Genomic DNA, 1,069,582 nt, shown 5'->3' on the forward strand with positions numbered 1-1,069,582 from the left:
GAGTAAGGGTAAGGGTTAGGGTTAGGGTGAAGTTAAGGATAAGGGTGAGGGTGAGGGTTAGTGTTAGGTTTAGGATTATGGTGAGGGTGATGGTTAGGGTTAGGGAAATTGTTAGCTTTTGGGTTAGTTTGAGGATTAGGGTGAGGTTTTGGGTTAGGGTGACCGTTCGGTTTAGGCTGAGTGTTAGGTTTAGGGTTAGGGTGAGGCTTAGGGTTAGTGTGATGTTTAAGGTGAGGGTGAGGCTGAGGGTGAGGGTTCGGGTTCTCGTGAGGGTTAGGGTTTTGGTGAGGGTTAGGGTTAGGGTGAGGGTGATGTTGAGGTTGAAGTTTATGGTGAGCATGAGGGGTAGGGGTAGGGTTAGGGTGAGGTTTAGGTTTAGGGTTAGTGTTAGGTGAGTGTTACAGGGAGGGATAGGGTTAGGGTGAGAGTTAGGATTACTGTGTGGGTTAGGGTTATGGTTAGGGTGAGGGTAAGGATTAGGGTTAGGTTTAGTGTGAGGGTGAGGATTAGGGTTAGGGTTAGGGTTATGGGGAGGGTGAGGGTGAGTGTTAGGGTTAGGTTTAGGGTTAAGTTTAGGGTGAGGGTTTCAGTGAGCGTTAGGTTTAGGGCAAGGGTGAGGGTAAGGTTTAAAGTGAGGGTTAGAGTGAGGGTGAGGGATGGGTTAGGATTATTGTAATAGGGTGAGGGTTAGTGTTAGGGTGAGGGTGAGTGTTAGGATGAGGGTTTTGGTTAGTGTTAGGGTTTTGGTTAGTGTTAGGGTTAGTGTGAGGGTTAGGGTGAGGGTGATGGTTAGGGTTAGGGTTAGTGGTGAGGGTGAGGGTTAGGGTTAGGTTTAGGATTAGGGATAGGGAGAGGATTAGTGTTATGATTTGGGTGAGGGTTAGGCTGAGGGATAGGGTTAGGGTTAGATTTAGAGTGATGATTCGGGTTAGGGTTAGTGTTAGGGTTAAGGTGAGGGTAAGGGTTAGGGTGAGGGTTAGGGTGAGGGTGAAGTTTAGGGTTAGCATTAGCGATAGGGTGAGTGTTAGGGTGTGGGTAAGGGTTTGGGTAAGGGTTAGGGTGAGGGTGATGGTGAGGTTTAGGGTTAGGGTTTTTGTTAGGCTGAGGTTGAGGGTGAGGGTGAGTGTTAGGGTTGGGATGAGGGTGAGGGTTAGGGTTAGTGTGATTGTTAGGTTGAGGGTGATTGTAACGGTTAGGGTGATGATTAGGGTGAAGTGAGGGTTAGCGTTAGGGATAGGGTTAGGCTGAGGGTTTGGGTTAGGGTGAGGGTTAGGTTTCACGTGAGGGTTAGTGTTAGGTTTAGGTTTAGGATGAGGGTTAGGGTTGGTGAGAGGGTTAGGGTGAGGGTGAGGTTTAGCATTAGCCTTAGGGTTAGGATGAGGGTGAGGGTTAGGGTTAGGTTAGGCTGAGGGTGAAGGTGAGGGTGAGGGTTAGAGTTGGTGTTCGTGTTAGTGCTAGTGTTAGGGTTAGGGTGAGGGTTACTCTGAGGGTTAGATTGTGGGTAAGTGTTAGAGTGAGGGTTAGAATGAGGGTGAGGTTAGGTTTAGGGTGAGGGTAAGGGTTAGTGTGAGGGTTAGGGTGAGGTTGAGGGTTAGGGTAAGAATAAGGGTTAGGGTGAGCGATAGGGATAGGGTTAGGGTTAGGGTTAGGGTGAGGGTGAGGGTTAGGGTGAGGCTGAGGGTGAGGTTGAGGGTTAGGGTTAGGGTTAGGGTGAGGGTGTGGGTGAAGGTTAGGGTTAGGATTAGTGTTAGCGTTAGGGTTAGGCTGAGGGTGAGTTTGAGGGTAAAGGTGAGGGTTAGGTTTAGGTTTAAGGTGAGGGTTAGGGTTAGTGTGAGGCTTATGGTGAGCGGGAGGGTTAGGGTTACGGTTAGGGTGAGTGTTAGTGTGAGGGTTAGTGTTAGGGTTAGAGTTAGGTTAAGGTTAGGTTTAGGTTTAGGTTTAGGGTTAGGGTTAGGTTGTGGGTAAGTCTTAGAGTGAGGGTTAGGATGAGGGTTAGGGTTATTTTGAGGGTTAGATTTAGGGTTAGGTTAGGGTGAGGGTAAGGTTTAGGGTGAGGTTTAGTGTGAGGGTGAGGGTTAGGTTTAGGATGAGGGTTAGGGTTAGTGTGAGGGTTAGAGTTAGGGTTAGGGTTAGGGTAAGTTTAAGGCTTAGGGTTAGGTTTAGGGTGACGGTGAGGGTTAGTGTGAGGGTTATTGTTAGGTTTAGGGTAAGGTTTATCGTGAGGTCTAATGTGAGGTTGAGGATTAGGGTGAGGGTGAGGTTGAGGGTGAGGGTTTCAGTTAGGTAAGGGTTAAGATTAGGGTTAGGGTGAGAATTAGGGGGAGGGTCAGGGATAAGATGAAGTTTAGGGTTAGAGTGATGGTTAGGGTTAGTGTGAGGTTTAGGGTTAGGGTTAGGGTTAGGGTGAGGTTTAGGGTTCTGGTTTGCATTAGGGTTAGGGTGAAGGTTTGGGTGTTTTTGAGGGTTGGGGTAGGGTTAGTGTTAGTGTTAGGGTGAGGGTTAGGGTTAGGGTTAGGGTTAGGATGAGGGTTAGGGTAAGGGGTAGCATTAGGATTAGGGTGAATGTTAGGATTAGGGTGATGGTTAGAGTAAGGGTAAGGGTTAGGGTTAGGGTGAGGTTAAGGATTAGGGTGAGGGTGAGGGTTAGTGTTAAGTTTAGGGTGAGGGTGAGGGTTAGGGTTAGGGTAATGTTTAGCGTTAGGGTTAGTTTGAGGATTAGGGTAAGGTTTTGGGTTAGGGTGACCGTTCGCTTTAGGCTGAGTGTTAGGTTTAGGGTTAGGGTGAGGCTAAGGGTTCGTGTGATGTTTAGGGTGAGGGTGAGGCTGAGGGTGATGGTTCGGTTTCTCGTGAGGGTTAGGGTTTTGGTGAGGGTTAGGGTTAGGGTGAGGGTGATGGTGAGGTTGAAGTTATGGGTGAGCATGAGGGTTAGGGTTAGGGTTAGGGTGAGGTTTAGGTTTAGGGTTAGTGTTAGGTGAGGGTTACAGGGAGGGATAGGGTTAGGGTTAGGGTGAGAGTTAGGATTACTGTGTGGGTTAGGGTTATGTTTAGGGTGAGGGTAAGGATTAGGGTTAGGTTTAGTGTGAGGGTGAGGATTAGGGTTTGGGTTAGGGTTATGGGGAGGATGAGGGTGAGTGTTAGGGTTAGGTTTAGGGTTAAGTTTAGGGTGAGGGTTACGGTGAGGTTTACGGTTAGGTCTAGGGTTAGGGTAAGGTTTAGAGTGAGGGTTAGAGTGAGGGTGAGGGTTAGGGTTAGGGTTAGGGTGAGGGATAGGGTGAGGTTAGGGTTAGGTTTAGGGTGAGGGTTAGGGTGAGGGTAAGTGTTCGGGGAAGGTTTAGGGTGAGGATGAGTGTTAGGGTTAGGTTTAAGGTTAGGGGTAGGGTGAGGGTTGGAGTTAGGGTGAGGGTAACTTTGAGGGTTTTTGTTAGTTTTAGGGTTAGGTCTAGGGTGTGGTTTAGGGCGAGTGTGAGGGTTAGTGTTAGGGTAAGTGTTACGGTTTGGGTGAGGGTTAGTGTGAGGTTTAGGGTTAGGGTTAGAGTAAGTATTATGGTGAGGGTTAGGATGAGAGTTAGGGTGAGGGTTAGGGTGAGGGTAAGAGTTCGGGTGAGGGTTAGGGTTAGGTTGAGGGTTAGTGTTAGGGTTAAGATGAGGTTTAGTGTGAGGGTGAGGATTAGTGTTAGGGTTAGGGTTAGGGTGAGGTTAGGGTGAGGGTTTTGGTTAGTGTTAGGGTTAGGGTTAGGGTGAGGGTGAGGCTTAGTGTTAGGGTAGGGGTTAGGGTTAAGTGAGGGTTAGGGTTAGATTGAGGGTTAGAGTGAGGGCTAAGGTGAGGGTGAGGGTGAGGTTAGGGTTAGGGTGAGAATTGGGGTTAGGGATAGGGTTAGGGTTAGGATAAAATTTACAGTGAGGGTTAGGGTTTGGGTTAGGGTGAATGTTAGGGTTAGGGGTAAAGTGAGGGATAGGTTTAGTGTGAGGCTTAGGGTTAGGTTTAGTGTTAGGGTTAACGTGAGGGTAAGGGTTAGTGTGAGTGTTAGGGTGAGGGTGAGGTTTAAGGTAAGTGTGAGGTTTAGGGTGAGGTTTAGTGTTAGAAGTAGGTTTAAGTTTAGGTTGAGGTTTAGTGTGAGGGCTAGGGTTAATGTCAGGGTTAGGGTTAGGTTGAGGGTTAGGGTTAGGATTAGGGTGAGTATTAGAGTGAGGGTGAGGGTTAGGATAAGTGTGAGGCTTAGGGTGAGTGTGACGGTTAGGGTTAGGCTTAGGGATATTGTGAGGTTTAGGGTTAGGTTTAGGTTTAGGGTTAGGGAAAAGTTTACAGTGAGGGTTAGGGTTAGGGTTAGGGTTAGGGTTAGGGTTAGGGTGAATGTTAGGGTTAGGGGTAGGCTGAGAGATAGGTTTTTTGTGAGGTTTAGGGTCAGGATTAGAGTTAGGATTAAGGTCAGGGTAATTGTTAGGGTGAGGCTTAGGGTGAGGGTGAGCGTTAGGGTTAGCATTAGTGTTAGGGTGAGGGTGATGCTGAGGTTTAGGGTTAGGTTTAGGCTTAGGGGTTGGGTTAGGGTGATGGTGAGGGTTAGGGTTAATGTTAGGGTTAGATTGAGAATTAGGGTGAAGTTTAGGGTTAATGTTAGGGATGGGTTTAGGGTGAGGGTTAGGGTTAGGGTTAGTGTGAGGGTTAGAATTAGAGTTAGGGTTAGGTTTAGGGTGAGGGTAAGTGTTAAGGTGAGGGTTAGGGTGAGGGTGATTGATAGGGTTAGCATAAGGTTTAGGGTGAGGATGAGCTTTACGATTAGCATTAGGGTTAGGGGAAGGTCTAGGGTGAGGATTAGGGTTAGTGTTAAGGTGAGGGTGAGTTTGAGGTTTATGGTGAGAGTGAGAGATAGCGTTAGGGTTAGGGATAGAGTGAGGGTTAGGGTGAGGGTGAGGGTTAGGGTGTGGGTGAGGTTGAAGGTGAGGTTTTCGCTTACGTAAATTTGAGGGTTAGGTTTAGGGTTAGGGTTAGGTTTAGGGTTAGGTTGAGGGTCAATATTAGGGTTAGGGATAGGATGATTATTAGCGTGAGGGTTTGGTTAAGGTTTAGGTGAGGGTTAGGATTAGTGTGAGGGTTAGGTTAAGGGTTAGACTTAGGGTTGGGATGAGGGTAAGTGTGAGGGTGAGGTTTAGGGTGAGGGTGAGGTTTAGGGTTAGTGTTAGGGTTAGGGTGTGAGTTAGGATGAGGGTTGGGGTTAGGGTTAGGGTGAATGTTAGGGTTAGGTTTAGGGTTAGGGTGTGGGTGAGTGTGAGTGTGAGGGTTAGTGTTAGAGTTAGGGTGAGGGTTAGGGTTAGGATTATGGTTAGGGTTAGGGTTAGGTTGAGGATGAGGGTGAGGGTGAGAATGAGGATATGTGTGAGGGTTAGGTTTAGAGTTAGGGATAGGATGAGGATTAGGGTAAGGGGTAGGGTTAGGTTTAGGGTGAGGGTTAGGGATAGTGTGAGGTTTAGGTTAAGGGTTAGGTTTAGAGTTAGGAGGAGGATAAGGGTTAGGGTGAGAGTTAGGGTCAGGGTAAGGGTTAGGTTTAGGGTTAGGGTTGGAGTGAGGGATAGGCTGAGGGTTATAGGGTTAGGGTTAGTGTGAGGGTTAGGGTGAGGGTTAGTGTTAGGGATAGGGTGAGGGTTAGGATGAGTGTAAGAGTTCAGGTGAGGGTTAGGTTGAGGGTGAGAGTTAGGGTTAGGGTTAGGGTGAGGGGTAGGGTGAGGGGTAGGATTAGGTTTAGGGTTAGGGTGAGGTTTAGGCTGAGGGTTTTGTTTAGTGGTATGGTTAGGTTTAGGGTGAGGGTTAGGTTGAGGATGAGTTAGGTTTAGGTTGAGGGTTGGGCTTAGGTTGAGGGTTATGGTGAGGGCTAGGGTGAGGGTGAGGTTTAGGGTTAGCGTTAGGGATAAGGTGATGTTCAGGGTTAGGGATAGGTTTAGGGTTAGGGTAAGGGTTAAGCTGAGGGTTACGATGAGGGTTAGTGTTAGGGTAGGGAGAATGTTAAGTTTAGTGTTAGAGTGAGATGTAGGTTTAGTGTGAGGGGTAGGGTTAGGTTTAGCGTTTGAGATAAGGTGAGGGTAAATGTTAGGGTGAGTGTTAGGGTGAGGGTGAGGATTAGGGTGAGCATTAGGGTTAGGGTCAGAGTTAGGTTTAGCTTTAGGTTTAGGGTGAGTGTTAGGGTTAGTGTGAGAGTTAGGGTGAGGTTGAGGGTAAGGGTTAAGGTGAGGGTTAGGTTGAGGTTGAGAGTTAGGGTATGAGTGAGCTTTAGGGTGAGGGTTATGGTTAGGGTTAGGGTTAGGATGAGGGTTAGGGTAAGGGGTGGGGTTAGGGTTGGGGTGAATGTTAGGATTAGGGTGACGGTTAGGGTAAGGGTAAGTGTTAGGGTTAGGGTGAGGTTAAGGATTAGGGTGAGGGTGAGCGTTAGTGTTAGGTTTAGGGTGATGGTGAGGGTGACGGTTAGTGTTAGGGTGAGGGTGAGGCTGAGGTTGAGGGTTAGGGTTAGTGTAATGGTTAGCATTAGTGTTAGTTTGAGGTTTAGGATGAGTTTTTGTGTTAGGGTGACCTTTAGGTTTAGGCTGAGTGTTAGGGTGAGGCTTAAGGTTAGTGTGATATTTAGGGTGAGGGTGAGGCTGAGAGTGAGGGTGAGGGTTCACGTGAGGGTTAGGGTTTGGTGATGGTTAGGGTTAGGGTGAGGGTGATGTTGAGGTTGAAGGTTAGGTTGAGCATGAGGGGTAGGGTTAGGGTAAGGGTGAGATTTTGTTTTAGGGTTAGTGTTAGGTGAGGGTTACAGGGAGGGATAAGGTTAGGGTTAGGGTGAGAGTTAGGATTACTGTGTGGGTTAGGATTATGGTTAGGGTGAGATCAAGGATTAGGGTTAGGTTTAGGTTGAGGGTGAGTATTAGGGTTAGGATTAGGGTTATGGGAAGGGTTAGGGTGAGGTTTAGGGTTAGGTTTAGGCTTAAGTTAAGGGTGAGCGTTATGGTGAGTGTTAGCGTTATGGCTAGGGTAAGGGTAAGGTTTAGAGTGAGGATTAGATTGAGGGTGAGGGTTAGGTTTAGGGTTAGGGTGAGTGATAGGTTAGGGTTAGGGTTAGATTTAGGGTGAGGGTTAGGGTGAGGGTAAGTGTTCTGATGAGGGTTAGGGTGAGGATGTGTTAGGGTTAGGTTTAGGGGTAGGGGTAAGGTGAAGGTTAGAGTTAGTGTGAGGGTTAATGTCAGGATTTTGGTTAGTGTTCGGGTTAGGTCTAGGGTGAGGTTTAGGGTGAGGGTGAGGGTTAGTGTTAGGGTAAGTGTTACGGTTTGGGTGAGGGTTAGGGTGAGGGTTAGGGTGAGGGTTAGGTTTAGGATAAGGATTACGGTGAGGGTTAGTATGAGAGATAGCGTGAGGGTTAGGGTGAGCGTAAGAATTCGGGTGAGGGTTAGGGTTAGGGTTAAAATGAGGTTTAGTGTGATGGTGAGAATTAGGGTTATGGTTAGGGTTAGGGTGAGGTTAGGGTGAGGGTTTTGTTTAGTGTTATGGTTAGGGTTAGGGTGTGGGTTAGGGTGAGGGTGAGGGTTAGTGTTAGAGTAGGGCTTAGGGATACGGTGATTGTTAGGTTTAGATTGAGGTTTAGAGTGAGGCCTAGGGTGAGTGTGAGTGTGAGGGTTAGGGTTAGGGTTAGGATGATAATTGGGGTTAGGGATAGGTTTAGGGATAGGGTAAAGTTTACAGTGAGGGTTAGGGTGAGGGTTAGTTTTAGTGTTATGGTGAATGCTAGGGTTAGGGGTAAGGTGAGGGATAGGTTTAGTGTGAGGTTTAGGGTTAGGTTTAGTGTTAGGGTTAACGTGAGGGTAAGGATTAGGGTGAGGGTTAGAGTGAGGGTGAGGGTTAGGGTAAGTTTGAGGTTTAGGGTGAAGGTTAGGGTTAGGGATAGGGTTAGGGTTAGGTTGAGGGTTAGGGTTAATGTTAGGGTTAGGGTTAGGGTGAGGGTTAGATTTGGATTAGGGTGAGGATTAGAGTGAGGGTGAGAGTTAGGATGAGGGTTAGGTTAGGGTGAGGGTGATGGTTAGGTTTAGGGTTAGGGATATTTTGAGGTTTAGGGTTAGGTTTAGGTTTAGGGTTAGGGAAAATTTTACGGTGAGGGTTAGGGTGAGGGTTAGGGTGAATGTTAGGGTTAGGGGTAGGCTGAGGGATAGGTTTTTGAAGTATAGGGTCAGGATTAGGGTTAGGGTTAAGGTTAGGGTAAGTGTTAGGGTGAGGGTGAGGGTTAGGGTTAGCATTGTGTTAGGGTGAGGGTTACAGTGAGTGCTACGGTTAGGACTAGGGTGAGGGTAAAGTTTAGAGTGAGGGTTAGAGTAAGAGTGAGTGTTAGGGTTAGGGTTAGGGTGAGGGATAGTGTGAAGGTTAGGGTTAGGGTGAGGGTGAGGGTTAGGTTGCGGGTTTTGGTTAGTGTTAGGATTAGTGTGAGGGTTAGGGTGAGGATGATGGTTAAGGTTAGGGTTAGTGTTAGGGTGAGGTCTAGGGTGAGGGTGATGGTTAGGGTTAGGGTTAGGGTTAGGGATAAGGAGAGGATTAGTGTTATGATTTGGGTGAGGGTTAGGGTTAGGGTGAGTGTGAGGTTTAGGGTTAGGGTTTTTGTTAGGCTGAGGGTGAGGGTGAGGGTGAGTGTTAGGGTTCGGGTTAGGGTGAGGGTTATTGTTATTGTGATTGTTAGGGTGAGGGTGACTGTAACGGTTAGGGTGATGATTAGGGTGAAGTGAGGATTAGGGTTAGGGATAGGGTTAGTTTGAGGGTTTGGGTTAGGGTGAGGGTTAGGTTTCATGTGAGGGTTAGGGTTAGGTTTAGGATGAGGGTTAGGGTTGGTGAGAGGGTGGGGGTGAGGGTGAGGGTTAGGGTGAGCGTTAGGTTTAGGATGAGGGTGAGGGATAGTGTTAGTTTAGGCTGAGGGTGAGGGTGAGAGTGAGGTTTAGGGTTGGTGTTAGTGTTAGTGTTAGGGTGAGGGTTAGCATGAGCGTTAGGTTTTGGGTAAGTGTTAGAGTGAGGGTTAGAATGAGGGTGAGGTTAGGGTTAGGGTGAGGGTAAGGGTTAGTGTGAGGGTTAGGCTGAGGTTGAGGGTTAGGGTTAGCATTAGGATTAGGGTGAGGGATAGGGTTAGGGTTAGGGTTAGGGTGAGGGTGAGGGTTAGGGTGAGGCTGAGGGTGAGGTTGAGGGTTAGGATTAGGGTTAGGGTGAGGGTGAGTGTGTGGGTGAGGTTTAGGGTTAGGATTAGTGTTAGCTTTAGGGTTAGGCTGAGGGTGAGCTTGAGGGTGAAGGTGAGGGTTAGGTTTAGGTTTAACGTGAGGGTTAGGGTTAGTGTGAGGGTTAGGGTGATGGGGAGGTTTAGGGTTAGGGTTAGACTGAGTGTTAGTGTGAGGGTTAGGGTTAGTGTTAGGGTTAGGTTTAGGGTTAGGGTTAGGGTGAGGGTTAGGGTTATGTTTAAGGTTATGGTGAGGGTGAAGGTGAGGGTTTGGGTTAGGGTGAGGGTGAGGGTGAGGGTTAGGGTTAGCCTTAGGTTGAGGGTGAGGGTTGGATTTAATGTGAGGTATAGGTGAGGGTGCGGGTAAGGGTTAATGTGAGGGTGAGGGTGAAGATTAGGTTTGGCATTAGGGGTAGATGTAGGGTTAGTGTGAGGTTTAGGGTTTGTATTAGGGTTAGGGTTAGGATTAGGCTGAGGGTGAGGGTGAGGTTGAGGGTGAAGGTGAGCTTTAGGGTTAGGGTTAGGGTTAGAGTTATGGTTAGGTTGAGCCCTAGGATGATGGTGAGGGTTAGGTTTAGCGTTAAGTTTAGGGTGAGGGTTGAGTGTTAGGTTTAGGGTTAATGTGAGGGTGAGGGTTAAGGTTAGGTTGAGGGTTAGGGTTAGGGTGATGTTTAGGGTGAGGGTGAAGGTGAGAGTGAGGGTTCGGGTTAGGGTGAGGGTTATTGTTAGGTTTAGGGATAGGGTGAGGGTAAGGGTTACGATGACAGTTATGGTGAGGGTGAGGGTTAGGGTTACGTTTAGGGTTAGGGTGAGGGTTAGGGTTAGGTTAGGGTGAGAGTTAGGGTGAGGGTTAGGGTGAAGGTTAGGGTTAGGTTTAGGGTTTGGGTTTAGGCTTAGGGTGAGGGGAAGGTGTAGGGTGCGGGTTAGAGAGAGGGTCAGGGATAGGGTTATGGTGAGGGTAAGGGTTAGGCTGAGGCTTCGGTTGAGAGTGAGCATTTGTGTTAGCAACAGTGTTGAGTTGATGGTGAGGGTTAGCGTTAGGCTGAGGGGTAGTTTTAGGGTTAGGGTGAGGGTTAGGTTTAGGGTTAGGATTAGGGTTATGGTGAGGTGAGGTTTAGGGTTAGGTTTAGGGTCATTTGGAGGGTTAGGTCGAGGGTTAGGGTTAGGGTTAGTTTTAGGTTTAAGGTTAGGGTGAGTGTTAGGTTGAGGTTTAGGGTTAGTGTTAGAGTTAGGGTTAGGATTAGGGTTAGGGTGAGGGTGAGGGTGAGGGTTAGGCTTAGGCTCAGGCTTAGGGTTAGGCTGAGTGTGAGGGTGGGGTTGAGGATTAGAATTAAGGTGATGGTTAGTTTTAGGGTTATGGTGAGGGTTAGGATGAGGGTTATGGTTAGGATTAGGGTTAGGGTGAGGGCTAGGGTGAGGGTGTGGGTTAGGGTACGTTTTAGGCTTAGGCTTAGGTTTAGGCTGAGCCTTTGGTTGAGGATAAGGGTTAGGGTGAGGTTTACTGTTAGAGTTAGGGTTAGAGTTAGGGTTAGTTTGAGGGTGAGGTTTAGGGGTAGAGTTAGGGTTAGGGTGAGGTTTAGGGTTAAGGTGAGGGTCAGGGTGGGTGTGACGGTAAGGGTAAAGTTTAGGGTTCGGCTGAGGGTGAGGGTTATGGTAAGGGTGAGAGTTAGGGTTAGGGTGAGGTTTAGGGTTAGGGTTAGAGTGAGAGTGAGGGTTAGATTGAGGATAAGTGTTAGGGTTAGTGTGAGGTTTAGGGTGAGGATGAGGGTTAGGGTTAGGCTGAGGGCTAAGGTGAGGTTGAGGTTTAGGGTTAGTGTTAGGGTGAAGTTTAGGGTTAGGGTGATGGTTAGGGTTAGTGTGAGGGTTAGTGTTAGGGTTAGGGTTAGTGTTAGGGTGAAAGTGTTATGGTGAGTGTTAGGTTTAGGGTGAGGGTTATGTTTAGGGTGAGGGTTAGGGGTAGGGTTAGATTTATTGTTAGTGTTAGTGTTAGGGTTAGGGTTACGGTGAGGGTGAGGGTGAGGTTTCGGGTTAGGGTTAGGATTAGGATTAGGTTTAGTGTTATGGTGAGTGTGTAAGGACGAGGGTTAGTGTTAGGGTGAGATTTAAGGTTAGGGTTAGGGTTCCATTTAGCGTGAGGGTTAGGGTTAGGGTGAGGGTTAGTGTTACGGTTCGGGTTAGGGTGAGGTTAAGTTTATGGCTAGTGTGAGGGTTCGTTTTGGGGTTAGGGTTAGTGTTAGGGTGAGGATATGTGTTAGGGTAAGGGTTTGGGTTACGGTGAGGTTTATGGTTAGTTTGAGGGTTATGATTAGGGTTAAGGTAATTGAAAGGGTTAGGTTTATTGTTAAGGTTAAGGTGAGGGTGAGTGTGTGGGTTACGGTTATGGTTAGGGAGAGGTTTAGGGTTTGCATTAGGGTTAGAGTTAGGTTTTGGGTGGGGGTGAGTTTTAGGGTTAGAGTTAGGGTTAGGGTGAGGGTTAGGTTGAGGGTTAGGGTTAGGGTTTGTGTTAGGGATAGGGTTAGGGTGAGACTTAGGATTAGGGTTAGGGTGAGGGTGAGTGTTAGCATTAGGGTTAGGGTTAGGGTTAGGTTTAGGGTTAGGATTAGTGTTGTTGTTAGGGTTAGGGTTAGAGTTATGGTGAGGGTGAGGGTGAGGGTGAGGGTTAGGTCCAGGGTTGGGGTGAGGGTGAGGTATAGTGTTAGGTTTAGGGTTAGTTGGAGGGTTAGGTCAGGGTTAGGGTTAGGGTTAGTTTTAGGGTTAAGGTTAGGGTGAGGGTTAGGTGGAGGTTTAGGGTTAGTGTTAGAGTTAGGGTTAGGATTAGGTTTAGGTGAGGGTGAGTGTGAGTGTTAAGGTTAGTGTTAGGCTTAGGCTTAGGGTTAGGCTGAGGGTGAGGGTGGGTGTGAGGCTTAGAGTTAGGGTGATGTTTAGGGTTAGGGTTAGGGTGAGTGTTAGGATGAGGGTTATGGTTAGGATTAGTGTTATGGTGAGGGCTATGGTGAGGGTGTGGGTTAGGGTAAGTGTTAGGCTTAGGCTTAGGGTTAGGCTGAGCGTTTGGTTGAGGATAAGTGTTAGGGTTAGAGTTAGGGTGAGGTTTAGTGTTAGGGTTAGGGTTAGAGTTAGGATTAGAGTGAGGGTGTGGTTTAGGGGTTAGGGTTAGGGTGAGGGTGAGGGTTAGGGTTAGGGTCAGGTTTAGGGTGGGGGTAACGGTAAGGGTAAATTTGAGGGTTAGACTGAGGGTGAGGGTTATGGTAAGGGTGAAGGTTAGGGTTAGGGTGAGGGTTAGGGTTAGGTTTAGAGTGAGGGTGAGGGTTAGATTGAGGGTAAGTGTTAGGGTGAGTTTGAGGTTCAGGGTGAGGATGAGGGTTAGGATTAGGGTGAGGGCTAAGTTGAGGTTGAGGTTTAGGGTTAGTGATAGGGTGAGGTTTAGGGTTAGGGTGATGGTTAGGGTTAGTGTGAGGGTTAGTGTTAGGGTTAGGGTTAGTGTTAGGGTGAGGGTATTAGGGTGAGCTTAGGGTTATGGTGTGGGTTATGGTTAGGTTGAGGGTTAGGGTTAGGGTTAGGGTTATTGTTACCGTAAGGGTTAGGGTTACGGTTATGGTGAGGGTTAGGGTTAGGGTTAGGATTAGGATTAGGGTTAGTGTTAGGGTGAGTGTAAGTGTTAGGATGAGGGTTAGGGTTAGGGTGAGGATTATGGTTAGGGTTAGGGTTAAGTTGAGCATGAAGCTTAGGCTTAGGTTGAGGGTTCGTGTTATGGTTCTGGTTAGGGTGAGGTTAGGGTTAGGGCTATTTTAAGGGTTAGTGGTAGGGTTAGGGCAAGTGTTATGTTGAGGTTTAGGGTTAGGGTGAGGATTATGGTTAGGGTGAGGATTAGGGTTATTGTTAGTGTTAGGGTTAGGGTTAGATTTAGTGTTAGGGTGAGGGTGAGGGTGAGATTTAGGGTTAGAGTTAGGGTTAGGGTTAAGTTTAGGGTTAGGGTGAGGGTTAGGCTTAGGTTTAGGCTTAGGCCGAGCATGAGGGTGAGGGTTATGGTTCAGGTTAAGGTGAGGGTTAGGGTTATGATTAGTGTCAGGTTTAGGATGAGGTTTAGGGTTGGGGTGAGATTTAGGATGAGGGTTAGTGTGAGGCTGAGGGTTAGGGTTAGGGTAAGGGTTAGGTTTAGGGTTATGGGGAGGGTTAGGATGAGGGTTAGGATTAGGATTAGGGTTAGGGTGAGGGCTAGGGTGAAGGTCAGGTTTAGGGTTAGGGTGAGGTTTAGGGTTAACATTAGGGTTAGGGTTAGGTTGAGTGTGAAGGATAGAGTTAGGGTTAGTATTAGTGTTACGCTTAGGGTTTGGCTGAGGGTGAGGGTGAGTCCCTGTGTCTCTTACTCCAATTAAGCAGCAAAAAGCCACCAGTGGATCTGTGGCTCAAGTGGTAGAGTACCAGCCATGAACACAAAGACTAAAGTACAGTACCCAAGAGTTAAAACCAAGTACTTCCACCACACACAGCCATTAAAACATCAACAACATCCACAAATAGGAGAAGGGAGTTATTATATTCTCCGCTTATGACGTGGCAGCTAAGATACAACAAGTCTATGTGATCTCTCCAAGTTACAAGTAGTAGAGTTGGAAATATGACCACCTGATTGGAAATCTGTATCTTTGCTGGTCTGCTCAGTTTGCACTGGACTTTGAGGATTAGGGTTAGGGTGAGGGTTAGGTTTAGGGTTATGGGGAGGGTTAGGATGATTGTTAGAGTTAGGATTAGGGTTAGGGTGAGAGCTAGGGTGAGGGTGAGGTTTAGGGTTAGGGTTAGGGTTAGGTTGAGGGTGAGTTTTAGGGTTAGAGTTAAGCTTAAGGTGAGCCTGAGGGTGAGGGTGAGGGTTAGGGTTAGGATTAGGAATAGGGTAAGGGTTAGTGTGACTGTTAGGGTTAGGGTTAGGATTAGGCTTAGGGTTACACTGAGGGTGAGGGTGAGGTTGAGGGTGATAGTAAGGGTTAGCGTGAGGGTTAGGGTAAGGGTTAGTGGGAGGGTTAGGATGAGGGTTAGGGTTAGGATTAGGTTTAGGGTGAGGGTTAGGGTGAGGGTGAGGTTTAGGGTTAGGGTTAGGGTGAGGGTAAGGGTTAGGGTTAGAATTAGGGTGAGAGTTAGGATTCGGGTTAAGTTTATGTTTAGGGTGAGGGTTAGGGTAAGGGTTACGGTGAGGGTGAGGTTTAGGGTTAGGTTGAGGCTTAGGGTTAGGATTAGTGTTAGGGTGAGGGTGAGGGTGAGGGTTAGGTTAGTGTTAGGGTGAGGGTTAGGATGAGGGTTAGGATTAGGATTAGAGTGTGGGCTAGACTGAGGGTGAGGTTTAGGGTTAGGGTTAGGGTCAGGTTTAGGGTTAGGGTTAGGGTGAGTGTGAGGGTGAGGTTTAGGTTTCGATTTAGGGTAAGGGTGAGGCTGAGGTTGAGGTTTAGGATTAGGGTTAGTGTTAGAGTTAGGGTTAGGGTGAGGGTTAAGGTGAGGCTGAGGGTTAGGCTTAGGTTTAGGATTAGGATTAGGGTAATGGTTAGGGTGAGTGTGAGGTTTAGCGTTAGGGTTAGGCTTAGGCTTAGGGTTAGGCTGAGGGAGAAGGTGAGGGTGAGGGTTAGCTTTAGGTTGAGGGTTAGGTTTAAGGTTAGCTTGAGAGTTAGGGCTCAGGTTAAGTTTAGGGTTAGGGTGAGGGTTAAGGTTAGGTTGAGTGTTAGGGTTAGGGTTAGGATTAGGTTTATGGTGAGGTTGAGGGTTAGGATGAGGTTTAGCTTTAGGTTTAGGGTGAGGGCTAGGGTGAGGGTTAGGGTTAGGATAGGGTTAGGTTTAGGATTTGGGTTAGGGTGAGGGTGAGTGTGAGGGTTAGGGTTGGGTTAGGCTTATGGTTTGGGTGAGGGTTAGGGTTAGGTTTTTGGTTAGGGTGAGGGTGAGACTGAGGATTAGGGTTAGGTTTATGTTTTGGTTTAGGGTTATGGTTTGTGTTAGGGTTAAGGTTAGGTTTAGGGTTTCGGTGAGGGTTAGGGTTACGTTTAGGTTTAGGATTAAGTTATGGTTAGGGTTAGGGAGATGGTGGGGGTGAGGATTAGGGTTAGGGTTAGGGTTAGGGTCATTGTTAGTGTTATGGTTAGAGTTAAGTTTTCAGTGAGCGTGAGGCTGAGGGTGAGGGTTTTGGTTAGGGTTAGGGTTAGGGTTAGGGTTACTGTTATTTTTAGGGTTTGGGTTAGATTTACAGTGAGGTTGAGAGTGAGAGTGAAGGTTAGTGTTAGGGTGAGGTTTAGGAATAGGGTTAGGGTTAGGGTTACGGTGAGGGTTAGGTTTAGGGTTAGAATTAGGGTTTGGGGGAGGGTTAGGGTGAGGTTAGGGTTAGGGTTAGGGTTAGGGTGAGCGTGAGTGTGAGGGTTAGTTTGAGGGGTAGGCTAAGACTTAGGCTTAGGCTGAGCATCTGCGTGTGTGTGAGGATTAGGTTTAGGGTGATGGTTAGGGTTAGGGTTAGTGTTATTGTTAGGGTTAGTGTTAGAGTTATGGTGAGGGGGAGGGTGAGAGTGAGGGTTAGGTTTACGGTTAGGGTGGGGTTTAGGGTTAGGGATAAGGTAAGGTTTAGGGTGGGGTTTAGGGTTAGGGTTAGGGTTAGGGTGAGGGTGAGGTTTAGGGTTAGATATAAGGTTAGGTGGAGGGATAGGGTGAGGGTTAGTTATAGGGTAATTGTTAGGGTGAGGGTGAGAGTGAGAGTTAGGTTTAGGGTTAGGGTTAGGGTTAGGTTTAGAGTTACTGTGTGGGTGAGGGAGCGGGTGAGTGTGAGGGTTAGGGTTAGGTTTAGGGTTAGGCTTAGCGTTAGGCTTAGGGTTAGGCTGAAGTTGAGGGTGAGTATGAGGGTTAGGGTTAGGTTGAGTGTTAGGGTTAGGGTTATGAGGAGGGTTAGGATGAGGGTTAGGGTTAGGATTAGGGTTAGGGTGAGGGCTAGGGTGAGTGTGATGTTTAGGGTTAGGGTTAGGGTGACGTTTAGTGTTAGGGTTAGGGTTAGAGTTACTGTGAGTGTGAGGGTGCGGGTGAGTTTGAGGGTGAGGGTGAGGGTGAGGGTTAGGTTTAGGGTGAGGTTTAGGGTTAGTGTTAGGGTGAGAGGTAGGGTTCAGGTGAAGTTTAGGGTTAGGATGTGGTTTAGGGTTAGGGATAAGTTTAGGTTTAGGATTAGGGTTAGGGTGTGGGTGAGTGTGAGGTTTAGGGTTAGGGTTAGACTTAGATTTAGGGTGCGGTTAGGGTTAGGGTTTGGATTAGGGTGAGGGTGAGGCTGAGGATTATGTTTAGGTTTAGGTTTAGGTTTAGGGCTAGATTAGGGTTAGGGTTTGTGTTAAGTTTAGGGTTATGGTTAGGCTTAGATTTAGGGTGAGGGTTAGGGTTAGAGTTATGCTTAGGGTTAGGCTGAGGGTGAGGGCGGGGTTAGGATTAGTGTTAGGGTTAGGGTTATTGTTAGTGTTATTAGGGTTAAGTTTGCGGTGAGGGTGAGGCTGAGGGTGAGGGTTAGATTTAGGGTTAGGGTTAGTGTTATTGTTAGGGTTAGGTTTAGAGTTACCGTTAGGTTGAGGTTGAGGGTGAAGTTTAGGGTTAGGGTGAGGTTTAGGTTGAGCTTTAGGGTTAGGCTTAGAGTTAGGCTGAGGTTGAGGGTGTGGGTTCAGTTTAGGGTTAGGGTGATGGTTCGGGTTAGGGTTAGTGTTAAGGTTAGAGTTCCAGTGAAGTTGAGGGTGCGGGTGAGGGTTAGGGTTAGGTTGGGGTTCAGGGTTAAGTTTAGGGTTAGGGTTAGGGTGAGGTTTAAGTTTAGATTTAGTGTTAGGGTGAAGGCTAGGGTGAGAGTGAGGGTTGGGGTTAGGGTTAGGGTGAGGTTTAGGATTAGGGTGAGGGTTACGATTAGTGTGAGGGTTAGTGTTACGGTTAGGGTTAGTGTTAGGGTGAGGGTAAGTGTTAGGGTGAGGGTATGGGTTAGGGTGAGGGCTATGGTTAGGGTGAGGTTTAGGATTAGGGTTATTGTTAGGGTTAGGTTTAGGGTTAAGTTTACGGTGAGAGTGAGGGTGAGGGTTAGGGTTAGGGTTAGGGTGAGGTTTAGGGTTTGGGTTGGGGTTAGTGTTAGGGTTAGGATGAGGGTGAGGTTTAGGGTTAGAGTTAAGGTTAGGGTGATGGTTAGGTTGAGAGTTAGGGTTAGTGTTAGGGTTGGGGTTAGGATGAGAGTTAATGGGTGGGTTAGGGTTAGGGTTAGGGTTAGGGATAGGATTAGGTTTAGGGTGAGGGTGATTGTGTGTATTAGGGTTAGATTTAGGGTTAGGCTTAGGGTTAGGCTGAGGGTGAGGTTGAGGGTGAGGGTTAGGTTTAGGGGAAGGGTTAGGATGAGGGTTATGGTTAGGTTTCGGGTTAGGGTAAGGGCTAGGGTGAGGGTGATGTTAAGGGTTAGCGTTAGGGTGAAGTTTAGGGTTAGGGTTAGGGTTAGGTTTAGGGTTAGTGTTAGGTTTAGGGTAGGGTTAGGGTGAGGGTTAGGCTGAGGCTGAGTGTATGATTAGGGTTAGGATTAGGATTAGGGTTATGGTTAGAGTGAGTGTGAGTGTGAGGGTTAGGGTTATGGTTAGGGTTAGGCTGAGGGTTGGGGTGAGGGTGAGTGTTAGGGTTAGGGTGAGGGTTAAGGTGAGGGTTAGGCTTAGGCTTAGGTAGGCTGAGCATGAGGGTGAGGGTTAGGGTTCGGATTAGGATGAGGGTTAGGTTTATGCTTAGTGTCAGGTTTAGGATGAGGTTTAGGGTTAGGGTTAGGGTTAGGGTGAGGGTTAGGGTGAGGGTTAGGGTGAGGGTTAGGGTTAGGGATAGGGTTAGGTTTAGGATTAGGGTTAGGGTGAGGGTGAGTGTGAGGCTTATGGTTAGGTTTAGGTTTAGTCTGATTAGGGTGAGGGATAGGGTTAGGGTTTGGTTTAGGGTGCAGGTGAAGTTGAGGATTAGGGTTAGGTTTAGGGTTAAATTTAGGCTTAGGTTTAGGGATAGGGGTAGTGTTAAGGTTAGGGTTAGGGTTAGGGTTAGGCTGAGGGTGACTGTGGGGGTGAGGATTAGAGTTAGGGTTAGGGTTAGGCTTAGGGTTAAGGGTTAATATTAGTGTTATGGTTATGGTTAAGTTTGCGGTGAGGGTGAGGCTGAGGGTGAGGGTTAGGGTTAGGGTTAGTGTGAGGGTGAGGTTTAGGGTTATGGGGAGGGTTAGGATGAGGGTTAGTGTTAGGATTAGGGTCAGGGTGAGGGCTAGGGTGAGGGTGAGGTTTAGAGTTATGGTTAGGGTGAGGTTTAGTGTTAGGTTTAGGTTTAGGGTGAGGGTGAGGTTTAATGTTAGAGTTAGGTTTAAGGTGCGGGTGAGGGTGAGGGTTAGGTTTAGTGTTATGATTTGTGTTAGGGTGAAGGCTAGGGTGAGGGTGAGGTTTCGGGTAAGGGTTTGGCTTAGGCTTAAGTTTAAGCTGAGCGTGAGGTTGAGCGTGAGGTTTAGGGTTAGTGTTAGTGTGAGGTTTAGTGTTAGGGTTAGATTTAGAGTTAGGATTAGGGTGAGGGTGAGGTTTAGGGGTAGAGTTAGTGTTTCGGTGAGGTTTAGGCATAGGATAAGTGTTAGGGTGGGGGTGACAGTAAGGGTAAGTTGAGGGTTAGGCTGAGGGTGAGGGTTACACTAAGGGTGAGGTTTAGGGTTAGGTTGAGGGTTAGGGTTAGGGTTAGGTTGAGGGTGAGGGTTAGATTGAGGATTAGTGTTAGGGTTAGTGTGAGGTTTACCGTGAGGATGAGTGTTAGGGTTAGGGTTAGGGCTAGGGTTAGGTTGAGGTTTAGGGTTAGTGTTAGGGTGAGGTTTAGGGTTTTGGTGATGTTTATGGTTATTGTGAGGTTTAGTGTTCGGGTTATGGTTAGTGTTAATGTGAGAGTGTTAGGGTGAGGGTTAGGTTTAGGGTGAGGGTAATGGTTAGGGTGAGGGTTAGGGTTAAGGTTACTGTGAGGGTGAGGGTTAGGTTTAGGGTTAGGTTTAGTATTAGGGTTAGTGTTAGGGTGAGGGTAAGTGTTAGGATGAGGGTGAGGGTTAGGGTGAAGATTATGGTTAGGGTTAGGTTAAGTTGAGCATGAGGATTAGGCTTAGGTTGAGGGTTCGGGTTAGGGTTCTGGTTAGGGTGATGTTAGGGTTAGGGTTATTGTGAGGGTTAGTGTTAGGGTTAGGGTTAGTGGTAGGGTGAGGGCAAGTGTTAGGGTGAGGTTTAGGGATCGGGTGAGGATTATGGTTAGGGTGAGTGTTAGGGTTATTGTTAGGGTTAGGGTTAGGGTTAGATTTAGTGTTAGGGTGAGGGTGAGGGTGAGATTTAGGGTTAGAATTAGGGTTAGGTTTAGGGTTAGGGTTAGTGTGAGGGTTAGGGTTAGGCTTAGGCTTAGGCTTAGGCCGAGCATGAGGTTGAGGGTTAGGGTTCGGGTTAGGGTTCGGGTTAGGGTTTTGATTAGTGTCCGGTTTAGGATGAGGTTTAGGGTTAGGGTTAGGGTTATGGTGAGGGTTAGGGTAAGGGTTAGGGTGATGGTTAGTGTTAGGGATAGGGTTAGGTTTAGGATTAGTGTTAGGGTGAGGGTGAGTGTGATGCTTATGATTAGGTTTAGGTTTAGGCTGAGAGTTAGGGTGAGGGTTAGGGTTAGGGTTTGGTTTAGGGTGCAGTTGAGGTTGAGGATTAGGGTTAGGTTAAGGGTTAAATTTAGGGTTAGGTTTAGGGATAAGGGTAGTGTTAAGGTTAGGGTTAGGGTTAGGGTTAGGCTGAGGGTGACTGTGGGGGTGAGGATTAGAGTTAGGGTTAGGCTTAAGGTTAGGGTTATTGTTAGTGTTATGTTTAGGGTGAAGTTTGCAATGAGGGTGAGGCTGAGGGTGAGGGTTAGGGTTAGGGTTAGAGTGACGGTGAGGTTTAGGGTTAGAGTTAGGGTTAAGGTTAGGGTGAGGTTTCGGGTTAGGGTTAGAGTTGGGGTTATGGTGAGGGTGAGGTTTAGGGTTAGAGTTAGGATTACGGTGAGGCTGAGGGTGAGGTGTAGGGTTAGGGTTAGTGTTAGGTTTAGGGTTAGGGTTAAGGTAAGGGTTAGGGTGAGGGTGAGGGTTAGGGTTAAGTTTAGGATTAGGATTAGCGTTAGGGTTAGGGTGAGTGTGAGTGTTAGGTTTAGGGTTAGTATTAGGGTTAGGCTTAGGGTTTGGCTGAGGTTGAGGGTGAGTCCCTGTGTCTCTTACTCCAATTAAGCAGCAAAAAGCCACCAGTGGATCTGTGGCTCAAGTGGTAGAGTACCAGACATGAACACAAAGACTAACGGACAGTACCCAAGCTTTAAAACCCAGTACTTCCACCACACACAACCATTAAAACAACAACAACGTCAACAAATAGGAGAAGGGAGTTATTATATTCTCTGCTTATGACATGGCAGCTAAGATACAACAAATCAATGTGATCTCTCCAAATCACAAGTAGTGGAGTCGGAAATATGACCACCTGATTGGAAATCTGTATCTTTGCTGGTCTGTTCAGTTTGCACTGGACTTTGAGGATTAGGGTTAGGGTGCGGGTTAGGGTTAGGGTTATGTGAAGGGTTAGGATGATTGTTAGAGTTAGGATTAGTGTTAGGGTGAGGGCTAGGGTGAGGGTGAGGTTTAGGGTTAGGGTGAGGGTCAGTTTTAGGGTTAGAGTTAGGCTTAAGGTGAGGCTGAGGGTGAGGGTGAGGGTTAGGGTTAGGATTAAGATTAAGATAAGGGTTAGGGTGAGTGTGAGTGTTAGGGTTAGGGTTAGGATTAGGTTTAGGGTTACACTGAGGGTGAGGGTGAGGGTGAGGGTAAGGGTTAGGATTAGGGTTAGGGTGAGAGTGAGTGTGTGTGTAAGGGTTTGATTTAGAGTTAGGCTTAGGGTGAGGTTGAGGGTGATGGTTCGGGTTAGGGTGAGGGTTAGGGTAAGGGTTAGGGGGAGGGTTAGGATGAGGGTTAGGGTTAGGATTAGGGTTATGGTGAGGGCTAGGGTGAGGGTGAGGTTTAGGGTTAGGGTGAGTGTTAGGGTTAGGGTTAGGGTTAGGGTGAGATTTAGGATTCGGGTTAAGTTTAGGTTTAGGGTGTGTGTTAAGTAAGGGTTACGGTGAGAGTGAGGATGAGGGCTATGTATAGGTTGAGGCTTAAGGTTATTATTAGGGTTAGGGTGAGGGTGAGGATTAGGGTTAGTTTTAGGGTGAGGCTTAGGATGAGGGTTAGGATTAGGGTTAGGGTGAGGGCTACGCTGAGGGTGAAGTTTAGGTTTAGGGTTAGGGTGAGGTTTAAGGTTAGGGTTAGGGTTAGAGTGAGGGTGAGGTTTAAGCTTAGAGTTAGGTAAGGGTGAGGCTGAGGTTGAGGGTTAGGGTTAGGGTTAGTGTTAATGTAAGGGTTAGGGTGAGGGTTAAGGTGAGGGTGAGGGGTAGGCTTAGGTTTAGGGTTAGGCTTAGGCTAATGATTAGGCTGAGCGAGAGGGTGAGTGTGAGGATTAGCTTTTGGTTGAGGGTTAGGGTTAGGGTTAGCTTGAGATTTAGGGTTCAGGTAAATTTTAGGGTTAGGGTGAGGTTAGCGTTAGGGTTAGGGTGAGGATTAGGGTTAGGGTGAGGGTTAGGATGAGGATTAGGGTTACAATTAGGGTTAGGTTGAGGGCTAGGGTGAGGGTGAGGATTAGGGTTAGTGTTAGGGTAAGGTTTAAGTTTATGGTTAGGTTTAGGATGAGGGTTAGGAGGAGGGTTAGTGTTATGGTGAGGTTGAGGATTAGTGTAAGGGTGAGGGTTAGGGTGAGGTTTAGGTTTAGAGTGAGGTTGAGTATTAGCGTTAGGATTAGGGTTAGGGTGAGCGTGAGTGTTAGCATTAGGGTTAGGGTTAGGGTTAGGTTTAGGGTTAGGATTAGTGTTATTGTTAGGGTTAGGGTTAGCGTTATGGTGAGCGTGAGGGTGAGGGTGAGGTGAGGGTTAGGCTTAGGGTTAGGGTGAGTTTTAGGTTTAGGGTTAGGATTAGGGTTAGGGTGAGGGTGAGGTTTATGGTTAGGTTTAGTGTTAGTTGGAGGGTTAGGTCAAGTGTTCGGGTTAGGGTTAGTTTTAGGGTTAAGGTTAGGGTGAGGTTTAGGTGGAGGTTTAGGTTTAGTGTTAGAGTTATGGTTAGGATTAGGGTTAGGGTGAGGGTGAGTGTGAGGGTTAGGGTTAGGCTTAGGCTTAGGATTAGGTTTAGGCTGAGGGTGAGGGTGGGGGTGAGGATTAGGGCTAGGGTGATGGTTAGGGTTAGGGTTAGGGTGAGGGTTAGGATGAGGGTTAGGGTTAGGATTAGGGTTAGGGTGAGGGCTAGGATGAGGGTGTGTGTTAGGGTAAGTTTTAGGCATAGGCTTAGGGTTAGGCTGAGCATTTGGGTGAGGATAAGGGTTAGGATTAGGGTTAGTGTGAGGTTTAGTGTTAGGGGTAGGGTTAGAGTTAGGGTTAGGGTGTTGGTGAGGTTTAGGGTTAGAGTTAGGGTTAGGTTGAGTGTTAGGGTGGGGGTGATGGTAAGGTTAAGGTGAGGGTTAGGCTGAAGGTGAGGGTTATGGTAAGGTTTAGTGTTAGGGTTAGGGTGAGGGTTAGGGTTAGGGTTAGAGTGAGGGTGAGGGTTAGAGTGAGGATAAGTGTTAGGGTTAGTGTGAGGTTTAGGTTGAGAATGACGGTCAGGGTTAGGGTGAGGTCTAAGGTGAGGGTTAGGTTTAGGGTTAGTTTTAGGGTGAAGTTTAGGGTTACGGTTAGTGTTAGGTTTAGGGTTAGGGTTAAGGTGAGCGTTAGGCTGAGAGTGAGGGTTAGGGTTAGGATTAGGATTAGGATTAGGGTTAGGGTTATGGTGAGTGTGAGGGTTAGGGTTAAGGTTAGGGTTAGGCTTAGGGTTAGGCTGAGGTTTAGTGTGAGAGTGAGGGTTAGGGTTTGGTGATGGTAAGTGTTAGGGTTATGGGGAGGGTTAGGATTTGTGTTAGGTTTAGGATTAGGTTTAGGGTGAGGGTCAGGTTTAGGGTTAGGGTTAGGGTGAGGTTTAGGGTTAGGGTTAGGTTTAGGGATAGGGTGAGGGTGCGGTTTAAGGTTAGAGTTAGGGTTAAGGTGAGGCTGATGGTGAGGTTTAGGGTTAAGGTTAGGATTAGGATTAGGGTAAGGTTTAGGGTGATTGTGAGTGTTAGGGTTAGGGTTCGGGTTTGAGTTAGGGTTACACTGAGGGTGAGGGTGAGGATGAGGGTTAGGGTTAGGATTTGGTTTAGGGTGAGAGTGAGTGTGTGTGTTAGGGTTAGGTTTAGGGTTAGGATTAGGATTAGGCTGATGTTGAGGTTGAGGGTGAGGGTTAGTGTTAGTCTGAGGGTTAGTTTAAGGGTTAGGGGCAGGGTTAGGATGAGGGTTAGGGTTAGGATTAGGGTTAGGGTGAGGGCTAGAGTGAGGGTGAGGTTTAGGGTTAGGGTTAGGGTGAGAGTTAGCGTTATGGTTAGGGGAGAGTAGGATTCGGGTTAAGTTTAGGGTTAGGGTGAGGGTTAGGGAAGGGTTACTGTGAGGTTGATGGTTAGGGTTAGGTTGAGGTTTAGGGTTAAAATTAGGGTTAGGGTGAGGTTGATGTTTAGGGTTAGATTGAGGGTTACGGTTAGGATTTGTATTAGGGTGAGGGCTAGGGTGAGGGTGAGAGTTATGGTTAGGGTTTAGCTTAGGCTTAGGGTTAAGCTGCGCGTGATGGTGAGTGTGAGGTTTAGGGTTAGGGTTAGTGTGAGGTTTAGTGTTAGGGTTAGGGTTAGAATTAGGGTTAGGGTGAGGGTGAGGTTTAGGAGTAGAGTTAATGTTAGGCTGAGTGTTAGGCTTAGGGTGAGGGTTGGGGTGGGGGTGACACTAAGGGTAAGGTGAGGTTTAGACTGAGGGTGAGGTTTATGGTAAGGGTGAAGGTTAGGGTTAGGTTGAGTGTTAGGGTTAGGTTTAGGGTTAGGGTTAGGTTGAGGGTTTGGTGTAGATTGAGGATTAGTGTTAGGGTTAGTGTGAGGTTTACCGTGAGGATGAGTGTTAAGGTTAGGGTTAGGGCTAAGTTTAGGTTGAGGTTTAGGGTTAGTGTTAGGGTGAGGTATAGGGTTAGGGTGATGGTTAGGGTTAGTGTGAGGCTTAGTGTTTGGGTTACGGTTAGTGTTAAGGTGAGGGTAAGTGTTAGGGTGAGGGTTAGGTTTAGCGTGAGGGTAATGGTTAGGGAGAGGGTTAGGGTTAAGGTTAGGGTTTTTGTTAGGGTTAGGGTTAGGGTTACGGATACTGTGAGGGTGAAGCTTAGGTTTAGGGTTAGGATTAGGATTAGGGTTCGTGTTAAGGTGAGGGTAAGTGTTAGGGTGAGGCTTAGGGTTATGCTGAGGGTAATAGTTAGGGTGAGGGTGAGGGTTAGGGTTAGGGTTACGTTGAGCGTGAGGTTAGGGTTAGGTTGAGCGTGAGGTTAGGGTTAGGTTGAGGGTTAGGGTTAGGGTTAGGTTTATGGTGAGTTTAGGGTTAGGGTAAGTGTGATGGTTAGTTTTATGGTTGGGGTTAGTGATAGGGTGAGGGTTAGTGTTAGGGTTAGGGTTAGGGTTAGAGTTAGTGTTAGGGTCAGGGTGAGCTTTAGGGTTAGAGTTAGGGTTAGTGTTAGGGTTAGGGTTAGGGTGAGGGTTAGGGTTAGGCTTAGGTTTAGGCTTAGGCCGAGCATGAGGGTGAGGGTTAGGGTTCGGGTTAGGGTTCGGGTTACGGTTATGGTTACTGTCAGGTTTAGGATGAGGTTTAGGGTTAGGGTTAAGGTTAGGGTAACGGCTAGGTTGAGGGTTAGGGTGAGGTTTAGGGTGAGGGGTAGGGTTAGGTTTAGGATTAGGGTTAGGGTGAGTGTGAGTGTGAGGCTTAGGGTTAGGGTTAGGGTTAGGCTTAGAGTTAGGTTGAGGGTTAGGGTTACAGTTTGTATTAGGGTGCAGTTGAGGCTGATGTTTAGGGTTAGGTTTAGGGTTAGATTTAGGGTTAGGTTTAGGGTTATAGTTAGTGTGAGGGTTATGTTGAGGGTTAGGCTTAGGGTTAGGGTTAGGCTTAGGGTAAGGCTGAGGGTGACTGGGGGTGAGGATTAGAGTTAGGTTTAAGGTTAGGCTTAGGGTTAGGGTTATTGTTAGTGTTATGGTTAGGGTTTCGTTTATGGTGAGGGTGAGGCTGAGGGTAAGTGTGAGGGTTAGGGTTAAGTTTAGTGTTATTGTTAGGGTTAGGGCTAGAGTTACCATAACTTTGAGGGTGAGGTTCAAGATTAGGGTTAGGGTGAGTTTTAGGGTTAGGGATAGGTTTAGGATGAGGGTGAGGTTTAGGGTTAGGGTTAGGGTTAGGGTTAGGGTTAGGGTGAGGTTTCGGGTTAGGGTTAGAGTTGGGGTAATGGTGAGGGTGAGCTTTAGGGTTAGAGTTAGTGTTAGGGTGAGGCTGAGGGTGAGGTTTAGGGTTAGGGTTAGTGTTAGGTTTAGTGTTAGGGTTAGGGTGAGGGTTAGGGTTAGGGTGAGGGTTAAGGATAAGTTTAGGATTAGGGTTAGGTTTAGGGTGCGTGTGAGGTTTAGGGTTAGGGTTAGGATTAGGTTTAGTTTTAGGGTTTGGCTGAGTGTGAGTGTGAGTTTTAGGGTTAGGGTTAGGGTGAGGGTTAGGGTTAGGGATATGGGGAGGTTTAGGATGAGGGTTAGGGTTAGGATTAGGGTTAGGGTGAGGGTGAGGTTTAGGGTTAGGGTTAGAGTTGGGGTTATGGTGTGGGTGAGGTTTAGGGTTAGAGTTAGGGTTAGATTGAGGCTGAGGTTGAGGGTTAGGGTTAGGGTTTGTGTTAGGTTTAGGGTTATGGTTAGGGTGAGTGTTAGGGTGAGGTGAGGGTTAAGGTTAAGGTTAAGATTAGGGTTAGGGTTAGGGTGAGTGTGAGGTTTAGGGTTAGGGTTAGGATTAGGTTTAGGCTTAGGGTTAGGCTGAGTCTTAGGTTGAGTGTGAGTGTTAGGGTTAGGGTGAGGGTTAGGGTAAGGATTAGGGGGAGGGTTACGATGAGGGTTAGAGTTAGGATTAGGGTTAGGGTGAGGGCTAGGATGAGGGTGAGGTTTAGGGTTAGGGTTAAGGTGATTGTTAGGGTTAGGGTTATGTTGAGAATTCTGATTCGGTTTAATTTTATGTATAGGGTGATTGTTAAGGTAAGGGGTACGCTGAGGTTTAGGGTTAGGTTGAGGGTTAGGGTTAGGATTAGTGTTAGGTTGAGGGTTAGGGTTAGTTTTAGGGTGAGGTTTAGTATGAGGGTTAGGATTAGGGTTACGGTGAGGGCTAGGCTGAGGGTGAGGTTTAGGGTTAGTGTTAGGGTGAGGTTTAGGGTTAGGGTTAGGGTTAGGTTTAGGGTGAGTGTGAGGTTCAGGTTTAGAGTTAGGGTAAGGATGAGGCTGAAGTTGAGGGTTAGGGTTAGGGTTAGTTTTAGAGTTAGGGTTAGAGTGAGGTTAAAGTTGAGCGTGAGGGTTAGGCTTAGGGTTAGGATTAGAGTTAGGGTAATAGATAGGGTGAGTGTGAGGTTTAGGGTTAGGGTTAGGCTTAGGCTTATGTTTAGGGTAAGGGAGAGGGTGAAGGTGAGGGTTAGCTTTAGGTTGAGCTTTAGGGTTAGGGTTAGCTTGAGTGTTAGGGTTCAGGTTAAGTTTAGGTTTAGGGTGAGGGTTAGGTTTAGGGTTATGGTGGGCGTGAGGGTTAGGGTTAGGTTGAGGGTTAGGGTTAGAGTTGAGATGAGGGTTAGGATTACGGTTAGGGTGAGGGTTAGCATGAGGATTAGGGTTACAATTATGGTTAGGTTGATGGTTTGGTTGAGGGTGAGGATTAGGGTTAGTGTTAGGGTGAGTGTAAGTGTTAGGATGAGGGTTAGGTTTAGGGTGATATTTAGGATCAGGGTTAGGGTTACGGTGAGGGTGAGGGTTAGGGTTAGGCTGAGGGTTAGGGTTAGGATTAGGGTTAGGGTGAGGGTGAGTGTTAGCATTAAGGTTAGGGTTAGGGTTAGGTTTAGGGTTAGGATTAGTGTTATTTTTAGGGTTAGGGTTAGAGTTATGGTGAGGGTGAGGGTGAGGGTTAGGTTTAGGGTTAGGGTGAGTTTTAGGTTTAGGGTTAGGATTAGAGTTAGGGTGAGGGTGAGGTTTAGGGTTAGGTTTAGGGCTAGTTGGAGGGTTAGGTTGAGGGTTCGGGTTCGGGATAGTTTTAGGGTTAAGGTTAGGGTGAGGGTTAGGTTGAGGTTTAGGGTTAATGTTAGAGTTAGGGTTAGGATTAGGGTTAGGGTGAGGGTGAGTGTGAGGGATAGGCTTAGGCTTAGGCTTAGTGTTAGGCTGAGGGTGAGGGCGGGGGTGATGGTTAGAGTTATGGTAATGGTTAGGGTTAGGGTTAGGATGAGGGTTAGGATAAGGTTTAGGTTTAGGATTAGGGTTAGTTGAGGGCTAGGGTGAGGGTTTGGGTTAGGGTAAGTGTTAGGCTTAGGCTTAGGGTTAGGGGGAGTGTTTGGTTGAAGATAAGGGTTAGGGATAGTTTTAGGGTGAGGTTTAGTGTTAGGGTTAGGGTTAGAGTTAGGGTTAGGGTGAGGGTGAGGTTTAGGTGTAGAGTTAGGGTTAGGGTTAGGATTAGGTTTAGGGTCAGGGTGGGGGTGACGGTAAGGGTAAAGTTGAGGGTTAGGCTGAGGGTGAGGTTTATGGTAAGGGTGAGGGTTTTGGTTAGGGTGAGGGTTAGGGTTAGGGTTACAGTGAGAGTGAGGGTTAGATTCAGGATAAGTGTTATGGTTAGTGTGAGGTTTAGGGTGAGGATGATGGTTAGGTTAGGATGAGGGCTAAGGTGAGGGTGAGGTTTAGGTTTAGTGTTAGGCTGAGGTTTAGTGTTAGGGTGATGGTTAAGGTTAGTGTGAGGGTTAGTGTTAGGCTTAGGCTTAGTGTTAGGGTGAAGGTGTTACGGTGAGCTTAGGGTTATGGTGAGGGTTATGGTTAGGGGGAGGGTTAGGTTTAGGGTTAGGTTTATTGTTAGCGTTAGCGTTAGGGTTAGGGTTACTGTTACGGTGAGGTTGAGGGTGAGGGTTAGGGTTAGGTTTAGGATTAGGATAGGGTTAGTGTTAGGGTGAGTGTAAGTGTTAGGATGAGGGTTAGGGTTAGGTTCAGGGTTAGGGTCAAGGTTAGGGTGAGGGTTAGGATTACAGTTAGGTTGATGGTTAGGATGAGGTTTAGGGTTATGAGTAGGGTTAGGTTGAGGGCTAGGTTGAGGGTGAGGATTAGGGTTAGTGTTAGGGTAAAGTTTAAGGTTAGGGTTAGGTTTAGGGTGAGGGTTAGGATGAGGGTAAGGTTTACGGTGAAGGTGAGGGTTAGGGTTAGGTTGAGTGTTAGGATTAGGGTTAGGGTGAGGGTGAGTGTTAGCATTAGGGTTAGGGTTAGGGTTAGGTTTAGGGTTAGGATTAGTGTTATTGTTAGGGTTCGGGTCAGAGTTATGGTTAGGATGAGGGTGAGGGTTAGGTTTAGGGTTAGGGTGAGGTTTAGTATTTGGGTTAGGATTAGCGTTAGGGTGAGGGTGAGGTTTAGGTTTAGTTGGACGGTTAGGTCGAGGGTTAGATTTAGGGTCAGATTTAGGGTTAAGGGTGGGGTGAGGGTTAGGTTGAGGTTTAGGGTTAGTGTTAGAGTTAGGGTTAGGATTAGGGTTAGGGTGAGGGTGAATGTGAGGTTTAGGGTTAGGCTTAGGCTTAGCTTAGGGTTAGGCTGAGTGTGAGGATGGGGGTGAGGATTAGAGTTACGGTGATGGTTAGTGTTAGGGTTAGTGTGAGTGTTAGGATGAGGGTTAGGGTTTGGATTAGGGTTAGGATAAGGGCCAGAGTGAGGGTGTGGTTTAGGGTAAGTGTTAGGCTTAGGCTTAGGTTTAGGCTGAGCCTTTGTTTGAGGATAAGGGTTTAGGGTTAGGGTTAGGGTGAGGTTTAGTTTTAGGGTTAGGGTTAGAGTTAGGGTTAGGGTGAGGGTGAGGTTTAGGGGTAGAGTTAGGGTTAGGGTGAGGGTTAGGGTTAGGGTGAGTGTTAGGATGGGGGTGACGGTAAGGGTAAAGTTGAGGGTTAGGCTGAGGGTGAGGTTTATGGTAAGGGTGAGGGTTAGGGTTAGGGTGAGGGTAGGGTTAAGGTTAGGGTGATGGTTAGGGTTATGGTTAGGATGAGGGTTAGGGTGAGGTTGAGGTTTAGGGTGAGGGTTAGGGTGAAGGTGAGAGTAAGGGTAAAGTTGAGGTTTAGGGTTAGGGTGAGGGTTAGTTTGAGGTTTAGGGTTAGGGTTAGGGTGAGTGTGAGGTTTAGATTGAGGATTCATGTTAGGGTTAGGGTGAGGATGATTGTTAGGTTTAGGTTGAGGGCTAAGCTCAGGGTGAGGTTTAGGTTTAGTGTTAGGGTGAGGTTTAGGATTAGGGTGATGGTGAGGCTTAGTGTTAGGGTTAGGCATAGTGTTAGGGTGAGGGTGTTCCGGTGAGCTTAGGGTTATGGTGAGGGTAATGGTTAGGGTGAGGGTTAGGGTTCGGTTTAGGGTTATTGTTAGTGTTAGGTTTAGGGTTACGGTTACGGTGAGGGTCAGGGTGAGGGTTAGGGTTAGGGTTAGGATTAGGATTAGTGTTAGTGTTAGGGTGAGTGTAAGTGTTAGTATGAGGGTTAGGGTTAGGGTGAGGTTTATGGTTAGGGTTAGGGTTAGGTTGTGCGTGAGGTTTAAGTTTAGGTTGAGGGTTAGTGTTAGTGTTAGGGTTAGGGTGAGGTTAGGGTTAGGGTTACTGTGAGGGTTAGGGTTGGGGTTAGGGTTAGTGTTAGGGTGAGGTTAAGTGTTAGGTCAGGGTTTGGGTTAGGGTGAGGTTTATGGTTAGGTTGAGGGTTAAGATTAGGGTTAGGGTTATTGATAGTGTTAGGTTTAGGGTTAAGGTTATGGTGAGGGGGAGTGTGAGGGTTACGGTTAGGGTTAGCGTGAGGTTTAGGGTTTGCATTAGAGTTAAAGTTAGGTTTTGGGTGGTGGTGAGGTTTAGGGTTAGAGTTAGGGTTAGGGTGAGAGTTAGGTTGAGGGTTAGGGTTATCGTTTGTGTTAGGGTTAGGGTTAGGGTGAGAGTTAATGGGCGGGTTAGTGTTAGGGTTAGGGTTAGTATTAGGGTTAGGGTGAGGGTGAGTGTTAGCATTAGGGTTAGGGTTAGGTTTGGTTTTAGGGTTAGGATTAGTGTTATTGTTAGGGTTAGGGTTAGAGTTATGGTGAGGGTGAGGGTGAGGGTGAGGGTGAGGGTAAGGTTTAGGGGTAGGGTGAGGGTGAGGTTTAGGGTTGCTTTAGGTTTAGTTGGAAGGTTAGGTCGAGGGTGAGGGTTAGGGTTAGTTTTAGTGTTAAGATTAGGGTGAGGGTTAGGTTGAGGTTTAGGGTTAGTGTTAGAGTTATGGTTAGGATTTGGGTTAGGGTGAGGGTGAGTGTGAGGGTTAGGGTTAGGCTTAGGCTTAGGCTTAGGGTTAGGCTGAGTTTGAGGGTGGGGGTGAGGATTAGAGTTAGGGTGATGGTTAGGGTTAGGGTTAGGGTGAGGGTTAGGATGAGGGTTAGTTTTAGGATTAGGGTTATGGTGAGGGCTAGGGTGAGGATGTGGTTTAGGGTAAGTGTTAGTCTTAGGCTTAGGGTTAGGCTGAGCGTTTGGTTGAGGATAAGGTTTAGGGTTAGGTTTAGGGTGAGGTTTAGTGTTAGGGTTAGGTTTAGAGTTAGGTTTTGAGTGAGGGTGAGGTTTAGGGGTAGAGTTAGGGTTAGGGTGAGGGTTAGGGTGGGGGTTACGCTAAGGGTAAAGTTGAGGGTTAGACTGAGTTTGAGGTTTATAGTAAGGGTGAGGGTTAGGGTGAGGGTGAGGGTTAGGGTTAGGTTTAGAGTGAGAGTGAGGGTTATATTGAGGATAAGTGTTAGGGTTAGTGTGAGGTTTAGGGTGAGGATGAGGGTTACGGTTAGGGTGAGGGCTAAGGTGAGGGTGAGGTTTAGGGTTATTCTTAGGGTGAGGTTCAGTGTTAGGGTGATGGTTAGGGTTAGTGTGAGGGTTAGTTTTAGGGATAGGCTTAGTTTTAGGGTGAGGGTGTTAGGGTGAGCTTAGGGTTATGGTGAGGGTTATGGTTAGGGTGAGGGTTAGGGTTAGGCTTAGGGTTATTGTTAGCATTAGGGTTTGGGTTATAGTTACGGTGAGCGTGAGGGTGAGGGTTAGGGTTAGGCATAGGATTAGGATTAGGGTTAGTGTTAGGGTGAGGGTAAGTGTTATTATGAGGGTTAGGGTTAGGGTGAGGATTATGGTTAGGGTTAGGGTTAAGTTGTGCGTGAGGATTAGGCTTAGGTTGAGGTTTCGCTTTATGGTTGTGGTTAGGGTGAGTTTATGGTTAGGGTTTTTGTGAGGTTTAGTGTTCCGATTAGGGTTAGTGGTAGGGTGAGGGCAAGTTTTAGGGTGAGTTTTAGGGTTAGGGTGATGATTATGGTTAGGGTGAGGATTATGGTTAGGGTGAGGGTTAGGGTTATTGTTAGGGTTATGGTAGGTTTAGATTTAGGGTTAGGGTGAGTGTGAGGGTGAGATTTAGGGTTAGATTAGGGTTAGTGTTAGGGTTAGGGTTAGGGTGAGGGTTAGGGTTAGGCTTAGGCTGAGGTTAAGGCTTAGGCCGAGCATGAGGGTTCAGGTTAGGGTGAAGGTTAGGGTGAGGTTTAGGGTTATGATTACTGTCAGGTTTAGGATGAGGTTTTTGGTTAGGGTTAAGGTTAGGGTGAGTGTTAGGGTGAGTGTTAGGTTGAGGGTTAGGGTTAGGGATAGGGTTAGGTTTAGGATTAGAGTTAGGGTGAGGTTGAGTGTGAGGCTTAGAGTTAGTTTTAGGTTTAGCCTGAGAGTTAGGGTGAGGGTTAGGGTTAGGGTTTGGTTTAGGGTGCAGTTGAGGTTGAGGATTAGGGTTAGGTTAAGGGTTAAATTTAGCGTTAGGTTTAGGGATAGGGTTAGTGTTAAGGTTAGGGATAGGGTTATGGTTAGGCTGAGGGTGACTGTGGGGGTGAGGATTAGAGTTAAGGTTAGGGTTCGGCTTAGGGTTAGGGTTAATGTTAGTGTTATGGTTAGGGTTAAGTTTGCGGTGAGGGTGAGGATGAGGTTGAGGTTTAGGTTTAAGGTTAGGGTGAGGGTGAGGCTTAGGTTTAGAGTTAGGGTTAGGGTTAGGATTATTGTGAGGGTTAGGGATTGATTTGCGGTGAGGTTGAGGGTGAGGGTGAAGGTTAGGTTTATGGTGAGTTTTAGGGTTATGATTAGGGTTAGGGTGAGGGTGAGGTTTAGGGTTAGAGTTAGGGTTAGGGTGAGGAATCGGGTTAGTTTTAGGGTTGGGGTTATGGTGAGGTTGAGGTTTAGGGTTAGAGTTAGGCTTAAGGTGAGGCTGAGGGTGAGGGTGAGAATTAGGGTTAGGATTAGGATTAGGGTAAGGGTTAAGGTGAGTGTGAGGGTTAGGGTTAGAGTTAGGATTAGGCTTAGGGTTACACTGAGGGCGAGGGTGAGTGTGAGGGTAAGGGTTAGGATTAGGATTATCGTGAGGGCTAGGGTTAGGTTGAGGTTTAATATTAGGGTTAGGGTGAGAGTAAGGTTTAGGGTTAGGGTGAGAGTAGCGTTCGGGTTAAGTTTAGGGTTAGGTTGAGGGTTAGGGTCATGGTTACAGTGAGGTTGAGGGTTAGGGTTAGGTTGAGGTTTAGTGTTAAGATTAGGGTTAGGGTGAGGGTCAGGGTTAGGGTTAGGGTAAGGGTTAGGGTGAGGGTGAGGTTTAGGGTTAGGTTGAGTGTTAGGGTTAGGATTTATGTTAGGGTGAGGACTAGGGTGAGGGTGAGGGTTAGGGTAAGGTTTTGGCTTAGGCTTAGTGTTAAACTGAGCATGAGGGTGAGGGTTAGAATTAGGGTGAGATTTAGGTTTAGGGTTATGGGGAAGGTCAGGATGAGGGTTAGGGTTAGGATTAGGTTTAGGGTGAGTGCTAGGGTGAGGGTGATGTTTAGGGTGAGATTTATGGTTAGGGTTAGGTTTAGGGTTCAGGTGAGGGTGAGGTTTAGGGTTAGAGTTAGGGTTAAGTTGAGGCTGAGGGTGAGCGTTAGGGTTAGGGTTAGGATTAGGATTAGGGTAAGGGTTAGGGTGATTGTGAGGGTTAGGGTTTGGGTGTGTTTTTGGCTTATTGTTACACTGAGGGTGAGGGTGAGGGTGAGGGTTAGGGTTAGGATTAAGGTTAGAGTGAGGGTGAGTTTGTGTGTTAGGGTTAGGTTTAGGTTTAGGCTTAGGGTTAGGCTGATCGTCAGGTTTAGAGTGAGGTTTAGGGTTAGTGTGATTGTTAGGTTAAGGGTTAGGGGGAGGGTTAGGATGAGGGTTAGGTTTAGGATTAGGATTAGGGTGAGGGCTAGGGTGAGGGTGAGTTTTAATGTTAGGGTTAAGGTCAGAGTTAGGGTTAGGGTTAGGGTGAGAGTAAGATTCTGGTTAAGTTTACGGTTAGGGTAAGGTTTAGGGTAAGGGTTATGGTGAGGTTGAGGGTTAGGATTAGGTTCAGGTTTAGGGTTAAGATTAGGGTTAGGGTGAGGGTGAGTGTTCTGGTTAGGGTAAGGTTTACAGTGAGGGTGAGGATGAGGGTTAGGGTTATTTGTTAGTGTTAGGTTTAGTGTTAGGGTTAGGGTTAGAGTTAGGATTAGGGTGAAGGTGAGGTTTATGGGTAGAGTTAGTGTTAGGGTTAGGGTTAGGCTTAGGGTGAGGGTTAGGTTTGGGGTGACAGTAAGGGTAAGGTGAGGATTAGGCTGAAGGTGAAGGTTACGGTAAGTGTAAGGGTTAGGGTTAGGGCGAGGGTTAGGGTTAGGGTGAGGATGAGGGTTAGATTGAGGATTAGTGTTCGGGTTAGTGTGAGGTTTACTGTGAGGATGAGTATTAGGGTTAGGGCTAGGGTTGGGTTGAGGTTTAGGATTAGTGTTAGTGTGAGGTATAGGGTTAGGGTGATAGTTAGGGTTAGTGTGAGGCTTAGTGTTCGGGTTACGGTTAGTGTTAATATGAGGGTAAGTGTTAGGGTGAGGGTTAGGTTTAGGGTGAGGGTAATGGTTACGGTTAGGGTTAGGGTTAGGGTTAGGGTTTTTGTTAGGGTTATGGTTAGGATTATGGTTACGGTGAGGGTGAGGGTTAGGGTTAGCATTAGGGTTAGGGTTAGTGTTAGGGTGAGGGCAAGTTTTAGGGTGAGGGTCAGGGTTAGGTTTAGGGTTAGGTTGAGCGTGAGATTTAGGGTTTTGTTGAGGGTTAGGGTTAGGGTTAGGGTTAGGGTGAGGCTAGGGTTAGGGTTATTGTGAGGGTTAGTTTTAGGGTTCAGGTTTGTGTTAGGGTGAGGGTAAGTGTTAGGGTGAGGTTTAGGGTTAGGGTGAGGATTATGTCTAGGGTGAGGGTTAGGGTTATTGTTAGGGTTAGGGTTAGGCTTAGAGTTAGGGTTAGGGTGAGGGTGAGGTTTAGGGTTAGAGTTAGGGTTAGTTTTAGGGTTATTGATAGTGTGAGGGTTAGGGTTATGGTTAGGCTTAGGCTTAGGCTTAGGCCGAGCATGAGGTTGAGGTTTAGGGTTCGGGTTAGGGTGAGGATTAGGGTTATGGTTAGTTTCAGGTATACGATGAGGTTCAGGGTTAGGTTGAGGGCTAGGGTGAGAGTTAAGTTGAGGGTTAGGATTAGGGATAGAGTTAGGTTTAGGATTAGGGTTAGGGTGAGTGTGAGTGTGAGGCTTAGTTTTAGGGTTAGCCTTAGGTTTAGAGTTAAGGTGAGGGTTAGGGTTAGGGTTTGGGTTAGGGTGCAGGTGAGGCTGAGGATTAGGGTTAGGTTTAGGGTTAGATTTAGGGTTAGGTATAGGGTTAGGGTTAGTGTTAGGGTTATTGTTAGGGTTAAGATGAGGGTTAGGGTTAGGCTTAGGGTTAGGGTTAGGCTGAGTGGGAGGTTGAGGGTGAGGGTTAGCGTTAGGGTGATGGTTAGGTTTTAGGTTAGGGTGATGGTTAGGATGAGGTTTAGGGTTAGGGTGAGGGTTAGGCTGAGGATGATGGTAAGGGTAAAGGTGAGGTTTAGTCTGAGGGTGAGGGTTAAGATAAGTTTGAGGATTAGAGTTACGTTTAGGGCTAGGTTAATGTTTAGGTTTAGGTTTAGGGTGAGGGTTAAATTGACGATTAGGGTTAGGTTAGGGTGAGGATATGGGTTAGGGTTTGGGAGAGGGTAAGGTTTAGAATTAGGGTTAGGGTGACGGCTAGGGTGAGGATGAGGGTTGGGGTTAGGGTTAGGGTGAGGTTTAGGATTAGGGTGAGGGTTATGGTTAGTGTGAGGGTTATTGTTAGGGTTAGGGTTAGTGTTAGGGTGAGGGTAAGTGTTAGCGTGAGGGTTTGGGTTAGGGTGAGCGTAATGGTTAGGGTGAGGTTTAGGGTTATTGTTAGGGTTAGTGTTAGAGTTATGGTTAGGGTGAGGGTGAGATTTAGGTTTAGATTTAGGGTTAGGGTTAGGGTTAGGGTTAGGGAGAGTTAGGGTTAGGGTTAGGCTTAGGCTTACACTTAGGCTTAGGCGGAGCATGAGGGTGAGGATTAGGTTTCGGGTTAGGCTTAGGGTTAGGGTTAGGGTTAGGGTCAGGGTTAGGGTGAGGGCTAGGGTGAGGGTTAAGGTAAGGGTTAGTGTTAGGGATAGGGTTAGGTTTAGGATTAGGTTTAGGTTGAGGGTGAGTGTGAGGGTTTGGGGTAGGGTTAGGGTTAGACTGAGAGTTAGGGTGAGGATTAGGGTTAGGGTTTGGGTTAGGGTGAGTGTGAGGCTGACGATTAGGTTTAGGTTTAGGGTTAGATTTAGGGCTAGGTTTAGGGTTAGGGTTTGTGTTAGGGTTAGAGTTAGGGTTACTGTGAGGGTTAGGGTTAGGGTTAGGCTTAGGGTTAGGCTGAGGGTTAGGCTGAGGTTGAGGGTGGGTGTTAGGATTAGGGTTAGGTATAGGGTTAGGCTTATGGTTAGGGTTATTGTAAGTGTTATGGTTATGGTTATTGTGGCCGTGAGGGTGAGGCTGGGGGTGAGGGTTAGGGTAAGTGTTAGGGTTAGTGTTATTGTTAGGGTTAGGTTTAGAGTTATGGTGAGGTTGAGGGTGAGAGTGAAGGTTAGGGTAAGGGTGAGGTTTAGGGTTAGGGTTATTGTTAGGGAGAGGTTGAGGTTTAGGGTTAGAGATAGGGTTAGGGGGAGGTTTGGGGTGAGGTTTAGGGTTAGGCTTAGTGATAGGCTGAGGGTGAGGGTGTGGGTGAGAATTAAGTTTAGGGTGATGGTTCACGTTAGGGTTAGGGTGAGGGTTAGGCTGAGGTTGAGCGTGGGGGTTAGGATTAGGGTTAGGTATAGGGTTAGGCTAAGGGTTAAGGTTATTGTAAGTGTTATGGTTATGGTTAAGTTTGCCGTGAGGGTGAGGGTTAGGGTAAGTGTTAGGGCTAGTGTTATTGTTAGGGTTAGGGTTAGAGTTACTGTGAGGTTGAGGGTGAGAGTGAAGGTTAGGGTAAGGGTGAGGTTTAGGGTTAGGGTTATTGTTAGGGAGAGGTTGAGATTTAGGGTTAGAGTTAGGGTTAGGGGGAGGGTTAGTGTGAGGTTTAAGGTTAGGCTTAGGGTTAGGCTGAGGGTGAGGGTGTGGGTGAGAATTAAGGTTAGGGTGATAGTTCACGTTAGTGTTAGGGTGAGGGTGAGATTTAGGCTTAGAGTTAGGGTTAGTGTTAGCGTTAGGGTGAGGGTTAGGGTTAGGGTTAGGCTTAGGCTTAGGCTTAGGCTGAGCATGAGGGTTAGGTTTAGGGTTCGGGTTACGGTGAGGGTTACGGTTGTGTTTAGTGTCAGGTTTTGGATGAGGTTTAGGGTTAGGGTTAGGGTGAGGTTGAGGGCTAGGATGAGGGTGAAGGTTAGGGTTAGGATTAGGATTAGGCTTAGAGTTAGGGTGAGGTTTAGGGTTAGAGTTTGGTTTAGGGTGCAGGTGAGGCTGAGGATTAGGGTTAGGTTTAGGATTAGATTTAGGGTTAGGTTTAGAGTTAGTGTTAGTGTTAGTGTTAGGGTTAGGTTAGGGTTAGGCTGAGGATGAGGTTTAGGGCTAGGGTTAGTGTGAGGGTTAGGGTTAGGGTTAGGGTGAGATTTAGGATTCGGGTTAATTTTATGTTTAGGGTGAGGGTTAGGGTAAGGGTTACAGTGAGGGTGAGGGTTAGCATTAAGGATAGGGTTAGTTTGAGGATTAGGGTTAGGGTGAGGGTGAGTATGAGGGTTAGGGTTAAGGATATTGTTAGGCTGAGAGTTATGGTGAGGGTTAGGGTTAGGGTGAAGTTGAGGCTGAGTATTAGGTTTAGATGTAGGGTTAGGTTGAGGGTTAGGGTTAGTGTTAGGGTTAGGTTTAGGGTTACAGTGAGGGTTATGGTTAGGGTTAGGCTTAGGCTTTGGGTTAGGCTGAGGGTGAGAGTGGGGTGAGGATTAGAGTTAGGGTTAGGGTTAGGCTTAGGGTTAGGTTTATTGTTAGTGTTATGGTTAGGGATAAGTTTGTGGTGAGGCTGAGGCTGAGGGTGAGGGTTAGGGTTATGGTTAGGGTTAGGGTTAGTGTTATTGTTAGGGTTAGGTTTAGAGTTATGGGCAGGTTGAGGGCGAGGATGAGTGTTAGGGTTTGGGTGAGGTTTAGGGTTAGGGTTAGGGTTAGGTTGAGGGTGAGGGTGAGGTTTAGTGTTAGAGTTATGCTTAGGGGAGGGTTAGGATGAAGTTTAGTGTTAGGGTTAGCATTAGGGTTAGGGTGTGGGTGAGGGTTAGGTTGAGGTTTATGGATAGGGTTAGGTTTAGGACTAGTGTTAGGGTGAGGGTGAGGGTGAGGGTTAGGGTCAGGCTTAGGCTTAGGGTTAGGCTGAGGGTGAGGATGGGGGTGAGGATTAGGGTTAGGGTGACAGTTAGGGTTAGGATTAGGGTGAGGGTTAGGATGAGGTTTAGGGTTAGGATTATGGTTAGGGTGAGTGCTAGGGTGAGTGGGAGGGTTAGGGGAAGGTTTAGGCTTAGGCTTAGGGTTAGGCTGAGCGTGAGGTTGAGGGTGAAAGTTAGGGATAGTGTGATGGTTAGGTTTACGGTTAAGGTGACGGTTAGGATGAGGTTTAGGTTTAGGGTGAGTGTTAGTCTGAGGATGATGGTAAGGGTAAAGGTGAGGTTTAGGCTGAGGGTGAGGCTTAAGATAAGTGTGAGGGTTAGGGTTAGGTTTAGGGCTAGGGTAAGGGTTAGGGTTAGGGTTAGGATGAGGGTTAAATTGAGGATTAGGTTTAGGGTGAGTGTGAGGTTTAGGGTGAGGATGAGGGTTAGGCTTAGGGTGAGGGTAAGGTTTAGAATTATGGTTAAGGTGAGGGCTAGGGTGAGGGTGAGGGTTGGGGTTAGTGTTAGGGTGAGGTTTAGGATTATGGTGAGGGTTAGGGTTAGTGTGAGGGTTAGTGTTAGGGTTAGGGTTAGTGTTAGGGTGAGGATAAGTGTTAGGTTGAGGGTTAGGGTTAGGGTTAGCATTATGGTTAGGGTGAGGTTTAGGGTTATTTTTAGGGTTAGGGTTAGGGTTAGACTTAGGGTTAGGTTGAGGGTGAGATTTAGGTTTAGAGTTAGGTTTAGGGTTATGGTTATGGTTAGGGTTAGGGTTAGGGTTATTGTTAGAGTTAGACTTAGAGTTACAGTTACAGGGAGGTTGAGGGTGAGGTTTAGGGTTAGTTTAAGAGTGAGGTTTAGGATTAGGGTTAGGGTTAGGGTGAGGTTTAGGATTAGGGTTACAGTGAGGGTTAGGATTAGGGTTATGGTTAGGCTGATGGTGAGGGTGAGGGTTAGGATTAAGGTTAGGTTTAGGGTTATTATTAGGGTTAGGATTAGGGTTACCTTTATGGTAACGGTGAGGCTGAGGGTGAGGTTAGGATTAATGTTATGTTGAGGTTTAGGTTTTGGTTCAGGGCTAGGGTTAGAGTGAGGGTTTGGGTTAGGGTTAGGGTTAATGTGAGGCTGAGGGTTAGCGTTAGGGTTAGGGTTATTTTTAAGGTTAGGGTTAGAGTTACGGTTACTGTGATGGTGAGGGTGAGTGTTAGGTTTAGGGTTATGGTGAGGTTTAGAGTGAGGTAAGAGTTAGGGTGAGTGTTAGGCTTAGGGTGAGGTTTAGGTTGAGGTTGAGGTTTAGGGTTAGGGATAACGTTAGGGTGAGGTTAAAGGTTAGGGTGAGGGTTAGGGTAAGGGTGAGGGTTAAGTTTAGTGTTAGTGTTAGGGTGAGGGTTTGGGTTAAGGTTAGTGTGAGGGTGAGTGTTAGGATTAGGGTTAGGCTGAGGGTGAGGGTGAGGTTGAGGGTTAGGGTAACGGTGAGGGTTAGTCTTAGGGTGATGTTTAGGGTGAGGGTGAGGGTTAAGGTAAGGTTTAGGGTTAGGGTTAGTGTTAGGGTGAGGTTTATGGTGAGGTAAGAGTTAGGGTGAGGGTTAGGTTTAGGGTTAGGGTGAGGTTTAGGGTGAGGTTGAGGGTTAGGGTTAACGTTAGGGTGAGGTTAAGGGTTAGGGTGAGGGTTAGGGTGAGGGTGAGGGTTTAGATTACTGTTAAAGTTAGGGTAAGTGTTAGCGTTAGGGTTAGGTTGAGGTTTAGGGGGAAGTTTAGGTTTAGGTTTAGGGTTGGAGTTAGGGTTAAGATTAGTGTGAGGGTGAGTGTTAGGATTAGGGTTAGGGTGAGGGGTAGGTTGAGGGTGAGGGTTAGGTTTAGGGTTAGGGTTAGGGTGAGGGGTATGGTGAGGGGTAGGGTTAGGGTTAGGGTTAGGGTAAGTTTTAGTGTGAGGGTTAGGGTTAGGGTTAGGGTTATGTTGAGGTTAAGGTTTAGGGTGAGGGTTAGGGTGAGAGTGATGTTGAGGCTTAGGGTTAGGGTTAGGTTCCAGGTGAGGGTGAGGATGAGGGTTAGGGTTAGGATTAGGGTTTGGGTTACGCTGAGGGTGAGGGTGAGTGTTAGTTTGCGACTAAGGGTTAAGGTGAGGGTTAGTGTGAGGGAGAGGGTTAGGCTGAGGTTGATGGTTGAGGTTCAGGTTTAGGATTAGGGTTACGGTTAGGGTTCGGCTGAGGCTGAGGGTGAGGGTGAGGTTGAGGTTTAGGGTTAGGGTGAGGGTTAGGATTAAGGTTAGAATGAGTGTTAGTATGTGTGGTAGGGTAAGGGGTAGGCTGAGGGTAAGGGTGAGGATAAGCATTAGGGTTGGGTTTATGGTGAGAGTGAGGGTTAGGGTTATCATGAGTGTTAGGGTGAGTGTTAGGTTGAGGGTTAGGGTTAGGGTTAGAGTTAGGGTGAGTGTGAGTGTTAGGGTTAGGGTTAGGATTAGGTTGAGGGTTAGGGTTAGGGATAGAGGTAGGGTGAGGTTTAGTGTGAAGGTGAGGGTTAGTCTGAGGGTGATGGCTGAGGGTGAGGTTTAGGATTAGGGTTAAGGTTAGGGTTAGGCTGAGGCTGAGGGTTAGGGAGAGGGTGAGGGTAAGGGTAAGTGTGAAGGTGAGGCTTACTGTTAGGGTTAAGTTTAGGGTGAGGGTGAGTGTGAGGGTAAGGGTGAAGGTGAGGGTGAGGATTAGGATTAGGGTGAGTGTTAGGGTTAGGGTTAGGGTGAGAGTTTGGGTTACGTTTTGTTTTAGGATGAGGGTTAGGCTGAGGGTTAAGGCTAAGGTTAGGGTGAGGGATAGTGTTAGTGTGAGGGTTAGGGATAAGGTTAAGGATAGTGTGAGTATAAGGTTTAGGGTGAGGGTTAGGGTGAGGGTGAGGTTTAGGTTTAGGGTTAGGGTGAGGGCTATGGTGAGGCTGAGGGTTAGATTTAGGGTTAGGGTGAGGTTTAGGGTTAGGGTTAGGGTTAGGGTTAGGTTGATGGTTAGGTTTAGTTTGAGGGTTAGGTTTAGTGTGAGTTTTCGGGTGAGGGTTAGGGTTAGGTTGACGGTGAGTGTTAGGATTAGGGGTAGGGTGAGGTCTAGGGTGAGGGTGAGGGTTAGGGTTAGGTTTAGGGTGAGGGTTAGGTTCAGGGGTATTTTAAAGGGTTAGAGTGAGGGTTAGGTTTAGTGTGAATGTTAGGGTTAGGGTTGGGTTTATGGTGAGGGTAAGCGTTAGGGTGAGGTTTAGGGTGAGAGTGAGGGTTAGGTTAGACTCAGGGTAAGTGTGAGGGTTAGGGTGAGGGTTAGGGTTAGGTTTAGGGTTAGGTTTAGTGTGAGGGTGAAGGTTAGGTTTAGGGTTAGGGTGAGGTTTAGCGTTAGGGTGAGGTTTGGGGTTAGTGTGAGTGTTAGGTTTTTGGCTAGGTTTAGGGTTAGGGTTAGGTTTAGGTTGAAGGTAAGAATTAGCGTGAGGTTTAAGGTGCGGGTTAGGGTTAGGGTTAGGGTTACGGTGTGTGAATATCTGGGTTAAGGTTAGGGTGAGGGTTAGGGACAGGGTGAGGTTTAGGAATAAGTTTAGGATTAGGGTGATGGTGAGGGTGACGTTTAGAGTTACGGTTAGGTTTAGAGACAAGGTGAGGGTGAGGGTTAGCATTAGGATTAGTTTTAGGGTAAGGGTTAGGTTTAGGGTGAGTGTTCGTGTTAGGGTTTGGGTGAGGGTTTGGGTTAGGTTTAGGGTTCGGATGAGGGTTAGGCTGTGGGGTAGGGTTAGGTTTCGTGTGAGGGTTATGGTTAGGGTGAGGGTTATGCATAGGTTTAACGTTAGGGTGAGGTTAAGGTTAAGGGTGAGGGTTAGGGTGAGGGTGAGCGTTAGGGTTATGGTTAGTGTGAGGCTAGAGTGAGGATGAGGGTTAGGTTTAGGTTTAGGGTGAGGTTTAGGTTAGGGTTAGGGTTAAGGATAGGGTAAGGGTGAGGGGCAGCGCTAGGGTTAGTGTGAAGGTTAGGTTTAGTTTGAAGGTTAGGGTTAGGGTGAGGGTTGGGGTGAGTTTACGGCTTAGGGTGAGGTTTAGGGTGAGAGTGAGGGTTAGGGTTAGGGTTAGGTTGAGGGTGAGGGTTAGGCTGAAGGTAAGGGGTGAGGATGAGGGTTAGGATTAGGGTTACTGTTAGGGTAAGGCTGAGGGTGAGGGTGAGGGTTAGCATTAGGGTTAGGGTGAGGGTTAGGGGTGGGGTTAGGGTGAAGCTGAGGACTAGGGTTAGGGTGAGGGTTAGGCTAAAAGTTAGGGTGATGGTTAAGGTGAGGGTGATGTTTAGGGTGAGCAAGAGTGTTAGGGTGAGGGTTAGGAAGCGGGTGAGGTTTAGGGTTAGGGTTAGGTTGAGTATTAGGTTTAGGGATAAGCTGAGGGTTAGGATGAGGGCTAGGGTTAGGGTTAGGGTGAGAGTTAGGCTTAGTGTGAGGGTTAGGGTTAGGTTTAGGGTTAGGGTGATGGTTAGGTTGAGGGTTAGGGTGAGGGTTAGTGATAGGGTTAGGGTGAGGGTGAGGGTTTGGGTAAGGCTAAGGCTTAGGGTGAGGGTTAGGGTAAGGCTAAGGGTTAGGGTGAGGTGTAGGGTTAGGGTTAGGGTGAGGGTTAGGTTTAGTGTGAGGGTTAGGGTGAGGTTTAGGGATAGGGTTAGGATTAGGGTTAGGTTTAGGGTTGGAGTGAAAGTAAGGTTTAGGATCAGGGTTAGGTTGAGGGTGAGGGTTATTGTTAAATTACGGTTAGGGTTAGGTTGAGGGTGATGGTGAGGCTGAGGGTGAGGGTGAGGGTTCAGTTGGGTTTGTGTTAGGGTTAGGGTGAGGGTGATGGTGAGGTTTAGGGTTAGGGTTAGTGTTAGGGTTAAGGTTACCGTGAGGATGAGGTGAGGGTGATGGTTAGGGTTAGGGTTAGGTTTACGGTTAGGGTTAGGATTAAGGTTAGGGTGAGGGTTTGGGTTTGGGTTAGGATGAGGGGTAGGGTGAGGTTTATGGGTAGGGTTAGGGTGAGCGTTATGGTTAGTGTGAGGGTTAGGGTTAGGGATAGGGTTAGGTTGAGGGTTAGGGTTACTGTGGAGGTTAGGCCTAGGGTGAGGGTTAGGGTAAGGCATAGGAATAGGTTGAGGGTGAGAGTGAGGGTTAGCATTAGGATTAGGGTTAGGGTGAGGGTGAGGGTGAGGGTAAGGTTGACGGAGAGTGTGAGGGTTAGGGTTAGGGTTAGGCTTAGGTTTAGGGTGAGGGTGAGTGTTAGGGTTAGGGTTAGGGTTAGGGTTAGGCTTATGGTTAGACTGAGGGTGAGGGTGAAGGTGAGGGTTACATTTAGGGTGAGTGTTAGTTTTAGGGTTAGGGTGAGGGTTAGGGCTAGGATTAGGGTTAGGTTTTCGGTTCGGGTTAGGGTTATGGTTAGGGTGAGGGTGAGGGTTAGGGTGAGGATTAAGGATAGGTTTAGGTTTAGTGATAGGTTTAGGATTAGGATTATGGTGAGGGTGAGAGTTAGGGTTATGGTTATATTAAGAGCCAGGGTGAGGGTGAGGGTTAGGGTTAGGATTAGGGTTAGGGTAAGGGTTAGGTTGAAGGTGAGGGTGAGGATGAGGGTTAGGGTTAGGGTTAGGCTTAGGTTTAGGGTGAGTGTTAGTGTTAGGGTTAGGGCGAGAGTTTGGGTTAGGTTTAGGATTAGGATGAGGGTTAGGCTGAGCAGTAGGGTTAGGGTTATGGTGAGGGTTAGGGTTACTGTTGGGGTTAGTGTTAGGTTTAAGATTAGGGGGAGGGTAAGGTTTAGGGTGAGGGTTAGGGTGAGGGTGAGGGATAGGGTTAGGGTTAGTGTGAGGGCTAGGGTGAGGCTGAGGATTAGGTTTAGGGTTAGGTTGAGGTTTAGGGTTAGGGTCAGGGATAGGTTGAGAGTTAGTTTTAGCCTTAGGGTGCGTGTGAGGGTAAAGGTTGGGGTTAGGGTTAGGGTTAGGTTTAGGATGAGGGTGAGTGTTAGGGTTAGGTTGAGGGTTAGTGTTAGTGTGAGGGTTAGGTTTAGGTTTAGGTTTAGGGTTAGGGTGAGGGTAAGGGTTAGGGTGAATGTTAGGGTTATCATGAGTATTAGGGTGAGGGTTTGGGTGAGGGTTAGGATTAGGGTTAGGTTGAGGGTGAGGGTTAGGCTGAGTGAGAGGGGTGAGGGTGATGTTTAGGATTAGGGTTACAGTTAGGGATAGGCTGAGGGTGAGTGTGAGGGTGAGGGTGAGTGTTAGCATTAGGTTTAGGGTGAGATTTAGGGTTAGGGTTAGGGTGTGGGTGAGTGTGAGGGTTGGGATTAGGGTTAGGGATACTGTTAGGCTGAGGGTGAGGATGAGGGTTTGGGTTAGGGTGAGGGTTAGGGTGAGGGTGAGGGTTAGGGTGAGGGTTAGCGTTTGGGTGATATTTAGGGTGAGGGTGAGGGTTAGGGTGATGGTTAGGGTGCAGGTGAGGGTTAAGATGAGAACTAGGGTTAGGGTTAGGCTGAGGGTTACGTTTAGTCTGAGGGTTAGGGTTAAGTTTAGGGTTAGGGTGATGGTTAGGGTGAGGGGTATGGTGAGGGTTAGTGATAGAGTTAGGCTGAGGGTGAGGTTTGGAGCAAGGCTAAGGCTTAGGGTGAAGGTTAGGGTAAGGCTAAGGGATAGTGTGAGGGTGAGGGTGAGTGTTAGGGTTAGGGTTAGGGTGAGGTTTGGGGTTAGGGTTAGGGTTAGGGTTAGGATGAGTGTTAGCATGAAGGGTAGGGTTAGGTTTAGGGTGATGGTTAGGTTTAGTATGAGGGTTAGTGTTAGGGGTAAATTTAGGGTTAGGGAGAAATTTAGGTTGAGGATTAGGGTTTGGGTTAGGGTTAGGTTGAGGGTGAGGTTTAGGATTAGGGTGAGGTGTAGGATGGAGTTTAGGGCTAGGGTGAGTGTTATGGTTGGGGTAGGGTTAGGTAGAGGTTGAAGGTGAGGGTTAGGTTTAGGGTTAGTGTGAGATTTCGGGTTAGGGTTAGGGTTAGTGTTAGGTTTAGGTTTAAGGTTAGGTTGAAGGATAGGGTTAGGGTGCTGGTTAAGGTTAGGGTTAGGGTGAGGGTGAGGGTTAGGATTAGGGTTAGGTTTAGGGTTATTGTTAGGGTAACGGTTAAGTTTATGGTTATGATTAGGGTGAGAGGTTTAGGGTTAGGGTTAGAGTGAAGGTTAGGATTAAGGTTAGGGTCAGGGTTACGATGAGGGGTAGGGTGAGGGGTATGGTTAGGGTTAGGGTGAGGGTTACGGTTAGTGTGAGGGTTATGGTTAGTGTTAGGGTTACGCTTAGGTTGAGGGTTAGGGTTCGGGTGCTTGTTAGGGTTAGGGTGAGGGTTAGGGTTAGGCATAGGGTTTGGTTGAGGGTGAGGGTGAGGGTTAGTTTTAGGATTAGGGTTAGGGTTAGGCTGAGGGTAAGGGTGAGGTTGAGGGTGAGTATGAGGGTTAGGGTTAGAGTTAGGGTTAGGCTTCGGTTTAGGGTTAGGGTTAGGGTGAGGGGTAGTGTTAGAGTTAGGGTAAGGGTTTGGTTTAGTTTGAGGGTTAGATTTAGGGTGAGGGTTGGGGTGAGTTTAAGGCTTTGGGTGCGGTTTAGGGTGAGAGTGAGGGTTAGGGTTAGCCTTAGGGTGAGTGTGAGGGTAAGGGTGCGGCTTTGGGTTAGGGTTAGATTTAGGATAAGTGTGAGTGTTAGGGTGAGGTTTAGGGTTAGGGTGAGCGTTAGGGTTATTGTCAGGGTTTAGGTTAGGTTTAGGGTTAGGGTTAGGGTGAGGGTAAGGTTTAGGGTGAGTGTTAGTATGAGAGTGAGTCAGGGTTATCGTGAGTGTTAGGGTGAGTGTTAACATGAGGGTTAAGGTTGGGGTTAGGTTCAGGGTGAGAATTAGGTTCAGGGTGAGGCGTGAGGGTGACGGTGAGGTTGAGGGTTAGCATTAGGGTAAGGGTGAGGTTTATGTTTAGGGTTAGGGTGAGGGTGAGTGTGAGGGTTAGGATTAAGGTTAGGGATACTGTTAGGCTGAGGGTGAGGGTGAGGGTGAGTGTTAGGGTTAGGGTTAGGGTGAGGGTGAGGGTTAGGGTTAGGGTTAGGGTTAAGGTGAGGGTAAGGGTGAGAATTACAGTTAGGATTAGGGTTACGTTTAGTGTAAAGCTGAGGGTCAGTGTTTGGGTGAGCGCTAGAGTTAGGGTGAGGGTTAGGCTTAAGGTTAGGGTGAGGGTTAGGGTTAGGGTTACGGTGAGGGATAAGCTTCGCATTAGGGTTAGGGTGAGGTTTAGGGTTAGTGTTCTGTTTGGCTTTAGGATGAGGGTGAGGATTAGGTTCAGGGTTAGGGTGAGGGTTAGGGTTAGTGTGAGGGTTAGGGTTAGGGTTAGGGTGAGGGTAAGGTTTAGGGTGAAGGTTAGAGTGAGAATGTGGGTTGGGGTTATCGTGAGTGTTAGGGTGAGGGTTAGGGTGAGTGTTAGGGTTAGGGTTAGGGTGAGTGTTAGCGGGAGGGTAAGGATTAGGGTGTGGGTTAGGGTTAGTATGATGTTTAGGGTGAGGGTTAGGTTGAGGGTGAGTGTAAGCGTTAGGTTTAGGGTGACGGTAAGAATAAGAGTGAGGGATAGGGTGATATTGAGGGTTAGGTTTAGCCTTAGTCTTAGTGTGAGGTTTATGTTGAGCCTTAGGTTTAGCGTTAGGGTTAGGCTGAGGATGAGGGTGAGGATGAGGGTGAGTGTGAGGGTTAGGGTTAGGGTTAGACAGGATCAGGCGCAGGGTGAGGGTGAGGGTTAGGGTTAGGGTTTTCGTGAGGTTTAGGGTTAGGGTTAGGTGAGGGTTTGGGTAAGGGTTAGGTTTATGGTTATTGTTAGGGTTAGGGTTAGATTTACGGTAATGGTGAGGGTGAGCGTGAGGGTTAGGGTTAGGTTTAGGGTGAGGTTGAGGGTGAGGTAAGAGTTAGGGTGAGGGTTAGGATTAGGGTGAGGTTTAGGGTGAGGTTGAGATTTAGGGTTAGAGTTAAGTTTAGGGTGAGGTTTAGTGTTAGGGTGAGGGTTAGGGTAACGGAGAGGTTTAAATTTAGGGTTAGTGTTAGGGTGAGGTTTAGGTTTAGGGTTAGGTTGAAGGTTAGGGGGAAGGTTAGGGTTAGGTTTAGGGTTAGGGGGAAGGTTAGGGTTAGGTTTAGGGTTAGGGTTAGGGCTAGGGTTAGGGTTAAGGTTAGTGTGAGGGTGAGTGTTAGGATTAGTGTTAGGGTGACGGGTAGGGTGAGATTTAGGGTTAGGCTTAGGGTTAGGGTTATTGTTAAGGTTAGGGTCAGAGTTAGGGTTAAAGTGAGGTTGAGGGTGAGGGTTAGGGTTAGTGTTAGGGTGAGGTTTAGGGTTAGGGTTAGGATTAGGGTTAGGTTGAGGGTAGGGTTAGGGGTAGGGTTAGGGTTAGGGTGAGGGTAAGTTTTAGTGTGAAGGTTAGGGTTAGGGTTAGGTTGAGGGTAAGGGTTAGGGTGAGGGTTTGTTTCAGAGTGAGGGTGAGGCTTAGGGTTAAGGTTAGGTTTAGTGTGAGGTTAAGGTTGAGGGTTAGGGTAGGATTAGGGTTCGGGTTACAATGAGAGTGAGGGTGAGGGTTAGGTTAGGCGTAAGGGTTATGGTGAGGGTTAGTGTGAGGATGAGGAGTGAGGGTGAGGGTTAGGATTAGAGTTAAGGTTAGAGTTAGGCTGAGGGTGAAGGTGAGGGTGAGGGTGAGGTTTAGGGTTAGCGTTAGGGTTAGGGTGAGGGTTAAGGTTAAGGTTAGGATGAGGGTTAGGATTATTGGTAGGGTTAGGGTTAGGGTGAGTGTAAGGGTGAGGATAAGCATTAGGGTGAGGTTTAGGGTGAGAATGAGGGTTAGGGTTATCATGAGCGTTAGGGTGAGTTTTAGTGTGAATGTTAGGTTTTGGGTTAGGGTGATTGTGAGTGTTAGGGTTAGGGTGAGGGTTAGGGTGAGGGTGAGGATGAGGGTGAGTGTGAGGGTGAGGCTTTGGGTTAGGGTTAGGTTTAGGGTGAGGTTGAGGTTGAGGGTTAGGGCTATTACTAGGGTTAGGGTTACACTGAGGATGAGGGTGAGGGTTAGGGTGAGGGTAAGGGTTAGGGTGAGGGTTAGAGTGAGGGTGAGGGTTAGGCTGATTGTGAGGGGTGAGTTTGAGGGTGAGTGTGAGGGTTAGGATTAGGTTTAGGGATACTTTTAGGCTGAGGGTGAGGGTGAGGTTTAGGGTTAGGGTTAGGGTGAGTGTAAGAGTAAGAGTGGGGGTTAGAGTGATAGTGAGAATTAGGTTTAGCCTTAATCTTAGTGTGAGATTTATGGTGAGAGTTAGGGTTAGGTTTACGGGTAGGCTGACGCTGAGAGTGAGTGTGAGGTTTAGGGTTAGGTTTAGGGATAGGGTTAGGGTGAGGGTTAGGGTGAGAGTGAGGGTGAGGGTTAGCATTAGGCTTAGGGTGAGGGTTAGGGTTAGTGTTAGGGTTAGGGTGAGGGTGAGTGTGAGGGTTAGGATTAGGTTTAGGGATACTTTTAGGCTGAGGGTCAGTGTGAGGTTTAGGGTTAGGTTGAGGGTTAGCATTAGGGTTAGGTTGAGGGTGAGGGTGAGTATTACGGTTAGGATTAAGGTTAGGTTTAGTGTCAAGCTGAGGGTGAGGGTGAGGATGAGGGCTAAGGTTAGGGTGAGGGTTAGGCTTAAGGTTAGGGTGAGGGTTAGTGTTAGGGTGATGTTTAGGGTGAGCGGGATGGTTAGGGTGGGGGTTAGGCTGCGGGTGTGGTTTAGGGTTAGGGTTAGGTTTAGGCTTCGGATGAGGGTTAGGATGAGGCGTAGGGTTAGGGTTAGGATGAGGGCTAGGGATAGGGTTAGGGTGAGGGTTAGGCTTAGTGTGAGGGTTAGGGTTAGGTTTAGTGTTAGGATGATGGTTAGGGTGAGGGTTAGTGATAGTGTTAGTGTTAGGGTGAGGGTGAGGTCAAGCCTAAGGCTTAGGGTGAGGGTTAGGGTGAGGCTAAGTGTTATGGGGAGGGTTTGGGTGAGGGGAAGTATTAGGGTCAGGGTGAGGTTTAGGTTTAGTGTGAGGATTAGGGTAAGGGTTAGGGTGAGGGTAAGATTAAGAGTGAGGGTTAGGGTGATAGTGACGGTTAGGTTTAGCCTTAGTCTTAGTGTGAGGTTTATGGTGAGCGTTAGGGTTAGGGTTAGGTTTAGGGTTAGGGTTAGGCTGAGGGTGAGTGTGAGGTTTAGGGTTAGGGTTAGGATTAGGATTAGGCGGAGAGTGAGGGTGAGGGTGAGGATTAGATTTAGGGTTAGTGTTAGATTTAGGGTTAGGGTGAGGGTTAGGGTGAGGATTAGGGTGAGTATTAGGGTTAGGGTGAAGGCTAGGGTGAGGGTGAGGGAGATGGTTAGGGTTAGGGTTAGGGTTAGAATTAGGGTTATTGTTAGGGTTAGGGTTAGGGTTACAGTGAGGGTGAGAGTGAGGTTGATTGTTAAGTTAAGGCTTAGGGAAAGGTTTAGGGTTAGGTTTAGGGTTAGGTTGAGGGTGAGGTTTAGGTTTAGAGATAGGTTTAGGGTGAGGATTATGGTGAGGGTTACTGTTAAGGCTAGTGTTAGGGTGAGGGTTAGGGTGAAGGTTAGGGTTAGGGTTAGTGTTAGGATTAGGGCTAGCTTGAGGGTGAGTTTAAAGGTTAGGGTCAGGGTTAGCTTTAGGCTTAGTGCTAGGCTGAGGTTGATGTTGAAAGTGATGGTTAAGGTTAGGGTGAGGGTGATGTTTAAGCTTAGGGTACAGTGACAGTGAGGGTTAGGGTTAGGGTTAGGGTGAGGGTGAGGGCAAGGGTTATTGTGAGGATTAGGTTAAAGGTTGGGGTGAGGGATAAGTTGAGGGTGATGTTTAGGGTAAGGGTTAGGGTGAGGGTTAGGGTGCGGGTGAGGTTTAGGGTTAGGGTTAGTTTGAGGGTTACGTTTAGGGATAGGATGAGGGCTAGGGTTAGGGTTAGGGTGAGGATTAGGCTGAGTGTGAGGGTTAGGGTTAGGTTTAGGGTTAGGGTGATGGTTAGGGTGAGGGTTAGTGATAGGGTTAGGGTTAGGGTGAGGGTTAGGGCAAGGCTAAGGCTTAGGGTGAAGGTTAGTGTAAGGCTAAGGGTTAAGGTGAGGGGTAGGGTTAGGGTTAGGGTGAGAGCTAAGTTTAGTGTGAGGGTTAGGGTCAGGGTTAGGGTTAGGGTTAGGTTGAGGGTTAGGTTTAGGGTTGGAGTGAGAGTAAGGGTTAGGGTCAGGTTTAGGTTGAGGGTGAGGGTTAGGGTTAAATTAGGGTTAGGGTGAGGTTGAGGGTGATGGTGAGGATGAAGGTGAGGGTGAGAGTTCGGGTCAGGGTTAGGGTGAGGGTGATGGTGAGGTTTAGGGTTAGGCTTAGGGTTATGGTGAAGGTGAGGTGAGGGTGAGGGTTAGGGTTAGGGTGAGGGTTAGGGTTAGAGTTAGCGTTAGATTTAGGGTGAGGTTGAGGGTTAGGGTTAGAATGAGGGGTAGCGTGAGGGGTAGGTGTAGGGGTAGGGTGAGGGTTACGGTTAGTGTGAGGGTTAGGGTTAGGGTTAGGGTGAGGGTTACGGTTAGTGTGAGGTTTAGGATTAGGGTTACAGTTAGGGTTAGGCTGAGGGTGAGGGTGAGGGTTCACATTAGGTTTAGGGTGAGGTTTAGGGTTAGGGTTAGGGTGAGGGTGATTGTTAGGGTTAGGATTAGGGTTAGTGATACTGTTAGGCTGAGGTTGAGGGTGAGGGTTAGGGTTAGGGTGAGGGTTAGTGTGCAGGTGAGGGTTATGATGAGAACTAGGGTTAGAGTTAGGGTGAGGGTTAGGCTTAGTGTGAGGGTTAGGGTTAGGTTTAGGGTTAGGTTGATGGTTAGGGTGAGGGTTAGTGATAGGGTTAGGGTGAGGGTGAGGCTTAGAGCAAGGCTAAGGCTTAGTGTGAGGGTTAGGGTAAGGCTAAGGGTTAGGGTGAGGGTGAGGGTTAGGGTGAGGGTTAGGTTTAGTGTGAGGGTTAGTGTGAGGGTTACGGTTAGGGGTAGGATGAGGTTTAGGTTTATGGTTGGAGTGAGAGTAAGGGTTAGGGTCAGGTTTAGGTTGAGGGTGAGGGTTAGGGTTAAATTAGGGTTAAGGTGAGGTTGAGAGTGATGGTGAGGATGAGGGTGAGGGTTCCAGTTCGGTTGAGGGTTCGGGTCAGGGTTAGGGTGAGGGTGGTGGTGAGGTTTAGGTTTAGGGTTAGGGTTAAAGTGAAGGTGAGGTGAGGGTGAGGGTTAGGGTTAGGGTTAGGGTGACGTTTAGGTTTGGAGTTAGGGTTAGGGTTAGGGTGAGGGTGAGAGTTAGGGGTAGAATGAGGGGTAGGGTGAGGGGTAGTTGTAGGGGTAGGGTGAGGGTTATGGTTAGTGTGAGGGTTAGGATTACTGTTACAGTTAGGGTTAGGCTGAGGGTGAGGGTGAGGGTTAGCATTAGGTTTAGGGTGAGGTTTAGGGTTAGGGTTAGGGTGAGGGTGATTGTGAGGTTTAGGGTTAGGGTTAGGGATACTGTTAGGCTGAGGGTGAGGGTGAGGGTTAGGGTTAGGGTGAGGGTTAGAGTGAGAGTGAGGGTTACCATTTGGGTTATATTTAGGGTGAGGGTGAGGGTTAGGGTGAGGGTTAGTGTGCGGGTGAGGGTTAGGATGAGAACTAGGGTTACAGTTAGGGTGAGGGTTAGGGTTAGTGTGAGGGTTAGGGTTACGTTTAGGGTTAGGGTGATGGTTAGAGTGAGGGTTATGGTGAGGGTTAGTGATAGGGTTAGAGTGAGGGTGAGGGTTAGAGCAAGGCTAAAGCTTAGGGTGAGGGTTAGGGTAAGGTTAAGGTTTAGGGTGAGGGTGAGCCTGAGTGTGAGGGTTAGGGTTAGGGTGAGGTTCGGGTTTAGGGTTAAAGTTAGGGTTAGGATGAGTGTTAGCGTGAGGGGTAGGGTTAGGTTTAGGGTGAGGGTTAGGTTTAGTATGAGGGTTAGTGTTAGGGTAAGGGTTAGGGTTAGGCGAAGTTTAGGTTCAGGGTTAGGGTTTGGGTTAGGGTTAGGTTGAGGGTGAGGTTAAGGGTGAGGTTTAGGTTTAGTGTGCGGGTTAGTATTGAGGTTACGGCTAGGGTGAGTGTTAGGGTTAGGGGTAGTGTTAGGTCGAGGTTGAGGGTGAGGGTGAGGGTTAGGGTTAGAGTCTGATTTTGGGTTAGGGTTAGGGTTAGTGTTAGTGTTAGGTTTAGGGTTAGGGTTAGGTTGAGCGATAGGGTTAGGGGGATGGTTAAGGTTAGGGTTAGGGTGAGAGTGAGGGTTAGGATTAGGGTTAGGTTTAGGGTTATTGTTAGGGTTAGGTTTAAGTTTTAGGTTACGATTAGGGTGATAGTGAGCATGAGGTTTAGGTTTAGGGTTAGAGTGAGGCTTAGCCTTAGTGTTAGGATTAAGGTTAGGGTCAGGGTTAGGATGAGGGGTAGGGTGAGGGGTAGGTGTAGTGTTAGGGTGAGGGTTATGGTTAGTGTGAGGGTTATGGTTAGTGTTAGGGTTAGGGTTAGGTTGAGGGTTAGGGTTCGGGTGGATGTTAGGGTTAGGGTGAGGGTTAGGGTTAGGCGTAGGGTTTGGTTGGGGGTGAGTGTGAGGTTTAGCTTTAGGATTAGGGTTAGGGTTAGGCTGAGGGTGAGGTTGAGTGTGAGGGTTAGGGTTAGGGTTAAAATTAGGCTTTGGTTTAGGGTGAGGGTGAGTGTGAGGGTTAGGGTTAGGGTTAGGGTTAGGGTTAGGCTTATGTTTAGGCTGAGGGTGAGGGTGAGGGTGAGGGTGAGGTTGAGGTTTAGATTTAGGCTGAGTGTTAGGTTTAGGGTTAGGGATTGGGTTAGCTTGAGGGTTAGGGTTAGGATTAGGGTTAGATTTAGGTTGCGGGTTAGGATTTTGGTTAGGGTTAGGGTTAGGGTGAGGGTGAGGGTTTGGGTTAGGGTTAGGGTGAGGGTTAGGGATAGGGTGAGGTTTAGGGATAGGTTTAGGTTTGGGTTATGGTGAGAGTGAGAGTTAGGGTTAAGGTTATGTTTAGAGACAGGTTGAGGGTGAGGTTTAGGTTTAGGATTAGGGTTAGGGTACGGGTTAGGTTGAAGTTGAGGTTGAGGATGAGGGTTAGGGTTAGGGTTAGGCTTAGATTTAGGGTGAGTGTTAGTGTTAGGGTTAGGGTGAGAGTTTGGGTTAGGTTTAGGATTAGTATGAGGGTTAGGCTGAGGAGTAGGGTTAGGGTTATGGTGAGGTTTAGGGTTAGTGTTGGGGTTAGTGATACATTTAAGGTTAGGGTGAGGGCAAGGGTTAGGGTGAGCGTGAGGGTTAGCGTTTGTGTGATATTTAGGGTGAGGGTGAGGATTAGGGTGCGGGTGAGGTTTAGGAAGATATCTATGGTTAGGGTTAGGTTTAAGTTTAGGCTTAGTGTGAGGGTTAGGGTTAGGTTTAGGGTTAGGGTGAGGGTTATTCATAGGGTTAGGGTGAAGTTGAGGGTTAGAGCAAGGCTAAGGCTTAGGGTGAGGTTTATGGTAAGGCTAAGTGTTAGGGTGAGAGTGAGGGTGAGGGTTAGGGTTAGGCTGATGTTCAGGTTTCGGGTTAAGGTTAGGGTTAGGTTGAGGGTTAGGGTTAGGGTGAGGGTTAGGCTTAGTGTGAGGGTTAGTGTTAGGTTTAGGGTTAGGGTGATGGTTAGGGTGAGGGTTAAGGTGAGTTTAGGGTGAGGGTGAGGTCAAGGCTAAGGCTTAGAGTGAGGGTTAGGGTAAGGCTAAGGGCTAGGGTGAGGTTAGGTTTAGGGTTAGGTTGAGGTTCAGGTTTAGGGTTATGGGTATGGTTAGGGTTAGGATGAGGGTTAGCCTGAGGGGTAGGGTGAGGGGTAGGGTGAGGGTTAGGTTTGGTGTGAGTGTTAGTGTTAGGGGTAGGGTGAGGGTTAGGTTGAGAGTTAGGGTTTGGATTAGGGTTAGGTTGAGGGTGAGGTTTAGGGTGAGGTTTAGGATTAGGGTTAGGGTTAGGGTGAGGGTTAGGATGGAGGTTAGGGTTAGGGTGAGGGTTAGGGGTAGGGGTAGGGTTAGGTTGAGGGTGAGAGTGAGGGTTAGGATTACGATCAGGGTTAGGGTGAGGGCTAGGGTGAAGGTGAGGATTAGGGTTAGGTTTAGGGTGAGGATTAGGGTGAGTGTTAGGGATAGGATTATCGTTATGTTGAGAGTAAGAGTGATGGTTAGGGTTAGGGTCAGAGTGAGGGTTAAGGTTAGAATTAGTTTTAGGTGACAGCTAGGTTGAGGGTGAGGGTTAGGGTTAGGTTTAGGGTGAAATTTCGGGTTAGGGTTAGGGGGAGGGTTAGTCTTAGGTTTAGGGTTACGGTTAGGTTGAGGGTTAGGGTTAGGGTGATGTTGAGGGTTAGGATTAGGGTTAGGTTTAGTGTTAAGCAGAGGGTGAGGGTGAGGGTGAGGGCTAGGGTTAGTGTGAGGGTTAGGCTTAAGGTTAGGGTGAGGGGTAGGGTTACGGTGATGTTTAGGGTGAAGGTGAGGTTTAGGGTGAGGGTTAGGTTTAGGGTTAGGATGAGGCTTACGATGAGAGCTAGGGTTAGGGTTAGGTTGAGGGTTAGGCTTAGTGTGAGGGTTAGGGTTAGGTTTAGGGTTAGGGTGATGTTGAGGGTGAGGGTGAGGGTGAGGGTTAGTGATAGGGTTAGGGTTAAGGTGAGGGTGAGGGCAAGGCTAAGGCTTAGGGTGAGGGTTACCTAAGGCTAAGGGTTAGGGTGAGGGGTAGGGTTAGGGTTAGGGTGAAGGTTAGGTTTAGTTTGAGGGTTAGGGTTAGGGTTAAGTTTAGGGTGAGGGTAAGAGTTAGGGTGAGTATTAGGGTGATAGTGCAGTTTAGGGTTAGCCTTACTCTTAGTGTGAGGGTGATGGTGAGGGATAGGGTTAGGGTTAGGTTTAGGTTTAGGATGAGGGTGAGGGTTAGGTTCAGGGTTAGGGTGAGGGTTAGGGTTAGTGTGGGTGTTAGGGTTAGGGTTAGGGTGAGGGTGAGGGTAAGTTTTAGGGTGAAGGTTAGGGTGAAATTGAGGGTTGGGGTTATCGTGAGTGTTAGGGTGAGGGTTAGGGTGAGGGTTAGGCTTAGGTTTAGGGTGAGGGTTAGCGGCAGGGTAAGGATTAGGGTGTGGGTTAGGGTTAGGGTGAGGTTTAGTGTGAGGCTGAGGGTTAGGTTTAGGGTTAGGTTGAAGTTAAGGGTTAGGGTGAGGGTTAGGGTGAATGTTAGGCTTAGAATTATGGTTAGCGTGAGGGTTAGAGTGAGTGTTAGGGTTAGGGTTAGAGTTAGGTTTAGGGTGAGGTTGAGGATAAGGGTTAGGAGTAGGGTTACATTTAAGGTTAGGTTGAGGGTGAGGGTGAGGGTGAGGGTAAGGGTTAGGATTAGGGTTAGGTTTAGGTTTAGGCTAAGGGTGACATTGAGGGTGAGGGTGAGGGTGAGGGTATGAGTGAGGGTGTGGCTGAGTGTTAGGATTTGGGTGAGGGCGAGGTTTAGGGTTCTGGTTATGGTGAGGGTGAACATTAGGGTTAGGTTTAGGGTGACGGTGAGAGTTAGGGTTTGGGTCTGGATGAGGTTCAGGGTTAGTGTTAGGGTGAGGGTAAAGGTTAGGGTGAGGGTTAGGGTGAGAGTGAGGGTTAGGGTTATGGTGAGGGTTAGGGTGATGGTTAGGTTGAGGGTTAGGGTTGGGTTTAAGGTTTGGTTGAGGGTGAGGGTTAGGTTTAGGGTTAGTGTTAGGGTGAGAGTGAGGTTTAGGGTTAGGTTTAGGGTGAAGGTTAGCTTAAGGGTTAGGGATAGGGTGAGGGTGAGTGTGAGGGTTAGGGTTAGGTTTAGGTTTAGGGTGAGGGTGAGGGTGAGGGTTAGGTTTAGGATTAGGGTTAGGGTTAGGTTTAGGCTGAGGGTGAGGTTTAGGTTTAGGGTTAATGTTAATGTTAAGATTAGCCTGAGTGTGAGGTTGAGGATAAGAGTTAGGGTTAGGGTGAGGATTAGGGTTAGGGTTATGGTGAGCGTGAGGGTTAGGGTTAGGTGATGTTTAGCGTGAGGGTGATGGTTAGGATGAGGGTGAGCGTTCCATTGTGACTGAGGGTTAGATTTTTGGTGAGGGTGAGGGTGAGGTTGAGGGTTAGGGTTAGGGTGAGGGTTAGGGTGAGGGTGAGGGTGAGGGTCAGACTGAGGGTTAGGGTATGGGTGAGGGTTATGTTTAGAGTGAGGCTAACGGTGACCGTGAGGTTTAGGGTGCGGGTGAGTGTTAGGATTATGTTTAGGGTTAGGGTTAGATTGAGGGTTAGGGTGAGGGTGAGGGTTGGGGTTAGGGTTAGGGTGAGTTTAGGGTCAGAGTGAGAGTGAGGGGTCGGATTAGTTTAAGGGTTAGGCTGAGGGTGAGTGTGAGGGTTAGGGTGAGGGTGAGGGTTAGGCTTAGGTTGAGGGTTATTGTGAGGGTGAGGGTTAGGGTGAGGGTTAAGGTTAGGGTTAGGCTTAGCGTGAGGGTTAGGGTGAGAGTAAGGTTTTGGGTGAGGGTTAGGTTGAGGGTGGGTTTTAGAGTTAGGTTTAGAATTAGGGTGAGGGTTAGGGTTAGGGTTAGGGTGAGGGTTAGTGTTCGGGTTAGGATTAGTCTTAGGGTTAGGGATAGGATTAAGTTAAGGTTTAGAGTGATGGTTAGAGTGAGAATGAGTGTTAGGGTTACCGTGAGTGTTAGGGTCACAGTTAGTGTGAGGGTTAGGGTTAGGGTAATGTTTGGGTTTAGTGTGAGGGTGAGGGTGAGGGTTAGGGTTGGGTTCAGGTGAGGGTTAAAGTTATGGTTAGGGTTAGGGTGTGGGTTAGAATTAGGGTTAGGTTTAAGTTTAGGTTTTGGGTTACGGTTAATATTAGTATTAGGGTGAGGGTGAGGGTGAGGTTTAGGATTAGGGTTAAGTTAGGTTTAGGTTCAGGGTTAGTCTTACGGTTACGGTTAGGGTTATGGTTACGGTGAGGGTGAGGGTTAGTGTTACGTTTGGGGTGAGGTTTAGGGTTAGGGTTAGGGTTAAGATTAGTGTTAGGTTTAGGGTTAGGATGAGGGGTAGGATGAGGGGTAAGGTTAGGTTTAGGGTGAAGGTTAGGTTTATTGTGAGGGTTAGGGTTAGCGTTAGGGTTAGGGATAGGGTGAGGGTTAGGTTTAGGGTGGAGGTTAGGGTTGGGGTGAGAGTAAGGGTTAGGGGCAGTTTTAGGTTGAGGGTGATGGTGAGGATGAGGGTGAGTGTGAGATTTCGGTTGAAGGTTTGGGTTAGGGTTAGGGTGAGTGTGAGGGTGAAATTTACTGTTAGGTTTAGGGTTACGGTGAGTGTGAAATGAGGGTGAGGGTTAGGGTTAGGGTTAGGGTTTAGGTGAGGTTTGGGTTTAGGGTTAGGGTAAGGGTGAGGGTGAGGGTTAGGGTTAGAGTTAAGGTTAGGGTGAGGGATTGGGTTAGGGTTAGTGTTAGTGTTAGGGTTAGGGTAAGGTTTATGATGAGGGTTAGGGTTAGGGTTAAGATTATGGTTAGGATGAGGGTGAGTGTGAGGGTGAGGGTGTGGGTTAGGGTTAGTCTTAGGGTTAATCTGAAGGTTAAGTTAAGGGTAAGGGTTAGGGTTAGGGTGAGGGCTAGTGATGGTGAGGGTTAGGGTTAGGGTTAGGGTGAAGTTTAGGGTTAGGCTTAGAGTTAGGCTTAGAGTGAGGATTAGGTTTAGGGTGGAGGTTAGGGTTGGCGTGAGTGTAAGGGTAAGGGGCAGGGTTAGGTTGAGGATGAGGGTGAGGGTTAGGGTTAAATTTGGGTAAGTGTTAGGCTGAGGGTAAGGTTGAGGGTGACGTCTAGTTTTAGGGTGAGAATTAGGCTTAAGGTTAGGGTGAGGGTTAGGGTTACGGTGATGTTTAGGGTGAGGGTGAGGGTTAGGGTGAGGGTTAGGGTGCGGGTGAGGTTGAGGGTTACTGTTAGGGTGAGGGTTAGGGTTAGGGTGAGGATGAGGGTTAGGATGAGGGCTAGGGTTAGGGTGAGGGTTAGGCTTAGTGTGAGGTTCAGGGTTAGGTTTAGGGTTAGGGTGAGAGTTAGTGATAGGGTTAGGGTTAGGGTGAGTGTTAGGGCAAGGCTAAGGCTTAGAGAGAGGGTTAGGGTAATGCTAAGGGTTAGGGTGAGGGTGAGGGTGACGGTTAGGTTTAGGGTTAGGGTGAGGTTCAGTGTTATGGTTATGGTTAGGGTTAGGGTTAGGATGACGATTAGTGTTAGGGTTAGGGTGAGGGTTAGGTTTAGTGTGAGTGTTAGAGTTAGGTTTAGGGTTAGGTTGCGGGTTAGGTTGAGGTTTAGGGTTTGGGTTAGGGTTAGGTTGAGGGTGAGGTTTAGGGTGAGGTTTAGTGTGAGGGTTAGTGTGAGGGTTAGGGATAGGATTAGGGTTATGATGAGAGTAAGGGTGAGGGTTAGGGTTAGGGTCAGAGTGAGGGTTAGGGTTAGAATTAGTGTTAGGTGAGGGCTAGGTTGAGGGTGAGGTTTAGGGTTAGGGTTAGGTTGAGATTTAGGGTTAGGTTTAGGGTGAAGGTTAGTGTTAGGTTTAGGGTTACTGTTAGGTTGAGGGTTAGGGTTAGGGTGAGGGTTAGGGTTAGGGTTAGGTTGAGGGTGAGTGTTAGGATTAGTGTTAGGTTTAGTGTAAATCGGAGGGTGCGGGTGAGGGTGAGGGCTAGTGTTAGGGTGAGGGTTAGGCTTAAGGTTAAGTTGAGGGTTAGGTTTAGGGTGATGTTTAGGGTGAAGTTGAGGGTTAGCGTGAGGTTTTGGGTGCAGGTGAGTTTTAGGGTTAGTGTTAGGGTGAGGGTTAGGATGAGGCTTAGGATGAGGGCTAGGGTTAGGGTGAGGGATTGGCTTAGTGTGAGGGTTAGGGTTAGGTTTAGGGTTAGGGTGAGGGTTAGGGTTTGGGTTAGGGTTAGGGTTAGGGTTGGGCTTAGTGTGAGGATTAGGGTTAGGTTTAAGTTTAGGGTGAGGGTTAGGGTGAGGGTTAAGATTAGGGTTAGGGTGAGGGTGAGTGTGAGGTTTAGGGTGTGGGTTAGGGTTAGTCTTAGGGTTAATCTTAATGTTAAGTTTAGGGTGAGGGTTAGGGTTAGGTTTAGGGTGAGGTCTAGGTGATGGTGAGGTTTAGGGTTAGGTTTAGGGTGAAGTTTAGGGCTAGGCTTAGGGTTAGGCTTAGGGTGAGAATTAGGTTTAGGGTAGAGGTTAGGGTTGGGGTGATTGTAAGGGTAAGGGGCAGGGTTAGGTTGAGGATGAGGGTGAGGGTTAGGGTTAAATTAGGTTAAGGGTTAGGCTGAGGGTAAGGGTGAGGGTGAGGTCTAGGGCTAGGGTGCGGGTTAGGCTTAAGGTTAGGGTGAGGGTTAGGGTTAGGGTGATGTTTAGGGTGAGGGTGAGGGTTAGGGTGCGGGTGAGGTTGAGGGTTACTGTTAGGGTGAGGGTTAGGGTTAGGGTTAGGATGAGGGTTAGGTTTAGGGTGAGGTTTAGGCTTAGTGTGAGGGTTAGGGTTAGGTTTAGGGTTAGGGTGAGGGTTAGGGTGAGGGTTAATAATAGGGTTAGGGTTAGGATGAGGGTTAGGGCAAGGCTAAGGCTTAGGGTGAGCGTTAGGGTAAGGCTAAGGGTTAGGGTGAGGGTAAGGGTTAGGTTTAGGGTTAGGGTGAGGTTCAGGGTTATGGTTATGGTTAGGGTTAGGGTTAGGGTGAGGGTTAGTGAGAGGGTTTAGGGTTAGTTTTAGGGTGAGGGTTAGGTTTAGTGTGAGTATTAGTGTTAGGGTTAGGGTTAGGTTGAGGGTTAAGTTGAGAGTTAGGGTTTGGGTTAAGGTTAGGTTGAGGGTGAGGTTTAGGGTGAGGTTTAGGATTAGGGTTAGGGTTAGGGTGAGGATTAGGATGGAGGTTAGGGTTAGGTTGAGGGTTAGGGTTAGGGGTATGGTTAGGTTGAGGGTGAGGGGTACGGTTACCTTTAGGGTTGGGTGAGGGCTAGGGAGAAGATGAGGATTAGGGTTAGGTTTAGGGTGAGGGTTAGGGTGAAGGTTAGGGATAGGATTAGGGTTATGGTGAGAGTAAGGGTGAGGGATAGGGTTAGGGTCAAAGTGAGGGTTAGGGTTAGAATTAGTGTTAGGTGAGGGCTAGGTTGAGGGTGAGGTTTAGGGTTAGGGTTAGGTTGAGATTTCGGGTTAGGGTTAGGGTGAAGGTTAGTGTTAGGTTTAGGGTTACTGTTAGGTTGAGGGTTAGGGTTAGGGTGAGGGTTAGGGTTAGGGTTAGGGTGAAGGTGAGGGTGAGGGCTAGGGTTAGGGTGACGGTTAGACTAAAGGTTAAGTTGAGGGTTAGGGGTGAAGTTGAGGGATAGCGTGAGGGTTAGGGTGCAGGTGAGGTTTAGGGTTAGTGTTAGGGTTAGGGTTAGGTTCAGGGTTAGGATGAGGCTTAGGATGAGGACTAGGGTTAGGGTTAGGGTGAGGGTGGGGCTTAGTGTGAGGGTTAGGCTGAGGGTGAGGTTGAGGGTGAGGTTTAAGTTGAGGGTATGGGTGAGGGAGAGACTGAGGGTTAGGGTTTGGGTGAGGGTGAGGTTTAGGGTGAGGGTTAGGGTGAGGGTGAGTGTTAGGGTTAGGTTTAAGGTGACGGTGAGGGTTAGTTTTTGGGTCTGAGTGAGGTTTAGGGTTAGGGTTAGGGTGAGGGTAATGGTTAGGTTGAGGGTTAAGGTGAGAGTGAGGGTTATGGTTATTGTGAGGGTTAGGGTGATGGTTAGGTTGAGGGTTAGGGTTGGCTTTAGTGTTTTGTTTAGGGTGAGGGTTAGGGTTAGGGTTAGGTTTAGGGTTATGGTGAGGCTTATGGTTAGGTTTAGGGTGAATGTTAGCTTAAGTGTTACAGATAGGGTGAAGTTGAGGGTGAGGGTTAGGGTTAGGTTTAGGTTTAGGGTGAGGGTGAGCATGAGAGTTAGGTTTAGTATTAGGGTTAGGTGTAGGTTTAGGCTGAGGGTGAGGTTTAGGGTTAGGGTTAGTGTGAGGGTAAGGTTTAGGGAGAGCGTTAGGGTGAGGGTGAGGGTTAGGCTGAGGGTGAGTGTGAGGGTGAGGGTTAGGATTAGAGTTAGGCTTAGGGTTAGGATGAGCGTGACGGGTTAGGGTGAGGGTTAGAGTTAGGTTTAGGGTGAGGGCTAGGGTGAGGGTGAGGGTTAGGGTGAGGTTGAGGGTGAGAGTTAGGTTTAGTGTGAGCCTTAGGCTGAGGGTAGGGTTAGGGTGAGGGTAAGTGTTATGGTGAGTGTTAGGGTGAGATAGAGGGTTAGGTTTAGCATGCGTGTTAGGGTGATGGTTAGAGTTAGGATTAGGGTTAGGGTTAGGGTTAGCCTGAGGGTGAAGTTGAGGGTGAGGTTGATCTTGAGATTTAGGGTTTGGGTTAGGGTTAGGGTTAGTGTAAGGGCTAGCGTGAGTGTGAGTGTTAATATGAGTGTGATGGTGAGGGTGAGGGTTAGGGTTAGGGTTAGGCTGAGTGTGAGTGTGAGGGTGAGGGTGAGTTTTAGTGTTAGGGTTAGGGTTAGTTTGTGGGCTAGGGTGAGGTTGACAAATAGGGTGAGTGTGAGGGTGAGTGTGAGGGTTAGGGTTAGGGTAATGGCTAGAGTTAGGTTTAGGATAGGGTGAGGTTAGGGTGAGGGTGAGGGTTAGGGTGAGAAATAGGGTTAGGGTGAGCGTTAGGGTTAGGGTTAGGGTGAGGGTTAGTTTTAGGGTGATGTTTAGGGTGAGGGTGAGTGTTAGGGTTAGTTTGAGGGTGAGGGTGAGGGTGAGGGTTAGGCTTAGGGTTAGGGTTAGGGTAAGGGTGAGGGTTAGGTTTAGGGTTAAGTTGAGGGAGAGGGTGAGGTTTAGTGTTAGAGTTATGATGAGGGTGAGGGTTAGGGTCAGGTGATGTTTAGTGTGAGGGTGAGGGTTAGGATGAGGGTGAGAGTGAGGGTAAGACTGAGGGTTAGATTGTGGGTGAGAGTGAGGGTGAGGTTGAGGGTTAGGGTTAGGGTGAGCATTAGGGTGAGAGTGATGGTTCGGGTGAGACTGAGGGTTAGGGTTTGGGTGAGGGTTAGATTTAGGGTGAGGGTTAGGGTGACGGTGAGGTTTATGGTGCGTGTGAGGGGTAGGATTAGTTTTAGGTTTAGACTGAATGTGTGGGTGAGGTTTAGGGTGCGGGTGAGGGTTAGGCTTAGGGTGATGGTTATTGTGATGGTGAGGGTTAGGGTGAGGGTTAGGGTTAGGGTTAGGTTTAGCATGAAGGTTAGGGTGAGAGTAAGGTTTTGGATGAGGTTTAGGGTGAGGGTGGGTTTTAGAGTTAGATTTAGATTTAGGGTGAGGTTAGGGTGAGGGTTAGGGTTAGGGTTCGGGTGACGGTTAAGGTCATGCTTAGGGTTAGGGTGAGGGTTAGAATTAGGTTTAGGGTTAGGTTTAGGTTTAGAGTTACTGTTATTGTTAGGGTTAGGGTGAGGGTGAGGTTTAGGCTAAGGGTTAAGGATAAGTTTAGGTTTAGGGTTAGTGTTAGGGTTAGGATTAAGGTTATGGTTACTGTGAGAGTGAGGTTGAGGGTTAGGGTTAGGTTTGGGATGAGGTTTAGTGTTAGGGTTAGGGTTAAGGTTAGGGTTAGGTTTAGTGTTAGGATGAGGGGTAGGGTGAGGGTTAGGGTTAGGTTTAGGGTGAGGGTTAGGGTTATTGTGAGGGTTAGGGTTAGCGTTAGTGTTAAGGTTAGGGTGACGGTTAGGTTTAGGGTGGAAGTTAGGGTTGGGGTGAGAGTAAGGTTTAGGGGCAAGGTTTGGTTGAGGGTGAGGGTTAGGGTTAAATTAGGGTTAGGGTGAGGTTGAGGGTGAGGGTGAGTTTTAGGGTTAGGGTTAGGTTTAGGGTGGGGGCTATTGTGAGGGTGAAGGTTATGGCGAGTGTGAGTGTGAGTGTGAGGTTTAGGGTTAGGGTAAGGGCTAGGGTTAGGTTTAGGGTTCGGGTGAGGGTTAGCGTTATGGTGAGGTTTAGGGTTAGGATTAGGGTCATGGTTAGCATTAGGGTTAGGATTAGTGTGAGAGTTAGGCTGAGGTTAAGGTTTAGGATGAGGGTAAGTCTTAGGGTGAGGGTTAGGGTGAGAATGAGGGTTAGGGTTAGGGTGAGTGTTAGGGTGAGTGTTAGGGTTAGGGTGAGGGTGACGGTGAGGGTTAGGGTTAAGGTTAGGTTGAGGGTGAGGTTGAGGTTTAGGGGTAGGATTAGAGTTAGGGTTAGGCTTAGGCTGAGGGTGAGGTTGAGGGTGAGGGTTAGGGTTAGGGTGAGGTTTAGGGCTAGTGTTATGGTGACGGTGAGGGTTAGGTTTAGGTGATGTTTAGGGTGAGGGTTAGGATGAGGGTGAGGGTTCAGTTGAGACTGAGGTTTAGATTTTGGGTGAGGGTGAGGGTGAGGTTGAGAGTTAGGGTTAGGGTGAGGGTTCGGGTTCGGGTGAGACTGAGATTTAGGGTGTGAGTGAGGGTTAGCTATAGGGTGAGGGTTAGGTTTAGGATGAGGGTGAGGGTTAGGTTTAGGATAAGGGCTAGGGTGGGGTTAGGGTGAGGTTGCGGGTGATTGGTAGGATTAGTTTCAGGGTTAGGCTGAGGGTGAGGCTGAGGGTTAGGGTGAGGTTGAGGGTTAGGTTTAGGGTGAGGGTTATTGTGACGGTGAGGGTTAGGGTTAGGGTTAGGGTTAGCGTGAGGGTTAGGGTTTGAGTAAGGTTTTGGGTGAAGGTTAGGGTGAGGGTGGGTTTTAGAGTTAGGTTTAGCGATAGGGTGAGGGTTACGGTGACGGTTAGGGTTAGGGTGAAGGTTAGTGTGAGGGTGAGGGTTCGGGTCAGACTGAGGGTTAGGGTGTGGGTGAGGGTTATGTTTAGGGTGAGGGTTAGGATGACGGTGAGGTATAGGGTGCGGGTGAGTATTAGGATTAGGTTTAGGGTTAGGGTGAGGGTTAGGGTGAGGGTGAGGGTTAGGGTTAGGTTGAGGTTAGGGTCAGTGTGCGGGTGAGGGGTAGGATTAGTTTTAGGGTTAGGCTGAGGGTGAGTGTGAGGGTTAGAGTGAGGGTTAGGGTTAGACTTAGGGTGAGGGTTTTTGTGACGGTGAGGGTTACAGTGAGGGTTAGGGTTAGGGTTAGGTTTAGCACGAGGGTTAGGTTTTGAGTCAGGTGTTGGGTGAGGGTTATGGTGAGGGTGCGTTTTAGAGTTAGGGTTAGCGTTAGGGTGAGAGTTACGGTGATGGTTAGGGTTAGGGATAGGGTTAGGGTGAGGGTTAATGTGCTGGTTAGGCTTAGGCTTAGGGTTAGGGTTAGGATTAAGTTAAGGTTTAGGGTGAACCTTAGGGTGAGTGTGAGGGTTAGGGTTACCGTGAGTGGTAGGGTGAGGGTTAGGGTTAGGGTTAGGTTTAGGGTTAGGGTGAGTGTGAGGGTTAGGGTTAGGGTTCAGGTGAGGGTTAAGGTTATTGTTAGGGTTACGGTTATTGTTATTGTTAAGGTGAGGGTGAGGGTGAGGTTTAGGATTAGGGTTAGGTTAGGTTTAGGTTTAGGGATAGTGTTAGGGTTAGGGTTAGGGTTACGGTTAAGGCGAGGGTGAGGGTGAGGTTGAGGGTGAGGTTTAGGGTTAGGTTTGGGGTGAGGTTTAGGGTTAGGTTTATGGTTAAGATTAGGGTTAAGTTTAGGGTTAGTATGAGAGGTAGGGTGAGGGATAGGGTTAGGTTTAGGGTGAGGGTTAGGGTTATTGTGAGGGTTAGGGTTAGCGTTAGGTTTAGGGTTAGGATGAGGGTTAAGTTTAGGGTGGATGTTAGGGTTGGGGTGAGAGAAAGGGTTATGGGCAGTGTTAGGTTGAGTGTGATTGTGAGGATGAGTGTGAGGGTTAGGATTACTGTTTGGGTTTGGGCTAGGTTGAGGGTGAGGTTTAGGATTAAGTTTAGAGTTACCGTGAATGTGAGGTGAAGGTGAGGTTTAAGGTTAGGATTAGGGTGAGGTTTAGGGTTAGGGTTAGGGTAAGGGTGAGGGTGAGGGTTAGGGTTAGAGTTAAGTTTAGGGTGAGGGATAGGGTTAGGTTTAGTGTTAGGATTAGGGTTAGGGTGAGGGTTATGATGAGGGTTAGGGTGAGGTTTAGGGTTAGGGTTAAGATTAGGGTTAGGGTGGGGGTGAGTGTGAGGGTTAGGGTGAGGGTTAGGGTTAGTCTTAGGGTTACGCTGAGGGTTAGGTTTAGGGTGAGGGTTAGGGTTAGGGTTAGGTTGAGGGTCAGGTGATGGTGAGGGTTAGGGTTAGGGTTAGGGTGAAGGTTAGGGTGAGGCTTACGGTGAGTATTAGGGTTAGTGTGGAGGTTAGGGTTGGGGGGAGGTTAAGGTTTAGGGGCAGGGTTAGATTGAGGGTGAGCGTGAGGGTTACGGTTAAATTAGGTTTAGGGTTAGGCTGAGGGTGAGGGTGAGGCTTAGTGTTAGGGTGAGGGTTAGGGTTAGGGATAGGGTGAGGAAGAGGGTTAGCATTATAGTAAGGTTTAAGTTTATTGTTATGCTTAGGGTTAGGGTTAGAGTGAGGTATAGGTGAGGGTGAAGGTTAGGGTAAAGGGTAGGGTGAGGTTTAGGATGAGGGTGAGTGTTAGGGTGAGAGTGAGTGTTAGGGTTAGGTTTAGGGCTAGGGTTAGGTTGAGGCTGAGGGTGAGGGTTAACATTAGGATTAGGGTTAGGGTTAGGGTGACGGTGAGGTTGAGGATGAGGGTGAGTGTGAGGGTTAGGGTTAGTGTTAGGGTTAGGCTTAGGTTTAGAGTAAGGGTGAGTGTGAGGGTTAGGGTTAGGGTTTTGATTAGGCTTAATGTTAGGCTGAGGGTGAGGGTTAGATTTAGTGTGAGTGTTAGGTTTAGGGTTAGGTTTAGGATTAGGGTGAGGGTTAGGGTTAGGATTAGGGTTGGGTTTAGGGTGCGGGTTAGGGTTATGGTTAGGGTTAGGGTTAAGGTGAGGGTGAGGGTTTCGCTTAGGGTTAGGGTGAGGATTAGGGCTAAGGTGAGGTTTAAGGATAGGTTTAGGGTTAGGGTTACAGTGAGGGTGAGAGTTAGGGTTAAGGTTAAGTTTAGAGACAGGGTGAGGGTGAGGGTTAGGGTTAGGATTAGGTTTAGGGTAAGGGTTACGTTGAAGGTGAGGGTGAGGGTTAGGGTTAAGGTTAGGGTTAGGCTTAGGTTTAGGGTGAGTGTTAGTGTTAGGGTTAGGGTGAGAGTTTGGGTTAGGTTTAGGATTAGGATGTGGGTTAGGCTGAGGAGTAGGGTTAGGGTTATGGTGAGGGTTAGGGTTAGTGTGAGGGTTAGGGTTAGCTTAGGGTGAGCTTTAGGTTAAGGTAAGGGTGAGGGATGGGTTTAGGGTGAGGGTGAGGCTGAGGCTTAGGTTTAGGGTTAGTGTGAGCTCTAGGGTGAGGATGAGGGTTAGGTTTAAGGTTAGGCTGAGGTTTAGGGTTAGTGTTAGGGTGAGGGGTAGGGTTAGGGTTAGTGTGAGGGTTAGGTTTAGTTTGAGGTTTAGGGTTAGGTTGAGGGTTGTGTGAGTTTAAGGCTTAGGGTGAGGTTTAGGGTGAGAGTGAGGGTTAGGGTTAGCTTTAGGGTGAATGTGAAGGTAAGGGTGCGGCTTAGTGTTAGAGTTAGGTTTAGGATTAGGGTGAGTGTTATGGTGAGGTTTAGCGTTCAGTTGAGGGTTAGGTGTAGTGTGAGGGTTAGGGTAACGTTTAGGTTTAGGGTTAGGGTGAGGGTAAGGGTTAGGGTGAGTGTTAGGGTTATCGTGAGTGTTAGGGTGAGGGTTTGGCTTTGGGTTAGGATTAGGTTTAGGTTGAGGGTGAGGGTTAGGCTGAGGGAGAGGGGTGAGTGTGAGGGTTAGGATTAGGTTTATGGTTATGGTTAGGCTGAGGGTGAGGGAGAGGATTAGCATTAGGTTTAGGGTGAGTGTTAGGGTTAGGGTTAGTGTGAGGGTGAATGTGAGGGTTAGGATTAGGGTTAGGGTTACTGTTAGGCTGAGGGTGAGTGTGAGGGTTAGGTTTAGGGCGAGGTTTAGGGTTAGGTTTAGGGTTCGGGTGAGGGCTAGATTTACGGTTAGGATTAGGTTTAGGTTTAGTTTTAACTGGAGGGTGAGGGTGAGGGTGAGTGTGTAGGGTTAGGGTGAGGGTTAGGCTTATCATTATGGTGAGGTTATGGTTAGGGTGATGTTTAGGGTGAGGGTGATGGTTAGGGAGAGGGTTAGTGTGCGGATGAGGTTTAGGGTTAGTGTTAGGGGGATGGTTAGTTTTAGGGATAGGATGAGAGCTACCGTTAGGGTGAGGGTGAGGGGTAGCCTTAGTGTGAGGATTAGGGTTAGGTTTAGGGTTAGGGTGATGGTTAGGGTGAGGGTTAGGGTGAGGGTTAGTGATAGGGTTATTATTAGCGTGAGAGTTAGAACAAGGCTAAGGCTTAGAGTGAGGGTTAGGGTAAGGCAAAGGGTTAGGGTGAGGGTGAGGGTTCGGTTTAGTGTTAGGGTGAGGTTCATGGTTAGGTTTAGGGTTAGGGTTAGGATCAGGGTTAGCGTGAGGGTTAGGGTTAGGTTTAGGGTGAGGGTTGGGTTTAGTATCAGGGCTAGAGTTATGATTACAGTTAGGGTGAGGGCTAGGGTGAACTTGAGGATTAGGTTTAGGCGTAGGGTGAGGGTTAGGGTTAGGATTACGGTTATGGTGAGAGATAGGGTTAGGGTTAGGTTTAGGGTCAGAGTGAGGTTTAGGGTTAGGATTAGTGTTAGGTGAGGGCTAGGTAGAGGGTTAGGGTTAGGCTTAGGGTTAGGTTGAGATTTCCAGTTAGGTTGAGGGTGAGGGTTAGTGTTAGGTTTAGGGTTACGGTTAGATTGAGGGTTAGGGTTAGGGTGAGGTTTAGGGTTAGGGTGAGGGTGAGGGTTAGCATTAGGGTTAGGTTTAGGGTTATTGTTAGGGTTAGGGTTAGGTTTAAGGTTATGGTTACCATTAGGTTGAGAGTGAGGGTAAGGTTTAGGTTTAGGGTTAGTGTGAGGTTATGGTTAGGGTTAGGATAAATGTTAGGGTCAGGGTTAGTATGAGGGATAGGGCGAGAGGTAGGGTAGGGTTAGGGTGAAGGTTATGGTTAGTTTGAGGGTTATGGTTAGTGTTAGGGTTAGGTTTAGGATGAGGGTTAGCGTCAGGGTGCATGTTAGGGTTAGGATGAGGGTTAGGGTTAGGCATAGATTTTGGTTTTGTGTGAGACTGAGGGTTAGTGTTAGGATTAGGGTTAGGGTTAGGCTGAGGGTGAGGGTGAAGATGAGGGTGAGTATGAGGGTTAGAGTTAGAGTTAGGGTTAGGTTTAGGGTTAGGGTTAGGGTAAGGGTTTGGTTTAGTTGGAGGGTTAGGGTTAGGGTGAGGGTTGGGGTGAGGTTAAGGCTTTAGATGAGGTTTAGGGTGAGAGTGAGGGTTAGGTTTAGCCTTAGGGCGAGTGTGAGGGTAAGGGTACGGGTTAGGGTTAGGTTTAGGTTTAGGATGAGGGTGATTGTTAGGGTGAGGGTAAGGGTTAGGGTGAGGGTTAGGTTTAGTGTGAACGTTAGGGTTAGGTTTAGGGTTAGGGTTAGGGTGAGGGTAAGGGTTAGGGTGAGTGTTAGGGTGAGAGTGAGTGTTAGGGGTATCATGAGTGTTAGGGTGAGAATTAGAGTGAGGGTTAGGTTTAGGGTTAGGTTGAGGGTGAGGGTTAGGCTGAGGGTGAGGGGTGAGGGTGACAGTGAGGGTGAGGGTTAGCATTAGGGTTAGGGTGAGGGTTATGGTTGGGGTTACGGTGAGGGTGAGTGGGAGGGTTAGGATTAGGTTTAGGGATACTGTTTGGCTGAGGGTGACGGTGAGGGTTAGGGTTAGGGTGAGTGTGAGTTAAGGTGAGGGTGAGTGTAAGGATGAGGGTTAGGGTTAGGATTAAGTTTGGTTTGAGGGCTAGGGTGAGGGTAAGTGTTAGGGTTAGGGTGAGGTTTAGGGTTAGGGTTAGGGTTAGGGTCATGGTTAGCGTCAGGGTTAGAGTGAGGTTTAAGGTTAGTGTGAGCGTTAGGCTGAGGGTAAGGGTTAGGATGAGGGTTAGTGTTAGGGTGAGGGTTAGGGTGAGTGTGAGGGTGAGGGTGAGGGTTAGAATTAGGATTAGGGTTAGGGTTTGTGTTAGGTTGAGTTTGAGTGTGTGGGTGTGGGTGAGGTTTAGGGTTTGGGTTAGTTTTAGGGTGAGGGCTAGGGTTAGGATGAGGGTTAGGGTGAGTGTGAGGGTGAATCTGAGGGTTATGGTTAGGGGAAGGGCTAGGGTTAGGGTTAGGTTTAGGGTGAGGATAGGTTGAGGTTTAAGGTTAGGGTCAGGGTTAGTGTTAGGGTTAGGGTGAGCATGAGGGTTTGGGTTAGGGTTAGGGTGAAGGTTAGGGATAGGGTGAGGTTTAGGGATAGGTTTAGGGTTAGGATTAAGGTGAGGGTGAAGGCTAGATTTAGCATTAGTTTTAGGCTTTGGGTTAGGTTGAGGTTTAGGGTTAGAATTATGGTTAGGGGGAATGTGAGGGTTTAGGGTGAGGGTTAGGATTAGGGTTAGGGTGAGGTTTAGGGTTAGGGTGTGGGATAGGGTTAGGGTTAGGGTTAGGGTTAGGGTTAGGATTAGTGTTGGTTTGAGGGCTAGGGTGCGGATGAGGTTTAGGGTTAGGATGAGGTTTAGGGGTAGGGTTAGGGTCATGGTTAACATTAAGGTTAAGCTAAGATTTAGGTTTAGTGTGAGCGTTTGGCTGAGAGTAAGGGTTAGGGTGAGGGTAAGTGTTAGGGTGAGGGTTAGGGTGAGAGTGAGGGTTAGGGTTAGTGTGAGTGTTAGGGTGAGGGTTAGGGTTAGGGTAAGGGATAGGGTTAGGTTTAGGGTTAGGGTGAGGTTAGGGTGAGGGTGAAGGTTAGGGTGAGAGTTAAGATTTGGGTGAGTGTTAGAGTTAGGGTTAGGGTGAATGTTAGTTTTAGGGTGATGTTTTGGGTGAGGGTTAGGGTGAGGGTTCGGGTTCGGGTTAGGGTGAGTGTGAGGGTGATAGTGAGGTTTAGGGTTAGCCTTAGTCTTATTGTGAGGGTTATGGTGAGGATTAGGGTTAGGGTTAGGTTTCGGTTTAAGATGAGTGTGTGGGTTAGGGTTAGTGTTACATTGAGGGTTAAGCTAACATTAGAGTTAGGGTGAGGGTTAGGGTGATGGTTAGGATGAGGGTGAGGGTGAGGTTTAGGATAAGGGTGAAGGTTAGGCTTAGGGTGATGTTTAGGCTGAGGTTGAGGGTTAGGGTGAGGGTATGGGTGAGGGTGAGAATGACGGTTAGGGTTTGGGTGATGGTAAGGTTTAGGGTGAGCATTAGGATTAGGTTTAGTGTGACATTGAGTGTTAAGGTTTTGGTCTGGGTGAGGTTTAGGGTTAGGGTTAGGGTGAGGGTAAGGGTTAAGGTGAGGGTTAGGGTGAGAGTGAGGGTTAGGGTTATCGTGAGGATTAGGGTGATAGTTAGCGTCAGGGTTAGGGTTGGGGTTAGGGTTTGGTTTAGGGTGAGGTGAGGGTTACGGTTAGAGTGAGGGTGAGGGTTAGGGTTAGGGTTAGGGTTAGGTTTAGGGTGAGGGTGAGGGTGAGGTTTAGGTTTAGGGTTAGGGTTAGGGTTAGGTTTAGGTTGAGGGTGAGGTTTAGGGTTAGTGTTAGGGTGCTGATAAGGTTTAGGGAGAGGGTTAGGGTGAGGGTGAGGGTTAGGCTGAGGGAGAGGGTGAGGATGAGGTTTAGGATTAGAGTTATGCTTAGGGTTAGGATGAGTGTGAGGGTGAGGGTGAGGGTTAGGGTTAGGGTTAGGGTGAGGGTTAGGGTGAGGGTGAGGGTGAGGGTTTCGGTTAGGTAGGGATGAGGTTTAATGTGAGGATTAGGGTGAGGGTGAGGGTCAGGGTGAGGGTTAGGTTTAGGGTGAGGGTTAGGGTTCGAGTGATGTTTAGGTTGAGGGTGAGTGTTAGGGTGATGGTGAGGGTTCCCGTGAGGTTGAGTGTTAAGGTGTGGGTGAAGTTTAGGCTTTGTTTGAGTGTTAGGGTGATGGTGATGGTTATGGTGAGGGTGAGGGTTAGGGATAGGGTTAGGATGAGTGTTAGGTTGAGTGGTAGGTTTATGGTTAGAGTGAGGGTTAGGGTTATTGTGATTGTTAGGGTTAGGGTGAGGGTTTGGATTAGGTTGTGGTTGAGGGTTAGGTTAAAGGTGAGGTTTAGGGTTAGATTGAGGGTTCGTGTTAGGGTGAGGGTGAGGGTGAGCTTTAGTGTTAGGGGTAGGGATAGGTTTAGGGTGAAGGTGATGGAGAGTGTTAGGTTAAGTATTAGGGTTAGGGTGATGTTTAGGGTGAGGGTGAGTGTTAGGCTGACGGTGATGTTTAGGCTGAGGGTGAGGGTTAGGTTTATGGTTAGTATTAGGGTGAGTGTTAGGGTTAGGTTTAGGGATAGGGTGAGGATTAGGGTGAAGTTTATTGTGAGGGTTATGGTGAGGATTAGTGTGAGGATTAGGGTTATGGTTAGGGTTAGGGTTAGGTTGAGGGTAATCATTAGGGTGAGGTTTAGGGTGAGGGTTAGGGTTAGGATCAGGGTTAGTGTTAGTGTTAGGGTGAGGATTAGTGTTTGGGTTAGGGTTAGGGTGAAGGTTAGGGATAGGGTGAGGTTAAGGGATAAGTTTAGGGTTAGGGTGACGGTGAGGGTGAGGGTTAGAGTTAGCATTAGGCTTAGGCTTAGGGTGAGGGTGAATGTTAGGCTTAGAATTATGGTTAGGGGGAAAGTGAGGGTGAGGGTGTGGGTTAGGGTGTGGGTTAGGGTTAGTGTTAGGGTGAGGGTTAGAGTGTGATTTAGGGTGAGGGTGAGGGTAAGAATGAGGGTTAGTATTAGGATTAGGGTTGGTTTGAGGGCTAGGGTGAGGGTAAGGGTTAGGGTAAGGCTGAGGTTTAGGGTTAGGGTGAGGGTTAGGGTCATGGTTAGTGTTAGGGTTAGGGGGAGGGTTAAGTTTAGTGTGAGCGTTAGGCTGAGGGTAAGGGTTAGTGTGAGGGTCAGTGTTAGGTTGAGGGTTAGCGTGAGAGTGAGGGTTAGGGTTAGCGTGAGTGTTAGGGTGAGGGTTAGGTTCAGGATTAGGGTTAGGGATAGGGTTAGCCTGAGGATGAGGTTGAGGGTGAGGGTGATGTTGAGGTTTAGGGTTTGGCATAGGGTTAGGGTTAGTGTGTGGGCTAGGGTGAGGGTGAGAGTTAGGTTGAGTGTGAGGGTGAGGGTGAGGACTAGGGTTAGGATTAGGGTTAGGGTTTGGGTTAGGCTTAGTTTGAGTGTTTGGGTGAGGGTGAGGTTTAGGTTTAGGGTGAGGGCTAGGGTTAGGATTAGGGTTAGGGTGAGTGTGAGGGTGAATGTGAGGGTTAGGGTTAGGGTAAGGGCTAGGGATAGGGTTAGGTTTAGGGTGAGGTTAGGTTTAGGGTTAGGGATAGGGTCATGGTTATTGTTAGGGTTAGGGTGAGGATGAGGGTTTGGGTTAGGGTTAGGGTGAAGGTTAGGGATAGGGTGAGGTTAGGGATAGGTTTAGGGTTAGGGTGATGGTGAGGGTGGGGGTTAGAGTTAGCATTAGTCTTAGGCTTAGGGTTAGGGTGAGGTTTAGGGTTAGAATTAGGGTTAGGGGGAAGGTGAGGGTTTAGGGTCAGGGTTAGGGTTAGGGTGAGGTTTAGGGTTAGGGTGTGTGTAAGGGTTAATGTTAGGGTGAGGGTGGGTGTATGTTTTAGGGTGAGGGTGAGGGTAAGAATGAGGGTTACGGTTGGGATTAGGGTTGGTTTGAGGGCTAGGGTGCGGGTGAGGTTTAGGGTTAGGGTGAGGTTTAGGCGTAGGGTTAGGGTCATGGTTAGCATTAAGGTTAAGCTGAGATTTAGGTTTAGTGTGAGCGTTAGGCTGAGGATAAGGGTTAGGGTGAGGGTAAGTGTTAGGGTGAGGGTTAGGGTGAGAGTGAGGGTTAGGGTTAGCGTGAGTGATAGGGTGAGGGTTAGGGTTAGGGTAAGGGCTAGCTTTAGGTTTAGGGTTAGGTTGAGTTTAGGGTGAGGGTGAGGGTTAGGGTGAGAGTTAAGGTTTGGGTGAGGGTTAGCGTTAGGGTTAGGATGAGGGTTAGTTTTAGGGTGATGTTTTGGGTGAGGTTTCGTGTTAGGGTGAGGGTGAGGGTTCGGGATAGGGTGAGGGTGAGGGTGATAGTGAGGGTTAGGGTTAGCCTTAGTCTTATTGTGAGGGTTATGGTGAGGGTTAGGTTTTGGTTTAGGATGAGGGTGTGGGTTAGGTTTAGTGTTAGGTTGAGGGTTAAGCTTAGCATTAGGGTTAGGGTGAGGTTTAGGGTGAGGGTTAGGGTTAGCGTTAGAGTTAGTTTTAGGGTGAGGGTGAGGTTGAGGTTTAGGATTAGGGATATGTTTACAGTTAGGTTGAGGGTGTGGGTGAGGTTGAGGGTTAGGGTTAGGATTAGGGTTAGGTTTAGGGTTAGGCTAAGGGTGAGGGTGAGGGTGAGGTTGAGGGTTAGGATAAGGGGGAGGTTTAGGCTTAGGGTGATGTTTAGGCTGAGGGTGAGGGTTAGGGTGTGGGTATGGGTGAGAGTGAGACTGAGGGTTAGGGTTTGGGTGATGGTGAGTTTTAGGGTGAGCATTAGGGTTAGGTTTAGGGTGACGTTGAGCGTTAAGGTTTGGGTCTGTGTGAGGTTTAGGGTTAGGGTTAGGGTGAGGGTAAGGGTTAGGGTGAGAGTTAGGGTGAGAGTGAGGGTTAGGGTTATCGTGAGGTTTAGGGTGATGGTTAGGGTGAGGGTTAAGTTTGGGGTTAGGGTTTGGTTTAGGGTGAAGGTGAGGGTTATGGTTTGGGTGAGGGTTAGGGTTAGGGTTAGGTTTAGGGTGAGGGTGAGGGTGAGATGAGGGTTAGGTTGAGGTTAAGGTTTAGGGAAAGGGTTAGGTGAGGTTAAGGGTTAGCTTGAAGGTGAGGGTGAGGGTGAGGGTTAGGGTTAGGGTGAGGGCTATGATGAGGGTGAGGGTGAGGGTTAAGGTGAGGCTGAGGGTGAGGGTTTCGGTTAGGTAGGGGTGAGGGTTAATGTGAGGATTAGGGTGAGGTTGAGGGTCAGGTTGAGGGTTAAGCTTAGGGTGAGGGTTAGGGTTAGGGTTAAGGTTAGGGTTAGGGTTCGGGTGATGTTTAGGTTGAGGGGGAGAGTTAGGGTGAGGGTGAGGGTTCGCGTGAGGTTGAGGGTTAAGGTGTGGGTGAGGGTTAGGCTTAGGGTGAGTGTTAGGGTGATGGTGATGGTTATGGTGAGGGTGAGGGTTAGGGTTAGTGTTAGGGTGAGGATTAGGTTTAGGGTTAGGCTTAGGATGAGTGTTAGGTTGAGGGGTAGGTTTATGGTTAGAGTGAGGGTTAGGGTTATTGTGATTGTTAGGGTTAGGGTGAGGGTTAGGATTAGGTTGTGGTTGAGGGTTAGGTTTAAGGTGAGGTTTAGGGTTAGGTTTAGGGTTTGTGTTAGGGTGAGGGTGAGGGTGAGGGTTAGTGTTAGGTGTAGGGATAGGTTTAGGGTGAAGGTGATGGAGAAAGTTAGGTTAAGGATTAGTGGTAGTGTTAGGGTTAGGCTTAGTGTGAGGGTGAGGGTGAGGGTGAGGTTTAGGGTGAGTGTTAGGGTTAGGGTTAGGGTGAACGTTAGGTTTAGGGTGATGTTTAGGGTGAGGGTGAGTGTTAGGCTGAACATGATATTTAGGCTGAGGGTGAGGGTTAGGTTTATGGTTAGTATTAGGGTGAGTGTTAGGGTTAGGGTTAGGGATAGGGTGAGGATTAGGGTGAAGTTTATTGTGAGGGTTAGGGTGAGGATTAGTGTGAGGATTAGGGTTAGGGTTAGTGTTAGGTTTAGGTTGAGGGTAATCATTAGGGTGAGGTTTAGGGTGAGGGTTAGAATTAGGATCAGGGTTAGTGTTAGTGTTAGGGTGAGGATGAGGGTTTGGGTTAGGGTTAGGGTGAAGGTAAGGGATAGGGTGAGGTTTAGGGATAAGTTTAGTGTTAGGGTGACGGTGTGGGTGAGGGTTAGTGTTAGCATTAGTCTTAGGCACGGTTTAGGGTGAGGGTTAGGGTTAGAATTAGGGTTAGGGGGAAAGTGAGGGTGAGAGTGAGGATTAGGGTTAGTGTTAGGGTGAGGGTTAGGGTTAGTGTTAGGTGAGAGTTAGGGTTAGGGTGTGGGTTAGGGTTAGTGTTAGGGCGAGGGTTAGAGTGTGATTTAGGGTGAGGGTGAGGGTAAGGACGAGGGTTAGTGTTAGGATTAGGGTTGGTTTGAGGGCTAGGGTGAAGGTAAGGGTTAGGTTTAGGGTGAGGTTTAGGGTTAGGTTTAGGGTTAGGGTCATGGTTAGCGTTAGGGTTAGGATGAGGGTTAAGTTTAGTGTGAGCATTAGGCTGAGGGTAAGGGTTAGTGTGAGGGTAAGGGTTAGGGTGAGGGTCAGGGTGAGAGTGAGGGTTAGGGTTAGCGTGAGTTTTAGGGTGAGGGTTAGGGTTAGGATTAGGTTTAGGTTAGGGTTAGCCTGAGGATGAGGTTGAGGGTGAGGGTGATGTTGAAGTTTAGGGTTTGGCTTAGGGTTAGGGTTAGTGTGAGGGCTAGGGTGAGTGTGAGGGTTAGGGTGAGTGTGTGGGTGAGGGTGAGGGTTAGGGTTAGGATTAGGGTTAGGTTTTGGGTTAGGCTGAGTTTGAGTGTGTGTGTGAGGGTGAGGTTTAGGTTTAGGGTTAGGGTGAGGGCTTGTGTTTGGATGAGGGTTAGGGTGAGTGTGAGGGTGAATGTGAGAGTTAGGGTTAGGGTAAGGGCTAGGATTAGGGTAAGGTTTAGGGTGACGTTAGGTTGAGGATTAGGGTTAAGGTCAGGGATAGTGTTATTGTTAGTGTGAGGATGAGGTTTGGGTTAGGGTTAGGGTGAAGGTTAGGGATAGGGTGAGGTTTAGGGATAGGTTTAGGATTAGGGTGACGGTGATGGTGAGGGTTAGATTTAGCATTAGTCTTAGGCTTAGGGTTAGGGTGAGTTTTAGGGTTAGAATTAGGGTTAGGGGGAAGGTGAGGGTTTAGGGTGAGGGTCAGGGTTAGGGTTAGGGTGAGGTTTAGGGTTAGGGTGTGAGTTAGGGTTAGTGTTAGGGTGAGGGTGAGTGTGTGATTTAGGGTGAGGGTGAGGGTAAGGATGAGGGTTAGGATTAGGATTAGGGTTGGTTTGAGGGCTATTGTGCGGGTGAGGGTTAGGTTTAGGGTGAGGTTTGGTGGTAGGTTTAGGGTCATGTTTAGCATTAAGGTTAGGGTGAGATTTAGGTTTAGTGTGAGCGTTAGGCTGAGGGTAAGGTTTAGGGTGAGGGTAAGTGTTAGGCTGACGGTTAGGGTGAGAGTGGGGGTTAGGGTTTGCGTGAGTGTTAGGGTGAGGTTTAAGGTTAGGGTAAGGGCTAGGTTTAGGTTTAGGGTTACGGTGAGGTTAGGGTGAGGATGAGGGTTTGGGTGAGAGTTAAGGTTTGGGTGAGGGTTAGTTTTAGGGTGATGTTTCGGGTGAGAGTGAGGGTTAGGGTGAGGGTGAGGGTTCGGGTTAGGGTGAGGGTGAGGGTGATAGTGAGGGTTAGGGTTAGCCTTAGTCTTATTGTGAGGGTTATGGTTATGGTTAGGGTTAGGGTTCGTTTTAGGATGAGGTTGTGGTTTAGGGTTAGTGTTAGGTTGAGGGTTAAGCTTAGCATTAGGGTTAGGGTGAGGGTTAGGGTGAGGGTTAGGGTTAGGGTTAGAGTTAGGTTTAGGGTGAGGTTGAGGTTGAGGGTTAGGATTAGGGATAGGTTTACAGTTAGGTTGAGGGTGTGGGTGAAGTTGAGGGTTAGGGTTAGGATTAGGGATAAGTTTACAGTTAGGTTGAGGGTGTGGGTAAAGTTGAGGGTTAGGGTTAGGTAAAGGGTTAGGTTTAGGGTTAGGCTGAGGGTGAGGGTGAGGGTGAGGGTTAGGATAAGGGGGAGGTTTAGGCTTAGGGTGATGTTTAGGCTGAGGGTAAGGTTTAGGGTGAGGGTATGGGTGAGGGTGAGACTGAGGGTTAGGGTTTGGGTGATGGTAAGGTTTATGGTGAGCACTAGGGTTAGGTTTAGGGTGATGTTGAGCATTAAGGTTTGGGTCTAGGTGAGGTTTAGGGTTAGGGTTAGGGGGAGGGTAAGGGTTAGGGTGAGGGTTAGGGTGAGAGTGAGGGTTGGGTTTATCGTCAGGTTTAGGGTGATGGTTAGGGTGAGGGTTAGGGTTGGGTTTAGGGTTTGGTTTAGGGTGTGGGTGAGTGTTACGGTTAGGGTGAGGGTGAGGGTTAGGGTTAGGGTTAGGTTTAGGGTGAGGGTGAGGGTGAGGTTTAGGTTTAGGGTTAGGGTTAGGGTTAGTTTTAGGTTGAGGGTGAGGATTAGGGTTAAGTGTAGGGTGAGGGTAAGGTTTACGGAGAGGGTTAGGGTGAGGGTGAGGGTTAGGCTGAGGGTGAGGGTGAGGGTGAGGGTTAGGATTAGAGTTAGGCTTAGGTTTAGGATGAAGGTGAGGGTGAGAGTTAGGGTTAGGGTTAGGGTGAGGGCTAGGTTTAAGATTAGGGTTAGAGTGTGTGTGAGGGTGAATGTGTGGTTTAGGGTTAGGGTAAGGGCTAGGGTTAGGGTTAGAGTTAGGGTGAGGTTAGGTTGAGGGTTAGGGTTAGGGTCAGGATTAGTGTTAGGATTAGGGTGAGGATGAGGGTTTGGGTTAGGGTTAGGGTGAAGTTTAGGGATAGCGTGAGGTTTAGGGATAGTTTTTAGGGTTAGTGTGACTGTGAGGGTGAGTGTTATAGTTAGCATTAGTCTTAGGCTTAGGGTTAGGGTGAGGTTTAGGGTTAGAATTAGAGTTAGGGGGAAGGTGAGGGTTTAGGGTGAGGGTTAGGGTTAGGGTTAGGGTGAGGTTTAGGGTTAGGGTGTGGGTTAGGGATAGTGTTAGTGTGAGGGTGAGTGTGAGATTTAGGGTGAGGGTGAGGGTAAGGATGAGGGTTAGGGATAGGATTAGGGTTGTTTTGAGGGCTAGGGTGCGCGTGAGTGTTTTGGTTAGGGTGAGGTTTCGGGGTAGGGTTAGGGTCATGGTTAGCGTTAAGGTTAGGGTGAGATTTAGGTTTAGCGTGAGCGTTAGGCTGGGGGTAAGGGTTAGGGTGAGGGTAAGTGTTAGGGTGAGGGTTAGGCTGAGATTGAGGTTTAGGGTTAGCGTGAGTGTTAGGGTGAGGGTTAGGGTTAGAGTAAGGGCTAGGGTTAGGTTTAGGGCTAGGGTGAGGTTAGGGTGAGGGTGAGGGTTAGGGTGAGAGTTAAGGTTTGTGTGAGGGTTAGGATTAGGGTGAGGGTTAGTTTTAGGGTGATGTTTTGGGTGAGGGTGAGGGTTAGGGTGAGGGTGAGGGTTCGGGTTAGGGTGAGGGTGAGGGAGACAGTGAGGGTTAGGGTTAGCCTTAGTCTTATTGTGAGGGTTATGGTTATGGTTATGGTTAGGGTTAGAGTTCGTTTTAGGATGAGGGTGTGGGTTAGGGTTAGCATTAGGTTGAGTGTTATGCTTAGCATTGGGGTTAGGGTGAGGGTTAGGGTCAGGGTTAAGGTTGGGGTTACGGTTTGGTTTAAGGTGAGGGTGAGGGTTACGTTTAGGGTGAGGGTGAGGGTGAGAGTGAGGGTAAGGGTTATCATATGGTTTAGGGTGATGTTTAGGGTGAGGGTTAGGGTTGGGGTGAGGTTTGGTTTTGGGTGAGGGTGAGGGTTACGGTTAGGGTGAGGGCGAGGGTGAGGGTTAGGTTTAGGGTTAGGTTTAGGGTGAGGGGAAGGTGAGGGTTAGGTGTAGGGTTAGGTTTAGGTTGAGGGTGAGGTTTAGGGTTAGGGTTAGGGTGAGGGTAAGGTTTAGGGAGAGGGTTAGGGTGAGGGTGAGGGTTAGGCTGAGGGTGAGGTTGAGGGTGAGTGTTAGGATTAGAGTTAGGCTTAGGGTTAGGATGAGGGTGAGGGTGAGGTTTAGGGTTAGGGTTAGGGTGAGGGCTAGGTTGAGGATGAGGGTTAGGGTTAGGGTGAGGGTGAGGGTTTTGGTTAGGTAGGGGTGAGGGTTAATGTGAGGATTAGGGTGAGGATGAGGGTCAGGTTGAGGGTTAGGTTTAGGGTGAGGGTTAGGGTTAGGGTTAAGGTGAGGGTTAGGGTTCGGGTGATGTTTAGGTTGAGTGTGAGTGCTAGGGTGATGGTGAGTGTTCCCGTGAGGTTGAGGGTTAAGGTGTGGGTGAGGGTTAGGGTTAGGTTGAGGTTGAGGATTACGTTTAGGGTTAGGGTTAGGATGAGTGTTAGGTTGAGGGGTAGGTTTATGGTTAGAGTGAGGGTTAGGGTTATTGTGATTGTTAGGGTTAGGGTGAGGGTTAGGATTAGGTTGTGTTTGAGGGTTAGGTATAAGTTGAGGTTTAGGGTTAGATTTAGGGTTCGTGTTAGGGTGAGGGTGAGGGTGAGCGTTAGTGTTAGAGGTAGGGATAGGTTTAGGGAGAAGGTGATGGAGAGGGTTAGGTTAAGGATTAGGGGTAGGGTTAGGGTTAGGCTTAGGGTGAGGGTGAGGGTGAGGGTGAGGTTTAGGGTGAGTGTTAGGGTTAGGGTTAGGGTGAAGTTTAGGGTTAGGGTGATGTTTCGGGTGAGGGTGAGTGTTAGGCTGATGGTGATGTTTAGGCTGAGGGTGAGGGTTAGGTTTATGGTTAGTATTAGGGTGAGTGTTAGGGTTAGGGTTAGGGATAGGGTGAGGATTAGGGTGAAGTATAGGGTTAGAGTTAGGGTGAGAATTAGTGTGAGGATTAGGGTTAGGGTTAGGGTTAGGGTTAGGTTGAGGGTAATCATTAGGGTGAGGTTTAGGTTGAGGGTTATATTTAGGATCTGGGTTAGAGTTAGGGTTAGGGTGAGGATGAAGGTTTGGGTTAGGGTTAGGGTGAATGTTAGGGATAGGGTGAGGTTTAGGGATAAGTTTAGGGTTAGGGTGATATTGAGGGTGAGGGTTAGAGTTAGCATTAGTCTTAGGCTTAGGGTTAGGGTGAGGTTTAGGGTTACAATTAGGGTAAGGGGGAAGATGAGGGTTTAGGGTGAGGGTTAAGGTTAGGGTTAGGGTGAGGTTTACACTTAGTGTGTGGGTTAGGGTTAGTGTTAGGGTGAGGGTGGTGTTTCGGGTGAGGGTGAGTGTTAGGCTGACGGTGATGTTTAGGCTGAGGGTGAGGGTTAGGTTTATGGTTAGTATTAGGGTGAGTGTTAGGGTTAGGGTTAGGGATTGGGTGAGGATTAGGGTGAAGTTTAGGGTTAGGGTTTGGGTGAGGATTAGTGTGAGGATTAAGGTTAGGGTTAGGGTTAGGGTTAGGTTGAGTGTAATCATTAGGGTGAGGTTTAGGGTGAGTGTTAGGTTTAGTATCAGGGTTAGTGTTAGTGTTAGGGTGAGGATGAGGGTTTGGGTTAGGTTTAGGGTGAAGGATAGGGATAGGGTGAGGTTTAGGGATAAGTTTAAGGTTAGGGTGACGGTGAGGGTGAGGGTTAGAGTTATCATTAGTCTTAGGCTTAGGGTTAGGGTGAGGTTTAGGGTTACAATTAGGGTAAGGGGGAAGGTGAGGCTTTAAGTTTAGGGTTATGTTTAGGGTTAGGGTGAGGTTTAGGGTTAGGGTGTGTGTTAGGGTTATTGTTAGGGTGAGGTTGGTGTTTCGGGTGAGGGTGAGTGTTAGGCTGACGGTGATGTTTAGGCTGAGGGTGAGGGTTAGGTTTTTGGTTAGTGTTAGGGTGAGTGTTAGGGTTAGGGTTAGGGATAGGGTGAGGATTAGGGTGAAGTTTAGGGTTAGGGTTTGGATGAGGATTAGTGTGAGGATTAGGGTTAGGGTTAGGGTTAGGGTTAGGTTGAGGGTAATCATTAGGGTGAGGTTTAGGGTGAGTGTTAGGTTTAGGATCAGGGTTAGTGTTAGGGTTAGGATGAGGATGAGGGTTTGGGTTAGGTTTAGGGTGAAGGATAGGGACAGGGTGAGGTTTAGGGATAAGTTTAGGGTTAGGGTGACGGTGAGGGTGAGGGTTAGAGTTAGCATTAGTCTTAGGCTCACGGTTAGGGTGAGGTTTAGGGTTACAATTAGGGTTAGGGGGAAGGTGAGGGTTTAGGGTGAGGGTTAGCTTTAGGGTTAGGGTGAGGTTTAGGGTTAGGGTGTGGGTTAGGGTTAGTGTTAGGGTCAGGGTGAGTGTGTGATTTAGGGTGAGGGTGAGGGTAAGGATGAGGTTAGGGTTAGGATTAGCGTTGGTTTGAGGGCTAGGGTGTGGGTGAGGGTTAGGGTTAGGGTGAGGTTTCGGGGTAGGGTTAGGGTCATGGTTAGCGTTAAGGTTAGGGTGAGATTTAGGTTTAGTGTGAGCGTTAGGCTGAGAGTAAGTTTTAGGGTGAGGGTTAGGGTGAGAGTGAGGGTTAGGGTTAGTGTGAGTGTTAGGGTAAGGGTTAGGGTTAGTGTAAGGGCTAGGTTTAGGTTTAGGGTTAGGGTGAGGGTAGTGTGAGGGTGAGGGTAAGGGTGAGAGTTAAGGTTTGGGTGAGGGTTAGGGTTAGGGCTAGGGTGAGGGTTAGTTTTATGGTGATGTTTTGGGTGAGGTGAGGGTTAGGTTGAGGGTGAGGGTTCGGGTTAGGGTCAGGGTCTGGGTGATAGTGAGGGTTAGGGTTCGCCTTAGTCTAATTGTGAGGGTTATGATGAGGGTTAGGGTTAGGGTTAGGGTTCGGTTTAGTTTGGGGGTGTGGGTTAGGGTTAGTTTTAGGTTGAGGGTTAAGCTTACCATTAGAGTTAGGGTGAGGTTTAGGGTCAGGTTTAGGGTTGGGTTTAGGGTTTGGTTAAGGCTGAGGGTGAGGGTTAGCTTTAGGGTTATGGTTAGCGTTAGGTTTAGGTTGAGGGTGAGGTTTAGTGTTAGGTTTAGGGTGAGGGTAAGGTTTAGGGAGAGGGTTAGGGTGAGGGTGAGGGTTGGGCTGATGGTGAGGGTGAGGGTGAGGGTTAGGATTAGAGTTAGGCTTAGGGTTAGGATGAGTGTGAGTGTGAGGGTGAGGGTAAGGTTTAGAGTTAGGGTGAGGGCTAGGGTGAGGGTGTGGCTTATTGTGAGGGTGAGGGTGAGGGTTTCGGTTAGGTATGGATGAGGGTTAATGTGAGGATTAGGGTGAGGGTGAGGGTCAGGGTGAGGATTAGGTTTAGGGTGAGGGTTAGGGTTAGGGTTAAGTTGAGGGTTAGGGTTCGGGTGATGTTTAGGTTGAGGGTGAGTTTTAGGGTGAGGGTGAGGGTTCGCGTGAGGTTGAGGGTGAAGGTGTGGTTGAGGGTTAGGCTTAGGGTGAGTGTTAGGGTGACGGTGATGGTTATGGTGAGGGTGAGGGTTAGGGTTAGGGTTAGGGTAAGGATTAGGTTTAGGGTTAGGGTTAGGATGAGTGTTAGGTTGAGGGGTAGGTTTATGTTTAGAGTGAGGTTTAGGGTTATTGTGATTGTTAGGGTTAGGGTGAGGGTTAGAATTAGGTTGTGGTTGAGGGTTAGGTTTAAAGTGAGGTTTAGGGTTAGGTTTAGGGTTCGTGTTAGGGTGAGTGTGAGGGTGAGGGTTAGTTTTAGTGGTAGAGATAGGTTTAGGGTGAAGGTGATGGAGAGGGTTAGGTTAAGGATTAGGGTTAGGGTTATGGTTAGGCTTAGAGTGAGGGTGAGGGTGAGGTTTAGGGTGAGTGTTTGGGTTAGGCTTAGGGTGAAGGTTAGGGTTAGGGTGATGTTTAGGCTGAGGGTGAGGGTTAGGTTTATGGTTAGTATTAGGGTGAGTGTTAGGGTTAGGGTTAGGGATAGGGTGAGGATTAGGGTGAAGTTTAGGGTTAGGGTTAGGGTGAGGATTAGTGTGAGGGTTAGGGTTAGGTTTAGGTTTAGGGTTAGGGTGAGGGTGAGGGTTAGGGTTAGGGTTAAGCTTAGGTTTAGGGTTACAGTTAATGTTAGTGTTAGAGTGAGGGTGAGGGTTAGGATTAGGGTTATATTTTGGGTGTGGTTTAGGGTTAGGGTTAGGGTTAACTTTAGTGTTAGGTTTAGGGTTAGTATGAGAGGTAGTGTGAGGGTTAGGGTTAGGTTTAGGGTGAGGGTTAGGGTTATTGTGAGGGTTAGGGTTAGCGTTGGGTTAGGGTTATGGTGAGGGTTAGGTTTAGGGTGGAGGTTAGGTTTGGGGTAAGATTAAGGTTTAGGGGTAGGTTTTGGTTGAGGGTGATGGTGAGGATGAGGGTGAGCGTGAGGTTTCGTTTGAGGGTTTGGGTTAGAATTAGGGTGAGGTTGAGGGTGAAATTTAGGGTATAAGGTTAGGGTTTCGGTGAGTGTGAGGTCAGGGTAAGGGTTAGTGTTAGGGTTAGGGTTTGGTTGAGGTTTAGGTTTTGGGATAGGGTAAGGGTGAGGGTGAGGGTTAGGGTTAGAGTTAAAGTTAGGGTGAGGGATAGGTTTAGGGTTAGTGTTAGGATTAGGGTTAGGGTGAGATTTATGATGAGGTTTAGGGTTAAGTTTAGGCTTAGGGTTAAGATTAGGGTTAGGGTGAGGGTGAGTTTGAGGGTTAGGGTGAGGGTTAGGGTTAGTCTTAGGGATAATCTGAGGGTCAGGTTTAGGGTGAGGATTAGGGTTAGGGTTAGGGCGAGGGTTAGGTGATGGTGAGGGTTCGGTTTAGGGTTAGGGTGAGATTTAGGGTTAGGCTTAGGGTGAGCATGAAGTTTAGTGTGGAGGTTAGGGTTGGGGTGAGGGTAAGGGTTAGGCGCAGGGTTAGGTTGAGGGTGAGGGTGAGGGTTACGGTTAAATTATGGTTAGGATTAGGCTGAGGGTAAGGTTGAGATGGAGGGCTAGGGTTAGGGTGAGGGTTAGGCTTAAGGTTAGTGTGAGGGTTAGGGTTAGGGTGATGTTTAGGGTGAGGTTTAGGGTTAGGGTGAGGGTTAGGGTGTGGGTGAGGTTTAGGGTTAGTGTTAGAGTGAGGGTTAGGTTTAGGTTTAGGATGAGGTTTAGGATGGGGGCTAAGGTTAGGGTGAGTGTTAGGCTTAGTGTGAGGGTTAGGGTTAGGTTAAGGTTTAGGGTGATGGTTAGGGTGATGGTTAGGGTGAGGGATAGGGTGAGGGTTAGTGATAGGGTTAGGGTTAGGGTGAGGGTTAGGGCAAGGCTAAAGCTTAGGGTGAGGGTTAGGGTAAGGCTAAGGTTTAGGGTGAGGGTGAGGGTGATTGTTAGGTTTAGGGTTAGGGTGAGGTTCAGGGTTAGGGTTATGGTTATGGTTAGGGTTAGGATGAGGCTTAGCGTGAGGGGTAGGGTGAGGGCTAGGGTGAGGTTTAGGTTTAGTGTGAGTGTTAGTGTTAGGGTTAGGGTTAGGGTTAGGGTGAGGGTTAAGTTGAGGGTTAGGGTTTGGGTTAGGGTTACGTTGAGGGTGAGGTTTAGGGTGAGGTTTAGGGTTAGTGTGAGGGTTAGGGTGAGGGCTAGTGTTGGGGGTAGGGTTAAGTTGAGGGTGAGGGTGAGGGTTAGGGTTAGGATTAGGGTTAGGGTGAGGGCTAGGGCGAAGGTGAGGATTAGGGTTAGGTTTACAGTGAGTGTTAGGGTGAGGGTTAGGGTTAGGATTAGGGTTATGGTGAGAGTTAGGATAAGATTTAGTGTTAGGGTCAGAGTGAGGGTTAGGGTTAGAATTAGTTTTAGGTGATGGCTAGGTTCAGGGTGAGGGTTAGGGTTAGGGTTAGGGTGAGATTTCGTGTTAGGGTAAGGGTGAGGGTTTTTGTTCTTTTTAGGGTTACGGTTAGGAAGAGGGATAGGATGAGGGCTAGGTTTAGGGTTATTGTTAGGGTTAGGATTAGGTTTAAGTTTACCTTTACAATGTGGGTGAGAATGAGGGTGAGGTTTAGGGTTAGGGTTAGGATGAGGTTTAGGGTTAGGGTTAGGGTTAAGGTTAGGGTTAGGGTTAGTTTTAGGATGAGGGTTAGGGTGAGGGGCAACGGTAGGGTTAGGGTGATGGTTAGGGTTAGTGTTAGGGTTAGGGGTAGGGTGGAGTTTAGGTTTATGTTGAGTGTTAGGGTTAGGCATAGGTTTAGGTTGAGGGTGAGGTTGAGGGTTAGCGGTAGGATTAGGTTTAGGGTTAGGCTGAGGGTGAGGGTGAGAATGAGGTTGTGTGTGAGGGTTAGGGTTAGGTTTAGGCTTAGGCTTAGGGTTAGGCGGAGGGTGAGGGTGAGAGTGAGGCTTAGGGGTAGGGTTGGGGTTGGGGTTAGGTTTAATATTAGGGTTAGGGTGAGGGTTAGGAAGAGGGTCAGGGTTAGGATTAGGGTTAGGGTGAGGGTGAGTGTGAGGGTTATGGTTAGGGTTAGTATTAGGCTTATGTTTAGGCTGAGGGTGAGGGTGAGGGTGAGGGTTAGATTTAGGGTGAATTTTAGGTTTAGTGTTAGGTTGAAGTTTAGGGTTAGGTTTAGGGTTAGGGTTAGGGTGAGGGGTAGGGTTAGGGTTAACATGGGGGTTAGGTTTAGTTTGAGGTTTAGGGTTAGGGTGAGGGTTGGGGTGAGGTTAAGGCTAAGGGTGAGGTTTAGTGTGAGAGTGATGGTTAGGGATATCCTTAGGGTGAGTTTGAGTGTAAGGGTGCGGGTTTGGGTTAGGGTTAGGTTTAGGATGAGGGTGAGTGTTAGGGTGAGGGTGAGTGTTAGGGTGAGGGTTAGGGTTAGTGTGAGGGTTAGGGTTAGGTTTAGGGTTAGGTTTCCGGTGAGGGTAAGTGTTAGGGTAAGTGTTAGGGTGAGAGTGAGTGTTTGGGTTATCGTGAGTGTTAGGGTGAGGGTTTGGTGAGGGTTATGGTTATGGTTAGGTTGAGGGTGAGGGTTAATCTAAGGGTGAAGGGTGAGGGTGAGGGTTAGCATTAGGGTTACTGTTAGGGTTAGGCTGAGGGTGAGGATGAGGGTGATTGTGACGGTTAGCATTAGGGTTAGTGTAAGGGTTAGGGTTAGGGTTAGGATGAGGTTTAGGATGAGGGCTAGGGTTAGGGTTAGGGTGAGGGTTAGGTTTAGTGTGAGGGTTAGGGTTAGGTTAAGGGTTAGGGTGATGCTTAGGGTGAGGGTTACCGTGAGGGTTAGGGTGAGGGTTAGTGATAGGGTTAGGTTTAGGGTGAGAGTGAGGGCAAGGCTAAGGCTTAGGGTGAAGGTTAGGGTAAGGCTAAGGGTTAGAGTGAGCGGTAGGGTTAGGGTTAGGGTGAGGTTTAGATTTAGTGTGAGGGTTAGGGTTAGGGTTAGTTTTAGGGTGAGGGTAATATTTAGGGTGAGGGTTAGGGTGATAGTGAAGTTGTAATGTTAGCCTTAGTCTTAATGTGAGAGTTATGGTGAGGGTTAGGGTTAGGGTTAGGTTTAGGTTTAGGATGAGGTTGAGGGTTAGTTTTAGGGTTAGGATTAGGGTTAGTGTTAGTGTGAGGATTAGGGTTAGGGATAGGGTAAGGGTGAGGGTAAGGTTTAGGGTGAAGGGTTGTGTAAGAATGCGGGTTGGGGTTATCGTGAGTGTTAGGGTGAGGGTTAGGGTGAGTGTTAGGTTTAGGGTTAGGGTGAGGGTTAGCGGGAGGGTAAGGATTATGTTGTGGATTAGGGTTAGGGTGAGGTTCAGGGTGAGGGTGAGGGTTAGGGTTAGGTTGAGGTTAAGGGTTAGGGTGAGAGTTAGGGTGAGGGTTAGTCTTAGCATTAGGGTTAGGGTGAGGGTTAGAATGAGGGTTAGGGTTAGGGTTAGACTTAGGTTTAGGGTGAGGATTAGGGTTAGGATTAGGGTTATGTTTCAGGTTAGGTTGAGGGTGAGGGTGAGGGTGAGGTTTAGGGTTATGATTAGGGTTAGGTTTAGGGTTAGGCTGAGGGTGAGGTTGAGGGTGAGGGTTAGGGTGAGGGTATGGGTGAGGGTAAGCCTGAGGTTTAGTGTTTGGGTGAGGGTGAGGTTTAGGGTGAGGGTTAGGTTGAGGGTGAGTGTTAGGGTTTGGTTTAGGGTGACGGTGAGAGTTAGGGTTTTGGTCTGGTGAGGTTTAGGGTTAGGGTGAGGGTGAGGGTAAGGGATAGGGTGAGGGTTAGGGTGAGAGTGAGGCTTAGGGTTATCGTGAGGGTTCGGGTGATGGATTGGTCGAGGGTTAGGTTTGGTTTTAGGCTTTGGTTTAGGGTGAGGGTGAGGGTTAGATTTAGGGTTAGGGTTAGGTTGAGGGTTAGGGTTAGCTTAAGGGTTACAGATAGTGTGATGGTGAGGGTGAGGGTTAGGGTTAGGTTTAGGTTTATGGTGAGGGTGAGGGTGAGGGTTAGGTTTAGGATTAGGGTTAGGCTTAGGTTTAGCCAGAGAGTGAGGTTTAGGGTTAGGGTTAGGGTGAGGGTTAGGGTGAGGGTGAGGATTAGGGTTAGGGTTATGTTTAGGGTGAGCTTAGGTGAGGGTGCGAGTGAGGGGTAGGATTAGTTTTAGGGTTAGGCTGAGGGTGAGGGTGAGGGTTAGGGTGATTTTGAGGGTTAGGCTTAGAGTGAGGGTTGTTGTGAGTGTAAGGGTTAGGGTGAGGGTTAGGGTTATGGTTAGGTTTAGCGTGATGGTTAGGGGGAGAGTAAGGTTTTGGGTGAGGTTTAGGGTGAGGGTGGGTTTTAGAGTTAGGGTTAGAGTTAGGGTGAGGGTTATAGTGAGGGTGAGCGTTAGGTTTATAGTGAGGGATAGGGTTAGGATTAGGGTGAGGGTAAGGTTTAGGGTGAGGATTATGGTAAGAGTGAGGGTTAGGATTAGGTTAAGGGTTATGGTTATTTTGAGTGTTAGGTTTAGTGTTACGGTTACAGTGAGGGTGAGGATGAGTGTGAGGTTTATTGTTAGGGTTAGGGAAAGGTTTAGGGTTAGGGATATGGTTAGGGTTATGCTTAGGGTTAGGATGAGGCTTAGGGTGAGGTATAGGGTTAAGGTTAGGGTGAGGGTTAGCATTACTGTGAGGGTTAGGGTTAGGTTTAGGGTTAGGTTGAGGGTTAGGATGAGGGTTAGTGTTTGGGTTACGGTTAGGGTGAGGGTGAGGGTAAAGGTGAGATTTAGGGTTAGGGCGAGGGTTAGAGTTACGGTTACGGTGAGGTTGAGGGTGAGGTTTAGGGTTAGGGTTAGGGTGAGGTTTAGGGTTAGGGTTAGGGTGAGGGTGAGGTTTAGGGTTAGGATTACAGTGAGGGTTAGGGTTAGGGTTAGGGTTATGTTGAGGTTAAGCATGAGGGTTAGGATTAGGGTTAGCTTTAGGGTTATTGTTAGGGTTAGGTTTAGGTTTACCTTTACGGTGAGGGTGAGGCTGAAGGTGAGGTTAGGCTTAGGGTTTGGGTGAGCTTTAGGTTTAGGGTTAGGTGTAGGGTTAGGGTGAGGGTTTGGGTTAGGGTTAATGTTACTGTGAGGGTGACGGTTAGGGTTAGGGTTAGTGTTAGTGTTAGGTTTAGGGTTATTGTTAAGGTTAGGGTTAGACTTACGGTTACGGTGAGGGTGAGGGTGAGGGTTAGGGTTAGAGTGAGGTTTAGAGTGAGGTAAGAGTTAGGGTGAGGGTTAGGGTTAGGGTGAAGTTTAGGGTGAGCTTGAGGGGTAGGGTTAGGTTAACATTAGAGTGAGGTTAAGAGTTAGGGTGAGGGTTAGGTTGAGGGTGAGGGTTAAGGTTAAGGTTAGTGTTAGGGTGAGGGTTAGGGTTAGGTTTAGGTTGAGGGTTAGGGTTAGGATTAGGGTTAGGTTTATGCTGAGGGTGAGTGTGAGGGTTAGTTTGAGGGTAAGGTTTAGGATGAGGGTTCCTGTGAGGGTGAGGGTTAGGCTGAAGGTGAGGGTTAGGATTAGGGTTAGGTTTAGGTTTAAGCTGATGGTGAGGGTGAGGGTGAGTGTCAGGTTTAGAATTAGAGTTAGGGTTAGGTTGAGGGTTAGGATTAAAATTAGGATGAGGGTTAGGGTTAGGGTTAAGATTAGTGTGAGGGTGAGCTTTAGGATTAGTGTTAGGGTGAGGGCTAGGGTAAGGGTGAGGTTTAGGTTCATGGTTAGGGTTAGGGTGAGGGTTAGGGTGAGGGGTAGGGTTAGGTTTAGGGTGAGGGTAAGTTTTAGTGTGAGGGTTAGAGTTAGGGTTAGGTTAAGGGTAAGGGTTAGGGTGAGGGTTAGGGCGAGAGTGATGGTGAGGCTTAGGGTTAGGGTTAGGTTTAGTGTGAGGTTGAGAATGTGGGTTAGGTTTAGGATTAGGGTTAGGGGTTATGCTGAGGATGAGGGTGAGGGTTAGGGTGAGGGTAAGGGTTAGGTTAAGGGTTAGTGTGAGGGTGAGGTTTAGGCTGAGAGGGAGGGTGAGGGTGAGTGTTAGGATTAGGGTTAGGGTTAGGGTTAAGCTGAGGGTGAGGGTGAGGGTGAGGTTTAGACTTAGAATTAGGGTTAGGGTGATGGTTAGGTTTAAAATTAGGATGAGGGATAGGATGAGGGTTAGGGTTAGGTTTAAGGTGAGGGTTAGGGTGAGGATAAGCATTAGGTTGAAGTTTAGGGTGAGAGTGAGGTTTAGGGTTATCATGAGTGTTAGGGTGAGTTTTAGGGTGAGGGTTAGGGTTTTAAGGTTATTGTGAGTGTGAGTGTTAGGGTTAGGGTTAGGGTGAGGGTTAGGTTTAGGGATAGGCTTAGGCTGAGGGTTAGGGTTAGGGTGAAGTTGAGGGTGAGGGTTAGGTTTAGGGATAGGGTTAGGCTGAGGTTTAGAGTGAGGGTGAAGGTGAGGTTTAGGTTTAGGGTGAGGGTGAGGGTGAGGGTGAGGGTTAGCATTAGGGATAGGGTGAAGGTTAGGGTTAGGTTAGGGTGTCGGTGAGTGTGAGGGTTAGTATTAGGGTTAGGAATATTTTTAGGCTGAAGGAGAATGTGAAGTTTATGGTTAGGGTGAGGGTTAGGGTTAGGGTTAGGTTTACTGTGAGGGTGAGGGTTAGGGTTAGGATTAGGGTTAGGTTTAGTGCTAAGCTGAGGGTGAGGGTGAGGGTGAAGTCTAAGCTTAGTGTGACGTTTAGGTTTAGGGTGATGTTTAGGGTGAGGGTGAGGGTGAGGGTTAGGGTGAGGGTGAGTGTTAGTATTAGGGTTAGCGTGAGTGTTAGGGTTAGCGTTAGGGTGAGGTTTAGTGTGAGGGTTAGGATTAGGGGTAGGGATACTCTTAGGCTGAGGGTGAGGATGAGGGTTAGGGTTAGGGTGAGGGTGAGGGTGAGGGTTACAGTTTAGATTAGGGTTAGGTTTAGTGTTAAGCTGAGGGTGAGGGTGAGGGTGAGGGCTAGGGTTAGGGTGAGGGTTAGGCTTAAGGTTAGGGTGAGGGTTAGGGTTAGGGTGATATTTAGGGTGAGGGTTAGGGTTAGGGTGAGGGATAGGGTGCAGGTGAGGCTTAGGGTTCGGGTTAGGATGAGGGTTAGGTTTAGGTTTAGGAAGACTGTTAGTATGAGGGCTAGGCTTAGGGTTAGGGTGAGGGTTAGGCTTAATGTGAGGGTTAGGGTTAGGTTTAGGTTTAGGGTGATGGTTAGGGTGAGGGTTAGGGTGAGTTTTATGGTGAGGATTAATGATAGTGTTAGGGTTAGGGTGAAGGTTGGAGCAAGGCTAAGGCTTAGGGTGAGGGTTAGGTTGAGGCTAAGGGTTAGGGTGAGGGTTAGGGTGAGGGGTAGCGTTAGGGATAGGGTTACTGTGAGGGGTAGGGTTAGGTTTAGGGTTAGGGTTAGGGTTAGGTTGAGGGTTATGTTTTGGGTTAGGGTTAGGTTGAGGGTGAGGGTTCAGGTGAGGTTTAGGTTTAGGTTTAGGGTTAGAGTTACGGTTATGTTGTGGTTGAGGATGAGGGTAAGGATTACGATAAGGGTGAGGTTTAGGTTAGGGTTAGGGTTAGGATGAGGTTTAGGGTTAGGTTTAAGTTTAGGCTGAGATTTAGGGTTAGGGTTACATTGAGGATTAGGGTTAAGGTTAGGGTTAGGTTTAGGTTTATGTTGAGGGTGAGTTTCAGGGTTAGGATTAGGGATAGCTTTAGGGTTATTTTTACGATTAGGGTTAGGGTTACCTTTACGGTGAGGGTGAGGCTGAAGGTGAGGTTAGGCTTAGGGTTTGGGTGAGGTTTAGGGTTAGGGTTAGGGGTAGGGTTAGGGTGAGAGTTTGGGTTAGGGTTAGGGTTATGGTGAGGGTGATGGTTAGAGTTAGCATTAGTGTTAGGGTTAGGGTTAGGGTTATTGTTAGGGTTAGGGTTAGACTTAAGGTTACGGTGAGGGTGAGGGTGAGGGTTAGGGTTAGGGTTAGGGTGAGGTTTAGAGTGAGGTAAGATTTAGGGTGAGGGTTAGGGTTAGGGTGAGGTTTAGGGTGACGTTGTGGTTTAGGGTTAGGGTTAACGTTAGGGTGAGATAAGAGTCAGGGTGAAGTTTAGGTAGAGGGTGAGGGTTAAGGTTAGGGTTAGTGTTAGGGTGATGGTTAGGGATAGGGTTAGGTTCAGGGTTAGGGTTAGGATTAGGGTTAGGATTATGCTGAGGGTGAGGGTGAGGGTTAGGGTGAGGGTAAGGGTTAGGTTGAGGATTATTGTGAGGGTGAGGTTTAGGATTAGAGTTATGGATAGGGTTATGCTGAAGGTTAGGGTGAAGGGTGAGGGTCAGAGTTAGGATTAGCGTTAGGGTTAGGTTTAAGCTGAGGGTGAGGGTGAGGGTGAAGTTTAGAGTTAGAGTTAGGGTTAAGGTTAGGTTTAGGGTGAGGGTTAGGGTGAGGATAAGTATTAGGTTGAGGTTTAGGGTGAGAGTGAGGGTTAGGATTATCATGAGTTTTAGGGTGAGGGTTAGGGTTTTAGGGTTTTTGTGAATGTGAGTGTTAGGGTTAGGGTTAGGGTGAGGGTTAGGTTTAGGGATAGGGTTAGGGTGAGGGTTATGGTTAGGGTGAGTGTGAGGGTGAGGGTGAGGCCTTGGGTTAGGTTAGGTTTAGGTTGAGGGTGAGGTTGAGTGTTAGGGTTAGGCTGACGTTTAGGGTGAGTGTGAAGGTGAGGTTTAGGGTTAGGGTGATGGTGATGGTTAGGGTGAGGTTGAGGGTGAGGGAGATGGTTAGCATTAGGGTTAGGGTGAAGCTTAGGGTTAGGGTAGGGTGAGGGTGAGTGTGAGGGTTAAGTTTAGGGTTGGGTATACTGTTAGGCTGAGGGAGAATTTGAAAGTTATGGTTAGGGTGAGTTTTAGGGTTAGGTTTAATGTGAGGGTGAATGTTACGGTTAGGATTATGGTTAGGTTTAGTGATAAGCTGAGGGTGAGGGTGAGGGCTAAGGTTAGGGTGTGGGTTAGGCTTAAGTTTAGGGTGAGGTTTAGGGTTAGGGTGATGTTTAGGGTGAGGGTGAGGGTTAGGGTGAAGGTGAGGGTTAGGGTGAGGGTGAGGGTTAGTATTAGGGTTAGCGTGAGTGTTAGGGTTAGGGTTACGGTGAGGTTTAATGTGAGAGTTAGGATTAGGGGTAGGGATACTGTTAGGGTGAGGGTGAGGATGAGGGTTAGGGTTACGGTGAGGATTAGGTTTAGGGTTAGGGTGAGGGTGTGGGTGAGGGTGACAGTTTAGATTAGAGTTAGGTTTAGTGTTAAGCTGAGGGTGAGGGTGAGGGTGAAGGCTACGGTTTGGGTGAGGGTTAGGCTTAAGTTTAGGGTGAGGGTTAGGGTTAGGGTGATATTTAGGGTAAGGGTTAGGTGTAGGGTTCGGGTTAAGATGAGGGTTAGGTTTAGGTTTAGGAAGACTGTTAGGAAGAGTGCTAGGGTTAGGGTTAGGGTGAGTGTTAGGCTTAATGTGAGGGTTAGGGTGAGGCTAAGTGTTAGGGTGAGGCTAAGTGTTAGGGTGAGGGTTAGGGTGAGGGGTAGGGTTAGGTCAGGGGTAGGGTTAGGGTAAGTGTGAGGGTTAGGTTTTGTGTGAGGGTTAAGGTTAAAGTTAGGGTGAGAGTAAAAGTTAGGATGAGGGTTGGGGAGATAGTGAGGGTTAGGGTTAGCCTTAGTCTTAGTGTGAGTGTTATGGTGAGGCTTAAGGTTAGGGTTCGGGTTAGGGTTAGGCTGTGGGTGAGGGTGAAGATGAGGGTAAGTGTTAGAGTTAGGGTTAGGGTTAGGCTTATGGTTAGGCGTTCGGTGAGGTTGAGGGTGAGGTTTAAATTTAGGGTGAGTGTTAGGTTTAAGGTTAAGGTGAGGGTTACGGTTAAGGTTGGGTTTAGGATTAGGGATAGGATGAAGGCTAGGGTGAGTGTGAGGTTTAGTGTTAGGTTTAGGGTGAGGTTTATGGTTACGGTAAGGTTTAGGATTAGTGTGAGGTTTTGGGTTAGGGTTAGGGTTATGGGGAGGGAGAGGGTTAGGGTTAGGGTTAGGGTTATTGTTAGGGTTAGGGTTAGGGTTAAGGTTAAGGTAATTTTTAGGCTAAGGGTTAGGGAGAGGTTTAGGGTTAGGGTTAGGGTTAGAGTTAGGGTGAGGGTTCGGTTTAGAGTGAGGGTTAGGTTTAGGGTTAGGGTTAGGATTAGCGCTACGGAGAGGATGAGTTTGTGGGTTAGGTTTAGGTTTAGGTTTAGGGTTAGGCTTAGTGTTAGGCTGAGGTTGAGGGCAAGGGGGAGGGTTAGGGTTAGGGTGAGGGTTAAGTTTAGGGTTATGGTTAGGGTGAGTGTGAGGGTTAGGATTAGGGTTAGGTTTAGGGTTATTGTTACTGTTAGGGTTAGGGTTACCTTTACGGTGAGGGTGAGACGGAGGGTTAGGTTTAGTGTTAGGGTTACAGTGAGGGTGAGGGTTATGGTTAGGATTAGTGTTACGGTGAGGGTGAGGGTTAGGGTTAGGTTTAGGTTTAGGGTTAGGGTTATTTTTAATGATTGAGTTAGAGTTACAGTTACGGTTACAGTGAGGTTGAGGGTGAGTGTTTCGTTAGGGTTAGGGTTAGGGTGAGTTTTAGGGTTAAGGTTAGGGTTAGGGTGAGGTTTAGGTTTAGGGTTAGGGTTAGGGTGAGGTTTAGGGTTAGGGTTACAGTGAGGGTTAGGGTTAGGGCTAGGGTTATGGTGAGGGTGAGGGTGAGGGTTAGGATTAGGGTTAGTTTTAGGGTTATTGTTAGGGTTAGTGTTAGGGTTACCTTTACGGTGAGGGTGAGGCAGAGGGTGAGGTTAGGGTTTGGGTGAGGTTTAGGGTTAGGGTTGTGGGTAGTGTTAGGGTGAGGGTTTGGGTTAGGGTTACGGTTATGGTGAGGGTGAGGGTTAGCGTTAATTTTAGGGCTAGGATTAGGGTTATTTTTAGTGTTAGGGTTAGAGGTACGGTTTCGGTGAGGGTGCGTGTGAGGTTTAGGGTTAGGGTTAGGGTGAGGTTTAGGATGGGGTTAGAGTTAGGCTGAGGGTTAGGGTTAGGGTGAGGTTTAGGGTGAGGTTGAGGGTTAGGGTTAGGGTTAACGTTAGGGTGAGGTTAAAAGTGTGAGGGTTAGGGTAAGGTTGAGGGTTAAATTTAGTGTTAGTGTTAGTGTGAGTGTTTGGGTTAGGGTTAGGTTGAGGGTTTGGGGGAAGGTTAAGGTTAAGTTTAGGGTTAGGGTGAGGGTTAGGTTTAAGGTTAATGTGAGGGCGAGTGTTAGGATTAGGGTTAGGGTGAGGGCTAGTGTGAGGGTGAGGGTTAGGGTTAGGGTTAGGGTTATTGTGAGGGGTAGGGTGAGGGATAGGGTTAGGGTTAGGGTGAGGGTAAGTTCTAGTGTGAGGTTTATGGTTAGGGTTAGGGTTAGGTTGAGGGTAAGTTTTAAGGTGAGGGTTAGGGTGAGAGTGAGGGTGAAGCTTAGGGTTAGAGTAGGTTTAGGGTGAGGGTGAGGTTGATGTTTAGGGTTAGGATTAGGGTTAGGGTTAAGCTCAGGGAGAGGGGGAGGGTTATGGTGAGGATAAGGGTTAGGGTGAGGGTTAGTGTGAGGGTGAGGGTTTGGCTGAGGGTGAGGCGTGAGTGTGATGGATAGAATTGGTGTGAGGGTTAATGTTAGGCTGAGAGTGAGGGGGAGGGGGAGCTTGAGGGGGAGGTTTAGTTTTAGGGATAGGGTTAGGGTGCAGGTTAGTGTTAAGGTTAGGATGAGCGTTAAGTTGAGATTTTGGGTGAAGATTAGGGTGAGGATAAGCATCAGGGTGAGGATTAGGGTGAGAGTGAAGGTTAAGGTTATCATGAGTTTTAGGGTGAGTGTTAGGGTTAGGATTAGGTTTAGGGTGAGTGTGAGTGTTAGGGTTAGGGTTAGGGTTAGGGTGAGGGTTAGGGTTAGGTATAGGGTTAGGGTGAGAGTTAGGGTTAGGGTAAGGGTGAGGGTGAGGGTGAGGCTTAGGTTTAGGGTTAGGTTCAGGTTGAGGGTGAGTTTGAGGGTTAGGGTGAGAGTTATGCTGAAGGTGAAGGTGAGGGTTAGGGTGAGGGTTAGGGTTAGGGTGAGGTTTAGTGTGACGGTGAAGGTTAGGGTTAGGTTAGGTTGAGGGTTAGAGGGAAGGCTAGGGTGAGGGTTAGGGATAGGGTTAGGGTTAATGTTCGTGTGAGTGTAAGTGTTAGGATTAGGATTAGGGTGAGGGCTAGGGTGAGTGTGAAGGTTAGTGTTAGGGTTAGTGTGAGAGGTAGGGTTAGGGTTAGTGTGAGGGTAAGTTTTAGTGTGAGGGTTAGGGTTACGCTTAGGGTTAGGTTGAGGGTAAGGGTTAGGGTGAGGATTAGGGTGAGTGTGAGGTGGAGGCTTAGGGTTAGGGTTAGGTTAAGGGTGAGGGTGAGGTTGAGGGTTAGGGTTAGGATTAGGGTTAGGGTTATGCTGAGGGTTAGGGTGAGGGATAGGGAGAGTGTAAGGGTTAGGGTGAGGTTTAGGCTGAGGTTCAGTGGTGAGTGTGAGGGTTAGGATTAGGGTTATGGTTAGGGTTAGGCTGAGGGTGAGAATGAGGGGTGAGGTTTAGGGTTAGGGTTAGGGTTATGGTGAGGGTTAGGGTCAAGGTTAGGATGAGGGTTAGGATGAGTGTTAGGGTGAGGGGTAGGGTGAGGATAAGCTTTAGTGTGTGGTTTAGGGTGAGCGTGAAGTTTAGGGTTATCATGAGTGTTAGGGTGAGTGTTAGGATTAGGGTTATGGTGAGTGTGAGAGTTAGTGTTAGAGTTAGGGTTAGGGTGAGGGTTAGGGTTAAGGATAGGGTTAGGGTGAGGGTTAGGATTAGGGTAAGGGTGAGGGGGAGGGGGAGGGGGAGGCTTAGAATTAGGATTAGGTTTAGGATGAGGGTGAGTTTGAGGGTTAGGGTTAGTTTTATGCTTAGGTTGAGGGTAAGGGTCAGGGTGAGGGTAAGGGTTAGGGTGAGGGTTAGTGTGAGGGTGAGGGTTAGGCTGAGGGTGAGGGTGAGGTTGAGGGTGAGGTTTAGGGTTACGGTGAGGGTGAGGGTTAGGGTGAGTTTGAGGGTGAGGGTTAGCATTAGGGTTAGGGTGAGGGTTATGGTTAGGTTAAGGAGAGGGTTTGGATTAGGGTTAGGGATACTTTTACGCTGAGGGTGTGGGTGAGGTTTACGGTTAGGGTGAGGATTAGGATTAGGGTTAGGATGAGTGTGAGGGTGAGGGTTGATGTTAGGATTAGGGTTTGGTTTAGTTCTATGCTGAGGCTGAGGGTGAGGGCTAGGGTTAGTGTTAGGGTGAGGGTTAGGCTTAAGTTTAGTGTGAGGGTTAGGGTTAGGGTGATGTTTAGGGTGAGGGTTAGGGTTAATGTGAGGGTTAGGGTGCGGGTGAGGTTTAGGGTTAGGTTTAGGTTGAGGGTTAGGTTTAGGGTTAGGATGAGGGTTAGGATGAGGGCTAGAGTTAGGGTTAGGGTGATGGTTAGGTTGAGGGTTAGCATGAGGGTTAGTGTGAGGGTTAGGGTGAGGGTTAGTGATAGATTTAGGGTTAGGGTGAGGGTAAGGGCAAGGCTAAGTCTTACGGTGAGGGTTAGGGTGAGACTAAGGATTAGGGTGAGGGTTATGGTGAGGGGTATGTTTAGGGTTAGGGTGAGGGTTAGGTTTAATATTAGGGTTAGGGTTAGAGTTAGGGTGAGAGTAAGAGATTGGGTGAGGGTTGGTGTGATAGTGAGGGTTAGGTTTAGCCTTAGTCTTAATATGAGGTTTATGGTGAGGGTTAAGGTTAGTGTTAGGGTTAGGGTTAGGCTGAGGTTTAGGGTGAGGATGAGGGTGAGTGTGAGGGTTAGGGTTAGGGTGAGGGTTAGGCTTAGGGTTAGGCGTAGGGTGAGGGTGAGGGTGAGGGTTAGATTTAGGGTGAGTGTTAGGTTTAGAGTTAGGGTGAGGTTTAGGGTTAGGATTAGGGTTAGGTTGAAGGCTAGGGTGAGGGTGAGGGTGAGGGTTAGGGTTAGTGTTAAGGTTAGTGTTAGGTTTAGGGTTAGGGTGATGGTTAGGTTTAGGGTTAGGGATAGGTTTAGGGGTAGGTTGAGGTTGAGTTTGAGGGTTAGGGTTAGGGTTAGTCGTTGTGTTAGGCTGAGGTTGAAGGTGAGGGTGAAGGTTAGGGTTAGGTTTAGGGTGAGGGTTACAATGAAAGTGAGGGTTAGGGTTAGGGTTGAGGTTAGGGTGAGTGTGACGGTTAGGATTAGGGTTAGGTTTAGGGTTATTTTTAGGGTTAGGGTTAGGGTTATATTTACCTTTGTGGTTAGGGTGCGACTGAGGGTCAGGTTTAGGGTTAGGGTTACAGTGAGGGTGTGGTGTATGGTTAGGGTTAGGGTTACGGTGAGGGTGAGGGTTATGGTTAGGTTTAGGTTTAGGGTTAGGGTTAGGGTTAATTTTAGAATTAGGGTTAGAGTTACAGTTATGGTGAGGTTGAGGTTGAGTGTTAGTGTTAGGGTTAGGGTTAGGGTGAGGTTTAGGGTTAGGGTTAGGGTTAGGGTTAGGGTGAGGTTTAGGTTTAGGGTTAGGGTAAGGGTGAGGTTTAGGGTAAGGGTTACAGTGAGGGTTAGGGTTACGGTTATGGTTATGGTGAGGGTGAGGGTGAGGGTTAGGATTAGGTTTAGGTTTAAGGTTATTGTTAGGGCTAGTGTTAGGGTTACCTTTACGGTGAGGGTGAGGCTGAGGGTGAGGTTAGGGTTAGGGTTTTGGTGAGGTTTAGAGTTAGGGTTACAGGTAGGGTTAGGGTGAGGGTTTGAGTTAGCGTTAGGGTGAGGTTTACAGTGAGGGTTAGGGTTAGGGTTATGGTTAAGGTGAGGGTCAGTTTGACGGTTAGGCGGAGGTTTGGGTTGAGGTTAGAGTTAGGGTTAGGATTAACGTTAGGGTGAGGTGAAAAGTTAGGGTGAGGGTTAGTGTAAGGGTGAGGTTTAAGTTTAGGGTTAGTGTTAGGGTGAGGGTTAGGGTTAGGGTTAGGTTGAGGGTTTGGGGGAAGGTTAGGTTTAGTGTTAGGTTTAGGATTAGGGTTAGGTTTAAGGTTAGTGTGAGGGTGAGTGTTAGGATTAGGGTTAGGGTGAGGGCTAGTGTGAGGTTTAGGGTTAGGGTTAGGTTTAGCGTGAGTGGTAGGGTGAGGTGTAGGTTTAGGGTAAGGGTAGGTTTTAGTGTGAGTGTTAGGGTTAGTGTTTGGGTTAGGTTGAGGGTAAGGATTAAGGTGAGGGTTAGGGTGAGAGTGAGGGTGAGGTTTTGGGTTAGGGTTAGGTTTAGGGTGAGGTTGAGTTTGAGGATTAGGGTTAGGATTAGGGTTATGGCTAAGCTAATGGGGCGGGGGAGGGCTAGTGTGAGGGTAAGGGTTAGTGTGAAGGTTAGTGTGAGGGTGAGGGTTAGGCTGAATGTGAGGGGTGAGTGTGAGGATTAGAATTAGGGTGAGGGTTAATGTTAGGCTGAGGGTGAGGGTGAGGGTGAGGGTGAGGGTTAGGTTTAGGGTTAGGGTTAGGGTTAGGGTGAGGGTTAGGGTAAAGGTTAGGATGAGGGTTAGGTTGAGGGTTATGGTTAGGGTTAGGGTGAGGATAAGCTTTAGGGTGAGGTTTAGGGTGATAGTGAGGGTTAAGTTTGTCATGAGTGTTGAGGTGAGTTTTAGGGTGAGGGTTAGGTTAGGGTTAGGGTTAGGGTGAGTGTGAGTGTTAGGGTTAGGGTTAGGGTGAGGGTTAGGGTTAGGGATAGGGTGAGGGTTAGGGTGAGGGTGAGTGTGAGCTTGAAGGTGAGGTTGAGGCTTAGGGTAAGGGTTAGGTTTAGGGTGAGGGTGAGTTTGAGAGTTATGGTTAGGGTTATGCTGAGAGTGAGGGTGAGCGTTAGGGTGAGGTTTAGGGTTAGGGTGAGGTTTAGTGTGAGGGTGAAGGTTAGGCTCAGGGTGAGGGGTGAGGGTTAAGGTTAGGGTTAGGGTTAACCTTATGGTGATGTTAAGGGTTAGGGTGAGGGTGAGGGTTAAGGTTATGGTTAGTGTTAGGGTGAGGGTTAGGGTTAGGTTAGGTTGAGGGTTAGAGGGAAGGCTAGGGTTAGGTTTAAGGTTAGGGTTAAGGTTAGTGTGAGGGTGAGTGTTAGGATTAAGATTAGGGTGAAGCCTAGGATGGGGGTGAGGTTTAAGTTTAGAGTTAGGGTTAGGGTGAGGGGTAGGTTGAGCGGTAGTTTTAGTGTTAGGGTGAGGGTAAGTTTTAGTGTGAGAGTTAGGTTTAGGGTTAGTGATAGGTTGAGGGTAAGGATTAGGGTGAGGTTTAGGGTGAGAGCGAGGGTGAGGATTATGTTTAGGTTTAGGTTCAGTGTGAGGGTGAGGTTGAGGGTTAGGGTTAGGATTAGGGTTAGTGTTACGCTGAGGGTGAGTGTGTGGATTAGAGTGAGGGTAAGGGTTAGGGCGAGGTTTAGGCTGAGAGTGAGAGGTGAGTGTGAGGGTTAGGATTAGGGTTAGGGTTACGTTTAGGCTGAGGGGGAGGGGGAGGGGGAGGCGGAGTTTTAGGGTAAGGGTTAGGGTTAGGGTGAGGGTTAGGGTTAAGGTTAGGATGACGGTTAGGATGAGGGTTAGGGTGAGGGTTAGGGTTAGGATTAGCATTAGGGTGAGGTTTAGGGTGAGAGTGAGGTTTAGGGTTATCATGAGTGTTAGGGTGAGTGTTAGGGTGAGGGTTAGGATTAGGGAGAGTGTGAGTGTTAGGGTTAGGGGTAGGGTGAGGTTTAGGGTTAGGGATAGGGTTAGGGTGAGGTTTAGGGTTAGGGGGAGGGGGAGGGGGAGAGGGAGGGTGAGGCTTAGAATTAGGGTTAGTTTTAGGGTGAGGTTTAGGTTGAGGGTTAGGGTTAGTGATATGCTGAGGGTGAAGGTGAGAGTTAGGGTTAAGGTAAGGGTTAGGGTGAGGGTTAGTGTGAGAGTGAGTGTTAGGCTGAGGATGAGGGGTGAGGGGGAGGGTGAGGGGGAGGTTTAGGGTTAGGGTGAGGGTGAGGGTGAGGGTGAGCATTAGGTTTAGGGTGAGGGTTAGGGTTAGATTAGGGTGAGGGTGAGTGTGAGGTTTATGATTAGGGTTAGGGATATTTTAGGCTGAGGGTGAGGGAGAGGTTTGGGGTTAGGGTGAGGGTTAGGGTGCGGGTGAGGTTTAGGGTTAGGGTTAGGTTGAGGGTTAGGTTTAGGGTTAGGTTGGGGGTTAGGATGAGGGCTAGGGTTATGGTTAGGGTGAGGGTTAGGCTTTGTATGAGGGTTAGGGTTAGGGTTAGGGTGATGGTTATGTTGAGGTTTAGGGTGAGGGTTAGGGTGAGGGTTAGTGATAGATTTAGGGTTACGCTGAGGGTTAGGACAAGGCTAAGGCTTAGGGTGAGGGTTAGGGTGAGGCTAATGTTAGGGTGAGGGTTAGGTTGAGGGGTATGGTTAGGGTTAGAGTGAGGGTTAGGTTTAGTGTGAGAGTTAGGGTTAGACTTAGGGTGAGATTAAGAATTAGGGTGAGGGTTGGGGGGATAGTGATAGCTAGGGTTAGACTTAGTCTTAGTGTGAGGGTTATGGTGAGGGTTAAGGTTAAGGTTAGGGTTAGGGTTAGGCTGAGGGTGAGGGTGAGGATGAGGGTGAGTGTTAGGGTTAGGGTTAGGTTTAGGGTTAGGCTTAGGGTTAGGCATAGGGTGAGGATGAGAGTGAGGGTTAGATTTAGTGTGAGTGTTAGGTTTAGGGTTAGGGTGAGGGTTAGTGTTAGGGTTAGGATTAGGGTTAGGGTGAAGGCTAGGGTGAGGGTGAGGGTTAGGGTTAGGGATAGGGTGAGGTTTACGGTTAAGTTTAGATTTAGGGTTAGGGTGAGGTTTTGGGTTAGGTTTAGGAATTTGGGTGAGCGAGAGGGTTAGCTTTAGGGTTAGGGTTAGGATTCGTGTGAGTGTTAGGGTTAGGGTTAGGGTGAGGTTGAGGCTTAGTTTTAGGGTTAGGTTTAGTGTGAAAGTGAGTTTGAGGGTTAGTGTTAGTATTAAGGGTAACCCTGAGGGTGAGGGTGAGGGTTAGGGTGAGGGTAAGTGTTAGGGTGAGGGTTAGTGTGAGGGTGAGGGTTAGGCTGAGGGTTAGGGTTGATGGTGAGGGTTAGGATTAGGGTTCTGGTTAGGGTTAGGCTGAGGGTGAGGGTTAGTGTGAGGGTGAGCGTTAGGCTGAGGGTGAGACTGAGGTTGAGGGTTATCATTAGGGTTAGGGTGAGGGTTAGGGTTTGGGTTAGTGTGAGGGTGAGTTTGAGGGTTAGGATTAGGATTAGGGATACTTTTAGGCTGAGGATGACTGTGGGTGTTAGGTTTAGGTTGAAGTTTAGGGTTAGGGTTAGGGTGACGTTGAGGCCGAGGGTTACAGTTAGGATTAGGGTTAGGTTTAGTGTTAAACTGAGGGTGAGTTTGAGGGTGAGAGCTAGGGTTAGGGTGAGGGTTAGTGTGAGGCTTATCTTGAGGGTTAGGGTGAGGGTTAGTGATAGGTTTAGGGTTAGGGTGAGGGTTAGGGCAAGTCTAAGGCTTAAGGTGAGGGTTAGGGAGAGTCTAAGTGTTAGGGTGAGGGTGAGGGGTAGGGTTAGTGAGGGTGAGGATTACGTATAGTGTGAGGGTTAGGGTTAGGGTTAGGGTGAGTTTAAGATTAAGGGTGAGGGTTAGGGTGATAGGGAGGGTTAGTGTTAGCCTTAGTCCAAGTGTGAGGGTTATGGTGAGGCTTAGGTTTAGGGTTAGGTTTAGGTTTAAGATGAGGGTGAGGGTAAGGTTTAGGTAAGAGTGAGGGTTAGTTTTAGTGTGAGGTTTAGGGTTCGGTTTGGGGTGAGGGTAAGGGTTAGGGTGAAGGTTATGGTGAGAATGAGGGTTAGAGTTATCGTATGTGTTAGGGTGAAGGTTATAGTGATCTTTAGGGTTAGGGTTAGGGTTAGCTTTAGGGTGAGGGTTAGCGGGAGGGTAAGTATTAGGGTGAGGGTTAGGGTTAGGGTTAGGGTTAGGGTTAGGGTTAGGGTTAGGTTTAGGGTTAGGATTATGGTTAGGGTTATGGTTAGGTTGAGGTTGAGGGTGAGGGTGAGGGTTAGGGTTAGGATTAGGCTTAGGTTTATGTTCAGGCTTAGGTTGAGGGTGAGGGTGAGGGTTAGTGTAAGTGTAAGGGTTAGGCTTAGGGTATGGTTTAGGGATTGGGCGAGAGTTAGAGTGAGGGTATGCGTGAGGGTGAGACTGAAGATTAGGGTGTGGGTGTGGGTTAGGTTTAGGGTGAGGGTTAGGGTGACAGTGAGCGTTAGCGTGAAGGTTAGGGTGAGAGCGAGGGTTAGGGTTTTCTTGAGGGATAGGGTGAGGGTTAGGGTTGGGGTTAGGGTTTGGTTTAGGGTGAGGGTGAGGTTTAGGTTTAGGGTTAGGGTGAAGTTTAGGATGAGGGTTAGGGTTAGGATTAGGGTTAGGTTGAGGGCTAGGGTGAGGGTGAGCGTTAGGGTTAAGGTGAGGGTTAGGTTTAGGGTAAGGGTGAGGGTTAGGTTGAGGGTTAGGGTTTGGGTTAGGGTTAGGATGAGGGTGAGGTTTAGCGTGAGGTTTAGGGTTAGGGTTAGGGTTAGGGTGAGAGTTAGGATGGAGGTTAGGGTTAGGGTGAGGTTTAGGGTTAGGAGTAGGTTTAGGTTGAGGGTTAGGGTTAGGATTAGGTTTAGGGTGAGAGCTAGGGTGAGGGTGAGGTTATGGTTAGGGTAGAGTGAGGGTTAGGTTGAGAGTTAGCTTTAGGATTAGGGTTAGGGTGAGAGTTAGGGTTACTGTTAGGGTTAAGGTTAGAGTGAGGGTTAGGATTAGGATTAGTTTTAGCGTTAGGGCTAGGTTGAGGGTATGGGTTAGTGTTAGGTTTAGGGTGAGGTTTAGGGTTAGGGTTAGGGTTAGTGTTAGGGTTAGGTTTACGGTTATGTTGAGGGTTAGGGTTAGGGTGAGATTTAGGGTTAGGGTTAGGTTTAGTGTTAGGGTTAACGTTACGGTTATGTTGAGGGTTAGGGTTAGGGTGAGGGTTAGGGTTTGGGTGAGGTTTAGGGTTAGTGTTACAATGAAGGTGAGGGTTAGGGTTAGGGTTACGGTTAGGGTGAGGGTGAGGGTTAGGGTTAGGGTTAGGGTGAGGGTTAGGTTGAGGGTTAGGGTATGGGTTAGGGTTAGGTTGAGGGTGAGGTTTGGGGTGAGGTTTAGGGATAGGGTTAGGGTTAGGGTAAGAATTAGGATGGAGGTTAGGTTTAGGGTGAGGATTAGGGTTAGGTGTAGGTTTAGGTTGAGTGTGAGGTTGAGGATTAGTGTTAGGATTAGGGTTAGGTTGAGAGCTAGGGTGAGGGTGAGGATTATGGTTAGGGTAGGGTGAGGGTTAGGGTGAATGTTATCTTTAGGATTAGGGTTAGGGAGAGAGTTAGGGTTAGTGTTAGGGTTAGGGTTAGAGTGAGGGTTAGGGTTAGGATTAGTTTTAGGATTAGGGCTAGGATGAGGGTATGGATTAGTGTTAGGGTTAGGGTGAGGTTTAGGGTTAGGGTTAGTGTGATGGTTAGGGTTAGGTTTACGGTTATGTTGAGGGTTAGGGTTAGGGTGAGGGTTAGGGATAGTGTTAGTCTTAGGGTAAGGGTGAGGGTTAGGATTAGGGTTAGTTTTAGGATTATTGTTAGGGTTAGGGTTATACTTACGGTTACGTTTATGATGAGAGTGAGAACCTAAACGTCACGTTTAGGGTTAGGTTTAGTGTTTGGGTGAGAGTTAGGGTTAGGGTTACAATGAGGTTGAGAGTTAGGATTAGGGTTAGGGTTAGGGTTAGGGTGAGGGTTAGGATTAGGGTTAGGTTTAGGGTTATTGTTAGGGTTAGGGTTAGGGTTAACTTTACGGTGAGGGTGAGGCTGAGGCTGAGTTTAGGGTTTGGGTTTGGGTGAGGTTTAGGTTTAGGGTTAGGGGTAGTGTTAGGGTTAGGGTTAGTGTTATTGTTACGCTAGGGTTAGAGTTATGGTTACGGTGAGGGTGAGGGTGAGGGTTCGGTTTAGGTAAGTTTAGGGTGAGATTTACGTTTAGGGATAGAGTTAAGGTTAGGTTTAGGCTTAGGGTGACGGTGAGGTTTAGGGTTACAGTTAGGGTTAGTGTTAGGGTTAGGGTGAGGGTTAGGGTTAGGATTAGTTTTAGGGTTAGGGTTAGATTGAGTTTGAGTGTGAGGGTTAGAGTTAGGATTAAGCTTAGGGTTAGTTTTAGGCTGAGGGTGAGGGTGAGCATTAGAGTTAGTTTAGGATGAGTGTTAGGGTTACGATTAGGGTTAGTGTGAGGGCTAGGTTGATGGTGAGGGTTAGGGTAGGGTTAGGGTGCGGTTTAGGGTTAACTATTGGGTTAGGGTTACGGTGAGCGTTAGGGTTATGGTAAGGTTTACGGTTAGGGTGAGGTGTACGGTTAGGGTTAGTGTTATGGTTATGGTTAGGGTGAGGGTGGGGGTGAGGGTTAGGATTAGGTTAAGGTTTATGGTTATTTTTAGTGTTAGGGTTAGGGTTACAGATATGGTGAGGGTGAGGATGAGTGTGAGGGTTAGTGTTAGGGTTAGGGTGAGGTTTAGGGTTAGGGTTATTGTTAGGGTTATGGTTAGGGTTAGGATGAGGCTTAGGGTGAGGGGTACGTTAGGGTTAGGGTGAGTGTTAGGGTTACTGTGAGGGTTAGGGTTAGGTTTAGGGTTAGGTTGATGGTTAGGTTGAGGGTTAGGGTTTAGGTTAGTGTTAGGGTGAGAGTGAGGGTTAAGTTGAGGTTTCCGGTTAGGGTTAGCTTAGGGTGAAGTTTAGGGTGACGTAAGAGTTAGGGTTAAGGTTAGGTTTAGGGTGAGGTTGAGGGTTAGGTTTAGGGTTAACGTTATGGTGAGATTAAGTGTTAGGTTGAGGGTTAGGGTGAGGGTGAGGGTTAAGGTTTGGGTTCGTGTTAGAGTGAGGGTTTGTGTTGGGGTTAGGTTGAGGGTTAGATGGGAAGGTTAAGGTTAAGTTTAGGATTAGGTTTATGGTTAAGGTTAGGGTTAAGGTAAGTGTGAGGGTGAGTGTTACATTTAGGGTTCGGGTGAGGGCTAGGATGAGGTTGAGGTTTAGGGTTAGGCTGAGGGTAATTTAGTGTGAGGGTTAGGGTTAGGGTTAGGTTTAGGTTGAGGGTAAGAGTTAGGGTGAGAGTTAGGTTGAGAGTGAGGGTGAAGCCTAGGGTTAGGGTTAGGTTTAGAGTGAGGTTGAGGATGAGGGTTAGGGTTAGGATTAGGGTTAGGGTTACGCTGAGGGTGAGGGTGAGGGTTAGGATGAGGGTAAGGGTTAGGGTGAGGGTTAGTGTGCGGATGAGGATTAGGCTGAGGGTGAGGGTTGAGGGTGAGGGTTAGGATCAGAGTTAGGGTGAGAGTGAGGGTGAGCGTGAGGTTTATGGTTAGGGTTAGGTTTAGGATGAGGGTTAGGGTTAAGGTTAGGATTAGGGTTAGGATGAGGGTTAGGGTTAGGGTTAGGGTGAGGGTTAGGGTGAGGATAAGCATTAGGTTGAGGTTTAGGGTGAGAGTGAGGGTTAGGGTTATCATGAGTGTTAGGGTGAGTTTTAGGGTGAGGGTTAGGGTTTTAGTGTTAGGGTGAGTGTGAGTGTTAGGGATAGGGTTAGGGTTAGGGTGAGGGTTAGGTTTAGGATAGTGTTAGGGTGAGGGTTAAGTTTAGGGTGAGTGTGAGAGTGAGTGTGAGTGTGAGGCTTAGTGCTAGGTTTAGGTTTAGGGTGAGTGTGAGGTTGAGGGTTAGGGTTAGGATTAGGGTTAAGGTTATGCTGAGGGTGAACGTGACGGTTAGGGTGAGTGTAAGGGTTAGGGTGAGGTTTAATATGAGGGTGAGTTTTAGGCTGAGGGTGAAGGGTGAAGGTGAGGGTAAGGATTAGGGTTACGGTTAGGTTAAGCTGAGGGTGAGTGTGAGGGTGAGGGTGACTTTTAGGCTTAGGTTTAGAGTTAGGGTGAGGGTGAGTGTGAAAGTGAGAGTGAGCATAAGGGATTGGGTGAGGGTTAGGGTTAGGGTTAGGTTGAGGGTGTGTTTGACGGTTAGGGTTATCGTTAGGTTTAGTGTTAAGCTGAGGGTGAGGTTGAGGGCAAGGTTTAGGGTGAGTGTTAGGCTTAAAGTTAGTGTGAGGGTGAGGGTTAGGATGATGTTTAGGGTGAGGCTGAGGGTTAGGGTGAGGGTTAGGGTGAGGGGTAGGGTTAGTGTCTGGGTGAGGGTGAGGGTTAGTGTTAGGGTTAGGGTTAGGGTGAGGGGTATGGTGAGGGGTATGGTTAGGGTAACGGTGAGGGTAAGTTTTAGTGTGAGGGATGGGTTTAGGGTTAGTGTTAGGTTGAGGGTAACTGTTAGGGTGAGGGTTAGGATTAAGGTTAGGATTAGGGTTAGGCAGAGGGTGACGGTGAGGGTGAGGGTGAGGTTTAGGGTTAGGGTTAGGATTAGGGTGAGGTTTAGGGTTGGGGAGAGGGTTAGGGTGAGGGTTAGGTTTAGGGTGAGGGTGAGGGTGAGGGTGAGGGTGAGGCTTAGGGTTAGGGTTAGGTTTAGGGTGAGGGTCAGGTTGACAGTTAGGGTTAGGATTAGGGTAAGGTTTACGCTGAGCGGGAGGGTGAGGGTTGTGGTGAGGGTAAGGGTAAGGGTGAGGGTTAGTGTGAGGGTCAATTTAGGCTGATGGTGAGAGGTGAGGATGAGGGTTAGGATTAGGCTTACAGTTAGGGTTAGGCTGAGTGTGAGTGTGAGGGTGAGGGTGAGGTTTAGGGTTAGGTTTAGGGTTAGGGTGAGGATTAGTGTGAGGGTGAGGTTGAGGGTAAGCATTAGTGTTAGGGTGAGGTTTCGTTTTAGGGTTAGGGTGAGCATGAGTGTGAGGGTTATGATTAGGGGTAGGGATATTGTTAGGCTGAGGGTGAGGGTGAGGGTTAGGGTTAGGTGAGGGTTAGGTTTAGGGTTAGGTTGAGGGTGAAGGTGAGGGTTACTGTTAGGATTAGGGTTAGGTTTAGTGTTAAGCTGAGGGTGAGGGTGAGGGTGAGGGCTAGGGTTAGAGTGAGGGTTAGACTTAAGGTTAGGGTGAGGGTTAGGGATAGGGTTATGTTTAGGGTGAGGGTGAGGGTTAGGGTGAGGGTTAGGGTTATGGTTAATGTTAGACTTAGGGTTAGGGGAAGTGTGAGGGTGAGGGTGAGGGTCAGATTTAGGGTGATTGTTAGGTTTAGGTTTAGGGTGAGGTTTAGGGTTAGGATTAGGGTTAGGATGAAGGCTAGGATGAGGGTGAGGTTTAAGGTGAGGGTGAGGGTTAGGGTTAGAGTTAGTGTTAAGGTGAGGGTTAGGGTTAAGATTAGGATGAGGGTTAGGGTTAGGGTTAGGGTGAGGATATGCATTAGGGTGAGTTTTAGGGTGAGAGTGAGGTTTAGGGTTATCATGAGTGTTATGGTGAATTTTAGGGTGAGGGTTAGGGTTTTAGGGTTAGGGTGAGTGTGAGTGTTAGGGTTAGGGTTAGGGTTAAGGTAAGGGTAAGTGTTAGGGATAGGGTTAGGGTGAGAGAGAGGGTTAGGGTTATGGTGAGGGTGAGGGTGAGGGTGAGGCCTAGGGTTAGGTTTAGGTTTAGGGTGAGGGTGAGGTTGAGGGTTAGGGTTAGGATTGGAGTTAGGGTTACGCTGAGGGTAAGGTTGAAGGTAAGGGTTAGGGTGAGGGTGAGGGTGACGTGAGGGTTAGGCTTAGGGTGAGGTGTGAGGTTTTGTTTTAGAATTAGGATTAGGGTTATGGTTAGGCTGAGGGTGAGGGTGAGTATGAGGGTGAGGCCTAGGGTTAGGATTAGGTTTAGGGTGCGGGTAAGGGTTAGATGTAGGGTGAGTGTTAGGTTTAGGGTTAGGGTGAGGGTTAGGGTGAGGGTTAGGGTTAGGATTGGGGTGAGGGTGAGGGTGAGGGTGAGGGTTAGCATTAGGGTTAGGGTGAGGGTTAGGGTTAGGATGAGGGTGAGGGTGAGGGTGAGGGTTAGGGATAGGTTTAGGTTTAGGGTTAGGATTATTGTTAGGGTTAGGGTTAGAGTTACGGTTACTGTGGGGGTGAGGGTGAGGTTTAGGGTGAGGGTAAGGTTTAGGGTGAGGTTTAGGGTTAGGGTTAGGGTTAGGGTTAACTTTAGGGATAGGGTGAGTGTGAGGTTTAGGGTTACGGTTAGGGTTCTTTTAGGGATAGGGTTAGGGTTAGGGTTAGTGTTAGTTTTAGGATTAGGAATAGAGTTAGTGTGAGTGTGATTATTAGGGTTAGGGTTATGTTTAGGCTTAGGGTTAGGCTGAGGGTGAGGGTGAGGTTCAAGATTAAGGTGAGGGTTAGATTTAGGATGAGGTTTAGGGTTAGGATTAGGGTTAGGGTGAGGGCTAGGGGGATGGTGAGGGTTAGCGTTAGGGTTAAGGTGAGGTTTAGGTTTAAGTATAAGGCTAGGGTTAGGGTGAGGGTTTGCGTTAGGGTAAGGTTTACGGTTAGGGTGAGGGTTAGGTTTAGGATGAGGGTTAGGGTTAGGTTTAGGGTTAGGGTGAGGGTGAGGGTTAGGATTAGGTTAAGGGTTATGTTTATTGTTAGGGTTAGGGTTACAGTTAAGATGAGGGTGAGGATGAGTGTGAGGATTAGTGTTAGGGTTAGGGTGAGGTTTAGGTTTAGGGTTATGGTTCGGGTTAGGATTAGGCTTAGGGTGAGGCGTAGGGTAAGGTTTAGGGTGAGGGTTAGGTTTACTGTGAGGGTTAGGGTTAGGTTTAGGGTTAGGGTGAGGGCTAGGTTTTGTGTTTTGTTAGGTTTTGTGTTAGGGTTAGGGTGAGGGTGAGGGTTAAGGTGAGGTTTAGGGATAGGGTTAGGGTTAGAATTAAGGTTAAGGTGAGGTTGAGGGTGAGGGATAGGGTGAGGTTTAGGATTAGGGTGAGGTTAAGGGTTAGGGTTAGGCTTAGGGTTAGGCTTCGGGTTATGGTGAGGGTGAGCGTGAGGGTTTGGATTAGGGTCAACTTTTGGGTTATTGTTAGGGTTAGGGTTACCTTTACGGTGAGGGTGAGGTTAGGGTTAGGGTTTAGGTGAGGTTTAGGGTTAGGGTTAGGGGTAGGGTTAGGGTGAGGGATTGGGTTAGGTTTAGGGTTTTGGTGAGGGTGACGGTTAGGTTTATGGTTAGGGTTATTGTTAGGGTTAGGGTTAGACTTACGGTTACAGTGATGGTGAGGGTGAGGGTCAGGTTTAGGTTTAGGGTGAGGTTTGGTGTGAGGTAAGAGTTATTGTGAGGGTGAGGTTTAGGGTGAGGTTGAGGGTTAGAGTTAGGGTTAACGTTACAGTGAGGTTAAGAGTTAGGGTGAGGTTTAGGGTGAGGATGAGGGTTAAGGTTAGGGTTAGTGTTAAGGTGAGGGTTAGGGTTAGGGTTATGTTGAGGATTAGGGGGAAGTTTAGAGTTAGGTTTAGGGTTAAGGTTAGTGTAAGGGTGAGTGTTAGGATTAGGATTTGGGTGTGGGGTAGGGTTAAGATTAGGATGAGGGATAGGATGAGGGTTAGGGTTAGGGTTAGGGTGAGGGTTAGGTGAGGATAAGCATTAGGGTGAGGTTTAGGGTGAGAGTGAGGGTTAGGGTTTTCATGAGTGTTACAGTGAGTTTTAAGGTGTGGGTTAGGGTTTTAAGGTTAGGGTGAGTGTGAGTGTTAGGGTTAGGGTTAGGGTTACTGTGACGGTTAGGGTTAGGGATAGGGTTAGGGTGAGGGTTAGGGTTACGGTGAGGGTGATGGTGAGGGTGAGGCCTAGGGTTAGGGTTAGGTTTAGGGTGAGGGTGATTAGGGTTAGGATTAGGGTTATGGTTAAGCTCAGGGTTTGGGTGAGGGTTACAGTGAGGTTAAGGGTTAGGGTGAGGGTGAGTATGAGGGTGAGTGTTAGGCTGAGGATAAGGGGTGAGTGTGAGAGTTAGGATTAGGGTTAAGGTTTGGGTTAGACTGAGGGATAGGGTGAGGGTGAGTGTGAGGATTAAGGTGAGGTTTGGGGTTAGGGTGAGGATGAGTGTTAGGGTGAGGGTGAGGGTGAGAGTTAGGGTTTTGGTGAGGGGTAGTATTAGGGTTAGGGTGAGGGTGAGGGTGAGAGTTAGTGTTAGGGTTAGGGTGAAGATTAGGGTTAGGTTAGGGTGAGGGTGAGTGTGAGGGTTAGGATTAGGGTTACGGATACTGGTAAGCTGAGGGAGAAGTTGAGGGTTAGTGTTAAGGTGAGGGTTAGTGTTAGGGTTAGGGTGAGTCTGAGGGTCAGGATTAGGATTAGGGTTAGGGTTAAGGTTAGGTTGCGGTTGAGGGTGAGGGTGAGGGTTTGGGTTAGGATTAGGGTTAGGTTTAGGGTTAGGCTGAGGGTGACGGTGAGGGTGAGAGTTAGGTTAAGGGTGAGGGTTAGGCTTAGGGTGATGTTTAGGGTGAGGGTGAGGGTTAGGGTGAGGGTATGGGTGAGGGTGAGACTGAGGTTTAGGGTGCGGGTGTGGGTTAGGTTTTAGGTGAGGGTTAGGGTAATGGTGAGCGTTAGGGTTAGGTTTAGGGTGAAGGTGAGCGTTATGGTTAGGGTTAGGGTGAGGGATAGGGTGAGAATGAGGGTTAGGTTTTTCGTGAGGGTTAGAGTGTGTGATAGGGTGAGGGTTAGGTTAAGGGTTACGCTTAGGGTGACTGTGAGGGTGAGGGTGAGGGTGGGGGTTAGATTTAGGATTAGAGTTAGGGTTAGGTTTAGGCTGAGGGTGAGGTTTAGGGTTAGGGTTAGGGTGATGTTAAGATTTAGGGAGAGGGTTAGGTTGAGGGTGAAGTTTAGTTTTAGTGTTAGGGTGAGGGTTAGGGTTCGGGTGATATTTAGGATGAGGGTGAGTGTTAGGGTGAGGGTTCCGTTCGGGTGAGGGTTAAGATGTGGGTGAGGGTTAGGCTTAGGGTGAGTGTTAGGGTGACGGTGAGGGTTAAGTTGAGGGTGAGGCTTAAGGTTAGGGCTAAGGTGAGGGTTAGGTTTAGGGTTAGGGTTAGGGTGAGTGTTAGGTTGAGGGGTAGGTTTATGGTTAGAATGAGGGTTAGGGTTATTGTGATTGTTAGGGTTAGGTTTAGGGTTAGATTTAGGTTGAGGACAAGGGTTAGGGTGAGGGTTAGGGTTAGGTTGCGGTTGAGGGTTAGGTTTAGGGTGAGGGTTAGGTTTAGGGTTAGAGGTAGGGTTAGGGTGAGGGTGAGGGTTAGTGTTAGGGTTAGGGATAGGTTTACGGTGAGGGGGATGATGAGGGTTAGGTTAAGGTTTAGGGGTAGGGTTAGGGTTAGGCTTAGGGTGAGTGTGAGGGTGATGGTGAGGTTTAGGGTGAGTGTTAGGGTTAGGATTAGGGTGAAGGTTAGGGTTAGGTTGATGTTTAGGGTGAGGTGAGTGTTAGGCTGATGTTGAGGGTTAGGCTGAGGGTGAGGTTTAGGTTGAGGTTTAGCATTAGGGTGAGTGTTAGGGTTAGGGTTAGGCATAGGGTTATTGTGAGGATTAGGGTTAGGGTTAGGTTTAGGGTTAGGTTGAGGGTAAGCATTAGGGTGAGGTTTAGGGTGAGGGTTAGGGTTAGGGTTAGGGTGAGGGTCAGGGTTTGGGTTAGGGTTACGGTGAGGGTTAGGGATAGGGTGAGGTTTAGCGATAGTTTTAGGGTTAGGGTGACAGTTAGGATTAGAGACAGGGTGAGGGTGAGGGTTAGGGTTAGGATTAGGGTTAGGGTAAAGGTTAGGTTGAGGGTGAGGGTTAGGGTGAGAGTGAGGTTTAGGTTAGCCTTAGAGTTTCTTTGAGGGTTAGCGTGAGGTTTAGGGTTAGGTTTAGGGTTAGAATTAGTGTGAGTGTGAGGGTTAGGTTTAGGGTTAGGGTGAGGGTGAGGGTTAGGGTGAGGGTTGGGGTTAGTGGGAGGTTTATTCTTAGGGCTAGGGTTATGGTTAGTGTGAGGGTAAAGGTTAGGGTTAGGGTTAGTTTGAGGGTTAGAGTTACAGTTAGGGTTAGGGTTATTGTTAGCGTTAATTTGAGGGTGAGGGTAAGGGTTACGGGTAGAGTTAGGTTTTGAGTGACGGTGAGGGTGAGGGTGAGGGTGCGATTTAGGTTTAGGTTTTGGATGAGGGTGAGGTTGCGGTTTATGATTAGGGTTAGGGTGAGGGTTAGGGTGAGGGTGAGGGTTTGAGTGAGGGTGAGGCTTAGAGTTAGCATTAGGATTAGGCTTAGGGTTAGTGTGAGGGTTAGGGTTAAGTTTAGGGCTAGGGTGAGGATGAGGGTGAGCGTGAGGGGTAGGGTTAGGGTTAGGGTGAGGGTTAGGGTTAGTGTTAGTGTGAGGGTGAGAGTGAGAGTTATAGTTAGGGTGAGGGTAAGGGTGAGGGTTATGGTTAGGATTAGGGTTGGTTTGAGGGCTAGGTTGATGGTGAGGATTAGGTTTAGGGTGAGGTTTAGGTTTAGGCTTAGGGTTAGGGTGATTTTTAGCGTTTGGGTTAGGGTGAGGGTTAGGTTTAGTGTGAGTGTTAGGCTTAGGGTAAGGGTTACGGTGAGGGTAAGTGTTAGGGTGAGGGTTAGGGTGAGAGTGAGGGTTAGGGTTAGCGTGAGTGTTAAGGTGAGGTTTAGGGTTAGGATTAGGGTTATGGTTAGCCTGAGGGTGAGGTTGAGGGTGAGAGTGATGTTGAGGTGTATGGTTTTGTTTGGGTTAGGGTTAGTGTGAGGGCTATTGTGAGGGTGAGGGTTAGGGTGAGTGTGAGGGTGAGCGTGAGGGTTAGGGTTGGGGTTAGTGGGATGGATAGGCTTAGGGCTAGTGTTATGGTTAGGGTGAGGGTAAAGGTTAAGATGGGGGTTAGGGTGAATGTGAGGGTTACGATCATCATGTTAGGGTGAGGGTTACGGTTAGGGTTAGGGTTAGGGTTAGGTTGAGGTTTAGAGTTACAGTTAGGTTTAGGGTTATTGTTAGGGTTAAAGTGAGGGTGAGGGTAAGGGTAAGGGTTACGGTTAGAGTTAGGTTTTGAGTGAGGGTGAGGGTGAGGGTGAGGGTTCGGTTTAGGTTTAAGTTTTGGGTTAGGGTGAGGTTGCGGGTTATGATTAGGGTTAGGGTGAGGGTGAGGGTTTGGGTGAGAGTGAGGATTAGAGTTAGCATTAGGATTAGGCTTAGGGTTAGGGTGGGGGTTAGGGTTAAGTTTAGGGCTAAGGTGAGGTTGAGGTTGAGGGTGAGGGTTAGGGTTAGGGTTAGGGTGAGCATTAGGGTTAGCTTGTGGGTTTGGGTTAGTGTTAGGGTGAGGGTGATAGTGAGATTTACGGTTAGGGTGAGGGTAAGGGTGAGGGTTAGGGTTAGGATTAGGGTTGGTTTGAGGGTTAGGGTGATGGTGATGATTAGGTTTAGGGTGAGGTTTAGGGTTAGGCTTAGGGTTTGGGTGATGATTAGCGTTAGGGTTAGGGTGAGGGTTAGGTTTAGTGTGAGCGTTAGGCTTAGGGTAAGGGTTAGGGTGAGGGTAAGTGTTAGGGTGAGGTTTAGGGCGAGAGTGAGGGTTAGGGTTAGTGTGAGTGTTAGGGTTAGGGTTAGGATTAAGGTTAGGGTTAGGGTTAGCCTGAGGGAGAGGGGGAGGGGGAGGGTGATGTTGATGTTTAGGGTTTGGGTTAGGGTTAGGGTTAGGGTGAGGGCTATGGTGAGGATGAGCTTTATGGTGAGTGTGAGTGTGAGGGTTAAGGTTAGGATTAGGTTTAGGGTTAGGTTTAGTCTGAGTGTGAGGGTGAGGGTGAGGTTTAGGGTTAGTGTTAGGTTTAGGCTGAGGGCTAGTTTGAGGGTGAGGGTTAGGTTGAGTGTGAGGGTGAGTGTGATGGTAAGGGTTAGGGAAAGGGCTAGCTTTAGGGTTATGGTTAGGGTGAGGTTGGGGTGAGGGTGAGGGTTAGGGTGAGAGATAGGGTTAGGCTGAGGGTTAGGGTTAGGGTTAGGGTGAGGGTTAGTTTAAGATGATGTGGAGAGTGAGGGTGAGGTTTAGGGGTAGGATTAGGGTTAGGGTGAGGCTGAGGGTTAGGTTGAGGGTGAGGGTTAAGGTTAGGGTGAGGTTTAGGTTTAGGGTTATGGTGAGGGTGAAGGTTAGGCTTAGGTGATGTTTAGGGTGAGGGTGAGGTTTAGGATGAGGGTGAGATTTCGGGTGAGACTGAGGATTAGGGTTTGGGTGTGGGTGAGGGTGAGGTTGAGGGTTAGGGTTAGGGTGAGTTTTAGGGTGAGGGTGAGGGTTTGGTTGAGTCTGAGGGTTAGGGTGTGGGTGAGGGTTAGGTTTAGGTTTAGGGTTAGACTGACGGTGAGGTTTAGGGTGCGGCTGAGGGTTAGGATTAGGTTTAGGGTTAGGATTAGAGTTAGAGTGAGGGTTAGGGTGAGGGTGAGGTTTAGGTTTAGGGTTAGGGTTCGGTTGAGGTTAGGCTGAGAGTGCGGGTGAGGGATAGGATTCGGTTTAGGGTTAGGCTGAGGGTGAGTGTGAAGGTTAGAGTTAGGGTGAGGGTGAGGGTTATTGTGAGGGCGAGGGTTAGAGTGAGGGTTAGGGTTAGGGTTAGCGTGAGGGTTAGGGTGAGAATGAGGGTTAGGGTTAGCCTTAGAGTTAGTGTGAGGGTTAGGGTGACGGTTAGGGTTAGTTTTAGGGTGAGGGTGAGTGTGAGGATGAGGGTAAGTGTTAGGGTTAGGGTGAGGGTTAGGTTTAGTGTGCGGGTTAGGGTTAGGGTTAGAGTTAGGGTTAGGGTAAGGTTTAGGGTGAGGGTTAGGGTGAAATTGAGGGTTAGGGTTACCGTGAGTGGTAGAGTCAGGGTTAGGGTGAGGGGTAGGCTTAGGGTTAGATTTAGGGTTAGGGTGAGGGTGAGCGTTTTGGTTATGGTTCGGATGAGGTTTAAGGTTATGGTTTTGGTTAGGCTGAGTGTTAGAATTAGGGTTAGGGTTAGGTTTAGGGTTAGGATTAGGGTCATTGTTAAGGTTAGGGTGAGTTTGAGGGTGAGTTTAAGGATTAGGATTAGGGTTAGGTTTAGGTTTAGGGTTAATGTTAGGGTTAGGGTTAGGGTTACGGTTATGGTGAGCGTGAGGTTGAGGGTGAGGGTGAGGGTTAGGATTGGGGTGAGGTTTAGGGTTAGGGTTAGGGTTAAGATTAGGGTTAGGTTTAGGGTTAGGGTGAGGCGTAGGGTGAGGGGTAGCGTGAGGGGTAGGATTATGTTTATGGTGAGGGTTAGGGTTAGTGTGAGGGTTAGGGTTAGCATAAGGGTTAGGGTTAGGGTGAGGGTTAAGTTTAGGGTGGAGGTTTGGGTTGGGGTGAGAGTAAGGGTTAGGGCTAGGGTTAGGTTGAGGGTGAAGGTTAGGGTTAAATTAGGGTTAGGGTTAGGCTGAGGGTGATGGTGAGGATGAGGGTTAGGTTGAGGGTTCGGTTGAGGGTTTGGGTTTGGGTTAGGGTGAGGTTGAAGGTGAAGTTTAGGGTTAGGGTTTCGGTTAGGGTTGCGGTGAGGGTGAGGTAAGGGTGAGGGTTAGGGTTAGGGTGAGGGTGGGGTTTAGGGTTAGAGTTAGAGTTTGGGTGAGGGTTTTGGTGAGGGTTAGGTTTAGGGTTAGTGTTAGGGTTAGGGTTAGGGTGAAGGTTAGGATGAATGTTTGGGTTAGGGTTAGGAAAAGGTTCAGGTTTAGGGTTAGGGTGAGGGTGAGTGTAAGCATTAGGGTTAGGGTTAGTCTTAGCCTTAGGGTTAGGATGAGGTTGAGGGTGAGGGTGAGGGTTAGGGTTATGATGAGGATGAGGTTTAGGGTTAGAGTTAGTGTTAGGGTGAGGTTTAGGCTGAGGGTTAGTGTTAGGGTAAGTGTTAGGTTTAGGGTTAGGGTGAGGTTTAGGGTGAGGGTTAGGGTTTGGGTTAGGGTTAGGATTAGGGTTACGGTGAGGGTTAGGGTTAGGGTTAGGCTGAGGGTGATGGTGAGGATGAGGGTTAGGTTGAGGGTTCGGTTGAGGGTTTGGGTTTGGGTTAGGGTGAGGTTGAGGGTGAAGTTTAGGGTTAGGGTTTCGGTTAGGGTTGCGGTGAGGGTGAGGTAAGGGTGAGGGTTAGGGTTAGGGTGAGGGTGGGGTTTAGGGTTAGAGTTAGAGTTTGGGTGAGGGTTTTGGTGAGGGTTAGGTTTAGGGTTAGTGTTAGGGTTAGGGTTAGGGTGAAGGTTAGGATGAATGTTTGGGTTAGGGTTAGGAAAAGGTTCAGGTTTAGGGTTAGGGTGAGGGTGAGTGTAAGCATTAGGGTTAGGGTTAGTCTTAGCCTTAGGGTTAGGATGAGGTTGAGGGTGAGGGTGAGGGTTAGGGTTATGATGAGGATGAGGTTTAGGGTTAGAGTTAGTGTTAGGGTGAGGTTTAGGCTGAGGGTTAGTGTTAGGGTAAGTGTTAGGTTTAGGGTTAGGGTGAGGTTTAGGGTGAGGGTTAGGGTTTGGGTTAGGGTTAGGATTAGGGTTACGGTGAGGGTTAGGGTTAGGGTTAGGGTGAGGCTGAAGTTTAGGGTTAGGATTGGGGTTAGGGTTAAGGTTAAGTTGAGGTTGTGGTTGAGGTTGAGGGTTAGGGTTAGGATTACGGTTAGGATTAGGGTTATGCTGAGGGTGATAGTGAGGGTGAGAGTTAGGGTAAGGGTGAGGGTTAGGCTTAGGCTGATGTTTAGGGTGAGGGTGAGGATTAGCGTGAGGGTATGGGTGAGGGTGAGACTGAGGTTTAGGGTGTGGGTGTGGGTTAGGTTTTAAGTGAGGGTTAGGGTGATGGTGAGCGTTAGGGTTAGGTTTAGGGTGAAGGTGAGCGTTATGGTTAGGGTTAGGGTGAGGGTAAGGGTTAGGGTGAGGGTTAGGCTGAGAGTGAGGGTTAGGGTTTTCATGATGGTTAGGGTGAGGGATAGGGTGAGAGTGAGGTTTAGGGTTTTCGTGAGGGTTAGGATTAGGGATAGGGTGAGGGTTAGGTTAAGGGTTACGGTTAAGGTGACGGTGAGTGTGAGGGTTATGGTTAGGTTTAAGTTTAAGGTGAGGGTGAGGGTGAGGGTTAGGTTTAGGTTTATGTTTAGGGTTAGGTTTAGGCTGAGGGTGAGGTTGAGGGTGAGGGTTATTGTTACGGTGAGGGTGAGGTATAGGGTTAGATTTAGCATTAGGGTGAGTGTTACTGTGAGTGTTAGTGTTAGTGTTACAGTTAGGGTTTGGGTGAGGGTGAGTGTGAGGGTTAGGCTTAAGCTTAGGCTTAGGCTTAGGCTTAGGCCTAGCGTGACGTTGAGGGTTAGGGTGATGGTTACGGTTAGGGTTATGGTGATGGTGAGGATGAGGTTTAGGTTTAGGATTAGGGTTAGGGTGAGCGCTAGGGTGAGGGTTAGTGTGAGGTTTAGAGTTATGGTGAGTTTTAGGGTTAGTGTGAGGGTTAGTGTTAGGGTTAGGGTTAGTGTAAGAGTGAGGGTAAGTTTTAGGGTGAGGGTTAGGGATAGGATTAGTGTTAGGGTGAGTGTTAAAGTTAGGGTGAGGGTGAGGGTTAGAGTGAGGGTTAGGTTTAGGATTAGGGTTAGGTTGAGGGCTTTGGTGAGGGTGAGGGTTAGGGTTAGGGTTATGGTGAGGTTCAGGGTTAGGGTCAGGGTGTTGGTTAGGGTTAGGTTTAGGTTTAGGGTTAGTGTTAGGGTGAGAGTGAGGTTTAGGTTTAGAGTTAGTGTTAGAGTGAGGGTTAGGGTTAGGGTTATTTTTAGTGTTATTGTTAGAGTTAGGGTGAGGGTTAGGGTGAGTGTTAGGGTTAGGGTTAGGGTTTGGATTAGGATTAGGGTATGGGTTAGAGTGAGGGTGAGTGTGAAGGTTAGGGTTAGGGTTAGGCTTAGGCTTAGGGTTAGGCTGAGGGTGAGGGTTAGGGTGAGGGTTAGGGTTAGGGTCAGCATGAGGTTTAGGGTTAGAGTTAGCATTAGGGTGAGGTTTAGTGTAAGGGTTAGTGTTAGGGTTAGTGTTAGGGTGAGGATGAGGTTTGGTGTTAGAGTTAGGCTTAGGGTTAGGGTGAGGGTTAGCTTTAAGGTGAGGGTTAGGTTTAGCGTGGAGGTTGGGTTAGGGTGAGGGTTAGGGTTAGGGGTAGGGTTAGGATGAGGGTGAGGGTGAGGGTTATGGTTAGGATAAGGTTTAGGGTTAGGCTGAAGCTGAGGGTGAGGTTGAGGGTTAGGTTAGGGTGAGGGTTAGGGTTAGGATTAGGGTGAGAGTTTGGGTGAGGTTTAGGGTTAGGATTAGGGTTAGGGTGAGGGCTAGGGTGAGGGTGAGGATTAGGGTTATGGTTAGGGTGAGGGTTAGGTTCAGGTTGAGGGTTTGCATTAAGGTGGGGGTTAGGCTTAGGGTGGAAATTAGGGTTAGGATGAGGGTTAGGGTTAGGGGTAGGGTTAGGATGAGTGTGAGAGTGAGGGTTATGCTTAGGATTAGGTTTATGTTTAGTTTGAGGGTGAATGTGAGTGTGAGGGTTAAGGTTAGTGTCAGGTTTAGGGTTAGGATTAGTGTGAGATTTTGGGTGATTGTTAGGGTTAGTATTAGCGTTAAGGTGAGAGCTAGGGTGAGGGTGGGATTAGGGTTATGTTTAGGGTGAGGGTTAAGGTGAAGGTTAGGGATAGGATTAGTGTTAGGGATAGGGTTATTGTTAGGGTTAGGCTTCGGGTTAAGGTTATGGTTACATTGAGGCTGAGGCTGAGGATTAGGGTTAGGGTTAGGGTTAGGGTGAGGGTGAGCTTTAGGGTTAGAGTTAGGGTTAGGGTGAGGTTTAGGGTGAGGGTTAGGGTTAGGGTTAGTGTTAGGGTTAGGGTTTGGGTGAGGGATAGGGTGAGAGTGAGGGTTAGGGTTAGTGTTAGGCTTAGGCTTAGTGTTAGGGTGAGGTTGAGTGTAAGGTTTAGGGTTAGGGTTAGGGTTAGGCTTAGGCTTAGTGTTAGGCTGAGGGTGAGGGTGAGGGTGAGGGTTAGGATGAGGGTGAGGTTTAGGGTTAGAGTTAGCATTAGCGTGAGGGATAGTATGAGGGTTAGTGTTAGGGTTAGTGTTACAGTTAGGGTTAGGGTGAGGGTGAGTGTGAGGGTTAGGGTTAGGCTTAGGCTTAGGCTTAGGCTTAGGCTTAGTCCAAGCTTGGGGGTGAGGGTAAGGGTTAGAGTTAGGGTGAGGGTTATTTTAGGGTTAGGGTTACGGTTACGGTTACGGTGAGGGTGAGGCTGAGGGTTAGGATTAGGGTTTGGATGAGGTTTAGGTTTAGTGTTAGGGTTAGAGTTAGGGTTAGGGTGAGAGTGAGCTTTAGAGTTAGAGTTAGGGTTAGTGTTAGGGTTAGGGTTAGGGTTAGGCTTAGGCTTAGGCTTAGACTTAGCGTGGGGTTTAGGGTTAGGGTTAGGGTTCGGGTGAGTGTTTGGGTTGGGTTAGGGTGAGGTTTATATGAGGTTTAGGGTTAGGATTAGGGTCAGGGTGAGGGCAAGGGTGAGGGTGAGGGTTAGGGTTAGGGTTAGGTTTAGTGTTATGGTGAGGGTTAGGGTTAGGGTTCCAGTGAGGGTGAGGGTTAGGGTTAGGATTAAGGTGACTGTGAGGTTCAGGGTTAGGGGTAGGTTTAGGCGTAGTGTGAGGGTGAGTGTTAGCGTGAGTTTGAGGGTTAGGGTTAGGGTGAGGGTTAGAGTTAGGAATAGGGTTAGGGTGATGGCAACGTTGAGGGTGAGAGTTAGGGTTAGGTTTAGGGTGAGGTTTAGGGTGAGAGTGAGGGTTAGGGTGCCGTTTAGGTTTAGTGTGAGGGTTAGGGTGAGGGTTAGTTTTAGGGTTAATGTTAGGGTGAGGGTTAGGTTTAGTGTCAGGGTACAGGTTGAGGTTACGGTTAGGGTGAGGGTTAGGGTGAGGTTTAGGGTTAGGGTTAGGGTGAGAGTTAGGGTGAGGGTTAGGCTGAGGGTAAGTGTTAGGGTGAGGTTTAGGGTGAGGGTGAGCGTTAGGGTTAGGTTTAGGTTTAGGGTGAAAGTTAGGCTGAGTGTTAGGTTTAGGGTGAGGATTAGGGTTAGGGTTAGGATAATGGTTAGGGTTAGGGTGAGGATTAGGTTTTGGATTAGGGTTAAGGTTAGGGTTAGGCTGAGGTTGAGGGTGAAGGTGAGGGTTAGGTTTAGGTTTAGGTTTTGTTTAGGGTTACGATGAGGGTTAGGGTGAGGGGTAGGGTTATGGTTAGGGTGAGGGTTAGGGTTAGTGTGAGGGTTAGGCTTAGCATTAGGGTGAGGGTAAGGGTTAGTGTGACGGTTAGTTTGAGGTTGAGGGATAGGGTTAGGGTTAGTGTTCGGGTGAGGGTTAGAATTTGGGTTAGGGTGAGGGTGACTGTTAGCGTGAGGTTTAGGGTTAGGGTGAGGGTAAGGGTTAGGATGGTTAGGGAGAGGGTGAGGGTAAGCGTTACAGTTAGTTTTATGGTTTGGGTGAGGGTTAGGGTGAGACTCAGTGATAGGTATAGGTTGAGGGTTAAGGTTACGGTGAGGATTAGGGTTAGGTTTGAGGTAGGGTGAGGGTGAGGGTGAGGATTAGGATTAGAGTGAGGTTTAGGGTGAGGGTTAGGCTGAGGTTAATGGTTAGGGTGAAGGTAAGGATGAGGGTGAGGGTTAGGGTTAGGGTTAGGGTTAGGGTGAGGGGTAGCGTGAGTGTCAGGGTTAGGGTTGGGGTTAGGTTTCGGTTGAGGATTTCGTTTACTCCAAGGTTTGTGTTAGGTTGAGGATTAGGGTGAGGGTGAGGCTGAGGGTGAGGGTGAGTGTTTGGGTGAGGTTGAGGGTTAGGGTGTAGCTGAGGGTTAGGGGTAGGGTGAGGTTTAGGTGACAGTTAGCATTAGGGTGAGGGTGAGGTTAAGTTTAGGTTTAGGGTGACGGTGAGGGTTAGGGTTAGTGTGAGGGTTAGGGTGAGGGATAGGGTTTGGGTGAGTGTCAGGTTTAGTATGAGGGTTAGGGTGAGGGTGAGCATTAGGGTTAAGGTTAGGGTGAGGGTTAGGGTTAGGGTTAGGGTGAGGGTTAGGGTTAGCGATAGGGTTAGGTTTTGGATGAGGGTTAGGTTTATTGTGAGGGTTAGGTTTACGGTTAGGGTTAGAGTTAGGGTGAGGGTAAGGGTTAGGGTGAGGGTTAGTTTGAGGCTTAGGTTCAGGGTTAGCGTTAAAGTTAGGGTGAGGGTTAGGGTTGGGTTCGGGTTAGGGTGAGGTTTAGGGTGAGGTTGAGGGTTAGGTTGAGGGTGAGGGTTTGGGTGAGTGTGAAGGTTAGGGTGTGGTTGCGGGTTTGGGTTAGGGTTACGGTTATGGTTAGGGTGAGGGTGAGTGTTAGGGTTAGGGTTAGGGTGAGGGTGAGTGTTAGGGTTAGGGTTAGGGTATGTGTTAGGATGAGGGATAGCGTAAGGTTAGGTTGAGGCTTAAGTTTAGTGTGAGTTTTAGGGTTACAGTTAGGGTTAGGGTGAGGTTAAGGTTTAGGGTGAGGGTTAGTTGGAGAGTGATTGTCAGAGTTAGCTTTAGGGTTAGGGTGAGGGTTAGGGTTAGGGTTAGGTTTAAGGTGAAGGTGAGAGTTAGGTTTAGTGTTATGGTGAGGGTTAGGGTGAGGGTTAGGGTTAGGGTTAGGGTTAGGTTGAGGGTGAGGGAAAGGGTTAGGTTTAAGACTAGGGGTAGGGTTAGGGTTTGGCTGAGGGTGAGGGATACGGTAAGGTTAGGGTGAGGGTTAGGTTTCGTGTGCAGTTTAGGGTTAGGTTAAGGGTTAGGGTGAGGGGTAGGGTTAGGGTTATGTTTAGGGTGAGGGTGAGGGTTACGGTGATGTTGAGGGTGAGGGTGAGTGTGAGCGTTATGTTGTGGGTGAGGGTTCGGCTTATGGTTAGCATTAGGGTGACAGTGAAGTTTAGCCATAGGTTTAGGGTTAGAGTTATGGTGAGGGTTAGGGTTAGGGTGATGTTTAGGGTGAGGGTGAGGGTTAGGGTGAGCGTGAAGGTTTGGGTTATAATGAGGGTTAGGGTGTGGGTGAGGGTTAGGTTTAGGGTTAGGGTGAGGTTGAGGGAAAGTGTTAGGTTTAGGACTAGGGTTAGGGTTAGTGTTTGTCTTAGGGTGAGGGAAGGAGTGAGGGTGAGGGTTAGGGTGAGGGTTAGGGTTAGGATGATGGTTATGTTTAGTGTGAAGGTTAGATTTAGGGTTAGGGTTAGATTTAGGGTGAGGATAAAGGTTAGGGTAAGGGTTAGTTTCAGAGTGAGTGTTAGTTTTAGGATTAGGGTGAGTGTGAGGGTTAATATTAGGGTTAGGATTAGGGTTAAGGTGCGTGTGAGGGTTAGGGATAAGCTAAATGTTAGGGTTAGGGTGAAGGTGAGGGAGAGGGTTAGGTTTTGGATTAGTTTTAGGGTTAGGGTTAGGCTTAGGATGAGGGTGAGGGTGAGGTTGATGGTTAGGTTGAGGGTTAGGTTTAGGGTTAATGTGAGGGTTAGTGTTAAGGTTATGTTTAGGGTGAGGATGAGGGTTAAGGGTTAGGGTTAGGATGAGGGTTCAGGTGAGGGTGAGGGTTAAGGTGTGGGTGAGCTTTAGGTTTTGGGTGAGGGTTAGGGTGACAGTGAGGAATAGTGTTATGGTGAGGCTTCGGTTGAGGTTGAGTGTTAGGGTGTGGGTGAGGGTTAGTGTTAGGGTGAGGGTTAGTGTTACGGTGAGGGGTAAGGTGAGGGTAAGGGTTAGGGTGAGGGTTAGGTTGAGGGTGAAGGCTAGGGTTAGCATTAAGGATAAGGTGAGGGTGAGGGTTATGTTTAGGTTTAAGGTGAGGACTTGGGTGGGGGTGAGGGTTAGTGTTAGGGTTAGGGATAGGGTGAGGATTAGATTTAGGGTAAAGGTTATGGTGAGCGTTAGGCTGAGGGTAGGATTAGGGTTAGAGTGAAGGTTTGGTTTAGTGTGAGGGATAGGCTTAGGCTTGGGGTTAGTGTTAGGGTGACGGTAAGGGTCAGGGTGAGGGATAGTTAGGTGAGGGTGAGGGTTAGAGTTAGTACTAGGGTTAGGGTTAGGGTGAGGGTTAGGGTTAGGTTTAGGGTTAGGGTGAGGTTGAGGGTGAGAGTTAGGGTTAGGTTTAGGGTGAGGGTTAGGTTTATGGTTAGGCTGAGGGTGAGGGGGAGGGTTAGGGTTAGGGTTAGGGCTAGGAAGAGAGTGATGGTCCGGATTAGGGTTAGGATCATTGTTAGGGTTAGGCTGAGGTTGAGGCTGTGTGTGAGGGTTAGGTTTAGGTTTAGGGTTAGGTTAGGGTTAGGATGAGGGATAGGGTGAGGGGTAGGGTTAGGGTTAGTGTGAGGGTTAGGGTTAGTGTGAGGGTTAGGGTTAGGGTTAGAGTGAGGGTGACGGTTAGGTTTAGGTTTAGGGTTAGGAAGAGGGGTACTGTGAGGGTTAGGGTTAGGCTTAGGGTTAGAGTGAGGATCAGGGTTAGGTTTAGGGTTCGGGTGAGGGTAAGGCTTAGAGTGAGCTTTAGGGTTAGGGTGAGCGTTAGAGTGATGGTTATGCTTACTGTGAGGTTTTGGGTTAGGGTTAGGGTTAGGGTGAGTGTGAGAGTGAGGGTTAGTGTTAGGATTAGGGTTAGGGTTAGGGTGAGGGTTAGGGTTAGGGTGAGGGTTAGGGTGAGGGTTAGGGTTAGGGTAGGTTGAGGGTTAAGGTTATGATTAGGGTTAGGGTAAGGGCTAGGTTGAGGGTGAGGGTTAGGGTTAGGTTTAGGATTAGGGTGAGGTTTAGGTTTAGGGTGAGGTGTAAGGTTAGGGTTAGGGTGAGTGTTAGCTTGAGGGTTAGGATTAGGGTTAGGGTGAGGGTTAGGTTTATTGTGAGGGTTAGGTTTAGGGTTAGGTTTAGGTTGAGGGTGAAGGTGAGGGTGAGGGTTTCAACTAAGTAAGGGTTAGGGTTAGGGTGATGATTAGGTTGAGGTTGAGGGTTAGGGTGAGGGTTACGGTTAAGGTGAGGGTTAGAGTTAGGGTTAGGGTGAGGGGTAAGGTTACGGTGAGGGTGACAGTTAGGGTGAGGGTTACGGTTAAGGTGAAGTTTAGAGTTAGGGTTAGAGTGAGTGTTAGGTTTAGTTTTAGGGTTAGTGTTAGTGTTAGGCTTAGGGTGAGTATAAGGGTTAGGGTGAGTGTGAGGGTGAGGGTGAGGGTTAGGGTTAGGGTGAGGTTTAGGTTTAGCGAGAGGGTTAGGTTTAGGGTTAGTGTGGGGGTTAGGTTGAGGGGTAGGCTTAGGGATATTGTGAGGGTTAGGTTTAGTATGAGGGTTAGGGTTAGGGTTACGGTTAGGGTGAGGGTAAGGTTTCAGGTGAGGGTCAGGGTGACGTTGAGGTTTAGGGTTAGGATTAGGTTTAGGGTTAAGGTTAGGCTCAGGGTGAGGGTGAGGGTAAGGGTGAGGGTTAGGGTTAGGGTTAGTGTGAGGCTTAGGGTTAGGGCTTTATTTAGGGTGATGATGAGGGTTAGGGTGAGGTTGAGGTTTCAGATGAGGGTGAGAGTTCGGGTGGGGTTGAGGGTTAGTGTTAGGGTGAGGGTTAGGTTTATTGTTAGGGTAAGGGTTAGCTTGAGTGATAGGGTTAGGGTTAGGGTGAGAGTTAGGGTTAGGGTGAGGTTTAGGGTTAGTGTGAGGGTTAGGGTGAGTGTGCGGGTTAGGGTTAGGGTGAGGGTTAGGTTTAGGGTGAGGGTTAGTGTTAGGGTTAGTGTGAGTGTGAGGGAGAGTGTGAGGGTTAGGTTTAGGATTTGGGTTAGAGTTAGGATGACGGTGAGGGTTATTTTTAGGATTAGGGTTAGGTTTAGGCTGAGGGTGAGGGTGAGTGTGAGGGTTAGGGTGTGGGTGAGGGTTAGGTTCAGGATTAGGGTTACGTTTAGAGTGAGGGTTAGGGTTAGGCTTACAGTTAGGATGAGGGTTAGGGTGAGGGATCGTGTTAATGTGAGGGTGAGGTTTAGTGTTCATGTGAGGGTTAGGTTTAGGGATAGGGTTAGGGTTAGGTTGAGCGTACGGGTTCGGGTTCAGGTGAGGTTAAGGGTGAGGCTGAGGGTTAGAGTTAGTGTGAGGGTTAGGTTTTGGGATAGGGTTAGGGTTATGGAGAAGGTAAGGGTTACAGTTAGGTTGAGGGTGAGATTCAGGATTAGGGTTTGGGTTAGGCAAAGGGTTAGGGTAAGGTTGAGGGTTAGGTTGAGGGTTCGGGTTAAGGTTAAGGTTAGGTTTACTGTGAGGGTAAGGGTTAGGGTGAGGTTTAGGGTGAATGTGAGGATTAGGTCTAGCATTAGGGTTAGGGTGAGGGTTACGTTTAGGGGTTTAGGGTTAGGGTTAGAGTAAGGCTTAGGGTTAGGGTTAGGGTGAGGGTTAGGTTTAGAGTGAGGGTGAGGGTTAGGGTGAGTGTTAGAGTTAGGGTACTGGTTAGGGTTATTGTGAGGGTTATTGTGAGGCTGAGGGTTATGGTTAGGGTGAGGGTAAGGTTTAGAATGAGGGTTACGGTGAGGATTAGGGTTAGGGTTAGGGTGAGGGTTATGGTTAGTGTGAGGGTTAGGGTTAAGTTGAGGGTTAGGGTTAGGATTAGGGTTAGCGTGAGGGCTAGATTGAGGATGAGGGTTAGGTTCAGGTTTAGGGTGAGGGATAGGGTTAGGGTTAAGGTTAGAGTGAGGGTGAGGCATAGGGTTCGGGTTAGGCTGAGGGTATGGGTTAGGGTGAGGGTGACGGTTAGGTTTAGGGTTAGGGTGCGGGTTTGTATTAGGTGACAGTTAGGGTGAGGGTGAGGTTAAGGGTTAGGGTGAGGGTTATGGTGAGGTTTAGTGTTAGGGTTGGGGTTAGGGTGAGGGTTAGGGTGAGGGTTAGGTTGAGGGTTTGGGTTAATGTGAGGGTGAGGGCGAGGTTGAGGGTTACGGTGAGGGTGAGGGTTAGGGTTAGGGTTAGGGTGAGGCTGACGGTGAGGCTTCGGATTAGCGTTAGGGTTAGAGTTAGTCTGTGGTTGAGGGTGAGTTTGAGGGAGATGTTTATGCTTAGGTTTAGGTTGAGGGTTAGGTTTAGTATTAGGGTTAGGGTGAGGTTAGAGTTAGGCTTAAAGTTAGGGTTAGGTTGAATTTTAGGGTGAGGGAAAGGGTGTTGGTGAGGTTTAGGGTTCGGGTGAGGATTAGAGTTAGGGTTAGGTTAGGGTCAGGGTTATGTGAGTGTGAGGGTAACATTTAAGGTGAGGGTTAGGTTTAGGCTGAGGGTTAGGGAGAGAATTAGGGTTAGGGTGAGGGATAGCTTGAGGGTGAGAGTTAGGTTTAGAGTTATGGTGCGTGTTATGTTAAGGGTTAGGATGAGGGTAATGGTGAGGTGTAGGCTTAGGGTTAGGGTAAGGGTTAGGTTTAGTGTGAGGGTTAGGGTTAAGGTGAGGGTTAGTGTGAGAATGAGCGTTAGGGTTACCGTGAGTGTTAGAGTGAGGGTGAGGTTTAGGGTTAGGGTTAGTGTGATGGTTAGGTTTAGGGTTAGTGTGAGGGTTAGGGTTAGGGATAGTGTTAGGGTTAGGGGGAGAGTAAGGGTTAGGGTTAGGGTGAGGGTGAGGTTTAGGGTGAAGGAGTGGGTTAGGGATAGTGTTAGGGTTAGGGTGAGGGTTAGGGTTAGGGTGAGGGTTAGGTTAGGGTTAGGGTGACGGATAGGTTGAGTGTGAGGTTTAGGGTTGGGGTTAGGTTTACGGTGATGGTAAGGGTTAGGGTGAGGTTTAGGGTGAGTGTGAGGGTTAGGGTTAACATTACGGTTAGGGTGAGTGTTAGGGTGAGGGTTCGGTTTAGGGTTAGCTTTAGGGTGAGTTTGAGAGTGAGGGTTACGGTTAGGGTTAGGGTTAGTGTGAGTGTGACATCGAGGCTGAGGGTTAGGGTGAGTTTGAGAGTGAGGGTTACGGTTAGGGTTAGGGTTAGAGTTAGGCTGAGGTTGAGGGTGAGGGTGAGTTTGATGTTTATGTTTAGGTTTAGGTTGAGGGTTAGGGTGAGGGTGAGGGTTGTGTTTAGGATTAGGGTTAGGGTGAGGGTTAGGGATAGGCTTAGGGTTAGGTTTAGGGTTATGGTTAGGGTGAGGGTTAGGGTTATGGTGAGGGTGAGTGTTAGGGTGAGGATTAGAGTGAGCGTTATTGTGACGGTGAGGGTTACGGTTAGGGTGAGTGTTAGGGTGAAGGTGAGGTTTAGGGTTAGATTTAGGGTTAGGGTGAGGGCTAGTTTGAGGGTGAGAGTTAGGTTTAGGGTTATGGTGAGGGTTAGGGTAAGGGTTAGGATGAGGGTAATGGTGATGGGTAGGGTTAGGGTTAGAGTAAGTGTTAGGTTTAGTGTGAGGGTTAGGGTTAAGGTGAGGGTTAGAGTGAGAATGAACGTTAGGGTTACCGTGAGTGTTAGGGTGAGGGTGAGGGTTAGGTTTAGGGTTAATTTGATGGTTAGTTTCAGGTTAGTGTGAGGGTTAGGGTTAGGGATAGTGTTAGGTTTAGGGTGAGGGTAAGGGTTAGGGTTAGGGTGAGGGTGAGGTTTATGGTGAAGGAGAAGGTTAGGGATATTGTTAGGGTTAGATTGAGGGTAACGTTTAGTGTTAGGGTTAGGGTTAGGGTGAAAGTTAAGGTGAGGGTAGGGTTATGGTTGGGGTGAGGGCTAGGTTTAGTGTGAGGTTTAGGGCTAGGGTTAGGTTTAGGGACACGATTAGGGTTAGGGTTAGAGTAAGGGTTAGGGTGAGTGTGAGGGTTAGGGTGAGGGTGAGGGATAGAGTTAGTGTGAGGGTAAGGGTTAGGGATAGGGTTAGGGTTAAGGTTTTGGTAATGATTAGATTTAGGGTGAGGGTGAGGTTTAGGGTTAGGGTGAGGGTAAGGGAAAGGGTTAGGGTTAGGTTGAGGGTTAGGTTGAGGGTTACTGTTAGGGTTAGGGTGAGGGTAAGGGATAGGGTTAGGGTTAGGTTGAGGGTTAGGTTGAGGGTTACGGTTAGGGTTATGGTGAGGGTTAGCGTTAGGGTTAGGGTGACGGATAGGGTGAGGGTGAGGTTTAGGGTTGGGGTTAGGTTTATGGTGAGGGTAAGTGTTAGGGTGAGGTTTAGGGTGAGTGTGAGGTTTAGGGTTAGCATTACAGTTAGGGTGAGGGTACGGTTTTGGGTTAGCTTTAGGGTGAGGTTGAGGGTGAGGGTTAGGGTTAGGGTTAGGGTGAGTGTGACTGCGAGGCTGAGGGTTAGGGTGAGGTTGAGGTTGAGGGTTCGGATTAGCGTTAGGCTTAGAGTTAGGCTAAGGGTGAGGGTGAGGGTGAGTGTGACGTTTATGTTTAGGTTTAGGGTGAGGGCTAGGGTGAGGGTGAGCATTGTGTTTAGTATTAGGGTTAGGGTGAGGGTTAGGGTTAGGCTTAGGATTAGGTTTAGGGTTATGGTTAGGGTGAGGGTTAGGGTTATGTTGAGGGTGAAAGTTAGGTTGAGGGTGAGAGTTAGGTTTAGGATTATGATAAGGGTTAGAGTTACGGTTAGGATGAGGGTAATTTTGAGGGGTAGGGTTAGGGTTAGATTGAGGGTTAGGTTTAGTGTGAGGGCTATGTTTAGGGTGAGGGTTAGGGTGAGAATGAGTGTTAGGGTTACCGTGAGTGTTAGGTTGAGGTTTAGGGAGTAGGTTAGGGTTAGGGTTAGGATAAGGGTGAGGTTTAGGGATAGGGTTAGTTTGAGGGTTAGGGTTAGGGATAGGGTGAGGGTTAGATTTAGGCTGAGGGTGAGTTTTAGGGTGAGGGTGACGTTTAGTGTTAGGGTTAGGGTTAGGGTTCGGGTTAGTGTGAGGGTTAGGTTGAGGGTGAGGTTAAGGGTTAGGTTAAGGGTTAGGTTGAGGGTTAGTGTTAGGTTTAGGCTTAGGGTGAGGGTTAGGGTGAGGGTTAGGTTGAGGGTTAGGGTTAGGGATAGTGTTTCTGTGAGGGTTAGGGTGAGGTTTAGGGATATGGTTAGGGTGAGGTTTAGGGTGAGGGTGAGGGTTAGGGTGAGTGTTAGTGTTAGGTGAGGGTTAACGTTAGGATTAGGTTTAGGGTGAGGGCTCTGGTGAGGGTGAGGGATAGGCTTAGGGTTAGGTTTAGATTTAGGGTTAAGGTGAGGGTTAGGGTTAGGTTTAGGGTGAGGGTTAGGGTTAGGGTTAGGGTTAGGGTGAGGGCTAGGTTAAGGGTGATGGTTAAGTTTAGGATTAGGGTGAGGGTTAGGATTAGTGTGAGGTTTAGGGTGAGGGTGAATTTAAGGGTTAGGGTGAGGGTTAGGGTGAGGTTTAGTGTTAGGGTTAGGGTTAGGGCGAGCGTTAGGATGAGGGTTAGGTTGAGAGTTAGGGTTAGTGTCAGGGATAGGGATAGGGTGAGTGTTAGGGTGAGGTTTAGGGTTAGAGTGTGGGTGAGGGTTAGGGTGAAGTTTAGATTTAGGGTTCGAGTTAGGGTTATTTTGAGGGTGATTGTGAGGTTTAGGGTGAGGGTTAGGGTTAGGGTTAGGTTGAGGATGAGAGTTAGGGTTAGGGTTATGGTGAGGGTTATGGATAGGGTTATGGTTAGGGTGAGGGTTAGAGTTAAGCCGAGGGTGTGGTTTAGGGTTAGGATGAAGTTTATATTTAGGGTTAAGGTGAGGGTTAGGATAAGTGTGAGGGTTAGGGTGAGGGTAAGGTTATGCGTTAGGGTGAGGGTTAGGGTGAGGTTTAGTGTTAGGGTTAGGGTTAGGGTGAGGGTTAGCGTGAGGGGTAGGTTGAGGGTTAGGGTTGGTGTCAGGGATAGGGATAGGGTGAGGGTTAGGGTGAAAGTTAGAGTTAGGGTTAGGGTGAGGTTTAGTTTGAGGGTGAGGGTTAGGGTTGGGGTGAGAGTTAGGGTTAGTGTGAGGGTTAGGGTTAGGATTAGGGTTAGGGTGAGAGCTAGGGTGAGGATAAGGGTTAGGCTTAGGGTTAGGGTGAGGGTTAGGGTTAGGGTTAGTGTGAGGGTTAGGTTGAGGTTGAGGGTTAGGGTTAGAGTTAAATTTACGGTGAGGGTAAGGGTTAGGGTGAGTTTTCCGGTGAGTGTGAGGATTAGGGCTAGAATTACGGTTAAGCTGAGGGTTAAGTTTAGGGTTAGGTTTAGGGTGAGGTTGAGGGTGAGGGTTAGGGTTAGGGTTAGGGTTAGAGTTAGGGTTAGGGTTAGGGTGGGTGAGTTTTAGGGTTAGGGTGAGGGCTAGGGATAGGTTTAGGGTGAGGCTGAGGGCGAGGTTGAGGGTTATGGTGAGGGTAAGGGTGAGGGTGAGGTTTAGGATTAGGGTTAGTGTGAGGCTGAGGGTGAGGGTTCGGATTAGAGTTAGGTTTAGAGTTAGGATGAGGATGAGGGTTAAAGTGAGGGTTAGGGTTAGTGTAAGGGTTAGGTTGGGGCTGAGCTTAAGTTTTAGTGTGAGTGTTAGGGTGAGTTTGAGGGGTAGGTTTAGGATTAGGGTGAGCGTGAAGTTTAGGGTGAGGGTTAGAGTTAGGCTTAGGGTTAGGTTTAGGGAGAGGGTTAGGGTGAGGTTTATGGTTAGATTGAGTGTGAGGTTTAGGGTGAGGGTTAGAGTTAGGGTTTGGGTTAGGGTTATTGTGAAGGTTATTGTGAGGGTGAGGGTTATGTTTTGGGTGAGGGTAAGGGTTAGGGTGAGGGTTAGGGTTAGGATTAGGGTTAGCATGAGGGCTTGGTTGAGGTTGAGGGTTATGTTTAGGATTAGGGTGAGGTTTAGTGTTAGGTTTAGCATTAGGGTGAGGGTGAGTGTGATGATTAAGTTGAGTGTTAGGGCTTGTGTCAGGGATAGGGATAGGGTGAGGTTTAGGGTGAGGATTAGGTTGAGGTTTAGGGTTAGGGTGAGGGTTAGGGTGAGGATTAGGTTGAGGTTTAGGGTTAGGGTTAGGGTTAGGATTAGTGTTAGGGTGAGGGTTAGGGTGAAGGTCTGGGTTAGGTTTTTGGTTACGGTGAGCATTAGGGTTAGGGTTAGGGTGAGGGTTAAGTTGAGGGATAGGGTTAGGTTTAATGTGAGGGTTAGGATTACTGTGAGGTTTACGGTTAGGGTTAGGGTTAGGGTTAGAGTGAGGGTAAGGGTTAGGGTGAGGGTGAGTGTTAGGGTGAGGATGAGGGTTAGGGTTAGTGTGAGTGTTAGGGTTAGGGATAGTGTTAGGGTTAGGGTGAGGGTAAGGGTTAGTGTTAGGGTGATGTTGAGGCTTAGGGTGAGGTAGAGGGATAGGGATAGGTTTAGGGTTATGGTGAGGCTAAGGGTTAGGGTTAGGGTGAGGGTTAGGATTAAGGTGAGGGTTAATGTGAGTGTAGGTTTATGGTTTGGGTGAGGGCTAGTTTTAGTGTGAGCTTTAGATTTAGAGTTAGGTCTAAGGATAGGATTAGGTTTAGGGTTATGGTAAGGGTTAGGGTGAAGAAGAGGATTAGGGTGAGGGTGAGGGTTAGGGTTAGTGTGAGGATTAGTGTTAGGGAAAGTTTTAGGGTTAGTGGGAGGGTAAGGATTAGGGTTAGGGTGTGGGTGAGGGTTAGGGTTAGTGTGAGCGTTAGGGTTAGGGACAGGTTTATGGTTAGGGTGTGGGTAAGATTTAGGGTCAGGTTGAGGGTGAGGTTTAGGGTGAGGTTGAGGGTTAGTGATAGGATTAGGGTTAGGTTGAGAGATAGGTTGAGGGTTAAGGTTAGGTTTAGGGTGAGGGTTAGGGTGAGTGTTAGCGTTAGGTTTAGGGTGACCGATAGGGTTAGGGTGAGGGTTAGGGTTGGGGTTAGGTTTACGGTGAGGGTAAGGGTTAAGGTGAGGTTTAGGGTGAGTGTGAAGTTTAGGGTTAGTTTTACAGTTACGGTGAGGGTTAGGGTGAGGGTTAGGTTTAGGGTTACCTTTAGGGTGAGGGTGAGGTTTAGGGTTAGGGTTAGGGTTAGGGTTAGGGAGAGGGTGAGGGTGAGGCTGAGGGTTAGGTTGAGGGTGAGGGTGAGGGTGAGGGTTCAGATTAGCTTAGGGTTAGAGTTAGGCTGAGGGTGAGGGTGAGGTTGAGGGTGACGATTATGTTTAGGTTTAGGGAGAGGGTTAGGGTGAGGCTGAGGTTAAGGGTTAGGGTGAGGGTGAGGGTGGTGTTTAGGATTAGGGTTAGGCGGAGTTTTAGCGTTTGGCTTAGGGTTAGGTTTACGGTGAGAGTTAGGGTGAGGGTTAGGGTTATGGTGAGGGTGAGTGTTAAGGTGAGGATTAGAGTTAGGGTTAGGGTTAGTGTTAGGGTGAGCGTTATTGTGATGGTTAGGTTTATGTTTAGGGTGAGGGATAGGGTGAGGGTGAGGGTTAGGGTTAGGGTTAGGGTTATGGTGAGGGCTAGGTTGAGGGTGAGAGTTAGGTTTAGGATTATGGTGAGGGTTAGGGTTTCGGTTAGGATGAGGGTAATGGTGAAGGGTAGGGTTAGGTTTAGATTGAGGGTTAGGTTTAGTGTGACGGTTAGGGTGAGAATGAGTTTTAGGTTTACCGTAAGTTTTAGGGTGAGGGTTAGGGTATGGGTTAGGGTTAGGTTTAGGGTAAGGGTGAGGGTTAGGGTTAGGGTTAGTGTGAGGATTAGGGTTAGGGATAGGGTGAGGGTTAGAGTTATGCTGAGGGTGAGGGTTAGGGTGAGGGTGACATTTAGGGTTAGGGTTAGTGTGAGGGTTAGGTTTAGTGTGAGGGTTAGGGTGAGGGTGAGGTTAAGGGTTAGGGTTAGGATCAGTGTTAGTGCTAGGCTGAGTGTGAAGGTGAGGGTGAGTGTGAGGGTTAGTTTGAGGGTTAGGTTGACATCTAGGTTAATGTGGAGGGTTAGGGTGAGTGGGAGGGTGAGGTTGAGGGTTTCGGTTAGGTAACGGTTAAGGATAGGGTGAGGATTAGGATGATCTTGAGGTTTAGGGTTAGGGTTAGTGTTAGGGTGAGGGATAGGGTTAGGTTTAGGGTGATTGTTAGGGTGAGAGTGTGGGTTAGGTTTAGGGTTAGGGTGAGGGCTAGGGTAAGGGTGAGGGTTAGGGTGAGGGTGAGGGTGAGGTTGTGGGTTTTAGTTAGGTAAGAGTTAAGGTTAGGTTTAGGGTTATTGTGAGGGTTCGGGTTTGGGTGAGGGTGAGGTATAGGGTTAGGATTAGGGTGAGGCTTAGGATGAATTTTAGGGTAAGGATGAGGGTTAAGTTGAGGGGTAGGGGTAAGGTTATGGTGAGGGTTAGGGTTAGCGTGAGGGTTAGTGTTAGGGATAGGTTTAGGTTAGCGTGAGGGTAAGGATTAAGGTGAGGGTGAGGGTTAGGGTAAGGGTGAGGGTTAGGGATAGGGTTAGGGTTAGGGTGAGGGATAGGTTGAGGTTTAGGGTTAGGGTTAGCATTAAGGTGAGGGTTAGGTTGAGGGTTAGGGTTAGGGTTATGGTTAGGGGTACGGTTACTTTTAGGGTGAGGGGGAGGGTTAGGATTAGGTTAACGGTGAGGTTAAGTGTTAGGGTGAGTTTTAGGGTGAGGGTTAGGGTTAGGGTTAGTGTGAGGGTCAGGGTTAGGGTCAGGGTTAGGATTAACATTAGGTTTAGGTTTAGGCTGAGCGTGAGGCTGAGGGTGAGGGTGATGGTAATGCTTAGGGTTAGGGTGAGGGTTAGGGTTAGAGTGACGCTTAGTTTAAGGGTTAGGGTGATGCTGAGGGTTTGGTTTAAGATTAGGGTTAGGGTGAGGGTTAGGGTGAGGGTTAGGCTTAGGCTTAAAATTATGGTTAGGGTGAGGTTTAGGGTGAGGGTAAGGGTGATGGTGAGGTTTAGGGTTGGTGTGAGGATTAGAGTTAGGGTTAGGGTTAGGGTTAGGGTGAGGGTTATTTTGAGGTTGAGTGTAACGTTTAGGGTTAAGGTAGATTAATGATTATTGGTAGGGTGAGGGCTAGGTTGAGGGTGAGAGTTATTTTTAGTGTTTTGGTGAGGGTTAAGGTTAGGGTTAGGATGAGGTTTAGGTTTAGTGTGAGGGTTAGTTATAGGGTGAGGGTTGGTGTGAGAATGAGCGTTAGGGTTACCATGAGTATTAGGGTGAGGGTGAGGGTGAGGGTTAGGGTTAGTGTGAGGGTTAGGTTTAGGGTGAGGGTTAGAGTTAGGCTGAGGGTGAGGGTTAGGGTGAGGGTGACATTTAGGGTTAGGGTTAGGATGAGGGTGAGGTTAAGTGTTAAAGTGAGGTTGAGGGTTAGTGTTAGATTGAGGGTTAAGGTTAGTGTCAGGTTTAGGTATAGGGTTAGTTTTAGGGTAAGGGTAAGGGTTAGGGTTAGGGTGAAGGATAGGGTTAGGGTTAGGGTGAGGGTTAAGGTGAGGCTAGGGTTATAGTTCGGGTGAGGGCAAGGTTTAGTGTGAGGTTTAGGGCTAGGGATAGGTTTAGGGATAGGATTAGGGTTAGGGAGAGGGTAAGGGTTAGGGTGAGGGTGAGGGTTAGGGTGAGGGTGAGGGTTAGGGTTAGTGTGAGGGTTTGGGTTAGGGATAGGGTTAAGGTGAGGTAAAGGATCAGGGTTAGGGTGAGGGTGAGGTTTAGCGTGTGGGTGAGGGTTAGGGATAGGGTTAGGGTTAGGTTGAGGGTTACCATTAGGGTTAGGGTGAGGGTTAGCGTTAGGGTTTGGCTGCTGGATAGGGTGAGTGTGAGGGTTAGGGTTGGGGTTAGGTTTATGGTTAGCTTTAGGGTGAGGGAGAGGGTTAGGGTTAGATTTAGCGTTAGGGATAGGGTGAGGGTTAGAGTTAGGCTGAGGGTGAGGGTTAGGGTGAGGGTGACGTTTAGGGTTAGGGTTAGGGTGAGGGTTAGGTTTAGTGTGAGGGTTAGGGTGAGGGTTAGGTTGAGGGTTAGGGTTACGGATAGTGTTTGGGTGAGGGTTAGGGTGAGGGTTAGGGTTATGGTTAGGGTAAGGTTTAGGGTGAGGGTGAGGGTGAGGATTAGGGTGAGTTTTAATGTTAGGGTGAGGGTTCAAGTTAGGATTAGGGTTAGGGTGAGGGCTCTGGTGAGGGTGAGGGTTAGCCTTAGGATTAGGTTTAGATTTAGGGTGAAGGTGAGGGGTAGGGTTAGGGTTAGGGTGAGGGCTAGGTTTAGTGTGAGGGTTAGGGTTAGGTTTAGGGTGAGGGTTAGGGTTAGGGTTACAGTTAAGGTTAGGGTTAGGTTTAGAGTTAGGGTTAGTGTTAGGGATAGGGTTATTGTTAGAGTTAGGGTGAGGGTGAGGGTGACGTTGAGGGTGAGGGAGAGGGTGAGGGCTAGGATTAGGGTTAGGGTTAGAGTTAGGCTGAGGATGAGGTTGAGGGTGAGTTTGATGTTTAAGGTTAGGGTGAGGACCAGGATTAGGGTTAGGTTTAGATTTAGGCTGTGGGTGAGGGTGAGGCTGACAGTGAGGTTTAGGTTTAGAATGAGGGTGAGGGTTAGGGTAAGTGTGAGGTTTAGGGTGAGGGTGAGGTTAAGAGTTAGGGTGAGGGTTAGGGTGAGGGTGAGGGTTAGGTGTAGGGTTAGAGTGAGGGTAAGGGTTAGGGTTAGTGTTAGGTTGAGGTTTAGGTTGAGGGTTAGGCTTAGGGTTAGGTATACGATTAGTGTGAGGGTTAGGGTGAGGGTTAGTGTTTGGGTGAGGTTTAGGGTGAGGGTGAGGGTTAGGGTTATTGTGAGGGTTAGGTTTATGTGATGGTTAAGGTTAGGATTAGGGTTAGGGTGAGGGCTATGGTGTGGTTGATGGTTAAGGGTAGGGTTAGGGTTAGGGTGAGGTTTAGGTTTAGGGTTAGGGTGAAGGTTAGGGATAGGGTTAGGGTTAAGGTGAGGGTGAGAGTTAGGATGAGGGTGTGGGTTAGTGTGAGGGTGACGTTTAGTTTAGGGTTAGGGTGAGGGTTAGGGTTAGTGTGAGGGTTAGGGTGAGGCTGAGGTTAAGGGTTAGGTTGAGGGTTAGGGTGAGGGTGAGGGTTTTGTTTAGGATTAGGGTTACGGTGAGGTTAGGGTTAGGCTTAGAGTTAGGTTTAGGGTGAGGGTTAAGGTGAAGGTTAGGGTTATGGTGAGGGTGAGTGTTAGGGTGAGGATTAGGTTTAGGTTTAGGGTTAGGGTTAGGGTGAGGGTTATTGTGACAGTGAGGGTTACGGTTAGGGTGAGGGTTAGGGTGAGGCTGAGGGTTAGGTTTAGTGTGAGGATAAGGGTTAGGGTGAGGATTAGGGTTAGGGTTAGAGTTAGGGTAAGGGTTAGGTTTAGGCTTAGGGTTAGGTTTAAGGTTAGGGTGAGTGTGAGGCTTAGGGATAGGGTTAGGGTGAGGGTTAGGTTTAGGTTGATTTTTAGGGTGTCAGTGAGGGTTAGGGTGAGAGTGAAGTTCAGCGTGAGGGTTAGGGTTAGGGTGAGGGTGAGTGTGAGGGTGACGGTTAGGGTTAGGTTTAGGGTGAGGGTAAGGTTTAGGGTTAGGATTAGGGTTAGTGTAAGGGTTAGACTGAGCGAGAGGGTGAGGTTGAGGTTGAGGGTGAGGGTTAGGGTGAGTGTTAGGGTTAGACTGAGGGTTAGGGTGAGGGTGAGTTTGAGGGTCAGGGTGAGGTTGAGGGTGAGAAGTAGGATTAGGGTTCCGGTTAGGGTGAGGGTGAGGGTGAGGGTGAGGTTTAGGGTTAGGGTTAGGGTTAGTGTTATTGTCAGGGTTATGGTTATGGTTAGGATTAGGGTGAGAATGAGGGTGAGGGTTAGCATGAGGATTAGAGTTAGGGTTATGGTTAGGGTGAGGGTGAGGGTGAGGGTTAGGTTTAGGGTTAGGGTTAGGGTTAGGATGAGGGTTAGGCTGAGGGTTAGAGTTAGGGTTAGTGTGAGGCTTAGGGTTAGGGTTACGGTTAGGGTGAGGGCAAGGGTTAGGGTGAGGGTTAGGGTGAGTTTGAGGGTTGATGTTAGGATGAGGTTTAGGGTGAGTTTTAGTGTTAATGTTAGGCTTAGGGTTAGGGTGAGGGTAAGGGTTATAGTGAGAGTTATTTTGAGGGTGAGGGTTAGGGTAAGGGTTTGGGTTCGGGTTAGCATTAGGGTTAGGTTGAGGGTGAGGGTTAGGGTGAGGCTTAGGGTTAGGGTGAGGGATAGGGTTAGTTTAAGGGTTAGGGTGAGTGTTTGGGTGAGGGTTTGTTGTAGGTTTAGGGTTAGGGTGAGGGTTAGGATGAGGGTAAGATTTAGGGTGAGGTTTAGGGTGAGGTTGTGTATTAGGGTTAGCATTAGTGTTAGTGTGATCGTTAGGGTTAAGTGTAGCATTAGAGTTAGTGTTAGGATTAGGTTGAGGGTTAGGATTAGGGTTAAGGTGAGGGTGATGTTGAGGGTTAGCATTAGGTTTATCGTTAGGGTTAGAGTGAGGGTGAAGGTGATGGTTAAGTTTAGGATTAGGTTTAGTGTTAAGGTCAGGCTGAGGTTGAGGATGAGGTTGATGCTGAGGGTTGGGTTAGGGTTTGGCTTAGGGTGAGGGCTAGGCTGAGGGAGAGGGTTAGGGTGAGGGTTAGGGTTAGGGTGGGGTTTTAAGTTAGGAAAGGTTTACGGTTAGGTTTAGGGTGAGGATTAGGCTGAGGGTGAGGTTGAAGGTGAGGGTTAGGGTTAAGGTGAGGGTTAGGGTTAGGGTTAGGCTGAGGGTTAGGGTTAGGATTAGGGTTAGGGTTAGGCTGAGTGTGAGAGTGATGGTGAGGGTGAGGGTTAGGTTGTAGGTGAGGTTAGGGTTAGGGTGAGGGTTAGGGTGACGGTGTGGGTTAGGTTGAGGGTTAGGATTAGTGTGAGGGTTAGGATTAGGGTTAGTGTGAAGAAAAGGGTTAGGGTGAGGATTAGGATGAGTGTAAGAATTAGCGTAAGTTTTAGCCTTAGGGTTAGGGTGAGGTATAGGGTTAGAGTTCCGGTTAGGGTTAGGATGAGGTTTATGGTTGGGGTGAGTGTTAGGGTTACAGTTAGGGTGAGTGTGAGGGTGAGGGTGAGGGTTCGGGTTCGGGTTAGGGTGTGGATTAGGGTTAATTTTATGGTGAGGGTAAGGGTTAGGGTGAGGTTTAGGGTGAGGGTTAGGATTACGGTGAGGGTTAGGGTGACATTGAGGGTTAGGGTGACAGTGAGGGTTAGAGAGGGTGAGGTTTAGGTTTAATGTTAGCGTTAGGGCGAGGGTTAGGGTCAAGTTCAGGATTTGGGTGACAGTTAAAGTGAGGATTAGTGTTAGGTTTAGGTTTAGGGTTAGTGTCAGGATTAGGGTTAGTGTTAGGTTTATACTGAGATTAAGGTTTAAGGTGAGTGTTAGGCTGATGGGTAGGTTTAAGGTAAGGGTGAGGGAGAGGGTGAGGGTAAAGATTAGGGTGAGGGTTAGGGTGAGGGTGAGGCTCAGGGTTAGCATTAGGGTTCGGGTTTGTGTTAGAGTGAGGGGTAGGGTTAGGGTTCAGGTGAGGATGAGGGTTAGGGTTAGCATTAGGTTTAGGTTTAGGGTGAGGATGAGGTATAGGGCTAGTTTTAGGGTGAGTGTGAGGGTGAGGGTTAGGGTTAGGGGTAGGGTGAGGGTTAAGGTTAAGGTGTGGGTTCCGGTTAGGGTGAGGGTGAGGCTAAGGATTAGGGTGAGGTTTAGGGTGTGAGTGAAGGTTAGGGTTTGAATTAGAGTTAGTGTTAGGGTTAGGGTGAGGGTGAGGGTGAGGGTTAGGGTTAGGGTTAGGGTTTGGATGAGGGTCAGGATGAGGGTGAGGGTGAGGGTTAGTTTTAAGGATAGGGTTAGGGTTAGGGATAGGATTAGTGTAAGGGTGAGTGCTAGGGTGAGGGTGAGGGTTAGAGTTTGGTTAGGGTGAGGGTAATTGTTAGGGTGAGGGGTAGTGTGAGGGTTAGGGTTAGGGTGAGGGTGAGGGTTAGGTTTAGTGTGAGGGAGTGGGTTAGGGTTACGGTTAGTGTTAGGGTAAGGTTAAGGGTTACTGTGAGGGTTAGAGTGAGAGTGAGGTTTAGGTTTAGCGTGAGTGTGAGGGTGAGGGTCAGAGAGAGGGTTCCTATTAGAGTCAGGATTACAGTTGGGGTGAGGGTGAGGGTTATGTTTAGCGTTAGGGTGAGGGTTAGGTTTAGGTTGATGTTTAGGGTGAGGGTCAGTGTAAGGGTGAGGGTGATGGTTCGGGTGAGGTTGAGGATTAGGGTGTGGATGAGGGTTAGGGTGAGGGTGAGGGTTAGGGTTAGGTTTAGGCTGTGGGTTAGGGTTAGGATTAGGGTGAGGGATAGGGTCAGGGTTAGGGTGAGGTTTAGGGTTAGTGTGAGGTTTAGGGTAAGTGTGAGGATAAGTGTTATGGTGAGGGATAGGGTTATTGTTAGGGTTAGGGTTAGGGTTAGGATGAGGGTTAGGGTTAGGGTAAGGGTTAGGGTTGGTGTTAGGGTAATGGTGAGTGTGAGGGTGATGGTTAGGGTTAGGTTTAGGGTGAAGTTGAGGGTTCGGTTTAGGATTAGGTTTAGGGTTAGGCTTAAGGTGTGGGTGAGGGTGAGAGTGAGGGTTAGGGAGAGGTTTAGCATTAGGTTTAGGGTTAGGGTGAGAGTGAAGATTAGGTTGAGGTGAGGGTTCAGGTTTGTGTGAGGGTTAGGGTGATGGTGAGGGTCAGGGTGAGGGTGAGGTTTAGGTTTAGTGTTAGCTTTAGAGTGAGGGTTAGGATCAGGGATAGGATTAGAGTGAGTGTTAAGGTGAGGGTTAGGGTTAGGGTTAGGGTGAGCATGAGGAGTAGGTTTAGGTTTAGGTTTAGGGTGAGGGTGAGCATGAGGGTTAGGGTTTATGGTTCGGGTTAGTGTAAGGGTTAGGATTATGGTAAGTGTGAGGGCTATGGTGAGGATGAGGGTTAGGGTTAGGTTTAGGGTGATGCTTAGGGTTACGGTGAGGGATAGGGTTAGGGTTAGTGTGAGGGTGAGGGTTAGTTTTAGTGTGAAGGTTAGGGTTTGTGTTAGGTTTAGGGTAAGATTAAGTTTTAGGATGAGGTTTAGGGTAAGAGTGAGGGTTAGGGTTAGCGTGAGTTTAAGGGTGAGGGTTAGGGTTATTGTTAGGGTTAGGGTGAAGGTGAGGGTTATGTTTAGGGTTAGCGTGAGGGTTAGGGTTAGGGTGATGTTTAGGGTGAGGGTGAGGGTTAGGGTGAGATTGAGGTTTCATGTGAGGGTGAAGGTTAGGGTGAGGGTGAGGTTTAGGGTTAGGGTTAGATTTAGGGTGTAGGTTAGGGTTAGGTTTAGGGTTAGGATGATGGTTAAGTTTGCGTTTAGGGTAAGGGTGAGGGTGACGGTGAGGATTAGGGTTAGGTTTAGGGTGAGTGTGAGGGTTAGGTTTAGGATTAGTGTTAGTATGATGGTGAGGGTGAAGTTTACAGTTAGTCTTAGCTTTCGGGCGAGGTTGAGGTTTAGGTTTAGGATTAGGGTTAGGGTTAGGTTTCGGCTTAGGGTGAGAGTAAGGGTGAGGGTGAGATTTATTGTGGTTGAGGGTTAGGTTTAGGGTGAGGTTTAGGGTGACGGTGAGCATTAGGTGAGGGTGAGATTTAGGTTTAGTGTTAGAGATAGGCTGAGGGTTAAGATCAGGGTCAGGATTAAGGTGAGGGTTAAGGTTAGGGTTAGGTTTAGGTTTAGAGTTAGTGTGAGGATTAGGTTTAGGGTGAGAGTAAGCGTTACGGTGAGGGTTAGACTGAGGGTGAGGGATAGTTTTAGTGTGAGTGTTAGGGTGAGCATGTGGGTGAGGGTTAGGTTTAGGGATAAGGTTAGGGTGAGGATTAGGGTGAGGGCAAGTGTTAGGGTTAGGTTTAGGTTTAGGGTGAGGGATAGGGTTGTGGTGAGGTGAGGGTGAGGGTGAGTGTGAGGGTTAGGGTTAGGGTTAGCTTTAGGGTGAGGGTGAGGTTTAGGTTTAGGGTGAGGGTGAGGGTTTAGTTTAGGTAAGGGTTAGGGTAAGATTACGGTCAGAATTTGGATGAGGTTGAGGGTTAAGGTGAGCGTTAGGGTTAGGGTGAGCGTTAGGGTTAGGATTAGGGTGAGGGTTATTGTTAGGGTGATGTTTAGGGTGAGGGTGAGGGTGAAGGTTCGGGTGAGGGGGAGGGTTAGGTTTAGGGTTAGTGTGAGTGTTATAGTTAGAGTTAGGGTTAGGGTGATGGTGAGGGTTAGGGTTAGGGTGAGTGTGAGGTTGAGGGTGAGGGTGAGGCTTAGGGTTAGGGTGAGGGTTAGTGTTAGGTTTAGGGTGAGGGTGAGCGTTAGGGTGAGAGTGAGGGTTCGGGTGAGGTGGAGGGGGAGTGGGAGCGTTATGGTTAGGGTTCTGGTTGGAGTTATGGTGAGAGTGTGGATGAGGGTTAGGTTTAGGATTAGGGTTAGGGTTAGACTGAGGGTGAGTGTGAGTGTGAGGGTGAGGGTGAGGGTTAGCGTTAGGGTGAGGGTTAGGTTTAATGTTAGGGTAGGGTTAGCATGAGGGTTAGGGTTAGTGTTAGGTTTAGGATGAGGGTTAGGCTGTGGGGTAGGGTTAGCGTTAGGGTGAGGTTTAGGGTTAGTGTGACTTTTAGGGTTAAGTTTAGGGTCAGTGTTAGGATTAGGGTTAGGGTGAAGGTTAGGGTTTGGGTTAGGGTGAGGGTGAGGTTTAGGGTTAGGGATAGGGTTAGGGTGAGGTTAGGGTGAGGGCTAGGGTGATTGTGAGGGTTAGGATTAGGGTAAGGGATAGGGTGAGAATTAGGTTTAGAATTAGGGTTAGGGTTTGGGGTAGGGTTAGGGTGAGGGCTAGGGTGAGTGTGAGGGTTAAGGATAGGTTTAGGGATAGGGTGAGGATTAGGGTTAGGGTTTGGGTTAGGGTGAGGTTTAGGCTGATGTGTAGGGTTATAGTTAGGGTGAGGGTTAGGTTTAGTGGGAGTGTTAGGGTTAGGTTTAGGGTTAGGGTTAGTGTGAGGGTTCGGGTGAGGGTTCGGGATAAGGTGTGGGTGACAGTTAGTGTTAGTGTGAGGACTAGGTTTAGGTTTAGGGGTACTGTTAGGGTTAGGGTTAGGGTGAGGGTAAGGGTTAGATTTAGGGTGATTGTGAGGGTAAGGGTTAGGGTTAGTGTTAAAGTTAGGGTGAGGGTTCAGGTTAGTGTGAGGGTTAGGGTTAGGGTTAGGGTGAGGGTGAGGGTTAGGATTAGAGTTAGGGTTAGGATTAGGTTTAGGGTGAGGTTGAGGTTTTGTGTTAGGGTGAGGGTTAGATTTATTGTTAGGGTTAGGGTTCGGTTGAGGATGAGGGTGAGGTTGAGGGGTAGGGTTAGGTTAGGGTTAGGCTTAGGCTGAGGGTGAGGGTGAGGATGAGGTTGATGTTTAGTGTTAGGGTTAGGGTGAGTGTGAGGGCTAGGGTGAGGGTGAGGGCTAGGGTGAGGGTGAGGGTGAGGGTGTCGTTTACTTCAGGGTTAGGGTTAAGATGAGATTATCGTTAGGGTGAGAGTTATGGTTAGGGTTAGGGTGTGGGTTAAGGTTAAGGTGATGTTTAGGGTGAGGGTTAGGGTGAGAGTTAGGGTGAGGTTTACGGTTTGTGTTAGGATTAGGGTTAATGTGAGGTTGAGGTTTAGGGTTAGAGTTAGGGTTATGGGGAGGGTGAAATTGAAGGTCAGGTTTAGGGTTAGTGTTAGTGTTAGGGTTAGCATGAGGGTTAGGTTGAGATTTAGGGTTAGGGTTAGGGTTAGGGTTAGGATGAGCGTTAGGCTGAGGGTTAGGGTTAGGGTTAGTGTGAGGGTAAGGGTTAGGTTATGGTTAGGGTTAGGGTTCGGTTAGGGTGAAGATTAGTTTTAGGTTTAGGGTTAGGATAAGGTTTAGGGTGAGGGTTAGGGTTAGGGTTAGTGTGAGGGTTAGGTTTAGGGTTTGGGTTAGGGTGTGGACTATGGTGAGGGTGAGGGTTAGGGTGAGGGTTAGGGTTAGGGTCAGGGGTAGGTTGAGTGTTAGGATTAGGGTAAGGACTAGTGTTAAGCTGAGGGTGAGAGTGAGGTTGAGGGTGAGGGTTAGGGTTAGAGTGAGAATTAGAGTGAGGGTGAGGGGGAGAGTTTGATTTAGGGTTAGATTTAGTTTTAGAGTGAGGGTTAGGATTAGGGTAGCACTAGCTTTAGGCTGAGGGTGAGGTTGAGCTTGAGGTTGAGGTTGAGGTTTAGGGTTAGAGTGAGGGTTAGGTTTAGGGGTAGGTTTAGGGTGACAGTTAGGGTTAGGGTTAGGGTTAGGATGAGCGTTAGGCTTAGGGTAAGGTTTAGGGGTAGTGTGAGGTTTAGTGTGAGGGTTAGGGTTAGGGTTAGGTTAGGGTGTGGGCTAGGGTGAGGGTGAGGTTTAGGGTGAGAGTGAGATTGAGGGTTTAGTTTAGGTAAGGCTTAAGGTAAGGTTAGGTTGAGGATTAGGGTGAGGTTGAGGGTTAAGTTGAGGTTTAGGGTTAGGGTGGATGTTAGGGTTACTGTGAGGTTTAGGGTTACGCTTAGGGTGAGGTTGAGGGTAAGTTTTTCGGTGAGGGTTATGGTGAGCTTGAGGGTTAGTATTAGAGTTAAGGTTAGGATTAAGGTGAGGGTGAGGGTGAGAGTGAGTGATAGGGTGATGGTTAGGGATGGGGTGAGGGTTAGGGTTAGGTTTAGGGTTGGGGTGAGGGTGAGGGTGAGGGTTAGGGTTATGGTTAGGGGTAGGGTGAGGTTTAGGCTGAGGTTGAGGGTGAGGGTGAGGGTGAGGTTGAGGGTTAGAGTTAGGGTTAGTGTGAGGTTTAGGGTGAGAGTTAGGGTGAGGGTGCGAGTGAGGTTAGTTTAGGATTACTGTTAGAGTTAGGGTGAGGCTGACGGTGAGAGGGAAAGTGAGGGTGAAAGTTAGGGTTAGGGCTAGGGTGAGGGTTAGGTTTAGTGTGAGGGTTAGTGTGATGGTGAGGGTCAGCGTGAGGGTGAGGGTTAGAATGAGGGTGAGGGTGTGCTTTAGGGTTAGGGTGAGGATTAGGCTTAGGATGAGTTTAAGGGTTAGGGTTAGGGTTAGAGTTATTGTTAGGGTTAGTGTTAGGGTTAGGATGAGGGTGAGAGTTATTGTTAGGGTTAGGGTTAGGTGTAGGGTGAGGGTGGGGTTAAGGGTTAGGGTTAGGATTAGGGTTAATGTTAGGGTAAGGCTGAGGGGGAAGAGGAGGTTGAGGTTGAGGTTTATGGTTAAGGTTAGGGTTAGGGTGAGGGCTTGGGTGAGGGTGAGGGTTAGGCTGAGGTTGACGGTGAGGGTTTTGATTAGGTAAAGTTTAGGGTTAGGGCGAGGATTAGGGTGAGGGTGAGGATTAAGCTGAGGTTAGGTTCAGGGTGAGGGTTATTGTTAGGGTTAGGTTGAGGGTTAAGGTTTGGGTGAGGTTTAGGGTTAGGGTGATGTTTAGCGTGAGGGTTATGTTTAGGTTGAGGGTGAGGTTTAGGATTAGGAATAGGATTAGGGTTATGGTTAAACTGAGGGTGAGGGTCAGGGTGATGGTGAAGGCATGGGTCAGGTTAAGGTTTAGGGTTAGAGTGAGGGTTATGGTTAGTGTGAGGGTTATGGTTATGGTTAGGGTGAGGTTAAGGTTTAGGGTGAGGGTAAGGTTAGGGTGAGGGTTAGGGTCAGTGTGAGGGTTTGGATTAGGTTTGTGTTAGGGTTAGGGTGAGGGTTAGGTTTTGGGTGATGTTTAGAGTGAGGGTGAGGGTTAGGGTGAGGATTAGGGTTAGGGTGAGGGTTAGTGTTAGGGGTAGGGTTAGGGATAGGTTGAGGGTTAGCGTTAGCATTAGGGTAAGGGTGAGGAGTAGGGAGAGGGGTAGGGTTAGGTTTAGGGTGAGGTTTAGGGTGAGTGTGAAGGTTAGGTTGAGGGTGAGGGTGAGGGTTAGGGTTAGGGTGTGGGTTAGATTTAGGGTGAGTTTGAGGGTGAGGGTTAGATTTAGGATTAGGGTGAAGGTTAGGGTTAAGTTGAGGATTAGGGATAGTGTTAGGGGTAGGGTAAGGGTGAGGGTGAGTGTTAGGGTTAGGTTTAGGGTTAGAGTTAGGGTGAGGGTGAGCAGTAGGATTAGGTTAGGATTAGGGTTAGGCTGAGGGTGATGGGGAGGGTGAGGGTGAGGGTTAGGGTTAGGGTGAGGTTTAGGTTAGCGTTAGGGTTAGGGTTAGGGTGAGGGTTAAGATTAGGGTAAGGGTTAGGATGAGGGTTATGCTGAGGGTTAGGGTTAGGGTTAGGGTGAGATTTAGGGCTAGGTTTAGGGTTAGGATAAGGGTTAGCCTGAGGGTTAGTGTTAGGGTTAGTGTGAGGGTTAGGAGTAGGTTTAGGGTGAGGGTAAAATTTAGGGTGACAGGGTGAGTGTGAGGGTTAGGGTTAGGGTGACTGTTAGGGTGAAGGTTAGGTTTAGGGTTAGGCTTAGGGTGAAGGTTAGGGTGTGGGTAGGTTTTAGGGTGATGGTTAGGGCGAGGGTGAGGGTTAGGGTTATCATTAAGGTTATGGTGAGGGTGAGGGTTAGGGTGAGGGTTTGGGTTAAGGTTTAAGACAGGGTGCGGACTAGGTTTAGGGTTAGGTTTAGTGTGAGTGTTAGGCGGAAGGGTAGCCTTAGGGTTAGGGTGAGGGTTAGGTTTAGTGTGAGGGTTAGGGTTAGGGTTAGGGTGACGATAAGGGTTAGGGTGAGTGTTAGGGTGAGTGTGAGGTTTAGGGTTAGCATTAGGTGTAGCCTTAGGGTTAGGATGAGTGTTAGGGTTAGGTTTAGGGTTAGGGTGAAGGTGAGGGTGAAGGTTAGTGTTAGGGTGAGGCTTAGGGTTAGGGTTAAGGTGAGGGTGAGGGTTAGGGTGAGGGTAAGTGTCAGGGTGAGGGTTAGGTTGAGTCTGAGGTTTAGGGTTAGCATTAGGGTGAGGGTGAGGGTGAGGGTTAGGGTGAGTGTGAGGTTTAGGGTTAGCATTAGGTATAGCCTTAGGGTTAGGATGAGTGTTAGGTTTAGGGTTAGGGTGAAGGTGAGGGTGAAGGTTAGTGTTAGGGTGAGGCTTAGGGTTAGGGTTAGGGTGAGGTTGAGGGTTACGGTGAGGGTAAGTGTCAGGGTGAGTGTTAGGTTGAGTCTGAGGTTTAGGGTTAGCATTAGGGTGAGGGTGAGGGTGAGGGTTAGGGTGAAGTTTTGGGTTAAGGATAGGGTGAGGATAAGTGTTAGGGTTAGGTTGAGGGTTAGGGTTAGGGTGAGTGGTAACATTAGAATTTGGGTGAGGGTTAGGTTTAGTGCGAGGGTTAGGGTTAGGGTTAGGGTGATGGTAAGAGTTAGCGTTACGGTTAGGGTGAGGGTTAGGGTTAGGGTGAGGGTTATGGATAGGTTTAGGGTTAGGGTGAGGGTTAGGGTTATGTTTAGGATTAGAGTTAGGGTGTGGGTAAGGCTTAGGGTGAGGGTTAGGATGAGGTTGAGGGTTAGGGTTAGGTTCAGTATTAGGGTTAGGATTAGTGTGAGGGTTAGTGATAGGGTTAGGATTATTGTGAGGTTTAGAGTTAGGCTTAAGGTGAGGGTTAGTCTGAGAGGTAGGGTTACGGTTAGGGTGAGGGTTAGGCTTAGTGTGAGGATTAGGGTTAGGGTGAGCGTTGGGGTTAGGTTTAGGGTTAGGGTGAGTGTGAGTGTGAGGGTGAGGGTTAGGTTGAGGGTGAGGGCTAGGGTTAGGGTTAGGGTGAGGATGAGGGTGAAGGTTAGGCTTAGGGTTAGTGTGAGGGTTAGGGTTACGGTGACGGTTATGGTTAGGGTGAGGGATAGGGTTAAGTTTAGGGTGATGTTTAGTGTGAGGGTGAGTGTTAGGGTGAGGGTGAGTGTTCGGGTGAGAGTTAGGGTTAGGGTAAGCTTTAGGAATTGGGTTAGGGTGAGGGTAAGGTTTAGGGTGAGTGTGAGGGTGAGGGTGAGATTTAGGGTTAGGGAGAGGTTTAGGGTTAGGGTTAGATTTAGGTTTAGTGTGAGGGTTCAGGTTAGGATGAGGGTTAGGGATAGGTTAAGGTTAGTATAAAGTATAGGGTGAGGGTTAGGGTTACAGTTAGTGTGATTGTTAGGTTTAGGGTTAGAGTTTGGGTTAGGTTGAGGGTAAAGTTTAGGGTGAGGGTTAGGGTGAGGCTGAGGGCTATGGTTAGGGTGAGGGTTAGGTTGAAGGTTAGGGTTAGGGTTATGGTTAGGGTAAGGCTGAGGGGGAAGGTTGAGGGTGAGGGTTAGGGTTAAAGTTAGGGATAGGGTGAGGATTTGGGTTACAGTTAGATTTAGGGTTAGGGTTAGGCTGAGGGGTACGGTTAGGGTTAGGGTTGAGTGTTAGGTTTAGTGTGAGGTTTAGGTTTAGGGTTAGTGTGAGGGTTAGGTTTACTGTGTTGGTTAGGGTTAGGGTTAGGCTGAGGGTAAGGGTTACGGAGAGGGTGAGGTTTAGGGTTAGCATTAGGTTTAAGATTAGGGTTAGGATGAGGGTTAGGGTTAGGGAGAGGGTGAGGGTGAGAGTTAGGGTTAGGATGAGGGTTAGGGTTAGTGTGAGGGTTAGGGTTAGGTTTAGGGTGAGGGTTAGGGTTAGGGTAAGGGTTAGGGTGAGGGTTAGAGTGAGGTTTAGGGTAAGGGTTAGGGTATTATTTATTGTGAGGGTGAGTGTTAGGGTGAGGGTGGGTGTTCGGGTGAGGGTGAGGGTTCTGGTGAGGGTGAGGATTAGGGTGTGGTTGAGGGATAGGGTTAGGTGAGAGTCAGGGTGTGGTATAGGGATAGAGTTAGGGTGAGGGTTAGGGTTAGTGTGAAGGTTAGGGTTAGGGTTAGGGTTAGTGTGAGGATAAGAGTTAGGTTGTGGGTTAGTGTGAGGGTTTAGCGTTAGGGTTAGGGTGAGGGTTAGGATGATGTTTAGGGTTAGGGTGAGGGTTAGGATTAGGTTTAGTGTGAGGGTTAGGGATAGGGTGATGTTTAGGGTGAGATTGAGGATTAATGTGAGGCAGAGGGTGAGGGTGAGGGTTAGGGTGCGGGTTCAGGTGAGGGTGAGGGTGAGGGTTAGGTTTAGGTTTAGGGTGAGGGTTAGGGTTAGGGTTAGGATTAGGGTTATGGCTGCTGAGGGTGATAATGAAATTGAGGGTGAGGGTTAGGTTTAGGGTTAGGGTGAGGTTTCAGGTTAGTGTGAGGGTTAGTGTGATGGTGAACGTCAGGGTGAGGGTGAGTGTTAGATCGAGGGTGAGGGTGAGGGTGAGGGTTAGGGTTAGGATTAGGTTAGGGTGAGTTTTAGGGTTAGGGTTAGGGTTATTGTTAGGTTTAGGGTTAGGGTTAGGTGAGCATGAGGGTGAGTGTTAGCATTTGGGTTAGGGTTAGGGTTAGGGTGAAGGTGTGGTTGAGGGTTAGGATGAGGATTACGGTTAGGGTTAGGTTAAGGCTGAAGGGGAAGGGGCGGTTGAGTGTGAGGTTTAGGGTTAGGGTTAGGGTGAGGGTTACTGTTAGGTTTAGTGTTAGTATAAGGGTTAGCCTGAGGGTAAGGGTTAGGGTTAGTGTGAGTGTTAGGTTTAGGGTTAGGGTTTGGGTTAGGTTGAGAGTAAAGGTTAAGGTGAAGGTTAGGGAGAGGGTGAGATTTATTGTTATGGTGAGCGTTCAGGTGAGGGTTAGGGTTAGGGTTATGGTTAGGTTTAGCGTGAGGGTTAGAGTGAAAGTTAGGTTTAGGTTTAGGGTGAGGGTGAGGTTTAGGGAGAGGGTGAGGTTTAGGGTGAGGGTGAGGCTTAGGTTTAGGATGAGGGTTAGGGTTAGGGTGAGGGTTCGGGTTAGGTTTAGGGTGAGGGTTAGGGTCAGGGTAATTGCTAGGGTGAGGGTTAAGGTTATGGTTAGGTTTAGTGTGAGGGTCAGGGTGAGGGTTAAAGGGAGGTTGAAGGTTAGTGTTAACATTAGGTTTAGGATGAGGGTGAGGGTTAGGGTGAGGGTTAGGGTTAAGGTTAGGGATAGGGTGAGGATTAGTGTTAGGTATACAGAGAGGGTTAGGCTGAGGATTAGGGTTATGTTAGGGTGAGGGTTAGGTTTAGTGTGAGGATTAGGGTTAGATTTAGGGTGAGGGTAAGTGTTTGGGTGAGGGTTAGGGAGAGGGTTAGGTTGAGTTTTAGGGTTAGGGTTTGGGTTAGGTTAATTGTTAGGGTTAGGGTTAGGGTTAGGGTGAGGGTGATGGTGAGGGTTAGCGTTAGGGTTAGGGTTAGGGTGAGGGTGGGATTGAAGGTTGGGGTTAGGATTAGGGTTAGGGTTAGCGTAATGCTGAGGGGGAAGGGGAGGTTGAGGGTGAGGGTAAGGGTCTGGTTTAGGGTTAGGGTGAGAGTTAGGTTGAGGATCAGGTTTAGGGTGAGGGTGAGGGTGAGGGTTTCGTTTAGGTAAGTGTTAGGGTTAGGGTGAGGATTAGGGGGAGGGTGAAGGTCAAGCTGAGGTTAGGTTTAGGGTGAGGGTTTGGGTTAGGGTTAGGGTGAGGGTTAGGGTTAGGGTGATGGTTTGTATCAGGGTGAAGTTTAGGGTAAAGGTGAGAGCTAGGGAGAGGGTGAGGGTGAGGGTGAGCTTTAGGGTTAGGGTTAGGTTTAGGGTGAGTGTGATGGTGAGAGTTAGGATTAGGAATAGGGTTAGGGTTAGGGTTAGGCTGAGGTGGAGCGTCAGGGTGAGGGTGAAGGTTAAGTTTAGTGTTAGGGTTAGGGTTAGGGTGAGTGTAAGTTTTAGGGTGAGTTTAAGGGTGAGAGTTAGGGTTAGTGTCAGGGTTAGGGTTAGGGTTAGGGTTTGGGTGATGTTTAGGCTGAGGGTGAGGGTTAGGGTGAGGATGAGGGTTCGCGTGAGGTGTCGGGTAAGGTTGTGGGTGAGGATTAGGGTTAGGCTGAAGGTTAGCATTGGGTTTAGGGTTAGTGTGACGGTGAGGGTGAGGGGTAGGGTAAGGGTTAGGTTGAGGGTTAGGCTTAGGGTTAGGGTGATGGTTAGGAGGAGGGGTAATGTTAGGTTTAGGTTGAAGTTTAGGGTGAGTGTGAGGGTTAGTGTTAGGGGTAGGTTTAAGTTGAGGGTTAGGGTTAGAGTTAGCATTAGGATGAAGTTGAGGGTTAGGGTGAGAGTTTTGGTTAGGGTGAGTTTGAGGGTGAGGGTTAGGTTTAGGATTAGGATTAGGGTTAGGGTTAGGGTGAGTGTTAGGATGAGGGTGAGGGTTAGTGTGTGGGTGAGGGTTAGGTTTAGGGTGAGTATTAGTTTTAGGCTTAGGGTTAAGGTTATGGTGAGGGTAAGGGTTAGGGTGATGTTTAGTGTGAGGATGAGGGTTAGGGTTATTGTTAGGGTTAGGGTGAGGTTTAGGGATAGGGTTAGTGTTAGGGTAAGGGTGAGGTTTAGGGTCAGGTTTAGGGTTAGGGTGAGGGTTAGGGAGAGTTTTAGGTTAGGGTGAGGTCGAGGCTGAGTGTTAGGTTTAGGTTTAGGTTTACAGTTAGTGTGAGGGTTAGTTTGAGGGTTAGGATTAGGGTTAGGGTTAGGGTTAGATTGAGGGTTAGGCTGAGGATTAGGGTTAGGGTAAAGGTTAGGTTTAGGTTTAGGGTTAGGGTGAGGGTTAGGGTGTGGGTAAGTGTTAGACTGAGGGTTAGGGTGAGAGAGAGGCATAGGGGGAGGGGGAGGGGGAGGGTTAGTGTTAGCATTAGGGTTAGGGTGAGGGTAAGGGTTAGGGTTAATGTTAGGGATAGGGTGAGGATTAGGGTTAGGGTTAGGCAGAGGGTGAGGGTTAGGTTGAGGAGGAGGGTTAGGTTTAGGGTGAGGGTTAGGTTTAGTGTGAGGATTAGTGTTAGGGTTAGGGTGAGGTTTAGGTTTAGTGTGAGGGTTAGGGTTAGGGTTAGGGTGAAGGTAAGGGTTAGGGTTAGGTTTAGGGTGAGGGTGAGGTTTAGGGTTAGCATTAGTTTTAGATTTAAGGTTAGGATGAGGGTTACGGTTAGGGTGAGGTTGAGGCTTAGGTTTAGGGTCAGGTTTAGGGTTAGGGTGAGGGTTAGGGTCAGGTTAAGTGTTAGGGTGATGGTTAGGGTTATGGTAAGGTTTAGTGTGAGGGTCAGTGTGAGGGTTAGTGTTAGGTTGAGGGTTAAGCTTAGGGTGAGGTTTAGGGTTAGGGTTAGAGTTAGGTTTATGGTGAGGGTGATGGTGAGGTTTAAGTTTAGTGTTAGGGTTAGGGTGAGGGTTAGGGTTAGTGTGAGTGTTAGTGTGATGGTGAGGGTCAGGGTGAAAGTGAGGGTTAGATTGAAGCTGAAGGTGAGGGTGAATGTTATGGTTAGGATTAGGGATAGGGTGAGTTTTAGGGTAAGGTTTAGGGTTAGGGTTATTGTTAGGTTCAGGGTTAGGGTTAGGGTGAGTGTGAGGGTGAGGTTTTGCATTAGGATTAGGTTTAGGGTTAGAGTGAGGGTGGGGTTGAGGGTTAGGGTTAGGATTAGGGTTAGTGTTTGGGTAAGGCTGAGGGGGAAGATGAGGTTGAGGGTGAGGTTTAGGATTAGGTTTAGGGTTAGGGTGAGGGCTAGGGTCAGTGTGAGGGTTTGGGTGAGGGTGAGGGTTTGGTTTAGGTTTAGATTTAGGGTTAGGTTTAGGGTGAGGGTGATGGTGAGGGATAGGTTTAGGGTTAGGGATAGGGTGAGGGTTAGGGTTAGTGTGAGGGTTAGTGTGATGGTGAGGGTCAGGGTGAGTGTGAGGATTTGAATGAGGCCTAAGGTGAGGGTGAGGGTTAGGGTTAGGATTAGGGTTAGGGTGAGTTATAGGTTTAGGGTTAGGGTTAGGGTTATTGTTAGGGTTAGGTTTAGGGTTAGGGTGAGATTGAGGGTTAGGTTTAGCATTAGGGTTAGGTTTAGTGTTAGGGTGATGGTGAGGTTGAGGGTTAGTGTTAGGAATAGGGTTAGGGTTAGGGTAAGGCTGAGGGGGAAGGGGAGGTTGAGGGTGAGTGTTAGGGTTAGGGTGAGGACTAGGGTGAGTGTGAGGGTTTGGGTGAGGGTGAGAGTGAGGGTTTCGGTTATGTAAGTTTTAGGGTGAGGGTGACGATTAAGCTGAGGTTAGGTTTATCATGATGTTTAGGGTTAGGGTTAGGGTGAGGGTTAGTTTTAGGTTGATGGTTAGGGTGTGGGTGAGGGTGAGACTTAGGATTAGGAATAGGGTTAGTGTTAGGGTTAGGCTGAGGTGAGGGTCAGGGTGAGGGTGAAGGATAGGGTTAGGATTATGGTTAGGGTGAGGGTTAAGGTTAGTGTGAGGATTATGGTTATGGTTATGGTTAGGGTTATGGTGAGGGTAAGGGTTATGGTGAGGGTGAGGGTTAGGGTGAAATTTAGGGTTAGGGTTAGGGTTAGGGGAGGGTTCGGGTTAGGGTGATGTTTAGGGTGAGGGTGAGGTTTAGTGTGAGGATGAGAATTTGGGTGTGGCTGTGGGTTCAGGTGAGGTTTCGGGTTAGGGTGTGGGTGAGGATTAGGGTTAGGGTGAGGGTTATCATTAGGTTTAGGTTTAGTGTGAGGGTGAGGGTGAGGGGTAGGTTTAGGGTTCAGTTGAGGGTTAGTGTTAGAGTAACGTTTAGGGTGAGGGTCAGGGAGAGGGGTAGGTTTAGGGTTAGTGTGAGGTTTAGGGTGAGTGTGAGGGTTAGGGGTAGGGTTAGGGTTAGGGTTAGGATGAGGGTTAGGCTGCGGGTTAGGGTTAGGGTTAGTGTGAGTGATAGGGTTAGGGTGAGGTTTAGGGTTAGCATTAAGTTTAGGTTGAGGGTGAGGGTTAGGGTGACGGTTTGGGTTAAGTTTAAGGATAGGGTGAGGATTAGGTTTAGGGTTAGGTTTAGGGTGAGTGTTAGGCGGAAGGGTAGGCTTAGGGTTAGGGTCAGGGTTAGGTTTAGTGTGAGGTATAGGGTTGAGTTTAGGGTGATGGCAAGGTTTAGGGTGAGGGATAGGGTGAGGGTGAGTCTTAGGGTTAGCATTTGGTTTAGCTTTAGGATTAGGATGAGAGTTAGGGTTAGGCTTATTGTTAGGGTGAGGGTGAGGGTGAAGGTTAGTGTTAGGATGAGTGTTATGTTTAGGGTTAGGGTAGGGGTGAGGTTTAGGGTTAGGGTTAGTGTGAGGGTGAGAGTTAGGATTAGGAATAGTGTTAGGGTTTGGGTTAGGCTGAGGCTGAGGGTCAGGGTGAGGGAAAAGTTTAGGGTTAGGTGAGGGTGAGGGTAAGGGTGAGGGTTAGGGTTAGAGTCAGGTTTAAGGTGAGGGTTAGGGTTTAGGAGATGTTTAAGGTGAGGGTGAGGGTGAGGATGAGGTTTCGGGTGAGGGTTCGGGATCGGGTTCAGGTTAGGGTTAGGGTGTGGCTGAGGATTAGGGTTAGGGTGAGGGTTAGCATTAGGTTTAGGGTTAGTGTGACAGTGAGGCTGAGGGGTAGGGTTATGGTTTGGTTGAGGGTTAGGGTTAGGGTTAGGGTTTGGATAATTTTTAGGGAGAGGGATAATGTTAGGGTTAGTGCGAGGTTTAGCGTGTGTGTGAGGGTTAGGGTTAGGTTGAGGGTTAGGGTTAGGGTGAGGGTGAGGGTTAGGGTTAGAGTTAGGTTTCAGGTGAGTTTGAGGGTGAGGGTTAGGTTTAGGATTAGGATTAGGGTTAGTTTCAGCGTGAGTTTTAGGGTGAGAGTGAGGTTTCGGTTGAGACTGAGGGTTAGTGTATGGGTGATGGTTAGGATCAGTATTACGTTTAGTCTTAGGATCAAGGTTATGGTGAGGCTAAGGGTTAGGGTGAGGTTTAGTGTGAGGATGAGGGTTAGGGTTAGTATTAGGGTTAGGGTGACGTTTAGGGTGAGGGTTATAGTTAGGGTTAGGGTTAGGGTGATCGTGAGGGTGAGGTATAGGGTGAGGTTTAGGGTTAGGGTGAGGGTTAGGGATAGTGTTAGTTTAGGGTGAGGGTGAGCGGGAGTGTTAGATTTAGGTTTAGAGTTAGGGTGAGGGTGAGGTTGAGGGTTAGGATTAGGGTTAGGCTGAGGGTTAGGCTGAGGGTTAGGTTTAGGGTTAGGGTTAGGGTGAGGGTGAGGGTGTGGGAAAGTGTTAGGGTGAGGGTTAGGGTGAGGTTTAGGGTGAGGGTGAGGGTTAGGGTTAGAGTGAGCATTAGGGTGAAGGTTAAGTTTAGGGTTAGGGTTAGGGTGAGTGTGAGTGTGTGGGTCAGTGTTAGGGTGAGAGTTAGGATGAGGGTGAAGTTTAGGTTTAGGGTGAGTGTTAGGGTGAGGATGAGGGTTAGGCTGCGGGTTAGGGTTAGGGTTAGTGTGAGTGTTAGGGTTAGGGTTAGTGTGAGTGTTAGGGTTAGGGTTAGGTTTATGGTTAGGGTGAGGGTTATTGTTAGATTTAGGGTTAGCATAAGGGTTAGGCTGAGGGTTAGGTTTAGTGTTAGTTTGAGGGTTAGGTGTAGGGTTAGGGTAAGGGTTAGGGTGAGGGTAAAGTTTAGGGTGAGGTTTAGGGTGAGGGTGAGGGTTAAGGTTAGCATTAAGGTTAGGGTGAGGGTGAGGGTTAGGGTGAGGGTTTTGTAAAGGTTAAGGATAGGGTGAGGAGTAGGTTTAGGGTTAGTTTTAGGGTGAGCGTTAGGCGGAGGGGTAGGCTTAAGGTCAGGGTGAGTGTTAGGTTTTGTGAGAGGGTTAGGGTTAGGGTGATGGTAAGGGTTAGGGTGAGGGTGAGGGTGAGGTTTAGGGTTAGATTTAGGTTTAGCATTAGGGTTAGGATAAGTGTTAGGGTTATGGTGAGGGTGAGGGTGAAGGTTAGTGTTAGGATGAGGTTTAGGGTTAGGGTTAGGGTGAGGGTGAGTGTGAGGGTGAGGGTGAGGGTTAGGGTTAGGGTTCGTGTGAAGTTTAGGATTACAGTGAGGGTTAGTGTTAGGGTGAGGGTTAGGGTTAGCCTTAGGGTGAGGGTTAGGGTTAGGGTTATGTTTAGTGTCCGGGTGAGGGTTAGGATGAGGGTGAGTGTTCTGCTGAGAGTTAGGCTTAGGGTTAGGGTAAGGGATATGTTTAGTGTGAGGGTAAGGGTTAGGGTGAGTGTTATGGTGAGGGTGAGGTTTAGGGTTAGGTTGAGCGTTAGGGTTATGGTTAGGGTTATGGTTAGGGTGAGGTTTAGGTTGAGGGTGAGGGTTAGGGTTAGGGTGAGGGTGGGTGTTAGGTGGAGGGTTAAGGTGAAGGTGAGGATTAGAGTTAGCATTAGAGTTATGGTGAGGGTGAGGGTTAGGGTTCGGGTTCGGGTTAGGGTGAGGTTTAGGGTTAGGTTTAGGGTTAGTATAATGGTTAGGGTGCACGTTAGGGTTAGGGTTAGTGTGAGTGTTAGGTTTAGGGTTAGGGTTTGGGTTAAGTGGAGTGTAAAGTTTAGGGTGAGGGTTAGGGTGAGGGTGAGTGTTAGGGTTAGGGTGAGGGTGAGCGTGAGGATTGGGGTTAGGGTTAGAGTGAGGGTGAGGGTGAGGTTTAGGTTTAAGTTTAGGTTTAGGGTTAAGGTGAGGGTTAGGGTGTGGGTAAGTGTTAGGGTGAGGGTTAGGGTGATGGTAAGGGTTAGAGTGAGTATTAGGGTGAGGGTGAGTCTTAGGGTGAGTGTGATGGTAAGGGTTAGGCTGAGTGTTAGGGTGAGGGTGAGGGTTAGGGTGAGGGTTAGGGTGAGTGTTAGGGTTAGGGTTAGGGTTAGTGTGTGGGTGAGGTATAGGGTGAGGGTTAGGTTTAGGGTGAGTGTTAGGGATAGGGTTAGGGTTAGGGTGAGGATGAGGGTGAGTGTCAGGGTTAGGTTTAGGGTTAGGGTGAGGGTTATTAGGGTTAGGATTAGGGTTAGGCTGAGGGTGATGGGGAAGGTGAGGGTTAGAGTTAGGTTTAGGGTTAGGATGAGGGTTAGGTTTAGGGTTAGGGTCAGCGTAAGGGTTAGGGTGAGGGTTAGTGTGAGGGAGAGGGTTAGGGTTAGGGTGACGGTAAGGGTTAAGGAGAGTGTTAGGGTGAGGGTGAGGGAGAATTTTAGTGTTAGGATTACGGTGAGGGTTAGGGTTAGGGCGAAGTTTAGGGTTAGGTTTAGGTTTAGGGTGATGTTTAGTGTCAGGGTGAGGGTTAGGATGAGGTTGAGTGTTCTGGTGAGAGTTACGGTTAGGGTTAGGGTTAGGGATAGGGTCAGTGTGAGGCTAATGGTTAGGGTGAGTGAAAGGGTGAGGGTTAGGCTCAGGGTAAGGGTTAGGTTAGGGTTAGGTTAGGGTTAGGTTTATGGTTAGGATGAGGGTTAGTGTGAGCGGTAGGTTTAGGGTTAGGGTTAGTTTGCAGGTTAGGGTGAGGTTAGGAGTTAGGGTGATGTTAGGGTGAGGGTGAGGGTTAGGGTTAGCATTAGAGTTAGGGTGAGGTTGAGGGTTAGGGTTTGGGTTAGGGATAGCGTAAGGATTAGCGTATTGTGAGGGTTAGGTTTAGGGTTAGTTGAGGATAAATTAAGGGTGAGGGTTAGGGTGAGGGTGAGGTGTTACATTAGCATTAGGGATAGGTTTAGCTTTAGAGTGAGGGTTAGATTTAGGGTGAGGGTTAGGTTTAGGTTGAGGTTGAGGGTTAGGTTTGGGGTGATGTTTAGTGTGAGGGTGAGGGTTAGGGTGAGGTTGAGTGTTCAGGTGAGAGTTAGAGTTAGGTTTAGAGTTAGGGATAGGGTTAGGGTGAGGGTATTGGTTAGGGTGAGTGTTAGGGTAAGGGTGAGTGTTAGGCATAGGTTGAGGGTTAGGGTTAGGGTTAATTTTAGGGTTAGGTTGAGGGTGAGCGTTAGGATTAGGGTTAGGATGAGGGTGAGGCTGAGGGTTAGGGTTAGGGTTAGTGTGAGGGTTAGGGTTAGGATTAGGTTTAGGGTAAGGGTTAGGGTTATATTTAGGTTTAGTATAAGGGTTAGGGTGAGGCTAAGGGTTAGAGTAAGTGTGATTGTTAGGTTTAGGGTTAGGGTTTGGGTTAGGTTGAGTTTAAAGGTTAGGGTGAGGTTTAGGGTGAGGGTGAGGGTAAGGGTTAGGGTGAGGGTTAGCGTGAGGGTTAGGGTTAGGTTTATGGTTAGTGTTAGGGTGAGGGTTAGTGTGAGGGTTATGTTTAGGTTTAGGTTTAGGGTGAGAGTTAGGGTGTGGATAATTGTTAGGGTGAGGGTTAGGGTGAGGTGAGCGTTAGGGTTAGGTTGACAGTAAGGGTTATGGTGAGGGTTATGGTGAGGGTGAGGGTTAGGGTTAGCATTAGGGTTAGGGTGAGGGTGAGGGTTAGTTTTAGGGTCAGGGTTAGGGTTAGGATGAGGGTTAGGGTTAGGGAGAGGTTGAGGGTTAGGGTTAGGTTGATGATTAGGGTTAGGGTGAGGTTTTGGGTTAGGGTTAGGGTGAGAGTTAGGGTTAGGGTGATGTTTATTGTGAAGGTGAGGGTTAGGGTGAGGGTGAGTGTTAGTGTGAGGATGAGGGTTCGGGTAAGGGTGAGGCTCAGGGTGAGGTTGAGGGTTAGGGTTACGGTGAGAGTCAGAGTGAGGTGTCGGGATAGGGTTAGGGGTAGGGTTTGTGTGAGGGTAAGGGTTAGGGTGAGGGTTAGGGTGAGGCTGAGGTTTAGTGTTAGCCTTAGGGTTAGGGTGAGTGTTAGGGTTAGGGTGATGTTTAGGGTGAGGTTGAGGGTTAGTGTGAGGGTGAGGGTGAGGCTAAGGGTTAGTGTTAGGATTAGGGTTAGGGTTAGGGTTAGGCTCAGGATGAGGGTGAAATTGATGGTGACGCTTAGGGTTAGGATTAGGATGAGGCTTCTGGTTAGTGTGAGGGTTAGTGTGATGCTGAGGTTCAGGGTGAGGGTGAGTGTTAGAATGAGGGTGATGGTGAGGGTTAGGCTTGGTATTTGGGTTAGGGTGAATTTTAGGGTTAGGATTAGGGTTATTGCTAGGGTTAGGGTGAGGGTGAGGGTTAGGGTGAGGGTTAGCATTAGGGTTAGGGTTAGGGTGAGGGTGGGGTTGAGGGTTAGGGTTAGGATTAGGGTGAGGGTTAGGGTAAGGCTGAGGGGGAAGGGGAGATTGAGGGTGAGGGTTAGGTTTAGGGTTAGGATTAGTGTGAGTGTTAGGTTTAGGGTTAGGGTTTGGGTTAGGTTGAGGGTAAAGTTTAGGGTGAGGTTTAGGCTTAGGGTGAGTTTTAGGATTAGGGTGAAGTTTATGTTTAGTTTTAGGGTTAGGGTGAGGGTTAGGTTTATTGTGAGGTTTAGGATTAAGGTTAGGGTGACGGTAAGGGTTAAGTTGAGGGTTAGGGTGAGGGTGAGGTTTAGTGTTAGCATTAGGTTTAGCTTTAGGGTTAGGATGAGAGTTAGGGTTATGTCTAGGGTTAAGGTGAGGGTGAGGGTGAAGCTTAGTGTTAGGATGAGGGTTAGAGTTAGGGTTAGGGTAAGGGTGAGTGTGAGGTTTAGGGTTAGGGTTAGTGTGAGGGTGAGAGTTAGGATTAGGAATAGTGTTAGGGTTAGGGTTAGGTGGAGGGTGAGGGTCAGGGTGAGGGAAAAGGTTAGGGTTAGGTTGAGGGTAAGGGTAAGTGTTAGGGTGAGGGTAAGTGTGAGGGTTAGGGTTAGAATCTGGGTTAAGGTGAAGTTTAGGGTTTGGGTGATGTTTAGGTTGAGGGTGAGGGTTAGGCTGAGGATGAGATTTCGGGTTAGGGTTCGGATTCGTGTTCGAGTTCGGGTTAGGGTGTGGCTGAGGATTAGGGTTAGGGTGAGGTTTAGCATTAGGTTTAGGGTTAGTGTGACGGTGAGGGTGAGGGGTAGGGTTAGGGTTTGGTTCATGGTTGGGGTTAGAGTTAGTGTTTGGATCATTGTTAGGGAGAGGGTTAATGTTATGTTTAGGGTGAGGTTTATGGTGAGTGTGAAGGTTACGGTTAGGTTGAGGGTTAGAGTTAGGTTTAGCTTGAGAGGTAGAGTTAGAGTTAGGGTTAGGGTGAGTTTGAGGGTGATGGTTAGGTTTAGGATTAGGATTAGGTTTACGGTTAGGGTGAGTGTTAGGGTGAGAGTGAGGGTTCGGGTGAGAGTGAGGGTTAGTGTGTGGGTTAAGGTTAGGGTTAGGGTCAGGATTAAGTTTAGGCTTAGGGTCAAGTTTCTGGTGAGGGTCAGGTTTAGGGTGAGGTTTAGTTTGAGGATGAGGGTTAGGGTTAGTGTTAGGGATAGGTTGACGTTTAGGGTGAGGGTTATCGTTAGGGTTAGGGTGAGGGTGAGGGTGAGGTATAGGGTGAGGTTTAGGGTTAGGGTGAGGGTTAGGGATAGTGTTCGGTTTGGATGAGGGTGGGGTTAGGGTGAGGGTTATGGATAGTGTTCGGTTTGGATGAGGGTGGGGGTGATTGTTAGGTTTAGGTTTCGAGTTAAGGTGAGGGTGAGGGTGAGGGTTAGGATTAGGGTTAGGATGAGGGTTAGGCTGAGGGTTAGGTTTAGGGTTAGTGTGAGGGTTAGGGTTAGGTTTAGAGTTAGGATGAGGGTTAAGTTTAGATTTAGGGTTAGCATAAGGTTTAGGCTGAGGGTTAGGGTTAGGGTTAGAGTGAGGGTTAGGTTTAGGGTTAGGGTAAGGTTTAGGGTGAGGGTAATGGTGAGGGTGAGGGTTAGGCTGAGGGTGAGGGTTAGGGTTAGAGTGAGTGTTAGGGTGAAGGTTAGGTTTAGGGATAGGGTTAGGGTGAGGGTGAGGGTGTGGGTAAGTGTTAGGGTGAGGGTTAGGGTGAGGGTGAGGTTTAGGTTTAGGGTGAGGGTTAGTGTTAGGGTGAGTGTTAGGGTGAGGGTGAGGGTTACGGTTAGCATTAGGGTTAGGGTTAGGGTGAGGGTTAGAGAGAGGTTTTGCGTTAAGGTTAAGGATAGTGTGAGTATTAGAGTTAGGTTTACTGTGTGGGTTAGGCTGAGGGGAAGGGTTAGGGTTAGGGTGAGGGTTGGGTTTAGTGTGAGGGTTAGGGTTAGGGTTAGGGTAAGGTAAGGGTGAGGGTGAAGTTTAGGGTGAGTGTGAGGTTTAGGGTTAGCATTAGGTTTAGTGTTAGGGTTAGGATGAGTGTTAGGGTTTGGTTTAGGGTGAGGGTTAGGATGAGGGTGAGTGTTAAGTTTAGGCTTAGGGTGAGGGTTAGTTTTAGGGTGAGGGCTAGGGTGAGGGTGAGGATTAGGTTGAGGGTGAGGGTGAGGGTGAGGTTTGCATTTAGGTAAGGGTTATGGTTAGGGTTAGGGTGAGGTGTAGTAATGAGGGTATGTGTTGGGGTTAAGTTTAGGATTAGGGTGAGGGTGAGGGTGAAGTTTAGTGTTAGGATGAGGGTTAGGGTTAGGGTTAGGGTAAGAGTGAGGGTGAAGGTGCAGGTTCAGGATAGGGTTAGGGTGTGGTTTAGGTTTACGGGGAGGGTTAGAGTTAGGGTGAGGTTTAGGGTTAGGCTTACGGTGAGGGTTAGGGTTAGGCTGATGTTTAGTGTGAGGGTGAGGGTTAGGGTGAGGGTGAGTGTTCTTTTGAGAATTAGGGTTAGGGTTAGGTTTAGGGAATGGGTTAATGTGAGGGAAAGGGTTAGGGTGAGGGTTTGGGTGAGGGTGAGGTTTAGGTTGAGGGTGAGGGTTAGGTTTAGGGTTAGGGTTATGATGAGGGTGAAGGTTAGGGTGAGCCCTAGTTATAGGGTTAGGTTTAGATTGCGGGTAAGGGTGAGGGTAAGGGTTAGGGTGAGGTTTAGGGTGAGGGTGTGTTTTAGGTTTAGGGTGAGGGTAAGGGTTAGGTTGAGGGTTAGGGTTAGGGTTAGGGATCGGCTGAGGATTAGTGTTAGGGTGAGGGTTAGGGTGAGGGTTAGGATTAGGGTTAGTGTGAGGATAAGGGTTAGGGTGAGGGTTAGGGTGAGGGTGAGGTTTATGGTTAGGGTTAGGGTGAAGGTTAGGGTGTGGGTAAGTGTTAGGGTTAGGGTTAGGGTGACGGTAGAGGTTAAGTTTAAGTATAGGGTGAGGATTAGGTTTAGGGTTAGGTTTAGGGTGAGTGTTAAGCGGAAGGGTAGGCTTAGGGTAAGGGTGAGTGTTAGGTTCATTGTGAGGGTTAGGGTGATGGTAAGGGTTAGGGTGAGGGATAGGGTGAGGGTGAGTTTTAGGGTTAGCATTAGGTTTAGCTTTAGGGTTAGGATGAGATTTAGAGTTAGGGTTAGGGTGAGGGTGAGGCTGAAGGTTAGTGTTAGGATGAGGGTTAGGGTTAGGGTTAGGGTGATGGTGAGGGTGAGGTTTAGGGTTAGGGTTAGTGTGAGGTTGAGAGTTAGGATTAGGAATAATGTTAGGGTTAGGGTTAGGCTGAGGGTGAGTGTCAGGGTGAGGGAAAATGTTAGGGTTAGGTTTAGGGTGAGGGTAAGTGTTGGGGTGAGGGTAAGGGTGAGGGTTAGGGTTAGAGTCAGGGTTAAGGTGAGGGTTAAGGTTTGGGTGATGTTTAGGGTGAGGGTGAGGGTTAGGTTTTGGATTAGGGTTAGAGTTTGGGTTAGGTTGAGGGTGAGGTTGACGGTGAGGGTTAGGATTAATGTGAGTGTTAGGGTTAGGGTTAGTGTTATAGTTAGGGTGAGGGTTAGGGTTAGGGTTAGGATGAGGTTTAGGCTGAGGGTTAGCGTTAGGGTTCGGGTGAGGGTAAGTGTTAGGGTGAGGGTTAGGCTTAGGGTTAGTATGAAGGTTAGAATGAGAGTTAGTGTTACTGTGAGGGTTAGGCTGTGGGTAAGGGTTAGAGTGAGGGTTTGGGTGATGGTGAGGTTTAGAGATAGCATTAGGGTTAAGGTTAGGTTTAGTGTGAGGGTTAGAGTTAGGTTTAGGGTTACGGTGAGGGTGAGGGTTATGGTAAGCATTAGGATCAGGGTTAGGTTTAGGGTGAGATTTAGGGTTAGGGTTAGAATTATAGTGAAGTTGAGTGTGAGGGTTAGTGTGAACGTGAGTGTTAGGTTGAGGGTGAGGGTGAGGGTTAGGGTTTAGGTGAGGGTCAGGATTAGGGTTAGGGTTAAGGTTAAGGTGAGGGTTAGAGTTAGGGTTAGGGTTATGATGAGGATTAGGGTGAGGGTTAAGTTTAAGGTTAGGGTGAGGGTAAGGGTTAGGGTGTGGGTCAGGGTTAGGTTTTGTATTAGGGTTAGGTTAGGGTGAGGGTTAGTGACAGGGTTAGGATTAGGGTGAGGGTTTTGTTAGGGTTAGGTTTTGACTTAGGGTGAGTTTTAGGGTTCGTGTTTGGATTAGGGTTAGGGTTAGTGCTAGGCTGAGGGTGAGGTTGAGGGTGAGGGTGAGGGTTAGGGTTAATATGAGTGTTAGGGTTAGCGTTAGCGTTAGGATGAGGGTTAGGCTGAGGGTTAGGGTTAGGGTTCGGGTAAGAGTAAGGGTTAGGCAGAAATGAACCTACAGACCTATCGCCATCTAATCGTCGATAAGGAAGCTAAAACAATAGAGTGGACGAAAGACAGCCTCTTCAGTAAATGGTGCTGGCAAAATTGGTTAACTACATGTAGAAAACTAAAGCTAGATCCTTATATATCACCCTGCACCAGAATTAACTCCAAATGGATCAAAGACCTTGAACTCAAAGCAGACACTCTGAAAATATTACAGGATGGAATAGGAGAAACCCTAGGTCTCCTTGGCTCAGGCCGAAATTTTCTGAATAGAGACCCGGAAGCACAACAAATCAAAGAAAGGTTGGACAAATGGGATTGCATAAGGTTGCAGAGCTTCTGCAGGGCAAATGACATAGCTAGCAAGATCAATAGAAAGCCCACCGATTGGGAGAAGACCTTTACTAGCCATACAACGGACAAGGGTCTCATATCTAAAATATACTTGGAACTCAAAAAATTAAACCACCCAACAACAAATCCTCAAAGAAACAACTGCCCAATAAATAAGTGGGCGAAAGACTTAAAGAGAAGCTTCTCTGAAGAAGAAAGAAGGATGGCCAATAGACACATGAAGAAATGTTCAACATCCCTAGCCATCAAAGAAATGCAAATCAAAACAACATTGAGATATCACCTCACTCCAGTTAGAACAGCAAAAATCAAGAACTCTAACAACAACAGATGCTGGAGGGGATGTGGACAGAAAGGAACCTTACTTCATTGTTGGTGGGAATGTAAACTTGTTCAACCACTTTGGAAAGCAGTACGGAGGTTCCTCAAAAGACTTCACATAGATCTCCCCTATGATCCAGCAATCCCACTTTTGGGCATTTACCCAAATGTTTACAAACAAGACCACACTAAAGCTACCAGCACAACTATGTTTATTGCAGCATTATTTACCATAGCTAAGATATGGAACCAACCCAGATGCCCCTCAGTAGATGAATGGATCAAGAAAATGTGGTATATATACACAATGGAATTCTATGCCTCCATCAGAAAGAATGACATTTCCCCATTTGTTAGGAAATGGAAAGGTTTGGAAAAAATTTTATTAAGTGAAGTAAGCCAGGCCCAAAGAAGCATAGGTCCCATGGTTTCCCTTATTTGCAATATCTAATATAGGTATGAGTCAAGCGGAAAAGGTCAGATAATGTGATGTTAGGAAAATGAACCCTTAAATATGTATTTTAATGTTTTCGTTTCTTTCATGCATGTGTTTCTAACGCATTTATAAGATTATTTCTTTGTTGCTTTGTATGTCCCTCCCCCACAGTGTAACCCCCGCTTTCACTATATTTGATGTCAGTATAACATGTGGAGGAGATGGGGACAAACAAGTCGTTTAAGGATTCAGGTGGACCTGTTGCAACAATGAGAAGTACAAAATGTCATGTGAAAACCAACTTTACAATGTCGGTGTGGGGGGGAGGGGGGTATAATTGGGTGGGGGAAGGGGGGAGGATGGGAAGGGAGGTGAAGGGTAAACAAAGGAGGAGGCTGCAATGCTTGGTAAGAAATGTATGCATTATCCTGCCCATGTAATTGTAGCCCCTCTGTACAGTATGTTCTCAAATAAAATAAAATAAAATTAAAAAAAAAGAAAACAAAAAAAAAGAGTAAGGGTTAGGGTGAGGTTTAGGGTGAGGGTGAGGGTTAAGTTTATGCTTAGGGTTAGGGTGAGGTTTATGGTTAGGGTGAGGGTGAGGGTTAGGGTTAGGGTTTGGGTGAGGGATAGGGTTAGGTGAGGGTTAGGGATAGGGTTGGGGTTGGGGTGAGTGTGTGGGTTAGGGTTAGGTTTAGGTTTAGGGTTAGGCTGAGGGTGAGGGTTAGGTTTAGGGTTAGGGTTAGGGTTAGGGTTGGATTGAAGTTTTCTTTTAGGGTTAGGAATAGGTTTTGGCTGAGGATTAGGGTTGTGGTTATGGTGAGGTTTAGGGTTAGTGTGAGTGTTGGGATGAAGTTTAGGTTGAGGGTTAGGTTTAGGGTTAGGTTGAGGGTAAAGGTTAGGGTGAGGGTGAGGGTTAGGTTTAGGATTAGGGTTAGGGTTTGGGTGAGGATTAAGGATAGGGTTAGGGTTAGGGTGAGGGTTAGGGTGAGGGTTAGGGTTAGGTTTAGGGTGAAGATTAGGGTGACAGTGACGTTTAAGGTGAGGGTTAGGGTTAGGGTGAGGATTAGGTTTAGGGTTAGGGTGAGGTTTAGGATTAGGATGATGTTTAGGGTGAGCGTGATGTTTTGGGTTAGGATGAGGGTGAGGGTGAGGGTGTAGGTGAGGGTTAGGTTTAGGGTGAGTGTTAGGGTGATGGTGACGGTGATTGTTAGGGTGAAGTTGAGGGTTAGGGATAGGGTTAGGGTGAGGGTTAGGGTTAGGGTGAGGGGTAGGGTGAGGGTAGGGTTAGGGTTAGGGTGAGGGTTAGGGTTAATGTGAGGATTAGGGTTAGGTTTAGGGTTAGTGTGAGGATAAGGGTAAGGGTGAGGGTTAGGGTGAGAGTGAGGGTTAGGGTTAGCGTTAGGGTTAGGGTGAGGTTTAGGGCGAAGGTTAAGTTGAGGGTTAGGATTATTATGAGGGTGAGGGTTATAGTTAGGTTTAGGGTGAGGGTTTGGGTTAGTGTGAAGTTTAGGGTAAGGTTAGGGTGTGGGTGAGGGTTCGGGTGAGGGTGACTTTTAGGGTGTGGGTGACAGTTAGGTTTAGGTTTAGGTTTAGGGTGAGGGTAATATTTAGGGTGAGGGTTAGGGTGAGGGTGAGGGTTAGGTTGAGGTTCAGGGTTAGGCTGAGCGTTAGGGTGAGGGTTAGGTTTAGGTTTTGGTTTGGGTGAGGGTTAAAGTGAGGTTTAGTGTTAGTGTTAGGGTTAGAGTTAAGGTGAGAGTTAGGGTGAGGGTTGGTTAGAGTGAGGTTTAGGGTGTGGGTGAGGGTTAGGGATAGCATTAGGGTTAAAGATAGGTTTAGGGTGAATGTAAGGGTTAGGATGAGGGTGAGGGTTAGGTTTAGGATTAGGGTTAGGGTGAGGGTGAGGGTTAGGTTGAGGTTCAGGGTTAGGCTGAGCGTTAGGGTGAGGGTTAGGTTTAGGTTTTGGTTTGGGTGAGGGTTAAAGTGAGGTTTAGTGTTAGTGTTAGGGTTAGAGTTAAGGTGAGAGTTAGGGTGAGGGTTGGTTAGAGTGAGGTTTAGGGTTTGGGTGAGGGTTAGGGATAGCATTAGGGTTAAAGATAGGTTTAGGGTGAATGTAAGGGTTAGGATGAGGGTGAGGGTTAGGTTTAGGATTAGGGTTAGTTATAGGGTTAGGATTAGGGTGAGGGTTTTGGTTAGGGTTAGGTTTAGATTTAGAGTGAGGGTTAGGGTTAGTGTTTGGATTAGGGTTAGGGTTAGGGTTAAGGTGAGGGTTAGGTTTAGGTGAGCGTTAGGGATAGAATTGGGGTTAGGGTGAAGATTAGGGTTAGGTTTACTGTTAGAGTTAGAGCGAGGGTGAGTGTGAGGTTTAGCTTTAGGTTTAGGGTTAGGGATAGGGTTAGGCTGAGGGTGAGGGTGAGGGTGAGGGTGAGGTTTAGGGTTAGGGTGAGGGTTAGGGTTAGGGTTAGAGTTAGTGTAGGGTTGAGTGTTAGGGTTAGGATTAGGAAGAGGGTTTGGCTGAGGGTTAGGGTTATGGTTAGGTTGAGGTTTAAGGTTTGTGTGAGGGTTAGGATGAGGTTTAAGCTGAAGGTTAGGGTTAGGGTTAGCGTGAGGGTAAGGGTGAGCGTTAGGGTGAAGGTTAGGTTTAGGTTTAGGGTTAGGGTGAGGGTTAGGATGAGGTTTAGTTTTAATGTAAGGGATAGGGTTAGCGTGAGGGTTAGGGTGAGGGTAAGGGTTAGAGTGAGGTTCAGGGAGAGGGTGAGTGTTAGGGATAGCATTAGGTTTAATTTTAGGTTTAGGGTGAGGCTTAAGGTTAAGGTTACTCTGAGCGTGAGGGTTAGGTTTAGCATTAGGGTTAGGGTTAGGGTTAGGGTTAGGGTTAGGGTTATGGTTTGGGTGAGGTTGAGGGTTAGGGTTAGGGTTAGGGTGAGGGTATGGGTTAGGGTGAGGGTGAGGGTTAGGGTGACGGTGAGGGTAAGGGTTATGGTGAGGGCTAGGGTTACGGTTAGGGTTACGGTAAGGTTTAGGTTTAGGGTGAGGGTGAGGGTGAGGGTTAGGTTTAGGATTAGGCTTAGGTGTAGGGTTAGGTTTAGGGTGAGTGTGAGGCTGAGTGTCAGAGTTAGGTTTAGGGTGAGGTTGAGGGTAATGGTTAGGGTTAGGATGAGGGTGAGGGTGAGGTTTTGGGTGAGGGTGTGGGTTAGGGTTTTGGTTAGGTTTAGGTTTAAGGTTAGGATGAGAGTTATTTTTAAGGTTAGTGTTAGGATGAGGGTTAGGCTGAGGGTTAGGGTTAGGGTTAGTATGAGGGTGAGAGTTAGGATTAGGAATAGTGTTAGGGTTAGGGTTAGGCGGAGGGTGAGGGTCAGGGTGAGGGTAAAGTTTAGGGTTAGGGTGAGGGTGAGGGTAGGTGTTAGTGTGAGGGTAAGGGTGAGGGTTAGGGTTTGAGTCAGGGTTAAGGTGAAGGTTAGGGTTTGGGTGATGTTTAGGGTGAGGGTGAGGGTTAGGGTGAGGATGAGTTTTCGGGTGAGGGTTAGGGTTAGTGTTTGGATTAGGGTTAGGGTTAGGGTTAAGGTGAGGGTTAGGGTTAGCTGAGGGTTAGGGATAGAATTGGGGTTAGGGTGAAGGACAGTGTTAGGTTTAGTGTTAGAGTTAGAGCGAGGGTTAGTGTGAGGTTTAGGGTTAGCGTTAGGGTGAGGGTGAGGGTTAGGGTGAAGGTTAAGTTGAGGGTTAGGGTTATTATGAGGGTGAGGTTTAGAGTTAGGTTTAGGGTGAGGGTTGGGTTTAGGGTGAGGTTTAGGTTAGAGTTAGGTTTAGGGTGAGTTTGAGCGTTAGGGTGAGGTTTAAGGTTAGGGTTATTGTTAGGGTTAGTGTGAGGGTTAGTGTTAGGGTGAGTGTTACTGTTAGGGTGAGTGTAAGTGTTAGGGTTCGGGTTAAGGTTTGGGTTATTGTTAGGGTTAGGGTTAGGGTTACGGTTATGGTGAGGGTGAGATTCAGGATTATGGTTAGGGTTAGGATGAGGTTTAGGTTAAGGGTTAGGGTTAGAGTTAGGGAAGGGGTGAGAGTGAGGTTTAGGGTTAGATTTAGGGTAAGTGTTAGGGTTAGGATTAGGGTGAGGGTTAGGATTAGTGTTAGGCTTAGGATTAGGCTTAGGCTGTGCATGAGGTTGTGGGTTAGGTTTAGGGTTAGGGTGAGGGTTATGGTTAGGGTTATGGTGAGGTTTAGGATGGGGTTTAGGGTTAGCATTAGGGTTAGGGTTAGGGTTAGGTTGAGGGTTAGAGTGAGGGTTAGGGTTAGGGATAGGATTAGGGTTAGCATTATGGTTAGGGTGAGGGTGAGTGTGAGGGTTAGTGTTAGGGTTAGGATTAGCCTTAGGGTTAGGGTGAGGGTTACGTTTAGGGTTTGGGTTAAGGTGAGGGTTAGAATGAAGGTTAGGGTTAGGTTTAGGGTTAGGGTTAGGGTTAGGTTTAGGTTTAAGGTTAGGATTAAGGTTAGGTTCAGGTTTTCGGTGAGAGTTAGGGTTAGGGTTAGGCTTAGGCTTAGGCTTAGACTGAGAGTGAGAGTGGGGGTGAGGATTAGGGTTAGGGTTAGTGTTAGGGTTAGGTTAAGCTTTATTTTCGGTGTTATGGTTAGAGTTACGGTGAGGGTGAGGCTGCGGTTGAGGGTTTGGGTTAGGGTTAGGGTGAGGTTTAGGGTTAGGGTTAGGGTGAGGGTGAGGTTTAGGGTTAGATATAGCGTTAGGGGGAGGGTTAGGGTGAGGGTTAGGGTGAGGTTTAGGGATAGGTTTAGGATGAGGGTAAGGTTTAGGGTTAGAGTTAGGGTTAGGGTGAGGCTGAGTTTGAGGGTGATGGTGAGTGTTAAGATTACAGTGAGTGTTAGGTTTAGGGTTAGAGTGAGAGTTAGGGTTTGGTTTAAGTTTAGGGTTAGGGTGAGTGTTAGGGTTAGGTTGAGGTTTAGGGTTAGGTTTAGAGTTACATTGAGTGTGAACATGAGGGTTAGGGTTAGAGTTAGGGTTAGGTTGAGGGTGAGGTTTACGGTTAGATTTAGGGTTAGGGGGACGGTTAGGTCGAGGGTTAGGTTTAGGGTTAGTGTTAGGGTTAAGGTTAGGGTGAGGGTTAGGTTAAGGTTTAGGGTTATGGTTAGGTTTAGGGTTAGTATTAGGGTTAGGGTGAGGGTTAGAGTTAGGCTTAGGCGTAGGCTTAGGGTTAGGCTGAGGGTGATGGTGGGCGTCAAGATGAGTGTTAGGGTGATGGTTAGGATTAGGGTTAGAGTGAGGGCTTGAGTGAGGGTGAGGTTTAGGGTAAGGCTTAGGCTTAGGCTTAGGCTTATGCTGAGATTGAGGTTTAGGGTGAGGGTTAGGGTTAGGGTCATGGTTAGGTTTATGGTTAGGGTGAGGGTTAGCATGAGGTTTAGGGTTAGGTTGAGGGTTAGCGTGAGCATGATGGTAAGGGTAAAGGTGAGGTTTACGCTGAGGGTGAGGGTTAAGATAAGGCTGAGGGTTAGGGTTAGGTTTAGGGTTGGGGTAAGGGTTAGGGGTAGGGTTAGGTGTGGGTTAGATTGAGGATTAGTGTCAGGGTTAGTGTGAGGTTTAGGGTGAGGATGAGGGTCAGGGTTAGGGTGAGGGTGAGGGTTAGGGTTACTTTTAGGGTTTGGTGAGGTTTAGGATTAGGGTGAGGGTTAGGGTTAGTGTGAGTGTTAGTGTTAGGTTTAGGGTTAGTGTTAGGGTGAGTGTAAGTGGTAGGGTGAGGTTTAGGTTTAGGGTTAGGGTTAGGGTTAGGGTTAGGTTTAGGTTATTGTTAGGGTTAAGGTTAGCGTTACAGTCACGGTGAGTTTGAGGGTGAGGGTTAGGTTTAGGGTTAGGGTGAGGTTTAGGGTTAGGGTTAGGGTTAGCATTAGGGTTAGGTGAGGGTTACGTTTAGGGGTACAGTTAGGGTTAGGCTGAGGGTTAGGGTTAGGGTTAGGGGTAGTGTTAAGTTGATGGTAAGTGTTAGTGTGAGGGTTTGGGTTAGGGTTAGGGTTAGGGTTAGGGTTAGTTTTAGGATTAGTTTTAGGGTGAGGGTGAGTGTGAGGGTTAGGGTTAGGGTTAGGCTAAGGTTTAGGGTGAGGGTTAGGGTTAGGGTTTGGGTTAGGGTGAGGGTGAGGCTGAGGATTAGGGTTAGGTTTAAGATTAGATTTAAGGTTAAGGTTAGGTTTAGGTTTGGGTTTAAGGTTAGGATTACAGTGAGGGTTAGGGTTAGGGTTAGGCTTAGGCTTAGGTTTAGGCTGAGGGTGAGGTTAAGGGTGGGGGTGCGGATTAGGTTTAGGGTTAGGGTTAGGGTTATGTTTATTGTTAGTGTTATGTTTAGGGTTAAGTTTGCGGTGAGGGTCAGGCTGAGGTTGAGGGTTATGTTTAGGGTTAGGGTCAGGGTTAGGGTAAGGGTTATGGTTATTGTTAGGGTTAGGGTTAGAGTTACTGTGAGGTTGAGGGTGAGTGTGAGGGTTTTGGTTAGGGTGAGGTTTAGGTTGGGGTTTAGGGTTTGGCTTAGGGTAAGGCTTAGGTTGAGGGTGAGATTTAGGGTTAGGGTGAGTGTTAGGGTTAGGGTGAGGGTGAAGGTTAGTTTGAGGTTTAGGGATAGGTTTCGGATTAGCATTAGCTTGAGGGTGATTATGAGGGTTAGTTTGAGGGTTAGGCTTAGGCTTAGGGTTAGGCTGAGGGTGAGGGTGGGGGTGAGGATTAGGGTTAGGTTGATGTTTCGGGTTTGGGTTAGGTTTATTTTTAGGGTTAGACTTAGAGTTACAGTGAGGGTGAAGGTGCGGGTTAGGGTTAGGTTTAGGGTTAGGGTGGGGTTTAGGGTTTGGGTTAGGGTAAATGTTAGGGTGAGGGTGAGGTTTAGGGTGATTTATAGGGTTAGGGGGAGGGTAAGGGGGAGGGCTTGGGTTAGAGTTACAGTGAGGTTGAGGGTGAGGGTGAGGGTTTTGTTTAGGGTAGGGTTAGGGTTAGTGTTAGGGTGAGTGTGAGGTTTAGGGTTACAGTTAGGGTGAGGAGGAGTGTTAGGGTGAGGGTTAGGTTTAGGGTTAGTGTTAGGGTTAGGGAGAGGGGGAGGGTTAGGTTGAGGTTTAGGGATAGGGTCAGGTTTAGGATTAGAGTTAGGGTGAGGGTGAGTATGAGGGTTAGGGTGAGAGTTAGGCTTACTCTTAGGGTTAGGCTGAGGGTGAGGGTGGGGGTGAGGATTAGGGTTAGGGTGATGGTTCGGGTTTGGGTTAGTGTAATTTTTAGGGTTAAGGTTAGAGTTACGGTGAGGGTGAGGGTGTGGTTGAGGGTTAGGGTGGGGTTTAGGGTTTGGCTTAGGGTAAGGCTTAGGGTGAGGGTGAGGTTTAGGGTGAGATATAGGGTTAGGGGGAGGGTTATGGAGAGGGTTCGGGTTCGGGTTAGGGTTAGGGTTAGGGTGAAGGTGAGGGTTAGTTTGAGGTTTAGTGTTAGGGTTTGGGTTAGTGTGAGGGTTAGTGTTAGTGTTAGGGTTAGTGTTAGGGTGAGGGTAAATGTTAGGGTGAGGGTTTGGGTTAGGTGAGGTTTATGGTTAGGCTGAGGGTTAGGAATAGGGTTAGAGTTATTGTTAAGTTTAGGTTTAGGGTTAGGCTTAAGGTTAGGCTGAGGGTGAGGTTGAGGGTGAGGGTTAGGATTAGGGTGAGGGTTAGGGTTAGTGTTAGGGAGAGTTTTAGGATGAGGGTTAGGGTTAGGATTAGGTTTAGGGTAAGGGCTAGGGGAAGGTGAGTTTTAGGATTAGGGTTAGGTTGAGGTTTAGGGTTAGGGTTAGGGTAAGGGTTTGGTTAGGGTGAGGGTGAGGCTGAAGATTAGGGTTAGGTTTAAGATTAGGTTTAAGGTTAAGGTTAGGTTTAGGTTTGGGTTTAAGGTTAGGATTACAGTGAGGGTTAGGGTTAGGGTTAGGCTTAGGCTTAGGTTTAGGCTGAGGGTGAGGATAAGGGTGGGGGTGCGGATTAGGTTTAGGGTTAGGGTTAGGGTTATGTTTATTGTTAGTGTTATGTTTAGGGTTAAGTTTGCGGTGAGGGTCAGGCTGAGGTTGAGGGTTATGTTTAGGGTTAGGGTCAGGGTTAGGGTAAGGGTTATGGTTATTGTTAGGGTTAGGGTTAGAGTTACTGTGAGGTTGAGGGTGAGTGTGAGGGTTTTGGTTAGGGTGAGGTTTAGGTTGGGGTTTAGGGTTTGGCTTAGGGTAAGGCTTAGGTTGAGGGTGAGATTTAGGGTTAGGGTGAGTGTTAGGGTTAGGGTGAAGGTGAAGGTTAGTTTGAGGTTTAGGGATAGGTTTCGGATTAGCATTAGCTTGAGGGTGATTATGAGGGTTAGTTTGAGGGTTAGGCTTAGGCTTAGGGTTAGGCTGAGGGTGAGGGTGGGGGTGAGGATTAGGGTTAGGTTGATGTTTCGGGTTTGGGTTAGGTTTATTTTTAGGGTTAGACTTAGAGTTACAGTGAGGGTGAAGGTGCGGGTTAGGGTTAGGTTTAGGGTTAGGGTGGGGTTTAGGGTTTGGGTTAGGGTAAATGTTAGGGTGAGGGTGAGGTTTAGGGTGATTTATAGGGTTAGGGGGAGGGTAAGGGGAGGGCTTGGGTTAGAGTTACAGTGAGGTTGAGGGTGAGGGTGAGGGTTTTGTTTAGGGTAGGGTTAGGGTTAGTGTTAGGGTGAGTGTGAGGTTTAGGGTTACAGTTAGGGTGAGGAGGAGTGTTAGGGTGAGGGTTAGGTTTTGGGTTAGTGTTAGGGTTAGGGAGAGGGGGAGGGTTAGGTTGAGGTTTAGGGATAGGGTCAGGTTTAGGATTAGAGTTAGGGTGAGGGTGAGTATGAGGGTTAGGGTGAGAGTTAGGCTTACTCTTAGGGTTAGGCTGAGGGTGAGGGTGGGGGTGAGGATTAGGGTTAGGGTGATGGTTCGGGTTTGGGTTAGTGTAATTTTTAGGGTTAAGGTTAGAGTTACGGTGAGGGTGAGGGTGTGGTTGAGGGTTAGGGTGGGGTTTAGGGTTTGGCTTAGGGTAAGGCTTAGGGTGAGGGTGAGGTTTAGGGTGAGATATAGGGTTAGGGGGAGGGTTATGGAGAGGGTTCGGGTTCGGGTTAGGGTTAGGGTTAGGGTGAAGGTGAGGGTTAGTTTGAGGTTTAGTGTTAGGGTTTGGGTTAGTGTGAGGGTTAGTGTTAGTGTTAGGGTTAGTGTTAGGGTGAGGGTAAATGTTAGGGTGAGGGTTTGGGTTAGGTGAGGTTTATGGTTAGGCTGAGGGTTAGGATTAGGGTTAGAGTTATTGTTAAGTTTAGGTTTAGGGTTAGGCTTATGGTTAGGCTGAGGGTGAGGTTGAGGGTGAGGGTTAGGATTAGGGTGAGGGTTAGGGTTAGTGTTAGGGAGAGTTTTAGGATGAGGGTTAGGGTTAGGATTAGGTTTAGGGTAAGGGCTAGGGGAAGGTGAGTTTTAGGATTAGGGTTAGGTTGAGGTTTAGGGTTAGGGTTAGGGTAAGGGCTAGGGGAGGGTTAGTTTTAGGGTTAGGGTTAGGTTGAGGTTTATGGTTAGGTTTAGGGTTAGGGTGAGGGTGAGGTTTAGGGATGGAGTTAGGGTTAGCATGAGGCTGAGGGTGAGAGTTAGGGTTAGAGTGCGTGTTAGGGTTAAATTTATTGTGAGGGTTAAGCTCAGGGTGAGGTTTAGGGTTAGGGTTAGGATTAGGATTAGGGTTAGGGTTTCGGTGATTGTGTGGGTTAGGAATAGTATTAGGTTGAGGGTTAGGATTAGGGTGAGGGTTATGTTTAGTGCTAGGATTACGGTTTCGGTGAGGGTGAGTGTGAGGGTTAGTGTTAGGGTGAAGTTTAGTGTTAGGGTTAGGGTTAGAGTTAGGCTTAGGGTGAGGGTGAGGTTTAGGGGTAGAGTTAGGGTTAGGGAGGAGGGTTAGGGTAAGGGTTATGGTTAGGCTGAGGATTAGGGTGACGGTAAGGCTAAAAATGAGGGTTATGCTGAGGGTGAGGGTTAAGGTAAGAGTTAGGGTTAGGGTTAAGGTGAGTGTTAGGTTTAGTGTTAGGGTGCAGCTGAGGGTTAGATTGAGGATTAGTGTTAGGGTTAGTGTGAGCTTTAGGGTGAGGATGAGCGTTAGGGTTAGGGTGAGGGCTAGGGTGAGGGTGAGGGTTAGGATTAGTGTTAGGTTGAGCGTTAGGATTAGGCTTAGCCATAAGCTTAGGCTTAGGCTGAGTATGAGTGTGAGGGTTAGTGTTAGGGGTAGGGTGAGTGTTAGGGTTAGGGTTAGGATGAGGTTTAGGTTTAGGTTTAGGCTTAGGGTGAGGGTTAGCGTTAGGTTTAGGGTTAGGGTGAGGTTTAGGGTTTGGGTTAGGGTTAGAGTTAGTTTTAGGCCAAGCAGGAGGTTTAGGGTTAGAGTTAGGGTTTGGGTGACGGTTAGGTTGAAGGTTAGGGTTAGTGTTAGGTTTAAGATTACGTTGAGAGATAGGGGGAGAGTTAGGGTTAGGGTTAGGCTTAGGCTCAGTCTTAGGTCGAGCATGAGGGTGAGGGTTAGGATTCGGGTTAGCCTGAGGGTTAGGGTAACCGTTAGGGTGAAGGTTAAGATGAGGTTTATTATTAGGATTAGGGGAAGGGTGAGGGCTAGGGTGAGGGTTAGGTTGAGGGCTAGTTTTAGGGATAGGGTTAGGTTTAGGATTACGGTTAGAGTGAGGGTGAGTGTGAGGGTTAGGTTTAGGCTTAGGGTTAGGCTTAGAGTTAGGGTGAGGGTTAGGGTTAGGGCTTGGGTTATGGTGAGGTTGAGGCTGGGGATTAGGGTTAGGTTTAGGGTTAGGTTTAGGGTTAGGGTTAGTGTTAGTGTTAGAGTTAGGGTTATGGTGAGGATTAGGGTTAGGATTAGGGTTAGGGTTAGGCTTAGGTTTACGCTGAGGGTGAGTTTGGGTGTGAGGATTAGAGTTAGGGTTAGGGTTAGGCTCAAGGTTAGGCTTATTGTTAGTGTTATGGTTAGGATTAAGTTTGCTATGAGGGTGAGGCTGAGGGTAAGGTTTATGGTTAATGTTATGTTTAGGGTTAGGATTAGTGTTATATTTAGGGTTAGGGTTAGAGATACTGTGAGGTTGAGGGTGAGAGTGAGGGTTAGGGTTTGGGTGAGGTTTAGGGTTAGGTTTAGGGTTAGGGTTAGGGTGATTGTGAGGGTTAAGGTTAGGGTTAGGTTTAGGCTTATAGTTAGGCTGAGCATGAGGGTGAGGATAAGGGTGAGGGTTAGGGTGAAGTTGAGGGTTCGTGTTAGGGTGAGAGTTAGGGTTAGGTTAAGTTTAGGTTTAGGGTGAGGGTTAGAGTTAGGTTTAGGGTGAGCATAATGGTTAGGGTTAGGTTGAGGCTTAGGGTAAGTGTAAGGCTGAGGTTAAGGGTTAGGGTTTGGGTGAGGGTTTGGATGAGGATTAGGATTAAGATTAGGGTTAGGGTTACGGCTCCAGTGAGGGTGAGGATTAGGCTTAGTGTTAGCTTAAGGTTTAGGTTTAGGGTTAGGGTTAGGGTGAGGGTTAGGATGAGGGTTAGGGTTTCGGTGAGGGTGAGGGTTAGGGTTAGGGTGAGGGTTAGGGTTAGGATTATTGTTAGGGTGAGCTTGAATGTTAGCATTAATGTTAGGGTCAGGTTTAGGGTTAGGATTAGTGTTATTGTTAGGGTTAGGGTTAGAGTTAGGGTGAGGTGGAGGTTTAGCGTGGGCGTAAGGGTCAGGTTTAGGGTGAGGTTTAGTGTTAGAGTTAGGATTAGGGTTAGGGTGAGGGTGAGGTATATGGTTAGATTTAGGTTTAGTTGGAGGCTTAGGTTGAGGGTTAGGGTTAGGGTTAGTGTTAGGGTTAAGGTTAGGGTGAAGGTTAGGTTGAGGTTTAGGGTTAGGGTTAGGTTTAGGGTTAGGATTAGTGTTAGGGTGAGGGTGAGTGTGAGGTTTAGGGTTAGAGTTAGGCTTTGGCTTAGGATTAGGCTGAGGGTGAGGGTGGGAGTGAGGATTAGGGTTAGGGTGATGGTTAGGATTATGGTTATATTGAGGGTTAGTGTTAGGGTTAGGTTTAGAGTTACACTTAGGGTGAGGGTGAGGTTTAGGGGTAGAGTTAGGGTTAGGATGAGGGTTAGCGTTAGAGTGAGGGTTAGTGTTAGGGTTAGTCTGAAGTTTAGGGTGAGGATGAGGGTTAGGGTTAGGGAGAGGGCTAGTGACAGGGTGAGTTTTAGGGTTAGTGTTAGGGTGTGGGTAAGTGTTAGGGTGAGGGTTAGGATTATGGGGAGGGTTAGGATGAGGGTTAGAGTTAGAATTAGGTTTAGGGTGAGGGTGAGTGTGGGTGTTAGGTTTAGGTTTAGGGTTAGGCTTAGGTTTAGGCTGAGGGTGAGTTTGAGGTTGAAGGTTAGGGTTAGGGTGAGGGTTAGGGTAAAGTTTAGGGGGAGGGTTAGGAAGAGGGTTAGGGTTAGGATTAGGGTTGGGTGAGGGATAGGTTGAGGGTGAGGTTTAGGTTAGGGTTATGGTGAGGTTTATGGTTAGGGTAAGGTTGAGAGTTAGGGTTCGGGTTAACTTTAGGGTTAGGTTGAGGGTTAGGGTAAGGGTTACAGTGAGGGTGAGGGTTACGTTTAGGTTGAGGGTTAGGGTTAAGATTATGGTTAGTGTGAGGGTAAGGTTTAGGGTTAGTGTTTGGGTGAGGTTTAGCAAGAGGATTAGGGTTAGGATTAGGGTTACGGTGAGGTCTAGGGTGAGGGTGAGTTTTAGGATTAGGGTTAGGATGAGGGATAGGGTTAGGGTTAGTGTTAGGGTTAAGGTGAGGGTGAGGTTTAGGGTTAGATTTAGGGTTAGGGTGAGTCTGAGTTTGATGGTTAGGATTAGGGTTAGTGTTAGAATTAGGGTTAGGGTGAGGGTTAGGATGAGGTTTAGGGTTAGGATTTGGGTAAGGGTGAGCACTAGGGTGAGGGCTAGGGTTATGGATAGGGTTAGGTTTAGGATTAGGGTTAGGGTGAGGGTGAGTGTGAGGGTTAGGGTTAGGCTTAGGCTTAGGCTTAGAGTTCGGGTGAGGGTGAGGGTTAGGGTTTGGGTTTTGGTGAGGCTGTGGCTGAGTATTAGGGTTAGTTTTAGGGTTAGGGTTAGTGTTAGCGTTATGGTTAGGGTTATGGTGAGTGTTAGGTTAGGCTTAGGATTAGGCTTAGGGTGAGGGTGTGGGTGACGATTAGAGTTAGGGTTAGGCTTAGGCTTAGGGTTAGGGTTATTGTTAGTGTTATTGTTAGGGTTAAGATTGCAGTGAGGGTGAGGCTGAGGGTGAGGGTTATGGTTAGGGTTACAGTTAGTGTTATTCTTAGGGTTAGAGTTTGAGATATGGTGAGGTTGAGGGTGAGGGTGAGGGTTAGGGTTTGGGTGAGGTTTAGGGTTAGGTTTAGGGTTAGGGTTTGGGTGAGGGTGAGGTTTCGGGCTAGAGTTAGGTTTAGGGGATGGTTAGGGTGGGTTTAGGGTTAGGGTTAGTGTTATGGTTAGTGTGAGGTTGAGGGTTAGGTTGAGGTTTCGGGATAGGGTTAGGTTTAGGATTAGGGTTAGGGTGAGGATGAGTGTGAGGGTTAGGTTGATGGTTAGGATTAGGCTTAGGGTTAGGCTGAGGGTGAGTGTGGGGGTGAGGATTAGGGATAGGGTGATGGTTCGTGTTTGGGTTAGTGTTATTGTTAGGGTTAGGGTTAGAATTACGGTGAGGGTGAGGGTGCGGGTGAGTGTTTGTGTTAGGGTTAGGGTGGGGTTTAGGGTTAAGGTTAGGGTTAGGGTGAGGGTGAGGTTTAGATATAGGTTTAGGGGGAGGGTTAGGGTGAGGGTTAGGGTTAGGGTTAGTGTTAGGGTTAGGTTGAGTGTGAGGGTTAGGTTGAGGTTTTGGGTTAGGCTTAGTGTGATGTTTAGTGTTAGTGTTAGGATTAGTGTTAGGGTGAGGGTAAGTGTTAGGGGGAGGGTATGGGTTAGGGTGAGGGTTATGGTTAGGTTGAGGGTTAGGGTTAGGGTTAGAGTTATTGTTAGGTTTAAGTTTAGGGTTACAGTTAAATTGAGGGTGAGGGTGAGGGTTAGGTTTAGGGTTAGGTTGAGGTTTAGGGTTTGGGTTAGGGTTCGATTTAGGGTTAGGGTGAGGTTGAGGTTTATGGTTAGAGTTAGGTTAGGGTGAGTGTTAGGGTTAGTATTAGTTTGAGAGGTAGGGGGAGGGTTAGGGTTAGGGTTAGGTTTATGGATAGGATTAGGGTTAGGGTGAGGGTGAGTGTGTGTGTTAGGGTTAGGTCTAGGGTTAGGCTTACGGTTAGGCTGAGGGTGAGGATTAGGGTGAGGGTTAAGGTTTCTGTGAGGGTTAGGGTGAGGGTGATGTTTAGGGTTAGGATTAGGATTAGGGTTAGGGTTAGTCTGAGGGTGAGTGTGAGGGAGAGTGTTAAGGTGAGGATGAGGGTGAGGGTGTGGGTGAGGGCCAGGGTGAGGGTGAGGGTTAGGGGTAGGTTTAGCGTGAGGTTTGGGGTTAGGGTGATGGTTAGGGTTAGTGTGAGTGTTAATGTTAGGGTTAGGGTTAGTGTTAGGTTTAGGGTAAGTGTTAGGGTGAGGTTTATCGTTAGGGTGAGGTTTATGGTTAGGGTAAGGTTTAGGGTTAGGGTTAGGGTTATTGATAGGGTTAGGTTTAGGTTTACGGTTATGGTGAGGGTGAGGGTGAGGGTTAGGTTTAGGGTTAGGATGAGGTTTAGGTTTAGGGTTAGGTTTAGAATAAGGGTTAGGGTGATAGTGAGGTTTAGGGTTAGAATTAGGGTTTGTGACAGGGTTAGTGTTAGGGTGGGTTTATGTTTAGGGTTAGGGTTAGGGTTAGGGTGAGGGAGAGGTTTAGGGTTAGATTTAGGGTTAGTGTTATGGTGAGGTGTAGTGTTATGGTTAGGGTTAGTTTTAGGGTGAGTGTAAGTGTTAGGGTGAGCGTTTGGGTTAGTGTGAGGGTTATCGTTAGGGTGAGGGTTCGGATTAGGTTTAGGGTTATTGTTAGGGTTCGGTTTAAGATTAAGGTTACTGTGAGGGTGATGGTGAGGGTTAGGCTTAGGTTTAGGGTGAGGTTGAGGGTGAGGTTTAGGGTTAGAGTTAGTGTTAGCATGGGTTTTACGTTGAGGGTTCGGGGTAGGGTTAGTGTTAGGGTTAGGGTCAGGGTGAGAGTTAGGGGGTGGGTTAGGGTTAAAGTTAGGTTTAGTATTAGGGTTATGTTGAGGGTATGTGTGTTAGGGTTCAGTTTAGGGTTAGTCTTATGGTTAGTCTGAGGGTGAGGTTGAGGGTGAGTGTTAGGGTTAGGGTAAGGGATAGGGTTAGGGTTAGGTGAGGACTAGGGTGAGGGTTAGGGTGAGGTTTAGGTTTAGGGAAAGGGTTAGGTTTAGGGTTAGGCTTAGGGTGAGGGTTAGGGTTAGATTTTGAGTGAGAGTTAGGGTTTGGGTTAAGTTTAGGGTTAGGCTTAGGTTTAGGGTGAAGTTTAGGTTTAGGTTTTGGGTTAGGGTGAGGGTGAGTCTTAGGATTAGTGTTAGCTTTAGGGTTAGGGTTAGGGTTAGGTTTAGTGTTAGGGTTAGGATTAGGGTTACAGTGAGGTTTAGGTTTATCGTTAGGGTAGTTTAGGCTTAGGGTTAGGCTGAGGGTGAGGGTGGGGTTGAGGATTAGGGTTAAGGGTTAGGGTTAGGGTTAAGTTTGCGGTGGGGGTGAGGCTGAGGGTGAGGGTTATGGTTAGGGTTAGTATTAGGTTTAGGGTTAGGGATAGTCTTATTGTTATGGTTAGGTTTAGAGTTATGGTGAGGTTGCGTGTAAGGGTGAGGTTTAGGGTTACGGTGAGGTTTACTGTGAGGTTTAGGTTTAGGGTTAGGATTAGGGTTAGGGTTAGTGTTAGGGTTAGGATTAGAGTAATGGTGAGGTTGAAGGTGAGGGTCAGGTTTAGGGTGGTTTTAGGGTGTGGTTTAGTGTTAAGGTTAGGGTTAGGGTGAGGGTCAGGTTTAGGGTTAGGGTTAGGGTCAGGCGGAGGTTTAGGGTGATGTTTAGGGTTAGGTTTAGTGTTAGCGTTAGGGTGAGGGTGAGGGTTAGGTTGAAGTTTAGGGATAGGGTTAGGTTTAGGAATAGGGTTAGGGTGAGAGTGAGTATGAGGTTTAGTGTGAGGATTAGGCTTAGGCTTAGGTTTAGGCTGAGGGTGAGGGTGGGGGTGAGGATTAGGGTTAGGGTGATGGTTCGGGTTAGGTTTAGTGTTCTTGTTAGGGTTAGCGTTAGAGTTACAGTGAGGGTGAGGGTGCAGGTGAGGGTTAGGCATAGGATTAGAGTGGGGTTTAGTGTTAGGGTTAGAGTAAGGGTGAGGGTGAGGGTGAGGATTATGGTTAGGTAAGGTTTAGGGGGAGGGTTATGGGGAGGGTTAGGATTAAGGTTAGTGTTAGGGTTAGGTTGAGGGTGAGGGTTAGGTTGAGGGTGAGGGTTAGGTTGAGGTTTAGGTTTAAGGTTAGTGTGAGGGTTAGTGTTAGGGTTAGTGTTAGGGTGTGGGTAAGTGTTAGGGTGAGGGTATGGGTTAAGGTGAGGTTTATGTTTAGGGTGAGGTTTAGGATTAGTTTTAGGATGAGGGCTAGGTTGAGGGTGAGGTTCAGTGTTAGGGGTAGGGTGAGGTTTGGGGCTAGGGTTAGGGTTAGGGTTAGGTTTAGTGTGAGTGTGAGGTATAGGGTTAGAGTTAGGGTTAATGTGAGGCTGAGTGTAAGTTTTAGGGTTAGGGTTAGGATTAATATTAGGGTAAGGGTTAGGTTTAGGGTGAGGGTTAGGGTGAGGGTGAGGGTTAGGGTTAGGATTAGTATTAGGGTTAGGGTTAGGTTGAGTGTGGGGGTTAGGGTTAGGGTTATCCTTAGGGTTAGGCTGAGGGTGAGGGTGAGGGTTATCGTTAGGATGAGGTTTAGGTTTAGGGTTACGGTTAGGATCAGGGTTAGGGTTAGTTTGAGGGTTTAGGTTAGGGTAAGGATGAGGGTTAAGGTTAGGGTTAGGGTGAGGGTTAGGATGAGGATTAGGGTTATGATTAGGGTTAGGGTGAGGTCTAGGGTGAGGGTGAGGACTAGGGTTAGTGTTAGGGTAAGGTTTAGGGTTCGGATTAGGGTTAGGGTTCGGGTTAAGCTGAGGGTTAGTGTTACAGTGATGTTGAGGGTAAGGGTTATTGTGAGGGTTAGGTTTAGGGTTAGGGTTAGGGTGAGGGTGAGGTTTAGGGTTAGATTTAGGGTCCAGGTGAAGCTGAGGTTGAGTGATAGGTTTACAGTTAGTGTTAGGTTTAGGGTTAGGGTAAGGTTGAGTGTTAGGGTGAAGGTTAGGGTGAGGGTTAGGTTTAGGGTGAGGGTTAGGGTTAGGGTTAGGGGGAGGGTTCGGATGAGGGTTAGGGTTAGGATCAGGGTTAGGTTGAGGGCTAGGGTGAAGGTGAGGTTTAGGGTTAGAAATAGGGTGAGGTTTAGGGTTAGGGTTACTGTTAGGGTTAGGGTGAGGGTGAGGTTTAGGGTTAGAGTTATGGTAAAGGTGAGGCTGAGGTTGAGGGTTAGGATTAGGGTTAGGATTAGGATTAGGGTAAGGGTTAGGACTAGTGTGAAAGTTAGTGTTAGGTTTAGGGTTAGGGTTAGGGTTACACTGAGGGTTAGGGTGAGGGTGAGGGTTAGGGTTAGTCTTATGGTTACAGTGAGGGTGAATGTGTGTGTTAGAGTTAAGTTTAGGGTTAGGCTTAGGTTTAGGCTGAGGGTGAGTTTGAGGGTGAGGGTTAGGGTTAGGGGGAGGGTTAGGGTAAGGGTTAGGGGGAGGGTTAGGATGAGGGTTACGGTTAGGTTTAGGGTTAGGGTGAGGACTAGGGTGAGGGTTAGGTTTAGGGTTAGGGTCAGGGTGAGGTTTAGTGTTAGGGTTAGGGTGAGGGTGAGGCTGAGGGTGATGGTTAGGGTTAGGAGTAATGTTAGGCTTTGGCTTAAGGTAAGGGTTAGGTTGAGGGTGAGGTTTAGTATTAGGGTTCGGATTAGGATTAGGGTTAGGGTGAGGGTGAGGGTGAGGGTTAGGGTTAAGCTTAGTGTAAGGGATAGGCTTAGGTTTAGGCTGAGGTTGAGGGTGAGGTTTAGGGTTAGGGTGAGTTTTACCGTTAGGGTTAGGATGAGTGTGAGGGTTAGGTTTAGGGTTAGGCTTAGGATTAGGCTGAGGGTGACTGTGTGGGTTAGCGTTAGGGTGAGGTTTAGGGTTCTGGGAAGGGTTAGGATTAGGCTTAGGGTTAGGGTGAGGTTTAGGGTGAGCGTGAGTGTGTGTGTTAGGGTTGGCTTTAGGGTTAGACTTAGGGTTAGTCTGAGGGTGAGGGTGAGGTTGAGGTTTAGGGTTAGCGTGAGGGTTAGGGTAAAGGTTAGAGGGAGATTTAGGAAGAAGGTTAGGGTTAGGTTTAGGGTTGGGTGAGGGCTAGGGTGAGGGTGAGGGTTAGGGTTAGGGTGAGGTTTAGGGTTAGGGTTAAGATGAAGATTAGGGTTAGAGTTAGGCTTAGGATTAGGCTTAGGATTAGGCTGAGGGTGAGGGTTTGGGTTAGGTTTAGGGTGGGGATTAGGGTTATGTGGAGGGTTAGGATGAGGGTTAGGGTTAGGGTGAGGTTTAGGGTGAGGGTGCGTATGTGTGTTAGGGTTAACTTTAGGGTTTGGCTTAGGGTTAGGCTGAGGTTGAGATTGAGACTGAGGGTTAGGGTTAGGGTAAGTGTTAGGATGAGGGTTATGAAGAGGGTTAGGGTTAGGATTAGGGTTGGGTGAGGGCTAGGGTGAGTGTGAGGTTTAGGTTTACCATTAGGGTGAGGGTTAGGTTGAGGATGAGGGTTAGGCTTAGGGTTAGGATTCGGTTTAGGGTAAGGGTTAGGGTGAATGTGAGAGTTAGGGTTAGGGCTAGGGTTTATGTTAGGGTGAGGGTGAGGCTGAGGATTAGGGTTAGGTTTAGGTTTAGGTTTAGGTTTAGTGTTAGTGTTAGTGTTAGGGTTCCTGTTACAGTGAGGGTTGGGGTTAGGGTTAGGGTTAGGTTAAGGCTTAGATTTAGGGTGAGGGTTAGGATGAGGATTAGGTTTAAGATTAGGGTTAGGGTGAGGGCTAGAGTGAAGGTGAGAATTAGGGTTAATATTAGGGTAAGGTTTAGGGTTAGGATTAGGGTTAGGGTGAGGGTTAGGATGAGGGTTAGGGTTAGGGTGAGGGTTAGGGTAAGGTTTAGGGTTAGGATTAGGGTTAGGGTGAGGGTTAGGATGAGGGTTAGGGTTAGGGTGAGGGTTAGGGTAGGTTTAGGGTTTGGGTTAGGATTAGGGTTAGGGTGAGGTTAAGTGTTAGCACTAGTATTAGGGTTAGGGTTAGGGTTAGGTTTAGGGTTAGGATTACTGCTATTGTTAGGATTAGGGTTAGATTTATGGTGAGGGTGAGGGTGAGTGTTAGGGTTAGGGCGAGGTTGAGGTTTAGGGTTAGGATTAGGGTTAGGGTGAAGGTGAGGTTTATGGTTAGATTTAGGTTTAGTTGGAGGGTTAGGTCAAGGGTTAGGGTTAGGTTAAGTTTTAGGGTTAAGGTTAGGTTACGGGTTAGGTTGAGGTTTATTGTTAGCGTTAGGATTAGGGTTAGGGTGAGGGTGAGTGTGAGGTTTAGGGTTAGGGTTAGGCTTAGGCTTAGGCTTTGGGTTAGGCTGAGGGTGAGGGTAGGGGTAAGGATTAGGGTTAGGGTGATGGTTAGGGTTAGGGTGAGGGTGAGAGTTAGTGTTAGGTTTAGGGTTAGAGTTAGGGTTAGGGTGAGAGTGAGATTTAGTGGTAGAGATAGGGTGAGGGTCAGTGTTAGGGTTAGAGTGAGGTTTAGGGTGGGGGTAATGGTAAGGGTTAAGGTGTGAGTTAGGCTGAGGGTGAGGGTTACAGTAAGGGTGAGGGTTAGGGTTAGGGTGAGGGTTAGGGTTAGGGTTAGGGTGAGAGTGAGGGTTTAATTGAGGATTAGTGTTAGGGTTAGTGTGAAGTTTAGGGTGAAGATGAGGGTTAGGGTTAGGGCGAGGTCTAGGGAGAGGGTGAGGTTTAGGGTTAGTGTTAGGGTGAGGTTTAGGGTTAGGGTGATGGTTACGGTTAGTGTGAGGTTTAGTGTTAGGTTTAGGGTTAGTGTTAGGGTGAGGGTAAGTGTTAGGGTGAGGGTTAGGGTTAGGGAGTGGGTTATCTTTAGGGTGAGGGATAGGGTTAGGGTTAGGGTTATTGTTAGCATTAGGGTTAGGGTTAAAGTTTTGGTCAGGTTGAGGGTGAGGGTTAGGATTAGGGCTAGAATGGGGTTTAGGGATTGGGTTAGGATTAGGGTTAGGGTCAGGTTGAGGTTTAGTGTTAGATTTAGGGTTAGGGTGAGGCTGAGGTTGAGGGTTAGGGTTAGGATTAATGTTAGGGTTAGGCTTAAGGTGAGGGTTAGGTTGAGGATGAGGGTTAGGGTTAGGATTAGGAGTAGGATTAGGATTAGTGTTAGGGTGAACGTGAGGGTTAGGGTTAGGGTTAGGGATAGGCTTAGGGTCAGGCTGAGGTTGAAGGTGAGGGTTAGTGTTAGGGTGAGATTTAGGGTTAGGGTTAGGGTGAGTGTGAGGGTTAGGGTTAGGCTTAGGGTTAGGATTCTGTAGGGAGCCGAGGCGAGACTCCGCCCACTCCCTTGCAGCTTTGAGGTAACCACCCCAGACGGTGCTTGGCGGGACGCCTGGGCTGTGCGCGTGCGCGAGTCAGGTAGAGTCCCCAGCCAATCCCATGACACCTGGTGACGGTGAAAGGCAGGCGACCAACAATAGAAAGACCCGCGTTCCGATTCTCCTATATAAGCGGCTTTGTTTCGGGCGCATGCTCTCTTGCGCCCAAGCTCTCCTACAACTAAAAGGCTCTCCAATAAAGCGTGATCTGAGAAGACTCCTGGTGTGGTGGTCGTTTTTCCTCGCTGGTCGAGTAGACGGTCGCTACAAGTGGTGCTGAAACCCGGGAACGAACCTGGGACGGGACCCGCGCGAGAGGCCGAACCGGAGCCAGAACTCAACACGCGGAGAGGGGACGTCGGTAAACATCCCCCGGTATGCTGTTCACTGTAGATTTAGATATTTATTGGTTGCTTGCATTTCTTCTTCCTTTGTGGCTTGTCTTTTTGATGGTGCGCACTTGCCTCGAGGAGGGAGGGTTTGATTTAATCCAGGAAGGATGCAAAGTACTAACACGGCATCAGGATAGTCTATCAGAGTCAGCATACAGTAAGGGGGAGGAAAATAGGCCTAAAAGAAAAAGGGAAAAAAGACAAAAGGATCCTAAAGAATTAAAGCAAGAGGGGCTGCAGCCCTCACAAAAGGAGAAGGGTTTCAGAGAGGAGGGGGTCTCAAGGAGACCCCCATGCCCTTCTTTAAAAGCAAACCGGTTCTCAGCCCTACATGTGGAAGGGCGGGACCAAGAATATAGTAATCTTGTGAGTGACTCAGAGGAAGAAATGTTAGAGGAGGAGGGAGAGCAGCTCGATCCAGCTGATAGTGAAGAGTTAGAAGAGGCTGCGGTGGAGCATGAGGCAGACAGATATGGAGGGTGGCGCCCCCTGGGGGTGGGAGTACCGCAGCAGCCAGGGAGAGGAAACGGAGCTGCCCCTCACCCGTCGGCCCCCCTGCCGTGCCCGCCGGCAGGGAAGAGTCACTTTATAAAAGAAAACACCTGGTCGCGATTAGCAGCCGCTTTCCCAGTCTTTGAGAATCCCATTACTGCTGAAAGAAATTTTGAGCCGGTTTCCTACTCCCAGTTAAAAGATTTAGTTGAGGCAGTCAGGACTTATGGAGTGACGGCCAATTATACCACTGCCTTGCTTCAAAGGCTAACTATTAATGCTATGATTCTGTGGGAGCAAAAACTGTTCAATATTTTCCTGAATTAGTGGCTAAACAGGCAATTTTGATCTGAGAAAAAAAAAGGCAATTTTGGGTATAAAGTATTGTTTGATGCACTTTGCAAAAATTCCAGATAAATTAATTATTCCATACACCCGTGAGCAAGTTGAAATTTTAGCAGCCACAATGGATATGTGGGCAATTCTTGTTTGCTCATTTCCAAATGTAATTGATAATCATTATCCTAAGCATCCTCTGCTTGCCATAGTTAACAAAAATTTAGTGTATTTTCCTGTTGTAACTTCAAAGGAGCCCTTAGCTGATGCTCTGACCATCTTTACGGATGGATCAAAATCTGGACAAGGTGCCTTTTTTGTTCAAGGACACAAACAGCCGGTAGTCTTTAATTTTCGGCCGAATGCCCCACAGGCTGTTGAATGTTTAATTGTGCTTGAAGTTTTTAAAAGATTTGATCAACCTTTTAATTTATTTTCTGATTCATTATATGTTGTAAATGCCGTTGCTTCTCTTGAAGTTGCTGCTTCAGTTAAGCAGGCCAGTACAATTTCTAATGTTTTGTTACTGATTCAATCCCTTATCTTAAACAGAAAACATCCTTTTTATATTGGACATATTCGCGCCCACTCTATGTTGCCGGGCCCGATGGCAAAGTGTAATGATTTGGTGGACCAGGCACCTCGGGCTATGGCTCTGGTTGCTGCTGATCCTGTAGAATTGGCAAAAGACTTTCATAGATTGTATCATGTACCTGCTAATACCCTTAGGAAAAGATATAATTTGTCCAGGCATGTGGCAAGAGATATTGTTAAAGCCTGTAAATCTTGTGTTACCTTTCTTCATCCTCCCCATGTGGGGGTAAACCCCAGGGGGTTGAGACCAAACGCCCTATGGCAAATGGATGTTACTCATCTGACGGAATGTGGTAAGTTGAAATATTTACATGTGTCTGTGGACACCTTTTCTGGTGTCATTCATGCCACACCTCTGGCAGGAGAAAAGGTGTCTCACGTCAGAATACACTGCTTAGAAGCTTGGGCAGCTTGGGGAAAGCCCCTTAGACTTAAGACGGATAATGGCCCTGCTTATACTTCCCATGGTTTTTGCGCCTTTTGCGCACAAATGCAGGTTGTCCACACCACCGGATTGCCCTACAATCCTCAAGGACAAGGTATAGTGGAAAGAGCTAATAGAAGCATAAAAGAAATGCTTCAAAAACAAAAAGGGGGAGTTGCTGAGTCCGCGTCCCCCAGGGAAAGACTTTCTCTTGCGCTCTTTACCCTTAATTTTGTTTTTCTTTTTTTTTCTTCTCAGATAAAAACTTTATTTTACAATTTTATAAAGCAGCTTTACATTAAGCACAATTCATTTACTTTGTGTAGAAACAAAATAACCTTTCTATCTGCAAAAAAATCAAGTTTTGCTGCAAATAAAACTAACATGTGCACATTGTGCTTCAACCGCAAAGTCTGTACAGCGTTACACAGGCCTACCCTTCAAGGAGGGTGTCATGTAAACATTTATTGCATATTTCACACATGGTGTACAGCCCACATGTATAGTGGAGGAGAAAGACAATGACAGGACGCTGGAACCGCAGCTCCTGTGAAAGTGCACACTGCCAAGAAGACACTCGCTGCACAGGAGCTTTGTGGTCACCTCTGCACCCCTGGCACACCTGGTGCTTCTTGACTGAAGCCTTACATACAGGAACTCCAAAAGGGTCAAACTTGACCTTGGTCTGGAAACTTTTGGTTGGTTGAGCAATTGAAGTGGCAACCAATTATCAGCAAATTACCTTTGCAGTTTAGGTGAACAAAACCAACACCTATAGTCTTAAAGAAAATAAAAATTAAAGAAACAAAACTTTAAAGTACCCTCCCCAGTATTCCTAAACTCAAAATAATTAAACATTTTCCATGATTTAAAACCCTAGACAGCTCTATAGTTGTCAGGGTGAAAATGCAGATGGTCCCAGGTGGCGTCCCTCCTTGGTGGTCCAGCTCACCTACAGGTAACCATCCTGCAACAAGCTGACTTAGGGACATCTGCGGGGTATCTGCACTTCAATCAGCTCCATGATTCCGAATGTCCTCAAGTACCCACAATGCCCCTTGGGGATAGAAGACAAACCAAGCTGCCACTACAGTGTGGAGGGCAGTGTTAGACCAGCAGCAGCCCTTCCTCTCCCCTCCCCTCTTAGCTTGGGATTAAAGCACTGGTATGTCCCAGAGCAGGACCACAGTGTTCTCACCAGCTCTCCTTCTCTGAAGACCAGCATGCAAACACAAACAATCCTGGACCCACTAAGTAACAGCAAACATGGAGAAGGAGGGCATTCATCTGAAACGTCAGCATGAAAAAATGGGGGAGGTCCTTGCCTTTATTACTGAGATAAAACATATTTAATGCTTAAATGTTGTTGAGACATTGAATGTCTGAGAACTACAAAGGTGGACGGGAATGTAACACCCACATCTGTCTGTTATGGGTAAAATGAAGAGCTGGGGTCATAGAAATTGGGAACCAAAGCTTATTTGTATACTGCCAGCTTAAAATTGTTTCCAGTGTGGAATGAATTTTCATGTTCCTGCCCACTCTGAGGTGCATACATTTTGTGTACCTATCACAGACATGTATGTTCCATTGCACAACACCATGTAGGCAGAGAGGGCACCGGTTCTTCTGAGGTCAGGTGAAGAGCACTCTGTCGGCTGAGCCCTTCAACATGTAGGGGCTCGTGTGTTTCCAAGCTGTCTGTTATTATGGGGCTTATGTTTCTGGGCTGTGCATTACTAGGAAATCTGTCTGGGGCTCAACAAAGACCTTTCCAGACACAGCAGCAGCACCTCTTCTAAACAGCTGGAATAACTCAAAACTAAGTTTTCAAGTAACAACAGAGACAGAGCCCCAATGGCTTAGTGAGAATAGAGAATGACGCCCAAGGGGAGGGAACCCCAGTGTGATTTATGTATGGAACATTTAAGCTAGGCCTTTCCTCAGGTGTAACAGAAGAGATGGTGGTCCTAAAATTACTAAATCCTCGCCAAATTTAGGGTTAAAGTCAATATTCTACATCATGTCCCCGGACTAGACAAAACTGTCAAAGTGAAGTCAAAAGGAAATACAAAGAAACCATCACACAGGGGTGGCAGGAGGGACAGGCTGATTATCACACTTTCACTGATTGTAGATCAAGTTTCATAAACATTTCTGTAATTTCTTGTGCGGTCAATAAGTTTCATTCTAGTTGTGCTTTACATACTGTGAAGCCTGAAGACTGGGTGTGTTTAATTTACACACATCAAGAAAACCATAATGCAAAATAGTCTCCATATGTATCAAATTGAACAAATGCAACAAACACCCATTCACCTCCCAGAAATGTCTAGAGAAAAGAAATAGCTTTTAAAAAGTTGAGCACAGTCCACTATCCAGGGTACAAACACACACTGACTGTATTACAGCACATATTGTTTAAACATCTGTTTCCAATATAAATATAAATAATCACATCTGAAAAGCGCTCCGCACTGCGTGTGGATGTGCCGGCAGCTGGCCAGGGCTATTCACCGTTACTTACTGTCTACAGCCTGCAACGAGCAAGGCACCCCAAACAATCCTGCTCTAACTGCCACCTGCCCACAGAGCACACGCAACTGTCTCAGGCCAGGAGCAGGGTTCCCCATGCCTGGTGCATGGCCTGTAGCTTATGGTTCTGAGGCTGACCATGGTTTGGTTGTTGGCACTAGTTGTGCTTTGCCCTGCCACCTTTGAGGTAGCTCTTCCATCTCCGGGCAAACTCTCTGAAGACTGGAGCATCATCAACAGTGCTGAGCAGCTGCAGCTGATTGATGTGGGTGGTGTGGTAGTCCCAGCGGGCCAGGTTGGGAGCAACACCCAGCATGAAGTGCCTCAGGTCGTAGATGGTCCCTGAGCCCGTGTCGTACAGGGGCAGCATGGCCTTCAGGGACTCCATCCCATGCTCATATAAGGATGCTGCTTCTTTCCCAAGTGTCTCCCCCGCAGTCTCCTTTAGGTCATACAGCCCGATTAAGGAGTACATAAAGCCATTTAAGACAAAGGAGCTGGGCGTGGTTGGGTATTCTTCATACCAGTCATGTTTGTTCATGAACACGGCTTTGACACCACGACAAGGTATAGTGGAAAGAGCTAATAGAAGCATAAAAGAAATGCTTCAAAAACAAAAAGGGGGAGTTGCTGAGTCCGCGTCCCCCAGGGAAAGACTTTCTCTTGCGCTCTTTACCCTTAATTTTTTAAATCTAAATGACAACGATCAGTCTGCCGCAGATCGGCATATGACAAGAGACTCCATGGATACTAAAGACATGGTTATGTGGAAGGATGTTATTAATAATAAATGGTATGGACCGGATCCGGTAATAACGAGATCCAGGGGAGCTGTTTGTGTTTTTCCACAGAGTCAAGAAGTACCTCACTGGGTGCCAACGAGACTGACCAGGCCGGTGGAGACTGCAGAAAAACCCCCTCTTGAAGATGCAGCTGATCTTCCTGCTGTTAGCAACAGTGCTAATAGCAATCCCTGTGATAGCTAAACCAATGATGCTGTGGGCTGTTACAATTTACTGACTGGATTGCCTCTGCGGTGTCCTTTTCCAAAGAGCGGGTGGGAGTCGGAATGTTTTTAGCCTGCTGCTTGGGAGGATGCGTGGTCTGCCTATGGTTGGTCTGTCGCCTTCGAGCCCAAACTAGAAGGGTCAAGGTTGTTATCTTGCAAGCATTAGCCACTTTGGAGAGTGGATCCTCACCCCAGATTTGGCTGTCGGCCCTAAGAGGCAGTTAAGCCTTACCATTCTGCATAGCCTTAGCACCCCGAGGGATCAGGGGATCCCATTGCACCGGGACAGATATGCAACTTGCAATTTGGGACAGGGTGCAAGGCAAGTGCACTGCACTTGAGGAGATGGTTCTCATCTCCTCAAGAAGAGCATGCTGGGTTGCAAGTGGGTTGATGCCCAAGATCCCACCTCTGCAAAAAAGGCATCGGACGGGCCTGGTCATCACTGGGGAAGGCGCGCCCCTCAGGCGAAGGCCAGTGCAAGGTCCTAATGTTTTAGACAGAGGCCCAACCTCTACTCTTACCTGTTGCCATAAAACAAAGAAGGGGGAACTGCAGGGTGCCGAGGCGAGACTCCGCCCACTCCCTTGCAGCTTTGAGGTAACCACCCCAGACGGTGCTTGGCGGGACGCCTGGGCTGTGCGCGTGCGCGAGCCAGGTAGAGTCCCCAGCCAATCCCATGACACCTGGTGACGGTGAAAGGCAGGCGACCAACAATAGAAAGACCCGCGTTCCGATTCTCCTATATAAGCGGCTTTGTTTCGGGTGCATGCTCTCTTGCGCCCAAGCTCTCCTACAACTAAAAGGCTCTCCAATAAAGCGTGATCTGAGAAGACTCCTGGTGTGGTGGTCGTTTTTCCTCGCTGGTCGAGTAGATGGTCGCTACAGGATTCGGCTGAGGGTGAGGGTGTGGGTTAGGGTTAGGGTTAGTGTTAGGGTGAGTTTTAGTTTTTGGGTTAGGGTTAGATTTAGAGTTAGGGTGAGGGTGAGATTTAGGGTGAGAGTTAGGTTTAGTGTGAGGTTTAGGTTGAGGTTTATGGTGAGGGTTAGTTTTAGGGTTAGGGTTAGGATGAGAGTTAGTGGGAGGGTTAGGGTTAGGGTTAGGGTTAGGCTGAGGGTGAGGGTGAGGGTGAGGGTTAGGGTTAGGTGGAGGGTTAGGGTTAGGCTTAGGGTGAGAATTATGGTTCGGTTATGTTTAGGGTTAGTGTGAGGGTTAGGTTTAAGGTGAGCATGAGGTTTAGGTTTTGGTTGAGGGTTAGGGTTAGGGTTAGGGTTAGGGTGAGAGTTAAGGTTAGGGTTAGGGTGAGGGTAAGGATGAGGATTAGGGTTAGGGTTACGGTTACGGTGAGGGCTAGGTTGAGGGTGAGGGTTAGGGTTAGTGTTAGATTAAGGTTTAGGTTTAGGGTTAGGGTTACGGTGAGGGTTAGATTGAGGGTTAGGGTTACGGTGAGGGTGAGTTGTAGCATTAGGGATAGGGTTAGGGATAGGTTTTGGGTTAGGATTAGTGTTATTGTTAGGGTTAGGGTTAGAGTTGTGGTGAGGGTGAGGGTGAGGGTGAGGGTTAGGGTTTGGGTGAGGTTTAGGGTTAGTGTTAGGTTTAGGGTTCGGGTGTGAGTGAGGTTTAGGGTTAGATTTAGGGTTAGTTTGAGGGTTAGGTCGAGTGTTAAGGTTAGGGTTAGTTTTAAGATTAAGGTTAGGGTGAGGGATAGGTTGAGGTTTAGGGTTATTGTTAGGGTTAGGGTTAGGATTAGGTTGAGGGTGAGGGTTAGGGTGAGGGTTAGGCTTATGCTTAGGCTTAGGTTTAGAGTAAGGGTGAGGGTGGGGGTGAAGATTCGGGTTAGTGTTAGCATGAGGGTTAGGTTGAGGGTTAGTGTTACGGTGAGGGTGAGGATTAGGGTTAGGTTGAGGGTTAGGGATAGGATGAGGGTGAGCCTGAGGGTGTTAGGATTACTTTTAGAGTTAGGGTTAGGTTTAGGGTTAGGGTTAGGATTAGTGTTATTGTTAGGGTTAGGGTTAGACTTGTGGTGAGGGTGACGGTGAGGGTGAGGGTTAGGGTTAGGGTTAGGGTGAGGTTTTGGGTTAGGGTTAGGATTAGCGTTAGGGTGAGGTTGAAGTTAAGGGTTAGAGTTAGGGTTAGGGTGAGGGTGAACGTGGGGGTGAAGCGTAGGTTTAGTGTGGTGGTTAAGGTTAGGGCTAGGGTGAGGGTTTGGATGAGGGTTAGGATTAGGAGTAGAGTTAGGGTGAGGTCTAGGGTGAGGGTGAGGGTTAGGGTAACGGTTAGGCTTAGGTTTAGGGTTAGGCTGAGTATGATGTTGAGGGTGAGTGTGAGGGTTAGGGTGGTGGTTAGGTTTACGGTTAGGGTGAGGGTTAGGATGAGGTTTAGGGTTAGGGTGAGGATTAGGGTGAGGATAATGGTAAGGGTAAAGGTGAGGTTTAGGCTGAGGGTGAGGGTTAAGGTAAGGGTGAGGGATAGGGTTAGGTTTAGGGTTAGGGTAAGGTTTAGGGTTAGGATGAGGGTTAGATTGAAGATTAGGGTTAGGGTTAGTGTGAGGTTTAGGGTGAGGATGAGGGTTAGAATTAGGGTTAGGGTGAGGGGTAGGGTTAGAGTGAGGATTAGGGTTAGGGTTAGGGTTAGGGTGAGGTTTAGGAATAGTGTGAGGGTTAGGGTTTGTGTGAGGGTTAGTTTTAGGGTTAGTGTTAGGGTGAGGGTAAGTGTTAAGGTGAGGGTTATGGTTAGGGTGAGGTTTAGGGTTAGGGTTAGGAGTCCATTAGGGTTAGTGTTAGGGTGAGTGTGGGGGTTAGGCTTATGGTTAGGGATAGGCTTAGGGTTAGGCTGAGGTTGAGGGTGAGGGTTAGGGTTAGGGTGAGGTTTAGGGTTAGGGTTAGGGTGAGTGTGAGGGTTAGGGTTAGGGTTAGGCTTAGTATTAGGCAGAGGGTGAGGGTGTGGGTTAGGGTTAGGGTTATTGTTAGGGTGAGGTTTATGGTTTGAGTTAGGGTTAGATTTAGGTTTAGGATGAGGGTAAGGCTTAGGGTTAGATTTAGTGTTAGGGTGAGGTTTAGGTTGAGGGTTAGGGTAATGGTTAGTGTTTGGGTTAGGGTTAGGTTGAGAGTTAGAGGGAGTGTTAGGGATAGGGTTAGGGTTAGGGACAGGATTAAGGTTAGAGTGAGGGTGAGTGTGTGTGTTAGGTTTAGGTTTAGGTTTAGGCTTAGGGTTAGGCTGAGGGTGAGGTTGAGGGTAAGGGTTAGAGTTAAGGGGACGGTTAGGATGAGGGTTAGTGTTAGGATTAGGGTTAGGGTAAGTGCTACAGTGAGTTTGCAGGTGAGGTTTAAGGTTAGGGTTAGGGTTAGGGTTAGGGTGATGTTTAGGGTTAGAGTTAATGTAGGGTGAGGCTTAGGGTGAGGGTTAGGGTTAGGGTTAGTGTTAGGTTTAGGGTTAGGTTTAGGGTGAGGGTTAGGGTGAGGGTGAGGTTTAGGATTATGGTTAGGATTAGGATTAGGGTTAGGGTTAGTGTGAGTGTGAGGGTTAGGTTTAGGGTTAGGTTTGGGCTTAGAGTTAGGCTGAGGGTGAAGGTGAGTGTGAGGGTTAGGGTTAGGGTTAGGGTTAGAGTTAGGGATATGGGAAGGGTTATGATGAGGGTTAGGGTTAGAATTAGGGTTAGTGTGGAGGATAGGGAGAGGTTGAAGTTTAGGGTTAGTGTTAGGGTGAGTTTTAGGGTTAGGGTTATGGTGAGTGTGACGTATAGGGTTAGAGTTAGGGTTAAGGTGAGGCTGAGGGTGAGGCTTAGGGTTAGGGATAGGATTAGGAATAGGTTAAGTGTGAGGGTGAGTGTGTGGGTTAGGGTTAGGGTTCGCTTAGGGTTACACTGAGGGTGAGGGTGAGGGTGAGGTTTAGGGTTAGGATTTGGGTTTGGGTGAGGGTGACTGAGTGTGTTAGGGTGAGGTTTAGGTTTAGGCTAAGGGTTAAGCTAAGGGTGAGGGATAGGGTTAGTGGGAGATTTAGTGTAAGGGTTAGGGGGAGGGTTAGGATTAGGGTTAGGGTGAGACTGAGGGTGAAGGTTAGGTTTAGTGTTAGGGTGAGAGTTAGGATGTGTGTTAGGATTAGGGTTAGGCTTAGAGTTAGGATGAGGGTTAGGGTTAGGGTTTGGGATAGGGTGAGGGTGAGGCTGAGGATTAGGGTTAGGTTTAGGGTTAGGTTTAGGGTTAGGTTTATGGTGAGTGTTAGTGTTAGTGTTAGTGTTAGTGTTACAGTGAGGGTTGGGGTTAGGGTTAGGGTGAGTTTTAGGCTTAGAGTTAGGGTGAGGGTTAGGATGAGGATTAGGTTTACGATTAGGGTTAGGGTGAGGAATAGGGTGAAGGTGAGGATTAGGGTTAGTGTTCGGGTAAGGTTTAGGGTTAGGGTTATGGTTAGGGTGAGGGTTAGGATGAGGGTTAGGGTTAGTGTTAGGCTTAGGTTTAGGGTTAGGATTACTGTTATTGTTAGGGTTAGGTTTAGAGTTATGGTGAGGGTGAGGGTGAGGGTGAATGTTAGGGTTATAGTTAGGGTAAGGGTGAGGCTGAGGTTGAGGTTTATATTTAGGTTTAGTGTTAGAGTTACGGTTAGCATGAGGTTTAGGGTGAGGGTGAGGATTAGGGTTAGGGTTAGGATTAGGATTAGAGTCATGGTTAGGGTGAGTGTGAGGGTTAGGGTTAGGGTTAGGTTCAGGATTAGGGTTAGGCTGAGGATGAGGGTGAGTGTGAGGGTTAGGGTTAGGTTTAGGGTTAGGGTGAGAGTTAGGATTCGGTTAATTTTAGGGTTAGGGTGAGGGTTAGGGTTAGGGTAAGGATGAGGTTTAGGGTTAGGGTTAGCGTGACGGTTAGGATGAGGTTTAGGGTTATGATTAGGCTTAGGGTGAGGTCTAGGGTGAGGGTGAGGATTAGGGTTTGTGTTAGGGTAAGGTTTAGGTTTAGGGTTAGAATTAGGGTGAGGATTTGGATGAGGGTTAGGGTTACGGTGAGGGTGAGGGTTAGGTTTGGGGTGAGGGTTAGGGTTAGGATTAGTGTTAGGGTGAGGTTGAGTTTTAGCATTAGGGTTAGGGTTAGGGTTAGCTTTAGGTTTAGGAGTAGTGTTATTGTTAGGTTTAGGGTTAGAGTTATGGTGAGGGTAAGGTTTAGGGTGACAGGGTTAGGGTTAGGGTGAGATTTAGGGTTAGGGTTAGGATTAGGGTTAAGGTGGGGTTGACGTTTAGGGTTAGAGTTATGGTTAGGGTGAGGCTGAGGTTGAGGGTTAGGGTTAGGCTTATTGTTAGGTTTAGGGTGAGGGATAGGGTCAGGGTGAGGGTTAGTGTTAGGGTTAGGATTAGGATTAGTGTTAGGGTTAGGGTGAGTGTGAGGCTTAGGGTTGGGTTTAGGGTTAGGCTTAGGGTTAGGCTGAGGGTGAGGGTGAGTGTGAGGGTTAGGGTTAGTGTGAGAGTTAGGGTTAGGGTTATGGGGAGGGTTAGGATGAGGGTTAGGGTTAGGATTAGGGTTAGGGTGAGGGCTAGGGTGAGATTGAGGTTTAGGGTTAGTGTTAGAGTGAGGTTTAGGGTTAGGGTTAGGGTTAGTGTTAGGGTGAGTGTGAGGTATAGGGTTAGAGTTAGGGTTAAGGTGAGGCTGAGGATGAGGCTTAGGGTTAAGGTTAGGATTAGGATTAGGGTAAAGGTTAGAGTGAGTGTGAGTGTTAGGGTTAGGGTTAGGCTTAGGTTTAGACTGAGGTTGAGCGTGAGGGTGAGTTTTAGGGTTAGGATGTAGGTTAGGGTGAGGGTGAGTGAGTGTGTTAGGGTTAGGTTTAGGTTTAGGCTAAGAGTTAGTCTAAGGGTGAGGTTGAGTTTGAGGTTTAGGTTTAGGGTGAGGTTTGGGGTAAGGATTAGGGGGAGGGTTAGAATTAGGGTTAGGGTTAGGATTAGGGTTAGGGTCAGAGTGAGGGTGAGGGTTAGGGTTAGTGTTAGGTTGAGGGTTAGGATGAGGGTTAGTGTTATAGTGAGGGTGAGGGTTAGGGTTAGGGTGAGGGTTATCATGAGGATTAGGGTTACGATTAGGATTAGGGTGAGGGCTAGGGTGAGGGTGAGGATTAGGGCTAGTGTTAGGGTAAGGTTTAGGGTTAGGGTTAGAGTTAGAGTTAGGGTTAGTGTTAGGTTTAGGGTTAGTGTTAGGGTTATGGTGAGGGTGAGGGTTAGGGTGAGGTTTAGGATGAGGGTTAGTGTTACAGTGAGGGTGAGGGTTAGGGTTAGGGTGAGGGTTAGGTTTAGGATAAGTGTTAGGGTGAGGTTGAGTGTTGGCATTAGGGTTAGGGTTAGGGTTAGGTTTAGTGTTAGGATTAGTGTTATTGATAGGTTTAGGGTTAGAGTTATGGTGAGGGTGAGGTTTAGGGTTAGGGTTAGGGTGAGGTTAAGGTTTAGGGTTAGGATTAGGGTTAGGGTGAGGGTGAGGTTTACGGTTAGGGTTAGGTTTAGTTGGAGGGTTAGGTCGAGGGTTAAGGTTAGGGTTAGTGTTAGGTTTAACGTTCAGGTCAGGGATAGGTTGAGGTTTAGGGTTAAGGTTAGGTTTAGGTTTAGGGTGAGGGTGAATGTGCGGTTTAGGGGTAGGGTTAGGCATAGGCTTAGGGTTATGCTGAGGGTGAGGGTGGGGGTGAGGATTAGGGTTAGGGTGATGGTTAGGGTTAGGGTTATGGTGAGGGTTAGTGTTAGGGTTAGGGTTAGAGTTAGGGTTAAGGTGAGGGTGAGGTTTAGGGGTAGAGTTAGGGTTAGGGTGAGGGTTCGCCTTAGAGTGAGGGTTAGGGTGGAGTTGATGGTAAGGGTAAAGGTGAGGGTTAGGCTGAGGGTGAGGGTTACATTAAGGGTGAGAGTTAGGGCTAGGGTGAGGGTTAGGGTGAGAGTTAGGGTGAGGATGAGGGTTAGGTTGAGGATTAGTGTTAGGTTTAGTGTGAAGTTTAGGGTGAGGATGAGGGTTAGGGTTAGGGTGAGGGCTAGGGAGAGGGTGAGGTTTAGGGTTAGGGTTAGGGTGAGGTTTAGGGTTAGGGTGATGGTTAGGGTAAAGTGTTATGGTTAGTGTAAGTGTTAGGGTGAGGGTAAGTGTTAGGGTGAGGGTTAGGGTTATGGTGCGGGTAAGTTTTAAGGTGAGGGTTAGGGTTAGGGTGAGGGTTATCTTTAGGGTGAGGGTGAGGGTTAGGGTTAGGGCTAGGATGAGGTTTAGGGATAGGGTTAGGTTTAGGGTTAGGGTCAGGGTGAGATTTAGTGTTAGAGTTAGGGTTAGGGTGAAGCTGAGGGTGAGGATTAGCGTTAAGATTAATGTTAGGGTTAGGCTTAAGGTGAGGGTTAGGTTGAGGGTGAGGGATAGGGTTAGGTTTAGAAGTAGGATTAGGGTTAGTGTTATGGTGAGTGTGAGGGTTAGGGTTAGGGTTAGGGTTAGGGTAAGGGCTAGGGTGAGTGTGACGGTGAGTTTTAAGGTTAGGGTTAGGGTTAGGATGAGGGTAAGGTTTAGGGTTAGAGTTAGTTTTAGGGTGAAGCTGAGTGTGAGGGTTAGGGTTAATGTTAGTGTTAGGTTTAGGGTGAGGTTTAGGGTGAGGATTAGGGTGAGGTTGAGGCTTAGGTTTAGGGTTAGGATTAGGAATAGGTTTAGGGTTTGAGTGAGTATGAGGGTTAGGGTTAGGTTTAGGGCTAGGCATAGGTTTAGGCTGAGGGAGACGGTGGGGGTGAGGATTAATGTTAGGGTGATGGTTTGGGTTAGGGTTAGTGTTATTATTAGGGTTCGGGTTTGAATTAGGGTGAGGGTGATTGTGCGGGTGAGGGTTAGGGTTAGGGTTAGGGTGGGTTTTAGGGTTAGGGTTAGGGCTAGTGTGAGGGTGAGGTTTAGGGATAGATATAGGGTTAGAGGGAGGGTTAGGGTGAGAGTTAGGCATAGGGTTGGTGTTAGGGTGTGGGTGAGGGTTAGGGTTAGGGTGAGGGTTATGGTTAGGGTGAGGGTTAGGGTTAGGATTAGGGTTATTGTTAGGGTTAGGGTTAGGATTACAGTTAAGGTGAGGGTGAGTGTTAGGGTTAGGGTGAGGGTGAGGTTTATTGTTAGGTTTAGGGTTAGAGTTAGGGTTAGGGTGAGGGTGAGGTTTAGGGGTACATTTAGGGTTAGGGTGATGGTTAGGATTAAGGTGCGGGTTAGCATGGGTGTGATGGTAAGGGTAAAGTTGCGGGTTAGGCTGAGGGTGAGGGTTAGGGTTAGAGTGAGGGTTAGGGTTAGCATTGGGTGAGGAGGAGGGTTAGATTGAGGATTAGTGTTAGGGTTAGTGTGAGGTTTATGGTGAGGATGAGGGTTAGGGTTAGGGTGAAGGCTAGGGTGAGGGTGAGGGTTATGATTAGTGTTAGGGTGAAGTTTAGGTTTAGGGTGATGTTTAGGGTTAGTGTGAGGGTTAGTGTTAGTGTTAGGGTTTGTGTTAGGTTGAGGGTATGTGTTAGGGTTAGGCTGAGGGTTATGGTTAGGGTGAGGATTAGGGTTAGGATAAGTGTAAGGGTGAGGGCTAGGCTGAGGGTTAGGGTGAGGGTTAGGGTTAGGGATATGGTTAGGTTTAGGATGAGGGTTAGGGGGAGGGTGAATGTGAGGGTTAGGATCAGGGTTAGGGTTAGGCTTAGAGTTAGGATGAGGTTTAGGTTTAGGGTTTGGGATAGGGTGAGGGTGAGGCTGAGGATTAGGGTTAGGTTTAGCTTTAGTTTTATGGTTAGTTTTAGTGTTAGGGTTAGTGTTAGGGTTACAGTGAGTGTTGGGGTTAGGGTTAAGGTTAGGGTTAGGCTTAGAGTTAGGGTGAGGGTTAGGATGAAGATTAGGTTTACGATTAGGGTTAGGGTGAGGGCTAGGGTGAAGGTGAGGATTTGGGTTAATGTTTGGGTAAGGTTTAAGGTTAGGGTTAGGGTTAGGGTGAGGGTTAGGATGAGGGTTAGGTTTATGGTGAGGGTGAGGGTTAGGTTTAGGGTGAGGGTGAGGGTTAGGTTTAGGGTGAGGGTTAGGGTTAGGATTGGGTTGAGGGTGAGTGTGTGTGTTAGGGTTAGGGTGAGGTTTAGGGTTAGGGCTAGGATTAGGGTTAGGGTTAGTGTGAGGTTTATGTTTAGATTTAGTTTTAGTTGGAGGGTTAGGTCGAGGGTTAGGGTTAGGCTAAGTATTAGGGTTAAGGTTAGGTGGAGGGTTAGGTTGAGGTTTAGGGTTATGGTTATGGTTAGATTTAGGATTAGGGTTAGGGTGAGGGTCAGGATGAGGGTTAGTGTTATGGTGAGGGTGAGGGTTAGGGTTAACATGAGTGTTAGGATTAGGATTAGGGTTAGGATAAGGTTGACTCTTAGCACTATGGTTAGGATTAGGGTTAGGTTTATGCTTAGGATTACTGTTATTGTTAGGGTTAGGGTTAGAGTTATGGTGAGGGTGAGGGTGAGGGTGAGTGTTAGGGTTAGGGTGAGGTTTAGGGTTAGGGTTAGTATTAGGGTTAGGGTGAGGGTGAAGTTTATGGTTAGATTTAGTTTTAGTTGGAGGGTTAGGTCGAGGGTTAGGGTTAGGCTAAGTGTTAGGGTTAAGGTTAGGTTGAGGGTTAGGTTGAGGTTTAGGGTTAGGGTTAGGGATATGTTTAGGATTAGGGGTAGGGTGAGTGTGAGGTTTAGGGTTAGGGTTAGGCTTAGGCTTAGGGTTAGGCTGAGGGTGAGGGTGGGGTGAGGTTTAGGGTTACAGTGATGGTTAGGGTTAGGTTTAGGGTAAGGGTTAGTGTTAGGGTTAGGGTTAGAGTTAGGGTTAGTGTGAGGGTGAGGTTTAGGGCTAGAGTTAGGGTTAGGGTGAGGGTTAGCGTTAGAGTAATGGTTAGGGTGGGGGTGACTGTAAGGGTAAATGTGAGGGTTAGGCTTAGCGTGATGGTTAAGGTAAGGGTGAGGGTTAGGGTTAGGGTGAGATTTAGGGTTAGGTTTAGTGTGAGGGTGAGGGTTAGATTGAGGATTAGTGTAAGGGTTAGTGTGAAGTTTAGAGTGAGGATGAGGGTTAGGGTTAGGGCGAGGTCTAGGGACAGGGTGAGGTTTAGCGTTAGTGTTAAGGTGAGGTTTAGGGTTACGTTGATGGTTAGGGTTAGTGTGAGGTTTAGTGCTAGTGTTAGGGTTAGTGTTAAGGTGAGGGTAAGTGTTAGGGTGAGGGTTAGGGTTAGGGTGAGGGTTATGTTTAGGGTGAGGTTTAGGGTTAGAGTTAGGGTTATTGTTAGCGTTAGGGTTAGGGTTAAGTTCATGGTGAGGGTGAGGATGAGGTTTAGGGTTAGGTCTAGGATGAGGTTTAAGGATAGGGTGTGGGTTAGGGTTACGGTCAGGGTGAGGTTTAGCGTTAGATTTAGGGTTAGGCTAAGGCTGAGGGTGAGGGTTAGTGTTAGTATTAATGTTAGGTTTAGGCTTAATTTGAGGGTTAGGTTGAGGGTGAGGGTTAGGGTTTGGGTTAGGAGTACATTAGGGTTAGTGTTAGGGTGAATGTGAGGGTTAGGGTTAAGGTTAGGGATAGGCTTATGGTTAGGCTGAGGTTGAGGGTGAGGTTTAGGTTGAGGTTGAGGTTTAGGGATAGGGTTAGGGTGAGGGTGAGCATTAGGGTTAGGATTAGGCTTAGGATTAGGCTGAGGGTGAGGTTGTGGGTTAGGGTTAGAGTTAGTGTTAGGCTGAGGTTTAGGGTTTGCGTTAGGGTTAGAGTTAGGGTTAGGGTGAGGGTGAGGTTTAGGGTTAGATTTAGGGTTAGGGTGAGGTTTAGGTTGAGGGTTATGGTAAGGGTTACGGTTTGGGTTAGGGTTAGGGTGAGAGTTAGAGGGAGGGTTAGGGTTAGGTTTAGCGTTAGGGACATGATTAGGGTTAGAGTGAGGGTGAGTGTGTGTTAGGTTTAGGTTTAGGATTAGGCTTAGGGTTAGGCTGAGGTTGAGGTGTAGGGTGAGGGTTAGGTTTAGCTGGAGGGTTAGGATGACGGTTAGGGTTTGGATTAGGGTTAGGGTAAGGGCTAGGGTGATTGTGAGGTTGAGGTTTAAGGTTATGGTTAGGGTTTGGGTGAGGGTGAGGGTGAGTGTAAGTGTTAGTTTTAGTGTTAGGTTTAGGGTTAGGTTTAGGGTAAGGGTTAGGGTGAGGGTTGGGGTTAGGGTTAGGGTTAGGATTAGGATTAGGGTTAGGGTTAGGTTAAGTGTGAGGGTTAGTGTTAGTTTTAGGGTTAGGCTTAGGGTTAGGCTGAGGGTGAGGGTGAGGGTTAGGGTGAGTGTTAGGTTTAGGGATATGGGGATGGTTAGGATGAGGATTAGGGTTAGGATTAGGGTTAGGGTGAGGGCGAGGGAGAGGTTGAGGTTTAAGGTTAGTGTTAGGGTGAGGTTTAAGGTTAGGTTTAGGTTTAGGGTTAGGGTGAGTGTGAGGTATAGGGTTAGAGTAAGGTTTAAGGTGAGGGTGAGGGTGATTGTTAGGGTCAGTATTTGGGTTAAGGTGAGGGTGAGTGACTGTGCTAGGGTTAGGTTTATGTTTAGGCTAAGGGTTAGGCTAATGGTGAGTTTGAAGTTGAGGGTTAGGGTTAGTGTGATGTTTAGGGTCAGGGTTAGAGGGAGGGTTAGGATGAGGGTTAGGGTTAGGATTAGGGTTAGGGAGAGAGTGAGGGTGAGGGTTAGGGTTAGTGTTAGGGTGAGGGATAGGATGTGTGTTAGGATTAGTGTTAGTGTGAGGGCTAGGCTGAGGCTGAGGTTGAGGGTTAGGGTTAGGGTTAGTGTTAGATTTAGTGTTAGGGTGAGGGTTAGGGTTAAGGTGAGGGTAAGTGGTAGTGTGAGGTTTAGGGTTAGGGTTATGGTTAGTTTGAGGGTTAGGTTAAGGGTTAGGATTATTGTTAGCATTAGGGTTAGAGTTACAGTTATGGTGAGGGTTAAGGTTAGGGCTAGGATGAGGTTTAGGGATAGGGTTATGGTTAGGATTAGGGTCAGGGTGAGGTTTAGTGTTAGAGTTATGGTTAGGGTGAAGCTGAGGGTGAGGTTTAGGGTTAGGATTAATGTTATTGTTAGGCTTAAGGTGAGGGATAGGTTGAGGGTGAGTGTTAGGGTTACGGTTAGCAGTAGGATTAGGGTTAGTGTTAGGGTGAGTGTGAGCGTTAGGGTTAGGGTTATGGTTAGGGATAGGCTTAGGTTTAGGCTGAGGTAGAGGGTTAGAATTCGGGTTAGGGATAGGTTTAGCTTATGGTTAGGGTGAGTGTGAAGGGCAGGGTTAGTGTTAGGCTCAGGATTAGCCTGAGGGTGAGGGTGTGGGTTAGGGTTAAGGTGAATGTTAGGGTTAGGGTGAAGGTGAGGGTTAGGGTGACACTTAGGGTTAGGGTTAGGGTGAAGTTTTGGGTTAGGGTTAGGATTAGGGTTAGGGTGAGGGTGAGGTTTATGGTTAGATTTAGGTTTAGTTGTAGGGTTATGTCGAGGGTTAGGGTTAGTGTCAGGGTGAGGTTTAGGTTTTGGGTTAGGGTTAGAGTCAGGGTTAGGGTTAGGGTGAGGTTTAGGGTTAGATTTAGGGTTAGGGTGAGGTTTTGGTTGAAGGTTATGGTAAGGGTTAGTTGTAGGGTTAGGGTTAGGGTGAGAGTTAGGGGGAGGTTTAGGGTTAGGGTTAGGGTTAGGGATAGGATCAGGGTTAGAGTGAGGGTGAGTGTGTGTGTTAGGTTTAGCTTAAGGTTTAGGCTATTGGTTAGACTGAGGGTGAGGTTGAGGGTGAGGGTTAGGGTTAGGGGAAGGGTTAGGATGAGGGTTAGGGTTAGAATTAGGGTTAGGGTAAGGGCTAGGGTGAGTGTGAGCGTTAGGGTGAGGATGATGGTAAGGGTAAAGATTAGGTTTAGGCTGAGGCTTACGGTTAAGATAAGGGTGAGGGTTAGGGTTAGGTTTAGGTTTAGGGTAAGGGTTAGGGTTAGGGTTATGGTTAATGTGAGGGTTATATTGAGGATTAGGATAAGGGTTAGTGTCAGGATTAGGGTGAGGATGAGGGTTAAGGTTAGGGTGAGGGTGAGGGTTGGAATTAGGGTTAGAGGGAGGGCTAGAGTGAGGGTAAGGATTAGGGTTAGGGTTAGGGATAGGGTGAGGTTTAGGATTAGGGTGAGGGTTAGGGTTAGTGTGAGGGTTAGTGTTAGGGTTAGGGTTAGTTTTAGGCTGAGGGTAAGAGTTAGGGTGAGAGTTAGGTTTAGGGTTAGGGTAAGGGTTAGGGTGAGGGTGATGGTTAGGGTTAGGTTTAGGGTGAGGTTTAGTGTTAGTGTTAGGGTAAGGGTTAGTGTGAGGGTTACAGTTAGGGTGAGGATTAGTGTTAGGGTAAGAGTTAGGGTGAGGTTTAGGGTTAGGGTGAGGGTCATGGTTAGGGTGAGGGTGAGGTTTAGGGTTAGAGTTAGGGTTAGGGTGAAGCTGAGGGTGAGTGTTAGGGTTACAGATAGTTTTAGGTTTAAGGTTGGGGTAAGGGTGAGGGATACGGAGAGAGTGAGGGTTAGGGTTAGGTTTAGGGTTAGTGTTAGGGTGAGGGTAAGTGTTAGGGTGAGGGTGAGGGTTAGGTTGAGGGTTATGGTTAGGTTGAGGATAAGGGTTAGTGTTGGGATTATAGTTAGGTTTAGGATTAGGTTTACAGTTACGGTGAGGGTGAGGGTTAGGGTTAGGGTTAGGGTGAGGTTTAGTGTTAGGGTTAGAGTTAGTGTTAGGTTGAGGGTGAGGGTGAGGGTGAGGTTTAGGGTTAGGGTTAGGGTTAGGGTTAGGGTTAGGGTTAGGGTGGGGGTTAGCGTAGGGGTGACGGTAAGGGTAAAGGTGAGGGTTAGGCTGAGGGTGAGGGTTACGGTAACGTTGAGGGTTAGGGTTAGGGTGAGGGTTAGTGTTAGCGTTAGGGTGAGGTGGAGGGTTAGATTGAGGATTAGTGTTAGGGTTAGTGTGAGGTTTTTGGTGAGGATGAGGGTTAGGGTTAGGGTGAAGCCTAGGGTGAGGGTGAGGGTGATGGTTAGTGTTAGGGTGAGGTTTAAGTTTAGGGTGATGTTTAGTGTTAGTGTGAGAGTTAGTGTTAGGGTTAGGTTTAGTGTTAGGGTGAGGGTAAGTGTTAGGTTGAGGGTTAGGGTTAGGGTGACGGTTATGGTTAGGGTGAGGGTTAGGGTTAGGATAAGTGTAAGGGTGAGGGCTAGGCTGAGGGTTAGGTTGAGGGTCAGGGTTAGGGATAGGGTTTGGTTTAGGATGAGGGTTAGGGTGAGGGTGAATGTGAGGGTTAGGATCAGGGTTAGGGTTAGGCTTAGAGTTAGAATGAGGGTTAGGCTTAGGGTTTGGGTTGGGGTGAGGGTGAGGCTGAGGATTAGGGTTAGGTTTAGGTTTAGGTTTACGGTTAGGTTTAGGGTTAGTGTTAGTGTTAGTGTTATTGTTAGGGTTACAGTGAAGTTTGGGGTTAGGGTTAAGGTAAGGGTTAGGCTTAGATTTAGTGTGAGGGTTAGGATGAGGAATAGGTTTACGATTAGGGTTAGGGTGGAGGGCTAGGGTGAAGGTGATGATTAAGGTTAGTGTTAGGGTAAGGTTTAGGGTTAGATTTAGCGTTAGGGTGATGGTCAGGATAGTGTTATGGTGAGGGTGAGGGATAGGGTTAGGGTGAAGGTTAGGGTTAGGATTAGGGTTAGGGTGAGGTTGAGTGTTAGCATTAGGGTTAGGGTTAGGGTTAGGTTTACGGTTAGGATTACTGTTATTGTTAGGTTTAGAGTTAGAGTTATGGTTAGGGTGAAGGTGAGTGTTAGGGTTAGGGTGAGGTTTAGGGTTAGGGTTAGGATTAGGGTTAGGGTGAGGGTGAGTGTGAGCTTTATGGTTAGATTTAGTTTTAGTCTGAGGGTTTGTTCAAGGGTAAGGGTTAGGATAAGTGTTAGGGTTAAGGTTAGGTTGAGGGTTAGGTTGAGGTTTAGGGTTAGGGTTAGGGTTAGGGTTAGGATTAGGGTTAGGGTGATTGTGAGTGTGAGGTTTAGGGTTAGGGTTAGGCTTAAGCTTAGGGTTAGGCTGAGGGTGAGTGTGGGGGTGAGGATTAGGTTTAGGGTGATGTTTAGGGTTAGGGTTAGGGTAAGGGTTAGTGTTAGAGTTAGGGTTAGAGTGAGGGTTAGGGTGAGGGTGAGGTTTAGTGGTAGAGTTAGGGTTAGGGTGAGGGTTGGGTTTAGAGTGAGGTTTAGGGTGGGGGTGATGGTAAGGGTAAATGTGAGGTTTAGGCTGATCGTGTGGGTTAAGGTAAGGGTGAGGGTTAGGGTTAGGGTGAGGGTTAGGTTTAGGTTTAGGGTGAGGTTGAGGGTTAGATTGAGGATTAGTATTAGGGTTAGTGTGAAGTTTAGAGTGAGGATTGAGGGTTAGGGTTAGGGCGAAGTCTAGGGAGAGTGTGAGGTTTAGCGTTAGTGTTAGGGTGAGGTTAAGGGTTAGGATTAGGATGAGTGTGACTGTTAGGGTTAGGCTTAGGCTTAGGATTAGGCTGAGGGTGAGGGTGTGGGTTAGGGTTATGGTTAGTGTTAGGGTGAGGTTTAGGGTTTGGTTTAGGGTTAGAGTTAGGTTTAGGATGAGGGTGAGGTTTAAGGTTAGATTTAGGGTTAGGGTGAGGTTTAGGTTGAGGGTTACTGTAAGGGTTAATGTTTGGGTTAGGGTTAGGGTGAGAGTTAGAAGGAGGTTTAGGGTTAGGGTTAGGGACAGGATCAGGGTTAGATTGAGGGTGAGTGTGTGTGCTAGTTTTAGGTTTAGGGTTAGGGTTAGGGTTAGGCTTAGGGTGAGGTTGAGGGTGAGGGTTAGGTTTAGGGGGAGGGTTAGGATGAGGGTTAGGGTTAGGATTAGGGTTAATGTAAGGGCTAGGGTGAGTTTCAGGGTGAGGTTTAAGGTTAGGGTTAGGGTTAGGTTTAGGGTGAGGTTTAGGGTTAAAGTTAGGGTTATGGTGAGGCTGAGGGTTAGGGTTAGGGTTAGGTTTAGTGTTAGGTTTAGTGTTAGGTTTAGGGTGCGTTTTAGGGTGAGTGTGAGGGTTAGGCTTAGGTTTAGTATTAGGATTACGGTTAGGGCTAGGGTGAGTGTGAGGTTTAGGGTTAGGTTTAGGGTTAGGCTTAGGTTTAGGCTGAGGGTGAGTGTGAGGGTTAGGGTGAGTGTTAGCTTTAGGGATATGGGGAGGGTTAGGATGAGGGTTAGGGTTATGATTAGGGTTAGGGTGAGGCCGAGGGAGAGGTTGAGGTTTAGGGTTAGTGTTAGGGTGATGTTTAGGGTTAGGTTTAGGGTTAGGTTTAGGGTGAGTGTGAGGTTTAGGGTCAGATTTAGGGTTAAGGTGAGGCTGAGTGTGAGGCTTTGGGTTAGGGTTAGGATTACGATTATGGAAAATGTTAGTGTGAGTGTGTGGGTTAGGGTTAGGGTTTGCTTAGGTTTACACTGAGGGTGAGGGTGAGGGTGTGGGTTAGGGTTAGGATTTGGGTTAGGGTGAGGGTGAGTGGGTGTGTTAGGGTTAGGTTTAGGTTTAGGCTAAGGTTTAGGCTAATGGTGAGGTTGAAGTTGAGGGTTAGTGTTAGTGTGGTGAGGTTTAGGGTAACGGTTAGGGGGTGTGTTAGGATGAGGGTTATGGTTAGGATTAGGGTTAGGATGAGAGTGAGGGTGAGGGTTAGGGATGGTGTTAAGGTGAGGGTTAGGATGTGGGTTAGGATTAGTGTTAGGGTGAGGGCTCGGGTGAGGGTGAGGTTTAGGGTTAGGGTTAGTGTTCGTTTTAGGGTTAGGGTTAGGTTGAGGATGAGTTTTAGGGTTAGAGTTAGGGTAAGGGTGAGGCTGAGATTGAGGGTTAGGTTTAGGGTTAGTGTTAGAGTTAGTGTTACGGTGAGGGTTAGGGTGAGCATGAGGATTAGCATTAGTGTTAGGATTAGGATTAGAGTCACGGTTAGGGTGAGTGTGAGGTTTAGGGATAGGGTTAGGTTTAGGTTTAGGGTTAGGATGAGGATGAGGGTGAGTGTGAGGGTTAGGGTTAGGGTGAGGGTTAGGGTTAGGGTTAGGGTGAGAGTTAGGGTTCGGTTAAGTTTAGGGTTAGTGTGAGGGTTAGGGTTAGGGTTAGGGTGAGCTTTAGGGGTAGGGTTAGGTTGAGGTTTAGGGTTAGGGTAAGGATGAGGGTTAGGGTTAGGGTTACTGTGAGGGTTAGGATGAGGATTAGGGTTATGATTAGGGTTAGGGTGAGGGCTAGGATGAGGGTGAGGATAAGGGTTATTGTTAGGGTAAGGTTTAGGGTTAGGGTTAGGTTTAGGGTGAGGGTTAGGATGAGGGTTAGTGTTACGGTGAGGGTGAGGGTTAGGGTTGGGGTGAGGGTTAGGGTTAGGATTAGGGTTCATGTGAGGTTGAGGTTAAGGGTTAGAGTTAGGGTTAGGTGAGGCTGAGGGTGAGGGTTAGTGTTAGTGTTAGTGTTAGGTTTAGGTTTAGGTTTAGGGTGAGGGTTAGGGTGAGGCTGAGGATTGGGGTTAGGGTTAGAATTAGGATTAGGGTTAGGGTTAGGGTGAGAGTGAGGGTTAGGGTTAGGTTTATGGTTAGGCTTAGGTTTAGGCTGAGGGTGAGTGTGAGGGTGAGTGTTAGTGTTAGGTTGCTGTTAGGGTTAGGGTTATGTGGAGGGTTAGAATGAGGGTTAGGGTTAGGATTAGGGTTAGGCTGATGGTTAGGGTGAGGTTGAGGTTTAGGTTTAGTGTTAGGGTGAGGTTTAGGGTTAGGGTTTTGTTTAGGGTGAGTGTGAGGTATAGGGTTAGATTTAGAGTTAACATGAGGCTGAGGGTGAGGCTTAGGGTTAGGGTTAGGATTAGGATTAGGGTAAGGGTTAGGGTGAGTGTGAGGGTTAGTGTTAGGGTTAGGCTTATGGTTACACTGAGGGTAAGGGTGAGGATTAGGTTTAGGATTAGGTTTAGGGTGACTGTGAGTGTGTGTGTTAGAGTTAGGTTTATTTTTAGGCTAAGAGTTAGGCTAAGGGTGAGTTTGAGGGTGAGGGTTAGGGTTAGGGTGAGGTTTAGGGTTAGGGTGATGTTTAGGGTTAGTGTGAGTGTTAGTATTAGGGTTAGGTTTAGTGTTAGTGTGAGGGTAAATTTTAGGGTTAGGGTTAGGTTTATGATGAGGGTTATGGTTAGGGTGAGGCTTAGGGTTAGGATAATGTAAGGGTGAGGGCTAGGCTGAGGGTTAGGGTGAGGGTTAGGGTTAGGCTTAGAGTTAGGATGAGGGTTAGTGTTAGGGTTTGGGTTAGGGTGAGGGTGAGGCTGAGGATTAGGGTTATGTTTAGGTTTAGGTTTAGGGTTAGGTTTATGGTGAGTGTTAGTGTTAGGGTCAGTGTTAGGTTTACAATGAGGGTTGGGGTTAGGCTTAGGGTTAGGTTTAGGCTTAGAGTTAGGGTGAGGGTTAGGATGAGAATTAGGTTTACGATTAGGGTTAGGGTGAGGGCTAGGGTGAAGGTGAGGATTAGGGTTAGTGTTAGGGTAAGGTTTAGGGTTAGGGTTAGGTTTAGGGTTAGGATGAGGGTTAGGTTTAGGGTGAGGTTTAGGGTTAGGATTAGGATTAGGCTGAGTTTGAGTTTTAGCATTAGGGTTAGGGTTAGTGTTAGGCTTAGGTTTAGGTTTAGGATTAGGATTACTTTTATTGTTAGGGTTAGGGTTAGAGTTATGGTGAGGGTGAGGGTGAGGGTGAGTGTTAGGGTTAGTGTGAAGTTTAGGTTTAGGGTTAGGATTAGGGTTAGGGTGAGAGTGAGGTTTATGATGAGATTTAGATTTAGTTGGAAGATTAGGTAGAGGGTTAGGTTTAGGGTAAGTGTTAGGGTTAAGTTTAGGTTGAGGGTTAGATTGAGGTTTAGGGTTAGGGTTAGGGTTAGGATTAGAGTTAGGGTGAGGGTGAGTGTGAGGTTTAGGGTTAGGATTAGGCTTAGGCTTACGGTTAGGCTAAGGGTGAGGGTGGTGTTGAGGATTAGGGTTAGGGTTATGGTTAGGTTTAGGGTTAGGGTGAGGGTTAGTGTTAGGGTTAGGGTTAGAGTTAGGGTTAGGGTGAGGGTGACGTTTAGGGGTAGAGTTAGGGTTAGGGTGAGTGTTAGGTTTAGAGTGCGGGTTAGTGTGGGGTTGAGGTTAAGGGTAAATTTTAGGGTTAGGCTCAGCGTGAGGGTTACGGTAAGGGTGAGGGTTAAGGTAAGGTTGAGGGTTAGGGTTAGGGTGAGGGTTAGAGTAAGGTTTAGGGTGAGGGTGAGGGTTAGATTGAGGATTAGTGTTAGGTTTAGTGTGAAGTTTAGGGTGAGGATGACGGTTAGGGTTAGGGCGACATCTAGGGAGAGGGTGAGGTTTAGGGTTAGTGTTAGGGTGCGGTGTAGGGTTAAGTAGATGGTTAGGGTTAGTGTGAGGTTTAGTGTTAAGGTTAGGGTTAGTGTTAGGGAAAGGGGAAGTGTTAGGGTGAGGATTAGGGTTAGGTTGAGGGTTATGTTTAGGGTGAGGATGAGGGTTAGGGATACGGTTATTGTTAGCGTTAGGGTTAGGGTTAAGGTTATGGTGAGGGTGAGTGTGAGGGATAGGTTTAGGGCTAGTATGAGGGTTAGGGATAGGGTTATGTTTAGGGTTAGGGTCAGGTTGAGGTTTAGTGTTAGAGTTAGGGTTAGGGTGAAGCTGAGAGTGAGGGTTAGGGTTAGGATTAATGTTAGGGGTAGGCTTAAGATGATGGTTAGGTTGAGGGAGAGGGTTAGGGTTAGGGTTAGGAATAGAATTAGGGTTAGTGTTAGGGTGAGTGTGAGGGTTAGGGTTAGGGTTAGGCTTAGGGTTTGATTTAGGTTTAGATTTAGCGTTAGGGTGATGGTGAAGGTTAGGGTTAGTTAGGTTTAGGGTGAGGTTTAGGGTAAGGGTCAGTGTTAGGGTTATGGTTAGGGTGAGAGTTAGGGGGAGGGTTAGGCTTAGGTTTAGGGTTAGGGATAGGATTAGGGTTAGCGTGAGGGTGAGTGTGTTTGTTAGGTTTAGGTTTAGTGTTAGTCTTAGGGTTAGGCTGATGGTGAGGTTGAGGTTGAGGGTTTGGGTTATGGGGAGGGCTTCGATGAGGATTAGATTTAGGATTAGTGTTAGGGTAAGGGCTACGGTGAGTGTGAGGGTGAGGTTTAAGGTTAGGGTTAGGGTTAGGGTGAGGGTAAGGTTTAGGGTTAGAGTTTAGGGTGAGGGTTAGGGTGAGGGTGAGGGTTATGGTTAGGTTTAGGATTAGGATTAGGGTTTTGGTTAGTGTGAGTGTGAGGTTTAGGTTTAGGTTTAGGGTTAGACTTAGGGTTCGGCTGAGGGTTAGGGGGAGGATTAGGGTTAGGATTAGGGTTAGGTTGAGGTTGAGTGTTAGCATTAGGGTTAGTGTTAGGGTTAGGTTTACCGTTAGGATTACTGTTATTGTTAGGGTTAGGGTTAGAGTTATGGTGAGGGTGAGGGTGAGGGTGAGTGTTAGGGTTAGGGTGAGGTTTAGGGTTAGGTTTAGGATTGGGGTTAGGGTGAGGGTGAGTTTTATGGATAGATTTAGTTTTAGTTGGAGTGTTAGGTCGAGGGTTAGAGTTAGGCTAAGTGTTAGGGTTAAGGTTAGGTTGAGGGTTAGATTGAGATTTAGGGTTAGGGTTAGGGTTAGGGTTAGGATTAGGGATAGGGTGATTGTGAGTGTGAGGTTTAGGGTTAGAGTTAGGCTTAGGCTTAGGGTTAGGCTGAGGGTATGGTTGGGGGTAAGGATTAGGTTTAGGGTGATGGTTAGGGTTAGGGTTAGTGTAAGGGATTGTGTTAGGGTTAGGGTTAGAGTGAGGGTTAAGGTGAGGGTGAGGTTTAGGGGTAGATTTTCGGTTAGGGTGACTGTTAGGATTTGAGTGAAGTTTAGGGTGGGGGTGACGGTAAGTGTAAATGTGATTGTTAGGCTGATGGTGAGGGTTAAGGTAAGGGTAAGGGTTAGGGTTAGTGTGAGGGTTAGGTTTAGGTTTAGGGTGAGGTTGAGGGTTAGATTTTGGATTAGTGTTATGGTTAGTGTGAAGTTTAGGGTGAGGATGAGGGTTAGGGTTAGGGCGAGGTCTAGGGAGAGGGTGAGGTTTAGGGTTAGTGTTAGGGTGAGGTTAAGGTTTACGTTGATGGTTAGGGTTAGTGTGAGGTTTAGTGTTAGGGTTAGTGTTAAGGTGAGGGTAAGTGCTAGGGTGAGGTTTAGGGGTAGGGTGAGGTTTATGTTTACAGTGAGGGTTAGGGTTAGGGTTATTGTTAGCGTTAGGGTTAGGGTTAAGGTTATGGTGAGGGTGAGGGTTAGCGTTAGGTCTTGGATGAGGTTTAGAGATAGGATTATGGTTAGGGTTATGGTCAGGGTGAGGTTTAGTGTTAGAGTTAGGGTTAGGGTGAGGCTGAGGGTGAGGGTTAGGGTTAGTATTAATGTTAGGGTTAGGCTTAAGGTGAGGGTTAGGTTGAGGGTGTGGGTTAGGGTTTGGGTTAGTTAGTTGGTTTAGTGTTAGGGTGAATGTGAGGGTTAGGGTTAAGTTTAGGGTTAGGCTTAGGATTGGGCTGAGGTTAAGGGTGAGGGTTGGGTTAGGATGCGGTTTAGGGTTAGGGTTAGGTTGAGTGTGAGTGTTAGGGTTAGGGTTAGGCTTAGGATTAGGCTGAGGGTGAGGGTGTGGTTTAGGGTTAGGGTTAGTGTTAGGGTGAGGTTTAGGGTTTGGGTTAGGGTTAGAGTTAGCTTTAGCGTGAGGGTGAGGTTTAGGGATAGAGTTAGGGTTAGGGTGAGATTTAGGTTGAGGGTTAATGTTTGGGTTAGTGTTAGGGTGAGAGTTAGAGGGAGGGTTAGGCTTAGGGTTAGGGCAGGGACAGCATCAGGGTTAGAGTGAGGGTGAGTGTGTGTGTTAGGTTTAGGTTTAGGTTTAGGGTTAGGCTTAGGGCTAGGCTGAGGGTGAGGTTGAGGGTGAGGGTTAGGTTTAGGGGGAGGGTTAGGATGAGAGTTAGGGTTAGGATTAGGCTTAGGGTAAGGGCTAGGGTGAGTTTGAGGGTGAGGTTTAAGGTTAGGGTTAGTTTCAGGGTTAGGGTGAGGTTTAGGGTTAGAGTTAGGGTTAGAGTGAGGCTGAGGGTGAGGGTTAGGATTAGGGTTAGTGTTAGATTTAGGGTTAAGTTTGGGGGAGGGTTAGGGTGAGGGTTAGTTTTAGGATTAGGATTAGGGTTTTGGTTAGTGTGAGTGTGAGGGTTAGGGTTAGGTTTAGGTTTAGGCTTAGGGTTAGGCTGAGGGTGAGGGTGAGTTTTAGATTGAGGATTAAGGTTAGGGTTAGTGTGAGGTTTATGGTGAGGATGAGGGTTAAGGTTAGGGTGAAGGCTAGGTTGAGGTGAGGGTTAGGGATAGTGTTAGTGTGAGGTTTAGGGTTAGGGTGAGGTTTAGGGTTAGTGTGAGGGTTATTATTAGGTTTAGGATTAGTGTTAGGGTGAGGGTAAGTTTTAGGGTGAGGTTTAGGTTTAGGGTGAGGGTTATGGTTAGGGTGAGGGTTAGGGTTAGGATAAGTGTAAGGGTGATGTCTAGGCAGAGGGTTAGGGTGAGGGTTAGGGTTAAGTATGGGGTCAGGTTTAGGATTAGGGTTAGGGTGAGGGTGAATATGAGGGTTACGATTAAGGTTAGGGTTTGGCTTAGAGTTAGGATGAGGGTTAGGGTTAGGGTTTGGGTTAGGGTGAGGGTGAGGCTGAAGATTAGGTTTAGGTTTAGGGTTAGGTTTATGGTGAGAGTTAGTGTTAGGGTCAGTGTTAGGGTTACAGTGAGGGTTGGGGTTAGGGTTAGGGTTAGGTTTAGGCTTAGAGTTAGGGTGAGGGTTAGGATGAGGATTAGGTTTATGATTAGGGTTAGGGTGAGGGCTAGGGTGAAGGTGATGGTTAGGGTTAGTGTTAGGGTAAGGTTTAGGGTTAGGGTGAGGGTTAGGGTGAGGGTAAGGATGAGGGTAAGGGTTACGGTGAGGGTGAGGGTTAGGGTTAGGGTTAGGATTAGGGTTAGGGTGAGGTTGAGTGTTAGCATTAGGGTTAGGGTTAGGGTTAAGGTTAGGTTTAGGGTTTGTATTACTCTTATTGTTGGGGTTAGGGTTAGAGTTATGTTGAGGGTGAGGGTGAGTGTTAGGGTTAGGGTGAGCTTTAGGGTTACGGTTAGGATTAGGGTGAGGGTGAGGGTGAGGTTTATGGTTAGATTTAGGTTTAGTTGGAGGGTTAGGTCAAGGGTTAGTTTAGGTTAAGTGTTAGGGTTCAGGTTAGGTTGAGGGTTAGATTGAGGTTTAGGGTTACGGTTAGGGTTAGTTTTAAGATTAGGGTTAGGGTGAGGGTGAGTGTGAGGTTTCGGGTTAGGGTTAGGTTTAGGCTTAGTGTTAGGCTAATGGTGAGCATAGGCGTGAGGATTAGGGTTAGGGTGATGGTTAGGGTTAGGGTTCGGGTGAGGGTTAGTGTTAGGGTTAGGGTTAGAGTTAGTGTGAGGGTTATGGTTAGGTTTTGGGTTAGGGTGAGGTTGAGGCTGAGGATTAGGGTTAGGTTTAGTGTAAGGTTTAGGTTTTGGTTAGTGTTAGGTACAGTGTTAGGGTTAGGGTAATGGTGAGGTTTAGGGTTAGGGTTAGGGTTAGGCTGAGGTTGAGCTTGGGGTTGAGGAATAGAGTTAGAGTTAGGGTAAGGCTTAGGGTTATGGTTATTGTTAGTGTTATGGTTAGGGTTAAGTTGGCGGTGAGGGTGAGGCTTAGGGTTATTTTTAGGGTTAGTGTTAGGGTGAGGTTTAGGGTTAGGGTTATAGTGAGGGTTAGGATGAGGTTTACGGTTAGGAATAGGGTTAGGGTGATTGCTAGGGTGAGGGTGAGGTTTAGGGTTAGGTTTAGGGTTATGGTTAGTGTTAGGGTTAGGATTAGGGTTAGGGTTATGATGAGGATTAGGGTTAGGGTTAGGCTTAGGACTAGGCTGAAGGTGAGGTTGGGGGTGAGGATTAGAGTTAGGGTTATGCTTAGGGTTAGGGTTAGGGTTATTGTTAGTGTTATGGTTAGGATTAAGTTTGCTGTGAGGGTGAGGCTGAGGATGAGGGTTATCGTTAGGGTTAGGGTTAGGGTTAGGGTTAGTGTTATTGTTAGGGTTACGGTTACAGTAATGGTGAGGTTGAATGTGAGGGTCAGGTTTAGGGTGAGGTTTAGTTTGCGGTTTAAGGTTAGGGTTAGGGTTAGTGTGAGGGTGAGGTTTAGGGTTAGGGTTAGGGTTAGGCTGAGGATTAGGCTGAGCTTTAGGAATAGGTTTAGTGTTAGGGTTAGGGTGAGGGTTAGGTTTAGGTTGAGGTTTAGGGATAGGGTTAGGTTTAGGATTAGGGTTAGTGTGAGGGTGAGTATGAGGGTTAGTGTGAGGGTTAGGCTTAGGCTTAGGGTAAGGCTGAGGGTGAGGGTGGTGGTGAGGATTAGGCTTAGGGGAATGGTTTGAGTTAGGTTTAGTGTTCTTGTTAGTGTTAGGGTTAGAGTTACGGTGAGGGTGAGGGTGCGGGTGAGGTTTATGGTTATGGTTAGGGTGGGGTTTAGAGTTAAGGTTAGGGTTAGGGTGAGGGTGAGGGTGAGGTTTAGGGTTAGATATAGGGTTAGGGGGAGGGTTAGGGTGAGGGTTAGGGTTAGGGTTAGTGTTAGGCTTAGGTTGAGGATGAGGGTGAGGCTGAGGGTGAGGCTTAGGGTTATGGTTAGGGTTAGTGTTATTGTTAGGGTTATTGTTAGAGTAATGGTGAGGTTGAATGTGAGGGTCAGGTTTAGGGTGAGTTTTAGGTTGAGGTTTAGTGTTAGAGTTAGGGTGTGGTTGAGGTTTAGGGTTAGGTTTAGGGTTAGGCAGAGGATTAGGCTGAGGTTTAGGGATAGGTTTAGTGTTAGGGTTAGTGTGAAGGTGAGGGTTAGGTTGAGGTTTAGGGATAGGGTTAGGTTTAGGATTAGGGTTAGGGTGAGGGTGAGTATGAGGGTTAGTGTGAGGGTTAGGCTTAGGCTTAGGTTTAGGCTGAGGGTGAGTGTGGGGGTGAGGATTAGGCTTAGGGTAATGGTTCGAGTTAGGTTTAGTGTTCTTGTTAGGCTTAGGGTTAGAGTTACAGTGAGGGTGAGGGTGCGGGTGAATGTTATGGTTATGCTTAGTGTGAGGTTTAGGGTTAGGGTTAGGGTTAGGGTGAGGGTGAGGGTGAGTTTTAGGGTTAGATATAGAGTTATGGGGAGGGTTATGGTTGGGGTTAGGGTCAGTGTGAGGGTCAGTGTTAGGGTTAGTGTTAGTGTTAGGGTGAGGGTTATGGTTACTGTGAGGGTGAGGGTGAGTGTTAGGGTTAGGTTTAGGGATAGGGTGAGGTTTAGGGTTTGGGTTAGGGTCAGAGTTAGGGTTAGGGTGAGGGTTAGGTTGAGGTTTAGGGTAAGGGTTACTTTTAGGGATAGGGGTAGGGTGAGAGTTAGGGGGACGGTTAGGTTTAGGATTAGGATTAGGGTTAGAATGAGGGTGAGTGTGTGTGTTAGGTTTAGGTTTAGGGTTAGGCTTAGGGTGAGGTTAGGGTGAGAGTTAGGGTTAGGGGGAGGGTTAGAATGAAGATTAGGTTTAGGTTTAGGGTGAGGTTTAAGGTTAGGGTTAGGGTTAGGATTAGGGTGAGGGTGAGGTTTAGGGTTAGAGTTAGGGTTAGGGTGAGGCTGATGGTGAGGGTCAGTGTTAAGGTTAGTGTTAGGTTTAGGGTTAGGTATAGGGTGAGGTTTAGTGTGAGGCTGAAGGTTAGGGTTAGTGGTAGGATTAGGATTAGGTTTAGCGTTACAGTGAATTTGAGGGTTAGGGTTAAGTTAGGGTTAGGCTTAGGGTTAGGCTGAGGGTGAAGGTGAGAATGAGGGTTAGGGCCAGGGTTAGGGTTAGGGTTAGGGTTATGGGGAGGGTTAGGATGAGCGTTAGGGTTAGGATTAGGGTTAGGGTGTGGGCAAGGGTGAGTGTGAGGTTTAGGGTTCGGGTCCTGGTGAGGTTTAGGGTTAGTGTTAGGGTTATGGTGATTGTGAGGTATAGGGTTAGAGTTAGGCTTAAGGTGAGGCTGAGGGTTAGACTTAGGGTTAGTGTTAAGATTAAGATTAGGGTAAGGATTAGGGTGAGTGTGAGGGTTAGGGTTAGGGTTAGGGTTACACTGAGGGTGAGGGTGAGGTTGAGGGTTAGGGTTAGGATTAGGGTTATGGTGAGGGTGACTGTGTTTGTTAAAGTTAGGTTTAGTTTTAGGTTAAGGGTTAGGCTAAAGGTCAGGTTGAGTTGAAGTTTTGGTTTAGGGTGAGGGTTAGGGTAAGGGTTAGGGTGAGGGTTAGGATGAGGGTTAGGGTTAGGATTAGGGTTAGGGTAAGAGTGAGGGTGAGGGTTAGGGGTAGTGTTAGGGTGAGGGTTAGGATGAGGGTTAGGATTAGGGTTAGGGTGAGGGCTAGGGTGAGGGTGAGGTTTAGGGTTAGGGTTAGGGTGAGCTTTAGGGTTGGGGTGATGGTTAGGGTTAGTGTGAGGGTTAGTGTTAGGGTTAGGGTTAGGTTAGGGTGAGGGTAAATGTTAGGGTGAGGGTTAGAGTTAGGGTGAGGGTTATGGTTACGTTGAGGGTTAGGGTTAGGTTTAGGGTTATTGTTAGGGTTAGGGTTACGGTTACGGTGAGGGTGAGGGTGAGGTTTAGGGATAGGGTTAGGTTGATGTTTAGGGTTAGGGTTAGAGTTTGGGTTAGGGTGAGAGTGAGGTTTACGTTTAGAGTTAGGGTTAGTGTTAGTGTTAGGGTTAGGGTGATGGTTAGGGTAAGGGTTAGGCTTAGGCTTAGGCTCAGGCTTAGGCTGAGCATGAGGGTGAGGGTTAGGTTTAGGGTTAGGATTAGGATTCGGGTAAGGGTTAGGGTGAGTGTGAGGGTTAGGGTTAGGGTTAGGGTTAGGCGTAGGGTTACACTGAGTTTGAGGGTGAAGGTGAGGGTTAGGGTTAGGATTAAGGTTAGGGTAAGGGTGAGTGTGTGTGTTAGGGATAGGTTTAAGGATAGGTTTAGGGTTATGCTGAGGTTGAGGTTGAGGGTGAGGGTTAGGGTTAGGGTGAGGGTTAGGGTAAGGGTTAGGGGGAGGTTTAGGAAGAGGGTTAGGTTTAGGATTAGTGTTAGGACAAGGGCTCGGTTGATGGTGAGGTTTAGGGTTAGGATTAGGGTGAGGGTTAGGGTTAGGTTTAGGGTGAGAGTTATGGTTTGGGTTAAGTTTAGGGTTAGGGTGTGTGTTAGGGTAAGGGTTATGGTGAGGGTGAGTGTTAGGGTTAGGTTGAGGGTTAGGTTTCGTATTGGGTTAGGGTTAGGGTGTGGGTTAGGGTTAGTGTTATATTGAGGGTTAGGATGATGGTTTTGATTAGTGTTAGGGTGAGGGCTAGGGTGAGGTGATGTTTACAGTTAGGTTTAGGGTGAGGTTTAGCTTTCGGGTTAGGGTGAGATTTACGGTTAGAGTTAGGGTTAATGTTAGCGTTAGGGTTAGGGTGAGGGTTAGGCTTAGGGTTAGGCTTAGGCTTAGGCTTAGGCTTAGGCTTAGGCCGAGCATGCTTGTGAGTGTTAGGGATAGTGTTAGGGTGAGGTTAGGCTTAGATTTAGGCTTAGGCTTATGCTTAGGCAGAACAAGCATGTGAGTGTTAGGGTTAGGGTTAGGGTGAGGGTTAGGAGGAGCTTTAGGGTTAGGATTAGTGTTAGTGTGAGGGCTAGGATGAGGGTTATGGTGAGGGGTAGGTTTAGGGATAGGGTGAGGTTTAGGATTAGGTTTAAGGTGAGGGTGAGTGTGAATTTTAGGGTTAGTGTTAGGCTTAGAGTTAGGGTGAGGGTTAGGGTTTGGGTTAAGGTGAGGGTGAGGCTGAGGTATAGGGTTAGTATTAGGGTTAGGTTTAGGGTTAGTTTTAGTGTTAGGATTAGGGTTAGGTTTAGGGTGAGGGTTAAGGTGAGTGTGAGGTTTAGGGTTAGGCTTAGGCTTAGGCTTAGGGTTAGGCTAAAGGTGAGGGTGGGGGTGAGGATTAGGGCTAGGGTGGTGTTTTGGGTTAGGGTTAGGGTGAGGGTTAGTGTTAGGGTTAGGGTTAGGGTTAGGGTTAGTAAGGGTGAGGGTGAGGTTGAGGGTTAGGGTTATGGTTAGGCGGAGGATTAGGCTGAGATTTAGGGATAGGTTTAGTGTTAGGGTTAAGGTGAGGGTGAGGGTTAGGTTGAGGTTTAGGGATAGGGTTAGGTTTAGGATTAGGGTTAGGGTGAGGGTGAGTATGAGGTTTAGTGTGAGGGTTAGGCTTAGGCTTAGGGTAAGGCTGAGGGTGAGCGTGGGTGTGAGGATTAGGCTTAGGGTAATGGTTCGAGTTAGGTTTAGTGTTCTTGTTAGGGTTAGGGTTAGAGTTATGGTGAGGGTGAGGGTGTGGGTGAGGGTTATGGTTATTGTTAGGGTGGGTTTTAGGGTTAGGGTTAGGGTTAGGGTGAGGGTGAGGGTGAGGTTTAGGGTTAGATATAGGGTTAGGGTTAGGGTTAGGGTTAGGGTTAGGGTTAGTGTTAGACTTAAGTTGAGGATAAGGGTGAGGCTGAGGGTGAGGGTTAGGGTTAGGGTTAGGGTTAGGGTTAGTGTTATTGTTAGGGTTACGGTTAGAGTAATGGTGAGGTTGAATGTGAGGGTTCGGTTTAGGGTGAGGTTTAGGTTGAGGTTTAGGGTAAGGGTTAGGGTTAGGGTGAGGGTGAGGTTTAGTGTTAGGTTTAGGGTTAGGCGGATGATTAGGCTGAGGTTTAGATATAGGTTTAGTGTTAGGGTTAGGGTGAGGGTGAGGGTTAGGTTGAGGTTTAGGGATAGGGTTAGGTTTAGGATTAGGGTTAGGGTGAGGGTGAGTATTAGAGTTAGTGTGAGGGTTAGGCTTAGGCTTAAGTTTAGGCTGAGGGTGAGGGTGGGGGTGAGGATTAGGCTTAGGGTAATTGTTCGAGTTAGGTTTAGTGTTCTAGTTAGGCTTAGGGTTAGAGTTACAGTGAGGGTGAGGGTGCGGGTGAGGGTTATGGTTATGGTTAGGGTGGGGTTTAGGGTTAGCGTTAGGGTTAGGGTGATGGTGAGGGTGAGGTTTAGGGTTCGATATAGAGTTAGGGGGAGGGGTAAGGTTTTGGTTAGGGTTAGTGTGAGGTTCAGTGTTAGGGTTAGGGTTAGTGTTAGGGTGAGGGTTATGGTTACTGTGAGGGTGAGGGTGAGGGTTAGTGTAAGGGTTAGGGATAGGGTGAGGTTTAGGGTTTGAGTTAGTGTCAGAGTTAGGGTTAGGCTGAGGTTGACTTTTAGGTTTAGAGTCAGGGTTAGGGTGAGGGTTAGGTTGAGGGTTATGGTAAGGGTTACTTTTAGGGGTAGGGATAGGGTGAGAGTTAGGGGGAGGGTTAGGTTTAGAGATAGGATTAGGGGTAGAATGAGGGTGAGTGTGTGTCTTAGGTTTAGGTTTAGGGTTAGGCTTAGGGTTAGGCTGAGTTTGAGGTTAGGGTGAGGGTTAGGATTAGGGGGAGGGTTAGCATGAGGATTAGGTTTAGGTTTAGGGTGAGGTTTAATGTTGGGGTTAGGGTTAGGATTAGGGTGAGGGTGAGGTTTAGGGATAGATTTAGGGTTAGGGTGAGGCTGAGGATGAGGATTAGGGTTAGGGTTAGTGTTAGGCTTAGGTTTAGGTTTAGGCTTAGGGTTAGGCTGAGGGTTTGTTTTAGGGGGAGGGTTAGAATGAGGGTTAGGATTAGGGTTAGGGTGAGGGTGAGTGTGTGTGTTAGGGTTAGGTTTAGGTTTAGGTTAATTGTTAGGCTAAAGGTGTGGTTGAGGTGAAAGTTTGGTTTAGGGTGAGGGTTAAGGTAAGGGTTATGGTGAGGGCTAGGATGAGGGTTAGGGTTAGGATTAGGGTTCGGGTAAGAGTGAGGGTGAGGGTTAGGGTTAGTGTTAGGGTGAGGGTTAGGATGAGGGTTAGGATTAGTGTTAGGGTGAGGGCTAGAGTGAGGGTGAGGTTTAGGGTTAGGGTGATGGTTAGGGTTAGTGTGAGGGTTAGTGGTAGGGTTAGCGTTAGGTTAGGGTGAGGGTAAATGTTAGGGTGAGGGTTAGAGTTAGGGTGAGGGTTATGGTTAGGTTGAGGGTTAGGGTTAGGTTTAGGGTTATTGTTAGGGTTAGGGTTAGGGTTAGGGTTACGGTGAGGGTGAGGGTGAGGGTTAGGATTAGGGTTAGGATGAGGTTTAGGGTTAGGGTTAGATTTAATGTTAGGGTGAGAATGAGGTTTTCGTTTAGAGTTAGGATTAGTGTTAGTGTTAGGGTTATGGTGATGGTTAGGTTTAGGCTTAGGCTTATGCTTAGGCTTAGGCTGAGCATGAGGGTGAGGGTTGGGGTTAGGGTTAGGGTGAGGGTATGGGTTAGCGTTAGGGTGAGGGTTAGAATGAGGTTTTGGGTTAGTATTAGGGTTAGGGTGAGGACTATGGTATGGGATAGGGTGAGGGTTAGGTTTAGGGAAAGCATTAGGTTTAGTATTAGGGTTAGGGAGAGGGTGAGAGTGAGGGTTAGATTTGGGGTTAGGCTTAGGGTTAGGGTGAGGGTTAGAGTTAGGGTTTGGTTTAGGGTGAGGGTGAGGCTGAGGATTAGTGTTAGCTTTACGTTTAATGTTATGGTTAGATTTAGGGTTATGTTTAGGGTTACAGTGAGGGTTAGGGTTAGGGTTAGGGTTAGGTATAGGCTTAGGGTTAGGCTGAGGGTGAGGGTGGGGATGAGGATTGGGGTTAGGGTTAGGGTCAAATTTGCGTTGAGGGTGAGGCTGAGGGTGATGGTTATTGTTAGGGTTAGGATTAGGGTTAGGGTTACAGTTAGTGTTATTGTTAGTTTTAGGGTTAGAGTTACGCTGAGGTTGAGGGTAATGGTGAGGTTTATGGTTAGGGTGAGGTTTACTGTGAGATTTAGGGTTAGATTTAGGTTTAGTGTGAGAGAGAGGTTTAGGGTTGGAGTTAAGGTTAGGGAGAGGTTGAGGGTTAGGGTTAGTTGTAAGGTTAGGGTGAGGGTGAGGGTTAGGTTGAGGTTTAGGGATAGGGTTATGTTTAGGATTAGGGTTAGGGTGAGGGTTAGTATGAAATTTAGGGTGAAGGTTAGGCTTAGGGTTAGGTTGAGGGTGACTGTGGGGGTGAGGATTAGGGTGAGGGTGATGGTTCGGTTTAGGGTTAGTGTTATTTTTAGGGTTAGGGTTAGATTTACGGTGAGGGTGAGGGTGCGGGTGAAGATTACGGTTACAGTTAGGGTGGGCTTTAGGGTTAGGGTTAGGGTTAGGTTGAGGGTGAGTTTTAGGGTTAGAAATAGGGTTAGGGTGAGGGTTAGGGATAGGGTTAGTGTTAGGGTTAGGGTGAGGGTAAGGGTTAAGTTGAGGTTTAGGTTTAGGGTTAGGTAAGGGTTAGTGTGAGGGTTTGTGTTAGGGTTAGGGTTAGGGTTAATTTGAGGATAAGTGTTAGTGTGAGGGTTTGGTTTAGGGTGAGGGTTACGGTTAGGGTAAGGGTTAGGATTAGGGTTAGGTTTATTGATAGGGTTAGGTTTACGGTTACAGTTTTGGTGAGGGTGAGGGTGAGTGTTAGTGTTAGGTTTAGGTTTTGGATTAGGTTGAGGGTTAGGTTTAGGGTTAGTGTAAGGGTTAGGGTTAGGTTGAGAGTTAGGCGGAGGGTTAGGGTTAGGGTTAGGTTTAAGGATAGGATTAGGGTTAGGTTGAGGGTGAGTGTGTGTGTTAGGGTTAGGTTTAGGGTTAGGCTTAGGGTTAGGCTGATGGTTTGGTTTAGGGGGAGGGTTGCAATGAGGGTTAGGATTAGGGTTCGGGTAAGGGCTAGGGTGAGGCTGAGGTTTAGGGTTAGGGTTAGGCTGAGGTTAAGGCTTAGGGTTAGGGTTAGGGTGAGGGTGAGGTTTAGGGTTAGAGGTAAGGTTAGAGTGAAGCTGAGGGTGAGTGTTAGTGTAACAGTTAGTGTTGGGTTTAAGGTTGGGGTAAGGGTGAGGGTTAGGGTGAGGGTGAGGGTTTCGGTTAAGTTTAGGATTAGAATTAGTGTTAGGGTTAGGGTGAGTGTGAGGGTTAGGGTTAGGGTTACGCTTAGGGTTAGGCTGAGGTTGAGGGTGAAGTTGAGGGTTAGGGTTAGGGTGAGGGTTAGGCTTAGGGTTATGGGGAGTTTTAAGCTGACGGTTAGGGTTACGATTAGTGTTAGGGTGAGGGCTAGGGTGAGAGTGATGTTTAGCCTTAGGGTTAGGGTGAGGTTTAGGGTTAGGGTTAGGATGAGGGTGAGGTTTAGAGTTAGAGTTAGGGTTAAGGTGAGTCTGAGGGTGAGGGTTAGGGTTAGGGTTAGGATTAGGATTCGGGTAAGGGTTAGGGTGAGTGAGAGGGTTAGCTTTAGGGTTAGGGTTGAGGGTTAGTGTTAAGATTAAGGTTAGGGTAAGGGTGAGTGTGTGTGTTAGGGATAGGTTTAGGGTTAGTTTTAGGGTTATGCTGAGGGTGAGGTTGAAGGTGAGGGTTAGGGTTAGGGTGAGGGTTAGGGTAAGGGTTAAGGGGTGGTTTAGGAACAGGGTTAGGTTTAGGATTAGGGTTAGGGAAAGGGCTCGTATGAGGGTGAGGTTTAGGGTTAGGATTAGGGTGAGGGCTAGGGTTAGGGTTAGGGTGAGAGTCAGGGTTTGGGTTAAGTTTAGGCTTAGGGTGAGTTTTAATGTAAGGGTTATGGTGAGGGTGAGGGTTAGGGTTAGGTTGAGGGTTAGGTTTCGTATTAGGTTTAGGGTGAGGGTGAGGAAGAGGGTTATGGTTATTGTTATGTTGAGGGTTAGGATGAGGGTTATGATTAGTGTTAGGGTGAGGGCTAGGGTGAGGTGAGGTTTACGGTTAGGTTTAGGATGAGGTTTAGCTTTAGGGTTAGGGTTAGGGTTAGGGTGAGATTTATGGTTAGAGTTAGGGTTAGTGTTAACGTTAGGGTTAGGGTGAGGGTTAGGGTTAGGCTTAGGCTTAGGCTTAGGCTGAGCATGCGTGTGAGGGTTAGGGTTAGGGTTAGGGTGAGGGTTAGGATGAGGTTTAGGGTTAGGATTAGTGTTAGGGTGAGGTCTAGGATGAGGGTTATGGTAAGGGGTAGGGTTAGGGATAGGGTAAGGTTTAGGATTAGGGTTAGGGTGAGGGTGAGTGTGAAGGTTAGGGATAGGGTTAGGCTTAGTGTTAGGGTGAGGGTTAGGGGTAGGGTTTGGATTAAGGTGAGGGTGAGGCTGAGGATTAGGGTTAGGTTTAGGGTTAGGTTTAGGGTTAGTTTTAGTGTTAGGGTTAGGGTTAGGGTTAGAGTGAGGGTGATGGTGAATGTGAGATTTAGGGTTAGGGTTAGGCTTAGGCTTAGGGTTAGGCTAAGGGCGAGGTTGCGGGTGAGGATTAGGGTTTGGGTGGTGGTTAGGGTTAGCGTTAGGGTGACGGTTAGTGTTAGGGTTAGGGTTAGAGTTAGGGTGAGTTTTAGGGTTAGGTTTTCGGTTAGTGTGAAGTTGAGGCTGAGGATTAGGGTTAGGTTTAGGTTTAGGGATAGTGTTAGGATTAGGGTTAGCGTTAGGGTTATGGTGAGGTTTAGGGTGACTAACCGTAGGGTTAGGCTGAGGGTGAGCTTGGGGGTGAGGGTTAGAGTTAGGGTTAGGGTTAGGCTTAGGGTTATGGTTATTGTTCGTGTTTTGGTTAGTGTTAAGTTTGCGGTGAGGGTGAGGCTGAGGCTTAGGGTTATGTTTAGTGTTAGGGTTAGGGTGAGGTTTAGGTTTAGGATTCTGGGGAGGGTTAGGATGAGGTTTAGGGTTAGGAATAGGGTTAGAGTGATTTGTAGGGTGAGGGTGAAGTTTAGGATTAGGTTTATGGTTATCGTTAGTGTTAGTGTTAGGGTTAGGGTTAAGGTTATGCTGAGGGTTAGGGTTAGGGTTAGGCTTAGGGTTAGGCTGAGGGTGAGGGTGTGGGTGAGGATTAGAGTTAGGGTTAGGGTTCGGCTTAGGGTTAGGGTTGTTGTTAGTGTTATGGTTAGTATTAAGTTTGCTGTGAGGTTGAGGCTGAGGGTGAGGGTTATGGTTAGGGTTAAGGATAGGGTTAGTGTTATTGTTAGGGTAAGGTTTAGAGTAATGGTGAGGTTGAAGGTGAGGTTCAGGTTTAGGTTGAGGTTTAGGGTGAGGTTAGGGTTAGGGTTAGAGTTAGGTTGAGGGTGAGGTTTAGGGATAGGGTTAGGGTTAGGTGGAGGATTAGGCTGAGGTTTAGGGACAGGTTTAGAGTTAGGGTTAGGGTGAGGGTGATTGTTAGATTGAGGTTTAGGGATAGGGTTTGGTTTAGGATTAGGTTTAGGGTGAGGGTGAGTATGAGGGTTAGTGTGAGGGTTAGGCTTAGGCTTAGGGTTAGGCTGAGGGTGAGGGTGGTGGTGAGGATTAGGCTTAGGGTAATGGTTCGAGTTAGGTTTAGTGTTCTTGTTAGGCTTAGGGTTAGAGTTACGGTGAGGGTGAGGGTGCGGGTGAGGGTTATGGTTATGGTTAGGGTGGGGTTTAGGGTTAGGGTTAGGGTTAGGGTGAGGGTGAGGGTGAGGTTTAGGGTTAGATATAGAGTTAGGGGGAGGGTTAGGGTTAGGGTTAGGGATAGGATTAGGGTTAGAATGAGGGTGAGTGTGTGTGTCAGTTTTAGGTTTAGGGTTAGGCTTAGGGTTAGGCTGAGGGTGAGGTTGGGGGTGAGGATTAGGGTTAGGGTGATGGTTAGGGTTAGGGTAAGTGTAAGGGTTAGTGTTAGGATTAGGGTTAGAGTTAGTGTTAGGGTGGGGGTGACGTTAAGGGTAAATGTGAGGGTTAGGCTGAGCATGAGGGTTAAGGTAAGGGTGAGGGTTTGGGTTAGGGTGAGGGTTAGGGTTATGTTTAGGGTGAGGGTGAGGGTTAAATTGAGGATTAGTTTTATTGTTCATGTGAAGTTTAGTGTGAGGATGAGGGTTAGGTTTAGGGTGAGGTCTAGGGATAGGTTCAGGTTTAGGGTTAGTGTTAGGGTGAGGTTTAGGATTACATTGATGCTTAGGGTTAGTGTGAGGTTTAGTGTTAGGGTTAGGGTTAGTGTTAAGGTGAGGGTAAGTGTTAGGGTGAGGGTTAGGGTTAGGGTGAAGGTTATGTTTACTGTGAGGGTTAGGGTTAGGGTTAGGGTTTTTGTTAGCATTAGGGTTAGGGTTAAGTTTATGGTGAGGGTGAGGGTGAGGTTTAGGTTTAGGTCTAGGATGAGGTTTAGGATAGGGTTGGGGTTAGGGTTAGGTTCAGGGTGAGGTTTAATGTTAGAGTTAGGGTTAGGGTGAGGCTGAGGGTGAGGGTTAGGGTTAGTATTAATGTTAGGGTTATAATTAAGTTGAGGGTTAGGTTGAGGGTGAGGGTTAGGGTTTGGGTTAGGAGTACATTAGGGTTATTGTTAGGGTAAGTGTGAGTGTTAGAGTTAAGGTTAGGGATACGCTTAGGGTTAGGCTGAGGTTGAGGGTGAGGGTTAGGTTTAGGGTTAGGCTGAGGGTGAGTGTGAGGGTGAGGTTTAGGGTTAGGCTTAGGATTAGGCTGAGGGTGAGTGTGTGGGTTAGGGTTAGGGCTAGTGTTATGGTGAGGTTTAGGGTTTGGGTTAGGGTTAGATTTAGGGTGAGGGTGAGGGTGATGTTTAAGGTTAGATTTAGGGTTATGGTGAGCTTTAGGTTGAGGGTTATGGTAATGGTTAGGGTTTGGGTTATTGTTAGGGTGAGAGTTAGAGGGAGGGTTAGGGTTAGGGTTAGGGTTAGGGACAGGAGTAGGGTTGGAGTGAGGGTGAGTGTGTGTGTTAGGTTTAGGTTTAGGGTTAGGCTTAGGGTTAGGCTGAGAGTGAACTTGAGGGTGAGGGTTAGGGTTAGGGGGAGGGTTAGGATGAGGGTTAGGGTTAGGGTTAGGGTTAGGGTTAGGGTTAGGGCTAGGCTGTGTTTGAGGGTGAGGTTTAAGGTTAGGGTTAGGGTTAGGGTTAGGGTGAGGTTTAGGGTTATAGTTAGGTTTAGGGTGAGGCTGAGCGTGAAGGTTAGGGTTAGGGTTAGTGTTAGGTTTAGGGTTAGGTTTAGAGTGAGGTTTAGGGTTAGGGTGAGGGTTAGGGTTAGGTTTAGGATTAGGATTAGGGTTAGGGTTAGGGTGAGGTGAGTGTGAGTGTTAGGTTTAGGTTTAGGGTTAGGCTTAGGTTTACGCTGAGTGTGAGTGTGAGGGTTAGGGTGAGTGTTAGGTTTAGGCATATGGGGAGGGTTAGGATGAGGGTTAGGGTTAGGATTAGGGTTAGGGTGAGGGCAAGGGAGAGGTTGAGGTTTAGGTTTAGTGTTAGGGTGAGGTTTAGGGTTAGGGTTAGGGTTAGGTTGAGTGTGAGGTATAGGGTTACAGTTAGGGTTAAGGTGAGGGTGAGGATGAGGGTTAGGGTTAGGTTTTGGGTTATGGTGAGGGTGAGTGAGTGTGTTAGGTTGAGGTTTAGGTTTAGGCAAAGGGTTAGGCTAATGGTGAGGTTGAAGTTGAGGGTTAGGGTTAGTGTGAGGTTTAGGGTAAGTGTTAAGGGGAGGGTTAGGATGAAGTTTAGGGTTAGGACTAGGTTTAGTTTGAGAGTGAGGGTGAGGGTTAGGGTTAGTGTTAGGGTGAGGGTTAGGATGTGGGTTAGAATTAGTGTTTGGGTGAGGGCTAAGGTGAGGGTGAGGTTTAGGGTTAGGATTAGGGTTAGGTTTAGGGTGAGGTTGAGTTTTAGGTTTAGAGTTAGGGTAAGGGTGAGGCTGAGGTTGAGGGTTAGGTTTAGGGTTAGTGTTAGATTTAGTGTTAGGGTGAGGGTTAGGGTGAGGTTGAGGATTAGGGTTAGGGTTAGGATTAGGATTAGAGTCAGGGTTAGGGTGAGTGTGAGGTTTAGGGTTAGGGTTAGGTTTAGCATTAGGGTTAGGCCGAGGATGAGGGTGAGTTTGGGGGTTAGAGTTAGGGTGAGGGTTAGGGTTAATGTTAGGGTGAGAGTTAGGGTTCGGTTAAGTTTAGGGTTAGGGTGAGGGTTAAGGTTAGGTTTAGGGTGAGCTTTAGGGTTAGGGTTAGGTTGAGGGTTAGCGTTAGGGTAAAGATGAGGGTTAGGGTTATTGTTAGTGTGAGGGTTAGGATGAGGATTAGGGTTATGATTAGGGTTAGGGTGAGGGCTAGGGTGAGGGTGAGGATTAGGGTTAGTGTTAGGGTAAGGTTTAGTTTTAGAGTTAGGGTTAGGGTGAGGGTTAGGATGAGGGATAGGGTTATGGTGAGGGTTCGGGTTCGGGTTGGGATTAGGGTTAGGGTGAGGTTGAGTTTTAGAATTAGGGTTAGGGTTCGGGTTAGGTTTAGGGTTAGGATTAGTGTTATTGTTAGGGTTAATGTTAGAGTTTTGGTGAAGGTGAGGTTTGGGGTGATGGTTAGGGTTAGGGTAGGGTGAGGTTTAGGGTTAAGGTTAGGTTTAGTGTTTGGGTGAGTTTGTGGTTAAGTGTTAGAGTTAAAGTTAGGGTGAGGCTGAGTTTGAGGGTGAGGGTTAGGGTTAGGGTTAGGTTTAGGGTTATTGTTAGTATTAGGGTTAGGGTTACAGTTATTGTGAGGGTGAGGGTGAGTTTTAGGGTTAGGGCTAGGATGAGGTTTAGGGATAGGGTTAGGGTTAGGGTTAGGGTCAGGGTGAGGTTTAGTGTTAGAGTTAGGGTTAGGGTGAAGCTGAGGGTGAGGGTTAGGGTTCCGATTAATGTTAGGGTTAGGCTTAAGTAGAGGGTCAGGTTGAGGTTAGGGTTAGGAATAGGATTAGGGTTAGTATTAGTTTGAGTGTGAAGGTTAGGGTTAGGGTTAGGGTTAGGGATAGGCTTAGGGTTAGGCTGACTTTGAGGGTGCTGCATAGGGTTAGGGTGAGTTTTAGGCCTAAGGTTAGGGTGAGTGTGAGGGTTAGGTTTAGGGTTAGGGTCCGGATTAGGTTGAGGGTGAGGGTGTGGGTAAGGGTTAGTGTGAGGGTTAGGGTTAGGGTGAAGGTGAGGGTTAGGGTGACAGGGTTAGGGTTATGGTTAGGTTTAGGGTTAGGGTTATGATTAATGTTAGGGTAAAAGTGATATTCATGGTTAGATTTTTTTTAGTTGGAGGGTAAATTCGGAGTTTAGGGTTAGGCTTAGTGTTAGGGTGAGTTTTAGAGTTTGGGTTAGGTCTAGAGTCAAGGTTAGGGTGACGGTGACTTTTAGGGTTAGAGTTAGGGTTAGGGTGAGGTTTAGGTTGAGAGTTATGGTAAGTGTTAGTTATATGGTTAGGGTGAGAGTCAGGGGCAGGTTTAGGTTTAGGGTCAGGGTTAGGGATAGTATTAGGTTTAGAGTGAGGGTGTGTGTGTTAGGTTTAGGTTTAGGTTTAGGCTAATGGTTAGGCTGAAATTGAGGTTGAGGGTGAGGGTTATTGTTAGGGGGAGGGTTAGGGTTAGGGTTAGGGTGAGAGTTAGGTTTCGGTTAAGTTTAGGGTTAGGGTGAGGGTTAGGGATAGTGTTAGGGTGAGGGTTAGGTTTCTTGTTAGGTTGAGGATTAAGGTTAGGGTAAGGATGAGGATTAGGGTTATGGTTAGTTTGAGGGTTAGGATGAGGTTTAGGGTTATAAATAGGGTTAGGATGAGGGCTAGGGTGAGGGTAAGGATTAGGGTTAGTGTTAGGGTAAGGCTTAGGTTTAGGGTTAGGGTTAGGGTGAGTTTTAGGTTGAGGGTTATGGTAAGGGTTAGTTTTAGGGTTAGGGTGAGAGTTAGGGGAATGTTTAGTGTTAGGGTTAGGGTTAGGGATAGTATTAGGGTTAGAGTGAGGGTGAGTGTGTGTGTTAGGTTTAGGTTTAGGTTTAGGCTAATGGTTCGGCTGAGGGTGAGGTTGAGGGTGAGGGTTAGGGTTAGGGGTAGGGTTAGGATGAGGGTTAGGGTTAGGATTAGAGTTAGTTAAGGGCTAGGGTGAGTGTGAGGGTTAGGGTGAGGATGATGGTAAGGGTAAAGGTAAGGTTTAGGCTGAGGGTTAGGGTTAAGATAAGGGTGAGGGTTAGGGTTAGGTTTAGGGTTAGGGTAAGGGTTAGGGTGAGGGTTAGATTGAGGATTAGAGTTAGGGTTAGTGTGAGGTTTAGGGTGAGGATAAGGGTTAGGGATAGGGTGAGGGTGAGGGTTAGATTAGGGTTAGAGTGAGGGCTAGGGTGAGGGTGAGGATTAGGGTTAGGGTTAGGGATAGGGTGAGGTTTAGGATTAGGGTGAGGGTTTGGGTTAGTGTGAGTGTTAGTGTTAAGGTTAGGGTTAGTGTTGGGGTGAGGGTAAGCGTTACGTTGTGGGTTAGGGTTAGTGTGAGTTTTATGGTTAGGGTGAGAGTGAGTGTTAGGGTTAGGGTGAGGTTTAGTGTTAGGGTTAGGGTTAGAGTTAGGGTTAGGGAGAGGGTGAGGTTTCGGGGTACATTTAGGGCTATCGTGAGGGTTAGGGTTAGTGTGCGGGTTAGCGTGGGGGTGATTGTAAGGGTAAAGGTGAGCTTTAGGCTGAGGGTGAGGTTTATGGTAAGGGTGAGAGTTAGGGTTATGGTGAGGGTTAGTTTTAGCGGTAGGGTGAAGTTGAGGGTTAGATTGAGGATTAGTGTTAGGGTTAGTGTAAGGTTTATGGTGAGGATGAAGGTTAGGGTTAGGGTGAAGGCTAAGGTGAGGGTGAGGGTTAGGGTTAGTGGTAGGGTGAGGTTTAGGGTTAGGGTGATGTTTAGGGTTAGTGTGAGGGTTAGTATTAGGGTTAGTGTTAGGGTGAGGGTAAGTTTTAGTGTGAGGGTTAGGTTTAGGGCGAGTGTTATGGTTAGGTTGAGGGTGAGGGTTAGGATAAGTGCAAGGGTGAGGGCTAGGCTGAGGGTTAGGATGAGGGTTAGGGTTAGGTATGGGGTTAGTTTTAGGATTAGGGTTAGGTTGAGGGTGAATATGAGGGTTAGGATTAGGGTTCGGGCTAGGCTTAGAGTTAGGATGAGGGTTAGGGTTAGGGTTTGGGTTAGGGTGAGGGTGAGGCTGAGATTTAGGGTTAGGTTTATGGTTAGTGTTAGTGTTAGGGTCAGTGTTATGGTTACAGTGAGGGTTGGGTTTAGGGTTAAGTTTAGACTTAGAGTTAGGGTGAGGGTTAGGATAAGGATTAGGTTTGTGATTAGGGTTAGGGTGAGGGCTAGGGTGAAGGTGAGGTTTAGTGTTAGTGTTAGGGTAAGGTTTAGGGTTAGGGTTAGGGTTAGTGTGATGGTTAGGATGAGGGTGAGGGTTACGGTGAGGGTGAGGGTTAGGGTTAGGGTGAGGGTTAGGATGAGGGTTAGGGTTACGGTTAGGGTGAGGTTTAGGTTTAGGGTTAGGGTGAGTGTGAGCGTTAGGGTTAGGGTTAGGCTTAGGATTCGGCTGAGGGTGAGGGTATGGGTTAGGGTTAGGGTTAGGGTTTGGGTTAGGGTTTGGGATAGGGTTAGATTTAGGGTTAGGGTGAGGGTGAGGTTTAGGGTTAGATTTAGGGTTAGGGTGTGGTTTAGGTTGAGGGTTAGTTTAAGGGTTAGTGTTAGGGTTAGGGTTAGGGTGAGAGTTAGGGGGAGGGTTAGGATTAGGGTTAGGTTTAAGGATAGGATTAGGGTTAGAGTCTGGGTGAGTTTGTGTGTTAGGTTTAGGTTTAGGGTTAGGCTTAGTGTTAGGCTGAGTGTGAGGTTGAGGTTAAGGGTTTGGGTTAGGGTTAGGGTTAGGATGAGTGTTAGGTATAGGATTAGGGTAAGAGTAAGGTCTAGGGTGAGTGTGAAGGTGAGCTTTAACCTTAGGGTTATGGTTAAGGTTATTGTGATTGTGAGGTTTATTGTTAGAGTTAGGGTTAGGGTGAGGCTGAGGGTGAGGTTTAGGGTTAGGGTTAGTGTTAGGTTTAGGGTTAGGTTTAGGGTGAGGGTTAGGGTTAGGGTGAGGGTTAGGGTTTGGATTAGGATTAGGGTAAGGGTTTGGGTGAGTGTGAGGGTTAGGGTTAGGTTTAGGTTTAGGCTTAGGGTTAGGCTGAGGTTGAGGGTGGGGATGAGGATTAGGGTTAGGGTGATGGCTTGGGTTAGTGTTAGTGTTATTGTTAGGGTTAGGGTTTGAATTACTGTGAGGGTGATGGTTCGGGTGAGGGTTAGTGTTAGGGTTAGGGTTTAGGTTAGGTTTAGGGTTCGGTTTAGGTTTAGTGTAAGGGTTAGGGTTAGGGTGAGAGTTAGGGGGAGGGTTAGTATTAGGGTTAGGTTTAGGGATAGGATTAGGTTTAGGTTGAGGGTGAGTGTGTGTGTTAGGGTTAGGTTTATTGTTAGGCTTAGGTTTAGGCTGAGGATTCAGTTTAGGGGGAGGGTTTGAATGAAGTATAGGGTTAGGATTAGGGTTAGGGTAAGGGCTAGGGTGAGGGTTAGGTTTAGGGTTAGGGTTAGGGTGAGGTTTAGGTTAGGGTTTGGGTGAGGGTGAGGGTGAGGTTTAGGGTTAGGTTTAAGGTAAGGGTGAAGCTGAGGGTGAGTGTTAGGGTTACAGTTAGTGTTAGGTTTAGGGTTGGGGTAAGGGTGAGGGTTAGGGTGAGGGTGAGGGTTAGGGTTAGGATTAGGATAAGGATTAGGGTTAGGGTTAGGGTGAGTATGAGGGTTAGGGTTAGAGTTAGGGTTAGTCTTAGGTTTAGGCTGAGGGTGAGGGTGAGGGTTAGGGTTTGGGTGAGGTTGAGGGTTAGGTTTAGGGTTATGGGGAGGTTTAGGATGAGGGTTAGGTTTACGAGTAGGGTTAGGGTGAGGGCTAGGGTGAGAGTGTTGTTTAGAGTTAGGGTTAGGGTGAGGTTTAGGGTTAGGGTTAGGGTGAGGGTGAGTTGTGAGGTTTAGGGTTAGAGTTAGGGTTAAGGTGAGGCTGAGAGTGAGGATTAGGGTTAGGGTTAAGATTAGGATTAGGGTAAGGGTTAGGGTGAGTAGGAGGGTTAAGGTTAGGGTTAGGCTTAGGCTTAGAGTTACACTGAGTGTGAGGGTGAGGGTGAGTTAGGGTTAGGATTAGGGTTAGGGTAAGGGTGAGTGTGTGTGTTAAGGTTAGGTTTAGGGTTAGAATTTGGTATAGGCTGAGGGTGAGGTTGAGGGTGAGGGTTAGGGTGTGGGTGAGTTTAGGGTAAGGGTTAGGAGGTGGTTTAGGAAGAGGGTTAGGGTTAGGATTAGGGTTAGGGCAAGGGCTAGGTTGAGGGTGAGGTTTAGGATTAGAATTAGGGTGAGGTTTAGGGTTAGGTTTAGGGTGAGAGTTAGGGTTCGGGTTAAGTTTAGGGTGAGGGTGAGTGGTAGGGTGAGGGTTATGGTTAATGTTATGGTGAGGGTTAGGAGGAGGGTTATGATTAGTGTTAGTGTGAGGGCTAGGGTGATGGTGAGGTTTAGGGTTAGATTTAGGTTTAGGGTGAGAGTTAGGCTTCGGGTTAAGTTTAGGGTTAGGGTTAGGGTTAGCGTTAGGGTTAGGGTGAGGGTGAGGGTTAGGCTTAGGCTTAGGCTTAGGCTTAGGCCGAGCATGAGTGTGAGGGTTAGGGTTAGGGTTAGGATGAGGTTTAGGGTTAGGATTAGGGTTAGGGTGAGGGCTAGGATGAGGGTTATGGTGAGTGGTAGGGTTAAGGATAGGGTTAGGTTTAGGATTAGGGTTAGGGTGATGGTGAGTGTGAAGGTTAGGGTTAGGTTTAGGCTTAGAGTTAGGGTGAGGTTTTGGGTTAAGGTTTGGGTTAATGTGTGGGTGAGGCTGAAGTTTAGGGTTAGGTTTAGGGTCAAGTTTAGCGTTAGGGTTAGGGTTAGGGTTAGGGTTAGGTTTATTACAGTGTGGGTTAGGTTTAGGGTTAGGCTTAGGGTTAAGCTGAGGGTGAGGGTGAGTGTGAGGATTAGAGTTAGGTTTAGGGTTAGGGTTAGGGTTTCAGTTATTGTTAATGTTATGGTTAGGGTTAAGTTTGAGTTGAGGATGAGGGTGAGGGTTAAGGTTAGGATTAGCGTGGGGTTTAGGGTTAGGTTTAGGGTTATAGGGAGGTTTAGGACATGGGTTTGTGTTAGGATTAGGGTTAGGATGAGGGCTAGGGTGAGATGTAGGTTTACGGTTAGGGTTAGGGTGAGGTTTAGGGTTAGGGTTAGGATTAGGGTGAGTGTGAGGTATAGGTTTAGATTTAGGTTTAATAAGAGGCTGCGGGTGAGGCTTACGGTTAGGGTTAGGATTAATATTAGGGTAAGGGTTAGTTTTAGGGTGAGGGTTAGGGTGAGGGTTAGGGTTAGGCTTAGGGTTAAGGTTAGGGTGAGGTTGAGGTTTAGGGTTAGATTTAGTGTTAGGGTGAAGCTGAGGATGAGGGTTAGGGTTACAGCTAGTATTAGCTTTATGGTTAGGGTAAGGGTGAGGTTTAGGGTGAGGGTGAGGGTGAGGGTGAGGGTTAGGGATAGGGTTAGGGGGAGGGTTAAGATGAGGGATAGGGTTAGCATTAGAGTTAGGATGAGAGCTAGGGTGAGGGTAAGGTTTCGGGTTAGGGTTAGGGTGAGGTTTAGGGTTATGGTTACTTTTAGGGTTAGGGTGAGGTTTAGGTTTAGGTTTAGAGTTAGGGTTAAGGTGAGGCTGAGGTTGAGGGGTAGGGTTAGGGTTAGGATTAGGATTAGTGTAAGGGTTAGGGTGAGTGTGAGGGTTAAGATTAGGTTAGGCTTAAGGTTACACAGAGGGTGAGGGTGAGCGTGAGGGTTAGGGTTAGTCTTGAGGGTTAGGTTGAGGTTTAGGGTTATGGTTATGGTTAGGATTAGGGTTAAGTTGAGGGTGAGTGTGAGCATTAGATTTAGGGTTAGGCTTAGGCTTAGGGTTCAGCTGAGGGTGAGGCTGGGGGTGAGGATTAGGGTTAAGGTGATGGTTAGGGTTAGGGTTAGTGTGAGTGTTAGTGTTAGGGTTAGGGTTAGAATTAGGGTTAGGGTTAGAAATAGGGTTAGGGTGAGGGTTAGGGTGGGGGTGACGGTAATGGTAAAGGTGAGAGTTAGGCTGAGGGTGAGGGTTACGTTAAGGGTGAGAGTTAGGGTTAGGGTTAGGGTGAGTGTGAGTGTTAGATTGAGGATTAGTGTTAGTGTTAGTGTGAAGTTTAGGGTGAGAATGAGGGTTAGGGTTAGGGCGAGGTCTAGGGTGAGGGTGAGGTTTAGGGTTATTGTTAGGGTGATGTTTAGGGTTAGGGTGATGTTTAGGGTTAGTGTGTGGTTTAGTGTTAGGGTTAGGGTTATTGTTAGGGTGAGGGTAAGTGTTAGGGTGAGGGTTACGGTTAGGGTGAGGGTTATGGTTAGGGTGAGGGTTAGGGTTAGGTTTAGGATTATTGTTAGCATTATGTTTAGGGTTACAGTTATGGTGAGGGTGAGGGTGAGGATTATGCTTAGGGCTAGGATGAGGTTTAGGGATAGGGTTAGGGTTAGGGTTTGGATCAGGGTGAGGTTTAGTGTTAGATTTAGGGTTAGGGTGGTGCTGAGGGTGAAGGTTAGGTTTAGGATTAAAATTAGGTTTAGGCTTAAGGTGAGTGTTAGTTTGAGGGTGAGGGTTAGAGTTAGGGTTAGGAGTAGGTTTAGGGTTTTTGTTAGGGTGAGAGTGAGGGTTAGGGTTAGGGTTAGGTATAGGCTTAGTGTTAGGCTGAGGTTGAGAGTGAGGGTTAAGGTTAGGGTGAGGTTTAGGTTTCAGGTTAGGGTTAGTGTTAGGCTTACGATTAGGCTGATGTTGAAGGTTGTGGGTTATGGTTAGTGTGAGGGTTAGGGTTATGGAGAGGGTTAGGATGAGGGCTAGGGTTAGGATTAGGGTTAGGTTGAGGGTGAGTGTGTGTGTTAGGTTTAGGTTTAGGGTTAGGCTTAGGGTTAGGCTGAGAGTGAGGTTGAGGGTGAGGGCTAGGGTGAGGGTGAGGTTTATTATTAGGGTTAGGGTGAGGTTTATGGTTAGGGTAAGGGTGAGAGTTAGGGTTCAGTTTAAGTTTAGGGTTAGGTTGAGTGTTAGTGTAAGGGTTATGGTGAGGGTGAGTGTTAGGTTTAGGTTGAGGGTTAGGGTTCGGATTAGGGTTAGGGTGAGGATGAGGGTGAAGGTTAGGTTTAGTGTTAGGGTGAGGGTTAGGTGGAGGGTTAGGGTTAGGGTTAGGGTTAGTGTGAGGTTTAGGGTTAGGATGAGGGTTATGATGAGGGTGAGGGTGAAGTTTAGGGTTAGAGTTAGGGTTAGGGTGAGGCTTAGGTTGTTGGTTAGGGTTAGGGTTAGTGTTAGATTTAGGGTTAGTTGACGGTGAGGTGTAGGCTTAGGGTTAGGATTAGTTTTAGGGTAAGGTTTAGGGTGATTGTGAGCATTAGGGTTAGTGTTAGGCTTAGGGTTAGGCTGAGAGTGAGAGTGAGGGTGAATATTAGGGTTAGGGTGAGGGCTAGGGTTAGGTTTAGGTTGAGAGTTAGTGTTAGGGTTTGGGTGAGGGTTAAGTTTAGGTTTAGGGTGATAGTAACGATGTGGATTAGGGTTATGATTAGGGTTAGGGTGAGGTCTAGGGTGAGGGTGAGGGTTAGGGTTAGTGTTACATTAAGGTTTAGGTTTTGGGTTAGGGTTAGTGTGAGGGTTAGGTTGAGGCTTAGGGTTACAGTGAGGGTGAGGATTAGGTTTAGGGTGAGGGTTAGTGTTAGGATTAGTGTTAGCATGAGGGTGAATGTTAGGATTAAGGTTAGGGTTAGGGTTATGGTTAGGTTTAGGGTTAGGATTAATGTTATTGTTAGGGTTGGGGTTAGAGTTATGATGAGGGTGAGGGTGAGGTGAGGGTTCGGGTTAGAGTTAGAGTTAGGGTGACGTTTAGGGTTAGGTTTAGGGTGAGGGTGAGGTTTAGGGTTATATTTAGGGTTAGTTGGAGGGTTAGGTCGAGGGTTAGGGTTCGGGTTACTTTTAGGGTTAAGGATACGGTGAGGTTTAGGTTGAGGTTTAGGGTTATGGTTAGGGTTAGTGTTAGGATTAGAGTGAGGGTGAGTGTGAGCGTTAGGGTTAGGGTTAGTCTTAGGCTTAGGTTTAGGCTGAGGGTGGGGGTGGGGGTGAGGATTAGGTTTAGGGTGATGGTTAGGGATTGGGTTAGGGTGAGGGTTAGGATGAGGGTTAGGATTAGGATTAGTTTTAGGGTGAGGGTTAGGGTGAGGGTGAGTGTTAGGGTTAGGGTGATGGTTAGTTTTACGGATAGTGTGAGGGTTTGGATGAGGTTTAGGGTTACGGTGAGGGTTAGGGTGGGGATTGTGGTAAGGGTAAAGTTGAGGTTTAGGCTGAGGCTGAGGGTTAAGATAAGGGTGAGTGTTAGGGTTAGGTTTAGGTTTAGGGTAAGGGTTAGGGTTAGGTTTAGAGTGAGGGTTAGATTGAGGATTAGTGTTAGGGTTAGTGTGAGGTTTAGGGTGAGGATGAGGGTTAGGGTTAGTGTTAAGGTGAGAGTAAGTGTTAGGGTGAGGGATAGGGTTCGAGTGAAGTTTTTGTTTAGGGTGAGGCTGAGGGTTAGTGTTAGGGTTATTGTTAGGGTTAAGGTTAGGTTTACCGTTACGGGGAGGGATAGGGTTGGGGTTAGGGTGAGGTTTAGGCTTAGAGTTAGGGTGAGGGTTAGGATGAGGATTAGGGTTAGGGTTAGGGTGAGGTTTAGGGTTAGGGTTAGGATTAGGGTTAGGGTGAGTTTCAGGTTTATGGTTACATTTAGGTTTAGTTGGAGGGTTAGGTTGAGGTTTAGGGTTAGTTTTAGTGTTAGGGTGAGTTTTATGTTTTGGGTTAGGGTTAGAGTTAGGGTTAGGGTGAGGGTGAGGTTTAGGGTTAGAGTTAGTGTTAGGGTGAGGTTTAGGTTGAGGTTTATGGTAAGGGTTAGGTTTAGGGTTACGATTAGGGTGAGAGTTAGGGGGAGGGTTAGGGTTAGGGTTAGGGATAGCATTAAGGTGAGAGGGAGGGTGAGTGTGTGTGTTAGGTTTATTTTTCGGGTTAGGCTTAGGGTTATGCTGAGGATGAGGTTGATGGTGAGATTTAGGGTTAGGGGGAGGGTTAGGATGAGGGTTAGGGTTAAGATTAGGGTTAGGGTAAGGGCTAGGGTGAGTGTGAGGGTGAGGTTTAAGGTTATGGTTATTGTTAGGGTTAGGTAGAGGGTGAGGTTTAGGGTTCGATTTAGGGTTAGGGTGAGGCTGAAGGTGAGGGTTAGGGTTAGGGTTAGGATTAGGATTAGGGTAAGGGTTAGGGTGAGTGTGAGGGTTATAGTTAGGCTTAGGGTTAGGCTGAGGGTGAGGGTGAGAGTGAGGGTTAGGGTTAGGTGGAGGGTTAGGGATAGGGTTAGGGTGAGAGTTAAGGTTCGGTTATGTTTAGGGTTATGGTGAGGTTTAAGGTTATGGCGAGCGTGAGGTTTAGGGTTAGGTTGAGTTGTAGGGTTAACGTTAGCGTTAGGGTGAGGGTTAAGGTTAGGGTTACGGTGAGGGCTAGGTTGAGGGTGATTGTTAGGGTTAGTGTTAGATTAAGGTTTAGGGTTAGGGTTAGGGTTAAGTTGAAGGTTAAGTTGAGGGTTAGGTTTACAGTGAGGGTGAGGATTAGGGTTAGGATGAGGGTTAGGATTAGGATTAGGGTTAGGGTGAGGGTGAGTGTTAGGATTACGGTTAGGGTTAAGGTTAGGTTTAGAGTTAGGTTTAGTGTTATTGTTAGGGTTAGGGTTAGAGTTATGGTGAGGGTGAGGTTAAGGGTGAGGGTTAGGGTTTGGGTTAGGGTGAGGTTAGGGTTAGGGTTAGGAATAGGGTTAGGGTGAGGTTGAGGTTGAGGTTTAGGGTTAGATTTAGGGTTAGTTGGAGGATTAGGTCAAGGGTTAGAGTTAGAGTTATTTTTAGGGTTAAGGTTAGGGTGAGGGTTATGTTGAGGTTTAGGGTTATGGTTAGGGTTAGGGTTAGGAGTAGGGTGAAGTTGAGGGTGAGTGTGAGGGTTCAGCTTAGGCTTAGGCTTAGGGTTAGGCTGAGGGCGAGAGTGGGGGTGAAGATAAGGTTTAGGGTGATGGTTAGGGATAGGGCTAGGGTGAGTTTTAGGATGAGGGTTAGCATTAGGATTAGGGTTAGGGTGAGGCCTAGGGTGAGGGTGAGGGTTAGATTAAGGTTTAGGCTTTGGCTTAGGTTTAGGCTGAGTGTGAGGCTGAGGGTGAGGGTTAGAGTTAGTGTGATGGTTAGGTTTACAATTACGGTAAGGGTTAGGATGAGGTTTAGGATTACGGTGAGGGTTAGGGTGAGGATGATGTTAAGGGCAAAGGTGAGGTTTAGGCTGAGGGTGAGGGTTAAGGTAAGGGTGAGTGTTAGGGTTAGGTTTAGGTTTAGGGTAAGGGTTAGTGTTAGGTTTAGGGTTAGGGTGAGGGTTAGATTTAGGATTAGGGTTAGGGTTACTGTAAGGTTTAGGGTGAGGATGAGGGTTAGGGTTAGGGTGAAGGTGAGGGTTAGAATTAGGGTTAGGGTGAGGGCTAGGGTGAGGGTTAGGATTAGGGATAGGGTTAGGGTTAGGGAGAGGTTTAGGATTAGGGTGAGGGTTAGGGTTAGTGTGAGGGTTAGTGTTAGGTTTAGGGTTAGTGTTAGGGTGAGGGTAAGTGTTAGCGTGAGGGTTAGGGTTAGGCTGAGGGTTATGGTTAGGATGAGGGTGAGGTTTAGGGTTAGGGTTAGGGTGAGGTTTAGTGTTAGGGTTAGTTTTAGGGTTAGGGTTAGGGAGAGGGTGAGGTTTAGGGTTACATTAAGGGTTAGTGTGAGGCTTTGGGTTAGGGTCCGTGTTAGCGTGGGGGTGAAGGTAATGGTAAAGTTGAGGGTTAGGCTGAGGGTGAGGTTTACGGTAAGGGTGAGGGTTAGGGTTAGGGTGAGGGTTAGTGTTAGTGTTAGGGTGAGGTGGAGTGTTAGATTGAGTATTATTGTTAGGGTTAGTGTGAGGTTTATGGTGAGGATGAGTTTTAGGGTTAGGATGAAGTCTAGGGTGAGGGTGAGGGTTAGGGTTAGTGTTAGGGTGAGGTTTGGGGTTAGGGTGATGTTTAGGGTTACTGTGAGGGTTACTGTTATGGTTAGGGTTAGTGTTAGGGTGAGGGTAAATGTTAGGGTGAGGGTTAGGGTTATGATGAGGGTTATGGTTAGTGTGAGGGTTAGAGTTAGGATAAGTGTAAGGGTGAGGGCTAGGGTGAGTGTTAGGGTGAGGGTTAGGGTTAGGGATAGGTTAGGTTTAGGATTAGGGTTAGGGTGAGGGTGAATGTGAGGGATAGGATTAGGTTAGGTTTAAGCTTGGCTTTAGGATGAGGGTTAGGGTTAGGGTTTGGGTTAGGGTGAGGCTGAGGCTGAGGGTTAGGGTTAAGTGTATGTTTAGGTTTAGTGTTAGGTTTAGGGTTAGTGTTAGGGTTAGTGTTAGGGTTACAGTGAGGGTTGGGGTTAGGTTTAGGGTTAGGTTTAGGCTTAGAGTTAGGGTGAGGGTTAGGATAAGGATTAGGTTTACGATTAGGGTTAGGGTGAGGGCTAGGGTGAATGTGAGGGTGACGGTTAGTGAGATGGTAATGTTTAGGGTTAGGGTTAGGGTTAGGGTGAGCGTTAGGATGAGGGTTAATGTTATGATGAGGGTGCGGATTAGGCTTAGGATGAGGCTTAGGTTTAGGATTAGGGTTAGGGTGAGGTTGAGAGTTAGCATTAGGGTTAGGGTTAGTGTTAGGTTTAGGTTTAGGGTTTGGATTACTGTTATTGTTACGGTTAGGATTAGAGTTATGGTTAGGGTGAGGGTGAGAGTGAGTGTTAGGGTGAGGGTGAGGTTTATGGTTAGATTTAGGTTTAGTTGGAGGGTTAGGTCGAGGGTTAGGGTTAGCTTAATTGTTAGGGTTAAGGTTAGGTTGAGGGTTAGGTTGACGTTTAGGGTTAGGGTAAGGTTTAGGGTTAGGATTATGGTTAGGGTGAGGGTGAGTGTGAAGTTTAGGGTTAGGGTTAGGCTTAGGCTTAGTTTTAGGCTGAGGGTAAGTGTGGGGGTGAGAATTAGGATTAGGGTGATGGTTAGGGTTAGGGTTAGTGTGAGGTTTAATGTTAGGGTTAGTGTTAGTGTTAGGGTGAGGGTAAGTGTTAGGGTGAGGGTTCAGGTTAGGGTGATGGTTATGTTTAGGGTGAGGTTTAGGGTTATGGTTAGGGTTATTGTTATTGTTAGGTTTAGGGTTAAGGTTATGGTGAGGGTGAGGGTGAGGTTTAGGGTTAGGGCTAGGATGAGGTTTAGGGATAGGGTTAGGGTTAGTAACCCTAGTGTTACATTTAGGGTTCAGGTGAGGCTGAGGGTGAGGGTTAGGCTTAGGATTAATGTTAGGGTTAGGCTTAAGGTGAGGGTTAAGTTGAGGATGAGGGTTATGGTTAGGGTTAAGAGTAGAATTAGGGTTAGTGTTAGGGTGAGAGTGAGGGTTAGGGTTAGGATTAGGGATAGGCTTAGGCTTAGGCTGAGGTTGAGGGTGAGGGTTAGGGTTAGGGTGAGGTTTAGGGTTAGGGTTAGGTTGAGTGTGAGTTTTGGGGTTTGGGATAGGCTTAGGATTAGTCTGAGGGTGAGGATGTGGGTTAGGGTTAGGGTTAGTGTTAAGGTGAGATTTAGGGTTTGGGTTAGTGTTAGAGTTAGGTTTAGGGTGAGGGTGAGGTTTAGTGTTAGTTTGGGTTAGGGTGAGGTTTAGGTTTAGGGTTAGGGTAAGGGTTAGTGTTAGGGTTAGGGTTAGGTTGAGAGTTAGGGGGAGTTTTAAGTTTAGGGTTAGGGTTAGGGATAGGATTAGGGTTAGAGTGAGGGTGAGTGTGTGTCTTAGGTTGAGGTTTAGGGTTTGGCTTAGGGTTAGGCTGAGGGTGAGTTTGACAGTGAGGGTTAGGGTTAGGGGGAGGGTTAGGATGAGGGTTAGGTTTAGGATATGGGTTAGGGTAAGGGCTAAGGTGAGTGTGAGGGTGAGGTTTAAGGTTAGGGTTAGAGTTAGTGTTAGGGTTAGGGTGAGGGAGAGGTTTAGGTTTAGAGTTAAGTTTAGGGTGAGGCTGAGTGTGAGGGTTAGTGTTAGCATTAGTGTTAGATTTAGGGTTAGGTTTAGGGGGAGGGTTAGTGTGAGGGTGAGGGTTAAGATTAGGATTAGGGTTAGGGTTAGGGTGAGTGTGAGGGTTAGGTTAGGTTTAGGGTTAGGCTTAGGGTTAAGCTGAGGATGAGGGCGAGGGTGAGGTTTAGGGTTAGGGTGAGGGTTAGGGTTAGGGTTATGGGGAGGGTTAGGATGAGGGTTAGGGTTAGGTTTAGAGTTAGGGTGAGGGCTGGGGTGAGGTTGAGTTTTAGGGTTAGGGTTAGGGTGAGGTTTAGGGTTAGGGATAGGGTTAGGGTCAGGGTGAGTGTGAAGTACAGGGTTAGAGTTAAGGTTAAGGTGCTGTTGAGGATGAGACTTAGGATTAGGGTTAGGTGGAGGGTGAGTGTGAGGTTTAGGTTTAGGGTTAGGCTTAGGCTTAGGATTAGGCTGAGGGTGAGGATGGGGTGAGGATTAGGGTTAGGGTGAGGTTAGGGTTAGGGTTAGAATTAGGATTAGGATTAGTGTTAGGGTGAATGTGAGGGTTAAGTTTAGGGTGAGGTTTAGGGTTAGGATTAGGGTGAGTGTGAGGGTTAGGGTTAGGGTTAGGCTTAGAATTAGGCTGAGGGTGAAGGTGTGGGTTAGGGTTAAGGTTAGTGTTAGGGTGAAGTTTAGGGTTTGGGTTAGGGTTAGAGTTTGGGTTAGGGTGAGGGTGAGGTTTAGGGTTAGTGTTAGGGTTAGGGTGAGGCTGAGAATGAGGGTTAGGGTTAGGGTTAGTGTTATGTTTAGGGTTAAGTTTAGGGCGAGGGCTAGGGTGAGGGTGAGGGTTAAGATTAGGATTAGGGTTAAGGTTAGAGTGAGTGTGAGGGTTAGGGTTAGTTTTAGGGTTAGGCTTAGGTTTAGGCTGAGGGTGAGGTTGAGGATGAGGTTTAGGGTTAGGGTGAGGTTTAGGGTTAGGGTTATGGGGAGGGTTGGGATGAGTTTTAGGGTTAGGATTTGGGTTACGGTGAGGGCTAGGGTGAGGTTGAGGTTTAGGGTTAGTGTTAGGGTGAGGTTTCGGGTAAGGTTTACGGTTAGGGTGAGTGTGAGGTACAGGGTTAGAGTGAAAGTTAAGCTGAGGCTGAGGGTGAGGCTTAGGTTTAGGGTTAGGATTAGGATTAGGTTAAGGGTTAGGGTGAGTGTGAGTGTTTGGGTTAGGTTTAGGCTTAGGGTTACACTGAGGATGAGGGTTAGGATGAGGGTTAGGGTTAGGATGAGAATTAGAGTGAGGGTTAGGATTAGTGTGAGGGTTTGTTTTAGGGTTAGGGTTAGTATTTGTATTGGTGTTAGGGTGAGGGTGAGGTTTATGGTTAGATTTAGGTTTAGCTGGAGGGTTATGTCGAGGGTTAGGGTTAGGGTTAATGTTAGGTTTAAGGTTAGGGTCAGGGTTAGGTTGAGGTTTTGGGTTTAGGTTAGGTTTAGGGTTAGGGTTAGGATTAGGCTGAGGGTGAGTGTGAGGTTTAGGGTTTGGGTTAGGCTTAGGCTCAGGATTAGGCTGAGGGTGAGGGTGGGGGTGAGGATTAGGGTTAGGGTGATGGTTATGGTTAGGGTTATGGTGAGGGTAGTGTTAGGGTTAGGGTTAGAGTTAGGGTTAGGTTGAGGGTGAGGTTTAGGGGTAGAGTTATGGTTAGGGTGAGGGTTAGCGTTAGAGTGAGGGTTAGGGTGAGGGTGACGGTAAGGGTAAAGTTGAGGGTTAGGCTGAGGGTGAGGGTTACAGTAAGGGTAAGGGTTAGGGTTAGGGTGAGGGTTAGGGTGAGGGTGAGAGTTAGATTGAGTATTAGTGTTAGGGTTAGTGTGAAGTTAGGGTGAGGATGAGGGTTAGGGTTAGGGTGAGTTCTAGGGAGAGGTTGAGGTTTAGGGTTAGAGTTAGGGTGAGGTTTAGGTATAGTTTGATGTTTAGGGTTAGTGTTAGGGTTAGGGTTAGTGTTAAGGTGAGGGTCAATGTTAGGGTGAGGGTTAGGGTTAGGGTTAGGGTAAATGTTAGGGTGAGGGTTAGGGTTAGGGTGAGGGTTATTGTTAGGGTGAGGGTTTGGGTTAGGTTTAGGATTATTGTTAGCATTAGGGTTAGGGTTCCGGTTATTGTGAGGGTGAGGGTGAGGGTTAGGTTTAGGGCTAGGATGAGGTTTAGGGATAGGGTTAGGTTGAGTGTGAGGGTTAGGGTTAGGGTTAGTCTTACGATTAAGCTGAGGATGAGGGTTAGGGTTAGGTTGAGGGTTAGGGTTTTTGGGAGGGTTAGGATGAGAGTTAGGGTTAGGATTAGGTTTAGGGTGAGGGTGAGTGTGTGTGTTAGTGTTAGGTTTAGGTTTAGGTTTAGGGTTAGGCTGAGGGTGAGGTTGAGATTGTGGGCTAGGGTGAGGGTGAAGTTTAGGGTTAGGGTTAGGGTGAGGGTTATGGTTAGGGTAAGGGTGAGAGTTAGGGTAAGGGTGAGAGTTAGGGTTTGGTTTAAGTTTAGGGTGAGGTTGAGTGTTAGGGTAAGAGTTATGGTGAGGGTGATGGTTAGGGTCAGATTGAGGGTTAGGGTTCGGATTAGGGTTAGGGTGAGGGTGAGTTTGAGTTTAAGGTTTAGTGTTTGGGTGAGGGATAGGTTGAGGGTTAGGGTAAGAGTTATGGTGAGGGTGATGGTTAGGGTGAGATTGAGGGTTAGGGTTCGGATTAGGGTTAGGGTGAGGGTGAGTTTGAGTTTAAGGTTTAGTGTTTGGGTGAGGGATAGGTTGAGGGTTAGGGTAAGGATTAGGGTGAGGCTGAGGGCTAGGGTGAGGGTGAGGTTTAGGTTTAGGTTTAGGGTTAGGCTTAGGCTTAGGGTTAGGCTGAGGGTGAGGGTGGGGGTGAGGATTATATTTAGGTTTGATCATTATGGTTAGGGTTAAGGTGTGGGTTAGGATGAGGGTTAGGTTTAGGATTAGGGTTAGGTTGAGGGGTAGGGTGAGGGTGAGGGTTAGGTTTAGGATGATGGTTAGGTTTATGCTTAGGGCGAGGGTTAGGAAGAGGTATAGGGTTAGGGTGAGGATGAAGGTAAGGGTAAAGGTGAGGTTTAGGCTGACGGTGAGGGTTAAGATAAGGGTGAGGGTTAGGGTTAGTTTTAGCGTGAGGGTTAAGGTTAGGGTACGTGTTATGTTTAGGGTGAGGGTTAGGGTTAGGGTTAGGGTTATTGTTAGGTTTAGGGTTAGGGTTACGTTTAAAGTGAGGGTAAGGGTTCGGTTTAGGGTTACAATGAGGTTTAGTGTTAGGGTTAGGGTTAGAGTTAGGGTTAGGGTGAGGGTGAGTTTTAGGGGTACATTTAGGTTTAGGGTGAGGGTTAGGGTTAGGGAGAGGTTGAGTGTTGGCTTTAGGGTTAGGGTTCGGGTTAGGTTTAGGGTTAGGATTAGTGTTATTTTTAGGGGTAGAGTTAGGGTTAGTGTGAGGGTTAGGTTTACAGTGAGGTTTATGGTGAGGATGAGGGTTAGGTTTAGGGTGAAGGATAGGGTGAGGGTGAGGGTTAGGGTTAGACTTAGGGTGAGTGTTAGTGTTAGGGTGATGTTTAGGGTTAGTGTGAGGGTTAGTGTTACGGTTAGGGTTAGTGTTAGGGTGAGGGTAAGTCTTAGGGAGAGGGTTAGGGTTAGGGTGAGGGTTATGGTTAGGGTGAGGATTAGGGTTAGGATAAGTGTAAGGGTGAGGGCTAGGCTGAGGGTTAGGGTGAGGGTTAGGGTTAGGGATAGGGTTAGGTTAAGGATTAGGGTTAGGGTGAGGGTGAGTGTGAGGGTTAGGATTAGGGTTAGGGTTAGACTTAGAGTTAGGATGACGGTTAGGTTTAGGGTTTGGGTTAGGGTGTCGGTGAGGCTGAGGATTAGGGTTAGGTTTAGGATTAGGTTTACGGTTAGGTTTAGGGTTAGTGTTAGTGGTAGGGTTAGTGTTAGGGTTAGAGTGAGTTTTGGGGTTAGGGTTAGGGTTAGAGTTAGGCTAAGAGTTAGGATGAGGGTTAGGATGAGGATTAGGTTTACGAGTAGGTTTAGGGTCAGGGCTAGGGTGAAGGTGAGGATTAGGGTTAGTTTTATGGTAATGTTTAGGGTTAGGGTTAGGGTGAGGGTAAGGATGAGGGTAAGGGTTACGGTGAGGGTGAGGGTAAGGTTTAGGGTGAGGGTTAGGGTTAGGATTGGGGTGAGGTGAGGGTGAGTGTTAGGGTTAGTGTGAGGTTTAGGTTTAGGCCTAGGATTAGTGTTATGGTGAGTGTTAGGTTTATGGTTAGACTTAGGTTTAGTTGGAGGGTTAGGTGGAGGGTTAGGTTTAGGGTAAGTGTTAGGGTTAAGGTTAGGTTGAGGGTTAGGTTGAGGTTTAGGATTAGGGTTAGGGTTAGGGTTAGGGTGAGGGTGAGTGTGAGGTGTAGGGTTAGGGTTAGGCTTAGGCTTAGGGTTAGGCTGAGGGTGAGGGTGGTGGTGAGGTTTAGGGTTAGGGTGATGGTTAGTGTTAGGGTTAGGGTGAGGGTTAGTGTTAGGGTTAGTGTTAGAGTTAGGGTTAGGCTGAGTGTGAGGTTTCGGGTTAGAGTTAGGGTTAGGGTGAGTGTTAGAGTTAGAGTGAGGGTTAGGGTGGGATTGACGATAAGTGTAAAGTTCAGGGTTAGGCTGAGGTTGAGGGAAATGGTAATGGTGAGGGTTAGGGTGAGGTTGAGGTTTAGGGTTAGTGTTAGATTTAGGGTTAGGTTGAAGGTGAGGGTTAGGCTTAGGGTTAGGCTTAGGTTTAGGGTAAGGGTTAGGGTTAGTGTGAGCGTTAGGGTTAGGGTTAGGCTTAGGGTAAGGCTGAGGGTTAGGGTGAGGATGAGGGTTAGGGTTAGGGTTAGATTTAGGGTTAGGTTGAAGGTGAGGGTTAGGCTTAGGGTTAGGCTGAGGTTTAGGGTAAGGGTTAGGGTTAGTGTGAGCGTTAGGGTTAGGGTTAGGCTTAGGGTAAGCCTGAGGGTGAGGGTGAGGTTGAGGGTTAGGGTTAGGTTGAGGGTTAGGGTTAGGGTGAGGGTGAGAGTTAGGGATAGGTTGAGGGTGATGGTTAGATTGAGGATTAGTGTTTGGGTTAGTGTGCAGTTTAGGGTGAGAATTAGGGTTAGGGCGAGGTCTAGGGAGAGGGTGAGGTTTAGGGTTAGTGTTACGGTGAGGTTTAGGGTTAGGGTGATGTTTAGGGTTAGTGTGAGGTTTAGTGTTAAGGTTAGGGTTAGTGTTAGGTTAGTTTAAGCGTTATGGTGAGGGTTATGTTTAGGGTGAGGTTTAGGGTTAGGGTTAGGGTTATTTTAGCTTTAGGGTTAGGGTTAAGGTTATGGTGAGGGTAAGGGTTAGGGTTAGGGCTAGGATGAGGTTTAGGGATAGGGTTAGGGTTAGGGTTAGGGTCAGGGTGAGGTTTAGTGTTAGAGTTAGATTTAGGGTGAGGCTGAGGGTGAGGGTTAGGGTTAGGATTAATGTTAGGGTTAGGCTTAAGGTGAGGGTTAGGTTGAGGGTGAGGCTTGTGGTTAGGGTTAGGAGTAGGATTAGTGTTAGGCTGAGGTTGAGGGTGAGGGTGAGGGTTAGGTTGAGGTTTAGGGTTAGGTTTAGGGTGACTGTGAGGGATAGGGTTAGGGTTAGGCTTGAATTAGAATGAGGGTGAGAGTGTGTGTTAGTGTTAGGGTTAGTGTTAGGGTGAGGTTTAGGGTTTGGTTTAGGGTTAGAGTTAGGGTTAGGATGAGGGTGAGGTTTAGGGTTAGAGTTAGGGTTAGGGTTAGGTTTAGGTTGAGGGTTAGGGTAAGGGTTAGTTTTAGTGTTAGTTTTAGGGTGATAGTTAGGGGTAGGGTTAGGGTTAGGGTTAGGGTTAGGGACAGGATCAGGGTTAGAGTGAGGGTGAGTGTGTGTGTTAGTTTTAGGTTTAGGGTTCGGCTTAGGGTTAGGCTGAGGTTCAGGGTGAGTTTGAGGGTTAGGGTTAGGGTGAGGGTTAGGGTTAGGTTTATGGGGAGGGTTAGGATGAGGGTTAGGGTTAGGATTAGGGTTAGGGTTAGGGCTAGGCTGAGGTTGAGATTTAGGGTTAGTGTTAGGGTGAGGTTTAGGGTTAGGGTTAGGGTTATGGTTATGGTGACTATGAGGTATAGAGTTAGAGTTAGGGTAAAGGTGAGGCTGAGGGTGAGGCTTAGGGTTAGGGTTAGGATTAGGATTAAGGTAATGGTTAGGTTGAGTGTGATGGTTAGGGTTAGGGTTAGACTTAGGTTTATACTGAGGGTGAGGGTGAGGGTAAATGTTAGGGTTAGGATTAGGGTTAGGTTGAGGGTGTGTGAGTGTGTTAGGTTTAGTTTTAGGTTTAGACTTAGGTTTAGGCTGAGGTTGAGGGTGAGTTTGAGGGTTAGGTTTAGGTTGAGGGTTAGGGTTAGGGTTATAGGGAGGGTTAGGATGAGGTTTAGGGTTAGGGTTACGGTTAGGGTTAAGGTGAGCGTGAAATATAGGGTTAGAGTTAGGGTAAAGGTGAGGCTGAGGGTGAGGCTTAGGGTTAGGTTTAGGATTAGGATTTGGGTAAGGGTTAGGTTTGTGTTATGTTTAGGGTTAGGGTTAGGCTTAGGTTTACACTGACGGTGAGGGTGAGGGGGAAGGTTAGGGTTAGGATTAGGGTTAGGGTGAGGTTGAGTGTGTGTGTTAGGTTTAGTTTTAGGTTTAGGCTAATGTTTAGGCTAAGGGTGAGGTTGAGTTTGAGGGTTAGGGTTAGGGTGACGTTTAGTGTAAGGGTTAGGGGGAGGGTTAGGATTAGGGTTAGGGTGAGAGTGAGGCTGAGGGTTAGGTTAGTGTTAGGGTTAGGGTCAGGGTGAGAGTTACGGGGAGTGTAAGGTTTAGGGTTAGGGTTAGGATTAGGGTCAGGGTGAGGGTGCGTTTGTGTGTTAGGGTTAGGTTTAGGGTTAGGCTTAGGGTTAGGGTGAGAGTGAGGCTGAGGGTTAGGGTTAGTGTTAGGGTTAGGGTTAGGGTGAGAGTTACGGGGAGTGTAAGGGTTAGGGTTAGGGTTAGGATTAGGGTCAGGTTGAGGGTGCGTTTGTGTGTTAGGGTTAGGTTTAGGGTTAGGTTTAGGGTTAGGCTGAGGGTGAGGTTGAGGTTGAGGGTTATGGTTATGGTGCGGGTTACTTTTACTGTTAGGGTGAGGGTTAGGATGAGGTTTAGGGTTAGGGTGAGGATTAAGGTGAGGATGATGGTAAGGGTAAAGGTGAGGTTTAGGCTGAGGTTGAGGGTTAAGATAAGGGTGAAGGTTAGGGTTAGTTTTAGGGTTAGGGTGAGGGTTGATTGAGGATTAGGGTTAGCGTTAGTGTGAGGTTTAGGGTGAGGGTGAGGGTTAGAGTTAGGGTTAGGTTGAGGTTTAAGGTTTGGGTTAGGGTTAGAGTTAGGTTTAAGATTAGGGTGAGGTTGAGGGTTAGGGTTAGGGTTAGTGTTAGGGTTAGGGTTTGGGAGAGAGTTACTGGTAGGGTTAGGGTTAGGGTTAGAGTTAGGATTAGTGTCAAGGTGATTGTGTGTGTATGTGTTAGGGTTAGGTTTATGGTTAGGCTTAGGTTTAGGCTGAGGGTGTGTTTGAGGGTGAGGGTTAGGGTTACGGTGAGGGTTAGAGTAAGGTTTAGGGGGAGGGTTAGGATGAGTGTTAGGGTTAGGTTTAGGGTTAGGGTGAGAGCTAGGGTGAGGGTGAGGTTTAGGTTTAGGGTTAGGGTGAGGGTTATGCTTAGGGTGAGGGTTAAGATTAGGGTTAGAGTTATTGTTAGGGTTCGGTTTAAGGTTACGGTTATGGTGCGGGTTGAGGGTGAGGGTTAGGGTTAGGGTTAGGGTGAGGTTTAGATTGAGGGTGAGGTTTAGAGTTAGAGTTAGGGTTAGGGTGAGGGTTAGGTGGAGGGTTAGGGTTAGGGTTAGTGTTAGTGTTAGGGTTAGGGTGAGAGTTAGGGGGAGGTTTAGGGTTAGGGTTAGGGTGAGGATTAGGATTAGTGTTAGGGTGAGGGTGAAGTTTAGGGTAAGGGATAAGCTTAGGCTTAGGTTTAGGTTTAGGTTTGGGATAAGTGTCTGTGTTAGGGTTAGGCTTAGGGTTAGGCTGAGGGTGAGGTTGAGGGTGAGTGTTAGGGTTACGGTGAGGGTTAGGTTTAGGGTTAGGAGGATGGTTAGGATGAGGGTTAGGTTTAGGCTTATGGTTAGGGTGAGTGCTAGGGTGAGGATGAAGTTTAGGGTTAGGGTTAGGGTGAGGGTTAGTGTTAGGTTTAGGGTGAGAATTAGGTTTCGGGTTAAGTTTAGGGTTACGGTGAGTGTCAGGAAAAGAGTTACTGTGAGGGTGAGGGTTAGGATTAGGTTGAGGCTTAGGGTTAGGATGAGGGTTAAGGTGAGGGTGATGATGAGGGTTAGGATTAGGTTTAGAGTGAGGGTTAGGATGAGGGTTAGGGTTTGGATTAGGTTTAGAGTGAGGGCTAGGATGAGGGTGACGATTATGGTAAGGTTTAGGCTTAGGCTTAGGGTTAGGCTGAGGGTGAGGTTGAGGTTGAGGGTTAGCGTTAGGGTGATGGTTAGTTTTATGGCTAGGGTGAGGGTTACGATGAGGTTTAGGGTTAGGGGGAGGTTTAGGGTGAGGATGATAGTAAGGGTAAAGGTGAGGTTTAGGCTGAGGGTGAGGATTAAGATAATGGTGAGTGTTAGGGTTAGGTTTAGGGTTAGGGTTAGGGTTAGGATTAGGGTCAGGGTGAGAGTTAAATTGAGGTTTAGGGTTAGGGTTAGTGTGAGGTTTAGGGTTAGGATGAGGATTAGGGTTAGGGTTAGGGTTAGGGTTAGAGTTAGGGTGAGCATGAGGTTTTGGGGTGGAATTAGGCTTATGGTGAGGATTAGGGTGAGGGTTATGTTTAGGGTAAAGGTTAGCATGGGGGTGATGGTAAGGGTAAACTTGAGGTTTAGCCTGAGGGTGAGGGTTACAGTGGGGTGAGGGTTAGGGTTAGAGTGATGGTTAGGCTTAGGGGAAGGGTGTGGGTGAAGGTTAGCTTGAGGATTAGTGTTAGAGTTAGTGTGAGGTTTAGGGTGAGGATGAGGATTAGGGTTATTGTGAGGGCTAGGATGAAGGTGAGGGTTAGGTTTAGGTTTAGGGTGAGGTTTAGAGTCAGGGTGATGGTTAGGGTTAGTGTGAGGGTTAGTGTTAGAGTTAGTGTTAGTGTTAGGGTGAGGGTAAGTGTTAGGGTGAGGGTTAGGGTTAGGGTTAGGGTTAGGTTGAGGGTTAGGGTTAGGATTAGGGTTATTGGTGGGGTTAGGGTTTGGGTTACGGTTGCAGTGAGGGTGAGGGTGAGGTTTAGGATTAGTGTTAGGATGAGGTTTAGGTTTAGGGTAAGGGTTAGAGTTAGGGTTAGTGTGAGAGTGAGGTTTAAGCTTAGAGTTAGGGTTAGCGTTATGTTGAATGTTTGGGTTAGATTTAGGCTTAGGCTTAGGCTTAGGCCAAGCATGAGGTTAAGGGTTAGGTTTAGGGTTAGGGTGAGGGTTAGGGTTAGGGTTAGGGTGAGTGTTAGGATGAGGTTTAGGGTTAGGATTAGTGTTAGGGTGAGGGTTAGGGTGAGGGTTAAGTTTAGGGATATGGTTAGGTTTAGGTTTAGCGTTAGGTTGAGGGTGAGTGTGAGGGTCAGGGTTATGGTTAGGCTTAGGGTTAGGGTGAGGGTTAAGGTTAGGGTTTTGGTTAGGGTTAGGGTTAGGTTGAGGGTGAGTTTGAGGGTCAGGGTTATGGTTAGGGTTAGGGTTAGGTAAGGGTTAGGGTTAGTGTGTTGGTTAGGGTGAGGGTGAGGCTGAGGATTAGGGTTAGGTTTAGGGTTAGGTTTAGGGTTACAGTTAGGGTTAGGGTTAGGTTTAGGCTTAGGGTTAGGCTTAGGATTCGGCTGAGGGTGAGGGTGGGGTTGAGGATTAGTGTTAGGTTTAGGATTAAGGTTATTGTTAGTGTTATGGTTAGGGTTAAGTTGGAGCTGAGGGTGATTCTGAAGGTGAGGGTTGTGGTTATGTTTATGGTTAGGATTAGGGTTAGTGTTAGATTTAGGGTTAGGTTTAGAGTTATGGTGAGATTGAGGGTGAGGGTGAGGGTGAGATTTAGGTTGAGGTTTAGTGTTAGGGTTACGGGGAGGGTGAGGGTTAGGTTGAGGTTTAGGGATAGGGTTAGATTTAGTATTAGGGGTAGGGTGAGGGTGAGTGTGACAGTTAGGGTGAGGTTGAGGCTTAGGCTTAGGGTTAGGCTGAGGGTGAGGGTGGAGGTGAGGATTAGGGTTAGGGTGATGGTTTGGGTTAGGGTTAGTTTTACTGTTAAGGTTAGGGTTAGAATTACGGTGAGGGTGAGGGTGCAGGTGAGGGGTAGGGTTAGGGTTAGGGTATGGTTTAGGGTTAGGGTTAGGGTTAGTGTGAGGGTGAGGTTTAGGGTTAGATATAGGGTTAGGAGTAGGGTTAGGGATAGGGTTAGTGTTAGAGTTAGGCTGAGGGTGAGGGTTAGTTTGAGGTTTAGGGTTAGGGTTATGGTTGGGGTTAGTGTGAGGGTTAGTTTTAGGGTTAGGGTTAGTGTTAGGGTGAGGGTAAGTTTTAGGGTGAGTGTTTGGGTTAGGATGAGGGTTATGGTTAGGGAGAGGGTTAGGATTAGTGTTAGGGTTATTGTTAGGGTTAGGTTTAGGGTTTTGGTTACGGTGAGGTGAGGGTGACTTTTAGGGTTAGGGTTAGGGTAAGGTTTAGTGTTTTGGTTAGGGTTAGAGTGATGGTTAGGATGATGGTGAGGTTTACAGTTAGTGTTAGAGTTAGGGTGAGGTTTAGGGTTAGGGTTTGTGTTAGGGTTAGGGTTAGGGTGAGAGTTAGGGGTAAGGTTAGGGCTAGGGTTAGGGATAAGTTTAGGGTTAGGTTTAGGGTTTCAGTTACGGTGAGGGTCAGTTTTAGGATTAGGGTTAGGGTCAGTGTGAGGTTTAGGGTTATAATTAGGGTTAGGGTGAAGCTGAGCGTGAGGGTTCGGGTTAGGTTTAGGGTTAGGATTAGGATTATGGTTCTGGTTAGGGTGAGTGTGAGGCTTATGGTTATGGTTAGGGTTAACCTTAGGTTTAGGCTGAGGGTTTGCGTGAGGTTGAGGGTTAGGGTTATTCTGAGGGGTAGGGTTACGGTTAGGGTGAGGTTTAGTGTTAGGGTTAGGGTTAGAGTTATGGTTAGGGTGAGGGTGAGGTTTAGGGGTAGAGTTAGTTTTAGGGTGAGGGTTAGGGTGAGTGTGAGGGTTATGGTGAGGGTTAGGGTAGGGGTGACGGTAAGGGCAAACATGAGCGTTAGGCTGAGAGTGAGGGTTACGGTAAGGTTGATGGTTAGGGTTAGGGTGAGTGTTAGGGTTAGGGTTAGGGTGAGAGTTAGGGTTTGAGTTAAGTTTAGGGTTAGAGTGAGGGTTAGGGTAATGGTTAAGGTGAGGGTGAGGTTTAGGGTTAGGTTGAGGGCTAGGTTGAGGGTGAGTGTTAGGGTTAGTGTTATGGTGAGCGCTAGGGTGAGGGTTAGGGTGAGGGTTAGGGTCAGGGATTGGGTTAGGTTTAGGATTAGGGTTAGTTTGAGGGTGAGTGTGAGGATTAGGGTTAGGATTAGGCTTAGAGTTAGGGTGAGTGTTAGGTTTAGGGTTTGGGTTAGGTTGAGGCTGAGGCTGAGGATTAGGTTTAGGTTTAAGGTTAGGTTTAGGCTTAGTGTTAGGCTGAGGCTGAGGGTGGGGGTTAGGATTAGATTTAGAGTTAGGTTAGGTTTAGGGTTAGGGTAATTTTTAGTGTTATAGTTAGGGTTAAGTTTGCAGTGAGGGTGAGGCTGAATGTGAGGGTTATGGTTAGAGTTAGGGTTAGGGTTAGGGTTAGTGTTATTGTTAGGGTTAGGGTTAGAGTTACGGTGAGTTTGAGGGTGAGGGTGAGGTTAGGATTAGGGTGAGGTTTAGGCTGAGGGTTTTGGTTAGGGTTAGGGTGAGGGTGATATTTAGGGTTAGAGTTAGGGTTAGGGGGAGGGTTAGGGTGAGGTTTAGTGTTAGGGTCAGTGTTAGGGTTAGGGTGAGGTTGAGGGTTAGTTTGAGGTTTAGGGACAGGGTTAGGTTTAGGATTAGGGTTAGGGTGAGGGGGAGTGTGAGGGTTTGGGTGAGGGTTTGGCTTAGGCTTATGGTTAGGCTTAGGGTGAGGGTGGGGGTGAGGATTAGGGTTAGGATGACTGTTCGGGTTATTGTTAGGGGGAGGGTTCGGGTGAGGGTTAGGGTTAGGTTTAGTGTTAGTGTTAGGGTAAGGATGAGGGTTAGGGTTTGGGATAGGGTTAGGGTTAGGGTAGGGGTGAAGTTTAGGGTTTAGGTTAGGGTTAGGGTTAGAGTTACGGTGAGGTTGAGGGTGCAGATGAGTGTGAGGTTTAGGGTTAGGTTTAGGGTTAGGCTTACATTTAGACATAAGGTTAGGCTAAGGGTGAGGTTGAGGTTTAGGGTTAGGGTGACTGTTAGAGTTAGGGTTATGTGGAGGGATAGGATGAGGGTTAATGTTTGGATTAGGGTTAGGGTGATGGCTAGTGTGAGGGTGAGGTTTAAGGTTAGGTTAGGGTGAGGTTTAGGGTTAGGTTTAGGGTTAGGATTAAGGTGAGGTTAAGGTTTAGGGTTAGAGTTAGGGTTAAGGTGAGGCTGAGGGTGACGGTTAGGGTTAGGGTTAGGATTAGGATTAGGGTAAGTGTTAGGGTGAGTGTGAGTGTTAGGGTTAGGGTTAGGTTTAGGCTTAGGGATACACTGAGGGTGAGGGTGAGGGTGAGGTTTAGGTTTAGGATGAGAGTTAGGGTTCAGGTTAAGTTTAGGGTTAGGTTGAGGGTTAGGGTTAGGTTTACGTTGAGTGTGAGGGTTAGAGTTAGGTTGAGGGTTAGGGTTAGGGTGAGGTTTAGGGATAGGGTTAGGGTGAGGGTTAGGATGAGGATTAGGATTAGAGTTAGGGTGAGGGTTAGGATGAGGGTAAGGGTTAAACTAAGGTGAGGGTTAGGGTTAGGGTCAGGGTTAGGGTATGTTTAGGGTTAGGGTGATGGTTATGGTCAAGGTTAGGGTGAGGTTTAGGATTAGGATTAGTGTTAGGATTAGGGTTAGGGTGAGGGCCAGTGTGAGGGTGAGGGTTAGGGTTAGTGTTAGGGTGAGGTTTAGGGTTAGGGTTACGTTTAGGTTGAAGGTTAGGATGAGGGTTAGGTTTACTGTAAGGGTGAGGGTTAGGGTTAGGGTGAGGGTTAGGGTTAGGTTTAGGGTTAGGGTGAGGGTGAGGGGTAGGATTAGGGTTAGGGTTAGGGTTATTTTTAGGGTTACAGTTACGTTGAGGGTGAGAGTGAGGGTTAGGGTTAGGGTTAGGTTGAGGTTTTTTGTGTTAGGGTTAGGGTTAGAGTTAGGGTTAGGGTGAGGGTAGGGTTAGTGTTACTGTGAGGGTTAGTTTTTGGGTTAGGGTATGGGTTACGGTGAGTGCTGTGGTTAGGGTGAGGGTTAGGATAAGGGTTAGGGTTATTGTTAGGGTTAGGTTTTGGGTTAAGGTAACGTTGAGAGTAAGGGTGAGCATTAGGGTTTAGGGTTAGGGTCAGGTTTAGGTTTTGGGTTAGGGTTAGAGTTAGGGTTAGGTTGAGGGTGAGGTTTAGAGTTAGAGTTAGGGTTAGGGTGAGAGTTAGGTTGAGGGTGAGGTTTAGGTTTAGGGTTTTGGGAAGGTTTAGTGTGAGGGTTAGGGTTAGGGTTTGGGTAAGGTTGAGGTTTAGATTTAGAGTTAGGTTAAGGGTGAGGCTGAGGTTGAGGGTTAGGGTTAGTGTTAGAGTTAGGTTTAGGGTGAGGGTTAGGATTAGGGTAAGGGTGAAGGTGAGGGTTAGGCTTAGGTTTAGGATTCGGATTAGGGTAAGGGTTAGGGTCAGTGTGATTGTTAGGGTTAGGGTTAGGCTTAGGCTTAGGGTTAAGCTGAGAGTGAGGGTGAAGGTGAGGGTTAGGTTTAGGGTGAAAGTTAGGGTTAGGGTTAGGGTGAGAGTTAGGGTTCGATTATGGTTAGGGTTAGGGTGAGGGTTAGGGTTAGGATTAGGGTTAGAGTGAGGCCTAGGGTGAGGGTGATGGTTAGGGTTAGTGTTAGGGTAAGGTTTAGGTTTAGGGTTAGGATTTGTGTTAGGGTTAGGATGAGGGTTAGGGTTACTGTGAGGGTGAGGGTTAGGGTTTTGTTGAGGGTTAGGGTTAAGATTATGTTTAGGGTGAGGGTGAGTGTTAGGTTTAGGGTTAGGGTTAGGGTTAGCTTTACGGTTAGGATTATTGTTATTGTTAGGGTTAGAGTTAGAGTTATGGTGAGGGTGAGGGTGAGGTTGAGGGTGAGGTTTAGGGTTAGAGTGATTTTTAGGGCTGGGGTTAGGATTAGGGTTAGGATGAGGGGGCGGTTTAGGGTTAGATTTAGGGTTGGTTGTAGGGTTAGGTCGAGTGTTAATGTTAAGGTTAGTGTTAGGGTTAAATTTAGGGTGAGGGTTCGGTTGAGGATTAGTGTGAGGGTTCGTGTGAGGTTTAGGGTTTAGGATGAGGTTTAGCGTTAGGGTTAGTGTTAGGATTAATGTTAGTTTTAGGCTTAAGTTGAGGGTTAGGGTGAGGGTGAGGTTTAGGGTTAGTGTTAGGATTAGGATTAGGGTTAGGGTTAGGGTGAGGGATAGGATGAGGGTTAGGGTTAAGGATAGGCTTAGGCTTAGGTTTAGGCTGAGGGTGATGGTGAGGTTGAGGGTTAGGGTTAGGGTGACATTAGGGTCAGGGTTAGGGTGAGAGTTAGAGCTCGGGTTATGTTTAGGTTTAGCGTGAGTGTTAGGGTAATGGTTACAGTGAGAGTGAGGGTTAGGGTTAGGTTGAGGGTTAGGGTTATGGTTAGTGTGAGGGTGAGGGTGAGAGTTAGGGTTAGGGTTAGTCTGAGGGTTAGGATGAGTATTAGGTTTAGGATTAGGTTTAGGGTGAGGGCTAGGTTGAAGGTGAGGTTTAGGGTTAAGGTTATGGGGAGGGTTAGGATGAGGGTTAGTGTTAGGATTAGGGTTAGGGTAAAGGCTAGGGTGTGGGTGAGGTTTAGGGTTAGGTTAGGGTGAGGTTTAGGGTTAGGTTTAGGGTTAGGGTTAGGGTGAGGTTGAGGTTTAGGGTTAGAGTTAGGGTTAAGGTGAGGCTGAGGGTGAGGGTTAGGGTTAGGGTTAGGATTAGCATTAGGGTAAGGGTTAGGGTGAGTGTGAGTTTTAGGGTTAGGTTTACGGTTAGGCTTAGGGTTACACTGAGGGTGAGGGTGAGGGTTAGGGTTATGGTGAGAGTTAGGGTTCAGGTTAAGTTTAGGGTTAAGTTGAGGGTTTGGGTTAGGTTTACATTGAGTGTGAGTGTTAGACTTAGCTTGAGGGTTAGGGTTAGGGTTAGGCTTAGGGTGAGGTTTAGGGTTAGGGTTAGGGTGAGGGTTAGTATGAGGATTAGGGTTAGGATTAGGGTTAGGTTGAGGGCTAGGTTGAGGGTGAGGGTGAGGGTTAGTGTTAGGGTGAGGTTTAGGTTTATGGTTAGATATAGAGTGAGGGTTAGGGTGAGGGTAAGTGTTAGGGTAAGGGTGAGGGTTAATGTTAGGGTGAGGTTTAGGGTTAGGTTTAAGTTTAGGATGTGGGTGAGTGTTAGGATTAGGGTTATTGTTAGGGTTATGGTTATGGTGAGGGTGCGGGTGAGAATGAGGGTGAGAATGAGGGTTAGGGTTACGTTGAGGTTTTTAATGTTAGCGTTAGGGTTAGAGTTAGGGTTAGGGTGAGGTTAGTGATAGGGTTAGTGTGAGGGTTAGTTTTGGGGTTAGGTTATGTGTTACGGTGAGGGTTGTGGTTAGGGTGAGGGTTAGCATGAGGGTTAGGGTTACAGTAAGTGTGAGGGTTAGGTTAGGGTGAGGGTTAAGTTTCGGTTTAGGGTTAGGGTGACAGTGAGGGTTAGTTTTAGGTTTAGGGTTAGGGTTATAGTTAGGGTTACTGTTATGGTGAGGTTGAGGGTGAGGATTAGGGTTAGGGTTAGGTTGAGGTTTTTAGTGTTAGGGTTAAGGTTAGAGTTATGGTTAGGGTGAGGTTAGGGTTAGGGTTAGTGTGAGGGTTAGTGTTTGGGTTAGGGTATGGGTTACGGTGAGGGTTGTGGTTAGGGTGAGGGTTAGGATTAGGGTTATGGTTATTGTTAGGGTTAGGTTTAGGGTTACGGTTATAGTGAAGGTAAGGGTGAGGGTTAGGGTTTAGGGTTAAAGTGAGGTTTAGGGTTTGGGTAAGGGTTAGAGTTAGGGTTAGGGTGAGGGTGAGGTTTAGGGTTATAGTTAGGGTTAGGGTGATGGTTAGGTTGAGGGTTAGGATTACGGTTAGTGTTAGGGTTAGGGTTAGGGTTAGGGTGAGGGTTAGGTTGAGGGTGAGGGTTATGTTTAGGGTTATGGGGAGTGTTAGGATGAGGGTTAGGGTTAGCATTAGGGTTAGGGTGAGGGCTAGGTTGAGGGTGAGGATTACGGTTACGGTTAGGGTGAGGTTTAGGTTTAGGGTTAGTGTTAGTGTTAGTGTTAGGGTTAGGGTTAGGCTTATGGTGAGGGTTAGGGTTAGGGTTAGGTTTAGGCTGAGGGTGCGTGTGGGGTTGAGGATTAGGGTTAGGGTTAGGTTTAGCGTTAGGGTTAGTTTTATTGTTAGGGTTAGGGTTAGTGTTACGGTGAGGTTGAGGTTGAGGGTTTGGGTTAGGGTTAGGGTGAGGTTTAGAGTAAGGGTTAGGGTTCGGTTTATGGTGAGGTTGAGCTTTAGGGTTAGAGTTAGGGAGAGCGGGAGGGTTAGGGTGAGGTTTAGGTTTAGGGTTAGTGTTAGTTTTAGGGTGAGGGTGAGGATTAGGTTGAGGTTTAGGGATAGGGATAGGTTTAGGATTAGGGTTAGGGTGAGCATGAGTGTGAGGGTTAGGGTAAAGGTTAGGCTTAGGCTTAGGGATAGGCTGAAGGTGAGGGTGGGGTGAGGATTAGGGTTAGGGTGATGGTTAGGGTTGGGGTAGTGTTATTTTTAGGGTTAGCATTAGTGTTAGGGTGAGGGTGAGGGTGCGGGTGAGCTTTAGGTTTATGGTTAGGGTGGGGTTTAGGGTTAGGGTTAGGGTTAGGATGAAGGTGAGGGTGAGGTTTAGGGTTAGATATAAGGTTAGGGTGACGGTTAGGGTGAGGGTTAGGGTTAGGTTTAGAATAAGTGTTAGGGTGAGGATGAGGTTTAGGGTTAGGGTAAGGTATAGGGTAAGGGTGTGGTTTAGGGTTAGGGTTAGGGTTTGGGTTAGAGTAACGGTGAGGGTTAGGTTGCAGAATGAGTGTGAGGGTTGTGGTTAGGTTTAGGGTTATGCTTAGGGTTAGGCTTAGGTTTGGGCCAAGGGTGAGCTTGAGCTTTAGGGTTATTGTTTGGGTTAGGGTTAGGGTTATGGAGTGGGTTAGGATGAGGGTTAATGTTAGGATTAGGGTTAGGGTAATGGCTAGGGTGCGGGTGATGTTTAGGGTTAAGTTAAGGTGAGGTTTATGGTTAGGGTTAGGGTTAGGGTTAGGGTGAGTGTGAGGGTTATGGTTAGGGTTAGCGTTAGGCTTAGGGTTACATTGAGTGTGAGCGTGAGGGTGAGGATTAGGGTGGGAGTTAGGGTTCAGGATAAGTTTCGAGTTAGGGTGAGGGTTAGGGTTAGGTTTACGTTGAGTGTGAGGGTTAGAGTTAGGTTGAGGGTTAGGGGTAGGTTTAGGGTTAGGGTGAGATTTAGGGTTAGGGTGAGGGTGAGTGTTCAGATGAGGGTTAGGGTTACGTTAAGGGTGAGGGTTAGGGTTAGGGTGAGTGTTAGGTTTAGGTTTAGGTTTAGGTTTAGGGTGAGAGTGAGGGTTAGGATTAGGGTTAGGGTTAGGGTTTTTTTTAGGGTTACGGTTATGTTGAAGGTGAGGGTGAGGGTTAGGGTTAGGGTTAGGTTGAGGTTTTTTGTGTTAGGGTTAGGGTTAGAGTTAAGAATAGGGTGAGGTTAGGGTTAGTGTTACTGTGAGGGTTAGTGTTTGGGTTAGGGTATGGGTTACGGTGAGGTTTTTGGTTAGGGTGAGGGTTAGGATTAGGGTTAGGGTTATTGTTAGGGTTAGGTTTTGGGTTAAGGTAACGTTGAGAGGAAGGGTGAGCGTTATTGTTTAGGATTAGGGTCAGGTTTAGGTTTTGGGTTAGGGTTAGAGTTAGGGTTAGGGTGAGCGTGAGGTTTAGAGTTAGGGTTAGGGTGAGGGTTATGTGGAGGGTTAGTGTTAGAGTTAGGGTTAGTGTTAGGGTTAGGGTGAAGTTTAGGGTGAGGGTTAGGATGAGGGTGAGGTTTAGGATTAGGGTTATGGGGAGGGTTAGGATGAGGGTTAGTGTTAGGATTAGGGTTAGAGTGAGTGCTAGGTTGAGAGTGAGGTTTAGTGTTAGGGTTAGGGTCAAGTTTAGGGTTAGGGTTAGAGTTAGGGTGAGGGTGAGGTTTAGGTTTAGAGTTAGGGTAAGGGTGGGGACGAGTTTGAGGGTTAGGGTTAGGGTTAGTGTTTGAGTTAAAGTTAGGGTGAGGGTTAGGATTAGGGTGAGTTTGAGCATGAAGGTTAGGCTTAGGCTTAGTGTTAGGATTCGGATTAGGGTAAGGGTTAGGTTGAGTGTGATGTTTAGGGTTAGGGTTAGGCTTAGGCTTAGGGTTAGACTGAGAGTGAGGGTGAGGGTGAGGGTTAGGGTTACGGTGAAGGTTAGGGTTAGTGTTAGGGTGAGAGTTAAGGTTTTATTATGTTTAGGGTTAGGGTGAGGGTTAGGGTTTGGATTAGTGTTAGAGTGAGGGCTAGGGTGAGGTTGAGGGTTAGGGTTAGCGTTAGGGTAAGGTTTATCGTTAGGGTTAGGGTTTGGGTTAGGGTTAGGATGAGGGTTAGGGTTATGGTGAGAGTGAGGTTTAGGGTTAGGTTGAGGGTTAGGGTTAAGATTATGGTTAGGTAGAGGGTGAGTGTTAGGATTAGGGTTAGGGTAAGGGTTAGGTTTAGGGTTAGGATTTGTGTTATTGTTAAGGTTAGGGTTAGAGTTATGGTGAGGGTGAGGGTGAGGGTGAGGTTTAGGGTTAGGGGGAGGTTTAGTGTTAAGTTTAGGATTAGGGTTAGTGTGAGGGGGAGGTTTAGGTTTACATTTAGGGTTAGTTGAAGGGTTAGGTCAAGCGTTAATGTTAGGGTTAGTGTTAGGGTTAATGTTAGGTTGAGGGTTAGGTTGAGGATTAGTGTGAGGGTTAGTGTGATTTTTAGGGTTTAGGCTGAGGTTTAGGGTTAGGGTTAGGGTTAGGATTAATGTTAGGATTAGGCTTAAGTTGAGGGTTAGGTGAGGGTGAGGTTTGGGGTTAGGGTTAGCATTAGGATTAGGGTTAGGGTTAGGGTGAGCGATACGATGAGGGTTAGGGTTAGGGATTGAGTTAGGCTTAGTGTTAGGCTGAGGGTGAGGGTGAGGGTTAGGGTGAGGAGTAGGTTCAGGGTTAGGTTGAGAGTTAGGTTTCGGGTTAAGTTTTGGGTTAGGGTAACGGTTATAGTGAGGGTGAGGGTTAGGGTTAGGTTGAGGTTTAGTGTTAGGTTTAGGGTTAGTGTGAGGGTGAGGGTGAGGGTTAGGGTTAGGGTTAGTGTTAGGGTGAGGGTTAGGATAAGGGTTAGGGTTAGGATTAGGGTTAGGGTGATGGCTAGGGTGAGGATGAGGTTTAGGGTTAGGGTTAGGGTGAGGTTTAGGGTTAGGTTTTGGGATAGGGTAAGGCTTAGGGTGAGGGTTAGATTGATGATTAGGTTTAGGGTTAGGGTTTGTGTGAGGTATAGGGTGAGGATGAGGGTTAGGGTTAGGGTGAGACTGAGGGTTAGAATTAGGTTTAGGGTGAAGGCTAGGGTCAGGGTGAGGGTTAGAGTTAGGTTTAGCATTAGGGTGAGGTTTAGGATTAGGGTGAGGGTTAGGGTTAGTGGGAGATTTAGTGTTAGGGTTAGGGTTAGTGTTAGGTTGAGGGTAAGTGTTAGGGTGAGGGTTAATGTTAGGGTGAGGGCTATGGTTAGGGTGAGGTTTAGTATTAGGGTTAGGGTTACCGTTATGGTTAGGGTTAGGGTTACCGTTACTGTGAGGGTTAGGGTGAGGTTTAGTGTTAGGGTTAGGGTTAGAGTTAGGGTTAGGGTGAGGGTGAGGTTTAGGGTTAGAGTTAGGGTAAGGGTGAGGCTGAGGTTGAGGGTTAAGTTTAGGGTTAGTGTTAGAGTTAGGGTTTGGGTGAGGGTTGGGGTGAGGGTGAGAGTGAGGGTGAGGGTTAGGCTTAGGGTTAGGATTAGGTTTAGTGTAATGGTTCGGGTGAGTGTGAGGATTAGGATTAGGGTTACCCTTAGGCTTAGGGTTAGTCTGAGAGTGAGGGTGAGTGTGAGGGTTAGGGTTAAGGTGAGGGTTAGGTTTAGGGTTAGGTTGAGATTTAGTGTTCGGTTATGTTTATGGTTAGGGTGAGGTTTAGGGTTAGGATTAGGGTTAGGGTGAGGGCTAGGGTGATGGTGAGGATTAGAGTTAGTGTTAGGGTAAGATTTAGGGTTAAGGTTAGGGTTTCGGTTAGGGTTATGTTGAGGGTTAGGGTAACAGTGAGGCTGAGGGTTAGGGTTAGGTTTAGGATTTGGGTTAGGGTGAGGGTGAGTTTTAGGGTTAGGGTGAGGGTTAGGGTTAGGGTTACAGTGTGGGTTAGGGTTAGGGTTAGGGTGAGGGTTAGGATGAGGATTAGGGTTAGTATTAGGGTTACGGTGAGGGCTAGGTCGAGGGTTAGTGTTAGGTTCAGTGTTAGGTTTAAGGTTTTGGTGAGGGTTAGGTTGAGGTTTAGGTTAGGCTTAGGCTTAGGGTTAGGCTGAGGGTGAGGTTGGGGGTTAGGATTAGGGTTAGGGTGATGGTTAGGATTAGGGTTAGGGTAAGGGTTAGGATGAGGAAAAGGTTTAGGATTAGGTTTAGGGTGAGGGCTATGGTGAGGGTGAGGGTTAGAGTAAGGGTTAGGCTTAGGCTTAGGTTTAGGTTGAGCGTGAGTGTGAGGGTTTGGGTTAGGATTAGGGTGAGGTTTAGTGTTAGGGTCACGGTTAGAGTTAGGGATAGGGTGAAAGTGAGGTTTAGGGTTAGAGTTAGGGTAAGGTTGAGGCTGAGGTTGAGGGTTAGGTTTAGGGTTAGTCTTAGAATTAGGGTTGGGGTGAGTGTTAGAGTGAGGGTGAGGGAGTGGGTGAGGTTTAGGCTTAGGTTTGGGATTAGGATTAGTGTAAGGGTTTGGGTGAGTGGGAGGGTTGCGTTAGGGTTAGGCTTAGGCTTAGGGTTAGGCTGAGAGTGAGGGTGAGGGTGAAGGTTTGGGTTAGGGTGAGAGTTAGGGTTAGGGTTAGGGTGAGAGTTAGGGTTCGGGTTAAGTTTAGGGTTACTGTGAGTGTTAGGGTAACGGTTACAGTGAGGGTGAGGGTTAGGGTTAGGTGGAGTGTTAGGGTTAGGTTTAGGGTTAGGGTGAGTGTGAGGATGAGTGTTATGGTTAGTGTTAGGGTGAGGGTTAGGATGAGGGTTAGGTTTATCATTAGGTTTAAGGTGAGGGCTAGGGTGAGGGTGAGGTTTAGGGGTTGGGTTAGGTTGAGGTTTAGGGTTAGGTTTAGGGTTGGGGATAGGATGAGGGTGAGGTTTAGGGTTAGAGGTAGGGTTAGGTTGAGGCTGAGGGTGAGGGTTAGGGTTAGGGTTAGTGTTAGAGTTAGGGTTACGGTGAGGGTTAGTGTGAGGGTGAGGGTTAAGCTTAGTGTTAGGATTAGGATTCGAGTAAGGATTAGGGTGAGTGTGAGGGTTAGGGTTAGGGCCAGGCTTAGGCTTAGGGTTAGGCTGAGCAAGAGGTTGAGGGTGAGTTTTAGGGTTAGGGTGATTGTTAGGATTACGTTTAGGGTGAGGGTTAGGATGAGGTTTAGGGTTAGGGTGAGGGTTAGGGGGAGGATGTTGGTAAGGGTAAAGTTGAGGTTTAGGCTGAGGGTGAGGGTTAAGATAAGGGTGAGGGTTAGGGTTAGGTTTAGGGTTAGGTTTAGGGTTAGGGTGAGGGTTAGATTGAGGATTAGGGTTAGGGTTAGGGTTAGTGTGAGGTTTAGGGTGAGGATGAGGGTTTGGGTTAGGGTGAGGGTGAGGGTTAGTGTTAGGTCAGTGTTACTGTAAGGTTTAAGGTGTGGGTAAGGGTTAGCCTTAGTGTTAGGATTAGGTTTAGGGTAAGGGTTAGGGTGAGTGTGAGGTTAGGTTTAGGTTTAGGCTTAGGATTTAGGTTAGGCTGAGGGTGAGGGTGAGTGTGAGTGTTAGTGTTAGGGTGAGAGTTTGGGGTAGGGTTAGGGTGAGAATTAGGGTTCAGGTTATGTTTAAGGTTATGATGAGGGTTAGGGTTAGGGTTACGGTGAGCGTGAGGTTAGGGTTAGGTTGAGGGTTAGGGTTAGGCTTAAGATTAGGGTGAAGGTTAGGGTTAGGGTTAGGGTGAGGGTTAGGATGAGGATTAGGGTCAGAATTAGGGTTAGGGTGAGGGCTAGGGTGAGGGTGAGGGTTAGGCTTAGTGTTTGGGTGAGATTTAGGTTTAGGGTTAGGTTAGGGTGAGGGTTAGGATAAGGGTTAGGTTTAGAGTGAGGGTGAGGGTTAGGGTGAGCGTTAGGGTTAGGATTAGGGTTAAGGTGATGGTGAGTTTAGGATTAGATTTAGGGTTGGGGGAGGGTTAGGTCGAGGGTTAGGGTTAGGATTAGTGTTAGGGTTAAGGTTAGGGTGAGGGTTAGGTTGATGTTTAGCGTTAGGGTTAAGGTTAGGATTAGGATTAGATTTATGGCGATGGTATGTGAGAATTAGGGTTTCGGGTTAGACTTAGGGTTAGGGTTATGCTGAGGGTGAGGTTGGGGGTGAGGATTAGGGTTAGGTGATGGTTAGGGTTAGGGTTAGGGGAGGGTTAGTATGAGGGATCGGGTTAGGATTAGGGTTAGGTTGAGGGCTAGGGTGAGGATGAGGGTTAGAATGAGCGTTAGGCTTAGGCTTACGGTTAGGCTGAGCATGAGGTTGACGGTGAGGGTTAGGGTTAAGTTGATGGTTAGGTTTAAGTTTAAGTTGAGTGTTAGGATGAGGTTTAGGGTTAGGGTGACGGTTAGGGTGAGGATGATGGTACGGGTAAAGGTGAGTTTTAGGCTGAGGTTGAGAGTTAAGATAAGGGTGAGAGTGAGGGTTAGAATTAGGGTTAGGGTGAGGGCTAGGATGAGGGTGAGGGTTAGAGTTAAGGTTAGGGTTATTGTTAGGGTTAGGTTACGGTTACTGTGATGGTGAGGGATAGGGTTAGGGTTAGGGTGAGTTTTAGTGTTAGGGTTAGTGTTAGAGTTAGGGTAAAGTTGAGGGTTACGTTTAGGGTTAGTGCTAGAGTTAGGGTTACGGTGAGGGTTAGGGTGAGGGTGAGCTTTAGAATAAGGGTTAGGATTAGGATTAGTGTAAGGGTTCGAATGAGTGTGAAGGTTAGGGTTAGGCTTAGGCTTAGGCTTAGGGTTAGGCTGAGGGTGACGATGAGGGTGAGGGTTAGGGTTAGGGTGACGGTTAGGGTTAGGGTTAGGGTGAGATTTAAGTTTCGGTTAAGTATGGTGTTAGGGTGAGGGTGAGGGTTAGGATTAGGGTGAGGGTGAGGGCTAGGGTGAGTGTGAGTTTTAGTGTTAGGGTTAGGGTGAGGTTTAGGGTTAGGGATAGGGTTAGGTTTAGGATGAGGCTGAGGTTTAGTGTTAGAGTTAGGGTTAGGGTGAGGCTGAGGATGAGGGTTAGGGTTAGGGATAATCTTAGATTTAGGGTTATGGTGAGGGTTAGGGTGAGGGTGAGGGTAAGGTTTAGTGTTAGGATTAGATATAGGGAACGGGTTAGGGTGAGTGTGAGGGTTAGAGTTAGGTTTAGGGTTAGGCTTAGGTTTAGGCTTACTGTGAGGGTGAGGGTGATCGTTAGGGTTAGGGTGAGAGGGGTAGGGTTAGGGTGAGATTTAGGGTTCGGGTAAGTTTAGGGTTAGGGTGAGGGTTAGGGTTAGGGTTACAGTGTGGGTTAGGGTTAGGGTTAGGGTGAGGGTTAGGATGAGGATTAGGGTTAGTATTAGGGTTACGGTGAGGGCTAGTGTGAGGGTGAGAGTTAGGGTTAGGGTTAGGGTGAGGTTTAGGGTTATGGTTAGGGTGAGGTTTAGGATGAGGGTTAGGGTTACGGTGAGGGTGAGAATTAGGGTTAGGGTGAGGGTTAGGTTTAGCTTTAGGGTTAAAGTGAGGGTGAGGGTTATTGTTAGGATTAGGGGTAGGGTTATGGTTATGGTGAGGGTGAGGGTTAGGGTTAAGTTTAGGGTGAGGTTTAGTGTTAGGGTTGGGGTTAGAGTTAGGCTTAGGGTGAGTGTGAGGTTTAGGTTTAGAGTTAGGGTAAGGGTGAGGCTGAGGTTGAGGGTTGGGTTTAGGTTTAGTGTTAGAATTAGGGTTAGGGTGAGGATTAGGGTGAGGGTGAGGGTGAGGGTGAGGGTTAGGCTTAGGGTTAGGATTAGGATTAGGGTAAGGGTTAGGGTGAGTCTTAGGGTTAGGGTTAGGGTTAGGCTTAGGCTTAGGGTTAGGCTGAGCATGAGGGTGAGTTTGAGGTTAAGGGTTAAGTTGAGGGTTATGGTTAGGGTTAGGGTGAGAGTTAGGGTTCGGTTAAGTTTAGGGTTACAGTGAGGGTTTGGGTTAGAATTAGAGTTAGGGTGAGGGCTATGGTGAGGGTGAGGGTTAGGGTTAGTTTTACGTAAGGTTTAGGGTTAGGGTTAGGGTTTGGGTTAGGATTAGGATGAGGGTTATGTTTAAGATTATGGTTAGGGTGAGGGTGAGTGTTAGAATTAGGGTTAGGGTTAGGGTTACGTTTAGGGTTAGGATTAGTGTTATTAGGGTTAGGGTTAGAGTTATGGTGAGGGTGAGGGTGAGTGTGAGGGTGTGGGTTAGGGTTAGGGTTAGGATTAGGTTTAGGGTTAGGGTTAGGATTAGAGTTAGGGTGAGCATGAGGTTTAGGGTTAGATTTAGGGTTAGTTGGAGGGTTAGGTCGAGCGTTAATGTTAGGTTTAGTGTTAGGGTGAAGGTTAAGGTGAGGTTTAGGTTGATGTTCAGGATTAGGCTTAGGATTAGGGTTAGGATTAGGGTGAGGGTGAGGGTGAGTGTGAGGCTTAGGTTTAGGGTTAGGCTTAGGCTTAGGGTTAGGCTGAGGGTGAGGGTGGAGGTGAGGATTAGGGTTAGGTTGATGGTTAGGGTTAGGGTTAGGGTGAGGTTTAGGATGGGGGTTAGGGTTAGGATTAGGTTTAGGGTGAGGGCTAGGGTGAGTGTATGGGTTAAAGTAAGGGTTAGGCTAGGCTTAGGGTTAGGCTGAGCATGAGGTTGAGGGTGAGGTTTAGGGTTAGGGATAGGGTGAGTTTTAGTGTTAGGGTTATGGTTAGGGTTAGGATTAGGGTGAGGGTGAGGTTTAGGAGTAGGTTTAGGGTCAGGGTGAGGGGTAGGGTTAGGGTGAGTGTTAGGGTAGGGTTGAGTGTAAGGGTAAAGGTGAGGGTTATGCTGAGGGTGAGGGTTATGGTAAGGGTGAGAGTTAGGTTTAGGGTGAGGGTTAGGGTTAGGGTGAGAGTGAGGGTTAGATTGAGGATTAGTGTTAGGGTAAGTGTGAGTTTTAGGGTGAGGATGAGGGTTAGGGTTGGGGTGATTGCTAGGCTGAGGGTGAGGTTGAGGGTTAGATTGAGGATTTGTGTTAGGGTTAGTGTGAGTTTTAGGGTGAGGATGAGGTTTAGGGTTAGGGTTTTGGTTAGGTTTAGGGTTAGGGTTAGGTTTAGGGTTAGGGTTACGGTGAGGGTTAGGGTTACTGTTAGGTTTAGGGTTTGGCTTTGGTTTAGGCTGAGGGTGAGGGTGGGGGTGAGGATTAGGGTTAGTGTTAGGGTTAGAGTTATTGTTAGTGTTATGGTTAGGGTTAAGTTTCGGGTGTGGGTGAGGCTGAGAGTGAGGTTTATGGTTAGGGTTAGGGTTAGAGTTAGTGTTATTGTTAGGTTTAGCGTTAGAGTTATTTTGAGGTTTTGGGTGAGGGTGAGGGTTAGGGTTAGGGTGAGGTTTAGGGTTAAGGTTAGGATTAGGGTGAGGGTGAGGTTTAGGGTGAGAGTTAGGGTTAGGGGGACAGTTAGGATGAGGTTCAGGGTTAGGGTTAGGGTTAGGTTTAGGGTGAGGGGGAGGTTTAGGTTGAGGTTTAGGGATAGGGTTAGCTTTAGGATTAGGGTTAGGGAGAGGTTGAGTGTGAGGGTTATGGTGAGGGTTAGGTTTAGGCTTAGGGTTAAGCTGAAGGTGAGGGAGATTTTGAGGGTTAGTGTTAGGGCTAGGGTTAGGGTTATGGGGAGGGTTTGAATGAGTGTTAGGGTTAGGATTAGGGTTAGGGTGAGGGCTAGGGTGAGGGTGAGTTTTAGGGTTAAGGTTAGGGTGAGGTTTAGCGTTAGGTTTAGGGTTAGAGTTTTAGGGTTAGGGTTAGGGTGAGGTTTAGCGTTAGGTTTAGGGTTAGGGTTAGGTTGAGGTTGAGGTTTAGGGTTAGAGTTAGGGTTAGAGTGAAGCTGAGTGTGAAGGTTAGGTTTAGGGTTAGGTTTAGGATTAGGTTTAGGGTGAGGGTTAGGGTTAGGTTTTGGGGTAGGGTGAGGGTGAGGCTGAGGATTAGGGTTAGGTTTAGTGTTAGTGTTTGGGTTAGGGTTAGAGTTACAGTGAGGGTTATGGTTAGGTTTAGGGTTAGGTTTAGGGTTAGGCTGAGGGTGAGTTTGGGTGTGTGTATTAGGGTTAGTGTTAGGGTTAGGTTTATTGTTTGTGGTATGGTTAGCGTTAAGTTAGTGGTGAGGGTGAGGCTGAGGGTCAGGGTTATGGTTATGGTTAGGGTTAGGATTAGTGTTATTGTTAGGGTTAGGGTTAGAGTTACGGTGAGGTTGAGGATGGGGGTGAGGGTTACGGTTAGGGTGAGGTTTAGGGAGAGGTTTAGCGTTAGGGTTAGGGTTAGGATGAGGGTCAGTGTGACGTTTATGGTTAGAGTTATCGTTAAGGGGAGAGTTAGGGTGAGGTTTAAGGTTATTGTTAGTGTTAGGGTTAGGGTGAGGGTGAAGTTTAGCTTGAGGTTTCTGGATAGGGCTAGGTTTAGGATTAGGGTTAGGGTGAGGGTGAATGTGGGGGTGAGCATTAGGGTTAGGGTGATGGTTGGGGTTAGGGTTAGTGTTATTGTTAGGGTTAGGGTTAGAGTTACGGTGAGGGTGAGGGTGCGGGTGAGGTTTAAATTTAGGGTTAGTATGGGGTTTAGTGTTAGGGTTAGGGTTAGGATGAGGGTGAGGTTTAGGGTTAGATATATGGTTAGGGGGAGGGTAGGGGGAGGGTGAATGTGAGGGTTAGGGTTAGGGTTACGGTTAGGCTTAGGGTTAGGCTGAGGGTTAGGGTTAGTGTGAGGGTAAGGGTTAGGGTTAGGGTGAGAGTTAGGATTCGGGTTAAGTTTATGGTTAGGGTGAGGGATAGGGTTAGGGTTAAGGGGAGGGTGAGAGTTAGGCTTAGGGTTAGGGTTAGGGTTAGGGTTAGGGTTATTGTTAGTGTTATGGTTATGGTTAAGTTTGTGGTGAGGGTGAGGATGATGGTGAGGTTTATGGTTTTAGAGTTAGAGTTACTTTGAGGTTGAGAGTGAGGGTGAGATTTAGGGTTAGAGTTAGGTTTAGGGGGACAGTTAGGGTATGGTTAAGAGTTAGGGTTAGTGTTAGGTTTACGGTGAGGGTGTGGTTTAGGTTGAGATTTAGGGATAGGGTTAGGTTTAGGATTAGGTTTACTGTTAGGGTGAATGTGAGGGTTAGGGCGAAGGTTAGTGTTAGGCTGAGGGTGAGATTGATGGTGAGGGTTAGGTTTAGGGTGAGGGCTAGGGTTAGGGTTATGTGGAGGGTTTGGATGAGCTTTAAGGTTAGGATTAGGGTTAGGGTGAGGGCTAGGGTGAGGGTGAGGTCTAGGGTTAGGTTTAGGTTGAGGGTTAGGATGAGGGTTAGGGTTAGGATTAGGGTTAGGATTAGGGCTAGTGTGAGGGTTAGGGTGAGGGTTAGGGTTAGGGTTAGGGTGAGAGTTAGTGTGAGGCTTAGGGTGAGGATTAGGCTTAGGGTTAGGGTGAGGGTTAAGATTAGGGATTGTGCTAGGGTGAGTGTGAGGATGAGGATTAGGGTTAGGTTTAGGGTTAGGGTTATGTTTAGGTTTAAGTTTAGGTTTAGGGTTAGGGTTAGGGTGAGAGTGAGTGTAAGGGTTAGGTTGAGGGTTAAGCTTAGGCTTATAGTTAGGCTGAGGGTGTGGGTGGGGGTGAGGATTAGGGGAAGGGTGATTGTTCTGGTTAGGGTTAGTGTTATTGTTATGGTTAGGTTTAGAGTTACAGTGAGGGTGCAGGTGCGGGTGAGGGTTAGTGTTAGGGTGAGGTTTAGGTTTGGGTTAGGGTTAGAGTTAGGTTTAGGGTGAGGGTGAGGTTCAGGGTTAGAATTACGGTTGGGGTGAGGGTTAGGTTGAGGTTTAGGGTTAGTGTTAGTGTTAAGGTTAGGTTTACGGTGAGAGTTAGGGGGAGGGTTAGGGTTAGGATTAGAGTTAGGGTGAGGGTGAGTGTGTGTGTTAGGGTTAGGTTTAGGGTTAGGCTTAGGGTTAGGCTGAGGGTGAGGTTGAGGGTGAGGGTTAGGATTAGGTTGAGGGTTAGGGTTTGGGTTAAGTTTAGGGTTAGGGTGAGGGTTACGGTAAGGGTTATGTTGAGGGTGAGGGTTAGGATTAGCTTGACGGTTAGGATTAGGTTTAGGGTGAGGGTAAGGATGAGTGTTAGGCTTATGGTGAGGGTTAGGATGAGGGTTAGTTTTAGGATTAGGGTTAGGGTGAGGGCTATAGTGAGGGTGAGGTTTAGGGTTAGGGTTAGGGTTAGGGTTAGGATGAGTGTGAGGTTTAGGGTTAGAGTTAGGGTTAGGGTGAGGCTGAGGATGAGGGTTAGGTTTAGGGTTAGTGTTAGATTAAGGGTTAGGGTGAGGGTGAGGGTTAGACTAAGGGTTAGGATTAGGATTAGGGTAAGTGTTAGGGTGAGTCTGAGGGTTAGGGTTAGGCTTAGGTTTAGGCTTAGGTTTAGGCCGAGGGTGAGGGTGAGGGTGAAGGTTAGGATTAGGTTGAGGTTTAGGGTTAGGGTGAGGGTGAGATTTAGGGTTCAGCTTAAGTTTAGGGTTAGGGTGAGGGTTATGGTTAGTCTTACAGTGAGCATGAGAGTTAGGGTTAGTTTGAGGGTTAGGATTAGGGTTAGGTTTATTGTGACTGTTAGGGTTAGAGTTAGGGTGAGGGTTAGGATGAGGATTAGGGTTAGGATTAGTGTTAGGGTGAGGATTAGGATTAGGGTTAGGGTTAGGGTGAGGGTTAGGATGAGGGTTAGGGTTATGGTGACATGAGGGTTAGGGTTAGGGTTTAGTTTAGGGTTAGAATTAGTGTTAGGGTGAGGGTGAGTGTTAGGATTAAGGTTAGGGTTAGGGTTAGGTTTAGGTTTAGGGTTAGGATTAGTGTTAATTTTAGTGTTAGAGTTACAGTTAGGGTGAGGCTGAGGGTGAGGTTGAGGGTTAGGTTTGGGGTGACGTTTATGGTTATGGTTAGGATTATGGTTATGTTGAGGGTGAGGTTTAGATTTAGATTTAGGGTTAGGGTGCGGGTTATGTGGAGGGTTAGGATTAGGGTTAGTGTGAGGGTTAAGGTTAGGGTGAGGGTTAGGTTGAGTTTTAGGGTTAGGGTTAGGTTTAGGGTTTGGATTTGGGTTAGGGTGAGGGTGAGTGTGAGGGTTATGGTTAGGTTTAGGCTTAGGCTGAGGGTGAGGGTGGGGTGAAGGATTAGGTTTAGGGTGATGGTTAGGATTAGGGTTAGTGTTGGATAGGGTGAGGGTGAGGATTAGGGAAAGGCTTAGGATTAGGCTTAGGGTTAGACTGAGTGTGAGGTTGAGTGTGAGGGTTAGGGTTAGGGTGATATTTAGGTTTACGGTTACGGTGAGGGTTAGGATGAGTTTTAGGGTTACAGTAAGGGTTAGGGTGAGGATGACAGTAAGGGTTAAGGTGAGATTGAGACTGAGGGTGAGGGTTAAGATAAGGGTGAGGGTTAGTGTTAGGATTCGGGTAGGGTTTAGGGTTAGGGTTAAGGATAGGGTTAGGTGGAGGGGGAAGTTTAGGGTTAGATACAGGGTTAGGCGGAGGGTTAGTGGGAGGGTTAGGGTTTGTGTTAGGGTTAGGGTGAGGGTGAGGGTTAGTGTTAGGGTTAGGGTTAGGGTGAGGTTTAGGGTTAGGTTTAGGGTTTGGTTTAGAGTTATGGTGAGGGTGAGGGTGCGGGTGAGTGTGAGGGTTAAGGTTAGGTTTCAGGTAAGGCTTGTGGTTAGGCTTAGGGTTAGGCTGAGTGTGAGGGTGGGTTTGAGGCTTAGGGTTAGGTTGAGGTTTTCGGATAGGGTTATAGGGAGGGTTAAGATGAGGGTTAGGGTTAGGATTAGGGTTAGGGTGAGGGCTAGCGTGAAGGTAAGTTTTAGGGTTATGGTTAGGTTGAGGTTTAGGTTTAGGGTTAGGGTTAGGGTTAGGGTGAGGCGGAGGTTGAGGGTTAGGGTTAGGATTAGGATTAGGGTAAGGGTAGGGTGAGTGTGAGGGTTAGGGTTAGGGTGAGGGTTAGAGTTAGGGTTAAGTTGAAAGTTAGGGTTCAGGTAAAGTTTAGGATTAGGGTGAGGGTTAGGGTTAGCTTTAAGTTCAGCGTGAGGATTAGGGTTAGGTTGATGGTTAGGTTTAGGGTTAGGGTTAGGGTGAGGTTTAGGGTTAGGGTGAGGGTTAGGATGAGAAGTACGGTTAGAATTAGGGTTAGGATGAGGGCTAGGTTGAGGGTCAGGGTTAGGTTTAGTGTTAGGATGACTTTTAGTGTTAGGGTTGGGGTTAGGGTGAGGGTTAGGATGAGGGTTAGGGTTAGAGTAAGTGTGAGGGTTAGGGTTAGGTTGAGGGTTAGGTTTAAGATTAGGGTTAGTGTGAGGTTGAGAATTAGGGTTAGGGTTAGGGTTATTGTTAGGGATAGGGTTAGGGTTACGATTATGATGAGGTTGAGGTTTAGAATTAGGGTTAGGGTGAGGTTTTTAGTGTTACGGTTAGGGTTAGAGTTAGGGTTAGCGTGAGGTTCGGGTTATTGTGAGGGTTAGTGTTAGGGTTAAGTTTTATGTTGTGGTGAGGGTTATGGTTAGGGTTAGGGTTAGGATTAGGGTTAGGGTTATTGTTATGGTTAGGTTTAGGGTTACGGTTAGGGTGAGGGTAAGTGTGAGGTTTAGGCTTAGTGTTAGGGTTAGGCCTAAGGTTAGGGTTAGGGTTAGGATTACGGTTGGGGTTAGGGTGAGGTTTAGGTTTTGGTTTACTTTATAGTTAGGTTTAGGGTGAGGGTGGGATTTAGGGTTAGAGTTAGGGTTAGGGTGAGGGTTAGAGTGGGGGTTAGGGTTAGGGTTCGGATTAGGCTGAGGGTTAAGGTGGGGGTCACGGTAAGGTTAAAGGTGAGGGTTAGTCCTAGGGTGAGGGTTACGGTAAGGGTCAGGGTTAGGGTTAGGGTGAGGGTTAGGCTGAGGTTTAGGCTGAGGCTGAGGGTTAGACTGAGGATTAGTGTTAGGGTTAGTGTGAGATTTATGGTGAGGGTGAGGGTTAGGGTTAGGGTGTGGGCTAGGTTGAGGGTGAGGATTAGGGTTAGTGTTAGGATTAGGCTGAGGGTGAGGTTGAGGGTAAGGGTTAGGGTTAGGGTGAGTGTTAGGGTTAGGGTTAGGGGGAGGGTTCGGATGAGGATTAGGGTTAGGATTAGGGTTAGGGTAAGGGCTAGGGTAAGGGTAGGTTTAGAGTTAGGGTTAGGGTCAGGTTTAGGATTAGGGTTAAGCTAAGGGTTATGGTGAGGGTGAGGTTTAGGGTTTGAGGTAGGGTTAAGGTGAGGCTGAGGGTGAGGTTTAGGGTTAGGCTTAGTGTTAGGGTTAGGGTTAGGGTTAGGGTGAGGGTTAAGGTGAGATTGAGGGTTTAGGTTAGTGTTAGGGTTAGGCTTAGGATTAGGCTGAGTGTGAGGTTGAAGCTGAGTGTTAGGGTTAGGGTGAGGGTTAGGGTTAGGGTTATGGGGAGGGTTAGGATCAGGGTTAGGGTTAGGATTAGGGCTAGGGTGAAGGTGTGGTTTAGGGTTAGGTTTAGGTTGAGGTTTAGTGTTAGGGATAGAGGGAGGGTTAGGATGAGTGTTAGGTTTAGGATTAGGGTTAGCCTGAGGGCTAGGGTGAGGTTCATGGTTAGGGTAAGCGTTAGGCTTTGGCTTAGGTTTAGGCTGAGCATGTGGTTGAGGGTGAGGATTAGCTTTAGGGTTGGGTTGAGGTTTAGTGTTAGGGTTAGGGATAGAGTTCGGGTTAGGGTGAGGGTGAGGTTTAGGGGTAGAGTTAGGGTTAGGATGAGGGTTAGGTTTAGGGTGAGGGTTAGTGTGGGGGTCACGGTAAGGGTAAATGTGAAGTTTAGGCTTAGGGTGAGGGTTACGGTAAGGGTGAGGGTTAGGTTTAGGGTGAGGGTTAGGGTTAGGTTTAGGGTGAGGTTTAGGGTTCAGGTGATGGTTAGGGTTAGTGTTAGTGTGAGGTTTAGGGTTAGGGTTAGGGTTAGTATTAATGTTAGGGTTAGGCTTAAGGTGAGGCTTAGGGTGAGGGTGAGAGTCAGGGTTAGGGTTTGATTGGGATTTGGGTTAGGATGAATGTGAGGGTTAGGGTTAGGGATAGGGATAGGCTTAGGTTTAGGCTGAGGGTGAGGGTGAGTGTGAGGATTAGAGTTAGGGTGAGGGATAGGGTTAGGGTGAGAGTTAGGGTTTGGGTTAAGTTTAGTGTTAGGGTGAGTGTTAGGGTAGGGGTTACAGTGAGGGTGAGGGTTAGGTATAGGCTTAGGTTTAGGCTGAGGGTGAGGGTGAGTGTGAGGATTAGTGTTAGGGTGAGGGATAGGGTTAGGGTGAGAGTTAGGGTTTGGGTTAAGTTTAGGGTTAGGGTGAGTGTTAGAGTAGGGGTTACAGTGAGGGTGAGGGTTAGGTTTAGGTTGAGGTTTAGGTTTAGGGTTAGGGTTAGGGTGAGGGTGAGGGTTAGGATTAGGGTTATTTTTAGGATGAGGTTTAGGATGAGTGTTAGGGTTAGGATTAGGGTTAGGGTGAGGGCTAGCTTGAGGGTGAGTTTTAGAGTTAAGGTTAGGGTGAGGTTTAGGGTTAGGATTAGGGTTAGGGTTAGGGTGAGGGTGAGGTTTAGGGTTAGAGGTAGGGTTAGGGTGAGGCTGAGAGTGAGGGTTGGGTTAGGGTTAGGGTTAGGTTGACGGTGAGTGTTAGGATTAGGGTTAGGTTTAGGGTTAGGATTACTGTTATTGTTAGGGTTAGAGTTAAGGTGAGGTTGAGGGTGAGGGTGAGGGTGAGGGGTAGGTTTATTGTTAGGGTGAGTTTTAGGGTTAGGATTAGTGTTAGGGTGAGGGTTAATTTGAGGGTTAGGGTTACGGTAAGTGTGAGGGTTAGGGTTAGAGTGAGGGTTAGGGTAAGGATTAGGGTTAATGTGAGGTTGAGGGTTAGGATTAGGGTTAGTGTTAGGGTTATTGTTAGGGTTAGGGTTACGGTTTCAATGAGGTTGAGGGTTAGAGATAGAGTTAGGGTGAGGTTTTTAGTGTTAGGGTTAGGGATAGAGACAGGTTTAGGGTGAGTGTGAGGTTTAGGGGTAGAGTTAGGGTTTGGGTGAAGGTTAAGGTGAGGGTTAGGGTTAGGATGAGGGTTAAGGTGGGCGTGACGGTAAGGGTAAAGTTGAGGGTTAGGCCTAGGTTGAGGGTTACAGTAGGGTGAGGGTTAGGTTTACGGTGAGGGTTAGGGTTAGGTTGAGGGTGAGGGTGACGGTTAGATTGAGGATTTGTGTTAGGGTTTGTGTGAGTTTGAGGGTGAGGATGAGGGTTAGGCTTAGGGTGAGCGCTAGGGTGAGGGTGAGGATTAGGTTTAGTGTTAGGGTGAGTTTAGGGTTAGGGTGAGGGTTATGGTTAGGGTTAGGGCTAGGTTTAGGTGTAGGTGTAGTGTTAGGGTTAGGGTTTGGGTTAGGGTAGGGTTAGGGTAAGGGTTTTTGTTAGGGTTATTATTAGGGTTAGGGTTAGGATGAGGTTTAAGTTTAGGTTTCGCTTAAGAGTTAGGGTTAGTGTGAGGGTGAGGTTTAGGGTTAGAGTTAGGGTGAGTGTTAGGGTTAGAGTTAGGGTGAGCGTTAGGGTTAGGGTTAGGCTTAGGCTTTGGCTTAGACTTAGGCCCAGCATGTGTGTGAGTGTTAGGGTTAGGGTTAGGGTGAGGGTTAAGGTTAGGGTTAGGTTGAGGATTAGGATGAGGTTTAGGTATAGGATTAGGGTTAGGCTGAGGGCTAGGGTGAGGGTTAGGGTGAGGGTTAGAATTAGGGTTAGGTTTAGGCTTACGGTTAGGTGAAGGTTAGGGTTAGGGTTTTGTTAGGGTGAGGGTGAGGCTGAGGATTAGGGTTAGGTTGAGGGTTAGGTTTAGGTTTAGGGTTAGTGTTAGTGTTAGGCTTAGGGTTACAGTGATGGTTAGGGTTAGGGTTAGGGTTATTGTTAAGGTTAGGGTTAGGGTTACAGTTACAATGAGGGTGAGGGTGAGGATTAGCATTAGCATTATGGTTAGATTTAGTGTTAGGGTTAGGGTTAGAGTTAGGGTTAGGGTGAGGGTGAGGTTTAGGGGTAGAGTCAGGGTTAGGGTGAGTGTTAGTTTGAGGGTTAGGGTTAGGGTGAGGGTTAGGGAGGGAGTGACGGTACGGGTAAACGTGAGGGTTAGGCTGAGGGTGTGGGTTATTTTAAGAGTGAGGGTTAGTGTTAGCGTGAGAGTTAGGGTTAGGGGTAGTGTGAGGGTGAGGGTTAGATTGAGGATTATTGTTAGGGTTAATGTGAGGTTTAGGGTGAGGATGGGTGTTAGGGTTAGGGTGAGGGCTAGGGTGAGGGTGAGGGCTAGGGTTAGGTATAGGGTGAGGTTTAGAGTTAGGGTGATTGTTAGATTTAGTGTGAGGGTTAGTGTTAGGGTTAGGGTGAGTGTTCGGTTGAGGGTAAATGTTAGGGTGAGGCTTAAGGTAAGAGTGAGGGTTAGGGTTAGGGTTATTGTTAGGGTTAGGTTTAGGGTTATGGTTAAGTTGAGGGTGAGGGTGAAGTGTAGGTTTAGGGTTGAGGATGAGGTTTAGATTTAGGGTTAGGTTTAGAGTTAGGGTTAGGGTGAGAGTGAGGATTAGTGTTAGAGTTAGTGTTAGGGTTAGTGTTAGGGTCAGGGTGAGTGTTAGGGTTAGGGCTAGGCTTAGGCTTAGGCTTAGGCTTAGGCCGAGCATGAGGGTGAGGGTTAGGGTTAGGGTTAGAGTGAGGGTTAGGGTGAGGGTTAGGATGAGGTTTAGGGTTAGGATTAGGGTTAGGCTGAGGGCTAGGGTGAGGGTTAGGGAAAGGTATAGGGTTACATTTAGGATTAGGGTTAGGTTGAGGGTGAGGGTGAATGTGAGGGTTAGGGTTAAGGTTAGTGTTATTGTTAGGGTTAGGGTTAGAGCTATGGAGAGGGTGAGGGTGCGGGTGAGGGTTAGGTTTAGGTTTAGGGTGGGGTTTAGGGTTAGGGTTAGGGTTAGGGTTAGTGTGAGGGTGAGGTTTAGGGTTAGATATAGGGTTAGGGGGAGGGTTAGGGTGAGGGTGAGGGTTAGGTTAAGGTTTAGGGTTAGGGTTAGGGTTAGTGTGAGGGTTAGTGTTAAGGTTAGGGTTAGTGTTTGAGTGAGGTTAAATTTTAGGGTGAGAGGTTGGGTTAGGGTGAGGGTTATGCTTTTGGTGAGGTTTAGTGTTAGTTTTAGGGTTAGGGTTAGGGTGAGGCTGAGGCTTAGGGTTAAAGTTAGGGTTAGAGTGAGGATGAGGGTGAGGGTGAGGGTTAGGGTTAGGGTTATTGTTAGGGTTAAGGTTAATGTGATGGTTAGGTTGACGGTTAGGTTTACTGTTAGGGTTAGGATTAGGATTAGGCTTAGGGTTAGAATGAGTGTGAGGACTTAAAGAGAAGCTTCTCTGAAGAAGAAAGAAGTATGGCCAATAGACACATGAAGAAATGTTCAACATCCCTAGCCATCAAAGAAATGCAAATCAAAACAACATTGAGATATCACCTCACTCCAGTTAGAACAGCAAAAATCAAGAACTCTAACAACAACAGATGCTGGAGGGGATGTGGACAGAAAGGAACCTTACTTCATTGTTGGTGGGAATGTAAACTTGTTCAACCACTTTGGAAAGCAGTATGGAGGTTCCTCAAAAGACTTCACATAGATCTCCCCTATGATCCAGCAATCCCACTTTTGGGCATTTACCCAAATGTTTACAAACAAGACCACACTAAAGCTACCAGCACAACTATGTTTATTGCAGCATTATTTACCATAGCTAAGATATGGAACCAACCCAGATGCCCCTCAGTAGATGAATGGATCAAGAAAATGTGGTATATATACACAATGGAATTCTATGCCTCCATCAGAAAGAATGACATTTCCCCATTTGTTAGGAAATGGAAAGGTTTGGAAAAAATTTTATTAAGTGAAGTAAGCCAGGCCCAAAGAAGCATAGGTCCCATGGTTTCCCTTATTTGCAATATCTATTATAGGTATGAGTCAAGCGGAAAAGGTCAGATAATGTGATGTTAGGAAAATGAACCCTTAAATATGTATTTTAATGTTTTCATTTCTTTCATGCATGTGTTTCTAACGCATTTATAAGATTATTTCTTTGTTGCTTTGTATGTCCCTCCCCCACAGTGTAACCCCCGCTTTCACTATATTTGATGTCAGTATAACATGTGGAGGAGATGGGGACAAACAAGTCGTTTAAGGATTCAGGTGGACCTGTTGCAACAATGAGAAGTACAAAATGTCATGTCAAAACCAACTTTACAATGTCGGTGTGGGGGGAGGAGGGGGGTATAATTGGGTGGGGGGAGGGGGGTAAAATTGGGTGGGGGGAGGGGGGAGGCGGGGAAGGGAAGTGAAAGGTAAACAAAGGAGGAGGCTTCAATGCTTGGTAAGAAATGTATGCATTATCCTGCCCATGTAATTGTAGCCCCTCTGTACAGTATGTTCTCAAATAAAATAAAATACAATTTAAAAAAAAACAAAAAAACAAAAAAAAAACATTACAAACATAGAATGAGTGTGAGGTTTAGGGTTAGGGTTAGAGTTAGCCTTAGGTTTAGGCTAAGGGTGAGGGTGAGGGTTAGGGTTAGGGTGAGGTTTAGGGTTAGGGTTATGCTTAGGTTTAGGATGAGGGTTAGGTTGAGGGTTAGGGTTATGATTAGGGTGAGGGTTAGCGTGAGGGTTAGGGTGAGGGTTAAGGTGAGGGTGAGGGTGAGGGTTAGGGTTGTTATAAGGGTTAAGGTCAGATTTAGGGTGACAGTGAGGTTTTGGGTGAGGGTTAGGTTGAGGGTTAGAGTTAGGGTTAAGGTGAGGGTTAGGGTAAGGGGTAGGGTTACGTTTAGGGTAAGGGTTAGGTTTATTGTGAGAGTTAGGTTTAGAGTTAGGGTTAGGATTAGTGTGAGGGTAAGAATTAGTTGACTGTTAGGGTGAGGGTGAGGTTTAGGGTTAGGAATAGTGATAGGATTAGTGTAAAGCTGAGGGTGATGGTGAGATTTAGGGTTAGTGTTAGGGTGAGGGCTTGGGTGAGCGTTAGGTTAAGGTTGAGGGTTAGGGTGAGAGTGATGGTAAGGGTAAAGGTGAGGGTTAGGCTCAGGGTGAGGGTTAAGATAAGGGTGAGGGTTAGGGTTAAGGTGAGCATTAGGTTAAGTGTTCGGGATACGGTTAGGGTGAGGGTTAGATTGAGGATTACGGTTAGGGTTAGTGTGAGGTTTAGGGTGAGGTTGAGGGTTAGGTTTAGGTTGAGGGTTAGGGTTAGAATTAGGGTTAGGGTGAGGGCTAGGGTGAGGGTGAGGTTTAGGTTAGGGTTAGGGTTAGGGTTAAAGTTAGGGTGAGGTTTAGGTTTACTGTGAGAGTTGGGGTTAGTGTGAGGGTTAGTGTTAGGGTGAGGGGAAGTGTTAGGGTGGGGGTTTGGGTTAGGGTTAGGGTTATGTTTAGTTTGAGGGTTAGGTTTAGGGTTTGGGTGAGGGCTAGGGTGAAGATGAGGTTTAGGGTTATGTTTAGGGTGAAGTATAGGGTTAGGGTTATGTTTAGGGTTAGGGTTAAGGTGAGGGTGAGGTTTAGGTTTAGAGTTAGGGTTAGGGTGAGGGTTAAGGTTAGGGTTAGTGTTATGTTTAGGGTTAGGGTGAGGGTTAGGGTTAGGGCTGGGATTAGGATAAGTGTTTTTGTGAGGGTGAGTGTGAGTTTGAGGGTTAGTGTTAGGGTTAGGTTTAGGGTTAGGCTTAGGTTTACGCTGAGGTTGAGGGTGAGGGTTAAGGTGAGGGTGAGGGTGAGGTTTAGGGTTAGAGTTAGGGTTAGTGTGAGGGTTAGCGTTAGGGTTGGTGTTAATGTTAGTGTTAGGGTGAGGGTTAGGGTGAGCGTTATGGTTAGGGATAGGATTAGATTTAGGATTAGGGTTAGCGTGAGTGTGAGTGTGAGGGTTAGTGTTAGGGTTAGGTTTAGGGTTAGGCTTAGGGTTAGGCTGAGGGTTAGGGTGAGGGTGTAGGTTAGGGTGAGGGTTTGGTTTAGGGTTAAGGTGAGGGTTAGAATGAGGGTTAGGTTTAGGATTGGGGTTAGGGTGAGGGCTAGAGTGAGGTTGAGGTTTAGTGTTAGGGTGTCTTTTAGGGTTAGGTTTAGGGTTAGGGTCAGGGTGAGTTTGAGGTTTAGGGTTAGAGATAGGTTTAGGAGGAGTGTTAGGTTGTGGGTTAGGTTTAGGGTTAGTGTTAGTGTTAGGGTTAGGGTTAACGTTAGGGTGAGGGTTAGGGTTAGGGATAGTGTTAGGTTTAGGATTATGGTTAGGTTGAGGGTGAGTGTGAGGGTTAGAATTAGGGTTTGGTTTAGGTTTAGGGTTAGGCTGAGGTAGAGTGTAAGTGTGAGAGTTAGGGTGCGGTTCAGGGTTAGGGTTAGTTTTAGAGTTAGCCTTAAGGTGAGGTTTATTGTTAGGGTTAGGGTTAGGGTGAGGGTTAGGTTTAGGGTTATGGTGAGGCTTAGGGTTAGGTTTAGGATTAGGCTTATGGTTAGGCTGAGGGTGGGGGTGGGGGTGAGGATTGGGGTTAAGGTTAGGGTTAAGGTTAGGGTTATTGGTATTTTTATGGTTAGGGTAAAGTTTGCAGTGAGGTTGAGGTTGAGGGTGAGTGTTAGGTTTAGGGTGAGGTTTAGGGTTAGGTTTATTGTTAGGTTGAGGTTGAGTTTGAGAGTTAGGGTTAGGCTTAGGGTTAGGGTGACGATTAATGTTAGTGTTTGGGTTAGGGTGAGGCTGAGGATTAAGGTGAGGTTTAGGGTTAGGTTTAGGTTTAGGGTTAGGGTTAGGGTTAGGCTGAGGGTGAGGGTGGGGGTGAGGATTAAGGTTAGGGTTTTGGTTAAAATTAGGGTTATTGTTAGTGTTATGGTTTCGGTTTAGTTTGCGGTGAGGATGAGCCTGAGGTTGAGTGTTATGGTTAGGGTTAGGCTGAGGGTGAGTATGGGGGTGAGGAATAGGTTTTGGGTGATGGTTAGGGTTAGGGTTAGGTTGAGGGTAAGGATGAGGCTTAGCGTTAGGATTAGGTTTAGGGTGAGGGCTAGGGTGAGGGTGAGGGTAAGGGTTAGGAATAGGCTTAGGCTTAGGCTTAAGGTTAGGCTTAGGGTGAGGGTGAGTTTGAGGGTTTGGGTTAGGATGATGGATAGGGTTATGGTTAGGGTGAGTGTTAGGATGAGGGTTAGGGTTAGGGTGAGGGTTAGCCTGAATGTGACGGTAAGAATAAAGGTGAGGGTTAGGCTGAGGGTGAGTGTTCCCCTAAGGGTGAGGGTTAGGATTAGGTTGAGGTTTAGGGTAAGGATTAGGATGAGGGTTAGGGTGAGGGTGAGGGTTAGATTGAGGATCAGGATTGGGGTTTGTGTGAGGTTTAGGTTGAGGATGAGAGTTAGGGTTAGGGTGAGGGTTAGGGAGAGAATTAGGGTTAGGGTGAGGGCTAGGGTGAGGCTGAGGGTTAGAGTTAGGGTTTAGGTGAGGTTTAGGGTTCGGGTGAGAGTTAGGGTTACTGTGAGGGTTAGTGTTAGAGTTAGGGTTAGTGTTAGGGTGAGGGTAAGTGTTAGCGTGAGGGTTAGGGTTAGGGTGAGGGTTATGGTTAGGGTGAGGCTTAGTGTTAGGTTTAGGGTGATTTTAAGTTTAGAGTTAGGGTTACGTTGAGGGTGAGGGTGAGTGTTAGGGTTAGGGTGAGGTTTAGGGTTAGGGTTAGAGTTACGGTGAGGGTGTGGGTGAGGTTTAGGGTTACAGTTAGGGTTCAAGTGAGGGTTAGGATGAGGGTTAGGGTTAAGGTTAGTTTTAGGTTTAGGGTTAGGGTGAGGTTTAGGGTTAGGGTTATGGTTAGGATTAGGGTTAGGGTGAGGGTTAGGGTTAGGTTTAGGGTTAGGATGAGGGTTAAGATGAGGGTTAGTTTTAGGATTATGGTTATGGTGAGGGCTAGGGTGAGGGTGAGGTTTAGGGGTAGGTTTAGGTTGAGGTTTAGGTTTAGGGTTAAATTTAGGGTCAGTGTGAGTTTGACGTTTAGTGTTAGAGATAGGGTTAGGGTGACGGTTAGGGTGAGGGTTAGGGTTAGGTTTAGTGTTACAGGTAGGGTGAGGGTTAGGGTGAGGGGTAGGGTGATGGTGTGTGTTAGGGTTAGGGTTAGGATTCGGATTAGGGTTAGGGAGAGGGTGAGTGTGAGGGTTAGAGTTAGGGTTAGGGTTAGGCTTTGGGTTAGGCTGAGGGTGAGTGTGAGGATGAGTGTTAGGGTTAGGGTGAGTGTTAGGGTTAGGGTGAGGTTTAGGGTTAGAGTTAGGGTGAGAATTAAGGTTTGGCTTTAGGGTTATGGTGAGGGTTAGGTTGAGGGTGTCTGTAAGGTTAAAGGTGAGTGTTAGGCTGAGGGTGAGGTTTTCCTTAAGGGGGAAGGTTAGGTTAGGGTGAGGTATAGAGTAAGGGTAAGGTTTAGGGTTAGGGTGAGGGTGAGGGTAAGGGTAAGGGTTAGGGTTAGGGTGAGGGTGAGGATTAGATTGAGGATTAGGGTTAGGGTTAGTGTGAGGTTTAGGGTTTCGGTGAGGGGTAGGCTTAGTGTAAGTGTTAATGTTAGGGTGAGGGTAAGTGTTAGGTTGAGGTTGAGGGTTAGGGTGAGGGTTATGTTTATGCTGAGGCTTAGGATTATGGTTAGTGTTATTGTTAGGGTTAGGGTTATTGTTGCGGTGAGGGTGAGGGTGAGGGTGAGGTTTAATTTTAGGGTTAGGGTGAGATTTAGGGTTAGGGTTAGGGTTAGAGTTAGGGTTAGGATGAAGGTCAGTTTTAGGGTTAGTGTTAGGGTTAGGGTGAGGTTTAGGTTGAGGGTTAGGGTTAGGGTTAGTGTTAGGGTTAGGGTTAGGGTGAGGGTTAGGTTGAGGGTAAGTGTTAGGGCTTGGGTTAGGTTTAGGTTTATGGTTAGGGTGAGGGTGAGTGTGAGGGTTAGGCTTACAGTTAGGCTTAGGGTTAGGCTGAGGGTGAAGGTTTAGGTGAGGATTAGGGTTAGGGTGCCGGTTAGGGTTAGGGTTAGGGTTAGAATTAGCCTTAAGGTGAGGTTTAGGGTTAGGGTTAGGTTTAGGGTTCTGGTGAGGGTGAGGGTTAGAGTTAGCTTGAGGGTCAGGATGAGGGGTATGGTTTGGGTTAGGGTTAATGTGAGGTTTAGGGTTAGGGTTAGGGTTAGGGTTAGGTTGAGTTTTAGGTTGAGGGTTAGGTTTTTTGTTAGGGTTAGGGGGAGGGGGAGGTTTAGGGGGAGGTTTAGGTCAGGCTTAGTTTTAGGATTAGGGTGAGGTAAAGGGTTAGGGTGAGTCTTAAGGTTAGGTTAGTTTGAGGGTTAAGATGAGGGTTAGGGTTTCAGTGAGAGTGAGGGTTAAGGTTAGGGCGAGGGTTAGGGTTAGGATTATGGTTATGGTGAGGGTGATGGTTAGGATTAGGGTTTGGGTTATTGTAAATGTTATGTTTAGGGTTGCATTTCCCATGAGGGTGAGGCTGAGAGTGAAGCTTTGGGTTAGAGTAAGGGTCAGTTTTAGGGTTAGGATTAGGGATAGGGTGTCGGTGAGGTTTAGGGTTAGACTTAGGTTGAGGGGGAGTTTTAGGGTGAGGGTTAGGGTTAGGGTTAGTGTTACGGTTAGCTTTAGGTTTAGAGTGAGGGTAAGGTTGAGGTTTAGGGTTTAGGCTAGGTTTAGGGTTAGGATTAGGGTTAGGGTGAGGCAGAGTGTGAGGGTTAGGGTTAGGATTAGGCTTAGGCTTAGGGTTTGGCTGAGGGTGAGGGTGGGTGTGAGGATTAGGCTTAGGGTGATGGATAACCTTAGGGTTAGGTGAGGGTTAGGATGAGGGTTAGGGTTAGGATTAGGGTTAGGGTGAGGGCTATGGTGAGGGGAGGGTTAAGGTTAGGGTTAGGCTTAGGCATAGGTTTAAGCTGAGGGTGATGGTGAGGGTGAAGGTTAGGGTTATGTTGATGGATAGTGTTAGGGTTAGGCTGAGGGTTAGGATGAGGGTTCGGGTTAGGGTGAGGGTTACGATGAGCGTGATGGTAAGAGTAAAGTTGAGGGTAAGGCTAAGGGTGAGAGTTACGGTAAGGGTGAGGGTTAGGGTTAGGGTGAGGGTTAGGGTTAGGATTAGGGTTAGGGTTAGATTGGGGATTAGGGTTAGGGTTAGTGTGATTTTTAGGGTGAGGATGAGGGTTAGGGTGAGGGTTAGGGTTAGAATTAGGGTTAAGGTGAGGGCTAGCGTGAGGGTGAGGGTTAAGGTTAGCGTGAAGTTTATGGTGAGGTTTAGGGTGAGGGGTAGGTTTAGGTTTAGGGTGAGGTTTAGGTTTAGTGTGAGGGTTACGGTAAGGGTGAGAGTGAGGGTGAGGGTAAGTGTTATGGTGAGGGTTAGGATGAGGGTGAGGGTTAGGGTTAGGATTAGGGATATGATTAGGGATATGCTGAGGTTGAGGGTGAGGGTGAGGGTGAGGTTTAGGGTTATGGTTATGGTTAGGGTGAGGTCTAGGGTGAGGGTGAGGGTTAGGGTGAAGGTGAGGGTGAGGGTGAGAGTCTTGGTTAGGTAATGGTTAGGGTTAGGTTGAGGATTAGTTGAGGGTTAGGGTAAGGGTGAGCTTGAGGTTTAGGGTGTGGGTGAGCGTTAGGATTATGGTGAGGGTTCGGGTGATGGTGAGGGTTAGGGTGAGGTAGAGGGTTAGGTTTAGCGTTAGGTGAGGGTTAGTGTTAGGGTTTGGATTATGGTGAGGGTTAGGATTAGGTTTAGGTTTTGGGTGAGGTTTAGGGTGAGGGTGAGGGTGAGGGTTAAGGTTAGGTTTAGGTTTGTGGTGTGGATAAGTGATAGCATGAGGGTTAGGGTGAGTGTTAGACTTAGCATTAGGGTTAGGGTGAGGGTTATGGTGAGGATTAGGGTGAGTTTTAGGGTTAGGGTGAGGGTTAGGGTTAGGCTTAGCGTGAGGGTGACGGTGAGGTTGACGGTTAGGTTTAGAGTTACGTTGATTATTCGGTTAAGTGTGAGGTTTAGGGTGAGGATGAGGTTAAGTGTTAGGATGAGGGTTAGGGTGAGGGTGAGGGTTAGGGTTAAGGTTCGGGTTAGGGTGAGGTTTAGGGTGAGGGTTAGGGTTATGATTAGGGTGAGGGTTAGGGTGAGGGTGAGGGTTAGGGTTGTTATAAGGGTTAGGGTCAGAATTAGCATGACGGTGAGGTTTTGGGTGAGGGTTAGGTTGAGGGTTAGAGTTAGGGTTAAGGTGAGGGTTAGGGTAAGGGGTAGGGTTACGGTTAGGGTGAGGGTTAGGTTTATTGTGAGAGTTAGGGTTAGGGTTAGGATTAGTTTGAGAGTAAGAATTAGCTGACTGTTAGGGTGAGGGTGAGGTTTAGGGTTAGGAATAGTGAAAGGATTAGTGTAAATCTGAGGGTGAGGGTGAGGTTTAGGGTTATGGTTAGGGTGAGTTCATGGGTGAGCATTAGGTTAAGGTTGAGGGTTAGGGTGAGAGTGATGGTAAGGGTAAAGGTGAGAGTTAGGCTGAGGGTGAGGGTTAAGATAAGGGTGAGGGTTAGGGTTAGGGTGAGTGTTAGGTTAAGGGTTTGGGTTACGGTTAGGGTGAGTGTTAGATTGAGGATTAGGGTTAGGGTTAGTGTGAGGTTTAGGGTGAGGTTGAGGGTTAGGGTTAGGGTTAGGGTTAGGGATAGAATTAGGGTTAGGGTGAGGACTAGGATGAGGGTGAGGTTTAGGTTAGGGTTAGGGTTAAGGTTAGGGTGAAGTTTATGGTTACTGTGAGGGTTAGGATTAGTGTGAGGGTTAGGGTTAGAGTTAAGGTTAGTGTTAGGGTGAGGGTAAGTGTTAGGGTGAGGGTTTGGGTTAGGGTGAGGGTTATGTTTCGGTTGAGGTTTAGGTTTAGGGTTAGGGTTATTGTTAGGGCTAGGATTAAGATTAGGGTAGGGTGAGGGTGAGTGTGTGGGTTAGGGTTAGGTTTAGGTTTAGGCTTAAGGTTAGGCTGAGGGTGAGGTTGAGGCTGAGGATTAGGGTTAGGGTGATGGTTAGGGTTTGGGTTAGGGTGAGGGTTAGGATAAGGGTTAGAGTTAGGATTAAGGTTTGGGTGAGGGATAGGGTGAAGGTGAGGTTTAGGGTTATATTTAGCGTGAGGTTTAGGGTTAGAGTTAGGGTTAGGGTTAAGGTGAGGCTGAGGTTTAGGTTTAGAGTTAGGGTTAGGGTGAGGGTTAGGTTTAGGGTTAATGTTCGGTTTAGGTTTAGGGTGAGGGTTAGGGTTAGGGTGAGGGATAGGGTTAGGGCTGGGAGTAGGATTAGTGTTAGGGTGAGGGTGAGGGTGAGTGTAAGGGTTAGGGTTAGGGTTAGGGTGAGCCTTAGGTTTAGGCTGAGGTTGAGGGTGAGGCTTAAGGTGAGGGTGAGGGTGAGGTTTAGGGTTAGAGTTAGGGTTAGTGTGAGGTTTAGTGTAAGGATTGCTGTTAGGATTAGGGTTAGGATGATGGTTAGGGTGAGGGTTATGTTTTGGGATCAGGTTAGATTTAGGATTAGGTTTAGAGTGAGTGTGAGTGTGAGGATTAGGGTTAGGGTTGGGCTGAGGGTGAGGGTGAGGGTTAGGGTTAGGGTGAGGGTTAGGGTTAGGTTTAGGATGAGGGATAGGATGAGGTTTAGGGTTAGGATTATGGTTACAGTGAGGGCTAGGATGAGGGTTGAGGTTAGGTTTAGGTTTAGGATTAGGATTAGGGTTCAGGTTAGGTTAGGGTTAGGATTAGGGTGCGGGCTAGGGTGAGGGTGAGGGTTAGGGTTAGGGTTAGTCTTAGACTTAGGGTTAGGCTGAGGGTGGGGTGAGGAATAGGGTTTGGGTGATGGTTAGGGTTAGGGTTATGGTGAGGTTTAGGATGAAGGTTCGGGTTAGGATTAGGTATAGGGTGAGGGCTAGGGTGAATGTGAGGGTTATGGTTAGGCTTAGGCTTAGGGTTAGGCTGAGGATAAGGGTGGGGGTGAGGAATAGGTTTTGGGTGATGGTTAAGGTTAGGGTTAGGGTGAGGGTTAGGATGAGGTTTGGGGTTAGGATAAGTTTTAGGGTGAGGGCTTGGGTGAGGGTGAGGTTTAGGGTTAGGGTTCGGCTTAGGCATAGGTTTAGGCTGAGGGTGAGGGTGAGTGTGATTGATAGGGTTAGGGTGATGGATATGGTTAGGGTTAGAGTGAGTGTTAGGATGAGTGTAAGTTTTAGGGTGAGGGTTAGGGTGAGCATGACGGTAACAGTAAAGGTGAGGTTTAGGCTGAGGGTGAGTGTTCCATTAAGGGTGAGGGTAAGGATTAATGTGAGGTTTAGCATAAGGGATAGGGTGAGGGTTAGGGTGAGGGTGAGGGTCAGGGTGAGGGTGAGGGTTAGATTGAGGATTAGGGTTAGGGTTAGTGTGAGGTTTACGGTGAGGATGATGTTTAGGGTTAGGGTGAGGGTTATGGTTAGAATTAGGGTGAGAGTGAGGGCTAGGGTTTGGGTGAGGGTTAGGGTTAGGGTTAGGGTTAGGGTGAGGTTTAGGATTAGGGTGAGAGTTAGGGTTACTGTGAGGGTTAGTGTTAGAGTTAGGGTTAGGGTAAGGGTTAGGGTAAGTGTTAGGGTGAGGGTTAGGGTTAGGGTGAGTGTTATGTTTAGGGTGAGGTTTAGGGTTAGGTTTAGGGTTATTGTTAAGTTTAGGGTTAGGGTTACAGTGAGGATGAGGGTGAAGGTTAGGGTTAGGGTGAGGTTTAGTGTTAGGGTTAGGGGTTTAGTTAGGGTTAGGTTTAGGGTGAGTTTTAGGGTTAGAGTTAGGGTTAGGGTGAGGGTTAGGATGAGGATTAGGGTTATGATTAGGGTTAGGGTGAGGGCTAGGGTGACGGTGAGGGTTAGGGTTAGTGTTAGGGTGAGTTTTAGGGTTAGGGTTAGGGTTAGGGTGAGCTTTTGGATGAGGTTTAGGGTTACAGTGAGGGTGAGGGTTAGGTTTAGGTTGAGGGTTAGGTTTAGGATTAGGATTAGGGTGAGGGTGAGTGTTAGCATTAGGGTTAGGGTTAGTTTTAGGGTTAGGATTAGTGTTAATATTAGGGTTAGGGTTTGACTTACGGTTTGGGTGAGGGTGAGGGTGAGGGTGAGGGTTAGGGTTACGGTGAGGTTTAGAGTTAGGGATAAGGTGAGGGAGAGGTTTAGGGTTAGAGTTAGGTTGAGGGGGAGGGTAAGGGTGAGTGTTAGGGTTAGGGTTAGTGTTAGGGTTAGCATTAGGTTTAGGGTGATGGTAAGGTTGATGTTTAGGGCTAGGGTTAGATTTTGGGGTAGGATTAGGGTTAGAGTGAGGGTGAGTGTGAGGGTTAGGGTTAGGATTAGGCTTAGGCTTAGGGTTAGGCTGAGGGTGAGGGTGTGTGTGAGGATTAGGCTTAGGGTTATGGTTAACCTTAGGGTTAGGGTGAGGGTTAGGATGAGGGTTAGGGTTAGGATTAGGGTTAGGGTGAGGGTGAGGGTTAAGATTAGGGTTAGGTTTGTGCTGTGGATAAGTGATAGCATGAGGGTTAGGGTGAGTGTTAGACTTAGCATTAGAGTTAGGGTGAGGTTTAGGGTGAGGATTAGGGTGGGTTTTAGGATTAGGGTGAGGGTTAGGGTTAGGCATAGTATGGGGGTGACGGTGAGGGTGACTGTTAGGGTTAGAGTTACGGTGAGGATTCGGTTAAGTGTGAGGTTTAGGGTGAGTATGAGGTTAAGTGTTAGGATGAGGGTAAGGGTGAGGGTGAGGGTTAGGGTTAAGGTTTGGGTTAGCGTGAGGGTTAGGGTGAGGGTTAGGGTTAGGGTTATGCTTAGGGTTAGGATGAGGGTTAGGCTGATGGTTAGGGTTACGATTAGGGTGACGGTTAGGGTGAGGGTTCGGTTCAGGGTGAGGGTTAGGGTTCGGGTGAGGGTTAGGGTTGTTCTTAGGGTTAGGGTCAGATTCAGGGTGATGTTGAGGTTTTGGGTTAGGGTTAGGGTGAGGGTTAGATTTAGGGTTAAGATGAGGTTTAGGGTAAGGTGTAGGGTTATGGTTAGGTTGAGGTTTAGGATTAGTGTGAGAGTTAGGGTTAGGGTTAGGGTTAGGATTAGTGTGAGGTTAAGAATTAGCTGACTGTTAGTGTGAAGGTGAGGTTTAGGGTTAGGAATAGTGATAGGATTAGTGTAAAGCTGAGGGTGAGGGTAGGTTTAGGGTTAGGGTTAGGGTTAGGGCTTGGGTGAGCGTTAGGTTAAGGTTGAGGGTTAGGGTGAGAGTGATGGTAAGGGTAAAGGTGAGGGTTAGGCTGAGGGTGAGTGTTAAAATAAGGGTGAGGGTTAGGGTTAGGGTGAGGGTTAGGGTTATGGTTAGGGTGAGGGTTAGATTGAGGATTAGGGTTAGGGTTAGTGTGAGGTTTAGGGTGAGGATGAGGGTTAGGGTTAGGGTTAGAATTAGGGTTAGGGTGAGGGCTATGATGAGGTTGAGGTTTAGGTTAGGGTTAGGGTTAAGGTTAGGATGAGGTTTAGGGTTACTGTGGGGATTAGGGTTAGTGTGAACGTTGGGGTGATGCTTACAGCTAGTGTTAGGGTCCGGGTAAGTGTTAGGGTGAGGGTTTGTGTTAGGCTGAGGGTTATATTTAAGGTGAGGGTTAGCTTTAGGGTTAGGGTTATTGTTAGGTTTAGGATTAGGATTAGGGTTAGGGTGAGGGTGAGTGTGTGGGTTGGGGTTAGGTTTAGGTTTAGGCTTAATGTTAGCCTGCGGGCGAGGGTAAGGTTGAGGCTGAGTGTTAGGGTTAGGGTTAGGGTTAGGGTTCGGATGAGGGTTAGAGTTAGGATTAGGGTTTGAGTGAGGGCTAGGGTGAAGGTGAGGTTTAGGGTTATGTTTAGGGTGAGGTTTAGGGTTAGGGTTAGTGTTAGGGTTAGGGTTAAGTTGAGGGTGAGGTTTAGGTTTAGATTTATGGTTAGGGTGAGCGTTAGCGTTAGGGTTAGTTTTAGGTTTAGGGTTATTGTGAGGGTTAGGGTTAGGGTGACGGTTAGGGTTAGGGCTGAGATTAGGATTAGTGTTAGGGTGAGGGTGAGTGTGAGTGTGAGGATTCAGGTTAGGGTCGGGCTTAGGTTTAGGCTGAGGTTGAGGGTCAGAATTAAGGTGAGGGTGAGGGTGAGGTTTAAGGTTAGAGTTAGGGTTAGTGTGAAGGTTAGTGTTAGGATTGGTGTTAGGGTTAGGGTTAGGGTGTGGGTTAGGTTGAGGGTTATGGTTAGGGATCGTGTTAGATTTAGGATTAGGGTTAGCTTAAGTGTGAGTGTGAGGGTTAGTGTTAAGGTTAGGTTTAGGGTTAGGCTGAGTGTGAGGGTGAGGTTTAGGGTTAGGTTGAGGTTTAGGGTTAGGGTTAGGGTGAGGGTTAGGATGAGGTATAGGGTTAGGGTTAGGGTTAGGGTTAAGGTGAGGGTTAATGTTAGGGTTAGGGTGATGGTTAGGGTTATTGTTAGTGTTATGGTTAGGGTAAAGTTTGTTGTGAGGGTGAGGCTGAGGGTGGGTATTAGGGTTAGTATTAGGATTAGGGTTAGGATTAGTGTTATTGTTAATGTTAGGGTTAGAGTTATGGTGAGGGTGAGGGGGAGGGGGAGAGTGAGGGTGAGGGTTAGGGTTAGGGTTAGGGTGAGGTTTAGGGTTAGAGTTAGGGTAGGGTGAGGGTTAGGTTTAGTGTGAGGTTTAGTGTTTGGGTTAGGGTTAGTGTTAGGGTAAGGTAAGTGTTAGGGTGAGGGTAAGGGTTAGGGTGAGGGTTAGGGTTAGAATGAGGGTTAGGGGTAGGGTTAGGGTTATTGTTAGCGTAAGGTGTTTGGGTGAGGATCAGGGTTAGGGTGAGGTTTAGGGTTAGAATGAGGGTTAGGGTTAGGGTTAGTGTTATTTTTATGGTTAGGGTTAGGATTATGGTTAGGGTGAGGACTAGGGTGAGGGTGAGGTTTAGGGTTAGGGTTAGGCTTATGCTTAGGTTTAGACTGAGGCTGAGTGTGAGGTTGAGGGTTACGGTTAGCGTGATGGTTAGGGTTATGTTTAGGGTGAGGGTTAGAATGAGGGTTAGGGTTAGGGTGAGGGTTAGGGTGAGTGTGACAGTAAGGGTAAAGGTGAGGGTTAAAGTTAGGGTGAGAGTTAGGGTGAGGATTAGGGTTAGGGTTAGGGTGAGGGTGAGGTTAAATTGAGTATCAGTGTTAGGGTCAGTGTGAGGTTTAGGGTAAGGATGAGGGTTAGGGTTAGTGTGAGGGCTATGGTGAGGGTGAGGGTTAGGTTTAGGGTTATGTTGAAGTTTAGGGTTAAGGTGATGTTAGGGTTAGTGTGACGGTTAGTGTTAGTATTAGGGTTAGTTTTAGGGTGAGGGTTAGCATTAGGGTGAGGTTTATGTTTAGGGTTAGTGTTAGCGTTAGGGTTAGGGTTATTGTTAAGGTTAGGGTTACTGTTACCGTGAGGGTGAGGGTTAGGGTTAGGGTTAGGGTGAGGTTTAGGTTTAGGTTCAGTGTTAGAGTTAGGGTTAGGGTGAGGGTGAGGTTTAGGTTTAGGGTTAGGATTAGTGGGAGGGTTAGGTTGAGGGTTAGGGTGAGTGTTAGTGTTTGGATTAGGGTTAAGGTGAGGGTGAGTGTGAGGGTTAGGATTAGGCTTAGGTTTAGGGTTAGGCTGAGGCTGAGTGTGAGGGTGAGGGTGAGTGTTAGGGTTAGCTTCAAGGTTAGGGTTAGGGTTAGGTTGAGGGTTAGGGTTATGGTTAGAATCAGGGTTAGGATGAGGTTTAGGGTTAGGATTAGGGTTAGTATGAGGGCAAGGGTGAGGGTGAGGGTTAGGGTTACCATTATGGCGAGGTTTAGGATTAGGGTTAGGTTTAGGGTTAGGGTGAGGGTTAGGTTAGGGTTACGGTGAGAATGAGGGTTAGTGTTAGGGTGAGGCTGAGGGTTAGGATTAGTGTTATGGTTAGGGTTATTGTTAACGTGTTATCATGAAGGTTAAGTTTACAGTGAGGTTGAGGCTGAGGGTTAGGTTTAGGGTTAGGTTAGGGTAAATTTTAGGGTTAGGATTAGTGTTAGTGTTAGGGTGAGGGCTTGGTTTAGGTTGAGGTTTACTGTCAAGGTGAGGGTTAGGATTAGGGTTAAGGTTCGGGTTAGTGTTATTGTTAGGGGTAAGGTTCGAGTTACTGTGAGGATGAGGGTGAGGGTGAGTGTGAAAGTTAGGGTTAGGGTTAGCTTTAGTCTTAGGTTTAGTCCTAGCGTGAGGGTGAGGTTAAGGGTTAGGATTAGGGTGATTGTTAGGGTTTTAGGGTTAGGGTGAAGGTTAGGGTGAGGTTTAGGTTTAGGATTAGGGCTAAGGTGAGGGCTAGGGTGAGGGTGAGGGTTAGGGTTAGCATTAGGGTGACGTTTAGGGTTAGGATTAAGTTTAGGGTTAGGGTGAGTGTTAGTGTGAGGGTTACGGTGAGGGTGAGGGTTAGGGTTAGGGTGAGGGTTAGGGTTAGGTTGAGGGTGAGGGTGAGGGTTAGGGTTAGGGTTAGGGTGAGATTTAGGTTAGGGTTAAGGTTAGGGTTAGGGTGAGGGTTTGGGTTAGGGTTAGGGTTACGGTGAGGGTGAGGGTGAGGGTTAGGGTTAGGTTTAGTGTCATTGTTAGGGTTATGGTTAGAGTTACAGTGAGGGTGAGGGTAAGGGTTAGGGTTAGGGTGAGGTTTAGGGTTAGGATTAGGGTTAGGGTGAAGTTGAGGGTGAGGTTTAGGGTTAGAATTAGGGTTGGGTTGAGTATTAGGGTAAGTGTTAGGGTTAGGGTTAGGGTGAGGGTTAGGATGAGTGTTAGGGTTAGGGTTAGGATTAGGATTAGGGTTAATGTTAGGGTGAGTGATTGTGTTAGGCTTAGGGATAGGGTTAGGCTTAGCCTTAACCTGAGGGTGAGGGTTAGGGTGAGGGTTAGAGTTAGGCTTACGGTGAGTGTGAGTGTTAGGGTTAGGGTGAGGATCAGTGTTAGGATTAGGGTTAGGGTTATTGTTAGTGTTATGGTTAAGGTTAAGTTTACGGTTAGGGTGAGGCTGACGTTGAGGTTTTGGGTTAGGCTTAGGGTGAGGTTTAGGGTTAGGGTTAGGGTTAGGGTGATGCTTAGGGTTAGTGTTATTGTTAGAGTTAGGGTTAGAGTTACGGTGAGGGTGAGGGTGAGGGTTAGATTTAGGTTTAGGGTGAGGGTTAGGGTGAGGGTGAAGTTTAGGGTTAGAGTTGGAGTTAGGGGGAGGGTTGGGGGAGGGATAGGTTGAGGTTTAGGGTTAGTGTTACGGTTGGGTTTAGGATTAGGGTTATGGTGAGGCTGAGTGTGAGGGTTAGGGTTAGGATTAGGCTTAGGCTTAGGGTTAGGCTGAGGGTGAGGGTGGGGTTGAGGATTAGGTTAAAGGTGATGGTTAGGGTTAGGGTTAGGTTTAGGGTTAGGATTAGGGTTAGGATGATGTCTAGGGTGAGGGTGAGCGTTAGGGTTAGGGTTAGGCTTAGGGTTACGGTCAGGGTGAGTGTTAGGATGAGAGTTAGGCTTAGGGTGAGGTTTAGGGTGAGGATGCAGGTAAGGGTAAAGGTGAGAGGCTGAGAGTGAGGATTAAGTTAAGGGTGAGGGTTAGGTTTAGGGTGAGGGTTAGGGTTCGGGTTAAGGTGAGGGTGAGGTTTATATTGAGGATTAGTTTTAGGGTTAGTGTGAGGTTTAGGATGAGGATGAGGGTTAGGGTTAGGGTGAGGGCTAGGGTGAGGGTGAGGGTGAGGGTTAGTGTGAGTGCTACTGTTAGGGTTAGGTTTAGTGTTAGGGTGAATTTAAGTGTTAGGGTGAGGGTTAGGTTTAGAGTGAGTGTTATGTTTAGAATGAGGGTTAGGGTTAGGGTTAGGGTTACTATTAGGGTTAGGATTAGGTTTACTGTTAAGTTGAGTGTGAGGTTTAGGGTTAGGTTGAGGGTTAGGTTTATGTTTAATGTTAGGGTTAATTAGGGTTAGGGTGAGGGTGAGGTTTAGGGTTAGAGTTAGCTTTTGTGTTAGGGTTAGGGTTAGGATGAGTGTTAGTGTGAGGGTTAGGTTTAGGCTTAAGCTTAGGCTTAGGGTTAGGCTTAGGCCGAGCATGAGGTTGAGGGTTAGGGTTAGGGTTAGGGTGAGGGTTAGGGTTAGGGTTAGTGTGAGGGTTAGGATAAGGTTTAGGGTTAGGATTAGGGTTAGGGTGAGGGCTAGTCTGAGGGTTACTGTGAGGGTTAGGGTTAGGTTTAGGATTAGGTGTAGGTTGAGGGTGAGTGTCAGGGTTAGGGTTAGGGTTAGGCTTAGGGTTAGGGTGAGGGTTAGGGTTAGGATTTGGTTTAGGGTGAGGGACAGAATTTGGGTTAGTGTGAGTGCTAGTGTTAGGGTTAGGTTTAGTGTTAGGGTTAATTTAAGTCTTAGGGTGAGGGTTAGGTTTAGGGTGAGTATTATGGTTAGAATGAGGGTTAGGGTTAGGGTTACTGTTAGGGTTAGGTTTAGGTTTACTGTTAAGGTGAGTGTGAGGTTTAGGGTTAGGTTGAGGGTTAGGTTTATGTTTAGGGTTAGGGTTAGATTTAGGGTTATGGTGAGGATGAGGTTTAGGGTTAGAGTTAGCTTTTGTGTTAGGGTTAGGGTTAGGTTGAGGGTCAGTGTGAAGGTTAGGTTTAGGCTTAAGCCCATGCTTAGGGTTAGGCTTAGGCCGAGCATGAGGGTGAGGGTGAGGGTTAGGGTTAGGGTGAGGGTTAAGATGAGATTTAGGGTTAGTATTAGGTTTAGGGTGAGCGCTAGTTTGAGGGTTACTGTGAGGGTTAGGGTTAGGTTTAGTATTAGGTGTAGGTTGAGGGTGAGTGTGAGGGTTAGGGTTAGGGTTAGGGTTAGTATTAGGGTGAGTGTTCGGGTTAGGGTTTGGTTTAGGTTGAGGGGGAGGGTTAGGGTTAGGGTGAGGATGAGGGAGAGGTTTAGATTTAAGGTAGTGTGAGTGTTAGGGTTATGGTGAGGGTTATGGTTAGGGTGAGTGTTAGGGTTATGGTTAGGTTTAGGGTGAGCACTAGGGTGAGGGTGAGGTTTAGGGTTAGGGTGAGGGTGAGGTTTAGGGTGAGGGTGAGGTTTAGGGTTAGTGTGAGGTTTATGGGTAGGGGTAGGGTGAGGGTTAGCGTTAGGGTGAGGGTTAGTGTTAGGGTGAGGGTTAGGTTTAGGGTTAGGTTTAGAGTGACGGTTAGGGTGAGCATTAGGGTTAGGATTAGTGTTAGGGTATGTGCCAGGGTGAGTGTTAGGGTTAGGTTTAGGTTGATGTTGAGGGTTAGTGTTAGGGTGGTTTAGGGTTGGGGTTAGGGTTAAGATTAGGGTTAAGGTGATGCTGAGTGTGAGGGTTAGAGTTAGTGTTAGCCTTAGGGTTAGGCTGAGTCTGAGGCTGAGGGTGAGGGTTAGATTAAGGGTGAGGGTTAGGTTTAGGGTTAGAGTGTGGGTTAGTATGAGTGATAGGTTTAAGATTTGGGTTAGGATATATGCTAGGGTGAGGGTTCGGTTTAGGGTTAGGGTGAGGTTTAGGGTTAGGGTTAGGGTCAGTGTTAGGGTTAGGGTGAAGTTTTGGGTTAGGGATGGAGTTACGGTGAGGGTGAGGTTTAAGGTTAGGTTTATGGTTAGTGTTATTCTTAGCTTTAGGGTTAGGGTTAAGGTTAAGGTAAGGGTGAGGGTGAGGGTGATGTTGAGGGTCAGGTTTAGGATTAGGATGAAGTTTAGAGTTAGGGTTAGGATTAGGGTGATTGTGAGGGTTAGTGTTAGGGTTAGGGTGAGGTTTAGGATTAGGGTTAGGGGTAGCGTTAGGATGAGGGTGAGGGTTAGGGTTCAGGTTTGGGTGAGGGTGAGGGTTAGGGTTAGGGTTAGGGTTAGGTTGAGGTTTAGGGTTAGGGTGAGGCTTATGGTTAGTGTGAGGGTTAGGGTTTGGGTTAGGTTTATTGTTAGGGTTAGGGTTATGGTTACGGTTACAGTGAAGGTGAGGGTGAGGTTTAGGGTTAGGGTTAGAGTTAGGTTTAGGGTGAGGGTTAGGTTGAGGGTTAGGGTTAGGGTTAGTGTTAGGGTTAGGGTTAGTGTGAGAGTTAGGGGGACGTTCAGGGTTATAGGATTAGGGTTTGAATTAGAGTTAGGGTGAGGGTGAGTGTGTGTGTTAGGGTTTGGTTTTGGGTTAGGTTTAGGGTTAGGGTGAGGTTTTGGATGAAGGTTAGGGTTACAATGAGGGTGAGGGTGAGGTTTAGTGTGAGGGTTAGGGTTAGGTTTAGGGTTAGGGTGAGGGTGAGTGTTAGGATTAGGGTTAGGGTTAGGGTTAAGGTTAGGTTTAGGGTTAGGATTAGTGTTATTGTTAGGGTTAGGGTTAGAGTTACGGAGAGCATGAGGATGAGGGTTACGTTTAGGGTTAGGGTGAGGTTTAGGGTTGGGGTCATGGTGAACGTGAGGGTTAGGGTAAGATTGAGGGCTATTGTTAAGGTTAGGGTGAGGGTCTGGTTAGGTTTAGGGTGATGGTTAGGATGAGGATTAGGGTTAGGATTAAGATTAGGGTGAAGGCTACGGTGAGGGTGAGGGTTAGGGTTAGTGTTAGGGTGAGGTTTAGGGTTAGGGTTATGGTTAGGGTGAGGGTTAGGATGAGGGTTAGGGTTACGGTAAGAGTGAGGGTTAGGGTTAGGGTAGGTTTGGGGTTAGGGTTAGGTTTAGGTTTAGGATTAGTGTTATTGTTAGGGTTAGGGTTAGATTTAAGGTGAGGGTGACGGTGAGGTTCAGGCTTAGGCTTATGCTTAGGGATAGGCTGAGTATGAGGTTGAGGGTGAGGGTTAGGGTTAGGGTGATGGTTAGGTTTACGTTTAGGGTTAGCATTAGGATGAGGTTTACGGTAAGGGTAAATGTGAGGTTTAGTCTGTGGGTGAGGATTAAGATTAGGATGAGGGTAAGGGTTAGGTTTAGGTTTAGGGTAAGGATGAGGGTTAGGGTTAGGGTGAGGGTTAGATTGAGGATTAGGGTTAGGGTTAGTGTGAGGTTTAGGGTGAGTATGAGGGCTAGGGTTAGAGTGAGGGTGAGGTTTAGATTTAGTGTTAGGGTGAGGGCTAGGGTCAGGGTGAGGGTTAGGGTTAGTGTTAGGGTGAGGTTTAGGATTAGGGTGAGGGTTAGGGTTAGTGTGAGTGTTAGAGTTAGGTTTAGGGTTAGTGTTAGGGTGAGGGTAATTGTTAGGGTGAGGGTAATTGTTATGGTGAGGGTGAGGTTTTGTGTTAGGGTTATTGTTAGGTTTAGGGTTAGGGTTACGGTTACAGTGAAGGTGAGGGTGAGGGTTAGGTTTAGGGTGAGAGTTAGGGTTAGGGTGAAGATTAGGTTGAGGTTAAGGGTTAGGATTAGTGTTAGTGTTAGGGTTAGTGTGAGAGTTATGGGGACGTTCAGGGGTAGGGTTAGGGTCAGGATTAGAGTTAGGGTGAGGGTGAGTGTGTGTATTAGGGTTTGGTTTTGGGTTTGGGTTAGGTTTAGGATTAGGGTTACGATTAGGGTTATGGTGAGGGTGAGGTTCATGGTTAGACTTAGGTTTAGGGGGAGGGTTAGGTCGAGGGTTAGGGTTAGGGTTATTGTTAGGGTTATGGTTAGTTTGAGGGTTAGGTTGAGGTTTACCGTTAGGGTTAGGGTTAGGGTGAGGGTGGGTTTTAGGGTTAGAGTTAGGGTTAGGGTGAGGCTGAGGGTGAGGGTTAGGGTTAGGGTTAGTGTTAGAGTTAGGGATAGGGTGAGGGTTAGGGTGAGGGTGATGGTTAAGCTTAGGGTTAGGATTAGGATTAGGATAAGGGTGAGTGTGAGGGTTAGGTTTAGGGATAGGGTTAGGCTTAGGGTTTTGCTGAAGGCGAGGGTGAGGGTGAGGATTTGGTTTAGGTTGAGTGATAGGATTAGGGATAGGGTGAGAGTTAGGGTTCGGGTTAAGTTTAGGGTTAGGCTGAGGGTTAGGTTTGGGGTTATGGTGAACGTATTGGTTAGGGTAAGGTTGAGGGCTATTCTTGAGGTTAGTGTGAGGGTTAGGGTTAGGTTTAGGGTGATGGTTAGGATGAGGATTAGGGTTAGGATTAAGATTAGGGTGAAGGCTACGGTGAGGGTGAGGGTTAGGGTTAGTGTTAGGGTGAGGTTTAGGGTTAGGGTTAGGGTTAGGGTGAGGGTTAGGGTTACGGTAAGGGTGAGGGTTAGGGTTAGGGTGAGGGTTAGGGTTAGGTTTAGGATTAGGTTTAGGGTGAGGGTGAGGTTTAGGATTAAGTTAGGTTTGGGGTTAGGGTTTGGTTTAGGTTTAGGATTAGTGTTATTGTTAGGATTAGGGTTAGATTTAAGGTGAGGGTGATGGTGAGGTTCAGGCATAGGCTTACGCTTAGGGATAGGCTGAGTGTGAGGTTGAGGGTGAGGGTTAGGGTTAGGGCGATGTTTAGGTTTATGTTTAGGGTTAGCATTAGGATGAGGTTTATGGTAAGGGTAAATATGAGGTTTAGGCTGTGGGTGAGGATTAAGATTAGGATGAGGGTAAGGGTTAGGTTTAGGTTTAGGGTAAGGATGAGTGTTAGGGTTAGGGTGAGGGTTAGATTGAGGATTAGGGTTAGGGTTAGTGTGAGGTTTAGGGTGAGTATGAGGGTTAGGGTTAGGGTGAGGGTGAGGGTTAGAATTAGTGTTAGGGTTAGGGCTAGGGTCAGGGTGAGGGTTAGGGTTAGGGTTAGGGTGAGGTTTATGATTAGGGTGAGGGTTAGGGTTAGTGTGAGGGTTAAAAATAGGGTTGGGGTAAGTGTTAACGTGAGGGTAATTGTTAGGGTGAGGGTTAGGGTTAGGGTGGGGGTGACAGTTAGGGTAAACGTGAAGGTTAGACTGAGGGTGAGGGTTACGGTTAGGGTGAGGGTTAGGGTTAGGGTGAGGGTTAGGTTTAGTGGTGGGGTGAAGGTGAGGTTTAGATTGAGGATTTGTGTTAGGGTTAGTATGAGGTTTAGGGTGAGGATGAGGGTAAGGTTTAGGGTGAGGGCTAGGGTGAGGGTGAGGGTTAGGGTTAGGGTTAGGATGAGGTTTAGGTTTAGGTTTAGGGTTAGAGTTAGGGTTAGGGTTAGAGTGAGGCTTAGGGTTAGTGTTAGAGTTAGTGTTAGGGTTAGTTTTAGGGTGAGGGATAGGTTTAGGCTTAGGCTTAGGCTGAGCATGAGAGTGAGGGTTAGGGTTAGGATTAGGGTGAGGGTTAGGTTTAGAATTAGGGTGAGGTTTAGGATGAGGTTTCGGGTCAGGTTTAGGGTTAAGTTGACGGCTAGGTTGAGGGTTAAGGTAAGGGTTAGGGTTAGTGATAGGGTTTGGTTTAGGATTAGGTTTAGGGTGAGGGTGAGTGTGAGGGTTAGGGTTAGTGTTAGGCCTAGGCTTAGGGTTAGGGTGAAGGTTAAGTTTAGGGTTTGGGTTAGGGTGAATGTGAGGCTGAGGATTAGGGTTAGGTTTAGGGTTAATGTTAGGTTTAGTGTTAGGGTGAGGCTTAGGGTTAGTCTGAGGGTGACAGTGGGGTTGAGGATTAGGGTTAGGGTTAGCGTTCGGGATTGGGTTATTGTTAGTGTTATGGTTAGGGTTCAGTTTGCGGTGAGGGTGAGGCTAAGGGTGAGGGTTATGATTAGGGTGAGGGTTAGGCTTAGGCTTAGGGTTAGGCTAAGTGTGACAGTGGGGGTGAGGATTTGGTTTAGAGTTAGGGTTAGGTTTATTGTTAGTGTTATGGTTAGGGTTATGTTTGTGGTGAGGGTTATGGTTAGGGTTAGGGTTAGGGTTAGGTTTAGTGTTATTGTTAGGGTTAGGGTTAGAGTTACGGTGAGATTGAGGGTGAGGGTGAGGGTAAGTGTTAGGGTGAGGTTTAGGGTGAGGTTTAGGGATAGGGTTAGGTTTAGGTTGAGGGGAGGTTTAGGTTTGACTTAGGGTTAGGGTGAGGTTTAGCGAGAGGGTTAGGGTTAGGGTTATGGTGAGGGTTAGGTTGAGGGTTAGGGTAAGGCTTAGGCTTAGTCTTAGGCTTAGGCTGAGCGTGAGGTTGAGGGTGAGGGTTAGGTTTAGGGTGATGTTTAGGTTTACAGTTAGGGTGAGGTTTAGGATGAGGTTTAGGGTTAGGGTGATGGTTAGGGTGTGGATGATGTTAAGGGTAAAGGTGAGGTTTAGGCTGAGGATGAGGGTTAAGATAAGGGTGAGTGTTAGGGTTAGCTTTAGGGGTAGTGTAAGGGTTAGGGTTAGGTTAGGGTTAGGGTTAGTGTTTAGTGAGGGTTAGATTGAGGATTAGGTTTAGGGTTAATGTGATGCTTAGGGTAAGGATGAGGGTTAGGGTTAGGGTGAGGGTAAGGGTTAGAATTAGGGTTAGGGTGAGGGCTAGAATGAGTGTAAGGGTTAGGGTTAGTGTTAGGGTTTAGGTGAGGTTTAGGATTAGGGTGAGGGTTAGGGTTAGTGTGAGGGTGAGTGTTAGGGTTAGGGTTAGTGTTAGGGTGAGTGTGTTATGGTGAGGGTTAGGGTTAGGGTGAGGTTTATGGTTAGGGTGAGGGTTAGGGTTAGTGTGAGTGTGAGGGTGACGTTTATGGTTAGATATATGGTTAGGGGGAGGGTTAGGGTGAAGGTTAGGTTTAGGGTCAATGTTATGTTTAGGGAGAGGGTGAGGTTTAAGTTTAGGTTTAGTGTTAGGATTAGGGTTAGTGTTAGTGTGAGGGTTAGTGTTAGGTTTAGGTTTAGTGTTAGGGTGAGGGTAAGTGTGAGAGTGAGGGTTTGGGTTAGGGTGAGGGTTATGTTTAGGGTGAGGGTTGGGATTAGGTTTAAGTTTATTGTTAGGGTGAGGTTTAGGTTTACGGTGAGGGTGAGGGTGAGGGTGAGGGTTAGGGATAGGGTGAAGTTTAGGTTTTGGGTTAGGGTTAGAGTTAGGTTTAGGGTGAGGGTGAACTTTAGGGTTAGATTTAGTGTTAGGGTGAGGGTGAGGTTGAGGTTTAGGGTTAGGGTTAGGGTAACGGTGAAGGTGAGATTTAGGGTTAGAGTTCAGCTTAGGGTGAGGCTGAGGGTGTGTGTTAGGGTTAGGGTTAGTGATGGGGTTAGGATGAAGGTGAGGGTTAGGGTGAGGGTGAATATTAGGGTTAGGTTTAGGATTAGAATTAGGGTTAGTGTTAGGGTGAGTGTGAGGGTTAGGATTAGGGTTAGGCTTAGGCTTAGGCTGAGGCTGAGGGTGAGGGTGGAGGTGAGGGTTAGGGTGAGGGTTAGGTTTAGTGTTAGGGTGAGAGTTGGGGTTCAGATTAAGATTACGTTTAGGGTGAGCATTAGGGTAAGGGGTACAGTGAGGATGAGGTTTAGGTTTAGGGTTAGATTTAGGGTTAGGGGAGGGTTAGTTCGTGAGTTAATGTTAGGGTTAGGGTTAGGGTTAAGGTTAGGTTGAGGGTTAGGTTGAGGTTAAGGGTTAGGGTCAGGGTTAGGGTTAGGATTAGGCTTAGGGTGAGGGTGATTGTGAGGGTAAGGGTTAGGGTTACGCTTAGGCTTAGGGTTAGGCTGAGTGTGAGAGTGGGTGTGAGGATTAGGGTTAGGGTTATGGTTAGGGTTTGGTTTAGGGTTTGGGTTAGGGTTAGAGTTAGGTTTAGGGTTAGGGTGAGGTTTAGGTTTAGAGTTAGGGTTAGGGTTAGGGTTAGGTTGAGGGTTAGGGTTAGGGTTAGGGTGCGACTTTGGGGGAGGTTTAGGGTTAGGGATAGGTTTAGGATTCGGGTTAGGTTGAGTGTGAGTGTGTGTTTTTGGGTTAGGTTTAGGGTTAGGCTGAGGGTGAGGGTTAGGGTGAGGTTTAGGGTTAAGTTTAGGGTTAGGGTGAGGGTTAGGGTGCGGATGAGGGTTAGGGTTAGCATGAGTGTTAGGGTTAGAATTAAGGTTAGGGTGTGGGTTCTGTTAAGTTTAGGGTTAGGGTGAAGTTTAGGGTTATGGTGAGGTTTGGGTTTAGTATGAGGTTTAGTGTTAAGGTGAGGGTAATTGTTAGGGTGCGGTTTAGGGTTAGGGTGAGTGTTATCATTAGGGTGAGGTTTAGAGTTATGGTTAGGTTTATTGTTAGTGTTAGGGTTAAGGTTACGGTTACGGTGAGGGTTAGGGTGATGATAAGGTTTAGGGTTAGGGTTAGTGTGAGATTTAAGGTTACGGTTAGGGTTAGATTTAGGGTTAGGTTGAAGTTGAGGTTTAGGGTTACAGTTAGGGTTAGGATGAGGGTTATGGTGAGGGTTAGGTTTAGTGTTAGAGTTAGGGTTAGGGTGAGGGTTAGGGTGAGGGTTAGGGTTAGTGATAGGGTTAGGATTAGGTTTAGGGTTTAGATGAGTGTGAGTGTGAGGGCTAGGGTTAGTGTTAGGTTTAGGATTAGGTTTAGGCTGAGGGTGAGCTTGAAGGTGAGGGATAGGTTTAGGGTGCGGGTTACGGTTAGGGTTAGGGTTAGAGTTAGGCTTAAGGTGAGGTTTAGGGTTAGGGTTAGGGTTAAGTTTCTGGGAATGGTGAGGGTTAGAGTTAGCATTAGGGTAAGAGTGAGGTGTAGGTTTAGGTTTAGGGTGAGTGTTAGCGTTAATGTGAGGTTTAGGGTTAGGGTTAGGGTTAGTTTGAGGGTTAGGTTGAGGGTTAGGGTTTGGATTAGGGTTAGGGTGAGTATGAAGTTTAGGGTGAAGTTTAGGTTAGGCTTAGTTTTAGGATTAGGGTGAGGTTAAGGGTTAGGGTGACCGTTAGTCTTAGGGTTAGGGTGAGGGTTAAGATGAGCTTTAGGGTTTCAGTGAGGGTGAAGGTTAATGTTAGGGTGAGGGTTAGGTTTAGGATTATGGTTAGGGTGATGGTGATGTTTAAGATTAGGATTAGGGTTATTGTAAGTGTTATTTTTAGGGTTACATTTGCAGTGAGGCTGAAGGTTAGGGTTAGGTTTAGGGTTAGTTTTAGGGTTAGGATTAGTGTTAATGTTAGGGTTAGGTTTAGACTTATTTTTTGGGTGAGGGTGGGGGTGAGGATGAGGGTTAGCGTTAGGGATAGGGTGAGGTTTAGGGTTAGGGTTAGGATTAGGGATAGGGTCAGGGTGAGGTTTAGGGTTAGACTTAGTTTGAGGGGGAGGGTTAGGGTGAGGGTTAGGGTTAGGGTTAGGGTTAGGGATAGGATTTGGGTTAGGGTGAGGGTGTGTGTGAGGGTTAGGGTTATGATTAGGCTTAGGCTTAGGGTTAGGCTGAGGGTGAGGGTGGGTTTGAGTATTAGGCTTAGGGTGATGGTGAGCCTTAGGGTTAGGGTGAGGGTTAGGATGAGGTTTATGGTTAGGATTAGTGTTAGGGTAAGGGCTAGGGTGAGGGTGAGGTTTAGGGTTATGGTTAGGTTTAGGCTGAGGGTGATGGTGAGGGTGAACTTTAGGGTTATGGTGATGGATAGGGTTAGTGTAAGGGTGAGGGTTAGGATGTGGGTTCGGGTTAGGGTGAGGGTTAGTAGGAGTGTGACGGTAAGAGTAAAATTGAGGGTTACAGTAAGGGTGAGGGTTAGGGTAAGGGTTAGGGTTAGGGTTAGATTGAGGATTAAGGTTAGGGGTAATGTGAAGTTTAGGGTGAGGATGAGGGTTGGGGTGAGGTTTAGGGTTAGAATTAGGGTTAGGGTGAGTTCTAGCGTTAGGGTGAGGGTTAGGGTTAAGGTTAAGTTTAGGGTGAGGTTTAAGGTGAGGGGTAGGGTTAGGTTTAGGGTGAGGGTTAGGTTTAGTTTGAGGGTTATGGTTCGGGTGAATGTGAGGGTGAGGTTAAGGTTTATGGAGAGGGTTAGGGTGAGGGTGAGGGTTAGGGTTAGTGTTAGGGTGAGGGTCAGGGTGAGGGTTAGGATTAGGTTTAGGTTTAGGGCTAGGGTGAGGTTTGTCGTGTGGGTAAGTGATAGCATGAGGGTTAGGGTTAGTGTTAGAGTTAGCATTAGGTTTAGGGTGAGGGTTAGGTTTAGGGTTAGGGTGAGGGTGCGGGTGAGAGTGAGGGTTAAGGTGAGGATTAGGATGAGTTTTAGGGTTAGGGTGAGAGTTAAGGTTACGTTAGCTTGAGGGTGAGGGTGAGGGTTAGGGTTAGGGTGAGTGTTAGGTTTACGATCAGAATTAGTTTTATGTTTAGGGTGAAATTTAGGGTTAGGGTGAGGGGTAGGGTTAGGGGTGGGATTAGGATTAGGGTTAGGTTGAGGGTGAGTGTGAGGGTTAGTTTTAGGGTTAGGGTTTGGCTTAGGTTTAGGCTTAGGGTGAGGTTGAGGGTTAGGGTTAGGGTGAGGTTAAGGTTTATGGTTTGGATTAGGGTTAGGGTGCAGGCTAGGGTGAGGGTGAGAGTTAGGGTTAGGGTTAGGCTTAGGCTTAGGGTTAGGCTGAGGGTGAGGGTGGGTGTGAGAAATAGATTTTGGGTGATGGTTAGCGTTAGGGTTAGGGTGAGGGTTAGGATGAGGGTTAGGGTTAGGATTTGGTTTAGGTTTAGGGCTAGGGTGAGGGTGAGGGTTAGGGTTAAAGATAGGGTTAGATTTAGGATTAAGGGTAGGATGAGGGTGAGTGTGAGGGTTAGGGTTAGAGTTAGGCCTAGGCTTAGCTTTAGGCTGAGGGTGAGGGTGAGGTTTAGGGTTAAGGTGAGGGTTAGGGTTAGGGTTAGGGTGAGGGTTAGGATGTGGTATAGGGTTAGGATTCGGGTTAGGGTGAGGTCTAGGGTGAGGGTTATGTTTAGGGTTATGTTTAGGGTGAGGTTTAGGTTTCAGGTTAGGTTTTGGTTTAGAGTGAGTGTTAGGGTTAGGGTTACGGTGAGGGTGAGGGTTAGGGTTAGGTTGAGGGTTAGGGTTAGCATTAGGTTGAGGTTTAGGGTTAGGTTTAGGATGAGGGTTAGGATGAGGCTTATGGTTTGGATTAGGGTTAGGGTGCGGGCTAGGGTGAGTATGAGGGTTAGGGTTAGGGTTAGGCTTAGGCTTAGGGTTAGGATGAGGGTGAGGGTGGAGGTGAGAAATAGGTTTTGGGTGGTGGTTAGGGTTAGGGTTAGGGTGAGGGTTAAGATGAGTGTTAGAGGTAGGATTAGTTTTAGGGTTAGGGCTAGGGTGAGGGTGAGGGTTAGGGTTAGGCTTAGGCTTAGGCTTAGGGTTAGGCTGATGGTTAGGGTAAGGGTGAGGGTTAATGTTTGGGTGATGGATAGGGTTAGGGTTAGGGTGAGTGTTAGGATGAGGTTTAGGGTTAGGGTGAGGGTTAGGATGAGCGTGACGGTAAGAGTAAATGTGAGGGTTAGGCTGAGGGTGAGTGTTCCCCTAAGGGTGATGGTTAGGATTAGGGTGAAGGTTAGGATAAGGGTTAGGTTGAGGGGTAGGGTGAGGGTGAAGGTTAGGATGAGGTTTAGGGTTAGGATTAGGGTGAGTTTTAGGGTTATGGTGAGGGTTAGTGTTAGGGTGAGTGTTAGGGTGAGGGTTAGCGTTAGGGTTATCCTTAGGGTTAGGGTGAGGGTTAGGCTGAGGGTTAGGCTTAGGATTAGGGTGAGGGTTAGGGTGAGGGTTAGGGTGAGGGTGAAAGTTAGGGTTCTGGTGAGGGTTGGTGTTATTATTAGGGTTAGGGTCAGGTTTAGGGTGACGGTGAGGTTTAGAGTGAGGGTTGGGTTGAGGGTTAGGGTTAGGGTTAAGGTGAGGGTTAGGATAATGGGTAGGGTTAGGGTTAGGGTGAGGGTTAGATTGAGGATTAGGTTTAGGGTTAATATGAGGTTTAGGGTGAGGATGAGGTTTAGGGTTAGGTTGAGGATTAGGGTTAGAATTAGGGTTAGGGTGAGGGCTAGGGTGAGGTTTAGGGTTAGGGTTAGGGTAGGGTTTAAGGTTAGGGTCAGGGTGAGGTTAAGGTTTAGGGTGAGGGTTAGTGTGGGGGTGAGGGTTAGGGTTAGGGTTAGGGTTAGGGTGAGGGTAAGGTTGAGGGTTAAGGTGAGTGTTAGGGTGACGGTGAGGTTGAGGGTTAGGGTTGGGGTTAGGGTTAGAGTGAAGTTTAGGTTGAAGGGTAGTGTTAGGTTTAGGGTGAGGATTAGGGATAGTGTGAGGGTTAGGGTTTGAGTGAGGGTAAGGGTCAGGTGAGGTTTAGGGTTAGGGTGAGGGTTAGCATTAGGGTTAGGGTTAGGTTGTCAGGTTTAATGTTAGGTTGGAAGTGAGTGTTAGGGTTAGTGTTAGGGTTAAGGTAAGTGATTGGGTTAGGGTTAGGGTGAGGGTTATGTTTAGGGTGATGTGTAGAATGAGGTTGAGGGTTAGGGTGAGGGTGACAATGAAGGTTAAGGCATGGATGCCGGTTAGTGTTAGGGTAAGTGTTAATGTTACGGTGAGGGTTAGGGTGACGGTGAGGGTAAGGGTTAGGTTTATGGTGAGGGTTAGGGTTAGAGTTAGGGTGAGGGGTAGGGTGAGGGGTAGGGTTAGAGTTAAGGTTACGGTTAGTGTGAGGGTTAGGGTTAGGGTGAGGATAAGGTAAGCATGAGGGTTGGAGTGAGGGTGAGGTTTACGGTTACTGTTAGGGTGAGGGTTAGGCTTAGGGTTATGTTTATTTTGACGGTGAGTGTTTGAGTTAGGATGAGTGTTCTTGAGAGTGTGAGAGTTAGGGTTTGGGTGAGGGTTAGGGTTAGGGTGAGTGTTAGGGTGATGGTGAGGGTGAGGGTTAGGGTTGGGGCTAGGGTTAGAGTGCGAAGTAGGGTGAGGTGTAGGGTTAGGCTTAGGGTGAGAGTTAGGTTTACTGTGAGGGTTAGGGTTAGGGTGAGGTTTAGGGTTACTGTGAGTGTTCAAGTTAGGATTAGGCTTAGTGTTAGGGTGAGGGTAAGGGTTAGGTTGAGGGTTAGGGTTAGGGTTAATGTGAGGGTTGGGGTTAGGGTTAGGCTTAGGCATAGGTTTAGGCTGAGGGTGATGGTGAGGGTGAGGGTTAGTGTTATGGTGATAGATATGGTTAGGTTTAGGGTGAGGGTTAGGATGAGGGTTTGTGTTAGGGTGAGGGTTAGTATGAGCCTGAGGGTTACAGTAAGGGTGAGGGTTAGGTTTAGGTTGAGGGTTATTGTAAGGGTTAGGGTTAGGGTTAGATTGAGGATTAAGTTTAGGGGTAGTGTGAGGTTTAGGGTGACGATGAGGGTTAGGGTGAGGTTTAGGGTTACAATTAGGGTTAGGGTGAGGGCTAGCATGAGGCTGAGGGTTAGGGTTAGGGTTAAGTTTAGTTTGAGGGTTAGGGTGAGGGGTAGGGTTAGGTTTAGGGTGAGGGTTAGGTTTAGGGTGAGGGTTACGATTAGGGTGAGGGTGAGGGTGAGGGTAAGGGTTATTGTGAGGGTTAGGGTGAGGGTGAGGTTTAGGGTGAGGTTGAGCGTTAGGATTAGGTTTAGGGTTAGTGTGAAGTTTAGGGTGAGGTTGAGGGTTAAGGTTAGGGTTAGGTTTATGGTGTCGGTAAGTGATAGCCTGAGGGTTAGGGTGAGTGTTACAGTTAGCATTAGGGTTAGGGTGAGGGTTAGGTTTAGGTTTAGGGTGAGGTTGCAGGTGAGAGTGAGGTTTAAGGTCAGGATTAGGGTGTGGTTTAGGGTTAGGGTGAGGGTTAGGGTTAGGGTTAGTGTGAGGGTGGCGGTGAGGGTGACGATTAGGGTTAGAGTTACGGTGAGGGTTCGGTTAAGTTTGAGGTTTAGGGTGAGGATGAGGTTAAGGGTTAGGGTGAAGTGTTATTGCTAGGGTTAGGGTTAGGGTTACGGTTACTGTGAGGGTGAGTGTGGGGGTTAGGGCTAGGCTGACGTTTAGTGTTAGGGTTATGGTTAGAGTTAGGGTTAGTGTGAGGATGAGGTTTAGGGGTAGAGTTATGTTTAGGGTGGGGGTTAGTTTGAGGGTTAGGTTTAGGGTAAGGTTTAGGGTGGGGGTGACGGTAAGGATAAAGGTGAGAGTTAGGCCAAGGGTGAGGGTTACGGTAAGGGTGAGGGTTAGGGTTATGGTGAGGGTTAGGGAAAATGTTATGGTGAGGGTGAGGGTTAGATTGAGTATTAGTGTTAGGGTTAGTGTTAGGTTTAGGGTCAGGATGAGGGTTAGGGTTAGGGTGAGGGCGAGGTTGAGGGTGAGGGTTAGGGTTAGTGTTAGTGTGTGGTTTAGGGTTAGGGTGATGGTTAGGGTTAGTGTGAGGTTTAGTGTTAGGGTTAGGGTTAGTGTTAGGTTGGAAGTTAGGGTGAGGGTTAGGGTGAGTGTTAGGGTTAAGGTAAGTGATAGGTTTAGAGTTAGGGTGAGGGTTATGTTTAGGGTGATGTGTAGAATGAGGGTGAGGCTTAGGGTGAGGGTGACAGTGAAGGTTAAGGTATTGATGAGGGTTAGTGTTAGTGTGAGGGTTAATGCTACGGTGAGTGTTAGGGTGAGGGTGAGGGTAAGGGTTAGGTTTATGATGAGGGTGAGGGTTAGAGGTATGGTGAGGGGTAGGGAAAGAGTTAAGGTTAGGGTTAGTGTGAGGGTTAGGGTTAGGGTGAGGAGAAGGTAAGCGTGAGGGTTGGAGTGAGGGTGAGGTTTAGGGTTACTGTTAGTGTGAGGGTTAGGGATACGGTTATGGTGAGGGTTAGGCTTAGGGTTATGTTTATTTTGAGGGTGAGTGTTTGAGTTAGGATGAGTGTTCTTGAGAGTGTGAGAGTTAGGGTTTGGGTGAGGGTTAGGGTTAGGTTGAGTGTTAGGGTGACGGTGAGGGTGAGGGTTAGGGTTGGGGTTAGGGTCAGAGTGAGGGGTAGGGTGAGGTGTAGGGTTAGGGTTAGGGTGAGTGTTAGGGTTAGGTTGAGGGTTAGTGTGAGTGTGAGTGTGAAGGTTCGGATGAGTGTTTGGGTTAGGTTTAGGTTGAGGTTGAGGGTGAGGGTGAGGCTTAGTGTTAGTTTTAGGGTAAGGCTGAGTGTGAGGGTTAGGGATAGGCTTAGGCTTAGGCTGAGGGTGAGGGTGAGGGTTAGGGTTAGTGTTAGGTTTAGGGTTAGTGTTAGGGTTATGTTGAGGCTTAGGGTTAGGTTAGAGGTTACGGTTAGGGTGAGGGTTAGGGTTAGGGATAGGTTTAGGTTGAGGATGAGCGTGAGGGTTAGGGTTAGGATTAGGGTTAGGGTGAGCCTGAGGGTGAGGGTGAGGGTGAGGTTTAGGGTTAGGGTGAGGGTTAGGCTAAGGGTTAAGGTGAGCGTTAGGTTTAGGGTGATGTTTAGTTTGAGGGTGAGGGTTAGGGTGACGTTGAGGGTGAAGTTTCGGTTGAGGGTTTGGGTTAGGGTTAAGGTGAGGGTGAAGGTGAGGGTGAGGGTGAGGTTTAGGGTTAGGGTTAAGCTTAGGGTGAGGGTGATTGTGAGGTTTAGGGTTACGGTTATGGTTAGGCTTAGGTTTAAGCTGAGGTTAAGGTGAGTTTGAGGGTTAGGGTTAGGGTGACTGTGAGCATTAGGGTTAAGGTTAGGGATAGGATGAGGGTTAGATGAGGGTGAGGGTTAGGGTTAGGGTGAGTGTTAGGCTTAGGGTTAGGGTGAGGGTGAGGGTGGGGTTGAGTATTAGGCTTAGGGTGATGGTTAGCATTAGGGTTAGGCTGAGGGTTAGGATGAGGGTTAGCGGTAGGATTAGGGTTTGGGTGAGGGCTAAGGTTACAGTGAGTTTTAGGGTTAGGGTTAGGCTTAGGCATAGGTTTAGGCTGAGGGTGATGGTGAGGGTGAGGGTTAGTGTTATGGTGATGGATATGGTTAGGTTTAGGGTGAGGGTTAGGATGAGGGTTCGTGTTAGGGTGAGGGTTAGTATGAGCCTGAGGGTTACAGTAAGGGTAATGGTTAGGTTTAGGTTGAGGGTTAGTGTAAGGGTTAGGGTTAGGGTTAGATTGAGGATTAGGGTTAGGGTTAGGGTGAGGGTTAGTGTTAGAATTAGGGTTAGGGTTAGGGTTAGGGTTAGGGTGATGTTTATGTTTATGGTGAGGGTTAGGTTTAGTGTGAGGGTTAGTGTTAGGGTGAGGGTAAATGTTAGGGTGAGGTTTAGCGTTAGGGTGAGGGTTATGGTTAGGGTGAGGTTTACGGTTACGGTTAGGGTTATTGTTAGGGTTAGGGTTAGGTTTATATTTATGGTGAGTTTGAGGGTGAGGGTGAGGTTTAGGGTTAGGGTTAGGGTGAGATTTAGGGTTAGGGTTAGGGTTAGATTTAGGGTTAGGGTGAAGTTGAGGTTTCGGGTTAGAGTTAGGGTTAGGGTGAGGGTTAGGGTGAGTGTTAGGGTTAGGGTTAGTGTTAGGGTTAGGCTTAGGGTGAGGGTTAGGGTGAGGGTTAGGTGCACGGATAGGGTAAGTTTAGGATTAGGGTTAAGGTGAGGGTGAGTGTGAGGGTTAGGGTTAGTGTTAAGGTTAGGCTTAGGATTAAGCTGAAGGTGAGGGTGAATGTGAGGGTTAGGGTTAGGGTGCGGGTTAGGGTTAGGTTTAGGGTTAGAGTTAGCCTTAAGATGAGGTTTATGGTTAGGTTTAGGGTTCTGGTAATGGTGAGGGTTAGAGTTAGCATCAGGGTTAGGGTGAGGGTTTGGGTTATGGTTAGGGTGAGTGTTAGGGTTAATGTGAGGTTTAGGGTTAGGGTTAGGGTTAGGGTGAGGGTTAGGTTGAGGGTTGGGGTTTGGGTTAGGATTAGGCTGAGGGTGAGGATTAGGGTGAGATTTAGGTTAGGCTTAGTGTTAGGATTAAGGTGAGGTTAAGGGTTAGGGTGAGGGTTAGGCTTAGGGTTAGGTTGAGAGTTAAGATGAGGGTTAGGGTTTCAGTGAGGTTGAGGGTTAATGTTAGCGTGATGGTTAGGGTTAGCATTAGGGTTAGGGAGTGGGTGATGGTTAGGATTACGGTTAGGGTTGTTGTAAGTGTTATGGTTACTGTTACATTTCCAGTGAGGATGAGGCTGAGGGTGAAGTTTAGGGTTAGGGTTAGTTTTAGGCTTAGGATTAGTGTTAATGTTAGGGTTAAGGTTTGACTTTCGGTTTGGGTGAGGGTGAGGGTGAGGGTGATGGTTAATTTTAGGGTTAGGGTTAGGGTTAAGATTAGGGATAGGGTAAGGGTGAGGTTTAGGGTTAGAGTTAGGTTGAGGGGGAGGGTTAGGGTGAAGGTCAGGGTTAGGGTTAGTGTTAGGGTTAGCATTAGGTATAAGGTGAGGGTTAGGTTGAGGTTTAGGGTTAGGTTTGGGATTAGGTTAGGGTGAGGGTGAGTGTGAGGTTTAGGGTTAGGATTAGGCTTAGGCTTAGGGTTAGGCTGAGGGTGAGGGTGGATATGAGTATTAGGCTTTTTGTGATGTTTATCCTTAGGGTTAGTGTGAGGGTTAGCATGAGGGTTAGGGATAGGATTAGGGTTAGGGTGAGGGCTAGGGTGAGGGTGAGGGTTAGGGTTAGGGTTAGGTTTAGGCATAGGTTTAGGCTGAGGGTGATGGTGAGGTTGGGGGTTAGGGTTATGGTGATGGATATTGTTATTGTTAGGGGGAGGTTTAGGATGAGGGTTCGGGTTAGGGTGAGGGTTAGTATGAGCGTGATGGTAAGAGTAAAGTTGAGGGTTAGGCTGAACGTGAGGGTTACAGTAAGGGTGAGGGTTAGGGTTAGGGTGAGGGTTAGGGTTAGTGTTAAGGTTAGGGTTAGATTGAGGATTAGGGTTAGGGTTAGTGTGAGGTTTAGGGTGAGGATGAGGGTTAGGGTTAGAATTAGGGTTAGGGTGAGTGTTAGCATGAGGGTGAGGGTTAGGGTATGGGCTAAGTTTAGGGTGAGGGTTAGGGTGAGTTGTAGGGTTAGGTTTAGGGTGAGGGTTAGGTTTAGTGTGAGGGTTATTGTTAGGGTGAGGGTGAGGGTGAGGGTAAGGGTTATGGTGAGGGTTAGGTTGAGGGTGGGGGTTAGGGTTATGATTAGTTTTAGGGTTAGGGTGAGGTTTAGGCTGAGGTTGAGGGTTCAGGTTAGGGTTAGGTTTGTGGTGTGGGTGATAGCATGAGGGTTAGGGTGATTGTTAGAGTTAGCATTAGGGTTAGGGTGCGGGTTAAGTTTAGGGTTTGGGTGAGGGTGAGGGTGAGTGTTTGGTTTAAGGTGAGGATTAGGGTGAGCTTTAGGGTTAGGGTGAGGGTTAGGGTTAGGGTTAGCGTGAGGGTGACGGTGAGGGTGACGGTTAGGGTTAGAGTTATGGTGAGGGTTCGATTAAGTGTGAGGTTTAGGGTGAGGATGAGGTTAAGGGTTAGTGTGAGGGTTAGTTTGCGTGTGAGGGTTAGGGTTAGGGTTTGGTTTAGGGTGAGGGTTAGTGTGAGGGTTAGGGTTAGGGTTATGCTTAGGGTTAGTTTCAGGGTTAGGCTGAGGGTTAGGATTAGGATTAGGGTGAGGGTAGGTTGAGGGTTAGGGTGAGGGTGAGGGTTAGTATTAGGGTGAGGGTTACGGTTTTTATTAGGGTTAGGGTTAGGTTTAGGGTGACCGTGAGGTTTAGGGTGAGGGTTAGAGTTAGGGTTAATGTGAGGGTTAGGATAAGGGGTAGGGTTATGGATAGGTTTAGGGTTAGGATTAATGTGAGGTTAAGAATTAGGGTGAGGGTGAGGTTTAGGGTTAGGAATAGTGATAGGGTTAATGTTACGCTGAGGGTGAGGGTGAGGGTGAGAGTTGGCTTTAGGGTTGGGTGAGGGCTCTGGTGAGGGTTAGGGTATCGGTGAGGGTTAGTGTGAGGGTGATTGTAAGGATAAAAGTGAGGGTTAGGCTGAGGGTGAGAGTTAAGGTAAGGGTGAGGGATAGGGTTAGGGTGAGGGTTAGGTTAAGGGTTAGGGATAGGGTGAGGGTTAGATTGAGGATTAGGTTAGGGTTAGTGTGAGGTTTGGGGTGAGGATGAGGGTTATGATTAGGTTGAGGGTTAGGTTTAGAATTAAGGTTACAGTGAGGGCTACGGTGAGGGTGAAGTTTAGCTTTAGGGTTAGGGTGAGGTTTAGGGTTAAGGTGAGAGTTAGGGTTATTGTGAGGGTTAGTGTTAGAGTTAGGGTTAGTGTTAGGGTGAGGGGAAGTGTTAGGGTGAGGGTTAGTGTTAGGGATAGGTTATGCTTAGGGTTAAGGTTAGGGTGAGGGTGATTGTGTGGGTTAGGGTTAGGTTTAGGTTTAGGTTTAGGGTTAGGGTTATGCTGAGGGTGAGGTTGAGCTTGAGGATTAGGGTTAGGGTGATGGTTAGGATTAGGTTTAGGGTGAGGGTTAGGATGAGGGTTAGGATAAGGTGAGGTTTAGGGTTAGGTTTAGGGTGAGGTTTAGGGTTAGGGTTAGGGTTAGTTTGAGGTTGAGGTTTAGGTTTAGAGTTAGGGTTAGGGTGATGGTTAGTGTTAGGGTTAGTGTTAGGTTTAGAGTTAGGGTGAGTGTTAGGGTTAGAGTTAGGGTTAGGGTTATGGTGAGGGTGAGGTTTAGGGTTATGGTGAGGCTTAAGGTTAGTATGAGGTTTAGTGTTAGGGTGAGGGTAAGTGTTAGGGTGAGGGTTAGGATTAGGTTTAGGGTTAGGGTGAGGTTTAGGGTGAGGGTGAGTTTTAAGGTTAGGGATAGGTTTGTGGTGTGGGTAAGTGATAGCATGAGGGTAAGGGTGAGGGTTAGAGTTAGCATTAGGGCTAGGGTGAGGGTGAGGGTGAGGATGCAAGTGAGAGTGAGGGTTAGGGTGAGGATTAGGGTGAGGTGTAGGGTTAGGGTGAGGGTTCGGGTTAGGGTGAGTGTTAGGATTAGGGTTATCCTAAGGGTTAGGCTGAGGGTTAGGCTGAGGTTTAGGCTGAGGGTTAGGCTTAGGATTAAGGTGAGGGTTAGGGTGAGGGTGAAGGTTAGAGTTCTGGTGAGGTTTAGGATTATTATTAGTATTAGAGTCAGCTTTAGTGTGACGGGGAGGTTTAGGCTGAGGGTTGGGGTGAGGTTTAGGGTTAGGGTTAAGGTGAGTGTTAGGATAAGGGGTAGGGTTAAGTTTATGGTGAGGGTTAGGTTTAGTGTGAGAGTTAGATTTAGGGTTAGGGTTAGGATTAGTGTGAGGGTAAGAATTAGGGTGATGGTTAGGGTGAGGGTGAGGTTTAGTTTTAGGAATAGTGATAGGGTTATTGTTAGGCTGAGGGTGAGGGTGAAGGTGAGGGTGAGGGTTAGGGTTAGGTTTAGTGTGAGGGCTAGGATGAGGGTTAGGGATATGGTGAGTGTTAGGGTGAGGGTGATGGTAAGGGGAAAGGTGAGGGTTAGGCTGAGGGTGAGGTTTAATATAAGCGTGAGTTTTAGTGTTAGGGTGAGGGTTAGGGTAAGGGTTCGGGTTAGGGTTAGGGTGAGGGTTAGACTGATTATTAGGGTTAGGGTTAATGTGAGGATGAGGGTTAGGGTTAGGGTGAGGGTGAGGGTTACTATTAGGGTTAGGGTGAGGGCTAGGGTTAGGGTGAGGGTTAGAGATAGGGTAAGGGTTAGGGCTAGGTTTAGGATTAGTGTGAGGTTTAGGGTTAGAATTAGGGTTAGGGTGAGGGCTAGGGTGAGGTTTAGGGTTAGGTTTAGGGTTAGGGTGAGGTTTAGGTTTAAGATGAGGGTGAGGTTAAGGTTTAGGGTGAGGGTTAGGCTTAGGGTTAGGGTTAGGGTGAGGATAAGGTTGAGGATTAGGCTGAGTGTTAGGGTGATGGTGAGGGTTGGGGTTAGGGTTAGAGTGAGTGTTAGGGTGAGGGGTAGAGTTAGGGTTAGGGTGTGGATTAGGGTTACTGTGAGGGATAGGTTTAGAGTGAGGATAAAGGTTAGGGTGAGGGTTAGGGATAGGGTGAGGGTTAGCGTTAGGGTTAGGGTGAGGGTTAATATTAGGTTGGAGGTTAGGGTTAGGTTGAGGGTTAGGGTGAGTGTCAGGTTTCATGTGAGTGATAGGGTTAGGGTTAAAGTGAGGGTTATGTTTAGGGTGATGTGTAGAATGAGGGTTAGGGTTAGAGTGAGATTTAAGGTAAGGGTAAGGTTTAGGGTGAGGGTGAGGGTAAGGGTTAGGATTAGGGTGAGGGTTAGTGTTAGGGTTATGGTTAGAGTTAGGGAGAGGGGTAGGGTGAGGAGTAGGGTTAAAGTTAAGTTTAGGGTTAGTGTGAGGGTTAGGGTTAGGGTGAGGATTAGGTAAGGGTGAGGGTTGGGGTGAGGGTGAGTGTTAGAGTGAGGATGAGGGTTCTGGAGAGTGTGAGGGTTAGGGTTTGGGTGATGGTTAGGGTTAGTGTGAGTGTTAGGGTGACGGTGAGGGTGAGTGTTAGGGTTGGGATTAGAGTTCCAATGAGGGGTAGGGTGAGGGGTAGGGTTAGGTTTAGGGTGAGGGTTAGGGTTACTGTGAGGTTTAGGGTTAGGTTTAGGGTTAGGGTTAGGGTGAGGGTTAGGTTGATCGTTAGGTTTTGGGTTACAGTTAGGTTGAGGGTGAGGGTTAGGGTGAGTTTTTGTTTAGGCTTAGTGTTAGGATTAGGGTGAGGTCAAGGGTTAGGGTGAGGGTTAGGGTTAGGGTGAGGGTGAGGCTTAAGATGATGGTGAGGGTTACAGTGAGGGTCAGGGTTAGGGTTAGGGTCTGGGTTAGGGTGAGGATTAGGGTTAGGGTGAGGGTGATGGTTAGGATTAGGGTTAGGATCATTGTAAGTGTTATGGTTAGGTTACATTTGCAATTAGGGTGAGGCTGAGGGTGAAGTTTAGCGTTAGGTTTAGGGTTAGTTTTAGGGTTAGGATTAGTGTTAATGTTAGGGTTAGGGTTAGAGTTACGGTTTGGGTGAGGGTGAGGGTGAGATTTAGGGTTAGGGTTATTGTGAGGTTTAAGGATAAGGTTAGGATTAGGGATAGGGTGAGGGTGAGGTTTAGAGTTAGAGTTAGGTTGAGGCTGATGGATATGGTGACTGTTAGGGTTAGTGCTAGTGTTAGGGTTAGCGTTAGGTTTAGGGTGAGGGTTAGGTTGAGGTTTAGGGTTAGGGTTAGGATTAGGTTTAGGGTGAGGGTGAGTGTGAGGGTTAGGATTAGTATTAGGCTTAGGCTTAAGGTAAGGTTGAGGGTGATGGTTGGGGAGAGGATTAGGCTTAGGGTGATGTTTAGCCTTAGGGTTAGGGTGAGAGTTAGGGTTAGGGTTAGGGTTAAGATTAGGATTAGGGTGAGGGCTAGGGTGAGGGTGAGGGAAAGGGGTAGGGTTAGGCTTAGGCATAGGGTTACGATGAGGGTGATGGTGAGGGTGGGGGTTAGGGTTATAGTGATGGATTAGGTTAGGTTTAGGGTGAGGGTTAGGACTAGCGTGATGGTAAGAGTAACGGTGAGGGTTAGCCTGAAGTTGAGGGTTAGGGTAAGGGTTAGGGTTAGGGTTAGACTGAGGACTTGGGTTAGGGCTAGTGTGAGGTTTAGGGTGAGGATATGGGTTAGGGTTAGAATTAGGGTTAGGGTGAGGGCTAGCATGAGGGTAATCTTTAGGGTTAAGGTTATGTTTAGGGTGAGGGGTAGGGTTAAGTTTAGGATGAAGGTTAGGTTTAGTTTGAGGGTTACATTTAGGTCGAGGGTGAGGGTGGGGGTAAAGGTTATGGTGAGGCTTAGATTGAGGGTGAGGGTTAGGGTTAGGATTAAGGATAGGGTTAGGTTTAGGCTGAGGGTGAGCCTGAGGGTGAGAGTAAGGTTTAGGGTTAGGGTTATGTTTATGGTTAGGGTGAGGTCTAGGGTGAGGGTGAGGGTTAGGGTGAAGTTGAGGGTTAGGCTGAGGGTCTTGGTTAGGTAATGGTTAGGGTTAGGGTGACGATTAGTTGAGGTTTAGGGTGAGGGTGAGCTTGAGAGTTAGGGTGTGGGTGAGTGTTAGGGTTAGGGTGAGGGTTCGGGTAATGGTGAGGGTTAGGGTGACGTTGAAGGTTAGGGTTAGGCTTATGTGAGGGTTAGGGTTAGGGTTAGGGATAGGGTGAGGGTGACGGTTAGGATTAGGTTTAGGGTTAGGGTGAGGTTTAGTGTGAGGGTGAGGTTTAAGGTTAGGCTTAGGTTTGGGGTGTGGGTGATAGCATGAGGGTTAGGGTGAGTGTTAGAGTTAGCATTAGGGTTAGGGTGAGGGTTATGGTGAGAGTTAGGGTGAGGGTGAGTGTGAGAGTGAGGGTTAGGGTGAGGATTAGGGTGAGTTTTAGGGTTAGGGAGAGGGTTAGGTTTAGGGTGAGTGTTAGGGTGAGGGTTAGGTTTATGGTTATGCTTAGGGTTAGGGTGAGGTTTAGGGTTAGGATTAGGGTGAGGCTTAGTGTGACGATTAGTTGAGGTTTAGGGTGAGGGTTAACTTGAGCGTTAGGGTGTGGGTGAGGGTTAGGGTTAGGGTGAGGGTTCGGGTAATGGTGAGGGTTAGGGTGACGTTGAAAGTTAGGGTTAGGGTTATGTGAGGGTTAGGGTTAGGGTTAGTGATAGGGTGAGGGTGAGGGTTAGAAATAGGTTTAGGTTGAGGGTGAGGGTGAGGGTTAGGGTTAGGGTTAGGATTAGGGTTAGGGTGAGCCTGAGGGTGAGGGTGAGTGTGAGGGTTATGTTTAGATTGAGGGTTAAGCTAAAGGTTAGTTTGAGGGTTAGGTTTAGGGTGATGTTTAGGTTGAGGGTGAGGGTTCGGTTGAGGGTTTGGGTTAGGGTTAGGGTGAGTGTGAGTTTGAGTGTTAGGTTTAGGGTTAGGCTTAGGCTTATGATGAGGGTGATTGTGAGGGTTATGGTTAGGGTTATTGTTAGGCTTAGGTTTAAGCTGAGGGTGAAGGTGAGTTTGAGGGTTAGGGTTAGGGTGAGTGTGAGCGTTAGGGTTAGGGTTAGGGATAGGCTGAGGATTAGATGTGGGTGAGGGTTAGGATTAGGATGAGTGTTATGCTTAGGGTTAGGGTGAGGGTTAGGTATAGGTTGATGTTTAGGGTGAGATTGAGGGTTAGGGTGAGGGTGACGGTGAGCGTGACTCTTAGGGTGCAGGTGAGGTTTAGCATTAGGTTTAGGGTCAGGGTGAGGGTTTAGAGTTAGGGTTAGGATGATGGTTAGGATGAGAGGCAGGGTGAGGGTTAGGGTGAAGTTCAGGGTTAGTTTAAGGGTTATGGTTAGTGTTTGGGTTAGGGTGAGGTTTAGGGTTAGGTTTAGAGTTAGGGTGAGGGTTAGGGTGAAGATAGGTTTTAGGGTGAGGGTTAGGGTGAATGTGAGGTTAGGGTTAAGGTGAGGGTTAGTGTTATTGTTAGGGTTAGGTTTAGGGTTATGGTTACAGTGAGGTTGCGGGTGAGGTGAGGTTTAGCGTCAGGGTTACTGTTAGGGTGAGGGTAAGTGTTTGGGTGAGGGTTAGGCTTAGGGTGAGGTTTAGGGTGAGAGTGAGGGTTAGTTTTAGGGTTAGGTTTAGGGTGAGGTTAAGGGTTAGGGTTAGGGTGAGTGTTAGGGTTAGCATTAGCTTTAGGTTGAGGGCTAGGGTGAGGGTTCAGGTTAGGTTAGTTTGAGGGTTAGGGTTAGGGTGAGGGTTAGGGTGAGGGTTAGGGTGAGAGGAAGAATAAGGGTAAGGGCGAGTGTTAGGGTGAGATTGAGGGTTACGGTAAGAGTGAAGGTTATGGTGATGGTGAGGGTTAGGGTGAGGGTTAGGGTTAGAGTGAGGGTGAGGTTGAGTTTTTGGGTGAGTGTTAGGGTTAGGTTTAGGGTGAGGGTTAGGATTAGGGTAAGGGTGAGGTTTAGGGTGAGGGTTAGGTTTAGGGTTAGTGTTAGGGTGTGGGATAGGCTAAGGGATAGTGTTAGGATTAGGATGAGGTTTAGGGTGAGGGTTAGGGTCAGAGTGAGGGTTAGGTTTAGGGTGAGGGTTAGCGTTAGGATTAGGTTTAGGGTCAGGATTAGGGTGACTGTGAGGTTTAGGGTGAGGATTAGCTTTAGGGTTAAGGTGAGGGTTAGGGTAAGGGGTAGGGTTACAGTTAGGGTGAGGGTTAGGTTTAGTGTGAGAGTTATGGTTAGGGTTAGGGTTAGGATTAGTGTGAGGGTAAGAATTAGGGTGATGTTTAGGGTGAGGGTGAGGTTTAGGTTTAGGAATATGGATAGGATTAGAGTTACGCTGAGGGTGAGGATGAGGGTGAGGGTGAGAGTTAGGTTTAGGGTTAGGGTTAGGGTGAGGGTTAGGGTTAGGTTTAGTTTGGGGCTGGTGTAAGGGTGAGGTTTAGGGTGAGGCTTGTGGTTAGGGTGAGGGCTAGGTTGAGGGTGAACTTTAGGGTTATGATGAGGGTTAGGGTTATGTTTAGGGTGAGGGTTAGGTGAGAGTTAACTTTAGTGTAAGGTTTACGGTTAAGGTTAGGGTGAGTGTTAGGGTAAGTGTTATGGTGAGGGTTAGGGTGAGGGTGAGGGTTAGGGTTATGATTAGAGATAGGGTTAGGTTTAGGCTGAGGGTGAGAGTGAGGGTGCAGGTGAGGTTTAGTGTTAGGTTTAGGGTTAGGATGAGCGCTAGTGTGAGGGTGAGGTTTAGGTTGAAGGTGAGGTTGAAGGTGAGGCTGAGGGTTAGGGTGAGGGTGATGGTTTGGGTTAGGGTTAGTGTTAGGGTGAGGGTGAGGGTTAAGATTAGGGTTAGGGTTAGAGTTATTGTTAGGGTTAGAGTGAGGGTTACAGTTCAGTTTAGGGTGAGGGTGAAGGTGAGGGATATGGTTACGGTTAGGGTGAGGTTTAGGGCTAGGGTTAGGTTAGTGTTAGGAGGAAGTTTAGGGTGAGGGGTAGGGTTAGGGATAGGGTGAGGTTTAGGGTTTTGGTTAGGGTTAAGGTGAGGGTTCAGCTTAGGGTGAGGTTTAGGGTTAAGGTTAGTGTTAGGGTGAGGGTTAGGTTTAGCAATAGGATTAGTGTGAGGGCTAAGGTGAGGGTGAGGGTTAGGGTTAGGGTTAGGTTTAGGGTGAGGTTTAGGCTTAGGCTGAGGGTTAGGGTTAGTGGGAGGGTTGGTGTTAGGGTTAGGCTTAGTGTTAGGTTGAGCATAAGGGTTAGAGTGAGGGTTAGGTTTCAGGTGAGGGTTAGGGTTAGGGTGAGGGTCAGGGTTAGGGTTATGGTTAGGCTGAGGGTTAGGTGAGAGTTAGGGTTAGGGTTAGGGTAAGGGTTAGCGTTAGGGTGAGGGTTAGGTTTAGGATTAGTGTAAGAGTTATGGTTAGGGTTGGGTGAGGCTTTCGGGTTAGGGTTAGGGTTAGGTTTAGGTTGAAGGTTAAGGTGAGGGTGATGGTTAGGGTTAGTTTTAGGTTTATCGTGTGGGTAAGTGATAGTGTGAGGGTTAGGGTGAGTGTTAGAGTTAGCATTAGGGTTAGAGTGAAGTTTAGGGTGAGGGATATGGTTAGGGTTAAGGTGAGCTTGAGGGTGAGGGTTAGGGTTAGGTTTAGGGTTGGTTTTAGGGTTAGGGTGAGGGTTAGGGTTAGTGTTAGCATGAGGGTAAGGGTAAGGGTGAGGGTGACGGTTAGGGTTAGACTTAGGCTGAGGGTTAGGTTTAGTATGAGGTTTAGGGTGAGGATGAGGTTAAGGCTTATTTTGAGGTTTAGGGTAAGGGTGAGGGTTAGGGTTAGTGTTAGAGTGAGGGTTAGGGATAGGGTTAGGGGTAGGGATAGGGATAGGGTTACGGTTAGGGTAATGGGTATGGTTATGGTTAGGGTGAGGGTTAGGTTTAGTGTAAGTATTAGGGTTATGGTTAGGGTTAGGATTAGTGTGAAGGTAAGAATTAGGGTGACGTTTAGGGTGAGGGTGAGGTTTAGGGTTAGGTTAGGGTTATGGTTAGTGTTACGCTGAGGGTGATGGTGAGGGTGAGGGTGAGGGTGAGTTTTAGGGTTAGGGTTAGGTTGAGGGTTAGGGTGAGGATTAGGGTTAGGGTGAGATTTTGGGTTAGGGTGAGGTTTAGGGTTAGGGTTAATTTGAGGGTGGTATGAGGGTGAGGTTTAGGGTGAGGGAAAGGGTTAGAGTGAGGGCCTGGGTGAGTGTGAGGGTTAGGGTTAGGGTGAGGGTTTGAATTAGGTTTAGTGTAAGAGTTATGATGAGGGGTAGGGTTAGGTTTAGGGTGAGGTTAGGTTTAGTGTGAGGGTTACTGTTAGGGTTAGGGTGAGGGTGAGGTTAGGGGTTATGGTGAGGGTTAGGGTGAGGGCGAGGGTTAGGGATAGGAATAGGGATAGTGTTAGGGTTAGGCTGAGGGTGCGGGTGAATTTTTTGGTTAGGGTTACGGTTAGGGTGAGGGCTAGGGTGAGAGTGAGGGTTAGGCTGAAGGTGAGTGGGAGGGTGAGGGTCTTGGTTAGGTAATGTTAGGGTTAGGTTGAGGATTAGGTGAGGGTTAGGGTGAGGGTGCAGGTTCAGATGATGGTGAGGGTTAGGATGAGGTTGAGGGTTATTAACCATAACCGGGTTAGGTGAGGGTTAGGGTTAGGGTTAGGGTTAGGGTTAGGAGAGTGTTAGGGTTAGGCTAAAAGTTAGGGTGAGAGTTAGGGGTAGGGTTATGGTTAGGGTGAGTATTAGGGTTAATGTGAGGGTCAGGGTTAGGGTGAGGATAAAGTAAGGTTGAGAGTTAGGGTGAGGGTGAGGTTTAGGGTTACTATTAGAGTGAGGGTGAGGGTTAGGTTTAGTGTTAAGGGGAGGGTTAGGGTGACGGTTAGGGTTAGGCTTAGGGTTAAGGAGAGGGTGAGTGTGAGCGTGAGGCTTAGGGTTAGGGTTAGGGTTAGGGTGAACTTTAGGGTTGGGGTGGAGGTTAGTATTAGAGTTAGGGTTCGGGTTAGGGTGAGGGTTTGGGTTAGGCTTAGGGTTACGGAGAGGGTGAGGATGAGTGTGAGGGTTAGTTTTAGGGTTAGGGTTAGGGTGAACGTTAGGGTTAGGGTGGAGGTTAGTATTAGGGTTAGTGTGAGATATATGGTGAGGTTTAGGGTTATTGTTAGGGTGTGGGTTAGGCTGAGGGTTAGGGTTAGGATTAGAGTGAGGTGTAAGGTGAGGTTAAGGGTGAGGGTGAGGGTTATGGTTAGGGTTAGCATTAGGGTTAGGGTCAGGTTTAGGGTGACTGTGAGGTTTAGGATGAGGTTTAGGGTGAGGTTTAGGGTTAGGGTTAAGGTGACAGTTAGGGTAACGGGTAGGGTTACAGTTAGGATGAGGGTTAGGTTTAGTGTGATAGTTAGGGTTAGGGTTAGGGTTAGGATTAGTGTGTGGGTAAGAATTATCTTGGTGGTTAGGGTGAGGGTGAGGTTTAGATTTAGGAATATGGATAGGATTAGTGTTACGCTGAGGGTGAGGATGAGGGTGAGGGTGAGAGTTATTTAGGGTTAGGGTGAAGGCTAGGCTGAGGGTTAGGGTTAGGGTGAGGGTTAGGGTTAGGGTGAGGGTTCGGGTTAGGTTTAGTTTGAGGCTGGTGTGAGGGTGAGTTTTAGGGTGAGGCTTGGGGTTAGGGTGAGGGCTAGGTTGAGGGTGAACTTTAGGGTTATTTTGAGGGTTAGGGTTATGTTTAGGGTGGGGGTTAGGGTGAGGGTTAGCTTTAATTTGAGGTTTACGGCTAAGGTTAGGGTGAGGGTGAGGGTAAGGGTTAGGGTGAGGGTTAGGGTGAGGGTGAGGGTGAGGATTATGATTAGAGATAGGATTAGGTTTAGACTGAGGTTTAGGGTGATGATGCGGGTGAGGTTTAGGGTTAGGGTTAGGGTTAGGGTGAGGGCTAGGGTGAGGGTGAGGGTTAAGGTGAACGTGAGGTTGAGGGTGAGGCTGAGACTTAGGGTGAGGGTGAGGATTTGGGTTAGGGTTAGTGTTAGGGTGAGGGTGAGGGTTAAGATTAGGGTTAGGGTTAGGGTTATTGTTAGGGTTACAGTTCAGTTTAGGGTGAGGGTGAAGGTGAGGGATATGGTTACGGTTAGGGTGAGGTTTAGGGTTAGGGTAAGGGTTAGTGTTAGGAGGAAGTTTAAGGTGAGGGGTAGGGTTAGGGTTAGGGTGAGGGATAGGGTTAGTGTGAGGGTTAGGGTGAGGGTTAGGGTTAGGGTTAGGTTGAGGGTTAGGGTATTGGTTAGGGTTAAGGTGAGGGTAAGGGTTAGGGTGAGATTTAGGGTTAGGGTTAGGGTTAGGGTGAGGGTTAGGGTTAGGGTGGAGTTTAGGATTAGTGTTAGGGTTATGGTTAGGTTGAGGCTTAGTGTTAGGTTTAGGGTTAGTGTTAGGAGGAACTTTAGGGTGAGGGTTAGTGTTAGTGTGAGGGTTAGTGTTAGCAATAGGGTTAGTGTGAGGGCTAAGGTGAGGGTGAGGTTTAGGGGTAGGGTTAGTTTTAGGGTGAGGCTTAGGCTTAGGCTGAGGGTGGGGTTATTGGGAGGGTTGTTGTTAGGGTTAGGCTTAGTGTTAGGGTGAGGGTAAGGCTTAGGGTGAGGGTTAGGGTTGGGTGAAGGTTAGGGTTAGGGTGAGGGTCAGTGTTAGATTTAGGGGTAGGCTGAGGGTTAGGTGAGGGTTAGGGTTAGGGTTAGGGTAAGGCTTTGCGTTAGGGTTAGGGTTAGGGTTAGGATTAGTGTTAGAGTTAGGGTGAGGGTTAGGGTGAGGGTTTCGGGTTAGGGTTAGGGTTAGTTTGAGGGTTACGGTGAGGGTGAGGGTTAGGATTAGGTTTAGGTTTATCGTGTTGGTAAGTGATAGTGTGAGTGTTAGGGTGAGTGTTAGATTTAGCATTAGGGTTAGAGTGAAGTTTAGGGTGAGGGTTAGGGTTAGGTTTAAGGTGATCTTGAGGGTGAGGGTTAGGGTTAGGGTTAGGGTGAGTTTTAGGGTTAGGGTGAGGGTTAGGGTTAGTGTTCGTGTGAGGGTAAGGGTAAGGGTAACTGTTAGGGTTAGAGTAAGGGTGAGGGTTTGGTTTTGTGTGGGGTTTAGGATGAGGATGAGGTTAAGGCTTAGGGTGAGCTTTAGGGTATGGTTGAGTGTTAGGGTTAGGGTTAGCGTGAGGGTGAGGGTTAGGGTGAAGGTTAGGGTTAGGGATAGGGTTAGGTTTAGGGTGAGGGTTAGGGTAAGGGGTAGGGTTATGATTAGGGTGAGGGTTAGGTTTAGTGTGAGTGTTAGGGTTAGGGTTAGGGTTAGGATTAGTGTGAAGGTAAGATTTAGGGTGACTTTTAGGGTGAGAGTGAGGTTTAGGGTTAGGATTAGGGTTATGGTTAGTGTTATGCTGAGGCTGATGGTGAGTGTGAGGGTGAGTGTGAGTTTTAGGGTTAAGGTTAGGGTGAGGGTTAGGGTGAGGATTAGGTTTAGGGTGAGGGAGAGGGTTAGGCTTAGGGGTAAGTGTAGGGTTAGGTGAGGGTTAGGGTTAGTGTGAGGGTTAGGTTTAGGGTTAGGTTGAGGGTAAGGATTAGTGTGAGGGTTAGGGTGAGGGTGAGTGTTAGGGTTAGGCGGACGGTAAGTCTTAGGGTGAGGGTTAGATTGATGGTGAGGTTTATGGTTAGCATTAGTGTTAGGGTTATGGTGAGGGTTAGGTTTGGGGTTAGGGTCAGGTCTAGGGTGAGGGTGAGGGTTACGGTTAGGGTTAGGGATAGGGTGAGTATTAGAGTTAGGATTAGGGTTGGGGTGAGCATTAGGCTGAGGGGTAGGGTTAGGGTTAGTCTTAGTCTTAGGGTTAGGCTTAGGGTGAGGATGGGGTTGAGAATTATGGTTAGGGTGATGGTTAGGGTTAGGGTTAGGGTGAGGGTTAAGATGAGGGTTAGGGAGAGGGAAAGTGTTAAGGTGAGGGTTAGGGTGAGGGTGAGGGTTATTGTTACCATTAGGGTTAGGGTTAGAGTTAGCGTGAGGGTTAGGTTTAGGTTTAGGGTTAGGGTGAGTGTGAGGGTGAGGGTTAGGTTTAGGGTTTGGGTGAGGGTTAGGTTTAGCGTTAGGGTTAGTGTGTAGGTTAGGGTTAGGGTTCGTGTGAGGGTGAATGTGAGGTTTAGGGTGTGGGTGAGGGTGAGGTTTAGGGTTAGGAATAGGGTGGGGGTGAGTGTGAGTGTGAGGGTTAGGGTGAGGAATAGGGATAGGGTGAAGGTGAGTGTTAGGGTGAGGTTTAGGGGTAGGTTAAGGTGAGGGTTAGAGTTAGGGTGATGGTTTGTATGAGGGTTAGTTTAAGGTTAAGGGTGAGGATTAGGGTGAGGGTTAGGGTTAGGATTAGGTTAGGGTGAGGGTTAGGGTGAGCGTTAGGGTTAGCGTTAGGGTTAGGGATAGGTTTAGGTTTAGGGTGAGGTTTAGGATGAGGTTTAGGATTAGGGTTAGGGTTAGGGTTAGGGTGAGGGGTAGGGTCAGGGTTAGATTTACGGTGAGCGTAAGGGTTAACATGAGGTTTAGGGTGAGTGTGAGGTTTAGAGTTAGCATTAGGGTTAGGGTGAGGTTGAGGGTGAGTGTTAGGGTTAGGTTTATGGTTAGGGTGAGATGAGGGTTAGGGTCATTGTGAGGTTTATGGTTAGGGTGACAGATAGGTTTAGGGTGAGGCTTAGCCTTTGGTTTAGGGTGTGGGTGAGCGTGAGGGTGACAGTGAGGCTTAGGGTGAGGGTGAGGGTGATTGTGAGGGTTAGGCTTAGAGTTAGCTTTAGGCTTAGGGTTAGTGTGAGGGTGAAGGTGAGGGTTAGGGTTAAGAGTAGGGTTAGGTTTAAATTTAGGCTGAGGGTGAGCGTGAGGGAGAGGGTAAAGGTTAGTCTTAGGGTTAGGGTTGTTGTGAGGATTAGGGTGAGGGTAAGGTTAAAGGTTAGGGTGAGGGTGAGGGTTAGGGTTAGTGTTAGGGTGAGGGTTAGGGTTAGGGTGAGGTTAGAGTTAGGGTGAGGTTGATTGTTAGTGTGAGGCTTAGTGTTAGTGTTAGGTTGAGGGTAAAGGTTAGGTTGAGGGTTAGGGATAGGGATAGGTTTAGGGTGAGGTTTCAGGTTATGGTGAGGTTTAGGGTCATGGTGAGAGTTAGGGTTAGCATTATGGTTAGTGTGAGGGTTAGCGTAAGGTTAGTGTGAGGGTTAGGGTTAGGGTGAGGGTTAGGTTGAGGGTGAGAGTAATGTTAAGTGTGAGGGTTAGGATTATGGTAAGCTTGTGGGTTAGGGTGAGGGTTAGGTTTAGGTTTACAGTAAGGGTGAGGGTTAGGGTGAGTGTTTGGTTTGGGGTTAGGGTTAGGGTGAGGGTGAGATTGAGGGTTGGGAATAGGGTTAGGTTGAGGGTTAGGGTTAGGCTGAGGATTAGGGTTAGTGTAATGGCTAGTTTTAGGTTTAGGGTTAGTGTTAGGGTGAGACTAAGTTTTAGGGTTAGGTTTAGGGTTACGGTGAGGTTGATGGTTAGGTTAAGGGTGAGGGTTAGGGTTAGGGTGAGGGTGAAGGTGAGGGTTAGGATAAGGGTGAAGGTGAGGGTTAGGATAAGGGTTAGGATTAGGGTTATTTTTAGGTTTAGGGTTAGGTTTATGGTTACGTTGAGGGTGAGGGTGAGGGTTAGGGTTAGTGTGAGGTTTATGGTTAGTTTTAGGGTTAGGGTTAGGATGAGGTTTAGGGTGAGGGGTAGGGTTAAGGTTAGGCTGAGGGTTAGGGTTAGTGTGAAGGTTAGGGATAGGGTTAGGATGAGGGTTAGGTTGAGGGTTAGGGTTTAGATTAGGGTTAGGGTGAGAGTGAGGGTTAGGGTGACGTTAAGGGTTAGCTTAGATTTACGGTTAGGATGAGGGTAAGGGTTAGGGTTAGGGTTAGGCTTAGGGTGAGGTTTAGGGTGAGGTTGAGGGTTAGGGTTAGTGTTAGGTTGAGGTGAAGGTTTAGGTTGAGGTTTAGGGTGAGGGTGAGTTTTAGGGTTAGCATTAGGGTTAGAGTGAGGTTTAGTGTGAGTGTTTTGGTTAGTTTAGGGTGAGGTTTTGGGTTAGTGTGAGGGTTAGGGTGAGGGCAAGGTAAGGGTAAGGGTGAGGTTTTTGGTGATGGTGAGGGTTACGGAACGGGAGAGGGTTAGTGTTAGTGCGAGGGTTCGAGTTAGGGTTAGGAAAAGGGTTAGTGTGAGGGCTAAGGTGAGGGTGAGGATTAGGGTTAGGGTTAGGTTTAGGTTTAGGCTGAGGGTTAGGATTAGTGTGAGTGTTGGTGTTAGGTTTAGGCTTAGTATTAGTGTGAGGGTAAGGTTTAGGGTGAGGGTTAGGGTTAGGGTGAGGGTTAGGGTTAGGGTGAGGGTGAGGGTTAGGGTTAGGGTGAGTGTAAGGGTTAAGGTTAGGTCTAGGTTTAGGGTAATTGTGGGTTTTGTTGAGGTTTAGGTTTAGGGTTAGTGTACGGGTTAGGGTTAGGGTTAGTGTGAGGATTAGGTTGACGGTTGGCTTGACGGTTAGGGTTAGTGTGAGGGTTAGGTTTAGGCTGAGGGTGAGTGTGAGAGTTAGGGTTAGGGTGAGTGTGAGTTTTAGGTTTAGAGTTAGGGTGAGGGTTAAGGTGAGGTTTAGGGTTAGGATTACGGTTCGGGTTAGGCTGAGGGTGAGGGTGAGGGTGAGGGTTAGGGTTACTGTGAGGCTTAGGCTTAGGGTGAGGGTGACCGTTAGGGATAGGTTGATGGTTAGGGTGAGGGTGAGTGTTAGGGTCTGGGTTAGGGTGAGTGTTATGGTGCGGGTGAGGTTAAGGGTTAGGTTTAGGGTTAGGATTAGTTTTAGGGTGAGGGTGAGTGTAAGGGTTAGGGTTAGCTTTATTGTTAGGCTTAGGTTTAAGCTGAGGGTGAGGGTGAGTATGAGGCTTAGCATTATGTTGAGTGTGAGCATTAGGATTAGGTTTAGGGTGATTGTTAGGGTAAGTGTTACGGTGAGGGGTAGAGTTAGGGTTAGGATTAGGGTTAGGTTTAGGCTGAGGGTGAGGGTGAGGGTGAGGGTTATGATTAGGGTGAGTGTTAATCTTAGGGTTAGGGTGAGGGTTAGGGATAGGGTGATGGTTAGGGTGGGTGTGAGGGTGAGGCTTAGGGTGAGTGTGAGGGTGAGTGTTAGGGTGCGGGTAAGTTTTAGGGTTAGATTTAGGGTTAGGGTGAGGGTTAGGATGATGGTTATGATGAGGGGCAGGGTTAGGGTTATGGTGAGGTTCAGGGTTAGTTTGAGGGTTAACGTTACGGTTGGGTTTAGGGTGAAGGTTAAGGTGAGGGTTAGAGTTAGGTTTAGGGTTAGGCTGAGGGTTAGGGTGAGGGTAAGTTTTAGGGTGAGAGTTAGGGTGAGTGTGAGGGTTAGGTTTAGGGAGAGGTTTAGGGTTATGGAGAGGATTAGGGTTCGGTTTAGGGTGAAGGTGAGGGTGATGGTGTGGGTTAGGTTAAAAATTAGGTTTAGGGTTAGTGTTAGGGTTATTGTTAGGGTTAAGGTTAGGTTTACGGTTAAGGTGAGGTTGTGGGTGACGTGAGGTTTAGCGTTATGGTTAGCGTTAGAGTGAGGGTTTTGGTGAAGGTAAGTGTTGGGGTGAGGGTTAGGGTTAGGGTAAGGTTGAGGGTGAGGTTGAGACTTAGTGTTAGGGTTAGGGTTAATGTGAGGTTTAGGGTGAGGTTGAGGGTTAGTGTTAGGGTTAGGTTTAGGGTGCGATTAAGGGATAGGTTGAAGGTTAGGGTGAGTGTTAGGCTTATGTTAGTGTGAGGATTAGGGTTAGGGTGAGGTTTAGGGTTAGTGAGGGTTAGTGTTAGGGTTAGGCTTAGTGTTAGGTTGAGGGTAATGTTTAGATTGAGGTTTAGGTTTAGGGTGAGGGTTAGGGTTAGGGTGATGGTTAGGGTAAGGGTGAGGATTAGGGTGAGGTTTAGGGTTAGGGTGATGTTTAGGGTGAGGGTTAGGGTGAGGTTGAGGGTGAGAGTTGGTTTGAGGGTATGGGTTAGAGTTAGGGTGAGGTTGAGGGTGAGGGTGAGAATTAGGCTTAGGGTTAGTGTGAGGGTTAGTGTGAGGGTTAGGGTTAGAGTTAGGCTTAGGCTTTGGGTTAGGCTGAGGGTGGGGGTGAGTGTGAGGGTTAGGGTTAGGGTGAGGGTTAGGGTTAGGGTTAGGGATAGGGTGATGTTTAGGGTGAAGGTTATTGTCAGAGTTAGTTTTAGGGTTTCGCTTAGTGTTAGGGTGAGTGTAAGGTTTAGGTTGAGGGTTAGCATTAGGGTGAGGGTTAGGGTTAGTGTGAGGGTTAGGGTTTTGGTAAGGGTGAGGTTGAGGGTGATGGTGAGGCTTAGGGTTAGGGTTTGTGTGAGGGTGAGTGTGAGTGTTAGGGTTAGGTTTAGGCTTAGGCTGAGGGTTAGGCTGAGGTTGATGGTGAGGGTGTGGGTGAGGATTAGAGTTAGGGTGAGTGTTAGGGTTAAGTTTAGCGTGAGAGTTTGGGTTAGGCTTAAGTTTAGGATGAGGGTTAGGTTGAGCGGTACGGTTACGGTTAGTGTGAGCGTTAGGGTTAGCGTTAGGGTTAGGGATAGGTTTAGGGTTAGGGTGAGGTTTAGGATGAGGTTTAGGGTTACGGTAAGGGTTAGGGTTAGGGTTAGGATGAGGGTTAGGGAGAAGGTTAGGATGAGGGTTAGGGTGAGGGTTCGGTTTAGGGTTCGGGTTAGGGTTATGGTGAGGGTGGGGGTGAGGGTGAGAGTGAAGGTAGGGTTAGAGTTAGGATGCGGGTGAGGATTAAGGTTAGGGTTAGGGTTAGGGTTAGGTTTAGGCTGAGGATGTGGCTGAGGGTGTGGGTGAGGATTAGGGTTAGGTTGAGTGTTAGGGTTAGTGTTAACGTAAGGGTTTGGGTTAGGGTTAAGTTTAGGATGAGAGTTAGTTTGAGGGGTACGGTTACAGTTAGATTGAGCATTAGGGTTAGCTTTAGGGTTAGGGATAGAGGTAGGGTTAGGGTGAGGTTTAGGATGAGGTTTAGGGTTAGGGTGAGGGTTAGGGTGAGGGTTAGGGTGAAGGTTATGGTTATGGTTAGGGTTAGGGTAAGGGATAGGTTCAGTGCGAGGGTTAGGGGTAGGGTTAGGTTTATGCTGAGAGTAAGTGTTAGCGTGAGGTTTAGTGTGAGAGGGTTAGAGTTACATAAGTGTTAGGGTAGGCTTAGGGTGAGCGTTAGGGTTAGGTTTAGGGTTAGGGTGAAGTGAGAGTGAGGGTGATTGTGAGGTTTATTGTTAGGGTGAGGGATAGGTTTTAGGTGAGGGTTAGGTTTAGGGTGAAGGTGAGCGTAAGGGTGACAGTGAGGCTTAGGGTGAGGGAGAGGGTGAGTGTGAGGGTTAGGATTAGGTTTAGGTTTAGGGTTAGGGTTAGTGTGAGGGTAAAGGTGAAGGTTAGTGTTAGGAGTAGGATTATGTTTAAAGTTAGGCTGAGGGTGAGCGTGAGGGTGATGGTTAGGGTTAGGGTTAGGTTGAGGGTTAGAGTTAGTGTGAGGGTTAGTGTGAGGGTAAGGTTAAAAGTTAGGGTGAGGGTTAGGGTTAGGGTTACGGTGAGGATTAGGGGTAGGGTTACGGTTAGGGTTAGGGTGAGGGTAAGGGTTAGGGTGAGGGTAAGGGTGAGTGTTAGGGTGAGGGTTAGGGTTTGCATTAGGTTTAGGGTGAATGCTAGGTTGTCAGTGAGGGTTAGGGTTAGGGTGAAAGTGAGGGTTAGGTTTAGGGTTAAGTTGAGGGTTTGGGTGAGGTATAGGTTTAGAGTTAGGCTGAGTGTGAGGGTGAGAGTGAGCGTGACTGATAGGGTTAGGGTTAGGGTGAGGGTTAGGGTGAGGATGAGGGTAACTGTTAGAGTGAGGCTGAGGGTTCGGGAGAGTATGAGGGTTAGGGTTTGGGTGAGGGTTAGGGTTGGGTAAGTGTTAGGATGATGGTGAGGTTGAGGGTTAGGGTTGGGTTTAGGGTCAGAGTGAGGGTTAGGGTGAGGGGTAGTGTTACGTTTAGGGTGAGGGTTAGGGTTAAGGTGAAGTTTACTGTTACTGTGAGGTTTCATGTTAGGTTTAGGCTTAGTGTTAGGGTAAGAGTAAGGGTTAGGTTGAGGGTTAGGTTTATGGTGAGGTTTAGAGGTAGTATGTGGGTTAGGGCTAGGGTGAGGGCAATGGTGAGGGTTATAGGGTTAGGGTGATGTTTAGGGTGAGAGTGAGTATTAGGGTGAGGGTGAAGGTAAGGGTTCAGTTGTGGGTTTGGGTTAGGGTTAGGGTGAGGTTGAGGGTGAAGGTGAGACTTAGGGTTAGGTTTAGGGTGACGGTGAATGTGAGGATTAGGGATAGGGTTAGTCTTAGTTTTAGGGTTAGGCTGAGGGTGACTGTGAGTGTGAGGGTTAGGTTTAGGGTGAAGGTTAGAGTTAGGGTGAGGGTTAGGTTGAGGGTGAGGTTTAGGGTTAGGATTACGTTGAGGGTGAGCCTGTGGGTGAGGGTGAGGGTGAGGGTTAGTGTTAGGGTGAGGGTTAGGCTAAGGTTTAGGGTGAGGGTTAGGTTTAGGGTGATGTTTAGGTTGAGGGTTTTGGTTAGGGTTAGGTTGAGATTGAGACTTAGGGTTAGGTTTAGGGTGAGGGTGACTGTGAGGTTTAGGGATAGGGTTAGGCTTAGGTTTAGGGTTAAGCTGAGGGTGACTATGAGCCTGAGGTTTAGGGTTATGGTGAGCATTAGGGTTGGGGTTAGGGTGAGGGTAAGTGTTCGGGTGAGTGTTAGGGTTTGGGTGAGTGTTAGCGTTAGGTTTAGGGTTAGGGTTAGGTTGGAGGTTAGGGTTAGGGTGAGGGTTAGCGTTAGGATAAGGGTTAGGTTGAGGGTGAGGGTGAGGGTTAGGATTAGGTTTAAGGTGAGCCTGAGGGTGAGGGTGAGGGTGAGGGTTAGGGTTAGGGTGAGGGTTAAGCTAAGGGTTAGGTTGAGGGTTAGGTTTAGGGTGATGTTTAGGTTGAGGGTTTGGGTTAGGGTTAGGGTGAGTGTGAGGGTGAATGAGAGGGTTAGGATTAGTGTCAGGGTTAGGTTTAGGGTGAGGGTGAGTGTGAGGGTTAGGTTTTGGGTTATTGTTAGGCTTAGGTTTAAGCTGAGGGTGAGGGTGAGTGTGAGGGTTAGGGTTATGTTGTGTGTGAGCATTAGGGTTAGGTTTAGGGTGAGGGTGAGGTTGAGGGTTAGGGTGAGGGTTAGGTTTTGGGTTAGGGTGAGGGTTAGATGAGGGTGAGGGTTAGGGTTAGGGTGAGGGTTAGGGTTAGGGTGAGGGTGAGGATTAGCGTTATGGTGAGGGTTAGGTTTCTGGTGCGGATTAGGGTGAGGGTTAGGGTGAGGGTGATGTTTAGGGTAAGCGTGAGGTTGGTTTGAGGGTTTGCATTAGGATTAGGGTGAGGTTGAGGGTGAGGGTTAGGCTTAGAGTTAGGGTTAGGGTGAGGGTGACTGTGAGGGTTAGGGTTAGGGTTAGGCTTTAGGCTGAGGGTTAGGCTGAGGGTGAGGGTGAGGGTGATGTTTAGAGTTAGGGTGAGGGTTAGGGTTAGGGTTAGGGAAAGGGTTAGGGATAGTGTGAGGGTTAGGTTTAGGGTGAGGTTTAGGGTTACTGTGAGGGTTCATGTTAGTTTTAGACTTAGTGTAAGGGTGAGGGTAAGGGTTAGGTTGAAGGTCAGGTTTCGGGTGAAGTTTAGGGTTAGTATGAGGTTTAGGGCTAAGGTGAGTGTAAGGGTGAGGGTTAGGTTTAGGGTGATGTTTAGGGTGAGGGTGAGGCTTAGGGTGAGGGTGAGGGTGAGGGTTCAGTTGAGGGTTTGGGTTAGTGTTAGGGTGAGGTTGAGTGTGAGTTTTAGGGATAGGGTTAGGCTTAGTTTTCGGGTTAGGCTGAGGGTGACTGTGAGCTTGAGGGTTAGTATTATGGTGAGCATTAGGGTTGGGGTTAGGGTGAGGTAAGTGTTGGGGTGAGTGTTAGGGTTTGGGTGAGGGTTAGCGTTAGGTTTAGGGTGAGGGTGTGTTTGAGGGTTAGGGTTTGGGTTAGGGTGAAGGTTAGATGAGGGTGAGGGTTAGCGTTAGGGTGAGGGTTAGGGTTATGGTGCAGATTACGGTGAGTTTTAGGGTTACCCTGATGTTTATGGTGAGGGTGAGGGTTGGTTTGAGGGTTTGCATTAGTTTTAGGTTGAGGTTGGGGGTGAGGGTGAGGCTTAGGGTTAGGGTTAGGGTGAGGGTGACTCTGAGGGTTAAGGTTAGGGTTAGGCTTAAGCTGTTGGTTAGGTTGAGGGTGAAGGTGAGGGTTAGTTTTAGGATTAGGGTTAATGATAGGGTGATATTTAGGGTGAGGATTAGTGTGAGAGTTAGTGTTAGGGTTAGGCTTAGTGTTAGAGTGAGTGTAAGGGTTAGGTTGCAGGTTAGGGTTAGGGATTGGGTGAGGGTTGTGATGACGGTTAGGGTGAGGGTAAGGTTTAGGGTGAGGGTTATGGTGAGTGTGAGGGTTAGGGTTAGGGTTAGGGTGAGGGTGAGGGTGAGGGTGAGGATTCAGTTGAGGGTTTGTGTTAGGGTTAGGGTGAGGTTGAGTGTGAGAGTGAGACTCAGGGTTAGGTTTAGGGTGATGGTGAGTGTGAGGATTAGGGATAGGGTTAGGCTTAGGTTTAGAGTTAGGCTGAAGGTGACTGTGAGCGTGAGGGTTAGGGTTAGGGTGAGGGTTAGGGTTAGGTTGAGGGTTAGCGTTAGCGTTAGGGATAGGGTTAGGTTGGAGGTTAGGTTTAGGGTGAGGGTTAGCGTTAGGGGTAGGGTTAGGTTGAGGGGGAGAGGGAGGGCTAGGGTTAGGATTAGGTTTAGGGTGAGCCTGTGGGTGAGGGTGAGGGTGAGGGTTAGGTTTAGGGTGAGGGTAAGGCTAAGGGTTAGGGTGAAGGTTAGGTTGAGGGTGATGTTTAGGTTGAGCGTTTGGGTTAGGGTTAGGGTGAGTGTGAGGGTGAGTGAGAGGGTTAGGATTAGTGTCAGGGTTAGGTTTAGGGTGAGGGTGAGTGTGAGGGTTAGTGTTTGGGTTATTGTTAGGCTTAGGTTTAAGCTGAGGGTGAGGGTGAGAGTAAGGTTTAGGGTTATGTTGAGTGTGAGCATTAGGGTTAAGTTTAGGGTGAGGGTGAGGTTGAGGGTTAGTTTGAGGGTTAGTGTTAGGGTGAAATTGACGGTTAGCGTTAGGGTGAGGGTTAGGTTTATGGTGCGGATTAGGGTGAGTGTTAGGGTTACGGTGATGTTTATGGTGAGGGTGAGGGTTGGTTTGAGGGTTTGCGTTAGGTTTAGGGTGAGGTTGAGGGTGAGGGTGAGGCTTAGGGTTAGGGTTAGTGTGAGGGTGAATATGAGGGTCAGGGTTAGGGATAGGCTTTAGGCTGAGAGTTAGGCTGAGGGTGAGGGTGAGGGTTAGGCATAGGGTTAGGGTTAATGATAAGGTGATATTTAGGGTGAGGTTTAGTGTGAGAGTTAGTGTTAGGGTTAGGGTTAGTGTTAGAGTGAGTGTAAGTGTTAGGTTGAGGGTTAGGATTAGGGATAGGGTGAGGGTTGGGATGAGGGTTAGGGTGAGGGTAAGGTTAAAGTTGAGGGTTATGGTGAGTGTGAGAGTTAGGGTTAGGGTGAGTGTTAGGGTGAGGGTGAGGGTTCAGTTGAGGGATTGGGTTAGGGTTAGGGTGAGGTTGAGGGTGAGGGTGAGACTTAGGGTTAGGTTTAGGGTGATGGTGAGTGTGAGGATTAGGGATAGGGTTAGGCTTAGCTTTAGGGTTAGGCTGAGGGTGACTGTGAGGTTGAGGGTTAGGGTTAGGATGAGGTTTAGGTTTAGGGTGAGGCTTAGTGGTAGGGTTAGGGTTAGGGTTAGTTTCGAGTTTAGGTTTAGGGTGAGGTTAGCGTTAGGGGTAGGGTTAGGTTGAGGGTGAGGGTGAGGCTAGGGTTAGGATTAGGTTTAGGGTGAGGGTTACGGTCAGAGTGAGGGTTAGGGTTAGGTTTAGATTTACGGTGAGAGTAAGGGTTAGCGTGAGGTTTAGGGTGAGTGTGAGGGTTAGAGTTAGCATTAGGGTTAGGGTGACGTTTAGGGTGAGGGTTAGGTTTAGGTTTAGGGTTAGGGTGAGGTGAGGGTGAGGGTGATTGTGAGGTTTATGGTTAGGGTGAGAGATAGGCTTAGCATGAGGGTTAGGGTTAGGGTTAGGGTGAGGGTGAAGTTGAGGGTTAGTGTTAGGAGTAGCGTTAGGTTTAAAGTTAGGCTGAGGGTGAGCGTGAGGATGAGGGTGACGTTTAGGGTTAGGGTTAGGGTGAGGGTTAGGTTTAGTGTGAGGGTTAGGGTGAGGTGAAGGCTAAAGTTTAGGGAGAGGGTGAGGGTTAGGTTTAGGGTTAGGGTGAGGGTTAGGGTGAGGTTCAGGGTTAGGTTTATGGTTAGCGTTAAGATGAGGGTGAGGGTTAGGGTGAGGTTGAGGGTGAAGGTTAGTGTGAGGGTTAGGGTTAGTGTGAGGGTTATTGTTAGGGTTAGTGTTAGGGTTACGGTTAAAGTGAGGTTGCGAGTGAAGTGAGGTTTAGCGTTAGGGTTAGCGTTAGGATGAGAGTTAGGGTGAGGGTAAGTGTTGGGGTGAGGGTTAGGGTTTGGCTGAGGTTTAGGGTGAAGTTGAGGGTTAGTGTTAGGGTTAGGGTTACTGTGAGTTTAAGGGTTAGCATTAGGGCTAGTGTGAGGGTTAGGGTGAGTGTTAGGGTTAGGTTAGGGTGAGGGTTAGGGTTAGGGTGAGGGTTAGGATGAGGGTTAGTGTTGGGTTAGGGTGAGGGTTAGATGAGTGTGAGGGTTAGGGTTAGGTTGAGGTTTAGGTTTAGGGTGAGGGTTATGGTTAGGATTAGGGTTAGCATTAGGGTTAGTGTGAGGGTTAGGGTGAGTGTTAGGGTTTGTTTAGTGTGAGGGTTAGGGTTAAGGTGAGGGTTAGGGTGAGGGTTAGGGTTGGGTTAGGGTGAGGGTTAGATGAGGGTGAGGGTTAGGGTTAGGTTGAGGGTTAGGTTTAGGGTGAGGGTTAGGGTTAGGATTAGGGTTAGGGTGAGGTCTATGGTGAGAGTGAGGGTTAGGGTGAGGGTTAGGGTTAGGGTGAGGGTTAGGGTTAGTGTGAGGGTAAGGTTAAAGGTTAGATTGAGGGTGAGTGTTAGGGTTAGGTTTAGGGTGAGGTTTAGGGTTAGGGTTATGGTTAGGGTTAGGGTGAGGGTGAGTGTGAGTGTGACAGTGAGGCTTAGGGTCAGGGTGACGGTGAGGGTGAGTGTGAGTCTTAGACTTAGGGTTAGGTTTAGGATTAGGTTTAGTGTGAGGGTGAAGGTGAATGTTAGTGTTAGGAGTAGGGTTAGGTTTACAGTTAGGCTGAGGGTGAGCGTGAGGGTGAGGGTGACGGTTAGAGTTAGGGTTAGGTTGAGGGTTAGGGTTTGTGTGAGGGTTAGGCTGAGGGTAACGTTAAAGGTTAGCGTGATGGTGAGGGTTAGGCATAGGGTTAGGGTGAGGATTAGGGTGAGGTTTAGGGTTAGGGTTACAGTTAGTGTTAGGTTGAGGGTGAGGGTTAGGTTGAGGGTAAGGGTGAGGTTAGGGTGAGGGTTAGGGTTAGGGTGAGGTTTAGGTTGAGGATGAGTGTGAGTGATAGTGTGAGGCTTAGGGTTCGGGAGAGTATGAGGGTTAGGGTTTGGTTGAGTGTTAGGGTTGGGTGAGTGTTAGGGTGATGGTGAGTGTGAGGGTTAGGGTTGGGTTTAGGGTTAGAGTGAGGGGTAGGGTTAAGGGTAGGTTTAGTGTTAGGGTTAGGGTTAGGGTTAGTGTGAGGGTTAGGGTTAGGTTGAGGTTTAGGTTTAGGGTGAGGTTTAGGGTTAGTATGAGGGTTAGGGCTAGGGTCAGGGAAAGGGTGAGTATTAGGGTTAGGGTGATGTTCAGGGTGAGGGTGAGGGTTAGGGTTAGGGTGAGGGTGAGGGTTAAGTTGAGGGTTTGGGTTAGTGTTAGGGTGAGGTTGAGGGTGAGGGTGAGTCGTAGTGTTAGGTTTAGTGTGAGGGTGTGTGTGAGGGTTTGGGATGGCGTTAGGCTTAAGTTTGGGGTTAGGCTGAGGGTGACTGTGAGCGTGAGAGTTAGGGTTAGGGTGAGGTTTAGGGTTAGGGTTAAGGTAAGGGTTGGGTTGAGTGTTAGGGTTAGGGTGAGGGTTCACGTTAGGGTTAGGGTGAGCGTTAGGGTTAGGTTGGAGGTTAGGGTTAGGATGAGTGTTAGCGTTAGGGTTAGGGATCGGATTAGGTTGGAGATTAGGGTTAGGATGTGTGTTAGCGTTAGGGGTAGGGTTAGGTTGAGGGTTAGGGTGAGGGTTAGGGTTAGGTTGAGGGTGAGGGTGAGGGTTCGGTTGAGGGTTTCGGTTAGGGTTAGAGTGAGGGTGAGGGTGAGTGTGAGGGTTAAGTTTATGGTTAGGTTTAGGTTTAGGGTGAGGGTGAGTGTGAGGTTTAGGGTTAGGGTTATTTTTAGGCTTATGTTTAAGCTGAGGGTGAGTGTGAGTGTGACCGTTATGGTTATGTTGAGTGTGAGAATTAGGGTTAGGTTTAGGGTGAGGGTGAGGTTGAGGGTTAGGGTGAGGTTTATTTTGAGGGTTAGTGTGAGAGTTAGGTTTAGGGTTAGTGTTAGGGTTAGGGCTGGGTTTAGGGATAGGCTTAGTGTTAGGCAGAAGGTGAAGTTGAGGGTGAGGGTTAGGGTTTGGGTGAGGATGAGGTTTAGGGTTAGAGTTAGCATTAGGGTGAGGGTTAGTGTTAGGGTTAGTGTTACAATTAGGTTTACGATGAGGGTGAGTGTGAGGGTTAGGGTTAGGATTAGACTTAGGGTGAGGATGAGAGTGAGGGTAAGGGTGAGGGTTAAGTTTAGGCTTTGGGATCGAGTATGGGCTAAGGTGAGGGTGAGGGTTAGTGTTAGGGTTGGTGTGAGGGTTAGGGTGAGTGTGAGGGTTACGGTTAGTCTTAGTCTTAGGCTTAGGCTTAGGCCGAGTATGAGTGTGAGGGGGAGAGTGTTAGGGTTAGGATGAGGGTTAGGGTTTTAGGGTTAGGGTGAGGGTTAGGATGAGGTTTAGGGTTTGGATTAGGGTTAAGTGAGGGCTACAGTGAGGGTGAGGGTTAGGGTTAGCGTTAGGATGAGGTTTAGGGTTAGGGTTACTTTGAGGGTGAGGGTTAGGGTTATGGTGAGCATTAGGTTTAGGGTTAGGGTGAGGGTGAGGTTTAGGATTAGGTTTAGGGTTAGGTTTAGGTTTAGGATTAGGGTTACAGTGAGGGTGAGTGTGTGGATTAGGGTTAGGGTTAGGCTTAAGCTTAGGATTAGGCTGAGGGTGATAATGGGGATGAGAATTCGCTTTTGAGTGATGGTTAGGGTTATGGTTAGGTTGAGGGTTAGGATGAGGGTTAGGGTTAGGATTAGGGTTAGGGTGAGGGCTAGGATGAGGGTGATGTTTAGGGTTAGGGTTAGGCTTAGGCTTAGGGATAGGCTGAGGCTGAAGTTGAGGGTGAAGGTTACGGTTAGGGTGATGGTTAGGGTTACAGTTAGGGTGAGTGTTAGAATGATGATTACGGTTAGGGTGAGGGTTAGGGTGAGGGTGACAGTAAGGGTAAAGGTGAGGGTTAGTCTGAGGGTGAGTGTTATGGTAATGGTGAAGGTTAAGTTTTAGGGTGAGGGTTAGGTGAGGGTTAGGGATAGGGTTAGTGTTAGCGTTAGGGTGAGGTTTAGTGTGAGGGTTACGGTTAGGGTTACAATTAGGGTTAGGGTGAGGGTGAGTGTGAGGGTTCGGGTTAGTCTTAGGCTTATGCTTAGGCTTAGGCCCAGCTTGAGGTTGAGGGTGGGGGTTACGGTTAGGGTGAGTGATAGGGTTAGGGTAATGGTTAGGGTTAGGGCAAGGTTGAAGTTTAGGGTTAGGGTTAGAGTGAGTTTTAAGTTTAGGGTGATGGTTAGGGTTAGTGTGAGGGATAGTGTTCGGGTTAAGGTGAGTTTTAGTGTGAAGGTAAGTGTTAGGGTGAGGTTTAGGGTTAAGGTGAGCTTTAGGGTTAGAGTTAGTGTAGGGTGAGGGTTAGGGTTATGGTTTGTGTTAGGGTTAGGGTTAGCGTGAGGTTTAGGGTGGGGGTGAGTGTTAGGGTTAGGGTTAGGATTAGGATTAGGGTTAAGGAGAGGGTGAGTGTGAGGGTTAGGGTTAGGGTTAAGGTTAGGATTAGAGTTATGGTGAGGGTGAGGTGAGGGTTAGGGTTAGGTTGAGGGTTGGGATTAGGGTTAGAGTGAGGTTTAAGGTGAGGGTTAGGTTTAGGCTTAGGGTTAGGGTATGGGCTAAGGTGAGGGTGAGGGTTACGGTCAGGGTTAGAGTGAGGGTTAGGGTGAGGGTTAGGTTTAGGGTTAGTTTTAGGGTTAGGGTTGGGATTTGGGTGAGGTTTATGGTTAGTGTTAGTGTTACGGTGAGAGTTAGTGCGAGGGTTAGGGTTAGGGTGACTGTTACTTTTATGGTTAGGGTGAGGGTCAGTGTGAGTGTAAGGGTTAGTTTTAGTCTTAGGCTTAGGCTTAGTCCGAGCCTAAGGGAGAGGGTGAGGGTTAGGGTTAGGGTCAGGGTTAGGGTTAGGATGAGGGTTATGGACAGGGTGAGGGTTAGGGTCAGGGTTAGGGTTAGAGTGAGGGTTAGGGTGAGGGATAGGGTTAGGGTTAGTGTGAGGGTTAGGGTTAATGTGAGGTTTAGGGTTAGGGTGTGTTTTAGGGATAGTGTGAGGGTTCATGTTAGGTTTAGGCTCAGTGTTAGGGTGAGGGTAAATGTTAGGTTGAGTGTTAGGTTTAGGGTGAGGTTTAGGGTTAGTATGAGGGTTAGGGCTAGGGTGAGGGTATGGGTGAGGGTTAGGGTTAGGGTGATGTTAGGGTGAGGGTGAGGGTTAGGGTGAGTGTGAGGGTGAGGGTTAAGTTGAGGGTTTGGGTTAGGGTTAGGGTGAGGTTGAGGGTGAGGGTGAGACTTAGGGTTGGGTTCAGGGTGAGGGTGAGTGTGAGGATTAGGGATAGGGTTAGGCTAAGGTTTAGTGTTAGGCGGAGGTTGACTGTGAGCATGAGGTTTAGGGTTAGGGTGAGGTTTAGGGTTAGGTTGAGGGTTAGGTTAAGGGTGAGGTTTAGGGTTAGGTTGGAGGTTAGGTTTAGAGTGAGGGTTAGCATTAGGGGTAGGGTTAGGTTGAGGATGAGAGTGAGTTTTAGGGTTAGGAATAGGTTTAGTGTGAGCCTGTTGGTGAGGGTGAGGGTGAAGGTTAGGGTTAGGGTGAGGGTTAGGCTAAGGGTTAGGGTGAGGGTTAGGTTTAGGGTGATGTTTAGGTTGAGCGTTTGGGTTTGGGTTAGGGTGAGTCTGAGGGTGAGTGAGAGGGTTAGGATTAGGGTTAGGGTTAGGTTTAGGGTGTGGGGGAGTGTGAGGGTTAGGGTTAGGGTTATTGTTTGGCTTAGGTTTAAGCTTAGGGTTAGGGTGAGTGTGAGGGTTAGAGTTATGTTGAGTGTGAGCGTTATGGTTAGTTTTATGGTGAGGTTGAGGTTGAGGGTCAGGGAGAGGTTTAGTGTTTGGGTTAGGGTGAGGGTTAGATGACGGTGAGGGTTAGGATTAGGGAGAAGGTTAGGGTTAGGGTGAGGTTGAGGGTTATCGTTAGGGTGAGGGTTAGGGTTTTGGTGCCGATTAGGGTGAGTGTTAGGTTTACGGTGATGTTTATGGTGAGGGTGAGGGTTGGTTTGAGGGTTTGCGTTAGGTTTAGGGTGAGGTTGAGAGTGAGGGTGACGCTTAGGGTTAGGGTTAGGTTGAGGGTGATTGTGAGGGTTAGGGTTAGGCTTTAGGCAGACGTTAGGGTAAGAGTGAGGGTGAGGGTGTTGATTAGGGTTAGGGTGAGGGTTAGGTTAGGGTTAGGGTGAGGGTTAGGCATAGTGTGATGGTTAAGGTTAGGGTGAGGTTTAGGGTTACTGTAAGGGCTCATGTTAGGTTTAGGCTTAGTGTTAGGGTGAGGGTAAGTGTTAGGTTGAGGTTTACTTTAGGGTGAGGTTTAGGGTTAGTATGAGGGTTAGGGCTTGGGTGAGGTTAAGGTTGAGGGTTAGGGTTAGGGTGATGTTTACGGTGAGGGTGAGGATTAGGGTGAGGGAGAAGGTGAGGGTGAGGGTTCAGTTGAATATTTGGGTTAGGGTTAGGGTGAGGTTGAGGCTTAGGGTTAGGTTGAGGGTGAGAGTGAGGGTTAGGGTTAGGGTTAGGGTTAGTATTATCGTTAGGGTTAGGGTTAGAATAACGTTGAGGGTGAGGATTAAGGTTAGGGTTAGGGTGAGGTTTAGGCTTAATGTTGGTGATTGTGTTAGGGTTAGGGTTAGGGTGAGAGTTAGGAGGAGGGTTAGGGTTAGGGTTAGGATTAGGTTTAGGGTGAGGGTGAGTGTGAGGTTTAGGGATAGGGTTAGGCTTAGGTTTAGGGTTATGCTGAGGGTGACTGTGAGCTTGAGTGTTAGGGTTATGGTGAGCATTAGGTTTGGGATTAGGGTGAGGGTAAGGGTTGGTGTGAGTGTTAGGGTTTCGGTGAGGGTTAGCGTTAGGTTTAGGGTTAGGGTTAGTTTGGAGGTTAGTGTTAGGGTGAGGGTTAGCGTTAGGGGTAGGTTTAAGTTGAGGGTGAGGATGAAGGTTAGGATTAGGATTAGGTTTAAGGTGAGCCTGAGGGTGAGGGTGAGGGTGAGGGTTAGGGTTAGGGTGAGGGTTAGGCTAAGGTTTAGGGTGAGTGTTAGGTTTAGGGTGATGTTTAGGTTGAGCGTGAGTGTTAGGGTTAGGGTTAGGGTGAAGTTTCAGTTGATGGTTTGGGTTAGGGTTAGGTTGAGGGTGAGGGTGAGTGAGTGGGTTAGGTTTAGGGTTAGGATTCGGTTTAGGGTGAGGTTGAGTGTGAGTGTTAGGGTTGGTTTATTGTTAGGCTTAGGTTTAAGCTGAGGGTGAGGGTGAGTGTGAGGTTTAGGGTTATGTTGAGTGTGAGAACTAGGGTTAGGATTATGGTGAGGGTGTGGTTGAGGATAAGGGTGAGGGTAGGGTTTGGGTTAGGGTGAGGGTTAGATGAGGGTGAGGGTTAGGGTTAGGGTAAGGCTTAGGGTTAGGGTGAGGGTGAGGGTTAGCGTTAGGGTGAGCGTTCGGGTTATGGTGAGGATTAGGGTGAGTGTTAGGGTTACCGTGATGTTTATGGTGAGGGTGAGGGTTGGTTTGAGGGTTTGCGTTAGGTTTAGGGTGAGGTTGAGTGTGAGGGTGGGGCTTAGGGTTAGGGTTAGGGTGAGGGTGACTCTGAGGGTTAGGGTTAGGGTTAGGCTTTAGGCTGAGGGTTAGGCTGAGGGTGAGGGTGAGGGTTAGGGTTAGGGTGAGTTTTAGGGTTAGGGTTAATGATAGGGTGATATTTAGGGTGAGGGTTGGTGTGAGAGTTATTGTTAGGGTTAGGCTTAGTGTTAGAGTGAGTGTAAGGGTTAGCTTGAGGGTTAGGGTTAGGGATAGTGTGAGGGTTGCGATGAGGGTTAGGGTGAGCATAAGGTTTAGGGTGAGGATTATGGTGAGTGTGAGGGTTAGGGTTAGGGTTAGGGTGAGGGTGAGGTTTAGGGTCATGTAAGGGCTAAGGTTAGGGTTAGGATGAGGGTTAGGGAGAGGGTTAGGATGAGAGTTAGGGTGAGGGTTCGGGTTTGGGTTCAGTTTAGGGTTATGGTGAGGGTTATGGTTAGGTTTAGGGTGAGGGTGAGGTTTAGGGTTATGGTAAGGGCTAGGGTTAGGGTTAGGATTAGGGTTAGGGAGAGGGTTAGGATGAGGGTTAGGTTGAGGGTTCGGTTTAGGGTTCGGGTTAGGGTTAGGGTGAGGGTGGGAGTGAGGGTGAGAGTGAAGCTTAGGGTTAGAGTTAGGATGAGGGTGAAGTTTAGGGTTAGGATTAGGGTTAGGGTTAGGTTTAGGCTGAGGATGAGGCTGAGGGTGTGGGTGAGGATTAGGGTTAGGTTGAAAGTTAGGGTTAGGTTTAGGGTGAGGGTTTGGGTTAGGGTTAAGTTTAGGATGAGAGTTAGTTTGAGCGGTATGGTTATGGTTAAGATGAGCGTTAGGGTTAGCGTTAGGGTTATTGTTAGGGTTAGGGTTAGGGTGAGGGTTAGGGTAAGTGTGAGTGTTGGGGTTAGTGTTAGCTTTATGGTGAGAGTAAGGGTTAGCGTGAGGATCAGGGTGAGTGTGAGGGTAAGAGTTAGCATTAGGCTTAGGGTGAGGTTTAGGGTGAGGGTTAGGGTGAGGTTTAGGGTTAGGGTGAGGTGAAGGTGAGGGTGATTGTTAGGTTTATGGTTAGGATGAGAGATAGGTTTAGCGTGAGGGTTAGGGTTAGGGTTACAGTGAGAGTGAGCATGAGGGTGACAGTGAGGCTTAGGGTGTGGGTGAGGGTGAGCGTGAGGGTTAGGGTTAGGGTTAGGGTTAGTTTGAGGGTGAACTTGAGGGTTAGTTTTAGGATTAGCGTTAGGTTTAAATTTAGGCTGAGGGTGGGCGTGAGGGTGAGGGTGACGGTTAGGGTTAGGGTTCGGTCTAGATTAGTGTGAGGGTTATGGTGAGGGTAAGGCTAAAGGTTAAGGTTAGGGTTACAGTGAGGGTTAGGGTTAGGGTTAGGGTTATTGTTAGTGTTAGGTTAGTGTTACATTTGCGGTGAGGGTGAGGCTGAGGGTGAAGTTTATGGTTAGGTTTAGGGTTAGGGTTATTTTTAGGGTTAAGGTTATGGTGAGGTTTAAGGTGAGGGTTAGGGTTAGGGTTAAGATTAGTGTTATGGTGCGGGTGAGGGTGAGGGTTAAGTTTAGGGTGAGTGTTGGGGTTAGGGTTAGAGTTAGTGTTAGGGTGAGGGTTAGGATTAGGCTTAGGGTTAGGGTATGGGCTAGGGTGAGGGTGAGGGTTAGGGTGAGGGTTAGGTTTAGGGTTAGTGTTAGGTTTAGGGTTGGTGTGAGGGATAGGCTTAGTGTTAAGCGGTGCGTGAGGTTGAAGGTGAGGTTTAGGGTTAGGGTGCGGGTGAGGTTTAGGGTTAGTGTTAGCATTAGGGTGAGGGTTAGTGTAAGGGTTAGGGTTAGGGTGAGTGTTACTGTTAGGGTTAGGGTGAGGTTGAGTGTAAGGGTAAGGGTTTGTCTTAGGCTTAAGCTTAGGTTTAAGCTGAGCCTAAGAGTGAGGGTGAGGGTTAGGGTTAGGGTGAGGGTTATGGACAAGGTGAGGGTTAGCGTTAGGGTTAGGGTTATTGGTAGGATTAGGTTTAGGTTTAAAGTTACTGTGATGGTGAGGGTTAGGGATAGGGATAGTGTGAGGTTTAGGTTTAGGGATAGGGTTAGAGTTAGGGTTAGGGTAAGGGTGAGGTTTGGGGTTAGATTTAGGGTTAGTGTTAGGGTTAGGGTTAGGGTGAGGGTTAGTGTGAGTTTTAGGGTTAGGCTTAGGCTTAGGCTTAGGCTTAGGCTTAAGCTTAGGCCTAGCATGAGGGATAGTTTTAGGGTTAGGGTTAGTGTGAGGGTTATGGTTAGGGTGAAATTGAGTGTGAGGGTTAGGGTTAGTCTTAGGCTTAGGCTTAGGCTGAGCGTATGGGTGAGGGTGAGGGTTAGGGTTAGGGTCAGGGTTAGGGTGAGGTTTAGTGTGAGGTTTAGGTTTAAGTTTAGTGTTAGGGTTATGGTTGGGGTTAGGGATAGTCTTAGTGTTAAGCGGAGGGTGAGGGTGAGGGTGAGAGTTAGGGTTAGGGTTAGGGTTTGGGTGTTAGGATTTGGGTGAGGGTTAGGTTGAGGTTCAGGGTTAGGATTAGGGTTCAGGTGAGGGCTAGTGTGAGGATGAGGATTAGGGTTAGCATTATGGTGAAGTTAGGGTTAGGGTTAGGGTTACATTGAGGATGAGTTTTAGGGTTAGGGTGAGGGTTACGGTGATGGTGAGGGTTAGAATTAGGGATATGGTTAGGGTTATTGTTAGTGTTATGGTTAGGGTTAAGCTTATGTTGAGGGTGAGGCTGAGGGTGAGCGTTAGGGTTAGGGTTAGGGTGACATTTAGGGTTAGGGTTAGGGTTAGGGTTAGGTTTAGGAGAAGTGTTTGGTTTAAGGTGAGGTTGAGGTTTAGGGTTAGGGTTCGGGTGAGGGTTCAGTTGTGGGTTTGGGTTAGGGTTAGGGTGAGGTTGAGACTTAGCGTTATGTTTAGGGTGAGGGTGAGGGTTAGGGTAAAGGTTAGGGTTAGTGTTATCGTTAGGGTTAGGGTTAGAATAACGGTGAGGGTGAGGATTAGGGTTAGGTTTAGGGTGAGGTTTACGGTTAAGTTTAGTGATAGTGTTAGGGTTAGGGTTAGGGTGAGAGTTAGGAGGAGGGTTAGGGTTAGGGTTAGGGTTACGATTAGGGTTAGGGTGAAGGTGAGAGTGAGGTTTAGGGATAGGGTTATGATTAGGTTTAGGGTTAGGCTGAGGGTGACTGTGAGCTTGAGTGTTAGGGTTATGGTGAGCATTAAGTTTGGGGTTAGGGTGAGGGTAAGGGTTGGGGTGAGTGTTACGGTTTGGGTGAGGGTTAGCGTTAGGTTTAGGGTTAGGTTTAGGTAGGAGGTTAGTGTTAGGGTGAGGGTTAGCGTTAGGGGTATGGTTAGGTTGAGGGTGAGGTTGAGGGTTAGGGTTAGGATTAGGTTTAAGGTGAGCCTGAGGGTGAGGGTGAGGGTGAGGATTAGGTTTAGGGGGTGGGTTAGGCTAAGGGTTAGGGTGAGTGTTAGGTATAGGGTGATGTTTAGGTTGAGGGTGAGGGTGAGGGTTAGGGTTAGGGTGAGGGTGAAGGTTCGGTTGAGGGTTTGGGTTAGGTTTAGGTTGAGGGTGTGGGTGAGTAAGAGGGTTAGGTTTAGGGTTAGGATTCGGTTTAGGGTGAGGTTGAGTGTGAGTGTTAGGGTTAGGTTTATTGTTAGGCTTAGGTTTAAGCTGAAGGTGAGGGTGAATGTGAGGTTTAGGGTTATGTTGAGTGTGAGCATTAGCGTTAGGTTTAGGGTGAGGGTGTGGTTGAGGGTTAGGGTGAGGGTTAGGGTGAGGGTTAGATGAGGGTGAGAGTTAGGGTTAGGGTGAGTGTTAGGGTTAGGGTTAGGGTGAGGGTTAGGGAGAGTGTGAGGGTTAGGGTTAGGCTGAGGTTTAGGGTTAGTGTGAGGGTTTATGTTATGTTTAGCCTTAGTGTTAGGGTGAGGGTAAGAGTTAGGTTGAGGATTAGGTTAGGGTGAGGTTCAGGGTTAGTATGAGGGTTAGGGCTAGGGTGAGGGTAAGGGTGAGGGTTAGGGTTAGGGTGATGTTTAGTGTGAGGGTGAGCGTTAGGGTGATGGTGAGTGTGAGGGTTCAGTTGAGAGTTTGGGTTAGGGTTAGGGTGAGCTTGAGACTTAGGGATAGGTTTAGGGTGAGGGTGAGGTTTAGGGTTAGGGTGAGGGTTAGTGTTATCGTTAGGGTTAGAGTTAGAATCAGGGTGAGCGTGAGGATTAGGTTAGGGTTAGGGTGAGTTTTAGGATAATGTTAGTGATATTATTAGGGTTAGAGTTAGGGTGAGAGTTAGGAGGAGGGTTAGGGTTAGGGATAGGTTTACGATTAGGGTTAGGCTGAGGGTGACTGTGAGGTTTAGGGATAGGGTTAGGCTTAGGTTTAGGGTTAGGCTGAGGGTGACTGTGAGCTTGAGGGTTAGGGTTATGGTGAGAATTAGGTTTGGGGTAAGGGTGAGCGTAAGGGTTGGTGTGAGTGTTAGGGTTTGGGTCAGGGTTAGGTTTCGGTTTAGGGTTAGGGTTAGTTTGGAGGTTAGTGTTAGGGTGAGGGTTAGCGTTAGGGGTAGGGTTAGGTTGAGGGTGAGGGTGAGGCTTAGGGTTAGGATTAGGATTAAGGTGAGCCTGAGAGTGAGGGTGAGGGTGAGGGTTAGGTTTAGGGTGAGGGTTAAGCTAAGGGTTAGGGTGAGTGTTAGGTTTAGGGTGATGTTTAGGTTGAGGGTGAGGGTTAGGGTTAGGGTGAGGGTGAAGTTTCGGTTGAGGGTTTGGGTTAGGGTTAGGTTGAGGGTGAGGGTGAGTGAGAGTGTTAGGTTTAGGGTTAGTATTAGGTTTAGGGTGAGGGTGACTGTGAGGGTTAGGGTTAGGTTTATTGTTAGGCTTAGATTTAAGCTGAGGGTGGGGGTGAGTGTGAGGTTTAGGGTTATGTTGAGTGTGAGCATTAGGGTTAGGTTTAGGTTGAGGGTGTGGTTGACGGTTAGGGTGAGGGTTTGGGTTTGGTTTAGGGTGAGGGTTAGATGAGGGTTAGGGTTAGGGTTAGGGTGAGGGTTAGGGTTAGGGTGAGGGTGAGGGTTAGCGTTAGGGTGAGGGTTCGGGTTATGGTGCAGATTAGGGTGAGTGTTAGGGTTACGGTGATGTTTATGGTGAGGGTGAGGGTTAGTTTGAGTGTTTGTGTTAGGTTTAGGGTGAGGTTGAGGGTGAGGGTGAGGCTTAGGGTTAGGGTTAAGGTGAGGGTGACTCTGAGTGTTAGGGTTAGGGTTATGCTTTAGGCTGAGTTTTAGGCTGAGAGTGAGGGTGAGGGTTAGGGTTAGGGTGAGTGTTAGAATTAGGCTTAATGATAGGGTGATATTTAAGTTGAGGGTTAGTGTGAGAGTTAGTGGTAGGGTTAGGCTTAGTGTTAGAGTGAGTGTAAGTGTAAGTGTTAGGTTGAGGGTTAGGATTAGGGATAGGGATATGTTGAGGGTTGGGATGAGGGTTAGGGTGAGGGTAAGTTTTAGGATGAGGGTTATGGTGAGTGTGAGAGTTAGGGTTAGGGTTAGGTTTAGGGTGAGGGTGAGGTTTAGTGTTATGGTCAGGGTTAGGTTTAGGGTAAGGATGAGGGTTTGGGAGAGGGTTAGGATGAGGGTTAGGGTAAGGGTTCGGGTTAGGGTTCGGGTTAGGGTTCGGTTGAGGGTGGGAGTGAGGTTGAGAGTGAAGGTTAGGGTTAGAGTTAGGATGAGGATTAGTTTCAGATTAGGGTTAGGGTTAAGTTAAGGCTGAGGATGAGTCTGAGGATTTGGGTGAGGATTAGGGTTAGGTTGAGTTTTATGGTTAGTGTTAGGGTGAGGGTTTTTGTTAGGGTTAACTTTAGGATGAGTGTTAGTTTGAGGGGTACGGTATGGTTAAGATGAGCGTTAGGGTTAACGTTAGGGATAGGGATAGGGTTAGGGTTAGGGTGAGGTTTAGGATGAAGGATAGGGTTAGGGTTATAGTTAGGGTCAGGGTTCGGGTGAAGGTTATGGTTAGGGTTAGGGTTAGGGTGAGGTTTAGGGTCAGGGTGAGGGTTAGGGTTAGTGTTAGATTTATGGTGACAGTAAGGTTTAACATGAGGTTTAAGATGAGTGTGAGGTTTACAGTTAGCATTAGGGTTAGGGTGAGGTTTAGGGTGAGGGTTAGGGTTAGGTTTATGGTTAGGGTGAGGTGAGGGTGAGGGTGATTGTGAGGTTTATGGTTAGGGTGAGAGATAGGTTTAAGGTGAAGGTGAGGGTTAGGGTTAGGGTGAGGGTGAGCATGAGGGTGACAGTGAGGCTTAGGGTGTGGGTGAGGGTGAGTGTGAGGGTTAGGGTTAGGGTTAGGTTTAGGGTTAGTGTGAGGGTGAAGTTGAGGGTTAGTGTTTGGAGTAGCGTTAGGTTTAAATTTAGACTGAGGGTTAGCATGAGGGTGAGGCTGACGGTTAGGGTTAGGGTTTGGTTGAGGGTTAGGGTTATTGTGAGGGTTATGGTGAGGGTAAGTCTAAAGGTTAAGGTTAGGGTTACAGTGAGGGTTAGGTTTAGGGTTAGGGTTATTGTTAGTGTTAGGTTAGTGTTAATTTTGCGGTGAGGGTGAGGCTGAGGGTGAGGTTTATGGTTAGGTTTAGGGTTAGAGTTAGGGTTAGGGTTAGGATTAGGCTTAGGGTTAATTTATGGGCTAGGGTGAAGGTGAGGGTTAGGGTGAGCGTTAGGTTTCCGGTTAGTGTTAAGTTTAGGGTTGGGGTTAGGGATAGGCTTAGTGTTAGGCGGAGGGTGAAGGTGAGGGTGAGGGTTAGGGTTAGGGAGAGTGTTACTGTTAGGGTTAGGGTGAGGGTGAGTGTGGGGGTAAGGTTTAGTCTTTGGCTTAGGCTTAGGTTTAGGCTGAGCCTAAGGGTGAGGGTGAGGGTTAGGGTTAGGGTGAGGGTTATGGACAGTGTGAGGGTTAGCGTTAAGGTTAGGGTTATTGGTAGGATTAGGGTTAGTTTGAAATTTACTGTGAGGGTGAGGGTTAGGGTTAGGGTTAGGGTGAAGTTTAGGTTTAGGGATAGGGTTAGAGTTAGGGTTAGGGTAAGGTTGAGGTTTAGGGTTACTGTGAGGTTTCATGTTAGGTTTAGGCTTAGTGTTATGGTGAGGGTAAGGGTTAGGTTGAGGGTTAGGTTAGGGTGAGGTTTAGAATTAGTTTGAGGGTTAGGGCTAATGTGAGGGTAAGTGTGAGTGTTAGGGTTAGGGTGATGTTTAGGGTGAGGGTGAGTGTTATGGTGAGTGTGAGGGTGAGGGTTCAGTTGAGGGTTTGGGTTAGGGTTAGGATGAGGTTGAGACTTAGTGTTAGGTTGAGGGTTAGGATGAGCGTTAGGGTTAGGATTAGGGTTAGGGTGAGGGCTAGGATGAGGTTGATGATTAGGGTTAAGGTTAGGCTTAGGCTTAGGGTTAGACTGAGGCTGAAGGTGAGGGTGAGGGTTAGAGTTAGGGTGATGGTTAGGGTTAAAGTTAGGGTGAGGGTTAGGGTGAGGGGGACAGTAAGGGTTAAGGTGAGGGTTAGGCTGAGGGCGAGTGTTATGGTAATGTTGAACGTTAGGGTTAGGGTGACGGTTAGGGTGAGGGTTAGGTTTAGGTTTAGGGGTAGGGTTAGGGTTAGCGTTAGGGTGCGGGTTAGTGTGAGGGTTAGGGTTAGGGTTAGGGTTACGGTTAGGGTTAGGGTGAGGGTGATTGTGAGGGTTAGGGTTAGTCTTAGGCTTATGCTTAGACTAAGGCCCAGCTTGATGGTGAGGGTGGGGGTTACGGTTAGGGTGAAGGTTAGGGTTAGGGTAATAGTGTTAGAGCAAGGTTGAGGGTTAGGGTTAGGCTTAGGGTGAGTTTTAAGTTTAGGGTGATGGTTAGGGTTAGTGTGAGGGTTAGTGTTCGGGTTAAGTTTAGTTTTAGTGTGAGGGTAAGTGTTAGGGTGAGGTTTAGGGTTAGGGTAACATTTAGGTTTAGAGTTAGTGTTAGGGTGCGGGTTAGGGTTAGGGTTAGGGTTAGGTTTAGGGTGAGGTTTAGGCTGGGGGTGAGTGTTAGGGTTAAGGTTAGGATTAGGATTAGGGTTAAGGTTAGGGTGAGTGTGAGGTTAAGGTTTAGGGTTAAGTTTAGGATTAGAGTTATGGTGAGGGTGAGCTGAGGGTTAGGGTTAGGGTGAGGGTTGGGGATAGGGTTAGAGTGAGGGTTAGGGTGAGGGTTAGGATTAGGCTTAGGGTTAGGGTATGGGCTAGGGTGGGGGTGATGGTTAGGCTCATGGTTAGAGTGAGGGTTAGGGTGAGGGTTAGGTTTAGGGTTAGTTTTAGGGTTAGGGTTGGGGTTAGGTATATTCTTAGTGTTAGGCGGAGGGTGAGGGTTAGGGTGAGGTTTAAGGTTAGGGTTTGGGAGAGGTTTATGGTTAGTGTTAGTGTAAGGGTGAGGGTTAGTGTGAGGGTTAGGGTTAGGGTGAGTGTTACTTTTAGGGTTAGGGTGAGGGTGAGTGGTAGGGTAAGGTTTAGTCTTAGTCTTTGTCTTAGGCTTAGACCGAGCCTAAGGGTGAGGGTGAGGGTTAGGGTGAGGTTTAGGTTTAGGGTGAGGGTTATGGAGAGGGTGAGGGTTAGGGTTAGCGTTGGGGTTATTGTTAGGATTAGGTTTAGGTGTAAAGTTACTATGAGGGTGAGAGTTTGGGTTACGGTTAGGGTTAGAGTGAGAGTTAGGGTTAGGGTGAGGGTTAAGGTTAGGGTGAGGTTTAGGGTTACTGTGAGGGTTCATGTTAGGTTTAGGCTTAGTGTTAGGGTGAGGGTAAGGGTTAGGTTGAGGGTTAGGTTTAGGGTAGGTTTAGGGTTAGTATGAGGTTTAGGGATATGGTGAGGTTAAGGGTGAGGGTTAGGGTTAGGGTGATGTTTAGGCTGAGGGTGACGGTTAGGGTGAGATTGAGGGTGAGGGTTCAGTTGAAGGTTTGGGTTAGGGTTAGGTTGAGGTTGAGGGTGAGGATGAGACTTAGGGTTAGGTTTAGGGTGATGGTTAGTGTGAGGATTAGGGATAGGGTTAGGCTTAGATTTAGGTTTAGGCTGAGGGTGACTGTGAGCATGAGGGTTAGGGTTAGGGTGAGGGTTATTGTTAGGTTGAGTGTTAGGTTTAGGGTGAGGTTTAGGGTTAGGTTGGAGTTTAGGTTTAGGGTGAGGGTTAGCGTTAGGGGTAGGGTTATGTTGAGAGTGAGGGTGAGGGTTATTGTTAGGATTAGGTTTAGGGTGAGCCTGTTGGTGAGGGTGAGGATGAGGGTTAGGGTTAGGGTGACGGTTAGGCTAAGGGTTAGGGTGAGGGTTAGGTTTAGGGTGATGTTTAGGTTGAGGGTTTGGGTTAGGGTTAGGGGGAGTGTGAGGGTGAGTGAGAGGGTTAGGATTAGGTTAGGGTTAGTTTTAGGATGAGGGTGAGTGTGAGGTTTAGGGTTAGGGTTATTGTTAGGCTTAGGTTTAAGCTGAGGGAGAGGGTGAGTGTGAGGGTTAGGGTTAGGTTGTGTGTGAGCATTAGGATTAGGTTTAGGTTGAGGGTGAGGTTGAGGGTTAAAGTGAGGTTTAGGATGTGGGTTAGGCTGAGGGTTAGATGAGGGTGAGGGTTAGGATTAGGGTGAGGGTTAGGGTTCGGGTGAGGGTGAGGGTTAGCGTTAGGGTGAGGGTTAGGGTTTTGGTACGGATTAGGGTGAGGGTTAGGGTAAGGGTGATGTTTAGGGTGAGGGTGAGGGTTGGTTTGAGGGTTTGCTTTAGGTTTAGGGTGAGGTTGAGTGTGAGGGTGAGGCTTAGGTTTAGGGTTAGGGTGAGGGTGACTGTGAGGGTTAGGATTAGGGTTAAGCTTTAGGCTGAGTGTTAGGCTGAGGGTGAGGGTGAGGGTGATGATTAGGGTTAGGGTGAGGTTTAGGGTTAGCTTTAGGTTGAGGGTTAGGATTAGTGTGAGGGTTAGGATTAAGGTGAGGTTTAGGGTTACTGTGAGGTTTCATGTTAGGTTTAGGCTTAGTGTTAGGGTGAGGGTAAGGGTTAGGTTGAGGGTTAGGTTAGCTGAGGTTTAGGGTTAGTATGAGGGTTAGGGATAGGACGACGGTAAGGGTGAGAGTTAGGGTTAGGGTGATGTTTAGGGTGAGGGTGAGGATTAGGGTGAGGGTGAGTGTCAAGGTTCAGTAGAGGTTTTGGGTTAGGGTTAGGGTAAGGTTGAGACTTGGGGTTAGGTTTAGGGTGAGGGTGAGTGTTAGGTTTAGATTGATGTTTAGGTTGAGGGTGAGGGTTATGTTGAGTGTGAGCATTAGGGTTAGGTTTAGGGTGAGGCTGTGGTTGAGGGTTAGTGTGAGGGTTAGGGTTTGGGTTAGAGTGAGGGTTAGATGAGGATGAGGGTTAGGTTTACGGTTAGGGTTAGGGTTAGGGTGAGGGTGAGGGTTAGCTTTAGTATGAGGCTTAGGGTTAGGGTTATGGTGCGGATTAGGGTGAGTGTTAGGGTTACGGAGATATAAATGATATTTATTTATTTATGAGGGTGAGGGTTGGTTTAAGGGTTTGTGTTAGGTTTACGGTGAGGTTTAGGGTGAGGGTGAGGCTTTGGGTTAGGATTAGGGTGAGGGTGACTCGGAGGGTTATGGTTAGGGTTAGGCTTTAGGCTGAGGGTTAGGCTGAGGGTGAGGGTGAGGGTTAGGGTTAGGGTGAGGGTTAGGGTTAGGGTTAATGGTAGGGAGATATTTAGGGTGAGGTTTAGTGTGAGAGTTAGTGTTAGGGTTAGGCTTAGTGTTAGATTGAGTGTAAGGGTTCGGTTGAGGGTTAGGTTTAGGGGTAGGGTGAGGGTTGGGATGAGGGTTAGGGTGAGTGTAAGGTTTAGGGTGAGGGTTATGGTGAGTGTGAGGGTGAGGGTTAGGGTTAGGGTTAGGGTGAGGTTGAGGTTTAGGGTTATGATAAGGGTTAGGTTTAGGTTTAGGATGAGGGTTAGGGAGAGGTTTATGATGAGGGTTAGGGTGAGGATTCGGGTTATGGTTCGGGTTAGGGTTAGGGTGAGGGTGGGGTTGAGGGTGAGATTGAAGTTTAGTGTTAGAGTTAGGATGATTGTGAGGATTAGTTTTAGGATTAGGGTTAGGGTTAGGTTTAGGCTGAGGATGAGGCTGAGGGTGTGGGTGAGGATTAGGGTTAGGATGAGCGTTAGGCTTAGTGTTAGGGTTAGGGATAGGGTTATGGTAGAGTGAGGTTTAGGATGTGGGTTAGGGTTAGGGTTAGGGTTAGGGTCAGGGTTCGGGTGAAGGTTATGGTTATAGTTAGGGTTAGGTTGAGGGTTAGGGTCAGGGTGAGGGTTAGGGGTAGGGGTAGCTTTATGTTGAGAGTAAGGGTTAGCGTGAGGTTTAAGGTGAGTGTGAGGGTTAGACTTAGCATTAGGGTTAGGGTGAGATTTAGGGTGAGGGTTAGGGTTAGATTTAGGGTTAGGGTTACGGTGAGGGTGAGCGTGAGGGTGATAGTGAGGCTTAGGTTGTGGGTGAGGGTGAGTGTGACGCTTAGTGTGAGGGTTAGGGTTAGGGTTAGTGTTACTTTTTGGGTTAGCATGAGGTTGATTGTGAGGGTAAGGGTTAATCTTAGTCTTAGGTTAGGCTTAGTCCGAGCCTAAGTCTGACGGTGATAGTTAGGGTTAGGGTGAGGTTTAGGGTTAGAGTGAAGGTTATGGACAGGGTGAGGGTTAGTGTTAGGGTTAGGGTGATTGTTAGGATTAGGGTTAAATTTAAAGTTACTGTGAGGGTGATGGTTAGGGTTAGGGTTAGGTGAGGTTTAGGTTTAGGTTTAGGGTTAGAGTTAGGGTTAAGGCAATGGTGAGGTTTCGGGTTAGAGATAGGGTTATTGTTAGGGTTAGGGTTAGGGTGAGGGTTAGGGTTAGGCTTAGGATTAGGCTTAGGCTTAGGCCGAGCATGAGGGTGAGGGTTAGGGTTAGGGTTAGTGTGAGTGTTATGGTTAGGGTTAGGGTGAGGGTTAGGCTGAGGTTTAGGGTTAGGGTAGGCGTAGGGTTAGGGTTAGGGTTAGGGTTAAGATAAGGTTTAGATTTAGGGTTATGGTGAGGATTAAGGTTAGGATTTGGGTTAAGGTGAGAGTAAGGGTGAGAATTAGGGTTAGGGTTAGGGTTAAGGTTAGTGTAAGTTTTAGGTTTACAGTTAGGGTTAGGGCTAATGTTAGGGTTACAGTGTAGGTTAGGTTTAGGTTTAGGGTTAGGGTTATTGTCAGTGTTATTGTTAGGGTTAAGTTTGCGGTGAGGGTGAGGCTGAGGGTTAGGTTTATGGTTAGGTTTACTGTTAGGTTTAGTGTTAGGGTTAGGGTTAGGGTGAGGTTTAAGGTGATGATTAGGGTTAGGGTTAGGATTAGAGTTATGGTGTTGGTGAGGGTGAGGGTTAGGGTTAGGGTGAGGGTTGGGGTTAGGGTTAGAATGAGGGTTAGGGTGAGTGTTAGGATTAGGTTTATAGTTAGTGTATGGGCTAGGGTGAGGGTGAGGGTTATCGTGAGGGTTAGGGTGAGGGTTAGGTTTAGGGTTAGGTTTAGGTTTGGGGTTAGGGATAGTCTTAGTGTTAGGCAGAGGGTGAGGGTGAGGGTGAGGGTGAGGGTTAGGTTTAGAGTTAGAGTATGGGCTAGGGTGAGGGTGAGGGTTAGTGTTAGGTTTAGCGTTGGGGTTAGGGTGAGTGTGAGGGTTATGGTTAGTCTTAGGCTTAGTCTTAGTCTTAGGCCGAGCATGAGTGTGAGGGAGAGGGTTAGGGTTAGGATGAGGTTTAGGGTTTTAGGGTGAGGGTGAGGGTTAGGATGAGGTTTAGGGTTAGGATTAGGGTTAGGGTGAGGCCTAGAGTGAGTGTGAGGGTTAGGGTTAGCGTTAGGATGAAGTTTAGGGTTAGGGTTAGGATTACATTGAGGGTGAGGGTTAGGGTTAGGGTTACGGTTAGGGTGGGGTTGAGGGTTAGGATTAGGTTTAGGGTTAGGGTTATTGTTAGTTTTATGGTTAGGGTTAAGTTTACAGTGAAGGTGAGGCTGAGGGTGAACGTTATGGTTAGGGTTAGGTTGAGGTTTAGGGTTAGGCTTAGGGTTAGGGTGAGGGTGAGGTTTTGGATTAAGGTTAGGGTCATGGTGAGGGTGAGGGTTAGGGTTAGGGTTAGGCTGAGGTTTAGGGTTAGGGTTAGGGTGAGGGTGAGGGTGAGTTTTAGGGTTAGAATTAGGGTTAGAGGAAGGGTTAGGGTTTGGTTTAGGATTAGGTTTACAGTGAGGGTGAGGGTGTGGATTCGGTTTAGGATTAGGCTTAACCTTATGATTAGGCTGAGGGTGATAGTGGGGATGAGGATTAGCTTTTGATTGATGGTTAGGTTTATGGTTAGGTTGAGGGTTAGGATGAGGGTTAGGGTTAGGATTAGGGTTAGGGTGAGGGCTAGGATGAGGGTGATGTTTAGGGTTAGGCTTAGGCTTAGGCTTAGGGTTAGGCTGAGGCTGAAGGTGACGGTGAGGGTTAGGGTTAGGGTCATAGTTAGAGTTACAGTTAGGGTGAGCTTTAGGATGTGGATTAGGGTAAGGGTGAGGGTTAGGGTGAGGGGGACAGTAAGAGTAAGGGTGAGGGTTAGGCTGAGGGTGAGTGTTATGGTAATGGTGAAGGTTAGGGTTAGGGTGAGGGTTAGGGTGAGGTTTAGGGTTAGGTTTAGGGTGAGGGTGAGGCTTACATTGAGGATTAGTGTAAGGGTTAGTGTGAGGTTTAGGGTGAGGATGAGAGTTAGGATTAGGGTGAGGCCTAGGGTGAGGGTGAGGTTTAGGGTTAGGGTTAGGGTGAGGTTTAGGGTTAGTGTGAGGGTTAGGATGAAGGTTAGGCTGAGTGTTAGTGTTAGGGTTAGGATGAGGATTAGGGCGAGGGTGAGGTTTAAGGTGAGGGTTAGGGTTAGGTGATGACTAGGGTTAGGGTTAGGGTGAGGTTTATGTTTAGGGTGATACTTAGGGTGAGGGTGAGTTTTAGTGTGAGGGTGATGGTGGAGGTGTAGTTGAGGGTTAGGGTTAGGGTGAGGGTTAGGGTGATGTGACGGTGAGGGTTAGGATGAAGTTGAGGGTTTGGGATAGGATTAGTGTGCGGGTTAGGATTAGGGTTAGGGTTAGGGTGAGGGGTAGGGTTAGGGTTAGGGTGAGGGATAGGGTTAATGTGAGAATTACGGTTACGGTTAGGGTTAGTGTGAGGATAAGGATAAGTGTGAGGGTTAGGGTGAGAGTGAGGTTTAAGGGTTAGCGTTAGGGTTAGGGAGAGGGTTAGTGTGAAAGTTAAGGTGAGGGTTAGGGTTAGTATGAGGGTGAGGGTTAGAGTTAGGTTTAGATTGCGGGGTAGGGTTAGGGTGAGGTTTAGGTTCTGGTTAGGTTTCGGGTTCGGGTTCGGGTTTGGGTGAGTTTTAGGGTGGGGTTGACGGTTAGGGTTAGGGTGAGGGTTAGGGTTACAGTGAGGATTAGTGTTAGTGTTAGGGTTAGGGTTATAGTGAGGGTAAGGGTTAGGATGAGGTTTAGGGTGAGGATGAGTTTTAGGAATAGCGTTAGTGTTAGGGTGAGGGTTAGGGTGAGGGTTAGGATCCAGGTTAGGTTAGGTGACTGTGAGGGTTATCGTTAGGTTTAGGGTTAGGTTTAGGGTGAGGGTAAGGTTTAGGGTGAGCGTTAGGGTGAGGGTGAGGGTTAGGGTTAAATTGAGGGTTAGGGTGAGCTTTAGGGTGAGATTTCAGTTGAGGGTTTGGGTTAGGGTTAGGGTGAGGTTGAGGGTGAGGGTGAGACTTAGAGTTAGATTTAGGATGAGGATGAGGTTTAGGTTGAGGTTTAGTGTTTCTGTTAGGGTTAGGGTGAGGGTGAGGGTTAGGGTGATGGTAAGGGTTAGAGTGAGGTTTTCAGGGAAGGTGAGGGTTAGGGATAGCATTAGGGTTAAGGATAGGTTTAGGGTGAGGGTTAGGGTTAGTGTTAGGGTTACGGTGAGGGTGAGGGTTAGGGTTAGGGTTAGGGTTATGGTTAGGGTTAGGGTGACGGTGAGGGTAAGGGATAGGGTGAGGACTAGGGTTAATGTTAAGGTTATGGTAAGGTTTAGGTTTAGGGTGAGGGTGAGAGTGAGAGTTAGGTTTAAGATTAGGCTTAGATGTAGGGTTTAGCTTAGGGTGAGGGTGAGGGTGAGTGTCAGAGTTAGGTTTAGGGTGAGGGTTAGGGTTAGTGTTAGGGTTACGGTGAGGGTGAGAGTTAGGGTTAGGGTGACGGTGAGGGTAAAGGTCAGGGTGAGGGCTAGGTTAAGATTTAGGGTTAGGTTCATGTTTAGGTTTAGGGTGAGTGTGAGTTTGAGGGTTTGGTTTAGGATGAGGCTTAGGTGTAGGGTTCGGCTTAGGGTGAGGGTGAGAGTGAGTGTGAGAGGTAGGTTTAGGGTGAGGGTTAGGGTTATGGTTATTTTTAGGGTGAGGGTGAAGGTGAGGGTTAGTGTTTGGGTGAGGGTTAGGGTTAGGGTTAAATTTAGGGTGAGGGTTTGGGTTAGTGTTAGTGTTAGGATGAGGATTAGGCTGAGGGTTAGGTTTAGGTTTAGGGTGAGGGTAAGTGTTAGGGTGAGGGTGAGGATTAGGTTTAGGATTAGGGATAGGTTTAGGGTGAGGGTTAGGGATAGGGTTAGGATTAGGGTGTAGGTTTTGTTTAGGGTTAGGTTTAGAGTTAGGGTGAAGGTGAGGGTGAGAGTTAGCGTTTGGATTAGCGTTAGGGTTAGGCTGAGCGTGAAGGTTAGGGTTAATGTGAGGGTTAGAGTTAGGGTTATCTTTAAGGTTAGGGTGAGTGTTAGGGTTAGGGTTAGGATGAGGGTAAGGGTTAGGGTAAGGGTTAGGTTGAGGGTGAGGGTTAGGGTTAGGCTTAGGGTTAGGGTGAGGTTTAGGGTGAGGGTTAGTGTTAGGGTTAGGGTTAGGGTGAGGGATAGGGTGAGGGTAAGGGTTAGGGTGAAGTTTTGGGTGAGGGTGAGGGATAGGTTAAGGTCAGGGGAAGGGTTAGGGTCGAGGTTTCGGGTGAGGTTGAGGGTTAATGTTAGCATTAGGGTTATGGTGAGTGTGAGGGTTAGGGTGAGAGTTAGGGTTATGGTTAGGGATATGGTGAGGATTAGGGTTAGGGTTAGGTTTCTGGTGAGGGGTAGGTTGAGGGGTAGGGTTAGGGTTACAGTTAGGGTGAGGGTTAGGGTAAGGGTGACAGTAAGGGTAAAGGAGAGGGTTAGGATGAGGATTAGGGTTAGAGTTAAGGTGAGGTTGAGGATTAGATTGAGGATTAGTGTTAAGTTTAGAGTGAGGTTTAGGGTGAGGATGAGGGTTAGGGTTAGGGTGAGGGCTAGGGTGAGGGTGAGGGTTAGGGATAGGGTTAGGTTGAGGTTTAGGGTTAAGGGGAAGGTTAGGGTTAGTGTGAGGGTTAGTGTTAGGACTAGGTTTACTTTTAAGGTGAGTGTAAATGTTAGGGTGAGAGTTAGCGTTAGGGTGAGGTTTATAGATAGGGTTAGTGTTAGTGTTAGGTTCAGGGTTATTGTTAGGGTTAGGGTTAGGGTTACAGTTACGGTGAGAGTGAGGGTGAGGGTTAGGGTTTATGTGAGGGTTAGTGTTAGGGTGAGGGCTAAGGTTAGGTTTAGGGTTAGGGTGAGGTTTAGATTTAGTGTGAGGGTGAGGCTGAGGGTCAGAGTGAGTTTAGGGTGAGGGTTAGGTTCATGGATAGGGTTAGGGTGAGAATGAGGGTTAGGGTGAGGGTGATGGTGAGGGTGAGGGTGAGGGTTAGGTTTAGGGTGAGGGATAGGGTTATGGTTACAGTTAGGGTGAGTGTGAGGGTGTGGGTTATGGTGAGCGTGATGTTGAAGTTGAGGGTGAGGGTGAGAGTGAGGGTTAGGATTTGGGTGAAGGTTAAGTTTAGGGTTTGGGTTAATGTTAGGTTGAGGGTTAGGGTTAGGGTTAGGATGAGGGTTATCCTGAGGGTTAGGTTTAGGGTTAGGGTGCGGGTAAGGGTTAGGGTGAGGGTGAGGGTTAGGATTAGGATTAGGGTTAGTTTTAGGGTGAGGGTTAGGGAGAGGGTTTTGGTTAGGGTTAGGTTTAGAGTTAGGGTGAGGTTGAAAATTAGGGTTTGGTTTTGGATTAGGTTTAGGGTTAGGCTGAGTGTGAGGTTGAGGGTGAGGGTGACGGTTAGGGTGAATGTTAGGGTTAGGGTTAGTGTTAGGATGAGGGTTAGGCTGAGGGTTAGGTTAGGTTGCGGGTAAGGCTAAGGGTTCAGGTGAGAGTGAGGGTTAGGGCTAGGTTTAGGGTTAGGGTGACGTTTAGGGTGAGGTTTAGTTTTAGGGTTAGCGTTAGGGTTAGATTGAGAGTGAGGGTGTGGGTAAGGGTAAGGGTGAGGTTTAGGATGATGGTGAGGGATAGGGTTAAGGTGAAGGTAAGAGTTACGGCGAGGCATAGAGTGAGGCTGAGTGTTAATGTAGCATTAGGGGTACGGTGAGGGTGAGGGTTAAGGTGAAGGTTAGGATTAGGGTTAGGGATAGGGTGAGGATTAGGGTTAAGGTTAGGTTTAGGATTACGGTGAGGCTTAGGGGTTAGGGTTAGGGTGAGGTTGAGGGTGTGGGTAAGGGTTAGGGTGAGGGTTATGGTGAGGTTGAGGTTTAGTGTTAGCATTAGGGTTAGGGTCAGGGTTTGGGTTAGGGTTAGGATTAGGGTTAGGGTGAGGGTGAGGGTTAGGATGAGGGTGAGTTTTAGGGTGTATGTGACAGTTAGTGTTAGGGTGAGGGTTAAGGTGATGGTGAGGATTAGGGTGAGGGTGAGGGTTAGGGTTAGGGTGAGGGTTAAGGTTAGGGTGATGTTTAGGGTGAGGGTGAGGTTTAGGGTGAGGATTAGTGTAAGGGGATGATTAGGGTTAGGGTTAGGGTGAGGGTTAGGTTTATGTTTAGGGTGAGGGTGAGGGTTAGGATGAGGGTGAGGGTGGAGGTTTAGGTGAGGATTAGTGTTAGGGTTAATGTTAGGGTGAGGGTGAGGGTTAGAGTTAGGGTTAGGGACAGGGTTAGGGTTAGGGTGAGGTTTAGGGTTAGGGTTAGGGTGAGGGTGAGGGTGAGGGTTACGGTTACGGTGAGCTTTAGTGTTATGGTTAGGGTGAGTTTATGTGTGAGGATTAGTGTTAAGGTTAGGGTTATGTTGAGGGTAAGGGTTAGGGTGAGGTTTAGGGTGAGAGTGAGGGTTAGGGTTAGCGTTAGGGTTAGGGTGAGGGTTAGAGTTAGGGTTAGGCTGAGGGTTAGAGTTAGTTTGATGTTTAGGCTGACGGTGAGGTTAAGTATTACGGTTAGGGTGAGTGTGAGGGTTAGGATTAGGGTTATGTTTAGTGTGAGGGTAAGGGTTAGGGTGAGGGTTATGGTGAGGTTGAGGTTTAAGGTTAGCATTAGGGTTAGGTTTAAGATTAGGGTTAGGTTTATTATTAGGGTTAGGGTGAGGGTGAGGGCTAGTGTTAGCATTAGGGTTAGGGTTAGGGTTAGGGTGAGGATTAGGGTGAGGGTGAGGTTTAAGTTGAGGATTAGGGTTAGGGTAAGGATTAGGGTTAACTTTTGTGTTTGGGTTAGGGTTAGGGTGATGTTTAGGGTGAAGGTGATGGTTAGGGTGGGGGTGAGGCTGAGAGTGAGGGTGCGGGTGTAGGTGAGTGTTAGGGTGGTGCTGATGGTTGGGGTGACGGTGAAGGTTAGGGTAAAGGTGAGGGTGAGGGTTCGATTCGGGTGAGGGTGAGGGTTAGGGTTAGGGTTACTGTGAGGATAGGGGTTAGGGTGAGGGTTAGGGTGAGAGTGAGGATTAGGGTAAGCATTAGGGTTAGGGGTAGGTTTAGGATGAGGGTTAAGGTGAGGTTTAGGGATAATATGAGGGTGAGGGTTAGAGTTAGGTTTAGGGTGAGGGTTAGGGTTAGGGTTAGGGTTAGAGTGAAGGTTATTGTGAGGGTTAGTGTGAGCATGAGGGTGAGGTTGAGGGTGAGGGTGAGGGTTAGGTTTTAGGAGAGGGTCAGGTTTACGGTTAGGGTTAAGGTTAGGGTGTCGGTTAGGGTTAGGGTTAGGGTTAGGATGTGGGTTAGACTGAGGGTTAAGTTTAAGTTTAGTGTGAGGGTAAGGTTTAGAGTGAGGGTAAGGGTTACAGTGAGGGTGTGGGTTATTTTTTGGATTAAGGTTAGGGTTAGGTTGAGGGTTTAGGGTTAGTGTTTGGATTAGGCTTAGGGTTAGGGTTAGGCTTAGGGTGAGGTGGTTGAGGGTGAGTTTGAGGGTTAGGGTTAATGTGAGGGTTAGGGTTAGGATTAGCGTTAAGGTTATTGTGAGGGTTAGGTTTAGGGTTAGGGTTAGGATGAGGGTTAGGCTGAGGGTTAGGTTTAGGGTTCGGGTGAGGGTAAGGGTTAGGTTGAGGTTTAGGGTGAGGGTGAGGGTTAGGTTAAGGCTTGGGGTTAGGGTGAGGGTTAGGGTTAGGGTTAGAGTGAGAGTGAGGTTTAGGGTTAGGGTGAGGGTGAGGGTTAGTGATAGGGTTGGGGTTAGGGTCAGGGTCAAGGTTAGGGTTAGCGTTAGAGTTAGGGTGACGATGAGTGTGAGAGTTAGGGTTAGGTTTAGGTTTAGGGTTAGGATTAGGCTGAGGGTGAGGGTGAGGGTGAGGGTGAGTTTTAGGTTTAGGATGAGGGTTAGAGTTAGGGTTAGGGTTAAGGTTGGGTTGAGGGTTAGGGTTAGGGTTAGGAAGTGGGTTTGGCTGAGACTTAGGTTTATGGTTAGGGTGAGGTTTAGGGTTAATGTGAGGGTTAGGATGATGGTTAGGCTGATTGTTAGGGTTAGTGTAAGGGTGAGGGTAAGGGTTTGGGTGAGGGTGAGGGTTAGTTTTAGGGTTATGTTTAGGGTTAGGGTGAGGGTTAGGGATAGGGTTAGGATTAGGGTGAGGGTTACGGTGAGGGTTAGGGTTAGGGTTAGCGTTAGGGTGAGGTGTATTTGAGGGTTAGGGTTAGGGTGAGGTTTAGGTTGACGGTGATGGTAAGGTTTAGGGTGAAGTTTAGGGTTTGGGATAGGGTTACTGTCAGAGGTAGGCTTAGGGTAAATGTTAGTGTGAAGTTTAAGTTGAGGGGTAGGGTTAGGGTTAGGGTGAGGTATAATGTTAATGTGAGGATTAGGGTTAGGGTTAGGGTTAGTGTGACGGTAAGGATAAGAGTGAGGGTTAGGGTGAGAGTGAGGTTTAGGGTTAGCGTTAGGGTTAGGGTGAGGGTTAGTGTGAAGGTTAAGGTGAGGGTTTGGGTTAGTATGAGGGTGAGGGTTAGAGTTAGGTTTAGATTGAGGGTTAGGGTTTGGGTGAGGTTTAGGGTCGGGTTAGGGTGAGGGTGAGGGTTCGGGTTCGGGTGAGTTTTAGAGTGTGGGTGACGGTTTAGGTTAGGGTGAGGGTTAGGGTTACGGTGATGATTAGGGTTAGGGTTAGGGTTATAGTGAGTGTAAGGGTTAGGATGAGTTTTAGGGTGAGGGTGAGGTTTAGGGATAGCATTAGAGTTAGGGTGAGGTTTAGGATTAGGGTTAGGGTTAGGGTGAGGGATAGGGTGAGGTGTAGGGTTAGGGTTAGTGTGAGGGTTAGGGTTAATGTGAGGATTAGGGTTAAGGTTAGGGTTAGTGTCAGGATAAGGATAAGTGTGAGGGTTAGGATGAGATTGAGGTTTAGTGTTAGCGTTAGGGTTATGGTGAGATTTAGGGTGAGGGTTAAGGCGAGGTTTAGTGTTAGTATGAGGGTGAGGGTTATAGTTATGTTTACAGTGAGGTTTAGGTTTAAGGTGAGGTTTATGGTCGGGTTAGGTTTCTGGTTCGGGTTCGGGTGAGTTTTAGGGTGTGGGTGAGTGTTAGGGTTAGTGTGAGTGTTAGGGTACTGGTGAGGATTAGGGTTAGGGTTACAGTCAGGGTAAGGGTTAGGGTGAGGTTTAGGGTGAGGGTGAGGTTTAGGGATAGCGTTAGAGTTAGGTTGAGGTTTAGGGTAAGGGTTAGGATCCAGGTTAGGTTAGTTGAGGGTGAGGGTTATCGTTAGGTTTAGGGTTAGGTTTAGGGTGAGGGTAAGGTTTAAGGTGATCGTTAGGGTGAGGGTGAGGGTTAGGGTTAAGTTGCGTGTTAGGGTGAGCGTTAGGGTGAGGGTTCAGTTGAGGGTTTGGGTTAGGGTTAGGGTGAGGTTGAGGGAGAGGGTGAGACTTAGGGTTAGGTTTAGGGTGACGATGGGGTTTAGGTTTAGAGTTAGGGTGAGGGTTAGGGTGAAGGATAGGGTGAGGGTAAGGGTTAGAGGGAGGTTTAGGGGAAGGGTGAGGGTTAGGGATAGCATTAAGGTTAAGGATAGGTTTAGGGTGAGGGTTAGGGTTAGTGTTAGGGTTACGGTGAGGGTGAGGGTTAGGGTTAGGGTTAGGGTTATGGTGAGGGTTAGGTTTAGGGTTAGGGTGACGGTGAGGGTAAAGGTTAGGATGAGTACTAGGGTTAGGGTTAGGGTTAGGGTAAGGTTTAGGTTTAGGGTGAGGGTGAGAGTGAGAGTTACGTTTAGGATTAGGCTTAGGTGTAGGGTTAGGCTTAGGGTGAAGGTGAGGGTGAGTGTCAGAGTTAGGTTTAGTGTGAGGGTTAGGGTACTGGTGAGGATTAGGGTTAGGGTTACAGTCAGGGTAAGGGTTAGGGTGAGGTTTAGGGTGAGGGTGAGGTTGAGGTTGAGGGTGAGGTGGAGGGTTAAGGTTTGTGTGAGGGATAGGGTTAGTTAAGTTTAGGGTGAGGATTAGGGTTATGGTTAGTGTTAGGATGAGGGTTAGGTTTAGGGTTAGTGTGAGGGTAAGGTTTACGGTGAGCGTAGGTTAGGGTTAGGGTTAGGATTAGGGTTTGGGTTAGGGTGAAGGTCAGGGATAGGGCTTGGATTAGAGTGAGGGTTTTGTTTAGGGTTAGGTTTAGAGTTAGGGTGAGGGTGAGGGTGAGGGTTAGCGTTTGGATTAGGGTTAGGGTTAGGGTGAAGCTGATGTTGATGTTGAGGATGAGGGTTAAGGTTAATTTGAGGTTTAGCGTTAAGGTTAGGGTGAGGGTTAGGTTTAGGTTTAGGATGAGGATAAGGGTTAGGGTGAGGGCTAGGGTGAGGGTGAGAGTTAGGGATAGGGTTAGGTTGAGGTTTAGTGTTAAGGTGATGGTTAGGGTTAGTGTGAGGGTTAGTGTTAGGACTAGGGTTAGTTTAAGGGTGACGGTTAGTGTTAGGGTGAGTTAGAGCATTAGGGTGAGGGTTATGGTTAGGGTTAGAGTTAGTGTTAGCTTTAGGGTTATTGTTTGGGTTAGGGTTAAGCTTACGTTGATGGTGAGGGTGAGGGTAAATGTTAGGGTGAGGGTTACCTTTAGGTTGAGGGTTATGGTTAGGGTTAGGGTTAGTGTTAGGTTTAGGGTTATTGTTAGGGTTAGGGTTAGGGTTAATGTTACGGTGAGGGTGAGGTTGAGGGTAAGGTTTAGGGTTAGGTTGAGGTTTAGGTTTAGTGTTAGGGTTAGAGTTAGGGTTAGGGTGAGGGTGAGGTTTAGGTTTAGAGTTAGTGTTACGGGGAGGGTTAGGGTGAGGGTGAGGGTTAGGTTTAGGGTTAGGGTTAGTGTTAGGTTTAGGGTTAGGGTGAGGTTGAGTGTGAGGGTTAAGGTTAGGGTTAGTCTGAAGGTGAGGGTGAGGGTTAGGTTTAGGATTAGTGTGAGGTGTAGGATGAGGTTAAGTTTAGGATTAGGGTTAGGATGAGGGCAATTGTGAGGGTGAGGGTTAGGGTTAGCATTATGGTGAGGTTTAGGATTACTGTTAGGTTTATGGTTAGGGTGAGGGTTAGGGTTAGGGTTACAGTGAGGGTAGGTTTAGGGTTAGGGTGAGGGTTAGTGTTAGGGTTAGGGTGAGGGTGAGGTTTAGGGTTAGAGTGAGGTTTAGTGTTAGGGTTAGGGTTAGGGTGAGGGTTAGAGTTCGGGTTAGGCTTAGGCTTAGGCCGATTGTGGTGGTGAGGGTTAGGGTTAGGGTTAGGGTGAGGGTTAGGGTTAGGTTTACGGTGAGGGTTAGGATGAGGTTTGTGGTTCTGGTTCTGGTTAGGGTTAGTTTTAGGGTTACGATTAGGGTTAGGGTTAAGGTTAGGGTTAGGTTGAGGGTTTGGGTTAGGGTTAGGGTTAAGTTTAGGATTAGGGTTAGGGTTAGGGTTATTGTTAGTGTTATGTTAGTGTTAAGTTTGCGGTGAGGGTGAGGCTCAGGGTGAGGGTTATGGTTAGTGTTAGGGTTTGGGTTAGGGTTAGTATTATTGTTAGGGTTAGGGTTAGAGTTACGGTCATGGTGAGAGTGAGGGTGAGTGTTAGGGTGAGGTTTAGGGTCCGGTTTAGGGTTAGGGTTAGGGTTAGATTTAGGGTGCTGGTGAGGTTTAGGGTTAGAGTTAGGGTGAGGGGGAGGGTTAGGGTGAGGTTTAGGGTTAGGTTTAGTGTTACCATTAGGATGAGGGTAAGGGTTAGGTTGAGGTTTAGGGATAAGGTTAGGGTTAGGATTAGGATTAGGGTGAGGGTGAGGGTTAGGGTTAGGCTTAGGATTAGGGTTAGGCTGAGGGTGAGGCTGGGGGTGAGGATTAGGGTTAGGGTGATAGTTAGGGTTAGGGTTAGTGTTATTGTTAGGGTTAGCGTTAGATTTAACCTGAGGGTGAGGTTGCGGGTAGTGTTTGGGTTAGGGTTAAGCTGAGGTTTAAGGTTAGGTTTAGAGATAGGGTTAGGGTGAGGGTGAGGTTTAGGTTTAAAGTTAGGGTTAATGTTAAGGTAAGGCTTAGGGTTAGAATGAGGCTGAGCTTGGGCATGAGGATTAGGGTTAGGGTTAGGGTTAGTGTTAGAGTTAGGGTTAGGGTTAGGGTTAGGGTTAGGCTAAGGGTTAGTAGTGTTATGGTTAGTGTTAGGTTTAAGTTTGCAGTGATGGTGAGGCTGAGGGTGAGGTTTATGGTTAGGGTTAGGGTTATGGTTAGTGTTGTTGTTAGGTTTAAGGTTAGAGTTACGGTTAGGGTGAGGGTGAGGGTTAGGGTTAGGTGAGATTTAGGGTGAGGTTTAGGGTTGGGGTTAGGTTGAGGGTGAGGATTATGTTTAGAGTTAGGGTTAGTGGGAGGGTTAGGGTGAAGGTTAGGGTTAGGTTGATTTTTAGGGATAGGGTTAGGGTTAGGATTAGGGTTAGGGTGAGGGTGAGTGTGAGTGTTAGGGCTAGGGTTAGGGTTAGGCTTAGGTTTAGGCTTAGGCTGAGGGTGAGGGTGAGAGTGAGCATTTGAGTTACAGTGAGGGTGAGGATTAGAGTTAGGGTGAGGGTTAGGATGAGGGTTAGAGTTACAGTGAGGGTGAAGTTTAGGGTTAGGGTGAGGGTTAGGGTTAGGATTAGGTTTAGGGTGAGGGTGAGGGTTAGGATTAGGGTTAGAGTTAAGTTTATTGTTAGTGTTATGGTTAAGGTTACTTTTGGAGTGAGGGTGAGGCTGAGGGTGAGGGTTAGGGTTAGGATTAGGGTTAGGGTTAGGATTAGGGTTAGGGTGAGGGTGAGTTTGTGGGTGAAGGTTAGGGTTAGGGTGATGGTTAGTGTTACGGTTAGCTTGAAGTTAGGATGAGGGTTAGGGATAGATTGAGTGTTAGGGTGAGGGTGAAGGTAAGGGTAAATTGAGGGTTAGGCTGTGGGTGAGGGTTAAGATAAGGGTGAGTGTTAAGGTTAGGGTGAGGTTTAGGGTAAGTGTGAGGTTAGGGGTTAGGGTGAGGGTGAGGGTTAGATTGAGGATTAGCGTTAGGGTTAGTGTGATGTTTAGTGTGAGGATACGGGTTTAGGTTTAGGTGAGGATAATAGTTAGAATTAGGGTTAGGGTGAGGGCTAGGGTGAGGCTGGGGGTTAGGGTTAGGGTTAGGGTTAGGGAGCGGTTTAGGGTTAGGATGAATATTAGGGTTAGTGTGAGGGTTAGTGTTAGGGTTATGGTTAGTGTTAGGGTGGGGGTAAGTGTTAGGGTGATGGTTAAGGTTAGGGTGAGGGTTACAGTTAGGTTGAGGGTTAGGGTTCGTGTTAGGGTTATTTTTAATTTTAGGTTTAGGGTTACGTTGAGGGTGAGGGTGAGGGTGAGGGTTAGGGTTATTGTGAGGTTTAGGGTTAGGATTTGGGTTAGAGTTAGGGTTAGGGTTAGAGTGAGGTTTAGGGTTAGAGTTAGGCTTAGGGTGAGGGTTACGTTGACGGTTCGGGTTAGGGTTAGTTTTAGTTTAGGTTTAGGGTGAGGGATTGTTTGAGGTTTAGGGTTAGAGTTAGGGTTAGGTTTAGGATTTGGGTTAGGGTGAGGGTGAGTGTGTGGGTTAAGGTTAGGTTTAGGGTAAGGCTTAGGGTTAGGGTGAGGGTGAGTTTGAAGGTGAGGGTTAGGTTTAGGGTGAGTGTTAGGATTACGGTTAGAGTGAGGGTAAGGGTGAGGGTTAGGGTTAGGATTAGGGTTAGGCTGAGGGCTAGGGTGAGGGTGAGGTTTAGGTTTATGGTTAGGGGGAGGTTTAAGGTTAGGGTTAGGTTGAGGATGAGGTTTAATTTTAGAGTTAGTGTTAGGGTGAGTGTGAGTGTTAGGGTTAGTGTTAGGGTTAATGTTAGGGTTATTGTTAGGGTTAGGTTGAGGGTTAGTGTTATGGTTAGGATTAGGATTAGGGTTACTGTGAGGGTGAGTGTGAGGGTTAGGGTGAGGGTTAGGTTGGGCTTAGGGTTAGGCTGAGGGTGATGGTGAGGGTTAGGTTTAGGGTTAGGGTGAGGGTGAGTTTTAAGGTTAGAGTTAGTGTTAGTGTGAGGGTTAGTGTGAGAGTGAGTGTTAGGGTTAGGTTGTGGGTGAGGGTTAGGATTAGGTTGATGCTAAGGGTTATGGTCAGGGTGAGGGTTAGGATGAGGGTTAGGGTTAGTGTGAGGGTTAGGGTGAGGGTGACAGTAAGGGTAAAGGTGAGGGTTAGGCTGAGATTTAGGATTACTGTAAGGGTGAGGGTTAGGGCTAGGGTGAGGGTTAGGTTTAGGGTTAGGTTTAGGGTGTGGTTTAGATTGAGGATTCGTTTTTGGGGTTAGTGTGAGATTTAGGGTGAGGATGAGGGTTAGGGTTGGGTTGAGCGCTAGGGTGAGGATGAGGTTTAGGGTTAGGGTTTGGGTGAGTGTTAGGTTTTGGGTGATCGTTAGGGTTAATGTGAGGGTTAGTGTTAGGGTTAGGTTTGGTGTTGGGGTGAGGGTAAGTGTTAGGGTGAGGTTTAGGGTTAGGGTGAGATTTATGGTTAGAATGAGGGTTAGGGTTAAGTTTAGGGTTATTTTTAGGGTTATTGTTAGGGTTAGGATGAGGGTCAGGTTTAGGATTAGGGTTAGGGTGAGGGCTATGGTGAGGGTGAGAATTAGGGTTAGGGTTAGGTAGAGGTTTAGGGTTAAGGTGATGGTTAGAGGGTTAGTGTGAGGGTTAGTGTTAGGACTAGGGTTAGTTTTAGGGTGAGGGTTAGTGTTAGGGTGAGTTATAGCGTTAGGGTAAGGGTTATGGTTAGGGTTAGGCTTAGTGTTAGCTTTAGGGTTATTGTTTGGGTTAGGGTTAAGCTTACGTTGAGGGTGAGGGTGAGGGTAAGTATTAGGGTGAGAGTTACCGTTAGGGTGAGGGTTATGGTTAGGGTTAGGGTTAAGTGTTAGGTTTAGGGTTATTTTTAGGGTTAGGGTTAGGGTAAAGGTTACGGTGAGGGTGAGGGTGAAGGTAAGGTTTAGGTTTAGGTTGAGGTTTAGGTTTAGGGTTAGGGTTAGAGTTTCGGTTAGGGTGAGGGTGAGGTTTAGGTTTAGAGTTAGTGTTAGGGGAGGGTTAGGGTGAGGGTTAGGGTTAGGGTTAGGGTTAGGGTTAGTGTTAGGATTAGGGTTTGGGTGAGGTTGAGTGTGAGGGTTAGGGTTAGGGTTAGTCTGAAGGTGAGGGTGAGGGTTAGGTTTAGGACTCGGGTGAGGTTTAGGATGAGGTTAAGTTTAGGATTAGGGTTAGGATGAGGGCAAGTGTGAGGGTGAGGGTTAGGGTTAGCATTATGGTGAGGTTTAGGATTAGGGTTAGGTTTATGGTTAGGGTGAGGTTTAGGTTTAGGGTTACAGTGAGGGTGAGGTTTAGGGTTAGGGTGAGGGTTAGTGTTAGGGTTAGGGTGAGGGTGAGATTTAGGGTTAGAGTTAGGGTTAGTGTTAGGGTTAGGGTTAGGGTGAGTGTTAGGGTGAGAGTTAGGGTGAGGTTTAGAGTTCGGGTTAGGCTTAGGCTTAGGCTTAGACCGAGCGTGGGAGTGATGGTTAGGGTTAGGGTTAGGGTGAGGGTTAGGGTTCGGTTTAGGGTGACTGTTAGGATGAGGTTTGTTGTTATGGTTAGGGTTAGGGATAGTTTTAGGGTTATGATTAGGGTTAGGTTTAGGGTTAGGGTTAGGGTTAGGGTTTGGGTTAGGGTTAAGGTTAAGTTTAGGAGTAGGGTTAGGGTTAGGGTTATTGTTAGTGTTATGTTTAATGTTAAGTTTGCGGTGAGGGTGAGGCTCAGGGTGAGGGTTATGGTTAGTGTTAGGGTTTGGGTTAGGGTTAGTTTTATTGTTAAGGTTAGGGTTAGAGTTACGGTCATGGTGAGAGTGAGGGTGAGGTTTAGGTTGAGGTTTAGGGTGAGGTTTAGGGTTAGGGTTAGTGTTAGGGTTGGGTTGCTGGTGAGGTTTAGGGTTAGAGTTCGGGTGAGTGGGAGGGTTAGGGTGAGGTTTAGGGTTAGGTTTAGTGTTACCATTAGGGTGAGGGTGAGGGTTAGGTAGAGGTTTAGGGATAGGGTTAGGGTTAGGATTAGGGTGAGGGTGAAGGTGAGGGTTAGGATTAGGCTTAGGCTTAGGGTTAGGCTGAGGGTGAGGCTGGGGGTGAGTATTAGTGTTAATGTGATGGTTACGGTTAGGGTTAGTGTTATTGTTAGGGTTAGGGTTACGGTTAAGGTGAGGGTGAGGGTGCACGTAGGGTTAGTGTTAGGGTTAAGCTGAGGTTTAGGGTTAGGTTTAGAGATAGGGTTAGTGTGAGTGTGAGGTTTAGGGTTAAAGTTAGGGTTAATGTTAGGGTTAGAATTAGGGTTAGAATGAGGCTGAGCTTGGGCGTGAGGTTTAGGTTTAGGTTTAGGGTTAGGGTTAGAGTTAGTATTAGGTTTAGGGTTAGAGTTAGGCTAAGGGTTAATGTTAGTGTTATGGTTAGTGTTAGGTTTAAGTTTGCAGTGAGGGTGAGGCTGAGGGTGAGGTTTATGGTTAGGGTTAGGGTTATGGTTAGTGTTATTTTTAGGGTTAGGGTTAGAGTTACGGTGAGGGTGAGGGTGAGGGTGAAGGTAAGGCTTAGGTGAGATGGGTGAGGTTTAGGGTTAGGGTTAGGTTGAGGGTGAGGATTATGTTTAGAGTTAGGTTTAGTGGGAGGGTTAGGGTGAGGGTTACGTTTAGGTTGATTTTTAGGGATAGGGTTAGGGTTAGGATTAGGGTTAGGGTGAGGGTGAGGGTTAAGGTTAGGATTAGGGTTAGAGTTAGGTTTAGGGTTAGGGTGAGGTTTAGGGTTAGAGTTAGGCTTAGGGTGAGGGTTAGTGTGAGGGTTAGGGTTAGGGTTAGTGTTAGGTTAGGGATAGGTTGAGGGTTAGGGTTAGGTTTTGGTTGAAGTATAGGTATAGGGTTAGGGTTAGAGTTAGATTTAGGTTGATTGTGAGGTTTAGGGTTAGAGTTAGGATTAGTGTTAGGGTTAGGTTTAAGGTGAGGGTTAGTGTGAGAGTTAGAGTTCGGTTTAGGCTTAGGCGGATTTTGAGGGTGAGGGTTAGGGTTAGGGTGAGGGTTAGCGTTAGGTTTAGGGTGAGGGTTTGGATGAGGTTTTTGGTTATGGTTAGGGTTAGTGTTACTTTTAGGGTTAGGGTTAGGGTTAGGTTTATGGTTAGGGTTAAGATGAGGGTTAGGTTTAGGGTTAGGCTTAGGGTTAATGTTAGGGTTATTGTTAGTGTTATGGTTAGTGTTAAGTTTGCAGTGAGGGTGAGGCTAAGGTTGACGGTGATGGTTAGTGTTAGGGTAAGGGTTAGGGTTAAGGTTAGTGTTATTGTTAGGGTTAGGGTTAGAGTTACGGTCACGGTGAGAGTGAGGGTGAGGGTGAGGGTTAGGGTAAGGTTTAGGGTTAGGTTTAGGTTTAAGGGTAGGGTTAGGGTGCTGGTGAGGTTTAGGTTTAGAGTTAGAGTTAAGGGGAGGGTTAGGGTGAGGGTTAGGTTTAGGTTTAGTGTTAGCATTAGGGTGAGGGTGAGGGTTAGGTTGAGGTTCAGGGATAGGGTTAGGGTTAGGTTTAGGTTAGGGTCAGTGTGAGGGTGAGGGTTAGGGTTATTGTTAGGCTTAGGCTTAGGCTAAGGGTGAGGATGGGAGTGATTATTAGGCTTAGGGTGATGGTTAGGCTTAGGTTAGTGTTATTGTTAGGGTTAGGGTTAGAGTTACGGTGAGGGTGAGGGTGCGGGTGAGGTTTAGGGTTAGGGTTAAGGTAAGGTTTAGGGTTAGGTTAAGAGATAGAGTTAGGGTGAGGGTGAGGTTTAGGGTTAGAGTTAGTGTTAGTGTTAGGGTTAGGCTTAGGGCTAGGCTGAGCCTGAGGGTGGGGGTGAGGATTAGGGTTAGGGTTAGGGTTAGATTTAGGGTTAGGGTTAGGGTTAGGTTTTGGGTTATTTTTAGAGTTATGGTTAGGGTTAAGTTTGCAGTGAGAGTGAGGCTGAGGGTGAGGTTTATGGTTCGGGTTAGGGTTAGGATTAGGGTTAGGGTAAGGGTGAGTGTGAGGGTTAGGGTTAGGGTTAGGCTTAGGCTTAGGGTTAGGCTGAGGGTGAGGGTGGGGGTGAGGGTTAGTGTTATGTTGAGGGTGAGGATTAGGGTTTGGGTGTTGGTTAGGATGAGGGTTAGTGTTATGGTGAGGGTAAGGTTTAGAGTTAGGGTGAGGGTTTGGGTTAGGATTAGGGTGAGGGTGAGGGTGATAGTTAGGGTTAGGGTTAGGGTTAGGGTTATTGTTAGTGTTATGGTTAAGGTTACCTTTGCAGTGAGGGTGAGGCTGAGGGTGAGGTTTAGGGTGAGGATTAGGGTTAGGGTGAGGTTGAGGGTTAGGTTGAGGGTTAGGGTGAGGTTTAGGGTTAGGGTGAGGGTTAGGGTTAGTGTGAGGGTTAGTGTTAGGGTTAGGGTTAGGGTGAGGGTTAGTGTTAGGTTTAGGGTTAGGGTGAGGGTTAGTTTGAGGTTTAGGGTTAGGCTTAGGTTTAGGATTAGGTTTGGGTGAGGGTGAGTGTGAGGGTTAGGGTTACGCTTTGGCTTAGGCTGAGGGTGAGGGTGGGGGTGAGGATTAGTGTTTGGTGATAGTTAGGTTTAGAATGAGAGTGACGGTTAGGATGAGGTTTAGGGTTACGATTAGGGTGATGGCTAGGGTGAGGGTGAGGGTTAGTGTTAGGGTTAGGGTTAGGCTGAGGTTTAGGCTGAGGGTGAGATTGAGGGTGAGGGTTAGGATTAGGTTTATGGTTAGGGTTACGGTTAGCTTGAAGGTTAGAATGAGGTTTAGGGATAGGGTGAGTGTTAGGGTGAGGGTGATGGTAAGGGGAAAGTTGAGGGTTAGGCTGTGGGTGAGGGTTAAGATAAGGGTGAGGGTTAGGGTTAGGGTGAGGGTTAGGGTAAATGTGAGGGTTAGGGGATAGGGTGAGGATGAAGGTTAGGTTTAATGTGAGGTTTAGAGTGAGCATGAGGATTAGGGTTAAGTGAGGGTAAGGGTTAGAATTAGAATTAGGGTGTGGGCTAGGGTGAGGGTGAGGTTTAGGTTAGGGTTAGGGTTAGGGTGAGGTTTAGGATTAGGGTGAGTGTTAGGGTTAGTGTGAGGGTTAGTGTTAGGGTTAGGGTTAGTGTTAGGGTGAGGGTAAGTGTTAGGATGATGGTTAGGGTTAGGGTTAGGGTTACAGTTCGGGTAAGGTTTAGGTTTACTGTTAAGGTTATTTTTAATTTTAGGTTTAGGGTTACATATAGGGTGAGTGTCAGGGTGTGGGTTAGGGTTAGGGTTAGGGTGAGCTTTAGGGTTAGGATTAGTGTTAGAGTTAGGGTTAGGATTAGGATGAGGTTTAGGTTTAGAGTTAGGCTTAGGGTGAGGGTTAGTGTGAGGTTTAGGGTTAGGGTTAGTGTTATGTTACGGTTAGAGTGAGGGTTAGTGTGAGGGCTAGGGTTAGAGTTAGGGTTACGGTTAGGATTAGGGTTAGGGTGAGGGTGAATGTGTGGGTTAGAGTTAGGTTTAAGGTTAGTCTTAGGGTTAGGCTGATGGTGATGTTGAGGGTGAGGGTTAGGTTTAGGGTGAGGGTTAGGATTAGGGTTAGGGTGAGGGTTAGGATGAGGGTTAGGGATAGGATGAGGGTTAGGGTGATTGCTGGGGTGAGGGTAATGTTTTGGGTTAGGGTTAGGGTGAGGTGTAGGGTTAGGTTGAGGGTGAGGTTTAATTTTAGAGTTAGGGTTAGGTGAGGGTTAGGGTTAGGGTTAGTGTTTGGGTTAGGGTTAGGTTTAGTGTTAGTGTTAGGTTGAGGGTCAGGGTTATGTTGAGGATTAGGTTTAGGGTGAGGGTGAGGGTGAGTGTGAGGGTTAGGGTTATGGTTAGGCTTAGTGTTAGGCTGAGGGTGTGGGTGAGGGTTAGGGTTTGGGAGATGTTTAGTGTTAGAGTTAGTGTTAGTGTGAGGGTTAGTGTTATGGTTAGGTTGTGGGTGAGGGTTAGGGTTAGGGTGATGCTTAGGGTTACGGTCAGGGTGAGGTTTAGGGTTAGTGTGAGGGTTAGGGTGACGGTGACAGTAAGGTTAAAGGTGAGGGTTAGGCTGAGAGTGAGGATTACAGTAAGGGTGAGGGTTAGGGTTTCGGTGAGGGATAGGTTTAGGGTTAGGGTGAGGGTGTGGTTTAAATTGAGGATTAGTGTTAGGGTTAATGTGAGGTTTAGGGTGAGCAAGAGGGTTTGGGTTTGGTTGAGGGCCAGAGTGAGGGTGAGGTTTAGGATTAGGGTTAGCGTGAGTGTTAGCCTTAGGGTGATCATTAGGGTTAGTGTGAGTGTTAGAGTTAGGGTTAGAGTTAGTGTTAGGGTGAGGGTAAGTGTTAGGTTGAGGTTTAGGGTTAGGGTGAGGTTTATGTTTAGAATGAGTGTTAGGGTTAGGTTTAGGATAATTTTTGGGTTTAGGGTTAGGGTTAGGATGAGGGTCAGGGTTAGGTTTAGGGTTAGGCTGAGGCTGAGGGTGAGGTTGAGGGTTAGGTTTAGCATGATGGTTATGGTTATGGTTAGGGTAAGGGTTAGGATGAGGTTTAGGGTTAGGGTGAGGGTTAGGATGAGGTTTAGGGTTAGGATTAGGGTTAGGATGAGGGCAAGGGTGAGGTTGAGGTTTTGGGTTGGCATTATGGCAAGGTTTAGGATTAGGGTTAGTTTTAGGGTTAGGGTGAGTGTTTGGGTTAGTGTTACCGTGAGGTTGAGGTTTGCGGTTAGGGTGAGAGTTAGGGTTAGGGTTAGGGTTAGGGTGAGGGCTTGGGTTAGGTTTAGGGTTACAGTGAGGATGAGGGTTAGGGTTAGTGTTAGGGTTAGGTTTGTTTTTAGGGTTAGGGTTAGAGTTATGGTGAGGGTGAGGGTGAGGGTGAGGTTTAGGGTTAGTGTGATGGTGAGGTTTCGGGTTAGAGTTAGGGTTAGGGGAAGAGTTAGGGTGAGGGTAAGGGTTAGGTTTAGTGTTATGGTTAGGGTTAATGTTAGGAGTAGGGTTAGAGTTATGGTGAGGGTAAGGGTTAGGCTTAGGCTTAGGGTTTGGGTATAGGCTAGTTTTACGGTGAGGATTAGGGTTAGGTTTAGTGTGACGGGTAGGGTGAGGGTTAAGTTTAGTGTTAGGGTTAGGGTTGGGGATAGGGTGAGTTTTAGTGTGAGGTTGATGGTTAGTGTTAGAGTTTGGATTAGGGTTAGGGTTAAGGTGAGGGTGAGTGTGAGGTTTAGGATTAGGGTTAGGGTTAGGTTTAGAGTTAGGGTGAGGGTGAGGGTGAGTGTTATGGTTATGGTGAGTGTTGGGGTTAGGGTTAGAGTGAGGATCAGGGTGAGGGTTAGTCTTAGGCATAGGGTTTGGGTATAGGCTAGGTTGAGGGTGAGGGTTAGGGTTAGGGTTAGGGTGAGAGGTAGGGTGAGGGTTAGGGTTAGTGTTAGGGTTGGGGTTGGGGATAGGGTGATATATAGTGTGGGGTTGAGGGTTAGTATTAGGGTTAGGATTAGGGTTAGGGTTAAGGTGAGGGTGAGTGTGAGGTTTAAGGTTAGGGTAATGATTAGAGTTAGGGTGAGGGTGAGGGTGAGAGTTACAGTTAGGGTGAGTGTTGGGGTTAGGTTTAGAGTGAGGGTTAGGGTGAGTGTTCGCCTTAGGCTTAGGGTTTGGGTATGGGCTAGGGTGAGGGTGAGGGTTAGGGTTAGGTTTAGGGTGAGCGGTAGGGTTAGTGTTAGGGTTAGTGTTAGGGTTAGGGTTGCAGTTAGGGTTAGGCTTAATGTTAGGCGGAGGCTGAGGGTGAGGGTGAGGTTTAGGGTTAGGATAAGGGTGAGGATTAGGGTAAGAATTAGGGTTAGGGGGAGGGTTAGTGTGAAGGTTAGGGTTAGGTTTAGTGTTACGGTTAGGGTTAGGGTGATGTTGAGTGTATGGGTCAGGATTAGTCTTAGGCTGAGGCGGAGGCTTAGGCAGAGCGTGATGGTGAGGGTGAGTGTTAGGGTTAGGGTTTTAGGGTTAGGGTGAGTGTTAGGATGAGGTTTAGGGTTAGCATTAGGGTTAGGGGGAGGGCTAGAGTTAGGGTGAGGGTTAGGGTTAGCGTTAGGGTAGGGTTTAGGGTTAGGGTTAGGGTTATGGTGAGGGTGAAGGTTAGGGTTAGGGTTAGGGTTAGGGTGAGGCTGAGGGTTAGGATTAGGATTAGGGTGAAGGTTTGTTTTAGGGTTAGAGTTACCGTGAGGGTCAGGGTTTGGGTTAGGTTTAAGGTTAGTGTTATAAGTTAAGTTTATGCTTAGAATTACATTAAGTGTGAGGGTGAGGGTGAGGGTTAGGATCAGGGTTAGGGTGAGGTTTAGTGTTAGGATTATGGTTAGAGTGAGGGTGAGGTTTAGGGTTAGAGTTAGGATTAGGGGGAGGGTTAGGTTGAGTGTTAGGGTTAGGGTTAATGTTAGGGTTAGGGTGAGGGTTAGGTTGAGGTTTAATGTTAGGGTTAGGGTTAGGTTTAGGATTAGGGTGAAAGTCAGGGTGAGTTTGAGGGTTAGGGTTAGGGTTTGGCGTTTGGCTTAGGCTTAGGGTTAGGCTGAGGTATGGGTGGGGATGAGGATTAGGTTTAGAATGATGGTTAGCGTTATGGTTAGGTTAAGGGTTAGGATAAGTGTTAGTGTTAGGGTGAGGGCTAGGGTGAGGGTGAGGGTTAAGGTTAGGGTTAGGCTTAGGCTTAAATTTAGGCTGAGACTGAGGCTGAGGGTGAGGGTTAGGGTTAGGTTGATGGTTGAGGTTGCCGTTAGGGTGAGGGTTAGGATGAGGATTTATGTTATGGTGAGGGTTAGGGTGAGGGTGAGCGTTACGGTAAGGTGAGGGTTAGGATTAGGGTGAGGTTGAGATTTAGATTCAGGATTAGTGTTAAGGTTAGTGTGAGGTTAAGCGTGAGGATGAGGTTTAGGGTTAGGTTGAGGGCTAGGTTGAGGGTGAGAGTTAGGGTTAGGGTGAGGTTTAGGGTTAGGGTGATGGTTAGGGTTAGTGTGACGGTTAATGTTATGGTTAGGGTTAGTGTTAGGGTGAGGGAAAGTGTTAGGGTGATGGTTAGGGTTAGGGTGAAGGTTATGGTTAGGATGAGGGTTAGGGTTAGGGTTAGGTTTATTGTTAGGGTTAGGGTTAGGGTTAGGGTTATGTTGAGAGTGAGTGTGAGAGTGAGGGTTAGGGTTAGGATGAGGTTTAGGTTTCAGATTAGGGTTAGAGTTAGGGTTAGGGTGAGGGTGAGGTTTAGGGTTAGAGTACGGGTTAGTGTTAGTGTTATGATTAGGGTGAGGGTAAGTTTGAGGGTTAAGGTTAGGGTTAGGTTTAGGCTTAGGGTTAGGCTCAGGGTGAGGGTGGGGATGAGGAATAGGTTTAACGTGATGGTTAGGGTTAGGGTTAGGTTTAGGGTTAGGGTTACGGTTAGGGTTAGGGTTAGGTTGAGGGTGAGGGTTAGATTGAGGGTTAGGGTTATGTTGAGCGTTATGGTTAGGGTGAGGGTTAGGTTTAGTGTTAGGGTTATTGTTAGGGTTAGGGTTAGGGTTACAGTGAAGTTGAGGGTGAGGGTTAGGTTTAGAGTTAGGGTGAGGTTTAGTTTTAGGGTTAGGGTTAGAGTTAGGTTTAGGGTGATGGTGAGGTTTAGGTTTAGTGTTAGGGTTATTGTTAGGGTTAGGGTTAAGGTGAGGGTTAGGGTGAGGGTTAGGGTGAGGGTAAGGGTTAGGTTTAGGGTGAGTGTTAGGATGAGGTTTAGGTTTAGGTTTAGGGTTAGTGTTAGGTTTAGTGTTAGGGTTAGGATTAGGTTTAGGGTTAGGGTTAGGGTTTTCGTGAGTGTTACGGTTAGGGTTAGGGTTAGGCTTAGGCTTAAGGTTAGGTTTAGGATTATTGTTAATGTTATGGTTAGTGTTAATTTTGCGGTGAGGGTGAGGCACAGGGTGAGGTTTATGGTTATTGTTAGGGTTAGGGTTAGGGTTACTGTTATTGTTAGGGTTAGGGTTAGAGTTACGGTCACTGTGAGAGTGAGGTTGAGGGTGAGGGTTAGGGTGAGGTTTACGGTGAGGTTTAGGGTTAGGGTTAGTTTTAGGGTGCTGGTGAAGTTTAGGGTTAGAGTTCAGGTTAGTGGGATGGTTTAGGGTGAGGGTTAGGTTTAGGTTTAGTGTTAGCATTACGGTGAGGGTGAGGGTTAGGTTGAGGTTTAGGGATAGGTTTAGGGTTAGGATTAGGGTTAGGGTGAGAGTGAGGGTGAGGGTTAGTGTTAGGGTTAGGCTTAGTCTAAGGGTTAGGCTGAGGGTGAGGGTGGGGGTGAGGATTAGTGTTAGGGTGATCGTTAGGTTTAGGGTTAGTGTCATTGTTAGGGTAAGGGTTAGAGTTATGGTGAGTCTGAGAGTGCGGTTGAGGGTAAGTGTTAGGGTTAATGTGAGTGTTAGGATGAGGATTAGGGTTAGGACTAGTGTTAGGGTGAGGGCTAGGATGACTGTGAGTGTTAGGGTTAGGGTTAGGCTGAGGTTTAGGGTTAGGGTGAGGGTGAGGGTGACGTTTAATTTTAGAGTTAGGGTTAGGGTGAGGGTTAGGGTTAGGGTTAGTGTTTGGGTTAGGGTTAGGGTTAGGGTTAGGGTTAGGTTGAAGGTTAGGGTTAGGGTTAGGATTAGATTTAGGGTGAGGGTGAGGGTGAGTGTGAGGGTTAGGTTTAGGGTTAGACTTAGTGTTAGGCTGAGGGTGAGGGTGATGGTGAGGCTTAGGGTGAGGGTGAGGTTTAGGGTTAGAGTTAGTGTTAGTGTGAGGGTTAAGGTTAGGGTTAGGTTGAGGGTGAGGGTTAGGATTAGGGTGATGCTTAGGGTTACGGTCAGGGTCAGGTTAGGATGAGGGTTAGGGTTAGTATGAGGGTTAGGGTGAGGTTGACAGGACAGTAAGTGTAAAGTTGAGGGTTATCTGAGAATGAGGATTAGGGTAACGGTGAGGGTTAGTGTTAGGGTGAGTGTTGGGTTTAGGTTTAGGGTGAGGGTGTGGTTTAGATTGAGGATTAGTCTTAGGGTTAGTGTGAGGTTTACTGTGAGGATGAGGGTTAGGGTTAGGTTGAGGGCTAGGTTGAGGGTGAAGGTTAGGCTTAGGGTTAGCGTGAGTGTTAACCTTAGGGTGATCATTAGGGTTAGTGTGAGTGTTAGTGTTAGGTTTAGGGTTAGTGTTATGGTGAGGGGTTAGGTTTAGGGTTAGGGTTAGGGTTAGGGTTAGGTTTAGGGTTGTTTTTAGGGTGAGGGTTAGGGTTAGGATGAGGGTCAGGGTTAGGATTAGGGTTAGGGTGAGGGCTAGGTTGAGGGTGAGGATTAGGGTTAGGGTTAGGCTTAGGCTTAGGTTTAGACTGAGGCTTAGGGTGAGGTTGAGGGTTAGGGTTAGCATGATGGTTAGGGTCATGGTTAGGGTGAGGGTTAGGATAAGGGTTAGGGTTAGGGTGAGGTTTATGGTGAGGGTGACAGTAAGTGTCATGGTGAGGGTTAGGGTGAGGATTAGGGTAAGGGTTAGGGTGAGGGTGAGGTTAAGATTGAGGATTAGTGTGAAGGTTAGAGTGAGTTTTAGGGTGATAATGAGGGTTAGGGTTAGTGTGAGAGCTAGGGTGAGGGTGAGGGTTAGGGATAGGGATAGGTTGAGTTTTAGGGTTAAGGTGATGGTTAGGGTTAGTTTGAGGGTTAGTGTTAAGACTAGGGTTAGTTTTAGGGTGAGGGTTAGTGTTAGGGTGAGTTATAGCGTTAGGGTGAGGGTTATGTTTAGGGTTAGGGTTAGTGTTAGGTTTAGGGTAATTGTTAGCGTTAGGGTTAGCGTTAAGGTTACGGTGAAGGTGAGGGTGAGGGTAAGGGTTAGGGTTAGGGTGAGGCTTAGGTTTAGGATTAGGGTTAGAGTTAGGGTTAGGTTGAGGGTGAGGTTTAGGTTTAGAGTTAGGGTTAGGGTGAGGGTTAGGGTGATTGTAAGGGTTAGGGTTAGGGTTAGGTTTAGTGTTAGGATTAGGGTTAGGGTGAGTTTGAGTGTGAGGGTTAGCGTTAGGGTTAGGCTGAGTTTGAGGTTGAGTGTTAGGGTTAGGGTGAGGGATTGGGTTAGGGTTAGGATTAAGGTGAGGGTTAGGATGAGGTTTAGTGTAAGGATTAGGGTTAGGATGAGGGCAAGGGTTAGGGGGAGGGTTAGGGTTAGAATTATGGCGAGATTTAGGATTAGGGTTAGGTTTAGGATTAGGGTGAGTGTTAGGGTTGAGGTTAGTGTTAGGGTGAGGGTGAGGGTTAGGATTAGGTTTAGGGTTAGGGTTATTGTTAGTGTTATGATTAATGTTAAATTTAAGGTGAGGCTGAGGCTGAGGGTGAGGTTTAGGTTTAGGGTTATGGTGAGGTTTAGGGTTAGTGTTAAGGTTAGGTTTAGGGTGAGGGCTTGGGTTAGGGTTAGGGTTAGGGTGAGGGTGAGGGTTAGGGATAGGGTTTGGGTTAGGGTTATTCTAGGGTTTGGGTAACGGTTAAGCTGAGGGTGAGGGTGAGGGTTAGGTTAGGGTTAGGGTGAGGTTTAGATTTAGGGTTAGGTTTAGAGTTAGGTTTAGGGTGATGGTGAGGTTTAGGGTTAGAGTTAGGGTTAGTGTTAGGGTTAAGGTTAGTGTGAGGGTTAGGGTGAGGGTTAGATTTAGGGTTAGGGTTAGGTTTAGGAGGAGGGTTAGGGCTATGTTTAGGGTGAGGTTTAGGATGAGGTTTAGGGTTAGGTTGAGGGTAGGGTTAGTTTTACGGTTAGGATTAGGGTTAGGGTTAGGGTGAGGGTTAGGGTTAGGGTAAGGGTTAGGGTTTGGCTTAGGGTTAGGGTTAGGGTTATTGTTAGTGTTATGGTTAGTGTTAAGTTTGCGGCGAGGGTGAGGCAAAGGGTGAGGGTTATGGTTAGTGTTAGTGTTTGGGTTAGGTTTAGTATTATTTTTAGGGTTAGGGTTAGAGTTTCGGTCACGGTGAGTGTGAGGGTGAAGGTTAGGGTGAGGTTTAGGGTGAGGTTTAGGGTTAGGGTTAGGGTTAGGTTTAGGGTACTGGTGAGGTTTAGGTTTAGAGTTAGGGTGAGGGGAGGGTTAGGGTGAGGGTTAAGGTTAGGTTTAGTGTTAGTATTAGGGTGAGGGTGAGGGTTAGGTTGTGGTTTAGGGATAGGGTTAGGGTTAGGATTAGGGTTAGGATGAGGGTGAGGGTGAGGGTTATGGTTAGGCTTAGGCTTAGGGTGAAGCTGAGGGTGAGGCTGGGGGTGAGGATTAGGGTTAGGGTGATTGTTAGGGTTAGGGTTAGTGTTATTTTTAGGGTTAGGGTTAGAGTTACTGTGACGGTGAGGGTGCGGGTACGGTTAGGGTTAGGGTTAGGGTGAGGTTTAGGGTTAGGTTTAGAGATAGTGTTAGGGTGAGGGTGAGGTTTAGGGTTAAAGTTAGGGTTAATGTTAGGGTTAGGCTTAGGGTTAGGATGAGGGTGAGGGTGGGTGTGAGGACTAGGGTTAGGTTTAGGGTTAGAGTTAGGGTTAGGGTTAGGGTAAGGGTTAATGTTAGTGTTACGGTTAGGTTTAAGTTTGCAGTGAGAGTGAGGCTTAGGGAAAGGTTTATGGTTAGGGTTAGGGTTATGGTTAGTGTCATTGTTAAGGTTAGGTTTAGAGTTTCGGTGAGGTTGAGGGTGAGGGTTAGGGTTACGGTGAGATTTAGGGTAAGGTTTAGTGTTAGTGTTAGGTTGAGGGTGAGGATTAGGTTTAGAGTTAGGGTTATTGGGAGGGTTAAGGTTAGGGTTAGGGTTAGGTTGATTTTTAGGGATAGGGTTAGGTTTAGGATTAGGGTTAGGGTGAGGGTGTGTGTGAGGGTTATGGTTAGGGTTAGGCTTAGGCTTAGGGTTAGGCTGAGGGTGATGTTGGGGGTGAGGGTTAGTTTTACAGTGAGGGTGAGGATTAGGGTTAGGGTGAGGGATAGGATGAGGGTTAGGGTTACAGTGAGGGTGAGGATTAGGGTTAGGGTGAGTGTTAGGGTTAGGATTAGGGTTATGGTGAGGTTGAGGATTAGGATTGGGGTTAGGGTTAGGTTTATTGTTAGTGTTATGGTTAAGGTTACTTTTGGAGTGAGGGTGAGGCTGAGGGTGAGGGTTAGGGTTAGGATTAGGGTTAGGGTGAGGTGGAGGGTTAGGATTGGGGTTAGGGTTAGGTTTATTGTTAGTGTTATGGTTAAGGTTACTTTTGGAGTGAGTGTGAGGCTGAGGGTGAGGGTTAGAGTTAGGATTAGGGTTAGGGTGAGGTGGAGGGTTAGGATTGGGGTTAGGGTTAGGTTTATTGTTAGTGTTATGGTAAGCTTACTTTTGGAGTGAGCATGAGGCTGAGGCTGAGTGTTAGGGTTAGGATTAGGGTTAGGGTTAGGATTAGGGTTAGGGTGAGGGTGAGATTGCGTGTGAGGGTTAGGGTTAGGGTGATGGTTAGTGTTTTGGTTAGCCTGAAGTTTAGGATGAGGTTTAGGGATAGACTGAGTGTTAAGGTGAGAGTGAAGGTAAGGGTAAATTTCAGGGTTAGGCTGTAGGTGAGGGTTAAGATAAGGGTGAGGGTTAGGGTTAGAGTGAGGGTTAGGGTAAGTGTGACGGTTAGGGGTTAGGGGGAAGGGGAGGGTTAGATTGAGGATTAGGGTTAGGGTTAGTGTGAGGTTTAGGGTAAGGATAAGGGTTGAGGGTTAGGTAATGGTAAGAGTTAGAATTAGGGTTAGGGTGAGGGCTAGGGTGAGGTTGATGGTTAGGGTTAGGGTTAGGGTTAGGGTGATGTTTAGGGTTAGTGTGAGGGTTAGTGTTAGGGTTACCGTTAGTGTTAGGGTGATGGTTAGGGTTAGGGTGAGGGTTACAGTTAGGTTGAGGGTTAGGGTTCGTGTAAGGGTTATTTTTAATTTTAGATTTAGGGTTACGTTGAGGATGAGGGTGAGGGTGAGGGTTAGGGTTAGGGTTAGGGTGAGGTTTAGGGTTAGGGTTAGAGTTAGAGTTAGGGCTAGGGGTAGGGTGAAGTTTAGGGTTCGATAGGCTTAGTGTGAGGGTTAGGTTGACGGTTAGGGTTAGGGTTAGTGTTAGGGTAGGATTAGTATGAGGGTTAGTGGGAGGTTTAGTGTTAGGTTTACGATTAGGGTTAGGGTGAGGGTGAGTGTGTGGGTTAGGGTTAGGTTAAGGGTTAGGCTTAGAGTTAGGCTGAGGGTGAGGTTGATGATGAGGGTTAGGTTTAGGGTGAATGTTAGGATTAGGGTTAGGGTGAAGGTTAGGTTGAGGGTTAGTGTTAGGATTAGGGTTAGGCTGAGGGCTAGGGTGAGGGTGAGGTTTAAGGTTAGGTTTAGGGTGAGGTTTATGGTTAGGGTTAGTTTGAGGGTGAGGTTTAATTTTAGAGTTAGGGTTAGGGTGAGTGTTAGGGTTGGGGTTAGTTTTAGGGTTAATGTTAGGGTTAGTGTTAGGGTTAGGGTGAGGGTTAGGGTTATGTTTAGTATTAGGATTAGGATTACTGTGAGGTTGAGTGTGAGGGTTAGGGTGAGGGTTAGCGTTAGGCTTAGGGTTAGGCTGAGGTTGAGGGTGAGGTTGAGGGTTAGGGTTAGGGTGAGGGTGAGGTTTAGGGATAGAGTTAGTGTTAGTGTGAGGGTTAGTGTGAGAGTGAGTGTTAGGGTTAGGTTGTGGGTGAGGGTTAGGATTAGGGTGATGCTTGCTTAGGGTTATGGTCACGGTGAGGGTTAGGATGAGGGTTAGGGTTAGTGTGCGGGTTAGGGTGAGGGTGACAGTAAAGGTAATGTTGAGGGTTAGGCAGAGAATTAGGATTACAGTAAGTGTGAGGGTTAGGGTTAGGGTGAGGTTTAGGGTTAGGGTTAGGGTGTGGTTTAGATTGAGGTTTAGTTTTTGGGGTTAGTGTGAGGTTTAGAGTGAGGATGAGGATTAGGATTAGGTTGAGGTGTAGGGTGAGGATAAGGGTTAGGTTTAGGGTTAGGGTGAGTGTTAGGGTTAGGGTGATCGTTAGGGTTAGTGTGAGGGTTAGTTTTAGGCTTAGGGTTAGTGTTAGGGTGAGGGTAATTGTTAGGGTGAGGTTTAAGGTTAGGGTGAGTGTTATGGTGAGAATGAGGGTTAGGGTTAAGTTTAGGGTTATTTTTAGGGTTAGGGTTAGCGTTAGGATGAAGGTCAGGGTTAGGATTAGAGTTAAGGTGAGGTCTAGGGTGAGGGTGAGGATTAGGGTAGAGTTAGGCATAGGCTTAGGGTTAGGCTGAGGCTGAGGGTGAGGTTGAGGGTTAGGGTTAGTATGATGGTTAGGGTCATGGTTAGGGTGAGGGTTAGGATTAGGATTAGTGTTAGGGTGAGGGTTAGGGTAAGGGTGACAGTAAGGGTTAAGTTGAGGGTTGAGTATTAGGTTTAGGTTTAGGGTGAGGGTGAGAATTAGATTGAGGATTAGTGTTAAGGTTAGTGTGAGGGTTAGTGTTAGGACTAGGGTTAGTTTTAGGGTGAGGGTTAGCGTTAGGGTGAGGGTTATGGTTATGGTTAAGGTTAGTGTTAGGTTTACGGTTTTTGTTAGGTTTAGGGTTAGGGTTAATGTTGCGGTGAGGGTGAGGGTAAGGGTAAGGTTTAGGGTTAGGGTGAGGTTTAGGTTTAGGGTTAGGGTTAGGGTTATTGTTAGTGTTATGATTAGTGTTAAGTTTGCGGTGAGGGTGAGGCTCTGGGTGAGGTTTATGGTTAGTATTACGGTTAGGGTTAGGGTTAGGGTTAGTATTATTGTTAGGGTTAGGGTTAGAGTTATGGTCATGTTGAGAGTGAGGGTGAGGGTTAGGGTGAGTTTTAGGGTGAGGTTTAGTGTTAGGGTTAGGGTTAGGGTTAGGGTGCTGGTGAGGTTTAGGGTTAGAATTCGGGGGAGGAGGAGGGGGAGGGGGAGGGTTAGGAATAGATTTAGGGTTATGATTAGGGTTAGGGTGAGGGTGAGGGTGAGGGTTAGGGTTAGGCTTAGGCTTACAGTTAGGCTGAGGTTGAGGCTGGGGGTGAGGATTAGATTTAGGGTGATGGTTAGGGTTAGGGTTAGTGTTATGGTTAGGGTTAGGTTTAGAGTTACCATGAGGGTGAGTGTGTGGGTAGGGTTAGGGTTAGGGTTAGGCTGAGGTTTAGGGTTAGATTTAGAGATAGGGTTAGGGTGAGGGTGAGGTTTAGGGTTAAAGTTAGGGTTAGGGTTAGGGTTAGGCTTAGGGTTAGGCTGAGGGTGAGGGTGGGGTGAGGATTAGGGAAAGGGTTAGGGTTAGAGTTAGGGTTAGGGTTAGGGTAAGGGTTAATATTAGTGTTATGGATAGGTTTAAGTTTGCAGTGAGGGTGAGGCTGAGGGTGAGATTTATGGTTAGGGTTAGGGTTATGGTTAGTGTTATTGTGAGGGTTAGGTTTAGAGTTACGGTGAGGGTGAGGGTGAGGGTGCGGGTTAGGCTTACGGTGAGATTTAGGGTGAAGTTTAGGTTTAGTGTTAGGTTGAGGGTGAGGATTAGGTTTAGAGTTAGGGTTAGTGGGTGGGTTAGGGTGAGGGCTAGGGTGAGGGTTAGGGTTAGGCTTAGGTTTAGGCTGAGGGTGAGTGTTAGTGTTAGTGTTAGGATTAGGGTTAGGATGAGGTTGAGTGTGAGGGTTAGGGTTCGGGTTAGGCTTAGGCTTAGGGTTAGGCTGAGGATGAGGGTGAGGGTTAGGGTTAGGGTCAGGTTTAGGGTTAGGATTATGGTGAGGGATTGGATAAGTTTTAGGGTTAGGATTAGGGTTAGGATGAGGGCAAGGTTGAGTGTGAGGGTTAGTGTTAACATTATGGCAAGGTTTAGGATTAGGGTTAGTTTTAGGGTTAGGGTGAGTGTTAGGGTTAGGGTTATGGTGAGCTTGAGGTTTAGGATTAGGGTGAAGGTTAGGGTTAGGTTTAGGGTGAGGGTGATGGTTAGGATTAGGGTTAGGATTAGGGTTATTAGTGTTATGGTTAAGTTTTCGGTGACTGTGAGGCTGAGGGTGAGGGTTAGGGTTAGGGTTAGGGTTAGGGTGAGGGCTTGGGTTAGGTTTAGGGTTACGGTGAGGATGAGCATTAAGGTTAGTGTTAGGGTTAGGGTTATTGTTAGGGTTAGGGTTAGAGTTATGGTGAGGGTGAGGGTGAGGCTGAGGTTTAGGGTTAGGGTGAGGGTGAGGTTTAGGGTTAGAGTAAGGGTTAGGGAGATAGTTAGGGTGAGGGTTAGGGTTAGGTTTAGTGTTAGGGTTAGGGTTAGGGTGAGGGTTGGGTTGAGGTTTAGGGTTAGGGTTAGGGTTAGGTTTAGGATTAGGGTTATGGTGAGGGTGAGTGTGAGGGTTAGGGTTAGGGTTAGGCTTAGACTTAGGGTTAGGCTGTGGGTGAGAGTGGGGATGAGGATTAGGTTTTGTGTGATGGTTAGGGTTAGTGTTAGGTTTAGGGTTATGATTAAGGTTAGGGTTAGGATTAGGGTTAGGGTGAGGGCTAGGGTGAGGGTGAGGGTTAGTGTGAGGATTTGGCTTAGGCTTTAGGGTTAGGCTGATGGTGAGGTTGAGGGTCAGGGTTAGGGTTAGGGTGATGCTTAGGATTATGGTCAGGGTGAAGGTTAGGAAGAGGGTTATGGTTAGGGTGAGGGATTTGGGTGAGGGTGACGGTAAGGGAAAATCTGAGGGTTAGGCTGAGAGTGAGGATTAAGGTAAGGTCTAGGGTTAGGGTTAGGGTTAGGGTGAGGGTGAGGTTAAGATTGATGATTAGGTTTAGGGTTAATGTGAGGTTTAGAGTGAGGATGAGGGTTAGGGTTAGGGTGAGGGCTAGGTTGAGGGTGAGCATTAGGGTTAGGCTTAGGGTGAGGTTTAATGTTAGGGTGATGGTTAGGGTTAGTGTGAGTGTTAGTGTTAGGGTTAGGGTTAGTGTTAGGGTGAGGGTAAGTGTTACTTTGAGGGTTAGGTTTAGGGTGAGGGTTATGGTTAGAATGAGGGTTAGGGTTAGGGTTAGGGTTATTGTTAGGTTAGGGTTAGTGTTACATTTACGGTGAGGGTGAGAGTTCGGGTTAGGTTTAGGGTGTGGTTTATGTTTAGGGTTAGGGTTAGAGTTAGGTTTAGGGTGTGGGTGAAATTTAGGGTTAGAGTTAGCATTAGTGATAGTGTTAGGGTTAGGGTGAGTGTCAGTGTGAGGGTTAGGGTTATGCTTAAGCTTAGGGTTAGGCTTAGGCTTAGACCGAGCGTGAGTGTGAGGGTTAGGGTTAGGGTTAGTGTGAGGTTTAGGTTTAGGGTTACGGTGAGGGTTAGGGTTAGGGTTAGTGATAGTGTTAGGGGTAGGGTTAGGGTGAGGGTGACAGTAAGGGTAAAGGTGAGGGTTAGGTTTAGGATCAGGTTTAGATTGAAGGTGAGTGTGAGGGTTACGGTTAGGGGTAGGGTTAGGCTTAGGGATAGGGTGAGAGTTAGGGTTAGGGTTAGGGTTAGTGTTGCTGTTAGGGGTAGGGTTAGGGTGAGGGTTAGGTTGAAGGTGAAGATTAGGGTTAGGATTAGGATTAGGATTAAATTGAGGGTGAGTGTGAGGGTTAGTGTTAGGGTTAGGGTTAGGGTGAGCTTGAGGGTTAGGGTTAGGGTTAGGGTGAGGGTTGGGGTTAGGGTTAGTGTTAGTGTTAGGGTGAGGGTGAGGGTTAGGGTTAGGGTTAGGGTTAGTGTTAGGGTTGGGGTTAGGGTGAGGGTTAGGGTTAGGGTTAGTTTTAGGCTTGGGGTTAGGGTGAGAGTTAGGATGAGGGTGAGGGTTAGGGTTAGGTTTAGTGTTAGTGTTAGGGTTAGGGTGAGGGTTAGTGTTAGGGTTAGGGTTAGTGTTAGGGTTGGGGTTAGGGTGAGGGTTAGGGTTAGGGTTAGTGTTAGGCTTGGGGTTAGGGTGAGGGTTAGGATGAGGGTGAGGGTTAGGGTTAGGTTTAGGATTACGATTAGGGGTAGTGTTAGCGTGAGTGCTTGGGTTAGGCTTAGTGTTAGGATTAGTCTTAGCATTAAGCTGAGAGTGAGGTTGAGGTTTAGGGTTAGGGTTCAGGTTAGGGTTAGCATTTGGGTGATAGTTATGGTTCGGGTTATGTTTAGGGTTAGGGTGAAGGTTTTGAGTTAGGTTTTCAGTTAAGGATTAGGGGGAGAGTTAGGATGAGGATTAGGTTTAGGATTAGTGTTAGGGAGAGGGCTAGGGTGTGGGTGAGCGTTAGGCTTATTTTTAGGGTGAGGTTAAGTGTTAGTGTTAGGGTAAGGGTGAGGGTTAGGATGAGGGTTAGGGTTATGGTGAGGGAGAGGGTTAGGGTTAGGGTTAGAGTTAGGTTGAGAATGAGGTTTAGGGTGAGGGTGAGGGTTAGGATTAGGGTTAGGGTCAGGATTATTGTTAGTGTTATGGTTCTGCTTACCTTGGCAGTGATGGTGAGGCTGAGGGTGAGGGTTAGGGATAGGATTAGGGTTAGGTTAAGTTTCGAGTTAGGATTAGTGTTATTGTTAGGGTATAGGGTTAGAGTTAAGGTGAAGGTAAGGGTGAGGGTAAGCGTTAGGGTTAGGGTTAGGGTTAGGGTGAGGTTTAGTGTCAGGGTTAGGATTAGGGTTAGGGTGAAGGTGAGTATGAGGATTAGGGTTAGGGTTAGGATTAGGCTTCGGTTTAGGCTGAGGGCGATTGTGAGTGTGAGGGTTGGTGTTAGTTTGAGGATTAGGGTTAGTATTACATTGAGTGTCAGGGTTAGCATTAGTTTGAGGGTTACTATTAGGTTTAGGATTAGGGTGAGGTTTAGGGAGAGAGTTAGGGTTTGGGTTAGAATGAGGTTTAGGGTTACAATTATGGTTACGGTGAGGGCTAGGGTGAGGGTGAGATTTAGTGTTAGGGTTAGGGTGAGGTATAGGTTTAGGCGTAGGGTTAGGGGGAGGGTTAAGTTTCGGGTTACATTGAGGGTGAGGGTTAGGTTTGAGGTGAGGGTTATGTTGAGGACTAAAGTGAGGGTGAGAGTTAGGGTTAGTGTTAGGGTGAGGGTTAGGTTGAGGTTTAGGTTTAGGGTTAGGGTTAGGGTTAGGATTAGGGTTATGCTGAGGGTGAGTGTGAGGGTTACTGTTTGGGTTAAGCTTAGGCTTAGGGTTAGGCTGAGGGTGATGGTGGGGATGAGGATTAGGTTTAGATTGATGGTTCCGGTAATGGTTAGGTTGAGAGTTAGGATGAGGGTTAGGGTTAGGCTTAGGCTTAGGGTTAGGCTGAGGCTGAAGTCGAGGGTGAGGGTTAGGGTTAGGGTGATGGTTAGGGTTACGGTTAGTGTGAGGGTTAGGATGAGGGTTAGTTTTGGGGTGAGGGTTAGGATGAGGGTGACAGAGTAAAGGTGAGGGTTAGGCTGAGGGTGAGGGTTATTTTAAGGGTGAGGGTTCTGCTTAGGGTTAGGGTGAGGGTGAGGGTTAGATTGAGGATTAGTGTTAGGGTTAGTGTGAGGTTTAGGGTGAGGATACGTGTTAGGTTTAGGGTGAGGGCTAGGGTGAAGTTGAGGGTTAGCGTTTGGGTTAGGGTGAGGTTTAGGTTTAGGGTGATTGTTAGCGTTAGTGTGAGTGTTAGTGTTAAGGTTAGTGTAAGTGTTAGGGTGTGGGTAAGTGTTAGGGTAAAGTTTAGGTTTAGGGTGAGGTTTAGGATTAGGGTTAGGGTTAGGTTTAGGGTGAGGGTGAGGTTTAGAGTTAGAGTTAGGGTTGGGGTGAGGCTGAGGTTTAAGGTTAGAATTAGGGTTAGTGTTAGGGTTACAGTTAGGGTGAGGTTTAGTGTGGGTGTGAGGGTTAGTGTTAGGGTTAGTATTAGGGTTAGGGTTAAAGTGAGGATGAGTGTGAGGGTTAGGGTTAAGGTTAGGGTTAGGTTTAGAATTAGGGTGAGTGTGAGGCTGAGGGTTACGGTTAGGGTGAGTGTTGGGGTTAGGGTTAGAATGAGGGTTAGGCTTAGGCTTAGGGTTTGGGTATGGGCTAGGTTGAGGGTGAGGGTTAGGCTTAGGGTTAGTGTGAGGGGTATGGTGAGGGTTAGGGTTAGTGTTAGGGTTAGGGTTGAGGATAGGGTGAGTTTTAGTGTGGGGTTGAGGGTTAGTGTTAGTTTGGATTAGGGTTAGGGTTAAGGTGAGGGTGAGTGTGAGGGTTAGGGTTAGGGGTAGGGTTAAGGTTAGGTTTAGAGTTAGTGTGAGGGTGAGGGTGAGGGTTAAGGTTAGGGTGAGTGTTGGGGTTAGGGTTAGAGTGAGGGTTAGGATGAGGGTTAGGCTTAGGCTTAGGGTTTGGGTATGGGCTAGGGTGAGGGTGAGGGTTAGGGTTGGGGTGAGGGGTAGGTTGAGGGGTAGGGTTAGTGTTAGGGTTAGGGTTGGGGTTAGGGTTAGGCTTAATGTTAGGCAGATGGGGAGGGTGTGGGTGAGGTTTAAGGTTAGGGTGAGGGTGAGGTTTAGGGTTAGAGTTAGCATTAGGGTAAGGGTTAGTGTGAGGGTTAGGGTTAGGGTTAGTGTTACTGTTAGCGTGAGGATGAGGGTGAGTGTGAGGGTCACGGTTAGACTTAGACTGAGGCGGAGGCTTAGGCAGAGCGTGAGGGTGAGGGTGAGGGTTAGGGTTAGGGTTTTAGGGTTACGGTGAGTGTTAGGATGAGGTTTAGGTTTAGCATTAGAGTTAGGGTGAGGGCTAGATTTAGGGTGAGGGTTAGGTTTAGCGTTAGGGTGAGATTTAGGGTTAGGGTTAGGGTAAGGGTTAAGGTGAGGCTGAGGGTTAGTATTAGGGTTAGAGATATGATGAGGGTCAGGGTTTGGGTTAGGGTTAGCGTTAGGGTAAGAGTTAGGGTTCGGGTTTAGTTTAGGGTTGGATGAGGTTTAGGGTTCAGGTTACAGTGAGGGTGAGGGTTAGGGTTAGGTTGAGGGTTAGGGTTTGGATTAAGGTTAGGGTGAGGTTTAGGGTTAGGGTTAGGGTGATGTTTAGGATGAGGATTAGGGTTAGGATTAGGTTTAGGGTGAGGGCTAGAGGGAGGGTGAGGGTTAGGGTTATTGTTAGGGTGAGGTTTAGGTTTAGGTTTAGGGTTAGGGTTAGGGTTAGGATGAGGGTTAGGGTTATGGTGAGGGTGAGGGTTAGGGTTAGGGTGAGGGTTAGGGTGAGGATGAGGGTTAGGGTGAGTGTGAGGGTTATGGTGAGGGTTAGGGTTAGGATTAGAGTGAGGGTTAGGGTTAGGATTAGGGTTAGCGTGAAGGCTAGGGTGAGGGTTAGGGTTAATGTTAGGGTGAGGGTTAGGATGAGGGTTAGGGTTACGGTGAGGTTAGGGTTAGGGTGAGAGTGAGGATTAGGTTTATGATTAGGGTTAGGGTGAGGGTGATTGTTAGGATTAGGGTTAGGGTTAGGAGTATTAGTGTTATAGTTCTGGTGACTTTTGCAGTGATGGTGAGGCTGAGGGTGATGGTTATGGATAGGATTAGGGTTAGGTTTAGGTTTCGAGTTAAGATTAGTGTTATTGTTAAGGTTAGGGTTAGAGTTAAGGAGAGGGTGAGGGTGAGGGTAAGGGTGAGGGTTAGGGTTATGGTTAGGGTGAGATTTAGTGTCAGGTTTAGGATTAGGGTTAGGGTGAGTGTGAGGTTTAGGGTTAGAGTTAGGGTTAGGGGGAGGGTTAGTGTGAAGGTTAGGGTTAGGGTTAGTGTTATGGTTAGGGTTAGGGTGAGGGTGTGTGAGGGTCAGGGTTAGTCTTAGGCTGAGGCGGAGGCTTAGGCGGAGAATGAGGGTGAGGCTGAGTGTTAGTGTTAGGGTTTTAGAGTTAGGGTGAGTGTTAGGATGATGTTTAGGGTTAGCATTAGGATTAGGGGGAGGGCTAGAGTTAGGGTGAGGGTTAGGGTTAGCTTTAGTGTGATGTTTAGGGTTAAGGTTAGGGTTATGGTGAGGGTGAGTGTTAGGGTTAGGGTGAGGGTTAGGGTTTAAGGTGAGGCTGAGGGTTAGGATTAGGATTAGGGTGAGGGTTTGTGTTAGGGTTAATGTTACGATGAGGTTCAGGGTTTGGGTTAGGTTTAGGGTTAGTGTTATATTTAAGGTTAGGGTTAGAGTTACAGTAAGGGTGAGGGTGAGGGTGAGGGTTAGGATCAGGGTTAGGGTGAGGTTTAGTTTTAGGATTATGGTTATGGTGAGGGTGAGGTTTAGGGTTAGAGTTAGGTTTAGGGGGAGGGTTAGGTTGAGTGTTAGGGTTAGTGTTAGGGTTAGGGTGAGGGTTAGGTTGAGGTTTAATGTTAGGGTTAGGGTTAGGTTTAGGATTAGGTTGACGGTAGAGTGAGTGTGTGGGTTAGGGTTAGGGTTTGGCTTAGGCTTAAGGTTAGGCTGAGGGTTTGGGTGTGTATGAGGATTAGGTTTAGAATGATGGTTAGGGTTATGGTAGGTTAAGGGTTAGGATGAGGGTTAGGGTTAGGATTAGGGTGAGGGTGAGGGTTAGGGTTAGGGTTAGGGTTAGGCTTAGGCTTAGGGTTAGGCTGAGGCTGAGGGTGAGGGAGAGGGTTAGTGTTAGGGTGACTGTAAGTGTAAAGGTGAGGGTTAGGCTGAGGGTGAGGGTTATGGTAAGGTGAGGGTTAGGGTTAGGGTGAGGTTGAGGGTTAGATTCAGGATTAGTGTTATGGTTAGTGTGAGGTTAAGGGTGAGGATGAGGGTTATGGTTAGGTTGAGGGATAGGTTGAGGGTGAGAGTTAGGGTTAGGGTGAGGTTTAGGGTTAGGGTGATGATTAGGGTTAGTGTGAGGTTTAGTGTAATGGTTAGGGTTAGTGTTAGGGTGAGGGTAAGTGTTAGAGTGAGGGTTAGGGTTAGGGTGAAGGCTATGGTTATGATGAGGGTTAGGGTTAGGTTTAGGGTTATTGTTAGGGTTAGGGTTAGGGTTATGTTGAGGGTGAGGGTGAGCGTTAGGATTAGGATGAGGTTTAGGTTTCAGGTTAGGGTTAGAGTTAGGGTTAGGGTGAGGGTGAGGTTTAGGGTTAGAGTTAGGGTTAGTGTTAGTGTTAGGGTTAGGTTTAGGTTTAGAATTAGGTTTAGGGTTAGGATTAGGGTTAGGGTTACGGTGAGGGTTACGGTGAGGGTTAGGGTTACGTTTAGGGTAGGGTGTGGGGGAGGGTTAGGGTTAGGGTTAGGGTGAGGGTGAGGGTTAGATTGAGGTTTAGGGTTATGTTGAGGGTTATGGTTAGGCTGAGGGTTAGGTTTAGTGTTAGGGTTATTGTTAGGGTTAGGGTTAGGGTTACAGTGAGGTTGAGGATGAGGGTTAGGTTTAGGGTTAGGGTGAGGTTTAGTTTTAGTGTTAGGGTTAGAGTTAGGGTTAGGGTGATGGTGAGGTTTAGGTTTAGAGTTAGGGTTAGTGTTAGGGTTAGGTAAAGGTGATGGTTAGGGTGAGGTTTAGAGTTCGGGTTAGGCTTAAGCTTAGGCTTAGGCTTAGGCCGAGAGTGAGGGTTAGGGTTAGGGTTAGGTTTAGGATGAGTCCTAGGATGAGGTTTATGGTTAGGGTTAAGGTTAGGTTTAGGTTTAGTGTTAGGGTTAGGGTTAGGGATAGGGTGTGGGTTAGGGATAGGGTTAGGTTTAGGGTGAGGGTCAGGGTTAGGGTTACGGTTAGGCTTAGGCTTAGGCTTAGTGTTATGTTTAGGGATTTTGTTAGTATTATGGTTAGTGTTACGTTTGCGGTGAGGGTGAGGCACAGGGTGAGGTTTATGGTTATTGTTAGTGTTAGGGTTAGGTTTACTGTTATTGTTAGGGTTAGGGTTAGAGTTACGGTCACTGTGAGAGTGAGGGTGAGGGTGAGGATTAGGGTGAGGTTTCCGGTGAGGTTTAGGGTTAGGGTTAGGGTTAGGGTGAGAATGAGGGTGAGGGTTAGTGTTAGGGTTAGGCTTAGGCTGAGGGTGAGGGTGGGGGTGAGGGTTAGGGTTAGGGTGATCCTTAGGTTTAGGGTTAGTGTTATTGTTAGGGTTAGGGTTAGAGTTACAGTGAGGTGGAGGGTGGGGGTGAGGGTTAGGATTAGGGTCAGGGTGAGATTTAGGATTAGGTTTAGAGATAGGGTTAGGGTGAGGGTGAGGTTTAGGGTTAGAGTTAGGGTTAATGTTAGGGATAGGCTTAGGGTTAGGCTGAGGATGAGGGTGGGGTTGAGGATTAGGGTTAGGGTTAGGGTTCAGGTTAGGGTTAGAGTTAGGGTTAGGGTAAGGTTTAGTGTTAGGATTAGGATTAAGGTTGAGGGTGAGTGTGAGGGTTAGAGTTAGGGTTCGGGTTAGGATTAGGGTTAGGGAATGTGCTAGCATGAGGGTTAGGGTTAGGTTTAGGGTTAGGGTGACGTTTAGCGTTAGTTTTAGTGTCAGAGTTAGGGTTAGGGTGAGGGTTTGGGTTATGGTTAGAGTTACAGTGAGGGTGAGGTTTAGGGTTAGGTTTAGGGTTAGGGTTATTCTTAGGGTTAGGGTTAGTGTTAAGGTTAAGGTAAGGGTGAGGTTTAGGGTGATGTTGAGGGTTAGGGTTAGGGTTAGGATGAGATTTTCAGTTAGGGTTAGGGTTAGGGTTAGGGTCAGGGTGAGGTTTAGGGTAAGAGTTAGGCTTAGGGTTAGGGTTAGTGTGAGTGTTAGGGTTAGGGTTAGTGTTACAGTTAGGGTTATGGTGAGGGCTAGTGTGTGGGTGCGGGTTAAGGTTAGCGTTAGGCTTTGGCTTTGGGTTAAGATGAGGGTGAGGGTGAGGGTGAGGGATAGGGTGAGGGTGAGGGTGAGATTTAGGGTTAGAGTTAGTGTTAGGGTGAGAGTTAGGGTTAGGGTTAGGGTGAGGGTCATGGTTATGGTAAGGGTGAGGCTTAGGTTTAGGGTGAGGGTTATGGTTAGGATGAAGGTTAGGGTGAGGGTGAGGGTTAGGATTAGGGTTAGAGTTAGGATTATTGTAAGTGTTATTGTTCTGGCTACCTTTGCAGAGACGGTGAGACTGAGGGTGAGGGTTTGGTATGGGATTAGGGTTAGGGTTTGGTTTAGGGTTAGGATTAGTGTTATTGTGAGGTTTAAGGTTAGAGGTACGGTGAGGGTGAGGGTGAGGGTAAGAGTTAGGGTTAGGATTAGGGTTAGGGTGAGGTTTAGGTTCAGGGTTAGGATTTGGGTTAGGGTGAGTGTGAGGTTTAGGGTTAGAGTTAGGGTTAGGGGGAGGGTTGGCGTGAGGGTTAGGGTTAGGGTTAGTTTTAGGGTAAGGGTTACGGTGAGGGTTAGGGTTAGGATTAGGGTTAGGGTGAGGGTGAGTGTGAGGGTTAGGGTTAGGGTTTGGGTTAGGCTTAGTGTTAGGCTGAGGGTGAGATTGAGGTGAGGGTTATGGTTAGGGTGAGGATCGGGGTTAGGGTTAGGGTGAGGGTGAGGTTTAGGTTGAGGATTAGTGTTTGGGTTAGTGTGAGGTTTAGGTGAGGATGAGAGTTAGGGTTAGGTTGAGGGCTAGGTTGAAGGTGAGGGTTAGCTTTAGGGATAGGGTGAGGTTTAGGTTTAGGGTGATTGTTAGCGTTAGTGTGAGGGTTAGTGTTATGGTTAGTGTTAATGTTAGGGTGAGGGTAAGTGTTAGGGCAAGGTTTAGGTTTATGGTGAGGTTTAGGATTAGGGTTAGGGTTAGGGTTAGGGTGAGTGTGAGGGTTAGGATAAGGATTAGGGTTAGGTTTAGAGTTAGGGTGAGGTTGAGGGTGAGGGTTACGGTTAGGGTGAGTTTTGGTGTTAGGGTTAGAGTGAGGGTTATTGTGATGGTTAGGCTTATGCTTAGGGTTTGTGTATGGGCTAGGGTGAGTGTGAGGGTTAGGGTTAGTTTTGGGGTGAGGTGTAGGGTGAGGATTAGGTTTAGTGTTTGCGTTAGAGTTGGGGTTAGGGTTAGGCTTAATGTTAGGCAGAGGGTGAGGGTCAGGGTGAGATTTAGGGTTAGGGTGAGGGTGAGGTTTAGGGTTATACTTAGGGTGAGGGTTAGTGTGAGGGTTAGGGTTAGGGTTAGTGTTAGGGTTAGGGTTAGGGTGAGGGTGAGTGTGAGGGTCAGGGTTAGTCTTAGGCTGAGGCGGAGGCTTAGGCAGAGCATGAGGGTGAGGGTGAGTGTTAGTGTTAGTGTTTTAGGGTTAGGGTGAGTGTTAGGATGAGGTTTAGGTTAGCATTAGGGTTAGGGGGAGGACTAGAGTTAGGATGAGTGTTAGGGTTAGGTTTAGGGTGAGGTTTAGTGTTAAGGTTAAGGTGAGGCTGAGGGTTAGGATTAGGATTAGGGTGAGTGTTTATGTTAGGTTTAGGGTTAGGGTGAGGTTCAGAGTTTGGGTTAGGTTTAGGGTTAGAATTATAGTTAAGGTTAGGGTTAGAGTTACAGTAAGAGTGAGGGTGAGGGTGAGGGTTAGGATCAGGGTTAGGGTGAGGTTTAAGGTTAGGATTATGGTTAGGGTGAGGGTGAGGTTTAGGTTTAAAGTTAAGGTGAGGGGGAGGGTTAGGTTGAGTGTTATGGTTAGGGTTAGTGTTAGGGTTAGGGTGAGGGTTAGGTTGAGGTTTAATGTTAGGGTTAGGTTTAGGATTACGTTGAAGGTGAGGGTGAATGTGAGGGTTAGGGTTAGTGTTTGGCTTAGGCTTACGGTTAGGCTGAGGGTATGGGTGGGGATGAGGATTAGGTTTAGTATGATGGTTAGGGCTATGGTTAGGTTAAGGCTTAGGATGAGGGTTAGGGTTAGGATTAGGGTTAGGGTGAGGGCAAGGTTGAGCGTGAGGGTTAGGTTTAGGGTTAGGATTAGGCTTAGCGTTAGGCTTAGGCTGAGGGTGAGGGTGAGGGTTAGGGTTAGGGTGGTGGTTGGGGTTGCCGTTAGGGTGAGGGTTAGGATGAAGATTTATGCTATGGTGAGGGTTAGGGTGAGGGTGACCGTAAGGGTAAAGGTGAGGTTTAGGCTGAGGGTGAGGGTTATGGTACTGGTGAGGGTTAGGATTAAGGTGAGGGTGAGGGTTAGATTCAGGATTAGTGTTAGGGTTAGTGTGAGGTTAAGGGTGAGGATGAGGGTTAGGGTTAGGTTGAGGGCTAGGGTGAGGGTGAGAGTTAGGATTAGGGTTTGGTTTAGGGTTAGGGTGATTGTTAGGGTGAGTGTGAGGTTTAGTGTTATGCTTAGCGTTAGTGTTAGGGTGAGGGTTAGGGTTAGGGTGAAGGTTATGGTTAGGATGAGGGTTAGGGTTAGGGTTAGGGTTAGGGTTAGGGTTAGGGTTATGTTGAGGGTGAGGGTGAGGTTGAGGGTTAGGGTTAGGTTGAGGTTTAGGTTTCAGTTTAGGGTTAGAGTTAGGGTTAGGGTGAGGGTGAGGTTTAGGGTTAGAGTTAGGGTTAGGGTTAGGATGAGATTTAGGTTAAGGGTGAGGGTTAGGGTTAGTGTGAGGGTTAGTGTTAGGGTTAGGGTTAGTGTTAGGGTGAGGGTAAGTGTTAGGTTGAGGGTTAGGATTAGCGTGAGGGTTATGGTTATGCTGAGGGTTAGGGTTAGGGTTATGGTTATTGTTAGGTTTAGGGTTAGGGTTACGGTTACCGTGAGGTTGAGGGTGAGGGTTAGGGTTAGTTTAGGGTGTGGTTTAGTGTTAGGGGTGGAGTTAGAATTAGGGTTAGAGTGAGGGTGAGGTTTAGGGGTAGAATTAGGGTTAGGGTGAGGTTTAGGGTGATTTTTAGGGTTAGAAGGAGCGGTAGTGTTAGCGTTAGGGTTAGTGTTAGGGTGAGGGTAAATATTAGGCTGAGGGATAGGGTTAGGTTGAGGGTTAGGGTTAGGGTTTGGGTTATTGTTAGGGTTAGGTTTATACGGGTACGGTAAGGGTGAGGGTGTGGGTTAGGTTTAGGGTTAGGATGAGGTTTAGGTTTCGGTTCATGTTAGAGTTAGGCTTAGGATGAGGGTGAGGTTTAGGGGTAGAGTTAAGGTTAGTGATAGGGTTAGGGATAGGGTGAGGGTTAGGGTTAGGCTTTGGCTTAGGCTTAGGCTTAGGCCGAGCATGAGGGGGAGGGTTAGGGTTCGGGTTAGGGTTCGGTTTAGGTTTAGGATTAGCGTAAGTGTTAGGATGAGGTTTAGGGTTAGGATTAGGTTTAGGGTGAGGGCTAGGATGAGGGTTAGGGTGAGGGTTAGGGTTAGGATAGGGTTATGTATAGGATTTGGGTTAGGGTGAGGGTGAGTGTGAGGGTTAGGTTTGGGTTAGGCTTAGGGGTAGAGTGAGGGTTAGAGTTATGTTTTGGGTTAGGGTGAGGGTGAGGCTGAGGATTAGGTTTAGGTTTAGGGTTTGGTTTAGGGTTAGGCTATGTGTTAGGGTTAGGGTTACGGTTATGGTTACAGTGAGGTTAGGTTTTGTGTTAGGGTTAGGGTTAGGGTTACGGTGAACGTTAGGTTTAGAGTTAGGGTTAGGGTTAAGTTAGGGTTAGGCTGAGGGTGTTGGTGAGGCTGAGGATTAGGGTATGGTTAGGGTTATTGTTAGGGTTATGGTTAGGGTGAAGTTTGCAGTGAGGGTGAGGCTGAGGGTGAGGGTGAGGGTTATGGTTAGGGTGTGGGTTAGGGTTAGGGTTACTGTTATTGTTAGGGTTAGGGTTAGAGTTACAGTGAGGTTGAGGGTGAGGTTGAGGGTTAGGGTTAGGGTTAGTTTTAGGATTAAGGTTAGGGTTAGGGTTAGGGTGAGGGTGACGTTTAGGGTTAGAGTTAGGTTTGCGAGAGAGTTACGGTGAGTTTTAGGGTTAGGGTTAGTGTTAGGGTTAGGTTGAGGGTGAGGGTTAGGTTGAGGTTTAGAGATAGGATTAACTTTAGGACTAGGTTTAGGTTGAGGGTGAGTGTGAGGGTTAGGTTGAGGGTTTGGCTGAGGCTTAGGATTAGGCTGAGGGTGAGGATGGGGGTGAGTATTAGGGTTAGAGTGATGGTTAGGTTTAGGGTTAGGGTTAGGGTTAGAGTTATGGTGAGGGTGAGGGTGTGGGTGAGGGTTAGGGTTAGGGTTAGGGTGGGGTTTAGGGTTAGGGTTAGGGTGAGGGTGAGGTTTAGGGTTAGATATAGGTTTAGGGGGAGGGTTATGGTGAGGGTTAGGTTTAGGGTTAGTGTTAGGGATAGGGCGAGGGTGAGGGTTCGGTCGAGGTTTAGCGTTAGGGTTAGGGTATGGGTTAGGGTTAGTGTTAGGATGAGGGTAAGTGAGGGTGAGGGTTTGGGTTTGGGTGAGGGTTATGTTTTGGGTGAGGGTGAGGGTTAGTATTAGGGGTGGGGTTAGGGTTATTGTTAGTGTTATGGTTAAGGTTAAGTTTACGGTTAGGGTGAGGTTGAGGTTGAGGTTTAGGTTTAGGGTTAGGGTGAGGTTTAGGGTTTGGGTTAGGTTTAGGGTTAGGGTTAGGGGTAGGGTGAGGGTTTGGGTTATGTTTAGGGTTACGGTGAAGGTGAGGGTTAGGGTGAGGTTTAGGGTTTGGGTGAGGGTTAGGGTGAGGGTGAGGTTTAGAGTTCGACTTAGGGTAAGGGGGAGGGTTAGGTTGAAGGTTAGGGCTAGGGTTATTGTTAGGGTTAGGATTAGGGTGAGGGTTAGGTTGATGTTTATGGTTAGGGTTATGCTTAGGATTAGGATTACTGTTATGATGAGGATGAGTGTGAGGGTTAGGGTTAGGTTTAGGCTTAGAGTTAGGCTGAGGGTTAAGGTGTAGGTAAGTTTTACGTTTAGGGTTAGGGTTAGGGTGAGGGTTAGGGTTAGGTTTAGGGTGAGGGTGAGGGTTCGATTGAGGGTTAGGGTTATGTTGAGGGTTATGGTTAGGGTGACGGTTAGGTTTAGTGTTAGGGTTATTGTTAGGGTTAGGGTTAGTTTTAAGGTGAGGTTGAGGGTGAGGGTTAGGTTTAGGTTTAGGGTGAGGTTTAGTTTTAGGTTTAGGGTTAGAGTTAGGGTTAGGGTGATGGTGAGGTTTAGGGTTAGAGTTAGGGTTAGTGTTAGGGTTAGGTATAAGGTGACGGTTAGGGTGAGGTTTAGAGTTCGGGTTAGGCTTAGGCTTAGGCTTAGGCTTTGGCCGAGAGTGAGGGTAAGGGTTAGGGTTAGGGTTATGGTGAGGATTAGGGTTAGGTTTAGGGTGAGGGTTAGGATGAGGTTTAGGGTTAGGGTTAGGGCTAGGGTTAGGTTTTGTGTTAGGGTTAGGGTTAGTTTTAGGGTTAGGGTTAGGGTTAGGGTGAGGGTTAGGGTTAGGGTTAGGCTTAGGCTTAGGCTTAGGGTTAGGTTTAGGGTTATTTTTAGTGTTATGCTTAGTGTTAATTTTGCGGTGAGGATGAGGCACAGGGTGAGGGTTATGGTTATTGTTAGGGTTAGGGTTACTGTTATTGTTAGGTTTAGGGTTAGAGTTACGTTCATATTGAGAGTAAGGGTGAGGGTGACATTAGGGTGAGGTTTACGGTGAGGATTAGGGTTAGGGTTAGGTTTAGTGTGAGGGTGCTGGTGAGGTTTAGGGTTTGAGTTCAGGTTAGGGGGAGGGTTAGGGTGAGGGTTAGGGTTAGGTTTAGTGCTAGCATTAGGGTGAGGGTGAGGGTTAGGTTGAGGTTTAGGGATAGGGTTAGGGTTAGGATTAGGGTTAGGGTGAGAGTGAGGGTGAGGGTTAGTGTTAGGGTTAGGCTTAGGCTTAGGCTTAGGCTGAGGGTGAGGGTGGGGGTGAGGATTTGGTTTAGGGTGATCGTTAGGTTTAGAGTTAGTGTTATTGTTAGGGTTAGGGTTAGAGTTACGGTGAGGCTGAGGGTGCAGGTGAGGGTTAGGGTTAGGGTCAGGGTGAGGTTTAGGGTTAGGTTTAGAGATAGGGTTAGGGTGAGGGTGAGGTTTAGGGTTAGAGTTAGGGTTAGTGATAGGGACAGGCTTAGGGTTAGTCTGAGGGTGAGGGTGGGGTTGAGGATTAGGGTTAGTGTTAGTGTTAGGGTTAGGGTTATAGTTAGGGTTACAGTTAGGTTTAGGGTTCGATTAGTATTAAGTTTAAGGTGAGGGTGAGTGTGAGGGTTAGTGTTATTTTTAGGGTTAGGATTAGGGTTAGGGTGAGGGTGAGTTTTAGGGTTAGGGTTAGGTTTATAGTGAGGTTTAGGGTGAGGGTTAGGGTTAGGGTTAGTTTTAGGGTTAGGTTTGGGGTTAGTGTTAGGATTAGGGTTACTGTGACTGTGAGTGTGAGGCTAAGGGTTAGCGTTAGTGTTAGCCTGAGGCTGAGGTTGAAGTTGAGGGTTAGATTTAGGGTTAGGGTATGGTTTATGTTTAGAGTGAGGGTTAGGGTTAAGATTAGGCTTAGGGTATGTGCTAGGGTTAGGGATAGGGTTAGGGTTCGGGTTAGGGTGACGTTTAGTGTTAGGTTTAGTGTCAGAGTTTGGGTTGGTGTGAGGATTTGGGTTAGGGTTAGAGTTACCATGAGGGTGAGGTTTAGGGTTAGGTTTAGGGTTAGGGTTATTCTTAGGGTTAGGGTTAGGGTTAAGGTTAAGGTAAGGGTAAGGGTGAGGGTGATGTTGAGGGTTATGGTTAGGGTTAGGATGAGGATTAGAGTTAGGGTTAGGGTTAGGGTCAGGGTGAGGTTTAGGGTTAGAGTTAGGGTTAGGGTTAGGGTTAGTGTGAGTGTTAGGGTTAAGGTTAGTGTTACAGTTAGGGTTATGGTGAGGGCTAGTGTGAGGGTGAGGGTTAGGGTTAGTGTTAGGCTTTGGCTTTGGGTTCAACTGAGGGTGAGGGTGAGGGTTAGGGTGAGGGTGAGGGTGAGATTTAGGGCTAGAGTTACGTTAAGGGTGAGGGTTAGGGTGAGGTTTAGTGTTAGTGTTAGTGTTAGGGTTAGGGTTAGTGTTAGTGTTAGGGTTAGGGTGAGGGTTAGGATTAAGGTAAGGGTTAGGGTTAGGATTAGGATTAGCGTTAGTGTTAGGGTGAGTGCTTGTGTTAGGCTTAGGGTTAGGGTTAGGCTTAGCATTAAGCTGAGGGTGAGGGTGAGGGTTAGGGTAAGCGTTCCGCTTAGGGTTATCATTTGGGTGAGAATTATGGTTCGGGTTAAGTTTAGGGTTAGGATGAGGGTTAGGGTTAGGGTTACAGCGAAGGTGAGGCGTAGGGGTAGGTTGAAGGTTTGGGTTAGTATTAGGGTTAGGGTGAGGGTTAGGATTAGGTTTAGGGTGAGAGTTAGGATGAGGATTAGGGTTAGGATTATTTTTAGAGTGAGGGCTAGGGTGAGTGTGAGGGTTAGAATTAGTGTTAAGGTGAGGTTTAGTGTTAGGGTTATGGTGAGGGTTAGGGTTATGGTGAGGGTGAGGGTGAGGGTAAGGGCGAGGGTTAGGGTTACGGTTAGGGTGAGATTTAGGGTCAAGGTTAGGATTTGGATTAGGGTGAGTGTGAGATTTAGGGTTAGAGTTATGTTTAGCGGGAGGGTTAGGGTGTGGGTTAGGGTTAGGGTTAGTGTTAGAGTTAGGGTTAGGGTGAGGGTTAGGTTGAGATTTAGGGTTAGGGTTAGGGTTAGTGTTAGGATTACTGTTAGGGTGAGGGTGAGTGTGAGGGTTAGGTTTAGGGTTTGGGTTAGGCTTAGTGTTAGGCTGAGGGTGAGGTTGAGGTGAGGGTTATGGTTAGGGTGAGGGTCGGGGGTAGGTTTAGGGTGAGGGTTAGAATTAGGATTAGGGTTAGCATGTGGGTAAGGTTTTGCATGAGGTTTAGGGTTACAATTAGGGTTAGGGTGAGGGCTAAGGTGAGGGTGAGGGTTAGCGTTAGGATTAGGGTCAGGTTTAGGGTTAGGGGTAGGGGTAGGGTTAGGGTCAGGGTTAGCGTTTGGGTTACGGTGAAGGTGTGGGTTAGATTTGAGCTGATGGTTAGGGTGAGGACTAAAGTGATGGTGAGGGTTAGGGTTAGGGTTAGGGTTAGGTTGAGACTTAGGTTTAAGGTTAGTGTTAGGATTATGATTGAGGTTAGGCTGAGGGTGAATGTGAGGGTTAGGGTTAGGCTTAGGCTTAGGCTTAGGGTTAGGCTGAAGGTGAGGGTGGGGATGAGGATTAGGTTTAGATTGATGGTTCTGGTTATGGTTAGGTTGATGGTTAGGATGAGGGTTAGAGTTAGGATTAGGGTTAGGGTGAGGGCTATGGTGATTGTGAGGTTTAGGGTTAGGTTTAGGCTTAGGCTTAGGGTTAAGCTGAGGCTAAAGGTGAGGGTGAAGGTTAGGGTTAGGGTGATGTTTAGGGTTACGGTTAGGGTGAGTGTTAGGATGAGGGTTAGGTTTAGGGTTAGGGTTAGGGTTAGGGTGACGTTAGGTTTAGGGTGATAGTTAGCGTTAGTGTGAGGGTTAGTGTTAGTATTAGTGTTACTGTTAGGTTGAGGGTAAGTGTTAGGGTAAGGTTTAGGTTTAGGGTGAGGTTTAGGATTAGGGATAGGGTTAGGGTTAGGGTCAACGTGAGGTTTAGGGTTAGAGTTAGTGTTAGGGTGAGGTGAGGTTTTGGGTTAGGGTTAGGGTTAGGTTTAGTGTTAGGGTTAGGGTTAGGGTGAGGTTTAGTAGGGGGTGAGGGTTAGTGTTAGGGTTAGGATGAGGGTTAGGGTTAGTGTGAGGGTTAGGGTGAGGGTGACAGTAAGTTTAAAGTTGAGGGTTAGGCTGAGAGTGAGGATTACGGTAAGGGTGAGTGTTAGCGTTAGGGTGAAGGTTACGGTTAGGTTTAGGGTGAGGGTGTGGTTTAGATTGAGGATTAATTTTAGGGTTAGTGTGAGGTTTAGGATCAGGGTGAAGGTGGGGGTTAGGATTAGATTTAGGCTTAGGCTTAGGCTTAGGGTAGGGTTATTATTAGTGTTATGGTTAGCGTTAATTTTGTGGTGAGGGTGAGGCTGAAGGTGAGGGTTAGAGTTAGGGTTAGGGTTAGTGTTATTTTTAGTGTTAGAGCTATAATTACGGTGACGTTGAGGGTGAGGATGAAGTTTACTGTTAGGGTGAGTTTTAGGGTTAGGGTTAGTGTAAGGGTGAGGGTGAGGTTTAGGGTTAGAGTTAGGGTTAGGGATAGGGTTAGGTTGATGGTTAGTGTTAGGGTTAGGGTTAGTGTGAGGGTTAGATTGAGGATTAGGGTTATGGTTAGGGTTAGTGTGAGGTTTAGGGTGAGGATGAGGGTTAGGGTTAGGTTGAGGGTGAGGGTAGGACTTAGGGTTAAGGTGAGGGCTAGTTTGAGGGTTATGGTTAGAGTTAGGGTTAGGGTTAGAATCAGGCTTAGAATTAGGGTGAGGGTAGGGTTAGTGTGAGGGTTAGTGTTAGGGTTAGGGTTAGTGTTAGTGTGAGTGTAAGTGTTAGGGTGATGTTTAGGGTAAGGGTGAGGGTTATGGTTAGGGTGAGGGTTAGGGTTAGGGTCACGATTATTGTTAGGTTTATTGTTAGGGTTACGGTTACATTGAGGATGAGGGTGAGGGTTAGGGTTAGTGTTAGGGTGAGGTTTAGTGTTAGGGTTAGTGTTAGAGTTAGGGTGAGGGTGAGGGTGAGGTTTAGGGTTAGATATAGGTTTAGAGTGAGAGTTAGGGTGAGGGTTAGGGTTAGGGTGAGGGTTAGGGTGGGGGTGACAGTAAGGGTAAAGATGAGAGTTAGGCTGAGGGTGAGCGTTACAGTAAAGATGAGGGTTAGGGTTAGGGTGAGGTTTAGGTTTAAGGTTAAGGGAGGGTGAGGGTTAGATTGAGGATTAGTGTTAGGGTTAGTGAGAGGTTGAGAGTTAGGATGAGGGTTAGGGTTAGGGTGAGTGGTAGGGTGAGGTTGAGGGTTAGGGTTAGTGTTAGGGTGAGTTTTAGGGTTAGGGTGATTGTTAGGGTTAGTGTGAGCGGTAGTGTTAGCGTTAGGGTGAGTGTTAGGTTGAGGCCAAATATTAGGGTGACGTTTAGGGTTAAGGTGAGGGTTATGGTTAGGGTGAGGGTTAGGGTTAGGGTTAGGTTTATAGTTAGTGTTAGGGTTATATGGTTACGGTGAGGGTGAGGGTGTGGTTTAGGGTTAGGTTTAGGATGAGGTTTAGCTTTCGGGTTAGTGTTAGAGTTAGGGTGAGGGTGAGGGTGAATTTTAAGGTTAGAGTTAGGGTTAGTGTTAGAGTTAGGGATAGGGAGAGGGTTAGGGTTAGGCTTAGGCTTAAGCTTAGGCTTAGGCCGAGCATGAGAGGGAGGGATAGGGTTCAGTTTAGGGTGAGATTTAGGGTTAGGGTTAGCGTGAGTGTTAGGATGAGGTTTAGGGTTAGGAATAGGTTTAGGATGAGGGTGAGGGTTAGGGTAAGGACAGGGTTAGGTAGAGGATTTGGGTTAGGGTGAATGTGAGTGTGAGGGTTAGGGTTATGGTGAGGGTTAGGGGTAGGGTTAGGGTTAAGTTAGGATTAGGCTGAGGGTGAGGGTAGGGGTGAGGATTAGGGTTATGGTTATGGTTATGGTAGGGTTATTGTTAGTTTTATGGTTAGGGTTAAGTTTGCAGTGAGGGTGAGGCTGCTGGACAGGGTTATGGTTAGGGTTAGGGTTAGGGTGAGGGTGAGGGTGAAGGTTAGGTTGAGGTTTAGCGATAGGGTTACATTTAGGACTAGGGTTAGTGTAAGGGTCAGTGTGAGGGTTAGGTTGAGGGTTAGGCTGAGGCTTAGGGTTAGGCTGAGTGTCACGGTGGGGGTGAGGATTAGGGTTAGGGTGATGGTTATGGTTAGGGTTATGGTTATTGTTAGCGTTAGGGTTAAGGTGAGGGTTAGGATGAGCGTTAAGGTTAGGGTTAGGATTATGTTTAGTATGAGGGCTAGGGTGAGGATGAGGGTTAGCGTTAATGTTTGGGTGAGGTTTACGGTTAGCGTTAGGGTTAGGATGAGGATTAGGGTTACGGTGAGCGTGAGCGTTAGAGTTAGGGTGAGGGTTAGGGTTAGGATTTGGGTTAGGGTTAGGGTGAGTTTTAGGGTTACATTTAGGGTTAGGGGGAGGGTTAGGTCGAGGGTTAGGGTTAATGTTAGGGTTAAGGTTAGGGTGAGGGTTAGCTTGGGGTTTAGGGTTAGGTTTAGGATTAGGATTAGGGTGAGGGTGAGTGTGAGGGTTAGGGTTAGGCTTAGGCTTAGGCTTAGGGTTAGGCTGAGGGTATGGGTGGGGGTGAGGATTAGGGTGAGGTTGATGGTTAGGTTTAGGGTGAGGGTTAGGATGAGGGTTAGGTTTAGGATTACGGTTAGGGACAGTGCTTGGGTGAGGGTGAGTTTGTGTGTTAGGGTTAGGTTTAGGGTTAGGCTTTGGGTTAGGCTGAGGGTGAGGTTGAGTTTGAGGGTGAGGGTTAGGGGAAGGGTTAGGATGAGGGTTAGGGTTAGGATTAGAGTTCGGGTAAGGTCTAGGGTGAGGGTGAGGTTTAGGGTTAGCGTTAGTGTGAAGTTTAGGGTTAGGGTTAGGGTTAGGGTGAGTGTGAGGTTTAGGGTTAGAGTGAGGGTTAGGTTCAGGCTGAGGGTGAGCTTTTGGGTTAGGGTTAGTGTTAGGTTTAGGGTTAGGGTTAGGGTGAGGGTTAGTCTGTGGGTGAGGGTTAGGGTTATGTTTAGGATTAGGAATAGGGTTAGGGTTAGGGTGAGTATGAGGTTTAGGGTTCGGGATAGTGTTAGGCTGAGGTTTAGGGTGAGGGTGAGGATTAGGCTTAGGATGTGGGTTAGGGTTAGGGTTATGAGGAGGGTTAGGATGAGGGTTAGTGTTAGGAGTAGGGATAGGGTGAGGGCTATGGTGAGGGTGAGGTTTAGGGTTAGGGTTAGGGTGTGGTTTAAAGTTAGAGTTAAGTTTAGGGTTAGGGTGAGGGTGAGGTTTACGGTTAGAGTTAGGGTTAAGATGAGGCTGAGGTTGAGGGTTAGGGATAGAGTTAGTATTAGGATTAGGATAAGGGTTAGAGTGAATGTCAGTGTTAGGGTTAGGGTTCGGGTTTGGCTTAGGATTACATTGACGGTGAGGGTGAGGGTGAGGTTTAGGGTTAGCATTAGGGTTAGGGTGAGGGTGAATGTGTGTGTTAGGGTTAGGTTTAGCGTTAGACTTAGGGTTAGGCTGATGGTGAGGTTGAGGGTGAGGGTTAGGGTTAGTGTGAGGGTTAGGTTAAGAGTTACAGGGAGGGATAGGATGAGGGTTAGGGTTAGGTTGAGGTTTAGGGTTAAGATTAGGGTTAGGGTGAGGGTGAGGGTTAGGGTTAGGGTAAGGGTTACTGTGAGGGTGAGGGTTAGGGTTAGGTTGAGGGTTAGGGTTAGGATTTGTGTTAGGCTGCGGGCTAAGATTAGGGTGAGGGTTAGGGTAAGGGTTTGGCTTAGGCTTAGGGTTAAGCTGAGGGTGAGGTTGAGGGTGAGCGTTAGGGTTAGGGTTAGTGTAAGTTTTAGTGTTAGGGTTAGGGTTAGAGTTCGGATTAGGGTGAGGGTGAGATTTAGGTGTAGAGTTAGTGTTAGGGTGAGGGTTAGGATTAGGGTGAGGGTTAGGGTGGGGATGACAGTAAGGTTAAGGAGAGGGTTAGGCTGAGTGTGAGGGTTAGGGTTAGGGTTATGGGTAGGGTGAGGGTGAGGGTTAGATTGAGGATTAGTGTTAAGGTTAGTGCTAGGTTTACCGTCAGGATGAGTGTTAGGGTTAGGGTTAGGTCTAGGGTTAGGTTGACGTTTAGGGTTACTGTTAGGTTTGGTTTAGGTTTAGGGTGATGGTTAGGGTTAGTGTGAGGCTTAGTGTTCAGGTTACAGTTAGTGATAAGTTGAGGGTAAGTGTTAGGGTGAGGGTTAGGTTTAGGGTGAGGCTCATGGTTAGGGTGAGGGTTAGGGTTAGGGTTAGGGTTTTTGTTAGGTTTAGGGTTAGGGTTACCATTACGGTGAGGGTGAGGGTTAGGGTTAGAGTCAGGATTTGGATTAGGGTTAGTGTTAGGGTGAGGGTAAGTGTTAGGGTGAGGGTTAGGGTGAGGGTTATGGTTAGGGTCAGGGTCAGGGTTAGGCTTAGGGTTACGTTGACCGTGATGGTTAGGGTTAGGTTGAGGGTTAGGGTTAGGTTTAGGGTGAGGTTAGGTTTAGGGTTAGTGTGAGGATTAGTGTTAGTGTTAGGGTTAGTGGTAGGGTGAGGGTAAGTGTTAGGGTAAGGTTTAGGGTTAGGGTGAGGATTATGGTTAGGGTGAGGGTTAGGGTTATTGTTAGGGGTAGGGGTAGGGTTAGAGTTAGGGTTAGGGTAAGGGTGAGATTTAGGGTTAGAGTTAGGTTTAGTGTTAGGGTTAGGGTTAGGATGAGGGTTAGGGTTAGGCTTAGGCTTAGGCTTAGGCTTAGGCCGAGCATGAGGGTGAGGGTTATGGTTCCGGTTAGGGTGAGGTTTAGGTTTATGTTTAGTGTCAGGCTTAGGATGAGGTTTAGGGTTAGGGTTATGGTTAGGTTGAGGGCTAGGGTGAGGGTTAGGGTTAGCGTTAGGGATAGGGTTAGGTTTAGGATTAGGGTTAGGGTGAAGGTGAATGTGAGGCTTAGGGTTAGGTTTAGGTTTAGGCTTAGAGTTAGGGTAAAGTTTAGCGTTAGGGTTTGGTTAGGGTGCAGGTGAGGCTGAGGATTAGGGTTAGGTTTAGGGTTAGATTTAGGGTTAGGTTTAGGGTTAGGGTTAGTGTTATGGTTAGGGTTAGGGTTAGGGTTATGGTGAGGGTTAGGTTTAGGTTTAGGGTTAAGCTGAGGGTGACTGTGTGGGTGAGGATTAGAATTAGGTTTAGGGTTAGGCTTAGGGTTAGGGTTATTATTAGTGTTATGGTTACGGTTAAGTTTGCTGTAAGGGTGAGGCTGAGGGTGAGGGTTAGGGTTAGGGTTAGGGTTAGGGTTATTGTTAGGTTTAGAGCTACAATTACGGTGAGGTTGAGGGTGAGGGTGAAGGTTAGGGTTAGGGTGAATTTTAGGGTTATGGTTAGGGTTAGGATGAGGGTTAGGGTTAGGGTTAGGGTTAGGTTTAGGATTAGGGTTAGGGTGAGGGTGAGGGTGTGTGTTAGGGTTAGGTTTAGGGTTAGGCTTAGAGTTAGGCTGAGGGTGAGGTTGAAGGTGAGGGTTAGGGTTAGGGTGAGGGCTAGGGTAAGGGTTAGGGGGAGCATTAGGATGAGTGTTAGGATTAGGATTAGTTTTAGGGTGAGGGCTAGGCTAAGTGTGAGCTTTAGCTTTAGGTTTAGGGTGAGGGTTAGAGTTAGGGTTAGGGTGAGAGTTAGGGTTCGGGTTAAGTTTAGTGTTAGGTTGAGGGTTAGGGTAAGGGTTATGTTGAGGGTGAGGGTCAGGTTTAGGTTGAGGGTTAGGGTTAGGATTAGGTTTAGGGTGATGGTGAGGGTGAGATTTAGGTTTAGAGTTAGAGTGAGGATTAGGATGAGAGTTAGGATTAGGATTAGGGTTACGGTGAGGGCTAGGGTGGGATTGAGGTTTAGGGTTAGAGTTAGGGTTAGGATTAGGGTTATGGTTAGGGTTAGGTTGAGTGTGAGGGTTAGGGTTAGGGTTAGGATTAGGCTTAGGGTTAGGGTTAGGGTAATGGACAGTGTTAGGATTAGGGTAAGGGATAGTGTGTGGGTTAGGATGAGGGTTAGGTTTAGGATTAGGGTAAGGGAGAAGGCTCTGGTGAGTGTTAGGGTAAGGGTTAGGCTCAGCATGAGGTTGAGGGTGAGGGTTAGGTTTAGAGTGATTGTTAGGTTTATGGTTAGGGTGAGGGTTAGGATGAGGGCTAGGGTTAGGGTGAGGATGATGGTAAGGGTAAATTTGAGATTTAGGCTGGTGGTGAGGTTTAAGATAAAGGTGAGGGTTAGGATGAGGGTTAGGTTTAGGATTAGGGTAAGGGTGAGGTCTCTGGTGAGGGTTATGGTAAGGGTCAGGGTCAGCATGAGGTTTAGGGTAAGGGTTAGGGTTAGAGTGAGGACTAGATTGAGGATTAGGTTTAGGGATAGGGTTAGTGTGAGGTTTAGGGTGAGGATGAGGGTTAGGGTTAGGGTGAGGTTGAGGGTAGTTCTTAGGTTTAGGGTGAAGGCTAGTGTGAGGTTTAGGGTTAGAGTTAGAGTTAGTGTTAGGGTTAGGTTTAGGATTAGGGTGAGGGTTAGGGTTAGTGTGAGGGTTAGTCTTAGGGTTAGCGTTAGTGTTTGGGGGAGGGTAAGTGTTAGGGTGAGGTTTAGGGTTAGGGTAAGGGTTATGGTTAGGCTGAGGGTTAGAGTTAGATTTATGGTTATTGTTAGGTTTAGGGTTAGGTTTACAGTTATGGTGAGGTTGAGGGTGAGGGTTAGGTTTAGGGTTAGGGTGAGGTTTAGTGTTAGGGTTAGAGTTAAAGTTAGGGTTAGGATGAGGGTAAGGTTTAGGGGTAGAATTAGGGTTTGGTGAGGGTTAGGGTGAGTGTTAGGGTTAGGGTGAGTGTTAGGGTGGGGGTGACAGTAAGAGTAAAGATGAGGGTTAGGATGAGGGTGAGCATTACGATAAAGATGAGGGTAAGCGTTAGGTTTAGTGTTAGGGTGAGGATGAGGATTAGATTGAGGATTAGTGTTAGGGTTAGTGTGAGGTTTAGGGTGAGGATGATAGTTAAGGTTAGTGTGAGCGGTTGTGTTAGCGTTAGGGTTAGTGTTAGGGTGATAGTAAATATTAGGCTTATGGTTAGGGTTAGGCTGAGGGTTAGGGTTACGGTTAGGGTTATTGTTAGGGTTAGGTTTATACGGGTACGGTGAGGGTGAGGGTGTGAGTTAGGTTTATGGTTAGGATGAGGTTTAGGTTTCGGGTTCGTGTTAGAGTTAGGCTTAGGGTGAGGGTGAGGTTTAGGGTTAGATTTAGGGTTAGTGTTAAGGTTTTTGATAGGGTGAGGATTAGGGTTAGGCTTTGGCTTAGGCTTAGTCTTAGGCCGAGCATGAGGGGGAGGGTTAGGGTTTGGGTTAGGGTGAGGTTTAGGGTTAGGATTAGCGTGAGTTTTAGGATGAGGTTTAGGGTTAGGTTTAAGTTTAGGGTGAGGGCTAGGGTGAGGGTTAGGGTGAGGGTTAGGTTTAGGACAGGGTTAGGTATAGGATTTGGGTTAGGGTGAGGGTGAGTGTGAGGGTTAGGGTTGAGTTAGGCTTATTGTTAGGGTGAGGGTTAGGGTTATGTTTTGGGTTAGGGTGAGGGTGAAGGTGAGGATTAGGTTTAGGTTTAGGTTTTGGTTTAGGGTTAGGGTTTGTGTTAGGGTTAGGGTTAGGGTTAGGGTTAAGTTACGGTTAGGCTGAGGGTGAGGGTGGGGGTGAGGATTAGGGTTATGGTTAGGGTTAGGGTTAGGGTTATTGTTAGTGATAAGGTTAGGATTAAGTTTGCAGTGAGGGTGAGGCTGAGGGTGAGGGTTATGGTTAGGGTGAGGGTTAGGGTTAGGTTTACTGTTATTGTTAGGGTTAGGGTTAGAGTTACAATGTTTGGGTTAGGGTTAAGGTTAGTATTAGGATTAAGGTTAGGGTTAGGGTTAGGGTGAGGGTGAGGTTTAGGGTTAGAGTTAGTGTTTGGGGGAGGGTTAGGGTGAGGTTTAGGGTTAGGGTTAGTGTTAGGGTTAGGGTGAGGGTGAGGGTTAGGTTGAGGTTTAGGGATAGGGTTACCTTTAGAACTAGGGTTAGGGTGAGTGTGAGTGTGAGGGTTAGGTTGAGGGTTAGGCTGAGGCTTAGGGTTAGGTTCAGGGTGAGGGTTGGGGTGAGTATTAGGGTTAGGGTGATGGTTAGGGTTAGGGTTAGGGTTATTGTTAGGGTTAGGGTTACAGTTATGGTGAAGGTGAGGGTGTGGGTGAGAGTTAGGGTTAGGGTTAGGGTGGGGTTTAGGGTTAGGGTTAGGGTGAGTGTGAGTTTGAGGTTTAGTGTTAGATATAGGTTTAGGGGGAGGGTTAGGGTGAGGGTTAGGTTTAGGGTTATTGTTAGGGTAAGGGTGAGGTTGAGGGTTAGGTTTAGGCTTAGGGTTAGGGTTAAAGTGAGGTTTATGGTTAGGGTTTGAGTGAGGGTTAGAGTTACTGTGAGGGTGGGGTTGCAGGTGAGTGTGAGGGTTAGATTGAGGATTAGTTTTAGGGTTAGAGTGAGGTTTATTATGAGAACGAGGGTTAGGGTAAGGGTGAGTGCTAGGGTGAGGGTGAGGGTTAGGGATAGTGTTAGGTTGAGGTTTAGGGTTAAGGTGGTGGTTAGGGTTAGTGTGAGGGTTGCTGTTAGTATTAGGGTTAGTTTTAGGGTGAGGTTAAGGGTTAGAGTTAGGGTTCGGGTGAGAGTGAGTTTTAGGTTTAGAGTTAGGGTTGGGGGAGGGTTAGGGTGAGGGTTAGGGTTAGGTTTAGTGTTAGTGTTAGGGTTAGGGTTAGGGTGAGGTTGAGTGTGAAGGTTAGGGTTAGGGTTAGGCTTAGGCTTAGGGTTAGGCTGAGGGTGAGGGTGAGCATTAGGGTTAGGGTGAGGTTTAGGGTTAGGATTAGGGTCAGGGATAGGATGAGGTTTAGGGTTAGGATTAGGGTTAGGATGAGGGGTTTAGGATTAGGGTTAGGTTTAGTGTTAGGGTGAGTGTTAGGGTTAGGGTTACGGTGAGGTTGAGGTTTTGGTTTAGGGTGAGGATTAGGTTAAGGTTAGGGTGAGGTTGAGGGTGAGGGTTAGGATTAGGGTTAGGGTTAGGGTTATTGTTAATGTTATGGTTAAGTTAAGTTTTCGGTGAGGGCGAGGCTGAGGGTGAGGGTTAGGGTTAGGGTTAGGGTTAGGGTGAGGGCTTGGGTTAAATTTAGGGTTATGGTGAGGGTGAGGGTTAGGGTTAGTGTTAGGGATAGGCTTATTGTTAGGTTAGGGTTAGAGTTATGGTGATTGTGAGGGTGAGGGTGAGGTTTAGGGTTAGGGTGAGGGTGAGGTTTAGGGTTAGAAAAAGGGTTAGGGGGAGAGTTAGTGTTAGGTTTAGTGTTAGGGTTAGGGTTATTGTTAGGGTTAGTGTTAGAGTTATTGTGATGGTGAGGGTGAGGGTGAGGTTTAGGGTTAGGGTAATAGTGAGATTTAGGGTTAGAGTTAGTGTTAGGGAGACAGTTAGGGTGAGGGTTATCTTAGGTTTAGTGTTAGGGTTTGGGTTAGGGTTAGGGTTAGTTTGAGGTTTAGGGTTAGGTTTAGGTTTAGGTTTAGGATTAGAGTTATGGTGAGGGTGAGTGTGAGGGTTAGGGATAGGTTTAGGCTAAGGCTTAGGGTTAGGCTCTGGGTGAGAGTGGGGTAAGGATTAGATTTTGGCTGATGGTTAGGGTTAGTGTTAGGTTTAGGGTTATGATTAAGGTTAGGGTTAGGATTAGGGTTAGGGTGAGGGCTATGGTAAGGGTGAGGGTTAGTGTGAGGGTTTGGCTTAGGCTTTAGGGTTAGGCTGATGGTGAGATTGAGGGTGAGGGTTAGGGTTAGGGTGATGCTCAGGATTATGGTCAGGAGTAAGGTTAGGATGAGGGTTAGGGTTAGGGTGAGGGTTAGCGTCAGGGTGACGGTAAGGGTAAAGCTGAGTGTTAGGCTGAGAGTGAGGATTAATGTAAGGTCTAGGGTTAGGGTTAGGGTTAGGGTGAGGGTGAGGTTAAGATTGTTGCTTAGGTTTAGGGTTAGTGTGAGGTTTAGAGTGAGGATGAGGGTTAGGGTTAGGGTGAGGGCTAGGTTCAGGGTGAGGGTTAGGGTTAGGCTTAGGGTGAGGTTTAATGTTAGGGTGATGGTTAGGGTTAGTGTGAGTGTTAGTGTTAGGGTTAGGGTTAGTGTTAGGGTGAGGGTAAGTGTTAGTTTGAGGGTTAGGTTTAGGGTGAGGGTTATGGTTAGAATGAATGTTAGGGTTAGGGTTAGGGTTATTGTTAGGGTAGGGTTAGGGTTACATTTATGGTGAGGGTGAGGGTTAGGGTTAGGGTGTGGTTTATGTTTAGGGTTAGGGTTAGAGTTAGGGTTAGGGTGAGGGTGAAGTTTAGGGTTAGATTTAGCGTTAGTGATAGGGTTAGGGTTACGGTGAGGGTCAGTGTGAGCGTTAGGGTTAGGCTTAAGCTTAGGGTTAGGCTTAGGCTTAGACCAAGCGTGAGTGTGAGGGTTAGCGTTAGGGTTAGGGTGAGGGTTAGGTTTAGGGTTACGGTGAGGGTTAGGGTTAGGGTTAGGGTGAGGCTTAGGATGAGGGTGAGGGTTAGGGTTAGGGTTAGCATTACGATTAGGGGTAGTGTTAGGGTGAGTGCTTGGGTTAGGGTTAGGGTTAGGGTTAGTGATAGTGTTAGGGGTAGGGTTAGGGTGAGGGTGACAGTAAGGGTAAAGGTGAGGGTTAGGGTTAGGTTCAGGTTTAGATTGAAGTTGAGTGTGAGGGTTATGTTTAGGGGTAGGGTTACACTTAGGGTTAGGGTGAGAGTTAGTGTTAGTGTTAGGGGTAGGGTTAGGGTGAAGGTGAGCATTAGGGTTAGGATTAGGATTAGGATTAAGTTGAGGGTAAGTGTGAGGGTTAGTGTTAGGGTTAGGGTTATGGTGAGTGTGCGGGTTAGGGTTAGGGTTAGGGTGAGGTTTAGGGTTAGGGTTAGTGTTAGGGGTAGGGTTAGGGTGAGGGTTAGGATGATGGTGAGGGTTAGGGTTAGGGTTAGCATTACGATTAGGGATAGTGTTAGGGTGAGTGCTTGGGTTAGGCTTAGGTTTAGGATTAGGCTTAGCATTAAGCTGAGGGTGAGGGTGAGGGTTTGGGTTAGGGTGAGAGTTAGGGTGAGGGTGAGGGTTAGGCTTAGGGTTAGGATTAAGATTAGTGTAAGGGTTAGGGTGAGTGTGAGGTTTAGGGTTAGGGTTAGGGTGACAGTATGTATTAGGGTGAGGGTTAGATTTAGTGTGAAGTATATGGTTAGGATGAGGGTTAGGGTTAGGGTTATTGTTAGGGTTAGGATTAGGGTTATGGTTACGGTGAGGGTGAGGGTGAAGGTTAGGTTGAGGTTTAGGTTTAGGGTTAGGGTTAGAGATAGGGTTAGGGTTAGGGTTAGTGTTAGGTTTATGGTTAGGTTGTGATTTAGGGTGAGGTTGAGGGTTAGGGTTAAGGTTAGGATTAGGACTAGGGTTAAGGTGAGGGTGAGTGTGAGGGTTAGGTTAGCGTTTGGGTTAGCATTAGAGTTAGGGTGAGGGTGAGGATGAGGGTTAGGGTTAGGGTGAGGGTTGGAGTTAGGGTTAGAGTAACGGTTAGGGTGAGGGTTAGGCTTAGGCTTAGGTTTAGGGTGTTGGTTAGGGTGAGGTTGAGGGTTAGGGTGAGGGTTAGGCTGAGGGTTAGGATTAGGGTTAGTGTTAGGGTTAGAGTTGGGGTTAGGCTTAGGCTTAGTGTTAGGCGGAGGGTGAGGGTGAGGGTGAGGTATAGGGTTAGGTGAGGGTGAGGTTTAGTGTTAGATTTAGCATTAGATTGAGAGCTAGTTTGAGGGTTAGGGTTAGGGTTCTTGTTAGGTTTAGGGTGACGGTGTGTGTGAGGGTTATGGTGAGTCTTAGGCTTAGGCTTAGGCTTAAGTCCAAGCGTGAGGTTGAGTGTGAGGGTTAGGGCTAGTGTCAGGGTTAGGGTTCTAGGGTTAGGGTGAGGGTTATGATGAGTTTTAGGGTTAGGATGAGGGTTAGGCTGAGGGCTAGAGTGAGGTGAGGCTTATGTTTAGCGTTAGGGTGAAGTTTAGGGTTTGGGTTATTGTTAGTGTTAGGGTTAGAGTTAAGTTCAGTGTTAGGGTGAGGGTGATGATTAGGTTTAGGGTTAGGGTGAGGTTTAGGGTTAGGGTTAGGGTTAGGGTTAGGGTTAGGGTTAGGATTAGGGTGAGTTTTAGGATGAGGTTTACGGTTAGGATTAGGGTTAGGGTGCGGGCTAGGGTGAGGTTTCGTTTTAAAGTTAGGGTTAGGGGGAGGGTTGGGGGAGGGTTAGGCTTAGGTTTATTGTTAGGGTTAGGGTGAGGGTTAGGTTGAAGTTTAGGGATAGGTTTAGGGTTAGGATTAGGGTTAGGGTGAGGCTGAGAGTGAGGGTTAGGTCTAGGGTTAGGCTTAGGCTTAGGGTAAGTCTGAGGGTAAGTGTGGGGTTGAGAATTAGGATTAAGGTGATAGTTAGGTTTAGGGTTAGTGTTATTTTTTGGGTTAGGGTTAGAGTTACTGTGTGGGTGAGGGTGCGGGTGAGGTTTAGGATTAGAGTTGGGATTAGGGGGAGAGTTAGGGTGAGGTTTACAGTTAGGGTTAGTGTTAGGGTTTGGGTGAGGCTTAGGATTAGTGTTAGGGCTATTATTAGGGTAAGGTTTATGTTTATGGTTATAGTTAGGTTGAGGGTTAGAGTTAGTTTTAGGGTGAGGTTTAGGGTTTGGGTTAGGGTTAGAGTTAGGGTGAGGGTGAGGGTGAGGTTTAGGGTTAGAGTCAGGGTTAGGATCAGCGTTAGGTTGAGGGTTAGGTTTAGGGTTAGGATTAGGGTTAGGGTGAATGTGAGTGTGTGGGTTAGGGTTAGGTTTAGATTTTGGCTTAGGGTTAGGCTGAGGGTGAGGGTCAGGGTTAGGGTTAGTGTTAGGTGTAGGGTTAGGGTTAGGGGTAGGTTAGGGTTAGGGTTAGTGCGAGGGTTAGTGTTAGGGTTAGGGTTAGGGCTAGGATGAGGGTAAGTGTGAGGGTGAGGTTTATGGTTAGGGTGAGTACTATGGTTAGGGTGAGGGTTAGGGTTATTGTTAGGGTTAGGGTTAAAGTTAGGGTTAGGGTGAGGGTGAGATTTAGGGTTAGAGTTAGGGTTAGTGTTACAGTTAAGATGAGGTTTAGGGTTAGGGTTAGAGTTAGGGTGAGGGGTAGGGTTAGGTTTAGGATTAGGTTTAGGGTGAGGGTGAGGGTGGGGCTTAGGTTTAGGGTTAGGGTTAGGCTTAGATTTAGGGTGAAGGTTAGGGTTAGCGTTTAGGTTAGGGTGCAGGTGAGGCTGAGGATTAGGGTAGGTTTAGAGTTAGATTTAGTGTTAGGTTTAGGGTTAGGGTTAGTGTTATGGTTAGGGTTAGGTTTAGGGTTATGGTGAGGGTGAGGGTTAGGATTAGGCTTAGAGATAGGCTGAGGGTGACTGTGGGGGTGAGGATTAGAGTTAGGGTTAGGCTTAGGGTTAGGGTTATTGTTAGTGTTACGGTTAGGGTTAATTTTGCGGTGAGGGTGAGGCTGCGGATTAGGGTTAGGGTTAGTGTTAGGGTTAGTGTTATTATTAGGGTTAGGGCTAAAGTTAAGGTGAGGTTGAGAGTGAGGGTGAAAGTTAGGGTTAGGATGAGTTTTAGGGTTAGGCTTAGGGTTAGGGTGAGGGTGAGCTTTAGTGTTAGAGTTAGGGTTAGTGTTAGGGTTAGGGTGAGGTTTCGGGTCAGGGTTAGGTTTGGGGTTATGGTGAGGGTGAGGTTTAGAGTTAGAGTTAGGGTTAGGGTGAGGCTGAGGGTGAGGGTTAGGGTTAGGGTTAGTGTTAGGTTTATGGTTAGGATTAGGGTGAGGATTAGGATGAGGGTGAGGGTTAGGGTGAAGTTTAGGATTAGGATTAGGGTTAGGGTTAGGGTTAGGATTAGCATTAGGCTTAGGATTAGGCTAAGGGTGAGGTTTAGGGCTAGAGTTAGGGTTACGGACAAGGTTAGTTTTAAGGTTAGGGTTAGGGTTAGGGTTAGGGTGAGAGTTAGGTGGTGTGTTAGGGTTAGGGTTAAGTATAGGATTAGGGTTAGAGTGAGGGGGAGTGTGTGTGTTAGGGTTAGGTTTAGGGTTAGGCTTAGGGTTAGGCTGAGGGTGAGGTTGAGCGTGCGGTTTAGGGTTAGGAGAAGGGTTAAGATGAGGTGTCGGGTTAGGATGAGGGTTAGGGTAAGGGCTAGGGTGAGGGTGAGGTTTAGGTTTATTGTTAGGATGAAGTTTAGGGTTAGGGTTAGGGTGAGGGTGAGGTTTAGGTTTATAGTTAGGGATAGGGTGAGGCTGAGGTTGAGGGTCAGGGTGAGGGTTAGTGTTAGGTGTAGGGTTAGGGTTAGGGTGAGGGTTAGTCTGAGTTTGAGGATGAGGGTTAGGGTTAGGATTAGGATTAGCATTAGTGTTAGAGTGAGTGTGAGTTTTGGGGTTAGGGCTAGGGTTAGGGTTAGGCTTAGGGTTAGGCTGAGGGTTAGAGTAAGGGTGAGGATTAGGGTTAGGGTGAGCATTAGGGTTAGGGTTATGGGGAGGGTTAGGATGAGGGTTAGGGTTAGGATTCGGGTTATGGTGAGGTCTAGGGTTAGGGTGAGTGTGAGGGTTAGGGTTAGGGATAGGCTTATGCTTAGGGTTAGGTTGAGGGTGAGGGGGGTCAGGATTAGGGTTAGGGTGATGGTTAGATTTAGGGTTACGGGGAGGGTTAGGATGAGGGTTAGGGTTAGGATTAGGGTTAGGGTGAGGTTGAGGTTTAGGGTTAGTGTTAGGGTGAGAGTTAGTGTTAGGGTTAGGGTGAGAGTAGGATTCAGGTTAAGTTTAGAGTTAGGGTGAGGCTTAGGGTCAGAGTTACGGTGAGGTTGAGGGTTAGGGTTAGGTTGAGGTTAAGGGTTAAAAGTAGGGTTAGGGTTAGGGTGACGGTTAGGGTTAGGGTAAGGGTTACGGTGAGGGTGAGGGTTAGGGTTAGGTTGAGGTTTAGGGTTACGATTTGTGTTAGGGTGAAGGCTAGTGTGAGGGTGAGGGTTAGGGTTAGGGTTAGTGTGAGGTTTAGTGTTAGGGTTAGGGTTAGAGTTAGGATTAGGTTGAGGGTGAGGTTTAGGGGTAAAGTTAGTGTTAGGGTCAGGATTAGGCTTAGGGTGAGGGTTAGTGTGGGGGTGACGGTAAGGGAAAGGTGAGGGTTAGGCTGAGGGTGAGGGTTACGGTAAGGGTGAGGGTTAGGGTTAGGGTGAGTGTTAGGGTTAGTGTTAGGGTGAGGGTGAGGGTTAGATTGAGGATTAGTGTTAGGATTAGGGTTAGGGCTAGGGTTAGGTTGAGGTTTAGGGTTAGTGTTAGGGTGAGGTTTAGGTTTAGGGTGATGGTTATGGTTAGTGTGAGTATTAGTGTTCGGGTTACGGTTAGTGTTAAGTTGAGGGTAATGTTTAGGGTGAGGGTTAGGGTTAGGGTGTTTTTTAGGGTTAGGGTTAGGGTTACGGTGAGGGTGAGGGTTAGGTTTAGGGTTAGGATTAGGATTATGGTTAGGGCTAGGGTGTGGGTAAGTGTTAGTGTGAGAGTTAGGGTGAGGGTGAGGGTTATGGTTAGGGTGAGGGTGAGGGTTAGGTTTAGAGTTACCTTGAGCGTGTTAGGTTTAGGTTGAGGGTTAGGTTTAGGGTTAGGGTTAGGGTTAGTGTGAGGGTTAGTGTTACGGTTAGGGTTAGTGGTAGGGTGAGGATAAGTGTTAGGGTGAGGATTAGGGTTAGGGTGAGGATTATGTTTAGGGTGAGGGTTAGGGTTATTGTTAGGGTTAGTGTTAGGTTTAGAGTTAGTGTAAGGGTGAGGGTGAGATTTAGTGTTAGAATTAGGGTTAGTGTTAGGGTTAGGGTTAGGGTGCGGGTTTGGCTTAGGCTTAGGCTTAGGCTTAGGCTTAGGCCGAGCTTGAGGGTGAGGGTTAGGATTCACGTGAGGGTGAGGGTTAGGGTTATGTTTAGTGTCAGGTTTAGGATGAGGTTTAGGGTTAGGGTTAGGGTTATGGTGAGGGCTAGGGTGAGGGTTAGGGTGAGGGTTAGGGTTAGGGATAGGGTTAGGTTTAGGATTAGGGTTAGGGTGAGGGTGAGTGTGAGGCTTAGGGTTAGGATTAGGGTTAGGCTTAGAGTTAGGGTGAGGGTTAGGTTTCAGGTTTGAGTTTGGGTGCAGGTGAGGCTGAGGATTAGGGTTAGGTGTAGGGTTAGATTTAGGGGTAGGTTTAGGCTTAGGGTTATTTTTAGTGTTAGGTTTGTGGTGAGGGTTAGGTTTAGGTTTAGTGTTAGGCTGAGGGTGACTGTGGGGGTGAGGATTAGAGTTTGGGTTAGGGTTAGGCTTAGTTTTAGCGTTATGTTTAGTGTTATGGTTAGGGTTAAGTTTGCGGTGAGGGTGAGGCTGAGGTTGAGGGTTAGGGTTAGGGTTAGAGTTAGTGTTATTGTTAGGTTTAGGCCTAGAATTACGGTGAGGTTGAGGGTGAGGATGAAGGTTAGGGTTAGGTTGAACTTGAGGGTCAGGGTTAGGTTCAGGGTGCGGGTGAGGTTTAGGGTTAGAGTTAGGGTTAGTGTTAGGGTTAGGGTGAGGTTGCAGGTTAGGGTTAGGGATGGTGTTATGTGAGGATGAGGTTTAGTGTTAGAGTTAGGGTTAGGGTGAGGCTCAGGGTAAGCCTTAGGGTTAGGGTTAGTGTTAGGTTTAGGTTTAGGGTTAGGGTGAGGGTTAGGGTTAGAGTTAGGTTTAAGGTTAGGCTTAGGGTTAGGCTGATTGTGAGTGTGAGTGTGAGGGTTAGGGTTAGGATGATGGTTAGGGTTAGGGTTATGGGGAGTGTTAGGATGAATGTTAGGCTTAGGATTAGGGTTAGGGTGAGGTTAGGGTTAGGGTTATGGGGAGTGTTAGGATGAATGTTAGGGTTAGGATTAGGGTTAGGGTGAGGGCTAGGGTGAGGGTGAGTTTTAGGGTTAGGGGTAGGGTTAGGATTAGGGTGAATGTGAGGTTTAGGGTTAGAGTTAGGCTTAAGGTGAGGCTGAGGGTGAGGGTGAGGGTTGGGGTTAGGATTAGGATTAGGGTAAGCGTTAGGATGAGTGTGAGGGGATAAGGCTTAGGGTTACACTGAGGGTGAGGTTGAGGGTGAGGGTAAGGGTTAGGATTAGGGTTAGGGTGAGGGTGAGTGTGTGGTAGGATTAGGCTTAGGGTTAGGGTGAGGGTGAGGTTGAGGGTGAGGGTTAGGGTTAGGGTGATTGTTTGGGTAAGGGTTAGGGGGAGGGTTAGGATGAGGGTTAGGGTCAGGCTTAGGCTTAGGGTTCGGTTGAGGGAGAGGTTCAGGGTTAGGATTAGCTTTAGGTTGAGGGTTAGGTTTAGGGTTAGCTTGAGAGTTAGGTTTCAGGTTGTTTCAGGTTAGGGTGAGGGTTAGGGCTAGGTTTAGGGTGACGGTTAGATTTAGGGTGAGGGTGAGGGTTAGGATGAGGATTAGTGTTACGATTAGGGTTAGGTTGAGGGATAGGGTGAGGGTGAGGATTAGGGTTAGCGTTAGGGTAAGGTTTAAGGTTAGGGTTAGGTTTAGGGTGAGGGTTAGGTTGACGGTTAGGGTTACGGTGAGGGTAAGTGTTAAGGTTAGGGTGAGGGTGAGTGTTAGCATTAGGGTTAGGGTTAGGATTAGGTTTAGGGTTAGGATTAGTATTATTGTTAGGGTTAGGGTTAGAGTTATGGTGAGTTTGAGGGTGAGGGTGAGGGTTAGGTTTAGGGTTAGGGTGAGGTTTAAGTTTAGGTGTAGGATTAGGGTTAGCGTGATTGTAAGGTTTAGGGTTAGGTTTAGGGTTAGTTGGAGGGTTAGGTCGAGGGTTAGATTTAGGGTTAGTTTTAGGGTTAAGGTTAGGGTGAGCGTTAGGTTGAGGGTTAGGTTGAGGGTTAGTGTTAGAGTTAGGGCTAGGATTAGGGTTAGGGTTAGGGTTAAGATGAGGATTAGGGTGAGTGTTAGGGTTAGGGTAAAGGTGAGGTTTAGGGTGAGGTTTTCGATTAGGGTTAGGGTTAGTGTTAGATTGAGGTTTAGGGTTAGGGTTTGGGTTAGGCTTAGAGTTACTGTGAGGGTGACGGTCCAGGTGAGTGTGAGGGTTAGGGTTAGGTTTAGGGTTAGGCTTAGGGTTAGGCTTAGGATTAGCCTTAGGGTGAGGGTGCGGATGAGGGTTAGGGTTAGGGTGAGGGTTAGTTTTAGGGTTATGGGGAGGGTTAGGATGAGGGTTAGGGTTAGGATTAGGGTTAGGGTGAGGGCTAGGTTGAGGGTGAGTTTTAGGGTTAGGGTTAGGGTGAGGTTTAGGGTTAGGTTTTGGGATAGGGTTAGAGTTACTGTGAGGGTGAGGGTGCGGGTGAGTGTGAGGGTGAGGGTAGGTTTAGGGTTAGTGTTAGGGTGACAGTTAGGGTTCAGGCTAAGTTTAGAGTTAGGTTGAGGGTTAGGGTTAGGCTTAAGTTGAGCGTGTGGGTTAGGGTTAGGCTGAGGGTTAGGGTTAGGTTTAGGGTTAGGGTGAGTTTCAGAGTTAGGGTTAGGGTGAGGGTTAGGATGAGCTTTAGAGTTAGGATTAGGGTTAGGTTGAGGGTTAGGGTTTGGATTAGGGTTAGGGTGAGTGTGAGGTTTAGAGTTAGAGTTAGTGATAGGGGGAGGTTTAGGTTGAGGGTTAGGGTTAGGGTTATTGTTAGGTTAGGGTTAGGGTGAGGGTTAGGGTTAGGATTAGGGTCAGGGTGAGGGTGAGGGTTAGGTTTAGGGTTAGAGTTAGGGTTAGGGTTAGGGATAGGATTAGGATTACGGTGAGGGTCAGTGTGCGTGTTAGGGTTAGGTTTAGGCTTAAGCTAAGGGTTAGGCTGAGGATGAGTTTGAGAGTGAGGTTTAGGGTTAGGGTGAGGGTTAGGGTTAGGTTTAGGGGGAGTATGAGGATGAGGGTCAGGGTTAGGTTTAGTGTTAGGGTAAGGGCTAGGGTGAGGGTGAGGTTTAGGGTTGGGGTTAGGGTGAGATTTAGGTTTAGGGTTTGTGTTAGGGTTAGGTTTAGTTTGAGGTTTAGGGTTAGAGTTAGGGTTAGGGTATGGCTGAGGGTGCGGTTTAGTGTTAGGGTTAGTGTTAGGGTTAGGTTGAGGGTTAGGGTGAGGGTGAGGTTTAGGGTTAGGTTTAGGATTAGGATTAGGGTTAGGGTTAGGGTGAGTGTGAGGGTTAGGGTTAGGTTTAGGGTTAGGCTTAGGGTGAGGGTGAGGGTGAGAATGAGTGTTAGGGTTAGGTTGAGTGTTAGTTTTGGGTTTAGTGTGAGAGTTAGCATTCGGTTAAGTTTAGGGTTAGGGTGAGGATTAGGGTTAGCGTTAGTGCTAGGGTGAGGGTGAGGGTTAGGGTTAGTGTAAGGGTAAGGTTTATGATTAGGTTTAGGATTCGGGTCAGGGTTAGGGTTAGGATTATGGTTAGGGTGAGGGTGAGTGTTAGGATTAGGTTTAGGATTAGGGTTAGGGTTAGGTTTAGGGTTAGGATTATTGTTAGTGTTAGGGTTAGGTTTATACGGTTACTCTGAGGGTGAGGGTGTGGGTTAGGGTTAGGTTTAGGATGAGGTTTATTTTTGGGGTCAGTGTTAGAGATAGGGGTAGGGTCAGGGTGAGGTTTAGCGTTAGAGTTAGCGTTAGTGTTAGGGTTAGGAATAGGGTGAGGGTTAGGGTTAGGCTTAGGCTTAGGCTTAGGCCTAGGCCGAGCATGAGGTGGAGGGTTAGGGTTCGGGTTATGGTGAGGTTTAGGGTTAGGGTTAGGGTGAGGGTTTGGATGAGGTTTAGGGTTAGGATTAGGTTTACGGTGAGGGCTAAGGTGAGGGTTAGGGTAAGGGTTAGGGTTAGAATAGGGTTAGGTTTAGGATTTGGGTTAGGGTGTGGGTGAGTGTGAGGGTTAGGCTTGGGTTAGGCTTAGGGTTAGGGTGAGGGTTAGGGTTAGGGTTTGGGTTAGGTTGAGGGTGAGGCTGAGGATTAAGTTTAGGTTTAGGGTTTGGTTTAGGGTTAGGGTATGTGTTAGGGTTAAGGTTAGGTTAGGGTTACTGTGAGGGTTTGGGTTAGGGTTAGGGTTAGAATTAAGTTAGGGTTAGGCGGAGGGTGAGGGTGGGGGTGAGGATTAGGGTTATGGTTATGGTTAGGGTTGGGGTTAGGGTTATTGTTAATGTTATGTTTAGGGTTAAGTTTGCAGTGAGGGTGAGGCTGAGGTTGAGGGTTATGTTTATGGTTAGGGTTAGGGTTAGGGTTACTGATATGGTTAGGGTTAGGGTTAGAGTTACAGTGAGGTTGAGGGTGAGGGTGAGGGTTAGGGACAGTGTTAGGTTTAGGATTAGGGTTAGGTTTAGGGTTAGGGTTAGTGTGAGGTTTAGGGTTAGACTTAGGGTTTGGGGGATGGTTAGCGTGATGTTTAGGTTAGGGTTAGACTTAGGGTTAGTTTGAGGGTGAGGGTTAGGTTGAGGTTTAGGGATAGTGTGAGGGTTAAGGTTAGGGTAAGGCTTAGGGTTAGGCTGAGAGTGAGGGTGAGGGTGAGGTTTAGGGTTAGTGTGTGGGTTAGGGTTTTGTTGCGGATTACAGTGAGGGTTAGGTTTAGGCTGAGGGTTAGACTGGGGGTGAGGATTAGGGTTAGGGTTATGTTTAGGGTTGGAGTTAGGGTTATTGTTAGGGTTAGGTTGAAGCTGAGGTTTAGTGTTAGGTTTAGGGTTAGGGTTAGAGTGAGGTTTAGTGTTAGGGTTTGGGTTAGGGTTAGAGTGAGGGTGAAGTTATGGTTAGGGTGAGTGTTAGGCTTAGGGTGAGGGTTAGGGTGGGGTTGATGATAAGGGTAAAGGTGAGAGTTAGGCTGAGGGTGATGGTTACCGTAAGGGTTATGGTTAGGGTTAGGGAGAGGGATAAAGTTAGGGTTAGGGTGAGGCTGAGGGGTAGATTGAGGATTAGTGTTAGGGTTAGTGTGAGATTTAGGGTGAGGATGAGGTTTAGGGTTAGGGAGAAGCCTAGGGTGAGGGTGAGGGTTAGGGATAGTGTTCGGGTGAGGTTTATGGTTAGGGTGATGGTTAGGGTTAGTGTTAGGTTGAGGTATAGTGTTAGGTTTAGGGTTAGGATTAATGTTAAGATTAGGCTTAAGGTGAGGGTTAGGGTGAGTGTGAGGATTAGGGTTAGGGTTAGGGATAGGCTTAGGGTTAGGCTGAGGGTGAGAGTTATTGTTAGGATGAAGGTTAGGGTTAGGGTTAGGGTGAAAGTTAGGATTCAGGTTAAGTTTAGGGTTAGAGTGAGGATTAGGGTAATGGTTACAGGGACCATGAGGGTTAGGGTTAGGTTGAGGGTTACGGTAAGGGTTAGGGTTAGGGTGAGGGTGAGGGTGAGGGTTAGGTTTATTGTTAGAGTGAGGGTTAGGATGAAGGTTTGGGTTAGGATTAGGGTTTGGGTGAGGGCTAGGGTGAGGGTGAGGTTTAGGGTTAGGATTAGGGTGCGGTTTAGGGTTAGGTTAAGGGTTAGGGATAGGGTGAGGCTGAGAGTTAGGGTTAGGGTGAAGCTGAGGGTTAGGTTTAGGGTTAGTGTTAGTGTTAGAGTTAGGGTTACTGTGAGGGGGAGGGAGAGGTTGAGGATTAGGTTTAGTGTTAGGATTAGGGTAAGTTATAGAGTTAGGGTTACAGTGACCGTGAGTGTTAGGGTTAGGTTGAAGGTTAGGGTTAGGCTAATGATTAGGGTGAGGGTGAGGGTGACGGTTAGGGTTAGGGTAAGTCTTAGGGATAGGGTTAGGTTGAGAGTTAGGGTTCGAGTTAAGTTTAGTGTTAGGGTGATTGTTAATCTTAGGATTACAGTGAGCATGAGGGTTAGGGTTAGGTTGAGGGTTAGGGGTGGCTTAGGATTAGGGTGAGGATTAGGGTTAGGGTAAGGATGAGGTTTAGGGTGAGGTTTTCGATTAGGGTTAGGGTTAGGGTTAGAATGAGGTTTAGGGTTAGGGTTTGGGTTAGGCTTAGAGTTACTTTGAGGGTGTGGTTGCAGGTGAGTGTGAGGGTTAGGGTTAGGCTTAGGATTAGGCTGAGGGTGAGGGTGCGGTTGAGGGTTAGGGTTAGGGTGAGGGTTAGTTTTAGGGTTATGGGGAGGGTTAGGGTTAGGGTTAGGGTTAGGGTGAGGTCTAGGTTGAGGGTGAGTTTTAGGGTTAGGGTTAGGGTGAGGTTTAGGGTTAGGGTTTGGGATAGGGTTAGAGTTACTGTGAGGGTGAGTGTGCGGGTGAGTGTGAGGGTGAGGGTGAGGTTTAGGGTTAGTGTTAGGGTGAGAGTTAGGGTTCAGGTTAAGTTTAGGGTTAGGTTGAGGTTTAGGGTTAGGCTTAAGTTGAGTGTGAGGGTTAGGGTTAGGCTGAGGGTTAGGGTTAGGTTTCGGGTTAGGGTGAGTTTCAGAGTTAGGGTTAGTGTGAGGGTTAGGTTTAGAGTTAGGATTAGGGTTAGGTTGAGGGCTAGGGTGAGGGTGAGTGTTAGAGTTAGTGTTAGGATGAGGTTTAGGGTTAGGGTTAGGGTTAGGGTTAGGTTGAGGTTTAGGGTTAGAGTTAGGGTTAGGGGGAGGGTTAGGTTGAGGGTTAGGGTTAGGTTTAGTGTTAGATTAGGGTTAGGGTGAGGGTTAGGGTTAGGATTAGGGTCAGGGTGAGGGTGAGCGTTAGGTTTAGGGTTAGAGTTAGGGTTAGGGTTAGGGATAGGATAAGGGTCAGGTTGAGGGCCAGTGTGTGTGTTATGGTTAGGTTTAGGCTTAAGCTTAGGGTTAGGCTGAGGGTGAGTTTGAGAGTGAGGGTTAGGATTAGGGTGAGGGTTAAGGTTAGGTTTAGGGGGAGTGTGAGGATGACGGTCAAGTTTAGGTTTAGTGTTAGGGTAAGGGCTAGGGTGAGGGTGAGGTTTAGGGTTGGGGTTAGGGTGAGGTTTAGGTTTAGGGTTTGTGTTAGGGTTAGGTTTAGTGTGGGGTTTACGATTAGAGTTAGGGTTAGGGTATGCCTGAGGGTGAGGGTTAGGGTTAGGGTTATTGTTAGGGTTAGGTTGAGGGTTAGGGTGAGGGTGAGGTTTAGGGTTAGGGTTAGGATTACTATTAGGGTTAGGGTTAGGGTGAGTGTGAGGGTTAGGGTTAGGGTTAGGGTTAGGCTTAGGGTGAGGGTGAGGGTGAGGGTGAGGGTTAGGGTTAGGTTGAGGGTTAGGTTTAGGTTTAGTGTGAGAGTTAGCATTTGGTTAATTTTAGGTTTATGGTTAGGATTAGGGTTAGGATTAGGGTTAGGGTGAGTGCTAGGGTTCAGGTGAGGGTTAGGGTTAGTGTTAGGGTAAGGTTTATGGTTAGGGTTAGTGTTTGGGTGAGGGTTAGGGTTAGGATTAGGGTTAGGATGAGGTTGAGTGTTAATATTAAGTTTAGGATTAGGGTTAGGGTCAGGTTTAGGGTTAGGATTAGTGTTATTGTTAGAGTTAGGGTTAGAGTTATGGTAAGGTGAGGGTGAGGGTTAGTAATAGGATAAGTGTTAGGGTTAGGGTGAGTGTGAGGTTTAGGGTTAGAGTTAGGGTTAGGCTAAGTTTTAGGCTGAGGGTGAGGGTGAGGGTGTGGATTATTGTTAGGGTGAGGGTTAGGGTTTTTGTTACGGTGAGGGTTAGGATGAGGGTTTGGTTTAGGATTAGGGTTAGGGTGAGGGCTAGGTTGAGGATGAGGTTTAGGTTTAGGATTAGGGTGAGGTTTAGGGTTAGGGTTAGGGTTAGGGTTAGGGTGAGGCTGAGAGTTAGGGTTAGGTTGAGGCTGAAGTTTAGGTTTAGGGTTAGTGTTAGTGTTAGAGTTAGGGTTATGATGAGGCTGAGGGTGAGGGTGAGGGTTAGGCTTAGTGTTAGGATTAGGATTAGGGTAAGGTATTGGGTGAGTGTGAGGGTTAGGGTTACGGTGACCGTGAGTGTTAGGGTTAGGTTGAGGGTTAGGGTTAGGCTTATGATTAGGGTGAGGGTGAGGGTGAAGGTTAGGTTTAGGGTAAGTCTTAGGGATAGGGTTAGTTTGAGAGTTAGGGTTCGAGTTAAGTTTAGTGTTAGGGTGATTGTTAGTGTTAGGATTACGGTGAGCATGAGGGTTAGGGTTAGGTTGAGGGTTAGGGTTAGGCTTAGGATTAGGGTGAGCGTTAGGGTTAGGGTAAAGTTGAGGTTTAGGGTGAGGTTTTCGATTAGGGTTAGGGTTAGGGTTAGATTGAGGTTTAGGGTTAGGGTTTGGGTTAGGCTTAGAGTTACTGTGAGGGTGAGGGTGCAGGTGAGTGTGAGGGTTAGGGTTAGGTTTAGGGTTAGGCTTAGGGTTAGGCTTAGGATTAGGCCGAGGGTGAGGGTGGGGATGAGGGTTAGGGTTAGGGTGAGGTTTAGTTTTAGGGTTATGGGGAGGGTTAGGATGAGAGTTAGGGTTAGGATTAGGGTTAGGGTGAGGGGTAGGTTGAGGGTGAGTTTTAGGGTTAGGTTTAGGGTTAGGTTTAGGGTTAGGGTTTGGGATAGGGTTAGAGTTACTGTGAGAGTGAGGGTGCGGGTGAGTGTGAGTGTGAGGGTGAGGTTTAGGGTTAATGTTAGGGTGAGAGTTAGGGTTCAGGTTAAGTTTAGGGTTAGGTTGAGTGTTAGTGTAGGCTTAAGTTGAGCATGAGGGTCAGGGTTAAGTTGAGGGTTAGGGTTAGGTTTAGGGTTAGGGTGAGTTTCAGAGTTAGGGTTAGGGTGAGGGTTGGGATGAAGTTTAGAGTTAGGATTAGGGTTAGGTTGAGGGCTAGGGTGAGGGTGAGAGTTAGGGTTAGTGTTAGGGTGAGGTTTAGGTTTAGGGTTAGGTTGAGGGTTAGAGTTTGGATTAGGGTTAGGGTGAGTGTGATGTTTAGGGTTAGAATTAGGGTTAGGGGGAGGGTTAGGTTGAGGGTTAGGGTTAGGGTTAGTGTTAGGTTAGGGTTAGGGTGAGGGTTAGGGTTAGGATTATGGTCAGGGTGAGGGTGAGGGTTAGGTTTGGAGTCAGAGTTAGGGTTAGGATTAGGGATAGGATTAGGGTTAGGGTGAGTGTCAGTGTGTTTGTTAGGGTTAGGTTTAGGCTTAAGCTTAGGGTTAGGCTGAGGGTGAGTTTGAGAGTGAGGGTTAGGGTTAGGTTGAGGGTTAGTGTTAGGTTTAGGGGGAGTGTGAGGATGAGGGTCAGGGTTAGGTTTAGTGTTAGTGTAAGGGCTAGGGTGAGGGTGAGTTTTAGGGTTTAGGGTTTGTGTTAGGGTTAGGTTTAGTGTTAGAGTTAGGGTTAGGATAAGGCTGAGGGTGAGGGTTAGGGTTACGGTTCGTGTTAGGGTTAGGTTGAGGGTTAGGGTGAGGGTGAGGTTTAGAGTTAGGGTTAGGATTAGGATTTGGGTTAGGGTTAGGGTGAGTGTGAGGGTTAGGGTTAGGGTTAGCGTTTGGCTTAGTGTGAGGGTGAGGGTGAGGGTGAGGGTTAGGTTTAGGTTGAGGGTTAGGTTTAGGTTTAGTGTGAGAGTTAGCTTTAGGTTTAGTTTAGGTTTAGGGTGAGGATTAGGGTTAGGATTAGCGTTAGGGTGAGTGCTAGCTTGAGGGTGAGGGTTAGGGTTAGTTTTAGGGTAAGGTTTATGGTTAGGGTTAGGGTTAGGTTGAGGGTGAGTGTTAGGATTAGGTTTAGGATTAGTGTTAGGGTTTGGTTTAGGGTTGGGATTAGTGTTATTGTTAGAGTTAGGGTTAGAGTTATGGTGAGGGTGAGGGTGAGGGTTAGGAATAGGATTAGTGTTAGGGTTAGGGTGAGTGTGATGTTTAAGGTTAGGGTTAGAGTTAGGCTAAGTTTTAGGCTGAGGGTGATGGTGAGGGTGCGGATTATTGTTAGGGTGAGGGTTAGGGTTATTGTTAGGGTGAGGGTTAGGATGAGGTTTAGAATTAGTATTAGGGTTAGGTTGAGGGGTAGAGTGAGGGTGAGAGTTAGGGTTAGTGTTAGGGTGAGGTTTAGGGTTAGGGTTAGGGTTACGTTGAGGGATAGTGTTTGGATTAGGGTTAGGGTGAGTGTGAGGTTTAGGGTTAGAGTTAGGTTTAGGGGGAGGGTTAGGTTGAGGGTTAGAGTTAGGGTTAGTGTTAGTGTTAGGGTTAGGGTTAGGGTTATTGTTAGTGTTATGGTTAGGGTTAAATTTGCAGTGAGGTTGAGGCTGAGGTTGAGGGTTATGGTTAGGGTTAGGGTGAGTGTTAGGGTTACTCTTATTTTTCGGTTTAGGGTTAGAATTACAGTGAAGTTGAGGGTGAGGGTGAGGGTTAGGGTTAGAATGAGGTTTAGGATTAGGGTTAGGGTTAGGGTGAGGGTGAGGTTTAGGGTTAGAGTTAGGGTTTGGGGGAGGGATAGGGTGAGGTTTAGGGTTAGGGTTAGTGTTAGGGTTAGGGTGAGTGTGAGGGTTAGTTTGAGGTTTTGGGATAGGGTTACGTTTAGGTTTAGGTTTAGGGTGAGCGTGAGTGTGTGGGTTAGGTTGAGGGTTAGACTTAGGCTTAGGTTTAGGGTAAGGGTCAGGGTGGTGTGAGGATTAGGGTTAGGGAGATGGTTAGGGTTAGGGTTAGTGTTATTGTTAGGGTAAGGGTTAGAGTTATGATGAGGGTGAGGGTGCTGGTGAGAGTTAGGGATAGGGTTAGTGTGGGATTTAGGGTTAGGGTGTGAGTTAGGGTTAGAGTTACTGTGAGGGTGAGGGTGCGGTTGAGTGTGAGGGTTAGGGTTAGTTTTAGGGTTAGGATTAGGCTAAGGGCTAGGGAGACGTTTAGGGTTAGGTTTGTAGTGAGATTTAGGGGTAGGGTTAGATTTAGGGTTAGGGTGATGTGAGGTTTAGGGTTAGATTTAGGGTTAGGGTGAGGCTGAGTGTGAGGGTTAGGGTTAGGATTAGTGTTAGGGTTAGGTTAGGGTTAGGGTGAGGTTGGGGGAGGGTGAGGTTTAGGGTTAGGGTTAGGATTAGTGTTAGGGTTTGGGTGAGTGTGAGGGATAGGATTAGGGTTAGGGTTAGGGTGAGGGTTAGGGTAAGGGTTAGAGTGAGAGTTAGGGTTCTGATAAGTTTAGGGTTAGGGTGAGGATTAGGGTTAGGATTAGGTTTAGGTTTGGGGCTAGGGTGAGGGTGAGGGTGAGGGTTAGTTTTAGGGTAAGGTTTACGGATAGGGTTAGGGTTTGGGTGAGGGTTAGCGTTACGGTGAGGGTGAGGGTTATGGGTAGGTTGAGGGTTAGGTTTAGGATTAGGGTTAGGGTGAGGGTGAGTGTTAGGATTATTGTTAGGATTAGGATTTGGATTAGGGTTAGGGTGAGTGTGAGGTTTAGGGTTAGGGTTAGGGTTAGGCTTAGGTTTAGTCTGAGGGTGATGGTGAGGGTGAGGGTTATTGTTAGGGTGAGGGTTAGGGTTAGGGTTAGGGTGAGAGTTAGGGTTCGGGTTAAGTTTAGGGTTAGAGTGAGGTTTAGGGTAAGGGTTACAGTGTGGGTTAGGGTTAATGTTAGTGTGAGTTGTAGGATGAGGGTTAGGTTTAGGATTAGTCTTAGAATGAGGGCTAGGGTGAGGGTGAGGTTTAGGGTTAGGGTTAGGGTGACGTTTAGGTTTAGGTTTAGGGTTAGGGTAAGGGTGAGGGTAAGGTTTAATGTTAGAGATAGGGTTAGGGTGAGGCTGAGGGTGAAGGTTAGGGTTAGTGTTAGTGTTAGATTTAGGGTTTTGGTGAGTGTTAGCCTTGGTGTTAGGAATAGGATTAGGGTAAGGGTTAGGGTGAGTGTAAGGGTTAGTGTCACGGTGAGCGTGAGTGTTAGGGTTAGGTTGAGGGTTAGGGTTAGGCTTACGATTAGGGTGAGGGTGAGAGTGAGGATTAGGGTTAGGGTAAGGGTTAGGGGTAGGGTTAGAGTGAGAGTTAGGGTTCGAGTTTAGGGTTAGGGTGTGATTTAGGGTTAGGATTACGTTGAGTTTGAAGGTTAGGCTTAGTTTGAGGGTTAGGGTTAGGCTTAGGATTAGGGTGAGGGTTAGGGTTAGGGTTAGGCTGAGGTTTAGGGTGAGGTTTTGGATTACGGTTAGGGTTAGTGTTAGGGTGAGGGTGAGGTTTTGGGTTAGAGTTAGGTTTAGGGGCAGGGTTAGGGAGAGTTTTTGGGTTAGAGTTAGTGTTATGGTTAGGGTGAGGGTTAGGGTTTGGGTTAGGGTTATTGTTAGTGTTATGGTTAGGGTTAAGTTTGTGGTGAGGGCGAGGCTGAGGGTGGGAGTTATGTTCAGTGTTAGGGTTAGAGTGAGGTTTAGGTTTAGGGTTAGGGTAAGGGTTAGGGTGAGTGTGAGGTTTAGGGTTAGATTTAGGGTTTGGGTTAGGATTAGGGTTAGGGTGAGGGTTAGGGTGAAGGCTAGGGTGTCGTTGAGGGTTATGGTAAGTGTTAGGGTTAAGGTTAGGGTGAGGGTTAGGTTGAGGTTAAGGGTTAGGGTTAGGGTTAGTGTTAGGATTAGGGTTAGGGTGAGGGTTAGTGTGAGTGTTAAGCTTAGGATTAGGCTTAGGCTTAGGGTAAGGCTGAGAGTGAGTGTGGGGGTGTGGATTAGGGTTAGGGTGATTGTTAGGTTTAGGCTTAAGGTGAGGGTTAGGATGAGAGTTAGGGTTAGGATTAGGATTAAGGTGAGGGCTTAGGTGAGGGTGAGGGTTAGGGTAAGTGTTAGGCTTAGGCTTAGGGTTAGGCTGAGAATGAGGTTGAGGGTGAGGGTTAAGGTTAAGGTGAGATTTAGTGTTAGGGTTACGGTTAGAGTTAGGATTCGGGTGAGGGTGAGGTTCAGGGGTAGAGTTAGGGTTAGGGTGAGTGTTAGGCTTAGGGTGACGGATAAGGTGGGAGTGATGGTAAGGTAAAGGTGAGGGTTAGGCTGAGTGTGAGGGTTATTGAATGGGTTAGCGTTAGGATAGGATTAGGCTGAGTGTGAGGGTGAGGGTTAGATTGAGGATTAGTGTTAGGGTTCGTGTGAGGTTTAGGGTGAGGATGAGGGTTAGGGTTAGGGTAAGGCCTAAGGTGAGGATGAGGGTTACGGTTAGTGTTAGGGTGAAGTTTAGGGATAGGGTTAGGGTTTGGATTAATGTTAGAGTTAGGCTTAAGGTGAGGGTTAGGGTGAGGGTGAGGTTTAGGGTTAGGGTTAGGATTAGGATTAGGTTTAGGGTTAGGATTAGGATTAGGTTTAGGGTTAGGGTAAGTGTGACTTTTAGGGTTAGGAGTAGGGTTAGGCTTAGGGTTAGGCTTAGGGTGATGGTGAAGGTGAGGGTTATTGTTAGGGTGAGGGTTAGGCTTAGGTTTAGGGTGAGAGATAGGGTTCCGGTTATGTTTAGGTTTAGAATGAGTATTGGGTAAGGGTTACAGTGAGGGTGAGGGTTAGTGTTAGGTTGAGGTTTCGGGTTAGGGTTTGGTTTAGGGTGAGGGTGAGGGTGAGGGTAAGGGTTAGGGTTAGTGTTAGGGTAAGGGTTAGGATGAGGGTTAGGGTTAGGATTAGGGTTAGGGTTAGGGTTAGATTTAAGGTTAAGTTGAGGGTGAGGGTGAGGGTTAGGGTTAGGATGGGGGTTAGGGTTAAAGTTATTGTTAGGGTTAGGGTTAGAGTTAAGGTTAGGGTGAGGGTGAGGGTGAGGCTTAGGTTTAGGGTGAGGTGTACGGTGAGGTTTAGGGTTAGGGTTAGGGGTAGAGTTAGCGTGAGGGTGAGGTTTAGGGGTAGAGTTAGGGTTAGGGGGAGGGTTAGAGTCAGGTTTAGGTTTAGGGTTTGGGTGAGGATGAGGGTTAGGTTGAGTTTTAGGGATATGGTTAGGTTTAGGATTAGGTATCATGTGAGGGTGAGTGTGAGGGTTAGGGTGATGGTTAGGCTTAGGGTGAGGGTTAGGCTGAGGGTGAGGGTGGGGGTGACGATTAGGGTTATGGGGATAGTAAGGGTTAGGGTTAGTGTTATTGTTAGGGTTAGAATTAGAGTTACTGTGAGGGTGAGGTTGGCGGTGAGGGTTAGGGTTAGGGTTAGGGTGGGGTTTAGGTTTAGGGTTAGTGTTAGGTTAGTGTGAGGTTGGGGATTAGGTTGAGGTTTAGGGTTAGGGTTAGGGTTATTGTGAGGGTTAGGGTTACGGTAAGTGTTAGGGTGAGGGTTTGGGTTAGGGTGAGGGTTCTGTTTAGGGTGAGTGTTAGAGTTAGGTTTATTGTTAGGGTTAGGGTTAGGGTTGGGGTTAGGATGAGGTTTAGGTTTAGGGTTAGTGTTACAATTAGGGTTAGGGTGAGAGTGAGGTTTAAGGTTAGAGTTAGGGTTAGTGTTAGGATTAGAGTGAGGGCTAGGGTGAGGGTGAGGGTTAGGGTGAGGGTGAGGGTTAGGATGAGGTTTAGGGTTAGGATTAGGGTTAGGGTTAGGGCTAGGGTAAGGGTTAGGGTTAGGGTTAGGGTTTGGGTTAGTGTGAGGTTGAGGCTGAGGATTAGGGTTTGGTTAAGGGTTAGGGTTAGGGTTAGTTTTAGGGTTAGGTTTAGGGTTATGGTTAGGTTTAGCGTTAGGTTTAGGCTGAGGTTGAGGGTGGTGGTGAGGATTAGGGTTAGATTTACGGTTCTGGTTATTGTTAGTGTTATGGTTAGGGTTAATTTTGCAGTGAGGTTGAGTTTGAGGTTGAGTGTTATGGTTAGACATTGGGTTATGGTTAGGGTTAGTGTTATTGTTAGGGTTAGGTTTACAGTTACGGTGAGCTTGAGGGTGAGGGTGAGAGTTAGGGTTAGGATGAGGTTTAGGGTGAGATTTGGGGTTAGGTTTAGGGTTAGGGTTAGGGTGAGTGTGAGGTTTAGGGTTAGAGTTAGTTTTAGGGGGAGGGTTAGGGTGAAGTTTAGGGTTAGGGTTAGTGTTAGGGTTAGGGAGAGCGGCAGGGTTAGGATGTGGTTTAGGGATAGGTTTAGGGTTAGGATTAGGGTTAGGGTGTGGGTGAGTGTAAGGGTTAGTGTGTAAGGGTTAGGCTTAGGCTTAGGGTTAGGCTGAGAGTGAGGATGAGGGTGAGATTTAGGGTTAAAATTAGGGTGGGGTTTAGGGTTAGGGTTAGGGTTAGGGTTTGGGTGAGGGTGAGGTTTCAGTTTAGATATAGGGTTAGGGGGGTGGTTCAGGTGAGGGTTATGGTTAGGGTTAGTTTTAGGGTTAGGGTGAGGGTGAGGGTTAGGTTTAGGGTTAGGATTAGGTTTAGGGTGAGGGTGAACGTGTGTGTTAGGGTTAGGTTTAGGGTTAGGCTTAGGATTAGGCTGAGGGTGAATTTGAGGTTGAGGGTTAGGGTTAGGGTGAGGGTTAGTGTTCGGGTTAAGTTTAGGGTTAGGGTGAGGGTTGGGGTAAGGGTTATGGTGAGGGCGAGGGTTAGCGTTAGGTTGAGTGTTAGGGTTAGTGATAGGGTGCGTGTGAGGGTGAGGGTCAGGGTTAGGGTGAGGGTTAGGATGAGTGTTAGGGTTAGAGTTAGATTTAGGTTGAGTCTGAGGGTGAGGGTTAGGGTGAGGGTTAGTGTTAGATTTAGGGTTAGGGTGAGGGTGAAGGTGAGGGTGAGGGTTAGGGTTAGGGTTAGGGCGAGGTTTAGGGTTAGTGTTATGATTAGGGTTAGGATGAGGGTGAGGTTTAGGGGTAGAGTTAGGGTTAGGGTGAGGGTTAGGGAGATGGTTAGGGTTAGGGTGAGGGTTAGGGAGGGGGTGATGTTGAGGGTAAATGTGAGGTTAAGGCTGAGTGTGAGTTTTACCATAAGGGTGATGGTTAGGGTGAGGATGAGGGTTAAGGTTAGCGTGAGTGTTAGGGTGAGGGTGAAGGTTAGGGTTAGGGTGAGGGTTAGGGTTAGGTTTAGGGAGAAAGATAGGGTTTGGGTTAAATTTAGGGTTAGGGTTAGGGTTTGGGTGAGGGCTAGGGTTAGAATGAGGGTTAGGATGAGGATTAGGGTTATGATTAATGTTAGGGTGTGGGCTAGGGTGATGGTGATTTTTAGGGTTAGTGTTTGGGTGAAGTTTAGTGTTAGGGTTAGGGTTAGGGTGAGTGTTAGGATGAGAGTTAGTGTTACCATGACGTTAGGGTTAGGGTTATGGTGAGGGTGAGGGTTAGAATTAGGTGTAGGGTGAGGGTGAGTGTTAGGATTAGGGTTAGTGTTAATTTAGGTTTAGGATTAGTGTTATTGTTAGGGTTAGGGTTAGACTTACAGTGAGGGTGAGGGTGAGGGTGAGGGTTAGGATTGGGGTTATGGGGAGGGTTATGATGAGGGTTAGGTTTAGGATTAGGTTTAGGGTGAGGGTTATGCTTACTGAAGGGTGAGGGTTAGGGTTAGGGATAGGATTAGGGTTAGGGTTAGGGTTAGGATTAGGGTTAGGGTTAGGGTTATTGTTAAGGTTAGGGTTAGGGTTATGGTTTCGGTGAGGGTGAGGGTTAGGGTTAAGTTTAGGGTGAGGTTTTTAGTGTTAGGGTTAGGGTTAGAGTTAGGGTTAGGGTGAGGGTGATGTTTAGGGGTAGAGTTAGGTTTACGGTGAGGGTCAACATGAGGGTTAGGTTTACGGTGAGGGTTAAGGTGGGGGTGATGGTAAGGGTAAAGATGAGGATTAGGCCTAGGGTGAGGGTTATGGTAAGGGTGAGTGTTACGGTTAGGGTGAGGATGAGAGTTAGGGTTAGGGTGAGTGCTAGGGTGAGGGTGAGGACTAGGTTTAGTGTTAGGGTGAGGTTAGGGTTAGTGAGGGGTATGGTTAGGTTAAGGATAGGGTTAGGTTCAGGTTTAGTGTTAGGGTTAGGTTTAGGGTTAGGGTAGGTTTAAGGTTAGGGTTAGGGTTATTGTTAGGGTTAGGGTTAGGATGAGGTTTAGGTTTAGGGTCCGGGTTAGAGTTAGGCTTAGTGTAAGGGTGAGGATTAGGGTTAGAGTTAGGGTTAGTGTTAGGGTTAGGGTTAGCATGAGGGTTCGGTTTAGGGTTAGGCATAGGCTTTGGTTTAGTCTTAGGCCCAGCATGTGGGTGAGGGTTAGGGTTAGGGTTACGGTTAGGGTAATCGATACGGAAGGGTGAGGGTTTGGGTTAGGGTGAGGGTTAGGGTTAGAATTAGGGTTAGGGTGAGGGTGAGGGTTAGGATTAAGGTTAGGGTTAGGGTTATTGTTAGGGTTATGGTTAGGGTTACCGTGAGGGTGACGGTTAGGGTTAAGTTTATGGTGAGGTTTTTAGTGTTAGGGTTAGTGTTAGGGTTAGGGTTAGGGTGAGGTTTCGGGGTAGAGTTAGGGTTAGGGTTATTTTTAGGGTGAGGGTTAGGGTTAGGGTGAGGGTTAAGGTGGGGTGACGGTAAGGGTAAAGATGAGGGTTAGGCCTAGGGTGAGAGTTATGGTAAGGGTGAGGGTTAGGGTTAGGGTTAGGATTAGGGTGAGAGTCAGTGTTCAGGTTAAGTTTAGGGTTAGGGTGAGGTTTAGGGTGAGGATGAGGGTTAGGGTTAGGGTGAGGACTAGGGTGAGAGGGAGGATTAGGATTAGTGTTAGGGTGAGGTTAGGGTTAGGGTGAGGGTTATGGTTATGGTTATGGTTAGGGTTAGGGTTAGGTTTAGTGATAGGGTTAGGGGTAGGATTAGGGTAGGGTTAAGGTTAGGGTTAGGGTTATTGTTAGGGTTAGGGTTAGGATGAGGTTTAGGTTTAGAGTTAGGTTTAGTGTTAGGGTTAGGGTAATGGTGAGGTTTAGGGTTAGAGTTAGGTTTAGTGTTAGGGTTAGGGTTAGGGTGAGGGTTAGGGTCAGGGTTAGGCTTCGGCTTTGGTTTAGGCTTAGGCCCAGCATGTGTGTTAGGGTTAGGGTGAGGTTTAGGGTGAGGGTTAATGTTAGGGTTCGGGTGAGGTTTAGGATGATTTTTAGGGTTAGGATTAGAGTTACGGTGAGGGCAAGGGATAGGGTTAGGATGATTATTCGGGTTAGGGATAGGGTTAGATTTAGGATTAGGGTTAGTGTGAGGGTTAGTGTGAGGGTTAGGGTTAGCATTAGGGTTAGGCTTAGGGTTAAGGTGAGGGTTAGGGTTAGGGTTTGGTTAGGGTGAGGGTGAGGCTGAGGAGTAGCGTTAGGTTGAGGTTTAGGTTTAGGGTTAGGTTTAGGGTTAGTTTTAGTGTTATGTTTAGTGTTAAGGTTAAGTTTAGGGTTAGGATTAGTGTTATTGTTAGGGTTAGGGTTACAGTTAAGGTGAGGTTGAGGGTGAGGGTGAGGTTTAGGTTTAGGGTGAAGTTTAGGTTTAGGGTAATGGTTAGGGTTAGGGTGAGGTTTAGGGTTAGAGTTAGATTGAGGGGGGAGGTTTAGGGTGAAATTGAGGGCTAGGTTTAGTGTTAGGGTTAGGGTGAGGGTGAGGTATAATTTGAGGTTTAAGGATAGGGGTAGGTTTAGGATTAGTGTTAGGGGGATGGTGAGTGTGAGGGTTAGGGTGAGGGTTAGGCTTAGGCTCAGGTTTAGGCTGAGGGTGAGGGTGGGGTTAAGTATTAAAGTTAGGGTGATGATTAGGGTTAGGGTTAGTGCTGTTCTTAGGTTTAGGGTTAGAGTTACAGTGAGGTTGAGGTTGGGGGTGAGGGTTAGCGTTAGGGTTAGGGTGGGGTTTAGGGTTAGGCTTAGTGTTAGGGTTAGGGTGAGGTTTAGGGTTAGATATAGGGTTAGGGGGAGGGTTATGGTGATGGTTAGGGTTAGGGTTAGTGTTAGGGTTAGGGTGAGGGTAAGGGTTAGGTTTAGGTTTAGGGTTAGGCTTAGGGTTAGGCTGAGGGTGATGGTGAGGGTGAGGGTTAGGGTTAGGGTGAGGGTTAGGCTAAGGGTTATGGGGAGGGTTATGATGAGGGTTAGGGTTAGGATTAGGGTTAGGTTGAGGGTTAGGATTAAGGAAGGGGGAGGGTTAGGTTTAGGGTGAGGGTTAGGATTAGGGTTAGGGTGAGGGTGAGGTTTAGGATTAGGGTGAGGGTTAGTGTTATTTTTAAGGTTAGTGTTAGGGTGATGGTTACGGTGAGGGTGAGGGTTAGGGTTAAGCTTAGGGTGAGGTTTATAGTGTTAGGGTTAGGGTTAGAGTTAGGGTTAGGGCGAGGGTGAGGTTTAGGGGTAGAGTTAGGGTTAGGGTGAGTGTTAGGATGAGGTTTAGGTTTAGGGTGAGGGTTAAGGTGGGGGTGACTGTAAGGGTCCAGATGAGGGTTAGGCCTAGGTTGAGCGTTATGGTAAGGGAGAGGGTTAGGGTGAGGGTGAGGGTTAGGGTTAGGGTTAGGGTGAGAGTTATTGTTCAGGTTAAGTTTAGAGTTAGGATGAGGTTTAGGGTGAGGGTGAGAGTTAGGGTTAGGGTTAGGGCCAGTGTGAGTGTGAGGATTGGGGTTAGTGTTAGGGTGAGGTTAGGGCTAGGGTGAGGGTTATGGTTATGTTTATGGTTAGCGTTAGGGTTCGATTTAGTGTTAGGGTTAGGGGTAGGGTTAGGGTAGGGTTAAGGTTAGGGTTAGCGTTATTGTTAGGGTTAGGGTTAGGATGACGTTTAGGTTTAGGGTTAGGGTTAGAGTTAGGGTTAGGGTAAGGGTGAGATTTAGGGTTAGAGTTAGGGTTAGTGTTAGGGTTAGGGTTAGGGTGAGGGTTAGGGTTAGGTTTAGGCTTAGGCTTTGGTTTAGGCTTAGGCCCAGTATGTGGGTGAGGGTAAGGTTTAGGTTTAGGGTGAGGGTTAGGGTTAGGTCGAGGGTTAGTGTTATTGGTAGGTTTAGTTTTAGATTTGCGGTGAGGTTGAGGCTGAGGTTTAGGGTTAAGGTTAGGGTGAGGTTTTTAGTGTTAGGGTTAGTGTTAGAGGTAAGGTTAGGGTGAGGGTGAGGTTTAGGGGTAGAGTTAGGGTTAGGGTGAGGTTTAGTGTGAGGGTTAGGGTTAGGGTGAATGTTAGGGTTAGGGGTAGGGTGAGAGTGAAGTATAGATTGAGGATTAGTGTTCGGTTAGTGTGAGGTTTAGGGTGAGGATGAGGTTCAGGGTTAGGGTGAGGGTTAGGTTTAGGATTAGGGTGAGGTTTAGGGTTAGGGTGATGGTTAGTGTTAGTGTGAGTGTTTGTGTTAGGATTAGGGTTAGTGTTAGGGTGAGTGTAAGTGTTAGGGTGAGGGTTTGTTTGGGGATGAGGGTTATGATAAGGGTGAGGGTTAGGATTAGTGTTAGGGTTACTGTTAGGGTTAGGGTTAGAATTTGGGTTGCATTGAGGTTGAGGGTGAGGGTTAGGGTTAGTGTTACTGTGAGGTTTAGGGCTTGGGTTAGGGTAGAGTTAGGTTTAGGGTGAGGGTGAAGTTTAGGGTTAGACTTAGGGTTACGGTGAGGGTTAGGATGAGGGTTAGGTTTAGGGTTAGTTTTATGGTTTGGTTAGTGTTAGGCTTGGGCTTAGGACGAGCATGTGGGTGAGGGTTAGGGTTAGGGTTAGGGTGAAGGTTAGGTTTAGGGTTATGGTGAGTGTTTGGATGATGTTTATCGTTAGGATTATGTTTAGGGTGAAGGCTAGTGTGAGGCTTTGGGTGAGGGTTAGTGTTAGGTATAGTATTAGGTTTAAGATTAGGGTTAGGGTGAGTGTGAGTGTGAGGGTTAGGGTTAGGGTTTGGCTTAGGTTTAGGGTTACCGTTATGGTTATGGTTAGGGTTAGGGTGAGGGTAAGGCTGAGGATTAGGGTTAGGTTTAGGGTTACGGTTAGGGTTAGTGATATTGTTAGGGTTAGGGTTAGAGTTACGGTGAGGGGGAGGGGGAGGGTTAGGATTAGGATTAGATTGGGGTTTAGGGTTATTGTTAGGGTTAGTGTTAGTGTGAGGGTGAGGTTTAGGGTTAGATATAGGGTTAGGAGGAGGGTTAGCGTGAGGGTTATGGTGAGGGTCAGTGTTAGGGTTTGGGTTAGTGGGAGGGGGAGGCTGAGGATTAGTGTTAGGTTTAGGGTTTGGTTTAGGGTTACAGTTTGTGTTAGGTTTAGGGTTAGGGTTAAGGTTACGGTGAGGGTTAGGGTTAAGTTAGGGTCAGGCTGAGGGTGAAGGTGGGGGTGAGGATTAGGTTTATGGTTATGGTTAGGGTTAGGGTTATTGTTAGTGTTATGTTTAGGGTTAACTTTGCAGTGATGGTGAGGCTGAGGGTGAGGGTTTGGTTAGGGTTAGGGCGAGGGTTAGGGTTACTGTTATTTTTAGGGTTACGGTTAGAATTACAGTGTGGTTAAGTTTGGGGGTGAGGGTTAGGGTTAGGGTTAGAATGAGGTTTAGGATTAGGTTTAGGGCTAGGGTGAGGGTGAGGGTGAGGTTTATGGTTAGATTTAGGGTTTGGGGTAGGGTTAGGGTGAGGGTTAGGGTTAGGGTTAGGGTGAGAGTTATGGTTCAGTTAAGTTTAGGTTTATGGTGAGGATTAGGGTTAGGATTAGGTTTAGGGTGGGGGCTAGGGGGATGGTGAGGGTTATGGTTAGTTTTAGGGTAAGGTTTACGGTTAGGATTAGGGTGAGGGTGAGGGTTAGGATGAGGGTTAGAGTTACGGTGAGGGTGAGGGTTAGGCTTAGGTTGAGGTTTAGGGTAAGGCTTAGGCTTAGGGTCAGGCTGAGCATGAGGTTGAGAGTGAGGGTTAGTGTTAGGGTGCTGTGTAGGTTTTAGGTTAGGGTGATTGTAAGGATGAGATTCAGGGTTAGGGTGAGGTTTAGGGTAATTATGATGGTAAGAGTAATGGTGAGGTTTAGGCTGAGGTTGAGGTTTAAGAGAAGGGTGAGGGTTAGGGTAAAGTTTAGGGTTAGGTTAAGGTTTAGGGTTAGGGTTAGGGTGAGGGTTAGATTGAGGATTCGGTTTAGGGTTAGTTTGAGGTTTAGGGTGAGGATGAGGGTTAGGGTTAGGGTGAGGGTGAGCATTAGAATTAAGTTTAGGGTGAGGGCTAGGGTGAGGTTGAGGGTTAGGGTTAGGGTTAGGCTGAGGGTTAGGGTGATTGTTAGGGTGAGTTTGAGGGTTAGTGGTAGGGTTAGGTTTAGGGTTAGGGTTAGGGATAGGGTCAGGGTTACGGTGAGGCTTAGTGTTAGGGATAGGGTTAGGCTTAGGGTTAGGTTGAAGGTGAGGGTGGGGGTGAGGATTAGGGTTAGGGTTAGTTTTAGGGTTATAGTTAGTGCTATAGTTAGGGTTAAGTTTGCCGTGAGGTTGAGGCTGAGGGTGAGAGTTATGGTTAGGGTTAGGGTTAGGTTTTAATGTTATTGTTAGGGTTAGGGTTAGAGTTATGTTTAGGTTGAGGGTGATGGTGAGGGTTAGGGTTAAGTTGAGGTTTAGGGTTAGGGTTAGGTTTAGGGTCAGGGTAAGGGTAAGGGTTAGGGTATGGATGTGGTTTAGGTTTGAGTTAGGGTTAGGGGGAGTGTTAGGGTGAGGTTTAAGTTTTGGGGTAGTGTTAAGGTTAGGGTGAGGGTGAGGGTGAGGGTTAGGTTGAGGTTTAGGGTTAGGGTTAGGTTTAGTGTTAGGGTTAGGGTGAGGGTTAGGCTTAGACTTTGGGTTAGGCTGAAGGTGAGGGTTGGGGTGAGGATAGGGGTTAGGTTGATGGTTAGGGTTAGTGTTAGTGTTATTTTTAGGGTTAGGGTTAGGGTTATGGTGAAGGTGAGGGTGCAGGTGAGGTTTCGGGTTAGGGATAATGTGGGCTTTAATGTTAGTGTTAGGGTGAGGGTGGGGGTTAGATTGAGGATTAGTGTTAGGGTTAGTTTGAGTTTTACCGTGAGGATTAGTGTTGGGGTTAGGGTTAGTGCTAGGGTTAGGTTGAGGTTTAGGGTTAGTGTTAGTGTGAGGCTTAGGGTTCGGGTTACAGTTAGTGTTAAGGTGAGGGTAAGTGTTAGGGTGAGGGTTAGGTTTAGGGTGAGGGTAATGGTTAGGGTGAGGGTTAGGTTTAGGGTGAGGGTAATGGTTAGGGTGAGGGTTAGGTTTAGGATTTTTGTTAGGATTATGGTTAGGGTTACGGTTACTGTGAGGGTGAGTGTTAGGGATAGGGTTAGGATTAGTATTAGGGTTAGTGTTAGGGTAAGGGTAAGTGTTAGGGTGAGGGTTAGGGTTAGGGTGAGGTTTATGATTAGGGTGAGGGTCAGGGTTAGGGTTAGGGTTACATTGAGAGTTAGGGTTAGGGTTAGGTTGAGGGTTAGTTTTAGGGTTAGGGTTAGGGTGAGTTTAGGGTTAGGGTTATTGTGAGGGTTAGTGTTAGGGTTAAGATTAGGGGTAGGGTGAGGGTAAGTGTTAGGGTGAGGTTTAGGGTTAGGGTGAGGATTATGGTTAGGGTGAGAGTTAGGGTTATTGTTAGGGGTAGGTTTAGGGTTAGAGTTAGGGTTAGGGTGAGGGTGATATTAAGGGTTAGAGTTAGGGTGAGTGTTAGGATTAGGGTGAGGTTTAGGGTTAGGGTTAGGCTTAGGCTTAGGCCGAGCATGAGGGTGAGGTTTAGGGTGCGGGTTAGGGTTAGGGTTAGGCTTATGGTTAGTGTCAGGTTTGGATGAGGTTTAGGGTTAGGGTTAGGGTTAGGGTGAGGGCTAGGGTGAGGGTTAGGGTGAGGGTTAAGGTTAGGGATAGGGTTAGGTTTAGGATTAGGGTTAGGGTGAGGGTGATTGTGAGGCATAAGGTTAGGGTTAGGATTAGGCTTAGAGTTAGGGTTAGAGTTTGGGTTAGGGTGCAGGTGAGACTGAGGATTAGGTTTAGGTTTAGGGTTAGATTTAGGTTTAGGTTTATGGTTAGTGTTAGTGTTAGGTTTAGGGTTACAGTGAGGGTTAGGGTAAGGGTTAAGTTTAGGCTTAGGGTTAGGCTGAGGGTGTCTGTGGGGGAGAGAATTAGAGCTAGGTTTAGGGTTAGGCTTAGGGTTAGGTTTATTGTTAGTGCTATGGTTAGGTTTAAGTTTGCAGTGAGGGTGAGGCTGAGGGAAAGGGTGAGGGTTAGGGTTAGAGTTAGGGTTAGTGTTATTGTTAGGGTTAGGGCTAGAGTTACGTTGAGGTTGAGGGTGAGGGTGAATGTTAGGGTTAGGGTGAGTTTTAGGGTTACGGTTAGGGTTAGGGCAAGGGTGAGTTTTAGGGTGAGGGTGAGGTTTAATGTTAGGGTTAGGGTGAGAGTTAGGGTAGGGTTAGGGTGAGAGAAGGATTCAAGTTAAGTTTAAGGTTAGGGTGTGGGATAGGGTAAGGGTTATGGTGAGGTTGAGGGTTAGGGTCAGTTTGAGATTTAGGGTTAAGATTAGATTTAGTGTTAGGGTGAGGGTTAGGGTAAGGTTTACGGTGAGGGTGAGGGTTAGGGTTAGGGTTAGAGTTAGGATTTATGTTAGGGTGAGGGCTAGGGTGAGACTGAGGGTTAGGGTAAAGGTTTGGCTTAGGCTTAGGTTTAAGCTGAGCGTGAGGTTGAGGGTGATGGTTAGGGTTTGGGTTAGTGTGAGGTTTAGTATTAGGGTTAGGGTTAGAGTTAGCATTAGGGTGAGGTTTAGGGGTAGAGTTAGTGTTAAGGTGAGGTTAGGCTTAGGGTGAGGGTTGGGTTGTGGGTGACTGTAAGGGTAAGGTGAGGGTTAGGCTGAGGGTGAGGGTCACGGTAATTGTGAGAGTTAGGATTAGGGTTAGGGTTAGGGTGAGGGTGAGGTTTAGATTGATGATTAGTGTTAGCTTTAATGTGAGGTTTACCGTGAGGATGAGTATTAGGTTTAGGGCTAGGGTTAGGTTGAGGTTTAGGGTTAGTGTTAGCGTGAGGTTTAGGGTTAGATTGTTAGATTTAGTGTGAGGCTTAGTGTTCGGGTTAAGGTTAGTGTTAAGGTGAGAGTAAGTGTTAGTGTGAGGGGTAGGTTTAGGGTGAGGGTAATGATTAGGGTGAGGTTTAGGGTTAGGGTTAAGGTTTTTGTTAGGTTTAGGGTTAGGGTTGTTGTTAGTGTTAGGGTTAGGGTTCCGGTTAAGGTGAGGGTGAGGTTTAGGGTTAGGGTTAGGATTAGGGTTAGTGTTAGGGTGAGGGTAAGTGTTAGGGTGAGTGATAGGGTTAGAGTGAGGGTTATGGTAAGGGTGAGGGTCAAGGTTAGGTTTAGGGTTACTTTGAGCGTGAGGGTTAGGGTTATGTTGAGGTTTAGGGTTAGGGTTAAGGTTAGGGTGAGTTTAGGGTTAGGGTTTTTGTGAGGGTTAGTGTTAGGGTTAAGATTAGGGGTAGGGTGAGGGTAAGTGTTAGGGTGAGGTTTAGGGTTAGGGTGAGGATTATGGTTAGGGTGAGGGTTAGGGTTATTGTTAGGGTTAGGGTTAGGTTTAGATTTAGGGTTAGGGTGAGGGTGAGATTTAGGGTTAGAGTGAGGTTTAGTTTTAGGGTTATTGTTAGGGTGAGGGTTAGGGTTAGGTTTAGGCTTAGGCTTAGGCTTAGGCCGAGCATGAGGGTGAGGGTTAGGGTTCGGGTTAGGGTTCGGGTTAGGGTTATGGTTTGTGTCAGGTTTAGGATGAGGTTTAGGGTTAAGGTTAGGGTTAGGGTGAGGGCTAGGCTGAGGGTTAGGGTTATGGATTGGGTTAGGTTTAGGGTTACGGTTAGGGTGAGGGTGAGTGTGAGGCTTAGGGTTAGGTTTAGGTTTAGGCTTAGAGTTAGGGTGAGGGTTTTGGTTAGGGTTTGGGTTAGGGTTAGGGTTAGGCTTACGGTGAGGGTCAGGGTTAGGTTAGGGTTAGTGTTAGGATTAGGCATATTGTTAGTGTTATGGTTAGGTTTAAGTTTGCAGTGAGGGTGAAGCTGAGGGTGAGGGTGAGGTTTAGGGTTAGGGTTAGGGTTAGTGTTATTGTTAGGGTTAGGGCTAGAGTTACGGTGAGGTTGAGGGTGAGGTTGAAGGTTAGGGTTAGGGTGAGTTTTAGGTTTAGGGTTAGTGTTAGGGTGAGGGTGAGGTTTAGGGATAGGGTTAGGGTTAAGGTAAGGGTGAGGGTGAGGTTTAGGGTTAGAGTTAGGCTTGAGTTAAGCCTGAGGGTGAGGGTGAGGGTTAGGGTGAGGATTAGGATTAGGGTAAGGTTTAGGGTGAGTGTGAGTGTTATGGTTAGGGTAGGATTAGGTTTATGGTTACACTGAGGTTGAGGGTGAGGGTGAGGGTAAGGGTTAGGATTAGGGTTAGGGTGTGCGTGACTGTGTGTGTTTGGGTTAGTTTTAGGGTTAGGCTTAGGGTTAGGGTGACGGTGAGGTTCAGGGTGAGGGTTAGGGTGAGGTTTAGGCTAAAGGTTATCCGTAGGGTTAGAATGAGGGTTAGGTTTAGGATTAGGGTTAGAGTGAGGGCTAGTGTGAGTTTGAGGGTTAGGGTGAGGGTTAGGGTTAGGGTTAGGGTGAGAGTTAGGATTTGGGATAAGTTTATGTTTAGGGTGATGGTTAGGATAAGGGTTACGGTGAGGTTGAGGGTTAGGGTTAGGTTGAGGGTTAGGGTTAGGATTAGGGTTATGGTGAGGGTGAGGGTTAGGGTTAGTGTTAGAGTGAGGGTTAAGATGAGGTTTAGGATTAGGGTTAGAGTGAGGGTAGGCTGAGGTTGAGGTTTAGGATTAGGGATTTTTGAGGTTTAGGGTTAGGGTTATGGTTAGGGGTAGGGTGAGGGTGAGGTTTAGGGTTAGAGTTAGGGTAAATGTGAGGCTGCGGTTGAGGGTTAGGTTTAGGGTTAGTGTTAGAGTAACGGTTAGGTTGAGGATTAAGGTGAGGGTGAGGGTTAGGCTTAGGGTTATAATTAGGATTAGGGTAATGGTTAGGGTGAGTGTGAGGGTTAGGGTTAGGCTTAGGCTTAGGGTTAGGCTGAGGGAGAGGGCGAGTGTGAGGGTTAGCTTTAGGTTGAGGGTTAGGTTTAGGGTTAGCTTGAGAGTTAGGGTTCAAGTTATGTTTAGGGTTAGGGTTAGGTTTACAGTGACGTTTATGTTTAGGGTTAGGTTGAGGGTTAGGTTTAGGGTTAGGGTGAGGGTTAGGATTAGAGTTAGGGTGAGGGTTAGGATTAGGATTACGGTTACAATTAGGTTTAGGATGAGGGCTAGGGTGAGGGTGAGGATTAGGGTTAGTGTTAGGATAAGGTTTAAGGTTAAGTTGAGGTTTACAGTGAGGGTTAGTATTAGGGTTAAGGTTACGGTGAGGGTGAAGTTTAGGGTTAGGGTGAGGGTTAGGGTTAGGATTAGGGTTATGGTGACGGTGAGTTTTAACATTAGGGTTAGGGTTAGGGTTAGGGTTAGGTTTAGGGTTAGGATTAGTGTTATTGTTAGGGTTAGGGTTAGAGTTAAGGTGAGGGTGAGGGTGGGGGTGAGGGTGAGGGTTAGTTTCAGGGTTAGGGTGAGGTTTCAGTTTAGGGTTTGGATTAGGGTTAGGGTGAGTGTGAGGTTTAGGGTTAGGTTTCGGGTTAGTTGGAGCGTTAGGTAGATGGTTAGGGTTAGTTTTAGGGTTAAAGTTAGGGTGAGGCTTAGGTTGAGTTTTAGGGTTAATTTTAGATTTACGGTTAAGATTGGGGTTAGGCTGAGGGTGAGTGTTAGTGTTAGGGTTAGGCTTAGGCTTAGGCTTAGGGTTAGGCTGAGGGTGAGGGTGGGTTGAGGATTAGAGTTAGGGTGATGGTTAGGGCTAGGGTTAGGGTGAGGGTTAGGATGACCTTTATCGTTAGGATTAGGGTTAGGGTGAGGGCTAGGGTGAGGGTGTGGGTAGGGTACGTGTTAGGCTTAGGCTTAAGCTTAGGGTTAGGCTGAGGGTGAGGGTGGGAGTGAGGATTAGAGTTAGGCTGATTGTTAGGGTTAGGGTTTGCGTGAGGGTTAGGATGTTGGTTAGGGTTAGGATTAGGGTTAGGGTGAGGGTTAGGGTGAGGGTGTGGGTAGGGTTAGTGTTAGGCTTAGGGTTAGGGTTAGGCTTAGCTTTTGGTTGAGGATAAGGGATGGGGTTAGGGATAGGGTGTGTTTTAATGTTAGGGTTAGGGTTAGAGTTAGGGTTAGGGTGATGGTGAGGTTTAGGGGTAGAGTTAGTCTTAGGGTGAGTGTTAGGGTTAGGGTGAGGGTTAGGTTGTGGTTGATGGTAAGGGTAAAGGAGAGCGTTAGGTGAGGTTGAGGTTGAGGGTGATGGTAAGGGTGAGGGTGAGGGTTAGGGTGAGGGTTAGGGTTAGGGTTAGGGTTAGAGTCAGGGTGAGGGTTAGATTGAGGATAAGTGTTCGGGTTAGTGTGAGGTTTAGGGTGAGGATGAGGGTTAGGGTTAGGTTGAGGGCTAAGTTGAGGGTGAGGATTAGGGTTAGTGTTAGGGTGAGATTTAAGGTTAGGTGATGTTTAGGTTTAGTGTGAGTGTTAGTGTTAGGGTTAGGGTTAGTGTTAGGGTGAGGGTAAGTGCTAGGGTGAGCTTAGGTTTAGGGTGAGGATTATGGTTAGGGTGAGGGTTAGGGTTAGGTTTAGCGTTATTGTTAGTGTTAGGGTTAGGGTTACGGTTATGGTGAGGGTGAGGGTGAGGGTTAGGGTTAGGGTTAAGATTAGGATTAGGGTTAGTGTTAGGGTGAAGGTAAGTGTTAGGATGAGGGTTAGGGTAAGGGTGAGGATTATGGTTAGGGTTAGGGTTACGTTGAGCGTAAGGGTTACTGTTTGGTTGAGGGTTAGGGTTAGGTTTAGGGTTAGGGTGAGGTTAGGGTTAGGTTTAGTGTGAGGTTTCGTGTTTGGGTTAGGGTTAGTGTTAATGTGATGGTAAGTGTTAGGTTCAGGATTTGGGTTAGGGTGAGGGTTATGGTTACATTGAGGTTAACGATTAGGTTTAGGGTTATTGTTAGGGTTATGTTTAGGGTTAAGGTTACGGTGTGGGTGAGGGTGAGGGTTAGGTTTAGGGTTAGGGTGAGGGTTAGGGTTAGGGATAGGGTGAGAGTTAGTGTTCAGTTTAAGTTTAGTGTTAGGTTGAGGTTTAGGGTGAGGGTTAGGGTTAGGTTGAGGGTTAGGGTTACAATTAGGTTTAGGGTGAGGGTGAGGGTGAGGGTTAGGGTTAGTGTTAGGGTGAGGATTAGGATGAGGGTTAGGGTTAGGATTAGGGTTAGGGTTAGGGTTAGCATGAGTGTGAGGTTTAGGAATAGGGTTAGGGTTAGCCTTAGGTTTAGGCTGACAGTGAGGGTGAGGGTGTGGGTTAGGCTTAGGGTGAGGGTTAGGGGTGGGGTTAGGGTGAAAGTTAGGGTTCAGTTTAAGTTTAGGGTTAGGGTAAGTGTTAGGGTTAGGATTACGGTGAGCATGATGATTAGGGTTAGGTTGAGGGTTAGGCTTAGACTTAGGATTAGGGTGAGGGTTAGGATTAGGTTGAGGGTTAGGATGAGGATTAGGGTTAGGGTTAGGATTATGTTTAGGGTGTGGGCTAGGGTCAGGGTGAGGTTTAGGGATAGAGTTTGGTTTAGGATGAGGGTCAGGGTTACTGTGAGGGTGAGGTTTAGGGTTAGGGTGAGGGTTAGGGTTTAGGATTTGGGTTAGGGTTAGGATGAGTTTAGGGTTAGATTTAGGGTTAGGGGGAGGTTTAGGTCGAGGGTTAGGGTTAGGATTAGTGTTAGATATAAGGTTAGGGTGAGGTTTAGCTTGAGGTTTAGGGTTAGGTTTAGGATTAAGGTTAGGGTGAGTGTGAGCGTGAGGTTTAGGGTTAGGGTTAGGCTTAGGCTTAGGTTTATGTTGAGGATGAGGGTGTGGATGAGGATTAGGGTTAGGGTGATGGTTAGGGTTAGGGTTAGTGTGAGGGTTAGGATGATGGTTAGGTTTAGGATTAGGGTTAGAGAGAGGGCTAGGGTGAGGGTTAGGGTAAGCTTTAGTCCTAGGCTGAGTGTTAGGCTGAGGGTGAGATTGAGGGTGAGGGTTAGAGTTAGGGTGATGGTTAGGTTTAAGGTTAAGGTGTGGGTTAGGATGACGTTAGGGGTCAGGATGAGGATGATGGTAAGGGTAAAGTTGTGGTTTAGGCTGAGGGTGAGGGTTAAGATAAGTGTGAGGGTTAGGGTTAGGTTTAGGGCTAGGGTAAGTGTTAGCGTTAGGCTGAGGCTTAAATTGAGTATTAGGGTTAGGGTTAGTGTGAGTGTTAGTGTTAGTGTTAGGGTTAGTGTTAGGGGGAGGGTTATTGTTACGGTGAGGTTTAGGGTTAGGGTTATTGTTATGGTTATGGTTAGGGTTATGGTTATGGTGACCTTGAGCATGAGGGTTAGGGTTAGGGTTAGGGTGAGGTTTAGGGTTAGGGTTAGGGTTAGAGTTAGGGTTAGGGTGAGGTTGAGGTTTAGAGGTAGATTTAGGTTTAGGGTGAGGGTTAGGGTGAGGGTTATGTTTAGTGTGCGGGATATGGTGGGGGTGACGGTAAGGTTAAGGTGAGGGTTAGGCTGAGGGTGAGGGTTACGATAAGGGTGAGGGTTAGGTTTAGGGTGAGGGTTAGTGTTAGAGTTAGGGTGAGGGTGAGGGTTAGATTGAGGTTTAGTGTTAGAGTTAGTGTGAGGTTTAGTGTGAGGATGAGGGTTAGGGTCAGGGTGAGGGCTAGGGTGAGGGTGCAGGTTAGGTTTAGTGTTAGGGTGAGGTTTTGGGTTAGGTTGATGGTTAGGGTTAGTGTGAGTGTTAGTGTTAGCGTTAGGGTTAGTGTTAGTGTGAGGGTAAGTTTTAAGGGTGAGGTTAGGTTTAGGGTGAGGGTAATGGTTAGGGTGAGAGTTAGGGTTAGGGTTAGGGTTTTTGTTAGATTTAAGGTTAGGGTTAAGGTTACAGTGAGGGTGAGGCTTAGGGTTAGGGTTAGGGTTAGGATTAGGTTTGGTGTTAGGGTGAGGGTAAGTGTTAGGGTGAGGGTTAGGTTTAGGGTGAGGGTTAGGGTTAGGGTGAGGGTTAGGATGAGGATCAGGGTTACGATTAGGGTTAGGTTGAGGGCTAGGTTCAGGGTGAGGATTAGGGTTAGTGTTAGGGTAAGGATTAAGGTTAGGGTTAGGTTTTGGGTGAGGGTTAGGATGAAGGTTAGGGTTACCGTGAGGGTGAGGGTTAGGGTTAGGGTGAGGGTTAGGATGAGGGTTAGGGTTAGGATTAGGGTTAGGGTGAGGGCTAGGTTGAGGGTGTGGTTTAGGTTAAGTGTTAGGCTTAGACTTAGGGTTAGGCTGAGTTATTGGTTGAGGATAAGGATTAAGGTTAGGTTTAGGGTGAGATTTAGTTTTAGGGTAGGTTTAGAGTTAGGGTGATGGTGAGGGTAAGGTTTAGGGGTAGAGTTAGTGTTAGGGTGAGGGTTAGGGTTAGGTTGAGGGTTAGGGTGGGGGTTATGGTAAGGGTAAAGATGATGGTTAGACTGAGGGTGAGGGTTATTGTAAGGGTGAGAGTTAATGTTAGGGTGAGCGTTAGGGTTAGGGTTAGAGTGAGGGTAAGGGTTAGATTGAGTATAAGTGTTAGGGTTAGTGTGAGGTTTAGGGTGAGGATGAGGGTTAGGGTTAGGATGAGATCTAAGGTGAGGGTGAGGTTTAGGGTTAGTTTTAGGGTGAGGTTTAGGGTTAGTTTGATGGTTAGGGTTAGTGTGAGGGTTAGTGTTAGGGTTAGGGTTAGTGTTAGGGTGATGGTAAGTGTTAGGATGAGGGTTAGGATTAGTGTGAGGGTTAGGGTGAGGTTCGGTTTAGCGTTAGATGGAGGGTTAGGATTAGGGTTACGCTGAGGGTTAGGATGAGGATTAGGGTTACGATTAGGGTTAGGTTGAGGGCTAGTGTCAGGTTGAGGATTAGGGTTAGTGTTAGGGTCAGGTTTAAAGTTAGGGTTAGGTTTAGGGTGAGGGTTAGGATGAAGGTTAGGGTTACCGTGACGGTGAGGGTTAGGGTTAGGATTAGGGTTAGGGTGAGGGTGAGTGTTAGCATTAGGCTTAGGGTTAGGGTTAGGTTTAGGGTTAGGATTAGTGTTAATTTTAGTGTTAGTTTTAGAGTAATGGTGAGGGTGATGGTGAGGGTGAGGGTGAGGGTTAGGATTAGGGTTAGGGTTATTGTTAGGGTTAGAGTGAGCTTTAGGGTTAGGGGTTGGGTTAGGCTTAGAGTTATGGTGAGGTTGAGGGTGTGGGTGAGTGTGAGGGTTAGGGTTAGGTTTAGGTTTAGGATTAGGGCTAGGGTGAGGGCTAGGGTGAGGGTGAGGTTTAGGGTTAGAGTTAGGGTGAGGTTTAGTGTTAGGGTTAGTTTTAGGGTTAGGGTGAGTATGAGGTTTAGGGTTAGAGTTAGGGTTAGGGTGAGGCTGAGGGTGAGGGTTAGGGTTAGGGTTAGGGTTACTCTTATGTTTAGGGTTAGGGTGAGGGTGAGGTTTAGGGTTTGGGTTAGGATTAGGCTTAGGGTTAGGGTTAGGGTGAGTGTGAGGTTTAGGGTTAGGGTTAGGCTTAGGTTTAGGGTTAGGCTGAGGGTGAGGATGAGGTTGAGGGTTAGGTTTAGGGTGAGGGTTAGGGTTAGGTTTAGGGTGAGAGTTAGGGTTCGGTTAATTTTAATGTTAGGGTGAGGATGAGGGTTAGGATTAGGGTTAGGGTGAGGACTATGGTTAGGGTGAGTGTTAGGGTTAGTGCTAGGGTATGGTTTAGGTTTAGGATTAGGGTTCAGGTGAGGGTTAGCATGAGGGTTAGAGTTACAGTGAGGGTGAGGGTTAGAGTTAGCTTGAGGGTTAGGGTTAGTTTTATTGTTAGGGTGAGGGTGAGTGTTAGGATTATGGTTAGGATTAAGGTTAAGGTTAGGTTTAGGTTTAAGATTAGTGTTATTGTTAGGGTTAGGTTTAGAGGTATGGTGAGGGTGAGGTTGAGTGTGAGGGTGAGGATTAGTGTTAGGGTTAGGGTCAGGTTTAGTGTTAGGGTTAGGATTAGGATTAGCGTGAGGGCGAGGTTTAGTTTTAGATATAGGGTTAGGGGGAGGGTTACTTTGAAGGTTAGGGTTATGGTTAGTGTTAGGGTTAGGGTCAGGTTTAGGGTTAGGTTGAGGTTTAGGGTAAGGGTGAGTGTTAGGGTTAGGGTTAGGCTTAAGTTTAGGATTAGGCTGAGGGTGAGGTTGGGGGTGAGGATTAGGGTTAGGGTGATGGTAAGGGTTAGGTTAGGGTGAGGGTTAGGAGGAGGGTTAGGGTTAGGATTAGGGTTAGGCTGAGGGTGAGGGTGAGGTTATTGTTAGGGTGAGGGTTAGGGTTAGGGTTAATTTTGGGGTTAGGTTGAGGGTTAGGGTAAGGGTTACGGTGAGGGTGAGGGTTAGGGTTAGGTTGAGGGTTAGGGTTCGCATTAGGGTTAGGGTGAGTGTGACAGTGAGGGTTCGGTTTGGTGTAAGGGTGAGGGTTAGGGTTAGGATTAGGGTTAGGGTAAGGGCTAGGGTGAGGGTGAGTTTTAGGGTTAGGGTTAGTGTGAGGTTTGGTTTTAAGGTTAGTGTTAGGTTTAGGGTGAGGTTAAGGTTTAGGGTTAGAGTTAGGGTTAGATTGTGGCTGAGGGTGAGGGTTAGGGTTAGGGTTAGTGTTAGAGTTAGGATTATGGTAAGTGTTAGCATGAGGGTGAGGGTGAGGTGAGGGTGAGGGTTAGGGATAGGGTAAGGGTTAGGGGTAGGGTTAGTTTGAGATTTAGGGTTTGGGTTAAGTTTAGGGTTAGGGTGAGGGTTAGGGATAGGGTTACGGTGAGTGTGAGGTTTAGGGTTAGGTTGAGGGTTAGGGTAAGGCTTAGGATTAGGGTGAGGGTTAGGGTTAGGGTTAGGGTGAGGTTTAGGGTGAGGTTTTGGTTTAGAATTAGGTTTAGGGGCAGGGTTAGGGTGAGGTTTAGGGTTAGAGTTAGTGTTAAGGTTAGGGTGAGGCTTAGGGTTAGTGTTAGTGTTAGTGTTATTGTTAGTGTTATGGTTAGGTTGAAGTTTGCGGTGAGGGTGAGGGTCATGGTTATGTTTATGGTTATGGTTATGGTTAGTGTTATTGTTAGGGTTAAGGTTAGAGTTAAAGTTAGGTTGAGGGTGAGGGTGAGTGTTAGGGTTAGGGTGAGTTTTAGGGTGAGGTTTAGGGTTAGGTTTAGGGTTAGGTTTAGGGTGAGGGTGAGGTTTAGGTTTAGAGTTAGGGTTGAGGGGAGGGTTAGGGTGATGTTTAGGGTTAGGGTTAGGATGAGGGTGAGGGTTAAGTTGAGGTTTAGGGATAGGGTTAGTTTAAGGATTAGGGTTAGGGTGAGAGTGAGTGTGAGGGTTAGGGTGAGGCTTAGGCTTAGGCTTAGGGTTTGTCTGAGGGTGATGGTGTCGGTGAGGATTAAGGTTAGGTTGATGGTAAGGGTTAGGGTTAGGCTTAGAGTTAAGATTAGGGTGAAGGTGAGGTTTAGGGGTAGAGATAGGGTTAGGGTGAGTGTTAGGCTTAGGGTGAGGGTTAGAATGGGGGTGGCGGTAAAGGTAAAGGTGAGGTTTAGGCTGAGGGTGAGGGTTATGGTAAGGGTTAAGGTTAGGGTTATGGGGAGGGATAGGGTTAGGGTTAGGGTGAGGGTCAAGGTTAGGGTTAGATTGAGGATTAGTGTTAGGGTTAGGATGAGAATTAGGGATAGGGTTATGGTTATGGTTAGGGTTTGAGTTAGGGTGAGTATGAGGGTGAGAGTTAGGGTTAGGATTAGGGTTACGGTTAGTGTTAGGTAGAGGGTGAGGGTGAGGGTGAGGTTTAGGGTTAGGGTGACCTTTAGGGTTAAGGTTAGGGTGAAAGGTAAGGTTAGTGTTAGGGAGATTGTTAGGGTTAGGGTGAGGGTTTGGTTTAGTTTGAGGGTTAGGGTGAAGGTGAGTTTGAGATTGAGGGTTAGGGTGAGGGTGATGGTGACGGTGAGGGTTAGAGTTAGGATTCTGTTTAGGGTTAGGGTTAGGTTTAGGGTTAGGGTGAGGGTAAGGTTGAGGGTGAGGGTTAGGGTTATGGTTAGGTTTAGCGTTAGGGTTAGGTATCAGGTAAGGTTTAGGTTTAGGATGAGGGTTAGGTTTAGGGTTAGGGTGAGGGTTAGGGTTAGGGTTAGGTTTAGGGTGAGGGTTAGTGTTAGGGTTAGGGTGAGGGTGAGGGTTAGGTTGAGGGGTGGGGTTAGGGATAGGGTAAAGGTTAGGGTTAGTGTGAGGGTGTGGGTGAGGTTTACGTTTAGGGTGAGGGTTAGGGTGAGGTTTTGGATTAGGGTTAGGGTTAGGGTGAGGGTGAGGTTTACGGTTAGCGTTAGCTTTAGGGGCAGGGTTAGGGTGAGGTTTGGGGTTAGGGTTAGGTTGAGGTTCAGGGTTAGCCTTAGGATTAGGGTGAGTGTTAGTGTTAGGGTTAGGGTGAGGTTTAGGGTGAGGTTTTGGATTAGGGTTAGGGTTAGGGTTAGGGTGAGGGTGAGGTTTAGGGTTAGAGTTAGGTTTAGTGGCAGGTTTATGGTGAGTTTTAGGGTTAGGGTTAGTGTTAGGGTTAGGGTGAGGGTTAGGGTTAGGGTTGTTGTTTGGTTTAGGGTTATTGTTAATTTTATTGTTAGGGTTAAGTTTGCGGTGAAGGTGAGGCTGAGGGTGAGTGTTATGGTTAGTGTTAGGTTTAGGGTTAGTGTTATTGTTAGGGTTAGATTTAGAGTTAAGGTTAGGTTGAGGGTGAGGGTGAGGGTAAGGGTTAGATTGAGGTTTAGAGTGAGGTTTAGGGTTAGGGTTAGTGTTAGGGTTAGGGTGAGGGTGAGGTTTAGGGATAGAGTTAGGATTAGGGGGAGGGTTAGGGGTAGGTTTAAGTTTAGGGATAGTGCGAGGATGAGGGTTCGCTTGATGTTTAGGGATAGGTTTAGGTTTAGGATTCGGGTTCAGGTGAGGGTGAGTGTGAGGGTTAGGGTGAGCGTTTGGCTTAGGCTGAGGGTTAGGCTGAGGGTGAGGTTGGGGATGAGGATTAGGTTTAGGGGGATGGTAAGGATTAGGGTTAGTGTTATTGTTAGGGTTAAGGTTAGAGTTACTCTGAGGGTGAGGGTGGGGGTGAGGGTTAGTGTTAGGGTTAGTGTCAGGTTTATGTTTAGGGTTATTGTTAGGGTTATTGTGAGGGTGAGGTTTAGGGTTAGATATAGGGTTAGGGGAAGGCTTAGGGTGAGGGTGAGTGTTAGAGATAGTGTTAGGGTTATGGTGAGTTTGAGGGTTAGGTTGAGGTTTAGGGTTAGGGTTAGGGTTAGGGTTAGTATGAGGGTTAGTGTTAGGGTTAGGATTAGTGTTAGGGTGAGCGTAAGTTTTAGGGTGCAGTTTTGGGTTAGGGAGAGGTTTATGGTTAGGGTGAGGGTTAGGGTTAGGATTATTGTTAGGGTTATTCTGAGGTTGAGGGTGAGGGTGAGGGTTAGGGTTAGGGTGAGGTTTAGGGTGAGGGTTAGGGTTAGGGTTAGGGTTACAGTAAGCGTGAGGGTTAGGGTTAGTTTGAGGTTTAGGGTTAGGGTTAGGGTGGGGGTTAGGCTTATGATGAGGGTGAGGATGAGGATTAGGGTTAGGATAAGAGTTAGGGTGAGGGCTAGGGTGATGGTGACGTTTAGGTTTACTGTTAGGGTGAGTTTGAGGGTTAGGGTGAGGGTTAGGATGAGAGTTAGGGTTACCGTGACATGCAGCTTAGTGTTAGGTTGAGGGTGAGGTTTAGAATTAGGGTTAGGGTGAGGGTGAGTTTTAAGATTAGGGTTAGTGTTAAGTTTAGTGTTAGGATTAGTGTAATTGTTAGGGTTAGGTTTAGACTTACAGTGAGGGTGAGGGTGAGGGTGAGGGTTAGCTTGAGGGTTAGGGTGAGGTTTATGGTTAGGGTTATGATTAGGGTTAGGGTGAGGGTTAGGGTTATGTTTAGGGTTAGGTTTAGTGTTATTGTTAGGGTTAGGGTTAGAGTTACGATTAGGTTGAGGGTGAGGGTGAGGGTTAGGTTTAGGCTGAGTTTTACGGTGAGCTTTAGTGTTAGGGTTATGGTTAGGGTTAGGGTGAGGGTGAGGTTTAGGGTTAGAGTTAGGTTTAGGTGGTGGGTTAGGGTGAGGATTAGGGTTAGGGTTAGTGTTCGGGTTACGGTGAGGGTGAGGGTTGGGTTGAGTTTTAGGGATAGGGTTAGGTTTACGATTAGGGTTAGGGTGTAGGTGAGTGTGAGGTTTAGGGTGAGGGTTAGCCTTAGGCTTAGGTTTAGGCTGAGGCTAAAGTTGAGGGTAAGGGTTAGGGTTGCGTGAGGGTTAGGGTAAGGGTTAGAGGGAGGGTTAGGATGAGGGTTAGGCGTAGGATTAGGGTTAGGGTGAGGGATAGGGTTAGGGTTATGGTGAGCGTGAGGGTTAGGGTTAGGTTGAGGGTTAGGGTTAGTGTTAGGGTAAGCATTAAGGTTAGGGTTAGGTTTAGGGTTAGGGAGGGTGTGAGGTTTAGATGTAGAATTAGGGTTAGGGTCAGGGTTAGGGTTAGGGTGAGGTTTACGGTGGGGGTGATGGTAAGGGTAAAGGTGAGGGTTAGGCTGAGGGTGAGGGTTATGATAAGGGTGAGGGTTAGTGTTAGGGTGAGGGTTAGTTTTAGGCTGAGTGTGAGGGTTAGATTGAGGATAAGTGTTAGGGTTAGTGTGAGGTTTAGAGTGAGGATGAGGGTTAGGGTTAAGGTGAGGTTTAAGGTGAGGGTGAGGTTTAGGGTTAGTGTGAGGGTTAGTGTTAGGGTTAGGGTTAGTGTTAGGGTGAGGGTAAGTGTTAGGTTGGGGGTTATGGTTAGGAGGAGGGTTATGGTTAGGGTGAGGGTTAGGGTTAGGATTAGGGTTATTGTTAGCATTTCGGTTAGGGTTACAGTTACAGTGAGGGTGAGGGTGAGGTTTAGGATTAGGGTTCGGGTTAGTGTTAGGGTGAGGGTAAGTTTTATGATGAGGTTTAGGGTTAGTGTGAGGGTTATGGTTAGGGTGAGGTTTAGGGTTAGGGTTATGGTTACGTTGAGCATAAGGGTTTGGGTTAGGTTGAAGGTTGGGTTTCGGGTTAGGGTGAGGTTAGGGTTAGTGTGAGGGTTAGAGTTGGGGTTAGGGTTAGTGTTACAGTGAGGGTAAGTGTTAGGGTCAGGGTTTGGGTTAGGGTGAGGGTTATGGTTAGGTTGAGGGTTAGGATTAGGGTTAGGATTATTGTTAGGGTTAGGTTTAGTGTTAAGGTTACAGTGAGGGTGAGGGTTAGGGTTAGGGTTAGGGTGAGGTTTAGGGTTTGCATTAGGGTTAGCGTTAGGTTTTGGGTGAGGGTGAGGTTTAGGGTTAAAGTTAGGGTTAGGGTGAGTGTTAGGTTGAGGGTTAGGGTTAGGGTTAGTGTTAGGTTTAGGGTTAGGGTGAGAGTTGGTAGGAGGGTTAGGGTTAGGGTTAGGTTTAGGATTAAGGTTAGGGTTAAGTTGAGTGTGTGTGTTAGCGTTAGGTTTAGGCTTAGGCTTAGGTTTAGGATGAGGGTGAGGGTGAGGGTGAGGGTTAGGGTTAGGGTGAGTTTTAGGGTAAGCGTTAGTTGGAGGGTTAGGATTAGTGTTAAGGTTAGGATTAGGGTTAGGGTGAGGGCTAGTGTGAGGGTGAGATTTAGGGTTTGGGTTAGGGTGAGGTTTAGGGTTAGTGTTAGGTTGAGAGTTAGGGTTCGGGTTAAGTTTATGGTTAGGTTGACGGTTAGGGTAAGGGTTATTTTGAGGGTAAGGGTTATGGTTAGGTTGAGGGTTAGGGTTAGGATTAGGGTTAGGGTGAGGGTGAGGGTGAGGGTTAGGGTTCGGGTTCGGGTGATTATTAGGATGAAGGTTAGGGTTAGGATTAGGGTTAGGGTGAGGGCCAGGGTGAGGTTGAGTTTTCGGGTTAGGGTTAAGGTGAGATTTAGGGTTAGGTTTAGGGTTAGTGTTAGGGTGAGTGTGAGATTTAAGGTTAGAGTTAGGGTTAGGGTGAGGTTAAGGGTGAGGTTTAGAGTTAGGGTTAGGTTGAGGGTTAGGGTTGGGGTGAGTGTTAGTGTTTCGGTTAGGGTGAGGGTGAGGGTTAGGGTTAGCATTACGGTTAGGGTTAGGTTTAGTTTGAGTGTTATGGTTAGGGTGAGGTTGAAGTTTAGGATTAGCATTAGGGTAAGGGTTAGGGTTACGGTGGAGGTTAGGGTTAGAGTGAGGGTGAGGGTCAGGGTTAGGGTTAGGATTAGGTGTAGGTTTAGGGTGAGTCTGAGGGTGAGGGTGAGCATTAGGGTGAGCGTGAAGTTGAGGGTTATGTTTACCGTTATGTTTAGGGTGACGTCTACGTTGAGTGTGAGGGCTAGGGTGAGGGTTAGTGTGAAGGTGAGGTTTTCGGTTTGGAAAGGGTTAGGGTTAGGTTTAGGGTGAGGATTAGGGTGAGGGTGAGGTTTAAGGTGAGGGTTAGGGTTAGGGTTAGGTGAGGGTTAGGGTTAGGGTGATGTTTAGGGTGAGGGTGAGGGTGAGAGTGAGGGTTCGGGTAAGGGTGTGGGTTAGGGTGTTGGTGAAGGTTAGGGTGAGAGTGAGGATTTGGGTGAGGGTGAGAATTATGGTGTTGGTGAGGTTTCGGATTAGGGTGAGTTTTAGGGTTAGGGTGAGGGAGAGGGTTAGGGTTAGGGTTAGGATTAGGGTTAGGGTTAGGGTGAGGGTTATGGTTAGGGTTATGTTGAGGATTAGGGTGAGAGTGAGGGTTAGGGTTTGATTAAGCGTTAGGTTGAGGGTTAGGTTAAGGGTTAGGTTTAGGGTGAGTGTGAGGGTTAAAGTTAGGGTTAGCGTGAAGGTTATGGTTGGGGTGAGAGTTAGGGTTAGGGTTAGGGTGAAGGTGAGGATGAGGGTGAGGGTGAGTGTGAGTGTTAGGGGATGGGTTATGGTTAGGTTTAGGGTGAGGGTTAAGGTGACGGTGAGTGTTAATTTGAGGGTGAGTGTTAGGGTTAGTGTGAGTGATAGGGTGAGGGTTAGGGTCAGATTGAGTGTGAGGATTAGGGTTATGGTTACCCTTAGGGTTATGGTGAGCCTATCACGGTGAGGTTTAGGGTGAGGTTGAGGGTTAGGGTTAGCGTTAGGGTTAAGTTGAGATTAGGGTGACTGTTAGAGTTAGGGTGAGGAGTAGGGTTAAGGTTAGGGTGACGTTTAGGGTTAGGGTGTGTGTTAGGGATAGGTTTATGGATAGGGTGAGAGTTAGGTTTATGGTTAGGGTTCAAGTTAGGGTGAGTGTGAGTGTGAGTGTTAGGGTTAGGATTAGGGTTAGTGTTAGTGTTTGGCTGAGGGTGTGGGGTGAGGGTGAGGGTTAGGTTTAGGGTAATGTTTAGGGTTAGGGATAGGTTGAGGGTTAGGGTTAGTGTTAGGATGAGGGTTAGGGTGAGGATTATGGTTAGGGTTAGGGTGAGGGTTAGGTTTAGTTTGATTTTTAGGGTTAGTGTCAGGGTAAGCGTTAGGGTGAGGGTTAGGGTGAGGGTGAGGGATAGGTTTAGTGTTAGGGTTAGGGTGAGCGTTTGGGTGAGGGTTAGGATTAGGTTTAGGGTGAGGGTTAGGGTTAGGGTTGAGTTTAGGGTTAGGGTTAGGAGGAGGTTTAGTGTTAGTTTTAGGGAGAGGATTAGAGTTAGTGTGAGGTTTAGGGTTACGTTTAGGGTTAGTGTGAGGATAAGGGTCAGGGTGAGGGTTAGGGTGCGGGTGAGGGATAGGGTTAGTGTAAGGGTTAGGGTGACTGTTAGTGAAGGTTAGGTTTAGGTTTAGGTTTAGGGTGAGGGGTAGGCTGAGGGTAAGTGTAGTGAGCCGAGGCGAGACTCCGCCCACTCCCTTGCAGCTTTGAGGTAACCACCCCAGACGGTGCTTGGCGGGACGCTTGGGCTGTGCGCGTGCGCGAGCCAGGTAGAGTCCCCAGCCAATCCCATGACACCTGGTGACGGTGAAAGGCAGGCGACCAACAATAGACCGACCCGCGTTCCTATTTCCCTATATAAGCGGCTATGTTTCGGGTGCACGCTCTCTCGCGCCCAAGCTCTCCTACAACTAAAAGGCTCTCCAATAAAGCGTGATCTGAGAAGACTCCTGGTGTGGTGGTCGTTTTTTCTCGCTGGTCGAGTAGACGGTCGCTACAAGTGGTGCCGAAATTAAAAAAAAAGAAAACAAAAAAAAAGAGTAAGGGTTAGGGTGAGGTTTAGGGTGAGGGTGAGGGTTAAGTTTATGCTTAGGGTTAGGGTGAGGTTTATGGTTAGGGTGAGGGTGAGGGTTAGGGTTAGGGTTTGGGTGAGGGATAGGGTTAGGTGAGGGTTAGGGATAGGGTTGGGGTTGGGGTGAGTGTGTGGGTTAGGGTTAGGTTTAGGTTTAGGGTTAGGCTGAGGGTGAGGGTTAGGTTTAGGGTTAGGGTTAGGGTTAGGGTTGGATTGAAGTTTTCTTTTAGGGTTAGGAATAGGTTTTGGCTGAGGATTAGGGTTGTGGTTATGGTGAGGTTTAGGGTTAGTGTGAGTGTTGGGATGAAGTTTAGGTTGAGGGTTAGGTTTAGGGTTAGGTTGAGGGTAAAGGTTAGGGTGAGGGTGAGGGTTAGGTTTAGGATTAGGGTTAGGGTTTGGGTGAGGATTAAGGATAGGGTTAGGGTTAGGGTGAGGGTTAGGGTGAGGGTTAGGGTTAGGTTTAGGGTGAAGATTAGGGTGACAGTGACGTTTAAGGTGAGGGTTAGGGTTAGGGTGAGGATTAGGTTTAGGGTTAGGGTGAGGTTTAGGATTAGGATGATGTTTAGGGTGAGCGTGATGTTTTGGGTTAGGATGAGGGTGAGGGTGAGGGTGTAGGTGAGGGTTAGGTTTAGGGTGAGTGTTAGGGTGATGGTGACGGTGATTGTTAGGGTGAAGTTGAGGGTTAGGGATAGGGTTAGGGTGAGGGTTAGGGTTAGGGTGAGGGGTAGGGTGAGGGTAGGGTTAGGGTTAGGGTGAGGGTTAGGGTTAATGTGAGGATTAGGGTTAGGTTTAGGGTTAGTGTGAGGATAAGGGTAAGGGTGAGGGTTAGGGTGAGAGTGAGGGTTAGGGTTAGCGTTAGGGTTAGGGTGAGGTTTAGGGCGAAGGTTAAGTTGAGGGTTAGGATTATTATGAGGGTGAGGGTTATAGTTAGGTTTAGGGTGAGGGTTTGGGTTAGTGTGAAGTTTAGGGTAAGGTTAGGGTGTGGGTGAGGGTTCGGGTGAGGGTGACTTTTAGGGTGTGGGTGACAGTTAGGTTTAGGTTTAGGTTTAGGGTGAGGGTAATATTTAGGGTGAGGGTTAGGGTGAGGGTGAGGGTTAGGTTGAGGTTCAGGGTTAGGCTGAGCGTTAGGGTGAGGGTTAGGTTTAGGTTTTGGTTTGGGTGAGGGTTAAAGTGAGGTTTAATGTTAGTGTTAGGGTTAGAGTTAAGGTGAGAGTTAGGGTGAGGGTTGGTTAGAGTGAGGTTTAGGGTGTGGGTGAGGGTTAGGGATAGCATTAGGGTTAAAGATAGGTTTAGGGTGAATGTAAGGGTTAGGATGAGGGTGAGGGTTAGGTTTAGGATTAGGGTTAGGGTGAGGGTGAGGGTTAGGTTGAGGTTCAGGGTTAGGCTGAGCGTTAGGGTGAGGGTTAGGTTTAGGTTTTGGTTTGGGTGAGGGTTAAAGTGAGGTTTAGTGTTAGTGTTAGGGTTAGAGTTAAGGTGAGAGTTAGGGTGAGGGTTGGTTAGAGTGAGGTTTAGGGTTTGGGTGAGGGTTAGGGATAGCATTAGGGTTAAAGATAGGTTTAGGGTGAATGTAAGGGTTAGGATGAGGGTGAGGGTTAGGTTTAGGATTAGGGTTAGTTATAGGGTTAGGATTAGGGTGAGGGTTTTGGTTAGGGTTAGGTTTAGATTTAGAGTGAGGGTTAGGGTTAGTGTTTGGATTAGGGTTAGGGTTAGGGTTAAGGTGAGGGTTAGGTTTAGGTGAGCGTTAGGGATAGAATTGGGGTTAGGGTGAAGATTAGGGTTAGGTTTACTGTTAGAGTTAGAGCGAGGGTGAGTGTGAGGTTTAGCTTTAGGTTTAGGGTTAGGGATAGGGTTAGGCTGAGGGTGAGGGTGAGGGTGAGGGTGAGGTTTAGGGTTAGGGTGAGGGTTAGGGTTAGGGTTAGAGTTAGTGTAGGGTTGAGTGTTAGGGTTAGGATTAGGAAGAGGGTTTGGCTGAGGGTTAGGGTTATGGTTAGGTTGAGGTTTAAGGTTTGTGTGAGGGTTAGGATGAGGTTTAAGCTGAAGGTTAGGGTTAGGGTTAGCGTGAGGGTAAGGGTGAGCGTTAGGGTGAAGGTTAGGTTTAGGTTTAGGGTTAGGGTGAGGGTTAGGATGAGGTTTAGTTTTAATGTAAGGGATAGGGTTAGCGTGAGGGTTAGGGTGAGGGTAAGGGTTAGAGTGAGGTTCAGGGAGAGGGTGAGTGTTAGGGATAGCATTAGGTTTAATTTTAGGTTTAGGGTGAGGCTTAAGGTTAAGGTTACTCTGAGCGTGAGGGTTAGGTTTAGCATTAGGGTTAGGGTTAGGGTTAGGGTTAGGGTTAGGGTTATGGTTTGGGTGAGGTTGAGGGTTAGGGTTAGGGTTAGGGTGAGGGTATGGGTTAGGGTGAGGGTGAGGGTTAGGGTGACGGTGAGGGTAAGGGTTATGGTGAGGGCTAGGGTTACGGTTAGGGTTACGGTAAGGTTTAGGTTTAGGGTGAGGGTGAGGGTGAGGGTTAGGTTTAGGATTAGGCTTAGGTGTAGGGTTAGGTTTAGGGTGAGTGTGAGGCTGAGTGTCAGAGTTAGGTTTAGGGTGAGGTTGAGGGTAATGGTTAGGGTTAGGATGAGGGTGAGGGTGAGGTTTTGGGTGAGGGTGTGGGTTAGGGTTTTGGTTAGGTTTAGGTTTAAGGTTAGGATGAGAGTTATTTTTAAGGTTAGTGTTAGGATGAGGGTTAGGCTGAGGGTTAGGGTTAGGGTTAGTATGAGGGTGAGAGTTAGGATTAGGAATAGTGTTAGGGTTAGGGTTAGGCGGAGGGTGAGGGTCAGGGTGAGGGTAAAGTTTAGGGTTAGGGTGAGGGTGAGGGTAGGTGTTAGTGTGAGGGTAAGGGTGAGGGTTAGGGTTTGAGTCAGGGTTAAGGTGAAGGTTAGGGTTTGGGTGATGTTTAGGGTGAGGGTGAGGGTTAGGGTGAGGATGAGTTTTCGGGTGAGGGTTAGGGTTAGTGTTTGGATTAGGGTTAGGGTTAGGGTTAAGGTGAGGGTTAGGGTTAGCTGAGGGTTAGGGATAGAATTGGGGTTAGGGTGAAGGACAGTGTTAGGTTTAGTGTTAGAGTTAGAGCGAGGGTTAGTGTGAGGTTTAGGGTTAGCGTTAGGGTGAGGGTGAGGGTTAGGGTGAAGGTTAAGTTGAGGGTTAGGGTTATTATGAGGGTGAGGTTTAGAGTTAGGTTTAGGGTGAGGGTTGGGTTTAGGGTGAGGTTTAGGTTAGAGTTAGGTTTAGGGTGAGTTTGAGCGTTAGGGTGAGGTTTAAGGTTAGGGTTATTGTTAGGGTTAGTGTGAGGGTTAGTGTTAGGGTGAGTGTTACTGTTAGGGTGAGTGTAAGTGTTAGGGTTCGGGTTAAGGTTTGGGTTATTGTTAGGGTTAGGGTTAGGGTTACGGTTATGGTGAGGGTGAGATTCAGGATTATGGTTAGGGTTAGGATGAGGTTTAGGTTAAGGGTTAGGGTTAGAGTTAGGGAAGGGGTGAGAGTGAGGTTTAGGGTTAGATTTAGGGTAAGTGTTAGGGTTAGGATTAGGGTGAGGGTTAGGATTAGTGTTAGGCTTAGGATTAGGCTTAGGCTGTGCATGAGGTTGTGGGTTAGGTTTAGGGTTAGGGTGAGGGTTATGGTTAGGGTTATGGTGAGGTTTAGGATGGGGTTTAGGGTTAGCATTAGGGTTAGGGTTAGGGTTAGGTTGAGGGTTAGAGTGAGGGTTAGGGTTAGGGATAGGATTAGGGTTAGCATTATGGTTAGGGTGAGGGTGAGTGTGAGGGTTAGTGTTAGGGTTAGGATTAGCCTTAGGGTTAGGGTGAGGGTTACGTTTAGGGTTTGGGTTAAGGTGAGGGTTAGAATGAAGGTTAGGGTTAGGTTTAGGGTTAGGGTTAGGGTTAGGTTTAGGTTTAAGGTTAGGATTAAGGTTAGGTTCAGGTTTTCGGTGAGAGTTAGGGTTAGGGTTAGGCTTAGGCTTAGGCTTAGACTGAGAGTGAGAGTGGGGGTGAGGATTAGGGTTAGGGTTAGTGTTAGGGTTAGGTTAAGCTTTATTTTCGGTGTTATGGTTAGAGTTACGGTGAGGGTGAGGCTGCGGTTGAGGGTTTGGGTTAGGGTTAGGGTGAGGTTTAGGGTTAGGGTTAGGGTGAGGGTGAGGTTTAGGGTTAGATATAGCGTTAGGGGGAGGGTTAGGGTGAGGGTTAGGGTGAGGTTTAGGGATAGGTTTAGGATGAGGGTAAGGTTTAGGGTTAGAGTTAGGGTTAGGGTGAGGCTGAGTTTGAGGGTGATGGTGAGTGTTAAGATTACAGTGAGTGTTAGGTTTAGGGTTAGAGTGAGAGTTAGGGTTTGGTTTAAGTTTAGGGTTAGGGTGAGTGTTAGGGTTAGGTTGAGGTTTAGGGTTAGGTTTAGAGTTACATTGAGTGTGAACATGAGGGTTAGGGTTAGAGTTAGGGTTAGGTTGAGGGTGAGGTTTACGGTTAGATTTAGGGTTAGGGGGACGGTTAGGTCGAGGGTTAGGTTTAGGGTTAGTGTTAGGGTTAAGGTTAGGGTGAGGGTTAGGTTAAGGTTTAGGGTTATGGTTAGGTTTAGGGTTAGTATTAGGGTTAGGGTGAGGGTTAGAGTTAGGCTTAGGCGTAGGCTTAGGGTTAGGCTGAGGGTGATGGTGGGCGTCAAGATGAGTGTTAGGGTGATGGTTAGGATTAGGGTTAGAGTGAGGGCTTGAGTGAGGGTGAGGTTTAGGGTAAGGCTTAGGCTTAGGCTTAGGCTTATGCTGAGATTGAGGTTTAGGGTGAGGGTTAGGGTTAGGGTCATGGTTAGGTTTATGGTTAGGGTGAGGGTTAGCATGAGGTTTAGGGTTAGGTTGAGGGTTAGCGTGAGCATGATGGTAAGGGTAAAGGTGAGGTTTACGCTGAGGGTGAGGGTTAAGATAAGGCTGAGGGTTAGGGTTAGGTTTAGGGTTGGGGTAAGGGTTAGGGGTAGGGTTAGGTGTGGGTTAGATTGAGGATTAGTGTCAGGGTTAGTGTGAGGTTTAGGGTGAGGATGAGGGTCAGGGTTAGGGTGAGGGTGAGGGTTAGGGTTACTTTTAGGGTTTGGTGAGGTTTAGGATTAGGGTGAGGGTTAGGGTTAGTGTGAGTGTTAGTGTTAGGTTTAGGGTTAGTGTTAGGGTGAGTGTAAGTGGTAGGGTGAGGTTTAGGTTTAGGGTTAGGGTTAGGGTTAGGGTTAGGTTTAGGTTATTGTTAGGGTTAAGGTTAGCGTTACAGTCACGGTGAGTTTGAGGGTGAGGGTTAGGTTTAGGGTTAGGGTGAGGTTTAGGGTTAGGGTTAGGGTTAGCATTAGGGTTAGGTGAGGGTTACGTTTAGGGGTACAGTTAGGGTTAGGCTGAGGGTTAGGGTTAGGGTTAGGGGTAGTGTTAAGTTGATGGTAAGTGTTAGTGTGAGGGTTTGGGTTAGGGTTAGGGTTAGGGTTAGGGTTAGTTTTAGGATTAGTTTTAGGGTGAGGGTGAGTGTGAGGGTTAGGGTTAGGGTTAGGCTAAGGTTTAGGGTGAGGGTTAGGGTTAGGGTTTGGGTTAGGGTGAGGGTGAGGCTGAGGATTAGGGTTAGGTTTAAGATTAGGTTTAAGGTTAAGGTTAGGTTTAGGTTTGGGTTTAAGGTTAGGATTACAGTGAGGGTTAGGGTTAGGGTTAGGCTTAGGCTTAGGTTTAGGCTGAGGGTGAGGTTAAGGGTGGGGGTGCGGATTAGGTTTAGGGTTAGGGTTAGGGTTATGTTTATTGTTAGTGTTATGTTTAGGGTTAAGTTTGCGGTGAGGGTCAGGCTGAGGTTGAGGGTTATGTTTAGGGTTAGGGTCAGGGTTAGGGTAAGGGTTATGGTTATTGTTAGGGTTAGGGTTAGAGTTACTGTGAGGTTGAGGGTGAGTGTGAGGGTTTTGGTTAGGGTGAGGTTTAGGTTGGGGTTTAGGGTTTGGCTTAGGGTAAGGCTTAGGTTGAGGGTGAGATTTAGGGTTAGGGTGAGTGTTAGGGTTAGGGTGAGGGTGAAGGTTAGTTTGAGGTTTAGGGATAGGTTTCGGATTAGCATTAGCTTGAGGGTGATTATGAGGGTTAGTTTGAGGGTTAGGCTTAGGCTTAGGGTTAGGCTGAGGGTGAGGGTGGGGGTGAGGATTAGGGTTAGGTTGATGTTTCGGGTTTGGGTTAGGTTTATTTTTAGGGTTAGACTTAGAGTTACAGTGAGGGTGAAGGTGCGGGTTAGGGTTAGGTTTAGGGTTAGGGTGGGGTTTAGGGTTTGGGTTAGGGTAAATGTTAGGGTGAGGGTGAGGTTTAGGGTGATTTATAGGGTTAGGGGGAGGGTAAGGGGGAGGGCTTGGGTTAGAGTTACAGTGAGGTTGAGGGTGAGGGTGAGGGTTTTGTTTAGGGTAGGGTTAGGGTTAGTGTTAGGGTGAGTGTGAGGTTTAGGGTTACAGTTAGGGTGAGGAGGAGTGTTAGGGTGAGGGTTAGGTTTAGGGTTAGTGTTAGGGTTAGGGAGAGGGGGAGGGTTAGGTTGAGGTTTAGGGATAGGGTCAGGTTTAGGATTAGAGTTAGGGTGAGGGTGAGTATGAGGGTTAGGGTGAGAGTTAGGCTTACTCTTAGGGTTAGGCTGAGGGTGAGGGTGGGGGTGAGGATTAGGGTTAGGGTGATGGTTCGGGTTTGGGTTAGTGTAATTTTTAGGGTTAAGGTTAGAGTTACGGTGAGGGTGAGGGTGTGGTTGAGGGTTAGGGTGGGGTTTAGGGTTTGGCTTAGGGTAAGGCTTAGGGTGAGGGTGAGGTTTAGGGTGAGATATAGGGTTAGGGGGAGGGTTATGGAGAGGGTTCGGGTTCGGGTTAGGGTTAGGGTTAGGGTGAAGGTGAGGGTTAGTTTGAGGTTTAGTGTTAGGGTTTGGGTTAGTGTGAGGGTTAGTGTTAGTGTTAGGGTTAGTGTTAGGGTGAGGGTAAATGTTAGGGTGAGGGTTTGGGTTAGGTGAGGTTTATGGTTAGGCTGAGGGTTAGGAATAGGGTTAGAGTTATTGTTAAGTTTAGGTTTAGGGTTAGGCTTAAGGTTAGGCTGAGGGTGAGGTTGAGGGTGAGGGTTAGGATTAGGGTGAGGGTTAGGGTTAGTGTTAGGGAGAGTTTTAGGATGAGGGTTAGGGTTAGGATTAGGTTTAGGGTAAGGGCTAGGGGAAGGTGAGTTTTAGGATTAGGGTTAGGTTGAGGTTTAGGGTTAGGGTTAGGGTAAGGGTTTGGTTAGGGTGAGGGTGAGGCTGAGGATTAGGGTTAGGTTTAAGATTAGGTTTAAGGTTAAGGTTAGGTTTAGGTTTGGGTTTAAGGTTAGGATTACAGTGAGGGTTAGGGTTAGGGTTAGGCTTAGGCTTAGGTTTAGGCTGAGGGTGAGGATAAGGGTGGGGGTGCGGATTAGGTTTAGGGTTAGGGTTAGGGTTATGTTTATTGTTAGTGTTATGTTTAGGGTTAAGTTTGCGGTGAGGGTCAGGCTGAGGTTGAGGGTTATGTTTAGGGTTAGGGTCAGGGTTAGGGTAAGGGTTATGGTTATTGTTAGGGTTAGGGTTAGAGTTACTGTGAGGTTGAGGGTGAGTGTGAGGGTTTTGGTTAGGGTGAGGTTTAGGTTGGGGTTTAGGGTTTGGCTTAGGGTAAGGCTTAGGTTGAGGGTGAGATTTAGGGTTAGGGTGAGTGTTAGGGTTAGGGTGAAGGTGAAGGTTAGTTTGAGGTTTAGGGATAGGTTTCGGATTAGCATTAGCTTGAGGGTGATTATGAGGGTTAGTTTGAGGGTTAGGCTTAGGCTTAGGGTTAGGCTGAGGGTGAGGGTGGGGGTGAGGATTAGGGTTAGGTTGATGTTTCGGGTTTGGGTTAGGTTTATTTTTAGGGTTAGACTTAGAGTTACAGTGAGGGTGAAGGTGCGGGTTAGGGTTAGGTTTAGGGTTAGGGTGGGGTTTAGGGTTTGGGTTAGGGTAAATGTTAGGGTGAGGGTGAGGTTTAGGGTGATTTATAGGGTTAGGGGGAGGGTAAGGGGAGGGCTTGGGTTAGAGTTACAGTGAGGTTGAGGGTGAGGGTGAGGGTTTTGTTTAGGGTAGGGTTAGGGTTAGTGTTAGGGTGAGTGTGAGGTTTAGGGTTACAGTTAGGGTGAGGAGGAGTGTTAGGGTGAGGGTTAGGTTTTGGGTTAGTGTTAGGGTTAGGGAGAGGGGGAGGGTTAGGTTGAGGTTTAGGGATAGGGTCAGGTTTAGGATTAGAGTTAGGGTGAGGGTGAGTATGAGGGTTAGGGTGAGAGTTAGGCTTACTCTTAGGGTTAGGCTGAGGGTGAGGGTGGGGGTGAGGATTAGGGTTAGGGTGATGGTTCGGGTTTGGGTTAGTGTAATTTTTAGGGTTAAGGTTAGAGTTACGGTGAGGGTGAGGGTGTGGTTGAGGGTTAGGGTGGGGTTTAGGGTTTGGCTTAGGGTAAGGCTTAGGGTGAGGGTGAGGTTTAGGGTGAGATATAGGGTTAGGGGGAGGGTTATGGAGAGGGTTCGGGTTCGGGTTAGGGTTAGGGTTAGGGTGAAGGTGAGGGTTAGTTTGAGGTTTAGTGTTAGGGTTTGGGTTAGTGTGAGGGTTAGTGTTAGTGTTAGGGTTAGTGTTAGGGTGAGGGTAAATGTTAGGGTGAGGGTTTGGGTTAGGTGAGGTTTATGGTTAGGCTGAGGGTTAGGATTAGGGTTAGAGTTATTGTTAAGTTTAGGTTTAGGGTTAGGCTTATGGTTAGGCTGAGGGTGAGGTTGAGGGTGAGGGTTAGGATTAGGGTGAGGGTTAGGGTTAGTGTTAGGGAGAGTTTTAGGATGAGGGTTAGGGTTAGGATTAGGTTTAGGGTAAGGGCTAGGGGAAGGTGAGTTTTAGGATTAGGGTTAGGTTGAGGTTTAGGGTTAGGGTTAGGGTAAGGGCTAGGGGAGGGTTAGTTTTAGGGTTAGGGTTAGGTTGAGGTTTATGGTTAGGTTTAGGGTTAGGGTGAGGGTGAGGTTTAGGGATGGAGTTAGGGTTAGCATGAGGCTGAGGGTGAGAGTTAGGGTTAGAGTGCGTGTTAGGGTTAAATTTATTGTGAGGGTTAAGCTCAGGGTGAGGTTTAGGGTTAGGGTTAGGATTAGGATTAGGGTTAGGGTTTCGGTGATTGTGTGGGTTAGGAATAGTATTAGGTTGAGGGTTAGGATTAGGGTGAGGGTTAAGTTTAGTGCTAGGATTACGGTTTCGGTGAGGGTGAGTGTGAGGGTTAGTGTTAGGGTGAAGTTTAGTGTTAGGGTTAGGGTTAGAGTTAGGCTTAGGGTGAGGGTGAGGTTTAGGGGTAGAGTTAGGGTTAGGGAGGAGGGTTAGGGTAAGGGTTATGGTTAGGCTGAGGATTAGGGTGACGGTAAGGCTAAAAATGAGGGTTATGCTGAGGGTGAGGGTTAAGGTAAGAGTTAGGGTTAGGGTTAAGGTGAGTGTTAGGTTTAGTGTTAGGGTGCAGCTGAGGGTTAGATTGAGGATTAGTGTTAGGGTTAGTGTGAGCTTTAGGGTGAGGATGAGCGTTAGGGTTAGGGTGAGGGCTAGGGTGAGGGTGAGGGTTAGGATTAGTGTTAGGTTGAGCGTTAGGATTAGGCTTAGCCATAAGCTTAGGCTTAGGCTGAGTATGAGTGTGAGGGTTAGTGTTAGGGGTAGGGTGAGTGTTAGGGTTAGGGTTAGGATGAGGTTTAGGTTTAGGTTTAGGCTTAGGGTGAGGGTTAGCGTTAGGTTTAGGGTTAGGGTGAGGTTTAGGGTTTGGGTTAGGGTTAGAGTTAGTTTTAGGCCAAGCAGGAGGTTTAGGGTTAGAGTTAGGGTTTGGGTGACGGTTAGGTTGAAGGTTAGGGTTAGTGTTAGGTTTAAGATTACGTTGAGAGATAGGGGGAGAGTTAGGGTTAGGGTTAGGCTTAGGCTCAGTCTTAGGTCGAGCATGAGGGTGAGGGTTAGGATTCGGGTTAGCCTGAGGGTTAGGGTAACCGTTAGGGTGAAGGTTAAGATGAGGTTTATTATTAGGATTAGGGGAAGGGTGAGGGCTAGGGTGAGGGTTAGGTTGAGGGCTAGTTTTAGGGATAGGGTTAGGTTTAGGATTACGGTTAGAGTGAGGGTGAGTGTGAGGGTTAGGTTTAGGCTTAGGGTTAGGCTTAGAGTTAGGGTGAGGGTTAGGGTTAGGGCTTGGGTTATGGTGAGGTTGAGGCTGGGGATTAGGGTTAGGTTTAGGGTTAGGTTTAGGGTTAGGGTTAGTGTTAGTGTTAGAGTTAGGGTTATGGTGAGGATTAGGGTTAGGATTAGGGTTAGGGTTAGGCTTAGGTTTACGCTGAGGGTGAGTTTGGGTGTGAGGATTAGAGTTAGGGTTAGGGTTAGGCTCAAGGTTAGGCTTATTGTTAGTGTTATGGTTAGGATTAAGTTTGCTATGAGGGTGAGGCTGAGGGTAAGGTTTATGGTTAATGTTATGTTTAGGGTTAGGATTAGTGTTATATTTAGGGTTAGGGTTAGAGATACTGTGAGGTTGAGGGTGAGAGTGAGGGTTAGGGTTTGGGTGAGGTTTAGGGTTAGGTTTAGGGTTAGGGTTAGGGTGATTGTGAGGGTTAAGGTTAGGGTTAGGTTTAGGCTTATAGTTAGGCTGAGCATGAGGGTGAGGATAAGGGTGAGGGTTAGGGTGAAGTTGAGGGTTCGTGTTAGGGTGAGAGTTAGGGTTAGGTTAAGTTTAGGTTTAGGGTGAGGGTTAGAGTTAGGTTTAGGGTGAGCATAATGGTTAGGGTTAGGTTGAGGCTTAGGGTAAGTGTAAGGCTGAGGTTAAGGGTTAGGGTTTGGGTGAGGGTTTGGATGAGGATTAGGATTAAGATTAGGGTTAGGGTTACGGCTCCAGTGAGGGTGAGGATTAGGCTTAGTGTTAGCTTAAGGTTTAGGTTTAGGGTTAGGGTTAGGGTGAGGGTTAGGATGAGGGTTAGGGTTTCGGTGAGGGTGAGGGTTAGGGTTAGGGTGAGGGTTAGGGTTAGGATTATTGTTAGGGTGAGCTTGAATGTTAGCATTAATGTTAGGGTCAGGTTTAGGGTTAGGATTAGTGTTATTGTTAGGGTTAGGGTTAGAGTTAGGGTGAGGTGGAGGTTTAGCGTGGGCGTAAGGGTCAGGTTTAGGGTGAGGTTTAGTGTTAGAGTTAGGATTAGGGTTAGGGTGAGGGTGAGGTATATGGTTAGATTTAGGTTTAGTTGGAGGCTTAGGTTGAGGGTTAGGGTTAGGGTTAGTGTTAGGGTTAAGGTTAGGGTGAAGGTTAGGTTGAGGTTTAGGGTTAGGGTTAGGTTTAGGGTTAGGATTAGTGTTAGGGTGAGGGTGAGTGTGAGGTTTAGGGTTAGAGTTAGGCTTTGGCTTAGGATTAGGCTGAGGGTGAGGGTGGGAGTGAGGATTAGGGTTAGGGTGATGGTTAGGATTATGGTTATATTGAGGGTTAGTGTTAGGGTTAGGTTTAGAGTTACACTTAGGGTGAGGGTGAGGTTTAGGGGTAGAGTTAGGGTTAGGATGAGGGTTAGCGTTAGAGTGAGGGTTAGTGTTAGGGTTAGTCTGAAGTTTAGGGTGAGGATGAGGGTTAGGGTTAGGGAGAGGGCTAGTGACAGGGTGAGTTTTAGGGTTAGTGTTAGGGTGTGGGTAAGTGTTAGGGTGAGGGTTAGGATTATGGGGAGGGTTAGGATGAGGGTTAGAGTTAGAATTAGGTTTAGGGTGAGGGTGAGTGTGGGTGTTAGGTTTAGGTTTAGGGTTAGGCTTAGGTTTAGGCTGAGGGTGAGTTTGAGGTTGAAGGTTAGGGTTAGGGTGAGGGTTAGGGTAAAGTTTAGGGGGAGGGTTAGGAAGAGGGTTAGGGTTAGGATTAGGGTTGGGTGAGGGATAGGTTGAGGGTGAGGTTTAGGTTAGGGTTATGGTGAGGTTTATGGTTAGGGTAAGGTTGAGAGTTAGGGTTCGGGTTAACTTTAGGGTTAGGTTGAGGGTTAGGGTAAGGGTTACAGTGAGGGTGAGGGTTACGTTTAGGTTGAGGGTTAGGGTTAAGATTATGGTTAGTGTGAGGGTAAGGTTTAGGGTTAGTGTTTGGGTGAGGTTTAGCAAGAGGATTAGGGTTAGGATTAGGGTTACGGTGAGGTCTAGGGTGAGGGTGAGTTTTAGGATTAGGGTTAGGATGAGGGATAGGGTTAGGGTTAGTGTTAGGGTTAAGGTGAGGGTGAGGTTTAGGGTTAGATTTAGGGTTAGGGTGAGTCTGAGTTTGATGGTTAGGATTAGGGTTAGTGTTAGAATTAGGGTTAGGGTGAGGGTTAGGATGAGGTTTAGGGTTAGGATTTGGGTAAGGGTGAGCACTAGGGTGAGGGCTAGGGTTATGGATAGGGTTAGGTTTAGGATTAGGGTTAGGGTGAGGGTGAGTGTGAGGGTTAGGGTTAGGCTTAGGCTTAGGCTTAGAGTTCGGGTGAGGGTGAGGGTTAGGGTTTGGGTTTTGGTGAGGCTGTGGCTGAGTATTAGGGTTAGTTTTAGGGTTAGGGTTAGTGTTAGCGTTATGGTTAGGGTTATGGTGAGTGTTAGGTTAGGCTTAGGATTAGGCTTAGGGTGAGGGTGTGGGTGACGATTAGAGTTAGGGTTAGGCTTAGGCTTAGGGTTAGGGTTATTGTTAGTGTTATTGTTAGGGTTAAGATTGCAGTGAGGGTGAGGCTGAGGGTGAGGGTTATGGTTAGGGTTACAGTTAGTGTTATTCTTAGGGTTAGAGTTTGAGATATGGTGAGGTTGAGGGTGAGGGTGAGGGTTAGGGTTTGGGTGAGGTTTAGGGTTAGGTTTAGGGTTAGGGTTTGGGTGAGGGTGAGGTTTCGGGCTAGAGTTAGGTTTAGGGGATGGTTAGGGTGGGTTTAGGGTTAGGGTTAGTGTTATGGTTAGTGTGAGGTTGAGGGTTAGGTTGAGGTTTCGGGATAGGGTTAGGTTTAGGATTAGGGTTAGGGTGAGGATGAGTGTGAGGGTTAGGTTGATGGTTAGGATTAGGCTTAGGGTTAGGCTGAGGGTGAGTGTGGGGGTGAGGATTAGGGATAGGGTGATGGTTCGTGTTTGGGTTAGTGTTATTGTTAGGGTTAGGGTTAGAATTACGGTGAGGGTGAGGGTGCGGGTGAGTGTTTGTGTTAGGGTTAGGGTGGGGTTTAGGGTTAAGGTTAGGGTTAGGGTGAGGGTGAGGTTTAGATATAGGTTTAGGGGGAGGGTTAGGGTGAGGGTTAGGGTTAGGGTTAGTGTTAGGGTTAGGTTGAGTGTGAGGGTTAGGTTGAGGTTTTGGGTTAGGCTTAGTGTGATGTTTAGTGTTAGTGTTAGGATTAGTGTTAGGGTGAGGGTAAGTGTTAGGGGGAGGGTATGGGTTAGGGTGAGGGTTATGGTTAGGTTGAGGGTTAGGGTTAGGGTTAGAGTTATTGTTAGGTTTAAGTTTAGGGTTACAGTTAAATTGAGGGTGAGGGTGAGGGTTAGGTTTAGGGTTAGGTTGAGGTTTAGGGTTTGGGTTAGGGTTCGATTTAGGGTTAGGGTGAGGTTGAGGTTTATGGTTAGAGTTAGGTTAGGGTGAGTGTTAGGGTTAGTATTAGTTTGAGAGGTAGGGGGAGGGTTAGGGTTAGGGTTAGGTTTATGGATAGGATTAGGGTTAGGGTGAGGGTGAGTGTGTGTGTTAGGGTTAGGTCTAGGGTTAGGCTTACGGTTAGGCTGAGGGTGAGGATTAGGGTGAGGGTTAAGGTTTCTGTGAGGGTTAGGGTGAGGGTGATGTTTAGGGTTAGGATTAGGATTAGGGTTAGGGTTAGTCTGAGGGTGAGTGTGAGGGAGAGTGTTAAGGTGAGGATGAGGGTGAGGGTGTGGGTGAGGGCCAGGGTGAGGGTGAGGGTTAGGGGTAGGTTTAGCGTGAGGTTTGGGGTTAGGGTGATGGTTAGGGTTAGTGTGAGTGTTAATGTTAGGGTTAGGGTTAGTGTTAGGTTTAGGGTAAGTGTTAGGGTGAGGTTTATCGTTAGGGTGAGGTTTATGGTTAGGGTAAGGTTTAGGGTTAGGGTTAGGGTTATTGATAGGGTTAGGTTTAGGTTTACGGTTATGGTGAGGGTGAGGGTGAGGGTTAGGTTTAGGGTTAGGATGAGGTTTAGGTTTAGGGTTAGGTTTAGAATAAGGGTTAGGGTGATAGTGAGGTTTAGGGTTAGAATTAGGGTTTGTGACAGGGTTAGTGTTAGGGTGGGTTTATGTTTAGGGTTAGGGTTAGGGTTAGGGTGAGGGAGAGGTTTAGGGTTAGATTTAGGGTTAGTGTTATGGTGAGGTGTAGTGTTATGGTTAGGGTTAGTTTTAGGGTGAGTGTAAGTGTTAGGGTGAGCGTTTGGGTTAGTGTGAGGGTTATCGTTAGGGTGAGGGTTCGGATTAGGTTTAGGGTTATTGTTAGGGTTCGGTTTAAGGTTAAGGTTACTGTGAGGGTGATGGTGAGGGTTAGGCTTAGGTTTAGGGTGAGGTTGAGGGTGAGGTTTAGGGTTAGAGTTAGTGTTAGCATGGGTTTTACGTTGAGGGTTCGGGGTAGGGTTAGTGTTAGGGTTAGGGTCAGGGTGAGAGTTAGGGGGTGGGTTAGGGTTAAAGTTAGGTTTAGTATTAGGGTTATGTTGAGGGTATGTGTGTTAGGGTTCAGTTTAGGGTTAGTCTTATGGTTAGTCTGAGGGTGAGGTTGAGGGTGAGTGTTAGGGTTAGGGTAAGGGATAGGGTTAGGGTTAGGTGAGGACTAGGGTGAGGGTTAGGGTGAGGTTTAGGTTTAGGGAAAGGGTTAGGTTTAGGGTTAGGCTTAGGGTGAGGGTTAGGGTTAGATTTTGAGTGAGAGTTAGGGTTTGGGTTAAGTTTAGGGTTAGGCTTAGGTTTAGGGTGAAGTTTAGGTTTAGGTTTTGGGTTAGGGTGAGGGTGAGTCTTAGGATTAGTGTTAGCTTTAGGGTTAGGGTTAGGGTTAGGTTTAGTGTTAGGGTTAGGATTAGGGTTACAGTGAGGTTTAGGTTTATCGTTAGGGTAGTTTAGGCTTAGGGTTAGGCTGAGGGTGAGGGTGGGGTTGAGGATTAGGGTTAAGGGTTAGGGTTAGGGTTAAGTTTGCGGTGGGGGTGAGGCTGAGGGTGAGGGTTATGGTTAGGGTTAGTATTAGGTTTAGGGTTAGGGATAGTCTTATTGTTATGGTTAGGTTTAGAGTTATGGTGAGGTTGCGTGTAAGGGTGAGGTTTAGGGTTACGGTGAGGTTTACTGTGAGGTTTAGGTTTAGGGTTAGGATTAGGGTTAGGGTTAGTGTTAGGGTTAGGATTAGAGTAATGGTGAGGTTGAAGGTGAGGGTCAGGTTTAGGGTGGTTTTAGGGTGTGGTTTAGTGTTAAGGTTAGGGTTAGGGTGAGGGTCAGGTTTAGGGTTAGGGTTAGGGTCAGGCGGAGGTTTAGGGTGATGTTTAGGGTTAGGTTTAGTGTTAGCGTTAGGGTGAGGGTGAGGGTTAGGTTGAAGTTTAGGGATAGGGTTAGGTTTAGGAATAGGGTTAGGGTGAGAGTGAGTATGAGGTTTAGTGTGAGGATTAGGCTTAGGCTTAGGTTTAGGCTGAGGGTGAGGGTGGGGGTGAGGATTAGGGTTAGGGTGATGGTTCGGGTTAGGTTTAGTGTTCTTGTTAGGGTTAGCGTTAGAGTTACAGTGAGGGTGAGGGTGCAGGTGAGGGTTAGGCATAGGATTAGAGTGGGGTTTAGTGTTAGGGTTAGAGTAAGGGTGAGGGTGAGGGTGAGGATTATGGTTAGGTAAGGTTTAGGGGGAGGGTTATGGGGAGGGTTAGGATTAAGGTTAGTGTTAGGGTTAGGTTGAGGGTGAGGGTTAGGTTGAGGGTGAGGGTTAGGTTGAGGTTTAGGTTTAAGGTTAGTGTGAGGGTTAGTGTTAGGGTTAGTGTTAGGGTGTGGGTAAGTGTTAGGGTGAGGGTATGGGTTAAGGTGAGGTTTATGTTTAGGGTGAGGTTTAGGATTAGTTTTAGGATGAGGGCTAGGTTGAGGGTGAGGTTCAGTGTTAGGGGTAGGGTGAGGTTTGGGGCTAGGGTTAGGGTTAGGGTTAGGTTTAGTGTGAGTGTGAGGTATAGGGTTAGAGTTAGGGTTAATGTGAGGCTGAGTGTAAGTTTTAGGGTTAGGGTTAGGATTAATATTAGGGTAAGGGTTAGGTTTAGGGTGAGGGTTAGGGTGAGGGTGAGGGTTAGGGTTAGGATTAGTATTAGGGTTAGGGTTAGGTTGAGTGTGGGGGTTAGGGTTAGGGTTATCCTTAGGGTTAGGCTGAGGGTGAGGGTGAGGGTTATCGTTAGGATGAGGTTTAGGTTTAGGGTTACGGTTAGGATCAGGGTTAGGGTTAGTTTGAGGGTTTAGGTTAGGGTAAGGATGAGGGTTAAGGTTAGGGTTAGGGTGAGGGTTAGGATGAGGATTAGGGTTATGATTAGGGTTAGGGTGAGGTCTAGGGTGAGGGTGAGGACTAGGGTTAGTGTTAGGGTAAGGTTTAGGGTTCGGATTAGGGTTAGGGTTCGGGTTAAGCTGAGGGTTAGTGTTACAGTGATGTTGAGGGTAAGGGTTATTGTGAGGGTTAGGTTTAGGGTTAGGGTTAGGGTGAGGGTGAGGTTTAGGGTTAGATTTAGGGTCCAGGTGAAGCTGAGGTTGAGTGATAGGTTTACAGTTAGTGTTAGGTTTAGGGTTAGGGTAAGGTTGAGTGTTAGGGTGAAGGTTAGGGTGAGGGTTAGGTTTAGGGTGAGGGTTAGGGTTAGGGTTAGGGGGAGGGTTCGGATGAGGGTTAGGGTTAGGATCAGGGTTAGGTTGAGGGCTAGGGTGAAGGTGAGGTTTAGGGTTAGAAATAGGGTGAGGTTTAGGGTTAGGGTTACTGTTAGGGTTAGGGTGAGGGTGAGGTTTAGGGTTAGAGTTATGGTAAAGGTGAGGCTGAGGTTGAGGGTTAGGATTAGGGTTAGGATTAGGATTAGGGTAAGGGTTAGGACTAGTGTGAAAGTTAGTGTTAGGTTTAGGGTTAGGGTTAGGGTTACACTGAGGGTTAGGGTGAGGGTGAGGGTTAGGGTTAGTCTTATGGTTACAGTGAGGGTGAATGTGTGTGTTAGAGTTAAGTTTAGGGTTAGGCTTAGGTTTAGGCTGAGGGTGAGTTTGAGGGTGAGGGTTAGGGTTAGGGGGAGGGTTAGGGTAAGGGTTAGGGGGAGGGTTAGGATGAGGGTTACGGTTAGGTTTAGGGTTAGGGTGAGGACTAGGGTGAGGGTTAGGTTTAGGGTTAGGGTCAGGGTGAGGTTTAGTGTTAGGGTTAGGGTGAGGGTGAGGCTGAGGGTGATGGTTAGGGTTAGGAGTAATGTTAGGCTTTGGCTTAAGGTAAGGGTTAGGTTGAGGGTGAGGTTTAGTATTAGGGTTCGGATTAGGATTAGGGTTAGGGTGAGGGTGAGGGTGAGGGTTAGGGTTAAGCTTAGTGTAAGGGATAGGCTTAGGTTTAGGCTGAGGTTGAGGGTGAGGTTTAGGGTTAGGGTGAGTTTTACCGTTAGGGTTAGGATGAGTGTGAGGGTTAGGTTTAGGGTTAGGCTTAGGATTAGGCTGAGGGTGACTGTGTGGGTTAGCGTTAGGGTGAGGTTTAGGGTTCTGGGAAGGGTTAGGATTAGGCTTAGGGTTAGGGTGAGGTTTAGGGTGAGCGTGAGTGTGTGTGTTAGGGTTGGCTTTAGGGTTAGACTTAGGGTTAGTCTGAGGGTGAGGGTGAGGTTGAGGTTTAGGGTTAGCGTGAGGGTTAGGGTAAAGGTTAGAGGGAGATTTAGGAAGAAGGTTAGGGTTAGGTTTAGGGTTGGGTGAGGGCTAGGGTGAGGGTGAGGGTTAGGGTTAGGGTGAGGTTTAGGGTTAGGGTTAAGATGAAGATTAGGGTTAGAGTTAGGCTTAGGATTAGGCTTAGGATTAGGCTGAGGGTGAGGGTTTGGGTTAGGTTTAGGGTGGGGATTAGGGTTATGTGGAGGGTTAGGATGAGGGTTAGGGTTAGGGTGAGGTTTAGGGTGAGGGTGCGTATGTGTGTTAGGGTTAACTTTAGGGTTTGGCTTAGGGTTAGGCTGAGGTTGAGATTGAGACTGAGGGTTAGGGTTAGGGTAAGTGTTAGGATGAGGGTTATGAAGAGGGTTAGGGTTAGGATTAGGGTTGGGTGAGGGCTAGGGTGAGTGTGAGGTTTAGGTTTACCATTAGGGTGAGGGTTAGGTTGAGGATGAGGGTTAGGCTTAGGGTTAGGATTCGGTTTAGGGTAAGGGTTAGGGTGAATGTGAGAGTTAGGGTTAGGGCTAGGGTTTATGTTAGGGTGAGGGTGAGGCTGAGGATTAGGGTTAGGTTTAGGTTTAGGTTTAGGTTTAGTGTTAGTGTTAGTGTTAGGGTTCCTGTTACAGTGAGGGTTGGGGTTAGGGTTAGGGTTAGGTTAAGGCTTAGATTTAGGGTGAGGGTTAGGATGAGGATTAGGTTTAAGATTAGGGTTAGGGTGAGGGCTAGAGTGAAGGTGAGAATTAGGGTTAATATTAGGGTAAGGTTTAGGGTTAGGATTAGGGTTAGGGTGAGGGTTAGGATGAGGGTTAGGGTTAGGGTGAGGGTTAGGGTAAGGTTTAGGGTTAGGATTAGGGTTAGGGTGAGGGTTAGGATGAGGGTTAGGGTTAGGGTGAGGGTTAGGGTAGGTTTAGGGTTTGGGTTAGGATTAGGGTTAGGGTGAGGTTAAGTGTTAGCACTAGTATTAGGGTTAGGGTTAGGGTTAGGTTTAGGGTTAGGATTACTGCTATTGTTAGGATTAGGGTTAGATTTATGGTGAGGGTGAGGGTGAGTGTTAGGGTTAGGGCGAGGTTGAGGTTTAGGGTTAGGATTAGGGTTAGGGTGAAGGTGAGGTTTATGGTTAGATTTAGGTTTAGTTGGAGGGTTAGGTCAAGGGTTAGGGTTAGGTTAAGTTTTAGGGTTAAGGTTAGGTTACGGGTTAGGTTGAGGTTTATTGTTAGCGTTAGGATTAGGGTTAGGGTGAGGGTGAGTGTGAGGTTTAGGGTTAGGGTTAGGCTTAGGCTTAGGCTTTGGGTTAGGCTGAGGGTGAGGGTAGGGGTAAGGATTAGGGTTAGGGTGATGGTTAGGGTTAGGGTGAGGGTGAGAGTTAGTGTTAGGTTTAGGGTTAGAGTTAGGGTTAGGGTGAGAGTGAGATTTAGTGGTAGAGATAGGGTGAGGGTCAGTGTTAGGGTTAGAGTGAGGTTTAGGGTGGGGGTAATGGTAAGGGTTAAGGTGTGAGTTAGGCTGAGGGTGAGGGTTACAGTAAGGGTGAGGGTTAGGGTTAGGGTGAGGGTTAGGGTTAGGGTTAGGGTGAGAGTGAGGGTTTAATTGAGGATTAGTGTTAGGGTTAGTGTGAAGTTTAGGGTGAAGATGAGGGTTAGGGTTAGGGCGAGGTCTAGGGAGAGGGTGAGGTTTAGGGTTAGTGTTAGGGTGAGGTTTAGGGTTAGGGTGATGGTTACGGTTAGTGTGAGGTTTAGTGTTAGGTTTAGGGTTAGTGTTAGGGTGAGGGTAAGTGTTAGGGTGAGGGTTAGGGTTAGGGAGTGGGTTATCTTTAGGGTGAGGGATAGGGTTAGGGTTAGGGTTATTGTTAGCATTAGGGTTAGGGTTAAAGTTTTGGTCAGGTTGAGGGTGAGGGTTAGGATTAGGGCTAGAATGGGGTTTAGGGATTGGGTTAGGATTAGGGTTAGGGTCAGGTTGAGGTTTAGTGTTAGATTTAGGGTTAGGGTGAGGCTGAGGTTGAGGGTTAGGGTTAGGATTAATGTTAGGGTTAGGCTTAAGGTGAGGGTTAGGTTGAGGATGAGGGTTAGGGTTAGGATTAGGAGTAGGATTAGGATTAGTGTTAGGGTGAACGTGAGGGTTAGGGTTAGGGTTAGGGATAGGCTTAGGGTCAGGCTGAGGTTGAAGGTGAGGGTTAGTGTTAGGGTGAGATTTAGGGTTAGGGTTAGGGTGAGTGTGAGGGTTAGGGTTAGGCTTAGGGTTAGGATTCTGTAGGGAGCCGAGGCGAGACTCCGCCCACTCCCTTGCAGCTTTGAGGTAACCACCCCAGACGGTGCTTGGCGGGACGCCTGGGCTGTGCGCGTGCGCGAGTCAGGTAGAGTCCCCAGCCAATCCCATGACACCTGGTGACGGTGAAAGGCAGGCGACCAACAATAGAAAGACCCGCGTTCCGATTCTCCTATATAAGCGGCTTTGTTTCGGGCGCATGCTCTCTTGCGCCCAAGCTCTCCTACAACTAAAAGGCTCTCCAATAAAGCGTGATCTGAGAAGACTCCTGGTGTGGTGGTCGTTTTTTCTCGCTGGTCGAGTAGACGGTCGCTACAAGTGGTGCTGAAACCCGGGAACGAACCTGGGACGGGACCCGCGCGAGAGGCCGAACCGGAGCCAGAACTCAACACGCGGAGAGGGGACGTCGGTAAACATCCCCCGGTATGCTGTTCACTGTAGATTTAGATATTTATTGGTTGCTTGCATTTCTTCTTCCTTTGTGGCTTGTCTTTTTGATGGTGCGCACTTGCCTCGAGGAGGGAGGGTTTGATTTAATCCAGGAAGGATGCAAAGTACTAACACGGCATCAGGATAGTCTATCAGAGTCAGCATACAGTAAGGGGGAGGAAAATAGGCCTAAAAGAAAAAGGGAAAAAAGACAAAAGGATCCTAAAGAATTAAAGCAAGAGGGGCTGCAGCCCTCACAAAAGGAGAAGGGTTTCAGAGAGGAGGGGGTCTCAAGGAGACCCCCATGCCCTTCTTTAAAAGCAAACCGGTTCTCAGCCCTACATGTGGAAGGGCGGGACCAAGAATATAGTAATCTTGTGAGTGACTCAGAGGAAGAAATGTTAGAGGAGGAGGGAGAGCAGCTCGATCCAGCTGATAGTGAAGAGTTAGAAGAGGCTGCGGTGGAGCATGAGGCAGACAGATATGGAGGGTGGCGCCCCCTGGGGGTGGGAGTACCGCAGCAGCCAGGGAGAGGAAACGGAGCTGCCCCTCACCCGTCGGCCCCCCTGCCGTGCCCGCCGGCAGGGAAGAGTCACTTTATAAAAGAAAACACCTGGTCGCGATTAGCAGCCGCTTTCCCAGTCTTTGAGAATCCCATTACTGCTGAAAGAAATTTTGAGCCGGTTTCCTACTCCCAGTTAAAAGATTTAGTTGAGGCAGTCAGGACTTATGGAGTGACGGCCAATTATACCACTGCCTTGCTTCAAAGGCTATTAATGCTATGATTCTGTGGGAGCAAAAACTGTTCAATATTTTCCTGAATTAGTGGCTAAACAGGCAATTTTGATCTGAGAAAAAAAATATAAAAATAAAAAAAATAAAAAATAAATAAAATTAAATTAAAAAAAAAAACAGGCAATTTTGGGTATAAAGTATTGTTTAATGCACTTCACAAAAATTCCAGATAAATTAATTATTCCATACACCCGTGAGCAAGTTGAAATTTTAGCAGCCACAGTGGATATGTGGGCAATTCTTCTTTGCTCATTTCCAAATGTAATTGATAATCATTATCCTAAGCATCCTCTGCTTGCCATAGTTAACAAAAATTTAGTGTATTTTCCTGTTGTCACTTCAAAGGAGCCCTTGGCTGATGCTCTGACGATCTTTACGGATGGATCAAAATCTGGACAAGGTGCCTTTTTTGTTCAAGGACACAAACAGCCTGTGGTTTTTAATTTTTGGCTGAATGCCCCACAGGCTGTTGAATGTTTAATTGTGCTTGAAGTTTTTAAAAGATTTGATCAACCTTTTAACTTATTTTCTGATTCATTATATGTTGTAAATGCCGTTGCTTCTCTTGAAGTTGCTGCTTCAGTTAAGCAGGCCAGTACAATTTCTAATGTTTTGTTACAGATTCAATCCCTTATCTTAAACAGAAAACATCCTTTTTATATTGGACATATTTGCGCCCACTCTATGCTGCCGGGCCCGATGGCAAAGTGTAATGATTTGGTGGACCAGGCAACTTGGGCTGTGGCTCTGGTTGCTGCTGATCCTGTAGAATTGGCAAAAGACTTTCATAGATTGTATCATGTACCTGCTAATACCCTTAGGAAAAGATATAATTTGTCCAGGCATGTGGCAAGAGATATTGTTAAAGCCTGTAAATCTTGTGTTACCTTTCTTCATCCTCCCCATGTGGGGGTAAACCCCAGGGGGTTGAGACCAAACGCCCTATGGCAAATGGATGTTACTCATCTGACGGAATTTGGTAAGTTGAAATATTTACATGTGTCTGTGGACACCTTTTCTGGTGTCATTCATGCCACACCTCTGGCAGGAGAAAAGGTGTCTCACGTCAGAATACACTGCTTAGAAGCTTGGGCAGCTTGGGGAAAGCCCCTTAGACTCAAGACGGATAATGGCCCTGCTTATACTTCCCATGGTTTTCGCGCCTTTTGCGCACAAATGCAGGTTGCCCAAACCACCGGATTGCCCTACAATCCTCAAGGACAAGGTATAGTGGAAAGAGCTAATCGAAGCATAAAAGAAATGCTTCAAAAGCAAAAATGGGGAATTGCTGAGTCCGCGTCCCCCAGGAAAAGACTTTCTCTTGCGCTCTTTACCCTTAATTTTTTAATTCTAAATGACAAAGATCAGTCTGCCGCAGATCGGCATATGACAAGAGACTCCATGGATACTAAAGACATGGTTATGTGGAAGGATGTTATTAATAATAAATGGTATGGACCGGATCCGGTAATAACGAGATCCAGGGGAGCTGTTTGTGTTTTTCCACAGAGTCAAGAAGTACCTCACTGGGTGCCAACGAGACTGACCAGGCCGGTGGAGACGGCAGCAGAACCCCCTCTTGAAGATGCAGCTGATCTTCCTGCTGTTAGCAACAGTGCTAATAGCAATCCCTGTGATAGCTAAACCGATGATGCTGTGGGCTGTTACAATTTACTGACTGGATTGCCTCTGCAGTGTCCTTTTCCAAAGAGCAGGTGGGAGTCGGAATGTTTTTAGCCTGCTGCTTGGGAGGATGCGTGGTCTGCCTATGGTTGGTCTGTCGCCTTAGAGCCCAAACCAGAAGGGACAAGATTGTTATCTTGCAAGCATTAGCCGCTTTGGAGAGTGGATCCTCACCCCAGATTTGGCTGTCGGCCCTAAGAGGCAGTTAAGCCTTACCATTCTGCATAGCCTTAGCACCCCGAGGGATGAGGGGATCCCATTGCACCAGGACAGGTATGCAATTTGCAATTTGGGACAGGGTGCAAGGCAAGTGCACTGCACTTGAGGAGATGGTTCTCCTCTCCTCAAGAAGAGCATGCTGGGTTGCAAGTAGGTTGATGCCCAAGATCCCACCTCTGCAAAAAAGGCATCGGACGGGCCTGGTCATCACTGGGGAAGGCGCCCCTCAGGCGAAGGCCAGTGCAAGGTCCTCTCATTAATGTCTTAGACAGAGGCCCAACCTCTACTCTTACCTGTTGCCATAAAACAAAGAAGGGGGAACTGTAGGGAGCCGAGGCGAGACTCCGCCCACTCCCTTGCAGCTTTGAGGTAACCACCCCAGACGGTGCTTGGCGGGACGCTTGGGCTGTGCGCGTGCGCGAGCCAGGTAGAGTCCCCAGCCAATCCCATGACACCTGGTGACGGTGAAAGGCAGGCGACCAACAATAGACCGACCCGCGTTTCTATTTCCCTATATAAGCGGCTATGTTTCGGGTGCACGCTCTCTCCCGCCCAAGCTCTCCTACAACTAAAAGGCTCTCCAATAAAGCGTGATCCTGGTGTGGTGGTCGTTTTTTCTAGCTGGTCGAGTAGACAGTCGCTACAGGTAAGTGTTAGGGTGAGGTTTTGGGTGAGGTTGAGTATTAGGCTTAGAATTAGTCTTAGGGTGAGGGCTAGGTTTAGGTATAGCATTAGGGTTAGGGTTAGGTTGAGGGTGAGGTTTAGGACTAGGGTAAAGTTGAGGGTGAGGTTTAGGGTTAGCATTAGGTTTAAAGTTAGCGTTAGAGTGAGGGTGGGGGTGAGGATTAGGGTTAGGATTAGGTTTAGGGTTAGGGTGAGGCTGAGGTTGAGGATGAGGTTGAGTTTGAGGGTTAGGATTAGGGTTTGGCTTAGGGTGAGGCCTAGGGTGAGGGCGAGGGTTAGGGTGAGGGTTAGGGTGAGGGTGCGGTTTTCGGTTAGGAAAGGGTTAGGTTTAAGTTTAGGGTGAGGATTAGGCTGAGGGTGAGGTTGAAGGTGAGCGTTAGGGTTAAGGTGAGGTTTAGGGTTAGGGTTAGGCTGAGGGTTAGCGTTAGGGTGATGTTTAGGATGAGGGTGAGGGTGAAGGTGATGGTGAGTTTTAGGGTATAGTTGAGGGTTAGTTTTAGGGTGAGGGTTAGGGTGACGGTGAGGGTCAGGGTGAGGGTGTGGAAAAGGGTTAGGGTTAGGTTCAGGGTGAGGGTTAGGGTTAGGGTTAGGGTTCGGGTTAGTGTGAGGTTAGGGTTCGGGTTAGTGTGAGGAATAGGTTTAGGGTGAGGTTTAGGATGAAAGTAAGCGTTAAGGTTAGGTTTAGTGTTAGGGTTAGGGTGAGGTTTACGGTTAGATTTAGGGTTAGGGTTAGGTTGAGGGTGAGGGTTAGAGTTAGGGTTAGGTTGAGGGTTAGGTTTGGGGTGAGTGTTAGGGTTTCGGTTAGGGTGAGGGTGAGGTAGAGGTTTCGGTTTCGGGTGAGGGTTAGTGTGTGGGTGATGGTTAGTGTTCGAGTGAAGTTTAAGGTGACGGTGAAGGTTAGGGTGAGGGTGATGGTTAGAGTTAGTGTGAGTATTAGGTTTAGGGTTAGGGTTAAGTTTATTGTGAGGGTAAGGTTTAGGGTGCGGTTTAGGGTGAGGGTGAGGGATAGGGTTAGCATTAGGGTTATGGTGGGGGATAGGGTTAGGGTTAGGGTGAGATTGAGGGTTAGGTTTAGGTTTAGGATTAGGGTGAGAATTAGGGATAGGGTTAGGGTTAGGGTTAGGGTTTGAGTTAGGGTGAGTATGAGGGTGAAAGTTAGGGTTAGGATTAGGGTTACGGTTAGTGTTAGGCAGAGGGTGAGGGTGAGGGTGAGGGTTAGGGTTAGGGTGACCTTTAGGGTTAAGGTTAGGGTGAAAGGTAGGGTTAGTGTTAGGGAGATTGTTAGGGTTAGGGTGAGGGTTTGGTTTAGTTTGAGGGTTAGGGTGAAGGTGAGTTTGAGATTGAGGGTTAGGGTGAGGGTGATGGTGACGGTGAGGGTTAGGGTTAGAATTCTGGTTAGGGTTAGGGTTAGGGTTAGGGTTAGGTTTAGGGTTAGGGTGAGGGTAAGGTTGAGGGTGAGGGTTAGGGTTATGGTTAGGTTTAGCGTTAGGGTTAGGTTTCAGGTAAGGTTTAGGGTTAGGATGAGGATTAGGTTTAGGTTTAGGGTGAGGGTTAGGGTTAGGGTTAGGTTTAGGGTGAGGGTTAGTGTTAGGGTTAGGGTGAGGGTGAGGGTTAGTTTGAGGGGTAGGGTTAGGGATAGGGTAAAGGTTAGGGTTAGGGTGAGGGTGAGGGTGAGGTTTAGGTTTAGGGTGAGTGTAAGGGTTGGGTTCAGGGTGAGCCTTAGTTTTAGGTTTAGGTTTAGGGTTAGGGTGATATTGAGGGTTAGGGTTAGGGTTAGTGTGAGTATAAGGGTTAGGGTGAGGATTAGGGTGAGGATGAGAGTTAGGGTTAGCATAAGGTTTAGTGCGAGGGTTAGGGTTAGGGTTAGGGTAGGGTAAGGGTTAGGGGTATGGTTAGGTTTAGGTTTAGGGTTAGGTTTCAGGTAAGGTTTAGGGTTAGGATGAGGGTTAGGTTTAGGTTTAGGGTGAGGATTAGGCTTAGGGTTAGGTTTAGGGTGAGGGTTAGTGTTAGGGTTAGGGTGAGGGTGAGGGTTAGGTTGAGGGGCAGGGTTAGGGATAGGGTAAAGGTTAGGTTTAGGGTGAGGGTGAGGGTGAGGTTTAAGTTTAGGGTGAGGGTTAGGGTTTGGGTTAGTGTGAGGTTTAGTTTTAGGGTAAGGGTTAGGTCCAGGGTGAGCGTTAGTTTTAGGTTTAGGTTTAGAGTTAGGGTGATGCTGAGGGTTAGGGTTAGGGTTAGTGTGAGGATAAGGGTTAAGGTGAGGATTAGGGTGAGGATGAGAGTTAGGGTTAGCATAAGGTTTGGGTGAGGTTTTGGGTTAGGGTTAGGGTTAGGGTTAGTGTAGGGTAAGGGTTAGGGTTAGCATGAGGGTTAAGGTTAGGGTGATGTTTAGGGTGACGGTGAGGGTTAGGGTGAGGGTTAGGTTGAGCGTGAGGTTTAGGGTGAGGGTGAGCGTGAGTGGGAGGGTGACCATGAGGGTTAGGTTTAGGGTTAGATTTAGGGTGAGGATAAGAGTTAGGGTACTATTAGGGTTAGGGTAAGGGTTAGGCTGAGGGTGAGGGTGAGGGTCAGGGTTAGGGTTTCGGTTAGGTAAGGGTTAGGTTTATGTTTAGGGTGAGGATTATGGTGAGGGTGAGGATTAGGGTTAGGTAGAGGGTTAGGCTTAGTGTGAGGTTTACGGTTAGGGTTAGGGTTAATGTGAGGATAAGTGTTAGGATGAGGGTTAGGTTGAGAGTGAGGGTTAAGGTTAGCGTTAGGGTTAGGGTGAAGGTTAGTGTGGGGGTTAGGGTGTGGGTTAGGGTTCAGGTTAGGGTTGGGTGAGGGTTAGGGTGAGCGTAAGGTTTAGGGTGAGGGTTAGGTTGAGAGTGAGGGATAGGGTTATGGTGAGGGTAAGGGTTAGGGTTAGGGTGAGTGTGAGGCTGATGTTAAGGGTAAGGGTTAGGGTCCAGGTTAGGGTGAGCGTGAGGGTTAAGGTTAGCATTAGGGTTAGGGTTAGGTTTAGGTTGAGTTTTAGGGTTAGGGTTAGGGTTAGGTTTACGGCGAGGTTAAGGGTTAGGATGATAGTTAGGGTGAGAGTGAGGGTTAAGTTTAGGTTTAGGGTTAGGGTGAGTTTGAGGGTGAGGGTTAGGGTTAGGGTTACTGTGAGTGTTAGGGTGAGGCTTAGGGTGAAGGTTAGGATTAGGGTTAGGCTTTGGGTTAGGGTGAGGGTTAGGGTGAGGGGAGGGGTTAGGGTGAGTGTTAGGGAGAGGGGAGGGATAGGGTTATGGTGAGGGTAAGTTTTAGGCTGAGGCTTAGGTTGAGAGTGAGCATTTGTGTTAGCATCAGGTTTGGGTTGAGGGTGAGGGTTAGATTTAGGCTGAGGGGTAGTTTAAGGGTTAGGGTTAGGGTTAGGTTTCGGGGGATGTTAAGGGTTAGGGTGAGGGTGAGGTTTAGGGTTACACTTAGGTTGAGGGTGAGGATTAGGTTTAGGGTAAGGGTGAGTGTGAGTGTGAGGGTTAGGTTTAGGATTAGGGTTAGGGTTAGGCTGAGGTTGAGGGTATGAGTGAGGGTGAGGGCTAGGGTTAGGAGTAGAGAGGTAGGGTTAGGTTTAGGTTTAGAGTTAGTATTAGGGTTAGGGATAGGATTAGGCTGAAGGTGAGGGTGAGGGTGAGGGTGAAGATGAGGTTTAGGGTTAGATTTAGGATTACAGTTAGGGTTATGTTGAGCGCTAGGATGAGGGTGAGGGTTAGGGTTAGCGTTAGGGTTAGGGTGAGGCTTAGGGTAAGGGTTGAGTGTTAGGGTTAGGCTTAGGTTGAGGTTGACAGTTAGGATTAGGGATAGGGATAGCGTTAGGCTGAGGTTGAGGATGAGGGTGAGGTTTAGTGTTAGGGTTACGGTTAGGGTGAGGGCTCGGGTGAGGGCTCGGGTTAGGGTGAAGGTGAGTGTGAGGGTGAGGGTCTTGATTAGGTAATGTTAGGGTTAGGGTGAGGATTAGCTGAGTGTTAGGGTGAGGGTGTGGGTTCGGGTGATGGTGAGGGTTCGGGTTAGCATTAGTGTTATGTTAGGTTTAGGTAGAGTGTTAGGGTTAGGGTTAGGGTGAGGGTGAGGGTATGCGTTAGGGTGAGGGTTACGGTGAGGGTGAGGGATAAGGTTAGTGTTAGGGTTAGGGTGAGCATTTGGATGAGGGTTAGGTTTAGGGTTAGGGTGAGGGATAGGGTTAGGGTTGAGTTAAGCGTTAGCGTTAGTGTGAGGTGTAGGGTTAGGGTTAGGGTTAGTGTCAGTATAAGGGATATGGTGAGGGTTAGGGTGAGGGTGAAGAAAAGGGTTAGTGTAAGGGTTAGGTTGAGTGTTTGGATGAGGATTAGGTTCAGGTTTAGGGTTAAGGTGAGCGTTAGGATGAGGGTAAGTGTTAGGGTGATGTTTAGGTTGGGGTTGAGTATTAGGGTTAGCATTAGTCTTAGTGTGAGGGTTAGGGTTAGGTATGGCATTAGGCTTAGGGTTAGGGTTAGGGTGAGGGTTAGGATTAGGGTTAAGGTGAGGGTCAGTTTTAGGGTTAGCATTAGGTTTACGGTTATGGTTACCGTGAGGGTTTGGGTGAGGGTTAGGTTTAGGATTAGGTTTAGGGTGAGGCTGAGGTTGAGGATGAGGTTGAGGTTGAGGGTTAGGGTTAGGGTTAGGCTTAAGTTGAGGGCTAGGGTGAGTGCGAAGGTTAGGATGAGGGTTAGGGTGAGGGTGCGGTTTTCGGTCAGGAAAGGGTTAGGGTTATGTTTAGGGAGAGGATTAGGCTGAGGCTGAGGTTGAAGGTGAGGGTTAGGGTTAAGGTGAGGGTTAGGGTTAGGTTTAGGCTGAGGGTTAGGTTTAGGGTGATTTTTAGGGTGAGGGTGAGGGTGAGGGTTAGGGTGTAGGTGAGGGTTAGGATTAGGGTGAGGGTCAGGGTGACAGTGATGGTTAGGTTGAGGGTTAGGGCTAGTGTGAGGGTTAGGATTAGGGTTGGGTGAGGAAAAGGGTTAGGGTGAGAATTTGGATGAGACTAAGATTTAGGGTTATGTTTAGCATTAAGGGTAGTGTGAGGTATAGGGTTAGAGTTCAGGTGTTGGTTAGGTTGAGGGTGAGGGTTAGAGTTATGGTTAGGGTGAGGGTTAGGGTTGGGGTGAGTGTTAGTGTTACGCTTAGGATGAGGGTGAGGGTGAGGGTTTGGTTTCGCGTGAGGGTTAGGGTGTGGGTTAGGGTTAAGGTTGTGGTGAGGGTAAGGGTTAGGGTGAGATTTAGGGTGAGGGTTAGGGTTAGGTTGAGGGTTAGGGTGACGTTGAGGGTTAGGGTGACAGTGAGGGTTAGGTTCAGGGTTAGGCTTAGGGTGAGGGTTAAAGTGAGGGTTAGGGTTAGGATTAGGTTTAGGGTTAGTGTGAGATTTAGGGTTAGTTTTAAGTTTATAGTGAGGGTAAGGGTTAAGGTGAGGTTTAGGCTGATGTGTAGGTTTAGGGTAAGGGTGAGGGAGAGGGTGAAGGTAAAGATTAGAGTGAGGGTTAGGGTGAGGTTGCTGGTTAGGGTTAGCATTAGGTTTAGGGTTTGGGTTAGGGTGGGGGTAGGTTTAGGGTTAGGGTGAGGATGATGTTTAGGGTTAGCATTAGGTTTAGGGTTAGCTTGAGGGTGAGGGTTAGGGTTAGGTTTAGGGTGGGTGTTAGGTTCAGTTTTAGGTTCAGGGTTAGAGTGAGGGTTAAGGTTAAGTTGTGGGTTCCAATTAGGGTGAGAGTGAGGCTAAGGATTCTGGTGAGGTTTAGGGTGTGTGTGAGGGTTAGGGTTTGAATTAGAGTTAAGGTTAGGGTGAAGGTGAGGGTGAGGGTTAGGGTTAGGGATAGGGTTAGAGTGAGGGTCAGGGTGAGGGTGAGGGTCAGGTTTAGGGTTAGGATTAGTGTAAGGTTGAGGGCTAGGTGAGGGTGAAGGTTAGGGTTTGGTTTAGGGTGAGGGTAAGTGTTAGGGTGACGGTTAGGGTTAGGGTTGGGATGAGGTTGAGGGTTAGGTTTAGTGTGAGGTTGTGAGGTAGGGTTAGGGTAAGGTTAAGGGTTAGAGTGAGGGTTAGGGTGAGAGTTAGTGTTAGGGTTAGGGTGAGTGTGAGGGTGAGGGTTAGGGTGATGTTTAGGCTTACAGTGAGGGTTAGGGTGAGGGTTAGTTTTAGGTTTAGTGTTAGCGTTACAGTGAGGGTTAGGGTCATGGTTAGGATTAAGGTGAGGGTTAAAGTGAGGGTGAGGGTTAGGGTTAGGTTTAAGGTGTGGGTTATGGTTAGGGTTAGGATTAGGGTGAGGTTTAGGGTGAGGGGTTGGGTTAGGGTTAGTGTGAGGTTTAGGGTTAGTGTGAGGTTTTTGGGTTTGGTTTAGGGTAAGTGTGAGGATAAGGGTTAGAGTGAGGGATAGGGTTATTGTTAGGGTTAGGGTGAGGGTAAGTCATAGGATTGGGTTTAGGGTAAGGGTGCTTGTGAGGGGGATGGTTAGTGTTAGGTTTATGGTGAAGGTGAGGTTTTTGGTTTAGGATTAGGGTTAGGGTTAATTTTAGTGTGAGGGTGAGGGTTATGTTTAGGATTAAGGTTAGGGTTAGGCTTAAGGTGAGGCTGAGGGTGAGGGTGAGGTTTAGGGAGAGGATTAGGTTTAGGTTTAGGGTTAGGGTGAGAGTGAGGGTTAGGTTGAGGTGAGGGTTTAGGTTTGGGTGAGGGTGAGGGTTAGGGTTAGAGTTAGGATGAGTGTTAGGGTTAATGTGAGGGGTAGGGTTAGGGTTAGGGTGAGGGTGAGGTTTAGGTTTAGTGTGAGGGTTAGGGTTAGTGTTAGGGTTAGGTTAAGGTTAAGGGTTAGGGTGAGGTTTAACGTGAGGGAGAGTCTTATGATTAGGGTTAAGGTGAGGGTTAGGATGAGGGTGAGGTTTCGGGTGAGGTTGAAGGTTAGAGTGAGGGTGAGGTTTAGGGTTAGGGTTAGGTTTAGGGTGTGGGTTAGGTTTAGTGTTAAGGTTAGGCTGATGGTTAGGTTTGGGGTTAGGGTAAGGGTGAGGGTGATGGTGAGGGTTAGGGTTAGGTTTAGGGTGAGTGTGAGGGTTAGGTTTAGGATTAGTGTTAGTATGATGGTGATGGTGAAGTTTACAGTTAGTGTTAGCTTTGGGGCGAGGGTGAGGGTGAGGGGGGGTTTAGCGTATGGGTGACGGTTAGGTTTAGGGTGAGGTTTAGGGTGATGATGAGGGTTAGGTGAGGGTGAGATGTAGGCTTAATGTTAGAGTTAGGCTGAGGGTTAAGATCAGGGTCAGGATTAAGGTGAGGGTTAAGGTGAAGGTTAGGTTTAGGGTTAGGTTTAGGGTTAGTGTGAGGATTAGGTTTAGGGTGAGGGTAAGCTTTAGGGTGAGGGTTAGACTGAGGGTGAGGGATAGGTTTAGTGTTAGTGTTAGGGTGAGCATTTGGGTGAGGGTTAGGTTCAGGGTTAGGGTTAGGGTGAGTGTTAAGTTGAGGGCAAGTGTTAGGGTTAGGTTTAGGTGGATGGTGAGGGATAGGGTTATGGTGAGGTGAGGGTGAGGGTGAGGGTGAGGGTTAGGGTTAGGGTTAGGTTGAGGGGAAGGTATAGGTTGAGGGTAAGTACTAGGGTTAGGCTGAGGGTGAGGGTGAGGTTGAGGTTTAGGGTTAGGGTTAGGGTTAGGGTTAGTGTGAGGGTTAGTGTTAGTGTTAGGGTTAGGGTTAGTTTGAGGGTAAGTGTTAGGGTGAGGGTTTGGGTTAGGGTGAGTGGTATGGTTAGAGTGAGGGTTAGGATTAGGTTTATTTTTAGGGTTAGTGTTACGGTAACGGTGAGGGTGAGGTTTAATGTTAGGGTTAGGATGAGATTTAGGTTTAGGGTTAGGATGAGCGTTAGGCTGAGGGTTAGGTTTAGGGTTAAGTGTGTGGGTTAGGGTTAAGGTTAGGGTGAGGGTGAGGGTGAGGGTTAGGGTTAGCTTGAGGTTAGGTTTAAGGTTAGAGTTAGGGTGAGCATGAGGTCTAGGGTGAGGTGTAGGGTTACGGTTAGGGTGAGGGTGAGGGTTAGGTTTAGTGTGAGGGTTAGGGTTAGGGTGAGGGTGAGGGTTACGGTTAGGGTAAGGGTAAGGGTGAAGATGAGGGTGATTGTTAGGGTTAGGTTTAGGGTGAGGGTGACCGTTAGATTTAGGATGAGGGTTAGGGTGAGGGTGAGGGTGAGGGTTAGGTTTAGGATTAGGGTTAGGGTTAGGCTTAGGGTGAGGGTCACGGTGAGGGTGAGGTTGACGGTAAGGGTTAGGGTAAGGGTTAGGGTTACGGTAAGGGTGCGGGTGAGGGTTAGGGTAAGGGTTAGGGTTACGGTAAGGTTGAGGGTGAGGGTTAGGGTTAAGGTGAGTGTGAGGTTAGGGTTAGAGTTAGGGTTAGCGTGAGGGTTTTGGTTAGGTTTAGGTTTAGGGTGATGGTGAGGGTTAGGGTGAGTGTGAGGTTGAGGTGGAGGGTGAGGGTGAGGGTTAGGGTGTGGTTTAGGGTTAGGGTTAAGGTGAGGGTTAGGGTTAAGGTGAGTGTGAGGGTTAGGTTTAGAGTTAGGGTTAGCATGAGGGTTATGGTTAGGGTTAGGTTTAGGGTGATGGTGAGGTTGAGGGTGAGGTTGAGGGTGAGGGTGAGGACGAGGGTTAGAGTGAGGGTGAGCGTTAGGGTGAGAGTGTGGGTTCCGGTGAGGGTGAGGGGGAGGGTTATGGTTAGGGTTCGGGTTAGAGTTAGGGTGAGGGTGTGGGTGAGGGTTAGGTTTAGGATTAAGATTAGCTTTAGGGTTAGGCTGAGGGTGAGTGTTAGGTTGACGTTAGGGTTTGAGTTAGGGGGAGGGTTAGGTTAATGTTATGGTTAGGGTTAGGGTGAGGGATAGGGTTATGGTTAGGGTTTGGATGAGGGTTAGGCTGTGGGGTAGGCTTAGGGTTAGGGTGAGGCTTAGGTTTAGTGTGAGTTTTAGGGTTAAGTTTAGGTTCATGATTAGGTTTATGGTGAGGAGAAGGGTTAGGGTGAGGGTTAAGATGAGGGTGAGGTTTAGGCTTTGGGATAGGGTTAGGGTAATTTTAGGGTGAGGGCTAGAGTGGGTGTGAGGGTTAGGGTTAGGGTTAGGTATAGGGTGAGGATTAGGTTTAGGGTTAGGGTTAGGGTTCGGGCGAGTCTTAGGCTGAGGGGTAGGGTTATGGATAGGGTGAGGGTTAGGTTTAGTGTGAGGGTTAGGGTTTGGGGTAGGGTTAGGGTTAGGGTGAGGTTTAGGCTGATGGCTAGGGTTACAGTTAGGGTGAGGGTTAAGTTTAGTGGGAGTGTTAGGGTTAGGTTTAGGGTTAGGGTTAGGGTTCGGTTTGGGGTTCGGGTGAGGGTTCGGATTAAAGTGTGGATGAGCGTTAGGGTTAGTGTGAGGACTAGGTTTAGGGTTAGGGTTACTGTTAGGGTTAGGGTTAGAGTGAGGGTAAGGGTTACGGTTAGGGTGATTGTGAGGGTAAGGGTTAGGTTTAGTGCTAGGGTTAGGGTGAGAGTTCGGGTTAGTGTGAGGGTTAGAGTTAGGGTGAGGGTTAGGGTGAGGTTTAGGATTAGAGTTAGGGTTAGGATTAGGGTTAGGGTGAGGTTGAGGTTTAGTGTTAGTGTTAGGGTTATTTTTAGGGTTAGGGTGCGGGTGAGGGTGAGGGTGAGGGTGAGGTTTAGGGCTAGGGTAGGGTTAGGTTTAGCCAGAGGGTGAGGGTGAGGTTGATGGTTAGTGTTAGGGTTAGGGTGAGGATGAGGGCTACGGTGAGGGTGAGGTTTAGGGTGTGGGTGAGGGTTAGGTTTAGGGGGAGGGTTAGGGTGATGGTGAGGATTAGGTGAGGGTGAGATTTAGGTTTAGTGTTAGAGTTAGGCTGAGGGTTAAGATCAGGGTCAAATTAAGGTGAGGGTTAAGGTGAGGGTTAGTGTGAAGTTGAGGGTGAGGGTTTCCTTTATGTCAGGGTTAGGGGTAGGGTAGGGATTAGGGTGAGGGTGAGGGTGAGGGTATAGTTTACATCAGGGTTAGGGTTAAGCTGAGGTTAGGGTTAGGGTGAGGTTTAGGGTTAGTGTTAGGATTAGGGTTAGGGTGAGAGTGATGTTTAGGGTTAGGGTGAGTGTTAAGGGGAGGGTTAGATTGAGGGTCAGGGTTAGGGTTAGTGTTAGGGTTATGGTGAGGGTGATGTTTAGGGTGAGGGTGAGGGTTAAGGGGAGGGTTAGATTGTGGGTCAGGGTTAGGGTTAGTGTTAGGGTTAGCGTTAGGATGAGGGTTAGGTTGACATTTAGGGTTAGGGTTATTGTTAGAGTTACGGTGAGGGTTAGGCTTAGGGTTAGGGTTAGAGTTAGGGTGAGGGTTAGGGTTAGGGTTAGGATTATGGTAAGGGTTAGGGTTAGCGTGACAGTTAGGTTTAGGGTGATGTTAAGGGTGACTTTATGGGTTAGGGTTAGGGTCAGGTAGAGCGTGAGGATTAGGGTGCGGGTGAGGGTGAGTGAGAGGGGGACGGTGAGGATTAGGGTTAGGGTTAGGTTTAGGTTGAGGGTAAGAGTTAGGGTTTGGATTAGGGTTAGTGTAAGGGTTAAGCTGAGGGTGAGGGCGAGTGTGAGGTTAAGGGTGAGGCTTTCGTTTTGGTAAGGGTTAGGGTTAGGTTGAGGGTGAGGATAAGGGTGAGGGTGAGGGTTAGGTTTAGGTTGAGCATTACGGTTAGGGATAGGGTTAGGGTGAGGCTTTCGGTGAGAGGTAAGGATGAGGGTTAAGCTTAGTGTGACCTTTACGGTAAGGGTTAGGGTTAGTGTGAGGATAAGGTTTAGGGTGAGGGTTAGGTTGAGACTGAGGGTTAGGGTTAGTGTTAGGGTTATGGTGAAGGTTTGGGTGGGGTTTAGGGTAAGGGTTAGGGTTGGGGTTAGGGTTGGGTGAGGGTTAGGGTGAGCGTAAGTGTTAGGGTGCGGGTTAGGTTGAGGGTTAGGTATAGGGTTATGGTGAGGGTAAGGGTTAGGGTTAGGGTGAGGCTGAGGGTAAGGCTAAGGGTGAGGCTGAGGGTTAAGTTTAGGGTTAGGTTTATGGTGAGGGCTAGGGTGAGGATTAGGGTGAGGGTGAAGTTTAAGGTGAGGGTTAGGTTTAGGGTGAGGGTTAGGGTTAGGGTTAGGGTGAGGTTTAGGGTTAGGGTGATGTTTAGGGTGAGGGTGAAGGAGAGACTGAGGGTTCGGGTGAGGGTTAGGGTTAGGGTGAGTGTTAGGGTTAGGGTTAGGGTGAGGTTAAGTGTTAGGATGACAGTTACGGTGAGGGTGAGGGTTAGGCTTAGGTTTAGTTTTAGGGTGAGGGTTAGGGTTAGGGCTAGGGTGAGGGTTAGGGAGAGGGTTAGGTGGAAGTTTAGGGTTAGGGTTAGGGTTTGGGTTAGGTTGAGGGATAGGGTGAGAGGAAGGGGTAGGCTGAGGGTTAGGGAGAGGGTGAGGGATATGGTTATGGTGAGGGTAAGGGTTAGGCTGAGGCTTAGGTTGAGAGTGAACATTTGTGTTAGCATCAGTGTTGGGTTTAGGGTGAGTCTTAGGTTTAGGCTGAGGGGTAGTTTTAGGGTTAGTGTGAGGGTTAGGGTTAGGGTTAGGTTTAGGGTGAGGGTAAGGGTTAGGGTGAGGTTGATGGTTGGTTAGAGTTAGCCTTAGTGTGAGGATGAGGGTTAGGGTTAGGTTTAGGGTGAGTGTGAGTGTGAGGGTTAGGTTTAGGATTAGGATTAGGCTTAGGGTAGGCTGAGGTTGAGGGTATGAGTGAGGCTCACGCTAGCCCTCACGGTTAGGGTTAGGGTGAGGGGCAGATTTAGGGTTAGAGTTAGGGTGAGGCTTAGATTTAGTGTGAGGGTTATGGTTTGGGTCAGGGTTAGGGTGATGCTAAGTGTTAGGGTGAGGGTTAGGGTCAGAGTGAGGGTTAAGGTTAGCCTAAGTGTTACGTTGTGGGTTTGGGTAAGGGTTAGGGTTAGGGTTAGGGTTAGGGTGAGGGTGAGGGTTATGGTTAGGGTTAGGATGAGTGTTAGGGTTAGGGTGATGTTTATGGCGAAAGTGAAAATTAGGGAGAGTGAGAGGGTTCGGGTGAGGGTGAGGGTTAGGTTGTGGGTGAGATTGAGGTTTAGGGTTTGGGTGAGGGTGAGGGTTAGGGTGATGTTTAGGTTGAGGGTGAGGTTTAGCGTGAGAGTTAGGCTTCAGGGTATGGGAAGGGATAGGGTGTAGGTGAGGGTGAGGCTTAGGGTGACCATGAGGTTTAAGGTTCGGGGGAGGATTAGGGTTAATGTTAGGGTTCGGGTTAGGGTTAAGGTTAGGGTTAGGCTGAGTATTAGGGTGAGAGGTAGGGTTAGGGTTAGGAAGAGGTTTAGGCTTAGTGTGACGGTTACGGTTAGGTTTAGGGTTAGGGTTAGTGTGAGGATAAGAGTTAGGGTGAGGGTTATGGTGAGACTGAGGTGTAGGGTTAGCTTTAGGGTTAGGGTGAATGTTAGGGTGGGGGTTAGGGTGAGGGTTAGGGTTTGGGTTAGGGTTGGGTGAGGGTTAGGGTGAGTGTAAGGGTTAGGGTGAGGGTTAGGTTGAGGTTGAGGGATAGGGTTATGGTGAGGGTAAGGATTAGGGCAACGGTTAAGTTGAGGTTGATGTTTAGGCTTATCATTAATGTTAGGGAGATGGTGAGGGTTAGGGTGAGGTTGAGGGTTAGGCTGAGGGGTAGGATTAGGGTTAGGGTTAGAGTTAGGGTTAGGGTGAGTGTTAGGGTTACGGATAGGGTGAAGGTGAGGGTTAGGGAAAAGGTTAGGGTCAGGGTTAGGATGAGGGAGAGGGTTAGGGTTACCATTAGCATTAGGGTTAGGTTTAGGTTGAGTGTTAGGGTTAGGTTGAGGGGTAGGGTTAGCATTAGGGTTAGGGTTAGGCTTATGGTGCAGGTTAGGGTTAGGTTTAGAGTGAGGGTGAGGGTCAGGGTTAGGGTTAGGATTAGGTTTAGGGTTAGCGTGAGGCTGAGGGTGAGGGTGAGGGTGAGGGTGAGAGTGAGGGTGAGGGTTAAGTTTAGCGTTAGGTTTAGGGTGAGGGCTAGGGTGAGGGTCAGGGCTAAGGTGAGGGTTTGGGTGAAGGTGAGGTATTCGGTCAGGAAAGGTATAGATTTAGGTTTAGGGTGAGGATTACAGTGAGGGTGAGGTTTAAGTTTAGGGTTAGGGTTAGGGGTAGGGTTAGGGTTAGGGTTAAGTTGAGGGTTTATGGTTAGGGTGTTGTTTAGGGTGAGGGTGAGGGTGAGAGTGAGGATTCATTTGAGGGTGTGGCTAAGGGTGTTGGTGAAGATTAGGGTGAGAGTGAGGGTGAGGGTGAGGGTGAGAGTTAGGGTGTTGGTGAGGGGTAGGTTTAGGGTGAGGGTTAGGGTGAAGGTGAGAGTTACGGTCAGGTTGAGGGTTAGGTTAAGTGTAAGAGTGAGGCTTAGGTTTAGGGTGAGGGGTAGGATGAGGGGTAGTGTTAGGGTTAGGGAGAGGGTTAGGGTGAGGGTTACGTTTAGGTTTAGGGTGAGGATTAGGTTTAGTGTGAAGGTTAGTGTTAGGGTTAGTGTAAGGATCAGGGTTAGGTTGAGGATTAGGATGAGAGTGAGGGTTAGGGTTAGATTAAGTTTTAGGGTGAGGTTAAAGTTAGGGTTAGCGTGAGGGTTAGGGTTGGGGTGAGGGTTAGGGTTAGGATTCGGGTGAGTGTTAAGGTGAGGGTGAGGTTTAGGGTGAGGGTTAGGGTTAGGGTGAGTGTGAGGATTAGGTTTAGGGTTACTCTTAGGGCTATGGTGAGGGTTTGGGTTAGGGTGAGGTTTAGGGTGAGGGTGAGGTTTAGGGTTAGCGTCAGGGTTTAGGTGTGAGTTAGGGTGAGAGTTAAGGTTAGGGTGAGGGTGAGGGTTAGGTTTAGGGTTAGGGTGATGTTTAGGGTTAGGGTGTGCGTTAGGGATAGGTTTATGGTTAGGGTGAGGGTTAGGTTTATGTTTAGGGTTCAAGTTAAAGTGAGTGTGAGGGTGAGTGTTAGGGTTAGGATTAGGGCTCGGGTTAGTGTTAGGCTGAGGGTGAGTGTGAGGTTTAGGGTTAGGGTAATGTTTTGGGTTAGCGTTAGTTTGAGGGTTAGATTTAGGGTTAGGATGAGGTTTAGGGTGAGGATTATGGTTAGGGTTAGGGTGAGGGTTAGGTTTAGTGTGAGGGTTATGGTTAGGTTTAGGGTGAGGGTGTGGGTAAAGATTAGGGTGAGGGTCAGTGTGAGGGTGAGGTTTAGGGTAAGGGTTAGGGTGAGTGTTTGGGTGAGGTCTAGGTTTAGGTTTAGGGTTACTGAGAGGGTTAGGATGAGGGTAAGGGTTAGGGTGAGGTTTAGGTTGTGGTTGAGTATTAGGGTTAGCATTATTCTTAGGGTGAGGGTTAGGGTTGGGTATAGCATTAGGGTTAGGGTTAGGGTTAGGGTGAGGGTTAGAATTAGTGTTAAGGTGAGGGTGAGGTTTAGGGTTAGCATTAGGTTTACAGTTAGGGTTAGAGTGAGGGTGAGGGTGAGGGTTAGGGTTAGGAATATGTTTAGGTTTAGGTTGAGGCTGAGGTTGAGGATGAGGTTGAGTTTGAGGGTTAGGGTTAGGGTTTGGCTTAGGGTGAGGTCTAGGGTGAGGGCCAGGGTTAGGGTGAGGGTTAGGCTTAGGGTGCGGTTTTCGGTTAGGAAAGGGTTAGGTTTAAGTTTAGGGTGAGGATTAGGCTGAGGGTGAGGTTGAAGGTGAGGGTTAGGGTTAAGGTGAGGTTTAGGGTTATGGTTAGCCTGAGGGTTAGGGTTAGGTTGATGTTTAGGGTGAGGGTGAGGGAGAGGGTTAGGGTGTAGGTGAGGGTTAGGGTGACGGTGAGGGTTAGGGTGATGCTGTGGGTTAGGTTGAGGGTTAAGGTTAGTGTGAGGGTTAGGATTAGTGTTAGTGTAAGGCAAAGGGTTAGGGTGAGGATTAGGATGAGAGTAAGAGTTAGGGTTAGGTTTAGCCTTAGGGTTAGGGTGAGGTATAGGGTTAGAGTTCGGGTTAGGGTTAGGTTGAGGGTGAGGGTTAGACTTAGGGTTAGGGTGAGGGTTAGGTTTGGGGTGAGTCTTAGGGTTACAGTTAGGGTGAGGTTGAGGGTGATGGTGAGGGTTCGGGTGAGGTTTAGGCTGTGGGTTAGGGTTAAGTTTATGGTTAGGGTAAGGGTTAGGGTGAGGTTGAGGGTGAGGGTTAGGGTTAGGGTGACATTGAGGGTTAGGGTGACAGTGGGGGTTAGGGTGAGGGTGAGGTTTAGGTTTAGTGTTAGTGTTACAGTGAGGGTGAGAGTCAGGGTTAGGATTAGGGTGAGGGTTAAAGTGAGGGTTATGGTTAGGCTTTGGTTTAGTGTTAGTGTGAGGATTAGGGTTAGTGTTAGTTTTATAGTGAGGGTAAGGGTTAAGATGAGGGTTAGGCTCATGTGTATGTTTAAGGTAAGGGTTAGGGAGAGGGTGAGGGTAAGGGTTAGGGTGAGGGTTAGGGTGAGGGTGAGGGTTAGGTTTAGCATTAGGGTTACGTTTTGGGTTAGGATGAGGGGTAGGGTTAATGTTAGGGTGAGGATGAGGGTTAGGGTTAGCATTAGGTTTAGGGTTAGGGCGAGGTTGAGGGTTAGGTTTAGGGTTAGGGTGAGTGTGAGGTTGAGGGTTAGGGTTAGGGGTAGGGTGAGGGTTAAGGTTAAGGTGTGGGTTCCGGTTAGGGTGAGGGTGAGGCTAAGGATTAGGGTGAGGTTTAGTGTCTGGGTGAGTGTTAGGGTTTGAATAAGAGTTAGGGTTTGGGTTAGGATGAGGTTGAGGGTGAGGGTTAGAGTTAGGGTTAGGTTTAGGGTTAGGGTGAGTTTGAAGGTGAGGGTTAGGGTGAGGGTTAGGTTTAGGTTTAGGGTTAGGGTTAGGATATGTGTTAGGGTGAGGGCTAAGGTAAGGGTGAGGGTTAGGGTTTGTGTTAGGGTGAGGGAAAGTGTTAGGGTGAGGGGTAGTGTGAGGGGTAGGGTTAGGGTTAGGGTGAGGGTGAGGGTTAGGTTTAGCGTGAGTGTGAGGGTCAGGATTAGGGTGAGGGTTAGTGTTAGGGTTAGGATTAGGGTTGGGGTGAGGGTGAGGGTTATGTTTAGGGTTAGGGTGAGGGTTAGGTTTAGGGTGATGTTTAGGGTGAGGGTGAGGGTTAGGGTGACAGTGATGGTTCGGGTGAGGTTGAGGATTAGGGTGTGGATGAGGGTTATGGTGAGGGTGAGGGTTAGGGTTAGATTTAGGGTGTGGATTAGGGTTAGGGTTAGGATTAGGGTGAGGGGCATGATCAGGGATAGGGTGAGTTTTTGGGTTAGTGTGAGGTTTAGGGTTAGGTTTAGGGTAAGTGTGAGGATAACGTTTAGGGTGAGGGATAGGGTTATTGTTAGGGTTAGGGAGAGGATTAAGGTTAGGTTTAGGGTTATGGTGAGATTGAGGGTTAGGTTGAGGTGAGGGTTCGGGTTTGGGTGAGGTTTAGGGTGATGGTGAGGGTTAGGGTTAGGGTAAAGGTGAGGGTGAGGATCAGAGTAATGGTTAGTGTTAGGTTTAGGGTGAGGGTGAGGTTTCGGATTAGGATTAGGGTTAGGGTTAGGCTTAGTGTGAGGGTGAGGGTGAGGATGAGGGTGAGGTTTAGGGTTAGGGTGAGGGTTAGGGTTATGGTTAGGGTTAGGATTAGGATGAGCGTTATGCTGAGGGTTAGGGTTAGAGTTAGTGTGCAGGTTAGGTTTAGGGTTAAGGTTAGCGTGAGGGTGAGGGTTTAGTTTAGGTAACGTTTAGGGTAAGATTAGGGTGACGTTTAGGATGAGGTTGAGGGTTAAGATGAGGTTTTCGGTTAGGGTGAGCATTAGGGTTAGGATTAGGGTCAGGGTTATTTTTAGGGTGATGTTTAGGGTGAGGGTGAGGGTGAAGGTTCGGGTGAGGGGGAGGGTTAGAGTTAGGGTTATCCTGAGGCTTATGGTTATGGTTAGGGTAATGGTGAAGGTTAGGGTGAGTGTGAGGTTGAGTGTGAGGGTTAGGGTGAGGGTTAGAATGAGGGTGAGCGTTAGTTGAGAGTGAGGGTTCGGGGAAGGGTTCGGGGGAGGGTTATGGTTATGGTTATGGTTTGGTTTAGAGTTAGGGTTAGGGTGTGGATGAGGGTTAGGGTTAGGATTAGAGTTAGGGTGACAGTAAGGCTTCGGGTGAGGTATAGGGTGAGGATGAGAGTTAGGGTTAGGGTGAGGGTGAGGGTAAGTGTTAGCGTGAGAACTAGGGTTAGGTTTAGGATTAGGGTGAGTGTTAGGGTTATGGTGAGGGTGAGGCTGAGGGTTAGGTTCATTATTAAGGTTAGGGTTAGTGTGAGGGTTAGTGATAATGTTAGGGTTAGGGTGAGGGTTAGAGTTAGGGTAAAGGTGAGGGTTAGTCTGAGACGTAGGGTTAGGGTTAGGGTGAGAGTTAGGCTCAGTGTGAGGGTTAGGGTTAGGGTGAGGGTAAGGGTTAGGTTTAGGGTTAGGGTGAGGGTGAGTGTGAGGGTGAGGGTTAGGGTTATGGTGAGGGTTAGTGTCAGGGGGTGGGCTAGGTTGAGGGTTAGGTTGAGGGTGAGAGTGAGTGTGAGGTTTTCGTTTAGGTAAGGTTTAGGGTTAGGGTTAGGGTGAGGATTAGGGTGAGGTTGTGGGTTAGGGTTAGGGTGAGGGTGAGGGTTAATGTTAGGATGAGGGTTAGGGATAGGGTTAGTGTGAGGGTGAGGGTGAGGGTGAGGGTTTCGTTTACATCAGGGTTAGGATTAAGCTGAGGTTAGGGTTAGGGTGAGGGTTAGGGTTAGGGCTAAGGTATGGGTCAAGTTTAGGGTGATGTTTAGGGTGAGGGTGAGGGTTAGGGTGAGAGTTAAGATGAAGTTTAGGGTTAGTGTTAGGATTAGGGTTAGGTTGAGGGTGAGGTTTAGGGATAGAGTTAGGGTTATGGGGAGGGTTAAATTGAGGGTCAGGGTTAAGGTTAGTGTTAGGGTTAGGGTTAGCATGAGGGTTAGGCTGAGGATTAGGTTTAGGGTTCGTGTGAGGGTTAGGGTTAGGTTAGGGTTAGGGTTAGGGTTTGGTTAGGTTGAAGATTAGCTTTAGGTTTAGGGTTAGGATAAGGTTTAGGCTGAGGGTTAGTTTTAGGGTTAGTGTGAGGGTTAGGTTTAGCGTTAGGGTGTGGACTATGCTGAGGGTGAGGGTTAGGGTGAGGGTTAGGGTTATGGCTGGGGTTAGCGTCAGGGGTAGGCTGAGGGTTAGTATTAGGGTATAGACTAGGGTTAGGCTGAAGTTGAGGGTGAGGTTGAGGGTGAGGGTTACTGTTAGAGTGAGGGTTAGAGTGAGGGTGAGGGGGAGTGGGAGTATTTGGTTTAGGGTTAGAGTTAGGTTGAGGGTGAGTGTTAGGATTAGGGTTAGCACTAGGTTTAGGCTGAGGGTTAGGGTGAGTTTGAGCGTGAGGTTTAGGGTTAGGGTGAGGTTTAGGGTTAGGGTTAGTTTTAGGGTAAGGTTTAGGGTTAGGGTTAGGGTTAGGATGAGCATAGGCTGAGGGTTAGGGTTAGGGTTAGGGTTTGGTTAGGGTGAAGATTGCTTTTAGGTTTAGGGTTAGGATAAGGTTTAGGATAAGGTGAGGGTGAGGGTTAGGGTGAGGTTGTGGGTTTGGGTTATGGTTAGGTTTAGGTTTAGGGTTAGGGTGAGGGGAAGGGTTAGAATGAGCTTTAGGCTGAGGGTTTCAGTTAGTTAAAGGTTAGGGTTAGGGTGAGGATTAGGGTGAGGGTGAGGATTAAGCTGAGGTTAGGTTCAGGGTGAGGGTTCGGGTTAGGGTGAGGGTTAGGGTTAGGATGATGTTTAGGGTGAAGGTGAAGGTTAGAGTGAGGGTGAGGGTTAGGGTTAGGGTTAGGTTTAATGTGAGGCTGAGGGTTAGGAATAGGAATAGGATTAGGTTTAGGGTTCAGCTGAGGGTGAGGATCAGGGTGTGGGTGAAGGTCAGGGTCAGGGTTACGTTTAGGGCTAGAGTGAGGGTTACGGTTATTTTGAGGGTTATGGTTAGGGTTAGGGTGAGGGTAAGGGTTAGGGTGAGGGTTAGGGTGAGTGTGAGGGTTTGGAATAGGGTTTGGGTTAGGGTTAGGGTGAGGGTTAGGTTTTGGGTGATGTTTAGAGTGAGGGTGAGGGTGAGGATGAGGGTGCGGTTGAGGGTGAGGGTTCGGTTGAGGGTGAGGGTTAGGGTGTGAGTGAGGATTAGGGTTAGGGTGAGGGTTAGGTTGAGGGTGAGGGTGAGGTTAGGGTTAGGGTTTGGGTTAGAGATAGGGTGAGTTTGAGAGTGAGGGTTAGGTTTAGGATTAGGCTGAGTGTTAGGGTTAGGTTGAGGGTTAGGTATATTGTTAGGGTAAAGGTAAGGGTGAGGGTGGGTGTTAGGGTTAGGTTTAGGGTTAGAGTTAGGGTGAGCGTGAGGGTGAGGGTTATGATTAGGGTTAGGTGAAGGTGAAGGAGAGGGTGAGGGTGAGGGTTAGGTTTAGGGTGAGGTTTAGGCTAACGGTTAGGGTTAGTGTGAGGGTTAGTGTTAGGGTTAGGCTGAGGGTTAGGCTGAGGGTTAGGGTTAGGATTAGGGTGAGGTTTAGGGCTACGTTTAGGGTTAGGATAAGGGTTAGGCTGAGGGTTAGGTTTAGGGTTAGTGTGAGGGATTGGCTTAGGGTTAGGGTAAGAGTTAGGGTGAGGGTAAAGGTTAGGGTGAGAGTTAGAGTGAGGGTGAGGGTTAGGGTTAGGGTGAGTGTTAGGGTAAAATTTAGGTTTAGGGTTAGGGTTAGGGTGAGGGTAAGGGTGTGAGTAAGTGTTAGGGTGAGGTTTAGGGTGAGGGTGAGGGTTAGCGTCAAGGTTAGGTTTAGGGTGAGGGTTAGGGTTTGGGTAATTGTTAGGGTGAGGTTTAGTGTGAGGGTGAGGGTTAGTGTTAGGGTGAGGGTAAGTGTAAGGGTGAGGATTAGTGTGAGTCTGAGGGTTAGGGTTAGCATTAGGGTGATGGTGAGGGTTAGGGTAGGATTAGAGTTAGGGTGAGAGTAAAGCTTAGGGTGAGGGTTAGGTTGAGGTTGAGGGTTATTGTTAGGGTGAGTGGGAGGGTAAGTGTTAGGGTAAGGACTAAATTTAGGGTTAAGATTAGGGTGAGTGTTAGGGTTATTGTGAGGGTGAGGGTGAGGGTTAGGTTCAGTATTAGGTTTAGGGTTAGTGTGAGGGTTTGGGTTAGGGTGAGGGTCAGAGTTAGGGTTAAGGTGAGGGTTAGTCTGAGAGGTAGGGTTAGGGTTAGGGTGAAGGTTAGGCTTACTGTGAGGGTTAGGGATAGGTTTAGGGTTAGGGTGAGGGTGAGTTTGAGGGTGAGGGTTTGGGTTAGGGTGAGGGTTAGTGTTAGGGGGATGGCTAGGTTGAGGGTTAGGGTTTGGGTGAGGGTGAGGTTTTCGGTTAGGTAAGGTTTAGGGTTAGGGTTAGGGTGAGGATTAGGGTGAGGTTGTGGGTTAGGTTTAGGGTGAGGGTGAGGGTCAGGGTTAGTGTTAGGATGAGGGTTAGCGTTAGGCTTAGGGTGAGTGTGAGGGTTCCGGTGAGGGTTCGGGTGAGGGTTAGGGTGTGGGTTAAGGTTCGGTTTTGGGTGAGGGTTAGATTGACAGTGAGTGTTAGGGTGAGGGTGAGGTTGAGTGTGAGGGTTAGTGTCAGGTTTAGGGATAGGATTAGGGTTAGGTTTAGGGTAAGGGTTAGGGTTAGGTTGAGGGTTAGGTTTAGGGTTAGGGATAGGGTTAGGGTGAGGTTAGGTTGAGGGTGAGGGTTAAGCTGTGGTTAGGGTTAGGGTGATGGTTAGGGTTAAGGTGATGTTTAGTGTGAGGGTGAGTGTTTGGTGAGGGTGAGGGTGAGGGTTAGTGTTAAGGTTAGGTTTAGGTTGAGGGTGATTGTGAGGGTGAGGATTAGAAATAGGATTAGGGTTAGGGTTCAGCTGAAGCTGAGGGTCAGGGTGAGGGTGAAGGTTAGGGTCAGGGTTAGTATTAGGGTTAGAGTGAGGGTTACGGTTAGTGTGAGGATAATGGTTAGGGTTAGGGTGAGGGTAAGGATTAGGGTGAGAGTAAAGGTTAGGGTGAGGATTAGGGTGAGTGTGAGGGTTTGGATTAGGGTTTGTGTTAGAGTTAGGGTGAGGGTTAGGATTTGGGTGATGTTTAGAGTGAGTGTGAGGGTTAGGGTGAGGATGAGGGTGAGGGTGAGGGTGAGGGTTTGGGTGAGGGTGAGGGTTAGGGTGTGGGTGAGGATTAAGTTTAGGGTGAGGGTTAGCGTTAGGCCTAGGTTGAGGGTTAGGTTGAGGGTTAGGGTTTGGGTTAGGGTGAGGGGTAGGGACAGGGGTAGGGTCAGGTTTAGGGTGAGGTTTAGGGGGAGTGTGAGGGTTAGGGTGAGGGTGAGGGTGAGGGTTAGGGTTAGGGTTTGCGTTAGACTTAGGGTGAGTTTGAGGGTGAGGGTTAGGTTTAGAATTAGGGTGAGGGTTAGGGTTAGGTTGAGGGTTAGGGATAGTGTTAGGGTTAGGGTAAGGGTGAGGGTGAGTGTTAGGATTAAGTTACATTTAGGGTTAGGCTGAGGGTGATTGAGAGGATGAGGGTGAGGCTTAGGGTTAGGTGAGGTTTAGGTTTACGGTTAGGGTTAGGGTGAGGGTTAGGATTAGGGTTATGGTTAGGATGAGGGTTAGGCTAAGGGTTAGGGTTAGGGTTAGGGTGAGGTTTAGGGCTAGGTTTAGGGTTAGGATAAGGATTAGGCTGAGGATTAGGGTTTGGGTTAGTGTGAGGGTTAGGTTTAGTTTTAGGGTAAGAGGTAGGGTGAGGGTTAGGTTGAGGGTGAGGTTTAGGGTTAGGGTGAGGGTTAGGGTCAATTTTAGGTTTAGGGTTAGGGTTAGAGTGAGGGAAAGGGTGTGGGTAAGTGTTAGGGTGAGGTTTAAAGTGAGGGTGAGGGTTAGCGTCAAGGTAAAGGTTAGGGTTAGGGTTAAGGCGAGGGTTAGGGTTTGGGTGAGTGTTAGGGTGAGTTTTAGGGTGAGGGGGAGGGTTAGGGTTAGGGTAAAGTGTTAGGGAGAGGGTTACGGTGAGGCTGAGAGTTATGGTTAGCATTAGGGTGAGGGTGAGGGTTAGGGTGTAGTTTTGGGTTAAGGTTAAGCATAGGGTGAGGATTAGGATTAGGGTTAGGTTGAGGGTGAGGGTTAGGGTGAGGGGTAACATTAGAGTTTGGGTGAGGGTTAGGTTTAGTGTGAGGATTAGGGTTGGTTTAGGGTGACGGTAAGGGTTAGGGTGACAGTTAGGTTGAATGTGAGGTAGGATGAGGGTTAGGGTTAGGGTGAGGGTTAGGGATAGGTTTAGGGTTAGGGTGAGGGTTAGGGTTAGGATTAGAGTTAGGGTGACGGTAAGGCTTCGGGTGAGGGTTAGGGTGAGGATGAGAGTTAGGGTTAGTGTGAGGGTGAGGGTAAGTGTTAGCGTGAGGACTAGGGTTAGGTTTAGGATTAGGGTGAGTGTTAGGGTTATGGTGAGGGTGAGGCTGAGGGTTAGGTTCATTATTAATGTTAGGGTTAGTGTGAGGTTTAGTGATAGGGTTAGTGTTAGGGTGAGGGTTAGAGTTAGGGTAAAGGTGAGGGTTAGTCTGAAAGGTAGGGTTAGGGTTAGGGTGAGAGTTAAGCTCAGTGTGAGGGTTAGGGTTAGGGTGAGGGTAAGGGTTAGGTTTAGGGTTAGGGTGAGGGTGAGTGTGAGTGTGAGGGTTAGGGTTATGGTGAGGGTTAGTGTTAGGGGTGGGCTAGGTTGAGGGTTAGGTTGAGGGTGTGAGTGAGGTGAGTTTTTCAGTTAGGTAAGGTTTAGGGTTAGGGTTAGGGTGAGGATTAGGGTGAGGCTGTGGGTTAGGGTTAGGGTGAGGGTGAGGGTGAGGGTGAGGGTTAATGTTAGGATGAGGGTTAGGGATAGGATTAGTGTGAGGGTGTGGGTGAGGGTGAGGGTTAGGCTTAGGGTTAGTGTGAGGTTTAGGTTTACGGTGAGGGTAATGGTTAGGGTGAGGGTTAGGGTTAGGGTTAGGTTGAGGGTTAGTGTTAGGTTGCTGTTTATTGTGAGAGTGAGGTTTAGGGTGTGGGTGAGTATTCGGGTAGAGTTAGGGTTCGGGTTAGGGTTAGGGATAGGGTTAGGGTTTGGGTAAAGTTTAGGGTGAGGGTGATGATTAGGGTTAGCGTGAGGGTTAGGGTTAGTTTTAGGGTTAAGATGAGGTTTAGGCTGAGGGTTAGTATAAGGGATAGGGTGAGGGTTAGGGTTACGGTTAATATGAGTGTTAGGTTTAGGGTTAGGGTTTGGGTTAGGTTGACGGTAATGGTTAGGGTGAGGGTTAGGGTGAGGCTCAGGGATAGGTTTAGGGTGAGGGTTAGGTTGAGGGTTAGGATTATGGTTAGGGTTAGGGTAAGGCTGAGGGGGAAGAGAGGTTGAGGGTGAGTGTTAGGATTAAGGTTACTGATAGGGTGAGGGTTAGGCTCAGGGGTAGGGTTAGGGTTAGTTTGAGGGTTAGGTTTAGTGTGAGGTTTAGGGTTAGGGTTAGAGTGAGGGTTAGGTTTAGTGTGTTGGTTAGGGTTAGGGTTAGGTTGAGGGTAAGGGTTAGGGTGAGAGTTAGGGTGAGAGTGAGGTTTAGGGTTAGCATTAGGTTTAAGGTTAGGGTTAGGATGAGGGTTAGGGTGAGGGAGAGGGTGAGGGTGAGTGTAAGGGTTATGATGAGGGTCAGGTTTAGTGTGCCGCGGACTGGGTTCTGTCGGGCCACGCCGACCCCAGTAGAGTCTGCTTAGCATGGGAAACCGTCTATCAGACCATGATAGGGGCCTCGAGACCTATCTCTGAGTTTTGGGACTTCACCGAAGTCTACCTCAGAGAATGGGGCTTTACAGAAACCTATCTCCAAGTTTTGGGACTTCACCGAAGTCTACCTCGGAGAATAGGGCTTCTAAGAGGCCTACTCCTGGGAAAAGGCTGGCAAAACCCCCGGAAAAGATGTGTTTCTGCCTATCTTTTCCTCATAAGAGTGCCTATTAATCTTTTACTGTTTTTGCTGTTCATTGTACTTACTCATTGTCAACGTTCCCTTATTCAAAGCTCTTTCTTAAGAGTGTTGACCACTCCAATATCTGAGGAGTGTCTTAAAAATATGACTAACTCACCAGAGTTAAGTGCTACCCTGAAACCCCTCTCATGGAGGCTAGTAGACAAATATAAGTAAATATAAAAGTATTGGAGGTTTCACAAAGTCACTCCAGCAGAAGGAATTGTAAGAAATTTACAAGAAGCTGTAGGCGCGGCTAGAACAGAAGGAATGTATGGCAGTTGCTGAGATAACTACTTAGGAGAAAGAACTTCCTCATTTACTAAGAGACTTGCTAAATCTAAGTCTCCTTGGTGTTTACTATTAAAGAAGGAACAGAAAAGATCTTAATGGGACAGTTAAGGCCTCTATAGAAAAAAATAGTGGTTAATTGGTGACAATCATCGAAACCCATTGTATTTCTTAAAAATAGAGGTAAAGCCGGAAACAAGTGCCTATCAGGCGACCAGCTGGTGACCGCCCAAGAATGAAGCCCTGCAGCAAGATTATGTAACCTTTTGCCCTTTCTTATGGAGACTTTTTGCTATAAAAGTTTGTTATCCTCTGCATTAAATCGCACTCAGCATTCAGCATCCACTCCTAATGTGTGTGAGTTGTCTGTTTGCCATCTCCCCATCCTATTCCAGGTTCCTCCCCTAGGTATCCTCCGTTGTCCCGACAGAACCCAGTCCGCGGCAGGTGGCGCCCAACGTGGGGCACAGAGCGGGACAAGAAGCAGTTTCTTCAGTCCGCAGCATTAGTGTGAGGGTGAGGGTTAGGTTTAGTGTGAGGGTGAGGGTTAGGTTTAGGGTGAGTATTAGGGTTAGGGTAAGGATGAGGGTTAGGGTTAGGGTTAGGGTGAGGGTGAGGGTCAGGGTGAGGGATAGGTTTAGGTTGAGGATTAGATTTAGGGTGAGGTTTAGAGTTTGGATTAGGGTGAGATTTAGGGTTAGGGTGATGTTTATTGTGAGGGTGAGTGTTAGGGCAAGTGTGAGTGTTCGGGTGAGGGTGACTGTTCGGGTGAGGGTGACGATTAGGGTGTGGTTGAGGGTTAGGGTTAGTAGGAGAGTCAGGGTGAAGTGTAGGGATAGGGTTAGGGTGAGGGTTAGGGTTAGTGTGAAGGTTAGAGTTAGGGTTAGGGTTAGGGTTAGCGTTAGTGTGAGGATAAGAGTTAGGGTGTGGGTTAGTGTGAGGGTGAGGGTTAGGGTTAGCGTAAGGGTTAGGGTGTGGTTTACTGTGAGGGTGAGGGTTATGGTGAGGTTTAGGGTTAGGGTGAGGGTTAGGATTAGGGTTAGTGTGAGGGTTAGTGTTAGGGTGATGTTTAGGGTGAGGTTGAGGGTTAGTGTGAGGGTGAGAGTGAGGGTGAGGGTTAGGGTTAGGTTTAGGGTGAGGGTGTGGGTTAGGGTTAGGATTAGTGTTAGGGTTAGGTTGAGGGTGAGGATGAAAGTGAGTGTGAGGTTTAGGCATAGGGTTAGTATTAGGTTAAAGTTAGTTTTAGGGTGAGGGTTAGGGTTAGGTATATTGTTAGGGTTAGGGTTTGGGTTAGTTAGGGTGAGGGTGAGGGTTAGCGTTAGGGTTAGGTTTAGGGTTAGGGTGAGGGTGGGGTTCAGGGTTAGGGTTAGGATTATGTTTAGGGTAAGCCTGAGGGGGAAGTGGAGGTTGAGTGTGAGGTTTTGGTTTAGGGTTACGGTTAGGGTGAGGGTTACAGTTAGGTTTAGCGTTAGTATAAGGGCTAGGCTGAGGGTAAGGGTTAGGGTTAGTGTGAGTGTTAGGTTTAGGGATAGGGTTTGGGTTAGGTTGAGGGTAAAGTTTAGAGTGAGAGTTATGGAGAGGATAAGGGTTAGGGTTACCGTGAAGGTTCGGGTGAGGGTTAGGGTTAGGTTTATGGTTAGGGGTAGCGTGAGGGTTAGGGTGAAGGTTAGGTTTAGGGTTAGGGTTCGGGTGTGGGTTAGGTTGTGGGTAAGTGTTAGAGTGAGGGTTAGGGTGAGGGTGAGGGTTAATAGGAGGGTGAGGGTTAGTGTTAGAATTAGGGTTAGGGTGAGGGTGAGGATTAGGGTTAGGGTGAGGGTTAAGGTGAGGGTTAGGGTTAAGGTTAGCGATAGGGTGAGGATTAGGGTTAAAGTTAGGAATAGGGTGAGGGTTAGGCTGAGGGGTAGTGTTAGGTTTAAGGTGAGTGTTAGGTTTAGTGTGAGGATTAGGGTTAGGTTTAGGGTGAGGTTTAGGTTTATTGTGAGGGTTAGGGTTAGTGTTAGGGTGAAGGTAAGGGTTAGGGTGAGGTTTACGGTGAGGGTGAGGTTTAGGGTTAACATTAGGTTTAGGTTTAAGGTTAGGGTGAGGGTTAGGGTTAGGGTGAGGGTGAGGGTGAGGGTGAGGCTTATGTTTAGGATGAGGATTAGGGTTAAGGTGAGGGTTCGGGTTAGGTTTAGGGTGAGGGTTAGGGTCAGGGTAAGGGTTAGGGTGAGGGTTAGGGTTATGGTTAGGTTTAGTGTGAAGGTCAGGGTGAGAGTTAGGGTTAGGTTGAGGGTTAGGGTTAGGGTTAGGTGAGAGTTAGGGTTAGGGTTAGTGTTAGGGTGAGGGTGAGGGTTATGGTCAGTGTTAGGTGGAGGATTATGGTGAGGGTTAGGGTTAGGATAAGTGTTAGGGTTAGGGTGAAAGGGAGGGTGAGGGTTAGGGTTAGGGTTAGGGTGAGGGGTAGTGTGAGGGGTAGTGTTAGGTTTAGGGTGAGGATTAGGTTTAGGGTGATGTTTAGGGTGAGGGTGAGGGTTAGGGTGAGGGTTAGGGTGAGGGTTAAAGTTAGGGTTAGGGTTATGTTTAGGGTGAGGCAGAGGGTTAGTGTTAGGAATAGGATTACGGTTAGGGTTAAGCTGAGCCTGAGGGTAAGGGTGAGGGTGAAGATTAGGGTCAGGGTTAGGATTAGGGTTAGAGTGAGGGTTATGGTTAGTGTGAGGGTTATGGTTAGGCTTAGGGTGAGGGTAAGGGTTAGGGTGAGAGTAAAGTTTAGGGTGAGGGTTAGGGTGAGTGTGAGGGTTTGGATTAGGGTTTGGGTTAGGCTTAGGGTGAGGGTTAGGGTTTGGTTGATGTTTAGAGTGAGAGTGAGGGTTAGGTTGTAGGTGAGGATTAGGTTTAAGGTGCGGGTTAGCGTTAGGGGTAGGTTTAGGGTTAGGTTGAGGGTTAGGGTAGGGTTAGGGTGAGTAGTAGGGACAGGAGTAGGGTCAGGTTTAGGGTGAGATTTAGGGTGAGTGTGAGGGTTAGGTTGAGGGTTAGGGTTAGCGTTTGCGTTAGACTTAGGGTGAGTTTGAGGGTGAGGGTTAGATTTAGGATTAGGGTGAGGGTTAGGGTTAGGTTGAGGCTTAGGGATAGTGTTAGGGTTAGGGTAAGGGTGAGGGTGAGTGTTAGATTTAGATTTAGGGTTAGAGTTAGGGTGAGGGTGAGGGTGAGGGTTAGGATTTTGTTATTTTTAGGGTTAGGCTGAGGGTGATGGAGAGAGTGAGGGTGAGGGTTAGGGTTAGGGTGAGTTTGAGGGTGAGGGTTAGGTTTAGGATTAGGATTAGGTTTAAGGTTAGGGGGAGTGTTACAGTGAGGGTGAGGGTTCGGGTTCGGGTGAGGGTTATTGTGTGGGTGAGGGTTAGGGTTAGGGTGAGGATTAGGTTTAGGCTTAGGGTTAAGGTTGTGGTGAGGGTATAGGTTAGGGTTAGGTTTAGTGTGAGGATGAGGGTTAAGGTTAGTTTTAGGGTTAGGGTGAGGGTTACGGTTAGGGTTACGGTTAGGGTTAGGGTGAGGGTGAGGTATAGGTTGAGGGTTAGTGTTAGGGTGAAGGTTAGGGCTGGGGTTAGGTCAGGGTGAGGGTGAGGTTGAGTGTTAGGTTTAGGTTTAGAGTTAGGGTGAAGGTGAGGGTGAGGGTTAGGATTAGGGTTAGGGTTATGGTTAGGATGAGGGTTAGGCTGAGGGTTAGGGTTAGGGTTAGTGTCACCGTTAGGGTTAGGGTTAGGTTTAGGGTTAGTGTGAGGTTTAGTGTTAGATTTAGGGTTCTTTTGAGAATTAGGGTTAGGGTTACGGATTGGCTTAGTGTGAGGGTAAGTGTTAGGGTGAGGGTTAGGGTGAGGGTGAGGTTTAGGGTTAGGGTGAGTGTTAGGTTTAGGGTTATGATGAGGGTGAGGGTTAGGGTGAGCCGTAGGTTTAGGGTTAGGGTTAGTTTGCGGGTTAGGGTGAGGGTAAGGGTTAGGGTGAGGTTAAGGTTGAGGGTGAGTTTTAGGGTTAGGGTGAGGGTAAGGTTTAGGGTGAGGGTTAGGGTGAGGGTTAGTGATAGGGTAAGGATTAGTGTTAGTGTGAGAGTTAGGGTTAGGGTAAGGTTTAGGGTTAGTGTGAGGATAAGGGTTAGGGTGAGGATTAGGGTGAGGGTGAGGGTTAAGGTTAGGGTGATGGTTAGGGTTATGGTTATGGTTAAGGTGAGGGTTAGGGTGAGCTCTAGGTTTATGGTTAGGGTTATTTTGCAGGTTAGGCGAGTGTAAGGATTAGGGTGAATTTTAGGTTTAGGGTGAGGGTTATGGTTAGGGTGAGGGTAAGGGTTAGGGTGAGGGTTAGGGTGAGGTTTCGGGTTAGGGTTAGGGATAGGGTGAGGATTAGGGTTAGTGTGAGGGTTAGGATTAAGTTTATTGTGAGGATAAGTGTTAGGGTGAGGGTTAGAGTGAGGGTGTGGTGTTGGGTTAGTGTTAGGGATAGGGTGAGCGTAAGGGTGAGGGTTAGGTTTAAGGTGAGGGTTATGGTGAGGTTTAGGGTGAGTGTGAGGGTCGGTTGAGGGTTAGGGTTAGGATTAGTGTTAGGGTTAGGGTGAGGGCTAGGGTGAGTGTGAGGTTTGGGTGAGGGTGAGGGTGAGTGTTTCAGTTATGTAACTGTTAGGGTTAGTGTAAGGATTAGGTTGAGGGTGAGGGTTAACCTGAGGTTAGGTTTAGCCTGATGGTTAGGGTTAGGGTTAGGGTGAGGGTTAGGGTTAGGGTGATGGTTAGGGTGAGTGTGAGGCTGAGAGTTAGGATTAGGAATAGGGTTAGTGTTAGGGTCAGGCTGAGGTGAGGGTCAGGGTGAGGGTGAAGGCTCGGGTTAGGGTTATAGTTAAGGTAAGGGTTAAGCTTAGTGTGTGGGTTAGGGTCAGGTTTATGTTTCGGGTGAGCGTTAGGATTATATTTAGGGTTAGCATAAGGGTTAGGCTGAGGGTTGAGGTTAGGGTTAGTCTGAGGGTTAGGTGTAGGGTTAGGGTAAGTGTAAAGTTTAGGGTGAGGGTTAGGGTGAGTGTGAGGGTTAGGATTAGGGTGAGGGTTAGCGTGAAGGTTAGGTTTACGGTTAGGGTAGGGTGAAGGTTAGGGTGTGGGTTAGTGTAAGGGTGAGGGTTAGGGTGAGGGTTAGGATTAGGGTTAGCATTAAGTTTAGGGTGAGGGTGAGGGTTAGGGTGAGGGTTTGGGTTAAGGTTAAAGATAGGGTGAGGATTAGGTTTAGGGTTAGTTTTAGGGTGAGGGTTAGGAGGAGCGGTAGGCTTAGGGTTAGGGTGAAGTTTAGGTTTAGTGTGAGAGTTAGTGTTAGGGTTAGGGTGATGGTAAGGGTTAGTGTGAGGGTTATGGTGAGTGTGAGGTTTAGGGTTAGCATTAGTTTTAGCGTTAGGTTTAGGATGAGTGTTAGGGTTAGGTTTAGGGTTAGGGTGAGGGTGAGGGTGAAGGTTAGAGTTAGGATGAGGGTAGGGGTTAGGGGTAGAGTGAGGGTTAGGGTTAGGGTTACTGTGAGGGTTAGGATTATGGTGAGGTTTAGGGTGAGGGTGAGGGTTAGGTTTAGCATTAGGATGAGGGTTAGCTTTAGGGTCATGATTAGTGTCCGGGTGAGGGTTAGGATTAGGGTGAGTTTTCTGCTGAGAGTTAGGATTAGGGTTAGGATCAGGGATAAGTTTAGTGTGAGGGTAAGGGTTAGGGTGAGTGTTAGGCTGAGGGTCAAGTTTAGGGTTAGGGTGAGCTTTAGGGTTAGGATTAGGGTTATATTTAGGGTGAGGGTTAGGGTCAGCGGTAGGTTTAGGGTCAGGGTTAGTTTGTGGGTTATGGTGAGGGTAAGGGTTAGGGTGAGGTTTAGGTTGAGGATGAGGATTAGGGTTAGGGTAAGGGTAAGGGTTAGGTTGAGAGTGAGTGTGAAGGTGAGGGTTAGGGTTAGCGTTAGGGTTAAGGTGAGGGTTAGGGTTAGGGTTAGGGTGAGGGTTAGGGTTAGGGTGATGTTTAGGGTGAGGGTAAGGGTGAGGGTGTGGGTGAGGGTTAGGGTATAGGTGAGGGTTAGTTTTAGAGTGAGGGTTAGGGTGACGGTGAGGGTTAGGGTGAGGGTGTGGAAAAGAGTTAGGTTAGGTTCAGGGTGTGGGTTAGGGTTAGGTTTAGGGTGAGGGTTTGAGTTAGTGTACAGGTTAATGTTAGGGTTAGTGTGAGGAAAAGGGTTAGGGTGAGGATTAGGATGAGATAAGATTTAGGGTTAAGTTTAGCTTTAGGGTTAGGGTTCGGTTTAGGGTTAGGGTTCGGGTTGGGGTTAAGTTGAGGGTGAGGGTTAGAGTTAGGGTTCGGGTGAGGGTTAGGTTTGGGGTGAGTGTTAGGGTTACGGTTAGGGTGAGGGTGAGGGTGAGGGTTGGGTTTCAGGTGAGGGTTAGGGTGTGGGTGACGGTTAGTTTTAGGGTGAGGTTCAAGATGACAGTGAGGGTTAGGATGAGGGTGATGGTTAGAGTTAGTGTGAGTATTAGGTTTAGGGTTAGGGTTAAGTTAATGGAGAGGGTAAGGCTCAGGGTGAGGTTTAGGGTGAGGGTGAGAGTTAGGGTTAGCGTTAGGGTTACGGTGAGGGATAGGGTTAGGGTTAGTGTTAGGGTGAAGTTAAGGGTTAGGATTAGGGTTAGGATGAGGTTTAGGATTAGGGTGAGAATTAGGGATAGGGTTTGGGTTATGGTGAGGGTTAGGGTTAGGGTTACGTTTTGAGTTGGGTGAGTATGAGGGTGAGCTTTAGGATTAGGATTAGGGTTATGGTTAGTGTTAGGCAGAGGGTGAGGGTGAGGGTGAGGGTTAGGGTTAGTGGCAGGTTTAGGGTTAGGGTTAGTGTGAGGGGTAGGGTTAGGGTTAGGGAGAGGGATAGGGTTAGGGTGAGGGATAGGGTGAGGGTTAGGGTCACTGGTAGGTTTAGGGTTAGGTTGAGATTTCGTGTTACTGTGAGGGTTAGGGTTAGTGTTAGGGTGATGGTAAGGGTTACTGTGAGGTTGAGGGTGAGGGTGACAGTTAGGGTTAGCTTTAGGTTTAGGGTGAGGTGAGGTTTCGGGTTTGCACTAGGGTTAGGGTGAGGGATAGGGTTAGGGTTAGGGTGAGGGTGAGGGTGAGGGTTAGGTTTAGGGTTATGTTGAGTGTTAGGTTTAGGGTGAGGGTTAGGGTTAGGGTGAGGTTTAGGGTGAGGGTGAGAGTGAGGGTGAGGGTGAGTGTTAGGGTTAAGGTTTAGGGTGAGGGTGAGGGTGAGGTTTAGGTTTAGGGTTAGGGTTAGGGTTAGATTTAGGGTGAGGGTGAGGGTTAGGGTTAGGGTGAGGGTGAGAGTGAGGGTTAGGATTAGGGTTAGGGTGAGTGTGAGGATTAGGGTTAGGGTTACCGTTAGGGTTATGGTAAGGATATGGGTTAGGGTGAGGGTGAGGGTTAGGGTTAGCGTTAGTGTTAAGGTGAGGTTTAGGGTTAGGGTTAGGCTGAGTGTTACGTTTAGGTTGATGTTTAGGGTGAGGGTAAGGGTGAGGCTGAGGGTGAGGGTTAGGGTATAGGTGAGGGTTAGGTTTAGGGTGAGGGTTAGGGTGATGGTGAGGGTTAGGTTGAGGGTGTGGAAAAGGGTTAGGTTTCATTTCAGGGTGAGGGTTAGGGTTAAGTTTAGGGTGAGGGTTAGGTTGAGGGTTTGAGTTAGTGTAAGGGTTAGGGTGTAGGGTTAGTGTGACGAAAAGGGTTAGGGTGAGGATTAGGATGAGAGTAAGATTTACGGTTAGGTTTAGCTTTAGGGTTAGGGTGAGGTTTAGGGTTAGGGTTCATGTTAGGGTTAAATTGAGGGTGAGGGTTAGAGTTAGGGTTCGGGTGAGGGTTAGGTTTGGGGTGAGTATTAGGGTTATGGTTAGGGTGAGGGTGATGGTGAGGGTTGGGTTTCGGGTGAGGGTTAGGGTGTGGGAGAGGGTGAGTGTTAGGGTGAGGTTTAAGGTGACAGTGAGGGGTAGGGTGAGGGTGATGGTTATAGTTAGTGTGAGTATTAGGTTCAGGGTTAGGGTTGAGGTTATGGAGAGTGTAAGGGTCAGGGTGAGGTTTAAGGTGAAGGTGAGGATTAGGGTTAGGTTTAGGGTTAGGGTGTAGTTGAGGGTTGGGATTAGGGTTAGGATGAGGTTTAGGGTTAGGGTGAGGGTTAGGGATAGGGTTTGGGTTATGGTGAGGGTTAGGGTTAGGGTTACATTTTGAGTTAGGGTGAGTATGAGGGTGAACTTTAGGGTTAGGATTAGGGTTAGGGTTAGTTTTAGGCAGAGTGTGAGTGTGAGAGTGAGGGTTAGGGTTAGGGTTAGGGTGACGGGTAGGGTTAGGGTTATGGAGAGGGATTGGGTTAGGGTAGGGATAGGGTGAGGCTTAGGGTCACAGGTAGGTTTAGGGTTAGGTTGAGGATTAGGGTTAGTGTGAGGGTTAGAGTTAGGGTTAGGGTGAGGATAAGGCTTACTGTGAGGTTTAGGGTGAGGGTGACAGTTAGGGTTAGCTTTAGGTTTAGGGTGAGGTGTGGTTTCGGGTTTGCATTAGGGTTAGGGTGAGGGTTATGGTGAGGGTTAGGGTTAGGGTTAGGGTGAGGGTGAGGGTTAGGGTTAGGATTAGGGTGAGGGTGAGGTTTAGCGTGAGGGTGAGGGTGAGGTTTAGGTTTAGGTTTAGGGTTAGGGTTAGGGTTAAATTTAGGGTGAGGGTGAGGGTGAGAGTTAGGATTAGGGTTAGGGTGAGTGTGAGGTTTAGGGTTAGGGTTAGTATCAGTTTGAGGGTTAGGGTTAATGTGAGGTTTAGGGTGAGGGTGAGGGTAAGGGTTAGTGTGAGGGTTAGGGTGAGGGTTAAGGTTAGGGTGAGGGGTACAGGTAGGGTTAGGGTTAGGTTTAGCGTTAGGATTAGGCTGAGGGTGAGGGTGAAGGTGAGGTTTAGAGTTAGGGTTAGGGTGAGGGTGAGGGTGAGGATTAGGTTTAGAGTTATGGTGAGTGTTAGGTTTAGGTTGAGTGTTAGGGTTAGGGTTAGGTTCAGGGTGAGGGTGAGGGTCAGGTTTAGGGTAAGGGTAAGGGTGAGGGTGAGGGTTAGGTTTAGGGTGAGGGTGAGGGTGAGGGTGAAGGTAAGGGTTAGGATGAGGGTGAGGGTTAGGGTTAGGGTTAGTGTTAGTTTGAGGGTTAGGGTTAATGTGAGGTTTAGGGTGAGGGTGTGGGTAAGGGTTAGTGTGAGGGTTAGGGTGAGGGTGAGGGTTAGGGTTAGGGTCATGGTTAGCGTTAGGGTTAGTTTGAGGATTAGGGTGAGGTTTTGGGTTAGGGTGGCTGTTAGGTATAGGCTGAGTGTTAGGCTTAGGGTTAGGGTGAGTTAGGATTAGTGTGATATTTAGGCTGAGGGTGAGGCTGAGTGTGAGAGTTCGGGTTCTCATGAGGGTTAGCTTTTTGGTGATGGTTAGGGTTAGGGTTAGGTTAGGGTGAGGTTGAAGGTTATGGTTAGTGTGAGGGGTAGGGTTAGGTTTAGTGTGATTTTTAGGTTTAGGGTTAGTGTTAGGTGAGGGTTATGGGGAGGGTTATGGTGAGGGTTAGGTTTAGGATTAGGGTTAAGTTTAGGGTGAGGGTTACGGTGAGGTTTAGGGTTAGGGTTATGGTGAGGGTAAGGTTTAGAATGAGGGTTAGATTGAGGGTGAGGGTTAGGTTAGGGTTTGGGTAAGGGAAAGGGTGAGAGTTAGGGTTAGGTTGATGGTGAGGGTTAGGGTGAGAATTTTGGTTAGGGTTAGGTTTAGGGTTATTGTTAGTGTTAGTGTGAGGGTGATGGTTATGGTTATGGTTAGTATTAGGGTGAGGTCTAGGGTGAGGGTGAGGGTTAGTGTTAGTGTTATGGTTAGGTGTAGGGTGAGTATTAGTGTTATGATTTGGGTGAGGGTTAGGCTGAGCAGTAGGGTTAGGTTTAGGTTTAGTGTGAGGATTCGGATTAGGGTTAGGATTAGGATTAAGGTGAGGGTCAGGGATAGGTTGAGGGTTAGGGTGCGGGTGAAGTTTAGGGTTAGCATTAGGGATACGGTGAGTGTTAGGGTGAGGGTTAGGGTAAGGGTCTGGGTAAGGGTTAGGGTGAGGGTGAGGGGTAGGGTTAGGTTTAGGGAGAAGGTTAGTGTTAGGGTGAGGGTTTGGGTTAGTTTGAGGGGTATGGTGAAGGTGAGTTTGAGGTTGAGAGTTAGGGTGAAGGTGATGGTGACGGCAAGGTTTAGGGATAGCATACGGGTTAGGGTTAGTTGGAGGGTTAGGGTTAGGTTTAGGGTTAGGGTGAGGGTGAGGGTGAGGGTGAGAGTTAGGGTTAGGGTCAGGTTTAGGTTTAAGGTGAGGTTTAGGGTAAGGGATAGCGTTAGGGTGAGGGTTAGGTTTAGGATTACGGTGAAGGTTAGGGTTAGGTTTAGGTTTAGGGTGAGGGTTAGTGTTAGGATTAGGGTGAGGATGAGGGTTAGGTTGAGGGGCAGGTTTAGGGATAGGGTAAGGGTTAGGGTTAGGGTGAGGGTTAGGGTAAAGGTTAGGCTTAGAGTGAGGGTGAGGGTGAGAGTTAGGGAGAGGGGTAATGTTAGGGTTCAGGTGAGGTTTAGGGTTAGTGTGAGAGTTAGGGTTAGGTTGAGGGTTAGGGTTAGGGTGAGGGTTAGGCTTAGAGGTAGGGGTGGGTTGAGTTTGAGGGTGAGGGTTAGGTTTAGGATTAGGATTAGTGTTAGGGTTAGGGTGAGCTTTAGTGTTTGGGTGAGGGTTAGGTTTAGGGTCAGGATTAGGTTTAGGCTTAGGGTTAAGTTTATGTTGAGGGTAAGTGTTAGGGTGAGGTTTAGTGTGTGGATGAGTGTTAGGGTTATTGTTAGGGTTAGAGTGAGGGTTAGGGTGAGGGATAGAGTTAGGGTTAGCGTTAGGGTGAGTGTGAGGTATAGGGTGAGTTTTAAGGTTAGGGTGAGGGTTAGGGATAGTTTTAGGTTAGGGTGAGGGTGAGGGTGAGTGTTAGGTTTAGGTTTAGGCTTAGAGTTAGGGTGAGGGTGAAGGTGAGGGTTAGGGTTAGAATTAGGGTTAGGGTTAAGGTTAGGATGAGGGTTAGGATTAGGGTTAGGATGAGGTTTAGGGTTAGGGTGAGGGTTAGCGATAGGGTTAGAGTTATTGTGAGGGTTAGGGTTAGGGTTACGATTTGAGTTAGGGTGAGTATGATGGAGAGCTTTAGGGTTAGGATTAGGGTTAGGGTTAGTGTTAGGCAGATGATGAGTGTGAGGGTTAGGGTTACAGTGAGGTTTAGGGTTAGGGTTAGGTTGAGGGTTAGGGTTAGGGTGAGGTTTAGGGTTAGGGTTAGGGTTTAGGTTAGCATTAGTGTGAGTGTGAGGTATACGGTGAGCTTTAAGGTTAGGGTGAGGGTTAGTTTAAGTTTTAGGTTAGGGTGAGGGTGAGGGTGAGTGTTAGGTTTAGGTTTAGGTTTAGAGTTAGGGTGAGGGTGAGGGTGAGGGTTAGGGTTAAAATTAGTGTTAGGGTTAGGGTTAGGATGAGGGATAGGATTAGGGTTAGGATGAGGTTTAGGGTTAGGGTGAGGGTTAGGGATAAGTTTAGGGTTATTGTGAGGGTTAGGGTTAGGGTTACGGTTTGAGTTAGGGTGAGTATGAGGGTGAGATTTAGGGTTAGGATTAGGGTTATGGTTAGTGTTAGGCAGATGGTGAGTGTGAGGGTTAGGGTTAGGGTGAGGTTTAGGGTTAGGGTTAGGTTGAGGGTTAGGGTTCGGGTTAGGGAGAGGGATAGGGTTAGGGTGAGGGATAGGGTGAGGGTTAGGGTCACAGGTAGGTTTAGGGTTAGGTTGAGTGTTAGGGTTAGTGTGAGGGTTAGGGTTAGAGTTAAGGTGAGGGTAAGGGTTACTGTGAGGTTTAGGGTGAGGGAGACAGTTAGGGTTAGCTTTTGGTTTAGGGTGAGGTGATGTTTTGGGTTTGCATTAGGGTTAAGGTGAGGGTTATGGTGAGGGTTAGGGTTAGGGTTAAGGTGAGGGTGAGGGTGATTGTTAGGTTTAGGGTTATGTTGAGTGTTAGGTTTAGGGTGAGGGTTAGGGTTAGGGTTAGGATGAGGGTGAGGTTGAGGGTGAGGTTGAGGGTGAGGGTTAGGGTTAGGGTGAGGGTGAGGGTTAGGGTTAGGTTTAGGGTGAGGGTGAGAGTGAGGTTTAGGTTTAGGTTTAGGGTTAGGGTTAGGGTAAGGGTTAGGGTTAGGGTTAGGGTTAGGGTAAGGGTGATGGTTAGGGTTAGGGTGAGGGTGAGGGTGAAGGTTAGGGTTAGGGGTAGTGTTAGTTTGAGTGTTAGGATTAATGTGAGGTTTAGGGTGAGGGTGAGGGTAAGGTTTAGTTTGAGGGTTAGGGTGAGAGTTAGGGTTAGGGTGAGGTATAGAGGTAGGGTTAGGGTTAGGTTTAGGGTTAGGATTAGGCTGAGGGTGAGGGTTAGGGTGAGGGTGAAGGTGAAGGTGAGGTTTAGAGTTAGGTTTAGGGCGAGGGTGAGGGTGAGGGTTAGGTTTAGGGTTATGGTGAGTGTTACGTTTAGGTTGAGGTTTAGGGTTAGGGGTAGGTTTAGGGTGAGGGTGAAGGTGAGGGTGAGGTTGAGGGTGAGGGTGAGGGTCAGGGTTAGGTTTAGGGTGAAGGTGAGGGTTAGGGTTAGGGTTAGGGTTAGGGTTAGGATTAGGGTTAGGGTTAGTTTGAGTATTAGGGTGAAGTTTTGGGTTAGGGTGACCATTAGGTATAAGCTGAGAGTTAGGTTTAGTGTTAGGGTTAGGGTTAGGGTTATTGTGATGTTTAGGGTGAGGGTGAGGCTAAGGGTGAGGGTTCGAGTTCTCATGAGGGTTAGCATTTGTGTGACGGTTAGGGTTAGGGTTAGGGTGCGGGTTAGGGTGAGGTTGAAGGTTAGGGTGAGGGTGAGGGGTAGGGTTAGGTTGAGGTTTAGGTTTAGGGTTAGTGTTAGGTGAGGGTTAGGCTTAGGGTTAGGGTTAAGGTGAGGATAAGGGTTAGGGTGAGGGTTAAGGTTAGATTTAGCATTAGGGATATGGTGAGGGTTAGGGTGTGGGTAAGGGTCTGGGTAAGGTTTAGGGTGAGGGTGACGGGTAGAGTTAGGGTTAGGAAGAAGGTTAGTGTTAGGGTTAGGGTTTGGGTTAGTTTGAGGGTTAGGGTGAAGGTGAGTTTGATTTTGAGAGTTAGGGTGAGGGTTATGGTGACGGTAAGGTTTAGGGATAGCATACGGGTTAGGGTTAGGGTGAGGGTTAGAGTTAGATTTAGGGTTAGGGTGAGGGTGAGGGTGAGGGTGAGGGTTAGGGTTAGGGTTAGGTTTAGGATTAGAATTAGGTTTAGGGTAAGGGTTAGGGTTAGGGTGAGGTTTAGATTTAGGGTTAGTGTGAGGGTTAGGGTTAGGGTTACGTTTAAGGTGAGGGTTAGTGTTAGCATTAGGGTGAGGATGAGGGTTAGGTTGAGGGGCAGGGTTAGAGATAGGGTAAGGGTTAGGTTTAGGGTTAGGGTTAGGGTGAGTGTGAGGGATAATTTTAGGGTGAGGGTTAGTGTGAGGTTTAGGTTTAGGTTTAGGGTAAGGGTTAGGTTTAGGGTGAGCGATAGTTTTACGTTTAGGAATAGGTTGAAGTTAATGCTGAGGGTTATGGTTAGGGTTAGTGTGAGGATAAGGGTTAGGGTGAGGATTAGGGTGAGGATGAGGGTTAGGGTTAGCATAAGGTGTAGTGTGAGAGTTAGGGTTAGGGTTACGTTTAGGGTAAGGGTTAGTGTTAGGGTAAGGATTAGGCTTCGGCTTAGGTTTAGGGTTAGGTTTAGGGTTAGGGTGATGTTTAAGCTTAGGGTTAGAGTTAGGTTGAGGGTTAGGGTGAGTGTGAGCTTGAGAGTGAGGGTTAGGGTGAGGTTGAGGGTGAGTGGGACGGTGACGGTGAGAGTTAGGGTTAGGTTTAGGTTTAGGTTGAGGGTAAGAGTTTGGTTTAGGATTAGGGTTATGGTAAGGGTTAGGCTGAGGCTTAGGGAGAGGGTGCAGTTGAGGGTGAGGGTTTTGGATAGGTAAGCGTTAGGATTAGGTTTAGGGTGAGGATTAGGGTGACGTGAGAGTTAGGGTTAGGTTGAGGGTTAGGGTTAGGGTTAGGGTTAGGGTGAGGGTTAGGGTGAGAGGTAGGGTTAGGGTTAGGATGAGGATTATGTTGAGGGTGCGGGATAGGGTTTTGGTGAGGGTAAGTGTTAGGGTTATGGTGAGAGTGAGGGTGAGGGTAAGGGTAAGGGTTAGGGTGAGGGTTAGGTTGAGGGTGAGGGTTAGGCTTAGCATTAGAGTTAGGGTTAGGGTAAGGTTGAGTATTAGGATTAGGGTTAGGGTTAGGTTTAGGGTGCAGGTTAGGGTTAGAGTTACACTGAGAGTGAGGTTCAGAGTTAGGGATAGGATTAGGTTTAGGGTTAGGGTGAGGCTGAGGGTGAGGGTGAGAGTGAGGATTAATTTTAGGGTTAGGTTTACGGTGAGGGCTAGGATGAGGGTGAAATTTTTGGTTAGGAAAGGTTTAGGGTTAGATTTAGGGTGAGGATTAGGGTGAGGGTGAGGTTTAAGGTGAAGTTTATGGTTAGGGTGAGGGTTACGGTGAGGGTTGGGTTGTGGGTAAGTGTTAGCGTAAGGGTTAGAATGAGGGTGAGGGTTAGGGTTAGGGTGAGGGTAAGGGTTATTGTGAGGGTTAGGGTGAGGGTGACGTTTATGGTTAGCATTTGGGTTAGGGTGAGGGTTAGGATGAGCGATAGGGATAGGGTTAGGGTTAGTGTTAGGGTGAAAGTGAGGGTTAGGTTGAGGATGAGGGTGAGATTGAGGGTTAGGGTTAGGGTTAGGGGGAGGGTGAGGGTGTGGATGAGGCTTAGGGTTAGGATTAGTGTTAGGGTTAGCTTTTGGCTGAGGATGAGCTTAAGGGTGAGGGTGAGTTTTAGGTTTAGGTTTAGGGTGAGGGTTAGGGTTAGTGTGAAGGTTAGGGTTACCGTTAGGGTGAGTGTTAGTGTGAGGTTTAGGGTTAGTGTTAGGTTTAGGTGAGGGTTAGTGGTAATGTTAATGTTAGGTTGAGGGTGAGGGTTAAGGTGACAGTGACAGTTAGTGTTCGGTTTAGGTTAGGGTTAGTTATAGGGTGAGGCTTAGGTTGAGGGGTAGGGTTAGTGTTAGGATGAGGGTTAGGGTTAGTATGAGGGTTAGAGTTAGGGTTAGGCTTAGGGTGAGGGTAAGGATTAGGTTTAGGGTGAGGGTGAGGGTTAGGGTTAGCTTTCGGGTTAAGGTGAGGGTGAGGTTTAGGGTTTGCATTCGGGTTTGGTTGAGGGTTAGGGTGAGGTTTAGGTTTAGGTTTAGGGTGAGGGTGAGGGTGAGAGTTAGGGTAAGGGTTATGGTGAGGGTTAAGATTAAGGTGAGGGTTAGGTTTAGGGTTAGGGGGAGAGTGAGGGTGAGGGTTAGGTTCGGGTGATGGTGAGGGTGAGGGTGAGGCTTAGGGTTAGGTTTAGTGTGAGGGTGAGGGTTAGTGTGATGGTTATTGTTAGGTTTAGCGTAAGGTTTATGGCGAGGTCTAATGTGATATTGCGGGTTAGGGAGAGGGAATGGGTGTGGGAGAGCGTTTCAGTTAGGAAAGGGTTAGGATTAGGGTTAGGGTGAGGGTCAGGGATAGGATGAAGTTTATGGTTGGGGTGATGGTTAGGGTTAGTTTGAGGTTTAGGGTTAGGGTTAGGGTTAGGTTGAGGTTTAGGGTTCGGGTTTGCATTAGGGTTAGGGTGAGGTTTAGGGTGTATTTGAGGGTTAGGGATAGGTTTAGGGTTAGTGTTAGGGTGAAGGTTAGTGTTAGGGTTAGGGTTAGGGTGAGGCGTAGGGTAAGGGGTAGGGTTAGGGTTAGGGTGAGGATTAGGGTAAGGGCGAGGGTTAGGATGAAGTTTAGGGTTAGGGTGAGTATTAGGGTTAGGGTTAGGTATAGGGTGAGCCTTAGGGTGAGGGGTAGGTTTAGGGTTAGGGTGAGGGTTATGGTTAGTGTGAGGGTTAGGTTTAGAGTTAGGGTGAGGGTGAGGGTTAGGGTGAGCTTTAGGGTGAGGGTGACTGTTAGGGTTAGCTTTAGGTTTAGGGTGAGGGTGAGGATTTGGTTTTGCATTAGGGTTAGGGTGAGGGTTATGGAGAGGGTTAGGGTTAGGTTTAGCGTGAGGGTGAGGGTGAGGGTTTTGGTTAGGGTGAGTGTGAGTGTGAGGGTGAGGTTGAGGGTTAGGTTTAGGTGTAGGGTGAGGGTGAGGGTGAGGTTTAGGGTGAGTGTGAGGGTTGGACTTAATGTGAGGTTTAGGGTGAGGGTGAGGGTAAGGGTTAGGGTGAGGGTGAAGGTGAGGGTTAGGGTTAAGGGTAGGGGTAGATGTAGGTTTAGGGTTAATATTAAGGTTAGGGTTAGGATTAGGCTGAGCGTGAGGGTGAGGGTGAGGGTGAAGGTGAGGTTTAGAGTTAGGGTTAGGGTTAGAGTTAGGGTTCGGTTGAGCGCTAGAATGAGGGTTAGGGTTAGGGTGAGGCTGAGGTTGAGGATATGATTGAGACTCACCCTAGCTTTCATGGCTATGGTTAGGGTGAGGGTTAGGGGGACGGGTAGATTTAGTGTTAGATTTAATGTGAGGGTTAGGTTTAGTGTGAGAGTTAGGGTTAGGGTTAGTGTTAGGGTGATGTTAAGTGTTAGAGTGAGGGTTAGGGTGAGAGTGAGGGTTAGGGTGATGTTTAAGGTGAAGGTGAAAGTTAGGGAGAGTGAGAGGTTTCGGGTGACAGTGAAGGTTAGGCTGTGTGTGAGGGTGAGGGTTAGGGTGAGGGTAAGGATTAGGGTGATGTTTAGGGTGAGGGTGAGGTTTAGGGTGAGAGTTAGGGTTCAGGGTAGAGGAATAGTTATGGTGTAGGTGAGGGTTAGGGTAAGGTTGAGGCTTAGGGTGACCGTGAGTGTTAGGGTTCAGGTGAGGATTAGGGTTAGGGTTAGGGTTTGGGTTGGGGATAGCGTGAGGGTTAGGGTTAGGGTTAGGGTTGGGTGAGGGTTAGGGTGAGCGAAAGGTTTAGGGTGAGGGTTAGGTTGAGGTTGAAGGATAGGTTTATGGTGAGGGTAAGGGTTAGGGAAACGGTTAGGGTGAGGTTGAGGATTAGGGTTAGCATTAGTGTTAGGGTGAGGGTGAGGGTTAGGGTGAGGGTGAGGGGTAGGCTGAGGGGTAGGGTTAGATTTAGGGTCAGGGTTAGGGTGAGGGTGAGGGTTAGGGTTAGCATTAGGGTTAGGGTTAGGTTTAGGGTGAGGGTTAGGGTTAGGGTTAGGGTAAGTTTGAGGGTAAGTTTTAGCATAAGGGTTAGGGTTAGGTTGCAGGTTAGGGTTAGGTTTAGGGTGAGGGTGGGGTTGAGGGTTAGGGTTAGTCTTATGGTTATGGTTAGGGTAAGGCTGATGGGGAAGGGGAGGTTGAGGGTGAGTGTTAGGGTTAAGTTTAGGGTTAAGGTGAGGGCTTGGGTGAGGGTGAGGGTTAGGCTGATGGTGAGGGTGAGGGTTTTGGTTAGGTAAAGGTTAGGGTTAGGGTGAGGATTAGGCTGAGGATGAGGATTAAGCTGAGGTTAGGTTCAGGGTGAGGGTTAGTGTTAGGGTTAGGTTGAGGGTTAGGGTTAGGGAGATGTTTAGGGTGAGGTTGAGGGTTAGGGTGAGGGTGAGGGTGAGGGTTAGGGTTAGGGTTAGGTTTAGGGTGAGGTTGAGGGTTAGGATTAGAGTGAGGGTGAGGGTGAGGATTAGGGTTAGGATTAGGTTTAGGGTTAGGGTGAGGGCTAGGGTGAGGGCGAGGGTTAGGGTGAGGGTGAGGGTGAGGGTGAGGGTTAGGTTTAGGGTTAGGATTAGGGTGAGGGTTAGGGTGAGGGTGAGGGTGAGGGTTATGGTTAGGGTTAGGGTGAGGATTTGGTTTAGTGTGAGGGTTAGGGTTAGTGTAAGGATTAAGGGTTAGTTTGAGGATTAGGGTGAGAGTGAGGGTTAAGGTTATATTAAGGGTTAGGGTGAGGGTTAGGGTAAGGGTTAGGGTTAGGGTTAGGGTGAGTGTGAGGTTTAAAGTTAGGGTTAGGGTGAGGGTTAGTGTCGGTGAGAGGGTTAGGGTTAGGGTTACGGTGAGGCTGAGGGTGAGGGTGAGGGTGAGTGTGAGTGTTAGGGTGTGGGTCATGGTTAGGTTTAGGGTGAGGGATAAGGTGATGGTGAGGGTAAGGGTGAGTGTGAGTGTTATGGTTAGGGTGAGGGTGAGGGTTAGGGTTAGGTTTAGGGTGATGTTTAGGGTTAGCGTGTGGGTTAGGGATAGGTTTATGGTTAGGTTGAGGGTTAGGTTTATGCTTAGGGTTCGAGTTAAGGTGAGTGTGAGGCTGAGTGTTAGGGTTAGGATTAGTTTTAGGGGTAGTGTTAGGCTTAGGGTGCGGGTAAAGGGTTAGGGTTAGGGTGAGGGTGAGGGATACGATTAGTGTTGGGGTTAGGGTGAGCGTTTGGATGAGGGTTTGGTTTAGGGTTAGGGTGAGGGTTAGGGTTAGGGTTGAGTTTAGGGTTAGAATTAGGATGAGGTGTAGGGAAAGGGTTAGGGTTAGTGTGAGGAAAAGGGATATGGTGAGGGTTAGGGTGAGGGTGAGGAATAGGGTTAGTGTAAGGGTTAGGGTGAATGTTTGGGTGAGCATTAAGTTTAGGTTTAGGGTTAGGGTTAGAGTTAGGATGAGTCTAAGTGTTAGGGTGAGATTTAGGTTGTGGTTGAGTATTAAGGTCAGCATTAGTCTTAGGGTGAGGATTAGGTTTAGGTATAGCATTAGGGTTAGGGTTAGGGTTAGGGTGTGGTTTAGGATTAGTGTTAAGGTGAGGGTGAGTTTTAGGGTTAGCATTAGGTTTAGGGTTAGGATTAGTGTGAGGGTGAGGGTGAGGGTTAGGGTTAGGATTAGGTGTAGGGTTAGGGTGAGGCTGCGGTTGAGGATGAGTTTGAAGGTGAGGGTTAGGATTTGGCTTAGGCTTATGGTTAGAGTGAGGGCTAGGGTGAGGGCGAGGTTTAGGGTGAGGGTTAGGGTGAGGCTGCGGTTTTCTGTTAGGAAAGGGTTAGGGTTAGGTTTAGGGTGAGGATTAGGCTGAGGGTGAGGTTGAAGGTGAGGTTTAGGGTTAAGGTGAGGGTTAGGATTAGCATTAGACTGAGCGTTAGGGTTTGGGTGATGTTTAGGGTTATGTTTAGGGTGAGGGTGAGGGTGATGGTGAGGGTTAGGGTGTAGGTGAGGGTTAGGGTGAGGGTGAGGGTTAGGGTGATGGTGAGGGTTAGGTTTAGGGTTAGTGTGAGGAAAAGGCTTAGGGTGAGGATTAGGATGAGAGTAAGTGTTCGGGTTAGGGTTCAGTTGAGGGTGAGGGTTAGAGTTAGGGTTAGGGTGAGGGTTAGGGTTGGGGTGAGGGTTAGGGTTACGGTTAGGGTGAGGGTGAGGGTGAGGGTTCAGGTGAGGTTAGGGTGTGGGTTAGGGTTAAGGTTATGTTGAGAGTAAGGGTTAGGGTGAGGTTTAGGGTGAGGGTTAGGGTTAGGGTTAGGGTTAGGATGAGCGTTAGGCTGAGGGTTCGGTTTAGGGTTAGTGTGAGGGTTAGGGTTAAGGTTAATGTTAGTTTTAGGATTTGGTTAGGGTGAAGGTTAGTTTTAGGTTTAGGATAAGTTTTAGGCTGATGGTAAGATTTAGGGTTAGTGTGAGGGTTATGTTTAGCGTTAGGGTTAGGGTGTGGGCTAGGGTAAGGGTGAGGGTTAGGTTGAGGGTTTAGTTTAGGTAAGGGTTAAGGTAAGGTTAGGGTGAGGATTAGGGTGAGATTGAGGGTTAAGTTGAGGGTTAGGGTTAGGGGTAGCCTTAGGGTTACGATTAGGGTGAGGGTTAATGTTAGGGTGATGTTTAGGGTGAGGGTGAGGGTGAAGGTTCGGTGAGGGGGAGGGTTAGGTTTAGGGTTAGCGTGAAGGTTAGGGTTAGGTTTAGGGTTAGAGTTAGGGTGAGCGTGAGGGTTAGGGTGAGGGGTAGGGTTAGGGTTACGGTGAGGGTGAGGGTTAGGTTTAGTGTGAGAGTTACGGTTAGGGTTAGGGTTAGGGTGAGGGTTAGGTTGAGGGTTAGGGTTAGGTTAAGGGTGAGGATGAGGATGAAGGTGATGGTTAGGGCTACGTTTAGGATGAGGGTGAGGCTTAGGTTTAGGATGAGGGTGAGGATGAGGGTGAGGATGAGGGTTACGGTTAGGATTAAGTTTAGGGTGAGGGTGAGGGTTAGGTTTAAGATTAGGGTTAGGGTCAGGGTGAGGGTGAGGGTTAGGGATAGGGTGAGGGTTAGGATTATGGTTAGGGTTAGGGTGACGGTTAGGGTTAGTGTTAGGTTTAGGATGAACGTTAGGCTGAGGATTAGGGTTAGGGTTAGTATGAGGTTAGGTTTAGGGTTGGGTTAGGATGAGGGTGAGGGTTTACTTTAGGTAAGGGTTTGGGTAAGTTTAGGGTGAGGATTAGGATGAGGTTGAGGGCTGAGGTGAGGGTTAGGGTTAGGGTGAGTGTTAGGGTTAGGTGAGGGTTATTGTTAGGGTGATGTTTATGGTGAGGTTGAGGGTGAAGTTTCAGGTGAGGGGAGGGGTTAGGTTTAGGGTTAGCGTGAGGTTTATGGTTAGGGTTAGGGTTTGGGTGATGGTGAGGGTTAAGGCGAGTGTGAGGTTGATGGTGAGTGTGAGGTTTAAGGTTAGGAGGGTTATGGTTAGTGTTCGGGTTAGAGTTAGGGTGAGTGTGTGGGTGAGGGTTAGGTTTAGGATTAGGGTTAGGGTTAGGTTTAGGCTGAGGGTGAGAGTGAGGGTGAGGGTGAGGGTTAGGGTTAGGGTGAGTGTTAGGCTTAATGTTAGGGTTAGGGTTAGGGTGAGGGATAGGGTGAGGATTAGTTTTAGGATGAGGGTTAGGCTGTGGGTTAGGGTTAGTGTTAGGGTGAGGGTTAGGGTTAGTGTGAGATTTAGGGTTAAGATTAGGATCAGGGTTAGTATTAGGGTGAGGGTAAGGGTTAGTGTGAGGGTTAGGATGAGGGTGAGGTTTAGGGTTAGGGATAGGGTTAGGCTGAGGTTAAGGTGAGGGCTAGGATTAGTGTGAGGGTTAAAATTAGGGTTAGGAATAGGGTGAGGGTTATGTTTAGGTTTAGGGTTAGGGTTAGGGTGAGTCTTAGGCTGAGGGGTAGGGTTAGTGTTACGGTTAGGGAGAGGGTTCGGGTTAGTGAGAGGGTTAGGGTAAGGTTTAGGTGAAGGTGAGGGTAAGGGTTAGGGTGAGGGTTAGGGTGAGGATGAGGGTTAGGATTAGAGTTAGGGTTAGGATTAGGGTTAGGGTGAGGTTGAGGTTTAGTATTAGGGTGAGTGTTAGGGTTATTGTTAGGGTTAGGGTGCAGGTAAGGTTGAGGGTTAGGGTTAGGGTAAGGTTAGGTTTAGGCTGAGGGTTAGGGTGAGGGTGAGGTTGATGGTTAGTGTTAGGGTGAGGGTGAGGGTGAGGGCTAGGGTGAGGGTGCAGGTTAGTGTGAGGGTGAGGGTGAGGGTTTCTTTTACATCAGGGTTAGGGTGAGGCTGAGGGTTAGGGTGAGAGTTAGGGTGAAGCTTATGGTTAGTGTTAGGGTGAGGGTGAAGTTTAGGGTTTAGGGTTAGACTTAGGGTTATGGGGAGGGTTAAATTGAGGGTCAGGGTTAGGGTTAGTGCTAGGGTTAGGGTTAGGATGCGAGTTAGGTTGAGGTTTAGGGGTAGGGTTAGAGTGAGGTTTAGAATGAGGGTGAGGGGAAGGGGGAGAGTTTGGTTTAGGGTTAGACTTAGGTTGAGGTTGAGGGTTAGGATTAGGGTTAGCACTAGGTTTGTGATGAGGGTGAGTGTGAGGTTGAGGGTGAGGGTTAGGGTTAGGGTGAGGGTTAGGGTTAGTTTTAGGGTGAAGGTTAGGGTTAGGGTTAGGGTTAGGATGAGCATTAGGCTGAGGGTTACAGTTAGGGTTAATGTGAGGGTTAGGGTTAGGGTTTGATTAGGTTGAAGGTTAGTTTTAGCTTTAGGGTTAGGATAAAGTTCAGACAGAGGGTTAGGGTTAAGGTTACTGTGAGGGTTAGGTTTAGTGTTAGGGTTAGGGGGTGGTCTAGGATGAGGGTGAGTTTTAGGGTGAGGGTGAGGGTTTAGTTTAGGTAAGGGTTAAGGTTAGGTTAGGGTGAGGATTAGGGTGAGGTTGAGGGCTAAGGTGAGGATTAGGGTTAGGGTGAGGGTTAGGATTACTGTGAGGGTTAGGGTTAGGGTTAGGGTGAGGGTGAGGGTAAGTGTGAGGGTGAGGTTTAGGCTGAGGGTGAAGGTTAGGATTAGAGTTATGGTTAGGATTAGAGTGATGGTAAGGATGAATGGTTAGTGTTAGGGTGAGGATTAGGGCTGGGTTGAGGGTGAGGGTGAGGGTTAGGGTTAGGGTTATGGTTATGTTTAGGCTGAGGGTGAGCGTGAGGGTGAGGTTGATGTTTAGGATTATGGTTAGGTTGAAGGTGATGTTTAGGGTGAGGTTAGGGTTAGTATGAGGTTTAGGGTGAGGGTTTCGTTTACCTCAGGGTTAGGTTTAGGGTTAGGGTTAGGGTTAGGGTTAGGGTGAGGTTTAGGGTTAGGGTGATGTTTAGGGTGAGGGTGAGGGTGAGGGTGAGGGTTAGGTTAAGGGTGAGGGTAAGGTTTAGGTTTGGGAACAGGGTTAGGGTTAGGGTTAGGCTGAAGGTGAGGGTGAGCGTGAGGTTGAGGGTGAGGGTGAGAGTTTGGGTTAGGGTTAGGGTTAGGGTTAAGGTGAGAGTCACGGGTACTGTGAGGCTAATGGTTAGGTTTATGGTTAGGGTGAGGGGAAGGGTTAGAGTGAGGTTTAGTGTGAGTGTGAGGTTTAGGGTTAAGGTTAAGATTAGGGGGAGGGCTAGGGTGAGGGTGAGGGTTAGTATGAGGGTTAGGGTGAGGGTTTCTTTTAGCCAAGGTTTAGTGTTATGGTGAGGATTAACGTGAGGGTGAGGGTTAGGTTGAGGTTTAGGGTTAGGGTGAGGGTTAGAGCAAGGGTTAGGGTGAGGGTTAGGGTTTGGGTGATGTTTAGCGTGAGGGTGAGGGTTAGAGCGAGGATGAGGGTTCGGGTGAGGGTAAGGGTTCGAGTGAGGGTGAGAGTTAGGGTGTGGGTGAGCATTAGTGTTAGGTTGAGTGTTAGCATTAGGTTTAGGGTTAGTGTGAGGGTGAGGGTAAGGGCTAAGGTTAGGATTAGGTTGACGGTTAAGATTAGGGTTAGGGTTAGGGTGAGGGTTAGGGTGAGGGTGAGAGTGAGGGTTTAGTTTAGATAAGGGTTAAGGAAAGGTTAGGTTGAGTATTAGGGTGAGGTTGAGGGTTAAGGTGAGGGTTAGGATTAGGTTGAGTGTTAGGGTTACTGTGAGGTTTAGGGTTAACACTTAGGGTGAGGTTGAGGGTAAGGTTTAGGGTGAGGGTTATGGTGAGGGTGAGGGGTAGGATTAGAGTTATGGTTAGGATTAGGGTGAGGGTGAGGGTGAGGGTTAGTGTTAGGGTGAGGGTTAGGTTTGGGGTGAGGGTTAGGGTTAGGGTTAGGGTTGGGGTGAGGGTGAGAGTGAGGGTTAGGGTTAGGCTTAGGGTTAGGTTTAGGCTGAGGTTTAGGCTGAGGGTGAGGTTGAGGGTTATAGTTAGGGTTAGGGTGAGGGTGAGGGCTAGGGTGAGGGTGAGGGTTAGTGTGAGGGTGAGGGTGAGCGTTTCGTTTACATCAGGGTTAGGGTTAAGATGAGGTTAAGGTTAGGGTAAGGTTTAGCGTTAGTGTTAAGTTGAGGTTTATTGTTAGGGTGATGTTTAGGTTGAGGGTGAAAGTTAGGGTGAGGGTGAGGGTTAGGGTAAGTTTGAGGGAGAGTGTTAGATTTGGGAATAGGTTTAGGGTTAGGGTTAGGCTAAAGGTTAGAGTGAGGGTGAGGGTGAGGCTGAGGTTTAGGTTTAGGGTTAGTGTTAGGCTTAGGGTTAGGGTGAGGGTAAGGGTTAGAGTGAGGTTTAGGGTGAAGGTGAGGGTTAGGATTAGGGTTAGGACTAGGGTGAGGGTTAGAGTGAGGGTGAGGGTTAGTGTGAGTTTCAGATTGAGAGTTTCTTTTAGCCAAGGGTTAGGGTTATGTTGAGGAATACGGTGAGGTTGAGGATTAGGTTTTGGATTAGGGTTAGGGTGAGGGTTAGGGCTAGGGATAGGATGAGTGTTAGGGTTTGGGTGATGTTTAGAGTGAAAGTGAGGGTTAAGGTGAGGGTGAGGTTTAGGTTGTGGGTGAGGATTAGGGTTAGATTGAGTGTTAGTGTTAGTGTTAGTGTTAGTGTTAGTGTTTACGTTTAGTGTGAGGTTGAGGGTTAGGGGTAGCTTTAGGGTTAGGTTGAGGGTTTGGATTAGGGTTAGGGTTAGTGTGAGGTTTAGGGTGGAGGGTAGGGTTATGGTTAGGGTGAGGGTTAGGGTGAGGGTGAGGGTTAGGGTGAGGGTGTGGGTGAAGGTTAGGCATAGGTGTAGGGTTAGGATGAGTTTAAGGGTTAGGTTAAGGTTGAGGAATAGTGCTGGTGTTAGGGTTAGGGTGAGTGTTAGGGTGTGGGTTAGGGTTCCGGTGGGGGTGAGGGTTAGGTTGTTGGTGAGGGTTAGGTTTAGGGTGAGGATTAGGGTTAGAGTGAGGTTTATGGTGAGGGTAAGGATTAGGGTGAGGTTTAGTGTGAGGGTTAGGGTGAGGGTTAGGGTGAGGGTGAGGTATAGGTTTTGGGTTAGGGTTAGGGTGAGGGTTAGGGATAGGTTTAACGATAGGGTGAGAGTGAGGGTTAGGGTTAGGTTTAGGTTTAGAGTTAGGTTGAGGGTGACCGTTAGGGTTAGTATTAAAGTTAGCCTGAGGGTGAGGGTGAGGGTTAGGGTTAGGGTGAGTTTTATGGGTAGGGTTTGGGTTAGGGTGAGGGTTAGGGTTAGGGTTAGGGTTAGGATGAGATTAGTCTGAGGGTTAGGGTTAGGGTAAGGTTGAGGGTTAGGGATAACCTGATATTTATTGTGAGAGTATCGTTTAGTGTGAGGGTGAGTGTTCGGGTGAGCGTGATGGTTAGGATGAGGGTGAGGGTTAGGTTTACAGTTAAGGTTAGTGAGAGGGGTAGCGTGAGCATTAGGGTTAGGATTAGGGTTAGGATGAGGGTTAGAGTGAGGATGAGGGTGAGGGTTAGGTTGTGGGTAAGTGTTATGGTTAGGGTTAGGGTTAGGGCTAGGGTGAGGGTTAGTGTGAGGGTGAGGATTTCATTTACCTTAGGGTTAGGGTTATTGGGAGTATTAGGTTAAGGGTGAGGCTTAATCTGAGGTTAGGGTTAGGGTGTGGGTTATGGTTAGGGTGATGTTTATGGTGAGGGTGAGTGTTCAGTGAGGGTGAGGGTGAGGGTGAGGGTTAGTGTTAGAGTTAGGTTTAGGTTGAGGGTGATTGTGAGGGTTAGGAATAGGAATAGGGTTAGGGTTATGGTTAGGGTGAGGGTTACGGTTAGTGTGAGAGTTATGATTAGGGTTAGGGTTAGGGTTACTGTGAGGGTAAGGGTTAGGGTGAGGGTTAAGGTGAAGCTGAGGGTTAGGGTTCGGGTTTGGGTTAGGGTGAGGGCTAGGGTGAGGGTGAGGGTTAGTGTGAGGGTTAGGGTGAGGGTTTCTTTTAGGTCAGGTTTAGGTTTATGGTGAGGATTAGCGTGAGAGTGCGGGTTAGGGTTAGGGTTAGCATGAGGGTGAGGGTTTAGGTGATGTTTAGGGTGAGGGTGAGGATTAAGGTGAGGGTGAAGGTTAGGGTGTGGTTGAGGATTAGGGTTAGGGTTTGGGTTAGGGTAATGGTGAGTGTAAGGTATAGGGTGAGGTTTATTGTGAGGATGACGGTTAGGTTTAATGTTAGGGTTAGGGTGAGGTTTAGGGTGAGCGTTAGGGTTTGGTTTAGGGTTAGGGTCAGGGTGTGGTATAGGGTGAGTGTTAGTGTTAGGGTGAGGGATAGGGAAATGGTTAGGGTGAGGTTGAGGGTTAGGGTTAGAGTTAGGGTGAGGTTGAGGGTTAGGATTAGGGTAAGGATTAGGTTTTGGCTGAGTTTGAGGGTGACTGTAAAAGTGAGGATTAGTTTTAGGGTGAGGGTTAGGGCTAGGGTTAGTGTTAAGGTAAGGGTGAGGGTTAGGGTTAGGGTAAGGGTGTGGGTAAATGTTAGAGTGAGGGTTAGGGCGAGAGTGAGTGTTATGGTAAGTTTCAGGTTAAGGGTTCGGATGAGGGTAAGGGTTAGGTTGAGGGTTAGGGTGAGGGTGAGGGTTAGCATTAGTGTTAGGGTGAGGGTGAGGGTGAGGGTTAGGGTGAGGGTTAGGGTTAAGGTTAGGGATGGGGTGAGGATTAGGGTTAGGGTTAGGTTTAGGGTGAGGTTTAGGATGAGGGGTAAGGTTAGTGAAAGAGTGATAGTTAGGGTTAGTTTGAAGGTTAGGGATAGAGTGAGGTTAATTTTACTGTGAGGTTTAGGTTTAGGTTAGGGTTTAGATGAGTGTTAGGGTTATGTTGAGAGTTAGGGTGAGGGTGAGGGCTAGGTTTAGTGTTAGTGTGAGTGTTATTGTTAGGGTCAGGGTTAGGTTTAGGGTGAGGGTTAGGGTTAAAGTAAGGGTTAGAGTGAGGGTTAGGGTTAGGGTTAGGGTGAGTTTTAGGGTTAGGGCTAGGGTTAGAGTTATTGTTAAGGTTAAGGTTAGGATGAGGGTGATGGTTATTGTTAGGGTTAGGGTTAGGGTTAGGTGAGGGTGGGGTTGAGGGTAAGGGTTAGTCTTAGGGTTACAGTTAGGGTAAGGCTGATGGGGAAGGGGAAGTTGAGGGTGAGTGTTAGGTTTAAGTTTAGGGTTAAGGTGAGGGCTTGGTTGAGGGTGAGGGTTAGGCTGAGGTTGAGGGTGAGGGTTTTGGTTAGGTAAAGGTTAGGGTTAGGGTGAGGATTAAGGTGAGGATGAGGATTAAGCTGAGGTTAGGTTCAGGGTGAGGGTTAGTGTTAGGGTTAGGGTGAGGGTTAGGGTTAGGGAGATGTTTAGGGTGAGGTTGAGGGTTACGGGGAGGGTGAGGGTGAGGGTGAGGTTTAGGGTTAGGGTTAGGTTTAGGGTGAGGGTGAGGGTGAGGATTTGGAATAGGATTAGGGTTAGTGTTAAACTGAGTGTGAGGGTCAGGGTGAGGGTCAAGGTTATGGTCAAGTTTAGGGTTAGGTTTAGATTGAGGGTTAAGGTTAGTGTGATGTTTATGGTTAGAGTTAGGGTGAAGGTAAGGGTTAGGATGAGGGTAAGCCTTAGGGTGAGTGTGAGGTTTTGGAATTCGGCTTTGTGTAAGGGTTAATGTGAGGGGTAGGGTTCGGGTGAGGGTGAGGGTTCGGTTGAGAGTGAGTGTTAGTGTGAGGGTGAGTGTTCGGGTGAGAGTGAGGTTTAGGGTGTGGTTGAGGGTTTGGGTTAGGATGAGAGTCAGGGTGAGGTGTCGGGATAGGGTTAGGGTGAGTGTTAGGGTTAGTGTGAATGTTAGCGTTAGGGTTAGGTTTAGGATAAGGTTTAGTGTGAGGGTTAGGGTTAGTGTGATGTTTAGGGTGAGGTTGAGGGTTAGTGTGAGGGTGACCGTGAGGGTTAAGGTGAGGGTGAGGCTGAGTGGGAGAGTGACGGTGAGGGTTAGGTTTAGGGTGAGGGTAAGTGTTTGGGTTGCTATTAGGGTTATGGTAAAGCTTAGGTTGATTGTGAGGGTGAGAGTGAGGGTGAGGGTGAGGGTCTCGGTTACGTAAGTGTTAGGGTTACGTTTAGGTTAATACTGAGGTTTAGGGTTAGCGTTAGGGTTAGGGTGAAGGTTAGGATGGGGGTTAGTGTGAGGGTTAGGGTTCGGGTTAGGGTTGGGTGAGGGTAAGGGTGAGCGTAAGGGTTAGGGTGAGGGATAGGTTGTGGGTGAGGGATAGGTTTATCATGAAGATAAGGGTTAAGGTTAGGTTGAGAGTGAGGGTGAGGGTAAGGGTAAGGGTTAGGGTCAGAATTAGGGTGAGGGTGAGGGTTAGGGTTAGCATTAGGGTTAGGTTTAGGATTAGGTTGAGTGTTAGGGTTAGGGTTAGGGCTAGGGTGCAGGTTAGGGTTACGGTTAGAGTGAGGGTGAGGGTCAGGGTTAGGGTTAGGATTAGGTTTAGGGTTAGGGTGAGGCTGAGGCTGAGGCTGAGGGTGAAGGTGAGGGTGAGGGTGAGGATTAAGGTTAGCGTTAGGTTTAGGATGAGGACTAATGTGAGGGTGATGTTTTTGTTTAGGAAAAGTTTAGGGTTAGGTTTAGGGTGAGGATTAGGGTGAGGGTGAGGTTTAAGGTGAGGTTTAGGGTTAGGGTCAGTGTTAGGGTTAGGGTTAGGGTGAGGGTTAGGGTTAGGTTGATGTTTAGGGTGACGGTGAAGGAGAGACTGAGGGTTCGGGTGAGGGTTAGGGTTAGGGTGAGGGTTAGGGTTAGGGTTAGGTTTAGGTTTAGGGTGAGGGTAAGGGTCATGATAACAGGGTGAGGGTGAGGGTTAGGGTTAGGGTTAGGGTTAGGGTGAGGGTTGGGGTGAGGGTTAGGGTTAGGGTTAGGGTGAGGGTTAGGGTGAAGCTTAGGGTGAAGTTTTGGGTCATGGTTAGGGTTTGGGGTAGGGTAAGGTTTAGGGGGAGGGGAAGGGGTAGTGTGAGGGTTAAGGAGAGTGTGAGGGATAGGGTTATGGTGAGGGTAAGGGTTAATCTAAAGGTTAGGTTGAGAGTGAGCATTTGGGTTAGCATCAGGGTTGGGTTGAGGGTTAGGGTTAGGGTTAGGCTGAGGGGTAGTTTTAGGGTTATTATGAGGTTTAGGGTGAGGGTAAGGGTTAGGATGACAGCTAGGGTGAGGGTCAGGGTTAGGGTTAGGTTTAGGGTTAGGGTGAGGGTTAGAGTGAGGGTTAGGGTTAGAGTTAGTGTGAGGGTTAGGGTGAACGTTAGGGTTAGGGTTAGGGTTTGGGGTAGGGTGAGGTTTAGGGGGAGGGGAAGGGGTAAGGTGAGGGTTAAGGAGAGGGTGAGTGATAGGGTTATGTTGAGGGTAAGGGTTAATCTAAGGGTTAGGTTGAGAGTGAGCATTTGTGTTAGCATCATGGTTGGGTTGAGGGTTAGGGTTAGGGTTAGTTTGAGGAGTACTTTTAGGGTTAGGGTGAGGGTTAGTGTTAGGGTTAAGGTGAGGTTAAGGGTTTGGTTGAGAGTGAGGGTGAGGGTTAGGCTTAGCCTTAGAGTGAGGGTGAATGTTAGGGTTAGGGAACGGGTGAGTGTGAGTGTGAGGATTAGGTGTAGGATTAGGGTTAGGTTTAGGGTTAGGCTGAGGTTTAGCCTGATGGGTAGGGTTACAGTTAGGGTGAGGGTTAGGTTTAGTGTGAGTGTTAGGGTTAGGTTTAGGGTTAGGGTTAGGGTGAGGGTTCAGGTGAGGTTTCGGGTTAAGTAGTGGGTGAGGGTTAGGGTTAGTGTGAGGACTAGCTTTAGGGTTAGGGTTACTGTTAGGGTTAGGATTAGGGTGAGGGTAAGGGTTAGGGTTAGTTTTATGGTTAGGGTGAGGGTTCGGGTTAGTGTGAGGGTTAGGTTTAGGGTTAGGTGAAGGATCGGGTAAGGGTTAGGGTGAGGGTTAGGGTCAGGGTGAGTATTATGATTAGGTTAAGGACTAGCGTTAGGCTGAGGGTGAGGGTGAAGTTGAGGTTTATGATTAGGGTTACGGTGAGGGTTAGGTTTAGGGTGAGGGTGAGGGTGAGGATTCGGGTGAGGGTGAGGATTAGGGTGTGGATGAGGGTTAGCATGAGCGTGACGGTTACAGTTAGGTTTAGGGTGTGGGTTAGTGTTAGGGTTTGGATTAGGATGAGGTTTAGGGTTAGGTTTAGGGTAAGTGTGAGGATAAGGGTTAGTGTGAGGGATAGGGTTATTGTTAGGGTTAGGGTGAGGGTGAGGGTGAGTGTTATGGTTAGGGTTAGGGTGAGGGTTAGGGTTAGGCTAAGGCTTAGGGTTGGGGATAGGGTAAGGTTGAGTGTGAGGGTGATGTTTAGAGGTAGTTTTAGGGTGAAGGTGAGGGTTCGGTTTAGGATTAAGGTTAGGGTTAGGGTTAGGGTGAGGGTTAGGTTTAGAATTAGGGTTAGGGTTAGCCTTAAGGTGAGGGTGAGGTTGAGGGTTAGGGAGAGGATTAGGGTTAGGTTTACAGTTAGGGTGAGAGTGAGGATTAGGTTGAGGTGAGGGTTCGTGTTTGGGTGAGGGTTAGGGTGATGCTGAGGGTTAGGGTGAGGGTGAGGTTTAGGTTTAGTGTTAGCTTTAGGGTGAGGGTTAGGATCAGGGTTAGTATTAGGGTGAGGGTTAAGGTGAGGGTTAGGGTTAGGGTTAGGGTTAGGGTGAGGGTGAGAGGTACAGTTAGGTTTCGAGTTAGGGTGATGGTGAGGGTGAGGATGAGGGTGAGGTTGAGGGTTAGGTTTTGGGTGAGGGTTAGGGTTAATATTAAAGTTAGGGTTAGGGTGAGGGATAGGGTTAGGGTTAGGGTTAGGATGAGGGTTAGGCTGTGGGGTAGGGTTAGGGTCAGGTTGAGGGTTAGGGTTAGTGTGAGTTTTAGGGTTAAGTTTAGGGTCAGGGTTAGGATTAGGTTAGGGGTGAGGGCTAGGGTGACGGTGAGGGGTAGGGTGAGGGGTAGGGTTAAGGTTAGGGTGAGGGTGAGGGTTAGGTTTAGTGTGAGGGTTAGGGTTAGTATGAGTTTGAGGGTGAGGGTGAGGGTTAGGGTGAGGGTGAGGGTTAGGGTTAGGGTTAGGGTTAGGGTTAGGGTGAGAGTGAGCATTACGGTTAGGTTGAGGGTTAGGGTGAGGGTAGGGTTAGGGTAAGGGTGAGGGTGAGGCTTAGGTTTAGTGTGAGGGTTAGGGTTAGTGTAAGGTTAAGGGTTAGGGTGAGGTTTAGGGTAACAATGAGGCTTAGGGTTAGCGTGAGTTTGAGGGTGAGGGTGAGGTTTAGGGTTAGGTTGAGGGTTAGGTTTAGAGCTAAGGTGAGGGTGAGCCATAGCGTGAGAGTGAGGGTTCGGTGAGGGTTTGGGTGAAGGGGGAGGTTAATGGTTAGGGTTCGGGTTAGAGTTAGGGTGAGGCTGTGGGTGAGGGTTAGGTTTAGGATTAGGGTTAGTGTTAGGGTTAGGCTGAGGGTGAGTGTGAGGGTGAGGGTGAGGGTTAGGTTTGGGGTGAGGATGAGGGTTAAGGTTAGGGTTAGGGTTAGGTTGAGGGATAGGATTAGGGTTAGGGTTAGGATGAGGATTAGGCTGTGGGGTAGGGTTAGGGTTAGGGTGAGGGTTAGGGTTAGTGTGAGTTTTAGGGTTAAGGTTAGGGTCAGGGATAGGATTAGGTTAGGGGTAAGGGATAGGGTGAGGGTTAGGATGAGGGTGAGGTTTAAGTTTAGGGATAGGGTTAGGATGAGGTTAGGGTGAGGGCTAGGGTGAGTGTGTGGGTTAGGGTTAGGTTTAGTGATAGGGTGAGGATTAGGTTTAGGGTTAGGGTTAGGGTGAGTCTTAGGCTGAGGGGAAGGGTTAGGGATAGGGTGAGGATTAGGTTTAGTGTGAGGGTTAGGTTTTGGGGTAGGGTTAGGGTGAGGGCTAGGGTGAGTGTGAGGGTTAGGGTTTTATTTAGGGATAGGGTAAGGATTAGGGTTAGGGTTAGGTTTAGGGTGACATTTAGGCTGATGTGTAGGGTTACAGTTAGGGTGAGGTTTAGGTTTAGTGGTAGTGTTAGGGTTAGGTTTAGGGTTAGGTTTAGGGTGAGGGTTTGGGTGAGCGTTCGGGTTAATGTGTGGGTGAGGGTTAGGGTTAGTGTGAGGACTAGGTTTAGGTTTAGGGTTACTGTTAGGGTTAGGGTTAGGGTGAGGGTAAGAATAAGGGTTAGTGGTATGGTTAGGGTGAGGGTTCGGGTTAGTGTGAGGGTTAGGGTTAGGGTTAGGTGAAGGTGGGGGTAAGGGTTAGGGTGAGGGTTAGTTTGAGGGTGAGGGGTAGGATTAGAGTTAGGGTTAGGATTAGGTTTAGGATGACGGTGAGGTTGAGGTTCAGTGTTAGGGTGAGGGTTAGGGTTATTGTTGGGGTTAGGTTGCAGGTGAGGGTGAGGGTGAGGGTGTGGGTTAGGGTTAGGATTAGGGTAGGGTTAGGTTTGGCTGAGGGTGAGGGTGAGAGTGAGGGTGAGGGTGAGGGTTAAGTTTAGGGTTAGGTTTAGGGTGAGGGCTAGGGTGAGGGTGATATTTTTTGTTAAGAAATGTTTATTTTTCGGTTTAGGGTGAGGATTTGTGTGAGGGTGAGCTTTAAGGTGAGGGTTAGGGTGAGGGTGAGGGTTAGGGTTAGGGTTAGCGTGAGGTTTAGGGTTAGGGTGATGTTTAGGGTGAGGGTGAAGGTGAGAGTGAGGGTTCAGGTGAGGGTTAGGGTTAGGGTGAGGTTTAGGGTTAGGGTTAGTGTTAGGGTGAGGATAAGGGTTAGGATGACAGTTAGGGTGAGGGTGAGGGTTAGGGTTAGGTTTGGGTTAGGGTGATGTTTATGGTGAGGGTGAGGGTGAGAGTGAGGATTCGGTTGAGGGTGTGGCTTAGGGTGTTGGTGAGGGTTAGGGTGAGAGTGAGGGTGAGGGTGAGGTTGAGTGTTAGTGTGTTGGTGAGAGTTAGGGTGAGGGTGACTGTTAGGGTTAAGGTTAGGATTAGGATGAGGGTTAGGGTTAGGGTTAGGTTGAGGGTTAGGGTGAGGGTTATGGTTAGGGATAGGGTGAGGATTAGGGTTAGTGTGAGGGTTAGGGTTAGGGTTGGTGTAAGGATAAGGGTTAGGTTGAGGATTAGGGTGAGAGTGAGTGTTAGGGTTAGATTAAGGGTTAGGGTGAGGGTTAGGGTAAGGGTTAGGGTTAGGGTTAGGGTGAGTGTGAGGGATAAATTTAGGGTTAGGTGAGCATTATGGTTGGGGTGAGGGTTAGGTTTAGGTTTAGGGTGAGGGTTCAGGTGAGTGTGAGTGTTAGGGTGTGGGTGACGGTTAGGGTTAGGTTGAGGGATAAGGTGACGGTGAAGGTTAGGGTGATGGTGAGGGTTAGGGTTAGGGTGAGTGATAGGGTGAGGGTGAGGGTTAGGTGAGTGTGAGGATTAAGGTTAGGGTTACCCTTAGGGTTATGGTGAGGGTATGGGTTAGGGTGAGGTTTAGGTTGAGGGTGAGGGTTAGGCTTAGCGTTAGGGTTAAGGCGAGAGTTAGGGTGAGGTTTAGGGTTAGGGTGAGTGTGAGGGTTAGGGTTAGGGTTAGGGTGATGTTTATGGTTAGAATGTGGGTTAGGGATAGGTTTATGGTTAGGGGAAGGTTTAGGTTATGGTTAGGGTTCCAGTTAGGGTGAGTGTGAAGGTGAGTGTTAGGGTTAGGATTAGAGTTAGGGTTAGTGTTAGGCTGAGGGTGAGGGTGAGGGTGAGGGTGAGGGTGAGTGTTAGGGTTAGGGTAATGTTTAGGGTTAGGTTTAGGTTGAGGGTTAGGGTTAGGGTTAGGATTAGGATTAGGGTGAGGATTATGGTTAGGGTTAGGGTGTGGGTTAGGGATAGGTTTATGGTTAGGGTTAGCATTAGGTTTAACATTAGGGTTAGAGTGAGGGTGAGGTTGAGGGTTAGGTTTAGGATTAGGTTTAGGGTTAGGGTGAGGCTGAGGTTGAGGATGAGTTTGAGGGTGAGGGTGAGGGTTAGGGTTAGGCTTAGGGTGAGGGCTAAGGTGAGGTTGAGGTTTAGTGTGAGGGTGCAGTTTTCAGTTAGGAAAGGGTTAGGGTTAGGGTTAGGTTTAGGGTGAGGATTAGGCTGAGGTTGAAGGTGAGGTTTAGGGTTAAGGTGAGGGTTAGGGTTAGGGTTAGGTTTAGGGTTAGGGTGATGTTTAGGGTGAGGGTGAGGGTGAGGGTGAGGGTTGGGGTTAGGGTAATGTTTAGAGTTAGGGTTAGGTTGGGGGTTAGGTTTAGGGTTAGGATGAGGGTTAGGCTGAGGATTATGGCTAGAGTTAGTGTGAGGGTTAGGTTTAGTGTGACGCTTAGGGTTAGGGTGAGGGTAAGCGTTAGGGTGAGGGTTAGGATCAGGTTGCAGGATAGAGTTAGTGTTAGGGTTAGGGTGAGCATTTGGATGAGGGTTAGGTGTAGGGTAAGGGTGTGGGTTAGTGTTAGGGTTGAGTTCAGTGTTAGCGTTAGGGTGAGGTGTAGGGTTAGGGTTAGGGTTAATGTGAGGATAAGGGACATATTGAGGGTTAGGGTGAGGGATAGGGTTAGTGTAAGGTTTAGGGTGAGTGTTTGTGTGAGGGTTAGGTTTAGTTTTAGGGTTACGTGAGGGTTAGGATGAGGTAAGGTTTAGGGTGAGGTTTAGGGTGAGGTTGAGTATTAGGGTTAGCATTAGTGTTAGAGTGAGGGTTAGGGTTAGGTATAGCATTAGGCTTAGGATTAGGGTTAGGGTGAGGTTTAGGATTAGGGTTAAAGTGAGGGAGAGGTTTAGGGTTAGCATTAGGTTTACGGTTAGGTTTAGAGTGAGGGTGAGGGTGAGGAATAGGGTTAGGATTAGGTTTAGGTTTAGGGTGAGGCTGAGGTTGAGGGTGAGGGTGAGGGTTAGGGTTAGGCTTAGGGTGAGGGCTAGGGTGAGGGCTAGGTTGAGGGCGAGGGTTAGGATGAGAGTTAGGGTTGGGGTGAATGTTAGGATTACGGTTAGTTTGAGGGTGAGGGTGATGGTGAAGTTGAGGTTTAGGGTGTGGGTTAGGGTTAAGGTTATGGTGAGGGTAAGGGTTAGGGTGAGGTTTACTGTGAGGGTTAGGGTTAGGGTGAGGATTATGGTGATGTTGAGTGTTAAGGTGACAGTGAGGGTTAGGGTGAGGGTGAGGTTTAGGTTTAGTGTTAGCATTAGTGTGAGGGTTAGGGTCAGGGTTAGGATTAATGAAAGGGTTAAAGTGAGGGTTAGGGTTCGGGTTAGTTTTAGGGTTAGTATGTGCATTAGGGTTAGTGTTAGGTTTATAGTGAAGGTAAGGGTTAAGGTGAAGGTTAGGCTGAAAGGGTAGGTTTAGGGTAAGGGTGAGGGTAAGGGTTAGGGTGAGGGTGAGGCTTAGTGTTAGCATTAGTGTTAGGGTTAGGGTTAGAGTGAGTGTGAGGTTTAGGGTTAGGGTTAGGGTGAGGGTGAGGGTGAGGGTGAGGGTAAGGTTTAGGTTTAGGTTTAGGGTTATGGTTAGGATTAGTGTAAGGTTGAGGTCTAGTGTGAGGGTGAGGGTTAGGGTTTGGGTTAGGGTGAGGGTAAGGGTTAGGGTGAGGGGTAGGGTGAGGTGTAGTGTTATGGTTAGGGTGAGGGTTAGGGTTAGCGTGAGGTTTATGGTGAGGTTTAGGGTTAGGGTTAGGGTGTGGGTTAAGGTTAGGGTGATGTTTAAGCTGAGGGTGAGCGTTAGGGTGAGAGTTAGGGTGAGGTTTAGGGTTAGTGGTAGGATTAGGGTTAGGGTGAGGGTGAGGTTTAGGGTTAGAATTAGTGTTAGGGGAGGGTTAAATTGAGGGTCAGTTTTAGGGTTAGTGTTAAGGTTAGGGTTAGAATGAGTGTTAGGTTGAGTTTTAGGGTTAGGTTTAGGTTTAGGATGAGCGTTAGGCTGAGTGTTAGGGTTAGGGTTAGTGTGAGGGTTAGGGATAGGTTAGGGTTAGGGTTTGGGTTTGGTTATGGTGATGGTTAATTTTAGGTTTAGGGTTGGGTTCAGGTTTAGGCTGTGGGTTAGGGTTAGGGTTAGTGTGAGGGTTAGGTTTAGGGTTAGGTTTAGGGTGTGGACTGTGGTGAGGGTGAGGGTTGTGGTGATCGTTAGGATTAGGGTTAGGGTTAGGTTCAGGTATAGGTTGAGGGTTAGGATTAGAGTAAGGACATGGGTTGGGCAGGGTGAGGGTGATGTTGAGGGTGAGGGTTAGTGTTAGAGTGAGGGTTAGAGTGAGTGTGAGGGGGCGGGGGAGAGTTTGGTTTTGGGTTAGAGTTAGGTTGAGGGTGAGGGTTAGGGTTAGGGTTAGCAATAGGTTTAGGCTGAGGGTGAGGGTGAGTTTGAGGGTGAGGTTTACGGTTAGGGTGAGGGTTAGGGTTAGTTTTAGGGTGAAGGTTAGGGTTAGGGTTAGGGTTAGTGTTAGGATGAGCATTAGGCTCAGGGTTAAGGTTAAGGTTAGTGTGAGGATTAGGGTTAGGGTTAGAGTTAGGGTTTGGTTAGGGTGAAGTTTAGTTTTAGGTTTAGGGTTAGGATAAGGTTTAGGCTGAGTATTAGGTTTAGGGTTAGGGTGAGGGTCAGGGTAAGGGTTAGGGTGAAGTTTAGGGTGAGGGTGAGGGTTAGGATTAGCTTTAGGGTTAGGATTAGGGTGTGGGTGAGGATGAAGGTTAGTGTTAGGGTGAGGGTTAGGGTTGGGGTTGGGTGAGGGTTAGGGTTAGGGTTAGGGTTGGGGTTGGGGTGAGGGTTAGGGTTAGGGTTAGGGTTGGGGTGAGGGTGAGGGTGAGGGTTAGGGTTAGAGTTAGTTTTAGGCTGAGGGTGAGGGTGAGGGTGACGTTGATGGTTAGGGTTATGGTTAGGGGGATGGTGAGGGTTAGGGTGAGGGTTAGAGTGAGTGTGAGGGTTTGCTTTATGTCAGGGTTAGGGTTACGCTGAGGTTAGGGTTAGGGTTAGGGTTAGGTTTAGGGCAAGGGTTAGGTTGCGGGTTAGGGTTTGGGTGATGTTTAGTGTGAGGGAGAGGTTGAGGGTTCAAGTGTGGGTGAGATTTAGGATGTGGGTGAAGTTTAGTGTTAGGTTGAGTTTTAGCGTTAGGTTTAGGTTTAGTGTGAGGGTGAGGGTTAGGGCTAGGGTTAGGGTTAGGTTGAAGGTTAGTATTAGGGTTAGGGTTACTATGAGTGTTATGGTGAAGGGTAGGGTTAGGGTTAGGGTTAGGGTGAAGATTAGGGTGAGGTTTTAGGTGAGGGTTAGCGTTAGGTGCATGGTTAGGGTGACTTTGAGGGTGAGGCTTAGGTTTAGGATTAGGGTTAGGGTTAGGAAGAGTGTTAGGGTGTCGGTGAGGGATCGGGTCAGGGTCCGGGTTAGAGTGTAGTTGAGGGTTATGTTTAGGGTGATTATTAGGGTTAGATTTAGATTTATAGTGAGGGTAAGGATTAGGGTGAGGTTTAGTGTGAGGGTTAGGCTTAGGGTTAGGTTTAGGGTGAGGGTTAGGGATAGGTTTAGGGATAGGGTGAGGGTAAGTGTGAGGGTTAGGTTTGGTTTATGGTTAGAGTTAGGGTGAGGGTGAGGGTTAGTATTTGGGTTAGTATTAAAGTTAGCCTGATGGTGAGATTGAGGGTTAGGTTCAGGGTGAGTGTTAGGGTTAGGGGTAGGGTTAGGGTGAGTGTTAGGGTTAGGGTTAGGTTTAGGATGAGCGTTAGGCTTAGGGTTAGGGTTTGGGTTAGTGTGAAGGTTAGGGTTAGTGTTAGTGTTAGTGTGAGGGTTAGGGTTAGTTTTAGGTTTAGGATAACGGTTAGGTTGAGGGTTAGGTTTAGGGTTAGTTCGAGGGTTAGGTTTAGGGTTAGGGTTAGAGTCAGGGTAAAGGTTAGGGTGAGAGTTAGGGTGAGGGTGAGGGTAAAGGTTAGGGTGAGGGTTAGGGTTAGGGTGAGGGTTAGGATTAGGGTTAGCACTAGGTTTAGGCTGAGGGTGAGGGTGAGGATGAGGGTGAGATTTACATTTAGGTTGAGGGTTAGGGTTAGGATTAAGTTTAGGGTGAGGGTTAGGGTTAGGGTTAGGGTTAGGCTGAGGGTTAGTGTTAGGGATAGTGTTAGGTTTAGTGTGCGGTTAGGGTTAGGGTTAGGTTTAGGGTTTGGTTAAGGTTAAGTTTTGTTTTAGGTTTAGGGTTAGGATAAGGTTTATCCTGAGGGTTATGGTTAGGGTTAGTGTGAAGATTAGGTTTAGGGTTAGGGTTAGGGTGTGGGCTAGTGTGAGGGTGAGTGTTAGGGTGAGAGTGAGTGTAAGGGTTTAGTTTAGGTAAGGGTTATGGTAAAGTTAGGTTGAGGATTAGGGTGAGGTTGAGGTTTAAAGTGAGGGTTAGGGTTAGGTTTAGGGATAGAGATAGGGTGAGGGTGAGGGTTAGGTTTAGTATTAGAGTTAGCCTGAGGGTGAGGGTGAGGGTTAGGGTTAGCGTGAGTTTTATGGGTAGGGTTACGTTTAGGGTGAGGGTTAGGATTAGGGTTAGGGTTAGGATGAGTGTTAGGCTGAGGGTTAAGGTTAGGGTTAGTGTGAGGATTAGGGTTAGGGTTAGGGTGAGGGTTAGGGTTAGGTTTAGGTTTAGGATAAGGGTTAGGTTGAGGGTTAGGGTTAGGGTTAGGGTTAGGGTCAGGGTAAAGGTTATGGTGAGGGTTAGGGTGAGGGTGAGGGTAAAGGTTAGGGTGAGCATTAGGGCGAGGGTGAGGGTTAGGGTTAGTGTGAGGGTTGGGTGAGGGTAGGGTGAGGGTTGGGTGAGTGTTCACGATTGTTGTGAGAGTATGTTTTAGGGTGAGTGTGAGTGTTCAGTTGAGCTTGAGGGTTAGGATGAGGGTGAGGGTTAGTGTTACATTTAGTGTTAGGGAGAGGGGTAGGGTGATCATTACAGTTAGGATTGGGGTTAGAGTGAGGATGAGGGTGAGGATTAGGGTGTGGGTAAGTGTTATGGTTAGGGTTAGGGTTAGGGCTCGGGTGAAGGTGAGGGTTAGCGTGATGGTGACGGTTTCATTTACCTTATGGTTAAGTTTAGGGTGAGGATTAGGTTGAGGGTGAGGGTTAAGCTGAGGTTAGGGTTAGGGTGAGGGTTAGGGTTAGGGTGATGACTGTTGTGAGAGTATGGTTTAGGGTGAGGGTGAGTGTTCAGGTGAGCTTGAGGGTTAGGATGAGGATGAGGGTTAGGGTTACATTTAGGGTTAGGGAGAGGTGTAGGGTGAGCATTATAGTTAGAATTAGTGTTAGAGTGAGGATGAGGGTGAGGGTTAGGGTTAGGGTTAAGGTTTGGTTAGGGTGAAGTTATGTTTTAGGTTTAGGGATAGGATAAGGTTTATCCTGAGTGTTATGGTAAGGTTAGTGTGAAGGTTAGGTTTAGGGTTTGGGTTAGGTTGTGGGCTAGTGTGAGGATAAGGGTTAGGGTGAGGCTGTGGGTAAGGGTTTAGTTTAGGTAAGGGTTAAGGTAAGGTTAGGTTGAGGATTTGGGTGAGGTTGAAGGTTAAGGTAAGGGTTAGGGTTAGGTTTATGGTTAGAGTTAGGGTGAGGGTGAGGGTTAGGTTTAGTATTAGAGTTAGCCTGAGGGTGAGGGTCGGGGTTAGGGTTAGGGTTAGTGTGATGGTTAGGGTTAAGGTTAGGGTGAGTGTTAAGGTCAGGTTTAGGGATAGGATAAGGGTTAGGTTTAGGGTTAGGGTGAGGGTCAGGTTTAGGGTTAGGGTTAGGGTTAGGGTCAGGGTAAAGGTTAGGGTGAGGGTTAGGGTGAGGGTGAGGGTAAAGGTTAGGGTGAGCGTTAGGGCGAGGGTGAGGGTTAGGGTTAGTGTGAGGGTTAGTGTGAGGGTTAGGGTGAGGGTAGGGGTTAGGGTGATGGTAAGGTTGAGGGTGAGTGTTAGTATTATGTTGTGGGTAAGGGTTAGGGTGAGCGTTAGGGTACGGATTAGGGTTAGGGTGGGGGTTAGGGTTAGGGTTAAGTTGAGGGTTAGCGTTAGGGTGATGACTGTTGTGAGAGTATGGTTTAGGCTGAGGGTGAGTGTTCCGTTGAGCTTGAGGGTTAGGATGAGGTTGAGGGTTAGGGTTACATTTAGGGTTAGGGAGAGGGTTAGGGTGAGCATTAGGGTTAGGATTAGGGTTAGAGTGAGGATGAGGGTGAGGGTTAGGGTGTGGGTATGTGTTATGGTTATGGTTAAGGTTAGGGCTAGGGTGAGGGTGAGGGTTAGTGTGAGGTTGAAGGTTTCGTTTACCTTAGGATTAGGGTTAGGGTGATGTTTAGGGTGAGGGTGACTGTTCGGTGAGGGTGAGGGTGAGGGTGAGGGTGAGGGTTAGGGTTAGGATTAGGTTGAGGGTGATTGTGAGGGTTAGGATTAGGAATAGGGTTAGGGTTAGGGTGAGGGTGAGGGTCAGTGTGCGGGTGATAGGGTTAGGGTTAGGGTTAGGGTTAGGGTGAGGGTAAGGGATAGTGTGAGGGTTATGATTAGGGTTAGGGTTAGGGTGAGGGTAAGGGTTACGGTGAGGGTTAGGGTGAAATTGAGGGTAAGGGATCGGGTTAGGGTTAGGGTGAGGGCTAGGGTGAGGGTGAGGGTTAGTGTGAGGGTTAGGGTGAAATTTTCTTTTATGTCAGGGTTAGGTTTATGATGAGGATTATCTTGAGAGTTAGGGTTAGGGTTAGGGTGAAGGTTAGGGTTAGGGTCAGGTTGAGGGTTAGGGTTTGTGTGATGTTTAGGGTGATGGAGAGGGTTAGGGTGAGGATGAGGATGAGGGTGAGGGTGACGGTTGGGGTGAGGGTGAAGGTTAAGGAGTGGTTGAGGATTAGGGTTAGGGTTAGGGTTACGGTTATGGTGAGGGTAAGGTATAGGGTGAGGTTTATTGTGAGATTGAATGTTAGGGTTAGTGTTAGGGTTACGGTGAGGTTTAGGGTGAGGGTTAGGGTTTGGTTTAGGGTTAGTTTGAGGGTGAGGTATAGGATGAGTGTTAGGGTGAGGGTTAGGGATATGGTTTGGCTGAGGGTGAGGGTGACTGTAAGAGGGAGGGTTAGGGTGAGGGTTAGGGTTAGGGTGAGGGTGAGGGTGAGGGTTAGGGTGAGGCTATGGGTTAGGTTGGGATTAGTGTGAGGGTGAGGGTTAGGGTTAGCATTAGGGTTAGGGTGAGGGTTAGGGTTAAGGTTAGGGATAGGATGAGGATTAGGGTTAGGGTTAGGTTTAGGGTGAGGGTTAGGCTGCAGGATAGGGTTAGGGATAGAATGACTGTTATGTTTACTGTGAGGATTAGGGTTAGAGTGAGGTTTAGGTTTAGAGTGAGGTTTAGGTTTAAGGTTAGGGTTAGGATGAGTGTTAGGGTTAGGTTGAGGGTGAGGGTGAGGGTGAGGGCTAGGGTTAGGGTTAGTGTGAGGGTTAGGGTTAGTGTGAGGGTTAGTGTTAGGATGAGGGTTAGGTTTAGGGTACAGTTTAGGGTTAAAGTAAGGGTTAGGGTGAGGGCTAGCTTTAGGGTTAGGGTGAGGGTCAGGGTGAGGGTTAGGTTAAGGTTGAGGGTTAGGTTTAGGGTGAGGGTTAGGTTTAGGGTGAGTGTTAGGGTGATGGTGAGGATCAGGGTGAGGGTGACGGTTAGGTTTAGAGTTAGGGTTAGGGTGACTGTTAGGATTAGGGTTAGCTTTAGGGTGAGAGTTATGGTCAGGTGTCGTGATACGGTTAGGGTGAGGTTTAGGGTTAGTGTGAAGGTTAGGGTTAGGGTTAGGGTTAGTGTGAGGATAATGTTTAGGGAGAAGCTTAGTTTGATGATGAGGTTTAGGCTGAGCGTTAGGGTTAGGTTCAGTGTAAGGGTTAGGGTTAAGATGATGTTTAGGGTGAGGTTGAGGTTTAGTGTGAGGATGAGGGTGAGGTTGAGGGTGAGGGGTAGGATGAGGGTGAGAGTGAGGTTAGTTTAGGATTAAGGTTAGAGTTAGGGTTAGGCTGAGGGTGAGGGGGAAAGTGAGGGTGAGGGTTAGGGTTAGGGCTAGGGTGAGGGTTAGGGATTTTGTGAGATTTAGTGTGATGGTGAGGGTCAGCGTGAGGGTTAGGCTTAGAATGAGGGTGAGGGTAAGGTTGAGGGTAAGTGTTAGGATTAGGGTTAGGGTGAGTTTTAGGATTAGGGTTAGAGTTATTGTTAGGGTTAGGATTAGGGTTAGGATGAGGGTGAGGGTTATTGTTAGAGTTAGGGTTAGGGTTAGGGTGAGGGTGGGGTTGACGGTCAGGGTTAGTATTAGGGTTATGTTTAGGTTAAGGCTGAGGAAGGGGAGGTTGAGGCTGATGTTTAGGGTTAAAGTTAGGGTTAGGTTGAGGGCTTGTGTGAGGGTGAGAGTTAGGCTGAGGGTGAGGGTGAGGGTTTCGGTTAAGTAAAGGTTAGGGTTAGGGTGAGGATTAGGGTGAGGATGAGGATTAAGCTGAGGTTAGGTTCAGGGTCAGGGTTAGGGTTAGAGTGAGACTTAGGGTTAGGGTGATGTTTAGGGTGAGGGTGAGGGTTAGGGTTCGGGTGAGAGGGAAGGTGAGGTTTAGGGTTAAGGTTAGGTTTAGGGTGAGTGTGAGGTTTAGGATTAGGAATAGGATTAGGGTTAGGGTTAAGCTGAGGGTGAGGGTCAGGGTGAGAGTGAAATTTAGGGTCAGGGTAAGGGTTAGGATTAGAGTGAGGGTTATGGTTAGTGTGAGGGTTTTGGTTAGGGTTAGGTTGAAGGTTAGTGTTAGGGTGAGAATAAGCATTAGGGTGTGGGTTACTGTGAGTGTGAGTGTATGGATTAGGGTTTGTGTTAGGGTTATGGTGAGGGTTATGGTTTGGGTGATGTTTAGAGTGAGGGTGAGGGTTAGGCTGAGGATGAGGGTTCAGTTGAGGGTGAGGGTTCGGTTGAGGGTGAGGGTTAGGGTGTGGGTGAGGATTAGGGTTAGGGTGAGGTTTAGCATTAGGGGTAGGGTTAGGGTTAGGTTGAGGGTTATGGTTAGCGTTAGGGTTAGGTGAGGGGTAGGGAGAAGGTAGGGTTAGATTTAGGGTAGGTTTAGGGTGAGTGTGAGGGTTAGGTTGAGGCTGAGGGTGAGCGTTAGGGTTAGAGTTAGGATGAGGGTTAGGCTGACGGTGAGGTTTAGGCTTAGGGTTATGGTAAGGGTTAGTGTGACGGTGAGGGTTAGCTTTAGGATGAGGATTAGGGTTAGTGTGATCATTAGGGTTAGGGTTAGGGTGAGGGTTAAGGTGAGGATTAGGGTTAGTGTTGGGGTGAGGGTTAGGGTGAGGGTTAGGTTTAGAGTTAGAGTTAGTGTGAGGATAAGGGTTAAGCAGAGGGTAAGGGTGAGGGGGAGGATGAGGGTGAGGGTTAGGGTGAGGGTGATGGTTATGGTTAGGTTTAGATTTAGGGTGAGAATGAGGTTAAGGGTTAGGTTTTGGATTAGGGTTAGGCTTAGGCTGAGGGTGAGGTTGAGGGTCAAGGTGAGGGTTAAGGTTAGTGTGAGTGTTAGGGTTAGGGTTAGGGTTAAGGTTAAGTTGAGGGTTAGGGTTAGAGTTAGGATTAGTATAAGGGTTAGGCTGAAGGTTAGGTTTAGGTTTAGGGTGAGGGTAAGGTTTAGGGTGAGGTTTATGGTGAGGCTGAGGGTTAGGATTAGTCTTAGGGTTAGGGTGAGGTTTAGGGTTAGGGATAGGTTTAGGGCTGGGTTAGGATTAGGGTGAGGGAAAAGGTTAGGGTGAGAGTTAGGATAAGGGGGAGGGATAGGGTTATGGTGAGGGTAAGGGTTAGGGCAAGTTTTAGGGTGAGGTTGAGGGTTAATTTTAGCCTTAGGGTTACAGTGAGCATGAGGGTTATGGTTATGTTTAGGGCTAGTGTGAGGTGAGGGTTAGGGTGAGGGTGAATGATCTGTTGAGAATTAGAGTTAGGGTGAGGGTTTGGGATAGGGTTAGTGTGAGCGTAAGGATTAGGGGCAGGGTTAGGGTGAGGGTGAAAGTTAGGGTTAGTGTGAGGGTTAAGGTTAGGGTTATGGTTAGGGGGAGGGCTAGGGTGAGCCGTAGTTTTAGGGTTAAGGTAAGTTTGCAGGTTAGGGTGAGGGTAAGGTTCAGGGTGAGGTTTAGGGTGAGGGTGAGGTTTAGGGTTAGGTTGAGGTTAGGGTGAGGGTTAGGGTTAGGGTTAGGGATAGGGTGATGATAAGGATTAGTGTGAGGCTTAGGGTGAGGTTGAGGATTAGGGTTAAAGTGAGGATAAGGGTTAGGTTGAGGGTTATGTTGAGAGTGAGGGTTAGGTTCAGGTTGAGGTTATGGGTTAGGGTTATGGTTAGGGTGAGGATTACGGTGCGCCGTACGTTTAGGGTTAGGGTTAGTTGGCGGGTTAGGGTGAGGGTAATGTTTAGGGTGAGGTTTAGCGTGAGGGTAAGAGTTAAAGTTAGAGTGAGGTTAAGGATTAGGTTGAGGGTTAGGGTTAGGGTTAGTGATATGGTGAGGATTAGGGTTAGTGTGAGGGTTAGGGTGAGGTTTAGGATTAGGTTCATTGTGAGGAGAAGTGTTAGGGTGAGGGTTAGGGTGAGGGTGAGGTGTTGGGTTAGCATTAGGGATAGAGTGAGCGTTAGGGTGAAGGTTAGGTTTAGGGTGAGCGTAGGGTTAGGTTTAGGCTGAGGGTTAGGGTTAGGTTGATATTTATGGTGAAGGTGAGTGTTACGGTGAGGGTGAGGGTGAAGGTTAGGTTAAGGGTTAGGGTTAGGTTTAGTGTGAGGGTGAGTATGAGGGTTAGGTTTAGGATTAGGGTTAGGGTTTTGCTTAGTGTGCATGTTAGGGTGAGGATGTGGGTTCGGGTGATGGTGAGGGTTAGGTGTGTGTGAGTTTTAGGGTTAGGCTGAGGATTAGGGTTAGGGTTAGGATTATGGTGAGGTTAAGGGTTAGGGAGAGGTTTACGGTGAAGGTGAGGGTTAGGGTTAGCATTAGAGTTAGGATAATGGTTAGGGTGAGCGTTAGGTTTAGGGTTAGGTTTAGGGTGAGTTTGAAGGTGAGGGTGAGATTTAGTGTTACGATTAGTGTTAGGGTTATGGTTAGAGTGAGGTTGAGAGTTTTGGTTAGGGTGAGGGTTAGGGTTAGGGTGAGGGTTATGGTTAGGGTGAGGGTTAGGGTTAGGTTGAGGGTTAGGGTTAGGGTGAAGTTTAGCGTTAGGGTGATGTTTATTATGAGGGTGAGTGTTAGGGTGAGGGTGAGTTTCAGGGTGAGGGTCAGGATTTGATTGATCGTGAGGGTTAAGGTGTGGTTGAGAGTTAGGTTTAGGGTGAGGGTAGGGTGACGGTGGGTGTTAGGGTGCGGGTTAGATTTAGTGTTAGGGTTAGTGTTATGGTGAGGGTGAGCGTGAGGGTGACGGTTAGGGTGAGTGTGATTGTGAGGCTTAGGGTTAGGATTAGGGTTAGGGTGAGTTTTAGGGTTAGGGTTAGGGTGTGGGTGAGGGTTACGGTTAGGGTTAGGGTTATTTTTAGGGTTAGAGTTAGGGTGAGGGTGAGGGTGAGGGTGAGGTTCAGCATTAGCGTTGGTGTTAGGGTTACAGTGAGGATGGGGGTGAGGTTTAGGGTTAGGATTAGGGTTAGGTTTAGGGTTAGGCTGAGTGGGAGGGGGAGATTAAGGTGAGGGTTAGGGTTAGGGTTAGGTTAAGGCCTAGGGTGAGGGTGAGGGTTAGGGTGAGGGTGAGGGTAAGTGTTTCGGTTAGGTAAGGTTCAGGGTTAATTTTAGGGTGAGGATTAGGTTGAGTTTGAGGGTTAGTGTGAGTGTTAGTGTTAAGTTGAGGGTTAGGGTTAGGATATGGGTGAGTGTTGGTGTTAGGGTTATGTTTAGAGTGAGGTTTAGAGTTAGGGTGGGGTTAGGGGTCGGGTGATGGTGAGGGTTAGGGTGTGGGTGAGGGTTAGGGTTAAATTGAGTGTTAGGGTGACGGTGAGGGTTAGGTTGAATGTGAGGGTTAGGGTTAGGTTGAGGGTGAGGTTTATGGTTAGGGTGAGGGTTAGGGTGAGGGTTAGTGTGAGGGGGTAGGGTTAGGGTTAGGGTGAGGTTTAGGGTTAGTGTGAGGGTTAGGGTTACAGTGAGGGTAAGTGTTAGGTTGAGGGGTACGGTTAGGGATAGGGTGAGGGCTAGGGTGAGGGTGAGGTTTAGGTTGAGTGTGAGGCTGAGAGTTTCGGTAGGCAAGGGATAGGGTTAAGGTTAGGGTGAGGATTAGGGGAGGGGGAGGGTTAGGTAGAGGGTTAGTGTCAGGGTGAGTGTCAGGGTTAGGTTTAGGGTGAGGAGTAGGGTTAGGGTTAGGGTGAGGTTTAGGGTTAGTGTGAGGGTTAGGGTTAGCATTAGGGTTAGGGTTAGTGTGAGGATAAGGTTTAGTTTGAGGGTTAGGTTGTGAGTGAGGGTTAGGGTTATCGTTTGTTTTAGGTTGGGTTAGAGTGAGATTTAGGGTCAGGGGTAGGGTAATGGTTAGGGTGAGCGTTAGGGTTAGTGTGAGGGTTAGTTTTAGGGTTAGGGTTTGTGTGAGGAAACGGGTTAGTGTGAGGGTTAGTGTGAGAATGAGGGGTAGGGGTAGCGTTAGATCTAGGTTAAGGGTTAGGGTAAGGGTTAGGGTTAGTGTTAGGGTTAGGGTGAGGGTGTGGGTTAGAGTTAGAGTTAGGGTTGGGTGAGGGTTCTGGTTAGGCTTAGGGTGAGAGTGAGGGTTCGGGTGAGGGTTCGGGTTCGGGTGAGGGTGAGGGTGTGGGTGACGGTTAGGTTTAGGGTTAAAGTGATGGTACTTTTTAGGATGAGGGTGAGGATTAGTGTTAGGGTGATGGTGAGGGTGCCGGTTAGTGTTAGGGTTAGTGTTAGAATTAAGGTTAGGTTTAGGGTTATTGTTATGGTGAGAGTAAGTGCTAGTGTAAGGTTTAGGGTGAGTGTGAGTGTGAGTGTTAGGGTTAGAGTTAGGGTTAGGGTTAGGGTTAGGGTGAGGGTTAGTGTTAGGGTGAGGGTGAGGTTAAGGGTTAGGGTTAAGGTTAGTGTGAGTGTTAGGATTAGGGTGATGGATTGGGTTATGGTTAGGGTGAGATTTAGGGCTGGAGTTAGGTTTAGAGTCAGGGCATGGGTAAGGCTTAGGGTGAGGGTTAGGTTCAGGTTGAGGCTTAAGGTAGGTTGAGTGTGAGGGTAAGTTTTAGGGTGATGGCTAGGGTTAGGTTTAGGGATACAGAGAGAGTTAGGGTTATTTTGAGGGTGAGGGTGATGGTTAGGTTTAGGATTAGGGTTAGGGTTAGGGTGAGGTTTAGGTATAGGCTTAGGGTTAGGGTTAGGGTTAGGGTTAGAGTTAGGGTGAGGTTCAGTGTGAGGGTTAGTGTTTGGATTACAGTTAGAGATAGGGTTAGGGTGAGGGTTAGACTGAGGGGTAGGATTAGTGTTAGAGTGAGGGTAATGGGGATGGTAAAGTTTACAGTGAGGGTTAGGGTGAGGGTGAGGTTTAGGGATAGCATTAGGGTTAGTGTTAGGGTTAGGGTGAGGGTTAGTGTTAGAGTTAGGTTGAGGGTGATATTTAGGGTTAGCATTAGGGTTACGGTTAGGTTTATTTAGAGGGTTAGGTTTAGGTTAGGGTTAGGATTATGGTTAAGGTTAGGGTTAGGCTGATTATGGGGGTGAGGGTGAGGGTTAGGGTTAGGGTTAGGTTTATGGTGTGGGCTAGGGTGAGGGTTAGGGTGAGGGTGAGGTTTTAGGTTAGGTAAGGCTTAGGGTTAGGTTTACAGTGAGGATTAGTGTGAGGGTGAGGTTTAAGGTGAGGATTAGTGTTAGGGTGAAGATTAGGGTTAGGTTTAGGGTGAGGTTTAGGTTTAGGGTGATGTTTAGGGTGAGGGTGAGGGTTAGGGTGAGGGTGAGGGTGAGGGTGAGGGTGAGGGTGTTGGTGAGGGTTAGGGTTAGGGGGACAGTGAGGTTTAAGGTGAAGGTGAGGATTATGGTTAGTTTTAGGGTGAGGGTTAGGGAAAGAATTAGGGTGAGAGGGAGGGTTAGGGTTAGGTTGAGGGTTAGGTTTAATGTGACGTTAGGGTTCGGTTAGGGTTAGTGTGAGGATAAGGGTTAGGGTGAGGGTTAGGGTGAGACTGAAGGTTCGGGTTAGCATTACGGTTAAGGTGAGATTTAGGGTGAGGTTTAGGGTGAGGGTTAGGTTTAGGGTGAGGGTTCGGGTTCGGGTTCGGGTGTGTGTTACAGTGTGGGTGAAGTTTAGGGTTAGGGTTATGGTTAAGGTGATGTTGAGTGTTAGGGTGAGAGTGAGTGTTAGGCTTATGGTGAGCGTTAGGGTTAAGGTTAGGGTTAGGCGAAATGTGAGGATTAGGGTTAGAGTTAGGGTTAGGATTAGGTGTACGGTTAGGCTGAGGGTGAGGGATAGGTTGAGGGTGAGGGTTAGCGTTAGGATTAGGGTTAGGCTGAGGTTTAGGGTGGGGGTTAGGGTTAGGGTGAGGGTGCCTGTTAGGGTTAGGGTTAGGGTGAGGTTTAGGGTTAGGGTGAGGGCTAGGGATAGGGTTAGGTTTTGGGTGAGGGTCAGAGTTAGGGGTAGGTTTAGAGTTAGAGAGAGGGTGAGGGTTAGAGTTAGGGTTAGGATTAGGTGTACGGTTAGGCTGAGGGTGAGGGTTAGGTTTAGCGTGAGGGTTAGGGTTAGGGTTAGTTTGAGGGTTAGGGTTAGGTTTAGGATGAGGGTTTGGCTGAGGGTTAGGGTTAGGGTGAGTGTGAGGGTTAGTGTTAGTGTGAGCGTTAGGGTTAGGGTTTTGTTTACAGTGAGATTGAGGGTTAGGGTTAGGTTTAGGGTGAGGTGAGCGATAGGTTGAGGGTTTGGGTTAGGTTTAGTATTAGGGTGATGCTTAAGGTGAGGGTTAGTGTTAGGGTTAGGGTTAGGGTGAGGGTTAGTGTTAGGGTTAGAGTTAGGATGAGGGTGAGGTTGCCGGTTAGCGTTTGAATTAGGGTTAGGTTTAGGGTTATGCTGAGGGTGAGATTGAGGGTGAGGTTGAGTTTTAGGGTTTGAGTGAGGGTTAGGGTTATGGTTAGGGTTAAGGTGAGGGTGAGGGTTAGGGTTAGAGTTAGGGTTAGGATGAGGGGTAGGCTGAGCGTTAGGTTTAGGCTCAGGGTCAGGGTAAGGTTTAGGGTGAGGGTGAGGGATCTGTTTAGGATTCAGGTTAGCATTAGGGTGATGGTTAGGCTTAGGGTTAAGTTTAGGGTGAAGGATAAGTTGAGGGGTAGGTTTAGGGTTAGTGTTAGGGTGACAATTAGTGTTAGGGTGAGGGTAAGGGTGAGGGGTAGGTTTAGGTTTAGGTTTAGTGGGAGGGTAAGGGTTAGGGAGAAGTTTAAGGTGAGGGTGAGGATGAGGGTGAGGGTTAGTGTGAGGGTGATGGTTACCGTTAGGTTTAGAGTTAAGATGAGAGTGAGTGTGAGGATTAGGTGTTGGATTAGGATTAGGTTTAGGTTTACTCTGAGGGTGAGGTTAAGGGTGAAGGTGAGTTTGAGGGTTAGGTTGATAGTTAGGGTTAGGGTTAATGTTAATGTTAGGGTGAGGGATAGGGTTAGGGTTAGGGTTTGGATCAGGATTTGGCTGAGGGTTAGGATTAGTGTTAGGGTGAGGATAAGGGTTAGGGTGAGGGTTATGGTGAGGGTGAGGGTTAGGGTTAGCTTAGGGTTAGGGTGAGGGTTAGGGTGAGGTTTAGGGTGAGGGTTAGGTGAGGGTTAGTGTTAGGGTTAGGGATAGGGTTGGGTGAGGGAAAGTGTTAGGGTGAGGGTTAGTGTGGGTATGAAGGATATGGTTATGGTGAGGGTAAGGGTTAGGGCTAGGTTTAAGGTGAGGTTGAGGGTTAATGTTAGCATTAGGGTTATGGTGAGCATGAAGTTTAGCGTGAGGGTTATGGTTAGAGTTAGGGTTAGGGTGAGGGTTAGGCTGAGGGATAGGGTTAGGGTTATGTTTAGGGTAAGGGTTAGGGTTAAGTTTAGGGTAAGGGTGAGGGTGAGGGTGATGGTTAGGGTTAGGGTTAGGATTAATTGCTAGGGTTAGGGTTAGCCTGAGTGTGGGGTTGAGGGTTAGGGTTAGGGTTAGGTTTAGGGTTAGGGTTATGGTGAGGGTGAGGGTTAGAGTTAGGGTGTTGGTTAGGGTGAGTGTTAGGGTGACTGTGAGGGTTAGGGTTAGTGTGAGGGTTAGGTTTAGAGTGAGTGATAGGGTTATGGTTAGGGTTTGGGTGAAGGTTAAGTTTAGGGTTTGGGTTTAGGTTAGGTTGAGAGTTAGGCTGAGGGTTAGGTTTAGGTTTAGGGTGAGGATAAGGGTTAGGGTGACGGTGAGGCTTAGGATTAGGGTTAGGGTTAGTTTTAGTGTGAGGGTAAGTGATAGGGCTAGGGTTAGGGTGAGGGTTTTGGTTAGGGTTACATTTAGAGTTAGGGTGAGGGTGAGGGTAAGGGTTAGGTTTTGTATTAGGGTTAGGTTTAGGGTTAGGCTGAGGGTGAGGTTGAGGGTGAGGGTGATGGTTAGGGTGAGGGTTAGGTTTAGGGTTAGGATGAGGGTTAGGCTGAGGTTTAGGGTTAGGGTTCGGTAAGGGTAAGGGTTAGGGTGAGAGTGAGGGTTAGGCTTAGGCTTAGGGTTAGGGTGCCGTTTAGGGTGACGTTTAGTGTTAGTGTTAGGGTTAGGGTTAGAATGAGGGTTAGGGTGAGGGTAAGGGTTAGGGTTAGGGTTAGGTTGATGGTGATGGATGATGTTAAAATGAGGGTAAGTGTTAGGGCGAGGTTTAGGGTGAGGCTGAGGGTTAATGTTAGCATTAGGGGTATGGTGAGGGTCAGGGTTAGGGTGAGGGTTAGAGTTAGGGTTAGGGATAGGGTACGGATTAAGGTTAGGGTTAGGTTTAGGGTGAGGGTTAGGCTGAGGGGTAGGGTTAGTGTTAGTGTTAGGGTGAGGGTTAGGGAGTGGGTTAATGTTAGGCTTAGGATTAGGGTTAGGGTGAGGGTGAGGGCTAGTGTTAGTATTAGGGTTAGGGTTAGGGTTAATGTGAGGATGAGGTTTAGAGTGAGGGTAAGGGTTAGGGCGAGGTTTAGGGTGAGGTTGAGGATTAATGTTAGCATTAGGGTTACTGGGAGGGTGAGGGTTAGGGTGAGTGTCATGGTTATGCTTAGGGATACAGTGAGGATTAGGGTTAGGGTTAGGTTTAGGGTGAGGGTAAGGGTGAGGGCTAGGGTTAGGTTTAGCGTTACGGTGAGGGTTAGGGTTAGGGTGAGGGTTAGGATTAGGGTTAGGTTCAGGTTGAGGTTGATAGTGAGGGTAACGGTTAGGTTGAGGGTCAGAGTGAGGTTGATGTTTAGGGTTAGCATTAGGGTTAGGGTTAAGTTAGGGTGAAGTTTAGGATTAGGCTTACATTAGGGTAAGGGTTAGGGTTAGGGTTAGGGTTAGGCTTAGGGTGATTTTTAGGGTGACGGTGAAGGTTAGGGTTAGGGTGAGGTTGAGGGTCAGGGTGAGGTTGAGAGTGACGTTGAGGGTGAGGGTTAGGGTTACGGTTCTGTTTAGGGTGAGGTGTGGGTGAGGGTTAGGGTTAGGGTGAGGTTTAGTGTTAATGTTTCGTGTAGGGTAAGGGTGAGTGTAAGGGTTACAGTGAGAGTTATTTTGAGTGTGAGTGTTAGGGTTAGGGTGAGGGTAAGGGTTAGGATGAGGGTTATTGTGAGGGTTTGGGTTCGGGTTAGCATTAGGGTTAGGTTGAGGGTGAGGGTTTGTGTGAGGGTTAGGGTTACGTTTAGGGATAGGGTGAGGATTAGGGTTAGTGTGAGGGTGAGGGTCTGGGTAAGGGTTAGGGTTAGATTTAGGGTGAGGGTGAGGGTGAGCATTAGAATTAAGATTAGGGTTAGGGTTAGAGTTAGGTGAGATTGAGGGTGAGGGTTAGGGTTTAGGATAGAATTAGGGTGAGGGTGAGCATGACGTTTAGGTTTAAGATTAGGGTTAGGGTTATGGTGAGGGTTAGGGTGAGGGTGAGAGTGAGGCTTAGGCTTAGGGTTAGGGTGAAGTTTAGGTTTACGGTGAAGGCTATGGTCCGGGTGAGTTTTAGGGTGAGTGTGTGGGTGAGGTTGAGGTTTTCGGTTAGGTAAGGGTTATGTTTAGGGTTATCGTGAGGATTAGGGTGAGGTTGAGGGTTAGGGTGAGGCTCAGGGTTAGGGTGAGAGTTAGGGTTATGGTGAGGGTTATGGTTAGGGTTAGGTTGAGACTGAGGGTTAGGTATAGGGTAAGGGTTAGTGTTAGTTTGAGGCTGAGGGTTAGGTATAGGGTAAGGGTTAGGGTTATGGTGAGGGTTAGGGTTAGGGTGAAGGTTAAGGTTAGAGTTAGGATAAGGGTTAGGGTAAGGGTTAGGGTGAGGGTGAGGGTTAGGGTTAGGTTTAGGGTGAGGGGTACAGTTAAGGTTAGGGAGAGGGTTAGGGTTAGGGTATGGGTTAGGGTTAGTTTGAGGGTTAGGGTGAGGTTGAGTTTGAGGTTGAGAGTTAGGGTGAGGGTGATGGTGACGGTGAGGGTTAGTGTTAGGATTCGGGTTAGGGTTAGGTTGATAGTTAAGGTTAGGGTTAGGGTTAGGGTGAGATTGAGGGTGAGGATGAGGGTTAAGTTTAGGGTTAGGTTTAGGATTAGGGTGAGAATTAGGGGAAGGGTTAGGGTTAAGGTGAGGTTTAGGTTTAGGGTTAGGGTGAGGGTTAGAGTTAGGGTTAGGTTTAGGGTGAGGTTAAGTGTTAGGGTGAGGGTGAGGGTGAGGTTGAGGGTTAGGGTTAGGGTGAGTGTGAGTGTGAGTGTGAGGGTTAGGTTTAGAATTAGGGTTAGGTTTAGGGTTAGGCTCAGGTTGAAGGTATGAGTGAGGCTCACCCTAGCACTCACGGCCAGGGTTAGGCTGAGGGTTAGGATGCTGGGTAGATTTAGGGTTAGAATTAGTGTGAGGGTTAGTTTTAGTGTGAAGGTTACGGTTAGGGTTAGGGTTAGGGTGATGGTAAGTGTTAGAGTGTGGGTTAGGGTGAGAGTGAGGGTTAGGGTGATGTTTAAGGTGAAGGTCCAAGTTAGAGAGAGTGAGAGGTTGTGGGTGAGGGTGAGGGTTAGGGTGTGGGTGAGGGTGAGGGTTAGGGTGAGGGTATGGGTTAGGGTCATGTTTAGGATGAGTGTGAGGTTTAGGGTGAGAGTTAGGGTTCAGGGAAGGGGAATTGTTAGGGTGTAGGTGAGGGTTAGGGTAAGGGTGTGGCTTAGGGTGACCGGGAGTGTTAGGGTTCAGGGGAGGATTAGGGTTAGGGTTAGTCTTTGGGTTTGGGTTCGGGTTAGGGTTAGGGTGATTGTTAGGGTGAGAGGTAGGATTAGTGTTAGGATGAGATTTAGACTTAGGGTGAGGGTTACGGTTAGGGTTAGGGTTAGGGTTAGGGTGAGTATAAGGGTTAGGGTGAGGGTTAGTGTGAGACTGAGGGTTAGGGCTGGGCTTAGGGTTAGGGTGAGGGTTAGGGTTAGGGTTAGGGTACGGTGAGGGTTAGGGTGAGTGAAAGGTTTAGGGTGAGGGTTAGGTTGAGGTTGAGGTATAGGGTTATGGTGAGGGTAAGGGTTAGGGCGACGGTTAGGGTGAGGTGGAGGGTTAGGGTTAGCATCAGTGTTAGGGTGAGGGTGAGCGTTAGGGTGAGGGTGAGGGGAAGGCTGAGGGGTAGGGTTAGGATTAGGGTTAGGGTTAGGGTTAGGGTGATGGTTACATTTAGGGTTAGGGTGAGGGTGAGTGTTAGGTAATGGTTTGGGTCAGGGTTAGGGTGAGGGTGAGGGTTAGGGTTAGCATTAGGGTTTGGGTCAGATTGAGTGTTAGGGTAAGGGTTAGGGTGAGGTTGAGGGTTAGGGTTAGCATTAGGGTTATGGTTAGGGTTAGGGTGTAGGTTAGGTTTAGGTTTAGAGTGAGGGTGAGGGTCAGGGTTAGGGTTAGGATTAGGTTTAGGGTTAGGGTGAAGCTGAGGGTGAGGGTGAGGGTGAGGGTAAGCGTGAAGGTGAGTGTTAAGTTTAGCATTAAGTTTAGGGTGAGGTCTAGGGTGAGGGTGAGGGCTATGGTGAGGGTTAGTGTGAGGGTTATGGTTAGTACTAGGTGAGGGTTAGGGTTAGGGTTAGTGTAAGGATAAGGGTTAGGTTGAGGATTAGGGTGAGAGTGAGTGTTAGGGTTAAATTAAGGGTTAGGGTGAGGGTTAAGGTAAGGGTTAGGGTTAGGATTAGGGTGAGGGTGAGTTTTAAAGTTAGGTTTAGGGTGAGGGTTAGGGTTGGGGTGAGGGTTAGGGTTAGGGTTAGGGTGAGGATGAGGATTCAGGTTAGGGTGAGTGTGAATGTTAGGGTGTTGGTGACGTTTAGGGTTAGGGTGAGGGTGATGCTGAGGTTTAGGCTTAGGGTGAGTGTGAGGATAATGGTTAGGGTGAGGATTAGGGTGAGTGTGAGTGTTAGGGTTAGCATAAGGTTTAGTGTGAGGGTTAGGGTTAGGGTTAGGGTAAGGATTAGGGTTAGGTAAGGGTTAGGGTTAGGCTTAGTGTTAGGGTTAGGGTTAGGGTTAGGGTTAGGGTGAGTGTTAGGCTTAGGGTTAGGGTTAGGGTGAGGGTTAGGGTTAAGTTTAGGGTTAGGGTAAGGTTAGGGTTAGCATGAAGTTTAGGGTTAGAGTGATGTTTAGGGTGACGGTGCGGGTTAGGGTGAGGTTGAGGTTGAGCGTGAGGGTTAGGGTGAGGGTGAGGGTGAGTGGGAGGGTTACGGTGAGGGTTAGGTTTAGGGTGAGGGTAAGAGTTAGGGTTAGGGTAAGGGTTAGGCTGAGGGTGAGGGTGAGGGTGAGGTTAGGTAAGTGTTAGGGTTAGGTTTAGGGTGAGGATTAGGGTGAGGGTGAGGGTTAGTGTTAGGTTGAGTGTTAGGGTTAGGGTTAGGGTGAGTGTTAGGGTGAGAGGTAGGGTTAAGGTTAGGATGAGGGTTAGGCTTAGTGTGAGTGTTCCGGTTAGGTTTAGGGTTAGTGTGAGGATAAGCGTTAGGGTGAGTGTTAGGTTGAGACTGATTGTTAGGGTTAGCGTTAGGGTTAGTGTGAAGGTTAGATTGGGGGTTAGGGTGAGGGTTAGGGTTCGGGTTAGGGTTGGGTGATGGTTAGGGTGAGGGTAAGTGTTAGGTTTAGGTTGAGAGTAAGGGTGAGGGTAAGGGTTAGGGTTAGGGTCAGGGTTAGGGTGAGGGTGTGGTTTAGGATTTGCCTTAGGGTTAGGGTTAGGGTTAGGTTGAGTGTTAAGTTTAGGGTTAGGGTGCAAGTTAGGTTTAGGGTTAGAGTGAGGGTGAGGGTCAGGGTTAGGGTTAGGATTAGGTTTAGTGTTAGGGTGAGGCTGAAGGTGAGGCTGAGGGTGAGGGTGAGGGTGAGGGTTAAGTTTAGGGTTAGATTTAGGGTGAGGGCTAGGGTGAGGGTGATGTTTTTGTTTAGGATAGTTCTAGGGTTAGGTTTAGGGTGAGGATTAGTGTGGGGTTGAGGTTTTAGGTGAGGGTTAGGGTTAGGGTTAGGGTGAGGGTTAGGGTTAGGGTGATGGTTAGGGTTAGGGTAACGTTTAAGGTTAGGGGGAGCGTAAGGGTTAGGATGACAGTTAGTGTGAGGGTGAGGGTTAAGGTTAGGTTTAGGATTAGGATGAGTGTTAGGGTGAGGGTTAGTGTTAGGGTTAGGGTGAGGGTTAGGGTGAAGGTTAGGGTGAAGTTTAGGTTTAGGGTTTGGGTTAGGGTGAGGGTTAGGTGAGAAGGAGTAGGGTGACGGTTAGGGGGAGGGTGAGGGATAGGGTTATGGTGAGGGTAAGGTTTAGCCTGAGGCTTAGGTTGTGAATGAGCATTTGTGTTAGCATCAGGGTTGGGTTGAGGGTGAGGGTTAGTGTTAGGCTGAGGGGTAGTTTTAGGGTTAGGGTGTGGGTGAGGGTTAAGGCTAGACTTAGGGTGAGCATGAGGGTTAGGTTTAGAGTTAGGGTGAGTGTGAGTGTGAGGGTTAGGTTTAGGATTAGGGTTAAGGTTAGGCTGAGGTTGAGGTTATGAGTCAGGGTGAGGTCTAGGTTTAGGGGTAGAGGTAGAGTTAGGATTAGATTTAGGGTTAGTATTAGAGTTAGGGTTAGGATTAGGCTGAGGTTGAGGGTGAGGGTGAGGGTGAAGGTGAGGTTTAGGGTTAGAGTTAGGGGTAGAGTTAGGGTTAGGTTGAGCGGTAGGATGAGGGTGAGGTTTAGGGTTTGCGTTAGTTTTAGGGTGAGGTTTAGGGTGAGAGTTGAGTCTTAGGGTTAGGGTTAGGGTGAGGGTGTGGGTTAGGGTTAGTGTGAGGGTGAGGGTCTGTGTAAGGGTTAGGGTTAGGCTTAGATTTAGGATGAGGGTGATGGTGAGGGTTAGAATTAGGATTAGGGTTAGGCTTAGAGTTAGGTGAGAGTGAGGATGTGTGATAGGGTTTGGGTGAGAATTAGGGTGAGCGTGATCATGAGGGTTAGGGTTAGGATTAGGGTTAGAATTATGGTTAGGGTTAGGGTGAGAGTGAGGGTGAGGCTTAGGGTTAGGATTAGGTTTAGGGTTGGTGTGAGGATCAGGGTTAGGGTGAGAATTAGGGTGAGGGTGAGGCTAAGGTTTAGGCTGAGGGTTAGGGTAGGTTTAGGGTAAGGTTTAGGTTTAGGGTGAGGGCTATTGTGAGGGTGAGTGTTAGGGTGAGTGTGAGGGTGAGGTTGAGGGTTTTGGTTAGGTAAGGGTTAGGGTTAGGGTTAGGGTGAGGATTAGGGTGAGGATGAGGTTTAGGTTGAGTGTTAGGTTGAGGGTGAGGGTTAGGGTGAGGGTGAGGTAGAGGAAGAGCATGAGGGTTCGGGTGAGCGTGAGAGTTCGTGTGAGGTTGAGGGTTCGGTTGTGGGTCAGGGTTAGGTTTAGGGTGAGGTTTAGGGTGACGGTGAGGGTTAGGGTGAGGGTGAGGTTTAGGATTGGGGTTAGGGTGAGGGTTAGGTTTAGGGTGATTGTTAGGGTGAGGGGTAGGGTTAGGTTTAGGCAGAGGGTTAGGGTTAGGGTGAAGGTTAGGGTTAGTTTGAGGGTTAGGGTGAAGGTGAGTTTGAGGTTGAGGGTTAGGGTGAGGGTGATGGTGACGGTGAGGGTTAGGGTTAGGATTCAGGTTAGGGTTAAGTTGAGAGTTAGGGTTAGGGTTAGGTTTAGGATGAGGTTGAGGGTGAGGGTTCGGGATAGGGTTAGGGTTAGGTTTAGGATTAGGTTTAGGTTTAGGGTAAGGGTTATGGTTAGGGTTAGGGTGAAGGTTAGGTTTAGAGTTAGGGTGAGTGTTAGGGTTAGGGTTATGTTTAGAGTGAGGTTTAGGGTTAGGATTAGGGCGAGGGTGAGGGTTAGGTTGAGGGGTAGGGTTAGGTATAGGGTAAGGATTAGGGTTAGGGTGAGGGTTAGGTTTAGGATTAGGGTGAGGGTGAGGGTTAGGGTTAGGGTTAGGGCAAGGGTTAGGTTTAGGATGAGGGTTAGTTTTAGGTTTAGGTTTAGCGTGAGGGTGACGCTGAAGGTTAGGGTTAGGGTTAGTGTGAGGATCAGGGTTAGGGTGAGGATTAGGGTGAAGGTGAGGGTTAGGGTTAGCATAAGGTTTAGGGTGAGGGTTAGGGTTAGTGTTAGGGTTAGGGTAAGTGTTAGGGTTAGGGTAAGGGTTAGTGTTAGGCTTAGGGTTGGGGTTATGGTTATGGTTAGGGTCAGGGTTAGGCTTAGGGTTAGGTTTAGTGTGAGGGTTAGGGTTAAGTTTAGGGTTAGGGTAAGGTTAGGGTTAGCCTTAGGTTTAGGGTTAGGGTGATGTTTATGATGATGTTGAGGGTTAGGGTGACGGTGAGGTTGAGCGTGAGATTTAGGGTGAGGATGAGTAGGAGGGTGACGGTGAGGGTTAGGGTTAGGGTTCGGGTGAGGTTGAGGTTTAGGGTTAGCATTAAGGTTAGGGTTAGGGTTAGGCTGAGGTTAAGGGGTAGGGTTAGGGTTAGGGTGAGGTTCAGGGTGAGGGTGATGGTGAGGGTGAGTGTGAGGTTTAGGCTGAGGTGTAGGTTGAGGGTTAGGGATAGTGTGAGGATTAGGGTTAGGGTGAGGTTTAGGGTGAGTGTTAGGTTTAGGGTTAGTGTGAGCGTTAGGGTGAGGGTTTGGGTTAGGGTTTGGGTGAGGTTGATGTTTAGGGTTAGCATTAAGGTTAGGGTTAGGGTTAGGCTGAGGTTTAGGTGTAGGATTAGGTTTAGGGTGAGATAGAGGGTGAGGGTGAGGTTGAAGGTGAGTGTGAGGTTTAGGCTGACGTTTAGGGTTAGGTATAGGGATAGGGTGAAGATTACGGTTAAGGTTAGGTTTAGGGTGAGTGTTAGGCTGAAGGGTAGGTTTAGGGTTAGTGTGAGGGTTAGTGTGAGGGTTAGGGTTAGGGTTAGCATTAGGGTGAAGTTGAGGGTGAGGGAAGTTTTAGGGTGATTGTTAGGGTGATTTTGAGGTTTAGGGTTAGCATTAGATTTAGGGTTAGCCTTAGTCTGAAGTTTAGGGTTAGGATTAGGGTTGGGGTGAGGGTGAGGGCTAGTGTTAGCATTATGGTTAGGTTTAGGTTTAGGATTAGGGTTAGTGTGAGGGTTAGGGATAGGGTAACGGTAAGGATGAGGGTAAGCGTTAGGGTTACGGTAAGGGTGAGGGTGAAGGTTAGGTTTAGAGTTAGGATTAGGGTTAGGGATAGGGTTAGGCTGAGGGTGGTGGTGAGGTTGAGGGTGAGGGTTAGGGTTAGGGTTAGTTTTAGGGTGAGGGCTAGGGTGAGGGAAAGGTTTAGTGTGAGGGTTAGGTTGAGGGTATTGGTTTAGGTTAGGAAAGGCTTAGGTTTAGGGTTAGCGTGAGGATTGGGGTGAGGCTGAGGTTTAAGGTGAGGATTAGGGTTAGGGTGAGGATTAGGGTTAGGGTTAGGGTGAGGCTAAAGATTAGGATGATGTTTAGGGTGAAGGTGAGGGTTAGGTTGAGGGTGAGGGCTAGGGTGTAGGTGAGGGTTAGGATTAGGTTGAGGTCTAGGGATAGGCTTAGGGTTAGGATGAGGTTTAGTTTTAGTGTGAGGGTGAGTGAGAGGGTTAGGTTTAGGATTAGGGTTAGGTGTAGGGTTAGGCTTAGGGTGAGGGTGAGGGTCAGGTTAGGATTAGGATGAGGTTTAGGGTTATGGTTAGGGTTAGGGTGAGGGTGAGGGTTAGGGTAAGAGTGATGTTGAGGGTGAGGGTTGGGTTTAGGGTGAGGGATAGGGTTATGGTTAGGGTTAGGCTGAGGGTGAGGGTGTGGGTTACGGTGAGGGTGATGGTGAGGTTGAGAGTGAGGGTGAAGATTAGAGTTTGGGTAAAGGTTAAGTTTAGGGTTTGGGTTAAGGTTAGGTTGAGGGTTAGGGTTAGAGTTAGGATGAGGGTTTGGCTGAGGGTTAGGTTTAGGGTTAGGGTGAGGGTGAGATTTAGGATTAGGATTAGGGTTAGTTTTAGGGTGAGGGTAAGGGATAGGGTTAGGCTTAGGGTGAGGGTTTTGTTTAGGGTTAGGTTTAGAGTTAGGTTGAGGGTGAGGGTTAGGGTTAGGTCTTGTATTAGGTTTAGGGTTAGTGTTAGGCCGAGGGTGAGTTTGAGGTTGAGGGTGACAGGGTGAGGGTTAGGGTTACGGTTAGGGTTAGGATGAGAGTTAGGCTGAGGATTAGTGTTAGGGTTCGTTAAGGGTAAGGGTTAGGGTGAGAGTGAGGGTTAGGTTTAGGCTTAGTGGTAGGGTGACGGTTTGTGTGAGGTTTAGTGTTAGTGTTAGGGTTAGGGTTAGAGTGAGGTTTAGCGTGAGGGTAAGGGTTAGGGTGAGGGTTAGGCTGATGGTGAGGGATAGGGTTAAGGTGAGGGTAAGGGTTAGGGCGAGGTTTAGGGTGAGGCTGAGGGTTAATATTAGCATTAGGGGTAAGGCGAGTGTTTGGGTTAGGGTGAGGGTTAGTGTTACTGTTAGAGACAGGGTGAGTATTAGGTTTAGGGTGACGGTTAGGCTGAGGGGTAGGGTTACGGTTAGTGTTAGGGTGAGGGTTACGGTGTTGGTTTATGTTAGGGTTAAGTTTAGGGTGAGGTTGAGGGTGAGGGTAAGGGTTAGTGTGACGGTTATGGTGAGGTTGAGATTTAGGGTTAGGATTAGGGTCAGGTTTAGGGATAGGGTTAGGGTTAGGATTAGGGTTAAGGTGAGGGTGAGGGCTAGTGTTAGTATTAGGGTTCGTTTTCAGGTTAGGGTGAGGGTGAGGTTTAGGGTGAGGGAGATGGTTAGGTTGAGGGTTAGGGTGAGGGTGAGAGATTTGGTTAGGAAAGGCTTAGGGTTAAGGTTAGGGTGAGTATTAGGGTTTGGGGTGAAATTTAACTTGAGGATTAGGGTTAGGGTGAGTATTAGGGTTAAGGTTAGGGTTAGGGTGATGTTTAGGGTGAGGGTGATGTTTAGGGTGAGGGTTAGGATGAGGGTGAGGGTGAGGGTGTAGGTGAGGGTTAGGGTCACGGTGAGGGTCAGTGTGAAGGTGAGGGTTCGGGTTCGGTTTAGGGTTAGGGTGAGTGTTAGGGTTAAGGGTTAGGATGAGGGGTAGGGTGAGGTGTAAGGTGAGGGTTAGGGTTAATGTGAGGGTTAGGGTTAGGGTTAAGGTTAGTGTGAGGATAAGTGTTAGGGTGAGAGTGAGGGTTAGGTTTAGCGTTAGGGTTAGGGTGAGGTTTATGGTGAGGGTTAAGTTGAGGGTTAGGGTTAGTATGAGTTTGAGGGTTAGAGTTAGGTTTAGGTTGAGGATTAGGGTTAGGGTGAGTTTTAAGGTAGGGTTAGGGTTAGGGTGAGGGTTAGGATGAGGGTGAGTTTCAGGTTGTGGGTGACGGTTAGTGTGAGGGTGAGAGTTATTGTTATGGTGAGGTTTATGTTAGGGTTAGGGTTATGGTGAGGGTAATGGTTAGGATGAGGTTTGAAGTGAGGGTGACAGTGAGGGATAGCGTTAGATTTAGGGTGAGGGTTAGGCTGAGGGTTAGGTTTCAGGTTAGGTTGGGTGAGGGTGAGGGTTAGAGTTAGGTTTAAGCTGAGGGTAAGGATTAGGGTGAGGGTTAGCGTGAGGGTGACGGTTAGGGTTAGGTTGAGGGTTAGGGTGAGCGTTAGGGTGAGGGTTAGATTTGGATTAGGGTTAGGGTGAGGGTTAGGGGGAGGTTTAGTTTTAGTGTTAGGGTTAGGGTAAGTGTTAGGGTGAGGGTAAGGGTTAAAGTGAGGTTCAGGGAGAGGGTGAGTGTCAGGGATAGCATTAGGGTTAAGCTTAGATTTAAGGTGAGGGTTAGTATGAGGGTTAGGCTTACTGTGAGGGTGAGGGTTAGGTTTAGCATTAGTGTTAGGGTTAGGGTTAGGCTGAGGGTTAGGGTTAGGGTTAGGGTGAGGGTGAGTGTTAGGGTTAGGGTTAGGGTGAGGGTGAGGGTTAGGTTTAGGATTAGGCTTAGGTGTAGGGTCAGGCTTAGGGTGATGGTGAGGGTGAGGGTCAGAGGTTTAGTGTTATGGTTATGTTTATGGTTTGGGATAGGGTGAGGGTTACGGTGAGGGTGATGGTGAGGGTGAGGGTGAGGGTTAGTTTTAGGGTGAGGATTAGGGTTATGGTTAGGGTTAGAGTGAGGATGAGTGTGAGGGTTAGTGTGAGTGTGAGGGTGAGGTTGAGGGTGAGGTTTAGGGTTAGGGTGAGGGTAAGGATTAGGGTTAGGTTGAGGGTTAGGATGAGGGTTAGGGTTAGGATTAGTGTTAGGGTGGGGGCCAGCATGAGGGTGAGGTTTAGGGTTAGTGTGAGGGTGAGCTTTAGGGTTAGGATTAGGGTGAGGGTGAGGTTTAGTGTTAGAGTTAGTGTTAGGGTGAGGGTTAGGGTTAGGGTTAGTGTGAGGGTTAGGGATAGGGTGAGTGTTAGGGTTAGGATTAGGGTTATGGTTATGGTTAGGATTAGGATTAGTGTTAGGGTGAGGGTGAGTGTGAGGATTATAGTTAGGCTTAGGGTTAGGCTGAGGATGAGGGTGAGGATGAGGGTTAGGGTTAGGCTGAGTGTTATGTTTACGTTTAGAGTTAGTGTTACTGTGAGGGTTAGTGTTATGGTGAGGGTGTGGGTGAGGGTTAGAGTTAGGGTGATGCTTAGGGTTATGGTCAGGGTGAGGGTTAAGATGAGGGTTAGGGTTAGTGTGAGGGTTAGCGTGAGGGTGATAGTAAGTGTAAAGTTGAGGGTTGGGCTGAGAATGAGGATTACTGTAAATGTGAGGGTTAGGGTTAGAGTGAGGGTTAGAGTTAGGGTTAGGGTGAGGGTGTGGTTTAGATTGAGGATTAGTTTTAGGGTTAGTTTGAGGTTTAGGGTGAGGATGATAGTTAAGGTTGGGTGAAGGCTAGGGTGAGGGTGAGGTTTAGGTTTAGGTTTAGGGTGAGTGTTAGGGTTAGGGTGAGTGTTAGGGTAGGTGTGAGGGTTAGTGTTAGGGTTAGGGTTAGTGTTAGGTTTTGGGTAAGTTTTAGGGTGAGGGTTAGGGTTAGGGTAAGGATTAGGGTTAGGGTTAAGGTGAGGGTGAGGGATAGACTGAGTATTAGTATTAGGGTTAGTGTGAGGTTTAGAGTGAGGATGAGGGGTAGGGTTAGGATGAGGGCTAGGGTGATGGTGAGGGTTAGGGATAGGGTTAGGTTGAGGTTGAGGGTTAAGTGTGAGTGTTAGCGTTAGGATTAGGGTTAGTTTTAGGGTGAGGGTAAGTGTTAGGGTGAAGGTTAGGGTTAGGGTGAGAGTTATAGTTAGGGTAAGGATTAGTATTTGGGTTAGTGTTATTTTTAGGTTTAAGGTTAGGGTTATGGTTACGGTGAGGGAAAGGGGGAGGGTTAGGTTATTGTTAGCGTGAGGGTTATGTTGTGGTTTAGGGTTGGGGTTAGGTTTAGGATTAGGGTTTTGGTGAGGGTGAGGGTGAGGGTTAGGGTTAGGCTGAGGCTTAGGCTTAGAGTTAGGCTGAGGGTGAGTGTCGGGATGAGGATTAGGTTTAGGGTGATGGTTAGGGTTAGGGTTAGGTTACGATTAGGTTTAGGGTTGGGATTAGGTTTAGGGTGAGGGCTAGGGTGAGGGTGAGGGTTAGGTTTAGGTTTAGGGTGAGTGTTAGGGTTAGAGTGAGTGTTAGGGTTAGTGTGAGGGTTAGTGTTAGTGTGAGGGTTAGTGTTAGGGTTAGCGTTAGTGTTAGGGTGAGGGTAAGTGTTAGGGTGAGGGTTAGGGTTAGGGTGAGGCTTATGGTTAGAATGAGGGTTAGAGTTACGGTTAGGGTTATTGTTTGGGTTAGGGTTAGGGTTAGGATAAGGGTTAGGGTTAGGATTAGGGTTAGGGTGAGGGCTAGGGTGATGGTGAGGGTTAGGGTTAGGGATAGGCTTAAGCTTAGGTTAGGGCTGAGGCTGAGGTTGAGGTTGAGTGTTAGAGTTAGCGTGATGGTTAGTTTTAGGGATAGGGTGAGTGTGACAGTAAGGTTAAAATTGAGGGTTAGGTTTAGGGTGAGTGTTAGGGTGAGGATTAGTGTTAGGGTTAGTGTGAGGGTTAGATTGAGTATTCGTGTTAGGGTTAGTGTGAGGTTTAGGGTGAGCATGAGGGGTAGCGTTAGGGTGAGGGCTAGGGTTAGGGTGAGGATTAGGGATAGGGTTAGTTTGAGGTTTAGGGTTAAGTTGATGGTTAGGGTTAGTGTGAGGGTTAGTGTTAGGATTAGGGTTCGTTTTTGGGTGAGGGTAAGTGTTAGGGTGAGGGTGAGTGTTAGGGTGAGAGTTATGTTTAGGGTTAGGATTAGTATTAGGATTAGGGTTATTTTAGGATTAGGGTTAGGTTTATGGTTACGGTGAGGGTGAGGGTTAAGGTTAGGGTTAGGTTGAGGTTTAGGTTTAGGGTTATGGTTAGAGTTAGGGTTAGGTTGAGGGTGAGGTTTAGGTTTAGATTTAGGGTTAGAGGAGGGTTAGGGTGAGGGTTAGGTTTAGGGTTAGGGTTAGTGTTAGGATTAGGGTTAGGGTGAGGGTGAGTGTGAGGTTTAGGTTTAGGTTTAGGCTTACGCATAGGGTTAGGCTGAAGGTGAGGCTGAAGGTGAGGGTTAGAGTTAGGGTGAGGGTTAGGGTTAGGGGTAGGTTGAGGTTTAGGATGAGGTTTAGAGTTAGGATTAGGGTTAGGATGAGGGCAAGTGTGAGGGTGAGGTTTAGAGTTAGCATTAGGGCGAGCATTAGGATTAGGCTTAGGTTTAGGGTTAGGGTGATGTTTAGTATGAGGGTGAGTGTAAGGATTAGGGTTAGGGTTATTGTTAGTGTTATGGTTAAATTTAAGTTCACAGTGAGGGTGAGGCTGAGGCTGAGGTTTAGGGTTAGGGTAAGGGTGAGGGTTAGGGTTAGGGTTAGGGTTAGGGTTAGGGTTAGGGTGAGGCTTGGGTTAGGTTTACGGTTACGGTGAGGGTGAGCATTAGGGTTAGGGTTAGGGTTACGGATATTGTTAGGGTTAGGGTTAGATTTACGGTGAGGTTGAGGGTGAGGGTGAGGTTGAGGGTTAGGGTTAGATTTAGGGTGAGTGTGAGGTTTTGGGTTAGAGTTAGGTTTAGGGCGAGGGTCAGGGTGAGGGTTAGTGTTAGGTTTAGGTTTCGGGTGAGGGTGAGGTTGAGGTTTAGGGTTAGGGTTAGGGTTAGGTTGAGGATTAGGGTTATGGTGAGGGTGAGTGTGATGGTTAGGGTTTGGGGTATTCTTAGACTTACGGTTAGGCTGAGAGTGAGGGTTGGGATGAGGATTAGGTTTAGGGTGATGGTTAGGGTTAGGGTTATGTTTAGGGTTAAGATTAGGGTTAGGGTTAGGATTAGGTTTAGGTTGAGAGTGAGGGATAGGGTTAGGTTTAGGCTTAGGGTTAGGGTTAGGCTGAGGCTCTGGATGTGGGTGAGGGTTAGGGTTAGGGTGATGCTTAGGGTTACAGTCCAGGTGAAGGTTAGGATGAGGCTGTTGGTGAGGGTGAGGGTAAGGGTTAGGGTGATGCTTAGGGTTACATTCCGGGTGAAGGTTAGGATGAGGGTTAGGGTTAGGGTGAGTGTTAGTGTGAGTGTTAAGGTAAGGGTAAAGTTGAAGTTTAGGCTGAGAGTGAGGATTACAGTAAGGGTGAGGGTTAAGGTTAGGTTGTGGGTTAGGGTAGGGTTAGGGTGAGGGTGAGGTTAAGAATGAGGATTAGTTTTAGGGTTTGTGTGAGGTTTAGGGTGAGGATGAGGGTTAGGGTTAGGGTGAGGGCTAGGGTAAGGGTGAGTGTTAGGGATAGGGTGAGGGTGAGGTTTAGGGTTAGGGTGACAATTTGGATTAGTTGGAGGATTATTGTTATTGTTAGGGTTAGTGTTAAGGTGAGGGTAAGTGTTAGGGTGAGGGTTAGAGTTAGGTGAGGGTTATGGTTAGAATGAGGGTTAGAGTTAGGTTTAGGGTTATTGTTAGGGTTAGGGTTAGGGTTACAGTTACGGTGAGGGTGAGGGTTAGGGTTAGGTTTAGGGTGAGGTTTATGTTTAGGGATAGGGTTAGAGTTAGGGTTAGGGTGAGGGTTAGGGTTAGGGTTAGGGTTATGGTTAGGGTGAGGGTGAGGGTTAGGGTTAGGGTTAGGGTTAGGGTCACGATTAGGTTTAGGGTTAGGATGAGGTTTAAGGTTAGGTTTAGGGTTTGGGTGAAGGTGAGGGTGAGATTTAGTGTTAGAGTTAGGGTTAGGGTGAGAGTTAGTGTGAAGGTTAGTGTTAGTGTTAGTTTTAGGGTTAGGATGAGGGTGAGGTTTAGGGTTAGGGTTAGGATTAGGATTAGGGTTAGTGTTAGGGTGAGTGTTTGGGTTAGACTTAGGGTTAGGGTTAGGCTAAGGGTTAAGCTGAGGGTGAGTGTAAGGGTGAGGGTTAGGGTTAGGGTGGGGGTTAGGGTTATCTTCAGGGTGAGAGTTAGGGTTCGGGTTATTTTTAGGGTTTGGGTGAGGGTTAGGGTTCAGGTTACAGTGATGGTGAGTGTTAGGGTTAGGATTAGGGTTAGGGTGAGGGTTAGGGTTAGGGTTAGTGTTAGGATGAGGATTAGGGTTAGGATTAGCGTTAGGGTGAGGGCTAGGGTGAGGGTGAGGGTTAGGGTTAGCGTTAGGGTGAGGTTTAGGGTGAGGGTTAGGGTGAGGGTGAGGGTTAGGATGAGGGTTAGGGTTATGGTGAGTGTGAGGGTTAGAGTTTTGGTGAGGGTTAGGGTTAGAATGAGGGTTAGGGTGAGTGTGATGGTTAGGATTAGGGTTAGTGTTAGGATTATTGTTAGTGTTAAGGTTATGGTTACATTTGCAGTGAGGGTGACGCTGAGTGTGATTGTTAGGGATAGGATTAGTGTTAGGGTTAGGTTTAGGTTTAATTTTAGTGTTATTGTTAGCTTTAGGGTTACAGTTATGGACAGGGTGAGGGTGAGGGTAAGGTTGGGGTTTAGGGTTAGGGTTAGGGTGAGGTTTAGGGATAGGATTAGGATTAGGGTTAGGGTGAGTGTGAGGTTTAGGGTTAGAGTTAGGGTTAGGGGGAGGGTTAGGTTGATGGTTAGGGTTAGGGTTAGTGTTAGGTTAGGTTTAGGGTTAAGGTTACTGGTACGCTTAGGGTTAGAGTTAGGGTTAGGGTTAGCATTAGAGTTTCACTGAGGGTGAGTCTGTGGGTTAGGGTTAGGTTTAGGGTTATGCTTAGGTTTAGGCTGAGGGTGAGGTTGAGGGTGAGGGTTAGGGTTATTGTGAGGATAAGGATTAGGGTTAGGGTGAGGGTTATGATGAGGGTTAGGGTTAGGATTAGGGTTAGGGTGAGGGCTAGCGTGAGGGTGAGGATTAGGGTTAGGTTTAGGGTGAGCTTTAGGGTTAGAGTTAAGGTCAGGGTGAGGTTTAGTGTTAGAGTTAGTGTAAGGGTGAGGGTTAGGGTTAGGGTTAGTGATAGGGTTAGGGTTAGGGTGAGTGTTAGTGTTAGTGTGAGGGTTATGGTTATGGTTAGGTTTAGGATTAGGGTTAGGGTGAGTGTGAGTGTTAGGGTTAGTGTTAGTCTTAGGGTTAGGCTGAGGGTGAGGGTGAGAGTTAGGGTTAGGGTGTGGGTGAAGGTTAGGTTTAGGGTGATGCTTAGGGTTACGGTCAGGGTGAGGATTAGGATGAGGGTTAGGGTTAGTGTGAGGGTTAGGGTGAGGGTGACAGTATGAGTAAAGTTGAGGGTTAGGCTGAGAATGAGGATTACGGTAAATGTGAGGGTTAGGGTTAGGGTGAGGGTGTGGTTTAGCTTAAGGATTAGTTTTAGGGTTAGTGTGAGGTTTAGGGTGAGGATGATAGTTAGGGTTAGGGTGAGGGCTAGGGTGAAGGTGAGGGTTAGGGTTAGGGTTAGGTTGAGTGTTAGGGTTAGGGTGATGTTTAGGGTTAGTGTGAGCGTTAGTGTTAGGGTTAGCGTTAGTGTTAGGGTGAGGGTAAGTGTTAGGGTGAGGGTTAGGGTTAGGGTGAGGCTTATGGTTAGAATGAGGGTTAGGGTTAGGGTTAGGGCTATTTTTTGATTTAGGGTTAGGGTTAGGCTGAGGGTAAGGGTTAGGATTAGTGTTAGGGTGAGGGCTAGGGTGAGGGTGAGTGTTAGGGTTAGGGTTAGGCTTAGGCTTAGGTTTAGGCTGAGGCTGAGGGTGAGGTTGAGGGTTAGGCTTAGCGTGATGGTTAGGTTATGGTTGGGCTGAGGTTTTGTATGAGGGTTAGGATTAGGGTTAGGGTTAGGGTGACAGTAAGGTTAAAGGTGAGGGCTAGGTTTAGGGTGAGGGTTAGGGTGAGGATTAGGGTTAGGCTTAGAGTGAGGGTTAGATTGAGTATTAGTTTTAGGGTTTGTGTGAGGTTTAGGGTGAGGATGAGGGGTAGGGTTAGGGTGAGGGCTAGGGTGAGGTTGAGGGTTATGGATAGGGTTAGTTTGAGGTTTAGGATTAAGGTGATGGTTAGGGTTAGTGTGAGGGTTAGTGTTAGGATTAGGTTTCGTTTTAGGGTGAGGGTAAGTGTTAGGATGAGGGTGAGTGTTAGGGTGAGAGTTATGGTTAGGGTTAGGATTATTATTAGGATTAGGGTTATTTTAGGGTTAGGGTTAGGGTTGTGGTTATGGTGAGGGTGAGGGTGAGGGTTTGGGTTAGGTTTAGGGTGAAGTTTAGGTTTAGGGTTATGGTTAGAGTTAGGTATAGGTTGAGGGTGAGGTTTAGGTTTAGATTTAGGGTTAGGGGGAGGGTTAGGGTTAGGGTTACGGTTAGGGTTAGTGTTAGGTTTACGGTTAGGGTGAGGGTTAGTTTGAGGGTTAGGTTTAGGGTTAGGGTTAGGTTGAGGATTCGAGTTATGGTGAGGGTGAGGGTGAGGGTGTGGGTTAGGGTTAGGGTTAGGTTTAGGATTAGGGTTAGGCTGAGTGTGAGGTTGGGGATGAGGATTAGGTTTAGGGTGATGGTTAGGGTTAGGGTTAGGGTTAGGGTTTGGTTTAGGGTTCGGATTAGGGTTAGGGTGAGGGCTAGGTTGAGGGTTCGGGTTCGGGTTCGGGTTAGGTTTAGGCTTAGGGTTAGGGTTAGGCTGAGGCTGTGGGTTAGGGTGAGCGTTAAGGTTAGGGTGATGCTTAGGTTTACAGTCCGGGTGAGGGTTAGGATGAGGGTAGGGTTATGGTGAGGGTTAGGGTGAGGTTGCCAATAAAGCTAAATGTGAAGATTAGGCTGGGGTTTGGGTGAGGTTTAGGGTTCAGGTTACAGTGATGGAGAGGGTTAGGGTTAGGTTGAGGGTTAGGGTTAGGATTAGGGTTAGGGTGAGGGTTAGGGTTAGGGTTAGGGTTAGTGTTAGGATGAGGATTAGGGTTAGGATTAGGGTTAGGGTGAGGGCTAGGGTGAGGGTGAGGTTTAGGGTTAGGCTTAGGCTTCGGTTTAAGTTGAATCTGAGGGTGAGTTTGAAGGTTAGGGTTAGCATGATGGTTAGGGTTATGGTTATTCTGAGGGTGTGGATGAGGGTTAGTGGTAGGGTGAGGGTTATAGTGAGGGTGACAGTAAGGGTAAATGTGAGGGTTAGGGTTCGGGTGAGTGTTAGGGTTAGGATAAGGGTTAGGGTTAGGGTGAGGGTGAGGGTTAGATTGAGTATTAGTCTTAGTATTAGTGTGAGGTTTAGGGTGAGGGTGAGGGGTAGCGTTAGGGTGAGGGCTGGGGTGAGGGTGAGGGTTAGGGATAGGGTTAGGTTGAGGTTTAGGGTTAAGGTGATGGTTAGGGTTAGTGTGAGGATTAGTGTTAGCATTAGGGTTAGTTTTAGGTTGAGGGTAAGTGTTAGGGTGAGGGTTAGGGTTAGGGTGAGAGTTATGGTTTCTGTTAGGATTAGTGTTAGGGTTAGTGTTATTTTTAAGGTTAGGGTTTGGCTTATTGTTACGGTGAGGTTGAGGGTCAGGATCACGGTTACGGTTAGGCTGAGGTTTAGGTTTAGGGTTATGGTTAGAGTTAGTTTTAGGTTGAGGGTGAGGTTTAGGTTTAGAGTTAGTGTTAGGGGGAGGGTTAGGGTTAGGGTTAGTGTTAGTGTTAGGATTAGGGTTAGGGTGAGTGTGAGGGTTAGGGTTAGGGTTAGGCATAGGCTTAGGTTTAGGCTGAGGGGGAGGGTGAGGGTTAGGGTTAGGGTTAGGGTGAGGGTTAGGGTTAGGGTTAGGGTGAGGGTTAGGATGAGGTTTAGGGTTAGGATTAGGGTTAGGTTGAGGGAAAGGGTGAGGGTGAGTTGTAGAGTTAGCATTATGGCAAGGTTTATGATTAGGGTTAGGGTCAGGGTTAGGGTGAGGGTTATGTTTAGGGCTACTTTGAGGGTGAGAGTTAGGGTTAGGGTGAGGGTTCGGGTTAGGGTTAGTGTGAGGGTGAGGGTTAGGATTAGGGTTAGGGTTATTGTTAGTGTTATGGTTAAGGTTAAGTTTGCAGTGAGGCTGAGGCTGAGGGTGAGGTTTAGGGTTAAGGTTAGGGTGAGTTTTAAGTTTAAGTTTATGGTTAGGGTTAGGATGGGGGCTTGGGTTAGGGTTAGGATTACGGTGAGGGTGAGCGTTAGGGTTAGGGTTAAATTTAGGATTAGTGTTATGGTTAGGGTTAGAGTTACAGTGAGGGTTAGGGTGAGGGTGTGGTTTAGTGTTAGGGTTAGGTTTAGGTTGAGGGTGAAGTTTAGGGTTAGAGTAAGGTTTAGGGAATGGTTTAGGGTAAGGGTTAGTGTTAGGATTAGTGTTAGGGTTAGGGTTAGGTTGAGGGTTAGGTTGAGGTTTATTGTTAGGGTTAGGGTTACTTTGAGGATTAGGGTTATGGTGAGGGTGAGTGTGAGGATTAGGGTTAGGGTTAGGCTAAGGCTTAGAATTAGGCTGAGAGTGAGGGTGGGGATGAGGATTAGGTTTAGGGTGATGGTTAGGGTTAGCGTTAGGTTTAGGGTTAGGATTGGGGTTAGGGTAAGGATTAGGGTTAGGGTGAGGGCTAGGGTGAGGGTGAGGGTTCGGGTTAGGTTTAGGCTTATGGTTAGGGTTAGGCTGAGGCTGTGTGTGAGGGTGAGGGTTAGGGTTAGCGTGATGCTTAGCGTTACATTCAGGGTGAGGGTTAAGGTGATGGTTAGGGTTAGGGTGAGTGTTAGGGTGAGATTGACGGTCAGGGTAAAGGTGAAGGTTAGGCTGAGAGTGAGAATTAACATAAGGGTGAAGATTAGGTTTAGGTTTAGGGTTAGGGTTTGGGTTAGGGGGAGGGTGAGGTTAAGATTGAGGATTAGTTTTAGGGTTAGTCTGAGGTTTAGGGTGAGGGTGAGGGTAAGGGTTAGGGTGAGGGCTAGGGTGAGGGTGAGGGTTAGGGTTAGGGTGAGGTTTAGGGTTAGGGTGATGATTAGGGTAAGTGTGAGAATTAGTGTTAGGGTTAGGGTTAGTTTTAGGGTGAGGGAGTTAGGGTGAGTGTTAGGGTTAGGGTGAGGTTTAGGTTGAGGTTTATTGTTAGGGTTAGGGTTAGGTTGAGGATTAGGGTTATGGTGAGGGTGAGTGTGAGGGTTAGGGTTAGGCGTAGGCTTAGGCTTAGGGTTAGGCTGAGAGTGAGGGTGGGGATGAGGATTAGGTTTAGGGTGATGTTTAGTGTTAGGGTTAGGTTTAGGGTTAGCATTGGGGATAGGGTTAGGATTAGGGTTAGGGTGAGGGCTAGGGTTAGGCTTACGGTTAGGGTTAGGGTTTGGGTTAGGGTTAGGCTGAGGCTGTGTGTGAGGGTGAGGGTTAGGGTTAGGGTGATGCTTACGGTTACAGTCAGGGTGAGGGTTAGGATGAGGGTTAGGGTTAGGGTGAGTGTTAGCGTGAGGTTTATGGTAAGGGTAAAGGTTAAGGTTAGGCTGAGAGTGAGGATTACGGTAACGGTCAGGGTTTGGTTTAGGTTGAGGTTTAGGGTTCTGGTTAGGGTGAGGGTAAGGTTAAGATTGAGGGTTAGTTTTAGGGTTAGTCTGAGGTTTAGGGTGAAGGTGAGGGTTCGGGTTAGGGTGAGGGCTAGGATGAGGGTGAGGGTCAGGGTTAGGTTGAGGTTGAGGGTTAGGGTGACAATTAGGGTTATTGTTAGGATTAGTGTTAGGGTTAGGGTTAGTGTTACGGTGAGGGTAAGTGTTAGGGTGAGGGTTAGCTATAGGGTGAGTGTTATGGTTAGAATGATGATTAGGGTTAGGTTTAGGGTTATTGTTGGGGTTAGGGTTAGGGTTACAGTTACATGAGGGTGAGGGTTAGGGTTAGGTTGAGGGTGAGGTTTATGTTTAGGGTTAATGTTAGAGTTAGGGTAAGTGTGAGGGTGCGGTTTAGGGTTAGAATTAGTGTTATTGTTAGTGTTAGGGTTAGGGTGAGGGTTAGTGTGAGGATTAGAGTTAGGCTTAAGCTTAGGTTTAGGCTTAGGCTTAGGCCGAGTGTGAGGGTGAAGGTTAGGGTTAGGGTTAGGGTGAGGGTTAGTGTTAGGGTTAGGGTCAGGGTTAGGGTGAGGTTTAGGGTTAGTTTGAGCGCTAGGTTGATGGTTAGTGTGAGGTTTAGGGTTAGGGTTAGGGTTATGGTGAGGGTGAGGGTTAGGGTTAGGGTTAGGTTTAGTGTTATTGTTAGGGTTAGGGTTAGAGTTACGGTGAGGGTGAGGGTGAGGATCCGGGTTAGGGTTAGGATGAGGTTTAGGGTTTGGGTTAGGGTTAGGATGAGGGTGAGGGTGAGATTGAGTGTTAGAGTTAGGTTTAGGGTGAGAGTTAGTGTGAGGGTTAGGGTTAGGGTTAGTTTTAGGATTAGGTTGAGGGTTAGGATGAGGGTGAGTGTTAGGGTTAGTGTTAGGATTAGGATTAGGGTTAGTGTTAGGGTGAGTGTTTGGTTTATGCTTAGGGTTAGGGTTAGGCTAAGGGTTAAGCTGAGGGTGAGGGTAAGGGTGAGGGTTAGGGTTAGGGTTTGGGTTAGGGTTAGCGTTAGGTTCAGGGTTAGGGTTCGGGTTAAGTTTAGAGTTTGGGTGAGGTTTAGGTTTCAGGTTACAGTGATGGTGAGGGTTAGAGTTAGGTTGAGGGTTAAAGTTAGGATTAGGGTTAGTGTGAGGATTAGGGTTAGGGTTAGGGTTAGTGTTAGGATGAGGATTAGGGTTAGGATTAGGGTTAGGGTGAGGACTAAGTTGAGGGGGTGGGATAGGGTTAGTGTTAGGGTGAAGTTTAGGGTTCGGGTTAGGGTGAGGTTGGGTTAGGATGAGGGTTAGGTTTATGCTGAGGATGAGGGCTAGAATTACTGTGAGGTTTAGGGTCAGGAAGAGGGTTAGGGTTAGGATTAGGGTTAGTGTTAGGATTATTATTAGTGTTAAGTTTATGGTTACATTTGCAGTGAGGGTGAGGCTGAGGGTGAGGGTTAGGGATAGGATTAGTGTTAGGGTTAGGTTTAGGGTTTGGATTAGTGTTATTGTTAGTGTTAGGGTTAGTGTTATGGTCAGGGTGAGGGTGAGGGTAAGGCTGGGTTTTAGGATTAGGGTTAGGGTGAGGTTTAGGGTTAGGGTTAAGATTAGGGTTAGGGTGAGTGTGAGGTTTAGGGTTAGAGTTAGGGTTAGGGGGAGGGTTAGGGGGAGGGTTAGCTTTAGGGTTAGGGTTAGTGTTAGGATTAGGGTTAGGGTGAGGGTGAGAATGAGGGTTACGTTTAGGGTTAGGCTTACACATAGGGTTAGGCTGAGGGTGAGGCTGAAGGTGAGGGTTAGAGTTAGGGTTAGGGTTAGCATTAGGGTTACATTGAGGGTGAGTGTGTGGGTTAGGGTTAGGTTTAGGGTTAGGGTTAGGGTTAGGCTGAGGGTAAGGTTGTGGGTGATAATTAGGGTTATGGTGAGGGTTAGGATTAGGGTTAGGGTGAGGGTTATGATGAGGGTTAAGTTTAGGATTAGGTTTAGAGTGATGGCTAGTGTGAGGGTGAGATTTAGGTTTAGTGTTAGGGTGAGCTTTAGGGTTAGGGTTAGGGTCAGGGTGAGGTTTAGTGTTACAGTTTGTGTTAGGGTCAGGTTTAGGGTTAGGGTTAGGTTGAGTGTTAGGGTTAGTGTGAGGGTTATGGTTATGGTTAGGATTAGGATTAGGGTTAGGATGAGGGTGAGTGTTCGGGTTAGGTTTAGACTTCGGCTTTGGCTGAGGGTGAAGGTGAGGGTTAGGGTTTATGTGTGGGTGAGGGTTAGAGTTAGGGTGATGCTTAGGTTTACAGTCAGGGTGAGGGTTAGGATGAGTGTTAGGGTTAGTGTGAAGGTTAGGGTGAGGGTGACAGTAAGGGTAAAGTTGCGGGTTAAGCTGAGAATGAGGATTATGGTAAATGTGAGGGTTAGGGCAAGGGTGAGGGTTAGAGTTAGGGTTAGGGTGAGGGTGTGTTTTAGATTAAGGATTAGTTTTAGGGTTAGTGTGAGGTTTAGGGTGAGTATGATAATTATGGTTAGGGTGAGGGCTAGGGTGAGTGTGAGGGTTAAAGTTAGGGTTAGGGTGCATGTTAGGGTTACGGTGATGATTAGGGTTAGTGTGAGTGTTAGTTTTAGGGTTAGGGTTAGTGTTAGGGTGAGGGTAAGTATAAGGGTGAGGTTTAGGTTTAGGGTGAGGTTATGGTTAGAATGAGGGTTAGGGTTAGGGTTAGGATTATTGTTAGGTTTAGGGTTAGGGTTAGGATGAGGGTTAGGGATAGGATTAGGGTTAGTGTGAGTGCTAGGGTGAGGGTTAGGGTTAGGGTTAGGGAAAGGCTTAGGCTTAGGTTTAGGCTTAGGCTGAGGGTGAGGTTGATGTTTAGGGTTAGCGTGATGGTTAGGGTTATGGTTAGGCTGAGTTTTAGGATGAGGGATAGGGTTAGGGTTAGGGTTAGGGTGAGGGTGACAGTAAGGGTAAAGGTGAGGGCTAGGGTTAGGGTGAGGGTTAGGGTGAGGATTAGATTTAGGGTTAGGGTGAGGGTGAGGGTTAGTTTGAGTATTAATATTAGGGTTAGGGTGAGGGCTAGGGTGAGGGTGAGGGTTAGGGATAGTGTTAGGTTGAGGTTTAGGGTTAAGGTGATGGTTAATGTTAGTGTGAGGGTTAGTGTTAGGATTAGGGTTAGTTTTAGGGTGAGGGTAAGTGTTAGGGTGAGGTTTAGGGTTAGGGTGAGAGTTATGGTTAGGGTTAGGATTAGTGTTAGGGTTAGGGTTATTTTTAGGGTTATGGTTAGGCTTATGGTTAAGGTGAGGGTGAGGGTGAGGTTTAGGGTTAGAGTTAGGGTGAGGTTTACGTTTAGGGTTATGGTTAGAGTTCGGGTTAGGTTTAGGGTGAGGTTTAGAGTTAGGGTTAGGGAGAGGGTTATGGTGAGTTTTAGGGTTAGGGTTAGGTTTAGGGTTAGAATAAGGGTTAGGGTGAGGGTGAGTGTGAGGGTTAGGTTTAGGGTTAGGCTTAGGCATAAGTTTAGGCTGAGGGTGAGGGTGAGGGCAAGGGTTAGGTTTAGGGTTAGTGTTAGCGTTAGGGTTAGGTTGAGGGTTAGGATGAGGTTTAGGGTTAGGATTAGGGTTAGGATGAGGGCAAGATTGAGGGTGAGGTTTAGAGTTAGCATTATGGCGAGGTTTAGGATTAGGGTTAGGTTTAGGGTTAGGGTGAGTGTTAGGGTTAGGGTTACTGTGAGGGTGAGGGTTAGGTTTAGGGTGAGGGTTAGGGTTAGGGTTAGAGTGAGGGACATTTTTAGTGTTATGGTTAAGGTTAAGTTTAGAGTGAAGGTGAGGCTGAGGGTGAGATTTAGGGTTAGGGTTAAGGTGAGGTTTAGGGTTAGTGTTAGGTTTAGGGTTAGTGTGAGGGTTAGGGTGAGGGTGAGGTTTAGGGTTAGAGTTAGCATTACTGTTAGTGTTAGGGTTAGGGTGACAGTGTTAGGGTTAGGGTTAGGCTTAAGCTTAGGTTTAGGCTTAGGCTTAGGCGGAGCTTGAGGGTGAGGGTTAGGGTTTGATTTAGTGTGAGGGTTAGGGTGAGGGTTAGGGTTAGGATGAGGTTTAGGGTGAGGGTGAGGGTTAGGATTAGGGTTAGGGTTTGGGTTAGGTTGAGAATGAGGTTTATGGTTAGAGTTAGGATTAGGGGGAGTGTTAGGTTGAGGTTTAGGGTTAGGGTTAGTGTTAGGGTTAGGGTTAGGGTGAGGGTTAGGTTGAGGTTTAGGGTTAGGGTTAGGGTTAGGATTAGTATTAGGTTTAGTGTGACGGTGAGTGTGAGGGTTAGGGTTAGGGTGAGGCTTAGGCTTAGGGTTAGGCTGAGCATGAGGATGGCGGTGAGGATTAGGGTTCGGGTGATGGTTAGGTTTAGAGTTAGATTGAGGGTTATGATGAGGGTTAGGGTTAGGATTAGGGTTAGGGTGATGGCTAGGGTGAGGTTGAGGGTTAGGGTTATTTTTAGCCTTAGGCTTAGGGTTATTCTCAGGCTGACGTTGAGGGTGAGTGTTAGGGTTAGTGTTAGGGTTAGGGTTAGGGTGAGGGTTAGTCTGAGGGTGATTGCTAGGCTGGTCATTAATGAGAGGGTTAGGATTAGGGATAGGGTTAGTTTTAGGATTAGGTTTAGATTGAGGGTGAGTGTGAGGGTTAGGGTTAGGGTTAGGCTTAGGCTTAGGGTTAGAGTGAGTGTTAGGTTTAGGGTTCGGTTTAGGCTGAGAGTGAGGGTTAGGGTTAGGGTTAGCGTGAGGGTGAGGGTGAGGGTGAGGTTTAGGGTTAGGGTTAGTGTGAAAGATAGGGTTATGATGAGGGTTATGGTTAGAGTGAGGTTTAGGGTTATGTTTAGGCTTAGGGTGAGGGCAAGGGTGAGAGTGAGGGTTAGGGTTAGGGTTAGGGTGAGTTTTTGGTGAGGGTGAGGTTTAGGGTTACGGTTAGGGTGAGTTTTAGGGTTATGGTTAGGGTTAGGGTTAAGGCGAGTTTGTGGGTTAGGGTTAGATTTAGGGTTAGGGTGAGAGTTAGGGTGAGGGTTAGGGTTAGTGTTAGAGTTAGGGGCAGGGTTAGGATGAGGGTTAGGGTGAGGGTGAGGGTTAGGGTAAATGTTAGGATTAGGATTAGGGTTAAGGTGAGGGTGCATGTTTGGGTTAGTGTTAGGGTTAGGATTAGGTGTAGGGTGAGGGTGACTGTTAACTTTAGGTTTAGGTTTAGAGTGAGGGTAAGGGTGAGGGTTAAGGTGAGGGTTAGGGATAGGATTAGCGTTAGGGTATGTGCTAGGATGAGTGACAGTGTTAGGGATAGGGTTAGAGTGAGATTTATGGTGAGGGTTAGGTTTAGGGTTAGTGTTAGGTTTAGAGTTGGTGTTAGGGTTATGATTAGGTTTACGGTGACTGTGGGTGTGACAGTTAGGGTTAGGGTTAGTGTTAGACTTAGGGTTAGGCTGAAGCTGAGGGTGAGGCTGAGGGTTAGATTAAGGATGAGATTTGGTTTAGGTTTAGAGTGAGGGTTAGGGTGAGGGTTAGGGTTAGGATTAGTGTTAGGGTATGTCCTTGTGTGAGGATTAGGGTTAGGGTTACTTTAAGTTTAAGGTTTAGCACTAGGTTTAGGGTGAGAGGGTTAGGGTGAGAGTTTGGGTTAGGGTTAGAGTTACTGTGAGGGTGAGTTTTAAGTTTAGGTTTAGGGTTATTTTTATTCTTAGGGTGAGGGTTAAAGTTAAGGTTAAGGTTAAGGTAAGAGTGAGGGTGTGGGTGATGTTGATGGTTAGTTTTAGGGTTAGGATGAGGTTTAGAGTTAGGGTTAGTGTTAGGGTGAGGGTGAGGTTTAGGGTTAGTGTTAGGTTTAGGGTTAGGGTTAGTGTGAGTGTCAGGGTTACGTTTAATATTATGGTTAGGGTTATGGTGAGGGCTAGTGTGAGGGTGAGGATTAGGGTTAGGGTTACGTTTAGGCTTAGTGTTAAGCTGAGGGTGGGGGTGAGGGAAAGGGTTAGGCTTAGGGTTAGGCTGGTGTGAGAGTGAGGGTTAAGTTTCGGGTGAGGGTGAGTTTTAGAGTTAGGGTTAGCGTTAAGGTGCGGGTTAGTGTGAGGGTTAGGGTTAGGGTTAGTTTTACGGTTACGGTGAGAGTGAGGGTGACTGTGATGGTTAGGCTTAGCCTTAGGCTTAGGCTTATGCTTAGGCCGAGCTTGAGGGTGAAGGTGAGGGTGAAGCTTAGGGTGATTGTTAGGGTTTTAGGGTTAGGGTGAGGGTTAGGGTTAGTGTTAGGGTGAGGTTTAGGTTTAAGATTAGGGCTAAGGTGAGTGCTAGGGTGAGGGTGAGGGTAAGGGTTAGAGTTAGGGTGCGGTTTAGGGATAGGGATAGGTTTAGGGTTAGGGTGAGTGTTAGGGTGAGGATTATGGTGAGGGTGAGGGTTAGGGTTAGAGTGAGCGTTAGGGATAGGGTGAGGGTGATGGTGAGGGTAACATTAGGGTTAGGGTTAGTGTTATTGTTAGTGTTATGGTTAGGTTTAAGTTTACAGTGAGGGTGAGGCTGAGGGTGAGGGTGAGGTTTAGGGTTAGGGTGAGGTTTAGCTTAGGGTTAGGGTGTTAGAGTGAGGGTTTGGGTTAGTGTTAGGATTAAGGTGAGGGTGAGTGTTAGGGTTAAGGTGATGGTTATTGTTATTGTTAGGGTTAGTGTTAGAATTACGGCGAAGGTGAGGGTGAGTGTGAGGGTTAGGGTTAGGGTGAGGTTTAGGGTTAGGGTTAGGTTTAGGGTGAGGGAGAGGGTGAGGTTTAGGGTTAGATTTAGGGTTAGGGTGAGGTTTACGGTGAGGTTTAGGGTTAGGGTTAGTGTTAGGGTTAGGGTTAGGGTGAGGGTTAGGATGAGGGTGAGGGTTAGGGTGAGGGTTAGATTTAGGGTTAGGATTAGGATTAGGGTTAGTGTTAGGGTGAGTGTTTGGGTTAGGCTTAGGGTTAGGGTTAGGCTTAGTTTTAAGCTGAGAGTGAGGGTGAGGGTGAGGTTTAGGGTTAGGGTTTGGGTTAGGCTTAGCGTTTGGGTGAGAGTTAGGGTTAGGGTGAGATTTAGGATGGGGATTAGGGTTAGGATTAGTGTTAGGGTTAGGGTGAGGGTGAGGGTTAGGATGAGGGTGATATTTAGGATTAGGGTTAGGGTGAGGGTTAGGATGAGTTTTAGGGTTAGATTTAGGGTTAGGTAAGGGATAGGGAGAGGTTTAGGGTTAGGGTTAGTGTTAGTTTTAGGGTTAGGGTGAGGGTTAGTGTTAGGTTGAGGGTAACTATTAGGGTGAGGGTTAGGGTTATGGTGACGGTTATGGTTACAATGAGGGTTAGGGTTAGGTTTAGGGTTATTGTTAGGGATAGGGTTACGGTTATTGTGAGGGTTAGGGTTAGGTTTAGGGTGAGGTTTATATTAAGGGTTAGGGTTAGAGTTAGTGTTAGGGTGAGGGTGAGGTTTAGGGTTAGAGTTAGCGTTAGTGTTAATGTTAGGGTTAGGGTGAGGGTTAGTGTGAGGGTTAGGGTTAGGGTTATGGTGAGTGTTAGGATGAGGTGTAGGGTTAGGATTAGGGTTAGGGTGAGTGCTAGGGTGATGGTTAATGTGAGGGTTAGTGTTAGGGATAGGGTTAGGTTTAAGATTAGGTTTAGATTGAGGGTGAGTGTGAGGGTTAGGGTTAGGGTTAGAGTGAGTGTTAGGGTTAAGATTTGGTTTAGGGTGAGGTTGAGGGTTAGGGTTAGGGTTAGGGTCATGGTTAGGGTGAGGTTTAGGTTTAAGATTAGGGCTAGGGTGAGTGCTAGAGTGAGGGTGAGGGTTATGGTTAGAGTTAGGATGTGGTTTAGGGATAGGTTTAGGTTTAGGGTTAGGGTGAGTGTTAGGGTGAGGGTTACGTTGAGGGTGAGGGTTAGGGTTAGGGTGAGGGTTATGGTTAGGTTGAGGGTTAAGGTAAGATTAGCGTAGGGTTATTGTTATTGTTAGTGTTATGGTTAGGTTTAAGTTTACGGTGAGCGTGAGGCTGAGGGTGAGGTTTAGCTTAGGGTTAGGGTAAAGGTTAGAGTGAGGATTTGGGTTAGTGTTAGGATTACGGTGAGCGTGAGTGTTAGGGTTAAGGTGATGGTTATTGTTATTGTTAGGGTTAGGGTTAGAATTACGGCGAAGGTGAGGGTGAGTGTGAAGGTTAGGGTTAGGGTGAGGTTTAGGGTTAGGGTTAGGTTTAGGGAGAGGGTGAGGGTGAGGTTTAGGGTTAGATTTAGGGTTAGGGTGAGGTTTAGGGTGAGGTTTAGGGTTAGGGTTAGTGTTAGGGTTAGGTTTAGGGTGAGGGTGAGGGTTAGGGTGAGGGTTAGAGTTAGTGTTAGGATTAGGATTAGGATTAGTGTTAGGGTGAGTGTTTGGGATAGGCTTAGGGTTAGGGTTAGGCTTAGCGTTAATCTGAGAGTGAGGGTGAGGGTGAGGTTTAGGGTTAGGGTTTGGGTTAGGCTTAGCGTTTGGGTGAGAGTTAGGGTTAGGGTGAGATTTAGGATGGGGATAAGGGTTAGGATTAGTGTAAGGGTTAGGGTGAGGGTGAGGGTTAGGATGAGGGTGATGTTTAGGATTAGGGTTAGAGTGAGGGTGAGGGTGAGTTTTAGGGTTAGATTTAGGGTTAGGTAAGGGATAGGGAGAGGTTTAGGGTTAGTGTTAGTGTTAGTTTTAGGGTTAGGGTGAGGGTTAGTGTTAGGTTGAGGGTAACTATTAGGGTGAGGGTTAGGGTTATGGTGACGGTTATGGTTACAATGAGGGTTAGGGTTAGGTTTAGGGTTATTGTTAGGGATAGGGTTACGGTTATTGTGAGGGTTAGGGTTAGGTTTAGGGTGAGGTTTATATTAAGGGTTAGGGTTAGAGTTAGTGTTAGGGTGAGGGTGAGGTTTAGGGTTAGAGTTAGCGTTAGTGTTAATGTTAGGGTTAGGGTGAGGGTTAGTGTGAGGGTTAGGGTTAGGGTTATGGTGAGTGTTAGGATGAGGTGCAGGGTTAGGATTAGAGTTAGGGTGAGCGCTAGGGTGATGGTTAATGTGTGGGTTAGTGTTAGGGCTGGGGTTAGGTTTAAGATTAGGTTTAGATTGAGGGTGAGTGTGAGGATTAGGGTTAGGGTTAGGGTTAGGGTTAGAGTGAGTGTTAGATTAAGATTTGGTTTAGGGTGAGGTTGAGGGTTAGGGTTAGGTTTAGGGTGAGGGATAGGGTGAGGTTTAGGTTTAAGATTAGGGCTAGGGTGAGTGTTAGGTTGAGGGTGAGGTTTAGGGTTAGAGTTAGGGTGCGGTTTAGGGATAGGTTTAGGTTTAGGGTTAGGGTGAGTGTTAGGGTGAGGGTTACGTTGAGGGTGAGGGTTAGGGTTAGGGTGAGGTTTAGGGTTAGGGTTAGGGTTACTGTTAGGGTTAGGGTGAGGGTGAGGGTTAGGATGAGGTTGAGGGTTAGGGTGAGGTTTAGAGTAAGGGTTAGGATTAGGATTAGGGTAAGTGTTAGGGTGAGTGTTTGGGTTAGGCTTATGATTAGGGTTAGGCTTAGCGTTAAGCTGAGGGTGGGGGTCAGGGTGAGGATTAGGGTTAGGGTTTGGGTTAGGGTTAGCGTTTAGGTGAGATTTAGTGTTAGGGTTAGGGTGAGAGTTAGGATGAGGATTAGGGTTAGGATTAGTGTTAGGGTTAGGGTGAGGGTGAGGGTTAGGATGAGGTTGATGTTTAGGATTAGGGTTAGGGTGAGGGTGAGGGTGAGTTTAAGGGTTAGAGTTAGGGTTAGGGTAAGGGATAGGGTGAGGTTTAGGGTTCAGGTTAGTGTTAGGTTTAGGGATAGGGTGAGGGTTAGTGTTAGGGTGAGGGTTAGGTTTAGGGTTAGGATTAGGATTAGGGTTAGTGTGAGGATGAGTTTGAGGGTTAGGGTTAGGGTTAGGTTTAGGCATAGGGATAGGCTGTGGGTGAGGGTGAGGGTGAGGGTTAGGATTAGGGTGAGGGTGCGGTTTAGGGTGAGTTAGTGTTAAGTTGAGGTTTAGTGTGAGGGTTAGTGTTAGGGTTAGTGTTAGTGTTAGGGTTAGGGTTATGTTGAGGGCTAGGGTTAGGGATAGGCTTAGGTTTAGAATTAGGTTTTTGGTGAGGTTGACTGTGAGGGTTATGGTTAGGGTTATGATTAGGCTTCGGGTTAGGTTTAGGGTGAGGTTTTTGTTTAGGGTTAGGGTTAGAGTTAGGGTTAGGGTGAGGGTGAGGTTTAGGGTTAGAGTTAGCGTTAGTGTTTGTGTTAGGGTTAGGGTGAGGTTTAGGGTTAGGATAAGGGTTATTATGAGTGTTAGATTTAATATTACTATTAGGGTTAGGGCTAGCATGAGAGTTTGGTTTCGGGTTAGGTTTAGGGAGAGGTTTGGGGTTAGGATTAAGTTTAGGCATAGGGTGAGGGTTAGGGTTAAGGTTATGATGAAGGTGAGGGTTAGGGTAAGGTTGAGGGTTAGGGTTAGGTCTAGGTTTAGGGTGAGGTTTAGGGTTAGGGTGAGGGCTAGGGTGAGGGTGAGGTTTAGGGTTAGGGTGAGGTTTGAGGTTAGAGTGATGGTTAGGGTTAGTGTGAGGATTAGTGTTAGGGTTAGTGTTAGTGTTAGGGTGAGGGTAAGTGTTAGAGTGAGGTTTAGGGTTATTTTGACATTTATGGTTACAATGAGGGTTAGGGCTACATTTAGGGTTATTGTTAGGGTTAGGGTTAGGGTTTCAGTTACTGTGAGGGTGAGGGTTACGTTTCGGTTTAGGGTGAGGTTTATATTAAGGGTTAGGGTTAGAATTCGGGTTAGGGTGAGGGTGTGGTTTAGGGTTAGAGTTAGCGTTAGTGTTAGTGTTAGAGTTAGGGTGAGGGTTAGTGTGATGATTAGGGTTAGGCTTAAGCTTAGGGTTAGGTTTAGGTTGAGAATTAGGATTAGGGTTAGGGTGAGTGTTAGGGTGTGGTGTAGTGTTAGGATTAGGGTTAGGGTGAGCGCTAGGGTGATGGTTAATGTGAGGGTTAGGTTTAGGGATAGGGTTAGGTTTAGGATTAGGTTTAGATTGAGGGTGAGTTTGAGGGTTAGTGTTAGGTTTAGGCTTAGGCTTAGGGTTAGTGTGAGTGTTAGGGTTAGGGTTTGGTTTAGGGTGAGGTTGAGGGTGAGGGTTAGGGTTAGGGTTAGGGTGAGGGTGAGGGTGAGTGTTAGGGTTAGGGTGAGGACTAGGGTGAGGCTGAGGGTTAGGGTTTGGGTGACGTTTAGGGTTAGTGTGAGGATTAGTGTTAGGTTTAGGGTTAGGGTTAGTGTTAGGGTGAGGGTTAGGGTTAGGGTGAGGGTTAGGGTTAGGTTTAGGGTTATGGTTAGAATGAGGGTTAGGGTTAGGTTTAGGATTATTGTTAGGGTTAGGGTTAAGGTTAGGGTTACACTGAGGGTGATGGTTAGGGTTAGGTTTAGGGTGAGGGTTTTTTTAGGGTTAGGGTTAGAGTTAGGGTTAGGGTGAGGGTGAGGTTTAGGGTTAGAGTTAGCGTTAGTGTTTGTGTTAGGGTTAGAGTGACAGTTGGTGTGAGGGTTAGGGTTAGGCTTAAGCTTAGGTTTAGGCTTAGGCTTAGGCGGAGCATGAGGGTGAGGGTTAGGGTTAGGGTTAGTGTGAGGGTTAGGGTGAGGGTTAGGGTTAGGATGAGGTTTAGGGTGAGGATGAGGGTTAGGATTAGGGTTAGGTTTAGGATCATTATTAGTGTTAAGGTTATGGTGACGTTTGCAGTGAGGGTGTGGCTGAGGGTGAGGGTTAGGTATAGGATTAGTGTTAGGATTAGGATAAGGGTTAGGATTAGTGTTATTGTTAGGGTGAGGGTTAGAGTTACATTGAGGGTGAGGGCGAGGGCAAGGGTGAGGGTTAGCGTTAGGATTAGGGTGAGGTTTAGGGCTAGGGTTAGGATTAGGGTTAGGATGAGTGTGAGGTTTAGGGTTAGAGTTAGGGTTAGGGGGATGTTTAGGGTGAGAGTTAGGGTTAGGGTTAATGTTAGGGTTAGGGTTAGGGTGAGGGTTAGGTTGAGGTTTAGGGTTAGGGTTAGCATTAGGGTTAGGGTTAGCATTAGTGTTAGGATTAGAGTTAGGGTGACAGTGAGTGTGAGGGTTAGCGTTAGGGTTAGGCTTAGGCTTAGGGTTAGGCTGAGGGTGAGGTTGGGGGTGAGGATTAGGGTTCGGGTGATGGTTAGGGTTAGGGATAGGTTCAGTTATAGGATGAGAGTAAGGGTTATGATTAGGTTTAGGGTGAGGTTGAGGGTTAGGGTTAGGTTTAGGCTTAGGCTTAGGGTTAGTCTGAGGGTGACATTGAGGGTGAGGGTTAAGGTTAGTGTTAGGGTGAGGGTTAGGTTGAGTTTTAGGGTTAGGGTTAGGGTTAGGTTTAGGATTAGGCTTATGGTGAGGGTGAGTGTGAGGGTTAGGCTTAGGCTTAGGCTTCGGGTTAGGCTGAGGGTGAGGGTGGGGATGAGGATTAGGTTTAGGTTGATAGTTAGGGGTAGGGTTAGGGTTAGTGTTAGGTTTAGGGTTAGGGTGAGGGTTAGGCTGAGGGTGATTGCTAGGGTGGTGGTTAATGACAGGGTTAGGGTTAGGGATAGGGTTAGTTTTAGGATTAGGTTTAGATTGAGGGTGAGTGTGAGGGTTAGGGTTAGGGTTAGGTTTAGGCTTAGGTTTAGAGTGAGTGTTAGGGTTAGGGTTTGGTTTAGGATGAGAGTGAGGGTTAGGGTTAGGGTTAGGGTGAGGGTGAGGGTGAGGGTGAGGGTTAGTGTGAAAGTTAGGGTTATGGTGAGGGTTATGTTTAGGGTGAGGTTTAGGGTTAGGGTTAGTCTTAGGGTGAGGGCTAGGGTGAGAGTGAGGTTTAGGGTTAGGGTTAGGGTGAGTTTAGGGTGAGGGTGAGGTTTAGGGTTAGGATTAGGGTGAGTTTTAGGGTTATGGTTAGGGTTACCGTTTAGGCGAGGGTGATGGTTAGGGTTAGATTTAGGGTGAGGATGAGGGTTAGGGTGAGGGTTAGGGTTAGTCTTAGTGTTAAGGGTAGGTTTAGGATGAGGGTTAGGGTGAGGTTGAGGGTTAGGGTAAGGGTTAGGATTAGGATTAGGGTTAAGGTGAGGTGAGTGTGAAGGTTAGTGTTAGGGTTAGTATTAGGGGTAGGGTGAGGGTGAGGGTTAACTTTATGGTTAGTTTTAGAGTGAAGGTTAGGGTGAGGTTTAGGCTGAGGGTGATTGCTAGGGTGGTGGTTAATATGAGGGTCAGGGTTAGGGATAGGGTTAGGTTTAGGATTAGGTTTAGATTGAGGGTGAGTGTGAGGGTTAGGGTTAGGGTTAGGATTAGGCTTAGGGTTAGAGTGAGAGTTAGGGTTAGGTTTAGGGTTAGTTTAGGGTGAAGGTGAGGGTTAGGGTTAGGGTGAGGGTGAGGGTGAGGGTGAGGGTTAGGTTTAGGGTTAGTGTGAAAGTTAGGGTTATGGTGAGGGTTATGGTTAGGGTGAGGGTTAGGGTTAGAGTTAGGCTTAGGGTGAGGGCTATGGTGAGTGTGAGGTTTAGGGTTAGGTTTAGGGTGAGTTTTAGGGTGACAGTGAGGTTTAGGTTTAGGGTTAGGGTGAGTTTTAGGGTTATGGTTAGGGTTAGGTTTAAGGCGAGTGTGACGGTTAGGGTTAGATTTAGGTTTAGGGTGAGGGTTAGTGTGAGGGTTAGGGTCAGTGTTAGTGTTAGGGTCAGGGTTAGGATGAGGGTTAGGCTGACGGTGAGGGTTAGGGTAAGTGTTAGGATTAGGATTAGGGTTAAGGTGAGGGTGTATGTGAGTGTTAGCGTTAGGGTTAGGATTAGGTGTAGGGTGAGGATGAGGGTTAGCTTTAAGGTTAGGTTTAGAGTGAGGGTTAGGGTGAGGGTTATGATGAGGGTTAGGGATAGGATTAGCGGTAGGGTATGTGCTAGGAGGAGCAACAGTGTTAGCGTTAGGGTTAGAGAGAGGGTTAGGGTTAGGGTTAGGTTTAGGCTTAGTGTTAGGTTTAGGGTTGATGTTAGGGTTAGGATTAGGGTTACGATGACTGTCAGTGTGACAGTTAGGGTTAGGGTTAGTGTTTGGCTTAGGGTTAGGCTGAGGCTGAGGGTGAGGGTGAGGGTTAGATTTAGGGTGAGGGTTTGTTTTAGGGTTACTGTGAGCGTTAGGGTGAGGATTAGGGTTAGGATTAGGGTTAAGATATATCCTAGGGTGAGGATTAGGGTTAGGGTTACTTTTTGTGTAAGGTTTAGCACTAGGGGTAGGGTGAGGTTTAGGGTTAGGGTTAGGGTGAGTGTTAGGATGAGGTGTAGGGTTAGGATTAGGGTTAAGGTGAGCGCTAGGGTGATGGTTAATTTGAGGGTTAGTGTTAGGGTTAGGGTTAGATTTAAGATTAGGTTTAGTTTGAGGGTAAGTGTGAGGGTTAGGGTTACGGTTAGGGTTAGGGTTAGGGTTAGAGTGAGTGTTAGGGTTAAGATTTGGTTTAGGGTGAGGGTGAGGGTTAGGGTTAGGGTTAGTGTGAAAGTTAGGGTTATGGTGAGGTTATGGTTAGGGTGAGGTTTAGGGTTAGGGTTAGGCTTAGGTAGAGGGTTAGGGTCAGTGCTAGGGTGAGAGTAAGGTTTAGAGTTAGGGTTAGGGTGAGTTTTAGCGTGAGGGTGAGGTTTTGGGTTAGGGTTAGGATGAGTTTTAGGGTTATGTTTAGGGTTCCGGTTAAGGCGAAGTTGAGGGTAAGGGTTAGATTTTCGGTTAGGATGACGTGTAGGGGGAGGCTTAGGGTCAGGGTTAGGGTTAGTGTTAGTGTTAGGAGTAGGGTTAGGATGAGGGTTAAGGTGAGGGTGAGGGTTAGGGTAAGGGTTAGGATTAGGATTAGGGTTAAGTTTTGATTGAGTGTGAGGGTTAGTGTTATGCTTAGGGTTAGGGTTAGGATTAGGGGTAGGGTGAGGGTGAGGGTTAACTTTAGGGTTAGGTTTAGTGTGAGGGTTAGGGTGAGGGTTATGGTGAGGTTTAGGGATAGGATTAGCGTTAGGGTATGTGCTAGGATGAGCAATAGGGTTGGTTTAGGTTTAGAATGAGGGTTAGGGTGAGGGTTAGGTTTAGGGTTAGTGTTAGGTTTAGGGTTGGTGTTAGGATTAGGATTATTGTTACGATGACTGTGAGTGTGATAGTTAGGGTTAGGGGTAGTGTTAGGCTTAGGGTTAGGGTGAGGCTCAGGATGAGGGTGAGGGTTAGATTTAGGATGAGGGTTTGTTTTAGGGTTAGAGTGAGGGTTAGGGTGAGAGTTAGGGTTAGATTAGGGTTAGGGTATGTCCTAGGGTGAGGATTAGGGTTAGTGTTAGGTTTAGGGTGAGGTTTAGCATTAGGGTTAGAGTCAGGGTTAGGGTTAGGGTGAGGGTTTGGGTTAGGGTTAGAGTTACGGTGAGGGTGAATTTTAAGTTTAGGTTTCCGGTTATGGTTATTCTTAAGGTTAGGGTTAAGGTTAAGTTTAAGGTAAGGGTGAGGGTGAGGGTGATGTTGAGGGTTAGGGTTAGGGTTAGGATGAGGGTTAGAGTTAGGGTTAGTGTTAGGGTGAGGGTGAGGTTTAGGGTTATTGTTAGGGTTAGGGTTAGGGTTAGGGTTAGTGTGAGTGTTAGGGTTAGGTTTAGTGTTATGGTTAGGGTAATGGTGAGGGCTAGTGTGAAGGTGAGGGTTAGGGTTGGGGTTAGGCTTAGGCTTAATGTTAAGCTGAGGGTGAGAGTGAGGGTTAGGTTTAGGGTGAGGGTGAGGTTTAGGGTTAGGGTTAGCGTTAGGGTGTGGGTTAGTGTGAGGGTTAGGGTTAGGTTTAGTGTTATGGTTATGGTGATGGTGAGGGTGAGTGTGAGGGTTAGGCTTAGCCTTAGGCTTAGGCTTATGCTTAGGCCGAGCTTGAGGGTGAAGGTGAGGGTTAGGATTAGGGTGATTGTTAGGGTTTTAGGGTTAGGGTGAGGGTTAGGATTAGGGTTAGGGTGAGGTTTAGGGTGAGGTTTAGGTTTAAGACTAGGGCTAGGTGAGTGCTAGGTTGAGGGTGAGAGTTAGGGTTAGAGTTAGGGTGAGATTCAGGGATAGGTTTAGGTTTAGGTTTAGGGTGAGTGTTAGGGTGAGGGTTACATTGAGGGTGAGGGTTAGGTTTAGGGTGAAGGTTAGGGTTAGGGTGAGGTTGAGGATAATTTTAGGGTTACGGTTATTGTTATTGTTAGTGTTATGGTTAGGTTTAAGTTTACAGTAAGGGTGAGGCTGAGGGTCAGGGTTAGGTTTAGGGTTAGGGTGAGGTTTATGTTAGGGTTAGGGTAAGGGTTAGGGTGACGGTTTGGGTCAGGATTACGATTACGGTGAGGGTGAGTGTTAGGTTTAGGGTGAGGGTTAGTGTTATTTTTAGGGTTAGGTTTAGAGTTAAGGTGAAGGTGAGGGTGAGTGTGAGGTTTAGGGTTAGGGTGAGGTTTAGGGTTAGGGTTAGGTTTAGGGTGAGGTTGAGGGTGAGTTTTAGGGTTAGATTTAGGGTTAGGGTGAGGTTTACAGTGAGGTTTAGCGTTAGGGTTAGTGTTAGGGTGAGGGTTAGGAAGAGGGTGAGGGTTAGGTTGAGGTTTAGAGTTAGGGCTAGGATTAGGATTAGGGTTAGCAGTAGGGTGCGTGTTTGGGATAAGCTTAGGGTTAGGGTTTGGCTTAGCATTAAGCTGAGGGTGAGGGTGTGGGTGAGGATTAGGGTTAGGGTTTGTGTTAGGGTTAGCGTTTGGGTGAGTGTTAGGATTAGGGTTAGGGTGAGAGTTAGGATGAGGACTAGGGTTAGGATTGGTGTTAGGGTTAGGGTTAGGGTGAGGGTTAGGATGATGGTGATGTTTAGGATTAGGGTAAGGGTGAGGTTGAGGGTGACTTTTAGGGTTAGAGTTAGGTTTAGGGTAAGGTATAGGGTGAGGCTTAGGGTTACGGTTAGTGTTGTGGTTAGGATTAGGGTTTGGGTTAGGGTTAGCGTTTGGGTGAGAGTTAGGGTTAGGGTTAGGGAGAGAGTTAGGATGAGTATTAGGGCTAGGATTAGGGTTAGGGTTAGGGTGAGGGTTAGGATGATGGTGATGTTTAGGATTAAGGTTAGGGTGAGGTTGAGGGTGAGTTTTAGGGTTAGAGTTAGGTTTAGGGTAAGGGATAGGGTGAGGTTTAGGGTTATGGTTAGTGTTAGTGTTAGGGTTAGGGTGAGGGTTAGTGTTAGGGTGAGGGTTAGGTTTAGGGTTAGGATTCGGATTAGGGTTAGTATGAGGCTGAGTATGAGGGTTAGGGTTAGGGTTAGGTTTAGGCTTAGGGATAGGCTGAGGGTGAGGTTGAGGGTGAGGTTTAGGGTTAGGGTGAGGGTGAGATTTAGGGTCAGAGTTAGTGTTAAGTTGAGGTTTAGTGTGAGGATTAGTGTTAGGGTTAGTGTTAGGGTTAGGGTTAGGGTGAGGGTTAGGGTGAGGGTTAGGGTGAGTGTTAGGGTTAGGGATAGGGTTAGGTTTAAGATTAGGTTTTGGATGAGGTTGAGTGTGAGGGTTATGGTTAGGATTACGATTAGGCTTAGGGTTAGGCTGAGGGTGAGGCTGAGGGTTAGGGTTTGGGTGAGGGTTAGGTTTATGGTTAGGGTGAGGGTTAGGATGAGGATTAGGTTCAGGATTAGGATTAGGTTGAGGGCTAGCATGAGGGTGAGGGTTAGTGTTAGGGTTAGGGTGAGGTTTAGGGTTAGGATTGTTTAGGCATAGGGTGGGGGTTATGGTTAAGTTTATGATGAGGGTGAGGGTTAGGGTAAGGTTGATGGTTAGGATTAGGTCTAGGTTTAGGTTGAGGGTTAGGGTTAGGGTGAGGGTTAGGGTGAGGGTGAGGTTTAGGCTTAGGGTGAGGATGATGGTTAGGGTTAGAGTGAGGATTAGTGTTAGGGTTAGGATTAGTGTTAATGTGAGGGTAAGTGTTAGGGTGAGGGTTAGGTTTATGGTGACGGTTATGGTTACAATGAGGGTTAGGTTTAGTTTTAGTTTTATTGTTAGAGTTAGGTTTAGGGTTTCGGTTACTGTGAGGGTGAGGGTTAGGGCTCGGTTTAGGTTGAGGTTTATATTAAGGTTTAGGGTTAGAGTTAGGGTTAGGGTGAGGGTAAGGTTTAGGGTTAGAGTTAGCGTTAGTGTTAGTGTTAGGGCTAGGATGAGGGTTAATGTTAGGTTTAGGGTTAGGATTAACCTTAGGGTTTAGGCTTAGGCCGAGACTGAGGGTTTCGTTTAGGGTTAGGGTGAGTGCTATGATGAGATTGAGGTTTAGAGTTAGGCTTAGGGTGAGGTTTAGGGTGAGGTTTAGGGTTAGGGTTAGTGTGAGTTTTAGGGTTATGGTTAGGGTTACGGTTAAGGCGAGGGTGAGGGTTAGGGTTAGAGTTAGGGTTAGGTTGAGGGTTAGGGTGAGGGTTAGTGTAAGTGTTAATGTTGGGTGTAGGGTTAGGATGAGAGGGTGAGCGTGAGTGTTAGGGTAAGGTTTAGGATTAGGATTAGGGATATGGTGAGGTTGACTGTGAGGGTTAGTGTTAGTGTTAGGGTTAGTGTTAGCATTAGGGTTAGGGTGAGGTTGAGGGTTAATTTTAGGGTTATTTTTAGAGTGAGGGTAAGGGTGAGGGTTATGGTGAGGTTTAGGGATAGGATTAGCCTTAGGGTATGTGCTAGGATGAGCAATAGCGTTCAGGTTAGGGTTAGAGTAAGGGTTAGGTTGAGGTTTAGGTTTAGGTTTAGTGTTAGGGTTAGGATTGGTGTTAGGGTTAGGATTAGGGTTACGGTGACTGTGAGTGTGACAGTTAGGGTTAGGGTTAGTGATAGGCTTAGGGTTAGGCTGAGGCTGAGGGTGAGGGCGAGGGTTAAATTTAGGGTGAGGGTTTGGTTTAGGGATAGAGTGAGTGTTAGGGTGAGGGTTAGGGTTAGATTAGGGTTAGGGTATGTCCTAGGGTGAGGATTAGGGTTAGTGTTAGGTTTAGGGTGAGGGAGAGGGTGAGGTTTAGGGTTAGATTTAGGGTTAGGGTGAGGTTTAGGGTGAGGTTTAGGGTTAGGGTTAGTGTTAGGGTTAGGTTTAGGGTGAGGGTTAGGATGAGGGTGAGGGTTAGGGTGAGGTTTAGTGTTAGGGCTAGGATTAGGATTAGGGTTAGCATTAGGGTGAGTGTTTGGGTTAGGCTTAGGGTTAGGGTTTGGCTTAGCAATAAGCTGAGGGTGAGGGTGAGTGTGAGGATTAGGGTTAGGGTTAGCGTTTGGGTGAGAGTTAGGGTTAGGGTTAGGGTGAGAGTTAGGATTAGGATTAGGTTTAGGATTAGTGTAGGGTTAGAGTTAGGGTGAGGGTTAGGATGAGGTTTATGTTTAGGATTAGGTTTAGGGTGAGGGTGAGGATGAGTTTTAGAGTTAGAGTTAGGGTTAGATTAAGGGATCGGGTGAGGTTTAGGGTTATGGTTAGTGTTAGGGTTAGGGTTAGGGTGAGGGTTAGTGTTAGGGTGAGGGTTAGGTTTAGGGTTAGGATTAGGATTAGGGTTAGTGTGAGGTGAGTATGAGGGTTAGGGTTAGAGTTAGGTTTAGGATTAGGGATAGGTTGAGGGTGAGGATGAGGGTGAGGTTTGGGTTAGGGTGAGGGTGAGGTTTAGGGTTAGAGTTAGTGTTAAGTTGAGGTTTAGTGTGAGGGATAGTGTTAGGGTTAGGGAAAGGGTGAGGGTTAGGGTGAGGGTTAGGGTTAGGGATAGGGTTAGGTTTAGGATTAGGTTTTGTGTGAGGTTGAGTGTGAGAGTTATGGTTAGGGTTAGGATTGGCTTAGGGTTAGGCTGTCAGTGAGGGTGAGGGTTAGGTTTAGGGTGAGGGTTAGGTTTAGGTTTAGGGTGAGCGTTAGGATGAGGGTTAGGTTTAGGTTTATGGTTAGGGTGTGGGCTATCATGAGGGTGAGGGTTAGGATTACATTTAGGGTGAGGTTTAGGGTTAGGATTAGGTTTAGGAATAGGGTGGGGATTAGGGTTAAGGTTATGATGAGGGTGAGGGTTAGGGTAAGTTTGAGGGTTAGGATTAGGTCTAGGTTTTAGGGTGAGGTTTAGGGTTAGGGTGATGGTTAGGGTTAGTGTGAGGATTAGTGTTAGGGTTAGGGTTAGTGTTAATGTGAGGGGAAGTGTTAGGGTGAGGGTTAGGTTTATGGTGACGCTTAGGGTTACAATGAGGGTTAGGGTTAGGTTTATTGTTATTGTTAGAGTTAGGGTTAGGGTTACTGTTACTGTGAGGGTGAGGTTTAGGGTTCAGTTTAGGGTGAGGTTTATATTAAGTGTTAGGGTAAGAGTTAGGGTTAGGGTGAGAGTGAGGTTTAGGTTTAGAGTTAGCGTTAGTGTTAGTGTTAGTGTTAGGGTGAGGGTTAGTGTGAGGGTTAGTGTGAGGGTTAGGGTTAGGCTTAAACGTAGGTTTAAGTTTAGGCTTAGGCCGAGATTGAGGGTTAGGGTTAGGGTTAGGGTGAGGGCTAGGGTGAGAGTGAGGTTTAGGGTTAGGGTTAGGGTGAGGTTTAGGGTGAAGGTGAGGTTTAGGGTTAGGGTTAGGGTGAGGTTTTATGTTATGTTTAGGGTTAGGGTTAAGGCGAGGGTGAGGGTTAGGGTTAGAGTTAGGGTTAGGGTGAGGGTTAGGGTGAGGATTACTGTTAGTGTTAGTGTTAGGGGTAGGGTTAGGCTGAGAATTAGGGTGAGGGTGAGGGTTAGGGTAAGGTTTAGGATTAGGATTAGGGTTAAGGTGAGGGTGAGTGTGAGGTTAGTGTTAGGGTTAGGGTTAGGGTTAGCAATAGGGTTAGGGTGAGGGTGAGGGTTAGCTTTAGGTTTAGGTTTAGAGTGAGGGTAAGGTTGAGGCTTATGGTGAGGTTTAGGGATAGGATTAGCATTAGAGTATGTGCTAGGATGAGCAATAGGGTTAGGGTTTGCTTTAGAGTGAGGGTTAAGGTGAGGGTTAGGTTTAGGTTTAGTATTAGGGTTAGGGTTGGTGTTAGGGTTAGGATTAGGGTTACGGTGACTGTGAGTGTGACAGTTAGGGTTAGGGTTAGTGTTAGGCTTAGGGTTAGGCTGAGGCTGAGGGTGAGGGTGAGGGTTATATTAAGGGTGAGGGTTTGGTTTAGGGTTAGAGTGAGGGTTAGGGCGATGTTTAGGGTTAGATTAGGGTTAGGGTATGTCCTAGGGTGAGAATTAGGGTTAGTGTTAGGTTTAGGGTGATGTTTAGCGTTAGGATTAGGGTCAGGGTTAGCATTAGGGTGAGGGTTTGAGTTAGGGTTAGAGTTACATTGAGGTTGAAGTTGAAGTTTAGGTTTAAGGTTATGGTTATTCTTAGGGTTAGGATTAAAGTTAAGGTTAAGATAAGGGTGAGGATGAGGGTGATTTTGAGGGTTAGGGTTAGGGTTAGGATGAGGTTTTTAGTTAGGGTTAGTGTTAGTGTGAGGGTGAGGATTAGGGTTATTGTTAGGGTTAGGTTTAGGATTAGTGTGAGTGTTAGGGTTAGGGTTAGTGTTATGGTTAAGGTTATGGTGAGGGCTAGTGTGAGGGTGAGGGTTAGGGTTAGGTTTCGACTTAGGCTTAGTGTTAAGCTGAGGGTGAAGGTGAGGGTGAGGGTTAGGGTTAGGGTAAGAGTTAGGGTTAGTGTTAGGCGGAGGGTGAGGGTGAGGTTGAGGGTTAGGTTTAGGTTGAGTATGAGGTTTAGGGTTAGGGTTTGCGTTAGTTTGCGGGTTAGTGTGAGGGTTAGGGTTAGTGTTAGTGTTATGGTTACGGTGAGGGTGAGGGTGAGTGTGAGGGTTAGGTTTAGCCTTAGACTTATGCTTAGGCCGAGCTTGAGGGTGAAGGTGAGGGTTAGGGTTAGGGTGATTCTTAGGGTTTTAGGGTTGGGGTGAGGGTTAGGGTTACGGTTAGGGTGAGGTTTAGGGTGAGGTTTAGGTTTAAGATTAGGGCTAGGGTGATTGCTAGGGTGAGGCTGAGGGTTAGGGTTAAAGTTAGGGTGAGGATTAGTGTTAGGGTTAGGTTTAGTGTTAGGGTGAGTTTTAGGGTGAGGATTACGGTGAGGGTGAGGGTTAGGGTTAGGGTGAGGGTTAGGGTTAGGGTTAGGGTGAGGGTGAGGGTTAGATTAGGGTTAAGGTTTGTGTTATTGTTAGTGTTATTGTTAGGTTTAAGTTTACAGTGAGGGTGAGGCTGAGGGTGATGGTTAGGTTGAGGTTTAGGTTAGGGTTAGGGTAAGGGTTAGGGTGAGGGTTTAGGTTAGAGTTAAGGTTATGGTGAGGGTGAGTGTTAGGGTTAGGGTGAGGTTTAGTATTATTGTTAGGGTTAGAGTTAGAATTACGGCGAAGGTGAGGGTGATTGTGAGCGTTAGGGTTAGGGTGATGTTTAGGGTTAGGGTTAGGTTTAGCGTGAGGGTGAGGGTGAGATTTAGGGTTTGATTTAGGGTTAGGGTGAGGTTTAGGGTTAGGGTTAGTGTTAGGGTCAGGGTTAGGGTGAGGGTTAGGATGAGGGTGAGGGTTAGGGTGAGGGTGAGGGTTAGGGTTAGGATTAGGATTAGGGTTAGTGTTAGGGTGAGTGTTTGGATTAGGCTTAGGGTTAGGGTTAGGCTTAGCGTTAAGCTGAGGCTGAGGGTGAGGTTGAGTGTTAGGGTTAACGTTTGGGTGAGTGTTAGGGTTAGCGTGAGATTTAGGGTTAGGGTTAGGGTGAGAGTTAGGATGAGGATTAGGGTTAGGATTAGTGTTAGGGTTAGGGTGAGGGTGAAGGTTAGGATGAGGGTGATGTTTAGGGTTAGGGTTAGGGTGAGGGTGAGGTTTAGGATTAGAGTTAGGGTTAGGGTTGGGGATAGGGTGAGGTTTAGATTTAGGGTTAGTGTTAGGGTTAGGATTAGGGTGAGGGTTAGTTTTAGGGTTAGGGTTAGGTTTAGGGTTAGGATTAGGGTTTGTGTGAGGGTGAGTATGAGGGTTAGGGTTAGGGTGAGGTTTAGGCTTAGGGATATGCGGAGGCTGAGGCTGAGGGTGAGGTTTAGGGTTTGGGTGAGGGTGAGGTTTAGGGTTAGAGTTAGTGTTAAGTTGTGATTTACTGTGAGGGTTAGTGTTAGGTTTAGTTGTAGGGTTAGGGTTAGGGTGAGGGTTAGGGTGAGGGTTAGGGTTAGGGATAGGGTTAGGTTTAGGATTAGGTTTTGTGTGAGGTTGAGTGTGAGGGTTATGGTTAGCGTTAGGATTAGGCTTAGGGTTAGGCTGAGGGTGAGGGTGAGGTTTAGGGTTAGGGTGAGGGTTAGGTTTAGGGTTACGGTGAGGGTTAGGATGTGGCTTAAGTTGAGGATTATTATTAGGGTGATGGCTAGCATGAGGGTGAGGGTTAGGTTTAGGGTGAGGTTTAGGGTTAGGATTAAGTTTAGGCATAGGTTCGGGGTTAGGGTTAAGGTTATGATGAAGGTGAGGGTTAGGGTAAGGTTGAGGGTTAGGATCAGGTCTAGGTTTAGGGTGAGGGTTAGGGTTAGAATGAGGGCTAGGGTGAGGGTGAGGTTTAGGGTTAGGGTGAGGTTTAGGGTTAGGGTGATGGTTAGGGTTAGTGTGAGGATTAGTGTTAGGGTTAAGGTTAGTGATAGGGTGAGGTTAAGTGTTAGGGTGAGGGTTAGGGTTATGGTGACAGTTATGGTTACAATGAGGGTTAGGGCTAGGTTTAGGGTAATTGTTCGGGTTAGGGTTATGGTTACGGTTATTGTGACGGTTAGGGTTAGGGTTAGTTTTAGGGTGAGGTTTATATTAAGGGTTTGGGTTAGAGTTAGGGTTAGGGTGAGGGTGTGGTTTAGGGTTAGATTTAGCGTTAGTATTAGGGTTAGGTTTATATTAAGGGTTAGTGTTAGAGTTAGGGTTACGGTGAGGGTGTGGTTTAGGGTTAGCTTTAGCATTAGTGTTAGGGTTAGGGTTAGGTTGAGGGTTAGTGTGAGGGTTAGGGTTAGGCTTAAGCTTAGGGTTAGGCTTAGGCTTAGGTTGAGAGTGAGGGTGAGGGTTAGGGTGAGGGCTAGGATTAGGGGTAGGGTGAGTGTTAGGATGAGGTATAGGGTTAGGATTAGGGTTAGGGTGAGCGCTAGAGTGATGGTTAATGTGAGGGTTAGGGTTAGGGATAGGGTTAGGTTTAGGATTAGGTTTACATTGAGAATGAGTGTGCAGGTAAGGGTTAGGATTAGGCTTAGGGTTAGAGTGAGTATTAGGGATAGGTTTTGGTTTAGGGTGAGGGTGAGGGTTAGGGTTAGGATTAGAGTGAAAGTTAGGGTTATGTTGAGGGTTATTGTTAGGGTCAGGGTTAGGGTTAGGGTTAGGGTTAGGGTTAGGTCTATGGTGAGAGTGAGATTTATGGTTAGGGTTAGGGTGATGTTTATAGTGAGGGTGAGGGTTAGGGTTAGGGTTAGGGTGAGGTTTAGGGTTATGTTTAGGCTTACGGTTAAGGCGAGGGTGAGGGTTAGGGTTAGAGTTAGGGTTAGGGTGAGGGTTAAGGTGAGGGTTAGTGTTAGTGTTAGGGGTAGGGTTAGGATGAGGTTTAAGCTGAGGGTTAGGGTAAGGGTTACGATTAGGATTAGGGTTAAGGTGAGGGTGGTTGTGAGGGTTAGTGTTAGTGTTAGGGTTAGGTTTAGCATTTGGATTAGGGTGAGGCTGAGCGTTAGCTTAGGTTTACGTTTAGAGTAAGGGTTAGTGTGAGGGTTATGGTGAGGGTTAATGATAGGATTAGCGTTAGGGTATGTGCTAGGATGAGCAATAGGGTTAGGGTTAGGGTTAGAGTGAGGGTTAGGGTGAGGGTTAGGTTTAGGGTTAGTGTTAGGCTTATGGTTGGTGTTAGGGTTAAGATTAGGGTTACGGTGACTGTGAGTGTGACAGTTAGGGTTAGGGTTAGTGTTAGGCTTAGGGTTAGGCTGAGGCTGAGGGTGAGGGTGAGGGTTAGATTTAGGGTGAGGGTTTGGTTTAGGGTTAGAGTGAGGGTTAGGGTAAGGGTTAGGGTTAGATTAGGGTTAGGGTATGTCCTAGGGTGAGGATTAGGGTTAGTGTTAGGTTTAGGGTGAGGGTTAGTGTTAGGTTTTGGGTGAGGTTTAGCGTTAGGGTTAGGGTCAGGGTTAGGTTTAGGGGGAGGGTTTGGTTTAGGGTTAGATTTACGGTGAGGGTGAGTTTTAAGTTTAGATTTATGGTTATGGTTATTCTTAGGGTTAGGTTTAAGGTTAAGGTTAAGGTAAGGGTGAGGGTGAGGGTGATCTTGAGGGTTAGGGTTAGGGTTAGGTTGAGGCTTAGAGTTACGGTTAGTGTAAGGGTGAGGGTGAGGTTTAGGGTTATTGTTAGGGTTAGCGTTTGGTTTAGTGTGAGTGTTAGGGTTAGGTTTAGTGTTATGGTTAGGGTTATGGTGAGGGCTAGTGTGAGGGTGAGGATTAGGGTTAGGGTTAGGCTTAGGCTTAGTGTTAAGCTGAGGGTGATGCTGAGGGTGAGGGTTAGGGTCTGGGTTAGGCTTAGGCTTAGTCTGAGGTTGATTGTGAGCGTTAGGGTTAGGTTTTGGGTTCGGGTTAGGCTTAGTGTTAGGCGGAGGGTGGGGTGAGGGTGAAGGTTAGGTTTAGGGTGAGGGTGAGGTTTAGGGTTAAGGTTAGCGTTAGGGTGCGGGTTAGTGTGAGGGTTAGGGTTAGTGTTACGGTTACTGTGAGAGTGAGGGTGAGTGTGAGGGTTAGGGTTAGCCTTAGGCCTAGTCCTCTGCTTAGGCCAAGCTTGAGGGTGAAGGTGAGGGTTAGGGTTAGGGTGATTGTTAGGGTTTTAGTGTTAGGGTAAGGGTTAGGGTTAAGGTTAGGGTGAGGTTTAGGTTTAAGATTAAGGTTAGGGTGAGTGCTAGGGTGAGGGTGAGGGTTAGGGTAGAATTATTGTGAGTTTTAGGGTTAGGGTTAGGTTTAGGGTTAGGGTGAGTGTTAGGGTGAGTGTTACGGTGAGGGTGAGGGTTAGGGTTAGGGTGAGGGTTAGGGTTAGGGTGAGGGTGAGGGTTAGATTAGGGTTAGGGTTAGTGTTATTGTTAGTGTTATGGTTAGGTTTAAGTTTACAGTGAGGGTGAGGCTGAGGGTGAGGTTTAGGTTTAGGGTTAGGGTGAGGTTTAGGTTAGGGTTAGGGTAAGGGTTAGGGTGAGGGTTTGGGTTAGGGTTAGGGTTACGGTGAGGTTGAGTGTTAGGGTTAGGGTGAGGGTTAGTGTTATTGTTAGGTTTAGGGTTAGAGTTACGGTGAAGGTGCAGGTTAGTGTGATGGTTAGGGTTAGGGTGAGGTTTAGGGTTAGGTTTAGGTTTAGGGTGAGGGTGAAGGTGAAGTTTAGGGTTAGGTGTAGGGTTAGGGTGAGGGTTAGTGTGAGGTTTAGGATTAGGGTTAGTGTTAAGGTTAGGGTTATGGTGAGGGTTAGGATGAGGGTGAGGGTTATGGTGAGGGTTAGGTTTAGGCTTAGCATTAGGATTAGGGTTAGTGTTAGGGTGAGTGTTTGGGTTAGGCTTAGGGTTAGGGTTAGGCTTAGCGTTAAGCTGAGGGTGAGGGTGAGGGTTAGGGATAGGTTTTGGGTTAGGGTTAGCATTTGTGTGAGAGTAAGGGTTAGGGTTAGAGTGAGAGTTAGGTTGAGGATTAGGGTTAGGATTAGTGTTAGGGTTAGGTTTAGGGTGAGGGTTAGTATGAGGGTGATGTTTAGGGTTAGGTTTAAGGTGAGGGTGAGGGTGAGGTTTAGGGTTAGAGTTAGGGTAAGGGTGAGGGATAGGGTGAGGTTTAGGGTTAGGGTTAGTGTTAGGGTTAGGGTGAGGGTTAGTGTTAGGGTGCGGGTTAGGTTTAGGTTTAGGATTAGGATTAGGGTTAGTGTGAGTGTGAGTATGAGGGTTAAGGTTAGGGTTAGGTGTAGGGTTAGGGATAGGCTTAGGGTGAGGGTTAATGTTTGGGTGAGGGTGACATTTAGGGTTTGAGTTAGTGTTAATTTGAGGTTTAGTGTGAGGGTTAGTGTTAGGGTTAGTGTTAGGGTTAGGATTAAGTTGAGGATTAGGGTGATGGTTAGGGTTAGGGATAGGATTAGGTTTAGGCATAGGGTGAGGGTTAGGGTTATGGTGAGGTTGAGGTTTAGTTTTAGGTTGAGGGTTAGGATTAGGTCTAGGTTTAGGGTAAGGATTAGGATTAGGGTGAGGTTTAGCATGAGGGTTAGGATTAGGAATAGGGTTAGGATGAGGGTAGGGTGAGGCTGAGGTTTAGGGTTACAGTGAGGTTTAGGGTTTGGGTTAGGTTTAGGGTTAGGTTTAGGTTTAGGGTTAGGGTCACGGTGAGGCTAAGGGTTAGTGTTAGTTTAAGGTTAGAATAAGGTTTAGGGTTAGGGTGAGGGTTAGGGTTATTGTTAGGGTGAGGGTTAGTATGAGGGTTAGGGTTACAATTTGGGTTAGGGTGAGGGCTAGGTTGAGGGTGAGGTTTAGTGTAAGGGTTAGGGTGAGGTTTAATGTTAGGGTTAGGGGTAGGGTTAGGGTGAGTTTTAGGGTTCGTATTACGGTGAGGGTGAGGGTTAGGTTTGAGGTGAGGGTTAGGGTGAGGACTAAGGTGAGTGTGAAGGTTAGGGTTAAGTTTATGGTTAGGGTCAGGGTTAGGGTGAGGGTGAGTGTGAGGGTTAGTGTTCGAATTAGGCTTAGGCTTAGGGTTAGGCTGAGGATGAGGGTGGGGATGAGCATTAGGATTCGAGTTATGGTTCCGGTTATGGTTAGGTTGAGGGTTAGGATGAGGGTTAGGGTTTGGATTAGGGTTAGGGAGAGGGCTAGGTTCAGTGTGAGGTTAAGGTTTAGGTATAGGCTTAGGCTTAGGTTTTGTCTGAGGCTTAAGGTGAGGGTGAGGGTTAGGGTTAGGGTGATTGTTAGGGTTACGCTTAGGGTGAGGGTTAGGATGAGGTTTAGGTTTGGGGTGAGGGTTAGGATGAGGGTGACAGTAAGCGTAAAATGAGGGTTAGGCTGAGAGTGAGGATTACAGTAAATGGGAGGGTTCGGGTTAGGATTTGGGTTAGGGTTAGGGTTAGGGTTCGGGTTAGGGTTAGGATTAGGGTGAGTGTGAGGTTTAGAGTTAGGGTTAAGGTTAGGCTTATGGTTATATTGAGGGTGAATGTGAGTGTTAGGATTAGGGTTAGGGTTAGGCTTAGGGTTAGAGTGAGTGTTAGGGTTAGGGTTTGGTTTAGGGTGAGGGTGAGGTATAGGGTTAGGGTTAATGTGAGGGTGAGGGTGAGGGTTAGAGTTTGGGTTAGTGTGAGAGTTAGGTTTAGGGTGAGGGCTACAGTGAGGGTGAGTTTTAGGGTTAGGTTTAGGGTGATGTTTAGAGTTAGGTTGAGGTTTAGGGATAGGGGAAGGGTGAGGTTTAGGGTTATGGTTAGCGTTAGGGTTAGGGCGAGGGTGAGGGTTAGGGTTAGAGTTTGGGTTAGGGTGAGGATTAGGGTGAGGGTTAGGGTTAGTGTTAGTGTTAGGGGTAGGGTTAGGATGAGGGTTAGGGTGAGGGTGAGAGTTAGGGTAAGGGTTAGGATTAGGATTAGAGTTAAGGTGATGGTGAGTGTGAGGTTTAGTCTTAGGGTTATGAATAGGGTTAGCATTAGGGTTAGGTTGAGGGTGAGGTTTAAGGTTAGGGTTAGTTTTAGAGTGAGGGTAAGGGTGAGGGTTAGGATGAGGTTTAGGGTTAGGGTGATGGTTAGGGTTATAGTTAGCTTGAAGTTTAGGGTGAGGTTTAGAGCTAGGTTGAGGGTTAGTGTGAGGGTGATGGTAAGGGTAAATTTGAGGGTTAGGCTGAGGGTGAGGGTTAAGATAAGGGTGAGGGTTTCGGTTTGGCTGAGGGTTAGGTTAAGGGTGAGGGTTAGGGATTAGGGTGAGGGTGAGGGTTAGATTGAAGTTTAGGGTTAGGGTTTAGTGTGAGGTTTAGGGTGAGGATGAGGGTTAGGGTTCAGTGAGGGTAAAGGTTAGAATTAGAGTTAGGGTGAGAGCTAGGGTGAGGGTAAGGTTTAGGGTTAGGGTTAGGGTTAGGGTGAGGTTTAGTCTTAGGGTGAGGTTTAGGGTTGGTGTGAGGGTTAGTGTTAGCATTACAGTTAGTGCTATGGTGATGGCAAGTGTTAGGGTGAGGGTTAGGGTTAAGGTGATATTTATAGTTAGGGTGAGGGTAAAGGTTAGGGTTATTGTTAATTTTAGGTTTAGGGTTACATTGAGGGTGAGGGTGAGGGTGAGGGTAAGGGTTAGGGTTAGGGTGAGGTTTAGGGTTAGGATTAGGGTTAGAGTTAGGGTTAGGGTGAGGGCGAGGTTTAGGGTTAGATTTAGGCTTAGGATGAGGGTTAGTGTGAGGGTTAGTTTTAGGTTTAGTGTTAGGTTAGGGTTAGGGTGAGGGTTAGTGTGAAGGTTAGGGTTACAGTTAGGGTTAGAGTTAGGATTAGGGTTAGGGTGAGGGTGAGTGTCTGGGTTAGGGTTAGGGTTAGGGTTAGGCTTATGTTTAGGGTGAGGGTGAGGTTGAGGGTGAGGGTTAGGGTTAGGGTGAGGTTTAGGGTTAGGATTAGGGTTAGGGTGAGGGCTAGTGTGAGAGTGAGTTTTAGTGTTAGGGTTAGGATGAGGTTTAGGGTTAGGGTTAGGGTGAGGGTGAGGTTTAGTGTTAGAGTTAGGGTTAGGGTGAGAGTTAGGATTAGGGGTAGTGTTAATGTTAGGGTTAGGGTGAGTTTTAGGGTTAGGGTGAGTGTTATGGTTATGGTTATGATTAGGATTAGGGTTAGGGTGAGGGTGAGTGTGAGGTTTAGGGTTAGGGTTAGGCTTAGGATTAGGCTGTGGGTGAGGGTGAGGGTGAGTTTTAGGGTTAGGGTGAGGGTGAGGTTTAGGTTTAGAGTGAGGGTTAGTGGCAGGGTTAGGGTGAGGGTTAGGTTTAGGGTTCTGTTTAGTGTTACGTTTAGGGGGAGGTTTAGGGTCAGGTTTAGGGTTAGGGTTAGTGTTAGATTTTGGGTTAGGATGAGGGCTAGTTTGAGGTTTAGGGTTAGGGTGAGGGTGAGGTTTAGGGTTAGAGTGAGGGTTAGTGGCAGGGTTAGGGTGAGTGTTAGGTTTAGGGTTATGTTTAGTGTTACGTTTAGGGGGAGGTTTAGGGTCAGGTTTAGGGTTTGGGTTAGTGTTAGATTTTGGGTTAGGGTGAGGGTTAGTTTGAGGTTTAGGGTTAGGGTTAGGGTTAGGTTAAGGATTAGGGTTAGGGTGAGGGAGAGTGTGAGTGTTAGGGTTAAGTTTAGGCTTTGGATGAGGGTGAGGTTGGGGTAAGGATTAGTGTCTGGGTTATGGTTAGGGTTAGGTTTAGGGTGAGGGTTAGGATGAGGGTTAGGGTAAGGATTAAGGTTAGGGTGAGGGCTAGGGTGAGGGTGAGGTTTAGGATTAGGGTTAGGGTGAGTGTGAGGATTAGAGTTAGTGTTAGGGTTAGCCTTATGTTTAGGCTCAGGGTGTGGGTGCCGGTGAGGGTTAGGGTTAGGGTGAGGGTTAGGGTTAGGATTAGGGTGAGGTTGAGGTTTAGCGGTAGAGTTGGGGTTAGGGTGAGGGTTAGGGTGAGGTTTAGGTTTAGGGTGAGTGTTAGGGTGGGGGTGACGGTAAGGGTAAAGTTTAGGGTTAGGCTTAGGGTGAGAGTTACTCTAAGGGTTAGGGTTAGTGTTAGTGTGAGGGTTAGGGTTAGGGGAAGGGTGAGGGTGAGGGTAAGATTGAGGATTAGTGTTAGGGTGAGGTTTAGGATGAGGATGAGGGTTTGGGTTAGGGTTAGGGTTATTGTTAGTGTTATGGTTACAGTTAAGTTTGCAGTGAGGGTGAGGCTGAGGGTGAGGTTTATGGTTAGGTTTAGGTTTAGGGTTAGGGTTAGGGTTAGTAATATTTTTTGGGTTAGGGTTAGATTTACAGTAAGGGTGAGTGTGAGGGTTAGGTTTAGCGTGAGGTTTATGGTGAGGATTAGGGTTAGGGTTAGGTTGAGGGTGATGTTTAGTATTAGAATTAGGTTTATGGGGAGGGTTAGGGTGAGAGGTAGGGTTAGGTTTAGTGTTAGTCTTAGGGTGAGGGTGAGGGTTAGGTTGAGGTTTAGGGATAGGCTTAGGGTTAGGATTAGGATTACGGTGAGGATGAGTTTGAGTGTTAGGTTTAGGCTTAGGTTTAGGGTTAGGTTGAGGGTGAAGGTAGGTGTGAGTGTTATGGTTAAGGTGAGGGTGAGGATTATGTTTAGGGTGAGGGTTAGGATTTGGATTAGGATTAAGGTGAGGGTGAGGGTTATGGTTAGGTTGAGGGTTAGGGTTAGGTTTAGGATTAGGGTGAGGGTTAGGGTTAGGATTAAGGTTAGGTTTAGGTTTAGGTTTAGGATTAGTGTTTTTGTTAAGGTTAGGGTTAGAATTATGGTGAGGGTGAGGGTGAGGTTGAGGGTGAGGGTTAGGCTTAGGGTGAGGTTTAGGGTTAGGGTGAGGATTAGCGTTAGGGTGTAGGTGAGGTTTAGTGTTAGAGTTAGGGTTAGGGGGAGGGTTAGGTTGAGGGTTAGGGTTAGGGTTAGGGTTAGGCTGAGTATGAGGGTTAGGGTTAGGATTAGGGTTAGGGTGAGGGCTAGGGTGAGGGTGAGGTTTAGGGTTAGGGTTAGGCTTAGGGTAAGGGTAAGGCTGAGGGTGAGGTTGAGGGTGAGGGTTAAGCTTAGGGTGATGGTTAGGGTTACGGTTAGGTTGAAGTTTAGCCTGAGGTTTAGGGATAGAGTGAGTGTTAGTGTGAAGCGGATGGTAAGGGTAAAATTGAGGGTTAGTCTGAGGGTGAGAATTAAGATAAGGGTGAGGGTTAGGGTTAGGGTGAGGGTTAGGGTAAGGGTAAGGGTTAGGGGTTATGGTGAGGGTCAGGTTTAGATTGAGGATTAGGGTTAGGTTTAGGGTGAGGATGAGGGTTAGGGTTAGGGTGAGCATTAGGGTTAGAATTAGGTTTAGGGTGAGGGCTAGGATGAGGGTGAGGGTTAGGGTTAGTGTTAGGGTTAGGTTGAGTTTTAGGGTTAGGGTGAGGGTTAGGGTTAGTGTGAGGGTTAGTGTTAGGGTTCGGGTTAGTATTGGGGTGAGGGTAAGTGTTAGGGTGAGGTTTAGCTTTAGGGTGAGGGTTATAGTTAGGTTGAGGTTTAGGGTTAGCGTTAAGGTTATTGTTAGGTTTAGGGTTATGTTGAGGGTGAGGGTGAGTTTGAGGGCTAAGTTTAGGGTTAGGGTTAGGGTGAGATTTAGGGTTAGGATTAGGGTTAGAGTTACGGTTAGGGTGAAGGTGAGGTTTAGGGTTAGAGTTAGGCTTAGGGTGAGTGTTAGTGTGAGGGTTAGGGTTAGGGTTAGTGTTGGTTAGGTTTAGGGTGAGGTTTAGTGTGAGGGTTAGAGTTATAGTGATAGTTAGAGTTAGTATTAGGGTTATGTTGAGGGTGAGTGTGTGTGTTAGGGTTAGGTTTAGTGTTAGGCTTAGGGTTAGGCTGAGGTTGAGGTTGAGGGTCAGGGTTAGGGTTAGGGTGAGGGTTAGAGTTAGGGTTAGATTGAGGGTTAGGATGATGGTTAGGGTTAGGATTAGGGTTAGGTTGAGCACTGGGGTGACTGTTAGTGTGAGAGTTAGGGTTAGGGATAGGGTTAGGTTTAGGATTAGGCTTAGGTTGAGGGTGAGTGTGAGGGTTAGACTTAGGGTTAGGGTTAGGCTTAGGCTTAGGCTTAGGGTTTGGTTTAGGGTGAGGTTGAGGGTTAGGATTAGTGTTAGGGTTTGAGTTAGGGTTAGGCTATGGGTGAGTGTGGGGGTGAACATTAGGGTTAGGGTGATGGTTAGGCTTAGGTTTAATGTTATTGTTAGGGTTAGGTGTAGAGTTACGGTGAGCGTGAGGTTGAGGGTGAGGGTGAGGGTTAGGGTTAGGGTTAGGTGAGTTTTAGGGTTAGTGTTAGAGATAGGGTTAGGGTGAGGGTGAGGTTTAGGTTTAGAGTTAGGGTTAGTGTTAGGGTTAGGCTTAGGGTATGGTGAGGGTGAGGGTGGGGGAGATGATTAGGGTTAGGTTTAGGGTTAGGGTTAGAGTTCGTGTTAGGGTTAGAGGTAGGGTTATTGTTAGTGTTATGGTTAGGGTTAAGTTTGCATTGAGTGTGAGACTGAGGGTGAGGTTTATGGTTAGGGTTAGGTTTAGGGTTAATGTTATTGTTAGGGTTAGGGTTAGAGTTAAGCTGAGGTTGAGGGTGAGGGTGCGTGTTAGGATGAGGGTTAGGGTTAGGATTAGGGTTAGGGTGATGGCTCGCGTGAGGGTGAGGGTTAGGTTTAGAGTTAGGGTGAGGTTTAGGGTTAAGGTGAGGGTTAGGGTAAGTGTGAGTGTTAGTGTTAGGTTTCGGTTTTGTGTTAGGTTTAGGCGGAGGGTTAGGGTCAGGGTTAGGTTTAGGGTTAGTGTTATGGTTAGGGTAAGGTGATGGTTAGGGTTACGTTTAGCTTGAAGGTTAGGATGAGGTTTAGGGATAGGATGAGGGTTAGGGTAAGGGTGATGGTAAGGGTAAATTTGAGGGGTAGTCTAAGGGTGAGGGCTAAGATAAGCGTGAGGGTTACGGTTAGGGTGAGGGTTAGGTTAAGGTTGAGAGTTAGGGATTAGGGTGAGGGTGAGGGTTAGATTGAGAAGCATGGTTAGGGTTAGTGTGTGGTTTAGGGTGAGGATGAGGGTTTGGGTTAGGTGAGGGTAAGGGTTAGAATTAGGGTTAGGGTAAGGGCTAGGGTGAGGGTGAGGGTTAGGGTTAGGGTTAGGGTGAGGTTTAGGGTTAGGGTGAGGGTTAGGGTTAGTGTAAGGGTTAGTGTTAGTGTTAGGGTTACTGTTTGGGTGAGGGTAAGTGTTAGGGTGAGGGTTAGGGTTAGGGTGAGGGTTATAGTTAGGGTTAGGTTTATTGTTAGTTTTAGGTTTAGTGTTACATTGAGGGTGAGGGTGAGGGTTAGGGTTAGGGTTAGGGTGAGGTTTAGGGTTAGGATTAGGGTTAGAGTTAGGGTTAGGGTGAGCATGTGGGTTAGTGTTAGGTTTGGGTTAGGGTGAGGGTTACTGTGAGGGTTATGGTTAGATTTAGGGTTAGTGTTAGGATTAGGGTTAGGGTGAGGTTGAGTGTGTGGGTTAGGGTTAGATTTAGTGTTAGGTTTGGGTTAGGGTGAGGGTTACTGTGAGGTTATGGTTAGAGTTAGGGTTAGTGTTAGGATTAGGGTTAGGGTGAGGTTGAGTGTGTGGGTTAGGGTTAGATTTAGGGTTAGGCTTAGCGTTAGGCTGAGGGTGAGGTTGAGTGTGAGGGTTGGGTTTAGGTTGAGTGTTAGCATTAGGGTTAGTGTGAGGGTCAGGATGAGTGTTAGGGTTAGGATTAGGGTTAGAGTGAGGGCTAGGGTTAGGACGACGTTTAGTGTTAGGCTTAGGGTTAGGTTTAGGGTTATGGTTAGTGTGAGGATGAGGTTTAGTGTTAGAGTTAGGGTTAGGGTTAGGGTTAGTGTTAGGCTTAGGGATTGGGTGAGTGTTAGGGGTAGGATGAGGGTTATGGTTATGGTTAGGATTAGGATTAGGGTTAGGGTGAGTGTGAGGGTTAGGGTAAGGGTTAAGCTTAGGGTGAGGTTGAGGGTGAGGGTTAGGTTTAGTGTGAGGGTTAGGGTTAGTGTTAGGGTTAGGGTGAGGGTTAGTGGGAGGGTTAGTGTTAAAGTTAGGGTGTGGGTGAGGGTTAGGGTTAGGGTGATGCTTAGTGTTACGGCCAGGGAGAGGGTTAGCATGAGGGTGAGAGTTAGTGTGAGTGTAAGGATGAGGGTGACAGTAAGGGTAAAGTTGAGGGTTAGGCTGAGAGTGAGTATTACAGTAAATGTGAGGGTTATGGTTAGGGTGAGGATTAGGGTTAGGATTAGGGTGAGGGTTTGGTTTAGATTGAGGATTAGTTTTAGGGTTAGTGTGAGGTTTAGGGTGAGAATGAGAGTTAGGGTTAGGGTGAGGGCTAGGGTGAGGGTGAGGGTTAGGATTAGGGTTAGGGTGAGTGTGAGGGTTAGGATGAGTGATAGGGTTAGCCTTAGGTTTAGCCTGAGGGTGTGGGAGAGGGTGAGGTTTAGGGTTAGGGTGAAGGTTATGGTTAGGGTTATGGTGAGGTTTAGTGTTAGGTTTAGGGTTAGAGTTAGGGTAATGGTGAGGGTGAGGTTTATAGGAAGAGTTGGGTTTAGGGTGAGGGTTAGGGTTAGCATGAGTGTTAGGGTGGGGATGAAGGTAAGGTTAAATGTTAGGGTTGGGCTGAGGGTGAGAGTTACTATAAGGCTGAGGGTTAGGGTTAGGGTGAGGGTTAGGGGTAGGGTTAGGGTGAGGGTGAGGGTTAGATTGATGATTAGTGTTAGGGTTAGGGTGAGGTTTATGGTAAGGCTGAGTGTTAGGGTTAGGGTTATTGTTAGCGTTATGTTTAGAGTTGTTTGCGGTCAGGGTGAGGCTGACGGTGAGGTTTATGGTTAGGGTTAGGTTTAGCGTGAGGGTTTGGGTTAGTGTTATTTTAGGGTTAGGGTTAGAGTTACATTGAGGGTGAGAGTTAGGGTTAGGGTGAGGTTTAGGGTTAGGATGAAGGTTAGGTTTAGTTTGAGGGTTAGTGTAAGTGTTAGGGTTAGTGTTAGGGTGAGGGTAAGTGTTAGGGTGAGGATTAGGGTTAGGGTGAGATTTATAGTTAAGGTGAGGGTTGAGGTTAGGGTTAGGGTTATTGTTATTGTTAGGTTTAGGGTTACGTTGAGGGTGAGGGTGAGGGTGAAGGTTAGGTTAGGGTTAGGCTTAGGGTGAGATTTAGGGTTAGGATTAGGGTTAGAGTTAGAGTTAGGGTGAGGGAAAGGTTTAGGGTTCAAGTTAGGATTAGGGTGAGTGTTAGTCTGAAGGTTAGGGTTAGGGTTATCTTTAGGTTAGGGTTAGGGTGAGGGTTAGTGTGAGGGTTAGGGTTAGAGTGAGGGTTAGGGTTAGGATTAGGGTTAGGGTGAGGTTGAGTGTGTGGGTTAGGGTTAGGTTTAGGGTTAGGCTTAGGGTTAGGCTGAGGGTGAGGTTGAGGGTGAGGGTTAGGGTTAGGATGAGGGTTAGTTTTAGGATTAGGGTTAGGATTAGGCTTAGGTTTAGGGTTAGGTTTAGGGTTTGGTTTAGTGTGAAGGTGAGGGTGAGGATTAGGATTAGTGTTAGGTTTAGGGTTAGGGTTAGGCTAAGGGTGAGTGTGGGGGTGAGGATTAGGGTTAGGGTGATGGTTAGGGTTAGGGTTAGTGTTATTGTTAGGGATAGGGTTAGAGTTACGTTGAGGGTCAGGTTGAGGGTGCGGGTGAGGGTTAGGGTTAGTGTTAGGGTGAGGTTTGGGGTTAGGGTTAGAGATAGGGTTAGGGTGAGGGTGAGGTTTAGGGTTAGAGTTAGGGTTAGTGTTAGGGTTAGACTTAGGTTTAGGCTGAGGATGAGGGTGGGGGTGAGGATTAGGTTTAGTTTTAGGGTTAGGGTTAGAGTTACGGTTAGGTTTAGGGTTATTGTTCATGTTATGGTTAGGGTTAAGTTTGAAGTGAGGGTGAGGCTGAGGGTGAGATTTATGGTAAGGGTTAGGTTTAGGGTTGGGGTTAGGGTTAGGGTTAGGGTTAGGGTGAGTGATAGCGTTAGGGTGAGGGTTATGGTTATGGTTAGGATTAGGATTAGGGTTAGGGTGAGGGTGAGTGCGTGGGTTAGGGTTAGGTTTAGGGTTAGGCTTAGGGTTAGGCTGATGGTGAGGTTGAGGGTTATGTTTAGGGTTAGTGTGAGTGATAGTGTTACGGTGAGGGTTATGTTTAGGGTGTGGATTACGGTTAGGTTTAGGGTTAGGGTGAGGGCTACGGTGATGTGAGGTTTAGGGTTAGGGTTAGGTGAGGTTTAGGGTGAGGGTGAGGTTTAGGATTAGGTTTAGGCTGAGGTATAGGGTTATGGTTAGGGTTAGGATTTGGGCGAATGTGAGGTTTAGGGTTATAGTTAGGGTTATGGTGAGGTTTTGGGTGAGGTTTATGGTTAGTGTTAGTGTTAGGGGTAGGGTTAGGCTGAGGGTGAGTGTGAGTGTGAGGGGTAGTTTTAGGGTTAGGCTTAGGTTTAGGCTGAGGGTGAGGGTGAGGTTTAGGGTTAGGGTGAAGGTGAGGTTTAGGCTTAGACTTAGTGTTAGTGTGAGGGTTAGTGTGAGGTTTAGTGTTAGTTTAAGGGTGTGGGTGAGAGTTAGGGTTAGAGTGATGCTTAGGGTTACGGTCAGGGTGAGGGTTAGGATGAGGGTTAGGGTTAGTGTGAGGGTTAGTGTGAGGGTGAAAATAAGGGTAAAGTTGAGGGCTAGGCTGAGATTGACGATTACGGTAAATGTGAGGGTTAGGATTAGGGTGAGGGTTAGGGTTAGGGTTACGGTGAGGGTGTGGTTAGATTGAGGATTAGTATTAGGGTTACTGTGAGGTTTAGGGTGAGGATGAGGGTTAGGGTAAGGGTGAGGGCTAGGGTGAGGGTGAGGGTTAGGGTTATGTTTAGGGTGAATGTTATGGTTAGGGTGATGGTTAGGGTTAGTGTGAGGGTTAGTGTAAGGGTTAGGGTTAGTGTTAGGTTGAGGGTAAATGTTAGGGAGAGGATTAGGGTTGGGGTGAGGGTTATGGTTAGAATGAGGTTTAGGGTTAGGGTTATTGTTAGGGTTATGGTTCGGGTTAGGATGAGGTTTAGTGTTAGCATTAGGGTTAGGGTGAGGACGAGGGTGAGGGTGAGGTTTAGGGTTAGGGTTAGGCTTAGGCTTAGGGTTACGCTGAGGCTGAGGCTGAGGCTGAGGTTAATGGTTAGGGTTAGCGTGATGGTTAGGGTTACGGTTAGGCTGAGTTTTAGGATGAGTGTTAGGGTTAGGGTGAGGGTTATGGTGAGGGTGACAGTAAGGGTAAAGTTGATGGTTAGGGTTAGGGTGAGGGTTAGGGTGAGGATTAGGGTTAGGGTTAGGGTGAGGGTGAGGGTTGGATGGAGGATTAGTGTTAGGGTTAGTGTGAGGTTTAGGGTGAGGATGAGGGTTAGGGTTAGGGTGAGGGCTAGTCTGAGGTTGAGGGTTATGTTGAGGTTTAGGTTTAAGGTGATCGTTAGGGTTAGTGTGACGGTAAGTGTTAGGATTAGGTTTACTGTTAGGGTGAGGGTAAGTGTTAGGGTGAGTGTTAGGTTTAGGGAGAGGGTTATGTTTTGGGTTAGGCTTAGTTTTAGGGTTATGGTAATTGTTAGGGTTAGGTTTAGCGTTACGGTTAAGGTGAGGGTGAGGGTTAGGGTTAGGGTTAGGTTTAGGGTTAGTGTTAGGGTTAGGGTTAGGGTGAGGGTTAGGTTGTGGTTTAGGGTTAGGTTTAGGATTAGGGTTATGGTGAGGGTGAGTGTGAGTGTTAGGATTAGGCTTAGGCTTAGGGTTAGGCTGAGGGTGATGGTGGGAATGAGTTTTAGGTTTATGGTGATGGTTAGGTTTAGGGTTAGGGTTAGGATTAGGGTTAGGTAGAGGTCTAGGGTGAGGGTGAGGGTTAGTCTGAGGGTTAGCGTGAGTCTGAGGGTGAGGGTGAGGGTTTTGGTTAGGTTGAGGTTTAGGGTTAGGGTTTGGGTGAGGGTGAGGTTAAGAATGAGGATTAGTTTTAGGGTTAGTGTGAGGTTTAGGGTGAGGATGATGGTTAGGGTTAGGGTGAGCACTAGGGTGAGGGTGAGGGTTAGGGTTAGGGTGAGTTTTAGGGTTAGGGTGATGGTTAGGGTTAGTGTTAGTGTTAGGGTTATGGTTAGTGTTAGGGTGAGGTTAAGTGTTAGGATGAGGGTGAGGGTTAGGGTGAGGGTTATCGTTAGAATGAAGGTTAGGGTTAGGTATAGGGTTATTTTTAGGATTAGTGTTAGAGTTATGGTTACCCTGAAGGTGAGGGTTAGGGTTAGGTTTAGGGTGAGGTTTATGTTAAGGGTTAGGGTTAGAGTTAGGGTTAGGGTGGGGGTGAGGTTTAGGGTTAGAGTTAGCCTTAGTGTTAGGGTTAGGGTGAGGGTTAGTGTGAGGGTTAGGGTTAGGCTTAAGCTTACGGTTAGGCTTAAGCTTAGAATGAGAGTGAGGGTGAGGGTTAAGGTTAACTTGTGGGTTAGGGTTCGGGTTAAGGTTAGGATGAGGGTTAGGATGAGGTGTAGGGTTAGGATTAGGGTTAGGTTGAGCACTAGGGTGATGGTTAGTGTGAGGGTTAGGGTTAGGGTTAGGGATAGGGTTAGGTTTAGGATTAGGTTTAGATTGAGGGTGAATGTGGGGGTTAGGGTTAGGGTTAGGGTTAGGGTTTCGTTTAGGGTGAGGGTGAGGGTTAGGGTTAGGGTTAGGGTTAAACTTAGGTTTAGGCTGAAGGTGAGGATGAGGGTGAGGGTTAGGATAAGGGTGAGGGTTAGGGTTAGGTTTAGGGTGAGTTTTAGTGTTAGGGTTAGGGTTAGGTTTAGGGTTAGGGTTAAGGTGAGGGTGAGGGTTAGGGTTAGGGTGAGGGTTAGGGTTAGGATTAGGGTTAGGGTGAGGGTGAGGGTTAGGATTAGGGTTAGGGTTACATTGATTGTTAGTGTTATGGTTAAGGTTACCTTTGTGGTGAGGGTGAGGATGAGGGTGAGGTTTAGGGTTAGGATTAGGGTTAAGTTTAGCTTTAGGGTTAGGGTTAGTGTTATTGTTAATGTTAGGGTTAGAGTTGCGGTGAGGGTGAGGGTGAAGGTGAGGGTGAGTGTTAGGTTTTGGGTTAGGGTGAGGTTTAGGGTTAGGGTGAGGATTAGGGTTAGGGTGAGGGTAAGGTTTAGCGTTAGAGTTAAGGTTAGGGGTAGAGTTAGGGTGAGGGTTAGGGTTAGGGTGAGGGTTAGGTTGAAGTTTAGGTTTAGGCTTACAGTTAGGTTTAGGATTAGGGTTAGGGTGAGGGTGAGTGTGAGGATTAGGGTTAGGCTTAGGCTTAGGCTTAGGGTTGGGCTGAGGGTGAGGATGGGGGTGGGGATTAAGGTTCTGGTGATTTTTAGGGTTAGGGTTAGGGTGAGGGTTAGGATTAGGGTTAGGGTTAGGATTAGGGTTATGGTGAGGGCCAGGGTGAGGGTGAGGTTTAGGGTTAGGATTAGGCTTAGGTTTATGGTTAGGCTGAGGGTGAGGTTGAGGTGAAGGTTTAGCATTAGGATGATGGTTAGTGTTACGTTTAGGTTGAAGGTTAGCATGAGGTTTAGAGATAGGGTGCGGGTTAGCGTGAGGGTGATGGTAAGGGTAAAGTTGAGGGTTAGGCTGAGGGTGAGGGTTAAGATCAGGGTGAGGGTTAGTGTTAGGGTGAGGGTTAGGGTAAGGGTGAGTGTTAGGGGTTAGAGTGAGGGTAAGGGTTAGATTGAGGATTAGGGTTAGGGTTAGTGTGAGGTTTAGGGTGAGGATGAGTGTTAGGGTTAGGGTGAGGGTTAAGGTTAGGGTGAGGGCTAGGGTGAGGGTGAGGGTGAGGGTTAGGGTTAGTGTATGGGTTAGTGTTAGGGTTAGGGTGAGGGTTAGGGTTAGTGTATGGGTTAGTGTTATTGTTAGGGTTAGTGTTAGTGTGAGGGTAAGTGTTAGGGTGAGGTTTAGGGTTAGGGTGAATGTTATAGTTAGGGTGATGGTTAGGGTTAGGTTAGGGTTATTCTTGTTGTTAGGTTTAGGGTTATGTTGAGGGTGAAGGTGAGGGTGAGGGTTAGGGTTAGTGTTAGGGTGAGGTTTAGGGTTATGATTAGGTTTAGAGTTAGGAATAGGTTGAGTGTGGGGTTTAGGATTAAAGTTAGGCTTAGGGTGAGGGTTAGTGTGAGGTTTAGCGTTAGGGACAGTGTTAGGTTATGGTTAGTGTGAGAGTTAGTGTGAGGGTTAGGGTTAGAGTGAAGGTTAGGGTTAGGATTAGGGTTAGGGTGAGGATGAGTGTGTGGGTTAGGGTTAGGTTTAGGGTTAGGCTTAGGGTTAGGCTTAGACTGAGGTTGAATGTGAGGCTTAGGGTTAGGGTGAGGGTTCGAGTTAGGGTTAGATTGAGGGTTAGGATGAGGGTTAGGGTTAGGATTAGGGTTAAGGTGAGCACTGGCGTGACGGTTAGTGTGAGGGTTAGGGTTAGGGATAGGGTTAGGTTTAGGATTATGGTTAGGTTGAGGGTGAGTGTGAGGTTTAGTGTTAGGGTTAGGGTTAGGCTGAGGGTTAGGTTTAGGGTTAGTGTTAGGGTTTGGGTTAGGCTGAGGGTGAAGTTTAGCGTTAGTGTTAGTGTTAGGGTTAGGGTTAGGCTGAGGATGAGGGTGGGGGTGAGGATTAGGGTTAGCGTGAGGGTTAGGTTTAGAGTTAGTGTTATAGTTAGGGTTAGGGTTAGAGTTATGGTGAGGGTGAGGTTGTGGGTGAGGGTTAGGGTTAGGGTTAGCGTGAGATTTAGAGTTAGAGTTGGAGATATGGTTAGTGTTAGGGTTGGGCTTAGGGTTAGGCTGAGGGTGAGGGTGGGGATGAGGATTAGGTTTAGGGTTAGGGTTAGGGTTAGGGTTAGGGTTAGGCTTAGGCTTAGGGTTAGGCTGAGGGTGAAGTTGGGGCGAGGATTAGGGTTTTTGTGATGGTTAGGTTTAGGGTTAGGTTGATGGTTAGGATGAGGTTTAGGGTTAGGATTAGGGTTAGGGTGAGGGCTAGGGTGAGGTTGAGGGATAGGGTTAGGTATAGGCTTAGGCTTAGTGTTAGTCTGAGTGTGAGGTTGAGGGTGAGGGTTAGGGTTAGGGTGATGGTTAGGTTTACGGTTAGGGTGAGGGTTAGGATGAGGGTTAGGTTTAGGGTGATTGTGATGGTAAGTGTAAATGTGAGGGTTAGGCTGAGGGTGAGGGTTAAGATAATGGTAAGGGTTAGGGTTAGGGTGCGGGTTAGGGTAAGGTTTATGGTTAGGGTTAGGGTGAGAGTGAGGGTTAGATTGAGAATTAGGGTTAGGGTTAGTGTGAGGTTTAGGGTAAGGATGAGGGTTAGGTTTAGGGTGATGGTTAGGGTTAGAATTAGGGTTAGGGTGAGGGCTAAGGTGAGCATGAGGATTAGGGTTGGGTTTAGGGTGAGGGTGAGGTTTAGGTTAAGGTTGAGGGTTAATATTAGTGTGAGGGTTAATGTTATGGTTAGAGTTAGTGTAAGGGTGAGGGTAAGTGTTAGGGTGATGGTTAGGGTTAGGGTTATTGTTAGAGTTAGGTTTATGGTTATACTTACAGTGAGGGTGAGGGTTAGGGTTAGGTTTAGGGTTAGGTTTAGGGTTAGGGTTACAGTTAGACTTTGGGTTAGGGCTAGGATTAGGCTTAGGTTGAAGGCTAAGTTGAGGGTGAGGGTGAGGGTTAGGGTTAGGGTTAGGATTAGGTTGAGCGTGAGGGTGAGTGTGTGGGGTAGGGTTAGGTTTAGGGTTAGGCTTAGGGTTAGGCTAAGGGTTAGGTTGAGGGTGAGGGTTATGTTTAGGGTGAGGTTTAGGGTTAGGGTTAGGGGAGTTTTAATGTTAGATTTAGGTTTAGGGATAGGTTGAGGTTTAGGGTTAGGGTTATCTTGAGGGTGAGGTTTAGGGTTCGGTTGAGGGTTAGGATTAGGGCTAGGTTTACGTTGAATGTTAGGGTTAGGGATTTGGTAAGGGTTATCATGAGGGAAAGGGTTAGGATTAGCGTTAGGTTGAGGGCTAGGGTGAGAGTGAGTGTTAGGTTTAGGGTAATGGTGAGGTTTAGGTTTCGGGTGAGGTTTAGGGTTAGGGTGAGGGTTAGGGTTAGGGTTATGGTGAGCGTCAGGGTTAGGGTTTGGTTGAGGGTTAGAATTAGGTTTAGGGTTAGGGTGAGGGTTAGGATGAGGGTTAGAGATACGATTAGGGTTAAGCTCAGGGCTGGGTTGAGGGTGAGGGTAAGTGTTAGGGTTAGGGTAAGTTTTATGGTTAGGGTGAAGGTGAGGTTAAGGGTTAGGGTTAGGGTTAGGGTTAGGCTTAGGGAAAGGCTGAGTGTGAGTGTAAGGGTGAGGGTTAGGGTGAGGGTGAGGTTTAGGGTTAGAGTTAGGGTTAGGGTTAGAGTGAGCATTACGGTGAGGGTTAGGGTTAGGGATAGGTTTAGGTTTAGGATTAGGATTTGGGTGAGGGTGAGTGTGGGGTTTATGGTTAGGGTTAGGGTTTTAATTAGGGATAGGCTGAGGGTGAGGGTGAGAGTTAGGGTTACAGTGAGGGTTAGGGTGAGTGTTAGGATGTGGGTTAGGTTTAGGATTAGGGTGAGGTTTAGGGTTGGGTTTAGGGTGAGAGTTAGGGTTAGGTTTAAGGTGAGGTTTAGGGTTAGGGTTAGGGTTAGGTTTAGGGATAGGGTGAGGGTTAGGGTTAGGGTTATGTTGAGGGTGAGATTTAGGGTTAGGTTGAGGGATAGGATTAGGGCTAGGTTTAGGGTGAGGGTTAGGGTGAGGGTTTGCATGAGGGGTAGGGTTAGGATTTGGGTTATGATGAGGGCTAGGGTTAGGGTGAGGTTTAGGCTGAGGGTTTGGGTTATGGTGAGGGTGTGGGTTAGGTTTGGACTAAGGTGAGGGTTAGGGTTAGGGTTAGGGTGAGGGTTAGGTTGAGGTTTAGGTTTAGGGTTAGGGTTAGGATTAGGGTTAGTGTGAGGGTGAGTGTAAGGGTTAGGGTGAGGGTTATCCTTAGGCTCAGGGTTAGGCTGAGGGTGAGGTTGGGGATGAGGATTAGGTTTAGAATCATGGTTCCAGTTATGGTTAGGTTGAGTGTTATGATGAGGGTTAGGGTTAGGATTAGGGTTACGGTGAGGTCTAGGATGAGTGTGAGGTTTAGGGTTAAGTTTAGGCTTAGGCTTAGGGTTAGACTGAGGCTGAAGGTAAGGGTGAGGATTAGGGTTAGGGTGATGGTTAGTGTTACAGTAAGGGTGAGGGTTAGGATGAGGGTTAGGATTAGGGTGAGGGTTAGGATAAGGGTGAAAGTAAGAGTAAAGGTGAGGGTTAGGCTGAGGGTGAGGGTTATGGTAAGGGTGACGGTGAGGGTTTGGGTTAGGGTGAGTGTGAGGGTTAGACTGAGGATTAGTGTTAGGGTTAGTATGAGCTTTAGGGTGAGGCTGATGGTTAGGGTTAGGGTGAGGAATAGGGTAAAGTTGAGGGTTAGGGTTAGGGTTTGGGTGAGGTTTAGGTTTAGGGTGATGGTTAGTGGTAGTGTGAGGGATAGTGTTTGGGTTAGTTTTAGTGTTAGGGTTAGCATAAGTGTTAGAGTAAGGTATAGGTTTAGGGTGAGGTTTACGATTAGGGTTAGGGTTTGGGTTATGGTGAAGGTGAGGTTTAGGGTTAGAGTTAAATTTAGGGTGAGGGTTAGGGTTAGGGTTAGGGTTAGGTTACTGTTAGGTTAGGGATAAGGTGAGGTTTAGTGTGGGGGTGAGGGTTAGTGTTAGGGTTCAGATTAGGATTAGGGTTAAGGTGAGGGTGAGTGTGAGTGTTAGGGTTAGGGTTAGGATTAGGATTAGAGTTAGGGTGAGGGTGAGGGTTACGGTTAGGGTGAGTGTTGGGATTAGGATTAGTGTGAGGGTTAGGGTGAGTGTTAATCTTAGACTTAGAGTTTGGTTGTAGGCTAGGGTGAGGGTGAGGGTGAGGGTGAGGGTTGGGGTGAGGGTTAGGGTGAGGGTTTGGTTAGTGTTAGGTTTAGGGTTGGGATTAGGTTTAGGCAAAATATTAGGCTGAGGGTGAGGGTGAGGGTGAGGGTTATGGTGAGTGTGAGGGTTAGGGTTAGGGTTAGGGTATGATTTAGTGTTAGGGTTAGGGTTAGTGTTAGTCTTAGGTTTAAGTTGAGAGTTAGGGGGAGGGTCAGGGTTAGGGTGAGACTTATGTTTAGCATTAGGGTTAGGGTGAGGGTGAGGTTTAGGGATAAATTAGGGTTAGGGTGAAGCTGAGGGTGAGGTTTAATGTTAGGGTTAGTGTTAGGGTTAGGGTTAGGGTGAGGGTTAGGTTGAGGGTGAGGATTAGGGTTAGGGTTAGGATTAGGATTAGCGTTAGGGTTAGTGTGACAGTTAGGGTTAAGGTTAGCCTTAGGTTTAGGCTGAATGTGAGGGTGAGGGTTAAGTTTAGGTTTAGGTTGAGGGTTAGGTTTAGGGTTAGGGTGAGGTTTAGTGTTAGGGTTAGGGTTAGAATTAGGGTTAGGGTGAGGGTGAAGTTTAACTGTAGAGTTAGGGATAGAGTGAGGGTTAGGGTGAGGGTTAGGGTGAGGGTTAGGGTGGTGGTGACGGTAAGGTTATACATGAGGGTTAGGCTGAGGGTGAGAGTTACTGTAAGGGTGAGGGTTAGGTATAGGGTAAGATTTAGGTTGAGGATGAGTGTAAGGGTTAGGGTGAGTGCTAGGGTAAGGTTGAGGGTTAGGGTTAGGGTTAGGGTGAGGGTGTTAGGTTGAGGGTTGGGGTAAGATTGAGGGTTATGGTTTAGGTGAGGGTTAGGGTTAGGGTTAGGGTTATTGTTATGTTTAGGGTTAGGGTTTAGGTTACGGTGAGGGTGAGTGTGAAGGTTAGGGTTAGGCTTAGGTTTAGGCTTAGGGTTAGGGTGGAGGTTTAGGGTTATGGTTATGGTGAGGTTTAGGGTTAGGTTTAGGGTTAGGGTTAGGGTGAGCTTGAGATTTTGGGGTTAGAGTTAGGGTTAGATTGAGCCTGAGGGTGAGGCTTAGGTTTAGGGTTAGTGTTAGGGTGAGGTTAGGTTGAGGGTTAGTGTGAGGGTGAGGGTTAGGCTTAGGTTTAGGATTAGGATTAGGGTTAGTGTCAGGGTTAGGGTTAGGATTAGGGTTAGGGTGAGTGTGACTGTTAAGATTAGGGTTAGGTTTAGGGTTAGGGTTAGGTTTAGGGTTAGGATTAGTGTTATTCTTAGGGTTAGGTTTAGGGTTAGGCTTACGGTTAGGCTGAGGGTGAGGTTGAGGATGAGGATTAGGGTTAGGGTGAGGGTTAGGGTTAGGGTGAGTTTTAGGGCTATGTTTCGGGTGAGGTTGGGGGTTAGATTGAGGATTATTGTTAGGGTTAGTGTGAGGTTTAAGGTGAGGATGAGCGTTAGGGTTAGGGTGAGGGTTAGGGTGAGGGTGAGGGTTAGGGTTAGGGTTAGGATGAGGTTTAGGATTAGGGTGATGGTTAGGGTTAGTGTGAGGGTTAGTGTTAGGGTTAGGGTTAGTGTTAGGTTGAGGGTTAGGGTTAGGGTGAGTGTTATGGTTATGGTTAGCATGAGTGTTAGGATTAGGGTTAGGGTTATTGTTAGTGTTAGTGTTAGGGTTTTGTTTAAGGTGAGGGTAAGGGTGTGGGTTAGGTTTGGGGATAGGATGAGGTTTAGGTTTAAGCTTAGGGTTAGAATTAGGGTTAGGGTGAGGGTGAGGTTTAGGGTTAGAGTTAGGTTTAGTGTCAGGTTTAGGGTTAGGGTTAGGGTTAGACTTAGGCTTAAGCTTAGGCTTAGGCCAAGCATGAGGGTGAGGGTTAGAGTTAGGGTAAGGGTGAGGAGTAGGGGTAGGGTTAGGATGAGGTTTACGTTTAGGATTAGGGTTGGGGTGAGGGCTAGGGTGAGGCTTAGTGTGAGGGTTAGGGTTAGGGATAGGGTTAGTTTTAGGATTAGGTTTAGGGTGAGGGTGAGTGTGAGCGTTAGGGTTAGGGTTAGGGTTAGGCTTAGGGTTAGGGTTTGGGTTAGGGTGAGGTTTAGGTTTAGGGTTAGGTTTAGAGTTAGGTTTAGGATGAGGGTGAGATTTAGGGTTAGAGTTAGGGTTAGTGTTAGGATTAGGATTAGGGTGAGGGTTAATGTTAGTGTTAGGCTTAGGCTTAGGCTTAGGCCGAGCATGAGGGTGAGGGTTAGGCTTCGGGTTATGGTGAGGTTTAGAGTTAGGGTTAGTGTGAGGTTTAGGATGAGGTTTAGGGTTAGGATTAGGGTAAGGGTGAGGGCTAGGGTGAGGGTTACGTTGAGGGCTAGGGATAGGGATAGGGTTAGGTTTAGGAATAGGGTTAGGGTGAGTGTGAGTGTGAGAGTTAGGGTTAGGGTTAGGATTAGGTTTAGAGTTAGGGTGAAGGTTAGGGTTTGGGTTTGGGTTAGGGTGAGGTTGAGGCTGAGGATTAGGGTTAGGTTTAGGGTTAAGTTTAGGGTTAGGTTTAGGTTTAGGGTTAGTGTTGGGGTTCAGGTTAGGGTTAGGGTTACGGTGAGGGTTAGGGTGAGCGGGAGGTTTAGGGTGAGGGTTAGGGTCACGGTTAGGTTGAGGGATAGGGTTAGTGTTAGGGTTAGGGTTACAGTGAGAGTTAGGGGGAGGGTTAGGGTTTGGGTTAGGGTTAGGTTTAGGATTAGGTTTAGGATGAGGGTTCCTGTATGTGTTAGGGTTAGGTTTAGGGTTCGGTTTAGGGTTAGGCTGAGGGTGAGTTTGAGGTTGAGGGTTAGGTTTAGGGTGAGAGTAGGGTTTGGGTTAAGTTTAGGGATAGGGTGAGGGTTAGGGTAAGGGTTATGGTGAGGTTGAGGGTTAGGGTTAATTTGAGGTTTAGGGTTAGAGTTAGGGTGAGGGTGAGGGTGAGGTTTTGGGTCAGGTTAACAGTGAGGGTTACGATGATTGTTAACGTTAGGATTAAGTTATGGTGAGTGCTATAGTGAGGGTGAGGTTTAGGGTTAGGGTTAGGGTGAGGTTTAGGGTTAGTATTAGGGTTAGGGTGAGGCTGAGGTTGAGGGTTAGGGTTAGGGTTAGTGTTAGATTTAGGGTTAGGGTGAGGGTTAGGGTGAGTGTGAAGGTTAGGTTTAGGATTAGGGTTAGGCTAGGTTTAGACTGAGGGTGAGCGTGAGGGTGAGGGATAGGGTTAGCGTGAGGGTTAGGTTTAGTGTTAGGGTGAGACTTAGGGTTCGGGTTAAGTTGAGGGTTAGGGTGAGGATTAGGGTTAATATTAGGGTTAGGGTGGAGGTTAAGGTTAGGCTTAGTGTGAGGGATAGGATGAGGATTAGGGTTAGGATTAGGTTTAAGTTGAGGGCTAGGGTGAGGGTGAGGGTGAGGGTTAGTGTTAGGATGGGGTTTAGGTTTAGGGTTAGGGTTAGTGTGAGGTTTAGGATGAGAATTAGGCTTATGGTGATGTGAGTGTTAGGGTTAGGGTGAGGTTTAGGGTTAGTATTAGGGTTAGGGTGATGGTGAGTGTTAGGATTAAGGTTAGGGTTAGGTTTAGGGTTAGGTTTAAAGTTAGTATTAGTGTTATTTTTAGGTTTATGGTTAGAGTAACAGTGAGGGTGAGGGTGAGGGTGAAGGTGTGGGTTAGGGTGAGGGTTAGGGTGAGGTTTAGGGTTAGGGTTAGGATTAGGGTTAGGGTTAGGGTGAGGTTTAGGGTTATATTTAGGGTTAGGGGGAGTGTTAGGTCGAGGTTTAGGGTTAGGGTTAGGGTTAGTGTTAGGGTTAAGGTTAGGGTGAGGGTTAGGTTGAGGTTTAGTGTTAGGGATATGGTTAGTGTTAGGATTAGGGTGAGGGTGAGGGTGAGTGTGAGGGTTAGGGTTAGGTTTCGGCTTAGGCTTAGGGTTAGGCTGAGGGTGAGGGTGGGGGTGAGGATTAGGGTTAGGGTGATGGTTAGGATTAGGGTAAGTGTGAGGGCTCGGGTGAGGGTGAGGGTTAGGGTAATGCTTAGGCTTAGGCTTAGGTTTAGGCTGAGGGTGAGGTTGAGGGTGAGGGTTAGGGTTAGCATGATTGTTAGGTTTCCGGTTAGGGTGAGGTTAGGTTGAGGATGATGGTAAGGGTAAAAGTGAGGTTTACGATGAGGGTGAGGGTTAAGATAAGGGTGAGTGTTAGGGTTAGGTTTAGGATTAGTGTAAGGGTTAGGGTTAGGGATAGGGTGAGGGTTAGATTGAGGATTAGTGTTAGGGTTAGTGTGAAGTTTAGGGTCAGGATGAGGGTCAGTTTTAGGTGAGGGCTAGGGTGAGGGTGAGTGTTAGAGTTAGTGTGAGGGTTAGTGTTAGGGTTAGGTTAGTGTTAGGGTGACGGTAAATGGTAGGTGAGGGTTAAGGTTAGGGTGAGGGTTATGGTTAGCGTGAGGTTTAGGGTTTGGGTGACGGTGAGGGTGAGTGTGAGGGTTAGGGTTAAGGTTAGGCTTAGGGTTAGGGTGAGGGTTAGGATTAGGTTTTGGTTTAGGGTGAGGGTGAGGTTGAGGATTAGGGTTAGGTTTAGGGTTATGGTTAGGATTATGGTGAGGGTTAGGGTAAGGGTTAGGCTTAGGTTTACATTTAGGCTGAGTTTGAGGCTGAGGGTGAGGGTTATGTTTAGGGTTAGGGTGATGGTTAGGGTTAGGGTAAGTGTTATTTTTAGGGTTAGGGTTAGATTTATGATGAGGTTGAGGATGAGTGTGAGGGTGAGGGTGAGGTTTAGGTCTAGGGTTAGGGTTATATTTAGGATTAGGGTGAGGGTGTCGGAAATGTTAAAGGTGAGGGTTAGGGTGAGTGTTAGGGTTAGTGTGAGGGTCAGGGTTAGGATTGGGGTGAGAGTTAGGGTTTGGGTTAAGTTTAGGGTTAGGTTGAGGGTTAGGTAAGGGTTACGGTGAGGGTGAGAGTTAGGGTTAGGTTGAGGGTTAGTGTTAGGATTAGGGTTAGGGTGAGGGTGAAGGTTAGGGTTAGTGTTAGTTTCAGGGTTAGGATGAGGGTTAGGGTTAGGATTAGGGTTAGGGTGAATGCTAGTTTGAGGTTGAGGTTTAGGGTTAGCGTTAGGGTGAGGTTTAGGCTTTGGGTTAGGGTTAGAGTGAGGGTTAAGGTGAGTGTGAGCTTTAGGTTTAGGGTTAGGGTTAGGATGAGGGTTAGGGATAAGTTTAGGGTTATGGTTGGGATGACGATGAGGGTAAGGGTTAGTTTTAGGATTAGGTTCAGGGGGAGAGTGAGTTTCAGTGTTAGGATTAGTGTTAGGGTTAGGGTTAGGCTGAGGGTGAGGGTAAGACTGAGGGTTAGGGTTAGGGTGAGGGTGAGGGTGAGGGTTAGGGTTAGGGCTAGGGTTATTGTTAGGGTTAAGCTTAGGTTTAGGATTAGGGTTAGGGTGAGGGTGAGGATGAGTGTTAGGATTAGACTTAGGAATAGGGTTTTCGTTAGGGTTAGGGTTAGCGTTAGGGTGAGGGTTAGGTTTAGGATTATCGTTAGGATTATTGTTAGGTTTAGGGTGAGGGTGAGGGGTAGGTTTAGTGTGAGGGTTAGGTTTAGGGTTAGGTTTAAGGTGAGGTTATGTTTTAGGGTGAGGGTTAGGGTAAGGTTGAGCTTTAGGGTTAGCATTAGGGTTAGGGTTAGGGTGACGGTTAGGATTAGGGTTAGGGTGAGCGTGCGGGTGAGGGTTATGGTGAGGGTGAGGTTGAGGGTGTGGGTTAGGTTTAGGGTAAGGAAGAGGGTGAACGTGAGGTTTAGGGTTAGGATTAGGGTTAAGGTTAGGGTGAGGTTGAGGGTTAGGTTAACGGTTAGGTTGAGGGTTAGGGTTAGTGTGAGGGTTGGATGAGCATGAGGGTAAGGGTTAGGGTGAGGGTTAGGGTGAGGGTGAATCTTAATGTTCGATTTAGTGTTAGGGTGAGGGTTAGTGTGAGGGTAAGGGTTAGGGTTTGGTTTAGGGTTAGTGTGAGGATGAGGGTTAGGGTTAGGGTTAGGGGGAGGGTTAGGGTTAGTGTCAGGGGTTGGGTGAAGGTGAGGGTAAGGGTTAGGGTGAGGGTTAGGTTTAGGTTTACGGTTATGGTGGGGGTTAGTGTGAGGTTTGGTGTTAGGGTTAGTGTTATGTTTAGGATGAGGGTTAGGGTGAGGGTGAGGGTTAAGGTGAGGGTGAGGGTTAGTGTGAGGTTGAAGGTTAGGGTTAGGGTGAGTTTTAGGGTTAGGATTAGTTTTAGGATGAGGGCTTGGGTGAGGGTGAGGGTTAGTGTTAGGGTTAGGGTTAGGTTGAGGCTTAGGTTAGGGTGAGGGATCAGGTGAGGGGTACGTTCAGGGTTAGGTTTAGGGTGAGGGTAAAGGTTAGGATGAGGTTTAGGGTGAGGATGAGGTTTAGGGAGAGGAATAGGATTGGGTTGAGTTTTAGGGTTAGGATTTGGCTCAGGGTATGTTTTAGGGTGAGGGTTAGGGTGAGGGTTAGGGTTAGGGTGAGGGTTAGGGATACGGTTTGGGTTATGGTTAGAGTGACAGTGAGAGTGAGGGTTAGTTTTAAGGTTTGGGTTAGGGTGAGGTTCAGGGTTAGGTTTAGGGTTAGGCTGAAGATGAGGGTGTGGGTGACGTTCAGTTTTCGGATGAGGGTGAGGATTAGGGTGAGTTTTAGTGTGTGGGTTAGTATTAGGGTAAATGTGAGGATTAGGGTTAGGGTTATGGTGAGTGCAAGGGTTAGGTTTAGGTTTAGGGTAAGGTTTAGTGTTAGGGTTATGTTTAGAGTGAGGGTTAGGTTTAGTGTGAGTGTTAGGGTGAGGTTTAGGTTTAGTGTTACCTTTAGGGTGGGGGTGAGGGTTAGGGTTAAGGTGAGGGTTAGGGTTTCGCTGAGGGTTAGGGTGAAGGTGAAGGTTAGGGTGAGGGTGAGACTTAGAGTTATGGTTAGGGTTAGGGTGAGGGTTAGTGGGAGGATAAGGGTTAGAGTTAGGTTTAGGGTTAGTGTGAGGATTAGGGTTAGGGTGAGGGTTAGTGTTATGGTGAGGGTGAGGGTTAAGTTTAAGTTTGTGTGAGGGTTAGGGTTAGAGTTAGGTTATGGGTTAGGGTGAGGGTGAAGTTGAGGGTGATGGTGAGGGTTAGGGTTAGGGTTAGGTTGAGTTTTAGGCTTACTGTGAGGGTTGGGTGAGCATGAGGTTAAGGGATAGGGTGAGGGTTAAGGTGAGGGTGAGAGTTAAGGTTAGGGTTAGGATTAGGTTGAGGGTTCGTGTGAGGGTTAGGGTTACGGTTAGGTAAGGGTTAGTGTGAAGATTAGGATTAGGGTGAGTTTTAGGATTAGGGTGAGGGTTATGGTTAAGGTGAGGGTTTGGGTTAGGTTTATTGTTAGGGTTAGGTTTAGGGTTACTGTTACGGTGAGTGTGAGGGTGAGAGTAAGGGTTAGGGTTAGGGTGAAGTTTAGTGTTAGGGTTAAGATTAGAGTTAGGGTTAAGGTGTGGGTGAGGATTAGGGGTAGATTTAGGATTAGGGTGAGAGTTAGGGTGAGGGTTAGTGTTAGGGTGTGGGTTAGTGTGGGGTTGAAGGCAAGGGTAAATTTGAGGGTAAGGCTGAGGGTGAGGGTTACAGTAAGGGTGAGGGTTAGAGTTAGGGTAAGCGTTAGCGTTAGCATTAGGGTTTATGTTACGGTGAGGGTAAGTGTTAGGGTTAGGGTTAGGGTTAGGGTGAGGGTTAAGGTTAGGGTGAGTGTGAGGGTTAGGTTAGGGTTATTGCTAGGGTTAGGATTAGGGTTAGGGTTAGGGTTAGGGTTAGGGTTAGGGTTAGGGTTAGGATGAAGTTTAGTTTTAGGGTTAGGGTTAGAGTTAAGGTTAGGTTGAGGGTAAGATTTAGGGTTAGAGTTAGGGTTAGTGTTAGTGTTAGGGTGAGGGTGAGGGTTAGGGTTAGGCTTAGGCTTAGGCTTAGGCTTAGGCCGAGCATGAGAGTGAGTGTTCCGCTTCGGGTCCGGGTGAGGGTTAGGGTTAGGGTGAAGGTTAGATTGAGTTTTAGGGTTATGGTTAGGGTGAGGGCTAGGGTTAGGGATAGGTTTAGGTTTAGGATTAGGGTTAGGGTGAGGGTGAGTGTGAGGTTTAGGGTTAGGGTTAGGCTTAGAATTAGGGTGAGGGTTAGGGCTATGGTTTGGGTTATTGTGAGATTGAGGCTGAGGATAAGGGTTAGGTTTAGGGTTAGGGTTAGTGTTAGTGTTAGTTTTAGGGTTAGGGTTAGGGGTATGGTGAGAGTTAGGGTTAGAATTAGGATTAGGCTTAGAGTTAGGATGAGGGTGAGTGTGGGTTTGAGGAATAGAGTTATGGTTAGGGTTAGGCTTAGGGTTAGGCTTATTTTTAGTGTTATGCTTAGGGTTAAGTTTGCGGTGAGCATGACGCTGAAGGTGAGGGTTATGCTTATGGTTAGGGTTAGGGTTAGGGTTAGTGTTATTCTTAGGGTTAGGGTTAGAGATACGGTGAGGATGAGGTTGAGAGTGAGGGTTAGGGTTAGGGTGTGGTTTCGGGATAGGTTTAGTGTAAGAGTTAGGGTGAGGGTGAGGTTTAGATTTAGAGTTATTGTTAGGGGGAGAGTTAGGGTTAGGGTGAGGGTGAGGGTGAGGATTAGGTTTAGGTTTAGGTTTAGGGTTAGGGTTAGGTTTTTAGGATACGGTTAGGGTTAGGCTTACGGTGAGGTTTAGGGTTAAGGTTAGGCTTAGGGTTAGGCTGAGGGTGAGGGTGGGTGTGAGGATTAGTGTTAGGGTTAGGGTTAGTGTTATGGTTATTGTTAGTGTTATGGTTAGGGTTAAGTTTGCTGTGAGGGTGCGTCTGAGGGCGATGGTTTTGGTTATGTTTAGGGTTAGGGTTAGGGTTAGAGGTATTGTTAGGGTTAGGGTTAGAGTTACCGTGAGGGTGACGGTGAGGGTGAGGTTTATGGTTCAGGTTAGGGTTCGGGTTAGGGTGAAGGTTAGATTGAGGTTTAGGGTTAGGATTAGGGTAAGGGTGAGGGCTAGGGTTAGGGTTAGGGTGAGGGCTAGGGTAAGAGATAGGGTTAGGTTTAGGATTAGGGTTATGGTGAGGGTGAGTGTGAGGTTTAGGGTTAGGGTTAGGCTTAGAGTTAGGGTGAGGGTTAGGGTTAGCGTTTGGGTTTGTGTGAGGTTGAGGTTGAGGATTAGCATTAGGTTTAGGGGTAGGTTTAGGGTTAGGTTTAGTGTTAGGTTTAAGGTTAGGATTAGGGTTATGATGAGGGCTAGGGTTAGAGTTAGGATTAGGCTTAGGGTTAGGATGAGGGGGAGGGTGGGTTTGAGGATTAGAGTTAGGGTTAGTGTTAGGCTTAGGGTTAGGCTTATTGTTAGTGTTATGCTTAGGGTTAAGTTTGCGGTGAGCATGAGGCTGAAGGTGAGGGTTATGGTTACGGTTAGGCTGAGGGTGAGGGTGAGTGTGAGGATTAGGGTTATGGTTAGAGTTAGTGTTAGGGTTATTGTTAGTGTTATGGTTAGGGTTAAGTTTGCTGTGAGGGTGATTCTGAGGTTGAGGGTTATGGTTATGGTTAGGGTTATTGTTAGAGTCATTGTTAGGGTTAGGGTTAGAGTTATGGTGAGGGTGAGGGTGAGGCTTAGGGTTCGGGTTACTGTGAAGGTTAACTTGCAGTTTAGGGTTAGGATTAGTGTACGGGTGAGGGCTAGGGTTTGGGTTAGAGTTAGGGTTATGGGGAGAGATAGGGTTAGGTTTAGGGTTAGGTTTAGTGTTAGGATTAGGGTTTGGGTTAGGATTCCGGTGAGGGTTAGGGTTAGGATTAGGCTTAGGCTTACAGTTAGGCTGAGGTTGAGGCTGAGGGTGAGGGTTATGGTTATGGTTAGGGTTAGGATTAGGGTTAGGGTATGTGTTATTGTTAGGGTTAGGGTTAGAGTTATGGTGAGGTTCAGGGTGAGGGTGAGGGTTAGGGTTAGGGTGAGGTTTAGGGTTAGGTTTAGTGTTAGGGTTAGTATTAGGGTGAGGGTGTTGGTAAGGCTAAAGGTGAGGGTTAGGCTGAGGGTGAAGGTTATGGTAAGGATAAGGGTTAGAATTAGGGTGAGGGTTAGGGTTAGGGTTGGGGTGAGAGTTAGGGTTCACGTTCAATTTAGGGTTAGGTTGAGGGTTAGGGTAAGGATTACGGTGACGGGGAGGGTTAGGGTTAGGTTGAGGGTTAGTGTTAGGATTAGGGTTAGTGTGAGGTTAAGGCTAAGGTTAGTGTTATGGTGAGGGTTAGGATGAGGGTTAGGGATAGGATTAGGGTTAGGGTGAGGGCTAGTTTGAGGTTGAGGTTTAGGGTTAGCTTTAGGGTTAGGTTTAGGGTTCGGGCTAGGGTGAGGGTGAGGTTTACGATTAGAGTTAGGGTTAGGGTGAGGCTGAAATTGAGGTTTAGGGTTAGGGTTAGTGTTAGAGTTAGGGTTAGGGTGGGGGTTAGGTTGAGGGTGAGGGTTAGGCTAAAGGTTAGGATTAGGATTAACATAAGGGTTAGGGTGAGTGTGAGGGTTAGGGTTAGGGTTAGGCTTAGGGTTAGGCTGAGGGTGAGGTTGAGAATGAGGGTTAGGGTTAGGTTTATGGTGAGAGTTAGGGTTCGGGTAAATTTAGGGTTAGGGTGAGGGTTAGGGTTAGGTTTATGGTGACCTTGAGTTTTAGGGTAATGTTGAAGCTTAGGGTTAGGATTAGGGTTAGGGTAAGCGTTAAGGTTAGGGTTAGGGTGAGGTTAAGAATGAAGTTTAGGGATAGGGTGAGGGCTAGGTTGAGGGTGAGGTTTAGGGTTAGTGTTAGATTAAGGTTTAGGGTTAGATTTAGGGTTAGGGTGAGGGCTAGGTTGAGGGTTAGGTTTACGGTGAGGGTGAGGGTTAGGGTTAGGGTGAGGGTTAGGGTGAGGATGATGGTAAGGGTAAAGGTGAGGTTTAGGTTGAGGTTGAGTGTTAGGGTGAGGCTTAAGGTTAGGTTTAGGGTTAGGGTAAGGGTTAGGTTTAGCTTCAGGGTGAGTGTTAGATTGAGGATTAGGGTTAGGGTTAGTGTGAGGTTTAGCGTGAGGATGTGGGTTACGTTTAGGGTGAGGGTGAGGGTTAAAATTAGGGATAGGGTGAGGGCTAGGGTGAGGGTGAGTGTTAGGGTTAGGGTTAGGTTTATGGTGAGGTTTAGGATTAGGTTGAGGGTTAGCGTTAGTGTGACGGTTAGTGTTCGGGTTAGGGTCAGTGTTAGGGTGAGGGTAAGTGTTAGGGTGAGGGTTAGGTTTAGGGTGAGGTTTATGGTTAGGTTCAGGGTTAGGGTTACGGTTATTTTTAGGGTTAGGTTTAGGGATACGGTTATGGTGAGGGTGAGGGTGAGTTAGGGTTAGGTTTAGGGTGAAGTTTAGTGTTAGGGTTAGGGTTAGTGTTAGGGTTATGGTGAGGGTGAGGGTTAGGTGTAGAGTTAGGTTTAGGGTGAGGGTTAGGGTCAAGGTTAGGGTTAGGGTGCGGGTTAGGGTGGGGATGAAGGTAAGGATAAATTTGAGGGTTAGGCTGAGGGTGAGGGTTATAGTAATGGTGAGGTTTAGGGTTAGGGTGAGGGTTAGTGTTAGGGTTAGGATGAGGGTGGGGGTTAGATTGTGGATTAGTGTTAGGGTTAGTGTGAGGTTTAGTGTGAGCTTGAGGGTTAGGGTTAGTGTTAGCGTGAGGTTTACGGTTAGGGTGATGCTTAGGTTTAGTGTGAGCGTTATTGTTAGCGTTAGGGTTTATGTTAGGGTGAGGGTAAGTGTTAGAGTGAGGGTTAGGTTTAGGGTGAGAGTTAAGGTTAGGGTGAGTGTGAGGGTTAGGGTTAGGGTTATTGTTAGGGTTAGGGTTAGGGTTAGTGTTAGGGTTAGGGTTAGGGTTAGGGTTAGGATGAGGTTTAGTTTTAGTCTTAGGATTAGAGTTAGGTTTAGGGTGAGGGTGAGATTTAGGGTTAGAGTTAGGGTTAGTGTTAGTGTTAGTGTTAGGGTGAGGGTTAGGGTTAGGTTTAGACTTAGGCTTAGGCTTGGGCTTAGGCCGAGCATGAGGGTGAGGGTTAGGGTTCGGGTTAGGGTTCGGGTTAGTGTGAAGTTTAGATTGAGGTTTAGGGTTAGGATTTAGGGTAATGGTGAGGGCTAGGGTTAGGGTTAAGGTATGGGCTAGTGTTAGGGATAGGGTTAGGTTTAGGATTAGGGTTAGGGTGAGGGTGAGTGTGAAGTTTAGGGTTAGGCTTAGGCTTAGAATTAGGGTGAGGGTTAGGGTTAGTGTTTGGGTTAGTGTGAGGGTGAGGCTGAGGATTAAGGTTAGTTTTAGGGTTAGGTTTAGGGTTAGAGTTAGGGTTAGGCTTAGGCTTAGGATGAGGGTGAGGGTTGGGTTGAGGATTAGAGTTAGGGTTTGGGTTAGTCTTAGGGTTAGGTTTATTGTTAGTGTTATGGTTAGGGTTAAGTTTGCGGTGAGCATGAGGCTGAAGGTGAGGGTTATGGGAAGGGTTAGGATTAGGGGGAGGGATAGGTTGAGGTTTAGGGTTAGGGTTAGTGTTAGGGTAAGTGTGAGGGTGAGGGTTAGGTTGAGGTTTAGGGATAGGGTTAGGTTTAGGATTAGGATTAGGGTGAGACTGATTGTGAGGTTTAGGGTGAGGATTAGGCTTAGGCTTATGGTTAGGCTAAGAGTGAGTGTGGGTGTGAGGATTAGGGTTAGGGCTAGGCTTAGGCTTAGGGTTAGACTGAGGGTGAGGATGGAGGTGAGGTTTAGGGTTAGTGGGATCGTTAGGATTAGGGTAAGGGTGAGGGCTTGGGTGAGGATAAGGGTTAGTGTAAGGCTTAGGCTTAGGCTTCGGGTTAGGCTGAGGGTGATTTTGAGGGTGAGGGTTAGGGTTAGCGTGATGGTTAGGTTTATTGTTAGGGTGAGGGTTAGGATGAGGTTTTGGGTTCGGGTAAGGTTAGGGTGAGGATGATGGTAAGGGTAAAGGTGAGGTTTAAGCTGAGGGTAAGGGTTAAGATGAGCGTGAGGGTTAAGGTAAGGGTGAGGGTTAGGGTTAGGGTGAGGCTGAGTGTGAGGTTTAGGGTGAGGATTAGGCTTGGGCTTACAGTTAGGCTAAGGGTGAGGGTGTGGGTGAGGGTGGGTGTGAGGATTAGGGTTAGGGTGATGGTTAAGGTTAGGGTTAGTGTTATTGTTAGGGTTAGGGTTAGAGTTACGGTGAGGGTGAGGGTGCAGGTGAGGGTTAGAGTTAGGGTTAGGGTGGGGTTTAGGGTTGGGTTAGGATTATGGTTAGGGTGAGGCTGAGGTTTAGGGTTAGATATACTGTTAGGGGGAGGGTTAGTGTTAGGGTCAGGGAAAGGGTTATTGTTAGGGTTAGGATGAGTGTGGGGGTTAGGTTGAGATTTAGGGTTAGTGTTAGGATTAGGGTTAGTGTGAGGGTTAATGTTATGGTTAGGGTTAGGTTTAGGGTGCGGGTTGTTGTTAGGGTTTGGGTTATTCTGAGGGTTATCGGTGGGGTGAGGGTTAGGATAAGGGTTAGGGTTATTGTTAGGGTTAAGTTTAGTGTTTCGGTGAGGGTGAGGGTGAGGGTTAGGGTTAGGGTTAGGGCGAGGTTTAGGGTTTGTTTTACAGTTAGAGTGAGGGTTAGTGTTAGTGTGAGGATTAGGGTTAGAGTTAGGGTTAGGGTGAAGGGTAGGTTGATGTTTAGGGTTAGGGTTAGTGTGAGGGTTAGGGTTAGGCTGAGAGTTAGGGGGAGGATTAGCATTACAGTTAGGGTTAGGTTTATGGTTAGGGTTAGCCTTAGTGTTAGGGTGAGGGTGAGGTTTAAAGTTAGAATTAGGGTTAGGGTGAGGCTGAGGTTGAGGGTGACGGTTAGGATTAGGGTTAGCATTAGGATTAGGGATTGGGTTAGGGTGAGTGTGAGGGTTAGGGTTAGGGTTAGGGTTAGCCTTAGGTTTAGGCTGAGGGTGAGGGTGAGGGTGAGGGTTAGGGTTAGTTTAAGGGTTAGGGTTAGGGTTAGGGTGAGGTTTAGTGTTTGGGTTAGTCTTAGAGTTAGGGTTAGAGTGAGCGTGAGGTTTAGGGGTAGAGTTAGGGTTAGTGTGAGGGTTAGGTTGATAGTTAGGGTTAGGGTGAGGGTTAGGGTGGGGGTGAAGTTGAGGGTAAACGTGACAGTTAGGCTGAGTGTGAGGGTTATGGCAAGGGTGAGGATTGGGGTTAGGGTGAGAGTTAGGGTTAGGGTTAGTGTGAGAGTTAGGGTTCGGGTTAAGTTTAGGGTTAGGGTTAGTCTAAGAGTTTCGGTGAGGGTGAGGGTTAGTGTCAGTTTGAGAGTTAGGGTTAGGATTAGGGTTAGGGTGAGGGTTAGTGATTGGGTTAGTGTTAGGGTGAGGGTTAGGATGATGGTTAGGGTTAGGATTAGGGTTAGGGTGAGGGCTAGTGGCAGGTGAGGTTTAGGGTTAGGGTTAGGGTGAAGTTTATGGTTAGGGTTAGGGTTAAGGTTAGGTTGAAGTTGAGGTTTAGGGTTAGAGTTAGGGTTAGGGTGAGGCTGAGGTTGAGGGTTAGGGTTAGGGTGAGGTTTAGTGTTAGGATTAGTGTTAGAGTTAGGGTTAGAAAAAGGGTTAGGTTGTGGGTGAGGGTTAGGCTTAGCGTTAGGATTAGGTTTAGGTTGAGGGTGAGGGTGAGTTTGAGGGTTAGGGTTAGGTTGAGGATTAGGGTTAGGTTGAGGGTTAGGGTTAGGATTAGGGTTAGGGTGAGGGTTAAATTTAGGGTTAGGGTGAGGGTAAGGATGAGGATTAGGGTTAGGATTAGGATTATGGTGAGGGCTAGGGTGAGGTTGAGGGTTAGGGTTAGTTTTAGATTAAGGTTTAGGGTTAGCAATAGCTTTAGGGTGAGGGTTAGGTTGAGGGTTTGGGTTACAATGAGTGTGAGGTTAGTGTTAGGGTGAGGGTTAGGGTTAGGATTAGGGTTAGTGTGAGAGTGAGTGTTAGGTTAGGTTTAGGTTTAGGGTTAGGGTTAGGTTTAGGGTTAGGTTTAGGGTTAGGGTGAGGATGATGGTAAGGGTAAAGTTGAGGTTTAGGCTGACGGTGAGGGTTAAAATAAGGGTGAGGGTTAGGTTTAGGCTTAGGTTTAGGGTAAGGTGTAGGATTAGGGGCAGGGTGATTGTTAGATTTAGGATTAGGGTTAGGGTTAGTGTGAGGTTTAGAGTGAGGATGAGGGTTAGGGTTAGGGTGAGGGTGAGGGTTAGAATTAGGGTTAGGGTGAGGGCTAGGGTGAGGGTGAGTGTTAGGGTAAGGGTTAGGCTTAGTCTTAAGATTAGGCTGAGCGTGAGGTTGAGGGTGAGGGTTAGGGTTAGGGTGATGGTTAGGTTTAGGTTAGGTTAGGTTATGGTGAGGGTGAGATTCAGGGTTACAGTTAGGGTTAGTATGAGGGTTAGGGTTAGGGTGCAGGTTAGCCTGGGGGTGACGGTAAGGGTAAATGTGAGGGTTAGGATAAGGGTGAGGATTCCGGTATGGGTGAGTGTTAGGGTTAGGGTGAGGGTTAGGGTTAGCATTAGATTGAGGGTGAGGGTTAGATTGAGGATTAGTGTTAGGGTTAGTGTGAAATTTAGGGTGAGGATGAGGGTTAGAGTTAAGGTGAATGCTAGGGTGAGTGTGAGGGTTAGGGTTAGGTTTAGGGTGAGGGTAAGTGTTAGGGTGAGGGTTAAGGTTAGGGTGAGGGTTATGGTTAGGGTGAGGGTTAGGGTTAGGATTAGGTTTATTGTTAGGTTTAGGGATAGGGTTACGGTTACTGTGAGGGTGAGGGTGAGGATTAGGGTTCGGGTTAGGATGAGGTTTAGGTTTAGGGTTAGGGTTAGAGTTAGGGTTAGGGTGAGGGTTAGGGTTAGGCTTAGGCTTAGGCTTAGGTTAGGCAGAGCATGAGGGTGAGGGTTCGTGTTCATGTTCGGGTGAGTGTTAGGGTTAGGTTTAGGGGTAGGTTGGAAGGTAGGTTGATGTTTAGGGTTAGGATGTTTAAGGGTGAGGGCTAGGCTTAGAGTTAGCATGAGGGTTAGGGTTAGGGTTTGGGTTAGGGTGTTGTTGAGCCCGAGGATTAGTGTTAGGCTTAGGGTTAGGTTTAGGGTTAGTGTTAGTGTTAGGGTTTTGGTTAGGGTTAGGGTTAGGGTGAGGGTTAGGGTGAGGGTTATGGTTAGATTTAGGATTAGGGTTAGGCTGAAGGTTAGGGTGAGGTTGAGGGTTAGGGTGTGGATGAGGGTTAGGTTTAGGGTGAGGGCTAGGGTTGGGTGAGGTTTAGGGATAGGGTTAGCGTGAGGTTTAGGGTTAGGGTAATGGTTAGGGTTAGTGTGAGGGTTAGTGTTAGGGTTAGGGTTATTGTTAGGTTTTGGCTAAGTGTTAGGGTGAGGGTTAGGGTTACGGTGAGGTTTAGGGTTAGGGTGAGGGTTAGGGTTATGCTTAAGGTTATTGTTAGGGTTACGGTTACGGTGAGGGTGAGGGTGGGGTTTACGGTTAGGGTTTGGGTTAGGGTTAGGTTGAAGGTGAGGTTTAGGGTTAGATTTAGGGTTAGTGTTAGGGTGAGGTTTAGTGTTAGAGTTAGGGTTAGGGTGAGGCTGAGGGTGAGGGTTAGCGTTAGGATTAAGGTTAGGGTTAGGCTTAAGGTGAGGGTTAGGTTGAGGGTGAGGGTTAGGTTTAGGTTTAGGAGTAGGATTAGGGTTAGGGTTAGGGTGAGTGTGAGGTTTAGGGTTAGGGTTAGGGTTAGGGATAGGCTTAGGGTTAGGCTGAGGTTGAGGGTTAGGGTTGGGGTTAGGGTGACGTATAGGTTTAGGGTTAGGCTGAGTGTGAGGGTTAGGTTTAGGGTTTGGCTTGGATTAGGCTGAGGGTGAGGGCATGGGTTAGGGTTAGGATGAGGGTTAGGGTTATGTTGAGGGTTAGGATGAGGATTAGGGTTAGGATTAGTTTTAGGGTGCGGGTTAGTGTGTGTGTTAGGGTTAGGTTTAAGTTTAGGCTTAGGGTTAGGCTGAGCGTGAGTTTGAGGGTTAGGGTTAGGGTTAGGGTGAGGGTTAGGGTAAGGGTTAGGGGGTGGGTTCGGAAGAGGGTTAGGGTTAGGTTTAGGGTTGGGGGAGGGCTAGGGTGAAGGTGAGGTTTAGGATTAGGTTTGGGGTGAGGGTTAGGGTAAGGGTGAGATTTAGGTTTCGGGATAAGTTTAGGGTTAGGTTGAGTGTTATGGTAAGTGTTATGATGAGGGTGAGGGTTAGGGTTAGGTTGAGGGTTAGGGTTGGGATTAGGGTTAGGGTGAGGGTGACGGTGAGGGTTAGGTTTAGTGTTAGGGTGAGGGTTAGGATGAGGGTTAGGGTTAGGATTAGAGTTAGGGTGAGGGCTAGGGTGAGGGTGAGGTTTAGGGTTAGGGTTAGGTTGAAATTTAGGGTTAGGGTTAGTGTTAGGGTTAGGGTGAGGGTGAGGTTTAGGGTTAGATTTAGGGTTAGGGTGAGCCTCAGTTTGAGGGTTAGGGTTAGGGTTAGTGTTAGATTTAGGGTTAGGTTGAGGGTAAGGTTGAGTGTGAGGGTTAGGCTTAGGGTTAGGATTAGGTTTAGGGTAAGGGCAAGGGTTAGTGTGAGTGATATGGTTAGGGTTAGGGTTAGGGTTAGGGTTAGACTGAGGGTGATGTTGGGGGTAAGGGTTAGGGTTAGGGTCAGGGTTAGGGTTAGGGTTACGGTGAGAGTGAGGATTAAGGTTAGGTTGAGAGTTCGGGTAAGAGTTAAGGTTAGGGTGAGGGTTAAGGTTAGGCCTAGGGTGAGGGTAAGTATGAGGATTATGGTTAGGATTATGGTTAGGGTGAGGGCTAGGTTGAGGGTGAGGGTTAGGGTTAGTATTAGATTAAGTTTTAGGGTTATGTTTAGGGTTAGGTGAGGATTATGTTGAGGATTAGGGTTAGAGTGAGTGTGAGGATTAGGGTTAGGATGAGGGTTAGGGTTAGGATTAGGGTTAGTTTGAGGGTGAGTATTAGCATTAGGGTTTGGTTTAGGGTTAGGTTTAGGGTTAGGATTAGTGTTATTTTTAGGGTTAGGGTTAGAGTTATTGTGAGGGTGAGGGTGAAGGTGAGAGTTAGGGTTGGGGTTAGGGTGAGGTTTAGGGTTAGGTTTAGGATTAGGGTTAGGGTGAGGGTGCGGTTTAGGGTGAGATTTAGGGTTAGTTGGAGGGTTAGGTCTAGGGTGAAGTTTAGGGTTAGTTTTAGGGTTAAGGTTAGGGTGAGGGTTAGGTTGAGGTTTAGGCTTTTTGTTAGGATTAGGGTTAGGATTAGGGTGACGGTGAGGTTGAGTGTGAGGGATAGGATTATGGTTAGGCTTAGGTTTAAGCTGAGCGTGAGGGTGGGGGTGAGTATTAGGTTTAGGGTGATGTTTAGGGTTAGGGTTAGGGTGAGGGTTAGGATGATGGTTAGGATTAAGATTAATGTTAGGGTGAGGGCTAGGGTGAGGGTGAGGGTTAGGGTAAGGTTTAGGCTTAGGCTTAGGTTTAGGCTGTGTGTGAGGTTGAGGGTGAGCGTTAGGGTTAGGGTGATGGTTAGGTTTACAGTTAGGGTGAGGGTTAGGATGAGGTTTAGGGTTAGGGTGAGGGTTAGGGTGAGGTTTAGTGTTAGGGTTAGAGTTAGACTTAGGGTTATGGTGAGGGTGAGGTTCAGGAATACAGTTAGGGTTAGGATGAGGTTTAGGGTTAGGGTGCCTGGGGTGACGGTAAGGGTAAAGGTGAGGGTTATACTGAGGGTGAAGGTTCAGGTAAGGATGAAGGTTAGGGTTAGGTTTAGGGTTAGTGTTAGCGTTAGGGTGAGGTTGAGGGTTAGATTGAGGATTAGTGTTAGGGTTAGTGTGAGGTTTATGGTGAGGATGAGGGTTAGGTTTAGGGTGAAAGCTAGGGTGAGTGTGAGGGTTAATATGGTTAGTTTTAGGGTGAGGGTAAGTATTAGGGTGAGAGTTAAGGTTAGGGTGAGGGTTATGGTTAGGGTGAGGGTTAGGGTTAGGGTTAGGTTTATTGTTAGGTTTAGGGGTAGGGTTACAGTTATTATGAGGGTGAGCGTGAGGATTAAGGTTAGGGTTAGGATGAGTTTTAGGTTTAGCATTAGGGTTAGTGTTAGGGTTAGGTTGCGGGTTACGGTTAGGGTTAGGCTTAGCCTTAGGCCGAGCATGAGGGTGAGGGTGAGGGTGAGGGTTCCGGTTAGAGTAAGGGTTAGGTTTAGGGTTAGGTTGAGAGTTAGGTTTTGGTTTAGGGTTAGGGTTAGGGTGAGGGTAAGGTTTAGAATGAGGGTTAGATTGAGGGTGAGGGTTAGGTTTAGGATAAGTTTAAGGGTGAGGGCTAGGCTGAGGGTTAGGGTGAGGGTTAGGGTTAGGGATAGGGTTAGATTTAGGTTTAGGGTTAGGGTGAGGGTGAGTGTGAGGTTTAGGATTAGGGTTAAGGTTAGGGTTAGGGTGAGGGTTAGGGTTAGGGTTTGTGTTAGGGTGAGGGTTAGTGTTAGGGTGAGGGTTAGTGTTAGGTTTAGGCAAAGTGTTTGTGTGAGAGTTAGGGTTAGGGTGAGGGTTATGCTTAGGGTGAGGTTTAGGGTTATGGTTAAGGTTATAGTTAGGGTTAGGGTTAGGTTTAGGGTTAAGGTGAGGGTGATGCTGAGGGTTACGGTTATGGTTAGGTTGAGGTTAAGGTTTAGAGTTAGGGTTAGAATTAGGGTTAGGGTGACAGTGAGTTTTAGGGTTAGAGTTAGGGTTTGTGATAGGGTTAGTGTTAGGGTGAGGTTTAGGGCTAGGATTAGGCTTAGGCTTAGGCTTAGGCCGAGCATGAGGGTAAGGTTTAGGGTTAGGGTGATGGTTTTGTTTAGGATTAGTGTTATTGTTAGCGTTAGGTTTAGAGTTACGGTGAGGGTGAGGGTGCAGGTGAGGTTTAGGGTTAGGGTTAGGGTGGGGTTTACGGTTAGGGTTAGGGTTAGTGTTAGGTTGAGGGTGAGGTTTAGGTTTAGATTTAGGGTTAGTGTTAGGGTGAGGGTTAGTGCTAGCATTGGGTTTACTTTTAGGGTGAGGCTAAGGGTTATGGTGAGGGTTTGGTTTAGGGTGAGGGTTATGGTTAAGCGGAGTGTTAGGAATCAGTTTAGAGTTATTGTTAGGGTTCGGTTTAAGTTTACGTTTACAGTGAGTGTGAGGATGAGGGTTAGGGTTAGGCTTTGGGTGAGGTTTAGTGTGAGGGTGTGGTTTCGGGTTAGAGTCAGTGTGAGGGTTAGGTTGAGGTTTTGGGTTAGGGTTAGTGTTAGTGTTAGGGTTATGATGAGAGTTAGGGGGAGGGTAAGGGTTAGGGTTAAGTGTAAGATTAGGTTTAGGAGGAGGGTGAGTGTGTATGTTAGGGTTTGGTTTAGGGTAAGGCTTAGGGTTAGGCTGAGGGTGAGGTTGAGGGTGAGGGTTAGGGTTAGGGTTAGGGTTAGGATTAGGGTTAGTGGGAGGGGTAGGATGAGGGTTAAGGTTAGGATTAGGGTTAGGGTGAGGGCTAGGTTGAGGGTAAGGTTTAGGGTTAGGGTTAGGGTGAGGGTTAGGGTTTTGTTTAGGGTGAGCGTTAGGGTTCAGGTTAAGTTTAGGGTTAGGGTGAGCGTTAGGGTAAGTGTTACAGTGAGGGTGAGGTTTAGGGTTAGGTTGATTGTTAGGGTTAGGATTAGTGTTAGTGTGAGGGTGTGGGTGAGGGTTAGGGTTAGTGTTAAGATGAGGGTTAGCATGAGGGTTAGGTTAAGATTAGGGTTAGGGTGAGGGCTAGGGTGAGGGTGAGGGTTAGGGTAAGTGTAAGGCTTAGTCTTAGTGTTAGGCTGAATGTGAGGTTGAGGGTGAGGGTAAGGGTTAGGGTGATGGTTAGGTTTACAGTTAGTGTTAGAGTTAGTATGAGATTTAGGCTTAGGGGGATTTTTAGTGTGAGGATGATGGTAAGGGTAATGGTGAGGTTTAGGCTGAGGGTGAGGGTTAAGATAAGGGTGAGCGTTAGGGATAGATTAAGGGCTAGGGTTAGGGTTAGGGTGAGGGTTAGATTGAGGATTAGGGTTAGGGTTTGTGTGAGGTATAGAGTGAGGATGAGGGTTAGGGTGAGGGTTAGGGTTAGTGTGAGTTTTAGAGTGAGGATGAGGGTTAGGGTGAGGGTTAGGGTTAGTGTGAGGTTTAGAGTGAGGACGAGGGTTAGGATTACGGTTAGGGTGAAGATGAGGTTTAGGGTTAGAATTATTGTTAGGGTGAGGCTGAGGGTGAGGGTGAAGGTTAGGGTTAGGGTTAGGATTAGGATAAGGGTTAGGGTTAGGGTGAGTGTGAGCGTTAATTTTAGTGTTAGGGTTAGCATTAGCTTTAGGCTGAGGGTTTGGTTGAGGGTGAAGGTTAGGTTTTGTTTGAGGGTTATGGTTAGGGTTAGGGTGAGGTTCAATGTTAGGGTTAGGGTTAGAGTTATGGTTAGAGTGAGGGTGAGGTTTAGGCGTAGAGTTAGTTTTAGGGTGAGGATTAGGGTGAGTGTTTGGGTTAGGGTGAGTGTTAGGGTAGGGGTGACGGTAAGGGTAAAAGTGAGGGTTTGCCTGAGGGTGAGGGTTACGGTAAGGTTGAAGGTTAGGGTTAGGGTGTGGGTTAATGTAAGGGTTAGGGTTAGAGGTAGGGTTCGGGGTAAGATTAGGGTTAGGGTGAGTGTTAGGGTAAGGATTACGGTGAGGGTGACAGATAGGTTTAGGTTGAGGGTTAGGGTCAGGATTATGGTTAGGGTGAGGGTGAGGTTTAGGGTTAGTGTTAGGTTGAGGGTTAGGAAGAGGTTTAGGGTTAGGATTAGGGTTAGGGTGAGGGCTAGGGTGAGGGTGAGGTTTAGGGTTACGATTAGCATGAGGTTTAGGGTTAGGGTTAGGGTTAGGGTTAGGGTGACGGTGAAATTTAGGGTTAGATTTATGGTTAGGGTTAGGCTGAGGTTGAGGGTTAGGGTTAGGGTTAGTGTTAGAATTAGGGTTAGGGTGAGGGTTAGGATGAGGTTTAGGGTTAGGATTAGGGTAAGGGCGAGGGTTAGGGTTAGGGTTAAAGAGAGGGCTAGGGTAATGGATTGGATTACTTTTAGGATTAGGGTTAGGGTAAGGGTGAGTGTGAGGATTAGGGTTAGGCTTAGGTTTAGGCTTAGAGTTAGGGTGAGAGTTAGGGTTAGGATTTGGGTTATGGTGAGGCTAAGGCTGAGGATTATGCTTAGGTTGAGGGTTAGGGTTAGTGTTAGGGTTAGGGTTAGGGTTAGGGTGAGGGTTACGGTTAGGGTGAGGGTTAGGGTTAGGACTAGGATTAGGGTTAGTGTTAGGCTGAGGGTGAGGGTTAGGGTGAGGATGAGGGTTAGGGTTAGGGTGAGGGCTAGGGTGAGGGTGAGGGTTAGGGATAGGGGTAGCTTGAGGTGTGGGGTTAGGTTGATGGTTATGGTTAATGTGAGTGTTAGTGTTAGGGTTAGGTTGAGTGTTAGGGTTAGGGTGAGGTGTAGGGTTAGGGTGAGGGTGAGGTTTAGGTATAGGGTTAAGTGGAGGGTTAGGGTGAGGGTTAGGTTTAGGGGTAGTGTTAGGGTTATATTGAGGGTGAGGGTTATGTTGAGGTATAGGGTTAGGGTTAGTGTGAGGGTTAGTGTTAGGGTTAGGGTTAGTGTTAGGGTGAGAGAAAATGTTAGGGTGCGGGTATGGGTTAGGGTGCGAGTTATGTTTAGGGTGAGGGTTAGGGTTAGGAATAGGGTTATTGTTAGGTTTAGATTTAGGGTTACGGTTACAGTGATGGTGAGGTTGAGGGTTAGGCTTAGGGTTAGGTTGAGGCTTAGGGTTTGGGTTAGGGTTAGAGTTAGGTTTAGGCTGAGGGTGAGGTTTAGGGTTAGAGTTAGGGTTAGGGTGAGGGATAGGGTTAGTGATAATTTGAGAGTTAGGGGGAGGGTTATGGTTATGGTTAGGTTTAGGGATAGGATTAGGGTTAGGGTGAAGTTGAGTGTGTGTGTTAGGGTTAGGTCTAGGGTTAGGCTTAGTGTTAGGCAGAGGGTGAATTTGAGGGTGAGGGTTAGGTTTAGGGTGAGGGTTAGGTTTAGGATGAGGGATAGTGGAAGTGTTAGGATGAGGGTTAGGGTTAGCATTAGGGTTAGGGCAAGGGCTAGGTTGAGGGTGAGTTTTAGGGTGAGGGTTAGGGTGAGGTTTATGGTTAGGGTTAGGGTGAGAGTGAAGTTTAGGGTTAGATTTAGGGTTAGGGTGAGGCTGAGCTTGACGGTTATTTTTAGGGTTAGTGTTAGGTTTAGGTTTAGGGTTAGGGTTAGGGTTAGGTTTAGGGTTAGTGTTATGTTTAGGGTTAAGGTTAGGGTGAGGGTTAAGCTTAGGGTGAGGGTTATGCTTAGGATTAGGGTTAGGGTTAGGGTTAGGCTGAGGGTGAGGGTGAGGGTGAGAGTGAGGGTTAGGGTGAGGATGAAGGTTAGGGTTAGGGTGAGGGATAGGGTGAGGGTGAGGGTTAGGGATAGAGTTAGCGTGAGGTTTGGGGTTAGGTTTAGTATGAGGTTTAGTGTTAGGGTTAGGATTAGTGTTAGGTTTAGGGTAATTGTTCGGGTGAGGGTTAGGGTTTGGGTTATTGTTAGAGTTAGGATTAGGGTTTAGGTTTTAGTGAGGGTGAGGGTGAAGCTTAGGGTTAGGGTTAGGATGAGGTTTAGGTTTAGGGATATGTTTAGAATTAGGATCAGGTTGATAGTGATGTTTAGGGTTAGAGTTAGGGGTTGTGATAGGGTTAGGGTTAGGGTGGGGTTTATGGTTAGGGTTAGGATTAGGGTAAGGTTGAGGTAGAGGTTTAGGGTTAGATTTAGGGTTTGTGTTAGGTGAGGGTTAGTGTTAGGGTTAGGGTTAGTGTTAGGGTTAGGTTAAGAGTTAGGGTGAGGGTTTGGGTTAGGGTGAGGGTTATGGTTAGGGTGAGGGTTAGGATTAGGGTTAGGGTTATTGTTAGGGTTCGGGTTAAGGTTAAGTTTATTGTGAGGGTGAGGATGAGGGTTAGGTTTAGGGTGAGGTTTAGGGTGAGTGTGAGGTTTAGGGTTAGTGTTAGGGTTAGGGTGAGGGTTAGGTTGAGAGTTAGGGTTAGGGTTAGGGTGATAGTTAGGGGGAGGATTAGGGTTAAGGTTAGGTTACGGTTAGGGTGAGGGTGAGGGTGAGTGTGTGTGTTATGGTTAGGTTTAGGGTTAGGCTTAGGGTTAGGCTGAGGGTGAGTTTGAGTGTGAGGGTTAGGGTTAGGGTGAGGGTTAGGTTTAGGGTTAGGGTTAGGGTTAGGGTGAGGGTTAAGTTTAGGATTAGGGTTAGGGTGAGGGTTAGGGTGAATGTGAGGGTAAGGGTTAGGGTTAGGGTGAGGGTTAGGGTTAGATTTAGAGTGAGAGTTAGGGTTCGGGTTAAGTTTAAGTTTAGGTTGAGGGTTATGGTTAGGCTTAGGGTTAGGGTGAGTGTGAGGGTGAGGGTTAGGTTTAGGTAGGGTTAGGTTGAGGGCTAGGGTGAGGGTAAGGGTTAGACTAAGGGTTAGGTTTAGTGTTAGGTTTAGGCTGAGTGTGAGGTTGAGGGTGAGGGTTAGGGTTAGTGTGATGGTTAGGTTTATGTTTTGGGATAGATGAGGTTTACGTTTAGGGGGATGTTTAGGGTGAGGATGATTGTAAGGGTAATGGTGAGGTTTAGGCTTAGGGTGAGGGTTAAGATAAGGGTGAGACTTAGCTTTATGTTTAGCGTTAGGGTAAGGGTTAGTTTTAGCATTAGGGTGAGTGTTAGATTGAGGATTAGGGTTAGGGTTAGTGTGAGGTTTAGAGTGAGGATGAGGGTTAGGGTGAGGGTTAGGGTTAGGGTGAGGTTAGGTTTAGGGGAAGGGTGTGGGTGAGGTTTAGATTGAGGATTAGTTTTAGGGTTAGTTTGAGGTTTAGGGTGAGAATGAGGGTTAGGGTTAGTGTGAGGGCTAGGGTGAGGGTGAGGGTTCGGTTTAGGTTTAGGGTGAGGTTTAGGGTTAGGGTGATGGTTAGGGTTAGTGTGAGGGTTAGTGTTAGGGTGAGGGTAAATGTTAGGGTGAGGGTTATGGTTAGGTTGAGGGTTAGGGTTAGATTTAGGATTATTGTTAGGGTTAGTTAGGGTTATGGTTACGGTTATGGTGAGGGTGAGGGTGAGGGTTAGTGTTAGGTTTAGGGTTAGTGTTAGAGTGAGGGTAAATGTTAGGGTGAGGGTTAAGGTTAGGGTGAGGGTTATGGTTAGCTTGAGGGTTAGGTTTAGGTTTAGGATGAGGTTTGGGTTTATGGTTAGGGTTAGAGTTAGGGTCAGGTTGAGAGTAAGGTTTATGGTTAGAGTTAGGGTTAGTGTTAGGGTTAGGGTTAGTGTTAGGGTGAGGGTAAATGTTAGGGTGAGGGTTAAGGTTAGGGTGACGGTTATGGTTAGCTTGAGGGTTAGGTTTAGGTTTAGGATGAGGTTTGGGTTTAGGGTTGGGGTTAGAGTTAGGGTCAGGTTGAGAGTGAGGTTTATGGTTAGAGTTAGGGTTAGTGTTAGGGTTAGGGTGAGAGTGAGTGTTAGGGTTAGGCTTAGGCTTAGGCTTAGGCCGAGCATGAGGGTGAGGGTTAGGGTTAGGGTTAGGTGAGCATTAGATTTAGAGTTAGGGTGAGTTTTAGTGTTAGGATTAGGGTTAGGGTGAGGACTAGGGTGAGGGTTAGAGTGAGGGTTAGGTTTAGGGAAAGGGTTAGGTTTAGGATTAGGGTTAATGTGAGTGTGAGAGTAAGGGTTAGGGTTGGGGTTAGGCTTAGGTTTAGGCTTAGGGTTAGGGTTAGGGCTTGGTTTAGGGTCAGTGTGAGGCTGAGGATTAGTGTTAGCTTTAGGGTTAGGGTTAGGGTTAGGTTTATGTTTAGGGTTAGGTTTAGGGTTGCAGTGAGGGTTAGGGATAGGTTTAGGGTTAGGCTTAGTGTTAGGCTGAGGGTAAGTGTGGGGGTGTGGATTCGGGTTAGGGTTAGGGTTAGGGTTAGTGTTAAGTTTGCGGTGAGGGTATGGCTGAGGGTGAGGGTTATGGTTAGGGTTAAGATTAGGGTTAGGGATAGAGTTAGTGTTATTGTTATTGTTAGGGTTAGAGATACAGTGAGGTTGAGGGTAAGGGTGAGGTTTAGGGTTAGGGTGAGGTTTACTGTGAAGTTTAGGTTTAGGGTTAGGGTTAGGGTGAGGGTGAGGTTTAGGGTTAGAGTTAGGATTAGGGGGAGGGTTAGGGTGATTTTTCGGGTTAGGGTTAGTGTTATGGTTAGGGTGAGGGTGAGGGTTAGGTAGAGGTTTAGGGATAGGGTTACGTTTAGGATTAGGGTTAGGGTGAGGGTGAGTATGATTGTTAGGGTGAGGGTTAGGCATAAGATTAGGGTTAGGCTGAGGGTGAGGGTGGTTGTGAGGATTTGGGTTAGGGTGATGGTTCGGTTTATGGTTAGTTTTATTTTTAGGGTTAGGGTTACTGTTACGGTGAGGGTGAGGGAGACGTTTAGGGTTAGATTTAGGGTTAGAGTAAGGGTGAGTGTTAGTGTTAGTGTTAGGGGTAGTGTTAGGGTGAGGGTAAGTCTTAGGGTGAGGGTTTTGGTTAGGATGAGGGTTATGGTTAGGGTGAGGGTTAGGATTAGGGTTAGGGTTATTTTTAGCTTTCAGTTTAAGGTTAAGGTTACGGTGAGCGTGAGGGTTAGGCTTAGGGTTAGGGTGAGTTTTAGGGTGAGGGTGAGGTTTAGGGTTACAGATAGGGTTAGGGTGAGGGTTAGGTTGAGGTTAAGGGTTAGTATTAGTGTTAGGGTTAGGGTTAGGTTGAGAGTTAGGGGGAGGGTTAGGATTAAGGTTAGGGTTAGGATTAGGGTTAGCATGATGGTGAGGGTTAGGGTTAGGGTTAGGATTAGTATTAGGGTTAGGGTTAGGGTGAGTGTGATGGTTAGGGTTAGGGTTAGGATTAGTATTAGGCTGAGGGTGAGGGTGAGGGTTAGGGTTAGGGTGAGGGCTAGGGTTAGGTTGAGGGTTAGGGTTAGGGTTAGGCGGAGGGTTAGGATGAGGGTTAGGTTTAGGATTAGGGTTAGGGTGAGGGCTAGGGTGAGGGTAAGTTTTAGGGTTAGGGTTAGAGTGAGGTTTAGGGTTAGGGTTACTGTTAGGGTTAGGGTGAGGGTTAGTTTTAGGGTTATAGTTAGGGTTAAGGTTTGGCTGAGGTTGAGGGTTAGGGTTAGGATTATGGTTAGGGTGAGGGCTAGGTTGAGGGCGAGGTTTAGGGTTAGGGTCAGGGTGAGGTTTAGTGTTAGAGTTAAGGTTAGGGTGAGGCTGAGGCTGAGGGTTAGGGTTAGGATTAATGTTAGGCTTTGGCTTAAGATTAGGGTTACTTTGAGGGTGAGGGTTAGGATTAGGTTTAGGAGTAGGATTAGGGTTAGGGTGAGGGTGAGTGTTAGGATGAGGATTAGGGTTAGATTTAAGGTGAGTGGGAGGGTTGGGGTTAGGGTGTGGGTTAGGCTTAGTGTTAGGATGAGGGTGAGGTTGAGGGTTAGGGTTAAGTTGAAGGTTAGGGTTAGGTTTAGGATGAGGATTAGGGTTAGAATTAGGGTTAGGGTGAGGGCTAGGGTGAGGGTGACGGTTAGGGTTACTGTTGGGGTGAGGTTTAGGGTTAGGGTTAGGGTGAGGGTGAGGGTTAGGATGATGGTTAGGGTTACAGTGAAGGTGAGGATTAGGTTTAGGGTGATTTTTAGGATTAGGATTAGGGCTAGCGTGTGGGTGATGGTTAGGATTTCTGTTATTGTTAGGTTTAGGCTTAGAGTTATGGTGAGGGTGAGGGTGAGTGTTACGGTTAGGGTGAGGTTTAGGGTCAGGGTTAGGATTAGGGTTAGTGTGAGGGTGAGGTTTATGGTTAGATTTAGGTTTATTTGGAGGGTTAGGTGGAGGGTTAGGGTTATGGTAAGTGTTAGGATTAAGGTTAGGTTGAGGGTTATGTTGAGGTTTAGGGTTAGGGTTAGCGTTAAGGTGAGGGTGCGTGTGAGGTTTAGGGTTAGGGTTAGGCTTAGGCTTAAGGTTAGGCTGAGGTTGAGGGTGGGGGTGAGGATTAAGGTTAGGGTGATTGTTTTGGTTAGGGTTAGGGTGAGGGTTAGTGTTAGGGTTAGGGTTAGAGTTAGGGTTAGGGTGAGGGTGAGGTTTCGGCGTAGAGTTAAGGGTAGGGCGAGGATTAGGGTAAGAGTGAGGGTTAGGGTGGGGGGGACGGTAAGGGTAAATGTCAGGGTTAGGCTGAGGGTTAGGGTTACAGTTAGGGTGAGGGTTAGGTTAGGGCGAGGGTTAGGGTTCGGGTTAGGGTGAGGGTGAGGGTTAGATTGAGGATTAGTGTTAGGTTTAGTGTGAAGTTTAGGGTGTGGATGAGCTTTAGGGTTTAGGGCGAGGTCTAGGGAGATTTTGAGGTTTAGGGTTAGTGTTAGGGTGAGGTTTATGGTTAGGGTGATGGTTAGGGTTAGTGTGAGGTTTAGTGTTGGGGTTAGGGTTAGTGTTACGGTGAGGGTAAGGGTTAGGGTGAGGGTTAGAGTTAGGGTGAGGGTTATGTTTAGGGTGAAGTTTAGGGTTAGTGTTAGGGTTATTGTTAGTGTTAGGGTTAGGGTTAAGATTATGGTGAGGGTAAGGTGGAGGGTTAGGTCTAGGATGAGGTTTAGGGATAGGGGTAGGGTTAGGGTTAGGGTCAGGGTGAGGTTTAGTGTTAGAGTTAGGGTTAGGGTGAGTCTGATCGTGAGGGTTAGGGTTAGGATTAATGTTAGGTTTAGGGTTAAGGTGAGGGTTAGGTTGAGGGTGAGGGTTAGGGTTAGGAATTGGAGTTGGATTAGGGTTAGTGTTAGGCTGAGCCTGAGGGTTAGGGTTAGGGACAGGCTTAGGGTTAAGCTGAGGTTGAGGGTCAGGGTTAGGGTTAGAGTGAGGTTTAGGTTTAGGGTTAGTGTGAGTGTGATGGTTAGCATTAGGGTTAGGCTTAGGATTAGGCTGAGGGTTAGGGTGTGGATTAGGGTTAGGGTTAGTGTTAGGATGAGGTTTAGGGTTTGGGTTAGGGTTAGAGTTAGGGTTACAGTGAGGGTGAGGTTTAGGGTTAGAGTTAGGGTTAGGGTGAGGTTTAGGTTGAGGGTTATGGTAAGGGTTAGTTTTAGGGTTAGGGTTAGGGTGAGAGTTTAGGGAAAGGTTAGGGTTAGGGTTAGGGATTAGGGTTAGGGATTAGGATTAGGGTTACAGTGAGGGGGAGTTGTGTGTTAAGTTTAGGTTTAGGGATAGGGTTAGGGTTAGGCTGAGGATGAAGTTGAGGGTGAGGGTTAGGGTTAGGGTTAGTGTTAGGGTAAGGTCTAGGGTGACTGTGAGGGTGAGGTTTAAGGTTATGGTTAGGGTTAGGGTGAGGGTTAGATTTACGGGGAGCGTGAGGTTTAGGGTTTGCTTGAGGGTTAGGGTTAGGTTTAGGGTGAGGGATAAGGTTAGGGTAGGCTGAGGGTAAGGATGAGGATTAGGTTTAGCATTAGGGTTAGGGTGAGGGCTAGGTTGAGGGTGAGGATTAGGGTTAGTGTTAGGTTAAGGTTTAGGGTTAGGGTTAGGGTTAGGGTGAGCGTTAGGTTGAGGGTTAGGGTGAGGGTTAGGGTTACAGTGAGGGTGAGGATTAGTGTTAGGGTGAGGGTTAGGTTTAGGATTAGGGTTAGCAAGAGGGTGAGTGTTAGGATTACAGTTAGGGTTAGGGTTAGGGTTAGGGTTAGGATTAGTGTTATTGTTAGGGTTAGGGTAAGAGTTATGGTTATGGTGAGGGTGAGGGTGAGGGTTAGGGTTAGGGTTAGGGTGAGGTTTAGTGTTAGGATTAGGATTAGGTTTATGGTGAGGGTGAGGTTTAGGGTTAGATTTAGGGTTAGTTGGAGAGTTAGTTCGAGGGTTATGGTTAGGGTTAGTTTTAGGGTTAAGGTTAGAGTGAGGGTTAGGTTGAGGTTTAAGGTTATGGTTAGGGTTAGGGTTAGGATTTGGGTGAGGGTGAGGGTGAGGTTGAGGTCTAGGTTTAGGCTTCGGCTTAGGCTTAGGGTTAGCCTGAGAGTGAGGTTGAGGGTGAGGGTTAAGGTTCGGGTGATGGTTATTTTTACGGTTAGGGAGAGGGTTAGGATCAGGTTTAGCGTTAGAGTGAGGGTTAGGGTGATGATGATGGTAAGGGTAAAGATGAGCTTTAGGCTGAGGTTGAGGTTTAAGATAAGGGTGAGGGTTAGGGTTAGGTTTAGGGTTAGGGTAAGGATTAGGGTTAGGTTAGGGTTAGGGTGAGTGTTAGATTGAGGATTAGGGTTAGGGTTAGTGTGAGGTTTAGGGTGAGGATGTGGGTTAGGGTTAGGCTTAGGGTGAGGTTTAGGTTTAGGTTGAGGGTTAGGGTTAGTGTGAGGGATAGTGTTAGGGTTAGGGTTAGGGTTAGGGTGAGAGTTATGGTTAGGGTGAGGGTAAGGGTTAGGATTAAGTTTAGAGTGAGATTTAGTGTTAGGGTTAGGGTTAGAGTTAGGGTTAGGGACAGGGTGGGGTTTAGGGGTACATTTAGGGTTAGGGTGAGGGTTAGGGTTAGGGTGCGGGTTAGCGTGGGAGTGACGGTAAGGCTAAAGGTGAGGGTTAGGTTGAGGGTGAGGGTTAGGATTTGGGTTAGAAGTAGGATTAGGGTTACGGTGATCTTGAGTGTGAGGATGAGGATTAGGGTTAGATTTAGGGTGAGTGTGAGGGTTCCGGTCAGGGTGTGGGTTAGGCTTAGGATTAGGATGAGTGTGAGGGTGAGGGTTAGGGTTAAGGTGAGTGTTAGGGTTAGGGTTACCATGAGGGTTAGGTTTAGGGTTAGCGTGAGGGTTAGGTTGAGGATTAGGGTTAGAATTAGGGTTAGGGTGAGGGCTAGGTTGAGGGTGACAGTTAGCGTTAGTGTTTGGGTGAGGTTTAGGTTTAGGGTTAGGGTGAGGGTGAGGGTTAGGATGAAGGTTAGGGTTACGGTGAGGGTGAGGATTAGGGTTAGGTTGAGGATTAGGGTTAGGATTAGGGTTAGGGTGAGGTTGAGTGTTAGCATTAGTGTTAGGGTTATGGTTAGGGTTAGGTTGAGGGTTAGGATTATTGTTATTGTTAGGTTTAGGGTTAGAGTTATGGTGAGGGTGAGGTTGAGGGTGAGTGTTACTGTTAGGGAGAGGTTTAGGGTCAGGGTTAGGATTAGGGTTAGTGTGAGAGTGAGGTTTATGTTTAGATTTAGGTTTAGTTGGAGGGTTAGGTCGAAGGTTAGGGTTAGGGTAAGTGTTAGGGTTAGGGTTAGGTTGAGGGTTAGGTTGAGGTTTAGGGTTACGGTTAGGGTTAGGTTTAGGATTAGGGTTAGGGTGAGGGTGAGTGTGAGGTTTAGGTTTAGGATTAGGCTTAGGCTTAGGGTTAGGCTGAGGGTGAGGGTGGGGGTGAGGATTAGGGTTAGGGTGATGGTTAGGGTTAGGGTTAGGCTGAGGTTTAGTTTTAGGGTTAGGGTTAGAGGTAGGGTTAGAGTGAGGCTGTGGTTTAGGGTTAGAGTTAGGGTTAAGGTGAGGCTGAGGGTGGGGGTTAGGGTTAGGTTTAGGATTAGGATTAGGATTAGGGTAAGGTTTAGGGTGAGTGTGAGAGTTAGGGTTAGGGTTAGGGTTAGGGTTAAGGTGGGCTTGAGATTTAGGGTTACATTGAGGATTAGGGTTAGGGTTAGGGCTAGGGTGAGGGTTAAAGTTAGGTTTAGGGTGAGAGTAAGGATGAGGATTAGGGTTAGGATTAGGGTTAGGGTGAGGGCAAGCATGAGGTTGAGGGTTAGTGTTAGTGTTAGATTAAGGTTTAGGTTAGGGTTAGGGTTAGGGTTAGGGTTAGGGTTATGGTGAGGGTGAGGATTAGGGTTAGGGTGAGGGTTAGGGTTAGGATTAGGGTTAGCATGAGAGTGAGTGTTAGGATTAGGTTTAGGGTTTGGGTTAGGTTTAGGGTTAAGATTATTGTTATTGTTAGGGTCAAGGTTACAGTTGTGGTGAGGGTGAGGTTGAGGGTGAGGGTTACAGATAGGGTTAGGGTGAGGTTTAGGATTAGGTTTAGGATTAGGGTTAGGGTGAGGGTGAGGTTTTGGGTTAGATTTAGGGTTAGTTGTAGGGTTAGGTCGAGGGTTATGTTTAGCGTTAGTTTTAGGGTTAAGGTTAGGGAGAAGGTTAGGTTGAGGTTTAGGGTTATGGTTAAGGTTAGGCTTAGGATTAGGGTGAGGGTGAGGGTGAGTGTGAAGGTTAGGGTTAGGGTTAGTCTTAGGCTTAAGGTTAGGCTGAGTGTGAGGGTGGGGGTGAAGATTAGGTTTAGGGTGATGTTTAGGATTAGGGCTAGTATGAGTGTTAAGATGAGGGTTAGGATTACTATTATGGTTAGGGGGAGGTCTAGGGTTAGGGTGAGGCTTAAGGTAAGGTTTAGGCTTAGGCTTAGGGTTAGGCTGAGCATGAGGTTGAGGGTGAGGGTTAGGCTTAGGGTGATGTTTAGGTTTACAGTTAGGGTGAGGTTTAGGATGAGGTTTAGGATTAAGGTGAGGCTTAGGGTGAGGATGATGGTAAGGGTAAGGGTGATGTTTAGGTTGAGGTTGAGTGTTAAGTTAAGGGTGAGGGTTAGGGTAAAGTTTAGGGTTAGGGTTAGGGTTAGGGTGAGGGTTATATTTAGGATTAGGATTAGGATTAGGGTGAGTGTGTGGTTTAGGGTGAGGATGAAGGTTAGGGTTAGGGTGAAGGTGATGGTTAGAATTAGGGTTAGGGTGAGGGCTAGGGTCAGGGTGAGGATTAGGGTTAGGGTTAGGGTGAGTTTAGGATTAGGGTGAGGGTTAGGATTAGTGTGAGGGTTAGTGTTAGGATTAGTGTTAGTGTTAGGGTGAGGGTATTTGTTAGGGTGAGGTTTAGGGTGAGGGTGCGGGTTATGGTTCATGTGAGGGTTAGGGTTAGGGTTAGGGTTATTGTTAGATTTAGTGTTAGGGTTATGGTTATGGTGAGGGTGAGGGTTAGGGTCAGTTTTAGTGTTAGGGTTAGGGTTAGAGTTAGGGTTATGTTGAGGTTGAAGTTTAGGGCTACAGTTAGTGTTAGGGTGAGGGTTAGGTTTAGGGTGTGCGTTAGCGTGGGGGTGACAGTTAGTGTAAAGGTGAGGGTTAGGCTGAGGTTGAGGGTTACGGTAAGGGTGAGTGTAAGGGTTAGGGTGAGCGTTAGTGTTAGCTTTAGGGTGAGGTTGAGGATTAGTTTGAGGATTAGTGTTAGGGTTAGTGTGATGTTTAGGGTGAGGATGAGGTTTAGGGTTAGGGTGAAGTCTAGGTTGAGGGTGAGGTTTGGGGTTAGCGTTAGGCTGATGTTTAGGGTTTGGGTGATGTTTAGGGTCAGTGTGAGGGTTAGGCTTAGGGTGAGGTTTAGGGTTAGGGTTAGGGTTAGGGTGAGGTTGAGGTTTAGGGTTAGATTTAGGGTTAGTTTTAGTGTGAGGTTAGTGTTAGCTTTAGGGTTAGTGTTACAGTGAGGGTAAGTCTTAGGGTGACGGTTTGGGTCAGGGTGACGGTTATGGTTATTGTTAGCGTTAGGATTAGGGTTAGGGTTATTGTTAGGGTTCTGTTTAAGGTTACGGTTATGGTGCGAGTGAGGGTGAGGGTTAGGGATAATGTTAGGGTGAGATTTAGGGTGAGGGTGAGGTTTAGGGTTAGAGTTAGGGTTAGGGTGAGGATTGGGGTTAGGGTTAGGCTTAGGCTTAGGCTTAGACTTAGGCCGAGCATGAGGATGAGTGTTAGGGTTCATATTTGGGTGAGGGTTAGGGTTAGGTTTAGGGTTAGGTTGAATGTTAGGATGAGCTTTAGGGTTAGGATAAGTGTAAGGGTGAGGGCTAGGATGAGGTTTAGGGTGAGGCTTAGGGTTAGGGATAGCGTGAGGTTTAGGATTAGAGTTAGGGTGAGGGTGGGTGTCATGGTTAGGATTAGGGTTAGGGTTAGGTTTAGAGTTAGGATGAGGATTAGGGTTTGGGTTAGGGTGAGGGTGAGGCTGAGGATTAGGGTTAGGTTTAGGGTTATGTTTAGGGTTATTGTTAGTGTTAGGGTTAGGGTTAGGGTTACAGTGAGGTTTGGGGTTAGGGTTAGGGTTAGGCTTAGAGTTAGGGTGAGGGTTAGGAGGAGGATTAGGTTTACGATTAAGGTTAGGGTGAGGGCTAGGTTGAAGGTGAGGACTAGGGTTTAGGGTTAGGTTTAGGGTTAGGGTGAAGTTTAGGATGAGGCTTAGGGTTATGGTGAGGGTGAGGGTTAGGGTTAGGGTGAGGGTTAGGGTTAGGTTTAGGGTTAGGGTGAGGTTGAGTGTTAGCATTAGGATTAGGGTTTGGGTTAGGGTTAGGATTACTGTTATTGTTAGGGTTAGGGTTAGAGTTATGTTGAGAGTGAGGGTGAGGATTAAGGTTAGAGTTAGTTTGAGGTTTAGGGTTAGGGTTAGTGTTAGGGTGAGGTGGGGTTTATTGTTAGATTTAGGTTTAGTTTGAGGGTTAGGTCTAGGGTTAGGATTAGGGTAAGTGTTAGGGTTAAGGTTAAGGTTGAGGTTTAGGGTTAGTGTTAGTGTGAATTTTAGGGTGAGGATGAGGGTTCGGGTTAGGGCCAGTTCTAGGGAGAGGGCGAGGTTTAGGATTAGTGTTAGGTTGAGGTTTATGGTTAGGGTGATGTTTAGGGTAAGTGTGATGTTTAGTGTTAGGGTTAGCGTTAGTATTAGGGTTAGGGTAAGTGTTAGGGTGAGGGTTAGGGTTATGGTGAGGGTTATGGTTAGGGTGAGGTTGAGGGTGAGGGTTAGGTTTATTGTTAGCGTTAGGGTTAGGGTTAAGGTTATGGTGACGGTGAGGGTGAGGGTTAGGGTTAGGGCTAGGATGAGGTTTAGGGTTAGGGTTAGGGTTAAGGTTAGGGTGAGGTTTAGTGTTAGAGTTAGGGTTAGGGTGAGGCTGAGGGTGAGGGTTAGGATTAGGGTTAGGCTTAGGATTAGGCTGAGGGTGAGGGTGTGGGTTAGGGTAAGGATTAGTTTTAGGGTGAGGTTTCGGTTTTGGGTTAGGTTTAGAATTAGGGTTAGGGTGAGGTGATGTTTAGGGTTGGAGTTAGGGTTAGGGTGAGGTTTAGGTTTAGGGCTAGGGTAAGGGTTAGTTTTATGTTTAGGGTTAGGGTGAGAGTTAGGGGAGGGTTAGGGTTAGGGTTAGTGTTAGAGATAGGATTTGGGTTAGAGTGAGGGTGAGTGTGTGTGTTAGTTTTAGGTTTAGGTTTAGGCTTGCGGTTAGGCTGAGGGTGAGGTTGAGGTTGATGGTTAGGGTTAGCGGGAGGTTTAGGATGAGGGTTAGGGTTAGGATTAGGGTTAGGGTAAGGGCTAGGGTGAGTGTGAGGGTGAAGTTTAAGGTTAGGGTTAGGGTGAGGTTTAGTGTTAGGGTTATGGTTAGGGTTAGGGTTAGGGTGAGGGTGATGTTTATGGGTACAGTTAGGGTTAGGGTGCGGGTTAGCTTGGGGGTGACGGCAAGGTTAAACTTGAGGGTTAGGCTGAGGGTGATGGTTACGGTAAGGGTTAGGGTTAGGGTGAGGGTGAGGGTTAGTGTTAGCATTAGGATGAGGGTGAGGGTTGGATTGAGAATTAGTGTTAGGGTTAGTGTGAGGTTTACGATGAGGATGAGGTTTAGGGTTAGGGTGAGGGCTAGGAAGAGGGTGAGGTTTAAGGTTAGTGTTAGGGTGAGGCTTAGGGTTAGGTTGATCGTTAGGGTTAGTGTGAGGGTTAGTGTTAAGGTTAGAGTTAGTGTTAGGATGAAGGTAAGTGTTACGGTGAGGGTTAGGTTTAAGGTGAGGATTATGGTTAGGGTGATGGTTAGAGTTAGGGTGAGGGTTATGGTTAGTTTGAGGGTTAGGTTTAGGGTTAGGATTATTGTTAGCATTAGGGTTAGGGTTACAGTTATGGTGAGGGTGAGGGTGAGGGTTAGGTTTAGGGCTAGGATGTGGTTTAGTTATAGGGTTAGGGTTAGGGTTAGGGTCAGTGTGAGGTTTAGTGTTAGTTAGGGTTAGGATGAGGCTGAGTGTGAGTATTAGGTTTAGGATTAATGTTAGGGTTAGGCTTAAGGTGAGGGTTAGGTTGAGGGTGAGGGCTAGAGTTAGGGTTAGGAGTAGGATTAAGGTTAGGGTTAGGGTGAGTGTGAGGGTTAGGGTTAGGGTTATGGAGAGGCTTAGGGTTAGGCTGAGGTTGAGGTTGAGGGTGAGAATTAGGGTTAGGGTGATGGTTAGGGTTAGGGTTATGGTGAAGGATAGTGATAGGGTTAGGGTTAGACTTAGGATTAGGGTGAGGATTAGGTTTAGGGTAAAGTTAGGTTTAGGGTGAGGGTTAGCATTAGAGTGAGGGTTAGGGTGGCGTCGGTAAGGATAAAGATGAGGGTTAGGCTGAAGGTGAGGGTTACACTAAGGGTCAGGGTTAGGGGTTAGGGTTAGGGTGAGGGATAGGGTGAGGGTTCAGGTGAGGGTGAGGGTTAGATTGAGGATTAGTGTTAGGGTTAGTGTGAAGTTTAGGGTGAGGATGAGGGTTAGGGTTAGGGTGAGGGCTAGGGAGAGGGTCAGGTTTAGGGTTAGTGTTAGGGTGACGTTTAGGGTTAGAATGATGGTTAGGGTTAGTGTGAGGTTAGTGTTAGGTTTAGGGTTAGTGTTAGGGTGAGGGTAATTGTTAGGGTGAGGGTTGGGGTTTAGGGTGAGTTTTATGGTTAGGGTGAGGGTTAGGGTTAGGGTTAGGATTATTGTTATCATTAGGGTTAGCGTTTCGGTTATGGTGAGTATGAGGATTAGATTTAGGGCGAGGATGAGTTTTAGGGATAGGGTTATGGTTAGGGTGAGGGACTGGTTGAGGTTTATTGTTAAATTTAGGGTTAGGGTGAGGCTGAGTGTGAGGGTTAGGGTTAGGATTAATGTTAGGGATAGGCTTAAGTTGAGGGTTAAGTTGAGGGTGAGGGTTAGAGTTAGGGTAAGGAGTAGGATTAGGGTTACGATTAGGGTGAGTGTGAAGGTTAGGGTTAGGGATAGGCTTAGGGTTAGGCTGAGGTTGAGGGTAAGGTTTAGGATTAGGGTTAGGATGAGTGTGGGGGTTATTGTTAGGATTAGGGTTAGGGTGAGGGTGAGTGTGTGTGTTAGTGTTAGGTTTAGGATTAGGCTTAGGTTCAGGCTGAGTGTGACGTTGAGGGTGAGGGTTAGGGTTAGGAGGAGGGTAAGGGAAACGTTTAGGCGGACAGTTAGGAAGAGGGTTAGGATTAGGATTAGGGTTGGGGTGAGGGTGAGGGTGATGGTTAGGTTTAGTGTTAGGTTGAGGGTTAGGATGAGGGTTAGGGTTAGGTTTAGGGTGAGAGTTAGGGTTCGGTTATGTTTAGGGTTAGGGTGAGGGATAGGGTTAGGTTTTCGTTGAGCTTGAGTTTTAGGGTTAGGTTGTGAGTTAGGGTTAGGTTTTGGGTGAGGGTGAGGGTTAAGCTTAGGGTTAGGGTGAGGGAAAGGATGAGGATTAGGGTTAGGATTAGGGTTAGGGTGAGTTCTAAGGTGAGTGTGAGGGTTAGTGTTAGTGTTAGATTCAGGTTTAGGTTTAGGGTTAGGGTTGGGTTAGGGTTAGGTTGAGGGTTAGTGTTACGGTGAGGGTGAGGATTAGGGTTAGGGTTAGGACTAGGGTTAGCATGAGGGTGAGTGTTAGGAATAGGGTTAGGGTTAGGGTTAGGGTTAGGATTAGTATTATTGTTAGGGTTAGGGTTAGAGTTATGGTGAGTGGGAGGTTGAGGGTGAGGATGAGGGTTCAGGTTATGGTTAGGGTGAGGTTTAGGGTTAGATTTAGTGTTAGTTGGAGGGTTAGGTCGAGGGTTAGGGTTAGGGTTAGTTTTAGGGTTAAGGATAGGGTGAGGGTTAGGTTGAGGTTTAAGGTTAAGGTTATGGTTAGGGTTAGGAGTAGGGTGAGGGGAGGGTGAGTTTGAGGGTTAGAGTTAGGGTTAGGCTTAGGCTTAGGGTTAGGCTGAGGGTGAGGATTAGGTTTAGGGTGATGGTTTGGGTTAGGGTTAGGGAGAGGGTTAGGATGAGGGTTAGGGTTATGATTAGTGTTAGGGTGAGGGCTAGGGTGAGGGTGAGGGTTAGGGTAAGGCTTAGGCTTAGGGTTAGGGTTAGGCTGAGCGTGAGGTTGAGGGTGAGGGTTAGGGTTAGTGTGAGGGTTAGTGTTAGGGTTAGGGTTAGTGTTAGGGTGTGGGTTTGTGTTAGGGGGACGGTTAGGCTTATGGTGAGGGTTATGGTTTGGTTGAGGGTTATGGTTAGGATGAGGGTTATGGTTAGGCTGAGGGTTAGGGTTAGGGTGAGGGTTAGGGTTAGGGTTAGGGTAAGGTTTAGGTTTAGGTTGAGGTTGAGTGTGAGGATTATGGTTATGGTTAGGGTTAGCCGTAAGTTTAGGCTGAGGGTTTGGTTGAGGGTTAGGGTTAGTTTGAGGGTTAGGGTTAGGGTGAGGTTTAGTGTTAGGGTTAGGGTTAGAGTTATGCTTAGGGTGAGGGTGAGATTTAGAGGTAGAGTTAGTTTTAGGGTGAGGGCTAGGGTGAGTGTTAGGGTTAGGGTGAGGGTTAGCGTAGGGGTGACGGTAAGGGTAAATGTGAGGGTTAGACTGAGGGTGATTATTAAGGTAAGGTTGAGGGTTAGTGTTAGGGTGAGGGTTAGGGTTAGGGTTAGGGTGAGAGTTAGGGTTCGGTTTAAGTTTAGGGTTAGGGTGAGGATTAGAGTAATGGTTATGGTGAGGGTGAGGGTTAAGGTTAGGTTGAGACTTAGGGTTAGGATTAGGGTTCGGGTGAGGGTGAGGGTTAGTGTTAGTGTTAGGGTGAGGTTAAGTGTTAAGTTGAGGGTTAGGGTTAGGTTGAGGGTTATGTTTAGGTTGAGGAGTAGGGTTAGGGTTAGGGTTTTTGTTAGGGTTAGAGTTAGGGTTACCATTACAGTGAGGGTGAGGGTGAGGTTTAGGTTTAGCATTAGGATGAGGTTTAGGTTTAGAGTTAGGGTTAGAGTTAGTGTTAGCGTGAGAGTGAGGATTAGGGATAGAGTGACCGTTAGTGTTATGTTTAGGCTTATGGTTAGGGTTAGGGTTAAGGAGAGGGTTTGGGTTAGATTTAGGCTTAGGCTTAGGCTTAGGCCAAGCATGAGGGTGAGGGTTAGGGTTAGGGTTAAGGTGAGGGTTAGGATGAGGATTAGGTTTAGGATTAATGTTAGGGTGAGGACTAGGGTGAGGGTTAGTGTGAGGGTTAGGTTTAGGGATAGGGTTAAGTTTAGAATTAAGGTTCGGTTAAGGGTCAGTGTGAGAGTCAGGGTTACGTTTAGGCTTAGGGTTAGGGTGAGGGTTAGGGTAGGGTTTTGGTTAGGATGAGGGTGAGGCTGAGGATTAGGGTTAGGTTTAGGGTTAGGTTTTGTGTTAGGTTTAGGTTTAGGCTTAGAGTTAGGGTTAGGGTTAGCGTTAGGGTTAGGGTTAGTTGTGGATTAGTCTGAGAGTGAGTGTGGGGTTGAGGATTAGGGTAAGGGTTAGGATTAGGGTTATTGTTAGTGTTATGGTTAGGGTTATGTTTGCACTGAGGGTGAGGCTGAAGTTGAGGCTTATGGTTAGGGTTAGGGTTAGGGTTAGTGTTATTTTTAGGGTTAGGGTTAGAATTACGGTGAGATTGAGTGTTAGGGTGAGGGTTCGGGTTAGGGTGAGGTTTAGGGTTAGGGTTAGGGTGAGGGTGAAGTTTAAGGTTAGAGTTAGTGTTAGGGGGATGGTTAGATTGAGGTTTGGGGTTAGGGTTATTGTTAGGGTTACGGGGAGGGTGAGGGTTAGGTTGAGGTTTAGGGATAGGGTAATTTAATATTAGGGGTAGGGTGAGGGTGAGGGTGACAGTTAGGGTGAGGGTTAGGCATAGAGTTAGGGTTAGGCTGAAGGTGAGGGTGGGGGTGAAGATTAGGGTTAGGGTGATGGTTTGGGTTAGGGTTAGTGTTATTGTTAGGGTTAGGCTTAGAGTTACGGTGAGGGTGAGGGTGCGGGTGAGGGTTAGGCTTAGGGTTAGCGTGGGGTTTCTGATTAGGGTTAGGGTTAGTGTGAGGGTGAGGTTTAGTGTTAGAATTAGGGCTATGGTTAGGGTTTGGGTGAGGGTTAGGGATAGGGTTAGTGTTAGAGTTAGGGTGAGGTTGAGTTTTAGGGTTATGGTTATGGTTAAGTTTAGTTTGGGGGTTAGTGTTAGGGTTAGGGTTAGTGTTAGGGTGAGGGTAAGTTTTAGGGTGAGGGTTTGGGTTAGGGTGAGGGTTATGGTTAGGGTGAGGGTTATGGTTAGGATGAGGGTTAGGATTAGTGTTAGGGTTATTGTTAGGGTTAGGTTTAGGCTTTTGGTTTCAGTGAGGGTGAGAGTGAGGTTTAGGGTTAGAGTTAGGGTGAGGTTTAGGGTTAGTGTGAGTGTTAGGGTTAGGGTTAGGGTGAGAGTTAGGAGTGCAGTTAGGGTTAGGGTTAGGCTTAAGGTTAGAGTTAGGTTTAGGATTTCGGTTACGGTGAGGGTGCGTTTCAGTATTAGGGTTAGTGTGAGTGAGAGGTTTAGGGTGAGAATTTGGGATAGGGTGAGGCTGAACGTGAGGGTGAGGGTTAGGGTTAGGGTTAGGATTAGGATTAGGGTTAGGGTTAGGGTGAGTGTGAAGGTTATAGTTAGGGTTAGTGTTAGCCTTAGGTTTAGGCTGAGGGTTTGCTTGAGGGTGAGGGTTATGGTTAGTTTGAGGGGTAGGGTTAGGGTTAGGATGAGGTTTAGTGTTAGGGTTATGGTTGGAGTTATGGTTAGGGTGAGGGTGAGGTTTAGGGGTAGAGTTAGTTTTAGGGTGAGGGTTATCGTGAGTGTGAGGGTTATGGTGAGGTTTAGGGTAGGGGTGAAGTTAAGGGTAAACGTGAGGGTTAGGCTGAGTATGAGGGTTACGGTAAGGTTGAGGGTTACGGTTAGGGTGACCGTTAGGGTTAGGGTTAGTGTGTGAGTTAGGGTACAGGTTAAGTGTAGGGTTAGGGTGAAGGTTAGGGTAAGGGTTACGGTTAGGGTGAGGGTTAGGTTTAGGTTGAGGGTTAGGTTGAGGCTGAGGATTAGGGTTAGGTTTAGGGTTAGGTTTTGTGTTAGGTTTAGGCTTAATCTTAGAGTTAGGGTTAGGGTTAGGGTTAGTCTTAGGATTAGGCTGAGTGTGAGGGTGGGTTTGAGGATTAGGGTAAGGGTTAGGATTAGGGTTATTTTTAGTGTTATGTTTAGGGTTATGTTTGCACTGAGGGTGAGGCTTAAGTTGAGGTTTATGGTTAGGGTTAAGGTTAGGGTTAGTGTTATTTTTAGGGTTAGGGTTAGAATTACGGTGAGATTGAGGGTTAGGGTGAGGGTTCGGGTTAGGGTGAGGTTTAGGGTGAGTTTTAGGGTTAGGGTTAGGGTGAGGGTGAGGTTTAGGGTTAGAGTTATTTTTAGGGTTATGGTTAGGTTGAGGTTTGGGGTTAGGGTTATTGTTAGGGTTAAGGGGAGGGTGAGGGTTAGGTTGAGGTTTAGAGATAGGGTAGATTTAGTATTAGGGGTAGGGTGAGGGTGAGTGTGACATTTAGGGTGAGGGCTAGGCATAGGCTTAGGGTTAGGCTGAAGGTGAGGGTGGGGGTGAGGATTAGGGTTAGGGTGATGGTTTGGGTTAGGGTTAGTGTTATTGTTAGGGTTAGGCTCAGAGTTAGTGTGCCAGTTAGGTTACAGGTTAAGTGTAGGGTTAGGATGAGGGTTAGGGTAAGGGTTTCGGTGAGGGTGAGGGTTAGGTTTAGGTTGAGGGCTAGGTTGAGGCTGAGGGTTAGGGTTAGGGTTAGGGTGAGCGCTAGGGTGAGGGTTAGGGTGAGGGTTAGGGTAAGGATAGGGTTAGGTTTAGGATTAGTGTTAGGTTGAGGGTGAGTGTGAGGGTTAGGGTTAGGGTTAGGATTAGGTTTAGAGTTAGGGTGAGGATTAGGGGTAGGTTTTGGGTTAGGTTGAGGCTGAGGATGAGGATTAGGGTTAGGTTTAGGGTTAGGGTTACGCTTAGAGTTAGGCTGGTGGTGAGTGTGGTGGTTAGGCTTAGAATTAGGGTTAGGTTAGGCTTAGGTTTAGGGTTATTGTTAGTGTTATGGTTCGGGTTAAGTTTGCAGTGAGGGTGAGACTGAGGGTGAGGGTTATGGTTAGAGTTAGGGTTGGGGTTAGGGTTAGTGTTATTGTTAGGTTTAGGGTTAGAGCTACGGTGAGGGTGAGCTTGAGGGTGAGGGTTAGGGTTAGGGTTAGGTTGAGGTTTAGGGTTAGGGTTAGGATTAGGGTTAGGGTGAGGGTGAAGTTTAGGGTTAGATTTAGACTTAGTTGGAGGGTTAGGTCGAGCATTAGTGTTAGGGTTAAGGTTAGGGTGAGGGTTAGGTTGAGGTTTAGGGTTAAGGTTAGGGTTAGGATTAGGGTTAGGGTGAGGTGAGTGTGAAGGTTAGGGTTAGGGTTAGACTTAGGCTGACAGTTAGGCTGAGGGTGAGGGAGTGGGTGAGGATTAGGGTTAGCGTGATGGTTAGGGTTCAGGTTAAGTTTAGGGTTAGGATGAGGGTTAGGGGTAGGCTTAGGGTTAGGGTGAGGGCTAGGGTGATGGTGAGTGTTATTGTAAGTGTTAGGCTTAGGCTTAGGGTTAGGCTGAGCATGAGGTTGAGGGTGAGGGTTACGGTTAAGGATAGGGTGAGATTTAGTGTTAGGGTTAGTGTTAGAGTTAGGGTTAGGAAGAGAGTGAGGTTTAGGGGTAGGGTTAGGGTCAGCATGAGGGTTAGCGTTCGGGTGAAGGTTAGGGTGGGGGTGAGGGTTATGGTAAGGGTGAGGGTTAGGTTTAGGATGAGGATTAGTTTTAGGGTTAGGGTGAGGGTGAAGTTTAGATTGAGGATTAGTGTTAGGGTTAGTGTGAGGTTTAGGGTGAGGATGAGGGTCAGGGTTAGGGTGAGGGTTAGGGTTAAGTTTAGGGTTTGGGTGAGGTTTAGGATTAGGGTGAGGGTTAGGGTTAGTGTGAGGGTTATGGTTAGTGTTAGGATTAGGATTAGGATTAGGCATAGGGTGAGTGTGAGGGTTAGTGTTAGGGTTAGGGTTAGGCTTAGTGTTAGGCTGAATGTGAGGGTGAAGTTGAGGGTTATGGTGAGGGTGAGTGTGAGGGTTAGTGTTAGGGTGAGGTTTAGGATGAGGGTTAGGGTTAGGATTAGGGTTACGGTGAGGGCTAAGGTGAGGGTGAGGTTTAGGGTTAGTTTTAGGGTGAGGTTTAGGGTTAGGTTTAGAGTTAGGGTTAGGGTGAGGGTCAGGTTTAGGGTTAGAGTTAATGTTAGAGTGAGGCTGAGGGTGAGGGTGAGGTTTAGGCTTAGTGATAAGATTAGGTTTAGGGTTCAGGTTAGGATGAGTGTGAGGGTTAGGGTTAGGGTTAGGGTTAGCCTTATGATTAGGCTGAGGGTGAGGTTGAGAGTGAGGGATAGGGTTAGGGTGAGAGTTAGGGGTAGGATTAGGGTGAGTGTTAGGGTTCAGGTTAAGTTTAGATTTAGGGTGAGGGTTAGGGTTATGGTGAGCGTGAAGGTTAGGGTTAGGGTGAGAGTTAGGGGTAGAGTTAGGGTGAGAGTTAGGGTTCGTGTTAAGTTTAGGGTTACGGTGAGGGTTAGGGTTAGGGTTACAGTGAGCATGAGGGTTAGGGTTAGGTTGAGGGTTAGGGTTATGCTTAGGATTAGGGTGAAGTTTAGGCTTAGGGTGAGGGTTAGGATGAAGATTAGGGTTAGGATTAGGGTTAGGGTGAGGTCTAGGGTGAGGGTGAGGGTTAGGGTTAGTGTTTGGGTGAGATTTAGGGTTAGGATTAGGGTTAGGGTGAGGGTTAGGATGAGGGTTAGGGTTACAGTGAGGGTGAGGTTTAGGGTTAGGTTGAGGGTTAGGGGTAGGAACAGGAGTAGTTTGATGGTGAGTTTTAGGGTTAGATTTAGGATTAGGGGGAGGGTTAGGTCGAGGGTTAAGTTTGGGATTAGTATTAGGGTTAAGGTTAGTGTGAGGGTTAGGTTGATATTTAGGGTTTGGATTAGCGTTAGGTTTAGGATTAGGGTTAGTGTTAGGGTATGTGACTGTTAGGGTTAGGGTTAGGCTTAGGGTTAGGGTAATGCTGAGGTTGAGGGTGGGGGTGAGGATTAGGGTTAGGGTGATGGTTAGGATTAGGGTGAGGCTTAGGATTAGGGATAGGTTAAGGATTAGTGTTGGGTGGGGTCTAGGGTGAGGGTGAGGGTTAGAGTAATGGTTAAGCTTAGGCTTAGGATTAGGCTGAGCAAAAGGTTGAGGGTGAGGGTTAGGGTTAGGGTGATGGTTAGGTTTAAGTTTAGATTGAGGGTTAGGATGAGGTTTAGGGTTAGGGTGAGGGTTAGGTTGAGGATGATGGTAAGGGTAAAGGTGAGGTTTAGGCTGAGGTTGAGGGTTAAGATAAGGGTGAGTTTTAGGATTAATGTTAGGGTTGGGCTTAAGGTAAGGGTTAGGGTGAGGGTGAGGTTTAGGGTCAGTGTTAGGATTAGGATTAGTGTTAGGTTTAGGGTGAGTGTGAGGGTTAAGGTTAGGGATAGGGTTAGGCTTAGTGTTAGGCTGAAGGTGAGGGTAAGGGTGAGGGTTAGGGTGAGGGTGAGGGTAAGGTTATAGTGATGGTGAAGTTTAGGGTTAGGTTGAGGGTTAGGGTTAAGATTATGGTTAGGTTGAGGGTGAGTGTTAGGATTAGGGTTAGGGTTAGGGTTAGGGTTAGGTTTAGGGTTAGGATTAGTGTTATTTTTAGGGTTAGGGTTAGAGTTATGGTGAGGGTATGGCTGAGGGTGAGGGTGAGGGTTAGGGTTAGGGTGAGGTTTAGGGTTTGGGTTAGGATTAGGTTTAGGGTGAGGGTGAGGTTCAGGGTTAGATTTAGTGTTAGTTGGAGGGTTAGGTTTAGGGTGAGGGTTAGGGTTAGTTTTAGGGTTAAGGGTAGGGTGAGTGTTAAGTTGAGCTTTAGGGTTACTGTTAGCGTTAGGGTTAGGTTTAGTGTGAGGGTGTAGGTGAGTGTGAGGGTTAGGCTTAGGCTTAGTCTTAGGCTGAGCGTGAAGTTGAGGTTGAGGGTTAGGGTTAGGGTGATGGTTAGGTTTACAGTTAGGGAGAGGGTTAGGATGAGGTTTAGGGTTAGGGTGAGGGTTTGGGTATGGTTTAGTGTTAGGGTTAGGGTTAGACTTAGGGTATGGTGAGGGTGAGGTTTAGGGGTACAGTTAGGGTGAGAGTTAGGGTTAGGGTTAGGGTGAGTGTCAGGTTTAGGTTAGAGTTAAGGTTAGGGTGAGTCTGAGGGTGAGGGTTAGGTTTAGGGTTAGTGTTAGAGTTAGGGTTACAGTGAGAGTTAGGGTGATGGTGAGGTTTAGGCTTAGTGTTAGGATTTGGATTAGGATACAGGTTAGGGTGAGTGTGAGGGTTAGGGTTAGGGTTAGTCTTATGGTTAGGCTGAGGGTGAGGGCGAGGGAGAGGGATATGATTAGGGTGAGAGTTAGGGGAAGAGATAGGGTGAGAGTTAGGGTTCGGGTTAAGTTTAGGGTTAGGGTGGGGGTGACGGTAAGGGTAAAGGTGAGGGTTAGGCTGAGGGTGAGGATTATTGTAAGGGTGAAGGTTAGGTTTAGGATGAGCATTAGGGTTAGGGTTATGGTGAGCGTGAGGGTTAGGGTTAGGGTGAGGTTTAGGGTTAGGCTTAGGATTGGGTGAGGTTTAGTGTTAGGAGTAGGGTGAGGGTTAGGATGAGGATTAGGGTTAGGATTAGGGTTAAGATTAGGGTTAGGGTGAGGGCTAGGGTGAGAGTGAGGGTTAGGTTTAGTGTTTGGGTGAGGTTTAGGGTTAGGGTTAGGGTTAGGGTGAGGGTTAGGTTGAGGATGAGTGTTACAATGAGGGTGAGTGTTAGGGTTAGGTTGAGGGTTAGTGTTAGGATTTCGGTTAGGGTGAGGGTGAGTTTTAGGGTTAGATTTAGGGTTAGGGGGAGTGTTAGGTCGAGGGTTAGGGTTAGGGTCAGTCTTAGGGTTAAGGTTAGGGTGAGGGTTAGGTTGAGGTTTAGTGTTAAGGTTAGGGTTAGGGTTAGGATTAGGGTGAGGGTATGTGAGGGTTAGGGTTAGGGTTAGGCTTAGGGTTAGGGTTATGCTGAGGGTGAGGGTGGGGTTGAGGATTAGGGTTAGGGTGATTGTTAGGGTTAGGGTTAGGGTCAGGGTTAGGATGAGGAATAGGTTTAGGATTAGGGTTAGTGTGGCTTCTAGGGAGAGGGTGAGGTTTAGAGTAAGGGTTAGGCTTAGTCTTAGGGTTAGGCTGAGCATGAGGTTGAGTGTGAGGTTTAGGTTTATGGTGATGGTTAGGTTTACGGTTAGGTTGAGGTTTAGGATGAGGTTTAGGGTTAGGGTGAGGATGATGGTAAAGGTAAAGGTGAGGTTTAGGCTGAGGGTGAGGGATAAGATAAGGGTGAGGATTAGGGTTAGGTTTAGGGTTAGTGTTAGTGTTATGGTGAGCTTTAGATTGAGGATTAGGGTTAGGGTTAGGGTTAGTGTGAGGTTTATGGTGAGGATGAGGGTTAGAGTTAGGGTGAGGGTGAGGTTTAGATTTAGGGCTAGGGTGAGGGCTAGGGTGATGGTGAGGGTTAGAATTAGGGTTAGGGTGAGGTTTAGGATTAGGTTGACGGTTAGGGTTATTGTGAGGGTTAGTGTTAGGGTTAGGTTTAGTGTTAGGGTGAGGTTAAGTGTTAGGGTAAGGGTTAATGTTAGGTTGAAGATTATGGTTAGGGTGAGGTTTCGGGTTAGGTTTAGGGGGAGGTTTAGTGTTAGTGTTAGGGTTAGAGTTAGGATTAGCGTGAGAATGAGGTTTAGGGTTAGAGTTAGGGTAAGGTTTAGGCTGAGGTTGAGAGTTAGGTTTAGGGTTAGTGTTAGAATTAGGGTTAGGGTGAGGTTTAGGGTGAGGGTGAGGGTGAGGGTGAGGGTTAGGCTTAGGATTGGGATTAGGATTAGTGTAAGTGTTCGGGTGAGAGTGAGGGTTAGGGTTAGGGTTAGGCAGAGAGTGAGGGTGAGATTGAGGGTTAGGGTTAGGGTGAGGGTTAGAGTTAGGTTTAGGGTGAGAGTTAGGGTTCTGGTTAAGTTTAGGGTTAGGTTGAGGGTTAGGGTAATGGTTACAGTGAGGGTGAGTGTTAGGGTTAGGTTGATGATTAGGGTTAGGTTTAGGCTTAGGATGAGTGTGAGGGTGAGGGTTAGGGTGAGTGTTAGGGTGAGGGTTAGGATGAGGGTGAGTTTTAGGATTAGGGATAATGTGAGGGCTAGGGTATGGATGAGGTTTATTGTTTGGGTTAGGCTGAGGTTTAGGGTTAGGTTTAGGCTTAGGGTTAGGGTGAGGGTCAGGTTTAGGGTTAGAGTTAGGGTTAGGGTGAGGCTGAGGCTGAGGGTTAGGGTTAGGCTTAGTGTTAGATTTAGGGTTACGGTGAGGGTTAGTGTGAGGGGGAGGGTTGGGGTTAGGGTAAGGATTCAGTTAAAGGTTAGGGTGAGTGTGAGAGTTAGGGTTAGTGATTGGCTTAGGCTTAGGGTTAGGCTGAGCGAGAGGTTGAGGGTGAGGGTTAGGATTAGGGTTATGGTTAGGATTACGGTTAGGGTGAGGGTTAGGATGAGGTTTAGGGTTAGGGTGAGGGTTAGGTTGAGGATGTTGGTAAGGGCTAAGTTGAGGTTTAGGCTGAGGGTGTGGGTTAAGATCAGGGTGAGTGTTAGGGTTAGGTTTAAGTTTAGGGTTAGGGTTAGGGTGAGGGTTAGATTGAGGATTAGGGTTAGGGTTAGTGTGAGGTTTAGGGTGAGGATGAGGGTTAGGGTTAGGGTGAGGGTGAGGTTTAGAATTAGGGTTAGGGTGAGGGCTAGGGTGAGTGTGAGGGTTAGAGTTAGGGTTAGGGTTAGGGTGAGGTTTAGGATTAATTTGAAGGTTAGGTTTAATGTGAGGGTTAGTGTTAGGATTAGGGTTAGAGTGAGGGTAAGTGTTAGGGTGAGGGTTAATGTTAGGGTGAGGGTTAGGGTTAGGGTTATTGTTAGGCTTAGGGTTAGGTTTACGCTTATGATGAGGGTGAGTGTTAGGGTAAGGGTTAGGTTGAGGTTCAGTGTTAATGTTATTGTTAGAGTTAGGGTTAGGGTGAGGGTGAGGTTTATGGTTAGATTTAGGGTAAGGGTGAGGCTAAGGTTGAGGGTTAGGTGTAGGGTTAGTGTTAGACTTAGGGTTAGGTTGAGGGTTTGATTGAGGGTGAGGGTGAGGGTGGGGGTTAGGCTAGGGTTAGGATTAGGAATAGGGTAAGGGTTAGGGTGAGTGTGAGGGTTAGGGTTAGGGTTAGGCTTATGCTTAGGGTTAGGCTGAGATTGAGGGTGAGTTTGAGGGTTAGGGTTAGGGTGAGACTTAGGGTTCGGTTAATTTTAGGGTAAGGGTGAGGGTTAGGGTAAGGGTTACAGTGAGGGTGAGGAATAGGTTTAGGTTGAGCGTTAGGGTTAGGGTTAGGGTGAGGGTGAGGTTTAGGGTTAGATTTAGTGTGAGGCTTAAGATGAGGGTTAGGGTTAGGATTAGGGTGAGGGTGAGGGTGAGGTTTAGGTTTAGGGTTAGGGTGTGTTTTACGGTTAGGTTTAGTGTTAGGGTTAGGGTGAGGGTGAGGTTTAAGTTTAGAGTTAAGGTTAGGGTGAGGCAGAGGGTGAGGGTTAGTGTTAGGGTCAGTGTTAGAGTTAGAGTTACCTTGAGGGTTAGTGTGAGGTTTAGGGTGAGGATGAGGTTTAGGGTTAGGGTTAGGTTTAGGATTAATGTTAGGGTTAGGCTTAAGGTGAGGGTTAGGGTGGGGGTGAGGCTTAGGGTTAGTGTTAGAATTAGGATTAGGATTAGTGTTAGGGTTAGGTTTACTGTGAGGGTTAGGTTGAGGGTTAGGGTTAGTGTTAGGTTTAGGGTTAAGTTTAGGGTGAGGGTTAGGTTGAGAGTGAGGGTTAGGGTTAGGGTTATGGGAAGGGTTAGGATGAGGGTTAAGGTTAGGATTAGGTTTAGGGTGAGGGCTCGGTTGAGGTTGAGGTTTAAGGTTAGGGTTAGGGTGAAGTTTAGGTTTAGGGTTCCGGTTAGCTGAGGTTGAAGTTTAGATTTAGAGTTAGGGTTAGGGTGAGGCTGAGGTTGAGGGTTAGGGTTATGGTTAGTGTTAGATTTAGGGATAGGGTGAAAGTTAGTGTTAGGGTGAGGGTGAGGGTGAGGGTTAGGCTTAGGCTTAGGGTTAGGATTAGGATTAGGGTAAATTTAGGGTGAGTGTGATGGTTGGGGTTACGGTTAGGCTTAGGCTTAGGGTTAGGCTGAGAGTGAGGGTGAGGGTGAGCATTAGGGTTAGGATGAGGGTTAGGGTTAGGATTAGGGTTAGGGTGAGGGATAGGGTGAGTGTGAGTGTTAGGGTTAGTGTTAGGGTAAGGTTTAGGGTTAGGGTTAGAGTTTGGGTTAGGGTTATGATGTGGGTTAGGGTTACAGTGAGGGTGAGGTTTAGGGTTACTTTGAGGATTAGGGTTAAGATTATGGTTAGGGTGAAGGTGAGTTTTAGGATCAGGGTTAGGGTTAGGGTTAGGTTTATGGTTAGGATTAGTGTTATTGTTAGGGTTAGGGTTAGAGATATGGTGAGGGTGAAAGTGAGGGTGAGGGTGAGGGTTAGGTTTAACGTGAGGTTTAGTGTTAGGGTTAGGATTAGGGATAGGATGCGGGGGAGGTTTAGGGTTAGATTTAGGGTTAGTTTTAGGGTTAGGTCGTGCATTCATATTAGGGTTAGTGTTATTGTTAGGGTTAGGTTTAGAGTTACTGTGAGGGTGAAGATGAGGGTTAGGATTAGGGTGAGGTTTAGGGTTATGGTTAGGGTTAGTGTGAGGGTGAGGGTGAGGTTTAGGGTTAGAGTCAGTGTTAGGTGAGGGTTAGGGTAAGGGTTATTGTAAGTGTTAGGGTGAGGGTAAGGCTGATGCTTAGGTTTAGGGTTTGTGTGAGGTTTAGGGTTCGGGTTACAGTGAGGGTTAGGTTTAGGGTTAGGTTGAGGGTTATGGTTCCGATTAGGGTTAGGGTTAGGGTTAGGGTTAGGGTTAGGATTATGGTTAGGTTGAGGGTTAAGGTTAGGGTGAGGGTTAGGGATAGGATGAGGGTTAGGGTGAGGTTGAGGGTTAGGATTAGGGTTAGGGTTAGGATTATTGTTAGTGTTATGGTTATGGTTACATTTGCAGTGAGGTTGAGGTTGAGGGTCTGGGTGAGGGGTAGGGTGAGGTTTATGGTGAGGTTTAGGGTTAGGGTTAGGATTAGCGTTAGGGTGAGTTTGAGGGTTAGAGTTAGGTTTAGGTGGAGGGTTATGGTGAGGGTTAGGGTTATGGTTAGTGTTAGGGTTAGGGTGAGAGTGAGGTTTAGGTTGAGGTTTAGTTTAAGGGTTAAGTTAGATGTTATTGTTAGGGTTAGAGTTAGAGTTACGGTGTGGGTGAGAGTGAAGGTAATGGTGAGGGTTAGGGATAGGATGAGGGTTAGTGTTAGGGTGAGTGATAGGATGAGAGTTAGGGTTAGGGATAGTGTTAGGCTTATGGTTAGGCTGAGGGTGAGGGTGAGGGTTAGGGTAAGTGTTAGGGTTAGGTTTAGGATGAGGTTTATTTTTAGGATTAGGGTTAGGGTGAGGGCTAGGGTGAGGGTGAGGTTTAGGGTTTGTGTTAGGATGAGGTTTAGGGTTAGGTTTTGGGGTAGGGTTATGGTGAGGGTGAGGTTTAGGGTTAGAGTTAGGGTTAGGGTGAGGCTGAAGGTAAGGTTTAGGGTTAGGGTTAGTGTTAGAGTTAGGGTTACAGTGAGGGTTAGGGTGAGGGTGAGTGTTAGGCTTAGTGTTAGGATTAGGTTTCGGGTAAGGGTTAGGGTGAGGGTGAGGGTAAGTTTGAGGGTTAGGGTTAAGTTTAGGGGGAGGTTTAGGGTTAGTGTTAGGATTAGGGTTAGGGTGAGTGTGAGGTATAGGGTTAGAGTTTCGGTTAGTGGGAGTGTTATGGTGAGGGTTAGAGTTACAGTTAGGGTTAGGGTTAGGGTGAGGGTAAGGTTTAGTGTTAGGTTTAGTGTTATTGTTAGGGTTAGTGTTAGCGTTTCGGTGAGGGTGAGGATGAGGGTAAGGTTGAGGTTTAGGGATAGGATGAGGGTTAGTGTTAGGGTGAGGGATAGGATGAGAGTTAGGGTTATGGATAGGGTTAGGCTTAGGGTTAGGCTGAGGGTGAGGGTTAGGCTGAAAGTTAGGGTTAGGGTGAGGGTTAGGGTTAGGGTGAGAGTTAGGGTTCGGGTTAAGTTTAGGTTTAGGCTGAGGGTTAGGGTAAGGGTTACTGTGAGGGTGAAGGATAGGGTTAGGTTGACGGTTAGGGTGAGGTTTAGGGTTAGGTTTAGGGTTAGGGTTAGGGTGAGGGTGAGGTTTAGGGTTAGAATTAGGCTTAGGGTGAGGCTGAGGGTGACGGTTAGGGTAGGGTGAGTGTTAGAGTTAGGGTTACAGTGAGGGTTAGGGTGAGGTTGAGGGTTAGGATTAATGTTAGGATTAAGATTAGGGTGTTAGGGTAAGTGTGAGGGTTATGGTAAGTGTTAGGTTTAGGGTTAGGGTTAGTGTTTGGGTTCGGGTTAAGTTTAGGATTACGGTGAGGTTTAGGGTTAGGGTTACAGTGAGAGTGTGGGTTAGGGTTAGGTTGAGGGTTAGGGTTAGGGTTAGGGTGAGGGTTAGATTGAGAATTAGGGTTAGGGTTAGGGTTAGTTTGAGGGTAAGGGTAAGGATGAGGGTTAGGGTTAGGGTGAGGGTTAGGGTTAGCATTTGGATTAGGGTGAGGGCTAGCTTGAGGGTGAGGTTTAGAGTTAGGGTTAGGGTTAGGGTGAGGTTTAGGAATAGGTGAGTCTTAGGGTTAGTGTGAGGGTCAGTGTTAGGGTTAGGGTTAGTGTTAAAGTGAGGGTAAGTGTTAAGGTGAGGGTTAATGTTAGGGTGACGGTTATGGTTAGGGTGGGGGTTAGGGTTAGGGTTAGGGTTATTGTAAAGATTAGGGTTAGGATTACAGTTAAGGTGAGGGTGAGGGTTAGGGTTAGGATTAGGGTGAGGTTCAGTGTTAGGGTTAGGGTTAGAGTTAGGGTTAGGCTGAGGGTGAGGATTAGGGTTAGATTTAGGGTAATGTTGAGGCTGAGGTTAAGGGTTAGGTGAAGGTTTAGTGGTAGAGTTAGGGTTAGGTTGAGGGTTTGGGTGAGGGTGAGGGTGAGGTTGAGCGTTAGGCTTAGGGTGATGATTAGGATTAGGGTAAGGGTTAGGGTGAGTGTGAAGGTTAGGGTTAGGCTTAGGCTTAGGCTTCGGGTTAGGCTGAGAGTGAGGGTGAGTTTGAGGTTTAGGGTTAGGGTGAGGGTTAGGGTTAGGGTTAGGGTGAGAGTTAGGGTTCGGTTAAGTTTAGGGTTAGGGTGAGGGTGAAGGTAAGGGTTACTCTGAGGTTGAGGGATAGGGTTAGGTTGAGGGTTAGGGCTAGGGTTAGGGTTAGGGTGAGGTTGAGGTTGAGGGTTAGGGTTAGTGTTAGGGTAAGGCTTATGATGAGGTTTAGGGTTGGGATTAGGGTTAGGGTGAGGGCTAGGGTGAGGGTGAGGTTTAGGGTTAGGCTTAGAATGAGGTTTAGGGCTAGGGTTAGGGTGAGGGTGAGGTTTAGGGTTAGAGTTAGGTTTAGGGTGAGGCTTTGGGTGAGGGTTAGGGTTATGGTTAGTGTTAGAGTTAGGGTTACATTGAGGTTTAGTGTGAGGGTGAGGGTAAGGCTTAGTGTGAGGGTGAGGGTTAGGCTTAGTGTTCGGATTAGGATTAGGGTGTTAGGGTGAGTGGGAGGGTTAGTGTTAGGGTTAGGGTTAGGTTTAGGCTTAGGGTAAGGGTGAGGGTTATGGTTAGGGTGAGAGTTAGGTGTAGGGTTACGGTGAGAGTTATGGTTCGGGGTAAGTTTAGGGTTAGGTGAGGGTTAGGGTTAGGGTTACAATGAGGGTGAGGGTTATTGTTAGGTTGAGGTTTAGGGTTAGGCTTAGGATTAGGGTGAGGGTTAGGTTTAGGGTGAGGGTTAGGATGAGGATTAGGGTTAGGATTAGGGTTTGGGTGAGGTCTAGGGTTAGGGTTAGGGTGAGGGTTAGGATATGTGTTAGGGTCACAGGGAGGGTGAGGGTTAGTGTTAGGGTGAGGGTTAGGGTTAGGAATTGGGTTAGGGTAAGGTTGAGTTTTAAGATTAAATTTAGGGTTAGGGGGATGGTTAGGGTTAGGATTATGGTTAGGGTTAGGGTATGTGAGGGTTAGGGTTAGGGTTAAGCTTAGGCTTAGGGTTAGGCTGAGGGTGAAAGTTGGGGTGAGAATTAGGGTTATGGTTATAGTTAGGGTTAGGGTTATGGTGAGGGTTAGGATGAGGGATATGGTCAGGATTAGGGTTAGGGTGAGGCCTAGGGTGAGGGTAAGGGTTAGAGTAAGGGTTAGGCTGTGGCTTAGCTTTAGGCTGAGCATGAGGTTGAGGGTGAGGGTTAGGGTTAGGATGATGGTTAGCTTTATGGTTAGGATGAAGGTTAAGATGAGGTTTACGGTTAGGGTGAGGATGATGGTAAGGGTAAACGTGAGGTTTAGGCTGAGGGTGAGGGTTACGATAAGGGTGAGGGTTAGGGTTAGGTTTAGGGTTAGGGTTAGCATTAGGGTGAGGGTTCGATTGAAGATTAGGGTTCTCATTAGGGTTAGCGTTAGGTTTAGGGTGAGGATGAGTGTTAGGGTTAGGGTGAGGATGAGGGTTAGAATTAGGGTTAGGGTGAGGGCTAGGGTGAGGGTGAGGGTTAGAAGTTGGGTTAGGGTTAAGATGAGGTTAAGGATTAGGGTGAGGGCTAGGGTTAGTGTGAGGGTTAGTGTTAGTTTTAGGGTTAGTGTTAGGATGAGGGTAAGTGTTAGGGTGACGATTAATGTTATGGTGAGGGTTCTGGTTAGGGTGAGGATTAGGGTTAGGGTTAGGGTTATTGTTGGTGTCAGGGTTAGGGTGAGGGTTATTTTGAGGGTTAGTTTTAGGGTTAGTGTGAGGTTTAGGGTGAGGATGATGATTAAGGTTAAGGTGAGGGCTAGGGTGAGGGTGAGGTATAGGGTTAGTTTTAGGGTGAGTTTTAGGTTTAGCGTGAAGGATAGAGTTAGTGTGAGCATTAGTGTCAGCGTTAGGGTTTGTCTTAGGGTGAGGATAAATGTTAGGGTGAAGATGAGGGTTAGGGTGAGGGTTATGGTTAGGGTGAGGGTTAGGGTTAGGGTTAGGGTTACTGTTAGGGTTAGGGTTAGGGTTAATGTTACGGTGAGGGTGAGGGTTAGGGTTAGGGTTAGGATTAGAATGAGGTTTAGGTTTAGGGTTAAGGTTAGAGTTAGGGTTAGGGTGAGGGTGAGGTTTAGGGTTAGAGTTAGGGATAGTGTTAGGGTTAGGGATAGGGTTAGGCTTAGGCTTAGGCTTAGGCTTAAGCTTAGGCCGAGCATGAGGGTGAGGGTTAGGGTTAGGGTTAGGGTGAGGGTTAGGGTTAGGGTTAGGGAGAGGTTTAGGATGAGGTTTAGGGTTAGGATTAAGTTTAGGGTGAAGACTAGGGTGAGGGTTAGGTTGAGGTTTAGGGATAGGTTTAGGTTTAGGATTTGGGTTAAGATGAGGGTGAGTGTGAGGGTTAGGTTGAGGCTTAGGGTTAGGGTGAGGGTTAGTGTTAGGGTTTGTGTTAGGGTGAGGGTGAGGCTGAGGATTAGGGTTAGGTTTAGGGTTAGATTTAGGGTTGGGTTTAGGTTTAATGTTAGTGTTAGGGTTAGGGTTACCTTGAGGGTTAGGGTTAGGGTTAGGGTTAGGCTGAGGGTGAGGGTGGGTGTGAGGATTAGTGTTATGGTTAGGTTTAGGGTTATTGTTAGTGTTGTGGTTAGGGTTGAGTTTGCAGTGATGGTGAGGCTGAGGCTGAGGGTTATGGTTAGGGTTAGGATTAGGGTTAGGGTTAGTGTTATTGTTAGGGTTAGGGTTAGAGTTACAGTGAGGTTGAGATTGAGGATGAGGGTAAGGTTTAGGGTGAGGTTTAGGGTTAGGGTGAGGGTGAGGGTGAGGTTTAGTGTTAGAGTTAGTATTAGGGTGAGGGTTAGGGTGAGGTTTAGGGTTAGGGTTAGTGTTAGGGTTAGGGTGAGGGTGAGGGTTAGGTTGAGGTTTAGGGATAGGGTTAGGTTTAGGATTAGGGTTCGGGTGACCGTGAGTATGAGGGTCAGGCTGAGGCTTAGGTTTAGGCTTAGGGTTAGGCTGAGGGTGAGGGAGGGGGTGAGGATTAGGGTTAGGGTAATGTTTAGGGTTAGGGTTAGTGTTATTTTTAGGCTTAGGTTTCGAGTTATGGTGAAGGTGAAGGTGCAGGAAAGGGTTAGGTTTAGGATTAGGGTGGGGTTTAGGGTTAGGGTTAGGGTGAGTTTGAGGTTTAGGGTTAGATATACGTTAGGGCGAAGGTTAGGGTTAGGGTTAGGGTTAGGGTTAGGGTGAGGGTGAGGTTTAGGGTTAGATATAGGATTAGGGGGAGGGTTAGGGTTAGTGTTAGGGTTAGGGTTAGGGTTATGGTTAGGTTGAGGTTTAGAGTTAGGGATAGGGTTAGAGTTAGAGTTATTGTGAGGGTGGGTGTTAGGGTTACGGTTAGGGTTAGGGTTAGAATGAAGTTTAGGGTTAGTGTTAGAGTTAGGGTTAAGGTGAGGGTTAGGGTGAGGGTGAGGTTAAGGCTTAGTGTTAGAATTAGGATTAGTGCAAGGGTTAGGTTGAGTTTGAGGGTTAGGGTTAGGGTTAGGTTTAGGGTTAGGCTGAGCATGAGGTTGAGAGTGAGGTTTAGGGTTAGGTATAGGGTGAGTTTTAGTGTTAGGGTTAGGGTTAGAGTTCAGGTTAGGTTGAGGGTGAGGTTTAAGGGTATGGTTAGGGTCAGGGTGAGGATTAGGGTTAGGGTGAGGTTTAGGGTGGGGGTGACGGTTAGGGTAAAGGTGAGGTTTAGGCTGAAGGTGAGGGTTATTGTAAGGGTGAGGGTTAGGTTTAGGGTGAGGGTTAGATTTACGGTTAGCATGAGGGTGAGGGTGAGATTGAGGATTAGTATTATGGTTAGGGTGAGGTTTAGGGTGAGGATGAGGGTTAGGGTTAGGGTGAGGGCTAGGGTGAGAGTGAGGGTGATGGTTAGATTGAGGATTAGTTTTAGGGTTATTGTGAGTTTTAAGTTGAGGATGAGTTTTAGGGTTAGGATTAGGGTTATGACTAATATTAGGGTTAGGCTTAAGGTGAGGGTTAGGGTGAGGGTGAGGTTCAGGGTTAGTGTTTGGATTAGGATTATGTTTAGGGTTAGGGTGAGTGTGAGGGTTAGCGTTAGGTTTAGGTTTAGGCTTAGTGTTTGGCTGAGGGTGAGGGTGAGGGTGAGGGTTAGGATTAGGGTGAGTGTTAGGGTTAGGGTTAAGGTGAGAGTTGGGGTTCGGGTTAAGTTTAGGGTTAGGTTGAGGGTTAGGGTAAGGGTTACAGTGAGGGTGAGTGTTCGGGTTAGGTTGAGGGTTAGGGTTAGTGTTAGTGTTAGGGTTAGGGTTAGGATGATGGTTAGGGTTTGGATTAGGGTTAGGGTGAGGGCTAGTGTGAGGGTGAGGTTTAGGGTTAGGGTTAGGGTGAGGTTTAGGTTTAGGTTTAGGGTTAAGATTAGTGTTAGAGTGAGGGTTCGATTGAGCATTAGGGTTCAGGTTAGGGTTAGTGTTAGGTTTAGAGTGAGCATGAGGGTTAGGGTTAGGGTGAGGTTGAGGTTTAGAATTAGGTTTATGGTGAGTGCTAGGGTGAGGTTTAAGATGAGGGTGAGGGTGGGGGTGAGGATTAGGGTTAGGGTTATTGTGAGGGTAAGGGTGAGTTTTAGGGTTATAATTAGGTTGTGGGGGAGGGTTTGGGTGAGGTTTAAGGTTAGGGTTAGTGTTAGGTTTAGGGTGAGAGTGAGGGTTAGGTTGAGGTTTAGGGATAGGGTTAGGTTTAGGATTAGTGTAAGGTGAGCATGAGTATGAGGGTTGGGGTTAGGGTTAGGGTTAGGGTTAGGCTGAGGGTGAGGGTGAGCTTGCGGGTGAGTGTGAGGTATAGGATTAAGTTTATGGTTAGGCTTAGGTTTATGCTTAGGATTAGGCTGAGAATGAGGGTGAGTGTGAGGTTTAGGGTTAGGGTGAGGGTTAGGGTTAGGGTTATGGGGAGGGTTAGGATGAAGGTTAGGGTTAGGATTAGTGTTAGTGTGAGGGCTAGGGTGAGGGTTATGTTTATGGTTAGGGTTAGGGTGAGGTTTAGGTTTATGCTTAGGGTTAGGGTTAGGGTTTGGTTGAGGTTTAGATTTAGAGTTAGTGTTAGGGTGAGGGTGAGGTTTAGGGTTAGAGTTAGGTTTAGGGTGAGGGTTAGGCTGAGGGTTAGGTTTAGGGTTAGTGTTAGGGTTAGGTTTAGAGTTAGTGTTAGGGAGAGGGTTTGTGTTAGGGTTAGGGTTAGGGATAGGATTATTGTTAAGGTAATGGTGAGTGTGTTTTTTAGGGTTAGGTTTAGGGTTCGGCTTAGGGGTAGGGTGAGTGTGAGGTTGAGGGTAAGGGTTAAGGTTAGGTTGAGGTTTCTGCTTCCGGTTAAGTGGAGGGTTAGGATGAGGGTTAGGGTTAGGATTAGGGTTAAGTTAAGGACTAGGGTGAGGGTGAGGTTTAGGGTGAGTTTTAGCTTTAGGGTTAGGGTTCAGGATAGAGTGAGGTTGAGGTTTAGGGTTAGAGTTAGGGTCGTGAGGCTGAGTTTGAGGGTTAGGTTTAGGGTTAGTGTTAGGGTTAGAGTTAGGGTTAGGGTGAGGGTTAGGATGGGGGTGGGGTTAGGGTTAGGGTTAGGTTTAGGGTGAGGTTTAGGGTTAGGGTTAGGGTTAAGGTGAGGTTGAGTGTTATGGTTAGGGTGATCGTTAGGGTTTTAGGGTTGGGGTGAGGGTTAAGGTGAGGTTTAGGTTTAGGTTTGGGATTAGGGCTAGGGTGAGGGCTAGGGTGAGCCTGAGGGTCAGGTTTAGCATTAGGGTGAGGTTTATGGTTAGGGTTAATTTTAGAGTTAGGGTGAGTGTTAGGGTTATGGTTATGGTGAGGGTGAGAAGTAGGGTTAGAGTGAATGTTAGCGTTAGGGTTAGGGTGAGTTTTATTGTTAGGTTTAGGGTTAGAATTAGATTTAGGGTGAGGGTGAGGTTTAGGGTTAGAGTTATGGTTTGGGTGAGGTTTAGGGTGAGGGTTAGGGTTAGGGTTAGGGTTAGGGTGAGGGTTTGGTAAGGGTTAGGGTTACGGTGAGGGAGAGGTTTAGGGATAGGGTTAGGGTAAGTTTTAGTGTTATTGTTAGGGTTAATGTTAGAGTTACAGTGAGGGGGAGGGGGAGGGGGAGGTTTAAGGATAGAGTGAGGTTTAGGGTTATGTTTAGGGTTAGAGTTAGGGTTAGGGTGAGGGTTATGGTGAGGGTTAAGGTTAGGGTTTGTGTAAGGGTTAAGGTGAGGGATAGGATGAGGGTTAAGTTAAAGGTTTGGGTGAGATTTAGGGTTCGGGTTACAGTGAGGGTGAGGGTTAGGGTTAGTTTGAGTTTTAGGGATAGGATTAGGTTTAGGGTGAGGGTTAGGGTTAGGGTTAGGATGAGTGTTAGGTTTAGGATTAGGGTTAGGATTAGGGTTAGGGTGAGTGCCAGGGAGAGGGTGAGGATTAGGGTTAGTGTTCAGTTGAGGTTTAGGGTTAGGTTTAGGGTGAGGGTGAGGGTTAGGCTGAGGGTTAGGGTTATGGTGAGGGTGTAGGTTAAGGTTACGGTGAGGGTTAGGGATAGGATGAGGGTTAGGGTGAGGGTGAAGTTTAGAATTAGGGTTAGAGTTAGGATTATTGTTAGTGTTATGGTTATGGTTATGTTTGCAGTGAGGGTGAGGCTGAGGGTGAGGGTTAGGGATAGGATTAGTGTTACGGTTAGGTTTAGGGTTAGGATTAGTGTTATTGTTAGGGTTAGGGTTAGAGTTACCGTGAGGGTGAGAGTGAGGGTAATTGTGAGGTTTAGGGTTAGGGTTAGGGTGAGGTTTAGGGTTAGGGTTAGGATTAGGGTTAGGGTGAGTGTGAGGTTTAGGGTTAGAGTTAGGGTTAGGGGGAGGTTTAGGGTGAGGGTTAGTGTTAGGGTTAGTGTTTGGGTTAGGGTTAGGGTGAGGTTTAAGTTGAGGTGTAGGGTTAGGGTTACAGTTAGGGTTAGGATGAGGTTTAGCGTGAGCCTGAGTGTGAGGGTTCCTGTTAGGGTTAGTCTTAGGCTTAGGGTGAGGTTTGGGGTGACGATTAGGTTTTGGGTGATGGTTAGGGTTACGATTAGGTTGAGGGTTAGGATGAGGTTTAGGGTTAGAATTAGGGTTAGAGTGATGGCTTGGGTGAGGTTTAGGCTTAGGTTTAGATATAGGCTTAGGCTTAGAGTCAGTCTGAAGGTGAGGTTGAGTGTGAGGGTTAGGGTTTGGGTGATGGTTAGGTTTAAGTTTAGGGTGAGGGTTCAAGTGAGGGTTAGGTTTAAGGTGAGGGTGATGTTAAGCATAAAGGTGAGGGTTAGGCTGAGGGTGAGGGTTAAGATAAGGGTAAGGGTTAGGGTTAGCGTGAGCTTTAGGTTAAGGGTTACGGTTAGGGTAGGGTGAGGGTGAGGGTTAGATTGAGTATTAGGGTTAGGGTTAGTGTGAGGTTTAGTGTGAGGATGAGGGTTAGGTTTAGGGTGAGGCTTAGGCTTAGAATTAGGGTTAGGGTGAGGTCTACGGTGAGCTTGAAGTTTAGGGTTAGGGTTAGGGTTAGGGTGAGGTTTAGGTTTAGGTTGAGGGTTAAGATTAGTGTGAGGGTTAGTTTTATGGTTAGGGTTAGTGTAAGGGTGAGGGTAAGTGTTAGGGTGAGGGTTAGGGTTAGGGTTAGGGTTCTTTTTAGGGTTTGGGTTAGGGTTACCCTTACAGTGAGGGTGAGGGTTAGTGTTAGGTTTAGGGTGAGGTTTAGGGTTAGGGTTAAGGTTAGAGTTTGGGTTAGGGTTTGGATTAGTGTTAGGGTGAAGGCTAGGTTGATGGTGAGGGTTAGGATTAGGGTTAGGGTTAGGATTAGGGTGAGGGTGAGGGTGAATGTGTGGCTTAGGGTTAGGTTTAGGGTTAGGCTTAGGTTTAGGCTAAGGGTGAGGTTGAGTGTGAGTGTTAGGGTTAGGTGAGGGTTAGGTTTAAGGTTACGGTGAGGTTTAGGATGAGGCTTAGGGTTAGGATGAAGGTTAGGGTTAGTATTAGGGTTTGGATGAGGGCTAGGTTCAGGGAGAGGGTTAGGGTGAGGGTATGGTGAGGTTTAGATTTCAGGTTAGGTTTAGGGTTAGGGTTAGAGTTACGGTGAGGATTAGGTGTAGGGTTAGGTTAAGGGATAGAATTAGGTTTAGGGTTAGGGTAAGGTTTAAGTTTAGGGTTAGGGTGAGGGTTAGTATGAGGGTTAGGGATACAATTATGGTTAAAGTGATGGCTAGGGTGAGTGTGAGGGTAAGTGTTAGGGTTAGGGTGAGGTTTAGGGTTAGGGGTAGGGCTAGGTTTAGGGTGACGGTTAGGGTTCAGGTTAGGGTTAGGCTTAGGGTGAAGGCTAGGGTGAGGGTTATGTTTAAGGTTAGGGTTAGGGTGAGGGTGAGTTTTAGGGTTAGAGTTAGGGTTAGGGTGAGGGATAGCGTGAGGTTTAGGTTTACGGTTAGTGTTAGGGTTACGGTTAGGGTGAGGGTTAGTGTTAGGGTGAAGGTTAGGTTTAGGGTTAGGATTAGGATTAGGGTTAGGATGAGTGTGAGTGTGAGGGTTAGGGTTAGGGTTAGTGTTAGGCTTAGAGTAAGGCTGAGCATGAATTTGAGGGTGAGGGTTAGGGTGAGACTGAGGTTTATGGTTAGAGTTGGTGTTAAAGTGAGGGTTAATGTGATTGTTAATGTTAGCGTTAGGGTTGGGGTAGGGTTAGAGTGAGGGTTAGGGTGAGGGTTAGTGTTAGGGATAGGGTTAGGTTTAGGATTAGGGTTTTGGTGAGGGTGAGGATGAGGGTGAGGGTTAGGGTTAGGGTTCGGTTTAGGGTTAGCGTTTGGGTGAGAGTTAGGGTTCGGGTTAAGTTTAGGGTTAGGGTTCGGGTTAGGGTTAGGGTTATTGTGAGGGTGAGGGTTAGAGTTAGGGTGAGGGTAATGGTTAGGATTAGGGTTAGGGTGAGGATTAGGGTTAGGGTTAGAGTAAGAGTTAGGATGAGGATTAGGGTTAGGATTATAGTTAGGGTGAGGTCTAGAGTGAGGGTGAGGGTTAGGGTTAGTGTTAGGGTGAGGTTTAGCGTTTGTGTGAGGGTTAGGGTGAGGGTTAGGATGAGGGTTAGGGTTATGGTGAGGGTTAGGTTTAGCGTTAAGGTGAGGGTTAGGGTTAGGATTAGTGTTAGGGTGAGGGTGAGGTTTAGGATTAGGGTTAGGGTTAGGATTCTTGTTATTGTTATGATTATGGTGACCTTTGCTGAGAGGGGGAGGCTGAGGGTGAGATGTTAGGGATGGGATTAGGGTTAATGTTAGGTTTAGGGTTAGGATTAGTGTTATTGTTAGGGTTAAGGTTAGAGTTACATTGAGAGTGAAGGTGAGGGTAAGGGTAAGGGTTAGGGTTAGGATTAGGGTTAGGTTTAGGTTGAGGGTGAGTGTGAGGGTTAGGGTTAGTGTTACGGTTAGGCTTAGGGTTAGGGTGAGTGTTAGGATTAGGGTTTGGTTTAGGGTGATGGTGAGGTTTAGGGTTAGGGTGAGGGTGAGGGTGAGGGTTAGGGTTAGGGTTATTGTGAGTGTTAGGGTTACAGTGAGGGTTATGTTTAGGGTGAGTGGTACGGTTAGGGTTAGGTTTAGGGTGAGGTCTCGGTGAGGGTCAGGGTTAGGGTTAGTGTGAGGGCTAGGGTGAGGTTGAGTGTTAGGGTTAACATTACGTTGAGGTTAATGTTTGGTTTAGGCTTAGGGTTAGGGTGAGTGTTAGGGTGAGGGTTACATTGAGGGTGAGGCTTAGGGTTAGGGTGAGGGTTAGGGTTAGGGTTAGGATGAGGGTGATGGACAGATTAAGGTTAGGGTTAGGGTTATTGTTATGGTTATGGTTAGGATTAAGTTTACAGTGAGGGCTAGGTTGAGGTTGAGGTTAGGGTTAGGGTTAGGGTGAGGTTTAGTTTAGGGTTAGGGTTAAGGTGAGGGTGAGCGTGAGGTATAGGCTTAGGCTTAGTGTTAGTCTGAGTGTGAGGTTGAGGGTGAGGGTTAGGGTTCTGGTGATGGTTAAGTTTACGTTTAGGGTGAGGGTTAGAATGAGGGTTAGGGTTAGGAGGAGTGTGATGGTAAGTGTAAAGGTGAGGGTTAGGCTGATCATGAGGGTTAAGATAAGGGTAAGCGTTAGGGTTAGTGTGAGGTTTAGGGTGAGGATGAGGGTTAGGTTTAGGGTGAGGGTTAGGTTTAGAATTACGGTTAGGGTGAGGGCTAGGGTGAGCGTGAGGATTAGGTTTGGGTTTAGGGTGAGGTTGAGGTTTAGGTTAAGGTTGAGGGTTAAGATTAGTCTGAGGGTTAGTATTATGGTTAGGGTTAGTGTAAGGGTGAGGGTAAGTGTTAGGGTGATGGTTGGATTTAGGGTTAGGGTCATTGTTATGGTTAGGTTTATGGTTACACTTACAGTGAGGGTGAGGGTTAGGGTTAGTTTTAGGGTTAGGGTTAGACTTTGGGTTAGGGCTAGGATTAGGCTTAGGGTGAAGGCTAGAGTGACGGTGAGTGTTTGGGTTAGTGTTAAGGTTAGGATTTGTTTGAGAGTGAGGGTGAGTGTGTGGGGTAGGATTAGGTTTAGGGTTAGGCTTAGGGTTAGGCTAAGAGTTAGGTTGAGGGGAAGGGTTATGTTTAGGGTGAGGGTAAGGTTTAGGGTTAGGGTGAGGGCTAGCGTGAGGGTGAGGCTTAGGGTTCGGGTTAGGGTGAGGTTTATTGTTAGGTTTAGGTTTAGGGATAGGTTGAGGTTTAGGGTTAGTGTTATGGTGAGGGTGAGGTTTAGGGTTAGCTTGAGGGTTGGATTAGGGCTGGTTTAGGTTGAGTGTTAGGGTTAGGGATTTGTTAAGAGTTCTCATGAGGAATAGGGTTAGGATTAGCTTTAGGATGAGGGCTAGGGTGAGAGTGAGGGTTAGGGTTAGGGTAATGGTGAGGTTTAGGTTTTGGGTTAGGTGTAGGGTTAGGGTTAGGGTTACGGTGAGGCTCAGGGTTAGGGTTTGGTTGAGGGTTGGAATTAGGTTTAGGGTTAGGGTGAGGATTAGGTTTAGGGTTATGGTGAGGGTTAGGATGAGGGTTAGGGATACAATTAGGGTTAAGATGAGGGCAGGTTGGAGGATGAGGGTAAGTGTTAGGGTTAGGGTAAGTTTTATGGTTAGGGGTAGGGTTAGGTTGAAGGTGAGGTTAAGGGTTAGGGGTAGGGTTAGGTTTAGGCTTACGGAAAGGCTGAGTGTGAGGTTAAGCGTGAGGGTTTGGGTGAGGGAGAGGTTTAGGTTTAGAGTTAGGGTTAGGGTTAGAGTGAGCATTAGGGTGAGGTTTAGGGTTAGGGATAGGGTTCGGATTAGGATAAGGGTTTGGGTGAGGGTGAGTGTGAGGGTTATGTTTAGGGTTAGGGTTATTCTTAGGAATAGGCTTTGGGTGAGGGTGAGATTTAGGGTTACAGTGAGGGTTAGGGTGAATGTTAGGATGTGGGTCAGGTTTAGGATTAGGGTTAGTGTTTGGGTAGGGTTTACGGTGAGAGTTAGGGTTAGGTTTAGGGTGAGGTTTAGGGTTAGGGTTAGGTTTAGGGATAGGGTGAGGGTTAGGGTTAGGGTTATTGTGAGGGTGAGGTTTAGGGTTAGGTTGAGGGATAGGATTAGGGCTAGGTTTAGGGTGAGGGTTAGGGTTAGGGTTAGGGTGAGGGTTAGCATGAGGGCTAGGGTAAGGGTTAGATTTAGGGTGAGGGTTTGGTTTATGGTGAGGGTGTGGGTTAGGTTTGGATTGAGGGTTATTGTGAGGACTAAGTTGAGGGTTAGGGTTAGGTTTAGGGTGAGGGTTAGTTTGAGGTTTAGGTTTAGGTTTAGGGTTAGGGTTAAGATTAGGGTTAGTGTGAGGGTGAGTGTAAGAGTTTAGGGTTAGGGTTATCCTTAGGCTCAGGGTTAGGCTGAGGGTGAGGTTGGGGATGAGGCTTAGGTTTAGAGTGATGGTTCCGGTTATGGTTAGGTTGAGTGTTATGATGAGGTTTGGGGTTAGGATTAGGGTTAGGGTGAGGGCTAGGTTGAGTGTGAGGTTTAGGGTTAGGTTTAGGTTTAGGCTTAGGGTTAGGCTGAGGCTTAAGGTGAGGGTGAGGGTTAGGGTTAGAGTGATGGTTAGTGTTACAGTATGGGTGAGGGTTAGGATGAGGGTTAGAATTAGTGTGAGGGTAAGGATGAGGGTGACAGTAAGAGCAAAGGTGAAGGTTAAGCTGAGGGTGAGGGGTATAGTAAGGATGAGGGTGAGGGTTAGAGTTAGGGTGAGTGTGAGGGTTAGATTGAGGATTAGTGTTAGGGTTAGTGTGAGGTTTAGGGTGAGGATGAGGGTTAGGGTTAGGGTGAGGGATAGGTTGAAGTTGAGGGTGAGGATGAGGGTTAGGGTTAGGGTGAGGGATAGGTTGAAGTTGAGGGTTAGGGTTAGGGTTAGGGTGAGGTTTACGTTTAGGGTGATGGTTAGCGTTAGTGTGAGGGTTAATGTTAGCGTTAGTGTTAGTTTTAGGGTTAGCGTAAGTGTTAGGGTAAAGTATTGGTTTAGGGTGAGGTTTAGGATTAGGGTTAGGGTTTTGGTTATGCTGAAGGTGAGGTTTAGGGTTAGAGTTAAGCTTATGGTGAGAGTTAGGGTTAGGGTTAGGGTTACGTTACTGTTAGGGTTAGGGTTAAGGTGAGGTTTATTTTGGGGGTGAGGGTTAGTGTTAGGTTTAGGATTAGGATTAGGGTTAAGGTGAGGGTGAGTGTGAGTGTTAGGGTTAGGGTTAGGATTAGGATTAGAGTTAGGGTGAGGGTGAGGGTTACGGTTACGGTGAGTGTTGGGGTTAGGGTTACTGTGAGGGTTAGGGTGAGGGATAATCTTAGACTTAGGGTTTGAGTGTGGTCTAGGGTGAGGGTGAGTTTTAGGGTTAGGGTTGTGGTGAGTGTTAGGGTGAGGGTTAGGTTAGTGTTAGGTTTAGGGTTGGGATTAGGGTTAGGCGAAATTTTAGGCTGACGGTGAGGTTGAGGGTGAGGGTTAAGGTTAGGGTTAGGGTGAGGTTTAGTGTTAGGGATAGGGTTAGTGTTAGTCTTACGGTTAAGTTGAGAGTTAGGGGGAGGTTTAGGTTTAGGGTGAGACTTAGGGTTAGCATTAGGGTTAGGGTGAAGGTGAGGTTTAGGGATAAATTAGGGTTTTGGTGAAGCTGAGGGTGAGGGTTAATGTTAGGGTTAGTGTTAGGGTTAGGGTTAGGGTGAGGGTGAGGATTAGGGTTAGGGTTAGGATTAGGATTAGGATTAGCGTTAGGGTTAGTGTGAGGGTTAGTGTTAGGTTTAGCCTTAGGTTTAGGCTGAATGTGAGGGTGAGCGTTAGGGTTAGGTTTAGGTTGAGGGTTAGGTTTAGGGTTAGGGTGAGGTTTAGTGTTAGGGTTAGGGTTAGAATCAGGGTTAGGGTGAGGGTGAAATTTAACGGTACATTTAGGGATAGGGTGAGGGATACGGTGAGGGTTAGGTTTAGGGTGAGGGTTAGGGTGGGGGTGATGGTAAGGGTAAACATGTGGGTTAGGCTGAAGGTGAGAGTTACTCTAAGGGTGAGGGTTAGGGTTAGGGTTAGGGTTAATGTTATGTTTATGGTTAGGGTTAAGGTTATGGTGAGTGTGAGTGTGAAGTTTAGGGTTAGGGTTACGGTTAGGCTTAACGTGAGGGTGAGGTTTAGGGTTAGGGTTATGGGGAGGGTTAGGATGAGGGTTAGGGTTAGGATTAGTGTTAGGGTGAGCGCTAGAGTGAGGGTGAGGTTTAGGGTTAGGTTTATGGTGAGGTTTAGGGTTAGGTTTAGGGTTAGGGTTAGGGTGAGGTTGAGATTTTGGGGTTAGAGTTAGGGTTAGGTTGAGCCTGAGGGTGAGGGTTAGGGTTAGGGTTAGTGTTAGGGTGAGGGTTAGTTTGAGGGTTAGTGTGAGGGTGAGGGTTAGGGTTAGGTTTAGGTTTAGGATTAGGATTAGTGTTAGCCTTAGGGTTAGTGTCAGGGTTAGGGTTAGGATTAGGGTTAGGGTTAGGTTTAGGGTTAGGATTAGTGTTATTGTTAGGGTTAGGGTTAGAGTTACAGTGAAGTTGAGGGTGAGGGTGAGGGTTAGAGTTTGGATTAGGTTGAGGTTTAGTGTTAGGGTTAGGATTAGGGTTAGGGTGAGGGTGAGGTTTAGGGTTAGATTTAGGGTTAGAGGGAGGGTTATTTCCTGGGTTAGGGTTAGGATTAGTGTTAGGGTTAAGTTTAGGGTGAGGGTTAGGTTGAGGTTAAGGGTTAGGGTTAGGGTTAGGATTAGGGTTAGGGTGAAGGTGAGTGTGAGGGTTAGGCTTAGGGTTAGGTTTACGATTAGGGTTAGGCTGAAGATGAGGGTGGGGGTGAGGATTAGGGTTGTGATGATGGTTAGGGTTAGGGTTAGGTTGAGGGTTAGGATGATGTTTAGGGTTAGGATTAGGTGTAGCTTTAGAACTAGGGTGAGGCTGAGGGTTAGGGTAAGTGTTAGGCTTAGGCTTAGGGTGAGGTTGAGCGTGAGGTTGAGGTTGAGGGTTAGGGTTAGGGTGATGTTTAGGTTTACAGTTAGGGTGAGGGTTAGGGTGAGGTTTAGAGTTAGGCGTAGGGTTATGGTGAGCATGATGGTAATGATAAAGGTGTGGTTTAGGCTGAGGGTGAGGGTTAAAATAAGTGTGAGTGTTAGCGTTAGGTTCAGGATTAGGGTAAAGGTTAGGGTTAGGGTTCGGGTGAGGGTTAAATTGAGGATTAGGGTTAGGGTTAGTGTGAGGTTTAGGGTGATGATGAGTGTTAGGGTTAGTGTGAGGCTGAGGGTTAGAATTAGGGTTAGGGTGAGGGCTAGGATGAGGGTGAGGGTTAGGGTTAGTTTTAGGGTTAGGGGTGAGATTTAGGATTAGGGTGAGTGTTAGGGTTAGTGTGAGGGTGAGTGTTAGGTTTAGGTTTAGTGTTAGGGTGAGGGTAAGTGTTATGTTGGAGGTTAGGGTGAGGGTGAGGTTTATGGTTTGGGTTAGGGTTAGGGTTTGGTTTAGGTTGAGTGTGGGAGTGAGGTTTAGTGTTAGATATAGTGTTAGGGGGAAGGTTAGGGGGAGGGTTAGTGTTAGGGTTAGTGTTAGGTTTAGGGTGAGGGTTAGGTTTAGGTTGATGTTTAGAGTTAGGGTTAGGATTAGTGTGAGGGTTAGTGTTAGGGTTAGGGTTAGTGTTAGGGTGAGGGTAAGTGTTAGGGTGAGGGTTTGGGTTAGGGTGAGTGTTATGGTTAGGTTGAGGTTAGGATTTGTTTTAGGGTTTTTGTTAGTGTTAGCTTTAGGGTTATAGTTACGGTGAGCTTGAGGGTGAGGGTGAGGGTTAGGGTTAGGTTGAGGGTTGGATTGAGGTTAAGATTTAGGGTTATGGTTGGGGTTAGGATTAGGTTTAGGGTGAGGGTAAGTGTGAGGGTTAGGGTTAGCCTTAGGCTTTGGGATAGGCTGAGGGTGAGAGTGGGGGTGAGGTTTAGGGTTAGATTGATGGTTAGGGTTAGGGTTAGGGTGAGGGTTTGGGTTAGGATTAGGGTTAGGGTAAGGGCTAGGGTGAGGGTGAGTTTTAGGGTAAGGGTTAGGCTTAGTCTTAGGGTTAGGCTGAGTGTGAAGTTGAGGGTGAGGGTTAGGGTTAGGGTTAGGGTGAGGGTTGGCGTTTGGGTTAGTTTTAGAATTTGGTTTAGTGTGAGGGTGAGGTTTAGGGTTAGAGTTAGGGTTAGGGTGAGGTTTAGGTTGAAGGTTAGGGTAAGGGTTAGTGTTAGGGTTGGGGTAGTGTGAGAGTTAGGGGGAGGGTTAGGGTTAGGGATAGGTTTAGGATTAGGGTTAGGGTGAGGGTGAATATGTGTGCTAGGGTTAGGTTTAGGGTTAGGCTTAGGGTTATCCTGAGGATGAGGTTGTTGAGGGTTAGGTTTAGGGTGAGGGTGAGTGTATGTGTTAGGGTTAGGTTTAGGGTTAGGCTTAGGGTTAGGCTGAGGATGAGGTTGAGGGTGAGGGTTAGGGTTAGGGTGAGGGTTAGGGTTAGGTTTAGGGGGACTGTTAGGATGATGGTAAAGGTTAGGATTACGGTAGGGTGAGGGCTGGGGTGAAGTTGAGGTGCAGGTTTAGGGTTAAGTTGAGGTTTAGGTTTAGGGTTCGGGTTAGGGTTTGGGTGAAGTTTAGCTTTAGAATTAGGATAACCGTGAGGCTGAGAGTGAGGGTTAGGCTTATTGTTAAGGTTAGGATTAGGGTTAGGGTTAGGGCGAGTTTGAGTGTTAGGGTTAGGTTTAGGCTTAGGCTTAGGCTGAGGGTGAGGTTTTGGGTGAGGGTTAGGGTTAGGGTGAGGGTTAGGTTTAGGGATAGGGTGAGATTTAGGCTTCGGGTTAAGTTTAGGGTTAGGGTGAGGGTTAGGGTAAGGGTTAGAGTGAGGGTGAGGGTGAGGATTAGGTTGAGCGATAGGGTTAGGGTTAGAGTTAGGGTGATGTTGAGGGTGAGAGAAAGGGTTAGTGTTAGGGTTAGGGTGAGGATGAGTGTTAGGGTTAGGATTAGGGTTAGGGTGAGGGCAAGGGTGAGGGTGAGGTTTAGGGTTAGGTTTGGGGTGAGGTTTATTGTTAGGGTTAGGGTGAGGGTGAGGTTTAGCGTTAGAGTTAGTGTTAGGGTGAGGCTGATTGTGAGTGTTAGGGTTAATGTTAGTGTTAGAGTTAGGTTTAGGGTGTGTGTTAGTGTGAGGGTGTGGGTTAGGTTTAGTGTAGGGTTAGGTTTAGGGTTAGGCTAAGGGTGAGGTTGAGGGTGAGGTTTAGTGTTAGGGTGAGGGTTAGGGTTAGGGTTAGGGTGAGAGTTTGGGTTCGGGTTCAGTTTATGGTTAGGGTGACGGTTAGGGTTAGGGTTACGGTGAGCATGAGGGTTAGGGTTAGGTTGAGGGTTACGGTTAGATTTATGGAGAGGGTTAGGAGGAGAATTAGGGTTTGGATTCGGGTTAGGGTGACGGCCAGGATGAGGGTTAGGTTTAGTGTTAGGGTGAGGTTTAGGGTTAGGGTTAGGTTGAGTGTGAGGGTTTGGATGAGGGTTAAGTTTACTGTGAGCCTGAAGGTTAGGGTTAGGGTGAGGGTTAGGGTTAGGATTAGGGTTAGGGTGAGAGTGAGTGTTAGGATTAGGGTTAGGTTTAGGGTTAGGGTTAGGTTTAGGGTTAGGATTAATGTTATTGTTATGGTTTGGGTTAGCGTTAAGGTGAGGGAGAGGGTGAGGTTTAGGGTTAGGTTTAGGGTTAGCGGTAGGATTAGGGTTAAGGTGAGGGTAAGGTTTAGGGTTAGATTTGGGTTAGCGTGAGGGTTAGTTCGTAGTTTATGGTTAGGGTTATTGTTAGGTTTAAGGTTAGGGTGAGCATTAGGTTTAGGTAATGGGTTAGGGTTAGGGTTAGGGTTGGGATTAGGGTTAGGGTGAGGGTGAATGTGAGGGTTAGGGTTAAGGTTAGGCTTAGGGTTAGACTGAAGCTGAGGGTGGGGTTGAGTGTTAGAGTTATGGTGATGATTAGGGTTAGGGTTAGGTTGAGGTTTAGGATGAGGGTTAGGTTTAGGATTAGGGTTAGGGTGAGGGCTAGGGTGAGGCTGAGTGTTAGGTTTAGGGTTTTGGTTAGGTTTACAGTTAAGGTGACAGTTAGGATGAGATTTAGGTTTAGGGGGAGGGTTAGGGTGAGGATGATGGTAAGGGTAAAGTGGAGGTTTAGGTTGAGGGTGAGGGTTAAAATAAGGTTGAGGGTTAGGGATAGGTTTAGAGTTCGGGTTAGGGTTAGGGTGAGGGTGGAGGTTAAATAAAGGATTAGGGTTAGGGTTAATTTGAGGTTTAGGGTGAGGAATTGGGATAGGGTTAGGTTGAGGGTGAGGGTTAGAATTAGGCTTAGGGTGAGGGCTAGGGTGAGGGTGAGGGTTAGGTTTAGAGTTAGGGTTAGGGTGAGGTTTAGGAGTAGGGTGAGGTTTAGGGTTAGTGTAAGGGTTAGTATTAGGGTTAGGGTTGTTAGGGTGAGAGGAATTGTTAGGGTGAGGGTTAAGTTTATGGTGAACGTTATGGTTAGGGTGAGGGTTAGGGTTAGGGTTATTGTTAGGGTTAGGGTTAGGGTTACTTTTATAATGAGGGTTAGTGTGAGGGTTAGGGTTAGGGTTAGCAATACGCTTAGGTTTAGGGTGAGGTTTCGAGTTAGGGTTTAGGTTAGTGTGAGTGTGAGGCTGAGGATTAGTGTTAGGTTTAGGGTTAGGGTTAGGGTTTGCTTTAGGGTTAGGCTTAGGGTTAGAGTGCGGGTTACGATGAGCGTTAGGGATAGGGTTAGGGTTAGGCTTAGGTTTAGGCTGAGGGTGAGTGTGAGGGTTAGTTTAAGGGTTTGGGTTAGGGTGATGGAGGCTGAGGTTGAGTATTACCTTTAAGTTTATGGTTAGGCCTATGGTTAAGTTTAGGGTTAGGGCTAGGGTTAGGGTTAATGTGAGGGTTAGGGTTAGGGTTAGGGTTAGGATTAGGATTAGGGTGAGGATGAGGTTTAGTGTTAGAGTTAGGTTTAGGTTCAGGGTTAGGGTGAGGTTTAGGTTTAGGGTTAGTGTTAGGGTGAGGGTGAGGGTGAGGGTTAGTTTGAGGTTTAGAAATAGGGTTAGGTTTAGTACTAGGGATTGGGTGAGGTTGAGGGTGGGGGTGAGGATTAGGGTTAGTGTTAGGGTTAGGTAAGGTTTAGGCTGAGGGTGAGGGTGGGGGTAAGCATTAGGTTTAGGGTGATGGTTCGGGTTAGTGTTAGTGTTATTGTTGGGGTTAGGGTTAGAGTTACAGTGAGGGTGAAAATGCAGGTGAGGGTTAGTGTTAGGGTTAGGGTGGGGTTTAGTGTTAGGGTAAGGGTTAGGGTGAGGGTGACGTTTAAAGTTTGAAATAGGTTTAGGGTGAGGGTTAAGGTGACTGTTAGGGATAGGGTTAGTGTTAGGGTTAGGGTGAGGGTGAGAGTTAGGTTGAGGTTTAGGGTTATGGTTAGTGTTATTGTTAGCATTAGGTTGAGAGTTAGGGGGAGGTTTAGGGTTATGGTTAGGTTTAGGGTTAGCGTTAGCGTTAAGATGTGGGTGAGGTTTAGTATTAGAATTAGGTTTCAGGTAAGGCTGAGGGTGAGGGTTAGGTTTAGGGTTAGTGTTAGGGTAAGTGTTAGGGTGAGGGTTAAGGTGAGGGTGTGGGTTAGGTTTGGGGTTAGGATTAGGGTTAGAGTTAGGGTGAGTGTGAGGGTTAGGGTTAGGCTTAGGCTTAGCCTTAGGTTTAGGCTGACGGTGAGTGTGAGGTTTAGGGATAGAGTTAGGGTTAGTGTGAGGGTTAGGTTGAGGATTAGGGTTAGGGTGAGGGTTAGGTTTAGGGTGAGGGTGAGGGTTAGTTTGAGGTTTAGGGATAGGGTTAGGATTAGGACTAGGGATAGGGTGAGGTTGAGGGAGAGGGTTAGGCTTAGACTTAGGTTTAGGCTGAGGGTGAGGGTGGGGGTGAGGATTAGGGTTAGTGTTAGGGATAAGGTTAGGGTTAGGCTGAGGGTGAGGGTGGTGGTGAGAATTAGGTTTAGGGTGATGGTTCGGGTTAGGGTTAGTGTTATTGTTAGGGTTAGGGTTAGAGTTACAGTGAGGGTGAGAATGTGGTTGAGGGTTAGGTTTATGGTTAGGGTGGGGTTTAGGGTTAGGGTAAGGGTTAGGGTGAGGGTGAGGTTTAAGTTTAGATATAGGGTTAGGAAGAGGGTTAGGGTGAGGGTTAGGGATAGGGTTAGTGTTAGGTTTAGGGTTACGGTTACTGTGAGTTTGAGTGTGAGGGTTAGGTTAGGGTCAGGGTGAGGTTTAGGGTTTGGATTTGGGTTAGAGTGAGGGTTAGTGTGGGAGCGAGTTTTGGGGATAGAGTTAGGGTTAGGGTGAGTGTTAGGTTGAGGTTTAGGGTTAGGGTTATTGTTAGTGTTAGGGTTAGGTTGAGCGTTAGGGGGAGGGTTAGGGTTAGGGTTAGTGTTAGGTTAAGATGTGGGTGAGGTTTAGTGATAGAATTAGGGTTAGTGTGAGGCTATGGTTGAGGATTAGGGTTAGGGTTAGGATTAGGGTTAGGGTGAGGGTGAGAGTTAGTTTTAGGGTTAGGATTAGCCTTATGTTTTGGCTGAGGGTGAGGGTGAGGGTGAGGGTTAGGTTTAGGGTGAGGGTTAGGTTTAGGGTGAGGGTGAGGTTTAGTGTTAGGTTTAGGGTTAGAGTTAGGGTTAGGGTGAAGGTGAGGTTTAGGGGCAGAATTAGGGTTAGCGTGAGGGTTAGGGTTAGGGGAAGTGTGTGGGTGAGGGTTAGGTTGAGGTTTAGCTTTAATATGAGGGCTAGGGTGAGGGTGAGTGTTAGGGTTTAGGTTAAGGTGAGGTTTAGTGTTAGGGTTAGGGTTAGTGTTAGGGTGAGGGTAAGTGTTAGGGTGAGGGTTAGGTTTAGGGTTAGGCTGAGGGTGAGGGTGGGGGTGAGGATTAGGGTTAGGGTGATGTTTCATTTTAGGGTTAGTGTTATTGTTAGGGTTAGGGATAGAGTTACAGTGAGGGTGAGGGTGCGGGTGAGCGTTATGTTTATGGTTAGGGTGGGGTTTAGGGTTAGGGTTAGGGTTAGTGTTATGGTGAGGATTCGGTTTAGGGTTAGATATAGGGTTAGGGAGACCGTTAAGGTGAGGGTTAGGGATAGGGTTAGTGTTATGGTTAGGGTGAGGTTGAGGGTTAGGTTGAGTTTTAGGTTTAGGGATAGGGTTAGGTTTAGTGTGAGGGTTAGTGTTAGGGTTAAGGTTTGTGTTAGGGTGAGGATTATGTTTCGGGTGAGTGTTAGGATTAGGGTTTGGGTTATTGTTAGGTTGAGGTTTTGGGTTATGGTTACTGTGAGGGTGACGGTGTTAGGGTTAGGGTGAGGTTTAGGTGTTGGATTAGGGTTAGAGTGAGGGTTAGGGTGAGGGTGAGGTTTAGGGATAGAGTTAGGGTTAGGGTGAGGGTTAGGTTGAGGTTTAGGTTTAGGGATATTGTTAGTGTTAGGGTTTGGTTTAGAGTCAGGGGGAGGGTTAGGTTTAGCGTTAGGGTTAGCATTAGGGTTAGGATGTGGGTGACGTTTAGTGTTAGAATTAGGGTTAGGGTGAGAGTGAGTGTTAGGTTTAGTTTTAGTGTTAGGGTTAGGGTGAGGGTGAGGGTTAGGGTGAGTGTGAGGGTTAGGTTTAGGTTTAGGATTAGGATTAGGGTTAGGGTGAGGTGTAGTGTTAAACTTAGGTTTAGGCTGAGAGTGAAGGTGAGGGTGAGGGTTAGGTTTAGGGTGAGGGTAAGTGTTAGGGTTAGGTTGAGGTTTTTTGTTAGGGTTTGGGTTAGAGTTAGGGTTAGGTTGAGGGTAAGGTTTAGGGATAGAGTTAGGGTTAGCGTGAGGGTTAGGTTGAGTGTTAGAGTTAGGGTGAGGGTTATGTTGGGGGTGACGGTAAGGGTTAACCTGAGGGTTAGGCTGACGGTGAGTGTTACGGTAAGGGTGAGGGTTAGGGTTAGGGTTAGGGTTAGGGTTAGGGGAAGGTTGTGGGTGAGGGTTTGAATGAGGATTAGGGTTAGGGTGAGGGCTAGGGTGAGGGTGAGTGTTAGGGTTAGAGTTAGGGTGAGTTTTAGGGTTAGGGTGATGGTTTGGGTTAGTGTGATGGTTAGTGTTAGTGTTAGGGTTAGTGTTAGGGTGAGTGTAAGTGTTAGGGTGAGGGTTAGGTTTAGGTTGAGGTTTATGATTAGGGTTACGGTGAACATGAGTGTTAGGGTTAGGTTGATGGTTAGGGTTAGGGTTAGGGTGAGGATTAGGTTTAGGTATAGGCTGAGGGTTATGAGGAGAATTAAGTTTTGGATTAGGGTTAGGGTGAGGGCTAGGGTGAGGGTTAGGGTTAGGGTTAGTGTTAGAGTGAGGTTTAGGCTTAGGGTTATGGTTAGGGTGAGGGTTTGGATGCGGGTTAAGGTTATGCTGATGGTGAGGTTTAGGGTTTGGGTGAGAGTTAGGATTAGGGTTAGGGTTAGGTTTAGGTTAGTTTTAGAATTAGTGTTATTTTTAGGGTTTGTGTTAGAGTTAAGATGAGCGTGAGGGTGAGAGTTAGGGTTAGGGTTATAGTGAGGTTTAGAGTTAGGGTAGGATTAGGGTTAGGGTGAGGGTGACTTTTAGGGTTAGATTTGGGTTAGGGGGAGGGTTAGTTCGTGGGTTAGAATTAGTGTTCGTTTTAGGGTTAAGGTTAGTTTTAGGGTGAGGGTAAGTGTTAGGTTGAGGGTAAGTGTTAGGGTGAGGGTTAGCGTTAGGGTGAGGGTTATGTTTAGTGTGAGGGTAAGTTTTTGGGTTTATGTTAGTGTGAGGGTTAGTGTTAGTGATAGGGTTACTGTTAGGGTTAGGTTTACGGTTACGGTTACTGTGAGGGTGAGGGTGAGGGTTAGGTTTAGGGTGATGTTTAGGGTTTGGGTTAGGGTTAGAGTGAAGGTTAGGGTGAGGGTGAGGTTTAAGGTTTCGGTTGGGGTTAGAGTTAGGTTTAGGCTGAAGGAGAAGTTTAGGGTTATAGTTAGTGTTAGGGTGAGTGTTAGGTTGAGGTTTACACTTAGGATTAGTGTTAGTGTTAGGGTTAGGTTGAGAGTTGGGGGGAGAGTTAGGGTTAGGGTTAGGTTTAGAGTTAGGGTTAGGAAGTGGGTGAAGTTTAGTGATAGATTTAGGGTTAGGTTGAGGCTGAGTGTGAGGATTACGTTTAGGGTTAGTGTTAGAGTTAGGGTTAGGTTGAGGGTTAGCCTGAGGGTGAGGTTTATGGTTAGGTTTAGGATTAGGATTAGGGTTAGGGTTAGAGTGAGTATGAGTGTTAGGGTTAGGATTAGTGTTAGCCTTAGGTTTAGGCTGAGGTTGAGGGTGAGAATGAGGGTTAGCTTTAGGTTGAGGGTTAGGGTTGGGGTTAGAGTGAGGTTTAGTGTTAGGGTTAGGGTTAGAGATAGGGCTATGGTGAGGGTGAGGTTTAGGGGTAGAGTTAAGGTTAGGGTGAGGGTTAGGTTGAGGGTTAGGTTGGGGGTGACGGTAAGGGTAAACCTGAGGGTTAGGCTGAGGTCGAGGTTTATGGTAAGGGTGAGGGTTAGGGTTAGGGTGAGGGTTAGGGTTAGGGGATGGGTGTGGTTGAGGGTTAGATTGAGGATTAGGGTTAGGGTGAGGGCTAGGGTGAGGGTGAAGGTTCAGGTTAGGGTTAGTGTGAGGGTTAGTGTTAGGGTTAGGGTTAGTGTTAGGGTGAGGTTAAGTGTTATGGTGAGGGTTAGGTTTAAGGTGAGTGTTATGGTTAGGGTTGTGGTGAGCTTGAGGGTTAGGGTTAGTTTGATGGTTAGGGTTAGGGTTAGGGTGAGGGTTAGGTTTAGGTATAGGCTGAGGGTTATGAGGAGAATTAAGTTTTGGATTAGGGTTAGGGTGAGGGCTAGGGTGAGGGTTAGGGTTAGGGTTAGTGTTAGAGTGAGGTTTAGGCTTAGGGTTATGGTTAGGGTGAGGGTTTGGATGCGGGTTAAGGTTATGCTGATGGTGAGGTTTAGGGTTTGGGTGAGAGTTAGGATTAGGGTTAGGGTTAGGTTTAGGTTAGTTTTAGAATTAGTGTTATTTTTAGGGTTTGTGTTAGAGTTAAGATGAGCGTGAGGGTGAGAGTTAGGGTTAGGGTTATAGTGAGGTTTAGAGTTAGGGTAGGATTAGGGTTAGGGTGAGGGTGACTTTTAGGGTTAGATTTGGGTTAGGGGGAGGGTTAGTTCGTGGGTTAGAATTAGTGTTCGTTTTAGGGTTAAGGTTAGTTTTAGGGTGAGGGTAAGTGTTAGGTTGAGGGTAAGTGTTAGGGTGAGGGTTAGCGTTAGGGTGAGGGTTATGTTTAGTGTGAGGGTAAGTTTTTGGGTTTATGTTAGTGTGAGGGTTAGTGTTAGTGATAGGGTTACTGTTAGGGTTAGGTTTACGGTTACGGTTACTGTGAGGGTGAGGGTGAGGGTTAGGTTTAGGGTGATGTTTAGGGTTTGGGTTAGGGTTAGAGTGAAGGTTAGGGTGAGGGTGAGGTTTAAGGTTTCGGTTGGGGTTAGAGTTAGGTTTAGGCTGAAGGAGAAGTTTAGGGTTATAGTTAGTGTTAGGGTGAGTGTTAGGTTGAGGTTTACACTTAGGATTAGTGTTAGTGTTAGGGTTAGGTTGAGAGTTGGGGGGAGAGTTAGGGTTAGGGTTAGGTTTAGAGTTAGGGTTAGGAAGTGGGTGAAGTTTAGTGATAGATTTAGGGTTAGGTTGAGGCTGAGTGTGAGGATTACGTTTAGGGTTAGTGTTAGAGTTAGGGTTAGGTTGAGGGTTAGCCTGAGGGTGAGGTTTATGGTTAGGTTTAGGATTAGGATTAGGGTTAGGGTTAGAGTGAGTATGAGTGTTAGGGTTAGGATTAGTGTTAGCCTTAGGTTTAGGCTGAGGTTGAGGGTGAGAATGAGGGTTAGCTTTAGGTTGAGGGTTAGGGTTGGGGTTAGAGTGAGGTTTAGTGTTAGGGTTAGGGTTAGAGATAGGGCTATGGTGAGGGTGAGGTTTAGGGGTAGAGTTAAGGTTAGGGTGAGGGTTAGGTTGAGGGTTAGGTTGGGGGTGACGGTAAGGGTAAACCTGAGGGTTAGGCTGAGGTCGAGGTTTATGGTAAGGGTGAGGGTTAGGGTTAGGGTGAGGGTTAGGGTTAGGGGATGGGTGTGGTTGAGGGTTAGATTGAGGATTAGGGTTAGGGTGAGGGCTAGGGTGAGGGTGAAGGTTCAGGTTAGGGTTAGTGTGAGGGTTAGTGTTAGGGTTAGGGTTAGTGTTAGGGTGAGGTTAAGTGTTATGGTGAGGGTTAGGTTTAAGGTGAGTGTTATGGTTAGGGTTGTGGTGAGCTTGAGGGTTAGGGTTAGTTTGATGGTTAGGGTTAGGGTTAGGGTGAGGGTTAGGTTTAGGATTAAGCTGAGGCTTAGGAGGAAAATTACGGTTAGGATTAAGGTTAGGGTGAGGGCTAGGTTGAGGGTTAGTGTTAGGGTGAGGTTTAGGGTTAGGGTTAGGGTTAGGGAGAGGGTTAGGATGAAGGTTAAGGTTATGGTAAAGGTGAAGCTTAAGGTTTGGGTGAGGGTTAGGGTTAGGATTAGGGTTAGGCTGAGGGTGACTGTGAGGATTAGGGTTATGGTTAGGGTTAGGGTTAGGTTTAGGGTTAAAAATAGTGTTATTGTTAGGGTTAGGGTTCTAGTTAAGGTGAGGGTGAGGGTGAGGTTTAGGGTGAGGTTTAAGATTATAATTAGGGTGAGGTTTAGGGTTACAGGTAGGATGAGGGTTAGGGTGAGGGTGAGGTTTAGCGTTAGATTTCGGTTAGGGGGAGGGTTAGTTCGTGGGTTCGGTTTAGGGTTCATGTTAGGGTTAAGGTTAGTGTTAGGTTGAGGGTAAGTTTTATTGTGAGGATTAGGGTTAGGATGAGGGTTATGGTTAGGTTGAGGGTTAGGGTTAGGGTTCGTGTTAATATTAAGTTTAGTGTTAGCTTGGGGGTTAGGGTTAGGGTTAGAGTTAGGGTTAGGGTGAGGGTGAGGATTAAGGGTAGAGTTATCGTTAGAGTAATTTTTAGGGTTGGGGTGATGTTAAGGGTTAACGTGAGGGTTAGGGTGAGGGTGACGGTGACGGTGGGGTGAGGGTTAGGGTTAGTGTGAGGCTTAGGGTTACGGGAAGGTTGTGGGTGAGGTTTAGATTGAGGATTAGTATTAGGGTTAGTGTGAGGTTTAGGGTGAGAATGAGGCTTAGGGTTAGGGTTAGGGCTAAGGTGAGGATGAGGGTTAGCTTTAGGTTTAGGGTGAGGTTTAGAGTTAGGGTGATGGTTAGGGTTAGTGTGAGTGTTAGTGTTAGGGATAGGGTTAGTGTTAGGGTAATGTTAAGTGTTAGGTTGAGGGTTAGGGTTAGGGTTAGTGTTAGGGTGAGGGTACGTAGTAGGGTGAGGGTTAGGGTTAGTTTTAGGCTTAGGCTTAGGCTTAGGTAGAGCATGAGGGTGAGGGTGAGGGTTAGGATCAGGGTGAGGGTTAGGTTGAGGGTTAGGATGAGGTTTAGGGTTAGGATTAGTGTGAGGATGAGGGCTAGGTTGAGGGTTAGTGTGAGGGTTAGGGTTAGGTTTAGGATTAGGGTTAGGGTGAGGTTAAGGGTTAGGGTTAGTGTTAGAGTTAAGGTTAGAGAATGGGTGAGGGTTAGGATTAGGGTTTGAGTGAGGATGAGGATTAGGATTAGGTTTAGGGATAGGGTTAGGGTTACATTGAGGGTTAGGGTTAGGGTTAGTTTTAGGCTTCGGGTTAGGCTGAGGGTGAGGTTGGGGGTGAGGATTAGAGTTAGGGTTAGGGTTAGGCTTAGTTTTAGGGTTATTGTTAGTGTTAAGGTTAGGGTTAAGTTTTTGGTGAGGCTGAGGCTGAGGGTGTGGGTTTTTGTTAGGGTTAGGGTTAGGGTTAGTTTTAGGGTTAGGGTTAGTATTATTTTTAGGGTTAGGCTTAGAGTTACGGTGAGGTTGAGGGTGAGGGTGAGGGTTAGGGTTAGGGTGAGGTTTAGGGTTAGGGTTAGGGTTAAGGTTAGAATCAGGGTTAGGGTGAGGGTAAGTCTGAGAGTTAGGGTGAGGGTTAGGCTTAGGCTTATGGTTAGTCTGAGGGTGAGGGTGGGGGTGAGGATTAGGGTTAGGTTGATGGTTTGGGTTAGGGTTAGTGTTATTGTTAGGATTAGGGTTAGAGTTACACTGTGGGAGAGGGTGCGAGTGAGGGTTAGGTTTAGGGTTAGGGTTAGGATAAGGGCTAGGATGAGGGTGAGGTTTCCGGTTAGGTTCAGGGTGAGCTTTAGGGTTAGGGTTAGGGTGAGGTTGAGGGTGAGGTTTAGGGTTAGAGTTATGGTTAGGGTGAGGCTGACGGTGAGGGTGAGGGTTTGGTTTAGAGTTAAGATTAGGATTAGGGTTAAGGTTAAGCTGGGGGTGATGGTGAGGGTGAGGGTCATGTTGATGATGAGCGTTAGGGTTAGGCTGAAGACTAGGGTGAGGGTGAGGTTTAGGGATAGGTTTAGGGAGAGTTTTTGGGTTAGGGTGATGGTTAGGGTTAGTGTGAGGATTAGTGTTAGGGTTAGGGTTAGTGCTAGGGAAAATGTTAGGGTGAGGGTTAGGGTTAGGGTGAGGGTTATGGTTATGGGTATGGTTATGGTTAGGCTTAGCATTATTGTTAGGGTTAGGGTTAGGGTTAAGATTACTGTGAGGGTGAAGGTGCGGGTTAGGGTTAGGGTGAGGGTGAGGGTTAGAATTAGGGTTAGAGTGAGGGCTAGGGTGAGGGTGAGTGTTAGGTTTAGGGTTTGGGTTAGGGTGAGGTTGAGGATTAGGCTGAGGGTTAGGGTTAATGTGAGGGTTAGTGTTAGGGTTAGGGTTAGTGTTAGGGTTAGGGTGAGGGCTATGGTTTGGGTGAGGGCTATGTTTTGGGTGAGGTTTAGGGTTAGGGTTAGTGTTATTTTTAGGCTTCGGGTTAGGGTTATGTTTATGGTGAGGGTGAGGATGAGGGTTAGGGTTAGGGTTAGGGTGAGGTTTAGTGTTAGGGTTAGGGTTAGGTTTTTGGTGAGGGTGAGGTTTAGGTGTAGAGTTAGGGTTAGAGTGAGGGTTAGGGAGAGGGTTTCGGTTACATTGCGTGTTAGGGTGGGGGAGACGGTAAGGGTAAAGGTGATGGTTAGGCTGAGGGTGCGGGTTACGGTAAGGGTGAGGGTTAGAGTTAGGGTGAGGTATAGTGTTAGGTTTAGGGTTAGGGTGAGGGTTAGCTTGAGGATTAGTGTTAGGGTTAGTGTGAGGTTTAGGGTTAGGATGAGGGTTAGATTTAGAGTTAGGGTGAGATTTAGGGTTAGGGTGATGGGTAGTGTTAGTGTGAGTGTTAATGTTAGCGTTAGGGTGAGTGTTAGGGTGAGGGTAAGTTTTAGGGTGAGGGTTAGGGTTAGGGTGAGGGTCATGGTTAGGGTGAGGGTTAGGGTTAGGGTTAATGTTAGGGTTAGGGTTAGAGTTAGGGTTCGGGTGAGAGATAGGGTTGGGCTTAAGTTTAGGGTTAGGGTGAGGGTTAATGTAAGGATTACCTTGAAGGTGAGGGTTAGGGTTAGGTTGAGGGTTAGGGTTAGTATTAAGGTGAGGGTGAGGGTGAGGTTTAGGGTTAGTGTTAGAGTGAGGGTTAGGATGTGGATTAGGATTAGGGTTAGGGTGTGGTCTAGGGTGAGGTTGAGGTTTAAGGTAAGGGTTAGGATGAGGTTTAGGGTTAGAGTTAGGATTAGGGTTAGGGTGTGGGTGAAATTTAGGGTTAGAGTTAGTTTTAGTGTTCTGCTTAGTTTTGGGTGAGGGTTATGGTTAGGTTTAGGCTTAGGCTGAGGCATAGGATTAGGCCAAGCATGAGGGTGAGGGTTAGGGTTCGGGTTTGGGTGAGGGTTAGGGTTAGGGTTAGGGTGAGTGTTAGGATGTGGTTTAGGATTAGAATTAGGATTAGGGTGAGGGCTAGGCTGAGGGTTAGGGTGAGGGTTAGGGTTAGGGTTAGGGTTAGGTTTAGGATAAGGGTAAGAGTGAGGGTGAGTGTGAGGATTAGAGTTAGGGTTAGGGTTAGGCTTAATGTTAGGGTGAGGGTTAGGGTTAGGGCAACGCTGAGGATTAGGGTAAGGTTTAGGGTTAAGGTTTGTGTTAGTTTTAGTGTTACTGTGAGGTTTAAAATTAGGGTTAGGGTTAGGCTTAGGGTTATGCTGAGGATGAGGGTGGGGGTGAGGTTTAGAGTTAGGGTTTGGCTTAAGCTTAGGGTTAGGGTTATTGTTAGGTTTAGGGTTAGATTTAGCGTGAGTGTGAGTGTTTGGGTGAGGGTTAGCGTGTGGGCTAGAGTGAGGGTGAGTTTTAGGGTTAGTGTTCGGGTGAGATTTAGGCTTAGGGTAAGGGTGAGGGTTAGGGTGAGGGTGAGGATTAGGCTTAGGTTTGGGATTAGGATTAGGGTAAGGATTAGGATGTGTGTGAGAGTTAGGGTTATGGTTAGGGTTATGTAAGCTTAGGGTTAGGGTTAGGCTGAGCGTGAGGTTGAGGGTGAGGTTTAGGTTTAGGGTTAGGTTGAGGTTTAGTGTTAGGGTTAGGGTTATAGTTAGGGTTAGGGTGAGGTTGAGGTTTAAGGGTGGAGTTTGTGTTACGGTGATGTGTAGGGTTAGGGTCAGGGTTAAGGTGGGGGGGACGGTAAGGGTAAAGTTAAGGGTTAGTTTGAGGGTGAGGGTTACGTTAAGGGTGAGGGTTAGGGTTAGGGTAAGGGTTAGGTTTAGGTTTAGGGGAGGGTGAGGGTTAGATTGAGGATTAGTGTGAGGTTTAGGGTGAGGTTGAGGGTTAGCGTTAGGGTGAGGGCTAGGGTGAGGGTGAGGGTTAGGGTCAATGTTAGAGTGAGGTTTAGGGTTAGGGTGATTGTTAGGGTTTGGGTGATTGTGTGATGGTTAAGTGTTAGGGTTAGGGTTAGTGTTAGCCTGAGGGTAAGTGTTAGGGTGAGAGTTAGGTTTAGGGTGAGGGTTATGGTTAGGGTGAGTTTGAGGGTTAGGTTTAGTGTTCGGTTGAGGTTGAGGCATAGGGCTAAGTTTAGGTTTAGGGTCAGGGTGAGGTTTAGTGTTAGACTTAGGGTTAGGGTGAGACTGAGGATGAGGGTTAGGGTTAGGATTAATGTTAGGGTTAGGCTTAAGGAGAGGGGTAGATTGATTGTGAGGGTTAGGATTAGGGTTAGGAGTAGGATTAGGGTTTGGGTTAGGGTGAGTGTGAAGTTTAGGGTGAGGGTTAGGTTTAGGCTTAGGTAGAGGGTAAATATTAGGGTTAGAGTTAGGGTGAGGGTGAGTGTGAGGTTATTGTTAGGATTAGGGTGAGGGTGAGGGTCAGGGTTAGGGTTTGGTTAGGGTGAGGGTGAGGCTGAGGATTAGGGTGAGGTTTAGAGTAAGGTTTAGGCTTAGGCTTCGGGTTTGGCTGAGCGTGAGGTTGAGGGTGAGGGTTAGGGTTAGGGTGATGTTTAGGTTTACGGTTAAGGTGATGGTTAGGATGAAGTTTAGTGTTAGGGTGAGGATGATGGTAAGGGTAAAGTGACGTTTAGACTGAGGGTGAGGGTTATGTTTAGGTTTAGCGTTAGGGTTATTGTTAGGGTGAGGGTTAGATTGAGGATTAGGTTTGGGGTTAGGTTTAGTGTTAGGGTTAGGGTTAGGGTGAGGGTTAGGGTTAGGGCTAGGCTTAGGCTTAGGCATAGGCTTAGGCAGAACATGATGGTGCGGGTTATGATTATGGTTAGGGTGAGGGTTATGATTTGTTTTAGGATGAAGGTTAGGATGAGGTTTAGGGTTAGGGTTAGGGTTAGGGTGAGGGCTAGGGTGAGTCTTAGGTTGAGGGTTAGGGTTAGGTATAGGGTTACATTTAGGATTAGGGTTAGGGTGAGGGTGAGTGTGAGGGTTAGGTTAGGTTTAGGGTTAGGCTTAGGGTTAGGGTGAGGGTAAGGGTTAGGTTTTGGGTTAGGGTGAGGGTGAGTTGAGGCTGAGGATTAGGGTTAGGTTTAGGGTCAGGGTTAGGGCTAATGTAAGGGTGAGTGTGAGGGTTAGGTTTAGCATTAGGGTTAGAGTTAGGATTATGGTGAAGGTTAGGGTTAATGTTACGGTTAGGCTTTGGCTTATGGACAGGCTGAGGTTGAGGGTGGGGGTGAGGATTAGGGTTAGGGTTATTGTTAGGGTTATGTTTGCGGTGAGGATGAGGCTGAGGGTGAGGGTTATGGTTATGGTTAGGGTTAGGGTTAGGGTTAGGGTTAGGTTTAGGGTTAGAGTTACTTTCAGGTTGAGGGTGAGGGTGAGGGTTAGGGTTAAGGTGAGGTTTAGGTTGAGGTTTAGGTTTAGGTTTAGGGTTAGTGTGAGGTTAGGGTTATAGTTAGTGTTAGGGTGAGGCTTAGGGTGAGGGTTATTGATAGGGTTAGTGTTAGAGTTAGGGTTAGTGTGAGGGTTAGGGTGAGGCTGAGGTTTATGCTTAGGGTTAGGATTAGGATTAGGGTTAATGTTAGGGTGAGTGTGAGGGTTAGGGTTAGGATTAGGTTTAGGTTCAGGGTTAGGGTTAGAGTTAGGGTTAGTGTGAGAGTGAGGTTTAGAGTTAGAATTAATGTTAGTGTTAGGGTTAGTTTTACGGTTAGTGTTAGGTTTAGGCTTAGGCTTAGGCCTATCATGAGGGTGAGGTTTAGGGTTAGGGTTAGGGTGAGTGTTAGGATGAGGTTTAGAGTTAGGATTAGGGTTAGGTTGAGGGCTAGGGTGAGGCTTAGTTTGAGGGTTAGGGTTAGGGGTAGGGTTAGGTTTAGGATTAGGGTTAGGGTGAGGGTGAGTGTGAGGGTTTGGGTTAGGGTTAGGGTTAGGGTTTGGGTCAGCGTTAGGGTTTGGTTAGGGTTAGGATGAGGCTGAGGATTAGGTTTAGGTTTAGGGTTAGGGTTAGGGTTAGGGTTATGTTGAGAGTTAGGGTTAGGTTTAGGGTTAGGCTGATGGTGAGGTTGGGGGTGAGGATTAGGGATAGGGTTATTGTTAGTGTTATGGTTAGGGTTAGAGTTACGGTGAGGTTGAGGCTGAGGGTGAGGGTTATGTTAGGTTAGGGTTAGGGTTAGGGTTAGGGTTAGTGTTATTGTTAGGGTTAGGGTTAGAATTATTGTGAGTTTGAGGGTGAGGGTGAGGGTTACGGATAGGGTGAGGTTTAGGTTGAGGTTTAGCTTTAGGTTTAGGGTTAGGGTTAGGATGAGGGTAAGGTTTAGGATTAGGGTTAGGCTGAGGTTTATGCTTAGGGTGAGGATTAGGGTTAGGGTGAGGGTGAGGTTTAGGGTTAGAGGGAGGGTTGGGGTGAGGTTTAGGGTTAGGATTAGTGTTAGGGTTAGGGTGAGGGTGAGGGTTAGGTTGAGGTTTAGGGATAGGGTTAGGTTTAGGTTTAGGTTAGGGTGAGGGTGAGGTTTAGGGTTAGGTTTAGGTTTAGGAGGAGGTTTAGTTCAATGGTTAGGGTTAGGGTTAATGTTAGGATTAAGGTTAGCTTGAGGGTTAGGTTGAGGTTTAGGGTTAGGGTTAGGGTTAGGGTTAGGATTAGGGTGAGGGTGAGGGTGAGTGTGAGGTTTAGGGTTAGGCTTAGGCTTAGGCTTTGCCTTAGGCTGAGGGTGAGGGTGGGGGTGAGGATTAGGGTTAGGTTGATGGTTATTGTTAGGGTTAGTGTAATTTTAGGGTTAGGGTTAGAGTAATGGTGAGGGTGAGGTTGAGGTTGAGGGTTAGGGTTAGGGTTAGGGTGGGGTTTAGGGTTAGGGTTAGGGTTAGGGTTAGGGTGATGGTGAGGTTTAGGGTTAGATATAGGGTTGGGGGAGGGTTAGTTTTAAGGTTAGGGTTAGTGTTAGGGTGAGGGTAAGTGTTAAGGTGAGGCTTTGGGTTAAGTTGAGGGTTATGGATAGGGTGACGGTTTGGGTAAGTGTTAGAGTTATTGTTTTGGTTAGAGTTAGGGTTACTGTTAAGGTGAGGGTGAGAGTGAGGCTTAGGTTTAGGGTAAGGATGAGGTTTCTTTTTATGGTTAGGGTTAGAGTTAGGGTCAGGGTGAGAGTGAGGTTTAGGCTTAGAATTAGTGTTAGTGGTAGGGTTAGGGTTAGGGTGAGGTTTATGGTTAGGGTTAGGGTGAGGTTGAGGGTTAGTTTGAGGATTCGTGTTAGGGTTAGTGTGAGGTTTAGGTTGAGGATCAGAGTTAGGGTTAGGGTGAGGTTTAGTGTTAGGGTTAGGGGTAGTGTTAGGTTGAGGGTTAGGTTTACCGTGAGTGTTACGGTTATGGTTAGGGTGAGTGTTAGGGTTAGGGTTAGGGTTATTGTTAGTGTAAGGGCTAGGGTTATGTTTACGGTGAGGGTAAGAGTGTGGTTTAGGTTTGGGGTTAGAATAAGGTTTAGGTTTAGGATTAGGGTTAGAGTTAGGGTTAGGGTGAGGGTGAGGTTTAGGGTTTAGTTAGGGTTAGTGTTAGGTTTAGGGTTAGGGTGAGGGTTGGGCTTAGGTTTAGGCTTAGGCTTAAGCTTAGGCTTAGGCAGAGCATGAGGGTGAGGGTTAGGGTTAGGGTGAGGGTTAGGTTTAGGATTAGGATGAGTTTTAGTTTTAGGATTAGGGTTAGGGTGAGGGCTAGGGTGTGGCTTAGGGTGAGGGTTAGGGTTTGGGATAAGGTTAGGTTTAGGATTAGGTTTAGGGTGAGGGTGAGTGTGAGCATTAGGTTTAGGGTTAGTGTTAGGTTTAGGGTTACGGTTTGGGATAGAGTGAGGCTGAGGCTGAGGATTAGGGTTAGGTTTAGGGTTAGGTTTAGGTTTAGGGTTAGGGTTAGGTTTAGGGTTACAATGAGGGTTAGGGTTAGGACTAGGGTTAGGGTTAGGGTTAGGATGAGGGTGAGGGTGGCGGTGAGCATTAGGGTTAGTGTTAGGGTTAAAATTAGGGTTATTGTTAGTGTTATGTTTTGGGTTAAGTTTGCGGTGAGGGTGAGTCTGAGGGTGAGGGTTATGGTTAGGGTTTGGCTTAGGCTTAAGGTTAGGCTGAGGGTGAGGTTGGGGTGAAGAATAGGATTTGGGTGATGGTTAGGGGTCGGGTTAGGGTTCGGGTTAGGATGATGGTTAGAGTTAGGGTGAGTGTTAGGGTGAGCGTGACAGTAAGAGTAAAGGTGAGGTTTACGGTGAGGGTGAGTGTTCCCCTAAGGGTGAGGGTTCGGATTAGGGTGATTGTTAGGGTAAGGGTTAGGGTGAGGGTTACGGTGAGGGTGAGGGATAGATTGAGGATTAGGGCTAGGGTTAGTGTGAGGTTTAGGGTGAGGATGAGGGTTAGGGTTAGGTTGTGGGTTAGGGTTAGAATTAAATTTAGGGTGGGGGCTAGGGTGAGGCTGAGGGTTAGGGTTAGGGTTAGGTTTAGGTTTAGGGTGAGAGTTTGGGTTATTGTGAGGGTTAGTGTGAGAGTTAGGCTTAGTGTTAGGGTGAGGGTAAGTGTTAGGGTGAGGGTTAGGGTTAGGTTTAGGCTTAGGCTTAGGGTGAGGGTTAGGTTTAGGGTTTGTGTTAGCTTGGGGGTGAGGCTGAGGATTAGTGTTAGGTTTAAGGTTAGGTTTAGGGTTAGGCTTAGGTTTAGGGTTAAGGTTAGGATTATGGTGAGGGTTAGGATTAGGGTTTGGCTTAGGCTGAGGGTTAGGCTGAAGGTTAGGGTGAGGGTGGGGTTGCAGATTAGGTTTAGGGTTAGGGTTAGTGTTAGGTTTATTGTTAGTGTTATGGTTAGGGTTAAGTTTGCGGTGAGGGTGAGGCTGAGGGTGAGGCTTATGGTTAGGTTTAAGGTCAGGGTTAGGGTTAGGGTTAGTGTTAGGGTTAGGGGTTGGGGGAGGGTTAGGTTGAGGTTTAGGGATATGGTTAGGTTTAGGATTAGGGTTAGGGTGAGGGTGAGTATGAGGGTTAGGGTGAGGGTTAGGCTGAGGGTGAGGGTGGGGTTGAGGATTATGTTTAGGGTGATGGTTCGGGTTTGGCTTAGTGTTATTGTTAGTGTTAGGGTTGGGGTTATGGTGAGATGAGGGTGTGGGTGAGGGTTAGGGTTAAGGTTAGGGTGAGGGTTAGGATGAGGATTAGGGTTAGGATTAGGGTTAGGGTGAGTGCTAGGGTTTGGGTGAGGGTTAGGGTTGATGTTAGGGTGAGGTTTAGGGTTAGGATTGTGGTTAGGGTGAGGGTGAGTGTTAGGATTAGGGTTGGGCTTAGGGTTAGGGTTAGGTTTAGGATTAGGATTAGTGTTGTTGTTAGGGTTAGGGTTAGAGTTATGGTGAGGGTGAGGGTGAGGGTTTGGGTTAGGATTATAGTGGGGTTTAGGGTTAGGGTTAGGTTTAGCGTTAAGTTGAGGGTTAGGTTTAGGTTTACATATAGTTTGATGGGGAGGATAGGGTGAGGGTTAAGTTTAGGGTTAGTGTTAAGTTAGTGTGAGAGTGAGGGTTAGTTTGAAGTTTAGGGTTAGGTTTAGGGTTAGTGTGAGGGTTAGTGTTAGGGTTAGGGTTAGTGTTAGGGTGAGGGTATTTGTTAGGGTGAGGGTTTGGGTTAGGGTGGGGGTTATGGTTAGGGTGAGGGTTAGGGTTAGGGTTAGCTTTATTGTTAGAGTTGGGTTAGAGTTACAGTTAAAGTGAGGGTGAGAGTGAGGGTTTTGGTTAGGGTTAGGATGAGGTTTAGGTTTAGGGTTAGGGTTAGAGTTAGGGTTAGGGTGAGAGTGAGGTTTAGGGTTAGAGTTAGCCTTAGTGTTACAGTTAGGGTTACGGTGAGTTTTAGGGTTAGGCTTAGGCTTAGGCTTAGGCTTAGGCCGAGAATGAAGTTGAGGGTCAAGGTTAGGGTTAGGATGAGGGTTAGGGTTATTGTTAGGGTGAGGGTTAGGATGAGTTTTAGGGTTAGCATTAGGGTTAGGCTTAGGGCTAGGGTGAGGGTTAGGGTGAGTGTTAGGCTTAGGGATAGGGTTAGGGTAAGGATTAGGATTAGGGTGAGGGTGAGGGTGAGGGTTAGTGTTAGGGTTAGGATTAGGCTTAAGTTTAGGGTGAGGTTTAAGTTTAGGGTTTGGGTTCAGGTGAGGGTGAGGATGAGGATTAGGATAAGGTTTAGGGTTAGAGTTAGGGTGAGCTTTAGGTTAGGTTTAGGTTTAGGGTTAGGGTTAGGCTTTCATTGTGAGGGTTAGGGTTAGGGTTAGGCTTAGGGTTAGGTTAAGGGTGAGGGTGGGCTTGAGGATTAGTTTCAGGGTTAGGTTTTGGGTTATTGTTAATGTTATAGTTAGGGTTAAGTTTGTGGTGAGGGTGAGGCTGAGGGTTTTCTTTAGGGTGAGGTTTAGGGTGAGGTTTAGGGTTAGTGTTAGGGTTTGGGTTAAGGTGAGGCTGAGGTTTAAGGTTAGAGTTAGGGTTAGGGGGAGGTTTAGGATGAGGGTTAGGGTTAGGATTAGGGTTAGGGTAAGGGCTAGGTTGAGGGTGAGTTTTAACGTTAGGGTTAGGTTGAGGTTTAGGGTTAAGGTTAGGCTTAGGGAGAGGGTGAGGTTTAGGGTTAGATTTAGGGTTAGCATGAGGCTAAGGGTGAGGATTAGGGTTAGGGTGAGTGTTAGAGTTAGGGTGAGGGTGAGGGTTTATCTGAGGGTGAGGGTTAGGGTTAGGATTAGGATTAGGGTTAGGTTTTCAGTGAGTGTTAGGGTGAGGGTGAGGGATAGATTGAGGGTTAGGTTTAGGGTTAGTGTGAGGTTTAGGGTGCGGATGAGGGTTAGGGTGAGGGTGAGGGTTAGGGTTGGAATTAAGTTTAGGGTGTGGGCTAGGGTGAGGCTGAGGGTTAGGGTTACGGTTAGGGTGAGAGTTAGGGTTACTGTGAGGGTTAGTGTTAGAGTTAGGGTTAGTGTAAGGGTGAGGGTAAGTGTTAGCGTGAGGGTTAGTTGTAGGTTGAGGGGTCAGGTTAGGGTGAGGTTTAGGGTTAGTTTTAGGCTTATTGTTAGGTTTAGGGTTAGGGGTACGGTGAGGGTTAGAATTAGGGGAGGTTTAGGGTTAGGATTAGGGTTAGAGTTTGGGATAGGGTGAGTGTGAGGTTTACGGTTAGAGTAAGGGTTCAGGTGAGGGTTATGATGAGGGTTAGGGTTAGGGTTTGTTTTAGGATTAGGGTTAGGGTTCAGGTGAGGGTTAGGGTTAGGGTTAGTGTGAGGGTTAGGATGAAGGTTACGTTTAGGAATAGGGTTAGGGTTAGGGCTAGGGTGAAGGTGAGGTTTAGGGTTAGGGTTAGGTTGAGGTTTGGGGTTAGGGTTAGGGTCAGTATGAGTTTGAGGTTTAGGGTTAGATATAGGGTTAGGGTGAGTGTTAGGGTGAGGGTTTGGCTAAGTGTTAGTGTTAGAGTTAGGGTTACTGTGAGCTTTACGGTGAGGGTGTGTGTTAGAGTTGGCGTTAGGATTAGGATTAGGGTTAGGGAGAGGGGGAGTGTGAGGATTAGAGATAGCCTTAGGTTTAGGCTGAGGGTGAGGGTGAGGGTGAGTGTTAGGGTTAGTTTTAGGGTTAGGGTTAGGGTTAGGGTGTGGTTTAGTGTTAAGGTTAGTGTTAGAGTTAGGGTTAGGTTGAGGGTGAGGTTTAGGATAGAATTAGGGTTAGGGTGAGTGTTAGGATGAGTGTTAGGGTTAGGGTGAGGTTTAGGGTGGGGGTGACGTTAAGGGTAAACGTGTGGTTTAGGCTAAGGGTGAGGGTTAAGGTTAGGGTTAGCGTTAGGGTGAGATTTAGGGTAAGGGTTATGTTTAGGGTTAGGTAAGGTTTAGGGTAAGGGTTAGGGTGAGGGTGAGAGTTAGGTTTAAGTTGAGGTTTAGGGTTAGGATTAGGGTAAGGGTAAGGGTGAGGGTTGGGGTTAGTGTTGGGGTGAGGGTTAGAATGAGGGTTAGGATTAGTATTAGTGTTAGGGTGAGGGCTAGGGTGAGGGTGAGTTTTAGGTTTAGGTTTAGGGTAAGATTTAGGGTTAGGGTTAGGGATAGGGTTAGGATGAGGATGAGTTTTAGGGTTAGATTTAGGATTAGGTTGAGACTGAGGTTGAGGGTTAGGGTTTGGGTTAGTGTTAGAGTTAAGGTTAGGGTGAGGGTTAGGTTGAGGGTGATGGTTAGGCTTAGGGTTAGGATTAGGATTTCTGTAAGGGTTAGGGTGAGTGTGAGGTTTAGGGTTAGGGTTAGGCTTAGGCTTAGATTTAGGCTGAGGGTGAGGGTGAGGTTGAGGGTTCTGGTAAGTGTGAGGGTTTGGTTTAGGGTTAGGGTGAGAGTTAGGGTTCGGTTAAGTTTAGGGTTAGGGTGAGGGTTAGGGTTAGGTTTAGGATGAGGTTTAGGTTTAGGATTAGCGTTGGGGTGAGGGCTATTGTGAGGCTTAGGGTGAGCGTTAGGGTTAAGGATAGGGTCAGGTTTAGGATTAGGTTTAGGGTGAGGGTGAGTGTGAGCATTAGGTTTAGGGTTCGGGTTAGGCTTAGGGTTAGAGTGAGGGATAGGCTTAGGGTTTGGGTTAGGGTGAGGTTGCGGCTGAGGATTAGGGTTAGGTTTAGGATTAGGGTTAGGGTTACGTTTAGGGTTACAGTGAGGATTAGGGTTAGGTTAAGGGTGAGGGTTATGCTTAGTGTTAGGATTAGGATTAGGGTAAGTGTTAGGGTGACTGTGAGGGTTAGGGTTAGGTTTAGGGTTAGGCTTAGGTTTAGGCTGAGGGTGAGGGCCAGGGTGAGGGTTAGGGTAAGGGTGAACATTAGGGTTAGGGTTAGGGTGAGAGTTAGGTTTAGGGTTATGGAAAGGGTTAGGGTTAGGGTGAGTGTTTGGATGAGGGTTAGGTTTAGGGTGAGTGTTAGGGTCAGGGTGAGGGATAGATTGAGTATTTGGGTTAGGGTTAGTGTGAGGTTTAGTGTGAGGATGAGGGTTAGGTTTAGGGTGAGGGTTAGGGTTAGAATTAAGTTTAGGGTGGGGGCTAGGGTGAGACTGACTGTTACGGTTAGGTTTAGGGTGAGTTTTAGGGTTAGGGTGAGAGTTAGGGTTACTGTGAGGGTTAGTGTTAGAGTTAGGGTTAGTGTTAGGGTGAGGGTAAGTGTTAGCGTGCGGGTTAGTGTTAGGTTGGGGGTTATGGTTAGCCTGAGGTTTAGGGTTAGTTTTAGGGTTATTGTTAGGTTTAGGGTTAGGGGTACGGTGAGGGTGAGGATAAGGGTTAGATTTAGGGGAGTTTTAGGGTTAGGGGTAGGGTTAGTCTTAGGGTTAGGGTGAGTGTGAGGTTTAGGGTTAGAGTTAGGGTTCAGGTTATGGTTAGGATGAGGGTTAGGGTTAGTTTTAGGTTTAGGATTAGGGTAAGGGTTAGGGTTAGGGTTAGATTTAGGGTGAGGGTGAAGGTTAGGGTTAGTGTTAGGGTGAGGGTGAGGATGAGGGCTAGGCTTAGGATTAGGGTTAGGGTGAGGGCTAGTGTGAGGATGAGGTTTAGGGTTAGGGTTAGAGTGAGGTTTAGATTTAGGGTGAGGGTGAGGTTTAGGGTTAGAGTTAGGGTTAGGGTTAGGTTTAGGGTTAGGTAAGGGTTACGGTGAGGGTGAGGGTTAGGTTTAGGTTGAGGGTTTGTGTTAGGATTACGGTTAGGGTCAGGGTGAAGGTTAGGGTTAGTGTTAGGGTGAGGGTTAGGATGAGGGTTAGGTTTAGATTTAGTGTTAGGGTGAGGGCTAGTTTTAGGTTGAGGTTTAGGGTTAGCGTTAGGGTGAGGTTTAGGCTTTGGGTTAGGGTTAGACTGAGGGTTAGGATGAGGTTGTGGGTTAGGGTTAGTGTGAAAGTTAGGGGGAGGGTTAGGGTTAGTGTTAGGGTTAGGTTAGCCTTTGGATTAGTGTGAGGTTGAGGTTAAGGGTTAGAATTAGGGTTAGGTTGAGGTTGAGGGAGAGGGTGAGGGTTAGGGTTAGGATTAGGATTAGGATTAGGGTTAGGATTAGGGTGAGTGTGAGGGTTAGGGTTAGCCTTAAGTTTAGGCTGAGGGTGAGGGTGAGGGTAAGTGTTAAGTTTTGGGTTAGGGTTAGTGTTAGAGTTAAGGTTAGGTTGAGGGTGAGGTTTATGGGTAGAGTTAGGGTTAGGTTGAGGGTTAGGTTGAGTGTTAGGGTTAGGGTGAGTGTTAGGGTGGGGGTGATGGTAAGGGTAAACGTGAGGATTAGGCTAAGGGTGATGGTTACTGTAAGGGTGAGGGTTAAGGTGAGGGTTAGGGTGAGAGTTAGGGTTCAGGTTAAGTTTAGGGTTAGGGTGAGGATTAGGGTAAGGGTTACGGTGAAGCTTACAGTTAGGGTTAGGTTGAGGGTTAGGGTTAGGATTAGGGTTAGGGGGAGGGTGAGGGTTAGGGTTAGTGTTAGGGTGAGGGTTAGGATGTGGGATAGTGTTGGGATTAGGTTTAGGGTGAGGGCTAGGATGAGGGTGAGATTTAGGATTAGGGTTAGGGTGAGGTTTCGAGTTAGGGTGAGGGTTAGGGTTAGGGTGAGGTTGAGGTTTAGGGTTAGATTAAGGTTAGGTTGAGACTGAGGTTGAGGTTTATGGTTAGGGTTAGTGTTAGTTAGGGTTAGTGTGAGGGTTAGGTTGAGGGTGAGGGTTAGGCTTAGGTTTAGGATTAGGATTAGGGTAAGGGTTAGGGTGAATGTGAGGGTTAGGGTTGGGGTTAGGGTTAGGCTTAGGTTTAGGCTGAGGGTGAGGGTGAGGTTGAGGGTTAGGATAAGTGTGAGGGTTAGGTTAGGGTTTTGGTGAGAGTTAGGGTTCGGTTTAAGTTTAGGGTTAGGGTGAGTGTGAGGTTTAGGGTTAGGTTTAAGGTTATTGTTAGGGTTAGGCTTAGGGTTAGGGTTACAATTACAGTGAGGGTGAGGGTGAGGGTTAGGGTTAGGGTTAGGATGACGGATAGGTTAAGGGTTAGGTTTAGAGTTAGGTTTAGGATGACGGTGAGATTTATAGTTAGAGTTTGGGTTAGTGTTAGGGGTAGGCTTCGGGTTAGGGTGAGTGTCTGTGTTAGTGTTAGGTCGAGGTTTAGGATGAGGTTTAGGGTTAGGATTAGGGTAAGGGTGAGGGCTAGGTTGAGTATTAGGGTTAGGGCTAGGGGTAGGGATAGGGTTAGGTTTAGGATTAGGGTTAGGGTGAGGGTGAGTGTGAGAGTTAGTGTTAGGGTTAGTGTTAGGCTTAGAGTTAGGGTGAGGGTTAGGGTTAGGGTTTGGGTTAGGGTGAGGATTAGGCTGTGGATTAGGGTTAGGTTTAGGGTTATGGTTAGTGTTATGTTTAGGGTTACGGTTAGGGTTACGGTGAGGGTTAGGGTTAGGTTTAGGGTTAGTTTTAGGGTTAGGCTTAGAGTTAGGGTTATTGTTAGGGTTATGTTTAGGTTTAAGTTTGCGGTGAGGGTGAGGCTGAGTGTGACAGTTAACCTTATGGTTAGGGTTATGGTTAGTGTTGTTATCGTTAGGTTTAGAGTTACGGTGAAGTTGAGGGTGAGTTTGAGGGTTAGGGTTATGGTGAGGTTTAGGATAAGGGTTAGGGTTAGGGTGAGGGTGAGGTTTAGGGTTAGAGTTAGGGTTAGGGGGAGTGTTAGGGAGAGGTTTAGGATTAAGGTTACTGATTTGGTTAGTGTGAGGGTGAAGGTTAGGTTGAGGTTGAGGGATAGGTTTACCTTTAGGATTAGGGTTAGGTTGAGGGTGAGTGTGAGGGTTAGGGTGAGGGTTAGGTTTACGTTTAGGGTGAGGGTTAGAATGAGGTTTAGTGTTAGGGTGAGGTTAGGGTGAGGATGATGGTAAGGGTAAAGGTGAGGCTTACGCTTAGGGTGAGGGTGAGGTTTAGATATACAGATAGGGGGAGGGTTAGGGTGAGTGTTAGGACTAGGGTTAGTGTTAGGGTTAGGTTGAGGGTGAGGTTTAGGTTGAGGTTTAGGGTTAGGGTTAAGTTTAGGGTTAGTGTGAGGGTTAGTGTTAGGGTTAGGTTTAGTGTTAGGATGAGGGTGTTAGGTTTAGGATATGGGTTAGGGTGAGTGTTACGGTAAGGGTGAAGGTTAGGATTAGGGTTAGTGTTATTGTTAGGGTTAGGTTGAGGGTTACGGTTACTGTGAGGGTGAGGGATAGGGTTAGGGTTAGGTTGAGGTTTAGGTTGGGGTTAGGGTTAGAGTTAGGGTTTGGGTGAGGGTGAGGTTTAGGGTTATAGTTAGGCTTAGGGTGAAGTTTAGGGTTAGGGTTATGGTGATAGTTAAGGGGAGGGTTACAGTTAGGGTTAGGGATAGGATTAGGATTAGGTTGAGGGTGAGTGTGTGTGTTAGGGTTAGGTCTAGGGTTTATACTTAGGTTTAGGCTGAGGGTGAGGGTGAGGGAGGGTTAGTATGAGTATTAGGGTTAGGATTAGAGTTAGGGTTAGGGTAAGGTCTAGGGTGAGGGTGAGGTTTATCGTTAGGGTTAGGGTGACGGTGAGGTTTAGGATTAGCGTTAGGTTTAGGTGAGGCTGAGGGTGAGGTTTAGGGTTAGGGTTACTGTTAGTTTTATGGTTAGGGTTAGGGTGAGGTTGAGGGTCAGGGATAGGTTTAGGATTAGGATTAGGGTTAGGGTTAGGCTGAGGGTGAGGGTGAGTGTGAGGGTTAGGGTGAGGATGAGGGTTAGTGTTAGGGTGAGGGCTAGGGTGAGGGTGAGGGTTAGGGATAGGGTTAGAATGAGGGTTAGGGTTAGGGTGATGGTTAGGGTTAGTGTTAGAGTTACGGTTAGTGTTAGTGTGAGGTAAGTGTTAAGGTGAGGGTTAGGTTTAGGATGAGGGTTATTGTTAGAGTTAGGGTTAGGGTTACGGTTATGTTGAGGGTGAGGTTGAGAGTTAGGGTTAGGCTTAGGATGAGGTTTAGGTTAAGCTTTAGATTTAGGGTTAGGTTTAGGGTTAGGTTGAGGTTTAGGGTTTGGATTAGGGTTAGAGTTAGGTTTAGGGTGAGCAGGAGGTTTAGGGTTAGAGTTAGGGTTAGGGTGACGGTTAGGTTGAGGGTTAGGGTCAGTGTTAGCATTAGGGTTATGGTGAGAGTTAGGTGGAGGTTTAGGGTTAGGGTTAGGGTTAGGTTTAGGATTAGGTTTAGGGTGAGGGTGAGTGTGTGTGTTAAGTTTATGTTTAGGGTTCGGCTTAGGGTTAGGCTGAGGGTGAGGCTGAGGATGAGAGTTAGGGTTAGGGTGAGGGTTAGGGATTGGGTTAAGTTTAGGGTTAAGGGGAGGGTTAGGGTAAGGGTTATGTTGAGGGTGAGGGTTAGGGTTAGGTTGAGGGTTTGGGTTCGGATTAGGATTAGGGTGAGGGTGAGGTTTAGGGTTAGAATTAGGGTTAGGGTGAGGCTGAGGGTGAGGATTAGGGTTAGGGTTAGTTTTAGATTTTGGGTTAGGTTGAGGGTTAGGGTGAGGTTTAGGGTTAGGGTTAGGCTTAGGGTTAGAGTTAGTGTTAGGGTGAAGGTGAGGATGAGTATTAGGATTAGTCTTAGGAATATGGTTTTTGTTATGGTTAGGTTTAGCGTTAGGGTGAGGGAGAGGATTAGGTTTAGGTTTAGCTTTAGGATTATTGTTAGGTTTAGGGTTAGGGTGAGGGTGAGGGTTAGGTTTAGTGTGAGAGTTTGGTTTAGGGTTAGGTTTAGGGTGAGGGTAAATGTTAGGGTGAGGTTTAGGGTAAGGTTGAACTTTAGGTTTAGAATTAGGGTTAGGGTTAGGGTTAGGGTGAGGGTGAGGGTTAGGTTTAGGGTGATCTTTAGGGTTAGGGCAAGGTTTAGGATTAGGTTTAGTTTTAGGATGAAGATTAGGCTGAGGGTTGGGGTTAGGATTAGGATTAGGGTGAGGTTTAGGGTTAGGGTTATTGTTAGGCTTAGGCTTAGGGTTAGAGTTAGTGTTAGGGTGAGGGTGAGGATGAGTGTTAGGATTAGGCTTTGGAATATGGTTTTGGTTATGGTTATGGTTAGGGTTAGGGTGAGGGTTAGGTTTCGGGTGTAAGATAGGGTTAGGGTTAGGTTTAGGGTGAGGGTAAAGGTTAGGGTGAGGGTTAGGGTAAGGTTGAGCTTTAGGGTTAGCATTAGGGTTAGGGTTAGGGTTAGGGTGAGGGTTAGGGTTAGGTTTAGGGTTAGGGTGAGGGTGAGGGTGAGGGTTAGGGCTAAGTTTATGGTGAGGGTTAAGTTTAGGGTGAGGGTTAGGGTTAGGTTTAGTGTTAGGGTGAGGGTGAGGATGAGGGTTAGTGTGAGGGTGAGGTTGAGGGTGAGGGTTAGGTTTAGGTTAAGGGAGAGGGTGAAGATGAGTTTTAGGGTTAGGATTAGGGTTAGTGTTAGGATGAGGTTGAGGGTTAGGTTAATGTTTAGGTTGAGGTTTAGGGTTAGTTTGAGGGTTGGGTGAGCGTGAGGGTAAGGGTTAGGTTGAGGGTTAGGGTGAGGGTGAGACTTAAGGTTAGGGTTAGTGTTAGGGTGAGGGTCAGTATGAGGGTATGGGTTAGGGTTTGGTTTAGGGTTAGTGTGAGGATTGGGATTAGGGTTAGGGGGAGGGGGAGGGTTAGGTTTAGTGTGAGGAGTAGGGTGACGGTGAGCATAAGGGTTAGGGTGAGGGTTAGGGTTAGGGTTTGTGTTATAGTGGGGGTTAAGGTGATGGTTGGGGTTAGGGTTAGGGTTATGTTTAGCATGAGGGTTAGGGTGAGGGTGAGGGTTAGGGTTAGGGTGAGGTTTAGGGTTAGGATTCGCGTTAGGATGAGGGCTAGGGTGAGGGTGAGGTTTAGGGTTAGGGTTAGGGTTAGGTTGAGGGTTAGGGTTAGGTTGAGGGTTAGGGTTAGGGTTAGGGTTCGGTTGAGGTGTACTTTTAGGGTTAGGTTTAGGGTGAGGGTAAAGGTTAGGATGAGTTTTAGGGTGAGGATGAGGTTTAGGGATAGGGTTAGGTTTAGGATGAGAGTTGGGGTTCGGATTATGGAGAGGGTATGTGTTAGGGTGAGGGTTAGGGTGAGGGTTAGGGTGAGGATGAGGGTTAGGGATACGGTTAGGGTTATGGTTAGGGTAACGGTGAGGTTGAGGGTTAGTTTTAAGTTTAGGTTCAGGGTGAGGGTGAGGTTCCGCTTTAGGATTTGGGTTAGGGTCAGGATTAGGCTGAGGGTGAGGGTGAGGGTGAGTGTTAGGGTTAGGGAGAGGTTAAGGGAGAGGTTGAAGATGAGGTTTCGGGTTAGGATTAGGGTTAAGGTTACGGTGAGGTTGAGGGTTAGGGTTACCATTAGGTTGAGGTTTAGGGTTAGTTTGAGGGTTGGGTGAGCGTGACGGTAAGGGGTAGGGTAAGGGTTAGGGTGAGGGTGAGACTTAGGGTTAGGGTAAGTGTTAGGGTGAGTGTTAGTGTGAGGGTAAGGGTTAGGGTTAGTGTGAGGTTCAGGGTTAGGGTGAGGGTTAGGGTTAGTGTGAGTGGTAGGGTGACGGTGAGGGTAAGGGTTAGGTTGAGGGTCAGGGTGAGGCTGAGAGTTAGGGTTATTGTTACGGTTAGGGTGAGGGTTAGGGTTAGCTTTAGGGTTAGAGTGAGGGTTAGGGTTAGGATTAGTGTTAGAATGAGGGCTAGGGTGAAGGTGAGGTTTAGGGTTAGGGTTAGGGTGAGGGTGAGGGTTAGGGTTAGGGTGAGGATTTGGATGAGGGGTAGGTTTAGGGTGAGGGTAAGCGTTCGGGTGAGGTTTAAGATGAGGGTGAGGTTTAGGGAGAGGGTTGGTGTTAAGGTGAGTGTTAGGGTGTGGGATAGCGTTAGGATTAGGATGAGGGTATGTGTTAGAGTGAGGGTTGGGGTTAGGGTTAGGATGAGGGTTAGCGATAGGCTTAGGTTTATGGTTTGGGTGACGATGAGGGTGAGGGTTAGTTTTAGGGTTAGGTTCAGGGTGAGGGTGAGGTTCAAGGTTAGGATTAGGGTTAGGGTTACGGTTAGGCTAAGGGTGAGGGTAATGCTGAGTGTTAGGGTTAGGGTGAGGGTGAGGGTTAGGGTTAGGTTTAGGGTGAGGGTTAGGGTTAGTGTGAGGATTAGGGTTCGGGTTAGGGTGAGAGTAAGGGTTATGGTGAGGTTTAGGTTTAAGGTTAGCGTTAGGGTTAGCATGAGGGTGAGGGAGAGGTTTAGGTTTAGAATTAGGGTTAGGTTTACGGTTAGGCTTAGGGTGAGTGTCATGGTGAGGGTGAGGCTTAGGGTGAGGGTTAGGGTTAGGGTTAGGGTGAGGGTTAGGGTTAGGGTGATACTTAGGGTGAGGGTTTGGGTTATGGTGAGGGTGACAGTTAGGGTGAGTGTGAGGTTTAGGTTGTGTGTTAAGGTTAGTGTGACGGTGAGTGTTAGGGTTAGGGTGGGGGTGAGGGTGAGGGTTAGCATTAGGGTGAGGGTTAGGGTTAGGGTGAGGGTGAAGGTTAGGATTAGGGTTAGGGTTATGGTGAGGTTTCGGGTGAGGAGTAGGTTTAGAGTTAGGGTTAGGGTGAGGGTAAGGGTTCGGGTGAGGTTTAGTGTGAGGGTGAGGTTTAGGGAAAGGATTAGGGTTTAGGTGAGGGTTAGGGTGAGGAATAGTGTTAGGATTAGCGTGTGGGTATGTGTTAGAGTGAGGGTTAAGGTTAGCGTTTGAATGAGGGTTAGGGATAAGTTTAAGGTTAGGGTTGGGGTGATGATGAGGGTGAGGGTTAGTTTTAGGGTTAGGATAAGGGTGAGGGTGAGGTTCAGGGTTAGGATTAGGGTTAGGGTTAGCGTTAGCCTAAGGCTTGAGGATTAGGGTTAGGGTGGGGGTGAGGGTTAGGTTTAGGTTTAGGGTGAGGGTTAGGGTCAGGGTTAGTGTGAGGATTAGTGTTAGGGTTAGGGTGAGAGTAAGGGTTATGGTGAGGTTTAGGGTTTAGATTAGCTTTAGGGTTAGCATGAGGGTGAGGGAGAGGTTTAGGTTTAGGATTAGGGTTAGGTTTACAGTTAGGCTTAGGGTGAAGGTCATGGTGAGGGTGATGCCTAGGGTCAGGGTTAGGGTTAGGTTTAGGGTGAGGGTGTGGGTTATGGTGAGGGTGATGGTTAGAGTGAGTGTGAGGGTTAGGGTGTGGGTTGGTGTTAGGGTGATGGTGAGGGTTAGGATGAGGGTGAGGGTGATGGTGAGGGTTAGCATTAGGGTGAGGTTTAGGGTTAGGGTTAGAGTGAGGGTGAGGGTTATGATGAGGGTTAGGGTTAGGGTTAGGATTAGTGTGAGGATTAGAGTTAAGGTGAGGGTAAGGTTTAGGGTTAGATTTAGGGTAAGGTTTAGTGTGAGAGTTAGGGTGAGAGTGTGGGTTAGGTTTAGTGTGAGTGTTAGGGTGAGTGTTAGGGTGAGGGTTAGGTTTAGTGTTAGGGTTAGGGTGAGGGTGAGGGTTAGGGTTAGGGTGAGGTTGAGAGTAAGGGATAGGTTTAGGGTTAGGTTTAGGGGTATTGTTAGGGTTAGGGTTAGGTTTAGGTTTAGGGTGAGGGTGGGGGTTAGGGTTAGGGATAGCATTAGGGTTAGCATGAGGGTGAAGGAGAGAATTAGGTTTAGGATTAGGGTTAGGTTTACGGTTAGGCTTAGGGTTAGGGTGATGGTTAAATTGAGGTTTCAGTTCAGGGTTAGGGTTAGGGTTATGGTGAAGGTTAGTGTTAGGGTGATATTTAGGGAAAGGTTGAGGGTTAAGGAAAGGGTGAATGTTAGGGTGATTGTGAGGGATAGGGTTTGGGTGAGGGTTAGGTTGACGTTGAGGGTTAGTGTGAGGTTGAGGGTTAGGGTTAGCATTAGGGTGAGCGTTTGGGTTAGGGTTATGTTGAGGGTGAGTTTTAGGGTTAGGGTTATGTTGAGGGTGAGGGTTAGGGTGAGGGTTAGCGTTAGGGTTAACATTAGGGTTAGTGTGAGGGTGAGGGAGAGGGTTAGGTTTAGGATTAGGGTTAGGTTTGGGGTTAGGCTTAGGGTGAGGGTGATGGTGAGGGTGAGGCTAAGGGTCAGGGTTAGGGTTTCTGTTATGGTGAGGGTTAGTGTAAGGGTGATATTTAGGGAAAGGGTGAGGGTTAGGGTGACGGTGAGGTTTAGGGTGAGGGTGAGGTTTAGGGTAAGGGTTAACATTAGGGTGAGGGTTAGTGTTAGGGTTAGTGTTAGTGTGAGGATGAAGGTTAGGTTTAGGGTTATGGTTAGTGTGGGGGTAAGGTTTAAGGTGAGGTTTAGGTTGAGAGTGAGGTTTAAGGAGAGGGTTAGGTTTAAGGTGAGGGTTAGTTTTAGGGTTAGGTTTAGGATTAGGTTGAGGGTATGTGTTAGGGTGAGTGTTAAAGTTAGGGTGAGGGTTAGGGATACGGGTAAGGTTAGGGTTAGGGTGATGGTGAGGGTGAGTGTTAGTTTTAAAGTTAGTTTCAGGGTGAGGGTGAGGTTCATCGTTAGAATTAGGGTTAGGGTTAGGGTTAGACTAGGGTGAGGGTGAGGGTGAGGGTTAGGGTTGGGGTGATCTGTAGAGTTAGGCCGAGGTTTAGGATTAGGTTTAGGTTTAGGATGAGGAGTAGGCTGAGGGATGGGGTTAGTATTAGGGTTAGTGTGAGGGTTAGGGTTAGGGTTAAGGTTATTGTTAGGGTTAGGCTTAGGGTTAGAGTTAGGGTTAAGGTGAGAGTGAGGATGAGTGTTAGGATTAGGCATAGGAATAGGGTTTTTGTTATGGTTAGGGTTAGCGTTAGGGTGAGGGTGAGGGTTAGGTTTAGGGTTAGCGTTAAGATTATTGTTATGGTGAGGGTTAGGGTGAGGGTGAGGGTTAGGTTTAGTGTGAGGTTTAGGTTTAGGGTTAGGTTTAGGGTGAGGGTAAGGGTTAGGTTCAGGGTTAGGGTGAGGGTTAGGGTTAAGTTTAGGGTGAGGGTTAAGTTTAGGGTGAAGGTTAGGGTTAGGGTTAGTGTTTGGGTGAGGGTGAGGGTGAGTGTTAGGGTTAGGGTGAAAGTGAGGTTGAGGGTGTGGGTTAGGTTTAGGGTAAGGGAGAGGGTGAAAATGAGGTTTAGGGTTATGATTAGGGTTAGGGTTAGGGTGAGGTTGAGGGTTAGGTTAATGGTTAGGTTGAGGTTTAGAGTTACTGTGAGGGTTGGGTGAGCATGAGGGTAAGGGTTAGGGTGATGGTTAGGGTGAGTGTGAGACTTAATGTTAGGGTTAGTGTTAGAGTAAGGTTTAATGTGAGGGTAAGGGTTAGGGTTTGGTTTAGGGTTAGTGTGAGGATGAGGGTTAGGGTTAGGGTTAGTAGGAGGGTTAGAGTTAGTGTGAGGGGTAGGGTGAAGGTGAGGGTAAGGGTTAGGGTGAGGGTTAGGGTTAGGTTTAGGGTTGTGGTGGGGGTTAGGGTGAGGTTTGGGGTTAGGGTTATGTTTAGGATGAGGTTTAGGGTGAGGGTGAGGGTTAAAGTGAGGGTGAGGGTTAGTGTGAGGGTGAGGGTTAGGGTTAGGGTGAGTGTTAGGGTTAGGATTAGGGTTAGGATGAGGGCTATGGTGAGGGTGAGGGTTAGTGTTAGGGTTAGGGTTAGGTTGAGGGTTAGGGTTAGGGTGAGGGATCGGGTGAGGGGTACGTTTAGGGTTAGGTTTAGGTTGAGGGTAAAGGTTAGGATGAGTTTTAGCCTGAAGATGAGGTTTAGGGAGAGGTTTTCGGTTAGGTTGAGGGTTAGGGTTAGGATTAGGTGATGGTATGCTTTAGGGTGAGGGTTAGGGTGAAGGATAGCGTTAGGGTGAAGGTTAGGGATACGGTTAGGGTTATGGTTAGAGTGACAGTGAGAGTGAAGGTTAGTTTTTAGATTAGGGTTAGGGTTAGGGATACGGTTATGGTTAGGGTTAGGGTGACGGTGAGGGTTAGGGTTAGGTTTAGGGTTAGGGTGAGGGTAAGGTTTAGGATGAAGTTTAGGGTGAGGTGAGGTTTAGGGTGAGTGTTAAGGTGAGGGTAAAGGTGAGGGTGAGGTTATGTGTTAGATTGAGGGTTAGGTTGAGGGTTAGGTTTAGGGTGAGGGTTAGTGATAGGTTTACGGTTAGGATTAGGGTGAGGGTGAGGGTGATGTTTCGGGTTAGGGTTAGGTTCAGGGTGAGGGTGAGGTTCAGGGTTAGGATTAGGGTTAAGGGTAGGGTTAGGCTTAGGCTGAAGGTGAGGGTGTGGGTGAGGGTTAGGGTTTGGGTGAGGGTGAGGATTAGGGTGAGTTTTAGTGTGTGGGTTAGTGTTGGGGTTAGTGTGAGGATTAGGATTAGAGTTATGGTTAGGGTAAGGGTTAGGGTTAGATATAGGGTAAGGTTTAGTGTTAGGGTTAGGGTGAGACTGAGGGATAGGTTTAGTGTGAGTGTTAGGGTGAGGGTTAGGTTTAGTGTTAGCTTTAGGGTGAGGGTGAGGGTTAGGGTGAGTGTGAGGTTTAGGTTTTGGCTGAGGGTTAGGGTGAAGGTGAAGTTTATGGGAAGGGTGAGACTTAGAGTTAGGGTTAGGTTTAGGGTGAGGGTTAGTGTGAGGATAAGGGTTAGGATTAGGTTTAGGGTTAGTGTCAGGATTAGGGTTAGGGAGAGGGTTAGAGTTATGGTGAGGGTGAGGGTTATGTTTAAGGTTGTGTGAGGGGTAGGGTTAGTTTTAGGTTTAGGATTAGGGTAAGGGTTAGGGTTAGGGTTAGATTTAGGGTGAGGGTGAAGGTTAGGGTTAGTGTTAGGGTGAGGGTTAGGATGAGGGTTAGGCTTAGGATTACGGTTTGGGTGAGGTCTAGTGTGAGGGTGAGGTTTAGGGTTAGGGTTAGAGTGAGGTTGAGATTTAGGGTGAGGGTGAGGTTTAGGGTTAGAGTTAGGGTTAGGGTTAGTGTTAGGGTTAGGTAAGGGTTACGGTGAGGGTGAGGGTTAGGGTTAGGTTGAGGGTTTGTGTTAGGATTACGGTTAGGGTCAGGGTGAAGGTTAGGGTTAGTGTTAGGGTGAGGTTTAGGATGAGGGTTAGGTTTAGATTTAGGGTTAGGGTGAGGGCTAGTTTGAGGTTGAGGTTTAGGGTTAGCGTTAGGGTGAGGTTTAGGCTTTGGGTTAGGGTTAGACTGAGGGTTAGGTTGAGGTTGTGGGTTAGGTTTAGTGTTAGGGTGAGGGTTAGGGTGAAAGTTAGGGGGAGGGTTAGGGTTAGGGTTAGGGTTAGCCTTTGGATTAGGGTGAGGTAGAGGTTAAGGGTTAGAATTAGGGTTAGGTTGAGGTTGAGGGAGAGGGTGAGGGTTAGGGTTAGGGTTAGGATTAGGATTAGGGTTAGGGTTAGGGTGAGTGTGAGAGTTAGGGTTAGCCTTAGGTTTAGGCTGAGGGTGAGGGTGAGGGTAAGTGTTAAGGTTAGGTTAGGGTTAGTGTTAGAGTTAAGGTTAGGGTGAGGTTGAGGTTTATGGGTAGAGTTAGGGTTAGGTTGAGGGTTACGTTGAGTGTTAGGGTTAGGGTGAGTGTTAGGGTGGGGGTGATGGTAAGGGTAAACGTGAGGATTAGGCTAAGGGTGATGGTTACTGTAAGGGTGAGGGTTAAGGTGAGGGTTAGGGTTAGGGTTAGGGTGAGAGTTAGGGTTCAGGTTAAGTTTAGGGTTAGGGTGAGGGTTAGGGTAAAGCTTACGGTGAAGGTGACAGTTAGGGTTAGGTTGAGGGTTAGGGTTAGGATTAGGGTTAGGGTGAGGGTGAGGGTTAGGGTTAGTGTTAGGGTGAGGGTTAGGATGTGGGATAGGGTTGGGATTAGGGTTAGGGTGAGGGCTAGGATGAGGGTGAGGTTTAGGATTAGGGTTAGGGTGAGGTTTAGAGTTAGGGTGAGGGTTAGGGTTAGGGTGAGGTTGAGGTTTAGGGTTAGATTTAGGGTTAGGTTGAGACTGAGTTTGAGGCTTATGGTTAGGGTTAGTGTTAGTTAGGGTTATGGTGAAGGTTAGGTTGAGGGTGAGGGTTAGGCTTAGGGTTAGGATTAGGATTAGGGTAAGGGTTAGGGTGAGTGTGAGGGTTAGGGTTGGGGTTAGGGTTAGGCTTAGGTTTAGGCTGAGGGTGAGGGTGAGGTTGAGGGTTAGGATAAGTGTGAGTGTTAGGTTAGGGTTTTGGTGAGAGTTAGGGTTCGGTTTAAGTTTAGGGTTAGTGTGAGGGTGAGGTTTAGGGTTAGGTTTAGGTTTATTGTTAGGGTTAGGCTTAGGGTTAGGGTTAAAATTACAGTGAGGGTGAGGGTTAGGGTTAGGGTTAGGATGACGGTTAGGTTAAGGGCTAGGTTTAGAGTTAGGTTTAGGATGAGGGTGAGATTTATGGTTAGAGTTTGGGTTAGTGTTAGGGGTAGGCTTCGGGTTAGGGTGAGTGTCTGTGTTAGTGTTAGGTCGAGGTTTAGGATGAGGTTTAGGGTTAGGATTAGGTTAAGGGTAAGGGCTAGGTTGAGTGTTAGGGGTAGGGCTAGGGTTAGGGATAGGGTTAGGTTTAGGATTAGGGTTAGGGTGAGGGTGAGTGTGAGAGTTAGTGTTAGGGTTAGTGTTAGGCTTAGAGTTAGGGTTAGGGTTTGGGTTAGGGTGAAGGTGAGGCTGTGGATTACGGTTAGGTTTAGGGTTAGGGTTAGTGTTATGTTTAGGGTTACGGTTAGGGTTACGGTGAGGGTTAGGGTTAGGTTTAGGGTTAGTTTTAGGGTTAGGCTTAGAGTTAGGGTTATTGTTAGGGTTATGTTTAGGTTTAAGTTTGCGGTGAGGGTGAGGCTGAGTGTGACCGTTAACCTCATGGTTAGGGTTATGGTTAGTGTTATTGTTACCGTTAGGGTTAGAGTTACGGTGAAGTTGAGGGTGAGTTTGAGGGTTAGGGTTATGGTGAGGTTTAGGATAAGGGTTAGGGTTAGGGTGAGGGTGAGGTTTAGGGTTAGAGTTAGGTTTAGGGGGAGGGTTAGGGAGAGGTTTAGGATTAAGGTTAGTGATTTGGTTAGTGTGAGGGTGAAGGTTAGGTTGAGGTTGAGGGATAGGTTTACCTTTAGGATTAGGGTTAGGTTGAGGGTGAGTGTGAGGGTTAGGGTGAGGGTTAGGTTTACGGTTAGGGTGAGGGTTAGAATGAGGTTTAGTGTTAGGGTGAGGTTAGGGTGAGGATGATGGTAAGTGTAAAGGTGAGGCTTACGCTTAGGGTGAGGGTGAGGTTTAGATATACAGATAGGGGGAGGGTTAGGGTGAGTGTTAAGACTAGGGTTAGTGTTAGGGTTAGGTTGAGGGTGAGGTTTAGGTTGAGGTTTAGGGTTAGGGTTAAGTTTAGGGTTAGTGTGAGGGTTAGTGTTTGGGTTAGGTTTAGTGTTATGATGAGGGTGTTAGGTTTAGGATATGGGTTAGGGTGAGTGTTACGGTAAGGGTGAAGGTTAGGATTAGGGTTAGGGTTATTGTTAGGGTTAGGTTTAGGGTTACTGTTACTGTGAGGGTGAGGGATAGGGTTAGGGTTAGGTTGAGGTTTAGGTTGGGGTTAGGGTTAGAGTTAGGGTTTGGGTGAGGGTGAGGTTTAGGGTTATAGTTAGGCTTAGGGTGAAGGTTAGGGTTAGGATTATGGCGATAGTTAAGGGGAGGGTTACAGTTAGGGTTAGGGATAGGATTAGGATTAGGTTGAGGGTGAGTGTGTGTATTAGGGTTAGGTCTAGGGTTAGGCTTAGGTTTAGGCTGAGGGTGAGGGTGAGGTTGAGGGTTAGGGTGAGGGTTATGGTTAGCGTTAGGGGGAGGGTTAGTATGAGTATTAGGGTTAGGATTAGGGGTTAGGGTAAGTTCTAGGGTGAGGGTGAAGTTTATGGTTAGGTTTAGGTTTAGGGTTAGGGTGACGGTGAGGTTTAGGATTAGCGTTAGGTTTAGGTGAGGCTGAGGGTGAGGTTTAGGGTTAGGGTTAGTGTTAGTTTTGTGGTTAGGGTTAGGGTGAGGTTGAGGGTCAGGGATAGGTTTAGGACTAGGATTAGGGTTAGGGTTAGGCTGAGGGTGAGGGTGAGTGTGAGGGTTAGGGTGAGGATGAGGGTTAGTGTTAGGGTGAGGGCTAGGGTGAGGGTGAGGGTTAGGGACAGGGTTAGAGTGAGGGTTAGGGTTAGGGTGATGGTTAGGGTTAGTGTTAGAGTTAGGGTTAGTGTTAGTGTGAGGATAAGTGTTAAGGTGAGGGTTAGGTTTAGGATGAGGGTTATTGTTAGAGTTAGGGTTAGGGTTACGGTTATGGTGAGGGTGAGGTTGAGAGTTAGGGTTAGGCTTAGGATGAGGTTTAGGTTAAGCTTTAGGTTTAGGGTTAAGTTTAGGGTTAGGTTGAGGTTTAGGGTTTGGATTAGGGTTAGAGTTAGGTTTAGGGTGAGCAGGAGGTTTAGGGTTATATTTAGGGTTAGGGTGAGGGTTAGGTTGAGAGTTAGGGTTAGTGTTAGCATTAGGGTTATGGTGAGAGTTAGGTGGAGTTTTAGGGTTAGGGTTAGGGTTAGGTTTAGGATTAGGTTTAGGGTGAGGGTGAGTGTGTGTGTTAAGTTTATGTTTAGGGTTCGGCTTAGGGTTCGGCTGATGGTGAGGCTGAGGGTGAGAGTTAGGGTTAGGGTGAGGTTTAGCGTTTGGGTTAAGTTTAGGGTTAAGGGGAGGGTCAGGGTAAGGGTTATGTTGAGGATGAGGGTTAGGGTTAGGTTGAGGGTTTGGGTTCGGATTAGGATTAGGGTGAGGGTGAGGTTTAGGGTTAGAATTAGGGTTAGGGCGAGGCTGAGGGTGAGGTTTAGGGTTAGGGTTAGGCTTTTGTTTAGAGTTAGTGTTAGGTTGAGGGTGAGGATGAGTATTAGGATTAGGCTTAGGTATATGTTTTTTGTTATGGTTAGGTTTAGCGTTAGGGTGAGGGAGAGGGTTAGGTTTAGGTTTAGCGTTAGGATTATTGTTAGGTTTAGGGTTTAGGGTTAGGGTTAGGGTGAGGGTGAGGGGTAGGTTTAGTGTGAGAGTTAGGTTTAGGGCTAGGTTTAGGGTGAGGGTAAGTGTTAGGGTGAGGTTTAGGGTAAGGTTGAGCTTTAGGGTTAGAATTAAGGTTAGGGTTAGGGTGAGGGTGAGGGTGAGGGTGAGGGTTAGGTTTAGGGTGATCTTTAGGGTTAGGGCAAGGATTAGGATTAGGTTTAGGTTTAGGATGAGGATTAGGCTGAGGGTTGGGGTTAAGATTAGGATTAGGGTGAGGTTTAGGGTTAGGGTTAGGCTTAGGGTTAGAGTTAGTGTTAGGGCGAGGGTGAGGATGAGTGTTAGGATTAGACTTTGGAATATGGTTTTTGTTATGGTTAGGGTTAGGGTTAGGGTGAGGGTGAGGGTTAGGTTTCGGGTATAAGATAGGTTTAGGGTTAGGTTTAGGGTGAGGGTAAATGTTAGGGTGAGGGTTAGGGTAAGGTTGAGCTTTAGGTTTAGCATTAGGGTTAGGGTTAGGGTTAGTGTGAGTGTTAGGGTTAGGTTTAGGGTTAGGGTGAGGGTGAGGGTGAGGGTTAGGGCTAAGTTTAGGGTGAGGGTTAAGTTTAGGGTGAGGGTTAGGGTTAGGTTTAGTGTTAGGGTGAGGGTGAGGGTGAGGGTTAGTGTGAGGGTGAGGTTGAGGGTGAGGGTTAGGTTTAGGTTAAGGGAGAGTGTGAAGATGAGGTTTAGGGTTAGGATTAGGGTTAGGGTTAGGATGAGGTTGAGGGTTAGGTTAACGTTTAGGTTGAGGTTTAGGGTTAGTTTGAGGGTTGGGTGAGCGTGAGGGTAAGGGTTAGGTTGAGGGTTAGGGTGAGGGTGAGACTTAAGGGTTAGTGTTAGGGTGAGGGTCAGTATGAGGGTAAGGGTTAGGTTTTGGTTTAGGGTTAGTGTGAGGATTGGGATTAGGTTTAGGGGGAGGGGGAGGGTTAGGTTTAGTGTGAGGAGTAAGGTGACGGTGAGCGTAAGGGTTAGGGTGAGGGTTAGGGTTAGGTTTTGTGTTATAGTGGGGGTTAAGGTGATGGTTGGGGTTAGGGTTAGGGTTATGTTTAGCTTTAGGGTTAGAGTGAGGGTTAGGGTTAGGATTAGTGTTAGAATGAGGGCTAGGGTGAAGGTGAGGTTTAGGGTTAGGGTTAGGGTGAGGGTGAGGGTTAGGGTTAGGGTGAGGATTTGGATGAGGGGTAGGTTTAGGGTTAGGTTTAGGGTGAGGGTAAGCGTTCGGGTGAGGTTTCAGATGAGGGTGAGGTTTAGGGAGAGGGTTGGTGTTAAGGTGAGTGTTAGGGTGTGGGATAGCGTTAGGATTAGGGTGAGGGTATGTGTTAGAGTGAGGGTTAGGGTTAGGGTTAGGATGAGGGTTAGGGATAGGCTTAGGTTTATGGTTCGGGTGACGATGAGGGTGAGGGTTAGTTTTAGGGTTAGGTTCAGTGTGAGGGTGAGGTTCAGGGTTAGGATTAGGGTTAGGGTTACGGTTAGGCTAAGGGTGAGGGTAAGGCTGAGTGTTAGGGTTAGGGTGAGGGTGAGGGTTAGGGTTAGGTTTAGGGTGAGGGTTAGCGTTAGTGTGAGGATTAGGGTTCGGGTTAGGGTGTGAGTAAGGGTTATGGTGAGGTTTAGGTTTAAGGTTAGCGTTAGGGTTAGCATGAGGGTGAGGGAGAGTTTTAGGTTTAGAATTAGGGTTAGGTTTACGGTTAGGCTTAGCGTGAGTGTCATGGCGAGGGTGAGGCTTAGGGTGAGGGTTAGGGTTAGGGTTAGGGTGAGGGTTAGGGTTAGAGTGATACTTATGGTGAGGGTGTAGATTATGGTGAGGGTGACTTTTAGGTTGTGTGTGAGGGTTAGTGTGTGAGTTAGGGTTAGGGTGACAGTGAGGTTTAGGGTGAGGGTGAGGGTTCGGGTGAGGGTTAGGATTAGGGCTATCTAGTGTTAGGGATAGTGTGAGGATTAGGGTTAGGGTTAGGTTTAGGGTGAGTGTAAGGGTTAGGGTTAGGGTTAAGGTAAGGTTTAGTGTTAGGGTTAGGGTGAGAGTGTGCGTTAGGTTTAGTGTGAGTGTTAGGGTGAGGGTTAGGGTGAGGGTTAGGTTTAGTGTTAGGGTTAGGGTGAGGGTGAGGGTTAGGGTTAGGGTGAGGGTGAGGGTTAGGGATAGGTATAATGTAAGGGTTAGGGTTATTGTTAGGGTTATGGTTAGGTTTAAGGTTAGGGTGAGGGTGAGGGATAGGTTTAGGGATAGCATTAGGGTCAGCATGAGGGTGAAGGAGAGAGTTAAGTTTAGGATTAGGGTTAGGTTTACAGTTAGGGTTAGGATTAGGGTGATGGTTAGGGTGAGGCTTCAGGTCAGGATTAGGGTTAGGGTTAGGGTGAGGGTTATTGTTAGGGTGATATTTAGGGAAAGGTGAGGGTTAAGGTGAGGGTGAGGTTTAGGGTGATTGTGAGGGTTAGGGTTTGGGTGAGGGTTAGGGTGATGGTGAGGGTTAGGGTGAAGGTGAGGGATAGGGTTCGCATTAGGGTGAGGGTTAGGGTTAGGTTTATGTTGAGGGCGAGTTTTAGGGTTAGGCTTATGTTGAGGATGAGTGTTAAGGTGAGGGTTAGGGTTAGGGTTAGCATTAGGGTTAGCGTGAGGGTGAGGGAGAGGGTTAGGTTTAGGATTAGGATAAGGTTTGGGGTTAGGCTTAGGGTGAGAGTGATGGTGAGGCTGAGGCTTAGGGTCAGCTTTAGGGTTAGGGTTAGGTGAGGATTAGTGTAAGGGTGATATTTAGGGAAAGGGTGAGAGTTAGGAGGACTGTGAGTGTTAGGGTGAGTGTGAGGGTTAGGGTTTTGTTGAGGGTTAGGGTGACGGTGAGGGTTAGGGTGAGGGTGAGGTTTAGGGTTAGGGTGAACATTAGGGTGAGGGTTAGGGTTCAGGTTATGTTGAGGGTGAGAGTTAGGGTTCGGGTTCGGGTTAGGGTTAGGGTTAGTGTTACTGTGAGGATTAGGGTTAAGGTTAGGGTTATGGTTAGGATGAGGGTTAGGTTCAGGATGAGGTTTAGGTTGAGAGTGAGGTTTAAGGAGAGGGGTAGGGTTGAAGTGAGGGCTAGCGTGAGGGTTAGGTTTAGGGTTAGGGTTAGGGTATATGTTAGGGTGAGGGTTAGGTTGAGGATTAAAGTTAGGGTGAGGGTTAGTGATAGGGTTAGGTTTAGGGTTACGATGAGGGTGAGTGTTAGGGTTATGTTTAGGTTCAGGTTGAGGGTGAGGTTCATGGTTAGAATTAGGTTTAGGGTTAAGGTTAGGCTAGGGTGAGGGTGAGGGTGAGGGTTAGGGTTATCTTTAGGGTTAGGGCGAGGTTTAGGATTAGGTTTATGTTTAGGATGAGGATTAGGCTGAGGGTTGGGGTTCAGATTAGGATTAGGGTGAGGTTTAGGGTTAGGGTTATTGTTAGGGTTAGGCTTAGGTTTAGAGTTAGTGTTAGGGTGAGGGTGAGGATGAGTATTAGGATTAGGCTTAGGAATATGGTTTTTGTTATGGTTAGGGTTAGCGTTAGGGTGAGTGTGAGGCTTAGGTTTAGGCTTAGCGTTAGGATTATTGTTAGGTTTAGGGTTAGGGTGAGGGTGAGGGTTAGGTTTAGTGTGAGAGTTAGGTTTAGGGTTAGGTTTAGGGTGAGGGTAAATGTTAGGGTGAGGTTTAGGGTAAGGTTGAGCTTTAGGGTTAGCATTAGGGTTAGGGTTAGGGTTAGGGTGAGGGTTAGGGTTAGGTTTAGGGTTAGGGTGAGGGTGAGGGTGAGGGTTAGGTTTAGGGTGATCTTTAGGGTTAGGGCAAGGTTTAGGATTAGGTTTAAGTTTAGGATGAGGATTAGGCTGAGGGTTGGGGTTGGGATTAGGATTAGGGTGAGGTTTAGGGTTAGGGTTATTGTTAGGGTTAGGCTTAGGGTTAGAGTTAGTGTTAGGGTGAGGGTGAGGATGAGTGTTAGGATTAGACTTTGGAATATGGTTTTTGTTATGGTTAGGGTAAGGGTTAGGGTGAGGGTGAGGGTTAGGTTTCGGGTATAAGATAGGTTTAGGGTTAGGATTAGGGTGAGTGTAAAGGTTAGGGTGAGGGTTAGGGTTTGGTTGAGATTTAGGGTTAGCCTTAGGGTTAGGGTTAGGGTTAGGGTGAGTGTTACGGTTAGGTTTAGGGTTAGGGTGAGGGTGAGGGTGAGGGTTAGGGCTAAGTCTAGGGTGAGGGTTAAGTTTAGGGTGAGGGTTAGGGTTAGGTTTAGTGTTAGGGTGAGGGTGAGGGTGAGGGTTAGTGGGAGGGTGAGGTTGAGGGTGAGGGTTAGGTTTAGGTTAAGGGAGAGGGTGAAGATGAGGTTTAGGGTTAGGATTAGGGTTAGGGTTAGGATGAGGTTGAGGGTTAGGTTAACGTTTAGGTTGAGGTTTAGGGTTAGTTTGAGGGTTGGGTGAGCGTGAGGGTAAGGGTTAGGTTGAGGGTTAGGGTGAGGGTGAGACTTAAGGGTTAGTGTTAGGGTGAGGGTCAGTATGAGGGTAAGGGTTAGGTTTTGGTTTAGGGTTAGTGTGAGGATTGGGATTAGGTTTAGGGGGAGGGGGAGGGTTAGGTTTAGTGTGAGGAGTAGGGTGACTGTGAGCGTAAGGGTTAGGGTGAAGGTTAGGGTTAGGTTTTGTGTTATAGTGGGGGTTAAGGTGATGGTTGGGGTTAGGGTAAGGGTTATGTTTAGCATGAGGTTAGGGTGAGGGTGAGGGTTAGGGTTAGGGTGAGGTTTAGGGTTAGAATTCACGTTAGGATTAGGGCTAGGGTGAGGGTGAGGGTTAGGGTTATGGTTAGGGTTAGGTTAAGGGTTAGGGTTAGGGTGAGGGTTCGGTTGAGGTGTACTTTCAGGGTTAGGTTTAGGGTGAGGGTAAAGGTTAGAATGAGTTTTAGGGTGAGGATGAGGTTTAGGGATAGGGTTAGGGTTAGGATGAGGGTTGGGGTTTGGATTATGGTGAGGGTATGTGTTAGGGTGAGGGTTAGGGTGAGGGTTAGGGTGAGGGTGAGGGTTAGGGATACGGTTAGGGTAACGGTGAGGTTGAGGGTTAGTTTTAAGTTTAGGTTCAGGGTGAGGGTGAGGTTCCGCATTAGGATTAGGGTTAGGGTTAGGGTTAGGGTTAGGGTGAGGGTGAGGTTCAGGGTTAGGATTAGGGTTAGGGTTACGGTTAGGCTAAGGGTGAGGGTAAGGCTGAGTGTTAGGGTTAGGGTGAGGGTGAGGGTTAGGGTTAGGTTTAGGGTGAGGGTTAGGGTTAGTGTGAGGATTAGGGTTCGGGTTAGGGTGAGAGTAAGGGTTATGGTGAGGTTTAGGTTTAAGGTTAGCGTTAGGGTTAGCATGAGGGTGAGGGAGAGGTTTAGGTTTAGAATTAGGGTTAGGTTTACAGTTAGGCTTAGCGTGAGTGTCATGGTGAGGGTGAGGCTTAGGGTGAGGGTTAGGGTTAAGGTTAGGGTGAGGGTTAGGGTTAGGGTGATACTTAGGGTGAGGGTTTGGGTTATGGTGAGGGTGACGGTTAGGGTGAGTGTGAGGTTTAGGGTGTGGGTTAAGGTTAGTGTGACGGTGAGTGTTAGGGTGAGGGTGGGGGTGAGGGTGAGGGTTAGCATTAGGGTGAGGTTTAGGGTTATGGTGAGGGTGAGGGTTAGGATTAGGGTTAGGGTTATGGTGAGTTTTCGGGTGAGGGGTAGGTTTAGAGTTAGGGTTACGGTGAGGGTAAGGGTTCGGGTGAGGTTTAGTGTGAGGGTGAGGTTTAGGGAAAGGATTAGGGTTAAGGTGAGTGTTAGGGTGAGGAATAGTGTTAGGATTAGCGTGCGGGTATGTGTTAGAGTGAGGGTTAAGGTTGGCGTTAGAATGAGGGTTAGGGATAAGTTTAGGTTAGGGTTGGGGTGATGATGAGGGTGAGGGTTAGTTTTAGGGTTAGGTTCAGGGTGAGGGTGAGGTTCAGGGTTAGGATTAGGGTTAGGGTTAGCGTTAGCCTAAGGCTTGAGGATTAGGGTTAGGGTTGGGGTGAGGGTTAGGTTTAGGTTTAGGGTGAGGGTTAGGGTCAGGGTTAGTGTGAGGATTAGTGTTAGGGTTAGGGTGAGAGTAAGGGTTATGGTGAGGTTTAGGTTTTAGATTAGCTTTAGGGTTAGCATGAGGGTGAGGGAGAGGTTTAGGTTTAGGATTAGGGTTAGGTTTACAGTTAGGCTTAGGGTGAAGGTCATGGTAAGGGTGATGCCTAGGGTCAGGGTTAGGGTTAGGTTTAGGGTGAGGGTTAGGGTTAGGGTGATACTTAGGGTGAGGGTGTGGGTTATGGTGAGGGTGACGGTTAGAGTGAGTGTGAGGGTTAGGGTTTGGTTTGGGTTTAGTGTGATGGTGAGGGTTAGGATGAGGTTGAGGGTGAGGGTGAGGGTTAGGATTAGGGTGAGGGTTAAGGTTAGGGTTAGAGTGAGGGTGAGGGTTATGATGAGGGTTAGGGTTAGGGTTAGGGTTAGTGTGAGGATTAGAGTTAGGGTGAGGGTAAGGTTTAGGGTTAGGTTTAGGGTAAGGTTTAGTGTGAGAGTTAGGGTGAGAGTGTGGGTTAGGTTTAGTGTGAGTGTTAGGGTGAGTGTTAGGGTGAGGGTTAGGTTTAGTGTTAGGGTTAGGGTGAGGGTGAAGGTTAGGGTTAGGGTGAGGTTGCGAGTAAGGGATAGGTTTAGGGTTAGGGTTAGGGGTATTGTTAGGGTTAGGGTTAGGTTTAGGGTTAGGGTGAGGGTGGGGGTTAGGGTTAGGGATAGCATTAGGGTTAGCATGAGGGTGAAGGAGAGAGTTAGGTTTAGGATTAGGGTTAGGTTTACGGTTAGGCTTAGGGTTAGGGTGATGGTTAAGGTGAGGTTTCAGGTCAGGTTAGGGTTAGGGTTAGGGTGAGGGTTAGTGTTAGGGTGATATTTAGGGAAAGGGTGAGGGTTAAGGAAAAGGTGAGGGTTAGGGTGATTGTGAGGGATAGGGTTTGTGTGAGGGTTAGGGTGACGTTGAGGGTTAGTGTGAGGTTGAGGGTTCGGGTTAGCATTAGGGTGAGCGTTTGGGTTAGGGTTATGTTGAGGGTGAGTTTTAGGGTTAGGGTAATGTTGAGGGTGAGGGATAGGGTGAGGGTTAGCGTTAGGGTTAACATTAGGGTTAGTGTGAGGGTGAGGGAGAGGGTTAGGTTTAGGATTAGGGTTAGATTTGGGGTTAGGCTTAGGGTGAGGGTGATGGTGAGGGTGAGGCTAAGGGTCAGGGTTAGGGTTTCTGTTAGGGAGAGGGTTAGTGTAAGGGTGATATTTAGGGAAAGGGTGAGGGTTAGGGTGACGATGAGGGTTAGGGTGAGGGTGAGGTTTAGGGTAAGGGTTAATATTAGGGTGAGGGTTAGTGTTAGGGTTAGTGTTAGTGTGAGGATGAAGGTTAGGGTTAGGGTTATGGTTAGTGTAGGGGTAAGGTTTAGGGTGAGGTTTAGGTTGAGAGTGAGGTTGAAGGAGAGGGTTAGGTTTAAGGTGAGGGTTAGTTTTAGGGTTAGGGTTAGGATTAGGGTGAGGGTATGTGTTAGGGTGAGTGTTAAAGTTAGGGTGAGAATTAGGGATACGGGTAAGGTTAGGGTTAGGGTGATGGTGAGGGTGAGTGTTAGTTTTAAAGTTAGTTTCAGGGTGAGGGTGAGGTTCATGGTTAGAATTAGGGTTAGGGTTAGGGTTACAATAGGGTGAGGGTGAGGGTGAGGGTTAGGGTTGGGGTGATCTGTAGAGTTGGGCCGAGGTTTAGGATTAGGTTTAGGTTTAGGATGAGGAGTAGGCTGAGGGATGGGGTTAGTATTAGGGTTAGTGTGAGGGGTAGGGTTAGGGTTAGGGTTATTGTTAGGGTTAGGCTTAGGGTTAGAGTTAGGGTTAGGGTGAGAGTGAGGATGAGTGTTAGGATTAGGCATAGGAATAGGGTTTTTGTTATGGTTAGGGTTAGCGTTAGGGTGAGGGTGAGGGTTAGGTTTAGGGTTAGCGTTAAGATTATTGTTATGGTGAGAGTTAGGGTGAGGGTGAGGGTTAAGTTTAGTGTGAGGTTTAGGTTTAGGGATAGGTTTAGGGTGAGGGTAAGGGTTAAGTTCAGGGTTAGGGTGAGGGTTAGGGTTAAGTTCAGGGTGAGGGTTAAGTTTAGGGTGAAGGTTAGGGTTAGGGTTAGTGTTAGGGTGAGGGTGAGTGTGAGGGTTAGGGTGAGACTGAGGTTGAGGGTGTGGGTTAGGTTTAGGGTAAGGGAGAGGGTGAAGATGAGGTTTAGGGTTATGATTAGGGTTAGGGTTAGGGTGAGGTTGAGGGTTAGGTTAATGGTTAGGTTGAGGTTTAGGGTTACTGTGAGGGTTGGGTGTGCATGATGGTAAGGGTTAGGGTGATGGTTAGGGTGAGGGTGAGACTTAATGTTAGGGTTAGTGTTAGAGTAAGGTTTAGTGTGAGGGTAAGGGTTAGGGTTTGGTTTAGGGTTAGTGTGAGGATGAGGTTTAAGGTTAGGGTTAGGGGGAGGATTAGAGTTAGTGTGAGGGGTAGGGTGAAGGTGAGGGTAAGGGTTAGGGTGAGGGTTAGGGTTAGGTTTAGGGTTATGGTGGGGGTTAGGGTGAGGTTTGGGGTTAGGGTTAGGGTTATGTTTAGGATGAGGTTTAGGGTGAGGGTGAGGGTTAAAGTGAGGGTGAGGGTTAGTGTGAGGGTGAGTGTTAGGGTTAGGGTGAGTGTTAGGGTTAGGATTAGGGTTAGGATGAGGGCTATGGTGAGGGTGAGGGTTAGTGTTAGGGTTAGTGTTAGGTTGAGGGTTAGGGTTAGGGTGAGGGATCGGGTGAGGGGTACGTTTAGGGTTAGGTTTAGGTTGAGGGTAAAGGTTAGGATGAGTTTTAGCCTGAGGATGAGGTTTAGGGAGAGGATTACGGTTAGGTTGAGGCTTAGGGTTAGGATTAGGTGATGGTATGGTTTAGGGTGAGGGTTAGGGTGAAGGATAGCGTTAGGGTGAAGGTTAGGGATACGGTTAGGGTTATGGTTAGAGTGACAGTGAGAGTTAAGTTTAGTTTTTAGGTTAGGGTTAGGGTTAGGTATACGGTTATGGTTAGGGTTAGGGTGACGGTGAAGTTTAGGGTTAGGTTTAGGGTTAGGGTGAGGGTAAGGTTTAGGGTGAAGTTTAGGGTGAGGTGAGGTTTAGGGTGAGTGTTAAGGTGAGGGTAAAGGTGAGGGTGAGGGTATGTGTTAGATTGAGGGTTAGGTTGAGTGTTAGGTTTAGGGTGAGGGTTAGTGATAGATTTATGGTTAGGATTAAGGTGAGGGTGAGGGTGAGGTTTAGGGTTAGGGTTAGGTTCAGGGTGAGGGTGAGGTTCAGGGTTAGGATTAGGGTTAAGGTTAGGCTTAGGCTTAGGCTGAAGGTGAGGGTGTGGGTGAGGGTTAGGGTTTGGGTAAGAGTGATGATTAGGGTGAGTTTTAGTGTGTGGGTTAGTGTTGGGGTTAGTGTGAGGATTAGGATTAGAGTTATGGTTAGGGTAAGGGTTAGGGTTAGATATAGTATAAGGTTTAGTGTTAGGGTTAGGGTGAGAGTGAGGGATAGGTTTAGTGTGAGTGTTAGGGTGAGGGTTAGGTTTAGTGTTAGCTTTAGGGTGAGGGTGAGGGTTAGGGTGAGTGTGAGGTTTAGGGTTTCGCTGAGGGTTAGGGTGAAAATGAAGTTTACGGGGAGGGTGAGACTTAGAGTTAGGGTTAGGTTTAGGGTGAGGGTTAGTGTGAGGATAAGGGTTAGGGTTAGGTTTAGGGTTAGTGTGAGGATTATTGTTAGGGAGAGGGTTAGAGTTATGGTGAGTGTGAGGGTTATGTTTAAGGTTGTGTGAGGGTTAGGGTTAGGGTGAGGGGTAGGGTTAGGTTTTCGGTTAGGGTGAGGGTGATGGTGATGGTGAGGGTTAGGGTGAGGGTGAAGTTGAGGGTGATGGTGAGGGTTAGGGTTAGGGTTAGGTTGAGTTTTAGGCTTAGTGTGAGGGTTGGGCGAGCATGAGCTTAAGGGATAAGGTGAGGGTTAAGGTGAGGGTGAGAGTTTGGGTTAGGGTTAGTGTTTGGGTGAGGGTTCATGTGAGGGTTAGGGTTAGGGTTAGGTTTAGGGTTAGTGTGAGGTTTACGGTTAGGGTGAGGGTAAGTGCTCAGGTGAGGGTTAGGATTAGGGTGAGTGTTATGGTTAGGGTGAGGGTTTGGGTTAGGGTTATTGTTAGGGTAAGGTTTAGGGTTACAGTTACGGTGAGAGTGAGGGTGAGAGTTAGGGTTAGGGTTAGGGTGAAGTTTAGTGTTAGGGTTAAGGTTAGAGTTAGGGTTAAGGTGAGGGTGAGGTTTAGGGGTAGAGTTAGGATTAGGGTGATGTTTAGGGTTAGGGTGTGTGTTAGGTTGGGGTTGTAGGTAAGGGTAAATTTGATTGTTAGCCTGAGGGTGAGCGTTACAGTAAGGGTGAGGGTTAGGGTTAGGGTGATGGTTAGTGTTAGGATTAGGGTGAGGGTGAGGATTAGTTTGAGGATTAGTGTTAGGGTTAGTGTGAGGTTTAGGGTGAGGATGAGGGTTAGGATTAGTGTTATGGTGAGGTTTACGGTTAGGGTGATGCTTAGCGTTAGTGTGAGCGTTAGTGTTAACATTAGGGTTTATGTTAGGGTGAGGGTAAGTGTTAGGGTGAGGGTTAGAATTAGGGTGAGGGTTATGGTTAGGGTGAGTGTGAGGGTTAGGGTTAGGGTTATTGTTAGGTTTTGGGTTAGGGTTAGGGTTATGGTTATGGTTAGGGTTAGGGTTAGCTTTAGGGTTAGGGTTAGGATGAAGTTTAGTTTTAGGGTTATGGTTAGAGTTAAGGTTAGGGTGAGGGTGAGATTTAGGGTTAGAGTTAGGGTTAGTGTTAGTGTTAGGGTTATTGTGAGGGTTAGGGTTAGTCTTAGTCTTAGGCTTAGGCTTAGGCCGAGCATGAGGGTGAGGGTTAGGGTTCCGGTTAGGGTTCGGGTTAGGGCGAAATTTAGATTGAGGTTTGGAGTTAGGATTAGGGTAAGGGTGAGGGCTAGGGTTAAGCTTAGGATGAGGGCTAGGATTAGGGATACCGTTAGGTTTAGGATTAGGGTTAGGGTGAGGGTGAGTATGAGGTTTAGGGTTAGGGTTAGGCTTAGAGTTAGGGTGAGGGTTAGGGTTAGGCTTTGGGTTAGTGTGAGGGTGAGGCTGAGGATTAGGTTCAGGGTTAGGATTAGGGTTAGGGTTAGTGTTAGGTTTACTGTTAGGTTTAGCGTTAGGATTAGGGTGAGGGTATGTTTGAGGGTGAGGGTTAGGTTGAGGGTTAGGGTTAGGGATACGGTTAAGGTTATGGTTAGAGTGATGGTGTGAGTGAGTGTTAGTTTTAATGTTAGGGTAATGTTTAGTGTTAGGGTTATGGTGAGAGTGAGGGTTAGGTTTAGTGTGAGTGTTTGGGTGAGGTTTAGGTTTAGTGTTAGCTTTAGGGTGAGGGTGAGGTTTAGGGTGAGTGTGAGGGTTAGGGTTTGGGTGAGGGTTAGGGTGAAGTTGAAGGTTAGGGTGAGGGGGAGACTTAGAGTTAGGGTTAGGGTTAGGGTGAGGGTTAGTGTGAGCATAAGTATAAGTGTTATGTTTAGGGTTAGTGTGAGGATTAGGGTTAGGGTGAGGGTTAGGGTTAGGTTTTGGGTTAGGGTGAGGATGAGGGTGAGGGTGAGGGTTAGGGTGAGGGTGAAGTTTAGGGTGATGATGAAGGTGACAGTTAGGGTTAGGTTGAGATTGAGGCTTAGTGTGAGGGTTGGGTTAGCATGAGTTTAAGGGATACGTTGAGGGTTAAGTTTAGGGTGAGGGTTATGGTTAGGGTGAGTGTGAGGGTTAGGGTTATTGTTATGGTTAGGGTTAGACTTATGGTTATGGTTATGGTTATGGTTAGTGTTAGGGTTAGAATGAAGTTTAGTTTTAAGGTATGTGTTAGAGTTAAGGGTAGGGTGAGGGTGAGATTTAGGGTTAGAGTTAGGGTTAGTGTTAGTGTTAGGGTTAGGGTGAGGGTTAGGCTTAGGCTTAGGCTTAGGCTTAGGCTTATGCCGAGCATGAGGGTTCGGGGTAGGGTTCGGGTTAGGGTTCAGGTTAGGGTGAATGTTAGATTGAGGTTTAGGGTTAGGATTAGGGTAAGGGTTAGGGCTAGGGTTAGGTTTAGGGTGAGGGCTAGGGTTAGGGATAGGGTTAGGTTTAGGATTAGAGTTAGGGTGAGGGTGAGTGTGAGGTTTAGAGTAAGGGTTAGGCTTAGAATTAGGGTAAGGGTTAGGGTTAGGCTTTGGGTTACTGTGAGGTTGAGGCTGAGGATTAGGCTTATTTTTAGGGTTAGGTTTATTGTTAGGGTTAGTGTTAGTGTTAGGGTTAGGGTTAGGGTTATGGATAGAGTTAGGGTTAGAGTTAGGATTAGCCTTAGGGTTAGGATGAGGGTGAGGGTGGGTTTGAGGATTAGAGTTAGGATTGGGGTAAGGCTTAGGTTTAGGCTTATTGTTAGTGTTATGCTTAGGGTTAAGTGAGCATGAGGTGAGCATGAGGCTGAAGGTGAGGTTTATGGTTAGGGTTAGGGTTAGTGTTATTCTTAGGGTTAGGGTTAGAGATACGGTGAAAATGAGGTTGAGGGTGAGGGTTAGGGTTAGGTTGCGGTTTAGGGATAGGTTTATGGTAAGGGTTAGGGTGAGGGTGAGGTTTACAATTAGAGTTATACTTAGGGGGAGGGTTAGGGTTAGGGTTTGGGTTAGGGTGAAGGTGGGGGTGAGGATTAGGGTTAGGTTTAGGGTTAGGGTTAGGTTTAGGTTTTTAGGTTAGGGTTAGGGTTAGGGTTACGGTGAGGGTTAGTGTTAGGGTTAGGTTTAGGGTTAGGCTGAGGGTGAGGGGGGGTGAGGATTAGGGTTAGGGTTAGGGTTAGCCTCAGGTTTAGGCTGAGGGTGAGGGTGAGGGTGAGGGTTAGGATTAGTTTGAGGGTTAGGGTTAGGGTTAGGGTGAGGATTAGTGTTACGGTTAGTGTTAGAGTTAGGGTTAGGGTGAGGGTGAGATTTTGGGGTAGAGTTAGGGTTAGGGTGAGAGTTAGTTTGAGTGTTAGGGTTAGGGTTAGGGTTAGGATGGGGGTGAAGGTAAGGGAAAACGTGACGGTTAGGCTGAGTGTGAAGTTTATTGCAAGGGTGAGGCTTAGGTTTAGGGTGAGGGTGAGGGTTAGGGGTAGTGTGAGAGTTAGGGTTCGGGTTAATTTTAGGATTAGGGTTAGGATTAGGTTAAGGGTTACGGTGAGGGTGAGGGTTAGTGTCAGTTTGAGAGTTATGGTTAGGATTAGGGTTAGGTAGAGGGTTAGAGTTAGGGTTAGTGTTAGGGTGAGAGTTAGGATAAGGGTTAGAGTTAGGATTAGGTTTAGGGTGAAGGCTAGGGGCGGGTGAGGTTTAGGGTTAGGGTTAGAGTGAGGTTTACGGTTAGGGTTAGGGTTAGTGTGAGGGTTAGGATGAGAGTTAGGGTTACGGTGATGTGAGGGTTAGGGTTGGCGTGAGGTTTAGGTTTAGTATTAGGGTTAGGGTGAGGGTGAGTGTTAGGATTAAGGTTAGGGTTAGAGTTAGTTTTAGGGTTCGGATTAGTGTTATTGTTAGGGTTACGGTCACAGTAACAGTGAGGGTGAGGATGAGGATGAGGGTGAGGTTTAGGGAGAGTGTTAGGGTGAGGTTTAGGTTTATGGTTAGGATTAGGGTTAGGGTGAGGGTGAGGTTTAGGGTTAGATTTAGGTTTAGGGGGAGTGTTAGATCAAGGGTTAGGTTTAGGGTTAGTGTTAGGGTTAAGGTTAGGGTGAGGGTTAGTTTGAGGTTTAGGGTTAGGGTTATGGTTAGTGTTAGGATTAGGGTGAAGGTGAGGGTGAGCGTGAGGGTGAGGTTTAGGCTTAGGCTTAGGCTTAGGGTTAGCCTGAGTTTGAGGATGGGATGAGGATTAGGGTTAGGGTGATGGTTAGGATTAGGGTAAAGGTGAGGGCTCGGGGGAGGGTGAGGGTTAGGGTAAGGCTTAGGCTTAGGCTTAGGGTTAGGCTGAGGGTGAGTTTGAGGATGAGCGTTAGGGTTAGCGTGATGGTTAAGTTTACGGTTAGGGTGAGGGTTAGGATGAGGTTTAGGGTTAGGGTGAGGTTAGGGTGAGGATGATGGTAAGGGTAAAGTGAGGTTTACACTGAGGGTGAGGGTTAAGATAAGGGTGAGGGTTCGGTTAGGTTTAGGGTTAGTGTAAGGGTTAGGGTTAAGGATAGGATAAGGGTTAGAATGAGGATTAGTGTTCCGGTTAGTGTGAGGATTAGGGTGAGGATGAGGGTCAGGTTTAGGGAGAGGGTGAGGGTTAGAATTAGGGTTAGTGTGAGGGCTAGGGTGAGGGTTAGGGTTAGTGTGAAGGTTAGTGTTAGCGTTAGGGTTAGTGTTAGGTTGATGGTAAGTGGTAGGGGGAGGGTTAGGGTTAGGGTGAGGGTTATGGTTAGGGTGAGGGTTAGGGTTAAGGTGAGGGTGAATGTTAGGTTGAGTGTTAGGGTGAGGGTTAGTGTTAGGGATAGAGTTAGGTTTAGGATTAGGGTAAGGGTGAGGGTGAGTGTGAGGGTTAGGGTTAAGGTTAGGCTTAGGGATAGGGTGCGGGTTAGGGTGAGGTTTTGGGTTAGGATGAGGGTGAGGCTGAGGATTAGGGTTAGGTTTAGGGTTATGGTTAGGGTTAGATTTAGGGTTAGGGTTAGGATTATGGTTAGGGTTAGGGTTAGGCTTAGGCTTATTGTTAGGCTGAGGTTGAGGCTGAGGGTTAGGGTTATGGTTATGGTTAGGGTTAGGATTAGGGTTAGGGGAAGTGTTATTTTTAGGGTTAGGGTTAGAGTTATGATGAGGTTGAGGGTGAGGGTTAGAATTAGGGTTAGGGTGAGGGCTAGGGTGTGGGTTAGTGTTAGGGTGAAGGTTAGGTTTAGGATTAGGGTTATGATTAGGGTGAGCGTAAGGGTTAGGGTTATTGTTAGGGTTAGTGTTAGGGTTATGGTTACGGTAAGTGTGAGGGTGAGAGTTAGGGTTAGGGTTAGGGTGAAGTTTAGTGTTAGGGTTAGGGTTAGCGTTAGGGTTAAGGTGAGGGTGATGTTTAGGGGTAGAGTTAGGTTTAGGGTGAGGGTTAGGGTCAAGGTAAGGGTTAGGGTGAGGGTTAGGGTGGGGTTGAAGGTAATGGTAAATTTGAGGGTTAGCCTGAGGGTGAGGGTTACAGTAAGGGTGAGGGTTAAGGTTAGGGTGAGGGTTAGTGTTAGGGATAGGGTGAGGGTGAGGGTTAGATTGAGGATTAGTGTTAGGGTTAGTGTGAGGTTTAGGGTGAGGTTGAGGGTTAGGGTTAGTGTTAGGGTGAGGTTTATGGTTAGGGTAATGCTTAGGGTTAGTGGGAGCGTTAGTGTTAGCGTTAGGGTTTATGTTAGGGTGAGGGTAAGTTTTAGAGTGAGGGTTAGGGTTAGGGTGAGGTTTATGGTTAGGGTGAGTGTGAGGGTTAGGGTTAGGTTTATTGTTAGGGTTAGGTTTTGGGTTAGGGTTATGGTTATGGTTATGGTTAGGGTTAGGTTTTGATTGAGGTTTAGTTTTAAGGTTAGGTTTAGAGGTAAGGTTAGGATGAGGGTGAGATTTAGGGTTAGAGTTAGGGTTAGGGTTAGTGTTAGGTTTAGGGTGAGGTTAGGGTTAGGGTTAGGGTTAGGCTTAGGCTTAGGCTTGGGCTTAGGCCGAGCATGAGGGTGAGGGTTAGGGTTCGGGTTAGGGTTCGGGTTAGTGTGAAGGTTAGATTGAGTTTTAGGATTAGGATTAGGGTAAGGGTGGGGGCTAGGGTTAGGGTTAGGGTGAGGGCTAGAGTTAGGGATAGGGTTAGGTTTAGGATTAGGGTTAGGGTGAGGGTGAGTGTGAGGTTTAGGTTTAGGGTTAGGCTTAGAGTTAGGGTGAGGGTTAGGGTTAGGGTTTGGGTTAGGGTGAGGATGAGGCTGAAGATTAGGGTTAGGTTTATGGTTAGGTTTAGGATTAAGGTTAGTGTTAGGATTAGGGTTAGGGTTAGGGTTATGGTGAGGGTTAGGGTTAGAGTTAGGATAGGGCTTAGGGTTAGGATGAGGGGGAGGGAGGGTTTGAGGATTAGAGTTAGGGTTAGGGTTAGGTTTAGGTTTAGGCTCATTGTTAATGTTATGGTTAGGGTTAAGTTTGCGGTGAGCATGAGGCTGGAGGTGAGAGTTATAGTTAGGGTCAGGGTTGAGTTAGGTTTATTGACATTCTTAGGGTGAGGGTTAGGGTTAGGGTGCGGTTTAGGGTTAGGTTTAGGGTTAGGGTTAGTGTGAGGGTGAGGTTTAGGATTAGAGTTAGTGTTAGGGGGAGGGTTAGGGTTAGGGTTTGGGATAGGGTGAGGGTGGGGCTGAGGATTACGGTTAGGTTTAGGGTTAGGTTTAGCGTTAGGTTTAGGGTTAGGGTTAGGGTTATGGGGAGGGTTAGGATGAGGGTTAGTGTTAGGATTAGGGTTAGGCTGGGGTTGAGGCTGAGGGTGAGGCTTATGGTTAGGGTTAGTATTAGGGTTAGGGTAAGTGTTATAGTTAGGGTTATGGTTAGACTTATGGTGAGGTGGAGGGTGAGGGTGAGGGTTAGGTTTAGGGTGAGGTTTAGGGTTAGAATTTGGGTTAGGGTTAGTTTTAGTTTGAGGGTGTCGTTAAGGTTAAAGGTGAGGGTTAGGCTGAGGGTGAGGGTTACGGTAAGGTTGAGGGTTAGGGTTAGGGTGAGGGTTAGGGTTAGGGTTGGGGTGAGTGTTAGGGTTCGGGTTAAGTTTAGGGTTTGGTTGAGGGTTAGGGTACGGGTTACGGTGAGGGTGAGGGTTAGGGATAGGTTGAGGGTTAGTGTTAAGATTAGGGTTAGGGTGAGGTGAAGTTTAGGGTTAGTGTTAGGATGAGGGTTATGAGGAGAATTAGGGATAGGATTAGGGTTAGTGTGAGGGCTAGTTTGAGGTTAAGGTTTAGGGTTAGCGTTAGGGTGATGTTTAGGTTTAGGGTTAGGGTGAGGGTGAGGGTGAGGTTTACGTTTAGAGTTAGGGTTAGGGTGAGGCTGAAATTGAGGGTTAGGTTTATGTTAGTGTTAAAGTTAGGGTTAGTGTGAGGGTTAGGTTGAGAGTGAGGGTTAGGCTTAAGGTTAGTATTAGGATTAGCATAAGGGTTAGGGTGAGTGTGAGGGTTAGGGTTAGGCTTAGGTGTAGGGTTAGGCTGAGGGTGAGGTTGAGAGTGAGGGTTAGGGTTAGGTATATGGTGAGAGATAGGGTTCCTTTAAATTTAGGGTTAGGGTGAGGGTTAGGGTTAGGTTTAAGGTGATCTTGAGTTTTAGGGTAAGGTTGAGGCTTAGGGTTAGGATTAGGTTTAGGGTAAGGGTTAAGGTTAGGGTTAGGGTGAGGTTAAGGATGAAGATTAGGGATAGGGTGAGGGCTAGGTTGAGGGTGAGGTTTAGGGTTATTGTTAGATTAAGTTTGAGGGTTAGAGTTACGGTTATGGTGAGGGTTAGTTTGAGGGTTAGGGTTACGGTGAGGGTGAGGGTTAGGGTTAGGGTGAGGGTTAGGGTGAGGTTGATGGTAAGGGTAAAGGTGAAGTTTAGGCTGAGGTTGAGGGTTAGGGTGACGGTTAGTGTTTGGTTTAGGGTAAAGGTAAGGGTGAGGGTTAGGGTCAGGGTGATTGTTAGATTGAGGATAAGGTTTAGGGTTCGTGTGAGGTTTAGGGTGAGGAGGTGGGTTAGGGTTAGGGTGAGGCTGAGGGTTAAAATTAGGGTTAAGGTGAGGGCTAGGGTGAGGGTGAGTGTTAGGGTTAGGATTAGGGTTAGGGTGAGGTTTAGGATTATGGTGAGGGTTAGAGTTAGTGTGAGGTTTAGTGTTCGGGTTATGGGCAGTGTTAGGGTGAGGGTAAGTGTTAGGGTGAGGGTTAGGTTTAGGGTGAGGTTTATGGTTAGGGTGAGGCTTATGGTTAGTGTTATTGTTAGGGTTAGGTTTACGGTTACGGTGAGTGTGAGGGTGAGATTTAGGGTTAGGGTTAGCGTGAAGTTTAGTATTAGGGTTAGGGTTAGATTTAGGGGTAGAGTTAGGTTTAGGGTGCGAGTTAGGGTCAGGGTTAGGGTTAGGCTGCGGGTTAGTTTGGGGTTGAAGTTAAGGGTAAATTTGAGGGTTAGGCTGAGGGTCAGGGTTACAGTAAGGGTGAGGGTTAGGGTTAGGGTGAGGGTTAGTGTTTGAGTGAGGGTGATGGTGAGGGTTAGATTGAGGATTAGTGTTAGGGTTAGTGTGAGGTTTAGGGTGAGGATGAGGGTTAGGGTTAGTGTTAGGGCGAGGTTTATGGTTAGGGTGATGCTTCGGGTTAGTGTGAGTGTTAGAGTTAGCATTGGGGTTTATGTTAGGGTGAGGATAAGTGTTAGGGTGAGGGTTAGGGTTAGGGTGAGGTTTATGGTTAGGGTGAGTGTGAGTGTTAGTGTTAGGGTTATTGTTAGGGTTAGGGTTAGGGTTATGGTTAGTGTTAGTGTTAGGTTTAGGATTAGTGTTAGGGTTAGGATGAGTCTAGTTTTACTGTTAGGGTTAGAGTTAAGGTTAGGGTGAGGGTGACAGTTAGGGTTAGAGTTAGGGTTAGTGTTAGTGTTAGGGTTAGGGTGAGGGTTAGGGTTAGGTTTAAGCTTAAGCTTAGGCTCGGGCTTAGGCCGAGCATGAGGGTGAGGGTTAGGGTTTGGTTTAGGGTTTGGGTTAGTGTGAAGTTTAGATTGAGGTTTAGGGTTAGGATTAGGGTAATGGTGAGGGCTAGGGTTAGGGTTAGGGTATGGGATAGGGTTAGGGAAAGGGTTAGGTTGAGGATTAGGGTTAGGTTGAGTGTGAGTGTGAGGTTTAGGGTTAGGGTTAGCCTTAGAGTTAGGGTGAGGGTTAGGGTTAGGGTTTGGGTTAGTGTGAGGGTGAATCTGAGGAATAGGGTTAGTTTTAGGGTTAGGTTTAAGGTTAGAGTTATTGTTAGGCTTAGGCTTAGGATGAGGGTGAGTGTGGGGTTGAGGATTAGAGTTAGGGTTTGGGTTAGGCTTAGGGTTAGGTTTATTGTTAGTGTTATGGTTAGGGTTAATTTTGCTGTGAGCATGAGGCTGAAGGTGAGGGTTATGGTTATGGTTATGGTTAGGGTTAGGGTTAGGGGGAGGGATAGGGTGATGTTTAGGGTTAGGGTTAGTGTTAGGGTAAGTGTGAGGGTGAGGGTTAGGTTGAGGTTTAGGGATATGGTTAGGTTTAGGTTTAGGGTTAGGGTGAGACTGAGTGTGAGGTTTAGGGTGAGGATTAGGCTTAGGCTTATGGTTAGGCTAATGGTGAGGATGGGGGTGAGGATTAGGTTTAGGGCTAGGCTTAGGCTTAGGGTTAGGCTGAGGGTGAGGGTGGAGGTGAGGTTTAGGGTTAGGGTGATGGTTAGGATTAGGGTAAGGGTGAGGGCTCCAGTGAGGGCTAGGGTTAGGGTAAGGCTTAGGCTTAGGCGTCGGGTTAGGCTGAGGGTGATTTTGAGGGTGAGGGTTAGGGTTAGCATGATGGTTAGGTTTACTGTTAGTGTGAGGGTTAGGATGAGGTTTAGGGTTCGGGTGAGGTTAGGGTGAGGATGATGGTAAGGGTATAGGTGAGGTTTACGCTGAGGGTGACTGTTAAGATGAGGGTGAGGGTTAAGGTAAGGGTGAGGGTTAGTGTTAGGGTGAGGCTGAGTGTGAGATTTAGGGTGAGGATTAGGCTTAGGCTTACAGTTAGGCTAAGGGTGAGGGTGGGGGTGAGGATTAGGGTTAGGGTGATGGTTAGGGTTAGGGGGAGTGTTATTGTTAAGGTTAGGGTTAGAATTACCGTGAGGGTGAGGGTGGGGGTGAGGGTTAGGGTTAGGTTTAGGTTTAGGGTGGGGTTTAGGGTTGGTTTAGGATTATGGTTAGGGTTTGGGTGAGGTTTAGGGTTAGATATAGTGTTAGGGGAAGGGAAAGTGTGAGGGTCAGGGATAGGGTTTATTGTTAGGGTTAGGGTGAGGGTGAGGGTTAGGTTGAGATTTAGGGTTAGGGTTAGGATTAGGGTTAGTGTGAGGGTTAATGTTAGGGTTAGGGTTAGTTTTAGGGTGAGGGTTGGTGTTAGGGTGAGGGTTTGGGTTATTGTGAGGGTTAGGGTTAGGGTGAGGGTTAGGATAAGGATTAGGGTTATTGTTAGGGTTAGGTTTAATGTTTCAGTTATGGTGAGGGTGAGGATGAGGGTTAGGGTTAGGGTTAGGGTGAGGTTTAGGGTTTGGTTTAGGGTTAGATTGAGGGTTAGGGTGAGTGTGAGGATTAGGGTTAGAGTTAGGGTTAGGGTGAAGGTTAAACTGAGGTTTAGGGTTAGGGTTAGTGTTAGGGTTAGGGTTAGGGTGAGAGTAAGGGGTGTGTTAGGATTACAGTTTTGGTTAGGTTTATGGTTAGTGTTAGCCTTAGGGTTAGGTGAGGCTGAGGTTTAGGGTTAGAATTAGGGTTAGGGTGAGGCTGAGGGTGAGGGTGAGGTTAGGATTAGGGTTAGGATTAGGATTCGGGTTTTGGTTAGGGTGAGTGTGAGGGTTAGGGTTAGGGTTAGCCTTAGGTTTAGGCTGAGGGTGAGGGTTATGGCAAGGGTGAGCAATAGGGTTAGGGTGAGGGTTAGGGTTAGGGTTAGTGTGAGAGTTAGGGTTCGCGTTAAGTTTAGGGTTAGGGTTAGGGTTAGGGTAAGGGTTTCGGTGAGGGTGAGGGTTAGTGTCAGTTTGAGATTTAGGGTTAGGATTAGGGTTAGAGTGAGGGTTAGGGTTAGGGTTGGGTTAGGATGAGGGTTAGGGTTAGGATTATGGTTAGGGTGAGGGCTAGTGGCAGGTGAGGTTTAGCGTTAGGGTTAGGATGAGGTTTATGGTTAGGGTTAGGGTTAGGGGTAGGGTGAGGTTGAGGTTTAGGGTTAGTGTTAGGGTTAGAGTGAGGCTGAGGTTGAGGGTGAGGTTTAGGGTGAGGTTTAGTGTTGGGATTAGTGTTAGAGTTAGGGTTAGAGCGAGAGTTAGGTTGTGGGTGAGGTTTAGGCTTAGTGTTAGGATTAGGTTTAGGATGAGGGTGAGGGTGAGTTTGAGGGTTAGGGTTAGGTTGAGGGTTAGGGTTAGGATTAGGGTTAGATTGACGTTTAAATTTAGGGTTAGGGTGAGGGTAAGAATGAGGATTAGGGTTAGGATTAGCATTATGGTGAGGGCTAGGGAGAGGGTGAGGGTTAGGGTTAGTGTTAGATTAAGGTTTAGGGTTAAGTTTAGCTTTAGGGTGAGGGTTAGGTTGAGGGTTAGGGTTACAGTGAGTGTGAGGGTGAGAGTTAGGGTAAGGGTTAGGGATAGTATTAGGGTTAGGGTGAGGGTGAGTGTTAGGATTAGGTTTAGGGTGAGGGTGAATGTTAGGATTAGGGTTAGGATTATGGTTAGGTTTAGGTTAAGGTTTGGGATAAGGGTTAGGGTGAGGGTGAGGTTTAGGTTTAGATTTAGGGTTAGATTGAGGTTTAGTTCGAGGGTGAAGTTTAGGGTTAGTGTTAGGGTTAAGGTTAGGGTGAGGTTTAGGTTGAGGTTTAGGGTTATGGTTAGGGTTATGGTTAGGATTAGGGTGAGGGTGAGGGTTAGGTTGAGGATTAGGGTTAAGGTGAAAGTGAGGGTAGGGTTACAGTGAGTGTTATGGTGAGGATTAGGGTTAGGGTGAGGGTGAGTGTTAGGATTATGATTAGGGTTAAGGTTAGGTTTAGGGCTAGGATTAGGGTTAGGGTGAGGCTGAAGTTTAGGGTTAGGGTTACGTTTAGTTGGAGTGTTAGGTCAGGGGTTAAGGTTAGGTTTAATGTTAGGGTTAAGGTTAGGGTGAGGGTTAGGATGAGGTTTAGGGTTATGGGTAAGGTTAGTGTTAGGTTTAGGTTTAGGGTGAGGGTGAGTGTGAGGTTTAGGGTTAGGGTTAGACTTAGGTTTAGGGTTAGGCTTAGGGTGAGGGTAGAGGTGAGGATTAGGGTTAGGGTGATGGTTAGGGTTAGGGTGAGTGTTAGGGTTAGGATGAGGGTTAGGTTTAGGATTAGGGTTAGGGTGAGGGCTAGGGTGAGGTTGAGGATTAGAATAAGGTTTAGGTTTAGGGTGAGGGTTTGGGTGAGGATGAAGGTAAGGGTAAAGGTGGGTTTAGGGTGAGGGTGAGGTTTAAGATAAGGGTGAGGGTTAGGTTTAGGATTAGGGTTAAATTTAGTGGCCAGGTTAGGGTCAGGGTGATTGTAAGATTGAGGATTAGGGTTAGAGTTAGTGTGAGGTTTAGAGAGAGGATGAGGTTTAGGGTTAGGGTGAGGGTGAGGGTTAGAATTACGGTTAGGGTAAGGGCTAGGGTGAGGGTGAGGGTTAGGGTTAGGTTTAGAGTGAGGTTGAGGGTGAGGTTTAGGGTTAGAGTTAGTGTTACAGTTAGGGTGCATTTGAGGGTTAGTTTGAGGTTTAGGGATAAGTTTAGGTTTAGTATTAGGGTTCAATTGAGGCTGAGGGTGAGGGTTAGGGTGAAGGTTAGGCTTAGGCTTCTGGTTAGGCTGAGGGTGAGGGTGGGGGTCAGGATTATGGTTAGGGTGATGGTTCGGGTTAGGTTTAGTTTTATTGTTAGGGTTTGGGTTAGAGTTACGGTGAGGGTGAATGTGCAAGTGAGGGTTAGGGTTAGGTTTAGGGTGGGGTTTAGGGTTAGGGTTAGGGTTACGGTGAGGCTGAGGTTTAGGTTTAGAAATAGGGTTAGGGGTAGGGTTAGGGGGAGGGTTAGGCTTACGCTTAGGCTTAGGCTTAGCTCGAGCATGAGGGTTCGGGTAGGGTTCGGGTTTAGGTTCGGGATAGGGTTAGGTTGAGAGTTAGGTTGAGGTTTAGGGTTAGGATAAGTTTAAGGGTGAGGGCTAGGCTGAGGGTTAGGTTGAGGGTTATGGTTAGGGATAGGGTTAGGTTTAGGATTAGGGTTAAGTTGAGTGTGAGGGTTAGGATTAGGGTTAGGGTTAGGCTTAGAGTAAGAATGAGGTTTAGGGTTAGGGTTTGGGTTAGGATGAGTTTGAGGCTGAGGATTAGGGTTAGGTTTAGGGTTAGGTTTAGGGGTAGTGTTAGTGTTAGTTTTAGGGTTAGGATTAGGGTTAGCGTGAGGTTTAGATATAGGGTCATGGGGAGGGTTAGGGTGAGGGTTACGATTAGGGGTAGTGTAAGGTTTAGGTTGAGGGTGAGGGTTAGGTTGACGTTTAGGGATAGGGTTAGGGTTAGGGTCAGTTTGAGGGTTAGTGTTAGTGTTAGGGTTAGTGTTAGGGTGAGGGTAAGTGTTAAGGTGAGGTAATGGGTTATGGTGACGGTTATGGTTAGGGTGATGGTTAGGGTTATGGTTAGGTTTATTGTTAGGTTTAGGTTTAGGGTTATGGTTACAGTGAGGGTGAGGGTGAGGGTTAGGGTTAGGGTTAGTTTGAGGTTTAGGGTTTGGGTTAGGGTTAGGGTTAGGGTGAGCGTGAGGGTGAGGTTTAGGGTTAGAGTTAGGGTTAGGGTGAAGCTTAGGGTTAGGGTTAGGGTGAAGCTTAGGGTTAGGGTTAGGGTGAGAGTTAGGGGGAGTGTAAGGATTATTGTTAGGGTTAGGGATAGCATTAGGGTTAGGATTAAGTTGATGGTCAGTGTGTTTTTTAGGGTTAGGTCTAGAATTAGGCTTAGGTTTAGGCTGAGGTTGAAGGTGATGGTCAGGGTTAGGGTTAGGGTTAGGGATAGGGGGAGGGTTAGGATTAGGGTTAGGTTTAGGATTAGGGTTTCGGCAAGCGCTAGGGTGAGGGTGAGGCTTAGGGTTAGAGTTAGGGTGTGGTTTATGGTTAGTTTTAGGCTTAGGGTGAGTGTGAGCCATATGGTTAGGGTTAGGCTTAGGCTTAAGGTTAGACTGAGGGTGAGGGTGGGGGTGAGGTTTGGGTTTAGGATGAGTGTGAGGGTTACCGTTAGGTTGAGGGTTAGAGTTAGAATTAGGGTTAGGGTGAAGGTTAAGGTTAGGGTTAGGGTGAGGGTAAGGATGAGGATTACGTTTAGGATTAGGGTTAGAGTGAGGGCTAGGGTGAGGTTGAGGGTTAGGGTTAGTGTTAGATTAAGGTTTAGGGTTAGGGTTAGGGTTAGGGTGAGGATTAGGTTGAGGGTTAGGGTTACAGTGAGGGTGAGGATTAGGGTTAGGGTGAGGGTTAGGCTTAGGATTAGGGTTAGCTTGAGTGTGAGTATTAACTTTAGGGTTAGGGTTAGGGTTAGGATTAGTGTTATTGTTAGGGTTAGTGTTAGAGTTATTGTGAGGGTGAGGGTGAGGGTGAGGGTTAGGGTTAGGGTTAGGTTGAGGTTTAGGGTTAGGGATTAGGATTAGGGTTAGGGTGAGGGTGAGGTTTAGGGTTAGATTTAGTGTTAGTTGGAAGGTTAGGTCGAGGGTGAGCCTTAGGTTTAGTTTTAGCATTAAGGTTAGGGAGAGCGTTAGGTTGAGGTTTAGGGTTACGGTTAGGGTTAGGGTTAGGATTAGGGTGAGGGTGAGGGTGAGTGTGAGGGTTAGGGTTAGGCTTAGGCTTAGGCTTAGGGTTAGGCTGAGGGTGAGGGGGGGTGTGAGGATTAGGTTTAAGGTGATGTTTAGGGTTAGGGTTAGTGTGAGGGTTAGGATTAGTATTAGGGTTAGGGTGAGGGCTAGGGTGAGGGTGAGGTTTAGGGTAAGGGTTATGCTTAAGCTTAGGGTTAGGCTGAGCTTGAGGTTGAGGGTGAGGGTTAGGGTTAGGATGATTGTTAGGTTTACAGTTAGGGTGAGTGTTAGGATGAGGTTTAGGGTTAGGGTGAAGGTTAGACTTAGGTTATGGTGAGGGTGAGTTTTAGGTGTAGAGTTAGGGTTAGTATGAGGGTTAGGGTTAGGGTGCAGGTTAGCCTGGGAGTGACGGTAAGGGTAAAGCTGAGGGTTAGGCTGAGGGTGAGGGTTCCGGTAAGGGTGAGGGTTAGGGTTAGGGTGAGCGTGAGTGTTAACATTAGGGTGAGAGTGAGGGTTAGATTGAGGATTAGCGTTAGGTTTAGTGTGAGGTTTAGGGTGAGGATGATTGTTAGGGTTAGGGTGAAGACTAGGGTGAGTGTGAGGGTTAGGGTTAGTGTTAGGGTGAGGGTAAGTTTTAGGCTGAGGTTAAGGTTAGGGTGAGGGTTATGGTAAGGGTGAGTGTTAGGTTTAGGGTTAGGTGTATTGTTAGGTTTCGGGGTAGGGTTACTGTTACTGTGAGGGTGAGCGTGAGGATTAGTTTAGGGTTAGAATGAGGTTTGGGTTTAGGGTTAGGGTTAGAGTTAGGGTTAGAGTGAGGGTTAGGGTTAGGGTTAGGCTTAGGTTTTGGCTTAGGCTTAGGAAAAGCATGAGCGTGATTGTTCCTCTTCGGGTCCGGGTGAGGGTTAGGTTTGGTTGAGAGTTAGGTTGAGGTTTAGGGTTAGGATAAGTTTAAGGGTGAGGGCTAGACTGAGGGTTAGGGTGAGGGTTAGGGTTAGGGATAGGGTTATGTTTAGGATTAGGGTTAGGGTGAGTGTGAGGGTTAGGATTAGGGTTAGGGTTAGGCTTAGAGTTAGGATGAGGTTTAGGGTTTGAGTTTGGGTTAGGGTGAGGTTGAGGCTGAGGATTAGGGTTAGGTTTAAGGTTAGGTTTAGGGGTAGTGTTAGTGTTAGTGTTAGGGTTAGGGTGAGGGTGAGGGTGAGGTTTAGATATAGGGTTAGTGGGAGGGATAGGGTGAGGGTTAGGGTTAGGGGTAGTGTTAGGTTTAGGTTGAGGGTGAGGGTTAGGTTGAGGTTTAAGGGTAGTGTTAGGGTTAGGGTCAGTGTGAGGGATAGTGTTAGTGTTAGGGTTAGTGTTAGGGTGAGGGTAAGTGTTAGGGTGAGTTTATGGGTTAGGGTGACGGTTATGGTTAGAGTGAGGGTTAGGGTGAAGGTTAGGGTTAGGGTTAGGTTGAGGTTTAGGGTTTGGGTTAGGGTTAGATTTAGGGTTAGAGTGAAGGTGAGGTTTAGGGTTAGGGTGACGCTTCGGGTTAGGGTTAGGGTCAGAGTTAGGGGAGGGTAAGGGTTAGTGTTAGGGTTAGGGATAGGATTATGTTAAGGGTTAAGGTGAGGGTCAGTGTGTTTGTTAGGGTTAGGTCTAGATTTAGGGTTAGATTTAGGCTGAGGGTGAGGGTGATGTTTTAGGGTTAGGGTTAGGGTTAGGGTTAGGGGGAGGGATAGGATTAGGGTTAGGGTTAGGATTAGGGTTTCAGCTAGCGCTATGGTGAGCGTGAGGCTTATGGTTAGGGTTAGGGTGAGGTTTATGGTTAGGGTTAGGGTTAGGGTGAGGGTGAGGTTTTGGGTTAGAGTTAGGGTTAGGGTGAGGCTGAGGGTGAGGGGTAGGGTTAGGGTTAGTTTTAGGTTTAGGTTTAGGGTTAGGATGAGGGTTAGGGTGAGGGTTAGGGTTGGGTTTAGTGTTAGGGTTAGGCTGAGGGTGAGGATGAGGGTGAGGGTTAGGTTGAGGAATAGGATTAGGGTTAGGGTGAGGGCTAGGGTTGGGTGAGGGTTAGGGATAGGGTTAGCGTGAGGTTTACAGTTACGGTGATGGTTAGGGTTAGTGTGAGGGTTAGTGTAAGGTTTAGCGTTATTGTTAGGGTTAGGGTAAGTGTTAGGGTGAGGGTTAGGTTTAGGGTGAGGTTTATGGTTAGGTTGAGGGTTAGGGTTATGGTTAAGGTTATTGTTAGTGTTAGGGTTAGGTTTATGGTGAGGGTCAAGGTGAGTGTTACATGTAGGGTTAGGATGAGGTTTAGGTTTAGGGTTAGGCATAGAATTAGGGTTAGGGTGACAGTGAGGTTTAGGGTTAGAGTTAGGGTTTGTGATAGGGTTAGGGTTAGGGTGAGGGTTAGGGTTTGTCTTAGGCTTAGGCTTAGGCTTAGGCTGAGCATGAGGGTGAGGGTTAGGGTTAGGGTGATGGTTCTGTTTAGGATTAGTGTTATTGTTAGTGTTAGGGTTAGAGTTACAGTGAGGGCGCGGGTGCAGGTGAAGTTTAGGGTTAGGCTTAGGGTGGGTTTTACGGTTAGGGTTAGGATTAGGGTTAGGTTGAGGGTGAGGTTTAGGTTTAGATTTAGGGTTAGTGTTAGGGTGAGTTTTAGTGTTAGAGTTAGGGTTAGGGTGAGGCTGAGGGTGAGGGTTAGTTTAGGATTATTGTTAGGGTTAGGCTTAAGGTGAGGGTTAGGTTGAGGGTGAGGGTTAGGGTTGTTGTTAGGAGTAGGATTAGGGTTAGGGTTAGGGTGAGTGTGAGAGTTAGGGTTAGGGTTAGGGATAGGCTTAGGATTAGGCTGAGGTTGAGGGTTAGGGTTAGGGTTAGTGTGAGGTATGGAGTTAGGGTTAGGGTGAGTGTTAGGGTTAGTTTTAGGGTTAGGCTGAGGATTAGGCTGAGGATGAGGGTGTGGGTTAGGCTTAGGATGAGGGTTAGGGGAGGGTAAGGGTTATTGTTAGGGTTAGGGATAGGATTAGGTTTAGGGTTAGGGTGAGGGTCAGTGTGTTTGTTAGGGTTAGGTCTAGAGTTAGGCTTAGGTTTAGGCTGAGGGTGAGGGTGATGGTTATTGTTAGGGTTAGGGTTATTTTTAGGGTTAGGGTAAGTGTTAGGGTGAGGATTAGGTTTAGGGTGAGGGTTATGGTTAGGGTGAGGTTTAGGGTTATGGTTAAGGTTATTGTTAGTGTTAGGGTTACGGTTAAGTTGAGGGTGAGGGTGAGGGTTACGGTTAGGGTTAGGATGAGGTTTAGGTTTAGGGTTAGGGATAGAATTAGGGTTATGCTGACAGTGAGGTTTAGGTTTAGTGTTAGGGTTTGTGATAGGGTTAGAGTTAGGGTGAGGGTTAGGGTTAGGCTTAGGCTTAGGCTTAGGCTTAGGCCAAGCATGAGGGTGACGTTTAGGGTTAGGGTGATGGTTCTGTTTAGAAATAGTGTTATTGTTAGTGTTAGGGTTAGGGTTACGGTGAGGGTTAACGTTAGGTTGACATTTAGGGTTAGGGTTAGGGTTAGGGTTAGGGTGAGGGTGAGGTTTATGATTAGAGTTAATGTTAGAGTGAGGCTGAAATTGAGGGTTAAGTTCAGGGTTAGTGTTAGAGTTAGGGTTAGTGTGAGGGTTATGTTGAGGGTGAGGGTTAGGCTTAATGTTAGGATTAGGATTAGCATAAGGGTTAGGGTGAGTGTGAGGGTTAGGGTTAGGCTTAGGTGTAGGGTTAGGCTGAGGGTGAGGTTGAGAGTGAGGGTTAGGATTAGGTTTACGGTGAGAGTTAGGGTTCGGTTAAATTTAGGGTTAGGGTGAGGGTTAGGGTTATGTTTATGGTGAGCTTGAGTTTTAGGGTAAGTTTGAGGCTTAAGGTTAGGATTAGGTTTAGGGTAAGGGTTAAGGTTAGGGTTAGGGTGAGGTTAAGAATGAAGATTAGGGATAGGGTGAGGGCTAGGTTGAGGGTGAGGTTTAGGGTTACTGTTAGATTAAGGTTGAGGGTTAGAGTTAGGGTTAGGGTGAGGGTTAGGTTGAGGGTTAGGGTTACGGTGAGGGTTAAGCTTAGGGTGAGGTTTAGGGTGAGGATGATGGTAAGGGTAAAGGTGAGGTTTAGGCTGAGATTGAGGGTTAGGGTGAGGGTTAGTGTTTGGTTTAGGGTTAAGGTAAGGGTGAGGGTTAGGGTCAGGCTGGTTATTAGATTGAGGATTAGGGTTAGGTTTAGTGTGAGGTGTAGGGTGAGGATGTGGGTTAGGGTTAGGGTGAAGGTGAGGGTTAAATTAGGGTTAAGGTGAGGGCTAGGGTGAGGGTGAGTGTTCGGGTTAGGGTGAGGGTTAGGATGAGGGTTTGGGTTATGGGGAGGGTTAGGATGAGGGTAGGGTTAGGATTAGGGTATGGGTTCGGGTTCGGGTTCGGGTTCTGGTTAGGTTGAGAGTTAGGTTGAGGTTTAGGGTTAGGATATGTTTAAGGGTTAGGGCTAGGCTGAGGGTTAGGTTGAGGGTTAGGGTTAGGGATGGGGTTAGGTTTAGGATTAGGTTTAAGGTGAGTGTGAGGGTTAGGATTAGGGTTAGGGTTAGGCTTAGAGTTAGAATGAGGTTTATGGTTAGGGTTTGGGTTAGGATTAGGTGGAGGCTGAGGATTAGGGTTAGGTTTAGTGTTAGGTTTAGGGGTAGTGTTAGTGTTAGTGTTAGTGTTAGGTTTAGTGTTAGGGTGAGGTCTAGATATAGGGTCAGGGGGAGGGTTAGGGTGAGGGTTAGGGTTAGGGGTAGTGTTAGGTTTAGGTTGAGGGTGAGGCTTAGGTTGACGTTTAGGATTAGGGTTAGGGTCAGGGTCAGTTTGAGGGTTAGTGTTAGTGTTAGAGTTAGTGTTAGGGTGAGGGTAAGTGTTAGGGTGAGGTTATGGGTTATGGTGACTGTTATGGTTTGGGTGAGGGTTAGGGTTAGGGTTAGAGTTATTGTTAGGTTTAGGTTTAGGGTTATGGTCAGGGTGAGGGTGAGGATGAGGGTTTGGGTTAGGGTTAGGTTGAGGTTTAGAGTTTGGGTTAGGTTTAGGGTTAGGGTGAGGGTGAGGTTTAGGGTTAGAGTTAGGGCTAGGGTGATGATTCAGGTTAGGGTTAGGGTGAGAGTTAGGGGGAGGGTAAGTGTTAGTGTTAGGGTTAGGGATAGGATTAGGGTTAGGGTTAAGTTGAGGGTCAGTGTGTTTGTTAGGGTTAGGTCTAGGGTTAGTCTTAGGTTTAGGCTGAGGGTGAGGGTGATGGTTAGGGTTAGGGTTAGGGATAGGGGGAGGGTTAGGATTAGGGTTAGTGTTAGGATTAGGGTTAGGGCAAGGGCTAGGGTGAGGGTGAGGTTTAGGTTTAGAGTTAGGGTAAAGCTATGGGTGAGGGTTAGGGTTAGGGTTAGTGTTAGCTTTAGGGTTAAGATTAGGGTGAGGATTAGGGTGAGGGTTATGGTTAGGTTTAGCATTAGCGTTAGGCTGATGGTGTGGGTGAGAGTGAGGGATAGGGTGAGGATGAGGGTTAGGGTTAGGGTGAGGGCTAGGGTTGCGTGAGCGTTAGGGATTGGGTTAGCATGAGGTTTAAGGTTAGGGTGATGGTTAGTGTTAGTGTGAGGGTTATTGTTAGGATTAGGGTTATTTAAAGGGTTAGGGTAAGTGTTAGGGTGAGCGTAAGGGTTAGGGTGAGGGTTATGTTTAGGGTGAGGATTAGGGTTATGGTTAAGGTTATTGTTAGTGTTAGGGTTATGTTTATGGTGAGGGTGAGGGTGAGGGTTACATGTAGGGTTAGGATGAGGTTTAGGTTTAGGGTTAGGGATAGAATTAGGGTTAGGGTGACAGTGAGTTTTAGGGTTAGACTTAGGGTTTGTGATAGGGGTAGGGTTAGTGTGAGGGTTAGCGTTAGGGTTAGGCTTAGGCTTAGGCTTTGGCAGAGCATGAGGGTGAGGGTTAGGGTTAGGGTGATGGTTCTCGTTAGGATTAGTGTTATTGTGAGTGTTAGGGTTAGAGTTACGGTGAGGGTGAGGGTGCAGGTGAGGGTTAGGTTTAGGGTTAGGCTGGGGTTTACGGTTATTGTTAGGGTTAGGGTTAGGGTGAGGCTGAGGGTGAGGGATAGGGTTAGGATTAATTTTAGGGTTAGGCTTAAGGTGAGGGTTAGGTTGAGGTTTAGGGTGAGGGTTAGGTTTAGGAGTAGGATTAGGGTTAGGGTTAGGATGAGTGTGAGGGTTAGGGTGAGGGTTAGGCTTAAGTTGAGGGTTAGGGTTATGGGGAGGTTTAGGATTAGGGTTAGGTTTAGGATTAGGGTTAGGGTGAGGGTGAGTGTGTGTGTTAGGGTTAGGTTTAGGGTTAGGCTTAGGGTTAAGCTGAGGGTGAGTTTGAGGGTTAGGGTTAGGGTTAGGGTGAGGGTTAGGGTAAGAGTTAGGGGGACATTTAGGAATAGGGTTAGGGTTAGGATTAGGTTTCGGTGAGGGCTAGGGTGAGGGTGGTGAGGGTTAGGGTTAGGGTATGTGTGAGAGTTATGGTTCGGTTTAATTTTAGGGTTAGGTTGAGCATTAGGATAAAGGTTATGGTGAAGGTGAGGGTTAGGATTGGGTTGAGGGTTAGGGTTCGGGTTAGGGGTTGAGTGAGGGTGACGGTGAGAGTTAGGTTTAGTGTTAGGGTGAGGGTTAGGATGAGGGTTACGGTTCGCATTAGGGTGAGGGTGAGGGCTAGGGTGAGGGTGAGGTTTAGGTTTAGGGTTAGGGTGAGGTTTAGGGTTAGGTTTAGTGTTAGGGTTAGGGTGAGTGTAAGGTTTAGGGTTAGAGTTAGGGTTAGGGTGAGGCTGAGTTTGAGGGTTAGGGTTAGTGTTAGTGTTAGATTTAGGGTTAAGGTGAGGTTTACGTTGAGTGTGAGGGTTAGGCTTAGGGTTAGGATTAGGTTTAGGTTAAGGGTTAGGGTGAGTGTGAGCAATATGGTTAGGGTTCGGTTTAGGCTTAGTGTTAGATTGAGGGTGAGGGTGGGGGTGAGCATTAGGTTTAGGGTGAGTGTGAGGGTTAGGGTTAGATTGAGGGTTAGGGTTAGGGTTACGGGGAGCGTGAGGGTTAGTGTTAGATTGAGAGTTAGGGTTAGAGTTAGGGTTAGGGTGAGGGTTAAGGTTAGAGTTGGGTGAGGGTAAGGATGAGGATTAGGGTTAGGATTAGTTTTAGGGTGAGGGCTAGGGTGAGGTTGAGGGTTAGTGTTAGAGTTAGATTAAGGTTTAGGGTTGGGGTTAGGGTGAGCATTAGGTTGAGGGTTAGGGTCTTAGTGAAGGTGAGGATTAGGGTTAGGGTGAGGTTTAGGTTTAGGTTTAGGCTTAGGTTTTGGCTTAGACTTAGGCCGAGCATGAGGGTGAGGGTTCGGGTTCAGGTCCGGGTGACGGTTATTGTTAGGTTGAGAGTTAGGTTGAGGTTTAGGGTTAGAATAAGTTTAAGGGTGAGGGCTAGGCTGAGGGTTAGGGTGAGGGTTAGGGTTAGGGATAGGGTTAGGTTTAGGATTAGGGTTAGGGTGAGTGTGAGGGTTAGGATTAGGATTAGGGTTAGGCTTAGATTTAGGATGAGGGTTAGGGTTAGGGTTTGGTTTAGGGTGAAGTTGAGGCTGAGGATTAGTGTTAGGTTTCGGGTTAGGTTTAGGGGTAGTGTTAGTGTTAGTGTTAGGGTTAGGGTTAGGGTGAAGGGTAGGATTAGATATAGGGTTAGGTGGAGGGATAGGGTGAGGGTTAGGTTTAGGGGTAGTGTTAGGTTTAGGTTTAGGGTGAGGGTTAGGTTGAGGTTTAAGGGTAGTGTTAGGGTTAGGGTCAGTGTGAGGGATAGTGTTAGTGTTAGGGTGAGGGTAAGTGTTAGGGTGAGGTTATGGGTTAGGGTGATGTTTAGGGTTATGGTTAGGGTTATTGTTAGGTTTAGGTTTAGGGTTACGGTTAGGGTGAGGGTGAGGGTGAGGGTTAGGGTAAGGGTTAGGTTGAGGTTTAGGGTTTGGGTTAGGGGTAGATTTAGTGTTAGGGTGAGGGTGAAGTTTAGGGTTAGGGTGACGCTTAGGGTTAGGGTTAGGGTGAGAGTGAGGGGGAGGTAATGGTTAGTGTTAGGGTTAGGGATAGGATTAGGTTTAGGGTTAAGGTGAGGGTCAGAGTGTTTGTTAGGGTTAGGTCTAGATTTAGGCTTAGATTTAGGCTGAGGGGGAGGGTGATGTTTTAGGGTTAGGGTTAGGGTTAGGGTTAGGGGGAGGGATAGGTTTAGTGTTATGGTTAGGATTAAGGTTTTGGCAAGCGCTAGGGTGAGGGTGAGGCTTAGGGTTAGAGTTAGGGTGAGGTTTATGGTTAGGATTAGCGTTAGAGTGAGGGTGAGGTTTAGGGTTAGAGTTAGGGTTAGGGTGAGGGTCAGGGTGAGGGTTAGGGTTAGGGTTAGTGTTAGGTTTAGGTTTAGGGTTAGGGTGAGGGTTTGGGTGAGGGTTAGGGTTAGGTTTAGGGTTAGGTTTAGGCTGAGGGTGAGGATGAGGGTGAGGGTTAGTGTGAGGATGAGGGTTAGGGTGAGGGTGAGAGCTAGGGTTGGGTGAGGGTTAGGGATAGGGTTACCGTGAGGTTTACGGTTACGGTGATGTTTAGGGTTAGTGTGAGGTTTAGTGTTAGGGTTAGGGTTATTGTTAGGGTTAGGGTAAGTTTTAGGGTGAGGGTTAGGTTTAGGGTGAGGGTTATGGTTAGGGTGAGGGTTAGGGTTATGGTTAAGGTTATTGGTAGGTTTAGGGTTACGGTTAAGGTGAGGGTGAGGGTGAGGGTTACGGTTAGGGTTAGGATGAGGTTTAGGTTTAGGGTTAGGCATAGAATTAGGGTTAGGGTGACAGTGAGGTTTAGGGTTAGAGTTAGGGTTTGTGATAGGGTTAGGGTATAGGTGAGGGTTAGGGTTAGGCTTAGGCTTAGGCTTCGGCTTAGGCCGAGCATGAGGTTGAGTTTTAGGGTTACGGTGATGGTTCTGTTTAGGATTAGTGTTATTGTTAGTGTTAGGGTTAGAGTTACGGTGAGGGTGAGGGCGCAGGTGAGGATTAGGGTTAGGGTTAGGCTGGGGTTTACGGTTAGGGTTAGGGTTAGGGTTAGGTTGAGGGTGAGGTTTAGGTTTAGATTTAGGGTAGTGTTAGGTTGAGGTTTAGTGTTAGAGTTAGGTTTAGGGTGAGGATTAGGGTGAGGGTTAGGTTTAGAATTAATGTTAGGGTTAGGCTTAAGGTGAGGGTTAGGTTGAGGGTGAGGGTTAGGGTTAGGATTATTGTTAGGTTTAGTGTAAGTGTTAGGGTGAGGGTTAGGTTTAGGGTGAGGGTTATGGTTAGGGTGAGGTTTAGGGTTATGGTTAAGGTTATTGTTAGGGTTAGGGTTACTGTTAAGTTGAGGGTGATGGTGAGGGATATGGTTAGGTTTAGGATGAGGTTTAGGTTTAGGGTTAGGGATAGAATTAGGGTTATGCTGACAGTGAGGTTTAGGGTTAGTGTTAGGGTTTGTGATAATGTTAGGGTTAGGGTGAGTGTTGGGGTTAGGCTTAGGCTTAGGCTTAGGCTTAGGCCGAGCATGAGGGTGATGGTTCTGTTTAGAATTAGTTTTATTGTTAGTGTTAGGGTTAGAGTTACGGTGAGGGTTAGCGTTAGGGTGCCATTTAGGGTTAGGGTTAGGGTTAGGGTTAGGGTGAGGGTGAGGTTTACGATTAGATTTAGGGTTAGGGTGAGGCTGAAATTGAGGGTTAAGTTTAGGGTTAGTGTCAGAGATAGGGTTAGTGTGAGGGTTATGTTGAGGGTGAGGATTAGGCTTAAGGTTATGATTAGGATTAGCATAAGTGTTAGGGTGAGTGTGAGGGTTAGGGTTAGGGTTAGTGTTAGGCTTAGGCTTAGGGTGAGGTTGAGAGTGAGGGTTAAGATTAGGTTTACGGTGAGAGTTAGGGATCGGTTAAATTTAGGGTTAGGGTGAGGGTTAGGGTTATGTTCATGGTGAGCTTGAGTTTTAGGGTAAGGTTGAGGCTTAAGGTTAGGATTAGGTTTAGGGTGAGGTTAAGAATGAAGATTAAGGTTAGGGTGAGGGTTAGGTTGAGGGTAAGGGTTACGGTGAGGGTGAGTGTTAGGGTTAGGGTGAGGGTTAGGGTGAGGATGATGGTAAGGGTAAAGTTGAGGTTTAGGCTGAGGTTGATGGTTAGGGTGAGGGTTAGTGTTTGGTTTAGGGTTAAGGTAAGGGTGAGGGTTAGGCTCAGGCTGGTTGTTAGATTGAGGATTAGGGTTAGGGTTAGTGTGAGGTGTAGGGTGAGGATGTGGGTTAGGGTTAGGGTGAGGGTGAGGGTTAAATTAGGGTTAAGGTGAGGGCTAGGGTGAGGGTGAGTGTTAGGGTTAGGATGAGGGTTAGGTTTATGGGGAGGGTTAGGATGAGGGTAGGGTTAGGATTAGGGTTAGGGTGAGGGTGAGTGTGTGTGTTAGGGTTAGGTTTAGGGTTAGGCTTAGGGTTAGGCTTAGGCCGAGCATGAGGGTTCGGGTATGGGTTCGGGTTCGGGTTCGGGTTCGGGTTAGGTTGAGAGTTAGGTTGAGGTTTAGGGTTAGGATAAGTTTAAGGGTGAGGGCTAGGCTGAGGGTTAGTTTGAGGGTTAGGGTTAGGGATAGGGTTAGGTTTAGGATTAGGGTTAAGGTGAGTGTGAGGCTTAGGATTAGGGTTAGGGTTAGGCTTAGATTTAGAATGAGGTTTATGGTTAGGGTTTGGGTTAGGATGAGTTTGAGGCTGAGGATTAGGGTTAGGTTTAGGGGTAGTGTAAGGGTTAGGGTTAGGGTTAGTGTTAGGGTTAGGGTGTGGTTTAGATATAGGGTCAAGGGGAGGGTTAGGGTGAAGGTTAGGGTTAGGAGTAGTGTTAGGTTTAGGTTGAGGGTGAGGCTTAGGTTGACGTTTAGGGTTAGAGTTAGGGTTAGGGCCAGTTTGAGGGTTAGTGTTAGTGTTAGGGTTAATGTTAGGGTGAGGGTAAGTGTTAGGGTGAGGTTATGGGTTATGGGGACAGTTATGTTTAGGGTGAGGGTTAGGGTTAGGTTTAGAGTTATTGTTAGGTTTAGGTTTAGAGTTATGGTTACGGTGAGGGTGAAGATGAGGGTTTGGGTTAGGGTTAGGTTGAGGTTTAGAGTTTGGGTCCAGGTTAGGGTTAGGGTGAGGGTGAGGTTTAGGTTTAGAGTTAGGGTTAGGTTGACGCTTCGGGTTAGGGTTAGGGTGAGAGTTAGGGGGAGGGTAAGTGTTAGTGTTAGGGTTAGGGATAGGATTAGGTTTAGGGTTAAGGTGAGGGTCAGTCTGTTTGTTAGGGTTAGGTCTAGGGTTAGGCTTAGGTTTAGGCTGAGGGTGAGGGTGATGGTTAGGGGTAGGGTTAGGGTTAGGGATAGGGGGAGGGTTAGGATTAGGATTAGGGTTAAGGCAAGGGCTAGGTTGAGGGTGAGGTTTAGGGTTAGAGTTAGGGTGAGGTTTATGGTTAGGGTTAGGTTTAGGGTGAGGGTGAGGTTTAGGGTTAGAGTTAGGCTTAGTGTGAAGCTATGGGTGAGGGTTAGGGTTAGGGTTAGGGTTAGTGTTAGCTTTTGGGTTAGGATTAGGGTGAGGATTAGGGTGAGGGTTACGGTTAGGTTTAGTGTTAGGTTTAGGCTGAGGGTGAGCGTGACGGTGAGGTTAGGGTGAGGATGAGGTTTAGGGATAGGATGAGGGCTAGGGTTGGGTGAGGGTTAGAGATTGGGTTAGCGTGAGGTTTAGGGTTAGGGTGATAATTAGTGTTAGTGTGAGGGTTAGTGTTAGGGTTAGGGTTATTTAAAGGGTTAGGGTAAGTGTTAGGGTGAGGGTAAGTGTTAGCGTGAGGGTTATGTTTAGGGTTATGGTTAAGGTTATTGTTAGTGTTAGGGTTAGGTTTATGGTGAGGGTGAGGGTGAGGGTTACATTTAGGGTTAGGACGAGGTTTAGGTTTAGGGTTAGGGATAGAATTAGTGTTAGGGTGACAGTGAGGTTTAGGGTTAGAGTTAGGGTTTGTGATAGGGTTAGGGTTAGGTAAGGGTTAGCGTTAGGGTTAGGCTTAGGCTTAGGCTTTGGCCGAGCATGAGGGTGAGAGTTAAGGTTAGGGTGATGGTTCTCGTTAGGATTGGTGTTATTGTGAGTGTTAGGGTCAGAGTTACGGTGAGGGTGAAGATGCAGGTGAGGGTTAGGTTTAGGGTTAGGCTGGGGTTTACGGTTAGGGTTAGGGTTAGGGTTTGGGTGAGGCTGAGGGTGAGGGATAGGTTTAGGATTAATTTTAGGGTTAGACTTAAGGTGAGGGTTAGCTTGAGGTTTAGGGTAAGGGTTAGGTTTAGTAGTAGGATTAGGGTTAGGGTTAGGGTGAGTGTGAGGGTTAGGGTGAGGGTTAGGCTTAGGTTGAGGTTTAGGGTTATGGGGAGGTTTAGGATTAGGGTTAGGTTTAGGATTAGGGTTAGGGTGAGGGTGAGTGTGTGTGTTAGGGTTAGGTTTAGGGTTAGGCTTAGGGTTAGGCTGAGGGTGAGTTTGAGGTTTAGGGTTAGGGTTAGGGTGAGGGTTAGGGTAAGAGTTAGGGGGCCAGTTAGGAAGAGGGTTAGGGTTAGGATTAGGGTTCGGTGAGGGCTAGGGTGAGTGTGAGGTTTAGGTTTAGGTTTGGGGTGAGGGTTAGTGTTAGGGTATGTGTGAGAGTTATGGTTCGGTTTAATTTTTGGTTAGGTGGAGCCTTAGGATAAAGGTTATGGTGAAGGTGAGTGTTAGGGTTGGGTTGAGGGTTAGGGTTCAGATTAGGGGTTGAGTGAGGGTGACGATGAGGGTTAGGTTTAGTGTTAGGGTGAGGGTTAGGATGAGGGTTACGGTTAGGATTAGGGTGAGTGTGAGGGCTAGGGTGAGGGTGAGGTTTAGGTTTAGGGTTAGGGTGAGGTTTAGGGTTAGATTTAGTGTTAGGGTTAGGGTGAGTGTAAGGTTTAGGGTTAGAGTTAGGGTTAGGGTGAGGCTGAGTTTGAGGGTTAGGGTTAGTGTTAGTGTTAGATTTAGTGTTAGGGTGAGGTTAAGGTTGAGTGTGAGGGTTAGGCTTAGGGTTAGGATTAGGTTGAGGTTAAGGGTTATGGTGAGTGTCAGCGATATGGTTAGGGTTCGGTTTAGGCTTAGGGTTAGATTGAGGGTGAGGTGGGGGTAAGCGTTAAGTTTAGGGTGAGTGTGAGGGTTAGGGTTAGGTTGAGGGTTAGGGTTAGGGTTACAGTGAGCGTGAGGGTTAGTGTTAGGTTGAGAGTTAGGGTTAGAGTTAGGGTTAGGGTGAGGGTTAAGGTTAGGGTTAGGGTGAGGGTAAGGATGAGGATTAGGGTTAGGATTAGGTTTAGGCTGAGGGCTAGGGTGAGGTTGAGGGTTAGGGTTAGAGTTAGATTAAGGTTTAGGGTTAGTGGTAGGGTGAATATTAGGTTGAGGGTTAGGGTTACAGTGAAGGTGAGGATTAGGGTTAGGGTGAGGGTTAGGATTAGGTTTAGGCTTAGGCTTTGGCTTAGACTTAGGCCGAGCATGAGTGTGAGGGTCCGGGTTCAGGTCCGGGTGAGGGTTAGGTTTAGGTTGAGAGTTAGGTTGAGGTTTGGGTTTAGAATAAGTTTAAGGGTGAGGGCTAGGCTGAGGGTCAGGGTGAGGGTTAGGGTTAGGGATAGGGTTAGGTTTAGGATTAGGGTTAGGGTGAGTGTGAGGGTTAGGATTAGGATTAGGGTTAGGCTTAGAGTTAGGATGAGGTTTAGGGTTAGGGTTTGGTTTAGGGTGAGGTTGAGGCTGAGGATTAGGGTTAGGTTTCGGGTTAGGTTTAGGGGTAGTGTTAGGGTTAGGGTTAAGGTTAGGGTTAGGGTGAGGGTGAGGACTAGATATAGGGTTAGGGGGAGGGATAGCATGAGGTTTAGGATTAGGGGTAGTGTTAGGTTTAGGTTGAGGGTGAGGGTTAGGTTGAGGTTTAAGGGTAGTGTTAGGGTTAGGGTCAGTGTGAGGGATAGTGTTAGTGTTAGGGTTACTGTGAGGGTGAGGGTAAGTGTTAGGGTGAGGTTATGAGTTAGGGTGATGTTTAGGGTTAGGGTTAGGGTTATTGTTATGTTTAGGTTTAGGGTTACGGTTATGGTGAGGGTGAGGGTGAGTGTTAGGGTTAGGGTTTTGTTGATGTTTAGGGTTTAGGTTAGGATTAGATTTAGGGTTAGGGTGAGGGTGAGTTTTAGGGTTAGGGTGAAGCTTAGGGTTAGGGTTAGGGTCAGAGTTACGGGAGGGTCAGGGTTAGTGTTAAGGTTAGGGATAGGATTAGTTTTAGGGTTAAGGTGAGGGACAGTTTATTTGTTGGGGTTAGGTCTAGATTTAGGCTTAGATTCAGGCTGAAGGTGAGGGTGATATTTTAGGTTTAGGGTTAGGGTTAGGGTTAGGGGGAGGGATAGAATTAGGGTTAGGGTTAGGATTAGGGTTTTGGCAAGCGCTAGGGTGAGGGTGAGACTTAGGGTTAGAGTTAGGGTGAGGTTTATGGTTAGGGTTAGGGTTAGGGTGAGGGTGAGGTTTAGGGTTAGAGTTAGGGTTAGGATGAGGCTGAGGGTGAGGTGTAGGGTTAGGGTTAGTGTTAGGTTTAGGTTTAGGGGTAGGGTGAGGGTTAGGGTTAGGTTTACTGTTAGGGTTAGGCTGAGGGTGAGGATGAGGGTGAGGGTTAGGTTGAGGAATAGGGTTAGGTTTAGGGTGAGGGCTAGGGTTGGGTGAGGGTTAGGGATAGGGTTAGCGTGAGGTTTACGGTTACGGTGATGGTTATGGTTAGTGTGAGGGTTAGTGTTAGGGTTAGGGTTATTGTTAGGGTTAAGGTAAGTGTTAGCGTGAGGGTTAGTTTTAGGGTGAGGGTTATGGTTAGGGCGAGGGTTAGGGTTATGGTTAAGGTTATTGTTAGGGTTAGGTTTACAGTGAAGGTGAGGGTGAGGATGAGGGTTACAGTTTGGTTTAGGATGAGGTTTAGGTTAAGGGTTAGGGATAGAATTAGGGTTAGGGTGACAGTGAGGTTTAGGGTTAGAGTTAGGGTTTGTGATAGGGTTAGGGTTAGGGTGAGGGTTAGGTTTTGTCTTAGGCTTAGGCTTAGGCTTAGGCTGAGCATGAGGGTGAGGGTTAGGGTTCGGGTTAGGAGTAGGATTAGGGTTAGGGTTAGGGTGAGTGTGAAGGTTAGTGTTAGTGTTAGGGATAGGCTTAGGGTTAGGCTGAGGTTGAGGGTTACAGTTAGGGTTAGTGTGAGGTACAGGATTAGGGTTAGGGTGAGTGTTAGGGTTAGGTTTAGGGTTAGGCTGAGGATTAGGCTGAGGATGAGGGTGTGGTTTAGGGTTAGGCTGAGGTTTAGGAGAGGGTAAGGGTTAGTGTTAGGGTTAGGGATAGGATTAGGTTTAGGGTTAGGGTGAGGTTCAGAGTGTTTGTTAGTGTTAGGTCTAGAGTTAGGCTTACGTTTAGGCTGAGGGTGAGGGTGATGGTTACTGTTAGGGTTAGGGTTATTGTTAGGGTTAGTGTAAGTGTTAGGGTGAGGGTTAGGTTTAGGGTGAGGGTTATGGTTAGGGTGAGGTTTAGGGTTATGGTTAAGGTTATTGTTAGGGTTAGGGTTACGGTTAAGTTGAGGGTGAGGGTGAGGGTTATGGTTAGGGTTAGGATGAGGTTTAGGTTCAGGGTTAGGGATAAAATTAGGGTTATGCTGACAGTGAGATTTAGGGTTATTGTTAGGGTTTGTGATAGGGTTAGGGTTAGGGTGAGGGTTAGGCTTAGGCTGAGGCTTAGGCTTAGGCTTAGGCCGAGAATGAGGGTGACGTTTAGGGTTAGGGTGATGGTTCTGTTTAGAATTGGTGTTATTGTTAGTGTTAGGGTTAGAGTTATGGTGAGGGTTAGTGTTAGGGTGCCATTTAGGGTTAGGGTTAGGGATAGGGTTAGGGTGAGAGTGAGGTGTACGATTAGAGTTAGGGTTAGGGTGAGGCTGAAATTGAGGGTTAAGTTTAGGGTTAGTGTTAGAGTTAGGGTTAGTGCGAGGGTTATGTTGAGGGTGAGGGTTAGGCTTAATGTTATGATTAGGATTAGCATAAGGGTTAGGGTGAGTGTGATGGTTAGGGTTAGGGTTAGGCTTAGGGTGAGGTTGAGAGTGAGGGTTAAGATTAGGTTTACGGTGAGAGTTAGGGTTCGGTTAAATTTAGGGTTAGGGTGAGGGTTAGGGTTATGTTTATGGTGAGCTTGAGTTTTAGGGTAAGGTTGAGACTTAAGGTTAGGATTAGGTTTAGGGTAAGGGTTAAGGTTAGGGTTAGGGTGAGGTTAAGAATGAAGATTAGGGATAGGGTGAGGGCTAGGTTGAGGGTGAGGTTTAGGGTTACTGTTAGATTAAGGTTGAGGGTTAGAGTTAGGGTTAGGGTGAGGGTTAGGTTGAGGGTTAGGGTTACGGTGAGGGTGAGGGTTAGGGTTAGGGTGAGGGTTAGGGTGAGGATGATGGTAAGGGTAGAGTTGAGGTTTAGGCTGAGGTTGAGGGTTAGGGTGAGGGTTAGTGTTTGGTTTAGGGTTAAGGTAAGGGTGAGGGTTAGGGTTAGGCTGGTTGTTAGATTGAGGATTAGGCTTAGGGTTAGTGTGAGGTGTAGGGTGAGGATGTGGGTTAGGGTTAAGCTGAAGGTGAGGGTTAAATTAGGGTTAAGGTGAGGGCTATGGTGAGGGTGAGTGTTAGGGTTAGGGTTAGGGTTAGGGTGAGGGTTAGGTTTATGGGGAGGGTTAAGATGAGGGTAGGGTTAGGATTAGGGTTAGGGTGAGGGTGAGTGTGTGTGTTAGGGTTAGGTTTAGGGTTAGGCTTAGAGTTAGGCTTAGGCCGAGAATGATGGTTCGGGTATGGGTTCGGGTTCGGTTTCGGGTTAGGGATAGGTTGAGAGTTAGGTTGAGGTTTTGGGTTAGGATAAGTTTAAGGGTGAGGGCTAGGCTGAGGGTTAGGTTGAGGGTTAGGGTTAGGGATAGGGTTAGGTTTAGGTTTAGGGTTAAGGTGAGTGTGAGGGTTAGGATTAGGGTTAGGGTTAGGCTTAGATTTAGAATGAGGTTTAGGGTTAGGGTTTGGGTTAGGATGATGTTGAGGCTGAGGATTAGGGTTAGGTTTAGTGTTAGGTTTAGGGGTAGTGTTAGTGTTAGGGTTAGGGTTAGTGTTAGGGTTAGGGTGCGGTTTAGATATAGGGTCAGGGGGAGGGTTAGGGTGAGGGTTAGGGTTAGGGGTAGTGTTAGGTTTAGGTTGAGGGTGAGGGTTAGGTTGAAGTTTAGTGTTAGTGTTAGGGTCAGTTTGAGGGTTAGTGTTAGTGTTAGGGTTAGTGTTATGTTGAGGGTAAGTGTTAGGGTGAGGTCATGGGTTATGGTGACTGTTATGGTTAGGGTGAGGGTTAGGGTTAGGGTTAGCGTTATTGTTAGGTTTAGGTTTAGGGTTTTGGTTACAGTGAGGGTGAGGATGAGGGTTTGGGTTAGGGTTAGGTTGAGGTTTAGAGTTTGGGTTGGGGTTAGTGTTAGGGTGAGGGTGAGGTTTAGGGTTAGGGTTAGGGTTAGGGTGACGCTTCGGTTTAGGGTTAGGGTGAGAGTTAGGGGGAGCGTAAGTGTTAGTGTTAGGGTTAGGGATAGGATTAGGTTTAGGGTTAAGGTGAGGGTCAGTGTGTTTGTTAGGGTTAGGTCTAGGGTTAGGCTTAGGTTTAGGCTGAGGGTGAGGGTGATGGTTAGGATTAGGGTTAGGGTTAGGGATAGGGGGAGGGTTAGGATTAGGGTTAGTGTTAGGATTAGGTTTAGGGCAAGGGCTAGGGTGAGGGTGAGGTTTAGGGTTAGAGTTAGGGTGAGGTTTATGGTTAGGGTTACGTTTAGGATGAGGGTGAGGTTTAGGGTTAGAGTTAGGGTTAGGTTGAAGCTATGGGTGAGGGTTAGGGTTAGGGTTAGTGTTAGCTTTAGGGTTAGGATTAGGGTGAGGATTAGGGTGAGGGTTACGGTTAGGTTTATCGTTAGGGTTAGGCTGAGGGTGAGCGTGAGGGTGACGGTTAGGGTGAGGATGAGGGTTAGGGTTATGGTGAGGGCTAGGGTTGTGTGAGGGTTAGGGATTGGGTTAGCGTGAAGTTTAGGGTTAGGGTGATGATTAGTGTTAGTGTGAGGGTTAGTGTTAGGGTTAGGGTTATTTAAAGGGTTAGGGTAACTGTTAGAGTGAGGGTAAGGGTTAGGGTGAGGGTTATGTTTAGGGTGAGGATTAGGGTTATGGTTAAGGTTATTGTTAGTGTTAGAGTTAGGTTTATGGTGAGGGTGAGGGTGAGGGATACATTTAGGGTTAGGATGAGGTTTAGGTTTAGGGTTAGGGATAGAATTAGGGTTAGGGTGACAGTGAGGTTTAGGATTAGAGTTAGGGTTTGTGATAGGGTTAGGGTGAGGCTGTGGGTTAGCGTTAGGGTTAGGCTTAGGCTTAGGTTTGGCCGAGCATGAGGGTGAGGGTTAGGGTTAGGGTGATGGTTCTCGTTAGGATTAGTGTTATTATGAGTGTTAGGGTTAGAGTTACGGTGAGGGAGAGGGTGCATGTGAGGGTTAGGTTTAGGGTTAGGCTGGGGTTTACGGTTATTGTTAGGGTTAGGGTTAGGGTGAGGCTGAGGGTGAGGGATAGGGTTAGGATTAATTTTAGGGTTAGGCTTAAGGTGAGGGTTAGCTTGAGGTTTAGGGTAAGGGTTAGGGTTAGTAGTAGGATTAGGGTTAGGGTTAGGGTGAGTGTGAGGGTTAGGGTGAGGGTTAGGCTTAGGTTGAGGGTTAGGGTTATGGGGAGGTTTAGGATTAGGGTTAGGTTTAGGATTAGGGTTAGGGTGAGGGTGAGTGTGTGTGTTAGGGTTAGGTTTAGGGTTAGGCTTAGGGTTAGGCTGAGGGTGAGTTTGAGGTTTAGGGTTAGGGTTAGGGTGAGGGTTAGGGTAAGAATTAGGGGGACAGTTAAGAAGAGGGTTAGGGTTAGAATTAGGGTTGGGTGAGGGCTAGGGTGAGGGTGAGGTTTAGGTTTAGGTTTGGGGTGAGGGTTAGGGTTAGGGTATGTGTGAGAGTTATGGTTCAGTTTAATTTTAGGATTAGGTTGAGCGTTAGGACAAATGTTATGGTGAAGGTGAGGGTTAGGGTTGGGTTGAGGTTTAGGGTTCGGATTAGGGGTTGAGTGAGGGGGACGGTGAGGGTTAGGTTTAGTGTTAGGGTAAGGGTTAGGATGAGGGTTACGGTTAGGATTAGGGTGAGGGTGAGGTTTAGGTTTAGGGTTAGGGTGAGGTTTAGGGTTAGGTTTAGTGTTAGGGTTAGGGTGAGAGTAAGGTTTAGGGTTAGAGTTAGGGTTAGGGTGAGGCTGAGTTTGAGGGTTAGGTTTAGTGTTAGTGTTAGATTTAGGGTTAGGGTGAGGTTTAGGTTTAGTGTGAGGGTTAGGCTTAGGGTTAGGATTAGGTTTAGGTTAAGGGTTATGGTGAGTGTGAGCAATATGGTTAGGGTTTGGTTTAGGTTTAGGGTTAGATTGAGGGTGAGGGTGGGGTGAGGGTTAGGTTTACGTTGAGTGTGAGGCTTAGCGTTAGGTTGAGGGTTAGGGTTAGGTTTACTGTGAGCGTGAGGGTTAGGGTTAGGTTGAGAGTTAGGGTTAGAGTTAGGGTTAGGGTGAGGGTTATTGTTAGGTTTAGGGTGAGGGTAAGGATGAGGATTAGGGTTAGGATTAGGGTTAGTTTGAGGGCTAGGGTGAGATTGAGGGTTAGGGTTAGTGTTAGATTATGATTTAGGGTTAGGGTTAGGGTTAGGGTGAATATTAGGTTGAGGGTTAGGGTTACAGTGAAGGTGAGGATTAGGGTTAGGGTGAGGGTTAGGGTTAGGCTTAGGCTTAGTCTTAGGCTTAGTCTTAGGCCGAGCATGAGTATGAGGGTTTGTGTTCGGGTCCGGGTGAGGGTTAGGATTAGGTTGAGAGTTAAGTTGAGGTTCAGGTTTAGGATAAATTTAAGGGTGAGGGCTAGGTTGAGGATTAGGGTGAGGGTTAGGGTTAGTTATATGGTTAGGTTTAGGTTTAGGGTTAGGGTGAGTGTGAGGGTTAGGATTAGGGTGAGGGTTAGGCTAAGAGTTAGGATGAGGTTTAGGGTTTGGGTTTGGGTTAGGTTGAGGTTGAGGCTGCGGATTAGGGTTAGGTTTCGGTTAGGTTTAGGGGTAGTGTTAGTGTTAGGGTTAGGGTTAATGTTAGGGTGAGGGTTAGGTTTAGATATAGGGTTAAGGGGAGGGATAGGGTGAGTGTTAGGGTTAGGGGTAGTGTTAGGTTTAGGTTGAGGGTGAGGGTTAGGTTGAGGTTTAAGGTTAGGGTTAGGTTTAGGATCAGTGTGAGGGATAGTGTTAATGTTAGGGTTAATGTTAGGGTGAGGGTAAGTGTTAGGGTGAGGTTATGGGTTGGGGTGACGGTTATGATTAGGGTGAGGGTTAGGGTTAGGGTTAGGGTTATTGTTAGGTTTAGGTTTAGGGTTACGGTTAGGGTGAGGGTGAGGGTGAGGGTTAGGGTTAGGGTTAGGTTGAGGTTTAGGGTTTGGGTTAGGTTTAGATTTAGGGTTAGGGTGAGTGTGAGTTTTAGTGTTAGGGTGAAGCTTCGGGTTAGGGTTAGGGTCAGAGTTAGGGGAGGGTAAGGGTTAGATTTTGGGTTAGGAATAGGATTAGGTTTAGGGTTAAGGTGAGGGTCAGTGTGTTTGTTAGGGTTAGGTCTAGATTTAGGCTTAGTTTTAGGCTGAGGGTGAGGATGATGTTTAGGGTTAGGGTTAGGGTTAGGATTAGGGTTTCGGCAAGCGCTAGGGTGAGTGTGAGGCTTAGGGTTAGAGTTAGGGTGAGGTTTATGATTAGGTTTATGGTTAGGGTGAGGGTGAGTTTAAGGGTTAGAGTTATGGTTAGGGTGAGGCTGAGGGTGAGGGTTAGGGTTAGGGTTAGTGTTAGGTTTAGGTTTAGGGTTAGGGTGAGGGTTAGGGTGAGGGTTAGGTTTAGGGTTATGGTTAGGCTGAGGGTGAGGATGAGGTTTAGGGTTAGTGTGAGGATTAGGGTTAGGGTTAGGGTGAGGGCTAGGGTTGGGTGAGGGTTAGGGATGGGTTTAGCGTGAGGTTTAGCGTTACGGTGATGGTTAGGGTTAGTGTGAGGGTTAGTGTTAGGGTTAGGTTTATTATTAGGTTTAGGGTAAGTGTTAGGGTGAGGTTTAGGTTCAGGGTGCGGGTTATGGTTAGGTTGAGGGTTAGGGTTATGGTTAAGGTTATTGTTAGGGTTAGGGTTACGGTTAAAGTGAGGGTTAGGGTGAGGGTTACGGTTAGGGTTAGGATGAGGTTTAGGTTTAGGGTTAGGGATAGAATTAGGGTTAGGGTGACAGTGAGGTTTAGGGTTAGAGTTAGGGTTTGTGATAGGGTTAGGGTTAGGGTGAGGATTAGGAATAGGCTTAGGCTTAGGCTTAGGCTTAGGCCGAGCATGAGGATGACGTTTAGGGTTAGGGTGATGTTTCTGTTTAGGATTAGTGTTATTGTGAGTGTTAGGGTTAGAGTTACGGTGAGGGTGAGGGTGCAGGTCAGTGTTAGGTTTAGGGTTAGCGTGGGGTTTAATGTTAGGGTTACGGTTAATGTTAGGTTGAGGGTGAGCTTTAGGGTTAGATTTAGGGTTAGTGTTAAGATAAGTTTTAGTGTTAGAGTTTGGGTTAGGGTGAAGCTGACGGTGAGGGTTAGGGTTAGGATTAATGTTAGGGTTAGGCTTATGGTGAGGGTTAGGTTGAGGGTGAGGGTTAGGGTTAGGGTTAGGAGTAGGATTAGGTTTAGGATTAGGGTGAGTGTGAGGGTTAGGGTTAGGGTTAGGGATAGGCTTAGGATTAGGCTGAGGTTGAGGGTTAGAGTTAGGGTTACGCTTAGGATTAGGCTGAGGGTGAGGTTGTGGGTTAGGTTTAGTATGAGTGTTAGGGTTAGGGTTTGGGTTAGGGTGAGGTTGAGGCTGAGGATTAGGTTTAGGTTTAGGGTTAGGTTTAGGGGTAGTGTTAGTGTTAGTGTTAGGGTTAGGGTTAGGGTGAGGGTGAGGTTTAGATATAGGGTTATGGTTAAGGATAGGGTGAGTATTAGGGTTAGGGGTAGTGTTAGGTTTAGGTTGAGGGTGAGGGTTAGGTTGAGGTTTAAGGTTAGGTTTAGGTTTAGGGTCAGTGTGAGGGATAGTGTTAGTTTTATGGTTAGTGTTAGGGTGAGGGTAAGTATTAGGGTGAGGTTTTGGGTTAGGGTGAGGGTTAGGGTTAGGTTTAGGGTTATTGTTAGATTTAGGTTTAGGGTTACGGTTACAGTGAGGGTGAGGGCGAGGGTTAGGGTTATGGTTATGTTGAGGCTTAGGGTTTGGGTTAGGGTTAGATTTAGGGTTAGGGTGAGGGTGAGGTTTAGGGTTAGGGTGACGCTTAGGGTTAGGGTTAGGGTGAGAGTTAGGGGAGGGTAAGTGTTAGTGTTAGGGTTAGGGATAGGATTAGGTTGAGGTTTAGGGTGAGGGTCAGTGTGTTTGTTAGGGTTAGGTCTAGAGTTAGGCTTTTTTTAGGCTGAGGGTGAGAGTGATGGTTACGGTTAGGGTTAGGGTTAGGGGGAGGGTTAGGATTAGGGTTAGGGTTAGGATTAGGATTTGGGCAAGCGCTAGGTTGAGGGTGAGGCTTAGGGTTAGAGTTAGGGTGAGGTTTATGGTTAGCGTTAGGCTTAGGGTGAGGGTGAGGTTTAGGGTTAGATTTAGGGTTAGGGTGAGGCTGAGGGTGAGGGTTAGGTTTAGGGTTAGTTTGAGGTTTAGCGTTTGGGTTAGGGTTAGAGTTAGTGTTAGGGTGAGGGTGATGTTTAGGTTTAGAGTTACGTTTAGGGTGACGCTTAGGGTTAGGGTTAGCGTGAGAGTTAGGGGGAGGGTTAGGTTTAGTGTTAGGTTTGGGGATAGGATTAGGGTTAGGTTTAGGGTGAGGGTCAGTGTGTTTGTGAGGGTTAGGTCTGGGGTTAGGCTTAGGTTTAGGCTGATGGTGAGGGTGATGGTTAGGGTTAGGGTTAGGGTTAGGGTTAGGGTTAGGGGGAGGATTAAGATTAGGGTTATGGATAACGCCAGGGCTAGGGTGAGGGTGAGGTTCAGGGTTAGAGTTAGGGTGAGGTTTATGGTTAGGGTTAGGGTTAGGCTGAGCGTGAGGTTTAGGGGTAGATTTAGGGTTAGGCTGAGGCTGAGGGTGAGGGTTAGGATTAGGGTTAGTGTTAGGTTTAGGTTTAGGGTTAGGGTGAGGGTTAGGGTGAGGTTTAGGGTTAGGGTTAGGCTGAGGGTGAGGGTGAGGGTTAGGGTGAGGATGAGGGTTAGGGTTAGGGTGAGGGCTAGGGTCGGATGAGGGTTAGGGATAGGGTTAGTGTGAGGTTTAGGGTTAGGGTGATTGTTAGGGTTAGTGTGAGGGTTAGTGTTAGGTTTTGGGTTATTTTTAGGGTTAGGGTAAGTGTTAGGGTAAGGGTTAGCTTTAGGGTGAGTGTTATGTTTAGGGTGAGGGTTAGAGTTATGGTTTAGGTTGTTGTTAGGGTTAGGGTTAGGCTTAGGGTTACGGTGTGGGTGAGGGTGCGGGTTACGATTAGGGTTAGGATGAGGTTTAGGTTTAGGGTTAGGGTTAGATTTAGGGTTAGGGTGAGGGTTAGGGTTAGGGTTAGGCTTAGCCTTAGGTTGAGCATGAGTGTGAGGGTGAGGGTGAGGGTTCCGGTGAGGTTTAGGGTTAGGTTTAGGGTCATGTTTAGAGTTAGGTTGAGGTTTAGGGTTAGGATAAGTGTAAGGGTGAGGGCTAGGCTGAGGCTTAGGGTGACGGTTAGGGTTATGGATAGGGTTAGGTTTAGGATTAGGGTTAGGGTTAGGGTGAGTGTGAGGATTAGGATTAGGGTTAGGGTTAGGCTTAGAGTTAGGATGAGGCTTTGGGTTTGGGTTAGGGTGAGGTTGAGGCTGAGGCTTAGGCTTAGGTTTAGGGTTAGGTTTAGGGTTAGTTTTAGGGTTAGGGTTAGGGTGAGAGTAAGGTTGAGGTTTTGATATAGGGTTAGGGGGAGGGTTAAGGTGAGGATTAGGGTTAGGGGTAGTGTTAGGTTTAGGTTGAGGGTGAGGGTTCGGTTGAGTTTGAGGATTTGGTTTGGGTTAGGGTCAGTGTGAGGGTTAGTGTTAGTGTTAGATTTAGTGTTAGGGTGAGGGTAAGTGTTAAGGTGAGGTTATGGGTTAGGGTGACGGTTATGGTTAGGGTGAAGGTTAGGGTTAGGGTTTTGGTTATTGTTAGGTTTAGGTTTAAGGTTACGGTTAAGGTGAGGGTAATGGTGATGGTGAGGGTTAGGGTTAGGTTGAGGTTTAGGGTTTGGTTTAGGTGTAGAGTTAGTGTTAGGATGAGGGTGAGGTTTAGGGTTAGAGTTTGAGTTAGGGTGACGGTTAGGGTTAGGGTTAGGGTGAGGGTTAGGGGGAGAGTAAGGGTTAGTGTTAGGGTTAGCGTTAGGGTGAGGGTGAGTTTGTTTGTTAGTGTTAGGTCTAGGGTTAGGCTTAGATTTAGGCTGAGGGTGAGGGTGATGGTTAGGGTTAGGGTTAGTGTTAGGGGGAGGGTTCGGATGAGGGATAGGTTTAGGATTAGTGTTAGGGCAAGGGCCAGGGTGAGGGTGAGGTTTAAAGTTAGAGTTAGGGTGAGGTTTATGGTTAGGGTTAGGATTAGGGTGAGGATGAGGCTTAGGGTTAGAGTTAGGGTTAGGTTGAGGCTGAGGGTGAGGGATAGGTTTAGGGTTAGTGTTAGGTTTAGGGTTAGGGTTAGGGTGAGGGTTAGGGTTAGGGTGAGGTTTAGGGTTAGGGTTAGAATTAGGCTGAGGGTGAGGCTGGGGGTGAGGGATAGGGTGAGGATGAGGGTTAGGGTTAGGGTGAGGGCTAGGGTTGGGTGAGGGTTAGTGAAAGGGTTAGCGTGAGGTTTAGGGTTATGGTGATGCTTAGGGTTAGTGTGAGGGTTAGTGTTAGGGATAGGGTTATTGTTAGGGTTAGGCTAAGTGTTAGGGTGAGGGTTAGGGTTAGGTTGAGGGTTATGGTTAGGGTGAGGGTTAGGGTTATGGTTAAGGTTATTATTAGGGATAGGGTTAGGGTTACGGTTTCGGTGAGGGTGAGGGTGAGGGTTACAGTTAGGGTTACGATGAGGTTTCGGTTTAGGTTTAGGGTTAGAATTAGGGTTAGGGTGACAGTGAGTTTTAGGGTTAGAGTTAAGGTTTGTGACAGCATTAGGGTTAGGGTGAGGGTTAGGCTTAGGCTTAGGCTTAAGCTTAGACCGAGCATGAGGGTGAGGGTTAGGGTTGGGTTGATGGTTCTGGTTTGGATTAGTGTTACTGTTAGGGCTAGGTTTAGAGTTACGGTGAGGGTGATGGTGCAGGTGAGGGATAGAGTTAGGGTTACTGTGGGGTTTACGGTTAGGGTTAGGGTTAGGGTTATTGTTAGGGTTAAGGTTAGGATTAGGGTTAGGATGAGGGTGAGTGTGTGTGTTAGGTTTAGGTTAGGGTTAGGGTTAGGGTTAGGGTTAGGGTTAGAAATAGGATTAGGGTTAGGGTGAGGGTGAGTGTGAGGTTTAGGTATAGGGTTAGGCTTAGGCTTAGGGTTAGGCTGAGGGTGAGGGTGGAGGTGAGGATTAGTGTTAGGGTGATGGTTAGGGTTAGGGTTAGGGTGAGGGTTAGTGTTAGGGTTAGGGTTAGAGTTAGGGTTAGGGTGAGTGTGAGGTTTCAGGGTAGAGTTAGAGTTAGGTTGAGGGTTAGGGTTAGAGTGAGGGTTAGGGTGGGGGTGACGGTAAGTGTAAAGGTGAGGGTTAGGCTGAGGTTGAGGGTTACAGTAAGGGTGAGGTTTAGCGTTATGGTGAGTGTTAGGGTTAGGGTTAGGGTGAGGGTGAGGGTTAGATTGAGGATTAGTGTTAGGGTTAGTGTGAAATTTAGGGTGAGGATGAGGATTAGGCTTAGGGCGAGGTCTATGGAGAGGTTGAGGTTTAGTGTTAGTGTTAGTGTTAGTGTTAGGTTTAGGGTTAGGGTTAGGGTTAGGGTGAGGGTTATGTTTAGTGTGAAGTTTACTTTTAGGGTTAGGGTTATTGTTAGTGTTAGGGTTAGGGTTAAGGTTATGGTGAGGGTGAGGTTGAGTGTTAGGTTTAGGTCTAGGATGTGGTTTAGGGATAGGGCTAGTGTTAGGGTTAGGGTCAGGGTGAGCTTTAGTGTTAGGGTTAGGTTGAGGCTAAGGGTCAGGGTTAGGTTTAGGATTAATGTTAGGGTCAGGTTTAAGGTGAGGATTGAGTGTGAGGGTTAAGGTTGGATTAGGGGCAGGCTTAGGGTTAAGCTGAGGTTTAGGGTGAGGCTTAGTGTTAGGGTGAGGTTTAAGTTTAGGGTCAGGGTGAGTGTAAGGTTTAGGGTTAGTGTTAGGCTTAGGATTAGGCTGAGGGTGAGGGTGTGGATTAGGGTTAGGGTTAGTGTTAGTGTGAGGTTGAGGGTGAGGCTTAGGGTTAGAGATAGGGTTAGGGTGAGGGTGAAGTTTAAGGTTAGAGTTAGGGTTAGGGTGAGGTTTAGGTTGAGGGTTATGGTAAGGGTTAATTTTAGGGTTAGGTTTAAGGTGAGAGTTAGGGGAAGTGTTAGGGTTAGGGTTAGGGTTAGGGATAGGATTAGGGTTAGAGTGAGGGGGAATGTGTGTGTTAGGTTTAGGTATAGGCGTAGGCTTAGTGTTAGGCTGAGGGTGAGTTGAGTGTGAGGGTTAGGGTTAAGCTTAGGCTTTGGGTTAGGCTGTGGGTGACGGTGGGGGTGAATATTAGGTTTAGGGTGATGGTTAGGGTTGGGGTTATGGTGAGTGTTAGGATGAGCGTTAGGTTTAGGATTAGGGTTAGGGTGAGGGTAAGGGTAAGTGTAAGGGTTAGGCTTAGGTTTAGGGTAATGCTGAGCATGAGGTTGAGGGTGAGGGTTAGGGTTAGGGTGATGATTAGGATGAAGTTTAGGGTTAGGGTGAGTGTGAGGGTGAGGATGATGGTAAGGGTAAAGGGGAGGTTTAGGCTGAGGGTGAGGTTTAAGATAAGGGTGAGGGTTAGGGTTAGGGTTAGTGTAAGTGTTAGGGTTAGGGTTAGGGTGAGGGTGAGGGTTAGATTGAGGATTAGGGTGAGGGTTAGGGTGAGGATGAGGGTTAGGGTTAGGGTGAGGTGGAGGGTTAGTATTAGGGTTAGGGTGAGGGCTAGTGTGAGGATGAGGATTAGGGTTAGGCTTAGATTTAGGGTGAGGTTTAGGATTAGGTTGAGGGTTAGGATGAGGGGTAGGGTTAGGATTAGGTTTAGGGTGAGGGCTAGGGTGAGGGTGAGGTTTAGGGTTAGGGTTAGGATTAGGGTTAGGGTGAGGGTGAGGTTAATAGTTAGATTTAGGTTTAGTTGGAAGGTTAGGTAGAGGGTTAGAGTTAGGTTAAGTGTTAGGGTTAAGGTTAGGTTGAGGGTTAGGATGAGGATTAGGGTTAGGGTTAGGGTTAGGATTAGGGTTAGGGTGAAGCTGAGTGTGAGGTTTAGGGTTAAGGTGAGGCTTAGGATTAGGTTAAGGCTGAGGGTGAGGGTGGGGTGAGGATTAGGGTTAGGGTTAGGGTTAGGGTGAGGTTAGTTTGAGGGTTAGGATTAGGATTAGGGTTAGGGTGAGGGCTAGGGTGAGGGTGAGGGTTAGGGTTAGGGTGATGGTTAGGTTTACGGTTTGGTTGAGGGTTATGATGAGGTTTAGGGTTAGGGTGAGGGTTAGGGTGAGGGTGATGGTAAGGGTAATGTTGAGGTTTAGGCTGACGGTGATGTTTAAGATAAGGGTGAGTGTTAGGGTTAGGTTTAGGGTTAGGGTAAGGGTTAGGGTTAGGATTAGGGTGAGGGTTAGATTGAGGATTAAAGTTAGGGTTAGTGTGAGGTTTAAGGTGAGGATGAGGGTTAGGATTAGGTTGAGGGTGAGGGTTAGATTTAGGGTTAGGGTGAGGGCTAGGATGAGGGTGAGGATTAGGGTTAGGGATAGGGTTAGGGTGAGGTTTAGGATTAGGGTGAGGTTTAGGGTTATTGTGAGGGTTAGTGTTAGGTTTAGGGTTAGTGTTAGGGTGAGGGTAAGTGTTAGCGTGAGGGTTAGTTTTAGGGCGCGGGTTATATTTAGGGTGAGGGTTAGGGTTAGGTTTAGGGTTATTGTTAGGTTTAGGGTTAGGGTTAAGGTTACAGTGAGGGTGAGGGTTAGGGTTAGGGTTACAGTGAGGTTTAGAATTAGGGTTAGGGTTAGAGTAAGGGTTAGGTTAAGGGTGAGGATTAGGGGTACAGTTTTGGTTAGGGTGAGTTTTAGGTTTAGGGTGCGGGTTAGCGTGAGGGTGACGGTAACGGTAAAGCTGAGGGTTAGGCTGAGGGTGAGGTTTACGTTAAGGGTGAGGGTTAGGGTTAGGGTGACGTTTAGTGTTAGCGTTAGGGTGAGGTTGTGGGTTAGATTGAGGATTAGGGTTAGGGTTAGTGTGAGGTTTAGGGTGAGGATGAGCGTTAGGGTTAGGGTGAGGGTGTGGGTTAGAATTAGGTTTAGGGTGAGGTTTAGGATTAGGGTGAGGTTTAGGGTTAGTGTGATGGTTAGTGTTAGGGTCAGGGTAAGTGTTAGGGTGAGGGGTAGAGTGTTATGTTCAGGGTGAGGTTTTGGGTTAGGTTTAGGGTTATTGTTAGTTTTAGGGTTAGGGTTACGGTTACGGTGATGGTGAGGGTTAGAGTTAGGGTTACAGTGAGGTTTAGTGTTAGGGTTAGGGTTAGAGTAAGGGTTAGGGTGAGGGTGAGGTTTAGGGGTACAGTTTTAATTAGGGTGAGGGTTAGGGTTAGGGTGCGGTATAGCCTGGGGGTGACGGTAAGGGTTAGGTGAGGGTGAGGCTGAGGGTGAGGGTTACGGTTAGGGTGAGGGTTAGGGTTAGGGTGAGGGTTAGTGTTAGCGGTAGGGTGAGGTTGAGGGTTAGATTGAGGATTAGTGTTAGGGTTAGTGTGAGGTTTATGGTGAGGATGAGGGTTAGGGTTATTCTGAAGCCTAGGGTGAGGTTGAGGGTTAGGGTTAGTGTTAGGGTGAGGTTTAGGGTTAGGGTGATGTTTAGCGTTAGTGTGAGGGTTAGTGTTAGGTTTAGTGTTAGGGTGATGGTAAGTGTTAGGGTGAGGGTTAGGGTTAGGGTGAGGGTTATGGTTAGGGTGAGGGTTAGGGTTAGGATAATTGTAAGGGTTAGGGCTAGGCTGAGGGTTAGGGTGAGGGTTAGTGTTAGGGATAGGGTGAGGTTTAGGATTAGGTTTATGGTGAGGGTGAGTGTGAGGGTTAGGATTCCGGATAGCATTAGGCTTAGAGTTAGGATGAGGGTTAGGGTTAGGGTTTGGGTTAGGGTGAGGGTGAGGCTGAGGATTATTGTTAGGTTTAGGGTTAGTGTTAGTGTTAGGTTTAGTTTTAGCGTTACAGTGAGGGTTGGGGTTAGGGTTAGGGTTAGGGTTAGGCTTAGAGTTAGGGTGAGACTTAGGATGAGGATTAGGTTCACGATTAGGTTTAAGGTGAGGGCTAGGGTGAAGGTGAGGATTAGGGTTAGTGTTAGGGTAAGGTTTAGGGTTAGGTTTAGGGTTAGGGTGAGGGTTAGGATGAGGGTTAATGTTACAGTGAGGGTGATGGTTAGGTTTAGGGTGAGGGTTAGGGTTAGGATTAGGGTTAGGGTGAGGTTAAGTGTTAGATTTACGGTTAGGGTTAGGGTTATGGTTAGGATTACTGTCATTGTTATGGTTAGGATTAGAGTTATAGTGAGAGTGAGCATGAGGGTGAGTGTTAGTGTTAGGGTGAGGTTTAGTGTTAGGGTTAGGTTTAGGGTGAGTGTGAGGTTGAGTTTTATGGTTAGATTTAGCTTATTTGGGGGGTTAGGTCGAGATTTAGGGTTAGGGTAAGTGTTAGGGTTAAGGTTAGGTTGAGGGTTAGGTTGAGGTTTAGTGTTAGGTTTAGGGTTAGGGTTAGGATGAGGGTTAGGGTGAGGGTGAGGGTGAGGTTTAGGGTTAGGCTTAGGCTTAGGCTTAGGGTTAGGCTGAGGTTGAGGGTGGGGGTGAGGATTAGGGTTAGTGTGATGGTTACGGTTAGCGTTAGGGTGAGGGTTAGTGTTACGGTTAGGGTTATAGTTATGGTTAGGCTGAGGGTGAGGTTTCAGGGAAGAGTTAGGTTTATGGTGAGGGTAAGTGTTAGAGTGAGGGTTATCGTGGGGGTGACGGCAAGGGTAAAGTTGAGGTTTAGACTGACGTTGAGGGTTATGATAAGGGTGAGGGTAAGGGTTAGGGTGAGGGTTAGTGTTAGTGTTAGGGTGAGGTTGAGGGTTAGATTGAGGATTAGTATTAGGGTTAGTGTGAGGTTTATGGTGAGGATGAGAATTAGGGTTAGGGTAAAGGCTAGGGTGAGGGTGAGGATTAGGTTTAGTGTTAGGGTGAGGTTTAGGGTTAGGGTGATGTTTAGGTTTAGTGTGAGTGTTAGGGTCAGTGTTGGGTTGAGGGTAAGCGTTAGGGTGAGGGTTAGTGTTAGGGAGAGGTTTATGGTTAGGGTGAGGGTTAGGGTTAGGATAAGTGTATGGGTGAGGGCTAGACTGAGGGTTAGGGTGAGTGTTAAGGTTAGGGATAGGCTTAAGTTTAGGATAAGGTTTTGGGTGAGGGTGAGTGTGAAGGTTAGGATTAGGGTTAGAGTTAGGCTTAGAGTTAGGAGGAGGGTTAGGGTTAGGGTTTGGGTTAGGGTGAGGGTGAGGCTGAGGATTAGGGTTAGGTTTAGGGATTAGGTTTAGGTTTAGTGTTAGTGTTAGGGTTAGTGTTAGTGTTACAGTGCGGGTTGGGCTTAGGGTTATCGTTAGGGTTAGGCTTAGAGTTAGGGTGAGGGTTTGGATGATTATTAGGTTAAAATTAGGGTTAAGGATAGGGCTAGGTTGAAGGGTTTAGGGTTAGTGTTAGGGTAGGGTTTAGGTTTAGGGTTAGGGTGAGGGTGAATGTTAGGCTGAAGGTTAGGGTTACAGTGAGGGTGATGGTTGGGGTTAGGATTAGCATGATGGTTAGGATTGGGTTTAGGGTGAGGTTGAGTGTTAGCATTAGGGTTAGGGTTAGGGTTAGGATTACTGTTATTGTTAGGGTTAAGGTTAGAGTTATGGTGAGGGTGAGGGTGAGGGTGAGTGTTAGTGTTAGGGTGAGGTTGAGGGTTAGGGTTAGGGTTAGGAGTAGGATTAGGGTTAGTTTAAGGGTGAGTGTGAGGGTTAGGGTTAGGGATAGGCTTAGGGTTAGGCTGAGGTTGATGGTGAGGGTTAGGTTTACGGTGAGGTTTAGGGTTAGGGATTGGGTGAGTGTCAGGGTTAGGTTTAGGGTTAGGCTTAGGATTAGGCTGAGGGTGAAGGAGTGGGATAGGTTTAGGGTTAGTGTTAGGGTGAGGTTTAGGTTTTTGTTTAGGGTTAGAGTTAGGGTTATGGTGAGGGTGAGGTTTGGGGTTAGAGTTAGGGTTAGGGTGAGGATTAGGTTGAGGCTTATGGTAAGGGTTAGTTTTAGGGTTAGGGTTGGGGTGAGACTTAGGGGGAGGGTTAGGTTTAGGGTTACGTTTAGGGATAGGATTAGGGTTAGAATGAGGGGGAGTGTGTGTGTTAGGTTTAGGTTTAGGGTTAGTGTGAGCTTTATGCTGAGGGTGAGGTTGAGGGTGAGGGTTAGGTTTAGGGGGAGTGTTATGGTAAGGGTTAGGGTTAGGGTAAGGGCTAGGGTGAGTGTGAGGGTGAAGTTTAAGGTTCGGCTTAGGTGTAGGGTTAGGGTGAGGGTGAGGTTTAGGGTTAGAGTTAGGGTTAGGGTGAGTGTGAGGGTTAGGCTTAGGATTAGGCTGAGGGTGAGGGTGAAGGTTAGGCTTAGGTTGAGGGTTAGGGTTATGGGGAGGTTTAGGATGAGGGTTAGGTTTAGGAATAGGTTTAGGGTGAGGGTGAGTGTGTGTGTTAGGGTTAGGTTTACGGTTAGGCTTAGGGTTAGTCTGAGGGTGAGTTTGAGGGTTAGGGTTAGGGTGAGGTGAGGGTTAGGGTAAGAGTTAGGGGGACAGTTAGGAAGAGGGTTAGGGTTATGATTAGGGTTCGGTGAGAGCTAGGGTGAGGGTGAGGTTTAGGTTTAGGTTTGGGGTGAGGGTTAGGGTTAGGGCATGTATAATAGTTAGGGTTCGGTTTAAGTTTAGGGTTAGGTTGAGCGTTAGGGTAAGGGTTATGGTGAAGGTGAGGGTTAGGGTTCGGTTGAGGGTTATGGTTCGGATTAGGGGTTGAGTGAGGTTGATGGTGAGGGTTAGGTTTAGTGTTAGGGTGAGGGTTAGGATGAGGTTTACGGTTAGGATCAGTGTGAGGGTGAGGACTAGGCTGAGGGTGAGGTTTAGGGTTAGGGTTAGGGTGAGGTTTAGGGTTAGGTTTAGTGTTAGGGTTAGGGTGAGTGTAAGGGTTAGGGTTAGAGTTAGGGTTAGGGTCAGGCTGAGTTTGAGGGTGAGGGTTAGTGTTAGTGTTAGATGTAGGGTTAGGGTGAGGTTTAGGTTGAGTGTGAGGGTTAGGCTTAGGGTTAGGATTATGTTTAGGGTAAGGGTTAGGGTGAGTGTGAGCGATATGGTTAGGGTTAGGTTTAGGCTTAGGGTTAGATTGAGGGTGAGGGTGGGGGTGAGCGTTAGGTTTAGGGTGAGTGTGAGGGTTAGGGTTAGGTTGAGGGTTAGGGTTAGGTTTACGGTGAGTGTGAGGGTTAGTGTTAGGTTGAGAGTTAGGGTTAGAGTTAGGGTTAGGGTGAGGGTTAAGGTTAGGGTTAGGGTGAGGGTAAGGATGAGGATTAGGGTTAGGATTAGGGTTAGGGTGAGGGCTAGGGTGAGGTTGAGGGTTAGGGTTAGTGTTAGATTAAGGTTTATGGTTAGGGTTAGGGTTAGGGTGAGTATTAGGTTGAGGGTTAGGGTTACAGTGAAGGTGAGGATTAAGGTTAGGGTGAGGGTTAGGGTTAGGGTTAGGCTTAGGTTTAGGCTTAGGCTTAGGATGAGCATGTGGGTGAAGGTTCGGGTTCAGGTCCAGGTAAGGGTTAGTGTTAGGTTGAGAGTTAGGTTGAGGTTTAGGTTTAGGATAAGTTTAAGGGTGAGGGCTAGGCTGAGGGTTAGGGTGAGGTTTAGGGTTAGGGATAGGGTTAGGTTTAGGGTTAGGGTTAGGGTCAGTGTGAGGGTTAGGATTAGGTTTAGGGTTAGGCTTAGAGTTAGGATGAGTTTTAGGTTTAGGGTTTGGTTTAGGGTGAGGTTGAGGCTGGGGATTAGGGTTAGGTTTAGGGGGAGTGTTAGTGTTAGTGTTAGGGTTAGGGTTAGGGTGAGGGTGAGGTTTAGATATAGGGTTAGGGGGAAGGATAGGGTGAGGGTTAGGGTTAGGGGTACTGTTAGGTTTAGGTTGAGGGTGAGGGTTAGGTTGAGGTTTAAGGTTAGGGTTAGGGTTAGGGTCAGTGTGAGGGATAGTGTTAGTGTTAGGGTTAGTGTTAGGGTGTGGGTAAGTGGTAATGTGAGATTATGGGTTAGGGTGAGGGTTAGGGTTAGGGATAGGTTTATTGTTAGGTTTAGGTTTAGGGTTACGGTTAAGGTGAGGGTGAGGGTGAGGGTTAGGTTTAGGGTTATGTTGAGGTTTAGGGTTTGGGTTAGGGTTAGATTTAGAGTTAGGGTGAGGGTGAGGTTTGGGGTTAGTGTGACGCTTAGGGCTAGGTTTAGGGTGAGTGTTATGGGGATGGTAAGGGTTAGTGTTAGGGTTAGGGATAGGATTAGGTTTAAGTTTAGGGTGAAGGTCAGTGTGTTTGTTAGGGTTAGGTCTGGGGTTAGGCATAGGTTTAGGCTGAGGGTGAGGGTGATGATTAGGGTTAGGGTTAGGGTTAGTGGGAGGATTAATATTAGGGTTAGGGTTAGGATTAGTGTTAGGGAAAGGTCTAGGGTGAGGGTGAGGTTTAGGGTTAGAGTTAGGGTGAGGTTTATGGTTAGGGTTAGGGTTAGGGTGAGGGTGAGGTTTAGGGTTAGATTTAGGTTTAGGGTGAGGCTGAGGGTGAGGGTTAGGTTTTGGGTTAGTTTGAGGTTTAGGGTTTGGGTTAGGGTTAGAATTAGGGTTAGGGTGAGCTTGAGGTTTAGGTTTAGATTTAGGGTTAGGGTGATGCTTAAGGTTAGGGTTAGGGTGAGAGTTAGGGGGCGGGTAAGGGTTAGTGTTAGGGTTAGGAATAGGATTAGTGTTAGGGTGAGGGTGAGGGTCAGTGTGTTTGTTAGGGTTAGGTCTGGTTTTAGGCTTAGGTTTAGGCTGAGGGTGAGGGTGATGTTTAGGGTTAGGGTTAGGGTTAGGGGAAGGATTAAGATTAGGGTTTGGGTTAGGATTAGGGATAGGGCCATGGCTAGGATGAGGGTGAGGTTTAGGGTTAGAGTTAGGGTGAGGTTTATGGTTAGGTTTAGGTTTAGGTTGAGGGTGAGGTTTAGGGTTAGATTTAGGGTTAGGGTGAGGCTGAGGGTGAGGGTTAGGGTTAGGGTTAGTGTTAGTTTTTAGGTTTACGTTTAGGCTGAGGGTGAGGGTGAGGGTTAGGGTGAGGATGAGGGTTAGGGTTAGTGTGAGGGCTAGGGTTGGGTGTGGGTTAGGGATAGGGTTAGTGTGAGGTTTAGGGTTAGGGTGATGGATAGTGTTATTGTGAGGGTTAGTGTTAGGTTTAGGGTTATTGTTAGGGTTAGGGTAAGTGTTAGGGTGAGGGTTAGCTTTAGGGTGATTGTTATGGTTAGGGTGAGGGTTAGGGTTATGGTTAAGGTTGTTGTTAGGGTTAGGGTTAGGGTTACGGTTACGGTGTTGGTGAGGGTGCGGGTTACGGTTAGGGTTAGGATGAGGTTTAGGTTTAGGGTTAGGAATAGAATTAGGGTTAGGGTGACAGTGAGGTTTAGGGTTAGAGTTAGGGTTTGTGATTGGGTTAGGGTTAGGGTGAGGGTTAGGGTTAGTCTTAGGCTTAGGATTAGGCTTAGGACTAGCATGAGGGTGAGGGTTAGGGTTAGGGTGATGGTTCTGTTTCGGATTAGTGTTATTGTTAGTGTTAGTGTTAGAGTTACGGTGAGAGTGAGGGTGCAGGTGAGGGGTAGGGTTAGGGTGCGGTTTACGGTTAGGGTTAGGGTTAGGGTTAGGTTGAGGGTGAGGTTTAGGGTTAGTGTTAGGATAAGGTTTAGTGTTAGAGTTAGGGTTAGGGTGAGGCTGAGGGTGAGGGTTAGGGTTAGGATTAATTTTAGGGTTAGGCTTATGATTAGGGTTAGTTTGAGGGTGAGGATTAGGGTTAGGTTTAGGAGTAGGATTAGGTTTAGGATTAGGGTGAGTGTGAGGGTTACGGTTAGGGTTAGGGATAGGCTTAGGATTAGGCTGAGGGTGAGGGTGTGGGTTAGGCTTAGGATGAGTTTTAGGGTTATGGGGAGGGTTAGGATGAGGGTTAGGGTTAGGATTAGGGGTAGGATGAGGGTGATTGTGTGTGTTAGGGTTAGGTTTAGGGTTAGGCTTAGGGTTATTCTGAGGGTGAGTTTGAGTATTAGGGTTAGGGTTAGGGTGAGGGTTTGGGTAAGGGTTAGGAGGATGGTTAGGAAAAGGGTTAAGGTAAGGATTAGTGTTTGGTGAGGGCTAGGGTGAGGGTGAGGTTTATGGTTAGGTTTGGAGTGAGGATTAGGTTTAGGGTAAAGGTGAGAATTAGGGTTCGGTTTAAGATTAGGGTTAGGTTGAGGGTTAGGGTAAGGGTTATGGTGAGGGTGAGGGTTAGGGTTAGGTTGAGGGTTAGGGTTCAGATTAGGGTTAGGGTGAAGGTGAGGGTGAGGGTTAGGTTTAGTGTTAGGATGAGGGTTAGGCTTAGGATTAAGGTTTTGGTGAGTGCTAGGGTGAGGGTGAGGTTTAGGATTAGGGTTAGCGTGAGGTTTAGGATTAGGGTTAGTGTTAGGGTTAGGGTGAGGGTGAGGTTTAGGGTTAGAGTTAGGGTTAGGGTGAGGCTGAGTTTGAGGGTTAGTGTTAGTGTTAGTGTTAGTTTTAGGGTTAGGTTTAGGGTTAGGTTGAGTGTGAGGGTAAGGCTTAGGGTTAGGATTATGTTTAGGGTAAGGGTTAGGGTGAGTGTGAGCGATATGGTTAGGGTTAGGGTTCGGCTTAAGGTTAGACTGAGGGTGAGGGTGTGGGTGAGGTTTAGGTTTAGAGTGAGTGTGAGGGTTACGGTTAGCTTGAGAGTTAGGTTTAGGGTGAGGGTTAAGGTTAGGGTTAGGGTGAGGGTAAGGATGAGGACTAGGGTTAGTATTAGGGTTAGGGTGAGGGCTAGGGTTGGGTGAGGGTTAGGGATAGGGTTAGCGTGAGGTTTAGGTTTACGGTGATGGTTAGGGTTAGTGTGAGGGTTAGTGTTAGGGTTAGGGTTATTGTTAGGGTTAGGGTAAGTGTTAGGGTGAGGGTTAGCTTTAGGGTGATTGGTTATGGTTAGGGTGAGGGTTAGGGTTATGGTTAAAGTTATTGTTAGGTTTAGGGTTACGGTTATGGTGAGGGTGAGGGTGAGGGTTACGGTTAGGGTTAGGATGAGGTTTAGGTTTAGGGTTAGGGATAAAATTAGGGTTAGTGTGACAGTGAGATTTAGGGTTAGATTTAGGGTTTGTGATAGGGATAGGGTTAGGGTGAGGGTTAGGGTTTGTCTTAGTCTTCGGCTTAGGCTTAGGCCGAGCATGAGGGTGAGGGTTAGGGTTAGGCTGATGGTTCTGTTTAGGATTAGTGTTATTGTTAGTGTTAGGGTTAGAGTTACGGTGAGGGTGAGGGTGCAGGTGAGGGTTAGGGTTAGGGTTAGGTTGAGTGTGAGGTTTAGGGTTAGATTTAGGGTTAGTGTTAGGATAAGGTTTAGTGTTATAGTTAAGGTTAGGGTGAGGCTGAGGGTGAGGTTTACTGTTAGGATTAATGTTTGTGTTAGGCTTCTGGTGAGGGTAAGGTTGAGTGTGAGGGTTAGGGTTAGGTTTAGGAGTAGGATTAGGGTTAGGATTAGGGTGAGTATGAGGGTTAGGGTTAGGGTTTGGGATAGGCTTAGGGTTAGGCTGAGGTTGAGGGTTAGTGTTAGTGTTAGCATGAGGTATAAGGTTAGGGTTAGGGTTAGTGTGAGGGTTAGTGTTAGGGTTAGGTTTAGGATTAGGCTGAGGGTGAGGGTGAGGGTTAGGCTTTGGTTGAGGGTTAGGGTTGTGGGGAGGTTTAGGAAGAGTATTAGGGTTAGGATTAGGGTTAGGTTGAGGGTGAGTGTGTGTGTTAGGTTTAGTTTTAGGGTTAGGCTGAGGGTGAGTTTGAGGCTTAGGGTTAGGGTGAGGGTGAGGGTTAGGGTAAGGGTTAGGGGGAGGGTTAGGAAGTGGGTTAGGGTAAGGATTAGTGTTTGGTGAGGGCTAGGGTGAGGGTGAGTTTTAGGGTTAGGTTTGGAGTGAGGGTTAGGGTTAGGGTAAGGGTGAGAATTAGGGTTCGGTTTAAGTTTAGGGTTAGGTTGACGGTTAGGGTAAGGGTTATGGTGAGGGTGAGGGTTAGGGTTAGGTTGAGGTTTAGGGTTCGGATTAGGGTTGGGGTGAAGGTGACGGTGAGGGTTAGGTTTCGTGTTAGGGTGAGGGTTAGAATAAGGGTTAGGCTTAGGATTAAGGTTTTGGTGAGTGCTAGAGTGAGGGTGAGGTTTAGGGTTAGGATTAGGGTGAGGTTTAGGGTTAGGTTTAGTGTTAGGGTTAGGGTGAGGGTGAGGTTTAGGGTTAGAATTAGGGTTAGGGTGAGGCTGAGTTTGAGAGTTAGTGTTAGTGTTAGTGTTAGATTTAGGGTTAGGGTGAGGGTTAGGTTGAGTGTGAGGGTTAGGCTTAGAGTTAGGATTATATTTAGGGTAAGGGTTAGGGTGAGTGTGAGCGATATGGTTAGGGTTAGGGTTAGGCCTAAGATTAGACTGAGGGTGAGGGTGGGGGTGAAGTTTAGGTTTAGGGTGAGTGTGAGGGTTAGGGTTAGGTTGAGAGTTAGGGTTAGAGTTAGGGTTAGGGTGAGGGTTAAGGTTAGGGTCAGGGTGAGGGTAAGGATGAGGACTAGGGTTAGGATTAGGGTTAGGGTGAGGGCTAGGGTGAGTTTGAGGGTTAGGGTTAGTGTTAGATTAAAGTGTTAGGCTTAGGGTTAGGGTGAGGATTAGGTTGAGGGTTAGAGTTACAGTGAAGGTGAGGATTAGGGTTAGGGTGAGGGTTAGGGTTAAGGTTAGGCTTAGCCTTAGGCTTAGGCTTAGGCCAAGCATGAGGGTGAGGGTGAGGGTTCGGGTCAGGGTGAGGGTTAGGGTTAGGTTGAGAGTTAGGTTGAGGTTTAGGGTTAGGATAAGTTTAAGGGTAAGGGATAGGTTGAGGGTTAGGGTGAGGTTTAGGGTTAGGGATAGGGTTAGGTGTAGGATTACGGTTAGGGTGAGTGTGAGTGTTAGGATTAGGGTTAGGGTTAGGCTTAGAGTTAGGATGAGGTTTAGGGTTAGGGTTTCGTTTAGGGTGAGGTTGAGGCTGAGGATTAGGTTAAGTTTAGGGTTAGGTTTAGGGGTAGTGTTAGTGTTAGTGTTAGGGTTAGGGTTAGGGTGAGGGTGAGGTTTAGATATAGGGTTAAGGGGAGGGATAGGGTGAGGGTTAGGGTTAGGGGTAATGTTAGGTTTAGGTTGAGGGTGAGGGTTAGGTTGAGGTTTAAGGTTAGGGTTAGGGTTAGGGTCAGTGTGAGGGATAGTGTTAGTGTTAGGGTTAGTGTTAGGGTGAGGTTAAGTGTTAGGGTGAGGTTATGGGTTAGGGTGACGGTTAGGGTTAGGGTTAGGTTTATTGTTAGGTTTAGGTTTAGGGTTACGGTTACAGTTAGGGTGAGGGTGATGGTTAGGTTTAGGGTTATTTTGAGGTTTAAGGTTTGGGTTAGGGTTAGATTTAGGGTTAGGGTGAGGGTGAGGTTTAGGGTTAGGGTGATGCTTAGGGTTAGGGTTAGGGTGAGAATTAGGGGGAAGGTAAAAGTGTTAGTGTTAGGTTTAGGGATAGGATTAAGCTTAGGGTTAGGGTGAGGGTCAGTGTGTTTGTTAGAGTTAGGTCTGGGGTTAGGCTTAGGTTTAGGCTGAGGGTGAGGGTGATGGTTAGGGTTAGGGTTAGGGTTAGGGTTAGGGGGAGGATTAAGATTAGGGTTAGGGTTAGGATTAGGGATAGGGCCAACGCTAGGGTGAGGGTGAGGTTTAGGGTTAGAGTTAGGGTGAGGTTTATGGTTAGGGTTAGGGTTAGGGTGAGGGTGAGGTTTAGGGGTAGATTTAGGGTTAGGGTGAGGCTGAGGGTGAGGGTTAGGGTTAGGGTTAGTGTTAGGTTTAGGTTTAGGGTTTGGGTGAGGGTTAGGGTTCATTTATGTTTAGGGTTAGGGTTAGGCTGAGCGTGAGGTTCTGGGTTATGGTGAGGATGAGGGTTAGGGTTAGGGTGAGGGCTAGGTTTGGATGAGGGTTCAGGATAGGGTTAGTGTGAGGTTTAGGGTTAGGGTGATGGTTAGGGTTAGTGTGATGGTTAGTGTTAGGTTTAGGGTTATTTTTAGGGTTAAGGTAAGTGTTATGTTGAGGGTTAGCTTTAGGGTGAGTGTTATGGTTAGGGTGAGGGTTAGGGTTATGGTTAAGGTTGTCAACCACTTTGGAAAGCAGTATGGAGGTTCCTCAAAAGACTTCACATAGATCTCCCCTATGATCCAGCAATCCCACTTTTGGGCATTTACCCAAATGTTTACAAACAAGACCACACTAAAGCTACCAGCACAACTATGTTTATTGCAGCATTATTTACCATAGCTAAGATATGGAACCAACCCAGATGCCCCTCAGTAGATGAATGGATCAAGAAAATGTGGTATATATACACAATGGAATTCTATGCCTCCATCAGAAAGAATGACATTTCCCCATTTGTTAGGAAATGGAAAGGTTTGGAAAAAATTATATTAAGTGAAGTAAGCCAGGCCCAAAGAAGCATAGGTCCCATGGTCTCCCTTATTTGCAATATCTAGTATAGGTATGAGTCAAGCGGAAAAGGCCAGACAATGTGATGTTAGGAAAATGAACCCTTAAATATGTATTTTAATGTTTTCGTTTCTTTCATGCATGTATTTCTAATGCATTTATAAGATTATTTCTTTGTTGCTTTGTATGTCCCTCCCCCACAGTGTAACCCCCGCTTTCACTATATTTGATGTCAGTATATCATGTGGAGGAGATGGGGACAAACAAATCGTTTAAGGATTCAGGTGGACCTGTTGCAACAATGAGAAGTACAAAATGTCATGTCAAAACCAGCTCTACAATTTCGGTGTGGGGGGGAGAGGGGGGTATAATTGGGTGGGGGGAGGGGGGTAAAATTGGGTGGGGGGAGGGGGGAGGCAGGGAAGGGAAGTGAAGGGTAAACAAAGGAGGAGGCTGCAATGCTTGGTAAGAAATGTATGCATTATCCTGCCCATGTAATTGTAGCCCCTCTGTACAGTATGTTCTCAAATAAAATAAAATACAATTAAAAAAAAAAAAAAAAAAAAAAAAAAAAAAAAAAGGTTGTTGTTAAGTTTAGGGTTAGGGTTACGGTTACTGTGTTGGTGAGGGTGCGAGTTCCGGTTTGGGTTAGGATGAGGTTTAGGTTTAGGGTTAGGGATAGAATTAGGGTTAGGGTGACAGTGAGGTTTAGGATTAGAGTTAGGGTTTGTGATAGGGTTAAGGTTAGGGTGAGGTTTAGGGTTAGGCTTAGGCTTAGGCTTACGCCCAGCATGAGTGTGAGGGTTAGGTTTAGTGTGATGGTTCTGATTAGGATTAGTGTTATTGTTAGTGTTAGGGTCAGAGTTATAGTGAGGGTGAGGGTGCAGGTGAGGGTGAGGGTTAGGGTTAGGGTGGGGTTTACAGTTAGGGTTAGGGTTAGGGTTAGGTTGAGGGTGAGGTTTAGGGTTAGATTTAGGGTTAGTGTTAGGATAAGTTTTAGTGTTAGAGTTAGGGTTAGGGTGAGGCTAAGGGTGAGGGTTAGGGTTAGATTTAGGGTTAGTATTAGGATAAGTTTTAGTGTTAGATTTAGGGTTAAGGTGAGGCTGAGGGTGAGCGTTAGGTTTAGAATTAATGTTAGGATTAGGCTTATGGTGAGGGTTAGGCTGAGCGTGAGGGTTAGGTTGAGGGTGAGGGTTAGGGTTAGGGTTAGTAGTAGGTTTAGGTTTAGGATTAGTGTGAGTGTGAGGTTTTGGGTTAGGGTTAGGGATAGGCTTAGGGTTAAGGTGAGGTTGAGGGTTAGGGTTAGGGTTAGCGTGAGGTATAGGGTAAGGGTTAGGGTGAGTGTGAGGGTTAGGGTTAGGCTTAGGCTTAGGATTAGGCTGAGGGTGAGGGTGTGGGTTAGGGTTAGGATGAGGTTTAGGGTTATGGGGAGGGTTATTACGAGGGTTAGGGTTAGGATTAGGGTTAGGATGAGGGTGATTGTGTGTGTTAGGGTTAGGTTTAAGGTTAGGCTTAGGGTTAGTCTGAGGGTGAGTTTGAGGGTTAGGGTTAGAGTTAGGGTGAGGGTTAGGGTAAGGCTTAGGGGCAGGCTTAGGAAGAGGGTTAGGGTAAGATTTAGTGTTTGATGAGGGCTAGAGTGACGGTGAGGTTTAGGATTAGGTTTGGAGTGAGGGTTAGGTTTAGGGTAAGAGTGAGAATTAGGGTTCGGTTTAAGTTTAAGGTTAGGTTGAGGGTTAGGGTAAGAGTTACGGTGAGGATGAAGGTTAGGGTTAGGTTGAGGTTAGGGTTCGGATTAGGGTTAGGTTGAAGGTGACGGTGAAGGTTAGGTTTAGTGTTAGGGTGAGGATTAGGATGAGGGTTAGGCTTAGGATTAAGGTTTTGGTGAGTGCTAGGGTGAGGGTGAGGTTTAGGGTTAGGGTTAGTGTGAGGTTTAGGGTTAGGGTTAGTGTTAGGGTTAGGGTGAGGGAGAGGTTTAGGGTTAGAGTTAGGGTTAGGTTGAGGCTGAGTTTGAGGGTTAGTGTTAGTGTTAGTGTTAGATTTAGGGTTAGGATGAGGTTTAGGTTGAGTGTGAGGGTTAGGCTTAGGGTTAGGATTATGTTTAGGGTCAGGGTTAGGGTGAGTGTGAGCGATATGTTTAGGGTTAGGGTTAGGCTTAAGGTTAGACTGAGGGTGAGGTTGGGGGTGAGATTTAGGTTTAGGGTGAGTGTGAGGGTTACGGTTAAGTTGAGAGTTAGGGTTAGAATTATGGTTACGGTGAGGGTTATGGTTAGGGTTAGGGAGAGGGTAAGGATGAGGATTAGGGTTAGGATTAGGGTTAGGGTGAGGGCTAGGTTGAGGTTGATGTTTAGGGTTAGTGTTAGATTAAGGTTTAGTGTTAGGGTTAGGGTTAGGGTGAGGATTAGGTTGAGGGTTAGGGTTAGAGTGAGGGTGAGGATTAGGGTTAGGCTGAGGGTTAGGTTTAGGATTAGGGTTAGCTTGAGTGTGAGTATTAGCATTAGGGTTAGGGATAGGGTTAGGATTAGTGTTATAGTTAGGGTTAGTGTTAGAGTTATTGTGAGGGTGATGGTGAGGGTGAGGGTTAGGGTTAGGGTTAGGTTGAGGTTTAGGGTTAGGGTTTAGGATTAGGGTTAGGGTGAGGGTGTGGTTTAGGGTTAGATTTAGGGTTAGTTGGGGGGTTAGGTCGAGGGTGTGGGTTAGGTTTACTTTTAGGATTAAGGTTAGGCTGAGTGTTAGGTTGAAGTTTAGGTTACGGTTAGGTTTAGGTTTAAGAATAGCGTGAGGGTGAGCGTGAGTGAGGGTTAGGGTTAGGCTTAGGCTTAGGGTGAGGATTAGGGTTAGTGTTAGATTAAGGTTTAGGGTTAGGGTTAGGATTAAGGTGAGGATTAGGATGAGGGATAGTGTTACGGTGAGAGTTAGGTTTAGCGTTAAGGTTAGGGTTAGGGTTAGGTTTAGGTTGAGGTTGAGTTTTAGCATTAGGGTTAGGTTAGGGTTAGGGTTAGGTTTAGCGTTAGGATTACTGTTATTGTTAGGGTTAGGGTTAGAGTTATGGTGAGGGTGAGGGTCAGGGTGAGTGTTAGGATTTGGTTGAGGTTTAGGTTGAGGCTTAGTGTTAGGGTTAGGGTTGAGGTTAGGATTAGGTTAGGGTGAGCCGGAGTTTGAGTTTTAGGGTTAGGCTTAGGCTTAGGGTTAGGCTGATGGTGACGGTGGGGGTGAGGATTAGGGTTAGGGTGATGGTTACACTTAGGGTTCAGGTGAGGGTTAGTTTTAGGCTCAGGGTTAGAGTTAGGGTTAAGGTGAGGTTGAGGTTTAGCTGTAGAGTTAGGGGTAGGGGTAGGGTTAGAGTTAGAGTGAGGGTTAGGGTGAGGGTGACAGTAAGGGTAAAGTTGAGGGTTAGGCTGAGGGTGAGGGTTACGGGAAGGGTGAGGTTTAAGGTTAGGGTGAGTGTTAGGGTTAGGGATAGGGTGAGGGTGAGGGTTAGATTGAGGATTAGTTTTAGGGTTAGTGTGAAGTTTAGGGTGAAGATGAGGTTTAGGGTTAGGGCGACGTCTAGGGAAAGGGTGAGTTTTTGGGTTAGTGTTAGGGTGAGCTTTATGGTTAGGGTAATGTTTAGGGTTAGTGTGAGGTTTAGTGTTAGGGTTAGGGTTAGTGTTAGGGTGAGGGTAAGCGTTATGTTGAGGGTTAGGGTGAGGGTTAGGGTTAGGGTTAGGGTTATTGTTAGTGTTAGGGTTAGGGTTAAGGTTATGGTCAGGGTGAGGGTGAGGGTTAAGATTAGGGCAAGGATGAGGTTTAGTTATAGGGTTAGCGTTAGGGTTTGGGTCAGGGTGAGTTTAGTGTTAGAGTTAGGGTTAGGGTGTGGCTGAGGGTGAGATTTAGGGTTAGGATTAATGTTAGGGTTAGGCTTATGGTGACGATTAGGTTGAGTGTGAGGGTTAGAGTAAGGGTTAGGCGTAGGATTAGGGTTAGTGTTAGGGTGAGTGTGAGGGTTAGGGTTAGGGTTAGTGATAGGCATAGGGTTAGGCTGAGGTTGAGGTTGAGGGTTAGTTTTAGGGAGAGTTTTAGGGTTAGGGTTAGGGTGAGTGTGAGGGTTAGGTTTAGGGTTAGGCTTAGGGTTAGGCTGAGGGTGAGGTTGATGGTAAGTTTTAGGGTTAGGGTGAGGGTTAGGGTAAGGGTTAGGGGGAGGGTGAGGAAGAGGGTTAGGGTTAGGATTAGGGTTGGATGAGGGCTAGGGTGAGGTTGAGGTTTAGGTTTAGGTTTAGGGTTAGGGTTACGGTGAGAGTTAGGGTTCGGTTTAAGTTTAGGGTTAAGTTGAGTGCTAGGGTAAGGTTTTCTGTGAGGGTGAGGGTGAGGGTTAGGTTGAGGGTTAGGATTCAAATTAGGGTTAGGGTGAGGGTGAGGGTGAGGTTAAGTTTAGTGTTAGGCTGTGGGTTAGTTTGAGGTTTAGAGTTAGTATTAGGGTTAGGTTGAGGGCTAGGGTGAGGGTGAGGTTTAGGGTTACGTTTAGGGTGAGGTTTAGGGTTAGGGTTAATGTTAGGGTCAGGCTGAGTTTTAGATTTAGAGTTAGGGTTAGGGTGAGGCTGAGGTTGAGGGTTAGGTTTAGAATTAGTGTTAGATTTATGGTTAGGTTGAGGTTGAGGGTTAGGCTTAGTTTTAGGATTAGGTTTAGGGTAAGGTTTAGGGTGAGTGTGTGCGTTAGGGTTAGGGTTAGGGTTAGGCTTAGGGTTAGGCTGAGGGTGAGGTTGAGTGTGAGGGTTAGGGTTAATGTGAGGATTAGGGTTAGGTTTAGGGTGAGAGTTAGGGTTCGGTTATGTTTAGGGTTAGGGTGAGGGTTAGGGTCAGGGTTACGATGAGCTTGAGGTTTATGGTTAGGCTGAGAGTTAGAGTTAGGTTTAGGGTAAGGGTGAGGGTTAAGTTTAGGTTTAGGGTGAGGTTTAAGGATAGGATTAGGCTTAGGGTGAGGCCTGGGTGAGGATGAGGGTTAGGGTTAATGTTAGATTAAGGTTTAGGGTTTGGTTTAGTGTTAGGTTTGGGTTAGGTTGAGGTTTAGGGTTAAGGTGAGGGTGAGGATTAGGGTTAGGGTGAGGGTTAGGGTTAGGATTAGTGTTAGCATGAGGGTGAGTGTTAGTATTAGGGTTAGGATTAGGGTGAGGGTTATGTTTAGGGTTAGGATTAGTGTTATTGTTAGGGATAGGGTTAGAGTTATGTTGAGGGTGAAGGTGAGGGTGAAGGTGAGGGTTAGGTTTAGGGTGAGGTTTAGGGATAGGGTTAGTATGAGGGTTAGGGTAAGTTTGAGGTTTAGGGTTAGATTTAGGGTTAGTTGGAGGGTTACGTTGAGGGTTAGGGTTAGGGTTAGTTTTAGGGTTAAGGATGGGGTGAAGGTTAGGTTGAGGTTTAGGGTTGTGGTTAGGGTTAGGGTTAGGATTAGGGTGAGGATGAGGGTGAGTGTGAGGGTTAGGGTTAGGGTTTGGGTTAGGCTTAGGTTTAAGCTGAGGGTGAGGGTGGGGGTGAGGATTAGGTTTAGGGTGATGGTTAGGGTTAGTGTTAGGGTGAGTGTTAGGATGAGGGTTAGAATTAGTATTAGGGTTAGGGTGAGGTCTAGGGTGAGGGTGAGTGTTAGGTTTAGTGTGATGTTTAGGTTTATGTTTAGGGTGAGGTTTAGGATGAGGTTTAGGGTTAGGGTGAGGTTTAGGGTGAGGATGATGGTAAGGGTAAAGGTGAGGTTTAGGCTGAGGGTGAGGGTTAAGTGAAGGGTGAGGGTTAGCGTTAGGTTTAGGGTTAGGGTGAGGTTTAGATTGAGGATTAATGTTAGGGTTAGTGTGAGGTTTAGGGTGAGGATGAGGGTTAGGGTTAGTGTGAGTGTGAAGGTTAGTGTTAGGGTTACGGTGAGGTCTAGGGTGAGGGTGAGGGTTAGGATTAGGGTTAGGGTTACGGTGAGGTTTAGGATTAGGGTGAGGTTTAGGGTTAGTGTGAGGGTTAGTGTGAGCTTTATGGTTAGATTTAGGGTGAGATTTAATGTTAGGGTGACGGTTAGGGTTAGGGTGAGGGTTATGGTTAGGGTGCGGGTTAGGGTTATTGTTAGAGTTATTGTTAGGTTTAGGGTTATGGTTAGGTTGAGTGTGAGGGTTACGGTTTGGGTTAGGGTTAGCCGTAGTTTTAGGCTGAGGGTTTGTGTGAGGGTGAGGGTTAGGTTTAGTTTGAAGGTAAGGTTAGGGTTAGGTTTAGTGTTAAGGATATGGTTAGAGGTATTGTTAGGGTGAGGGTGAGGGTGAGGTTTAGGCGTAGGGTTAGTTTTAGACTGAGGTTTAGGGTGAGTATTAGGGTTAGGGTGATGGTTAGGGTAGGGGTGACGGTAAGGGTAAACGTGAGGGTTAGGTTGAGGGTGAGGGTTACAGTAAGGTTGACTATTAGGGTTTGGTTGAGGGTTAGGTTTAGGGTTAGGGTGCAAGTTAAGGTTTGCGTTAAGTTTAGGGTTAGGGTGAGGTTTAGATTAAGGATTACAGTGAGGGTGAGGGTTAGGGTTATTTTGAGGGTTAGGGTTATGATTAGGGCTAGGGTTAGGGTGTGGTTTAGGGTTAGTGTTAGGGTGAGGGTAAGGAAGAAGTATTGGTTTAGAATTAGGGTTAGGGTGAGGCCTAGGGTGAGGATGAGGTTTAGGGTTAGGATTAGGGTGAGGTTTAGGGTTAGGGTTATTGTTAGGGTGAGGGTGAGGTTCAAGTGTAGGGTTAGTGTTAGGGTTAAGGTTAGGGTGAGAGTTAGGTTGAGGTTTAGGATTAGGATTAGGGTTAGGGTGAGGGTTAGGGTTAGATTGAGGATTAGTGTTAGGGTTGGTGTGAGGTTTAGTGTGAGGCTGAGGTTTAGGGTTAGGGTAAGAGCTAGGGTGAGGCTGATGGTTAGGGTTAGTGTTAGGGTGAGTTTTAGGGTTAGGGTTATGTTTAGGGTTAGTGTGAGGGTTAGTTTTAGGGTGACGGTTAGTGTTAGGGTGAGGGTTAGGGTCAGGGTGACAGTTATTTTTAGGGTGAGGGTGAGGGTTAGAGTTAGGGTTAGGATTATTGATAGGGTTCGGGTTAGGTTGAGGGTGAGATTTAGGGTTAGAGTTAAGGTTAGTGTAAGTGTTAGGGTTAGGGTAAGGGTTAGGGTTAGGATTAGGCTTAGGCCTATGCTTGGGCCGAGCATCAGGGTGAGGGTTAGGGTTCGGAATAGGGTGAGGGTTAAGGTTAGGGTTAGGGTGAGTGTTAGGATGAGGTTTAGGGTTAGGATTAGGGTTAGAGTGAGGGCTAGGGTGAGGGTTAGTGTGAGGGTTAGGTTTAGGGATGTGGATAGGTTTAGGATTAGTGTTTGGGTGTGGGTGAGTGTGAGGATTAGGGTTAGGGTAAGGGTTAGGGTGAGCATTAGTGTTCGGTTTAAGTTTAGGGTCAGGGTGACTTTTAGGGTAAGTGTTACGGTGATGGTGAGTGTTAGGGTTAGGTTGAGGGTTAGGGTTATGATTAGGGTTAGGGTGAGGGTGAGGGTGAGGGTTAGGGTTAGTGTTAGGGTAAGGGATAGATCCGGGTTGGGATTAGGATTAGGGTGAGGGCTATGGTGAGGATGAGGTTTAGGTTTAGGTTTAGTGTGAGATTTAGGGTTAGGGTTAGGGTGAGGGTGAGATTTAGGGTTAGACTTGGGGTTAGTGCTAGGGTTAGGATTAGGGTGAGCATTAGGGTTAGGGTTAGTGTTAGGCTTAGGCTGAGGCTTAGGCTGAGCATGAGGGTGAGGGTTAGGGTTAGGGATAAGGTAATGTTTAGGGTTAGGGTAAGGATTAGGTTTTAGATGAGGGTGAGGTTTATGGTTATATTTAGGGTTACTTGGAGGGTTAGGTCGAGGGTGAGGGTTAGGGATAGTGTTAGGGTTAAGGTTAGGGTGAGGGTTAGGATGAGGTTTAGGGTTATGCTTAGGGTTAGGGTTAAGATTAGGTTTAGGGTGAGTGTGAGGGTTAGGGTTAGGCTTAGGCTTAGGGTTAGGCTGAGGGTGAGGATGGGGGTGTGGATTAGAGTTAGTGTGATGGTTAGGTTTAGGGTTAGAGTGAGGGTTAGGATGAGGGTTAGGTTTAGGATTAGGGTTAGGGTGAGGGCTAGGGTGATGGTGAAGGTTAGGTTAAGGGTTAGGCTTAGGCTTAGGGTTAGGCTGAGCGTGTGGTTGAGGGTGAGGTTTAGGGTTAGGGTGATGGTTAGGTTTACGGTTACGGTGAGGGTTAGGCTGAGGTTTAGGGTTAGGGTGAGAGTTAGGGTGAGGATGATGGTAAGGGTAAAGTTGAAGTTTAGGCTGAGGGTGAGGGTTAAGATAATGGTGAGTGTCAGGTTTAGGCTTAGGTTTAGGGTATCTGTTAGGGTTAGGGTTAGGGTGAGGGTTAGATTGAGAATTAGGGTTAGGGTCAGTGTGAGGTTTAGGGTGAGGATGAGGGTTAGGGTTAGGGTGAGGGTGACGGTTAGAATTAGGGTTAGGGTGAGGGCTAAGGATGAGGGTGAGTGCAAGGTTCATGGTTAGGGTTAAGGTGAGGTTTAGGATTAGAGTGTTATGTTTAGTGTGAGGGTTAGTGTTAGGGTTAGGGTTATTGTTAGTGTGATTGTAAGTGTTAGGGTGAGTGTGAGGGGTAGGGTGAGTGTTATGATTAGGGTGAAGGTTAGCGTTAGGGTTAGGGTTATTGTTAGTTTTAGGGAAAGGTTTACGTTTACAGTGAGGGTGAGGGTGAGGGTTAGTGTTAGGGTTAGGGTGAGGGTTAGTGTTAGGGTTAGGGTGAGGGTTAGTGTTAGGGTTACGGTTAGAGTTAGGGTTAGGGTGAAGTTGAGCTTTAGGGGTAGAGTTAGGGTTAGGGTGAGAGATAGGGTGAGGGTTAGGTTTAGGGTGCAGGTTAGGGTGGTGGTGACGTTTCGGGTAAAGGTGAGGGTTAGGCTGAGGGTGAGGGTTACGGTAAGGGTGAGGTTTAGAGTTATGGTGAGGTTTAGTTTTAGGTTTAGGGTGAAGGTGAGGGATAGATTGAGGATTAGTGTTAGGGTTAGTGTAAGGTTTAGGGTGAGGATGAGGGTTAGGGCTAGAGTGAGAGCTAGGATGAGGTTGATGGTTAGGTTTAGTGTTAGGGTGAGGTTTAGCGTTAGGGTGATGTTTAGGGTTAGTGTGAGGGTTAGTGTTAGGGTTGATGTTAGAGTTAGGGAGAGGGTAATTGTTAGGGTGAGGGTTGGGGTTAGTGTGAGGGTTATGATTAGGGTGAGGTTTAGGGTTAGGGTGAGGGTAAGGGTTAGGGTTAGGGTTATTGATAGGGTTAGGGTTAGGGTGAGGGTGAGGGTGAGATTTAGGGTTAGAGTTAGGGTTAGTGTTAAGGTTAAGTTTAGGGTTAGGCTCAGGCTTAGGCCTAGGCTGAGCATCAGGGGGAGGGTTAGGTTTCGGGATAGGGTTAGGGTTAGGGTTACGGTTAGTGTGAGGGTTGAGATGAGGTTTTTGTTTAGGATTAGTGTTAGGGTGAGGGCTAGGGTGAGGGTTAGGGTGAGGGTTAGGGTTGCAGTGAGAGATAGGGTTCGGGTTAAGTTTAGTGTCAGGGTGACTATTAGGGTAAAGGTTACTGTTAGGGTGAGGGTTAGGGTTAGGTTGAGGGTTAGGGTTAGGGTGAGGGTGAGGGTGAGGGTTAGGGTTAGTGTTAGGGTGAGGGATAGGATGAGGTTTAGGATTAGGATTAGTGTGAGGGCTAGGGTGAGGTTGAGGTTTAGGGTTAGGGTTAGGGTGAGGTTTAGGGTTAGGGTTAGGGTAAGGGTGAGGTTGAGGTTGAGGGTTAGGTTTAAGGTTAGTGTAAGAGATAGGGTTAGTGTGAGTGTTAGGGTGAGGGTTAGGTTAAGGGTTAGGGTCAGGGTTAGGATTAGGTTTAGGATGAGGGTTAAATTTAGGTTTAAGGTTAGGATTATTGTAAGGTTTGGGGTGAGGATGAGGATTAGGGTTAGGGTTAGGGTGAGGGTGCGGTTTTGGGGTGGCATTAGGGTTAGGTTGATGGTTAGGGTGAGGGTTAGGGTTAGGGTAGGGTTAGTGTGGGGGTGATGGTAAGGGTAAACGTGAGGGTTAGGCTGAGGGTGAGGTTTACATTGGGGTGAGGTTGAGGGTTAGTGTGAGGGTTAGGGTTAGGGGAAGGGTGTGGGTGAGGGTTAGATTGAGGATTAGTTTTAGGGTTAATGTGAGGTTTAGGGTGAGGATGAGAGTTAGGGTTATTGTGAGGGCTAGGGTAAGGGTGAGGTTTAGGTTTAGGTTTAGGGTGAGGTTTAGTGTTAGGGTGATGATTAGGGTTAATGTAAGGGTTAGTGTTAGGGTGAGGGTAAGTTTTAGGGTGAGGGTTAGTGTTAGGGTGGGGGTTATGGTTAGGTTGAGGGTTAGGGTTAGTGTTTGGTTATTGTTAGGGTTAGGGTTACTGTTACGGTTACGGTGAGGGTGAGGGTGAGGTTTAGGGTTAGGGTTAGTATGAGGTTTAGGTTTAGGGTAAGGGTTAGAATTAGGGTTAGGGTGAGAGTGAGGTTTACAGTTAAAGTTAGGGTTAGTGTTAGGGTTAGTATTAGGGTGAGGGTTTGGGTTAGAGTTACGCTTTGCTTAGGCTTAGGCCAAGCATGAGGGTAAGGGTTAGGGTTAAGTTTAGGGTTAGGGTTAGTGTTATTTTTAGGGTTAGGTTTAGAGTTATGGTGAGATTGAGGGTGAGGGTGAGGGTTAGGGTTAGGGTGAGGTTTAGCATGAGGTTTAGGGTTAGGGTTAGGGTGAGGGTGAGGTTTAGGGTTAGAGTTAGTGTTAGGTTGAGGATTAGGGAGAGGTTTAGCGTTATTGTTAGTGTTAGGGTTACGGGGAGGTTGAGGGTTAGGTTGAGGTTTAGGGATTGGGTAAGGTTTAGTTAGTATTAGGGTGAGTTTGAGGGTGAGTGTGACGGTTAGGGTGAGGGCTAGGCTTAGGCTTAGGGTTAGGCTGTGTTTGAGGGAGGGGGTGAGGATTAGGGTTGGGGTGATGGTTTTGCTTAGAGTTAGTGTTATTGTTAGGGTTAGGGTTAGAGTTACGGTGAGTGTGAGGGTGCGGGTGAGGGTTAGGGTTAAGGTTAGGGTGGGGTTTAGGGTTAGGGTTAGGGATAGTGTGAGGGTGAGGTTTAGGGTTAGATATAGGGTTAGGGGGAGGGTTAGGGTGAGGGTTAGGGATAGGATTAGTGTTAGAGTTAGGGTGAGGGTGAGGGTTAGGTTGAGGTTTAGGGTTAGTGTTATGGTTAGGGTTAGTGTGAGGATTAGTGTTAGGGTTAGGGTTAGTTTTAGGGTGAGGGTAAGTGTTAGGCTGAGGGTTTGTGTTAGGGTGAGTGTTATGGTTAGGGTGAGTGTTAGAATTAGGGTTAGGGTTATTGTTAGGGTTAGGTTTAGGGTTTTGGTTACGGTGAGGGTGAGGTTTAGGGTTAGAATTAGGATGAGGTTTAGGGTTTGGGTTAGGGTTGGAGTTAGGGTTAGGATGAATGTGAGGTTTACGTTTAGAGTTAGGGTGAGGGTGAGGGTTAGGGTTAGGATTAGGGTTAGGGTGAGGGTGAGTGTGTGTGTTAGGCTTAGGTTTAGGTTTAGGCTAAGGGTTAGGCAAAGGGTGAGGTTGAGTGTGAGGGTTAGGGTTAGGATTAGGGTTAGTGTGAGAGTGAGGGTGAGGGTTTGGTTTAGTGTTAGGGTGAGGGTTAGGATGAGTGTTAGGAATAGGGTTAGGGTTATGGTGAGCGTTAGGTTTAGGGTTTGGTTGAGGGTTTGAGATAGGATAAGGATGAGGGTTAATTTTAGGGTTAGGGTGAGGGTTAGGATGAGGATTAGGTTTATGATTAGTGTTAGGGTGAGGGCTAGAGTGAGGGTGAGAACTAGGGTTAGTGTTACAGTAAGTTTTAGGGTTATAGTTAGGGTTAGGGTGAGGGTTAGGAGGAGGGTTAGGGTGTATTTCAGGATTAGGATTAGGGTTAGGGTGAGGGCTAGGGTGAGGGTGAGGTTTAGGGCTAGGGTGAGGGTGAGGTTTAGTTTTAGGGTTAGGGTGAGGTTTAGGGTTAGGGTTTGGGTTAGGGTTAGGGTGAGGGTGAGGTTTAGGGTTAGAGTTAGGGTTAGGCTTAGGCTTAGGGTTAGGCTGAGAATGAGTGTGAGGCTGAGGGTTAGTGTTAGGGTGAGGGTTAGGGTAAGAGTTAGGGGTTGGGTTAGTGTTAGGGTGAGGGTGAGGTTTACGGTTAGAGTTAGGGGTAGGATGAAGCTGAGGTTTAGGCTTTGGGTTAGGCTTAGTGTTAGATTTAGGGTTAGGGTGAGGGTTAGGTTTATGGTGAGTGTAAGGCTTAGGGTTAGGATTAGGTTTAGGGTAAGGGTTAGGGTGAGTGTGAGCATTAGGACTAGGGTTAGGGTTTGGCTTAGCGTTAGACTGAGGGTGATGGTGAGGGTTAAGGTAAGTGTTAGTTTAAGGTTTAGGGTTAGGGTTAGGGGTGAGAGTTAGGGTTTGTGTATGTTTAGGGTTAGGGTGAGGGTTAGGATTACGGTTTAGGTGAGCTTGAGGTTTAGGATTATGTTGAGGATTAGGCTTAGGGTTAGGGCTAGGGTGAGGGTTAAGGTTCGGGTTAGGATGAGGGTAAGGATGAGGATTAGGGTTAGGATTAAGGTTAGGCTGAGGGCTAGGGTGAGGTTGAGGGTTAGGGTGAGGGTAAGTTTGAGGGTTAGGTTTACCGTCAGGGTGATGATTAGGGTTAGGGTGAGGGTTAGGTTTAGGATTAGGGTTAGCCTGAGGATGAGTGTTAGGATTAGGGTTAGGGTTAGGGTTAGGGTTAGGTTTCGGGTTAGGATTAGTGTTATTGTTAGGGTTAGGGTTAGAGTTATGGTGAGGGTGAGTGTGAGGGTGAGGGTGAGGATTAGGGTTAGGGTGAGGTTTAGTGTTAGGGTTAGGATTAAGGTTAGGGTGAGAGTGAGGGTTCGGGTTAGGGTGAGTGTTAGGGTTAGTGTGAGGGTGAGATTTAGGGTTAGGGTGAGTGTTAGGTTTAGGGTTAGGGTGAGAGTTAGGGTTCGGTTATGTTTAGGGTTAGGGTGAGGGTTAGGGTTAGGCGTAAGGTGAGAGTTAGGGTTCAGTTATGTTTAGGGTTAGGGTGAGGGATAGGGTTAGGGTTAAGGTGAGCATGAGGTTTAGGGTTAAGTTGTGGATTCGGCTTAGGGTTAAGCCTAGGGTGAGGGTTAAGTTTAGGCTGAGGGTGAGGGTAACGGTGAGGTTTAGGGTTAGGATTAGGGTTAGGGTGAGGGTGAGGTTTAAGGTTAGAGTTAGGGTTAAGGTGAGGCTGAGGGTGAGTGTTAGGGTTAGGTTTAGGATTAGGATTAGGGTAAGGTTTAGGGTGAGTGTGAGTGTTAGTGTTAGGGATAGGCTTAAGATTACACTGAGGGTGAGGGTGAGGGTGAGGTTTAGGGTTAGGATTAGGGTTAGGGTGAGGGTGAGTGTGTGTGTTAGAGTTAGGTTTAGGGTTTGGCTTAGGGTTAGGCTGAGGGTGAGGTTGAGGGTAAGGGTTAGTTTTAGGGTGAGGGTTAGGGTAAGGGTTAGGGGGAGGGTTAGGATGAGGTTTAGTGTTAGGATTAGGGTTAGGCTGAGGGCTAGGGTGAAGGGGAGGTTTAGGTTTAGGGTCAGGGTGAAGTTTAGTGTTTGGGTTAGGGTTAGGATGATGATGAGGGTCAGGGTTAGCCTTTGGATTAATATTAGGCTTAGGCTTAAGGTGAGGTTTAGGTTGAGGATTAGGATTAGGGTTAGGAGTAGGATTAGGGTTAGGGTGATGGTGAGGATTAGGGCTAGGGTTAGGGAAAGGCTTAAGGTTAGGCTGAGGTTGACGGTGAGTGTTAGGGTTAGGGTGAGGTTTAGGGTTAGGGTTAGGGTGAGTGTGAGGGTTAGGGTTAGGCGTAGGCTTAGGATTATGCTTAGGGAGAGGGTGTGGTTTAGTGTTATGGGTAGGGTTAGGGTTAGGGGGAGGTTTAGGATGAGGGTTAGTGTTAGGGTGAGGTTTAGGGTGAGGGTGAGTGTGTGTGTTATGGTCGGTTTATGGTTAGGCTTAGGGTTAGGCTGCGGGTGAGGTTGAGGCTGAGGCTTAATGTTAGGGTGAGAGTTAGGATAAGGGTTAGGGGGAGGGTTAGGAAAAGGGATAGGGATAGCATTAGGTTTGGGTGAGACTATGGTGAGAATGAGGTTTAGGGATAGGGTTAGCTTGAGGGTTAGGATTATGGTAAGGGTGAGAGTTAGTGTTTGGGTTAAGTTTAGGGTTAAGTTGAGGGTTAAGGTAAGGGTTACGTTAAGGGTAAGTGTTAGGGTTAGATTGAGGGTGAGGGTTCGGATTGGGGTTAGGGTGAGCATGAGGGTTATGGTTAGTGTTAGGGTGAGGGTTAGGATGAGGGTTAGGGTTAGGATTAGTGTTAGGGTGAGGGCTAGGGTGAGGGTGAGGTTTAGGGTTAGGGTTAGGGTTAGGGTGAGGTTTGGGGTTAGGGGTAGGGTTAGTGTTAGGGTGAAGGTGACGTTTAAGTTTATACTTAGGTGTAAGATGAGACTGACGTTGAGGGTTAGGGTTAGGCTTAGTGTTAGATTTAGGGTTAGGGTGAGGATAAGGTTGAGGGTGAGGGTTAGGATTAGGTTTAGGGTAAGGGTTAGGGTGAGTGTGAGCATTAGGGCTAGGGTTAGGGTTTGGCTTAGGGTTAGGCTGAGGGTGAGGGTGAGGATGAGGGTTAGGGTTAGTGTTAGATTAAGGTTTAGGGTTAGGGTTAGTGTTAGGGTGAGGGTTAAGTTGAGAATGAGGTTTAGGGTGACGTTGAGGATTAGGCTTAGGGTTAGGGCTAGGGTGAGTGTTAAGGTTAGGGTTAGGGTGAGGGTTAGGATGAGGATTAGGTTTAGGATTAGGGATAGGGTGAGGGCTAGGGCTAGTGTGAGTGTGAGGGTTAGGGTTAGTGTTAGATTAAGGTTTAGGGTTAGGTTTAGGGTTAGGGTGAGGGTAAGTTTGAGGGTTAGTGTTAAGGTCAGGGTGATGATTAGGGTTAGGGTGAGGGCTAGGTTTTAGTATTAGGTTTAGCCTGAGGATGAGTGTTAGGATTACTGTTAGGGTTATGGTTAGGGTTAGGTTTCGGTTTTGGATTAGTGTTATTGTTAGGGTTAGGGTTAGAATTATGGTGAGGGTGAGGGTGAGGGTGAGGGTGAGGGTTAGGGTTAGGGTGAGGTTTAGCGTTAGGGTTAGGATTAGGGTTAGTGTGAGTGTGAGGGTTAGGTTTAGGGTGAGTGTTAGGGTTAGGGTTAGGGTGAGAGTTAGGGTTTGGTTATGTTTAGGGTTAGGGTGAGGGTTAGGGTTAGGGTTACGGTGAGCATGAGGTTTAGGGTTAGGTTGAGGATTAGGCTTAGGGTTAATGCTAGGGTGAGGGTTAAGCTTAGGCTTAGGGTGAGGGTAAAGATGAGGATTAGGGTTAGGATTAGGGTTAGGGTGAGGGCTAGGGTGAGCTTGAGGGTTAGGATTAGTGTTAGATTAAGGTTTAGGTTTAGGGTTAGGGTTAGGGTGAGGGTTAGGTTGAGGGTTAGGGTTACAGTGATGGTGAGGATTAGGGTTAGGGTTAGGATAAGGGTTAGCATGAGGTTGAGTGTTAGGATTACCGTTTGGGTTAGGGTTAGGGTTAGGTTTCGGTTTAGGATTAGTGTAATTGTTAGGGTTAGGGTTAGAGTTATGTTTAGGGTGAGGGTGAGGGCGAGGGTTAGGGTTAGGGTTATGATGAAGTTTAGGGTTAAGGTTAGGATTAGGATTAGTTTGAGGGTGAGGTTTAGGGTTAGATTTAATTTTAGTTGCAGGGTTAGGTCGAGGGTTAGGGTTAGGTTTAGTTTTAGGGTTAAGTTTAGGGTGAGGGTTAGGTTGAGGTTTAGGGTTATGGTTAGTGTTAGGATTAGGATTAGGATGAGGGTGAGGGTGAGTGTTAGGGTTAAGGTTAGGGTTAGCCTTAGGCTTAGGGTTAGGCTGAGTGTGAGGGTGGGTGTGAAGATTAGGTTTAGGGTGATGGTTAGCATTAGGGCTAGGTTGATGGTTAAGATGAGGGTTAGGATTAGGATTAGGGTTAGGATGAGGGCTAAGGTGAGGGTGAGGGTTAGGGTAAGTTTTCAGCTTAGGCTAAGAGTTAGGATGAGCATGAGGTTGAGGGTGAGGGTTAGGGTTAGGGTGATGGTTAGGTTTATGGTTAGGGTGAGGGTTAGGATGAGGTTTAGGGGAAGGGTGAGGGTTAGGGTGAGGATGATGGTAAGGGTAAACATGAGGTTTAGGCTGAGGGTGAGGGTTAAGATAAGAATGAGCGTTAGGGTTAAGTTTAGGGTTAGGGTAAGGATTAAGGTTAGGGTTAGATTGAGGGTTAGATTGAGGATTAGGGTTAGCGTTAGTGTGATCTTTAGGGTGAGGATGAAGGTTAGGGTTAGGGTCAGGGTGATGGTTAGAATTAGGGTTAGGGTGAGGGCTAGGGTGAGGGTGAGAATTAGGGTTAGGGTTAGGGTTAGGGTGAGGTTTCAGATTAGGGTGAGGTTTAGAGTTAATGTGAGGGTTAGTGTTAGGGTTAGGGTTAGCGTTAAGTTGCGGGTTATGTTTAGTGTGAGGGTTAGGTTTAGGGGTAGGGTTATTGTTAGGTTTAGGTTTAGGGTTACGGTTATGGTGATGGTGAAGTTTAGGGTTACGGTTAGGGTGAGGTTTAGTGTTAGTGTTAGGATTAGAGTTAGGGTTATGGTGAGGGTGAGGTTTAGGGGTACAGTTAGGGTTAGGGTGAGGGTTAGGGTTAGGTGCGGGTTAGCGTGGGTGTGACAGTAAGGGTAAAGTTGAGGGTTAGGCTGAGGGTGAGGGTTACGGTAAGGGTGAGGTTTAGGGTTAGGGTGAGGGTTAGTGTTAGCTTTAGGGTGAGGTTGAGGGTTAGATTGAGGATTAGTGTTAGTGCTAGTGTGAGGTTTAGTGTGAGGATGAGGGTTAGGATTAGGGTGAAGGCTAGGGTGAGGGTGAGGGTTGGGGTTCGTGTTAGGCAGAGGTTTAGGTTTACGGTGATGTTTAGGGTTAGTGTGCGGGTTAGTGTTACGGTTAGGATTAGTGTTAGGTTGAGGGTAAGTGTTTGGGTGAGCATTAGGGTTAGGGTGAGGGTTATGGTTAGGGTGAGTGTTAGGGTTAGGTTTATGTTTATTGTTAGGGTTTGGGATAGTGTTACGGTTACGGTGAGGATGAGTGTGAGGTTTAGGTTTAGGGTGAGGTTTAGGGTTAGGGTTAGTGTTAGGGTGAGGTTGAGGTTTAGGGTTAGATTTAGGGTTATTGTTAGTGTGAGGGTTAGTGTTAGTATTAGGGTTAGTGTTACAGTCAGGGTAAGTCTTAGGGTGAGGGTTTGGGTCAGGGTGAGGGTTATGGTTAGTCTGAGGGTTAGGATTAGGGTTAGGGTTATTGTTAGGGTTGGGTTTAAGTTTATGGTTATGGTACGGGTGAGGGTGATGGTTAGTGTTAGGGTTAGGGTGAGGTTTAGAATGAGGGTGGGGTTTAGGGTTAGAGTTAGGGTTAGGGTGAGGGTTAGCTTGAGGGTTAGGGTTGGGGTTAGTGTTAGGTTTAGGGTTAGGGTGAGAGTTAGGAGGAGGTATAGGGTTAGTGTTAGGGTTAGGATTAGGGTTAGGGTGAGGGTGAGTGTGTGTGTTAGGTTTTGGTTTAGGGTTAGGCTTAGGGTTAGGCTGAGGGTGAGTTTGAGAGTGAGGGTTAGGTTTAGGGTTAGGGTAAGGGTGAGGGTGAGGTTTAGGGTTAGGGTTAGGGTGGGGTTAGGATTAGGGTTAGGGTGAGGGTGAGGGTGAGGTTTAGGTTTAGGGTTAGGATGAGGGTTAGCGTTAGGATTAGGGTTAGGGTGAGTACTAGGGTGAGGGTGATGGTTAGGTTTAGGGTGATGGTTAAGTTTACGGTTAGGGTGAAGTTTAGGATGAGGTTTAGGGTTAGGAGGAGGTTTAGGGTGAGGATGATGGTAAGGGTAAAGGTGAGGTTTAGGCTGGGGGTTAGGGTTAAGATAAGGATGAGTGTTAGGGTTAGGTTTAGGTTTAGGTTAAGGGTTAGGATTAGGGTTATGATGAGGGTTAAATTGAGTTTTAGGGTTAGGGTTAGTGTAAGGATTAAGGTTAGGTTGAAGGTTAAGGTTAGGGTCAGGTTTAGGGTTAGGGTGAGGTTGAGTTTTTGTGGTGTCATTAGGGTTATGGTGAGAGTTAGGGTGAGGGTTAGGTTTAGGGTAAGGGTTCGCATGGGGGTGATGGTAAGGTTAAACTTGAGGGTTAGGCTGAGGTTCAGGGTTACAGTGGGGTGAGGTTTAGTGTTAGGGTGAGGGTTAGGGTTAGGGGAAGGGTGTGGGTGAGGGTTAGATTGAGGATTAGTGTTACGGTTAGTGTGAGGTTTAGGGTGAGGATGAGGGTTAGGGTTAGGGTGAGGGGTAGGGTGAGGGTGAGAGTTAGGTTTAGGTTTAGGGTGAGGTTTAGGGTTAGGGTCATGATTAGGGTAAGTGTGAGGATTAGTGTTAGTTTTAGGGTTAGTGTTAGGGTGAGGGTAAGTGTTAGGTGAGGGTTAGGGTCAGGGTGAGGGTTATGTTTAGGTTGAGTGTTAGGGTTAAGGTTAGGGTTAGGGTTATTGTTAGGGTTAGGGTTACGGTTACGGTGAGGGTGAGGGTGAGGGTGAGGGTGAGGGTTAGGGTTAGTATGAGGTTTAGGTTTAGGGTATGGGTTAGAGTTAGGGTTAGGGTGAGAGTGAGTTTTACGGTTAGAGTTAGGGGTAGTGTTAGGGTCAGTGTTAGGGTGAGGGTTTGGGTTAGAGTTACACTTAGGCTTAGGCTTAGGCTTAGGCTAAGCATGAGGGTGAGGGTTAGGGTTAGGGTTAGGGTGCGGGTTAGGGTTAGTTTTAGGGTGAGGTTTAGGATGAGGTTTAGGGTTAGGATTAGTCTTAAGGTGAGGACTAGTGTGAGGGTTAGGGCGAGGGTTAGTTTTAGGGATAGGGTTAGGTTTAGGGTTAGGGTTAGGTTGAGGGTGAGTCTGAGGGTCAGTGTTAGGGTTAGGCTTAGGTTTAGGGTGAGGGTAAGGTTATGGTTTTGGTTACGGTGAGGGTGATGCTGAGGATTAAGGTTAGATTTAGGGTTGGGTTTAGTGTTAGTGTTAGGGTTAGGGTTATGGTTACAATTAGGTTAGGGTTAGGGTTAGGCTTAGGTTTAGGCTGAGGGTGAGGGTGGGGTTGAGTATTAGGGTTAGGGTTAGGATTAGGATTATTGTTAGTGTAATTGTTAGGGTTAAGTTTGCACTGAGGTTGAGGCTGAAGGTGAGGATTATGGATAATATTGGGTTAAGGTTATGGTTAATGTTATTTTTAGGGTTAGGTTTAGAGTTACGGTGAGATTGAGGGTGAGGGTTAAGGTTAGGGTTAGGGTGAGGTTTAGCGTGAGGTTTATGGTTAGGGTTAGGGTTAGGGTGAGGTTTAACGTTAGAGTTAGTGTTAGGGGGAGGGTTAGTAGGAGGTTTAGGTTTATTGTTAGTGTTAGTGTTAGGGGATGATGAGGGTTAGGTTGAGGTTTAGGGATAGGGTTAGGTTTAGTATTAGGGTTAGGGTGAGGGTGAGTGTGACCGTTAGTGTGAGGGCTAGGCTTAGGCTTAGGATTAGGCTCAGGGTGAGGGTGGGGGTGAAGATTACGGTTAGGGTGATGGTTTGGGTTAGGGTTAGTGTTATTGTTAGGGTTAGGGTTAGAGTTACGGTGAGGGTGAGCGTGAGGGTTAGGGTTAGGTTTAGGGTGAGGTTTAGGGTTAGGGTTAGGATTAGGGTTAGGGTGAGGGTGAGGTTTAGGTTAGATTTAGGGTTAGTTGGAGGTTTAGGTCGAGGGTTAGGGTTAGGGTTAGATTTAGGGTTAAGTTTAGGGTGAGGGTTAGGTTGAGGTTTAGGTTTATGGTCATGGATAGTTTTAGGAGTAGGGTGAGTGTGAGTGTGAGGGTGAGGGTTAGGGTTAGTCTTAGAATTAGGCTTATAGTTAGGCTGAGGGTGAGGGTGGGGGTGAAGATTAGGTTTAGGGTGGTGGTTATGGTTGAGGCTAGGGTGAGGGTTAGGATGAGGATTAGGATTAGCTTTAGGGTTAGGGTGAGGGCTATGGTGTGGGTGAGGGTTAGGTAAGGGTTTGTAGTGACCGCCTACTCGACCAGCGAGGAAAAACGACCACCACACCAGGAGTCTTCTCAGATCACGCTTTATTGGAGAGCCTTTTAGTTGTAGGAGAGCTTGGGCGCGAGAGAGCGTGCACCCGAAATACAGCCGCTTATATAGGAGAATCGGAACGCGGGTCTTTCTATTGTTGGTCGCCTGCCTTTCACCGTCACCAGGTGTCATGGGATTGGCTGGGGGCTCTACCTGGCGCACAGCCCAGGCATCCTGCCAAGCACTGTCTGGGGTGGAAACCTCAAAGCTGCAAGGGAGTGGGCGGAGTCTCGCCTCGGCTCCCTACAGGGTTAAGCTTAGGCTGAGGGTTAGGCTGAGCGTGACATTGAGGGTGAGGGTTAGGGTTAGGGTGATGGTTAGGTTTAGGGTTAGGGTGAGGGTTAGGATGAGGTTTATGGTTAGGGTGAGGGTTAGGGTGAGGATGATGGTAAGGGTCAAGGTGAGGTTTAGGCTGAGGGTGAGGGTTAAGTTAAGGGTGAGTGTTAGGGTTTGGTTTAGGGTTAGGGTAAGGGTTAGGGTTAAGGTTAGGGTGAGGGTTAGATTGAGGATTAAGGCTAGGCTTAGTGTGAGGTTTAGAGTGATGATGAGTTTTAGGGTTAGGGTGAGGGTGAGGGTTAGGATGAGGTTCAGTTTAAGGATTAGGGTTATGGTGAGGGCTAGGATGAGTGTGAGGTTTATGGTTTGTGTTAGGTTGAGGTTTAGGGTTAGGTTTAGGGTTAGGGTTAGTGTGAGGTTTATGGTTATTGTTAGTGTTAGGGTTATGGGATGGTCAGGGTTAGGTTGAGGTTTAGGGATAGTGTTAGGTTTAGTATTAGATTTAGGGTCAGGGTGAGTGTGACGGTTATGGTGAGGGCTAGGCTTAGGCTTAGGGTTAGGCTGAGGTTGTGGGTGTGGGTGAGGGTTAGGGTTAGGGTTAGGGTGTGGTTTAGGGTTAGGGTTAGTGTTAGTGTGAGTGTGAGGTTTAGGATTAGATATAGGGTTTGGGGGAGGGTTAGGGTTAGGGTTAGGGATAGGGTTAGTGTTAGAGGTAGGGTGAGGGTGAGGGTTAGGTTGAGGTTTAGGGTTAGGGTTATGGTTAGGGTTAATGTGAGGGTTAGTGTTAGGGTTAGGGTTAGTGTTAGGTTGAGGGTAAGTTTTAGGGTGAGGGTTTGGGTTAGGGTGAGTGTTATGGTTAGGGTGATCGTTAGGATTAGGGTTAGGGTTATTGTTAGGGTTAGGTTTAGGGTTTTGGTTACGGTGAGGGTGAGGCATAGGGTTAGGGTTAGGGTGAGGTTTAGGGTTTGGGTTAGGGTTAGAATGAGGATTATGATGAAGGTGAGGTTTGGGGTTAGAGTTAGGGTGATGGTGAGGGTTAGGGTTAGGATTTGGTTTAGGGTGAGGGTGAGTGTGTGTGTTAGGTTTAGGTTTAGGCTAAGAGTTAGGCTAAGGGTGAGGTTGAGTGTGAAGTTTAGGGTATGAATTAGTGTTATTGTGAGAGTGAGGGCAACGGTTTGGTTTAGTGTTAGGGTGAGGGTTAGGGTGAGTGTTAGGATTAGGTTTAGGGTTATGGTGAGCGTCAGGGTTAGGGTTAGGTTGAGGGTTTGGATTAGGGCAAGAGTTAGGGTTCAGAAAACCCAGAAATGAACCTACAGACCTATAACCATCTAATCTTCGATAAGGAAGCTAAAACAATAGAATGGACGAAAGACAGCCTCTTCAGTAAATGGTGCTGGTAAAATTGGTTAACTACATGTAGAAAACTAAAGCTAGCTCCTTATATATCACCCTGCACCAGAATCAACTCCAAATGGATCAAAGACCTTGAACTCAAAGCAGACACTCTGAAAACATTACAGGATGGAATAGGAGAAACCCTAGGTCTCCTTGGCTCAGGCCGAAATTTTCTGAATAGAGACCCAGAAACACAACAAATCAAAGAAAGGTTGGACAAATGGGATTGCATCAGGTTGCAGAGCTTCTGCAGGGCAAATGACATAGCTAGCAAGATCAATAGAAAGCCCACCGATTGGGAGAAGATCTTTACTAGCCATACAACGGACAAGGGTCTCATATCTAAAATATACTTGGAACTCAAAAAATTAAACCACCCAACAACAAATCCTCAAAGAAACAACTGCCGAATAAATAAGTGGGCGAAAGACTTAAAGAGAAACTTCTCTGAAGAAGAAAGAAGGATGGCCAATAGACACATGAAGAAATGTTCAATATCCCTAGCCATAAAAGAAATGCAAATCAAAACAACATTGAGACATCACCTCACTCCAGTTAGAACAGCAAAAATCAAAAACTCTAACAACAACAGATGCTGGAGGGGATGTGGACAGAAAGGAACCTTACTACATTGTTGGTGGGAATGTAAACTTATTCAACCACTTTGGAAAGCAGTATGGAGGTTCCTCAAAAGACTTCACATAGATCTCCCCTATGATCCAGCAATCCCACTTTTGGGCATTTACCCAAATGTATACAAACAAGACCACACTAAAGCTACCAGCACAACTATGTTTATTGCAGCATTATTTACCATAGCTAAGATATGGAACCAACCCAGATGCCCCTCAGTAGATGAATGGATCAAGAAAATGTGGTATATATACACAATGGAATTCTATGCCTCCATCAGAAAGAATGACATTTCCCCATTTGTTAGGAAATGGAAAGGCTTGGAAAAAATTATATTAAGTGAAGTAAGCCAGGCCCAAAGAAACATAGGTCCCATGGATTCCCTTATTTGCAATATCTAGTATAGGTATGAGTCAAGCAGAAAAGGTCAGATAATGTGATGTTAGGAAAATGAATCCTTAGTTATGTATTTTAATGTTTTCGTTTCTTTCATGCATGTGTTTCTAACGCATTTATAAGATTATTTTTTTGTTGCTTTGTATGTCCCTCCCCCACAGTGTAACCCCCGCTTTCACTTTATTTGATGTCAGTATAACATGTGGAGGAGATGGGGACAACAAGTCGTTTAAGGATTCAGGTGGACCTGTTCAACAAGGAGAATTACAAAATATCATGTCAAAGCAAGCTTTACAATGTCGGTGTGGGGGGGGAGGGGGGTATGATTGGGTAGGGGGGAGGGGGGAGCCTGGGAAGGGAGGTGAAGGGTAAACAAAGGAGAAGGCTGCAATGTTTGGTAAGAAATGTATGCATTATCCTGCCAATGTAATTGTAACCCCTCTGTACAGTATGTTTTCAAATAAAATAAAATTAAATTAAAAAAAGAGTTAGGGTTCAGTTAAGTTCAGGGTTAGGGTGAGGGTTAGGGTTAGGGATATGGTGAGCATTAGGGTTAGGGTTAGGTTGAGGTTCTGGGTTAGGTTAAGGATTAGGGTTAGTTTTAGGGTTAGGATGAGGGTTAGGATGAGGATTAGGGTTATGATTAGTGTTAGGGTGAGGGATAGGGTGAGGGTGAGAACTAGAGTTAGTGTTAGGTTAAGGCTTAGGGTTAGGGATAGGATTAGGGTGAGGGTTAGGATGAGGTTTAGGGTTACAGTGAGGGTGAGGGTTAGGGTTAGGGTGAGGGTTAGGGTTAGGATTAGGGTTAGGGCTAGGGTGAGGGTGAGGTTTACGGTTAGAGTTAGGGTTAGGGTGAAGCTGAGGGTGAGTGTTAGGGTTCCAGTTAGTGTTAGGTTTTAGGTTAGTGTAAGTGTCAGTGTTAGAGTGAGGGTAAGGGTGAGGGTTAACGTTAGGGTGAGGGTTAGGGTTAAGGTTAGGGGGAGGGTTAGGATGAGGGTTAGGATTAGGATTAGGGTTAGGGTGCGGGCTAGGGTGAGGGTGAGGTTTAAGGTTAAGGTTAGGGTGAGGTTTAGTGTTAGGGTTAGAGTTAGGGTTAGGGTGAGGCTGAGGGTTAGAATTAGAGTTAGGGTTAAGGTGAGGCTGAGGGTGAGGGTTAGGGTTAGGTTTAGGATAAGGATTAGGGTAAGGGTTAGGGTGAGTGTGAGGGTTTAGGGTTAGGATTAGGGTTAGGCTTAGGGTTACACTGAGGGTGAGGGTGAGGGTTAGGGTTAGGATTAGGGTTAAGGTGAGGTTGAGTGTGTATGTTAGTGTTAGGTTTAGGGTTAGGCTTCAGGTTAGGCTGAGGGTGAGGGTGAGGGTGAGGATTAGGGTTTGGGTGAGGGTTATGGTAAAGGTTTGGGGGAGGGTTAGGATGAGGGTTAGTGATAGGATTAAGGTTAGGGAGGGGGCTATGGTGAGCGTGAGGTTTAGGTTGAGGGTCAGGGTGAGGTTTAGTGTTAGAGTTAGTGTTAGGGTGAGGCTGAGGGTGAGGGTTAGGGTTAGGATTAATGTTAAGCTTAGGCTTAAGGTGAGGGTTAGGTTGAGGCTGAGGGTTAGGATTAGGGTTAGGAGTAGGATTAGGGTTAGGGGGAGGGTGAGTGTGAGGATTAGGCATAGGGTTAGGGATAGGCTTAGGGTTAATCTGAGGTTGAGGGTGAGGGTTAGGGTTAGGGTGAGGTTTAGGTTTAGGGTTACGGTGTGTGTGAGGGTTAGAATTAGGGTTAGGCTTAGGATTAGATTGAGGGTGAGGGTGTGGGTTAGTGTTAGGGTTAGGTTTAGGGTTATGGGGAGGGTTAAAATGAGGGTTAGGGTTAGGGTGAGGTTTAGAGTGAGGGTGAGTTTGTGTGTTAGGGTTAGGTTTAGTGTTAGGCTTAGGGTTAGTCTGAGTGTGAGGTTGAGGCTTAGGGTTAGTGTTAGGATGAGGGTTAGGGTAAGGGTTAGGGGGAGGGTTAGGAAAAGGGATAGGGTTAGGATTAGGGTTGGGTGAGGCTAGAGTGATGATGAGCTTTAGGGTTAGGTTTAGCTTGATCATTAGGATTATGGTAAGGGTGAGAGTTAGTGTTTGGGTTAAGTTTAGGGTTAGGTTGAGGGTTAGGGTAAGGGTTATGGTGAGGGTGAGAGTTAGGGTTAGGTTGAGGGTGAGGGATCGGATTAGGTTTAGGGTGAGGGTGAGGGTTATGGTTAGTTGTAGGTTGAGAGTGAGCGCTAGGGTGAGGATGAGGTTTAGGGGTAGGGGTAGGGTTAGTGTTAGGGTGATGGTGAAGTTTAGGGTTAGAGTTAGGGGTAGGATGAGGCTGAGGTCGAGGGTTAGGGTTGGGGTTAGTGTTAGATTTAGGGCTAGGGTGAGGGTTAGGTTGAGGGTGAGGGTTAGGCTTAGGGTTAGGGTTAGGTTTAGGGTAAGGGTTAGGGTGAGTGTGAGCGTTAGGGCTAGGGTTAGATTTTGGCTTAGGGTTAGGCTGAGAGTGAGGATGAGGGTTAGGGTTAGTGTTAGATTAAGTTTTAGGGTTAGGGTTAGGGTTAAGGTGAGAGTTAGGGTTCAGTTATATTTACGGTTAGGGTGAGGCTTAGGGTTAGGTTTAAGGTGAGCGTGAGGTTTAGGGTTACGTTGAGGATTAGGGTTAGGGTTAGGGCTAGGGTGAGGGTTAAGGTTAGGGTTAGGGTGAGGGTAAGGATGAGGTTTAGGGTTAGGATTAGGGTTAGGGTGAGGGCTAGGGTGAGGTTGAGGGCTAGGGTTAGTGTTAGATTAAGGTTTAGGGTTAGGGTGAGAGTTAGGTTTAGGATTAGGTTTAGTGTGAGGGTGAGTGTTAGGGTTAGGGTTAGCGTTAGGTTTCGGTTTAGGATTAGTGTTATTGTTAGGGTTAGGGTTAGAGTTATTTGAGTGTGAGGATGAGGGTGAGGGTTAGGGTTATTGTGAGGTTTAGGGTGAGGGTTAGGATTAGGGTGAGGTTAAGGGTGAGGGTTAGGGTTAGGATGAGGGTTAGGGTTAGGGTTAGGGTGAGAGTTAGGGTTTGATTATGTTTAGGGATAGGGTGAGGATTATGGTTAGAGTTATGGTGAGCATGAGTTTTAGGGTTACGTTGAGGATTAGGCTTAGGGTTAGGGCTACGGTGAGGGTTAAGGTTAGCGTTAGGGTGAGGGTAAGGATGAGGATTAGGGTTAGGGTGAGGATTAGGTTTTGGATTAGGCTTAGCATAAGAGTGAATGTTAGGATTAGGGTTAGGGTTTGGGTTAGGTTTAGGGTTAGGATTAGTGTTATTGTTACGGTTAGGGTTAGAGTTGTGATGAGGGTGAGGGTGAGGGTGAGGATTAGGGATAGGGATAGGGTGAGGTTTAGGGTTAGGGTTAGGATTAGGGTTTGGGTGAGGGTGAGATTTAGGGTTAGATTTAGGGTTATTTGGAGGGTTAGGTCGAGGGTTAGGGTTAGGGTTAGTTTTAGGGTTAAGGTTAGGGAGAGGTTTAGGTTGAGGTTTTGTGTTATTGTTAGGGTTAGGGTTAGGATTAGGGTGAGGGTGAGGGTGAGTGTGAGGGTTAGGGTTAGGGTGAGGCTTAGGCTAGGGTTAGGCTGAGTGTGAGGGTGGGGGTGAAGATTAGGTTTAGGGTGATTGTTAGGGTTAGGGCTAGGATGAGTGTCAAGATGTGGGTTAGGATTACGATTAGGATTAGGTTGAGGTCTAGGGTTAGGGTGAGGGTCAGGTTAAGGGTTAGGCTTAGGCTTAGGGTTAGGCTGAGCGTGAGGTTGAGGGTCAGGTTTAGGGTTAGGGTTATTGTTAAGTTTACGGTTGGGTGAGGGTTGGAATGAAGTTTAGGGTTAGGGTGAGGGTTAGGGTGATGGTGATAAGGGTAAAGGTGATGTTTAGTTTGAGGTTGAGGGTTAAGGTAAGGGTGAGGGTTAGGTTAAAGTTTGGGGTTAGGGTAAGGGTTAGGGTTAGGGTTAAGGTGAGGGTTAGATTTAGGATTAGGATTAGGGTTAGTGTGAGATTTAGGGTGAGGATGAAGTTTAGGGTTAGGGTGAGGGTGATGGTTAGAATTAGGGTTAGGGTGAGGGCTAGGGTCAGGGTGAGGATTAGGGTTAGGGTTAGGGTTAGGGTGAGGTTTAGGATTAGGGTGAGGTTTAGGGTTAGTGTGACTGTTAGTGTTAGGGTTAGCGTTAGTGTTAGGGTGAGGGTATGTGTTAGGGTGAGGGTTAGGGTTAGGGTGTGGGTTATGGTTCGTGTGAGGGTTAGGGTTAGGTTTACGGTTATTGTTACCTTTAGGGTTAGGGTTACGGTTAAGGTGAGGGTGAGGGTTAGGGTTAGGGTTTGGGTCAGGTTTAGTATTAGGGTTAGTGTTAGAGTTAGGGTTATGTTGAGGTTGAAGTTTAGGGGTAGAGTTAGGGTTAGGGTAAGGGTTAGGTTTAGGGTGCGCATTAGCTTGGGGGTGACAGTAAGATTAAAGGCGAGGGTTAGGCTGAGGGTGAGGGTTACGGTAAGGTTGAGGGTTAGGGTTAGGGTGAGGCTTAGTGTTAGCTTTAGAGTCAGGTTGAGGATTAGATTGAGGATTAGTGTTAGAGTTAGTGTGAGGTTTAGGGTGAGGATGAGGGTTAGTGTTAGGGTGAAGGCTAGGGTGAGGGTGAGGGTTGGGGTTAGTGTTAGACTGAGGTTTATGGTTAGGGTGATGTTTAGGGTGAGTGTGAGGGTTAGGGTTAGGGTGAGGTTTAGGGTTATGGTTAGGGTTAGGGTTAGTTAGGGTGAGGTTGAGGATTAGGATTAGATTTAGGGTTAGTGTTAGTGTGAGGTTAGTGTTAGCATTAGGGTTAGTGATACGGTGAGCGTAATTCTTAACTTGAGGTTTTGGGTCAGGGTGACGGTTATGGTTATTGTGAGCGTTAGGATTAGGGTTAGGGTTATTGTTAGGGTTCGGATTAAGGTTACGGTTATGGTGCGGGTGAGGATGAGGGTTAGGGTTATTGTTAGGGTGAGGTTTAGGGTGAGGGTGAGGTTTAGGGTTACAGTTAGGGTTAGGGTGAGGATTGGTATTAAGGTTAGGCTTAGGCTTAGGCCGAGCATGAGGGTGAGTGTTAGGGTTCGTGTTTGGGTGAGGGTTAGGGTTAGGTTTAGGATTAGGGTGAATGTTACTATGAGGTTTAGGGTAAGGATAAGTGTAAGGGTGAGGGCTAGGCTGAGGGTTAGAGTGAGGGTTAGGGTTAGGGATAGGGTGAGGTTTAGGATTAGATTTAGGGTGATGGTGAGTGTGAGGGTTAGGATTAGAGTTAGGATGAGGGTTAGGATTTGGGATAGGGTGAGGGTGAGGCTGAGGATTAGGGTTAGGTTTCGGGTTAGGTTTAGGGTTAGTGTTAGTGTTAGGGTTACAGTGAGGTTTGGGGTTAGGGTTAGGGTTAGGCTTAGAGTGAGGGTGAGGGTTAGGATGAGGATTAGGTTTACGATTAAGGTTAGGGTGAGGGCTAGGGTGAAGGCGAGGATTAGGGTTAGTGATAGGGTAACGTGGGTTAGGGTTAGGGTTAGGGTGAGGGTTAGGATGAGCGTTAGGTTTACGGTGAGGGTGAGGGTTAGGTTTAGGGTGAGGTTTAGGGTTTGGATTAGGGTTTGGGTGAGGTGAGTATTAGCATTAGGGTTAGGGTTAGGGTTAGGGTTAGATTTAGGGTTAGGATTACTGTTATTGTTTGGGTTAGGGTTAGAGTTATGTTGAGAGTGATGGTGAGGGTGAGGATTAGGGTTAGAGTTAGGGTTCGGTTTAGGGTAAGGGTTAGTGTTAGGGTGAGGGTGCGGTTTATGGTTAGATTTAGGTTTAGTTGGAGGTTTAGGTCTAGGGTTAGGATTAGGGTAAGTGTTAGGGTTAAGGTTAGTTTCAGGGTTAGGTGGAGGTTTAGGGTTAAGGTTAGTGTGAATTTTAGGGTGAGGATGAGGGTTAGGGTTAGGGTGAGGTTTATGTGTAGGGCGATGCTTAGGGATAGTGTGAGGTTTAGTGTTAGGGTTAGGGTAAGGGTAAGTGTTAGGGTGAGGGTTAGGGTTAGGGTGAGGGTTATGGTTAGGGTGAGGCTAAGGGTTAGGGTTAGGGTTATTGTTAGCGTTAGTGTTAGGGTGAGGGTGAGGGTGAGGGTGACGGTTAGGGTTAGGGCTAGGATGAGGTTTAGGGTTAGGGTTAGGGTTAGGGTTAGGGTTAGGGATAGGGTGAGGTTTAGTGTTAGATTTAGGTTTAGGGTGAGGCTGAGGGTGATGGTTAGGGTTAGGATTAATGTTAAGGTTAGGGTTAAGGTGAGGGTTAGGTTGAGTGTGAGGGTTAGGGTTAGAGTTAGGAGTAGGATTAGGGTTTGTGTTAGGGTGAGTGTGAGGGTTAGGTTTAGGATTAGGGATAGGCTTAGGGTTAGGCTGAGGTTGAGGGTGAGGGTTAGGGTTAGGGTCAGGTTTAGGGTTAGGTTTAGGGTGTGTGTGAGGGTTAGGGTTTGGCTTAGGATTAGGATTAGCCTGAGGGTGAGGGTGTGAGTTAGGGTTAGGATTAGTGTTAGGGTGATGTTTAGGGTTTGGGTTAGTGTTATTCTGAGGTTGAGGATTAGGTTTAGAATTAGGGTTAGGGTGAGGTTTAGGTTCAGGTTTAGGGTAAGTGTTAGTTTTAGGTTTAGGGTTAGAGTGAGAGTCAGGGGGAGGGTTAGGGTTAGGGTTAATGTTAGGGACAGGATTTGGGTTAGAGTGAGGGTGAGTGTGTTTTAGGTTTACGTTTAGGGTTAGGCCTACGGTTAGGCTGAGGGTGAGGTTGAGGTTGACGGCTAGGGTTAGCCGGAGGTTTATGGATGAGGGTTAGGGTTAGGATTAGAGTTAGAGTAAGGGCTAGGGTGAGTGTGAGGGTGAGGTTTAAGGTTAGGGTTAGGATTAGGGTGAGCTTTAGTGTTAGTGTTAGGGTTAGAGTTACGGTTAGGGTGAGGGTGAGGTTTAGGGGTACAGTTAGGGTTAGGGTGCGGGTTAGCTTGGGGGTGACGGTAAGGGTAAAGTTGAGGGTTAAGCTGAGGGTGATGGTTACGTTAAGGGTTAGGGTTAGAGTTAGGGTGAGGGTTAGTGTTAGCTTTAGGGTGAGGGTGAGGGTTAGATTGAGGATTAGTGTTAGGGTTAGTGTGAGGTTTAGGGGGAGGATGAGGGTTAGGCTTAGGGTGAGGGCTAGGAAGAGGGTGAGGTTTAGGGTTAGTTTTAGGGTGAGGTTTAGTGTTAGGCTGATGGTTAGATTTAGTGTGACGGTTAGTGTTAGGGTTAGATTTAGTGTTAGAGTGAACGTAAGTGTTAGGTTGAGGGTTAGGGTTAAGGTGAGTGTTATGGTTAGAGTGAGGAATAGGATTGTTTTTAGCATTAGGGTTAGGGTTACGGTTATGGTGAGGGTGAAGGTGAGGCTTAGGTTTAGGACTAGGATGAGGTTTAGTTATAAGGTTAGGGTTAGGGTTAGGGTCAGGGTGAGGCTTAGTGTTAGAGTCAGGGTTAGGATGAGGCTGAGGGTTAGAGTTAGGTTTAGGATTAATGTTAGGGTTAGGCTTAAGGTGAGGGTTAGGTTGAGAGTGAGGGTTAGAGTTAGGGTTAGGAGTAGGATTACAGTTAGGGTTTGGGTGAGTGTGAGGGGTAGGTTTAGGGTTAGGGATAGGCTTAGGTTTAGGCTGCAGTTAAGGGTGAGGTTTAGGGTTAGGGTGAGGGTTAGGGTTAGGGTTAGGATTAGGAATAGGGTTAGGGTGAGTGTGCGGGTTAGGGTTAGGTTTAGGGTTAGGCTTAGGGTTAGGCTGAGGATGAGGGTGAGGGTGAGGGTTAGGGTTAGGATGAGGGTTAGGTTTAGGGTTATGGGGAGGTTAGGATGAGGGTTACGGTTCGGATTATTGTTAGAGTGAGGGCTAGGAAGAGGTTGAGGTTTAGGGTTAGGGTTAGTGTGAGGTTTAGGGTTAGGTTTAGGGTTAGGGTTAGGGTGAGTGTGAGGTATAGGGTTAGAGTTAAGGTTAAGCTGAGGCAGAGTGTGAGGCTTAGGGTTAGGTTTAGGATTAGGATTATGGTAAGGGTTAGGGTGAGTGTGAGAGTTAAGGTTCCGGTTAGGGTTAGGCTTACGGTTACACTGAGTGTGAGGGTGAGGGTGAGGGTTAGGATTAGGATTAGGGTTAAGGTGAGGGTTAGTGAGTGTGTTAGGTTAGGTTTAGGTTTAGGTTAAGGGTTAGGCTAAGGATGAGGTTGAAGGTGAGGGTTAGGATTAGGGTAAGGTTTAGGGTAAGGGTTAGGGGGAGGGTTAGGATGAGGGTTAGGATTAGGATTAGGGTTAGGGTGATAGTGAGGGTGAGGTTTATGCTTAGTTTTAGGGTGAGGGTTAGGATGAAGTTTAGGATTAAGGTTAGGGTGAGGGTTAGGGTTAGGGTGAAGGTTAGTGTGAGGGTGAGGATTAGCTTTAGGGTTAGGACTAGGATTAGAGTAAGGGTTAGGGTGAGTTTGAGGGTTAGGGTTAGGGTTAGGTTTAGGCTTAGGGTTAAGCTGAGGCTGAGGGTGAAGGTGAGGGTTAGGGGTAGGGTTAGGGTGGTGTTTAGGGATAGGGTTATTGTTAGGTTGGGGATTAGTGTGAGTGTTATGGTTAGGGTGAGTATTACGGTTATGATGAGGGTGAGGGTGAGTGTGATGGTTAGGGTTAGGGTGAGAGTTAGGGTTCGGTTAAGTTTAGGGTGAAGGTGAGGTCTAGGTTTAGGGTGAGCGTCAGTTTTAGTGTTAGGTTTAGGGTTAGGGTTAGGGTAAGAATGAGGGTTAGTGTTAGGGTTCAAGTGAGGGTTAGGGTGAGGATTAGGGTTGCGATTAAGGTTAGGGTGAGGGCTAGGGTGAGCGTGTGGATTAGGGTTTGTTTTAGGGTAAGGTTTAGGGGTAGGGTTGGGGTTAGGGTGAGGGTTAGGATGAGGGTTAGGGTTACGGTGAGAGTGAGGGTTAGGGTTAGGGTGAGGTTTAGGGTTAGGATTAGGGTTAGGGTGTGGTTGAGTGTTAGCATTAGGGTTAGGGTTAGGGTTAGGGTTAGGTTTAGGGTTAGGATTAGTGTTATTGTTAGGGTTAGGGTTAGAGTTATGGTGAGGGTGAGGGTTAGGGTGAGGGTGAGGTTTATGTTTAGATTTAGGTTCAGTTGGAGGCTTGGTTTTAGGTTTAGGGTTAGGGTTAGTGTTAGGGTTAAGGTTAGGGTGAGGGTTAGGTTGAGGTTTAGGGTTAAGGTTAGGTTTAGGTTTAGGATTAGGGTTAGGGTGAGGGTGAGTATGAGGTTTAGGGTTAGGGTTAGGGTTAGGCTTAGGGTTAGGCTGAGGTTTAGGGTGGGGGTGAGGATTAGGGTTAGGGTGATGGTTAGAGTTAGGGTTATGGTGAAGGTTAGTGTTAGGATTAGGGTTAGAGTCAGGGTTAGGGTGAGGATGAGGTTTAGGGGTAGAGTTAGGGTTAGGGTGAGGGTTAGCGTTAGAGTGAAGGTTAGGGTGGCGTTGACAGTAAGGATAAAGATGAGGGTTAGGCTGAGGGTGAGGGTTACAGTAAGGGTGAGGGTTGGGGTTAGGATGAGGGTTAGGGTGAAGGTTCAGTTGAGGGTGAGGTTTAGATTGAGGATTAGTGTTAGGGTTATTGTGAAGTTTAGGGTGAGGATAAGGGTTAGGGTTAGGGTGAGGGCTAGGGAGAGGGTGAGGTTTAGGGTTAGTGTTAGGGTGAGGTTTAGGGTTAGGATGATGGTTAGGGTTAATGTGAGGATTAGTGTAAGGGTTAGGGTTAGTGTTAGGGTGATGGTAAATATTAGGGTGAGGGTTAGGGTTAGGGTGAGTGTTAGGGTTAGGGTGAGGGTTAGGGTTAGGGATAGGATTATTGTTAGCATTAGGGTTAGGGTTTCAGTTATGGTGTGGGTGAGGGTTAGATTTAGGGCTAGGATGAGTTTTAGGAATAGGGTTATGGTTAGTGTTAGGGTCAGGTTGAGGTTTAGTGTTACAGTTAGGTTTAGGGTGAGTCTGAGGGTGAGGGTTAGGTTTAGGATTAATGTTAGGGTTAGGCTTAAATGAGGGTTAGGTTGAGGGTGATGGTTAGAGTTAGGGTTACGAGTAGGATTAGGGTTACAGTTAGGGTGAGTGTGAAGGTTAGGTTTAGGGTTAAGTATAGGCTTAGGGTTAGGCTGAGGTTTAGGGTAAGGGTTAGGGTTAGGGTTAGGATTAGGGTCAGTGTGAGGGTTATTTTTAGATTAGGGTTAGGGTGAGGGTTAGTGTGTGTGTTATTGTTAGGTTTAAGGTTAGGCTTAGGGTTAGGCTTAGGGTGAGGTTGAAGGTGAGGGTTAGCGTTAGGGTGAGGGTTAGGGTAGGGTTAGGGGGAGGGTTAGGAAGAGGGTTAGGGTTAGGGCTAGGGTTGGGTGAGGGCTAGGGTCAGGGTGAGGTTTAGAGTTATGGTTAGGTTGAGGGTGAGGGTTAGGGTAAGTGTGAGAGTTAGGGTTCGTGTTAAGTTTAGGGTTAGGTTGAGGGTTAGGGTAAGGTTTAGGGTGAGGTTCAGGTTTAGGGTTAGGTTGAGGGTTAGGTTTCGGATTAGGGTTAGGGTGAGGGTGAGGGTGAGGTTTACGTTTATTGTTAGGGTGAGAGTTAGGATGAGGGTTAAAGTTAGGGTTAGGGTGAGAATTACTGTTCAGTTATATTTAGGGTTAGGGTGAGGGTTAGGGTTAGCGTTAGGCTTAGGGTTCGGTTGAGAGTTAGGGTTAGGTTTAGGGTTAGTGTTAGGGTTAGTGTTAGGGTTAGGGTCACATTGAGGGTTAGGATTAGGGTTAGGGTTAGGGTTAGTCTTAAGGTTATGCTGAGGGTGAGGGTGGGTGTGAGGATAAGAGTTAGGGTTAGGGTTAGGCTTAGGGTTAGGGTTATTGTTATTGTTATGGTTACTGTTAAGTTTGCGGTGAGGGTGAGGCTGAGGGTGTGGGTGAGTGTGAGGGTTATTGTTAGGGTGAGGTTTAGGGTGAGGATGAGGTTTAGGGTTAGAGTTAGGGTTAGGGTGAGGGTTAGGTTGAGGTTTAGGGTTAGGGTTAGTGTTAGGGTTAGGGTTAGATTGAGAGTTAGGGGGAGGTTTAGGGTTAGGGTTAGGGTGAGGGATAGGATTAGGTTTACGGTGCGGGAGAATGTGTTTATTAGCTTAGGTTTAGTGTTAGGCTTAGGGTTAGGCTGAAGGTGAGGTTGAGGGTTCAGGTTAGGGTTCGGGTTAGGGTAAGGTTTAGGGTTAGGGATAGGGGTAGTTTGAGGTTTAGGATGAGGTTTAGAGTTAGGATTTGGGTAAGGCTGAGGGCTAGAGTTACGTTAAGGGTTAGGATTAGGATTAGGGTTAGGGTTAGAATTAGGGTTAGGCTGAGGTTGAGGGTGGGTGTGATGATTAGAGTTAGGGTTAGGGTTAGGCTTAGGGTTAGGGTTATTGTTAGTGTTATGGTTAGGGTTAAGTTTGGGGTGAGGGTGAGGCTGTGGGTGAGGGTTATGTTTATGGTTAGGGTTAGGGTTACGGTTAGGGTTATGGTTATTATTATTGTTAGGGTTAGAGTTAGATTTACGGTGAGGGTGAGGATGCGGGTGAGGGTTAGGTTTAGGGTTAGTGTGGGGTTTACCGTTAGGGTTAGGATTAGGGTTCGGGTGAGGTTTAGGTTTAGGGTTAGATTTAGGGTTAGTGTTAGTGTGAGGGTTAGTGTTATCGTTAGTGTTAGTGTAACAGTGACTTTAAGACGTAGCGTGAGGTTTTGGGTTAGGGTGAGTGTTATGTTTAGGGTGAGGGTGAGTATTAGGGTTAGGGTTATTGTTAGTTTTCGCTTTAAGGTTACTGTTATGGTGCGGGAGAGGGTGAGGTTTAGGGTTTGGGTTAGGGTGAGGTTTAGGGTGAGGGTTTGGTTTAGGGTTAGAGTTAGGGTTAGGGTAAGGGTTAGGTTGAGGGTTAGGGTTAGGGTTAGTGTTAGGGTTAGGGTGAGAGTTAGGGCGAGGTTTTAGGGTTAGTGTTAGCGTGAAGGTTAGGATTAATGTTAGCATGCGGGAGAGTGTGTGTGTTAGGGTTAGGTTTAGGGTTAGGCTTAGGTTTAGGGTTAGGGTGAGGGTGAGGTTTAGGGTTAAAGTTAGTGTTAGGCGGAGGGTCAGGGTGAGGTTTATGGTTAGGGTTAGTGTTAGTGTTAAGGGGAGGGTGAGGTATAGGTTGAGGTTTAGGGATAGGGTTAGGTTTAGTATTAGGGTTAGGGTGAAGGTGAGTGTGAAGGTTAGGGTGAAGGTTAGGCTTAGGCTTAGGTTTAGGCTGAGTGTGAGGGTGGGGGTGAGGATTAGGGTTTGTGTGATGGTTTGGGTAAGGTTAGTGTTATTGTTAGGATTAGGGTTAGAGTTACGGTGAGGGTGAGGTTGCGGGTGAGGGTTAGGGTTAAGGTTAGGTTGGGGTTTCGGATTAGGTTAGGGTTAGTGTGAGGGTGAAGTTTAGGTTTAGATATAGGGATAGGGGGAGGGTTAGGGTGAGGGTTAGGCATAGGGTTAGTGTTTGGGTTAGGGTGAGGGTGAGGGTTAGGTTGAGGTTTAGGGTTATAGTTAGGGTTAGAGTTAGTGTGAGGGTTAGTGTTAGGGTTAGGGTTAGTGTTAGGGTGAGGGTAAGTTTTAGGGTGAGTGTTTTGGTTAGGGTGAGGGTTATGGTTTGGGTGAGGGATAGGATTAGGGTTAGGGTTATTATTAGGGTTAGGTTTAAGGTTTTGTTTATGGTGAGGGTGAGGGTGAGGTTTAGGTTTTGTGTTAGGGTTAGAGTGAGGGTTAGGATGAGGGTGAGGTTTAGGGTTGGATTTAGGGTTAGGGTGCAGGTTTGGGTGAGGTTTAGGGTTAGGGTTAGTGTTAGGGTTAGGGTTAGGGTGAAAGTTAGGTGGAGGATTAGGGTTAGATTGAGGTTAGGGTTAGGTTTAGGGTTTCGGTTACAGTGAGTGTGATGGTTAGGATTAGGGTTAGGGTGAGGGTGAGGTTTAGGTTTAGAATCAGGGTTAGGGTGAGGCTGATGGTGAGGCTGAGGTTTAGGGTTCGGGTTATGATGAGGTTTAGGGTTAGGTTTAGGTTGGGTGTGAGGGTTATGGTTAGGGTTATGATTAGCCTTAAGTTTAGGCTGAGGGTTTGGGTGAGGATGACGTTTAGGGTTAGTTTGAGGGTTAGGTTTAGGGTTAGGGTGCGGTTTAGTGTTAGGGTTAGGGTAAGAGTTATGGTTAGTGTGAGGGTGAGATTTAGAGGTAGAGTTAGTTTTAGGCTGTGAGTTAGTATGAGTGTTCGGGTTAGGGTGAGAGTTAAGGTAGGGGTGACGGTAAGGGTAAACGTGAGGGTTAGCCTGAAGGTGATGGTTGCGGTAAGGTTGAGGGTTAGGGTTAGGGTGAGTGTTAGGGTTAGGGTTAAGGTGAGAGTTAGGGTTCGGGTTAAGTTTAGGGTTAGGGTGAGGATTAGAGTAAGGGTTATGGTGAGGGTGAGGGTTAGAATTAGGTTGAGGGTTATGGTTAGGTTGAGGGGTAGGGTTAGGGTTAGTGTTATTGTTAGGGTTAGGGTTAGGGTTACCGTTACGGTGTGGGTGAGGGTTAGGTTTAGGATTAGGATGAAGTTTAGGTTTAGAGTAAGGGTTAGAGTTAGGCTTAGTGTGAGAGTGAGGTTTAGGGATAGAGTTAGGGTTAGTGTTATTGTTAGGGTTAGGGTTAGGGTGAGGGTTTGGGTTAGAGTTAGGCTTAGGCTTAGGTTTAGGCCAAGCATGAGGGTGAGGGTTAAGGTTAGGGTTAGGGTGAGGGTTAGGGTTAGGGTTAGGGTGAGGGTTAGGATGAGGTTTAGGTTTATGATTAGTGTTAGGGTGAGGACTAGGGTGAGGGTTAGGGTGAGGGTTAGGTTTAGGGATAAGATTAGGTTTAGAATTAGGGTTCGGGTGCGGGTCAGTGTGAGAGTCATAGTTAGGGTTAGGCTTAGGGTTAGAGTGAGGGTTAGGCTTAGGGTTTTGGTTAGGGTGAGGGTGAAGCTGAGGATTAGGGTTAGGTTTAGGGTTAGGGTTAGAGTTAGGGTTAGGGTTAGAGTTAGGGTTAGGGTTAGGGTTAGGGTTAGTCTTAGGATTAGGCTGAGGGTGAGAGTGGGGTTGAGGATTAGGGTTAGGTTTAGGATTAGGGTTATTGCTAGTGTTATGTTTAGCGTTAAGTTTGTACTGAGGGTGAGGCTGAAGTTGAGGGTTATGGTTATAGTTATGGTTAGGGTTAGTGTTATTTTTAGGGTTAGGGTTAGATTTACGGTGAGATTGAAGGTTAGGGTGAGGGTTAGGTTTAGGGTTAGGTTTAGGCTGAAGTTTAGGGTTAGGGTTAGGGTGAAGGTGAGGTTTAGGGTTAGAGTTAGTGTTAGGGGGATGGTTAGGTTGAGGTTTAGGGATAGGGTTAGATTTAGTATTAGGGGTATGGTCAGGGTGAGTGTGACAGTTAGGGTGGGGGTTAGGCATAGGTTTAGGGTTAGGCTGAGGGTGAGGGTGGGGGTGAGGATTAGGGTTAGGGTGATGGTTTGGTTTAGGGTTAGTGTTATTATTACGGTTAGGCTTAGAGTTACTGTGAGAGGGGAGGTGCTGGTGAGGGTTAGGGTTAGGTTTAGGGTGGGGTTTAGGGTTAGGGTTAGGGTTAGTGTGAGGGTGAGGTTTAGGGTTAGAAATAGGGTTATGGGGAGGGTTAGGATGAGGGTTAGTGATAGGGTTAGTGTTAGAGTTAGGGTGAGGCTTAGGGTTAGGTTGAGGTTTAGGGTTATGGTTTTGGTTAGGTTTACTGTGAGGGTTAGTGTTAGGGTTAGGGTTAGTGTTAGGGTGAGGGTAAGTTTTAGGGTTAGGGTTTGGGTTAGGGTGAGTGTTTGGATCAGGGTGAGGGTTAGGATTAGTGTTAGGGTTATTGTTAGGGTTAGGTTTAGGCTTTTGGTTTCCGTGAGGGTGAGGGTGAGGTTTAGGTTTAGGGTTAGGATGAAGTTTAGGGTTAGGGTTAGTGTTAGGGTTAGGGTTTGGGTGAGAGTTAGGTGAAGAGTTAGGGTTAGGGTTAGGCTTAAGTTTAGAGTTAGGTTTAGGGTTTCGGTTACTGTGAGGGTGAGTTTCAGTATTAGGGTTAGGGTGAGTGTCAGGATTAGGGTTAGAATTAGGGTTAGAGTGAGGCTGAGCGGGAGGGTGACGGTTAGGATTAGGGTTAGGATTAGGATTAGGGTTAGGGTTAGGGTGAGTGTGAGGGTTATGGTTAGGGTTAGGGCTAGCCTTAGGTTTAGGCTGAAGGTTTGCATGAGGGTGAGGGTTATGTTTAGTTTGAGGGGTAGGGTTAGGGTCAGGGTGAGTTTTCGTGTTAGGGTTATGGTTAGAGTTATGGTTAGGGTGAGGGTGAGGTTTAGGGTAGAGTTAGTTTGAGGGTGAGGGTTATGTTGAGTGTGATGGTATGGTGAGGGTTCGGGTAGGGGTGAAGGTAAGGGTAAACGTGAGGGTTAGGCTGAGGATGAGGGTTACGGTAAGGTTGAGGGTTACGGTTAGGGTGACCATTAGGGTTAGGGTTCGTGTGCGAGTTAGGGTACAGGTTAAGTGTAGGGTTAGGATGAGGGTTAGGGTAAGGGTTACGGTTAGGGTGAGGGTTTGGTTTAGGTTGAGGGCTAGGTTGAGGCTGAGGGTTAGGGTTAGGGATAGGGTAAGCGCTAGGGTGAGGGTTAGGGTGAGGGTTAGGGTTTGGGATAGGTTTAGGTTTAGGTTAGTGTTAGTTTGAGGGTGAGTGTGAGGGTTAGGGTTAGGGTTAGGCTTAGAATTAGGGTGAGGATTAGGGGAAGGGTTTCGGTTAGGGTGAGGCTGAGGCTGAGGATTAGGGTTAGGTTTAGGGTTAGGGTTATAATTAGGTTTAGGCTGAGGGTGAGTGTGGTGTTTAGGATTAGAGTTAGGGTTAGGTTAGGCTTAGGTTTAGGGTTATTGTTAGTGTTATATTTCGGGTTAAGTTTGCAGGGAGGGTGAGGCTGAGGGTGAGGGTTATGGTTAGAGTTACGGTTAGGGTTAGGGTTAGTGTTATTGTTAGGTTTAGGGTTAGAGTTACGGTGAGGTTGAGGGTGAGGGTGATGTTAGGGCTAGGGTGAGGTTTAGGGTTAGGGTTTCGGTTAGGGTTAGGGTGATGGTGATATTTAGGTTTAGAGTTAGAGTTACGCGGAAGGTTAGGGTGAGGTTAGGTTTATGGTTAGGGTTAGGGATAGGGATAGAATGAGGATTAGGGTTAGGGTTAGGGTGAGGTGAAGGTTTGGTTGAGGTTTAGGGTTAGGGTTACTTTTACTATTAGGGTTAGGGTGAGGTTTAGGGTGAGGGTTAGGCTGAGGGTTAGGCTTAGGCTAATGGTTCGACTGAGGGTGATGGTGGGGTTTAGGATTAGGGTTAGGGTGATGGTTTGGGTTAGGGTTAGGGGGAGTTTTAGAGTGAGGGTTAGGGTTAGGTTTAGTATTAGGGTTAGGGTAAGGATGAGGGTTAGGGTTCAGGTTAGGGTTAGGGTTAGGGTAAGGGTGTGGTTTATGGTTAGGGTTAGGGTTAGGGTTAGATTTATGGTGAGGGTGACGGTGCGGATGAGTGTGAGGTTGAGGGTTAGGCTTACGGTTAGACTTAGGGTTAGTCTAAGGGTGAGGGTGAGGTTTAGGGATAGGGTGAGTGTTAGGGTTAAGGTTATGGGGGGGTTAGGATGAGGGTTAGTGTTAGGATTAGGGTTAGGGTGATTGCTAGGGTGAGGGTGAGGTTTAGGGTTAGGTTAGGGTGAGGTTTATGGTTAGGGGTAGGGTTAGGTTGACGTTGAGGTTTAGGGTTAGGTTAGGATTAAGGTGAGGCTGAGGGTGAGGGTTAGAGTTAGGGTTAGGATTAGGATTCCGGTAAGGGTTAGGGTGAGTGTGAGTGAAAGAGTTAGGGTTAGGGTTAGGCTTAGGGTTACACTGAGCGTAAGGGTGAGGGTTAGGGTTAGGTTGAGAGTTAGGGTTCAGGTTAAGTTTAGATTTAGGATGAGGGTTAGGGTTAGGTTTAGGTTGAGTGTGAGGTTTAGATTTAGGTTAAGGGTTAGGGTTAGGGTTAGGGTTGGGGTGAGGGTTAGGATTAGGGTTAGGGTGAGGTTTAGGGTTAAGGTTAGAGTTAGAGTGAGGGTTAGGATGAGGGGAAGGTTTACGGTAATGGTGAGAGTTAGGGTTAGGGTGAGGGTTAGGGTTAGGTTTAGGGTTAGGGTGAGGTTGAGTGTTAGGATTAGGGTTAGGGTTAGGGTTATTTTTAGGGTTACGGTTACGGTGAGGGTGAGAGTGAGGGTTAGGGTTAAGGTTAGGTTCAGGTTTTTAGTGTTAGGGTTAGGGTTAGATTTAGGGTTAGGGTGAGGTTAGGTTTAGGGTTAGTGTGAGGGTTAGTGTTTGGGTTATGGTATGGGTTACGGTGAGGGTTGTGGTTAGGGTTTGTGTTAGGATAAGGGTTAGGGTTACAGTAATGGTGAGGTTTAGGGTGAGTGTGAGGGTTAGGATTAGGTTTAGGGTTTGGGTGAGTTTCAGGGTTAGGATTAGGGTTAGGGTTAAGGTTAGGGTTATTGTTAGGGTTAAGGTTATGGTGAGGTTGCTGGTGAGGATTAGGGTTAGGGGTACGTTGAGGTTTTTAGTGTTAGGGTTAGGGTTAGAGTTAGGGTTAGGGTGAGGTTAGGGTTAGGGTTAGTGTGAGGCTTAGTGTTTTGGTTAGGGTATGGGTTACGGTGAGGGTTGTGGTTTGGGTGAGGTTTAGGATTAGGGTTAGAGTTATTGTTAGGGTTAGGTTTAGGGTTACGGTTACAGTGAGGGTGAGGTTTAGGGTTAGGTTTAGTGTTAGAGTTAGGGTTATGGTGAGGGTTAGGGTGAGGGTGAGGGTGAGGCTTAGTGTTAGAATTAGGATTATGGTAAGGGTTAGGGTGAGTGTGAGGGTTAGGTTTAGGGTTAGCCTTAGGGTTAGGCTGAGCATGAGGTTGAGGGTGAGGGTTATTTTTAGGGATAGGGTGAGATTTAGTGTTAGGGTTAGGGTTAGAATTAGGGTTATGTTGAGGGTGAGGTATAGGGGTAGGGTTAGGGTCAGGGTGAAGTTAAGGGTTATGGTGAGTGTTAGCGTGGGGGTGACGGTAATGGTAAAGGTGAGGTTTGGGCTGAGGGTGAGGGTTATGATAAGGGTGAGGGTTAGGTTTAGGGTGAGGGTTAGGGTTAGGATTAGGGTGAGGGTGAGGGTTAGATTGAGGATTAGTGTTAGGGTTAGTGTGAGGTTTGGGGTGAGAATGAGGTTTAGGGTTAGGTTTAGGGTTAGGATTAATATTAGGTTTAGGCTTAAGTTGAAGGTTAGGGTAAGGGTGAGGGTAAGGCTTAGTGTTAGGATTAGGATTAGGGTAAGGGTTAGGGTGAGTGTGAGGGTTAGGTTTAGGGTTAGGGTTAGGTTTAGGGTAAGGCTTAGGGTGAGGGTGAGGGTGATGGTTAGGGTTAGGGTGAGATTTTGGTATAGGGTTTTTGTGAGAGTTAGGGTTCGGGTTAAGTTTAGGGTTAGGGTGAGGGTTAGGGTTAGTGTTACAATGAGGGTGAGGGTTAGGGTTAGGTTGAGGGTTAGGGTTAGGCTTAGGATTAGGGTGAGGGTTAGGGTTAGGGTTAGCATGAGGTTTAGGCTTAGGGTTAGGGTTAGGGTGAGGTTTAGGATGAGGGTTAGGGTTAAGGTGAAGGTGAGAGTTAGGGTTTTTTTGAGGTTTAGTGTTAGGATTAGGGTTACAGTGAGGGTGAGGGTTATTGTTAGGGTTAGCAATAGGGTTATGGTTACTGTAAGGGTGAGGGTTAGGTTTAGGGTTAGGGTGAGGTTTAGTGTTAGGGTTAGTGTAAGAGTTAGGGTTAGGGTGAGGGTGTGGTTCAGGTTTACATTTAGGGTAAGGGTGAGGCTGAGGTTGAGGTTTGGGTTTAGGGTTAGTGTTAGAGTTAGGGTTAGGGTGAGGGTTAGGGCGAGGATGAGGGTGAGGATTAGGCTTAGGGTTAGGATTAGGATTAGGGTAAGGGTTAGGGTGAGTGTGAAGGTTAGGGTTACACATAGGCTTAGGCTTAGGGTTAGGCTGAGAGTGAGGGTTAGGGTGAGGGTTAGGGTTGAGGTGAGGGTGAGGATGAAGTTTAGGGTGAGAGTTAGGGTTCGGTTAATTTTAGGGTTAGGTTGAAGGTTAGGGTTAGAATTAGGGTTAGGGTGAGGTATAGGGTTAGGTTAGGGTTAGGGTGAGGGTTAGGATGAGGGTTATGTTTAAGATGTGGGTGAGAGTTAGGGTTATGTTGAGGGTTAGGGTTAGGATTAGGGTTACAGTGAGGGTGAGGGTTATTGTTAGGGTTAGTGTTAGGGTTATTTTTACTGTGAGGGTGAGGGTTAGGTTTAGAGTTAGGGTGAGGTTTTGTCTTAGGAAAAGGTTTAGTGTTAGGGTTAAGGTGAGCGTGAGGTTTAGGTTTGGAGTTAGGGTAAAGGTGAGGCTGAGGTTGAGGTTTTGGTTAAGGTTTAGTGTTAGAGTTACGGTGAGGGTTAGAATGAGGGTGAGAGTTAGGCTTAGGGTTAGGATAAGGATTAGGGTAAGGGTAAGGATGAGTGTGAAAGTTAGGGTTACGTTTAGGCTTAGGCTTAGGCTTAGGCTGAGTGAGGGTGAGGGTGAGTGTTAGGGCTAAGGTGAGAGTTGGGTTTAGGTTTAGGGTGAGAGTTAGGGTCTGGTTAAGTTTAGGGTTATGGTGAGGGTTACGGTTAGGATTAGGGTTAGGGTGAGGGCTAGGGTGAGGATGAGGTTTAGGGTTAGTGTTAGGGTAAGGTTTAGGTTTAGGGTTAGGGTTTGGGTTAGGGTTAGGATGAGGGTTAGGGTTAAAATTATGGTTGCGGTGAGGGTGAGTGTTAGGATTAGCTTTAGGGTTAGGGTTAGGTTTAGGGATAGGATTAGTGTTATTTTTAGGGTTAGGGTTAGAGTTATGGTGAGCGTGAGGGTGAGGGTGAGGTTGAGGGTTTGGTTAGATTTAGGGTTAGTTGAAGTGTTAGTACGAGGGTTAATATTAGCATTAGTGTTAGGGTTAAGGTTAGGGAGAGGGGGAGTGTGAGGGTTAGAGATAGCCTTAGGTTTAGGCTGAGTGTGAGGGTGAGGGTGAGTGTTAGGGTTAGTTTGGGGGTTAGGGTTAGCGTTAGGATGTGGTTTAGTGTTAAGGTTAGTGTTAGAGTTAGGGTTAGGGTGAGGGTGAGGTTTAGGGGTAGAGTTAGGGTTAGGGTGAGTGTTAGGTTGATTGTTAGGGTTAGGGTGAGGTTTAGGGGTGACGGTAAGGATAAACGTGAGGGTTAGGCTAAGGGTGAAGGTTAGGGTTAGGGTTAGGGTGAGGGTTAGGTTTAGGTTTAGGGTTAGGGTGAGGTTTAGGATTAGGGTTTGGGTTAAGGGGAGGTTTAGGGTTTGGGTTAGGGTTAGGCTGAGGGTGAGTGTGGGGGTGAGGATTAGGATTAGGGTGATGTTTAGGATTAGGGTAAGGCTGAGGGCTCAGGTGAGTGTGAGGGTTAGGGTAAGACTTAGCTTAGGCTTAGGGTTAGGCTGAGGGTGAGGTTGAGGGTGAGAGTTAGGGTTAGTGTGATGGTTAGGTTTACGGTTAGGGTGAGGGTTGGGATGAGGTTTAGAGTTAGGGTGAGGTTAGGGTGAGGATGATGGTAAGGGTAAAGGTGAGGTTTATGCTGAGGGTGAGGTTTAAGATAAGGGTGAGGGTTAGGGTTAGGTTTAGGGTTAGTGTAAGGGTTAGGGTTAGGGATAGGATGAGGGTTAGATTGAGGATTAATGTTAGGGTTAGTGTGAGGTTTAGTGTGAGGATAAGGGTCAGGTTTAGGGTGAGGGTGAGGGTTAGAATTAGGGTTAGGGTGAGGGCTAGGGTGAGGGTGAGGGTTAGGGTTAGTGTGAGGGTTAGTTTTAGGGTTAGGGTTAGTGTTAGGGTGACGGTAAGTGGTAGGGTGAGGGTTAGGCTTAGGGTGAAGGTTATAGTTAGAGTGAGGGTTAGGGTTAGGTTGAGGGTAAATGTTATGGTGAGTGTTAGGGTGAGGGTTAGTGTTAGGGATAGGGTTAGGTTTAGGATTATGGTTAGGTTGAGGGTGAGTGTGAGGGTTAGGGTTAAGGATAGGCTTAGGGTTAGGGTGAGGGTTAGGTTTAGGGTTTGGGTCAGGGTGAGGGTGAGGCTGAGGATTAGGGTTGGGTTTAGGGTTAGGTTTAGGGTTAGGGTTAGGGTTAGATTTAGGGTTAGGGTTAGGATTATGGTGATGGTTAGGGTAAGGGTTAGGTTTAGGCTTACGTTTAGGATGAGTTTGACGCTGAGGGTGAGGGTTATGGTTAGGGTTTGGGTGAGGGTTAGGGTTAGTGTAAGTGTTATTGTTAGGGTTAGAGTTAGAGTTATGATGAGGTTGAGGGTGAGGGTGAGGTTTAGGTTTAGGGTTAGGGTTAGAGTTAGGTTTAGGGTGAGGGGGTCGGAAAGGTTAAAGGTAAGGGTTAGGCTGAGGGTGAGGGTTACAGTAAGGGTTGGGGTGAGAGTTAGGTTTCAGGTTAAGTTTAGGGTTATGTTGAGGGTTAGGGTAAGGGTTACGATGAGGATGAGGGTTAGGGTTAGGGTGAGGGTTAGTGTTAGGATTAGGGTTAGGGTGAGAGTAAAGTTTCGGGTTAGTGATAGGGTGAGGGTTAGGGTTAAGATTAGGGTTAGGGTGAGGCCTAGTTTGCGGTTGAGGTTTAGGGTTAGCGTTAGGGTGAGGTTTAGTGTTAGGGTTAGGGTTAGGGTTAGGGTGAGGTTGAGGTTTTCGGTTAGAGTTAGGGTTAGGGTGAGGCTGAGATTGAAGTTTAGGGTTAGGGTTAATGTTAGATTTAGGATTAGGGTGAGGATTAGGTTGAGAGTGAGGGTTAGGCTTACGGTTAGGATTAGGATTCTCATAAGGGTTAGGGTGAGTGTGAGGGTTAGGGTTAGGCTTAGGTATAGGGTTAGGCTGAGGGTGAGGTTGAGAGTGAGGGTTAGGGTTAGTTTTACGGTGAGAGTTAGGGTTTGATTAAGTTTAGAATTAGGGTGAGGGTTAGGGTTAGGTTTATGGTGATCTTGAGTGTTAGGGTTAGGTTGAGGTTTACGGTTAGGATTAGGGTTAGGGTAAGGGTTAAGGTTAGGTTTAGGGTGAGGTTAAGAATGAGGATTAGGGATAGGGTGAGGGCTAGGTTGAGGGTGAGATTTAGGGTTAGTGTTAGATTAAGGATTAGGGTTAGAGTTAGGGTTAGGGTGAGGGTTAAGTTGAGGGTTATGGTTACGGTGAGGGTGAGGGTTAGAGTTAGGGTGAGGGTTAGGGTGAGGATGGTAATGGTAAAGGTGAGGTTTAGGCTGAGGTTGAGGGTAAGGCTGAGGGTTAGTGTTAGATTTAGGGTTAGGATAAGGGTTAGTGTTAGGGTCAGGGTGAGGGTTAGATTGAGTATTAGGGTTAGGGTTAGTGTGAGGTTTAGGGTGAGGATGAGGGTTAGGGTTAGGGTGAGGGTCAGGTTTAGAAGTAGGGTTAGTGTGAGGGCTAGGGTGAATGTGAGTGTTATGATTAGGGTGATGGTGAGTTTTAGGATTAGGGTGAGGTTTAGTGTTAGTGTGAGGGTTAGGGTTTGGGTTAGGGTTAGTGTTAGGGTGAGGGTAAGTGTTGGGGTGAGGATTAGGTTTAGGGTTAGGTTTATGGTTAGGGTGAGGTTTAGGGTTAGTGTTATTGTTAGGGTTAGGGTTAGGGTTATGGTTTCGTTGAGTGTGAGGGTGAGAGTTATGGTTAGTGTTAGGGTGAAGTTTAGTATTAGGGTTAGGATTAGAGTTAAGGTTCAGGTGAGGGTGAGGTTTAGGGGTAGAGTTAGGGTTAGAGTGAGGGTTAGGGTGGGATTGAAGGTAAAGGTAAATTTGAGGGTTAGGCTGAGGATGAGGGTTACAGTAATGGTGAGGTTTAGGGTTAGGGTGAGTGTTAGTGTTAGGGTTAGGGTGAGGGTGAGGGTTAGATTGAGGATTAGGGTTAGGGTTAGTGCGAGGTTTAGGGTGAAGATGAGGGTTAGGGTTATTGTTAGGGTGAGGTTTACGGTTAGGGTGATGCTTAGGGTTAGTGTGAGCGTTAGTGTTAGCTTTTGGGTTTATGTTAGGTTGAGGGTAAGTGTTAGTGTGAGGGTTAGGTTCAGGGTGAGGGTATGTTGAGGTTGAGGGTGACGGTTAGGGTTAGGGTTATTGTTAGGGTTAGGGTTAGTGTTAGGGTTAGGGTTAGGGTTAAGGTTAGTTTTAGGATGAGGTTTAGTTTTAGTGTTAGGGTTAGAGTTAAGGTTAGGGTGAGGGTAAGAATTAGGGTTAGAGTTAGGGTTAGTGTTAGTGTTAGGATTAGGGTGAGGGTTAGGGTTAGGCTTAGGCTTAGGCTTAGGCTTAGGCTTAGGCCTAGCATGAGGGTGAGGGTTAGGGTGAGGTTTAGGGTGAAGGTTAGGGTGAGGGTTAGGGTGAGGGTGAGTGGGAGGTTTAGGGTTAGGGTTAGGCTTAGAGTTAGGGTGAGGGTTTGGGTTAGGGTTTGGGTGAGTTTGAAGGTAAGGCTGAGGATTAGAGTTAGGTTTTGGGTCAGGGTTAGGGTTAGGGTTAGTGTTAGGGTTAGGTTTCGAGTTACTGTGAGGTTGCGGTTGACGGTGAGGGTTAGGGTTAGGGTGTGGTTTAGGGTTAGGTTTAGGGTTAGGGTTAGGGTGAGGGTGAGGCTTAGGATTAGAGTTAGTGTTAGGGTGAGGGTTAGGGTTAGGGTTTGGGTTAGGATGTGGGTGGGGCTGAGGATTAGGTTTAGGATTAGGATTAGGGTTAGGGTTAGGTTTTTATATTAGGGTTAGGGTTAGGATCATGTTGAGGGTTAGGGTTAGGGTTAGGATTAGGCTTAGGTTTAAGCTGAGATTCAGGTGGGTATGAGGATTAGGGTTAGGGTTAGGGTTAGTGTTAGGGTTATTGTTAGTGTTATAGTTAGGGTTAAGTTGGCTGTGAGGGTGAGTCTGAGTGTGAGGGTTATGATTATGGTTAGGGTTAGGGTTAGAGTTATTGTTAGGGTGAGGTTTAGAGTTACGATGAGTGTGAGGGTGAGGGTTAGGGTGAGGGTTAGTGTTAGGGATAGGGTTAGGTTTAGGATTATGGTTAGGGTGAGGGTGAGTGTGAGGGTTAGGGTTAAGGTTAGGCTTAGGGTTAGGGTGAGGGTGAGGTTTAGGGTTAGATTTAGGGTTAAGGTGAGTGTTAGGTCGAGGGTTAGGGTTAGGGTTAGTGTTTGGGTTAAGGTTAGGATGAGGGTTAGGTTGAGGTTTAGGGTTAGGGCTAGGCTTAGTCTTGGGGTTAGGCTGAGGGTGAGGGTTGGGGTGACGATTAGGGTTAGGGTGATGGTTAGGTTTAGGGTTATGGTGTTGGTTAGTGTTAGGGTTAGGGTTAGAGTTAGGCTTAGAGTGAGGGTGAGGTTTCCGGGTAAAGTTAGGATTAGGGTGAGGGTTAGGGTTAGAGTGAGGGTTAGGGTTGGAGGGACGGTAAGGGTAAATGTCAGGTTTAGGCTGAGGGTGAGGGTTACAGTAAGGGTGAGGGTTAGGTTAGGGTGAGGGTTAGGGTTAGGGTTAGGGCGAGCGTGACGATTAGATTGAGGATTAGTGTTAGGTTTAGTGTGAAATTTAAGGTGAGGATGAGCTTTGGGGTTTAGGGCGAGGTCTAGGGAGAGTTTGAGGTTTAGGGTTAGTATTAGGGTGAGGTTTATGGTTAAGGTGATGGTTAGGGTTAGTGTGAGGTTTAGTGTTAGGGTTAGGGTTAGTATTAGGGTGAGGGTAAGGGTTAGGGTGAGGGTTAGGTTGAGGGTGAGGGTTATGTTTAGGGTGAAGTTTAGGGTTAGTGTTAGGGTTATTGTTAGTGTTAGGGTTAGGGTTAAGGTTATGGTGAGGGTGAGGTTGAGGGTTAGGTTTAGGTCTAGGATGAGGTTTAGGGATAGGGTTAGGGTTAGGGTCAGGGTGAGGTTCAGTGTTAGAGTTAGTGTTAGAGTGAGGCTGAGGGTGAGAGTTAGGGTTAGGATTAATGTTAGGGTTAGGCTTAAGGTGAGGGTTAGGTTGAGGGTGAGGGTTAGGGTTAGGATTAGGAGTAGGATTAGGGTTAATGTTAGGGTAAGCCTGAGTGTTAGGGTTAGGGACAGGCTTAGGGTTAAGCTGAGGTTGAGGGTCAGGGTTAGGGTTAGGGTGAGGTTTAGGGTTAGGGTTAGGGTGAGGGTGAGGGTTAGCGTTAGGGTTGGGCTTAGGATTAGGCTGAGAGTTAGGGTGTGGATTAGGGTTAGGGTTAGTCTTAGGGTGAGGTTTAGGGTTTGGGTTAGGGTTAGAGTTAGGGTTAGTGTGAGGGTGAGTTTTAGGGTTAGAGTTAGGGTTAGGGTGAGGTTTAGGTTGAGGGTTATGATAAGGGTTAGTTTTAGGGTTAGGGTTAGGGTGAGAGTTAAGGGAAGGGTTAGGGTTAGGTTTAGGGTTAGGGATAGGATTAGGGTTAGAGTGAGGGGGAGTTGTGTGTTAGGTTTTGGTTTAGGGATAGGCTTAGTGTTAGGCTGAGGGTGAGGTTGAGGGTGAGGGTTAGGGTCAGGGGGAAGGTTTGGATGAGGGTTAGGGTTAGGATTAGGGTTAGGGTAAGGTCTAGGGTGAGTGTGAGGGTGAAGTTTAAGGTTAGGGTTAGGGTTAGGGTGAGGGTGAGGGTGAGGTTTAGGGTTAGATTTAGGGTTAGGGTGAGGCTGAGGGTGAGGGTTAGAGTTAGGGTTAGGATTAGGTTTAGGGTAAGGGTTAGGGTGAGTGTGAGGGTTACGGTTATGCTTTGGGTCAGGCTGAGGGTGAGGGTGATGGTGAGGTTTAGGGTTAGGGTTAGAGTGAGAGTTAGGGTTCATTTATGTTTAGGGTTAGGGTGAGGGTTAGAGTTACGGGGAGCGTGAGGTTTAGGGTTTGGTTGAGGGATATTTTTAGGGGTAGGGTGAGGGTTAGTGTTAGAATTAGGGTTAGCAAGAGGGTGAGTGTTAGGATTACAGTTAGAGTTAGTGTTAGAGTTAGGTTTAGGTTTAGGATTAGTGTTATTGTTAGGGTTAGGGTTAGATATATGGTGAGGGTGAGGTTGAGGGTGAGGGTGAGGGTTAGGGTTAGGGTTAGGGTGAGGTTTAGGGTTAGGGTTAGGGTGAGATTGAGGTTTAGGGTTAGATTTAGTGTTAGTTGGAGTGTTAAGTCGAGGGTTATGGTTAGGGTTAGTTTTAGGCTTAAGGTTAGAATGAGGGTTAGGTTGAGGTTTAGGGTTAGGGTTAGGATTAGGGTTAGGATCAGGGTGAGGTTGAGGGTTAGGGTTAGGCTTAGGCTTAGGCTTAGGGTTAGGCTGAGCAAGAGGTTGAGGGTGAGGTTTAGTGTTAGGGTGATGGTTAGGTTTACAGTTAGGGTGAGGGTTAGGATGAGGTTTAGGGTTAGGGTGAGGGTTAGGGTGATGATAATGGTAAGGGTAAAGATGAGGTTTAGGCTGAGGTTGAGGTTTAAGATAAGGGTGAGGGTTAGGGGTAGGTTTAGGGTTAGGGTAAGGATTAGTGTTAGGTTAGGGTTAGGGTGAGGTTTAGATTGAGAATTAGTGTTAGGGTTAGTGTGAGGTTTAGGGACAGGATGAGGGTTAGGGTTAGGTTTAGGGTGAGGTTTAGGATTAGGGTGAGGGTTAGGGTTAGTGTGAGGGTTAGTGTTAGGGTTAGGGTTAGTGTTAGGGTGAGGGTAAGTGTTAGGGTGATGGTTAGGGTTAGGGTGAGTGTTATGGTTAGGGTGAGGGTAAGGGTTAGGATTAGGGTTAGAGTGAGGTTTAGTGTTAGGGTTAGGTTTAGAGTTAGGGTTAGGGAGAGGGTGAGGTTTAGGGGTACATTTAGGGTTAGGGTGAGGGTTAGGGTTAGGGTGTGGGTTAACGTGGGGGTGACGGTATGTGTAAACATGTGGGTTAGGCTGAGGTTCAGGGTTAGGATTAGGGTTAGGAGTAGGATTAGGGTTAGGGTGATCGTGAGTGTGAGGATGAGGATTAGGGTTAGATTTAGGGTGAGTGTGAGGGTTCGGTTTAGGGTGTGGGTTAGTCTTAGGGTTAGGATGAGGGTGAGGGTGAGGGTTAGGGTTAAGGTGAGGGTTAGGGTTAGGATTACCATGAGGGTTAGATTTAGGGTTAGGGTGAGGGTTAGGTTGAGGATTAGGGTTAGAATTAGGGTTAGTGTGAGGGCTAGAGTGAGGGTGATGGTTAGGGTTAGTGTTTGGGTGAGCTTTAGGGTTAGGGTTAGGGTGAGGGTGAGGGTTAGGATGAAGGTTAGGTTTAAGATGAGGGTGAGGATTAGGGTTAGGGTGAGGATTAGGGTTAGGATTAGGGTTAGGGTGAGGTTGAGTGTTAGCATTAGTGTTAGGGTTATGGTTAGGGTTAGGTTGAGGTTTAGGATTACTGTTATTGTTAGGTTTAGAGTTAGAGTTATGATGAGGGTGAGGGTGAGGGTGAGTGTTACGGTTAGGGTGAGGGTTATGTTTAGGGTGAAGGTTAGGGTTAGTGTTAGGGTTATTGTTAGTGTTAGGGTTAGGGTTAAGGTTATGGTGAGGGTGAGGGTTAGGTTTAGGTCTAGGATGACGTTTAAGGATAGGGTTTTGGATAAGCTTAGGGTTAGGGTGAGGTTTAATGTTAGTGTTAGGGTTAGGGTGAGGCTGCGGGTGAGGGTTAGGTTTAGGATTAATGTTAGGTTTAGGCTTAAGGTGAGGGTTAGGTTGAGAATGAGGGTTAGGGTTAGGATTAGGAGTAGGATTAAGTTTAGTGTTAGGGTGAGGGTTAGGGTTAGGGTTAGGGTTAGGGTTATGGACAGGCTTAGGGTTAAGCTGAGGTTGAGGGTGAGGGTTAGGGTTAGGGTGAGGTTTAGGGTTAGGGTTAGGTTGAGTGTGAGGATTAGGGTTAGGCTTAGGCTTAGGATTAGGCTTAGTGTTAGGGTGTGGATTAGGGTTAGGCTTAGGGTTATGGTGAGGTTTACGGTTTCGATTAGGGTTAGAGTTAGGGTTAGGGTGAGGGTGAGTTTTAGGGTTAGAGTTAGGGTTAGGGTGAGGTTTAGGTTGAGGGTTATGGTAAGGGTTAGTTTTAGGGTTAGGGTTAGGGTGAGAGTTAGGGGAAGGGTTAGGAATATTTTTAGGGTTAGGTATAGGATTAAGATTAGAATGAGGCGGAGTGTGTGTGTTAGGTTTAGGTTTAGGGATAGGCTTAGTGTTAGGCTGAGGGTGAGGTTGAGGTTGAGGTTTAGGGTTAGTGGGAGGGTTAGGATGAGGGTTAGCGTTAGGAATAGGGTTAGGGTAAGGTCTAGGGTGAGTGTGAGGGTGAGTTTTAAGTTTAGGGTTAGGGTTAGGGTTAGGGTGTGGGTGAGGTTTAGGTTAGAGTTAGGGTTACAGTGAGGCTGAGGTTGAGGGTTAGAGTTAGGGTTAGGATTAGGTTTAGGGTAAGGGTTAGGGTGAGTGTGAGGGTTACGGTTACACTTACTGTCAGGCTGAGGGTGAGGGTGAGGGTGAGACTTAGGGTTAGGGGGAGGGTTAGGGTTAGAGTTAGGGTGAGAGTTAGGGTTCGTTTATGTTTAGGGTTAGGGTGAGGGTTAGAGTTACGGTGTGTGTGAGGTTTAGGGTTTGGTTGAGGGTCAGGGTTAGGATTAGGGTTAGGGTGAGGGTTAAGGTTAGGGTTAGGGTGAGGGTAAGGATGAGGAGAAGGTTTAGCATTATGGTTAGGGTGAGGGCTAGGTTGAGGGTGAGGGTTAGGGTTAGTGTTAGGTTAAGGTTTAGGGGTAAGTTTAGGGTTACGGTGAGGGTTAGTTTGAGGGTTAGGGTTACAGTGAAGGTGAGGATTACGGTTAGGGTGAGGGTTTGGGTTAGGAATAGGGTAAACATGAGGGTGAGTGTTAGGATTACAGTTATGGTTAGGGTTAGGGTTAGGTTGAGGTTTAGGAGTAGTGTTATTGTTAGGGTTATGGTTAAAGTTATGTTGTGGGTGAGGGTGAGGGTGAGGGTTAGGTTTACTGTTAGGGTGAGGTTTAGGGTTAGGGTTAGGTTTAGGGTTAGGGTGAGGGTGAGGTTTAGGGTTAGATTTAGGGTTAGTTGCAGGGTTAGATCGAGGAATAGGTTTAGGATTATTTTTAGGGTTATGGTTAGAGTGAGGTTTAGGTTGAGGTTTAGGGTTATGGTTAGGGTTAGGGTTAAGATTAGGGTGAGGGTGAGGGTGAGGTTGAGGGTTAGGCTTAGGCTTAGGCTTAGGCTTATTGTTAGGCTGAGCGTGAGGTTGAGGGTGAGGGTTAGGGTTAGGGTGATGTTTAAGTTTACGGTTAGGGTGAGTGTTAGGATGAGGTTTAGCGTTAGGGTGAGCGTTAGGGTGATGATGATGGTAAGGGTAAAGATGAGGTTTAGGCTGAGGTTGAGGGTTAAGATAAGGGTGAGGGTTAGGGTTAGTTTTAGGGTTAGGGTAAGGGTTAGGGTTACGGTTAGAGTTAGGGTGAGTTTTAGATTGAGGATTAGTGTTAAGGTTAGTGTGAGTTTTAGGGTGAGGATGAGGGTTAGGGTTAGGGTTAGGGTGAGGTTTAGGATTAGGGTTAGGGTGAGGGCTAGGGTGAGGGTTAGTGTTAGGGTTATGGTTAGTGTTAGAGTGAGGTTAAATGTTAGGTTGAGTGTTAGGTTTAGGGTGAGGGTTATGGTTAGGGTGAGGGTGAGGTTTAGGATTAGGATTAGAGTGACGTTTAGTGTTAGGGTTAGGGTAAGTGTTAGGGTTAGGGAGAGGGTGAGGCATAGGGGTACATTTAGGGTTAGGGTGAGGGTTAGGGTTTGGGTGCGGGTTAACGTGGGGGTGATGGTAAAGGTAAAGGTGAGGGTTAGACTGAGGCTGAGGGTTATGGTAACGGTGAGTGTTAGGGTTAGGGTGAGTGTCAGTGCTAGCGTTAGGGTGAGGTTGGGAGTTCGATTGAGGATTAGTGTTAGGGTTAGTGTGAGATTTATAGAGAGGATGAGGGTTGGGGTAACCCTGAAGTCTAGTGTGAGTGTGAGGGTTAGGTTTAGTGTTAGGGTGAGGTTTAGGTTTAGGGTGATATTTAGGGTTAGTGTGAGAGTTAGTGTTAGGATTAGGGTTAGTGTTAGGGTGAGGTAAGTTTTAGGGTGAGGATTAGGGTTAGGGTGAGTTTTATGGTTAGGGTGAGGGTTAGGTTTAATATAAGTTTAAGGGTGAGGACTAGGCTAAGGGTTAGACTGATGGTTAGGTTTAGGGATAGGGATAGGTTTAGGATTAGGGTTAGGGTGAGGGTTAGGACTAGGGTTATGGTTAGGCTTAGAGTTAGGATGAGGTTTAGGGTTAGGGTTTGGGTTAGGGTGAGGGTGAGGCTGAGGATTAGGGTTAGGTTTAGGGTTTGGTTTGGGTTAGGTTTAGCGTCAGTGTTAGTGTTACGGTTAGTGTTAGGGATCCAGTGAGGGTTGGGATTAGGGTTAGGATTAGGTTTAGGCTTAGAGTTAGGGTGAAGGTTAAAATGAAGATTAGGCTTACGATTAGGGTTAGGGTCAGGGCTAGGGTGAAGGTGAGGATTAGGGTTAGTGTTAGGGTAAGATTTAGGGTTTGTGTTAGAGTTAGGGTGAGGGTTAGGATGAGCGTTAGGGTTACAGTGAGGATGAGGGTTAGGGTGAGGGTGAGGATTAGGGTTAGGTTTAGGGTTAGGGTGAGGTTGAGTGTTAGCATTAGGGTTAGGGTTATGGTTAGGGTTAGGTTTAGGGTTAGGATTACTGTTATTGTTAGGGTTAGGGTTAGAGTTATGGTGAGGGTGAGGGTGAGGGTGAGTGTTAAGGTTAGGGTGAGGTTTAGGGTTAGGGTTAGGATTAGGGTAAGGGTGAGGGTGAGGTTTATGATTAGATTTAGGTTTAGTTGGAGGCTTAGGTGGAGAGTTAGTGTTATGGTAAGTGTTAGGGTTAAGTTTAGGTGGAGGGTTAGGTTGAGGTTTAGGGTTAGGGTTAGAATTAGGTTTAGAATTAGGGTAAGGGTGAGGGTGAGGGTGAGGTTTAGCGTTAGGCTTAGGGTTAGGCTGAGGGTGAGGATTAGGGTTAGGGTGATGGTAAGTGTTAGGGTTAGGTTTAGAGTTAGGGTTAGGGTGAGGGTTAGGGTTAGGATTAGGGTTAGTGTGAGGTTGAGTGTTAGCATTAGGGTTACGGTTAGGGATATGGTTAAGTTTAGGGTTAGGATTATTGTTATTGTTAGGGTTAGGGTTAGAGTTATGGTGAGGGTGAGGGTTGGGGTGAGGGTTAGTGTTAGGGTTAGGGTGAGGTTTAGGGTTAGGGTTAGGATTAGGGTGAGGGTGAGGGTGAGGTTTAGGTTAGATTTAGGTTTAGTTGGAGGGTTAGGTCGAGGGTTAGGGTTAGTGTTAGGTTTAAAGTTAGGGTCAGGGTTAGGTTGAGGTTTAGGGTTAGGGTTAGGTTTAGGTTTAGGATTAGGGTTAGGGTGAGGTTGAGTGTGAGGTTTAGGGTTAGGGTTAGGCTTAGGCTTATGGTTAGGCTGAGGGTGAGGGTTGGGGTGAGGATTATGGTTAGGGTGATGGTTAGGGTTAGGGTTATGGTGAGGGTTAGTGTTAGGGTTAGGATTAGAGTTAGTGTTAGGGTGTGGGTGAGGTTTAGGGGTAGAGTTAGGTTTAGGGTGAGGGTTAGCGTTAGAATGAGGGTTAGGGTGGAGGTGACGTTAACGGTAAAGGTGAGTGTTAGGCTGAGGGTGAGGGGTACAGTAAGGGTGAGGGTGAGGGTTAGGGTGAGCGTTAGGGTGAGGGTTAGGTTGAGGGTGAGGGTTAGATTGAGGAATACTGCTAGGGTTAGTGTGAAGTTTAGGATGAGTATGAGGGTGAGTGCTAGGGAGAGGGTGAGGTTTAGGGTTCAGGTTAGAGTGAGGTTTAGGGTTAGGTTGATGGTTAGGGTTAGTGTTAGGGTTAGGATTAGTGTAAGGGTGAGGTTAAGTCTTAGGGTGAGGGTTAGCGTTAGGGTGAAGGTAAGTGTTAGGGTGAGGGTTAGGGTTAGGGTGAGGGTTATGCTTAGGGTGAGGGTTAGGGTTAGGGTTAGGATTATTGATAGCATTAGGGTTAGGGTTAAGATTATCGTGAGGGTGAGGGTGAAGGTTATGTTTAGGGCTAGGAAGAAGTTTAGGGATAGGGTTCTGGTTAGGGTTAGGGTCAGTGTGAGGTTTAGTGTTAGATTTAGGGGTAGGGTGAGGCTGAGGGTGAGGGTTAGTGTTAGGATTAATGTTAGGGTTAGGCTTAAGGTGAGGGTTAGGTTGAGGGTGAGGGTTAGGGTTAGGGTGAGGAGTAGGATTAGGGTTAGTGTTAGGGTGAGTGTGAGGGTTAGGGTTAGGGTTAGGGATAGGCTTAGGGTTAGGCTAAGTTTGAGGGTTAGGGTTAGGGTTAGGGTGAGTGAGAGGGTCAGGGTTAGGCTTAGGTTTAGGATTAGCATGAGGGTGAGGGTGTGGGTTAGGGTTAGGGTGAGGGTGAGGGTTAGTTTTACAGTTAGGGTTAGGCTTAGGGTGAGGTTTAGGGTTAGGATTAGGATTAAGGTTAGGGTGAGGGTGAGGTTTGTGATTAGATTTAGGTTTAGTTGGAGGCTTAGGTTGAGGGTTAGGGTTAGGGTTAATGTTAGGTTGAGGTTTCTGGTTTGGATTAGGGTTAGAGTTAGTGTTAGGGTGAGGTTAAGGTAGAGGGTTATGATAAGGGTTAGTTTTAGGGTTAGTGTTACGGTAAGAGTTAGGGGGACGGTTAGGATTAGGGTTAGGTTTAGGGATAGGATTAGGGCTAGAGTGATGGGGAGGGTGTGTGTTAGGTTTAGGTTTAGGGTTAGGCTTAGGATTAGGCAGAGGTTGAGGTTGAAGCTGAGCCTTACGGTTATGTAGAGGGTTAGGATGAGGGTTAGGGTTAGGATTAGGGTTAGGATAAGGGCTAGGGTGAATGTGAGGGTGAGGTTTAAGGTTATGGTTATGGTTAGGGTTAGGGAGATTGTGAGCTTTAGGGTTAGAGTTAGGGTTAGGGTGAAGCTGAGGGTGAGGGTTAGGGTTAGGGTTAGGATTAGGATTAGGGTAAGGTTTAGGGTGAGTGTGAGGGTTACAGTTAGGCTTAGGGTTAGGCTGAGGGTGAGGGTGAGGGTGAGGGTTAGGGTTACGGTGAGCGTGAGGATTAGGGTTAGGTTGAGGGTTAGGTTTAGGGTTAGGGTTAGGGTGAGGGTTAAGGTTAGGGATAGGGTGAGGGTAAGCATAAGGATTAGGGTAAGGATTAGGGTTAAGGTGAGGGCAAGGTTGAGGGTGAGGGTTAGGGTTAGTGTTAGATTAAGGTTTAGGGTTAGGGTTAGGGTGAGGGTTAGGTTGAGGGGTAGGGTTACGGTGAGGGTAAAGATTAGGGGTAGGGTGAGGGTTAGGGTTAGGATTAGGGTTAGCATGAGCGTGAGTGTTAGCATTACAGTTAGGGTTAGGGTTAGGGTTAGGGTTAGGTTTAGGGTTAGGATTAGTGTTATTGTTAGGGTTAGGGTTAGAGTTATGATGAGGGTGAGGGTGAGGGTGAGGGTTAGGCTTAGGGTTAGGGTGAGGTTTAGGTTAGGATTAGGATTAGGGTGAGGGTGAGGGTGAAGTTTAGGTTAGATTTATGGTTAGTTGCAGGGTGAGGTTGAGGGTTAGGGTTAGGATTAGTTTTAGGGTTAAGGTTAGGGTGAGAGTTAGTTTGAGGTTTTGGGTTATGGTTAGGGTTAGGGTTAAGAGTAGGGTGAGGGTGAGGGTGAAGGTGAGTGTGCCGGTTAGGCTTAAGCTTAGGCTGAGGGTTAGGCTGAGGGTGACAGTGGGGTTGAAGATTAGGTTTAGGGTGATGGTTAGGGTTGGGGCTAGGGTGAGGGTTAGGATGAGGGTTAGGTTTAGGATTAGTGTAAGGGTGAGGGCTAGCTTGAGGGTCAGGGTTAGGGTAAGGATTAGGCTTAGTTTTAGGGTTAGGCTGAGCATGAGGTTGAGGTGAGTGTTAGGGTTAGGGTGATAGTTAGGTTTACAGTTAGGGTGAGGATTAGGATGAGGTTTAGGGTTAGGGTGAGTGTTAGGGTGAGGATGTTGGTAAGGGTAAAGGTTAGGTTTAGGCTGAGGGTGAGGGTTAAGATAAGGGTGAGGGTTAGGGTTAGGGTTAGGGTTATGGTAAGTGTTAGGGTTAGGGTTAGGGTGAGCGTGAGGGATAGATTGAGGATTAGGGTTAGGGTTAGTTTGAGGTTTAGGGTGAGGATGAGGGTTAGGGTTAGGGTGAGGGTTAGGGTTAGAATTAGGGTTAGGGAGAGGGCTAGTTTGAGGATGAGGATTAGGGTTAGGCTTAGAGTTAGGGTGAGGGTTAGGATGAAGGTTAGGGTTAGGATTAGGGTTAGGGTGAGGGCTAGGGTGAGGGCTAGGGTGATGGTGAGGTTTAGGGTTAGGGTTAGGATTAGGGTTAGGGTGAGGGTGAGGTTTATGGTTACATTTAGGTTTAGTTGGAAATTTAAGTCGAGCGTTAGGGTTAGGGTAAGTGTTAGGGTTAAGGTTAGGTTGAGGGTTAGGTTGAGGTTTAGGGTTAGGTTTAGGGTTAGGATTAGGGTTAGGGTGAGTGTGAGTGTGAGGTTTAGTGTTAGGGTTAGGCTTAGGCTTAGGCTTAGGCTGAGGGTGAGGGTGGGTGTGAGGATAAGGGTTACGGTGATGGTTTGGGTTAGGGTTAGGGTGAGGGATAGTGTTCGGGTTAGGTTTAGAGTTAGGGTTAGTGTGAGGGTGAGGTTTAGGCGTAGAGTTAGGGTTAAGTTGAGGGTTAGGGTTAGAGTGAGGGTTAGGGTGGGGGTGACCGTAAGGTTAAATGTGAGGGTTAGGCTGAGTGTGAGGGTTATGGTAAGAGTGAGTGTTAGGGTTAGGGTGAGGGTTAGGGTTAGGGTGAGGGTTAGGGTGAGGGTTATGTTTAAGGTGAGGGTTAGGGTTAGGGTTAGGGTTATTGTTAGCGTTAGTGTTAGGGTTAAAGTTATGGTGAGGGTGAGGGTGAGGGTTATGTTTAGGGCTAGGATGAGGTTTAGGGATAGGGTTAGGGTTAGGGTTAGGGTCAGGGTGAGGTTTAGTGTTAGAGTTAGGGTTAGGGTGAGGCTGAAGGTGATGGTTAGGGTTAGGATTAATGTTGGGGTTAGGCTTAAGGTGACGGTTAGTTTGAGGGTGAGGGTTAGGGTAAGGGTTAGGAGTTGGATTAGGGTTAGTGTTAGGGTGAGTGTACGAGTTATTGTTAGGGTTAGGGATAGGCTTAGTGTTAGGCTGAGGTTGATGGTGAGGGTTAGGGTTAGGGTGAATGTGAGGTTTAGGGTTAGGGTTACGCTTAGGATTAGGCTGAGGGTGAGGGTGTGGTTTAAGTTTAGGGTGACGGTTAGGGTTATGAGGAGGGTTAGGATGAAGGTTCGCGTTAGGATTAGGGTGAGGGTGAGGGTGACTGTGTGTGTTATGGTTATGTTTAGGGTTAGGCTTAGGTTTAGCTTGAGGGAGAGGTTGAGGATGAGGGCTAGGGTGAGTGTAAGGTTTAGGGTTAGGTTTAGTGTGAGGGTTAGGGTTAGGTTAAGGGTGAGAGTTAGGGTTCGGTTTAAGTTTAGGGTTAGGTTGAGGGTTTGGGTTCAGATTAGGGTTAGGGTGAGGGTGAGCGTGTGGGTTAGGTTTAGTGTTAGGGTGAGCTTTAGGGTTAGGATTAGGGTTATGGTTAGGGCTATTGTGAGGGTGAGGTATAGAGTTAGGGTTAGGGTGAGGTTTAGGGTTAGGGTTAGTGTTAGATTTAGGGTTAAGTTGAGGGTGAGGGTTAGGCATAGGGTAAGGATTAGTTTTAGGGTAAGGGTTAGGGTGGGTGTGAGCGTTAGGATTAGGGTTAGGCTTAGTGTTAGGCTGAGCTTGAGGTTTAGGGTTAGGTTGAGAGTTAGAGTTAGGGTTAGGGTTTGGGTGATGTTTAAGGTTAGGGTTAGAGTGAGGGTAAGGATGATGATTAGGGTTAGGATTACGGTTAGGGTGAGGGCTAGGGTGAGGCTGAGGGTTAGGGTTAGTGTTAGATTAAGGTTTAGGGTTAGGGTTAGTGTTAGGGTGAGGGTAAGGTTGAGGGTTAGGGTTACAGTGAAGGTGAGGATTAGGGTTAGTGTGAGGGTTAGGGTTAGGATTAGGGTTAGCATGAGGGTGTGTGCTAGTATTAGGGTTAGGGTTAGGGTTAGGTTTCGGGTTAGGGTTAGTGTTATTGTTAGGGGTATGGTTAGAGTTATGGTGAGGGTGAGGGTGAGGGTTAGGGTTAGGATTAGGGTGAGGTTTAGGGTTAGGGTTAGGATTTGGGTTAGGGTGTGGGTGAGGATTAGGGTTAGATTTAGGTTAGTTGGATGGTTAGGTCCAGGGTTAGGGTTAGGGGTAGTTTTAGGGTTAAAGATAGGGTGAGGGTTAGGGTGAGGTTTAGGGTTATGGTTAGGATTAGGGTTAGGATTGGGGTGAGGGTGAGTTTGAGGGTTATGATTAGGATTAGGGTTAGCATGAGGGTGTGTGCTAGGATTAGGGTTAGGGTTAGGGTTAGGTTTCGGGTTAGGGTTAGTGTTATTGTTAGTGGTATGGTTAGAGTTATGGTGAGGGTGAGGGTGAGGGTTAGGGTTAGGATTAGGGTGAGGTTTAGGGTTAGGGTTAGGATTAGGGTTAGGGTGTGGGTGAGGATTAGGGTTAGATTTAGTTTAGTTGGATGGTTAGGTCGAGGGTTAGGGTTAGGGTAATTTTAGGGTTAAGGATAGGGTGAGGGTTAGGGTGAGGTTTAGGGTTATGGTTAGGATTAGGGTTAGGATTGGGGTGAGGGTGAGATTGAGGGTTATGGTTATGGCTAGTCTTAGGTTTAGGGTAAGGCTTAGGGTGAGGGTGGGGGTGAGGTTTACATTTAAGGTGATGGTTAGGGTTAGGGTTAGTTTGAGTTTAGGATGAGGTTTAGGATTAGGATTAGGTTTAGGGTGAGGGCTAGGGTGAGGGTGAGGTTTAGGGTTAGGGTGATGGTTAGGTTTACGGTTGGGGTGAGGGTTAGGATGAGGTTTAGGGTTAGGGTGAGGGTTAGTGTGAGGATGATGGTAAGGGTAATTGTGAGGTTTCGGCTGAGGGTGAGGGTTAAGATAAGGGTGAGTGTTAGGGTTAGGTATAGGGTTAGGGTAAAGGTCAGGGTTAGGATTAGTGTGAGGGTTAGATTGAGGATTAGGGTTAGGGTTAGTCTGAGGTATACGGTGAGGTTGAGGGTTAGGATTATGGTAAGGGTGAGAGTTAGGATGAGGGTGAGGATTAGGGTTAGGATTAGGTTTAGGGTGACTTTTAGGATTAGTGTGAGGATTAGGGTTAGTTTGAGGGTTAGTGTTAGGGTTAGGGTTAGTGTTAGGGTGAGGGTAAGTGTTAGGGAGAGGGTTAGGTTTAGGGTGAGTGTTATGTTTAGGGTGAGGGTTTGGGTTAGTTTTAGGGTTACTGTTAGGTTTAGGGTTAGGGTTACGGTTACGGTGAGGGTGAGCGTTAGGTTTAGGGTTACAGTGAGGTTTAGTGTTAAGGTTAGGGTAAGAGTAAGGGTTAGGTTGAGGGTGAGGTTTAGGGGTACAATTTTAGTTAGGGTGAGGGTTAGGGTTAGTGTGCCGGTTAGCGTCGGGTGGACTGTAAGGGTAAAGTTGACGTTTAGGCTGAGGGTGAGGGTTACGTTAAGGGTGAGGGTTAGGGTTAGGGTGAGGGTTAGTGTTAGCGTTAGGCTGAGGTTGAGGGTTTGATTGAGGATTAGTGTTAGGGTTAGTGGGAGGTTTATGGTGAGGATGAGGGTTAGGTTTAGGCTGAAGGCTAGGGTGAGGTTGAGGGTTAGGGTTAGTGTTAGGGTGAGGTTTAGGGTTAGGGTGATGTTTAGGGTTAGTGTTAGGGTTAATGTTAGGATTAGGGTTAGTGTTAGGTTGAGGGTAAGTTTTAGGGTGAGTTTTACGGTTAGGGTGAGGGTTATAGTTAGGGTGAGGGTTAGGGTTAGGATAAGTGTAAGGGTGAGGGCTAGGCTAAGGGTTAGGGTGAGGGTTAGGGTTAGGGATAGGATGAGGTTTAGGATTAGGTTTAGGGTGAGGGTGAGTGTGAGGGTTAGGATTCGGGTTAGCATTAGGCTTAGAGTTAGGATGAGGGTTAGGGTGAGGGTTTGGGTGAGGCTGAGGCTGAGGCTGAGGATTAGGGTTAGGTTAAGGTTTAGTGTTATTGTTAGGGTTAGTGTTAGCGTTACAGTGAGGATTGGGGTTAGGGTTAGGGTTAGGGTTAGGCTTAGAGTTAGGGACAGGGTTAGAATGAGGATTAGGTTTATGATTTGTGTTAAGGTGAGGGTGAGGATTAGGGTTAGTGTTAGGGTAAGGTTTAGGCTTAGGGTTAGGGTTAGGGTAAGGGTTAGGTTGAGGGTTAGGGTTATGGTGAGGGTGATGGCTAGGGTTAGGGTGAGGGTTAGGGTTAGGATTAGGGTTAGGGTGAGGTTGATTGTTAGCTTTATGGTTAGGGTTAGGTTTAGGGTTAGGATTACTGTTATTGTTAGGTTTAGGGTTATAGTTATGGTGAGGGTGAGGGTGAGGGTGAGAGTTAGGGTTAGGGTGAGGTTTAGCCTTAGGGTTAGGTTTAGGGTTAGGGTGAGGGTGAGGTTTATGGTTAGATTTAGGTTATTTGGAATGTTAGGTCGAGAGTTAGGGTTAGGGTAAGTGTTAGGGTTAAGGTTAGAGTGAGGGTTAGGTTGTGGTTTAAGGTTAGGTTGGCTTAGGGTGAGGGTAAGGTTTATGGTTACATTTAGGTTATTTGGAAGGTTAGGTCGAGAGTTAGGGTTAGGGTAAGGGTTAGGGTTAAGGTTAGGGTGAGGGTTAGGTTGAGGTTTAGGTTTTCCGTTAGGTTTAGGGTTAGGATTAGGGTTAGGGTGAGGGTGAGTGTGAGGTTTAGGGTTAGGGTTAGGCTTAGGCTTAGGGTTAAGCTGAGGGTGAGGGTGGGGGTGAGGATTAGGGTTAGGGTGATGGTTAGGGTTAGGGTTAGGTTGAGGGTTAGTGTTAGAGTTAGGGTTAGAGTTAGGGTTAGGCTGAGGGTGAGGTTTCGGGGTAGAGTTAGGGTTAGGGTGAGGGTTAGGGTTAGAGTGAGGGTTATCGTGGGGGTGACGGTAAGGGTAAAGTTGAAGTTTAGGCTGAGGGTGAGGGTTACGGTAAGGGTGAGGGTAAGGGTTAGGGTGAGGGTTAGTGTTAGTGTTTGGGTGAGGTTGACGGTTAGATTGAGGATTAGTGTTAGGGTTAGTGTGAGGTTTATGGTGAGGATGAGAATTAGGGTTAGTGTGAAGGCCTTGGTGAGGGTGAGGGTTAGGTTTAGTGTTAGGGTGAGGTTTAGGTTTAGGGTGATGTTTAGGGTTAGTGTGACTGTTAGTGTTAAGGTTAGTGTTAGTGTTAGGTTGAGGGTAAGCGTTAATGTGAGTGTTAGTGTTAGGGTGAGGTTTATGGTTAGTTTGAGGGTTAGGGTTAGGATAAGTGTAAGGGTGAGGGCTAGGCTGAGGGTTAGGGTGAGTGTTAGGGTTAGGGATAGGCTTAAGATTAGGATTAGGTTTAGGTTGAGTGTGAGTGTGAGGGTTAGGATTAGGGTTAGAGTTAGGCTTAGAGTTAAGAGGAGGGTTAGGGTTAGGGTTTGGGTTAGGGTAAGGGTGAGGCTGAGGATTAGGGTAAGGTTTAGTTTTAGGTTTAGGGTTAGTGTTAGTGTTAGGGTTAGTGTTAGTGTTACAGTGAGGGTTGGGCTTAGGTTTAGGGTTAGGGTTAGGCTTAGAGTTAGGGTGATTGTTAGGATGAGAATTAGGTTACAATTAGGGTTAGGGTGAGGGCTAGGGTGAAGGTGAGGTTTAGGGTAAGTGTTAGGCTAAGGTTTAGGGCTAGGGTTAGGGTGAGGGTGATGGTTAGGTTTAGGATTAGGGTTAGTGTTAGGATTAGGGTTAGGGTGAGGTTGAGTGTTAGCATTAGGTTTAGGGTTAGGGTTAGGGTTTGGTTTAGGGTTAGGATTACTGTTATTGTTAGGGTTAGGGTAAGAGTTATGGTGAGGGTGAGGGTGAGGGTGAGTGTTTGGGTTAGAATGAGGTTGAGGTTTAGGGTTAGGTTTAGGAGTAGGATTAGGGTTAGTGTAAGTGTGAGTGTGAGGGTTAGGGTTAGGTTTAGGCATAGGCTTCGGGTTTTGCTGAGGTTGAGGGTGAGGGTTAGGGTTCGGGTGAGGTTTAGTGTTAGGGATTGGGTGAGTGTGAGGGTTAGTTTTAGGGTTAGGCTGAGCATGAAGGTGTGGGTTAGGTTTAGGGTTAGTGTTAGGTGAGGTTTAGGTTTTGGGTTAGGGTTAGAGTTAGGGTTAGGGTGAGGGTGAGGTTTAGGGTAAGAGTTAGGGTTAGGGTGAGGTTTAGGTTGAGGATTAGGGTAAGGGTTAGTTTTAGGTTTGGGGTTGGGGTCAGAGTTAGGGGGAGTGTTAGGTTTAGACTTAGGTTTAGGGACAGGATTATGGTTAGAGTGAGCGTGAGTGTGTGTGGTAGGTTTAGGTTTAAGGTTAGGCTGAGGGTTAGGCTAAGGGTGAGGTTGAGGGTGAGGGTTAGGGTTAGGGGGAGTGTTAGGGTGAGGGTTAGGTTTAGGGTAAGGGCTAGGGTGAGTGTGAGGGTGAAGTTTAATGTTAGGCTTAGGGTTAGGTTTAGGGTGGGGTGAGTTTTAGGGTTAGTGTTAGGGTTAGGGTGAGGGTTAGCTTTAGGGTTATTGTTACGTTTAGGGTTTGGTTTAGGGTGAGGGTTAGGGTGAGGGTGAGGGTTAGGATTAGGATTATGGTTAGGGTTAGGCTGAGGTTGAGGGTGAGGGTGAGGGTTAGGTTTAGGGTGAAGGCTAGGGTGAGGGTGAGGGTTAGGGTTAGTGTTAGAGTGAGTGTTAGGGTTAGGGTGACGTTTAGGGTTAGTGTGAGAGTTAGTGTTAGGAGTAGGCTTAGTGATAGTGTGAGGGTAAGTGTTAGGGTGAGGGTTAGGGTTAGGGTGAGGTTTATGGTTATGGTGAGGGTAAGGGTTAGGATAAGTGTAAGGGTGTGGGCTAGGCTGAGAGTTAGGGTGAGGTTTAGGGTTACTTATAGGGTTAGGTTTAGGATTATCGTTAAGGTTAGGGTGAGTGTGAGGGTTAGGATTAGGGTTAGGGTTAATCTTAGAGTTAGGATGTGGGTTAGGGTTACGGTTTCTATTAGGGTGAGGGTGAGGCTGAGGATTAGGATTAGGTTTAGTGTTAAATTTAAGGTTAGGTTTAGGGTTAGGGTTAGTGTTAGGGTCAGTGTTAGGGTTACAGTGAGGGTTGGAGTTAGGATTAGGGTTAGGCTTAGAGTTAGGGTGAGGGTTAGGATAAGGATTAGGTTTACAACTAGGGTTTTGGGTGAGAGCTATGGTGAAGTTGAGGATTAGGGTTAGTGTTAGGGTAAGGTTTAGCTTTAGTGTTAGGTTTAGGGTGAGGGTTAGGATGAGGGTTAGGGTTACAGTGAGAGTTAGGGTAAGGGTTAGGCTTAGGGTTAGGTTTAGGGTTAGGGTTAGGTTGAGGTTGAGTGTTAGCGTTAGTTTTAGGTTAGGGTTAGGGTTAGGTTTAGGTTTAGGATTACTGTTATTGTTAGGGTTAGGGTTAGAGTTATGGTGAGGGTGAGGGTGAGTGTTAGGAATAGGGTGAGGATTAGGGTTAGGGTTAGGATTAGCGTTAGTTTGAGCTTGAGGTTTAGGGTTAGATTTAGGTTTAGTTGGAGGGTTTCGTCGTGGGTTAGGGTTCGGTTAAGTGTTAGGGTTAAGGTTAGAGTGAGGGTTAGGTTGTGGTTGAGGGTTAGGATTAGGTTAGGGTGAGGGTGAGTGTGAGGTTTAGGTTTAGGTTTAGGCTTAGGCTTAGGGTTAGACTGAGGGTGATGGTGTGGGTGAGGATTAGGGTTAGGGTGATGGTTACAGTTAGGGTTAGGGTGAGGGTTAGTATTAGGCTCAGGGTTAGAGTTAGGGTAAGGGTGAGGGTGAGGTTTAGTGGTAGAGTTATGGGTAGGGGGAGGGTTAGGGTTAGAGTGAGGGTTATGGTGTGGGTGACATTATGGGTAAAGGTGAGGGTTAAGCTGAGGTTGAGGGTTACGGGAAAGGTGATGTTTAGGGTTTGGGTGAGGGTTAGGGTTAGGGATAGGGTGAGGGTGAGGGTTAGATTGATTATTAGTGTTAGGGTTAGTGTGAAGTTTAGGGTGAGGATGAGGATTAGGGTTAGGGCGAGGTCTAGCGAGAAGGTGAGGTTTAGGGTTAGTGTTAGGGTGAAGTTTATGGTTAGGGTAATGTTTAGGGTTAGTGTGAGGTTTAGTGTTAGGGTTCGGGTTAGTATTAGGGTGAGGGTAAGCGTTATGGTGATGGTTAGGGTGAGGGTTAGGGTTAGGGTTAGGGTTATTGTTAGTGTTAGGTTTAGAGTTAAAGTTATGGTGAGGGTGAGGGTTAGGGATAGGGGTAGGATGACGTTTAGGGATAGGGTTAGGTTTAGGGTTAGGGTCAGGGTGAGGTTTAGCGTTAGAGTTAGGGTTAGGGTGAGGCTGAGGGTGAGAGTTCGTGTTAGAATTATTGTTAGGGTCAGGCTTAAGGTGAGGTTTAGGGTTAGGGTTAGTGTTAGGGTGAGGGCTAGGGTGAGGATGAGGTTTAGGTTTAGGTTCAGGGTGAGGTTTAGTGGTATAGTTAGTGTTAGGGTAAGGCTAAAGGCGAGGGTTAGGGTTAGGATTAATGTTAGGCTTAGCCTTAAGTTGAGGTTTAGGTTGAGGCTAAGGTTTAGGATTAGGGTTAGTAGTAGGATTAGGGTTAGGGATAGGCTTAGGGTTAGGCTGAGGTTGAGGGTGAGGGTTAGGGTTAGGGTGAAGTTTAGGGTTAGGTTTAGGGTGAGTGTGAGGGTTAGGGTTAGGGTTAGCCTTAGGATTATGCTGAAGGTGAGGGTTTTGGTTAGTGTTAGGGTTAGGCTTAGGGTTATGGGGAGGGTTAGGGTTAGGGTGAGGTTTAGGGTGAGGGTGAGTGTGTGTGTTAGGTTTAGGTTTAGGGTTAGGCTTAGGGTTAGGCTGAGGGTGAGGTTAGGGTTAGGGTTAGGCTTAGGCTTAGGCTTAGGGTAAGGCTGAGAGTGAGGGTGAGGCTAAGGGTTAGTGTCAAGCTGAGAGTTAGGGTAAGGGTTAGGGGGAGGGTTAGGAAAAGGGATAGGGTTAGGATTAGGGTGGGGTGGGGCTAGGGTGAGAATGAGTTTTAGGGTTAGGGTTAGCTTGAGGGTTAGGATTATTTTAAAGGTGAGAGTTAGTATTCGGGTTAAGTTTAGGGTTAGGTTGAGGGTTAAGGTAAGATTTAGAGTGAGGGTGAGGGTTAGGGTTAGACTGAGGGTTAGGGTTCGGATTAGGGTTAGGGTGAGCGTGAGGGTTATGGTTAGTTATAGGGTGAGGGTTAGGATGAGGGTTAGGGTTAGGATTAGTGTTAGGGTGAGGGCTAGGGTGAGGGTGAGGTTTAGGTTTAGGGTTAGAGTTAGGGTGAGTTTTAGGTTTAGAGGTAGGGTTACTGTTAGGGTGAGGGTGACGTTTAAGGTTAGAGTTCGGCGTAGGATGAGGCTGAGGTTGAGCGTTAGGGTTAGGGTTAGTGTTAGATTTAGGGTTAATGTGAGGGTTAGGTTCAGGGTGAGGGTTAGGCTTAGGGTTAGGATTAGATTTAGGGTAAGGGTTAGGGTGAGTGTCAGCATTACTGCTAGGGTTAGGGTTTGGCTTACGGTTAGGCTGAGGGTGAGGGTGAGGGTTAGGGTTCGGTTATGCTTATGGTTAGGGTGAGGGTTAGGGTTAGGTTTAAGGTGAGCATGAGGTTTATGGTTACTTTGAGGATTACCTTTAGGGTTAGGGCTAGGTTGAGGGTTAATTTTAGGGTGATGATGAGGGTAAGGATGAGGATTAGGGTTAGGATTAGGGTTAGGGTGAAGGCTAGGGTGAGGGTGAGGGTTAGGGTTAGTGTTAGATTAAGGTTTAGGGTTAGGGTTAGGGTGAGGGTAACTTTGAGGGTTAGGGTTCCGTTCAGGGTGATGATTAGGGTTAGGGTGAGGGTTCGGTTTAGGATTAGTTTTAGCCTGAGTTTGAGTGTTAGGATTAGTGTTAGGGTTAGGGTTAGGGTTAGGTTTAGGGTTAGGATTAGTGTTTTTGTTAGGGTTAGGGTTAGAGTTATGGTGAGGGTGAGGGTGAGGGTGAGGGTAAGGGTTAGGGTTAGGGTGAGGTTTAGGGTTAGGGTTAGGATTAGGGTTAGGGTGAGGGTGAGGGTTAGGGTTAGCTGAGTGTTAGGGTTAGGTTTAGGGTGAGAGGTAGGGTTCGGTTTTGTTTAGGATTAGGGTGAGGGTTAGAGTTAGGGTTATTGTGACCATGAGGTTTAGGGTTATGTTGAGGATTAGGCTTAGGGTTAGGGCTAGGGTGAGGGTTAAGGTTAGGTTAGGGTGAGGGTAAGGATGAGGATTAGGGTTAGGATTAGCGTTAGGGTGAGGGCTAGGGTGAGGGTGAGGGTTAGGGTTACTGTTAGATTAAGGTTTAGGGTTAGGGTTAGGGTAAGGGTTAGGTTGAGGGTAGGTTTACAGTGAGGGTGAGGATTATGGTTAGGGTGAAGGTTAGGGTTAGGATTAGGGTTAGCATGAGGGTTAGTGTTAGGATTACAGTTAGGGTTAGGGTTCGGGTTAGGTTTATGGTTAGGATTAGTGTTATTGTTAGGGTTAGGGTTAGAGTAATTGGAAGGGTGAGGGTGAGGTTGAGGGTTAGGGTTAGGGTTAGGGTGAAGTTTACGGTTAGGGTTAGGATTAGGGTTAGTGTGAGGGTGAGGTTTAGGGTTAGATTAGGGTTAGTTGGAGGGTTAGGTCCAGGTTTAGGGTTAGGGTTAGTTTTAGGGTTAAGGTTAGGGTGAGGGTTAGGTTGAGGTTTAGGTTTATGGTTAGGGTTAGGGTTAGGATCAGGATGAGGGTGAGGGTGAGTGTGAGGGTTAAGATTAGGGTTAGGCTTAGGCTGAGGGTGAGGGTGGCGGTGAGGGTGGCAGTGAAGATTAGGTTTAGTGTGATGGTTAGGTTTGGGGATAGGGTGAGTGTTAGGATGAGGGTTAGGATTAGGATTAGGGTTAGGACGAGGGCTAGGGGGTGGGTGAGGGTTAGGGTAAGGATTAAGCTTAGGCTTAGGGTTATGCTGAGCGAGTGGTTGAGGGTGAGAGTTAGGGTGAGTTTGATGGTTAGGTTTACGGTTATGGTGAGGGTTAGGATGAGGTTTAGGGTTAGGGTGAGGTTTAGGGTGAGGATGATGGTAAGGATAAGGTGAGGTTTATTCTGAGGGTGAGGGTTAAGATAAGGGTGAGGGTTAAGATTTAATTTAGGGTTATGGTAGGGGTTAGGGTTAGGGTTAGGTTGAGGGTTAGATTGAGGATTAGGGTTAGGGTTAGTGTGAGGCTAGGGTGAGGGTGAGGTTTACGGTTTGGTTTAGGGTGAGGTTTAGGGATAGGATTAGTTTTAGGGTTGGGGTGAGGGTGAGGTTTAGGGTTAGAGTTAGATTAAGGGGGATGGTTAGGGTGAGGTTTATGGTTATTGTTATTTTTAGGTTTTTGGGATGGTGAGGGTTAGGTTGAGGTTTAGGGATAGGGTTAGGTTTAGTATTAGGGTTAGGGTGAGGGTGAGGGTGACCGTTAGGGTGAGGGCTAGGCTTAGGCTTAGGCTTAGGCTGAGGGTGAGGGTGGGGGTGAGAATTAGGGTTAGGGTGATGGTTTGGGTTAGGGTTAGTGTTATTGTTAGGTTTACGGTTAGAGTTTCGGTGAGGGTGAGGGTGTGGGTGAGGGTTAGGGTTCAGATTAGGGTGTGGTTTACTGTTAGGGTTAAGGTTAGTGTTAGGGTGAGGTTTAGGGTTAGATATAGGGTTAGGGTAAGGGTTAGGGTTAGGGTTAGGGATAGGGTTAGTGTTAGAATTATGGTGACAGTGAGGGTTAGGTTGAGGTTTAGGGTTAGGGTTATGGTGAGGGTCAGTGTGAGGGTTAGTATTACGGTTAGGGTTATTGTTAGGGTGAGGGTAAGTTTTAGGGTGAGAGTTTGGGTTAGGGTGAAGGTTACTGTTATGGTGAGTGTTAGGATTAGCGTTAGGGTTATTGTTAGGCTTAGGTTTAGGGTTTTGGTTACAGTGAGGGTGAGTTATAGGGTTAGTGTTAGGGTGAGGTTTAGGGTTTGGGTTAGGGTAAGAATGAGGGTTAGGATGAAGGTGAGGTTTGCTGTTAGAGTTAGGGTGATGGTGACGGTTAAGGTTAGGATTTGGGTTAGGGTGAGGGTGAGTGTGTGTGTTAGGGTTAGGTTTAGGTTTCGGCTAAGAGTTAGGCAAAGGGTGAGTTTGAGGGTGAAGTTTAGGGTTAGGATTAGGGTTAGTGTGAGAGTGAGGGCGACGGTTTGATTTAGTGTTAGGGTGAGGGTTAGGGTGAGTGTTAGGATTAGGGTTAGGGTGATGGTGAGCGATAGGGTTAGGGTTAGGTTGAGGGTTTGGGGTAGGGTAAGAGTTAGGGTTCGGTTAAGTTCAGGGTTAGGGTGAGGGTTTGGGTTAGGGTTATGGTGAGCATTAGGGTTAGGGTTAGGTTGAGGGTTTGGGTTAGGTTAAGGATGAGGGTTAGTTTTAGGGTTAGGTTGAGGGTTAGGATGAGGACTAGGGTTACGATTAGTGTTAGGGTGAGGGATAGGGAGAGGGTGAGAACTAGGATTTGTGTTAGGTTAAGGTTTAGGTTAAGGGATAGGCTTAAGGTGAGGGTTATTATGAGGGTTAGGGTTACGGTGAGGGTGAGGGTTAGGGTTAAGGTGAGGGTTAGGGTTAGGATTAGGGTTAGGGTTAGGGTGAGGGTGAGGTTTACGGTTAGATTTAGGGTTAGGGTGAAGCTGAGGGTGAGTGTTAGGGTTCCAGTTAGTGTTAGGTTTAGGGTTAGTGAAAGGGTCAGGGTTAGAGTGAAGGTAAGTGTAAGGGTTAGGGTTAGGGTTAAGGTTAGGGGGAGGGTTAGGATGAGGGTTAGTATTAGGATTAGGGTTAGGGTGAGGGCTAGGGTGAGGGTGAGGTTTAGGGTTAAGGTTAGGGTGAGCTTTAGGGTTAGGATTAGTGTTAGGGTTAGGGTGAGGCTGAGGTTTGGGTTAGAGTTAGGGTTAAGGTGAGGCTGAGGGTGAGGGTTAGGGTTAGGTTTAGGATTAGGATTAGGGTAAGGGTTAGGGTGAGTGTGAGAGTTAGGGTTATGTTTAGAGTTAGGATCAAGCTGAGCTTGAGCTTTAGGGTTACGTTGAGGATTAGGGTTAGGGTTAGGGCTAGGGTGAGGGTTAAGTTTAGGGTTAGGGTGAGGGTAAGGATGAGGATTAGGGTTAGGATTAGGGTTAGGGTGAGGGCTAGCATGAGATTGAGTGTTAGGGTTAGTGTTAGATTAAGGTTTAGGTTTAGGGTTAGGGTTAGGGTGAGGGTTAGGTTGAGGGTTAGGGTTACACTGAGGGTGATGATTAGGGTTAGGGTGAGGGTTGGGTTTAGGATTAGGGTTAGCGTGAGGGTGAGTGTTAGCATTAGCGTTAGGGTTAGGGTTAGGTTTAGGTTTCGGGTTAGGTTTAGTGTTATTGTTAGTGTTAGGATTAGAGTTATGGTGAGGGTGAGTGTGAGGGTGAGATTTACGGTTAGGGTGCGGTTTAGGTTGAGGGTTAGTATTAGGGTTAGTTTCAGGGTGAGGGTTAGGTTTATGGTGAGGGTTAGGGTAAGGGTTAGGGTGAGAGTTAGTGTTCGATTATGTTTAGGGATAGGGTGAGGGTTAGGGTTAAGGTTACATTGAACATGAGGTTTAGGGTTACGTTGAGGATTAGGCTTAGAGTTAGGGCTAGGGTGAGGGTTTAGGTTAGGGTTAGGGTGAGGGTAAGGATGAGGATAGGGTTAGGATTAGGGTTAGCGTGAGGGCCAGGGTGAGGGTGAGGATTAGGGTTAGAGTTAGATTAAGGTTTAGGGTTAGGGTTGCGGTTAGGGTGAGGGTTAGGTTGAGGGTTAGGGTTTTGCTGAGAGTGAGGATTATGGATAGTGTAAGGGTTAGGGTTAGGATTAGGGTTAGCATGAGAGTGAGTGTTAGGATTAGGGTTAGGGTTTGGGTTAGGTTTAGGGTTAGGATTAGTGTTATTGTTAGGGTTAGGGTGAGAGTTGTGGTGAGGGTGAGGGTGAGGGTGAGGCTTACGGATAGGGTTAGGGTGAGGTTTAGGATTAGGGTTAGGGTGAGGGTGAGGTTTAGGGTTAGATTTAGGGTTAGTAGGAGGGTTAGGTCGAGGGTTAAGTTTAGGGTTAGTTTTAGGGTTAAGGTTAGGGAGAAGGTTAGGTTGAGGTTTAGGTTTATGGTTAAGGTTAGGGTTAGGATTAAGGTGAGGGTGAAGGTGAGTGTGAGGTTTAGGGTTAGGGTTAGTCTTAGGCTTAAAGTTAGGCTGAGTGTGAGGGTGGAGGTGAAGATTAGGTTTAGGGTGATGTTTAGGATTAGGGCTAGGATGAGTTTTAAGATGAGGGTTAGGATTACTATTCTGGTAAGTGCGAGGCCTAGGGTTAGGGTGAGGGTTAGGGTAAAGTTTAGGATTAAGCTTAGGGTTAGGCTGAGCATGAGGTTGAGGGTGAGGTTTAGGGTTAGGGTGATGGTTAGGTTTATGGTTAGGGTGAGGGTTGGGATGAAGTTTAGGTTTAGGGTGAGAGTTAGGGTGAGGATGATGGTAAGTGTAAGGGTAATGTTTACGTTGAGGTTGAGTGTTAATGTGAGGGTGAGGGTTAGGGTAAAGTTTAGGGTTAGGGTTAGGGTTAAGGTTAGGGTTAGGGTGAGGGTTAGGGTTAGGATTAGGGTTAGGGTGAGGTTGAGTGTTAGCATTAGGGTTAGGGTTAGGGTTAGGGTTAGGGTTAGGGTTAGGATTAGTGTTCTTGTTAGGGTTAGGATTAGAGTTATGGTGAGGGTGAGGGTTAGGGTTAGTGTTAGGGTTAAGGTTAGGGTGAGGATTAGGTTGAGGTTTAGGGTTAGGGTTAGGTTTTGGGTTAGGATTAGGTTTAGGGTGAGGGTGAGTGTGAGTTTTAGGGTTAGGGTTAGGCTTATGCTTAGGGTTAGGCTGAGGGTGAGGATTAGGGTTAGGGTGATGTTTAGGGTTAGGGTTATAGTGAAGGATAGTGTTAGGGTTAGGGTTACAGTTAGGATTAGGGTGACGATGAGGTTTAGGGGTAGAGTTAGGGTTAGGGTGAGGGTTAGCATTAGAGTGAGGGTTAGGGTGGCGTTGACGGTAAGGATAAAGGTGAGGGTTAGGCTGAAGTTGAGGTTACAGTAAGGGTGATGGTTAGGGTTAGGGTGAGGATTAGGGTGAGGGTTCAGGTGAGGGTGAGGGTTAGATTGAGGATTAGTGTTATGGTTAGTGTGAAGTTTAGGGTGAGGATGAGGGTTAGGGTTAGGGTGAGGGCTGGGAGAGGGTCAGGTTTAGGGTTAGTGTTATAGGTTAGGATGATGGTTAGTGTTAGTGTGAGGGTTACTGTTAGGTTTAGGGTTAGTGTTAGGGTGAGGGTAAGTGTTAGGGGGAGGGTTAGGGTTAGGGTGAGTTTTATGGTTAGGGTGAGGGTTACGGTTAGGGTTAGGATTATTGTTATCTTTAGGGTTAGGGTTTCGGTTATGGTGAGTATGAGGATTACATTTATAGCTAAAATGAGTTTTAGGGATAGGGTTATGGTTAGGGTTAGGGTCAGGTTGATGTTTTGTGTTAGAGTTACGGTCTGGGTGAGGCTGAGGGTGAGGGTTAGGGTTAGGATTAATGTTAGGGATAGGCTTAAGGTGAAGGTTAAGTGGAGGGTGAGGGTTAGAGTTAGGGTTAGGAGTAGGATTAGGGTTACTCTTAGGGTGAGTGTGAAGGTTAGGATTAGGGTTAGGGATAGGCTTAGGGTTAGGCTGAGGTTGAGGGTAAGTTTTAGGGTTTGGGTTAGGGTTAGGATGAGTGTGAGTGTTATTGTTAGGATTAGGGTTAGGGTGAGGGTGAGTGTGTGTGTTAGTTTTAGGGTTAGGGTTAGGGTTAGGTTTAGGTTGAGGTTTGAGGTTTGGTATAGGGTTACAGTTAGGTTTATGGTGAGGGTGAGGTTTAGGGTTAGGCTGAGGGTGAGGGTGGGTGTGATGATTAGAGTTAGGGTTAGGGTTAGGCTTAGGGTTAGGGTTATTGTTAGTGTTATGGTTAGGGTTAAGTTTGTGGTGAGGGTGAGGCTGAGGGTGAGGGTTATGTTTATGGATAGGGTTAGGGTTACGGTTAGTGTTAGGGTTATTATTATTGTTAGGGTTAGAGTTAGATTTACGGTGAGGGTGAGGATACGGGTGAGGGTTAGGTTTAGGGTTATGGTGGGGTTTACGGTTAGGGTTAGGATTAGGGTTCGGGTGAGGTTGACGTTTAGGGTTAGATTTAGGGTTAGTGTTAGTGTGAGGGTTAGTGTTAGCGTTAGGGTTAGTGTTACAGTGAGGGTAAGACTTAGGGTGACGGTTTGGGTTAAGGTGACGGTTATGGTTAGGGTGAGGTTTAGCATTAGGTTTAGGGTTGTTGTTAGGTTTCGGTTTAAGGTTACTGTTATGGTGCAGGTGAGGGTGAGGTTTAGGGTTAGGGTTAGGGTGAGTTTTAGGGTGAGGGTGAGGTTTAGGGTTAGAGTTAGGGTTAGGGTAAGGGTTAGGTTGAGGGTTAGGGTTAGGGTTAGTGTTAGGGTGAGATTAGGGCGAGGTTTAGGGTTAGGGTTAGGGTGAGGGTTAGGATTAGGGTTAGCATGCGGGTGTATGTGTTAGGGTTAGGTTTAGGGTTAGGCTTGGGATTAGTCTGAAGGTGAGGTTGAGGGTGAGGGTTAGGATTAGTTTTAGGGTAAGGGTGAGGTTGAGGGTTAGGATTAGGGTTAGGGTGAGGGTTAGGATGAGGCTTAGTGTTAGGATTAGGGTTAGGGTGAGTGCTAGGGTGAGGTTTAGGGTTAGGTTAAGGTTTAGGCTTAGGCTTAGGGTTAGGCTGAGCGTGAGGGATAGGTTGAGGGTTAGGGTTATGGTGATGGTTAGGTTTATGGTAAGGGTGAGGGTTAGGATGAGGTTTAGGTTAGGGGGAGGTTTAGGGTGAGGATGATGGTAAGGGTAAAGGTGAGGTTTAGGCTGAGGGTGAGGGTGAAGATAATGGTGAGTGTTAGGGTTAGGTTTACGGTTAGGGTGAGGGTTATGATTAGGCTTTGGGTGAGGGTTAAATTGAGGTTTAGGGTTAGGGTTAGTGTAAGGTTTATGGTGAGGATGAGGGTTAGGGTTAGGGTTAGGATTATTTTTAGGTTTAGGGTGAGGGTGAGGTTTTCTTTTGGAAAGAGGGTTAGGGTGAGGGTTAGGGTGAAGGTTAAGGTTAGGGTAATGTTTATCATGGGGGTGATGGTAAGGGTAAACGTGAGGTTTAGGCTGAGGGTGAGAGTTACAGTGGGATGAGGGTTAGGGTTAGGGTGAGGGTTAGGGTTAGGGAAGGGTGTGGGTAAAGGTTAGATTGAGAATTAGAGTTAGGGTTAGTGTGAGGTTTAGAGTGAGGATGAGGGTTAGTGTTAGGGTGATGGCTAGGGTGAGATGAGGGTTAGGTTTAGCTTTAGGGTGAGGTTTTGGGTTAGGGTGATGATTAGGGTTAGTTTGAGGGTTAGTGTTAGGCTTAGGGTTAGTGTTACGGTGAGAGTAAGTGTTAGGGTGAGTGTTATGTTTAGGGTGAGTGTTATGGTTAGGTTGAGGGTTAGGGTTAGGATTAGGGTTATTGTTAGGGTTAGGGTTACAGTTATAGTGAGGGTGAAAGTGAGGGTTAGGGTTAGGGTTAGGATGAGGTTTAGGTTTAGCGTTAGGTTTAGAGTTAGGGTTAGGGTGAGAGTGAGGTTTATGGTTAGAGTTAGGGTTAATGTTAGGGTTAGGGTTATGGTGATTGTTTGGGTTAGAGTTAGGCTTAGGCTTAGGTTTATGCCAAGCATGAGGGTGAGGGTTAGGCTTACGGTTAGAGTGAGGTTTAGGGTTCGGGTTAGGGTGAGGGTTAGGATGAGGTTTAGGGTTAGGATTTGTGTTAGGGTGAGGGTTAGGTTTAGGGAGACGGTTAGGTTTAGGAGGGTTAGGGTTAGGCTTAGGATGAGTGTGAAGGTCAGGGTTAGGGTTAGGCTTAGGTTTAGGATAAGGGTTAGTGTTAGGGGTTTGGTTAGGGTGAGGGTGAGGCTGAGGATTAGGGTTAGGTTTAGGGTTAGGTTTTGGGTTAGTTTTAGGTTTAGGGATAGGGTTACAATTAGGGTTAGCGTTAGGGTTAGGGTTAGGCTTAGGGTTAGGCTGAGGGTGAGGTTGGGGTTGAGGTTTAGAGTTAGGGTTAGGATTACGATTATTGTTAGTGTTATGGTTAGGGTTAAGTTTGCAGTGAGGGTGAGGCTGAGGGTGAGGGTTATGGTTATGGTTATGGTTAGGGTTAGTGTTATTTTTAGGGTTAGGGTTAGAGTTACGGTGAGATTGAGGGTGACGGTGAGGGTTGGAGTTAGGGTGAGGTTTAGGGTGAGGTTTAGGGTTAGGGTTAGGGTGAGGGTGAGTTTTAGGGTTAGAGTTAGTGTTATGGGGAGCGTCAGGCTGAGGTTTATGGTTAGGGTTAGTGTTAAGGGCAGGGTGAGGTATAGGTTGAGGTTTAGGGATAGGGTTAGGTTTAGTATTAGGTTTCGGGTGAGGGTGAGGGTGAGTGTGAGGGTTAGGGTGAGGTTTAGGCTTAGGCTTAGGTTTAGGCTGAGGGTGAGGGTGGGGGTGAGGATTAGGGTTTGGGTAATGGTTCGGGTTAGGGTTAGTTTTATTGTTAGGGTTAGGGTTAGAGTTACGGTGAGGGTGAGGGTGCGGGTGAGGGTTAGGCTTAGGGTTAAGCTGGGGTTTAGGGTTAGGGTTGTGAGGGTGAGGTTGAGGTTTAGATTTAGGGTTGGGGGAGGGTTATTGTTAGGTTTAGGCATAGGGTTAGTGTTCGGGTTAGGGTGAGGGTGAGGGTTAGGTTGAGGTTTAGGGTTATTGTTAGGGTTAGTGAGAGGGTTAGGTTTAGGGTTAGGGTTAGTGTTAGGGTGAGGGTAAGTTTTAGGGTGAGAGTTTTAGTTAGGGTGAGCGTTATGGTTTGGGTGAGGGATAGGATTAGTTTAGGGTTATTGTTAGGGTTAGGTTTAGGGTTTTGGTAACGGTGAGGGTGAAGTTGAGGTTTAGGGTTTGGGTTAGGTTTAGAGTGAGGGTTAGGATGAGGGTGAGGTTTACGGTTGGATTTAGGGTTAGGGTGAGGGTTAGGGTGAGGATTAGGGTTTGGGTTACTCTTATGGTTAGGGTTAGGGTGAAAGTTAGTTGGAGGATTAGGGTAAAGGTTAAGGTTAGGGTTAGGTTTAGGGTTTTAGTTTCGGTGAGTGTGAGGGTTAGGATTAGGGTTAGGGTAAGGGTGAGGTTTAGGGTTAGACTTAGGGATAGGGTGAGGCTGAGGGTGAGGGTGAGGTTTAGGGTTTGGGTTAGGATGAGGTTTAGGGTTATGTTTAGGTTGAGTGTGAGGGTTATGGTTAGGGTTAGGGTTAGCCGTAAGTTTAGGATGAGGGTTTGGCTGAGGGTGAGAGTTAGGGTTAGTTTGAGGGTTAGGGTTAGGGTTAGGGTGAAGTTTAGTGTTAGTATTAGGGTTAGAGTTATGCTTAGGGTGAGGGTGAGATTTAGACGTAGAGTTAGTTTTAGGGTGAGGGTTCGGGTGAGTGTTAGGGTTAGGGTGAGGGTTAGGGTAGGGGTGAAGGTAAGGGTAAATGTGAGGGTTAGGCTTGAGGGTGATGGTTACGGTAAGGTTGAGGGTTAGGGTTAGGGTGAGGGTTAGGGTTAGTGTTAGGGTGAGAGTTAGGGTTCGGGTCAAGTTTAGGGTTAGGGTGAGGGTTATCGTAAGGGTTATGTTGAGGGTGAGGGTTAGGGTTAGGTTGAGGGTTAGGGTTAGGATTAGGGTTAGGGTGAGGGTGAGGGTTAATGTTAGTGTTAGGGTGAGGGTAAGTGTTAAGTTGAGGGTTAGGGTTAGGTTGAGGGTTATGTTTAGGTTGAGGGGTAGAGTTAGGGTTAGGGTTATTGTTAGGGTTAGGGTTAGTGTTACCATTACGGTGAGGGTGAGGGTGTGGGTTAGGTTTAGGATTAGGATGAGGTTTAGGTTTAGAGTAAGTGTTAGAGTTAGGGTTAGTGTGAGAGTGAGGTTTAGGATAGAGTTAGGGTTAGTGTTATGGTTAGTGTTATGGTTATGGTTAGGGTTAAGGTGAGGGTTTGGGTTCGAGTCAAGCTTAGGCTTAAGCTTAGGCCAAGCATGAGGGTGATGGTTGGGGTTAGGGTTAAGGTGAGGGTTAGTATGAGGTTTAGGCTTAGGATTAGTGTTAGGGTGAGGACTAGGGTGAGGGTTAGTGTTTGGGTTAGGTTTAGGGATAGGTTTAGGTGTAGAATTAGGGTTGGGTTGAGTGTCATTGTGAGAGACAGGGTTACGGTTAGGCTTAGGGTTAGGGTGAGATTTAGGGTTAGGGTTTTGGTTAGGGTGAGGGTGAGGCTAAGGATTAGGGTTAGGTTTAGGATTAGGTTTTGAGTTAGGTTTAGGCTTAGGCTTAGAGTTAGGGTTAGGGTTAGGGTTAGGGTTAGTCTTAGGATTAGACTGAGTGTGAGGTTGGGGTTGAGGATTAGGGTACGGGTTAGGATTAGGGTTATTGTTATTGTTATGGTTAGGGTTAAGTTTGCACTGAGGGTGAGGCTGAAGTTGAGGCTTATGGTTAGGGTTAGGGTTAGGGTTAGGGTTAGATTTACGGTGAGATTGAGGGGTTAGGGTGAGGGTTAGGGTTAGGGTGAGGTTTAGGGTGAGGATTAGGGTTAGGGTTAGGGTGAGGTTTAGGGTTAGAGTTAGTGTTAGGGGGACGGTTAGGTTGAGGTTTAGGGTTAGGATTATTGTTAGGGTTAAGGGGAGGTTGAGGGTTAGGTTGAGGTTTAGGGATAGGGTAGATTTAGTATTAGGGGTAGGGTGAGGGTGAGTGTGACAGTTAGGTGAGGGTTAGGCATAGGCTTAGGGTTAGGCTGAAGGTGAGGGTGGGGGTGAGGATTAGGGTTACAGTGATGGTTTGGGTTAGGGTTAGTGTTATTGTTAGGGTTAGGGTTAGAGTTATGGTGAGGGTGAGGGTGCGGGTGAGGGTTAGGCTTAGGGATAGGGTGGGGTTTCGGATTAGGGTTTGGGTTAGTGTGAGGGTGAGGTTTAGGGTTAGAATTAGGGTTATGATTAGGGTTAGGGTGAGGGTTAGTGATAGGGTTAGTGTAAGAGTTAAGGTGAGGGTGAGGGTTAGGTTGAGGTTTAGGGTTATGGTTATGGTTAGGTTTAGTGTGAGGGTTAGTGTTAGGGTTAGGGTTAGTGTTAGGGTGAGGGTAAGTTTTAGGGTGAGATTTTGGGTTAGGGTGAGGGTTATGGTTAGGGTGAGGGTTAGGATTATGTTAAGGTTATTGTTAGGGTTAGGTTTAGGCTTTTGGTTTCAGTGAGAGGGAGGGTGAGGTTTAGGGTTAGGGTTAGGGTGAGGTTTAGGGTTAGGATTAGTTTTAGGGTTAGGGTTAGGGCGAGAGTTAGGAGTACAGTTAGGGTTAGGGTTAGGCTTAAGGTTAGAGTTAGGTTTAGGGTTCCGGTTATGGTGAGGGTGAGTTTCAGTATTAGGGTTAGGGTGAGTGTGAGGTTTAGGGTGAGAATTAGGGTTAGGGTGAGGCTGAACGTGAGGGTGAGGGTTAGGGTTAGGGTTAGGATTAGGATTAGGTTTAGGATTAGGGTGAGTGTGAAGGTTATGGTTAGGGTTAGTGTTAGCCTCAGGTTTAGGCTGAGGGTTTGCGTGAGGGTGAGGTTTATGGTTAGTTTGAGGGGTAAGGTTAAGTTTAGGATGAGGTTTAGTGTTAGGGTTATGGTTAGAGTTATGGTTAGGGTGAGGGTGAGGTTTAGGGCTAGAGTTAGTTTTAGGGTGAGGGTTATGGTGAGTGTGAGGGTTAGGGTAGGGGTGAAGTTAAGGGTAAACGTGAGGGTTAGGCTGAGGGTGACCATTACAGTAAGGTTGAGGGTTAGGGTTAGGGTGACATTTAGGGTTAGGTTTAGTGTGCGAGTTAAGGTACACTTTAAGTGTAGGGTTAGGGTGAGTGTGAGGGTTAGTGTTAGGCTTAGGCTTAGGATTAGGCTGAGGGTGAGGGTGAGGTTTAGTGTTAGGGTTAGGGTTAGTGTTATGGGGAGGGTTAGGATGAGGGTTAGGGTTAGGGTGAGGTTTAGGGTGAGGGTGAGTATGTGTGTTAGGGTTACGTTTAAGGTTAGGCTTAGGGTTAGGCTGAAGGTGAGGATGAGGCTGAGGGTGAGTGTTAGGGTGAGGGTTAGGATAAGGTTTAGGGGGAGGGTTAGGAAAAGGGATAGGGTTAGGATTAGGGTTGGGTGAGGCTAGGGTGAGAATGAGGTTTAGGGTTAGGGTTAGCTTGAGGGTTAGGATTATGGTAAGGGTGAGAGTTATTGTTAGCGTTAAGTTTAGGGTTAGGTTGAGGGTTAAAGTAAGGGTTATAGTGAGGGTGGGGGTTAGGGTTTGGTTGAGGGTGAGGGTTCAGATTAGGGTTAGGGTGAGCGTGAGGGTTATGGTTAGTGTGAGGGTGAGGGTTAGTCTGAGTGTTAGGGTTTGGATTAGTGTTAGGGTGAGGGCTAGGGTGAGGGTGAGGTTTAGGGTTAGGGTTAGGGTTAGGGTGAGGTTTAGGGTTAGGGGTAGGGTTAGTGTTAGGGTGAGGGTGACATTTATGGTTAGAGATAGGGGTAGGATGAGGCTGAGTTTGAGGGTTAGGGTTAGGGTTAGTGTTAGATTTAGGGTTAGGCTGAGGGTTAAGTTGAGGGTAAGGATTAGGGTTAGGGTTAGGATTAGGGTTAGGGTAAGGTTTAGGGTGAGTGTGAGCATTAGGGCTAGGGTTAGGGTTTCGCTTAGGGTTAGGCTCAGGGTGAGGGTGAGGATGAGGGTTAGGGTTAGTGTTAGATTAAGGTTTAGGGTTAGGGTTAGGGTTAGGGTGAGAGTTAGTGTACGGTTATGTTTAGGGTTAGGGTGAGTGTTAGGGTTAGGTTTAAGGTGAGCATGAGGTTTAGGGTTACATTGAGGATTAGGCTTAGGTTTAGGGCTAGGGTGAGGGTTAAGGTTAGGGTTAGGGTGAGGGTAAGGATGAGGATTAGGGTTAGGATTAGGGTTAGGGTGAGGTCTAGGGTGAGGGTGAGGGTTAGGGTTAGTGTTAGATTAAGGTTTAGGGTTAGGGTGAGGGTAAGTTTGGGTGTTAGGGTTACGGTCAGGGTGATGATTAGGGTTAGGGTGAGGGTTAGGTTTAGGATTAGGTTTAGCCTGAGGATGAGTGTTAGGATTAGGGTTATGGTTAGGTTTCCGGTTAGGATTAGTGTAATTGTTAGGGTTAGGGTTAGAGTAATGGTGAGGGTGAGGGTGAGGGTGAGGGTGAGGGTTAGGGTTAGGGTGGGGTTTCGGATTAAGTTGAGGATTAGGGTTAGGGTGAGGGTGAGTGTTAGTCTTAGGTTTAGGGTGAGAGTTAAGGTATGGTTATGTTTATGGTTAGGGTGAGGGTTAGGGTTAGGGTTACAGTGAGCATGAGGTTTAGGGTTATGTTGAGGATTAGGCTTACGGTTAGGGCTAGGATGAGGGTTAAGGTTAGGGTTAGTGTGAGGGTAAGGATGAGGATTAGGGTTAGTGTGAGGGCTAGGGTCATGGTGAGGGTTAGGCTTACTGTTAGATTAAGGTTTAGATTTAGGGTTAGGGTGAAGCTGAGGGTGAGTGTTAGGGATCCAGTTAGTGTTAGGTTTAGGGTTAGTGAAAGGGTCAGGGTTAGAGAGAAGGTAAGCGTGAGGGTTAGGGTTATGGTGAGGATTAGGTTTAAGGTTAGGGGGAGGGGTAGGATGAGGGTTAGGATTAGGATTAGGGTTAAGGTGAGGGCTAGGGTGAGGGTGAGGTTTAGGGTTAAGGTTAGGGTGAGGATTAGGGTTAGGATTAGTGTTATGGTTAGGGTTAGGCTGTGGTTTACGGTTAGAGTTAGGGTTAAGGTGAGGCTGAGGGTGAGGGTTAGGGTTCGGTTTAGGATTAGGATTAGGGTAAAGGTTAGGGTGAGTGTGAGAGTTAGGGTTAGGGTTAGGGTTAGGGTTAAGGTGGGCTTGAGCTTTAGGGTTACGTTGAGGATTAGGGTTGGGGTTAGGGCTATGGTGAGGGTTAAGGTTAGGGTTAGGGTGAGGGTAAGGATGAGGATTAGGGTTAGAATTAGGTTTAGGGTGAGGGCTAGCATGAGGTTGAAGGTTAGTGTTAGTGTTAGATTAAGGTTTAGGTTTAGGGTTAGGGTTAGGGTGAGGATTAGTTTGAGGATTAGGGTTACAGTGAGGGTGAGGATTAGGGTTAGGGTTAGGCTTAAGGTTAGCTTGAGCGTGAGTGTTAGCATTAGTGTTAGGGTTAGGGTTATGGTTAGGTTTAGGGTTAGGATTAGTGTTCTTGTTAGGGTTAGGGTTAGAGTTATTGTGAGGGTGAGGGTGAGGTTGAGGTTTAGGGTTAGGGTTAGGTTGAGGTTTAGGGTTAGGGATTAGGATTAGGGTGAGGTTGAGGGTGAGGTTTAGGGTTAGGGTGAGGGTTAGGGTTAGGGTGATGGTTAGGGTTAGGGTTAGTTTTAGGGTTAAGGTTAGGGAGAAGGTTAGGTTGAGGTTTAGGGTTATGGTTAAGGTTAGGCTTAGGATTAGGGTGAGGGTGAGGGTGAGTGTGAAGGTTAGGGTTAGGGTTAGTCTTAGGCTTAGGGTTAGGCTGAGTGTGAGGGTGGGGGTGAAGATTAGGTTTAGGGTGATGTTTAGGATTAGGGCTAGTATGAGTGTTAAGATGAGGGTTAGGATTACTATTATGGTTAGGGGGAGGTCTAGGGTTAGGGTGAGGCTTAAGGTAAGGTTTAGGCTTAGGCTTAGGATTAGGCTGAACATGAGGTTGGGGGTGAGGGTTAGGGTTAGGGTGATGGTTAGGTTTACAGTTAGGGTGAGGGTTGGGATGAGGTTTAGGATTAGGGTGAGGGTTAGGGTGAGGATGATGGTAAGGGTAAGGGTGATGTTTAGGTTGAGGTTGAGTGTTAAGTTAATAATTAGGGTTAGGGTAAAGTTTAGGGTTAGGGTTAGGGTTAGGGTTAGGGTGAGGGTTATATTTAGGATTAGGATTAGGGTTAGGGTGAGGGTTTTATTTAGGATTAGGATTAGGATTAGGATTAGGGTTAGTGTGTGGTTTAGGGTGAGGATGAAGTTTAGGGTTAGGGTGAAGGTGATGGTTAGAATTAGGGTTAGGGTGAGGGCTAGGGTCAGGGTGAGGATTAGGGTTAGGGTTAGGGTGAGCTTTAGGATTAGGGTGAGGGTTAGGATTAGTGTGAGGGTTAGTGTTAGGGTAAGTGTTAGTGTTAGGGTGAGGGTATTTGTTAGGGTGAGGTTTAGGGTGAGGGTGCGGGTTATGGTTCGTGTGAGGGTTAGGGTTAGGGTTAGGGTTATTGTTAGATTTAGTGTTAGGGTTACGGTTATGGTGAGGGTGAGTGTTAGGGTTAGGGTTTGGGTCAGGTTTAGTGTTAGGGTTAGGGTTAGAGTTAGGGTTATGTTGAGGTTGAAGTTTAGGGCTACAGTTAGTGTTAGGGTGAGGGTTAGGTTTAGGGTGCGAGTTAGCGTGGGGGTGACAGTAAGGGTTAAGGTGAGGGTTCGGCTGAGGTTGAGGGTTATGGTAAGGGTGAGGGTAAGGGTTAGTGTGAGCGTTAGTGTTAGCTTTAGGGTGTGGGTGAAGATTAGATTGAGGATTAGTGTTAGGGTTAGTGTGAGGTTTAGGGTGAGGATGAGGGTTAGGGTTAGAGTGAAGTCTAGGTTGAGAGTGAGGTTTGGGGTTAGCGTTAGGCTGATGTTTAGGGTTTGGGTGATGTTAAGGTTCAGTGTGAGGGTTAGGCTTAGGGTGAGGTTTAGGGTTAGGGTTAGGTTTAGGGTTAGGGTTAGGGTTAGGGTGAGGTTGAGATTTAGGGTTAGATTTACGGTTAGTTTTAGTGTGAGGTTAGTGTTAGCTTTAGGGTTAGTGTTACCGTGAGGGTAAGTCTTAGGGTGAGGGTTTGGGTCACAGTGATGGTTATGGTTGTTGTGAGCGTTAGGATTAGGGTTAGGGTTATTGTTAGGGTTCGGTTTAAGGTTACGGTTATGGTGCGAGTGAGGGTGAGGGTTAGGGATAATGTTAGGGTGAGATTTAGGGTGAGGGTGAGGTTTAGGGTTAGAGTTAGGGTTAGGGTGAGGATTGGGGTTAGGGTTAGGCTTAGGCTTAGGCTTAGACTTAGGCCGAGCATGAGGGTGAGTGTTAGGGTTCATATTTGGGTGAGGGTTAGGGTTAGGTTTAGGGTTAGGGTGAATGTTAGGATGAGGTTTAGGGTTAGGATAAGTGTAATGGTGAGGGCTAGGCTGAGAGTTAGGGTGAGGCTTAGGGTTAGGGATAGGGTGAGGTTTAGGATTAGAGTTAGGGTGAGGGTGAGTGTCATGGTTAGGATTAGGGTTAGGGTTAGGTTTAGAGTTAACATGAGGGTTAGGGTTTGGGTTAGGGTGAGGGTGAGGCTGAGGATTAGGGTTAGGTTTAGGGTTATGTTTAGGGTTAGTGTTAGGGTTAGGGTTAGGGTTAGGGTTAGTGTTAGGGTTAGTGAGGTTTGGGGTTAGGTTTAGGGTTAGGCTTAGAGTTAGGGTGAGGGTTAGGATGAGGATTAGGTTTACGATTAAGGTTAGGGTGAGGGCTAGGTTGAAGGTGAGGACTAGGGTTAGTGATAAGGTAACGTTTAGGGTTAGGTTTAGGGTTAGGGTGAAGTTTAGGATGAGGCTTAGGGTTATGGTGAGGGTGAGGGTTAGGGTTAGCGTGAGGGTTAGGGTTAGGTTTAGGGTTAGGGTGAGGTTGAGTGTTAGCATTAGGGTTAGGGTTTGGGTTAGGGTTAGGATTACTGTTATTGTTAGGGTTAGGGTTAGAGTTATGTTGAGAGTGAGGGTGAGGGTGAGGATTAAGGTTAGAGTTAGTTTGAGGTTTAGGGTTAGGGTTAGTGTTAGGGTGAGGGTGAGGTTTATGGTTAGATTTAGGTTTAGTTTTAGGGTTAGGTCCAGGGTTAGGATTAGGGTAAGTGTTAGGGTTAAGGTTAATTTCATGGTTAGGTTGAGGTTTAGGGTTAGTGTTAGTGTGAATTTTAGGGTGAGGATGAGGGTTAGGGTTAGGGCCAGTTCTAGGGAGAGGGCGAGGTTTAGGATTAGTGTTAGGGTGAGGTTTATGGTTAGGGTGATGTTTAGGGTAAGTGTGATATTTAGTGTTAGGGTTAGGGTTAGTGTTAGGGTGAGGGTAAGTATTAGGGTGAGGGTTAGGGTTATGGTGAGGGTTTTAGTTAGGGTAAGGTTGAGGGTGAGGGTTAGGTTTATTGTTAGCGTTAGGGTTAGGGTTAAGGTTATGATGAGGGTGAGGGTGAGGGTTAGGGTTAGGGCTAGGATGAGGTTTAGGGTTAGGGTTAAGGTTAGGGTTAGGGTGAGGTTTAGTGTTAGAGTTAGGGTTAGGGTGAGTCTGAGGGTGAGGTTTAGGATTAGGGTTAGGATTAGGATTAGGCTGAGGGTGAGGGTGTGGGTTAGGGTAAGTATTAGTTTTAGGGTGAGGTTTCGGTTTTGGGTTAGGTTTAGAATTAGTGTTAGGGTGAGGTGATGTTTAGGGTTAGAGTTAGGGTTAGGGTAAGGTTTAGGTTTAGGTTTAGGGTAAGGGTTAGTTTTATGTTTAGGGTTCGGGTGAGAGTTAGGGGGAGTGTTATGTTTAGGGTTAGTGTTAGAGATAGGATTTGGGTTAGAGTGAGGGTGAGTGTGTGTGTTAGTTTTAGGTTTAGGTTTAGGCTTGCGGTTAGGCTGAGGGTGAGGTTGAGGTTGACGGTTAGGCTTAGCGGGAGGTTTAGGATGAGGGTTAGGGTTAGGATTAGGGTTAGGGTAAGGGCTAGGGTGAGTGTGAGAGTGAAATTTAAGGTTAGGGTTAGGGTGAGGTTTAGTGTTAGGGTTATGGTTATGGTTATGGTTAGGGTGAGGGTGATGTTTATGGGTACAGTTAGGGTTAGTGTGCGGGTTACCTTGGGGGTGACAGAAAGGTTAAACTTGAGGGTTAGGCTGAGGGTGATGGTTACGGTAAGGGTTAGGGTTAGGGTGAGGGTGAGGGTTAGTGTTAGCATTAGGGTGAGGGTGAGGGTTGGATTGAGAATTAGTTTTAGGGTTAGTGTGAGGTTTACGATGAGGATGAGGGTTAGGGTTAGGGTGAGGGCTAGGAAGAGGGTGAGGTTTAAGGTTAGTGTTAGGGTGAGGCTTAGGGTTAGGGTGATCGTTAGGGTTAGTGTGAGGGTTAGTGTTAGGGTTAGAGTTAGTGTTAGGATGAAGGTAAGTGTTATGGTGAGGGTTGTGTTTAAGGTGAGTATTATGGTTAGGGTGATAGTTAGAGTTAGGGTGAGGGTTATGGTTAGGTTGAGGGTTAGGGTTAGTGTTAGGATTATTGTTAGCATTAGGGTTAGGGTTACGGTTATGGTGAGGGTGAGGGTGAAGGTTAGGTTTAGGGCTAGGATGTGGTTTAGTTATAGGTTTAGGGATAGGGTTAGGGTCAGGGTGAGGTTTAGTGTTAGTTAGGGTTAGGATGAGGCTGAGGGTGAGTGTTAGGTTTAGGATTAATGTTAGGGTTAGGCTTAAGGTGAGGGTTAGGTTGAGGGTGAGGGCTAGAGTTAGGGTTAGGAGTAGGATTAGGGTTAGGGTTAGGGTGAGTGTGAGGGTTAGGGTTAGGGTTATGGAGAGGCTTAGGGTTAGGCTGAGGTTGAGGTTGAGGGTGAGAATTAGGGTTAGGGTGATGGTTAGGGTTAGGGTTATGGTGAAGGATAGTGATAGGGTTAGGGTTAGATTAGGATTAGGGTGAGGATGAGGTTTAGGGGTAAAGTTAGGGTTAGGGTGAGGGTTAGCAGTAGAGTGAGGGTTAGGGTGGCATTGACGGTAAGGATAAAGATGAGGGTTAGGCTGAAGGTGAGGGTTACACTAAGGGTCAGGGTTAGGGTTAGGGTGAGGGATAGGGTGAGGGTTCAGGTGAGGGTGAGGGTTAGATTGAGGATTAGTGTTAGGGTTAGTGTGAAGTTTAGGGTGAGGATGAGGGTTAGGGTTAGGGTGAGGGCTAGGGAGAGGGTCAGGTTTAGGGTTAGTGTTAGGGTGACGTTTAGGGTTAGAATGATGGTTAGGGTTAGTGTGAGGGTTAGTGTTAGGGTTAGGGTTAGTGTTAGGGTGAGGGTAAGTGTTAGGGTGAGGGTTGGGGTTAGGGTGAGTTTTATGGTTAGGGTGAGGGTTAGGGTTAGGGTTAGGATTATTGTTATCATTAGGGTTAGGGTTTCGGTTATGATGAGTATGAGGATTAGATTTAGGGCTAGGATGAGTTTTAGGGATAGGGTTATGGTTAGGGTTAGGGTCAGGTTGAGGTTTATTGTTAAAGTTAGGATTAGGGTGAGGCTGAGGATGAGGGTTAGGGTTATGATTAGTGTTAGGGTGAGGACTAGGGTGAGGGTGAGGGTTAGGGTAAGGGTTAGGCTTAGGCTTAGGGTTAGGCTGAGCGTGAGTTTGAGGGTGAGGGTTAGGGTTAGTGTGAGGGTTAGTGTTAGGGTTAGTGTTAGTGTTAGGGTGTGGGTTTGTGTTAGGGGGACGGTTAGGGTTATGGTGAGGGTTATGGTTTGGTTGAGGGTTATGGTTAGGATGAGGGTTATGGTTTGGGTGAGGGTTAGGGTTAGGGTGAGGATTAGGGTTAGGGTTAGGATGAGGTTTAGGGTTAGGTTTAGGTTGAGTGTGAGGGTTATGGTTATGGTTAGGGTTAGCCGTAAGTTTAGGCTGAGGGTTTGGTTGAGGGTTAGGGTTAGTTTGAGGGTTAGTGTTAGGGTTAGGGTTAGGTTTAGTGTTAGGCTTAGGGTTAGAGTTATGGTTAGTGTGAGGGTGGGATTTAGAGGTAGAGTTAGTTTTAGGGTGAGGGTTAGGGTGAGTGTTAGTGTTAGCGTGAGGGTTAGGGTAGGGGTGACGGTAAGGATAAATGTGAGGGTTAGACTGAGGGTGATTGTTACGGTAAGGTTGAGGGTTAGGGTTAGGGTGAAGGTTAGGGTTAGGGTTAGGGTGAGAGTTAGGGTTCGGTTTAAGTTTAGGGTTAGGGTGAGGGTTAGAGTAAGGGTTATGGTGAGGGTGAGGGTTAGGGTTAGGTTGAGCCTTAGGGTTAGGATTAGTGTTAGGGTGAGGGTAAGGGTTAGTGTTAGTGTTTGGGTGAGGTTAAGATTTAAGTTGAGGGTTAGGGTTAGGTTGAGGGTTATGTTTAGGTTGAGGGGTAGGGTTAGGGTTAGGGTTATTGTTAGGGTTAGAGTTAGGGTTACCATTACTTTGAGGGTGAGGGTAAGGGTTAGGTTTAGCATTAGGATGAGGTTTAGGTTTAGAGTTAGGGTTAGAGTTAGTGTTAGCGTGAGAGTGAGGTTTAGGGATAGAGTGACCGTTAGTGTTATGTTTAGTGTTATGTTTAGGGTTAGGGTTAAGGAGAGGGTTTGGGTTAGATTTAGGCTTAGGCTTAGGCTTAGGCCAAGCATGAGGGTGAGGGTTAGAGTTAGGGTTAAGGTGAGGGCTAGGATGAGGTTTAGGTTTAGGATTAGTGTTAGGGTGAGGACTAGGGTGAGGGTTAGTGTGAGGGTTAGGTTTAGGGATAGGTTTAAGTTTAGAATTAGGGTTCGGTTGAGGGTCAGTGTGAGAGTCATGGTTACGTTTAGGCTTAGGGTTAGGGTGAGGGTTAGGGTAGGGTTTTGGTTAGGGTGAGGGTGAGGCTGAGGATTAGGGTTAGGTTTAGGGTTAGGTTTTGTGTTAGGTTTAGGCTTAGGCTTAGAGTTAGGGTTAGGGTTAGGGTTAGTTGTGGATTAGTCTGAGTGTGAGTGTGGGGTTGAGGATTAGGGTAAGGGTTAGGATAAGGGTTATTTTTAGTTTTATGGTTAGGGTTATGTTTGCACTGAGGGTTAGGCTGAAGTTGAGGCTTATGGTTAGGGTTAGGGTTAGGGTTAGTGTTATTTTTAGGGTTAGGTTTAGAATTACGGTGAGATTGAGTGTTAGGGTGAGGGTTTGGGTTAGGGTGAGGTTTAGGGTTAGGGTCAGGGTGAGGGTGAGGTTTAGGGTTAGAGTTAGTGTTAGGGGGATGGTTACATTGAGGTTTGGGGTTAGGGTTATTGTTAGGGTTACGGGGAGGGTGAGGATTAGGTTGAGGTTTAGGGATAGAGTAATTTAGTATTAGGGTGAGGGTGAGGGTGAGTGTGACAGTTAGGGTGAGGGTTAGGCATAGGCTTAGGGTTAGGCTGAATGTGATGGTGGGGGTGAGGATTAGGGTTAAGGTGATGGTTTGGGTTAGAGTTAGTGTTATTGTTAGGGTTAGGCTTAGAGTTACGGTGAGGGTGAGGGTGCGGGTGAGAGTTAGGCTTAGGGTTAGGGAGGGGTTTCGGGATAGGGTTAGGGTTAGTGTGAGGGTGAGGTTTAGGGTTAGAATTAGGGTTATGGTTAGGGTTTGGGTGAGGGTTAGGGATAGGGTTAGTGTTAGAGTTAGGGTGAGGTTGAGGTTTAGGGTTATGGTTATGGTTAAGTTTAGTTTGGGGGTTAGTGTTAGGGTTAGGGTTAGTGTTAGGTGAGGGTAAGTTTTAGGGTGAGGGTTTGGGTTAGGGTGAGGGTTATGGTTAGGGTGAGGGTTAGGATTAGTGTTAGGGTTATTGTTAGGGTTAGGTTTAGGCTTTTGGTTTCAGTGAGGGTGAGGGTGAGGTTTAGGGTTAGAGTTAGGGTGAGGTTTGGGGTTAGTGTTAGTGTTAGGGTTAGGGTTAGGGTGAAAGTTAGGAGTGCAGTTAGGGTTAGGGTTAGGCTTAAGGTTAGACTTAGGTTTAGGGTTTCGGTTACGGTGAGGGTGAGTTTCAGTATTAGGGTTAGGGTGAGTGAGAGGTTTAGGGTGAAAATTAGGGTTAGGGTGAGGCTGACGTGAGGGTGAGGGTTAGGGTTAGGATTAGGATTAGGGTTAGGGTTAGGGTGAGTGTGAAGGTTATAGTTAGGGTTAGTGTTAGCCTTAGGTTTAGGCTGAGGGTTTGCTTGAGGGTGAGGATTATGGTTAGTTTGAGGGGTAGGGTTAGGGTTAGGATGAGGTTTAGTGTTAGGGTTATGTTTGGAGTTATGGTTAAGGTGAGGGTGAGGTTTAGGGGTAGAGTTAGTTTTAGGGTGAGGGTTATCGTGAGTGTGAGGGTTATGGTGAGGGTTAGGGTAGGGGTGAAGATAAGGGTAAACGTGAGGGTTAGGCTGAGTGTGAGGGTTACGGTAAGGTTGAGGGTTACGGTTAGGGTGACCGTTAGGGTTAGGGTTAGTGTGTGAGTTAGGGTACAGGTTAAGTGTAGGGTTAGGGTGAAGGTTAGGTTAAGGTTTACGGTGAGGGTGAGGGTTAGGTTTAGGTTGAGGGTTAGGTTGAGGCTGAGGATTAGGGTTAGGTTTAGGGTTAGGTTTTGTGTTAGGTTTAGGCTTAGGCTTAGAGTTAGGGTTAGGGTTAGGGTTAGTCTTAGGATTAGGCTGAGTGTGAGGGTGGGTTTGAGGATTACGGTAACGGATAGGATTAGGGTTATTGTTAGTGTTATGGTTAGGGTTATGTTTGCACTGAGGGTGAGGCTTAAGTTGAGGTTTATGGTTAGGGTTAAGGTTAGGGTTAGTGTTATTTTTAGGGTTAGGGTTAGAATTACGGTGAGATTGAGGGTTAGGGTGAGGGTTCGGGTTAGGGTTTGGTTTAGGGTGAGGTTTAGGGTTAGGGTTAGGGTGAGGGTGAGGTTTAGGGTTAGAGTTAGTGTTAGGGGGATGGTTAGGTTGAGGTTTGGGGTTATGGTTATTGTTAGGGTTACGGGGAGGGTGAGGGTTAGGTTGAGGTTTAGAGATAGGGTAGATTTAGTATTAGGGGTAGGGTGAGGGTGAGTGTGACAGTTAGGGTGAGGGTTAGGCATAGGCTTAGGGTTAGGCTGAAGGTGAGGGTGGGGGTGAGGATTAGGGTTAGGGTGATGGTTTGGGTTAGGGTTAGTGTTATTGTTAGGGTTAGGCTCAGAGTTAGTGTGCGAGTAAGGGTACAGGTTAAGTGTAGGGTTAGGATGAGGGTTAGGGTAAGGGTTTCGGTGAGGGTGAGGGTTAGGTTTAGGTTGAGGGCTTGGTTGAGGCTAAGGGTTAGGGTTAGGGTTAGGGTGAGCGCTAGGGTGAGGGTTAGGGTGAGGGTTAGGGTAAGGGATAGGGTTAGGTTTAGGATTAGTGTTAGGTTTAGGGTGAGTGTGAGGGTTAGGGTTAGGGTTAGGATTAGGCTTAGAGTTAGGGTGAGGATTAGGGGTAGGGTTTGGGTTAGGTTGAGCCTGAGGCTGAGGATTAGGGTTAGGTTTAGGGTTAGGGTTATGCTTAGAGTTATGCTTAGGGTGAGTTTGGTGGTTAGGCTTAGAATTAGGGTTAGGTTAGGCTTAGGTTTAGGGTTATTGTTAGTGTTATGGTTCGGGTTAAGTTTGCAGTGAGGGTGAGGCTGAGGGTGAGGGTTATGGTTAGAGTTAGGGTTGGGGTTAGGGTTAGGGTTATTGTTAGGTTTAGGGTTAGAGCTACGGTGAGGGTGAGCTTGAGGGTGAGGGTTAGGGTTAGGGTTAGGTTGAGGTTTAGTGTTAGGGTTAGGATTAGGGTTAGGGTGAGGGTGAAGTTTAGGGTTAGATTTAGACTTAGTTGGAGGGTTAGGTCGAGCATTAACGTTAGGGTTAGTGTTAGGGTTAAGATTAGGGTGAGGGTTAGGTTGAGGTTTAGGGTTAAGTTTAGGGTTAGGATTAGGGTTAGGGTGAGGTGAGTGTGGGGGTTAGGGTTAGGGTTAGGGTTAGGCTTAGGCTGAGGGTTAGGCTGAGGGTGAGGGAGTGGGTGAGGATTAGGGTTAGCGTGATGGTTAGGGTTCGGGTTAAGTTTAGGGTTAGGATGAGGGTTAGGGATAGGCTTAGGGTTAGGGTGAGGGCTAGGGTGATGGTGAGGGTTAGGGTAAGTGTTAGGCTTAGGTTTAGGGTTAGGCTGAGCATGAGGTTGAGGGTGAGGGTTACGGTTAAGGATAGGGTGAGATTTAGTGTTAGGGTTAGTGTTAGAGTTAGGGTTAGGACGAGAGTGAGGTTTAGGGGTAGAGTTAGCGTCAGCGTGAGGGTTAGCGTTCGGGTGAAGGTTAGGGTGGTGGTGAGGGTTATGGTAAGGGTGAGGGTTAGGTTTAGGATGAGGATTAGTGTTAGGGTTAGGGTGAGGGGGAACATTAGATTGAGGATTAGTGTTAGGGTTAGTGTGAGGTTTAGGGTGAGGATGAGGGTCAGGGTTAGGGTGAGGGTGAGGCTTCGGGTTAGGTTTAGGGTTTGGGTGAGGTTTAGGATTAGGGTGAGGGTTAGGGTTAGTGTGAGGGTTATGGTTAGTGTTAGGATTAGGATTAGGATTAGGGATAGGGTGAGTGTGAGGGTTAGGGTTAGGCTTAGTGTTAGGCTGAATGTGAGGGTGAAGTTGAGGGTTACGGTGAGGGTGAGGGTTAGGTTTAGGGTTAGGGTGAGAGTTAGGGTTAGGGTTAGTTTGAGGTTCAGGTTTAGGTTTAGGGTTAGGGTGAAGGTGAGTGTGAGTGTGAGGGTTAGGCTTAGGATTGGGATTAGGATTAGTGTAAGTGTTCGGGTGAGAGTGAGGGTTAGGGTTAGGTTGACGGTTAGGGTTATGCTTAGGATTAGGGTGAAGTGTAGGGTTAGGGTGAGGGTTAGGATGAAGATTAGGGTTAGGATTAGGTTTACTGTGAGGTCTAGGGTTAGGGTTAGAGTTAGGGTTAGGGTGAGGTTTAGGGTGAAGGTGAGGGTGAGGGTGAGGGTTAGGCTTAGGATTGGGATTAGGATTAGTGTAAGTGTTCGGGTGAGAGTGAGGGTTAGGGTTAGGGTTAGGCTTAGGGTTAGGCTGAGATTGAGGGTGAGGTTGAGGGTTAGGGTTAGGGTGAGGGTTAGAGTTAGGTTTAGGGTGAGAGTTAGGGTTCTGGTTAAGTTTAGGGTTAGGTTGAGGGTTAGGGTAATGGTTACAGTGAGGGTGAGGGTTAGGGTTAGTTTGATGATTAGGGTTAGGTTTAGGCTTCGGGTGAGCGTGAGGGTGAGGGTTAGGGTGAATGTTAGGGTGAGGGTTAGGATGAGGGTGAGTTTTAGGATTAGGGATAATGTGAGGGCTAGGGTGAGGGTGAGGTTTATGGTTTGGGTTAGGCTGAGGTTTAGGGTTAGGTTTAGGCTTAGGGTTAGGGTGAGGGTCAGGTTGAGGGTTAGAGTTAGGGTTAGGGTGAGGCTGAGGGTGAGGGTTAGGGTTAGGCTTAGTGTTAGATTTAGGGTTATGGTGAGGGTTAGTGTGAGGGGGAGGGTTGGGGTTAGGGTTAGGATTTAGTTAAGGGTTAGGGTGAGTGTGAGAGTTAGGGTTATTGATTGGCTTAGGCTTAGGCTTAGCTGAGCGAGAGGTTGAGGGTGAGGGTTAGGATTAGGGTGATGGTTAGGATTACGGTTAGGGTGTGGGTTAGGATGAGGTTTAGGGTTAGCGTGAGGGTTAGTTTGAGGATGTTGGTGAGGGTTAAGTTGAGGTTTAGGCTGAGGGTGAGGGTTAAGATCAGGGTGAGGGTTAGGGTTAGGGTTAGGTTTAGGGTTAGGGTTAGCGTGAGGGTTAGATTGAGGATTAGGGTTAGGGTTAGTGTGAGGTTGAGGGTGAGGATGAGGGTTAGGGTTAGGGTGAGGGTGAGGTTTAGAATTAGGGTTAGGGTGAGGGCTAGGGTGAGTGTGAGGGTTAGGGTTAGGGTTAGGGTTAGGGTGAGGTTTAGGATTAATTTGAAGGTTAGAGTTAGTGTGAGGGTTAGTTTTAGGATTAGGCTTAGAGTGAGGGTAAATGTTAGGGTGAGGGTTAATGTTAGGGTGAGGGTTAGGGTTAGGGTTATTGTTAGGCTTAGGGTTAGGTTTACGGTTATGATGAGGGTGAGTGTTAGGGTAAGGGTTAGGTTGAGGTTCAGTGTTAATGTTATTGTTAGAGTTAGGGTTAGGGTGAGGGTGAGGTTTAGGGTTAGATTTAGGGAAAGGGTGAGGCTAAGGTTGAGGGTTAGGTGTAGGGTTAGTGTTAGAGTTAGGGTTAGGTTGAGGGTTTGATTGAGGGTGAGGGTGAGGGTTGCGGTTAGGCTAGGGTTAGGATTAGGAATAGGGTATGGGTTAGGGTGAGTGTGAGGGTTAGGGTTAGGGTTAGGCTTATGCTTAGGATTAGGCTGAGAGTGAGGGTGAGGTTGAGGGTTAGGGTTAGGGTGAGATTTAGGGTTCGGTTAATTTTAGGGTAAGGGTGAGGGTTAGGGTAAGGGTTACAGTGAGGGTGAGGAATAGCGTTAGGTTGAGCGTTAGGGTTAGGGTTAGGGTGAGGGTGAGGTTTAGAGTTAGTTTTAGTGTGAGGCTTAAGATGAGGGTTAGGGTTAGGATTAGGGTGAGGGTGTGGATGAGGTTTAGGTTTAGGGTTAGGGTGCGGTTTACGGTTAGGTTTAGTGTTAGGGTTAGGGTGAGGGTGAGGTTTAAGTTTAGAGTTAAGGTTAGGGTGAGGCTGAGGGTGAGGGTTAGTGTTAGGGTCAGTGTTAGAGTTAGAGTTACCTTGAGGGTTAGTGTGAGGTTTAGGGTGGGGATGAGGTTTAGGGTTAGGGTTAGGTTTAGGATTAATGTTAGGGTTAGGCTTAAGGTGAGGGTTAGGCTGGGTGTGAGGCTTAGGGTTAGTGTTAGAATTAGGATTAGGATTAGTGTTAGGGTTAGGTTTACTGTGAGGGTTAGGTTGAGGGTTAGGGTTAGTGTTAGGTTTAGGGTTAAGTTTAGGGTGAGGGTTAGGTTGAGGATGAGGGTTAGGGTTAGGGTTATGGGAAGGGTTAGGATGAGGGTTAAGGTTAGGATTAGTTTTAGGGTGAGGGCTCGGTTGAGAATGAGGTTTAAGGTTAGTGTTAGTGTGAAGTTTAGGTTTAGGGTTCGGGTTAGCTGAGGTTGAAGTTTAGGTTTAGAGTTAGGGTTAGGGTGAGGCTGAGGTTGAGGGTTAGGGTTATGGTTAGTGTTAGATTTAGGGATAGGGTGAAGGTTAGGGTTAGGGTGAGGGTGAGGGTGAGGGTTAGGCTTAGGCTTAGGGTTAGGATTAGGATTAGGGTAAATTTAGGGTGAGTGTGATGGTTGGGGTTACGGTTAGGCCTAGGCTTAGGGTTAGGCTGAGAGTGAGGGTGAGGGTGAGCATTAGGGTTAGGGTGAGGGTTAGGGTTAGGATTAGGGTTAGGGTGAGGGATAGGGTGAGTGTGAGTGTTAGGGTTAGTGTTAGGGTAAGGTTTAGGGTTAGGGTTAGAGTTTGAGTTAGGGTTATGATGTGGGTTAGTGTTACATTGAGTGTGAGGGTTAGGGTTACGTTGAGGATTAGGGTAAAGATTATGGTTAGGGTGAAGGTGAGTTTTAGGATCAGGGTTAGGGTTAAGGTTAGGTTTATGGTTAGGATTAGTGTTATTGTTAGAGTTAGGGTTAGAGATATGGTGAGTGTGAGTGTGAGGGTGAGGGTGAGGGTTAGGTTTATCGTGAGGTTTAGTGTTACGGTTAGGATTACGGATAGGATGCGGGGGAGGTTTAGTGTTAGATTTAGGGTTAGTTTTAGGGTTAGGTCGTGCGTTAATATTAGGGTTAGTGTTATTGTTACGGTTAGGTTTAGAGTTACGGTGAGGGTGAAGGAGAGGGTTAGGATTAGGGTGAGGTTTAGGGTTATGGTTAGGGTTAGTGTGAGGGTGAGGGTGAGGTTTAGGGTTAGAATCAGTGTTAGGTGAGGGTTAGGTTGACGGTTAGGGTAAGGGTTAGTGTAAGGGTTAGGGTGAGGGTAAGGCTGATGGTTACGTTTAGGGTTTGTGTGAGGTTTAGGGTTCAGGTTCCAGTGAGGGTTAGGTTTAGGGTTAGGTTGAGGGTTATGGTTCCGATTAGGGTTAGGGTTAGGGTTAGGGTTAGGGTTATGATTATGGTGAGGTTGAGGGTTAAGGTTAGGGTGAGGGTTAGGGATAGGATGAGGGTTAGGGTGAGGTTGAGGGTTAGGATTAGGGTTAGGGTTAGGATTATTGTTAGTGTTATGGTTATGGTTACATTTGCAGTGAGGTTGAGGCTGAGGGTGAGGGTGAGGGGTAGGGTTAGGTTTAGGGTGAGGTTTAGGGTTAGGGTTAGGATTAGCGTTAGGGTGAGTTTGAGGTATAGGGTTAGAATTATGTTTAGGTGGACGATTATGGTGAGGGTTAGGGTTATGGTTAGTGTTAGGGTTAGGGTGAGGGTGAGGTTTAGGTTGTGGTTTAGGTTAAGGATTAGGTTAGATGTTATTGTTAGGTTAGAGTTAGAGTTACGGTGAGGGTGAGAGTGAGGGTAATGGTGAGGGTTAGGGATAGGATGAGGTTAGTGTTAGGGTGAGTGATAGGATGAGAGTTAGAGTTAGGGATAGTGTTAGGCTTACGGTTTGGCTGAGGGTGAGGGTTAGGCTGAGGGTGAGGGTGAGGGTTAGGGTAAGTGTTAGGGTTAGGTTTAGGATGAGGTTTAGTTTTAGGATTAGGGTTAGGGTGAGGGCTAGGGTGAGGGTGAGGTTTAGGGTTTGTGTTAGGATGAGGTTTAGGGTTAGGTTTTGGGGTAGGGTTATGGTGAGGGTGAGGTTTAGGGTTAGAGTTAGGGTTAGGGTGAGGCTGAAGGTGAGGGTTAGGGTTAGGGTTAGCGTTAGAGTTAGGGTTACAGTGAGGTTTAGGGTGAGGGTCAGTGTTAGGCTTAGTGTTAGGATTAGGTTTCGGGTAAGGGTTAGGGTGAGGGTGAGGGTAAGGGTGAGGGTTAGGGTTAAGTTTAGGTGGAGGTTTAGGGTTAGTGTTAGGATTAGGTTTAGGGTGAGTGTGAGGTATAGGGTTAGAGTTTCGGTTAGTGAGAGGGTTATGGTGAGGGTTAGGGTTAGAGTTAGGGTTAGGGTTAGGGTGAGGGTAAGGTTTAGGGTTAGGTTTAGTGTTATTGTTAGGGTTAGTGTTAGCGTTAAGGTGAGGGTGAAGATGAGGGTAAGGTTGAGGTTTAGGGATAGGATGAGGGTTAGTGTTAGGGTGAGGGATAGGATGAGAGTTAGGGTTACGGGTAGGGTTAGGCTTAGGGTTAGGCTGAGGGTGAGGGTTAGGCTGAAAGTTAGGGTTAGGGTGAGGGTTAGGGTTACGGTGAGAATTAGGGTTCGGGTTAAGTTTAGGTTTAGGCTGAGGGTTAGGGTAAGGGTTACTGTGAGGGTGAGGGATAGGGCTAGGTTGAGGGTTAGGGCTAGGGTTAGGTTGAGGTTTAGGGTTAGGTTTAGGGTTAGGGTTAGGGTGAGGGTGAGGTTTAGGGTTAGAATTAGGCTTAGGGTGAGGCTGAGGGTGACGGTTAGGGTAGGGTGAGTGTTAGAGTTAGGGTTACAGTGAGGGTTATGGTGAGGTTGAGGGTTAGGATTAATGTTAGGATTAAGATTAGGGTGTTAGGGTAAGTGTGAGGGTTATGGTAAGGGTTAGGTTTAGGGTTAGGGTTAGTGTTTGGGTTCGGATTAAGTTTAGGATTACGGTGAAGTTTAGGGTTAGGATTACGGTTTAGTTTAGGGTTAGGGTTACGGTGAGAGTGAGGGTTAGGGTTAGGTTGAGGGTTAGGGTTAGGGTTAGGGTGAGGGTTAGATAGAGAATTAGGGTTAGGGTTAGGGTTAGTTTGAGGGTTAGGGTAAGGATGTGGGTTAGGGTTAGGGTGAGGGTTAGGGTTATAATTTGGATTAGGGTGAGGGCTAGCTTGAGGGTGAGGGTTAGAGTTAGGGTTAGGGTTAGGGTGAGGTTTAGGAATAGGTGAGTCTTACGGATAGTGTGATGGTCGGTGTTAGGGTTAGGGTTAGTGTTCAAGTGAGGGTAAGTGTTAAGGTGAGGGTTAATGTTAGGGTGGCGGTTATGGTTAGGGTGGGGGTTAGGGTTAGGTTTAGGGTTATTGTAAAGGTTAGGGTTAGGGTTACAGTTAAGGTGAGGGTGAGGGTTAGCGTTAGGATTAGGGTGAGGTTCAGTGTTAGGGTTAGGGTTAGAGTTAGGGTTAGCCTGAGGGTGAGGATTAGGGTTAAAGTTAGGGTAAGGGTGAGGCTGAGGTTGAGGGTTAGGTGAAGGGTTAGTGGTAGAGTTAGGGTTAGGTTGAGAGTTTGGGTGAGGGTGAGGGTGAGGTTGAGCGTTAGGCTTAGGGTGAAGATTAGGATTAGGGTAAGGGTTAGGGTGAGTGCGAAGTTTAGGGTTAGGTTTAGGCTTACGCTTCGGGTTAGGCTGAGAGTGAGGGTGAGGTTGAGGTTTAGGGTTAAGGTGAGGGTTAGTGTTAGGGTTAGGGTGAGATTTAGGGTTCGGTTAAGTTTAGGGTTAGGGTGAGGGTGAAGGTAAGGGTTACTGTGAGGTTCAGGGATAGGGTTAGGTTGAGGGTTAGGGCTAGGGTTTGGGTTAGGGTGAGGTTGAGGGTGAGGGTTAGGGTTAGTGTTAGGGTGAGGCTTATGGTGAGGTTTAGGGTTGGGATTAGGGTTAGGGTGAGGGTGAGGTTTAGGGTTAGGCTTAGGATGAGGTTTAGGGCTAGGGTTAGGGTGAGGGTGAGGTTTAGGGTTAGAGTTAGGGTAAGGGTGAGGGTTAGGGTTATGGTTAGTGTTAGAGTTAGGGTTACACTGAGGTTTAGTGTGAGGGTGAGGGTTAGGCTTAGTGTTCAGATTAGGATTAGGGTGATAGGATGAATGGGAGGGTTAGTGTTAGGGTTAGGGTTAGGGTTAGGTTTATGCTTAGGGTAAGGGTGAGGGTTATGGTTAGGGTGAGAGTTAGGGGTAGGGTTAGGTTGAGAGTTATGGTTTGGGGTAAGTTTAGGGTTAGGGTGAGGGTTAGGGTTAGTGTTACAATGAGGGTGAGGGTTATTGTTAGGTTGAGGTTTACGGTTAGGTTTAGGATTAGGGTGAGGGTTAGGTTTAGGGTGACGGTTAGGATGAGGATTAGGGTTAGGATTAGTTTTTGGGTGAGGTTTAGGGTTAGGGTTAGGGTGAGGGTTAGGATATGTGTTAGGGTCACAGGGAGTATGAGGGTTAGTGTTGGGTGAGGGTTAGGGTTAGGAATTGGGTTAGGGTAAGGTTGAGTTTTAAGATTAAATTTAGGGTTAATGGGATGGTTAGGGTTAGGATTAGGGTTGGGGTGAGGGTATGTGAGGGTTAGGGTTAGGGTTAGGCTTAGGCTTAGGGTTAGGCTGAGGGTGAGAGTGGTGGTGAGAATTAGGGTTATGGTTATAGTTAGGGTTAGAGTTAGGGTGAGGGTTAGGATGAGGGATATGGTTAGGATTAGGGTTAGGTTGAGGGCTAGGGTGAGGGTAAGGGTTAGAGTAAGGGTTAGGCTGTGGCTTAGCTTTAGGCTGAGCATGAGGTTGAGATTGAGGGTTAGGGTTAGGATGATGGTTAGCTTTATGGTTAGGATGAAGGTTAAGATGAGGTTTAGGGTTAGGGTGAGGATGATGGTAAGGGTAAAGGTGAGGTTTAGGCTGAGGGTGAGGGTTACGATAATGGTGAGGGTTAGGGTTAGGTTTAGGGTGGGGTTTAGGGTTAGGGTTAGGGTGAGTTTGAGGTTTAGGGTTAGATATACATTAGGGGGAAGGTTAGGGTTAGGGTTAGTATTAGGGTTATGGTGAGGTTGAGGTTTAGGTTAGATATAGGATTAGGGGGAGGGTTAGTGTTAGGGTTAGGGTTAGGGTTAGGGTTAGGTTGAGGATTAGGGTTAGGGTTAGGGTTAGGGGTAGAGTTATTGTGAGGGTGGGTGTTAGGGTTACGGTTAGGGTTAGGGTTAGAGTGAAGTTTAGGGTTAGTGTTAGAGTTAGGTTTATGGTGAGGGTTAGGGTGAGGGTGAGGGTAAGGCTTAGTGTTAGAATTAGGATTAGTGTAAGGGTGAGGGTGAGTTTGAGGGTTAGGGTTAGGTTTAGGCTTAGGGTTTGGCTGAGCATGAGGTTGAGGGTGAGGTTTAAGGTTAGGGATAGGGTGAGTTTTAGTGTTAGGGTTAGGGTTAGAGTTCAGGTTAGGTTGAGGGTGAGGTTTAAGGGTATGGTGAGGGTCAGGGTGAGGGTTAGGGTTAGGGTGAGGTTTAGGGTGGGGTTGACGGTTAGGGTAAAGGTGAGGTTTAGGCTGAAGGTGAGGGTTATGGTAAGGGTGAGGGTTAGGTTTAGGGTGAGGGTTAGATTTACGGTTAGCATGAGGGTGAGGGTGAGATTGAGGATTAGTATTACGGTTAGTGTGAGGTTTAGGGTGAGTATGAGGGTTAGGGTTAGGGTGAGGGCTAGGGTGAGAGTGAGGGTGATGGTTAGGTTGAGGATTAGGTTTAGGGTTAGTGTGAGTTTTAAGTTGAGGATGAGTTTTAGGGTTAGGTTTAGGGTTATGATTAATATTAGGGTTAGGCTTAAGGTGATGGTTAGGGTGAGGGTGAGGTTCAGGGTTAGTGTTTGGATTAGGATTAGGGTTAGGGTTAGGATGACGGTTAGGGTTTGGATTAGGGTTAGGGTGAGGGCTAGGGTGAGGGTGAGGGTTAGCGTTAGGTTTAGGTTTAGGCTTAGTGTTTGGCTGAAGTTGTGGGTGAGGGTGAGGGTTAAGGTTAGGTGAGTGTTAGGGTTAGGGTTAGGGTGAGAGTTGGGGTTCGGGTTAAGTTTAGGGTTAGGTTGAGGGTTAGGGTAAGGGTTACAGTGAGGGTGAGGGTTAGGGTTAGGTTGAGGGTTAGGGTTAGTGTTAGTGTTAGGGTTAGGGTTAGGATGAGGGTTAGGGTTTGGATTAGGGTTAGGGTGAGGGCTAGGGTGAGGGTGAGGTTTAGGGTTAGGGTTAGGGTGAGGTTTAGGTTTAGGTTTAGGGTTAAGGTTATTGTTAGAGTGAGGGTTCGATTGAGCATTAGGGTTCAGGTTAGGGTTAGTGTTAGGTTTAGAGTGAGCATGAGGGTTAGGGTTAGGGTGAGGTTGAGGTTTAGAATTAGGTTTATGGTGAGTGCTAGGGTGAGGGTTAAGATGAGGGTGAGGGTGGGGGTGAGGATTAGGGTTAGGGTTATTGTGAGGGTGAGGGTGAGTTTTAGGGTTATAATTAGGTTGTGGGGGAGGGTTTGGGTGAGGATTAAGGTTAGGGTTAGTGTTATGTTTAGGGTGAGGGTGAGGGTTAGGTTGAGGTTTAGGGATAGGGTTAGGTTTAGGATTAGGGTAAGGAGAGCATGAGTATGAGGGTTCGGGTGAGGGTTAGGGTTAGGGTTAGGGTTAGGCTGAGGGTTAGGGTGAGCTTGCGGGTGAGTGTGAGGTATAGGGTTAAGTTTATGGTTAGGGTTAGGTTTATGCTTAGGATTAGGCTGAGAATGAGGGTGAGTGTGAGGTTTAGGGTTAGGGTGAGGGTTAGGGTTAGGGTTATGGAGAGGGTTAGGATGAAGCTTAGGGTTAGGATTAGTGTTAGTGTGAAGGCTAGGGTGAGGGTTATGTTTATGGTTAGGGTTAGGGTGAGGTTTAGGTTTAGGGTTAGGGTTAGGGTTAGGGTTTGGTTGAGGTTTAGAGTTAGAGTTAGTGTTAGGGTGAGGGTGAGGTTTAGGGTTAGAGTTAGGTTTAGGGTGAGGGTTAGGTTGAGGGTTAGGTTTAGGGTTAGTGTTAGGTTTAGGTTTAGAGTTAGTGTTAGGGAGAGGGTTTGTGTTAGGGTTAGGGTTAGGGATAGGATTATTGTTAAGGTAATGGTGAGTGTGTTTTTTAGGGTTAGGTTTAGGATTCGGCTTAGGGGTAGGGTGAGTGTGAGGTTGAGGGTAAGGGTTAAAGTTAGGTTGAGGTTTACGTTTCCGGTTAAGTGGAGGGTTAGGATGAGGGTTAGGGTTAGGATTAGGGTTAAGTTAAGGACAAGGGTGAGGGTGAGGTTTAGGGTGAGTTTTAGCTTTAGGGTTAGGGTTCAGGATAGGGTGAGGTTGAGGTTTAGGGTTAGAGTTAGGGTTAGCGTGAGGCTGAGTTTGAGGGTTAGGTTTAGGGTTAGTGTTAGGGTTAGAGTTAGGGTTAGGGTGAGGGTTATGATGGGGGTGAGGGTTAGGGTTAGGGTTAGGTTTAGGGTGAGGTTTAGGGTTAGGGTTAGGGTTAAGGTGAGGTTGAGTGTTAGGGTTAGGGTGATCGTTAGGGTTTTAGGGTTGGGGTGAGGGTTAAGGTGAGGTTTAGGTTTAGGTTTGGGATTAGGGCTAGGGTGAGGGCTAGGGTGAGCCTGAGGGTTAGGTTTAGCATTAGGGTGAGGTTTATGGTTAGGGTTAATTTTAGAGTTAGGGTGAGTGTTAGGGTTAGGGTTATGGTGAGGGTGACGGGTAGGGTTAGAGTGAATGTTAGCGTTAGGGTTAGGGTGAGTTTTAGTGTTAGGTTTAGGGTTAGAATTAGGGTTAGGGTGAGGGTGAGGTTTAGGGTTAGAGTTATGGTTTGGGTGAGGTTTAGGGTGAGGGTGAGGTTTAGGGATAGGGTTAGGGTAAGTTTTAGTGTTATTGTTTGGGTTAGTGTTAGAGTTACAGTGAGGGGGAGGGGGAGGGGGAGGTTTAAGGATTGAGTGAGGTTTAGGGTTATGTTTAGGGTTAGAGTTAGGGTTAGGGTGAGGGTTATGGTGAGGGTTAAGGTTAGGGTTTGTGTAAGGGTTAAGGTGAGGGATAGGATGAGGGTTAAGTTAAAGGTTTGGGTGAGATTTAGGGTTCGGGTTACAGTGAGGGTGAGGGTTAGGGTTAGTTTGAGTTTTAGGGATAGGATTAGGTTTAGGGTGAGGGTTAGGGTTAGGGTTAGGATGAGTGTTAGGTTTAGGATTAGGGTTAGGATTAGGGTTAGGGTGAGTGCCAGGGGGAGGGTGAGGATTAGGGTTAGTGTTCAGTTGAGGTTTTGGGTTAGGTTTAGGGTGAGGGTGAGGGTTAGGCTGAGGGTTAGGGTTATGGTGAGGGTGTAGGTTAAGGTTAGGGTGAGGGTTAGGGATAGGATGAGGGTTAGGGTGAGGGCGAATGTTAGAATTAGGGTTAGAGTTAGGATTATTGTTAGTGTTATGGTTATGGTTATGTTTGCAGTGAGGGTGAGGCTGAGGGTGAGGGTTAGGGATAGGATTAGTGTTAGGGTTAGGTTTAGGGTTAGGATTAGTGTTATTGTTAGGGTTAGGGTTAGAGTTACGGTGACGGTGAGAATGATGGTAAGGGTGAGGTTTAGGGTTAGGGTTAGGGTGAGGTTTAGGGTTAGCGTTAGGATTAAGGTTAGGGTGAGTGTGAGGTTTAGGGTTAGAGTTAGGTTTAGGGGGAGGTTTAGGGTGAGGGTTAGTGTTAGGGTTAGTGTTTGGGTTAGGGTGAGGGTGAGGTTTAAGTTGAGGTGTAGGGTTAGGGTTACAGTTATGGTTAGGATGAGGTTTAGGGTGAGCCTGAGTGTGAGGGTTCCTGTTAGGGTTAGTTTTAGGCTTAGGGTGAGGTTTGGGGTAAGGATTAGGTTTTGGGTGATGTTTAGGGTTACGGTTAGGTTGAGGGTTAGGATGAGGTTTAGGGTTAGGATTAGGGTTACAGTGAGGGCTTGGGTGAGGTTTAGGCTTAGTTTTAGGTTTAGGCTTAGGCTTAGAATTAGTCTGAAGGTGAGGTTGAGTGTGAGGGTTAGGGTTTGGGTGATGGTTAGGTTTAAGTTTAGGGTGAGGGTTCGGGTGAGGGTTAGGTTTAAGGTGAGGGTGATGGTAAGCGTAAAGGTGAGGGTTAGGCTGAGGGTGAGGGTTAAGATAAGGGTAAGGGTTAGGGTTAGCGTGAGCGTTAGGTTAAGGGTTACGGTTAGGGTAGGGTGAGGGTGAGGGTTAGATTGAGTATTAGGGTTAGGGTTAGTGTAAGGTTTAGTGTGAGGATGAAGGTTAGGTTTAGGGTGAGGGTTAGGGTTAGAATTATAGTTAGGGTGAGGTCTAGGGTGAGCGTGAGGTTTAGGGTTAGGGTTAGGGTTAGGGTGAGTTTTAGGTTTAAGTTGAGGGTTAAGATTAGTGTGAGGGATAGTGTTATGGTTAGGGTTAGTGTAAGGGTGAGGGTAAGTGTTAGGGTGAGCGTTAGGGTTAGGGTTAGGGTTCTTTTTAGGGTTTGGGTTAGGGTTACCCTTACAGTGAGGGTGAGGGTTAGGGTTAGGTTTAGGGTGAGGTTTAGGGTTAGGGTTAAGGTTAGAGTTTGGGTTAGGGCTTGCATTAGAGATAGGGTGAAGGCTAGGTTGAGGGTGAGGGTTAGGATTAGGGTTAGGTTTAGGATTAGGGTGAGGGTGAGGGTGAATGTGTGGCTTAGGTTTAGGTTTAGGCTTAGGCTTAGGTTTAGGCTAAGGGTGAGGTTGAGTGTGAGTGTTAGGGTTAGGTGAGCGTTAGGTTTAAGGTTAGGGTGAGGTTTAGGATGAGGCTTAGGGTTAGGATGAAGGTTAGGGTTAGGATTAGGGTTTGGATGAGGGCTAGGTTTAGGGTGAGGGTTAGGGTGAGGGTTATGGTGAGGTTTAGGTTTCGGGTTAGGTTTAGGGTTAGGGTGAGTGTTAGGGTTAGAGTTACGGTGAGGGTCAGGTTTAGGGTTAGGTTGAGGGATAGAATTAGGTTTAGGGTTAGGGTAATTGTTAAGTTTAGGGTTAGGGTGAGGGTTAGTATGAGGGTTAGGGATACAATTATGGTTAAGGTGAGGGCTAGGGTGACTTTGAGGGTAAGTGTTAGGGTCAGGGTGAGGTTTAGGGTTAGGGGTAGGCCTAGGTTTAGGGTGACGGTTAGGGTTCACGTTAGGGTTAGGCTTAGGGTGAGGGCTAGGGTGAGGGTTATGTTTAAGGTTAGGTTTAGTGTGAGGGTGAGTTTTAGGGTTAGAGTTAGGGTTAGGTTGAGGGATAGCGTGAGGTTTAGGTTTACGGTTAGTGTTAGGGTTACGGTTAGGGTGAGGGTTAGTGTTAGGGTAAAGGTTAGGTTTAGGGTTAGGATTAGGATTAGGGTTAGGGTGAGGGTGAGTGTGAGGGTTAGTGTTAGGCTTAGGGTAAGGCTGAGCATGAAGTTGAGAGTGAGGGTTAGGGTGAGACTGAGGTTTAGGGTTAGAGTTAGTGTTAAAGTGAGGGTTAATGTGATTGTTAGTTTTAGGGTTAGGGTTAGGGGTAGGGTTAGAGTGAGGGTTAGGTTGAGGGTTAGTGTTAGGGATAGGGTTAGGTTTAGGATTAGGGTTTTGGTGAGGGTGAGGATAAGGGTGAGGGTTAGGGTTAGGGTTCGGGTTCGGGTTAGCGTTTGGGTGAGAGTTAGGGTTCGGGTTAAGTTTAGGGTTAGGGTTCGGGTTAGGGTTAGGGTTGTTGTTAGGGTTAGGATTAGGGTTAGGGTGAGGATTAGGTTTAGGGTTAGAGTAAGAGTTAGGATGAGGATTAGGGTTAGGATTATGGTTATGGTGAGGTCTAGGGTGAGTGTGAGTGTTACGATTAGGGTTAGGTTTAGGGTTAGGGTTAGGTTTAGGGTGAGCATTAGTGTTATTGTTAGGGTTAGGTTTAGAGTTACAGTGAAGGTGAGGGTGAGGGTGAGGGTAAGAGTTTGGCTTAGGTTGAGGTTTAGTGTTAGGGTTAGGATTAGGGTTAGGGTGAGGGTGAGGTTTAGGGTTAGATTTAGGGTTAGAGGGAGGGTTATTTCCTGGGTTAGGGTTAGGATTAGTGTTAGGGTTAAGTTTAGGGTGAGGGTTAGGTTAAGTTTAAGGGTTAGGGTTAGGATTAGGATTAGGGTTAGGCTGAGGATGAGGGTTGGGGTGAGGATTAGATTTGTGATGATGGTTAGGGTTAGGGTTAGGTTGAGGGTTAGGATGAGGTTTAGGCTTAGGATTAGGTTTAGCTTTAGGGCTGGGGTGAAGCTGAGGGTTAGGGTAAGTGTTAAGCTTAGGCTTAGGGTGAGGCTGAGCCTGAGGTTGAGGGTGAGGGTTAGGGTTATGGTGATGTTTAGGTTTACGGTTAGGGTGAGGGTTAGGGTGAAGTTTAGAGTTAGGCGTAGAGTTATGGTGAGCATGATGGTAATGGTAAAGGTGTGGTTTAGGCTGAGGGTGAGGGTTAAAATAAGTGTGAGTGTTAGCGTTAGGTTCAGGATTAGGGTAAAGGTTAGGGTTAGGGTTCGGGTGAGGGTTAAATTGAGGATTAGGGTTATTGTTAGTGTGAGGTTTCGGGTGATGATGAGTGTTAGGGTTAGGGTGAGGCTGAGGGTTAGAATTAGGTTTAGGGTGAGGGCTAGGATGAGGGTGAGGGTTAGGGTTAGAGTTAGGGTTAGGGTGAGGTTTAGGATTAGGGTGAGTGTTAGGGTTAGTGTGAGGGTGAGTGTTAGGTTTAGGTTTAATGTTAGGGTGAGGGTAAGTGTTATGTTGGAGGTTAGGGTGAGGGTGAGGTTTATGGTTTGGGTTAGGGTTAGGGTTTGGTTTAGGTTGAGTGTGGGAGTGAGGTTTAGTGTTAGATATAGTGTTAGGGGGAAGGTTAGGGGGAGGGTTAGTGTTAGGGTTAGTGTTAGGGCTAGGGTGAGGGTTAGGTTTAGGTTGATGTTTAGAGTTAGGGTTAGGGTTAGTGTGAGGGTTAGTGTTAGGGTTAGGGTTAGTGTTAGGGTGAGGGTAAGTGTTAGGGTGAGGGTTTTGGTTAGGGTGAGTGTTATGGTTAGGTTGAGGTTAGGATTTGTTTTAGGGTTTTTGTTAGTGTTAGCTTTAGGGTTATAGTTACGGTGAGCTTGAGGGTGAGGGTGAGGGTTAGGGTTAGGTTGAGGGTTGGGTTGAGGTTAAGATTTAGGGTTATGGTTAGGGTTAGGATTAGGTTCAGGGTGAGGGTAAGTGTGAGGGTTAGGGTTAGCCTTAGGCTTTGGGTTAGGCTGAGGGTGAGAGTGGGGGTGAGTTTTAGGGTTAGAGTGATGGTTAGGGTTAGGGTTAGGGTGAGGGTTTGGGTTAGGATTAGGGTTAGGGTAAGGGCTAGGGTGAGGGTGAGTTTTAGGGTAAGGGTTAGGCTTAGTCTTAGGGTTAGGCTGAGCGTGAAGTTGAGGGTGAGGGTTAGGGTTAGGGTTAGGGTGAGGGTTGGCGTTTGGGTTAGTTTTAGAATTTGGTTTAGTGTGAGAGTGAGGTTTAGGGTTAGAGTTAGGGTTAGGGTGAGGTTTAGGTTGAGGGTTAGGGTTTGGGTTAGTGTTAGGGTTGGGGTAGTTTGAGAGTTAGGGGGAGGGTTAGGGTTAGGGATAGGTTTAGGATTAGGGTTAGGGTGAGGGTGAATATGTGTGCTAGGGTTAGGTTTAGGGTTAGACTTAGGGTTATGCTGAGGATGAGGTTGAGGGTTAGGTTTAGGGTGAGGGTGAGTGTATGTGTTAGGGTTAGGTTTAGGGTTAGGCTTAGGGTTAAGCTGATGATGAGGTTGAGGGTGAGGTTTAGGGTTAGGGTGAGGGTTAGGGTTAGGTTTAGGGGGACGGTTAGGATGATGGTAAGGGTTAGGATTAGGGTAGGGTGAGGGCTGGGGTGAAGTTGAGGTGCAGGTTTAGGGTTAAGGTGAGGTTTAGGTTTAGGGTTCGGGTTAGGGTTTGGGTGAAGTTTAGCTTTAGAATTAGGGTAACCGTGAGGCTGAGAGTGAGGGTTAGGCTTATTGTTAAGGTTAGGATTAGGGTTAGGGTTAGGGTGAGTTTGAGTGTTAGGGTTAGGTTTAGGCTTAGGCTTAGGCTGAGGGTGAGGGTTTGGGTGAGGGTTAGGGTTAGGGTGAGGGTTAGGGTTAGGGATAGGGTGAGATTTAGGCTTCGGGTTAAGTTTAGGGTTAGGGTGAGGGTTAGGGTAAGGGTTAGAGTGAGGGTGAGGGTTAGGGTTAGGTTGAGCGATAGGGTTAGGGTTAGAGTTAGGGTGATTTGAGGTTGAGAGTAAGGGTTAGTGTTAGGTTTAGGGTGAGGATGAGGGTTAGGGTTAGGATTAGGGTTAGGGTGAGGGCAAGGGTGAGGGTGAGGTTTAGGGTTAGGTTTGGGGTGAGGTTTATGGTTAGGGTTAGGGTGAGGGTGAGGTTTAGCATTAGATTTAGTGTTAGGGTGAGGCTGATTGTGAGTGTTAGGGTCAATGTTAGTGTTAGAGTTAGGTTTAGGGTGTGTGTTAGTGTGAGGGTGTGGGTTAGGGTTAGTGTAGGGTTAGGCTTAGGGTTAGGCTAAGGGTGAGGGTGAGGGTGAGGTTTAGTGTTAGGGTGAGGGTTAGGGTTAGGGTTAGGGTGAGAGTTTGGGTTCGGGTTCAGTTTATGGTTAGGGTGACGGTTAGGGTTAGGGTTACGGTGAGCGTGAGGGTTAGGGTTAGGTTGAGAGTTACGGTTAGATTTATGGAGAGGATTAGGAGGAGAATTAGGGTTTGGATTCGGGTTAGGGTGACGGCTAGGATGAGGGTTAGGTTTAGTGTTAGGGTGAGCTTTAGGGTTAGGGTTAGTTTGAGTGTGAGGGTTTGGATGAGGGTTAAGTTTACTGTGAGCCTGAAGGTTAGGGTTAGGGTGAGGGTTAGGGTTAGGATTAGGGTTAGGGTGAGGGTGAGTGTTAGGATTAGGGTTAGGGTTAGGGTTAGGGTTAGGTTTAGGGTTAGGATTAATGTTATTGTTATGGTTTGGGTTAGCGTTAAGGTGAGGGTGAGGGTGAGGGTGAGGGTGAGGGTTAGGGTTAGGTTTAGGGTTAGCGATAGGTTTAGGGTTAGGCTGAGGGTAAGGTTTAGGGTTAGATTTGGGTTAGGGGGAGGGTTAGTTCGTAGTTTATGGTTAGGGTTATTGTTAGGTTAAAGTTAGGGTGAGGGTTAGGTTTAGGTAATGGGTTAGGGTTAGTTTTAGGGTTGGGATTAGGGTTAGGGTGAGGGTGAATGTGAGGGTTAGGGTTAAGGTTAGGCTTAGGGTTAGACTGAAGCTGAGGGTGGGGTTGAGTGTTAGTGTTAATGTGATGATTAGGGTTAGGGTTAGGTTGAGGGTTAGGATGAGGGTTAGGTTTAGGATTAGGGTTAGGGTGAGGGCTAGGGTGAGGTTGAGTGTTAGGTTTAGGGTTTTGGTTAGGTTTACAGTTAAGGTGACTGTTAGGATGAGATTTAGGTTTAGGGGGAGGGTTAGGGTGAGGATGATGGTAAGGGTAAAGTGGAGGTTTAGATTGAGGGCGAGCGTTAAAATAAGGTTGAGTGTCAGGGATAGGTTTAGGGTTTGGGTTAGGGTTAGGGTGAGGGTGAGGGTTAAATAAACGATTAGGGTTAGGGTTAATTTGAGGTTTAGGGTGAGGAATTGGGATAGGGTTAGGTTGAGGGTGAGGGTTAGAATTAGGCTTAGGGGAGGGCTAGGGTGAGGGTGAGGGTTAGGGTTAGAGTTAGGGTTAGGGTGAGGTTTAGGAGTAGGGTGAGTTTTAGGGTTAGCGTAAGGGTTAGTATTAGGGTTAGGGTTAATGTTAGGGTGAGAGTAAGTGTTAGGGTGAGGGTTAAGTTTAGGGTGAAGGTTATGGTTAGGGTGAGGTTTAGGGTTAGGGTTATTGTTAGGGTTAGGGTTAGGGTTACTTTTATAGTGAGGGTTAGTGTGAGGGTTAGGGTTAGGGTTAGCAATAGGCTTAGGTTTAGGGTGAGGTTACAAGTTAGGGTTTAGGTTAGTGTGAGTGTGAGGCTGAGGATTAGTGTTAGGTTTAGGGTTAGGGTTAGGTTTTGCTTTAGGGTTAGGCTTAGGGTTAGAGTGCGGGTTACGATGAGTTTTAGGGATAGGGTTAGGGTTAGGCTTAGGTTTAGGCTGAGGGTGAGTGTGAGGGTTAGGTTAAGGGTTTGGGTTAGGGTGAGGGAGGCTGAGGCTGAGTATTACCGTTAAGTTTATGGTTAGGCTTATGGTGAGGTTTAGGGTTAGGGCTAGGGTTAGGGTTAATGTGAGGGTTAGGGTTAGGGTTAAGGTTAGGGTTAGGATTAGGGTTAGGGTGAGGATGAGGTTTAGGGTTAGAGTTAGGGTTAGGTTCAGGGTTAGGGTGAGGTTTAGGTTTAGGGTTAGTGTAAGGGTGAGGGTGAGGGTGAGGGTTAGTTGAGGTTTAGAAATAGGGTTAGGTTTAGTACTAGGGATTGGGTGAGGTTGAGGGTGGGGGAGAGGATTATGGTTAGTTTTAGGGTTAGGTAAGGTTTAGGCTGAGGGTGAGGGTGGGAGTGAGCATTAGGTTTAGGTTGATGGTTCAGGTTAGGGTTAGTGTTATTGTTGGGGTTAGGGTTAGAGTTACAGTGAGGGTGAAAATGCAGGTGAGGGTTAGTGTTAAGGTTAGGGTGGGGTTTAGTGTTAGGGTAAGGGTTAGGGTGAGGGTGACTTTTAAGGTTTGAAATAGGTTTAGGGTGAGGGTTAAGGTGACTGTTAGGGATAGGGTTAGTGTTAGGGTTAGGGTGAGGGTGAGGGTTAGGTTGAGGTTTAGGGTTAGGGTTAGTGTTAGTGTTAGCATTAGGTTGAGAGTTAGGGGGAGATTTAGGGTTATGGTTAGGTTTAGGGTTAGTGTTAGCGTTAAGATATGGGTGAGGTTTAGTATTAGAATTAGGTTTCAGGTAAGACTGAGGGTGAGGGTTAGGTTTAGGGTTAGTGTTAGGGTAAGTGTTAGGGTGAGGGTTAAGGTGAGGGTGTGGGTTAGGTTTGGGGTTAGGATTAGGGTTAGAGTTAGGGTGAGTGTGAGGGTCAGGGTTAGGCTTAGGCTTAGCCTTAGGTTTAGGTTGACGGTGAGTGTGAGGTTTAGGGGTAGAGTTAGCGTTAGGGTGAGGGTTAGGTTGAGGATTAGGGTTAGGGTGAGGGTTAGGGTTAGGGTGAGTGTGAGGGTTAGTTTGAGGTTTAGGGATAGGGTTAGGTTTAGGACTAGGGTTAGGGTGAAGTTGAGGGTGAGGGTTAGGCTTAGACTTCGGTTTAGGCTGACGGTGAGGGTGGGGGTGAGGATTAGGGTTAATGTTAGGGATAGGGTTAGGGTTAGGCTGAGGGTGAGGGTGGCGGTGAGAATTAGGTTTAGGGTGATGGTTCGGGATAGGGTTAGTGTTATTGTTAGGGTTAGGGTTAGAGTTATAGTGAGGGTGAGAGTGTGGTTGAGGGTTAGGTTTATGGTTAGGGTGGGGCTTAGGGTTAGGGTAAGGGTTAGGGTGAGGGTGAGGTTTAAGTTTAGATATAGGGTTAGGGAGAGGGTTAGGGTGAGGTTTAGGGATAGGGTTAGTGTTAGGTTTAGGGTTACGGTTACTGTGAGTTTGAGTGTGAGGGTTAGGTTAGGGTCAGGGTGAGGTTTAGGGTTTGGATTTGGGTTAGAGTGAGGGTTAGTGTGGGAGCGAGTTTTAGGGATAGAGTTAGGGTTAGGGTGAGTGTTAGGTTGAGGTTTAGGTTTAGGGTTATTGTTAGTGTTAGGGTTAGGTTGAGAGTTAGGGGGAGGTTTAGGGTTAGGGTTAGTGTTAGGTTAAGATGTGGGTGATGTTTAGTGTTAGAATTAGGGTTAGTGTGAGGCTATGGTTGAGGATTAGGGTTAGGGTTAGGATTAGGGTTAGGGTGAGGGTGAGAGTTTTAGGGTTAGGATTAGGATTAGGGTTAGGGTTAGGGTGAGTTTGAGGGTTATGGTTAAGGTTAGTGTTAGCCTTAGGTTTTGGCTGAGGGTGAGGGTGAGGGTGAGGGTGAGGGTTAGGTTTAGGGTGAGGGTTAGGTTTAGGGTGAGGGTGAGGTTTAGTGTTAGGTTTAGGGTTAGAGTTAGGGTTAGGGTGAGGGTGAGGTTTAGGGGCAGAATTAGGGTTAGCGTGAGGGTTAGGGTTAGGGGAAGTGTGTGGGTGAGGGTTACATTGAGGTTTAGCTTTAATGTGAGGGCTAGGGTGAGGGTGAGTGTTAGGGTTTGGGTTAAGGTGAGGTTTAGTGTTAGGGTTAGGGTTAGTGTCAGGGTGAGGGTAAGTGTTAGGGTGAGGTTTTGGGTTAGGGTTAGGCTGAGGGTGAGGGTGGGGGTGAGGATTAGGGTTAGGGTGATGTTTCGTTTTAGGGTTAGTGTTATTGTTAGGGTTAGGGATAGAGTTACAGTGAGGGTGAGGGTGCGGGTGAGGGTTATGTTTATGGTTAGGGTGGGGTTTAGGGTTAGGGTTAGGGTTAGGGTTATGGTGAGGGTGCGGTTTAGGGTTAGATATAGGGTTAGGGAAAGGGTTAAGGTGAGGGTTAGGGATAGGGTTAGTGTTATGGTTAGGGTGAGGGTGAGGGTTAGGTTGAGGTTTAGGTTTAGGGATAGGGTTAGGTTTAGTGTGAGGGTTAGTGGTAGGGTTAGGGTTTGTGTTAGGGTGAGGGTTATGTTTCGTGTGAGGGTTAGGATTAGGGTTTGGGTTATTGTTAGGTTGAGGTTTTGGGTTATGGTTACTGTGAGGGTGAAGGTGAGGGTTAGTGTTAGGGTTAGGGTGAGGTTTAGGTGTTGTATTAGGTTTAGAGTGAGGGTTAGGGTGAGGGTGAGGTTTAGGGATAGAGTTAGGGTTAGGGTGAGTGTTAGGTTGAGGTTTAGGTTTAGGGATATTGTTACTGTTAGGGTTTGGTTTAGAGTCAGGGGGAGGGTTAGGTTTAGCGTTAGGGTTAGCTTTACGGTTAGGATGTGGGTGACGTTTAGTGTTAGAATTAGGGTTGTGTGAGGGTGAGGGTTAGGTTTAGGGTTAGTGTTAGGGTTAGGGTGAGGGTGAGGGTTAGGGAGAGTGTGAGGGTTAGGTTTAGGTTTAGGATTAGGATTAGGGTTAGGGTGAGGGGTAGTGTTAGCCTTAGGTTTAGGCTGAGAGTGAGGGTGACGGTGAGGGTTAGGTTTAGGGTGAGGGTAAGTGTTAGGGTTAGGTTGAGGTTTAGTGTTAAGGTTTGGGTTAGAGTTAGGGTTAGGTTGAGGGTAAGGTTTAGGGATAGAGTTAGGGTTAGGGTGAGGGTTAGGTTGAGTGTTAGAGTTAGCGTGAGGGTTATGTTGGGGGTGACAGTAAGGGTTAACTTGAGGGTTAGGCTGAGGGTGAGTGTTACGGTAAGGGTGAGGGTTAGGGTTAGGGTGAGTATTAGGGTTAGGGGAAGGTTGTGGGTGAGGGTTTGAATGAGGATTAATGTTAGGGTGAGGGCTAGGGTGAGGGTGAGTGTTAGGGTTAGAGTTAGGGTGAGTTTTAGGGTTAGGGTGATGGTTTGGGTTAGTGTGATGGTTAGTGTTATTGTTAGGGTTAGTGTTAGGGTGAGTGTAATTGTTAGGGTGAGGGTTAGGTTTAGGTTGAGGTTTATGATTAGGGTTACAGTGAGCATGAGTGTTAGGGTTAGGTTGATGGTTAGGGTTAGGGTTAGGGTGAGCATTAGGTTTAGGTATAGGCTGAGGGTTATGAGGAGTATTACGGTTTGGATTAGGGTTAGGGTGAGGGCTAGGGTGAGGGTTAGGGTTAGGGTTAGTGTTAGAGTGAGGTTTAGGCTTAGGGTTATGGTTAGGGTGAGGGTTTGGATGCGGGTTTAGGTTATGCTGATGGTGAAGTTTAATGTTTGGGTGAGAGTTAGGATTAGGGTTAGGGTTAGGTTTAGGTTAGTTTTAGAATTAGTGTTATTGTTAGGGTTTGTGTTAGAGTTAAGATGAGCGTGAGGGTGAGAGTTAGGATTAGGGTTATAGTGAGGTTTAGAGTTAGGGTAGGATTAGGGTTAGGGTGAGGGTGACTTTTAGGGTTAGATTTGGGTTAGGGGGAGGGTTAGTTCGTGGGTTAGAATTAGTGTTCGTGTTAGGGTTAAGGTTAGTTTTAGGGTGAGGGTAAGTGTTAGGTTGAGGGTAAGTGTTAGGGTGAGGGTTAGCATTAGGGTGAGGGTTATGTTTAGTGTGAAGGTTAGGGTTTGGGTTTAGGTTAGCGTGCGGGTTAGTGTTAGTGATAGGATTATTGTTAGGGTTAGGTTTAGGGTTAATGTTACTGTGAGGGTGAGGGTGAGGGTTACTTTTAGGGTGATGTTTAGGGTTTGGGTTAGGGTTAGAGTGAGGGTTAGGGTGAGGGTGAGGTTTAAGGTTTCGGTTGGTGTTAGAGTTAGGTTTAGGTTGAAGGAGAAGTTTAGGGTTAGAGTTAGGATTAGGGTGAGTGTTAGGTTGAGGTTTACGGTTAGGATTAGTGTTAGTGTTAGGGTTAGGTTGAGAGTTGGGGGGAGGGTTAGGGTTAGGGTTAGGGTTAGAGTTAGGGTTAGGATGTGGGTGAGGTTTAGTGATAGATTTAGGGTTAGGTTGAGGCTGAGTGTGAGGATTACGTTTAGGGTTAGTGTTAGAGTTAGGGTTAGGTTGAGGGTTAGCCAGAGGGTGAGGTTTATGGTTAGGTTTAGGATTAGGATTAGGGTTAGGGTTAGAGTGAGTATGAGTGTTAGGGTTAGGATTAGTGTTAGCCTTAGGTTTAGGCTGAGGGTGAGGGTGAGAATGAGGGTTAGCTTTAGGTTGAGGTTTAGGGTTGGGGTTAGGGTGAGGTTTAGTGTTAGGGTTAGGGTTAGAGATAGGGCTATGGTGAGGGTGAGGTTTAGGGGTAGAGTTAAGGTTAGGGTGAGGGTTAGGTTGAGGGTTAGTGTTAGGTTGAGGGTTAGGTTGGGGGTGACGGTAAGGGTAAACCTGAGGGTTAGGCTGAGGTTGAGGTTTATGGTAAGGGTGAGGGTTAGGGTTAGGGTGAGGTTTAAGGTTAGGGGATGGGTGTGGTGGAGGGATAGATTGAGGATTAGGGTTAGGGTGAGGGCTAGGGTGAGGGTGAGGTTTCAGGTTAGGGTTAGTGTGAGGGTTAGTGTTAGGGTTAGTGTTAGTGTTAGGGTGAGGTTAAGTGTTATGGTGAGGGTTAGGTTTAGGGTGAGTGTTATGGTTAGGGTTGTGGTGAGCTTGAGGGTTAGGGTTAGTTTGATGGTTAGGTTTAGGGTTAGGGTGAGGGTTAGGTTTAGGATTAGGCTGAGGCTTAGGAGGAAAATTAGGGTTAGGATTAAGGTTAGGGTGAGGACTACGTTGAGGGTTAGTGTTAGGGTGAGGTTTAGGGTTAGGGTTAGGGTTAGGGTGAGGGTTAGGATGAAGGTTAAGGTTATGGTAAAGGTGAGACTTAGGGTTTGGGTGAGGGTTAGGGTTAGGATTAGGGTTAGGCTGAGGGTGAATGTGAGGATTAGGGTTATGGTTATGGGTAGGGTTAGGTTTAGGGTTAAAAATAGTGTTATTGTTAGGGTTAGGGTTCGAGTTAAGGTGAGGGTGAGGGTGAGGTTGAGGGTGAGGGTTAAGATTATAATTAGGGTGAGGTTTAGGGTTACAGGTAGGATGAGGGTTAGGGTGAGGGTGAGGTTTAGCCTTAGATTTGGGTTAGGGGGAGGGTTAGTTTGTGGGTTCGGTTTAGGGTTCGTGTTAGGGTTAAAGTTAGTGTTAGGTTGAGGGTAAGTTTTATTGTGAGGATTAGGGTTAGGATGAGGGTTATGGTTAGGTTGAGGGTTAGGGTTAGGGTTCGTGTTAATATTAAGTTTAGTGTTAGCTTGGGGGTTAGGGATAGGGTTAGAGTTAGCGTTAGGGTGAGGGTGAGGATTAGGGATAGAGTTATCGTTAGAGTAATTGTTAGGGTTGGGGGGATGTTAAGGGTTAACGTGAGGGTTAGGGTGAGGGTGAGAGTGACGGTGAGGAGAGGGTTAGGGTTAGTGTGAGGGTTAGGGTTAGGGGAAGGTTGTGGGTGAGGTTTAGATTGAGGATTAGTTTTAGGGTTAATGTGAGGTTTAGGGTGAGGATGAGGGTTAGGGTTAGGGTTAGGGCTAGGGTGAGGGTGAGGGTTAGCTTTAGGTTTAGGGTGAGGTTTAGAGTTAGGGTGATGGTTAGGGTTAGTGTGAGTGTTAGTGTTAGGGATAGGGTTAGTGTTAGGGTAATGGTAAGTGTTAGGTTGAGGGCTAGAGTTAGGGTTAGTCTTAGGGTGAGGATAAGTAGTAGGGTGAGGGTTAGGGTTAGTTTTAGGCTTAGGCTTAGGCTTAGGTAGAGCATGAGGGTGAGGGTGAGGGTTAGGATCAGAGTGAGGGTTAGGTTGAGGGTTAGGATGAGGTTTAGGTTTAGGATTAGGGTAAGGATGAGGGCTAGGTTGAGGGTTAGTGTGAGGGTTAGGGTTAGGTTTAGGATTAGGGTTAGGGTGAGGTTAAGGGTTAGGGTTAGGGTCAGGGTTAAGGTTAGAGAATGGGTGAGGGTAGGGTTAGGGTTTGGTTGAGGATGAGGATTAGGATTAGGTTTAGGGTTAGGGTTAGGGTTACATTGATGGTTAGGGTTAGGGTTAGGTTTAGGCTTCGGGTTAGGCTGAGGGTGAGGTTGGGGGTGAGGACTAGAGTTAGGGTTAGGGTTAGGCTTAGTTTTAGGGTTATTGTTAGTGTTAAGGTTAGGGTTAAGTTTTTGGTGAGGCTGAGGCTGAGGGTGTGGGTTTTTGTTAGGGTTAGGGTTAGGGTTAGTTTTAGGGTTAGGGTTAGTATTATTTTTAGGGTTAGGCTTAGAGTTACGGTGAGGTTGAGGGTGAGGGTGAGGGTTGGGGTTAGGGTGAGGTTTAGGGTTAGGGTTAGGGTTAAGGTTAGGATCAGGGTTAGGGTGAGGGTAAGTCTGAGGGTTAGGGTGAGGGTTAGGCTTAGGCTTATGGTTAGTCTGAGGGTGAGGGTGGGGGTGAGGATTAGGGTTAGGGTGATGGTTTGGGTTAGTGTTGGTGTTATTGTTAGGATTAGGGTTAGAGTTACAGTGTGGGAGAGGGTGCGGGTGAGGGTTAGGTTTAGGGTTAGGGTTAGGATAAGGGCTAGGATGAGGGTGAGGTTTCCGGTTAGGTTCAGGGTGAGCTTTAGGGTTAGGGTTAGGGTGAGGGTGAGGGTGAGGTTTAGGGTTAGAGTTAGGGTTAGGGTGAGGCTGACGGTGAGGGTGAGGGTTTGGTTTAGAGTTAAGATTAGGATTAGGGTTAGGGTTAGGCTGGGGGTAATGGTGAGGGTGAGGGTTATGTTGATGATGAGGGTTAGGTTTAGGCTGAAGACTAGGGTGAGGGTGAGGTTTAGGGATAGGGTTAGGGAGAGTTTTTGGGTTAGGGTGATGGTTAGGGTTAGTGTGAGGATTAGTGTTAGGGTCAGGGTTAGTGCTAGGGAAAATTTTAGGGTGAGGGTTAGGGTTAGGGTGAGGGTTATGGTTAGGGTTATGGTTATGGTTAGGCTTAGCATTATTGTTAGGGTTAGGGTTAGGGTTAAGCTTACTGTGAGGGTGAAGGTGCGGGTTAGGGTTAGAGTGAGGGTGAGGGTTAGAATTAGGGTTAGAGTGAGGGCTAGGGTGAGGGTGAGGGTTAGGTTTAGGGTTAGGGTTAGGGTGAGGTTGAGGATTAGGCTGAGGGTTAGGGTTAATGTGAGGGTTAGGGTTAGGGTTAGGGTTAGTGTTAGGGTTAGGGTGAGGGCTATGGTTTGGGTGAGGGCTATGTTTTGGGTGAGGTTTAGGGTTAGGGTTAGGGTTATTTTTAGGCTTCGGATTAGAGTTACGGTTATGGTGAGGGTGAGGATGAGGGTTAGGGTTAGGGTTAGGGTGAGGTTTAGTATTAGGGTTAGGGTTAGAGTTAGGCTTTTGGTGAGGGTGAGGTTTAGGTGTAGAGTTAGGGTTAGAGTGATGTTTAGGGAGAGGGTTACGGTTACAGTGCGTGTTAGGGTGGGGGAGACGGTAAGTGTAAAGGTGATGGTTAGGCTGAGGGTGCGGGTTACGGTAAGGGTGAGGGTTAGAGTTAGGGTGAGGTATAGTTTAGGGTTAGGGTTAGGGTGAAGGTTACATTGAGGATTAGTGTTAGGGTTAGTGTGAGGTTTAGGGTTAGGATGAGGGTTAGATTTAGAGTTAGGGTGAGATTTAGGGTTAGGGTGATGGGTAGTGTTAGTGTGAGTGTTAATGTTAGCTTTAGGGTTAGTGTTAGGTTGAGGGTAAGTTTTAGGGTGAGGGTTAGGGTTAGGGTGAGGGTCATGGTTAGGGTGAGGTTTAGGGTTAGGGTTAATGTTAAGGTTAGGGTTAGAGTTAGGGTTTGGGTGAGAGATAGGGTTCGGGTTAAGTTTAGGGTTAGGGTGAGGGTTAATGTAAGGATTACCTTGAAGGTGAGGGTTAGGGTTAGGTTGAGGGTTAGAGTTAGTATTAGGGTGAGGGTGAGGGTGAGGTTTAGGGTTAGTGTTAGAGTGAGGGTTAGGATGTGGATTAGGATTAGGGTTAGGGTGTGGTCTAGGGTGAGGTTGAGGTTTAAGGTAAGGGTTAGGATGAGGTTTAGGGTTAGGTTTAGGATTAGTGTTAGGGTGTGGGTGAGATTTAGGGTTAGAGTTAGTTTTAGTGTTCTGCTTATTTTTGGGTGAGGGTTATGGTTAGGTTTAGGCTTAGGCTGAGGCTTAGGATTAAGCCAAGCATGAGGGTGAGGGTTAGGGTTCGGGTTTGGGTGAGGGTTAGGGTTAGGGTTAGGGTGAGTGTTAGGATGTGGATTAGGATTAGAATTAGGATTAGGGTGAGGGCTAGGCTGAGGGTTAGGGTGAGGGTTAGGGTTAGGGGTAGGGTTAGGTTTAGGATAAGGGTAAGAGTGAGGGTGAGTGTGAGGATTAGGGTTAGGGTTAGGGTTAGGCTTAATGTTAGGGTGAGGGTTAGGGTTGGGTTTGGGTTAGGGTTAGGACAAGGCTGAGGATTAGGTTTAGGTTTAGGGTTAGGGTTAGGGTTAAGGTTTGGGTTAGTTTTAGTGTTACTGTGAGGTTTAGAATTAGGGTTAGAGTTAGGCTTAGGGTTATGCTGAGGATGAGGGTGGGGGTGAGGGTTAGAGTTAGGGTTAGGCTTAAGCTTAGGGTTAGGGTTATTGTTAGATTTAGGGTTAGATTTAGCGTGAGTGTGAGGGTTTGGTGAGGGTTAGGGTGTGGGCTAGAGTGAGGGTGAGTTTTAGGGTTAGGGTTAGGGTGAGATTTAGGCTTAGGGTAAGGGTGAGGGTTAGGGTGAGGGTGAGGATTAGGTTTAGGGTTGGGATTAGGATTAGGGTAAGGATTAGGATGTGTGTGAGGGTTAGGGTTATGGTTAGGGTTAGGTAGGCTTAGGGTTATGGTTAGGCTGAGCGTGAGGTTGAGGGTGAGGGTTAGGTTTAGGGTTAGGTTGAGGTTTAGTGTTAGTGTTAGGGTTAGAGTTAGGGTTAGGGTGAGGTTGAGGTTTAAGGGTGGAGTTTGTGTTACGGTGATGTTTAGGGTTAGGGTCAGCGTTAAGGTGGGGGTGACGGTAAGGGTAAAGTTAAGGGTTAGGTTGAGGGTGAGGGTTACGTAAAGGGCAAGGGTTAGGGTTAGGGTAAGGGTTAGGGTTAGGGTGAGGGTGAGGGTGAGGGTTAAATTGAGGATTAGTGTTAGGTTTAGTGTGAGGTTGAGGGTGAGGTTGAGGGTTAGGGTTAGGGTGAGGGCTAGGGTGAGGGTGAGGGTTAGGGTCAATGTTAGAGTGAGAATTAGGGTTAGGATGATTGTTAGGGTTAGTGTGATGGTTATTTTTTGGGTTAGGGTTAGTGTTAGCCTGAGGGTAAGTGTTAGGGTGAGGGTTAGGTTTAGGGTGAGGGTTATGGTTAGGGTGAGGTTGAGGGTTAGGTTTAGGGTTCGGTTGAGGTTGAGGCATAGGGCTAAGTTTAGGTTTAGGGTAAGGGTGAGGTTTATTGTTAGACTTAGGGTTAGGTTGAGACTGAGGATGAGGGTTAGGGTTAGGATTAATGTTAGGGTTAGGCTTAAGGAGAGGGTTAGATTGAGGGTGAGGGTTAGGATTAGGGTTAGGAGTAGGTTTAGGGTTTGGGTTAGGGTGAGTGTGATGTTTAGGGTGAGGGTTAGGTTTAGGCTTAGGTAGAGGCTAAATTTTAGGGTAAGGGTTAGGGTGAGGGTGAGTGTGAGGGTTATTGTTAGGATTAGGGTGAGGGTGAGGGTCAGGATTAGTGTTTGGTTAGGGTGAGGGTGAGGCTGAGTATTAGGGTGAGGTTTAGAGTAAGGTTTAGGCTTAGGCTTCGGGTTTGGCTGAGCGTGAGGTTGACGGTGAGGGTTAGGGTTAGGGTGATGGTTAGGTTTACGGTTAGGGTGAGGGTTAGGATGAAGTTTAGTGTTAGGGTGAGGATGATGATAAGGGTAAAGTGACGTTTAGACTGAGGGTGAGGGTTATGTTTAGGTTTAGCGTTAGGGTTATTGTTAGGGTGAGGGTTAGATTGAGGATTAGGTTTAGTGTTAGTGTTAGGGTTAGGGTTAGGGTTAGGGTGAGGATTAGGGTTAGGGCTAGGCTTAGGGTTAGGCATAGGCTTAGGCAGAACATGATGGTGTGGGTTATGATTATGGTTAGGGTGAGGGTTATGATTTGGGTTAGGATGAAGGTTAGGATGAGGTTTAGGGTTAGGGTTAGGGTTAGGGTGAGGGCTAGGGTGAGGCTTAGGTTGAGGGTTAGGGTTAGGGATAGGGTTACATTTAGGATTAGGTTTAGGGTGAGGGTGAGTGTGAGGGTTAGGTTAGGTTTAGGGTTAGGCTTAGGGTTAGGCTGAGGGTAAGGGTTAGGTTTTGGGTTAGGGTGAGGCTGAGGATTAGGGTTAGGTTTAGGGTCAGGGTTAGGGTTAATGTAAGGGTGAGTGTGAGGGTTAGGTTTAGCATTAGGGTTAGAGTTAGGATTATGGTGAGGGTTAGGGTTAATGTTATGGTTAGGTTTTGGCTTAGGGACAGGCTGAGGTTGAGGGTGGGGGTGAGGATTAGGGTTAGGGTTAGGGTTAGGGTTATTGTTAGGGTTATGTTTGCGGTGAGGGTGAGGCTGAGGGTGAGGGTTATGGTTAGGGTTAGGGTTAGTTTTAGTGTTAGGGTTAGGTTTACGGTTAGAGTTACTTTCAGGTTGAGGGTGAGGGTGAGGGTTAGGGTTAAGGTGAGGTTTAGGTTGAGGTTTAGGTTTAGGGTTAGGGTTAGTGTGAGGTTTAGGGTTATAGTTAGTGTTAGGGTGATGCTGAGGGTGAGGGTTATTGATAGGGTTAGTGTTAGAGTTAGGGTTAGTGTGAGGGTTAGGGTGAGGGTGAGGGTTATGCTTAGGGTTAGGATTAGGATTAGGGTTAATGTTAGCGCGAGTGTGAGGGTTAGGGCTAGTTTGAGGGTTAGGGTGAGGGTGAGGGTTATGCTTAGGGTTAGGATTAGGATTAGGGTTAATGTTAGGGCGAGTGTGAGGGTTAGGGTTAGGATGAGATTTAGGTTCAGGGTTAGAGTTAGAGTTAGGGTTAGTGTGAGAGTGAGGTTTGGATTTAGAATTAATGTTAGTGTTAGGGTTAGTTTTAGGTTTAGTGTTAGTGTTAGGCTTAGGCTTAGGCCTATCATGAGGGTGAGGTTTAGGGTTAGGGTTAGGGTGAGTGTTAGGATGAGGTTTAGAGTTAGGATTAGGGTTAGGTTGAGGGCTAGGGTGAGGCTAAGTGTGAGGGTTAGGGTTAGGGTTAGGGTTAGGTTTAGGATTAGGGTTAGGGTGAGGGTGAGTGTGAGGGTTTGGGTTAGGGTTAGGGTTAGGGTGAGGGTCAGCGTTAGGGTTTGGTTAGGGTTAGGATGAGGCTGAGGATTAGGGTTAGGGTTAGGGTTAGGGTTATGTTGAGGGTTAGGGTTAGGTTTAGGGTTAGGCTGAGGGTGAGGTTGGGGGTGAGGATTAGGGATAGGGTTATTGTTAGTGTTATGGTTAGGGTTAGAGTTACGGTGAGGTTGAGGCTGAGGGTGAGGGTTATGTTAGGTTAGGGTTAGGGTTAGGGTTAGTGTTATTGTTAGGGTTAGGGTTAGAGTTACTGTGAGTTTTAGGGTGAGGGTGAGGTTTACGGATAGGGTGAGGTTTAGGTTGAGGTTTAGCTTTAGTTTTAGGGTTATGGTTAGGGTGAGGGTAAGGTTTAGGGTTAGGGTTAGGGTGAGGTTTATGATTAGGGTGAGTATTAGGGTTAGGGTGAGCGTGAGATTTAGGGTTAGAGTTAGGGTTAGAGGGAGGGTTGGGGTGAGATTTAGGGTTAGGATTAGTGTTCAGGTTAGGGGGAGGGTGAGGCTTAGGTTGAGGTTTAGAGATAGGGTTAGGTTTAGGTTTAGGTTAGGGTGAGGGTGAGGTTTAGGGTTAGGTTTAGGTTTAGGGGGAGGGTTAGTTCAATTGTTAGGGTTAGGGTTAGTGTTAGGGTTAAGGTTAGCTTGAGGGTTAGGTTGAGGTTTAGGGTTAGGGTTAGGGTTAGGGTTAGGATTAGGGTTAGGGTGAGGGTGAGTGTGAGGGTTAGGGTTAGGGTTAGGCTTAGGCTTTGGCTTAGGCTGATGGTGAGGGTGGGGTTGAGGATTAGGGTTAGGTTGATGGTTATTGTTAGGGTTAGTGTAATTTTTGTTTTAGGGTTAGAGTAATGGTTAGGGTGAGGTTGAGGTTGAGGGTTAGGGTTAGGGTTAGGGTGGAGTTTAGGGTTAGGGTTAAGGTTAGAGTTAGGGTGATGGTGAGGTTTAGGGTTAGATATAGGGTTGGGGGAGGGTTAGTTTTAAGGTTAGGGTTAGTGTTAGGGTGAGGGTAAGTGTTAAGGTGAGGCTTTGGGTTAAGTTGAGGGTTATGGATAGGGTGAGAGTTTGGGTAAGGGTTAGAGTTATTGTTTGGGTTAGAGTTAGGGTTACTGTTATGGTGAGGGTGAGAGTGAGGCTTAGGTTTAGGGTAAGGATGAGGTTTCTTTTTATGGTTAGGGTTAGAGTTAGGGTCAGGGTGAGAGTGAGGTTTAGGCTTAGAGTTATTGTTAGTGTTAGGGTTAGGGTTAGAGTGAGGTTTAGGGTTAGGGTTAGGGTGAGGTTGAGGGTTAGATTGAGGATTCGTGTTAGGGTTAGTGTGAGATTTAGGGTGAGGATGAGAGTTAGGGTTAGGGTGAGGGTTAGTGTTAGGGTTAGGGGTAGTGTTAGGTTGAGAGTTAGGTTTACCGTGAGTGTTACGGTTATGGTTAGGGTGAGTGTTAGGGTTAGGGTTAGGGTTATTGTTAGTGTAAGGGCTAGGGTTATGTTTATGGTGAGGGTAAGGGTGTGGGTTAAGTTTGGGGTTAGAATAAGGTTTAGGTTTAGGATTAGGGTTAGAGTTAGGGTTAGGGTGAGGATGAGGTTTAGGGTTAGAGTTAGGGTTAGTGTTACGTTTAGGGTTAGGGTGAGGGTTAGGCTTAGGGTTAGGCTTAGGCTTAAGCTTAGGCTTAGGCAGAGCATGAGGGTGAGGGTTAGGGTTAGGGTGAGGGTTAGGTTTAGGATTAGGATGAGTTTTAGTTTTAGGATTAGGGTTAGGGTGAGGGCTAGGGTGTGGCTTAGGGTGAGGGTTAGGGTTTGGGATAAGGTTAGGTTTAGGATTAGGTTTAGGGTGAGGGTGAGTGTGAGCGTTAGGTTTAGGGTTAGTGTTAGGTTTAGGGTTACGGTTTGGGATAGGGTGAGGCTGTGGCTGAGGATTAGGGTTAGGTTTAGGGTTAGGTTTAGGTTTAGGGTTAGGGTTAGGTTTAGGGTTACAATGAGGGTTAGGGTTAGGCCTAGGGTTAGGGTTAGGTTTAGGATGAGGGTGAGGGTGGCGGTGAGCATTAGGGTTAGGGTTAGGGTTAAAATTAGGGTTATTGTTAGTGTTATGTTTTGGGTTAAGTTTGCGGTGAGGGTGAGTCTGAGGGTGAGGGTTATGGTTAGGGTTTGGCTTAGGCTTAAGGTTAGGCTGAGGGTGAGGTTGGGGTGAAGAATAGGTTTTGTGTGATGGTTAGGGTTCGGGTAACGGTTCGGGTTAGTGTTCGGGTTAGGATGATGGTTAGAGTTAGGGTGAGTGTTAGGGTGAGCGTGACAGTAAGAGTAAAGGTGAGGTTTACGGTTAGGGTGAGTGTTCCCCTAAGGGTGAGGGTTAAGATTAGGGTGATTTTTAGGGTAAGGGTTAGGGTGAGGGTTACGTTGAGGGTGAGGGATAGATTGAGGATTAGGGCTAGGGTTAGTGTGAGGTTTAGGGTGAGGATGAGGGTTAGGGTTAGGGTGAGGGTTAGGGTTAGAATTAAATTTAGGGTGGGGGCTAGGGTGAGGCTGAGGGTTAGGGTTAGGGTTAGGTTTAGGGTGTGAGTTTGGGTTACTGTGAGGGTTAGTGTGAGAGTTAGTTTTAGTGTTAGGGTGAGGGTAAGTGTTAGGGTGAGGGTTAGGGTTAGGTTTAGGCTTAGGCTTAGGGTGAGGGTTAGGTTTAGGGTTTGTGTTAGCTTGGGGGTGAGGCTGAGGATTAGGAGTATGTTTAAGTTGAGATTTAGGGTTAGGCTTAGGTTTAGGGTTACGGTTAGGATTCTGGTGAGGGTTAGGATTAGGGTTAGGCTTAGGCTGAGGATTAGGCTGAAGGTGAGGGTGAGGGTGGGGTTGCGGATTAGGTTTAGGGCTAGGGTTAGGGTTAGGTTTATTGTTAGTGTTATGGTTAGGGTTAAGTTTGCGGTGAGGGTAAGGCTGAGGGTGAGGGTTATGGTTAGGTTTAAGGTCAGGGTTAGGGTTAGGGTTAGTGTTATTGTTAGGGTTAGGGTTAGAATTATGTTGAAGTTGAGGGTGAGGGTGAGGTTTTTGGTTAGGGTGAGGCTTAGTGTTAGGTTTTATGGTTATGGTTAGTGTTAGTGTTAAGGTGATGGTGACGTTTAGGGTTAGAGTTAGCATGAGGGGGAGGGTTAGGCTGAGGGTTAGGGTTAGGGTTAGTGTTAGGGTTAGGGGTAGGGGGAGGGTTAGGTTGAGGTTTAGGGATATGGTGAGGTTTAGGATTAGTGTTAGGGTGAGGGTGAGTATGAGGGTTAGGGTGAGGGTTAGGCTGAGGGTGAGGGTGGGGGTGAGGATTATGGTTAGGGTGATGGTTCGGGTTTGGGTTTGTGTTATTGTTAGTGTTAGGGTTGGGGTTACGGTGAGATGAGGGTGCGGGTGAGGGTTAGGGTTAAGGTTAGGGTGAGGATTAGGATGAGGATTAGGGTTAGGATTTGGGTTAGGGTTAGTGCTAGGGTTTGGGTGAGGGTTAGGATTAGTGTTAGGGTGAGGTTTAGGGTTAGGGTTATGGTTAGGGTGAGGGTGAGTGTTAGGATTAGTGTTGGGCTTAGGGTTAGGGTTAGGTTTAGGATTAGGATTAGTGTTGTTGTTAGGGTTAGGGTTAGAGTTATGGTGCGGGTGAGGGTGAGGGTTTGTGTTAGGATTATGGTGGGGTTTAGGGTTAGGGTTAGGTTTAGCGTTAAGTTAGGGTGAGGTTTAGGGTTACATATAGTTTTATGGGGAGGATTAGGGTGAGGGTTAAGTTTAGGGTTAGTGTTAGGTTAGTGTGAGAGTGAGGGTTAGTTTGAAGTTTAGGGTTAGGGTTAGGGTTAGTGTGAGGGTTAGTGTTAGAGTTAGGGTTAGTGTTAGGGTGAGGGTTTGGGTTACGGTGAGGGTTATGGGGAAGGTGAGGGTTAGGGTTAGGATTAGCATTATTGTTAGGGTTGGGTTCGAGTTACAGTTAAAGTGAGGGTGAGAGTGAGGGTTATGGTTAGGGTTAGGATGAGGTTTAGGTTTAGGGTTAGGGTTAGAGTTAGGGTTAGTGTGAGAGTGAGATTTAGGGTTAGAGTTAGCCTTAGTGTTACAGTTAGGGTTACATTGAGGTTTAGGGTTAGGATTAGGCTTAGGCTTAGGCTTAGGCCGAGAATGAAGTTGAGGGTTAAGGTTAGGGTTAGGGTGAGGGTTAGGGTTATTGTTAGGCTGAGGGTTAGGATGAGTTTTAGGGTTAGCATTGGGGTTAGGCTTAGGGCTAGGGTGAGGGTTAGGGTGAGGCTTAGTCTTAGGGATAGGGTTAGGGTAAGGATTAGGATTAGGGTGAGGGTGAGGGTTAGTGTTAGGGTTAGGATTAGGCTTAAGTTTAGGGTGAGGGTTAAGTTTAGGGTTTGGGTTTGGGTGAGGGTGAGGATGAGGATTAGGATAAGTTTTAGGGTTAGCGTTAGGGTGGGCTTTAGGTTTAGGTTTAGGGTTAGGGTTAAGGTTAAGCTTTCATTGTGAGGGTTAGGGTTAGGGTAAGGCTTAGGGTTAGGTTATGGGTGAGGGTGGGCTTGAGGATTAGTTTTAGGGTTAGGTTTTGGGTTATTGTTAATGTTATAGTTAGGGTTAAGTTTGTGGTGAGGGTGAGGCTGAGGGTTTTCGTTAGGGTGAGATTTAGGGTTAGAGTTAGCATGAGGGGGAGGGTTAGGATGAGGGTTAGGGTTGGGGTTAGTGTTAGGGTTTGGGTTAGGGTGAGGCTGAGGTTTAAGTTTAGGGTTAGGGTTAGGGGGAGGTTTAGGATGAGGGTTAGGGTTAGGATTAGGGTTAGGGTAAGGGCTAGGGTGAGGGTGAGTTTTAGCGTTAGGGTTAGGTTGAGGTTTAGGGTTAGGTTTAGGCTTTGGGAGAGGGTGAAGTTTAGGGTTAGAGTTAGGGTTAGCATGAGGCTGAGGGTGAGGATTAGGGTTAGGGTGAGTGTTAGAGTTAGGGTGAGGGTGAGGGTTTATCTGAGGGTGAGGGTTAGGATTAGGATTAGGGTTAGGTTTTCAGTGAGTGTTAGGGTGAGGGTGAGGGATAGATTGAGGGTTAGGGTTAGGGTTAGTGTGAGGTTTAGGGTGCGGATGAGGGTTAGTGTGAGGGTGAGGGTTAGGGTTAGAATTAAGTTTAGGGTGGGGGCTAGAGTGAGGCTGAGGGTTAGGGTTACGGTTACGGTGAGAGTTAGGGTTACTGTGAGGGTTAGTGTTAGAGTTAGGGTTAGTGTAAGTGTGAGGGTGAGTGTTAGCGTGAGGGTTAGTTGTAGGTTGAGGGGTCAGGTTAGGGTGAGGTTTAGGGTTAGTTTTAGGCTCATTGTTAGGTTTAGGGTTAGGGGTATGGTGAGGGTTAGAATTAGGCGAGGTTTAGGGTTAGGATTAGGGTTAGAGTTTGGGTTAGGGTGAGTGTGAGGTTTAGGGTTAGAGTTAGGGTTCAGGTGAGGGTTATGATGAGGGTTAAGGTTAGGGTTTGTTTTAGGATTAGGGTTAGGGTTCAGGTGAGGGTTAGGGTTAGGGTTAGTGTGAGGGTTAGGATGAAGGTTACGTTTAGGAATAGGGTTAGGATGAGGGCTAGGGTGAAGGTGAGGTTTAGGGTTAGGGTTAGGGTGAGGTTTGGGGTTAAGGTTAGGGTCAGTATGAGTTTGAGGTTTATGGTTAGAGATAGGGTTAGGATGAGTGTTAGGGTGAGGGTTTGGCTAAGTGTTAGTGTTAGAGTTAGGGATAGCGTGAGGTTTAGGATGAGATTGTGTGTTAGAGTTGGGGTTAGGATTAGGATTAGGGTTAGGGAGAGGGGGAGTGTGAGGGTTAGAGATAGCCTTAGGTTTAGGCTGAGGGCGAGGGTGAGGGTGAGTGTTAGGGTTAGTTTTAGGGTTAGGGTTAGGGTTAGGGTGTGGTTTAGTGTTAAGGTTAGTGTTAGAGTTAGGGTTAGGTTGAGGGTGAGGTTTAGGGTAGAATTAGGGTTAGGGTGAGTGTTAGGATGAGTGGGGGTGACGGTAAGGGTAAACGTGTGGGTTAGGCTAAGGGTGAGGTTTAAGTTTAGGGTTAGCGTTAGGGTGAGATTTAGGGTAAGGGTTAAGTTTAGGGTTAGGGTGAGGGTTAGGGTAAGGGTTAGGGTGAGGGTGAGAGTTAGGTTTAGGTTGAGGGTTAGGGTTAGGATTAGGGTAAGGGTAAGGGTGAGGGTTGGGGTTAGTGTTGGGGTGAGGGTTAGAATGAGGGTTAGGATTAGTATTAGTGTTAGGGTGAGGGCTAGGGTGAGGGTGAGGTTTAGGTTTAGGTTTAGGGTGAGATTTAGAGTTAGGGTTAGGGATAGGGTTAGGATGAGGATGAGTTTTAGGGTTAGATTTAGGATTAGGTTGAGACTGAGGTTGAGGGTTAGGGTTTGGGTTAGTGTTAGAGTTAGGGTTAGGGTGAGGGTTAGGTAGAGGTTGAGGGTTAGGCTTAGGGTTAGGATTAGGATTTCTGTAAGGGTTAGGGTGAGTGTGAGGGTTAGGGTTAGGGTTAGGCTTAGGCTTAGATTTAGGCTGAGGGTGAGGGTGAGGTTGAGGGTTATGGTAAGTGTGAGCGTTTGGTTTAGGGTTAGGGTGAGAGTTAGGGTTCGGTTAAGTTTAGGGTTAGGGTGAGGGTTAGGGTTAGGGTTAGGATGAGGTTTAGGTTAAGGATTAGCATTGGGGTGAGGGCTATTGTGAGGCTTAGGGTGAGGGTTAGGGTTAGGGATAGGGTCAGGTTTAGGATTAGGTTTAGTGTGAGGGTGAGTGTGAGCGTTAGGTTTAGGGTTCGGGTTAGGCTTAGGGTTAGAGTGAGGGATAGGGTTAGGGTTTGGGTTAGGGTGAGGTTGCGGCTGAGGATTAGGGTTAGGTTTAGGATTAGGGTTAGGGTTACGTTTAGGGTTACAGTGAGGATTAGGGTTAGGTTAAGGGTGAGGGTTATGCTTAGTGTTAGGATTAGGATTAGGGTAAGTGTTAGGGTGACTGTGAGGGTTAGGGTTAGGTTTAGGGTTAGGCTTAGGTTTAGGCTGAGGGTGAGGGCGAGGGTGAGGGTTAGGGTAAGGGTGAACGTTAGGGTTAGGGTTAGGGTGAGAGTTAGGGTTCGGATAAGTTTAGGGTTAGAGTGAGGGTTAGGGTTAGGGTATTGTTAGGGTTAGGGTTAGGGTTAGGTTTACAGTTACAGTGAGCGTGAGGGTTAGGGTTAGGTTTAGGATGAGGTTTAGGTTTAGGGTTAGGTTTAGAGTTAGGTTTAGGATGAGGGTGAGATTTAGGGTTAGAGTTAGGGTTAGTGTTAGAGTTAGGTTTAGGGTGAGGGTTAATGTTAGGGTTAGGCTTAGGCTTAGGCTTAGGACGAGCATGAGGGTCTGGGTTAGGCTTCGGGTTAGGGTGAGGGTTAGAGTTAGGGTTAGGGTGAGGTTTAGGATGAGGTTTAGGGTTAGGATTAGAGTAATCGTGAGGGCTAGGGTGAGGGTTAGGGTCAGGGCTAGGGATAGGGATAGGGTTCAGTTTAGGAATCTGGTTAGGGTGAGTGTGAGTGTGAGAGTTAGGGTTAAGGTAAGGTTTAGGCTTAGGGTTAGGGTGAGGGTTAGGGTTAGGGTTTTGGTTAGTGTGAGGGTGAGGCTGAGGATTAGGGTTAGGTTTAGGGTTAAGTTTAGGGTTAGGTTTAGGTTTAGTGTTAGTGTTATGGTGAGGGTTTGGGTTAGGGTTACGGTGAGGGTTAGGTTTAGGGTTAGGGTTAGGGTTCGGCTTAGGCTTAGGTTTAGGCTGAGGTTGAGGGTTAGGTTGAGATTTAGGGTTAGGGTTATGGAAAGGTTTAGGGTTAGGGTGAGTGTTTGGATGAGGGTTAGGTTTAGGGTGAGTGTTAGGGTCAGGGTGAGGGATAGATTGAGTATTTGGGTTAGGGTTAGTGTGAGGTTTAGGGTGAGGATGAGGGTTAGGGTTAGGGTGAGGGTTAGGGTTAGAATTAAGTTTAAGGTGGGGGCTAGGGTGAGACTGACGGATAGCGTGAGGTTTAGGGTGAGTTTTAGGGTTAGGGTGAGAGTTAGGGTTACTGTGAGGGTTAGTGTTAGAGTTAGGGTTAGTGTTAGGGTGAGGGTAAGTGTTAGCGTGCGGGTTAGTGTTAGGTTGGGGGTTATGGTTAGCCTGAGGTTTAGGGTTAGTTTTAGGGTTATTGTTAGGTTTAGGGTTAGGGGTACGGTGAGGGTGAGGATAAGGGTTAGATTTAGGGGAGTTTTAGGGTTAGGGGTAGGGTTAGTCTTAGGGTTAGGGTGAGTGTGAGGTTTAGGGTTAGAGTTAGGGTTCAGGTTATGGTTAGGATGAGGGTTAGGGTTAGTTTTAGGTTTAGGATTAGGGTAAGGGTTAGGGTTAGGGTTAGATTTAGGGTGAGGGTGAAGGTTAGGGTTAGTGTTAGGGTGAGGGTGAGGATGAGGGCTAGGCTTAGGATTAGGGTTAGGGTGAGGGCTAGTGTGAGGATGAGGTTTAGGGTTAGGGTTAGAGTGAGGTTTAGATTTAGGGTGAGGGTGAGGTTTAGGGTTAGAGTTAGGGTTAGGGTTAGGTTTAGGGTTAGGTAAGGGTTACGGTGAGGGTGAGGGTTAGGTTTAGGTTGAGGGTTTGTGTTAGGATTACGGTTAGGGTCAGGGTGAAGGTTAGGGTTAGTGTTAGGGTGAGGGTTAGGATGAGGGTTAGGTTTAGATTTAGTGTTAGGGTGAGGGCTAGTTTTAGGTTGAGGTTTAGGGTTAGCGTTAGGGTGAGGTTTAGGCTTTGGGTTAGGGTTAGACTGAGGGTTAGGATGAGGTTGTGGGTTAGGGTTAGTGTGAAAGTTAGGGGGAGGGTTAGGGTTAGTGTTAGGGTTAGGTTAGCCTTTGGATTAGTGTGAGGTTGAGGTTAAGGGTTAGAATTAGGGTTAGGTTGAGGTTGAGGGAGAGGGTGAGGGTTAGGGTTAGGATTAGGATTAGGATTAGGGTTAGGATTAGGGTGAGTGTGAGGGTTAGGGTTAGCCTTAAGTTTAGGCTGAGGGTGAGGGTGAGGGTAAGTGTTAAGTTTTGGGTTAGGGTTAGTGTTAGAGTTAAGGTTAGGTTGAGGGTGAGGTTTATGGGTAGAGTTAGGGTTAGGTTGAGGGTTAGGTTGAGTGTTAGGGTTAGGGTGAGTGTTAGGGTGGGGGTGATGGTAAGGGTAAACGTGAGGATTAGGCTAAGGGTGATGGTTACTGTAAGGGTGAGGGTTAAGGTGAGGGTTAGGGTGAGAGTTAGGGTTCAGGTTAAGTTTAGGGTTAGGGTGAGGATTAGGGTAAGGGTTACGGTGAAGCTTACAGTTAGGGTTAGGTTGAGGGTTAGGGTTAGGATTAGGGTTAGGGGGAGGGTGAGGGTTAGGGTTAGTGTTAGGGTGAGGGTTAGGATGTGGGATAGTGTTGGGATTAGGTTTAGGGTGAGGGCTAGGATGAGGGTGAGATTTAGGATTAGGGTTAGGGTGAGGTTTCGAGTTAGGGTGAGGGTTAGGGTTAGGGTGAGGTTGAGGTTTAGGGTTAGATTAAGGTTAGGTTGAGACTGAGGTTGAGGTTTATGGTTAGGGTTAGTGTTAGGGTTAGTGTGAGGGTTAGGTTGAGGGTGAGGGTTAGGCTTAGGTTTAGGATTAGGATTAGGGTAAGGGTTAGGGTGAATGTGAGGGTTAGGGTTGGGGTTAGGGTTAGGCTTAGGTTTAGGCTGAGGGTGAGGGTGAGGTTGAGGGTTAGGATAAGTGTGAGTGTTAGGTTAGGGTTTTGGTGAGAGTTAGGGTTCGGTTTAAGTTTAGGGTTAGGGTGAGTGTGAGGTTTAGGGTTAGGTTTAAGGTTATTGTTAGGGTTAGGCTTAGGGTTAGGGTTACAATTACAGTGAGGGTGAGGGTGAGGGTTAGGGTTAGGGTTAGGATGACGGTTAGGTTAAGGGTTAGGTTTAGAGTTAGGTTTAGGATGACGGTGAGATTTATAGTTAGAGTTTGGGTTAGTGTTAGGGGTAGGCTTCGGGTTAGGGTGAGTGTCTGTGTTAGTGTTAGGTCGAGGTTTAGGATGAGGTTTAGGGTTAGGATTAGGGTAAGGGTGAGGGCTAGGTTGAGTATTAGGGTTAGGGCTAGGGGTAGGGATAGGGTTAGGTTTAGGATTAGGGTTAGGGTGAGGGTGAGTGTGAGAGTTAGTGTTAGGGTTAGTGTTAGGCTTAGAGTTAGGGTGAGGGTTAGGGTTAGGGTTTGGGTTAGGGTGAGGATTAGGCTGTGGATTAGGGTTAGGTTTAGGGTTATGGTTAGTGTTATGTTTAGGGTTACGGTTAGGGTTACGGTGAGGGTTAGGTTTAGGTTTAGGGTTAGTTTTAGGGTTAGGCTTAGAGTTAGGGTTATTGTTAGGGTTATGTTTAGGTTTAAGTTTGCGGTGAGGGTGAGGCTGAGTGTGACAGTTAACCTTATGGTTAGGGTTATGGTTAGTGTTGTTATCGTTAGGTTTAGAGTTACGGTGAAGTTGAGGGTGAGTTTGAGGGTTAGGGTTATGGTGAGGTTTAGGATAAGGGTTAGGGTTAGGGTGAGGGTGAGGTTTAGGGTTAGAGTTAGGGTTAGGGGGAGTGTTAGGGAGAGGTTTAGGATTAAGGTTACTGATTTGGTTAGTGTGAGGGTGAAGGTTAGGTTGAGGTTGAGGGATAGGTTTACCTTTAGGATTAGGGTTAGGTTGAGGGTGAGTGTGAGGGTTAGGGTGAGGGTTAGGTTTACGTTTAGGGTGAGGGTTAGAATGAGGTTTAGTGTTAGGGTGAGGTTAGGGTGAGGATGATGGTAAGGGTAAAGGTGAGGCTTACGCTTAGGGTGAGGGTGAGGTTTAGATATACAGATAGGGGGAGGGTTAGGGTGAGTGTTAGGACTAGGGTTAGTGTTAGGGTTAGGTTGAGGGTGAGGTTTAGGTTGAGGTTTAGGGTTAGGGTTAAGTTTAGGGTTAGTGTGAGGGTTAGTGTTAGGGTTAGGTTTAGTGTTAGGATGAGGGTGTTAGGTTTAGGATATGGGTTAGGGTGAGTGTTACGGTAAGGGTGAAGGTTAGGATTAGGGTTAGTGTTATTGTTAGGGTTAGGTTGAGGGTTACAGTTACTGTGAGGGTGAGGGATAGGGTTAGGGTTAGGTTGAGGTTTAGGTTGGGGTTAGGGTTAGAGTTAGGGTTTGGGTGAGGGTGAGGTTTAGGGTTATAGTTAGGCTTAGGGTGAAGTTTAGGGTTAGGGTTATGGTGATAGTTAAGGGGAGGGTTACAGTTAGGGTTAGGGATAGGATTAGGATTAGGTTGAGGGTGAGTGTGTGTGTTAGGGTTAGGTCTAGGGTTTATACTTAGGTTTAGGCTGAGGGTGAGGGTGAGGGAGGGTTAGTATGAGTATTAGGGTTAGGATTAGAGTTAGGGTTAGGGTAAGGTCTAGGGTGAGGGTGAGGTTTATCGTTAGGGTTAGGGTGACGGTGAGGTTTAGGATTAGCGTTAGGTTTAGGTGAGGCTGAGGGTGAGGTTTAGGGTTAGGGTTACTGTTAGTTTTATGGTTAGGGTTAGGGTGAGGTTGAGGGTCAGGGATAGGTTTAGGATTAGGATTAGGGTTAGGGTTAGGCTGAGGGTGAGGGTGAGTGTGAGGGTTAGGGTGAGGATGAGGGTTAGTGTTAGGGTGAGGGCTAGGGTGAGGGTGAGGGTTAGGGATAGGGTTAGAATGAGGGTTAGGGTTAGGGTGATGGTTAGGGTTAGTGTTAGAGTTACGGTTAGTGTTAGTGTGAGGGTAAGTGTTAAGGTGAGGGTTAGGTTTAGGATGAGGGTTATTGTTAGAGTTAGGGTTAGGGTTACGGTTATGTTGAGGGTGAGGTTGAGAGTTAGGGTTAGGCTTAGGATGAGGTTTAGGTTAAGCTTTAGGTTTAGGGTTAGGTTTAGGGTTAGGTTGAGGTTTAGGGTTTGGATTAGGGTTAGAGTTAGGTTTAGGGTGAGCAGGAGGTTTAGGGTTAGAGTTAGGGTTAGGGTGACGGTTAGGTTGAGGGTTAGGGTCAGTGTTAGCATTAGGGTTATGGTGAGAGTTAGGTGGAGGTTTAGGGTTAGGGTTAGGGTTAGGTTTAGGATTAGGTTTAGGGTGAGGGTGAGTGTGTGTGTTAAGTTTATGTTTAGGGTTCGGCTTAGGGTTAGGCTGAGGGTGAGGCTGAGGATGAGAGTTAGGGTTAGGGTGAGGGTTAGGGTTTGGGTTAAGTTTAGGGTTAAGGGGAGGGTTAGGGTAAGGGTTATGTTGAGGGTGAGGGTTAGGGTTAGGTTGAGGGTTTGGGTTCGGATTAGGATTAGGGTGAGGGTGAGGTTTAGGGTTAGAATTAGGGTTAGGGTGAGGCTGAGGGTGAGGATTAGGGTTAGGGTTAGTTTTAGATTTTGGGTTAGGTTGAGGGTTAGGGTGAGGTTTAGGGTTAGGGTTAGGCTTAGGGTTAGAGTTAGTGTTAGGGTGAAGGTGAGGATGAGTATTAGGATTAGTCTTAGGAATATGGTTTTTGTTATGGTTAGGTTTAGCGTTAGGGTGAGGGAGAGGATTAGGTTTAGGTTTAGCTTTAGGATTATTGTTAGGTTTAGGGTTAGGGTGAGGGTGAGGGTTAGGTTTAGTGTGAGAGTTTGGTTTAGGGTTAGGTTTAGGGTGAGGGTAAATGTTAGGGTGAGGTTTAGGGTAAGGTTGAACTTTAGGTTTAGAATTAGGGTTAGGGTTAGGGTTAGGGTGAGGGTGAGGGTGAGGGTTAGGTTTAGGGTGATCTTTAGGGTTAGGGCAAGGTTTAGGATTAGGTTTAGTTTTAGGATGAAGATTAGGCTGAGGGTTGGGGTTAGGATTAGGATTAGGGTGAGGTTTAGGGTTAGGGTTATTGTTAGGGTTAGGCTTAGGGTTAGAGTTAGTGTTAGGGTGAGGGTGAGGATGAGTGTTAGGATTAGGCTTTGGAATATGGTTTTGGTTATGGTTATGGTTAGGGTTAGGGTGAGGGTTAGGTTTCGGGTGTAAGATAGGGTTAGGGTTAGGTTTAGGGTGAGGGTAAAGGTTAGGGTGAGGGTTAGGGTAAGGTTGAGCTTTAGGGTTAGCATTAGGGTTAGGGTTAGGGTTAGTGTGAGTGTTAGGGTTAGGTTTAGGGTTAGGGTGAGGGTGAGGGTGAGGGTTAGGGCTAAGTTTATGGTGAGGGTTAAGTTTAGGGTGAGGGTTAGGGTTAGGTTTAGTGTTAGGGTGAGGGTGAGGATGAGGGTTAGTGTGAGGGTGAGGTTGAGGGTGAGGGTTAGGTTTAGGTTAAGGGAGAGGGTGAAGATGAGGTTTAGGGTTAGGATTAGGGTTAGTGTTAGGATGAGGTTGAGGGTTAGGTTAATGTTTAGGTTGAGGTTTAGGGTTAGTTTGAGGGTTGGGTGAGCGTGAGGATAAGGGTTAGGTTGAGGGTTAGGGTGAGGGTGAGACTTAAGGTTAGGGTTAGTGTTAGGGTGAGGGTCAGTATGAGGGTATGGGTTAGGGTTTGGTTTAGGGTTAGTGTGAGGATTGGGATTAGGGTTAGGGGGAGGGGGAGGGTTAGGTTTAGTGTGAGGAGTAGGGTGACGGTGAGCATAAGGGTTAGGGTGAGGGTTAGGGTTAGGGTTTGTGTTATAGTGGGGGTTAAGGTGATGGTTGGGGTTAGGGTTAGGGTTATGTTTAGCATGAGGGTTAGGGTGAGGGTGAGGGTTAGGGTTAGGGTGAGGTTTAGGGTTAGGATTCGCGTTAGGATGAGGGCTAGGGTGAGGGTGAGGTTTAGGGTTAGGGTTAGGGTTAGGTTGAGGGTTAGGGTTAGGTTGAGGGTTAGGGTTAGGGTTAGGGTTCGGTTGAGGTGTACTTTTAGGGTTAGGTTTAGGGTGAGGGTAAAGGTTAGGATGAGTTTTAGGGTGAGGATGAGGTTTAGGGATAGGGTTAGGTTTAGGATGAGGGTTGGGGTTCGGATTATGGAGAGGGTATGTGTTAGGGTGAGGGTTAGGGTGAGGGTTAGGGTGAGGGTGAGGGTTAGGGATACGGTTAGGGTTATGGTTAGGGTAACGGTGAGGTTGAGGGTTAGTTTTAAGTTTAGGTTCAGGGTGAGGGTGAGGTTCCGCTTTAGGATTTGGGTTAGGGTCAGGATTAGGCTGAGGGTGAGGGTGAGGGTGAGTGTTAGGGTTAGGGAGAGGTTAAGGGAGAGGTTGAAGATGAGGTTTCGGGTTAGGATTAGGGTTAAGGTTACGGTGAGGTTGAGGGTTAGGGTTACCATTAGGTTGAGGTTTAGGGTTAGTTTGAGGGTTGGGTGAGCGTGACGGTAAGGGGTAGGGTAAGGGTTAGGGTGAGGGTGAGACTTAGGTTTAGGGTAAGTGTTAGGGTGAGTGTTAGTGTGAGGGTAAGGGTTAGGGTTAGTGTGAGGTTCAGGGTTAGGGTGAGGGTTAGGGTTAGTGTGAGTGGTAGGGTGACGGTGAGGGTAAGGGTTAGGTTGAGGGTCAGGGTGAGGCTGAGAGTTAGGGTTATTGTTACGGTTAGGGTGAGGGTTAGGGTTAGCTTTAGGGTTAGAGTGAGGGTTAGGGTTAGGATTAGTGTTAGAATGAGGGCTAGGGTGAAGGTGAGGTTTAGGGTTAGGGTTAGGGTGAGGGTGAGGGTTAGGGTTAGGGTGAGGATTTGGATGAGGGGTAGGTTTAGGGTGAGGGTAAGCGTTCGGGTGAGGTTTAAGATGAGGGTGAGGTTTAGGGAGAGGGTTGGTGTTAAGGTGAGTGTTAGGGTGTGGGATAGCGTTAGGATTAGGATGAGGGTATGTGTTAGAGTGAGGGTTGGGGTTAGGGTTAGGATGAGGGTTAGCGATAGGCTTAGGTTTATGGTTTGGGTGACGATGAGGGTGAGGGTTAGTTTTAGGGTTAGGTTCAGGGTGAGGGTGAGGTTCAGGGTTAGGATTAGGGTTAGGGTTACGGTTAGGCTAAGGGTGAGGGTAATGCTGAGTGTTAGGGTTAGGGTGAGGGTGAGGGTTAGGGTTAGGTTTAGGGTGAGGGTTAGGGTTAGTGTGAGGATTAGGGTTCGGGTTAGGGTGAGAGTAAGGGTTATGGTGAGGTTTAGGTTTAAGGTTAGCGTTAGGGTTAGCATGAGGGTGAGGGAGAGGTTTAGGTTTAGAATTAGGGTTAGGTTTACGGTTAGGCTTAGGGTGAGTGTCATGGTGAGGGTGAGGCTTAGGGTGAGGGTTAGGGTTAGGGTTAGGGTGAGGGTTAGGGTTAGGGTGATACTTAGGGTGAGGGTTTGGGTTATGGTGAGGGTGACAGTTAGGGTGAGTGTGAGGTTTAGGTTGTGTGTTAAGGTTAGTGTGACGGTGAGTGTTAGGGTTAGGGTGGGGGTGAGGGTGAGGGTTAGCATTAGGGTGAGGGTTAGGGTTAGGGTGAGGGTGAAGGTTAGGATTAGGGTTAGGGTTATGGTGAGGTTTCGGGTGAGGAGTAGGTTTAGAGTTAGGGTTAGGGTGAGGGTAAGGGTTCGGGTGAGGTTTAGTGTGAGGGTGAGGTTTAGGGAAAGGATTAGGGTTTAGGTGAGGGTTAGGGTGAGGAATAGTGTTAGGATTAGCGTGTGGGTATGTGTTAGAGTGAGGGTTAAGGTTAGCGTTTGAATGAGGGTTAGGGATAAGTTTAGGGTTAGGGTTGGGGTGATGATGAGGGTGAGGGTTAGTTTTAGGGTTAGGATAAGGGTGAGGGTGAGGTTCAGGGTTAGGATTAGGGTTAGGGTTAGCGTTAGCCTAAGGCTTGAGGATTAGGGTTAGGGTGGGGGTGAGGGTTAGGTTTAGGTTTAGGGTGAGGGTTAGGGTCAGGGTTAGTGTGAGGATTAGTGTTAGGGTTAGGGTGAGAGTAAGGGTTATGGTGAGGTTTAGGGTTTAGATTAGCTTTAGGGTTAGCATGAGGGTGAGGGAGAGGTTTAGGTTTAGGATTAGGGTTAGGTTTACAGTTAGGCTTAGGGTGAAGGTCATGGTGAGGGTGATGCCTAGGGTCAGGGTTAGGGTTAGGTTTAGGGTGAGGGTGTGGGTTATGGTGAGGGTGATGGTTAGAGTGAGTGTGAGGGTTAGGGTGTGGGTTGGTGTTAGGGTGATGGTGAGGGTTAGGATGAGGGTGAGGGTGATGGTGAGGGTTAGCATTAGGGTGAGGTTTAGGGTTAGGGTTAGAGTGAGGGTGAGGGTTATGATGAGGGTTAGGGTTAGGGTTAGGATTAGTGTGAGGATTAGAGTTAAGGTGAGGGTAAGGTTTAGGGTTAGATTTAGGGTAAGGTTTAGTGTGAGAGTTAGGGTGAGAGTGTGGGTTAGGTTTAGTGTGAGTGTTAGGGTGAGTGTTAGGGTGAGGGTTAGGTTTAGTGTTAGGGTTAGGGTGAGGGTGAGGGTTAGGGTTAGGGTGAGGTTGAGAGTAAGGGATAGGTTTAGGGTTAGGTTTAGGGGTATTGTTAGGGTTAGGGTTAGGTTTAGGTTTAGGGTGAGGGTGGGGGTTAGGGTTAGGGATAGCATTAGGGTTAGCATGAGGGTGAAGGAGAGAATTAGGTTTAGGATTAGGGTTAGGTTTACGGTTAGGCTTAGGGTTAGGGTGATGGTTAAATTGAGGTTTCAGTTCAGGGTTAGGGTTAGGGTTATGGTGAAGGTTAGTGTTAGGGTGATATTTAGGGAAAGGTTGAGGGTTAAGGAAAGGGTGAATGTTAGGGTGATTGTGAGGGATAGGGTTTGGGTGAGGGTTAGGTTGACGTTGAGGGTTAGTGTGAGGTTGAGGGTTAGGGTTAGCATTAGGGTGAGCGTTTGGGTTAGGGTTATGTTGAGGGTGAGTTTTAGGGTTAGGGTTATGTTGAGGGTGAGGGTTAGGGTGAGGGTTAGCGTTAGGGTTAACATTAGGGTTAGTGTGAGGGTGAGGGAGAGGGTTAGGTTTAGGATTAGGGTTAGGTTTGGGGTTAGGCTTAGGGTGAGGGTGATGGTGAGGGTGAGGCTAAGGGTCAGGGTTAGGGTTTCTGTTATGGTGAGGGTTAGTGTAAGGGTGATATTTAGGGAAAGGGTGAGGGTTAGGGTGACGGTGAGGTTTAGGGTGAGGGTGAGGTTTAGGGTAAGGGTTAACATTAGGGTGAGGGTTAGTGTTAGGGTTAGTGTTAGTGTGAGGATGAAGGTTAGGTTTAGGGTTATGGTTAGTGTGGGGGTAAGGTTTAAGGTGAGGTTTAGGTTGAGAGTGAGGTTTAAGGAGAGGGTTAGGTTTAAGGTGAGGGTTAGTTTTAGGGTTAGGTTTAGGATTAGGTTGAGGGTATGTGTTAGGGTGAGTGTTAAAGTTAGGGTGAGGTTTAGGGATACGGGTAAGGTTAGGGTTAGGGTGATGGTGAGGGTGAGTGTTAGTTTTAAAGTTAGTTTCAGGGTGAGGGTGAGGTTCATCGTTAGAATTAGGGTTAGGGTTAGGGTTAGACTAGGGTGAGGGTGAGGGTGAGGGTTAGGGTTGGGGTGATCTGTAGAGTTAGGCCGAGGTTTAGGATTAGGTTTAGGTTTAGGATGAGGATTAGGCTGAGGGATGGGGTTAGTATTAGGGTTAGTGTGAGGGTTAGGGTTAGGGTTAAGGTTATTGTTAGGGTTATGCTTAGGGTTAGAGTTAGGGTTAAGGTGAGAGTGAGGATGAGTGTTAGGATTAGGCATAGGAATAGGGTTTTTGTTATGGTTAGGGTTAGCGTTAGGGTGAGGGTGAGGGTTAGGTTTAGTGTTAGCGTTAAGATTATTGTTATGGTGAGGGTTAGGGTGAGGGTGAGGGTTAGGTTTAGTGTGAGGTTTAGGTTTAGGGTTAGGTTTAGGGTGAGGGTAAGGGTTAGGTTCAGGGTTAGGGTGAGGGTTAGGGTTAAGTTTAGGGTGAGGGTTAAGTTTAGGGTGAAGGTTAGGGTTAGGGTTAGTGTTTGGGTGAGGGTGAGGGTGAGTGTTAGGGTTAGGGTGAAAGTGAGGTTGAGGGTGTGGGTTAGGTTTAGGGTAAGGGAGAGGGTGAAAATGAGGTTTAGGGTTATGATTAGGGTTAGGGTTAGGGAGTGGTTGAGGGTTAGGTTAATGGTTAGGTTGAGGTTTAGAGTTACTGTGAGGGTTGGGTGAGCATGAGGGTAAGGGTTAGGGTGATGGTTAGGGTGAGTGTGAGACTTAATGTTAGGGTTAGTGTTAGAGTAAGGTTTAATGTGAGGGTAAGGGTTAGGGTTTGGTTTAGGGTTAGTGTGAGGATGAGGGTTAGGGTTAGGGTTAGGAGGAGGGTTAGAGTTAGTGTGAGGGGTAGGGTGAAGGTGAGGGTAAGGGTTAGGGTGAGGGTTAGGGTTAGGTTTAGGGTTATGGTGGGGGTTAGGGTGAGGTTTGGGGTTAGGGTTATGTTTAGGATGAGGTTTAGGGTGAGGGTGAGGGTTAAAGTGAGGGTGAGGGTTAGTGTGAGGGTGAGGGTTAGGGTTAGGGTGAGTGTTAGGGTTAGGATTAGGGTTAGGATGAGGGCTATGGTGAGGGTGAGGGTTAGTGTTAGGGTTAGGGTTAGGTTGAGGGTTAGGGTTAGGGTGAGGGATCGGGTGAGGGGTACGTTTAGGGTTAGGTTTAGGTTGAGGGTAAAGGTTAGGATGAGTTTTAGCCTGAGGATGAGGTTTAGGGAGAGGTTTTCGGTTAGGTTGAGGGTTAGGGTTAGGATTAGGTGATGGTATGCTTTAGGGTGAGGGTTAGGGTGAAGGATAGCGTTAGGGTGAAGGTTAGGGATACGGTTAGGGTTATGGTTAGAGTGACAGTGAGAGTGAAGGTTAGTTTTTAGATTAGGGTTAGGGTTAGGGATACGGTTATGGTTAGGGTTAGGGTGACGGTGAGGGTTAGGGTTAGGTTTAGGGTTAGGGTGAGGGTAAGGTTTAGGATGAAGTTTAGGGTGAGGTGAGGTTTAGGGTGAGTGTTAAGGTGAGGGTAAAGGTGAGGGTGAGGTTATGTGTTAGATTGAGGGTTAGGTTGAGGGTTAGGTTTAGGGTGAGGGTTAGTGATAGGTTTACGGTTAGGATTAGGGTGAGGGTGAGGGTGAGGTTTCGGGTTAGGGTTAGGTTCAGGGTGAGGGTGAGATTCAGGGTTAGGATTAGGGTTAAGGGTAGGGTTAGGCTTAGGCTGAAGGTGAGGGTGTGGGTGAGGGTTAGGGTTTGGGTGAGGGTGAGGATTAGGGTGAGTTTTAGTGTGTGGGTTAGTGTTGGGGTTAGTGTGAGGATTAGGATTAGAGTTATGGTTAGGGTAAGGGTTAGGGTTAGATATAGGGTAAGGTTTAGTGTTAGGGTTAGGGTGAGACTGAGGGATAGGTTTAGTGTGAGTGTTAGGGTGAGGGTTAGGTTTAGTGTTAGCTTTAGGGTGAGGGTGAGGGTTAGGGTGAGTGTGAGGTTTAGGTTTTGGCTGAGGGTTAGGGTGAAGGTGAAATTTACGGGAAGGGTGAGACTTAGAGTTAGGGTTAGGTTTAGGGTGAGGGTTAGTGTGAGGATAAGGGTTAGGGTTAGGTTTAGGGTTAGTGTCAGGATTAGGGTTAGGGAGAGGGTTAGAGTTATGGTGAGGGTGAGGGTTATGTTTAAGGTTGTGTGAGGGGTAGGGTTAGGGTGAGGGTTAGGGTTAGGTTTTGGGTTAGGGTGAGGGTGATGGTGAGGGTGAGGGTTAGGGTGAGGGTGAAGTTGAGGGTGATGGTGAGGGTTAGGGTTAGGGTTAGGTTGAGGTTTAGGCTTAGTGTGAGGGTTGGGCGAGCATGAGCTTAAGGGATAAGGTGAGGGTTAAGGTGAGGGTGAGAGTTAGGGTTAGGGTTAGTGTTTGGGTGAGGGTTCATGTGAGGGTTAGGGTTAGGGTTAGGGTTAGGGTTAGTGTGAGGATTACGGTTAGGGTGAGGGTAAGTGTTCGGGTGAGGGTTAGGATTAGGGTGAGTGTTATGGTTAGGGTGAGGGTTTGGGTTAGGGTTATTGTTAGGGTAAGGTTTAGGGTTACAGTTACGGTGAGAGTGAGGGTGAGAGTTAGGGTTAGGGTTAGGGTGAAGTTTAGTGTTAGGGTTAAGGTTAGAGTTAGGGTTAAGGTGAGGGTGAGGTTTAGGGGTAGAGTTAGGATTAGAGTGAGGTTTAGGGTTAGGGTGTGTGTTAGGTTGGGATTGTAGGTAAGGGTAAATTTGAGTGTTAGCCTGAGGGTGAGCGTTACAGTAAGGGTGAGGGTTAGGGTTAGGGTGAGGGTTAGTGTTAGGATTAGGGTGAGGGTGAGGGTTAGTTTGAGGATTAGTGTTAGGGTCAGTGTGAGGTTTAGGGTGAGGATGAGGGTTAGGATTAGTGTTATGGTGAGGTTTACGGTGAGGGTGATGCTTAGGGTTAGTGTGAGTGTTAGTGTTAGCATTAGGGTTTATGTTAGGTTGATGGTAAGTGTTAGGGTGAGGGTTAAGATTAGGGTGAGGGTTATGGTTAGGGTGAGTGTGAGGGTTAGGGTTAGGGTTATTGTTAGGTTTAGGGTTAGGGTTAGGGTTATGGTTATGGTTAGGGTTAGGGTTAGGTTTAGGGTTAGGGTTAGGATGAAGTTTAGTTTTAGGTTTATGGTTAGAGTTAAGGTTAGGGTGAGGGTGAGATTTAGGGTTAGAGTTAGGGTTAGTGTTAGGGTTAGGGTTAGGGTTCCGTTTAGGGTTCGGGTTAGGGCGAAATTTAGATTGAGGTTTGGAGTTAGGATTAGGGTAAGGGTGAGGGCTAGGGTTAAGCTTAGGATGAGGGCTAGGATTAGGGATACCGTTAAGTTTAGGATTAGGGTTAGGGTGAGGGTGAGTATGAGGTTTAGGGTTAGGGTTAGGCTTAGAGTTAGGGTGAGGATTAGGGTTAGGCTTTGGGTTAGTGTGAGGGTGAGGCTGAGGATTAGGTTTAGGGTTAGGTTTACTATTAGGGTTAGGGTTAGGATTAGTGTGAGGGTATGTTTGAGGGTGAGGGTTAGGGTGAGGGTTAGGGTTAGGGATACGGTTAGGGTTATGGTTAGAGTGATGCTGTGAGTTAGTGTTAGTTTTAATGTTAAGGTAATGTTTAGTGTTAGGGTTATGGTGAGAGTGAGGGTTAGGTTTAGTGTGAGTGTTTGGGTGAGGTTTAGTTTTAGTGTTAGCTTTAGGGTGAGGGTGAGGTTTAGGGTGAGTGTGAGGGTTAAGGTTTGGGTGAGGGTTAGGGTTAAGGTGAAGGTTAGGGTGAGGGGGAGACATAGAGTTAGGGTTAGGGTTAGGGTGAGGGTTAGTGTGAGCATAAGTGTAAGTGTTAAGTTTAGGGTTAGTGTGAGGATTAGGGTTAGGGTGAGGATTAGGGTTAGGTTTTGGGTTAGGGTGAGGATGAGGGTGAGGGTGAGGGTTAGGGTGTGGGTGAAGTTTAGGGTGATGATGAGTGTGACAGTTAGGGTTAGGTTGAGGTTTAGGCTTAGTGTGAGGGTTGGGTTAGCATGAGTTTAAGGGATAGGTTGAGGGTTAAGTTTAGGGTGAGGGTTATGGTTAGGGTGAGTGTGAGGGTTAGGGTTATTGTTATGGTTAGGGTTAGAGTTATGGTTATGGTTATGGTTAGTGTTAGGGTTAGAATGAAGTTTAGTTTTAGGGTATGTGTTAGAGTTAAGGGTAGTGTGAGGGTGAGATTTAGGGTTAGAGTTAGGGTTAGTGTTAGTGTTAGGGTTAGGGTGAGGGTTAGGCTTAGGCTTAGGCTTATGCCGAGCATGAGGGTTCGGGGTAGGGTTCGGGTTAGGGTTCGGGTTAGGGTGAAGGTTAGATTGAGGTTTAGGGTTAGGATTAGGGTAAGGGTTAGGGCTAGGGTTAGGTTTAGGGTGAGGGCTATGGTTAGGGATAGGGTTAGGTTTAGGATTAGGGTTAGGGTGAGGGTGAGTGTGAGGCTTAGAGTTAGGGTTAGGCTTAGAATTAGGGTGAGGGTTAGGGTTAGGCTTTGGGTTACTGTGAGGTTGAGGCTGAGGATTAGGCTTATTTTTAGGGTTAGGTTTATTGTTAGGGTTAGTGTTAGGGTTAGGGTTAGGGTTATGGATAGAGTTAGGGTTAGAGTTAGGATTAGCCTTAGGGTTAGGATGAGGGTGAGGGTGGGTTTGAGGATTAGAGTTAGGGTTTGGGTAAGGCTTAGGTTTAGGCTTATTGTTAGTGTTATGCTTAGGGTTAAGTGAGGTGAGCATGAGGCTGAAGGTGAGGTTTATGGTTAGGGTTAGGGTTAGTGTTATTCTTAGAGTTAGGGTTAGAGATACGGTAAAAATAAGGTTGAGGGTGAGGGTTAGGGTTAGGGTGCAGGTTAGGGATAGGTTTATGGTAAGGGTTAGGGTGAGGGTGAGGTTTACAATTAGAGTTATACTTAGGGGGAGGGTTAGGGTTAGGGTTTGGGTTAGGGTGAGGGTGGGGGTGAGGATTAGGGTTAGGTTTAGGGTTAGGGTTAGGGTTAGGTTTTTAGGTTAGGGTTAGAGTTAGGGTTACGGTGAGGGTTAGTGTTAGGGTTAGGTTTAGGGTTAGGCTGAGGGTGAGGGTGGGTGTGAGGATTAGGGTTAGGGTTAGGGTTAGCCTCAGGTTTAGGCTGAGGGTGAGGGTGAGGTTAAGGGTTAGGATTAGTTTGAGGGTTAGGGTTAGGGTTAGGGCGAGGATTAGTGTTAGGGTTAGTGTTAGAGTTAGGGTTAGGGTGAGGGTGAGATTTTGGGGTAGAGTTAGGGTTAGGGTGAGAGTTAGTTTGAGTGTTAGGGTTAGGGTGAGGGTTAGGATGGGGGTGAAGGTAAGGGAAAACATGACGGTTAGGCTGAATGTGAAGTTTATTTCAAGGGTGAGGGTTAGGTTTAGGGTGAGGGTGCGGGTTAGGGTTAGTGTGAGAGTTAGGGTTCGGGTTAATTTTAGGATTAGGGTTAGGATTAGGTTAAGGGTTACGGTGAGGGTGAGGGTTAGTGTCAGTTTGAGAGTTAGGGTTAGGATTAGGGTTAGGTAGAGGGTTAGGGTTAGGGTTAGTGTTAGGGTGAGAGTTAGGATGAGGGTTAGGGTTAGGATTAGGTTTAGGGTGAAGGCTAGGGGCGGGTGAGGTTTAGGGTTAGGGTTAGGGTGAGGTTTACGGTTAGGGTTAGGGTTAGTGTGAGGGTTAGGATGAGAGTTAAGGTTACGGTGATGTGAGGGTTAGGGTTAGCGTGAGGTTTAGGTTTAGTATTAGGTTAGGGTGAGGGTGAGTGTTAGGATTAAGGTTAGGGTTAGAGTTAGCTTTAGGGTTAGGATTAGTGTTATTGTTAGTGTTAAGGTCACAGTAACAGTGAGGGTGAGGATGAGGATGAGGGTGAGGTTTTGGGAGAGTGTTAGGGTGAGGTTTAGGTTTATGGTTAGGATTAGGGTTAGGGTGAGGGTGAGGTTTAGGGTTAGATTTAGGTTTAGGGGGAGAGTTAGATCAAGGGTTAGGGTTAGGGTTAGTGTTAGGGTTAAGGTTAGGGTGAGGGTTAGTTTGAGGTTTATGGTTAGGGTTATGGTTAGTGTTAGGATTAGGGTGAAGGTGAGGGTGAGTGTGAGGGTGAGGTTTAGGCTTAGGCTTAGGCTTAGGGTTAGCCTGAGTGTGAGGATGGAATGAGGATTAGGGTTAGGGTGATGGTTAGGATTAGGGTAAGTGTGAGGGCTCGGGGGAGGGTGAGGGTTAGGGTAAGGCTTAGGCTTAGGATTAGGGTTAGGCTGAGGGTGAGTTTGAGGATGAGCGTTAGGGTTACCGTGATGGTTAAGTTTACGGTTAGGGTGAGGGTTAGGATGAGGTTTAGGGTTAGGGTGAGGTTAGGGTGAGGATGATGGTAAGGGTACAAGTGAGGTTTACACTGAGGGTGAGGTTTAAGATAAGGGTGAGGGTTGGGTTAGGTTTAGGGTTAGTGTAAGGGTTAGGGTTAAGGATAGGATGAGGGTTAGAATGAGGATTAGTGTTACGGTTAGTGTGAGGATTAGGGTTAGGATGAGGGTCAGGTTTAGGGAGAGGGTGAGGGTTAGAATTAGGGTTAGTGTGAGGGCTAGGGTGAGGGTTAGGGTTAGTGTGAAGGTTAGTGTTAGCGTTAGGGTTAGTGTTAGGTTGATAGTTAGTGGTAGGGGGAGGGTTAGGGTTAGGGTGAGTGTTATGGTTAGGGTGAGGGTTAGGGTTAGGTTGAGGGTGAATGTTAGGTTAAGTGTTAGGGTGAGGGTTAGGGTTAGGGATAGAGTTAGGTTTAGGATCAGGGTAAGGGTGAGGGTGAGTCTGAGGGTTAGGGTTAAGGTTAGGCTTAGGGTTAGGGTGCGGGTTAGGGTGAGGGTTTGGGTTAGGATGAGGGTGAGGCTGAGGATTAGGGTTAGGTTTAGGGTTATGGTGAGGGTTAGAATTAGGGTTAGGGTTAGGATTATGGTTAGGGTTAGGGTAAGGCTTAGGCTTATGTTAGGCTGAGGTTGAGGCTGAGTGTGAGGGTTATGGTTATGGTTAGGGTTAGGATTAGGGTTAGGGGAAGTGTTATTGTTAGGGTTAGGGTTAGAGTTATGATGAGGTTGAGGGTGAGGGTTAGAATTAGGGTTAGGGTGAGGGCTAGGGTGTGGGTTAGTGTTAGGGTGAAGGTTAGGTTTAGGGTGAGGATTATGATTAGGGTGAGCGTAAGGGTTAGGGTTATTGTTAGGGTTAGGGTTAGGGTTATGGTTACGGTGAGTGTGAGGGTGAGAGTTAGGGTTAGGGTTAGGGTGAAGTTTAGTGTTAGGGTTAGGGTTAGAGTTAGGGTTGAGGGTGATGTTTAGGGGTAGAGTTAGGGTTAGGGTGAGGGTTAGGGTCAAGGTAAGGGTTAGGGTGAGGGTTAGGGTGGGGTTGAAGGTAAGGGTAAATTTGAGGGTTAGCCTGAGGGTGAGGGTTACAGTAAGGGTGAGGGTTAAGGTTAGGGTGAGGGTTAGTGTTAGGGTTAGCGTGAGGGTGTGGGTTAGATTGAGGATTAGTGTTAGGGTTAGTGTGAGTTTTAGGGTGAGGTTGAGGGTTAGGGTTAGTGTTAGGGTGAGGTTTATGGTTAGGATGATGCTTAGGGTTAGTGGGAGCGTTAGTGTTAGCGTTAGGGTTTATTTTACGGTGAGGGTAAGTTTTAGAGTGAGGGTTAGGGTTAGGGTGAGGTTTATGGTTAGGGTGAGTGTGAGGGTTAGGGTTAGGTTTATTGTTAGGGTTAGGTTTTGGGTTAGGGTTATGTTTAGGGTTAGGGTTAGGGTTAGGGTTAGATTGAGGTTTAGTTTTATGGTTAGGTTTAGAGGTAAGGTTAGGATGAGGGTGAGATTTAGGGTTAGAGTTAGGGTTAGTGTTAGTGTTAGGGTTAGGGTGAGGTTAGGGTTAGGGTTAGGCTTAGGCTTAGGCTTGGGCTTAGGCCGAGCATGAGGGTGAGGGTTAGGGTGAGGGTTAGGGTTCGGGTTAGTGTGAAGGTTAGATTGAGTTTTAGGATTAGGATTAGGGTAAGGGTGGTGGCTAGGGTTAGGGTTAGGGTGAGGGCTAGGGTTAGGGATAGGGTTAGGTTTAGGATTAGGGTTAGATTGAGGGTGAGTGTGAGGTTTAGGTTTAGGGTTAGGCTTAGAGTTAGGGTGAGGGTTAGGGTTAGGGTTTGGTTTAGGGAGAGGGTGAGGCTGAAGATTAGGGTTAGGTTTATGGTTAGTTTTAGGATTAAGGTTAGTGTTAGGGTTAGGGTTACGGTTAGGGTTATGGTGAGGGTTAGGGTTAGAGTTAGGATAAGGCTTATGGTTAGGATGAGGGGGAGGGTGGGTTTGAGAATTAGAGTTAGGGTTAGGGTTAGGTTTAGGTTTAGGCTTATTGTTAGTGTTATGGTTAGGGTTAAGTTTGCGGTGAGCATGAGCCTGAAGGTGAGGGTAATAGTTAGGGTTAGGGTTGGGTTAGGGTTATTGTCATTCTTAGGGTGAGGGTTAGGGTTAGGGTGTGGTTTAGGGTAAGGTTTAGGGTTAGGGTTAGTGTGATGGTGAGGTTTAGGATTAGAGTTAGTGTTAGGGGGAGGGTTAGGTTTAGGGTTTGGGATAGGGTGAGCGTGGGGCTGAGGATTACGGTTAGGTTTAGGGTTAGGTTTAGCGTTAGGTATAGGGTTAGGGTTAGGGTTATGGGGAGGGTTAGGATGAGAGTTAGGGTTAGGATTAGGGTTAGGCTGGGGTTGAGGCTGAGCGTGAGGCTTATGGTTAGGGTTAGGATTAGGGTTAGGGTAAGTGATATAGTTAGGGTTACGGTTAGACTTATGGTGAGTTGGAGGGTGAGGGTGATGGTTAGGGTTAGGGTGAGGTTTAGGGTTAGAATTTGGGTTAGGGTTAGTTTTAGGTTAAGGATGTCGTTAAGGTTAAAGGTGAGGGTTAGGCTGAGGGTGAGCGTTACGGTAAGGGTGAGGGTTAGGGTTAGGGTGAGGGTTAGGGTTAGGGTTGGGGTGAGTGTTAGGGTTCGGGTTAAGTTTAGGGTTTAGTTGAGGGTTATGGTACGGGTTACGGTGAGGGTGAGGGTTAGGGTTAGGTTGAGGGTTAGTGTTAGGATTAGGGTTAGGGTGAGGTGAAGTTTAGGGTTAGTGTTAGGATGAAGGTTATGATGAGGGTTAGGGATAGGATTAGGGTTAGTGTGAGAGCTAGTTTGAGGTTAAGGTTTAGGGTTAGTGTTAGGGTGATTTTTAGGGTTAGGGTTAGGGTGAGGTGAGGGTGAGGTTTACGGTTAGAGTTAGGGTTAGGGTGAGGCTGAAATTGAGGGTTAGTGTTAGAGTTTTTATTTTATGTTAGTGTTAGAGTTAGGGTTAATATGAGGGTTAGGTTGAGGGTGAGGGTTAGGCTTAAGGTTAGTATTAGGATTAGCATAAGGGTTAGGGTGAGTGTGAGGGTTAGGGTTAGGCTTAGATGTAGGGTTAGGCTGAGGGTGAGGTTGAGAGTGAGGGTTAGGGTTAGGTTTATGGTGAGAGTTAGGGTTCGTTTAAATTTAGGGTTAGGGTGAGGGTTAGGGTTAGGTTTAAGGTGAGCTTGAGTTTTAGGGTAAGGTTGAGGTTTAGGGTTAGGATTAGGTTTAGGGTAAGGGTTAAGGTTAGGGTTAGGGTGAGGTTAAGGTTGAAGACTAGGGATAGGGTGAGGGCTAGGTTGAGGGTGAGGTTTAGGGTTAGTGTTAGATTAAGGTTGAGGGTTAGAGTTAGGGTTAGGATGAGGGTTAGGTTGAGGGTTAGGGTTACGGTGAGGGTGAGTGTTAGGGTTAGGGTGAGGGTTAGGGTGAGGATGATGGTAAGGGTAAAGTTGAGGTTTAGGCTGAGGTTGAGGGTTAGGGTGATGGTTAGTGTTTGGTTTAGGGTAAAGTTAAGGGTGAGGGTTAGGGTCAGGGTGATTGTTAGATTGAGGATAAGGGTTAGGGTTAGTGTGAGGTTTAGGGTGAGGATGTGGGTTAGGGTTAGGGTGAGGGTGAGGGTTAAAATTAGGGTTAAGGTGAGGGCTAGGGTGAGGGTGAGTGTTAGGGTTAGGGTTAGGGTTAGGGTGAGGTTTAGGATTATGGTGAGGGTTAGAGTTAGTGTGAGGTTTAGTGTTCGGATTAGGGGCAGTGTTAGGGTGAGGGTAAGTGTTAGGGTGAGGGTTAGGTTTAGGGTGAGGGTTATGGTTAGGGTGAGGCTTATGGTTAGTGTTATTGTTAGGGTTAGGGTTACGGTTACGGTGAGTGTGAGGGTGAGATTTAGGGTTAGGGTTAGGGTGAAGTTTAGTGTTAGGGTTAGGGTTAGATTTAGGGTTAAGGTGAGGGTGGGGTTTAGGGGTAGAGTTAGGTTTAGGGTGCGAGTTAGGGTCAGGGTTAGGGTTAGGCTGTGGGTTAGGGTGGGGTTGAAGTTAAGGGTAAATTTGAGGGTTAGGCTGAGGGTCAGGGTAACAGTAAGGGTGAGGGTTAGGGTGAGGGTGATGGTTATTGTTTGGGTGAGGGTGATGGTGAGGGTTAGATTGAGGATTAGTGTTAGGGTTAGTGTGAGGTTTAGGGTGAGGATGAGGGTTAGGGTTAGTGTTAGGGCGAGGTTTATGGTTAGGGTGATGCTTCGGGTTAGTGTGAGCGTTAGAGTTAGCATTAGGGTTTATGTTAGGGTGAGGGTTAGTTTTAGGGTGAGGATTATGGTTAGGGGGAGTGTGAGGGTTAGTGTTAGCGTTATTGTTAGGGTTAGGGTTAGGGTTATGGTTAGTGTTAGTGTTAGGGTTAGGGTTAGTGTTAGGGTTAGGATGAGGTTTAGTTTTACTGTTAGGGTTAGAGTTAAGGGTGAGGGTGACAGTTAGGGTTAGTTAGGGTTAGTGTTAGTGTTAGGTTTAGGTTGAGGGTTAGAGTTAGGTTTAAGCTTAAGCTTAGGCTTGGGCTTAGGCTGAGCATGAGGGTGAGGGTTAGGGTTTGGGTTAGGGTTCGGGTTAGTGTGAAGGTTAGATTGAGGTTTAAGGTTAGGATTAGGGTAATGATGAGGGCTAGCGTTAGGTTTAGGGTATGGTCTAGGGTTAGGGAAAGGGTTAGGTTGAGGATTAGGGTTAGGGTGAGTGTGAGTGTGAGGTTTAGGTTTAGGGTTAGCCTTAGAGTTAGGGAGAGGGTTAGGTTTAGGGTTTGGGTTAGTGTGAGGGTGAATCTGAGGATTAGGGTTAGTTTTAGGGTTAGGTTTAGGGTTAGAGTTATTGTTAGGCTTAGGCTTAGGATGAGGGTGAGGGTGGGGTTGAGGATTAGAGTTAGGGTTTGGGTTAGGCTTAGGGTTAGGTTTATTGTTAGTGTTATGTTTAGGGTTAATTTTGCTGTGAGCATGAGGCTGAAGGTGAGGGTTATGGTTAGGGTTAGGGTTAGGGTTAGGGGGAGGGATAGGGTGAGGGTTAGGGTTAGGGTTAGTGTTAGGGTAAGTGTGAGGGTGAGGGTAAGGTTGAGGTTTAGGGATATGGTTAGGTTTAAGTTTAGGGTTAGGGTGAGACTGAGTGTGAGGTTTAGGGTGAGGATTAGGCTTAGGCTTATGGTTAGGCTAATGGTGAGGGTGGGGGTGAGGATTAGGGTTAGGGCTATGCTTAGGCTTAGGTTTAGGCTGAGGGTGAGGGTGGAGGTGAGGTTTAGGGTTAGGGTGATGTTTAGGATTAAGGTAAGGGTGAGGGCTCCGGTGAGGGATAGGGTTATTGTAAGGCTTATAAGCTTAGGCTTTGGGTTAGGCTGAGGGTGATTTTGAGGGTGAGGGTTTGGGTTAGCATGATGGTTAGGTTTACTGTTAGTGTGAGGGTTAGGATGAGGTTTAGGGTTCGGGTGAGGTTAGGGTGAGGATGATGGTAAGGGTAAAGGTGAGGTTTACGCTGAGGGTGACTGTTAAGATGAGGGTGAGGGTTAAGGTAAGGGTGAGGGTTAGTGTTAGGGTGAGGCTGAGTGTGAGATTTAGGGTGAGGATTAGGCTTAGGTTTACAGTTAGGCTAAGGGTGAGGGTGGGGGTGAGGATTAGGGTTAGGGTGATGGTTAGGGTTAGGGGGAGTGTTATTGTTAAGTTTAGGGTTAGAATTACCGTGAGGGTGAGGGTGGGGGTGAGGGTTAGGGTTAGGTTTAGGTTTAGGGTGGGGTTTAGGGTTGGTTTAGGATTATGGTTAGGGTTTGGGTGAGGTTTAGGGTTAGATATAGTGTTAGGGGGAGGGAAAGGGTGAGGGTCAGGGATAGGGTTATTGTTAGGGTTAGGGTCTGGGTGAGAGTTAGTTTGAGATTTAGGGTTAGGGTTAGGATTAGGGTTAGTGTGAGGGTTAATGTTAGGGTTAGGGTTAGTTTTAGGGTGAGGGTTGGTGTTAGGGTGAGGGTTTGGGTTATTGTGAGGGTTAGGGTTAGGGTGAGGGTTAGGATAAGGATTAGGGTTATTGTTAGGGTTAGGTTTAATGTTTCAGTTATGGTGAGGGTGAGGATGAGGGTTAGGGTTAGGGTTAGGGTGAGGTTTAGGTTTTGGTTTAGGGTTAGAGTGAGGGTTAGGGTGAGTGTGAGGATTAGGGTTAGATTTAGGGTTAGGGTGAAGGTTAAATTGAGGTTTAGGGTTAGGGTTAGTGTTAGGTTTAGGGTTAGGGTGAGAGTAAGGGGTGGGTTAGGATTACAGTTTGGGTTAGGTTTATGGTTAGTGTTAGCCTTAGGGATAGGTGAGGCTGAGGTTTAGGGTTAGAATTAGGGTTAGGGTGAGGCTGAGGGTGAGGGTGAAGTTAGGATTAGGGTTAGGATTAGGATTCGGGTTTTGGTTAGGGTGAGTGTGAGGGTTAGGGTTAGGGTTAGCCTTAGGTTTAGGCTGAGGGTGAGGGTGAGGGTGAGGGTTAGGGTCAGTTTGAGGGTTAGGGTTAGGGTGAGGTTTAGTGTTAGGGTTAGTGTTAGAGTTAGGGTTAGATGGAGGGTGAGTTTTAGGGCTAGAGTTAGGGTTAGGGTGAGGGTTATGCTGGGGGTGAAGGTAAGGGTAAACGTGATGGTTAGGCTGAGTGTGAGGGTTATGGCAAGGGTGAGCATTAGGGTTAGGGTGAGGGTTAGGGTTAGGGTTAGTGTGAGAGTTAGGGTTCGGGTTAAGTTTAGGGTTAGGGTTAGGGTTAGGTAAGGGTTTCGGTGACGGTGAGGGTTAGTGTCAGTTTGAGAGTTAGGGTTAGGATTAGGGTTAGAGTGAGGGTCAGTGTTAGGGTTAGTGTTAGGGTGAGGGTTAGGATGAGGGTTAGGGTTAGGATTATGTTTAGGGTGAGGGCTAGTGGCAGGTGAGGTTTAGCGTTAGGGTTAGGGTGAGGTTTATGGGTAGGGTTAGGGTTAGGGTTAAGGTGAGGTTGAGGTTTAGGGTTAGAGTTAGGGTTAGAGTGAGGCTGAGGTTGAGGGTTAGGGTTAGTGTGAGGTTTAGTGTTAGGATTAGTGTTAGTGTTAGGGTTAGAGCGAGGGTTAAGTTGTGGGTGAGGTTTAGGCTTAGCGTTAGGATTAGGTTTAGGATGAGGGTGAGGATGAGTTTTAGGGTTAGGGTTAGGTTGAGGGTTAGGGTTAGGATTAGGGTTAGATTGAGGGTTAAATTTAGGGTTAGGGTGAGGGTAAGAATGAGGATTAGGGTTAGGATTAGCATTATGGTGAGGGCTAGGGTGAGGGTGAGGGTTAGGGTTAGTGTTAGATTAAGGTTTAGGGTTAGATTTAGCTTTAGGGTGAGGGTTAGGTTGAGGGTTAGGGTTACAGTGAGTGTGAGGGTGAGTGTTAGGGTAAGGGTTAGGGATAGGATTAGGGTTAGGGTGAGGGTGAGTGTTAGGATTAGGTTTAGGGTGAGGGTTAGTGTTAGGATTAGGGTTAGGATAAGGGTTAGGTTTAGGTTTAGGTTTGGGATAAGGGTTAGGGTGAGGGTGAGGTTTAGGTTTAGATTTTGGGTTAGTTTGAGGTTTAGTTCGGGGGTGAAGTTTAGGGTTAGTGTTAGGGTTAAGGTTAGGGTGAGGTTTAGGTTGAAGTTTAGGGTTATGGTTAGGGTTATGGTTAGGATTAGGGTGAGGGTGAGGGTTAGGTTGAGGATTAGGGTTAAGGTGAGAGTGAGGGTTAGGGTTACAGTGAGTGTTAGGGTGAGGATTAGGGTTAGGGTGAGGGTGAGTTTTAGGATTATGGTTAGGGTTAAGGTTAGGTTTAGGTTTAGGATTAGGGTTAGGGTGAGGCTGAAGTTTAGGGTTAGGGTTAGGTTTAGTTGGAGTGTTAGGTCAGGGGTTAAGGTTAGGTTTAGTGTTAGGGTTAAGGTTAGGGTGAGGGTTAGGATGAGGTTTAGGGTTAGGGTTAGGGTTAGTGTTAGGTGTAGGATTAGGTTGAGGGTGAGTGTGAGGATTAGGGTTAGGGTTAGACTTAGGTTTAGGGTTAGGCTTAGGGTGAGGGTAGAGGTGAGTATGAGGGTTAGGGTGATGGTTAGGGTTAGGGTGAGGGTTAGGGTTAGGATGAGGGTTAGGTTTAGGATTAGGGTTAGGGTGAGGGCTAGGGTTAGGTTGAGGATTAGAATAAGGTTTAGGGTTAGGGTGAGGGTTTGGGTGAGGATGAAGGTAAGGGTAAAGTTGAGGTTTAGGGTGAGGGTGAGGGTTAAGATAAGGGTGAGGTTTAGGTTTAGGATTAGGGTTAGAGTAAGGGGCCAGTTTAGGGTCAGGTTGATTGTAAGATTGAGGATTAGGGTTAGAGTTAGTGTGAGGTTTAGAGAGAGGATGAGGTTTAGGGTTAGGGTGAGGGTGAGGGTTAGAATTAAGGTTAGGGTGAGGGCTAGGGTGAGGGTGAGGGTTAGGGTTAGGTTTAGGGTGAGGGTGAGGGTGAGGTTTAGGGTTAGGGTTAGTGTTACAGTTAGGGTGCGTTTGAGGGTGAGTTTGAGGTTTAGGGATAAGGTTAGGTTTAGGATTAGGGTTCGATTGAGGGTGAGTGTGAGGGTTAGGGTGAAGGTTAGGCTTAAGCTTCTGGTTAGGCTGAGGGTGTGGGTGGGGTGAGGATTATGTTTAGGGTGATGGTTCGGGTTAGGTTTAGTGTTATTTTTAGGGTTTGGGTTAGAGTTACTGTGAGGGTGAATGTGCAAGTGAGGGTTAGGGTTAGGTTTAGGGTGGGGTTTAGGGTTAGGGTTAGGGTTAGGGTGAGGCTGAGGTTTAGGTTTAGAAATAGGGTTAGGGGCAGGGTTAGGGGGAGGGTTAGGCTTACGCTTAGGCTTAGGCTTAGCTCGAGCATGAGGGTTCGGGTTTAGGTTCGGGATAGGGTTAGGTTGAGAGTTAGGTTGAGGTTTAGGGTTAGGATAAGTTTAAGGGTGAGGGCTAGACTGAGGGTTAGGTTGAGGGTTATGGTTAGGGATAGGGTTAGGTTTAGGATTAGGGTTAAGTTGAGTGTGAGGGTTAGGATTAGTGTTAGGGTTAGGCTTAGAGTAAGAATGAGGTTTAGGGTTAGGGTTTGGGTTAGGATGAGTTTGAGGCTGAGGATTAGGGTTAGGTTTAGGGTTAGGTTTAGGGGTAGTGTTAGTGTTAGTGTTAGGGTTAGGGTTAGGGTTAGGGTGAGGTTTAGATATAGGGTCAGGGGGAGGGTTAGGGTGAGGGTTATGATTAGGGGTAGTGTAAGGTTTAGGTTGAGGGTGAGGGTTAGGTTGACGTTTAGGGATAGGGTTAGGGTTAGGGTCAGTTTGAGTCTTAGTGTTAGTGTTAGGGTTAGTGTTAGGGTGAGGGTAAGTGTTACGGTGAGGTTATGGGTTATGGTGACGGTTATGGTTAGGGTGATGGTTAGGGTTATGGTTAGGTTTATTGTTAGGTTTAGGTTTAGGGTTATGGTTACAGTGAGGGTGAGGGTGAGGGTTAGGGTTAGGGTTAGTTTGAGGTTTAGGGTTTGAGTTAGGGTTAGGGTTAGGGTGAGTGTGAGGGTGAGGTTTAGGGTTAGAGTTAGGGTTAGGGTGAAGCTTAGGGTTAGGGTTAGGGTGAGAGTTAGGGGGAGGGTAAGGATTATTGTTATGATTAGGGATAGGATTAGGGTTAGGATTAAGTTGAGGGTCAGTGTGTTTGTTAGGGTTAGGTCTAGGGTTAGGCTTAGGTTTAGGCTGAGGTTGAAGGTGATGCTTAGGGTTAGGGTTAGGGTTAGGGATAGGAGGAGGGTTAGGATTAGGATTAGGTTTAGGATTAGTGTTTCGGCAAGCGCTAGGTGAGGGTGAGGCTTAGGGTGAGAGTTAGGGTGAGGTTTATGGTTAGGGTTAGGCTTAGGGTGAGGGTGAGCGATATGGTTAGGGTTAGGCTTAGGCTTAAGGTTAGACTGAGGGTGAGGGTGGTGGTGAGGTTTAGGTTTAGGGTGAGTGTGAGGGTTATGGTTAGGTTGAGAGTTAGAGTTAGAGTTAGGGTTAGGGTGAAGGTTAAGGTTAGGGTTAGGGTGAGGGTAAGGATGAGGATTAGGTTTAGGATTAGGGTTAGGGTGAGGGCTAGGGTGAGTTTGAGGGTTAGGGTTAGTGTTAGATTAAGGTTTAGGGTTAGGGTTAGGGTTAGGGTGAGGATTAGGTTGAGGGTTAGGGTTAGAGTGAGGGTGAGGATTAGGGTTAGGGTGAGGGTTAGGATTAGGATTAGGGTTAGCTTGAGTGTGAGTATTAACATTAGGGTTAGGGTTAGGGTTAGGATTAGTGTTATTGTTAGGGTTAGTGTTACAGTTATTGTGAGGGTGAGGGTGAGGGTGAGGGTGAGGGTTAGGGTTAGGGTTAGGTTGAGGTTTAGGGTTAGGGATTAGGATTAGGGTTAGGGTGAGGGTGAGGTTTAGCGTTAGATTTAGGGTTAGTTGGAGGGTTAGGTCGAGGGTGAGCCTTAGGTTTAGTTTTAGGATTAAGTTTAGGGTGAGCGTTAGATTGAGGTTTAGGGTTACGGTTAGGGTCAGGGTTAGGATTAGGGTGAGGGTGAGGGTGAGTGTGAGGGTTAGGGTTAGGCTTAGGCTTAGGCTTAGGGTTAGGATGATGGTGAGGGTGGGTGTGAGGTTTAGGTTTAGGATGATGTTTAGGGTTAGGGTTAGTGTGAGGGTTAGGATTAGGATTAGGGTTAGGGTGAGGGCTAGGGTGAGGGTGAGGTTTAGGGTAAGGGTTATGCTTAGGCTTAGGGTTAGGCTGAGCTTGAGGTTGAGGGTGAGGGTTAGGGTTAGGATGATTGTTAGGTTCACAGTTAGGGTGAGTGTTAGGATGAGGTTTAGGGATAGAGTGAGTGTTAGGATGAGGTTTAGGGTTAGGGTGAAGGTTAGACTTAGGTTATGGTGAGGGTGAGGTTTAGGGGTACAGTTAGGGTTAGTATGAGGGTTAGGGTTAGGGTGCAGGTTAGCCTGGGAGTGACGGGAAGGGTAAAGCTGAGGGTTAGGCTGAGGGTGAGGGTTAAGGTAAGGGTGAGGGTTAGGGTTAGTGTGAGGGTGAGTGTTAACATTAGGGTGAGAGTGAGGGTTAGATTGAGGATTAGCTTTAGGTTTAGTGTGAGGTTTAGGGTAAGGATGATTGTTAGGGTTAGGGTGAAGGCTAGGGTGAGTGTGAGGGTTAGGGTTAGTGTTAGGGTGAGGGTAAATTTTAGGGTGAGGTTAAGGTTAGGGTGAGGGTTATGGTTAGAGTGAGTGTTAGGTTTAGGGTTAGGTGTATTGTTAGGTTTCAGGGTAGGGTTACTGTTACTGTGAGGGTGAGCATGAGGATTAGTTTAGGGTTAGGATGAGGTTTTGGTTTAGGGTTAGGGTTAGGGTTAGGGTGAGGGTTAGGGCTAGGGTTAGGCTTAGGTTTAGGCTTAGGCTTAGGCCAAGCATGAGGGTGAGTGTTCCGCTTAGGGTCTGGGTGAGTGTTAGGGTTAGATTGAGAGTTAGGTTGAGGTTTAGGGTTAGGATAAGTTTAAGTGTGAGGGCTAGGCTGAGGGTTAGGGTGAGGGTTAGGGTTAGGGATAGGGTTAGGTTTAGGATTAGGGTTAGGGTAAGTGTGAGGGTTAGCATTAGGTTTAGGGTTAGGCTTAGACTTAGGATGAGGTTTAGGGTTAGAGTTTGGGTTAGGATGAGTTTGAGGCTGAGGATTAGGGTTAGGTTTAGGGTTAGGTTTAGGGGTAGTGTTAGTGTTAGGGTTAGGGTTAGGGTTAGGGTGAGGGTGAGGTTTAGATATAGGGTTAGTGGGAGGGATAGGGTGAGGGTTAGGGTTAGGGGTAGTGTTAGGTTTAGGTTGAGGGTGAGGGTTAGGTTGAGGTTTAAGGGTAGTGTTAGGGTTAGGGTCAGTGTGAGGGATAGTGTTAGTGTTAGGGTTAGTGTTAGGGTGAGGGTAAGTGTTAGGGTGAGGTTATGGGTTAGGGTGACGGTTATGGTTAGAGTGAGGGTTAGGGTTAGGGTTAGGGTTATTGTTAGGTTTAGGTTTAGGGTTACGGTTAGGGTGAGGTTGAAGGTGAGGGTTAGGGTTAGGGTTAGGTTGAGGTTTAGGGTTTGGGTTAGGGTTAGATTTAGGGTTAGGGTGAGGGTGAGGTTTAGGTTTAGGGTGACGCTTAGGGTTAGGGTTAGGGTCAGAGTTAGGGGAGGGTAAGGGTTAGTATTAGGGTTAGGGATAGGATTATGTTTAGGGTTAAGGTGAGGGTCATTGTGTTTGTTAGGGTTAGGTCTAGATTTAGGCTTAGATTTAGGCTGAGGGTGAGGGTGAAGTTTTAGGGTTAGGGTTAGGATTAGGGTTAGGGGGAGGGATAGGATTAGGGTTAGGGTTAGGATTAGGGTTTCAGCAAGCGCTAGGGTGAGGGTGAGGCTTAGGGTTAGAGTTAGGGTGAGGTTTATGGTTAGGGTTAGGGTTAGGATGAGGGTGAGGTTTAGGGTTGGAGTTAGGGTTAGGGTGAGGCTGAGGGTGAGGGTTAGGGTTAGGGTTAGTGTTAGGTTTAGGTTTAGGGATAGGATGAGGGTTAGGGTGAGGGTTAGGGTTAGGTTTAGGGTTAGGGTTAGTCTGAGGGTGAGGATGAGGGTGAGGGTTAGGTTGAGGAATAGGGTTAGGGTTAGGGTGAGGGCTAGAGTTGGGTCAGGGTTAGGGATAGGGTTACCGTGAGGTTTACGGTTACGGTGATGGTTAGGGTTAGTGTGAGGGTTAGTGTTAGGGTTAGGGTTATTGTTAGGGTTAGGGTAAGTGTTAGGGTGAGGGTTAGGTTTAGGGTGAGGGTTATGGTTAGAGTGAGGGTTATGGTTATGGTTAAGGTTATTGTTAGGGTTAGGGTTACGATTAAGGTGAGGGTGAGGGTGAGGGTTACAGTTAGGTTTAGGATGAGGTTTAGGTTTAGGGTTAGGGATAGAATTAGGGTTAGGGTGACAGTGAGGTTTAGGGTTAGAGTTAGGGTTTGTGATAGGGTTAGGGTTAGGTTGAGGGTTACGGTTTGTTTTAGGCTTAGGCTTAGGCTTAGGCTGAGCATGAGGGTGAGGGTTAGGGTTAGGGTGATGATTCTCTTTAGGATTAGTGTTATTGTTAGTTTTAGGGTTAGAGTTACGGTGAGGGCGCAGGTGCAGGTGAAGTTTAGGTTTAGGCTTAGGGTGGGGTTTACAGTTAGGGTTAGGATTAGGGTTAGGTTGAGGGTGAGGTTTAGGTTTAGATTTAGGTTTAGTGTTAGGGTGAAGTTTAGTGTTAGAGTTAGGGTTAGGGTGAGGCTGAGGGTGAGAGTTAGGTTTAGGATTAATGTTAGGGTTAGGCTTAAGGGGAGGGTTAGGTTGAGGGTGAGGGTTAGGGTTAGGGTTAGGAGTAGGATTAGGGTTAGTGTTAGGGTGAGTGTGAGGGTTAGGGTTAGGGTTAGGGATAGGCTTAGGGTTAGGCTGAGGTTGAGGGTTAGGGTTAGGGTTAGTGTGAGGTATAGAGTTAGGGTTAGGGTGAGTGTTAGGGTTAGGTTTAGGGTTAGGCTGAGGATTAGGCTCAGGATGAGGGTGTGGGTTAGGGTTAGAATGAGGGTTAGGGGAGGGTAAGGGTTAGTGTTAGGGTTAGGGATAGGATTAGGTTTATGGTTAGGGTGAGGGTCATTGTGTTTGTTAGGGTTAGGTCTAGAGTTAGGCTTAGGTTTAGGCTGAGGGTGAGGGTGATGGTTATTGTTAGGGTTAGGGTTATTTTTAGGATTAGGGTAAGTGTTAGGGTGAGGGTTAGGTTTAGGGTGAGTGTTATGGTTATGGTGAGGTTTAGGGTTATGGTTAAGGTTATTGTTAGGGTTAGGGTTACGGTTAAGTTGAGGGTGAGGGTGAGGTTTACGGTTAGGTTTAGGATGAGGTTTAGGTTTAGGGTTAGGGATAGAATTAGGGTTATGCTGACAGTGAGGTTTGGGTTTAGTGTTAGGGTTTGTGATAGGGTAAGTTTTACGGTGAGGGTTAGGCTTAGGCTTAGGCTTAGGCCGAGCATGAGGGTGACTTTTAGGGTTGGGGTGATGGTTCTGTTTATAATTAGTGTTATTGTTCATGTTAGGGTTAGAGTTACGGTGAGGGTTAGCGTTAGGGTGACATTTAGGGTTAGGGTTAGGGTTAGGGTTAGGGTGAGGGTGAGGTTTACGATTAGAGTTAGGGCTAGGGTGAGGCTGAAATTGAGGGTTAAGTTCAGGGTTAGTGTTAGAGTTAGGGTTAGTGTGAGGGTTATGTTGAGGGTGAGGGTTAGGCTTAAGGTTAGGATTAGGATTAGCATAAGGGTTAGGGTGAGTGTGAGGGTTAGGGTTAGGGTTAGGCTTAGGGTGAGGTTGAGAGTGAGGGTTAGGATTAGGTTTACGGTGAGAGTTAGGGTTCGGTTAAATTTAGGGTTAGGGTGAGGGTTAGGGTTATGTTTATGGTGAGCTTGAGTTTTAGGGTAAGGTTGAGGCTTAAGCTTAGGATTAGGTTTAGGGTAAGGGTTAAGGTTAGGGTTACGGTGAGGTTAAGAATGAAGATTAGGGATAGGGTGAGGGCTAGGTTGAGGGTGAGGTTTAGGGTTAGTGTTAGATTAAGGTTGAGGGTTAGAGTTAGGGTTAGGGTGAGGGTTAGGGTGAGGATGATGGTAAGGGTAAAGGTGAGGTTTAGGCTGAGGTTGAGGGTTAGGGTGAGGGTTAGTGTTTGGTTTAGGGTTAAGGTAAGGGTGAGGGTTAGGGTCAGGCTGGTTGTTAGATTGAGGATTAGGATTAGGGTTAGTGTGAGGTGTAGGGTGAGGATGTGGGTTAGGGTTAGGGTGAAGGTGAGGGTTAAATTAGGGTTAAGGTGAGGGCAAGGGTGAGGGTGAGTGTTAGGGTTAGGGTTAGGGTTAGGGTGAGGGTTTGGGTTATGGGGAGGGTTAGGATGAAGCTAGGGTTAGGATTAGGGTAAGGGTGAGGGTGAGTGTGTGTGTTAGGGTTAGGTTTAGGTTTACGGTTAGGGTTAGGCTTAGGCTGAGCATGAGTGTTCGGGTATAGGTTCGGGTTCGGGTTCGGGTTAGGGTTAGGTTGAGAGTTAGGTTGAGGTTTAGGGTTAGGATAAGTTTAAGGGTGAGGGCTAGGCTGAGGGTTCGGTTGAGGGTTAGGGTTATGGATAGGGTTAGGTTTAGGATTAGGGTTAAGGTGAGTGTGAGGGTTAGGATTAGGGTTAGGGTTAGGCTTAGAGTTACAATGAGGTTTAGGGTTAGGGTTTGGGTTAGGATGAGTTTGAGGCTGAGGATTAGGGTTAGGTTTAGGGTTAGGTTTAGGGGTAGTGTTAGTGTTAGGGTTAGGGTTAGGGTTAGGGTTAGGGTGAGGTTTAGATATAGGGTCAGGGGGAGGGTTAGGGTGAGGTTTAGGGTTAGGTGTAGTGTTAGGTTTAGGTTGAGGGTGAGGCTTGGGTTGACGTTTAGGGTTAGGGTTAGGGTCAGGGTCAGTTTGAGGGTTAGTGTTAGTGTTAGTGTTAGTGTTAGGGTGAGGGTAAGTGTTAGGGTGAGGTTATGGGTTATGGTGACTGTTATGGTTAGGATGAGGGTTAGGGTTAGGGTTAGGTTATTGTTAGGTTTAGGTTTAGGGTTATGGTTATGGTGAGTGTGAGGATGAGGTTTTGGGTTAGGGTTAGGTTGAGGTTTAGAGTTTGGGTTAGGGTTAGGGTTAGGGTGAGGGTGAGGTTTAGGGGTAGAGTTAGGGTTAGGGTGATGCTTCAGGTTAGGGTTAGTGTGAGAGTTAGGGGGAGGGTAAGTGTTAGTGTTAGGGTTAGGGATAGGATTAGGGTTAAGGTGAGGGTCAGTGTGTTTGTTAGGGTTAGGTCTAGGGTTAGTCTTAGGTTTAGGCTGAGCGTGAGGGTGATGGTTAGGGTTAGGGTTAGGGATAGGGGGAGGGTTAGGATTAGGGTTAGGGTTAGGATTAGGGTTAGGGCAAGGGCTAGGGTGAGGGTGAGGTTTAGGGTTAGAGTTAGGGTGAGGTTTATGGTTAGGGTTAGGGTTAGGGTGAGGGTGAGGTTTAGGGTTAGAGTAAGGGTTAGGGTGAAGCTATGGGTGAGGGTTAGGGTTAGGGTTAGTGTTAGCTTTAGGGTTAGGATTAGGGTGAGAATTAGGGTGAGGGTTTCGGTTAGGTTTAGCATTAGGTTTAGGCTGATGGTGAGCGTGAGAGTGAGGGATAGGGTGAGGATGAGGGTTAGGGTTAGAGTGAGGGCTACGGTTGTGTGAGCGTTAGGGATTGGGTTAGCGTGAGTTTTAGGGTTAGGGTGATGGTTAGTGTTAGTGTGAGGGTTAGTGTTAGGGTTAGGGTTATTGTTAGGGTTAGGGTAAGTGTTAGGGTGAGGGTAAGTGTTAGAGTGAGGGTTATGTTTAGTGTGAGGATTAGGGTTATGGTTAAGGTTATTGTTAGTGTTAGGTTTAGGTTTATGGTGAGGGTGAGGGTGAGGGTTACATTTAGGGTTAGGTTGAGGGTTAGGTTTAGGGTTAGGGATAGAATTAGGGTTAGGGTGACAGTGAGGTTTAGGGTTAGAGTCAGAGTTTGAGATAGGGTTAGGGTTAGGGTGAGGGTTAGCGTTAGGGTTAGGCTTAGGCTTAGGCTTTGGCCGAGCATGAGGGTGAGGGTTAGGGTTAGGGTGATGTTTCTCGTTAGGATTAGTGTTATTGTGAGTGTTAGGGTTAGAGTTTCGGTGAGGGAGAGGGTGCAGGTGAGGGTTAGTGTTAGGGTTAGGCTGGGGTTTACGGTTAGGATTAGGGTTAGTGTTAGGGTGAGGCTGAGGGTGAGGGATAGTGTTAGGATTAATTTTAGGGTTAGGCTTAAAGTGAGGGTTAGGTTGAGGTTTAGGGTAAGGGTTAGGGTTAGGAGTAGGATTAGGGTTAGGGTTAGGGTGAATGTGAGGGTTAGGGTGAGGGTTAGGCTTAGGTTGAGGGTTAGGCTTATGGGGAGGTTTAGGATTAGGGTTAGGTTTAGGATTAGGGTTAGGGTGAGGGTGAGTGTGTGTGTTAGGGTTAGGTTTAGGGTTAGGCTTAGGGTTAAGCTGAGGGTGAGTTTGAGGTTTAGGGTTAGGGTTAGGGTTAGGGTTAGGGTAAGAGTTAGGAGGACAGTTAGGAAGAGGGATAGGGTTAGGTTAGGGTTTGGTGAGGTCTAGGGTTAGGGTGAGGTTTAGGTTTAGGTTTGGGGTGAGGGTTAGGGTTAGGGTATGTGTGAGAGTTATGGTTCGGTTTAATTTTAGGGTTAGGTTGACCGTTAGGATAAAGGTTATGGTGAAGGTGAGGATTAGGGTTCGGTTGAGGGTTAGGGTTCGAATTAGGGGTTGAGTGAGGATGACGCTGAGGGTTAGGTTTAGTGTTACGGTGAGGGTTAGGATGAGGGTTACAGTTAGGATTAGGGTGAGGGTGAGGGCTAGGGTGAGGGTGAGGTTTAGGGTTAGGGTTAGGGTGAGGTTTAGGGTTAGGTTTAGTGTTAGGGTTAGGGTGAGTGTAAGGTTTAGGGTTAGAGTTAGGGTTAGGGTGAGGCTGAGTTTGAGGGTTAGGGTTAGTGTTAGTGTTAGATTTAGGGTTAGGGTGAGGTTTAGGTTGAGTGGGAAGGTTAGGCTTAGGGTTACGATTAGGTTTAGGGTAAGGGTGAGGGTGAGTGTGAGCGATTTGGTTAGGGTTAGGTTTAGGCTTAGGGTTAGATTGAGGCTGAGGTTGGGGGTGAGCATTAGGTTTAGGGTGAGTGTGAAGGTTAGGGTTAGGTGGAGGGTTAGGGTTAGGGTTATGGTGAGCGTGAGGGTTAGGGTTAGGTTGAGAGTTAGGGTTAGAGTTAGGGTTAGGGTGAGGGTTAAGGTTAGGGTTAGGGTGAGGGTAAGGGTGAGGATTAGGGTTAGGGTGAGGGCTAGGGTGAGGTTGAGGGTTAGGGTTAGAGTTAGATTAAGGTTTAGGGTTAGGGTTAGGGTGAGTATTAGGTTGAGTGTTAGGTTACAGTGAAGGTGAGGATTAGGGTTAGGGTGAGGGTTAGGTTTAGGGTTAGGCTTAGTCTTAGGCTTAGACTTAGGCTGAGCATGAGGGTGAGGGTTCGGGTTCAGGTCCGAGTGAGGGTTAGGGTTAGGTTCAGAGTTAGGTTGAGGTTTAGGGTTAGAATAAGTTTAAGGGTGAGGGCTAGGCTGAGGGTTAGAGTGAGTGTTAGGGTTAGGGATAGGGTTAGGTTTAGGATTAGAGTTAGGGTGAGTGTGAGGGTTAGGATTAGGGTTAGGGTTAGGCTTAGATTTAGGATGAGGTTTAGGGTTAGGGTTTTTTTAGGGTGAGGTTGAGGCTGAGGATTAGGGTTAGGTTTCTGGTTAGATTTAGGGGTAGTGTTAGTGTTAGGGTTAGGGTTAGGGTTAGGGTGAGGGTTAGGATTAGATATATGGTTAGGGGGAGGCATAGGGTGAGGTTAGGGTTAGGGGTAGGGTTAGGTTTAGGTTGAGGGTGAGGGTTAAGTTGAGGTTTAAGGGTAGTGTTACGGTTAGGGTCAGTGTGAGGGATAGTGTTAGTGTTAGGGTTAGTGTTAGGGTGAGGGTACGTGTTAGGGTGAGGTTATGGGTTAGAGTGATGATTAAGGTCAGGGTTAGGGTTATTGTTAGGTTTAGGTTTAGGGTTACGGATACAGTGAGGGTGAGGGTGAGGGTTAGGGTTAGGGTTAGGTTGAGGTTTAGGGTTTGGGTTAGGGTTAGATTTAGGGTTAGGGTGAGGGTGATGTTTAGGGTTAGGGTGACGCTTAGGGTTAGGGTTAGGGTCAGAGTTAGGGGAGTCTAAGGGTTAGTGTTAGGGTTAGGTATAGGATTATGTTTAGGTTAAGGTGAGGGTCAGTGTGTTTGTTAGGGTTAGGTCTAGATTTAGGCTTAGATTTAGGCTGAGTGTGAGGGTGATGTTTTAGGGTTAGGGTTAGGTTTAGGGTTAGCGGGAGGGATAGGATTAGGGTTAGGGTTAGGATTAGGGTTTCGGCAAGCGCTAGGGTGAGGGTGAGGCTTAGGCTTAGAGTTAGGGTGAGGTTTGTGGTTAGGGTTAGGGTTAGGGTGATGGTGAGGTTTAGGGTTAGAGTTAGGGTTAGGGTGAGGCTGAGGGTGAGGGTTAGGGTTAGGGTTAGTGTTAGGGTTAGGTTTAGGGTTAGTGTGAGGGTTAGTGTGAGTGTTAGGGTTAGTTTTAGGGTTAGGGTTAGGCTGAGGGTGAGGGTTAGGGTTACAGTTAGGGTGAGGGCTAGGTTTGGGTGAGGGTTAGGGATAAGTTTAGCGTGAGGTTTAGGGTTACGGTGATAGGGTTAGTGTGAGGGTTTGTGTTAGGGTTAGGGTTATTGTTAGGGTTAGGGTAAGTGTTAGGGTGAGGTTTAGGTTTAGGGTGAGGGTTATGCTTAGGGTGAGTGTTAGGGTTATGATTAAGGTTATTGTTAGCGTTAGGGTTACGGTTAAGGTGAGGTGAGGGTGAGGGTTACGGTTAGGGTTAGGATCAGGTTTAGGTTTAGGGTTAGGGATAGAATTAGGGTTAGGGTGACAGTTAGGTTTAGGGTTAGAGTTAAAGTTTGTGATAGGGTTAGGGTTAGGGTGAGGGTTAGGTTTAGGCTTAGGCTTAGGCTTAGGCTTAGGCCGAGCATGAGGGTGAGGTTTAGGGGTAGGGTGATGTTTCTGTTTAGGATTAGTGTTATTGTTAGTGTTAGGGTTAGAGTTACAGTGAGGGTGAGGGTGCAGGTGAGGGTTAGTGTTAGGGTTACGGTGGGGTTTACGGTTAGGGTTAGGATTACGTTTAGGTTTAGGGTGAGGTTTAGGTTTAGATTTAGGTTTAGTGTTAGGGTGAGGTTTTGTGTTAGAGTTAGGGTTAGGGTGAGGCTGAGGTTGAGGGTTAGGTTTAGAATTAATGTTAGGTTTAGGCTTAAGGTGAGGTTTAGTTTGAGGGTGAGGGTTAGGGTTAGGGATAGGAGTAGGATTAGGGTTAGGATTAGGGTGAGTGTGAGGGTTAGGGTTAGGGTTAGGGATAGGCTTAGGGTTAGGCTGAGGTTGAGGGTTAGAGTTAGGGTTAGTTTGAGGTATAGGGTTAGGGTTAGGATGAGTGTTAGCGTTATGTTTAGGGTTAGGCTGAGGATTAGGCTGAGCATGAGGATGTATGTTAGGGTTAGGATGAGGGTTAGGGGAGGGTAAGTGTTAGTGTTAGGGTTAGGGATAGGATTAGGTTTAGGGTTAGGGTGAGGGTCAGTGTGTTTGTTAGGGTTAGGTCTAGAGTTAGGCTTAGGTTTAGGCTGAGGGTGAGGGTGATGGTTAGTGTTAGGGTTAGGGTTATTTTTAGGGTTAGGGTAAGTGTTAGGGTGAGGGTTAGGTTTAGGGTGAGGGTTATGGTTAGGGTGAGGTTTAGGGTTATGTTTAAGGTTATTGTTAGGTTTAGGGTTACGGTTAAGGTGAGGTTGACTGTGAGGGTTACGGTTAGGGTTAGGATGAGGTTTAGGTTTAGGGTTAGGGATAGAATTAGGGTTATGCTGAGAGTGAGGTTTAGGTTTATTGTTAGGGTTTGTGATAGGGTTAGGGTTAGGGTGAGGGTTAGGGTTAGGCTTAGGCTTAGGCTTAGGCTTAGGCCGAGCATGAGGGTGACGTTTTGGGTTAGATTGTTGGTTCTGTTTAGAATTAGTGTTATTGTTAGTGTTAGGGTTAGAGTTACGGTGAGGGTTAGCGTTAGGGTGCCATTTAGGGTTAGGGTTAGGGTTAGGGTTAGGGTGAGGGTGACGTTTACGATTAGAGTTAGGGCTAGGGTGAGGCAGGAAATTGTGGGTTACGTTTAGGGTCAGTGTTAGAGTTAGGGTTAGTGTGAGGGTTATGTTGAGGGAGAGGGTTAGGCTTAAGGTTAGGATTAGGATTAGCATAAAGGTTAGGGTGAGTGTGAGGGTTAGGGTTAGGGTTAGGCTTAGGGTTAGGCTTAGGGTGAGGTTGAGAGTGAGGGTTAGGATTAGGTATACGGTGAGATTTAGGGTTCGGTTAAATTTAGGGTTAGGGTGAGGGTTAGGGTTAGGTTTATGGTGAGGTTGAGTTTTAGGGTAAGGTGGAGGCTTAAGGTTAGGATTAGGTTTAGGGTAAGGGTTAAGTTTAGGGTTACGGTGAGGTTAAGAATGAAGATTAGGGATAGGGTGAGGGCTAGGTTTAGGGTGAGGTTTAGGGTTAGTGTTAGATTAAGGTTGAGGGTTAGAGTTAGGGTTATGGTGAGGGTTAGGTTGAGGGTTAGGGTTACAGTGAGGGTGAGGGTTACGGTTAGGTTGAGGGTTAGGGTGAGGATGATGGTAAGGGTAAAGGTGAGGTTTAGCCTGAGGTTCAGTGTTAGGGTGAGGGTTAGTGTTTGGTTTAGGGTTAAGGTAAGGGTGAGGGTTAGGATCAGGCTGGTTGTTAGATTGAGGATTAGGGTTAGGGTTAGTGTGAGGTGTAGGGTGAGGATGTGGGTTAGGGTTAGGGTGAAGTTGAGGGTTAAATTAGGGTTAAGGTGAGGGCTAGGGTGAGGGTGAGTGTTAGGGTTAGGGTTAGGGTTAGGGTGAGGGTTGGGATTATGGGGAGGGTTAGGATGAGGGTAGGGTTAGGATTAGGGTTAGGGTGAGGTTGAGTGTGTGTGTTAGGGTTAGGTTTAGGGTTAGGCTTAGGGTTAGGCTTAGGCCGAGCATGAGGGTTCGGGTATGGGTTTGGGTTCCGGTTCGGGTTAGGGTTAGGTTGAGAGTTAGGTTGAGGTTTAGGGTTAGGATAAGTTTAAGGGTGAGGGCTAGGCTGAGGATTAGGTTGAGGGTTAGGGTTAGGGATAGGGTTAGGTTTAGGATTAGGGTTAAGGTGAGTGTGAGGTTTAGGATTAGGTTTAGGGTTAGGCTTAGAGTTAGAATGAGGTTTAGGTTTCGAATTTGCGTTAGGATGAGGTTGAGGCTGTGGATTAGGGTTAGGTTTAGGGGTAGTGTTAGTGTTAGGGTTAGGGTTAGGGTTAGGGTTAGGGTGAGGTTTAGATATAGGGTCATGGGGAGGGTTAGGGTGAGGGTTAGGGGTAGGGGTAGTGTTAGATTTAGGTTTAGGGTTAGGGTTAGGTTGACGTTTAGTGTTAGGGTTAGGGTTAGGGTCAGTTTGAGGGTTAGTGTTAGTTTTCGGGTTAATGTTAGGGTGAGGGTAAGTGTTAGGGTGAGGTTATGGGTTATGGTGACTATTATGGTTAGGGTGAGGGTTAGGGTTAGGGTTAGGGTTATTGTTAGGTTTACGTTTAGGGTTATGGTTACGGTGAGGGTGAGGATGAGGGTTTGGTTTAGGGTTAGGGTGAGGGTGAGGGTGAGGTTTAGGGGTAGAGTTAGGGTTAGGGTGACGCTTCGGTTTAGGGTTAGGGTGAGAGTTAGGGGGAGCGTAAGTGTTAGTGTTAGGGTTAGGGATAGGATTAGGGTTAGGGTGAAGGTGAATGTCAGTGTGTTTGTTAGGGTTAGGTTTAGGGTTAGGCTTAGGTTTAGGCTGAGGGTGAGTGTGATGGTTAGGGTTAGGTTTAGGGTTAGGAATAGGGGGAGAGTTAGGATTAGGGTTAGGGTTAGGATTAGGGTTAGGTCAAGGGCTAGGTTGACAGTGAGGTTTAGGGTTAGAGTTAGCGTGAGGTTTATGGTTAGGGTTAAGTTTAGGGTGAGGGTGAGGTTTAGGGTTGCAGTTAGGGTTAGGGTGAAGCTCAGGGTGAGGGTGAGGGTTAGGGTTAGTGTTAGCTTTAGGGTTAGGATTAGGGTGAGGATTAGGGTGAGGGTTACGGTTAGGTTTAGCGTTAGGGTTAGGCTGAGGGTGAGCGTGAGAGTGAGGTTTAGGGTGAGGATGAGGGTTAGGGTTAGGGTGAGATCTAGGGTTGTGTGAGGGTTAGGGATTGGGTTAGCGTGAGGTTTAGGGTTAGGGTGATGGTTAGTGTTAGTGTGATGGTTAGTGTTAGGGTTAGGGTTATTTAAAGGGTTACGGTAAGTGTTAGGGTGAGGGTAAGGGTTAGGGTGAGGGTTAGGTTGAGCGTTAGGACCAAGGTTATGGTGAAGGTGAGGGTTAGGTTTGGGTTGAGGGTTAGGGTTCGGATTAGGGGTTGATTGAGGGTGACGGTGAGGGTTAGGTTTAGTGTTAGGGTGAGGGTTAGGATGAGGGTTACAGTTAGGATTAGGGTGAGGGTGAGGTTTAGGGTTAGGGTTAGGGTGAGGTTTAGGGTTAGGTTTAGTGTTAGGGTTAGGGTGAGTGTAAGGTTTAGGGTTAGAGCTAGGGTTAGGGTGAAGCTGAGTTTGAGGTTTAGGTTTAGTGTTAGATTTAGGGTTAGGGTGAGGTTTAGTTTGAGTGTGAGGTTTAGGCTTAGGGTTAGGATTAGGTTTAGGATAAGGGTTCGGGTGAGTGTGAGCGATATGGTTAGGGTTCGGTTTAGGCTTAGGGTTAGATTGAGGGTGAGGGTGGGGGTGAGGGTTAGGTTTACGTTGAGTGTGAGGCTTAGGGTTAGGTTGAGGGTTAGGGTTAGGGTTACGGTGAGCGTGAGGGTTAGGGTTAAGTTGAGAATTACGGTTAGAGTTAGGGTTAGGGTGAGGGCTAAGGTTTGGGTTAGGGTGAGGGTAAGGATGAGGATTAGGGTTAGGATTAGGGTTAGGGTGAGGGCTAGGGTGAGGTTGAAGGTTAGGGTTAGTGTTAGATTATGATTTAGGTTTAGGGTTAGGGTTAGGGTGAATATTAGGTTGAGGGTTAAGGTTACAGTGAAGGTGAGGATTAGGGTTAGGGTGAGGGTTAGGGTTAGGGTTAGGCTTAGGCTTAGGCTTAGTCTTAGGCCGAGCATGAGGGTGAGGGTTCGTGTTCGGGTCCGGGTGAGGGTTAGGATTAGGTTGAGAGTTACGTTGAGGTTTAGGGTTAGGATAAATTTAAGGGTGAGGGCTAGGCTGAGGGTTAGGGTGAGGGTTATGGTTAGGGATATGGTTAGGTTTAGGATTAGGGTTAGGGTGAGTGTGAGTGTTAGGATTAGGGTTAGGGTTAGGCTTAGAGTTAGGATGAGGTTTAGGGTTTGGGTTTGGGTTAGGGTGAGGTTGAGGCTGAGGATTAGGGTTAGGTTTAGGGTTAGGTTTAAGGGTAGTGTTAGTGTTAGGGTTAGGGTTAAAGTTAGGGTGAGGGTTAGGTTTAGATATAGGGTTAAGGGGAGGGATAGGGTGAGGGTTAGGGTTAGGGGTAGTGTTAGGTTTAGGTTGAGGGTGAGGGTTAGGTTGAGGTTTAAGATTAGGGTTAGGTTTAGGGTCAGTGTGAGGGATAGTGTTAATATTAGGGTTAATGTTAGGGTGAGGGTAATTGTTAGGGTGAGGTTTGGGATGGGGTGACGGTTATGGTTAGGGTGAGGTTTAGGTTAGGGTTAGGGTTATTGTTAGGTTTAGGTTTAGGGTTACGGTTACAGTGAGGGTGAGGGTGGGGGTTAGGTTTAGGGTTAGGTTGAGGTTTAGGGTTTGGGTTAGGGTTAGATTTAGGGTTAGGGTGAGGGTGAGGTTTAGGGTTAGGGTGATGCTTAGGGTTAGGGTTAGGGTCAGAGTTAGGGGAGGGTAAGGGTTAGTTTTTGGGTTAGGGATAGGATTAGGTTTAGGGTTAAGGTGAGGGTCAGTGTGTTTGTTAGGGTTAGGTCTAGATTTAGGCTTAGTTTTAGGCTGAGGGTGAGGGTGATGGTTAGGGTTAGGGTTAGGGTTAGGGTGAGGGTTAGGATTAGGGTTAGGGTTAGGATTAGGGTTTCAGCAAGCGCTAGGGTGAGGGTGAGGCTTAGGGTTAGAGTTAGGGTGAGGTTTATGGTTAGGGTTAGGGTTAGGGTGAGGGTGAGTTTAAAGGTTAGAGTTAGGGTTTGCGTGAGGTTGAGGGTGAGGGTTAGGGTTAGGGGTAGTGTAAGGTTTAGGATGAGGGTTAGGGTGAGGGTTAGGGTGAGGGTTATGTTTAGGGTTAGGGTTAGGCTGGGGGTGAGGATGAGGGTGAGGGTTAGTGTGAGGATTAGGTTTAGGGTTAGGGTGAGGGCTAGGGTTGGGTGAGGGTTAGGGATGGGGTTAGCGTGAGGTTTAGGGTTATGGTGATGGTTAGATTTAGTGTGAGGGTTAGTGTTAGGGTTAGGTTTATTGTTAGGTTTAGGGTAAGTGTTAGGGTGAGGTTTAGGTTTAGGGTGAGGGTTATTGTTATGGTTATGTTGAGGGTTAAGATTATGGTTAAGGTTATTGTTAGGGTTAGGGTTACGGTTAAGGTGAGGGTTAGGGTGAGGGTTACGGTTAGGGTTAGGATGAGATTTAGGTTTAGGGTTAAGATTGAATTAGGGTTAGAGTGACAGTGAGGTATAGGGTTAGAGTTAGGGTTTGTGATAGGTTTAGGTTTAGGGTGAGAGTTAGGCTTAGGCTTAGGCTTAGGCTTAGGCTTAGGCCGAGCATGAGGGTGAGGGTTAGGGTTAGGGCGATGGTTCTGTTTAGGATTAGTGTTATTGTTAGTGTTAGGGTTAGAGTTACGGTGAGGGTGAGGGTGCAGGTGAGGGTTAGGGTTAGGTTTAGGTTGGGTTTTACTGTTTGTGTTAGGGTTAGGGTTAGGTTGAGGGTGAGGTTTAGGGTTAGATTTAGGGTTAGTGTTAGGATAAGTTTTAGTGTTAGAGTTTGGGTTAGGGTGAAGCGGAGGGTGAGGGTTAGGGTTAGGATTAATGTTAGGGTTAGGCTTATGGTGAGGGTTAGGTTGAGGGTGAGGGTTAGGTTTAGGGTTAGGAATAGGATTAGGGTTAGGATTAGGGTGAGTGTGAGGGTTAGGGTTAGGGTTAGGTTTAGGCTTAGTTTTAGGCTGAAAGTGAGGGTTAGGATTAGGGTTAGGCTTAGGATTAGGCTGAGGGTGAGGGTGTGGGTTAGGTTTAGGATAAGGGTTAGGGTTAGGGTTTGGGTTAGGGTGAGGTTGAGGCTGAGGATTAGGTTTAGGTTTAGGGTTAGGTTTAGGGGTAGTGTTAGTGTTAGTGTTAGGTTTATTGTTAGGGTGAGGGTGAGGTTTAGATATAGGGTTATGGGGAGGGATACGGTGAGGTTTAGTGTTAGGGGTAGTTTTAGGTTTAGGTTGAGGGTGAGGGATAGCTTGAGGTTTAAGGTTAGGGTTAGGGTTAGGGTTAATGTGAGGGATAGTGTTAGTTTTATGGTTAGTGTTAGGGTGAGGGTAATTATTAGGGTGAGGTTTTGGGTTAGGGTGAGGGTTAGGGTTAGGGTTAGGGTAATTGTTAGGTTTAGGTTTAGGTTACATTTACGGTGAGGGTGAGGGTGAGGGTTAGGGTTAGGGTTATGTTGAGGTTTAGGGTTTGGGTTAGGGTTAGATTTAGGGTTAGGGTGAGGGTGAGGTTTAGGTTTAGGGTGACGCTTAGGGTTAGGGTTAGGGTGAGAGTTAGGCGAGGGTAAGTGTTAGTGTTAGGGTTAGGGATAGGATTAGGTTGAGGTTTAGGGTGAGGGTCAGTGTGTTTGTTAGGGTTAGGTATAGAGTTAGGCTTAGGTTTAGGCTGAGGGTGAGAGTGATGGTTAAGGTTAGGGTTAGGGTTAGGGTTAGGGGGAGGGTTAGGATTAGGGTTAGGGTTAGGATTAGGGTTAGGGAAAGCACTAGGGTGAGGGTGAGGCTTAGGGTTAGAGTTAGGGTGAGGTTTATGGTTAGCGTTAGGCTTAGGGTGAGGGTGAGGTTTAGGGTTAGATTTAGGGTTAGGGTGAGGCTGAGGGTGAAGTTTAGGTTTAGGGTTAGTTTGAGGTTTAGCGTTGGGGTTGGGTTAGATTTAGGGTTAGGGTGAGAGTGATGTTTAGGTTTAGAATTTCATTTAGGGTGACGCTTAGGGTTAGGGTTAGCGTGAGAGTTAGGGGGAGGGTAAGGTTTAGTGTTAGGTTTTGGGATAGGATTAGGATTAGGTTTAGGGTGAGGGTCAGTGTGTTTGTTAGGGTTAGGTCTGGGGTTAGGCTTAGGTTTAGGCTGATGGTGAGGGTGATGGTTAGGGTTAGGTTTAGGGTTAGGGTTTGGGGGAGGATTAATATTAGGGTTAGGGTTAGGATTAGGTATAACGCCAGGGCTAGTGTGAGGGTGAGGTTTAGGGTTAGAATTAGGGTGAGGTTTATGGTTAGGGTTAGTGTTAGGCTGAGGTTGAGGTTTAGGTTTAGATTTAGGGTTAGGGTGAGGCTGAGGGTGAGGGTTAGGATTAGGGTTAGTGTTAGGCTTAGGTTTAGGGTTAGGGTGAGGGTTAGGGTGAGGTTTAGGGTTAGGTTTAAGCTGAGGGTGAGGGTGAGGGTTAGGGTGAGGATGAGGGTTAGGGTTAGGGTGAGGGCTAGGGTTGGGTGAGGTTTAGGTATAGGGTTAGTGTGAGGTTTAGGGTTAGGGTGATGGTTAGGGTTAGTGTGAGGGTTAGTGTTAGGGTTAGGGTTATTGTTAGGGTTAGGCTAAGTGTTAGGGTGAGTGTTAGGGTTAGGTTGAGGGTTATGGTTAGGGTGAGGGTTAGGGTTATGGTCAAGGTTATTGTTAGGGATAGGGTTAGGCTTATGGTTTCGGTGAGGGTGAGGGTGAGGGTTACAGTTAGGGTTACGATGAGGTTTCGGTTTAGGTTTAGGGTTAGATTTAGGGTTAGGATGACAGTGAGTTTTAAGGTTAGAGTTAAGGTTTGTGATAGCATTAGGGTTAGGGTGAGGGTTAGGGTTAGGCTTAGGCTTAGGCTTAGACCAAGCATGAGGGTGAGGGTTAGGTTTGGGGTGATGGTTCTGGTTTGGATTAGTGTTACTGTTAGGGCTAGGTTTAGAGTTACGGTGAAGGTGATGGTGCAGGTGAGGGTTAGGGTTAGGGTTACTGTGGGGATTACGGTTAGGGTTAGGGTTAGGGTTATTGTTAGGGTTAAGGTTAGGATTAGGGTTAGGATGAGGGTGAGTGTGTGTGTTAGGTTTAGGTTAGGGTTAGGGTTAGAAATAGGATTAGGGTTAGGGTGAGGGTGAGTTTGAGGTTTAGGTATAGAGTTAGGCTTAGGCTTAGGGTTAGGCTGAGGGTGAGGGTGGAGGTGAGGATTAGGTTTAGGGTGATGGTTAGGGTTAGGGTTAGGGTGAGGGTTAGTGTTAGGGTTAGGGTTAGAGTTAGGGTTAGGGTGAGCGTGAGGTTTCAGGGTAGAGTTAGGGTTAGGGTGAGGGTTAGGGTTAGAGTGAGGGTTAGGGTGGGGGTGACGGTAAGTGTAAAGGTGAGGGTTAGGCTGAGGTTGAGGGTTACAGTAAGGGTGAGAGTTACCGTTATGGTGAGGGTTAGGGTTAGGGTTAGGGTGAGGGTGAGGGTTAGATTGAGGATTAGTGTTAGGGTTAGTGTGAAATTTAGGGTGAGGATGAGGATTAGGGTTAGGGCGAGGTCTATGGAGAGGTTGCGGTTTAGTGTTAGTGTTAGTGTTAGTGTTATGGTTAGGGTTAGGGTTATGATGAGGGTTATGTTTAGGATGAAGGTTAGGGTTAGGGTTAGGGTTATTGTTAGTGTTAGGGTTAGGGTTAAGGTTATGGTGAGGGTGAGGTTGAGTGTTAGGTTTAGGTCTAGGATGAGGTTTAGGGATAGGGCTAGTGTTAGGGTTAGGGTCAGGGTGAGCTTTAGTGTTAGGGTTAGGGTGAGGCTAAGGGTCAGGGTTAGGTTTAGGATTAATGTTAGGGTCAGGTTTAAGGTGAGGGTTAGATTGAGTGTGAGGGTTAATGTTAGGATTAGGGGCAGGCTTAGGGTTAAGCTGAGGTTGAAGGTGAGGCTTAGTGTTAGGGTGAGGTTTAGGTTTAGGGTCAGGGTGAGTGTAAGGGTTAGGGTTAGTGTTAGGCTTAGGATTAGGCTGAGGGTGAGGGTGTGGATTAGGGTTAGGGTTAGTGTTAGGGTGAGGTTTAGGGTTTGGGTTAGGGTTAGAGTTAGGGTTAGGGTGAGGGTGAGGTTTAAGTTTAGAGTTAGGGTTAGGGTGAGGTCTAGGTTGAGGGTTATGGTAAGGGTTAATTTTAGGGTTAGGTTTAGGGTGAGAGTTAGGGGAAGTGTTAGGGTTAGGTTTAGGGTTAGGGATAGGATTAGGGTTAAAGTGAGGGGGAATGTGTGTGTTAGGTTTAGGTTTAGGGGTAGGCTTAGGGTTAGGCTGAGGGTGAGTTCAGTGTGAGGGTTAGGGTTAAGCTTAGCCTTAGGGTTAGGCTGTGGGTGACGGTGGGGGTGAATATTAGGTTTAGGGTGATGGTTAGGGTTGGGGTTATGGTGAGTGTTAGGATGAGTGTTAGGTTTAGGATTAGGGTTAGGGTGAGGGCTAGGGTGAGGGTAAGGGTAAGTGTAAGGGTTAGGCTTAGGTTTAGGGTAAGGCTGAGCATGAGGTTGAGGGTGAGGGTTAGGGTTAGGATGATGGTTAGGTTTACGGTTAGGGTGAGGATTAGGATGAAGTTTAGGGTTAGGGTGAGTGTTAGGGTGAGGATGATGGTAAGGGTAAAAGGGAGGTTTAGGCTGAGGGTGCGGTTTAAGATAAGGGTGAGGTTTAGGGATAGGGTTAGTGTAAGTGTTAGGGTTAGGGTTAGGGTGAGGGTGAGGGTTAGATTGATTATTAGGGTGAAGGTTAGTGTGAGGTTTAGGGTGAGGATGAGGGTTAGGGTTAGGGTGAGGTTGAGGGTTAGAATTAGGGTTAGGGTGAGGGCTAGTATGAGGATGAGGATTAGGGTTAGGCTTAGATTTAGGGTGAGGTTTAGGATTCGGTTGAGGGTTAGGATGAGGGGTAGGGTTAGGATTAAGTTTAGGGTGAAGGCTAGGGTGAGGGTGAGGTTTAGTGTTAGGGTTAGGATTAGGGTTAGGGTGAGGGAGAGGTTAATGGTTAGATTTAGGTTTAGTTGGAAGGTTAGGTTGAGGGTTAGAGTTAGGTTAAGTGTTAGGGTTAAGGTTTGGTTGAGGGTTAGGATGAGGTTTAGGGTTAGGGTTAGGGTTAGGATTAGGGTTAGGGTGAAGGTGAGTGTGAGGTTTAGGGTTAGGGTGAGGCTTAGGATTAGGTTAAGGCTGACGGTGAGGGTGGGGTGAGGATTAGGGTTAGGGTGATGGTTAGGGTTAGGGTTAGGGTGAGGTTAGTTTGAGGGTTAGATTTAGCATTAGGGTTAGGGTGAGGGCTAGGTTGAGGGTGAGGGTTAGGGTTAGGGTGATGGTTAGGTTTACGGTTTGGGTGAGGGTTAGGATGAGGTTTAGGGTTAGGGTGAGGGTGATGGTAGGGGTAATGTTGAGGTTTAGGCTGACGGTGATGTTTAAGATAAGGGTGAGTGTTAGGGTTAGGATTAGGGTTAGGGTAAGGGTTAGGGTTAGGATTAGGGTGAGGGTTAGATTGAGGATTAAAGTTAGGGTTAGTGTGAGGTTTAAGGTGAGGATGAGGGTTAGGATTAGGTTGAGGGTGAGGGTTAGATTTAGGGTTAGGGTGAGGGCTAGGATGAGGGTGAGGATTAGGGTTAGGGATAGGGTTAGGGTGAGGTTTAGGATTAGGGTGAGGTTTAGGGTTAGTGTGAGGGTTAGTGTTAGGTTTACGGTTAGTGTTAGGGTGAGGGTAAGTGTTAGCGTGAGGGTTAGGTTTAGGGTGCGGGTTATATTTAGGGTGAGGGTTAGGGTTAGGTTTAGGGTTATTGTTAGTTTTAGGTTTAGGGTTAAGGTTACAGTGAGGATGAGGGTTAGGGTTAGGGTTACAGTGAGGTTTAGTATTAGGGTTAGGGTTAGAGTAAGGGTTAGGTTAAGGGTGAGGTTTAGGGGTACAGTTTTGGTTAGGGTGAGTTTTAGGTTTAGGGTGCGGGTTAGCGTGGGGGTGACGGTAACGGTAAAGCTGAGGGTTAGGCTGAGGGTGAGGTTTACGTTAAGGGTGAGGGTTAGGGTTAGGGTGACGTTTAGTGTTAGCGTTAGGGTGAGGTTGTGGGTTAGATTGAGGATTAGGGTTAGGGTTAGTGTGAGGTTTAGGGTGAGGATGAGCATTAGGGTTAGGGTGAGGGTGCGGGTTAGAATTAGGTTTAGGGTGAGGTTTAGGATTAGGGTGAGGTTTAGGGTTAGTGTGATGGTTAGTGTTAGGGTCAGGGTAAGTGTTAGTGTGAGGGGTAGAGTTAGGGTGAGTGTTATGTTCAGGGTGAGGTTTTGGGTTAGGTTTAGGGTTATTGTTAGTTTTAGGGTTAGGGTTACGGTTACGGTGATGGTGAGGGTTAGAGTTAGGGTTACAGTATGGTTTAGTGTTAGGGTTAGTGTTAGAGTAAGGGTTAGGGTGAGGGTGAGGTTTAGGGGTACAGTTTTAATTATGGTGAGGTTTAGGGTTAGGGTGCGGTATAGCCTGGGGGTGATGGTAAGGGTTAGGTGAGGGTGAGGCTGAGGGTGAGGGTTACGGTTAGGGTGAGGTTTAGGGTTAGGGGGAGGGTTAGTGTTAGCGGTAGGGTGAGGTTGAGGGTTAGATTGAGGATTAGTGTTAGGGTTAGTGTGAGGTTTATGGTGAGGATGAGGGTTAGGGTTATTCTGAAGCCTAGGGTGAGGTTGAGGGTTAGAATTAGTGTTAGGGTGAGTTTTAGGGTTAGGGTGATGTTTAGCGTTAGTGTGAGGGTTAGTGTTAGGTTTAGTGTTAGGGTGAGGGTAAGTGTTAGGGTGAGGGTTAGGGTTAGGGTGAGGGTTATGTTTAGGGTGAGGGTTAGGGTTAGGATAAGTGTAAGGGTTAGGGCTAGGCTGAGGTTTAGGGTGAGGGTTAGGGTTAGGGATAGGGTGAGGTTTAGTATTAGGTTTATGGTGAGGGTGAGTTTGAGGGTTAGGATTCGGGATAGCATTAGGCTTAGAGTTAGGATGAGGTTTAGGGTTAGGTTTTGGTTTAGGGTGAGGGTGAGGCTGAGGATTATTGTTAGGTTTAGGGTTAGTGTTAGTGTTAGGTTTAGTTTCAGCGTTACAGTGAGGGTTGGGGTTAGGGTTAGAGTTAGGGTTAGGCTTAGAGTTAGGGTGAGACTTAGGATGAGGATTAGGTTTACGATTAGGTTTAGGGTGAGGGCTAGGGTGAAGGTGAGGATTAGGGTTAGTGTTAGTGTAAGGTTTAGGGTTAGGTTTAGGGTTAGGGTGAGGGTTAGGATGAGGGTTAATGTTACAGTGAGGGTGATGGTTAGGGTTAGGGTGAGGGTTAGGGTTAGGATTAGGGTTAGGGTGAGGTTAAGTGTTAGCTTTACGGTTAGGGTTAGGGTTATGGTTAGGATTACTGTCATTGTTAGGGTTAGGATTAGAGTTATGGTGAGGGTGAGGATGAGGGTGAGTGTTAGTGTTAGGGTGAGGTTTAGTGTTAGGGTTAGGTTTAGGGTTAGGGTGAGGGTGAATTTTATGGTTAGATTTAGCTTATTTGGAGGTTTAGGTGGAGATTTAGGGTTAGGGTAAGTGTTAGGGTTAAGGTTAGGTTGAGGGTTAGGTTGAGGCTTAGTGTTAGGTTTAGGGTTAGGGTTAGGATTAGGGTTAGGGTGAGGGTGAGGGTGAGGTTTAGGGTTAGGCTTAGGCTTAGGCTTAGGGTTAGGCTGAGGGTGAGGGTTGGGGTGAGGATTAGGGTTAGGGTGATGGTTACGGTTAGCGTTAGGGTGAGGGTTAGTGTTAGGGTTAGGGTTAGAGTTATGTTTAGGCTGAGGGTGAGGTTTCAGGGTAGAGTTAGGTTTATGGTGAGGGTTAGGGTTAGAGTGAGGGTTATCGTGGGGGTGACGGCAAGGGTAAAGTTGAGGTTTAAACTGATGTTGAGGGTTATGATAAGGGTGAGGGTAAGGGTTAGGGTGAGGGTTAGTGTTAGTGTTAGGGTGAGGTTGAGGGTTAGATTGAGGATTAGTGTTAGGGTTAGTGTGAGGTTTATGGTGAGGATGAGAATTAGGGTTAGGGTAAAGTCTAGGGTGAGGGTGAGGATTAGGTTTAGTGTTAGGGTGAGGTTTAGGGTTAGGGTGATGTTTAGGTTTAGTGTGAGTGTTAGGGTCAGTGTTGGGTTGAGGGTAAGCGTTAGGGTGAGGGTTAGTGTTAGGGAGAGGTTTATGGTTAGGGTGAGGGTTAGGGTTAGGATAAATGTATGGGTGAGGGCTAGACTGAGGGTTAGGGTGAGTGTTAGGGTTACGGAAAGGCTTAAGTTTAGGATTAGGTTTAGGGTGAGGGTGAGTGTGAAGGTTAGGATTAGGGTTAGAGTTAGGCTTAGAGTTAGGAAGAGGGTTAGGGTTAGGATTTGGGTTAGGGTGAGGGTGAGACTGAGGATTAGGGTTAGGTTTAGGGTTAGGTTTAGGTTTAGTGTTATTGTTAGGGTTAGTGTTAGTGTTACAGTGCGGGTTGGGCTTAGGATTATCGTTATGGTTAGGCTTAGAGTTAGGGTGAGGGTTAGGATGATTATTAGGTTAAAATTAGGGTTAGGGATAGGGCTAGGGTGAAGGGTTTAGGGTTAGTGTTAGGGTAAGCTTTAGGTTTAGGGTTAGGGTGAGGGTGAAGGTTAGGATGAAGGTTAGGGTTACAGTGAGGGTGATGGTTAGGGTTAGGATTAGCATGAGGGTTAGGATTGGGGTTAGGGTGAGGTTGAGTGTTAGCATTAGGGTTAGGGTTAGGGTTAGGGTTAGGATTACTGTTATTGTTAGGGTTAAGTTTAGAGTTATGGTGAGGGTGAGGGTGAGGGTGAGTGTTAGTGTTAGGGTGAGGTTGAGGGTTAGTGTTAGGGTTAGGATTAGGATTAGGGTTAGTGTAAGGGTGAGTGTGAGGGTTAGGGTTAGGGATAGGCTTAGGGTTAGGCTGAGGTTGAGGGTGAGGGTTAGGTTTAGGGTGAGGTTTAGGGTTAGGGATTGGGTGAGTGTGAGGGTTAGGTTTAGGGTTAGGCTTAGGATTAGGCTGAGGGTGAAGGAGTGGGTTAGGTTTAGGGTTAGTGTTAGGGTGAGGTTTAGGTTTTTGTTTAGCGTTAGAGTTAGGGTTAGGGTGAATGTGAGCTTTGGGGTTAGAGTTAGGGTTAGGGTGAGGTTTAGGTTGAGGGTTATGGTAAGGGTTAGTTTTAGGGTTAGGGTTGGGGTGAGACTTAGGGGGAGGGTTAGGTTTAGGGTTACGTTTAGGGATAGGATTAGGGTTAGAATGAGGGGGAGTGTGTGTGTTAGGTTTAGGTTTAGGGTTAGTGTGAGCTATAGGCTGAGGGTGAGATTGAGGGTGAGGGTTAGGTTTAGGGGGAGTGTTAGGGTAAGGGTTAGGGTTAGGGTAAGGGCTAGGGTGAGTGTGAGGTTGAAGTTTAAGGTTCGGCTTAGGTGTAGGGTTAGGGTGAGGGTGAGGTTTAGGGTTAGAGTTAGGGTTAGGGTGAGTGTGAGGGTTAGGGTTAGGGTTAGGCTTAGGATTAGGCTGAGGGTGAGGGTGAGGGTTAGGCTTAGGGTTATGGGGAGGTTTAGGATGAGGGTTAGGTTTAGGATTAGGGTTAGGGTGAGGGTGAGTGTGTGTGTTAGGGTTAGGTTTACGGTTAGGCTTAGGGTTAGTCTGAGGGTGAGTTTGAGGGTTAGGGTTAGGGTGAGGTGAGGGTTAGGGTAAGAGTTAGGGGGACAGTTAGGAAGAGGGTTAGGGTTATGATTAGGGTTCGGTGAGCGCTAGGGTGAGGGTGAGGTTTAGGTTTAGGTTTGGGGTGAGGGTTAGGGTTAGGGTATGGATGATATTTAGGGTTCAGTTTAAGTTTAGGGTTAGGTTGAGCGTTAGGGTAAGGGTTATGGTGAAGGTGAGGGTTAGGGTTCGGTTGAGGGTTAGGGTTCGGATTAGGGGTTGAGTGAGGGTGATGGAGAGGGTTAGGTTTAGTGTTAGGGTGAGGGTTAGGATGAGGTTTACGGTTAGGATTAGTGTGAGGGTGAGGACTAGGCTGAGGGTGAGGTTTAGGGTTAGGGTTAGGGTGAGGTTTAGGGTTAGGGTTAGTTTTAGATTTAGGGTGAGGATGAGGTTTAGGGTTAGAGTTAGGGTTAGGGTGAGGCTGAGTTTGAGGGTGAGTGTTAGTGTTAGTGTTAGTGTTAGATTTAGGGTTAGGGTGAGGGTTAGGTTGAGTGTGAGGGTTAGGCTTAGGGTTAGGATTAGGTTTAGGCTAAGGGTTAGGGTGAGTGTGAGCGATATGGTTAGGGTTCGCTTTAGGCTTAGGGTTAGATTGAGGGTGAGGGTGGGGGTGAGCGTTAGGTTTAGTGTGAGTGTGAGGGTTCGGGTTAGGTTGAGGGTTAGGGTTAAGGTTACGGTGAGCGTGAGGGTTAGGGTTAGGTTGAGAGTTAGTGTTAGAGTTAGGGTTAGGGTGAGGGTTAAGGTTAGGGTCATGGTGAGGGTAAGGATGAGGATTAGGGTTAGGATTAGGGTTAGCATGAGGGCTAGGGTGAGGTTGAGGGTTAGGGTTAGTGTTAGATTAAGGTTTATGGTTAGGGTTAGGGTGAGTATTAGGTTGAGGGTTAGGGTTACAGTGAAGGTGAGGATTAGGGTTAGGGTGAGGGTTAGGGTTAGGGTTAGGCTTAGGTTTAGGCTTAGGCTTAGGCCGAGCATGAGGGTGAAGGTTCGGGTTCAGGTCCGGGTAAGGGTTAGGGTTGGGTTGAGAGTTAGGTTGAGGTTTAGGTTTAGGATAAGTTTAAGGGTGAGGGCTAGGCTGAGGGTTAAGGTGAGGTTTAGGGTTAGGGATAGGGTTAGGTTTATGGTTAGGGGTAAGGTCAGTGTGAGGGTTAGGATTAGGTTTAGGGTTAGGCTTAGAGTTAGGATGAGGTTTAGGGTTAGGGTTTGGTTTAGGGTGAGGTTGAGGCTGGGGATTAGGGTTAGGTTTAGGGTTAGGTTTAGGGATAGTGTTAGTGTTAGTGTTAGGGTTAGCGTTAGGGTGAGGGTGAGGTTTAGATATAGGGTTAGGGGGAAGGATAGGGTGAGGGTTAGGGATAGGGGTAGTTTTAGGTTTAGGTTGAGGGTGAGGGTTAGGTTGAGGTTTAAGGTTAGGGTTAGGGTTAGGGTCAGTGTGAGGGATAGTGTTAGTGTTAGGATTAGTGTTAGGGTGTGGGTAAGTGTTAGGGTGAGGTTATGGGTTAGGGTGACGGTTAGGGTTAGGGTTAGGGTTATTGTTAGGTTTAGGTTTAGGGTTAAGGTTATGATGAGGGTGAGGTTGTGGGTTAGGTTTAGGGTTATGTTGAGGTTTAGGGTTTGGGTTAGGGTAAGATTTAGGGTTAGGGTGAGGGTGAGGTTTAGTTTTAGGGTGACGCTTAGGGCTAGGTTTAGGGTGAGTGTTATGGGGAGGGTAAGGGTTAGTGTTAGTGTTAGGGATAGGATTAGGGTTAAGGTTAGGGTGAAGAACAGTGTGTTTGTTAGGGTTAGGTCTGGGGTTAGGCTTGGGTTTAGGCTGAGCGTGAGGGTGATTTTTAGGGTTAGGGTTAGGGTTAGTGTTAGGGGGAGGATTAAGATTAGGGTTAGGGTTAGGGTTAGGGTTAGGGAAAGGTCTAGGTTGAGGGTGAGGTTTAGGGTTAGAGTTAGGTTGAGGTTTATGGTTAGGGTTAGGGTTAGGGTGAGGGTGAGGTTTAGGGTTAGATTTAGGGTTAGGGTGAGGCTGAGCGTGAGGGTTAGGTTTTGGGTTAGTTTGAGGTTTAGTTTTGGGTTAGGGTTAGAGTTAGGTTTAAGGTGAGCTTGAGGTTTAGGTTTAGATTTAGGGTTAGGGTGATGCTTAGGGTTAGGGTTAGGGTGAGAGTTAGGGGGCGGGTAAGGGTTAGTATTAGGGTTAGGAATAGGATTAGTGTTAGGGTGAGGGTGAGGGTCAGTGTGTTTGTTAGGGTTAGGTCTGGGGTTAGGCTTAGGTTTAGGCTGAGGGTGAGGGTGATGGTTAGGGTTAGGGTTAGGGTTAGGGGAAGGATTAAGTTTAGGGTTTGGGTTAGGATTAGGGATAGGGCCAGGGCTAGGATGAGGGTGAGGTTTAAGGTTAGAGTTAGTGTGAGGTTTATGGTTAGGTTTAGGGTTAGGGTGAGGGTGAGGTTTAGGGTTAGATTTAGGGTTATGGTGAGGCTGAGGGTGAGGGTAAGGGTTAGGGTTAGTGTTAGTTTTAGGTTTAGGTTTAGACTGAGTGTGAGGGTGAGTGTTAGGGTGAGGATGAGGGTTAGGGTTAGCGTGAGGGCTAGGGTTGGGTGAGGGTTAGGGATAGGGTTAGTGTGAGGTTTAGGGTTAGGGTGATGGTTAGGGTCATTTTGTGGGTTAGTGTTAGGTTTAGGGTTATTGTTAGGATTAGGGTAATTGTTAGGGTGAGGGTTAGCTTTAGGGTGAGTGTTATGGTTAGGGTGAGTGTCAGGGTTATGGTTAAGGTTGTTGTTAGGGTTAGGGTTAGGGTTACGGTTACGGTGTTGGTGAGGGTGCGGGTTACGGTTTGGGTTAGGATGAGGTTTAGGTTTAGGGTTAGGAATAGAATTAGGGTTAGGGTGACAGTGAGGTTTAGGGTTAGAGTTAGGGTTTGTGATAGGGTTAGGGTTAGGGTGAGGTTTAGCGTTAGTCTTAGGCTTAGGCTTAGGCTTAGGCCTAGCATGAGGGTGAGGGTTCGGGTAAGGGTGATGGTTCTGTTTCGGATTAGTGTTATTGTTAGTGTTAGGGTTAGAGTTACGGTGAGAGTGAGGGTGCAGGTGAGGATTAGGGTTAGGCTGGGGTTTACGGTTAGGGTTAGGGTTAGGTTGAGGGTGAGGTTTAGGGTTAGATTTAGGGTTAGTGTTAGGAAAAGGTTTAGTGTTAGAGTTAGGGTTAGGGTGAGGCTGAGGGTGAGGGTTAGGGTTAGGATTAATGTTAGGGTTAGGCTTATGGTTAGGGTTAGTTTGATGGTGAGGATTAGGGTTAGGTTTAGGAGTAGGATTAGGTTTAGGATTAGGGTGAGTGTGAGGTTTATGGTTAGGTTTAGGGATAGGCTTAGGGTTAGGCTTAGGTTGAGGGTTAGGGTTAGTGTTGGCGTGAGGTATACGGTTAGGGTTAGGGTGAGTGTGAGGGTTAGGGTTAGGGTTAGGCTTAGGATTAGGCTGAGTCTGAGGGTGTGGGTTAGGGTTAGGATGAGGGTTAGGGTTATGGGGAGGGTTAGGATGAGTGTTAGGGTTAGGATTAGGGGTAGGATGAGGGTGATTGTGTGTGTTAAGCTTAGGTTTAGGGTTATGCTTAGGGTTATTCTGAGGGTGAGTTTGAGGATTAGGGTTAGGATTAGGGTGAGGGTTTGGGTACGGGTTAGGAGGAGGGTTAGGAAAAGGGTTAGGGTAAGGATTAGTGTTTGTTGAGGGCTAGGGTGAGGATGAGGTTTATGGTTAGGTTTGGAGTGAGGGTTAGGTTTAGGGTAAGGGTGAGAATTAGGGTTTGGTTTAAGTTTAGGGTTAGGTTTAGGGATAGGGTAAGGGTTATGGTGAGGGTGAGGGTTAGGGTTAGGTTGAGGTTTAGGGTTCGGATTAGGGTTGGGGTGAATGTGACGGTGAAAGATAGGTTTAGTGTTAGGGTGAGGGTTAGGATGAGGGTTAGGCTTAGGATTAAGGTTTTGGTGAGTGCTAGGGTGAGGGTGAGGTTTAGGGTTAATGTTAGGGTGAGGTTTAGGGTTAGGGTTAGTTTTAGATTTGGGGTGAGGGTGAGGTTTAGGGTTAGAGTTAGGGTTAGGGTGAGGCTGAGTTTGAGGGTTAGTGTTAGTGTTAGTGTTAGATTTAGGGTTAGGGTGAGGGTTAGGTTGAGTGTGCGGGTTAGGCTTAGGGTTAGGATTATGTTTAGGGTAAGGGTTAGGGTGAGTGTGAGCGATATGGTTAGGGTTAGGGTTAGGCTTATGATTAGGCTGAGGGTGAGGGTGGGGGTGAGGTTTAGGTTTAGGGTGAGTGTGAGGGTTACGGTTAGGTTGAGAGTTAGGGTTTGATTTAGGTTTAGGGTGAGGGTTAAGTTTAGGGTCAGGGTGAGGGTAAGGATGAGGACTAGGGTTAGGATTAGGGTTAAGGTGAGGACTAGGGTTAGTTTGAGGGTTAGGGTTCGTGTTAGATTAAAGGGTTAGGGTTAGGGTTAGGGTGAGGATTAGGTTGAGGGTTAGGGTTACTGTGAAGGTGAGGATTAGGGTTAGGGTGAGGGTTAGGGTTAAGGTTAGGCTTAACCTTAGGCTTAGGCTTAGGCCAAGCATGTGGGTGAGGGTTCGGGTTCTGGTCAGGGTGAGGGTTAGGGTTAGGTTGAGAGTTAGGTTGAGCTTTAGGGTTAGGATAAGTTAAAGGGTGAGGGATAGGATGAGGGTTAGGGTGAGTTTTAGGGTTAGGGATAGGGTTAGGTGTAGGATTACTGTTAGGGTGAGTGTGAGTGTTAGGATTAGGGTTAGGGTTAGGCTTAGAGTTAGGATGAGGTTTAGGGTTAGGGTTTCGTTTAGGGTGAGGTTGAGGCTGAAGATTAGGTTAAGTTTAGGGTTAGGTTTAGGGGTAGTGTTAGTGTGATGCTTAGGGTTAGGGTTAGGGTGAGAGTTAGGGGGAGGGTAAGGGTTAGTGTTAGGGTTAGGGATAGGATTAGGGTTAGGGTTAAGGTGAGGGTTAGTGTGTTTGTTAGGTTTAGGTCTAGGGTTAGGCTTATGTTTAGGCTGAGGGTGAGGGTGATATTTAGTGTTAGGGTTAGGTATAGGGATAGGTGGAGGGTTATGATTAGGGTTAAGATTAGGATTAGGGTTAGGGCAAGGCCTAGGGTGAGGGTGAGGTTTAGGGTTAGAGTTAGGGTGAGGTTTATGGTTAGGGTTAGGGTTAGGGTGAGGGTGAGGTTTAGGGTTAGATTTAGGGTTAGGATGAGGCTGAGGGTGAGGGTTACGGTTAGGGTTAGTGTTAAGTTTAGGTTTAGGGTTTGGGTGAGGGTTAGGGTGAGGTTTAGGTTTATGGTTAGGATTAGGCTGAGGGTGAGGTTGAGGGTTAGGGTTAGGCTGAGAATTAGGGTGAGGGTAAGGGTTAGTGTTAGGGTTAGGGATAGGATTAAGCTTAGGGTTAGGGTGAGGGTCAGTGTGTTTGTTAAAGTTAGGTCCGGGGTTAGGCTGAGGGTGAGGGTGATGGTTAGGGTTTGGGATAGGGTTAGGGTTAGGGGGAGGATTAAGATTAGTGTTAGGGTTAGGATTAGGGATAGGGCCAGGGCTAGGGTGACGGTGAGGTTTAGGGTTAGAGTTAGGGTGAGAATTATGGTTAGGGTTAGGGTGAGGGTTAGGGTTAGGGTTAGTGTTAGGTTTAGGTTTCGGGTTTGGGTGAGGGTTAGGGTGAGGTTTAGGTTTAGCGTTCGGGTTAGGCTGAGGGTGAGGTTGAGGGTTAGGGTGAGGATGAAGTTTAGGTTTAGGGTGAGGGCTAGGGTTGGATGAGGGTTAGGGATAGGGTTAGTGTGAGTTTTATGTTTAGGGTGATGGTTAGGGTTAGTGTGATGTTTAGTGTTAGGTTTAGGGTTATTTTTAGGGTTAGGGTAAGTGTTATGGTGAGGGTTAGCTTTAGGGTGAGTGTTATGGTTAGGGTGAGGATTAGGGTTATGGTTAAGGTTGTGGTTAGGGTTAGGTTTATTGTTACGGTGTTGGTGAGGGTGCGGGTTACGGTTTGGGTTAGGATGAGGTTTAGGTTTAGGGTTAGGGATAGAATTAGGGTTAGGGTGACAGTGAAGTTTAGGGTTAGAGTTAGGGTTTGTGATAGGGTTAAGTTTAGGGTGAGGTTTAGGGTTAGGTTAGGCTTAGACTTACGCACAGCATGAGTGTGAGGGTTAGGTTTAGGGTGATAGTTCTGATTAGGATTAGTGTTATTGTTAGTGTTAGGGTCAGAGTTATAGTGAGGGTGAGGGTGCAGGTGAGGGTTAGGGTTAGGATTAGGGTTAGGATGAGGGTGATTGTGTGTGTTAGGGTTAGGTTTAAGGTTAGGCTTAGGGTTAGTCTGAGGGTGAGTTTGAGGGTTAGGGTTAGAGTTAGGGTGAGGGTTAGGGTAAGGCTTAGGGGTAGGGTTACGAAGAGGGTTAGGGTAAGGATTAGTGTTTGGTGAGGGCTAGGGTGAGGGTGAGGTTTAGGGTTAGGTTTGGAGTGAGGGTTAGGGTTTGGGTAAGGGTGAGAATTAGGGTTCGGTTTAAGTTTAGGGTTAGGTTGAGGGTTAGGGTAAGGGTTACGGTGAGGATGAGGGTTAGGGGTAGGTTGAGGGTTAGGGTTCGGATTAGGGTTAGGGTGAAGGTGACGGTGAGGGTTAGGTTTAGTGTTAGGGTGAGGGTTACAATGAGGGTTAGGCTTAGGATTAAGGTTTTGGTGAGTGCTAGGGTGAGGGTGAGGTTTAGGGTTAGAGTTAGGGTTAGGTTGAGGGTGAGGTTTAGGGTTAGAGTTAGGGTTAGGTTGAGGCTGAGTTTGAGGGTTAGTGTTAGTGTTAGTGTTAGATTTAGGGTTAGGGTGAGGTTTAGGTTGAGTGTGAGGGTTAGGCTTAGGGTGAGGATTATGTTTAGGGTCAGGGTTAGGGTGAGTGTGAGCGATATGGTTAGGGTTAGGGTTAGGCTTAAGGTTAGACTGAGGGTGAGGGTGGGGGTTAGGTTTAGGTTTAGGTTGAGTGTGAGGGTTATGGTTAGGTTGAGAGTTAGGGTTAGAATTAGGGTTAGGGTGAGGGTTAAGTTTAGGGTTAGGGTGAGGGTAAGGATGAGGATTAGGATTAGGATTAGGGTTAGGGTGAGGGCTAGGGTGAGGTTGAGGTTTAGGTTTAGTGTTAGATTAAGGTTTAGGATTAGGGTTAGGATTAGGGTGAGGATTAGGTTGAGGGTTAGGGTTAGAGTGAGAGTGAGGATTAGGGTTAGGCTGAGGGTTAGGGTTAGGATTAGTGTTATAGTTAGGGTTAGTGTTAGAGTTATTGTGAGGGTGACAGTGAGGGTGAGGGTTAGGGTTAGGGTTAGGTTGAGGTTTAGGGTTAGGGTTTAGGATTAGGGTTAGGGTGAGGGTGAGTTTTAGGGTTAGATTTAGGGTTAGTTGGAGGGTTAGGTCGAGGCTGAGTGTTAGGTTTAGTTTTAGGATTAAGGTTAGGCTGAGTGTTAGGTTGAAGTTTAGGGTTACGGTTAGGGTTAGGTTTAAGATTAGGGTGAGGGTGAGGGTGAGTGTGAGGGTTAGGGTTAGGGTTAGGCTTAGGCTTAGGGTGAGGATTAGGGTTAGTGTTAGAGTAAGGTTTAGGGTTAGGGTTAGTATTAGGGTGAGGATTAGGATGAGGGATAGTGTTACGGTGAGAGTTAGGGTTAGGGTTAAGATTAGGGTTAGGGTTAGGTTTAGGTTGAGGTTGAGTGTTAGCATTAGGGTTAGGTTAGGGTTAGGGTTAGGTTTAGCGTTAGGATTAGTTATTGTTAGGGTTAGGGTTAGAGTTATGTTGAGGGTGAGGGTCAGGGTGAGTGTTAGGATTAGGTTGTGGTTTAGGTTGAGGCTTAGGGTTAGGGTTAGGCTTGGGGTTACGATTAGGTTAGGGTGAGCCTGAGTTTGAGGTTTAGGGTTAGGCTTAGTCTTAGGCTTAGGGTTAGGCTGATGGTGACGGTGGGGGTGAGGATTAGGGTTAGGGTGAAGGTTACACTTAGGGTTCAGGTGAGGGTTAGTTTTAGGCTCAGTGTTAGAGTTAGGGTTAAGGTGAGGTTGAGGTTTAGCTGTAGAGTTAGGGGTAGCTGGAGGGTTAGGCTTAGAGTGAGGGTTAGGGTGAGGGTGACGGTAAGGGTAAAGTTGAGGGTTAGGCTGAGGGTGAGGGTTACGGGAAGGGTGAGGTTTAAGGTTAGGGTGAGTGTTAGGGTTAGGGATAGGGTGAGGGTGAGGGTTAGATTGAGGATTAGTTTTAGGGTTAGTGTGAAGTTTAGGGTGAGGATGAGGGTTAGGGTTAATGCGACATCTAGGGAAAGGGTGAGTTTTAGGGTTAGTGTTAGGGTGAGGTTTATGGTTAGGGTAAGGTTTAGGGTTAGTGTGAGGTTTAGTGTTAGGTTTAGGGTTAGTGTTAGGGTGAGGGTAAACGTTATGTTGAGGGTTAGGGTGTTGATTAGGGTTAGGGTTAGGGTTATTGTTAGTGTTAGGGTTAGGGTTAAGGTTATGGAAAGGGTGAGGGTGAGGGTTAAGATTAGGGCAAGGATGAGGTTTAGTTATAGGCTTAGTGTTAGGGTTAGGGTCAGGGTGAGTTTTAGTGTTAGAGTTAGGGTTAGGGTGTGGCTGAGGGTGAGAGTTAGGGTTAGGATTAATGTTAGGGTTAGGCTTATGGTGACGATTAGTTTGAGGGTGAGGGTTAGAGTTAGGGATAGGAGTAGGATTAGGGTTAGTGTTAGGGTGAGTGTGAGGGTTAGGGTTAGGGTTAGTGATAGGCATAGGTTTAGGCTGAGGTTGAGGTTGAGGGTTAGTTTTAGGGAGAGTTTTAGGGTTAGGGTTGGGGTGAGTGTGAGGGTTAGGTTTAGGGTTAGGCTTAGGTTTAGGCTGACGGTGAGGTTGATGGTAAGTTTTAGGGTTAGGTTGAGGCTTAGGGTAAGGGTTAGGGGGAGGGTGAGGAAGAGTGTTAGGGTTAGGATTAGGGTTGGGTGAGGGCTAGGGTGAGGTTGAGGTTTAGGTTTAGGTTTAGGGTGAGGTTTAGGGTTAGGGTTACGGTGAGAGTTAGGGTTCGTTTTAAGTTTAGGGTTAGGTTGAGTGCTAGGGTAAGGTTTTCTGTGAGGGTGAGGGTTAGGTTGAGGGTTAAGGATTCAGATTAGGGTTAGGGTGAGGGTGAGGGTGAGGTCAAGTTTTGTGTTAGGCTGTGGGTTAGTTTGAGGGTTGGAGTTAGGATTAAGGTTAGGTTGAGGGCTAGGGTGAGGGTGAGGTTTAGGGTTAGGTTTAGGGTGAGGTTTAGGGTTATGGTTAATGTTAGGTTCAGGCTGAGTTTTATATTTAGAGTTAGGGTTAGGGAGAGGCTGAGGTTGAGGGTTAGGTTTAGAATTTGTGTTAGATTTAGGTTTAGGTTGAGGTTGAGGGTTAGGCTTAGTGTTAGGATGAGGTTTAGGGTAAGGGTTAAGGTGAGTGTGTGCGTTAGGGTTAGGGTTAGGGTTAGGCTTAGGGTTAGGCTGAGGGTGAGGTTGAGTGTGAGGGTTAGGGTTAATGTGAGGGTTAGGGTTAGGGTGAGAGTTAGGGTTCAGTTATGTTTAGGGTTAGGGTGAGGGTTAGGGTCAGGGTAACGATGAGCTTGAGGTTTAGGGTTAGGTTGAGAATTAGGCTTAGGGTTAGGGTATGTGTGATGGTTAAGTTTAGGTTTAGGGTGAGAGTTAATGATAGGATTAGGCTTAGGGTGAGGGCTAGGGTAAGGGTGAGGGTTAGGGTTAATGTTAGATTAAGGTTTAGGGTTTGGTTTAGTGTTAGGTTTGGGTTAGGTTGAGGTTTAAGGTTAAGGTGAGGGTGAGGATTAGGGTTAGGTTGAGGGTTACGGTTAGGATTATTGTTAGCATGAGGGTGAGTGTTAGTATTAGGGTTAGGGTTAGGGTGAGGGTTATGTTTAGGGTTAGGATTAGTGTCATTGTTAGGGTTAGGTTTAAAGTAATGTTGAGGGTGTAGGTGAGGGTGAGGGTGAGGTTTAGGGTTAGGGTGAGGTTTAGGGATAGGGTTAGTATGAGGATTAGGGCAAGCTTGAGGTTTAGGGTTAGATTTAGGGTTAGTTGGAGGGTTAGGACGAGGGTTAGGTTTAGGGTTAGTTTTAGGGTTAAGGATGGGGTGAAGGTTAGGTTGATGTTTAGGGTTGTGGTTAGGGTTAGGGTTAGGATTAGGGTGAGGATGATGGTGAGTGTGAGGGTTAGGGTTAGGGTTTGGCTTAGGCTTAGGTTTAAGCTGAGGGTGAGGGTGGGGGTGAGGATTAGGTTTAGGGTGATGGTTAGGGTTAGTGTTAGGGTGAGTGTTAGGATGAGGGTTATAATTAGGATTAGGGTTAGGGTGAGGTCTACGGTGAGGGTGAGTGTTAGGTTTAGGGTGATGTTTAGGTTTATGTTTAGGGTGAGGGTTAGGATGAGGTTTAGGGTTAGGGTGAGATTTAGGGTGAGGATGATGGTAAGGGTAAAGTTGAGGTTTAGGCTGAGGGTGAGGTTTAAGTTAAGGGTGAGGGTTAGGGTTAGGTTTAGGGTTAGGGTGAAGTTTAGATTGAGGATTAGTGTTAGGGTTAGTGTGAGGTTTAGGGTGAGGATGAGGTTTAGGGTTAGTGTGAGTGTGAGGGTTAGTGTTAGGGTTAGGGTGAGGTCTAGGGTGAGGGTGAGGGTTAGGATTATGGTTAGGGTTAGGGTGAGGTTTAGGATTAGGGTGAGGTTTAGGGTTAGTGTGAGGGTTAGTGTGAGGTTTAGGGTTAGATTTAGGGTGAGATTTAGTGTTAGGGTGAGGGTTAGGGTTAGGGTGAGGGTTATGGTTAGGTTGCGGGTTAGGGTTATGGTTAGGGTTATTGTTAGGTTTAGGGTTATGGTTAGGTTGAGTGTGAGGGTTACGGTTAGGGTTAGGGTTAGCCTTAGTTTTAGGCTGAGGGTTTGGGTGAGGGTGAGGGTTAGGGTTAGTTTGAAGGTAACTGTTAGGGTTAGGTTTAGTGTTAAGGATACGGTTAGAGTTATTGTTAGGGTGAGGGTGAGGTTTAGGGGTAGGGTTAGTTTTAGACTGAGCTTTAGGGTGAGTATTAGGGTTAGGGTGATGGGTAGGGTAGGGCTGACGGTAAGGGTAAACGTGAGGGTTAGGTTGAGGTGAGGGTTACGGTCAGGTTGACTATTAGGATTTAGTTGAGGGTTAGGTTTAGGGTTAGGTTGCGAGTTAGGATTTGCGTTAAGTTTAGGGTTAGGGTGAGGTTTAGATTAAGGATTACAGTGAGGGTGAGGGTTAGGGTTATTTTGAGGGTTAGGGTTAGGATTAGGGTTAGGGTTAGGGTGAGGTTTAGGGTTAGTGTTAGGGTGAGGGTAAGGAAGAAGTATTGGGTTAGAATTAGGGTTAGGGTGAGGCCTAGGGTGAGGATGAGGTTTAGGGTTAGGATTAGGGTGAGGTTTAGGGTTAGGGTTATTGTTAGGGTGAGGGTGAGGGTTAGGTGTAGGGTTAGTGTTAGGGTTAAGGTTAGGGTGAGAGTTAGGTTGAGGTTTAGGGTTAGGATTAGGGTTAGGGTGAGGGTTAGGGTTAGATTGAGGAATAGTGTTAGGGTTAGTGTGAGGTTTAGTGTGAGGCTGAGGGTTAGGGTTAGGGTGAGAGCTAGGGTGAGGCTGAGGTTTAGGGTTAGTGTTAGGGTGAGTTTTAGGGTTAGGGTTATGTTTAGGGTTAGTGTGAGGGTTAGTTTTAGGGTGACGGTTAGTGTTAGGGTGAGGGTTACGGTTAGGTTGACGGTTATTTTTAGGGTGAGGGTGAGGGTTAGAGTTAGATTTAGGGTTATTGATAGTTTTCGGGTTAGGTTGAGGGTGAGATTTAGGGTTAGAGTTAAGGTTAGTGTAAGGGTTAGGGTTAGGGTAAGGGTTAGGGTTTGGATTAGGCTTAGGCTTATGCTTAGGCCGAGGATCAGGATGAGGGTTAGGGTTCGGAATAGGGTGAGGGTTAAGGTTAGGTTAGGGTGAGTGTTAGGATGAGGTTTAGGGTTAGGATTAGGGTTAGAGTGAGGGCTAGGGTGAGGGTTAGTGTGAGGCTTAGGTTTAGGGATGTGGATAGGTTTAGGATTAGTGTTTGGGTGTGGGTGAGTGTGAGGGTTAGGGTTAGGGTAAGGCTTAGGGTGAGAGTTAGGGTTCAGTTTAAGTTTAGGGTCAGGGTGACTTTTAGGGTAAGTGTTACGGTGATGGTGAGTGTTAGGGTTAGGTTGAGGGTTAGGGTTAGGATTAGGGTTAGGGTGAGGTTGAGGGTGAGGGTTAGGGTTAGTGTTAGGGTAAGGGATAGGATCCGGGTTAGGATTAGGATTAGGGTGAGGGCTATGGTGAGGGTGAGGTTTAGGTTTAGGTTTAGTGTGAGATTTAGGGTTAGGGTTAGGTTGAGGGTGAGATTTTTGGTTAGACTTAGGGTTAGTGTTAGGGTTAGGATAAGGGTGAGCATTAGGGTTAGGGTTAGTGTTAGGCTTAGGCTGAGGCTTAGGCTGAGCATGAGGGTGAGTGTTAGGGTTAGGGATAAGGTAATGTTTAGGGTTAGGGTAAGGATTAGTTTTAAGATGAGGGTGAGGTTTATGGTTATATTTAGTGTTACTTGGAGGGTTAGGTCGAGGGTGAGGGTTAGGGATAGTGTTAGGGTTAAGGTTAGGGTGAGGGTTAGGATGAGATTTAGGGTTATGCTTAGGTTTAGGGTTAAGATTAGGTTTAGGGTGAGTGTGAGGGTTAGGATTAGGTTTAGGCTTAGGGTTAGGCTGAGGGTGAGGATTGGGGTGTGGATTAGGGTTAGCGTGTTGGTTAGGTTTAGGGTTAGAGTGAGGGTTAGGATGAGGGTTAGGTTTAGGATTAGGGTTAGGGTGAGGGCTAGGGTGATGGTGAAGTTTAGGTTAAGGGTTAGGCTTAGGATTAGGCTGAGCGTGTGGTTGAGGGTGAGGTTTAGGGTTAGGGTGATGGTTAGGTTTACGGTTACGGTGAGGGTTAGGATGAGGTTTAGGGTTAGAGTGAGGGTTAGGGTGAGGATGATGGTAAGGATAAAGTTGAAGTTTAGGCTGAGGGTGAGGGTTAAGATAAGGGTGAGTGTCAGGTTTAGTTTTAGGTTTAGGGTAACTGTTAGGGTTAGGGTTAGGGTGAGGGTTAGTTTGAGAATTAGGGTTAGGGTTAGTGTGAGGTTTAGGGTGAGGATGAGGGTTAGGGTTAGGGTGAGGGTGACGGTTAGAATTAGGGTTAGGGTGAGGGCTAAGGGTGAGGGTGAGTGCTAGGTTCATGTTTAGGGTTAAGGTGAGGTTTAGGATTAGGGTGTTATGTTTAGTGTGAGGGTTAGTGTTAGGGTTAGGGTTATTGTTAGTGTGATTGTAAGTGTTAGAGTGAGGGTGAGGGGTAGGGTAAGTGTTATGATTAGGGTGAGGGTTAGCGTTAGGGTTAGGGTTATTGTTAGGTTTAGGGAAAGGTTTACGGTTACAGTGAGGGTGAGGGTGAGGGTTAGTGTTAGGGTTAGGGTGAGGGTTAGTGTTAGGGTTATGGTTAGAGTTAGGGTTAGGGTGAGGTTGAGCTTTAGGGGTAGAGTTAGGGTTAGGGTGAGAGATAGGGTGAGTGTTAGGTTTAGGGTGCGGGTTGGGGTGGGGGTGACGTTACGGGTAAAGGTGAGTGTTAGGCTGAGGGTGAGGGTTACGGTAAGGGTGAGGTTTAGAATTATGGTGAGGTTTAGTGTTAGGTTTAGGGTGAGGGTGAGGGTTAGATTGAGGATTAGTGTTAGGGTTAGTGTAAGGTTTAGGGTGAGGATGAGGGTTAGGGCTAGAGTGAGAGCTAGGATGAGGGTGAGGGTTAGGTTTAGTGTTAGGGTGAGGTTTAGCGTTAGGGTGATGTTTAGGGTTAGTGTGAGGGTTAGTGTTAGAGTTAATGTTAGAGTTAGGGAGAGGGTAATTGTTAGGGTTAGGGTTGGGGTTAGTGTGAGGATTATGTTTAGGGTGAGGGTTAGGGTTAGGGTGAGGGTAAGGGTTAGGGTTAGGGTTATTGATAGGGTTAGGGTTAGGGTGAGGGTGAGGGTGAGATTTAGGGTTAGAATTAGGGTTAGTGTTAAGGTTAAGGTTAGGGTTAGGCTCAGGCTTAGGCCTAGGCTGAGCATCAGGGGTAGGGTTAGGGTTCGGGATAGGGTGAGGGTTAGGGTTAGGGTTAGTGTGAGGGTTGAGATGAGGTTTTTGTTTAGGATTAGTTTTAGTGTGAGGGCTAGGGTGAGGTTTAGGATTAGGATTAGTGTGAGGGCTAGGGTGAGGTTGAGGTTTAGGGTTAGGGTTAGGGTGAGGTTTAGGGTTAGGGTTAGGGTTAGGCTTAGGATGAGGATGAGGTTTAGGGTTAGAGTTAGGGTAAGGTTGAGGCTGAGGTTGAGGGTTAGGTTTAAGGTTAGTGTAAGAGATAGGGTTAGGGTGAGTGTTAGGGTGAGTGTTAGGTTAAGGGTTAGGTTAAGGGTTAGGATTAGGTTTAGGATGAGGGTTAAATTTAGGTTTAAGTTTAGGATTAGTGTAAGGTTTAGGGTGAGGATGAGGATTAGGGTTAGGGTTAGGGTGAGGCTGCGGTTTTGGGGTGGCATTAGGGTTAGGTTGATGGTTAGCGTGAGGGTTAGGGTTAGGGTAAGGTTTAGTGTGGGGGTGATGTTAAGGGTAAACGTGAGGGTTAGGCTGAGGGTGAGGTTTACATTGGGGTGAGGTTGAGGGTTAGGGTGTGGGTTAGGGTTAGGGGAAGGGTGTGGGTGAGGGTTAGATTGAGGATTAATTTTAGGGTTAGTGTGAGGTTTAGGGTGAGGATGAGAGTTAGGGTTATTGTGAGGGCTAGGGTGAGGGTGAGGTTTAGGTTTAGGTTTAGGGTGAGGTTTAGTGTTAAGGTGATGATTAGGGTTAATGTAAGGGTTAGTGTTAGGGTTAGGGTTAGTGTTAGGGTGAGGGTAAGTTTTAGGGTGAGGGTTAGTGTTAGGGTGAGGGTTATGGTTAGGTTGAGGGTTAGGGTTAGTGTTTGGTTATTGTTAGGGTTAGGGTTACGGTTACGGTTACGGTGAGGGTGAGGTTGAGGGTTAGGGTTAGGGTTAGTATGAGGTTTAGGTTTAGGGTAAGGGTTAGAGTTAGGGTTAGGGTGAGAATGAGGTTTACGGTTAAAGTTAGGGTTAGTGTTACGGTTAGTATTAGGGTTAGGGTTTGTGTTAGAGTTAAGCTTAGGCTTAGGCTTAGGCCAAGCATGAGGGTAAGGGTTAGGGTTAGGTTTAGGGTTAGGGTTAGTGTTATTTTTAGGGTTAGGTTTAGAGTTATGGTGAGATTGAGGGTGAGGGTGAGGGTTAGGGTTAGGGTGAGGTTTAGCGTGAGGTTTAGTGTTAGGGTTAGGGTGAGGGTGAGGTTTACGGTTAGAGTTAGTGTTAGGTTGAGGGTTAGGGAGAGGTTTAGCGTTATTGTTAGTGTTAGGGTTTTGGGGAGGTTGAGGGTTAGGTTGAGGTTTAGGGATTGGGTAAGGTTTAGTATTAGGGTGAGTTTGAGGGTGAGTGTGACGGTTAGGGTGAGGGCTAGGCTTAGGCTTAGGGTTAGGCTGAGTGTGAGGGAGGGGGTGAGGATTAGGGTTAGGGTGATGGTTTGGGTTAGGGTTAGTGTTATTGTTAGGGTTAGGGTTAGAGTTATGGTGAGTGTGAGGGTGGGGGGGGTTAGGATTAAGGTTAGGGTGGGGTTTAGGGTTAGGGTTAGGGTTAGTGTGAGGGTGAGGTTTAGGGTTAGATATAGGGTTAGGGGGAGGGTTAGGGTGAGGGTTAGGGATAGGATTAGTGTTAGAGTTAGGGTGAGGGTGAGGGTTAGGTTGAGGTTTAGGGTTAGGGTTATGGTTAGGGTTAGTGTGAGGGTTAGTGTTAGGGTTAGGGTTATTTTTAGGGTGAGAGTAAGTGTTAGGCTGAGGGTTTGTGTTAGGGTGAGTGTTATGGTTAGGGTGAATGTTAGGATTAGATTTAGGTTTATTGTTAGGGTTAGGTTTAGGGTTTTGGTTACGGTGAGGGTGAGGTTTAGGGTTAGAGTTAGGATGAGGTTTAGGGTTTCGGTTAGGGTTAGAGTTAGGGTTAGGATGAACGTGAGGTTTACGTTTAGAGTTAGGGTGATGGTGAGGGTTAGGTTAAGATTAGGGTTTGGGTGAGGGTGAGTGTGTGCTAGGGTTAGGTTTAGGTTTAGGCTAAGGGTTAGGCAAAGGGTGAGGTTGAGTGTGAGGGTTAGGGTTAGGATTAGGGTTAGTGTGAGAGTGAGGGTGAGGGTTTGGTTTAGTGTTAGGGTGAGGGTTAGGATGAGTGTTAGGAATAGGGTTAGGGTTATGGTGAGCGTTAGGTTTAGGGTTTGGTTGAGGGTTTGATTTAGGATAAGGATGAGGGTTTATTTTAGGGTTAGGGTGATGGTTAGGATGAGGATTAGGTTTACGATTAGTGTTAGGGTGAGGGCTAGAGTGAGGGTGAGAACTAGGGTTAGTGTTAGGGTAAGTTTTGGCGTTCTAGTTAGGGTTAGGGTGAGGGTTAGGATGAGGTTTAGGGTTAAGGTGAGGGTGAGGGTTATGGTTAGAGTGAGGGTTAGGGTTAGTTTTAGGGTAAGGGTTAGGATGAGGATGAGGTTTAGGGTTAGTGTTAGGGTTAGGGTGAAGTGGAGGGTGAGTGTAAGGGTGACAGTTAGTGTTAGGTTTAGGGTTAAGGTAAGGGTCAGTGTTAGGGTGAGTGTGAGGATGAGGGTTAGGGTTACCGTGAGGGTTAGGTTTAGGGTTAGGAGGAGGGTTAGGGTGAATTTTAGGATTAGGATTAGGGTTAGGGTGAGGGCTAGGGTGAGGGTGAGGTTTAGGGCTAGGGTTAGGGTGAGGTTTAGGTTTAGGGTTAGGGTGAGGTTTAGGGTTAGGGTTTGGGTTAGGGTTAGGGTGAGGGTGAGGTTTATGGTTAGAGTTAGGGTTAGGCTTAGGCTTAGGGTTAGGCTGAGAATGAGTGTGAGGCTGAGGGTTAGTGTTAGGGTGAGGGTTAGGGTAAGAGTTAGGGGTTGGGTTAGTGTTAGGGTGAGGGTGAGGTTTACGGTTAGAGTTAGGGGTAGGATGAAGCTGAGGTTTAGGGTTTGGGTTAGGCTTAGTGTTAGATTTAGGGGTAGGGTGAGGGTTAGGTTTATGGTGAGTGTAAGGCTTAGGGTTAGGATTAGGTTTAGGGTAAGGGTTAGGGTGAGTGTGAGCATTAGGACTAGGGTTAGGGTTTGGCTTAGGGTTAGGCTGAGGGTGATGGTGAGGGTTAAGGTAAGTGTTAGTTTAAGGTTTAGGGTTAGGGTTAGGAGTGAGAGTTAGGGTTTGTGTATGTTTAGGGTTAGGGTGAGGGTTAGGATTACGGTTAAGGTGAGCTTGAGGTTTAGGATTATGTTGAGGATTAGGCTTAGGGTTAGGGTGAGGGTTAAGGTTCGGGTTAGGATGAGGGTAAGGATGAGGATTAGGGTTAGGATTAGGGTTAGGCTGAGGGCTAGGGTGAGGTTGAGGGTTAGGGTGAGGGTAAGTTTGAGGGTTAGGTTTACCGTCAGGGTGATGATTAGGGTTAGGGTGAGGGTTAGGTTTAGGATTAGGGTTAGCCTGAGGATGAGTGTTAGGATTAGGGTTAGGGTTAGGGTTAGGGTTAGGTTTCGGGTTAGGATTAGTGTTATTGTTAGGGTTAGGGTTAGAGTTATGGTGAGGGTGAGTGTGAGGGTGAGGGTAGGATTAGGGTTAGGGTGAGGTTTAGTGTTAGGGTTAGGATTAAGGTTAGGGTGAGAGTGAGGGTTCGGGTTAGTGTGAGTGTTAGGGTTAGGGTTAGGGTGAGAGTTAGGGTTCGCTTATGTTTAAGGTTAGGGTGAGGGTTAGGGTTAGGGTTAGGGTGAGAGTTAGGGTTCAGTGATATTTAGGGTTAGGGTGAGGGATAGGGTTAGGGTTACGGTGAGCATGAGGTTTAGGGTTAAGTTGTGAATTCGGCTTAGGGTTAAGCCTAGGGTGAGGGTTAAGGTTAGGGTGAGGGTGAGGGTAACGGTGAGGTTTAGAGTTAGGATTAGGGTTAGGGTGAGGGTGAGGTTTAAGGTTAGAGTTAGGGTTAAGCTGAGGCTGAGGGTGAGTGTTAGGGTTAGGTTTAGGATTAGGATTAGGGTAAGGTTTAGGGTGAGTGTGAGTGTTAGGGTTAGGGTTAGGCTTAAGGTTACACTGAGGGTGAGGGTGAGGGTGAGGTTAGGGTTAGGATTAGGGTTAGGGTGAGGGTGAGTGTGTGTGTTAGAGTTAGGTTTAGGGTTTGGCTTAGGGTTAGGCTGAGGGTGAGGTTGAGGGTAAGTGTTAGTTTTAGTGTGAGGGTTAGGGTAAGGGTTAGGGGGAGGGTTAGGATGAGGTTTAGTGTTAGGATTAGGGTTAGGCTGAGGGCTAGGGTGAGGGGGAGGTTTAGGTTTAGGGTCAGGGTGAAGTTTAGTGTTTGGGTCAGGGTTAGGGTGATGCTGAGGGTGAGGGTTAGGGTTTGGATTAATATTAGGCTTAGGCTTAAGGTGAGGTTTAGGTTGAGGGTTAGGGTGAGGGTTAGGAGTAGGATTAGGGTTAGGGTGATGGTGAGGATTAGGGCTAGGGTTAGGGAAAGTCTTAAGGTTAGGCTGAGGTGGAGGGTGAGGGTTAGGGTTAGGGTGAGGTTTAGGGTTAGGGTTAAGGTGAGTGTGAGGGTTAGGGTTAGGCTTAGGCTTAGGATTATGCTTAGGGTGAGGGTGTGGTTAATGTTAGGGTTAGGGTTAGGGTTAGGGGGAGGTTTAGGATGAGGGTTAGTGTTAGGGTGAGGTTTAGGGTGAGGGTGAGTGTGTGTGTTATGGTCGGTTTATGGTTAGGCTTAGGGTTAGGCTGCGGGTGAGGTTGAGGCTGAGGGTTAATGTTAGGGTGAGAGATAGGATAAGGGTTAGGGGGAGGGTTAGGAAAAGGGATAGGGTTAGCATTAGGTTTGGGTGAGACTAGGGTGAGAATGAGGTTTAGGGTTAGGGTTAGCTTGCGTGTTAGGATTATGGTAAGGGTGAGAGTTAGTGTTTGGGTTAAGTTTAGGGTTAGGTTGAGGGTTAAGGTAAGGGTTACGTTAAGGGTAAGGGTTAGGGTTAGGATGAGGGTGAGGATTCGGATTAGGGTTAGGGTGAGCGTGAGGGTTATGTTTAGTGTTAGGGTGAGGGTTAGAATGAGGGTTAGGGTTAGGATTAGTGTTAGGATGAGGGCTAGGGTGAGGGTGAGGTTTAGGGTTAGGGTTAGGGTTAGGGTGAGGTTTGGGGTTAGGGGTAGGGTTAGTGTTAGGTTGAGGGTGACGTTTACGTTTATAGTTAGGTGTAAGATGAGACTGAGGTTGAGGGTTAGGGTTAGGCTTAGTGTTAGATTTAGGGTTAGGGTAAGGATAAGGTTGAGGGTGAGGGTTAGGATTAGGTTTAGGGTAAGGGTTAGGGTGAGTGTGAGCATTAGGGCTAGGGTTAGGGTTTGGCTTAGGGTTAGGCTGAGGGTGAGGGTGAGGATGAGGGTTAGGGTTAGTGTTAGTTTCAAGTTTAGGGTTAGGGTTAGTGTTAGGGTGAGGGTTAAGTTGACCATGAGGTTTAGGGTGACGTTGAGGATTAGGCTTAGGATTAGGGCTAAGGTGAGTTTTAAGGTTAGGGTTAGGATGAGGATTAGGGTTAGGATTAGGGTTAGGGTGAGGGCTAGGGCTAGGGTGAGTGTGAGGGTTAGGGTTAGTGTTAGATTAAGGTTTAGGGTTAAGTTTAAGGTTAGGGTGAGGGTAAGTTTGAGGGTTAGGGTTAAGGTCAGGGTGATGATTAGGGTTAGGGTGAGGGCTAGGTTTAGGATTAGGTTTAGCCTGAGGATGAGTGGTAGGATTAGTGTTAGGGTTAGGGTTAGGGTTAGGTTTCGTTTTGGATTAGTGCTATTGTTAGGGTTAGGGTTAGAGTTATGGTGAGGGTGAGGGTGAGGGTGAGGGTGAGGGTTAGGTTTAGGGTGAGGTTTAGCGTTAGGGTTAGGATTAGCGTTAGGGTGAGGGTGAGGGTTAGGTTTAGGGTGAGTGTTAGTGTTAGGGTTAGGGTGAGAGTTAGGGTTCGGTTATGTTTAGGGTTAGGGTGAGGGTTAGGGTTAGGGTTACGGTGAGCATGAGGATTAGGGTTATGTTGAGGATTAGGCTTAGGGTTAATGCTAGGGTGAGGGTTAAGGTTAGGCTTAGGGTGAGGGTAAGGATGAGGATTAGGGTTAGGGTGAGGGCTAGGGTGAGCTTGAGGGTTAGGATTAGTGTTAGATTAAGGTTTAGGTTTAGGGTTAGGGTTAGGGTGAGGGATAGGGTGAGGGTTAAGGTAACAGTGATGGTGAGGATTAGGGTTAGGGTGAGGGTTAGAGTTAGGATAAGGGTTAGCATGAGGTTGAGTGTTAGGATTACAGTTAGGGTTAGGGTTAGGGTTAGGTTTCGGTTTAGGATTAGTGTAATTGTTAGGGTTAGGGTTAGAGTTATGTTTAGGGTGAGGGTGAGAGTGAGGGTTAGGGTTAGGGTTATGGTGAAGTTTAGGGTTAAGGCTAGGATTAGGGTTAGTTTGAGGGTGAGGATTAGTGTTAGATTTAATTTTAGTTGCAGGGTTAGGTCGAGGGTTAGGGTTAGGTTTAGTTTTAGGGTTAAGGTTAGGGTGAGCGTTAGGTTGAGGTTTAGGGTTATGGTTAGTGTTAGGGTTAGGATTAGGATGAGGGTGAGGGTGAGTGTTAGGGTTAAGGTTAGGGTTAGCCTTAGGCTTAGGGTTAGGCTGAGTGTGAGGGTGGGTGTGAAGATTAGGTTTAGGGTGATGGTTAGCATTAGGGCTAGGTTGACGGTTAAGATGAGGGTTAGGATTAGGATTAGGGTTAGGATGAGGGCTAAGGTGAGGGTGAGGGTTAGGGTAAGTTTTCAGCTTATGCTAAGGGTTAGGATGAGCATGAGGTTGAGGGTGAGGGTTAGGGTTAGGGTGATGGTTAGGTTTATGGTTAGGGTGAGGGTTAGGATGAGGTTTAGGGGAAGGGTGAGGGTTAGGGTGAGGATGATGGTAAGGGTAAACATGAGGTTTAGGCTGAGGGTGAGGGTTAAGATAAGAATGAGTGTTAGGGTTAAGTTTAGGGTTAGGGTAAGGGTTAAGGTTAGGGTTAGATTGAGGGTTAGATTGAGGATTAGGGTTAGCGTTAGTGTGAGCTTTAGGGTGAGGATGAAGGTTAGGGTTAGGGTCAGCGTGATGGTTAGAATTAGGGTTAGGGTGAGGGCTAGGGTGAGGGTGAGAATTAGGGTTAGTAACCCTAGGGTGAGGTTTCTGATTAGGGTGAGGTTTAGAGTTAATTTGAGGGTTAGTGTTAGGGGTAGGGTTAGCGTTAAGTTGCGGGTTATGGTTAGTGTGAGGGTTAGGGTTAGGGTTAGGGTTATTGTTAGGTTTAGGGTTAGGGTTACGGTTATGGTGATGTTGAGGGTTAGGTTTAGGGTGAGGTTTAGGGTTAGGGTTAGGGTTAGGGTGAGGTTGAGGTTTAGGGTTAGATTTAGGGTTAGTGTTAGTGTGAGGGTTAGTGTTAGCATTAGGGTTAGTGTTACAGTCAGGGTAAGTCTTAGGGTGAGGGGTTGGGTCAGGGTGAGGGTTATGGTTAGTCTGAGGGTTAGGATTAGGGTTAGGGTTATTGTTAGGGCTGCATTTAAGTTTATGGTTATGGTACGGGTGAGGGTGAGGGTTAGTGTTAGGGTTAGGGTGAGGTTTAGAATGAGGGTGAGGTTTAGGGTTAGAGTTAGGGTTAGGGTGAGGGTTAGCTTGAGGGTTAGGTTTAGGGTTAGTGTTAGGTTTAGGGTTAGGGTGAGAGTTAGGAGGAGGTATAGGGTTAGTGTTAGGGTTAGGATTAGGGTTAGGATGAGGGTGAGTGTGTGTGTTAGGTTTTGGTTTAGGGTTAGGCTTAGGGTTAGGCTGAGGGTGAGGTTGAGAGTGAGGGTTAGGTTTAGGGTTAGGGTAAGGGTGAGGGTGAGGTTTAGGGTTAGGGTTAGGGTGGGGTTAGGATTAGGGTTAGGGTGAGGGTGAGGGTGAGGTATAGGTTTAAGGTTAGGATGAGGATTAGGGTTAGGATTAGGGTTAGGGTGAGTACTAGGGTGAGGGTGATGGTTAGGTTTAGGGTGACGGTTACTTTTACGGTTAGGGTGAAGTTTAGGATGAGGTTTAGGGTTAGGAGGAGGTTTAGGGTGAGGATGATGGTAAGGGTAAAGGTGAGGTTTAGGCTGGGGGTTAGGGTTAAGATAAGGGTGAGTGTTAGGGTTAGGTTTAGGGTTAAGTTAAGGGTTAGGATTAGGGTTATGATGAGGGTTAAATTGAGATTTAGGGTTAGGGTTAGTGTAAGGTTTTAGGTGAGGTTGAAGGTTAGGGTTAGGGTCAGGTTTAGGGTTAGGGTGAGGTTGAGTTTTTGTGGTGTCATTAGGGTTAGGGTGAGAGTTAGGGTGAGGGTTAGGTTTAGGGTAAGGTTTCGCGTGGGGGTGATGGTAAGGTTAAACGTGAGGGTTAGGCTGAGGTTCAGGGTTACAGTGGGGTGAGGTTTAGGGTTAGGGTGAGGGTTAGGGTTAGGGGAAGGGTGTGGGTGAGGGTTAGATTGAGGATTAGTGTTACGGTTAGTGTGTGGTTTAGGGTGAGGATGAGGGTTAGAGTTAGGGTGAGGGCTATGGTGAGGGTGAGGGTTAGGTTTAGGTTTAGGGTGAGGTTTAGGGTCATGATTAGGGTTAGTGTGAGTGTTAGTGTTAGTTTTAGGGTTAGTGTTAGGGTGAGGGTAAGTGTTAGGTTGAGGGTAACTGTTAGGGTGAGGGTTAGGTTTAGAATTAAATTTAGGGTGGGGGCTAGGGTGAGGCTGAGGGTTAGGGTTAGGGTTAGGTTTAGGGTGTGAGTTTGGGTTACTGTGAGTGTTAGTGTTAGTTTTAGGGTTAGTGTTAGGGTGAGGGTAAGTGTTAGGGTGAGGGTTAGGGTCAGGGTGAGGGTTATGGTTATGTTGAGTGTTAGGGTTAGGGTTAGGGTTAGGGTTATTGTTAGGGTTAGGGTTACGGTTACGGTGAGGGTGAGGGTGAGGGTGAGGGTTATGGTTAATATGAGGTTTAGGTTTAGGGCATGGGTTAGAGTTAGGGTTAGGATGAGAGTGAGTTTTACGGTTAGAGTTAGGGGTAGTGTTAGGGTCAGTGTTAGGGTTAGGTTTTGGGTTAGAGTTACACTTAGGCTTAGGCTTAGGCTTAGGCCAAGCATGAGGGTGAGGGTTAGAGTTAGGGTTAGGGTGCGGGTTAGGGTTAGTTTTAGGGTGAGGTTTAGGATGAAGTTTAGGGTTAGGATTAGTGTTAGGGTGAGGACTAGTGTGATGGTTAGGGTGAGGGTTAGTTTTAGGGATAGGGTAGGTTTAGGGTTAGGGTTAGGATGAGGATGAGTCTGAGGGTCAGTGTTAGGGTTAGGCTTAGGGTTAGGGTGAGGGTAAGGTTATGGTTTTGGTTAGGGTGAGGGTGATGCTGAGGATTAGGGTTAGATTTAGGGTTGGGTTTAGTGTTAGTGTAAGGGTTAGGGTTATGGTTACAGTTAGGTTAGGGTTAGGTTTAGGCTGAGGGTGAGGGTGGGGTTGAGTATTAGGGTTAGGTTTAGGATTAGGGTTATTGTTAGTGTTATGGTTAGGGTTAAGTTTGCACTGAGGTTGAGGCTGAAGGTGAGGATTATGGATAATATTAGGGTTAAGGTTAGGGTTAGTGTTATTTTTAGGGATAGGTTTAGAGTTACGGTGAGATTGAGGGTGAGGGTTAAGGTTAGGGTTAGGGTGAGGTTTAGCGTGAGGTTTATGGTTAGGGTTAGGGTGAGGGTGAGGTTTAATGTTAGAGTTAGTGTTAGGGGTAGGGTTAGGGGGAGGTTTAGGGTTATTGTTAGTGTTAGGGTTAGGGGATGATGAGGGTTAGGTTGAGGTTTAGGGATAGGGTTAGGTTTAGTATTAGGGTTAGGGTGAGGGTGACTGTGACCGTTAGTGTGAGGGCTAGGCTTAGGCTTAGGGTTAGGCTCAGGGTGAGGGTGGGGGTGAAGATTAGGGTTAGGGTGATGGTTTGGGTTAGGGTTAGTGTTATTGTTAGGGTTAGGGTTAGAGTTACGGTGAGGGTGAGGGTGAGGGTTAGGGTTAGGTTTAGGGTAAGGTTTAGGGTTAGTGTTAGGATTAGGGTTAGGGTGAGGGTGAGGTTTAGGTTAGATTTAGCGTTAGTTGGAGGTTTAGGTCGAGGGATAGGGTTAGGGTTAGTTTTAGGGTTAAGTTTAGGGTGAGGGTTAGGTTGAGGTTTAGGGTTATGGTCAGGGTTCGTTTTAGGAGTAGTGTGAGTGGAAGTGTGAGGGTGAGGGTTAGGGATAGTCTTAGAATTAGGCTTATAGTTAGGCTGAGGGTGAGGGTGGGGTTGAAGATTAGGTTTAGGGTGGTGGTTAGGGTTGGGGCTAGGGTGAGGGTTAGGATGAGGATTAGGATTAGGATTAGGATTAGGGTTAGGGTGAGGGCTAGGGTGTGGGTGAGGTTTAGGGTAAGGGTTAAGCTTAGGCTTAGGGTTAGGCTGAGCGTGACATTGAGGGTGAGGGTTAGGGTTAGGGTGATGGTTAGGTTTAGGGTTAGGGTGAGGGTTAGGTTGAGGTTTAGGGATAGTGTTAGGTTTAGTATTAGATTTAGGGTGAGGGTGAGTGTGACGGTTATGGTGAGGGCTAGGCTTAGGCTTAGGGTTAGGTTGAGGTTGTGGGTGCGGGTGAGGGTTAGGGTTAGGGTTAGGGTGTGGTTTAGGGTTAGGGTTAGTGTTAGTGTGAGAGTGAGGTTTTGGGTTAGATATAGGGTTAGGGGGAGGGTTAGGGTTAGGGTTAGGGATAGGGTTAGTGTTAGAGTTAGGGTGAGGGTGAGGGTTAGGTTGAGGTTTAGGGTTAGGGTTATGGTTAGGGTTAATGTGAGGGTTAATGTTAGGGTTAGGGTTAGTGTTAGGTTGAGGGTAAGTTTTAATGTGAGGTTTTGGGTTAGGGTGAGTGTTATGGTTAGGGTGAGCGTTAGGATTAGGGTTAGGGTTATTGTTAGGGTTAGGTTTAGGGTTTTGGTTACGGTGAGGATGAGGCATAGGGTTAGGGTTAGGGTGAGGTTTAGGGTTTGGGTTAGGGTTAGAATGAGGATTATGATGAAGGTGAGGTTTGGGGTTAGAGTTAGGGTATTGGTGAGGGTTAGGGTTAGGATTTGGGTTAGGGTGAGGTTGAGTGTGTGTGTTAGGTTTAGGTTTAGGATAAGAGTTAGGCTAAGGGTGAGGTTGAGGGTGAAGGTTAGGGTTTGGATTAGTGTTAGTGTGAGAGTGAGGGCGATCGTTTGGTTTAGTGTTAGGGTGAGTGTTAGGATTAAGGTTAGGGTTATGGTGAGCGTTAGGGTTAGGGTTAGGTTGAGGGTTTGGATTAGGGTAAGAGTTAGGGTTCAGAAAACCCAGAAATGAACCTACAGACCTATAGTCATCTAATCTTCGATAAGGAAGCTAAAACAATAGAATGGAAGAAAGACAGCCTCTTCAGTAAATGGTGCTGGTAAAATTGGTTAACTACATGTAGAAAACTAAAGCTAGATCCTTATATATCACCCTGCACCAGAATCAACTCCAAATGGATCAAAAACCTTGAACTCAAAGCAGACACTCTGAAAACATTACAGGATGGAGTAGGAGAAACCCTAGGTCTCCTTGGCTCAGGCCAAAATTTTCTGAATAGAGACCCAGAAACACAACAAATCAAAGAAAGGTTGGACAAATGGGATTGCATAAGGTTGCAGAGCTTCTGCATGGCAAAGGACATAGTTAGCAAGATCAATAGAAAGCCCACCGATTGGGAGAAGATCTTTACTAGCCATACAACGGACAAGGGTCTCATATCTAAAATATACTTGGATCTCAAAAAATTAAGCCACCCAACAACAAATCCTCAAAGAAACAACTGCCCAATAAATAAGTGGGCGAAAGACTTAAAGAGAAGCTTCTCTGAAGAAGAAAGAAGGATGGCCAATAGACACATGAAGAAATGTTCAACATCCCTAGCCATAAAAGAAATGCAAATCAAAACAACATTGAGATATCACCTCACTCCAGTTAGAACAGCAAAAATCAAGAACTCTAACAACAACAGATGCTGCAGGGGATGTGGACAGAAAGGAACCTTACTACATTGTTGGTGGGAATGTAAACTTGTTCAACCACATTGGAAAGCAGTATGGAGGTTCCTCAAAAGACTTCACATAGATCTCCCCTATGATCCAGCAATCCCACTTTTGGGCATTTACCCAAATGTATACAAACAAGACCACACTAAAGCTACCAGCACAACTATGTTTATTGCAGCATTATTTACCATAGCTAAGATTTGGAACCAACCCAGATGCCCCTCAATAGATGAATGGATCAAGAAAATGTGGTATATATACACAATGGAATTCTATGCCTCCATCAGAAAGAATGACATTTCCCCATTTGTTAATAAATGGAAAGGCTTGGAAAAAATTATATTAAGTGAAGTAAGCCAGGCCCAAAGAAACATAGGTCCCATGGTTTCCCTTATTTGCAATATCTAGTATAGGTATGAGTCAAGCAGAAAAGGTCAGATAATGTGATGTTAGGAAAATGAATCCTTAGTTATGTATTTTAATGTTTTCGTTTCTTTCATGCATGTGTTTCTAACGCATTTATAAGATTATTTTTTTGTTGCTTTGTATGTCCCTCCCCCACAGTGTAACCCCCGCTTTCACTTTATTTGATGTCAGTATAACATGTGGAGGAGATGGGGACAACAAGTCGTTTAAGGATTCAGGTGGACCTGTTGCAACAAGGAGAATTACAAAATGTCATGTCAAAGCAAGCTTTAAAATGTCGGTGTGGGGGGGGAGGGGGGTATGATTGGGTGGGGGGGAGGGGGGAGGCTGGGAAGGGAGGTGAAGGGTAAACAAAGGAGGAGGCTGCAATGCTTGGTAAGAAATGTATGCATTATCCTGCCAATGTAATTGTAACCCCTCTGTACAGTATGTTCTCAAATAAAATAAAATTAAATTAAAAAAAAAAGAGTTAGGGTTCAGTTAAGTTCAGGGTTAGGGTGAGGGTTAGGGTTAGGGATATGGTGAGCATTAGGGTTAGGGTTAGGTTGAGGTTCTGGGTTAGGTTAAGGATTAGGGTTAGTTTTAGGGTTAGGATGAGGGTTAGGATGAGGATTAGGGTTATGATTAGTGTTAGGGTGAGGGATAGGGTGAGGGTGAGAACTAGGGTTAGTGTTAGGTTAAGGCTTAGGGTTAGGGATAGGATTAGGGTGAGGGTTAGGATGAGGTTTAGGGTTACAGTGAGGGTGAGGGTTAGGGTTAGGGTGAGGGTTAGGGTTAGGATTAGGATTAGGGTTAGGGTTAGAGTGAGGGCGAGGTTTACAGTTAGAGTTAGGGTTAGGGTGAAGCTGAGGTTGAGTTTTAGTTTTCCAGTTAGTGTTAGGTTTTAGGTTAGTGTAAGTGTCAGTGTTAGAGTGAGGGTAAGGGTGAGGGTTAAGGTTAGGGTGAGGGTTAGGGTTAAGGTTAGGGGGAGGGTTAGGATGAGGGTTAGGATTAGGATTAGGGTTAGGGTTAGGGTGCGGGCTAGGGTAAGGGTGAGGTTTAAGGTTAAGGTTAGGGTGAGGTTTAGGGTTAGGGTTAGAGTTAGGGTTAGGGTGAGGCTGAGGTTTAGAATTAGAGTTAGGGTTTAGGTGAGGCTGAGAGTGAGGGTTAGGGTTAGGTTTAGGGTAAGGATTAGTGTAAGGGTTAGGGTGAGTGTGAGGGTTTAGGGTTAGGGTTAGGGTTAGGCTTAGGGTTACACTGAGGGTGAGGGTGAGGGTTAGGGTTAGGATTAGGGTTAAGTTGAGGTTGAGTGTGTATGTTAGTGTTAAGTTTAGGGTTAGGCTTCAGGATAGGCTGAGGGTGAGGGTGAGGGTGAGGATTAGGGTTTGGGTGAGGGTTAGGGTAAGGGTTTGGGGGATGGTAAGCATGAGGGTTAGTGTTAGGATTAAGGTTAGGGAGAGGGCTAGGGTGAGCGTGAGGTTTAGGTTGAGGGTCAGGGTGAGGTTTAGTGTTAGAGTTAGTGTTAGGGTGAGGCTGAGGGCGAGGGTTAGGGTTAGGATTAATGTTAAGCTTAGGCTTAAGGTGAGGGTTAGGTTGAGGCTGAGGGTTAGGATTAGGGTTAGGAGTAGGATTAGGGTTAGGGTGAGGGTGAGTGTGAGGGTTAGGCATAGGTTTAGGGATAGGCTTAGGGTTAGTCTGAGGTTGAGGGTGAGGGTTAGGGTTAGGGTGAGGTTTAGGATTAGGGTTATGGTGAGTGTGAGGGTGAGAATTAGGGTTAGGCTTAGGATTAGATTGAGGGTGAGGGTGTGGGTTAGTGTTAGGGTTAGGTTTAGGGTTAGGCTTAGGGTTAGTCTGAGGGTGAGGTTGAGGCTGAGGGTTAGTGTTAGGATGAGGGTTAGGGTAAGGGTTAGGGGGAGGGTTAGGAAAAGGGATAGGGTTAGGTTTAGGGTTGGGTGAGGCTAGAGTGAGGATGAGGTTTAGGGTTAGGTTTAGCTTGATCATTAGGATTATGGTAAAGGTGAGAGTTAGTGTTTGGGTTAAGTTTAGGGTTAGGTTGAGGGTTAGGGTAAGGGTTATGGTGAGGGTGAGTGTTAGGGTTAGGTTGAGGGTGAGGGATCGGATTAGGGTTAGGGTGAGGGTGAGGGTTATGGTTAGTTGTAGGTTGAGTGTGAGCGCTAGGGTGAGGGTGAGGTTTAGGGTTAGGGGTAGGGTTAGTGTTAGGGTGATGGTGAAGTTTAGGGTTAGAGTTAGGGGTAGGATGAGGCTGAGGTCGAGGGTTAGGGTTGGGGTTAGTGTTAGATTTAGGGCTAGGGTGAGGGTTAGGTTGAGGGTGAGGGTTAGGCTTAGGGTTAGGGTTAGGTTTAGGGTAAGGGTTAGGGTGAGTGTGAGCGTTAGGGCTAGGGTTAGGTTTTGGCTTAGGGTTAGGCTGAGAGTGAGGATGAGGGTTAGGGTTAGTGTTAGATTAAGTTTTAGGGTTAGGGTTAGGGTTAAGGTGAGAGTTAGGGTTCAGTTATATTTACGGTTAGGGTGAGGCTTAGGGTTAGGTTTAAGGTGAGCGTGAGGTTTAGGGTTACGTTGAGGATTAGGGTTAGGGTTAGGGCTAGGGTGAGGGTTAAGGTTAGGGTTAGGGTGAGGGTAAGGATGAGGTTTAGGGTTAGGATTAGGGTTAGGGTGAGGGCTAGGGTGAGGTTGAGGGCTAGGGTTAGTGTTAGATTAAGGTTTAGGGTTAGGGTGAGAGTTAGGTTGAGGTCTAGTGTTATGGTGAGGGTGATCATTAGGGTTAGGGTGAGGGTTTGGTTTAGGATTAGGGTTAGTGTGAGGATGAGTGTTAGGATTAGGGTTAGGGTTAGGTTTCAGTTTAGGATTAGTTTTATTGTTAGTGTTAGGGTTAGAGTTATGGTGAGTGTGAGGGTGAGGGTGAGGGTTAGGTTTAAGGTGAGGTTTAGGGTGAGGTTTAGGATTAGGGCGAGGTTAAGGGTGAGGGTTAGGGTAAGGATGAGGGTTAGGGTTATGGTTAGGGTGAGAGTTAGGGTTTGATTATGTTTAGGGATAAGGTGAGGATTATGGTTAGAGTTATGGTGAGCATGAGTTTTAGGGTTACGATGAGGATTAGGCTTAGGGTTAGGGCTACGGTGAGGGTTAAGGTTAGGGTTAGGATGAGGGTAAGGATGAGGATTAGGGTTAGGATTAGGGTTAGGGTGAGGATGAGGGTTATGGTGAGAATGAGGATTAGAGTTAGGGTGAGGGTTAGGGTTAGGATTAGGCTTAGCATGAGAGTGAGTGTTAGGATTAGTGTTAGGGTTAGTGTGAGGTTTAGGGTGAGGATGAGGGTTAGGCTTAGGGTGAGGGCTAGGAAGAGGGTGAGGTTTAGGGTTAGTTTTAGGGTGAGGTTTAGTGTTAGGGTGATGGTTAGGATTAGTGTGAGGGTTAGTGTTAGGGTTAGAGTTAGTGTTAGGGTGAACGTAAGTGTTAGAGTGAGGGTGAGTGTTAAGGTGAGTGTTATGGTTAGGGTGAGGGTTAGGATTGTTTTTAGCATTAGGGTTAGGGTTACGGTTATGGTGAGGGTGAGGGTGAGGCTTAGGTTTAGGACTAGGATGTGGTTTAGTTATAAGATTAGGGTTATGGTTAGGGTCAGGATGAGGTTTAGTGTTAGAGTTAGGGTTAGGATGAGGCTGAGGGTGAGAGTTAGGTTTAGGATTAATGTTAGGGTTAAGCTTAAGGTGAGGGTTAGGTTGAGGGTGAGGGTTAGAGTTAGGGTTAGGAGTAGGATTACAGTTAGGGTTTGGGTGAGTGTGAGGGTTAGGTTTAGGGTTAGGGATAGGCTTAGGGTTAGGCTGAGGTTGAGGGTGAGGTTTAGGGTAAGGGTGAAGTTTAGGGTTAGGGTTAGGAATAGGGTTAGGGTTAGGGTTAGGGTGAGTGTGAGGGTTAGGGTTAAGTTTAGGGTTAGGCTTAGGGTTAGGCTGAGGATGAGGGTGAGGGTGAGGGTTAGGTTTAGGGTGAGGGTTAGGGTTAGGTTTATGGGGAGGGTTAGGATGAGGGTTAGGTTTAGGATTAGTGTTAGAGGTTGAGGTTTACGGTTAGGGTCAGGGTGAGCTTTAGGGTTAAGTTTAGGGTTAGGGTTCTGGTGAGTGTGAGGTATAGGGTTAGAGTTAGGGTTAAACTGAGGCAGAGTGTGAGGCTTAGGGTTAGGGTTAGGATTAGGATTATGGTAAGGGTTAGGGTGAGTGTGAGGGTTAATGTTCTGGTTAGGGTTAGGCTTAGGGTTACACTGAGGGTGAGAGTGAGGGTTAGGATTAGGATTAGGGTTAAGGTGAGGGTGAGTGATTGTGTTAGGTTAGGTTTAGGTTTAGGTTAAGGGTTAGGCTAAGGATGAGGTTGAAGTTGAGGGTTAGGGTTAGGTTATGGTTTAGGGTAAGGGTTAGAGGGAGGGTTAGGATGAGGGTTAGGGTTAGGGTGATAGTGAGGGTGAGGGTTAGGCTTAGTGTTAGGGTGAGGGTTAGGATGAGGTTTAGGATTAGGGTTAGGGTGAGGGGTAGGGTTAGGGTGAAGGTTAGGGTGAGTGTGAGGATTAGGGTTAGGGTTAGGATTAGGATTAGAGTAAGGATTAGGGTGAGTTTGAGTTTTAGGGTTAGGGTTAGGTTTAGGCTTAGGTTTAGGCTGAGGCTGAGGGTGAGGGTGAGGGTTAGGGGTAGGGTTAGGGTGGGGTTTAGGGATAGGGTTAGTGATAGGTTGGGGATTAGTGTGATTGTTAGGGTTAGGGTGAGTATTACGGTTATGGTGAGGGTGTGGGTGAGTGTGATGGTTAGGGTTAGAGTGATAGTTAGGTTTCCTTAAGTTTAGGGCTAGGGTGAGGGTTAGGGTTAGGGTGAGCGTCTGTGTTAGTGTTAGGTTGAGGTTTAGGGTTAGGGTAAGGATGAGGGTTAGTGTTAGGTTTCCTGTGAGGGTTAGGGTGAGGATTAGGGTTACAATTAGGTTTAGGCTGAGGGCTAGGGTGAGCGTGAGGATTAGTGTTTGTTATAGGGTAAGGTTTAGGTTTAGGGTTGGGGTTAGGGTGAGGGTAAGGATGAGGGTTAGGGTGAGGGTAAGGATGAGGGTTAGGGTTACGGTGAGGGTGAGGGTTAGGGTTAGGGTGAGGTTTACGGTTAGGATTAGGGTTAGGGTGAGGTTGAGTGTTAGCATTAGAGTTAGGGTTAGGGTTACGGTTAGGTTTAGGGTTAGGATTAGTGTTATTGTTAGGGTTAGGGTTAGAGTTATGGTGAGTGTGAGGGTTAAGGTTAGGGTTAGGGTTAGGGCAAGTGTTAGGGTGAGCGTTAGGGTTAGGGTGAGTGTTATGGTTAGGGTGAGGGTTAGGGTTAGGGTTAGGATTATTTTTAGCATTAGGGTTAGGGTTTCCGTTATGGTGTGGGTGAGGGTTAGATTTAGGGATAGGATGAGGTTTGGGGATAGGGTTATGGTTAGGGTTAGGGTCAGGTTGAGGTTTAGTGTTAGAGTTAGGGTTAGGGTGAGTCTGAAGGTGAGGGTTAGGTTTAGGATTAATGTTAGGGTTAGGCTTAAGTGAGGGTTAGGTTGAGGTTGATGGTTAGAGTTAGGGTTAGGAGTAGGATTAGGGTTAGGTTTAGGGTGAGTGTGAAGGTTAGGGTTAGGGTTAGGGATAGGCTTAGGGTTAGGCTTAGGGTTAGGGTTAGGGTTAGGGTTAGGCTTAGAGTTAGGGTGAGGGTTAGTGTTAGGGTTTGGGTTAGGGTTAGGTTGAGGCTGAGGCTGAGGGTTATGGTTAGGGTTAGGATTAGGGTTAGGGTTAGTGTTATTGTTAGGTTAGGGTTAAAGTTACAATGAGGTTGAGGGTGAGGGTTAAGTTAGGGTGAAGTTTAGGGTTAGACTTAGGGTTAGGGGGAGGGTTAGTGTGATGTTTAGGGTTAGAGTTAGTGTTAAGGTGAGGTTGTGTGTTTGGTTGAGGTTTAGGAATAGGCTTAGGGTTAGGATTATGTTTAGGGTGAGCATGAGTATGAGGGTTAGGTTGAGGGTTAGGCTTAGGCTTAGGGTTAGGCTGAGGGTGAGAATGGGGGTGAGGATAAGGGTTAGGGTGATTGTTAGGGTTAGTGTTATTGTTAGTGTTAGGGTTCGAGTTTCGGTGAAGATGAAAGTACGGGTGAGGGTTAGGGTTAGGGTTAGGGTGGGGTTTAGGGTTAGGTTTAGGGTTAGGGTGAATGTGAGAGTGAGGTTTAGGGTTAGATATAGGGTTAGGGTGAGGGTTAGGGTTAGGGTTAGTGTTAGGGTTAGGGTGAGGATGAGGTTTAGGGTTAGATATAGGGTTAAGGGGAAGGTTAGGGTTAGGGTTAGGGTTAGGATTGCGGTTAGGGTGAGGTTTAGGGTTAGGGATAAGGTTAGGGTTAGAATTACAGTGAGGGTGAGGGTGCAGGTTAGTGTGAGGTTTAGGGTTAGAGTTAGGTTTAGGGTTAGGCTGAGTGTTAGGGTTAGGGTTAGTGTTAGAATTAGGGTTATGGTGAGGGTTAGGGTGAGGGTGAGGGTAAGGCTTAGTGTTAGGATTAGGATTAGGGTAAGGGTTATTGTGAGTGTGAGGGTTAGTGTTAGGGATAGTGTTAGGCTTAGGGTTAGGCTGAGCATGAGGTTGAGTGTGAGCGTTAGGGTTAGGGATAGGGTGAGGTTTAATTTTAGGGTTAGGGTTAGAGTTAGGGTTAGGTGAGGGTGAGGGTGAGTGTGAGGGTTAGGGTTAGGGTTAAGCTTAGGCTTAGGGTTAGGCTGAGTGTGAGGGTGGGGGTGAAGATTTGATTTAGGGTGGTGGTTAGGGCTAGGGCTAGGATGAGTGTCAAGATGAGGGTTAGGATTAGGATTAGGGTTAGGGTGAGGTCTAGGGTTAGGGTGAGGGTTAGGGTAAGCATTAGTCTTAGGCTTAGGCTTAGGCTGAGCGTGAGGTTGAGCGTGAAGGTTAGGGTTACGGTGATGGTTAGGTTTACGGTTAGGGTGAGTGTTGGGATGAGGTTTAGGGTTAGGGTGAGAGTTAGGGTGATGATGATAAGGGTAAAGTTGATATTTAGGTTGAGGTTGAGTGTTAAGGTTAGGGTGAGTGTTAGGTTAAAGTTTGGGGTTATGGTAAGGGTTAGGGTTAGGGTTAGGGTGAGGGTTAGATTTAGGATTAGGATTAGGATTAGGGTTAGTGTGAGGTTTAGGGTGAGGATGAAGGTTAGGGTTAGGATGAGGGTGCTGGTTAGAATTAGGGTTAGGGTGAGGGCTAGGTTCAGGGTGAGGATTAGGGTTAGGTTTAGGGTTAGGGTGAGGTCTAGGATTAGGGTGAGGTTTAGGGTTAGTGTGAGGGTTAGTGTTAGGGTTAGCGTTAGTGTTAGGGTGAGGGTATGTGTTAGGGTGAGGGTTAGGGTTAGGGTGCGGGTTATGGTTCGTGTGAGGGTTAGGGTTAGGGTTAGGGTTATTGTTACCTTTAGGGTTAGGGTTACGGTTATGGTGAGGGTGAGGGTTAGGGTTAGGGTTTGGGTCAGGTTTAGTATTAGGGTTAGTTTTAGAGTTAGGGTTATGTTGAGGTTGAAGTTTAGGGGTACATTTAGGGTTAGGGTAAGGGTTAGGTTTAGGGTGCGCATTAGCGTGGGGGTGATGGTAAGGGTAAAGGCGCGGGTTAGGCTGAAGGTGAGGGTTACGGTAAGGGTGAGGGTTAGGGTTAGGTTAAGGGTTAATGTTAGCTTTAGGGTGAGCTTGAGGATTAGATTGAGGATTAGTGTTAGGGTTAATGTGAAGTTTAGGGTGAGGATGAGGGTTAGGGTTAGGGTGAAGTCTAGGTTGAGGGTGAGAGTTGGGGTTAGTGTTAGGCTGAGGTTTATGGTTCGGGTGATGTTTAGGGTGAGTGTGAAGGTTAGGGTTAGGGTGAGGTTTAGGGTTACGGTTAGTGTTAGGGTTAGGGTGAGGTTGAGATTTAGGGTTAGATTTAGGGTTAGTGTTAGTGTGAGGTTAGTGTCAGTGTTAGGGTTAGTGTTATGGTGAGCGTAAGTCTTAGGGTGAGGGTTTGGGTCAGGGTGACGGTTATGGTTAGGGCGAGCGTTAGGATTAGGGTTAGGGTTATTGTTAGGGCTCGGTTTAAGGTTACGGTTATGGTGCGGGTGCGGGTGAGGGTTAGGGTTAGTGTTAGGGTGAGGTTTAGGGTGAGGGTGAGGTTTAGGGTTACAGTTAGGGTTAGGGTGAGGATTGGGATTAAGGTTAGGCTTAGGCTTAGGCTTAGGCTTAGGCCGAGCATGATGGTGAGTGTTAAGGTTCGTGTTTGGGTGAGGGTTAGGGTTAGGTTTAGGGTTAGGTTGAATGTTAGGATGAGGTTTACGGTTAGGATAAGTGTAAGGGTGAGAGCTAGGTTGAGGGTTAGAGTGAGGGTTAGGGTTAGGGATAGGGTGAGGTTTAGGATTAGAGTTAGGGTGAGGGTGACTGTGAGGGTTAGGATTAGGGTTAGGGTTAGGATTAGAGTTAGGATGAGGGTTAGGGTTTGGGTTAGGGTGAGGGTGAGGCTGAGGATTAGGGTTAGGTTTAGGGTTAGGTTTAGGGTTAGTGTTAGTGTTAGGATTAGGGTTAGGGTTAAATTGAGGGTTGGGGTTAGGGTTAGGGTTAGGCTTAGAGTTAGGGTTAGGGTTAGGATGATGATTAGCTTTACGATTATGGTTAGGGTGAGGGCTAGGATGAAGGTGAGGATTAGGGTTAGTGATACGGTAACGTTTAGGGTTAGGTTTAGGGTTAGGGTGAGGGTTAGGATGAGCGTTAGGGTTTCGGTGAGGGTGAGGGTTAGGTTTAGGGTGAGGTTTAGGGTTTGGATTAAGGTTTGGGTGAGGTTGAGTGTTAGCATTAGGGTTAGGGTTAGGGTTAGGGTTAGATTTAGGGTTAGGATTACTGTTATTGTTTGGGTTAGGGTTAAAGTTATGTTGAGATTGATGGTGAGGGTGAGGATTAGGGTTAGAGTTAGGGTTAGGTTTAGGGTTAGGGTTAGTGTTAGGGTGAGGGTGAGTTTTATGGTTAATTTTAGGTTTAGTTGGAGGGTTAGGTCTAGGGTTAGGATTAGGGTAAGTGTGAATTTTAGGGTGACGATGAGGGTTTGGGTTACTGGTTAGTTTCAGGGTTAGGTTGAGGTTTAGGGTTAGGGTTAGTGTGAATTTTAGGGTGAGGATGAGGGTTAGGGTTAGGGCGCGGTCTAGAGAGAGGGTGAGGTTTAGTGTTAGTGTTAGGGTGAGGTTTATGGTTAGGGTGATGTTTAGGGTTAGTGTGAGGTTTACTGTTAGGGTTAGGGTTAGTGTTAGGGTGAGGGTAATTGTTAGGGTGAGGGTTATGGTTAGGTCGAGGCTTATGGTTAGGGTGAGGCTTAGGGTTAGGGTTAGGATTATTGTTAGCGTTAGGGTTAGCGTTAATGTTATGGTGAGGGTGAGGGTGAGGGTTAGGGTTAGGGCTAGGATGAGGTTTACGGTTAGGGTTAGGGTTAGGGTTAGGGTGAGGTTTAGTGTTAGAGTTAGGGTTAGGGTGAGGCTGAGGGTGAGGTATAGGGTTAGGATTAATATTAGGGTTAGGCTTAAGGTGAGGGTTAGGTTGAGGGTGAGAGTTAGGGTTAGGGTTAGGAGTAGGATTAGGTTTTGTTTTAGGGTGAGTGTGAGGGTTAGGGTTAGGATTAGGGATAGGCTTAGGGTTAGGCTGCGGTTGAGGGTGAGGGTTATTGTTAGGGTGAGGTTTAGGGTTAGGGTTAGGGTGTGTGTGAGGGTTAGGTTTAGGCTTAGGATTAGCCTGAGATTGAGGGTGTTGGTTAGGGTTTGGCTTAGTGTTAGGGTGACGTTTAGGGTTTGTGTTAGTGTTAGAGTTAGGGTTAGGGTGAGGTTGAGGTTTAGGTTTAGAGTTAGGGTTAGGGTGAGTTTTAGGTTGAGAGTTAGGGTAAGGGTTAGTTTTAGGTTTAGGGTTAGAGTGAGAGTTAGGGGGAGGGTTAGGGTTAGTGTTAGGGATAGGATTTGGGTTAGAGTGAGGGTGAGTATGTGTGTTAGTTTTAGGTTTAGGGTTAGGCTTACGGTGAAGCTGAGGGTGACGTTGAGGTTGACGGTTAGGGTTAGCAGGAGGTTTAGGATGAGGGTTAGGGTTAGGATTAGAGTTAGAGTAAGGGCTAGGGTGAGTTTGAAGGTGAGGTTTAAGGTTAGGGTGAGGGTTAGGGTGAGGTTTAATGTTAAGGTTAGGGTTAGAGTTACGGTCACGGTGAGGATGAGGTTTTGAGGTACAGTTAGGATTAGGTTGCGGGTTAGCTTAGGGGTGAAGGTAAGGGTAAAGTTGAGGTTTAGGCTGAGGGTGATGGTTACGGTAAGGTTTAGGGTTAGGATTAGGGCGAGGGTTAGTGTTAGCTTTAGGGTGAGGGTGAGGGTTAGATTGAGGATTAGTGTTAGGGTTAGTGTGAGGTTTAGGGTGTGGATGAGGGTTAGGGTTAGGGTGAGGGCTAGGAAGAGGGTGAGGTTTAATGTTAGTGTTAGGGTGAGATTTAGGGTTAGGGTGATGGTTAGGGTTAGTGTGAGGGTCAGTGTTAGGGTTAGAGTTAGAGTTAGGTTGAAGGTAAGTGTTAGGGTGAGGGTTAGGTTTAAGGTGAGTGTTATGGTTAGGTTGAGGATTAGGATTGTTTTTAGCATTAGGGTTAGGGTTATGGTTATGGTGAGGGTGAGGGTGAGGCTTAGGTTTAGGACTAGGATGAGGTTTAGTTATAAGGTTAGGGTTAGGGTTGGGGTCAGGGTGAGGCTTAGTGTTAGAGTTAGGGTTAGGATGAGGCTGAGGGTGAGAGTTAGGTTTAGGATTAATGTTAGGGTTAGGCTTAAGGTGAGGTTAGGTTGAGGGTGAGGGTTAGAGTTAGGGTTAGGAGTAGGATTAGGGTTAGGGTTTGGGTGAGTTTGAGGGTTAGGTTTAGGGTTAGGGATAGGCTTAGGTTTAGGCTGCGGTTAAGGGTGAGGTTTAGGGTTAGGGTGAGGGTTAGGGTTAGGGTTAGGATTACGAATAGGTTTAGGGTTAGGGTGAGTGTGAGGGTTAGGGTTAGGTTTAGGGTTAGGCTTATGGTTAGGCTGAGGATGAGTGTGAGTGTGAGGGTTAGGGTTAGGTTGAGGGTTAGGTTTAGGGTTATGGGGAGGGTTAGGATGAGGGTTAGCGTTAGGATTATTGTTAGAGTGAGGTCTAGGAAGAGGTTGAGGTTTAGGGTTAGGGTTAATGTGAGGTTTGGGTTAGGTTTAGGGTTAGGGTTAGGGTGAGTGTGAGGTATAGGGTTAGAGTTAGGGTTAAGCTGAGGCAGAGTGTGAGGCTTAGGGTTAGGGTTACGATCAGGATTATGGTAAGGGTTAAGGTGAGGGTGAGTGAGTTTGTTAGGTTAGGTTTAGTTTTAGGTTAAGGGTTAGGCTAAGGATGAGGTTGAAGGTGAGGGTTAGGGTTAGGGTAAGGTTTAGGTTAAGGGTTAGGGGGAGGGTTAGGATGAGGGTTAGGGTTAGGATTAGTGTTAGGGTGATAGTGAGGGTGAGGGTTAGGCCTGGTGTTAGGGTGAGCGTTAGGATGAAGTTTAGAATTAGGGTTAGGGTGAGTTTTAGGGTTAGGGTGAAGGTTAGGGTGAGGGTGAGGATTAGCTTTAGGGTTAGGACTAGGATTAGAGTAAGGGTTAGGGTGAGTTTGAGGGTTAGGGTTAGGATTAGGTTTAGGCTTAGGGTTAAGCTGAGGCTGAGGGTGAAGGTGAGGGTTAGGGGTAGGGTTAGGGTGGTGTTTAGGGATAGGATTATTGTTAGGTTGGGGATCAGTGTGAGTGTTATGGTTAGGGTGAGTATTATGGTTATGATGAGGGTGAGGGTGAGTGTGATGGTTAGGGTTAGGGTGAGAGTTAGGGTTCGGTTAAGTTTAGGGTGAAGGTGAGGGTTAGGGTTAGGGTGAGCGTCAGTTTTAGGGTTAGGTTTAGGGTTAGGGTTAGGGTAAGAAAGAGGGTTACTGTTAGGGTTCAAGTGAGGGTTAGTTTGAGGATTAGGGTTGCGATTAGGTTTAGGGTGAGGGCTAGAGTGAGCGTGTGGATTAGGGTTTGTTTTAGGGTAAGGTTTAGGGTTAGGGTTGGGGTTAGGGTGAGGGTTAGGATGAGGGTTAGGGTTAGGGTGAGGGTGAGGGTTAGAGTTAGGGTGAGGATTAGGGTTAGGATTAGGGTTAGGGTGAGGTTGAGTGTTAGCATTAGGGTTAGGGTTAGGTTTAGGGTTAGGATTAGTGTTATTGTTAGGGTTAGGGTTAGAGTTATGGTGAGGGTGAGGGTTAGGGTGAGGGTGAGGTTTATGTTTAGATTTAGGTTCAGTTGGAGGGTTGGTTCGAGGGTTAGTGTTAGGGTTAAGGTTAGGGTGAGGGTTAGGTTGAGGTTTAGGGTTAAGGTTAGGTTTAGGTTTAGGATTAGGGTTAGGGTGAGGGTGAGTGTGAAGTTTAGGGTTAGGGTTAGGGTTAGGCTTAGGGTTAGGCTGTGGTTTGGGGGGGGTGAGGATTAGGGTTAGGGAGATGGTTAGATTTAGGGTTATGGTGAAGGTAAGTGTTAGGATTAGGGTTAGAGTTAGGGTTAGGGTGAGGGATAGGGTTAGGTTTACGGTGCAGATGAGTGTGTTTGTTAGCTTAGGTTTAGTGTTAGGCTTAGGGTTAGGCTGAAGGTGAGGTTGAGGGTGAGGGTTAGGGTTCGGGTTAGGGTGAGGTTTAGGGTTAGGGATAGGGGTAGTTTGAGGTTTAGGATAAGGTTTAGGGTTAGGATTTGGGTAAGGCTGAGGGCTAGGCTTACATTGAGGGTTAGGATTAGGATTAGGGTTAGGGTTAGACTTAGTGTTAGGCTGAGGTTGAGGGTGGGTGTGATGATTAGAGTTAGGGTTAGGGTTAGGCTTTGGGATAGGGTTATTGTTAGTGTTATGGTTAGGGTTAAGTTTGGGGTGAGGATGAGGCTGTGGGTGAGGGTTATGTTTATGGTTAGGGTTAGGGTTACGGTTAGGGTTAGGGTTATTATTATTGTTAGGGTTAGAGTTAGATTTACGGTGAGGGTGAGGATGCTGGTGAGGGTTAGGTTTAGGTTTAGTGTGGGGTTTACCGTTCCGGTTAGGATTAGGGTTCGGGTGAGGTTTAGGTTTAGGGTTAGATTTAGGGTTAGTGTTAGTGTGAGGGTTAGTGTTATCGTTAGTGTTAGTGTAACAGTGACATTAAGACGTAGGTGAGGTTTTGGGTTAGGGTGAGTGTTATGTTTAGCGTAAGGGTGAGGTTTAGGGTTAGGGTTAGGGTGAGATTTAGTGTGAGGGTTTGGTTTAGGGTTAGAGTTAGGGTTAGGGTAAGGGTTAGATTGAGGGTTAGGGTTAGGGTTAGTGTTAGTGTTAGGGTTAGGGTGAGAGTTAGGGCGAGGTTTAGGGTTAGTGTTAGCGTGATTGTTAGGATTAGTGTTAGCATGCGGGTGAGTGTGTGTGTTAGGGTTAGGTTTAGGGTTAGGCTTAGGTTTAGGGTTAGGGTGAGGGTGAGGTTTAGGGTTAAAGTTAGTGTTAGGGGGAGGGTCAGTGTGAGGTTTATGGTTAGGGTTAGTTTTAGTGTTAAGGGGAGGGTGAGGTATAGGTTGAGGTTTAGGGATATGGTTAGGTTTAGTATTAGGGTTAGGGTGAGGGTGAGTGTGAAGGTTAGGGTGAGGGTTAGGCTTAGGCTTAGGTTTAGGCTGAGTGTGAGGTGGGGGTGAGGATTAGGGTTTGGGAGATGGTTCGGGTAAGGTTAATGTTATTGTTAGGATTAGGGTTAGAGTTATCGTGAGGGTGAGATTGCAGGTGAGGGTTAGGGTTAAGGTTAGGTTGGGGTTTCGGGTTAGGTTAGGGTTAGTGTGAGGGTGAGGTTTAGGTTTAGATATAGGGATAGGGGGAGGGTTAGGGTGAGGGTTAGGCATAGGGTTAGTGTTCGGGTTAGGGTGAGGGTGAGGGTTAGGTTGAGGTTTAGGGTTATAGTTAGGGTTAGGGTTAGTGTGAGGGTTAGTGTTAGGGTTAGGGTTAGTGTTAGGGTGAGGGTAAGTTTTAGGGTGAGGGTTTTGGTTAGGGTGAGGGTTATGGTTTGGGTGAGGGATAGGATTAGGGTTAGGGTTATTATTAGGGTTAGGTTTAAGTTTTTGTTTATGATGAGGGTGAGGGTGAGGTTTAGGTTTTGTGTTAGGGTTAGAGTGAGGGTTAGGATGAGGGTGAGGTTTACGGTTGGATTTAGGGTTAGGGTGCAGGTTTGGGTGAGGTTTAGGGTTAGGGTTAGTGTTAGGGTTTGGGTTAGGGTGAAAGCTGGAGGATTAGGGTTAGGTTAAGGTTAAGGTTAGGTTTAGGGTTTCAGTTACAGTGAGTGTGATGGTTAGGATTAGGGTTAGGGTGAGGGTGAGGTTTAGTGTTAGAATCAGGGTTAGGGTGAGGCTGAGGGTGAGGCTGAGGTTTAGGGTTCGGGTTATGATGAGGTTTAGGGTTAGGTTTAGGTTGGGTGTGAGGGTTATGGTTAGGGTTAATGTTAGCCATAAGTTTAGGCTGAGGGTTTGGGTGAGGATGAGGGTTAGGGTTAGTTTGAGAGTTAGGGTTAGGGTTAGGGTGAGGTTTAGTGTTAGGGTTAGGGTAAGAGTTATGGTTAGTGTGAGGGTGAGATTTAGAGGTAGAGTTAGTTTTAGGCTGTGAGTTAGTTTGAGTGTTCGGGTTAGGGTTAGAGTTAGGGTAGGGGTGACGGTAAGGGTAAACGTGAGGGTTAGGCTGAAGGTAATGGTTACGGTAAGGTTGAGGGTTAGGGTTAGGGTGAGTGTTAGGGTTAGGGTTAAGGTGAGAGTTAGGGTTCGGGTTAAGTTTAGGGTTAGGGTGAGGATTAGAGTATGGGTTATGGTGAGGGTGAGGGTTAGGATTAGGTTGAGGGTTATGGTTAGGTTGAGGGGTAGGGTTAGGGTTAGGGTTATTGTTAGGGTTAGGCTTAGGGTTACCGTTACGGTGAGGGTGAGGGTTAGGTTTAGGATTAGGATGAAGTTTAGGTTTAGAGTAAGGGTTAGAGTTAGGCTTAGTGTGAGAGTGAGGTTTAGGGATAGATTTAGGGTTAGTGTTATTGTTAGGGTTAGGGTTAGGGTGAGGGTTTGGGTTAGAGTTAGGCTTAGGCTTAGGTTTAGGCCAAGCATGAGGGTGAGGGTTAGGGTTAGGGTTAGGGTGAGGGTTAGGGTTAGGGTTAGGGTGAGGTTTAGGATGAGGTTTAGGTTTAGGATTAGTGTTAGGGTGAGGACTAGGGTGAGGGTTAGGGTGAGGGTTAGGTTTAGGGATAGGGTTAGGTTTAGAATTAGGGTTCGGTTGCGGGTCAGTGTGAGAGTCATGGGTAGGGTTAGGCTTAGGGTTAGAGTGAGGGTTAGGCTTAGGGTTTTGGTTAGGGTGAGGGTGAGGCTGAGGATTAGGGTTAGGTTTAGGGTTAGGGTTAGAGTTAGGGTTAGGGTTAGAGTTAGGCTTAGGGTTAGGGTTAGGGTTAGGGTTAGTCTTAGGATTAGGCTGAGGGTGAGGGTGGGGTTGAGGATTAGGGTTAGGTTTAGTATTAGGGTTATTGTTAGTGTTATGTTTAGGGTTAAGTTTGCACTGAGGGTGAGGTTGAAGTTGAGGGTTATGGTTATGGTTATGGTTAGGGTTAGTTATATTTTTAGGGTTAGGGTTAGATTTATGGTGAGATTGAGTGTTGGGGTGAGGGTTAGGGTTAGGATGAGGTTTAGGCTGAGGTTTAGGGTTAGGGTTAGGGTGAAGGTGAGGTTTAGGGTTAGAGTTAGTGTTATGGGGATGGTTAGGTTGAGGTTTAGGGATAGGGTTAGATTTAGTATTAGGGGTATGGTGAGGATGAGTGTGACAGTTAGGGTGGGGGTTAGGCATAGGTTTAGGGTTAGGCTGAGGGTGAGGGTGGAGGTGAGGATTAGTGTTAGGGTGATGGTTTGGGTTAGGGTTAGTGTTATTATTATGGTTAGGCTTAGAGTTACTGTGAGAGGGAAGGTGCTGGTGAGGGTTAGGGTTAGGTTTAGGGTGGGGTTTAGGGTTAGGGTTAGGGTTAGTGTGAGGGTGAGGTTTAGGGTTAGAAATTGCGTTATGGGGAGGGTTCGGATGAGGGTTAGTGATAGGGTTAGTGTTAGAGTTAGGGTGAGGCTGAGGGTTAGTTTGAGGTTTAGGGTTATGGTTTTGGTTAGGTTTACTGTGAGGGTTAGTGTTAGGGTTAGGGTTAGTGTTAGGGTGAGGGTAAGTTTTAGGGTTAGGGTTTGGGTTAGGTTGAGTGTTTGGATTAGGGTGAGGGTTAGGATTAGTGTTAGGGTTATTGTTAGGGTTAGGTTTAGGCTTTTGTTTTCCGTGAAGGTGAGGGTGAGGTTTAGGTTTAGGGTTAGGATGAAGTTTAGGGTTAGGGTTAATGTTAGGGTTAGGGTTTGGGTGAGAGTTAGGTGAAGAGTTAGGGTTAGGGTTAGGCTTAAGTTTAGAGTTAGGTTTAGGGTTTCGGTTATGGTGAGGGTGAGTTTCAGTATTAGGGTTAGGGTGAGTGTAAGGATTAGGGTTAGAATTAGGGTTAGAGTGAGGCTGAGCGGGAGGGTGAGGGTTAGGGTTAGGTTTAGTATTAGGATTAGGGTTAGGGTTAGGGTGAGTGTGAGGGTTATGGTTAGGGTTAGGGTTAGCCTTAGGTTTAGGCTGAGGGTTTGCGTGAGGGTGAGGGTTATGATTAGTTTGAGGGGTAGGGTTAGGGTCAGGGTGAGTTTTAGTGTTAGGGTTATGGTTAGAGTTATGGTTAGGGTGAGGGTGAGGTTTAGGGTAGAGTTAGTTTGAGGGTGAGGGTTATGTTGAGTGTGATGGTATGGTGAGGGTTAGGGTAGGGTGAAGGTAAGGGTAAACGTGAGGGTTAGGCTGAGGGTGAGGGTTACGGTAAGGTTGAGGGTTACGGTTAGGGTGACCGCTAGGGTTAGGATTAGTGTGCAAGTTAGGTTACAGGTTAAGTGTAGGGTTAGGATGAGGGTTAGGGTAAGGGTTACGGTGAGGGTGAGGGTTAGGTTTAGGTTGAGGGCTAGGTTGAGGCTGAGGGTTAGGGTTAGGGATAGGGTGAGCGCTAGGGTGAGGGTTAGGGTGAGGGTTAGGTTTAGTTATAGGGTTAGGTTTAGGATTAGTGTTAGTTTGAGGGTGAGTGTGAGGGTTAGGGTTAGGGTTAGGGTTAGGCTTAGAATTAGGGTGAGGATTAGGGGTAGGGTTTGGGTTAGGGTGAGGCTGAGGCTGAGGATTAGGATTAGGTTTATGCTTAGGGTTAGGCTGAGGGTGAGTGTGGTGGTTAGGATTAGAGTTAGGGTTAGGTTAGGCTTAGGTTTAGGGTTATTGTTAGTGTTATGGTTTGGGTTAAGTTTGCAGTGAGGGTGAGGCTGAGGGTGAGGGTTATGGTTAGAGTTACGGTTAGGGTTAGGGTTAGTGTTATTGTTAGGTTTAGGGTTAGAGTTACGGTGAGGGTGAGGGTGAGGGTGATGTTAGGGTTAGGTGAGGTTTAGGGTTAGGGTTTCGGTTAGGGTTAGGGTGACGGTGATATTTAGGTTTAAAGTTAGAGTTACGCGGAAGGTTTGCATGAGGTTAGGTTTATGGTTAGGGTTAGGGATAGAATGAGGATTAGTGTTAGGGTTAGGGTGAGGTGAGGGTTAGGTTGAGGTTTAGGGTTAGGGTTTGGTTTACTATTAGGGTTAGGGTGAGATTTAGGGTGAGGGTTAGGCTGAGGGTTAGGCTTAGGCTAATGGTTCGACTGAGGGTGATGGTGGGGGTTAGGATTAGGGTTAGGGTGATGGTTTGGGTTAGGGTTAGAGGGAATTTTAGGGTGAGGGTTAGGGTTAGGTTTAGTGTTAGGGTTAGGGTAAGGATGAGGGTTAGGGTTCAGGTTAGGGTTAGGGTTAGGGTAAGGGTGAGGTTTATGGTTAGGGTTAGGGTTAGGGTTAGATTTATGGTGAGGGTGACGGTGCGGATGAGTGTGAGGTTTAGGGTTAGGCTTACGGTTAGGCTTAGGGTTAGTCTAAGGGTGAGGGTGAGGTTTAGGGATAGGGTGAGTGTTAGGGTTAAGGTTATGGGGGGGTTAGGATGAGGGTTAGTGTTAGGATTAGGGTTAGGGTGATTGCTAGGGTGAGGGTGAGGTTTAGGGTTAGGTTAGGGTGAGGTTTATGGTTAGGGGTAGGGTTAGGTTGACGTTGAGGTTTAGTGTTAGAGTTAGGATTAAGGTGAGGCTGAGGGTGAGGGTTAGAGTTAGGGTTAGGATTAGGATTAGGGTAAGGGTTAGGGTGAGTGTGAGTGAAAGAGTTAGGGTTAGGGTTAGGCTTAGGGTTACACTGAGGGTAAGGGTGAGGGTTAGGGTTAGGGTGAGAGTTAGGGTTCAGGTTAAGTTTAGGTTTAGGATGAGGGTTAGGGTTAGGTTTAGGTTGAGTGTGAGGTTTAGAGTTAGGTTGAGTGTTAGGGTTAAGGTTAGGGTTGGGGTGAGGGTTAGGATTAGTGTTAGGGTGAGGTTTAGGGTTAGGGTTAGAGTTGGAGTGAGGGTTAGGATGAGGGGAAGGTTTACGGTAATGGTGAGGGTTAGGGTTAGGGTGAGGGTTAGGGTTAGGTTTAGGGTTAGGGTGAGTTTGAGTGTTAGGATTAGGGTTAGGGTTAGGGTTATTTTTAGGGTTACGGTTACGGTGAGCGTGAGAGTGAGGGTTAGGGTTAAGGTTAGGTTCAGGTTTTTAGTGTTAGGGTTAGGGTTAGATTTAGGGTTAGGGTGAGGTTAGGTTTAGGGTTAGTGTGAGGGTTAGTGTTTGGGTTATGGTATGGGTTACGGTGAGGGTTGTGGTTAGGGTTTGTGTTAGGATAAGGGTTAGGGTTACAGTAATGGTGAGGTTTAGGGTGAGTGTGAGGGTTAGGATTAGGTTTAGGGTTTGGGTGAGTTTCAGGGTTAGGATAAGGGTTAGGGTTAGGGTTATTGTTAGGGTTAAGGTTATGGTGAAGTTGCTGGTGAGGATTAGGGTTAGGGGTACGTTGAAGTTTTTAGTGTTAGGGTTAGGGTTAGACTTAGGGTTAGGGTGAAGTTAGGGTTAGGGTTAGTGTGAGGCTTAGTGTTTTGGTTAGGGTATGGGTTATGGTGAGGGTTGTGGTTTGGGTGAGGTTTAGGATTAGGGTTAGGGTTATTGTTAGGGTTAGGTTTAGGGTTACGGTTAAGGTGAGGGTGAGGTTTAGGGTTAGGTTTAGTGTTAGAGTTAGGGTTATGGTGAGGGTTAGGGTGAGGGTGAGGGTGAGGCATAGTGTTAGAATTAGGATTATGATAAGGGTTAGGGTGAGTGTGAGGGTTAGGTTTAGGGTTAGCCTTAGGGTTAGGCTGAGCATGAGGTTGAGGGTGAGGGTTATTGTTAGGGATAGGGTGAGATTTAGTGTTACGGTTAGGGTTAGAATTAGGGTTAGGTTGAGGGTGAGGTATAGGGGTAGGGTTAGGGTCAGGGTGAAGTTTAGGGTTAGGGTGAGGGTTAGCGTGGGGGTGACGGTAATGGTAAAGGTGAGGTTTGGGCTGAGGGTGAGGGTTATGATAAGGGTGAGGGTTAGGTTTAGGGTGAGGGTTAGGGTTAGGATTAGGGTGAGGGTGAGGGTTAGATTGAGGATTAGTGTTAGGGTTAGTGTGAGGTTTGGGGTGAGAATGAGGTTTAGGGTTAGGTTTAGGGTTAGGATTAATATTAGGTTTAGGCTTAAGTTGAGGGTTAGGGTAAGGGTGAGGGTAAGGCTTAGTGTTAGGATTAGGATTAGGGTAAGGGTTAGGGTGAGTGTGAGGGTTAGGTTTAGGGTTAGGGTTAGGTTTAGGGTAAGGCTTAGGGTGAGGGTGAGGGTGATGGTTAGGGTTAGGGTGAGAGTTTGGGGTAGGGTTTTTGTGAGAGTTAGGTTTCGGGTTAAGTTTAGGGTTAGGGTGATGGTTGGGGTTAGTGTTACAGTGAGGGTGAGGGTTAGGGTTAGGTTGAGGGTTAGGGTTAGGCTTAGGATTAGGGTGAAGGTTAGGATTAGTGTTAGCATGAGGTTTAGGCTTAGGGTTAGGGTTAGGGTGAGGTTTAGGATGAGGGTTAGGGTTAAGGTGAGGGTGAGAGTTAGGGTTTTTTTGAGGTTTAGTGTTAGGATTAGTGTTACAGTGAGGGTGAGGGTTATTGTTAGGGTTAGCATTAGGGTTATGGTTACTGTGAGGGTGAGGGTTAGGTTTAGGGTTAGCGTGAGGTTTAGTGTTAGGGTTAGGGTAAGAGTTAGGGTTAGGGTGAGGGTTAGGGTGAGGGTGAGGGTGAAGGTGAGGGTGCGGGTTAGGCTTAGGGTTAGGATTAGGATTAGGGTAAGGTTTAGGGTGAGTGTGAGGGTTAGGGTTACACTTAGGCTTAGGCTTAGGGTTAGGCTGAGAGTGAGGGTGAGGGTGAGGGTTAGGGTTGAGGTGAGGGTTAGGGATAGGTTTAGGGTGAGAGTTAGGGTTCGGTTAATTTTAGGGTTAGGTTGAAGGTTAGGGTTAGGATTAGGGTTAGGGTTAAGATTATGGTTGGGGTGAGGGTGAGTGATAGGATTAGGGTTAGGGTTAGGGTTAAGTTTAGGGATAGGATTAATGTTATTGTTAGGGTTAGGGTTAGAGTTATGGTGAGGTTGAGGGTGAGTTTGAGGGTAGGGTTAGGGTTAGATTTAGGGTTAGTTGAAGGGTTAGTTCGAGGGTTAATGTTAGCGTTAGTGTTATGGTTAAGGTTAAGGTTAGGTTTAGGTTGAGGTTTAGGGTTAGGGTAAGGATGAGGGTTAGTGTGAGGGTGAGTGTGAGGGTTATGGTTAGGGTTAGGCTTAGGCTTAGGATTAGGCTGAGGGTGAGGGTGAGGGTGAGGATCAGGGTTAGGGTGATGGTTATGGTTAGGGTTAGTGTGAGGGTTAGGATGAGGGTTAGGGGTAGGATTAGGGTTAGGGTGAGGGCTAGGGTGAGGGTGAAGTTTAGGGTAAGTGTTAAGCTTTGGCTTAGGGTTAGGCTGAGCATGAGGCTGAGGGTGAGTGTTAGGGTTAGGTATAGGGTGAGGTTTAGTGTTAGGGTTAGGGTTAGAGTTAGGGTTAGGTTGAGGGTGAGATTTAGGGGTAGGGTTAGGGACAGGGTGAGGGGTAAGTTTAGGGTGAGGGTTAGGGTGGGGGTGATGGTAATGGTAAAGATGAGAGTTAGGCTGAGGGTGAGGTTTATGGTAAGGGTGAGGGTTAGGTTTAGGGTGAGGGTTAGGGTTAGAGTGAGGGTGAGGTTTAAATTTAAGATTTGTGTTAGGGTTAGTGTGAGGTTCAGGGTGAGGATGAGGGTTAGGGTTAGGGTGAGGGCTAGGGTGAGGGTTAGGGTGAGGGTTAGATTCAGGATTAGTGTTAGGGTTAGTGTGAGGTTTAGGGTGAGGATGAGGTTTAGGGTTCGGGTTACGGTTAGGATTAATGTTAGGGTTAGGCTTAAGTTTAGGGTGAGGGTGAGGGTGAGGTTTAGGATTAGTGTTAGGATTAGGATTAGGGTTAGGGTTAGGGTGAGTGTGAGGTTTAGGGTTAGGCTTAGTGTTTGGCGGAAGGTGAGGGTGAGGGTGAGGATTAGGGTTAGGGTTAGGGTGAGAGTTAGGGTTCAGGTTAAGTTTAGAGTTAGGGTGAGTGTTAGGGTAAGGTTAAATTGAGGGTGAGGGTTAGGGTTAGGTTGAGGGTTAGGGTTAGGTTTAGTTTTAGGGTGAGGGTGAGGGTGAGGGGTAGGTTTATTGTTAGGGTGAGGGTTAGGATGAGGGTTAGCGTTAGGATTAGGGTTAGGGTGAGGGTTAGGGTGAGGGTGAGGTTTAGGGGTAGGTTTAGGGTGATGTTTAGGGTTAAGTTTAGGGTTAGGGTTAGGGTGAGGTTGAGGTTTAGGTTTAGAGTTAGCGTTAGGGTGAAGCTGAGGGTGAGGGTTAGGGTTAGGGTTAGTCTTAGAGTTAGGTTTACGGTGAGGGTTAGGGTGAAGTTGAGGGTAAGGCTTAGTGTTAAGATTAGGATTAGGTTAAGTGTTAGGGTGAGTGTGAGGGTTAGGGTTATGGTTAGGCTTAGGGTGAGGGTGACGGTGAGTGTTAGGGTTAGGGTGAGAGTTAGGGGTAGGGTTAGGGTGAGAGTTAGGGTTCGGGTTAAGTTTAGGGTCAGAGTGACGGTTAGGTTTAGGGTTACATTGAGGGTGAGGGTTAGGTTTAGGGTTAGGTTGAGGGTTAGGATTAGGCTTAGGATCAGGGTGAGGGTTAGTGTAAGTGTTAGGGTGAGGGTGAGGATGAGGTTTAGAGTTAGGGTTAGGGTTCGGGTGAGGGCTAGGGTGAAGGTGAGAGGTAGGGTTAGGGTTAGGGTGAGGTATAGGGTTAGGTTTAGGGTTAGGGTGAGGGTTAGGATGAGGGTTATGTTTAAGATGTGGGTGAGAGTTAGGGTTATGTTGAGGGTTAGGGTTAGGATTAGGGTTACAGTGAGGGTGAGGGTTATTGTTAGGGTTAGGTTTAGGGTTATTTTTACTGTGAGGGTGAGGGTTAGGGTTAGGGTTAGGGTGAGGTTTTGTCTTAGGAAAAGGTTTAGTGTTAGGGTTAAGGTGAGCGTGAGGTTTAGGTTTAGAGTTAGGGTAAAGGTCAGGCTGAGGTTGAGGTTTTGGTTTAGGTTTAGTGTTAGAGTTAGGGTGAGGGATAGGGTGAGGGTGAGAGTTAGGCTTAGGGTTAGGATTAGGGTTAGGGTAAGGGTAAGGGTGAGTGTGAAGGTTAGGGTTACGTTTAGGCTTAGGCTTAGTGTTAGGCTGAGTGAGGGTGAGGGTGAGGGTTAAGGTTAAGGTGAGAGTTGGGTTTAGGTTTAGGGTGAGAGTTAGGGTCTGGTTAAGTTTAGGGTTATGGTGAGGGTTAGGGTTAGGATTAGGGTTAGGGTGAGGGCTAGGGTGAGGATGAGGTTTAGGGTTAGTGTTAGGGTAAGGTTTAGGTTTAGGGTGAGGGTTTGGGTTAGGGTTAGGATGAGGGTTAGGGTTAAAATTATGGTTGGGGTGAGGGTGAGTGTTAGGATTAGGTTTAAGGTTAGGGTTAGGTTTAGGGATAGGATTAGTGTTATTTTTAGGGTTAGGGTTAGAGTTATGGTGAGCGTGAGGGTGAGGGTGAGGTTGAGGGTTTGGGTTAGTTTTAGGGTTAGTTGAAGGGTTGGTTCGAGGGTTAATATTAGCGTTAGTGTTAGGGTTAAGGTTAAGGTTAGGTTTAGGGTTAGGGTTAGGGTTAGGCTGAGGATTAGGGTTAGGGTGAGGGTGAGTGTGAGGCTTAGGGTTAGGATTAGGCTTAGGATTAGGCTGAGGGTGAGGGTGGGGATGAGTATTAGTGTTAGGGTGATGGATATGATTAGGGTTAAGGTGAAGGTTAGGATGAGGTTTAGTGTTAGGATTAGAGTTAGGGTGAGGGCTAGGGTGAGGGTGAAGTTTAGAGTAAGGGATAAGCTTAGGCTTAGGGTTAGGCTGAGCATGAGGTTGAGGGTGAGGGTGAGGTTTAGGGATAGGGTGAGGTTTAGTGTTAGGGTTAGGGTTAGAGTTAGGGTTCGGGTGAGGGTGAGGTTTAGGGGTAGGGTTAGGGTCAGGGTGATGGTAGGGTTAGGGTGGGCGTGTCGGTAAGTGTAAGGTGAGAGTTAGGCTGAGGGAGAGGGATATGGTAAGGGTGAGGGTTAGGATTAGGGTGAGGGTGAGGGTTAGATTGAGGATTAGTGTTAGGGTTAGTGTGAGGTGTAGGGTGAGGATGAGGGTTAGGGTTAGGGTAAGGGCTAGGGTGAGGTGAGGGTGAGGGTTAGATTGAGGATTAGTGTTAGGGTTAGTGTGAGGTTTAGGGTGAGGATGAAGTTTAGGGTTAGGGTTAGGGTTAGGATTAATGGTAGGGTTCGGTTTAAGGTAAGGGTGAGGGTGAAGGTGAGGTTTAGGGTTATTGTTAGGATTAGGATTAGGGTTAGGTTTAGGGTGACTGTGAGGTTTAGGGTTAGTTTTAGGGTGAGGCTTAGTGTTTGGCTGAAGATGAGGGTGAGGGTGAGGGTTATGTTTAGGGTGAGTGTTAGGGTTAGGGTTAGGATGAGAGTTAGGGTTCACGGTAACTTTAGGGTTAGGCTGAGGGTAAGGGTAAGGGTAAATTGAGGGTGAGGGTTAGGGGTAGGTTGAGGGTTAGGGTTAGATTGAGGGTGAGGGTGAGGGTGAGAGTGAGGGTTAGGGTTAGGGTTAGGGTGAGGTTTTGATGAGGGTTAGGGTTAGGATTAGGGTTAGTGTGAGGGCTAGGGTGAGGGTGAGGTTTAAGGTAAAGGTTAGGGTGAGGTGTACGGTTAGGTTTAGGGTTAGGGTTAGAGTGAGGGTGAGGTATAGTGTTAGAGTTAGCGTTAGGGTGAGGCTGAGGATGAGGGTTAGGGTTAGGGTTATTGTTATAGTTAGGGTTACAGTGAGGGTTAGGGTGAGGTTGAGGGTAAGGCTTAGTGTTAGGATTAGGATTAGGGTAACTTTTAGGGTGAGTGTGAGGGTTAGGGTTAGGCTTAGGGTTAAATTTAGGGTGAGGCTGAGGGTGAGAGTTAGGGTTAGGGTGAGATTTAGGGATAGGGTTAGGGTGAGAATTAGGGTTCGGGTTAAGTTTAGGGTCAGAGTGAAGGTTAGGGTTAGGGTTACATTGAGGTTGAGGATTAGGGTTAGGTTTAAAGTTAGGGTTAGGCTTAGTATTAGATTGAGGATTAGTGTAAGTGTAAGGGTGAGGTTTAGGATGAGGATTAGCGTCATGTTTAGGGTTCGTGTGAGAGCTAGGGTGTGGGTGAGTGTTAGGATTTGTGTTTGGGTGAGGTTTAGGGTTAGGTTTAGGGTGAGGTTTAGGATATGGGCTAGGGTTACAGTGAGGGTTAGGGTTAGGGTTAGGGTGAGGTTTAGGGATAGTATTTGGGTTAGGGTGAGTTTTAGGATTATATTTAGGGCTAGGGGGAGGTTTAGGTCAAAGGTTAAGGTTAGGGTTAGTGTTAGGGTTAAGGTTAGGTTGAGGGTTAGGTTGAGGTTTAGGTTTAGGGTTAGGGTTAGAATTAGAGTTAGGGTTAGGCTATGTGAGGTTTAGGGTTAGGGTTAGGCTTAGGGTTATTGTTATGCTGAGGGTGAGGCTGGAGGTGAGGATTAGGGTTAGGGTGATGGTTAGGGTGAGGGCTAGGGTGAGGGTGAGGGTAAGGGTAAGGGTTAGGCTTAGGCTTAGGTTTAGGCTGAATGTGAGGTTGAGGGTGAGTGTTAGGGTTAGGGTGATGGTTAGGTTTACGGTTAGGGTGAGGGTTAGGATGAGGTTGAGGGTTAGGGTGAGTATGATGGTAAGGGTAAAGGTGAGGTTTAGGCTGAGGGTGAGGATTAAGATAAGGGTGAGGGTTAGGATTAGGTTTAGGGTTAGGGTTAGGGTTAGAGTGAGGGTTCGATTGAGCATTAGGGTTAGGGTTACGGTTAGTGTGAGGTTTAGGGTGAGGATGAGGGTTAGGTTTAGGGTGAGGGTGAGAGTTAGAATTAGTGTTAGGTTGAGTCCTAGGGTGAGGGTTAGGGATAGGTTTAGGTTTACGATTTGGATTAGGGTGAGGTTGAGTGTGAGGGTTAGGGTTAGGGTTAGGCTTAGGCTTAGGGTTGGAGTGAGGGTTAGTGTTAGGTTTTGGGTTAGGGTTAGGTTGAGGCTGAGGCTGAGGGGTATGGTTAGGGTTAGGATTAGGGTTAGGGTTAGTGTTATTGTTAGGGTTAGGGTTAGAGTTACAATGAGGTTGAGGGTGAGGGTTAAGTTTAGGGTAAAGTTCAGCGTTAGGGTTAGGTTGAGGGTGAGGTTTAGGGTTAGAGTTAGGGTTAGGGGGAGGGTTAGTGTGAGGTTTAGGGTTAGTGTTAGTGTTAAGGTGAGGGTGTATGTTAGGTTGAGGTTTAGGGATAGGCTTAGGAGTAGGATTAGGGTTAGGGTGAGAGTGAGTATGAAGGTTAGGGTGAGGTTTAGGCTTAGGCTTAGGGTTAGGCTGAGGGTGAGAATGGGGGTGAGGATTAGGGTTAGGGTGATGGTTAATGTTAGGGTTAGTGTTATTGTTAGTGTTAGGGTTCGAGTTTCGATGAAGATGAAAATACGGGTGAGGGTTAGGTTTAGGGTTAGGGTGGGGTTTAGGGTTAGGTTTAGTGTTAGGGTGAAGGTGAGGGTGAGGTTTACTGTTAGATATAGGGTTAGGGTGAGGGTTAGGGTGAGGGTTAGGGTTAGGGTTAGTGTTAGGGTTAGGGTGAGGATGAGGTTTAGGGTTAGATATAGGGTTAGGGGGAAGGTTAGGGTTAGGGTTAGGGTTAGGATTGCGGTTAGGGTGAGGTTTAGGGTTAGGGTTAAAGTTAGGGTTAGAATTACAGTGAGGGTGAGGGTGCAGATTAGTGTGAGGTTTAGGGTTAGAGTTAGGTTTAGGGTTAGGCTCAGTTTTAGGGTTAGGGTTAGTGTTAGAATTAGGGTTATGGTGAGGGTTAGGGTGAGTGTGAGGGTAAGGCTTAGTGTTAGGATTAGGATTAGGGTAAGGCTTATTGTGAATGTGAGGGTTAGGGGTAGGGATAGTGTCAGGCTTAGGGTTAGGCTGAGCATGAGGTTGAGTGTGAGCGTTAGGGTTAGGGATAGGGTGAGGTTTAATTTTAGGGTTAGGGTTAGAGTTAGGGTTAGGTTGAGGGTGAGGTTTAGGGATAGGTTTCGGGTCAGGGTGAGGGTTAGGGTTAAGGTGAGGGTTAGGGTGAGGGTCAGGGTGAGGGTTAGGCTTAGGGTGAGAGTTAGGGTTCCGGTTAAGTTTAGGGTTAGGGTGAGGATTAGGTTAAGTTTTACAGTGAAGGTGAGGATTAGGGTTAGGTTGAGGGTTAGGGTTAGGGTTATTGTTAGGGTGAGGGTTAGGATGAGGGTTATGGTTAGGATAAGGTTATGGTGAGGGCTAGGGTGAGGGTGAGGTTTAGGGTTAGGTTTATTGTGGGGTTTAGGTTTAGGTTCAGGGTTAAGGTTAGCGTTAGGGTGAGGGTTGGATTAAGGACTAGGGTTCGGGTTAGGGTTAGTGTTAGGTTTTGGGTGAGCATGAGGGTTAGGGTTAGGGTGAGGTTGAGGTTTAGAATTAGGCTTATGGTGAGTGCTAGGGTGAGGGTTAGGATGAGAGTGAGGGTGGGGATGAGGATTAGGGTTAGGCTTAGAGTTATTGTTAGGGTGAGGGTGAGTTTTAGGGTTAGAGTTAGGTTTGGGGGGAGGGTTTGGGTGAGGTTTAATGTTAGGGATAGTGTTAGGGTTAGGGTGAGGGTGAGGGTTAGGTTGAGGTTTAGGGATAGTGTTAGGTTTAGGATTAGGGTTAGGGTGAGCATGAGTATGAGGGTTAGGGTTAGGGTTAGGCTTAGGCTTAGGGTTAGGGTGAGGGTGAGGGTGCGGGTGAGGATTAGGGTTAGGGTGATGCTTAGGGTTACGTTTAGTGTTATTGTCAGGGTTAGGGTTTGAGTTCCGGTGAAGGTGAGGGTGGGGGTGAGGGTTAGGCTTAGGGTTAGGGTGGAGTTTAGGATTAGGGTTAGTTTTCGAATGAGGGTGAGGTTTAGGGTTAGATATAGGGTTAGGTGGAGGGTTAGGGTTAGGGTTAGGGTTAGGGTTAGGGTTAGGGTGAGGGTGAGGGTTAGGGTTAGGTTTAAGGTTAGGCTTAGGGTGAAGTTTAGGGTTAGGGTTAGGGTTAGGGTTAGGGTGAGGGTGAGGGTTAGGGTTAGGTTTAAGGTTAGGCTTAGGGTGACGTTTAGGGTTCAGGTTAGAGTTAGGGTTAGAATTTCGGTGAGGGTGAGGGTGCGGGTGAGTGTGAGGTTTAGGGTTAAGTTTATGGTTAGGCTTAGGTTTATGCTTAGGGTTAAGCTGAGAGTGAGGGTGAGTGTGAGGTTTAGGGTTAGGGTGAGGGTTAGGGTTAGGGTTATGGGGTGGGTTAGGATGAGGGTTAAGGTTAGGATTAGGGTTAGGGTGAGGGCTAGGGTGAGGGTTAAGTTTATGGTTAGGGTTAGGGTGAGGTTTAGGTTTAGGCTTAGGGTTAGGGTTAGGGTTAGGGTGAAGTTTATAGTTAGAGTTTGTGTTAGGGTGAGGGTGAGGTTTAGGGTTAGAGTTAGTTTTAGGGTGAAGGCTAGGTTGAGGGTTAGCTTTAGGGTTAGTGTTAGGGTTAGGTTTAGAGTGAGTGTTAGGGAGAGGGTTTGGGTTAGGTTTAGGGTTAGGCTTAGGCTGAGAGTAAGGGTGAGGTTGAGGGTCAGAGTTACGGTTAGTGGGAGGGTTAGGATGAGTCTTAGGGTTAGGATTAGGGTTAAGGTAAGGACTACGGTGAGGGTGAGGTTTAGGGTGAGGTTTAGCTTTAGGGTTAGGGTTAGGGATAGGGTCAGGTTGACTTTTAGGGTTAGAGTTAGGGTTAGGGTGAGGGTGAGTTTGAGGATAAGGTTTAGGGTTACAGTTAGAATTAGGGTGAGGTTTAGATTGAGGGTCAGGGTTAGGGTTAGGGTTAGGTTTAGTGTGAGATTTAGGGTTAGGGTTAGGGTTAAGGTGAGGGTGAGGGTTAGGGTGATTGTTAGGGTTTTAGGGTTGGGGTGAGGGTTAAGGTTATGTTTAGGTTTAGGTTTAGGATTAGGGCTAGGGTGAGGGCTAGGGTGAGGCTGAGGGTTAGGTTTAGCATTAGGGTGAGGCTTATGGTTAGGGTTAATTTTAGAGTTACGGTGAGTGTTAGGGTTAGGGTTATGGTGAGGGTGAGGTTTAGGGTTAGATTGAGGGTTAGGGTTAGGGTTAGGGTGAGTTTTAGTGTTAGGGTTAGAATTACGGTTAGGGTGAGGGTGAGGTTTAGGGTTAGAGTTAGGGTTAGGGTAAGGTTTAGGGTGAGTGTTAGGGTTAGGGTTATGGTGAGGGTTTGGGTTAGTGTTAGGGTTACAGTGAGGGTGAGGGTTAGGGATAGAGTTAAGGTAAGTTTTAGTTTTATTGTTAGGGTTAGTGTTAGAGTTACAGAGAGGAGTAGGGCGAGGGGGAGGTTTAGGGATAGAGTGAGTTTTAGGGTTATGGTTAGGGTTAGGGTGAGGGTGAGCCTGAGATTTAGGGTTAGAGTTAGGGTTAGGTTGAGGGTTATGGTGAGGGTTAGGGTAAGGGTTAGTGTAATGGTTAGGGTGAGGGATAGGATGAGGGTTAAGTTTAGGGTTTGGGTGAGATTTAAGGTTCGGCTTACAGTGAGGGTGAGGGTTAGGGTTAGGTTGAGGGTTAGTGATAGGATTAGGTTTAGGGTGAGGGTTATGGTTAGGGTTAGGATGAGTGTTAGGTTGAGGATTAGGGTTAGGATTAGGGTTAGGGTGAGGGCCAGGGTGAGGGCGAGGTTTAGGGTTAGGGTTAAGTTGAGGTTTAGGGTTAGGGTTGGGGTGAGGGTGAGGGTTAGGCTGAGGGTTAGGGTTATGGTGAGGGTGTGGGTTAAGGTTAGGGTAAGGTTTAGGGATAGGATGAGGGTTAGGGGGAGGGGGAGGGTTAGAATTAGGGTTAGAGTTAGGACTATTGTTAGTGTTATGGTTATCGTTATGTTTGCAGTGATGGTGAGGCTGAGAGTGAGGGTTATTGATAGGATTAGTGTTAGGGTTAGGTTTAGGGTTAGGATTAGTGTTATTGTTAGGGTTAGGGTTAGAGTTATGGTGAGGGTGAGGGTGAGGGTAAGGGTGAGAGTTAGGGTTAGTGTTAGGGTGAGGTTTAGGGTTAGGGTTAGGATTAGCGTTAGGGTGAGGGTGAGTGTGAGGGTTCCTGTTAGGGTTAGGGGGAGGTTTAAGGTGAGGGTTAGTGTTAGGGTTAGTGTTAGGGTTAGGGTTAGGGTGAGGTTTAAGTTGAGGTTTACGGTTAGGGTTACAGTTAGGGTTAGGGTGAGGGTGAGGGTGAGGGTGAGTGTGAGGGTTCCTGTTAGGGTTAGGCTTAGGCTTAGGTTTAGGCTGAGTGTGAGGTTGGGCGTGAGGATTAGGGTTTGGGTGATGGTTAGGGTTACGGTTAGGTTGAGGGTTAGGATGAGGGTTAGGGTTAGGATTAGTGTTAGGGTGAGGGCTAGGGTGAGGTGAGGATTAGGTTTAGGTATAGGCTTAGGCTTAGAGTTAGTCTGAAGGTGAGGTTGAAGGTGTGGGTTAGTGTTTGGGTGATGGTTAGGTTTAAGGTTAGGGTGAGGGTTCGGGTGAGTGTTAGGGTTAAAGTGAGGGTGATGGTAAGCCTAAAGGTGAGGGTTAGGCTGAGGGTGAGGGTTAAGATAAGGGTAAGGGTTATTGTTAGCGTGAGGTTTAGGGTAAGGGTTACGGTTAGGGTAGGGTGAGGGTGAGGGTTACATTGAGAATTAGGGTTAGGGTTAGTGTGAGGTTTAGGGTGAGGATGAGGGTTAGGTTTAGGGTGAGGGTTAGGGTTAGAATTAGGGTTAGGGTGAGAGGTAGGGTGAGCATTAGGTTTAGGTTTAGGGTTAGGGTGAGGTTTAGGTTTAGGTTGAGGGTTAAGATTAGTGTGAAAGTTAGTGTTATGGTTAGGGTTAGTGTAATGGTGAGGGTAAGTGTTAGGGTGAGGGTTAGGGTTAGGGTTAGAGTTCTTTTTAGGGTTAGGGTTAGGGTTACCCTTACAGTGAGGCTGAGGTTTAGGGTTAAGTTTAGGGTGAGGTTTAGGATTAGGGTTAAGGTTAGAGTTTGGGTTAGGGCTAGGATTAGGATTAGGGTGAAGGCTAGGTTGAGGGTGATGGTTAGGATTAGGGTTAGGGTTAGGATTAGGGTGAGGGTGAGGGTGAGTGTGTGGGTTAGGGTTAGGTTTAGGGTTGGGCTTAGGGTTAGGCTAAGGGTAATGTTGAATGTGAGGGTTAAGGTTAGGTGAGGATTAGGTTTAGGGTTAGGGTGAGGGTTAGCATGAGGGTTAGGTTTAGGATGAGGGTTAGGGTGAGGATTAGGATTTGGATGAGGGCTAGGGTTAGGGTGAGGGTTAAGGTGAAGGTTAAGGTGAGGTTTAGGTTTCGGATTAGTTTATGGATAGGGTGAGGGTTAGGGTTAGAGTTACGGTGAGGGTCAGGTTTAGGGTTAGGTTGAGGGTTAGAATTAGGTTTACGGTTAGGAGGGTTAGGGTTAGGGTGAGGGTGAGGGTTAGGATGATGATTAGGGATACAATTAGGGTTAAGGTGAGGGCTAGGGTGAGTGTGAGGGTAAGTGTTAGGGTTAGGGTGAGGTTTAGGGTTAGAGGTAGGGGTAGGTTTAGGGTTTAGGTTAGGGTTCAGGTTAGGGTTAGGCTTAGGGTGAGGGCTAGGGTGAGGGTGATGTTTTAGGTTAGGGTTAGGGTGAGGGTGAGGCTGAGCTTTAGGGTTAGAGTTAGGGTTAGGGTGAGGGACAGCGTGAGTTTTAGGTTTAGGGTTAGTGTTAGGGTTAGGGTTAGGGTGAGGGTTAGGGTTAGGGTGAAGGTTAGGTTTAGGGTTAGGATTGGGTTTACGGTTAGGGTGAGGGTGAGTCTGATGGTTAGGGTTAGGGTTAGTGTTAGGCTTAGTGAAACGCTGAGCATGAAGGTGAATGGGAGGGTTAGGGTGAGATTGAGGTTTAGGGTTAGAGTTAGTGTTAAGGTTAGGGATAGTGTGATGGTTAGTGTTAGGTTTAGGGTTAGGGTTAGGGTTAGAGTGAGGGTTAGGGTGAGGGTTAGGGTTAGTATAGGGTTAGGTTTAGGATTAGGGTTTTGGTGAGGGTGAGGATGAGGGTGAGGGTTAGGGTTAGGGTTCGGGTTAGGGTTAGCGTTTGGGTGAGAGTTAGGTTTCGGGTTAAGTTTAGGGTCAGGGTGAGGGTTAGGGTTAGGGTTATGGTGAGGGTGAGGGTTAGAGTTAGGGAGAGGGTTAAGGTTAGGATTAGGGTTAGGGTGAGGGTTAGGGTTAGGGTTAGAGTAATAGTTAGGATGAGGATTAGGGTTAGGATTATGGTTAGGGTGAGGGCTAGGGTGAGGGTGAGGGTTAGGGTTAGTGTTAGGGTGAGGTTTAGCGTTTGTGTGAGGGTTAGGGTTAGGGTTAGGATGAGGGTTAGGGTTACCGTGAGGGTTAGGGTTAGGGTTAGGGTGAGGGTTAGGGTTAGGATTAGTGTTAGGGTGAGGGTGAGGTTTAGGATTAGGGTTAGGGTTAGGATTATTTTTATTTTTATGATTATGGTGACATTGCAGTGAGGGGGAGGCTGAGGGTGAGATTTATGGATAGGATTAGGATTAAGGTTAGTTTTAGGGTTAGGATTAGTGTTATTGTTAGAGTTAAGGTTAGAGTTCATTGAGGGTGAAGGTGAGGGTAAGGGTGAGGGTTAGGGTTAGGCTTAGGGTTAGGTTTAAGTTGAGGGTGAGTGTGAGGGTTAGGGTTAGTGTTAGGGTTAGGCTTAGGGTTAGGGTGAGGGTTAGGACTAGGGTTTAGTTTAGGGTGATGGTGAGGTTTAGGTTTAGGGTGAGGTTTAGGGTTAGGTTTAGGGTGAGGTTTAGGATGAGGGTTAGGGATACAATTAGGGTTAAGGTGAGGGCTGGGGTGAAGGTGAGGGTAAGTGTCAGGGTTAGGGTAAGGTTTATGGTTAGGGGTAGGTTGAGGGTGAAGGTGTGGTTAAGGGTTAGGGTTTGGTTCAGGGTGAGCTTTTGGGTTATGGCGAGGGTGTTGGTTAGGTTTGGATCGAGGGTTATTGTGAGGACTAAGGTGAGGGTTAGGGTTAGGGTTAGGGTGAGGGTTAGGTTGAGGTTTAGGTTTAGGGTTAGGGTTAGGCTTAGTATTAGGGTTAGTGTGAGGGTGAGTGTAAGGGTTAGGATTAGGGTTATCCTTAGGTTTAGGGTTAGGCTGAGGGTGAGGTTGGGGATGAGGCTTAGGTTTAGAATGATGGTTCGTGGTATGGTTAGGTTGAGTGTTATGATGAGGGTTAGGGTTAGGATTTGGGTTAGGGTGAGGGCTAGGGTGAGTGTGAAGTTTAAGTTTAGGTTTAGGTTTAGGCTTAGGGTTAGGCTGTGGCTGAACGTGAGGGTGAGGGTTATGGTTAGGGTGATGGTTAGTGTTACAGTAAGGGTGAGGGTTAGGATGAGGGTTAGGATTAGGGTGAGGGTTAGAATGAGGGTGACAGTAAGAGTAAAGTTGAGGGTTAGGCTGAGGGTGAGGGTTATGGTAAGGGTGACGATGAGGGTAAGGTTTAGGGTGAGTGTGAGGGTTAGATTGAGGATTAGTATTAGGGTTACTGTGAGGTTTAGGGTGAGGATGAAAGTTAGGGTTAGGGTGAGGGATAGGGTCAAGTTGAGGGTTAGGGTTAGGGTTAGGTTGAGGTTTAGGTTTAGGGTGATGGTTAGCGTTAGTGTGAGGGTTAGTGTTAGTGTTAGGGTTAGCGTAAGTGTTAGTGTAAGGTATATGTTTAGGGTGAGGTTTAGGATTAGGGTTAGGGTTTGTGTTATGGTGAAGTTGTGGTTTAGGGTTGAGATAAGGTTAGGGTGAGGGTTAGGGTTAGGGTTAGGTTACTGTTAGGGTTAGGGTTAAGGTGAGGTTTAGTGTGGGGGTGAGGGTTAGTGTTAGGGTTAGGATTAGGATTAGGGTTAAGGTGAGGGTGAGTGTGAGTGATAGGGTTAGGGTTAGGATTAGGATTAGAGTTAGGGTGAGGGTGAGGATTATGGTTCGGGTGAGTGTTGGGGTTAGGGTTGGGGTGAGTGTTAGGGTGAGGGTTAGGTTAGTGTTAGGTTTAGGGTTGGTATTAGGGTTAGGCGAAATGTTATGCTGAGGGTGAGGGTGAGGATGAGGGTTATGGTGAGGGTGAGGGTTAGGGTTAGTGTTAGGGTGAGGTTTAATGTTAGGGTTAGGTTTAGTGTTAGTCTTAGGGTTAAGGTGAGAGTTAGCGGTAGGGTTAGTGTTAGAGTTAGGCTTAGGGTTAGCTTTAGGGTTAGGGTGAGGTTGAGCTTTAGGGATAAATTAGGGTTAGGGTGAAGCTGAGGGTGAGGGTTAATGTTAGGGTTAGTGTTAGGGTTAGAGTTAGGGTGAGGGTTAGGGTGAGGGTGAGGATTAGGGTTAGGGTAGGATTAGGATTAGGATTAGCTTTAGGGTTAGTGTGAGGGTTAGGGTTAGGGTTAGCCTTAGGTTTAGGCTGAATATGAGGGTGAGGGTTAGGGTTAGGTTTAGGTTGAGGGTTAGGTTTAGGTTTAGGGTGAGGTTTATTGTTAGGGTTAGGGTTAGAATTAGGGTTAGGGTGAGGGTGAAGTTTATCAGTTAGGGATAGGGTGAGGGTTAGTGTGAGGGTTAGGTTTAGGGTGAAGGTTAGGGTGGGGGTGACCGTAAGGGTAAACATGAATGTTAGGCTGAGGGTGAGAGTTATTGTAAAGGTGAGGGTTAGGGTTAGGGTGAGGTTTAGGGTGACGATGAGGGTAAGGGTTAGGGTGAGTGCTAGGGTAAGGGTGAGGGTTAGGGTTAGGGTTAGGGTGAGGGTAAGTGTTAAGTTGAGGTTTGGGGTAAGGGTGACGGTTATGGTTTGGGTTAGGGTTAGTGTTAGGGTCAGTGTTTAGGTTACGGTGAGGGTGAGTGTGAAGTTTAGGGTTAGGGTTAGGGTTAGGCTTAGCATTAGGGTGAGGTTTAGGGTCAGGGTTATGGGGAGGGTTAGGATGAGGGTTAGGATTAGGATTAGGGTTAGGGTGAGGGCTAGAGTGAGGGTGAGTTTTAGGGTTAGGTTTATGGTGAGGTTTAGGGTTAGGTTTAGGTTTAGGGTTAGGGTGAGGTTGAGATTTGGGGTTAGAGTTATGGTTAGGTTGAGCCTGAGGGTGAGGGGTAGGGTTAGGTTTAGGGTTAGGGTGAGGGTTAGGTTGAGGATTAGTGTGAGGGTGAGGGTTAGGGTTAGGTTTAGGGTTAGGATTAGTTTTATTGTTAGGGTCAGGGTTAGAGTTACAGTGAGGGTGAGGGTGAGGGTGAGGTTTAGCGTTAGGTTTAGGGTGAGGTTTAGTGTTAGGGTTAGGATTAGGGTTAGGGTGAGAGTGAGGTATAGGATTAGATTTAGGGTTAGAGAGAGGGTTTTTCCCGAGTTAGGGTTAGGATTAGTGTTAGGGTTAAGTTTAGGGTGAGGATTAGGTTGAGGTTAAGGGTTAGGATTAGGGTTAGAGTTAGGGTTAGGATTAGGGTTGGGGTGAGGGTGAGTGTGGGGGTAAGGGTTATGGTTGGGATGATGGTTAGGGTTAGGGTTATGTTGAGGTTTAGGATGAGGTTTAGGGTTAGGATTAGGTTTAGCATGAGGGCTAGGGTGAGGGTGAGGGTTAGGCTTGGCTAAGGGTTAGGCTGAGCGTGAGGTTGAGGGTGAGGGTTAGGGTTAGGGTGATGTTTAGGTTTACGGTTAGGGTGAGGTTAGGGTGAGGTTTAGGATTAGGGGTAGTATAATGGTGAGGATGATGGTAATGGCAAAGGTGAGATTTAGGCTGAGGGTGAGTGTTAAAATAAGTGTGTGTTAGTGTTAGGTTTAGGGTTAGGGTAAGGGTTAGGGTTAGTGTGAGGGTGAGGTTTAAATTGAGGATTAGGGTTAGGATTAGGGTTAGTGTGAGGTTTAGGGTGAGGATGAGGGTTAGAATTAGGGTTAGGGTTAGGGCTAGGATGATGGTGAGGGTTAGGCTTAGTTTTAGGGTTAGGGTTGAGGTTTAGGATTAGGGTGAGGGTTAGGGTTAGTGTGAGGGTGAGTGTTAGGTTTAGGGTAAGTGTTACGTTGAGGGTAAGTGTTATGTTGGAGTTTAGGGTGAGGGTGAGGGTTATGGTTAGGGTAAGGGTTAGGGTTTGGGTTAGGGTGAGTGTGGGGGTGAGGTTTAGGGTTAGATATAGTGTTAGGGGGAGGATTAGTGGGAGGGTTAGTGTAAGGGTTAGTTTTAGGGTTAGGGTGAGGGTGAGGTTTAGGTTCAGGTTTAGGGTTAGGGTTAGGGTTAGTGTGAGGGTTAGTGTAAGGGTTAGGGTTAGTGTTAGGGTGAGGTTAAGTGTTAGGGTATGGGTTTGGGTTAGGGTGGATGCTATGGTTAAGTTGAGGGTTAGGATTAGGTTTAGGGTTTTTGTTAGGGTTAGGTTTAGGGTTACAGTTACGGTGAGGGTGAGGGTGAGGGTTAGGGTTAGGGTGAGGCTTGGGTTGAGGTTAAGATTTAGCGTTATGGTTAGGGTTAGGGTGAGGGTAAGTGTGAGGGTTAGGGATAGCCTTAGGCTTAGGGTTAGGCTGACGGTGAGGGTGAGTTTTAGGATGAGGGTTAGGGTTAGGGTTACTGTTAGGTTTAGGGTTAGGTTAAGTGTTATTGTTAGGGTTTGTGTTAGCGTTAAGTTGAAGGTGAGGGTGAGGGTTAGGGTGAGGTTTAGGGTTAGGTTTAGGGTGAGGTTTAGGGTTAGGGGTAGTATTAGGGTTACGGTGAGGGTGAGGTTTAGGTTTAGATTTGGGTTAGGGGGAGTGTTATTTCGTGGTTTATAGTTAGGGTTAGTGTTAGGGTTAAGGTTAGGGTGAGGGTTAGGTTGAGGTTATGGGTTAGGGTTAGGGTTAGGGTTGGGATTAGGGTTAGTGTGAGGGTGAATGTCAGGGTTAGGGTTAGGGTTAGGTTTAGGGTGAGACTGAGGGTGAGGATGGGGTTGAGTGTTAGGGTTAGGGTGATGATTAGGGTTAGGGTTAAGGTGAGGGTTAGGATGAGGGTTAGGGTTAGGATTAGGGTTAGGGTGAGGGCTAGGGTGAGGGTGAGTGTTAGGTTTAGGGTCATGGTTAGGTTTACAGTTAGGGTGACTGTTAGGATGATGTTTAGGGTGAGGGTGAGGATGATGGTAAGGGTAAAGGGGAGGTTTAGGCTGAGGGTGAGGGTTAAAATAAGGTTGAGGGTTACGGATAGGTTTAGGTTTAGGGTTAGGGTTAGGGTTAGGGTGATGGTTAATTAAATGATTAGGGTTAGGTTTAATGTGAGGTTTAGGGTGAGGAATTGTGATAGCGTTAGGTTGAGGGTGAGGGTTAGAATTAGGCTTAGGGTGAGGGCTAGATGAGGGTGAGGTTTAGGGTTAGAGTTAGGGTTAGGGTGAGGTTTAGGATTAGGGTGAGGGTGAGGGTTAGGGTTAGTGTAAGGGTTAGTGTTAGGGTTAGGGTTAGGGTGAGAGTAAGTGTTAGGGTGAGGGTTATGGTTAGGGTTAGGGTTATGGTTAGGGTTATTGTTAGGGTTAGGGTTAGGTTTACGTTTATAGTGTGGGTTAGTGTGAGGGATAGGGTTAGCGTTAGAATGGGGTTTAATGTTAGGTTTAGATTTAGAGTTAGGGTTAGGTTGAGGGTGACATTTAGGGGTAGAGTTAGGGTTAGGGTGAGGGTTAGGTGAGTTTTAGGGTTAGGGTAAGGGTTAGGGTTGGGGTAAGGGCAAACTTGAGGGTTAGGCTGAGGGTAATGGTTACGGTCCGGTGAGGGTTAGGGATATGGTGAGGGTTAGGGTTATGGGAAGGATGTGGGTGAAGGTTAGATTGAGGATTAGTGTTAAATTAGTGTGAGGTTTAGGGTGAGGATGAGGGTTAGGGTTAGGGTGAGGTCTAGGGTGAGGGTGAGGGTTAGTGTCAGGGTTAGGGTGAGGTTTAGGGTTAGGGTGATGGTTAGATATAGTGTGAGGGTTAGTGTTAGGGTTAGGGTTAGTGTTAGGGTGAGGGTAAGTGTTAGAGTGAGGGTTACGGTTAGGGTGAGGGTTATGGATAGGTAGAGGTTTAGGGTTAGGTTTAGGGTTATTGTTATGTTTAGTGGTAGGCTTATGGTTACAGTTAGGGTGATGCTGAGGGTTAGGTTAGGGTTAGGATGAGGTTTAGCTTTAGGGTTAGGGTGAGAGTTAGGGTTAGGTTGAGAGTGAGGTTTACAGCTAGAATTAGCGTTAATGTTAGGGTTAGGGTGAGGGTGAGGTTTAGGGTTAGGCTTAGGCTTAGGCTTAGGCTTAGGCTTAGGCCGAGCATGAGGGTGAGGGTTAGGGTTAGGGTTAGGGTGAGGGGTAGTGTTAGGGTTAGGGTGATGGTTAGGATGAGGTTTAGGGTTAGGATTAGGGTTAGGGTGAGGGCTAGGCTGAGGTTTATGGTGAGGGTTAGGTTTAGGGCTAGGGTTAGGTTAGGATTAGGGGTAGGGTGAGGGTGAGGGTGAGGGAGAGGGTAGGGTTAGGGTTACCATTAGGCTTTGGGTTATGGTGAGGTTTAGGGTTAGGTTTTGGGTTAGTGTGAGGGTGAAGCTGAGGATTAGTGTTAGGTTTAGGGTTAGGGTTAGGGTTAGATTGAGGGTTAGGCTTAGGGTTAGAGTGAGGGTTACGATGAGGGTTACAGATAGGGTGAGGGTTAGGCTTAGGGTTAGGCTGAGGGTGAGTGTGAGGGTTTGGTTAAGGGTTTGGGTTAGGGTGAGGGAGAGGCTGAGCATTACTGTTAAGTTTATGGTTAGGCTTAGGGTTAGGTTTAGGGTTAGGGCTAGCGTTAGGTTGAGGGTTTGAGTTTGGGTTAGGGTTAGTGTTAGGTTTAGGATTAGGGTGAGGATGAGGTTTAGGGTTAGATTTAGGGTTAGGGGCAGAGTTAAGGTGAGGTTTAGGGTTAGGTTTAGTGTTAGGGTGAGGGTGAGGGTGGGGGTTAGTTTGAGATTTAGGGATAGGGTTAGGTTTAGGACTAGGGATAGGGTGAGGGTGAGGGTGTGGGTTAGCCTTAGGCTTAGGGTTAGCCTGAGGGTGAGGGTGGGGGTGAGGATCAGGGTTAATTTTAGGGTTAGGTTTAGGGTTAGGCTGAGTGTGAGTGTGGATGTGAGCATTAGGTTTAGGGAGATGGTTCGGGTTATGGTTAGTGTTATTGTTAGGGTCAAGGTTATAGTTACAGTTTGAGGGTGAGGGTGAGGTTTAGGGTTAGGGTTTGGGTGGGGTTTAGGGTTAGGGTTAGGGTGAGGGTGAGGTTTCGGTTTAGATATAGGGTTATGTAGAGGGTTAAGGTGAGGGTTAGGGATCGGGTTAGTGTTAGGGTTAGGGTGAGGTTGAGGGTTAGGTTGAGGTTTAGGGTTAGGGTTAGTGTTAGTGTTAGCTTTAGGTTGAGAGTTAGGGGGAGGTTTAGGGTTATGGTTAGGGTTAGGTTAGCATTAGCGTTAAGATGTGGGTGCGGTTTAGTGTTAGAATTAGGATTCGGGTAAGGCTGAGGTTGAGGGTAAGGTTTAGGGTTAGTGTTAAGGTTAGGGTTAGGGTGAGGGTTAAGGTAAGTGTGTGGGTTAGGGTTAGGGTTAGGATTAGGGTTATGGTTAGGGTGAGTGTGAGGGTTAGGATTAGGCTTAGGCTTAGACTTAGGTTTAAGCTGATGGTGAGGGTGAGGTTTTGAGGTAAAGTTAGGTTTAGGGTGAGGGTTAGGTTGAGGATTAGGGTTAGGGTGAGGGTTAGGGTTAGGGTTAGGGTGAGGGTTAGTTTGAGGTTTAGGGATAAGGTGAGGTTTAGGACTAGGGTTAGGGTGAGGGTGAGGGTGAGGGTTAGGCTTAGACTTAGGGTTGGCTGAGGGTGAGGGTGGGGGGTGAGGATTAGGGATAGTGTTAGGGTTAGGTTTAGGTTTAGGCTGAGGGTGAGGGTGGCGGTGAGCATTAGGGTTAGGGTGATGTTTCGGGTTAGGGTTAGTGTTATTGTTAGGGTTAGGGTTAGAGTTACAGTGATGGTGAGAGTGCAGTTGAGGGTTAGGTTTAGGGTTAGAGTGGGGTTTAAGGTTAGGGTAAGGGTTAGGGTGAGGGTGAGGTTTAAGGTTAAATATAGGGTTAGGGAGAGGGTTAGGGTGAGGGTTAGAGATAGGTTTAGTGTTAGGTTTAGGGTTACGGTTACTGTGAGGGTGAGGGTGAAGTTTAGGTTAGGGTCAGGGTGAGGATTAGGGTTTGGGTTTGGGTTAGAGTGAGGGTTAGGGTGAGGGTGAGGTTTAGGGATAGAGTTAGGGTTAGGGTGTGGGTTAGGTTGAGGTTTAGGGTTAGTGTTATTCTTAGTGTTAGGGTTAGGTTGAGAGTTAGGGGGAGGGTTAGGGTTATGGTTAGTGTTAGGTTAGGATGTGGTTGAGGTTTAGTGTTAAAATTGGGGTTAGTGTGAGGCTGAGGTTGAGGGTTAGGTTTAGGGTTAGGATTAGGGTTAGGGTGAGGGTGAGGGTTGGGTTTAGGGTTAGGATAAGGATTAGGGTTAGGGTTAGGCTAAGTGTGTGGGTTAGGTTTAGGGTCAGTGTTAGCCTTAGGTTTAGGCTGAGGGTGAGGGTGAGGGTGAGGGTTAGGTTTAGGGTGAGGGTGAGGTTTAGTTTTAGGTTTAGGGTTAGAGTTAGGTTTATGGTGAGGGTGAGGTTTAGGGGTAGAATTAGAGTTACCGTGAGGGTTATGGTTAGGGGAAGGGTGTGGGTGAGGGTTAGATTGAGGATTAGCTTTAGAGTGAGGGCTAGGGTGAGGGAGAGTGTTAGCATTTGGGTTAGTGTGAGGTTTAGTGTTAGGGTTAGGCTGAGGGTGATGGTGGCGGTGAGGATTAGGGATAGTGTTAGGGTTAGGTTTAGGGTTAGGCTGAGGGTGAGGGTGGCGGTGAGCATTAGGGTTAGGGTGATGTTTTGGGTTAGTGTTAGTGTTAGTGTTAGGGTTAGGGTTAGAGTTACAGTGAGGGTGAGGGTGCGGGTGAGGGTTAGGGTTAGGATTAGGGTGGGGTTTAGGGTTAGGGTTAGGGTTATGGTGAGTGTAATGTTTAGGGTTAGATATAGGTTTAGGGAGAGGGTTAAGGTGAGGGTTAGGGATAGGGTTAGTGTTAGGGTTAGGGTGAGGTTGAGTGTTAGGTTGAGGTTTAGGTTTAGGGATAGGGTTAGGGTTAGTGTGAGGGTTAATGTTAGGGTTAGGGTTAGTGTTAGGGTGAGGTTAAGTGTTAGGGTGAGGGTTTAGGTTAGGGTGAGGATTATGGTTAGGATGAGGGTTAATATTAGGGTTAGGGCTATTGTTAGGGTTAGGTTTAGGGTTACGGTTACTGTGAGGGTGACAGTGAGGGTTAGGGTTAGGGTAAGGGTTAGGGTTGGGGTTTGGGTTAGGGTGAAGGTGAGGCTGAGGACTAGGGTTAGGCCTAGGGTTAGGCTTAGGTTTAGGCTGAATGAGAGGGTGGGGTGAGGATTACGGTTAGTGTTAGGGTTTAAATTAGGGTTATTTTTAATATTATGTTTTGGGTTAAGTTTGCAGTGAGGGTGAGGCTGAGGGTGAGGGTTATGGCTAGGGTTAGGCTTAGGCTTATGGTTAGACTGAGGGTGATCTTGGAGGTTAGGAATAGGTTTTGGATGATGGTTAGGATTAGGGTTAGGGTGAGGGTTATGATGAGGGTTAGGGTTAGGATTAGGTTTAGGGTGAGGGCTAGGGTGAGGGTGAGTGTTAGGGTTAGGCTTTGGCTTAGGCATAGGTTTAGGCTGAGGGTGAGTGTGAGTGTGAGTTTTAGGGTTAGGGTGATGGATAGGGTTAGGTTTAGGGTGAGTGTTTGGATGAGGGTTAGGTTTAGGGTGAGAGTTAGGGTGAGGGTGAGGGATAGATTGAGGATTACGGTTAGGGTTAGTGTGAGGTTTAGAGTGAGGATGAGGGTTAGGGTTAGGGTGAGGTTTAGGGTTAGGGTGAGAGTTTGGGTTACTGTGAGGGTTAGTGTGAGAGATAGGGTTAGTGTTAGGGTGAGGGTAAGTGTTAGGGTTAGGTTTAGGGTTAGGTTTAGGCTTAGGGTTAGGCTGACGGTTAGGGTTAGGGTTTGGGTAAGGGTGTAGGTGAGGCAGAGGTTTAGGGTTAGGATTAGGGTTAGGTTTAGGGTTAAGGTTAGGATTATGGTGAGGGTTAGGGTTAGGGTTAGGCTTAGGTCTAGGGTTAGGCTGAGGGTGAGGGTGAGGGTGCGGGTGCGGGTTAGGTTTAGGGTTAGGGTTAGGGTTTGGTTTATTGTTAGTGTTATGATTAGGGATAAGTTTGTGGTGAGGGTGAGGCTGAGGGTGAGGGTTATGGTTAGGGTCAGGTTTAGTGTTAGGGTTAGGGTTAGTATTAATGTTAGTTTTAGGGTTAGAGTTATGGTGACGTTGAGGGTGAGGATGAGGGTTTTGGTTAGGGTGAAGTTTAGAGTGAGTTTTAGGGTAAGGGTTAGGGTTAGGGTGAGGGTGAGGTTTAGGGTTAGAGTTAGGGTGAGGGGGAGGGTTAGGGTGAGGGTTAGGGTTAGGTTTAGTGTTAGGGTGAGGGTGAGTATGAGGGTTAGTGTGAGTGTTAGTCTTAGGCTTAGGGAGAGGGTGGGGGTGAGGATTAGTTTTAGGGTGATGGTTTGGGTTTGGGTTAGTGGTATTGTTAGGGTTAGGGTTAGAGTTACGGTGAGATTTAGGGTTAGATATAGTTTTATGGGGAGGGTTAGGGTGAGGGTTAAGTTTAGGTTTAGTGTTAGGGTTAGTGTGAGGGTGAGGGTTAGGTTGAGGCGTAGGGTAAGGATTCGGGTTAGTGTGAGGGTTAGTGTTAGAGTTACTGTTAGTGTTATGTTGAGGGTATTTGTTAGGGTGAGGGTTTGGGTTAGGGTGAGGGTTATGGTTCGGGTGAGGGTTGGGGTTATTTTTAAGGTTACGGTTAGAGTTACAGTTATAGTGAGTGTGAGAGTGAAGGTTATGTTTTGGTAAAGGATGAGGTTTAGGTTTAGGGTTAGGGTTAGAGTTAGGGTTAAGGTGAGAGTGAGGTTTAGGGTTAGAGTTAGCCTTAGTGTTACAATTATGGTTACGGTGAGGTTTAGGGTTAGGATTAGGCTTAGGCTTAGGCTTAGTCCGAGAATGAAGTTGAGGGTTAAGGTTAGGGTTAGGGTGAGGGTTAGGGTTAGGGTTAGGGTGAGGGTTAGGGTGAGGTTTAGGGTTAGCATTAGGGTTTGGATTAGGGCTAGGGTGAGGGTTAGGGTGAGAGTTAGGGTTAGGGATAGGGTTAGGGTTAGGATTAGGTTTAGGGTGAGGGTGAGGGTGAGGGTTAGGGTTAGGCTTAGGCTTAGGTTTAGGGTGAGGGTTAAGTTTTGAGTTTGGGTTAGGGTGAGGGGGAGGATGAGGTTTAGGATTAGGTTTAAGTTTATGGTGATGTTTTGGGTTAGGGTTAGTGTTAGGGTTAGGCTTTCATTGAGAGGGTTAGGGTTAGGGTTAGGGTTTGGCTGAGGGTGAGGGTGGGGTGAGGATTAGGATTAGGTTTAGGGTTTAAATTAGGGTTATTTTTAGTGTGATGTTTTGGGTTAAGTTTGCAGTGAGGGTGAGGCTGAGGGTGAGGGTTATGGCTAGAAATAGGCTTACGTTTAGGGTTAGGCTGAGGGTGATCTTGTGGGTTAGGAATAGGTCTTGGTTGATGTTTAGGATTAGGGTTCGGGTGAGGGTTATGATGATGTTTAGGGTTAGTTATCGGTTTAGGGTGAGGGCTAGGGTGAGGGGGTGGGTGAGGTTTAGGGTTAGGGAGATGGATAGGGTTAGGGTTAGGGTGAGTATTTGGATGAGGGTTAGGGTTAGGGTGAGTGTAAGGGTGAGGGTGAGGGATAGATTGTGGATTAGGGTTAGGGTTAGTGTGAGGTTTATTGTGAGGATGAGGGTTAGGGTTAGGGTGTGGGTTACGGTTAGAATTAAGTTTGGGGTGGGGACTAGGGTGAGGCTGAGGGTTAGGGTTAGGGTGAGGGTTAGGTTTAGGGTTAGGGTGAGAGTTAGGGTTACTGTCAGGGTTAGTGTTAGAGTTAGGGTTAGTGTTAGTGTGAGGGTAAGTGTTAGCATGAGGGTTAGTGTTAGGTTGGGGGTTATGGTTAGGGTGACGTTTAGGGTTAGTTTTAGGGTTTTTGTGAGGTTTAGGGTTAGGGTTACGGTGAGGGTGATGATGAGGGTTAGATTTAGGGGAGGTTTAGGGTTAAGGTTAGGGTTAGAGTTAGGGTTAGGGTGAGTGTGAGGTGTAGGGTTAGAGTTAGGGTTCAGATGAGGGTTAAGGATGAGGTTTAGGGTTAGGGTTAATTTTAGTTTTAGGGTTAGGGTGAGGTTAAGTGTTAAAGTTATGGTTAGGATTAGGGTTAGGTTGAGGGTGAGTGGGTGGGTTAGTGTTAGGTTTAGGGTTAGGCTTAGGTTTAGGCTGAGTGTTAGGTTGAGGGGGAGGGTTAGGGTTCGGGTGAGGGTTAGGGTTAGGGTTAGAGTTAGTGTGAGGGTTAGGATGAAGGTTAGGTTTAGGATTAGGGTTAGGGTGAGGGCTAGGGAGAAGTTGAGGTTTATGGTTAGGGTTAGCGTGAGGTTTAGGGTTAGAGTTAGGGTCAGTGTGAGTTAGAGCTTTAGGGTTAGAGATAGGGTTAGGGTGAGTGTTAGGGTGAGGGTTTGGCTTAGTGTTAGTGTTAGAGTTAGGGTTAGGGTGAGGTTGTGGGTTAGGGTTTGGGTTAGGATTAGGATTAGGGTTAGGGAGAGGGGGAGTGTGAGGGTTAGAGATAGCCTTAGGTTTAGGCTGAGGGTGCGGGTGAGGGTGAGTGTTAGGGTTAGTTTGGGGGTTAGGGTTAGCGTTAGGATGTGGTTTAGTGTTAGGATTAGTGTTAGAGTTAGGGTTAGAGTGAGGGTGAGGTTTAGGGGTAGAGTTAGCGTTAGGGTGAGTGTTAGGTTGATTGTTAGGGTTAGGGTGAGGTTTAGGGTGGGGGTGACGGTAAGGGTAAACGTGAGGGTTAGGCTAAGGGTGACGGTTAGCGTTAGGGTTAGGGTGAGGGTTAGGTTTAGGTTTAGGGTTAGGGTGAGGTTTAGGATTAGGTTTAGGGTTAAGGGGATGTTTAGGGTTTGGGTTAGGGTTAGGCTGAGGGTGAGTGTGGGGGTGCGGATTAGGGTTAGGGTGATGGTTAGGATTAGGGTAAGGCTGAGGGCTCGGGTGAGGGTGAGGGTTAGGGTAAGACTTAGCTTAGGCTTAGCGTTAGGCTGAGGGTGAGGTTGAGGGTGAGGGTTAGGGTTAGCGTGATGGTTAGGTTTACGGTGATGGTGAGGGTTGGGATGAGGTTTAGAGTTAGGGTGAGGTTAGGGTGAGGATGATGGTAATGGTAAAGGTGAGGTTTATGCTGAGGGTGAGGGTTAAGATAAGGGTGAGGGTTAGGGTTAGGTTTAGGGTTAGTGTAAGGGTTAGTGTTAGGTATAGGATGAGGGTTAGATTGAGGATTAGTGTTAGGGTTAGTGTGAGGTTTAGTGTGAGGATGAGGGTCAGGTTTAGGGTGAGGGTGAGGGTTAGAATTAGGGTTAGGGTGAGGGCTAGGGTGAGGGTGAGGTTTAGGGTTAGTATGAGGGTTAGTTTTAGGGTTAGGGTTAGTGTTAGGGTGACGGTAAGTGGTAGGGTGAGGGCTAGGGTTAGGGTGAGGGTTATAGTTAGTGTGAGGGTTAGGGTTAAGGTGAGGGTAAATGTTATGGTGAGTGTTAGGGTGAGGGTTAGTGTTAGGGATAGGGTTAGATTTAGGATTAGGTTTGGGTGAGGGTGAGTGTGAGGTTTAGGGTTACCCTTGGGCTTAGGCTGCGGGTGAGGGTGGGGGTGAGGATTAGTGTTTGGTGATAGTTAGGTTTAGAATTAGAGTGACGGTTAGGATGAGGTTTAGGGTTACGATTAGGGTGAGGGCTAGGGTGAGGGTGAGGGTTAGTGTTAGGGTTAGGCTTAGGCTGAGGTTTAGGCTGAGGGTGAGATTGAGGGTGAGAGTTACGGTTAGGTTGATGGTTAGGGTTACGGTTAGCTTGAAGGTTAGAATGAGGTTTAGGGATAGGGTGAGTGTTATGGTGAGGGTGATGGTAAGGGGAAAGTTGAGGGTTAGGCTGTGGGTGATGGTTAAGATAAGGGTGAGGGTTAGGGTTAGGGTGAGGGTTAGGGTAAGTGTGAGGGTTAGGGGTTAGGGTGAGGATGAGGGTTAGGTTTAATGTGAGGTTTAGGGTGAGGATGAGGGTTAGGGTTAGGTGAGGGTAAGGGTTAGAATTAGGGTTAGGGTGTGGGCTAGGGTGAGGGTGAGGGTTAGGGTTAGGGTTAGGGTTAGGGTGAGGTTTAGGGTTAGGGTGAGTGTTAGGGTTAGTGTGAGGGTTAGTGTTATGGTTATGGTTAGGGTTAGGGTCAGGGTTAGGGTTAGGGTCAGGGTTAGGTTTAGGGTCAGGGTTATGGTTAGGGTTATTGTTTGGTTTAGGGTTAGGGTGAGGGTTAGTTTGAGGTGTAGGGTTAGGGTTAGGTTTAGGATTAGGTTTGGGTGAGCGTGAATGTGAGGGTTAGGGTTACTCTTGGGCTTAGGCTGAGGGTGAGGGTGGGGGTGAGTATTAGTGTTTGGTGATAGTTAGGTTTAGAATTAGAGTGACGGTTAGGATGAGGTTTAGTGTTAGGATTAGGGTTAGCATGAGGGCTAGTGTGAGGGTGAGGGTTAGGGTTAGAATTATGGCGAGGTTTAGGATTAGGGTTAGGTTTAGGGTTAGGGTGAGGGTTAGGGTTGGGGTTAGTTTTAGGGTGAGGGTGAGGGTTAGGATTAGGTTTAGGGTTAGGGTTATTGTTAGTGTTATGATTAAGGTTAAATTTAAGGTGAGGGTGAGGCTGAGGGTGAGGTTTAGGGTTAGGGTTATGGTGAGGTTTAGGGTTAGGGTTAAGGTTAGGTTTAGGGTGAGGGCTTGGGTTAGGGTTAGGGTTACGGTGAGGGTAAGGGTTAGGGTTAGGCTTAGGCTTAGGGTTATTTTAGGGTTTGGGTAACAGTTAAGCTGAGGGTGAGGGTGAGGGTTAGGTTAAGGTTAGGGTGAGGTTTAGGTTTAGGGTTAGGGTTAGAGTTAGGTTTAGGGTGATAGTGAGGTTTAGGGTTAGAGTTAGGGTTAGTGTTAGTGTTAGGGTTAGTGTGAGGGTTAGAGTGAGGGTTAGGGTTAGGTTTAGGGTGATGGTTAGGGTTATGTTTAGGGTGAGGTTTAGGATGAGGTTTAGGGTTAGGTTTAGGGTTAGGGTTAGTTTTAGGGTGATGGTTAGGGTGAGGGTTAGGGTTAGAGTAAGGGTTAGGGTTTGGCTTAGGGTTAGGGTTAGGGTTATTGTTAGTGTTATGGTTAGTGTTAAGTTTGCGGCGAGGGTGAGGCTCAGGGTGAGGGTTATGGTTAGTGTTAGTGTTTGGGTTAGGGTTAGTATTATTATTAGGGTTAGGTTTAGAGTTACGGTCATGGTGAGAGTGAGGGTGAGGGTTAGGGTGAGGTTTAGGGTGAGGTTTAGGGTTAAGGTTAGGGTTAGGTTTAGGGTACTGTGAGGTTTAGGGTTAGAGTTAGGGTGAGGGGGATGGTTAGGGTGAGGGTTAGGGTTAGGTTTAGTGTTAGTATTAGGTTGAGGGTGAAGGTTAGGTTGTGGTTTAGAGATAGGGTTAGGGTTAGGATTAGGGTTAGGGTGAGGGTGAGGGTGAGGGTTATGGTTAGGCTTAGGCTTAGGGTTAAGGTGAGGGTGAGGCTGGGGGTGAGGATTAGTGTTAGGGTGATTGTTAGGGTTAGGGTTAGTGTTATTGTTAGGGTTAGGGTTAGAGTTACCATGACAGTGAGGGTGCAGGTAGGGTTAGGGTTAGGGTTAGGCTGAGGTTTAGGGTTAGGTTTAGAGATAGGTTTAGGTTGAGGGTGAGGTTTAGGATTAATGTTAGGGTTAATTTTAGGGTTAGGCTTAGGGTTAGGATGAGGGTGAGGGTGGGGGTGAGGACTAGCGTTAGGGTTAGTGTTAGAGTTAGGTTTAGGGTTAGTGTAAGGGTTAATGTTGGTGTTATGGTTAGGTTTAAGTTTGCAGTGAGAGTGAGGCTGAGGGTGAGGTTTATGGTTAGGGTTAGGGTTATGGTTAGTGTTACACTTTGGGTTAGGGTTAGAGTTTCGGTGAGGGTGAGGGTGAGGGTTAGGTTTTCGGTGAGATTTAGGGTAAGGTTTAGGGTTAGAGTTAGGTTGAGGGTGAGGATTAGGTTTAGAGTTAGGGTTAGTGGGAAGGTTAGGTTGAGGGTTAGGGTTAGGTTGATTTTTAGGGATAGGGTTAGGGTTAGGATTAGGGTTAGGGTGAGGTTGAGTGTGAGGTTTAGTGTTAGGGTTAGGCTTAGGCTTAGGGTTAGGCTGAGGGTGATGTTGGGGTTGAGGGTTATTGTTAAACTGAGGGTGAGGGTTAGGATGAGGGTTAGGGTTAGGGTTACAGTGAGGGTGAGGTTTAGGGTTAGGGTGAGGGTTTGGGTTACGATTAGGGTTAGGGTGAGGTTGAGGGTTAGGATTGGGGTTAGGGTTAGGTTTATTGTTAGTGTTATGGTTAAGGTTACTTTTGGAGTGCGCGTGAGGCTGAGGGTGAGGGTTAGGGTTAGGAGTAGGGTTAGGGTTAGGATTAGGGTCAGGGTGAGGGTGAGATTGAGGGTGAGAGTTAGGGTTAGGGTGATGGTTAGTGTTATGGTTATCTTGCAGGTTAGGATGAGGTTTAGGGATAGATTGAGTGTTAAGGTGATGGTGAAGGTAAGGGTAAAGTTGAGGGTTAGGCTGTAGGTGAAGGTTAAGATAAGGGTGAGGGTTAGGGTTAGGGTGAGGGTTAGGGTAAGTGTGACAGTTAGGGGTTAGGGTGAGGGGGAGGGTTAGATTGAGGATTAGGGTTAGGGTTAGTGTGAGGTTTAGGGTGAGGATAAGGGTTGAGGGTTAGGTGAGGGTAAGAGTTAGAATTAGGGTTAGGGTGAGGGCTAGGGTGAGGTTGATGGTTAGGGTTAGAGTTAGGGTTAGGGGGAGGTTTAGGGTGAGGGGGAGTATTAGGGTTAGAGTGAGGGTTAGTGTTAGGGTTACGGTTAGTGTTAGGGTGATGGTTAGGGTTATGGTGAGGGTTACAGTTAGGTTGAGGGTTAGGGTTCGTGTTAGGGTTATTTTTAATTTTAGGTTTAGGGTTACGTTGAGGGTGAGGATGAGGGTGAGGTTAGGGTTAGGGTTAGTGTGAGGTTTAGGGTTATGATTAGAGTTCGAGTTAGGGTTAGGGGTAGGGTGAGGTTTAGGGTTAGATAGGCTTAGGGTGAGGGTTAGGTTGACGGTTAGGATTAGGGTTAGTGTTAGGTTAGGGTTAGGATGAGAGTTAGTGTGAGGGTTATGGTTAGAGTTAGGGTTAGGATTAGGATTAGGGTTAGGGTGAGGGTGAGTGTGTGGGTTAGGGTTAGCTTAGGGTTAGGCTGAGGGTGAGGTTGAGGGTGAGGTTTAGGTTTTGGATGAATGTTAGAATTAGGGTTAGGGTGAGGGTTAGGGGGAGGGTTAGGCTGAGGGTTAGGGATAGGATTAGGATAAGGCTGAGGGCTAGGTTGAGGGTGAGGTTTAGGGTTAGGGTTAGAGTGAGGTTTAGGGTTAGGGTTAGGTTGAGGGTGAGGTTTAATTTTAGAGTTAGGTTTAGGGTGAGGGTTAGGGTTAGGGTTAGTGTTAGGGTTAATGTTATGATTAGTGTTAGGGTTAGGGTGAGGGTTAGGGTTATGGTTAGGATTAGGATTAGGGTTACTGTGAGGGTGAGTGTGAGGGTTAGGTGAGGGTTAGGGTTAGGCTTAGGGTTAGGCTGAGGGTGAGGGTGAGGTTGAGGGTTAGGGTTAGGGTGAGGGTGAGGTTTAGGGTGAGAGTTAGTGTTAGTGTGAGGGTTAGTGTGAGAGTGAGTGTTAGGGTTAGGTTGTGGGTTAGGGTTCGGATTAGGGTGATACTTAGGGTTATGGTCAGTGTGAGGGTTAGGATGAGGGTTAGGGTAGTGTGAGGGTTAGGGTGAGGGTGACAGTTAGGGTAAAGTTGAGGGTTTGGCTGAGAATGAGGATTACAGTAAGGGTGTGGGTTAGGTTTAGGGTGAGGTTTAGGGTTAGGGTTAGGGTGTGGTTTAGATTGAGGATTCGTTTTTGGGGTTAGTGTGAGGTTTAGAGTGAGGATGAGGGTTAGGATTAGGTTGAGGTCTAGGGTGAGGATGAGGGTTAGGTTTAGGGTTAGGGTGAGTGATAGTGTTAGGGTGATCGTTAGAATTAGTGTGAGGGTTAGTGTTAGGGTTAGGGTTAGTTTTAGGGTGAAGGTAAGTGTTAGGGTGAGGGTTAGTGTTAGGGTGAGTTTTATGTTTAGAATGAGGGTTAGGGTCAGGTTTAGGGTTATTTTTAGGGTTAGGGTTAGGATGAGGGTCAGGGTTAGGATTAGGGTTAGGGTGAGGGGTAGGGTGAGGGTGAGGATTAGGGTAGAATTAGGCATAGGCTTTAGGCTGAGGCTGAAGGTGAGGTTGAGGGTTAGGGTTAGCATGATGGTTAGGTTCATGGTTAGGGTGAGGGTTAGGATGAGGATTAGGGTTAGGGTGAGGGTTAGGCTGAGGGTGACAGTAATGGTCATGTTGAGGGTTAGGGTGAGGATTAGGGTTAGGGTTAGGGTGAGGGTGAGGATTATATTGAGGATTAGTGTTAAGGTTAGAGTGAGGTTTAGGGTGAGGATGAGGGTTAGGGTTAGGGTGAGGGTTAGTGTTAGGACTAGGGTTAGTTTTAGGGTGAGGGTTATGGTTATGGTTAGGGTTAGTGTTAGATTTGTGGTTATTGTTAGTGTTATGGTTAGTGTTAAGTTTGCGGTGAGGGTGAGGTTCAGGGTGAGGTTTATGGTTAGTGTTAGGGTTAGGGTTAGGGTTAGTATTATTGTTAGGGTTAGGGTTAGAGTTACGGTCATGGTGAGAGTGAGGGTGAGGGTTTGGTGAGTTTTAGGGTGAGGTTTAGGGTTAGGGTTAGGGTTATGGTTAGGGTGCTGGTGAGGTTTAGGGTTACAATTCGGGTGAGGAGGAGGGGGAGGGGGAGGGTTAGGGTTAGGTTTAGTGTTAGCATTAGGGTGAGGGTGAGGGTTAGGTTGAGGTTTAGGGATAGGGTTAGTGTTATGATTAGGGTTAGGGTGAGGGTGAGTGTGAGGGTTAGGCTTATGCTTAGGCTTAAATTTAGGCTGAGCGTGAGGCTGGGGGTGAGGATTAGGGTTAGGGTGATGGTTAGGGTTAGGGTTAGTGTTATTGTTAGGGTTAGGGTTAGAATTACCATGAGGGTGAGTGTGCGGGTAGGGTTAGGGTTAGGGTTAGGCTGAGGTTTAGGGTTAGGTTTAGAGATAGGGTTAGGGTGAGGGTGAGGTTTAGGGTTAAAGTTAGGGTTAGGGTTAGGGTTAGACTTAGGGTTAGGCTGAGGGTGAGGGTGGGATGAGGATTATTGTTAGGGTTAGGGTTAGAGTTAGGGTTAGGGTTAGGGTTAGGGTAAGGGTTAAAATTAGTGTTAGGTTAGGTTTAAGTTTGCAGTGAGGGTGAGGCTGAGGGTGAGATTTATGGTTAGGGTTAGGGTTATGTTTAGTGTTATTTTTAGGGTTAGGGTTAGACTTACGGTGAGGGTGAGGGTGAGGGTGCAGGTTAGGCTTACGGTGAGATATAGGGTGAGGTTTAGGGTTAAGGTTAGGTTGAGAGTGAGGATTAGGTTTAGAGTTAGGGTTAGTGGGTGGGTTAGGGTGAGGGGTAGGGTAAGGGTTAGGGTTAGGCTTAGGGTTAGGCTGAGGGTGAGGGTGAGGGTTAAGGTTAGGGTGAGGGTGAGGTTTAGGTTTAGATTTAGGGTTGGGGGAGGGTTAAGTTGAGGGTGAGTGTTAGGGTTAGTGTTAGTGTTAGGATTAGGATTAGGGTTAGGATGAGGTTGAGTGTGAGGTTTAGGGTAAGGCTTAGGCTTAGGCTTAGGCTGAGGGTGAGGGTGAGGGTTAGGTTTAGCGTGAGGTTAAGGGTTAGGATTAGGGTGAGGGATAGGATGAGGTTTAGGGTTAGGATTAGGGTTAGGATGAGGGCAAGGGTGAGTGTGAGGGTTAGGGTTATCATTATGGCAAGGTTTAGGATTAGGGTTAGGTTTAGGGTTAGGGTGAGTGTTAGGGTTAGGGTTACGGTGAGGTTGAGGTTTAGGATTAGGGTGAAGGTTAGGGTTAGGTTCAGTGTGAGGGTGATGGTTAGGATTAGGGTTAGGATTAAGGTTATCGTTAGTGTTATGGTTAAGTTAAGTTTTCGGTGAGGGTGAGGCTGAGGGTGAGGGTTAGGGTTATGGTTAGGGTTAGGGTGAGGGCTTGGGTTAGGTTTAGGGTTACGGTGAGGGTGATGGTTAAGGTTAGTGTTAGGGTTAGGGTTATTGTTAGGGGTAGTTTTAGAGTTATGGTGAGGGTGAGGGTGAGGGTGAGGTTGAGGGTTAGGTTTATTGTTAGAGTTAGGTTTAGGGGGAGAGTTAGGGTAAAAGTTAGGGTTAGGTTTAGTGTTAGGGTTAGGGTTATTGTTAGGGTTAGGTTTAGAGTTATGGTGAGGGTGAGTTTGAGGTTTAGGTTGAGGGTGAGGGTGAGGGTAAGGTTTAGGTTTAGAATTAGGGTTAGGGAGAGAGTTAGGGTGAGGGTTAGGGTTAGGTTTAGTGTTAGGGTTAGGGTGAGGGTGAGGGTTAACTTGAGGTTTAGGGTTAGGGTTAGGCTTAGGATTAGGGTTATGGTGAGGGTGAGGGTGAGGTTTAGGGTTAAGGTTAGGCTTAGACTTAGAGTTAGGCTGTGGGTGAGAGTGGGGATGAGGATTAGGTTTTGGGTGATGGTTAGGGTTAGTGTTAGGTTTAGGGTTATCATTAAGGTTAGGGTTAGGATTATGGTTAGGGTGAGGGTAGAGTGATGGTGAGGGTTAGTGTTCGGGTTAGGCTTAGGCTTTATGGTTAGGCTGATGGTGAGGATGAGGGTCAGGGTTAGGGTTAGTGTGATGCTTAGGATTATGGTCAGGGTGAAGGTTAGGATGAGGGTTATGATTAGGGTGAGTGATTTGGGTGAGGGTGACAGTAAGGGTAAAGCTGAGGGTTAGGCTGAGAGTGAGGATTAAGGTAAGGTCTAGGGTTAGGGTGAGTGTTAGGGTTAGGGTGAGGGTGAGGTTAAGATTGATGATTAAGTTTAGGGTTAGTGTGAGGTTTAGAGTGAGGATGAGGGTTAGGCTTAGGGTGAGGGCTAGGTTGAGTGTGAGGGTTAGCGTTAGGCTTAGGGTGAGGTTTAATGTTAGGGTGATGGTTAGGGTTAGTGTGAGTGTTAGTGTTAGTGTTAGGGTTAGTGTTAGGGTGAGGGTAAGTGTTAGTTTGAGGGTTAGGTTTAGGGTGAGGGTTATGGTTAGAATGAGGGTTAAGGTTAGGGTTAGGGTTATTGTTAGGTTAGGGTTAGTGTTACATTTATGGTGAAGGTGAGAGTTAGGGTTAGGTTTAGGGTGTGGTTTATGTTTAGGGGTAGGGTTAGAGTTAGGTTTAGGGTGAGGGTTAAGTTTAGAGTTAGAGTTAGCGTTAGTGATAGTGTTAGGGTTAGGGTGAGGGTCAGTGTGAGGGTTAGGGTTAGGCTTAAGCTTAGGGTTAGACTTAGGCTTAGACCGAGCCTGAGTGTGAGGGTTAGGGTTAGGGTTGGGGTGAGGTTTAGGTTTAGGGTTACGGTGAGGGTTAGGGTTATGGTTAGTGATAGTGTTAGGGGTAGGGTTAGGGTGAGGGTGACAGTAAGGGTAAAGGTGAGGGTTAGGGTTAGCATCAGGTTTAGATTGAAGGTAAGTGTGAGGGTTACGGTTAGGAGTAGGGTTAGGCTAAGGGTTAGGGTGAGAGTTAGGGTTAGGGTTAGGGTTAGTGTTGGTGTTAGGGGTAGGGTTAGGGTGAGGGTTAGGGTGAAGGTGAGGATTAGGGTTAGGATTAGTATTAGGATTAAGTTGAGGGTGAGTGTGAGGGTTAATGTTAGGGTTAGGGTTAGGGCGAGCTTGAGGGTTAGGGTTAGGGTTAGGGTTAGGCTTAGTGTTAGTGTTAGGGTTAGAGTGAGAGTTAGGGTTAGGGTTAGTGTTAGGGTTAGGGTAAGGGTTAGGATGAGGGTGAGGGTTAGGGTTAGGGTTAGGATTACGATTAGGGGTTGTGTTAGGGTGAGTGCTTGGGTTAGGCTTAGGGTTAGGATTAGGCTTAGCATTAAGCTGAGGGTGAGGGTGAGGGTTAGGGTTAGGGTTCATGTTAGGGTTAGCATTTGGGTGACAGTTAGGGTTCGGGTTAAGTTTAGGGTTAGAGTGATGGTTTTGAGTTAGGTTTTCGGTTAAGGATTAGGGGGAGTGTTAGGATGAGGATTAGGTTTAGGATTAGGGTTAGGTTGATGGCTAGGGTGAGGATGAGGTTTAGAGTTATTGTTAGGGTGAGGTTAAGGGTTAGGGTTAGGGTTAGGGTGAGGGTTAGGATGAGGGTTAGGGTTATGGTGAGGGAGAGGGTTAGGGTTAGGGTGACAGTTAGGTTGAGGATGAGGGTTAGGGTGAGGGCGAGGGTTAGGATTAGGGTTAGGGTTAGGATTATTGTTAATGTTATAGTTCTGTTTACTTTGGCAGTGATGGTGAGGCTGAGGGTGAGGGTTAGGGGTAGGATTAGGGTTAGGTTTATGTTTCGAGTTAGGATTACTGTTATTGTTAGGGTTAGGGTTAGAGTTACGGTGAAGGTGAGGGTGAGGGTAAGCATGAGGGTTAGGGTTAGGGTTAGGGTGAGGTTTAGTGTCAGGGTTAGGATTAGGGTTAGGGTGAGGGTGAGTATGAGGGTTAGGGTTAGGCTTAGGCTTAGGCTTAGGTTTAGGCTGAGGGCGAGGGTGAGTGTGAGGGTTGTTGTTAGTTTGAGGTTTAGGGTTAGGATTACAGTGAGTGTCAGGGTTAGCATTAGTTTGAGGGTTAGGGTTAGGGTTAGGGTGAGGGTTAGGTTTAGGTTTAGGTTTAGGGTTAGGGTTAGGGTTAGGACTAGGGTTAGGCTGAGGGTGAGTTTGAGGGTTACTGTTTGGGTTAAGCTTAGGCTTAGGGTTAGGCTGAGGGCGAGAGTGAGTGTGAGGGTTGGTGTTAGTGATGGTGGGGATGAGGATTAGGTTTAGAGTGATCGTTCCGGTAATGGTTAGGTTGAGAGTTAGTATGAGGGTTAGGGTTAGGCTTAGGCTTAGGGTTAGGCTGAGGCTGAAGTCGAGGGTGAGGGTTAGGGTTAGGGTGATGGTTAGGGTTACGGTTAGTGTGAGGGTTAGGATGAGGGTTAGCTTTGGGGTGAGGGTTAGGATGCGGGTAACAGAGTAAAGGTGAGGGTTAGGCTGAGGGTGAGGGTTATTGTAAGGGTGAGGCTTCTGGTTAGGGTGAGGGTGAGGGTGAGGGTTAGATTGAGGATTAGTGTTAGGGTTAGTGTGAGGTTTAGGGTGAGGATGCGTGTTAGGTTTATGGTGAGGTCTGGGAGAAGTTGAGGGTTAGGGTTTGGGATAGGGTGAAGTTTAGGTTTAGGGTGATTGTTAGCGTTAGTGTGAGGGTTAGTATTAAGGTTAGTGTAAGTGTTAGGGTGAGGGTAAGTGTTAGGGTAAGGTTTAGGTTTAGGGTGAGGTTTAGGATTAGGGTTAGGGTTAGGGTGAGGGTGAGGTTTAGGTTTAGAGTTAGGGTTAGGGTGAGGCTGAGGTTTAAGGTTAGGGTTAGTGTTAGGGTTAGATTTAGGGTGAGGTTTAGTGTGGGTGTGAGGGTTAGTGTTAGGTTTAGGATTAGGTTTAGGGTTAAGGTGAGGATGAGTGTGAGGGTTAGGGTTAAGGTTAGGGTTAGGTTTAGAATTAGGGTGAGGGTGAGGGTTACGGTTAGGGTGAGTGTTGGGGTTAGGGTTAGAATGAGGGTTAGGTTGAGGGTTAGGCTTAGGCTTAGGGTTTGGGTATGGGCTAGGTTGAGGGTGAGGGTTAGGGTTAGTGTGAGGGGAAGGGTGAGGGTTAGGGTTAGTGTTAGGGTTAGGGTTGGGGATAGGGTGAGTTTTAGTGTGGGGTTGAGTGTTAGTGTTAGTTTGGATTAGGGTTAGGGTTAAGGTGAGGGTGAGTGTGAGGGTTAGGGTTAGGGTTAGGGTTAGGTTTAGAGTTAGGGTGAGGGTGAGGGTGAGGGTTACGGTTAGGGTGAGTGTTAGGCTTAGGCTTATGGTTTGGGTATGGGCTAAGGTGAGGGTGAGGCTTAGGGTTGGGGTAAGAGGTAGGTTGATGTGTAGGGTTAGTGTTAGGGTTAGGGTTGGGGTTAGGGTTAGGCTTAATGTTAGGCGGATGGGGAGGCTGTGGGTGAGGGTTAGGGTTAGGGTGAGGGTGAGGTTTAGGGTTAGAGTTAGCGTTAGGGTAATGGTTAGTGTGAGGGTTAGGGGTAGGGTTAGTGTTACTGTTAGGGTTAGGATGAGGGTGAGTGTGAGGGTCAGGGTTAGTCTTAGACTGAGGCGGAGGCTTAGGCAGAGCGTGAGGGTGAGGGTGAGGGTTAGGGTTAGGCTTTTAGGGTTAGGGTGAGTGTTAGGATGAGGTTTAGGGTTAGCATTAGGGTTAGGGTGAGGGCTAGAGTTAGGGTGAGGGTTAGGGTTAGCGTTAGGGTGAGATTTAGGGTTAGGGTTAGGGTAAAGGTTAAGGTGAGGATGAGGGTTAGGATTAGGGTTAGAGTTACGGTGAGGGTCAGGGTTTGGGTTAGGTTTAGGGTTAGTGTTATAGTTAAGGTTAGGATTAGAGTTACAATAAGGGTGAGGGTGAGGGTTAGGATCAGGGTTAGGGTGCTGTTTAGGGTTAGGATTATTGTTAGGGTGAGGGTGAGGATTAGGGTTAGAGTTAGTGTTAGGGGGAGGGTTAGGTTGAGGGTTAGGTTTAGGGTTAGTGTTAGGGTTGGGTTGAGAGTTAGGTTGAGTTTTAATGTTAGGGTTAGGGTTAGGTTTAGGATTAGGTTGATGGTGAGCGTGTGTGAGGGTTATAGTTAGAGTTCGGCTTAGGCTTAGGGTTGCCTGAGATTATGGGTGGGGATGAGGATTAGGTTTAGAATGATGGTTAGGGTTATGGTTCGTTTAAGGGTGAGATGAGGTTTAGGGTTAGGATTAGGGTTAGGGTGAGGGCTAGGATGAGGGTGAGGGTTAGGGTTAGGGTTAGGCTTAGGCTTAGGGTTAGGCTGAGGCTGAGGGTTAGGGTTAGGTTGATGGTTGGGTTTGCCTTTAGGGTGAGGGTTAGGATGAGGATTTAGGTTATGGTGAGGATTAGGGTGAGGTGACCGTAAGGGTAAAGGTGAAGGTTAGGCTGAGGGTGAGAGTTATGCTAAGGGTGAGGGTTAGGGTTAGGGTGAGGCTGAGGGTTAGATTCAGTATTAGTGTTAGGGTTAGTGTGAGGTTAAGGGTGGGGATCAGGGTTAGGGTTAGGTTGAGGGCTAGGTTGAGGGTGAGAGTTAGTGTTAGGGTGAGGTTTAGGGTTAGGGTGATGGTTAGGGTTAGTGTTATGGTTAGGGTTAGTGTTAGGGTGAGGGTAAGTGTTAGGGTGAGGGTTAGGGTTAGGGTGAAGGTTATGGTTAGGATGAGGGTTAGGGATAGGGTTAGGTTTATTGTTAGGGTTAGGGTTAGGGTTATGTTGAGGGTGAGGGTGAAGGTGAGGGTTAGATTAGGGTTAGGGTTAGGGTTATTGTTAGTGTTATGGTTAGGGTTAAGTTTACAGTGAGAGTGAGGCTGAGGGTGAGGATTAGGGTTAGGGTTAGGGTGAGGTTTAGGGTTAGGGTTAGGGTCATGGTGAGGGTTTGGTTTAGGGTTAGGTTTAGGCTGACGGTGAGGGTGAGGGTAGGGGTTAGGGTTAGGGTGAGGTTTAGGTTTAGGGTTAGGTTAGGGTTAGGGTGAGGGTGAGGTTTAGGGTTAGATTTAGGGTTAGGGTGATGGTTAGGGTGAGGGTTAGTGTTAGGGTTAGGCTGAGGGTTAGGATGAGGTTGAGGGTTACGGTTTGGGTTAGGATTATGATTAGGGTTAGTGTGAGGGTGTTTGGGTTAGGTTTAGGGTTAGGGTTAGTCTAATGGTTAAGCTGAGGGTGAGGTTAAGGTTGAGGTTTAGGGTTAGGGTTTAGGTTAGGGTTAGCGTTAGGGTGAGAGGTTGGGCTTGGGTTTAGTTTAGGGTTGGATGAGGTTTAGAGTTCGGGTTACAGTGAGGGTGAGGGTTAGGGTTAGGTTGAGGGTTAGGGTTAGTATTAGGGTTAGGGTGAAGATTAGGGTTAGGGTTAGGGTGAGTGTTAGGATGAGGATTAGGGTTAGGATTAGGTTTAGGTGAGAGCTACGGTGTGGGTGAGGGTTAGGGTTATTGTTAGCATGAGGTTTAGGTTTAGGGTTAGGGTTAGGGTGAGGGTTAGGATGAGGTTTAGGGTTATGGTGAGGGTGAGGGTCAGGGTTAGGGTGAGGGTTAGGGGAGGATGAGGGTTAGGGTGAGTTTGAGGGTTATGTTGAGGGTTAGGTTTATGGTTAGAGTGAGGGATAGGGTTAGGATTAGGGTTAGGGTGAAGGCTAGGGTGAGGGTGAATGTTAGGGTTATTGTTAGGGTGAGGGTTAGGATGAGGGTTAGGGTTATGGTGAGGTTAGGATTAGGGTTAGAGTGAGGGTTAGGGTTAGGATTAGGGTTAGGTTGAGGGTGATTGTTAGGATTAGGGTTAGGGTTAGGATTATTGTTAGTGTTATGGTTCTGGTGACTTTTGCAGTGATGGTGAGGCTGAGGGTGATTGTTATGGATAGGATTAGGGTTAGGTTTAGGTTTCGAGTTAGGATTAGTGTTATTGTTAGGGTTAGGGTTAGAGTTATGGTGAGGGTGAGGGTGAGGGTAAGGGTGAGGGTTAGGGTTAGGGTTAGGGTGAGATTTAGGGTCAGGTTTCTGATTAGGGTTAGGGTGAGTGTGAGGTTTAGGGTTAGAGTTCAGGTTAAGGGGAGGGTTAGTGTGAAGGTTAGGGTTAGGTTTAGTGTTATGGTTAGGGTTAGGGTTATGGTGAGTTTGAGGGTCAAGGTTAGTCTTAGGCTGAGGCGGAGGCTTAGGCGGAGCGTGAGGCTGAGGGTGAGTGTTAGTGTTAGGGTTTTAGAGTTAGGGTGAGAGTTAGGATGATGTTTAAGGTTAGCATTAGGTTTAGGGGGAGGGCTAGAGTTAGCATGAGTGCTAGGGTTAGCGTTAGGGTGATGTTTAGGGTTAGGGTTAGGGTTATGGTGAGGGTGAGAGTTAGGGTTAGGGTTAGGGTTAGGGTTAAGGTGAGGCTGAGGGTTAGGATTAGGATTAGGGTGAGGGTTTGTGTTAGGGTTAGAGTTACGGTGAGGTTCAGTGTTTGGGTTAGGTTTAGGATTAGTGTTATAGTTAAGGTTAGGGTTAGAGTTACAGTAAGGGTGAGGGTGAGGGTGAGGGTTAGGATCAGGGTTAGGGTGAGGTTTAGTTTTAGGATTATGGTTAGGGTGAGGGTGAGGTTTAGGGTTATAGTTAGGGTTAGGGGGAGGGTTAGTTTGAGTTTTAGCGTTAGGGTTAGTGTTAGGGTTAGGGTGAGGGTTAGGTTGAGGTTTAATGTTAGGGTTAGGGTTAGGATGAGGTTGACGGTAGGGTGAGTGTGAGGGTTAGGGTTAGGGTTAGGTTTAGGCTTAGTCTTAGGATTAGGGTTATGTTTAGGGTTATTGTTAGTGTTATGGTTAGTGTTACATTTGCGGTGAGGGTGAGGCACAAGGTGAGGTTTATGGTTATTGTTAGGGTTAGGGTTAGGGTTACTGTTATTGTTAGGGTTAGGGTTAGAGTTACGGGCATGGTGAGAGTCAGGGTGAGGGTGAGGATTAGGGTGAGGTTTATGGTGAGGTTTAGGGTTAGGGTTAGGGTTAGTGTAAGGGTGCTGGTGAGGTTTAGGGTCACAGTTCGTGTTAGGGGGATGGTTACGGTGAGGGTTAGGGTTAGGTTTAGTTTTAGCATTAGGGTGAGGGTGAGGGTTAGGTTGAGGTTTAGGGATAGGGTTAGGGTTAGGATTAGGGTTAGAGTGAGAATGAGGGTGAGGGTTAGTGTTAGGGTTAGGCTTAGGCTGAGGGTTAGGCTGAGGGTGAGGGTGGGGGTGACGGTTAGGGTTAGGGTGATCGTTAGGGTTAGGGTTAGTGTTATTGTTAGGGTTAGGGTTAGAGTTACATTGAGGCTGAGGGTGGGGGTGAGGGTTAGGATTAGGGTCAGGGTGAGGTTGAGGGTTTGGTTTAGAGATAGGGTTATGGTGAGGGTGAGGTTTAGGGTTAGAGTAAGGGTTAGTGTTAGGGACAGGCTTAGGGTTAGGCTGAGGGTGAGAGTGGGGTTGAGGATTAGGGTTAGGGTTAGGGTTCGGATTAGGGTTAGAGTTAGGGTTAGGGTAAGGATTAGGGTTAGGATTAGGATTAAGGTTAAGGTGAGGGTGAGTGTGAGGGTTAGAGTTAGGGTTAATGTTAGGATTAGGGTTAAGGTATGTGCTGGCATGAGTGTTAGGTTTAGGTTTAGGGTTAGGGTGACGTTTAGCCTTAGTTTTAGTGTCAGAGTTAGGGTTAGGGTGAGGGTTTGGGTTAGGGTTAGAGTTACGGTGAGGGTGAGGTTTAGGGTTAGTTTTAGGGTTAGGGTTATTCTTAGGGTTAGGGTTAGGGTTAAGGTTAAGGTAAGGGTGAGGGTGAGGGTGATGTTGAGGGTTAGGTTTAGGGTTAGGATGAGATTTAGTGTTAGGGTTAGGGTTAGGGTTAGGGTCAGGGTGAGGTTTAGGGTAGAGTTAGGGTTAGGGTTAGGGTTAGTGTGAGAGTTAGGGTTAGGGTTAGTGTTGCAGTTAGGGTTATGGTGAGGGCTAGTGTGAGGGTGAGGGTTAAGGTTAGCGTTAGGCTTTGGCTTTGGGTTAAGCTGAGGGTCAGGTTGAGGGTGAGGGTTAGGGTGAGGGTGATGATGAGATTTAGGGTTAGATTTAATGTTAGGGTGAGAGTTAGGGTTAGGGTTAGGGTGAGGGTTATGTTTGTGGTAAGGGTGACGCTTAGGGTTAGGGTGAGGGTTAGGGTGAGGATGAGGGTTAGGGTGAGGGTGAGGGTTAGGATTAGGGTTAGGGTTAGGATTATTGTAAGTGTTATTTTTCTGGCTACCTTTGCAGTGAGGCTGAGGGTTAGGGATAGGATTATTGTTAGGGTTTGGTTTAGGGTTAGGATTAGTGTTAATGTTAGGTTTATGGTTAGAGTTTCGGTGAGGGTGAGGGTGAGGGTAAGGGTGAGGGTTAGGGTTAGGGTTAGGGTGAGGTTTAGGGTAAGGGTTAGGATTTGGGTTAGGGTGAGTGTGAGGTTTAGGTTTAGAGTTAGGGTTAGGGGGAGGGTTAGCGTGAGGGTTAGGGTTAGGGTTAGTGTTAGGGTTAGGGTTAAGGTGAGGGTTAGGTTGAGGTTTAGGGTTAGGGTTAGTGTTAGGATTAGGGTTAGAGTGAGGGTGAGTGTGAGGGTTAGGGTTAGGGTTTGGGTTAGGCTTAGTGTTAGGCTGAGGGTGAGATTGAGGTGAGGGTTATGGTTAGGGTGAGGGTCAGGGTTAGGTTAAGGGTGAGGGTGAAGTTTAGGTTGAGGATTAGTGTTAGGGTTAGTGTGAGGTTTAGTGTGAGGATGAGTGTTAGGGTTAGGTTGAGGGCTAGGGTGAAGGTGAGGGTTAGCTTTAGGGTTAGGGTGAGGTTTAGGTTTAGGGTGATTGTTAGCGTTAGTGTGAGGGTTAGTGTTAGGTTTAGTGTTAGTGTTAAGGTGAGGGTAAGTGTTAGGGTAAGGTTTAGGTTTAGGGTGAGGTTTAGGATTAGGGTTAAGGTTAGGGTTAGGGTGAGTATGAGGGTTAGGGTTAGGGTTAGGGTTAGAGTTAGGGTGAGGGTGAAGGTGAGGTTTACGGTTAGGGTGAGTGTTGGGGTTAGGGTTAGAGTAAGGGTTAGTGTGATGGTTAGGCTTAGGCTTAGGATTTGGGTATGGGCTAGGTTGAGGGTGAGGTTTAGGATTAGGGTTAGGGTGAGGGATGGGGTGAGGGTTAGAGTTAGAGTTAGGGTTAGAGTTGGGGATAGGGTGAGGTTTAGTGTGGGATTGAGGGTTAGTGTTAGGGTTAGGATTAGGGTTAGGCTTAAGGTGAGGGTGAGTGTGAGGGTTAGGGTTAGGGTTAGGATTAGAGTTAGAGTTAGGGTGAGGGTGAGGGTTAAGTTTTACCGTGAGTGTTGGGGTTAGAGTTAGAGTGAGGATTAGGGTGAAGGTTAGGCTTAGGCTTAGGGTTTGTGTATGGGCTAGAATGAGGGTGAGGGTTAGGTTTAGGGTTAGGGTGAGGGGTAGAGTGAGGGTTAGGGTTAGTGTTAGGGTTAGGGTTGGGCTTAGGGTTAGGCTTAATGTTAGGCAGAGGGTGAGGGTCAGGGTGAGATTTAGGTTTAGGGTTAGGGTGAGGTTTAGGGTTATAGTTAGCGTTAGGGTGAGGGTTAGTGTGAGGGGTAGAGTTAGGGTTAGTGTTAGGGTTAGGGTTAGGGTGAGGGTGAGTGTGAGCGTCAGGGTTAGTAATAGGCTGAGGCGGAGGCTTAGGCAGAGCGTGAGGGTGAGGGTAAGGGTTAGTGTTAGTGTTTTAGGGTTAGGGTGAGTGTTAGGATGAGGTTTAGTGTTAGCATTAGGGTTAGGGGGAGAACTAGAGTTAGGGTGAGGTTTAGGGTTAGCGTTAGGGTGAGGTTTAGGGTTAGGGTTAGGGTTATGGTGAGGGTGAGGTTTAGGGTTAGGGTTAGGGTTAGGGTTAAGGTAAGGTTGAGGATTAGGATTAGGCTTAGGGTGAGGGTTTGTTTTACCTTTAGACTTAGGGTGAGGTTCAGGGTTTGGGTTAGGTTTAGGGTTAGTGTTATAGCTAAGGTTATGTTTAGAGTTACAGTAAGGGTGAGGGTGAGGATGAGGTTTAGGATCAGGGTTAGGGTGAGGTTTAGGGTTAGGATTATGGTTAGGGTGAGGGTGAGGTTTAGGGTTAGAGTTAAGATTAGGGGGAGGGTTAGGTTGACTGTCAGGGTTAGGGTTAGTGTTAGGGTTAGGGTGAGGGTTAGTTTGAGTTTTAATGTTAGGGTTAGGGTTAGGTTTAGGATTACGTTGACGGTGAGGGTGAATGTGAGGGTTAGGGTTAGGGTTTGGCTTAGTCTTACCGTTAGGCTGAGGGTATGGGTGAGGATGAGGATTAGGTTTAGTATGATGGTTAGTGTTATGGTTAGGTTAAGGGATAGGATGAGGGTTAGGGTTAGGATTAGGGTGAGGTTGAGGGCTATGGTGAGGGTGAGGGTTAGGGATAGGTTTAGGCTTAGGCTTAGCGTTAGGCTTAGGCTGAGGGTGAACGTGAGGATTAGGTTTAGGGTGATGGTTATGGTTGCCATTAGGGTGAGGGTTAGGATGAGGATTTATGCTATGGTGAGGTTTAGGTTGAGGGTGACTGTAAGGGTAAAGGTGAGGGTTAGACTGAGTGTGAGGGTTAGGGTACAGGTGAGGGTTAGGATTAAGGTGAGGGTGAGGGTTAGATTAAGGATTAGTGTTAGGGTTAGTGTGAGGTTAAGGGTGAGGATGAGGGTTAGGGTTAGGTTGAGGGCTAGGGTGAGGGTGAGAGTTAGGGTTAGGGTTTGGTTTAGGGTTAGGGTGATGGTTAGGGTTAGTGTGAGGGTTAGTGTTATGGTTGGGGTTCGTGTTAGGGTGAGGGTAAATGTTAGGGTGAGGGTTAGGGTTAGGGTGAAGGGTATGGTTAGGATGAGGGTTAGGGTTAGGGTTAGGGTTATTTTTAGGGTTAAGGTTAGGGTTAGGGTTATGTTGAGGGTGAGGGTGAGGATGAGGGTTAGGTTTAGGTTGAGGTTTAGGTTTCAGGTTAGGGTTAGAGTTAGGGTTAGGGTGAGGGTGAGGTTTAGGGTTAGAGTTAGGGTTAGTGTTAGTGTTAGAGTTAGGGTGAGGGTGAGGGTGAGGTTGAGGGTTAGATATAGCGGTAGGGGGAGTGTTAGGGTTAGGGTTAGGGTTTGGGTTAGGGTTAGTGTTAGAATGAGGGTAAGTGTTAGGGTGAGGGTTTGGGTTTGGGTGAGGGTTAAGTTTAGGGTGAGGGTGAGGGTTAGGATTCGGGGTGGGGTTAGGATTATTGTTAGTGTTATGGTTAAGGTTAAGTTTACCGTTAGGGTGAGGTTGAGGGTGAGGGTTAGGTTTAGGGTTAGGGTGAGGTTTAGGTTTCGGGTTCGGTTTAGGGTTAGGGTTAGGGTTAGGGTGAGGGTTTGGGTTAGGTTTAGGGTTATGGTGAAGGTGAGGGTTAGGATGAGGTTTAGGGTTAGGGTGAGGGTTAGGAGGAGGGTTAGGTTGAGGGTTAGGGCTAGGGTTAGTGTTAGGGTTAGGATTAGGGTTAGGGTTAGGTTGAGGTTTAGGGTTAGGGTTATGCTTAGGTTTAGGATTAGTGTTATTATGAGGATGAGTGTGAGGGTTAGGGTTAGGTTTAGGCTTAGGGTTAGGATGAGGGTTAAGGTGAGGGTAAGTGTTACGTTTAGGGTTAGGGTTAGGGTGAGGGTTAGGGTTAGGGTTAGGTTGAGGGTGAGGGGTAGATTGAGGGTTAGGGTTATGTTGAGGGTTATGGTTAGGGTGAGGGTTATGTTTAGTGTTAGGGTTATTGTTAGGGTTAGGGTTAGGTTTAAGGTGAGGTTGAGGGTGAGGGTTAGGTGTAGGTTTAGGGTGAGGTTTAGTTTTAGGTTTAGGGTTAGAGTTAGGGTTAGGGTGATGGTGATGTTTAGGTTTAGAGTTAGGGTTAGTGTTAGTGTTAGGTATAAGGTGAGGGTAAGGGTGAAGTTTAGAGTTCGGGTTAGGCTTAGGCTTAGGCTTAGGCTTAGGCTGAGAGTGAGGGTGAGGGTTAGGGTTAGGGTTAGGGTTAGGGTTAGGGTTTGGTTTAGGGTGAGGTTTAGGATGAGGTTTAGATATAGGGTTAGGGCTAGGGTTAGGTTTTGTGTTAGGGTTAGGGTTAGTTTTATGGTTAGGGTTAGGATTAGGGTTAGGCTTAGGCTTAGGCTTAGGGTTAAGTTTAGGGTTATTTTTAGTGTTATGGTTAGTGTTAAATTTGCGGTGAGGATGAGGCACAGGGTGAGGATTATGGTTATTGTTAGGGTTAGGGTTACTGTTATTGTTAGGCTTAGGGTTAGAGTTACGTTCACATTGAGAGTGAGGGTGAGGGTGTCGTTAGGGTGAGGTTTACGGTGAGGTTTAGGGTTAGGGTTAGGGTTAGTGTAAGGGTGCTGGTGAAGTTTAGGGTTTGAGTTCAGGTTAGGGGGAGGGTTAGGGTGAGGGTTAGGGTTAGGTTTAGTGTTAGCATTAGGGTGAGGGTGAGGGTTAGGTTGAGGTTGAGGGATAGGGTTAGGGTTAGGATTAGGGTTAGGGTTAGAGTGAAGGTGAGGGTTAGTGTTACGGTTAGGCTTAGGCTTAGGGTTAGGCTGAGGGTGAGGGTGGGGGTGAGGATTAGTTTTAGGGTGATCATTAGGTTTAGGGTTAGTGTTATAGTTAGGGTTAGGGTTAGAGTTACAGTGAGGCTGAGGTTGCAGGTGAGGGTTAGGGTTAGGGTCAGGGTGAGGATTAGGGTTAGGTTTAGAGATAGGGTTAGGGTGAGGGTGAGGTTTAGGGTTAGAGTTAGGGTTAGTGTTAGGGACAGGCTTAGGGTTAGGCTGAGGGTGAGGGTGGGGTTGAGGATTAGGGTTAGTGTTAGTGTTAGGGTTAGGGTTATAGTTAGGGTTACAGTTAGGGTTAGGGTTAGGATTATGATTAAGTTTAAGGTGCGGGTGAGGGTGAGGGTGAGGGTGATGGTTAGGGTTAGGATTAGGGTTAGGGTGAAGGTGAGGTTTAGGGTTAGGGTTAGGTTTAGAGTGAGCTTTATTGTGAGGGTTAGGGTTAGGGTTAGTTTTAGGGTTAGGTTTGGTGTTAGTGTTCGGATTAGGGTTACTGTGACTGTGAATGTGAGGGTTAGGGTTAGGGTTAGTGTTAGGCTGAGGCTGAGGGTGAAGTTGAGGGTTAGATTAAGGGTTAGGTTATGGTTTATGTTTAGAGTGAGGGTTAGAGTGAGAGTTAGGGTTAAGATGAGGGTTAGGGTATGTGCTAGGGTTAGGGTTAGAGTTAGGTTTAGGGTTAGGGTGACTTTTAGCGTTAGGTTTAGTTTCAGAGTTTGGGTTAGTGTGAGGGTTTGTGTTAGGGTTAGAGTTACGGTGAGGGTGAGGTTTAGGGTTAGGGTTAGGTTTAGAGTTATTCTTAGGGTTAGGGGTAAGGTTAAGGTTAAGGTAAGGGTAAGGGTGAGGGTGATGTTGAGGGTTAGGTTTAGGGTTAGGATGAGGTATAGAGTTAGGGTTAGGGTCAGGGTGAGGTTTAGGGTTACAGTTAGGGTTAGTGTTAGGGTTAGTGTGAGTGTTAGGGTTAGGGTTAGTGTTACAGTTCGGGTGAGGGTGAGGGTTAGGATGAGGGTGAGGGTGAGATTTAGGGTTAGAGTTACGGTTAGGGTGAGTGTTAGGGTGAGGTTTAGTGTTAGTGTTAGGTTTAGGGTTAGGGTTAGTGTTAGTGTTAGGGTTAGGGTGAGGGTTAGGATGAGGGTGAGGGTTAGGGTTAGGGTTAGGATTAGGATTAGGGTTAGTGTTAGGGTGAGTGCTTGTGTTAGGCTTAGGGTTAGGGTTAGGCTTAGCATTAAGCTGAGGGTGAGGGTGAGGGTTAGGGTAAGTATTCCGCTTAGGGTTAGCATTTGGGTGAGAATTATTGTTCGGGTTAAGTTTAGGGTTAGGGTGAGGGTTAAGGTTAGGGTTACAGTGAATTTGAGTGGTAGGGTTAGGTTGAAGTTTTGAGTTCGTATTAGGGTTAGGGTGAGTGTTAGCTTTACGGTTAGGGGGAGAGTTAGGATGAGGATTAGGTTTAGGATGGTGGTTAGGGTGAGGGCTGGGGTGAGGGTGAGTATTTGGGTTAGTGTAAGTGTGAGGTTTAGGGTTAGGGTGAGGGTTAGGATGAGGGTTAGGGTAACGGTGAGGGATAGGGTAAGGGTTAGAGTGAGGGTTAGGTTTAGGATTAGGGTTAGGGTGAGGGTGATTTTTAGGATTAGGGTTAGGGTTAGGATTATTGTTAGGGATGTGGTCATGGTTACATTTGCAGTGAGGGTGAGGCTGAAGGTGAGGTTTAGGGATAGGATTAGGGTAAGGGTTAGGTTTAGGGTTAGGATTAGTGTTATTGTTAGGGTTAGGGTTAGAGTTACAGTGAGGGTGAGGGTGAGGGTTATGGTTAGGGTCAGGTTTAGGATTAGGGTTAGGGTGAGGGCTAGGGTGAGGGTTAGGGTTAGTGTTAGTGTGAGGTTTAGGGATAGGGTTACCTTTAGGACTAGGGTTAAGGTGAGGGTGAGTGTTAGGGTTGGGTTGAGGGTTAGGCTGAGGCTTAGGGTTAGGTTGAGTGTGAGGGTGGGGGTGAGTATTAGGTTTAGGGTGATGGTTAGGGTTAGGGTTAGGGTTATTGTTAGGGTTAGGGTTAGATTTATGGTGAGGGTGAGGGTGTGTGTGAGGGTTAGGGTTAGGGTTAAGTTTAGGGTTAGGCTTAGGATTTGACGGAGGGTAAGGGTGCGGATGAGGGTTAGGGATAGGGTGAGGGTTAGGGTTAGGGTTATTGGGAGGGTTAGGATGAGGGTTAGGGTTAGGATTAGAGTTAGGGTGAGGGCTTGGGTTAGGGTGAGTTTTAGGGTTAGGGTTGGGGTGATGTTTAGGGTTAAGGTTTGGGTTAGGGATAGAGTTACTGTGAGGGTGAGGTTGTTGGTGAGGGTGAGGGTGAGGGTTAGGTTTAGGTATAGGGTTAGCGGGAGTGTTAGGATGAGGTTTAGGGTTAGGATTAGGTTTAGTGTGAGGTCTTGTGTGAGGGTTAGGGTGAGGGTTAGGGTTAGGATAGGGTTAGGTATAGGATGTGGGTTAGGGTGAGGGTGAGTGTGAGGGTTAGGTTTGGGTTAGGCTTAGGGTTAGGGTGAGAGTTAGGGTTATGTTTTGGTTTAGGGTGAGGGTGAGGCTGAGGATTAGGTTTAGGTTTAGGGTTTGGTTTATGGTTAGGGTTTGTGTTAGGGTTAGGGTTAGGGTTACGTTGAGGGTTAGGGTTTGTGTTAGGGTTAGGGTTAGGGGTAGGGTTATGGTGAGGGTTAGGGTTAGGTTTAGGGTTAAGTTAGGGTTAGTCTGAGGGTGAAGTTGGGGGTGAGGATTAGGGTTATGGTTATGGTTAGGGTTAGGGTTATTGTTAGTGTTATGGTTAGGGTTAAGTTTGCAGTGATGGTGAGGCTGAGGGTGAGGGTTAGGGTTAGGTTTAGGGTTACTGTCATTGTTAGGGATAGGGTTAGAGTTACAGTGAGGTTGAGGTTGAGGGTGAGGGTTAGGGTTAGGGTTAATTTTAGGATTAAGGTTAGGGTTAAGGTGCGGGTGAGTTTGAGGTTTAGAGTTAGAGTTATGGTTTGGGGGAGGGTTACGGTGAGGTTTAGGGTTAGGCTTAGTGTTAGGGTTAAATTGAGGAGGAGGGTTAGGTTGAGGTTTAGGGATAGGGTTACCTTTAGGACTAGGGTTAAGGTGAGGGTGAGTGTGAGGGTTAGGTTGAGGGTTAGGCTGAGGCTTAGGGTTAGGTTGAGGGTGAGGGTGGGGGTGAGTATTAGGGTTAGGGTGATGGTTAGGGTTAAGTTTAGGGTTATTGTTAGGGTTAGGGTTAGATTTATGGTGAGGGTGAGGGTAAGAGTGAGGGCTAGGGTTAGGTTTAGGGTTAGGCTTAGGACCTGGCGGAGGGTAAGGGTGCGGATGAGGGTTAGGGATAGGGTGAGGGTTAGGGTTAGGGTTATGGGGAGGGTTAGGATGAGGGTTAGGGTTAGGTTTAGAAATAGGGTGAGGGCTCGGGTGAGGGTGAGTTTTAGGGTTAGGGTTGGGGTGATGTTTAGGGTTAGGGTTTGGGTTAGGGTTAGAGTTACTGTGAGGGTGAGTTTGCGGGTGAGTGTGAGGGTGAGGGTTAGGGTTAGTGTTAGTGTTAGGGTTAGGTTTAGGGTGAGGGCTAGGTTGAGGTTTAGGGTTAATGTTAGGGTTAGGGTTAGTGTGAGGTTTAGTGTTAAGGTTAGGGTTAGTGTTAGGTTGAGGGTAAGTGTTAGGGTGTGGGTATGTGTTTGGGTGAGGGTTATTGTTAGGGTGAGGGTTAGGATTAGGTTTAGGGTTATTGTTACGGTTAGATTTAGGGTTAAGGTTACGATGAGAGTGAGGGTGAGGGTTAGGTTTAGGGTTAGGGTGAGGTTTAGAGTTTGGGTTACGGTTAGAGTTAGGGTTAGGGTGAGGGTGAGGTTTAGGGTTAGAGTTAGGTTTAGGGTGACGGTTAGGTTGAGGTTTAGTGTTAGGGTTAGGGTGAGAGTTAGGGTGTGCTTTAGGGTTAGGGATAGGATTAGGGTTAGGGTGAGGGGGAGTTTGTGTGTTAGGGTTAGGTTTAGGGTTAGGCTTAGCTTTAGGCTGAGGGTGAGGTTGAGGGTCAGGCTTAGGGTTAGAGGAAGTGTTAGGATGAGGGTTAGGGTTAGGATTAGGGTTAGGATAAGGGCTAGGGTGAGGGTGACGTTTAGGCTTAGGGTTAGTGTTAGGTTTAGAGTTAGGATTAGGGTGAGGGTTAGGCAGAGGGTGAGGTTTAGGGTTAGGGTTAGGATTAGGATTAGGGTTAGGGTCAGGGTTAGGGTGAGTGTGAGAGTTAGGGTTAGGGTTGGGGTTAGGCTTAGGGTTAGGCTGAGGGTTAGGGTGAGGGTGAGGGTTAGGGTTAGTGAGAGGGTTACTGTTAGGATTAGGGTGAGGGCTAGGGTGAGGGTGAGTTTTAGGGTTAGGGTTAGGGTGAGTTTTAGGGTTAGGGTTAGGGTGAGAGTTAGGTTTCGGGTTAAGTTTAGTGTTAGGTTGAGGGTTAGGGTAAGGTTTATGTTGAGGGTGAGGGTTAGGGTTAGGTTGAGGGTTAGGATTAGTGTGATGGTGAGGGTGAGGGTTAGGGTTAGATTTAGGGTGAGGATTAGGATGAGGGTTAGGGTTAGGATTAGGGTTAGGGTGAGGGCTAGGGTGAGGTTGAGGTTTAGGGTTAAGGTTAGGATTATTGTTATGGTTAGGTTTATACGGTAACGGTGAGGGTGAGGGTGTGGGTTAGGTTTACGGTTAGGATGAGGTTAAGGTTTCGGGTTCGTGTGTGAGTTAGGGTTAGGGTGAGGGTGAGGTTTAGGGTTAGAATTAGGGTTAGTGTTATGGTTAGGGATAGGTTGAGGGTTAGGCTTAGGCTTAGGCTTAGTCTTAGGCCCAGCATGAGGGGGAGGATTAGGGTTCGGGTTAGGGTGAGGTTTAGGGTTAGGGTTAGCGTGAGTGTTAGGATGAGGTTTAGGGTTAGGATTAGGTTTAGGGTGAGGGCTAGGGTGAGGGTTAGGGTGAGGGTTAGGCTTAGGATAGGGTTATGTATAGGATTTGGGTTAGGGTGAGGGTGAGTGTGAGGGTTAGGGTTGGGATAGGCTTAGGGTTAGGGGGAGAGTAAGGGTTATGTTTTAGGTTAGGGTGAGGGTGAGGCTGAGGAGTAGGTTTAGGTTTAGGGTTTGGTTTAAGGTTAGGGTTACGGTGAGGGTTAGGGTTAGGGTTAGGGTTTGTGTTAGGGTTAGGGTTAGGGTTAGTGTTATGGTGAGGGTTAGGGTTAGGGTTAGGGTTAGGGTTACGGTGAGGGTTAGGGTTAGGGTTTGTTTTAGGGTTAGGGTTAGGGTTAGGGTTATGGTGAGGGTTAGCGTTAGGGTTAGGGTTAGGGCTAAGTTAGGGTTAGGCTGAGAGTGAGGGTGGGTTGAGGATTAGGGTTATGGTTAGTGTTAGGGTTAAGGTTATTGTTAGTGTTATGGTTAGGGTTATGTTTACAGTGAGGGTGAGGCTGAGGGTGAGGGCTATGGTTAGGGTTAGGGTGAGGGTTAGGGTTACCGTTATTGTTAGGGTTAGGTTTAGACTTACAGTGAGGTTGAGGGTGAGGGTGAGGATTAGGGTTAGGGTTAGATTCAGGATTAAGGTTAGGGTTAGGATTAGGGTGAGGGTGAGGTTTAGGCTTAGACTTAGGGTTTTGGGGAGGGTTAGGGTGATGTTTAGGGTGAGGGTTAGTGTTAGGGTTAGGGTGAGGGTGAGAATTGGGTTGAGGTTTAGGGATAGGGTTACCGTTAGGACTAGGGTTAGGGTGAGGGTGAGTGTGAGGGTTAGGTTCAGGGTTAGGTTGAGGCTTAGGTTTAGACTTACAGTGAGGTTGAGGGTGAGGGTGAGGGTTAGGGTTAGGGTTAGATTTAGGATTAAGGTTAGGGTTAGGATTAGGGTGAGGGTGAGGCTTAGGCTTAGACTTCGGGTTTGGGGGAGGGTTAGGGTGATGTTTAGGGGATGAGGGTGAGGGTTAGGTTTAGTGTTAGAGTTAGGGTTAGGGTTAAGGATAGGATTAGGGTGAGATTGAGGGTCAGTGTGTGTGTTAGGGTTAGGTTTAGGCTTAAGCTTAGGGTTAGGCTGAGGGTGAGTTTGAGAGTGAGAGTTAGGGTTAGGGTGAGGGTTAGGTTTAGGTTTAGGGGGAGTGTGAGGATGAGGGTCAGGGTTAGGTTTAGGGTTAGGGTAAGGGCTAGGGTGAGGGTGAGG

This window comes from Dipodomys merriami, unplaced genomic scaffold (genome assembly GCF_024711535.1).
Source record: "Dipodomys merriami isolate MVZ:Mamm:240054 unplaced genomic scaffold, mDipMer1.0.p SCAF_23, whole genome shotgun sequence".
Lineage (NCBI taxonomy): Eukaryota > Metazoa > Chordata > Mammalia > Rodentia > Heteromyidae > Dipodomys > Dipodomys merriami.